Genomic DNA, 1,153,433 nt, shown 5'->3' with positions numbered 1-1,153,433 from the left:
ATTAAAAAAGACAAAGATGCCCACTCTCAACACTTTTACCCAAAATTTCACTGCAGTCTTCAGAAGAACAATAAGGCAAGAAAAAGACATTTATTTTGAAAAAAATAATAACAATATGAAAGGTAGAGGTAAAGCTGTGTTTATTCACACATTGTATCATTGTATGGACTTAAATAATCTATAAAAACAAATGACTAGAATGAATAAATGAGTTCAGCAAGGTCATAGAATACAAGGTCAGTATTTTAAAAAAAATTAGTTTTCTCTGTATTAGCAAGAAACTACTGTGAAGGGAATCTTTAAAAAATACCTTTTAAACTGCTGTGTTTAACATGGATAACCAACAAGGACCTATAGTATAGCACATGGAACTCTCCTTAACGTTATGTGGCAGCCTAGAGCAGAGAGGTGTTTGGGGGAGAATACATCCATGTATATGTATGACTGAGTCCCTCCCGCTGTTCACCTGAAACTATCACAACATTGTTAATCGACTATACTTCAAAATAAAAAGTTCAAAAGAAAAGTACAGTTTAAGCATTAAAAGAACACAAAATATTTGGAAAGAAATTTACAGTATAAGACATACCTGTCCCATACACTGAAAACTACAAAAGTCTTTTGAGAGAAATTAAAACGAACAGAGGGATATTCTCTGTTCGTGGAGGAGACTGATTTTGTGAGAGGCTGCCTGCCACAAGGCCTTTCTCATTCATCTCTCCAGTCCTGGTGAGGAATGAGATTCTGTTTCCCTCTCCCTGCTCCTTCCCTCACTTCCTTCAATGGAGCTGCAGGCTATAAAACTACTTAGTTGCATATCTAAAACAACGTTGTTGCCCTCAAGTAATTTATAATATTCACAGAAGACCAAAATTTCCCTGATTTTAGCAATGAAACATACATATTAATTTTTCCAATATTAGCCCCAAAGGCAAAATAAATTCCCTACAGGTAGGTCTTTATCTACTTTGTCTATTTAAAAAGCTCCATTGTGGACCTAGAGATGATCATATTAAGTAAAGTAAGTCAGGAAGAAAAAAACAAATACCATATGTTGTCACTTACACAAATGAACTTATATATGAAACATAAACAGTCTCACAGACAAAGAAAACAAGCTTATCCTTACTGAACTGGAAAAGGGGGTGGGCAAAGGGTAAATTACAAGTCTGGGATCAGTAGATAGAAACTACTGTATATAAAACAGATAAACAACAAGGCCATACTATGTAGGTCAAGGAATTATATTCAACATCTTGAAATACTCCATAATGGAAAAGAAAATGAAAAATAATATATATTACAACATTGTAAATCAAATATACTTCAATAAAAAATAAAAACTGTTAAAAAAAACTGTGAAACAACAACAAAAAAACTATATCATACAAGAAAAAAATCAACAAGTTGGTTGCAGTCAATGATTATCATAAAGTTGAAATCAATTCATTTGCTACTAAATGAATGCTGCTGCTGCTGCTGCTGCTAAGTCACGTCAGTCGTGTCCGACTCTGTGCGACCCCACAGACGGCAGCCCACCAGGCTCCCCCGTCCCTGGGATTCTCCAGGCAAGAACACTGGAGTGGGTTGCCAGTTCCTTCTCCAATGCACGAAAGTGAAAAGTGAAAGTGAAGTCGCTCAGTCATGTCTGACTCTTCGCGACCCCATGGGCTGCAGCCCACCAGGCTCCTCCCTCCATGGGATTTCCCAGGTAAGAGTACTGGAGTGGGTTCCCATTGTCTTCTCCGAAGTTTTTAAAAAATGCAACTACCTTACTCAATAATAAATCAAGGGCAAAATGAACTACAATAAAAATTTAATATGTATTTGATCAGATCTAATTAGCATTTAATATGATGTTTAAAACTTTTTAATAGTGTCTCTATTGTGTCATACCGGAAGGTGCCTTTTGAACAGGAATTCTACTACAGTGAAAGAACTCAGTGCTTTATAGACACAATATTTCTGGACTAATTTAAAAAGGATATTGAAAGTGGATAACCAGTGAGAGGTTTTCATTAAACCTAAATGGATTCTGCGAACTAACAGGAGGTATAAGCTCACTATATAAGATAGAGAAGTTTCTAAATAGCCATCTCACTTGATTCGGGGATGCAAATAAATATATCCATGGACGAAAGTAATTGTTTTAAATGTTGTCATTTGTAAATTAAAATCTGAAAAGTAGTGCTTCCATATTAAATGATTGGTATAAATAATAAAGAGCAGAAATTTAATTTAGATTTAATATTATATGACATTTTTACATATTATGTTGTTACTGCATCTCACAAAATATGTTCTTCAATTGATCGGACTTAATACTGCAGTGTGTATCAAATATATGTAAACAGCCTGTGAGTCTGAATTTATATTGTCAAAGTAAGTCCTCTCTCTTCTCTGGAGGTATGGGCTATGGTCACAAATGAGAAGACCATAATTATAATTCATTCTTTCCACTATAAAAGTATGAGTTATTTTGAGAAATCAGGAACATCAGAACAATATCTTTAATTATGCACATTTCTATTTGTTTTATACTCTCCCATGTTTAAGAGGAGCTAGTTTTGAAAGACTAATCTAAATCTTGAAAGCTTGTATGACTTTAGGACATTAAACCTATTGCAGGAAGAATTAAATTAAGATTTATACAAGATTCACATATAAAATATTCTCATAAACACCTTCTTTTTATTTTTAGTGTCTTTAACTAATGTAACTAAAGTTACTGTAAACTGGTTACAATTAACAAATATTACTCTCAAGTAAAATGTATTTTTTCAACATATGTATCATATAATAGAGTGCTTGCATGATTGTTTTCAACTTTTGTGTATAACAATGATACATACTCCTAGATAAGTGATTTAATTGAAAGTTTTTACACAATGGATATCTCATCAAGTCTATTTAAATTTGAATGTGGGTATAAAGTTATTCTCCTGACAATCTTGATTCCAACTTGTGCTTCTTCCAGCCCCGCGTTTCTCATGACGTATTCTGCATATAAGTTAAATAAGCAGGGTGACAATATACAGCCTTGACGTACTCCTTTTCCTATTTGGAACCAGTCTGTTGTTCCATGTCCAGTTCTAACTCTTGCTTCCTAACCTTCATAGAGGTTTCTCAAGAGGCAGGTCAGGTGGTCTGGTATTCCCATCTCTCTCAGAATTTTCCACACTTTATTGTGATCCACACAGTCAAAGGCTTTGGCATAGTCAATAAAGCAGAAATAGATGTTTTTCTGGAAATCTGTTGCTTTTTTGATGATCAATCAGATGTTGCCAATTTGATCTCTGGTTCCTCTGCCTTTTCTAAAACCAACTTGAACATCTGGAAGTTCTCAGTTCACATATTGCTGAAGCCTGGCTTGGAGAATTTTGAGCATTACTTTGTGAGCGTGTGAGATGAGTACAATTGTGCAGTAGTTTGAGCATTCTTTGGCATTGCCTTTCTTTGGAATTGGAATGAAAACAGACCTTTTCCAGTCCTGTGGCCACTGCTGAGTTTTCCAAATTTGCTAGCATATTGAGTGCAGCACTTTCACAGTATCATCTTTCTGGATTTGAAATAGCTCCACTGGAATTCCATCACCTCCACTAGCTTTGTTTGTAGTGATGCTTTCTAAGGCCCACTTGACTTCACATTCCAGGATGTCTGGCTCTAGGTGAGTGTGAGTGATCATACCATTGTGATTATATGGGTCGTGAAGATCTTTTTTGTATAGTTCTTCTGTGTATTCTTGCCACCTCTTCTTAATATCTTCTGCTTCTGTTAGGTCCATACCATTTCTGCTCTTTATTGAGGCCATCTTTGATAATATGTTCTCTTTGTAGCTCTAATTTTCTTGAAGAGATCTCTAGTCTTTTCCATTCTATTATTTTCCTCTATTTCTTTGCATTGATCACTGAGGAAGGCTTTCTTTTCTCTCCTTGCTATTCTTTGGAACTCTACATTCAGATGGGTATATCTTTCCTTTTCTCCTTTGCTTTTCAGTTCTCTTCTTTTCACAGCTATTTGTAAGGCCTCCTCATAAAGCCATTTTGCTCTTTTTGCATTTCTTTTTCTTGGGAAGCACAAGCTGGAATCAAGATTGCCAGGAGACATATCAATAACCTTAGATTTGCAGATGACACCATCCTCATGGCAGAAAGTGAAGAAGAACTAAAGAGCCTCTTGATGAATGTGAAAGGGGAGAGTGAAAAAGTTGGCTTAAAGCTCAACATTCAGAAAACTAAGATCATGGCATCTGGTCCCATCACTTCATGGCAAATAGATGGGGAAACAGTGGAAACAGTGTCAGACTTTATTTGGGGGGCTCCAAAATCACTAAAGATAGTGATTGCAGCCATGAAATTAAAAGACACTTACTCCTTGGAAGGAAAGCTATGAACAACCTAGACAGCATATTAAAATGCAGAGACATCACTTTGCCAACAAAGATCCATCTAGTCAAAGCTATGGCTTTTCCAGTAGTCATGTGAGAGTTGAACTATAAAGAAAGCTGAGCACTGAAGAATTGATGCTTTTGAACTGTGGTGTTGGAGAAGACAAGATCTTTGAGAGTCCCTTTGACTGCAAGGAGATCCAACCAATCCATCCTAAACAAAATCATACCTGAATATTCATTGGAAGGACTGATGCTGAAGCTGAAACTCCGATACTTTGACCACCTGATGTGAAGAACTACTTCTTGGAAAATACCTTGATGCTGGAAAGACTGAAGGCAGGAGGAGAAGGGGACAACAGAGGATGAGATGGCTGGATGGCCTCACTCACTCAACAAACATGATTTTGAGCAAGCTCTGGGAGTTGGTGATGGACAGGAAAGCCTGGTGTGCTTTCCATGGGGTTGCAAAGAGTTAGACAAAACTGAGTGACTGAACTGAACTGAACTGAGTTTATTCATTCAGAAAAGCTTCTCTGACAGTACTGATTAACAGTACAAAAAAAAAAAAATCTGACCTCTCTTCACTGATATGAGAGTTTCTGTGGGAAGCCTCCCTATCCAACCTCTAACTGCCACCATTAGGCAGCAACATCAATATAATGTGAGTCAAAGTGATGTCACCTCAGACTGAGAAACAGCCCCACTTTGTTTACACTCTCTTTTTTTATTTACCAACTAAATGCAGAGGACTGTGGGGGTCCTAAGGATGGTGAAAACAGAAGACAGAAGGAACCCAAGATCCTGAACTACTTACAATGAGGCAAATTATCAAAAAATAGTTGTATTGGGTGTTACTTGGCAAAATACAATCTTCAGTCACCTAAATCAAAATTTTGTTTTGTGCTATTTGTTAATCTTATAGCATTCGGTATTATTTTAATTAATAAAGACATAAGTAATTTGACATGGGACACTTTCTTTACGAAATATTTTGCAATGTAGCATCGGCTTAGTGATTAGGCAATGGACAGTAAAGAAACAGATATTAAAAATGGAAAACATGGATATTACCCATGGTAAAACATCTGGTAAAACTATAAACATCAACAGGTTGAAACTTACCCAGCATTTAGCTCTAGGAAAAGAGCCTAGAAAAGTTGGGATGTTAATAATTGGTTATTATTGCTGTTATTCAGTCACCCAGTCATGCCTGACTCTTTACAACCCCATGGACTGCAGCACATCAGGCCTCCCTGGCCCTTATCATCTCCCAGAGTTTGAACAAGTTCATGTTCATTGCATCCGTGATGCCATCCAGCCATCTCATCCTCTGATGCCCTCTTCTTCTGCCCTCAATCTTTCCCAGCATGAGGGACTTTTCCAATGAGTCATCTGTTGGCATCAGATGACCAAAATACTGAGGCTTCAACTTCAGCATCAATCCTTCAGTGAATATTGAGGGTTGATCTCCCTTAAGATTGGTTATCAGCCCTTAAAATTAGTTATTACCCCCTCCATATTTTGCATTTTCATGTACTTTAAATCTTCACATAGCTTAAAGCACCATAAGTTGTTGGGAGCCAGCGTGAGGAACTCCGCCCATGGCAAAGGTCATGAGGAGGAAGCTTGGCATACGCAAAGGTGTGATCAAGCCTCAGGAAACCCCCTGTTCCCGAGCATCTACCCCAAAACCAGAGTACTTTACGGGGAGCTCTCCCCCATAACCATTTCTCTCAGAGAAGGAGTTAACTTGCAGCTCCAGTTAATAAGAATTCCTGGGCGTGATAAGAGTGTTTCAACTTACGAACTCTGAAGTTTCTCTGGCCTGCCTGATCAGGCTCGTCCAGCCGCACGTGATTGTTTACAGCCTCCCAACTGTGAGAGGCACGGGATGTTTAAAACTTTCTAAATACAGACTCTTTTGAGAAGTTAGAAGATCATTAGTATAGTATTAGTAGGGTGATTAGGAATTATATTGGTGAAGGGTTTTTTCATTTGTCGTGCCAATAATTACTGCTAATTCCCTGCCCTGGGTGTGACAAGGATGTCTCAGGTCAAACCTCTCTGCTGACAGACTAGCTTGTGTGACAACCTCTCAGCCATAAACAGCACAGAGAGTTTGGAGTATTAGCATAGGGCTTTTTTCATTGATGAGTCAATGATTGCCATCAGGCCTCCATATCCTTAGGCACCTGGGAATATATTAATCAATGTATTTGGAATATAGAAAAGGAAATATAGTAGTTTCTTGATGTTAGCAATACTAGACTTTTGAGTTAATGAATCTTCTCTTTTGTTATAGATCACTGTACTTTGTTATAAATCACTATAAATCACTGTGTCCTTGCTATGCAAAAATGTAACTTTATCACTATCTTAAAACAAAATAGATCTTAAGGGGAACATTGGTGAAGGGTTTACATTTGTTGAGCCAATATTTGCTGCTAAATCTCCATATTCCTGCCCTTATAATGAATATAACTAGCATATAGGGGAAATAAGTATTAACCTTTAAGATTAATCATGTTAAACCTTAGGTTAAGTAAATTCCTTTCTTGATTGTAACTCACTACACCCTCACCCTATAGGAATGCAACTTTATTTAAGATAAATGCAACTATATTTAAGAAAAAATCACCCCTGGAAAAACAAGTTTTCTGGTTAACTGACCAGTATCAGAAAGAGCCATAAAATGTCAGCAGACCTCATGGCTAGAAGATGATGAAACTCATAAGACCTTTGTATAATTTTATATGAAGCACCTGATTGTGACAAGGGTCAGGTCTGCTGACCCCTGCGTGACTCTGTATTCATCCCTATGTATAGCAAAAGGGTATATAAACAAACTTGAAAAATAAAGAAATCGGATCAGTTTCTGGAAAGACTGATTCCCTCGTGTCGTTTCTTTCTTGCTCCCCGCTTTCCTGGCTGAATTACCATCTGAAATGTGGGTACTCACCAAGCCTGCTAATTCTGCCTGGGCTTCTGAGATCAGACCGGGGAGGCCTCAGTGCCTCGTCTCCTTTGGGAGAATGGAAAGACGCCTGTGGCCTACGTAGGTGGTGATTGGTATTCCATGTAAACCAGTTGTTCAGCCTCTTTTCTCCACTAATTCTCCTACTACACTATCTGTTTCTAATCTCCCTCTATATCTGTAATTAAATAAGCTTTTTCTAGGACGCCGACTCCGTCCCCACCTTCAAATCACCCTGGATCCACCGGGGCTGGACCCCAGCAATAAGTCATTACTTATTAGTGTTGTTTTTATGAACAATCTAAGTTTGGACTTATTCACATGTTCACTTGACCTCCTGAATTTCCATATTTCTATATGAAATTACTACACTTCTGCCTGAAAATAAAGAAAGTGAAGTTGCTCAGTCATGTCTGACTCTTTGGGACCCCTCACACTGTAGCCTACCAGGCTCCTCTGTCCATGGGATTTTCCAGGTAAGAGTACTGGAATGGGTTGCCATTTCCTTCTCAAGGGGATCTTCCCAACCCAGGGATCAAAACCAGGTCTCCTGCATTGTAGGAAGATGCTTTTACTGTCTGAGCCACCAAGGAAGTCATCCTGCCTGAAGAATTCCCTAAATATTTCTGTTCATTCAGATCTTCCAGTGCTTACTACTCACTATTTTTGCCTGAAAATATAATTATTTTGTCTATATTTTTGGAGGATATTTTGATATAAAATTAATGTAGGCATATTTTTCCTCTAATATTTTTAAAGCTATCATTCTATTGATTCCTGACTTCTATCTTTCCACTGAGTAATTAGCTGTCAGGTAATGAAGATGAAGTGTCTTTTTTCACTTTTGTTAAAGTTTCCTATCTGACTTTGGTTCTCAAAGTTTTGCTATGATAAACCCAGGTATGATTTTTTTGTATATATTCTGCTAGAAGTTTTCCAGCACAGCAGCACACACACTTCTAGTTATTCTACTGCATCTCTCATCAATTTTAGTAATTCTTGGCCATTATTTATTCAAATATTGCTTCTGCCACATTTTCTCTCTCCTTCTAGAACTCTGGATAATAGACATGTTTCCACGCACCTCTGATGTTCTTTCGCTTTCACAGATTCAAACTAGATATCTTCCATTGAATCCAGTCTTCTGTTGTTTCTAATCTTTCAAAGAATTCCTACTTTTGGCCTAAAATAAAGGGGTTTTTTCTTTTCAATTTCTGATTCTTTAGTAACACTCTCTAACTTTTCATCTTTTTACATATTTTCCTTGAACATATGAATTACATTTATGTTAATATTCCTATCTGCTAACTCTGATTACTAGATTACCTGTGAATCTGCTTCTTTTTTTAATTTTGTTCTCTTTAATTCTGATCCTATGATTGTATCTCATAATATGCCCAGTGTTAATGAAATGGCACAAATTTTGTGTTAAAAAAATTGTAACTCCAGATAATATTGATGTCCTCTAAAGAGTTTTGTTTTTTTTTAATTATTTCAGCCTAGAAAATAGAGTTGAATGGAGTAGCTATCATCTTAATCAAATCAGCGACTAAGACGAGTAGAGTCTGATTACAGTTTTATTAAGACTCCTCTGATTTTTATTCATTCCTACAGTGAGTCCCTCAATGTTTTCAGCTAAGATACAGGTGTATTTACTAGTGCCTCCTTCCCTGATGAATCTTGAACACTATTCTTGTGTAAGAGAGCTAACAGTAGGCCATATCATGTAGGAACTTACATGTCATTGTATGAACTTTGGGTTTTCCATTCATTAAAATGTGGAATCAATGCAGGTTTTCAGCAAAGAAGTGACATGAAAATTGTGTTTTAATGGATCACGCAGTTCCTATAATGGGAATAAATTTTAAAGAAACAAGAGGTAGGAAGAAGTCCAGTGAAATTGTCTCCCTGTGGTGACAGAGTAGCAGTTAGATGCTATGTATACTTTGAATTTACTGCCAACAAGATTTCTGGATGACAGAATGTGGGATAAGGAAAAAAGAGAGTAGTCAAGAATGAATTCAAAATTGGGGGCCAGAACAATTGAAACAATTTAGTGATACCAATCAAGATGTGGATGACTTTTATGAAATTTGGAAAGAACAAGGTAGTGGAGAGGGAGCCAGTTTGGAATTCAGTCTGGGATTCATTAATTTTATTTTATTTTTTATTCTAAGCAGGTTGTTATAGAGTCTGATATTCAAGGGAATGATCTGGTTGGAGAGAGAAATTTGTGAGTGGTATTTTACCACTGAAATTGATATAAATAAAACATGGAGAACCCCTAAATGCATGGAATCAAATTGAAAATGTAGAATATTTTTGTGAGTTTTTTTTTTCATTTTCATTATTTTAAGGCCATGTTGTCCATAGAGCTGAGATAAGTGCCTCAATTCCAATAAAAAGAATGGTTTTGCCAGAAGAAATGACTTTATCAGTACTTATAGGGAAGAAAATTTGAAACTTTCAACACGTATTTTTCAACCATCAGTTAAGGCCCAGGCTCAAGCTAATGTAAAAGATGTACAGAACATTTAAATTTCTATCCAGGAAGATGACTGGATTTTACCGCCACAGTGCATTCACCCTCTATTCTGTATTCATTTTAATCATTTCCATCTGTCTTTTTCATTACATATCACTTCTTACAATCTAAAAATTTTCAATATATCTTCATGTCAGTAGAAGGCAATAAACTACTTATGACATAATTTTAAATTGTTTGAAAAGAAAATAAGCTGTTATAATAGAGATTAGGGTAAAATACTGAAAAAGAAAATACTAGATACCTTCTTATAATTGAGAGTCAAAGATCTAGAGAGCAGCTATATGTGAAGTTGAATGATTTTGACAACAATGTTAAATAGGTTGGTGATACTTGATTTGTTTTTCAATTTCTGACCAGAACTGGCATTTAGAGAAAAGGAATAAAATGTGAGATACATCTGCAAACATTTCAGACTGTCAGTCTCTTCATTTCAAATAAGTTGGCTATAAAAGAAAAGAAAGTAATTATCAGTTGAAGAAGGCCAATTTAAAACGACAAAATACATGTGTGACATATGTATGCGTATAACATTTTTCTAAATTATGGTGCCTATTTGAAAATAAATCTTAAATTTAAAATTTAGAATGAATTGCAGTATTTCTATAATTAGTAGGTATGTTTATGTTCAGGGCACTGAGAAATGACACGACATAGGCAAGCTCACTTTAAAAACCAATTGATGCACCATCTGTGAAATATATCTGCAATCATCTATCACCCCCACTAAAAACATGATGGTTTTGTGTGTGAGTATAGGAAGAAAAGCTTTCAAAATTTTTTCATGCTAAAGAAAAATAATAAAATATGTCTAGAAATGTTACAAAGCAATAATAGAATCTTTCCAATATGCATTTCCAGCCCATGAAAAGAGAGTACTTTTTTAAAAAACACAGTGTGTTTAAAGCTCTGTCTTCAAAATATATCCAGAATCCTACCATGCAAATTCTAGAGTCTGGATCACCATCATTTCTTGTCTGTTTTAACAGTCTTCTAACTAGTTTTTCCACTGTGTCCTTTGGTCAAATATACTTTCCTCTCAGCACAGCAACAAGAGTGAGCCTTGGGATCACATGACTCTACCGCTCTCACTTCGCTTTCTAATATTTACTTCAGTCATTCAGCCACTCCTGCCTCCTGCCCCCCGCCCCCGCCCCTGCTATCTCCATCACCACAGGCACAGTCATTTCAAAGATTCTTGTAGTTCCCCTCTTCACCATATCAACAAAACTTACTCTCTTTCTCTTTCAGGTTTTTGCCAAGAGCACCTTCCCAATGCGGCTTACCCTGACTCCATGCATTTAACACCCCCAATCTTCTGCTTCCTTTTCCATTGGGCGTTTTTCTTCTTGCTAGAGTGTGAGCTCTGAAAGGGTAATAACCTTGGCTATTTTATTCACTGATACATTTCAAATGCTTAGACTCATTCTAGCCACTTGGTGTTTATAGTAAACACCTCATTAATGAATGAATAAAATTTTCAGCTTCAACTAAGAAACATTATCAAAACTAATTTCCAAAAAAGAAGAAAATTGTAAACTGTTCTATATTATCTATCGTCCTCCACCCAAAAACTGAAAAGACATCACACAGGAGGTGGATAACTATTTCTTTTGGATTCCAAACTTATTTCACCACTTAATTCCCATATATACAAGTGATTCTGCTTTGTGTAGAATTGTTACATGAGAAATCACAATAGCAACAAAAAGAGAATTACAATTGAGTTTGTTTTGGTAAAGAAATAAGAAGGAGGCAAAGTTGAAAAAAATAGTATTTTGTTTTTTAACACAGTTCAGTTCAGTTCAGTCGCTCAGTCGTGTCCGACTCTTTGTGACCCCATGAATCACAGCATGTCAGGCCTCCCTGTCCATCACCAACTCCCGGAGTTCACCCAAACTCATGTCCATCGAGTCGATGATGCCATCCAGCCATCTCAACCTCTGTCGTCCCCTTCTCCTCCTGCCCTCAATCCCTCCCAGCATCACAGTCATTTCCAATGAGTCAACTCTTCGCATGAGGTGGCCAAAGTACTGGAGTTTCAGCTTTAGCATTAGTCCTTCCAAGGAACACCCAGGACTGATCTCCTTGAGGATGGACTGGTTGGATCTCCTTGCAGTCCAAGAGACTCTCAAGAGTCTTCTCCACAGTTCAAATGCATCAATTCTTCGGCACTCAGCTTTCTTCACAGTCCAACTCTCACATCCATACATGACCACTGGAAAAACCATAGCCTTGACTAGACGGACTTTTGTTAGCAAAGTAATGTCTCTGCTTTTCAACATGCTATCTAGGTTGGTTATAACTCTCCTTCCAAGGAGTAAGCGTCTTTTAATTTCCTGGCTGTAATCACCATCTGCAGTGATTTTGGAGCCCCCAAAAATAAAGTCAGCCACGGTTTCCACTGTTTCCCCATCTATTTGCCACACAGTAGGAATTTCTAATGGACACATTATCACATTATATATATTTAGCATGTTTACTTAAAAAGAACTGTAGTCTTCTCTTTCCTCTGACATAAATTTCCTTATAACACTGCTGAAATACTAACATGACATAATATGGTATAAGAGAAAAGAACTGAATAGATTTAATAAGAAAGTCATTGAAAAGAAAAAGGTTTGGAATGTTAGTTTGTGGTACTAAAAAATAGTTATTAATAAGCATATTTCTCATCATTCAAATGTTACTTTTCAGATAAAGTAATTACAAATTACTGACATATCAAATAGATTGGGGAAACAATGGAAATGGTGACAGGCTTTATTTTCTTGGCTCCAAAATCACTGCAGTTAGTGACTGCAGCAATGAAATGAAAAGATGCTTGCTCTTTGGAAGAAAAGCTATGACCAACCTAGACAGTATGTTAAAAAGCAGAGACATTACTTTGCCAACAAAGGTCCATCTAATCAAAGTGATGGTTTTTCCAGTAGTCATGTATGGATGTGAAAGTTGAACTATAAAGAAAGCTGAGTGCTAAAGAATTGATGCTTTTGAACTGTGGTGTTGGAGAACTCTAGAGAGTCCCTGGGACTGCAAGGAGAGCTAACCAGTCCATCCTAAAGGAAATCAGTCCTGAACAGTCATTGGAAGGACTGATGCTGAAGCTGCAACTCCAATACTTTGGCCACCTGATACGAAGAACTAACTCATTGGAAAAGACCTTGATGTTGGGAAAGGTTGAAGGCAGGAGTAAAAGGGGATGACAGAGGATGAGATGGTTGGATGGCATCACCAACTCAATGGACATGAGCTTGAGCAAGCTCCAGGATTTGGTGATGGACAGGGAAGCCTGGTGTGCTGTCATCCGTGGGGTCGCAAAGAGTCAGACATGACTGAACTGAATTGAACTGACATGTCAAAATACAATAAAAACAGAAGCGTTTGTATTTTCCAGAAGAAAACATTTTTAGCATGCTAATCAGAAAAAAATAACATACCTAACTGTATTGTTATGGCCCCAAATCATGATGTAGTAACAAATATATATGAATTTTCAGTCTACTTGACTGACTCAACAGACTAAGCTCCACTTCTACTATAAAGATACTGAATCATGAATGCTGCTAACTATTATCCAAATGCCCTTACCCTTCAGCTGAAAGAGCTCATGCTAGAGAAACTCTTCAGCCAGAATACATACTTTGCTCCATGGTGGGTGGATGAAAAGGCCAGGTGGGTGAAAATGCTGGTCAAGTAGATAGCCAGATCACATATCTTTTCCAACCTCTGAGAATTAACACTAGTGAAAAATCCTCTGAATGCACTGAATGTGGGAAAGTCTGCAGTAATAGCTTCTAACTTGAATGTCAGGGACAGAGAAAGGACCATGCATGTGCTGTGAATGTCGGGAAGAGTTCATGTAGAGAATATTCCTGATTTGTAGAGAAACTATAGTTATTTACTAATAAGTATTCATGTACTTGTTTTCTAATCTACCTTTTCACACTGGCAGGAATTCTCATCTGTTTCACTCACTCTCATACCACCAGAACAAAGCACAGAGCCTGGTACACTAAAATACTGAAGGAGTTCAGAACATACCACCTTAACACATTGATTATTTTGAGCTGAAAGCACTTGGGAAACAGCAGATATGAGGAAGGGTTCTCTAACCTCCACCTTTCTACCTAAAAGCAAGTCATAAAATTACCCATGAGAAAGATGAGGGAAGAACATTTTTATCACATCAGAGACTAGGAATCAACAGCAAAATCAATCTACACAAACAAATCTGCTAAAATAACCTTTTCTTCCATTTTAATCACTGCACCACTGTCCTACTTGCCCCTAGCCCTAAACCCTGTGTCTTGTCCTATCCCCACAATTTATTATTCTTTATTTTAAAAGATTTTAAAAGATACATTTTTAGACCTAATGGCTTGTTTGAATCTTCATTTTTCTTTTAAAAAGTCTCATGTACATGTAAAAATATTAAATGAAATTTGTGTGTTTTTTTCCCTGCTAATCTATGTCTGTTTAATTCTCAAGCCCAGCTACAGAACTTAAGAGGACAGAAACAAGTTTTCCTCTCCGAGTCTGAATATTTTTTTAAGTGGATATGCTCCCGCTAGTAGAATCGTATGCTTACCAAGATTCAGTTGAATTCCCTAACTGTTTATGCCAGTTGAACTTGTTACTACAATTATGTAATTAAATTAAATTTTATGCAAAGTGATGAAATGTGTCTGATGATGGGCTTGCTATGTAAACTAAGTTAAATGCTGTGAAAGATTTCATAATTGTGAGTCACTAACATATTCTCTGCTTTATGAAGTATAGATGAGAAAACTGTTAAAAGTTGACAGGAGACAAATCTAGAAGGAATTTGCACTCAATTTTTTTTTGCAAGGGCATGGGTTCTCATTCTAAGTTTAAGGAAACCAAAATCAGAAATTAGAGTGCATTATAGATCTGTTCATATAAGAAGGGAGAAGCAAAACTTCTCTCAGCCAATCCATCAAAGTAAAAGTTTTGGATCTCTATCAGCAGGTTATCAAATAAATACAAACTGGCTTTTACAATTAAAGTAGAATGTTGAAATACGTATCTATATATTTTTTCTATTATATTCAACTTAAAACAACTATTTCAGTCAGCTTTCTACTACCAGCCTTGAATTGAGGGGCATTGTTATACAACATATAGAACACGTAACCTCATACATTCTTTGAAAAGTTTTGTTTGAACTATTTCATGTTGTTGATGAAAGTAATCAATTTTTGACAATCATCATGAAAGAGCATAAAATATTGTAGTTTTACTTTATCTGGGGTAAACTATTAATATTCTTCTTCCTTTGGAAACATTATCTTTGATGAAAATATTGTTTATGTAAAAAACTGTTCCAGACAGGCCAAGTTTCCAAGGAAACACGCTTCAAATTCTTCAACAGAATATGCAAATGAAAACCTCTGAGTGAGGGACATCGCCTGAAACAATAAGCCAGTTCAAGACAAAAAGAAACAACTGGCAAAGTGACTCCAGTGACTTTGTTCAAAAGCCATGAAAATCATTCTCTTTTGCTTTACAGATTTTAGTACCCAGTACCAAGATTTGCCTATTGTCAACAGGGGAGAGATTAAAAATAAATTGGGTTTGAATGCTCTTGAATTTGTGTGGTGGTGTCTTTGCCCCTGAATGATATCCATTCAGCTAGCTGGTTGTTGAGATTAAATTGCCTTGTAAGGCAGTTTGTGGCAGCTTTTAGCTTTCTTTCTATAGCTGAAATCAATATGACGTCCCTGATGAAGAATGGAAACCACAGAGACTATAAAAAAAATAGAGGAAACAAGGAAGATCCTGCTACATGTAACATTATAAGTTAGTTGTGCATCCAGAATACATTTACAAAGATTTATCATTTGACCCATTAAATATCTTGTTTAGTTGCTAAGTTGTGTCTGACTTTTTTGAGACCCCATGGATTGTAGCCTGCCAGACTCCTCTGTCAATGTGATTTCCCAGGCAAGAATACTGGAGTGGGTTGCCATTTCCTTCTCCAGGGGATCTTCCCAAATTAGGGATCAACTTTGCCTCTCCTACACTGTAGGTGGATTCTTTACCATCTGAGCCATCGGGGAAGTCCTTTTATCACCATACAAAAAGAGGAGGAGAAAGAGAAGCAGTAGTGCTATAAGACACAATTACTTCTGATCTCTATAATCCAAGGTCTGAAAGTGAAAGCCACTCAGTCGTCTCCAACTCTTTGCAATCGCATGGACTATATAGTCCATGGAATTCTCCAAGCCAGAATACTGGAGTGGGTAGCCTTTCCCTTCTTCAGGGGATCTTCCCAACCCAGGGATCGAACCTAGGTCTCCCACATTGCAGGTGGATTCTTTACCAGCTGAGCCACAGGAGAATATATAATCCAAGATCTCAACCATACTATCTACTCTTTTAAATATGTAAGTCAAGCAAATAGGTCTACAACTGAGATCAATTTGTTACTTTTTACTTTTTTAAGTTTCCAGTAAAAGTTCACATTAAATTTTATAAAACAAACTTTGGAATAAATTAGAAATTTAATAAGTGAAAATTTCTAGAAATAATTATATCAGTGACAGTTAGCACCTAAATGTACATTAAAAAATCAGTAAGCAAGTTTTAATACATGGCTTCAGTATAGGGACTAACCCTGCTTGAATTCAGTAAGCTTGAAGTTCACAAGCCAGGACAAGATTTCCCTGTTCTTGATGTTTAAAAGTTGCAAGATCAGAAATCATGAGTGAAAACAAATTTAAATCGAGCTTGCTATTTTTTTACACTTTCAATAATGCTTGTTTTATATTCTGGCCCTACAAACATAACAGTAGCAAAAGACCATTTAATAAGTATTGTTAATAATTCACACACTGAAAATTTGGTTATTATAATTACCATAACAAAATGTTCAGAGTAAGTCATTTATTTCATTAAAATTAGGTGTTTTGACCTGTGGTTTGCTAGATTAGTAATTATATAGGAGTAAATCCACTTAACTTTGCACATTTGTACTATTGCAATGTCTGACTGAGTTAAATTCACCCACTCCAGTCCATTTTAGTTCACTGATTCCTAGAATGTCAACATTCACTCTTGCTATCTCCTGTTTGACCACTTCCAATTTGCCTTGATTCATGGACCTGACATTCCAGGTTCCTATGCAATATTGCTCTTTACAGCATCGGACCTTGCTTCTATCACCAGTCACATCCACAGCTGGGTATTGTTTTTGCTTTGGCTCCATCCCTTCATTCTTTCTGGAGTTATTTCTCCACTGATCTCCAGTAGCATATTGGGCACCTACTGACCTGGGGAGTTTCTCTTTCAGTATCCTATTATTTTTCCTTTACATACTGTTAATGGGGGTTCTCAAGGCAAGAATACTGAGGTAGTTTGCCATTCCCTTCTCCAGTGGACCACATTGTGTCAGACCTTTCCACCATGCCTGCCCGTCTTGGGTAGCCCCACAGGGCATGGCTTAGTTTCATTGAGTTAGACAAGGCCTGATTCCAAGTAGGAAAAGGAGTACGTCAAGGCTGTATACTGTCACCCTGCTTATTTACATATATGCAGAGTACATCATGAGAAATGCTGGGCTGGAAGAACCACAAGCTGGAATCAAGACTGCCGGGAGAAATATCAATAACCTCAGATATGCAGATGACACCACCCTTATGGCAGAAAGTGAAGAGGAACTAAAAAGCCTCTTTAGAAAGTGAAAGAGGAGAGTGAAAAAGTTGGCTTAAAGCTCAACATTCAGAAAACGAAGATCATGGCATCCGGTCCCATCACTTCATGGGAAATAGATGGGGAAACAGTGGAAACAGTGTCAGACTTTATTTTGGGGGGCTGCAGAATCACTGCAGATGGTGATTGCAGCCATGAAATTAAAAGACGCTTACTCCTTGGAAGGAAAGTTATGACAAACCTAGATAGCATATTCAAAAGCAGAGACATTACTTTGCCAACAAAGGTCTGTCTAGTCAAGGCTATGGTTTTTCCAGTGGTCTTGTATAGATGTGAGAGTTGGTCTGTGAAGAAAGCTGAGCACTGAAGAATTGATACGTTTGAACTGTGGTGTTGGAGAAGACTCTTGAGAGTCCCTTGGACTGCAAGGAGATCCAAGCAGTCCATTCTGAAGGAGATCAGCCCTGGGATTTCTTTGGAGGGAATGATGCTAAAGCTGAAACTCCAGTACTCTGGCCACCTCATGCGGAGAGTTGACTCATTGGAAAAGACACTGATGCTGGGAGGGATTGGAGGCAGGAGGAGAAGGGGATGACAGAGGATGAGATGGCTGGATGGTATCACTGACTCGATGGATGTGAATCTGAGTGAACTCCGGGAGTTGGTGATGGACAGGGAGGCCTGGTGTGCTGTGATTCATGGGGTCGCCAAGAGTCAGACACAACTGAGCGACTGAACTGAACTGAATGTCTTACTTGCCCAATCAATAGTTTTCACTTATGAAGAGGAGTTGCAAAAAATAAATGTAAAAAATCATCCTTCAAACTAAGGTATTGAATCTCAATTCACTTACCCAAAAAGACAAAAAGAAAACCCAAGTCTTTAAAGATCTTTTTTAATATTTCATTAATTTCTATGAAGTAAAATCTTATAAAGAAGTTGCTAGGAATCTTACCATGGCATTTATTTTAAAATACTGCAATGCTGAAATAATGCAAAATTATTGACAGTTAAAGTTCAACCTTTCTCTGAATTTCCTTAGTATCAGTGTGTGTATGAAAAACTTTTATTGTGAATGTGAACTAGCTATCTATGTCTTTTGTATTTGTTCATCCCTTTCGTAATATTAATAAAGATGAATCATCGGTTCACCATTGCCATTCACTGTGTGCATTTGAGTATAATGTAGAGCCATTCAGAATTGCTTTCTACTTTGTTTACTCAGTTGATAAATTTGAGCAAAGTTCGATAGGTCAAGAAGTAAGCTTATAAAAGAATAAAAACAACAGACCTTAGAATTTTTGCCAAAATAATAGCATTATCCTTTGACTCTTGATTAAAATGAAGTCATATGAAGAGACAAATAGAATTCAATAGCTCATATCCATATACATTTTGGTAACAGATTTTAATCTGATTGTTGAAGATTTAAGAGTTTTTCCTCAGAAAGATGGGAAATAATAATAATTGAATCAGTTCAGTTCAGTTCAGTCACTCAGTTGTGTTTGACTCTTTGCGACCCCATGAACCACAACACACCAGGCCTCCCTGTCCATCACCGTCTCCTGGAGTTCACTCAGACTCACGTCCATTGAGTCAGTAATGCCATCCAGCCATCTCAACCTCTGTCGTCCCCTTCTTCTCCTGCCCCCAATCCCTCCCAGCATCAGAGTCTTTTCCAGTGAGTCAACTCTTTGCATGAGGTGGCCAAAGTACTGGAGTGTCAGCTTTAGCATCATTCCTTCCAAAGAAATCCCATGGCTGATCTTCAGAATGGACTGCTTGGATCTCCTTGCAGTCCAAGGGACTCTCAAGAGTCTTCTCCAACACCACAGTTCAAAAGCATCTATTCTTCAGCACTCAGCTTTCTTCGTAGTCCAACTCTCACATCCATACACGACTACTGGAAAAACCATAGCCTTGACTAGATGGACCTTAGTCGGCAAAGTAATGTCTCTGCTTTTGAATATACTATCTAGGTTGGTTATAACTTTTCTTCCAAGGAGTAAGCGTCTTTTAATTTCATGGCTGCAATCACCATCTGCAGTGATTTTGGAGCCCAAAAAATAAAGTCTGACACTGTTTCCATTGTTTCTCCATCTATTTCCCATGGAGTGATGGGACCGGATGCCATGATCTTCGTTTTCTGAATGTTGAGCTTTAAGCCAACTTTTTCACTCTCCTCTTTCACTTTCATCAAGAGGCTTTTTAGTTCGTCTTCACTTTCTGACATAAGGGTGGTGTGCTAAGTACATAAATAAAACTCTCTGCATATGTGACCAGTGCTCAATGCTGAAATCAAGGGAAGAGACAATATATAGAACACATATTATAATATCATGCAGAATATAAAATATCATGTCTATTATATTATTGTTTCTTGCTGTAAAAGAAAATGATAGGTATTAACAGAGTATTTACTATGAGCCACGCGTTTTCCATGAATCAATTTCATTTATTTCTCAAAGAGTCAATGGGTTAATTAGTGACAGTAGCTCTATTTACAGAGAAAGATATTTCCCAAACTATACCATATCAACTTCCTTAGTTTAAAAAAGTTAATTTTTAAATTCCTTGTGATTAAATTATGAGAACAATCTTTTTTGGAAATAATGTAAATCAGATCATTTTACTCATTTTTCTTAACCTTCTGGCCCCTTCATCTAGAGCAATAAAAAAAAAAAAAAGAAAGAAAAAGAAAGCCACCCGATTCAAGTGTCACCCACTTAATCCAATACCAGTCATTTTAAGAGGACAATTTTAAAGACACATATTAGTCTATCTAAAATTGCTGACTCTTAGAATTAGGCCAATAAAAAATTATTATGAGAACAGTGGCATAAAAGAAAGAATTTGGTACCTATAATTCAAGAGGAAATATATTCTTGAATTAAATATTTTATAGTTATAAAAATAATATTATTTTAAATTGGAAATATACAGAAGAATAAAAAAGAAAATATCAATCATTAAAAAATCCCACCTATTCCAGATTAACAATTGCTAATATTTTGGTATATATATCCTTTCAATCACATGAATATATACATGCTTTTTAGGTTTTTACAAAATTGGATATGTGTTGTTTTGCACTTTAAATTAATGAAAATATTACAATATTTCCCTTGACAGGAAGTATTCTTCAAAACAATTCTTAAGGCTATTCATTATCCAATCATATGACAAATATAATTCAGGAATCCCTTATTATTGAACAGAGATTATTTCTACTATTTGTAGTAACCACTCTTGGACATAAAATCTGTGGAGATGCCATGTAATTTTTGTTGGGACAGATCACTAGAAGTGAAATTTTTAGCTGAACAGATACACATTTTGGTCTTTGATATCTGGATCTTTTTTACTGGCTCCCTAAAAGTAAATACAAATATGGCTATTGCAATGTAATAAAACAAATTATGGGCTTCCCTTGCAGCTCAGTCAGTAAAGAATCTGCCTGCAGTGCAGGAGACCCAGGTTCGCTCCCTAGTAGGGAAGATCCCCTGGAGAAGGAAATGGCAACCCACTCCAGTATCCTTGCCTGGAAAACCTCACAGACAGAGGAGCTTGGTGGGCTGCACTCCACGGGGTTGCAAAGAGTTGGACATGACTGAGCAACTAACACTTACTTACTTAAAACAAATTATGAGAGCATTTGATGTTTTTCCACTTTACCCTCAAAATTTTTTTTCCTTTAATTGATATGGTAGAGGAGTAGAGGGAGGTATCACAGTTCTGTAATGCCCCTGGCTGTTGTTGTTAGTCGTGTCTGACTCTTTGTAACGCCAAGGACTGCAGCATGTCAGGCTTCCCTGTCCTTCACCATCTTCTGGAGCTTGCTCAAACTCATATCCATTGAGTCAGTGATGCCATTCAACCATCTCATCTTCTGTCGCCCCATTCTTTTGCTTTCAATGTTTCCCAGCATGAGTCTTTTCCAATGAGTCAGCTCTTTGCATCAGGTGGCCAAAGTATTAGAGCTTCGGCTTCAGCATAAGTCCTTCCAGTGAATATTCAGGACTGATTTCCTTTAGGATTGACTGGTTTGATCTCCTTGCTGTCCAAAGGACTCTCAAGAGTCTTCTCTAGCACCACAGTTCAAAAGCATCAATTTATCAGCACTCAGCCTTCCTTATGGCCCAACTCTCATAATGGAAAAACCATAGCTTTGATCATAGAGACCTTTATCAACAAAGTGATGTCTCTGATTTTTAACATACTGTCTAGGTTGTCATAGCTTTGCTTCCAAAAACAAGTACATTTTAATTTCGTGACTGCAGTCACTATCCATAATGATTTTGGAACCCAAGAAAATAAAATCTGTCACTGTTTTTACTTTTTCCCCATCTATTATCCATGAAATGATGGGACCACATGCCATGATCTTGGTTTTCTGAAAGTTGAGTTTTAAGCCAGCTTTTCACTTTCCTCTTTCACCCTGAATAAGAGGCTCTTTAGTTCCTCTTCACTTTCTGCCATTAGAGTGGCTATCATCTACATATCTGAGGTTGTTGATGTTTCTCCTGGCAATCTTGATTCCAGCTTGTGATTCATACAGCCCAGTATTTCGTATGATGTACACTTCATCGAAATTAAACAAGCATGGTGACAATATACAGCCCTGTCATACTCCTTTCCCAATTTTAAACTGGTCCATTGTTCCATGCCTAGTTCTAACTGTTGCTTCTTGACCCTCAGGAGCCAGGTAAGGTGATCTGGTATTTCCACCTCTTTAAGAATTTTCCACAGTTTGTTGTGATCTGCACAGTCAAGGCACTCCTGGTGTCTGCCTTCTAATCCTGCAGTCTTCTTGCTCTTTTCCATAGCCAGGGTTCAGTGGTCCTTCATTTTTCTGGATTTCAGAATTCAGATGCTTCTTTTACTTATCAGCCAACGATAAAGCTCTCCCCTATTCGAGACCATGATCTTTCATAAGCAATGGGACCCTGATAACACAGTTCTTTCCTTTCACCTCCCTGGCCATTTTCCCAGATAACAAGGGCAGGATTGGGGGTGGATATATTTCTGCTCTAGTGGATAGTCAAGCAGGCCGCATGCACGGACCCTAAGCATAGACCTGCAGCTGAGCTTCTACTTCTCAGTTTCCTGGAGGCAGGAAAATCTGTATGACCGAATAATAACAATCTCAAGGGGGCAGTATTGCCTAAAATCACAAGTTGCCTGCCTATTACTTGCTGACCCAGACAAAATACTGCCCTCTGGAAAAAGTGGTGTTGCTAGAATATTTGCATATTACAGTGTCTATTTCTCCACAAGTTTGCCAACACTGTCATTTTCTTTTTTTCTCAAACTAATTTGAAAGGCAACAATGGTATCTTGTTCCTTTAATTAGGACTTCTTTGATTACTAGTAACATTTCACCTAGAGCCAGACATCCTGGAATCTGAGGTCAAGTGAGCCTTAGGAAAGATCACTATGAAGAAAGCTAGTGGAGGTGATGGAATTCCAGTTGAGCTATTTCAAATCCTGAAAGATGATGCTGTGAAAGTGCTGCACTCAATATGCCAGCAAATTTGGAAAACTCAGCAGTGACCACAGGACTGGAAAAGGTCAGTTTTCATTCCAATCCCAAAGAAAGGCAATGCCAAAGAATGCGCAAACTACCACACAATTGCACTCATCTCACACACTAGCAAAGTAATGCTCAAAATTCTCCAAGCAAGGTTTCAACAGTATGTGAACCATCAAATTCCAGATGTTCAAGCTGGATTTAGATAAGGCAGAAGAACCAGAGATCAAATTGCCAACATCCCTTGGGTCACAGAAAAAGCAAGAGAGTTTCAGAAAAACATCTACTTCTGCCTTATTGACTATACCAAACCCTTTGAATGTGTGGATCACAACAAACCGTGGAAAATTCTTCAAGAGACGGGAATCCTAGACCATCTTACCTGCCTCTTGAGAAATCTATATGCAGGTCAAGAAGCAACAGTTGGAACTGGACATGGAACAACAGAATGGTTCCAAATCGGGAAAATAAATACATCAAGGCTGTATATTGCCACCCTGCTTATTTAACTTAAATACAGAGTACATCATGTGAGATGCCAGGCTGGAGGAAGCACAACGTGGAATCAGATTGTTGGGAGAAATATCAATAACCTCAGATATGCAGATGACACCATCCTAAGGCAGAAAGTGAAGAACTCAAGAGCCTCTTAATGAAAGTGAAAGAGAAGAGTGAAAAAGGTGGCTTAAAACTCAACATTCAGAAAACTAAAATCATGGCATCTGGTCCCACCACTTCACGGCAAATAGATGTGGAAACAACGGAAACTGAGAGACTTTAACTTTTGGGCTCCAAACTCACTGCAGATGGTGACAGCAGCCATGAAATTAAAAGATACTTGCTCCTTGGAAGAAAAGCTATTTCTAACCTAGACAGCATATTAAAAGCATAGACATTACAAAGGTCCATCTAGTCAAAGCTAGATTTTTCCAGTGGTCATGTATGGATGTGAGAGTTGGACTATAAAGAAACTGAGCACGGAAGAATTGATGCTTTTGAACTGTGCTGTTGGAGAAGACTCTTGAGAATCTCTTGGACTGCAAGGAGATCCAACCAGTCCATCCTAAAGGAAATCAGTCCTGAATATTCATCGGAAGGACTGATGCTGAAGCTGAAACTCCCAATACTTTGGCCACGTGATGCGAAGAACTGACTCATTGGAAAAGACCCTGATGACTGGGAAAGATTGAAGGTAGGAAGAGAAAGGGACAACAAAGGATGAGATGGTTGGATGGCATCACTGACTCAATGGACATGAATTTGAGTAAGCTCTGGGAGTTGGCAATGGACAGGGAAGCCTGGAGTGCTGCAGTCCATGGGTTCACAAATAGTTGGACATGACTGAGCTACTGAATTGAACTGAACTGAAGATTACATATTTTTAAAGTTTCTATTTTTACAAACAAATGCAGCTTTAGAATACACATTCACACTTAAAACTAAGAAAGTACAGTCTGTCATAATTTCACCTCCAGAGAAAACAAATTACATATATATAGACAGGCTACAAGAATTTCTGCTATATAAATATACGTATGCGTGCATGCTCAGTCACATACATGCTCCTTGTGATCCTGTGGACTGTAGCTCACCAGGTTCCTCTGTCCATGGGATTTTCCAGGCAAGAATACTGGAGTGGATTGCCATGCCCTCCTCCAGGGGATCTTCCTGACCCAGGGATTGAACTCCTGTCTCTATGTCTCCTTCATTGGCAGGCAGGTTCTTTACTACTAGTGCCACGTGGGAAGTCCAAAGCCCTTAGACCACATATCTGAGTCAGGCACAAGATCACCAATGAGATTTGCAGAAAATGGTGAGAGGAACAGATTTTGTGGGTCTTCACCTCCCACTCACATTGAGTACATAAAAGGGCTGGGGAAATTTGGTAGAGAATTTTTGGACCATCGGTGTGCTTAGCTTCTCCCCAAGGAAAAGGAATCAGGGGTTCATTCGTCTTCATGTCAGAACCAAAGAGAAGGCCTTTGAAGAAACCATTTAGAGAGAGCGATGCATGTCTAAATATGAAGGTGAGATAGGAAGCTCTTCCTTGAGGAAACTACTGGTGTGAGACTCTCTGCACTGTGAGCTGAAAGGAGAGGAGTCTGTGAGGAAACTACAGAAAAGCCTGAAGAGAAACAAGTAGTTTTAAACATCAAGTCCCACAGAGCTCAATGCGCTCATGAAAACATCAGTCAAGAAAGAACTTTCCTGCCTATTTCTCCTTTTCTCTCCACTGGCTACCTCCAAGACCACAGGAGAGAGGAAGGAGGATTTACTCAGAGAAAACAGGAAAGAGGAAGTCTAAGGACACACAGAAGGCAACATAATGGTGGGCACGTCAATGTTCCCTGTGGTCTCATCAGTCTTAGAGTTTCTATGTTCAAAACATACTGAGTGCGAGTGAAAATGCTCACATGGGAGACTGGCAGACTTCATGACCCAACTGGCACAGAGCAAACGTTAACAGCATGTGGGGATGCAGTAGTAGAGATGCCTCAGTGGGCTTCTAGATTGCAAGAGAAAGCTTGCTTAGCCCCCCAGATTGAGTTTTTAGTAAACTCTGAAAATAAAGTAAGGAAAATTTAATTTCCTATACCAAACTCAATTTTGCAAAAGATTATTTTAGCTTTTCAAGTATACTATACAGACTGCCATCTAGAAATTGACTCAGAACAGCTACCTTGGTCTGGCTGTGCAACAAGTCTCACACTTTCCTTCCCTTTCTGGAAATACAATTTGGTCTTGTGCTCTCTCTCCCTTTCTTCCCTCTAATCACCTGTATTTTTGTATACGTGTACACCTGTGTCCGGAGAAGGCAATGGCACCCCACTCCAGTACTCTTGCCTGGAAAATCCCATGGATGGAGGAGCCTGGTGGGCTACAGCCCATGGGTTCGCGAAGAGTTGGATATGACTGAGCGACTTCACTTTCACTTTTTACTTTCATGCATTGGAGAGGGAAATGGCAACCCACTCCAGAGTTCTTGCCTGGAGAATCCCAGGGATGGGAGAGCCTGGTGGGCTGCTGTCTCTGGGGTCGTACAGAGTCGAACACGACTGAAGCAACTTAGCAGCAGCAGCAGCAGTACACCTGTGTCAGTCTAGTGAAGCATCCTCATACAGCCCAGCCTCAACCTCTATCTTACTAGTGTTGAGCAATATGATAGCCTCATTTTGAAAAATATGACAGAATCCTTTCAAATTTGAGAGTTCATTTCTTCACAACCTTTTTTTTTTTTTTTTTTTTTAGTTTCTAATATGTCTGACAATGTGCTACATGTTGGGCATGCTACAAAGAATAAGACATTGTCTCGGCTTCAGTGAATTTGTAGATTAGGTGTAGAAAGAAGAAACTAAAGACATAATTATGAGGAAATGAGAAAAGTATAGTAAATATATATATACAAATTGCTGTAGCAGCACAGAGAAAGGAGAAATTTGTTCTTCCTCTGGACTTAGGAATACCTACATGCAGGAAAAAATAGCTAAAGAACAAATTAAGTGTAATTGAATAGCCATTTAACCATTCCCTGTCTTCCTGTTCAGCACACTGGAACATCACTATGAACAAACAACAGGAGTGCATCACCTAGTTATTGCCATGGAAACTGCTGGCCCTGCTAATCACCTGAATGAGACTCTTCCTTCCAAGTTAAGATGCCTCCCTTTGAATGGAAAATTTAGGGTCTCAGTGTTCCCAAATAGCTGCCCTATTAATCCCACTATTGTCCAAAAGTACCACTATTAGAATCACTCCATTGAAACTGCAACACTGTCTTCAGATGGCTACAGATAATCATACATTTGTTACCTAATGTATAAACGTCTCTTTCGGTGTTTCTCCATGTATACTGTGTAACTGGTACACAATTGTGTAGTCAGCTGGTAAACTTAGCATAGCCTAGAGCTTAGGAGCAGGATTTCTATAGTCAGACAGCCTCTGTTCAGAGCAGGCCTCTGGTACTCTGTATAAACCACTATGCCTCGGTTTCTTCATGAGGCAAAATGAGGATGTTATGAAGACTTAATGTCTCACACATAATAAGCATTTTTAACTAAAATGCTTATTCTTTATTATCTAGAAAACCATTCAAAACAAGGAAAAATGAAGAAGAGGCCAAAAGTAAGAGTTTCTAAAGGAAAGGAAAAAAAAAAAAAGACTGTTGAACAGAATTCTTGGGAGAAGAGCACTCTTTGGCATTTTAAGTATCTCTTTTAGGGTCACATCATCTTTGAAATATTCCAGAGAGAAACATGCTTCCTAATAAATCTGTAAACCCTATCTTCAAAGTTGAACTGTGGAATAAATCTTGAGTTAATGATTGCTACTCTGCAACTTTTTTGCATTAGGATAAATAGAAATATTCTTTCAAACAGATACACACACAGACACACTAGAGAGTGAAAAACATGATACAGTTCAACATATCTTTTATCTACAATTTCATTCTTAGATAATTTTTATAAACCCATAGTTATGATATGCATAATCATTAATTACCTAACCCCTCTCATTTCATTTTAGGAAGATATTTTTACTATTTTATTAAGCAATATCATTAGCATATCTGTAAGTAAATTATTAAGTGAAAACCTCCTTTTAAAATTTAATGGTTTTAAGTAATACCCTATATATTATACCCTAAAATGTTTATTATCTTAAAAGCCCTTCTTCTAACCACCTGAGTTGATTTTTATTCTCAAAATGGTTTTTGCACAAAAGAGCTCAACAACATTCCCTCATTCATAAAACTGTTACAAATTTGATCTTTACAACAGGGTAAGGACGAGAAATGAAATTACTAGCACTTTGTGCCAAAAGTCTTTTGCTTTTCTTTACAAAATTGCTTACTTCCTTCTGAGATTAATGGTCTGTCAGTAGGATCTGGGCAATGCCTAAAACTTTAAAATAAAGAAGGGTGACCCCTAGTGTTAGCCTTCAGAAACCAAACTCATGTAAAACTACATAGTTCCAAAAACATGGGAAGAATCAGTAGCATGCGTTATAAAAATAGTCAAAATACCCAATTTACTTGCCTTTTTTGGCTGTTAACACAAAAATCATTATTATTTAAGATATTACTAAAATGCTTAAAGAAAATCTTTGGAACACAACACAATGTCTCCTACATAAACTTCTTTCATTCACAGCAAATGTACAAATTAAAAAAAGAATAAAATAAAAAGGCACAACATTTGCCTGAATAAGCAAAGAGAAAATTAGCCAAGGAAAAAAATAACCTTTAAACATTAACTCCACATTGGACTGTAGATGACAAATTATATATAAATCACAACATTAGACTTGTGTGAAGTACTTAGTAAGGAAGTCTTGAGAGAATTACTTTCTCACCAGTTTTTTTATAGAAAGACTCACCTTCAACAAACTCAAAGTTACCAGTTCTTCAGGAAAGGAAAACAGTTCAGCTTAAACACCTGTCACTTGTGATGAAATAAGAAGAGAAAAGTGACTTACTGTGTCCTTTGAACTCAATGTCACTTCAACAAGAGAGGCTCTGGGAAAAAGAAGACATGCTGGGACAGGAAAACCTTACATGTAGAGGGGAGTTCTTCCTGAAGAAAAAAATACAGTATGTAGGAAACTCCTGCAGTTCTTTCCTATTAAGTTTTATTGCCATTATTTACAAAGATTCTTGACTGGAGCTAGCCTGACACTGGCACAGAGCTAAACAAAAATTAGACATTTAATGCAAATTTTTTTTTTTTTTAGTTTCAGGGGCCAAAAAGACATAAGAGTGGACTAGGCAAAGTCTGTGCTGAGAACAGCACTGCTACCTCCTTTCACGTGTATGGACTCAGCAAGGAACAGTACAGAATGATGTGGGAAATAAGGAATAAGGAGACTGAAAGTGGTGATGAAGTAACTGATTTAATATGGGAGGTAGAACTTGAAAGGATAGTAGAACTTCTGCTCTTAACAATGATTGCTGGCCTGTCACCCATAACTTTTGCAATACATTTGGTTCTTAGATATGGACTCACTTTCTTGCTTTGCTCTAATGAGTCCCTGAAAAGAAAGTCTTTGGCTTGGGGAGAGCCTCACAGCTGGGACCTTGAGCTTTCCAAACGCAAGCTCCATCAGCAAACAGTTTCTATTAGTCATTTAAAATCCAAATCTTCCTGGAGTCCCCAAATTTTATTCAAAGTGGATTTTCCTTTTTATTTTTCTCCTGTATCCTCTGATTTTACTTGCAGATCCCCTTCACCTTTATCAAGAAAAAAATACCTTTATGTTTCACATAAGTGGTTCTTAATTAACATTTATTATCTAACTTGTAACTATAAATTATTTAAATAACATGTGCTAAATTAAAGGAATGCTTTGAAAGACTATATTTGTATTAACAAAAAAACAAGATTTTACTTCCTAAGAATATTCAGTACTAAAAGATTTGTTTTATTCCTTTAATGTTTCTGACTTCAAATGTTTGGAAGAAAGTACAATACCTTTTTTAAAAATCTGCATTTTCCATATTTTGTAAAAAGAATTCAGGCAAACAGGTGGTCTCAAGTTTATGTTGTTATTCAGTTGCTAAGTCATATCCAGCTCTTTGTGACTCTATGGACTGTAGCACGCCAGGCTTCCCTGTCCTTCATGATCTCCCGGAGTTTGCTCAAACTGATAAGAAGGCCCACTAAAGCGAAGAGTAACAAAAAGCAAACAAGGGGCCCCTAGGGAATTACGCTTACAGCACATAAAGAAAAATAAAATTAGGAGGTGGGGCAGGAGAGATGGAAAGAGATGCAAGAGCTTTTCACCTGGCTTTTCAGAGCAGAGTCTACCCGCAATAAACAACATTGAAAACTGTGCCAGAAAATAGTCTTGAGCTCCCCATTGCTATTGTTCAGTCGCTAAGTCATGTCTGACTCCTTATGATCCGATGTACTGCAGCATGCCAGGCTTTCTTGACCTTCACTGTCTCCCAGAGTTTGCTCAAACTCATGTCCACTGATACGGTGATGCCATCAAACCATCTCATCCTCTGCGGCCCTCTTCTCCTCCAGCCTTCAATCTTTCCCAGCATCAGGGTCTTTTCCAATGAGTCAGCTTTGGCCACCACTTCTCCTGGTGGCCAAAGTATCTTCAGCTTCAGCATCAGTCCTTCCAATGAATATTCAGGGTTGACTTCCTTTAGGATTGACTCTTTTGATTTCCTTGCAGGCCAAAGGACTCTCAAGAGTCTTCACCAGTACCACAATTCAAAAGCATTAATTCTTTGGCGCTCAGCATTCTTTATGGTACAGTGTTGTCATTATATTCCCACAACCAAGGGCTTTCAGTTATAAGCAATATTTCTCATAAAAAATTCTCATTTACTTAGTAAGAGGGTAACCCTCAATAAGTGCATACATAATTTCATTTTGTATGACTGATTTACCTGCCTACTGATGCTCATTCTTATAGAGCCTCAGCACTGTCTGGGAACTTTCATTTCTTATAAAAGCTGCATCAATTTCTTCCAGTGACTAATTTAATAAGACACTGAAATGGTTTCTCTGAAATTCAGCTTTCAAAAACGCACAGAATCTCAGAAAAGAGCTTATGCACACATTTTGCTTTCTTTTATATATAAATCCTACCAGGAAGCATAGCAGGTCCAAAGAAAGGTTGAGATCCTTGCCAAATAAAAGTACAAAATAATGTCTTATTCAAGCACACATACACACTGCTAAGTCACTTCAGTCGTGTCCAACTCTGTGCAACCCCATAGATGGTAGCCCACCAGGCTCCCCTGTCCCTGGGATTCTCCAGGCAAGAACACTGGAGTGGGTTGCCATTTCCTTCTCCAATGCATGAAAGTGAAAAGTGAAAGGGAAGTCGCTCAGTCGTGTCCGACTCTTCGTGACCCCATGGACTGGAGCCTACCAGGCTCCTCCATCCATGGGATTTTCCAGGCAAGAGTACTGGAGTGGGGTGCCATTGCCTTCTCCAACACATACATACACCCAAACCCAAATGCATATGAAAGCTAAGCAGTAATGTTGAATTTTAAGCCAGGTTTTTCACTCTCCTGTTTCTCTTTCATCAAGAGGCTCTTTAGTTCCTCTTCACTTATGTCATTAGAGTGGTATCATCTCCGAGGTTGTTGATATTTCTCCTGGAAATTTTGATTCCAGCTTGTGATTCATTCAGCCGGCATTTCTCATAATGTACTCTGCATGTAAGTTAAATAAGCAGAGCAATAAACAGCCTTGTCACATTTCTTTTCCAGTTTGGAACCAGATAGTTGTTGCATGTCCAGTTCTAACCGTTTCTTCTTGACCTGGATACAAGTTTTTAAGGAGACAGGTAAAATCCATATTCATACATTTAAATATATTTGAGTTTTCCTCTATATATTCAAATATATTTAAATGTATAAATATGGATTTTCAGTGAAATAAAATCATACTAAACATAGTTTGTCAACTTTCTTTCTTCCCTTATTAACATTTTCATCAATCAATATCCTCCTCATTGCTAGATCAAAAAATATGCACATTCCTCATCTAGATATGTAATGTCATGTAAGCCCCCAAAATATTGTAACAAATAACACTCCCACAACGCATATATGCTGCTGCTGCTGCTAAGTCGCTTCAGTCGTGTCCGACTCTGTGCGACCTCAGAGACAGCAGCCCACCAGGCTCCCCTGTCCCTGGGATTCTCCAGGCAAGAACACTGGAGTGGGTTGCCATTTCCTTTTCCAATGCATGAAAGTGAAAAGTGAAAGTGAAGTTGCTCAGTCGTGTCCGACTCTTTGTGACCCCATGGACTGTAGCCCACCAGGCTCCTCCATCCATGGGATTTTCCAGGCAAGAGTACTGCAGTGGGGTTGCCACTGCCTTCTCCAAAGCATATATGAGTATGCCCACTTCTTTTCAGACACTGATTAATTTCAGATAAAATTTAGAATCATGATTTTATTGAAATTTTCATTTGAATTACACTCTATTTATAGGTTAATTAAAGGACAATTGGTATTATTCCATGCTGAGTTTTCCTATCTAAGAACATCCTATAGGTTGGTTGGTATTTCTCAGGTCAGCAAGTCTCAGTACAAGTAAGTGGCATATTTATATATACTAACAGTATAATTCTACTATAAACATCAGGATTTTCACTTTGTCCTGTTTTTGGAAGCAGTTTTAAACGACCTAAAAATCTTTCATAAGTTAAAAAAATTTGTCAATAAGATCATCTAATCCTACTACCTTTTTAGGTGCCAGATTTTTCTGTTAACTGTTCTCTGTTCAGGTTTCCTACTTTACATGATTCAGTTCAGTTCAGTTCATTTCAGTTGCTCAGTCATGTCTGACTTTTGGCGACCCCATGAACCGCCGCACGCCAGGCCTCCCTGTCCATCAACTGCCGGAGTCCATCCAAACCCATGTCCGTTGTGTCAGTGATGCCATCCAACCATCTCATTCTCTGTTGTCCCCTTCTCCTCCTGTCCTCAATCTTTCCCAGTATCAGGATCTTTGCAAATGAGTCAGCTCTCCACATCAGGTGGCCAAAGTATTGGAGTTTCAGCTTCAACATCAGTCCCTCCAATGAACACGCAGGACTGATCTCCTTTAGTATGGACTGGTTGGATCTCCTTGCAGTCCAAGGGACTCTCAAGAGTCTTCTCCAACACCACAGTTCAAAAGCATCAATTCTTCTGAGCTCAGCTTTCTTCACAGTCCAACTCTCACATCCATACAAGACCACTGGAAAAAACATAGCCTTGACTAGACGGACCTTTGTTGACAAAGTAATGTCTCTGCTTTTTAATATGCTGTCTAGGTTGGTCATAACTTTCCTTCCAAGGAGCAAGCGTCTTTCAATTTCATGGCTACAATCACCATCCACAGTAATTTTGGAGCCCAGAAAAATAAAGTCAGCCACTGTTTCCACTATTTTCCCATCTATTTTCCATGAAGTGATTGTATGCCATGCAATGTGGGGCCACCCAAGAGAGACAGGTCATGGTGGAAAGGTCTGACAGAATGTGGTCCACTGGAGAAGGGAATGGTAAACCACTTCAGTATTCTTGCCTCAAGAACCCTGTGAACTTTACATGATTAGAATTCAGCAATTTATATTTTCTGAGAGATAAATTCAATTAACCCAGTTTTTCACAGTTATTTTGTCAAATACTTGTTTGAAATGTTCTCATATTCCCTCCTATATCTTTCATCAGAACCCACATCTTCATTATATCAATAATAACTAATATTTCTAATTCTCAATAAATGCCAATCACTGTATTAACATAATTCTTACAACTCTTGAGATAGGTACTATATTTTTCCTCACTTCTCAGATGAAGTAATTGAAGAATAAGTCAATGTTACTTCTCCAACATCATATAGAGAGCAAGCGGCCAATCAAGGATTCAAACTCAAAACCTATGTTCTTAATGTGTATACCATAAAAATCTGGCAATTGTTAGGTTCTTTCAGTTGCAAATCAAACTTATGTTTGTGAAATGAAGAGATTCTCACCAGATCCCTGCAGTACAAGTTTCAGGAGTGAGTCTTCTCTTTAAACAAGTCGTAAAACATTTTGGTTCTGTATATCCATAAAAATCATTTTTGTATTATAAAATTAAATTTTATATTCAACATTTATAATACAAAAATTAAAATTTTATATTATAAATTTAAGTAGTTACAAAAAGATAACTTTCTGTATGTTTTAAATATATGACTAAAAATTAAACATTTTAATATATTCATTTAAACTCATCAAAATATATTCAGTGGACTCTAAATACCATAATGACTTAACACCCACTACAAACCATTTTCCAGAGACTTTAATAAGTAAAAATTTTCCATCATTCCTTGTTTCCTTTTTATGTTTCACTTGATCCCACAACATTTTATACCAAGGTGATACATATTTTTATCCTGAGCCTCTTCTATTTATTATCTTTTAAGGTTTTTCTTCAAGAAACTATGCATGTAAATTTAACATTTAATTTTCTTTGATTATAAGTTTCCGAGTGTTAAATTATTTTTTTTCTTTTGGATCGAATTATTATTATAATTACTAGTTGTCCTCTGTTGATTTAGCAGTTCACAAATTTTAACAATTATTAATCATAAAGTGTAAACTTTAAAAATGTATTTCTTAATGAAATGAATGGGACTAAAGATTTCCTGGTTTTATTTTTTCTGATTAATTCATATATTTACTGGCAAATGTTAATACTGTTTAAATGAGTTAGAGCTCAAAATTCATATTATTCCTGTTTTCATTTTCATAGATATAAGTTCTAAGGAAATTTGTTCATATAGATTAATAATTGGTTCTAAAAGGAGGTTTGATATAGCAATTTTTAGATTCTTTTAACACATTATCAGTCACAGGGCAAAAATTACTTAGTGGTATTTCTTTTAAAATTGTTTTTAATTATTAATCAGTGAAAATCCTTTTAAGTTCTTAAATTTATTCAGTTCTATGATAAGAAATCTCCTGACTTGTAAGAGGATTTGTTACCTTTCATTATGCCTTCACTTCTTCAATAGTGACATCAGTATTTCCAAATGTTCCTTCTTTGACATCCTGGTGCTTTTTACATACTGGTGCAACTTACCACTGCAATAGTCAAGAAGTCTAAGTGAGATGTATGCCTTTTTTGTAAAGGAGAAAATTAAAATGAGAAAAGCATAATTAGAGTCTGTATGGATGATAAAGTTGTGGAAATTGCTTCCTTTAATCTATCCATGAGTCCAGGTACCTTTTGGAGAGTCTGCACATATGTGCAGAAGAACAGAGGACCTCAGATGCAGACCACTTTTCTATGCTCTAAATACTCTGGGGCTCAGTTTTTACAATTTTTAATGTCAAAATTTTAGGGAGAAAACCATAATTGGTCCATCTTGGGTGAATTCTTCAACTTAATGAATGATGGCTACTGGAAGAGGATCACATACTACAGACAGAGCCACTAAGAACTGATCACTGTGCCATACAGTAGGTCCTAACTGAATTCTACTCAATATTAAGTAAATTCCCACTTACAGTTTTCTTCATCCTTATATTATTTTGCTACTTTCTTAATTCTACTTTTGTTTAGCTAAATTTTTAGTTTGTTTACTTTCAACAATTTAAATAGATGCTTTTACTATTATGAATTTCTCCCCAGTTTTGTTCTACCTATATCCTTTAGGTATTAATATGTAATAATGTTATTAATGTATAAGTAATCTATCATTTCAGTTGATTTGCAATGTCAAGACACATTTAAGAAAGTGGTTTTATAACTTCCATTTTTCCTGAGACTTCCAAATAATAATGTCTTCCCTGCTGTTCTGTACTTGCCTATTGTCAGATTTCAGTGTAATATCTATGATGCTCATCTTTAAACATAAGCAGCCTATGGCATGCTCTGCTCAAAATCCTATAATAGATGTCCATCAAGTTTTGAATAAATTCCAAACTTCTTACTGTGTTTTAGATCACTTTATTTGGCCCTATCCCACACCACCCTCACCTGCTTTGATCGCATCCTCACTCCCCCAATATGTCTACACTGGCCAGTTTGCTTTTCCTGGAGCACAACAAGCTTGTTGCCACATGCTTCACATGACCTTGCAATTGGTGTTTACTTTGTCTGGAATTTTCTTTCCCTGGATCTTCACTAGTTACGCTCACTTCATTAAGGCTTCCTCTTGAACATGACCTGCTTAGGAACAGCTTCATCACTCCCTTCATTATTTGTAGTAAAAGGCAGGGGTAATGGATGATGGGAGGATATATATATATGTATATATACACATAAACATATATATATGTGTGTGTTTATATATGGAACATCTGTGGGAGGAGGGAAATGGGAAGTTGCTAAGGGACAAAGACTCTGTATGCCCCATGTACCTTCTGAATCTTATACTATATGACCCAATCATCTATTTTAAAAGACTATATGATGACATTAAGAGAGGGAAGGATTAATGAGAATAAAAGGGAAAACTGATAGGGGAATAAAAAACATTTGTTGGGTCATAGAATTTCTGTAGATTTATGTAAGGAGATGGGAGACAAGAAGGCATTCCAGAAGACTTAAACAGCATGTGTAAAAGCATAGAAGGTGAGAAGAAAATAAGGAACATGCTACTGAATATTTTATGCAAATTTGTATCTTGAGGGCCTAGTTTACTAGAGACAAAAAATATACCTGTCTCGGTAAGGCAGTGGAAGCTTGTTAAGGAATAATGGAAAATAATATTGCCTAGGAAGAGTAGGAACAGATGGAGAATTTTAAAATTCAAGGGAGAAGGTTAGCTTTGTTGTGCTAGGAAAAAGCAAGCCATTGAATGTTCTTGAAAAAGGGAATGGTATGGTCATATGAGTGTTCAGACAGGATTATTGTACATCATTGTAATGAAAGCACTAAAACCTGGAGGCAAGGTGTCCAAGAAGATGACCCTTATAGTTAGTCGCCAAGGAGATCGTGACCTAATTAGGAGAATGGCTTTGACTTACAGAAGAAAAATCAAAGTAAATTCAATCCACACTACAGGCTTTTCCTATATAAGAAACTGTTATTCATGTTTGTTCATGTAATTCATGCTTGTTCATGCAAAGATGCACAAAATATGACTCCTTTGTTCAAGTGCTTGATTTTAATCATTATTTACATTTGATCCCAAATCTTATAGTTTTATGAACATCTTCACAGAAAAATTTCCCATCAAATAGTTATTATAATCCATCCCATTGTACATGGAATTATAATCCATCCCACTGCACAGGGAAGATAATAAAAGTATTATGAGTTTAATTGTTATGACTAGGAACAGCACTGCCAGGCCAAAGGGACACAAAACTGGAAACCAAATTTTTCAAATCCCAGGTTCTGCATATTTTCACAATGTTATGCTTTAGGAGGTGAGCAAACTAGTAATCTTTTGAGTATTTTTTATGTTCCAGCTTTGTGCATTATTATCTCATTTCATCTTTGTAAGTATTCCACAAACTAGGCATTATTAACATTGTTTACCGCTATGGAAAAATGAAGCTTCAGAAATGTTAAGTAACTTACGACAAGTCATCCAGCTTGTAAGCTGTAATAGGGAAGAAGCTTTTGTATTCTATCACAAATTAATAACTAAATGTATGCTCCCTATAAGCTTAAATTATACATAATGGCCCATCTCTGGGAATCCTGCTCCCCAAGTAATGAGCATTAAGTTAAAATACCTTTGTTTAGCTCACAGGAAACATCCTGACTAGGTCCACCTATGAATGACTGCAGGGAGAAAGAAATTAACACACCCCCTTGGGAGGCTGATGGGAACCACAGAGTGTTTGACTTTACTTCCTCCACTTCTAGTATAAAAGGAGTCTGAATTCTAACTCAGACAAGATGGTTCTTTGGGGCTTGAGCCCATCATCTTCTTGGTTAGCTGGCTTTCGAAATGTACTCATTATTCCTTGCCCTTAACAACTCGTCTCTCAATAACTGGCCTTCGTGAAGCAAGCAGTATGAGCTTAGGCTGGGTAACAAAATGACAGCATGAGGATCCAAGTACAGGCTTGTCTAACCCAAGACTCTGAGCTCTAAAAAGCACAGTATCCATCAGTATCAGGATGGCAATAAAAGAGTGCTACAGAAACAAAGAGTTGTGAGAAGGTTCCTAAGAACTTTGGAATCAAGTGAGAGAGCATTTCTGCGGACTTTTGAAGAATGAGTTGACATGTAATGAAGAAGTAATGAAGTAATGACAAGTAATTAAGAAGACAACTGTGATATCATGGTACCATAAGAAACATAAATGTGGTCTTCATCCCCAATTCCTGGCACAGAGTTCCAAAAATCCCGAAACTTCCTCTGTGATAGGGATGAAGAGTGTCCTTTATTATTCAAAGGAAGTCCCTTTAGACCATATCTGAGTTTAGGTTGAGAAAGCAATTCTTTGTAGGCCCTTAGATAGCTTTAGGATTGGTGATGGTTGCCAGAGGAATAAACCATCTGATTAGAGGGTTGGGACTTTCAATCTCACACCCTGATCTCCCACTAAGGAGGGTTGGGTGACTGGAAATTAAGATAATAACCACCAGTGGTCAATGATTTATCAATCACTCCTAAACACATAATGGAATCTTCATGAAAACCTTAAAGGAAAGTATTTGGAGAGCTTCCAGGTTGGTGAATGCATCCTTGTGTTGCAAGGGTGGGACTCACCAAACTCCATGGAGACAGACGCTCCTATGCTCAGCACCCTTCCAGACCTTTCTGCATATGCCTCTTCATCTGGCTGTTCATTTGTATCCTTTATATTAATATTCTTTATAACAAATTGCTAATAGTAAGTGAAATGTTTCCCTGAGTTCTGTGGGTCACTGTAGCAACTTAAGGAGGAGGTCATGGGTTTGCAGCCAAATTCGACAAGAGTGCAGATAACTTGGGGGTCCTCTACATGTGACTGGTATCTGAAATGTGGGCAGTGTTGTAGGGCTGAGTCCTTTACCTGTGGCTCCAGGTACTTTGTGTCAGAATTGAACTAAATTGTAGGCAAGCCAGTTGGTGTCCACAGAGAACTGAAGAATTTCTTAATGTGCAAAACCCACACATTTGATATCAGGAGTGCTGTGGGAAGACATAGATCATTGTAGCTACAAAGAGATGATAATCCAGGTAATTCTGGCCCAAAGTCTCTATTGTTTAAAATTGAACTTAACTCAAGATTTTGAACTAAATGACTTGGCTAGTACTTGTATTATTAACCACAGTAGGAAATTTGGAAGAAGACACTGGATGGTATAGGCAAAAAGATTATAAACTTAATCCTACATATGTTACTACACTATATTGAATGCCTAAGTACAATGCATGTCCAGTTGACTTTTGTAAAATGGCCAGATAGTTGGAAACTGAAAAAATATTAATTCAGGAGTCTATTAAATGAGTATAATAATATCGACCTCACAAGTTCATACTGAAAATTAAATATAACCATACAAACAAAAAGCCTTTAAAAATAGGAAGCCATTGTTTTTTCAAAATAATTTTTCAGAGAAGAGAGAGTTGTAGTCCTGGGGGAGATGGGATTTTTGAAGTGTACTGTTTAACGGAGAGCATAAAAGAGAGCACAAATGTTGATATAACAATATTAATGTTATTATTACAATATAGAGGAGTGAAAAGAAATATTTTAAAAAGATTGAGCATTTATGCAATAAGAAGAGTAGAACTGGAGAACTGCAGAGCATTGTAATGCACTCTCCCAGAAGCCAAGGAAGCACAGTTTTAAAAAGTGAAATGCATTAAAGATCTAAGTAGATTGAGAGTGAATACATGGCTATTAAAGTTGACAATGAGTCGATCTTGAGATGGTGATCCCAACAGAATGAGAGAGAAGAAAAAAACAATTACATGAATTTAAGTCATGTGAATAGACCTGAAAGGGACACTGAAGACGTTCCTGTAAGATATTCAGCAGTAAAGGAAATGAAGGAAAGAGGACTGTAGCTAGAGAGGGATGTGGGAACAGCTATGAATGTTAGAAAGGCTGTGTGATTCTAATCTGGAGAACAGTGTATATATAAGAATAATACTGTTTATGAAATTGAAAGAACTGGGTCAAGGACAAAGAGACAGTTTGGCTTTATAGTATAATCATCTCTTTCTCTTAAACTGAAAGGAATCACAAACTGACAAACAGAGAAAGAGGGAAAGTGCCCTGAATCTTTCCAAATAAATGGGAAGAATAATAATTTGATGAAGACTAAGAATGGAACTTGAGGAAGAAGAGACTATGAAACTGGAAAGATAAAGGGAAAGAACAAAAAACCTACAGCAGTTATTCTTTTTAATATTTTGTTAGAGAACTACTAACAGGTAAATTGAAAAAAAAAAAGGCAGTGGTATGGGCACAGATAAAATTGGCATGAAATTGCAGTGAGCAAGAGCAGAAAAATTCCTTGTGTTTTTCTCTCCTATAGAGTTGTGCAACTAGGGATAAGAATCAGATTACACAGGCAAAGCAAAATCCTGGTAAACAAAAAAAACCAATAGTGTTTCAACCCATTTTTTTCCCCTGCAAACAAAACAACAACGCACTGAAGTTGTACTACAGATTTCTACACTTCAGCTTCATTAGGAGATAAATAAACCAAGTTTGGAGATTGTTCTTGGACCAAATCCTACTCCCTTAATGTTGCTGCGGTGGGAAAATTACCTCCAAAATATGTAAATAATGATATTATACATGAAAAATTTTAACTCTCATTCATTAGCCATTGATTGCCTGTGCTAAAGAAGTTAATTTTTAACATAGAATGTGTTGAATAAGCACTTGAAGAAACTAGTCATAATGTTTTCATACTTGCAGTTCCATAGCTGGAACATAAAGCATCACAGGAAGATCTACTTGTAGCTATATTTCAAATTAAAATAAGTCAATGTAGACATTTCTACTAAGTAAGAGAAGAAGGGGACGACTGAGGATGAGATGGCTGGATGGCATCACTGACTCAATGGACTCGAGTCTGAGTGAACTCCGGGAGTTGGTGATGGACAGGGAGGCCTGGGGTGCTGCGATTCATGGGGTCGCAAAGAGTCGGACACGACTGAGCAACTGAACTGAACTGAACTGAAGAAATTTTAAGGAAAGACTATGCCACAGAAATTCTGAACTGTTTACTGTAGTTTATTTCTGAAACTATGTAGAATTTGTATAAAATGTTAGGCAAAGGAGAAAGATAATATATTCAAATTTCTGTTTTAAATTTCCTTATAATAAAAACTTCTAAAACACACAGACACATCATACACACAAACACCCACACTTTGCACTTGTAAAACTAAATGTAAGGACATTGGCATTCTAAAGATCTGCTCAGAGCGGAAACGTTTCTTGTTAGTAGACGAAAAAAAATTGGTGGGAAAAAGAAAGGAGAGAAAAGAAATAAAGTACTGATAAAGGAGAGAAAAAAAAGAATAAAAGAGAAAGAAAATGGATAAAGGGAAACCAAATATAAAAAATTGTAGTCTAAAAAATGTGTAACACTTGTCAAACACACACTAAGTTCAGTATTGGTCATAACATTTGTTTCATTTTTATTTTTTCCTCAAGTTTAGTTTGTTCCTAAGTGGTTCACTAACATTCCCACATTTTCCTGCCCTATACTTATTTTCCCAGACATCCTATAATGTGAAGTTAAGTGGGCCTTAGAAAGCATCACTACGAACAAAGCTAGTGGAGGTGATGGAATTCCAGTGGAGCTATTTCAAATCCTGAAAGATGATGCTGTGAAAGTGCTGCCCTCAACAAGCCAGCACATTTGGAAAACTCAGCAGTGGCCACAGGACTGGAAAAGGTCAATTTCATTCCAATTCCAAAGAAAGGCAATGCCAAAGGATGCTCAAACTACTGCACAATTGCACTCATCTCACATGCTAGTAAAATAATGCTCAAAATTCTCCAAGCCAGGCTTCAGCAACATGTGAACTGTGAAATTCCTGATGTTCAAGCTTGTTTTAGAAAAGGCAGAGGAACCAGAGATCAAATTACCAACATCCGCTGGATCATCGAAAAAGCAAGAGAGTTCCAGAAAAACATCTATTTCTGCATTGTTGACTATGGCAAAGCCTTTGACTGTGTGGATCACAATAAACTGTGGAAAATTCTGAAGGAGATGGGAATAGCAGAACACCTGACCTGCCTCTTGAGAAACCTGTATGCAGCTCAGGAAGCAACAGTTAGAACTGGGCATGGAACAACAGACTGGTTCCAAATAGGAAAAGGAGTACGTCAAGGCTGTATATTGTCACCCTGCTTATTTAACTTCTATGCAGAGTACATCATGAGAAACGCTGGACTGGAAGAAACACAAACTGGAATCAAGATTGCTGGAAGAAATATCAATAGCCTCACATATGCAGATGACACCACCCTTATGGCAGAAAGTGAAGAGGAACTAAAAAGCCTCTTGATGAAAGTGAAAGTGGAGAGTGAAAAAGCTGGCTTAAAGCTCAACATTCAGAAAACGAAAATCATGGCATCCAGTCCCATCACTTCATGGGAAATAGATGGAGAAACAGTGGAAACAGTGTCAGACTTTATTTTGGGAGATTCCAAAATCACTGCAGATGGTGGCTGCAGCCATGAAATTAAAAGATGCTTACTCCTTGGAAGAAAAATTATGACCAACCTAGCATATTCAAAAGCAGAGACATTACTTTGCCGACTAAGGTCCGTCTAGTCAAGTTTTTTTCCTGTGGTCATGTGTGGATGTGAGAGTTGGACTGCGAAGAAGGCTGAGCGCCGAAGAATTGATGCTTTTGAACTGTGGTATTGGAGAAGACTCTTGAGAGTCCCTTCGACTGCAAGGAGATCCAACCAGTCCATTCTGAAGGAGATCAGCCCTGGATTTCCTTGGAGGGGATGATGCTAAAGCTGAAACTCCAGTACTTTGGCCACCTCATGCGAAGAGTTGACTCACTGGAAAAGACTCTGATGCTGGGAGGGATTGGGGGCAGGAGGAGAAGGGGACAACAGAGGATGAGATGGCTGGATGGCATCGCTGACTCGATGGACGTGAGTCTGAGTGAACTCCGGGAGTTGGTGATGGACAGGGAGGCCTGGCGTGCTGCGATTCATGGGATCGCAAAGAGTCGGACACGACTGAGCGACTGAACTGAACTGAACTGATACTTATTTTCCCAGTAAAGGAGGGGGGAGGAGGGAATACTTAGAGTGTAACTAGTTAGTCTATGGATATAGGCTTTTGAAAATTTAGCACATATACTAGTATAAACCAGCAAGTTTATGCAGTACAAATATTAAGTATAAAGTTCTTTAAACCAGGCATAGTTCTAAAGTTTGAAGGTTTGTAAAATATAAACTCAGAATATTTTCTTAATTCATCTTTTATAATACTTATATAACATACAACGAATAGAGAAACATTTCCTAAAGTGAAAAGAAGGGAGGGAGGGAAGGAGGCATGGGAAGAGAAAGATGGAGAAAGGGAGGAAAGAACGAAGGCAGGAAGAAGGAGAAAGAAAAAACATGCCCGAACCTTGGATTTTAAAGGCTGCAGAATGTAATGGAAGCCTTATGTACAAAATATTAACTATGAGTCCAACACTTTTTAGTCTCAGGAAAATCAAATATTCTAATTTAATAGCTTCCAGATAACTAGCTTATTAGCAAATGACATAAAAGTAAAAAGCTTCAGGCATACCCCCAGGCCTTCTCAAATGATACTTTCCTTTCAGATAGCTATTAACTCTGACCCAGATGTAGTTCTCAATTCAAATAAAGGAATCACTCTCACCATTTTCAGCTTTTTGGAAATGATAATAAATTAATCTGGCATGCAGAAGTGACAATGAGGCTTGTTTTTATTATAACAAGCTTACTCCTAGATTATGAAGTCTGATTGCCTTTAAGCTGTTGATATATGTTTTTAATCATATCAGCATTAAATTTTAAACAGGAAATTTTCTTTATTGCTTTATTTTATTTTACATCTTTTCATGCATATGTTTTAGGGGATGGATTGTTGGTAATTTAACAGCTTTAAACTCATAGTTAAGCAGCCATGATTTACCAAGACCACAAAATAAAGCACTTACTTGCAAAAACTAGCACTGAAGGAAAGCATATCTGTAAACACCAAATTCTCACCCTTAAACTTTTATTTCTCTTAATGTTCCTTTCACTTTTCTTTTTCTTTTGTATGGACAACTTCCATCTCTCCTGGATGAAAACATGCTCTTCTCTATAATCACATTATTGGACTGTCCACTTATTATCCTGTCACAGGGCTTGGCTGTTAAATGGAAAAATTCCAATGACACATCTATGAGCTAAAATAAAGGCTAGACATAAGAATGAGAATCTCAGAAGATGATGTTGCTTACACCTGATATGAGGAGCTGTTACTCAAATGAGATAGCAGTCTTATCACTGTGCCCAGGTCTTGAATTGTGACTTACATTCTGCACATTCTTGCTAGCAGTAATATGTTGATATTTAAACTTTCATCTATTTGAGAGAACTATATGTGCTTTAAAACATTTATATGTAGTTATAAATTTATACATATGTAAACTTATTTTATCTTAAAGTTATACCATCACTCATATACTGCTTTATTTCAAAGATCACTTAAAATAAGCATTATATTTGAAGTGCTGAACTCCCTGTACATATTTAAACATTCAAATTTATAACAAAGTTTAGTCTGTTCAGTTTTCTAGTCCATTCACTTTTATTTTATGGTGAAGGCTTACTGTCTGACCAAAATGTATTAGAGTGAAAGTGAAAGTGTTAGTCACTCAGCCATGTCCGATCTTTGTGACCCCATGGACTGGGGCCCACCAGGCTCCTCTGTCTATGGAATTTTCCAGGCAAGAATATTGGTGCAGGTTGCCACTTCCTTCTCTGGAGGATCTTCCTGGCCCAGGGATCAAACCCAGGTCTCCCACATTGCAGGCAGATTCTTATCCCTTTGAGCTACCAAGGAAGCTCAGGAACCTTAAGAAAAATTCACATTGCCCAATGAGTTTGCAAACTGGAAGATAATTTTCAGTTATAGTCCCATCATTTCTTTCTGTCATTAAAAAGAAGCCTTGTATGTGTTGAGCTACACATTTTTTCTATGCAGTATACATAAGGAGACTTTCTTAATACATCCCTGACCCAAAGAAAGAGACCTAAAGGAAAGATCATTAACACCTTATTTCAAATGACAGTGAACCTGGGCCTCATCCTGAACACTCTGCTGTCTTCTCCATTTCCTTCAATTACATATACAGAAATACTTAATACTTTGACATTTTAGTAGCAGCTGTTTTCCTCTTAAACCTTGATTGTTCTTAATGTTCTTTCATGTAACCTAGGCTTATATCTCTGACCCACTGCATTTGGAAAATGGGCCAGACCACCAACATCAAGGGACCAAAAATGAGTTTTTACTCTTTCCCTCATTTGTACAATTGAAGATAAGGAAGTGGGAAGTGGAGATGATTGCTTTTACTGAAATATAAAAACATTTATGTTCTTTAAGGTTAAATTTATAATCTAAAAGTAACAATATATATGAAGGAAGGATTATGAAAAAATTTGAAACAAGGAAAAATGATGGTTCAAATGCCAAACTTTTAAACACTTTAAAAAATAAATGTATTATAATGAAAATATTGGTTATAATGAAAAATTTTTTCTTCATATTACATCTTTCTAAAAAGAGGACTCTTATTGAAAATTCACAATAAATTATTTATTTCTCTAAACTTAACTTCCAATCAATATATCCTATTAAATTATAAGCTATATCCGGAGTGATTTCTTAAAATCCACAGTTTGGTAGTCAAATAGACTTCAGAACAATTAAAAGAAAAATTAAATTACATTAATTGCTAAATGTTCAGTCAGTTCAGTTCAGTCACTCAGTCGTATCTGACTCTTTGCGACCCCATGAACGGCAGCACACCAGGCCTCCCTGTCCACCACCAACTCCCAAAGTCTATCCAAACCCATGTCCATTGAGTTGGTGATGCCATCCAACCATTTAATCCTCTGTCATCCCCTTCTCCTCCTCCCTTCTATCTTTCCCAGCATCAGGGTCTTTTCAAATGGTCTTTGCATCAGGTGGCCAAAGTATTGGACTTTCTGCTTCAACATCAGTCCTTCCAATGAACACCCAGGGCTGATCTCCTTTAGGATGGACTGGTTGGATCTCCTTGCAGTCCAAGGGACTCTCAAGAGTCTTCTCCAACACCACAGTTCAAAAGCATCAATTCTTCGATGCTCAGCTTTCTTCACAGTCCAACTCTCACATCCATACAAGACCACTGGAAAAACCATAGCTTTGACTTGACGGACCTTTGTGGACAAAGTAGTCTCTCTGCTTTTTAATATGCTGTCTAGGTTGCTCATAACTTTCCTTCCAAAAAGTAACCATCTTTTAATTTCATGGCTGCAATCACCATCTGCAGTGATTTTGTAGCCCCCCAAAATAAAGTCTGACACTATTTCCACTGTTTCCCCATCTATTTCCCAAGAAGTGATGGGACTGGATGCCATGATCTTCGTTTTCTGAATGTTGAGCTTTTAGCCAACTTTTTCACTCTCCTCTTTCACTTTCATCAAGAGGCTCTTTAGCTCTTCTTTACTTTCTGCCATAACGGTGGTGTCATCTGCATATCTGAGGTTATTGATATTTCTCCCAGCAATCTTGATTCCAGCTTGTGTTTCTTCTAGTCCAGTGTTTCTCATGATGTACTCTGCATAGAAGTTAAATAAGCAGGGAGGCAATATGCAGCCTTGACGTACTCCTTTTCCTTTTTGGAACCAGTCTGTTGTTCCATGTCCAGTTCTAACTGTTGCTTCCTGAGCTGCATACAGGTTTCTCAAGAGGCAGGTCAGGTGTTCTGGTATTCCTATCTCCTTCAGAATTTTCCACAGTTTATTGTGATCCACACAGTCAAAGCATAGTCAACAATGCAGAAATAGATGTTTTTCTGGAACTCTCTTGCTTTTTTGATGATCCAGTGGATGTTGGCAATTTGATCTCTTGAAAATCTGGAAGTTCACGGTTCACATATTGCTGAAGCCTGGCTTGGAGAACTTGGAGCATTACTTTACTAGCATGTGAGATGAGTGCTATTGTGCAGTACTTTGAGCATTCTTTGGCATTGCCTTTCTTTGGGATTGGAATGAAAACTGACCTTTTCCAGTCCTGTGGCCACTGCTGAGTTTTCCAAATTTGCTGGCATATTGAGTGCAGCACTTGCACAGCATCATCTTTCAGGATTTGAAATAGCTCCACTGAAATTCCATCACCTCCACTAGCTTTGTTCGTAGTGATGCTTCCTAAGGCCTGCTTGACTTCACATTCCAGGATGTCTGGCTCTAGGTGAGTGATCACACCATTGTGATGATTTGGGTTGTGAAGATCTTTTTTGTACAGTTCTGTGTATTCTTGCCACCTCTTCTTAATATCTTCTGCTTCTGTTATGTCCCTACCATTTCTGTCTGTTACTGAGCCCATCTTTGCATGAAATGTTCCCTTGGTATCTCTAATTTTCTTGAAGAGATCTCTAGTCTTTCCCATTCTGTTGTTTTCCTCTATTTCTTTGCATTGATCCCTGAGGAAGGCTTTCTTATCTCTCCTTGCTATTCTTTGGAACTCTGCATTCAAATGGGTATATCTATCCTTTTCTCCTTTGCTTTTCACTCCTCTTCCTTTCACAGCTGTTTGTAAGGCCTACTCAGACAGCCATTTTTCTTTTTTTCATTTCTTTTTCTTGGGGATGGTCTTGATTCCTGACTCCTGTACAATGTCACGAACTTCCGTCCGTAGTTCATCAGGCACTCTGTCCGTCAGATCTAGTTCCTTAAATCTATTTCTCACTTCCACTGTATAGCCATAAGGCATTTGATTTAGGTCATACCTGAATGGTCTAGTGGTTTTCTCCACTTTCTTCAGTTTCAGTCTGAATTTGGTAATAAGGAGTTCAAGATCTGAGCCACAGTCTTCTCCCAGTCTTGTTTTTGCTGACTGTATAGAGCTCATCCATCTTTGGCTGCAAAGAATATAATCAATCTGATCTCACTGTCGACCATTTGGTGACATCCATGTGTAGAGTCTTCTCTTGTGTTGCTGCAAGAGGGTGTTTGCTATGACTAGTGTGTTCTCTTGGCAGAACTCTATTAGCTTTTGCCCTGCTTCATTCTCTACTCCAAGGCCAAATCTGCCTGTTACTCCAGGTGTTTCTTGATGTCCTACTTTTGCATTCCAGTCCCCTATAATGAAAAGGACATCTTTTTTGGGTGTTAGTTCTAAAAGGTTGTAGGTCTTCATAGAACTGTTTGACTTCAGCTTCTTCAGTGTTACTGGTCAGGGCATAGACTTGGATTACCATGATATTGAATGGTTTGCCTTGGAAATGAACAGAGATCATTCTGTCATTTTTGAGATTGCATCCAAGTACTGCATTTCAGACTCTTCTGTTGACTATGATGGCTACTCTATTTCTTCTATGGGATTCCTGCCCACAGTAGTAGATATCATGGTTATCTGAGTTAAATTCACCCATTCCAGTCCATCTTAGTTCGCTGATTCCTAGAATGTCAATGTTCATTCTTGTCATCTCCTATTTGACCACTTCAAATTTGCCTTGACTCATGGACCTAACAGTCCAGGTTCCTATGGGATATTGCTCTTTACAGCATCAAACCTTGCTTCTATCACCAGTCTCATCCCTATGTTTGATTGACCCAAAATTATATTTGATTGATTTCATGTTTTGTTAATAGTCAAATTTATTATACAAACATACATTAAGGTTTTCATCTTTAGTAAACCACACAAAATTAATAATATATAAAATTCATAATAGTAATAAAAGACAAATAACATTGTTAAAACGAACAAGGATCTGAACACACATCTTTTCTAGAAGATATACAAATGGCCAATAAGTCCCTGAAAAGACATTCAAAATTGTCAGGAAAATGCAAATCAAAATCACAATGAGATTTCACTTTATTCTCAGTAGGATGGCTATAATAAAAAAGACAAATAAGACAGATGCTGGCAAGGATGTATACAAATCAGTACTTCATATGTCTTTGGTAGGAATGTAAAATGGCACAACATAGCAATTCCTCAAATGACTATCCATAGAATCACAATATGATCCAACAATTGCACTGCTAAGCATATACACAAGAGAAGTGGAATATATAACCACTTCAAAGTTCGTACAGGAATTCTCATATTAAGATTGTAATAGCCAAAAAATAGAAACAACCCAAGTGTTGTTCAATCAATGAATAGATAAATAAAATGAGAGATTCCATATAATAGAGTATTATTTGGCCATAAAATGCAATGACATACTGATACACGCTACACACCACGGATAAGCCTTGAAAACATTATGCTGAGTGAAAGACACTAGCCATGAAAAAAGACATATTTGCTAATTCCAATTACATGAAATGTCCAGAAAAGGCAAATCTATATAAAGACAGAAGTTAAATTAGCTGTTGCCGAGGGTTAGAGGGGCTTTCCTTGTGGCTCATCGGTAAAGAAGTTGACTGCCAACTCAGAGGCGGTGGTTCAGTCCCTGGCCCAAGAAGATCCCATGGAGAAGGAAATGGCAGCCCACTACAGTATTACTGCCTGGGAAATTCCATGTACAGAGGAGACTGGCAGGCTGCTACCGTCCGTGGGGTCACAAAGAGTTGGGTGTGACTTGGTGACCAAGCAACAACAACTAGGTTTAGGGTGGCAGGAGGATGGGTGGGAGGAAGCGCAGAGTGATTGCAAACAGCTATGGGGTTTGTGATTGTAACTGTAAACAGCTATGGGAGGAAACGCAGTGATTGCAAACAGCTATGGGGTTTCTTTGGGGGATCATGAAAATGTACTAACGTTAATTCTGCTGATGGTTGCATAACTCTGTGACTAGATTAAAAGCCACTGGATTGTATACTTCAAGCGGGTGAATTATAAGGTATGTGAATTATGTATCAGTTAAGACTGGTAACAAAAAAAATTATTAGAACAGTGGTTGAGAATAACACATCACTTTATATTCACAGAAAGGGATCTGGCTAGTTACAACACACTAAATAACAGTGTCATCCAGCACTCTGATTATTACCAATTTGGTGAACAATTCCTCCACTTCCAATAAGAAAATCAAAAGATAATGTTTAGAGCAACTTAAATTGAGTCCTGAAGTTGTTTACTTCCTCAGCTAGATAAACAAGAATTTTTTTTAACAAAAGCTTTAACTAGGCATCTCTTGTTTCAATAAAGTCCAACAGACAATTTAGTCTTTAACTTACAGATTATTTGTAGTAGTAGAAATAAATAACATTTCTGCCCTGCATTGACAAGTGTGACTTCAAGCCAACACTATCCAATGTTATCTCTGATAGATAAAGTAGTTTGGGACATGGAACAAGACCAGAAACAAACATCTATTTAATAAAGACATATTAAAAGGATATAAAATTTTATAATTGTTATAAAATTCCTCTAGCCTACTTTCCAGAATTCATGTCTGCATGATTAGTTTACTCCTATTACGATTAGTTCTTTATTTTAAATGTTCAATACATCATTCACTTTTCTTACTAAATAGAGTGATGCTATTTGGATTTCCTTCATCCAGCAAAAAGCACAATTTTATAATTTATGAAGTAAAGGAAAGTTAATAAACAAAAACACAATGGACTTTTATTCCCTTTGTTCTTAAGAAATACTAACTAAGGAGACTAATGTCACAAATTTTTTTCACACTGTAACAATTATTTTGATAGGAAGCAATTCATAGAAGACTCTATTAAATACATATCAATGTTTTATATTAAAACTGTGAGTTAATTTAAGTGACTAAAGTAATTTGCAAGAAAAAGTTAAAATTTTCACTCTGAGTAGTGTCAACTCTTATTAAGTTATATTAAAAATCACTTATCAACATTATCTTAGATATATCTGCCCTTTAATAACATACAGTTTATCTACCAGTAATATTTTATGCAAACTAGGCTTTGAAACAGTCTGAGAAGTATTTGGCAAAAATAATCTAATTTTTAATTATTGTGATATAAGCAACTGAAACTGACTTGAAGTTATATTGTTGAGCTGTGAACTAGCAGAGATCTGTAGAGTTAAGTATAGTGTGACAATTGAAAGAATATGAAAATTAAATTTTCATAAAAAGTCACAAGGATCTATAGAAATTTTAAGTACACATTAACAACGAACTGTAGTTTTCAGATGTCTGTGAATTTATTTAAATAACAACCTTTTTCCTTAAGAAATAATATAGCCTTTTTATTTTTATGCATTATGTACAATATAAGAAAGAAGTACTGTGCAGTGATGTGGTTGAAAGGTTATTATTACTCCAATGACAGAAACAAAAGTATATTATCACTTGGATGATGTCAATGAAAGGGTATCATTACTATTTCTGAGGAGAACATTTTGGTAAGTAAACACACAAGTACAGTATTTATTACATTTTAGTCTACATGTGTCTCCAAGGAAATAAAAAAGAAAAGCAATTAGTTTGTGTTGCTGGGGAAAAAAATCTTTGGTTTCATCTGTTCAAGAAAAATCTCTGAATCAATTATACTTTTATCAACTTTTCCTTCCCATTCTAGCATTCTATTTTGCCATCCAGTCTACAATTCTGACACATATCTATCTCAAAGTTATCTTATAAGGAAGAGTGAAAACAAAAATCCCAATTGTAAAAGAAAGTGTTTAAAGTTTTCAATGTTAAGTCTATTCACAGTTATGTATATTAAACAGAATCATATCTATTGCATCCTTATAAGCCTCTGAAAATAAGGATATTTATGCTAAGGATATTTATGATATGCAAATAAATTTTTCCAAAATTTAATTACTGTAAATTAAGATTAAGCTAATCTGTTATTTAAATGACTACTTATTAGCACCTTAGAAATCAGTGCTCATTGTTCTTTTCATTTGTCCAAGTAAACGGTCACATGTAGAAACTTTTGAATACTATTAATGACATATAGATACAACAGATCACACCTAACGCAATATATTTCAAAAGCAGAATTATCTTTGCAGAAAAAATGATTGCAGCTGGAGTGAAACATATGCTATGAGTGTAACATATGTAACATAGCTGTTTCTCTCATCAAACTTTTCTCTCCAAATCTAAATAATATTAACAAAGGAAAAAACCAGAGAGAAATTAAATACTCCAAAACACATGGCCTGTTTTACCTCTATTGTCAGTCAGGTATATGGGATAAAATATGTAGTCTCTACATAAACAAAGCTTCTGCCATCAAAGTCAAGGGAGATCCAGCTGGGGATACTGGCTACGTGACATATTCTTGGCAAAATCACTTTATTGGCAATGATTTACATATGTTATACTACATAGCAGAGAACAAAAATTGTCAGATCATCCCGTTTTACCAAATACTAAGACGGTCTACTTGGTGGGAGCGGTAACTGAGAGATCTTTTCATACTAAAGGTATATTCTCCCTTTTGCAATTAGCAAGCAACCTATGAAGTGATGACTTGTGTGTGCACACTTGTTTCAGTTGTGTCCAACTCTGCAACCCTATGGACTGTAGTCCACCAGGCTCCTTTGTCCATGGAATTTCCCAGGCGAGAATACTGGAGTAGGTTGTCATGCCCTCCTCCACAGTATCTTCCCGAACCGGGGATCAAACCCACATCTCTTGCATCCTCCTGCATTGGCAGGCAGATTCTTTAGCACTGTGCTACCTGGGAAGCCTTATCCTTTTCCACAGTGATGACTTATCACTGTGGAAAAAAAATGTACGAAAGTTTAAATGGGAGTTAATAGATGAACAAGTCCAAACAACTATAATTATAGTATGTATACTAAGTATGTATACTTAGTTGCTCAGTCGTGTCTGGCTGTTTGCAACTCCATGGACTGTAGCTTGCCAGGCTCCTTTGTCCATGGAATTCTCTAGGCAGGAATACTGGAGAGGGTTGCCATTTCCTTCTCCAGGGGATTTTCCCAATTCAGGGACTGAACTTGCATCTCCTGCATTGCAGACAGTCTTCAATATTGCAGGTGGATTCTTTACTGCTGAGCCACCAGGGAAGCCCTAGGGAAACTGCCATCATAGAAATACACATGCTCAATTACAATTTACCTTCCTCACTGGCACACATGTTTAAAGGGATAGCTCTCTGACTCTTATGGATATGGAAGAAAAGATGCTCAGACCTTTGTTAGAAAAGTGAATTATCACATCTATTTCAGAAAGCAATCCAGCAAACAATTATCAAATTAAAACGTAAACAATGCCTTTGAGCCAAAAATCATATTACTGTGCTTCAAGCTATAGATACAAAGGTACCATGGGCTTCCTGGGTGGTACAGTGGAAAAGAATCTGCCTGCCAATGCAGAGGACATAGGTTTGATCCCTGCATGGAAGATTCCACATGCCACAGAGCAACAAAGCCACTACTGAGCCTGCGTACTCCAACTATTGAAGCCCGCATGCCTAGACTGTGCTCCGCAACAAAAGAAACCACCACAATAAGCCGGTATACTACAACGAAGAGCAGCCCCTGCTGGCCACAGCCAGAGACAGCCCCCGTGCAGCAAAGGAAACACAGTGCAACCAAAAATAAAAGAAATGAATTAATTTTAAAAAAGAAAGAAAGGCACCAGTACTTAGAATACATAATTATGGACATGGGTGTGGTTGTTGTTTCACTGGTTGTTATGAAGGGAAAAAAATAAACCTAGAAACAAACTGAACACTCATCAATGGAGAAATAAGTATCAAGGAATAGTAAGAAGTCATTAAAAGCAATGAATTAGAGAGAATGGAATAATTTCCACGAGGTAATGTTAAGTGAGAGAATCAAAATACTTAAAGTTATGCAGAGTTAGATTTCATTTAATAAAACCAAAAGACCAAATAAAATCTCTACATATGCACATGTGTATGGATACATATGGTTATGTATCCGCAGCTTTAAGAAAACGAAAAGACAAGACACAGGCTGAGAGAAAATATACGCAAGTTATACCTGATAGAAGTACTGTGTCCAGAATATAAAAAGAACTCTTACAATCCAATAACAAATCTTATATAAAAGGATATGCAAGTATCTAACTAACCTCCCCCTAAAGATCTTCAGTGTAAGTAGCCATTAGTAAAACAGATACTTAACCACCATGTGATACCACTACATCTACTACAGTGGCTATAATTAAAACAGCTGACAATCTCAGGTATTGACAAAATGTGGAAACTGACATCTTCTTACATTTCTGGTAGCAACATATACTGATACAGCTACATTGGAAAACTGGTAGTTTTTTAGTTTGTTAAAAAGTAAATTGTATACTTGCCATATAACCCAGAAATATGTATCTGATATATCTACCCAAGAGAGATGAAAACATATTTACACAGACACTTGTAGGCAGATAAATATTATTTATATTCCCTTGTTTAGAATAATTCCCAACAGCTAAAACCTAGAAACAATCCATACGTCCATAAACTGGTGAATGGAAAAACAAAATATGATATACTCAAACATGAAATATTGCTCAGCAATTAAAAGAATAAAGGACAACATTATAGAGACAGAAAAAATATCGATGATTTTTCAGGGACTAGAGTAGGAGTAGAGGTTAACTGCAAAGAAGTACAAGGAAAATTTTTTAGTGACTAAATCTTATAAAACCAGACTGTGGTGATGACTTACATAAAAATATAAATTTACTAAGCTTCATTGAACTGTATACTTTAAATGAGTGAATTTTTATATGTAAATTATCCTTCAATAAAGCCATTAAAATATTAGATACGTAAGTTACTGGGGAAAGGGAATGTGGTGATGCTATTCAACTGACGGAAAGAATGGTTGGGACAGCAATTGAAAAAGAAAAAGCTTGATGATAAAATTCATATCTTCAAAAAAGATGCCATATAATATCAATGTTTCAAATACTAATCTGAGTGCATCAGATATTAGGCAATATGAGAATTTTCTGATACTTTCAATTTTCAAAATAAAACAAAGTGAATAACAGACATTTCAAGAATCTGAAATGTATATTTCAGGCCAAAAATGTTATTTTATTTTTCAATTTTGTAACTTAAATAGACACTAGCCTAACCATAACTTTGATATACAATCCATTATAACCCCTCAGAGGGACAAACTCAAGATTAATTTAAAGGAGATGCGAATGGAAGAAATAATAAACACCTTCCCAGTTTGGCCCATAGAAGAGTATCTCCTAATGGGAGGGAATCACTGGATCACATTAACCATATTTTGTTCTGAGATTCACACTGGCTTTTTTGTTTTGCTTATAGATTGTTGCTGTAATCACCATGCTAGGCAAGGAGGATCTTTATATATATATGTATCAGGTTGAATAAATGAATATTCCTTGGTTCCCGATAGCACAGTTCAGACATAGTTAGAAAGTTCACAGAAGATTATTTTAAAAAATCCTTGAAGTAAAGGGCCATATGGTATCATTTGTATATTTTAAGAACTGCTGGCAAGTATGGTGCCCAGTAATTACCAATTAACTAAATAAAAAAAGAAAATACAAACAGTATCTTTATACAAGTTAAACTGGTTTACATCAGATACATTTCCCCCCTCCGCTCGAATGTAGACCTGTTTCATCCAAGTAGGACCTAGGACAAAACTTAGATTTTACCAAAGTCTCCTTGTAGTCTCTGGTTTCTCTCCATGTGGTACACAAAATTCACCACAGATCCTTCTTAATGTTCAGTTCAGTCGCTCTGACTCATTCGTGTCTGACTCTTTGCGACCCCATGAGTTGCAGCATGCCAGGCGTCCCTGTCCATCACCAACTCCCGGAGTTCACTCAGATTCATGTCCATCAATCAGTGATGCCATCCAGCCATCTCATCCTCTGTCGTCCCCTTCTCCTCCTGCCCCTAATCCCTCCCAGCATCAGAGTCTTTTCCAATGAGTCAACTCTTTGCATGAAGTGGCCAAAGTACTGGAGTTTCAACTTTAGCATCATTCCTTCCAAAGAAATCCCAGGGCTGATCTCCTTCAGAATGGACTGGTTGGATCTCCTTGCAGTCCAAGGGACTCTCAAGAGTCTTCTCCAACAACACAGTTCAAAAGCATCAATTCTTCGGCGCTCAGCCTTCTTCACAGTCCAACTCTCACATTCATACGTGACCACAGGAAAAACCATAGCCTTGACTTAGTCGGCAAAGTAATGCCTCTGCTTTTGAATATGCTATCTAGGTTGGTCATAACTTTTCTTCCAAGGAGTAAGCGTCTTTTAATTTCATGGCTGCAGCCACCATCTGCAGTGATTATGGAATCCCCAAAAATAAAGTCTGACACGGTTTCCACTGTTTCCCCATCTATTTCCCATGAAGTGATGGGACCAGATGCCATGATCTTAGTTTTCTGAATGTTGAGCTATAAGCCAGCTTTTTCACTCTCCACTTTCACTTTCATCAAGAGGCTTTTTAGTTCCTCTTCAATTTTTGCCATAAGGGTGGTGTCATCTGTATATCTGAGGTTATTGATATTTCTCCCAGCAATCTTGATTCCAGCTTGTGTTTCTTCCAGTCCAGCATTTCTCATGATGTACTCTGCATAGAAGTTAAATAAGCAGGGTGACAATATACAGCCTTGACGTACTCCTTTTCCTATTTAGAACCAGTCTGTTGTTCCATGTTCAGTTCTAACTGTTGCTTCCTGACATGCATATAGGTTTCTCAAGAGGTAGGTCAGGTGGTCTGGTATTCCCATCTCTTTCAGAATTTTCCACAGTTTATTGTGATCCACACAGTCAAAGGCTTTGGCATAGTCAATAAAGCAGAAATAGGTGTTTTTCTGGAACTCTCTTGCTTTTTCCATGATCCAGCGGATGTTGGCAAGTTGATCTCTGGTTCCTCTGCCTTTTATAAATCCAGCTTGAACACCTGGAAGTTCACGGTTCACGTACTGCTGAAGCCTGATTTGAGCATGAATTTACTAGTGTGCGAGATGAGTGCAACTGTGTGATAGTTTGAGCATTCTTTGGCATTGCCTTTCTTTGGGATTGGAATAAAACTGACCTTTTCCAGTCCTGTGGCCACTGCTGAGTTTTCCAAATTTGCTGGCATATTGAGTGTAGCACTTGCACAGCATCATCTTTCAGGATTTGAAATAGCTCTACTGGAATTCCATCATCTCCACTAGCTTTGTTCGTAGTGATGCTTTCTAAGGCCCACCTGACTTCACATTCTAGGATGTCTGGCTCTAGGTGAGTGATCACACCATCATGATTATCCGAGTCATGAAGATCTTTTTTGTACAGTTCTTCTGTGTATCCTTGTCACCTCTTCTCAATATCTTCTGCTTCTGTTAGGTCCATAACATTTCTGTTCTTTATTGAGCCCGTCTTTGCATGAAATGTTCCCTTGGTATCTCTAATTATCTTGAAGAGATCTCTAGCCTTTCCCATTCTGTTGTTTTCCTCTATTTCTTTGCACTGATCTCTGAGGAAGGCTTTCTTATCTCTTCTTACTATTCTTTGGAACTCTGCATTTAGATGTTTATACCTTTCCTTTTCTTCTTTGCTTTTCGCTTCTCTTCTTTTCACACCTATTTGTAAAGCATCCCCAGACAGCCACTTTGCTTTTTTGCATTTCTTTTCTATGGGGATGGTCTTGATCCCTGCCTCCTGTAATGTCACGAACCTCTGTCCATAGTTCATCAGGCACTCTATCTATCATTACTAGTCCCTTAAATCTATTTCTCACTTCTACTGTATAATCATAAGGGATTTGATTTAGGTCATACCTGAATGGTCTAGTGGTTTTCTCCACTTTCTTCAATTTCAGTCTGAATTTGGCAATAAGGAATTCATGATCTGAGCCACAGTCAGCTCCTGGTCTTGTTTTTGTTGACTGTATAGAGCTTCTCCATCTTTGGCTGCAAAGAATATAATCAATCTGATTTCAGTGTTGATCATCTGGTGATGTCCATGTGTAGAGTCTTCTTTTGTGTTGTTGGAAGAGGGTGTTTGCTATGACCAGTGCATTTTCTTGGCATAACTCTACTAGCCTTTGCCCTGCTTCATTCCACATTCCAAGGCCAAATCTGCCTGTTACTCCAGGTGTTTCTTGACTTCCTACTTTTGCATTCCAGTCCCCTATACTGAAAAGGACATCTTTTTTGGGTGTTAGTTCTAAAAGGTCTTGTAGGTCTTCATAGAACCATTCAACTTCAGCTTCTTCAGTGTTACTGGTTGGGGCATAAACTTGGATTACTGTGATATTGAATGGTTTGCCTTGTAAATGAACAGAGATCACTCTGTCGTTTTTGAGATTGCATCCAAGTACTGCATTTCGGACTCTTTTGCTGACCATGATGGCTACTCCATTTCTTCTAAGGGATTCCTGCCAAAGTAGTAGATATAATGGTCATCTGAGTTAAATTCACCCATTCCAGTCCATCTTAGTTTGCTGATTCCTAGAATGTCAACGTTCACTCTTGCCATCTCTTGTTTGACCACTTCCAATTTGCCTTGATTCATGGACGTAACATTCCAGGTTCCTATGCAATATTGCTCTTTAAGGCATTGGATCTTGCTTCTATCACCAGACACCGAGGTCAGGGGCGGCGGCCGAGAGTGCAAGGCTGCGACAGCGCCAGAGCAGCCGAGAGGAGCTACCCCACGTCTGAGGCCAGGGGTGGTGGCCAGGAGGAGCAACCCCATGTCCAAGGAACAGTGGCTGCACAGCCGCAGGAGGGCCTAGAGGAGCTATTCCAAGTTCAAGTTCAGGAGGGGTGGCGGTGAGGAGATACCCCTCATCCAAGGTAAGAAGCAGCAGCTGCACTTTGCTGGAGCAACCGTGAAGAGATACCCCACATCCAAGGTAAGAGAAACCCAGGTAAGATGGTATGTGTTGCAAGAGGGCATCAGAGGGCAAACACACTGAAACCATAATGAAAGAAAACTAGTCAATCTAATCACACTAGGACCACAGCCTTGTCTAACTCAATGAAACTAAGCCATGCTGTGTGGGACCACCCAGGACAGGTGAGTCATGGTGGAGAGGTCTGACAGAATGTGGTCCACTGGAGAAGGGAATGGTAAACCACTTCAGTTCTTGCCCTGAGAACCCCATGAACAGTATGAAAAGGCAAAATGATAGGATACTGAAAGAGGAACTCCCCAGGTCAGTAGGTGCCCAAAATGCTACTGGAGATCAGTGGAGAAATAACTCCAGAAAGAATGAAGGGATGGAGCCAAAGCAAAAACAATACCCAGTTGTGGATGTGTCTGGTGATAGAAGCAAGGTCTTCTCCAACACCACAGTTCAAAAGCATCAGTCTTTGGCACTCAGTCTTCTTTATGGTCCAACTCTCACATCTATACGTGACTGCTGGAAATGCTATAGTTGACTATACAGACCTCTGTTGGCAAAGTAATGTCTCCGCTTTTTAGTACACTGTCTAGGTTGGTCATAGCTTTCCTTCTAAGGAGCAAGCATGTTTTACTTTCACGGCTGCACTCACCATCCAGGGTCATTTTGGAGCCCAAGAAAATAAAATCTGTCACTGCTTCCACTTTTTCTCCTTCTATTTGCCATGAAATGATGGGACCAGATATCATGAGCTTAGTTTTTTTTATTGTTGAGCTTTAATCAGCTTTTTCACTGTCTTTTTTCACTGTCATCAAAAGTCTCTTTAGTTCACATAAAGAATATCAAAATGGTTCTGTGAAACAACTGAACCTTTGAGATATGACACACTTAAAAATAAACAAACTAGTAAATAAGTTAATAGGTACATTCTTCAATAGACTCTTTTGGACTCAAATTTTGGACTCCCAAACTTTTCTGGACTCTTTCCTTTGCAGAATACTTTTTGTCAGCAGCTACCAAATAACCATTACCCAAGTCATGTGTTTCATAAATAAAAATGAGGTCCTAGATGGGTAATATGAGCAAAGCTTAAAAAGGACTTTTATTAAGTGTAGATAGGCTCATAAAGAGAGATAGTGCAGAATCAAAAGGCTTGCAACAGGCTCAGGTCTGAAGGGGTTATGAAAGGGAGCAGTTATAGGAACTCAGAGAAAGTAGCTTTATGAGAAAGCTCATCTAAAAGGAGTTGGGGGCTTCAGCTGAGGGAGCAGCTAGTCTGTGGTGACCGGGTTACCTGGAAAAGGAATAAACATCCTAAATACTTTCTCCTCTCACTCTCCCCTTCTGAAAGTACATGTGTCCCAGATGGGCTAAATGTAACTGAAAGAAAACACAGGGGCTCTCAAGCATGGTAGCCATAAACATGAGCATCCTGGACCTATGGAGCAGTGTGAACAGTGGAGAGTGAATCTGGAAGGGTCAACAATGCATGTTCTCCAACATATCACAGGTTGCTAATAATTATACAAAAACAAAGAAAAGTTATGTTGGCAAAATAACTGCTAGCTAAAATTAAGTCAGATCCTAAGCATGGGAAGAATATAGTATGTACTCTCTTCAAAACTTTATTTTTAACTAAACAAGTTTTAAAGACAATAGAATTGATGTCTCACAGAAATCAAAATCAAAGATTCAGTAGAATCTTTATACAATCATTCATACAATGATTAGTATACCTGACTCTCTCAGCTATCCTGTAAACTTGAGATCAGAAACTTATTTATCTTTCTGTCCCCACTGCCTGAGATATATTTATTGAATGAGTAAATGAATGAAAAGAACGAATCAACTCTAACATAATCTGACATAATACTCAAGGCTTGCCTAATAACACTTTCTTTTTAAATTTATTTAACTCAAGTACAGTTGATATAGAAATTTATGTTAGTTTCAGGTGTACAACATAGTAATTTGACAATCAAATACATTATGAAATGATCATCACAATAAGTCTACTAACCATCACCATACAAAATTACTGTTGTATTAATAACTATTCAATATTGAAACTAAAATGAAAGTTAATCGCTCAGTCATGTCCATCTCTTTGCGATCCCAGGGACTGTATCCTGCTCGACTCCTCTGTCTGTGGAATTCTCCAGACAAGAATACTGGAGTGGGTTGCCATTTCCTTCTCCAGGGCATCTTCCCTATCCAGGGATCAAACCCAAGTCTCCAGCATTGCTGGCAGATTCTTTAACAACTGAGCCACTGGAGAAGCCCAATAATTTTATTATTACCTACCTCTATTTCTCTACTCTTGTCAAACTAATTCCAAGTATCCTATATTTTTTTCCATCTGGTAACTTTGATAGCCTTGTGTTCTCTTCAAGAATAGAATTTCTCAAACCTGATTCTTGACAATAAGATCTGATTGTTATTATTATTGTGGAGGGGACTGTCCTGTACATTGTAGGATGTTTAGCAGCATCCCACTAGGTGTCAGTAGCACTTCCCAAGTTGTGACAACCAAAAATCAACAATGCCTCCAGATATTACTAAATGTAACCCTGGGGTGGGAGGAGGAGGTAGGAAAGCGGGATTGTCCCTCATTGAGAACCACTGTTTTACAATACCATTTCTCCCTTTTTTTTCCCAACAAAGCCACTTCTAAGATGCCACCTTTACAGAAATTTTCTATTTCCTGAAACTATGTATCTCCCTTTCCTCAGCCATTGTAATAATGACTTTTAATCTTATCCAGAGACCCCATCACTTTCCACCTTGAATTGGTTTGCCTGAATTCTTCTATTAAATGCAATTGCTATGAGAATGAGAACATTTCTATATTTTTCAATACAATTTCTCTTTTGTAGTACACATTCAATAAATATTTTTAAATGAATGGTTTTGTTTTTTCTATATGCAGAGTTACCATCAGATAGTCAGTTTCTCTTTGCAGTTAAGTAAAGGGCTCATGCGAAGAGTTGACTCATTGGAAAAGACTCTGATACTGGGAGGGATTGGGGGCAGGAGGAGAAGGGGACGACAGAGGATGAGATGGCTGGATGGCATCACTGACTCAATGGACGTGAATCTGAGTGAACTCCAGGAGTTGGTGATGGATAGGGAGGCCTGGCGTGCTGCGATTCATGGGGTCGCAAAGAGTCGGACACGACTGAACTGAACTGAAAGGGCTTTAGAGAAAGGTGAATCTTTGAGGCTCTAACATGGCAAATTTCTTTTCATAATAAGGAGTTAGGAGCAGTATTTACTCACTTCCTAGGGTATGAAAGAGGCTTATGACCATGAGAAAAACAAAATTTATAAAAACTAACTATCCATGATTTCAAACATCAAAATTCAGTGCAGGATTTCAGATGCTTTTTATAAGCATTGCCTTTTAAGATTCCTAATTAACATAGGGGTCCAAATTAAGCATTTAAAAAGCAATTGAGGAGACCAAATGTGCGGTTTTCATTGGCTTATATTTACCATAAAAATTTACCTTTAATAATCAGGCCTATAAAGGTGTTTTCATCTTCAAAGTGCTTTAAGACATTAATTACTGTAAGACTCCTATGCAATGAATAATTAAGTATTATTATCTCTCTCTTTATTGATGGGAAAATGAAACAAAATTGTTTAAAAACTTTCTCCAACTTATTTAGGTCAGGTACAGTGTTAAATATGTAACTTTTCAGCACATCTCTTTTTACTTTAAAAATGTGATTTAAGAATGATTTTTACAAAATATATTTTATGAAGTTTGGTAACAGAAATCTCAAATAATTTTTAATATCAGATATAAATAATAAACTCTCCTCTTCCACTAAATATTAAATCAAACTTCAATTTTCAGTGTTCCAGTTTGAATTATAAAACTTTAAAAAGTGGTAAGTGATTTCCAGAAATAACATTTCCATTCCTTCAGCATCACTATTAGTAATTGGATGAACATTTTCTTCAAGAAAATATGTAGTCTTTTAAAAATTCTAGCTCAAACAGATAATACAGTTCAAAACATAGTCTGATCATATTCCAGAATTTACAAACCTAGCACATCCCTTGGGAGATAAATGACATGAAATTTACTATGTTGTCATATTTTATAATGTACTTGGAAATAAACTGTTGGAAAGTTTTGCATATTTCTGTCAATTTTGTGTTTGTGAATTTGCAGTTTCACATGAATTATAGGATATGTTCACAGATTTACAGAAACAAACTGCTTGTCCTCTTCATTCCATAGAGTATGGATGTGTCTTTGAAAGTGCAGCACTTACTCATAATACAGGTATTCAAAATGACATCTGTATCTGCCCAATATAAATTTATCTTTCCTTGACACTGTTGACCATTTCTGTAATTCTTTTCCAAAGTGGTCACTCAAGTAGCAACTTCTCACTAAACACCCACTTTCTACAATCATACCTTGTCTTCTGCTGAGCAGTATTAATTTCTACACAAGAGGTCAACCTATAACTTCACATCTTAAGAAAATACAAACATTTATCAGTTTTACAGTTGTATCCATTAGCTGCTAGTAGTTTAGGATTGCAAAGCAGGAAGCATTTAAGAAAGGAAGGAAGCCAAGAGAGTGGATGGTGAGAGGAAATGTGTCAGTGCTTAACATTTCAAATAAAGGTTGTCTGCTCAGTGTAAAGAAAGTGAGGGAGAAGAAGGAACATGATAGAGAAGTATTAGGAGTTTCTACAGCAGCAGAAAGGAGAGATTTTAGGAGCAATCACTGTCAGTGCTATTATGCCTTCATTAGCAGAATGACTCAACTCATATCATGGAAGTCTGGCACTCCAGCAGGACAGAAATATGGCTAACCCCTGAAAAAATAGCCATTGAAAATGTTGCCCTGAAACAGCATTTTTCTTACTGTGGATACATTTTTTGGTATCTACATACTTGTCACCATGACATTAATCAGAATGTGTGGGTGAAAGAAATCAAAAGAATAAGAAAATGCCCCTGAGAGGAAACAGAGAGCAGTCAATGCTAACATTCCTCCTAAATTCAAATGGAATATGCGAGTATAAAAATACAGACAGCGAAAGAGACACAGATGTAAAGAACAGACTTTTGGACTCTGTGGGAGAAGGCGAGGGAGGGATGATTTGAGAGAATCGCATTGAAACATGTATATTATCATATTGAAATAGATCACCAGTCCAGGTTCAATGTATGAGACAGGGTGCTCAGGGCTGGTACACTGGGATGACCCTGAGGGATGGGATGGGGAGGGAGGTGGGAAGGAGGTTCAGGATGGGGAACACATGTATACCCATGGCTGAGTCATGTGCATGTATGGCAAAAACCACCATAACATTGTAAAGTAATTAGCCTCCAGTTAAAATAAATAAATTCTAAAAAATATAGTCATAAATATTTCATTTGCTCCTTTGTTTTCTTGCAGAAGTTATCTGAGTATCCAGTGATCGAATAAAAATTTGGCAAAATATGACTTAAGAGGTATATTAAGGTTAAACCTTAGATTAGGTTATGGTTGTCTTTATTAAAGTACAAACATTATTTTGAAGAGATGAAGGGAAAAAGGGAGCCATGGAAGGATGAATGAACATAAGAAAAGGGACAGAAAGAATGTTTTCACTGACTACATACTACTCTGTAAGAGGCACCTGTTAATCATTTTTACATGCATCATATTTAATTCTTACAGTATGCCTATAATATATGGATTTATATTGAATTTTTATAAATAAAAAATTCTATTTTTTTAATCCATTTTCTTTATCCATTCCTTTATCCCAAGGAATGGATAGAAAAGATTGGTACATATACACTAAGGAATAATACTCAGCCATTAAAAATAATGAAATAATGTCATTTGCAGCAACATGGATGGGCCTAGAGAGTGTCATGCTGAGTGAATTAAGTCAGACAGAGAAGGAGGAAAATATCATATTATACCCCTTATATGTGGAATCTAAAAAGAAATGATACAAATGAACTTACTTACAAAATAGAAATAAACTCACAGACTTAGAAAACAAACTTATGGTTGCCAGGGGCAAGGGATAGTTAAGGATTTTGGGAAGGTCATGTCACACTGATATATTGCTATATTTAAAGTGGATAAAAAACAAAGACCTCTGGTATAGCACATGGAACTCTGCTCAATTTTATGTGCCAGCCTGGATGGGAAGGGGGTTTATGGGAGAATGGATACATGCATATGTATGGATGAGTCCCTTCACTGCTCACCTGAAACTACCACAACGTTGCTAATCTGCTACACTCCAATACAAAATGTTTTTGGTTTTAAAAAATTAAAATAAAAAAAAATCTTCCAACAACAAGAGCCCAGGGGCAGGCAGTTTCAGAGGTGAATTCCACCAAAAGTTTAAAGAGCTAACACCTACCCTGTTCAAACTCTTCCAAAAAATTGCAGAGGAAGGAAAATTCCCAAACCCATTCTATGTGGCCAGCATCACCCTGATATTAAAGCCAGATTAAAATGCCACAAAAAAGAGAAAATTATAGGCCAATATCATTAATGAATATAAATGCAAAAACCCTCAACAAAATTCTAGCACACAGAATCCAACAACATATTAAAAAGGTTATACATTATGATCATGCCAGTTTTATTCTAATGATGCAAGGATTCTTCAATATACACAAATCAATTGATGTGATACTGCATATTAACAAATTGAAAGATAAAAACCATAGGATCATTTTAATAGATGCAAAGAAAGCCTTTGACAAAATTCAACATTCATTTACAATAAAAACTTTCCAGAAAGTAGGCATAGAAGGAACATACTTCAGCTTAATAAAGGCCATATATAACAAACCCACAGAAAACATTATCCTCAATGGTGAAAAACTGAAAGCATTTCCTCTAAAATCAGGAACATGAAAGGGTGCCCACTCTCACCACTATTATGCAACATAGTTTTGGAAGTCCTAGCCACACCAATCAGAGAAGATTTGGAAATCAAATGAATCCAAATTGGAAAAGAAGTAAAATGCTGTTTGCAGATGACATGATTCTCTACATAGAAAACCCTAAAGATGTCACCAGAAAATTACTAAAGCTAATCAATGAATACAATAAAGTTGTAGGATATAAAACTGATACACAGAAATACCTTGCATTACTATATATGCCAATAATGAAAAATCAGAGAGAGAAATTAAGGAACCAATCCCATTCACCATTGCAACAAAATGAATAAAATACTTAAGAATAAACTTACCTAAAGAGACAAAATACTTGTATGCAGAAAACTAAGATACTGATGAAAGAAATCAAAGACAACACAAACAGATGGAGAGATAATACCATGTTCTTGGATTGGAGGAATCAATGTGGTGAAAATGGTTATACTACCTAAATCAATCTATAGATGCAATGCAATCCCTATTAACAACCAATGGTATTTTTCACAGAACTAAAACAGATAATTTTACAATTTTTATGGAAACACAAAAGACCCCAAAGAGCCAAAGCAATCTTGAGAAAGAAATATGGAATTGGAAGAATCACCCTTCCTGACTTCAGACTATATTACAAAGCTACAGTCTCAAGACAGTGTGGCACTGGTACAAAAAACAGAAATATAGACCAATGGAACAAGACAGAAAGCCCAGAGATAAACCCACGCAACTATGGACACTTTATCTTTTGACAAAGAAGACAAAAATGTACAATTGAGAAAAGACAGTCTCTTCTAACAAGTGGTATTGGTTGGGAAAACTGGTCAACTACATGTAAAGGAATGAAATTAGAACATTTATGAACACTATCCCCAAAAATAAACTCAAAATGGATTAAAAGTCTAAACACAGGTCTTTAAAGAAACTATGTAGGTCAGAAACTATAAAACTTAGAAAAAAACATAGGCAGAACACTTTCTGACATAAATCATAGCAAGATCTTCTATGATCCACCTCTTAGAGTACTGCAAATAAAAACAAAAATAAACAAATGGGAACTATTTAAACTTAAAAGTTTTAGCAAAATGAAGGAAACTATAAGCAAGGTGAAAAGACAACCTTCAGAATGGGGGAAAATAATAGCAAATGAAAAAACTGACAAAGGATTAATCTACAAAATATACAAGAAACTTATGCAGCTCAATATCAGAAAAACAAACAACCTAATTAAAAAATGGGAGAAGACCTAAACAGACGTTTATCCCAAGAATACATACAGATAGCTAACACGTACATGAAAAGATGATCACCATGGCTCATTATTAGAACAACACAAATCAAAACTACAATGAAGTCTCACCTCACATCACACAGGTCAGAATGACCATCATCATAAAGTCTACAAACAATAAATGCTGTGAGGGTGTGGAAAAAAGGGAACCCTCTCACACTGTTGGTAGAAATGCAAACTGATACAACCACTATAGAGAACAGTATGGAGATTCCTTAGAAAACTAGGAATAAAACTACCATACAACCCAGCAATTGCACCACTTGGCATGTACCCTGAGGAAACCAGAATTGAAAAAGATACATGTGTCCCAATGTTCATTGCAGCACTATTTATAATAGCTAGGACATGGAAGAAACCTAGATGTCCATCAGCAGATGAATGGATAAGGAAGTTGTGGTACATATACACAATGGAATATTACTCAACTATAAAAAGGAACACATTTGAGTCCATTAAGTGAGGTGAATGAACCTAAAGCCTTTTATACAGAATGCAGTAAGTCAGAAAGAGAAATACAAGTATCATATATTAATGCATCTGTATGGAATTTAGAAAGATAATACCAACAATCCTACATGCAGGGCAGCAAAGAAGACACAGACATAAAGAACAGACTTTTGGACACATTGGGAGAAGGAGAAGGTGAGATGATGTGAGAGAATAGCACTGAAACATATACATTACCGTATATAAAATAGACAGCCAGTGGGAGCCTGATGTATGTCACAGGGAAACCAAAGCTGGTGCTCTCAGACAACCTGGAGTGATGGGGTGGGGAGAAGGGTGAGAGGGGGGTTCAGCAGGGAGGAAACACATGTATGTCTATGGCCAATTCATGTTTATATACACCAGAGGCCATCGCAATATTGTAAAGAAATTATCCTCCAATGAGAATAAATAAATAACATTTTTAAAATTCTTAGGGAGTACAACAGTCTAATATATAACATATATTTATGTATTCACTGGTTAGAATACTATATAAAATAATCCTTTCAGAAGACTAATAAAAATATAGTGAGAAAGATTTGAGATAGACAGAAAAGAGAGAGAAAGAGAAGAAAGAAAAGGAGAACATCATAGCACAGACTTATTTCTGGATAGCTCTGCCAAAAATTAATGCAATGCCATTAATCTTACCATGTATTTATCATCAGACAGTTTTCAATTCATTCAATGCCACTCATATCTCAGCCATAATGACACAGTGCCAATTAAAATTAATTTTTCATATATTTCTTCAGATACTTTTAATGGTTTATTAAATTCCAGAAGCTACATATTACATCTACTGTCTTCTATTCTCAAAGTTTGTAATTTGACAGGAAGCTATCAATCTTAACATAATTTATCCTTTGTAAAACCATTTTACTTATTGTTCACTGATTCCAGTGCCCTCTAAAATTCCCAGATGCTATATCCATATATCAGCTTATAGGAAAAACTGGTTTATCAAAATCAATTAAAATTTCTTTATGATTACATACTCTTTCTACTTCACCTTCCACAGTATTTACATATTTCATACAGATATAGAGATCTAAAAGTGGAGTACTTTATGTTTCTTTGCATGGTTATTTTCTAAAATATTGTTTCCTTAAATATTTAGAAAGTCAAAGAGGTTACTTGCTTTACAGAAAGGAAAATAACCAAGAGCTCTAGCCTTTTTTTCTTGCTAAAATAGATTATAATTTTGAGTAGTTTGAGAATGACAGAAAGTCAGAGGTTACAAATTTTATTGATTTTTTTTTTGGTGCTTTTGCTATCATGAAACTCTGATGTCTATCTGGAAAGAATGAGAAATATAAAGTATCAAATCTAGGTTCATTGGGCTCTGGAGTTATTTGTGCTCAATGTGGGTATCCCTTCATATACTATTTAGGATTTGAACAGCTGCATAAGACAGAAAACAAAAATTACTAATGTCTTGACTTTATTTTTTTGGGCTCCAAAATCACTGCAGATGGTGACTGCAGCCAGGAAATTAAAAGACGCTTACTCCTTGGAAGAAAAGTCATGACCAACCTAGATGAGACATTACTTTGCCGACTAAGGTCCGTCTAGTCAAGGCTATGGTTTTTCCTGTGGTCATGTATGGATGTGAGAGTTGGACTGTGAAGAAGGCTGAGCGCTGAAAAATTGATGCTTTTGAACTGTGGTGTTGGAGAAGACTCTTGAGGGTCCCTTGGACTGCAAGGAGATCCAACCAGTCCATTCTGAAGGAGATCAGCCCTGGCATTTCTTTGGAAGGAATGATGCTAAAGCTGAAGCTCCAGTACTCTGGCCACCTCATGCAAAGAGTTGACTCATTGGAAAAGACCCTGATGCTGGGAGGGATTGGGGGCAGGAGGAGAAGGGGACGACAGAGGATGAGATGGCTGGATGGCATCACTGACTCAATGGACGTGAATCTGAGTGAACTCCGGGAGTTGGTGATGGATAGGGAGGCCTGGCGTGCTGCGATTCATGGGGTCGCAAAGAGTCGGACACGACTGAGTGACTGAACTGAACTGAACAAAACCATAGTATAATTCTCTCTCGTGTAAAATAATTTTGGGGTAAGGCAGTCAAGAGATTTCAGAGACTCGTGCTTCCCATTCTAAAGGTCAATCATGGTTTGAAACAGAAGGAGAAGAAGACAAAGAGCATATTTCCTCTTTTTAAAGAAGACTGCCTAAATCCCACAAAAATTTCCACTTATATGAATGAAAAGAAGTCAGTCACATGATCAAACCCAACAATAAGATAGGAAACACTCTTTTATCTGGTGAGAATATCAGAATTTTGTCATAAAAGAAGAAATGGACATTAGGAGGCAATTAAAAATCCATGACACATTCCCTCTTTGTCCCTCATTTTTAAAAGCATTCTTTAAATACTTTTAAAATCATCTGCTATATTCTTTTCTTTGAGTAATGGCTTTCATTATCTAATACCTAACTTATCAACTCTATGTAATTGTCATTGTTTTCAAAGTTCTATTTATTATTCAGTTCTGTCTCTAAAGTTCTTAATTTCCAAATGACTACTGTCTTTTCTGGGGGTCTTCCCTGGTGGCTCAGTAGCAAAGGATCCATCTGCGAATGCAGGAGACATGGGTTTGATTCCTGGGTTGGGAAGATCCCCTGGAGAAGAAAATGGCAACCCACTCCAGTATTCTTGCCTGGGAAACCACATGGACAGAGAAGCCTAGCAGGCTAATCCATGGGGTTGCAAAAGAGTTGGACACAACTTAGCGACTAAACGATCACTGTCGTTTCTACTTGATCTTTCTACAGTGTGACAGACACACTGCTCTGCACTCATCTCACCAAACCCCTATACTATTTTTTTGCAGGGGGATGCAAGGGGTGCACAGAAGACTATATTTACCAGTCTCCTTTACTATAAATTAAAACCATATGACTAAATTAAGGCCAATGGAATACTGAAAGAAGTGATATATTCTTAAAAGATCCTCTCTGATAGTTCACTGTTTCTCCTATATCTGAGACATGTGTGATGGAATTCAAGATGGCAGAGCTAAAATCTGAAGATGTCTACAGGTGTAAATCATTGTTTAGAGATGAACAATCCAGGGAAACTTACTACACAAACCGTTATCAGACTTCCTGTTAAAATTATGAGATTTGCCATTATTTCTTCCATAAAGCATTAATTATACTGATTAACACAAACAGATATCAATAATTTTAAGGGTTCATTATATTTTCTAGTGAATCAAATACAGTTCATACCAGATTAGCTCTATTAAGTGGACAAATTGTGTTTAAAATTATAGGTTTTCTTGATAATAGCCAGATAGATTAAAATCTAAGGTTAATAAAATTATGAAAGAGGAATTATATATAATAGCATGAAGGAGAAAAATCACAGTCAATTAGGGTGAATTCTGGAAACTCTTCAAATAAGTCTAATGATTATGATTAGCATTCTTTCAATGCTATGTATAGCCATTGTCTCTATGATCACAGCTGTTGTTTAATCTCTGTTTTAGCACAAACACAGAGCATCTTACTTTGTACAGAATAAGTGTTCCGTTATAATGATGATAATGTTAATGATTAAAGTTACACGGAAGATGTATGATGAGAGGAATGAAGAGAAACTTTTACAAATATAATAGGACCCCTTCTAAAGTAGTTTTAGGAAACTTCAGTATATTGGGCTTCCATGATAACTCAGTTGGTAAAGAATCCACCTGCAATGCAGGAGACCGTGGTTTGATTCCTGAGTGGGGAAGATCTGCTGGAGAAGGGATACACTCCCCACTCCAGTATTCTTGGGCTTCCCTTGTGGCTTAGCTGGTAAAGAATCTGCCTGCAATGTGGGAGACCTGGGTTGGATCCCTGGGTTGAGAAGATCCCTTAGAGAAGGGAAAGGCTACCCACTCCAGTAGTCTGGCCTGGAGAATTCCATGGACTGTAGAGTCCACGGGGTGCAAAGAGTCAGACACAACTGAGCGATTTTTCACTATCACCAATGTTAATGAAGCTGATAGTGATAATGATAGTATTGATAAAGTTGAAGTAAAAACTGTACATTGGTGTCACTTTATCAAGACTAGCAATATATATAATACTTACTAGCATAGAAATACTTTCAAATAGTGAGTTTGGAGATGGAGTAGTTAAAGTGATTCTCTCTTTATTTAATATTTCCCATTCCCAGCGCAGAATTTCCGATAGTGCTAAATTCAGCTTTCTTTTTTTTTAAAATTCTTTCCCTTTAATATCTGGTTGCCTTACATCTTGTAATAGGTGCCAAGATTTATCATATGGTCACTTTCACAGAAGTTTTCATTTTTGAGCTTTCTTCTACATATGTATTTGTGAAAATGAATCAACACATTTAAATCCTAACTGGCACTCTCACTTTTCACTAAAAATAAAGTGTCCTCCTCTGAAATCCAAAAGTCAACACTCATTTTGTTCTCTGCTGACATGTGAATATTTATCCTTCCAATATCTCCACACCTGAAAGAAGTCACAAGAAAGATTCTCTACCCAAATACGACAGAATTTGAGTAAATAAGCAACATGGCTGAGGTAACGCTCCATCTATAGTTACTGAACACTTAAAACATGAATTGCAATATCTGTAAATGTTTTTAGATGACAAAGTACAAGGACAGAGTCTTTCTCATGCTGTTTAGTCTGTGCAGAAATAATGATGATATTAATTCTAGTTGTTTGAGCAGAGGTCACATTAAAGTCATATGGAAGATGTATGATGAGAGGAATGAAGAGAAACTTTTATAAATGTAATAGGACCCCTTTGAAAGTAGTTTTAGAAAAACTTCAGTAAAAACCGGTACTGTTAATGATGACAAGACAAAAGAGAAGAAAGGGGCGGGGGGGGGGTGGTATTCAAAAGAAAAAGACTAAAGTTTTTTTTTTTTTAAGTAATGCAGAAAAGAGAAAGAAGAAAATTATGAGATGCAACAAAGAGCACAAAATATCACAGGTTTATCCTATGCTACTTTCTTTTAATTTTCTCTGAAAAGAAAAAAAAATGGTCATGACAACAGAAAAGAGGGTTATCTCAGACGGGAAACCATCAGGAAACCATGTGGAGTACAATGACATCAACTAAGGAAGAAGATTGTTGCAAGTACAAAGGAGAAAATAATCTGACTTATTTGATAACAGAAAACTTGCCCCTACCTCCCAAAAAGATTTAAAAAATTTTTTCATACTTAAATAGAAATAGATTCAGATTATAAAGAATTGAAAAGGACTCAAAGTGCTTTTTTCGTGAATGTTTGCATTTGTGTTCATTTTCATGTCCTCATCTCCAGTCCCCAGCCTGAGCTCCCACCTTACAAAGAGTGCCTGGCACAGAATGAACTGTCATTAAATGTCAGATGAAATGTTCATGAATTCAAAGTGCTGTTCTATAGTAGGATACAAAAGTGTTCTTTATGTCCAGTGATGTTTTATATGTTGGAAACTGCACAGAACTTAATGTTACATTTATGTACTTAATTTTCACACCTTTGATGGAAACCCTTCTCTATCTTGGAAGGTATCTTTAAACTATCCAAGACTGCAGTTTGGTATTCTTATACAAAAGGAGCAGCAGAGGAGAAAGCAGATAACTAGAAAACAAATTAATTCACCAGCTCTTCCTTAGTGATAAATGGACTGACAGATGTCAATGCCAAATTACCCTTACATCCATAGACTCTAAGTGTTGCTTCTCAGGAGATGTGCTACTGCAACAAAAAATATATACAAATATTAAGGAACCAATTTAGACGTTTATAATACAATGACTTTTGACCTGAAGAGAGTGATCTGTAGGTAGAGAATAAATACCATGGTTGGCAATTGCAGCAAAAGAACCTACCAATTCTATATGATATGTTTCTTTAAAACCTAGAATATCAGAGCACTTGCTGATCAGACATTGAGGAAGATAATAGAGAGCTGTAAAAAAATTTTTTTCTTCCTGAAAAAATGATAATTTTGAGAGGCTTGAGAAATGATAAAAAGTCATGAGCTACCTCTTCTCTTGATTTGTTATGCTTCTGCTGTCAGGTACCTCTTTTGGCTACTTGGAAAAATTCGGAAATACGCAATATCCAGTCGTGTTTTAGTGTGCCGTGGAGCTAGGTTAAAGGAAATGTGTTTGTGTGTTTGTTCAGTCATGTCCAATTCTTTGCAACCCCATGGACTGTAACCCACCAAGATCCCTTGTCCATGGGACCCTCCAGGCAAGAATACTGGAGTGGGTTGTCATTTCCTTCTCCAGAGGATCTTCCTGACCTCAGGATTGAACCTGTGTCTCTTGCGTCTCCTGCATTGCAGGCAGATTCTTTACCACTGCACTATCTGGGTTTATACAAAGGAAATATAAGAGCTATAGAATTTAATCTTTAAATTTAGAAGAACAATGCATGCAGAGTATAAACTAGGAAAATGCGAGGAAAAGCATGAAGGAGTATATAACAATATAGAATCACCTATTTTAAGAAGTAAGAAGTAACAAAATCTAAATCAAGGATCCCAGACACAGGCCTTAGGGGCTCTTCAACCTATCTGTCTCTTAGAGAAGTCATCATTACCCACTGGAGAGATGATCTTGCTGTCCAAAAGGGCAGGGGAAACCTGAGGAAGGGAAATAAGGGAAGTAATTTCTCTGAAAAAATAGATTAGAACTTAAAAAGGGGACTATTTCCACTGACTTGTGCTTCTATGAAAGGAGTTGAATCAGGACTTCCACTTCTGGCCCTACATTGTATCTTCTTGCCTATGACTTTTTATGAAATTCTGCAGTTTGTTTCTATATCTACTATTCTACTGACCTGTACTAAAAAATCAAAAAATATCTAGTATAAAATGCTTTTGTGACATACTTACAATAATAACCAAAGCAAGTATTGACCTGACCATAATTGAACCTGTGTAACAATCTTGTTCTGCAAAGGATGTTCCTGGACCTAGTACTTCTAACTATTATCCTGTAAAACTGTGCAACTTAAATCTATATAATGCTTTTTTATTTTTCAAGGCTCCTTCATTTATATTGATTTCTTCTGTTCAGTTCAGTTCAGTCACTCAGTTGTGTCCAACTCTTTGCGACCCCATGGACTGCAGCACGCCAGGCTTCCCTGTCTATCACCAACTCTTGGAGCTTGAACCAAACTCATGTCCACCGAGTTGGTGATGCCATCCAACCATCTTATCCTCTGTTGTCCCCTTCTTCTCCCACCTTCAATCTTTCCCAGCATGAGAGTCTTTTCCAATGAGTCAGATCTTTGCATCAGGTGGCCAAAGTATTGGAGCTTCAGCTCCAGCCTCAGTCCTTCCAAAGAATAATCAGGACAGATTTCTTTTAGGACTGACTGGTTTGATCCCCTAGCTGTCCAAGGGACTCTCAAGAGTCTTCTCCAAGACCATAATTCAAAAGCATCAATTATTCAGTGCTCAGCTTTCTTTATAGTCCAACTCTCACATCCATACATGACTACTGGAAAAACCACAGCTTTGACTAGACAAACCTTTGTTGGCAAAGTGGGGATCTGTTCGGTGAGATAAGACAAATATAACTTCTCCTGGTTTTGAAGAGGAAGAAAACAAAGTATCAAAAGGTCACGCAGCTAAATCCAAGTGCAAAACATACTTCACAATTCCCAGCTCACTGAGAAAAAAAGTTAAATTCTCTGTCCTATAGTTACTCTACCCCATATTGAGGTGTACATTTCAACACATCTTTAACCTAGTTTGTTGTTAAATATTAGTGAGATATTTTAATTAATATCTTATTCCAAGAATAAGCTCCATAAGTCTCTTTTTGTTCATCATCATAACCCTCACACAAATCATGGTCCCTGGAACATTTGAGATATTCAATAGATTCTTATTGCAGAAATGGATGGATGATTTTCTTTTCATTAAATGGTACCTAATCTTTGTCCCTTCATTTAATTGTACTTCAACTATATCACTTGCAGCTCTCTGTTACACTTGGTTATCTCTGCATTTCCTTCTGCTAGACTGTGGATTCTTAATTATCTACGACCATCAAGACCCAGTACAGATCTCTGTCCTGCTGTGGTATCCAATAAGTGGTTGAGAAAATTTAATTTTTCTCCATGCAGTCTAGGAAGTTTGCTAGTATGATTTTTTAAGTGCCATGATCATTTATTAGAGACAAGCCACCCATGCAGTAAGCCCTTGATGAATTTCAGGACATACAACACTTTCCAAGTGAGTAAATAATTCTTTCTTGGTCCAGAGCCATGACACATATTATAGGAACCGTGAATGGCTGCCTGACAATCCATGTAATATCACCTTTTTCCTTTAGACGACAACCTTCTTAGCCAGTATCAGAGAACAGGTAAAAACTGAACACTCAGATTGGCCATTTGAATTCTGACATTTCTTGCTAATATGTTAATATTGCCAATAATTGCTCTCAGTTGGGGACCAAATTCCCTAAAACAGGTGGTGATTTTTTGTGGGTTCTGTTTCTTGTTTTTACATGAGCATCAAGCCCTTACCCTTGAATGTGAGGAATGCCAATGGTTAAAAAAATAATAACAATACTGACCTAACATTCTGTACAATTAGAAGCTGCACTTCACCAAACTAGAAAACTAAACATTTCTAAAAGATTTCTTGCACATCTCACACCTAAAGGGAGAAGTGACATTTTCAGTTCTTGTGTCTCAATCAGGAATAAAGTTCTCCCAATTTAAGAAAGGAAACCAGCCATAATTCAAAGACATTTTAAAGGTCAGTAATATATGACATAGAGCTGAAGTCTGTGAAAAAAAAGTCACTACTTTTAAACGATGAAACTATCCACTCAACCTTCAAAAACACTAATTAAAATGACATCTTCCTAAAGAAAAAACGCTAAGTCAGATATTTCACAAAATAAGAGCCTAGTTTCAATGAAATTCAACTTCATATAACCAAGAGATTCTTATTAATAAATGTCATTCAGATCCCTATCCAAATGATATCCACAGTGACACAGAGACAGTTTATTGATCATAATGATTCAAATCTCTGAATCTCCTTACTCCTAACCTTTATTTAAGGATTACTTTTTGTTTCACTTATATGCCTTTGTAAGGGACAGCTAGAGGTCATCCCAGGTGGCACAGTAGGAAAGAATCGGCCTGCCAATGCAGGAGATGCAGGGGACACGGGTATGGATGATCCCTGGGTCAGAAGGATCCCCTGGAGTAGGAAATGGCAAACTACTCCAGTATTCTTGCCTGGAAAATTCCATGGACAGAAGGAGCCTGGCAGGCTACTGCCTATGGGGGTTGCAAAGAGTCAGACGTGTGTGAGCACAAGAGAGAATGGGAGAGAGGTCAACCATTTCCTTAAGTTTCCTACAGATTGCATTTATTTTCATACCTGAAAAATAGCTATCTGCCTGATCTATTTCTAGTTCGTAATCACTTGCTTTTGGTCTTTCCGTTTTTGCTTTTAGTAACCCCCAAAATAAGAAAAGCATCTTAACTGTAAACTATGAAAGCCTCAGTTGAAAAGCTGCCTGCAGAATTTTTGTAAATCATTTTAATTTTGTTTTTTTTTATTTCTCAACACATTTATTATCTCCAGTATTGCCTTAATGATGCTTAAGATTTGGTTTTAATATAGACATAAAAATTATAATTTATAAATACATCTAACATAAAAACAAACCATTTCCAATCTGCTTTAGCCTCTAAAGAACACATCAGCTTGAACAAAAGACTCTGGGAACATAAGAATGGATGTCTTAGTTAGCTCTGGCCACTATAACAAGAGACCATAAGTTAAGCGTCTTATAAACAACAGAACTTTATTTCTTACAGTTATGGAGACAGAAAGTCCAAGATGAGGGTGCCAGCATGACTGAGTTCTGCAGAGAGGGCCCTCCTGGACTGCACACAGTTAACTTCTTGTATCATCACATAGCTGAGAACAGAGAGGGAAAGCAAGCTCTCCTTTGACTCTTATAAGGGAACTAATCCCACTCATGACAGCTCCACCCACAAGACCTCATCAACTCCTAAATATCTCCCCAAATCCCTACCTCCTAAAACATCATTTAGGGGGTAGGGTTTCAACACATCAATGTTGGGGGAACACAACATTCAGTCATAACATGAAATATTGCTATATCATGTAGAATGTCAAAGGGGAATAGAATATGCCAGTTCAACATATGCCATTTGAGCTGAAGGCAATAGAGAAGCAGCAGACGTAAGTAAAACTCTCTGCACTTCCCTCTTTTTCCTAAAACAAAGCATAAATTTCCATTTGTAACTGTGCTCCCCTCTCTACAAAGAGGAAAACAAGTATTTGCTGAACAAACCACACTCAATAACCCTCATCTACTAAACATTTTCTAGTCATCTTCCCATAATTACTACCCCAAGCAGTCCAAACTCCTTTTTCCTTTGTTAAAATGGTATATATGCCCTGAACCTAACTTTCTCTTTATGCTTTCGTTTTTTTAATCTATGTGGGCTGCATACACATAAAATATTAATATCAATAAAGAAATATGTCTTTCTCCCATTGATCTTTTGTCAATTTAATTTGCAGACTCTCAAACTTTGATTCTAAGAAGTTTTTCTGTCCCAGCAATGCTTTTGGCTGCAAGAAAGAGAAAAATCACTAGAACAAAACTGGCTTCAATAAAGACATTTATTATGTCATATAGAGAGTTCATAGATATAGCAGGGTAGGAATGGTTAGTTGGTTAATCTTGTCAGTCCATTATATCATGAACAACTCAGGCTCTTTCCATCTCTTCCCTACTGCCATCACCTGAATGTAGACATACGTCCTTACGTTTGTCTCCTCCTGATAATGAGATGGTTGCAGTAGCTTCAAACATTGCATCCTTACACAACAATATTCCAAAGCCAGAATGAACAGAGGACATATTTTCTTCTTCACATCCCTAAATAGGAATGGCTAAAAGTGTCCCTAAAGCTGTCCAACTGATTTCCCTTTACATATCACTTGCCAAAATTCTGTCGCATGCCCTGGCCAGAATGAATCACTTGGCAGGGTATGGAATTACCATAATTGGCTTGGACTAATCAAGCTTCACCCTTGGAGTTGGGGAGGAAGCCAAATTCTCTTGATACTCAACACCCCTGGGCAGAACATGAACAAAATCAGTGAATGTTTGCATGTAGGTCCCCAACTGACACTATCTGTCATGGTTTCTAACGCTATGTCTTTGTTCTGCTCATGCACTTCTTTTTCTTTTACTTTTACTGTACGCTTAAGATGCCTTACTTGTTTTATTTTTCACAACCCCAAGTTTGTAGCACCAATTTAAAGAGTTTCCACTAGACCACTTTGTGGCCTGTCTTATAAATAGGCTAACATTCAGTTCACAAAAGCAGCACTTACAGACACATTAAGAAATGCAATTGTCCATTAACCTTCCTAATCTTTGAAGATCACCAATATAATTCACTAAAGATACCTAGGGGGCAGGAAGTAACTACAACATCATTCAGCAGGTTCTATTACTTTAGTTCTTCCTACTCAAAGGTCATGATGTTTGTGGAAACACAAACTCCTCAAGACCAAGACTGTCATATCCCACAGTGTTATATTATGGGCAGTTAATATTTATTAGCTAAATTAATAAATTAGAGCTATTCTTTTTGTGACTCTTTTCTACAGTCTGACTAGAGGAAGATTGTCCTTTAGAAGTTCATTAAACCTACCCTATCTATTTATGGTCTGATTCTCCTTCACCCCAAAGAATTTAGGTTCACCCTGCAAAAATGACCGCTTGCTATACATTAGACTACGCCATCCTACTTCGCTTCACATATTTGTGTTATTACTTGACATAAATGCATATTTAGGGATTATAATGACAGCATTATTTCTTCTCACGTTACAGGGTTCAGAGGACTCAACTTCAGAATGCTCAATTATGTGCTGGTGGGCAAGGCCTTTCAGCAGCTAGCCTTTGCCACAATCCAGGGTCATGTCATGCCTTCGACAACTCCACCAATATTCTACCATTCAGTTTTCAATTTCTTGAGCATGCTCATCTTTATACCTCTTCAGTCAATTGCCTGTAAAGTTTCCTATGACAGAAAAATATCCTTTCTCATTTGGTCAACCTTTGAGACATCTTGAGGTTCACTCTTCAGGCACAGCTTGCCAGATAACCTCAAGTAGAATTAGACATCTTTTTTCTAAGCTCCTTTAATCATGTTTTGCTATAATTTTGTTATGGTTTATTTGAACTTTTAACATGCTTGTTTCCCTATTTAGGTGGCAAATTTATTGAAGACAAATTCTCTATTTTATTCATCTTTTTAAAACTCCCATTACCTTTTGCAGTACCTTGAACATAGAAAGTACTTATTAAATACTGGCTAAATTAAAATTTTGAATTTCACATAAATCTAAAACAACCAAAGAAATTTTCTACTATCATTATAATATGCCAAGGTCCGGTGTGAATTGTATAACTTACTGTCAAACCTTTCTTAGACTACAAGTAGTCAGCCTCACTGACAGAAACACTCTCGAAGGAAATGCATTCTCAGACTTAAATCTCACTATTACAAACGGGAATATAAACTGCCATATGTTGAAGATTTTTTGTTTTATAGTATGTTTAATACTCAGTCAATTCAATGCTTCTCTCCAGCTATCCAAAGTACTTCAGATTTTTCCAATTTTTTTCCTTTTCTTTTTCCATTTTTGTCAGCTCATTGTAGAACTTTCAGCTAGATAAAGTATAAGATGGTTCTGAAATGTTTAATTTAAATATTCTTCAGTAACTTTATTCTTTAGTTCAAATAGAATAGTAATGATATGTAATATTGTCTCTTTCAAATTCCAAGAAGCAAATTTCTTGTGTACTATTTTAGTTCAAAAATTCAGAAATACCTCCACTGATTTGTAACATTTTTCCCTTTCACAACTAGCACTTTTGGGTGCCATAACTGTCCCATTCACTTAAGGACATCCCCTACATTTACATCCCCTAAAATGTAAACATCTCAGCAGCAGTAACGATGCTTTTTTCACTGATATGTTTCAAATTTCTGGAACAGCGCTGGTTCGTACCACAGGCACTCAGACATTTCTGCGGGGGTGAATGAAAGTATTTATAGCTCCTATATCCATGCACATACAGCTTAAAAGACCTTTGCAGGTCTATTTTTATTTTCTCTCATCCTAATTTCTTCTTGTTCTTATTCCTATTAAATTTACATAAACTAATATATGCAAAAAAAACTAAAACCAACTTCATCTGTTTTCACTTCCCAGTCTGTTTCATACACCACAATCAACTTTAACTTACAAAAGTATTTGAAGATCCCATTCTACCAATAATATCTTAGTTGGAATCGAAAGACTTCCATAATTTGGCTTAACTTAATTCAGTTCTAACTCAATGTGGCTGCCTACTCATCATTTCTGAATAAATTTACTTTACATTTTCCTGCCTTGTATCATCACTTGTACTCTTGATTTCTCATAGAATGCTCTCCTTTTATACATATGTGTCCCCACCCACAGACATCTTACTCAACTTTTAGGTGCTAAGTTTATCTTACTTCCTCCAAAACATCACCCCTGATTATTCCAACAAGTCCCCAACAATGAAAGTAATTATGGTTTTAAAAGTTTGAGGAGAAACTAATAGAATGTACAAATACTTTCTTCAGAGAACTATGAATATATACATCCACACAATACTCTCCTAAGGAATCAAAAATGCTTTTGGTGGTCCTGTGCCACTCACAAGTTAGCTTATATCTTTAGGTATCAATTATTTTTCTCTCTAAGTTATAAAAACCTAAAGAGAATGTGTGTGTGTGTTCAGTCACTCAGTCATGTCCAACTCTCCGTGACCTAATGGACTACAAACCAATAGCCTCTTCTATTCATGGAATTTTATAGGCAAAAATTACTGGAGCCAGTTGCCATTTCTTTTACTCTAGGGGATCTTCCCAACCCAGGGATCAAACCCAAATCTCCAGTATATCCTGAATTGGCAGGCAGATTCTTTACCACTGAGCTACATGAGAAGTTCCTTGAAGACTATAAACCATGTTATAAATGTGTATTTGCTGTTGTTGTTCAATCAATAAGCTGTGTGACCTCTGTGATCTCATGGACTACAGTAAGCCAGGGTCCCCTGTCCTTCACTATCTCCGTTTGCTCAGATTCATGTCCACTGAGCTGGTAATGCTACCTAACCATCTCATCCTCTACCACTCCTTCTTTTACCTTCAGTCATCCCAGCATCAGGATCTTTTCCGATGAGTCGGACCTTCACATCAGGTAGACAAAATACTGGAGCTTCAACTTCAGCATCAATCCTTCCAATGAATATTCAGGATTGAATTCCTTTAGGGTTGACTGGTTTGATCTCCTTGTTGTCCAAGGGACTCTCAAGAGTCTACTCCAATACCACAATTCAAAAGCATCAGTTTTTTGGTGCTGAGTCTTCTTTATGGTCCAACTCTCACATCCATACATGACGACTAGAAAAACCATAGCTTTGACCGGATGGACCTTTGTCAGCAAAGTGATGTCTCTGCTTTTTAATCCCCTGTCTGGGTTCACCACAGCTTTCCCTCCAAGGAGCAAGTGTCTTTTAATTTCCTGACTGCGGTCACCATCCACGGTGATTTTGGAGCCCAAGAAAAGAAAATATGCCACTGCTTCCACTTTTTCTCCTATTTGCCATGAAATGATGGGACCGGATGTGATGATCTTAGCTTTCTGAATGTTGAGTTTAAGCCAGCTTTTTCACTCTCTTTCTCCCTCATCAAGAGACTCTTTAGTTTCTTTCTAGTTTCTGCCACTAGAGTGCTGTCATCTGCACATCCAAGGTTATTGATATTTCTCCTGGAAATCTTAATTCCAACTGGTAATTCATGCAGCCTGGCTTTCAGCATGATTTACTCTGTAGAAGATCAATAAGTAGAGTGACATATACAGCCCTGACGTACTCCTTTCTCAATTCTGAACCAGTCCATTGTTCCATGTTTGGTTCTAACTGTTGCCTCTCAACCCACATACAGGTTTCTCAGGAGCCAGGGGAGATGGTATGGCATTCCCATCCCTTTAAAAATTTTCCACAGTTGGCTATAATCCACACAGTCAAAGGCTTTAGTGTAGTTAATGAAACAGTAGATGTTTTTTTTCTGGAATCCCCTTGCTTTCTCTGTGAGCCACGAATGGTTGCAATTTGATCTCTGCCTTTTCAAAACCCAGCTTGTATATCTGCAAGTTCTCAGTTCACGTACTGTTGAAGCCTAGCTTGGAGAATTTTGAGCATAATCTTGCTAGGATGTGAAATGAAAACAATTGTATACTAGTCTGAACATTCTTCAGCATAGCCCTACTTTGGGACTGGAATAAAAACTGACCTTTTCCAGTCCTGTGGCCACTGCTGAGTTTTCCAAATTTGCTAACATATTGAGTGCAGCACTTTAACCACATCATCTTTCAGAATTTGAAATAGCTCAGCTGGAATTCCATCACCTCCACTAGCTTGTTTGTAGTAATGCTTCCTAAGGCCCACTTGACTTCACATTCCAAGATATCTGGCTCTAGATGAGTGATCACACCATCCTGGTTATTCAGGTCATTGAGACCATTTTTGTACAGTTTTTCTGTGTATTCTTGCCACTTAATCTAAATCTCTTCTGCTCCTGTTAGGTCCTTATCGTTTTTGTCCTTTATCATGCCCATCTTTGCATGAAATGTTCTCTTCATATCTCCAATTTTCTTGTAGAGATCTCTAGTCTTCCCCATTCTATTTTTTTCCTCTGTTTCATCACACCATTCATTGAAGAAAGCCTTCTTATCTCTCCTTGCTCTTCTCTGGAACTCTGCTTTCAGTTGGGTATGTCTTTCCCTTTCTCCTTTGCCTTTTGCTTAACTACTTGTAAAGCCTCCTCAGACAACCACTTTGCCTTCTTGCATTTCTTTTTCTCTGGGATAGTTCTGGTCACTGCCTCCTATACAACGTTATAAATCTTCATCCATTGTTCTTTAGGCACTCTATCTGCCAGATGTAATCTCCTGAATCTATTTATCACCACCACTGTAAAATCAGGGATTTGATTTAGGTCACACCTGAATAACCTAGTGGTTTTCCCTAGTTTCTTCAATTTAAGCCTGAATTTTGCACCAAAGAGTTCATGATCTGAGCCACAGTCAGCTCTAGGTCTTGTTTTTGCTGACTGTATAGAGCTTCTCCATCTTTGGCTACAAAGAATATAATCAACCTGATTTCAGTAATGACCATCTGGTCATGTCCATGTGTAGAGATATCTCTTGTACTGCTGGAAGAAGCTGTTTGCTATGACCAGTGTGTTCTCCTGACAGAACTCTGTTAGCCTTTGCCCTGCTTCGTTTTGTACTCCAAGGCTAAATTTGCCTGTTACTCCAGGTATCTCTTGACTTCCTAATTTTACATTCCAATCCCTTGTGATGAAAAGGACAATTTTTTTTTTTTTGGTGTTAGTTCTAGGAAGTCTTGTAAGTCCTCACAGAACTGGTCAACTTCAGCCTCTTCAGCATCCATGGTTGGGGCACATGGTTGGATTACTGAGATATTGAATGGTTTGCCTTGGAAACAAACCAAGATCATTCTGTCATTTTTGAGACTGCACTCAAGTACTGCATTTCAGACTGTTGTTGACTATAAGGGCTACTCCAACTCTTCTAAGGGATTTTTGATCACAGTAGTAGATATAATGGTCATCTGAATTAAATTCTCCCATTCCTGCCCACTTTAGTCCATTGATTTCTAAGATGTTGATGTTCACTCTTGCCATCTCCCACTTGAATATGTAGTATTTACCTTGATTCACAGATCAAACACTCCAATTTCCTATACAATACTTTTACCACTTTCAAAAGACTAAGATCATGGCATCTGATCCCATCATGTCATGGCAAATAGATGGGGCAAAAATGGAAACAGTGACAGACTATTTGTTTGGGCTACAAAATCACGGCTGTGACTGCAGACATGAAATTAAAAGACGATTGTGCCTTGGAAGGAAATCTATGACAAACCTAGACAGCATATTAAAAAGCAGAGACATCACTTTGTCAACAAAAGCCAAACTAGTCAAAGTTATGGGCTTTTCCAGTAATCATGTATAGATGTGAAAACTGCACCATGAAGAAGGCTGAGAGCTGAAAAATTGATGCTTTCGAACTGTGGTACTGGAGAAGACTCTTGAAACTCCCCTGGAGAGCAAGGAGATAAAACCAGTCAATTCTAAAGGAAACCAACTCTGAATAGTCATTGGAATGACTGATGCTGAAACTGAAGCTCCAATACTTTGGCTCCCTGATGCGAAGAGCCAACTCACTGGAAAAGACCCTGATGCTGGGAAAGATTGAGGGCAGAAGAAGAAGGGGGCAAGATGGTTGGATGGTATCACCAACTCAACAGACAGGTGTTTGATTAAACTCTGGGAGATAGTGAAGGACCAGGAAGCCTGATATGCTGCCATTCATGGGGTTGCAAAGAGTCAGACATGATTGAATGTCTGAACAACAATGCAATATTGTTTTCTATAGCATCTGACTTTACTTTCATCACCAGACATATCTACAACTGAGCATCATTTCCACTTTGGCCCAGTGGTTTCATTCTTTCTGGAGCTATTGAATAACTGCCCTCTGCCCCTCCCCAGTAGCATATTGGACACCTTCTGACTGTGGGCTCATCTTCCCGGTGTCATATCTTTTTGCCTTTTCATACTGTTCATGGGCTCTTGAGGCAAAAATACTGGATTGGTTTGCCATTCCCTCCTCCAGTAGACCATACTTTTGTCAGAACTCTTCACTATGACCCTTCTGTCTTAGGTGACCCTGCATGGCTCATAGCTTCATTGAGTTATGTGAGCCCCTTCACCATGATAAGGCTGTAAAGGGGTAAATGAAGGGGTAAATGTGTATATATTCTTATATAAGTTCCACAGTGTCTTAATTAGAGTTAAATTTTTTTAATTTAAAAATCTGTTTTATTGAAGTCCATTTTATAAACAACTGTAATAAAAATTAATGAAGACTAAGATTGTATAAATTTTCTACTCATCCTACCTATTGCAAAATTGTTTATGCATGTACTCATAACTACAGTTTTAAAAAAATCTCCAAAATTATTTAATAACATTCCAATTTGAGAAATTCCAAAAATCTAAATATAATTTTTATCACACTTTGATTACATAGGAAGAAAAAAAAGCAATTTTCCAGAGAATTTTGTCTTTGTTGCCCAATACATTCACTTTGCCCTATACTTTCTACTCCAAAATCAACCATCATATATACATTTCATAATGTATTTTATAATTATAACACACTTTGGAAACAATTGGATACCTCCCTTAAATCAAAATTGTATTCAAATGTTTAAGTGTCAAAGTGCAAAAATGTGATAGATGCCAGAGAAGAGAATCAGAGGGAGAGAAAGTATCTCCAGGATAGAGAAAAATAATTACATGCCTTTAAAAGTTTCATAGAAACATGCAGAGAAAATTTATTTTCAAATCTCTAAATGGAGTTATTTTATGTGATGAAATACTCTTCTCTAGAAGAAACTAAAATCCCTTCTCTATTATAACTTGTTTCTACAATCTTATCTCTATTACAAATATGAAATACTGTAGCTTTTTAATATACAGCATTCAATTTACAGAGAATTTTTACAATCAAAGATAAAGCCAATTTCAAAGGAATAGGTAACCATATTAGGATTCTTCTGCAAGAATGTACTTGTTTCACTCAGATTCTCCAGAGGAAATAAACACATTTCGAATATACAAAGTACCATTCATCATTTTGTTAAAAGTATAAATAATCCACCAGGGGGAAATGTGGAGGGAAAACACCCAAGAGCAATATATGACTCTGGAATGCAAAATTAGCTTGGACAAATTATTAGAAAACATACTGTAAAGAATAATTCTTTGCTCTCCACAGACTGAACAAAGTGACACAGAGAAATTCACGTTTTTTTTCATCCAATAAAACTCTCCCTCTAGAATAACTGAAAATATGAGTCAACCTTTCAATAGTACCAGTAAACATGCCTTAATTCTCATTGTTCTTCAGCTTCTGCAAATTATCTTCACATTTTTAGGACTCTCTAAATGGATATCACATGAATTCAGAGACGGAATGAGACTTTCAAATGTCAGAAAGTCTCAGGTGCTACCCACAAAAACAAAAACAAAAAAACATGCAAATCACAAAAACCAGCTCTTCATTAATGCACACGACTGGTATAATAAACAGCCTCTTAACCAGCTCTAAAATCATTTCAGCCTTTGTGTTTGGCCTGTTCTGTCTGCAGACCCATGTAGACTGTGTGGTATGATATTTTTATCAGAAGCCCTGAAGTTTCTATACCTGAAGACAAAATTTAGTCCCATGGACAGAGAATTTTGATGCAAATTTTGCTAACTCAGGAGTGGATTTGGGAGTCTCAACAGGTCTCGTCTCTTCAAGTAAGAATTTGAAATCTTAGATTGGCTTTAATACTCACATGACTAAGCTCACAATACATCCAGGCTAACTTTGCATGTCTGGGCAAGAAATGGATCGTTCTTGTAAATAATTCAAAACAAGATTGTTCCATCTTGTAAACAATCCAAATGGATTGTTCTTGTAAACAGAGGAAACAAATTCTAGAATCTACTTCTTCCTTTATACACCATAGATCACACTTCTAGTTCAAACCCTAATTACTTCGTATTTGCCTTTTTTCCCCTATCATGGTAGTACTTATAGCTTGTTATGAGCTACTCATGCACACAACCCTTATTAGATTTAATATACTTATTTTAATTTCATAAAATAACATAATAAAATATATTTTAACAACTACTTACTTTGGCCAGTTATTATCTTAATACTTTACAAGTATCATTTCAATTAATCCTCATTACAGTTCTATGAGGTGTGCACTATTGTTTTCGTCATTTTAAAGATAAGGAACAAAGAAGTTAAATAATTTGCCCAAAGCCACATAATTTGTAAGTAATGAAGCTAAAATTTGAATCCAGGCAGCCTGACTTCAAAGTGCATGTTCTTAATCATTATGTTCTCTGAAATATTCTCCTTATACAAACATTTTTATTCTACACTTGCCATATTCCTTCCTCAAGAAAAAAGGAGGAAAAAAAACCAAACAAACAAAAAACAGCTAGCCAATAAATTTAAATGAATACTCCTGACAAGGGCCCAGTTTTTCCAGCCATCTCCACCATGGTACAATGCTAACCAATGGAAACAAAGGATTTGGTTTCTCTTATAGTGAATTTGTTTTCCTTGACAGCACAAGCCACTTACTTGTGCCATCTTCTTCCTTCAGTCCGTGCTTTTTCTGCACCATGCACTTTTCCCTCATCAGGTTCTGCTAAAAGACCATGTGAAGCTGTAATTTGTTTGCAGTTTCCTTACCTGATTCTTCATCTAACAGAACCTCCCCCTGCTAGGCAGAACATGACCTCATGCTGACTAGAGGACAGTGGCTATAGATTTCTTCTACATAACTGGACTTTTGGACTTGATCCTAAAGAGCCAATTTTTCCCTGATATAGTCACTGCTCACTCATTATATCATCCCTTCAAAAAGTAGGGCTCTTTTCTCCTTCAAATATTGCTTGAGACTAATCATAACAGTCAAGTCTATGGTTTTTCCAGTAGTCATGTATGGATGTGAGAGTTGGACTGTGAAGAAGGCTGAGTGCCAAAGAATTGATGCATTTGAACTGTGGTGTTGGAGAAGACTCTTGAGAGTCCCTTGGACTGCAAGGAGATCCAACCAGTCCATTCTGAAGGAGATCAGCCCTGGCATTTCTTTGGAAGGAATGATGCTAAAGCTGAAACTCCAGTACTTTGGCCACCTCATGCAAAGAGTTGACTCATTGGAAAAGACTTTGATGCTGGGAGGGATTGGGGGCAGGAGGAGAAGGGAACGACAGAGGATGAGATGGCTGGATGGCATCACTGACTCGATGGACGTGAATCTGAGTGAACTCCGGGAGTTGGTGATGGACAGGGAGGCCTGGCGTGCTGCGATTCATGGGGTTGCCAAGAGTTGGACACGACTGAGCGACTGAACTGAACTGAACTGAATCATAACAGTACTTTTAACCTAGACAGCATATCAAAAAGCAGAGATATTACTTTGCCAACAAGGGTCCATCTAGTCAAAGCGATGGTTTTTCCAGTAGTCATATATGGATGTGAGAATTGGACTATAAAGAAAGCTAAGCACTGAAGAATTGATGCTTTTGAACTGTGGCATTGGAGAAGACTCTTGAGAGTCCCTTGGAAAACGAGGAGATCCAACCTGTCCATCCTAAAGGAAATCAGTCCTGAATATTCATTGGAAGGACTGATGCTGAAGCTGAAGCTCCAATACTTTGACCACCTGATGCGAAAAACTGACTCATTTGAAAAGACCCTGATGTGGGAAAGATTGAAGATGGGAGGAGAAGGGGAACAAGAGGATGAGATGATTGGATGGCATCACCAACTCAATGGACATGAGTTTGAGTAAACTCCAGGAGTTGGTGATGACAGGGAGGCCTGGTGTGCTGCAGTCCATGGGGTTGCAGATAGTTGGACACAACTGAGCAACTGAACTGAATTGAACTTTTAATCTAAGAAATATCTGCATTTGTTTGTATGGCAACATTTTCGTCATTACACTAACACATTCTATACTCACTCAGTGAGCTCTCCATATACATATGTGGAAGGAAAAGAAGTTAGGAGGAAGAAGTAATAATGGAAGTGGGAGTAGGCTGAGGTCAAGAAATGGCAAAGAACATGAATTACTTATTTAAGGTATTGTTTCACTAAGTTGCTTCAGTAGCGTCCGACTCTCTGAAACCACATGGACTATAGCCCACCAGGCTCCTCTGTCCGTGGGAATCTTCAGACAAGAATACTGGAGTGGGTTGCCATGCCCTCCTTTAGAGGATCTTCCCAACCCAGGGACTGAACCCACATCTCTCATGTCTCCTTCATTGGCAGGTGGGCTCTTTACCACTAGCACCACCTGGGAAGCTCTAAGATGGTTATTCAGTCACTCAGTCATGTCCAGTTCTTTGCGACCTCATGGACTACTGCACATCAGGCTTCCCTGTCCATCACCATCTCCCAGAGCTTGCTCAAACTCATGTCCATTGAGTCAGTAATGCTATCCAACCATCTTATCCTCTGTGGTCCCCTTCTCCTCCCGCCTTCAATCTTTCCCAGCATCAGGGTCTTTTCTAATGAATCAGCCAGCTCTTCACAACAGGTAACCAAAGTACTGGAGCTTCAGCTTCAGCATCAGTCCTTCCAATAAATATTCAGGATTGATTTCCTTCAGGATTGACTGGTCTGATCTCCTTGTAGTTCAAAGGATTCTCAATAGTCTTCTCCAACACCAAAATTCAAAAGCATCATTTCTTCGGTACTCAGCCTTATTTATGGTCCAGCTCTCATAATTTTAAAGCAAATTCTTGTGCCTTTACATTTTTATAGCTAAAGTTTAGCTTCCAAGAGACAATTATAACAATTAACTATTTAATTATATCTAGGGCATAGCAGACCAAAATAATATAAACTAGGATAATATATGTATGAGCAGCCCCACCCATAAGACTTTATCTAATAATCTTGGATTTCATTTTTAAAGCCCAGTCTTTTAAGTAAGGATTTATTTTTTATCATTGCTAAAAATGTTATTCCAGGGGGAAAATGAGACGCAAAAAGATAAATGTTAGCAATTAAAGTAGAATCTTCTATCTTATGTTAGATGGTACATTTATAAAGCCACAAAGAAAAATATGAATCATCTTTATGACAATTGTTAGAAGAATCATTAGTACTAGTCTTGCACTAAGTAAGGAAATAAATTGCTTTGCTCAAAATTTAATCTATTTCTTTACATATTTGGTAAAGTGAACAACACTTTATATGCTAGAAGGGCAGCTAAGGACACTAAACTTCAAGCAAACAATTAGTATGCTTTACTATTATAAAACACCTAATTGTTAATAGTATAATTAGACTAGATAAAATGTAGAGGCTTGTTTTGATTGACCTGACTTGTCAAATCAAGTCAAAGCCATGAAATAATACTTGATACAGACAAACAATCACAGGCACATGAATCCCATTTCATAACCCATTACAGTAGGGATTTTGAACAGCATAATAGAGTAGAATTTTTTTAAATATATATAGCAATAACAGTAATCATTTTCACAGCAAGAGTTCCTACTTTCTAAAACCCATGACATCTTATCAACTTTCAACTATACAAGAATTATCTTTTGTTATGTTCCTTATTCACATACTTTCTTCTTCTCTCATTAACCAGAACCCTATTAGACATTTACCTAACAATTTACATTATATCTGCGTTTGAAGGAGAGCCAAGTAAAGGAGACAAAAGACAAATCAGTACCTTGTACTCTTGGATAACTGCAAAATATTGATAAAGGAAACAGACATTATTGTTTAAATAAATAGTTTTGAGGGCTACAATGGAGTCAATTTGTCAGCCTGATGGACCTCTCTAGCAACATGTATCACTATCATTTCTGCATAATTGGCTCCGCTGCATCTGTTCCTGTTTGGTATAATACTACCTCCACAAGTGTCACTTCTTAATTTTTTTTTTTACCAAAACCTACCCATTAATGTCAATCCGGTGCTTTAAAATGGCACTCTCCATGCCTACAGAATAATTCTTTATCAATCCAACAATATTCTTAATAGTTTGACCTTAGAGAGGTTCTAGTCCTTTATCCTGCTTCTCCACCATCTTGTTCTGTTACCCAACTCCATGAGCCTCAATCACTCAGCCTTCTCTTAATTCACTATACTCTTTCATATCATCTCTCACAAAGTCTTATGCATTTGTCAATGCCCACTATAAATGTGATCTCCTCTGTGAAATCATTAACTACTATTGAAGGAAGAGGAGGTTGCTTTCTCCTCCATTTTCCAAACAGATATTTATTCATAATTATTATATCATGTATGAAGCTAGGCCATGAATATTTGCTTACATGAGAGGTATTATGGTATACTGACAACAGTTTGGCATCTAGAGTCAGCCTGTTATCTTACTGGGTTTTTATATTAGATTATGTAGTTACGTATTCAGTCCTTGTCTTTTGTTAAATGAACAAGTAATAAAAAACTTTCACTTCTCTTTATATGAAGTGATAACCTATGGATATCCTTCAAATATATAAAATAATTTATCTTTAAATGAAATGAAAAAAAGCACAAGAGTAATTATATGCCTCGGTTTTTTACACGTTCAATGTTAATCTCTATAAAGAAGGGCTTTCAAATTCCATGTATTGACAGTAATGTCACAGAATTTAAAAGTATAACATGTCATCTCTAATGACTTTTAAAAAGTTTAAGGGTTAATAATGAGTCTTTCATTGACAATCTGAAGTCTCTTTTTAAATATACTTTTGCTTAGATTTTACACTTTGAATTTTGAATTCAGTCTTTTTTCAAAATCTATGATTTTGAATAAAGGTCAAGAAAAGCTATAAAACTAATAAAATATGTTATTAGTGTAAGAAATACTTGTTATTCCAGGGGAAAATTCCACAAGTTGAGTAATTGAGTAATAAAAGGAGTACTAAGATAAGAAAAGACTAGAGTAAGCAAATGCAAAATAAGCCATGTCCCTGAAAAAAGTGGACTGAAGTGTTTCAGAAAAACTACTACTAATTTAAATATTCAATATTTTATGGTTTCACAGATCCAGACGGTAATATAATCTTTACTCAAATTCTTTTAATATGTCTTTCCTGAACAATTTAGGAAGTTTCTACTGTAGAGAACTGGGGTGGGCAAATCTAACTTGTATGTGCAGGATAAATACACACTTTTCCCATAAATTATATTTGGATGGGGTTACATAATTAAAGCAACATCACTTGAAATAAATAGCAGAAAGCAGATTCTGTATTTTGCAATAATTTTACAGTGACTGAAAAGCTATGAAGATTGGATCATAATCACTGAGACCTTGGGTAGAGCAGATGGATCATTATCTAAGCACACAGGCTGGAACAGCAGAGCTCAAGCATCTTTCGGTCCATGCAGCTTTACAGGCCTTGTTAAGTAAGCAAATTTTCTATATTATTCACAATAAAATGTCCTCACAAACAGCATTATAAACAAGGACAAAATAGATGTGCACTTATATGTATATATTCTCTACATACAACATTGCAAATTTATTCCTTGCAAATCATTTAGAGAAAAACTATATTATAATTCCAGATGGCTGCTTAATTTTATCATGAAATTTATTTCAAAATCTTCAAACATTTTACCACTGATATACTATATTGGCAAAGATATATGTGATTGATTAAAATTGATGTTTATAGCAGGTGGTCAAATTACACAAATCTGCTTTGCTGTGAAGCTGTATTAAAAACACCGCTTATAAAACTAATCTGCCATTTTAAGGAAACAGTTCAAGCCAATCCAGTAGCTGTTGCTTTAAAATAAAAAAAATTGACCATGCCCTACCAATATGCTAATACCCATCTGGGACATAATCCATTAAAATAATCCAAAGATGCCAAATGAAATGATGACTAGACTCTCTCATGTGATGACTGAAAATAAGCTGAAAATATTCTGAAAGCTCTATTTTTCTCACTTATTTTATGTTAAGTTTTATATTATGTTGGAAACTTGTGAGCAAAATGTCATGCTGGCCACAGAAATATCTTAATTCTCTTGTATTAGGTTCTTGAGTAAGACAGGTGAATGTTTCCCAATACAGCATCTGCCTACTCTATAGAACCCTACAGTATTTACAAAGATCATATCTAGGGGATAACTAAATTATGCAGATGATAATGACTGGAAAACAAATCACTCATATTGACCATCTCATGCTTGGTAACAGTGTTGATGAGAAAAATGTAGTGACAGGACTGGATAGCAAGCTATGTCATCTACTGGTGGTTAGTAATACGCTGACATCAGCTGTGCCACGAGCACAACCAAGTGGATTATTTTGTTAGAACTCATTACTAAAAATAATATAAAAATGAATCAAAAGAAACTAAATAAAATAAATTGGTTTATATTTTAAGAATCATAGATCTGACTTCGAGGAAATACTTAAAAAATCTGGATTCCTATCAGAAACTCGGATTGTTGGGAATAGAAGAAATGGGTGACCTATTTTTGAAATTATTTTTAGTTTAAATAAATAGTTTCAAAAAAGAAAAAAAAACTCTAATGACATAATTTTTAAGTTTTCAAAATTTCATCTCATGGAATTTTTAAAAATCTAGTTAATACATGTATATGCATAGCATTTATATATATAGCTATGTATATATATATTACTTTGGTGTATACATTTGAATGTATATTTTTAGATGGAATTTTGGGTTTATCACTCTAGCAAAAGTTAATATTGTCACAACATTTGCTGGTTTAATTTGAAGTCTTTAATGTTACAGAAAAAAAAAATTGCTATTAGGCTTTGGGAAAGATGGATAGGATACTGAACTACCAAGTTTATTTCCAAATACAAGTTTGGAAATAAACTTGTATTCAAGTTTGAAGTTTCTTTATCGTTTATTTGACTAACTCCTTCCACTGCCTGGGCTTCCCTGATAGCTCAGTGGGTAAGGAATCCGCCTGCAATCCAGGAGACCCCTATTCAATTCCTGGGTCGGGAAGATCCGCTGGAGAAGGGATAGGCTACCCACTCCAGTATTCTTGGGCTTCCCTGTGGCTCAGCTGGTAAAGAATCTGCCTGCAGTGTGGGAGACCTGGGTTGGATCCCTGGGTTGAAAAGATCCCCTGGAGAACGGAAAGGCTACCCACTCCAATATTCTGGCCTGGAGAATTCCATGGACTATATAGTCCATGGGGTTGCAAAGAGTCTCACATAACTGAGCAACTTTCACTTTCACTTTTCCACTGCCTGTGGGCAACTTCACATAAACTTAAATATGTACAATATTGAGTAGGATTTTCTCTTTAAGGCTAAAAAGTTGTTTTAGTTCTCATCCAAGAACTTGCAACTTTGCTATATCAAAAGAACTGTAGCATTTCTGATCACAGAGTGGGAAATATTTTACACTCATGATATCTTCTTGGGACCTACAGGATGGAGATCCAAACCTTCTATTAGGTATTCAAGATTCTTTTTCATTCAGTCATTCAACATTCATTGCACAAAATTGTGTCTGTTACTATGCAAGACTATCTATAATATATCCAATTTTAATGACTCCTACTTTATTTTACACCAGATTCTTAAACACACACACACACAGCACTCGACTGGACTGACTTGTCTACTCCCTCAAATACACTCTGCTCCTTCCCATTGTTTGTTGTTTACCACACACCATTTCAGGCAAGGATGACACTAAGCTAAAACACACAGATTCAGAATTCCTGTCTTCAAGAAAAACACAAGTTTCTAAGGGTAGAGACTTTCTTTGTTAAACTCTTAAAACCACTCTCTCCATAGTTCTCATTATTTCTCAATTATTACTTACTGGAAGAAAAAATACTTACAATATATAAGATGATAAGAAGCTAATTTAATATGATGCATGGACATCTTTAAATGAGCTCTTCTACATAATAGACCATGGCACTACTACATAAAAATATTTTGAGGGTTTATGTAGCATAATACCCCTTTTGTTAAACTGATAAGAAAAGATACTATACTTGATTTTAGCCAAAAGACCAAAAAGCAATAAATATCACCTAAACAGCAGTTGAAGTAACTGCTCTGAAAATTGCAAAATCCATAGATTTTCACTGTCCGTGTTCATGAGATTATTTTTCATTGAAAAGAGTAAAATAGTCTTTAATGCACATTTTTAAAATTCTAAATTTGCTTAATGCCATGAGTAACTGTATGATCCAGCATCTCTAGTTTTAGGCCAAATTATTTCTCTGTGCTTGTAAAAGTCAAATCTCTCTGCTATCCCAGTATGATGAGTAACATCTATTAGTTTGGAAAGGGCACAACTGCATATATAATAGTTCAGTTCAGTTCATTTCAGTTCAGTCGCTCAGTCGTGTCCAACTCTTTGCGACCCCATGAATCGCAGCACGCCAGGCCTCCCTGTCCATCACCAACTCCCAGAGTTCACTCAGACTCACATCCATCGAGTCAGTGATGCCATCCAGCCATCTCATCCTCTGTCGTCCCCTTCTCCTCCTGCCCCCAATCCCTCCCAGCATCAAGTCTTTTCCAATGAGTCAACTCTTCGCATGAGGTGGCCAAAGTACTGGAGTTTCAGCTTTAGCATCAGTCCTTCCAAAGAAATCCCAGGGCTGATCTCCTTCAGAATGGACTGGTTGGATATCCTTGCAGTCCAAGGGACTCTCAAGAGTCTTCTCCAACACCACAGTTCAAAAGCATCAATTCTTCGGTGCTCAGCCTTCTTCACAGTAGGCTCTGTTAAACATTCAGTATTCCCTTTGGCAAATGACCAAGAGATCAGTTTATCTGGATACAGAATATCAGATTCTGAAACCCAGCAATACACTGGAATGGCCATTATTTTTCCAAAGCAAGTCACTTCTCTTTCTTAGCCCATCCATACAGAGCACCCACTGGCCAGTGCTCCTGAACCATATCTTAATCTGCTTACTGGTGCCCATTTCTGAGCCTCAGAAGGCAAGCAGAGAGTGTCAACAGAGATCTGTATCCCTTAAAGTCAAAATTAGAAGAGATTAAGCAGAGTTTAAGAATAAAACCCTTTAAAAGACATATTTCTTTCCCCTTTTTCTTTTGTTAAAAGACGAATGCATGTAAGTTATGAGTGATGCAAGAGGGAAGAGGAAAGGAAAAGGATGCCTTCACCCTAGCCGTTTCTCTCAATGGCTGCTGCAAGTGCTTACTTGACCCAGACTCCCCAGTGGCAACCTTATACGATGTTGTATAGCTTTCATGACAAAGTCTCTTACACCATCCAACTGCAAGACAGAAAACTTAATATAAAAATGCTCCAGAGGGAATGTAGAGTAGGGATGGATGGGTTCCTGTGTGTGTGACAGGAAAAACAGGTACTGTTATAAAAAAAAAAAAATTTATGCAGTTTTAGGTTTAAATACATCTATGGAGAACTTCTCTCACATTTCAGTAGGCCATTCTGTTGTTTTAAATCTCTGCCAGCAACTAATTTATAATCAGGATGTGTAAAAGTAAGGATGGCAGTTACCTTTGATGAGAAAGAAGGTACATAGTATCCGAACAGAGGAGTTTGGGGTACCAGTCATGTTGTGTTTCTTGATTTGGGTGGTTGTTACACCAATATGTTCACTTCATAGGAATTCATCAAGCTTTTCACTTGTGATTTGTGCAGTTTACCGGATGTATATTTTTTAAGCTTTCTAAAAATAATAAAATTAAATCTGCTACCAAGTTAAAACTCAACAATTTCCCTATTGTCAAATGACTTAGAGCTTTCTCACCTTGACATTTTATTTGCCAACATAGAAAAGGCCTTCACGCTAAGTCCTGAGAAGAGAAACATGATCCAATAACTTGAAAATTAATAAGGAAAATAAGATACCCTCTGTCCTAGTGTTACAAGTAGTATGTATCATCTAATATAATTAATGTCTAGAGTTATGAATTTATTTCTTTTTCTTTAAACTACCAGAATAGTATTATAATATCCCAGGATCTCATAAAAAGATTCCCCTCCAGGGAGAGGACTCAACTTTGGATATCACAGACCATGACTTTTCAGTGGGGCTATCTTTCTCTTATTCACTTCTTAGTTTAGCAAGAACAAGTGATTAGCATCCATTAGCCCTGCAACATTAGCCCTGCTACACGGAAAGAAGGTAAAAAGACAGCAGTTTCTACACTAGCATTTCAATTGGGCAGCCTAGAAAGCAGAAGTGTCATTTTCTTCCTTTCTTTTTGCAACCTTCTGGGCTCTACTAAAGGATGTTGTTAGTGATCTCTCTTTAATAGCACCAGTTTTTCACTGCTATTCCCCACATAAGAAATTCTAGTTTAAGATAAGTCCACCTTGTTCCCTAACAAAGGAGGGAAATATTTATTATTATGCTATCAGAAAATGAGAAATGACCCACGGTAGCCATTTGTGCAGTGTGCCAGGCTGACTGGCTGGCCACTCATGCCTGCCTTCACTGCCCTCTTCTCAGGTGGTAAAGGCAAAAGGAAGTGGATTCTGGGTAGGATACTCACCATTTGAAATACGGAAGCACCCAAGCTCCTCTATTGGTATAGAAATAAAACACATTACCTAGGACTGTTTTCGTTATGAGTAACAGAAAAAGGCAAGTCATGGTGGCTTGTGGGAAAGAAAAGTGAAAGTGAAGTCACTCAGTCATGTCCGACTCTTTGTGACCCCATGGACTGTAGTCTACCAGGCTCCGCAGTCCATGGAATTTTCCAGGCAAGAGTACTGGAGTGGGTTGCCATTTCCTTCTCCAGGGGATCTTCTCAACCCAGGGATTGAACCTGGGTCTCCCACACTGCAGGCAGACATTTTACCACCTGAGCCACCAGGGAAGCCTCTGTGGGAAAGAAAGGGGGTAAGTAATCTACAGGCTTAAGAAACTGAACATTCAATAGGTGCTAGTTCCAGAGGCTCAAACTATGTCAATAAGTAGTTCTCTCTATTCTCTCTCAGGTCTGCTTTTTTTTGCATGGACTTCATTTAATTAAGCTTATCCCAGGAAGTAACAAAACAGCTTCTAGCAGCTCCAGGCTACACTTTCTACTTTCAGAAACCACAGTGGAAAGAGCTCCTTCTTTTCAGTAGGTCAATTCTAGGACTGCTCTGCCAAGTATGGTTCTCACCTCACCACTCAAAGTTTAAGATCCATAGGCACAGGAACTAAAGTCATTGTTTAGGCCTGGATCACAACCATGTAAGGATCTAGGTAGGTGCTTATCTCTTTCAAAATATAAGCACTAAAACAGGAAGCAGGATAGTTGTCCAAAGGGTGAAAAAAAAGAGAGAGAGAAAGGTAATGGGTTCTAGGTGAGCAAGAGAAATAGATATTCAGTAGTAGGTTCATTCAGTAGTAGTATTTTAAAATAAAATGTCAATATCCTAAGACAGTAAAAAACACAATATGTCAATTTAAAAATAAAATAATTACAGCTTTGTTCAGTGTCTTATCCCGGTCTGAACTAAGGTTCCCAGTTCACACTGTCTCTAATGAAGACACTAGCTGCCTCTGTAAGAAGCCTCCTCTGAAGACAAAGTCCCATTTTTCTCTTATTAAACTCCCACTTAAACCCTTTCTCACTCAGCCCATAGTTTTCATCCAACCTTCATTCTACTATTATTCAAAATATTCTCCTTCATTATTTCTTCTAAGCTTTGTCTAAAGCCAAAAGGAGTGCTATGTAGAATATATAGATCTGGGTATACAAGCATATACTTTAGATGAAATTAAGAAAGAAAATATATACAACATTTCAAAAGAATAAACACATTCTCTTCCTCCCAGGGTCTATTAGTTAAAATACTAGAATGACATGATAATAACATGGGCTGTTGACATCCTATGCTAACAATATATTAAGAGAGACTTAGAAAAAGCATAATCTTTGAAAATGTATCTAAAAATAGCCTGCCAATCAGATGCTTTCTACAAAGCTTACAAAGGAAAGGTTATCGCCTCTCCTTCACAGAAGATTTTTAAGAACCAAAAGAGAAATGTTTTAGGTTAGTTTGAATGCTATTGGGCCTGGAGTCAGGAAAATAGACTCTCTATATGGCTTCCCAGGCTATAATTCACTGACAGTCAATCTACTCAATGATGGGAACACCTACAAACCAATTGTTATATAAGACATTCAGGAACAGGCTAAGCAAAAAACTTAAAGACAAATTACAGGGTAAAATCCTGGACTGTTAGAAGATGGAGTGTTTTATCCAATTTTACCTGTTGTTCTTGCTATTTTACTAGTTGTTATATAGTAGACTCTCTTTGAGGAAAAAAATAATGTTCACTATTAAGTATTGTAAAAATAAAATGCTCCATAAAATCTCTATGGTGGTATCCTTATTTCTTTAAGGATCTAGACATTAAAAGCTTTTAAACTTTTGTATGGTTTTCTAACATAAATGGCTTTCTAACCTTTTAAAACTTTCATTAAGATCTAGACTTCTTTTTTCCCCTATAATTTTTATATTCATCTTTTTGCCAAATTTCTGTTAATTTTAACTTTTACTTATCATATTAAAAAAATAATTTTTAGCCTCATTCTCAACTAAGTTTCTACTTCTCAGATTGCAGCTGGATTTTGATTTTCCTAGAAAACAAACTGAGATTAAGGGGTTTTCCTCTCCTTTTATTCAAAAGAACTTGGTAAAAAATCCCCAGCCCAGCAACTGTCATCAAATGATTTAAATTATTTCTTTTATTTACTACTAGCTAAAATTTTAATCTCCTACTTCATCTGCTTGGGCCACTTTGTAAGCTTTCTTCAAATTATATTGCCCCTTAATTTTATAATATAAAAGCTACTCTGTGCATCAGTGCTCCCATAAGACCGTATCACTTCCTCTACATTATTTCTAATGAGCAATATTGTGAATACTATTCATTGGACTTCCCAACTGTTATGCAAATACTTTGAGGGTAGACACCATGTCCAACTTGTTCACTGTGGAATACTGAGCTTTGGACATAGTTCCCAATATATTTGGTAGTATATATGCTCAATGAATATAATTTTCCTTAAAGAAATTAATAAATAAATGAATGCATTAATGTATGATGTCAGTGTTTGTCATACTGTAGAATCTCAATCATTCGTTTAGGAAACGAAAGTGTTTTCTATATATGGAAAACAATTCAATTACCAGTATGTAATATAAATATCATGGATGATATATGGGCAAATGATGGGCCCATATATGGGCAATGATATAGTGAGGTATCTCATCAAGATATTAAAAATAAGAGGAAAAACTGCCATCTGAGAATAACTATAAGCCAATACATAACTGATTCAACTGATAAAGGAAACCAAAAGGAGAGTAACTCCAAAGCTGGCCAGTTTTGACAGGCATCTTGTTGAAAGTACCACTTCTCTGGTGGCTCAGATGGTAACGAATCCGCCTGCAATGCAGGAGACATAAGAGACTCAGGTTTGACACCTGGGTTGAAAAGGTCCCCTGGAGAAGGAGACGGCAACCCATTCCAGTACTCTTGCCTGGAGAATTTCATGAACAGAGGAGCCTGGCCGGCTACAGTACATGGGGTCTCAAAGCATTGGACATGACTGAACTACTAACTCTTCTTCTTCTCTTATTGAAAGTATTAATATATCAAAAGATGGGCCATCATAAGTGAGGATAATTAGGAATGTAATCCTAGAAAATGAAGTGTATCAGAGACAAATACTGGCAGTGTCATCTAGGTATTGTTCAGGAAGAAAATGATGGCTCAAAGATGTGACCTGCCCAATTCAAGTAGAAACGCCCCTATTGAGCAGATGGGTGCATCAGATTCTCCTTGTCAGATGCCATTAAATATCATACTACATAACTCACTCTCTTGTCCAAGTCAAGTAAGTTCTTAAATTTCCCATACCACACTGGGATATAGTATCCAGAGAGTCCAAGATGGATATAGGGATTGAGCTGCAGTTTTTGAAAATAAAATAAGTCATTTGAGAGGAAAAACTTCAGGGAAAAGGTAAAAAAAAATGTCAAGTCAGACGTCTGAGTAAACTGCCAATTAAAGGGATTAAGAAAACGGGTTTGATCCTGGATCAGGAAGATCCACTGGAGAAGGGCATGGCAACCCACCCCAATATTCTTGACTAGAGAATCCCCATGGACAGAGAGGCCTGACGGGCTACAGTCCCTGGGGTCACAAAGAGTTGGACATGACTGAAGTGACAGCACAAGCAAAAATGAAGAATTAAAAAAGAGGCATAAAAGCAGTCTTGAGAAAGAAGAATGGAGCTAGAGGAATCAACCTTCCTGACTTCAGACAATACTACAAAGCTACAGTTATCAAGACAGTATGGTACTGGCACAAAAACATAAATATAGACCTACAGAACAAGATAGAAACCCCAGAAATAAACCCATGCACCTATGGGTACCTTATTTTTGACAAAGGAGGCAAGAATATACAATGGGGCAAAGACAGTCTCTTAGGTAAGTGGTGCTGGGAAAACTGGACAGCTATGTGCAAAAGAATGAAATTAGAGCACTTCCTAACACCATACACAAAGATAAACTCAAAATGGATTGAAGACCTCAATGTAAGACCAGAAACTATAAAACTCTTAGAGGAAAACATAGGCAGAACACTTGATGAGTACACTTGATGAGAACAATTGTCCTGTGTACTTGAAGATGTGTGTTTTATGTGTGTTTTCAGTGTGTTTCAATATGGGCTCACTGCTTGACACTGATCTGTTCTTGATGTGTGATGAATCAGACATCCTTGCCTGAAATGGCTCTGAACAGACCTGCTATGCTAATGACTGCATGATACGGTGCTGCCCTCTGGGTCAATAAGCAGAACATCCTTCTCTGACACCAAGTCTCTGTGTCATTTCCGTTTTATCATAAAAGAAAATGGAGTCTAACTTTTGAAACTTTTTCAGTAAATACTTGTTAACACTGCAAGTATTTACTGAACATTGATGCTTCAATTAACTTTCTCCCTATTCTTTCTGAATCTTCCAGCTTAAAATTTCTCAGTGACACAAAATTCACCCCAATACCTCCATGGCCTTCTCTGATGTAATGATATTAGGGGAAGACAATCAGTCATCAGGAGAGGCTGCATGGAGAAGCATTATTAAAGGGTGTTCCTTTTAAAAGATCTAAACCCTGATTGACTTCCCTGGTGGCTCAGATGGTAAAGCGTCTGCCTACAATGCGGGAGACCCAGGTTCAATCCCTAGGTTGGGAAGATCTCCTGGAGAAGGAAATGGCAACCCACTCCAGTATTCTTGCCTGGAAAATCCCATGGACAGAGGAGCCTGGTAGGCTACAGTCCATGGGGTCGCAAAGAGTCAGACACGACTGAGTGACTTCACTTTCACTTTCTTTCAAACCCTGATTACATAAGAGGACTACCACAGATGCTGGTGCATCCATTCTCTTCCAAGATGGCAACCTGCAAGACTAACCATGGTCCAGAAGGAGCCTAATACTGCTGCTGCTGCTGCTAAGTCGCTTCAGTTGTGTCCGACTCTGTGCGACCCCATAGACAGCAGCCCACCAGGCTCCCCCGTCTCTGGGATTCTCCAGGCAAGACCACTGGAGTGGGTGGCCATTTCCTTCTCCAATGCATGAAAGTGAAAAGTGAAAGTGAAGTCGCTCAGTCGTATCCGACCCTCAGCGACCCCATGGACTATAGGCTACCAGGCTCCTCCATCCGTGGGAATTTCCAGGCAAGAGTACTGGAGTGGGGTGCCATTGCCTTCTCCCTACAGCTATTTAATTTATCGAGACACCCAACCAGGAGAGTACTTCTGGGAGAGGGTGAGAACAGAGAAGTAGGCTCTCAGCAGGCACTCTTTTTCCTTTTTTTTTAATTGTGGAAGGAATGCTTAATTTGGTTGAAGTTTGTAGTTGAGCTATGAAAATTAACAAATTAGTTAATGGTCAAAGAAGTCATTCTGCAAGAAAAAGTCATTTGTCACTATATTCCAGTAACCCATTCACCTCAGCTTAGCAAAAGCAATGGAGAAAATCGTCAGAATATTATTCCCTGCACTTGATATATTTGTAAGAACTTTCTGATGGAAAGAAAAAACAAAAGCCCAAATCAATATACAATATTCTGTAAGTAAACTCCTTGCTTTAGAATCTTGAACACTTTAACAAAATATGGTAAAAAGAAAAATAACAAAACAATGTTTCCAGTAATGAACTAGTGAATGATAATTAGAAATTTCTTATTTGTACAGTGATACACAAAAAGAAGGCATAAAGCTAAAACATAACAGGCAGTTTATCTTTCCTCCAAAATATACCTTTCTTCCCTTCTCATAAGAAAGAAGTTTTAGGGGAAACATTGTGTTCATCCAGATGAATATTGTTTAAATGTTGTTCATGCAATACAGGTCTTTTATGTAAATGTTTTTTGGAAATGTGATAAAATTTTTCTTACAAGAAATTTAACTTAGTTCCAGTTCTAAAAATACCATTTGAAAGTGGAATACAATCTCAAAATTCAAGAGAATAAATTTTTACTAGTTTGATACAGGAAGGAACAAAAAAAAACCCAATTTCAGTTTCAGCTCAGATAATAATATAAATGAATCTCACTACAATCTTAATTTGAGATCATTTCCACAACACAACTGCTTTAAAAAAAAAAATCCTATCTTCGCCATCAATCTCCTTAGCTTCTTTATTTCTTCTGTCCTATTAATGCCTATTAATGGAGATAAACATGTAATCAGCCCTGGGAACGTCAATCAAAACTTTTAAAATAATGGAAAGAAGTTAAAGCATATGTGCTTTTTACTTGATTATTTCAGCCCATTTTATTTGTGGCTAATCTTTTCTGTCACATTTACTTTTTCATTTCCATCAGATTCAATACAAATACAGATACAGTATTGGGTTATTCACTGACTCAATGGACACGAGTCTGAGCAAACTCTAGGAGATAGTAAAGCACAGAGAAGCCTGGTGTGCTGTAGCTCATGCGGTCGCAAAGAGTTGGACACAACTTAGCAACTGAAAAATAACAAATTGGGTTATTTATATTATGCAAAAAATACAAAAGCTACACAAGTACTTTATTAGTTTCTTTACTAGTGGAAAAGCCATCCAATGACTGTGTGCATTAATATTTATTACCTCCATTTTACAAATGACATAATGGAGACTGCTGCTAAGTCACTTCAGTCGTGTCCAACTCTGTGCGACCCCATAGATGGCAGCCCACCAGGCTCCCCCTCCCTGAGATTCTTCAGGCAAGAACACTGGAGTGGGTTGCCATTTCCTTCTCCAATGCATGAAAGTGAAAGTGAAAGCAAAGTCGCTCAGTCGTGTCCAACTCTTAGCGACCTCACAGACTGCAGCCTACAAGGCTCCTCCATCCACAGGATTTTCCAGGCAAGAGTACTGGAGTGGGGTGCCACTAATAAAAAAATTATTTTGCCCAATATATATATACCTAAGCCTCTATGATTTCAAAGTATTGCCACTGTGTTTGAGATTCTAAAGTAAAACAACAAAAAGTTTGAATGCTTTTAAAGTGTGAGAGGCTATTCTAATAATATTGTTAAAAATAACTTAATATTTCACTTGTCTCAAAAACTGCATCCCCTTTTAGGCATCATCTCAGCTGCTATATTTCTTCCTTAACACTCCTCCCTTTGTTTTCATAATGATTCATATTTTGTTTCACTTTCTGTAATGGTATATTTTCAAAAACTTATTTTTATCCATTCTAATCTTTCCTTTCTACTTGAACATACCTCATCCCCAGAAGCCAAATTTCTACCCACTATAATTTATATACCTTACCACTTGGTTAGACTTGACCCTGTTTGTCACAAATTTTAAGAGGCCACAGATAATATTCATGTTGTGATGCTCTGCAGCCAAGATAAAACATAGTTCAGAACTTCTTAAAGTTTGCTATGTGCCGTTTATGATGGTGTAGTACTATATACACATAACCGAAAGTCAATAGAAAGTTAATGGAAAGCGAATACCATAGGGAGAATCAGGCACTATACTTAATGTACTTATAGAGCAAGAAAGAAAACATTTCAAGGAAAGGGATAAAAGCAAGTTTGGAAAGTTGAAGAAAAAATGGATCACTTGTCTATGTCTGACGCAGGATACAGCATGCTTGGGGCTGGTGCATGGGGATGACCCACAGAGATGTTATGGGGAGGGAGGTGGGAGGGGGGTTCATGTTTGGGAACGCATGTAAGAATTAAAGATTTTAAAATTAAAAAACTAAAAAAAAAAATGGATCACTTGTTTTATATGATGCTTACCTTTCTTTAGGGAATCTATAACTTGGCCTTAGATTCAATATGCTTTCACTTCCTCATACTATGAAAAAAATGTCTGTTTGGAACACCTTGAGGGAAAGACCAGATTAAGATGATTCACCAGAATATGCAAGGAGGTTTATATATCTTCTCATTCTCGTAATTCTAAGAAATGAACTCTCAAAGGCTTGAGTAGCTCTCAAAAGACAGATGTAATAAACAGCTAAAATATAAAACGCCAAGCTCTAAGTTGCTCCAGCCACTGATACCTCTATTTAGGGAGGTAGAATAACTCCAGCCTCTTGAATATTTCTATTGGCCAAAATGCTGCCCTTTAGAAAATTAAGAATTGGGTTATAATAGAAAATGCAATTTATACTTTAAATATGAATTGTTCATAAGCATTTCCTGAACACATCATTTATGTTCCATGTGTACCTAGCTTAGTGTTGCATATCTCAGTTATTCATTCAATGATTTATAAAAGAGGAGACTATAGCACAGTGGTTATAACTATAGGCTCTGGAGTAAGACAGAGCTTGATTCAAAACTGCCCTTAGCCTTCGGTTTTAAAAGTCTAATTCATAAGATTGTGTGAGAACAAAAAAAAAAAAAAAGAATATAGAGTATTTAACCAATTAGTTTGTGCACAGTTTGTGAAAAATAATGTAATCCAATGTTATTATTTCTATCTGAGAGTGTATATTAAGCTTACTGTTATCAATCACTGTAACAAATTACCACAAATTTAGTGACTTAAGTCATGCTGATTTATTATCTTAGAGTTCTGGAGGTTAGGAGTTTGAAATGGATCTCAGTAGCCTGAAATCTAGGTGTCAGCAAGGCTGCATTACATCTGAGGCTCTAGGGGAGAATCTGTTTTCTAGCTTTGCCAGCTTCTGGAGGCTGCCTGCATTCCTTGGCCCATGGCCCTCTTTCACTTTCAGAGCCAGGAATAGTCTGGCGAGTTTCTCACATCAAATCACTCTGACTCTAATCCTTCTGCTTTCCTCTTCCATATTTAAGGGTCTTTATGGTTACTTTGTACCTATCCTGAAAATACAGGATAATTTCCTTATTCTAAACTCAGCTGATTTGCAGCCTTGACTCTATTTGCAACCTCTTTCCCCCTTGCCATGAAATAATTATGCCAACAATTTATTCATAGATTTGAGGATTAGCAGGTGACTGTCATGTGGGGGGAGGTAATTTTTCTGCTTACCACATACTGAGTGGTTTTTAAATGTTATTTATTAGCCATAGCATTTTTTAAACTTAGGCATAATAGGAAAAGACTGACATTTACAAGATCCTTTTTCAAAATAATACAGTGATATTAGATAACAACAAAGTCAATACACTGTAAATGTTTTGTTCATTAAGCTAAACATATTTTATGATTATTTTTATTAATTTAAAATTTCTGTGAGCAATAATCATATCCACTTTTAAACTATAGAAATGTAGAAGTATGTGATGATAAATGAATTCTCACTAGGAAATTTAATTTGTTATAATTTAAAGAAGCAACAATATATGTTATTCATGAACAAATTTTTTAACTAACCTTTAAGATTAAACCCTTGAGCTTGAAATGAAAAGGAGATACAAGAGGCATAAAAGAACTATGCCAGGACTTCTCTGGTGGCCCAGTAAATATGCTTGCAATGCAGGGGATACAGGTTTGATTCCGGGTCTGGGAACTAAGATCACACATGCCACAGGGCAACTAATGAGGCCACAGTCCAAAACAAGAGAAGCTCACGTGCTGGAACTAGAGAAGCTTGGGCACCGCCATGAAGAATCTGCGTGCTGGGACGAAGATCCAGCAAAAAAAAAAGAACAATGCATCCTGGAATTGTCTATCTGATCTGTAAGATAAGCCATCATTTCTCAAACCAGTAAGTAGCTTATGAATCAGTTCATATTTAAGTACGTTAAGTCTTTCAAAACTACTTCCAGAGTGAGATCAATGTGGACTAGGTGCCAGGGACAAAGCAGGATTTTTGATCAGCTACTTAACAATTTGAACTCATTGTTTTCCCTTAAAGCTGGTAAATATTATGGACTCACATCTCTTGCCCATCCCTGACTCTGAAATACAATTCTAAGCTTTCGTTGACCCTCTGAAGCCTATATACAAACACCAAATGTGTCCATAGGCTTGGTGAAAAAGGTCTGTTCTATTAGAGAATCAGATATGATTAGATTGATCAGCAAAAGAATAGGTTTTCAAGGACAAAGGAAACAGCCAGAAATGGCCAAGCACCTCCTACACAATCTGGCACAAAATTCATGCTAAAATCTGGTAAATTTTCCTACCTTCTTTCTCCTCCCAGTGACTGAAGGTTTGGAGAAAGGTCTGAGCAATGTCAGTTGGGTAGAAGAAAGAAAATAAGTCTCACTGACACAGAATAAGGAAATATATATAACCAATGTAAAGTTGATTTGATAGTTAAAGCCTTTCCACTTACAGTAGTAAATTTCTTAGGTAGGATAATTCTTTGCATTCACTGCATCCCGCTGACAAAGCTAGACAATGTGTATTATGCTCTGCATTTTAAGTCACAAGACTAACACTTATTTCAGGAAGAAAATAAATGTCAAAGACATTAAAAAAATGAACTCGGAAATTTAAACCCATGCACTTTTACATTTATCCATTTTTTTATTACAAGTAATTATAAATTGATTTTTCTTCATTCCATGGGCCTATTGGAACAAGTCTGCCAGTTTAATATTTGGCTTAGAAAATATATGCAGAAACAGTTTATTTCAGCTCCTTAAAGAATCAGTTCATGTATCCAGACTTGGTCAAGTCCCTTCTCTTAATGGTTCTCTTGAATAGCACTCACAGTAACAATGAGGTAAATGTGTAATTATTTAATGTTTTTTTCTTCCCTCCCCAAAGAATATAAGTTCCATATGGAAAGGGTGGTGTCTGCCTTGGTTTCTGCTAGGTGTCCAGTGCCTTCTGCTGCTATAGCTGTCCTGTGAAAAAATTAATGAATAACTCCTTTTCCCTGAGATTCATCTTAGATTAATTCTGCATGGATTACCTCACTGTCGTAATGTTTCTGCTGGCCTTCTCCTATCACCTGCTGTCCTGCATGTGTCCCATCTCCATCTCTGGATACTGGTAGTTAAACTTCCCACAAAGAATTTTTTTAAATCCAGATGAAGTCTAATCTTCTTAGAAACGGAATTTGATATAAATCTGCATTACCAGCCTCTGACTTGACCTTAGCATCTTTCTTCTGCAAACTACCTTCATCTGCTGCCCAGGAGATGGTATACAGTTTATCCAGTTTAAGGTAGATGTTGGATAACATATCTGATAGTCTGTACCAAAACATTACAAAAAAAAGTTTAATATTTTAGAAGTTGAAACTGTAGCCTTATATGCATTATAAACTAAATTTAGCCTGATTAAACAAGAAAAGGAAAGAATTCATTATAATGATATAGATATATTTCATTAGTGCCTTAGGACAGGAATGTAGGCTGATTTTAGAGAAACACTGGGACAAGAAAAGTGGAAGACATCAAAAACCTGGAACCTTTCTCCTCCCCAATGCTTCCTGCTGAGTACTAACTTCATTTGTTCATCTCTCTCTGAAGGTTACAGAGATACAGTGAACCAAGATGCCCATTCTATAGCATTCTGATTGCATCTTATCTATTCAAGTGGCTCCCCTACTTTTCAATTTTAACTTCGGGCCAAATCTAAAATCCCATGAATATCCATCTTGATCCAGGTGATGGGTAAATAAATTGGTTACGGGTAAACAACTTCTGGTATAGTCACACAATGAATACTGTGAAACAGAATGAACCACTAAAACATGCAGCAAGATTAACAGATCTCAGAAAAATCAGAGAGTGATATATATAAATGTCAGATCACTGTGTGAAACTAATACAATATTTCATGTCAACTGTATTTCAATTTTAAAAAGAAAAAAATATTAGACAGTTGAAGTCAGACATGAAAGACTGTATACTGCTTGATTCTACTTATATGAAATTCTAGAAGAGCCCAAACTAATCAGGCAAATTACAGTGCTTGTTTGGAAGGGACGTTAAGTGGAAGTTTTGACTGCAAAGAGTCACAAGAATACTTTTGGGGTGAAGGAAATGTTCTATATTTGTGGTTTTATAGAGGTTACAGTATACACAGTTTCCAAAATTCATCAAATTATACATCAAATTATCCAGAAATGAATACATTTGTGTAAGTAAGTTAATGTACTTAATTGTTTACTTCTTCTTAAAAGAAATGATTGGCTTACACCATGAAAAATGAATGACAGGTTACCTGTTGCTAGGATTTTGAAAAAAATAAAGCATTTATTATAAGATCTGAATAAGAACTCGTAAGGGAATGAGTAAGAGTTTTAAATTATTTGTGCCCAAATAAATGTTCACAAACAGGCATCAACTGCAAAGAATGTCCCTAATAATAAAGTGGAGAAAAGAACATTTTCTGTGGATATGAGCCACCCTCTCTCCCCAACCACTCCCCGCTGGACCAATGGGCTCGTGAACAAAGTATTCAAGGTATCAGTGATAGAGGCTATGCATGGGTTAAAAACCACAGTCTTCCCTTCAACAAGAATAACTCTGACTGTTATTATTGCTAAATACCTAACATGCCATCAGCTGAATCTGATGTTAATCCTCTTTTGTGGCACTGTACCCAAGATTAGCTAGCCAGGATGACCACCCCATCATAGGGGAGGAAGCAACATGTCATGCGAATAAACACAATAGATATGGCTGCACCTTCCCTGTCTGCACTATTTTGTAAGCACCAGGACTCACAGGTTAATGAAATTCCTGACTTTCAACCATGATAGCCACAAAACTGCTTTTGGTCAAGGAAAACATTTGGCAGCAAAAAATGAGGAAAAGCTTCACACCCATGGAATTTATTGGTTTTATGATATGACATCACATTTCCTTGCCTGATACAAGTGGAATACCCTATTAAGGACAAGCAATAATGCCCTGTTCAGCTAGATGCTATCCTACAATATTTTGTGTATGTTTTTCATCAGCAAACAACACTGTGCTAGAATCAGAAGACACTGATCAAGGAACTAAAAATTGGGAGTGGGAGTGTTTCCTCTCACTGTTATTCTAAGGGACCCAATCATGAAAACTTGCCTTCCCATGTCCCATCTTTTCCTTTACAGGTTTAGAGGACTTAAATCCTGAAGAATAAATGCCTGCCCTAGTAGACCTAACCATGATTCCACTGAGCTTAAACCTGAACTCTTCATATCACAAAGCCAACAGGCACCGAAGGGTTTACTACACTCACTGGAGTAATGGATCCTGATAGTTACCACTACATAATTAAGGCAGAGAAGATTCAGGGGATTTTCCGGATTGTATCTTAGTACACATAAAAATGAAGTTTTACATCACCCCATCAGGTAAAGAACCATAACCAGCTAAGGTGCTAAGTGACGGCAAATGGAATGGATAGTAAGTGAAGGAAATTATAAACACTGACTATGCCCTCTTATTTACTTGTCAAAATGAGGCAGGTAGAAACTAAGCCCATTTCCTTTTCTGATTTATGGTATATAATTGCACATATCAGTCAGTTTGTTTACCAATCTTCCTTTTCTTCTATTTAATATAAAGTGTATTAGTAGAGATTAACCTTACAGCTTAGTCTATAAGTTATAAACAATCAAAAGAGAAATAAATTCAGTTAGCAAAGGAATGTATATCACCTACAGTTAGACAGTGATTCATGGAATTATGTCCCCCAAAAGGAATTACCTTTTTGGGGAAAGGGTGAGTTATATAAGGCCAGATATATACGTGGCTATATAAAGCAGAGTTATATTATGCAGAAGCATGAAGTTGAACAGTTGTTGTTTTTGAAATTAAAATATGAGTGGAAAGGCGTATGTAGACTTTGAGTTGACAAAGTGCAAACTGTGCCAGACTATGTTCAACTTGGCACCACTCCTGTTCTCACTTGCTCTGGACTGAGTACGTGCACCTGAAACTTGCGTGTTGAAGCCCTAATCAATGACGTAATGGTGTTTGCAGATGGGTCCCTTGGGAAATAATCACGGTCGGATTAGGTCATGAGGGCCCTGCCCTCATGGGACTAAAGTCCTTATAAAAAAGAGTAAGAGGCATGAGATCTCTCTCATTGCCATGTGGGGACAGCGTATGCAGATGGCCATCTGAAAACCAGGAAGAGCTCCCTCACTAGACACTGGATCTGCCAGCACCTTAATCCTGGACTTCCCAGCCTCCAAAACTGTGAGAAATAAATATTTTAAGTCACCAAGTCTAAGGTATTTTTGCAATAGCAGCCCAACTAAGACATCACTTTAACTTTTAATTGCTTAAAGGAGAAGAACTTGAAACTCCATTTCCCAGACCTCCTTTAACTGGATGGTTCCAAGTTAGTCTGCACAGGGCAAACAAGCATTACATGCAGAAGATAGTAAAGAAAAAAAGGGTTATTTCCTGGCAGCCCTTATAGAAATATGCATAGGTAGGCATGAGATTCTATGATGAGGGCTTCAAAATCATCTACTTGGGGTGCCTCAAGCAACAGGAACATTAGTAGCCACTGCTTAGAGTTTCTTAAGATTCACAGTGGTCAAACGAACTCTTGAAAATCCTCTCTAGGTCTACTGGGCACAGACTTGGCTTCACTACCCTCACTTACCACCCATAACTATGGTTCTGTCAGTAATTATTGTGTCAAACCCCTTCCTATTGAATAATCAGAGAGGTTTCTGCTTTTTAAACCTTTGAATCCAGGAAAATACCACAAGTTTGAGATGGCCAAAAAGTAATTGAGAAGTTTTTTTTTTTTAATTATGATATCAGTTCTGATGAAGTCATAGATCAGAGAATTTTCCTACACAATAGTCTAGCTTAAGGGCTACTTGTATGGGAACTAGAAGGGCTACTGTTATCTTCATTTACTATAAGAAATTTTTTATAGTAAATTTTTTTGTAGTTATGCATTTTTTGATAGGAAAAGGAGGCGTAGTTCACTGCATAACTATAAACACAAAGCTTTAGTCAAAAGAACGAAGCATCTTTTTGACTCTTACTCTCTAGGCAGGATAATCCTTCAAGGCAAATCTCTCACCCAGATTTAAGTTAATCTCAGTAAACTTATTAGAGGTGAGCTCATATTACTATATATACAATATAATATATCACATTTAATGTAACAATAGAATTGAAATATTTTGTAAATTATACAACATTTTAGATCATTGAAAATATGGCATTTAATACCAGAGGGCATCACATGATGAATGAGTAAGTGCTCAAGGAAAACAAATTCCATTCCCTGCTCCAAGAAACATTTCATGTCAGTGACTAAAACTGGGGGTTTTGTTTCAAAATTAATCATAAAACTAATGATGATTCAGAGGAGATTCTTTTGCATGCAACAGTTAATCTGAACAAAGGCTCACTTCTAAGTATTAAAAGTTCAAATTGAAAGCTCTCTCTGTTTGTGATTGTTACGTTTAGCTTAAAAAAGATTACTCTCACTTAATAGAAAATACTTGTGGTTGTCAAAAGAAACATAATGGTCGATTAATGCTGCTGGTAAAGAGTATTTAAATATTTCATTGTTACAGAGAACTCATCATTCAAATCACTGAATATTTATTCCTTTTTCATGTGTTAAGAACAAGGCTAAATTAAAGAAGTTATTCATTAAATATCTATTTAGCCTATAAGAACTAAATAAAACTTTTCCAACTAAAAATAATCCCTGCATCTTACCACATTTTTAGCATGATAGCAAATGACATACTGACATTCAAAGAGCTAGACAGCTACAGTGAACCCAATGAGCTTTTGGCACAAAGTCAAACAACATTCTATCAAGCAACACTACTGTCTGCTATACAATGTGACACCTAAATCTATCAGTAATATCATATTCAGTTCCTAGATAAGTTTCACTGTTGACATGTTCCTCTTAGCATTAAGTGACAAGAGAAAGTGTCCAGTAAAAAGTTCTGAACTTCAGGCACTCTGGAAGCATGACAACCAAATCTACAGTCAACTAAGCAAAATGCTTACCAAAATGGTAAACTGATAAAAATGTAACAAGTGACAACCAACTGTGAAAGAAGTTGATTCTAAGGCAATTGCACAGAGGGCAGGATACCTGACATGGTTCTAGAACATGTTACAATCCAACCTGAAACAATGCGTGGACAGGACAAGAGCCAGAGAGTGATAACAGCCGAGCAGCTACAGCTGTCAGAGATGGAGCAGGGGAGAAAATATAAATTTAGGACAGACTGAAGAAAGCTACAATCTACAAATGATCTCCAAATAAGCAGAAACTTTCTAAAAGACAGAAATTGGTACAGAAAAGACAAGAGCTGATTATTTTTAGGCAATACTGTTTAATCCTCTGACAATGTAATGTTATTTATGAGAAAATGTTAATAATTGCCATTTCTTGATACCTACTAGATGCCAGGCATTGTACCAGGCCCTATATTTCTTTATCTTATTTAATCCTGGTGATAAAATTTAAAGATAGTCAGTATTATCTTCCTTTTATATATATAAGGAAAGCAAGGTTCAGAAGTTAAGCAACTTGCCAAAGATCATACAGTCAGCAACTCAAAAAGCCAAAATTTGATACCAAATGTATGGGGCTCAAAATCCAAGCGCTCTTCCTATTCAAAAAATTGTGAATCCTATATTTATCAATGTGATATACATATATAAACACATGTAGAATTTGAATTTGAATATACATATTCTTGTATATTGATATATATATTATCAAGAATTCTTATATAAGAATATACATATTCTTGTATACACGTATATCATACATGTACCTTAGGATACTTTGATAAATGTACTAGCTGTGAAAAGGGAGGAAAAAAACGTATGCTGACCATTTCTTTGTTCATCCTACTCACTATCTGAAAGACTAAAATAGCATAAAATCATGAGGGGAAATGGAGATCTTTAAGGAAGAAATGGTACTTAGTACTGCTTAGTTCAGTTCAATTCAGTTCAGTCGCTCAGTCATGTACAACTCTTTGCAACCCCATGAATTGCAGCACGCCAGGCCTCCCTATCCATCACCAACTCCCAGAGTTCACTCAGACTCACGTCCATCGAATCTGTGATGCCATCCGGCCATCTCATCCTCTGTCGTCCTCTTCTCCTCCTGCCCCCAATCCCTCCCAGCATCAGAGTCTTTTACAATGAGTCAACTCTTCACATGAGGTGGCCAAAGTACTGGAGTTTCAGCTTTAGCATCAGTCCTTCCAAAGAAATCCCAGGGCTGATCTCCTTCAGAATGGACTGGTTGGATCTCCTTGCAGTCCAAGGGACCCTCAAGAGTCTTCTCCAACACCACAGTTCAAAAGCATCAATTCTTCGGCACTCAGCCTTCTTCACAGTCCAACTCTCACATCCACACATGACCACAGGAAAAACCATAGCCTTGACTAGACGGACCTTAGTCGGCAAAGTAATGTCTCTGCTTTTGAATATGCCATATAGGTTGGTCATAACTTTTCTTCCAAGGAGTAAGCATCTTTTAATTTCATGGCTGCAACCACCATCTGCAGTGATTTTGGAGCCCAAAAAAATAAAGTCTGACACTGTTTCCACTGTTTCCCCATCTATTTCCCATGAAGTGATGGGACCGGATGCCATGATCTTCGTTTTCTGAATGTTGAGCTTTAAGCCAACTTTTTCACTCTCCTCTTTCACTTTCATCAAGAGGCTTTTTAGCTCCTCTTCACTTTCTGCTATAAGGGTGGTACATCTGCATATCTGAGGTTATTGAGATTTCTCCCGGCAATCTTGATTCCAGCTTGTTTCTTCCAGTCCAGCATTTCTCATGATGTACTCTGCATATAAGTTAAATAAGCAGGGTGACAATATACAGCCTTGACGTACTCCTTTTCCTATTTGGAACCAGTCTGTTGTTCCATGTCCAGTTCTAACTGGTGCTTCCTGACCTGCATATAGGTTTCTCAAGAGGCAGCTTAGGTGGTCTGGTATTCCCATCTCTCTCAGAATTTTCCAAACTTTATTGTGATCCACACAGTCAAAGGCTTTGGCATAGTCAAGAAAGCAGAAATACATGTTTTTCTGGAATTCTCTTGCTTTTTCCATGATCCAGCGGATGTTGGCAATTTGATCTCTGGTTCCTCTGCCTTTTCTAAAACCAGCTTGAACATCAGGAAGTTCACGGTTCATGTATTGCTGAAGTCTGGCTTGCAGAATTTTGAGCATTACTTTACTAGCATGTGAGATGAGTGCAATTGTGCGGTAGTTTGAGCATTCTTTGGCATTGCCTTTCTTTGGGGTTGGAATGAAAACTGACCTTTTCCAGTCCTGTGGCCACTGCTGAGTTTTCCAAATTTGCTGGCATATTGAGGGCAGCACTTTCACAGCATCATCTTTCAGGATTTGAAATAGCTCCACTGGAATTCCATCACCTCCACTAGCTTTGTTCATAGTGATGCTTTCTAAGGCCCACTTGACTTCACTTTCCAAGATGTCTGGCTCTAGATTAGTGATCACATCATCATGATTATCTGGGTCGTGAAGATCTTTTTTGTACAGTTCTTCCGTGTATTCTTGCCACCTCTTCTTAATATCTTCTGCTTCTGTTAGGTCCAGACCATTTCTGTCCTTTATCAAGCCCATCTTTGCATGAAATGTTCCCTTGGTATCTCTACTTTTCTTGAAGAGATCTCCAGTCTTTCCCATTCTATTCTTTTCCTCTATTTCTTTGCATTGATCACTGAGGAAGGCTTTCTTATCTCTTCTTGCTATTCTTTGGAAATCTGCATTCAGATGCTTTTATCTTTCCTTTTCTCCTTTGCTTTTCACCTCTCTTCTTTTCACAGCTATTTGTAAGGCCTCCCCAGACAGCCATTCTGCTTTTTTGCATTTGTTTTCCATGGGGATGGTCTTGATCCCTGTCTCCTGTACAATGTCATGAACCTCATTCCATAGTTCGTCAGGCACTCTATCTATCAGATCTAGGCCCTTAAATCTATTTCTCACTTTCACTGTATAATCATAAGGGATTTGATTTAGGTCATACCTGAATGGTCTAGCAGTTTTCCCTACTTTCTTCAGTTTAAGAATACGTTAAATTATTTTGGTCAATTTACCGAGATTGTTTTAAAAGAAACTTCTTGAAGAAGGTTAAATATTAAATATTTTTTTTATAAGATATAGAAATAAAGAGGCTTTCATAATGATTCTTTTAGAGGAAAAACCTTAACATTCAGTGAAATTTCAGATATCTCAGAGAAAATTCAAAAATTCTTTTATATTATTTGCCATAAAATAAGCAGATTTGGGGGTGCTACTAAGGATAGATTAGGAGGATGTAGATATTGGCTAAAATGATTCAGAAACTGGAGGTTGATTTCGTAGAGAAAGAGCTAAAAATATATACTCCTGTCTTAAACAAAGTTCCAGAGATTATAAATACTATATTGTTATCATGTTTTTTCCTCAAGCTTAAAAAAAAGAATGCAGCCCTCTTTAATTTATTGAGACTGATAATTTAGTCATATGCTACCTTCTCCATATAACTTCCTCTCTTAAGCTATCTTCAGCTATTTTTAAATTTCCTTCCTTACTTTGTTTGAATCAACCTAATAGCAAATCTAGGATGTGTTTCCCTAATAGTTTAACAGAAAAATCAGATTAATAAAATCATCTATAGGTGATGTAAGAGCAGACCAAGACCTTTTTCTAATTATTAATAGCTGTGCAAACGTCAACTCAATAGCTTTGTTTGTGCCTCATGTCCCTCCACTGTACAGTAAGGCAACTGAACTGAATGACATCTAACAAATTTATCAGATCTATATTCTACATTTTTGTACAAGTTAACTTTTAACTGTGGCTGAGGAAAGGACATCCATGGGAATGTCTGCCTTTATGACAGCTCTTGTTTGCTTTCCTTCTTAAATAGTATGTAGTACTTTTGCAAACAAACATTACTACAGATTTTTTAATCCAGTATTTTTCCATAATTGACAAAACAGAATTAACTCTATTATCTTTGGCAAATATCCACTAAGTGTCTTCTAGAAATAATCCTCCGTACACACATTTTAAATACCTAGCAGATCCTCCCTTCCTCCTTTACACTCAGGGGAGACTGATTTCATTGGTCCTCCCAGTAACTAAATACCCATTCTTTTCATTTTTTTCCTTTCTTTCTCAACTTTATTTTACATACTCTAACAAGTGACTTGACTGGGCCTCTCACACTATCTGACCAAACTCAGTGTGACTTGAACTCTGAAAAGAAAACCTTTGCATTTCCCTTTTGAACATTTTAAGGGCATGTCAGTCTCTGACTATCGCTCTCTTGTTCTAGCAAGAATAAGTCTGGCTGCTGCTGCCAGGTCGTTATCAAATTTCTCTTGTTTTTGTGATAAGCGTTTGGGATTTCAACTAACTGAAGGAAGGTTCCCTGAGACTGGAGCTACAGCTGGATTCCCTGAATTATCTTCATCTGTCCCACATCTCTGTGCATCAGTGGAGCTAAAGCTTGACAGCTAGATTATAATGTTGCCTTTGTGTGACATGAAAAACCTTTGTCTGTCAAATGTAAATTTACTAGGTCTGGCATCCACAAGGTCATTCTGAGGAAAGAATGCTTTGGATTGGATCTATTTGAGTTTTGAAGCAGCAGTTGTTTTTGCCTTTTTTTTTTTTTTTAAACTAGTAATTTAAGCCATTTCTTCAAAAGGAACTGTTCTTCAGGTCCAGAAAAAAATGACTCAGGCAATTTTCCTTCTATCGCTTTCCTTACTGATAAACTATAGCAAAGATCCTAGTTACATCATGCAATTTTTGAAGGATAATCTAGGACTTGGATTTTTTAAAATGCAGAATATCTGTCACCATCCAGTATTGTAACTAAAACAACTTCATCCCATCTAAGTGGTTAGATTTAATACTTCAACTAAAAAGGAGATTGGGACAGTCAGAAAAGAGACCTTTTCCCTCCTATTCTCCCCTTGTTTCACACTCCAATTCTCTTATAACAACAAATGTGATTGCTGCCACTGTACTGCTAGCACCTCCCACACTGTCCACTTGCTTTTCAAATTTTACCTTTCACCATATTAAAAGCACATTTAGAATCTCATTTCTCCCCAACCAATTGCAAAGAGGATGTTCTCCAAGGTATGAGTTATTTTAGTTAATGTATTCATTTATTGGGCTTCCCTGATGCCTCAGTGGTAAAGAATCCATCTGCAACGCAGAAGACAGAGTTCAATCCTTGAGTTGAGAAGATCTCCTGCAGATGGAAATGGCAACCCACTCCAGTATTTTCTTGCCTGGAAAATCCCATGGACAGAGGAGCCTGGTGGGCTACAGTCCATGGGGTCGCAAGAGTCGGACATGACTTAGTGACTAAACTTACACCACCATTCATTTGTTGGGTTGCAGTAAGCGAAATGAAGTGAAGTGAAGTGAAAGTTGCTCAGTGTTGTCTGACCCTTTGCAATCTATGGACTGTATAGCCCATGGAATTCTCTAGGCCAGAATACTGGAGTGGGTAGCCTTTCCCTTCTCCAGGGGATCTTCCCAACCCAGGGATTGAACCCAGGTCTCCCACATTGCAGGTGAATTCTTTACCAACTGAGCCACAAGGGAATCCCTTGTGCAATAAGAAATTATCACAAATTTAGTGGACTAAAACAATAGGAATTTACTCTCTTCCAGTTCTGAAGGCCAGAAGTTCAAACAAGTGTCAGCAGAACTTTATTCCCTTGGAAAGTTCTAGGAGAGTATCTTTCCTTGCTTTTTCCACCTACTGCGGCTCCAAGCATTTTCTTGACTTGTGTACACATCACTCCAATCTTTGCCTCCACAGTTACCTTACTTTCTCTTTCACTTCAAGTCGAGGTAGAGTCTTCCTCTGTCTCTGTCTTATAAGAATACTTGTGATAGTATTTAGAGCCCAGAGGACAAGCCACAGTAATCTCCTTCTCTCACTATCCTTAATTTAGTCACATCTGTAAAAACTTTTCTTTCCATAGTAACATTTATAAGTCTGAGAGATTAGGATTTCATACATTTCAATGATATCTGCCAGAGGGCCTGGGCCATAAGTAATTTTACTTCTTTGGATCCCAGGAAGAAATGTTCACAATTTATCTTGTTAAAGAGTTAATATCAAGTATCTCAATCTTCATTTATATAATATCAACCTATATTGTTCTTTAATTTTCCTTACCAACCTTGAATATTTGTTCCAAGATGGGGCACATGTCCCTAAACTATGTCAGAATGATTTCTTTACCTCCTTCAAATGTCTTCTCTATTTTTATCTATTCTCTGAAAAATAATGTTTATTATTTTGATTAATAAAATAGTTACTATATTAAAGGCTACCTTTAACTCTCTCTGTATTCCTTTTTATCACTTATTTCTTTATTCCCCATAATGCTCCAAGGTCTATGACAGCCACTGACTTTTAATCCCAAAGTTCCTTAGTTTTACCCAAGAATCACAAAGACTTTCATGAAAACATTCTTGTCTTACCAGTAATCTTCAAACTAGGCAGGCAGGTATGTAGAAAAGGATGGCCAAGACTCTGAGGACTGTAAAATATTCCCCACTAACACACCAAAATTTCAAATACTTTTTGAGACATTCAATATATGCCCAGAAGTTCTAACAGAGTACCTTCAATAAGGCATGAAGCTTGCCAGCATGTCAGTGAATAACTAAAGGTAGAATGGTATAATTTAACATTTCAAGCTGGAGAGCCTTTCATTCGAGGGAGGTGCCATAATCAACAGCCTGCTATGAGAGTGGTTTCTTAAAAGAAAGAAAAGCTAACCACTCAAAGGTCAGAAGTAAACACCTGGAGATCCAAAAGTTAGTCTACTGCTACTGCTACTGCTGCTGCTGCTGCTAAGTCGCTTCAGTCGTGTCCGACTGTGCAACCCCAGGGACGGCAGCCCACCAGGCTCCCCCATCCCTGGGATTCTCCAGGCAAGAACACGAGTGGGTTGCCATTTCCTCCTCCAATGCACGAAGGTGAAAAGTCAAAGTGAAGTCGCTCAGTCGTGCCCGACTCTTAGCGACCCCATGGACTGCAGCCTACCAGGCTCCTCTGTCCATGGATTTTCCAGGCAAAAGTACTGGAGTGGGGCACCAAAAGTTAGTCTAAGGAACTGTAATCTGAGTAGGAGATCCCACTGACAAGGTAGCTGGGAGGGAAAGACATGAAAGGAATCTTCCTGTAGAGAAACCAGGAATTATATTGTCAGAGACTTTTCTAAGCTTGTTTTTCTAATTACAAACTTAATGTAAGCATGTGGAAAATTTGAAAAATGCAGATATGCATTTTAAAAGACATAAAAATTATTCATAATTCCCATCACCCAAATAAAACCATAATTAATTTTTGCTGTAATTCCTTTTCATAAAAATACACATTTATTGTAATATTAAAGTTATTTTATATATTATTTTGCCTTTTATTTTGGTTTTTCCCTTAATATTGCATGAAGATCATTTTCCAATTTTATGAGTATTCTTTGCAAACATTATTCCAATGAGTGCATAATACCTTATCACATAACTTCACCTAAGTGTTCCTCATTGTTGGACATTTGGTTTAGATTCTATGCTATCTTTTAAAAAATTCTTTAGCACACATCTTAGTGCATAATTCTTTACACAGATCATTGATTATTACTATCGTATAAGAACCTAGATGTAGAAATCAAGATCAAGAAAAGAAATCAAGATGTAGAAATCAAGATCAAGATCAAGAAAATTAACTTTTAAGACTCCTGACACACAATAAATAAAACCATATATATCAATGACTTAGTATAGTCCCTGACATAAAGTACTAATTAATGCTAATTTTTAATAACTTGCCATTCAAAAAATAGTATATTTTATTTATATTCTTATTGTCACCCCTTTTAACTAGAATTTTGTTAGAAAAATATCCTTACAAGAAACTCTACTCAATGTTATATGCCAGCCTGGATGGGAGAGGGGTTGAGGGGAGAATGGATACATGCATATGTCTGGCTGAGGCCCTTCACTGTTCACCTGAAACTATCATAACATTGTTAATCAGCTACACTCCAACGTGAAATAAAAAGTTTAAAGTTTGAAAAAAAAATCTCTGAATCTCCTTTGACACTTGAGGGTAGATCCCAAGTTCTGATCACCCAACAACACCAACTACCTACCCACCCAGGTTCTGTATTAGTTTCAGGTGGGGCACGTGCGATTTCTCATCTCTCTGCACTGAACATTCAGAAATTTTCCAAAGTTCAGGCAACCCCTCTCTAAACCACATCCATTAGTGCCATGCTGTGTGTGAAAGTCTTCGTCGCTCCATCATGTCCAAGGCTTCGGGATCCCAGGCTCCTGTGTCCATGGGATTCTCTAGGCAAGAATACCAGAGTGGGTTACTATTCCCATCTCCAGGGGATTCTCCCAATTCAGGGATAGAACCGGGGTCTCCCACATTGCAGACCGATATTTTACCATCTGAGCCACTTGGAAAGCCCATGGCACACAGAGTGCCATGCTGTGCGTAGTTTACATTTTCTGAAATTTGGGGATAAGGTAAACTGACCTGATACCCAGAACTGAATAGATGGAACATACATTTACAACCAAATGAGAAACGTTCTACGTGGTTGGTATCCTTCAATGAATAAATTTCTACTTTATCTAAACCTTGCCAATAAGAAATTACCAATGTTGTTTTTCTATTCCATAAGGCACTCAGCATACTGTTACTGTGAGTATTTGCTTCTTTCTCCCCTATTTTGAAAGGCACTTTTGGTTTAATGCATAGAGCTGTATTATAGTTGCCTTGCACTTGAACATAGGGATGATTTATAAAGGTTTCTTACAAGTGTGTGCTATGCAATCTGAAAGGGCTGACCTTTTGTCACTCTTAAAATTGGGAAGGATTAGCTCATTAAAAGGCAGTATCATATCCCTTATTCAGCTGTCATGAAGTTCAACTTGAAATACAATATATTTTAAGCCTAAGCATATATTCTCTCAAAGTATGAGTATAGTATCATACTTCATACTATTATAATAGTTCAATATGCTTTGTGTAATTCTATAAAATTCCACCCTAATGTTTCTTAATAATAGCAACGATTCAGCTGTACTACAAGAAAAATCATGTCCTCTCCATTAAAGGTTCACCATGAATTTCTCTTGCTTTATTACTAAGTCTATATATGGCTATTATCCAAGTCTCTTAGCACCACTATTCCAAGCAAATTTTACTGTATAACATCATGAGCTACACACGTAACATCGATTAGAATAGTCAATTCACTTCTGAGGTCAGGAGTGGGGTTTCTTCCCATTAGGACATAATTCTCTACAGCTTGAGCCATGTGTTCAGCATCAGATTCATATTTTAGTTTGTGACAACTGAAATACTGCAAATGGTGAGTACTCAAGATAGAGTTGCTGCTGTTGTTGTTCAGTTGCTAGGTTGTGTCCAACTGTTTGAAATACCATGGACTGTATCATACCAGGCTGCATGGGGTTCTCCAGGCAAGAGTCCTGGAGCGGGCTGTCATTCCCTTCTCCAGGGGATCGTCCCGGACCAGGGATTGAATCCACATTTCCTGCACTGGCAGGTAGCTTCTCTACCGCTGAGCCACCAGGGAAGCCCCAAGATAAATTAAGTAAAGACAAATATCAACCTATGATCCCAACATACATGGTCTGGGAACTTTATTTAGGTAAAAAAAAAAAAAAATCCTATTCATCACTATAAGTGCTTATCATAGGACACACAGTAGAGATGGTTTTTGCAAAAGAAAGGGAAAGAGAGAAGAAGTTAAGGAAAAAGGAGGGAAGGAAGGGATGGAGGGAAGAAGGAAGGGGGATTGAAGTAATATATCACATGCAACAACTTATTGTACTTAAGTCCCCTACTCACATGTTTCTGGCCAATCAGCCCTCAAACTTTGGTGCCATAATTAATGCTGCTTATGACCACTATCATACTTGACCTTGGCATAGTCACCTGGATTTTCTTTTATTGCTGATTTTGACTTTGTGATACAACCTTACTAGTTGTTTCTTGGACTGTGAACTCCAGGCACAATCACTGTGCTGGTCTGCTGTTCAAATAAATTGCTTTATTTTGTTATTCCAGGATCTTCTCTGTGCATCAATGGTTTGGTTTGGAATTTTCTAAACTGGACCTTGGTTCAATTTGCTATTCAAGCAAGAAGAGCCAAATTTTCTTATGCTAACTATTAATCTCACAAAAATTCTGACTGGTCTAGCTATCACAAGAGAATATACTCAGAACTCCATTTTCAGCAGTCCTGAAAACAATTAGAAATATCTTTATAACTATGTGGTAAGCAACCAATAGAACTCAAAAAGTATTCTTATGTACAATTTAAGACGAATTTTAGATAGGCACAAAGAATAATTAGCATGAAGATAATCTAACATGTAGGACAACCAAATGCACAAACCCAAACTTTCTGGTCTCCCTCTTTCTGTCTCCCTATTACTTATTTAACAGTTTTTTAACTATCTAGTTTACCCTCTAATTTGTTTTGAAACTTTTTCATTCGTATTTTTTATTTCCAAAGAGCTATGACACGAATCCCAAGTTTCTCCATATTTTTAAGAGCACATAAAACCAGGGAATTTGAGGGTCAAAATACTTCAAAGGAATTCCAGAAAAACATCTACTTCTGCTTCACTGACTATGCTAAGGACTTTGACTGTGTGGATTACAACTAATTGTGGAAAATTCTTAAAGAGATGAGAATGCCAGACCACCTTACCTATCTCCTGAGAAACCTGTAAACAAGTTAAGAAACAACAGTTAGAAGCGGACTTGGAACAATCAACTAGTCCCAAACTGGGAAAGGAGTACATCAGGCTGTATATTGTCACTTTGCTTATTTAACTTCTATGCAGAGTACATCATGAGAAATGTCAGACTGGATGTATCACAAGCTGGAATTGAGATTGCCAGAAGAAATATCAATAATCTCAGATATGCAGATGATACTACTCTAATGGCAGAAAGCAAAGAGGAACTAAAGAGCCTCTTGATCAGGGTGAAAGAGGAGAGTGAAAAAGCTGGCTTAAAATTCAACATTCAAGAAACTAAGATGACAGCATCCAGTCCCATCCCTTCATGGCAAATAGATGGGAAAAAAGTGAAAATAGAGACATTTTATTTTCTTGGGCTCCAAAATCACTTCGGATGGTGACTGCAGGCAGTACAGAAATAAACATGCTTCCTTCTTGGGAGGAAAGCTAAGACAAACCTAAACAGCGTATTAAAAAGCAGAGGTATCACTTTGCTGACAAAGGTCTGTATAGTCAAAGCTACGGCTTTTCCAGTAGTCATGTACAGATGTGAGAGGTGGGCCATAATAAAGAAGGCTGAGTATGGAAGAACTGATGCTTTTGAATTGTTGTGCTGGAGAAGGCTCTTGAGACTTCTTTGGACAGCAAGGAGATCAAACTAGTCAATCCTAGAGGAAATCAACCCTGAATATTCACTGGAAGGACCAATGCTGAAGCTGAACCTCTGATACTTTGGCCACATGATGCGAAGAGCCAACACACTGGAAAAGACCCCAAGGCTGGGAAAGATTGAAGGCAAGAGGAAAAGAGGGTGGCAGAGGATGAAATGGTTAGACAGCATCACTGGCTTAGTAGACATTAATTTGAGCCAACTCCGAGAGATAGTGAAGGACAGGGGAGCCTGGCGTGCTGTAGTCCATCAGGTTACAGAGTCTGACACAACTTAGTAAGTGAACAACAACAACAATATGTGATTCCACCTTCAGTATATTTGATTTCAGGGCAAATTTAAGATTTTGGAAAAATGACATGGCTCAAAAAAAGGGAGCTTTATTCTGCCAGATAGATTACAAAAGAGCAAAGGAAGCAATGAGGCAAGGAGAGCAACTGAGATGTGTAGTCAATTGTGTGCATGCTAAATTGCTTCAGTGGTGTCTGACCCTGTGCACCCCTATAAACTGCTGCCCACCAGGTTCCTCTGTCCATGGGATTCTCCAGGCAAGGATATTGGAGCAAGTTGCCATGCCCTTCTCCAGGGTATTTTCCCAACCCAGGGATCCAGCCCACATCTCTTATGTCTCCTGCATTGGCAGGTGGGTTTTTTACCACTAGTGCCATCTGGGAAGCCTCAAGTAGGGGTAGCAGTTTAGTCCCTAAATTGGGTCCAACTCTTTGAGACACCATGGCCGGTAGCCCGCCAGGCTCCTCTGTCCAGGATTTTCCAGGCAGGAATACTGGAGTGGGTTGCCATTTCCTTTTCCAGAGGATCTTCCCCACCCAGGGATCGAACCTGGGTCTCCTGCATTGCAGGCGGATCCTTCACCAAGAAAGTCACAAGACCAACTTATATTTTATTCTTCAAGCTTTTCTTTATTTTCTAATTCTTAAGAAATTAAGACATATTTTAAAAAGTCAAAATAATGACTCAGAGTTAGCACTGTTAGGGAATGCAAGAATGAAAAAGGAATCACACTACGGTCAGGACCTCTTCTCACAAATTGGATTAGAGGACATCGCAGCTCTGTGAATGTTCTGACGGCCAAGAGTTCCAACCAGCTCTGCTAAATTTATTAACAGAATAGAAATTCTCTTGATCAGTCTTGTCTTTGTCCCTCACTGTGAACAACTGTGGAAGTAAGGACACAACCATATATTTACTAAGGAGACCTTGACTTAGGAAGTATTATATTTTATGGACATTTTAATTGCAGAGATTTTCTATTTATTGAAAAACATCTGCATTGACTTTGAATGAAATAAATAATCAATTTAACATCTCTGAAATTCTTAACTACCTATATTGCAGGTCCTGTATATCTAGGAAAACAATTCACACACTCCTGTTTCAGGAAGTGAATAGTCCTTTGGAAATATCCCAGCCTTAGTGGCACTGCTTTGTCCTGTGAGTTTCCACGTGTGTCACCAAGAATAAAACACACGTGGACTGCAGTGTGACCATCTCCTGAGCAGGCCTGAGGCTCTTTCCCCAACACCTTGGGTACCTGAAGTTTAATTAGCCTCCTGGAAAATATTTCTTAATCAATTATCTACTTGGAAAAATTATTAACCATGTTCTTTAATATTTACTGAGATTTTTATTATAAACTGTATACCAATGTCCTTTTTGACATTGATTCCAAATGTCATGAGAGATATTTAAATGAAATATAATTCAGTTCAGTTCAGTCGCTCAGTTGTGTCCGACTCATTGTGACCCCATGAATCACAGCACGCCAGGCTTCCCTGTCCATCACCAACTTTCAGAGTTCACTCAGATTCATGTCCACCAAGTCAGTGATGCCATCCAGCCATCTCATCCTCGGTCGTCCCCTTCTCCTCCTGCCCCCAATCCCTCCCAGCATCAGAGTCTTTTCCAATGACTCAACTCTTCACATGAGGTGGCCAAAGTACTGGAGTTTCAGCTTTAGCATCATTCCCTCCAAAGAAATCCCAGGGCTGATTTCCTTCAGAATGGACTGGTTGGATCTCCTTGCAGTCCAAGGGACTCTCAAGAGTCTTCTCCAACACCACAGTTCAAAAGCATCAATTCTTCGGCGCTCAGCCTTCTTCACAGTCCAACTCTCACATCCATACATGTCCACTGGAAAAACCATAGCCTTGACTAGCGGACCTTTGTTGGCAAAGCAATGTCTCTGCTTTTGAATATACTGTCTAGGTTGGTCATAACTTTTCTTCCAAGGAGTAAGCGTCTTTTAATTTCATGGCTACAGTCACCATCTGCAGTGATTTTGGAGCCCAAAAAAATAAAGTCTGACACTGTTTCCACTGTTTCCCCATCTATTTCCCAGAGGCAAAATGAGAAAAAAATAAAAAAAAATATTCCAGCCTTCCTGAGGCCCAAAATGTTTTTCCTGCTGCCATTTTTCACCAGTTCTCTCTCATAACATTTCATCTTTGGCATCCAGTTCAGTACTTTCTCTGCTCTCCTGTACTGCCCAAGGCTATATTGAGCTTTTATCACTCTCTTTGAAATAGAAATTGACCTGCTGTTTACAACAGTACTGTTAAGTAATACAATTAAGTATTTGTATTCTCTCCTCTCCCGGTCTTCACTGTCACCAAATAAAACTTCATACACAGTGTTTCCCATATTTACGGGTTAAACTGGAAAACCTGAATCAGCTAGAAAGCAATCCATCTCGGGACATAAATTTTCCTTAGTGCTTTTAGTTTATTTATTAACCTGGGAAAGTCTCTCTTCTTGAGAGATTCTATGGATTAAAATAAATAAATAAATAAATACTGTCTTAAATTCTTCCAATGTCAATGTTAAATTTTATGCTATATATATATATATATATAAAATGATCTGTTAGAATGGCTATTATTAAAAAGATAGAAGATAAATACTGCTGAGGACATAGAGAAAAGGAAATCCTTATCCCCTTTGATGGGAATGTAAATTGGTACAGCCACTGTGGAAAATGGTATAAAGTTGCCTCAAAAAATTAAAAATAGAACTACCGTATGATCCAGCAATTTTCACTTCTGGGTATATCCAAACACAATGGAATAACTATCTTCAAGAGATATATGCATTCCTATGTTCACTGAAGCATTATTTACAATAGTCAAGGAAACAAGCTAAGTAACTAAGGATGGATGAGTGGATAAAGAAAATGCAGAATTACAGCTGACCCTTGAATAGCATAGGTTTCAACTGTGCAGGTCCATGTATATGCACATAGTTTTCAATGAATACATACTACAGTACTACACAATCCACAACTGGTTGAATTCAAAGATGCAGCACTAGGGACACACAGTGGCAAGTGCCTGGAGAATCAGCATCCTTGACCCCTAGTTTGTTCAAGGCTCAACTTTATATAAAGTGAATATTAATCAGCCAAAGAAAAAAAATCCCACCATTTGCAACAACATAGATGGAACCTATGAGCTTAGTTCTAGAAGTCAGAGAAAGATAAATATCGTATGAGTTCACTTACATGTGGAATCTTAAAAAAAAAAAATTGGTGGCTGTAAGAGTTGAAAATGAAGGTGAAAGTGAAGGTAGAAAAAGGACAAAAATATCCAGTTATTAGTGAATAAGTTCTGGTGATCTAATGTACGTCATGGTGGCTATAGTTAATAATGCCATATTATACACTTGAAAGTTACTCAGAGAGTAGCTTAAAACTTCTCATCACACACACAATAAAAGGTAACTATGTCAGGTGAGTTATCATGCTGTACACCTTAAACTTACACAATGTTATACATCAATTATTTCTCAGTACAGCTAGAAAAAATTTCACATTATACCTACATTATGAACTTAGAACCATTAATGCTAGTCTAGTAAATAACATTCATAATTACTATTTAAATTAATAAAAGAAAGACAAACTAATACCATGAAAATAAACAGAATCTGAGAGGCCAATTTTGTCATTTTGATTATATGGATTTACTAAAATCAACAATTCTCTGAATTATTAAGGATGTCAAAGCAGCAAATACAACTCATCTCCTTTTTTTCTTAAACCAAATGACCAAAGAGTCTATAACATTTAGAAAACTAAGTAATTACTTTCATGGTATTAGAGTGGGTTTTGATTGATTTGATTTGTTTTTATCCTTCCAAGAGAAATCCTTTGCTTAACATAAATCCTTAAAATGTCACCTGAATTTTCACAAACAAGACAACGCCACCCCTGACTTTTCAACTTTTAAACTGAACGAAAACACATGTAGGTCTTACTTGACCTCTCAGCCACTTTTGACATGGTGACTATTTCCTCAACCTTAAAATTATTTCCTCCATCATCTTCCAAGATTCTTGTATCTTGGATTTATTCTTCTATGGTGTTCTTTCTTAGCTTCCCTTAAGTTTCATCATCCTCCTCTTCCCTGTAAATACAGTTTTTACCCAAATTTTCTTCATTTATACACTTATGATTCCTATTAACCCTTTGTCATGAAACATCTTAACCAATCTTGTGGTTTCAACTACCATCTGTTCAGCAATGAGTTTCAAATCTATATTTGTCTCACAGATCTCCATCCTAAGCGCCAACCCATATATCCATATGTTTATTATATATCATTCATCTCTAAAGCAATAGATCCGCAACTGAACTCACCATTTTTCCCTTATATACCCATTCTGTCAAAACCCTCTGATGTGGATCATTACCTAACTATTAGGATGAGCCAGAAACTGAGCGATCAACTTTAACCATTCTATCATTTCTATCCACTATTTAATTTTTCATCCTGTCCTAATTATCTAATCTCCTTAAGAGCTCTTTCACCAACCCCATTCTCTCAGTTCCTAGCACTGCTACTTTAGCTCAGACACTTGTCACCTCTTCCTTGCAATCTCCAACAGCCTCTTAACAAGCCTCCCAAGTTTATTCTGAAAATTTTCTATCCCCATTTCATACTGATCCAAAGTTGTTATTCTTAACTGAGCAACTAAAAGCCTATATAAATGTTAGGGAAGGAGTAGGGTGAAAGAGGAGACTCTTCTTTAATTAAACAAATCATATTACTGATAAAGTAATTTGGAAAATTTTACTGGAGAGTAATAAATTTTATGTTGAACTTAAGATCTTTTATGGAAAGCCACATTATTTCCATGTATATTGAAAAAGAGTGTGTATTTTAAAAAGAAAGAAGGGAAAAATATATTGCATAAGATTCTTTAGTGGGTCCATATTATCTTTAGAATAAAGAGCCGTTTGTTTAGCATGTTTTATAAGGCTCTCGATGATCTGGCTCCTGTTGCTCTCCCCCAGCTTCTCATCAATGATCACTAAACATAATACTGCACAGAGCTACAGATGATAAAAGGCTATTTTATGTCTTAATATCTTTGCACATGATATTTTCTCTATTTAAAATACTCATCCTATAGGCATGCACACACATACACACATATTTCCTTCTGACTAGTATCTTCTTTTCTTCAAGAAACCCATCAAGTAAAACTGCCTTTAGAACATCTTTGACAACAAAATAAATTATTTCCAATATTAAAAAAATGCCTCTCTCTGCTCTTATCTTTAAGTATTGTGTGAATTCTTCTGTTATATTATCCATCACACTAGAATAAAATGCTTGCTTTCTTTATCTATATTGCCTTCTACACAGTGAGCTTCTTGAGAACAAAGATTACATTTTTCATCTCTATGTCCCCAATATCTAACCTACTATTTAATAAGTGTTTTCTGAGACCACTGAGACTTTTTTAATGTTCTGGTAAATAAGAAAGTAAATAAATACCTTAACAGATTTATTTTGAATAATTCATATTTGCAATCCTTTAGCTTATAATGTAATACTTAATATTAAGAGAATAACACTATATGACTAATCGCATTCTACATATTATGTAACAGAGAAACTGAAGTCTAAAGCACTCAGTGAAAGTCATTAAAGATAAAATAAGACATAAAATTCCATATTTTTTTAAATTCTGAAAAAGTAAAAGCTAGCCAGTTAGTCAAATAAATTAGGTTTAGTTCATTTGGTGATTTTCTCTTTAATTGGCTTTAAAACTCAAATTTATAAGCCTATTAACAAAAGAAGACAAATTGCTTCTAGTAGACAGAACATAAGGAAATTCAGTGACTGCAAACTAGCCTGAATAAATTGTATTGCAAATCATTTTTGGAGAAAAGTAGCCCATTTAAGGAAGATAAACTTGCTATTATTAGCGAAAATGATCCATTAATGTCTTTATTATTATGTGTATTAATTATTATGCAACCAACTAGTTAGACAGGTCAGCTCTGATTCGTTCCAACTGAACATACAATTAACAGTTGAACATAAATTGAACAGAAAATTAACAGTTAAATTTCAGGAATCACAATAATGATGTATTCATGGCCACTGTGAAAATATGTTTAAAACATCTGACTGCCTGCCAAAGTTGTTTATCATCTTAAGCTAAAGAATTGCACAGGGAGTTGAAGAAACGAAAACAGCTTTTGTTTACAGCTCACCTGGCCTGTTACACAATTACTGTATACACAGTGTGTAATCAGAATCCAGGTTAAGACAACAGCTTTACTGCCACCAACACAATCAGAGAAAAGAGTCATCTCCAAGGTCTCACAATGCTCCCTGGCCATGGCCAACACCTGGACATCCAGGCCACTGGTACCCAATATGCTGTAAATCAGGGCACAGAGCATAGCACCTTTAGTGTATCATTCAAGATCAACTCTGCTAACCTTCTGTGGTATCCCTGACTTATTTCCTTCATTGTCTAACCCTCTAATTATCCACTTTAATTATTCATTCTTCCATTCACTTATGCTTCCACAAAAAAAAATATATTAAGTTCTCACCTTGCACAGGCTCTGTGTATCATGCACAGTACATGGAGGATTCAAGATGAGGTTCCTGCCCTTATGTAAGATTTTATATTCTATCTGAGGAAACAAGCATTACTCACTTAAATACATATAATTCTTAACAAGCATCATAAGGAAAAAATATATAGGATAATGAAGATATGAAGAAGTGACAGAAGGATCTCTTTTAACTCCTCTTAGTCTTTCTTACTTCTCTGCTCAGAAATTGTCTAGTAGCTATCCACTGACCAAAGCATTCACACCTGAAATATGAAGATGTTTGAGAAATATTTTCAAGTGGCAAGGATATTCCTCAGATGTATCTAAATTTTTAAAAATATTTTAAGTACATGCCTTCAAATTCCATATATATTTTCAGGTTGTGCAGTTTCTTGGAGTAATAATTATCATAAGCTTATTATCCATTTTGTAAATGTAAGAAAGAGATCTTTTGGTCAGTGACTGGCCCTATAGGAGCTTTGGGGCCTATTCCAAATGCCAAAGTTTTGATGGACTTGTCCAGAAATTAAGGTAAATGTGAAAAGTTAGCTAAGACTCCTTTTCATTAGAGTTGACAGGAGAGAAAAGAAAAATAGTTTTTAAAAAATCTTATGGCTATCCTGAAGGATAATAATAAAGTTATCTTGTGAGAGACACTTCATTACTATGCATTAAAAATGGCCCAACACTCACACTATCACACATCTATGCCAAGGTAAGATTCAGACATACCAGGATGGTATTTAAAGCATCAGAAACTGTAAATCAATGTCCACTGTTTAAAAACCTGAGCCTGACTGGTTTTGCATATGCAACAAATTATGTAAAAACTATTAATTTGACAACTTTCAGTTCCACCTATTCAGAGTTAGTGTTACATAAACTGTCAACCATAGTCAGGTTGAAGAGAGGATGGATATACTCAGGGGAACCTATCTTATCAGTCTGCCCCGCATCATCTGTTTTAAAGAAAGGAGCTGACAAAGTCAAGGGCAAAGTAAGGAAAGCTGCAGAGTCTACGAATCTCTCAGGTTAGAGTTCTACTGCTTAAGTACAGATGCATCCTCGGCTTTAAGATCCCCCTTTCACTAACACAAACTCCACTCCACCTTTCCTAACACCAAGGAATGATTTTACCACTGAGGGCAAATATCAATAACATGTTCTAATTCGGGACACAAAGAATTTTCCTGGGGGACCAAAGATTATGATATTATTTCCAGGTAACAGGGCTTTTCCCAACTTTTTGAAAATTTCAGACTTGAAAATACCACTTCATAGGAAAGTAGGAAAGGCAAAGAAAAACAGAGCAGCCCTTAGTCAAATGGATCTTAGAGGTCAGACATCACCTCTCAAGAGGCACAAGTTTTTGGAGTTCTTGTCATGCCTGCCCCTGCCCAACCCTGTCTGACCTACTTGACTTTGAGCCAGTTCAAGTCTTTCAGATCAAACCACCTGCTTAGTGCCTCCCCAGAACCTTGATTAGGCTGACTGCAGCTTCTCAGTAGCCTGCAACAGGCCTGACCAGCTCGTTAGCCAGAACGGGGACACTGCGGGCTGATCCCATGCTCCCTCCTGACTCGTGCAGCTTCTCACCTACCAAAAGATGTCATAGCCATGGGCACAAGCTACTTTTAGCTTTGAAAACCATAAACACATACACAGTCACTGCTTTTTGCAGAGCCTTACCCTGGGCATTCATACTTTATACTCTTTTGGATCAGCTCAAAACGTCTCCTGAAAGAGCTCCCAGTTTGTGTTTTGTACTTCTTCTTTCTGCCAAGGATACTTTTCTGCTGCATCTCACCACATTACATGATTTTTATTTATTTATATTTCCAAACTCTAGGTGAAGGTTTTCTACCTGTTTAGATATCCTAAGTTTCAGCTTTAGCATCATTCCTTCCAAAGAAATCCCAGGGTTGATCTCCTTGCAGTCCAAGGGACTCTCAAGGGTCTCCTCCAACACCACAGTTCAAACACATCAATTCTTCGGCACTCAGCCTTCTTCACAGTCCAACTCTCACATCCATACATGACTACTGGAAAAGCCATAGCCTTGACTAGACGGACCCTAGTCTGCAAGGTAATGTCTCTGTTTTTGAATATGCTATCTAGGTTGGTCATAACTTTTCTTCCAAGGAGTAAGCATCTTTTAATTTCATGGCTGCAGTCACCATCTGCAGTGATTTTGGAGCCCCCAAAAATAAAGTCTGACACTGTTTCCATTGTTCCCCCATCTATTTCCCATGAAGTGATGGCCACCTCATGCGAAGAGTTGACTCATTGGAAAAGACTTTGTTGCCGGGAGGGATTGGGGACAGGAGGAGAAGGGGACGACAGAAGATGAGATGGCTGGATGGCATCACTGACTCGATGGACGTGAGTCTGAGTGAACTCCGGGAGTTGGTGATGGACAGGGAGGCCTGGCATGCTGCGATTCATGGGGTTGCAAAGAGTCGGACACGACTGAGCGACTGAACTGAACTGGACTGAGCTGAAAAAGTATTAATTACCTATATATACCCTGTTTAACAGAATGGTAGGTATAACAATGGCATCATTTGTTCGCTCAAAGAGTTTTGAGACTGTTACTTTGATCATCATATGAGAGTTAATATTGTGGTTTGGAGATGACAATGATAAAAATGCAATATATTCAGCAGATACAGCTTACTAAACCACATTCAAAATTGGAGCGTACTATACTAACCAGTGTAAAGTGTTACTTCCCTGCATGAGTGGCTATTTGCAAATATAGCTGATTTACAATGTAGCAAACCAGAAAATGGGATGACATACGACAGTAGAGATGCTGCAAGAACTGCCATGCAAGCACTATACTGCTGTTCTCGAGTACTACCTACCATAAATTCTCACAAGATAAACTGTGTACCAGAGGAAGCAATGAACCATTTTCTGTATGCTTCTTCCATTCTGCCAGAACTCTAAAATTAAAATAGGGAAAGTGAAAAAGAGCCTCTACTTTGAAATCAGAGTGGAGAGCACCAAAGAGCACATCTGTGACTGGTTCAAACTTTGGATGGACTTATGTGACCTTGGACCGGGCCTCTCAGGTGGCGCGAGTGGGAAAGCAGGAGATGCAAGAGATGCAGGTTCAGTCCCTGGGTCAGGAAGATCCCCTGGAGGAGGGCATGGCAATTCACTCCAGTACTCTTGCCTTGAGAATCCCATGGACAGAGGAACCTGATAGATTACAGTACATACGGTCGCAAAGAGTCTGACATACCTGAAGCAACTTAGCATGCACACACACATGTGACCTGGGACAAGACTGAGTCTCAAAATTCTCAGTTGCTTTCTGCTTTTATTTTTATTTTTTAAGGAAGAAATACCTTCTCTATTTATGTGAGGATATTATATAACTGTTGTGTCACTAAAAATGAAATATCTATGTGATAAAACTACATAATTTGACATGTGATATATAAAAAATTCATTTGAAATAATGTCATAAAAGAAATACAGTGGATGCATATATGTAGCTAGTAGATACGCACAGCACAAGTTTGACGCCACTCCATTTCCTGATATTATGAGCTTCCTAATTATGCCTAAGAGAAGTCCATTCAGTATTTACTATCAAGCTGGCTTGGTGGTGCCGAATTCTCTTAGCGCTTGCTTGTTCATAAAGCTTTCGATTTCTCTATCAAATCTGAATGAGAGCCTTGCTGAGTAGAGTATTCTTGGTTGTAAGCTTTTCGCTTTTGTCACTTTAATCATGCCACTCCCTTACAGCCTGCAGAGTCTCTACTGAATAATCAGCTGATAACTTTAAGGGTATTCCCTTGTATGTTATTTGTTGCTTTTCATATTCTTCTTCGTATTTGAATTTTTGTAAATCTTAAACCTCCAGTTCTTATATTTTAATTAACATGTAGGAATGAAATAAAAATTCATACAAATTTTTAAGATATAAGAAGAAACTTCATGAGAATTATCTTTCCAAATACCCCCCAAGTACATGCCTATGCATACAACTTCCAAAGGGCACATAATTTAACTCTCCTCTGACTTTATTGAAACTGTAATCAAAAGTTTTGGGAACAGAACTTTGCAGTGTATATCTTAGCTTTGCAACTAAGTGGGTCTTTTTTTACCTTGAACAAATTATTTAAACTTTTTGAATCTCCATACCTCCATCTGTAGGATGGAGCTAATAATACCTCCTTGACAGATTTGCAAGCTTCCAGCAGTGAAATGTTAACTCTTGTCTAAAAGAGAAGGTACTCAATAAAATTTCCCAGTTTCTCGCCTAGCATCCATGCTTCCCACTTTGTTAAAACCAAGCTAGAGAAAGGAAAAACAAAAAGTGTATTATATACATTTTTCCTTTTCACCCAAAACTACCTCATGAAAATTCTGCAAAGTATCTTGATATAGCTCTAATACATTTGTATAACTGCATTATATGCCGCTAGCATAGTTCAACCATTACAATGGATATTCATTTTCCTACCAATTTCTTTTTGCTTAATTAAACATTCTTATATATTCATACTTTAACTCTCTGGTTTAAATACCCAGAATGGGATTGACAGATCAAAGGGTATGTGAGGTATTTTTCCTTTTTTATTATAATAACTGTCCTAACCCCCCAAAATCTGTAATTCATACATATACTAGCAATTTTTGAAAATACAGTTTTCTTTATATCACTGTAAGCAGTAGGAAGATTTCAGTCTCTTTTATTTTGGCTGATATAATTAGGCTATAATGACATCTTATTGTTACTTTAGTTTGCATTTCCCTGACTTTCAGTGAGTCTGATCATTTCATTTTTTTTTTTTGGTTGACCTTTAAGATTTGCTGTCCTATGAATTGCCTATTCATGTCCTTTTACCAGTTTTTCAATTAGAAACATACCCTCAATGATTTTTTTTTAGAAATATTTAGTATTTCATTATTTAGAAAAGAAATAAGAGTCCATCTGTGTTTTTGGTAAATGAACTTTTACAACTTAATGTAGTCTTTTCTGGCTTGTTTAAAAAGTTTTGTTAGAAATTCATAAATTTACTCTCTTTGTTTTATAATAAATCATGTATTAAATTCTGATGGCAGATTTCCTGATAATGAATCATCATCCATTCCTAAAATAAAACCTTTATCATAGTGTATTAATTATTTGATCGATCGTAAGATTCTTTTTCTAATATTGAATTCATTTTTCAACATAGATGTTAAAATTTCAAGTTTATCTAGAATATGTTCTCTGCCTAAGGGATATAAAAATGTAACACTTATGATCATGTACATGTATATTTCTGTGTGTATATGGACATACACACAGATTGTTTTTTTCAAAGCAACTTTTTCCCCTACCAAATCTATTTGAAATTGAAAATAGCATACTAAAGTTTCATTGTAAATGTAAATTCTAATAGATTTTATTTTCTAATAGATTTTAGCTTATATATTGAGTTGTATGTTTGGTACACAAAAGTTTATAATCAGCATATCTCCTTCATAATAGAAATTATGTTATTATATAATCACTCTTTATCCCAATTAGTCATTATCTTTGAATTTCAACTGCTCTAATATAATTAATATTATTCCTGCTCTATTTCATTTAGATTTACCTTGTTTCTCTCTGCTCATATATTTGCTCTAATGTGTTTCCCATAATGTTGGTACATGGCTGTGCTTTTTTTACTTCAATTTGATGATCTCTTTTTTTGTAAAGGGAGATTTCAGTCAATTAACATTTAATGTAATGACAGATATAACATTTCATTCCTTATGTTACATCAGTTCTGCGACAGTGCTTATTTTAAAACAGGAATTTGTTCCAACATGACTGATATATTAGGGGAAAATTTGGACATAAAATAGATTTTATGCCACTAAGCCCTCATGTCGCATGCTCTAGAGCCCACCCACAGCAAACAGGGAAGCCCGCGTGCCGCCATGAAGAGTCCACGTGCCACAGCAAACACTGGACGCAGCTAAATAAATAAATAAATTCTGTCTGCTTATGAATTATTCATAAATATTTTCAAAAACCCTAAGTAAAGGCAGGCTACTGTACTGGCTGAACGGACCGTGTAACTATCACACAAAACACACCATGCTAACAACTGGGACATATGTTGGCTACCTCAATTCACAGTTTGTGTTATCCTCCATGGTTCTGACTTTCTATTCTTTTGAATTAAGAACTTCTCCACATTAAAAAAGTACTCTTTTAACATTCCAAAGATGGCTAAGCATCCAGGTTCAAAAGCCTGTAAGTAGAGCCTGTCAAAGAAAAGCTTTAAGTATTGTGCTGCTGCTGCTGCTGCTGCTGCTGCTAAGTCGCTTCAGTCGTGTCCGACTCTGTGCGACCCCATAGACGGCAGCCCACCAGGCTCCCCCGTCCCTGGGATTCTCCAGGCAAGAACTCTGGAGTGCGTTGCCATTTCCTTCTCCAATGCATGAAAGTAAAAAGTAACAGTGAAATCGCTCAGTCGTGTCTGACCCTCAGCGACCCCATGGACTGCAGCCTACCAGGCTCCTCCGTCCATGGTATTGTAGAAAATCTCAAAATCAAGTGTTCTGAAGGAAATAAGGGAAAACATGTATCTCCCAAGCAAGAAGCATAAGGGAATCCACATTGTAGATAATCAGAGACAATTTAGCAAAAATAAAGTCTATGCTAGGAATGGCTTCAAATGCAATGAAAATAAAATATAAACAGAGTCTAAAGAAATAGAAAAAAACTGAAAGATTGTTGAGTATATGAATTAAAGACCAAATAGCGTAACAATTGAGAACAACCTTTCTCACAAACAGAAAGTACAATTTATATACTAAGACTTCATTCATTAAACCCTGCAGCTCCTGATGGTTTGTGCCTGTTGTGGTGGGGCGGTAGGGGTTGCAGGGGTGGGGGGAGTGGTAATTAAAGGAAGTAAAAATAAGGACTTCCCTGGTGGTACAGTGGATAAGAATCTGCCTGCCAATGCAAGGGACACAGGTTAGATCCCTGGTCTGGGAAGATCCTGCACGCTGCAGAGCAGCTAAGGCCACGTGCCACAACTACTGAAGCCTGTGTTCCTCGAGCCTGTGCTGCACAACAAGACAAGCCACTGCAACGAGAAGCCCACACGCTGAAACTAGAGAGCGGCCCCAGCTCTCCACAACTAGAGCCCAGGCAGCAACGAAGACCCACTGCAACCAAAAATAAATAAATTTAAAGAAAGGAAGTAAAGATGAGAAAGGAAGATTGAATAAGAGCATCTCTGTCAAGAGAAGATCTACCATCTAATTTTTAACAGTAGAGAGGTAAGAAAGATACGTATCTGATTAAGAGCCTCATTAATGTAACTATTAAAAGTGGGAAAATATAGAATATACCAATTAATGTGAATAAATAATGGAATGAATCATAAGCCTCTAGCCAGTAGAAATAAGGAAAAGAGAAAAGAAGGAAAGAAAATGTAAAATGCAGTCAATTCTTTGACTCAACATAATGATTTCTAAAAATGACTGTCTTTTGCAAAACCATGCAATTAAAACGCTTGTAGAAAACCTGGAGTTGGACGTAGGACACTGAAAAATTTTGTCAGTGACACATTAATAAAAAGATTGTAAGCTAAAAAAAAAATGGGAGGGCAATTTTTCTCTCTTTTATATGCCCCCAGATAAAACTATTTAAATGCTTTTACTTTTCTTCTTCTTACCCACTCTACACTCTCAGGTTTTGCTCAAACGGTGTACTTTAGGTTGTAGGCTAATATTCAGTCTTCATATATCCCTTTATTTTTAAGACTCCATAATTAACACTACATTAACAGTCCAAGCAGTAGGATATTATCATCCACTTAGATTTAGCTCCAAATCCTCTTCTCTCTGTGTCAGGGTGTCTCTTCTATTTTACTTGTGGTTTGAATATGTTGCTTTCTCAGTTCTTTTCTTCTAAGGCAGCATATACTCCACCATTTGCATAATCATAAATATCTTTCCTACATTCTGAAATATGAGTATCTTTTGTGAGCATGTTAAGATTCCTGGCTTGAAGACTTTCTCCTTTCAAGATGTTACTCCACTCTCCTCTATATTATATTTTATAGATGAGAAACCCATGGACAGATTTCTCTTTCCTTTGTAAGAATATTTTTTGGATAAAAGTTTATGAGGATCTTTTAAAAAACATTCTACCATGAAATCCTTAGGTGTATGTATTTTCTCCTCAATTCTGCTTGAACATCATTAAATTTTCTTGAGTCTCTCGTCATCTTTAGGAAGTTTTTTTATTGTTGGTTTAATCATTTATCTGTTCTTTTTTTCTCCTTCCAGAACTCCATTTCTTCACATATTAGTCACCTTCCAAAGTCCTAAAATTTCCATAAATCTATTTTTATAATGTGTGCATTGAGATATTTCTTTCCTTTGATCTTTCAAGCCACTAATTTTCAGGTCAATGTATTCATTACGGTTATACTTAAGGCATAAGTATAAACTCACTTGCTTAACACAATTGCAGTGTATTTCTTTTTTATTTTTTTATTTATCTACGGCTATGCTGGCTCTTCGTTGCTGCACAGCCTTTTCTCTAGACTAGGCAGCAAGCTGGAGCTACTCTCTAGTGGTGGTGTTCGGGCTTCTCATCGCACTGGCTTCTCTTGTGAGGCACAGGCTCCAGGGTGCTTGGGCTTCAGTAACTGCAGCCCCCAGGTTTCAGAGCACAGGTTCAGTAGTTGTGGCACTCAGGCTTAGTTGCTCCGTGGCATATGGGATCTTTCCAGATCAGGGATCGAACCTGTGTCTCCTGCATTGGCAGGCAGATTCTTTACCACTGAGCCATGCCAGAAGCACTGTAGCGTATTTCTTGATCCCATAAAGTGTAAGTGGTAAAAGTTAGGGGGAGTCTGCTCTGCTCAAGCAAGCTTGCTTGGCAGAAACTTGTTATCTTCAACATAAGGTTTCCTAAGTCACCTTAGACATCTCCATTCAGCCAGCAAATGGGAAGAGAACAGACATCACCACTAGAAGTTGGTCAGCTCTGGAGCTGGTGCACATCACTTCTAGTCACACTCCATTAGCAAGAGCTCTATTAGTGAGGGTATTCATTAGGGCAAAAAGGGCTGGGGAATGTCATCCACCTACATAGCCAGGACAAAGAAGGGCCACGTTGTGTGGAACACATCACAGTCTCTGTTACCTTCAATTCTTCTGGTAAATTCTTCAATTAGAAAATCTTTTTTCTTTTTTGAAGGGAAATAGTAGATTTTATTTTTGTTTGTTTCTTTGTTTTAGCTTCAAAAGACTTCTTGAAAAGTATCTGAATCTCCTTAGAACCATAGATTTCCGTTCAAATTATTATCTACCTCATCCAGAAGTTCAATTCTGTCTGACTTGTGTTTTGTTTGTTCCGACCCATCTTCCTCTCTAGTTGCTGGACTCCTTTAGATGTTTTTGGTTTTGTTTTATTTTTCCTTCTCAGTGGCACTTAAAGCTGGTTGCATAGTACCAAAGTGGTGAAAGTGATACATATATTGGAGGCCAACAGCAGTATGGAAAGTCTTGCACCTGTCATTTTCTCCCAGACTTGGGTACATGAAAGACATCTGAGGATGTTCCAATTCTCTTTTGCTTTATTATTTCCTCTTTGGAAAATGTTATTTCCCCTTTGGAAACTAATGGAAGCAACGCCTACAAATATGGTGATCTTCCACTGGGTTTCCGCTAATCTCTAAAGGGCCAAGATCTCTACAGATTATGGTGATTAACAATCTAGCCCAAGGCTCCTTTTAATGGTGCTGGACCACTTAGCCCATCAGAGTGGGAGAAATGAAGGCTTCATTTCCACCCAGCCATTCCATGGGTTCTAGCAGCCATTTGAGTCAGGAAAGACAGTTTGGATGGAGTAGGTAGGTAGTGAAAAGGAAGAATACCCAAATTAGTTTACCATCTTCCTAGAATCCAATGTTTGTAATCTTTGCACATTAACTTAGAAAGACATTTTTTTACCCAACAGCAAAAATGCAGTGTCAATCTTTTAAACTCTACCTGTTTATTCCTGTGTTATTTAATGAAGAAATATATGAACAAAATGCAAAACACAAAGATTCTATGATATGTTAAAAGAAATATAGTTGCATCCACCCCAAAGATATATAGTGACATAAACTCAATTACTGATGAATCAAGATCCTATTATATGCACCTTGGTAAACAGCCATGATTCCAATGTAACTATCATTAACTCTATAAACAGAATTATGCCTTTTTTTTTCTTTTTTTAAAAAGCAAAATCTTCTAAACTTTCATTTTTTACCACCAACGTTTTAAAATAGACAAAACAAAGTTTAGAATGAAATGTTTAATTTATCACAAATTTTAAAAGTTTGTCAATTCAAATTAATAAGATTTTATTCTGAAGACAAAATATAAAATAAGGTTCTATATAACAATAATATTCATGTGTCCTTGTATTGGATTTTAGTAATCAGTACTTCCTAGATCTACTTGTACTTATTATTTTCTATAATAATCCTGAATAATAAAGGCATTTTCTATTCTCTATAATTTTAACAATCACTCATTATAATTAAAATGGCTTGAAAATATCTTATTTGCCCTGGAATGAAGAAAAAAACTTAGAACTAAAAGAGCTATTATTTTGACTTGAACAACAATTACCCTTTGCTCCCATCACAACTCTTTCTTACTTTCAATCCGGCGTTTGGTAATTTGGAAAAAAAGAAGAGACAGGTAATGAAAAGAATTATATGAAACTACCTCTTCTTACCACCATTTCAAAACTTCAGTTTTAGAGGCCTAGTGACTGCAGTATTTATTATTCAATAAACTTGTAATTTCTAACAATGAAGCCAAATTTTATAACAATCAGGCCATTTGTTTTTTCCAGGAAACTTGCCATAATAGAATTACCTTTCAAATTGCATACTGTTATTATGCAGTAGTATTAAAACACTCCTACTGTGAGCGTTAATTTGCACAAACCACCACTGTACTTGCTACACATGAGAGTACAAATAACAAATTACACTTTTGAAAACTACATCTGAATTTGAAAATATGACCAGTATCACTTGTTATTCCAAACAAAAGGAATTGGCTGTGGTAACTGGGTAAAAATATGACTGCTTACATCCAATATGTTTTCCAATTAGAAGATTTCATGTGCAAAGAAAAAAAAAAAAGAAACAACCTAGTTAGTTATAATTATGAGGGTGTTTTTTGTGAGCCACTCTCCACATTTCTCCTTTGCATTCGTGCGTGCTCAGTCACGTCTAAACTGTCTGTGACCCCATGCATTGTAGCTTGCCAGGCTCCTCTGTCCATGGTATTTTCCAGGCAAGAATACTGGAGTGGGTTGCCATACCATTCTCCAGGGGATCTTCTCAACCCAGGGATGGAACGTGCATCTCCTGTATCTCCTACATTGGCAGGCAGATTCTTTACCACTGAGTCACCTGGGAAGCCAAGATCTCTTTGAGGGGTTCTTTAAACCAGCCCCATCTGAAAATGGAAAACAGTGTGGAGGATGTCAACTGGGAGGAATTTAGAATGAAGCTTAAGAGTACACACTGTTTCCATTCACTTTCCATAGTGAATTCAGTTTCCATTTCAAACAAGTGAGGCTGAGCAGTTTCCTCGCAGGCCAGAAAGAAAAAGAAATGTGGCTGTTATTCTCCAGCAAAGTCTGCACACAAGCAGGGGAGTAAAAGGAAATTTCAAAGGGATGTTAATTCTGCTACTAACTGTTCTGCTATCCTCTTTCCAGGTAAACAAGGAATTGCTAAGAACATGTGAGAGGTAACAGCTTACGTAAAGGCAAAGAAACATGGAATCATCTGGATAATTGATGGGAGAGTAGGCTATACAGAGTGGGTGCCCTGTAGGAGGATAAGGTACCAGGACATGAAACTGGAAAATCAGGGGCCAAATTACTTAGTTCATCTCCACAAAACATCCTGCATATTATACTTCATATGCTTTTAGGAATTGAAATAAGGAAAAGCATAGAGGAAAAGCCTCATGCACACACACACAAAAAATGGCTTCCAGTTCAATTATTTCATATGCTTTTAGGATTTGAAATAAGGAAAAGCATAGAGGAAAAGCCTCATGCACACACAAAAAATGGCTTCCAGTTCAATGGAGATAACAAGAAACTTGATTAAGAAAAAAGACAGACTCAAGACATATTTAGGGGAAGAATCAAAAGGACTTTGTGTCTGATGAATGGGATGTGGCAGGAAAGATAAAAGGAATAGGCTAGGATGAAAAGAGAAGTATAAAATGATTTTCAGTCTTCTCATTTGAGAGACTGGGTAACGAGGAGGAATGCAAGGACAGAAAGGTATTTGAGAATGGGTAGGATGAATTAAGGAAATTAATTTTAAACTCTTTGGGCTCTTGGATATAGGACATTCACCTCAACACTAGCAAGTCTTATAATTCACATTCTGGGGATTTCCCTGGTGGTCCAGGGGTTAAGACTGCCTTCCAATGCAGGGGATGTGGGTTTGATTTCTGGTCAGGAAGGTAAGCTCCCACATGCCTTGCTGCCAAAAAAACAAAACATAAAACAGATGAAAATACTGTAACAAATTCAATAAAGACTTTAAAAACGGTCTACATTAAACAAAATTTTTGTAATAAAATAAAAATTTTAAAAAATTCACATTCTGTGCGATTACAATTTGCTCAGTCATGGTGAAACACACCATGGAGGAGCAGGAATAGCACATCATTGAAAGCGGCCAGTGAGTTGCACTTGGAGATCTGCCTGAAGGACCGAGAGGAGAACCATACCTGTCTTCCTATCAAAAAATCCCACTCAAAATGCAGACTGGATCAATCACTATGAAATTCCTCAAAAAGTAAAGAAGTTCCTCAAAAAAACTAAAAACAGAGTTGACATGTGATCCTGCAGTCCCACTCCTGGGATATATCCAGACAAAACTATAATCCAAAAAGGTACGATACATGCACCCCTGTGTTCACAGCAGCACTATTTATAATAGCCAAGACACAGAAACAACCTAAGTGTCTATTGACAGATGAATGGATAAAGACAATGTGGTACACATACAGGATGGAATATTACTCAACCATAAAAAGAATATAATGCCATTTGCAGCAACATGGATGGACCTAGAGATTATCATACTAAGTGAAACAAATCAGAAAGAGAAAGACAAACGTCATATGCTATCACTTACATGTGGAATCCCAAACATAATACAAATGAACTTATCTACCAAATAGAAACAGACTCACAGAGAACAGACTTGTGGTTTTTAAGGGGAAGGGGGCCTAGGGAAATGGAAGGATTGGGAGTTTGGGATTAGCAGCTGCAAACTATTATACACAGAATGGATAAACAACAAGGTCCTACTATATAACACAGGGAACTATATGCAATATACTGTGATAAACCATAATGAAAAAGAATATATATGTATAACTGAAGCACTTTGTACCACAGAAATTAACAAGATATTGTTAGTATCAATTATGCAGTGCGCTTCTAAGTCACTTCAGTCCTGTCCAACTCTTTGCAACTCCATGGACTGTAGCCTGCAAGGCTCCTCTCTCCATGAGATTCTCCAGGCAAGAACACTAGAGTGGTATGCTCGCCTCCAGGGGATCTTCCCAACCCAGGAACCTGCATGTCTTAGGTCTCCCGCAATGGCCGGCAGGGTTCTTTACCACTAGCGCCACCTGGGAAGCCAGTACCAGCAAAAATCCCACCAGTCAGCTAGTACCCAGGAGACCATCAGTGGAGTCCCCAAACAAGCACAACAGTCTGTACATGAAGGCACGGTCCTTCCTCGAGTACTCGGTTGAGGACACCGACAAGGGTGAGGTGTCTGCCCTCCAAGAGCTCAAGTACTGAGGCTCTAAACCCAGCCAAGAAACATGAATGGGACCTGACCGAGGCTGGAAGGATGCAGGGTTTGGGCCCACCAGCACCCACCCCATCAACCTCCCCGACATCCCCAAGGGCGCACAGTACCTCAAGGGGGACAGAGCAGCATGGCGGTTGGTCTCCAGGAGCCACCGAGCAGGACCATTGGACAAGGAGCACAGGCAGGGCCCTGCGCCTCGACCCAGGGGTGCGCACTGCGAGGATCCAGCCGGAGCGTCCGCACGCCCCACGCTGTCTCTACGGCTCGCTGGCCTCCTGCCCCGCCCGCCGAGCCCATCTCCTTGTGGAAGTCCGTGTCTGCCCCAACCGCCAGGTGGCGCCCAAAGGGTCCTAAACAGGAAGCAGCGCCACGTCGTAGAAGAGGCGCGGTGGCCAGCACCCCCATGTTTGTCGTGAAGGCCCGTTGGGCGAGTCCTTCTACTTCACCGCCGACCTGAGGTCCACACCTGCGGCTGGGCCGCGCGTGGGTGTCTGACCCGGGGCGACCCTGCAGGCAGACAGCTGCCCCCGGCAAGTCCCGGCGGAAACACGCAAGCACAAAGACCTGAAGGAAGGCGTCCCAGGCTCAGACAACTTCAAAAACTGATTATAAGCGGCCTTCCAGTTCAGCGCCCTGGTCCAGCGGCCAACCGACCGCAGCCAGGAGCTCTCGCGTCCTCCTCGCCACACCTCGCCAGACTGTCCAGACTCATGTCGTCCCACCTGACAGATTCCAGGGCCCACTCCTGCCATCACTCCATGTGAGGGATGCCTCTTCACTCGATGCCTTTTCTTTCTATATCTGTTTCAAGATTTCAGAGCAACACAAATGCCCTCGCAGTGGGTATTTATTTATCTACCTGGTGGGGAAATGGCTTTAGCAGTGAGACCCAACACGTTTTCATTTTTTTCAGAGGGAAACTCAAATGCCCCAAATATTTTAAATTAATGCATTAAGAGATTTGCTGAGTACATTTTCTTTCTTCTTCTCAATTTTAGCGGGCTAGAATCAGGCTTCATCCATTGTTTCTGTCCATTCTGTTTGTGGTATCTCTAGTCAAACTTCTTTCAAGTTAGTCAATAACACTTTAATTCTGATAATAGAAAAGCAGCCCTCCTAGAAAATTCATCATCTAGCTATCATTGTCAGACAAAAGACTTTAAAAAAATAAAAGAAAGAAAACAAAGGAAAAGGCATTCCTCACTTTCTCTGTCCACTGTAGATTTCCATGCAATCTACAAGAGTGAAACTGCTTTCTTTAATGTATGCCTTGAGTGATATTCTAATTGAGAAAACTGGTAGATTCTTTATACCCAGCCTACCAGGAATATTTAAGAATGTGGCTTTTTCTGACTACACCCCTCCAATTAACACTGTTTGCCACTTTGTGTGGCACTCTCTTGCCTTGAAAATACTAACCTCTGCTGCCATTCCAACATATGCAAAATCGTGATGATTGAAGCTGAGGTTCAGAATGGTTTGAAAAGTTTAGATTAAAAAATCAGTTATAATAAACTCTCCTTTCACAATGGTTCTATGAAGTCATGACCCTTTGACCAAGGCAGGTTGTTTACTCTCTGTCTGTGGAAACTTTAACAATTATGATATGTGCAGCACCACTCTCTCCTTCAAGTCATGAAAACTCTGTCCTTTCCTCCTGTGCCTTGCCTGTCTCCCATTCTAGAGTTGGTGGTTGGGTGGACAATCAAAGGACCACACTTACCCCATAACACTATAGGACTAGAAATGTGTTTTAGTTTGCTATGGCAGCCAAGACAAAGTATCAAAGACTAGATGGCTTAAACAGTAGAAATTTATTTTATCACAGTTTCAAAGGCTAGAAGACCAGGATCAAAGTGTCAGTAAGGTTGATTTCTTCTGAGGTCTTATTCTCTGGCTTGTAGGTGGCCATCTTCTCCCTGTACCTTTAAATGGTCTTCCTCTCTGTACACATCTGCATCTAAATTTCCTCTTATAAAGAAACATGGTCATTTTGGATTAAGGCCCACCCTAATGACCTCATTTTAATTTTGTTGTTGTTCAGTAACTAAGTCATGTCTGAATCTTTGTGACCCCATGGACTGCAGCGTGCCAGTCTCCTCTGTCCTTCACTATGTCCTGGAATTTGTTCAGATTCATATCCATGGAGTCAGTGATGCTATCTAACCATCGGATCCTTTTCATTTTGCCTTCAGTGTTTTCCAGCATCAGGGTCTTTTCCAATGAATTAGCTCTTTGCATCAGATGGCAAAAGAACTGTAGCTTCAATTTCAGTATCAGTCCTTCCAGTGAACATTCAGGGTTGATTCTCTTTAGGGTTGATGGTTTGATCTCCTTGCAGTCCAAGGAATTCTCCAGAGTCTTCTCCAGCACTGCAGTTCAAAAGCATCAGCCCTTCAGTGCTTAGCCTCCTTTATGGTCCAACTCTCACATCCATACATGACTACTGGAAAAACCATAGCTTTAAATATATGCACCTTTCTTGGCAAAGTGATGTCTCTGCTTTTTAATATGCTGTCTAGGTTTGTCATAGATTTCTTTCCAAGGAGCAAGTGTCTTTTAATTTCATGACTGCAGTCACGATTTGCAATGATTTAAATACATCCTTGAAAAACAATTCCAAGAATACAGTCACATTCTGAGTTACTGGAGGCTAGCACTTCAGTATATGAATCTGAGGAAAACGCAACTTGGCCCAGAACTGGATGAACCAAAGTTGGCCAATCAGTATATCCCATATGCCTAAATAGAGAGGTTGGCCCCATTTGAAGATCTTTTCAAGCAAGATTAAGCAGTGTCTTTTTGAAGATTGGTAAGAATGTGGAAAAAAGATCATATTCTACTTTCTCAGATCCAGAGTTCCAAGAATGATACAGATTGGAGTTTACCTTTAAGGTTACAAAGATTTTTTTTTTTTTTTGCTAAGTAGAGAAACCTGTTAAGCATCAACATGAGGAAAACAGACATGAGAGAGAGATGGGGAGAAAGAGAACTATCCCTTTCTGATATTATATATGCACATATATCCAGCATGTCTAAACTAGGGAGCTTCTGTAATATTTATAAGGCCATATGTTTTTCTTTTACGACTTAGCTTGGATTAGACACTTTCAATTGAAGTGTCATTTTCACTTCATTTTCAATTGAAAAAGCCTAACTAACCATGGAGAAATAGATACATTTGGTAACGTAAGTTAGGTATACTGATGGTTTCAGTTCAGTTCAGTCACTCAGTCATGTCTGACTCTATACTGCTGTAAATATGAATCCATCATAGATTACCAAACATTGTTAACAGTCACTGTGTGTAGGTGCATGCTAAGTCGCCTGAGTTGTTTCCAACTCTTTGCAACCCTATGGTCTGTAGCCCTCCAGGCTCCTCTGTCCGTGGGATTCTCCAGGCAATAATCTTCCTGACCCAGGGATCAAACTCCATCTCTTGTGTCTCCTAGAGTTGGCAGGTGGGATCTTTACCACTAGCGACGCCTGGGAAGCCCTAACAGTTAGTGCTCCTCCGCAATTACTCCTGAGTCCTGGCAGAAGCATCTCACTCAGATACCTGGATGGGTTTCAAGTTTGTTCAGCAGTTGTGGCCTGGGATTTTTTTTATTACTGAAATGCTTGTGGTCTCACATTCATGTTGATCAGTTCAAAAAGTTAGATGACCACACAAGATAATCAAAACATGCACCTTTTAACCATTTAATTTGTTTCATAAATTAGTCTCTTTATTTTATGTAGGTCTCTCACCATGTGTAGGCTTTCGGTGACTGATTTCCTTTTCATATTCTTGACCTCTCAGCTTCTTGCCTGTGCATCCCTACTCAAGTCCAGCCATCTGTTTCATTTGTTTTTCAAACTATACTCTTTATATCTCTGGGGTAACTACATGGAGTCATTGAGTTCTTTATGTTCCAAAGGTACCTTCATCACCCTAGAGTGGATAATATCACAAAACAATAACAAACCCTGGCCTGAATTTTGTCTTCTGCCTGGCTTATATTTAACATGGTTCAATTTGTCTATCTCTCCTTCAAGTCTCAATCTACTCATTTTTTAAACATGTTCTCTAAGGACATAGGACTCTTCATACTGACTATCCACCAGTAATAGCTTTGGCATCTCTAAACCCATCTAGCAATCTTTGAAGAGTTTGCACTGCTCCTCCTTTCTCATATCTGCTCAAATTTTCTGTAACTGTTTGGTGTCCCTCCCATAGGTATGATTGAAGTGAAAGAAAGGTAAGTAAATGGATTCCAAAACCATTCTTGTCTAGAAGCTGGGAATTGAGATGAATGATGTTAGTCATGCAGCCTAGTCCCAAATCTGCTTAAACTTCATCCAGCATCTAATCCAAATTATAATGGGATCTTCAAACACATATCAAAAGAAGTTAAAAGTTTCAAAATTTACAATTTGAGCCTTGAGGCATTTCATTAGATTAACAGATGGTATGCTACATATTGGGCAATACAGGAGCTAAAAATGGGATTGGCAAGACTACACTCACAGGGATCATTTCTACAGTTTGTTACTAAAGAACTTTTCTTGCACATGTAGAGCAGTGATAATCACTGCTAAACCAGTGATCTAGTAAGTTAGAAAAAACGGTGAAGGGTATTGGCTATTTTTCAAGTTTTGTGTTTTGTTTTAGAGGAACTTTTTGTCTACTAAGTTCCAGAACCTTTAGACTTTAAAATAATAGAAAAAATTCCAGAATTTACTAGAATAGTTTAAAATTTTTTCAAATGTAAGCAGTGTAGTAAGCTTGCTGATTGATTGAAATCAGGTGGTAGGTATGTTGCTGCCTTTTATGACCGTATGGACTCTCTGTGACCCCATGGACTGTAGCCCACCAGGCTTCTCTGTCCATGGGATTCTCCAGACAAGAATACTGAAGCGGGTTGCCATGCCCTCCTCCAGGGGATCTTCCTGACCCAGGGTTGGAACCCACATCGCTTATATCTCCTGTATTGGTGGGGAGTTCTTAACCACTAGCACCGCCTGGGAAGCCAAACAGTTGAGTAAACTTCCTGACTGATTGCAATCAGGTGGTAGGTGTGTTATATTAGTATCTATGTTTTCTGAATGTCTGCAATACTTCATGATGAACTATAGTAAAGCATTTTTAAACTCGCCAACCTTGGACACAGCCAAGTACCAAGGTGTTTCATTTTGAAAAGCTCTGGTTCCCCTTTCCCCCCCTAATTTGGAAACTAAGAAATAGATACAGAAATCAGACAATAATTATAACATCATCTTTATCATTTGTGAAGCAGCTTGGGGAATGTTGCTTTAGGTCTCGAGTCAAGTGCCTTGCTGACCCTGACCTCCAGACTGAGGCACTCACCCAAGCCCTGGCATGGTGGACACCTACAGAAGCAGAGCCCTCCCTCGTGACAGCACTGGGCTGAAGTGTATCTTCTCCGCAGGTAGGAAGATGTGAAAATATAGGAACAAGTGGCTAAAATGAGTAGAAGGAGCAGGAGAGAGCTTCCTTGAGTACTTGAAATGTTCTATTTCTTGATCTGTACTGATTTTATAAATATTTAAAAATGAGAACATCTATCAAGCTATCAAATCTATTAAGATTTAGGCAGTTCTCCATATATATTAGTCTATTAGGACTGACACCTCAGAATACCACAGACTGGGTGGCTTCAACAACTGAATCTATTTTTTTTTTCAGTTTTGGAGGCCAGAAGTCCAAAATCAAGGTGCCAGCAATGTTCTCCTAAGGCCTCTCTTTTTAGCTTGCAGATGGCCATCTTCCTCCTGTTTCCTTATATGTTTTCCTTTTTTCTATGCATACCCATGCTGGTGTCTCTTTATCTTCTTATATAAAGACGGCAGTCATACTGGAAAAGGACTCCACCCTTAGGACTTCATTTAACTTTAATTGCCTTTTTTAAAGGCACTGTCTCCAAATACAGTCACATTGGGGATTAAGGTATGATTGTGAGGGGTGGGGGGCACCATTCAAACCATAGCACCCTATATCAGGTATACTTCAATAAGAAAGTTAAAAAGAAAAGCTGAAGCAAATTCCATAAAAAGGGAACACTTCAATGTAAACAAAGAGTCAGAATTCACTGCATGAATTTAAGACATCTCAAACTTTCCAGGAAAAATTTTATAATGGAAGCAGGCGTAAAGGGAGAGATGGGAGGCAGATGGGGGTGGGTAACAGGAAGGAGGTAAGAGATAAACAGATGTGGAAAGGGAAGAGAAGGGGGAGAGAAAGGGAATGATGGAAAGGGGGAGGAAAGAGAAAGGAGAGGAAAAGGAGAGAGAGAAAGAGGAAAAGAATGAATGAATATGACTCTATGAGAGTCAAATATATGGCTTGATGGTAAAAAAAATGAACTCTAGAAGCTGACTGTCTGGGCTTATGTCTCAATACAGTCACTGAAGAACTATGTGACTATGGGGAAATCACTAATTCATTGCATGAAGTAAAGACTATACCTAACTCATGTGATAATATACAGAATTAAAAGAAGTGATACATGTGCAGCTTGGCATATGTTTAAGCAAGTGCTGTATAAACATCTACTATTATCAGTCAAGTTTAAGACTTCCATCTGGGATCCAGTGTATAAACAATAAATGAGGACCTACCTCCCTCTATGATGACCCAAGGATGGTGCACAGTTTGGGAAATAGACCATTCCCTTTTTCACTCCCATGTTTGCTCCTTCTGCTTGGGCCTAGGTTTGAATAATCACAGCCAGCTCTGAACATAGAACTAGACAGATTGCTCCACTGAACTGTGCTGAGCTGGCTAGAATGTACACTATAGTTCTCATGTGATTTTATTTACGTCTCATCTTCCTCAGCATAAATCTAATTTCCCATCTAGGAAGTGCTGATATCCTACCTTTCTATGATAAAGCTAAATGAGAAATCTGCAGTTCTCAAATGTAATTTTTTCGACATGGGTTATCTTGCTAAGTTGTTGTTTTTTTTTTTTTTTCCCTTACATTGAAACAACCAAACAAAACAACACCTTAGCAAAGGCCTTTTTATTCCCCTCCAGTTCACTGTGATACAGGTTGATAGAGCACACCAGCCCAGAGGAGAATCCTTTCTGAAAGTGAAAATGCTAGCGTATTGTTCATTTCCTACCTTGGCACTTCCGGAGGCTACAACACCATGCTCTAACTGGGAGCTGGAAAACTGCAGGTAATGTTTACTGTGTCTGTTTATTAAGAGGTGTTAACAAGTAATTGCATGGCATCACCCACTTAGACACATCTGCAATGGCATTTTTACCCTGAGTCTGAGGAATGTTTCCTTGGCATAGATTTTTAAGAGCTTTTAGAAAGAATATGATTCTATAGTAGATGCCAAATTTGTGGCTTCATCCAGTGCAATTCAGATGGCAGACAGGATGTGGTTGAGCAGTTATGGGGGTTGCAGTGAGTCAGCTATGCAGACAAATGTTTCCATGGTGACCTTCCCCATTCATTCAGTATGAGGCCTCCTCATACCCATGAGAATTAATGACATGGCATTAACACTGATAATCATAATGAAGAGAGCTGTCTGACAGTGGGGCAACCCAACCCTGACATTAGTGAGGAAATAAGATAGAGGAATTTAGCCAGCGTGTAGAGGAATAAAATATTGAACTACAGCGAAAGGAAATCCGTTTCTTTTTCTCTTATAGAATAGTTCTCCTGCCAGAATGGACCCTGCTGCTGACAGGCTTCTATAGTCTCCCCTCTGAGAATTCTTTTAGTACTACAACCAAGTGGGGGTGGAAATAAATAACCCAAAGAAGTGATTCACTGAAGGTCAGAAGAAACAGGAGGAGAGAATAGAGAAGGGGCACAGACTTAAACTCTACTCAGTCATCCCAGTTCGTTTGTTTGTTTGCTTGTTTAAATACTTTAAAATGTTCCTTAGGAGGTCCTTTTAGGAAAAAATCTTTCTCCTGAAAAACTTACCTTTTTCTGTAGCTTTGCAAAACTTTTGTTCCTTTCAGGGAAAAAGTGCTTTTCACATTGTGCTAATAGCAGCACTTTATTTCTGTGTGCAGAGATGTGGGGCATTGTGCAAACAAAGAATGTGAAACACTGGGAGTCTACCCTCTCCCTCAGATGCCAGCCTGAGCAAAATTATAGACGCAAGGTTTTCAGAGCAGGCTGTAGATTTTCACAGGCTCCTCAAGGACCGGGCCTTGTGATTTACTCAGTCATTTGCATGGTTATCCCCTTTATGAAATTTTAAGATTCCATAGAGCAAAAACTTCATCTTCCTCATCTTTGGCATCATAAGCCCCACTCCCAATGCACACGTACACATGCAAATAGACACAAATACTTGTGTACACACAAACATTAGTCTAGCATCCTTCTTTATGTACCACACACCGCATTACTACAAATCTATTCATGAGTGGATTTGATTAGCCCTTAAAACCTCCGGTGAGGCAGTTAACCAGTTTATATGTGAAGTTTTAGAAATCCATAGAGCTAAATTATGACAGTTTTTTAAACTATGTAGCACTGTTTTGCTTTTTGAAATGTTTAGACAAGCAGATTTGACACAAATAACGTACAGTAAAGCCAGAGAGGCAGTAAATGAAAAACATGCGTGAAAAAAATCAAGACACTCTCAAGGCAGCTGGACTATTCAGATTGTTTAAATGACGTCTACAGAATGCTGATGCTGGACCTACCGTGACATTTATTAATCCATCAAATATTTATTGAGATCCTACTTTAATAGCTGTTTGCTCTGTGCCGAGCACCATTTTAAGTCCTTTTTATCCTTAGTAATGTATTTAATCTTCTCTAAGAGGTAAACATTATTATTAAAATACCTATCTTTCAAGCAAGTAAACTAAAATACAAATAATTTAAGTAACTCATCAAAATTGACACAGATAGTAGAGGTATGAGTCGTAAATTGAGCCAAGCAGCCAGGCTCCAGATCATAAGCTCTTAACCCCTCTGTGATACTGCCAATTCTTGGGCTGGGAAGTCGGAATAAAGCCATAATCAGGAGGTATGTCCTTTTTCTTTGTTTTCATAAAGCCTAGAGTTTTGAAAGAGAGACATGCTGAAAACAACCAATTACAGTCACAAGCTGCCAAGGAAGAACTATAGGGACAGAGCAGCATAAATCATCCTAACCTACGGACTATGAGGCTTCTCCCAAGGAGGAAAAGATCCAGAGAGTAAAGGAGGTGCCATGTCCATACCGATTTTGTTTCCTGATTGTTGTTGGTGATGAGGTGTGAACGGGTGAGCCAGAGGGGTTGAGTCATATTCAGGGGGGAATCTTTCCAAGTAATTCCTAAGGTCAACTGATGAGAGACACACCTCTGGTAAGTGTGTCACAGGACAGAAAGCATCTGACTAGACAGGGACCAGCATACCAGGCGAAACGTGTCAGCCTGGTTGATTCTTGGGAGGGAGTTGGGAGAGAGACTGTTGAGAGGGAAAATATTTCCACAAAGCTAGAAGTGTAGATGTGGACATTCTAGAAAACAGTGCAGTAATAATACTGAGAAGCTCTGCTAAGGTAAGAGAGAATGCCGTAGTTGTGACAGGTCTGGGGGAGCCAGGCACCTGCTAGAGAAAGCCCCTCTAAAAGCCAGTCTAAATCTTGGCGATCATTGCACATTTATATCCATCACCGTAATAGTACATATTGAGCACTTTCTGCTTACCAGACTCTATGCTAAGACTAAGGGGAAACAATTAATATTACTACTGTTGTTGTTGTCGTCATCATCATTGTTGTTGTTATCCTGATCAAAGTTATGACACAGGAGAGCTGAGGGCCTGACCCATGATCATCGCTCAACCCCCAGAAGTTATCTGTCACTTATGGCTGCTGATTGACACCTTTTTGACTCTGAAAGTTGATAGTCAAATCTAAGGGAATATATTGAAAAAAAATGACAGTTTTTTTGCTCACTTCAAAGTTTTTATGAATTTCAAGTATTCGTTGATTAGCTTCTTTTAGGCAACACTAATTACAGCAGATTATGTAGAACAGGGCACACTGGAGGTCAGAAAAAACCCTAAAACTGGGGAAAAGTATATTTTAAAACATTAGGGAAACAAATAAACAAAGAGTCAAGAGGACAAACCTAAGTATTACCACTCAGAGCAAGCCAGGAGTTTTAGAGGCCCTAACAAACAGCTTCTAGATGATTAGCAGAAACAGAAGGGATAAAAGTGAAATGTGTGACCAAAGAGGCAGGCTATCTGAAATTGCCAGGCAAGACAGAGCAATGTAGAGACAAAGCCAGACTCATAGGACATGAAGCCAGGACCCCGGAGGCCAGGCTGCCTGCTCTCCTGTCCCTGCTTGTTGGGTTCCCTCCCATCCTGCTGAGAATAAATGAGCCTGGGTGGAGACCCACATATGGGGAGGGCAGAAGCAAAAACCATAAGGGAATCTGTAAGTGGGGGCAGGAGCTGCTACATCAGAGTGAGTTTAAATGGTTAATGGTCTTCCAGTATTTCCTAGGTATACCTCAAGTGACTGAAGTGTTTAGACTAAAATATTCAATAAGAAATAAATGACTGAAAAATCATTCTTAAAATCTTCTAAGAAGGGCCTTATTTGGGAGCCACAGAATTTTAATGCTTTCCAGTAGTTTCCTTCTGCAACTTTGCAATTGCCCTGTGCTTTCCTTCTGCATCCTCTTCCAACCATCATCACTTCTAGGCTCTTCAAACAGACCAAAATGTGGCGAATGTGGGACATCGTTTGAAGAATGTATTGCTCCTGACACCCATGTTTAAAGGCACGTCTTTCATGCCCTAAATTGTACCTTTACATTTAATTATAATTATGGGGTTAGCCATGGAGAAGGCAATGGCACCCCACTCCAGTACTCTTGCCTGGAAAATTCCATGGATGGAGGAGCCTGGTAGGCTGCAGTCTATGGGGTTGTGAAGAGTCAGACATGACTGAGCGACTTCACTTTCACTTTTCACTTTCATGCATTGGAGAAGGAAATGGCAACCCACTCCAGTGTTCTTGCCTGGAGAATCTCAGGGATGGGGGAGCCCTGGTGGGCTGCCGTCTATGGGGTTGCACAGAGTCAGACACAACTGAAGCGACTTAACAGTAGCATGGGCTTAGCCAAAATGTTCATTCAGGTTTATCATAAGATCTTATGGAAAATCCCAATGAACTTTTTGGTCAACTCAATACTTTACAGGATATTTGTTCATCTTTCATGCATCATATCTAGGACTGCTAAATATTGGGAAAAGTGATTTGAACATATCCTTTATAAAATGCCAGTGCTTAGATAAATATATTTTCACTATCTAGGCACATAGTACTTAACTCTGTTATTCTTTTTTTCAAACACAGGTTCCACATAAGGTTATTGAACTCAAATAATAAACTCTTTGAAAATCTATACCTGAATGAGTTTCAAGGAGAGTCCTCAAAATCTAAGCAGTTCACTAACACTGTGAACCAGGAAGTGACTTCCTTATTTCAACAATAGGAAGTATTTTTATGACCTATAGTACCTTGGGTGGTACTTTAAGGATACATGAAGCAAGAAGTTCCTTCCCTGTTTGCAAACCTCTAGCTACAAATTATGCCCTTGATCTTGATGCTGTTGGCTGACTGGCTTATTAAGGATTTGACGTATTGTCTTTTGTCCTTTGGCTCCTGTCACTGTCTTCACTTCCCTGTCCTTTTCGCGCTATCTGCTCAATTCTGGAATCTCTTTTGGTTGCCTTTTCTCCCTTGTACAAAATGTTGTCTTGTCTTCTCAGCATTTCAAAAGGTTTCCCCAGTGACTTGAATTTGAGAAAGCTGCAGGGTCGTAGTTCAGTGGCAAGCTTAGAATGACAGTGAAATCCCTAAACAGGGACTACTCTTTCTGAATAAAGAAATCTAAAAATAAAAGCTGTCTGCAGCTGGGAATGTGTGCCAAGACAACTATCACTGAAACGCAGAAGACATTGAAAGCATAAATAGAAAAACAACCTTGCTAGAAAGGACTAAGTTGTTAAATTGGTGCCAAGATAGAAAACTAGAAAAGGCCAACTTCATAGTAGGTGGTTTATCACTCACAGATAGTATAATGCAGTGGAAGTTTGATTCATCCGAGAAATGTCAGCCCCAAGATCAAAAGGACATAGCGAAGAGACTCTAAGTCAGCCTGACTTCCTGAAAACAACTGGAGAAACTTCACGTTCCCAGGGCACCACTTGCTGCTTTTCTTCCTTCTACACAACGAACCCTGGTTATTTTACTGATTTCTTTTCCACCAATGAGCTTCCTTGGGATGGCAAATTTTTAAAATCATCAGAACCAATCCCAAATCTCCCTCTCACTAAACCCATTCATGCCTGGCATATGATTTCACAACATCCTAGTTTGGGGCTCCTATAAGCTCACTCTGACTGCTATTTCAGTGCATTTGACCTCCAGTTTTTCAACCCCTCTCCCTTAATTCTGCCTATCATCCCCATATAGTTTTACTTCCTTTTCTCCTGGAAAAGTTTAGACCACCCCCTTGGTTATCACTTGGTATCCATTAGCGAAGTCTCAAATCCCTATACCCACAACTTGATAACACTTGAGGAAAAAGAAGTATACAATTATGCAGCTAGCGCTATTGAAAATGTGCATTTGTCTTTTCAACTGGACCATCCAATGCTGCTCAGCAACGCAATGTGTTACTCTTTCAGCTCCCTCAACTATGAGCCACAGATATGACTTCAGATCTAAACCAAGCTTCAAAATCCTCTTTATTCTATATGTCCCATTTTTTCTTAACAAATGATCTGTATGGGGAAAAGTGGGGCTCTCTATAGCACACAAGACTACAAATTATTTCTGTCTACATGGCATATCACGTACTTTCTACTAGCATAATTGAAAAAGCACTTCTTCTAGAACTTTTTATTTGATCACCCACTTTTCTGGTTTTCCTTCAGATTATAAAATCATGCTTATTTCTCTCAATTTAGAAGGAAAAAAGGTCTCAAACCTGTGTTCATTCTCTAGCTGTTTCCTGCATTCTCCATCCTTTTATTGTTAAGGATATCCTTTACCTACTGTCTTTACTCATTCACTCACTTTCTCACATTTCATTTATTTTAATGAATATAATTCATTTACATCACCATTAAAATAATTCATGTACCCATTTTTAAATGAAGAATACTAATTTCCATACCTCCTACGGTCCACCTGCTGATTTGACTATTCTTGGCCCCCTCTTTTAACACTTTAGGCTACCTGAATGCTACCATTTTAATACATCTCTTCACCAATGGATGTATTTTTTTTCTTCCCTTATTTTAATAGAGTAGATTCTTTAGTTCTGACAGAGCTTTCTAAGTTCTTGTGTATCTGAAAATGTTGCTCTTCTACCCTCATGCTGATTAATAGGTGGTTTGGGTGTTGAATTCTTTGTTGAAAAACAATTTCCCTCATAACTTTGAAGCCACTACCCCTCTATCTCTAGCATCTATTGAGAAGTTCATGGTTATCGCAATTATTGCTCATTTTTTATAGTCAATTTTAAGCTTTAAAAAATTCTCAAACATAAGGAGAGGTGAATAAGTAGCACAAAGAATTTTTTTCCTGTTCCATGTGAAAATAAATTGCCGATCTGAAGCCTCAATGCTCTGAATATTTAATCATATATCTTCTCAAAAGACATTCAACATACTCCTACATTAAAAAAAAAAAGCAGTCATCAAGATAAGAAAGTAAACATTTATGCAACATTATCAGCTAATGGTTTAACTCTTTTTTTTTGTTGTTTTTTGTTTTGTTTTGTTTTTGGTTTAACTCTTTCGGCCACCTCTTTGGACCCTATTCAAGTTTGCCAATTGTCCCAATAATGTTTATTAATATTTAAAGAATCCAGTTCAGAATCACCTCTTACAGGGCTCTGTACTCTCCCTTCAGTTCAGTTCAGTTTAGTCACTCAGCCGTGTCCTACTCTTTGCGACCCCATGAATGGCAGCACGTCAGGCCTCCCTGTCCGTCACCAACTCCCGGAGTTCACTCAGACTCATGTCCGTAGAGTTGGTGATGCCATTCAGCCATCTCATCCTCTGTCGTCCCCTTCTCTTCCTGCCCCCAATCCGTCCCCGCATCAGGGTCTTTTCAAATGAGTCAACTCTTTGCATGAGGTGGCCAAAGTACTGGAGTTTCAGCTTTAGCATTAGTCCTTCCAATGAACACCCAGGACTGATCTCCTTTAGGATGGACTGGTTGGATCTCCTTGCAGTCCAAGGGACTCTCAAGAGTCTTCTCCAACACCACAATTCAAAAGCATCAATTCTTCGGCGTTCAGCCTTCTTCACAGTCCAACTCTCACATCCATACATGACCACTGGAAAAACCATAGCTTTGACTAGCGGACCTTTGTTGGCAAAATAATGTCTCTGCTTTTTAATATGCTATCAGGTTGGTCATAACTTTCCTTTCAAGGAGTAAGCATCTTTTAATTTCCTGGCTGCAGTCACCATCTGCAGTGATTTTGGAGCCCAAAAAAATAAAGTCTGACACTGTTTCCACTGTTTCCCCATCTATTTCCCATGAAGTGATGGGACCAGATGCCATGATTTTAGTTTTCTGAATGTTGCACTTTAAGCCAACTTTTTCACTCTCTTCTTTCACTTTCATCAAGGGTCTTTTTAGTTCCTCTTCACTTTCTGCCATAAGGGTGGTGTCATCTGCATATCTGAGGTTATTGATATTTCTCCTGGCCATCTTGATTCCAGCTTGTTGCTTCTTCCAGCCCAGTGTTACTCTCTCTTAGTCTGGGCCAATTCTTCAGTTTTTTCTAGGCTTTTATATCTTTGACACTTTTGATGAGGATAGGTCAGCTATTTTGTGGGACAAGTGACCCTCTGGTTGGGTTTGTCTTGTGATTAAATTCAGGGGATGCATTCTAGGCAAGATTATATCATAAGTGATGCTATATCTCTCTCAGTGAATCATAACAGCTTTATAATGCATGATACATCTCTATCCATTCTTTAACTTTTAAACCTTTAAGCCCATGTCATTATATTAAATATATATCTCATGTAGACATGTAATTGAGGACTTCTTTATCTGTTCTGACAGTCTTTGCTTCTTAATTGGTACATTTAAATCATTTGAATTGATATAATTATTGATAGGGTTGCATTTAAGCCTACAAACTTGCTATTGGTTTCTGTTTGTCCCATTTCTTTGTTGACTTTTTCTGTCTTTTGCTTCTTTTGGATCATATAATTATCTTGTAGGATTCAATTTTTTTCTCCACTGTTGGTTTATTAGCAATATCTATTTGTTATATATATATGTATATGTATATATAATTACTATTTATTCATTTATTTTTGGCTGTACTGGGCCTTCGTGGCTGCTTGAGGACTTTCTCTAGTTGTGGAGAGGTGAGACTACTCTCTAGTTGAGGTGTTCAGGTTTCTCATCGCCATGGCTTCTCCTGTTGAGGAGCACAGGCTTCTAGGCATGTGGGCTTCAGTAGTTGCAGTCCTTGGCCTCAGCAGTTGTGGCTCATAGGCTCCAAAGTGCTGGCTGAGTGGTTGTGGCGCACAGGCTTACTAGCTCCACGGCCATGGCATATGAGATCTTCCTGGACCAGGGATCAAACCCATATCCCCTGCACTGGCACATGGATTCTTAACCACTGGAGCACCAGAAAAGCCCGTGTTTCATATTTTTAGTGACTTCTCTGCAAGTTACAATATGCCTCTCAACTTTTCACAATTTCCTTTTAAAATTATTAAATTATTTAAGCTATTTATCTTGATATACCTCTTTATGTATAATGTGAGGACATTACAGTATAAACTTATGTCTCCTGCACTTGGTAATCTTATCACATACTTTACTTCTATATATGTCATCAGTCACAAAATACATTGTCATTATTTTTGCTTTAAATAGTATAATATCATTTAAACATGTAAAAAATAAACAAAACAAAACAGAAAAAGAATTTTATGGAAGTTGAAAAAGTTTGGAGATGGATGGTGCTCATGTGAATGTACTTAGTGTGAGTACATAATGTGAATGTACTTAATACCACTGATCTGTACACTTAAATATTAAGATAGTAAATTTTATGTTATGTATATTTTATTATTTAAAAAGAAGACAATATTTTATATTTTACTACTAATTTACCACTTCTGGCACTTTTGAGTCCTTTTTATATATATAGTTTTCCCTCAGGGAACATATACCTTCAACCTAAGAACTTAAATATTTATTGTAGTTACTATCTTCTAGCAATTCTTCCAGCTTTTGTTCCTCTAAAGAAGTCTTGCAACAAAAGCAAAAGTAAACAAGTAGGACTACAACTAACTAAAAAGCCTCTGCCACAAAACGAAAAGGCAACCTACTGAATAGGAGAAAATAATTACAAATCATATATCTGATAAGGAGATAATATCCAAAATATATAAAGAACTCATTCAAATCAATATCAAAATACCATTAATTAGATTAAAAATGGGCAGACTATAGGAATATACTTTTTTTCCCAAAGAACATGTACAGATAGCCAACAGGTGCATGAAAAAAACGCTTAAATCACTAATCATCAGGGAAATGAAAATCAAAACCACAGTGAGATATCTTCTCACACCTGTTAGAATTTTTAAAAAATACAAAAAATAACAAGTGTTGCCAAGGTTGTGGAGAAAAGGGAAGCCTTGTACACTACTGGTAGAAATATAAATTGGTGCTGTCAGTATGGAAAACAATATGGGTGTTCCTCAAAAATGTAAAAAAAGAACTACCATATCATCCAGAAATTTCATACTTGGGTATTTATCCAAAGAAAGCAAAAATCTGAAAAAAGAATGTACACTTCTATATTAATTGCAGCCAAGACATGGAAGCAAATCTAATTGTCCATCAATGGATAAACAGATAAAGGAAATGTGATATATATATACCATGAAATATTATTCAGCCTTAAAAAAGAATGAAATCTTGCCATCTGCAACAGCATGTATAGACCTTAAGGGCATGAGGCTAAGTAAAATGTCAGACAGAGGAAGGAAAATGCTATATGGTCTCACTTATATGTGGAATTAAAAAATGAAAGACAAAACAGAGATCATAAATACAGAGAACCAACTGGTAGATGCCAGAAACTGGAAGTGGGCAAGTGAGGAGATGGGTAAAATGGATGAAGAGGATCAAAAGTTACAGACTTTCAGTTTTAAAATAAATGAGTCCTGTGGCTATAATGTACAGCATGGTGACTATAATTAATAATACTATATTGCATATTTGAAAGTTACTAAGAGAGTAAACCAGTCCATCCTAAAGGAAATCAGTCCTGAATATTCATCGGAAGGACTGATGCTGAGGCTGAAGTTCCAATATTTCGGCCAGCTAATGCAAAGAACTGACTCATTGGAAAAGACCCTGATGCTGGGAAAGATTGAAGGCAGAAGGAGAAGGGGATGACAGAGGATGAGATGGTAGGATGGCATCACTGACTTGATGGACATGAGTTTGAGCAAGCTCCAGGAGTTGGTGATGGACAGGGAAGCCTGGCTTGCTGCAGTCCAGGGGGTCACAAAGAGTGGGACATGACTGAGCAACTGAATTGAAGAGACTAAATCTTAGAAGTTCTCATCACAACAAAAAAATTATAACTATGTATGGTGACAGATGTTAACTAGACTTATTGTCCTTATCATTCTGCAATATATGCAAATATTGAATCATATTGCACACAAGAAACTAATATACTGTTATATGCCAATTATATCTCAAAAATCTTTAAATTTAAAGCCTTTATTTTCCTTTTTTTTAGAAAATATTTTGTTGGATATAAAAATTCTTTTAGCATTTTAAGAATACTGTTTCATCACTTTCTGACTTGCATGTGTCTGAAAAGCAGTCATCTTATTATGTGCTTATTTTGCCTGTGGCAGGTCGGACTTAACTCATTTGTTAAGGAACTACGGTGCTCTGCTATCTGTTGGCCAATGTCTGAAAATAATTGTTTTATATATTTGGTCCGGTTTTCTAATTGTTTGGAAGGTCATGTCCTATACCAGTTTCTCCGTCATGGATAAAACAGAATTTGCCATCTCATCTCACAAATTACATTATATGTAAATACATGATTTGTTCCTATTAAAAGACAGATATTCTTCACCTGGATTTAAAAAAAAAATTTTTTTTAACCAAAATGAAACTATAACTTTCTATTTGTTTTCTATTTCTCTCATCTACATATTTGTTCCTGTCTTCTTTCTTGCTTGCCTTTTTCAAAATTAACGTGACTTTTTTCTTTTGAATGTGTCTGTTGGCTTTTCAAATGTACATTTTTACATTATTTTTAACGAATGTTTATGGGATTACAACATGCATTATTAATTTACCATGATCCACTTAGAGTTAATTTTATAGCATTTTAAATGAAATCTAAGAACTTTGCAAAATGAATTCCTTTTATCTACTCCTGTCCTTTTTGTTATTGTTGTTGTATATATTATTTATACAAATATAGAGTTTATAGTTTCAATCATATAATTTTTTTATCAATCATAGGTTTATAGTTTTGCTTTTGTCATATGACTTTTACAGAGACTAACAGAATATAATTGTATATTTAGCTGTGTATTTACCGAACACTGGTGAAAGAGATGGAATTAAGAATATACTTGGGTCCTCATATTCTGAGAATTCTACGCTTCTTGTCATTCCATAAAGGAAAGCAACTTCTCTCCATCTCTTCCATACTTCTGTTTTTATTTCACTGTAGTAAAGATTTTGTTAACCAGAAGCAGAAGCCAGACTCTGAAATGTTTCATCTCTAATTCTTCCAGTATCTGGTGTGTTCACTGTAAAAGGAAAAAAGAAAAAAAGTGTCTTATTCTTTTGTCTTTTTCTTGCTAACTTTGCTGACTCTTCCCCTGACCCTCTTTTGCTGTTTGAAGGCCATACTGTGTCTTGCTTTCATCCATTAAATGGGGTTTGACTCATTCTTGTGCCTTGTGTCTCATTCTGCTTTAGCCAGGCTGAGCTCCTTGTTTCCTGAACTCACCCTGCTGTTTTCCCAGCCTGTTTTGTCCGTGGTTCTCCTTTGGAGGGACAGTACCTTCATCCATTGACCATCTGGAAAACCACCTTTGAACCTTCAGGTCATGCATCATCTGCACCCACAAGGCTTCTGTTTCGTCTCCTCTCTCCCAGATGGTAAAAACCATACCTTCCTTTGGGCCCCAGGGTGCCCTGCATATCCTCTTGCCTTTGTTCTCTTAAAATTTAAATGCATTTGTTTGTTTATCTGGCCTTTACCAGTAGTTTTAGATCCTGGAACACACCTCTTTCCTTTCTGTTTCTAGCACTATGTTAGCACTGGAAGTTACTGAATGAAAAAAATGACTAATTAACTGAACATATGAAGGAAGAAAATGGCAACCCACTCCAGTATTCTTGCCTGGAGAATCCTGTGGACAGCGGAGCCTGGTGGGCTGCCACCATGGGATCACACAGAGTTGGACACAACTGAAGCGACTTAGCATGCATGCATGCATTGGAGAAGGAAAGGGCAACCCACTCCAGTATTCCTGCCTGGAGAATCCCAGGGACAGAGGAGCCTGGTGGGCTGCCATGTATGCGGTCGTACAGAGTCGGACACAACTGAAGTGACTTAGCAGCAGCAGCAGCAGCAGCCGTATGAAGGAAGGAATATAAGTTTGAATGTATTATGTTGTAATTTTAAGGTAATAAATATTTAAACAATAAAGCAGTACCATAAACTGAAGTTAAATTGAGAAGAAAAGATAAAGATAATGTCACAAAGAAGTAGTTAAGAATTGACCAAATCCTAATTGAGATTTCTAAATATAACTCGGATCCCTGTGTACAAGTTTTTCCATTTTTTTTCCTTGAGAAATGTAGATTGGCATGGAATCTATAGCTGATTGGCATAAGATGCTCACAGCATCTGACCAACCATAAGAAGCCAGTGTAAGAGAGTTCAAGAAAAAGAATGCCTTCCCTGAAAAGACAAAATACAAATGTGCTCAATCATTTTAGGAACTGGTATAGGAATGGATTTAAAATTCTAAAAAAGTTAAGTCCAAGGCAGAAAAAAAAAATTGTCTCTTAAAAATCAGTGTTTCAGTGATGGACAATTTTGGCCAATTAAAGTTTAGAGTAATTGCTATGGTGATTTTGGAAAAGAATGAAGCTAATGAGTTTCTGAATGTCAACTGCAATTTTTGAGTACTTTTAATTTGCAATCTCTTTATTTAATGGAGAAAGCATTGAAGATTCAGTCTGAGTGTATTCAAACTGTATTTTAGTCTTTACAGCTGTACTTTACCATAGGAATTATGTTCTACTCTAAAATCCATTCAGTTTTTGGAAGTCAAGTCTTAGATATCCCCATTAAGAGTGTCAAATCATATACTGTGTCAGATTCCAAAAATAACTTTGCTCAGTGTTATACAGGATAAGAATCTGGCCTGATATACTAATCCTCTGATCTAGAGGGAAATAGTTGACAGATTGCTTGACCTAGCAAATCATTCAGATAACTCTGCTAGGAGCAATGGCCCTGCCATTTTTTTTAATATAAATTTTTGATTCCTATCAATTTCACTGAAGGAAACTTTAAGAAAATGGTCCAAAGTTTTTTTTTAATTCACTGTACTTTAAATGTCTATTTCAAGTAGATAGAAAGCAATCCCCTGTCTTTCCTAGTTTTGCAGAGGCAATTGCAGGAAATAATAAGAGTGACAATTTGTCTTTTCCTCCCTTTTTTAGATATTAATTATGATAAATGTAAAAATACAGCCCAGACTCCTACACATTTAAATCTACCTCAGCCTAGACATTTACCTGAAGATCAATAGCTTGAAAACCCTCATAAACCATGTGCATCCATATAATTGGTACTTTTCCTCTCACTTTAGAACTTTGCTTTTTATTTCCTAGTATTGATGTCTACAGAGAAAGGAATGAAATGACACTACAAAGTCTAATGTACCAATCACATGAGCCCCATCATACAAAGAAGAGAAGTAATGAGCTGACTTTTCTCATTTTTCTGCTTGCATTTTCCCCTCTTGATTTTTAGCACCAAGCTAATATTTGATATCAGAAAAAATGCAACAAAATGAAAACACAAAAAGCCCAAAAAAGTCATCAAACCAAGGATGACTTTCTGTGTCTGCTTTTCAGATTCACGCTGCCAATTATTTCAGGGATAAGCTCAGAGACACAAAGATTACCTACTCCTACAAATGCATTATTTTCCCCTTAGTTGTCAGGATGGCAGGCAACACAAAAACAAACATGAAAAATATTTATTTTCAATGTTTTTATGTTCAGTTAGTGGTTTTCTAGTCCAACATTCACTAAAGCAAACTACTGTAGAAAAATGCCTGCCCTGTGGTTTCACTCTCTCTCCCTCTTGCTATTGAAGGTCTAATGAGAGATCCTACTGGTTCTGAGGTTTTAGTTAACATGTGTAAGACTGATTTACGAGCTTTGACCTTTCCCTGATTAACTCAGGGGCATTGATCTTTGCTTTCCTTTTTTTCAAATTTCATTTTTTAGTTTTTGTTAATATCATTCATTATTTTTTTAATTGACATATACTTGATGCTGTGTTAATTTCTGCTGTGTAACAGTGATTCAGTTACACACATATATATTCTTTTTTAATGTTCATTTCCATTATTACTTATCCTGAATATTAAGTGTAGTTCCCTGTGTTATGCAGTAGGACCTTGCTGCTGATCCATTCTACTTATGTTTGCATCTAATAACCCCAAACTCCCTGATCTTTGAAGTAAGCTTTGATCAAGATAAACACACATACACAAACGAGGAGTTCAGTACAATTACTTGAGCCCTAGAGGACATTAAATTTTAACAAGTAATATGTAGGTAATGGTCCATGTTATCTACAGATCTATTAAGACAAATTATATCTAATTGTCTGTACTTTTGCAATAGACATTCTTATGCTCTTTTCTCCATCAGTATTTGATAAATTGTAAGCAAGAACTTGTACCCCTCTCCAGCAGTGGTTAATTGTCAGAGCAATATTATATTTAAGTGATTTTTTAGACTCTCTCAACATACTACTTTAGTGGGCCTTCAAAATATTTTTCTGTAAACAATTAAATAACTTTTCAAAATCATACCATGATATCTAAATAATTTAATAATATTTTAGAACTCTAAAGGCTTTAAAGGTTTAACCAAAAAAAAAAAAAAAGAGATTTCACAGACAAGCATCTTCCTTTGACATAAGAGATACAAAGCCCTGAGAGAGGAAATGATCTGATCAAGGTCAAACTTTGAGTTAGTGAACAAGTCAGAACTAGGAAACAAAGACTTGTCAAGTGTGAGATACATTCACCAGTACTAAATAATGATAAGATGTCAGAACATTTCCATTATCTTTTTTTTTCAGCTGTTTATATGTTTAAAAGCTGTTTTTAATGGGTTATTTCCTTACCAAGCCCCTAAAATATAACCTTTTATTTTCAAACTTTAGGGTTTTTTAAATTTAAAAATGTACTTTCAATTGAAGACTTAAGGATTTTGAAAGAATAACTTGGAATTTGAAAACGAACTTTAGAACTTTAGAAATGCTTGTGACTTTATATGTCCCCTGAAAATCTATTTGGCATTCAAGATGTTTATTCATCAGGAATTTAGGGGGTACTTCATTATTCACATGCATGATTGATAGCTGTTTCTGGTTTTTTCACATTTCTTACTCTAAACCCAGCTGGTATTTGGTGGCAAATAGAAGACTGAAAACTAAGTTAAGAAAAAAATTTTACAAATAGACAAGTTGAATAACTATTTCATATTTCTTCAGGGAGATTTATAGGCTGTTTAAAGGAGTCACAAATTTGTATTTCTGGAAACTCACGCATTGAACTAATCATGTTCTTTTTTTCGAATGTGAACATCTTTGCTAATCCTTTACCTTTTTTTTAAAACCCTTTGATTTTGGAGAAGAGTATATTGCTCATTTTGTAGGACCTTGTGTCTAATGAAGTAGCAGACATTAAGCAAATGTTACTGAAATTTATTTGAGACTATGGCCTGGGACTTTTTCATTGCACAAAGTATAGTCTGATATTTTAAAATTATATTTATACATGTAAATGCCTTACCACTTACTTATTCACTAGTGAAAGAAATGGACTACAGATTTAAGAAGTCAAACCATAGGAGATCAACAAAGCCTTTAAAGGTCCCCAGTTAACAAATTTATTAATTGGTATTTTTATACCTGCTGTGTGTGTGTGTGTATATATATATATATATACACACACATATATATATATACTTTTATAACTGATTTAATTTCTGTTCTCTTTGTTATAGATTAAGAAGTGATTTGAGACTGCCCTGATGGTACAGTAGATAAGAATCTGCCTGCCAATGCAGGGGACATGGGTTCGATCCCTGGTCTAGGAGTATTCCATATGCCATGGGGCAACTAAGCCCCTGAGCCACAACTACTGAGCCCTTGCTCTAATACACACACACACACACACACACACACACACACACACACACATACCTGGTGCTCCTTGTCAAAAGATGTGCATGAGTTCTAAAGTGAGTAATTGTCTGTCCTGCCCTTATACAGTTTGTACCCAGCTGTTGCTCTGTGACAGAAGTTACTGTCTATGTGATATAGCTTTGTAGGTAGATCTCTAGTCTAACAGTTAAAATGATGCTTTTTATCATAACCACAAAGCACTTAATTGCACGAAGCAATTTAGGAAAGAGACTCTGGGTCAAGACAGATCGTAACCTAAGGCAGATAACACTGATGTGGAAAACGTTCAGGGTAGGCAGACAGCAAAATAATAAGCTATGAGTAATTACAAAGATAAAAATTAGCAGCCTCACTGTACTTTTGTTCAGGGTAAATGCACTTCGGACAACTCACCTTTCATTGCTAAATTCTTTAAAGGGATTTCAGCAGCTATTATTTTCTCACTGAGCTTTCACTACTCCAGAAATCAAACTTTCAAAGCACTTTATCACTGGATAAAGGGATAAGGAATGGGATGAAGAATATGGTAAAAAATAATTAAGTTCAAAGAGTCATTTCTGTGCAACATCATTTGAGCCAATTGTTTTCACCTCATATACCATATACATAGCTAATTACTAAAGATCATCTTCCTTCATACAAGGGATGACTATAATTATCAAGCACTTTTTTGTATTCCTTGATTAAAACACAAGAAGAAAATTTATCTGGGGCTTAATTGCCTGGTATAGTCAAATCTCAAATAGCAATTAAATGAAAGGAAATGACCCTATCAAGTACACAGGAAAACCAGAGGATAGTGTGAGTTGAAGGAATTGTTAGACCAGGTCTCAGTTCAGTTCAGGTTAGTCGCTCAGTCATGTCCAACTCTTTGTGACCCCATGGGCTGCAGCATGCCAAGCCTCCCTGTCCATCACCAACTCCCAGAGATTACTCAAACTCATGTTCATTGAGTCAGTGATGCCATCCAATCATCTCATTCTCTGTCGTCCCCTTCTCTTCCCACCTTCAATCTTTCTCAGCATCAGGGTCTTTTCAAATGACTCAGTTCTTTGCATCAGGTGGCAAAGTATTGGAGCTTCAGCATTAGCCTCAGTCCTTCCAAAGAACATCCAGGACTGATCTCCTCTAGGATGAATTGGTTGGATCTCCTTGCAGTCCAAGGGACTCTCAAGAGTCTTCTCCAACACCACAGTTCAAAAGCATCAATTCTTCAGCGCTCAGCTTTCTTCACAGTCCAACTCTCACATCCATACATGACCACTGGAAAAACTATAGCCTTGACTAGACGGACCTTTGTTGGCAAAGTAATGTCTCTGCTTTGGAATATGCTCTCTAGGTTGGTCATAACTTTCCTTCCAAGGAGTAAGCTTTTAATTTCATGGCTGCAATCACCATCTACAGTGATTCTGGAGCCCCCCAAAATAAAGTCTGACACTGTTTCCACTATTTAACCATCTATTTCCCGTGAAGTGATGGGACTGGATGCCATGATCTTCGTTTTCTGAATGTTGAGCTTTAGCCAACTTTTTCACTCTCCACTTTCACTTTCATCAAGAGGCTTTTTAGTTCCTCTTCACTTTCTGCCATAAGGGTGGTATCATCTGCATATCTGAGGCTATTGATATTTCTCCCGGCAATCTTGCTTCCAGCTTGTGCTTCCTCCAGTCCAGCATTTTGCATGATGTACTCTGCATAGAAGTTAAATAAGCAGGGTGACAATGTACAGCCTTGACGTACCCATTTTCCTATTTGGAACCAGTCTGTTGTTCCATGTCCAGTTCTAACTGTTGCTTCCTGACCTGAATACAGATTTCTCAAGAGGCAGGTCAGGTGGTCTGGTATTCCCATCTCCTTCAGAATTTTCCATAGTTTATTGTGATCCACACAGTCAAAGCATAGTCAAAACAGAAATGGATGTTTTTCTGGAACTCTTTTGCTTTTTCCATGATCCAGCAGATGTTGGCAATTTGATCTCTGGTTCCTCTGCCTTTTCTAAATCCAGCTTGAACATCTGGAAGTCCATGGTTCACATACTGTTGAAACCTGGCTTGGAGAATTTTGAGCATTACTTTACTAGCATGTGAGATGAGTGCAATTGTGTTTGAGCATTCTTTGTCATTGCCTCTCTTTGGGATTAGAATGAAAACTGACCTTTTCCAGTCCTGTGGTCACTGCTGAATTTTCCAAATTTCCTGACATATTGAGTGTAATATTTTCACAGCCCCATCTTTAAGGATTTGAAATAGCTCAACTGGAATTCCATCACCTCTACTAGCTTTGTTCATAGTGATGCTTCCTAAGGCCCGCTTGACTTCGCATTCCAAGATGTCTGGCTCTAGGTGAGTGATCATACCATCATGATTATCTGGGTTGTGAACATCTTTTTTATATAGTTCTGTGTTTTCTTGCCACCTCTTTTGCTTCTGTTAGGTCCATACAATTTCTATCCTTTATCGTGCCCATCTTTGCATGAAATGTTCCCTTGGTATCTCTCATTTTCTTGAAGAGATCTCTAGTCTTTCCCATTCTATTGTTTTCCTCTATTTCTTTGCACTGATCACTGAGGAAGGCTTTCTTATCTCTCCATGCTCCTCTTTGAAACTCTGCATTCAAATGGCTATATCTTTCCTTTTCTCCTTTGCCTTTCCTTCTCTTCTTTTCACAGCTGTTCATAAGGCCTCCTCAGACAACCATTTTGCTTTTTTGCATTTCCTTTTCTTGGGGAAGGTCTTGATCCCTGTCTCCTGTATAATGTCATGAACCTCTGTCCATAGTTTGTCATGTACTGTCTGTCAGATCTAATCCCTTGAATCTATTTCTCACTTCCATCGTAAAATCATAATGAATTTTATTTAGGTCATACCTGAATGGTCTAGTGGTTTTCCCTGCTTTCTTCAATTTAAGTCTGAATTTGGCAATAAGGAATTCATGATCTGAGCCACAGTCAGCTCCTGGTCTTGTTTTTGTTGACTGTGTAGAGCCTTTCCATCTTTGGCTGCAAAGAATATAATCAATCTGATTTTGGTATTGACCATCTGGTGGTGTCCATGTATAGTGTCTTCTCTTGTGTTGTTGGAAGAGGGCATTTGCTATGACCAGTGCATTATCTTGACCAAACTCCGTTTTGCCTTTGCCCTGCTTCATTCTGTACTCCAGGGCCAAATGTGCCTGTTATTCCAGGTGTTTCTTGACTTCCTACTTTTGAATTCCAGTCCCCTATAATGAAAAGGACATCTTTTGGGGGAGTTAGTTCTAGAAGGTCTAGACCAGAACAGTGGTTCTCAAACTCGAACATAATCTGAATCAGCTGTGTTTTCTATTTTATGCAAGCACAGGAATGCTAAGCTGCTTCAGTAGTGTCTGACTCTTTGCAACCCTATGGACTGTAGCCTGCCAGGCTCTTCTGTCCATGGGATTCTCCAGGCAAGAATACTGAAGCGGGCTGCCATTTCCTCCTCCAGATAATCTTCCCACCCAGGGATCAAACCCAGATCTCTTATGTCTGTCTCCTGCATAGGCAGGTGGGATCTTTACCACTGGTAACACCTGGGAATCAACTGCTGCTGCTGCTAAGTCACTTCAGTTGTGTCCAACTCTTTGCGACCCCATAGACGGCAGCCCACTAGGCTCCCCCGTCCCTGGGATTCTCCAGGCAAGAACACTGGTGTGGGTTGCCATTTCCTTCCCCAATGCATGAAAGTGAAAAGTGAAAGTGAAGTCTCTCAGTCATGTCCAACTCTTCGCGACCCCATGGACTGCAGCCTACCAGACTCCTCCGTCCATGGGATTTTCCAGGCAAGAGTGCTGGAGTGGGTTGCCATTGCCTTCTCCTGGGAATCAACTGCAGTGTTTGCTGAAACTCAGATTTGCCCACCCCTAGAGGTTTTGTTTCAGTATTTGCATTTGTAAATAGTCCCAGGAGATGCTGATGCTACTGGCCTCCTCTAGGCCATGCTTTGGAAACACTTGATTAAAGCATCCTGTCACTGAAAACGGTTGACAATATTGTGTCTCAGTACTTACCTAAAGGAGAAAAATCTCTTTACATCGTGGTTACCATTAAAAATGTGACTTTCTCATGAATAAGATCCCAATAACCTTCCTCTAACTTTCCTTGGCTTCCCACATAGATCAGTGGTAAAGAATCCCACCTGCCAAGCAGAAGACACAAGTTCAATCCCTGGGTCAGGAAGATCCCCTGGAGAAGGAAATCACAACCCACTCCAGTATTCTTGCCTGGGAAATCCCATGGACAGGGGAACATGGTGGGTTACAGTCCATAGTATCCCAAAGAGTCAGACACAACTTAGCGACTAGAGAACAACAACTTTCCTTGTTCCACTGTTTGTGGAAAACAAACAAACAAAAAGAAGAATAAAGATAAATTTAATGCTTAAGTTCATATGTTATGATGGGCATTTTGATTACAACCTACAAGTATTTGTCATTCTCCATCGTATAGAATCCATGCAGCTGGCCCCCTCCATCAATGAGCCTCGCTTAGAATAAGTCATTCAGGTTAAACTCTCATTCCTCCTGGGCATCCACGATTGACTCAGAGAAAAATTTAGAACTTCAATTCAGCAGTTTGGGAAGTAACGTTTGCTTTTCACCAAACCTGAATTAAGAAACAGGTCACTCCAGAAGCTACTGGCAGCCACTTTATAACCATAAGGCAGGACAGACTGAGGGCGAAGCTGAAACTGTGGGGGACCAGAGCCAGGAGAATTACAGAAAAATAGGGCTAGACTCTTCACTGAACAAAACCTGAAGCCCAGACTACTGCTAAAACTCTCTATTATGAAAGTGAAGTAACTACTTTTAATCTTTAAACCAGTTTAGGTTAGGTGTCCTGTACTTTAACCAAAAATAAAACAAACCAAAAGAAAAAAGAAAAAAAAAAGACTCCTACCTAAAGAGGTACAGAGAATAGTAAGAAAAGACCAGAGTTACTGAGTAAACCAAGCAGTTAGCATATTGGAAGGATGCAAATTCTCCATAAAAATCTACTGATAAACATTCTACTTAAAGTGAGCTTTGGCTATTTATACATTCAAGGATCAAGATCTTATTAGTAAGAATTCTGAGGGAAGAAAAAAATTCAATTCCAGGTAGTAGAGCCTGGAGAATTCCCCAAAAGAATCAAAGGAAAGAAAGCATCACCGAGAAGAGTTAAATGTATAAGCTATTTCCATGGCCACCCTAGCTAAACTTAGGTTATCTATCCAGAAAAGAAATGTAGTTTCCATTCTTGAGTGCAGTTAGTCATTCTTAATAATTATTTTTGTCAACTTGACAAAGTCTGAAGTAGAGACTATTGACAATATACCAAGCTATTGTCACATATAGATATCTGGACTGAGTAGACTACTGATTATAGTGTTTTGAGCAGAGTGAGCCAATTCAAACAGTCTTACTTTCACTCAGCTTACAAAATTTCACCTTAGCCCAAATTTACTTCTTTCTAAATATGTTCCATTTTTACCAACAGAAAACAAAAACAGAGCCACGAAGAGTGAACAATCCAAGGAGTCAAGAAAAATAAACTTAATTTGCCAGTTTGCCTATCAGAAAAGAGACCTCTTTCACTTGGTCTAAGGACAGATTAAGCCCAGTAAACCCAATAGTAATTAGAAAGAAACTTTAGGGATGAGACCATCTGTTGAAATCCTACCTCTGCTATTCAACTTTGGACAAGCTATTTAACGTTCTTGAGTACTGGATTTATCATCTGTAAAATAAGGATAACATGTAATTCACAGAACTTTTCTGGTGTGAAAAATCAAATAGGACAGCATGTGAAAAGCAGCTCACAGTGCCTGATAGATGTGTGTGTGTGTGTGTGCTCACTCAGTCATGTCCAATTCTTTGCGACCCCATGACTGTAGCCCACCAGGCTCCTCTGTCCATGAGATTTTCCAGGCAAGAATCCTGGAGTGGGTTGCCATTTCCTCCTCCAGAGGATCTTCCCGACCCAGGGATCAAACCTGAGTCTCTTGCATCTCAGGCATCTTCTGCATTGGCAGGCAGATTCTTTACCACTGTGCCACCTGGGAAGCCCAAATGCCTTCTAGATATTAGGTGCCTAATATATGATGGTTTCCTATTTTTCCCTTACCCTAAATACCTCAATAGCCTCTTAAAATATAAAACTGTTATATTTCACCAAATTCTTTAAGCTCTTCATGGAGGAGGGCAATCTGAGCTCTGTTGACCACAGGTGCCTTGAGGGCATGGCTGTATTGGAGTTTTCACTCTGAGAGTCTTCTAAACAGTACTGGGCAAGGGGTGTCTACTGGCAAAGGAAATCATAATAATATCCAGGGCAATGTTCAGGCATATACAAAAAAGAAAACAATTAGTTCCATAGAAACCATAGAAATGCAAAGTTTCCTATTAGCAAAAAGGCAGAAGTTCTTTATGTTCCACTTGGCCGGGAAGGTTAGCATTTGACATGACTGAGCACATACACGTGCGGTGTGACATGAGGCCTAAGAACTGAGTTTGTCCATGGAAAGGAAGTCGTCAAACAATGAGGCTGCAGGAAAATTGCGTAGCCTTTTAGGATTCATTTATAAACACAGTCTCCTGGAACACTTCTACAAAGCTGGTGAAATTGTGGTCCATTTTACTCCTGCTCGCCAAATAGTAATAATCTCAAACTGCTGAGTTTAAGAAGAAAAAGGATACCTTACCAGCTTTTACATATACCAATCCTGCTGGTTTTTATGTACTAAAACCTGCTCTATTGGAAATTCTATCCATCAGATGTAATGTACATTTCTAGGTCTATATTTACAAGGTATGTATTAATGGATGGGTGGCCAGAGTTTTGCTTTGTTTTTTTTTCTGGTTGTTTTAACATTATTTTTGTCACCTGCAATGTACTTTTTTAAAAACCTTGTCTGAATGATAGGTTCACCTGAGAAAATTGTACAATATACTCTGAAAAAACAGAATGTTTAGTGTAATAGTTTTGTGATTTTGCTGCCTGCCACAGTCATCTCATTATTCAAAAGGTATACCTGGGTGTTATTCAGAAGATGTAGTGTTATAAGAAAATTTAATTTCATGGGATATTAATTTATAAAGCATTCAAAAATTTCTATCATATTTATGATGAATTTGTAGGACACTGTTTGCCTAAAAGAATATAGAAAGGTTAAAGAAAATATTTGTCTGGTGTCTAGCATACAGAGATGATTTTCTTCAATGAACATGGTTGGATTCCCAGTTCTGCCATTACCAGCTAGATGACCTTGAACAGATAACCTGACAACCACACAATCAGGTACTAAAATTAGAGAAAGATCAGTAAGTACCACAAAGATCATTGTGAAGAACAAATTAAATAATAAATATAAAAATATTTTCTAAATTAAAGAGTACTGAAGCAGTTTTGGAATATTTAATTGTCTATATTCAAGCACCTCAGCTACTTATACCTGTGTGACCTTGAAAAGTAATTTATTCTGCCTAAGAGCCCAAGTTTTGCATCTATGCATTGCAAAAAAACAGTAACAACACCTATCTTCCCATCATATCTGCAGAATTCAAATGAAATTGTACTCTCTAAAACAGCATTGTCAACTGTAAAATATTATAAAATTTTAAATGGATAGGTATTCTTGTCCTAGTTACACTAATGTGAATTCTTAAAACAGAGAGACAGTTTAGTTTAAAATATTAGATGATAAACTCCATGAAGTTAGTGATTCTGTTTTGTTCCTTGATGTATCTTGAACTCCTAGAACACTGCCTGATATATAGCAGGTGCTCAGTAAATACTTATTCAATAAATATTAACATAAAAATATAGAAAAATATATGGTGAAGTTTCTATGTTAATAGGGACAGGTTGAAAAAAGGAGATTATGATTTTTGTGCTACTAAGAAATGAACTGCAAGCTTCCCTGATGACTCAGCACTAAAGAATCCACATGCCAAAGCAGGAAATTTGGGTTCCGTTCCTGTGTTGGGGAGATCCACTGGAGGAGGAAACGGCAACCCACTCCAATATTCTTGCCTGGAAATTCTGATGGATAGAAAGGCCTGACAGTCTATAGTCCTTGGGATCTCAAAACGCTGGACATAACTTGCAATTAAACCACCACCAGAACACAAGACACCAACTAACAATGGGAAAGAAGAATTTTTTCTGGAGGGTAAGGAAATTTTTTAAGAGAGGACTGTTTTATTCCATGATTTACATTGGGAAAGAATAGTCATATTACATTTTCCTGGGGGCCAATAAATATATTGGTTTTCTTCCACATTTGTGACGAAGAAAACAGATCAATGAAAATAAACTAGAAGCAAGCATTTGGCAATCTAGGCATCTTTTCAAGAAAGAAAATGTGACGTACCTCTTCAAATTGATATCCTTTTCTCCCTATACCCTAGATTACTATCTGCATGTACACCTAAAGCTAAATTAAGTAATTACTGCTCATAATAGTGACTCTGAATTCTCAAAGGAATGATATCACATTTAGTGTTGTCCTTTCCAGTACAGGGAAATGTATGTTTCATAAATGTATCCCACAAAAACAAAGAATCACTACTTTTTAAAGTTATGGTATTTACTTTTTTCCTCCATTCTAATTAAGCATCTACTATGTGTTGTGAATTGTAGCTAGTTCAAAGAAAGAATAAATATGACCCATATTATAATGAACTTTGTAACTCAGTGAAAGAAAAGAAAATTTTAACTTCTTTTTTGTTTAAATTATTTTATTCATTCAATCTATTTTCCTAGACCATTGATAAATATATATCAGGCTTATTTTCTGTAGAATTTAAAACAACTAATTCATATTAATATACATCCGGGTTGATATTCTGCATTTTCCTTTCCGGATAGCTTTGCTATTTACTATTAGTTTTTTGTTTGCTTTTGTGTATTTTTATGTGTGTGTAAGTGTGGCAATGGCACCCCACCCCAGTACTCTTGCCTGGAAAATCCCATGGATGGAGGAGCCTGGTAGGCTGCAGTCCATGGGGTCGCTAAGAGTCAGACATGACTGAGCGACTTCACTTTCACTTTTCACTTTCCACTTTCATGCATTGGAGAAGGAAATGGCAACTCACTCCAATGTTCTCGCCTGGAGAATCCCAGGGATGGGGGAGCCTGGTGGGCTGCGGTCTATGGGGTCACACAGAGTTGGACACGACTGAAGCGACTTAGCAGCAGCAGCAGCAGCAGCAAGTGTACTAGTCAAAGTACAATACTATTTTCCTGCATTAGTTTCTGGCAGCTTCCAATGTATATTTCTATTCAAATATTCATCTGCAGTATATTGTAACTATTAATTTACTTGCCTGTCTCACCAACAGCTATTGTTATTATTGTTTAGTCACTAAGTCGAGTCTGACTCTTCTGCGACCCCATGGACTATAGCCTGCCAGGCTCCTCTGTCCTTGGGATTTCCCAGAAAGAATACTGGAGTGGGTTGCCACTTCCTTTTCCAGGGGATCTTCCCCACCCAAGAGTCTAACCATCATCTCCTGAACAGCAGGCAGATTCTTTACCACTGCGCCATCCAGGAAACCCACGTAACACAGTACCCAGGACATTATATACACTGACTAAATACAGAAGGATGGGACTTCCCTGGTGGTAAGTGGATAAGAACCCATCTGCCAATGCAGGAGACATGGGTTTGATCCCCAATCCAGAAAGATTCTACATGCTGTGGAGCAACTAAAGTCCATGTACCACAACCACTGAGCCCAGCTCTAGAGACCGTGAGCCACAACAACTGAAGCCTGTGTGCTTATAGCCAATGTTCCACAACAAGAGAAAGCACCACAATGAAAGCCTATGCACCACAAGAAAGAGTAACCCCACTCACTGCAGCCAGACAAAACCTGCACACAGCAAAGGAGGACTGAGCACAACCCCCAAAAAGTAATAAGAAAAAAGACTATTTTTTTTAAATGTAGAAGGATGAAAGAAAAAAAGAAAGGAAGGGAAGGAGGAAGGAGATAAACATACATACATGTCGTGATTTATTCTTAGTGATCACATGATCTAAATAAACATGGAGAAGGTTTAACAAGTGTATATTGATGCCAAATTACACTAGAGATTTAAGAGCACACAAAAGCAAAAGAAACAAAGTAATAGGTGGTAAATTTAGAATCAGGAATTAGAACATGTCTATCTACATGTCCTAGTTAACTTTATATATTCTTTGTTGTTGTTCAGTTGCTGCTGCTGCTGCTGCTGCTGCTAAGCCGCTTCAGTTGTGTCCGACTCTGTGTGACCCCATAGACGGCAGCCCACAGGCTCTCCCGTCCCTGGGATTCTCCAGGCAAGAATACAGGAGTGGGTTGCCATTTCCTTCTCCAGTGCATGAAAGTGAAAAGTGAAAGTGAAGTCGCTCAGTCATGTCTGACTCTTAGCGACCCCATGGACTGCAGCCTACCAGGCTCCTCTGTCCATGGGATTCTCCAGGCAAGAGTACTGGAGTGGGGTGCCATTGTTCCATTGCTAAGTATGTCCAGATCTTTGAGACATCATGAAGTGCAGCACTCCAGGCTTCCCTGTTCTTCGATATCTCCCACAGTTTGTTTAAACCCAGGGATCAAGGCCAGGTCTCCTTCATTGAAGGCAGATTCTTTACTGTCTGAGCCACCAGGGAAGCCCTATGTATACTTTATGCCACACAAAGAGAAGTCACAGCCTCCTAGCTGGATGGGGTCTACTCTTGCAACACAAGTCACCTTGAGCCACCAGAGGTTCAGGTTTCAGTAGCCAGACTAAAGCAGAACATTGCGGTTGTTATGTCAGTGACACAGCGGGAAGTAGAGGAATCATCCTCTATTTTTACCTTTTTGCCTAAACTACCTCGATAATTGGCTTACCTCTCTGTGCCGCCTAGAATGTGGAGAGCTGACAGAGCTGCCAGAGGAAATATGCCCAATCTTAACCCTTGGTACCAATTTCTTCATTATTACTCACCCCCACACTCTAAGCAAACAATGAAACAACTAGAAACTCACTGAGAAAAGTTCTGCCAAAATTACATGCCTGCTGCTTCCAGACTTGAGAAACAAACTCAAAAGTGATTTGCAGGGAAACCAAAGTACAGATAAAAATCCAGTCTGTTGCAGTCCTACAGAGCAGGTTTTACTGGTAGAGTGGCAATCTCAGGACTACACAATGTGAATGCTCTGTGCTTCCGCCCTAAGGGCATGCCCCAGGAATCTGGGATGGCTTCCCACCACCATCCTGTCCTCAGAGGACATTTCTCACTGGTATCTGTTAGGACAGCTGGAAAGATAGTATTTTACCAAAATAAACTTTTTTTTTTTTTTTTAAAGTTATGATTGCACCTGCAATACAGCCCAGCATGTGGCATGTCAGCTTTGTTGTACATCATTTTCCTGTTACTATTCCAGGAAAGATCTCAATTGGTGACTGCCTGTGGAGTAGGGAAAAAATCTGAAATGGAGTGTTATAACTTATAGCCCAAAGGATACAAAGAGAAAAGAAAAAAGAGCAACAACAACCTGAGATTCCACATCCTCCTTTCCCTTACGAAAAGGAAAGATTTACCTGATTTGTATAGCTTAGTTCGTACACACTAGGATATTCTTATTAGACTATGAGAAAAGAAAGTGCTACATTCAGGCAAATTAAAAATTTATTAAAAATGTGGACTGATATTGCCAAATTACATACCAAAAAATGCTTTACTTGTATGACCTTTCCAGTCTTACCCAAACCCCAAGCAGTCCATCCTTCATGTTGGCTTGTGGGCAGGCTTGGGAGGCTGTATTTTTCTCCCTGTCCCATCCTTTGTCTTTCTAAAGATTTAGTTTAACTGGTCCCTACTCAGACACTTTTCTTCCCTACTGGGTTCCTTATGGGCTTTCTCCATCAGAATTCTTACAAATTATTAATATTTAATCTATTTCCTTACTTGTATCTGTTTCCTTCAGGGGAATTTATGTTCCCAAATGACAAGTACTTTCTCTGTTTTATTGATCATTGCATTATCAAAACCTAGCTCTCTGCTTGACAAGTATTAAATACTCAGATATTTTGCTGAATGAATTAATGAATGGTGCAACCTGGTGTTAACCATATTTAGTTTATTGGCCTTGATATTTATTTAATGCATAATCTTAAGAGTTAATTTGTTGTTGTTGTTTAGTCACTAAGTTGTGTCCGACTATTTGCCACCCCATGGACTGCAGCCCTCCAGACTCCTCTATCGATGGGATTTCCCTGGCAAGAATACTGGAGTGGGTTGCCATTTCCTTCTCTAGGCGGGGGATTTTCCCAACCCAGGGATCAAACCCACACATCATGCATTTTCTGCATTGGCAGGTAGATTCTTTACCACTGAGCCACCAGGAAAAAAACCCTAAGAGTTAATGCTGCTGCTACTGCTGCTAAGTCGCTTCAGTTGTGTCCGACTCTGTGGTAATAACCTCCCCTAAATATCTTTCTTTTCCCTTACTTTTTAGTTATAACCACATGGATTTGTGAGCATTAAATGAAATATTACGACTGCTGCTGCTGCTAAGTCACTTCAATCGTGTCCAACTCTGTGTGACCCCATAGACAGCAGTCACCAGGCTCCCCCGTCCCTGGGATTCTTCAGGCAAGAACACTGGAGTGGGTTGCCATTTCCTTCTCCAATGCGTAAAAGTGAAAAGTGAAAGTGAAGTCGCTCAGTCGTGTCCAACTCTTAGCAACCCCATGGACTGCAGCCCACCAGGCTCCTCCACCCATGGGGTTTTCCAGGCAAAGTACTGGGGTGGGCTGCCATTGCCTTCTCTGATATTATGACTAAATAGTACCATATTTAACAAAAAAGAATTCAGAAGAGTAATCTGTTGTTATTGCCTAAATTAGAAAAAGGGGCAGGCGGATAGGTGAATGGGTGTACCCAATCAGGCACTTATCGAGAATTATACATTCACTCATGACAAGTGGAGGCAATTTTGAGTTATTGATTGGCAGTTTCATGGAGGCATAAGACCACTATCTACTGACCACAGTTTGGTTAGGAGGTGCACACACGCCTCTAGGAGGAAATCATTAAGGATACTTCTCCCTTAAGACAGTCAAGGGATAGGATTTCCACAAATTATTTTATTCAACTTCTTCTGGATACAGTGATGTCTTCTTTCTCTAGCTCGGCCCTGGAAGGAATCAACTGTGAAACGGCTGTGAGATGGATAAAGTTATCACTGCCCATCACTACACAGCTAGAGAAAAGGAAAGGTCAGGACAAAAAAATCTAAAGCAGAATACTGAGTCATTCTACTGTCTTTGTGAAGGAAGACAAAGAAATTGGTTGGAGGCTCATGTTTGACCTGAAACATCAAAGATGAGATTTACTCAATTGAAAAATATGGACAATTTCTTTAAAAACCTAAAATGTTCTACTTTGGTATATATTTGTGTGTTAACTATCCCCATAGAAGTAAGGAATCTTCTGGTAATGAATTATAAATTCATTTATAAATCATAAAAGTGATTTCTACTTTATTAATCATATAAGTGAATTAAAAATCTCGCAAAGAACAATACAATATTTATTCTAACTTTGAAAATGTGTGCACATTTACCTTTGGTAGCCAACATTAAATCTACACGTTTTAATTTTTACCTAAAATTTTTTTAAACTAGACCTTTTTTGGTTTGAATTAATTTTTTAATCTTGTATTGCTTTGTGAAACCTTTAGCAAAGTGTATTACACAAACTCTATTTCACACTCCGGTCACAGGTCTACAAGAAGCTCTTTATAAAACTAAAATAGAGGACATACCAAGGTCAATATTTCCATTGACCATGGCTCTAGATCTGCCTAAATACCCAAAGTATTTGAAGGTGTGTGTTGGGAGTGTGTGGTGTTAGTATGGTGCTTTTGGATAGAGCAATTCCCAAAAAAGGTTTCAGTTTATTGTTCAAGGAGTCAACTTCCTACTTTTAACACAGTGACTCTCAGTCTTGTGATATACAGCCCTCCCTTTTTAGTGTAATTATTTTGTTATAATCTTTTATGATCCTGAAATAAAGTTATAGATTTTGTAACCTACTAACACACATAATTCAAAAAGGGAAGAAAGAATACTTGAACACTAAATTATAAACTCATCAAAAGAAAAGAATTTGTATTTCAGGAATTCCTTGGAAGTCCAGTGGCTAACTTCAAGCTTTCGCTACCAAAAGCTGACTTTGATCCCTGGCCAGGGAACTAAACTCCAACAAACTGCATGGTGCAGCAGAAAAAAAAGGAAGAAAAAATGACTGTATTTCAACAGAGAGACTTAGGAACTAGCACACCAAAAGACATATTGAAATTGTTAGATGCTTGCACCTATGTGAAATGAATTAGATATGATTTTGATAAGCAGAGTGAGATGAACTCTTTGTGTAACTATAAGAAAATGAAAGAGGACAAATATGCATGGATACTCCAAGATTCCACGTCTTCCATGGAACATGTAAATATATATATATATTAAGGCGTATGGCAAAGAGAAATGAAGATGGAATACAGATTTCTAATAGGCAGATTATCCTGGATTGTTTGGGTAACATGAGGGCCCTTAAAAATAGAACAGAGAGTCAAAGTCAGAAAAGATGTGGAGACGAAATCAAGGTCAGAGTGATATGATATGAGACGGACAGGGCTCACCTTCACTAGCTGTGAAGACGGAGGAGTAAAGGAGTTCTGGCAACCTTTAAAAGCTGGAAAAAGGAAGGAAATGATTCACCACCGCAGCCTCCAGAAAACACCACCATCCTGTCAAAAACCTGAATTTAGCCCAGAGAGAACTGTGTCAGACGTCTAACTTATAGAACCATAAGATAAGCAATCTTTTCTTGGTTCAAGCCACTAAGTTTGTGATAATTTGTTAAAACAGCAATAGAAAGTTATATAATACAACAAGTAAACATGCCAATCTTATATGAGAAGGGGGACATAACTTTAATTGAAATAAGGATGATAATAATGACAAATTACAAACTTTTAAAAGGGAGAAGAAAAAGGGGGAAATATGACACTCTCACAAAGAAACTATGCTTTATAGAGTCAAAATATTTTTTTATTTTATAGTATGAGATGATACACAGATATCAGAAAGTACACCTCACTTTCTGGTAGCGTACTACCTGTCAAGGCATATATTAGGCTCTGGTACTTAAAATTTGAAATATATCCCTCTAATGGTTTGGGGAAATAAAGGATGAATTGGGAAGAAGTAAACAAGAAAACTTTATAAAACAAGAGTCTATAAAGAAGCTGTCCATCTGTCCTCCAGGGACAGTATCAAAGTCTGAATAACAACCCAAAATTATATAAATAACTTTCTTGTGCTTTTCTACAATAAATTCCTTACTATTAGATGATAGAATAAATTAAATATGTAGATTGTAAATGTTATGGGCTCTGTTCCCTCAAACACAATTTTTTTGACCTGTATGGTTATAATTTTCATCAAATTTGGAAAAAATTTTAGCCATTATTATTTTAAGTATTTTTTCTGCCTCTCCCCCTCTGGAGACTTCAAATATATGTATATTAGGCCACTTGAAATTGTCCCAGAGCTAGATGATGCTCCATTTGTTTTCAAGTCTTTTCACTACTTTTTTCATTTTTGATGTTATATTCTTGTATCTATAGATTCAATAATCTTTTCCTCTGCAGTGCTTAGACTCCTGTTAATACGATTTAGTAAAATATAAATTTTTAAATCTCTGACTTTATAGTTTTCATTCTTGGAAATTCTATTTGGTTCTCTGTTATATCTCTCAATGTTCTTACTATTACCTTCACGCGTGGGCTTCCCAGGTGGCGCAGTGGTAAAGAATCTGCCCACCAACACAGGAGACACAAAAGATGCAGGTTCAATCGTTGGGTCAGGAAGACTCTCTGGAGTAGGAAATGGCAACCAGCTACAGTATTCTTGCCTGAAAAATTCCATGGACAGAGGAGCCTGGTGGGCTACAGTTTCCATGGGGTCACGAAGAGTTGGACATGATTGAGCCACTGAGCACACAAACGCATGTTCAATCTTTCTCCTAGCTATTTTAACATATAGAGTTACAAGTATTTATATAGAGTTATATTAAAGGGTTTAAATATCCTTGTCTGCTAATTATAACATATTTATCTTTTCTCACTGACTCATTTTGATTGGCTGATTTTTCCCCTTATGATGGGTTGTGTTTCTTCCACTCTTTTTGTGTCTATAAAAATTTTATTAGACATCAGACAATAAATATTTTACCTTGTACAGTGCTGGATATTTTGTGTTATAAAAATATTTTGAGCTTTTTCTCAGATCATGTAATCTGATCCTTTCGAGTCTAGCTTTTAAGATTTGTTTATGCAAGACTATAGTCGTGTGTATTTTAGTTAAATATTCCCAGTGCCGTGACTAGACCCTACTATCCAGGGCCCTGTGAACTGTGCAGTTTTGTGGCTTGGCTGATATGTACAATCATTATTTCCCATTCTAAGTGTTCTCTTTTATTATTTTGGGTATTCTTTTCCCCTCAGTTACTATTAAGGTTGTTTTCTCAAATGGATGTGCCGATCAGTATTTTGCTGACTGTAAGTGGGTGATTTTCAGTGGTTGTCCAGAATTTTATTCTCATGCACTAAGCACAGGCGGCTGCGGCTGGCACACTAAGCGCAGCCTGGAGGAGCTATCCCACATCCGAGGTCAGGGGCGGCGCCCAAGGCCAGAAGTGGCGGCTGGGAGGATCAACCCCATGCCCAAGGCCAGGGCAGTGACCGGGAGGAGCAATCCCACGTCCAAGGGGTGGTGGCTGCCCGGGCACAGGAGGGCCTAGAGGAGCCATCCCACGTTGACAGTCAGGAAGGGTGGCGGTGAGGAGATACCCCTCATCCAAGGTAAGGAGCAGCAGCTGTGCTTTGCTGGAGCAGTGGTGAAGAGATACCCCACGCCCAAGGTAAGAGAAACCCAAGTAAGATGGTAGGTGTTGCGAGAGGGCAACAGAGGGCAGACATACTGAAACCATACTCACAGAAAACTAGTCAATCTAAACCACCACAGCCTTGTCTGACTCAATGAAACTAAGCCATGCTCGCGGGGCAACCCAAGACGGGCCAGTCATGGTGGAGAGGTCTGACAGAATGTGGTCCACTGGAGAAGGGAATGGCAAACCACTTCAGTATTCTTGCCTTGAGAACCCCATGAACAGTATGAAAAGGCAAAATGATAGGATACTGAAAGAGGAACTCCCCAGGTCAGTAGGTGCTCAATATGCTACTGGAGATCAGTGGAGAAATAACTCCAGAAAGAATGAGGGATGGAGCCAAAGCAAAAACAATACCCAGCTGTGGATGTGACTGGTGATAGAAGCAAGGTCCAATGCTATAAAGAGCAATATTGAATAGGAACCTGGAATGTCAGGTCCATGAATCAAGGCAAATTGGAAGTGGTCAAACAAGAGATGGCAAGAGTGAACATCGACATTCTAGGAATCAGCAAACTAAAATGGACTGGAATGGGTGAATTTAACTCAGATGACCATTATATCTACTACTTCAGGCAGGAATCCCTTAGAAGAAATGGAGTAGACATCATGGTCAACAGAAGAGTCCGAAATGCAGTACTTGGATGCAATCTCAAAAATGACAGAATGATCTCTGTTCATTTCCAAGGCAAACCATTCAATATCACAGTAATCCAAGTCTATGCCCCAACCAGTAACACTGAAGAAGCTGAAGTTGAACAGTTCTATGAAGACCTACAAGACCTTTTAGAATTAACACCCAAAAAAGATGTCCTTTTCATTATAGGGGACTGGAATGCAAAAGTAGGGAGTCAAGAAACACCTGGAGTAACAGGCAAATTTGGCCTTGGAATGAGGAATGAAGCAGGGCAAAGACTAACAGAGTTTTGCCAAGAAAATGCACTGGTCATAGCAAACACCCTCTTCCAAAAACACAAGAGAAGACTCTACATATGGACATCACCAGATGGTCAACACTGAAATCAGACTGATATATTCTTTGCAGCCAAAGATGGAGAAGCTCTATACAGTCAACAAAAACAAGACCAGGAGCTGACTATGGCTCAGATCATGAACTCCTTATTGCCAAATTCAGACTCAAATTGAAGAAAATAGGGAAAACCACTAGACCATTCAGGTATGACCTCAATCAAATCCCTTATGATTATACAGTGGAAGTGAGAAATAGATTTAAGGGCCTAGATCTGATAGATACAGTGCCTGATGAACTATGGAATGAGGTTCGTGACATTGTACAGGAGACAGGGATCAAGACCATCCCCATGGAAGAGAAATGCAAAAAAGCAAAATGGCTGCCTGGGGAGGCCTTACAAATAGCTATGAAAAGAAGAGAGGCGAAAAGCAAAGGAGAAAAGGATAGATATGCCCATATGAATGCAGAGTTCCAAAGAATAGCAAGAAGAGATATGAAAGCCTTCCTCAGTGAGCAATGAAAAGAAATAGAGGAAAAGAATAGAATGGGAAAGGCTAGAGATCTCTTCAAGAAAATTAGAGATACCCAGGGAACATTTCATGCGAAGATGGGCTCGATAAAGGACAGAAATGGTATGGACCTAACAGAAGCAGAAGATATTAAGAAGAGGTGGCAAGATTACATGGAAGAACTGTACAAAAAAGATCTTCACAACCCAGATAATCACAATGGTGTGATCACTCACCTAGAGCCAGACATCCTGGAATGTGAAGTCAAGTGGGCCTTAGAAAGCATCACCATGAACAAAGCTAGTGGATGTGATGGAATTCCAGTTGAGCTATTTCAAATCCTGAAAGATGATGCTGTGAAAGTGCTGCACTCAATATGCCAGAAAATTTGGAAAACTCAGCAGTGGCCACAGGACTGGAAAAGGTCAGTTTTCATTCCAATCCCAAAGAAAGGCAATGCCAAAGAATGCCCAAACTACCGCACAATTGCACTCATCTCACATGCTAGTAAAGTAATGCTCAAAATTCTCCAAGCCAGTCTTCAGCAATACGTGAACCGTGAACTTCCTGATGTTCAAGCTGGATTTAGAAAAGGCAGAGGAACCAGAGATCAACTTGCCAACATCTGCTGAATCATGGAAAAAGCAAGAGAGTTCCAGAAAAACATCTATTTCTCCTTTCTTGACTATGCCAAAGCCTTTGACTTTGTGGATCACAATAAACTGTGGAAAATTCTGAGAGATGGGAATACCAGACTACCTGACCTGCCTCTTAAAAAATCTGTATGCAGGTCAGGAAGCAACAGTAAGAACTGGACATGGAACAACAGACTGGTTCCAAATAGGAAAAGCAGTATTTCAAGGCTGTATATTGTCACCCTGCTTATTTAACTTCTATGCAGAGTACATCATGAGAAACGCTGGGCTGGAAGAAACACAAGCTGGAATCAAGATTGCCAGGAGAAATCTCAATAACCTCAGATATACAGATGACACCACCCTTATGGCAGAAAGTGAAGAGGAACTAAAAAGCCTCTTGATGAAAGTGAAAGAGGAGAGTGAAAAAGTTGGCTTAAAGCTCAACATTCAGAAAACAACGATCATGGCATCTGGTCCCATCACTTCATGGGAAATAGATAGGGAAACAGTGGAAACAGTGTCAGACTTTATTTTGGGGGGCTCCAAAATCACTGCAGATGGTGACTGCACCAATGAAATTAAAAGATGCTTACTCCTTGGAATAAAAGTTATGATCACCCTAGATAGCATATTGAAAAGCAGACTTTGCCGACTAAGGTCCGTCTAGTCAAGGCTAATGTTTTTCCAGTAGTCACGTATGGATGTGAGAGTTGGACTGTGAAGAAGGCTGAGCGCCGAAGAATTGATGCTTTTGAATTGTGGTGTTGGAGAAGACTCTTGAGAGTCCCTTGACTGCAAGGAGATCTAACCAGTCCATTCTGAAGGAGTTCAGCCCTGGGATTTCTTTGGAAGGAATGATGCTAAAGCTGAAACTCCAGTATTTTGGCCACCTCTTGTGTAGTGTTGACTCATTGGAAAAGACTTTGATGCTGGGATGGGTTGGGGGCAGGAGGAGAAGGGGATGACAGAGGATGAGATGGCTGGATGGCATCACTGACTGGATGGATGTGAGTCTGGGTGAAGTCCGGGAGTTGGTGATGGACAGGGAGGTTTGACGTGCTGTGATTCATGGGATCCCAAAGAGTCGGACACGACTGAGCAACTGAAGTGATCTCTTTTTTGGTACTCTGCCTGCCATGTGAACTTAAATTACTTTCTTCTCGGAATCTTGGGGCTTACCTGAGAGCCCAGTTGGTAAAGAATCCGCCTGCAATGCTGGAGACCTGGGTTCTACCTCTGGGTTGGAAAGATCCCCTGGAGAAGGAAAAAGTTACCCACTCCAGTATTCTGGCCTAGAGAATTCCATGGGGTGGCAAATAGTCAGACACGACTGAGTGACTTCACTTTCTTTTCTCAGATTCTTAGCTCAACTTTCTCAAATTAGGAAGTCCACTGATCTCCACTTGAGTTTACCCTCCATATGATCTGGACATTCTCTCAAGGTTGGCACAATCAGAGGGCTTAACTCATTACTTTTGTGTCTGCCAGAGATCACTGTTCTTTGTATTTGAGGGCAATGTCTTGAAAACTGTCCTTTCCTAATGTGTCCAGAGTTTTAGTTGTTTCAGATTGAAGGGTAGATTTTATTTCTCTTTTTCTAACTGTAGTTCAGTTCAGTTCAGTTCAGTCACTCAGTCGTGTCCGACTCTTTGCGACCTCATGAATCGCAGCACACCCTGCCTCCCTGTCCATCACCAACTCCCGGAGTTCACTCAGACTCACGTCCATCGAGTCAGTGATGCCATCCAGCCATCTCATCCTCTGTCATCCCCTTCTCCTCCTGCCCCCAATACCTCCCACAAGTAAAGTCAATGTGTCTTTTAAACTACATCTATATCTATCTATATGGATTTTTCACATATTCAGTTTTAAAATTGGAGTTTAAATTCACGAGTCTAATCTATTTACATTCATCATTATTGCTCATATGTATAAATGTTTCACCAACTTTATTTTTGTTTAGTTTCTTTTTAATGCTGTCTCTCTTTAACAAACATTTTCCTAAAAAAGACAAAAAATTTAAAAATTCTTAAAATTATTTAATTCTCCTTCACAGCAATTCAGTTCAGTTTGGTTGCTCAGTCGTGTCCAACTCTTTGTGACCTCCTGGACTGCAGCGTGCCAGGCCTCCCTGTCTATCACCAACTCCTGGAGCTTACTCAAACTCATGTCCATTGAGTCGGTGATGCCATCCAACTATCTCATCCTCTGTCATCCCCTTCTCCTCCTGCCTTTAATCTTTTCCAGCATCAGGGTCTTTTCCAATGAGTCAGTTCTTCACATCAGGTGGCCAAAGTATTGAAATTTCAGCTTTAGCATCAGTCCTTCCAGTGAATATTCACGACTGATTTCCTTTAGGATGGCTGGTTTGATCTCCTTGCAATCCAAGGGACTCTCAAGAGTCTTCAACACCACAGTTAAAAAGCATCAATTCTTCAGTGCTCAGCTTTCTTTATAGTCCAACTCTCACATCCATACATGACTACTGGAAAAACCATAGCTTTGACTAGACGGACTTTTGTTGACAAAGTAATGTCTCTGCTTTTTAATATGCTGTCTAGGTTGGTCATAACTTTCCTTCCAAGGAGTAAGCGTCTTTTAATTTCCTGGCTGCAATCACCATCTGCAGTGATTTTGGAGCCCAAAAAATTAGTCAGCTACTGTTTCCACTGTTTCCCCATCTATTTCCTGTAAAGTGATGGGACCAGATGCCATGATCTTAGTTTTCTGAATGTTGAGCTTTAAGCCAACTTTTTCACTCTCTCACTTTCATTAAGAGGCTCTTTAGTTCTTCTTCACTTTCTGCCATAAGGCTGGTGTTAGCTGCATATCTGAGGTTATTGATGTTTCTCCCAGCAATCTTGATTCCAGCTTGGGCTTCATCCAGCCTGGCATTTCACATGATGTAGTCTGCATATCAGTTAAATAAGCAAGGTGATAATATGTAGCCTTGATGTACTGCTTTCTTCACAACAGTTCACACCATATAATTTTGTTCAAGATTTTTTATTCTGGATTATTGTGGATGTATTTCTTCTTTTTATTTGGTCTTAAATAAATGGCTACAATAAGAGCAAACTTCACCAAGTCAGTCACCTTTAATTCATGTATCTTTTGCAGCAACTTTTGGATTTTTCTCTTCTTTTATTTTATTTAAAACTGTAGTCTCTGTGAATCATTGCATAGCAATTCTCTTGAGGCTTTCTGTGTCTATGAAATTTTTTTATTATTATGCTGGCATATTTGAAAACTCTTTAAATTATTTTTCTTTAGTACTTGTAAAATATCCACTTATTATCTTCTTATATACGTATATTGACAAATCTGATATCAATCTAATTTTAGAGTCTTTGTTATTATTCTGCCCTGGAAATCTTTATATATATATGTGTGTGTGTGAATTTGGCTAGCCACACTTTTATCTGTCTATTTTGGCTTTTTTTTTTTTAATATAGCTTCCATAATTTTAAATTCACAGTCTGTTTCTATGGCTATCTGAAATCCAGAAGTTCCTTTTGTAATGGCTGAGCTCCTCAAGTGTCCTGCTATATTGTTCTGTGAGCTCTTTTTCACCAGAGCTAGTTTCTAAGATTTGTTGCCCATTAAAATCACCTGTCTAGGTCCAACCTAGATAGCATATTAAAAAGCAGAGACATTACTTTGCCAACAAAGGTCCATCTAGTCAAGGTTGTGGTTTTTCCAGTGGTCATGTATGGATGCGAAAGTTGGACTGCGAAGAAAGCTGAGTACCAAAGAATTGATGCTTTTGAACTGCGGTGTTGGAGAAGACTCTTAAGAGTCCCTTGGACTGCAAGGAGATCCAACCAGTCCATCCTAAAGGAGATCAGTCCTGGGTGTTCATTGGAAGGACTGATGCTAAAGCTGAAACTCCAATACTTTGGCCATCTCATGCGAAGAGTTGACTCATTGGAAAAGACTCTGATGCTGGGAGGGATTGGCGGCTGGAGGAAAAGGGGATGACAGAGGATGAGATGGCTGGATGGCATCACCGACTCAAAGGACATGAGTTTGAGTGAACTCCGCAAGTTGGTGATGGACAGGGAGGCCTGGTGTGCTGCGATTCATGGGGTCACAAAGAGTCGGACACGACTGAGTGACTGAACTGAACTGAACTGACTGAAAATCACCTGTGGATTTCCCCAAAGTTGAGTCCCACTTCATAGCAGTTAGATCAGCATTCTAGGAAAGGGAACCGCATGTTAGTATTCTTTAACATCTCCAGGTGATTTCAACATGCAACAAATTTCGGAACCACTGTTCTAGAAGTATCATCCATGCTATCAAGTAGTGTATTGCCCAATGAGCTAGCTCAAAGAGTCAGGTAGTACATGTGATGTGGGGTTGATGACTCCTAAGCTGAAGAGCTCCAAATACCAGAAAAATCTCTCCTATTCCAAAAAATTTCAGATCCATACTTCACCTTTCACCACCCTTTGCAGTATCAGCATTAGAAGGAGATTTTCTTTGTATTATAATTCTTTAGTACTGAACTGTATAGAGAACCACTTAATCACCGGGCCACACCCTACGCCAATAAAATCTGAAGCTGTTGGGGGTGGGACCTAGGCATTAGTATTTCTTAAAGTTCCATAGATAATTCCATTGTGCAGATAAAAACTGAGTACCACTCTCCCAAGAACTTGGAGAATGGAGTGGAAACACAATTGCCTGAAGACAGATTGGCTCCACCTATTTTTCTTAGATTCTTACAAAGAATTCGCTGTTTGGTTTTACAGCTCAAATTTGACCCTTGAGATATTCGGACAAGAGTTTTGAGCAGGGATTTGGAGCAGGTGTTAATTGCACCAAGATAATGGGAGACAGAGGAGCAAAAACAAAACTATACTCTCCCAACATGAGTATGCATACATACCAATTGCTGGAAGAACAACAGAGAGATGATAACCCAGATTTCTCTCACAGTGTTCCTCATTTTCCTGTTCTGGTTGCTGAAGGTTGAAAGTAAAAGAGGATTCTAGCAGTTGGGCTAATTTAGTATCCTGGCTGAAATTAGCATCAAAATCAGTATATATTAAAAACATTTCAAAAAATAAAATAAAAGCTTTGTATATAATGAAAAAACAGATTTAGACTCTGGGTTCAGATGAAGTTTTGAACATCTTGTGGTCATGTGAACATCATGCCAGATTTCTTGTTATATAATTCCTTGTTATATAGACCTTATCTGCACATTACAGGACATCAATCATCTCTGGCTCCTGTTTTTCCTTCCAAATAATAATTTAAGTTGTTGTTCAATCACTACATTGTGTTTGACTCTTTGCAAACCCATGGACTATAGCACAACAGGCTCCTCTGTCCTTCAGCATCTCCTAGAGTTTGCTCCAATTCATGTCCACCAAGTCAGGGATGCTGTCTAACCATCTCACCCTCTGCCACCCCATTCTTCTTTTGCCTTCAATCTTTCCTAGTATCAGGGTCTTTTCCAGTGAGTCAGCTCTTTGCACTAGGTGGCCAAAGGACTGGCACTTCAGCTTCAGCATCAGTCCTTCCAAAGAACATTGAGGGTTGATTTCCTTTAGGACTGACTGGTTTGATCTTGCAGTCCAAGGGACTCTAGAGAGTCTTCTCCAACACCGCAGTTCGAAAGCATCAGTTCTTTAGCAGTCAGCCTTCTTTATGGTCCAACTCTCCTATCCATGCACAACTACTGGAAAAACTGTATCTTTGACTATGATGGATCTTTGTCAGCAAACTGATGTCTCTGCTTTTTAATACCCTGTCTAAGTTTGTCATAATAATATATTGTGCCAAAATGTGAAGAGTCCTGCAAGCCCTGAAAAATCTGAACCTTATCCTAAAAGTCACTGGAATATGTTAAGGTTCTTTTTTTTTTTTTTTTTTAAGAAAGGAAAATACAAAGTTTAACTGAAAATACAAAGTTTAACTGAACTGAAAGGAAGATACAAAGTTTAGTGAAGTAGACCAGGCTATCAGTTCCTTAAAGGAGGCATCACTTTTTGCCTTGACTACACCAGGGTTTAGTCAAGAATATGGCAAACAGTAGATAATAAATAGATAGGTAGACAGATGGATATTTGGAAATAAAGAGAAATAGACAAGGACAGAGACAGAGAGAAGAACAAAAGAAGCAGGAAGACCAGTTAGAGGGGGCTAATATAATTAGTTATTTATTAAAGTAGCAAATTAAAGTAATAATGAGGAAATAATAGCCAAATAGATGAAAAAATTTTGAAGAAATAGTCAATAGGTCGTGCGGAATAGTACGATATAGCCAGCACAAGAATTCTGTAGCCCAGACATAATCCCTGATTTAGGTAATAATTCCTTTTTTTAATTATTATTCTTTCTCTATGTGATTCATTCTTGTTTTTGTTTTTGTTTTTGTTTGGCCATGCTGTGCGACTTGCAGGATCTCAGTTCCCTGATCAGGAATTGAACCTCAGGCTACAGCAGTGAAACCCCAAATCCTAACCCATCAGCCACCAGGGAACTCCCAGTAATTTTTTTTAAGCACAGAGAAAGCACAGTAATATGAGAGGTCCAAAGACAGGGCTACTAAATTGTTCATTTCTGTAGAATATGCATAGTTTCTCAAACTCATCTATATTTTTTCATATCATGTCACAGCATACTCAGGTATATAGTAAAACTTCAACAAATACTTGTTGAATTTATATAAATAAGCAAGACTTTGTCTTATTCATGTAATTAAGCTGCTCAAATTTCCGTTACTTGCAGCTCCAACAATGGGTCTCTCTGATGTTAGCTGTGATCAAATGAGCAGGGTTTGGTGCACATGTACAACCATTTTTCAATTGTTCTTCTAATTTTATACTTTATAGTTGTGGATTTATGCCAGTTCTTTTGGGAGTGATCATATTTTAAAAATACCTACTCACATAGCATTAACTATCAAAACCAGTAATATGCATATTTAAAGGAAAGATTAGGGTGGGGCAGAGGAATTCGAAGAGTGTTGCTTCCCTGGTGGCTCAGAAGGCAAAGCGTCTGCCAGCAATGTTGGAGACCCAGGTTCGATCCCTGGGTTGGGAAGATCCCCTGGAGAAGGAAATGGCAACCTACTCCAGTATTCTTGCCTGGAAAATTCCATGGATGGAGAGCCTGGTGGGCTACAGTCCATGGGATTGCAAAGAGTCGGACACAACCGAGCAACTTTACTGGTTCACATGTAAAAGATCTGCCTTGCTAATGTGAAAGTGAATTTAACAAATGTGGCAGTTTATGAGATGAGAGAATAAAACCAATGGGAATGTGGGAGATAAATTAGGGGGAAAAAAAGCAAAAGGCAAGAAAAGTTAAAGAGAGGAGGTCATGGATGTCAGTGCAAAGAAAAGGAAGCCTCTGACAAATAGAGGGCAAAGGGTTAAGACTAAGTGCAGGGTAGAGAAAAGCAGAGTAGAGTAGATTATAGAGAGCTTAAAAAAGAGAGAAGAACATGAATGAGGAATGGCTTGGTCGTTGATTGATTGAGATAACTTTGAACACCTTACAGAAAGATATAAAGAAGAGGGAGTGAGTGAGGAGAATAAAAAAAATTAAATACAAAAAATTTTGCAGCATTACTCACAAGGTATTATTTGTAAGATATGGAAACAACCTGTGTCAATCAACAGATGAATGGATAAAGAAGTGGTAAATACATACAATGAAATATTATTCAGCCATGAGAAAGAAGGAATGCTAACATTTGGATCCTGAAGGCATTATGCTAAATAAGTCAGAGAAAAATATTGTATCATCAGTTATATGTAATGTGTGATCTAAAAAAGCTGAACTCCTAAAAACAGAGAATTTAATGGTGGTTATCAGGGATTGGGTTGGGGTAGGAGCAGGATTGGGGAGATGTTGGTGAAAGAGCAGGAAAAAAAGCTACAAAATACAGTAAGAAGAAAACAAGTAACCAAAGGTCCTTTAGTAAAATTAAAGTCACTGTGTTAAAGTTATTAAGTGATACAACAGAACTGAGGTTGTGCTGCAGATAATAACTGAACTCAGAAGGAGAAAAATCTTTTAGATAAAAGAAGTCAAACTGCAATAAAACACAAAAGGAAAACACAAGTGTTTATAAGTGTTTCATATCATGTTTTCAATTAGCAAATTTGTTTATTAAATCTGATTGCAGAACAAAAAAAAGCTTTGAAGGGTGTCAGAGAAAAAGGATACCTGGGAGGATATTGAAGAGGGCAACCTACCTGTGCTCTCAAATCTAACATAGAGAAACTAAATTACAGAAACAGATGAGAACTAACTGTTGAATATTCAATAATTATGGCAAAGTCTGGGACACTGAGACAATCAGAGCACCTGTGGTTAGCAAGACCATCAAAATGACAAGGTAGTTTGTTCCCAGTTCCTCGTGTGTTAATCTTCCTTTTCAGTCCATCTAATTAACCTGCAATGTTCTTTGCCTTCTGAAGGCCTTATCTCTCTTCCCCAGGGTCTGCCATTGGATAAGCATGGATAATTGCCATTAAAATGTTAGTCAATAATAGATTAAGGTGTTTTGCATTTAAACAGAAAACACTTGTACAAATCCTTTTAGACAAGTACAAGAAGACAGGTAGCACTGGTTGTTTAAAAAATGACTGAGAGAAGTCCCAGATGTCAAGACTGCTGGTCTTCCCTAGGCCCTTAGATACACATTTTTGGGGCATGTATTCTATAAAGAAATATACATATGACATGCCCTCCCAAAGAAATGTTTTATATCCCCAAAGTCTAAAGGAAATTAAAGAAATTTGAATTAAACTTAATATTCATTGTCCTTCATGCCCGCATTTGCCTTGATGGAATTATAAGTAGTGGGGAAAATTTTAACAGAATGGGCAGGATTTTAGGCAACAGAAGGAAAAAATGACTTGAAAAGAGAAATGTGGTAGTACAGATTAATGTGGGTGGTGAAAATCTACATTTTCAAAGTTAATAGTGCTTTAAAAATTAAACGATTTTGAAGGCTAAGATAGCAGTCAAAGTGGGTAAAATGGAATGTAACTGGAATAAAGGAGAAAAAACCATAGGTAGCAGAAAAGCATATAGGATAGTATAACCTTACAATGATATATATTTCTCAATACCTTGTGGCAAATCTTGATAAATTGTAAAATATTTCTGCCACTCCATTGTCTTCTTACATACTTTGCGTCTCTTATCTATTCACAGCAGCAGATGAGCTTGTTCTCATCATAGATTAACTGAATGTGAATACAATCTAAAGAGAGAAATCTCTCTGAAGAAAGCTGTTGTATTCTTTATTGGCAGATACTGTCTCTCTCACACACAGTGCATACACAGATCTCTAATAATATTTAACATCCAATTTTGTGAAAATAAAGTATTTTATAAACACTATTTAAATATCATAGAAGCTCCTATTAACACCATCTAAAAGAAAAGAATACAGTGACCCTACCAGTTTCACAGAATGAAAACCACAATTACAGAAATTTAATCAATCTGATTACATGGATCACAGCTTTGTCTAGCTAAAGGAAACTATGAGCCATGCCATGTAGGGCCACCCAAGACAGATGGGTCATCGTGGAGAGTTCTGACAAAACATGGTCCACTGGAGGAGGAATGGCAAACCACTTCAGTATTCTTGCCTTGAACACTACGGCAACAGAGAACAGAGAACCCCATGAACAGTACAAAAAAGCAAAAAGATATGATACTGGAAGATGAACTCCCCATGTCACTAGGTGCCCACTATGCTACTGTAAAACAGTAGAGAAATAACTCCAGAAAGAATAAAGGGGCTGAGCCAAAGCAAACACAATGCCCAGTTGTGGATGTGACTGGTGATGAAAGTCCGATGCTGTAAGAACAATATTGCATAGGAACCTGGAATGTTAGGTCCATGAATCAAGGTAAATTAAAAGTGGTCAAAAAGGAGATGGCAGGAGTGAACGTCGACATTTTAGGAATCAGTGAGCTAAAATGGACCAGAATGGGCGAATTTAATTCAGATGACCATTATATCTACTACTGTGGGCAAGAATCCCTTAGAAGAAATGGAGTAGACATCATGGTCAACAAAAGAGACTGAAATGCACTACTTGGGTGCAATCTCAAAAATGACAGAATGATATCTGTTCATTTCCAAGGAAAACCATTCAACATCACAGTAATCCAAGTCTATGCCCCAACCACTAATGCTGAAGAAGCTGAAGCTGAACAGTTCTATGAAGACCTATAAGACCTTCTAGAACTAACACCAAAAAAGAAGTCCTTTTCATCACAGGGGACTGGAATGCAAAAGTAGGAATCAAGAGATATCTGGAGTAACAGGCAAGTTTGGCCTTAGAGTACAAAACGAAGCAGGGCAAAAGCAAAACAGAGTATTGCCAAGAGAACACACTGGTCATAGCAAACACCCTCTTCTAACAACACAAGAGATGACTCTAAATATGGACATCAGCAGGTGGTCAATATTGAAATCAGATTGATTATATTCTTTGTAGTCGAACATGGAGAAGCTCTACACAGTCAGCAAAAACAAGACCAGGAGCTAACTGTGGCTCAGATCATGAACTCCTGAATGCCAAATTCAGACTTAAATTGAAGAAAGTAGGGAAAACCACTAGGTCATTCAAGTTAGACCTAGATAAAATCCCTTATGATTTTACAGTGGAAGTCACAAATAAATTCAAGGGATTAGATCTGATAGACAAAGTGCATTAAGAACTATAGATGGAGTTTCATGACATTGTATAGGAGGCAGTGATCAAAACCATCCCTAAGAAAAAGAAATGCAAAAAGGCAAAACAGTTGTCTGAAAGATATATCCATCTGAATGCAGAGTTCCAAAGAATAGCAAGGAGAAATAAGAAAGCCTTCCTCAGTGATCAATGCAAAGAAATAGAGGAAAACAACAAAATGGGAAAGGCTAGAAATCTCATCAAGAAAATTAGAGATAACCAGGGAACATTTCATGCAAAGATGGGCACAAAAAGGACAGAAACGCTATGGACCGAACAGAAGCTGAAGATATTAAGAAGAGGTGGCAAGAATACATAGAAAAACTTTACAAAAAAGATCTTCATGACCCAGATAACCATGATGGTGTGATAACCCACCTAGAGCCAGACATCCACTTGAGTGCAAAGTCAAGTGGGCCTTAGGAAGTATCACTATTACAAAGCTAATAGGGGTGATGAAATTCCAACTGAGCTATTTCAAATCCTAAAAGATAATGCTGTGAAAGTGCTGCACTCAATATGCCAGCAAATTTGGAAAACTTAGCAGTGGCTACAGGACTGGAAAAGGCCAGTTTTCATTCCAATCTCAATGAAAGGCAATGCCAAAGAATGCTCAAACTACTGCACAATTGCACTCATCTCACATGCTAGCAAAGTAATGCTAAAAATTCTCCAAGCCAGGCTTCAACAGTATGTGAACTGAGAACTTCCAGATGTTCAAGCTGCATTTAGAAAAGGCAGAGGAACCAGAGATCAAATTGCCAACATGAGCTAGTTAATAGAAAAAGCAAAGAATTCCAAAATCATCTACTTCGGCTTCATTTACTATGCTAAACTCTTTGACTGTGTGGATCACAACAAATTGTGGGAAATTCTTCAAGAGATGGGAATACCAGACCACCTGACCTGCCTCCTGAGAAATCTGTATGCGAGCCAAGAAGCAAGTTAGAACTGGACATGGAACAACAAACAGACTGGTTCCAAATCAGGAAAAGAGTATGTCAAGGCTGTATATTGTCACTTTGCTTATTTAACTTATATGCAGAATAAATCATGAGAAACGTTGGGCTGGATGAAGCACAAGCTGAAATCAAGATTGCTGGGAGAAATATCAATAACCTTAGATATGCAGATGATACCACCCTTATGGCAGAAAGTGAAGAAGAACTAAAGAGTCTCTTGATGAAAGTGAAAGAGGAGAGTGAAAAAGTTGGCTTAAAGCTCAAGATTCAGAAAACTAAGATGGCATCCAGTCCCATCACTTCATGGGAAATAGATGGGGAAACAGTGGAAACAGTGTCAGACTTTATTTTGGGGGGCTCCAAAATCACTGCAGATGGTGATTGCAGCCATGAAATTAAAAGACCCTTACTCCTTGGAAGGAAAGTTATGACCAACCTAGGTAGCATATTCAAAAGCAGAGACATTACTTTGCCAACAAAGGTCCGTTTAGTCAAGGCTATGGTTTTTCCTGTGGTCATGTATGGATGTGAGAGTTGGACTGTGAAGAAAGCTGAGCACCGAAGAATGGATGCTTTTGAACTGTGGTGTTGGAGAAGACTCTTGAGAGTCCCTTGGACTGCAAGGAGATCCATTCTAAAGGAGATCAGTCCTGGGTATTCTTTGGAAGGACTAGTGCTAAAGCTGAATGAAACTCCAGTACTTTGGCCACCTCATGCGAAGACTCGTTGGCTCATTGGAAAAGACTCTGATGCTGGGAGGGATTGGGGGCATAGGAAAAGGGGATGACAGAGGATGAGATGGCTGGATGGCATCACTGACTCGATGGATGTGAGTCTGGGTGAACTCCGGGAGTTGGTGATGGACAGGGAGGCCTGGTGTGCTGCAATTAATGGGGTTGCAAAGAGTAGGACACGACTGAGTAACTGAACTGAACTGAGGTTGGTCATAACTTTCCTTCCAAGGAGTAAGGGTCTTTTAGTTTCATGGCTGCAATCACCATCTGCAGTGACTTTGGAGCCCCCCAAAATAAAGTGTGACACTGTTTCCACTGTTTCCCCATCTATTTCCCATGAAGTGATGGGACTGGATGCCATGATCTTAGTTTTCTGAATGTTGAGCTTTAAGCCAACTTTTTCACTCTCCTCTTTCACTTTCATTAAGAGACTCTTTAGTTCTTCTTCACTTTCTGCCATAAGGGTGGTATCATCTGCATATCTAAGGTTATTGATATTTCTCCCAGCAATCTTGATTTCAGCTTGTGCTTCATCCAGCCCAGCATTTCTCATGATGTACTCTGCATAGAAGTTAAATAAGCAGGGTGACAATATACTTTGACATACTCCTTTTCCTATTTGGAAGCAGTCTGTTGTTCCAGGTCCAGTTCTAACTGTTGCTTCCTGACCTGCATACAGATTTCTCAAGAGGCAGGTCAGGTGGTTGGTATTCCCATTCCTTGAAGAATTTTCCACAGTTTATTGTGATCCACACAGTCAAAGGCTTTGGCATAGTCAATAAAGCAGAAATATATGTTTTTCTGGAACTCTCTTGCATCCAGCAAATGTTGACAATTTGATCTCTGGTTATTTATGAAGAGGTAATCTTATATACTATTCTAAAATGTTGCCCTCAAATGCAGTTTAGGTTATTTTTTTCTGTCTCTAATATTGTTTCAAGCTTTTTTGTTTCTACAGTGCACTGTTTCTGATTCTTCCTTTCTCCTGCTTCCTTTTCAATATCTCTTTCCTCTCTATGATGTCATGTGCCATCTTTTAGTGATTTTGTGTTCAGTGCATCTGTTGAAGTTCTGTTTCTATATTTTTCTTCTATTCTCTCAATCTAGTGATTATCTTCTCTGGATCATCTGTTTTGTTTTCTCAGTATTAGGGGATTCCTAGTATTTGCAAATCGGAGAAGGCAATGGCACCCCACTCCAGTACTCTTGCCTGGAAAATCCCATGGATGGAGGAGCCTGGTGGGCTGCAGTCCATGGCGTCGATACGAGTTGGACACGACTGAACGACTTCACTTTCACTTTTCACTTTGATGCAATGGAGGAGGAAATGGCAACCCACTCCAGTATTCTTGCCTGGAGAATCCCAGGGACAGGGGAGCCTGGTGGGCTGCTGTCTATGGAGTTGTACAGAGTCAGACATGACTGAAGCAACTTAGCAGCAGCAGCAACAGTATTGCAAGTAATATTGAAAGTTGATACTAGATCATAATAAGCCAGGCCCAAAATACAGAAAGAAAGGACTAGGGAGAGGCCAACAGAATAGTAAGTTGACTGGGTCAGTGCAAAGACTTTCAGTTTTAAAATTATTTGAAATTTTCACTTATTGGTCTGTTTTTGTTTGATAATTTTTCTCTTTGATAGTCACTCCAAAAATATGTTTAAAAGAGAAAATAAGCTATGTTAAGTAGTTGATAAAGTGATGGTGCACACATCTTTTCCTTTTTAGAATGTCAGTGTCTGAAGAACACCAGAATGTGTTCTATTAGTACAGTATAGCTTGTTGGCTTCATCAGTTAGATGTAGGTATTGCCCTCTTGTAATTGTTTACAGAAGCAGTTTATGACTTGTCATCTTTCCTGCAAACTGTCCTTTGGCAATGCCTGCACTTCCAGCCAAATCATGTGGTATGATTAAAATTTGAAGGGCCCTAATAAACAGTAGAATCTCCTTGATTAGGAGTTATCTCACTTGTCTGGAGGATATTGTATTAGTTTCCCAGGGCTGCTGTAAGAACGTGCCATAAACTCTCAAGTTTACTGACTTAAGACACTAAAAATGTGTTGTCTCACAGTTCTGAAGACATGAAGTCTGAAATCAAGATGTCAGCAAAGCCATACACTCTCTGAATGCTTTAGTAGAGGATCCTTCCTTGCTTGGCGGTAGCTGGCAATCCTTGGGTTCCTTGGCTTGTGGCAGAATAGCTCTAATCTCTGCCTGTGTTCACATGGAGTTCTTTCTGTGTGTGCAACTGTGTCTCTTTTTCTCTTCTTGTAAGGAACCCAGGCATTGGATTACGGTCCACTTAAATCCCATATCACCTCATCTTAGCTTGATTACTTATGCAAAGATCCTATTTCTAAGGAAGGGTTAAGACTTCCACACATGTTCTTTGTTGACACAATGTACTGCATACCAGATGCCTTTCCTTATGTTTCCCCATGTGAAATCACATTGATGAATTATCTAATACGATGCTATATATACTGGAGATGTTTAATTCACTTTATTCGATTTTAATTTCTACACATAAAATGCTGTTTACTGTTAGTTAAATTGGCGGTATGGGTCTTAAGAAGAAAATTGCCAATGAGAAAGGATTTTCTGTTCTCATCTGTGAGAACAGGTTGAAATGAAAGTTCTGGTAATGACATGTTATTGAATATTTTATATGTTGGTCAAGTAATATTTTTGCTTTCATTTTTAATGCATTCTTTAGAAACACAAAATCCTTTTAAAAATAAATCAAACTGTGCTAAAATATCCAGGAGTAAACTGAGAAATTGTCTTCATACAAAATAAACTGCTGCTGCTGCTGCTAAGTCCCTTCAGTCGTGCCTGACTCTGTGGGACACCATAGACGGCAGCCCACCAGGCTCCCCCGTCCCTGGGATTCTCCAAGCAAGAACACTGGAGTGGGTTGCCATTTCTTTCTCCAATGCATGAAAGTGAAAAGTGAAAGGGAAGTTGCTCAGTCATGTTCAACTCCTAGCGACCCCATGGGCTGCAGCCTACCAGGCTCCTCTGTCCATGGGATTTTCCAGGCGAGAGTACTGGAGTGGGGTGCCATCTCCTTCTCCGACAAAATAAACTAGGACTACTTTAAAACAAAGTAATGTGACTCAGGCTTCACTTGAATGGAGAGCAGATGTAAGATCCGAATATTCAATCACTACTGAGCAGAAAGAGTGAACCTCTATTTTTTGTTTGTTACAGTTAATTATACTAATTAAAATTAGAACTTCCACCATTAAAATTACCCGCAGCTGTATGGTTCTTGCTGCTATTGATGGTGTACACTGAAACTATTCCAACAGAGGGCACCAGGAATTGTCTGTGATTAACATACCCACATATTCTTGTCACTTTGGAAAGACTGCAGACAGCATAACTAATAAAGTTATTGTGTTCTTGTGAAAGAATAATAGCATGTTTGAAGAGAGTGTATTAACCCTGTTGTAAAGTATTGCTTGCACTCTGTATTAAAGGAAATGAAATAACAAAGATAAAGTGTTTTTAATTCTTACCCTGTTTGCTCTTGCTTGTTTTATTCCATTTCAATTTACACCTATATTCAAGAACACAAAAAAATGTATCACCCACCTCAAAGGCAGTTTTATTTTTCCTACACACTTTTGTAACAATTTGATGCTTTAAAGAATAGATGTATAATTTAGCTTAAAAAGTGATGAATAAGAAACATTGTCCAATCTCAAAAACTGTGAACTCAATTTGCTATGTTTACTATTATAAAAGGAAAAAAAAAAAAGAGGAAGGAGGATGGAAGGGAGGGGGAGGAAAGACAGGGATAAGAGACAGAAAGAAGAGTTTTATTATTTTGTTTTCCTTCTTTGTTGACCTTCTGAAATTTCTATTTTCTGGATAAGAGTATTAATAACAGGTTATATCATAGCTGTAAACTCCTAGAGAATATAATAATAAGCAAACAATCAGTATTTCTGAAATCCCAAGCTTGAAATTAGAAAATTTTAATATCAGACTGATCATTATTAAGGCCATTAATGCCAATAGTATGTTCACAAACATGGATAGTCATCCAGACCAACAACCTCTATATATAATGAACAAATTCTTTGAATGGAGGGTAGTGTGAGATACAGAAATTATGGAAATTATTTGAATATTTCACTATTTTGTGATTGCTGAAAACAGGAAAGGGAATTACTGAAATTTTAGATTACAGAATTTATATTTACAACATTGCTGCTACTCCTTTGTCATAGTACTTACCTACAATAAAGTTATGCCTGAAAATAAGTAATATTTACATATTAATTGCTTCTCTATTCATTGTGGTGTAACAAATCTTCAGAGTGTAGCTCATGAGTATTGATGTAGGAAAATAAATTGGATTCCAAATAAATTTTTTAAATGTCCAAAGCTTAAAATTTGAAATTTTTTTTAATGAAAAAAAATCAGAACAAGACGAAGCTCCATGGTCCTGAGTGGTAGCTGATGGCCATTTCAGGCATTATTTATTAGATATGATCCAATACTTAAAAATCAGATCAAACTCTCTTTTATTGTTAATGAATGTCATTTGAAATCATCCTTGTGTGGTGATCTAGTAAATATAAAATCAGTCACCTTTTTGAACAACTTCTTTTAAGAGCAGAGTTCTCCTATTGCATTCCCATCTCTCTCTTCTTTCTGAAATGTATCTGTAAAGACATTTGGCTTCTCATCAGCAAAAACAGCAGCTGGAGAAAGGCCTTCCTACGTATTCTGTCAGGGGAACTGACAGAAGGTTAGGTGGGGTTGTAATAGACATAAAGGATTTACTGACATAACATAGATTGCGTGCTTTCATTCTATCTGTTATTGTGCCTTTCTCTTTTAATGGAAATGAAAACAATTATAGAGCAGAAAAGATAAAGCTCTCCTCTGAGAGTACTGTATTATGGTTCATAAAGAGGTATAAACTGACAAATACACATATAAGGTAGGTATTTACACATCAGATGACACTAGTTAAACTTAATTGCTATTTTAAAATTTTGTAGGAAACAGCTGTGAAAATCAACCCATGCCAACAGATCAATAATAGTCTGTATAAGTCAAGGAAGGTTTTATTACTATTTTTTATTTCAATTCACATGCTTTCTCAAACTGCTATCAATTATCAGGCATTCTGACATTTCAAACAAATTTACCACAATTTGGACTTTCAAAAAGATATTTGGCTTCCTTGGTGGCACAGTGGATAAGAATCCACTCTCCAGTGCAGGGGACACTGGTTCGATCCCTGGTCAGAGAAGATTCCACGTGCAACTCAACAGACAACTAAAGCCCATTAGCCACTGAAGTCTGTGTGCCTAGAACCTGTGCTCTGCAACAAACAGAAGCCACCACAATGAGAAGCCTGTGCATTGCAACTAGAGAGAAGTTCCCGCTCCCCGCAACTAGAGGAAGCCCACACACAGCAACAAAGACCTAGTGCAACCAATAAGTAAATAATAAAATTAAAAAAGATTCTCGTTAGACAAAATTCCCTGAATCTAGCCCTGAAGATTTCCTTTATAGAGTGCTGACAGTTCTTCAGTGTGTAAACCCCATCCTACGTGCTGTGGTACTATATCAATCAAAAATTGTTCAGCAAATTGAGTCTCAAATCTCAATCTAAAAATGAAAATAGAACTGTAAAAATATACTTGATAGGGCTGTGCTTAATATATGGGATGCAAACATTATGAAACTGACTCTGTTTGATTCATACTTAATGAAAAAATCATATAGAAATACAGAAGTGGCCTCATCTGTCAAATTCAACATTCATTTTAAAGTAACATTTTTAACTTTAAAATTGAATCATATTTCTTGCAGTAATTTTAGGAAACAGATTTCATTAAAGCACCATAGATTGAACTCTTGCGCTTATTTCCACTCCCTCTAGAAATGAAAGGAATGGAAGTCATGGAATTGTAATGCTAATAAATGAATTAACCTGCAAGGACAAAGAGAATTAGAAAGAAGACAGTAGCAAAGATGGGGACACATTTTTGAAAATAAAAAGCAGGTGAGAATAATCAAATTGGCAGAGCTAAATTAAGATGAAATCTAGGCCTGCAAAGGAGAATTTTGAAGATTAGCTAGCAGATTCACTCCCTCAGAATCCCAGAAAGTCTTAGGACAGAAGCTCTCAGGACTGGTTCAGGCAGAGGCGTGCCCTAGATCCATGGACCCTCAGATCAGCTTCCCCACTCCAGCAGAGCGCCCGAGGTTTAATCAGGGATACTGAGGCATTGTACTCACAAAAGAAATAGATTAAATGAAAGACTAAATGCTGAATATAGGCATAGCTCATTTGATTGCACTCTGCATTATTGTGCTTCATAGGTGTTTTTTTCTTTATTGTTTTTTAACAAATTGCAAGTTTGTGGCAATCCAGTGTCAAAGCAAGTTCATAGGCATCATTTTCCCAACACTCATTTACGCACTTCTCTGTGCATAATTCTCACAATATTTCAAACTTTTTCATTACTATTATATTTGTTATGGTAACAGGGATCTTTGATGTTATTATTGTAATTGTTTCTGGGGTACCACCAACTGCAGCCTTGTGTGCTTGTGCTAAGCCACTTTAGTCATGTCCGACTCTAAGCAACCCCATGGACTGCCGCCTACCAGGCTCCTCCCTCTGTCCATGGGATTTTCCAGGCAAGAGTACTGGAGTGGGTTGCCATTGCCTTCTCCTCTTTGCCACTAGTGAACAGCAAACAACTGATAAATGTGTCTGTCCTAACTGCTTCCAGAACCAGCTGTCCCCTCATCACTCTCTCTCTCTCCTTGGGTCTCCCTATTGCCTAAGACAAACAATAGTGAAATTAAATCTTTCATGACCCTAAAATGGCCTCTTAAATGTTCAAGTGAAAGGAAGAATCATATGTCTCTCATTTTAAACCGTAAGCTAAAAATGATTAAGCTTAGTGAGGAAGGTGTGTTAAAGCCAAGGTAGGCTGAACAAGGTAAGCATTTTGTGGCAAGCAATTAGCCAAGTTGTGAATGCAAAGAAAAAAGTCTTGAAGTAAATGAGAAGCGCTACTCCAGTGAACACAGAAATGATCAGAAAGTGAAACAACCTTATCTCACCATCCACAACATTACCTTAAACCAAACGTCATCCAGAGCAAGTTCCTGACTCTTTTCAATGCTGTGAAGACTAGGAGAGGGAGGAAGCTGTGGAAGAAAGTTTCGAAGCTTGCGCAGGTTGATTCATGAAGTTTAAGGAAAGGAGACATCTCCATAAAAGTGCCAGTCAATCAGCGGGTACTAATGCAGAAACTACAGCAAGTTATTCAGAGAGTCTACCTAAGATAATAAAGCTGGCTATACTAAAGAACAGATTTTCAGTGTATATTAAATAGCCTTCTATCAGAAAAAAAGATGCCAGCTAGGACTTCTATAGCTAGAGAAGAGAAGTCAGTGTCTGGCTTCAAAGCTTCAAAAGACAGGTTGATTCTCTTGTTGGGGGAGTGATGTAGTTGTTAACTTTTAAGCTGAATCCAATGCTCATCTACAGTTTCAAAAATCCAGGAGCCCTTAAGGATTATGTTCGATCTAATCTGTCTGTGCTCTATAAATGGAATAGCAAAGCCTAGAGGACAGTACTTCTGCTGACAACATGATTTACTGAATATCTTGAGCTCACTGTTGAAACCTACTGCTCAGAAATAAAGATTTCTTTCAAAATATTACTGCTCATTGACATTGCACCTGGTCACCCAAGATCTCTGATGGAGATGTCCAAGGAGATTCATGTTGTAGTCATGCTTGCTAACACATCTATTCTGCAGCCCAGGAATCAAGGGGTAATTTCAACTTCCAAGTCTTATTATTTAAGAAATACATTTCTCAAGCTTATAACTGTCATAGCTAGTGATTCCTCTGATGGATTTGGGCAAAATAAATTGAAAATTATCTGGAAAGGATTCACCATTCTAGTTAGCTTTGTATTTCAAGAGAAGGGCTCTGTGCTGCATCAGATTTCTTAAAGATAATATTCATTTGGGGGAAGAAAGGGCAAATAAGAGGAAAGCAGGGAAGAAAGGAGGAAAGGAATAAGGGACAGAGAGAAGGAAAGAAGGAAGAAAGGAAGAGAAAGACCTAACATAGGCAAAAATACCTATCTTTTTGCATTAATAACTTGACTTCAGAATTCCCATATATAGAAAACATAAAATGTTTTCTTTTGTCATCAAAAAAGGAAATACAAATATTCTGGGTATATATGAGATATGGTACTAAGTGGAAGTGAAATGGACCAGTACAGTAAACAATTACATGATTCACAGAGCAAGGTGGCAGAGCACCAAGGGCCATCTATCAAAAACTTTGAAAATAGTTGCATCATAGCAGATAATCATGGGACTCTTAACAGTTAGTATACAGTGCCAGGCATCACTTTTTGAGATGTGTTGATAAAATGAAATTTCTACATTTAGATAATTTTACCTAGAATTTAGCATTCTATCTCCCATCATCATAAGGAATATCTTTTTGTTGGTTGGTTTTCAAATGGATACCCTGATAGCATCTAGTGTTTGCTCCTGTTTTCTAATAGAAATCATTTCAATTCAACTTTTAATAGCTCACAAAAGATGCTCTGAATTATTAACCCCTGATCAATTTTTAAACACAGCTGACCTTTAGTTTAATCCAAGTTTATTGAATTTTTACAAAATAAAAATAAAGGAGAAAAGTTGAGAGTCAATATAACAAGAGCAATTCTAAAGGAAATTCACATCTACAATGTCTTTCCTGAAATTCATGGAGCAAGCTATGTCTCAAAGTTAAGAAGTTTCAGAATTTTAAAACAGTGATGTCATACACACACCATATATCACATACTTCTACAGGTTGTCTGCAGAAGAACTGTAATCAAATGCTGCAAATATTGTTGCAGGGAAATGTGTTAACATCCATAAGTGTGTAAAATAGAGATCATAAATAACCTCATGTTCAGCTAAGTTCTGCCATCATGTGAGTTTCAAAGCATCTTTTTGTATTCAGATTACTTTGGATTTCAGATTTGCAGGAAAAGCATGATGGACCTGTAATTCCAATATGTTGAGAAGAAGAAAAGAAAACGGTGGCATTAAACAGGAGAAGAGAGCCTTCAATATGAAAAATAAAGCATGTGCACACATTTTAACAGATTCCCATTAAACTTCAAAGCACTGATAAGATAGATACATGGCTGGTAGATTTCAATTACTGTATTTCAGTACATTTTTCTGGAATTTTACGAAATAGCTGTGCATTTTCTGTGAAATGTAGCTATGGATCATGCAGTCAATGTCGTTTTTAGAGGAAAAAACTCAAGGATTATGAATGATGGTGTGGGTAGGCAGAACCATAAAAATGACAATATACATATTTAAGATAGCATACTTAAAATATACTTTTATATATACTTATATTAAAGATAGCAAATTATGTTCTTATTACATTGGGACTTCATCATGATACTATCATTAAGTCTGTGTAGAACAACCTTATAGGTAAGACTATCACAGTGATGTCTTTCACATATAAAATATAGTACATTGAGACTGAGAGCCAACTGAATTCTGCTTTTTTAATGAGAGAAAACAAGAAAGCAGGAAAGAAATAAGAGAAGAAAGGAAGTAAGGGAGGGAGGGAGAAAGTATATTTCATTCTGGTGAATAATATATTAGATGTTTCATGGGTGATGGTAAAAATTGTTAGCACAAGTTTCCTGCTTAAATTAAAATATGCAGTTAATTTCAGCATGGTTTTTGTATGCAATATTGCTTTTTAGAAACTTGATTTTTATTCAAATTAAATTGGACTTCGATAAGTTGAAAAGAAATTGGGTGCACAAAGTAGTCTGAGTACTTATAAAGTTGATACTATTAAATGCCACGTGCTCATTCCTGCTGCTGCTGCTGCTGCTAAGTCGCTTCAGTCGTGTCCGACTCTGTGCAACCCCATAGACGGCAGCCCACCAGGCTCCCCCGTCCCTGGGATTCTCCAGGCAGGAATACTGGAGTGGGTTGCCATTTCCTTCTCCAATGCATGAAAGTGAAAAGTGAAAGTGAGGTTGCTCAGTCGTGTCCAACTCTTAGCGACCCCATGGCCTGCAGCCCACCAGGCTCCTCCATCCATGGGATTTTCCAGGCGAGAGTACTGGAGTGGGGTTGCCATTGCCTTCTCCAGTGCCCATTCCTACTCCTAAGCAAATATAAACTCTACTGTTACTGTATGAGTCATCTAATGAGTAAGTCTTTCATTTTGTTAACACCTTCTCCCTTAAATTCCAGAATGTTGACCCATATAAAAATTTTTGTTATTAATTTCAAAATATAGTAGAAATAGCTTTGTATTAGGCATGATCAGTTAAGCCTAGTTGAGACTAGATGAAAGAAGAAAAGGATAACTGTTTAAACGACAAGAAAACCATTCTGTTGCAGGCCCCATGAGAAGTCATGTCACATATGTTAGTATTATTTAACCTACATCGTAACACCCTCATATGTATACTATTGTATATTTTATAGATAAATTAAAGAAATTTATCCAAGTCACAAGTATTACCAGTTTTTCTGTCTCTGGATTGGTAGTCTTTTCTTAATATCAGACTAGTACTTCCTTTAGGAGAAGGCAATGGCACCCCACCCCAGTACTCTTGCCTGGAAGATCCCATGGATGGAGAAGCCTGGAAGGCTGCAGTCCATGGGGTCGCTGAGGGTTGGACATGACTGAGCGACTTCAATTTTACTTTTCACTTTCACTTTCATGCATTGGAGAAGGAAATGGGAACCCACTCCAGTGTTATTGCGTGGAGAATCCCAGGGACAGGGGAGCCTGGTGGGCTGCCATCTATGGGGTCGCACAGAGCTGGACATGACTGAAGTGACTTAGCAGCAGCAGCAGCAGTACTTCCTTTAGTCCTGTCTGAAAAAGGTTTAATCTATAGAGCCATGTAAATATTTTCCTGATGCTAGGAGCTTAGTAGAATTCTCAATTAAATTCTCCCACTAAAACATCAAAGCATACAGGTTCTTCCCCAAAGTTTCTGGCAACAAGCCTATCGAATCACTTCGGAGCTACATAGAGTGTAAGAAATTGAATCAGGAGCTCAAGTGCTTAATTTGTGCTATTTTCCCCACACATCCAGGCTACTACTTGTTTTTAGCTTCAAATATTCCCTAATCTGCACTCTGGGGCTCTCAATGCCTGTCATCCTTATATCTCTGTATTAGACTGGGGCATTTTAGATTGAAGGAAATTAGACATGCTTCAAAAACAGCATCTCTGAAATATTATTATGCCCTCTTGCAACCTACATTTCTGTCTCTTTGTCCAGAATGTTCAGGAAACTTCAAGTAGTGCCCAGATGTTTTGAGACATTTGATTAGCAGGAGTTATTTCTCTGAAAGTGTGAGGGATTTATTTTGAGATGTGTGCTGTAACTCTGGCTGCTGCTATAAAGCAGTGGGTTGTTCTTTCCTTTTTGCCATAGGAGTACTTTATAATTTCAGTAAGATTCTCTCTGCATGAAATAATGTGCTTTAATGTAGATTTCCTGCAGCAATCCACAAATACTTCTCTGTGGGACTTTATGTTTCAACCAATTCAATGTACTCATATCACTTTAAAATTCATTTTTACTTACATTTTTATAATGTTCACCTTGACTAGTAATTTTAGCTTTATCATAGATATTTTTGGTCACATTCCCTCTCAATCTTAAAGCCCTAGAATTCTGAACCACGAGGCAGAAAGGTTGTTTTTTTTTTTTTCTTGGAACTCCTTTCTCGTATGGAATGACAAGTTTTAGGTCATAAAATATTAAATAAAAATGAAAAATTTCCTCAACGTTAACATGATTAGATTGGATATAAAAAAATAAAAGAGTCTGGCTTTTGATAACTTGCATTACAGTTTGGCCAAGTTAAAACAACATTCTTATTTGGGTATATTGTACATATATATATTTTTCCAACCTTTGGACTGGTTCTTTTGGTTTAAGCTTTATAATTCCGTTTCCAATTTCAATAAACTGTATTGGCATGGCAAGGAATGCAAGCATGGTTAGAATCCATAAATTATGTTTGTGACTTTAGGGCAGCAGGTTTCACAGAGGAAATGGGATTTTTTCCTTGCATCTTCATTTTCCATTAAGTAAGGGAAATGGAAGAGAATATTTCAGTCCTAGTAAGACAGAGCAGGAGAAGGAAAAAAATGAACTTCTCAGAAGGACTGCTTTTTGCAATGAGCCATGAACCAGAAGCAAACATTGTCTTTAAAGGAATAAAAGAAATACCAATTTAGTATTTTATATCAAAATAAAATGTATATATAGTAAAATATGCAGATTCTGTGAGACCTGAAGTTTAATATAATTTTGTGGATCCTGCTTAAGAAAAAAAATTGCAAGTAAAATTTAATTAGATTTAAGATGATAAAAAAGCACAATAATAGTGTATTTTCTCAGAGGTTAAAGTGTCTGCCTGTAATGCGGGAGACCTGGGTTCGATCCCTGGGTCAGGAAGGTCCCCTGGAGAAGGAAATGGCAACCCACTCCAGTATTCTTGCCTGGAGAATCCCATGGACGGAGGAGCTTGATGGGCTACAGTCCACGGGGTCGCAAAGAGTTGGACAGACTGAGCGACTTCACTTTCACTTTCACTTTTAAAAAACTGACAAAGATCACAAAATTCAAGAATTATTAATGTTGCTAATTAATTATAATAATTAATGGCCCATCATACCTGTATAATATTTTTTCTTTATGTGATAATTTCTATGTTTTAATTAAATGAAATAAAGATAATTTAATCTATCTTCTAGTATTGTAGAACAAATGAGTTTTAAATTAACATTGGTTTAGAAAGCTTTATTTCAGCCTCACAACTTACGGTTGGTATTGTCTTGGCAAGACGCCCCTATATTGGGATGCACAAAATAGGTGACTTTTAAAAAGCAGATATACATAATATTTGTAGAACTGCTTTAGGTGTCTGCCCTACATTCATTGTGAAGAGTTCTATAAATTCCATTTTTCATAATTCTCATCAAGGAGAGAAAAATATATGGTGTATTTACAATTGTATATGCTGTGTTATTTAGTATGTTTCCACCAGAAGAGGATTTCTGTTTTTTGTAGGCAGCCTCCTAATATTTTCAAGTGTTTTATATTTGGAAAAATTATCTCACTAGCTTCTGGTTTCACAAATTTCGGAACTTTCTTCTCCTCCACAATCTACCTATATACTTTAGTGTCAATTACGGCAGAGCAGGTCATATACAATTTTTGCTCTTCCATCTTCATGTCATGACCCTGGGGAGTCAGCACAGTACATCCATGGAAGTCATTTCTACACCTGGACAATCAGGAGTAACTTAACACGAATGTGATTGCAAACCATAAAAATGTATTTCACTAAACCAGGATTTCTCAGCCTGGCACTACTGACATTTTGGGCCCAATAAATCTTTGTTGGTGGGAGGGAGGGGCATTCTTTGAATTCCAGTGTTTGGCAGCCTCCCTGGCCTCTCTATGCCAGTAACATTTCCACCTTCCACCCCAGTTGTGACACCCAAAAATGTTTCCAGACATTGCTGAATATCTCTTGACGGGCAAAATTATCCCCAGCTGATAATCAATGCATTAGACAATCAATTGTGTTTCCAATGCATCTACTTAACTGAATACCAAAAAACTTAACCACTACCTAGTATCTCTCAGTAGAACAAAACATGGCACAGGGAAAGATGAAGAGGAAAGACACAAAATCATAACCAATTGTACATCTAATATCTTTTTCCCACAAATTTTACTAAAAGCTTATGTTTATATGAATATCTCATCAGGGGCCTCTCATGGTTTTGGAAGCGTGGTCAAAGCAAGGGGCATTATAGATCAGGGGTACTTCACTTTACTAAATCAGTTTCTGTTTTTACTTGAGACTGGAAAGAAAATAACTTTTGATACTTTTATATTTTATTATTCAATGTTTCCCTGAACTTAGATAAAATGTTCCTAAGAGGCAGTGGTTGTTTAAATTGTACTGAATAGGGAAAAGGCTGGGTTTCCTCATTCATTATTACTTGCCTGGGTCTCTAGGGTGATGTGGCTGAAGGTCTGTTAGTGAAAAACATGTGTAGTGTTCAAATAATAAGGAACTGAGCATTAAATTAAGTTAAATAAGTTTCTTGCCTGCAGTGTGATGTTTTTCAAGCATAGTTGGCAACAAAGCCTGTTTTCATGGAACACTCATTATCTCACCAGACACTCGTTATCATTTGGAAAAGAGTTTGATGAATGATGGTGTTGTGGTAAGAAGGGTTCTAAGCTGGCATTTGGCACGAGAGAGTTTGGGGTTCAAATCTTGGCTCAGCTCTTTGCTGCAATATGATCATTAGAAAGACAATTAACCTCCCCAAGTCTCTGAAATCTTATCGGCAAAACTGGAATCAAAAGACCTGCTCTACTGTATTTTGTGAGATTTAAAGATATCCCATAGAAAGTCCATTGTACACTGCCAGACACATGGTACATGCCCCATAAATTACACCTCCTATTAATGTTTGAATGTGCTCCTTCAAAGCACTTTAAAAAAGCATTAATCTGAAATCATAGGGAAGACATTTGTATGGAGTTGTAATTCTATTAGTTTTTACTGAATGTAGATTGATTCACTTTCTAGGGAGAAGGAAATCTGCCTGGATTTGTTGAACCCCATGAAATGTTCAATAGTTATTTGTGTAAAACTCTCAGCTCTAGATGAACCAAACAGCTTTCTCTAGTAGAAAATGATTCATTGTTAATTTAATACAGGCTTACATGAAATAATAGTATTCTTCAGTTCAGTTCAGTCGCTCAGTCACGTCCAACTCTTTGAGACCCCATGAATCGCAGCACGACAGGCCTCCCTGTCCATCACCATCTCCTGGAGTTCACTCAGACGCACATACATCGAGTCCGTGATGCCATCCAGCCACGTCATCCTCGGTCGTCCCTTTCTCCTCCTGCCCCCAGTCCCTCCCAGCATCAGAGTCTTTTCCAATGAGTCAACTCTTCTCATGAGGTAGCCAAAGTACTGGAGCTTCAGCTTCAGTATCATTCCTTCCAAGAAATCCCAGGGTTGATCTCCTTCCGAATGGACTGGTTGGACTTCCTTGCAGTCCAAGGGACTTTCAAGAGGCTTCTCCAACACCACAGTTCAGAAGTATCAATTCTTCAGCGTTCAGCCTTCTTCACAGTCCAACTCTCACATCCATACATGACCACAGGAAAAACCATAGCCTTGACTAGACGGACCTTAGTCGGCAAAGTAATGTCTCTGCTTTTGAGTATACTATCTAGGTTGGTCAAGACTTTTCTTCCAAGCAGTAAGCATCTTTTAATTTCATGGCTGCAATCACCATCTGCAGTGATTTTGGAGCCCAAAAAATAAAGTCTGACACTGTTTCCACTGTTTCCCCATCTATTTCCCATGAAGTGATGGGACCGGATGCCATGATCTTCGTTTTCTGAATGTTGAGTTTTAAGCCAACTTTTTCACTCTCCTCTTTCACTTTCATCAATACACTTTTTAGCTCCTCATCACTTTCTGCCATAAGGGTGGTGTCATCTGCATATCTGAGGTTATTGAGATTTCTCCTGGCAATCTTGATTCCAGCTTGTGTTTCTTCCAGCCCAGCGTTTCTCATGATGTACTCTGCATATAAGTTAAATAAGCAGGGTGACAATATACAGCCTTGACGTACTCCTTTTCCTATTTGGAACCAGTCTGTTGTTCCATGTCCAGTTCTAACTGATGCTTCCTGACCTGCATACAGATTTCTCAGGAGGCAGGTCAGGTGGTCTGGTATTCCCATCTCCTTCAGAATTTTCCACAGTTTATTGTGATCCACACAGTCAAAGGCTTTGGCATAAGTCAATAAAGCAGAAATACATGTTTTTCTGGAACTCTCTTGCTTTTTCAATGATCCAGTGGATGTTGGCAATTTGATCTCTGGTTCCTCTGCCTTTCTAAAACCAGCTTGAACATCAAGAATTTCACGGTTCACGTCTTGCAGAAGACTGGCTTGGAGAATTTTGAGCATTACTTTACTAGCATGTGAGATGAGTGCAATTGTGTGGTAGTTTGAGCATTCTTTGGCATTGCCTTTCTTTGGGATTGGAATGAAAACTGACCTTTTCCAGTCCTGTGGCCACTGCTGAGTTTTCCAAATTTGCTGGCATATTGAGTGTAGCACTTGCACAGCATCATTTTTCAGGATTTGAAACAGCTCGACTGGAATTCCATCACCTCCAGTAGCTTTGTTCGTAGTGATCCTTTCTAAGGCCCACTTGACTTCGCATTCTAGGATGTCTGGCTCTAGGTGTGTGATCACACCATCATGATTATCCGAGTCATGAAGATCTTTTTTGTACAGTTCTGTGTATTCTTGCCACCTCTTCTTAATATCTTCTCCTTCTGTTAGGTCCATACCATTTCTGTCCTTTATCGAGCCCATCTTTGCATGAAATGTTCCCTTGGTATCTCTAATTTTCTTGAAGAGAAATCTAGTCTTTCCCATTCTGTTGTTTTCCTCTACTTCTTTGCATTGATCGCTGAGGAAGGCTTTCTTATCTCTTCTTGCTGTTGTTTGGAACTCTGCATTCAGATGCTTATATCCTTTGTTTTCTCCTTTGCTTTTAGCCTCTCTTCTTTTCACAGCTATTTGTAAGGCCTTCCCAGACAGCCATTTTGCTTTTTTGCATTTCTTTTCCATGGGGATGGTCTTGATCCCAGTCTCCTGTACAATGTCACGAACCTCAGTCCATAGTTCATCAGGCACTCTGTCTATCAGATCTAGACCCTTAAATCTATTTCTCACTTCCACTGTATAATCATAAGGGATTTGATTTAGGTCATACCTGAATGGTCTAATGGTTTTCCCTACTTTCTTCAATTTAGGTCTGAATTTGGCAATAAGGAGTTCATGATCTGAGCCACAGTCAGCACCTGGTCTTGTTTTTGTTGACTGTATAGAGCTTCTCCATCTTTGGCTGCAAAGAATATAATCAATCTGATTTCGGTGTTGACCATCTGGTAATGTCCATGTGTAGAGTCTTCTCTTGTGTTGTTGGAAGAGGGTGTTTGCTATGACCAGTGCATTTTCTTGGCAAAACTCTATCAGTCTTTGCCCTGCTTCATTCTGCATTCCAAGGCCAATTGGAATGCCCGTTACTCCAGGTGTTTTTTGACTTCCTACTTTTGCATTCCAGTCTCCTATAATGAAAAGACATCTTTTTTGGGTGTTAGTTCTGAAAGATCTTGTAGGTCTTCATAGAACTGTTCAACTTCAGCTTCTTCAGCGTTACTGGTTGGGGCATAGACTTGGATTACTGTAATATTGAATGGTTTGCCTTGGAGATGAAGAGAGATCATTCTGTCATTTTTGAGATTGCATCCATGTACTGCATTTTGGACTCTTTTGTTGACCATGATGGCTACTCCATTTCTGCTACTGCGGGCAGGAATCCCTCAGAAGTAGATGTAATCCTAGTCATCTGAGTTAAATTCACCCATTCCAGTCCATTTTAGTTCGCTGGTTCCTAGAATGTCGAGGTTCACCCTTGCCATCTCTTGTTTGACCACTTCCAATTTGCTTTGATTCATGGACCTGAAATTCCAGATTCCTATGCAATATTGCTCTTTACAGCATCAGATCTTGCCTCTGTCACCAGTCACATCCACCACTGGGTATTGTTTTTGCTTTGGCTCCATCCCTTCATTCTTTCTAGCGTTATTTCTCCACTGATCTCCAGTAGCATATTGGGCACCTAATGACCTGGGGAGTTCCTCTTTTGGTATCCTATCATTTTGCCTTTTCATACTGTTCATGGGGTTCTCAAGGCAAGAATACTGAAGTGGCTTGCCATTCCCTTCTCCAGTGGACCATATTCTGTCAGACCTCTCCACCATGACCCGCCCTTCTTGGGTTGCCCCGCGGGCATGGCTTGGTTTCATTGAGTTAGACAAGGCTGTGGTCCTTATTATATGCCAAGTATCAAGCGTGGTTGTGTCTAAGTGGGTAGGGGTTGTAATGTTTTACAGTTTTCTTCTTTCTAATTTTTCTGTAATCAATGTGTATTATTTTTATAATGAGGAGATAAGTTATTTTTAAAATTTAAAATAGTAACCCCCTGAGTTTTTTGGTGCTAATGTTCTGGTAATGCTTATGATCCTAGTAGGAAGAGAATATTTCTATTTAGGTAGTGCTAACAGCAACAACAAATAGGAAATACAGTTCTTCCAAGACCTAAAAATAATCATAGCCTTTAAAACTAAAATTGATCTCTAGGACCTCTTTCCCTGTACTTTCCTGTGAAATATGAAAGAATGGATTCCTGGAAGTTTAGAGTACTTGCAAGCAGTTAGTTAATGACAGAACCTGGACTCGTGTGCTTTTCAACACATTTCTGTGTAACAAAATAATGCAGATCCAAGGTGACAGGGAGAAGTGTTGACTAAAAGGAATGTTGATGATTCATGACTGTCAGTTCCATAATTCATATTTTAATTCAAATTGCCCTACTAGTAGAATCCCAACTGCCTTGTTTCTTTTGTTTAATAATTTTATTTATTTTAATTGGAGGTTAATTACTTTACAATCCTGTATTGGTTTTGCCATACATCAACATGAATCCACCACAGGTATACCCGTGTTCCCCATCCTGAACCCTCCTCCTTCCTCCCTCCCCATACCATCCCTCTGGGTCGTCTCAGTGCACCAGCCTCAAGCATCCAGTATCATGCATCGAACCTGGACTGGCGACTCATTTCATATATGATATTATACATGTTTCAATGCCATTCTCCCAAATCATCCCACCATTGCCCTCTCCCACAGAGACCAAAAGGCTGTTCTATACATCTGTGTCTCTTTTGCCATCTTGCATACAGGGTTTTCATTACCATCTTTCTAAATTCCATTTATATGTGTTAGTATACTGTATTGGTGTTTTTCTTTCTGGCTTACTTCACTCTGTATAATAGGCTTCAGTTTCATCCATCTCATTAGAAAGGATTCAAATGTATTCTTTTTAATGGCTGAGTAATACTTCATTGTGTATATGTACCACAGCTTTCTTATCCATTCATCTGCTGATGGACATCTAGGTTGCTTCCATGTCCTGGCTATTAAAAACAGTGCTGCGATGAACACTGGGGTACACGTGTCTCTTTCTATTCTGGTTTCCTTGGTGTGTATGCCCAGCAGTGGGATTGCTGGGTCATAAGGTAGTTCTATTTCCAGTTTTTTAAGGAATCTCCACATTGTTCTCCATAGTGGCTGTACTAGTTTGCATTCCCACAAACAGTGTAAGAGCGTTCCCTTTTCTCCACACCCTCTCCAGCATTTATTGCTTGTAGACTTTTGGATCACAGCCATTCTGACTGGCGTGAAATGGTACCTCATTGTGGTTTTGATTTGCATTTCTCTGATAATGAGTGATGTTGAGCATCTTTTCATGTGTTTGTTAGCCATCTGTATGTCTTCTTTGGAGAAATGTCTATTTAGTTCTTTGGCCCATTTTTTGATTGGGTCGTTTATTTTTCTGGAATTGAGCTGCATGAGCTGCTTGTATATTTTTGAGATTAGTTGTTTGTCAGTTGCTTCATTTGCTATTATTTTCTCCCATTCTGAAGGCTGTCTTCTCACCTTGCTTATAGTTTCCTTTGTTGTGCAGAAACTTTTAAGTTTTTGTTTCTTTGCCTCTTAAAACTAACTCTTAATAGCAAAAGTCTAAAATAGTCACAGACTGTCTTATAATCTACCGCAATCCCCATCTCCCTTTTAGAATTTTCTCCCCGGTTGCGAATCTGCCTCTTCTCCCCTCTCCACTGTCTTATACTATTCCTGGTTGCTAGAAGTCTCTCTCCTGGCCTTCACTCAAAACCTCCCCATTTCAAAATATTTAAAAGAATTCCAGTTTTTTCCCACCTTCCCTACCTCTGGTTAACTGGTTAACTCCAACTTAAACTTCAAGATTTACCTCAAATCTGTGTTCCTGTCTCTCAAGCCTATACCCAGTTCCCAAGGGAGCATTGTGTTTTTCCACACAGTTTTCATTTAATAAAATTGTGGTGCATTTCTTTCCCAAACTGGCATATGAGTCAGACAAGTCTTTCCCATTTTTGTAACAAGTTAACCTGAAATAGGTTGCTAAATAGACAGTGCCTGAATAAGTGAATTAGTCTCACTGAGGTAGCGTGTGACTGTTACATGTTTAGGGGACAAGGATATTATAAAAATAATTCAAAATGAGGTGTAAATGACTGATAGATCTTACACTCTACCCTCACAGAAACATCTGAATGCTTGATAAGATACCATAAAATGATGGCATTTTAGACAAAGTGACTCTGGAGAGTTCCTCTAAATTTGTAACATATCCGCCACCAGGTTGCCTGTTACATAGATTGAGCTGTACTTGAAATACAGAGTGACTAGAATAGTCTGGTACAAGAAACCACTGTAGCAAAACACTGGGAAATCCTAGGAAGGCATCAGAAAGTTGGAAGGAGAGGAAGAAATGAGAACACAGGGCTCAAACAACTGGTATTGCAGGTTTTAGAGCAGAAATGGACAACAGAAACCTATGTTCCTCATAGAGATTTGGTCACCAAACTGGTCTTTTACCATATTAAATTAAATAGACCCTCTTCTATGTTGATATCAGAATAAATTTCATCCTCCAGTTAAAGATTTCAGTAGCAGAAACTGACAACCCAGATCCCAAATTGTCCCCATTAAAAGTGAGAGAACCATCTGGGAGGGGAATAAGCTGAGAGAAGATATTTTGTCTAGAAAATGACAGAAATTAATTGCTTCTCTATCTATGTTTTCACAGTGAGCTTTTTTTAAACCTCAATTGTGCCTCTCATTTTTGCCTTTACTCCTCATTCTTTTTTGCATATCATCCTCCATGTCCCCACACTTATCATTAGATGATAACAAGTTCTTGGAGGTTTGAGACCCTGTGCGTTATCTCCTTACCCCTCAATGTCCAGTATACAGCATTAGATATAGGAAGAAAGGGAGAGGGAAGGAGGGAGGGAAAGCTACAGAGGGGAATTGCCCTATTAGGAAAGTACTGATTATGGGTATATGGGGTGAACGGGTAACTGTTGGGGAGTGGAACTGGATGTAACTGGATGAGCTGGAGTTGGAAAAATGGAGGTTGAAGATCAAAAGGAAGAAAAAAGGAGATGGAGTTGATGGACCAATTGCAAAACTTAGTTTCAAATTCAAATGTATTTCCTGTGATTACTACTAAGAGTTTTGCAGCCTGGTGTCTCAATTTGTATTGAAATGAGTGTGTGCAAGCTAAGTCACTCCAGTTGTGTCCAACTCTTTGCGACTCCATGGACTGTAGCCTGCCAAGCTCCTCTGTCCATGGGATTCTCCAGGCACGAATACTGGAGTGGATTGCCATGTCCTCCTCCAGGGGATCTTCCTGGCCCAGGGATCAAACCCACGTCTCTTAACGTCTCCTCCATTGGTAGGTGGGTTCTTTAACACTAGCGCCACCTGAGAAGCCCCTGTACTGAAATAGTTAGGGCCAAATTTTCAATTTATTCTACTGCTAAATAATTAATCTTCCCCTGGGCTCCTTAGTAAACTGATCAGCAGCCATATTACTACTGGACAAAATAGCTCTGTGATAGGTCTCGTCACTTGCCAACTCAGGTGTAATTTTTCTTCACTGAGAAATCATACCTTTGAATCTGAGTCATGTACTTTCTAAAGCAGGAATAGGCTGCAATAATTTAAAGGCATTTCTAATATCTTACCTTGTCTCCTCAAACATGTCTATTTGCTAAGATTTATAGATTCTGTACCAAGATTTATTTTCTTGATTGTTTTATCAAAAATTTGGAACACCTGGTTGGGTCATCCTTATTGCTTTCTCTCACCATTATCTAGGGATAACTGGCAGAATGTCACATAGAGGAGATAGAAACTTAAAAGCTACTAGAATTCTGTGATTTAGGGATGAATAAACTTAGACCACATTTTAACCAATAGCTTTTATGGTAATACATGGTACTTTTCCGGAGAAGGCAATGGCAACCCACTCCAATACTCTTGCCTGGAAAGTCCCATGGACAGAGGAGCCTGGTAGGCTGCAGTCCATGGGGGCGCAAAGAGTCGGACGCGACTGGGCTACTTCACTTTCCCTTTCCACTTGCATGCATTGGAGAAGGAAATGGCAACCCACTCCAGTGTTCTTGCCTGGAGAATTCCAGGGATGGCGGAGCCTGGTGGGCTGCCATCCATGGGGTCGCACAGAGTTGGACACGACTGAAACGACTTAGCAGCAGCAGCAGCAGCAGCAGCATGGTACTTTTCAATGGTAATCCCTGGAAACATTCACCCTGACAAATGGTTAATTAGCGCATGCTTGAGTATGTACTAGTAAATCTTAAGGCATCTTAGCTTTCTGCAACTTTGCATTTTTCATCTAAAAAGTTTTAAGAAGCAGAGAATAGAACCTCCTGACCTATTTTATGAATCTACAAAGCTTGAGTACCCATTCTCCTGGGACAGTTTTGTGCATTTATTGGGAGACTTAACTCTTGGTTTACAAAAATGAAACGAATACATTAAAATATAAATAAGTAAATGAATCAAGGAAAAAGGAAAACCAGGGTAGAATAATACAGTGATACCACAGGAAATGAGTATATAACAAAGAAGACCAGTAAAATGTACATAACTGTTAAATAAAGACCACAAATTTAGCAGTTTCCCAGCATCCAAAACAAAAAAGGAAACCCAGAGAGTTACACAATTATTTATAAAATATAAGTAGACAAGTTTCAAAGAAAACATTTTTTATCTATCAGACAATCTTTTCTTATACTGAGTCAAAATTTTAATTTTGGTAACGCTATTACCAAAATGAATTGAACACAATCTTGGTTTAAAATGCAAAATACAATAAAATTATTTATTTTGTGATATTTTTGAGAGATTACAATATAAATTGTAATGATGGCAGTTATTTCTTGGCCATCTATATGTTTTGCTTGTTTATCATCCATCTCCCTCTGCTAGAATATAAACACAGAGATTTTTGCCTACTTTGCCCCCTTTGCTTAAGCAGAATTGTACCCAGCACCGTGATGCACACAGTGAATATTTATTAAATAAATGAAGAAAATAATCAAGTTGTGTGGGACAGACTTGGAAGAGAGGTGTCTGAGTCACACCATCTTATTTAAGAGTGTAAGCCAGTAACCAGGTCCTATGCTGTCAACCTGACTGCAATTTATTTACTGAGATATTTTACAATGGAAAGACAACATTCTGAATATGAGGTTATCAACTTAGCTTTCCCTTCTTGATGCTATCTAGAAAGGGAGGAAATCCTCAAACACTCAGGTCTAAGATGAATTAAACAGCTCTAAGCTTCCCACGTGGCAATAGTGGTAAAGAATCCACCTGACAATGCAGGAGACACAAAAGACACGAGTTCACCCCCCTCAGTGGGGAAGATCCCCTGGAGGAGGGCATGACAACCCACTCCAGTATTCTTGCCTGGAGAATTCCATGGACACAGGAGCCTGGTGGGCTACTGTCCATAGGGTCACACAGAGTCAGACACGACTGAAACAACTTAGTGTACACCAACTATTTTAGAGGGCAATCTCACTTTACCCAGGACACCTTGGATTTAGAATAGCAGCTCTCATTGCTGCAATAGTAACTGAGCTTTGAGTATCATATGATGAGTTGTAAACCTAAAACTTCAATATCTCTGGGTGTAAGTAAGTGATATTGATACCTGTTTATTATGCACAAAAGGAAATATTTCATTAGTAGGAAGAACATAAAAAGAAGTAAACTAATTAAGTCTGCATTCTTGATCAGTATTGTACATTCCTGCCTCTTCTGGCAACTACCTGTTTGTTCTCTATAGCTATGAGATTACTTCTGTTTTGTTGTTCATTTGTTTTTTTAGACTCTACACGTAAAAGTCAAATCATATAGTATTTGTCTTTCTTTGTCTGACTCAGCTCACTTAGCATAACATCATCTATGTCTATCTATGTCGTCACAGAAGGCAGGATTTCATTCTTTTTATGGCTGAGTAATATTCCATTGTATTTAATATTCCACTGTGTATATATATATCATCATTCCACTGTGTATATATATAGCATCTTCTTTATTGAATTCAACTCTTGATGCCCACTGAGGTGCTTCCATATCTTGGTGACTGTAAATAACGCTACAATGAGCATGGAGTGCCATATCTTTTTGAGTTCAAGTTTTTGATTTCTTTAGAAAAATATCCAGGAGTGGATTTGCTGGATTGTATGGTAGTTCTATTTCTGATTTTTTGGAGGAACTGCCATTGTTCTCTATAGTGGCTGCACCATTTACATTCCCACAAACAGTATATGAGGGTTCCCTTTTCTTAACATCCTCACTGACGTTTGTTATTTCCTGTCATGTTTTACATTTTAGTTTTATTATTTATTCGTTTTTGGCTACACTGGGTCTTCACTGCTGCTTGGACTTTTCTCTAGTTGCAGAAATCAGGGGCTCCTCTCTAGCTGCAGTGTGCAGGCTTCTCATTGCAGTGATTTCTCTTCGTGTGGAGCACAAGCTCTAGGGTTCATGAGATTCAATAGTTGTGGTGCATGGGCTTAGTGGCTCTGCGGCATGTGGATTTTCCCAGATTGGGGATTGAATCTATATTTCCTCCATTGGCAGGCAGACTCTTTACCACTGAGCCCCAAGGAAAGCCCTATTTCTTGTCTTTTCGATAAAAGGCATTCTGAAAAGTGTGAGGAGAACTCACTGCAGTCAAAACAAATGCTTTGAAATGGCTTATTTCTTTAACTCTGGAGACTGGGGCCAGAGTGCCTGGATTTGTCCTTTAACTCACCACTTACTTAAACAAATTGCTTGATATACTCGAGCATCAGTTTTCTTATTTTTTATTTGAATTTGTACCGTGGGCATAATAACTTAAAGGATCAATTGAGATAACCCATGTGTATTAAGGTTTCCATCCACGCTAAGAAATCTGTATGCAGATCAAGAAGTAATAGTTGGAACCAGACATGGAACAACAGATTGGTTTCAAATTGGGAAAAGAGTATGTCAAGGCTGTATATTGTCACCTTGCTTATTTAACTGTTATGCAGGGTACATCATGTGAAAACCTGGGCTGGATGAAGCACAAGCTGGAATCAAGATTGCCTAGAGAAATGACCTCAGATAGGCAAATGATACCACCCTTATGGCAGAAAGTGAAGACAAACTAAAGAGCCTCTTGTTGAAAATGAGAGAGGAGAGTGAAGAAACTGGCTTAAAACTCAGTATTTAAAAAATGAAGATCATAGGATCTGGTCCCATCACTTCACGACAACTAGATGGGGAAATAACTGAAATAGTGAGAGATTTTATTTTCTTGGGCTCCAAAATCACTGCAGATGGTGACTGTAGCCATGAAATTAAAAGACGCTTGCTTCTTGGAAGAAAAGCTATGAGAAACCTAGACAGCGTATTAAAAAGCAGAGACATTACTTTACTGACAAAGGTTTGTCTAGCCAAAGCAACGGTTTTTCCAGTGGTCATGTATGGATGAGGGAGTTGGACTATAAAGAAAGCTGAGTGCCAAAGAATTGACACTTTTGAACTGTGGTGTTGGAGAAGACTCTTGAGAGTCCCTTGGACTGCAAGGAGATCCAACCAGTCAATCCTAAAGGAAATCGGTCCTGAATATTCATTGGAGAGACTGATGCTGAAGCTGAAACTCCAAAACTTTGGCCACCTGATATGAAGAGTTGACTCATTGGGAAAGACCCTGATGCTAGGAAAGATTGAGGGCAGGAAAAGAAGGGGACAATAGAGGATGAGATGGTTGGATGGCATCACCGACTCAATGGACATGAGTTTGAATAAACTCCGGGAGTTGGTGATGGACAGGAAGGCCTGGTGTGCTGCAGTCCATGGGGTTGCAAGGAGTCAGACACGACAGAGCTACTGAATTGAACAGAACTGAGCCATGCTATAACAAATTATTACAAACTTAGTAGCTAAAAATTATACAAATTTGTTATCTTACAGTTCTGGAGGTCAGAGAAGTAGACTCGAGTAGATGAAAATGAAGGTATCAGTAGCGCTGCATCCCATGTGGAGGCTCTAGAGGAGAATCCATTCATTTGACTTTCCCAGCTTCTGGAAACTACTTGCATTCCTTGGTTCCTGGTCCCCTTCTCTGTCTTCAGATATAGTAGTGTAGCGTTTTCTCTCCTCTCTCACCTCTGCTTCCATTTCTCCATCTTTTCTCTCTTACTTTACTGCTTCTGTTTTATAAGGATCCTGTGAATTACTTTGAGCCTATCCAGATATTCTGGGCTTCCCTGGTGGCTCAGAATCCACCCGCAGTGTAAGAGACCCTGGTTCAATCCCTGGATAGAGAAGATCCCCTGGAGTAGGAAATGGCAACCCACTCTAGTATTCTTGCGTAAAGAATTCCTTGAACAGAGGAGCCTGGCAGGCTACAGTCCATAGGATCATAAAGAGTTTGGCATGACTGAACGACTAACATACACACAAAAATATTCCAGGATAATATTGCCATCTCAAGATCCTCAACTTAATCACATCTATAACATCTCTTTGGCTATGTAGGACTTCCTAGTGGCTCAGATGGTAAAGTGTCTGCCTATAATGCAGGAGACCCAGGTTCAATCCCTGGGTCAGGAAGATCCCCTGGAGAAGTACTCTTGTCTGGAAAATCCCATGGATGGAGGAGCCTGGTAGACTACAGTCCATGGGGCCACAAAGAGTCAGACATGACTGAGCGACTTCACTTTTGGCTATGTAAGGGAATGTCTTCACATATTCACAGGGTCCAGGGATTTTGGGGGAGGGGAGCGAGCTTGTCATTATTCCACTTATGAACTCACACAAAGTGTTTCTTCAGTTAGCTAATATTATTATTTCTGAGGGCTTCCCTAGTAGCTCAGTTAGTAAAGAATCCACCTGCAATGCAGGAGACCTGGGTTCCATCTCTGGGTTGGGAAGATACCCTGGAGAAGCAATGGCTACCCACTCCAGTATTCTGGCTTGGAGAATTCCATGGACTGTGTAGTCCATGGGGTTACAAAGAGTTGGACACGACTGAGTGATTTTCACTTTTACTTTAATTATTTCTGGGGCTTCTCTGGCTGCTCAGATGGTAAAGAATCTGCCTGCAATGCAGGAGACTTGGGTTTCGTTTTATGCACATTCCCACTGGCAACCAGCTTTCTCTAAAGTTTGTAGAAATTAGTTAAGTGATAATTTTCCATAATGCAGAAACTGAAATAAAACTAGGCTTTGATCAACTCAGCCTCTGATTCTTTTCCCAAACAATTGTAGTTTGTCATCTTTTGACTTTCTGCTGAGATGAGTGGACCATTGCTTTATACAAACAGTATTTGTCAACAAGTAAACAGCTAATTGACTATTTTACCATGGCCCCAAAGAAATTACATGTGATTTTAATGCTCCACTGTGTTTGCATGCCTGTTTCTTAATGAACTCTTCTTTGCATTTATTTAATATAGGCAGTTGTGAGAATTTAGAAGCATATAAATGTTATGACATAAAGTTATTTTATATGTCCTCCAACAAGTCTTCTCAGGTGATTTGAAAACATTCAACAATGAAATGAGAACTTATTTCCAGGATAAAACAGGTATTGCATTAGTGAGAGGCACATCTTAGCAAACTACTACACAGAAAGCCTGTTCAAGGAAGTTCAAGCACAAAATAGTAGTTTATATCTCATGCCTTTTCCCCCCACGCCAGTCACAACTATCATTTTCTTCAAATATAGGTTAAAACTGGTCATCCCTGAAAGCTTTTCTTTCCAACTGTACTTCATCAGGACCTAATACTTTGCTTTCTGTTTCTTCACATTTTGAACATATTATGTATTACACACACATATCCACACACATATGGCTTTTTTCCCCATCTTTCTTTCTCTCTTTTCATGGTTTGTTAATCTCAAATGTAAATGGCTAATTCCTCTGTATCCCTGTAGAGTAACTAGCGCTATGTTGCACACTTAATCAGTTCAATTCAGTCACTCAGTTGTGTCTGACTCTTTGCGACCCCATGACTGCAGCACGCCAGGTTTACCTGTCCATCATCAACTCACAGAGCTAGCTCAAACTCATGTCCATCGAGTCAGTGATGCCATCCAACCATCTCATCCTCTCTGTTGTCCCCTTCAATCTTTCCCAGCATCAGGGTCTTTTCCAATGATTCAGTTCTTCACATCAGGTGGCCAAAGTATTGGAGTTTCAGCTTCAGCATCAGTCCTTCCAATGGACACTCAGAACTGATTTCCTTTAGGATTGACTGGTTGGATCTCCTTGCAGTCCAAGGGACTCTCAAGAGTCCTTTCCAACACCGCAGTTCAAAAGCATCAATTCTTCAGCATCAGCTTTCTTTAGGGCCCAACTTTCACATCCATACATGACTATTGGAAAAACCGTAGCTTTGACTAGACAGACTTTTGTTGGCAAAGTAATGTCTAGGCCTTGTAAAATGCTATCTTGGTTAGTCATAACTTTTCTTCCAAGGAGCAAGCATCTTTTAATTTCATGGCTGCAGTAACCATCTGCAGTGATTTTGGAGCCCCAAAAAAGTAGTCTCTCACTGTTTCCATTATTTCCCCATCTATTTGGCATGAAGTGATGGGACTGGATACCATAATCTTAGTTTTTTGAATGTTGAGTTTTAAGCCAACTTTTGCACTCCCTTCTTTCACTTTCATCAAGAGGCTCTTTAGTTCTTCTTTACTTTCTGCCATAAGGGTGGTGTCATCTGCATATCTGAGGTTATTGAGATTTCTCCCGGCAATCTTGATTCTAGCTTGTGCTTCATCTAGCCAGGCATTTCGCATGATGTACTATGCATATAAGTTAAATAAGCAGGGTGACAATATACAGCCTTGATGTACTCCTTTCCCAATTTGGAACTAGTCTGTTGTTCCATGTCCAGTTCTAACTGTTGTTTCTTGACCTGCATACAGATTTCTCAGGAGGCAGGTCAGGTGGTCTGGTATTTCCGTCTCTTTCAGAATTTCCTACAGTTTATTGTGATCCACACAGTCAAAGGCTTTGTAGTCAATAAGGCAGAAGCAGACGTTTTTCTGGAACTCTCATGCTTTTTCGATGATCCAGTGGATGTTGGAAATTTGATCTCTGGTTCCTCTGCCTTTTCTAAATCCAGCTTGAACATCAGGAAGTTCTCAGTTCATATTCTACTGGAGCCTTGCTTGGAGAATTTTGAACATTACTTTGCTAGTTTGTGAGATGAGTGCAATTGTGCAGTAGTTTGATTGTTCTTTGGCATTGCCTTTTTTTGGGATTGGAATGAAAACTGACCTTTTCAGTCCTGTGGCCACTGCTGAGTTTTCCAAATTTGCTGGCATATTGAGTGCACCACTTTCATAGCATCATCTTTCAGGATTTGAAATAGCTCAACTGAAATTCTGTCACCTCCACTAGCTCTGTTTGTAGTTATGCTTCCTAAGGCTCCCTTGACTTTGAATTCTAGGATGTCTGGCTCTAGGATAGTGATCACACCATCATAGTTATCTGGGTCATGAAGATCTTTTTTGTATAGTTGTCTGTGTATTCTTGCCACCTCTTCTTAATATCTTCTGCTTCTGTTAGGTCCATACCATTTCCGTCCTTTATTGAGCCCATCTTTGCCTGAAATGTTCCCTTGGTATCTCTAATTTTCTTGAAGAGATCTCTAGTCTTTTCCATTCTATTGTTTTCCTCTACTTCTTTGCATTGCATGCTTAATAAATGCTTGCAAATGACAAAATGAATTCTTTGCTTCAGTTAAAGAGGACTTCGGCACTAAAATGAGCCCCTATGTTTGTGTATAGGTTTCGGTGGTTCATTTTCTTGTCAGGCTTCCCCTGGTTATGAATTTAGTGGCAGTGCCAACAGCGTAAAGGGAGGATTTTATTGGAGAACATTTGGAGGATTAGAAAAATCTCCAGAGCTTTGGAATCACCACATTTTGTGTTCAGATTTCTATTGCATTCTGTCTCAAGACCAGAATAAGCAGAGACGAAAGATGGCAAGATCCGCAGGGTTCCATATGTGAAGCCAGCCCCTCCAAACTGAGTGGGAGGAAGGAAAGAACATGATCATTGGAGAATTTCTCATTCATCTGTATTAATTCTCCTCAGGCTGCAACTTTGCATATAAGCTTTTAACCCTGCAAAATGTATTATGGAATACAGGATGTATTTGATTAGTTTGAAGAGTTATCCTCTTTCCTGGATTTTACTAAAATAAAAAACAAGCAAACAAACAAATACCCTGGGATAATTTGTCCATTCACACCATAATCATTCAAACAGGATTCAAAGAGATTCTATACAGCTAGTGCTCTTTATATCTTTTTTTTTTTTTTTTCTTATAGTGAGCCATGGGGAAAACAAATACTTTTTTTGGCATGGAAATTACTCACTAGATAAAGGGTGAATAAGACACCGTATAGTATCCCAGAAAAGGTAATTTATCAAACACATAGGGTATCAAGAAGACCAAACATTTTTTCCCCTCAGTTCAATCTTTTATTAACATCATTTAGTCGCCTGCTTCTGCTGCTGCTGTTAAGTTGCTTCAGTCGTGTCCAACTCTGTGCGACCCCATAAATGGCAGCCCACCAGGCTCCCCCGTCCCTGGGATTTTCCAGGCAAGAACACTGGACTGGGTTGCCATTTCCTTCTCCAATGCATGAATGTGAAAAGTGAAAGTGAAGTCGCTCAGTCGTGTCCGACTCTTCGAAACCCCATGGACTGCAGCCTACCAGGCTCCTCCATTCATGGGATTTTCCAGGCAAGAGTACTGGAGTGGGTTGCTATTGCCTTCTCCGTCGTTTAGTCCAGGCTTTTTGAAAATGGGAAGAGACACTGAAGTCAGAATACACCAGCTCTGGAAGTGACTGTAACCGTACCATCCCTCTATGTGCGTGCTAAGTTGCTCAGTTGTGTCTGATTTTTTTGCAACCGCATAAACTGTACCCCACCTGGCTTCTCTGACCATAAGTTTCTCCAGGCAAGAATACTGGAGTGGGTTGCTGTGCCCTTCTCCAGGGATCTTCCCGAGCCAGGGGTCAAACCAGGAAATCCGCCCCATCCCTCCACCTCAATCCAATTCATACTTGTATGATTGGCTTCCTTTTTGACCCATGCTTGTTAATTATATCCAGCTGTAAGCAGATTGTTCTTCCACATTAGCAACAGCCAGCTCTGTGCTGCTGCTGCTAAGTCGCTTCAGTCGTGTCTGACTCTGTGCGACCCCATAGACGGCAGCCCTCCAGGCTCCACCATCCCCAGGATTCTCCAGGCAAGAACATTGGAGTGGGTTGCCATTTCTCTCTCCAATGCATGAAAGTGAAAAGTGAAAGTGAAGTCGCCCAGTAGTGTCCAACTCTTCGAGACTCCATGGACTGCGGCCCATCAGGCTCTTTTGTCCATGGGATTTTCCAGGCAAGAGTACTGGAGTGGGTTGCCATTGCCTTCTCCGAAAACCTCTGGAGCATGCACTATTTTGAGTAGTGTTTCCTGAACTAATCCTCAGTTATGGATATTTCAAAAGGTTCAAGGGACTTTCAAACTCAAACTCTGGGTTTGAGTATAGTGCATTTCTTTCCATTTGATCCCACATTACCCAAGAACATACAGAGAGGAGAACTTCCCTAGAGACAGGCACATAGCAATCACAATTCCATTTGTTTCTGGATACTCTGCTGTCAAGATCTCAGTAGTAACTGGCTAGGTCCCAGCACTAATCCTGGGATCACAGGGCTTTGCTCTATAGTCCCCAACACTCACCCAGAACAATATCTTTCAAAGACATAACAGACACTTTTTTTTTTTTTTTTTCCTGGACGTCTCTGTTCTCTTGAAGGGCTTTATTGTCAGAAATTCCCTTCCCCTCCCTTCCTGGAGGACTCTACTGATAGCACACATACCCATGTAAGGCTATGGCTGTAAGGAAGTGTTTCTAGTACCCACCCATCCCCCCACCACCATTCAAAGAGGAAATAGAAGCGCATTTTCATCCAGCAGCCTAAGAAGGTCTGTCTGATGAATTGGTATTGAGAATTTTGGCACCTCATTCAAATGAACATTTTTAGAAATGAGAGTTAGGTACATAGGCATGGAGGGGGATGGAGGGAAAATAAGATTCAGAATTAGAATACGCAGGTCAGTGTGACAACTCTCCTACTGACCAGCGTCAAACTGGCCAAGTATTTTAATCCCTCTAAACTCTGGTTTTCCTTATCAGTTAAGTGAAATTAATAATGCTACCTGCTCTACCTGCTTCACAGGGTTGGAGTGAGGATAGGTTGAGATCATGTGAATAGGCATTACAAACAGAAAGAATCATATACGCAATCAATTGTTATTAACAAACAGAATAGTATCTAATTGCTTATCAATGCATGCTGTGGGTATACTTTTGATCTGTCATTGCGTAAATAAAACCTTGCTTCTTCTGGGTATAGGTTTGTCCATAATCCTTAAGTGGAACAAGAGAAAGAAAAGAACATTTGCTCAGCATTTAATATCGTCTGGGCCCTTCATAGCCATTGATATAAATAAATTTATACCTAAACAATTTATATCTATTAAAATATACTATATTTCATTCAGTCCTCTGAAAAATCTGATTGATTAACTCTTCTCTTTTAGAGTTATATAGTCCAAAACTTTGAGAAAGAATGTATTCTCTTCCTCCCTCTAACAGATGCACTTTGTCCAATACCATTCTGGTAACCGTGGAAAAGTTCTACAAGAGAAAAGCTAGCTATAGTAAAGAAATCTGTTTAACTTTGCTCAATCCAGAGTTCTCCAAGCTTATTTGATCTGGAGCCCCTTATTTTCCAATTATGCTTGCTAAATTTTGATAGAACTGAGATTCTACAGAAAACATTTTGCCAAGTATAGATCTAAATTCATGATTAGTGTTACTCCGTGGCAAATCTGCAATCAGAATGCAAACCTGTCCTCTTTAAAAGGACACACTAAAACAATATATCAAAAAGGGTTGACAAATAGGGAAGTGCAGTCATAAAATTTCATTATTCTACATTTACTTCTAATTATATCAGCATTATAGTTTAGGGTTTTTTTTTTCAGCCTTCTCCCCCACCCCCCGCTTAGTTGTAATCAGTATATGTTGACTTTGTCTTCTGATTATTTATATACAGTAAAACATGAGAGTCCCTTGGACTGCAAGGAGATCCAACCAGTCCATTCTGAAGGAGACCAGCCCTGGGATTTCTTTGGAAGGAATGATGCTGAAGCTGAAACTCCAGTACTTTGGCCACCTCATGTGAAGTGTTGACTCATTGGAAAAGACTCTGATGCTGGGATGGATTGGGGGCAGGAGGAGAAGGGGACGACAGAGGATGAGATGGCTGGATGGCATCACTGACTCAATGGACATGAGTCTGAGTGAACTCCGGGAGTTGGTGATGGACAGGGAGGCCTGGCGTGCTGCGATTCATGGGGTCACAAACAGTCAGATACAACTGAGTGACTGAACTGAACTGAAAACATGTATAACATAAAAATGATCACTTTAGCCATTGTTAAGTGCACAATTCCATGGCATTCTGAACTTTTACACTGTTGTGCACTCATTGCCACCATTCATCTCCAGAACGTTTTCAGCTCCCCAAATGTAAGATATATCTTTATTGACTTCTGATCTTTTTTACTTAATATTTTATCAGAAACATTTTTCCACTTTGCAACTTAAAAAAAAAAAAACAAACTTCATTTCTAAAGGCCATGAAATATTTAATCCAGATAATACTTATCTGCCTATGGTTGGGGAAAGTGAAGGTGAAAATCACTCAGTTGTGGCTGACTCTTTGAGACCCATAGACAGAATTCTCCAGGCCAGAATACTGGAGTGGGTAGCCTTTCCCTTCTCTAGGGAATGTTCCCAGCCCAGGGATCAAACTCAGGTCTCCCATGTTGCAGGTGGATTCTTTTACTAGCTGAGTCACAGGGAAGCTCAAGAAGACTGGAGTGGGTAGCCTATCCCTTCTCCAGCAGATTTTCCCAACCCAGGAATCGAACTGTGTTCTCCTGCATTCAGGCAGATTCTATATTTTTAATTTTAAGGCAAATTCTTTACCGACTGAGCTATGATGGAAGCCCACCACTTTTGTATTATTTCCAGTTTTCTCTTTTGTAAATGATAAATAATTGTGTCTATAACATTTACTATGTTTTGGATTATTTAGAATAGCTAGTAGATTAAAGAATATGAACATTTTAGCTTTTGGACATGTTGACCATCTTCTTTTTTTTCCTGTTATACCAAGTTTACACTTTTATTGTTTGATGGCCATGTTCACCCATTCTTTCAAATGAACAAAGACCCAGTAAATTCCTAATATTTGCTGAGTAATGTGTGAAAGATACACATATCTTTTACTCGAATCATTTCAATATACTGTAGACAGCATTAGGTATTGTGGCCAGCATTAGTGACAACTAAGGACAAAAGTACTGATTATTTGCCCACAAGTCTTATTGCATTCTTTTAGTGAGAGGCATCCTTGCTAGTTTGCTGATTCTATCTGAGGATTTCCTTCTCTGTCTTTGTTTCCCCTTGCCCACTTCTTACTCATATATGTACTGTTGGACAAATTACGTAATTTCTAACTTTGTTTTCGTGGCGCTAGTGGTAAAGAATTCACCTGCCAACGTAGGAGACAGAGAGGACACGGGTTCAAGACCTGGGTCGAGAAGATCCCCTGGAGTGGGAAATGGCAACCCACTCCTGTATTCTTGCTTGAAAAATTCCATGGGCAGAGGAGCCTGGCAGGATACAGTCCATGGGGCCAAAAGAGTTAGACATGAGCATGCATGCATGCATAGGATTATTGTCTGAACTTGAGTAGACTTTGTATATCTTAATGTCTCAATGAGATATTATATGTCTTAAACCAGTGCCTAGTACATTACAAGCACTCTGTAAACATTACCTGTTACTGTTATTACTTCTAAGATGGAGAAAGTGAGATGAACGCTCTGTTAGTTGACTCAAGGCGTGGGCAAGCTAGAACTATGTGCACTTTGCCCTGGCACTGTATGTCAATTTTTAAACAAGCTTTCTCTGCGTTTAAACAAACCTATTGAGTCATGAACTTCCTTCATCTTTCTTTCAGGAATAGAAGAAGAGATTAATTAGTATATGGATGGTGGTGGTGCTGGGACATTTGTTTTTCCTGAGACACATTGCTGCTAAGTTTTACAAAGTTCTGCTAAGTCCTTTAAAAGAAAAATATATGTCCTTCAGGTTTTTGTTATCTAATATTCAGGAATATTCTTCAAACAAAGTAATAGGAACATTGATGTGCTAGGAGTTATAGGTTGATGACTTAAAAAATTATACATTGCACTCTAAAGAATGAACTTAATGCTGAATTGAATTGACAAGGGTCAACGTGCCAAGAAGCTAGCTATAAAATGCCCAATTATGTTTAATCAAGCATCTATCCGTATTAAATTTTTAAAGAACTATTTTTCTTGCTGATATATTTTCCTTGCTTTATATGTATATAAAATGAGCTCTATCATAAATTTGGTCTTTAATAGAAAAGAAGAGAGAAGAGGGCATGCTCAGTCCTGTCTGACTCTGCAATCCCTGTAGCCCGCCAGACTTCTTTGTCCATGGAATTTTCCAGGTAAGAATACTGGAACAGGTTGCCATTTCCTCCTTCCGGGACTCTTCCCAACACAGGGTTGGAACTTGTGTCTCTTGAGTCTCTCCTGTTTGAAGGAGGATTCTTTACCACTGCACCACCTGGGAGGAATGGGGTCTTTAATTGCAGGGGGTCTTCAATTGCATATACTTAATCTGAATAAAGGAATATGTGTCCTGGCAAATTGTGTGAATGTTATATTAAACTGAACATCACACTGTCTTGATTTACAAAAGCCTAAGACGTCTGAGTAACTGACAGATGTCAATCAACAGATTCCATTGTTCTAGGAATTGTATATGACATCAAAATTCTGAATAAAAATTGTTTCTTCAGTTGTGACCACATCTATTTTATGTGCTATTTTACAAAAATGAATAAAGCATACTCTATACAGTCTTTTCATAAAGCAAGTAAGTGCGGCATATGGTGAAACCACTTCAAGCTTCTGAAGAAGCAGCAAACTGTAAAATACTTCACTGTCACAATGTAGCATTATTTTCCTGCGTACGAAATCATTCGTTGCTGTTTTCATTGTCCGCATTAAGTTCTTTCGTGAAATTAACGTCTTAAATAGTTCTTAGATATTAAAAACAAAACAGAAACCATTTCCCACTCCAGCAGACCCTGTGAAAGGCAAGGATAATAAGCCTTGCAGTTCTTAGGTTCTTCCAGAGGGAAGAAGTGGAAAGAGGCCGAAGGTTTCAGAAGTACAAGCAAAGTCAGTGAAACAGAGAGTAAATCCAAATATTCGGCAAATGATAAACCAGAAAAAAAGACATGCCAGCTGTTCACACTGGAAAGTTACTGAACGTTTATTTTGGTTCAAGTTTTATTTTTATATGAGGAAGGAACAATAAGTTTTCTACGGGGGTGGGGTGCTTATTCCTTATGACATCAATAAGGAACAGGGTTTGCGATGCAGGTGGGTGTTTCCTCTGGGCGCTTCTACACTCGTCCTTCTTGCCGGCCACCGCTCCGCTGGGACCTCTGTCTTGCGGACAGAACCCCGAGACGCCTCTGCGTGGGCGAAGAGGTGTCTCTGCGCTCGCCCCATGGGGCTCGGCCACACTGCTCACTTAACTCCCGCTTCTCAAACTGCAATTTCTGTAACAGGGCAGCCAGCGGCTCGGGTCCGCTTTCCCGCCAGCTACTCGCGAGCGGCGGCGGACGGCCGGGCTCGGGCGGCGAACAAAGGCGGCGCGGAGCGCGGGGCGCGGGGCGCGCGGCCGGGGTTGGCGCGTGTCTCTCCGGCAGGAGGCGGCGGCGGCGCCGCGCCCGAGCCTGCATTCCTCAGAAGCGCCCGGAGCCCGCGGGGCGACGTCACCCCCGGCTCCGCCCCCGTCCCTCCCCGAGCAAAGTAACTCTTGACTAACAGGAGCAGCCTCTGCCGAGCATGGAGAGCAGCCGCCGCGGCCGGCCGGCGACGCGGGCGACGCTGGCGCCCCAGAGGTAGTTTGGCTCCCGCCGAGCAGGAAAAAGTGCGGGCGCGCGGCTGTCCACTCCCGGCGCTCACCCCGCCAGGCCCGGCCGGCCCCTCAGCGGTGGGTTTCGCTGCGAGCCTCCGGGCAGCTCTTTGCAGAGCGGCTTGAAACTTCTCCCAAAGTCGACATGGATACGGCGGCGGCGGCGCTGCCCGCTTTTGTGGCGCTCTTGCTTCTTTCCCCGTGGCCGCTCCTGGGGTCGGCCCAAGGCCAGTTCTCCGCAGGTGAGTGGCTGAGGGGGCGTCTGGAGCCCCGAAGAGTGCCCCCGACCTGGGGCTTGCCCAGGGAGGGATCGGGCTCCTCTCCAGGACCGTGGGCAGAGGTTTGCGGGGCGGGGGGAGCGGGCAGAGGGAGAGAGGTCCCCCGACTTTGTGCCAGGTGGGACGCGGGGCGCCCTAGTGGGCGCCGTGGCGCAGGTAACTTTCCTCGTTGCGCCCCATTGTTCCCGGCGGAGGCTCGCCCGGGGCGCAGGCTGGCCGGGCGGTGCGGGAGTGCGAGCGGCAGTGCTCTTGGGAAACGCGGAGCCTCGGCGTGTCGCGCTGACTGCACCGCGCCGGGGAAGAGAGAAAGAAAAAGTAGTGAACGACTCTGGGGACGGCTACTCTGTTGCTCGTGGTGCGGGTTTGTAGCTCTCCGCCGTTAGAACATTTAAAAAAAAAAAAATTTTTTTTCCCCCCCTCGGGAAGCCATTGTCAGAAAGGTGGAGACTCGAAGAGACCGACCTCGGCGTGCTTTGCCAGGTGCTTTTTGTCCCGGGAATAACCTCCCCTGACTATTGTCTAACTACTTCCCCGTCCCTCCCCCAGTCCTTTTCTCGTTCTCTAGCGCAGGGCTGCTCGTTGGGCTCGCCCCGTGGGTTAGGGCACCGCGCGGAGCAGGTTCCGTGTGTGTGTTGGCAGAGCCTGTAGGATGTTTTGAAACACGATTCTGAGGATCCACACCGAGCGGTTCTGGGCAGCGAGGTTTGGGCGCCGGGTCGGGGAAGCCTTGACCCGCGGGGGTTGGGAAGCCCCTTCCTCCCGCAGAGCCACCGCGAAGCTGGCGCAGCTCCTCCCGGAGCCGGCCTGCCTGCTGGGGGCTGTGAACGACTGCCGCCCGCCGCCAAGAGAACCCCAAAGGAGGCATGCAGTGAGGTCTCGCCAGTTAGCCCTTTTGGGTTCTAGTAAAACCACTTCGACAAGTCAGTGAAACCGCGTTTCGCCCAGTCTCGTCCTCCGTTCCCTGCCAGTTTTGTCATCCTTCCTGTCGGTGGTTTCTTTCGTTCTCTCCTCTGGGGGCTCTGAAGTTTCACCAGGTGGACGCTGGGGAGCAGGCTCGCGGGCAATCGTCTGCCTCCCGCCGGTCCAAACAACTTTTCTGGCCAGTCCACCCTGCTCAGCTTGGCTGGCGAGCGCGTCTGCTGCCTTGGTTCTCAGTGCAGATGGAGACGCAGAGGTGGCCGAGGAGAGCTGCAGAAGACGCGGGAAGCGGCAGCCGCGCTCCTGGCTGAGGCCGTGGGACGCGGAGAACGGACGAACTTTGCACTGTCGGTTTCTCTCGTTGTTGTGGCTGCCTGGTTTCCTGGAAATAAACTCAGATTGTTGGTTTCCGGAGTAATGTTTATTTCCCTTGCGTCCTCTTTCCCCTCTCCCGCCCCCTTTTAGAACTATAAAAGGAGTTGGACAACAGATTCAGATGGCAGCATGTGATATGTACTCAGGATTATGAAATGCAGCGAGTACACGGAAAGTTATGTATACAGGTGATGTTTGCAGAGGACTACAGCTCTGTGCAATGAGTGAACCGATAGCTTAATTTTAATTCTTTCTGGAGTAAGCGTTAGTGCAAGCGTCTCTGACAGGTAGAGCTGGTTAGTATTGGAAGCGTGCTTGATGGAAGACGTTGTATGTAGGCAAGTTGGAAGTGGGTATTGATTTCTGCACAGTGTTTGTCAGTGCACGCAGAGCTTACCCTTGAAAAGCCATGTAGTTTGTTAATTGAAAGTTGGAATTCTACCAGTTGCATGATGAAACTTACATGTATTCCAAATTTGCAACTATTAATGTTTGAACAGCTGATGGATATGTTTTTATCAGTGAAGAAACTTTCCCTTTTTCTCGTTTCATATGTTATTTACCCTTTACTGACCAAATAAATATTAGATTTCCTCCAGCAGAATGTATAGATGAGCTTTTCTGATCCTTGGAGTTCAGGTATCTGTAATGAACAGTTGTGTTCATAGACGTCCAGTTCTAAGTAATTTAAGCCTGGCTTTTCTTTATTGACAAAGCAAAACATTTGACTTCATATTTGAGTAAAAGAATGTGCAATCCTAGTAAATACAATTCTGGCAGGACTATATCTCAAAATTTTGCCATTCAGGATTTGTCTGTATGCCCAGAAAGGAATGCCTTTTATTCCCAGAGTTCAGATTGTGGATCTGCCTTTCTCCATAAATTAAAAATTTGTTTTTTAAAAAAATTTCTATTTTCTGCCTCTCCTAAGTCATTTGTTATTCCAGGTCATCAATTTGTTATTGCCACGTCTGATTATGGCAATCAGATTTGTTGCAAAAACTTAGAGTCAGAGATTGGAAGTGTATTCTTTGTTGCATTTTTTTCTTACCTTCTACTTTAAATGATGAACTTTTATTTCATTCAAGAAATTTAAATAAAAATGCTTTTAAAGTGTAAAACAAATACATGTTCAGAATTATAAACTATCCTGTTAAATAAAAAATCACACTATTTAGGTCAGTTTACACTTTTGGATATTATCATGTGGTTCCTAATGTAGTGATAAGCTTCAAAAGCAAATTGAAAAGACTACAGACCCTTAGATCTTTGATATATCATGTGCTCAATCTAGTCTGCTTTGTTTAGGCCACAGTTTTAGGAATGATTTCATCATTTGTGACTTTTCCCTTAGCTTTTGGAGTTAAGGTGTAAAAATGCTACGTGGTGACCCTCTGAAAATCTAAACTTCTAGAGCTTCCTGTAAATCTCAACTTGCGTTCTTTCAATTTGATCACTCACTTAAAACAGCACCTAAAAATGTGTTGTATCTGTGTTATATCTGGGGAAATTGAGGCATGGAAACACAAAAATGTGCTGAAGTTTATTCATTGGTTGTGTAAGTGTTATCTCTTGATATCACAATATAAGAACATTTTCTGTATTAGGACTCAGATGGCTGACAAAACCAGTCACAGATGAGGTAACTGGAGACTCAGCTTTCTCATCTGCAAAATGGGGATAATGATAGCTGTTCTGACCTTTCCACATGGTTTTTACGAGGATGGGGTGAAATAATTTATGTGAGCTGGCCCTGTACGTTGTCAAGCTTCATGCAGCTATCTAGGGTGTAATCATCATATATTAAGGTAGCTAACTGCCTTGACTTCAATCTTTTCTTGCTCCCACATTCTCTCCCATAAGTTCAGGATGGGGTGTGTATGTGTGTGTGTGTGTGTGTGTGTGTGTGTGTGTGTGTGTCTATTTGTGTGTTTCACTTGGCCAGTCATTCATTTTAATTGTTGTTGAACATAAACATCCCAGATTGGCCAGACCATAATTTTATCAGCACAGTGAGAGAAATTATCTTTTATTTATTTATTTTGAACTTACCTCCTGTAAATCCTTACTTGAGTTGAACCTGTAGAAGAGTCACTATTAACATTTATAGTATTCCAACTATAGAAGAAATTTATTTTTAGTCAGTTTCTTTAACTGTCTGTTTACCTATTGGTTATTCAGCCTGTTCATCTCAGTGGGAGAAAAATGTGGCTTTTTAGATGCAGTCTTATCAGTGGCCTAGAGAGGGACTGTTGTCTCTCTAGTGTGATGTGAGCCTGGAAATGCAACTCCAGAGCCTGCCTTGGATATAGTTCCTGGCATGTCACACTGTAAGTGTTTACTCACTTGATCCCTTAGAACCTTGCAACTCATCTAAGCAGAGCCACTTTCTCAGTGTCTCATTCCTTGCTGTTCCATATGTGAGTTAAATTTCTCTTATACTTAATATCTGTATTGGCAAGATCCATTAGTGACAGCTTTTTAAAGGGTTGCCTGTCAGTTTTCTGGTTTTGATTGGCCAGAATCTCACGATCCCTCAATTATTAAAACCCCAGGTTCTAAACTATTAATAATATGTAACCATACATTTCTGAGACTGTTTTTTCTTTCACTAGTCTCCATGTATCTGATTCTGTTGATTTTTCCTAGATTGCAAGATGTTGTTTTTTGTCTGGCCAATCCAGACGGGAAGAGGCAGGTCTGGCTGCTGTTTGGGCTTTGGCATATGTGCTCCTGACAGCTCTTCTCTTTATATTCATAAATATGAATTTGAAAAATAAATCAACCCCTCTGCCACTCTACCCCTCTCCCACGCTTCTTCCCCCTCCCCTCTAGCAACAACAAAGCCCACATGCACATCTACAAAATCACAGCCTTTTTGTTTTCACCACATATCTTTTGGTGCTGATCGTGTTCTTGAAAACTGGAACTGTGACTCAACCATTACCCGGAGCAAACACCAGTCTTCCTACCTGATCTCATATTTCAGGCAATGATGGTTTACTACATGTTTTTATGGCCTTTAACAAACATTTAATTTATGTGGTATGGCCCTATGTTGAGAAACTAGGTTGTTGCCTTCTAATGCTTCTGAAGTGCTGTGTTCTAGGTCTGCTCGAGGTGGTGATACAGACAGTGTAAGTCATGCTAAATATGGATCTGCTTCTCTAAGGCATGGAAAATGCTGTCCTCCTCTGCCTGTGCGCTTCTCATTTCCCGTCCTTGTTCTTCACCGAGGGCAGGAAGAAGAATACTGGAGGACTGAGAACAGGAGCCATCAAGGGAGTTTACAGATTGTTCTTAAAGACAAAGCAAAGAGCACTGGGATCTTGTGTGCGCGTGTTAATCTTTCATTTAATTTTCTAAAGAAGGGAAAAAAAGCCCTATTTTTAAAATTTGTTTATTGGAATCAGCCTTTGCCTTTGTCCAAACACATTCATTTCTTATTCTGTGGATATGAAAACTTCCCCCTGTGTATTCCGCTCAGACTTTACCCTTTGATCATGTGTCTGTTTTGTGTCCCTGTATCAAATGGTATTTCTTTTTGCCTAAAAAGGTTGTAATTGCTTGTAAATGTTTTTTTTTTTCCATCAAAACTCGTTTGTCATATTTCTGAATAATTTCTGAATTTTATCAATTCATGATCTCTTAAATGAGTATTTGATATCAAAGTAAGTACATCAATCAGGCTAATTTTTATTTCAGTTGAAGGTAGAAATAAGCTTGTAAATCCATGAAATAATCCTTTAATGTTGCAGAGTATTTGTGCTTGCATGTCTCTAGAAGAAAGAGAGACTTTGAGTTCCTTTTTGTAAATGGGGATAGAAAACATTTGAGTACCATACTGCCTATTTTTTTGAGATCAGTGACATATATCTGGGCTTTGGAAAACTTTAAAAGTTATGTTTGGATGTGTGATATCAATGAGAACTGTAGAGGTAGATAGTTTACAAAGTTCAAATTTTATCTTAGTGGAAATGTGTTTTTATGAAAAATGTTCTTAAACAAATATAGATTCACATGAAAAGTTTTATTAGTTCCATGGAATTCTGTTGGGAGGGGTATGTTTATTTTTCTGTAAATATTGTTATGGAGATTCTTTTGATTTGTTGTTAGTATTTTAGTAATAAAAACTTGACCTTACATAATTAAAAATGTTCTGTGAGGTTTTGCAGATTGCTGAGCTTCTGGGAAACACTGGGCTTGGGATGTAAGAATCACATTGATCCTATTGTGGAACATTGCCATTTCCCCACTTAACTCTGGTTGAATTTTCTGGCATTCTCTTCTGTATGTTGATAATCCATCAAAATTACACGTGGCTTATCGTGTCACTTGCAGTTGTTTTAGGAGTAAATTAAGTGGTCTTGAATGAAATAATCCATGCTTCTACTTTATATGATCGTAGACAGAGCTCTGTTAATAAAAATGATGAACAGAGCAGTGCTGACTGACTCCTTTTACAGGTGTCATTCTAGGAGTTATTTTCAAAAGAACCCAGATAGAAATAAATCCAAATAAAATAGTGTTTAGAATTACCGTGTGCATTTATTTTGTTGAGAAAGTTGAAAGATGTAAATACATTCTTATGTATATATGTTCTTATGTATATATGTTCATACACACACACACACACATCTTAACAATGATAGAACATCATTGTCCAAAGATTCAAGTGAGAAGGAAACCAAGGGTATCTACAGATGGGATCACATTCCTATACTTATAGTCTAGATAGAGTATTTTTAAAAAGAGTGATTTGTTTTTATTTATTTCGTTTATGGCTGCGCTGGGTCTTTGTTACTGTGCAAGGGCTTTCTCTAGTTGTGGAGAATGGAGGCTACTCTCTAGTTGGGGCTCATGGGCTTCTCATTGCAGTGGCTTCTCTTTTTGTGGAGCACGGGAGCCCTGACTCAGAAGTGGCACGTGGGCTCAGTAGTTGCTGGCTCCTGGACTCTACAGCAAAGGCTCAATAGTTGTGGTGCCTGGGCTTAGTTGCTCTGCGGCACGTGGGATCTTTTTGGAAAGTGAAGTGAAAATGAAAGTCGCTCAGTCATGTCAGACTCTTTGTGACCTCATGGACTATAGAGTCCCTGGAATTCTCCAGGCCAGAATACTGGAGTGGGTAGCCTTTCCCTTCTCCAGGGGATGCTCCCAACCCAGAGATTGAACCCAGGTCTCCCACATCGCAGGCGGATTCTTTACCAGCTGAACCACAATGGAAGGCCAAGAATACTGGAGTGGGTAGCCTATCCCTTCTCCAGCGATTCTTTCTGACCCAGGAATTGAACCAGGGTCTCCCTGAATTGCAGGTGAATTCTTTACCAGCTAAGTTATGAAGGAAGCCCGGGTTCTTTCTGGACCAGAGATCAAACCGATGTCTCCTGCATTGGTAGGTGGATTCTTTACCATTGAACCACCTGGGGAGCCCTAGATTATTGAGTGTAGAGAACTCTTTTGTCTATTGCATAGATGAAGCAACTGAAATGGAAAATATAGGAACTATGTAATATAGAGTAGACTACTGCTGCTGCTGCTGCTAAGTTGCTTCAGTCGTGTCTGACTCTGTGCGACCCCAGAGACAGCAGCCCACCAGGCTCCCCTGTCCCTGGGATTCTCCAGGCAAGAACACTGGAGTGGGTTGCCAGTTCCTTCTCCAGTGCATGAAAGTGAAAAGTGAAAGTGAAGTCACTCAGTCATGTCCGACCCTCAGCGACCCCATAGACTGCAGCCTACCAGGCTCCTCCGTCCGTGGGATTTCCAGGCAGGAGTACTGGAGTGGGTTGCCATTGCCTTCTCTAAGACTGCCCTATACCATACTTTAAAGGAGAAACTAACAAACCTAACTCCAGATTGGTGTCTATTTATATTAACTCTTGCTGATGCAGCCTGCTCCTTAACCAGCTGCTTGCAGACCGATTCTCCAAACCCAGTCCAGGGCAGCAGCTGATGAGCTGCAAAAATTCCCCTAATCCTTGTCGGGTGGTAGGGTGACATGTCAGCTGCTTAAGTGGCAAACTGGCCACAGCTTCTTGATATGACTCGACTTAGGTCATTTGACAAATTCAAGAGTAGGGAGAGGAAGACCTTCTGACATCCTCACTGCCCATTTAAGGAATGATGGCTGATTGCTTCATGGTCATTGGACTTGTCAGTGGCAAGATGCCCTAGAATATAGCTACCTGAATTATGGTCCATGAACTGGCAGCATCAGCATCACCTGGGAACTTGCGATGATCTTGTGATCACATAACAGAGCCCACGCCAGACCTACCAATTGAGAATCTGCATTTTAACAAAATCCCCAGGTGATTTGCTTGAACAGTTAATTTTTGAGAAACCCTGCTCTAAGACAAAGAAAGCTCAGCTTGAAAAGATGTACCACATGCCCTTCACTGTAGAATTGTAAGAGTACTGTGAAAGGATTCATTACAACATGAAATAAATTTCCCTGGAATTATCTTTCTGATCAGTATTACTTAATTATAATTTATCACCCAGACACATCAAAACAACAAAACTATTCAGTTTTTTTATAAAGAATACTCAGACAATTTTGAAAGAAATACTCCATAAGAGAATAAAAATAAGACTAAATAAGTTTGATTATGAATGTATTATATAGTATTTGAGGGTAAACATATTATCTGAGGAACCAAGCATGATATATGCCAATCATTTTTACATTGCACATTGACATGTTGATACAGAAGACAGTATTCCCTCTTTTTTTTTTTTTTTACCAGTGACTGCAGTTTCTTGTTTTATACTTCTCTTTTTCTTCTAAGTGTAATTTAAGGATCTCTGTAATAAGGAGCTCATTTATAGGATAGTCAAATTTAATGAATAGGAGTTAGGTAGAATGCATTAACTATCACTGATATTCTTTTTACTATCTTTTGTGCTCATATATAAGAACAGAGATTCTTGTCAGTTTTCTCCAGAGAAAAATTATGATATAATAGACAGTGTACACTATTCATGTCAAAACACAATTTTACTTGCATTTTATAGCTTGCTTCAGCATTTGAGAAAATGAATTTTCCCAGAAGACCTAATTGCCTTCTTATTAATAAGCCTGTAAGTGTGTTTTGTTATCCAGTTACTATTCTAAATGTGTCTACTTTTGCTGGCTGTTTGAACAGTGAAGTCTCTGATTAAATCACAACTGCTCTATTTGTTTTTGCCATTCACAAGCGACTCAGAAAATACTGGCACACTGATGTGGTTATGGCAGAAACTAGTGGAAAACAAGAGATATAAATTAATGTTAACCCATGATAGTTGGTTATATTGTGATATCAGGAGGTGGGGTTTGGCTCATTATACAGCAGAATTCTCTACGTGTTTGATACTGTAAGTGAAAGTGCTTAACCTTTATTGTTTTAAATACACAAAATATAGTTGCTAGATTAACGAATAAACTACAAATCAGTGATTACCACATTTGTTGGACTGAGACACTAGTGTTCTGTGGAAAAGGTTTAATTGTGGATGAATCAGGGTTAGGGAGAGCTTGATGATGGAGAGAAACTCTGACAAGTACTCGCATGCATCTTGAAGAATTTTAGTCTGAAGTCTCTGATTTGTTACCTTTCCTAGTTGTACACCAAAGTCTAGAGCTTGCTGTTCATACTCACTCTACTTTTATTCTTGTCAGCAAATAGGTCCGTTTATTCCCTCATTCACTGGAGAGGAGAGAGCAAAAAGCAGTTGCCAAATCAAAAATCGAAAAAAAACTAAACAAAACAAAACAATAGGAACTTCCATCTACTGAGTGCCTGCAGCCTGCTAGGACTTATGGTCAGTATTTTACATAATTTAAAACCCTCACCGTAATCCTTTAAGATTAGAGTCATCTCTGTTTTGCAAACTTCAGCCTAGAGAGATTAAGTATTAACTTGCCTCGGGTGACTGTGAGGACTAGGAGAGCCAAGATTCATTATTGAGTATATACACAGAGGTAACAGTAAGGGGCGGAAAATGCAACCTAGACTGCTTGCAACAAAAGGGGAATTTATTGTCTCTCCTGTCAGCTCAGGTGGAGCTTTACTTAGGAGTTCGTGTAATTCTTTTGGGATATGATCCTTCTCTGTCTACTCAATGTAGTTTTGCGGCGTTCTAGAACTTTGGTCTTAGGCTCCCTGTAGAGGTGAGGTGGCTTTAGCAGGTCCCAGATTCTGGTCCATTAGGATTGTGTGAACTATGTGCTGGGCCTCTGAAGGGGCTCTGAGGGTCACTGGAATGGGCTTCAGTCAATCTTATGTCCAGCTCCTGAGGGGAAGTATGTGGATCGGCTTAGTTTACTGGGATTCTGGATTCAGCCCTAGATCCCCCAACCAGGTTATGGGAGAAGACTGTGGATCGCACCATGAGTTGTCAACAAATCGAGGAATAGGTTCTGGAAAAGCAGCCAAACTGCAGAGTGGTTGCTTGAGATAGAATTAAGTAAGCTGTGAGCAGTGAAAGTTGAGAGGGGTGCACCTGTGTGTGTATTTGTAATCCTTCTGAGCGGGGGTGAAAGGAGGTGCTGGGGAAAAGACAGTTGGAGCTCCCTGATCTGGACTCCTAGGTGGTAACATCAGGGAGCCATGGTGGCCTAAGCCGTAGCCCCTAAGGGGAAGGGAATAGGGCAGGAAGAGAAGATAGAGGCAGTCTGTTTCTAGCAGATTTGTGTGTTGCAAATTAGCTAGCTGTTCATCATTTAGGGAGTGTTTCTTTTTGTTCTTTAAGCCCTACTTTAAACCATGCATATTATTATTTTCATGATTGTATTCTCTTTGCGTTAGTATTGAGTAGGTCCAACATTAAAATTTGACAGAATTTTGAGTTCAGTTTTGAGTCAAGTAAAGCTGGCCCTGAGTGAGGATCAGGGACCCAAATGTGACTGTGCCAGTTTAGAGCAGTGTGCCTTCCCTTCTCTGGCCAGGGCGGCTGGCCGGGCACTTAGGGGTGAATGAAGGCCATGCTTGTGGAGGAAGCGTATTGACTGCTGTGTGTTCAGCATGCTTCCTTCTGTCGCTGGAGTTCTGCCTTCACACTCCTTTGTCTTATCTTAAAGAACTTAATGAATTGTTATTTTCTTCCCTGTACATTAGCTGCTTTCTTCATGACTCACTTTTACCCCTGAGTACGTCTTCATCCCTGGTGGCTCAGACGGTAAAGCGTCTGTCTAGAATGGGGGAGACCTGGGTTTGAGCCCTGGGTTGGGAAAATCTCCTGGAGAAGGAAATGGCAATCCACTCCAGTACTATTGCCTGGAAAATCCCATGGACAGAGGAGCCTGGAAGGCTACAGTCTACAGGGTGACAAAGAGTCGGACACAACTGAGTGATTTCACTGTATATCTTCATCAGATGTGGTAACTGTGACTCTTGTACAGTGAAGTAACACTTTGCCTAACAGCCTGGTTGTTTGAAGCAGAGTGCTGTATAGTCTTGACCCCTTTATCTAAACTCACATTTAAGTACTTAGGAGGTATATGAGGTGAAAGATTTAGCAGTGATCTGCTTCAGAAAGAACAGGATGCTTTGGGTTCTTTGGAGGTTTATGTACAGAAAATTTTAGTATACAGAGAACTGATTTCTGTGAGACTGTATTCCACTCTTAGCTCTGTCACTTTCTGGCTTTGAAGTTTGGAGTAATTCCTTTCAGTTTGACCTTTATTTCCTTATCACTAAAATTGGACTATTACAATAAAGTGATTTTATTAGCTTCTGTAGTTACTCAATAGGACACTTTAAAAGGTAAAATGAATAATATATGTGAAAGTACTTTTATGATTAGAAAGTATCATAAATTTTTTTTGAGGGGAATATAAACTTGGGTAATGAAAACATTATTGTTGTTGAAGGCATAGAATTCATGGTGAAAATGGAAATGAAAACAATGATGAAATGAAAACTTTGTATATCTAAGTTATGGGTTGCCATCTAAGTTGTTTGCATATCTAAGTTTTGGGAGAAAGTGGTATGGAAAAGAAGAGTCTGTAAGGTTCTTGTGAACAGTGAGAAATTTTGTTATATATCATGAAACTTAGCCACCAAATTCATTTTCACATATATGTATTTCATATATATATACACAAATTTTACTCTCTAATGCTCCAAAAGACATTTTTTTCCCACTAGATATGTAATAAAGATTGTATATGTGTGTGTTCTCAGTCACTCAGCTGCGTACTACTCTTTGTGACCCCATGGGCTGTAGTCTGCCAGGATGCTCTGTCCATGGAATTTTCCAGGCAAGAATACTGGAGTGGGTTGCCATTTCCTCCTCTAAGGTATCTTCCCAGCCCATGGATCGAACCTGTGTGTCTTGGGTCTCCTGGGTCTCCTGCATTGCAGACAGATTCTTCACCCTGCACTATCCTTACCCTAATAAAGATTATGTGATTATAAAATATTTTTACTGATAATTTTTGAACATATGTTTTAAGGACTGTTCTGTTATATAGCAAGTTTTGTGTATAGTTTTTCTTTTTGAATATTTTTTATGAAGAGAGAAAAAATATTCTTGCTCTCTGAGCTGGCTGGCCTAATTGGTGAGAGCATGATTTTAAGGTTTGCATCGATGTATTTACTTAACCACTCCACAGTTCTTTGAGCATCTACTATGTGTTTGTGCCATGGCCGAGGCTGGGTACACTGGTGGGCACAGATATGACTATTATGACAATTAAGGAGCAGTAGTCTTTGCATAGCGCCACATTTAGCAACTTACGGGTGAAGCCATGTCTGTTTTGTGACTGACCTTACCCCTGTGGCTTGGCAAATCTCAAAGCCGAAGCCTACCTCTTACAGTTTGTGGGTCCATAATGCAGTGTGTCAGCAGTCTTTCCATATCCTTGAGTGTACACACAAAAGACTAGAAAAAAGCCTACCAAAGAAGAACTATGCAGAGATATTCCACAATGATAGTAATATCCCACCAAGTGGAAATTCCCAGAAGTTGAGTAATTGGAAGTGTAAACAAGTTGGGTAGACGAGGGAGCATGTTTATTTTTTGGAAGCTCACTTTTTTTCTTTTGGAAGCAGAGGGTTGGGAGATGTCCTCACAGAGGACAGTGTATGGAAATACGCCTGCACAACCTCAGCATCGTGTGCAGAGGCTCTGGTTTTTGGCCACAGATTTGTATTGGCTGTGACCTGCAGCTGCTTATCAACGGCTCTTGGTGCCGAGTCTAATCTGCCTCCTCTCTGCTGCTTCAGTGGAGCTCTTTGTCCTGAGTAGTGGGCAGCTACTAGGTAGGGGATCTGGAGAGGGAGCCAGGAATCGGGGTGGACCTTGACCAGCACCCAAACTGCCCCCACACCTGCATCCTGGAAGCCGAGCAAATTTTATTCCTGGCTCTTGGGTTAATCATTTTGAAGGGGAGCAACAATTTTGTCATTTCAATATACTTATTGCCCCACTAGAAAATGGAGATTCCAAAAATATCTGTTAAACAGGGTACACAGCACTTGTAGTGAGAGAATTAAGCAGAAAAGTAATTTTAGAGGTGTGTAAACTTTTTTGAAGCAAAGTCAAAACTGCCAAGTTACAAAGACCCAAGCTTCAAAAATAGAAATTTAGGAAACTGTTTTAGTCAAGTCAGTAACATTTTATGCCCATTTCATATTTAAGCAAAGGATATTTATGGACTATATAGCATAATATTTAAGATTACCCACTTTGGAACCTGATTGCCTGAGTGTCAGTACTGGTTCTAATACTTTCTTGATGGCCCAACCACATTCCTTCAGTTTCCCCATCTGGTGGGATGATTCAGATACCTATCTTGGATGTTTCTTTTGAGGAATATTAAGTTAAGGAGCTTAAAAGAGTGCCTGGCATATTAAAAAAAAAATCACCTTAGCTTTTATTATTGTCATCATCATCATCAGTTTTTTTTGGAGCACAGAAATGTTATTGCAGGGCCAGGTAAGAGGAATGGGTGGCTTATACCCCCAAACCCCAAACTCCCCAATGCTTTTCAGGGAGAAGTTTTTGTAGGTGTAATTTGGGTGTGTGACTTTCCTTTGATTGGCTTGTGATGAGGTCAGAGGGTGGTGTTCCGGGAATCTTGTGCTCAGCCTTAAGTTACCATCCTCCATCTTGGTTTGGGCCTTAGTTTCAGCTCTCAGGACTTAATGAAGCACAAGTTCTTGACGTCTTGTCACAGAAAGAATTCAGTCAGAGACAAGGTGATAGGTAAGAAGTGGTCTTATTTAGAGAGATACACACTCCATAGACAGAATGTGGTCTGTCTCAGAAGGCAAAAGGCCTGGGGAGGGAAGCACATTCCACAGAGAGAGTGTGTGGGCCAACTCAGAAGGCGAGAAGCCATCATCAGCATTAGTATTGAACTGAATTAAACAATGTTTGCAGAATATCCTGACCCGTGCTGTTCTCTTTTAAAATTTCTAACTGCATTATCTTTTACTTCAAAATAAAACGAGCAGAGAGTAGATGATAGGGTGCCTAAGATAGATCAGGATGTCTGCCGATTAACAAAGACCACGGCAAGCACTATACAGAATATAACTCAGTGTTTATGAAAACAAGAGGAAAGATACATTGATTCCTAAGAATCTTAGGATGAATGACAAAAGCAAAAACCGAAACACTATGAAAGTGAGGGGGGAGGTGGGAGCTAGAGTGAGTGTGTGAAAAGGGTTCAGTTTTTGGTATAAAATACCTAAAACAATCTGTGGAAAATGCATTTAACATTTTTTAGGGAGCTTGGGAACAAACTGTGGAATAATACCTAAAGAGATGGGAATACCAGATCACCATACCCTCCTGAGAAATTTGTATGCAGGTCAAAAAGCAACAGTTAGAATTGGACTTGGAAAAACAGACTGGTTCCAAATTGAGAAAAGAGTACATCAAGGCTGTATGTTATCACCCTGTTTATTTAACTTACCTGCAAAGTACATCATGCGAAATGCTGAGCTGGATGAAGCACAAGCTGGAATCAAGATTGCCGGGAGAAATATCAATAACCTCAGATATACAGATGACACCACCCTTGTGGCAGAAAGCGAAGAGGAACTAAAGAGCCTCTTGATGAAAGTGAAAGAGGAGAGTGAAAAGGCTGGCTTAAAACTCAACATTCAAAAAATGAAGAAAATGGCATCTGGTCCCATTACTTCATGGCAAATAGATGGGGAAATAAAGGAAACAGTCACAGACTTTATTTTCCTGGGCTCCAAAATCACTGCAGATGATGACTGCTCCCATGAAATTAAAAGGAGCTTGCTCCTTGGAAGAAAAGCTATGACCAACCTAGACAGCATATTAAAAAGCTGAGACATTCCTTTGCCTTCAAAGGTCCACCTAGTGAAAGCTCTGGTTTTTCCAGTAGTCATGTATGGATGAGAGAGTTGGACTATAAAGAAAGCTGAGCGCCGAAGAATTGATGGTTTTGAGCTGTGGTGTTGGAGAAGATTCTTGAGAGTTCCTTGGACTACAAGGAGATCCAACCAGTCAATCCTAAAGGAATTCAGTCCTGTATATTCATTGGAAGGACATGCTGAGGCTGAAGTTTCTATTCTTTGGCTACCTAATGCAAAGAACTGACTCACTGGAAAAGACCCTGATGCTGGGGAAGATTGAAGTCAGGAGGAGAAGGGGACAACAGAGGACAAGATGGTTGGATGGCATCATGAACTGAATGGACATGAATTTGAGCAAGCTCTGGGAATTGGTGATGGACAGGGAAGCCTGGCATGCTGCAGTCCATGGGGTCACAAAGAGTCAGACCTGACTGAGTGACTGAACTGACTGAGGGAACTTGGAGGAGTTGGGGAATTTGGGGGCATTGGTGAAACAGCTTAACTCCTAGAGAGATTTAATCTCAGTTAAAATATGAAAACTCTAATTTGAGAATGAGATTAAAGTGAGAATTGACCAGAAAGTTGGAGAGTGTGATCTATGCCCTCAATAAGTGTTCAATCCAGTGAGACTTGGTAATGTCTTGTCTTGTAGTAGCACTCAGATATGGAAACAAGGTCATTAGAACTAAAGAGAGATAGGGAGGCTCGTTGGCTCCTAAAGAATGTTTTCTGCCTAAAGGATATAGAAAAGGAAATCTGTACTGCTTCATCTGCATTTGATGCGTGTTAAGTAAATGCACTACTGCCTCTTAGAATAGTCATTTACCTGTGAATTTTAGATAACATTTTTTGTTTTCTTTTTGTTGATGTTTAGTTCTCCTTTGCCTAGGTAGTTTCAAATCTTATTTAAACCCCTAGGCTTTTTCAAGCCCTTGTCAACAGGGTTAAGGCCTTTTAGAGTCCTGTTGTACAGAGCATGGGGCTCCTTGAAATTTTCTCAACTGTTAGCTCACTTGCAGAATTGCCCTTTGGCTAATCAGTGCAAAGGAAAGCCTTCTAAACTTGAGCAGGGATTTCACGTCCAATATAAGGTTTGGATCTCGTTCTCTTTCACCTTATTCTAGCTTTAATTGAAATAAACTTCCCTTTTCCATGGGTTATACCTGTGAAAATATTTGTTCTACAGATATAATTAAACATTCTTCTCAGCTCTCAGAGAAGCTGTTTGTACTGCAGGGTTGAATCTTGCAGAAATAAGTGTTCATATAACTGTAATAATAATGCAGTTTTTTTTGGTCCTGACTGGATGCTCCTACTGACATGGGACTTTGTGATTCTGGTGGCTGCAGATGTCTTCATAAGCTCCTCTCCATTTACAAAATACGTTTTTTGAGATGGTGTCATTTTGCTGCACTGTTTGATCAGGTTCATGTCTTAATAAAAGGGAACTCTAAAAAACAAGCTTTTATAGCACATGCAATCTTAAATACAGATCCGTTAAAAAAAAGGGGATGGGTACCTTGACTGTCCTCTGCTCCAAAATCATGACCAGGTTATTCGGAAAGCAGATTGATCCTTATATATTTCACAACAAACATATAAGGGATATTCAATCAGAAAAAGATTAATAATTGAGAATGGCAGAACTATGTATAATAGACCATATACTTAAATGTATACAGGAATTATAAGTTTTAGCTAGTGTGGTTCCGACTGTGGCTTCCAGTCTTCTTGCATGAGGGAATTGGACAAACCCATAACCAGGTGCAGATATTTCTTGAAGAATCAGGTGCTCTGAGTCCTTGCTCTTAAGGCAAAGTCTTTTGGATTCTGAGTGTAGATTGTGTCCTTTCCTAGTCAATTCTTATCAGGAATGAAGATCCTAGGGTAGGCCAGGTTTTAAATATGCTGTTTAGATTGGTCATAGCTTTTCTTCCAAGGAGCAAATGTCTTTTAATTTCAGGGCTGCAGTCACCATCTGCAGTGACTTTGGAGCCCAAAAAAATAAAGTCTCTCATTGTTTCCCCATTTATTTGCCATGAAGTTATGGGACCAGATGACATGATCTTAGTTTTCTGAATGTTGAGTTTTAAGCCAATTTTTTCACTCTCCTCTTTCACTTTCATTAAGAGGCTCTTTAGTTCTTCTTCACTTTCTGCCATAAGGGTGGTGTCATTTGTATACCTGAGGTTATTGATATTTCTCCCAGCAGTCTTGATTCCTGCTTGTGCTTCATTCAGCCCAGCATTTCTCATGATGTACTCTGCATATAAGTTAAATAAGCAGGGTGACAATATACAGCCTTGACGTACTCCTTTCCCGATTTGGATCCAGTCTGTTTGCTGACCAAGGTCCGTCTAGTCAAAGCTTTGGTTTTTCCAGTAATCATGTATTGATGTGAGAGTTGGCCTTTAAAGAAAGCTGAGTGCTGAAGAATTGATGGTGAGAGTTGGACTATAAAGGAAGCTGATGCTGAAGAATTGATGCTTTTGAAGTGTGGTATTGGAGAAGACTCTTGAGAGTCCCTTGAACTGCAAGGAGATCCAACCAGTCAATCATAAAGGAATTCAGTCCTGAATATTCATTGGAAGGACTGATGCTGAAGCTGAAACTCCAATACTTTGGCCATCTGATGCAAAGAACTCACTCACTGGAAAAGACCCTGATGCTGGGAAAGATTGAAGGCAGGAGGAGAAGGGGACAACAGAGGATAAGATGGTTAGATGGCATCACTGACTCGATGGACATGAGTTTGAGGAAGCTCTGGGAGTTGATGATGGACAGGGAAGTCTGGCAAGCTGCAGTCCATGGGGCTGCAAAGTGTTTGACAGGACTGAGCGACTGAACGCAACTGAGTGGAGGCCTGGGAATTGCTTGGAGGGCTGTTGTTCACTTCTTAGTGAAGAAAAGTACATAGAGCAGTGCTTTGGATTTCCCACAAGTACATGCTGTTCACTGAAGTATCTATTTAAGATCTTCCCTCTTCTCTGGGCAGTTTACTCACAGCTTGGAGTCTGGACAGCAGTAGATAGAAGCACTCTATCCAACCCCATCACTCATTCATAATTACACCACAAGCTTCTGTGGTTGCCAGCACGTTTTAGAAAAGCACGTAATTTTACTGAGTGTCTTATGTTGCTTTCAAATACAGTGAAGTAAAGAGGAGGAGAGAAGCGAGTGGCAGGATGTTATATCAGTGTTTATTTTTCCAGGTGCCGATTCCTTGAAAGCAGTGAGAAGTTTCCTTTGAGGTGGAGCCTTATAGTTGTTGACATCCTCATCTATTGTTGGGACTACAGCCCTACGAAGTGTTGTCTTTTATGTGAGCAGTGTCAAAAAGGATATATCTATTCTGTACATTATGGCAAGAGACTTAAACTTTAATGACAGCATGTCAAATATAATATCCTTTTGAGGTTGTTAAAATAGGAGATACCAGTCTAAATTATTAGCCCTTTACTTTCAGCAGTACCTTGTTGGGGCAGGCAGCATTTCTGTGTGGATTCATATGCTTGATTAAGCTTCCTGTTAGAGCCGGTGAGCAAGTGGCCTCTTCATTCACCAAGACGTCTATGGGCAGAACTTGTATCAGTTCTTTCCTGTTAATTTGGTTAAGTTCACCAAGCATTTAGTAGCTGTCCATTTTGTGTCAGTCAGTGTTTTTAACTCAGAGAGCAAAAAGATGAAAAAGTTGATTACTCAAGGATCTAAAGAAGTGAAAGTGAAAGTTACTGAGCAGTAAGTTACTATACAGTCCATGGAATTCTCCAGGTCACAATACTGGAGTGGGAGCCTTTCCCTTCTCCAGGAGATCTTCCCAACCCAGGGATCGAACCCAGGTCTCCCACATTGCAGGTGGATTCTTTACCAGTTGAGCCACCAGGGAAGCCCAAGAATACTGGAGTGGGTAGCCTGTCCCTTCCCCAAAGGATCTTCCTGATCCAGGAATTGAACCAGGGTCTCCTGCATTGCAGGTGGATTCTTTACCAGCTGAGTTACCAGGGAAGCCCTTAAGGTATGATTCAGTGTAGGGGATATAGTGAGAGATGGACAAGGGGAAAGGACAGTCACTTACGCTTGAGGGGATTAGTTAGATCTTTCTGGATCACAATGACAACCATGGCAAAATTCCCTAAAATGAGCACACAGTGCTCATGGAAAAATGAGGAAGTAGTGGTGTTGATTGTAAATAAACTCTCCCCCTGCCCCCCAAAAAGAAAAGAACCCACCAAAGTTACAATTTTAGCATTTGCCAGTTTCCACCTTGTATATAGCCCCCACTATGGCTGATTTCAAATACTAATATGATATTACAGGCACAGAGTTGGGAAGAGGTGCATGGTAGCATAGCCCTGAATAGTATTTGCACCATACAGATACAGGAGAAAGAAATACCCTTGAAAGATAAATATGGTATTAATAATAGTAAAGTATAGTAAAATAATTAGGAGGTGAAAAGTTTTAATACTTCTAAATATGATTTAGAACTAACACCAAAGAAAGATGTCCTTTTCTTTATGGGGGACTGGAATGCAAAAGTAGGAAGTCAAGAAACACTTGTAGTGAAAGGCAGATTTGGCCTTGGAATGTGGAATGAAGCAGGGCAAAGACTAATAGAGTTTTGCCAAGAAAATGCACTGGTCATAGCAAACACCCTCTTCCAACAACACAAGAGAAGACTCTACACATGGACATCACCAGATGGTCAACATCGAAATCAGATTGATTATATTCTTTGCAGCCAAAGATGGAGAAGCTCTATACAGTCAACAAGAACAAGACTAGGAGCTGACTGTGGCTCAGATCATGAACTCCTTATTGCCAAATTCAGACTTAAATTGAAGAAAGTAGGGAAAACTGCTAGACCATTCAGGTATGACCTAAATCAAATCCCTTATGATTATACAGTGGAAGTGAGAAATAGATTTAAGGGACTAGATCTGATAGAATGCCTGATGAACTACGGACGGAGGTTCAGGAGACTGGGATCAAGACCATTCCCATGGAAAAGAAATGCAAAAAAGCAAAATGGCTGTCTGGGGAGGCCTTACAAATAGCTGTGAAAAGAAGAGAAGCAAAAAGCAAAGGAGAAAAGAAAAGATATAAGCATCTGAATGCAGAGTTCCAAACAATAGCAAGAAGAGATAAGAAAGCCTTCCTCAGCGATCAATGCAAAGAAGTAGAGGAAAACAACAGAATGGGAAAGACTAGAAATCTCTTCAAGAAAATTAGAGATACCAAGGGAACATTTCATGCAGAGATGGGCTTGATAAAGGACAGAAATGGTATGGACCTAACAGAAGTAGAAGATATTAAGAAGACGTGGGAAGAATACACAGAAGAACTGTACAGAAAAGATCTTCACGACCCAGATAATCACGATGGTGTGATCACTCACCTAGAGCCAGACATCCTGGAATGTGAAGTCAAGTGGGCCTTAGAAAGGATCACTATGAACAAAGCTAGTGGAGGTGATGGAATTCCAGTTGAGCTGTTTCAAATCCTGAAAGATGATGCTGTGCAAGTGCTGCACTCAATATGCCAGCAAATTTGGAAAACTCAGCAGTGGCCGCAGGACTGGAAAAGGTCAGTTTTCATTCCAATCCCAAAGAAAGGCAATGCCAAAGAATGCTCAAACTACCACACAATTGCACTCATCTCACACACTAGCAAAGTAATGCTCAAAATTCTCCAAGCAAGGCTTCAATAGAACATGAACTGAGAACTTCCAGATGTTCAAGCTGGATTTAGAAAAGGCAGAGGAACCAGAGATCAACTTGCCAACATCTGCTGGATCATGGAAAAAGCAAGAGAGTTCCAGAAAAACATCTATTTCTGCTTTATTGACTATGCCAAAGCCTTTGACTGTGTGGATCACAATAAACTGTGGAAAATTCTGAAAGAGATGAGAATAGTAGACCACCTGATCTGCCTCTTGAGAAATCTGTATGCAGGTCAGGAAGCGACAGTTGGAACTGGACATGGACCAATACACTGGTTCCGAATAGGAAAAGGGGTACGTCAAGGCTGTATATTGTCACCCTGCTTATTTAACTTCTATGCAGAGTACATCATGAGAAACGCTGGGCTGGAAGAAGTACAAGCTGGAATCAAGGTTGCTGGGAGAAATATCAATAACCTCAGATAAGCAGATGACACCGCCCTTATGGCAGAAAGTGAAGAGGAACTAAAAAGCCTCTTGATGAAAGTGAAAGAGGAGAGTGAAAAAGTTGGCTTAAACCTCAACATTCAGAAAACGAAGATCATGGCATCTGGTCCCATCACTTCATGGGAAGTAGATGGGGAAACAGTAGAAACAGTGTCAGACTTTATTTCTTTGGGCTCCCAAATCACTGCAGATGGTGACTGCAGCCATGAAATTAAAAGATGCTTACTCCTTGAAAGGAAAGTTATGACCAACCTAGATAGCATATTGAAAAGCAGAGACATTACTTTGCCAACAAAGGTCCGTCTAGTCAAGGCTATGGTTTTTCCAGCGGACATGTATGGATGTGAGAGTTGGACTGTGAAGAAAGCTGAGCGCTGAAGAATTGATGCTTTTGAACTGTGGTGTTGGAGAAGACTCTTGAGAGTCCCTTGGACTGCAAGGAGATCCAACCAGTCCATTCTGAAGGAGATCAACGTTGGGATTTCTTTGGAAGGAATGATGCTAAAGCTGAAACTCCAGTATTTTGGCCACCTCATGTGAAGAGTTGACTCATTGGAAAAGACTCTGATGCTGGGAGGGATTGGGGGCAGGAGGAGAAGGGGACGACCGAGGATGAGATGGCTGGATGCCATCACTGACTCGATGGACGTGAATCTGAGTGAACTCCGGGAGTTGGTCATAGATAGGGAGGTCTGGCATGCTGCAATTCATGGAGTCGCAAAGAGTCGGACATGACTGAGTGACTGAACTGACTGAACTGAATTGAAATATAATTTATTCAAATTTAAGTCTTTATGATTTCATTTTAAATGACTGTAAGGAACAACTGGCTTGCAAACTTGCTGAAAAATTTAACTGGTATGGGCTTGCTCCAGCATACTACTCAGTGCTTTATAATCTTGGATATGGGTGTGAGGGACACAGTGAGTGAATCCTCTTAAATTATGGGGCCTTTATAGAACACTCTTTCCAAACATCATAATTCCTATTTTTTTGTTTTATTTAAAAGAAATTTAATTGGTGGGTAATTGCTTAATGATGTTGTGTTGGTTTCTGTTGTACAATGTCATGAATCAGCCATGTGAAAGTGTTAGATACTCAGTCATGTCTGACTCTTTGTGACCCCATGGACTGTAACCAGCCAGGCTCCTCTGTCCATGGAATTTTCCAGGCAAGAATACATGTATCCCCTCCTTTCTGAGCCTCCCTCCCACCCCCCATCCCACCCCTCTAGGTGGTCACAGAGCACCAGGCTGAGGTCCCTGTGTTACACAGTGGCTTCCCACTAGCTGGCTGTTTAACACATGGTAATGTATATATGTCAGTCCTACTCTCCTTGTTCATCTCACACCCTTCTTCCCCTGCTGTGCCCACAAGTCCGTTCTCTACCTGCATCTCTGTTCCTGCCCTGCACACAGGCTCATCAGTATCATTTGTCTATATTCCATATATATGCGTTAGTATGTGATATTTGTTTTTCTCTTTCCCAAACTAGAATTTAGTGTGAGAAAGACTAGTCCATCTTGAAACCCTTTTAGTGAGGATTTGGTTATCAACAAGGTTTAGGTTCATCAATATAAAATGCTGATGTCAGAGGCTTTGGAATGTCCACCGTGGAGCCTAATTTCAGGAAGAGTCCTGAGAACACTGTGCTTCTGCTTAACTCAAGTTTCCTCACTGTCCAGGGTACACATCTTTAGTGGTAGGTGTTGGTGTCAGTTCAGACTCACCTTAAGAGACTGTTAGAGCCCTGCTAATCTACTTAAAGAGTGAGCTTTTCAATGCCTTTGAATTATGTACATTTTCATGCTAAGCACAATCTTTTCCAGAATATTACACAGTAGGTAGTGGTTTTCCAGCTACTATGGCTTGGAAATTATTATATAATCCTGGTAATAACACACTGCTTGTGGCCTCTCCACCATTTGTGTTACTCAGAAATATTTGAAGAATAAATATCAGTGATAGTGAATGGATTTGTATCACATTCTGCTGTACATTTTTGCTTTGGTAGATTTTTTTTTTAATGTATATGAAATTAACTACAAAATCTATCTTTTTATATAAAATATATCTCAATTTATTTGAGGTCTTGGTTTAATGATCTTTTGTTATTTTGTATGGAATTATACAGTTGAGCTTAAGTTACTTTTCTGGTTCTTTGATTTAAACATTTTTTTCATTAAATTAATCTCTACCAGTGTCACACAAATGAAATGTTTTAACACATGCTCCTTTATATTTATTTCTATAAGCAAGAATATTCCATGTTCTAAAAAATGTCCCCTAGGTTAATCCTGCTAAAGGAAAATTCCTGCACATTCCTGTCTGCTTTTGTTAGGCTCTGCCCACAATGGATTTAGTGTTTAAAAGTAAGATATGCGTACTTTAGAGTACGTTGCAAGATATTTTTTATGAAATTGGCAGATCGTGAATATATTGTGTATATATATTTTTTCTTTTGGTGGGATACTGTGTATGTTTGTATGTGTGTGAGTTTTGATTGAGTTTTGTAATATATAGCAAAGTACCAACAGTGCCCAAGTGACTTATTTTGGCAAAATTGATTTCTCTCTGTACATCTTATATAAAATCTTTCATCTCATATCTTGGGAAAATCTATCTTCCCTCATATAGGACAATTTCAAGAAATTGGAAGCATTCCAAACTTAACAATTTGAAACTAACAAAATTCTTCCAGTCTGTTCAGAAGAAAATACAGATTTTACTTCTCAGTTAGTAGTCTCTGATTCTTGAATAAACAAAGTGAGAAAAAGAGACAAATATTATTCAGTATTATAAATGTGTACATGCATACCTCAGATACTATTGGTTTGCTTCCAAACCTCTGCAATAAACTGAACAGTGAAATAGAGAATCACATGAATTGTTTTGTTGCTCAATGCATATGAAAATTATGTTTATACTATACTGGAGTCTATTAAGTGTGCAGTAGCAGCATGTCTAAAAAAACAGTGTACATACCTTAATTAACAAATATTTGATTGCTAAAAAATTCTGATCATCTTCTGAACCTTCAGTGAGCTGTAGTAGTAACATCAAAGATCACTGATCCCAGATCATCATACATATAATAATAAGGAAAAAAATTGGAAATATTATGAGAATACTATAAGAAAATGTGACACAATGGCATGAAGTAAGTAAATACTGTTGGAAAATGGCACTGAAAGATTTGCTCAATACAGCATTGTCACAAGCCTTTAGGTTGTAAAAATAATCTCAATATCTGACAAATATAGTAAAGTGCAGTAAAATAAGTTATGCCTATAGTACATAATTGAAACTTTGTTTTTTGCACTTACAGGGTCATAGAAAAGAGGCATATGTTAATATAAACTCTCAGGGATTTACTTTATAAAATCAATTTATGCTGTATGACCTGGGATCAGTAGACTTTAAACTCAATCTCTTATCTTTATGCCTAGAATACTCTAGCAATTAATTGTTATTCACAAAGATGACTGACTTAGCTGTATAATCAAAGATTTAATTATGCTGGATATATTGCAATTCAGAAGGTTGGAAAGCTTACCAGTAGTGGTCACGGTGATTCACGGTGATTAAAATTAAAGACTCCCTCCCCTCCTAATTCTGAGTTAACCACATGATTGTATAACTTGGGACAACTCATTTTACAGCATCTGTTTTTGAGAGACAACTTCCACTTTGTTATTTTGTATCTCAACACTGTTTATGCAGCGGGGCCTGATAAAGATCTGTAATTCATTTCTCCCTGTATTTAGCCACTTTTTCACTGAAGCCTGATGACCTGACACAACAATTTTTATCTGAGCATCAGGAATTTACCTGATTCTGTGTCAGTAACTGAAGCCTTTGCTGTATATTTCTCTGGGCTGTTTATGTGTCCAGTCTAGATGTTGATTTCGAGGGCAAAAAAATAGCCGTTTTAATGTTTTAGGTCTATTAACCTAGGATGACATTTATAGGAAGTATTATTTTCAATAACTAATATGTTAGTGTTTACTGGGTCTAGCTCTGAGCTAAGAACTTTATTATAAACCTCAGCTCAGTAGTTTCAAAATGCACATAACCACTCATTTTCTGAGGACCAAATTCAATGTAGTTGGTAGCAACCAGTTTTTTACAAAATAAAATAGAAGTGAATATAACAACTATAGTAAAAATAAGCATGCATCTCATAGAGGAAGTATTGAAACTTTGGTTTTAATTAAATAGATTTATTTATCTTTATGTTTCTGTGTATAATACGAGAGACCAAAAAAATTGGGGAAGCCTCCACATTTTTTTCATATAATGCTCGCTACAATCCTATGAAGTAATGCAAAGTCTGTGATGCATCCAAGGTCAAGGGTTTGTAAACTCCTGGGTCGTTCTTTAGCTATTATGTTCTGGCACTTCTAGTAGATTGCAAAAGCACAGGTTTTGCTTAATTTGGTAAATTACTGATTTAACTTACCCGGGCCTCTTTCCTTGTCCTCCCTTTGGGAATAATGCCACCACTGCCACCGTAACTTTAAGGGTTGAAAGGGTCAAATAAGGTAATTTATATAAATATGCTTTTTTAACCTTAAAGGAGCTACAAAATAAGGTAGTATTATTACTACAGTAACTTGCTCTCTGGCTCTTCAAATGCTTAGTTGACTGCCAGGTTTGACTAGAGATGATCAGATTTAAGTGCCTTTTAAAGTAGTCTACAATTCATTGTTTCATGAGTTGAGATCATTCCTGTTGAGTACTTTTTATAGTTTTTTGACAAGATGTTGTGAATAAAGTAGCTATGATGTTTATGTACAGTTTCTTTTCCTATTTTGGCATTACTCTATATAAAACAACAGAAGGCAAATAAACTTTGGACATACCTATACAAGCTCATTATCCACATTTGTCTTCAAATAAGCCTGCATCTTGGTTTTAAAGGAAAAATAACACCGTGCAAATAAAACTTGCTTTTCAAAAAAAGTTTTAAATACCAGTGGTGATCATCAGTGGAAGATCTAAAAAGTTCTAAAAGAAAGATGTCTACGACCTATAGAAATACAACAGCAATGGAACAGAAAGCAAATGTAAAACCTCTAATTGACAGGAAAACTTTTGAGTGGAGGTGTTTTAATAAGTAAAAGTAGCCAGTAAAGTAGCTAGTTGTCTCCTGCCTGTCTCCCCGCCTCTGTCTCCATCTCTTTCTTTTCTTTTTCACTTTTTTTCTTTCTCTCACTCTCTCCTCCAGTTCTTCTGTCTTTCTATCTATGTGGCCCTCTGATCAAACCTCTTATTAAGATGTATATTTTTGTTGTTTAGTTGCTAAGGCGTGTCTGACTCTTGTGACCCCAACGACTGTAGTCCGCCAGGCTCCTCTGTCCATGGGATTCTCCAGGCAAGAATACTGAAGTGGGTTGCCATTTCCTTCTCCAGGGGACTTTCCCCTCCCAGGGAATGAACCTGAGTCGCCTGCATTAGCAAGAGGGTTCTTTTTTACTCTGTATTTACCTTGTGGCCTAATTTTAGGAGATAATGATAAAAACATGCATATTTTATATTTTACACATCAGTATGGAATGACCTCATAACAGTATACTTTCGGAGCCTTCGAGTTATGAACGTTATCGTCCTTAAACAGATTTCTCAGCATTTGGAGGAACCCGCAGATATCTGGACAGAGGAGCATTCATGCTTCTCTTCTCTGCAGTCCCTTAGTCTAGGATTAACTGAAAGAATAGGAGGATATTGGGATGCAAATTAGCCAGAGGATGGCTCTTTGCCAAGTGTTGTTTATTGAGCTGAGTAAACATCTCCTGAGTGGGTTGGAGGGAGGTGTCAGTTTAAGTGGGCAGGAGGAGCCCTCATACTCCAAGTGCTGAGCTTTCTCAAAGGAATACCCTAAATGTACATTCCTGGGCTCCTGAAGGGAGGGGCAGGCCTTCCGGAACTGCCCTTAAATTGGAAGTCGGGATCCTTCGAATGTAAGTGTGGCTATGATTTATCTTTTTACAAATTGAGAAAAAGAAAATTTTAAGGAAATAGGATAACTGCAGTTGCAGGGGATTTATTTACAGTTCCTAAGAGAACTAATTGTTTTACTTTCTCACACTTCAGCTATAAACAGTATGCTAATAACAAAGTACCCATACCTATTCATGAGAAAAATCCTCTAGAGAACTTAGGCTAGTCAACATGTTAGAAAACACTGTTAGAAAAAATACTTCAAAGTCTAAAGAAAAGTTTCTTTTTTTTCTTTTGGCCGTGCATAGGTCATGTGGGATCTTAGTTTCCCAACCAGGGCTTGAACCCACACCCCCTGCATCGAGAGTGCAGAGCTTAACCACTGGAACGCCAGAGAAGTCACCAAATTTTTTTCTGAAGTATTCAGTAGTTCATATTTAAAAACGATTATTCATAAAGTCCCCTCACACCACGTCCAGTTGCTGAGATTTTTACTCTGAGTTAGTTAGATCTGACAGAAGCTGAAGCTCCAATGCTTTGGCCACCTGATACTAAGAGCTGACTCATTGGAAAAGACCCTGATGCTGGGAAAGATCGACGGCAGGAGGAGACGGGGATGGCAGAGGATGAGATGACTGGATGGCATCACTGACTCGATAGATGTGAGCTTGAGCAAGCTCCGGAAGTTGGTGATAGACAGGGAAGCCTGGCGAGCTGCATGCAATCCATGGGGTTGCAAAAAGTCGGACGCGTCTGAACTGAACTGAGCTGATAGAAAGGGAGGATTGAGTTAGTTAGATCTGATAGAAAGGGAGGGGAAAAAAGTCTTATGATAAGTGACCATCACTTAAACTTTGGGTCTAAACTGATAGAAGAGAGCTCATCAAAATATGTATGAATTCATCCTGTGAGACAATGTGTAATAAGAGTGATGGGATAATGAGAAATAAAGGACAGGAAATGGAAGGATTCAGTTAAAACAAGAAAGCCATAGTATTTAAGCCTATGACTCTCATTTTTGATGTTACTTGGTTAAGTGTGAAATTTTACATTTACTTTTTTCAAAGCAAGGTAAAAATCTCAAGTATTTAGAGCAATTTTATTTCCTTCTACTTTGTGGTAAAAGTTTTATTTTTTTCAATGTGTAGCCAGGGATTATTAAGTTAAAAAATATTTTAAAAAGGCATTCACTTTAAGGCCTTCCCTGGCAGCTGAAAGCTATTAAGATTAATGTTCTGTTATTGATTAGCACTTGTATGTTTATTTGGTACCTCTGAGGTGAAAATTTACTTGACTGCTGGTAGCATAGAATAGTCATCTCCAATTTTGACAATTACTATAAGGCAATTTTATAAGTGATTAGTCCCATGCTGTTGTGTGTGTGGGAGGGATATAGCATAGGATTATTTTGTTACCCTTTTGGGATATTATCCTTTTTAGTTTATAAGTAATCTAATATTTGTTACCTTTAATGTTTTACTGATTCAAGAGTCATGCTGGCCTTCTTTAGTTTACTGTGATGCCAAGCATTATAAACATATTCTGAGTAAAAACTTCTGAGGGGAACTATCTTCTCCATTTATAAAGAATATTTTTTTTAAATAATATGAGAGCAGTTCCACAAGCCACAGCTGAAAATGTCATGTTACATCATCATTAGCTCATTAGCATACCTTGTGTAACATTTATTTAGAAACAGAGTTAGTTTACACAGTGTTTATTTGTTTAGAAGATTTTGAATTTCATAGGATAATAATAATTTTAAAGGCTGTGTAAGTGTTACTAGTGGTCAAAGTAAAGAAAATAATGTTATTTCAAATATTGCTGCTTTAGGATCTTCTAGGACAAGGCTATGTAAGGATTAAATCTGGACTTGATCTCAAAACCTGAAATATATTTCATTTTGACTTGATATTTTGTATTAAGAATAGTAATTTATAAAGTACTAATTATGTGTATAGCATTTAGTTAGAAACTGTCAAGCAAAGTATATGATAAATTCCTTACTAAATGAAGTATATAACAATCATAGGAAGACTTACAATATTCTTGGTTTTCTACTTAACTACTGGATAGGATTTTATGACTAGCTTCCTCTCTGTCTGACCTACTTTTCAACCTGGGGACTTAAGAAAATGTTTTTTTCCCAGCCATCAACATTACTGGAATCTAAGATGAGACTTCCTTATTAGGCCTGTTTCTTGCAAGGTTTTGGAGGACTCTTAGTGAATCTTTAAATAGACATTGAACATTTTCACTGTGGCATGTTTTAGGGACAGAGGACATGGTCCTTTACATCATGGACCTTTCATCATGGTCCTTACAGTCTAGGGTAGACTGATGTTAAATAGACTTATAAATCATTAAGTAACCATAAGGTTGTTAAGTTCTATAAAGCAGGGGTTCCCAGCTTCCTGGATCTAATGCCTGATGATCTGAGGTGGAGCTGATGTAATAGTAATAGAAATAAATGAACAATAAATGTAATGTACTTGAATCATCCTGAGAGAGACCATCTCAACCACCATCCCTCTTCTGCCACCACACCACACCCCTCAGTGTGTTGAAAAATAGTCCTCCATGAAACTGGTCCCTGGTACCAAAAAAACATTTGGGACCACTGCTGTAAAGAATTGTAGGGAGAAATATAAGGAGAAATTCTCTCAGGAATACTGCTCTTGCCTTGGAGTCATTGAGAACCCAAGAGTGAACAGGAATTCTTGACTTGAAGAAAGCTGGATGAAACATACCAAGTAAAGAGCACAACTTGCATGAAGTCACGGAGACTGGAGAGACGATGGCATTTTGCAGCAGCTGACTGAAGCCCACTGTGGTTGGAGGGGAGACACTGTAAAGAGGAGCTTGGCTCTAAGAAGTTGTGAGGATTTTCTTGTAAGGAAAAGGGGATGCCAAAGTGGGAGAAAGACAGGATCAGATTTTCATTTTATAAGGATCATTCTGAGCACAGGTGTGAAAAATGGTTTGGATAAGGACAAATGGATTTGGGGGAGACAAGTTAGGAGGAAATTCTTGTAATCTCAGGAATGATAGTGGTCTAGTTGCAGGCAGGGTGGGAGAATAGATAGGTAGAACAGTTAACATTTACTCATAGATTTGTGGGGCCTTAGTGAGAGGGAAGGATGAGAGATGGTGCCCAAGCACCTGATTTCAACTGTAACATTTACCAAGACAGGACGCTTTAAAGTTGGATGTTTTGGATCTTTGCTTCCCAGAAAATTTAAAAACAAATTTGCATGTTAGTCTCCCTGTGCATAATTCTGTTTCATGCATCATGACTGCATATTCTTTTCAATATCGTTTCCCTTTCTACTATGGTTTAAGGTGTATGTGTTAGTATATGTGCATGTGTGTATGTTGAAAACTTAAGTCATTAAAATTACCCCGTTAGTTCCAAACAGCTGGTTCCTTACCCCTGCATGGGGAGATGTTGATTCTCTCTCCTTCATACTTTAGCTTCTTTGAGAGATAACCTTGACTCTTTTTGAAGTTCTTCTTTTGTTACCTTTCTCTTTTTTAGAGCATATGCAAATACATATAGATGTCTATGTATGCCCCAACCCATCCACACATACACAATTTCTTTTATATTGTGTGGAATTGGTATATGATAAAATATGGGAAAGGAAGAAAACTTAAAATAAAATTGTTTCCTCTAATGAGTTGTCTTAGAAAATGCACACATACTGGAAGGCTGAGAATTGTTTTTTTTTTTTTTTTTTTTTTTTTTGCGGGGGGAAGGCAATAGCAAAGATTTTGTTATATAGATAAATATATAGTACCATTTGGCTGCTTACTAAAGTCACAAAAATAGGAGTTCAACTCTTATTTTTCCCCACATACTTTCAGGGCATTATAACAGTTTTAATGTGAATTGTAGTGTAGGAGGTAGACTCTAATTCCCTTTCACACACACAAATCAAGTTTCAGGTTCTTTCGGAAATGTTTACTAGAAAACATCATGGGCAGACTTTAAAATGCTTTTGGATTGCATGACGGCATGGTGCCGCTTCGATTGAAGGCTTGTAATATTTTATTTTCTTTCCCAAAGAGTCAAGATAAATCCTGTAAACGTTTTTTCTTGTTTTGTTCTTTCTGTTGTTCCATTGTGTTTGGCCCTAACCTTTTACCCCCCAGGAAACAAAAGTGTTTTCTTACTCTGGGTGCCTGCTGAGTCCTCCAGCTGTTGGGCAGTGGTTTCAAAGCTGTTCCTTATTTACACACTGTAATTTTGGCTTGTCAGAAAACTTCCCAAATCTTGTCTGCTGTTCCCAAGTCTTGTCTGCAGAGTAATAATATGAACAGTAAACGATGTGTTTTGAAGGGGAAATCTCTGTCAAAACTTACTAGAATGCAGCTTGTTTTATTATTTAACACAAAATCTCATATAATTAAATTATTTTGTTGTTGTCGTTTGGTCGCTAAGTTGTGTCCAACTCTTTGCGACCCCATGGGCTATAGCTCGCCAGACTCCTTTGTCGATGGGATTTCCCAGACAAGATTACTGGAGTGGGTTGCCCTTTCCTTCTCTAGGGGATCTCCTGACCTAGAACCTGGGTCTCCTGCATTGGTAGGCAGATTCTTTACCCCAGAGACACCAGGGAAGGCACATAATTAGATTATTGTATGCTTTAAAAAAACTGGTCATGATGAAATTCAGCTTAAAACCTAGTCTACAAAAACTCAAGCAAATTAATGAATAGCCTGTTCTAGTATCTACTCCTTATCCCTTCACCATTAACAGGAAACATGTTTAACCATGAGTATATGCTAGGCACTGTTTTGGGGTCTATTTAGACTCTGTCTTCCAGGAACTTCAGTCTGTTGAAGGAAATAGACACGTAGAGAAATATTCTAACCCTTTTAGGAATGAAATGCTGAGAGAGGACAGCTTGGGGAGAAACTGGCTTTCCCTGGAAAAGTGGAGAAATGTGTCACAGATGAGGGAACAGTTGTGTTAAGTCTTACTCTTAGAATTTCCAGATGAAGAGCAGGGGAGTGGCTTAAATATTTACAGTGTACCAATTTGATAAATCTGATCATTGTGTTAGGTCGTGGCATTGTGAGAACATACTGAGGAGACAAATTACTCTATTGAGGAGTGGATGGATGGATGGAGTTTACTTAGTAAGTGATACAGTTTTGAGATCTAAAGATATGCAGGAATTAGAAGGATAAGAGAGAGCCAAGTAGGATTTTCTAGGCATAGGGAGTAGCCTGTGAAGAGGCCAGAGATAAAGCAGTAAGAACTGCATCTGGTGTTTTGAAGACAGAGATGAATGTGGCAGTTTGTGGGGGCTAGAATGGGTCTGAAAACTCTTGGATCTTGTTCCAAGGGGTGTTGGAGACAACCTCATGCATTGAAGGATTTAGGCAGGGGAGCGATAACATCAGACTCCTGCAATAAAATGACTATGTTAAATTCATTAAAAAAATTGGGAACGTTGTGAATCAATTCACAGGGGACGCTTTATCACCTAGAACTCTGCCTGTCTTGGTGCTCAAGGCTTAGGCTCTTGGTCAGTTATGCTTAGGCTTTGGTTAGCTTCTGTCATCCTTTGTGTGTGATAATTTTGGCTACCCTTGTCCTTTCTGCTATCAGCCATTCTCTTCCATATTCATCATGTTTGTGGTACACAGAGCCCTGGCCAGGATGAAGGGCAATTGAGAAAGTGATAAGATAGCAAATTATATATTAATATAAGCCTAATGTATAAGTTGGTGGTACATTTTGGTGTTCATATGAGTACTTGAGTCTGTCTGAATTAATCTGATGTTCTCATCACTGTTTTCCAGCTTGAGAATCAAATGCAAGTAAAATAATTGGAAATTATTGGTATAATCCAAACTACATTACAGTTGTCAAGTGTGGTTACATGGGAGCCAGGCTGCTTTTGTGTGCTTCTCATAAACATTCTTTCCGTATTCTTTATCAGCACATGATCCTGAGACACAAAAATCCATTGTGTCCCACTGGGAATGTGAGAAAATCAAACCTATATGTTGGCTTTGCTCTCATTTTGCTCCTGGTTAGGAACTACTAACATTTCTATATTAATCACCCTGGTTTTGAATTGAGATAAATGTTTTCAGCAAGATGTGTCCTACATTTTCCTCAAATATATCACTGTACCCATACAAGATTATTTTAAATACAGATTACAAATAGATGTCTGTTTTCATGCGCCTGATGCTATGCTTTGTGGATACTTGTTAGAAATGTTAATTTGATGGATATTAGCCTAATATTTAAGTATGTACATAGCGCTTCCCCATCTGCCAGATATTTTATAGAAGCTAACACATTTTATCTTCATTGCATCATATGCTGCTAAGTCGCTTCAGTCGTGTCCGACGCTGTGCGACCCCACAGATGGCAGCCAGGCTCCGCCTCCAGGCTCCCCCTCCCTGGGATTCTCCAGGCAAGAACACTGGAGAAATCTCCAGGCAAGAACACATTTCCTTCTCCAATGCATGAAAGTGAAAAGTGAAAGCGAAGTCACTCAGTCATGTCTGACTCTTCGCCACCCCATACACTGTAGCCCACCAGGCTCCTCTGTCCATGGGATTTTCCAGGCAAGAGTACTGGAGTGGGGTGCCATTTCCTTCTCTGCATCATATAAGGAAGGTATTATTGTTATACACTCTTAAGAAGTGAATCCTGGTCCCCCTCCCCCATTCATGTTGAAGCCCTAACCCTTAATTTGACCATATTTAAAGGTAGAACCTTTAATGAGCTGATTAAACATAAAAGAGGTCATAAGGATGGGGCCCTAATCCAATAGAACTGGTGTCCTTACAAGAAGAGAAAGACACCAGGGATTCAGGTTCACGCAGAAAAAGCTGCTTGAGGACATAGGAGAAGGCAGCCGTCTGCCAACCAAGGAGTGAAGCCTCAGGAGAACCTTGCTATCACTCTGATCTTGGACTTCCAGCTTCCAGGACTTCAAGAAAATAAGAATATTGTTTAGGTCATCTAGTGTGGTGTATTGTAATGGTGGCCCTTACGTGTTAACACACAGATTGTTGCATATGAAGAAATAGAGGCACAGATAAATTAACAACTGACTCAAGGTCATACAGCTAGAAAATTATCTAGTCAGGGTTCATGGAAAGTGTGATTATTTAATCAGTGTGGTTAACCACTATGTTGTACTGGTTCTCAAGCAGACAGAGCTTCCCACTGCCTGGGCCTGGCTTGTGTGACTCCATCCTGCCTCTGGCATTTTTCCCTTCCCTCCTTTCCTCTGCCTAGCTCTTTGCTTTCCAGTGCACAGGATCCCTGGCATGTTTGCTTTGGGCCATAATGTACAGGAATGATAGATCTGCAGAATCTCCTACTTTTATCATGGTTAGTAATTTGTGTGGCTCAAGCAATTTCATGGTTCAGAATGAGCAGGGTCAGCAACACTGTTGCAATTTTTCTTGTCATGCATTAACTTTTCAAATGATAGCAAAGCTCACCTTCATTTCCCTACCCCCCAGCATTAGTCTCATTGTTTCTATTACAGGATGCCTTCATACTATATCCCTGCCATTTTTTGGAAAGGAATCTCTTTCCAAGGACAAGAAGGAAAGAAATTAGAGGAGAATTTGTTTGAATTAAAGTGTCCATGTTAATACCCAAGACTGGTCTAACTGATGAATTGAGCACTTTTTAATTAAAGTATGTTTAAAATAAAAATATTTTGAAGTATTTAAAGTATTTTTGTTTAAAGTAAACAAAAGTAAACATATGTTAATATGTTTCATGTTTTAAAATGGTCTTTAAAATACGATAATGTTTTTGGTAGATGCTTATGTCTCACTGGGCTTCCCTGGTGGCTCAGAGGTTGAAGTGTCTGCCTACAGTGTGGTAGACCTGGGTTCAATCTCTGGGTTGGGAAGATCCCCTGGAGAAGCAAATGGCAATCCACTCCAGTGTTCTTGCCTTGAGAATCTCATGGATGGAGGAGCCTGGTGGACTACAGTCCATGGGGTCACAGAGTCGGACACGACTGAGTGACTTCACTTATGTCTCATTAAATACAAAGAAATGTGCAGTTATAAAATGCAGTGACCACTGAGGGTATGTTGTGGGATCTTGTCTGAAAATACACATAGAATGGACCGTATACAAAGCTACCTTGGATTGGTCTGGGAAATAATCAGTTTATTTCTGAGATTATTAACCATTTCCTATGAATTTGCAAATGCGTAGGTTGTATAGGAAAGCAAAATTAATAAACGAATACTTGAATTCTTGTCCTGATTCTCCTTTTAAGATGTAATTAAAGGAAGACCACTTTGTGTACTTTGTCAAGGACCTTTCATATCCATATAATTTAGACATAGATAAGAATAATAAAATTATACCATAGTGATTAATGTTTATTTTACTTACTTTATATGATTGACTGTTACATGATAAGCGGAGTTTAATTTCTGAAACTATCTTCATATCACTTTACTTTTTGTTATGATAGATTAGAAGAAACAAGGAAAGGTATTGTGCTTTACTCTAAGTGTGAAATTTTAAACATAAATTGCCTTAGAATGATTTATGATGTATTTTTTTCTATCATAGAATCACTTTGTTATCTCTATATTTCTATTTATAATTTCAATGGAAAATATATTTTATTTTTAAAGTAAAACATTTGACTTTATTATATAGTTACCTTATTTAATACTTGAATGTGCCCTCAGTTTTATGACACTGAAATTGGTTGCTGTGGAAATATTTTCAAAACACTATGCTTATGATTTGTGGAAAGTATATTAGAGAATTGTTCTTTTTTTTTTTAAAGTACAGTCTTTTCTCAAGCCTACTCACAATAAAAATAAAAGGATGTAATTTATGAGAAAAAGAAACAGTAGAGTTTTTTTTCTTTCCCATTAGAGATCAATGATTTTATGTCTTAGTGTAAATTTTGTTTATGTCTGTAAACTTGGGGATTTTATTTGCCAGTGACAGATAAAAGAAAGTAATTACTGCATTTTTCATTTTAGATGAAACTCACTTTTAAGAATTCTAATCAGATTTTAAAGAATTAATTGACATTTAAATTCATTTATTGAAAAACTTCAATACCATTATAACAATGTAAGTATAATGATTTTCTTCATGAACCATATTCCCTCAATACTCACTCCCAGAAATGCTAAATCTGGGCTACCTACTGGCAAAACTAACTTTGTAAATAGGATTTTTTTTTTCTCTGCATTCAAGCAGTTTTAACGTGGAATTATCTAACATGACTCTGATATTAACAAAAGTGCAATTCCAATGCACTTTTTTTTCAACACCACCGAGCAGTTTATTCAGTTCTTACACTGTTTACCTGGGAGATGACATCAGACTCTGGCTCAGTGTGTAAAGAATCCATCTGCAATGTGGGAGACACAGAAGACGAAGGTTTGACCCCTGGGTTGGGAAGAGCCCCAGGAGAAGGAAATGGCAACCCACTCCAGTATTCTTGCTTGAAAAATCCCATAGACAGAAAAGTCTGGTGGGCTGCAGTCCAGTGGCTCACAAAGTATTGGACACAACTGAGCAACTAAGCACCACAGTTTAAAGGCTCAGTGCTGTAAGGCTGTCCCTCTTCCTTCAGATGCCAGTTGCAAGTCCAGGGTGTCACCTCTGTTTCTGATAGACTGATTGCTGGTTTCCACATCCTCCTTGGTTTCAGTTAATATGCTAGAGTGGCTCACAGAGCTCAGAGAAACATTTTACTTAGTAAATCACTGGTTTATTATAAAAGGATATAAGTCAGAAATAGCCAAGTGGAGTAGATGAACATGGGAAGGTATAGGGAAGGGGCTCAGGGCTTCCATGCCATTTCCAGGCACCCCACTCTCCCCCAATCTTCATGTGTACCAAACCAGAAGATCTGTGAAACCTGTTCTTTTTAGATTTTAGGAAAGCTTCACTAAAGGAGCGTGCATGCTCAATCGTGTCTGACTCTTTGCAACCACATGGACTGTAGCCTACCAGGCTCCTTTGTTCATGGGATTGTCCCTTCTAGAATACTGGAGTGGGTTTCCATTTCCTCCTCCAGGGGATCTTCCTACCCTGGGATCGAACCTGCGTTCCCTGCGTTGGCAGTCAGATTCTTTACCACTGAACTACGTCACCACAGGGACAAGATTGATTAAATCATTGGCCCTTGGCAATCAAGTCAACCTCCAGCCTCTCTTCTCTCCCCAGAGGTGTGTATGTTTTGAGGGGTAGGACTGAAAGTTCCAACCCTCCTGTCACGTGATTGGTTCCCGTGGCAACCAGCCCCCCTCCTTCTGTGTCCCTCTCCTGCTTTTCAAAGGTCATCTTCTTAGCATAAACTCAGGTATGGTTGAAAGGTATTTGTTATGAATATCAGACCTTTATTGCTCTATTCTCTTAGAAAATGCCAAGGGTTTTAGGAGCTTTGTGCTAGGAAGAAGGATGAAGACCAATATATATTTTGTGTTATAAATCACAATATCACAGTGCTCAGCTTGCAAGGTGAGATGAAACCCTTGTTTCAAGGATAATTATCTGCTATTGTTTAGGTTCCAAAATGTTCTTTTGAATCCTAGAGTAGGCAACTGTGGTTTGTGGATGTCCCGCATCTATCTATTCCCCATTCTCACTTCCAAGTATAATATTACCCAGGCCTGACCCTGCTTAGCATGCGATTAGGTGTGTTCAGGATGGAATAGATGTAGACCATTTTCCGTTCTGACAGCAGCATCCAGACTTTGGATTGTGAAAGTATACCTCCTTATTATGTTAATATGTAGTCTAGGAGGAACTTTTAGTTAAGGTGTCCTTTATTCAAAGGTGGGTAACTAAGACACCCTAGGGAAATAAGAGTCCTACCCTAGAATTTCTTGAAGTGAGACAATAAAGCTAACAGCTGCTGAAATTTGTCAGATTTAAAGGGCGAGAATCCATGGCACCCATCTTTCCTGCCTTGTGGAGGAAACAGAAATGAACTGAGAAAGCAACTGAACCTTTCCCACCATGTTGAAAATCCCTGGTTCCAACTATTAAAACTAAGGCCCTACAGGCTCAGAATGGAGTTGCTTATTCTAAGCCTCAGGTCACCAAACCAAGATTTAATTACAGTTTTATCTCCCCAAAGTGGAATTAAACTAGTCTATCAGGAATCACCTGATCAGCTCTAATTAGGTAGTCTGTCTGATAGACCCTAAGGAAAGTAACCGTGCAGTAACCATTCTTTTTTGTTCTTTTTTTCAGCCTAGTGTTCCTTGTTTCTGCTAGGAACTATAAATGTCTTTCATTTTGTACAGTTCCTTAGAACTGTTATCTGTCTGCTAGATTGGGTGCTGCTTGATTGGTGAACTGTTGAATAAAGTCGATAAGATCTCCAAAATTTACTCAGCTGAATTTTGTTTTTTTTAACTCAACTGTTTATGAGAACTAGTTCTTCCCTTGCGTATCCTATGGTATATCATTTGACATTTCCTTTGCTTCCACAAGTCAATACATTTCTCCTTTTGCCTAAGCTAATTTGGGTTCAATTTCTATCACAACCAAACTGATAATCAAATAGTTTTCGTCTGTGTTCATATTTTATCTCTCTTTTAATTCATAGGTTATTTTCAGTAGTTATAAGCATAGCACACATAGTTTTGATTCAAGCTTTTTTCCAATTAATATGTCTAATAACACATTTTTCTTAAATATTTTCTTTGTTTTTGTCAGAAAAATGTGTATGCTACATGAATTCGTACTATACCTTGTCATTTAACCCAGGTTAAATATTTATTTTTTTCACACCTTAAATGTTTTTTTCTTTGCAATTAAAAATTACAAGTAACTTTGTGCATTTTTACTAGGGTTTTCTGGGTTAACTTCTAAAAGGTTGATTCTTGAAAAAAAGATGAAACTAGTTTAATGCTTAACTTCATTTTGGATTCTTGAATGAATATTTCACATTTGTATTGACAGCAGTAGATGTCTACATTATTTACCTACAACTGCACCAGCTTTATTATAATTTTAAAAAATTAACACATTTTAATAATATATTATGTATTTAATTTCTTATTGAATCCTAATTAGTTTTTGTTTAGACTCTGTGATCTCTCTCTTATAATTTTTTAATACTTTTACCCTATTTCAATCCTTTATTAATTTACTCATTATTATTGGAATACATTCCTAGCTGACATTTAGTGTATTCAGTCTTCCCATTGCCACTCATATTTCATCTCCTTCACTTATTAAGTGAATCACCTTGAGCAAATATTAAATTATCAACTCATTAATCTAGATGGGGCTAACATTGTTACCTATCTTGGAATGGCGTAGTACATGTGGAGTCCTTAGCATGGTTTCTGGCACTTAGGATGTAAGATAATTATAAAAAATTTATGCTTCCCTTGAAATCAGTAGAATTTGTTTACTCTAGGGAGTTTGTCTTTGTGGGCTTATAGCTGGTTTCATTATTCCTGGGAGTATCTTTTCTCTTTCTGAGCTATCCTTACATAGCTCCTTTCCTTTTGTGGGTACACCTGGTTCACAGTTACTTGGAGGATAAAGATTATTGACAAAGAGAATATAGATTATGGGGCAAGTGTTAACTTTTTAGATTGCTTAAAATTCTAACAGTCTGAGAGTCGAGTTACTCACATTAGGTGTGCTGGAAGTTATGTTTCCAGCAGGAGCACCATTCTGTTTCTTCTTGGACCCTGTCAACTTTCCTCCTCTGCTTCTACATCCTCTCTGTGGTGATCGCTTCTAATTTTGGTCCTGGCGGAAGATTGCTCCCCAACTGCAACCTGGGATCTCCGTTTGTTCACTAGCATCCCTCACTGTGAAGGCAATTGTAGCTCAAATGATTCTCTTTACTTTTCTTGCCTTTTGCTTCTTTGTTTCACTTCTTTTTATTATAGCAACGCCAGTTATCTCTGTGTCTCTTCTCCACTAATGGGACTTTGTATTTAAGGTGTACAACATGATTTGATAAGCATATACATAGTGAAACGATTACTGCAATTCAACTAATTTTAATATGTCATTTCCTCAGTAATTACATCTGTGTGTATGTGTGTGTGTATGATGAATGCACCCGAGATCTACTTTCTTAGCATATTTCTAGTGTTCAAGACAGTATTGTTAAGTATATGTGTCATTTTCAATGAATAATTTGTTAAAGCATTTTAATGATACAGATCTGATACGATTATGTTAGTATTGGATGTTAAGCAAGCTTTCCCCTCTCTATTTTTCCCCCCATAAAGGGAATTGTTAGAAATTTGATGGCAGCATAACTGAGTGAAGATTTAATAGCACAAGCACTAGTTACTTGCATAGAACCTGACAACAAATAGTAGTATGTGGTATTATAAACAGTTGTTCTGTATTTAGAATGTTATTACTTAAGTTGTTTTTTAAAATGTGATCATGGGTTGATTGCAACAAAGCAATAAAAAAAATACTAGGTACTTCTGATAATTTTCTTAATGATATAGTTGAGCTGTAATTATATAGCTTGTATGTATTTGTGGGTAGCATTAAAATTTCACATGATTAAGATTGTTATATGTTGATCATTATTATATGTAGACCATTTTTATTGTAGGTTCAGAGACTTCACTCTAATGCTTTGACTCCTCTGAGCATCCTGTTGAGATTGCCTGCTAGTTAAAATGGAAATTTAATTTTTATGGGGTTTGTATGTGTTTTGAAATTATGGCAGTTAGGGTTGTGAATTTGATTTACATTTTCTGAAAGAAAGGAACAATTGACTTTTAAAATGTGATTTTATTTGAACAAACTCTACTAAATAAATTTATTTTTGAGGACAGTATTCATAGACAATATAGATGGGGATGATTTCCCATTGCTTCTCTACATTTCTGAAGTATAACAATAGTTTCTTAACATTTTGATTTTTAAATAGAGCTTTAACAAAAAAGTCATTAACAAATGCCTTATTTGCATTTTAAAAGTTTACAAAGCATTACTCAGGAAACATTTTCTTCCCTAGTTTACTTTGGACTCTGGGAACAAATAGTGTTAGTATCATCATTTGATAGCTGGCTCCACACAATGAAAACAGCATCACAGATTCAGTTTTACTCAGATTTGTTGAAGATGATGTTAGATAGTTCAACTTATTAAAACTTGGAGACAGATGTGGATTGATGGTTAGTAATTCACTTGAAGATATAGTTAACAATATAAACAGAATTTAAAATAACCTGTAAAACATTACTTTTTGAGAAGATTTAGATTTCAGTTTTACTCATAGGAGTTTCAAAATGTTTCGAAGCATTTACTGTTAGGGCTTCTTAGATGGCTCAGTGGGACATGCAGGAGACGCGGGTTCAATCCCTGGGTGGGGAAGATCCCCTGGAGGAGGGCATGGCAACCCACTCCAATGTTCTTGCCTGAAGAATCTCATGGGCAGAGTAGCCTGCTATATTCCGTGGGAGTTGCAAAGAATCGGACATGACTGAAGAAGCATTTACTACTACGGCTTCTATAAAAAGTTATAGAAAGAAGAATTAGTGGAACTGAAACCCACTATTCTTGGGGAAATTTAGCTTTGATAAAAGAGTACTGCTTATTTAACCTGTTTTATGCCGTCTTGGAAATAATTTAAGGCCAAGGGTTATGGATAAGCCCATGAATGCCACGTGAAAAAAAGAAACATTTTCTTTTTTGTATTTGTTTGATAAACATGATCATTGTAACATGTGTATCATGATATTTGAAGAACACTGTGGTCAGTAGTCAGGGGATGTTTCTGAGGAATCAAGGGACACTGGGGATATATAACAAAACCATGAAGAGGAGAAAATACATTGAAAAGGAAATGACTGACTCTGGAAATTACCAGGACATCCTGCCCAGGATGTCATTACCAAAACTGTTCCATTATTTTCATAAAAAGATAAAATCTATACACACCAGAGGACAATAGCAAACTGAGACATAATTGGCCTGTGATGATCAAGGACATTTCATATTGCATTAGACTAGTACTTTTAATTAGAGTTTCAGTTTAATTAGAGTATAATTCTCAACTATTTGTAGGTACGATCTGATGATAGAGTACAGAAGTTTTATTTAAGACTTCATAGCATGGCAACCCCTTCCAGTATTCTTGCCTGGAGAATCCGATGGACAGAGGAGCCTGGCAGGCTGTAGTCCATAGGGTCACACAGATTTGGACACGACTGAAGTGACTTAACACACACACATCAAGGTACAGCCACACAATTGCATGCAAAATAACATTGGATGCACAGCATTGTACAATAGGGAAATGTGTGGTTTCCTTTTCCACATTAGATTTACATTTCTGTGTTGTTTTTTCTCCCCTTATTCATCTTTATAAGTAAATAGTTACTCAAAAAGAGAGTCAGGCTCAATATTACTACACTTAAACTAGTCTTATTCATAATATATGAGGAAAAGAAGATGAAAAGGAACAGGAAATAAAAAATCAGAATTGTTATTTTTGTATTATATTTCTTTCATGAAAGGCTTTTTTTTTTTTTTTTTGCTTTTAAACAGTTAAGAGTAGAGGAAAATAGATGTAAATGAGTCAATAGGATAAAATGTGTTGATAGGAAAAATCCCTCTCTTTGAGGCCTTGATAATGTATTATTCAAGCATTTAAAAATGAATAAATAGAAAAATTACTGGGCCTAATGTTGGTGGTATTACTACACTATTCAGAGCCCATGTCTAAATACTAAATAATTAGATATTCAGATTCATAAAGTTTTATTTTATCAACAATCCTGCATCTAAGGAAGTTAGTCTTAACTTGGCTCAGTTAGGAAAAACGGGTAGTGTCGGCGCATCAAGTGGTTTTATGAGCAGGATACCACCTGGTTCCTCCTTGCTCTGACTTCATTTGTTGTTGTCTGGGATAATGAGAACTGTTCATTGGCTTAATGCCCTGACTTGTAAGAGGCAGATGCTATCAGATCCCTTCTGTCAGAAGGATTCCCAGAATAAGCCATTCAAGCAAGAACAATTGGTGTCTTGTTGATGGCAAACAGTAGGGAATTCTCTGTATTTTCTCGTACCTTGCTTTTTCTATTTGTGTTTGCCCATTAGAAGCAGAAACTGTTCACTGACTGACTAAATGAAGGGGCACATCAGTGGCTTTTTTGTGACTTGGCTGTTCTTTATCACCGTAATGTAACCACTCAGTATCTGAAAATGTCCACATTGCTAGTACATGTTTAGGGTTTCTGTGGAGCTTATCTTCTGGTGTGTGTTTCTGTTTGTCTCTTCTGCTATATACATCTTGTTTTAAACAGGTCACTATTTATAGTCCTTTTTCTTTTTCCACCCCCTCCTGCTTCTTACTGTACGATCATGCATCATTCACAGTCAAGATTTTCTTTTGTTCTGTTCCCATTAGAGTAGTTTAAGCCATACATTGAGGCTGAAAACAAACACAGTGAAGTATAATGTAAATGAGGAGAAAAGATAGATACAGCCAGACCACAAAGAATGTTTTTGACTTCACATTTTGGTGAGGTTAGGCATTATAGCTCTAGCTATTTCACTTGGTACTTCACCTCTTTGGAGGGATGGAGAATATTGTTCAGCGTTGTCTAGGTCTTATTTGGACTCTTCAGTCACTCTTTCTGGCTTGAATATAGCAAGAACATGCTTTCTGTCACTAGGAGTGAGGGGTAAAAACAAGCAAACAACAGCATAGAAGAAACCCTATAAACTGCTAATTTGTATTAAATGCATGGGATCCGTGCAGCAGGATTTATATATTCATTCATTTACTTATGTATTTTATTTTTTGATTTGATTAGAACAAAATTATATTCTGAGAAGAAAATGTACAGCAGCCAGATGGTCCATTTTAGAACCACTCTTGAGTTAGTTAACAACCATTTAATGAGCATTTGTGCTCTGGGAAATAGTATGCTGTATAGTTCTGGAAGAGGTAAAAGACCTATAAGACCTTTTAGTTTTGTAAATCTTGTTGGAGACTCTTGAAATTCTACTCAAAAAATTCTTGGTAGAAATTGAAGACCAGCTCACATGAAGTTAACAATGTTAGCAGTTTAAAACAAATGAGTTGAAGGGATGTAATGTGATCAAAATACGAGGAAACTGAGGAATGATATGTGAATCTGATCAAGAAAGAAGGAAATAGATTTAGAACTGGAAGAGAAAAAGGTATGAAAGTGTTTCTTAATAAAGGGAGCCTTGATACCACAATTTTTGCAGTACAATGTTGCAGATATTGCATGGGGAAATAGGAAAATAACTCAAAAAGTGAATCACCATTCATTCATCTTATCTCAGCACACTCTCTCAAGATCTGGATTAGTTAGTCTCTTGGCAGAAAAGACTTTACATTGTTGTAGCTTCTAAGTATGTTGTTGTTCAGTTGCCTAGTCATGTCTGACTTTTGTGACCCCATGGAGTGCAGCATGCCTGGCCTCCCTTCCTTCACCATCTCCCAAAGTTTGCTCAAGTTCATGTCCATTGCATTGGTGATGCCATCCAACCATCTCATCCTCTGACGCCTTCTTCTCCTTCTGTCCTCAAGCTTTCCCAGCATCAGCTTGCAAGCATCCAACACTATGAAAGTGAAAGTGAAGTTGCTCAGTCGTGTCTCTTTGCAACCCATGGGCTGTAGCCTACAAGGCTCCTCCATCCATGGAATTTTCCAGGCAACAGTACTGGAGTGGGTTGCCATATCCTCCTCTAGGGGATCTTCACCACTCAGGGATTGAACCCAGATCTCCCACATTGCAGGCAGACACTTTTACCATCTGAGCCACCAGGGAAGCTCCAACACTATAAAGCAGTATAAATACCAAGTATTTTGTATGCAAAATTGCAAAATGTTAAAAAGATAAAGGATCTCGTGTTCTAAATCTTGGCAAAATCATTAATATATGAGGTGAGGTGAGTGACCAGTTAATTGAATTTTAGTAATTGGTTATATATTTAGTTTTTATGGTAGAACAGAGTTGAAGAATACGTTACATATGAGGTGATAAAAATGCATTTTCAAAATTACTTCAAAAGATAAAGTGTAATTAGGAGTTTTAAATAATTTTGTTCTTTGAAATTGGAATTGGAGATACAAGCCTGTTTGAGTCCCATGTCTGTATTCAAACTGTTTTCAGGACTCAACAATGAGTAAAAAATAGAGGATTGTCTTTCCAGTGTATTGTATCTACTGACCCAGCAATGGGGGTTAAATGTTTCGTTGATGAACATGACTAAAAGAGTGACTTAGAGAAGAGTGATATAATGGTGAGTAATGAGAAGTGAGTTTGGAGAAGCAGTGGAAATATTATTAAGGGCTTACATGGTCCACTGTAAGGTTTTAGGCCTTGTATAGTGTGATGCATTAAGGCTCAGAGTTGACCTTGGCCTTGGTGACTGCTGTGATTTGGGGATGCGTCCGGGTACAGAGGGTAGAACATTGGACCAGAAGTTGTGAACTCTGTGTTCTGTAGCCTCTGCTCCATCTCCCAGCTAGATATGTAAACATGGGAAGTTACTTCACCAATTTGAGCCTTTGTTTTTCATCAGGAAATTAAGGGTGTTAGCCCGATCTATGTCAGGTGTCCTTGGTACTTGGTAAAGGTCATTATGACAATTCAGTTATAAGAAGAAACGGAAGGTGTATGGAGGAACTAGAGACATAATCATTAATTCACCTGTGAGGAATAGGGGCTTGGGCTAGAATGACATTTCAGGATGAAGAAAGGAGAGATCAGGGAGATATGGTCATGGTAGAAATGACAGAGTTTGCAGACAGCTTGAAGTCTGAGGATGAAGAAGAGGGAAAGAGACAAAAATAACTACATTTTGGAGCCTAGGGGATTGGGAGGACTATGAACACTGAATGAACCCTGCTGACAGTTACGGGAAATTTGTGAACACTTGCTTATTGTTGGAGGAAGAAGGCGAGCTCAGGTTTTCACTTGTCAAATTGTAGTTGACGTCTGAGTGAGATGTCCTGCAGGCATTTGGAAGTACCGCAGTGAAAGAGGAATGGGAGCAGTCAGGTGTGGTCGTGGCTCCTGGGTGTCAGCCACAGACTCTTCAGAAATGAAAGTGAACGAGCTCATTGAGGAAGGAATGGGAAGGAAAAAAAGAGCAGGGACCTAAGGTTGGAGGGAGAGTGAGGGAAAATTCTTTGTGTAATTTACAGCCAGTGTGTGAAAGTTAAGGCGGATTACAGATTAGAGGAGTGGGGCCCAAGGAGACAAGAGATTGAGAAAGCCGGTGATAATAGGTGACCTGAAGTAGTCTCCTTGTACTCTTTCCAGGCTATGGGGGTGGCAGGGGATGACGTGGTTAGATGGCATCACTGACTAAATGGACACAAAATCTGAGCAAATGCCGAGAGACAGTGGAGGACAAGGGAGCTGGGCGTGCTGCAGTCCACGGGGTCGCAGAGTTGGACGTGACTTAGCAACTGAACAACACAGCAGAGTATAAGAAAGAATTTTTTGGAAGAAGTAGAAATTATAATACATCCCCTATTTTAACCACAAGACAGAATATAGAAATTCTAAGCAGGAAAATAAACAGTATGAAGTAAAATTCAGGACACTCAATTTAGTGTTCCAAGAGAGAAGAAAAATGTCCTCCCCCACCCTGAAGTCTGTTTTCAGTGAGCAATTAACAGTCCCTTCTAATGCTTTTTTCAAATCCTACCTAAGCTGCACTACCCTTTACCCAAACAAAGCATATCCCTTGCAGCAAGATAGAAAACCTCTGTGTGACATCTCCACTTCCTTAACTACTGAGATTAAAAATACATCCCCTCCCAATCTGTTTACTACAAAGATGCCCTGGACTAGCATTGTTTGATCACCCCTCATCTGTAAACACTGTGTGTGAGTTCAAATGGATTTTGTTACAGTGGAATTTGGACAGTGGGATTGAGTCAGTACAGGACTTTATGCTGCTGTTTAGCATGTAAATAAGAACTTGAAGTAACATCTACCTGAGGATGGCAAAGATTACTCTCTTACTCCCACTCCCCAGCTAATTTTCATTGTTGTGATCATATCAGAAATCAAGTGCGGATTGTTTTTTTTTTTTTTTTATCTGAGACATCTAGTTACTTTCAGTAACTTGGCACTGGAACTGTACATTTTATTGAGGCTAGGGAGGTAAAGCACTGGTGAACATCTGGACTATTGAGCACACCACTAACATTGCGGCAGGACCAGAGGTCCCCTGGATCTCAGATGGGCTAGTCCCTGAGCAGTATTTATTTATTTTTTTTTCAGTTAGAACAATACCACTTCCAATCTGGTATAGTCAGTGTTTGCTGAGGAGGCTGTACCCCTGCCTCAGCCCCTTCCCTTCTACCCATTGAGAACTTGTGGCTTTCTCTGTAGCTCTTTTGAAGGGAATGGGAATCCTTCTGTCTTGGGTGAGGAAGATAGAGCTGGCAGGATGCTGAAAGTGGGGGTGACGGGGAGCTGGATACTCAACTCGCTTAGTCCAGGGAGAGGAATGTCTGCTGACTTTTGTGTACTAGGGATTTTATTCTGAACAGTATATCTCATTCTACAACTGAATGCATTTCTTAATTTGCTTGCAAATTAGCAAAACTTTTACAATATTTTTTTACTACTTTTTTTCCCTAGCTATACTTCTTTTCTTTGATGTGGCAGAACTATGAAAATGTTCTGCTAAGTAACATAAACCCAAGGCATGATTATCTTTCCTTTTGTTGAAAACCAAAGCAGTGCCCCACATATATTTGAGGTCACGTCTCTTCTAGAAGCAGCAAAAGCATCATAAAAACACAAAATGGCCTATATCCACATTCTTATTTTGTAGTATTATTCTGTTTGTCTTTGTCAGGTAAAGGCCATGTTAGGTTTCCCTGAAAACGTGTACTCCACTTTCTAGAGGACATAGGTGACCAACGGCATGTGAGAGCTGTTCCAGCATTAGTAAGGAAAAGTACCAAGCAGTACTTCAGGTAGGGGGCGGTTCACAGGGAGGGAGAATACACCACTGCAAGCATCTGCCTCTGCCATGTGGATGCATCCCATTGCAGCCACCAAGGCTCAGACAACCAATGGCTCCAGACTGGATCCAGTGAGGAGGATCCATGGCATATGGAGAATGATGGCAGGGCGGGAAGCTGTTAATGCCTCACAGTTGAGCTCCGCCTCTTCTCAGACCTGTGAAATGAAGGTGGTTTTTGAATAGGAACTTTATTATCATCAAGTTTGTTCTATTCTTCATGGAAAAAAATGCTGTTTAACTGGTATATTTGAGTGTGTTCTGTATGTGCCAAGTTTACATCACAAATATCAGCTGCTTTTTTACACAAAAGAGTTTTTCTTTTCTGGGTGTTTTAGAAAGCTCTAGGTAAGTGTGTTCTTTTCTTGAGCACTTTAAAATAATATTAGTTGATTTATGGTAGTTACTTCTCTTGATGTTTAGCTTTTAGACTTTAATGTATAAGTTACAAAAAAGAGATGGCAGCTTTATGGTAAATGTTGACTATAACTGTGAAAGTAATGGTGCTACCTTTTTTTCCCTCTCTGGTACAATATATCTGCAAGAGATTCCTAAATGTTACTGTGTGTATTTTTTTTTTAAACAGAATTTGTTAGCTTCCTGAATTAAACTTGGCTTGCTTTATTTGGCAATAAGTATGTGACTTTTTCAAATATTTAATTCAAGGTAATTTCACATCAAAGTGGTTAAATATTTTTATTCTGTGTGGCATTCTTAATGGTTCTGCTTCTTAAAATCACATTTTAACTTTTTATTGCCTCTTTATTAAATATTTGGAAAATCAAACATATGGAGGCATTCTTATTTTATGTAAGAGTGGTAACTAACAACTTATTGATAGTAAAAGTTGATTGTTTTTTAAAATTTCAAGATTGATTTTTTTGAAAAGCAGTTTAGAAAGAATCCATATTTATTTACATTTAGTGTTATCTAGACCTTAATATCACATGGTTTAAATTCCTCAGTAATTAATTGCAGGTTTCTAGGACTTAAATAAGAAATAAAACATAAACCTCAAAAATATGCAGTAATTTGTTGAATCAAATCAAAATGAAGTTATGTTATTTTAGCCACGAGTGAAAACAATTATTTTCAAAGGTTTACTAAGTCATAGTAAAGAGAGTGTTGAAATAAAACTAAATCTACATATTTTATACACTTGTGAAATGAAACCTGCTTTATTAAAATAGCTTTATGATTTTCTAGTGTGTTATTTATCTGAAGATTAACACCTACATGACAATGCTGCTTACATAGTTTGAATGAGTTGACCCCAGACAGAATGGATGCTCTCCAATGCACAGGATGTACTGGACATATTCATAGTCAGGTACTATGTGAGATGTTTTTGAGGGTCAGTTTACATGACCCCAGTACAAACAAAATTTCTTCTTTCTATGAGAGGAAATGGTGCTGGTGAACACAAGGATTGTTATGGAAAGAAGTAGATCATGGGCAGCAGAATTTGATCTGCTAATTGCCCTCTTTGGGGAATTGCAGAATAAAATAATGAGTAAAATGTAACAGAAAAACCTGTGTTGGGAAAACATCCTTTCTAATCTTTTGATCTGTCTGTCACAACCAGTGCTAATTTTGAATAATTGATGCAATGTTGATGAAATGGCTTGGTGTAAGTATGAAATACCCGACAGAGATACTGAACATGGTACTAGCATGTGGCTGTAAACCCTCTCTTTTATTTGGAAGTGCCATCTGTTTCCTCCAAAGGAAATTTAAGCTGTTTTTCCCATCAGTGAAATATGGTTGACTCTTTACTCAAAATGGTGCTCCAGCTCAGTCCTTACCTCTGTGCTTCAGATCTATTTAAGGCAGTAAACACAGGGGTGCCCAGGACTGTATCTTAATCTCAACATTTTTATAAGCAGCTGTGTCATTTGCTCTCACATGCTTCATACCAGTCCTTCAGAGTTTCAGTTACCCAGATGATTCTCTTTCTTTCCTGACGCCCAAATCTCCCCTGTCTCTTTAAAATTTCCCATACCTGTACCTCCTGGCTATTCCAGTTGCTTTAGCTAAAACCCTCAGAATATCTTTTTTGGACTATTGCAATAGGCTCCTTATCTGCTCTCCTGCCTTGGCTGTATAAATGACCTTCTCTAACCAATCCATCTTTCACTGCACTCTGAAAGTGATTTGTCTGACACAAAAATCTGATCATGTGGGTTCTTTCTTAAATGTTCACTGCTTCCCTGTGGCCAAAGGAATATAGCTTTATGTCTTAAATGATTTCAATGTATGAGGCACTCATTAAATATATTATCTTGTATAATCCTCACAGCAAGTAAATGAGGTACTTTGCTAACCCTTATTATCTCCGTTTTGCAAATAAGGAAACAGACACATAGAGTTAAAGTGTCTGGCCCAAGGTCACGTAGCTGATAATGACAGGGCCTGAATCTGGCGCAGGGAGCCTGTCTGTAAAAACTACGCTATGAGGCTTCTAACTTCTTAACTTCTCATAAAGGCAGGGTTTGAAACCCAGAGTGGATGTAGAGAGGTCGTACTCATTTTATATCTTCTATACTGTGTGTGTGGCCTGCCTTGCCACTCACGTCCTAAAAAAGTGATTGTTTAAAATTTTACCATATAAAATTAATGTGGAAAGGTAATAGTTCTTGGTCTGAGAACTGGTGTATCATAAATCTTAATAGTTCTTAAAATATCACGTTCATTGTATGGCTTAAATTTTAGTTGAGCTAATAGGCATTTTTAAGTGTACTTACAATACTCATACACGCTCCTTTTTTTTGCGGGGTGGGGGTGGGGGTGGTGTCTTTTTCTTTGTGTAGTTGACACTTTGGGGTATACATTTTGCTCCAGAGAGAAATATAATGACACTGAGCCTTGGTATAAAGATTCTTCACTTCTTGCTCCAGTCTGAGGCAGTCATGAGTTTTCAGTTGTTGCAGAAGTTCAGAAAACTTAAATTTTGATAGACAGAGCCATTGAAAGCTTTTTGTCTTAAAGTTTGATTTGAGAAAAGGAATATACAAATACAAATAGCCTCATTTTACCAACTCCTCATTCTTTCAATTTGCAGTTTATTCTAAGCATTTATTCAGTCTTCTGAGGTCATTGATTTTTCCTTCTAGTGTCAGATAAGTTAGAAAGACTATTTTTTCCATTGAAAAATGTATTATTTCTTGGGCATAGTTTAAACTCCTGTGAATGACTCCAAACAGGTCCATGTCTAATGTATCTTCCATATGCGAATCCTTCGTCTATTTGATGAGGGCCATCATTTCTCCCTGGGTCACCTCTCCTTTAAATAATTATTCAGCTTCCTCCCACAATACGACTTTCAGATTTTGTTTGTTTGTTTGTTTGTTTGCCATCATGGTCCCACTTTGAATTTGAGGACCTGAAGTGAAGTCGCTCAGTCGTGTCTGACTCTTTGTGACCCATGGACTGTAGACCACCAAGCTCCTCCGTCCATGGAATTCTCCAGGCAAGAATACTGGAGTGGGTTGCTGTTTCCTTCTCTTCTGAGGACCCAAGTATATTATAAATAGATATGGTTTAGTGTCACCTAGAATATCAGCTATCTTAAATAGAACCTCATTGTTGGTTCCTGTTATGGCTGAATTGTGTCCCCTCAAAATTCATGTGTTGAAGTCCCAACTCTTAGTATCTCAGAACATGACTGTATTTGGAGATACTGCCTTTAAAGAGATAACTAACATAAAATGAGATTATGAATGGGCCCTAATCCAGTGCAACTGGTGTCCTCATAAGAAGAGGTTAGGAGAGGGAAAAAGAAAATGAAGAAATCAGGGCACAGTCAAGTAGAGAGGGACGTCCATGCAAGAACACAGTGAGAATCTGGCCATGTGTAAGCCAGAGAGAGAGGCCTTTTAAGAAACCAGATCTGCCAACACCTGGATCTTGGACTTCTAACCCCAGAATTGTAAGAAAAAAAAATATATATGTTTTTCCAGTCACCTAGTCTGTGGTATTTTGTTAGGGCAAGCTTCATAAACTATTATAATCCCTAAACTTTGTACCCTAATTCCTCAAGCCCAAGATGGTTATTGAACCATGTGGCCCTGGTAGGTTAAGTGAAAAGGAATGATTTATGCACAAACTCACAATTGAGATTGTACAAAATGTGAGGCTTTGTTTCTGTGTTATTTTGTCTTGAATGTCTGTTTTCTACTTTGGACTGCATAATGAGAGACAGTAAAGAATCTGCCTGCCAAGCAAGAGACATGGGTTCGATCCCTGGGTCAGGAAGATCCCCTGGAGCAGGGAATGGCAACCCACTCCAGTATTCTTGCCTGGAGAATCCCATGGACAGAGGAGCCTGGTGAGCCACAGTCCATGGGGTCTCAAAGAGTCAGACACAACTGAGTGAATAACACACACACACTATAGAAATGAGTGTTCATTTTTGAGTGAAAACAGTGAAAGTTAAAAAATACAGCTTTTAAGCGTAACTGGTAACTTCATAGGATAGGTTTTGTATAACGTAAATGGGAGCTTCACAAGATAGGCTTTGTGTGCTGATGAGCAAGGGATTCTAATTATTTGAATCTTGAGAACGTTTGTCTGAATTGGTGTTCTGGAGCTTGAGAGATTTTAGAACCATCAAAGATTAAGAGTTTTAGAAATTCTAAAATTCTCCAAGAGCTCCTTGAAAAATAACTAGCAACAGATGAGTCATTTAATATTTCTGAACATCTTGATTTCTGATCATAAACTGATACCATCTTGGATTCTGTGGTATATAAACAGATTATGAAATTACCATTTGTATCCATCATAGTAAGCATTGACTTGGGAAAGAATCATTAGTGGATGTTAAATTGGGGGCAGAACCATTTTGATGGAGAGTAGAATATTTACCTGGTCTTAAAGCATCACTCTACAGATTTTTACTAACTGTAAGGGCCAAAAAGAGTACTTGTATAGTGGAGAAACAGACTTAAACATCATTAAGGTGGGGCACAAAGATATCATGTGCATCTGGGTATAATATGATAAGAAAAACAAAATTATTTTTGTTATGTTCTGATTATGAATAGGTTGCCTGAATCTGATCATGAGAAGACATCAGATAAATAGAGGAATATTTAAAAAAAAAAAAAAAACAAAAAACACCTGGCTTGACTTCTTCAAAATGAAAATGTCATGAAATATAAAGAAAAACTGAGAAATTGTTTTGGATTAAAGAAGTCTGAGAGATGTGAAAATTAAATGCATGATCCTGGATTGACTCCAAGACTGGGAAATATAGGTGAAAAGATGTTTTTGAGACAACTGACAATGGAACATGAACCATGAATTATATCAGGGATCAGAAAAACCTTTTATCCTTTAAGGGACCAAATAGTAAAATTTTTAGGCTTTGCGGGCCATAGTATCTCTTTTGAATCAACTACCTAACCCTGCTGTTGTTTGCTTTGTTGCCATGGACAAAACAGAAGATGGGCATGGCTCAGTTCCAGTAAAATTTTATTTACGAAATCGCTTGTGGGTCAGGTTCAGCCCAAGAATTTGCTGAACTCTATATTATGTAATCATATTGTATCAATTTTAAAGTTTCTGAATGCGGTAATAGTATTGTGGTTATAAGAGTATTCTTATGGTTTGGAAATATACACCATGGAAATACTGACGTAAAGTGCATGCTCTGCGCAGCTGACTGCTGTTGTTTAGGAAATGTAAATTGTATAGAGTTACATAGAATAAATATTGTGGAAAGGGAAAAAAACAAATGTGACAAAAAACGTTGAAAATTGGTGAATTTGATTAATAAAGGATGTGCAGGGGTTCTTTGTATTATATTTGCAACGTTTATGTAAGTTTGAAATTATTTCACAATAAAAATATAAAAGCAAGTTAACAAAGTTCCAGATACTGAAAGGAGGTAAGGAAACAAAAAACAAAAGTAACAATCAACACACATGTGCACATACACCCACTTCCTGTGTGTTTGGCTGTGTTGCACCATCTGTGACATGCAGAACCATGTGAATAAACAGAAGCTACAAAACCAGGCTTCTAGGGGACTATTCAAATCAAAGGCAGAATTCATGAGGGGGAAAAAAAAAGAATGGAATTAAGAACAAAGGCTCAGCAGAACCTCCTGATTTCACAGGGCTTTGATGTTCTATTGAGGGACCAAGACATGGAGAAAGCAAGATGTGGAAGGGGAGCTTCTGCTTTTGTCTGCTTTCCTTCTCCCAGTTTCTGTGTCTCTTTCCTGCTCTCTCTACATCCCCCTTCAGTCCTTGTGTTTCAGTTATTGGTCTGTTTTTTAGTCATATTCTTCTACTTTTCACCTCCCCTCTCATAATTTGCTTCTGATATGTTCTTATACATTAACTCTGTTAAAATCGTTGTAGAGAAACATCATCAATACAACTATGTTCAGAGCCTTTGAAACCCAGCCCCCAAACTGCAGTGAAAATATCCAATATTAACCTCACACGCATTTGCAGATATCCGCTGAATAAAAATAGGAAGGAATGTGGCTCAACTGTGAGTCCATTAGCTTGGTCCATTTCACAGTCAGGCCACTGTCTGTTTATTGATTGGCCTGCTTTTGGTGTGTGTCTTTGTGTTTTGGAGGTTGTTTTATATCTATTATGTGCATTTCTGATTTCCATTTTTCACTTATTTGTGACTGTTTCCTCTTTGAAAGTGAAGTCACTCAGTTGTGTCCGACTCTTTACAACCCCATGGATGGTAGCCTGCCAGGCTCCTCCCGTGGGCTTTTCCAGGCAAGAATACTGGAGTGGGTTGCCATTTCTTTCTCCAGGGGATCTTCCCCACCCAGGGATTGAACCCAGGTCTCCCGCATTGCAAGCAGACACTTTACCATGTGAGCCACCAGGGAATCCTTTAATCCTTTTGTTTCCCTGTAAAACCTCTCTTTTCCCCACTGATATGCTCCCTATCCACTGAAGCGACTTGCAGCAGCAGCAGCAGCAGCAGCATACTCCCTATCACGTCTCTATTGTCCCGTTTGCTCCTTGCCCCAAACTCTTCTTGATAGCTGTCTTTCCTTTTTTGTTGCACATAAAAAAGTATTTTATATGTTAAAGATATGTGATGTGATGATTTAATATATGCACACAGTGTGAAAAGAGAACCATAATCAACTAATATATTCACCATCTCACATAAGTTACCATGTTTAGTGTGTGTGTGGTGATAATACTTGAGATCTTCTCCCTTAGCAAATTTCAAGTGTACAATTCAGTATTGTGCAGCAACTCTACATCATCACCGTGTTGTACATTAAATCCATAGAACTTATTCATCTTATAACTGAAAGTGTGTACGCTTTGACCAGCACCTCCCCATTTCCACCCTCCCCAACCACCCCCACCAGTTCCTGGAGACCACTCCTATTCTCTGGTTCTATGAATTTGACTCCCCCCCGCCCCACCCCAATCATCATTGTTTTCCTTCTGGAACAAGATTGTCCCATCCTTTTCTACTTATTTTCATAATATCTAAACTTCTCTGCCCAACTCATTTTTATCTATTTATTTCCTGCTCCAGTTTTTGCTTCCAAACGTATTGAAAATCAACGACATTAATTTGTTCAGTAAAATTTTACACACACATAAAATCACATAGTTAACTAGAAAACTGAATATTCTGCAGATGCCTTTTAGGCATATTTATGATAGTGGTTGGGCTTCCCAAGTGGCTCTTGTCTTCCAAGCAGGAGACCGCAGGTTTGATCCCTCTGTTGGAAGGATCCCCTGGAGAAGGAAATGGCAACCCACTCCAGTATTCTTGCCTAGAGAATCCCGTGGAAAGAGGAGCCTGGTGGGCTATAGTCCATGGGGTCGCAAAAGAGTCAAACATGACTGAGTGGCTAAACAGCAGTAACAGCAGCAGTGTGATAGTGTTTGGGAAAATGTTGCATATATGTGCTCTGAATGTTTTTATCTACTGGTTTCAATTGTCAGTTACTCTCAGGCATACTAAACTCATTCAAGCCGAGAGAACACTGTTGCATAAAATTTATTTTTAAATGTGCTTCAGTGGTATTTGTTGAAGGCACTATCATGTATTCTAACAATAGGATATTTTGACTTTCCAATTTAAAAGAGTCACTCAGTCTTGTCTGAGTCTTTGCGACCCCTTAGATGGTAGCCCACCAGGTTCCTCTGTCCATGAGATTTCCCAGGCAAGAATACTGAAGTGGGTTGCCATTTCCTTCTCCAGGACATCTTTCTGACCTAGGGATTGAACCTGTTATCTCCTGCACTGGCAGGTGGAGTTTTTACTGTTGAGCCACAAGGGAAGCCCTAAAAAGAAGCTCATTATAAATTAACAAGATGATTTTATAGAAAAGAAAGCGAAGCTCAAAGAGCAATTTGTAATTAGCATTCATGAAACAGAGAAACAACTTTAGAGCTCAAAGGAATCTTAGTCGTTTAGCTGGGTCCTACTCTTTGCGACCCCATGGACTGCAGCCCGACAGGCTCTTTTGTCCATGGAATTCTCCAGGCAAGAATACTGGAGTGGGTTGCCTTTCCTTCTCCAGGGGATCTTCCTGACCCAGGGATCAGACCATGTCTCTTGCTTTGCAGGCAGATTCTTTGCCATCTGAACCACCAATGAAGCCCCAAAGGAATATTAGAACAGTCCAATAAACTCCATTATACAAAAATAAGGAAACTGAAGCCCAAAGAGAAGTAACTTAACTGTTTTAGTGAGGTCTGAAGTAGATCATGAGTTTTGCTTTTTTTCTTAACTGCATAGGATGGTTAGTTTACCATTATGCTTAGGAATAACAATTGTATAAAATATTTTGTTAGCTGCAAAGTTTTTATTAGTTTTTTATGGCTGTTGCAACAAATTGCAACAAAGTCAGTAGCTTAAAGATGACAAAATTTATTAATTTATATTTTTGGAAGTTAGATGGCAGAGGGATCTCACTGGGCTAAAGTCAAGGCAGGTCCTGATTTCTTCTAGAGGCTTTAGAGTGGATCCATTTCCTTACCTTTTCCTGCTTCTGGAGGGCACCTATCTTCAGTGGCTCCTGGTTCCCTTTCTCTGTTTTTAAAGTCAGCATGGTCAGGCCACACCCTTGTCACAGTGCTATCCCTCGGATTCTCTTCTGCTTCCTCTTCCATGTTTAAGGATACTCATGATTACATTGGGTTTACCAGGTAATTCAGGATAATCTCCTCCATTCAAAGCCAGTTGATAACAGCCTTAATTCCATCTGCAACCTTAAGCCTACTTTGTCACATAATCTAACATTTTCACAGTTTCCATAGATTAGATGGTCTGGCTGCTGTATTAGGACATAAACACTTCTGGGCTGGGTTGTGATTATTCCATCACAAGTGCTAGTCTAAGTATTTGTGTTAAAATAAAAATGAGACTAGAAACATATTTGTTTGGAGGCACAGATATAGACTTATTTCATTGTTTAATGTTCTGATTTCTTCCATATGGAAGAAATATCCTTAACCCTTATGTTAGGGCATTTCCTTAAAGGTACTATAGGATGTTAATAAATAACAACAGTATAAGAAATGGCCAGTGTTTTGTTTTATTGGATTTGAAGTGGCTTTCTGGGTGAGGATATAAATTATTTTGGAGGTATTTTCAAGTTATTGGAAGTTGAGCAACTCAGGCATGCTCTCCTTGTGCACATTCTTACCTCAATAATTTATAACAACAACTTCCCTTAGCATATATATACAGCTAACTACACAGATAACCTTTTGTTTCTTGATAGATGGCTTAATATATGCTTTCTAGCTAGATAAAATAAATGGAGGAAAGCACTCATTTATAGTGGTCAGTTCTATTTTTTTCAAGGTTAGATACTGGTCTGGTTTTGTTAATCTTGCTGTGGATATTGTGATCTTATTTTTCTACAACTCTGAAAAGTACATTTATCATTGCTATCAACAAACTACCTTGTTTCAAGCTTGTGAGATTTATTTATCATAGGGAGCTTCCATGAGAAAGGAACTTATGTTGTATTGATGAAATCAGATACATTACTCTTTTTTGGGGGGGAAAAGTTGTGTATATTGAATTTCTCTAGCTTGAGGCAGTGTTTCTGTTTGGTACAGAGGTTTTAGAAAATTATTTCTGATTGAGATAGAAGAATTGCAACTTTAAAAGGATTGGTGAAATCTATGATTAAAGGAAAGTGAAAAAACACTAATTAGGTGGGAGATAGGAGAAAATAGTACTAGTAACAGTCTGTGTCTTTATCGGGGGTAGGAGTGGACATAACTATAAATGAATGGCCAAGGCAGAGGTTTAGATGCTCTCCATGGAAATCATGGAATTACTGGTGGATTTGTTAGGAAATCCTTTTCTTTAAATCTATCTCCATGATAGTTTTGTAGTCATAAAATTTTATGGTCAGAGATATAGATTCAACAGTATTATAAACTTGAGCACTGAAAAGAATGTCAGTCTAAATAGAGACAAATTGCATTATCTGAAAATAAACTTTATATAATAAGAAACATCCAGGGGTGCTATTGACAGGCAGTTAAATGAGGGTCCTAATAAACTCCTGCTGAAGAGTACAGTTAACTAAAAGCTTGGAATTCAAGATATGTGTGATGTTGCCAGAATGAAATTTGTTCAAGATTGTGTGTGCTTTATGTATATATTTGTAAACAGAGAAATATCAGCTTCTTAATATTTGGAGAAACAGTGAATTCCAAATTAGTTAGTCCTGATGACTCAGTCACCAATAAAAAAGACTTGTCTTCTTTGTTGTCAGGTAAGATTTCTCAGATTAGAACAGTCTCTGTTTGATGAGAACTTGAATGTCTACTAATTGCCTGGTATGCTAGACGGCATCACTGACTCAGTGGAGATGAGTTTGAACATGCTCTGGGTGATGGTGAAGGACAGGGAAGCCGGGCATGTTGCAGTCCATGGGGTCACAAAGAGTCAGACATGACTGAACAACTGAACAACAACAATGCTGGGTGGTGGCGTTTGCTGATGGCTCAGCAGTAAAGAATCCACCTGCGATGCAGGAGACTTGGATTTGATCCCTGGGCCAGAAAGATCCCCTGGAGGAGGCATGGCCATCCATTCCAGTCTTCTTGCCTGGAGAATCCCATGGACAGAGGAGCCTGACAGTCTACAGTCCATAGAGTCACAAAGAGTTGGACATGAGCGAAGCGACTGAGCATGCACACAGCATGCTAGATGGTCAACAGAGGAAACTGAATATAAGCGAATCTAGCCCTTGACCTCATGGAGGTTATAGTCTCGTGAGGAAGAGAAATATTAACTAAGATACACGCTGCTGTGAATATCTTGGAAGCTCCCAAAAAGTGAATTTTGATTTGAGGGACAAATAGCAATTAATAAAGCAATGAATTAGAGGAGGGCAAAGAGTTCAATCTGAAGGAACTACATTTGCAAAGCCACCAGGACTTTCTTGGTGGCTTAGACAATAAAGAATTCACCTGCAATCCTCGAGACCTGGATTCAATCCTTCGGTTGGGAAGATCCCCTGGTGAAGGGGATGGCCACCCACTCTGATATTCTGGCCTGGAGAATTCAATGGACAGAGGAGCCTGGTGGGCTACTGTCCATGGAGTCACAAAGAGTTGGACACAACTGAGTGACTTTCATTTTCTGCTCTACAAAGACTGTGTAACTAAAGGTGCTGGAAACCATAAGAGTACACAGTGGAAGAGTGTGTTGAGTGAGATGAAGATGGAGAGGAACGTGATGCTGAGATTAGGGATAGACAACAGGAAGTCATTCAAGGGATGTAAGAAGGGGTGGTGATGGTGGTGATAAAATTGCATTTCTGTTTCAGAAGATCATTTTGGCTGCAATGTAGAAAGTAGAATGGAAACAAGTAGGAATGGCATCGTAACAGGAGTTGAGACCTTGGTAGTTAGGTGAGAGAAGTTGATAACTTGGTTTTCTTAGAATATGGAAAGAAGTGGATGGATTTGAGAGAAAGTTAAGGTAGAAATCTCAAGATTTGGTGATGGATTGGATGGGAGATGAGAGAGAAGGTGGAGTTACAATTGTATCTTTTTTTTTTTTTTTTCTGGGTAAATCTAAATGATAGGAATATTATTTGCTGAGAGAAGGAGCCCTGGAAGTGGACCACATTTGATGGTGAGGGGGGATGTAGATCATAAACTTAGATACAGATATGTTACAAATGCCTTTGTAACAAGCAAGTTGAGATCAATTAGGCCGTTGGATATATAGGTCTAGAGTGCAAAGGGAATGTTTGGGTTACAGGACTTTATGGGACATCTGCTTAGCTTGTAATTGAAGCTGTTACTGGTAAGGGAGTCCAACATTTAATAGCCAATGAGAGGACAGTGAATCTGAAAAGGAAACTAAGGAGTGGCCAGGAAAGTTGAAAGAAATATTAGCTACACATCATGGAAAGCAAAGATGTGAAGCTAATGGAGAGGTCATCAGTATTAAATTCTGCTGAAACATCAAGAAGAGTGAAGGCTGAAAAATGTGCATTGCATGGGCGATGTGAAAGTTACCTGTGACTTTCAGTCAAAGTGGAATCAGTGATATGAACTGGCAAGGTTTCTTATGGTGGGTCATAATTCTTCTTGGAATGGATACTTAAACTTTCCAGAAGTGGTCATTTGCTTTTTTATATAGTTCTCATCTGTATGCAGGGCTTTCTTTCTTCTTCTTTCTCTTCCTTCTTCATTTACTTTACCCTCTCAGAACCAGAATAGGATTTGCCATTGTTAACAATACACTGTTTGCCCTGATATGAACACAGCTTTCCTTTGTTCCTCTTATCTAAAATCCAACATAAAATAGTAAAAGCTTCTTTTGTTATTTTTAGTACCTCTCGGGAATCTTAATTCATTCTCAACTTTAGTCTGCCAACATTGAGAGTATATTTCATTTGTGTAATTTTATTCTCTTAGTTTTACTTAAATTTTTTGTATATTAAATACTTTGGCTCAAAGAAAGTACTGTTTGCATTGCTTTAAGTATACCCTACCTTTCTATCTCATATTCAATTGTTTGTTAGAATGATCCATATTTCCTTTCCTCTGTACTTGCAAAATCATTAATAGTGTTTTCCTATCCCCAATGAAAAATAATTTATTTTTGAAATGTCTATATACATGACTATATAATTATTGTTCCCCTTCCTGGTTACTAGGAAGGAACCTAATTCTCTCCCATGTTTTTAGTCACTTTGCATTTCAAAGATTTTCAAAAATTTAAAAAATTCTAGTCATTTTATGCATTTCAAAGGCTTGAAATGGAGCTACTGCCAGTTGTTACCCTAGGGCCAATAGGAGTCTTGTACATTATGCATAGGAAACTTTTCAACTATAATTGTTTTATTCTTTAGATTAAAAAAAAATCTGTTGGTATACTTGCTCATACTATTGTCTTCTTTAATGTCAAGACTAACTTGCACTGCAATTTGTATGAATTGTCTGACACATGAATTAATAGGTACGATATTGAATATCCAGTGTATTTTTCTTCTTGTGAGGTTTCTCCTGTTTATAATTGTAGCATTGATAAAGACTTGGAAGTAGTTATTATGAAGACAGATTGAATCAAGTAAAGTGGCAGTAACCTACTACAAAGACGAGCTCAGTAATTTTTTCACTTACTCTGAATCACAATTGTCAGGGCTTACTGCATGGGCCGGCAAGTTGTACAGTCACATGGGGTCTCAAATTCAGAAGGGAATACACGCTTGGGGTTTAATGCCCTGTGATTGCTGTCTTGAAATTCGTATTAATTTTATCTTTGATTTGAGTTTTGTAAATGGAACCCCATGGAAAAATGGAGCAGGAAATTAAGACTTGGACTCTCAACTCACATGTGGTCCAACTCCCATTCCTCTTGCCACTTTGAGATGGGTTCTTGGCCACCTGTTCCACCAGCACCCAGTAGAGTGGGCTTCACCCTCTGTCCCTGGAAGGGAGCTTGGTGCTGGTGTGGGGAGAGTTAAATCTCAGTGTTGCCTCCCGCTTATTGAGTTGCAGTTAAGAGGCCCAGACACTTTTGAGGGGTTGTAATCACCCCATGAGTATTTGTATGTCTAAGAGAGCTTAACATTAAATAGCAAATAAAATATATTATGAAGAATTGAGACACTGTGAAATAAAGATGTTGACTGTCTGGTGACGTCCATGTTTAGAGTCTTGTCTTGTGTTGTTGGAAGAGGGTGTTTGCTATGACCAGTGCATTCTCTTGGCAGAACTCTATTAGCCTTTGCCCTCCTTCATTCTCTACTCCAAGGCCAAATTTGCCTGTTACTCCAGGTGTTTCTTGACTTCCTACTTTTGCATTCCAGTCCCCTATGATGAAAAGGACATCTTTTTTGGGCGTTAGTTCTAGAAGGTCTTGTAGGTCTTCACAAAACTAATTGTTCAACTTCAGCTTCTTCAGCATTACTGGTTGGGGCATAGACTTGGATTACCATGATATGGAATCGTTTGCCTTGGAAATGAACAGAGATCATTCTGTCAAATGATCAAAGATAAGCCAAAGATGGAGAAGCTCTATACAGTGAGCAAAAACAAGACCAGGAGCTGACGGTGGTTCAGATCTGCTGCTGCTAAGTCGCTTCAGTCGTGTCCGACTCTTTGCGACCCCATAGATGGCAGCCCACCAGGCTTCCCCGTCCCTGGGATTCTCCAGGCAAGAACACTGGAGTGGGTTGCCATTTCCTTCTCCAATGCATGAAAGTAAAAAGTGAAAGTGAAGTTGCTCAGTCGTGCCTGACTCTTAGTGACCCCATGGACTGCAGCCTACCAGGCTCCTCCGTCCATGGATTTTCCAGGCAAGAGTACTGCTGGGTGCCATTGCCTTCTCTGTGGTTCAGATCATGAACTCCTTATTGCCAAATTCAGACTGAAATTGAAGAAAGTGAAGAAAACCACTATACCATTCAGGTATGACCTAAATCAAATCCCTTATGACTATACAGTGGAAGTGAGAAATAGATTTAAGGGACTAGATCTGATAGAATGCCTGATGAACTGTGGACGGAGGTTCACGACACTGTACAGGAGACAGGAGTCAAGACCATCTCCAAGAAAAAGAAATACAAAAAAGCAAAATGGCTGTCTGAGGAGGCCTTACAAATAGCTGTGAAAAGAAGAGAAACGAAAAGCAAAGGAGTAAAGGAAAGATATACCCATTTGAATGCAGAGTTCCAAAGAATAGCAAGGAGAGATAAGAAAGCCTTCCTCAGTGATCAATGCAAAGAAATAGAGGAAAACAACAGAATGGGAAAGACTAGAGATCTCTTCAGATAATTAGAGATACCAAGGGAACATTTCATGCAAAGATGGGCTCAATAAAGGAGAGAAATGGTATGGACTTAACAGAAGCAGAAGACATTAAGAAAATGTGGCAAGAATACACAGATGAACTGTACAAAAAAGATCTTCATGACCCAGATAATCACGATGGTGATCACTCACCTACAGTCAGACATCCTGGAATGTGAAGTCAAGTGGGCCTTAAGAGCATCACTACAAACAGCTGATGGAGGTGATGGAATTCCAGTTGAGCTATTTCAACTCCTGAAAGATGATGCTGTGCAAGTGCTGCACTCAATATGCCAGCAAATTTGGAAAACTCAGCAGTGGCCACAGGACTGGAAAAGGTCAGTTTTCATTCCAATCTCAAAGAACGGCAATGCCAAAGAGTGCTCAAACTACCACACAATTGCACTTATCTCACACGCTAGTAAAGTAATGCTCAAAACTCTCCAAGCCAGGCTTCAGCAATACGTGAACCGTGAACTGCCAGAAGTTCAAGCTGGTTTTAGAAAAGGCAGAGGAACCAGAGATCAAATTGCCAACATCCGCTGGATCATGAAAAAAGCAAGAGAGCTCCAGAAAAACTTCTATTTCTGCTTCATTGACTGTGCCAAAGCCTTTGACTGTGTGGCTCACAATAAACTGTGGAAAATTCTTCAAGAGATGGGAATACCAGACCTGACCTGCGTCTTGAGAAACCTGTATGCAGGTCAGGAAGCAACAGTTTGAACTGGATATGAAACAGCAGGCTGGTTCCAAAAAGGAAAAGGAGTACGTTAAGGCTGTATATTGTCGCGCTGCTTATTCAACTTCTATGCAGAGTACATCATGAGAAACACTGGGCTGGAGGAAGCACAAGCTGGAATCAAGATTCCCAGGAGAAATATCAATAACCTCAGATATGCAGATGACACCACCCTTATGGCAGAAAGTGAAGAGGAACTATAAGAGCTTCTTGATTAAAGTGAAAGAGGGGAGTGAAAAATTTCTTAAGCTTGTTGGCTTAAAGCTCAACATTCAGAAAACGAAGATCTTGGCATCTGGTCCCATCACTTCATGGCAAATAGATGGGGAAACAGTGGCTGACTTTATTTTTCTGGGCTCCAAAATTACTGCAGATGGTGACTGCAGCCATGAAATTAAAAGACGCTTACTCTTTGGAAGGAAAGTTATGACCAACCTAGCATGCATATTAAAAAGCAGAGAGATTACTTTGCCAACAAAGGTCCATCTAGTCAAGGCTATGGTTTTTCCAGTGGTCATGTATGGATGTAGGAGTTGGACTGTGAAGAAAGCTGAGCGCTGAAGAATTGATGCTTTTGCACTGTGGTGTTGGAGAAGACTCTTAAGAGTCCCTTGGATGGCAAGGAGATCCAACCAGTCCATCCTAAAAGAGATCAGTCCTGGGTGTTCATTGGTAGGACGGATGTTGAAGCTGAAACGCCAACACTTTGGCCACCTGATAAGAAGAGCTGACTCACTTAAAAAGACCCTGATGCTGTGAAGGATTGAGGGCAGGAAGAGAAGGGGTGGACAGAGGATGAGATGGTTGGATGGCATCACTGACTCAATCAACATGGGTTTGGGTGGACTCTGGGAGTTGGTGATGGACAGGGAGGCCTGGCGTGCTGTAGTTCTTGGGGTGCAAAGAGTCAGACATGACTGAGCAACTGAACTGAACTGAAAGAAAGGTAAAAGCATGTTTCCTGATTTTTGAGCAAGGATCCTGCATTTATTCATTTTACTTTGATCAAATTATATAGTTGGCCCTGATAACTGTTAATAGTGAACTAAAGCCCAGAAACAAACTTCACCTTTGCAATTTACTGATAGTGTTACGAGATTAGAAACGAGATGAAACATTTTCAAAATGTTTATTTTTTTAAAACATGGTATAGGAATGATTTCATTGTTCTTAGAACCCAAATATTTTATGATAGTAGTTGTCTTTCCACAGGGCATGCTGCTAGTCTTTCAATTTATGTTTCATTAAAAAAAGACTTGAAATTGAGCTATCTGTACTCTCACAATAGTAACAAAAGGGATTGAATTAAAAATATGGATTTTCAAAATTAATTTCAAATATGTAAAATTATATTTATTCTTTTTTGAAAAATAAGCTGCTTGTTAGTAATTGTTTAATAATAAGTCTTCTTCAAGATATTTTTAAAAACCATGATTGCATTTCATGACAGTGTTGGGTGACTTATTTTTAAGTTGAGCGCAATCATTCATTACCTCTCTCTGGCTTCCACTGTGCATTTCAATCATTCTTTTACCCTCAGTTCACTTAAGTTACCATACTGCTTTTGTTGGACAATATAAGTTTTATTTGTTTTACTGATGGTCATGTTTGCTTTGAACAAGGCCTTTGGATACATAAGAGTAGTGAAGGGCTGCCCATGGCAAATTCTGAAACCTCTTTTCAACATTAAAATGAAACCCAAGAGAAAGAATAAATTTGATTTAATTTTTCCATCTATAACATGTGTGACCTCTGTTTTTGCCACTCCTGTAGAACAGTAGTGTGTTTGTTGTTTTATTTTTATCTTAAAAAAAAAACTGTGTTTGTAAATTTAAAAAATTGATGTTTATTGTAAATTTTCAGTATAGCTTTTTCTTTTTTTGCTTTCAGAGATATGCTTTGTTGATTTTATACAAATCAACTTTTAGCTTTCTTTAATGTCTGCTAAGGTGGATCAAGATCACACGAATGGACATTTTGGGCTATTAATGCATGCCTGTCTTAAAAGCTGGGCATGGCAACCCACTACAGTATTCTTGCCTGGAGAATGCCAGGGACAAAGGAGCCTGGTGGGCTATGGTCCATAGGTTCTCAAAAAGTCGAACATGACTAAAGTAACTTAGCAGACACGCTATGCCAATATTTATCTATTTTATGACTTAGCATTTTCTTATCTAAGTGAAGTCGCTCAGTCGTGCCGGACTCTTTGCAACCCCATGGATAGTAGCCTGCACCAAGCTCCTCTATCCATGGGAGTTTCAAGGCAAGAGTACTGGAGTGGATTGCCATTTCCTCTCTAGAGGTTAAATTTACCCTTTGACTTAATATGTGATTTTTCAAATGATTTCACAGTTGAAACAATTGTTTATGTAAATAAAGATGCAAAAAGCTTTTGTGTTGATTGTAATTTGGCTTTTTGCCTAAAATATTATGTAATAATAAATAGGTGCTTGCATACTAGCCAGCTATGTAGTTTTTCCTCTAAGTTTGTCATGGAATTTAAAGGAGATCTTTTATTTAAAAGTAAAGTTTCACTTTATTATAGAGAAGACTGAATTATCTTATGGAAATTATAATAAAATTAGAATTAAAATGCTTCAAATTTTGCTTTTATTAGCTACCTTAATTTTATGTTGTAGTTATCTAAAAAGGGACATTATTTAACATTAATGTGAAAAATTTGTTTTATATAAAACTAATTAGAAAGTGTGTGTTAGTCGCTCAGTTGTGTCCGACTCTTTATGACCACATGGACTGTAGCCCGCCAGGCTCCTCTGTCCATGGAATTCTCCAGGCAAGAATACTGGAGTGGATTGTCATTTCCTTCACCAGGGAATCTTCCCAACCCAGGGATCCAACCCAGGTCTCCTGCATTGCAGGTAGATTCTTTACCATCTGAGCCACCGGGGAAGCCCAGTGATGTAGAACTATATACCAATAAGAATTCTTAGATGTTGGCTAGGTATGGTGTGAAGGTATACTTTACAGGTAAATTGAGGCTTTAGTGATTTGAAGAAGTGAATGTGTATCACGGACATGAAACGTATGTAAGTAAGCAGAGCCCCAAATCTTAAACTGGTTATTAACCCTTGGAAACACAGGTTACTGGGTGGTGAGTACACTAACTATTCATTTTAACTGTTTTGATACCGTCAATTCAAGTGTGAAAGAGCAGAGAGTGAGGATAGGGCAAACATGGAAGAGCATTGTGGGTTCTCCTGGTTGTGAATAAGTTCCATCACCTCTAAACCATTTCCTGGGGCTTTCCGGGTGGTGCTTGTGATAAAGAACCTGCCTGCCAATGCAGGAGACATTACGAGATGGGGATTCGATCCTTGGGTTGGGAAGATCCTCTGGAGAAGGAAATGACAGCCCACTCCAGTATTCTTGCCTGGAGAATGTCGTGGACAGAGGAGCCTGGTGGGTACAGTCCATAGGGTCACGAAAAGTCGAACACGACTGAAGTGAAGTAGCAACCATTTCCAATTACTCTATTTGCCACATAGGGGCATCACTTTTTAGAGTTTTAAAAATGTTTCTCCCTCTTTTGTGGTGATATTTTAATGAGGACAGGCGTGTATTGTACTTTCTTTCTAGTTTCCCCAGTAAGCCAGTTACTCAGTTAATCCTCCCATGTGTCATACGTGGTGGTAAGTACCATAGATGTGGGACTCAAAAAATGTTTCATTTAGAATTAAAATATGCTGTGTTTTCCTTTGGTAGTCTTCCATTCTTCCCCTGTTTTCGTTTTGCATTCTTCATTTCTCTTTCTAACCATTCTCCTTTGTCTTTAATGTCCCTTTCCTGTTACCCTCTAAATCTGTCCTGTCCAAATGGTAGCCAACTAGCTAAATGTTACGTTTAGCCCTTAGAATGTGGCTAGTCTAAATTGAGATCTGAGATAAATGTAAGTTGCATAATGGATATGCTATGAAGAAGAGAATGTAAAATATGCCCATTTTTTCGTTGATCACATATTGAAGTGATAATATTTTGGATATATTGCATTAAATATTATCAAAATTAATGTCATCTGATTTTTACTTTATTAAATGCAGCTAACTAGGAAATTTAGAGTTATGTTTATGGGTATAATTATATTTCTTTTGGAATGTGCTTCTCTAGATCCTTTTATTGATTTTTTTACTTGTCCTCCTTGAACAACTTCCTTCCTGTTTTATCCTCATTGCCCCTTCCCAATATTTTTAGAGGTCAGAAATTAGAAAAAATGTTGACTCTCCTGAAACTGTCTTTAAAAATAAACATTAGATTACGTATTCAGCAACAACAAGCCATGGAGTATTAACACATGCTACCACATGGATGAACCTCAAAAATACTATGCTAAGTGAAAGAAGCCAATCACAATAGAACATGCACTAAATGAGTTCACTTGTATGCAGTGTGTAAAAGCTCGCTAGAGACAAAATACATCAGTGTTTACCTAAGGTAGGAGGGAAGAGGTTGTGAGGAATGACTACTGGTAGGTAGTAGATTTTGAAGAGAGAAGAGATGTAAAATAATGGTGATATTCGAGCAACACTGAATATATTAAAAACCGCCTTAACAGAGTGAATTTTGGGGTATGTGAATTATGTATCAGTAAAGCTGATAAGGGCTTCCCTGGTGGCTCAGAAGATAAAGAATCTGCTTGCAGTGCAGGAAACCTGGATTCAGTACCTAGGTCGGGACGATCCTCTGGAGAAGGAAATAGCAACCCACTCCAGTGTTCTTGCCTGGAAAATCCCACGGACAGAGGAGTCTGGTGGGCTACCGTTCATGGGATTGCAAAGAGTTGGACACGACTGAGTGATTAACACTTTCATTTCAAAGCTGTTAAAATAATACTAGATCTTGCTCATCACATCCAAGTGTCATTCAGTTAGTCTTTTTGGTGCTCTGCTTTCCTTTTTCTGCCTCTTAGGGCAAGTTTGCCTTATTCTTTACAAATCAGTTTAGCCTTCCTAGAAATTAAGTGTATGTCTTTGTTAATGTTAGTAGTAGTGGTCAGGTACTTTTGCCTTAAAAAAGGAAAACATAGGCCAATATGTGTTGGAACTTTTGTAAGCAGTTATAATCCCTTTTTCAGATTGATGTGTGTTCAGAACATATTTTAATGCTATTTCCCCTAGGGGACTTGTTAGGCAAATGTATTTAAGTGTCATTTTAATCTCTTTTTATAGCTTTTATTTATTCCTTTATACCTCCATGATGTACCAACATCTGATGAATTGTGGCTTTTCATTAGGACTTCTGGATTTCTTATGTATAAAAACAGAATAACAAAAGAGAAAAATATCTTTTCTTCCAAGCTGGTTATACATATCTATTTATATTACAAGTGCATAAATATGTATTTTTCTAAAAATTCTGGACAATACATGCCTCTGTGTACTGAAGAGAAACATTTTGATTAAATTGGTCCATTAAAAAAAAAGAAAAAGGATTAGTGTCAAAATGTATTTTTAAACAATTTCTTTCAAGCTTCATTTTATTTTTTTCCAGCTTAATTTTTCTTTCACCATTTTCATTTAAAGATGGCTGCAAATTGTAAAAGCTTACAAAATATTATTTTTATATTTATGTCTATAAATGTTCACTATTTTAATCTGTCCTCCATTCTGAGGTGCTTGCTTTTCTAACCTTCAAAGTAAATACGTAAGTATGTGTGTGTGCTCAGCCATGTCCAACTCTTTGTGAACCCATGGACCATAACCTGCCAGGCTCCTCTGTCCATGGAATTCTCCAGGCAAGAATACTGGAGTGGGCTCCCATTTCCTACTCTGGAAATATGTAAATAAACATTTATAAAACTAATATAGATTTTTGACAGATGCTACTTTGCATCTCTGTGTTGATTTTGGTAATTTTTACAGTATTTCAAAGTTTTTCATTGTTATTGTATCTGCTCCATGATCATTAATCTCTGATATTATTATGCATGCTGGAGACTTAGATATTGGTTAGGATTTTTTAGCAGAAAAGTATTTTTAATTAAGATACATATATATATTTTAGACATAATGCATATTGCAATCTTAATAATTGACTACAGTTTGGTGTAACATAACATTTATATGTACTGGGAAACCAAAAAATTGTGTGACTTACTTTATTGCAGTGTTTACTTTATAGCAGCGTTCTGGAACCGAACTCGTGGTGTCTCTTTGAGATACCTGTGCTAGCAGCTTCTTTTAGTCCATAGAGGGTGGACTTTGCTTTGGGGGCCATCGCTTCCTCACTGGTTCAAATGACTTTGTTGTTCCTGTGAGTTTCAGGTAGTCTTTTAATAGCAGCTCTGGGTACAAAGGTTTCAGAGTCATCTTTTCAGAGAACTCACATGGAGAATGGGTTATATCATTTGGCTCTAAGGTGGAACATGGTGAGGTGGAAAGAGATGCCCTGAAGGTTGTGAGCTTCTTTTCCTTTGTTCTTTTTATCCATTGTAACAATGGATGGTAAACTTTGCCACATCATGAAAAGTGAAAGTGAAAGTTGTTCAGACCTGTCTGATTCTTTACGACCCTATGGACTATAGTCTATGGAATTCTCCAGGTCAGAGTACTAGAGTGGGTAGCCTATCCCTTCTGCAGTGGATCTTCGCAACCTAGGACTCAAACCAGGGTCTCCTGCATTGCAGGCAGATTCTTTACCTACTGAGCTATAAGGGACACTCTGCCACATCTTGGTACCTGACTTTTGTAGAAACTGTGAATATTACTTAGTGTAAGAATCTACTGACAAGGAGGTTTTGATTTATTGGAAATTAAAACTTTAAGGAACATACAATTAATGATTTTCCAGATGAGAAGTCTACCAAAGATCCCACCACACCTAGTATCCCCTTTCTTCCTTTCTAATATACGCTACATAAATTTAATGCATAGTACCCATCTTTAAAGGGGCTTCTCTGGTAGCTCAGTCAGTAAAGAATCTGCCTGCAGTGCAGGAGACCTGGGTTCGATCCCTGGGTGAGGAAGATTCCCTGGAGAAGGAAATGGCAAACCACTCTAGTATCCTTGCCTGGAAAATCCCATGGACAGAGGAGCCTGGTGGGCTGCAGTTCTTGGGGTTACACGACTGAGTGACTAACAAACACTTTCATCCATCTTTAAAATCCTAAAAATTCCCATTCAAAACCCTAAAAGATGATGCCATCAAAGTGTTACACTCAATATGTCAGCAAATCTGGAAGACCCAGCAGTGGCCACAGGATTGGAAAAGATCAGTCTTCATTCCAGTTCCCAAGAAGGGCAGTACTAAACCATCAAACAGTTGCACTCATCTTCCATGCTAGTAAGGTCATGCTTAAAATCTTACATGCTAGGCTTCAATTATGCAAACCAAGAACTTCCAGACATCCAAGCTGGGTTTAGAAAAGGCAGAGGAACCAGAGATCAAATTGCCCACATTCGCTGGATCATAGAGAGAATTCCCTTGGAATTTGCAAGGGAATTCCAGAAAAACATCTACCTCTGCTTTATCCAATATGCTAAAGCCTTTGACTGTGTGGATCATAACAAACTGTAGAAAGCTCTTAAAGAGATGGGAATATCAGAACATCTTATCTGTCTCCTGAGAAACCTGTGTGTGAGTCAACAAGCAACAGTTAGAACCCTATATGGAACAGCAGATTGGTTCTCAGGATTGAGAAAGGAGTACAACAGGGCTGTGTGTGGTCAGCTTATTTATTTAACTAATATGCCAAGCACATCATGAGAAATGCTGGGTTGGATGAGTTAGAAGCTGGAATCAAGATAGGCAGGAGAAACATCAACAATCTTAGGTATGCAGATGATACCACTATAATGGCAGAAAGTGAAGAGGAACTAAAGAACCTCTTGATGAGAGCAAAGGAGAGTGAAAAAGCTGGCTTAAAACTCAACATTCAGAAAAGTAAGATCATGGCCCTCAGCCCTATTACTTTACTGCAAACATAAGGGGAAAAGGTGGAAGCAGTGACAGATTTCCTCTTCTTGGGCTCTCAAATCACTGTGGATGGTTACTGGAGCCATGAAATCAGAAGATGATTACTTCTTGGCTGGAAATCTATGACAAACCTAGACATCATGTTGAAAAGCAGAGATACCACTCTGCCAACAGTCTGTATAGTGAATGTTATGGTCTTCCCAGTGGCAGAGCACCAAAGAATTGAAGCCTTTGAACTGTGGTGCTGGAGAAGACTTTTGAGAGTCCCATGGACCGTGAGGAGATCAAACCAGTCAATTTTAAAGGAAATTGACCTTGAAGACTCACTGGAAGTTCTGATGCCTAAGCTGAAGCTCCTGTATTTTGGTCATCTGATGTGAACAGCTGACTCATTGGAAAAGTCCCTGATGCTGGAAAGGTTGAGGGCAGAAGGAGAAGAGGGCGCCAGAGGATGAGATGGCTGGGTGGCATCACCGAGGCAATGGACGTGAATTTTGGCAAACCCCGAGAGATGGTGAGGGACAGGGAGGCCTGGTGTTGCTGCAGTCCATGGGTTTGCAAAGAGTTGGATGATTCTGTGACTGAAGAGCAACACCCATCTTTAAGGGCTTCCCTGGGGCTCAGACTGTAAAGAATCAGCCTGCAATTTGGGAGACCTGGGTTTGATCCCTGCATTGGGAAGATCCTTTGGAGAAGGAAATGGCTACCCACTCCAGTATTCTTGCCTGGAAAATTCCATGGACAGAGAAGCCTTATAGGCTTCAGTCCATGGAGTGGCAAAAATTTGGACATGACTGAGTGATAAACACAGACACACAGACACATACACACACACCCATCTTTAAATGTTCCAGTTTTCAAGCTATGAGGATAAATTTTTATCTGCATATAATTTTAAGACCAACACATGTATTTTCAAAATTCAGTTGGTTTTAGTAATCAAAGGAATTTTTTTTATTATTTAATGACCATGAGAAGAGTTATTGATCAATTTGTGCTTGCCTTTTTATTGGTAATAAAGATCGATGTAGGGAAGAAGAAGACGAATATAATGGATCTTTTTCATATGTTTAACTAAGAATTACATTTAAAAATGGTCTTGTTCTTTCAAGTGTTTTTTTTTTTTTGTGAACAGTTTAAATGAGATAACCATTTATTTCTAGTCAACCTTGAGATATCTAGTGTATGATCTTTTCTGAGGTTGTATTTTACATTTCTTAGTATAGAGTTTATCTATCTTGAAGGTGTTTTGCTACGTATCCCTAATCTGTGAGAAGATTTATAGCTTTTTATTAACTTTATTTTGTCTTTATTTTATAATGAAGATGAAAAACTGGTTGGCTTAATTTCAAGGATAAGCCATGCCTGTCAGATGAGTTACTCTTCATCTCCCTTTCCTGGGTTTGTTTCCATCTGTTCCCAAAAACATTTACATCTTTTCCAATTTTTGGTTTTGGTGAGGGAAAGGGACTGATTTTATTGTTGTGTATCTTTACAGCTCACACCATCAGATTCAGGTAAGACAGCTGGAAATCTGCCCATATGGAAAGTATAGTGTTACCCCAGTGGAGAAAGTTGAGAATAGGAATCAGGTTTTTTGGCCTTATCAACCACTTGTACATATGACAGTACAAGGTATTTGAGGGCAGTACTTGTGGAAATGTTAAGGAGTCAACATTAATAGTCCTGTGGCTAAACAGATGGTGTAATTAGCCCACAATGGGAAGAGCAGCGTTTTCATGTTTGGATAAAAAGGGCTCACTGTGGGTGGTAGAGTTAAGAGGTTCTAAATGACAATATCTTATAAAGATAAGGACAGTGACGCTTTCATACTTCATGGTTCAGGCATTCATGTACATATATATAAACTCTCAGCCTGTTTTATTTAAGTATACTAACTTTTGTTACATTTAGGAACAATTCTCTGTAAGCGAATTCAGCTTAGTCCAGGAGATATGGCTAAGTACTGTGGAGGATTCAGAAAAAAATTTGGTCTTTGTACTCAAATAGCCAATTTTCTGGAACGTGTTCATAGGTTAGTGGCAAATAGAGGACCTGACATATTTTTATAGCAAAAGTATATTGTAAATGATTAGTTCTATGAGTTACTTATCCAAGTTCAATATTCCTCAGAAGGAAAATATTTTCAGTAAGGTAGTGGAAAGTAGTTCAAGGACTGTGTGTCTCTTCATCATCTAATAGTGTCATTGCTTTTCTATGTGAAATAGTTTGCTTTTGTCAAATGTCATCTATTCTGAACTATATATATTTTTATGCAATATAAAAATGATACAATAGCAAGAAAATACACTCAACTGGATAAAAGGGGTATGGCAAGCCCTTCTGTTTGTATAATTTGAACATATTATCCTCAATAAAAATTTAGAAGTTGACATTGGTTGTATTTTTTTTTTAATTTTTTATTTTTTTTAAATTTTAAAATCTTTAATTCTTACATGCGTTCCCAAACATGAACCCCCCCTCCCACCTCCCTCCCCACAACATCTCTCTGGGTCATCCCCATGCACCAGCCCCAAGCAAGCTGCACCCTACGTCAGACATGGACTGGCGATTCAATTCTTACATGACAGTATACATGTTAGAATTCCCATTCTCCCAAATCATCCCACCCTCTCCCTCTCCCTCTGAGTCCAAAAGTCCGGTATACACATCTGTGTCTTTTTTCCTGTCTTGCATACAGGGTCGTCATTGCCATCTTCCTAAATTCCATATATATGTGTTAGTATACTGTATTGGTGTTTTTCTTTCTGGCTTACTTCACTCTGTATAATTGGCTCCAGTTTCATCCATCTCATCAGAACTGATTCAAATGAATTCTTTTTAATGGCTGAGTAATACTTCATTGTGTATATGTACCACAGCTTTCTTATCCATTCATCTGCTGATGGACATCTAGGTTGTTTCCATGTCCTGGCTATTATAAACAGTGCTGCGATGAACATTGGGGTACATGTGTCTCTTTCAATTCTGGTTTCCTCGGTGTGTATGCCCAGAAGTGGGATTGCTGGGTCATAAGGTAGTTCTATTTGCAATTTTTTAAGGAATCTCCACACTGTTCTCCATAGTGGCTGTACTAGTTTGCATTCCCACCAACAGTGTAGGAGGGTTCCCTTTTCTCCACACCCTCTCCAGCATTTATTGCTTGCAGATTTTTGGATTGCAGCCATTCTGACTGGTGTGAAGTGGTACCTCATTGTGGTTTTGATTTGCATTTCTCTAATAATGAGTGATGTTGAGCATCTTTTCATGTGTTTGTTAGCCATCCGTATGTCTTCTTTGGAGAAATGTCTATTTAGTTCTTTGGCCCATTTTTTGATTGGGTCATTTATTTTTCTGGAATTGAGCTGCAGAAGTTGCTTGTATATTTTTGAGATTAGTTGTTTGTCAGTTGTTTCATTTGCTATTTTTTTCTCCCATTCAGAAGGCTGTCTTTTCACCTTGCTTATATTTTCCTTTGTTGTACAGAAGCTTTTAATTTTAATTAGATCCCATTTGTTTATTTTTGCTTTTATTTCCAGAATTCTGGGAGGTGGATCATAGAGGATCCTGCTGTGATTTATGTCTGAGAGTGTTTTGCCTATGTTCTCCTCTAGGAGTTTTATAGTTTCTGATCTTAATAAAGACATTGGTTGTATTTTGTTCCAATTGATTTTACTCAAATTTTTTAATAATGTAAATTTAAGATAATATCAGATACTTAGTTAATTATTAGAGAGATATTTGGAAAGATATCTTTTTTTCCCATGTCTGCCCATCTGCTCCTATGGTACAATCATAATGCAGAAACATTGACATCTCAATTATTTCCATGGCAACAAATTGATGTCAGGATCTCACATTTGACTTCACTGCAGGACCAAATATAATTTGGATTACAGGAATGGATTGGGAGTTCTTATTGAAGCACAGGTCTTTAAGAAAGAAGATTAAATATCTTTGGGAAATAATTTTAAGCCTTTAAAAAATGTGCTTTTAAAGAGAAAAGTATAAAAGTATACCCAAAGTATATGAATATTCTTCTATCTTTCTGTGTATACAAAGCCATGATGAAAGGCATTTACTCTCTGACATTTGCAAGTAAGAGTTTGTATCTGATTTATTGTTTACTCAAAAACTTAGAAAAATAGAAACTTAGGCAGTTGTCTGTAGCACCCAGAATAGTAAAGGTCCAGAACCATCCTGCTTTTAGTTAAGTAGTGTATATAAACTATCAGTATATGGTAGCTCTGCCTTAAATGATATACTCTGTTTTTGGTTGAGGGTATCATAACGATAGATGATCCTACACACCGTATGGATGGCACAGCTTTTAAAGATTTTGTGACACTTTGCCTTCCTTCTTGTGTCGTTTTGTGCTTCAGTGAAGAAAATTTAGTATTTTACTATTTATTCCAGTTGTGAGTTCTGTCCATTCTTTATTGCTAACACTTAGGGGAAACAATTAGATTTGATTCCTATGAACAAATGTCTGTACTGAATCTAAGTTATTTCTGACCCTGTTCCATAGCCCTTGGAGTATAATTTTTAAGTTCGTATTCAAGCTCATGAGGGCTTCTGCCCTCTCTAACTATATAGTGAAGGCAGAAACCATGTCTTTATACTCTCAGTGTCTGGCACATAGTGGGTACTTTGTCAAAAAATACATGTGATCTCATGGATTGCCAGGGTATTGCAGATTCTCTGAACCTTAGCAGTATCACTCCATGCAATATTTTGTGTTTTGCAGGTTTAAAATTTTGGTTTAATCTGTTTTTAGGAGACTGATTCTTTATAAGTAAATTGAAAAGAGACTGACTCATAATGTATGCTTGGAGATAATTTCCTGATTCTATCTATTAATCTCTTTTAATAAAAGTCAGTGAAAGAGATAACATTATAGATTAGATGGTTTCTAGGTGAACTAGTCCTGCAACTTGATGACGGCTGAGGGAGCCAGGTGCCCAGGACCCAGCTGGCCCTCAGGCCCTTCATTTAACCTAGAGAGAATAATTGTATAGGATCAATAGGAATGCATGTTCTCACAAGTACCAACCAGGTGAATCCCCAGCTCACAATAATTATCCCTCTTTGAGAACAGCCCAACCACAAAGGACCTGAAAAAATGATATACAGTGTCCTTGCCACTTATCCCTGACCTCTGGCCACCTCTTAGGGGTAGACGACTGATCTAAACTGTACAAGTTTTGAGATGGGAATGGGGAGGCTGAAGCTGGCTGAAGCTCTTACCTTAATGGCAGTATCCATGTACTCCAGTTGCTGAAGCCTCTGTGGACTGTGACCCATGGAGACTGCTGCTGCTGATAGATCTCTGAGGTGGGGATGGGGAGAAGTTCACTGCTGCTTTGAGACCTGGACCCTACAGTGGGCGGCCATGATGAGGGCTCTGGTGCTCTGGGAACACACTTGTCCCTGGGCGCCCAACTCATCTGCCGGTCCCAGGCTAGAGGGCTTGGAGGGCCTTGGGGAGAAGCTGAGATCTGCCTCTCATCACTCTCTAGGCCTCGAGGACCACTGCAAGGCTCACTGTTGGTGGAGCAGGACTTCTAACTTGCGCTATGTCAACGGTCATGCTATGCCAACTGAGCCAACGGTTGTATGCTTGCCCGGCCTCAGTACTTACACCCTTGGCCTCCTGATTCTCAGGCCTTTAAACTCAAACTGAATTGTACCACTGGCTTTCCTGCTTTTCCAGCTTGCAGACAGCACATCATGGAACTTCTTGACCTCCATAATCTTGTGAGCCAATTCCTGTGTACACACACAAGTATATATGTATATACATTATTAGTTACACATATATAATATATAAATTACAATATGTATCCCTCTTGGTTCTGTTTCTTTGGAGAATCCTGACTCATACGACAACCAGCAATTATGTTCTTCTCTTTCCCTAAAATGACTTGCACATCTTTGCCCTTTCTCTAATTATTGCTTCAGACAATAGAGTATGAGTAAACTTGCAATATTTCACTTCTGTATCATGTTCTAATTTCCCGGAGAATACACTCTGGGGCTCTGTGATGATGATGGCCCTTGTATGTCACAGGTTTACTTTCTACCTGTTGTTGTACTAAGTTCTTTATTACACGATCACGTTCAAATTATTTTAATTAACCTGGGCGATAACTACTCTTGCTTTCCTATGTGACAGAGTGGGAAAAAGAGGTAGAGAAATGTGCAGTAACTTGCCTCAAACTACATCCTGGAATAAGTGGAGAAGCTGGGATTTGAATCTGATTCTGGAATCAGGACACTTGCAACTGGGCTCATATCCAGATGGATAGATTTTTTTTTGTTTTTTAAAATGTGGATATGGGGCTTTCCAGGCCACTCAAGTGGTAAAGAATCTGTCTGCCAATGCAGGAGCCACAAGAGTTGCAGGTTCAGTTCCTGGGTCGGGAAGATCCCCTGGAGCAGGAAATGGCAGTCCACCCCACAGAGGAGCCTGGCGGGCTGCAGTCCATGGGGTCACAAAGAGTAAGACATGACTGAGCATGCAAGCAAAGCACAGTGCTGCCTTCTAATTTTTTATTGTTTTCAGTATTGGAAGGTGAGCTTGTTTCCAGATTCTGGGAAAGTCTCACTGTAGTCACAGCCTGAGTGGGAATGGTGGTTTCTTGTCTGCAGTGTCCCTGCTTTCAAGGTCACAGAAGCAGAGAATTGGCATGAGGCTGAGAAGAAAATGAGTGTACTTAATGATAAGAATTTTAATGAGATTTCAAATGAGCAAATATACCCATTTTGGGATCATTTAAATTTTTTTTTTCCACGCAGCTTAATAGCTTTGCAGTAAAAACTTACTAATTTAAGAATTGTGGGCAACACCTGTCTGAATTAACAAAGTCTAAATTGTAAAATAATTTTGTAGAAATTAAGTTTTATTATTTTTCTGATACCTATAATTAGCTTGTCAATTAGGAGCTGACAAAACTAAGTTACTAGAATAGTTCATTTTACATTAGTACTCTTATCTTCAATCTTCTTTATGCTATAATTGCCTTTTAAATTACTCTAATATTTTCTACAGAGAGATCAGTTCTTTGTAAAAGGCTTTCATATGTAGCATTATGTTTAATACTCACAAGAACCCTTATTTTTTAGACTAGTCAGTTTGATGTGAAGGGAGAACAGAAATGATTTCTTCAGGACAACATGGCTGGTCAGCCAGTGCCTGGTTGGAACCTGTGTCATTTGAGGCATTTTATTAATATTACCAGTACACAAATATATACTGTTTAGACAATCATTTTTGAAATATCATCAAAGTTTGTTTAACAGCATCTGAATTTGTGTTTTTCCCCCCTCTTTCCATATCTGCCCTTCTTTCCTCGCTTTTCTCCTTTCCATCTCTCTGTCAATCCTCATTTATATCTACGAAATATGCAAAGAATATATTTGTGTTAAGCACATTTTTCAGTTTTTTCATATATTTGGTGGTCATTTAAAATTTTCATTAAATTCTTATTACAATTAAAATTTATTCTCATTGGATCAGATCATTTTAGAATATGGTTAAGTTATTGACTGAATTTGTTTGCTAGTGTTTTGTTATTTGGAATATCTATCTAGAATTAATTTGAAATAGTCTCTGCAATTGACTATTGTAGTGTTTTAGGATAAGAATAAGGTAGATCCCTCTTCTGTCCTCTGTATTCTACTTGTATTCAGAGCTCTGAAGATTTTAAGTAATAGAATTGGCACTGTTTATTTTGAACAAAGAAACCAAAATCATTGTAAGGACAGTGGTGTGCCTAGTTGGTATGGGACGAAGTCATGTCCTTTAGTAATCAACTAGAGTCAGGAGCTTATATCTATCTTCATTCTGATGAAGATAGACATAAAATGGAGACTTCCTTACTATTTTGTTCCTTGTCAATGTATAATCTAGAATTATTTTCTATAGAAAAAATGTTTTTAACCTGTTAGGGCCATTTGGTTTCCTTGAAATACAATTCATAATGGGAAGGTGGCACAGTTCTCTTCCTTATGCATCAGTTTGCAGCATACTAAGTTGGATTCTCAGTGTGCATTGTATTTAAAAAAATTTTCTCCCGATGACTCTTATGTGCAACCAGGGTTGAGAAGCACTAATCTAGAGCTTGGACATAGCTCAAATACCAAAGTTTTATTGCTTATTATAAAAGCAAATTTCCAAGATAACTATTGTTTTTACTACTGATATATTTTTTTGCCAAACTTTATTGCAGCATATGGATTTCATTCAAAGCAATTTTTTTAGGCGTGTTCTGGGAGGTACTTGTTTATCTTTGTTAAATTAAAAGCTAAAGTAAACGTATCATACAGGAAGCACTCTAAAGGCAACCTGAAAATAATACACTAATGTTTCTTCAAGGCTTATTCTCTGCTCAGTTTTGTGCTTAGCCCTATTATAGACATTAGTCCATTTAAATCCTCATAACACCTTATAGAAAATCTAATTCTTCATGCAATGGAAGAGGAACCAGAAGCTGAAATTTCATCTGCTTGTCTAAAGTCATGGAATAAGTAAAGGGTGGGGCAGGGGCTGATGGGTGCAAACAGTTGGGAGACCCAGAGACTGTGCAGTGAATCCCAGTTCTCTGCTTCTCTGAGAGTGAGAGGTGTTTATTCCCATCCCATCCTTTGTGTGGATTGTTTTTCTACTCTTATTGTGAGGCAAAGAAGTGGAATGACTCTGGGTTTTTAATCTTCAGATTCTGCCATAGGATCTGTAAATAAAATGGTTATATCTATTGTTATTTGTGATGGTTAGAATTTTTATTAGACCATTATATAGTGACTAGCATTTTTTGAATGGTTAGAATGTGGTTCCTTAACTTTAGGATATCATTCAGTCATGAAGTCTACAGGTTAGTTGTTTTAGCTATTCTGTGTGCCTGAGGAAATAGGCTTAAGGAACTTAAGTGTCACACAGTGAACTTTGAACCAAGGCTCCTCGCAGTGTTTATTCTTAACCACCTTTTGCCTATGAGGTAGCAGAAAAGTTAATAGAAATTAAAGAGTGGCTTGGAGAATAGCATATAACCTTCTCCAGAAGCTTTTTAAAGTTGTATCTCAGTCAATACAAGAGACTTAGCTAGCAACGAACACCATGAATTAACTTTCTCAATGTCAGAACTTGGTCATATCTCTTTAATCTGTTTTCATTTTTTTACTTACTTCCTAGTGTTAAACAGTGAAGGAATAAGATATTCACTAATTATGACCGGTTCACAATTTTGCTGTGGTTTTTCAGTATGTTTTGCTCATTATTTGGAAAGTGAAAGTTGCTCAGTCATGTCCCACTCTGTGACCCCATAGACTATACAGTCCATGGAATTCTACAGGCCAGAATACTGGAGTGGGTAGTCTTTCCCTTCAGGGGATCTTTCCAACCTAGGGATCAAACCCAGGGCTGGAAATTGGCCCTCAAAAGAAATCCTTTTTGTGGCTTGCTTCATTATGAAGAAGTGAAGTGACGTCGCTCAGTCGTGCCCGACTCTTTGTGACCCCATGGACTGTAGTTTACAAGGTTCCTCTGTCCATGGAATTTTCCAGGCAAGAGTACTGGAGTGGGTTGCCATTTCCTTCTCCAGGGGATCTTCCCGACCCAGGGATCAAACCCAGGTCCCCCACATTGCGGGCAGACGCTGTACCGTCTGAGCCACCAGGGAAGCCCTGCTTCATTATAGATGTAGAATTTAAACTTAAGAAAATATGCTCGGTATTTTATGTTCTCCAGTGAGTAAAGCTTAGGTTTTAGAGGTACATAATTTTACCTTATCGAAATTTTTTTTTTAAATATGGAAGCTCATAAAGAGAGTACAGTGAATCCCTACAACACTTTGGTAGTAAAGACACAATGAATAACCAGCAACACATTAACTCAAGGGGGAAAATGTGATTTTAAGGTTATATCAAACACACTTGAATATACTTTAAGTGAGAAAATGGAAAACTCAGATGGATGGCCTTTCTTATTTAAAAGGCAGAGGGGCTTTTATGTGAGAGTTAGAAAATCCTGAAAAAGTGATGGGAGACCCAAACAAACACACAGGAAATATGATAAGCCCAGACTTGATAGTAGCAGCTTGAACTATTAACGAGCGTTCTGAACTGACTGAACACTGATGCTGACTTTGCGAGTGGGTTCACGCTGCCTCGTGTCCTGTCCTCAAATAGTCCTGGGATGACTAGGGCATCTGCTTGTGAGACTGTAAGCAACTTGAGAACAAGAACTAAGCACTTTCTTCTTGTATCCTGAGGAATGAAGATAGTGCTTGGCATTTGTAGGCTCTGTTAAGTGTGCATCAGTTCAGTTCAGTTCAGTCGCTCAGTCGTGTCCGACTCTTTGTGACCCCATGAACCGCAGCACGCCACGCCTCCCTGTCCATCACTAAGTCCCGGAGTTCACTCAGACTCACATCCATCAAGTCGCTGATGCCATCCAGCCATCTCATCCTCTGTTGTCCCCTTCTCCTCCTGCCCCCAATGCCTCCCAGCATCAAAGTCTTTTCCAATGAGTCAACTCTTCGTGTGAGGTGGCCAAAGTAACTGGAGTTTCAGCTTTAGCATCAGTCCTTCCAATGAACACCCAGGACTGATCTTTAGAACAGACCTGTTTAATCTCCTTGCAGTCCAAGGGACTCTCAAGAGTCTTCTCCAACACCACAGTTCAAAAGCATTAATTCTTTGGCACTCAGCTTTCTTCACAGTCCAATTCTCACATCCATACATGGCCACTGGAAAAACCATAGCCTTGACTAGACGGACATTTGTTGGCAAAGTAATGTCTCTGCTTTTCAATATGCTATCTAGGTTGGTCATAACTTTCCTTCCAAGGAGTAAGTGTCTTTTAATTTCATGGCTGCAATTAGGACACATAATTAAGAATATATCTTAATTTTATTAAGAGTTTGGTAAAAATCCAATTGAGAATCATGTTATATAGTAGATGATGAGCCTTTAATTCAGGTCAGTGGTTCTTAAACTTTTTGGACCCATAAGGATCCCTTTATGATTTTTAAAGTTATTGAGAACACAAAAGAACTTTATATGGGTTATATTTACTGATATATACCATATACCATGTAAGAAAACAGAGAAGTTTAAAAAATAATAATTAAAAACTTCATTACTTGTTAACATAAAATATACTTTAGTGGGAAAAAAACCCTGCGTTTGCAGAACAAAAAATTTAGTGAGAAGACTGGCATTTATGTACATCTTTTATGAGTCGCTTTGATTTTCTAGTTCATCAGAAGACAGCTAGGTTTTTATATCTGCTTCTGCATTGTCCTTTGTAATAGGTTCTTTTGGTGTAATATATGAGATAAAAGGGAGGTGTATTTTAATAGAGGGTGTTCTTTGATACTGCACTAAAATGCTGCTGCTGCTGCTGCTGCTAAGTCGCTTCAGTCGTGTCCGACTCTGTGCGACCCCATAGACGGCAGCCCACCAAGCTGCCCTGTCCCTGGGATTCTCCAGGCAAGAACACTGGAGTGGGTTGCCATTTCCTTCTCCAATGCATGAAAGTGAAAGTGAAGTCGCTCAGTCGTGTCCGATTCTTAGCGAGCCCATGGACTGCAGCCTACCAGGCTCCTCCGTCCATGGGATTTTCCAGGCAAGAGTACTGGAGTGGGGTGCCATTGCCTTCTCTGCCCTAAAATGCTACAGATTTTAATTTCTTAAAAGTTAGTTTCAATGAAGAATTGAAACATCTACATTAGCATTTTGTACCTTGTTACAGTAAAATATGTTTTGCTCTTTGTATAGATTGTTACCTATGCATGATTTTATAGCATCATGTATTAGTCAATTGGGAAATATCAGTTCTGTAAGTTAAGCAGATCTGGATGTGGACATATTTTATTATGTGACTAATCAAGCAGTAACATTTCTTAATGTCAGAAGATGAAGTGTTGGAAAGCTCTCAGGCTCAGGATGGTGGATTAAATTTTCAAGATATTAATTTTCACTTAAAATTTCAATTTTTATGTTTTTATCATTGGCAACAGACACTGTCAGTTATTTTCCTTCAAATGACAGGTTAACTTGCTCTTTCCTCCCCCAAAATGTCAGTCACACCCAATTCTGAATAGGTTGTCTTCAATCATTCATTCAAGTAAAGCACGGTGTTTTGTGAAAAGAGTGCCTGGTTCACCGCATGTCTCAGTCTCATGAGTGCTTTTTGTTTGAGACAGTTATCCCATTGTATTTTCATATGCAGTGGAAATGCTTTATGCATTTTTCCTTCCTTTATTGTATAGGATATTAAAATCGCATGTACTCAAGGATTGTGATTTTAAAAATTAACTAATTTTACTGGTTTATTAAAGACGTTCTTAAGTGAAACTGCACTTTATTTATTGTGATTGCATGTCTCTGAATGTCTGCTAGTAAAATTTGGTGTCTCTGTTTTGATTTATGCTAATGACATTCACAGCTTGACTCAACGTTGCTTTTGCACCATCAGTGAGAAAGATAATAGTGTCTTAGTAACATTATGAAAACAGTTTTGACGTCATGATTCCTAGAAGGGTCCTAGGGAACTCATACTTTGTGTATCATTGGTTTAGGGGAGTGGTTGTCATGTAGATGTAAAGTAATTGTTTTTTATGTAAAAAAAAAAATTGTCTTGATACTATCACAAGTAGAATTTCTTCCATGTATTAGAATAAATGGTTTTGTTTAATTGGTTCAATAACAGCTTGAAAAAATTAAATTGCTATTACTGAGAAGAGGATAATTTGTTTTTAATTTTCAAATAAATCAAGTACAATAATGCCTCACAGTGCATTTCTTAATAGTGATCTCGCTTATCATTACAACCGTATATGTATCCTGAGAACCAAATACTGGTTGACCGTGTGACATACTTCTGTACTGTCAACGTATTCTCTGCTTATAGAGTTTTTGATCTGAGTTTTATTCTCCTTCAGATAGATTTCACACAATAAGTATATGAACAAAAGTAAGTTAAGGGTAAACGTGTTTTTTTCTTCAGTTACTGCATTCACATAGGGTCTAATTTACACAAAAGTATTAAATATTTATTCCTAATTTTGGTTAACAGTCAATTTAAAAAATTGTACCATGAGGGAAAAACCTATATATTTTAACCTGGGAGCAGAGACCAGAGTATATAAATCTTTCTAGTATTTTCTGGATTTTTTCCCCCTCCTTTCCTTTCATGTTTCCCCTGTGGGGAATAAAAGCAACACTAAAGTATTAGCTCAAACAATGAGAGAAATGTCCTTCTAACAGTAATAATGCTTACAATGCATTTTTTTTCAAGTTTTATGAGGACTTAAAACAGTTGCCATAGGTTGATAATCAAACACCAGGAATGACCAAAATAGTAAATTCTAATGAAATAATGAAATATAGGTATAAGTCCATGTTCTAATAATACAAAGTTATGTAGATAAAGGAGTCATTTATTAAGTGTTTTATAGGAACCTGTTTTCAACTATGTACTGTATGAGATTTTGTGAAACCCTCTCTTGACTCATGTGCACATTTATTTTTTAAAGTTACCCAGTACATTTAAACACAATTTTTAAAACTGGAAGGCTGTCAGAAAGGAATGCATGAGAAGCTGATGTGATCTTTGCCACTTAACACATGGCTAAATATTTGGGACCACTTTTAAGTGTTGTCTTGGTTAATATTTTTGTGGGCTAGGTTAATGATTACAGTTTAGATTGTAAATGATATTTGTAATTTCTTGCCCCTACCCCACTCCAAACATACAGAGTGAAACACCTTTGATTCCTGATGGCAAAGAGCTAGGACCTTAAAGAGCTGCACACATAAATCATTTATTTCCAAGCATTATTTAGTGCCCATATATGCCATGCTCTGTGCTGGGGCTAAAGATAAAAGAGTAACAGGATAAGGTCTTTATAGTCTAACAGAGGGAGATAGCAGGGAATGTAAGTGAGGACAAGTGTTAAGATCTCTATAATAGGAATAGATAGAGGGGGTTCAATAAAAGCTTAGTTTTATGGAGAAGTTGTTGTTGTTTAGTCGCTCAGTTGTGCCTAACTCTGTCCCCATGGACTGTAGCCTACTGGGCTCCTCGGTCCATGGAATTCTCCAGGCAGAATACTGGAATGGGTTGCCGTTTCCTTTTCCAGGGGATTGTGTCAACCCAGGGGTCGAAGCTGGGGCTCCTGCATTGGCTGGTGGATTCTTTACTGCTGAGCTACCAGGAAAGCCTCATGCAGAAGACAGTATGTAAAATGAAAAGACCAGAAAAGTCTATGTGGAACAAGTGACCAGCTGCAATTATATGTACTCAAATGATGTAATCCTTATAAATGCTGCTAAGTCGCTTCAGTCGTGTCCGACTCTGTGCGACCCCATAGACGGCAGCCCACCAGGCTCCCCCGTCCCTGGGATTCTCCAGGCAAGAACACTGGAGTGGGTTGCCATTTCCTTCTCCAAAGCATGAAAGTGAAAAGTGAAAGTGAAGTCTCTCAGTTGTGTCCGACTCTTTGCGACCCCATGGGCTGCAGCCTACCAGGCTCCTCCACCCATGGGATTTTCCAGGCAAGAGTACTGGAGTGGGGTGCCATTGCCTTCCCTGAATCCTTATAAATAGCAATCATATATTGACTCTCTAGGTCTCTGGAACCAAAGTTATTAAAAAATGAATAGTTCTTAGTTTAGTCCACAAAAATTTATGAAGCATCTATAGCATCTATTATGTGGCAGGCCCAGGTGATGCTAGCATGAATGGCCTGATCCTTATCCTTGACTGGTCCACAGTCTAGTGGGAGAGTTATAGAATTTCAGTATAATGTAGTAAGTGCCGTGAGGGCGAAACACACAGAAGGGTGTATAAAATGGCCAGGTGCAGGCCAGATCAACAAGATATTCATGTTTGTTCAAAGGTAAAGAAAAAATGTTCAGTGAGTCATGGACTATTTTCCTATGTACATGGCACCAATATTGCTACGTGAAAAGGGAGGCTTTGCTTTTGCACTGTGTGTATTTCTTGTCATTAAGGAACATGGTCTTGATTCTGCACACAGAAAACTGCCAAGGTTTTTCCAGTGCTTTCAAGCACCCTTAACAGGTTAAGCCTGGTTCAGACCTAATCCCATCATTAATTAGCTATTAGGTTCTTGAATCAGTTATGTAACTGCACTAAACTGTACTTTCTTCAACTGTAATGGGAGATAAACCTAGTAGTTAACTCTTTGGGTTTTGGTGAGCATTTAATGAAATGATCTATATACAGTGCTTAGCATGGTGCCTGGCATATGGTAGATGCTTGTTTTATGTTAGCCATTGTTATTTCGTCTTAAACTGCTTTAACAAATCTCATGGGAGTTAGACCTCAAAATAACTCAGAAAATAAACTGTCTTATTTCCCCAGTTAGGTGGAAATCTTGGCTTTCTTGCCTAGCCCTGTGCTTCTAACCAGGAGAAGCTTGCCTGCTCAAGCTAGTGTTGATACTGATTTCGTAGAAAGTAGTGCTGTCCAACTCTTTTCCTTTAAAGTGGGATAGTAAATATTTTCTAATCCCACACTGTGTACACAGTGCTGTGCTGTGTTTTAGAGGTAAGAAACTCGAAACTGAAATTATATTTGTCCTTAAGGAGCTTACACTTTATCATCATAAGAAAGATAAATATTCAAATAACTAGGCATAGAACACATAGTTTAAAAAAAAAGGGGATTGATTATTACTTAGCTTTGTCTCATTTAAGCTTTAGATTTTCTGAGGGGTAAAAAACCATAAGATTGTAGTTGTTAGAAAAGACCTTTGTTAAAAAGATGTTTTGAGCATTTCCCCCTACTGTTTTCCTTAGTTTTATTTGCAAGCCAGAGCAGGTATTAAAGATGAAGTGTTCTGGTGGGAGCGGTAGCCCGGAGCACTTGAAGCATTGCTAATTTCAAACCTTGTAATTTAGTTAAATTGAAACATAACTGCATTTAGATGAATGGGCCGCTAGTTTTCCTTCCCAAAGCAAACATGCCAACCTTTCATTACTTCTTGTCTGTGCTATGGCTTCTGTGTAATTCCGATCTGCTCATTTACACATAATTGACATGTTATGGTGGTGCAGGTTTTTTTATTTTGGAAAAAAAAAAAGCTTCAAAAAAATTAGGGATGCTTTCTGTAGCATACTGCATCAATCATTTTACGTTTTGAAGTGAAAATGAGGGAGTGATTCCAGGTAACAGTGTTCCTGTGGAAGGTGGTTTGGCTCAAGCGTTTTTAAACCGGGAAATGAATAAGTGACACAGTAGGTCTGATTACAAATACAGTTTATCTTCATTTGGAATCCATGACTTCTATTAAATTTAATTACTTCCCCCGTGGCTTCTATTAAATTTAATTAATTTCCCCTGCAGCTGGCATAGTGGAGGTGCTGCTGCTAAATGAAGGTGATTGCTAATTGAGGGAGTTTTCTGTAAGAGGTTTTTTAGCCATTTTCTCTTGTTTATTTGAAAATCTCTTATCCAGCCAGATAACTCAGGACATTATTGAGAAGTTACAGGTTGCAAAGCCATACATGAGTTCATCAGCATTACTTAGAGAGATCTGTGGGGCTTTTTTGTTTTGTTTTCTGTTCTGATACTTCAGTTAACATGTCTTTTTGGTGAGAGGCCAGCCTAGGATTCTAAGTAAGGGAAATGTGCCCAGTCTTAACCTAGACAAGATGGGATGTGTTAGGCCAATCTTCATGTGGAGGTTTCTGGCAGCTATTCCAAGGTCAACTGCTGTTCAGTTTTGAAACACAGAGAAAGAGAGGCAAAGCATTCTGCATTTGTGGACAGTGTATTACCTGTCTAACAATTATTATTTGGGGAACTCTTTCAAATTAGACAATCTTATTATTATGATTTTCTCACTAGGGAATTGTATGATAATATAAACATCAGTATATATTCCTAAGGCAAAGCCAAAAATTTCAAAACATTTTTAAAAATCAGGATATGTAAATGTTATATACCTGTTGTGTTTGGTTTCTACAAGTTGGCCACATGTTAGAAAAAAAAAATGTATAATGTAAATAGATCTATATTCATTTAATGCATTTTTATTCTTAGCCTTTCAATTTTTATTAGAAAAGAGCTTTCATTTTTGAGCATCAGTATGTGCCAGAAATTATATATACATTGTATATACATATATATATGCATAAGTCATATATATGCATAAGTCATATATATATATGTGGTGGTGATGATTTAGTCTCTCGTGTGTATACATATTTTATATATATAATATATATACATACACAGACACACACATATATATGGGCTTCCCCGATGGCTCAGCGGTAAAGAATCTGCCTGCAAAACAGGAGATGCGAGTTCCATTGCTGTGTGGGGAAGATCTCCCAGAGGAGGGCATGGCAGCCCACTCTAGTATCCTTGCCTGGAGAATCCCATGGACAGGGGAGCCCGGTGGGCTACAGTCCATAGGCTTGCAGAGTCAGACAAGATTCTCGTGACTAAGCACACATACATACATATATATAAATTTTCTTAGCAGTCCAGCAGAATATTCTTTACACATGTAAAATTGAAGTTCCAAGTTTTTTTTTTTTTTTTCCTGTCGATAATTAAATGCCCATTTAAGTGGTATGTGAAAGTCCTGGCTTTGGAGGAAATACTGTTCTTCTTTGAGTAGACAATACTTGGGTAATACTCTTTTATCAACAAGCTCTTTTGAAAGCTATTTTCTGAGTTTTTCATTATCTCATTCTCTTTTTATTCTCCTGCTTTCCTGGCTACATCTGCTTAACTCAAACTGGGAAGGCCATTATCTCTTCAAATTTAAATTTTAGTTTCATGTCCTTGGGGATTCATACTGGCCGTGTTTAACTCAACTGTGGTGCTTATCCATGACTTAGACTAAGCTTATTAAAATACAAAGTACAAAATATAAATTATCTGATTTTTTTTTCTTTTAGAATGACCAAAATGTTTTGTTCTGCCACCATTTTAAAGAAATTAATTTATTTGCTTCTTTATAAAACTATTTACTTATTTTGCTGCGGAGGTCTTCGTTGTGGCACTCGGCTTCTTTAGTTGTGGCACGCGGTATCTTTAGTTGTAGTGTGTAAACTCTTAGTTGCGGTGCTAATTCCCTGATCAGGGATTGAATCTTAACCCCTGGATCACCAGAGAAGCCCCTCTATTTGTTGCTTATATTTTTCCTTTGTGAGATGTAGCTTTTCCTGCTATGTTATGATGTTATTGTAATTTGATTTGCCATCTTTATTTTAAAGTTGTAACCGACTTCTGAAGTTTTGAGCTTTAGAATTCTGCTAAAAATATACATTTGTGTGCTATTTACCAATACGATCAGAATTTGAATTGCTTTTACAATAAATCTTGAGTTTTCTTCTCAATTAGTCATTAAGCTCCTGATCGTTACTTCTTAGACACTGTGTTAATGTACTGGCTTTACTAATTAGAGCCATGAAAATGCAAAAGTCAATCGATGAATAAATTAGTGCTCTCTGGTAACCCTTTATGTGCCTGTGACTATGTTCAGTTATTCTGTTCTGTACATAGTAAGAGATGGCCCTACCATTTTGGCATGGGTTTTGTTCGAATGCATTTTTTTGCTGTGTATGAAGACACACTTTTATTGCTTGAAATCTCATCATTGCATAGGAGAAATGATATAGGTGGTTGGTAGGGTGCAAGTATCTGGGGTTAGAAAAAGCTAGGTGTGTTTTATGGGCACTGTTGGCCCTGTTTTCTACAAGAAAGAGACTTATGGTGGCCATGTGGTTGTGGGCAGGAGGCCAAAGGGCTTGTTATGACGCTGCATTTGATAACAAGCAAATGTTTAATTACTTGGAATGTTGTTTAATTTAATTGTTGCTACATTTTCCAAATTCGCTGACATATTGAGTGCAGCGCTTTAACAGTATCATCTTTTAGGATTTGAAATTGCTCAACTGGAACTCCATCACCTCCACTAGCTTGGTTCGTAGTGATGCTTCCTTAGGCCCACTTGACTTCACATTCCAGGATGTCTGGCTCTAGGTGAGTGATCACATCGTCGTGATTATCTGGGTCATGAAGATCTTTTATGTATAGTTCTTTTGTGTATTCTTGCCACCTCTTCACAATATCTTCTGCTTCTGTTAGGTCCATACCATTTCTGTCCTTTATCGAGCCCATCTCTGCATGAAATGTTCCCTTGGTATCTCTAATTTTCTTGAAGAGATCTCTAGCCTTTCCCATTCTGTTGTTTTCCTCTATTTCTTTGCATTGATCACTGAGGAAGGCTTTCTTATCTCTTCTTGCTATTCTTTGGAACTCTGCATTCACATGGGCATATCTTTCCTTTTCTCCTTTGCTTTCCACTTCTCTTCTTTTCACACCTATTTGTAAGGTCTCCCCAGACAGCCATTTTGCTTTTTTGCATTTCTTTTCCATGGGGATGGTCTTGGTCCTTGTCTCCTGTACAATGTCACGAACCTCCGTCCATAGTTCATCAGGCACTCTGTCTATCAGATCTAGTCCCTTAAATCTTTTTCTCACTTCCACTGTATAGTCATAAGGGATTTGATTTAGGTCATACCTGAATGGTCTAGCAGTTTTCCCTACTTTCTTCAATTTAAGTCTGAATTTGACAATAAGGAGCTCATGATCTGAGCCACAGTCAGCTCCTGGTCTTGTTTTTGCTGACTGTATAGAGCTTCTCCATCTTTGGCTGCAAAGAATATAATCAATCTGATTTCATTGTTGGCCATCTGGTGATGTCCGTGTGTCTCTTGTGTTGTTGGAAGAGGGTGTTTGCTATGACCAGTGCATTCTCTTGGCAAAACTCTACTAGCCTTTGCCCTGCTTCATTCCACATTCCAAGGCCAAATTTGCCTGTTACTCCAGGTGTTTCTTGGCTTCCTACTTTTGCATTCCAGTCCCCTATAATGAAAAGGACATCTTTTTGGGGAGTTAGTTCTAAAAGGTCTTGTAGGTTTTCATAGAACCATTCAACTTCAGCATACTGGTCGGGGCATAGACTTGGATGAACAGTATGGAACAGTATGAACAGTATGAAAATAAGTACTTTTTATCAGTTGAATTAATTTCTAATCTTTGGTTTTCTTTTTCATGAACGAGCACTTCAGAACACCTAGGGCAGCCTGACTTAGCTTTTGTTAATACTTCTGCCCAGTGACATGTTCTCCCTGCACTGCTGAAGTTTTGTTTCATTCTTTCATGTTTTCTGAAATGCACCACTTAAGGACTAATGTGGGTGATTCTCTTCTTTAAAAAACATCAAGTGCTTTTCAGGGGTTTAAGAGGCTACCCAAAATTCCTATTGTAGGTAGGATGTGAATAAACTCTATTGAAAAAGAAATACAAATTTTAAATAGATGAAAAGAAGCTCAGTTACCCTTATAATAAAGAAATGCAAATTAAAAGTATAGAGAGATGCTACTTTTTTCACCCATCAGATTGGCAGATATCCTTTGCTTTGTTAGCAAAAGTTTTGGGAGCAGACATTTCCTTACATGTGGTTGTTTGGTTTGCAAGTTGGAACATATACCATAGAGGATAATTTCGCAATGCCCATCAAATACAGATGTGTTGTGTGTGTGTGTTTTCAGTCTCCCAGTCCTGTCCAACTCTTTGTGACCCCATGGACTATAGCCTGCCAGGCTCCTCTGTCCATGGAATTTTCCAGGCTCTTCCTGGAAAAGAGGAAGAGGATCTTCCTGACCCAGAGATTGAACCTGAGTCTCTTTTGTCTCCTGCATTGGCAGGTGGATTCTTTACCACTGTGCCATCTGGGAAGCCCCCGATACGGATGGGTATATCCAACAACAGCTCCCCGGAGAATTTATTAAAATTATCTGTGTACAAGGTGTTCATTGCAGTATGTTTTAATAATGAAAGACTGAAAAGCAGCTAAATGTCTAACAATAGTGAGCTGCTTGATTCAATTATAGTCCATTCATACAGTGGGAATATTTCCCAATTGTTAAAAAATGAAATAATGAGGCAGTCCATTATATACTAATATGGAAAGGTGTTCAAGACATTTTATTAAAGATAATTTTTTCTTAAAAGGTGCCTGACACCATGTATAGTTTGTTGGCTTTTCTATTAAATAAGAGAGAAAACAAAGTGTATCCCCATTTGCTTTCATACACACATACATACATATAAAATTTTTTTTTTTTTTTAGGAAGAATGCATAAGTAAATGATTGCAGTTACCTGTGGAAGAGGAAATTTACACTATATTCAAAATTTAAAAAGAATTTTGGAACATGGATATGTATCCTCTATTTTGTTGTTTTTTGTTCAGTTGCTAAGTCGTGTCCGACTGTTTGCAACCCCATGGACTGCAGAATGCCAGGCTTCCCTGACTTCCATTGTCTTCTGGAGTTTGCTCAAGTTCATGTCCACTGAGTCGGTGATGCTATCTAACCATCTCATCCTCTGCTGCCCTTTTCTCCTTTTTGCCTTCAGTCTTTCCCAGCATCAGCATCTTTTCCAATGAGGCGGATCTTCACATCAGGTGGCCGAAGTATTGGTAGTATCCTCTGTTTTAAGTGAATATCTTGAGAGTCCCTTGGACTGCAAGGAGATCAAACCAATCCTAACGGATATCAACCATGAATATTCATTGGAAGGACTGATGCTGAAGCTCCAATACTTTGGGATGAGTTAATTCGGTTATAGTGTTTCCTTCTTAACACTTAGGTGAAATGAGTTGCCCTAAGGTGAGGGAGAAGTTGTGAATCAGAAGGAAGAAAGAATATGGCAGTTGCCTACCATTCTGTCCTCAGAGAAGCAGGACATTACCCATTCCCTACAGGGGGGATGTCTTGCAGCCCTTGGGAGATCTGAAAATTAGGTAGTAGGAGCTTTGCAAGGAAATGGAGGTAAAAGGATGCCAAAGGATAGTTTAAATTACTTTGAAATTTTGCCTACAGCCAACCAACTTCTAGCAAAGCAAAAGCTAGAATGGGGACATTTTTCTTATTCTTTCTTCTGCTTCTCATGTGAATCAGAATTTAAATCAGATTCAGAACCACAGTTTAAAGCAAAGCTTTGAATTAGCACATGGTTGAGGTATATTACAGGCCAAATATATTTAATTATCTACTCTGGGAACCTTAATGTTTAGAGTCTGGTTGCAATGGGTTTTTACTTTCAACAGACTAATACTCAAACATTTGTAAGGCTAATTGGGAACAGCATGCAATCATTTGCACGCTCCTAGGCCCCGTCATTCAGTGTGTACTTTACTCTTTGCTATTTGGCTTTTTTTTTTTTTTTTCATACTTTCTCTTTACCCTAAAGCATAGATTTTAAAATCCTGAAATCATACTAGAAATCAAAAGATGTTAAAGGAGAATCTATTATTGTAAACCTATTATAATTCTTTCAAGGTTGAATTAGCCCTACGTACTAAGGCTGATGGTTTTAAATTCTATCACTGTGAACAGTTTTTCATTTTTCTTAATTAATTTTTTATTAAAAAATATGCTGACCACTTGCCATGGGCAAAATTTATCATGGCTCTGGGAATTCACTGGTTAATCAGAGTTTTGGTGCTGTTTAATTTGTAGTTTTATAGAAAAAGATGTTTATCTACTTTGTTCCTTCATAACCGCCTCCCCATGCCCTTTGGCAATTTAATTGTAAAATATTGTGAAGTAGGAGGATAGTGGAAAGATACATAATTGCTCAACTGTTGTTTCTCTCCTAGTCAATTCATGTTTAGTAAAGAACTTTACCACCATTTATTGGAGTCTTGATCTCTTAAGAAGTATTTCTTATTTTTAAAATAAGAATTAAAATTAAAAATAATTCCTTGATTGCTGCTAAGAATTTTGTAAGCAAATCTGTGTGTGCCCCATATAGTATAAATATGTCATTGTGATGCTGAAAGCTCAGCTTCTCTGTACACTGGTGCTGAATCAAAACTTGGAAACAGAGTTTTGGATGATGTAGAAAAGGATATTTTTATTGCTTTGTCAGGCTAAGGGGGACACAGTGGGCTGATGGCCTCGAAACCAAGTGTCCCAACTTGGGGAAGATGATGACAAGTTTTATAGTAAAAGAGGGTATGATCAGCTCTTGGACATTCTTCTGATGGGTTGGAGGTGAGGTAAGTAGGAGTCAGCATTATCAACCTTCAGGTTTAACTAGTCTGGGATCTACTAGCTTATGGGCAGCATACCATAACTTCTTCCACCTGGAGGGGCTTACAGTATCTGCAAAACAAATCAAAGATAATGTTGTGTTCATCCATTGATGGGGAAACAGAAACTTGCCGCAAGGCTGCTGTTGACTGTTCTTCCTTGTCTCACATCCTCTCCCTTTCGTAATTAACAATTGCTTGAATCTGCCCATTGGAATTTAGGGAAGGTCATTGAGGTGAATGAAGGCAGTTTCCTATAAGGAAAGAAATGCAGGGCACAGGAAGGCCGTGTGCCCAGGAGCCCTACAGTGCTCTGCATGGCATCAATTGTATACTGGAAAGAACCTAAGATTTGGAGACCCATAGCTTCCTAATTATATGGCCATGTTTGTTATTTTTTCTTTTGGAGATGTTTATTGTATACCCAGCATAAACTAGGACCTCTGTAAATGCTAGCCATCATTTAATAATTAATTCAAAAGCAGCTGGTTGATCACTAAGAGCTTAAGAGATGGTACTTGTATTTGGTAATTTGCTCATATTTCAGTTTTAGAGCCGTAAGTTGCAGGAAAGAGAGCAGGGTGTGAGAGGATATTCATATCCCACAATTCAGGTAAGTCTCTGGGATGGCCACCAAGAGTGGGTTCTTGGTTTCTTGTGGGAAAAAATTCAAGAGCAAGCCACAGTAAAGCGAAAGTTTTATTCAGAGAGATGCACGCTCCGTAGACAGAGTGTGGGCCACCTCGGAAGGCAAGAGGCAGCAGGATATGGGGTTGTCAGTAAATTTTATAAGGGTAATTTCAACAATACATTGAAGAACTGTACAAAAAAGATCTTCATGACCCAGATAACCATGATGGTGTAATCACTCACCTAGAGCCAGACATCCCGGAATGTGAAGTCAAGTGGGCCTTAGGAAGCATCACTATGAACAAAGCTAATGGGGGTGATGGAATTCCAGTTGAGCAATTTCAAATCCTAAAAGATGATACTGTTAAAGTGCTGCACTTAGTATGCCAGCAAATTTAGACTCAGCAGTGGCCACAGAAATGGAAAAGGTCAGTTTTCATTCCAATCCCAATGAAAGGCAATGCCAAAGAATGTTCAAACTACCGCACAATTGCACTCATCTCACACGCTAGCAAAATAATGCTCAAAATTCTCCAAGCCAGCCTTCAACAGTACACGAACCATGAACTTCCAGATATTCAAGCTGGTTTTAGAAAAGGCAGAGGAACCAGAGATCAAATTGCCAACATCCGCTGGATCATTGAGAAAGCAAGAGAGTTCCAGAAAAACATCTGCTTATTTGACTATGCCAAAGACATTGACAATGTGGATCACCACAAACTGTGCAAAATTCTTCAAGAGATGGGAATAGCAGACCATCTGACCTGCCTCTTGAGAAACCTGTATGCAGGTCAGGAAGCAACAGTTCGAACTGGACATGGAAGAACAGACTGGTTCCAAATAGGAAAAGGAGTACCTGAAGGCTGTATATTGTCACCCCGCTTATTTAACTTCTATGCAGAATACATCATGAGAAATACTGGGCTGGATGAAACACAATCTGGAATCAAGATTGCCGGGAGAAATATCAATAACCTCAGATATGCAGATGACACCACCCTTATGGCAGAAAGTGAAGAAGAACTAAAGAGCCTCTTGATGTAAGTGAAAGAGGAGAGTGAAAAAGTTGGCTTAAAACTCAACATTCAGAAAACAAAGATCATGGCATCTGGTCCCATCACTTCATGGCAAATGGATGGGGGAACAGTGGAAGCAGTGAGAAACTATTATTTTGGGCTTCCGAATCACTGCAGATGGTGACTGCAGCCATGAAATTAAAAGATGCTTGCTCCTTGGAAGAATAGTTATGACCAACCTAGACAGCATATTAAAAATCAGAGACATTACTTTGCCAACAAAGGTCTGTCTAGTCAAAGCTATGGTTTTTCAAGTAGTCATTTGTGGATGTGAGAGTTGGACTATAAAGAAAGGTGGGTGGTGAAGAATTGATGCTTTCGAACTGTGTTGTTGGAGAAGACTCTTGAGAGTCTCTTGGACTGCAACGAGATAGAACCAGTCGATCCTAAAGGAAACCAGTCGTGAATATTCATTGGAAGGACTGATGCTGAAGCTGAAACTCCAATACTTGGCCACCTGATGTGAAGAACTAACTTATTTGAAAAGACCCTGTTGCTGGGAAAGATTGAAGGCGGGAGGGGAAGGAGACAACAGAGGATGAGATATTTGGATGGCATCACCAACTTGATGGAAATGAGTTTGAGAAAGCTCCAGAGTTGGTGATGGACAGGGAAGTCTGGCATTCTGCAGTCCATGGGGTCGCAAAGAGTCAGACATTACTGAGAGACTGAACTTAACTGAATTTCACAGGGTAATGAGTGGGAAGGGTATTCCAGCTATTTTGGGGAAGGGGTTGACATTTTCAGGAATTTGGCCACTGTCCACTTTTTGACCTGTATGGTCGGCTTTGGAGCTGTAATGGGGCCTGTAGGGGTGTCATTTAGCTCTCTGGTGTGTAGCACTGAGCTTTTACTTTGGCTCAAGGTCTAGCGGAAGTCCCCTCCTCTGCAATCATGGACTTGTTTGGTTTAATTAGTTTATGTCATGTCTTCGGGCTATGTCATTCTTTTAAAGGTTGTGCCCTGCTCCCTTCCTGTTTCAGTACGTCCTTTTTCTTCAGACTTTTCTCAGGCTAATTTGGTACCTGGGGCAGCTTCATTCATGTTTATATATCTTTGTAAATTGATAATGCATTGCGTCTGAGGTGGGGCAACAGCTCTCTGACTTGATCCCCAAATCAAAGGAGGTAAGATAAAGGCAGATGGAGAGAGCTAGTAGTAGTTAGCTGGATAGAGGCGGAGAGACAAATGCTGACTGGTTCTGTCCTCTCTGTTCTGCCCGTGGCAGGCAGCCAGCTGTTTCCTTTACTCCAGCTCCTCTGTGCGCTGGCAGTGAAACAGCACATTCTTCGTAGAGAAATTCCTTCTGGCAATGGCATTTCAAAGAAGAAACTTAAGAGGAGAAGAGTCATTTTGATTTAGACTGCTAATGTGTGTGTAAGAGGAGGTAGTGAAGAGCCAGGGATTGGCAGCCAATTAAAAGCAGCATGCTAAATCTTCATTTCTTCTTTCACTCCTAAGCAGAGGTTGGAGTGTCAGTGGGGGTCACCCAGAGACAAGGCTGTCTTTCAAGTCCCGTGAGGTGACATGGTTTATACAGTAAATCAGCCCCAACATAAAACCCCGCACTTCTAGGAATAGCGACACCTCCTGGCCAATGGTGGGATTTTTTTAAAGTTCCACTCATTGGCTCTCCTTAGGGCGCTGCAAGGAAGTAGCACCACCCATTTGGGAAGAGCACTGCCTGTACTGTTGCTTTGGGTGTACCTTCGTTATTTCCCCACCTGCCTCTCATTTAATTTTACCTCATTCAGTTTCTTTCTAGCAAGGGTTTCTTTATTTCCATTCTTTTCTCTCTCACCACTTTTTGGCCAACTAAATTTTAGGAAAATCATTCACAAGAGCAATATAGCATAACGGTTAAGGCTGTGGAGTGCCATGCCTGGATTTTTGATTACTGTTTCTATCTGGTGGTCTTGGACAAGTTAGCTTGTACTCTGTGCCCTTGCTTTCTATAAAATGGAGAAAAATAATACCTATCTTACAGGCTTGTTTTGAGGCTAAAAAAAAAATGATGTATGTGAAGTTCTCAGCATATCATTTTATGCAAAAAACAATTATTGATTGTTTGCTTCTATTATTTAGCTGCCACTGTGCCCTTTCATTTTTGTACCATAAGTAATTTCAGTTGATAAAATTAGTGTCAGTATATTGTCTTTTTTTTTTTTTTTTCTGGCAAGCCAATTAGTTGGCCTCTCTTCTTAAACTACATTCAGTCCTAATGCCCAAATATTTTATTTCTGGTTCAGTTTTTGTGAGAGCTCAATTGGATGACTAGAAATGCAGGTTGTTTTCACTAGTTTCTCCGTACTGACTCTTCTGACAATATTTGGTCCAGCTTCACAAAATGGCCAAGCTATATTCCAATACAGAAGGGGTTTACTACTTCTTCACAAAAAAATCATGATTGCTCTCCTGCCCTTGATCCATCAACTCTTTGTGATTTGTACCTTGAGCATAATCTCTAATGATTGTTTGGGTCAGCATCTCTCTTTCAAGTAACAGATAAGGAAGTGCTTTAAAATCACCTACTAGCAAGATAGAAAACTATCATTTTCTTCTACTTTCATCAGCTGACCCAGGCTGTTCTGTATGATTCTTGGTCTTTGCCCAGCTTCTTCCTGGGTGCTGTAAGAAAATCAGACCTAAACCGTTGGCTAGCTATGTTGAGATCATTCCCACATCAGGAAAATTAATTTAGTTATCATTGTTGATGATAGGTGTATGTTATACCTTCAGTTGATTTTTAGTCCCATTGATTTTTAAGAGAAGCTATTTAAACATTTTGTGGGACTCAAGATATTAGACCCCTGTCATGAAGGCTATTGCAAGCTCACTTTTTGGAAGCTTTAAACTTTGGAATTGTTTTAAACAACTGAGAGGATTTCTATTTGAGAGAATTTCAGCCATAGGCATTTAAAAAATTATAAAAAAGACACATGAGGTTTACACATGAGGAATATTTAAATTCCTTTCTTGAAGTGAAGTAATTCTGTTTATTCAAGTGTTTTTTTGGAATGAGCTTACATAAGAGGGGGCTTTCCTGGTGGCTCAGATGGTGAAGAATCTTCCTGGAATGTGGGAGACCTGGGTTCTATCCCTCAGTTGGGACAGTCCCCTGGAGGAGGACATGGCAACCCACTCCAATATTCTTGCCTGGACTGTCTCCTTGGACAGAGGAGCCGGGCAGGCTCTAGTCCATGGGTCGCAGAGTTGGACACGACTGAGTGACCCTACACGGAATGGCACGGCATAAGAGGAATTCTGGTACGTTGATTTTTAAAAAATAAACTAGATGACATTTCCTGAGTTTTTGAAGTGTAAATCATCTCACTAAACATAATGCTTTCATATATATATACATACACAGAAGTGTATATGTATGTATATAGATATATACATGGCAAGTTCTATACCTGATTTATATAGCAAGTAAATAAATTGAGATTTCAGCAAGTGAAGCGGTTTGCTCAGGGTCACATAGCTATTAAGTGGTAAATCTACCCTACTCTTGCTTACAAATTTGTTCTACTGTATTATACATCTTTCCAAAAAATGTAGACGGGAGGTTCAGAAGTATCTCCTTACACGCTAGTATGAGTAGTTTTGAACTAAGTAAAACCTCTTCTTAACCCATATGCTTTCGTGTCTATCCTGGCTGCTCTACTCGGGAGAAAAAGCCACATCTTGTAATTGTACTCAGAGACTGGGTTTTAGTACATCTGCCTGCCTTCTCAGAGATGTTGTGAACCGTCCCAGAGACAAAACAGTATTGTCGCTTCAATTCATCTGGGTTGTTTCGTAGGCTAGTTTGTCATCCTCCTGAAGGAGTGATTTTACTTCTGTGATGCCTAGACTGTTGTTTAGTTGGATTAAAAAATACACATGTCAGCCACTACTGGCTAATGATGGTTGGGATCACATTCTCCAGGACCGTCTGGGAGATCTCTTCCTTGGGACCTGGGTGGCTCTGTACAGAGCTCAAAAGAAAGCTGTCCTTCTGTCTTCTCTGTCATGACTTTCTGAAATTGTGTTCCTGTGACTTTCTCTGCTCTGCTCTAGTGCCTTTCTCCTATCTGTTCAAAAGAGGGTGGAAGTTTCTTTATGAATTTCTTAAAGAAAAAAAAGGTTAGAAAATGCTATAGAAATTGAATAATTAAAGAATGAAAGATAAAATAGTTAAAATAGTAAACTCAGAATAAATAAAACTATAAAATCAGTTAAATGAATACATTTGTTAAGGAAAGAAAGTTTAAAGTAACAGGATAAATGCTAAGTAAAAATTTATAGTAAAAATATAAAAGTTAAATTGAGTACAGTACATTGCTTTAATATGTGTGTGTGTGTGTGTGTGTGTGTGTGTGTGTATTTCTGAACACAACATACCTGTATGCTAGAATTAACATTGCTTGAGACTAATCTCATGTTTGATGCTTTTGGTTACATGACTTAACCAAGCCCTTTGAGAGAATATTATACTTTGGAAATCTTGATGACCCACCTTAAATAGCTTCATCTTGGGAGGGAAATAGGGACATAAGCATGTTTTTGTATGGTTCAGATGAGAGCTAATAATCTTGTGGTTTGTAATGGATCTAAATGGTTCTACAGTTTTTCTCTAGTCACTCATTTTTTAAAAAATTATTCATTTTTTAATTGAAGGATAATTGCTCTACAAAATTTTGTTGTTTTCTGTCAAACATCAACATGAATCAGCCATAGGTTCCCTCCCTCAAAATGGTTCTACAGTTTTATATAGACCATGTTAAATTATGGCTTTTTTGCTATATAACTATAGTTCTACAATAATAATAACTAGCATTAGTTTAGCCCTTTGTCTCTGAGAACTGCTCTCAATTACCTTATTGCATTTGCAAATGTATTTTGATTTTACATATTATAGTTGTTCAGTTGCTCAGGCAAGTCTGACTCTCTGCGACTCCATGGACTGCAGCATTCCAGGCTTCCCTGTCCTTCACCATCTCCTGGTTGTTACAGTAGTAATATCCTATATATCCTGGATATTACAGTAGTAATTCCTAAAAGGTTGAGTTTATGTCAGCAGCCTTTTTTTCCCTGTAAGACTGAATCCTATTTAAGGTATACCAGGGTATGCATACAATAATGTTATCACAATTTACCTGCTTTGTAAATGAGGGAGCAGTGTTTCTCGTCCTTCCTTGTATCGAAGGTAAGAAAATGCATAGTACATTTTCCTACTATTTCTACAAAGATTGGTGGTGTAAAACAATAATTGTTTTCTTGAAAATGCCAGGGTACCCAGTCCTTGCTCGTGCTCAGTTGTTTCAATCGTGTCTGACTCTTTGCAACCCCAAGGACAGTAACCCAACAGGCTCCTCTATCCCAGGCAAGAACGCTGGAGTGGGTTGCCCTGCCCTCCTCTAGGGATTGAACCCGTGTCTCTTGTGGCTCCTGCATTGCAGACGGATTCTTTAGTGTTGAGCCTTCTTGGAAGCTCCTGTCCTTAGCCCAAGTCTTATTCATTTGATTATGTCCCTTGGCTTTACAAGGAAGCAGTTTTACTGTTGAGTATCTATGATTTAAAAGGAGAGCTCATGTTAAGTTTTACTGTGCACTTAAATGAGGTTTTATAAGAGATGCTTGCTTCATTAAAAAAGAAAGAAAAACAAGCAATTATGTCCAGTAGGGTGCTAGACTATCTGATGGTTTAACAAGAGGATGTCTTGAACTTTTCCAGTTCACGGTGAGGATTGCGTTTTAGTTGATATGCTCTTGACGTTATTTGTAGCATCTGATAAATTTGAAAGCATATTTAAAAAAATGATTTTATTCTGATATCATCAGACCTGACGACTAGTTGAGTAGAGAGATTGGAATCTTAGTTGTTTATTAAATGAAACATTTTTCAGACTGCTTATAAGATGCTCATCAGATACTGATAGTTTGTATTTTTTTCAAAATATGTTTAAGATATAATAGACATTTGTGTTTTAAGACAACACAAACATATTTAAATAAACATTTATTTAACACAACACATTTATTTAAAATTTATAAAGAACCTCTCTAAAGAGTATCCCTAACATAATACAAACTTTGAATATTTGCAATTTGGAAAACTCAGCAGTGGCCACAGGACTGGAAAAGGTCAGTTTTCATTCCAATTCCAAAGAAAGGCAATGCCAAAGAATGCTCAAACTACCCCTCACATGCTAGTAAAGTCATGCACAAAATTCTCCAAGCCAGGCTTCAGCAATACGTGAACCGTGAACTCCCTGATGTTCAAGCTGGTTTTAGAAAAGGCAGAGGAACCAGAGATCAAATTGCCAACATCCGCTGGATCATGGAAAAAGCAAGAGAGTTCCAGAAAAACATCTACTTCTGCTTTATTGACTATGCCAAAGCCTTTGACTGTGTGGATCACAGTAAACTGTGGAAAATTCTTCAAGAGATGGGAATACCAGACTACCTGACCTGCCTCTTGAGAAATCTGTATGCAGGCCAGGAAGCAAGAGTTAGAACTGGACATGGAACAACAGACTGGTTCCAAATAGGAAAAGGAGTATGTCAAGGCTGTATATTGTCACCCTGCTTATTTAACTTCTATGCAGAGTACATCATGAGAAACGCTGGACTGGAAGAAACACAAGCTGGAATCAAGATTGCCGGGAGAAATCTCAATAACCTCAGATATGCAGATGACACCACTCTTATGGCAGAAAGTGAAGAGGAGCTAAAAAGCCTCTTGATGAAAGTGAAAGAGGAGAGTGGAAAAGTTGGCTTAAAGCTCAACATTCAGAAAGCGAAGATCATGGCATCCAGTCCCATCACTTCATGGGAAATAGATGGGGAAACAGTGAAACAATGTCAGACTTTATTTTTTGGGCTCCAAAATCACTGCAGATGGTGATTGCAGCCATGAAATTAAAAGACGCTTACTCCTTGGAAGAAAAGTTATAACCAACCTAGATAGTATATTCAAAAGCAGAGACATTACTTTGCCGACTAAGGTCCATCTAGTCAAGGCTATGGTTTTTCCTGTGGTCATGTATGGATGTGAGAGTTGGACTGTGAAGAAGGCTGAGCACTGAAGAATTGATGCTTTTGAACTGTGGTGTTGGAGAAGACTCTTGAGAGTCCCTTGAGCTGCAAGGAGATCCAACCAGTCCATTCTGAAGGAAATCAACCCTGGGATTTCTTTGGAAGGAATGATGCTAAAGCTGAAGCTCCAGTACTTTGGCCACCTCATGCGAAGAGCTGACTCATTGGAAAAGACTCTGCTGTTGGGAGGGATTGGGGGCAGGAGGAGAAGGGGACGACAGAGGATGAGATGGCTGGATGGCATCACAGACTCGATGGACGTGAGTCTGAGTGAACTCCGGGAGTTGGTGATGGACAGGGAGGCCTGGCATGCTGCGATTCATGGGGTCGCAAAGCGTCGGACACAACTGAGCGACTGAATTGAACTGAACTGAGTGAATAATATTTTTTAAGATTACCATGTTGATTAATATTACTTTTTGTCTGGGAGTGTGTGATAGACATTGGAGAGGGAGTGCTCGGTATGTACTTGCTCTTTCTGGAAGATGTCATGTATGTTCACATATCCAGACCTGTGCTTAAGCATCCTTGGTGCCAGTCCAGGGCCTGGTACACTCTAGGCTGTTTAATCGATATTTCCTGAATTAATATTTGCTTTTTCCCACTGTGGCCTTGTCTTTTTCCCATGGCAAATTTCTGTGTATATTTCAAGGCCAAATCTAAAAGTTGCCTCTTTGTGGTTTCCCATCCTTTTTTCAATAGAATTAATTTTGTGTGTGTTTTGTTACACTCTCATAATAATATCCAATATGCTACATTGGCTATTGTGTTCTTTCTGTCTTTTTTACTGTCATTAAAGGCATGTAACATGTTTTAGTTAGAATTACCTCACCAGGTTTTAAAATACTCCTTGATAAAATAGGCACTCAATAAATGCTTGTTGATTATAGTAAAATCTAACAGGGTTTGAAGGAGGGTGATTTGGGAAGGGAACTAACATGCATTGATTGCCTAGTGTATGGTAAGCTCTTCATTAGTTCCTTGAAAATTCAATGCCATGTAATATTTCAGATAATCTTGGAAGAGAGGAGGTACTATCTTTATTTTACATCTTTTACCTTCAGTGAGGGAACTGCATGGCTAACAAGTACAGAACTAGACTTTCTCCTCTTTCATCTCATATCAAAGCTGTATTAAGCTGTCTCCTGAGATTTTTTTTGCAGGTTTTTTCTCTTCCCCTTCTTAATCATTGCTAAGCTTGAATGGTAGAGTCTGCTACTGCTAAGTCACTTCGGTCGTGTACGACTCTGTGCGACCCCAGAGACGGCAGCCCACCAGGCTCCCTCGTCTCTGGGATTCTCCAGGCAAGAACACTAGAGTGGGTTGCCATTTCCTTCTCCAATGCATGAAAGTGAAAAGTGAAAGGGAAGTCGCTTAGTCGTATCCGACTCTTAGCGACCCCATGGACTGAAGCCCACCAGGCTCCTTCGTCCATAGGGTTTTCCAGGCAAGAGTACTGGAGTGGGGTGCCATTGCCTTCTCCGCACTTAAGTTGCTCATATTATAAAAACATACCCAAGTTCACACTTATTTATCATGGAGACTCCATTCTTTCTACAAGTATCATTTTCATCATCACAATCACACGCAACATCTGTTACAAACTACTGTGATTTGAATTCTGATCCTTTATTACTAAAATACCTTGGGAGTGAATTAAAAAATGAAAACAACACCCATAATTTAAAATGAAATTTATATAGCATTGAAAGTTATATAGACATATCTCATGATAGTGGATATTCTCACTTGTATTCGATCTCTATTACTTTAAGTCTTTCAAAACAATTCATTCATAATAATACACAATGCATTGTGTAGAGTAAATCTATATTCTCAATCACTAAGGCAAACCTCTAGAAGAGGCTCTACTATATATAAACATTTACATATGTGTACTTAAATTGATTTATTTACAGTGATGCCTATTTCTTTAAAACACTCTTCTGCCGCTGTTTCTCACCACTAGATTGCATTGAAATGCATTGTAAGGAGTCTATTCTATAGATGAATTGGATGGAGATTTGCTTTTAGTTATCAAGCATTAGTTTGATATCACTTTGGAAGTGGTATGATTACCTTTCTTTTATTATAGTCTAACCCTTGCTGTTAAAAAGGGAAGTTTTAGTGCCCTATTTCCATATTACTATTTTTTAATTAATATGACAGCATCAGGGAATATGAATATTTTTATCAGGAACCCTAGGAAGTTTTGAAGAAAGTGAAAGTCGCTCAATCGTGTACAACTCTTTGCTACCCCATGGACTGTAGCCTGCCAGGCTCCTCTGTCCATGAAGTTCTCTAGGCCAGAATACTGGAGTGGGTAGCTGTTCCCTTCTCCAAGGGATCTTCCCAACCTCAGTATTGAACCCAGGTGTCCCATATTGCAGGTGGATTCTTTACTATCTGAGCCACCAGGTAAGCCCAAGAATACTGGAGTGGATAGCCTATCCCTTCTCCAGGGGATCTTCCCGATCCAGGAATTGAACTGGGGTCTCCGGCATTACAGGTGGACTACATTGGGGCTCAGGTGCTTGGAATAAAATAGTAGTCTATTTGAAGTCATAGGTTTGATACCTCATGGACCATCTGGTGGTTCCCAAAAGGTTACTTCTACCTCAGGCATTTTGAACTTGATATTTGCATTTGCTCTACCTGGAATGACTCTTCACCGCAGATCTTCACAGTGGAATCTTTCATCTGGCCATTCCAGTTCTTCTGATGGGACCATGCATACCCAGTGTTCTGCCTTACATTCTCAGATTTATCTGCCATAGCTTGTAGAGTGTAGATTCTGAATATTTCATTGTGTTGTTGCATTCCAGATGCTCAAAACAGTGCCTGGCATTTAATAAATATTTACAGAACAAGCTGGAAGTTTGTATAGATAATTGGGCCCACGATCTTTCTAGTAGTCTAGAAAGTCTAGTAGTGCATCTTTTGAGTGCTAGAATGGCTTCCCCTTAGCTTAGGGGTATGATGCTCAGTGATAGGGTAGTCCTGCTGTAGAATTCCGAGCAGCTTCAGTGGATGAATAGACTCAGTATGAGCCCTGAGCAAGGGAATCCTTAGAAAGAAGATTCATCAGTTCACATTGTCTATAGATTCTTACATGATTTCTTATTTCACTGTATATGGATAGGACAGTGCTAAATGATTGTCTCTTGTCTTGCTAGCTGATAGTGGTGGTTGGTACTGGAAGTGGGGAGGCTGATGAAGGGAGAGCTTAAGGAGAAAGGACTAATTCTGGTGTGACAGTTATCTAGGATGGAGAAGGCAATGGCAACCCATTCCAGTACTCTTGCCTGGAAAATCCCATGGGTGGAGGAGCCTAGTAGGCTGCAGTCCATGGGGTCGCTAAGAATCGGACACAACTGAGTGACTTCACTTTCACTTTTCACTTTCATGCATTGGAGAAGGAAATGGCAACCCACTACATTGTTCTTGCCTGGAGAATCCCAGGGACGGGGGAGCCTGGTGGGCTGCCATCTCTGGGGTTGCACAGAGTCAGACATGACAGAAGTGACTTAGCAGCAGCAGCAGCAGCAGTCATCTAGGAACTGACAGAAGTTTTAAAATTTTGAGGAACACAGAGGTAATCAATAAATTAATTAAATAAATTTAAGTATTCTCCAAGTAAGTTAATTAAAGCATGAAAGTTTTGAAAAGCGTCTTAGTATTTTTACACTGTCTTCTTCCCAGCGAACACATTTCACTTGCCTAGGATTGAGTACAGCAATTATTTTCCAGTATCTTGATGTACCTTCCCACTGTCAGTAATGGCAGGAAGTGTGCTGGCTGAGAGAAGTGGCTCTGCAACCATGAATGTAATTGCAGAGCATTTTCTATAAAGAAAGCAGGTGGGAGAAGATGGTGGCTAAGAGTTTGGGTTCTGGAGTCAGATTACCTGGATTAAAGTCCTGGAACTGTCCTTAGTATCCAAGCTGTTTGAACTTGATTGAATTATGCAAAACCTTCCTAGATTTTGTTATTTGTGAAGATAATGATAGTGCTTTCTTCATAGAGCTGTGGCAAGTGTTAAAAATGAGACAAAGCATGTGAAACACAGAAGCATTCTCTGGCACACTGTGAGTGGCAGTAACTATTATTATTAATGCAGTCACTGCTAGTTCTGTATCTTTAACCTGTGCCTGTTCAGTACTGATGCACATTACAAACATCATCAGTTCAGTTCAGTTGCTCAGTCGTGTCTGACTCTTTGTGACCCCACGGACTGCAGCATGCCAGGCTTCCCTGTCCATCATCAACTCCCAGAGCTTGCTCAGACTTATGTCCATCGAGTTGGTGATGCCATCCAACCATCTCATCCTTTGTCGTCCCCTTCTCTTCCTGCCTTCAATCTTTCCCAGCATCAGGGTCTTTTCCAATGAGTCAGTTCTTCACATCAGGTGGCAAAAGAATTGGAGCTTCAGCTCCAGCATAGTCCTTCCAAGGGCCTCCCTGGTAGCTCCTTCTGTAAAGAATCTACCTGCAATGCAGGAGACCCAGGTTCGATTTCTGGGTTGGGAAGATCCCTGGAGAAGGAAATGGCAAACCACTCCAGTATTCTTGCCTGGAGAATCCCATGGACAGTGGAGCCTGGCAGGCTATAGTCCATGGAGTCACAAGAGTTGGACACAACTTAATGACTAAATCACTACCAGTGAATATTCAGGACTGATTTCCTTTAGGATTGAATACATCATGGGAAAATGCAGTAGGGGATGGTTATAGTCTTTCAATTTATTTATGTTTTATGTTTTGAAAAGAGAACTTGTGCTTCAACAGTTACAATGCTCGCTAAGTGGAAGACACCCTATGGAAGGTGGAAATTAATGAATACCTAAAAATCTCAAAGCTCTGAATTCTTCAGAGAGCTTTCAGATTATTAAAAAAAATTTTTTTTTTCCTTGACAGTTCTAATTTGAAATAGGAACACTGTGTATTTAATTTCAGGTAAATCAAGAAAAATGGCTTTAAAAGAAGGTTATCTTATGCAGGAACAAAAGCTTTTCTTTTGTTTTCACCTCCTTCCCCCATGGGGGAAGGCCTTTTTAGTTACAGATGACAAGATGTAGTGACAAAATGTTCAGTAAAACTTTAAAACTATAGCTGTTTCTTTTGAAAGTGTTAGATTTCATTCCTATATAATTTTAAAGAAAAAGTGAGTATTGAACGTGCTGACTCTATTCATTTTCTCAAAGCAGAAAGCGCTTGAAGGAGCATGGTGTGTGATAGGGGTCATAGGGAGTTATAAGAAGTTATAAGGATTAGGCTACATTTGAATTTTTCACTTAAGAAATAATTAAAACCCACTGTTGGGTGCTGAAAAGAATAAGAAGGTGAATAAGGCCCAGATGCTGTTTTCAAAGGGGTTATAATGATTAAATAAAATACTAGAAAAATAGCTTTAATAGAAAGTATAAGGTGGTATAATGAAAGTAGAGTAGAATCAGTGTTTTGGGACGTGTTTCTTCCAGGTAGAGAACTCAAGAAGAGCTTTAAAACAAGCTGGCGTTTGAACTGGATTTGGAACTGATAAATCCCAGCATTCATTGGAAGCCATGAAGGGGAAATGCATCCTTGATAAAGGGCCTGGAATGTGCAAGGACTAGAGACTGAAATCAGAGGATTATATATGGGAAGTAGTACGTTCTAGTTTATTTCTCCAAGAATACTAGTCAGAAGAGATAACATGCACAAAGAGATTTCTATGGTGAAATTGTTATTGAACTGATTTCATGTACCCAGTGCACAGTGAAACCAAATAAAGCAAAATGTCAGAGTGTGGAGCAGGGAAAGGTTTATTGTGGGGCCAAGCAAGAACGAGTGACTCATGTTCAAAAGTTCTGAACTTTCCCGAATTTTTCCCAAACATTTTTTGTTTTTTTGAGGAGAAAAATTTTTATAGGCAAAATTTGAGGTGAAGGCTGTAGGATGTGTGTCTTTCTTCTGGTTGGTTTGTGGTGAGGTAGCATGGGATACTCCTGGAATCTTGCCCTCAACATCAACTTGGCATCTTCTGAAGACCCTGATGCTGGGAAAGATTGAGGGCAAGAAGGGAAGAGGGCAACAGAGGATGAGATGATTAGATGCCATTACCAACTCAGTAGACATATGTGTTTTAGTCACTCATGTCCGACCCTTTGAGACCTCATGACTGTAGCCCTCCAGGCTCCTCTGTCCATGGAATTCCCTGGCAAGAATACCAGAGTGGGTTGCCATTTCCTTCTTCAAGGGATCTTCCTGACCCAAGAATCGAAGCCTGGTCTCCCACATTGCAGATTCTCTACCATTTGAGCCACAGTGGATATAAGTTTGAGGAAGCTCGGGGAGATAGTGAAGGACAGGGAAGCCTGGTGTGCCTTAGTTCATGGGGTCAGACACAACTTAGCAACTGAACTACAATGAACAACCTGGGTGGGAGCTTTTAGTTCTGCAGAAGAGCTAAAAAATATTGCTATTTATATTACTTCAGGGTGAATCAGGACCCTGCCCCAAGGCTGCACTAATGTTTCTTAGTTCAGTCAGTTCAGTTCAGTCACTCAGTCCTGTCTGACTGTTTGCGACCCCATGGGCTGCAGCATGCCAGGCTTCCTGTCCCTTACCAACTCCCAGAGCTTGCTCAAACTCACATCCATCGAGTTGGTGTTGCCATCCAGCCATCTCATCCTTTGTCATCCCCTTCTTCTCCTGCCTTCAGTCTTTGCCAGCATCAAGTCTTTTCCAATGAGCCAGTTCTTCGCATCAGGTAGCCAAAGAATTGGAGCTTCAGCTTCAGCTTCAGTTCTTCCAATGCATATTCAGAACTGATCTCCTTATTGTCCAAGGGACTCTCAAGAGTCTTCTCTAACACCACAGTCAAAAGCATCAATTCTTCAGCGCTCAGCTTTCTTTATAGTCCAACTCTCACATCCATACATGACTACTGGAAAAACCATAGCTTTTACTAGATGGACCTTTGTTGGCAAAGTAGTGTCTCTGCTTTTTAATATGCTGTCTATGCTGGTCTTGGCTCAGACAGTAAAGCGTCTGCCTACAATGTGGGAGACCTGGGTTTGATCCCTGGGTCTGGGAGATCCTCTGGAGAAGGAAATGGCAACCCACTTCAGTACTCTTGCCTGGAAAATCCCGTGGACAGAGGAGCCTCGTAGGCTATAGTCCTTGCCGTCGCAAAGAGCTGGACACGACTGAGCAACTAAACTTTCAACTTTACTTTCTAGGTTGGTCATAGCTTTTCCTCCAAGGAGCAAGCGTCTTTTAATTTTCATGGCTGCAGTCACTATCTGCAGTGATATTAGAGCCCCCCAAAATAAAGTCTCACTGTTTCCATTGTTTCCCCATCTATTTGCCATTAAGTGATGGGACCAGATGCCATGATCTTGATTTTTTGAATGTTGAGTCTTAAATGAGCTTTTTCACTCTCCTCTTTCACTTTCATCAAAGGGTTCTTTAGTTCCTTTTTGCTTTCTGCCGTAAGGGTGGTGTCATCTGCATATCTGAGGTTATTGATATTTCCCCTGGCAAACTTGATTCCAACTTGTGCTTCATTCCACCTGGCATTAAGCATGATGTACTCTGCATATAAGTTACATAAGGAAGGTGACAATATACAGCCTTGTACTCCTTTCCTAATTTGAAACTAGTCCATTTTTCATGTCTGGTTCTAACTGATACTTCTTGACCTGCATGCAGATTTCTCAGGAGGCAGGTCAGGTGGTCTGGTATTCCCATCTCTTTAAGAATTTTCCACAGTTTGTTATGATCCACCCAGTCAAAGGCTTTGGCGTAGCCAATAAAGCAGAAATAGATGTTTTTCTGGAACTCTCTTGCTTTTTCGATGATCCAATCGATGTTGGCAATTTGATCTCTGGTTCCTCTGCCTTTTCTAAATCCAGCTTGAACATCTGGAAATTCATGGTTCATGTACTGTTGAAGGCTGGCTTGGAGAATTTTGAGCACTATTTTGCTAGCATGTAGAAGTAAAGTATTTTAGAGATGAGTGCAATTGTGTGGTAGTTTGAACATTCTTTGGCATTGCCTTTCTTTGGGATTGGAATGAAAACTGACTTTTCCAGTCCCATGGCCACTGCTGAGTTTCCCAAATTTGCCGGCATATTGAGTGCAGCACTTTCACAGCATCATCTTTTAGGATTTGAAATAGCTCAACTGGAATTCCATCATCTCCACTAGCTTTGTTTGTAGTGATGCTTTCTAAGGCCCACTTGACTTTGCATTTCAGGATGTCTGGCTCTAGTTGGGTGATCACACCATCGTGGTTATCTGGGTCATGAAGATCTTTTATGTATAGTTCTGTGTATTCTTGCCACCTCTTCTTAGTATCTTCTGCTTTTATTAGGTCCATACCATTTCTGTCCTTTATTGTGCTCATGTTTGCATGAAATGCTCCCTAGGTATCTCTCATTTTCTTGAAGAGATCACATCTTTCCCATTCTGTTGTTTTCCTTTATTTCTTTGCATTGATCACTGAGGAAGGTTTCATCTCTCCTTGCTATTCTTTGAAGCTCTGCATTCAGATGGGTATATTTTTAATTTTCTCCTTTGCTCTTAGCTTCTCTTCTTTTCTCAACTATTTGTAAGGCCTCCTCAGACAACCATTTTGCCTTTTTGCATTTCTTTTTCTTGGGGATGGTCTTGATCACTGCCTTCTGTACAATGTCATGAATCTCTGTCCATAGTTCTTTAGGCACTCTGTCTATCAGATCTAATTACTATTTTTCATATCCACTGTATAATCATAAGGGATTTGATTTAGGTCATAGCTGAATGGTCTGGTGGTTTTCCCTACTCTGTTCAATTTAAATCTGAATTTGACAATAAGTAGTTCATGATCTGACCCACAGTCAGCCCATGGTCTTGTTTTTGCTGACTCTATATGGCTTCTCTATCTTTGGCTGGAAAGAATATAATCGATCTGATTTTGGTGTTGACCATCTGGTGTTGTCTGTGTGTAGCATTGTCTCTTGTGTTGTTGGAAGAGGGTGTCTGCTATGACCAGTGCATTCTCTTGGCAAAACTCTGTTAGCCTTTTCCCTGGTTCATTTTGTCCTCCAAGGACAAACTTGTCTTGATTGCTCCTCCCTTGTTTCTTGATTACTCTTCCCTTGTTTTTGTTTTCCATTCGTTCCCTCATTATTAGCTGTTTGAATCTGCCCTTTGGAACTCAGGGAAGGTCTGGTAGGCTAAATGAAGCCTATTTCCTACAGACAAGAAATAGGGAACACAGAAAGGATTTGTACTTAGGAACCCCACAGGGTCCTGCTCAATTTCAATGTTCTCTATTCCTTTTTTGGAAGAGAGAGGACACCAGAAGAGTACTCCAGTGGTTTAGGCCTAAAGAAATGCAGATTTGATTGAGAGAGAAGTGACTGGGCATCATAACCAGAATTCTTTCAGGACTTGTAAAAGAAGGAATCCTCTGAACTGCCACAGGTATCAGTTACTCATTTACTTTCTAAGCTCTATAAACCCCAAATATTCATTGGAAGGGCGACACTGAAGCTGAAGTTCCAACACTTTGGCCACCTGATATGAACAGCTGACTCACTGGAAAAGACCCTCGTGCTGGAAAAGATTGAGGGCAGGGGGAGAAGGGGAGGACAGAGGATGAGATGGTTGGATGGCATCAGCAACTCAATGGACTTGAGTTTGAGCAAACTCCAGGAGATTGTGAAGGGCAGGGAAGCCAAGTGTGCTGCAGTTCTTTGATTCACAAAGAGTTGGAGAAGACTTAGCAACTGAACAACAACAAGCCCTATTTTATTCAGGCACTGTGAGAAGTGTACCTTGAGGTCAAATGCTGCATTTTTGAGATCCATAGACCTTACCTTAATTCTTATGGATATTAACTTGACAAGTTCAGTTCAGTTCAGTTGCTCAGTTGTGTCCGACTCTTTGTCGACCCCATGAATCGCAGCACGCCACGCCTCCCTGTCTATTACCATCTCCCAGAGTTCACTCAAACTCAGGTCCATCGAGTCAGTGATGCCATCCAGCCATCTCATCCTCTGTCGTCCCCTTCTCTTCCTGCCCCCAATCCTTCCAGCATCAGAGTCTTTTCCAATGAGTCAACTCTTCACATGAGATGGCCAAAGTACTGGAGTTTCAGCTGTATCATCATTCCTTCCAAAGAAATCCCAGGGCTGATCTCCTTTAGAATGGACTTATTGGATCTCCTTGCAGTCCAAGGGACTCTCAAGAGTCTTCTCCAACACCACAGTTCAAAAGCATCAATTCTTCGGCGCTCAGCTTTCTTCACAGTCCAACTCTCACATTCATACATTACCACTGGAAAAACCATAGCCTTGACTAGACAGACCTTTGTTGGCAAAATAATGTCTCTGCCTCTTGATGAAAGTGAAAGTGGAGAGTGAAAAAGTTGGCTTAAAGCTCAACATTCAGAAAACTAAGATCATGGCATCTGGTCCCATCACTTCATGGGAAATAGATGGGGAAACAGTGGAAACAGTGTCAGACTTTATCTTTTTGGGCTCCAGAATCAGTGCAGATGGTGACTGCAGCCATAAAATTAAAAGATGCTTACTCCTTGGAAGAAAAGTTATGACCAACCTAGATAGCATATTGAAAAGCAGAGACATTACTTGAGAAGATAAGCAGGCTTAAACTTCCTGTCTCAAAATGATTTTTCAGTAGTCATTCTTTCCCTTCTGAAGATCTTTACTTTCTTGCTATAAAAATGAAAATTTTGTTCCACATTTTATTTTCTGTAGTTCTTTTAAGCGTAAAATCTCTCATTTTTCCTTAAGATTTAAATAAATTAAAATCTATGTTCACTGCTCTACATTCTGGTCTGAAGAACTCAAGAAATGTTTATTGAAAACACTGACTATCCCATCTTAAATAGAAATGTTGATCCAGTAAATTATTATGAAAAGACATGAGGTTTGTTCAATATATAATACTTAAATTGCTCTGAAATATATCATTTGACTCTATATACTGGCATAAATGTTAATATTATGAAACTCATGGTTATATTTTTTCTTTCTCCTTCTCTGCTGTCCCTGACATCTCAATGAAACTACAACAGAAACTATTAAAGTCCCAGAAGTTGTCCATAATGATTTGTTAGAGTTTAGTCACTTTATAAAATGTTAACCTTTTCTTTTGCCTTTTTAAGTTTTTAGGTTGATGGTATTCCTAGGTCATGAGAAGAACTGAAAATAGTTTTTATTTATCGTTAGCCACACAGCTGTTATTACTAACCAGTGATCACATCCTCATTTAAAAAAACAAAAAAGAGAAAAAACTCAGTTTTCTTTTTTTAAATTAGAAGAGCTGGACTTCCCAAAGTTTTTCAGCCAGACTGATTTGATCTTAGGTGCTCAGAAAAGAACACACCCAGGTTTACTCATCAAAGGGTTTTTAACTGCCAGAGAAAGCTAAACTGTTTTAAGATGACTGTTGTGAGTTTGGCCGCATCGATTAAGGAACACGTAAGAGTAATTTTGAGAATTTTTATTTTAGCACAGTATTTTATTTTACCACACAGTATTTATTTTACCACTGATTTCCCTGGTTATTATGTTAGTCACTTAAAGCTTTTAGCCTCTGTTTTCTAACATTTCTACAGATCAGAAAAGCTCAAGTTTATTTTTTCTAAAAACATCTGTGATATGTTATAAACTATTTTGAGATCTTTGGGAAAAAAGCATTCACCCATGCTATAATGAATGGGACCAATAGTTTGTTAGTTAAGAATCTTTCGCTTTTAGGCAAAGGTCTGACTGAGGAGGAAAGGAATGTGTTAGAAACTTACATGGGAATTTAATGATGTCCAAGGATAAACTGAATAATAAACAAGTCATGGGGTGGTCAAGAATGCAGTCTGACCTCTGGAACAAGTAGAACAGGGACACAGAAACCCTTAGGGTGCTATCTTCATTTCACTTCTCTATTTCACTGTGTTTTGGCTTCATTTTTCTCTCTTTGAGGAACACTTCTTTTTTCCCCCCACACAATAGTATGACTATTGAGAATTCTCAAATTTTATATCCTGATTTCCATCTGTGGAGTGAGTCTTGGTGGTGGTTTAAGTCACTAAGTCGTGTACGACTCTTGTGACTCCGTGGACTGCAGCCTCCCAGGCTCCTCTGTCTGTGGAATTCTCTAGGCAAGAATACTGGAGTGGGTTGCCATTTCCTTCTCCAGGGGATCTTCCTGACCCAGGGATCGAACCTACATTCTCATGCATTGCAGTCTCCTGCCTTGGAGATGAGTTCTTTACTGACTGACCCACCAGGGAACCAGGTCCAAAATTCTGATGTGTTGTGTTGGTTCCACCCTGGAGCCAATTCACTATGGTAAGGGGATGGTTAGAGGAACTGACATTGCAGTTCCCTGAGTAACCATGTTGATTAGGAGTAAGGCTGCTGTAGAACCTCCAGCTAGATGCTGTGCAAAAGTCCCATGTGTGGCAATGCCAAAAATAATGATTTGCATGTGTTACTTGATTTCAACTTTTCATAAAAAATTACCGGTAATTGTATCTGTATGAATTATCCTAGTGGCACATGTTTCATTTTTCAGAGTGTAAGAGAGTTTTGTGGTACTTCAGATCTAGAAAGTGGAGAGGAATAGATTTTTATTTTAGAACGATTATAAGGTATTGACATCAATTTATACCCACACGCATGCATGGACACACATAAGAACTACAACATTAAAGTCATACCTTAGATAGCATTAAAAATGTATGAATGGGGAAAAAGAATGCATCATGAAAAATTAAACTTTATCTTTTATCAATACACTTAGAAAGTCTACAACATGTAAAAAGGGGTTGTAGGCAGGGGATTCTTGGAATAGAGTTACAAAGCAGCTCTGTTGGCTCCTAGTTTCTGGCCTGGGCTCTGAAGTGGGTGAGACTTTGTATGTTGCTTAGCAATGTGTGTTTTTTCTTTACATGGATCTCACCTCATGAATCATGAATTGTTAGTTTACAACAGTAAGGTGTTCTTGCAAGCCTGCCAAAACAGTAACCAAACCCAGGCCCATTTTTGTATCAGAAGGATTTTAAGAACAGAATTTTAGCTTCTCAGTTTTATTGTGGAACTTGAAATATTATCTACTGATCATTCTGTTATTATAATCATCCCCTCACTGTGCTTTTTTTTTTTTAACGAAGATCTTTATGATTCCAGTCAAAAGCAAACAACAGTGCTGATTAATTCTACTATTTAGCAACTCATTTGGGGTTTATTGTGTGAAGTGGGAAGCAAAGAGATGCTCCCTGGTTTAGTTACTGAGTCCTTCCTTCCTGAAATGGATTGTAAATCTGGAAGTTTGAGTATTCAAGAAGATAGTCTTGAGTGCTTTGTAAAAAAAATCTCATTCATCCTATTCAACAAGTTTTGACTCTCTCAGAAGAGTGTTCTGTTTGATTAAAAAAAAAAGATGAAAAAACTCAATCAAACAATAAGCACTTCTTTCCCCCCCACTCTATTTCCACTAAAAAAGAGAGAATCTTCTTTTTTTTAAGAATCTTTTCATCCAGATGGGATAAAAGACTAATATCTTCTGCCATAAACACCAGCATTCTTTTTCAATACTAATGGGATGATTTCTGACAACCAGCCCCCCTCTTCTGTTTCTATCCCCTCATTTGTTCCCACCTTTACAAACTAATAAACTCCAAGATTATATTTTCCAATTTTATGTGGTGAGATCCCCTCCAAAAAACACTTTCTTGCTTTTATCATTTTCAATAAAAGTATTTTAATAGTTTTCTTTACCAGTTAATGTACTAAAAGTACAGTAAATTTTCTTTGTTTAACAGTGACAAGTGGGGAAAAATAGACTTACTGGATTACCTGAATATTGGTTTAAAACGATCTGAGAGTGAATGAATGTGTGTATATGAGCAACTGGAAGCTGATGTGGGAAGGGCAGTGTGGATGTCTGAGAGGCAGAGGGGCCACTGAGGCAGGAAGGTAGGTTATTTCACCTGGGCACAGACAGTGTCTTCCAAATACCAACACTAGATTTTATCAGTTTCCCTAGAGTTGAAGATGATTTGTACTAAGAACAGCCATCTTATCTCTGTCTTCATCTGGTTCAGATACACACACACTGTGGCTTTCTGTCCTATGCTGTTCACAGTCTGAATGTACTACTTCCGTGCTAGTTGGCTGATCTTTTCATGGCTTAGTCTTGGAGCTGCCATTTCCACAAAATCCTGACCATAGTGGCAGATATGAAAGTGTCTCTGCTTTCTTCTAAGCACTACATAATTCTGCTTGCACTTTCTGTTGTAATTACCACAGATCACTCTGTGTTGTTGTTTTATATTCTTGACCAGCCTTCTCCGTGCAACTCTCTCTGTAGGCATGTGCAAGGTCTCACTCACCAAAGCGAGACTTGCGTAGTGTAGGGTCTTCTGTTTGCATGCTTGCTTAGTCCCTCTGTTGTGCCCGACTGTTTTTTGTGACCCTATGGGCTTTAGCCCTCCAGGCTCCTCTGTTCATGGGATTCTCCAGGTAAGAATACTGGAGTGGGTTGCCATTTGCTCCTGCAGTGGATCTTCTCAACCCAGGTATTGAATCTGAGTCTCCAGCTTCTCTGGCATTGGAAGGCAGATTCTTTACCACTGAGCCACCTGGGAAGCCCCAGGGTCTTGGATTTCTTAGGTGGTAATTAAACAGTTATTTATTTAAAACAACAATTGATTCACAGATCAAAGAAGGAAAAAAAAACCAATACATTTTAGCTTTTTACTAGGAAGACTTTCAGGCAAATTTGTGCAGATTTAAGCTTTGTATTTATGTTAATGATTACTTTCACTCTGTGTAGGAAAAAAGACCATCCTCAGAATTCCAGCCTCATTGATTGAGACAGTTTATATTTTTATCTTTCAATTTGATTTCATCATTTAGGATGACTATTTTTCTCTGTAGACTTTATAGCCAAGTAAATCAAAGCCCTTTCCTTTTTCAGGGAGAATGAACAGTGATATTTTAAATAATAGGCAAAGTAGACTGAGTATGCATGAACAGTATTTGGAAATGTAGTGGCATAAACCCATGACCAAATAGATCTTATACATACATGTTCAGTGTATGATCATTCCTTTGCTGTATTCATTGGGCTTCTTTACGAAGCATCTACTGAAGCCAACGTCCTGGGTTACCACAAGAGCAAGGGGGCCAGTCTCTGATGGGCTAGTGGTTAGGATTCTGGGCTCTCAGTGCTGTTCAGATGCTTGTAGGGGAATTAAGATCCAGCAAGCCATGTGGTGCAGCCAAAAGAAAAAGAATTTGGAAAAGAATATATACATATATGTATATGCATAACTGAATCACTGCTGTATACCAGAAACTAACACAGCATTGTATATCAACTATACTTCAGTTAAAAAAAATAAGGATAGGAAAAGTGAATAGTGTAGGCAAAAGGGTGGTTGGATGAAAAGGTCACAGACGCTGTGCAGCATTTAAAATTTGGCACAAGCTGTGATGAGTCAGGTTAGTTACCTGCTGCTGGTCTTTCATAGGGTTCTGGTAACGAGGAGGAGACAGGCTGGTTCCCAAGAGACAGCTTTGCAAGACACGGGAGCTGCAGACATGTGCTTGTAGTGCGTCCTTTAGGACATGCAGAAGACATCTAATGAGGACTGTGGTCTTTGATTCAAGCCACATTTGTTCCCAATGGAAAAAACCTTGTCTGGAATGTTTGGAATTTTGAGGAGGGAGAGTTTGAAGAAACTATAACTATGTTAAGAAAGTGGCACCTAATCAGTTTGAAATGGTCTTTGATGTGATGGATGGATGTGAAGTCGCTCAGTCATGTCCGACTCTTTGCGACCCCATGGACTGTAGCCCGCCAGGCTCCTCCGTCCATGGGGTTCTCCAGGCAAGAGTACTGGAGTGGATTGCCATTTCCTTCTCCAGGGAAATGGTCGTTACTTTATAATAAATAGGATTCATTAAATGTAGTATTGGTAAAATGCGTTTTAATTATTTTTTTCTGACAAGATGCAGTGTCTTCTGGAATGTTAGCGTCTTATCTTGTGTGTGTGATTTTCAATAAAAACTTTAATTAAAAAGCACACTCACTTGCACCTGATCTCATTTTACTTCCGTTTTCATCCCCTGGATATGGGTAGAAAGTAATGCAGTACATTACCTCAGACTGGGAAGAGTGGGAGAGGAGTTGCTCAGCATGTCTCTGGGAATTAGAGATGAAAAGGCCATGTTCTTTTTGGCTTTTTCACACCTCAGATCAATGAGATTTACTGTGGAATGCAGTTTGTTCCTCAGGGAGGAAAGGTGAACTCTGACTTCATGACACTATTATTAGGAATGAGAAAATTAAGGAAGAGGGACTGGGTGGCAAAAATACTGCTATGATAAAAGAAATATTCAGTGTTGTTGCCTAAATATTAAATATTTGTTTGTTAAGTGAAGAAATGAAGTTGGAGTGATTTATAATAGTGATAAGTCCAGAAACACCATCTAATGGTATACCCACAAATTAGTTTTCTTGTATTACAGTGATTTGTGCCTGTTAGCATTATTAAATGACTCCCATGCTTTCCATTAGAATATTATTGTTTTTTGAGTTTGCATTATTCACTGTTATGCGTTTTCTATGTATAAACAGTATATAAAGTTCTCTTTGGAGGTGCTGATATTTAATAGCCTATCCTTGTGTGAGGTTTAGGGAGAATTGTTATCTGTAGGGCAATTTAGTAGAAATTAGAGTTAACCCTTTATTATCCTCCTATATAAGACCATCAAAATGGCTCATATTATCTTAAAATGTTAACTCCTAGGCTCTCTTCAGAGAAGGCAATGGCACCCCACTCCAGTACTCTTGCCTGGAAAATCCCATGGACAAAGGAGCCTGGTAGGCTGTAGTCCATGGGATTGCTAAGAGTTGGACAAGACTGAGCAACTTCACTTTCACTTTTCACTTTCATGCATTGGAGAAAGCACTGGCAACCCACTCCAGTGTTCTTGCCTGGAGAATCCCAGGGACGGAGGAGCCTGGTGGGCTGCCATCCATGGGGTCGCAGAGTTGGACACGACTGAAGCGACTTAGCAGCAGCAGCAGCATGACATTAGTAAATATGTGATTTGTCCTTAATTCAGTTCAGTTCAGTTTAGTTGCTCAGTCCCGTCCAACTCTTTGCGACCCCATGAATTGCAGCATGCCAGCCCTCCCTGTCCATCACCAACTCCCGGAGATCACTCAAACTCATGTCCATTGAGTCGGTGATGCCATCCAGCCATCTCATCCTCTGTCATCCCCTTCTCTTCCTGCCCCCAATCCCTCCCAGCATCAGAGTCTTTTCCAATGAGTCAACTCTTTGCATGAGGTAGCCAAGGTATTGAAGTTTCAGCTTTAGCATCATTCCTTCCAAAGAATACCTGGGACTGATCTCCTTTAGAATGGGCTGGTTGGATCTCCTTGCAGTCCAAGGAACTCTCAAGAGTCTTCTCCAACACCACAGTTCAAAAGCATCAATTCTTCGATGCTCAGCTTTCTTCACAGTCCAACTCTCACATGCATATATGACCACTGGAAAAACCATAGCCTTGACTAGATGGACCTTTGTTGGTAAAGTAATGTCTCTGCTTTTCAATATGCTGTCTAGGTTGGTCATAACTTTTCTTCCAAGGAGTAAGCGAATTTTAATTTCATGGCTGCAGTCACCATCTGCATTGATTTTGGAGCCCAAAAAAATAAAGTCTGACACTGTTTCCACTGTTTCCTCATCTATTTCCCATGAAATGATGGGACCAGATGCCATGATCTTAGTTTTCTGAATGTTGAGCTTTAAGCCAACTTTTTCACTCTCCTCTTTCACTTTCATCAAGAGGCTTTTTAGTTCCTCTTCACTTTCTGCCATAAGGGTGGTGTCATCTGCATATCTGAGGTTATTGATATTTCTCCTGGCAGTCTTGATTCCAGTTTGTGCTTCTTCCAGCCAAGCATTTCTCATGATGTACTTTGCATATAAGTTAAATAAGCAGGGTGACAATATACAGCCTTGACATACTCCTTTTCCTATTTGGAACCAGTCTGTTGTTCCATGTCCTGTTCTAACTGTTGCTTCCTAACCTGCATATAGGTTTCTCAAGAGGCAGGTCAGGTGGTCTGATATTCCCATCTGCTTTAGAATTGTCCACAGTTTATTGTGATCCACACAGTCAAAGGCTTTGGCATAGTCAATGAAGCAGAAATAGATGTTTTTTCTGGAACTCTCTTGCTTTTTCGATGATCCAGTGGATATTCGTGATTTGATCTCTGGTTCCTCTGCCCTTAGTAAATATCTATTGAATGATGAGAGCATTCTCATTTGTTTAAACTTTTTAAAAATTAGCTTAGAGAGTGAAAAGAATAAATAGGTAAAATCTTTAACATATAGGAGTTCATATTAAGGAATTTGAAAAATAGAAAGCTTGTAACTCCTCTAGTCTGAAAGAAATACTACAATTTTGGGGGAACCTATCCTTTCCCTCTTTTTTTACATGTGTGGCTCTATGCATGCATAGTAGGTATGTTTTTTGTGTATCCATGCATCCGTCTCGCCTTTTAATTCTAAAGGAAAGCCAAGCTATATTGAATCTGTAAACTTGTTAATTGAAAAAAATGCCTATCAATTTATAGTTTCATTTTCCCCAATCACTTGCAAAAAAGAAACATCTGTATGCCACTGTAGTAACGGTAGATCTGGTTTTAAACCTCGTTTGGTTCAGAGCGTCACCACTGTCACCCAGGCTATTGCAATCAATGCCTCACATCTTGTCTTTCTCCTTTGTGGGTAGCCCTCTACAATCTGTCCATTGCAGTACTGCTAACCAAATTTCATTGGTATCCCTCACCTGTAAAGTAGGTCTTGGGATACTTGGCATGACATACAATGCCAGTCGTTACTGAGCACTGTTGACCTCTCCAGCTATTCTCTTAGGATTCTTCTTTAAACCCGATACTCCCCGAAAACAAAGTTAATCCAATTTTAGTCATCCTTGTTTTTGTACCTGCTGTTTTCTTTGTGTGGTGGTCTTCATTCTATGTTCAAAGCTTAGTTCATATGCCAGATTTTCTGGGAAGTCTTCGTTAACTACCTTCCTGAGTATAGTGTTTATCAATCACTCCACTTGCTGTACACATACTGTGTATTTCTCATCCTGTAATTGCTCGCTTATTTCCCAGCTCCCTCATGGCAGCCACTTTTTTGCCTCTCTATGTCCTTTATCTAGTACAGTACTGGTACTACTGGTACTGAAATCAGTGTTTATTGATTTTAATTATTTACTGATGACTGGATTCACTGAGCTCTGATATCACCTATGACATTATCAGCTCCAAATATTTAATTCCAGTCCTCACAGACTTAATATAGCCAAGCTTTTTAAAAATCTTACATATAATAAAGGTTTTCATTTTATATTTGTAATTATTTTCAATGGTTTTTATTAAAGCCCTCCTATGTTTCTTATACCTAGCTATATTCACACATTACTGTGATTGAGGGAATAAAGTCAAGTGTCTTATAGGTGGAGACTTAATGTTATTGTAATTGTAACAATTGTTGGATTTTGCTTCATTTTTTCATAATGCTATTTTCTGCAAGGCTCTCCTGCTGCCCCTTGGGTTCAGGTGCAACTCCTTAGCTCAAGTCTGTTCTCTCAGAAGAGAAGGGGACTTGACAACTGGAAATTATCCTCAAGAGTCATCACTGCCAAAGTGGTTTGTGAGAGTGATTTGTGAAAAGAATGTGTGTTTTTTTTTTTCCCCCTTCACTACTGTACATATCAAATGGAGCCTTTTTTTTTTTTTACTACTGACATATGAGTGCAGTTTTTTGTGTTTATTAAAATAGTAAACCATTATTTATTAAAAGGAAAAACTTTTTAAAATTGTGGTAATTGTCTTGTGCCCTTGGGCATTAAGCACAATTTTTTTATATGATGCCTCATCCAGGGTTTTCTCAAGATTCAAAAGAAAAATTCTTAGAGAAAAATCTCCTTTCATTTTTCACATAGCAGCTTTGGCATTGGAGAATTCTAAGGTTGTTGAGGAGATTTGGAAGATGACATGCAGAGAATAGCTCTTCCAGGTTATGCTGACCCTTGAATCATGTGAGCAAGTGAGCAGAAGTTAAAGAAATGTTACCAAAGGAAAAGCAAGATTATCTGCTTTAGTAGCACCTAAGCCTGACTGTGTGCTTAGAACAGTTATTGCGGTTTCCTCGTTTGCTGTATGCCGTCAGGACTCCGGTTGCTTTTGTGTTTCGCATGGATTGAAGGATATGCAAGCTTTTGAATGGAAGAGAAACAGGTTTTAATTTACCAGTTAGTAGTCATATGACCTTGGCCAAATTCAATTGTTCTGTATCTCAGTTTTCTGAACTAAGAAAACTGAAAAAAAAAAAAAAAAAAAGAAAAATGGCTAAAAGTTAATAGGTCCCTAAAGGAAGCAGAAACCACAGTAACTGAGATTCTAATGCCCTTGGGTCACTACTTGGGAAAAAAAAGAAACTGGTTCCATTCAGTTTTCTCTTCTAAAAAAGAGAACATTTTCATTGACTCTTTTTTAAAATATTAAATGACATTAAATATTCATATTAAATGAAAAACAAGGAAGTTAATGTTTGTAAATATTAAGTTAAATAATATAAAATTAAAAACCTGTAAATTTTAGAATAGTGGTACTTATAGGATTTGACACATAATATGTGAATTTACAAGAAATACTTAGGTTTCTTTCTTTTTGCAAAATGTGATCCTTTTTAGAGCAGTTTTGTTTTTCATTTTCTAAGCCACGTTTAGAAATGCTTGCAGATGACTTTATTACATTAGGGCAGCTGGACAGAGCAATCAGCTGGACAGAGCAATGAAGAGCTACTCTCCTCTAGAAGAGGAAGTTTTGAAAATAAGTTGTAGCAAAGCAAAGCAAAGCAATCCAACTTCTTTTTTGATTCTTTTTTTTTTAAAATTAGGTGAATGATATACAATATAGCTATCTAAAAAATCTTTTACTCTGAGGAAATTTCATTTGTGCACACTAGCTAAGGAAGAAAATTAGAAAGTTAAATTGGCTGATGAAGGCAAGCTGAATAATAAACATTGTAGGATGGTATGTAATAGAGAAAAAAGAATTGCTTCACAAGGAGAAAGGGGACCTAGGATAGAGACTCTCTTTCATCATTTACTGAGTCTGGGAAAGTCAATTAACCTTAGAGAGTCCCCAGTGTAAAAGGAAGCTGAGTGACCTTTCCTACCTAGAGATAGGGGTCCAATTCAATTAAAATATTGATACTCCTTTTCTTTCTTATATTTATATACTTGGAGAAAATGGAGTGTTTTTCTGTGAGCTTTCATTTCATATAATATTACAAATATATTTAGTACAGATAGGCTTGTTCCGTAGAATTTGGGAAATATCAAATAGAATGTTTTTCTCCATGTGCAGTTTCTTTTAAAGGCTGAATGGATCTAGTTTCTTTTTTTTTTCCCAAGTTAAGACCCATGGGTCACTAGAATCTCAGTACTCTAGTTTCTGCTTCCTTTAAGGACCTATTGACTTTTGTTAGTCTTTTTATTTTTTATTTTTTTGGATCAGGGTTTTAAGGTCAATTCAATAGGATAGAAAGAGAAAAATTGAGAAATAAACATCAGTTTGAATATGAAAAAGCCAACAGAAGTGAAGCTTTGTTTGGAAAGTTGGTTCAGTAGGGCAGTCCTCATACAGTGATCATTAAAGGCTCAGCTTCACTTGTATCCACCTACAGACGTTCTGCCTTCACTAAATTGTAGTCTAGGTTAAACAAAAAGTAACCTATGCTTAAATGATCCTTAAAGCCTTTTCCAATTCTGAAGTCTAATGGTTCTGTTACACACAATAGGGTGCAGTCTTTGCGAAGATGAAATTCCTCAAGTGTGTCATATCATTCCATCTGAATTGTCAAGTGAGTTCAAAGCCATCTTGATGCAATACTGTTGATCCCACAGAGGTCCTGTCTTGAGATGAAGGGTGTGAAAATATCCAAGCATATGCTGAGGCCAACTGTCCTGAGACTCTAGAGGACATTCCTGTACTGGGTGGAGAATTGTGCTCAATGGGCTTGAGGGTCTTTTGCAACTCCATAGATGCTCAAATTTTTTCATTTTAAATAAATGAACATTTAAAGTGGATCCCTGCATTCTCCTAGAAAACTAGGGTGGACTTCATTGAGCTAAGGGGCAAATTAATGTTTTTTTTTTAATACACTGGTCTGAGCAGCACTCCATGCTGATAGACACTCGGCAGATAACCCTGATATTTAGTTTGTCTGTCTTTATGGGATTGCTTTGAGCTCTATTAGGAGTCAGGTTAGAATGTCACTGCCTTGTCCTGCTTCAGTGGTGTGTAGACGGGCTTAAATACAAGTCACCATCCTCAAATTGTTGGTTCTAGTAAATTAAATGCCCTCTACTACTGAGGAAATACATGGGTTGTAGATGCCGAAATAAACTGGGTTAAAAATATTTATTACACAAAGGAGATGCTAACTGAGAGGCATGTATCCTTGCTCTCCCAACAATTTCTCACTTGTAAATGGCATCTCTGAAGGGACTCCCAAATTCCTAGTGCCGGCATGGAGAGTAGACAGCTGAGTCACAGCTGCTAAAATGAGACGATGCCTCTGTCCCCCTCTCCAAGGGAAGAAATCAAGAAAGAGATGAAAGAGAACTTGTGCCAATATCTTGCTTAAAATTCACTGGTTTGAGAAGTCTATATGATTCTTAGGCTGAGAGGAAGCCATTACTTGAATAAATGGGAGTGTTTGGAACATGAAATCTGCTTTTCCTAAGGGACCTCTTGTAATTGGTCATAGTTTGTGCAAAAATGTATCTCATTTCTCCAGAGATCTTTCCTGTGTTTGTAGGAATGCCTGTGGTAGCTGGCCCATGGCTTATGGCTGGTTGTTTAGTTTGCATTTTCACTTGGTAATACCTTGCTTGCTTGTTGGCTTTTCTCAAGTTTAACGCCACTCTTCCCTTTGAAAAGCTTATTCCCATCCCTTTGAGGAAAGCTCAGAAATGCCAATTTTGCTTGGATTTGGATCCTGGATTGGTGCTTTACTAGCAATGTGACCTTGAACAAATTGCCTAAGCTCAGATAAACTAAACTTATGTTAATTTCTTCATCTTTAAAATGGAAGTAATTTTTTTTTTTTTTTTTTTAGTTGCTCAGTTGCGTCCAACTCTTTGCAACCCCATGGTCTATCCATGGAATTTTCTATTCAAGAATAAAATGGAAGTAATGTTAGTATCCACTTTTTTTTTTTTTGGTTACTATGAGGATTAAATGAATTACTTCATGTAAAGCATTGAGAACAGTACCTCAACCACAGTAACCACTCAGCCTTTGTTAGCTGCAATTACTGTATTGCTGTTGCTGCAGTTTTCATCTCTACTATAGTCACATCTCTTTCTTTTACTACTTCTGACACTTTTATACTTCTGTTGCTGCTACTTTTACCCTGTACCTAAAGAATATCCCCTTTTGAAAATAGCACTGAAGATGAGTACAGGGAGATACTAATCTACCAAAAAATTTAACACTCTAGCTAGAGGAAGAGCAGTAACAAATCAACATCTGTTCACCATCACCATTATAAATATTGTTTTAGAAATTCCTGTGAGTTTAAATAATTATACATACACTTACACACATAGGAGAACGAATGTAGCATTATATAGACATTATGAATGTAGGCTTTCGCTTCCTCAGTGGCTCAGTTGGTATAGGATCTGCCTGTAATGCAAGAGACCCTGATTCGATCCTTGGGTCAGGAAGATCCTCTGGAGAAGGAAATGGCAACCCACTCCAGTATTCTTGTCTGGGAAATCCCACAGACAGAGGAGCCTGGAGGGCTCAGTCCTTAGTCCATGGGGTGAAAGAGTTGGACACAACTTAGATAGCATCACCAACTCAATGGACATGAATTTGAGCAAACTCTGGGAGATAGTGAAGAACAGGGAAGCCTGGCGTGTTGCAGTCTATGGGGTCAAAAAGAGTCAGACACAACTGAGCGACTGAACAACAATGGTACTTTGAAGTCCTGGTACCATGAATCGTAACGTTATTTTATTTATGGCATTAGCAAAATGGCCGGGTACTGTAAATTTTAGGAAACTAGTAGCTATCCTAAATCTTCAGTTCAGTTCAGTTCAGTTGCTCAGTCGTGTCCGATTCTTTGCAACCCCATGAATGGCAGCACGCCAGGCCTCTCTGTCTATCACCAACTCCCGGAGATCACTCAAACTCATGTCCATCGAGTCGGTGATGCCACCCAGTCATCTCATCCTCTTTTGTCCCCTTCTCCTCCTGCCCCCAATCCCTCCCAGCATCAGAGTCTTTTCCAATGAGTCAACTCTTCGTGTGAGGTGACCAAAGTATTGGAGTTTCAGCTTTAGCATCATTCCTTCCAAAGAACACCCAGGACTGATCTCCTTTAGAATGGACTGGTTGGATCTCCTTGCAGTCCAAGGAACTCTCAAGAATCTTCTCCAGCACCACAGTTCAAAAGCATCAATTCTTCGATGCTCAGCTTTCTTCATAGTCCAACTCTCACATCCATACATGACCACTGGAAAAACCATAGCCTTGACTAGATGGACCTTTCTTGGCAAAGTAATGTCTCTGCTTTTGAATGTGCCATCTAGGTTGGTCATAACTTTCCTTCCAAAGAGTAAGCATCTTTTAATTTCATGGCTGCAATCACCATCTGCAGTGATTTTGGAGCCCCAAATCTTAGCAATATGGTAAAAAAATATAGTGTGGGAAAGCCTAGAGAGAAATATACAGCAAAATGTTTGCACTGATTCTTTCTGGTTGGTAGGAGTATGTGTGAGTTTTTAATTTTAAAAAACCCCAAAACAAAAAACTGTTGTGTATTAGTGCTTACTATGTGTTGTGAAGGCTTCCCTGGTGGCTCAGCAGCAAAGAATCTACCTGCAGTGCAGGAGACACTGGTTGAGAAGAACCCCTGGAAGAGGGCATGGCAACCCATTCCAGTATTCTTGCCTGGAGAGTCCCATGGACAAAGGAGCCTGGCGGGCTACAGTCCCCTGGGTCACAAAGAGTCAGACGTAAGTGTCATGACTTAACATGCATGCACACATGTGCTGTGAACTGTGTTAAATATTTTATTTCATGTTAATAATAACTGTTGGCTATACACTTTGTTTGTATTCTTATCAAATATTTTCATTAATCCCTTCTGAGATCAATAAAGCCTTTCTGAGTTTGTGAATTCTAATGCATCTAAAGATTGCAATTGCAAAAATGCATATCAAATTGTGCATATAGTAATTTCCTGTTGCTTATATCTGCTTGAAGCTATCAATATGTAGAGAATAGTTTTGATCATAGGATTGAAATAAAGCTGCTCTCAATTTTGGAGTGGAAACTTGAACAGTCTCCTCCTTTCTCTGTAAGAAAATACATGTTTATATATTCTGGTGTATAATGTATACAATCATGTTGACTGGTTTAGGTCTGACTTTTCTCCATGGTAACATTGAGCTTTGAGGGGAAAAAAGATATGCCTGACATCCTGGGTCCTTAGAGAGATTTACTTTGTGTCTTAAATGTTTGAGAAGAGGAGTGTGTTCATTGGTTTTCTTTGGAGGCTGTGGTTGTTATTGTGATTATAAATTTAAGTCTGGGAAGAAAGTTTTACCACTGAAGTCTCAGCCAAGTTAGTGATTGGGCAGGAAGTCAGCTCTCCTGCCTTCAATTACTTATTCTGCAGTTCCCTTCCCCTGCGACTTCTACATCAGTGTTTTATAGTACTATAAAATTTTATTCTTTGACTCACACAATTCTCACTTCACCCTTGGAGGTGTAATTAATGCCATCGGGTCAGATTCAGTAGTCTTTCACTCATTGAGCTTTTGTGGTCTTCAAAGAAATCAAAGATAATCCAGTTCAAGACTGCATTTGTAGACACTGCGGCAGCCTGGGGCAAGGCTACATGCCAAGTCACTAGCTTTTAATGACTTTTAATGTTTTGGTAGAAATAATTTTTCTTGAAAACATGGCTGTGTTATAGCCAATATCTCCACAGCAAAAACACGTGTTTTGTCCTGTGTTAACAAGATGCTTCAAATACATGAAAAGCACATTGCAGTATGCAACCTAGCCAATCCCTTTTATGAACTACTGAAGGGAGGGTAAGGATGGGATGCAGAATCTTGTAAATGGATTATGCTCATCTTGTGGGGGGATACTTGGTTGTAGATATGATCACAGCAAGGAGGAAGGTTCCTTGTCTCATACATTTCCCTTTAGATGTGGCAGTTAACAGGTTAGAGGTTAAAACTTCTTACTTGTGTTAAAACCTCCTGTGTATATATCTGGGCAATTCTTACAGTGATACAACCTCATATGATACATGGTATCATGAATGGTTGGCCACTTGATATGACTTTGTCACTTAGATTGAGTAGGGTACAGATTCCACGATTATATCCATCTGGGCCTCACCTTAGTGGTCTCTGCCCCCTGTACCCCTCAGCTCTTCCTTTGGACTTTCAAGCTCTTAGTCTTTAGTACAGCTCCCCCACTTCCACTCCTCCCCCAAGTTGCTTCTGTTTTTTCCCCAAGAGATGCTTTCATTCCTCTGAGTCTCTGTCACCCAGTTTCTATAGCCCAACAGCCCTTCTCCCTGTTACAGCTCACTCTATGGAGCATTTCCTGAAAGAACTGTAGTCAAATACACCTACTTGGAGTATCAGCTGATTGCTTGCTCTAAACCATGATTGTCATGCCTCAGTTCCTCCAGCTCTATTTCTCCATGCATCAGCTTGGTTTAACTAGAATCCATGTTAACATCTAACTTGTAGACTAAAATTAAACACAAAATTGAGAGAGAAGAGCAGGGGTTCGAAAGGTACTTGAAGTTGGAAGATATTTTCCTATTTCTTCTAATAGTGTGATTTCACTAGTTGGTTGAATTATATTCCACTAGTTAAAAATGCTGTTTCTTGAAATAGATTTTATTTTACTAATATCAGATTATTAGAAGAATATAATATTGAAAGTAGTAGCCAGATAGTTATAATCATAATCCAAGCATTTCATATGGAAATACTTATATGCCTGCATTCTCTGACAAAGTTAACAACCCATCCTTTGAAGATAAAGTAGCATCAAAAATGCTTTTGACATGTTTAGCTCTCTATTACGTTGTAATCGGCTTTGCATTCTGGTTGTACCTTCAGGTGAGGCCTGAACTTACTAGTGGTAAGTGGAAAGGAACTATGTTTTATTATTAGATGTCAGGAGAATACTAGGAAGTTATACTCAAAGCTATTCTTTTAGATAATTTTATTTTGGGGTGACTTACAATGCTATTGCTGCAATCAATCTTATCCTGAATGGTTTATCATAAACTGTTGCTTCTTATAAGCAGTTTTTCTTTGTTTTCCCAATCTGGATAAATAGCCAGTTGAAAGAACTGGTGGCTATGGCAGAATACTTTTATATCCTTCATTGCCTATGACCCCAGTTCTTTCCATTTGTCCACTAATTCAACATTTTTTTTTAACCTCTATCTTTGCATCTTTTTATTGTCTTAACATTTGCCAAATAATTGCTAGATTCTGTATTGCCTCTTAAAATATACTTTGTCTTTATCTTCATAAGTTGATAGTGTTGAACATTTATGATTTTCATGTGAATTAAGTAATAAAATACCTTACTAATGCTCATTAGTGCAAAGTTTCTGATTTTAGTTGTGAATAATTTTTCTGTAAATGCCCTCCAAATTTAAAGGTAATCTTTATTGTCTTTGGATGTTATTGAAAAGACCCATACATAATTTGTGTTCACTCTTTTGGAAGTTGGTTACCTTAGCTTGTTTTGATATTATAGAACTCAGGTCAAAGTAGAAGTGAAAGTGAAGTCGCTCAGTCATGTCTGACTCTTTGCGACCCCGGGGACTGTAGCCCACCAGGTTCCTCCGTCTATGGGATTCTCCAGGCAAGAATACTGGAGTGGGTTGCCATTTCCTTCTCCAGGGGAATCTTCCCGACCCGGGGATCAAACCCAGGTCTCTCAAATTGCAGGAAGACGCTTTAACCTCTGAGCCACCAGGGAAGCTCCCTTAGAACTCAGGAGGCCTGCACATATGTGAATATTTTTGTAGGGTAGATTTCAAGAAGTGTTATTGCTGAATTGAAAGGCAAGTGATTAAAAACCAAATTACAGCCCCCTTCCCACACCAAAACAGTGCCATTTGCCCTCCTATTTTTAACGCATGTAATGTCAACACAGAGGAGCCTGGTGGGCTATAATCCATGGGCTAGCAAGAGTTGGACATGACTTAGCAACTAAACCACCACCACCAAGTATTATTAATCCTTTAAGATTTTGCAGATGATATGGAGAAAAAATTCTCAGTTTTGTTGCAATTTGCCTTTACTCAAATAGTGAGGATGGCAAACTTTTCTTAAGTTTACTGAGACATTGATTAGGGGCAATTTGTTTCTATGAATTATTTGTTAGGATAACCATGTCCTTGTCAGCTTTACATTGTAACAATGTCTTTTATTTTATGTATTTTTAGAGCTTTGACAATTTCAAAATACAAGCTATGGCTTGAGGTGAGAAGGGAGGCAGTAAAGCTGTCCTCCTGCACAGCAGATACCAGACTTCAGATGCTATCTCCACACTGTCACTGCTTTTAATCTATTATTCAAATCTGTATGCCAGCTCTTCACCCCCTCATATTTGAAAATAAAAATTTTCCAGATTTTTTATGGTTCATTTTGAAGAAGTGTGTTTGCCTTTTATCTGTAAACTGTATAGTTCAATGGTCATTTACAGTTTAAAGTTGGTCATTACATTTTAGAGCAGAAACTGGAGGGAAAATTAAAGATGTTAAGTAAATGAGATATAATGCTTCAGTCAATCATGTGAATTTGATGAGACAAGGATATTTCAGGTCTGTAGGTATTTTTATACCTACTATTCTTAGAAGCCAAGAGCCCCTAATACAAATGGAGTCTGCAACAAAAGTTAACTTCCCTGTATGAAATTATTCTTCTAGGTCCTTTCTGTACTAAAGCATTTTTTTATAGTTTTGAATTTCATCTGAAATTCTTATATAGGCAGAGTCAAAATCTTTAAAATATTTTTATTACATACGAATAGTTGAATTGTGGTAGTTTACATTTTAGAAGTTCTAGTAGGCAGTAGAATCAGTGGTGGTATGAATTTTTGACATATAATTGAATTTTTTTTTTATCATATAAGCTGCTTTATCTTTTTTACAAAGGCCCAGGAATGATAGGATATTGTTGTAAGCTTGTCTGTCTTCTAATCCTTCAAATTTTGGTCATGTTACTTTAAAAGTATCCTGTAAATATAAAACAATAACAGGAATCTCAGATGTTTTCCTTACTGAAACCCTAACTTAATGATGCCTTAAATGTGTATAGCATGTGGATTTACTATTCGCAGGATATTGTGGAGAGATTTTCAAAATTAATTGGCACAGTATTCCTATGTAGTAGTTGAAAGTAGAAGCAAAATTGGCCTTTTTTTTTTTAATTGAGATGAGAGAATAAGGATACAGGCAGGCCTGAATCTCACTTGGTAAAGCCCTGTGTAAAAACCTGATTCACCGTTCTCCCAATTATGACTCTTCATTAGGTTAGAGTGCTGTTGCCTTGCATGCTGTTTAAATGTCTGTGTTGAGCATTGGTTTTTGGTGGTTGAGAGATCTTTACTTTATGCGGTGATTCCTCTAAATGGTTACCACATGCACTGTCCTGAGAAAGAAAATTTGAGCAGAGATTCATTGTAATACAGGCCTCAACACTGACTTGGTCAGAAGTTGATATATTTAAAGGCTAGTAAAAGTCTCAGCAAAACATTGGTTAAAGTCCAGATTGCTTCCTTAATGGGAAAGGGGCAGAGATCTCTGACAACAAGGTCTCTTAACATCACTCAGTATTAATATAAAGATTGCTTGTGAGTGGCTTGTTTGCTGGGAACCTGGTAAAAGGCCAGACTGACTGTTTGTATGATTCTTAGAATGAGGGAACTGGTTAATACATCTGAAATCAGTAATTAACATACTGACTGAAATGATGATATCCAGCTTTTCAAAATTCTAAATAAAGGAAATGGCAGAAAGAACCAGAAGTCTTTACTCCTTAGAATGTTTTAAGAATGATGGAAAATCCAACATTCACTTGTACAACTTCTCTAGTACACCAAGTCTAGAAACATTTCAGTAGTTAAAAGGCTTCATATTAATGAAAAAGAGAAATTTTTCTTTTTACTTTCAGAATGCATTTTAATTACTAAATTAGTTGGTTATTTTTTCTTCAAAGTTTATTTCTGCCTTACACAACTGAATTGTTAAACTTCTTCAACTGAGAATGTTTAAGATTCTTTTGCCAATATGATAAAAAAATTTAATTCAAAACCACAAGGCAGATCTTTGCTCGTCCTCTAGAAGGTTGGGTTATGGAATTCTGTTTTACATAGCTTCAGCATTTTGCAGAACTCCCTTCATAAATGAAAAATGATCCATCACCCATCATGCTTGAGCTGAGTCAGGAGCCACTGTTGAAATAAGCCAGAATGTGTCTGATATGGGTGAAGTGTAGCCTACCAGGAATCCCTCCATGAGAAACAAAACAAAGAAATGTTTAAATGTGAGCTTGGATGGCTTCCAGTTTTACCAAAGTGTAACTGTGGCTTCAGTTGTGAATTGTATTTTTCAGTACATTTACTCTCTATTACTTTGTTCACTGAGTTTGTCTAGATTGTGTATCTAACACTAAACAAAAAAGATGAGATTTTACTGGGATAGAAAAAATTTTGCTGGATAAAAAATAGGAGAAGAAACTTGGGTAAATACATTAACATGCTTTGCAAAAATACCTGGTTTCTTACCCTAGAATTCCTGTAAGGGCTACTGCAAAAATTGCCAGAACAAATTGCTTTTGATTTATTTTAATGTTTTTAAAGAAGAAAAGTCACTTGTTTATACATGTTTTAGGGAAGGTGAGGTGAAAGTGAAGGTTGCTAAGCAAGAGTGATAGGATAGTATCATATACTTTCTCAGCCTTCAGTTGCCGTATTGAAATAAAATTCTTTGCTGAAGTTACTAGTTAATCAGACTTCTCTGATAGCTCACTTGATAAAGAATCTGCCTGCAATGCAGGAGACCTCGGTTCAATTCCTGGGTCAGAAAGATCCACTGGGGAAGGGATAGGCTACTCACTCCAGTATTGTTGGGCTTCCCTTGTGGCTCAGCTGGTAATGAACCCACCTGCAATGTGGGAGACCTGGGTTCAATCCCTGGGCTGGGAAGATCCCCTGGAGAAGGGAAAGTTTACCCACTCCAGTGTTCTTGCCTGGAGAATTCCATGGACAGAGGACACCACTGAGCAACTAACACTAATAAGATATCTTTCCTATTGCTAGCATCAAGCCTAAGAGACTTTGATATGTAACGTGTTCAAAGTTTACTACATTTTATCCATAAAGGTTGCAGCACCGCCACACTGTTACATGGGTAGGAGCGGTAGGTACTGCTCTCTTTGTTGAGTAATGGCTTGAGGTTGGTGCTGAGAATATCTAACGACTCTTCATTTTGAGAAGCCATTTATTTTCATGGTTGAGAGTAAAGAACCTGTATAGTACCTGGGTTCAAATCCTGACTCTGATATTTACTTGCTTTGTAACCCTGGGCAATTTTATTTTTCTCTACTAAGAGGTACTTTTCATTAATATGTTCCTTTTACATTTTAATAAAGCTCTTTTCATCTGTGAAATCATTTCTATGGCTGTTTGGCATGTAATCATCCATTAGTTCCATAATGAGGTTGGATGAAGTCACATATGTACTGTCAGGGCTGCCCAGGTCTCCAAGGCTTATTTTTGGAACTTCAACTTGTACCTGAGACCTGAAAATTAGGAATGAAGACTTGGATTATGCACGTCTGACTTCTGGGTACCCTCCCACAATGGACATGTGCTTGGGTATGTTTGAGACAGAGGATTGCAATCTTGTTTTCTTTTATCTACTTCCTTGATTCACACAATTACTTTTAATTTTATTTCATTTATAGAAAAAGCACCAGACCAGTGATCCATAGGAGGAGATAACAAATGATTGAGTGAATAAATGTATTTGGGTTCACACACATTATGTGTTTAAATATTTGCATGCAGGTATGCATGTATATGATGGGTCATAATGTGAAATATATCTCCCTTTGTCATCTTAAAACCTTGAAGCCCAGAAAGGACCTTGAAAGTGTTTTCAGCTCTTGCATATTCTCACTTTCTGGTTTAAACCACTGTCTAGCCAGACAGTCTGATTTGCTTTTAGACATAGTACTGTCATTCAGAGCCCATTTCCAGCTTCGGTTTCTTGGCTGCTGCCTACTTGGTATAAGGGAAAGAAAATCAGGTCATATGGAAGTGAGCAGGTCTTTGGAGGAGAAATCAAAGATCCTTGGTTGAAAGCTTTAAACCAGACTGTGTACTACCTGTAATTTTCAAGAATGCTTAAGATCAGAGTGATCTAATCCAGGTGTTGATGAACTATGGCCTGCAGGCCAAATCCAGCATGCCAACTGTTTTTTAACTTTTTTTTTTTTTAATTGAGAAAAAACAACTTTTTTTGGCTGCATCTTGTGGCATGTGTATTCTTAGTTCCCCTGCCATGGGTTGAACCCGTGCCCCCTGCAGTGGAAGCACAGAGTCTTTACTGGACCATCAGGGAAGTCCTGCCGCCTGTTTTTGTAATAAAATTTTTATTTGAATACAGCCATACCCATTTGTTAGGTAGTCTCTGTGGCTACTTTTTGCTGCAGTGACAAGTTATGTAGTTGTGACAGAAATGATATGGCCTGCATAACCTAAAATATTTATTAATTGGCTTTTGATAGATGAAGTTTGCTGCCTTGATCTAAAGGAAGGTTATTTCCTTACTGAAAACATATCTATGAATATTCAGAGAAAACTGGTTATGGTAATATAATATTTTCTTTATGGGGACTCTCTTTAGTCTTTCTGGGTAAACTGTATAGAAACCATAAGTTTCTTTCTTCTGCTGTTTAATATGTGCATGACTTTGCCTCTGTATAGCGTATATACAGAATACATTGTTAAGAATGGAACGTATAAAAATAAGGGTGCTGTCAAAAAAACTTGTTGAATGTTAGCGGGTTTACATGTATTATCACTAATCCTCATATAATTGTACTGTAACTATTATTATCTTGATTTTATTGGGAAGGAAATTGAAACTCAAAGAAATCAAATAGCAAAGCTGTGTATGTGCTCAGCCATCTCTGCATGCTTCATCTAGAAATGCTGTCTCTTTCTTCTACTGCATCAGTGACAGTATATGCCAGTTTGTTAAATTCCTTGTGTGTGTATGTGTGTGTGTGTGTGTGTGTGTGTTTGTGTGTGTGTGCACTCAGTCATGTTCAGCTCTTTGCGATGTCATAGAGTATAGCCCGCCAAGGTCCTCCGACCTTGGGACTTTTTCAGGCAAGACTATTGTAGTGGGTCACCATTTCCTTCTCTAAGGGATCTTCCTGACCCAGGGGTGGAACCTGTGTCTCTTGCGTCTCCTGCATTGGCAAGCAGATTCTTTACCACTGTGCCACCTGGGAAGCCTTGAAGTTGAGGAGATCTTAATATTGCTTCTCTGCCAAGATGGAGGGAAGTAAAATTGGACTTATTTTTCTATTCTGGTTAATTTAGTCTTATTAAAGGAAGATTATTTGGCTAGTTGGAGTATAGCATTTGCTTCAAAATATAGACAATTTGAATAAAAGTCTTACTAGCTAAATAATTTTGGAATATATATATTATACTATGTTCTTGGCTTGAAGTGGTAATCTAGAGATGAACAGTTAGATAATTTATGGGTGTGTTTGAAATGAGCTCTTCACTCATCATTGAGAGTCATTTATATATATCAATAAATGGTGGGCTTGAATTTCCATAAATGTATTTTAAGTTCCTTTTCCTTTATGGAGGAGCTAGGCTGAAATAATTTTTCTTATACTAATTAACTACTAACAGGGCAAAATATATTTTTTTCTGGATCTGAAGTTATTGCCTTTAACCTTTTTTCATAAATTCTCTTGTTTTTCTTCATTAGATCCTCTTTGTTATTGAACCAGAGCAATGTGTTAAGTATAAGTGACTCATACTTATGAGCTCAAAGATATTCGTCCTTTGTATCTATTTGGATTTTTTTTCCTATTTGAATTTCTGTACTTAAATTGAGAACAAACATTGCTTACCCTTAGATTGGAGATAAACTTCCTCAGCACTGATTATGATGTGTCAGTTCTTATTTTGTACCTTCAATATTCCAATAAGTTGAAAGGGAAAAACAATCTATTGAGATATCCCAGTAGGTTTCAGAGGAAATATGAACTTTATTTAAAAGCATCAATTTTTATGCTTTTCCAATAATCTGTTTTTCTGAAAATAGACAATGTTGCCTCAGATTATAAATGGAATTACATTTAAGATATTCAGTAACAAGTTACTTTTTGTTCTTCTGAATTTTTTCTTTTTTCTGTGAGATGTATTGGCTTCTTTGTAATGCATTTTGGGGCTTATACCAGTAAAAATATATTATGGTTTTGATTAGCATAGATAGAGATGATCTATTCAAAGTAAGTTTGATTCAGTATTGCATGTAACCTAATGTGACACATATTACCCTTTCTTTAGAGGATAGATTAATTCTTAATGGAGGATAGATTATTTCTTAATGGAGGGTTGATTATTTCAAAGTTGGTGGTCACTTACATGAGCAAATTTGTGTATCACAGTTTAATTCACAATTGGAAAATATTAATTTGTCCATTTTGTCATAAGCAACAATATTTAGAATATTGCATTTTGCCAACATATTTTGTCTAGAACTTTTCCTCTTACTTTTCAGAACCCTGTGTATTCCAATTTAACAAAATAAAAATTAAAATGGTCTCTATCTTTAGCTAAATGAGGCTTTTTCTTTACAAATAGTAAAGAACCATGAAATATAATTCTGTATGTTTCTTGAAATTTACTTCAGTCAGAAAATTAAGACTTCATAGATGCTTTGAAGGGGTGAATGTGGAAGGTCATAGTACAATGGCTTTTGAAAAGATGTCCTCCATAAAATGTTCAGAGTTGTCTGGGGGACTACTGACTTTTTATTTTTCTCCAACTCAACTTGGTTCTAAATTAACCTGACCCTGAGTTTTATGGAAAGTTTTGATATCAGAAAGTATTTAACTTTAATATTCATTCTTTCAGGCTTCCCAGGTGGCTCTAGTGGTAAATAACCTGCCTGCCAATGCAGGAAACGTAGGAGGTGCAGGTTCAATCCTTGAGTCAGGATGATCCCCTGGAGGAGGACATGGCAACCCACTCCAGTGTTCTTGCTTGGAGAATCCCATGGACAGAGAAGCTTGGCAGTCTACAGTCCATGTGGTCACACAGAGTAGGACACAACTGAAGTGACTTAACACATACACTTTGATTCTTTTATGATTTCACAGAAAGGGTCTCTCTTTCCATACTGTCTCATGGAGCCATCACCATCTGTTTAAATAAACACTCAAGAATCTCTCTGAATTCTAGATGTTTAGGCAATATAATTTTTGAGATAGGCATATTTTAATTTTTTATATTTTTTGTATTTAATGTTTCTTAGTACACATCCTTTCAGTGGGAATGGAAAGAAATTTAGGCAAGTCTAGATTAGCTTGATTTTTATTTTCAGATGAACAGCTTGCAGTGCCCCACAAATGGGTTGTGCCAGGGGAAGCAGGCCATTGTGTGACGGATCTGTGCCTTAGCTGGCTGGCTGGCATAGAGGAATTAGCAATCTGTGAGATGGCTCTTCAGAAGTAATTTTCCTCCGAGGGTCGAGGAACTTGCGGTTGTTATTTCACTGAAATGGTTTTGCTTCTACTCGTAGTCCTGTCACCAGCAGCAAACACAAAACCTAAAAATATAAGGTGTTTCCTTGTTCATTTTTCATCCTCTCTGCCTAAGTAAATTTCTTGAACATCATTTCAGGGTTGCCTCCTTTTGTCTAGCTCAGTTAAGCTTTGGATTTGTATGTTAGGTTTTTATTTATGAATTAGAGCCTTGCTAAGATTTCTCTTTTAAATAGGTCATAATACACTATATAAAAATATCTTAAACAGAGGGACATGTGTATAGAAGACCATGTATTAAAGAAGACTTTGTTTTTAGTCTAGTGAGCCTTAAAGGTAAACTAAGGTTATGCAAAGTGAGATTAGCTCCAGTTATATTATGTGCTGTCTGTTGTAAGGTTGAACCAAGTTATCTACAGACATTTTCCCCCATTACTCTTTAAACTTCACATAGCTTCTGGAGTGTTATTGTTGTTATCATTATTATTAATGTGCCTTGAACTGGATCATACTCCTGGATGAAACCCTTTAATGACTTCATACAATGATAGACTAAACTGTAAATGTTTTATGGTGTCTGAAAATCTCATATTTAGTTTGATTCTTGTGCTTTTCATTCTCATTATGCAGAATTGAGATTCTTCAGCATCTCGTGTTTCTTTAGATTTGTTATGCCCTTGCTTTTGCTTTTTCTCTAATTTCAGTCCCACTTTCATTCTGGCCTGGCACATCCTTACTCATTTTTATAGGCCTATCTCCATGAAGCCTTCCAAAACCAATTCAGGTATAGCTAGCCAATTCATTTGTCATTTGTGTTCTTTGTGGTGTTGGTCATACTATTATGATTCCTTGTTGTTGTTGTTCAGTCGCTGTCATGGCCAACTCTTTTGTGACCCCGTGGACTTTAGCCTGCTAGTCTCCTCTGTCCATGGGAATTCCCAGTCAAGAATTCTGGAGTTGGTTGCCATTGCGTTCTCCAGGGGATCTTCCCCACCCAGGAATTGAACCTGCATCTCCTATTTTGACAGGTGGATTCTTTACCACTGGACCACCAGGGAAACCCATGATCCCTTGTAACACACTGTATTTTAAATATATACACTTTCCCACTCATGTCTGTCCATTCCATTCGTCAGGCCAGGAATTGTATTTTTGGTATTTCTTATCATCTAGTCCAGTATACTGTATCAGTTCTTAACCTTGAACTTCAAAATTCTTTACAAAAAGATTCATAAAGATTAATTCCTATGCTACATATGTGGTGCATAGATATATTGTGCTTCTTAGATTAGAACTTACTGTAAATTAGAAAATAAAAAATTGTCTTAAAAAAATTCTTTTATCACCCAAGTCAGATGGACCAGGAATTTTTCTTAAGATTCTTGACTAATATGGCAGTGATGTGCAACAAATAACAGGGGTTGACCCACTTATTTTATATAGCTTCACTTAGTTGTTATTGCTAATAAGAATCCTGGAGGCTAAAATTAACAATGGCCATGAAGGACAGCAATTAAGGCCATTTGTCTTCTAAATGTGCCAATGTAGGTTCCACTGGTAGTTTAAATTTATACATGGAAGTCACTCATACTATTATAATGGGCAGTGAAGGCCCTGAAGGTATGTGTTGCAAAGCAATAAGTCATTTTAGGGTCATGATAGCAAATTATATTTTGAGACAAACTTTCCCATTGCTATGGAAAGATTAATTTCCTAACAACCTCTTTACATCGATTAATTTTAAATTAAAAAGTACATAATTTTTCATGACGGCATTTATATAAAGGCTATTTTAGGCATATTTAAATGACAGTATTAAGACTTCAACCTGCTGAAATTTTGTTATTGTAAAGGATTGATGTGGTCATAAGAGTGATTTGAGGATACCCAAGTCATTCCACTTTTGATAAAGGTTGCTTAGGCTATAGTGTGATCTGAACATTTCTGATTTTGCCTTTTTTGCCTATAACACTGGCTTGTCTCTGTCATTGGTGAGAAATATAACTTTTATTCTCAAATTGATAAACTTTTGATGAGGGAAATGAATTCTTCATTTACTGAGAATTTATAGCCCTGAAGTTTAACAGCCCCCCTAGCCTGCTTTTAGTCAGAGAATTCACTGAGTTTCTTCACAAGGATCCCCATGGAAACTAAACAAAAAAGCTGCTTGAAAGGAGACAGGTTATTGGTTTTTCTCATTAAATCCACTGCTGGATTTTCATTAGTTGTAATCCATTTTCCTTCAAGATTAGATATATAGGCCAGTCCTGATTTTCATGCATTGAATAAGCAATATATGTTGTTGTGTGTGCCTGTATATGCAGTCTGAGATGCAAAAGTATTCTTCTTCTGCCATAAAATTACCCCAGAAAATAAAGCCAGGAGAAATGACTGATGTAAAGGGGAAAGGCCACCTCCATTTTTTAAAAAAGAGGTTATTAAATAAAGTGAAGGTACTGAGAGGGATGATAGGCTAATCTGATCAGTTTTATGCTTCATTCAGTTTTTCCCCACTTTTGTGTCATAATTGTGTATGAAAGTAATCTAAATAAAGTATGGAAGCATGTTTCACTGACCACAAGCACTTTAGACCTTATAAAAGTTTAAGTATTTTGTTTGCTATTATGACTAGATTTCAAAGTGTTCTTTTAAAGCAAGAAATTTGGTAAAACTTAGATATTGTGGGACTTCCCAGGTAGCTCAGGTGATAAAGAATCTGCCTGCCAGTACAGGAACCACAGGAGACCTGGGTTCCATCTCTGGGTGGAGAAGATCCCCTGAAGAAGGAAATGCATTCTGGAGGCAACTCACTCCAGTATTCTTGCTTCAAATATTCCATAGACAGAGGAGTCTGTCAGGCTACAGTCCCTGCGGAACTTGCCTTATAAAGACAATTTTCACTCTTTTCCTTCCTTCCCTTCCCCTCGATAAAGCTGTTAAAAATTATTTAGATTCCTGGTAGTTTATATAGTTAACTGTATCTTCTGTTATTATTCATATTTAAAAATCTGTGCCTCAGCCTTACTTCTGAGGCTCAAATCAATCTCTTATTCAAACAAGATACTGATAGAAGTTTCAGTGTATGTGAACATTTAATGAAAGTAGTGATAGATAGAAATCCTGTTTACCATTAAATTTATGAGTACCACAATGTACATTGCAGTCTAATGTGTTTTCCAGCACATCTACTGTTTAGACTATAACAGTAATTCTCTTCCCCTTTCAGGTGGCTGTACTTTTGATGATGGTCCTGGAGCTTGTGATTACCACCAGGATTTATATGATGACTTTGAATGGGTACATGTTAGTGCTCAAGAACCTCATTATCTGCCACCAGAGATGCCTCAAGGTAAGAGTCATTCTGTTTACTGAGGTTGGAAAAGTCCTTTGGAATATGTAGCATTTTCTTATATTAGGTTATAATATAATAATTTGTTATAACAAACTACTGTGGTCAAACTACTTGACCCCATCAAAGACCCTCAATGGATTCTTTGCCTTTTCTTGAATAACTTTATCTAATCCTTTGTTCCTCAAGAAAATTCACTGTAATCTTCGTTATCTCTGACCCTGAAAAAAGGTAAGTATTAGTGCTTGTTTTCCCGTTTAATAAAAAAGTAAAATGGAAATAAAACCAAAACATAAAAAATAAAAAGAACAATATCCAAAATCCTTTCAAAACTGTCTACATTGTGAGATCAGCTCACTTACTACCTTTTCTATTAAATCATAAGATTTGATGTAATCAGACCACTTTAATGGCAGAAAGCAAAGAAGAACTAAAGAACCTCTTGATGAGGGTGAAGGAGGAGAGTGAAAAAGCTGGCTTAAAAACTAAATTTAAACAACTAAGATCATGGCATCCGGCCCCATTACTTCATGGCAAATAGAAGGGGAAACACCTGATGAGAACGGCTAACTCATTGGAAAAGTCCCTGATGCTGGGAAAGATTGAGAGCAGGAGAAGAGGGTGTCAGAGGATGAGGTGGCTGGATGGCATCACTGAGGCAATGGCCGTGAATGTGGGCAAACTCCGAGAGATGGTGAGGGACAGAGAGGCCTGGTGTGCTGCAGTCCATGGGGTCACAAAGAGTTGGACGCAACTTGGCGACTAAACAACAGCAACAGACTGAAGAGAAACTTTCTTGTTTCATGATAGGGAGAGAGCTTATCTCATGCCATTGGCCATGAGCATGCCAAATGTGTTTTCCCTTAATTATTAATTATTAATAACATAGGATCTTAACATATACATACCATTTTATATACTAAGCTAAGCTAACCTAAGCCAAGTCACTTCAGTCGTGTCCGACTCTGTGCGACCCCATAGACCGCAGCCCACCAGGCTCCCCCGTCCCTGGGATTCTCCAGGCAAGAACACTGGAGTGGGTTGCCATTTCCTTCTCCATTTTATATACTAGCAGGCTAATATTTGTGCCTTCAGTTCCAGACTAGTTTGGAATTAATGTCAACCTCTGTGTGTGTATATTATTAAATTGAAAAATTGAAACTGCAAATAAACTATTTAAAATACTTTACTAAAGAGAATAAATTACTTTCCTATTACTTAGAAATAAAATATGGAATATAATTATGTATGATCACATATACAATATATAATATACTGATATTTAATAATGTAATATATTAATGCACCATGGAATAGTACATCATCATTTTATTATAGTATATTATCATATGTGTTTGATAAGATGTTTGCCTCTTAGTAGTAATTTAAATTTTAAAATATAGTTTCAGTGTTTTAATCATAATATTATACATGTCTATTTTTCTTACTGTTTCACCCCATGGTGTACTCTTTGAGAGTAGTGTGAATTAAATCTGCTTTCTACTCTAAATTGTCACTTTTCATAGGTGGGTAGACAAATGGATCCTTCTGTAGCTGAGCTGAGCCATAATTTCCAGAGGAATAAATTGGCATTAGGCAGCTAGTACCCTTTGCTTCTCATATTTGACCCTTATGTTGTCAGCAGACTTATTTATTTATTTATTTTTGTATTCTTTATGATTTCCTTTATTTAAATATTAAAAAAACAGGTAAAACAATAAAATAGAAGCCATGATAATGTTTTGTTTGGTGTAGTTAATGACTATAAGGAGGTTTAAAAGAGTCTTCTTAGGGTGCTGCTAATATTCTATGTATGACCTGGGTAGTATTTTACCAAGCATGTTCACTTCATGAAAATCCATCCAAGCTATGCTTAAAATTTACTTTGTATTTTTTTTAAGTTTAATTTTACATTGAAATATAGTTGATACACAATATTGAGTTAATTTCAGGTGTACAACAAAGTGATTTAGTTGTACATACACAAATATCTATTCTTTTATAGATTCTTTTTGCATAATACTGAGTAGAGTTCCCTGTACTGAAGAGTAGGTCTTTGTTAATTATCTATTTTATATTTAGTAATATATATATATATATGTTAATCCCAAGCTCCTAATTTACTGCCTCCCCCACCCACCCACACACACTTTATCCTTTGATAACAGCAAGTTTGTTTTCTGAGGCTGTGAGTCTGTTTTTTTTTTTTTAATGAATAAGTTCATTTGCAGTATTGTTCTTTATATTCCACATATAAATGACATCATATGTTATTTGTCTTTCTCTGTCTTACTTCACTTAGTATGATAACCTCTAGGTCCATTTACGTTGTTGCAAATGGCATTATTTCATTTTTATGGTTGAGTACTATTCCATTGTACATATATACCACATCTTCTTTACCTATTCATCTCTTGATGAAGATTTAGCTTGGCTATTGTAAATAATGCCACAGTGAACATTGGGGGTGTATGTATCTTTTCGAATTATGGTTTTATCCGGATGTATTTCCAGCAGTGGGATTGCTGGATCAAATGGCAGTTCTATTTTTAGTTTTTAAAGAACCTCCGTACTGTTCTGCATAGTGGCTGTACCAGTTTGCATTAGTGTATGATGGTTCCCTTTTCTCTAAACTCTCTCTAGTATTTGTTGTTTGTGGACTTCTTGATGATAGCCATTCTGACTGGTGTGAGGTGATACCTCACAGTAGTTTTGATTTGCATTTCTCTAACTAGCTATGTTGAGCATTTTTTCAGGTGCTTTTTGATAGTTTGTCTTCATTGGAGAAATGTGTATTTAGATCTTCTGCCCATTTTTTTATTGGGTTATTTGTTCTAGACTCATTTAGTTGTATATTGTAGGTTTGTATTTTCCCTCAAAGGTACATAACCTTTTTTTCCTGGTACATTTTAATTAAAGAAACTTCTGTAATATTTTATCTCTGAGGTATATTTAGACTGAATTTTTATATAAAAGTAGAAGGGGTGGGCTGGGATGCACATATTTTGAATGTTTATCATCAGAGAACAATCAGAAAGATGTTGATTTATGGAAATGTTACTATTGTTAATTACCATTGAAGATGGGTAATGAATAGCTAAAGAGTTACTGCTCAGATGACCTTGTTGGTTCGCCTTTGATGAGCAGCTTAATCGGTGGTTACAGTACAGGATGATGTGCACAGAAAATGAAAGTGTTTGAAATTCAGCCACATCTTTCAATTAGTAGGACATTAAGTAATTAATCATGCAGAGGAGGGAAAAAGGTCATGGCCATTTTATTTTTGCAATTGCAATTTGTATTTGGTTTTTGTAGATGTTGAAAGAAAGTATCTATGTATCTGTTCTTTTTTTTCTGTTCTCTTTTTATCATCTACACTACATTTTTTTTCATTTTCCATCTGATATTCCTTTAAAATACTTACTGAACATTATTCATAATTTGGAAAAAGGGAGATACTGAGATTTAGCCTATTAAAATTTTATCAATGATCCATTTATTTTAAAATAGACATGTTTATTTTTCTCACTTATTAAAAACGAGAAAACTCAAACATTTAGCAGCCCAAAAGTAAGGCTGAGTCTCTGATGCAAACAATTTTTTTCCCCTTTGGAACTATTGAAAACATTAAAAAAAAATAGAGTACAGTTGATTTCCAATGTTGTGTTAGTTTCAGGTATATAGCAAAGTGAATCAGTTATACATATTTTGGATTGGCCGAAAAGTTAGTTTTTGGGTGTTTCTGTAAGATGCCTAGTTGGCGCAGTGGTGAAGAATCCACTTGCCAAAGCAGGAGACATCCCTGGGTCAGCAAGATTCCCTGGAGGAGGAAATGGCAACCCACTCCAGTATTCTTGCTTGGAAAATTCCATGGACAGGGGAGCCTGGAGGGCTGCAGTCCATGGGGTTGCAGAGTCAGACATGTCTTAACAACTGAGTGTGTGTGCTACAGAAAAATCCAAATGAACTTTTTGTCCAACTAATGTATATACATATACATTCACAGATACATATACATGTATATATGGCTTCCGAGGTGGTGCTAGTGGTAAAGAACTTGCCTGTCACTGCAGAAGATGTAAAAAGAGATGTGAGTTCAATTCCTGGGTCAGGAAGATCCCCTGGAGGAGGGCATGGTAACCCACTCCAGTATTCTTGTCTGGAGAATCCCACGGACAGAGGAGCCTAGTGGACTATAGTCAATAGGGTCCCAAAGAGTTGTATACCACTGAAACAATGGTATTTCATGTGCATGCATGCATACATATACATATATTCAGTCTTTTTTATGTTCTTTTCCCACATAGACCATTACAGAGTACTGATTAGAGTTCCCTGCGCTATACAACTATTTTATAAATATAATGTGTGTATATCAACCCCAGTCTCCCAATTTATCCCTCCCTCTCTTACCCTCTTTGTTTTCTACATCTGTAACTCTGTTTCTGTTCTGATACATAAGTTTATTTGTACCCTTTTTCAGGTTTCAGATATGAACAATATTATATTTGTCTTTCTCTGGCTGAATTCTTCACTCTGTATGATAATCCCTATCTAGGTCCATCCATTGTGCTGCAAACGACACTATTTTGTTTCTATTCACTGAAAAATATTCCATTGAATACGTACCACATCTTCTTTATCCATTCCTCTGTTGACTGATGGGCATTTAGGTTATTTCCATGTCCTGGCTATACTGCAGTGAACATTGTGGTGCATGAATCTTTTAAAATTATTATTTTCTCAAGGTATATGCCAAGGAGTGGGGTTGCTGGATCATATAGTAGCTTTATTTTATTTTTTTAAGGAATCTCCATATCGTTGTCCATAGTGACTATACCAATTTACATTCCCACCAACAGTGTAGGAGGGTTCCCTTCTTTTCACACCCTCTCCATCATTTATTGCATGTAGATTTATTGATGATGGCCATTCTGACCGGTGTGAGGTAATACCTTATTGCAGTTTTGATTTGAATTTCTCCACTACTTATTGATGTTGAGAATCTTTTCATGTGCATTTTAGTCATCTGTATGTCTTCTTTGGAGAAATGTCTATTTAGATCTTCTGGCCATATTTTTTTTAATTGGATCATTTGTTTTTTAAATATTGAGCTGCATGAGTTGTTTGCACAATTTGAAAATTAATCCCTTGTCAACAATCTTGTTGTTGGACTCTCTTTACAATACTTGGACATTGTTAATTGGCATCTGTTTGTTGATCTGTTTGTCCTAAAAAGGTAGCAGGGAAGAGATAAGAGAGAATAAATAGATTAGATACTAAAAGAATGAAGATGAGTAGAAAAGAAAATTACTCTTTTTTGTTTGAAGACATAATGCTGGTTAATGATTGCTTAAAGTGTTCTTCAGCAAAGCTGCCTTTGTCAGCTGATAATGATGGTGATTGAAAGGCCAGAGTAGGACATTTAAAATAGCATGCAAAAGAATGAGTATATCCTAATGGCCACAAATCATATGAAAATGTGAGTGAGTACCTGCTCAACTCTTACATCAAAGGAATACAAATTAAAGCCACAACACGAAGAAGCTACAACACATGGAGCAAGAAGATGAAAATTAAATTTTCAAGTGTTGGTGAGAGTATGGAGCAAGTGAAAGTCTTCATACACTGAACTTTGGTCAGGTGTCAATCTGTATAACCATTTTGTACAGCCTAATTTCCCGAAAGACCCATTATGGAGTATCAGCCCAGCAGGACTGAGTACGCATGTTTTCTAAATAACGTGTGCAAGAGCACTTATAGCACTAGTATCCAAAATAGTCTGAAACTGAAAACAATCCAAATGTTTGTCAACAGTGCAATGAATAAAATCGTGATAAATCCACATAGTGTTGCAATGTAAATGAACAAACTGTTGCTGTATATGATATGAATGAATTTTACACACATAATCTTGAGGGAAAAAAACACAAAAGGGTATGTACTTTCATTTATGTAAATTTCAAAAACAGGCAAAACAAATTGATGATATTAGAAGTCAGAATATTATTTACCTACAGAAGGACCTAGAGGGGTGGGGAGTGGTTAGTACTTGGAAGGTGACAGGAAGGGGATTTCTGGATACTGGTAACACAATCTTTCTTGATGTAGATGGTTTTTTCACAGATAAGCTGAAATTGAAAAATCATTGAAGTGTATAATTATGAGTTGCATTCTTTTCTCTATATGTCTTATATGTTAATAGAAAATGCCAAGAAATAGAATAAATAAAATCACAGCTCACAAGGATACTTTGGGGAAACTAGACAAAGAATTAAAAGATGTTACAGATTAGAATGAAAGATATATAATAGGATACCTCAAATGGGTTCAAACTCCTTTTTTTTCCCTCACCAACCTTTATCCCTTCTCCCACATTCAACAATAATATGCTCTTTGACATCTCTGAGCCTTTGTATTAATATGTTTCCTTGCCGCTGTTTAGGCAATTCTCTGTTTATCCATTCCTCAAATTCCTACCCATTCTTACTATGTCTGCTCAAGTTCTATCTGCTTTGAGAAGATTCTCCTGGCTGGCATGGAGCTTTTATATAATATTTCTTCTGTCCTCACTTTCAGATATGCTGTCCACTGTACCTGGTACATATTTCAATTGCAAGCTGTTATAATACTTTATTTATTTATTTATTTATTTTAATTTTAATTTTTACTTTATTTTACTTTACAATACTGTATTGGTTTTGCCATACATTGACATGAATCCATCACGGGTGTACATGCGTTCCCAAACATGAACCCCCCTTCCACCTCCCTCCCCATAACATCTCTCTGGGTCATCCCTGTGTACCAGCCCCAAGCATGCTGTATCCTGCATTGGACATAGACTGGCGATTCGTTTCTTACATGATAGTATATATGTTTCAATGCCATTCTCCCAAATCATCCCACCCTCTCCCTCTCCCTCTGAGTCCAAAAGTCCGCTCTACACATCTGTGTCTCTTTTGCTGTCTTGCATACAGGGTCATCATTGCCATCTTTAAAATATCTCCTTTTCTCCACCAAACTATAATGTCCTCATGAACATAAATCATATTTTTCATCTTTGGCTTTCCAAGACACTGTTTCATTTTACTTAGGAAAAATGTCAACTTATATAATGTGGTTTAAAATATTATGGTCAAGCATTAAACAAAAAAGGTCTCCCTCTTGCTCTAAAATTATTTGAATTAAAAATACCTTACTTCTCAATCATTACATTCAGTTCAGATTTTAATGTAATTAGAAGATCTTCATATGCTTAATAATATTTAGCTTTTGCCTTCATAAATGATTTCATCTATTTTGGTTTTAATTTTAAATATTATTAATACTACCAAGAAGGAGCTCGTTTTAAGGATCTCTCTCTTTCTAGTCAAATTAATTCCAATCTTCTACTCCTTAAAAATCTAGGCTATAAAAATCAAATCCATAAAGAATGAGAGGTGTTGCAGGGAAGTAGAAATTGTTCTTCGATCTCAAATACATCTGTCTTCTTGACCTTGTCAGGTGTTCCTTTCTACTTGTGACATCATGAAACGAATTCACTGGATCATTTTGCTACATGTTCTGACCTAGATCTGAGCATAGATATTGTGACTGACATCTCAATAAATTTAGCTTCATCTGTAATTATGACTGCTTTTTCCTTTTAACAGGTTTTGTAAAATGACTAATTGAATTTTAGTTTAGAGTCTCTAGAGTACTCATTTGACAGTTTAAAATTATGCCATGTTGTATTCTACTTTCAGTCTAGTACTTTTCACTGATGATAATGTAAATCACTTCGCAGAGTCCCTTCTGTAAAATGCACACATCCTGTCTATCTAAGTATCTGTTTATGTCTATCTATCACAAAAATAAAAGCCCTTTGTTATTAAATTAATGTGAAGGTTGGAGAAAGAAACCATTCCTCCTAGGTTGTAAAGCTTAGTGAGGTTGTGATTCAATAGTTTAAAAGCCCAACTAGGTATCAATTCTGCCCCCTTGTCAAATCCTCAGACTGAAATTTAGAGAGCAAATGGCATTACACACAGAAGAATGAATATTGAACAATACTAATAAATGTGCCTGTAAATTAATTCATTATTTTTGGAACACTGTATCCTTTTTTTAAAATTTCTTTTATCCAAGAGTTTATAAATATAAACAATTAGCCAGGTTGTTAAAATAAGTTTTGTCTTCTTCACATATTTATTTGAAGTGACTAAATGTTCTTTGTATTCAATAGTGAGCATGCATAGGTCTCATGATTTTGTGCCTGGCTTTCTTCTGATATTGTGTCATATAGTGAAAAACAAATGAAATATTATATTTAAATAATAATATTTGTTAAGTAACAATTTCAGCTAGATTTTTCTATGTAGCAATAGTCCTTTAGTTTTCTAAGTAAAAAGACTTACTCACAACTTTCTAAATGATATTAGTATTCAGTATATCACATTTTAATATATCTAAGAAATTTCAAGGGAGTTTTTGTGTTATCTTAGTGTTTCTATTCGATAGTCTGTCTCATTGGGAACCTTAATCACTCATTAAAATGAGTGGGTGGCCTTGCAATCACCCTCTTACAGACAGTTGATAATAAGGCATGTGTTTCTACAAGATCATAATTGCTAAATTCTCACATATCTGAGATAACAAAATTATTTGATAGCAAATTTATCAGAGCCAAAATATGGCAGAGCGTGGTAGATTAAAGTATGTGCATGTAATGTTGGTTAAGTGTTACAGCTAGTTTTGTTTATGTTAGAGGATAAAGCAAATCAGGCGAAAATGTTGGTTTATTCTGTTTGTCATCTAGTTATTATTGTCTGTTAATACTAGCAAAGATTCTGTGTTGTGGACCTTGCAGTTGTCTTAAGCACCACTTGAGAGATGGGTTATAGTGGAGAGAAAAAGGAAAGGGTGGCAAGGAGAGAGAAGGAAAGGATAAGAGAATAACATAATGTTCAGTTCAGTTCAGTCGCTCAGTCGTGTCTGACTCTTTGCGACTCCATGAATTGCAGCACGCCTGGCCTCCCTGTCCATCACCAACTCCCAGAGTTCACTCAAACTCATGTCCATTGAGTCGGTGATGCCATCCAGCCGTCTCATCCTCTGTCATCCCCTTCTCCTCCTGTCCCCAATCTCTCCCAGCATCAGGGTCTTTTCCTATGAGTCAACTCTTCGCATGAGGTGGTCAAGTATTGGAGTTTCAGCTTCAGCATCATTCCTTCCAAAGAACACCCAGGACTGATCTCCTTTAGAATGGACTGGTTGGATCTCCTTGCAGTCCAAGGGACTCTCAAGAGTCTTCTCCAACACCACAGTTCAAAAGCATCAATTCTTCGGTGCTCAGCTTTCTTCACAGTCCAACTCTCACATCCATACATGACTGCTGGAAAAACCATAGCCTTGATTAGACGGACCTTTGTTGGCAAAGTAATGTCTCTGCTTTGGAATATGCTATCTAGATTGGTCATAACTTTCCTTCCAAGGAGTAAGCGTCTTTTAATTTCATGGCTGCAATCACCATCTGCAGTGATTTTGGAGCCCCCCAAAATAAAGTCTGACACTGTTTCCACTGTTTCCCCATCTATTTGCCATGAAGTCATGGGACTAGATGCTATGATCTTTGTTTTCTGAATGTTGAGCTTTAAGCCAACTTTTTCACTCTCCTCTTTTACTTTCATCAAGAGGCTTTTTAGTTCCTCTTCAGTTTCTGCCATAAGGGTGGTGTCATCTGCATATCTGAGGTTATTGATATTTCTCCTGGCAATCTTGATTCCAGATTGTGCTTCTTCCAGTCCAGCGTTTCTCATGATGTACTCTGAATAGAAGTTGCATAAGCAGGGTGACAATATACAGCCTTGACGAACTCCTTTTCCTATTTGGAACCAGTCTGTTGTTCTATGTGCAGTTCTGTTGTTTCCTGACCTGCATATAGGTTTCTCAAGAGGCAGGTCAGGTGGTCTGGTATTGCCATCTCTTTCAGAATTTCCCACAGTTTATCGTGATCCACACAGTCAAAGGCTTTGGCACAGTCAATTAAGCAGAAATAGATGTCTTTCTGGAACTCTCTTGCTTTTTTGATGATCCAGTGGATTAGTTCATTAAAAAAGATGGAAATACTGTAAGTATTGAATACAGGCAATTGAGTCTAAGAAGGTGACAGAGCCTAAAACCCTCAGTTTAAAACTGGAAGGCTATTCATCAAAATCATTTGATTTTTAGATTAAAAATAAAATAGTAGAGTTCTCTTTTTGAAAGCAGTACTTCTCAGCACTCAAATATGTAAAATTGATAACTAAGAGCCACTGATCCCAGAACTTGCCTGCTTTGTACTCTCTATCATCCCTACCCTACCCCTTTCTCCACCACCCAGTTCCATCAAAAAGGCTTCTCCAAGAAATACTTACAGAAGTAACCTTCCAAAGGACAACTTTAAAACAATAGTTAAATGCACAGTCAACACTTCAGATAAGCCTCTCTGAAATGAGTACTTGCCCCATTGGCTATGACTTATTGGTAGTTTACTGGGTTCCTACTATACCAGGGACATGATATATATTTTTAATCCTCGTGTGGACCCTGCAAAATTAGTGACAGTTTAGAGATAAGTAGAGTGAATAACTTGCTTAAGGCTGCTTAGGGATCAGATTTGAAGTTGGGTCTATCTGTCTAATATCACAATTACTCTTGCTACAGTGCTATCCTTCCTTATAAACTGTGGTGTAGCTGATGTATTTCTTTCACTTGGTCTTGCATCTTTAAATCCCCTATAAAAGGAGCTATAGATTAGGTTTATTCCACAGTGTTTTCCTACTACTTCATCTAAGTCCTGTTTTTTTTTCCAAAATTTAAAAGCTTGAAATGATTGTCTCTTAATCTTCACATGAAGTAGGGCCTGAGTCTTGCTGTTGTTTGGAATTGCAGTCGAGCTTTGGGGTTTCCTCATGGTATTCTTACCCACTAGTAAGAGGAGCTGACCTTTCTTTGACTTACCTGTATGTTATTTTTAGTTATTTGATGAACACTTGCTGCATGGCTGTCTAAGCAAAACCTTGGAAACATATATATTATCTGCTGTCTCATTAGAGCATTTATGGTAGAAGGAAACATTTTGGACTAAAGCACTCAGACTAAAAATTAGGGTTTGAAAATAGTTTTAAGACACTGTTTGCAATAGGATATTTTAGGACCTGAATTATGGGCTTATTTCAACATGCTCTTCCAAACCATGTTATCATGTTTCTGTTGGTACTTTTTGCCCTCAGCCCAGAGAAGATAGTTTACCACATTTGAGTTGCTTATTAAAAACAGTAGGAATCGGAGGCAGTGCAGGGTCAGAAAGTGAAAGGCTGTAATGGACCCTGTGAAGGGTGAGCTACTTCATGAGGGCAGGTTTTTAATGTAAGTACTGTTACCCTTGTGAACATAAATGCAGCATGAAGAATGTCTAAATTACAGTGGACAGAAGTGGCATGCTGAGACAGGAATATTTTCCTGTTATTTCAGGTACGTAATGTATCTAAGTTAGATATGTTTCGATATATCTCAGGGGGAGAAAACAGGTCAGTATTTAAAAAAGAAGAAAAGAAAAGATATTAATATTGGTGTCAGTGTTAGAGAACTTCCAATCTCCTAAATGAATTAGGGGTAAGAATACAGAGTAATTTCAAAGACTATCCAGTCATCTTTAACATGTGCCTTAAAATCAATACATGGTCTAAGGAAACAAAATTACTTTTCCTTGGAGGGGAGAAAGACTGAAAGTACAGTTCTGACCTTATACGTTCTTCTCCAAAAATAAACTTGCCTCATGATGGCTAAAGAACTCTTTTAGACATTCTTAGCTTCAAAGCTTTGTCTTCAAACATCAAAATGCCAGGGGAAAAAATTACACACAAAAAAGCAATGAAATCTAAGTGATTAAATTAGAGATTATTTAAAGATATGTGATGTTAATTTTCTCATATAGTTAATGTTGTAAAAAATACAGAGCTATGCATATATATTTATCATTACATTAAAAAGATGCTTTGAATATCTTGGAGGATTGTCAGTTTTCAACCTTGTATATGTTGAGAGTATGTTAACAGACCCTTTTCCCCCTCCTTGAAAGAGGAAATTATTGATTATTTAATTGTTATTCCCTTGTTATAATATTTCTCAATAGAAGTGAGATGTTTTATACATTAAGAGCACGTGACAACTTATAAATGCCAGCAGCATCATGAAATCTTCACCTGGGGATGTAGATTAAAAAAAACACACTGACATGCTTCTTGTAGTTTATGGAATAAAGTAGGACAATTCTACAAATTTTATCAAGTAAATTATATATTTCTGTTCCTCTCTTCCTCCCCTAGTTCTGAAATAGTTGGTGGATTAAATAGAGAAGTGGAATGGCAAATATGGCTATTTGAAAATTATATTTTGAGTGCATGGTTTTTATCCAAGCTAGAGTAGACTTAATGGATAATTTAAAAAAAATGTTCTTCTGACCACTTAGGCATTTTTACATGTCATTTCACTTAAATTTCATAAAAGCCCTTCTAGGTATGTATTAACACATCTTTTAGATGAGGGAACTGAGGTTCAGAGAGGCCAAGTAAATTTTCAGAGGTTTCATGTCTTGGGAAACTGAAGATTGGGAGTTCAAGTATAAAGAGTTATAGCATAAAGATCTCACTTTTGACCTCTCTGTAAACAAACTGGAGTACAGATCCTTCCCTAAAGGAAGCAGTAGTCTCTAAAAGACTACAGAAGAAAAAAAGCTTCAGGGCTGACTTGAAAGTATGGCAAAACTTCTCTCTCATGCTTTCTCCAGCTCCAGATGGTGGAGAGCTCAAGTCAAAATGTCTTTAAATCATAAATAAAGAAAGCTGCCTTCACACAAGAGGAAGACCAGGACTGCTAATTAAGTGATGTCCATGAGGTTCCAGGTTCCTTTGTCTCTCTGTTCCTCTACTCTTAAGGTTATCTTTTAAGCTCAGGCTTGCTCCCCTCATGGGTATAAGATCTGTAGCTATTCTAGGTATTAATTTCAGACACTAAAAAAAGAGGTTGTCTCTTCATTGTGTCTGTTTCTTTGTTTTTTAATCAGCATAAAGAACTTTTCTGAGATGCCCATCAACAGATTTATCTTCTTGTCTAATTGGCCAAAATCATGTCCCATACCTATGTCTAAACCAACCAGTGGTGAACAGAGTAAGACATGATTGGGTGACACTTTCAAGCCTGTACTCCTCCCCTAATTGGAGCAGAGATTGAAGTTAGTGCCAGCTTCTTCTGATCTTGTTGCTAGACAGGTTGTAATGGAATAAAGATGGGGAGGATACTGGGTAGGTAACAACAATGTCCATTACAGAACTATTTGATGCAGATATAGTAGGAAAGGAATATAGGTAGTAGAATTCAGAAGCTGTGAGATTTAGAAGAGTGGACAAATAAAGCAATTATTATAGCAACATGATATTCTCTCATGCATTGCGAGCCTAGTATCAATTTTTCCTTGATTTCAAAGCATTTACTGTATCTGTAACTTGAGAAGTGGAAAATCTTCCTGCCCTGTTTCAGTTATCTGGGCTTCGCTTGTGGCTCAGCTGGTAAAGAATCCGCCTGCAATGAGGGAGACCTGAGTTGGATCCCTGGGTTGGGAAGATCCCTTGGAGAAGGGAAAGGCTACCCACACCAGTAGTCTGGCCTGAAGAATTCCATGGACCAGTCCATGGGGTCACAAAGAGTCAGAACTACAATTATTACTATTGAGGGATTTTATATTCTCTCATGTTTTCTTATGACATAGAAGAAATAAGTTAATATACTTCATAAAAACTCAAAGTCAAGTGTTTTATAATGTAGATGAACACATGCTAAAGATATATTTAATTGATTAATGTAGAAGCCAGGAGGATGATAAGGCTTGTTCAAAAGATTATAGGAACAGGGAAGCATTTATAGGTATGGAAAGAGTGCTGTAGTAAGATTCCTAATTTTATATTAAATAAGTTAATGTCTAACAGGGTAATACATCTGAATCATATGCCACTCTACTAGACAAAATTTATTTGCTCTTTTAAGTCTCATTTGTATTGCCATGCGCTTTCTGCAAGTTAACATCTTCTCTCACAGATTTATAAAATGTCTTAATCAATAATGAATCAGACAAAAGTACACACAGTTAAAAAATTAGCTGCTCCTTGAGTGAAGGATATGTAGTCATTCAGTCATTCTTTTGCCTAGTTTTTTTTAACTGTTTTTTTTAAACCAATATCCCTTTATGAGCATAAATACTCTCCAAAGGTAATTGTTAAAAAGAACAACAGAAAAAATAGCTAAAATGTATGGAGCATGCCAAACAATTATTTTTAGTTTCTATGGTCTCACAAATTAAGGGAACACATATTTGTGTTTGTGCAAAGTCCTTTTGACAGTAGCAGTAAAGAGCCTGCCTGCCAACGTCGGAGTTTTTGGAGATGCAGGTTCGACCCCTGGGTTGGGAAGATCCCCTGGAGGAGGGCACGGCAACCCACTCCAGTAGTCTTGCCAGCAGAATCCCTGGGACAGAGAAGCCTGGTATGCTATGGTTCATAGAGTTGCAAAGAGTTGGACACAGCTGAAGCCACTTGGCATAGCACAAAGCCCTTTAGGAAACTTCACAGTTTATGAGCAAAGAGCTTTTTGAAATTTTAATTTTTCTGAATTCAGAGTCTTAGCATGCAGGCAGAATCTAAAGAATTACTGCAGATTAGTCACTTAACTAGGGCTTCCCTGGTGGCTCAGAAGGTAAAGAATCTGCCTGCAATGCGGGAGACTGGGGTTTGATCCTGGTTTGGGATGATTCCCTGGAGGAGGGCATGGCCACCCATTCCAGTATTCTTACCTGGAGAATCTGCATGGACAGAGGCTACTATCCATGGGATTACAAAGAGTTGGACACGACCGACTGACTAAGCACAGCACTTAACTAAGACTGAGAACAAAGGATAATATCAATATTTTAATATTACTTATAATAATATTTATTACCATCATATTTATATTGATTTCTGTTAATATTTGGTATTTAAAAATAAAAATAGAATCTATGAAGTTGTTTTAAATATCAAAACCATAATAAAATCAGTTTAATGCACCAAAGAAATGACCTGTAGAGATGTAAAATCTCTGCTAAATTACACAGAAAGGAATAATTTTACAACCTGTTGTTAAGAGGAGATTGAAACTACTAAGATCAATTTGTTTTTTAATAAAAGGAAAATGTACTTCCAGTCTGGCATTCGTGTGATATTTGGCAGTAAAAGCTAAGGAAAAAAATCACAAAAAAGCTTATCAAAATTGGGCCAAAGTTTTCAACACAGTTTATTGCTTCTTCTTGGGACTCATTATCTGTAGGTATTCAGTGCAGTTCAGTTCAGTTGTTCAGTTGTGCCTGACTCTTTGGGACCCCATGAACTGCAGCACGCCAGGCCTCCCTGTCCATCACCAACTCCCGGAATACACCCAAACTCATGTGCATCGAGTCGGTGATGCCATCAAGCCATCTCATCCTCCATCGTCCCCTTCTCCTGCTGCCCACCATCCCTCCCAGCATCAGGGTCTTTCCCAATGAGTCAACTCTTCACATGAGGTGGCCAAAGTACTGGAGTTTCAGCTTCAGCATCAGTCCTTCCAGTGAACACCCAGGACTGATCTCCTTGAGGACGGACTGGTTGGATCTCCTTGCAGTCCACGGGACTCTCAAGTTCAGTTCGGTTCAGTTCAGTCGCTCAGTCGTGTCTGACTCTTTGCGACCCCATGAATTGCAGCATGCCAGACCTCCCTGTTCATCCCCAACTCCTGGAGTTCACTCAGACTCACGTCCATCAAGTCAGTGATGCCATCCAGCCATCTCATCCTCAGTCGTCCCCTTCTCTTCCTGCCCCCAATCCCCCCCAGCATCAGAGTCTTTTCCAATGAATTAACTCTTCGCATGAGGTGGCCAAAGTACTGGAGTTTCAGCTTCAGCATCATTCCTTCCAAAGAAATCCCAGGGCTGATCTTCAGAATGGACTGGTTGGATCTCCTTGCAGTCCAAGGGACTCTCAAGAGTCTCCTCCAACACCACAGTTCAAAAGCATCAATTCTTCAATGCTCAGCTTTCTTCACAGTCCAACTCTCACATCCATACATGACCACTGGAAAAACCATCACCTTGACTAGACGGACCTTTGTTGGCAAAGTAATATCTCTGTTTTTCAGTATGCTATCTAGGTTGCTCATAACTTTTCTTCCAGAATCACTGGAAAAACCATAGCCTTGACTACATGGACCTTTGTTGGCAAAGTAATATCTCTGCTTTGGAATATGCTGTCTAGGTTGGTCATAACTTTCCTTCCAAGGAGTAAGCGTCTTTTAATTTCATGGCTGCAGTCACCATCTGCAGTGATTTTGGAGCCCCCAAAAATAAAGTCTGACACTGTTTCCACTGTTTCCCCATCTATTTGCCATGAAGTGATGGGACCAGATGTCATGATCTTCGTTTTCTGAATGTTGAGCTTTAAGCCAACTTTTCCACTCTCCACTTTCACTTTCATCAAGAAGCTTTTTAGTTCCTCTTCACTTTCTTCCATAAGGGTGGTGTCATCTGCATATCTGAGGTTATTGATATTTCTCCCGGCAGTCTTGATTCCAGCTTGTGCTTCTTCAAGCCCAGCGTTTCTCATGATGTACTCTGCATATAAGTTAAATAAACAAGGTGATAATATACAGCCTTGACATACTCCTTTGCAGGTATTATACTTTAAAAATATCCAAAATAAAATTTTTTCTGCAAACTTGTTACAGTTTCTTAAGTCCACTGAAGTTTTTTTTACCTGGACTACTTTGTTTCAAAGTTCTGAAATAATCGTACTTATTTTTTTTTTCCTTGACGACAAAGTTACTGTCTTTTCCCTGGTACGTAATAGGTCATCCCTTGGTTCATGGGCAACTCCACATAATGTCAAAAGTCTGTTTCAGAAAAGCAGATATTCTATGTGAGATTGCTATATAACAAGAAGTCAATTTCCTGTTATTTTAAATGCAAAAAATTTTAATGTGTCACATTGCTAACCAAAATGCCTGATCTGTTAATTAAAACATAATCAAAAGACCACAAATGTAATGTTATCAAAGTAGGTGGTATAATGCTTGATGGAGACGTTTGGATGGCATTACTGACTCGATGGAGATGAGTTTGAGCAAGCTTCGGGAGTTGGTGATGGACAGGGAGGCCTGGCATGCTACAGTCTGTGGGGTCACAAAAGTCAGACACGACTGATCGACCGAACTGAACTGAACTGAACTGACAATGCTTGACATTTTTTTCCTGATCCAAACAATTAATATGATTCAAATAATTAGATATATTAGAGTTTCCTTGTATGGAATAGATTGCTTTGTATTCATTATATCTGCCCACATACCACCTGTAGTCAAACTGAACTTTTCAAAATACTCACAGAAGTCTGATGCTTTACTCTGTTTGAATGAGGCTTGCAGCTGTTGCCACACGTAGTTTTCAGTCAGTTCAGTTCAGTTCAGCCTCTCAGTCATGTCCGACCCTTTGCGACTCCATGGACGCAGCATGTCAGGATTCCCTGTCCATCACCAACATTGGTGATGCCATCGACCTGGTGATGTCATCTCGCCATCTCATCCTCTGTCGTCCCCTTCTCCTCCTGCCCCCAATCCCTCCCAGCATCAGAGTCTTTTCCAATGAGTCAACTCTTCGCATGAGGTGGCCAAAGTATTGGAGTTTCAGCGTTAGCATCAGTCTTTCCAATGAAAACCCAGGACTGATCTCCCTTAGGATGGACTGGTTGGATCTCCTTGCAGTCCAAGGGACTCTCAAGAGTCTTCTCCAACACCACAGTTCAAAAGCATCAATTCTTTAGCGCTCAGCTTTCTTCACAGTCCAACTCTCACATCCATACATGACTACTGGAAAAACCATGGCTTTGACTAGATGGACCTTTGTTGGCAAAGTAATGTCTCTGCTTTTCTCTTAGTTTTATTTACATGCTATATTGATTTTTTTTTGTGTGTGACATAATTAAAAGTTTTTTTTAAGGAAAAAATAATGGATGGCAAAAAACCTTTGAGAGATATCTTTATTAAGTTGGATATTAAAACAAAAACTATGCTACTGATAAAAATGTTAACAAGGGAAACGTTTTGTGGGAACACCTGTGGATGGAATGTGTCAGAAGTTCACCTGAAGCTAGTTGTCAGGACAAAGGATTTTTTTTAAAATTTATTTTTTATTGAGTTAAAATTGATTGATAACATTATATGTTTTGTGTGTACACCATTATATTTCTACTATTTACGCTAGCCTGTGCTCACCACCAAACATTTTCTATCCATCTCTGTACAGTTGATCCCCTTTATCCATTTCATGACCCCTGACCCCCAGGCTCTTCCCATCTGGTGACCCCTATCCTGTTCTCTGTATCTGCTTCTTTGTTAAGACAAAGGTATAACTTAAAAAAAAGAAAAAAAGTTAATTTGAAATTCTTGATTCAGTTGTTGGTAAAGAGTAAGCTTGTTAGGGTATGAATATACTTCCTAAATTAGTAGCTGCTTCAACAAAGATATGATTCTTTTCTGAAATGTTGAAGAAATAAATTGAGCATTAACTACAGATAACATTTGGTATCCAATTTGTCTCCTGATTCTAGTGTTTTACTCTGTTCCGTACAGGGCTAAGAAGTAACAGAATTTTGTAGAAAGTAAAAATCTGTTTAAATTGTAAAAGACTCGTGAATGTAACCCTATTGCTGATTTTGATTTTCAGTTTTGTAGCTTAAAACACTGATATCTAAAATTATGCTAAAGGATATGGTAGTATTCATAAGGTGATATAGTTCTTGAAAATAAAGAGACTGATGCTTAAAGTTAAGAATAAAGTGAAAAAAATACTACCATTAACTTTCATGCCCCATATTTGGTATATAGACCTGCAATAAATAATTGTTGAATGAATGACTCAATATGAACGAACTTTTCTGAACTTTTTTTCTTGAAAATGTATTATTATCTCAAAATTAAAATTCTTTTTTCCTGAGTAAATAAAAAGGTTGATAATACTGATAAAAAAGAGAAAAGGGGGTGCTTTAATATATTCTACTGCTAAACTCGCCTCTTAAAATATTTCTATGTAGATGAATGGAGTGGGTCTGGGTCTGAGTTGTTTTCCAACCCTGTTGTGTTTCCTCCTTTTTCTATATGGAGAAATGATGTTTGGTACTTATCTTATCATTTTTGTACTATTTTCTCATGGTTAACACTATAATAATAATATTTTATTGTGTTATGTGTATGCTATGTGAAAGTTTTGGAATTTTAGATCTTTGCAGCAGTTTTGAAAGATGATATTTCATATTGTTTTATTGTTTAGTTCAGTTTAGTTCAGTCGCTCAGTCATGTTTGACTCCTTGTGACCCTATGGACTACAGTATGCCAGGCTTCCCTGTCCTTCACCATCTCCTGCAGCTTGCTCAAACTCATGTCTGTTGAGTTGGCTATGCCATCCAACCATCTCATCCTCTGTCTTTCCCTTCTCCTGCCTTCAATCTTTCCCAGCATCAGGGTCTTTTCCAGTGAGTTGGCACTTCAGGTCATCAAAGTATTGGAGCTTCATCTTCAGCCTCAGTCCATGTAATGAATATTCAGGGTTAACCATTTCCTTTAGGATTGACTGATTTGATCTTGCAGTCCAAGGGACTCAGTTTTGGAAGATGATGTTTCATATTATGTTTTATTGTTTAATTTGGCTACTGAGAGTATAATTGTGACAACAAAACCTTGCTTAATGTCATAGGCACTGCTTTTTAATTTTTTTTTACTGAATTACTCAGGTAGATTCATTGCCAGTGAAATCGAGACAGGGACTCCTTGGCTTGGAAGAGGTGACTATTTCTTCTGTTCTCTTTTACTCAAAACTAAAATCAATGAAGACAATAAGCCAGTGGGAAGAGAGGACTATTGCTCTTGTATGTCACATTCCTCATCATAAAGTCCGGGTTTCTTTCTAGTCACAGTGTTTATATAAACCATCTGTACTGAAATCCATTTAAAAAATAGGACAGCTTTCATGTTATATTCTTACTTGTTGCAGGCTGAGCAATTTTTTTACTGAACCAAAGGCAGTGATCTAGATGTTGTTTGGAATTTCAAATGCTCGATATCTCAGTTTAGAAAGTGGATACCTACAGGCCCCAAGAAATCATTTGAGTGGATAAATAAAGAGAAATGAGTTGTCAACAAAAAAATGATTTATAATTTTTATATGCTGCTTTTAAATATTCACTATCCTTTTTCTTGGACACTTGACTATATGTGCTTCTTCTATAATACTATCCTGTAATAATATAATAATACTAGTATACCATAAAAGACATTTTCCCTTTGTGCTCAATTTTTCTTGTATTTTGACACTTGAAACCCCCAAATTCAGTTATTGTAAAAACTGTTTGGGTAGTAGCACCAGGCTAGTACCCTTAGTTCATCAAAATGAGTTTCCGTTTAATCCAAAAGGGAGTTTATAGATTATCTCTGCTGCTGCTGCTGCTAAGTTGCTTCAGTCATGTCTGACTCTGTGTGACCCCAGAGACAGCAGTCCACCAGGCTCCCCCGTCCCTGGGATTCTCCAGGCAAGAACACTGGAGTGGGTTGCCATTTCCTTCTCCAGTGCATGAAAGTGAGAAGTGAAAGTGAAGTCACTCGGTCGTGTCTGACTCTTAGCGACCCCATGGACTGCAGCCCACCAGGCTCCTCCGTCCATGGGACTCTCCAGGCAAGAGTGCTGGAGTGGGGTGCCATTGCCTTCTCTGGATTATCTCTAGACCAACTTTTTATTTTACAAATAGAGTACTGTAGGAATAGGTGAACTGACACAGAAATCAGAGTAACGTGAATTCAGACACAGCTATTACTTGCTGTTTTATCATGATACAGAACCTTTTTGAGCTTCCATTTTCTCATTTGGAATAATAAAACTCTCTCTCTCCATCCCTACTTCCCTCCCACCGTTTTTCTGTTCCAATGAAAGGAAATGTTTCTGCAGCATTTGATAGTATCTAGCGTGTAGTTGATACTTATTAAAAATTATCTCTCTTCTTCCCTCTCACCCAAGGTGACATGGCTGGTTAGTAATCTCATTAATCTGTAAGAAATTGATTTGAATTTCTTTCACTTATTTTTTTTTAGCAAGGAATAAATTGCCTTTCCCCATTATACTTTTTTCAGCAGCTCATTAGGAATTATTTTATGTCCAATTCAGAAGATTACCTTTCCTACATAATTGTTCACTGAATGTAGGTGCTTTGCAGTATGACACGTAGTGATATCTGAAAATGATTTCCATAGAACAGTATAGTGGGTCAACTTGAACTTCTCAAATATTATTCTTACCTAGGATGGTTATTTAAGATATGGAAGAATTTAGGAAAAGGTTTATTTTTTCTCAAATTTTTAAGACTTTTTACATAATTATTTTTCCTTTTGGCTTACTGAAGTGCTTTGTGATTATTCTTATTTTAACACTTTAAAAATGAAATCCATCATGTAACTTTGAGTTGTATTTAATGTTGAAAGCAGCTGCAGCCTCTAACATCATAAAGGCATAGAAAGAAGATAGGTAACAGCATTTGAAACATTGAGAAATTGGAAACATTTAAAAAAATGCCTTGTTCTACCAAAGCTGTGTCTGTTAGTATACAGATATCATCAAGCAAACACTCATAAATATCTAGACTTGAAAAATTGTCTCTGAATCTGTCTGATGTGGTTTATTTTTATTATTTTTAAAATCTGAATTTTCTATCATGCAAACTGATTTTTGGTTTTATAGCTTAAAGTAAAACTTGTGTACATACTTATTTAGCATCTACATATTTAGGACAAATTTTAATTTTTTATCAGAGACTAGAGATAAGCCCAGGTTGCTAGTTGTAAGTTCTTGTTCTAACAAGTACATAGATTTTGTTGGCTCTTTTAATGTCTTGGTTTCCTTTTTTGAAAAATGAGAGAAAGGTAAGTTCAATTCCTCTGCTGTTTATACATCACATCTACATTCTGTGTTAATAATGAATTTTCATGGGAGATATGAACCTTTCAAAATGTCATATTGTATATATGGTGTTTGTGTCTGTGTGTAGGTATGAATGTAAAGTTTCCAGGGAAATATTAGATGCTGAATATCAGACAAAATCACACAGAAGAGCACAGAATTCTTTAGAGTCCAAAATTGGACAGTTCTGTAAGGGGAAATTTGAGTTTTTAATGGGGAACAGAACTCGCACTTTGCTTATCTCCTGGTCTGTTATTTTGTACTTATTCAATGAAAGATGATGTTTTTCTACAAAGTTTCCCCTATGTCCTTTTAATTTTATCTCAACAGCTTCAAAGGGAGTCATATCTAGAGTTTAAAGGATTTAAAAATTCTTTATTTTCAAAGGATTTTTCTGTGAAACTTTTTTACTCCTGAGAATGTAATGTTAATTTTGTTACTAGATGAACCCATTTTTTGATGTTCTTCTTGCCACACAGTATTGAGACTGAAGCCTTATTTTCAGGACTTTATATCCAGGATGAACATGAGTTAGAAAGTCCCTTCCTTACTTTGTCTTCCAAGTACTTGTTTGTGGGACAGCTTAGATAAATTGCTTCAGTGTGTTCTCCACTTTCTGCAGCTTACTGTTGATTGTTCCAGGTAAAACCATAAGTAGGAACAAGCAGAATAAATAAGAATAAAATGTTATTAAACAGAAAAATAAAGACTGAGGGGATTTACTGTCCACTTTATGAAGTGAACACCGTGGATTCAATTACCTTAGCCTCAGAACTTTTTCTCCTTGAGCTAGCTAACTAATGTTCAGTTCAGTTCAGTTCAGTCGCTCAGTCATGTCCGACTCTTTGCGACCCCATGAATTGCAGCATGCCAGCCCTCCCTGTCCATCACCAGCTCCCGGAGTTCACCCAAACTCATGTGCATTGAGTCGGTGATGCCATCCAGCCATCTCATCCTCCGTCGTCCCCTTCTCCTCCTGCCCCCAATCCCTCCCAGCATCAGAGTCTTTTCCAATGAGTTAACTCTTCACATGAGGTGGCCAAAGTATTGGTGCTTCAGCCTCAGCATCAGTCCTTCCAATGAACACCCAGGACCTATCTCCTTTAGAATGGACTGGTCGGATCTCCTTGCAGTCCAAGGGACTCTCAAGAGTCTTCTCCAACACCACAGTTCAAAAGCATCAATTCTTCGGCACCCAGCTTTCTTCACAGTCCAACTCTCACATCCATACATGACTACTGGAAAAACCATGGCTTTGACTAGATGGACCTTTGTTGGCAAAGTAATGTCTCTGCTTTTCAACATGCTATCTAGGTTGGTCATAACTTTTCTTAGGAGTCTGCAAATATCTTCAAACTGTAAAAGATTTAATGGTATGAGGAAATATAACCAATGTGTTATGAGAGAAAGGAAATGATCAAAGCATTTCTTTACTATGAGCTCGTTATTTTGGAAGATTGAGGCTCTAGATTCTAACACTTATGACTTGGAAATAAGTCCACTTGATTTGGACAAAAGGTCCTATCTTTAAATGTAAAATCAGGACATTAATAGTTGCCCTTTATTTCCCAAATGGTAATTGTAAGGACCAAAATAATACATGGTTGTGAACATACTTTGGAAACAGTGAAAGTAGATTTTAATAATCCCAACAAGTACCTAAGGTATCATGTTGGTAATGTGCATGGATTGGCCTTGTGTCTCTAGTTATTCCATGTCATTTCAGTGGCCAGTAATTCAGAAGAGAGAGTGAATTATATGTATGGTTCATAGAAGTGCATCATACATCATATAATTGATTCATGGTATTTTATCCTACGACTGTAAGTAGCAATGGCAGAGTATAAAGAGAGAGTGGGAAGCAAGAACCCGGAACACTGGAGTGTGTGGAAATAAACTGGCTGAAATAAGAGTTGACCAAGTTCCGAGCAGAACAGAGTAGAGCTTTAGTCAGAACTGTAGAATCTATAAGAAGAATTTCACAAACTGTGGCAAGTGGCCAATAATTAGGTACTATAGTTTACTTTCTTTTCCTAATATTGCCTACAGTTATACTTTACTGTGATAAATATTCAGTAATTAAAATAGATTCTTGAAGTTTAGTTTCTAAGGTCATTTTAGTTATAACAAATGGCTCATTGTTTTATTTGGTTATTGTCAATCTTATTTGAACTCTACATAGTGTAACAACAGTACTGGAATGGAGGTAAAGGTAGAAGATAGTTATATGTAGGTAGCACTAGCATTTAAAAAAAGAAAATGGAACATACCAGGAAGTGACAGTATTTTGCCCTGTAAAATTTCCCCCAGAGTGAAATATATATAACTTTTTTGTTGTATAGCACGTCATGAAATTATTTGGACTTCGTTAAAAAAGAGAGAGGTTCTATGTATGTATTAAAAGTAATTATTTTAATTATTAAGCCAATGATTTTTATTTTAATAGTAAAAAATAAATTAATTACTTTAATTATTTAATTAGTGGTTGAGACTTCACTCTCCTCAGGGGGCATGAGTTCCATCTCTGGTTGGGGAACTAAGGTTACAAATGCTGTGGTATGTGGACAAAGAATGAAAAGAAAAATAAACTAGTAATTATTTTGGAGAATATTCTTTGTTTTCAGTTTCCTGAAAGGTGTTTTTCTCAACATTTCTTCATTTATATTTTCCGTGGAGATTTGTCATGCTTATTCTTGTTCTTTGATTTTATAACTAATATATGCATAGCATAGAAAAAGTTAAATAACTCAGAAGATGGTTTAAAATCACAAATAAGTCTCATAAACAAAAGAAAATCACCGTCAATATTTGATGTTATTTTTATTTTGCTCCCAGTGAGAATTTATATGTACATTATATTATGTTAGTATTGGAGAAGAAAATGGCAGCCCACTACAGTATTCTTGCCTGGGCAATCCCATGGAGAGAGGAGCATGGCACGCTATAGTCTGTGCTAAGTCACTTAAATCATGTCTGTGTCTTTGCGACCCCATGGACTGTAGCCTGCCAGGCTCCCCTCACCATGGGATTCTCCGGGCAAGGATACTGGAGTGAGTTGCCATTTCCTTCTTCAGGGAACCTTCCTGACCCAGGGATCTAATCCATGTATCTTAGATCTCCTGCATTGGCAGGCAGTTTCTTTACCACTAGTGCCTGGATGGGGTTGCAAAAAATTGGACATGACTTAGTGGCTAAACAATGTTGTGTTAGTATAGTCTTTATGTGTTCATCTCTGTGTATGTATATGCATGTTTACATGATGAAGTAATGACTGTATAGGATAAAAGATTCTTTTTTGTTGTTGTTACCTAATATAGTACTCTTGCCTGGAAAATCCCATGGACGGAGGAGCCTGGTAGGGTGCAGTCCATGGGGTCGCTAAGAGTTGGACATGACTGAGCGACTTCACTTTCACTTTTCACTTTCATGCATTGGAGAATGAAATGGCAACCCACTCCAGTGTCCTTGCCTGGAGAATCCCAGGGACAGGGGAGCCTGGTGGGCTGCTGTCTCTGGGGTCGCACAGAGTCAGGCATGACTGAAGTGACTTAGCAGCAGTAGCAGCAGCATATTGTTTTTTGTTACCTAATATAATTACCTGTATGTCCTCATGTTGCAAGATATTTTGGGGATGGGTAACATATAAAGATTCTTTATCATGTGAAAATGATATACATTTTAAAATATTTCCATAATACTAGGCATATATATCTTTCCTTCTTTTTTTTATTATACTTAATGCTGCAGTAAATTCCCCAGATTTTATAGTTTATAATTGTTATCTTTGAGAAGGTTGGTTCAGTGGGAATTACTCAGTCTTGTCCAGAAGTGCAGCACAGCTTGTGTTTTGTTTACCTTACTTTACTATATTTATTTTCTACTGTGTAAATGTAATAATTTCTGTATATATAAATGAATGTAACTTATAGTTCATACTTACTGAAAATTTAACTTTCATTTCAATATGTGTAGTTAATTTGTTGTATTTCTGTAAATATTTGTGAAGCCCCAGATCCTCAAGACATATTATATCCACAGATTAAATCTGAAACATATTTTTTGACTGTATTGGAGTTAAACAGAGCAAAGAACAAGTCTTTTTCACATTAGGAAAGGAAGAGTTTTAATGTATTTAAAATGCAACTTGATTTATATGCTTATAACAGTTCTGAAGTTGATTATAGTTGGTAGAGTGAATGAAAATTTCATGTAGTTCTCATTTGACTTGACCTTCCATGCTAATTAGGACATTTTTCCCATTTATTTTGGAGCTAAGTATATTTTCTTTGTCTAGTAAATCGCTTTGATTCTGTTTTTTTGGCTTCCTCTTGCTTTATGAAGTTGATCACTTTCAGATCCCCTTTGACTTTCCTTAAGGTTTTAGGTAACACTCTGATGCTGGGAGGGATTGGGGGCAGGAGGAGAAGGGGGCGACTGAGGTTGAGATGGCTGGATGGCATCACTGACTCGATGGACGTGAGTCTGAGTGAACTCCGGGAGTTGGTGATGGACAGGGAGGCCTGGCGTGCTGCGATTCATGGGGTCGCAAACGGTCAGACACGACTGAGCGACTGAACTGAACTGAACTGAACTGAATAGAATACATACGAGAGTCTTCAGAATGTAGATGATAACTTGAAACCATGAAAACTAGATGAGCTCACAATAGTAGGTATGCTTCGGGAACAGAAGGGTTCCAAGGACTGCACCAAGAATTACTCCAGTGAGTACACATCAAAGATGAGGAGAGATATGCAAAGGGAACTAAGCAGTAGTAAGTAGCTTGTGCCATCAGAGGAATATACCCCTTATTGACAAATACAGCAACAATTAATGAGAATGATGCACGTGAATTTGGAGTGGAAGAGAATTAAAAAATATATCTGCTTTTCTATCTGTATCAATAAAAGAAGAAAAATGATATGAAGCAAGGTGTGAAATTGGAAAATTGGAAGATATGGACATTTTTGTTTCTGTGGCTGTTTCTTTTTTATGTAGCAGGTAAAATAATGAAATATAATGAATTGAAATATGATAAAAGATAATCATAGAAATATTTTTGCTACTGAAGAGATAGTTTTTGTGCTGAGACCAAGGGATACCCATAAGTCTGCATAAGCATTGGCTCATAAATGAACTTGGAGTGACTATTAACACAGGAAGAACTGAATGGTGAAAAACCCCGCATTCTTGATCATTATTCTTGAACATGTATGTATTATATGATTGCTTTAATAATTTTTACTGTTGTACTGTGCCCCGTTGCTTAGTCATGTCCATCTTTGCAACCCTGTGGACTGTAGCCTTCCATGCTCCCCTGTCCATGGGATTTCCCAGGCAAGAATACTAAAATGGGTTGCCATTTCCTCCTCCAGGGGATTTTCCCAACCCAAGGAACAACCGTGTCTCCTCTATTGGCAAACAGATTCTTTACCACTGAGCCACCTGGGAAGCCCCAGTGTTGTATTATTATTAGCATAATTAGGGCACTAGGTCTAGAAGAGAAGATAATTTCAAGTAACATTTAGGGAATGCTTTAAAACTATTATGGAATTCATGTTTTTAAAACTGTCTACATTTTAGAAGAAATGGGGATTCTTTATAAAGGACCATTGCCACATCCTCAGAAGCTCTTGTTATAATTGGTTTGAGTTCAGGACAGGGCATAGATACTTATGTCAAGTCTCCCAGGAGGTTCTAATATATAATATCAAGCAGTAAACTTTAAGTAATAGAAGAAAAGGAGATGTTTATCTGTGTATGTTTTGTGTAAACCATTTCCAGCATTTTGTGTTACAGTGCTTTATCCTCTTTTGTCTGTAGATGTATTAAATATGGAATCAGTGCCTGACTGATATATATGTACTGCACAGCAAAATGTGAATTGACATAGAAGTGTATGGCATAAAGTCAGGGAATAATGAAGTTTAAGGCCTAAGCCTTGAAATTGTATTTAAGCGTAACATCATTGGATGAAATATTCTGAAAATAACATGTGAACACTAGGAACAAATTGAGTTGGTTGACTAGCAGTTTCTAGTACACAATTTTTAACCGGAACTTTTGGTGTGCTATTGTGTACTTTTCTTTTACTTCGAAATACTAACTAAAAATATATTGGAAGGCTTCCCTGGTGGCTCAGTGGTGAAGAATCTGCCTGCCAGTGCCGGAGGCCTGGGTTTGACCCTTGATCTAGGAAGATTCCAGGCGCCATGGAGCAGCTAAACCCGTGTGCCGCAGCTACTGAGCCTGTGCTCTGGGGTCAGGGAGCCGCAACTGCTGAGCCCTCGCACCTCAACTGTGTGCCCTAAGGCCTGTGTGCCCTACGGGCTGTGCTCCCCAGCAAGAGAAGCCATGGCGATGAGAAGCCTGTGCACTGCAACTAGAAGGTAGCCTCCAGTCTCCACAACTAGAGCAAAGTCTGTGCAGCAGCAAAGACCCAGCAGAGACAAAAATAAATTAATAAAATTTAGAAAAATTGCAAAACAACAATGAAAAAGCAGGTAAAAATATACATATTTAGATATTTCCAATCTTAGATTATCGTTTCCTGTCTTGAAATTGCTTCTTTTACTTTCCAGTGTTTGCCCTGTATGTTTGCCCTCACATGGGGCTATGCTACATACCCAAAGTCGTAAATACATATGTACCAGTCTTTTCTGTTCATTTTCCCATTCCATATTCTATTCAGAATTTTGCAAGCGGGGAATTCAAACAATTTATGACATTGACTTATTAGAAGTGTCTTTGTGAAATACCAAGAAGTTAGATACACTCCTTTGAGAGCAGGGTAAGGGTGTATCTATGTCCCATGGAGTAGTTATTTGTATCCATCACGTGTGAGCACTTAAAATACAGCCTAACTAAAATGGTCTGTCCTAATTATCATTATCTCTCTTCAGTAACTTAAAGTCAACCAGAAAGGACCAACTCCAGATAGCCTTTAATTGTCTTTAGGTCTCTGACTTACTCTTTAAGTCTTTGGAAATTCATTTCGAGGATTAAATGAACAATGTATGCCGTGTACTTACTGTACCTCTGTCATTTTTCTCTTGGCTTTCTGGGATATAGCTAATGTGGGAACAGATTGAAACCTAGTATTGCTCAATTCTCTTGTTTTTGCACGATGCTGTCTATGTGGGTATGGACCGCATCCAGGGCATTGAAAAATCTTCTCTATAGACTCTTCCTCTGTTTTACTTCTTTATTTCTAATTTGTGTTTATCACCATTCATTACTTAGTATTCTTGTACCTTGCCTCTGAAGTCCATTCCTTTATTAGGATGAAAGCACCTGGTAGCAGGAGTATTCCTAGAAAACTTTATTTGGCAGTTTAACAGTTCTGTGATCATAGCTTGTGCATAGAATAAGAGAAATGGGGCTTAAGTCTATGTAGACCAGTTAATTTGTCCTAGAGAAAGGCGTGCTAATTGGATAGTCCCAAAATAAAAGGGATAAACCTAAGACAACTGGGACAGTGTTCATTCTCTGCAGTTGTGTGTAATCTGTAAGCATCTTTCCTCACAATAAAATGCCATTAACTCATACCTTAAACAGTTTTATCAAAGAGCTGAGAATTTGGGATGAAGAGTGAAATCTGAAATGGCCTGTCTTCTTGGGATTAAATACACATTTACTTGTTATTCAGGGAAGCAAAAATTTGAGTTAGTGGTTACAGTGTTCCAGGTATCCCATTTTGACCTTTTGGATGGGAGGAGGTTGGCTAAGCAAAGAGATGACCTAGGGTGGAGGTATGCTGATGCGGTGTAAGGACAGTGGCAGATTGTGGAGAATTTGGAAATGTTACAAGTTGTTACAGTAACTACCATTCAGATCTATAAGAGTAGTAACAATATTACAACAGTAGTCAAAATGTAAATAGATTGCATTAAAATATTTTTATGAGACTATATAAAATTAACATATGCCAAGAAGCAATGCAATGTGGTTTAGAAATGCTTTGCAATAAGAGTGCTATTTCATGTGATTGATACAGAAGTAGTCATTTATTTTTACCAACACCACATTACGGCACAGAGAGAGTCCAAACTGATTAAACAGAGGTGACTAATAGAATGAATTGGCAGGATAATAATGGAGAGGGGGGAAAATCCAGGAGAAGTCAAGTGTTTCTTAAGTCTGTTGTTGATGGAGGCAGTGGGAGTAGCAGAGTATGGAAGAACATGGTATAATTCATAGACAAATCCCAGTATTTATGTTTATTCAGTTTCAATCCACTGAGTTGTCTGATTATAATTGAGTTGTTCATATTGTGCTCTTGAAATGTTTTGAGGCAAATGAAATCTTCCAAGAATTCAATTATATTGAAACAGTAGCCATGAGACATCATAAAGTTATTGCCCATGCTAACAAAGGGCAGAATGGGAAACACCATGTGTATTTAGTAGACTAGCTGTGATTGCCTTGAACCAAATACTTCAAATTATTTTCAAGGTATGCAGACTTTAATAGTGATTTTTTGGTAATAAATCATGAGGATAATCTTTTTATCCTTAAAATAGTAAGTTAAAAGTTCACTTTAATGATGTCAATGGATTCTTTTATTTTTTAAATATAGTACACATGTCTGAAACTGGTTTACACAATGATGATTTTCTGGGTGGTACTTTTATATAGAAATTTGAGATGTTTAGGTGGAATTTTATTTTTTTTACCAGATTATTTTTTTAATGCAGATCATTGTTTATGCTTTGGAAATGTGATAGGCAAATTAATAAACCATCTACTGATTGCATTTTTAATTTATTTTTGCTTCAGTCCTGTCTGACTCTTTGCAGCCCTATGGACTGTAGCCTGCTAGACACCTTTGTCCTTGGGATTCTCCAGGCAAGAATATTGGAGTGGGTTGCTGTGCTCTCCTCCAGGGGATCATCCTGACGCAGGGATGGAACCCATATCTCTTACGTCTCCTGCATTGGCAGGCAGATTCTTTACTACTAGCGCCACCTGGGAAGGCACCCAGCCTTTTTTCTATTGTCAATTTATTTTTATTTTTAAAATAGAGATAACATTGAGTTGTAAGATTATGTAAGCTTCATGTGTACATAGTATTTCTACTTTTGTGTACCCTACACTGTGCTCACTACCAAAAATTAAGTTTTCATTTGTCACCAATCAGTTGATCCCCTTTTTCAACATCACACCACCTTCTTCTCCACACCTTCCTCTCTGGTAACCACTACTCTATTCTTTGTATCTGTGTGTTTGGTTTGTTCATTTATTTTGCTGTTTATTAGGTTTTTTTTAAAAAATATATATTACATGAGTGAAATTGTACCGCATTTGTCTTTTTTCCCTGACTTATTTTCAGGTGATAATCTTGAATTTAAAACTTGAGTTTTCTTGAGTGGGAAATTTTCATCAGAAAAAAGGTAATGTCCATTTAAATAGGTTTTAAAATAAAAAAATGCAAACTTGATATGATTAATTATCTTGATGTTAAAAAGGCACTGGTTCATGAATAATATTACTATGAAAAAACTAAGACCCCTAAGACCTATAAAAGAGAAATATTTTATTTAGAAAATGAAAAAAAAATATCTGGAGCAATAGCTTAGGGAACCGTGAATTCCATTCCCCACTTAACTGTTAATTCTGTAGCTGTGAGCAACTAATTTAACTTTCTAAAACCGTTTCCTCATTTGGGTAAAGAATGAATAATACTTTCCAGCCACATCAATAACAGGGATGCCCTGTTGGATGATGATGTTTATTTAGTACATTAAGCTCTGTAGGTGGGAAGGCAAGTACTGCAATATGAGCTCAAACTATTACCACTGATGCTTGCTTTCTTTTTTTTTAAAAAAAATGTTTATCTAGAAAGATATTTATTTTGTATCTGCTACGTGCAAGAGGCTAAACTACATGCCCTTCCTGATAGATTCTAAGCCCCTGATGTTGTTTCCATTTTTTACTTATTATTATAGCTTGTCTAAGATCTCATTTTGAATCTTCTACATGGAAATAATCAACAAATATTTATTTAGCCCATAAATATGAATGATATAATTTTATAAACATATCTTAAGACATAAAGTATGTGTATGTGTGTGCGTATGGGGGAGACAAACTGAATTAGGAGGGGTTTTTTATTTGAGCAAGAGCTCTAAACTTCATTTGCCTTCGCTGTTAATCTCCTTCATTAATAAAGTGTATCTTCAGTTATTCAGTCTCTTATGTGCTTTTGTTTTACTCTCGGTTTTTGTTGCTTCCGATTTTGAATGGTTTGTCTGTTTACCAAACTGTTGGCTTTAGAGGAAAGGAACTCATGTTCCCTACTTTTTGTTTAGTACTTATCTTCCCTCAGTGGAACAAAGTGCACAATTCTGGATCAGGTGTCAGAAACGTGACACCCATATCTCTATGGCATAGGCCACACTAGGTGTGCACTGAAATGCAAGAGAAGAGCTATAACTTAAAAACATGTTTAAGAATTTCTAAAGCTTTTTAAAAAATTTATTAAATTGTCATAACCTGTACAGTTCTCAAAAAATATATGTTGAGCTTGGAAGAAGGTAATTTCTATTAAATTTACTCTACTAAATGTAATTATTTGGACATGCAGTACAATAAATTTCTTTTAAATATCTACCTTGATGTCAAGAATTTAAGGATAAAGAATAGTTTTCACCTATAGCATTTTATTTTACAAGGTGAAAGGCAAAATTAAATCTAGACTTATCAGATCAGGGCCTGATATATTTTGAATATCTTATAGATGTTTATCCATACTGTGCTTTCTACTGAGGTTTTACTTAGAATGCTCAATCTTTGAACCTTATTTACATACAGAACCTTTCATTTTCTCTTCAGAGCTCTTTGAAGTTAAACTGTACTTTGGAAAGATCCTACTTTATAAAATCATTATTATTGCACTTCTGAAAACTGCGTCTCTTCAGGGACATATAAGTAGGAATTGATTCAGTGAAACTTCAGTTAAGAGTGGTGGGACAGTGAGGAGGCAAAAATCAGTATATAAATGTAGTTTCACGACAACTTTTTTTCCCTTGGTGAAATGCCTGCTATATCTTAAAGGCTGAAAGCTTGACTTGTGAAGTGATGGTGGAATTTAAATTGCATGCAAAGTCAAGGCTTTTTAAAAGAAAGTGAATTAAGCCAACTGTGCAGTTTAGCATTTTGGTGATTTTTGTTCTTTTGGAAAGAAGTGAAGAGTTTTATTTTTATATATTCTCTGAATAATGGAAAGATTTTCTGGTATCTGAATTTTAAATAGCATATTGTAGTCTGTAATCTTATAGTACTTTGGACTAGGGAGTGCTTTAGAAACCTAGCTCAACTTCCTTACTTTAACAGATATGACAATTTTAGTCCCAGAGAATTTGCCATACTTGCTTGGTGAAGAGCGTAGAGCTACTTAAAGTTAGGTTAAAATAGGGATGGCTGGTACCTCACTTTGTTCCTGTGACTCTAAAGAGTTAAAGAAAAGGACTTCTGACTCAGATGCTCCTCATTCCAGTTACTAGGAATCTTGGATCAGTAGCACTTACTTTGTGTTAAAAATAAATTGGAAGTAACTTGAAAATAAAGATAAAGCTTCAAGGGGGGAAAATTAGGAATACTCAAAGGAAGCTACAACTAGTCAGAGGAAACAACTGTTACAGACAGGATCTTGCTCATTGGCCTTGTCACAGATTTGTGTGCATTTTTGTTTTATTTTAATTTTTTTAGCAGGAGTTAATTATTAAGGTACCTCTCTCCGTCTATTGGAATTGCTCTAACACTAATTGATTTTGTTTTGTTTGTTTAATTAGGGTAAGTGTGGATCATGGCCCTGCCTCTTTCTTTTCATTCCAGATCCCACTTCAATTTATTTTCTTTGCTGTCACTCTAAAGTCAGTAATTCTGTCCTTCAGTCTCTGCTTCCTATTTCCCTGCTTATCCCCAACACCCTTCCTTTTCCATGTCTGAATTTCAGTGAAATTGATTTTACAGTTTCCTGACATTTGTAGATTTAATACCAGTAGCTTAAAAAATAAACTCAACAATTCTAGAATGAGATGACATCTGTGCATTTTGCATTATTTTTGATTGTGGAAGTGGGGAAGGCTATAGATGTACATTAGAGAGTAAAATCTTAAAAATTAGTTGCTGGATTCACTTTATTTTAATTGCTTTATAAAATTGAACTCACATTGTAACTCATTAAAGTGAGAATCTTTTTTTCGCAAAGGTTCTCTCAAACTCTCAAGTAGGGCATTACTTTGTATTTTTTATAGTAGTTAATGGTTTCCATTTTAGTGCTGTTATTATGTTCTAAGAGACCTGCATTTGATGTAGAGCTCTAGTATTAATGAGGCCCAAGTTATGGGTCTGATTTATACATGAAACAAACTAGAAGGAGAGACACTCTTTATTGCCATACTTACTATTATCATTTGTTTTAATATGGTCCTCTGTCAATATGACTTAGAGATTCAGCAAAGGGCAGTGGTAATCAAACTTGCCTACTTAGACTCTGAGGAAGCTTAGCGAAATACCTGTGCTTATTCCACCTGAGAAGGATTAAATTTAACTTTAGGGATATGGTTAAGAGTGTTGGTGTTTTTAGAAGCACTGCAGTATATCTTAGGATGGAGAGTGTTGGATACAATAAGAGGATCTCTGAATTCACCAGGATTTGGCTTTGAGAAGTTGACTGTTTTGGGCCCAAGTGGGTATTCTCATGAATGTGTTACAGAGCTCTAAAATTCTAGAATCCTGTGATATCTTGGTAATCTTTCTTTAAGTTAATGTTGTCAAACTAGATAGAATCAATGATAGAAGGGCCATGAAAAATTCAATCAGTAATTCAGTATTGCTTATTGACAATGCAGGAAAAACAGCAAGACTACCACATACAGCAGAATTGCGTTTAATTTAACCATACATCACATCAACAAATATTTATTTAGGGCCTGCTGTGTATCAGACATGGGATTAGAAAAGTGAACGAGAAGGCAAACTATTTTGCTCCTGTGGAGTTAGAGCCTGAGGAAGATGCCACATAACAATGACCAAGGTACTCTCTCTTTTTTTTGGCCACACCAGGACATGTAGGATCTTAGTTCACTAACCAGGGATTGAACCCTCACCCCTGCACTGAAAGTATGGAGTCTTCCACACTTGTTCCACAGCTGGACATCCAGAGAAGTCCTGGGAATCCCATTTAGTAGGTACCACACAGCTCCTATCCTCCATGCACCCATCCCCAACATGACTAGTGTTGAACAGTTGAGCATCAGATGAATAGTTGGCTTGGAGTTAGAAGTCTGCTTCTGTGAAGACAGGTATCCTCTGACAGTGGAGTCATCCTCTGCATTTAAAGAAGCTGATACTGTGAGCTGGAGGAAAGAAATGACAAGATAAAGGGAATAGCAGGTCTGTGTTTGTTTTCTCTCATGAATGTTCATTGAGTCTAAAAGCAGGCAAACTGCTTTTAGATTATGGTGATTCTAATTCACTCTCTCTTCTGGCTCTTGAAATTAATTTGATATAATTTAAGTACGCACATGAGCTGCCTCCATATCGTCATGGTATATTATTATTGCTTTAAAGCTGCAAGGCACTGTGGACACAAAAGCTCTGGGGTTGGAAAGACTTGCTTGATTTCTCAACTTTATCTCCTGTTGTTATTAAGTTACCTTATATTTCTTTCAGCCTTTATTTACTCAGTCATCAGGTTGATAAAATGATGTCCACTTTGTAGGGATCTTGTCCAGGTTTGATATATGCAAACCCCTTAGTCTGGTACTGGTGTATATATACAGATGCTTGTTGTTATTGTTGTGGTTTTAGTTGCTAAGTCATCTGACTCTTTTGTGACCCACCAGGCTCCTCTGTCAATGGAATTCTCCAGACAAGAATATGAGAATGGGTTGCCATTTCCTTCTCCAGGTGATCTTCCTGATGCAGGGATCGAACTCATGTCTCCTGCATTGGCAGGTGGATTCTTTACCACTGAGCCACCAGGGAAGCCCATATGGATGCTTAGTGAACAGAAATATTTGCATTATTATGGAAAGGAGCAGCAATTTTTATTTAATACTTGAAATCAAGAAATAGGGCAATTATAAGAACTTCAATAGACCACAGCAGAAGAGATGTGTGACATAATTTGTGTAAATCCTTTGGTTTAAGGTTTGAGTGTTTTAACTAAATCTGTTGGATTACTTAGAACTTCTTTGGATAGCTACAGTGTTTTTGCCCAAGTGATTCAAGCTTTCTTTTTTACAGACTTTTCCACAAAAGTGCCCCAACATCTGTAATTTACCAGCTAGAGAGGTGGTGCTAGTGGTGAATAACCTGTCTGCCAATGCAGGAAATGTAAGAGACGCATGTTCAGTTCCTGGGTGGGAAAGATATCCTGAAGAGGGCCATGGAAACCCACTCCAGTATTCACGCCTGGAGAATCCCATGGAGAGAGGAGCCTGGCGGGCTATGATCCACGGGGTCACAAAGAGTCAGACATGACTGAAGCAACTTCAGTCACACACACAAAGAACTGATCAGAGTCATAAACTACACAGAAGCATCTACGATTCATTTCCTTTCTGTGCTTATCTTAGGCTTCTTTGTTTGACCTCTTTGTTAGTGTTAGTTGCTTAGTCATGTCCAACTCTTTGTTATCCCATGGACTGCAGCCCGCCAGGCTCCTCTGTCCATGGGATTTTCCAGGCAAGAAAACTGGAGTGGGTTGCCATTTCCTTCTCCAGGGGTTCTTCCTGACCCAGGGATTGAACCTGGGTCTCCTGCATGGCAGCCAGACTCTTTCCATCTGAGCCAGCAGGGAAGAGGTTCTTTGACCTCTATACTGACACGTTTTTCTAATGGTAAAGAGCCAATTCATCAGGTGTACTCTGTGGAAGGGCTTATCTGTCTACTACTCAAATAACTCCAGTCTTCTGACTGATTCCATCATAGAGGAAATCTCCTGGCTTAGTTCTTCCATAATGTTTGGCAAAAAGATTCAGAAACTTGGAAAGCACTACTTTCTGTAGCTTGAGATATGGTGACAGGTATCACAGCTGTAAAACTACTGATAGTTTCTTTTAGAGTACTTATGGATGGCTTAGAATTTGGATACCAAAACCTGATTAGGGTTTAAACCAATCTTATCAGGTTTTCCCTGTTCTTGATTTAACTTAAACATACAGAACTATTGTCTTGGAGAATACCCAACCTTGGGGCTAGGAAAGGGGTCTGTTCTCTCTGTTCTGAAAGACTAATATTGACAGGTTATGTAACAAACACATAGTCACAGTCCCAGAGTGCCAAAATGCTCTTAGTAGATGAAGTAGGCCCACCACACTAGTGGTTATGTACCATTGAAGGGCTTGTACACATGAGTGTAAATGGTTACTGACTAGAATAAACGCCATTTCCACTTCAGGTCAGTTTAAGACTTTGGAAGAACTTTCATCATCTAAATTTTAATCCTCTGAAAATATTTTCATTTTGCCAATAAATTTGTTTTTAGATAAATAATACCTAAATTTTCCTTTCACCTCTACTTCTATTCAAGTGAAATAAAGCATCATATAACACATAAGACCCTTAAACTTTTAACTCAGAAATGACTTTTAAACTGAGTATCGTTGATTGTTTCAGGTTCTGGAGATTTAGATACGATTGTTAGAAAAAATAAAATTGAGCTTGTGGATTATACCCAGATTAGAGCTTGAATTATACCTATAATACCTACAAGATTTTGTTCATGTCTGTGTTTACTTCCTGTAGCCTGTTTTGCTAGGTTCTACAAGACTTCCAGGAAATTGGAGATAGGTTTGAATCACATTATTTATTAGACATTGTTTGTCATTTTTGAAATATATTTAATGCAGATATATGCAGATACAGTGTGTTTATAATAACCTGTTCTCAAATTGGCTACTAGCAATACAGAAATATAGTTCATTATAATCACACGAGATGACTAGGAAAAGATGAAGTCATTGATTCCATCATAGCGGTACCGTTTAATAAACTCGGACTTGGATATACGAGACAACAGGAAAATCAAAGATTTTTAAAAATATTGATTCAGAATATTAAAGACATTAAAAACCTATGGGTCCCCGTAAAAGGAAAGCCAGTATGTGGTAGAAATGATATGACTATTCATTACTGTATTTAAATGAAAATGTGGATGTGTAAACTGTATTTACATAGGTGAATTGAATAAGTGAGATAACTAATTCTTATCTGTATACTTTACAGTAAATGATTTAGGCATTGTTGCTCAGGAAGTGTTATTTGTTTGTTTAATTTGTTTTGAAGAAGTCAATGATCATTATTGACTATTGAACAGCCTAATAATGCTTCTACTTTTCTTTTTCGAATGTTTTCAATAGCTTATCAAGATTTGTGAGATGTTTGTGAGAATAAATTGAACCTGTTTTCATGCAGGCGGCAATCTGTTATGTGTTTCTAATGATATGTTTTTATAGTCATTCCGTATTTTACTGCACAATATTTGTTGAATTCAGTAAAAGTAACGTAGACTTCTGTAACTATCTGGCAAGTTTATGTATGGATCATTTTTCCCCCCTAATAGGCCAAGAAGTAAAATGTAATTGTTTGAATGCCATTTGCTTCTAAGAAATATATAAAAATCTGAAGCTTAGCGTTGAGAATGTTCAAGTAAATTAAGCCTCGATCAAATCCATGTAACTCCATATCACAATCTGTTAGACTTTTATTATGTAACAGTACAAAATAAGTTTCCACATTTGAGTTACTATAACTATATAATAATGCAATGATAAAATTTGAATATGATCTGTTTATTGTATAAGTTGCTAGATATCTAATTTTGGAGATAACAGAAACACCAAAATGTTTATGTTTTTGCTCTGTTAATTACATACTCAGGGCTTTGGTTTCCTTATCTTTGTAATGGAAGGGGGAATGGGTAAATAATTTCCTTCTATTTCTGAAACGCTGCAAATTTGATAAGGCAATGAACCATGAGTGTGGGTATGGGGGTATTGTTGGAAGGGTGTTGGTTTTTGAAAAGTAGCATTTACAAACTTAAATTCTGGGCCTAAAGGAAGCACATAGGAAATTCTCCAGATTTACCAAAGGGGAACACCCTCCTTGATAAGTTTTCTGGGAACTGTTTGAATTATATCCCCTGGAGAAGGGAAAGGCTGCCCACTCCAGTATTCTGGCTAGGAGAATTCCATGGACTGTATAGTTCATGGGGTTGCAAAGAGTCAGACACAACTGAGTGACTTTCACTTTCATTTTGAATTGTATTGTGAATATTTTTAATTCACCATGATTGACCAAGCATCCGTGGTAATAGTAATAGAAATGAGTGGTCAGGAAACTGATCCCCATATAAAGAAGATACAGTGCTTATGCCTATTTCTAGTGAGACTGGAATTTATGAACCCCAGTATAGGGAGGGACCTGATGGAGGCCTCCAGATGTGCAGATAGGAATGGACACAGTTATTATTATACCAAGCAGCTTAGAACAGTCCATTGTTGTGACTATCTTTTTGATTTTGGAGGGTTTTTTTTTGTTGAGCTAGAGTAGATTATGTTATAGTTTATTTCTTACAAATTACATGTCTATAACAGTTCATTGGGAACTTTGTATTGATACCCAAGAGACCCATTCTGACTGAGGCTCTGAATTTTTGTAGTTATACCATTTGGATCACTGAACTTTCTGTATCTCAGTGATAAGAGAAGACAGTGACTAGAAAAATCTCCATTCAGCTGCTTTTTTCATTGATCAGAAAAGTCACATCACATCTTCTAACTGCAAGTAGGGTGGGAAGATGTGGACAGCAGATGGAATGCTTGATGCTCATCACTGCTGTGACACAAAGCTGCCACAGAGGCAGGTTGCCTACATCTTTCTACCTTTTAAGTTTATATAGTTGTATTAACTATAAAACAAATTTGACTTTTAGTATTGGATTTGCAGTGATTCTTCTCCTTTCTATCTTGGCTTCTCTTTTTGGTACCCGTTCTCTTTGATTTATGATGCCTATTTCATGATAGTTCATTTCGCGATTTACACTGTCATTAGAACGCTGTCATTCTCTGTTTGAGGGGAAAGTATATGTACATTTACTGTGTACATTAAAATTATAGTTTTTACCTCTATTTGGTATTCTTTGAATAATAATTTGCACACACATATATGTTTATGTATATTTATACACACATATATATGTTTATATATTTATACTCTGTAATTTTTCTCTTTGCAATTCTGGCATTAAGTATGGTTTCTATCTCTGTTTATAAATGCAACTTTGTTTGATACTGGCTGTTTTAAATTTTTAATTCAACATTTAAAATTCATTTCAGTAAGCTGGGTAATTCAGGGGTTCTTAATCTGTCTTTTATATGTAGAAACCAAGACTGCCATTATTCTTTAGCAAAAATTGCACATTCTTTCCCTTAATTCTTCTCAGAGGTTAATGAGGAATTGGAGTTGCATTTAATAAGTGACTTTGTGTATAATTTCAATGATGTTTATAGATTCTTTTCAGAATAGTATATACTTAAAAGGACCTGATTATATTTATATTTTCAAGTTTACAAATTATGTGCACATAAGGTTCTGTTCTGTGCTCTAAAATATGAGAGATGGATTTATTTTAATAAAATCTGGTTTATATCTTACTGTGTTAAAATGTCAAGATAGTGTATGAGTGGGTGGGAATGAGCTGAAAACTATAAAATTTGTTACTTGCAGGGCATTTATTTGGCAAAATTATCTTTATTTAGATGAATTAAACAATTTAATGTTATTTAAATATGAAAAATGTTCCATATTTATTGAAAATTATACTTAAAGCATAATTCTCTGTGCTTAATGGCTCTTGTAGAGTAAACTCTGTGTTACGAAAAACTAAAACAAAATAGTGGATAGTAGCTAGATCCTGTTTTTTTTGTTGTTGTTTGTTTTGTTTTTAAATGGAGAAGTAGAAGTTTAGTTTCATGGAGGAAGACTGATAACCATTCCTAGGCACAAAATGGGAGAACAGATTTCTCATAGGCAAATATTTTTCTCTCTTGAGATGGTAATTTTATGTGTATATTTTGTCCACAACTACCTATATATAGAGCTAAAAATTATATTGTTGAAATAAATTATGCAATCCTTATAAACTGTGTTAGTTATGAAACATTCTAAATAACTGGAGAGCTAGTCCTTATAGATTTATATACTTGACATTTGGCTATGTTCATTTCAAGTAGTTAATGGTGCTTAATATGCTCTGAATTCTTAAGTGTAGGAAAGAAATAATAGGGGTAGTGTGTGTCCTAGTCCCATTTTCAATATTTCTAAAAAAGTTTAAAGGCTGTTGTATGTTTATCTTGCAAATTTGTTCATTCTAGCAAACTATTGAAAGCCTTGGATATTTATGAAAACTGTATTATTTAAGAATTGTGAAATAAATTATTTCATGTTACTCAGAGCTCTGAGATTGAATGTGTTCAGGGTTGTATCACCATAAACACATGTTATTCACAACTTTGAATTATCAGTATTTATATATCTGAGACTAAAAAAAATTGAGTACAGAAATGTTATATTAAAAACAAGCTCAGGCTAATTTTGGTCATAAAGGGTGTAGAATAACATTGCTGCCCAACCCAGCTTAGTTTCTAAGATGTTAGTTTCATCAATGTTTATCTAAAAGCATAGACAAGCACACTGAAGTTTTATTGATGCTTAAGTCAACATTAAGAGAATCACATGGGTTCCAAGAGATTATGAACATTTTAGAGAATTAGTCTAGGAGTTCTGACAAGGGAAGTAGAAGATAGAATAAATTCGGAGGTGAGTAACTGGCTTCATACTTAACATCCATATTAGGTTAATACTTGATGTGTTTCTCAAATGCTAATTAGTGATTCACATTGACATTATGTAATAGGAGCCGTCATCATGTCTTAATATTCTCTGATTGATGAAATTTCAAGAAGATAGTGTTGAATAGGTCAAAATTTTGGGGTTTTGTCTATACCACTTACTGGCTCTTGATTTTAAGGCATTGCTTCATCATCTTGAATACAAAGATTAAGTGACGGTTAAGTGAAATAATATATGGCAGGGCTATGCAGATGACACTACCCTTATGGCAGAAAGTGAAGAAGAACTAAAGAGCCTCTTGATAAAAGTGAAAGAGAGACTGAAAAATGTTGGCTTAAAGCTCAACATTCAGAAAACAAAGATCATGGCATCCAGTCACATCTCTTCATGGCAAATAGATGGGGAAACAGTGGCTGACTTTATTTTGGGGGGCTCCAAAATCACCGCAGATGGTGACTGAAGCCATGAAATTAAAAGACACTTACTCCTTGGCAGGAAATTTATGACCAGCCTAGACAGCATATTAAGAAGCAGAGACATTACTTTGCCAACAAAGGTCCATCTAGTCAAGGCTATGTTTTTTCCAGTGGTCATGTATGGATGTGAGAGTTGGACTATAAAGAAAGCTGAGCACCTAAGAATTGATGCTTTTGAACTGGGGTCTTGGAGAAGACTCTTGAGAGTCCCTTGGACTGCAAGGAGATCCAATCAGTCCATGCTAAGGGAGATCAGTCCTGAGTGATCATTGGAAGGACTGATGTTGAAGCTGAAACTCCAATACTTTGGCCACCTGATGCAAAGAGCTGATTCTTTGGAAAATACCGTGATGCTGGGAGGGATTGGGGGCAGGGGGAGAAGGGTATGGCCGAGGATGAGATGGGTGGATGGCATCACCGACTCAATGGACATGAGTTTGAGTAGACTCCGGGAGTTGGTGATGGATGGGGAGGCCTGGCATGCTGCAGTCCATGGGGTCGCAAAGAGTCGGACACGACTGAGTGACTGAACTGAACTTAACTGGGCTTAACAGTCTGGTCTTATACATACTAGGAGATCAATTACTGTTGCTTGTTTTTCTGATAGTACAGGGAACAAGCCCTGGGAAATAAGAGGAGTTTATTTTTTTTTAACTTCGTTAGATTTATGTTAAAATCATGGGAATTTTAAGAGATGTTCTTTTAAACATTTTTATTCTTAAAAGATCATGCATATCTCAAACAACTTTTTCTATTATAAAAACTTTGTAGAATCTTACCTTGAGCAACAAGGTGATAAGCATGGTTATAAGTAGGAATATACAGATGATTATAAACATGTTTATATTTGAAGGGAATTCAAATATTTCTGTTTATTTTGGATAAATGCATGTTAATGAAGGTGGCTTTCCCTTACTTTGAAGCACTCAGGAAGCAGTGAATTTAACCACAACAATAGAAAATGTCTGTGAAAGAGACCAGCCTTCTCTTGAGTCTAGACTAAAGGATAATTCTAGTTGAGCAATCTATTGAAATATTACTATGTAGCCTATGGCTAATTCCTCACTCATCAGTTGAGTAGTAGGCAGACACTCACAGATCTGCTTCAGATATTTTTGTTGACTTCCAAACACACACGTTTTCACTTTTAGATGGCTAATAAATGTTATAAAAATGGTATTCTTTAGGGAAAACTGCAGTACACCACTATATAGAGAATAATAGCAGATTTACTCAAAGATAGAACATATGCTTTTTAAACCAAATAAAATGAAACTGTTAACAAATTTATAGAGTATAAGTACTATTGCAAATGTAAAACAAGAATTTTTGCAGTCTATTGAAATGCATGATTCTTAAATATTTAATCTTGTGCACAAAATACAATATAGTAATCCATGAGGCACAAAATGCAAGCATAAAATAAATGAAATAATATCATGTGGCTATCAAGCTGGAAAATGGAAACAATTTCTTAAAATTAACTGTTTCCTACTTGATAAAGCTCTCTGAGGTTCAGCAAGGCAGTGATTTTTCTAGTGTTATATAAAGCTTCCTTTAAGTTATCCACCATTTGTTTTCTTGGACTGCCAGGGATGGAACAGATACAGAGTACTAGGAAATCATGTTCTTTTTCAAGGTGTGACCCAAGGGCCCCGTACATCAGAATTTTAGGGGGTGCTTATTTTAAAAAGGAGACTCCTGGGCCCAAACTTCAGAAATTGTGCTTATTGATGAGCACAACCATTGTGTTGGGTGGTTGCCCACCAATTAGAATCCTAAGCCACATTCGAGTGCCAGTACCATGGGAAGTCTGTACCTAGTGAGGCAAAGCTAGATAGTGTGCTGTGTGCATAACACATCCTTCCTAACTAGCTCACATGATGGAAATCATGGTGACTCAGATGGTGAAGAATCTGCCTGCAGTGCAGGAGATCTGGGTTCACTCCCTGGGTCAGGAAGATCCCATGGAAAAGGAAATGGCTACCCACTCCAGTATTCTTGCCTAGAGAATTCAATAGACTGAGATTCCTGGTGGAAATCTGGTAGCCCTGGTGGGCTACATTCCATGGGGTTTGCAAAGAGTCAGACATGACTGAGCAACTAACACACAAAGACTTTTATCCATACGTGTATCACTCTTCCCACTTTTCTTCTGCCTTCAGATCTGAGCAGTCTATTATATTTTCAGGAACTGCTCTTCCCATCAGAGATATATTACTGCTTTCTAGCTTCTACCTGCAGATACTTAAAAATTGAAACAAGCAACTCATTTCATATTATCTTTCTGCCTACCCATGTGCTGTGATGATGCGCTGGATATTTTTGTCATTCAAATAAATAAGAATTCTGTTTGCATGATTTATCAAGATTATTGTTTGCTTTGAAACAGCAGACTGAATCTCAGTTTCAGGTAATTTGCTACTAAGGACAGTTTAATGCCGTTGAGTTAGTCCACTGTCCAGTGAGAATCTCTGGTAGAGTAAACTTCCCAATTTTGGAAAATGCCCCAGAGCTGTGCTCGAGGTTACTTCTTTCGTCTTTTTCTTATTTTTTCTGCTGTGGCTGAAACTTAGGGATGTTCAACCCCTTCTACTAACATTTCTTTGTGGTTGGAGCAGTGTTTTCATTCAACTGCTCACACCTGGGTTATTCTGAATAGATAGCAGGTATTGAACTCTTCAGGTGCCACAGAAGCCTCGAGGTATGGTGCAGGAAGAGGAAGGAACAAGCTGTATAGAGATGTATGAGAGAAGCCCTCTCCACTGATGGTGTCTGAGTAGGATTATAGGCTCTGGCCTCAACCTGCCTTTCTTTCAGGACTAAGGAGCGTTATAGTAAACCGAGATTATCATGGATCAAGTGAAATTCGGTCTCTGCTTTGTTACAGCTGCTTAGATTATCACTGGCTGCTCTTACCACTCAACTTCTGAATAAGTAAACCTCTTTTGATGTATTTGAATATTTAAGGTTATAAAAACACACTGAATTTAACTTTCAGAAAAGTTTACAAGTCTGAAATAGATTCTTAATTGATGCAGGCTCTTTGAGTGGGCCAGTTCTCTATGAGGGGCTTACAGGTGGCACAGGTGGTAAAGAATACATCTGCCAATGCAAGAGACTCAGGGTTTAATCCCTGGGTTGGGAACATCCCTGGAGAAGGAAATGGCAACCCACTCCAGTATCCTTGCCTGGAAAATTCCATGGAGAGAAGAGCCTGGCAGGCTATAGTCCATGGGCTCGTAAAGAGTCGGATGCGACTGAACACACACATAAGTGACATTCTCTATTATCATTCATGTATTAAACAGAAATTTCATGAGTGTAGGCATGGCAAAGAAAGATGATCGTATGGCTATATAACATCACTTCTAGTTATTATTAAAACTTGTAAGTACTTTGTATACGCCTAAATGTGATGCTGCATCTTAAATTTCTAAAAAAAATGCACTGATAATAGAGATTTATAATCAAGTTAGACAGACATAAAGAATAATTTCAGTATAAGAAGATGAATTACCAGTATAATATGATCAATACTAAGTTAATTATAGTAAAGTACTTGAATGGAAATATTGTATCATTTTTCTCCCATTTTGAAAAATAAAGACAGTTGCTCTTGAATATTTATAATTTGTAATTATAATTATGAATGATAATTATGAATATTTATAATTATCTAAGGATGCATATTTATAATTATTTGGGTTGTGTTGCTCTCTTTTTCTGGTTACAGAAAGCTATTCTATAAATATTAGTAGGCTCAGGCTGGGAACAGTGTGTACTGTGACAGTGTCCAGAGATGCTGAATTCTTATCACATATGACCGGACTAGATATCTGCCTGCTGAGGCTCCCCACATAGGCTGTGAAAGAGATTTCCTTCTCTCCTTGCTCCTTTCCTTCTCCTGCCTTCCTTGCCTTCTAGGGGAAGTGACTCCTTAGATCATGTTATACTCTTCGTAAAGGGCAGTTAGAGATCAGAGGTCCGTGATCTCTATTTTGCCTTTTTTTCCTACTGCTTAATATTGTGATATCAAATGAGAATATTAAAATATGAACTCTGATCCATGGCTAGTTAAATAGTTTCTAAGTAACAACTACAGAATGAACACATTTAGAGTCCAGATTTACTAGCATGAGAGATGCTGTCTTGCATTGTTTTATTCTATAATTGCAGATACAGGGAAAGAAAATATGAAAGATGGAAAATGTCTCAGTTCTTAGTTTATGAGGGATGGATCCTTGTACCCTGCCTCTCTCTCAACACTTCTGGGCTCCATCTCATTTGTAAATTGTGTCTAGAAATTTTAAACATTCTTAATTTCCAAGTCCCAGCTTCACCATGAAGTACTACTCTTTTGTGAAGTACTGAAATTCACATTTCTTTACTCTTTCTTTGAAATTTAGCATTTCTTCCCTTTTTAGATTCAGAAAAACTATACACCATGTTAGAAAATGCATGAGGCTAAAGTAGAGTCAGAAGTCGTAGTTTATAATTTCAACTCTGATCTTGGTTATTATCTTTGTGACACAGAACCAGCTGAAATATTTCTAGACTTACATTGTGCATATGACTTTGTAAAGTGATCTGAAGTAGAAATATGGATTCAGGTATCATCAGCACAAATTGATGTGTGGAAGATTGCCCATGAAACATTGCAATTTCTATGGTGAAAAAAGACACTCAGATGAAAATCTTTAATTGAGGGATCAGCAGAGAAAGGAGTGGCCTTATGGAAATTGAGGAGGATCATCAGAGAGGTAACAGGAAAAATAGCAATAGTTGTGTCAGAAGTACAAGAATTTCAGTAACACAGAAGAAGGTAAATTCCTCCTGTTTCTATGGAAAGAGGTACAAAAATGAGAAACACCCTATATGCATGCTAAATCGCTTCAGTCGTGTCTGTCTCTGTGTAGTCCTATAGGCTGCAGCCCGCCAGGCTCCTCTGTCCATGGGATTCTCTTGGCAAGAATACTGCAGTGGGTTGCTTTGCTCTCCTCCAGAAGATCTTCCCCACGCAGGGACTGAACCCCCATCTCTTACGTCTCCTGCATTGGCAGCTGGTTCTTTACCAAGAGCACCACCTGGGGAGCTCCAATAGATTCATTATTAAGGACTCAGTGACCATGGTGGAACTAGTTTCACCCAGAGAAGTGGACAAAAACAAGGTTGCAGTGAAGTGTGCTCACTGTGCAAGTGAACGTGTGCCTTCAATAAGCTTAGGTGGAAACCGGGAGAAAAACAGGAGATAGAGAGGAATCTGGACTGAAATGAGGGGCTGTTGTGAAACTGGAGGAGGTTGTATGCAGGGGCTAATCCGTGGAGAAGGATAGACTAAAGATAGAAGACAGAATGGGCGGAACTGTTGGAGGAGAGAATAGGGAAGGAAGTGGGGTCCTGCACCTGGAGAGAAGGCTTAGCCTTGAGCAGTATGAGTAACACCTGTGGGTTAGGTGTTTCTCCCTTTGGCTCAGTTTAACACATTGTGGGGACTGATTCTCCTGTATTGACTTTGCCCCAAGCTATGTGCCTTTTAGTTGACTCACCGATTTTTATCATCTTCAGAGCAGATGCTTTGAGAGTGACTAGGGAAAAAAATCAGCAAGTCTCACTCACATTATGAAATTACAGCAGAAAAAAATGTTTATGTGTAGAAAAAATTGGGAACTTAAGTGAAATGTGTTTTAAAAATTTCCTTACATTCTTTTTCTTTCTTTTCCAGTTGTTATAATTTTACAATATGATATGTACACATACACACTCACACCTTATTACTGGTAGAGAGAGGCTGCTCTGCACATACTGCTGCTGCTGCTACTGCTAAGCTGCTTCATTCGTGTCCGACTCTGTGCGACCCCATGAACGGCAGCCCACCAGGCTCTGCCGTCCCTGAGATTCTCCAGGCAAGAACACTGGAGTGGGTTGCCATTTCCTTCTCCAGTGCATGAAAGTGAAAAGTGAAAGTGAAGTCGCTTAGTCGTGCTGGACTCTTAGCGACCCCATGGACTACAGCCTACCAGGCTCCTCCATCCATGGGATTTTCCAGGCAAGAGTACTGGAGTGGGTTGCCATTGCTAGGCCCTCTATAAATATGTGTGGATTGTGCCTTATGAAAGGCATTAGAAAACCTTTCTTGGATAAAATTGGAATGAGAAAATACAAGACTGACAGTGTCCTATTTTAAGTATTTCAATTCTGATATTTTAAATTTCAAATAATTTGAGCATCATGGATATAAGTGTACTTTTCTATAGTCTTTGGTAAAATGGTTTGCTTAGCAGCTTCAGCCTATACTGTTTCACTTTTGTACACAACATAATTTCCTGAACTCAATTGTTCTGATTGCAGGTGTAGGAAAACTCGTTTATTGCACAACATAACATTTCCAGGGTAAACAGTGCTAAAGAGAGAATGTTTAAGCAGTGTACAATAATGAAGTCAATATACCTTTAAGAATTTCAGAGTTAGCTGTTACCATAAGGACAAAATATTTTTTTGTTCCTGTAAAAGTAGTCTTAACCCTCCAGTAAAGTGTTAAATTCATTAAAATGTCTGCTATGCTTAATTTCTATTAAATATTTGCCAGTGAAATAGCTATACTTGTTTTAAAACATGCTATAATTTGGACTTAATTAATTCAGACTGACCTTGACTGGCTAAGGGCTCACCATTAGAGACTGAAAGCATGTGATTAAAGGGCAGTTCAGATGAGAATAGTCTGGGCTTGAATCTGAGCTCCATCGTATTCATCAGCTATGTAATCTTTTGTTAGCTTAACTGTCTAGGATTCATGTTTCATATGAAACAGGAACAGTAATAGTACCTTCACATGGAATGAGTTAAAATTTATGAAGCGCTTAGCACATTGCCCTATTCTTTCTAATGATGGTAGTCATTCTGGTTGCTGTTTGTATTGATTCCTGTGTTAGGTAGTAAAAGAAAACTGAATAAAAACCATAACACATCCAAAATATATTATGTAAAGAAGTGCACTCTATAAGAATGAGTATCCTAGGAATCTCATTTTGTTCGGAGGAAAACCATTTCCATATGTAGAAAAAACAAATATGTTAAAATGTAAGTAAACAGTGATTATCTCTGGGTGGTATGGTTATGAGTGCTTTTAATTTTAACTTTTTTTGCATTTTTTCATATTTTCTACAAGTAATGTGTATTACTTTTGTAAGATATATGTAGCAAATGGTTATAATACAGATCATTCTAAATATGAAATATTTGGAGATTAAATGCAAAGTTTACAAGAGTATAAGATGAATCTTTTTATATTTGGGATGCAGTTCCCTTCTAAAAAAATGAAGTACCTTCTGGATTTAATCAATGAACATGGTAATTAAGGGGGCATTTTTAGCAGATTTTACATTCTGGGATAAGATTCTTTTGCCACCCTGCAGCACACTTTTGAGATGGCTCATTGTTAGTCAGTGGGTGTTTATTCAAGACATGAAAACCAGCATTTTAGCATGGAAATTGCTGGGTAAAGAAGAGTAAAATTAAAATAAGACAAAAACCAAACAAAACTCCACCAAACCATGTACAAATTATTTCTGGAAGGTTTTTTGTCTCTTACTTTATTAACAGTAGATCTTCATGAGATGATTTTAAACTCCGGAATGTGGGTAGTGTTCTTTCACTAGAGTTCAGTATAAACATGGTTATTAATATCATTATGACTGTGTTTTGTGGTTCCTTTTCAGGCTTATGTGTTTTTATCTTGAGAATTCACATTTATTGGGAACATGTGTCACAGTCTCTCGCAATAACTAGTTAAGGAGGGGAAAAGGATGAAGAATTTTTTGGCAAGACTGCCTAGAGAAGTAGAGGATCACATACTAGTTGGAATAAGTTCAGGCAGTCTTTCTTGTACTACTGTTCAGCAGTCCACTGGCCACATGGTCAAATTTGTTACTCCGGTTTGCTAATTGTAATTGCATAAAACACAAACTTTACTTAGGTGGTCAGCCCACAAATCACTATGTAAGTAACATATGTGTATCATGATCAGTGACAGTCTTTTCCCTTCTTTCAAAATCTGTTGGTGAGCCATTGCTGCTCATTGTTTTCAGTTCAAGCACATGGCAAGTAGGTAAGTTGTGTTGTCTCCTTGTCTCCCTCTGGCCAACCTACATGACATTTTATATAAATGGGTTATTTAAGAGTAAATTGTCTGGCAAAGATGAAAGCGCAGTGAAGAAATAGAAAGTGATAGTGCTGCAAGTAAAGTTTGAATCGAAACTAAATGGAGTTAATAGAAAAAATTGCTGACCATGGAAATGTTGGCCTTCCGGCTCTTTAGGAGACCAGATATGTGGCCAGAGAAATGTACTGAAGGAGAATATTTTGTCGTAAATGAGAAAAGAGGTTGTGACAATAAAGGAAAAGATGTTCCAGATGTGATACCAGCAAAATACTCAGATTAAAGGAATTCTTGTAGTTATTTCACAGACATTGCAGGTGAATTCTTTACCAGCTGAGCTACCAGTTTCTGACACCAACAAATTATGATGATGTCAATCATACATTTTGAAAACAAACAAAAAATGCAAACTTATTAACATATAAATATGATCATAAATATCCAATTATTTATATATTAATGATTAAATATAATCATTATATTTATAATCAATATATTTACATATTAATATTTATATATAAATATAGAAATATAATCATTTTAGGGCTTCCCCTGGTAGCTCAGCTGGTAAAGAATCTGCCTGCAATGCAGAAGACCCCTGTTTGATTCCTGGGTTGGGAAGCTCTGCTGGAGAAGGGACAGGCTACCCACTCCAGTATTCTTGGGCTTCTCTAGTAGCTCAGATGATAAAGCATCTGCCTGTAGTGAAGGAGACCTGGGTTCTATCCCTGGGTCAGAAGGATCCCCTGGAAAAGGAAATGGCAATCCACTCCAGTGTTCTTGCCTGAGAATTCCAAGGACAGAGGAGCCTAGTGGGCTACAGTCCATGGGGTTGCAAAGAGTCAGGCACAACTGAGCGACTAACACACAACACAACATATGACGCTTTATGGAGGCATAAATACTTGTTAGCTCCATCTGTAAGATTTATGAAGAAAAACAAGCACTGTTTAAACTACTTTTAATAGTTTTACAGTTCAGTTTTAATTTTGAGATAATTGTAGATTCTCATGAAATTTCAAGAAATAATAGAGCTCTTTCGTGTCTTTCATTCATTTCATCCTGATGCTATCCTTTTACATTGTGTTTATCAATGGTATAGTAGCACAACCTGAGAAATTACATTGACACAATCTGACCTTATTCAGATTTCACCAGTGTGAAATGAACTTATATATGAACTTATGTATATATGTGTGTGTGTGTGTATGTGTATTCATGTGTGTGTCTGTATGAACTTCTGTGCAATTTTATCACATGTGTATATTTGTGTAATCACCAACATGGTCAAGATATTGAACAGTTTTGTCATAACAAGTATCCTACAGGCCACCCTTTTATAGTCGTATCTGCTTCTCCCTGAACCTTCATCAATACCCACTGGAAACTGCTAATCATTTGGCTTCACTAATTTTGTCATTTCTAGAATGTTATTGTGTATGTATGTGTGTAGTTACTGTGTGTGCGTGTGTAGTATATATTTTTGAGGTAAACTTTATTTCACTCTGCATAATTTCCTTGAGATCCATGCATATTGCTGAGTGTGTCTGTACTTTATTTTTATTGCTGAGTAGAATTCCATAGTATTTATGTACCAGTGTTTCTTTAACCATTCTCTCACTGCAAGACATTGTGGTTGTTTGCTATTTGGCTGTTATGAATAAAGCCACTAAAAACACTTTTCTACATGATTTTGTATAAGTGTAAATTTCTGTTTTTTCTTTTAATATAAATACTTGAGTGCAGTTGCTGGATAGCATGGTGGATGCATGTTTAGTTTTGTAAAACATGGTCTATCTGTTTTACAAAGTATCTGAGAAATTTTATATTCCCACCAGTAGTACATGAGAGATGATTTTTCTTAGCATCCTCTCCAGCACTGGGTGTTAGCACTATTTTTTAATTTTAGTCATTCTGATTGTTATTTACTGATCTAATTGTGGTTTTAATTCGTATTTCTCTGATGGTTGGTAATACTATTTTTCATGTGTTTATGTGCTGTCTCTAAAATGTCTTCAGTGGGGTGTCTCTTTCCCCTTTTTAAATTGGATTCTTTTTAAGTGTAGAGTTTTTGATGTCCTTTACAAATTATCTCAACAAAATTTAGTATTTTATATTTGAGTGTACTAAGTAATTATTAGTTTTACTTTTTTAATTTGGCTGTAAATTTATGACTGAAAATAAGAACAGAGTTTTGATAAAAATTTTTAAAGAACCTCTGAAAGTGAAAGTGAAGTCGCTCAGTCATGTCTGACTCTCTGCGACCTGTGGACTCAAGCCCACCAAGCTCCTCCGTCCATGGGATTCTCCAGGCAAGAATACTGGAGTGGGTTGCCATTTCCTTCTCCAGGGGATCTTCCCGACTCAGGGATTGAACCCAGGTCTCCCACATTGCAGACAGACGCTTTAACCTCTGCACCACCAGGGAACACAAATGTAAATTTCCTTGTTGATGATAAGGATCTATTTGGACAGAATTAGGTTCAGTTCAGTTGCTCAGTCATGTCCGACTCTTTGCAACCCATGAACTGCAGCACACCAGGCCTCCCTGTCCATCACCAACTCCTGGAGTCCACCCAAACCCATGTCCATTGAGTTGGTGATGACATCCAACGATCTCATCCTCTGTTGTCCCCATCTCCTCCTGCCCTTAATCTGTCCCAGCATCAGGGTCTTTTCCAGTGAGTCAGCTCTTCCCATCAGGTGGCCAAAGTATTGGAGTTTCAGCTTCAAAATCAGTCCTACCAATGAACACCCAGGACTGATCTCCTTTAGAATGGACTGGTTGGATCTCCTTGCAGTCCAAGGGACTCTCAAGAGTATTCTCCAACACCATAGTTCAAAAGCATCAAATCTTCAGCACTCAGCTTTCTTCACAGTCCAACTCTCACATTCATACATGACTACTGGAAAAACCATAGCCTTGACTAGATGGACCTTTGTTGGCAAAGTAATGTCTCTGCTTTTCAATATGCTATCTAGGTTGGTCATAACTTTCCTTCCAAGGAGTAAATGTTTTTTAATTTCATGGCTGCAGTCACCATCTGCAGTGATTTTGGAGCCCAGTAAAATAAAGTCAGCCACTGTGTCCACTGTTTCCCCATCTATTTGCCATGAAGTGATGGGACCAGATGCCATGATTTTAGTTTTCTGAAAGTTAAGTTTTAAGCCAACTTTTTCACTCTCCTCTTTCACTTTCATCAAGAGGCTCTTTAGTTATTCTTCACTTTCTTCCATAAGAGTTCTGTCATCTGCATATCTGAGGTTATTGATATTTCTCCCAGAAGTCTTGATTCCAGCTTGAGCTTCCTCCAGCCGAGCATTTCTCGTGGTTTACTCAGCATATAAGTTAAATAAGCAGGGTGACAATATACAGCCTTGACATACTCCTTTTCCTATTTGGAACCAGACTGTTGTTCCATATCTAGTACTAGCTATTGCTTCCTGACCTGCATACATATTTCTCAGGAGGCAGGTCAGGTGGTCTAGTGTTCCCATCTCTTTCAGAATTTTCCGCCGTTTATCGTGATCCACACAGTCAAAGGCTTTGGCATAGTCAATAAAGCAGAAATAGATGCTTTTCTGGAACTCTCTTGCTTTTCTGATGATCCAGCGGATGTTGCCAATTTGATCGCTGGTTCCTCTGCCTTTTCTAAAACCAGCTTGAACATCTGAAAGTTCATGTTTCATGTATTGCTGAAGCCTGGCTTGGAGAATTTTGAGCATTACTTTACTAGCGTGTGAGATGAGTGCAGTTGTGGGGTAGTTTGAGCATTCTTTGGCATTGCCTTTCTTTGGGATTGGAATGAAAACTGACCTTTTCCAGTCCTGTGGCCACTGCTGAGTTTTCCAAATTTGGTGGCATATTGAGTGCAGCACTTGCACAGCATCATCTTCCAGGATTTGAAACAGCTCAACTGGAATTCCATCACCTCCACTAGCTTTGTTTGTAGTGATGCTCTTAAGGCCCACTTGACTTCACATTCCAGGATGTCTGGCTCTAGGTGAGTGATCACACCATCATGATTATCTTGGTCGTGAAGAACTTTTTTGTACAGTTCTTCCTTGTATTCTTGCCCCCTCTTCTTAATATCTTCTGCTTCTGTTAGGTCCGTACCATTTCTGTCGTTTATCGAGCCCATCTTTGCATGAAATGTTCCCTTGGTATCTCTAATTTTCTTGAAGAGATCTCTATAGTCTTTCCCATTCTATTGTTTCCCCCTATTTATTTGCATTGATTGCGGAGGAAGCCTTTCTTATCTCTCCTTGCTATTCTTTGGAACTCTGCATTCAAATGGGTATATCTTTCTTTTCCCCTTTGCTTTTTGCTTCCCTTCTTTTTACAGCTATTTGTAAGGCCCCCTCAGACGGTCATTTTGCTTTATTGCATTTCTTTTTCTTGGAGATGGACTTGATTCTTGTCTTTTTTACAATGTCATGAACCTCTGTCCATAGTTCATCAGGCACTCTGTCTATAAGATCTAGTCCCTTAAATCTGCTTCTCACTTCTACTGTATAGTTGTAAGGGATTTGATTTAGGTCATACCTGAATCGTCTAGCAGTTTTCCCTACTTTCTTCAATTTAAGTCTGAATTTGGCAATAAGGAGTTCATGATCTGAGCCACAGTCAGCTCCTGGTCTTGTTTTTGCTGACTGTATAGAGCTTCTCCATCTTTGGCTGCAAAGAATATAATCAATCTGATTTCAGTGTTGACCATCTAGTGATGTCCATGTGTAGGGTCCTCTCTTGTGTTATTGGAAGAGGGTGTTTGCTATGACCAGTACATTCTCTTGGCAGAGCTCTATTAGCCTTTGCCCTGCTTCATTCTGTATTCCAAGGCCAAATTTGCCTGTTACTCCAGGTGTTTCTTGATTTCCTACTTTTGCATTCCAGTCCCCTTTAATGAAAAGGACATCTTTTTTGGATGTTAGTTCTAGAACATCTTGTTGGTCTTCATAGGACTGTTCAACTTCAGCTTCTTCAGCATTACTGGTTGGGGCATAGACTTGGATTATTGTGACATTGAATGGTTTGCCTTGGAAATGAACAGAGATCATTCTGTCTTTTTTGAGACTGCATCCAAGTCCTGCATTTCAGACTCTTTTGTTGACTATGATGTCTGCTCCATTTCTTCTAAGGGATTCCTGCCCACAGTAGTAGACATAATGGTTATCTTAGTTAAATTTACCCATTCCAGTCCATCTTTGTTCGCTGATTCTTAGAATGTCAATGTTCGTTCTTGTCATCTCCTGTTTGGCCACTTCTAATTTGCCTTGATTCGTGGACTTAACATTCCAGGTTCCTATGCAGTATTGCTCTTTACAGCATTGAACCTTGCTCCTATCACCAGTCACATCCACGTTATTTGGCTTTCGCTCCATCCCTTCATTCTCTCTGGAGTTATTTCTCCACTCATCTCCAGTAGCATATTGCATACCTACCGACCTGGGGAGTTCATATTTCAGTGTCCTGTCTGTTTGCATGCTCAGTTTTATAGCCCCACACTGCTAAGCAAAGTGAGGACTATCTGTAGAATAATGACTGATATGTGGTTTGTGAGGAGGGATATGCAGGATGCTGTAGAAGCTCACAGCCTTTGAGAATGTGTTGGCTCATTCAGGATCTGTATATGAATAGAAGGTAACCAGGCAGAGATAGGTGGAAAGGCTACCTTTCAGGCAGAGAGAACTTTATATGCAAACAGTCAGAGGTATGAGACATTTCAGTTTAGAGGAAATAAAAAGTTCAATATGACTGAAACATGAGGGATGGAGAGAAGCTGCAAAGAAAGGAGGATACAGGGTCAGAAAAATATTGTAATGTGTGTTAAAACACATGGTCTTTATCCTGCAGTCATGGGAGAGAGCTAGGTAAAACAGATTCACAGAGATCCCTTTGACCACAGTATGGAAAATGGATTGTAGGACAATAAAGCTAGAATTGGAGAAGATGATGGCACCCCACTTCAGTACTCTTGCCTGGAAAATCCCATGGACGGAGGAGCCTGGTAGGCTGCAGTCCATGGGGTCGCTAAGAGTCAGACACGACTGAGCGACTTCACTTTCACTTTTCACTTTCATGCATTAGAGAAGGAAATGGCGACCCACTCCAGTGTTCTTGCCTGGAGAATCCCAGAGACGAGGGAGCCTGGTGGGCTGCCGTCTATGGGGTCGTACAGAGTCGGACATGACTGAAGCAACTTAGCAGCACAGCTAGAATATGTAATACTTTAAAGGAGCGTTTTACATTCAAATGTGTTTTGGTGTGTGTGTGTTTAGTGGGTGATTTTTATTTGCAGAATAATTTAAATAATTATATACTGACTTAAAGCCCCTGTATCAAGATGTATAAGTGCACATAAGTTGAGCTACTCTGTTTAAAATTGAGATGTATGGTCCAGACTCTAGAGCATCATCTGATTCTCCTTTCCTATGTCATCATTACTTGACTGCATTTTTCAGATCTCAAGTAGTGTCCCTGGAGGCCAGAGTGCATGGCAGAGAGGCCCCTTATCATTTTCATCGTGACATTTTAGCTTTTACTTGTTTTGTGTAAATTTCACTGCATGATTTCATTTTTATAAAAAAATCTCCCTGAGAAAATATTCAAAAATCCTTACTGTAAGGGTTCTGGAAATTTAGATTGGTAAATTCTGATTTAGAGAAGAAAAATTTTAAACCCTGGGATATATTTTTAGTAAGAACTAGATGAGAAAGCAAAATTTGAGAAATTTTATTTAATCAATTTGACTTATGAAAATTATGTGAAAAGTTGATGATCTGTCCTCAGAGATGTTTTTTATTTTTGAGGTTTATTTCCAACATACTTAACAGTTATCTTTCAAATCTTTCAGATCTTTAAGGGATTATACTGATGAGTTTTCTCTATCCTGTCTGTCTGAACATGTTGTGTTTGAATTTGCATTTCATTTTATGTGGTATAAAACTCACCAATCCCCTTACATAAAATAGGAATACTGTTGTGTTTGGATTTGCAGATGTTTTCATTTTATATCAAGTCACCACTCATTTTGACATAGTGGTATTATCTTTTATTTCCTTCACGTTCTGAGATTCTTACGCTTGATCAGATTCCTTACTCTTCAGGCCACTGGAGTTCAGCTAGTAGGATGTGGTAGAAGTTACTATTTTGAAAGTGAGTATAAGTCATTTTCCAAACATTTTTAGAATCCTTGCTGATTTTAGGATTTGCCTCAGTGGTGTAATTCAATACCTAGCAAAGCATCACACATTCTTGTGTTTACATAAGGGTCTCTAAAATTGAAAAAATAGAGGTGAAACTATCTTTCTTTCTTTCTTTTTTAAATTTTAGGTTAGAAAATAGGAGCAAAAGAATACTACATTAACCGGAGCTAAAAGACTATCTTTCTGGCTCCTAAGGAGTTAGTGTGGTTTGCAAATTCAAAGATCTGCTAGGCCAATAGGTAATAAGAGCTTAGTGACAATTTTTTTTTCTATTTTAAGTTTAAATAGTAAAGAAAATTTCAATCCCACAGGATTTTTTTTTTTTTTTTTGCTGTGCTGAAATATAGGCACAGTGTTTTTATTTCTTTCGGTTATTCCAGAGAAGGTAGAAATCTCAATTTTTATGTTAGTTTCTTCTTTTAAAAAAGTTGACTTAAATGTTAATAAAATACTGACTGCAGAAAACATTTCTCTGGACACTGTATCCTTTGAAAACTTTGATCTAGAATACACATTTCTGGATTTTATCAATGTTAGCTTAATGGATGAATGCTTCTCGGTACTCATCCTTACCGTGTGTCCTCTTTTTCTTTAAGAGTGTTTTGATACTGTAGATAAATCTACCTGTCCTTAAATTTTATCTAAGTCCTTTCCCTGCCCACTGTCCACCTTTGCAGTCCCAACACCTGTAATATCTTGCTGACTCTTTTTTTTTTTTTTACAACAGACTAAAGCTTTTGAAGTTCAAGAACATTTTTATATCTGACCCTTATTGGTACCTTCAGTACCTTCTTACTTGACTGTGAGCTAGCCCCTTAGAATCCAGTAAAAATTTAGTGTCTTTGATCATCTAGCTATTCATTCTGGCCTGTTATTTCTGGCTCTTCTGCTGCCTGGAGTTCTTAGTTCGTTCTCTCTGACATCACTATCAATTGCATGCATGTAAGTCACTTACATGGACTTGGTACCTGGTTTCCTCTCAGTACTGGCCACAAAGAAAATGCTGCTTCATGTTCTGGAACTGGTGGGTAGATTGCCCATCTGTCCTGATTTTCCTGGGATGGTCCTGGTTTATACTAGTCACCTGGGCGCAAGTATTTATAGTACCTGTTTCACCCTGTGTTTTCATTTGGAGGAAGACTTCAGTGGTTACCTCGGGTCGGTCGTTACTGGAGTTTTCATTGTTGGAAACCTAGCCCAGACCTCAAGTAGGTTTCAAATGTATAAAATTTTATTATTGCTAAAGTAAAACAAAGCAGACTATAACACCTATGTCTTTTCATCAAAATTCTGCATGCATTTCACAGCTAAAGCCTATGATGTGCACTGATTTTTGCTGAGTAGTGTGAAACTATAGCTGTGTTACCTTTCCCTCTTAGCAGAATCAGCTGCTGAAGATATGCTTATTTGTTGTGTACTAAGGCAGTAAAACAGCAGAAGCTCTTTACCTAAATTGTCTCAGTGGGCCTCTCACCGCATTTCATTTATTCATTTATTTATATTTGATACAATAAAAAGAAGATAAGAAGGCAGAGATCATGAAAGGATAAAGCTAGAATGAATTTCTGTTTTTTCCTGTTGATAAAATCTCTTATTCGTCTTCAGTTGTTCACTCAATTATAAACCACTATCCCAGGGATTTAATTCTTCAGAAAAAATTCCACTGGGGAATACTCATGAGCAAATTTATTTCTAATTTTGTTTCCTGCTTACATTTGACTAAGTGAAAGAGCCTAAGAGGTATGAAGAATAGTAACATCACATGTTTTAAGTTTTGCTGTAGTACTTCCCATTGCCCTTGGTTGACTGTGAAATGCTTTTTTTTTTTTTTTGTCCTTTCTCTGGATTTTGCTCTTGAGTTCTTTGGGACTCTCATAAGAATTTTCTATTATACCATATTCATATTTCTTTTCATGATTTCTCATTTACCTTCATTTCTTTTTTTACCTGTAATTGCCTTCTTGTGTAGTATAAGGGAGGGGGGGTATGGTATGGAAATTTCTGTTTGCGAAAGCCCACAGCAATTACTAGCATTCTTAGATAGTTGGGTTTTCATTTACTTTTTTATTTAATAAGGACACAGTCATTCCTATGCTGTGGTGCCACATATTTTTATTCATTGGTAGCCAAATTAGTGATTATTTTTCTTATCAGTGCTCAACAGGATGTTTGATTTGCTCCACCTCCAATTTAGAAGTTAAACAAATTACAGACTTTCCAAGTTTTCATAGATGACTTATTAAAGGCATAGCTAAAAATACTTAATAACTAACTGAAAACTAATTCTCTTCAGTTTGACTACTAGGACTATATTTCTGTAAAACTTCTCATATAATGCAAGAAGGAAAAAAATAAGAACTGATTGTATATTTTTAAAAAATAGATTAAAGTATTTCAATTGAAAAATAGATATTTGGATTGTAATTCTGATAGAAAATTTGTGTAAATTGTTATGGCTGTAATACTTACTATGAATAAAATACAATAAACATAAGTCTTAACTGCAAACATATTTAAAGATTTAAGGGAGGGGTTTTGATATGTTCTTCCTCCTGGAGGAGGCAACACAGCCCACTCCATTATCCTTTTGATATGTTCTTCCTCCTGGAGAAGGAACTGACAACCCATTCCATTATTCTTGCCTGGGAAATCCCATGGACAGAGGAGCCTGGCGGTCTACAGTCCATGGGGATTGCAAAGAGTCAGAAACAACTGAGTGAGTAACACTTTGGTATGTTAAGAAACATTTCAATATATTGAACAACCATTTCATTTGAAAGTGTAGGGTACTTTTTACTGGTGGTTTGGAATTAAAAACTCTAGAAGTCTTCATCAGCATTTGACTAAATAACTCCTTTTTGGCATAGTTTATACTTAGGGTTTTCTTTAATCAGATGTATTAGTAATAGTGCATTCTATTTTATATGTATGGGCTTCCCTTGTGGCTCAGCTGGTAAAGAATCCGCCTGCAGTGCAGGAGAACTAGGTTCGATGCCTGGGTTGGGAAGATCCCCTGGAGAAGGAAAAGGCTACTCACTCCAGTATTCTGGCCTGGATGATTCCATGGACTATACAGTCCATGGGTTTGCAAAATGAATTAATTGGATATATATTTAGAAATAATATAGCTTAATTTGATATTTTCATCCTAATACTGCTATAGTGACTTTTGATTAATACTGTTCATCACAGCCTTTTTGTTTTTTTAACCAAAGCATTTGTGTTTGTTTGAAATCTATAATAGATGGCCTCTGTTGAGAGCTTTGTCTTAATGTGTGTGTGTGTGTGTGTGTGTGTGTGTGTGTGTGTGTGTGAGTTGCTCAGTCATGTCCAACTGTGCAACCTCATGGACTGTAGTCTGCCAGGCTCCTCTGCCCATGGAATTCTCCAGGCAAGAATACTGGAGTCGGTTGTCATTCTCTTTTCCAGAGGATCTTACCCAGGGATTGAACCTGAGTCTCCCACACTGTAGGCAGATTCTTTACCATCTGAGCCACCTGGAAAGCCCATGTCTATGGGTGGGGCAAAAAGTTCATTCAGATTTTTCCATACTATCTTATGGAAAAATCCGAATGACTATCTTATGGAAAAATCCGAATGAACTTTTTTGGTCAGACTAATATTTTTTTGTCATGTTTGGGTTATTGACATAATCAAATTTCTATGGGTACTGTATTTCTGACAAAGGAAGATTTCAAGAATTTTGAATAAACTTTCTGAGCAAAAATGATAACAGCTATTTCATGTTTCTAAAAAGTAAAATGAACTTGCTCAGTCATGAGCCTTGTCTTAATGTGTGTGTGTGTGTGTGTGTGTGTGTGTGTGTGTGTGTGTGTGTGAGTTGCTTAGTCATGTCCAACTCTTTGCAACCCCATGGACTGTAGCCTATTAGGCACCTCTGTCCATGGGATTTTCCAGGCAAGAGTACTGGCGTGGGTTGCCATTTCCTTCTCTAGGGGATCTTCCCAATCCAGGGATCGAACCCAGGCCTCCCCCCTTGCAGGCAGACGCTTTACCCTCTGAGCCACCAGGAAAGCCACCATGTTCCTAAGTCATAGAATATCAATGCTCGCCTTCACTTTTAAGTTTCAATTAAAATGTAGAAATTGAAGTGTTGTTAATACACAAATGTAGGAAACTTTTAGATTTCTTCAAGTGTTTGTTTTCATAAAATGGAATTTACTATCTGAATTTGTCCTGGTTAAATATTAGTGTACATATACTTACTGTATTTTGTGCAAGAACAGTAATTAAAACACGTATGAGGTGTGAGATTACTTTACCTTTATGTACATCTGCTGCCCCTTCCATCTCGTGGTGCATATTCATATAGAGACTTACGGATTTAATGAAAAACCTAAAGTTCTGTGATATAGGGTGGACTTCTTGGACTTTCCAGGTGACACCAGTGGTAAAGAATCCATCTGCAAATACAGGAGATGTAAGAGACACTGCTTCAATCCCTAGGTTGGGAAGATCCCTTGGAGGAGAAAATGGCAACCCACTCCAGTATTCTTGCCTGGAAAATCCCATGGAAAGAGGAGCGTGGTGGGCTGTAGTCTTTGGGGTCACAAAGAGTCGAACACGATGGAGCCTGCATGCACTCTATGCTTGTGCTTCTTAAAAACATATAAGCAAACAAACAAAAAATAATCTTAATATGTTACATTAACTTTTCTTGATTATAGATTTAATTCTAGTTCTATAAGTTAAGAGATACCTCAAAATGGTAGATATTGGCTGTGCAATGAATTTAGTCCATCTTTCAGTTGCCTGGATTAGCAACATTTTTAAGGTACCATTTTGACAAGACAGAAGGTATAAACAGTGTATTGATGATATTCTCATCATCTCAAGGAGAAAATGTCAGAATTCCCCTGAGTCACCAAACAAAGCCACTGTGATAGAAATGATCCCTCTTCTCACCTCTCCTCCTCATTATTCCCCCTGTCCCACCAAGCTTGCTGGTAAGTGTGACTAAGACTTTTTTCACAGTCACAGATCAGAGATTAAAAGAGTAATCTATATTATTGTTTCCAGTGAGATTGTAATAGTGACGCTGTAATTGTCGTCTGTTAGGAAGCCTCATTTACTGTTTAATGCGCTTGAGAGTCAAAGTATCATCACTTAAGGTTAGGCTTTTGATGCATGCCAATTAATATTTTTTTCATTCCTTTCCTATTATTAATAGGGTAGCAAGTATGGGGTTCTCATTTGTCATAGATCTGCTATGTGCCGAGTCTCATACCGAGTGCTTTGTTGATACTTTCCCATATTCTGCATGCCAGACCTGTGAGGCAGGGTATGTTATCCCTATTGGATAGGTAAAGGACCTGTGTTTTAGAAAAGAGAAAATAATGTACTGAAGATCACATACTGACATGTATTGAAGTGAGTTGGACTGACCCCATCCGAATTGTTGGGAATCACTTTAAGCTTTCTAAGTGTTTTATCTTTCCCTAAGGTCTGTCTGCTGATTGAAAACTAGAATCTGCACTATATTAATTTGTCAGGCAGCTAAAAAGAAAAAAATTCTATTTATGTAATTTATGAAATGTTTTAGATTGGGACTTTATAGCAGACTATCTGTTAATAAGATCATTATACTCAGGAAATTAATTGACATTTTTATTATACTATAGGATGTATCAGAAAATTGGCTAAAACCTCTAACTTTTTTTTAATAACAGGATTACTCGCTGTCAGGCAAAAATAAAAAGAGTGCTCCTCAGTGTTGATCTTTTTGTTTTTCTTTGCTTCCTTGATTATTTAAAATATTTATCATTTAGGTACATCTTTCAAATTCAGTGTTTTCAGATTTTTAATGTATAAAACACATGACGAAATGAAATGATCTCTAAAGTTCTTAAAACCTCAGAACTTTGTGAGACTGTGGCCACTCAACAGCCTGACAGGGCAATATCAGCACTATAATACTCTTCTGCCTCCCTTTTCTTTTCTGCTTCTGGTTGTTATTCATTGGGATATTTTTGAGACAGCAGGTGTATACTAAGGTAAAAAGTACATTTTTACTGCTATTCACTAGAAAAACAAAGGTAGATAAATAGAGCATTTATTTCCCGATTTATATATCCTTTTTAAAATGTAACTTAAAAAAAATAGGTAAAGTAAGATTAAAAAACGAACACCAACCACTTTCCTTTGTAGTTAAAATTGAGTGCTTCTGTTTTGAGGATTTGATATATATAATTCTAATGGAAATGAAGCTTATACACTGAGCTTCATTATCTCAGAGCATTTGGTATAGCAGACAAGGTTGTATTAAACACCTTCATGGTAATAAGATGTATCAGTGAGAAGGGATACAAATGCAGATAGTGTGTTCTTCCCTGCCTGGTGATTAGCACATATATTATCTCTCCAGTCTGAGTTATGTACTGAAGAGAAATCCTAGATAGTGTTGGAGGAGAAATAAATTGGAAAACATTCTTGTTTCTCCTGAAGCTGAGCTTCACATCATAACTTAATTATTTGTGTCTCAGATGTTGGGATTTTCTCAAATGTCAGTGATTCAATTAGCCGATACTTATTGATTCCTGACCCCTTCTTTAGTACAATGCTGGATGCTGTAGCTTGAAGCAGTATAGAGTATTGTCATCAGCAAGATGGCTTGTCTTCTTGAGGAGACGGCAGACACACACAGAATAATTAAAGAATAGACAAATGGATGAAAGCAGCTACCATTCACTCGATATTTCCTTTGTGCTTGTCTCAAAGTTCAGTGTTTCATGTATATAATGGGAACTAAAATGCATCTTCTTGTCCATACCTGAAGGCTCAATTCCCTTTGGTTTCAAATCAGAGAGAAGCATATATTCAATATCACAAAGTATTTAAAATAGTATGCATGCATTCACTGAAGACTCCCGCAGGTTTATGTGTGAGTGTATGTGTGTGTGTATGTTTCAGTGTTTGTGTGTATGATGTATATCATGATAAGTGGAAAAATTGCTTTTAAAACTATCTCTTTATATGGCTCCTCAAAGGTCCCCATCACTAATTTTGGCTCTAATTTTGTATATTTCTGAAAAATATATTCTTTATATTGGCTTTATATTTAGAGACCTACCTTTCAACCCCCATTCTTCTACATTCAGGGTCATTGTTTTCTGTTCCCCAGATAACTTTCTGTCCTTTATTAAATAAAAAATATAGTTTCTCTAGATTAATTAAAAAAATTTCCCCTCTATTGTCCTTGTCCGCAGGGGTATGATAAAAACTGAGGAATATAAACAGAAGTCCTCCTTAGAAATGAGGGATGGTTGAAGAGAGTGGAAGAAAGACTGACAATAATAGTTTTATTTTGCTGAGGCTGACTGCATTTCTTCTACACTGTGGTGTATCAACTCGTGTTTTACAATATGTTGGTAAACACAAATCTCCTGTTGGTAGAAAATTCAGGATAAGGAACCTGATGTAGGTTGAGTTTAATTTTGAGAGATGTGTGTGATTTCTTTGGCTGAGTGGTGATGTGAGGGTTTCTGAGAGAGGGAGAAACATCAATGGATGCAAAGAGGATGACGACATAAGAGAAATGATCCCCCTGGTTACTGCTGCTGATCAGAATATAATTGTTGACTTGTTTACAACAAAGAATCAGTGTGAAGGACTTGAGCTTTTGGGGAGGAATGGTGAGAAGAGTGATGAAGTATTTTTGATATAAGAAGCCAAAGCATAGAAATTTGTTGTTTTTTCAGATATTTCTATGCAATATCTGAAACATTAAAAGGGATAAATCAGTTCCATGTATAAGTCCCCAAATTGCTATAATTCAGGTGGTGTTATCCCTATTTTGCAGATAATAAGCCCAATTCTTTATAAGGGGAAGCAAGTTGTGAAAATCACTTAACTTTCAAGCCATAGAGCCAGGATTTGAACCAAGTTTGATCTCGCTTTGGAGTTCATTCTTTTAACTGTATGCTTAAAAATAAAGACAACATTGGAGATGTTGCTTAAGCCGTCCTGTTTATTTCAACTAAACTTGGGAGAAATAATAACTTTGTCCTTACGTATTTTGTTAAGCAGCTACAAATGCAAGCAACTCTTTCACATAATTTATGAAATGTTTTTGGATAAAGCATGTAATAGTTGAATTTCTATTTAAAATTTTTATTTCAAAGGATTTGTTAATAGAAGTTTTATCATACTATAGAAGTAGCCTATATGAAATACCTTTTTGTGTAAATTAGGTCTTCTATTTCTTTATTGTATTGTATTATTTAAATGTTAGAAAACCTTGTATTCTTTTCATTAATGATAATATCTATTGATTTAAAAAAATGTTTTATCTAGACATATGTCATCTGTCTTACTGTATTGTTCAGATATCCAAAACAATGTTCCTTAGAAAGATAGGGGACGTTTTCCTGCATTTCTGAGTTTAAAAGGAGTATTTATGAATTTTTACCAATCAAAAAATGATGATTGATGTATGTTTTGTTAGCTGTTCTTTTGAAGATAGGAAAGATTTCTTCTAATTAAGAGATTTCTTGTTTGAAAATTTGCTAGAATGAACTTGTTAAAAAGATGATCTTTTTAAAGTTTTCTTTGAAATTATAACAACTTTTTCCTGTGATTTTACCATTTAAATTTTGTTCTCAATTTGAATTTTCTGCTTTAAGTGGGAATACATTTATAATTTATAATACATTTTAATACAATTTATAATACCCTGTTCTACAGTCAGCACGTTGCTACTCAAGGGTGAAGAGGTGATGTTGGGAAAGAGAATATAACTACATGATGGCCTTTTTTTTCTTGATGTAACTGCATTAAGTTTTAATATAGAGATAAGTAGCCAGTCAGTGGTTATACTTCTTAAATTAGTTTTGTAGGCAATCAGAATTGACTATCTTCTCCATTCACAATTTTATATAGATTTGGTTTTGGAGCTTCTGGCAAATTGGTATAGGCATGAATGGAAAACTTTACCTTAGTAACAAGTCAGAACTATCTTCATTTACTAATCATTCATTATTTAATTTATACTTTCATATAACTTTCACTGTTACGTAGATAATTAGACTTACCTCTAAGATCCCTGGCTTGGGAAGATCCCCTGGAGATGAAAATGGGTACCCACTCCAGTATTACTGCCTGGAGAATTCCATGGACAGAAGGGCCTGGTGAGTTACAGTCTAGGAGGTCGCGAAGAGTTGAACAGGACTGAGAAACTAACACTTTTACCTTTTTCACCTCTAAGATACTCAATTGGTGAAGATAACTAAGGACAAAAGACTCCTGCTACCTAGGAATGCAAATATGATTATACAATCAAGTTCACAGCCAATAAACCTAGATTTCCTAGCCACTGAAGCCTATATTACCATTCTAGTTGAACTTCAAATTATATACAAGCTTCCTGGCACCAACTTGAAAAGGAAATATATAATTAGTTATTTAGTTTTAACTACTTTCAGAGAAAGCAAAGCCTTCCCTAGTATTAGATTCTAAAGCTGAAGGCAAAGAGGAAGCCATGTACCTAAAGTGATGGTTCTCATTTTATGGACATGACTCTGTGTACCTTTTAAAAAATGTTTTTCTTTGGAAAAAGAAAGTATGTATTTTCCTCCAAGAAAATGAATTCAGCTTTGTACACAGCTTTGGTCCAGTGCGCGTCTTCTACTTGTTTTCTCACTGTGCAGTTGTCTGTATTGTAAATGACAAGTCTTTTTTGAGGATGAGTATTATTAAATGAGCTAGGCATTGCGTCTCAACCTACAGTCTATAGGTACTTTGTCTGAGTCCTATAGAAGTTTAAAAATTTCTATGTTTTTTGAGTCTAAAATTAATACTCTACACATTTAAGATAATGTGGGTAATTAAGAAATAATTCAAAGGCATTATTTGCATTTGTGTTCATGTTGTAGCTTTGTTAAAGAAAAGTACAAATTGCACCTTGGTTTAGGGCACAAATGAAGGTTTTAACAGCAGTTCACATAGGGAAAAGTTCACATGGAAACCTTTAGCTACTGTGTGGCAGAAAATAAATGTATAAGATTGAGAAATTGTAGTAAACTGGACATTTTATTAGCTTGAAAAAAGTTCATTAACAGTAAATATAGTAAATAATCAGAAAAGAAATGTTCATAAACAACTTTAAGTTTTTGCTATTATTGTATTTTGGGACACACTATTAAATTATTGGCCCAACAAAAGCATGAATCAGTGGCTAAATATCACTATCAAAGAAAAATAACAATGATGTATTAATACTGACTCAAATGGTGTTTCATTTTGATCAAAATCAAAAGAAGAATCAAATCCAAAGTGAAATATAATTATACAATACAGTATATATGTTTTCACATAGTGTTCACTGTATAATATTTGCAGTATTGATTCTGAAAAACATAATTTATGACATTAAATTAGTATTAATTTAAATTTTATTGATTTTTACATTTGTTTGTGTGGATAAGAGTATGATAAACTCTTGTTATAATAAGGTAATACTCAGAGATTATCTGTGCATAATGTAAATTAACACTGAGGTCCATGAGAAAGTTTTCCTTTTTAAAGATTTGTATTTTCTTGAGTTTGAGAAACACTGAATCAGGTTATTTCTAAACTGTTTCCTGCCCATAGGGGCTTAACAAATCATGCTTTCTTGCATATTTAAATTGGTTAAAGTAAAAGTCATAATGCTTACTCAGTTGCTGGGTCTGCTAGAATGAGGGGATTCCTTATGTGACTGACATACTGAGACTGGTGCTTGAAATAAATGTTTATCAACAGAGTAAGTCTTGAAACCCTATCTGGTTGCCATGTTTACGTTATGAGCCATATGGGTTTACTCTGACAGTTCAGACCGATGAACTCTTAGCTATTTTTACCGGTTTGATAGAGAACCAAGAAATAGTTTATGTTTAGTTGGAATGACTTATTTTAGGAGGAAATTCTAGCCACTGGAGACTTTTTACCCTTCTTGTAGGTCATCCAAACAAATCTGTTTAGTTGGTCTGAGAATTAGATTCCTCAGGCATCTGCATCTCTCCTTTGCTCACCTCCTTAACAGTCAACATCTCTCACCATCACCCTTTTTATCTCGTTTTGTATTGGATGGCAAAATTTTGGATTTTGTATTGTTGGGGTAGTAATTCTGAATTTTGGATTTCTTCCTACATATGATGCTGAGGAAGTGAAAAGGTGGGTGGAACCACTCTTTCCATTACTACCTTAAAGAACTTGATCATGAAGTCAATTTCTATCTGTAAAAGGAGAATCAGAGACCCTGTGGTTGGACTTAGTGCCCCCTGTAGAGGGAAGTCCTGAACCTCCCCCCTACCCCAACCCAAGGCCAAGATTGATGTCAGAGTGAATTTCTTCATTCAGCAAATGTCACTGCAGCTAGTTTGTCCATGAAGTTGTTTGAGTGTCATTTATTTTTTTTTCATGTTTTCAGGTATAGAAGGACATTTACGTGCTTTTCTGTGTTCCAGGAAGCAATTTTAGGCCAAAACTACTGTGGAGAAGATAGTCACAGTAGTCTTTCAATCAGCATTAGTTCCAATTTTTCCTCTCTGATACATCTGTCTGTTTTCAGTATCTTGTCAATTTTTTCTTCCCCAGAACACATTGTCTTTTAAATTGAATGCTTCTCAGGATAAATATATAGCACACTCAACTGGGAATTTTGGTTTTGTATTTGAAAAAAATAAATCAGGAGACAGCTGTTCAGATTCGGAGATATGCTTAGTGAAGGTCAAGAGGTGAATATACTCGAGATACCCAAACTAGTCATGTGTGCTTGTGAGTGCAAGATTAAGTAGCTTTCATCCAGCTGTAGACAGAGTCTTTTGTGAGATCTTGGAAATCACCCAAATTATTAATTGCTATTGAAATAATACTTCAATAAAAGATAGTAAAAACATTTGGAGTTATCAGAGATAGCCAAGTAAGTTAAAAGTTTAGAGTGAATTTCTTCAAAAGTATTTCTTTCAGTATTAGGGATAGAATGGTGTGCAGTCAGATTGTTATGTTCCATGTTCCATAATAATATATGGTGTGACGTTAACTTGATTAAATTTAATCTGTAGTACCATATTTATAAACTATTTTAGATTTTGTTGAAAAGTTTATGAAAAGCAAAAAACACAGTAAGGTTATGGAATTTGTTTCAGTTCTGTTCAGTTCAGTTCAGTTCAGTCGCTCAGTTGTGTCTGACTCTTTGTGACCCCATGAATTGCAGCATGCCAGGCCTCCCTGTCCATCGCCAACTCCTGGAGTTCACTCAAACTCATGTCCATTGAGTTGGTGATGCCATCCAGCCATCTTATCCTCTGTCATCCCCTTCTCCTCCTGCCCTCAATCCCTCCCAGCATCAGAGTCTTTTCCAATGAGTCAGCTCTTCACATGAGGTGGCCAAAGTATTGGAGTTTCAGCTTTAGCATCAGTCCTTCCAAAGAACACCCAGGACTGATCTCCTTTAGGATGGACTGGTTGGATCTCCTTGCAGTCCAAGGGACTCTCAAGAGTCTTCTCCAACACCACAGTTCAAAAGCATCAATTCTTCAGTGCTCAGCTTTCTTCACAGTCCAACTCTCACATCCATACATGACCACTGGAAAAACCATAGCCTTGACTTAGATGGACTTTTGTTGACAAAGTAATGTCTCTGCTTTTTAATATGCTGTCTAGGTTGGTCAAAACTTTCTTTCCAAGGAGTAAGTATCTTTAATTTCATGGCTGCAATCACCATCTGTAAAATATATGTGAAGATGATTCACAAATGTGTTTATAATAAGGTAAGCTCTTTTCTCTAAGATACAGAATCATATATCCAATAACCTACTTGATGTCCTCTCTGGTATGTTTCAATAAAATTAATGCCCCTTCTTCCTTAGGTGATATTTATTATTCTTTTTGGCAGTCTTTCCTATATTTGGTGAATTTCTTACCTTATAAGCTCTCATGACTTCAGAAAGAAGTCCAATACCTTTAACCCATCCTTGTAGCCAGGATATTGATAGGTGACCAAATCTCCACCTCAGACCACCTAAACGAAGTTTGAGTAGGAAGCCATTGGGTGCAGAAAGAAGACATCATGAGGATTTCTTTCTGCCAAGAGTTGAAGCATAGACATCCATGGTCAGCAAAATATAGGACTCAGCCTGGGTTCTGGGAAGAGTGTTTGTACTCAGTGATGGGTCTCCACTGACATTTTGGTTATTGTTTGGGCTTTCTAGTTTTCTTTTTAAATATGTTTCTTTTTTGTTGAAAATGATGTAGTAGCTTCTGTTGTTTACAATAAAAAACTTGAACTGAACTTTCCTCCCAAATTGATCTCTTTCCAGTGTGCCAAGACTCAGGAAATTGTACCACTGTCTATTTGGGTATATGAGCAAGAAACATAGTGGTACATTCTGGACCCTTGTCTATTATTCACTTCTGTTTCTCATTCACATTAGTTCTTGTTGATTTTTTACCTCGTGTAGGTTTTAGATGATTGCTTCATATTATCTTTGTCATCTGCTATCATAATTAAATACAGAATTCTCTATGAGAATGCTGTTACTATTTCCTAACTGGTCTACACACGGTAGCCAAAGTGATTTTCCACATTTAAATCTGATTTAAGATAGCAATTTCTGCTTCCCCCAGCTTAATGCTTTTCTGTGTGTCTATAAACCATGAAGATAAAGACAAAGGTCCTTATTTTGTTTACAAGACCATCTTGGTCTGTTCACGTCCTTTATCTCTGCTTCATCTCCCCCATTTTCTCCAAGCAATTTAAATAATTTAAGTTATGTGTTACCTTTGTAAACTGAATTTCTAATCCACTTTGATGACAGTATAATATATAGACTAAAGAAGATGGATTTAGTATTAGATTTGGGTTGATTTCTGAGCAAGCTACTTTTTTAAACCCCACATTCTTCTGTATCATATTAAGCACTTACATATTTGATATCTTTCTCACTAGAATGTTGGATGAATTAAATAAGATATCTTTTTTTTACTGTTTTACTGTTTTTTGCTGTTTTCCATTAGTGACTTTCCACTTAGCCTTCACCATCAATTCCATTAAATATGTTATCTGCTCCTTGTAGATCACTATGCCTAATCATAGCAGTAGCCCCTAAGACGTTTACTTTTTTGAGCTTGGAAGATTCTATGCCTTACAAACTCAAAGGTAGGAAAAGTAAAATTTGTAACTCACCTAAAAAGGTATATGATCAATCATAGGAATTCCTAGAGAAGGTAGAAATTAGGCTTTCAGGGGAGAAAAGGAGACCACAAGTCTTTCAAGCAAAAAGGAGGGGTAGAACAAGACAAAAAATACATTATCTATCATTATGAATTGTGAACTATGAGTTCATGCTGATGATTCCCTGCAAATAACACATTGCAATGTTTATATGAACTATACTCGTGAGGATTCTGGGTAGCAGATAAAATGGATGGTATTATCTGTGTCTGTGCATACACTTGGTTGTATTTAGTGGATGTGTATCACCATGATTAGAGTGGTCACTTCCAGTTCATGGTACTTGTAGAGTTTTGTCACTACTTGTAGGACTATTTAAAAAGCAATTCCTTGTTAAAAAAAGTTAGGGAAACAGTTCCTAGGGAAATATTTGATAATATTATAGTTAGAAGGAAAAAAAAAATGTTGGAGACATAACCCTGCTTCTGGTTATTCCCAAGGGAGAAAACCTTGATCCTATAATGTGTGCTTAAGGTGTTTACACTTATCTTACGAATGTTACTGAAATCCTAAAGTACATCTCAATAGTAGATAGAGTCAAAAATTTGAAGTTACTCAAAGCTCCCCCTTCCCTTCTCCATATTCTCCCTTTTGTGGGGAGGGTGTGTGGGTTGGGAAACACCTGTGCTTGATTGTTGGTCAGAGTTCCCACTGCTGCTTGTTTTTTGTCTGAAACTATTTTCTATTTTAGCTTCTACAGTACATCCCAGAGGGAAGCTTTAAAAAGTTAGTGTGGGAACAGAAATGCAACAATTTCTCAATGTTTGTGTTCACTCATTGAGCCTTAAGTTAGCATTTACGAAAACAAAGTTCAATCCTTAGCTGCTCTCTGGACAGCAAGAGCCCTGTTGGAATGGAGGCCATTTGCACACTTGTATCATCCAGTTTTTCTGGATATATTTAAAAGAAATGTTTTATTGGAGGAATATCCTTGGGTGATTGTATTTGCTAAGAGGAAGTTGAATAAATTGTCCACAGTCAGAGGAGTATTTGCACATTCTTTCTTTCCTCACCAGTGGTTGATGTGGTAGTTCACAATTGACCAGGTTTATGTTTTGGTGGTTTCTTTTCTTTATTCTTTTTTTTTTTTTTATTTACTGTTTTTTTTGTTTGATTGTTTTTAAATATCAGCTGGATTGGCAGCATTGGAGAGATGGATTAGTTTATCTTAGAAAACATTATTATGCTTTATTCTAGTATTGGGAACCACTAATTCCACTAGAGCTATCAAAATTAATGTAGGCTCAGAAGACTTCCAAGGGGGCTTGGATTTTTTAAAAAATTATATCATGTCCTTTAAGCAACAGTCTTAACATTTGAAGTGATGATATCATTCTCTTTTGCTTTTATGTTTCCTAGGACTTTAGTTTCTTTTGTCATATTTGGATGGTTTATGAAGATACCTGGGGAGACAGAAAATAAACATGACCCCATTTTATTTTCCACGTGTTTCCCTCTTTTCTTTTGTCTTCCCAAATTTTGCATTTAAAGTGGAGGCACTTGTTTCTTCTCTTTTTTTCATTTTGCTTGGACCCTCTATTTCTCCATACTCAATTTCTCATTTTTCTCTCATGGTTTGTGTTCTCATTCTCTTTTGCCCCACCCTCTCCCCTCATCACTTTGTTTGTATTCTAAGGCAGGCACTGTTTTCAGAAACAAGCAGATAGATTTTTGATTTAAATAATATTTTGTAAGTAAAAAAGTTAAAATACATTTTTACTTTGATAGTTCCCATTTCTGTAATCCCTATAACAGTCCTCTCAAATAGTAATTTATTATATCTATGACATTTATTTTTCTGGGACTGATTTTCATCAGTTAAGTGGTAGAGGAGAGGTGGGTGGTAACAGCGCCAGGCTGCAGAATCAGGTCTTTGACTTCAGAGCATGAATTTTTTTTTTTTTTCCATTTCATAGATAGGAACATGATTTCCTTGGGATGAGAGTGGAATAAGTCTTATTCCTTTTTTTCAAATCTTTTATAAAGTGTCTCCTATTGTGATTTAGAACTTTGAAAGTGAACATTGCTCAGTCGTGTCCAACTCTTTGTGACCCTATGGACTGTGCAGGCCATGGAATTCTCCAGGCCAGAATACTGGAGTGGGTAGCTAGTCCCTTTGCCAGGGGATCTTCCCAGCCCAGGGGTTGAACCCAGGTCTCCCACATTGCAGGCAGATTCTTTACCACCTGAGCCACCATGGAAGCCCAAGAACACTGGAGTGGGTAGCCTATCCCTTCTCCAGCAGATCTTCCTAACGCAGAATCGAACTCGGAATCCTGCATGGCAGGCGGATTCTTTACCAACTCAGCTGCCAGGGAAATTTAGAACTTTAGAATTTAATAAAGGAAGCAACTTGGAACTCTTGTAGGCTGATTATCCTTGAACCTGTGAACTCAGATGAGAAATCTCACTCAACCTGAGTTCTTCTCTAATTGCTCGTCTCTTGCCATTTGCTTATTCAGGAGTAGTTGCTAACTCTTGTTACTAATTTTGAGTCACAGTAAAGCCTTATTCTCCTGACATATGGCATATTAAAAATTTTAAATAGATTTTTGGTACCCTTAGGCACATAGTGACTACTGAGTAGAGTACTTTGTCTTTGGGAATATCCATTAATATGGAAATAAATAAACACTGCACACTCATTCTGGACTAACCTTAAGTTCTGGTCTTTCATTATTAACAGAATTAAGGTATATCCAGACAACAGGCTGAAATTGCTAATATGATATTTAGGCAGTTTCCAGAGACTTCTACCTTCTCATATCTTTCAGTGTTCTTTCTAGTCTCAGTTCCTTTGAGAAGGAAAGTGATGATGACAAAATTGGGTCTAGAATGAAGACTCTGTTGCCTTTTGGGGTAAATGCAGCCCTGATTATTCTCTCTGAAGTTGCTTTTCATTTTAGCAGCTGCTTCTCAAAACATGTCAGTACCACATAATACAGAAGCTCCACAGCTTGGAGAGCCATGGCGGGAGTGCCAGAATTTCAGAAACTGGAGAAATCTTCCAGCATGTGTGTGTGCACGCTCAGTTATGTTCAACAGTTTGCGACCCCAGGAACTGCAGCCTGCCAGTCTCCTCTGTCCTTGGAATTCTCCAGGCAAGAATATCGGAGTGGGTTGCCATTCCCTTCTCCAGGGGAATCTTCCTGACCTAGGATTTGAACCTGTCTCCCGAGTCTCCTGCATTGGTGGGCAGATTCTCTACCATTGTGCTACCTGGGAAGCCTAGTCTTAGTACAAGAAATCTTAAACTTATTTATCCTTTTATAACTGTCGCTAAGGTTAGGTGTGTATATGTGTTTCCAGTGTGTATTTACCAGATTTTAAAGATAATAAGAGTGAAAGGGGAAGATTAGAAAGAAATAGGAAGGTGAGAGCTTGGAAGGAGGATTGATTCACAGGGGATAAAAAGGGTTAGGTAGAGTTGTGAAGGGAAGGGCTGAGAAAGGTTTGGCTGTCTCTGTATTGGAAGTTTTTAGGTTTACTACTCATTAACATTATCTCATTTTTAACCTTTGAAAATGTTCTTTCATACATTTTCCAGTATGATTCTCTAAACTATTTAACAGAGAAAGGAATGAGTATGACTGAAGGATCTGCCTAATCAGTGTGGTTTAGCACATCATAGACACAGTCTCATTTGGTCCTGACAGCATACCCTAAGGGCTTTAGGCGTTTCAAGATGAAGAAACCAAGACAGAGAAAGGTTTAATTATTTGCCCAAGCTAGAGAGTTGAAGAGATGGGTGATAGTGGGTAGGGAAAACTGGCATCCTAAAAAATCCTGATGAGAAAAGTGCAGCAGGTTGTAAAATTTGCCTGCCTTTAAGAGGGGGGTAGGTGATAATTAATTCACACTTTTAATAGTAGGTTGCCCAGATTTTCTGTATAATAGAGATGAAAATAAAAATTCAAGTGGTCAAAGTAAGGGCCAGTTGGGTTCATGCTTTTGCTTTCCAAGATGTTGTAGGGGAAGGAGATTAAACTGTAGTACAGTGTTTGGCCCAGTTTCTAGATCTTAATGTGTGGCAGGTAAACTTCCTGAGGTGACTAGTCTCCCAAGAAGGAAAAATGTTGTGCTCATGTCATCTGAAATCTTCGTACAGTTCTGTGTTTTATGAGCATGTTAGATGCTGTTCTTGAAGATAAAATGCATTTTATTTTCAAATGTAAGATGGCTACCTAGAACAAATACAAAGCCCTTACTCAGGAATTAAGAGAAATTTTGTTCCTGCAGAATGTGGATAAAAAAGTTCAGACAATGAAACAGACAGAGCTTCCCCGGTGGTTCAGACGGTAAAGAATCCACCTGCAATATGGGAGACCTGGGTTTGGTCACTGGGTTGGGAAGATCCCCTGGAGGAGGGCATGACAACCCACTCCAGTATTTTTGCCTGGAGAATCCCCATGGACAGAGGAGCCTGGCGGGCACAATCTCTGGGTTCGCAAAGAGTTGGACGTGACAGAGTGACTAAGCACACACACACACAAAGTTGTTGGACTAGAATCCTGTGAAGTTGCACGTTCAGTTCTTTTGTGTTGGAGCTTGGGGGACAAATGTAATTTTTAAAAATGTGTGCCTCATTCTGTCTTTTAGAAACAAACTTAGTGGAAGGCATTATCTTAAGTAATAGAATAGGGGGAAGGAATAGTTAGGGATTTGGGGATCGACATGTACACTCTACTGTATTTAAAATGGATAGCCAGCAAGGTTCTACAGTATAGCTCATGGAACTCTGCTCAATGTTATGGCACCATGAGAGGAAGGGGATTTTGGGGAGAATGGATACATGTATATGTATGGCTGAGTCCCTTCACTGTTCACCTGAAACTATCACAACATTGCTGATCGACTATGTATCAATACAAAATAAAAGTTTTAAAAAAAGAAATAATAGAAGTTAGATAGATGTTTGAAGAAAATAATAACAGACTGCAACAAAAGTGAGGGCACATCTGTCAGCCTTACCAAAATCATGGGATCTCTGGAGGGAAATGTCAGTATTGAAAACATTGTTTTGTTTTTAAGAACATTGTTTAAAGTTAATTCAGATTTACTGTTTTTCTCTCTTCTTCTTGTCTCTGGGAAAACAGTACTGCTATAACTTTTGAAATTCTTCATTTTTTTGCTTGCTTTTTTTTCCTCCTTCTTCTTTTTTTTCTCTTTAGTTGAGTTCACTAAGAGTTTACCTGTGCAGAATTCGTCTGTTAAGTGCTAGGAGGAAAAAGAGGTTTCTGATCTTGAAAAGACTGCATGAGAGCTGGGGAGGTGTTCTGATCGATATGGTACATTTGGTATGTAAGAGAGCATTATGGAAGTGCTGCAGACATGTGAGCAGAAAGCACAAATAGGCAGTTGCCAGGTGACATAAAAACTTTCCATTCCGTGCTGAAGGCTCCTGACATTGTTCTAGAGTTTTGAATGAACAAGATAAAGTATGATTTTTCTGTGTGTGTGGAGTTTTTCAATCAGACAAACAAAGTGGATTCGGTAAATGGCAAGGGCTATGAAGGCAAAAGAATGGCATATTAGAAGGAATCTTGGAAGGAACTACTTTCTTAACAGACCAGGGAATGCTTCACTGATAGGTGGTATTTGAGCTGAGACCTGAACGATAAAAATAAGCCAGTTGAGGAGAGAGTATTCCAGGCAGAGGAAAACCTGGTGTAAAAACACTGATAACAGACATAAACTTGGATGTTTAAAAGGCAGAAGTCTGCTGTAGCTGGAGCTTGCTGAGGATGAGAAGGTAGGAGATAATGTGAGAGAGGAAGGCAGGGGCCAGGTTGTATTGAAGCTGATGGGTTCGAGTGAAGTGTTTGGGTTTAATTCTCACTACATTGTGGAGATGAGAAAAGATGAATTGTTTTGGGAGAATCTGGCTGCCTGTAGAAAACTGTTGTAGGACTGCGAATGTGGAATTCATGAAACCTGTTAGGAGTCTATTCTAGTTGTGCTCCTGAGAAATGATAGGAGCTGGATGAACCAGCTAAGATGAAGAAATGTTGGATGGATTGAGGAGACAGTTTGGAGGCAATACAGATTGTTAGTACAAGAGGAAAGTGAGGGAAAGATCAGCCTGCTTTCTAGGTTCTTAGTTTTAGGAACTTGCTATATTACGTTGCCACCTAATCAGATGAAGCAAAATGGGATGAGGAGAAGAAGCTTGATTAAAGGAAATGAGAAGATGAAAAATATTGTGAAAAGCAAGACATTGCCTTCAGTTTAGTAATGGCAACATAAATGCTTAGGGATATTAATCTTAAACAACACAGGAAAAAAAAAATCATTCCAGATGGATTGGGACCCAAATTGTGATTTCAGTTGTCACTGTTCCCTTTCTTGTGGTCCTGATTATGGCTTCTGAAGCTGGCTGGGCAGGAAACTGTATTAGTGTTCAGCGTTTTTAGTTTTTTCACATCAACAGTTTCTGGCATGTTTTTTGTTTCTACTGGGAAAACCTCACTCAATGCCAAGAACTAACTGTTTTGCACAGTGTGTTGGTGCTTTGGTAGCTTTTGATAACTATTCAGAATGGTCTTCAGAACCCACAAAATGCTTTTCTTATTAAGATAGAACATTACTTAGACTTTGGACTTGGACTAGAACTATACAGTTGGCTCTTCCTGGGTCTGTTCTTCTCAGCCTCTGTAATCACATGAGCCAGTTCTTTCCAATAAACCTTTTTTGTGTGTGTGTGAGTGTGTGTGTGTATCTATTTGTTTCTCTCATGAACCTTGATTAATATACCCTTTATATTTATACTGGTGTAAAAATATTCAGCTTTTTGAATTTTTATTCTCCAGACATCCAACATCTCAGTAAAGACTTTTGTTTCGTAGAGAATGTCTATATACCATGCAGCAACTGAATGAGTAGATTCAGTATAAATATGTACACTGATAAGGTTCTCATTATAGCATGGAGTTGAAAGGAATTATGCATGTTAAAATATAATGATTCTTCACATGTACTCCAGGGACTGCTGGGGGTTCCTAAGACCATGTCAGAGCATCTGTAAGGTCAAAACTACTGTCATAATGACACTGTTTTTCTTCTCATTTTCTCATGAGTGTATGGTATAATTTCTCAGAGGCTACATGATATTTGATATTACAACAGATTGAATGAAGAAGATATCTTCTGTTAAGTCATACATTAAAGAGATTTGCAAAAATGTGCCGCCTTTTATACCATTTTTTTGGCAAAATGTAATTTTTCATAAAAATATTTTATTTGGGTTAATATATAATGGATTTATTATTGTTAATATTAACTGATTTAACAATTTTTTTGAAATTTCTTAGTTTGAATTTCTAGTATGGTCAGTATTGCTAGAACTCACAGGAACAAAGGCTCTTTGATATTCTCAATATTTTTAAGACTGGAAAAGGGATCCTAAGACTAACATGTTTAAGAACCATTGCTCTAATAGAAGGTTTTATATATATAGTCAAGAGTGACTCTGATCAAAATGTTAAGTGTGTACTTCCAAACATTATACTCTTTTCATCAAATGATTCTGTTTGGAAGCAATATAAATCAGTTCCAACTGTTTGCTTTATTTTTGTTGTTGTTCTGAGGTTTTCTGATAATTTATCTCACATATAAGTAGAGTTGGTACACTCTCAACAGTTATATTTTAAGAGCTAGTCCCTTTGTCTCCTCATTCATTCAGTCATTCAGACTAGTATTCATTGATTTTCTATATGCTAGGTCCTTGTTAGATGTTTTATCAGTTCATTGCTGAGCAGTGCTAAAGTATCCTTTATTATCTGCTCTTTAAGAGTGTAGCCTGACTCTTTAAGCATTTCTCCTTTGAAACTAGCACAGTGTTAGCTTTGTCAGTAGAGGGCCCCGAGGGGGCATTTTAGTGGAAAGGAGCTTTTAACTCTTGATGGAGCTGTGTTTCTATTTTTGTTTCTTCTTGCTGGGCCCACAGGGCTAAAAGTTTCCCAGTGCTTGCAGTGTCTCAGAGAGCTTGCAGCCCCAGTGCTGGCTGGTGACTGCCTTTCTGTGGCTCTCCCCAGCATTCACAGAGCTCACCCCAAACCTGCTGTGTGCAAGTATTTCCTGCTTGCCAGCAGTTGTGGAACAGCTCTAGCCTGAGTGACTCAGCCAAGTCTTCACCACCCAGTGGGCTACAACCACATCTTCTAAGCGAGTCTGATTTTCAGCAGTCTCTCTCCCTGTTCCACATTTTTTGTTCCTTGGGTATTGTGGTTATCCTTTAGAGTTCTCTTTATACCTTTAAAATCTCTATACTCTTGGATGAAATGATTGGATGGCATCGTCGACTCAATGGACATGAGTTTGAGCAAACTCCAGAAGATAGTAAAGGACAAGGAAACCTGGTATACTGCAATTCATGGGGTCGCAAAGAGTCGGATATGACTGAGCAACTGATCAACAACATTACCCTCTTATAGTTAATAATTCTTTATATTATACTTTTGCTGTTATGTTTTTTTGTGTGGATTTTCTCTTTTGACTGGACCCTTGAATGGATCATGTACTTTCTAAGAGAATATTATTACTCTTTTGCAGGATATAAATGTTCCTATGTAAATTATTTAAGATTTGTGTAAAGGCAGTGTATAATTAAGGGATAGAACAAGACAGGCTGATACTGTATATCAAAGGCAGGGAAAGGTCAGGGCGGGCTGGGGCTGAAGAAGAATAGTATAATGATTGACTAGGGGCTAAGATGAGGGGAGGCTTTCTTATAAAAGACGGAACCCGTTCTGGAGGAAGAAACTGGCGTGATATGTGGGGAGAACAGTGAGTACTCTGTCAGGTTGGTGAAGCTGGTTTGTGAAGAGAAGTAGTGAAAGGTAATGTAGATGTAGTACTTTGGGCAAGATCATGGAACATGGTTAGTACTAAGCAGAGAAATGGAAATTTCTCTTTGCTTACTTACAGGAAAATACAATGGATTTCGAATAAGACCTGACTTAATGAAAATATTGTTAGTGTTCAGAAAGAAAGATATATATATATATAAATATAAATGAAGGAAGTTTAGGATGAAGTGTAGAAACCTATTTATCATTCATTATTTTCTTAGCAGTTAATCCTATTTTCTCTGTTACTATGTTTTTTCCTAGAAGTATAGCATAAAGATAAATTTTTCATTAATACAGGAAATTTGTAGGACATTGTTTATCTAGATTTTGGACTGTGGTGTTTATGAATATGGAATTTGTTTTCTTTGGCTTTCTAAGTAAAAGCTGCTAAGTACTTGCAGCCTCTGTTTTTTAATGAATTGAAGTAGATAAGAAGGTCCTAGTTTTTGTATTTTTTTTTGAAAGCCAAGAAGCTGTTAATCTGTGGGATAAAAATAGGATTAATTTTTAAAGGGCAACAAAACAAAACAAAACAAATGCCGTGTTTATTTCCTAAGTATTTATCATTATCCATTTGATGGTCCTCATGTAAGATGGCATTCATATAGTCTTTCTTTCTTTAAAGTACAAATCTATTGCATGCCTACTGTAGAACATTCAGTGAATATGTGTGAATGAAAATAAAACAGAAGACAAAGTACAGCACCCCCCTGCCCCAATAATACAGTTGACATTTTCTATGCATTTTTGTTTTCTTTCAATTGTATCTACATGTTTATGTGTTCATATATGAATACACCCACTCACTATACCAATGCTTTTATTTAATATAAATATATATTTTCATAAGTGAGTATAATATTTTATAACCTGTGTATTTTACCTAGCATATTCTATTTTCCATTAAAAGTTTTTAATAATATCATTTTTAATGACTGCATAAGTATTCATCAAACTTTTGTCATAATTTTACAAATTGCCTGTTATTAGAATTTTAAATACTTTTTCTTTTCCTTATTTTAATGAGGAAAATGAGAATTTTTTTTAAGCCTTTATCCCTGTACATACACGTGATTATGTAGTGTACCTTCCTAGATTTGAAATTGCCAGAGCAGAAGGCATGAAACTTTTGAAAGATTTTTGATTCTCATTGGCAAATTGCTTTCCAGAAAGGCTATACTTTTTAAAAGTTTTAATTATAAGGATTTATGTTTTCTTCCTCTGTCTTAAATGATATATTTGAGAACTCTGTTGCTCAAGAGACTGTAAGGAATATTTGTAAGGCCACACTGAAGAATTCACGTTTATTAGAAATTAGTACATTATATCTATGTGCACACAGATGTTTCATTATTAAGCCTTGAGATAGCTAAATTACAGCTGAATAGAACTAAACTCATTGGAAATCTGAGGGATTAGTTAGCTGATAACTAAACAATAGTAAATATGCTTAAATTATAACGTGAAGAATGAGGAAGTGCATATTACAGACTTTGTTGATTCTATGTGTTGGTAGCCAGTTATTCTGGGAGACTGTGGAAGTAAGTTTTAGAAGTTGATAAGAATAGCATAGTATTCTCTATGTTTGGGATGATGGAAGGGAATCTTGTGTCAAACAGGCAGCTACCTCTATGGTCCCTACAGGGTAAATTGCCACTATATGAAGTCAGATGGCAGAAGGATTTAGATGGCTTTTTGATGCTACTGCTTGTTTCCTCCTTTTGAAAACTGTGAAATAAATGCATGATATTCCATCAGTTCAGTTCAGTTCGGTCGCTCCGTCGTGTCCGACTCTTTGCGACCCATGAACTGCAGCACACCAGGCCTCCCTGTCCATCACCAACTCCCGGAGTTCACTCAGATTCACATCCATTGAGTCAGTGATGCCATCCAGCCATCTCATCCTCTGTCGTCCCCTTCTCCTCCTGCCCCCAATCCCTCCCAACAGCAGAGTCTTTTCCAATGAGTCAACTCTTCGCATGAGGTGGCCAAAGTACTGGAGCTTCAGCTTTAGCATTATCCCTTCCAAAGAAATCCCAGGGTTGATCTCCTTCAGAATGGACTGGTTGGATCTCCTTGCAGTTTAAGGGACTCTCAAGAGTCTTCTCCAATACCACAGTTCAAAAGCATCAATTCTTTGGCGCTCAGTCTTCTTCACAGTCCAGCTCTCACATCCATGCATGACTACTGGAAAAACCATAGCCTTGACTAGACAGACATTAGTTGGCAAAGTAATGTCTCTGCTTTTGAATATGCTATCTAGGTTCTTCATAAATTTCCTTCCAAGGAGTAAGCGTCTTTTAATTTCATGGCTGCAATCACCATGTGCAGTGATTTTGGAGCCCCCCAAAATAAAGTCTGACACTGTTTCCACTATTTCCCCATCTATTTGCCATGAAGTGACGGGACCAGATGCCATGATCTTCATTTTTTGAATGTTGAGCTTGAAGCCAACTTTTTCACTCTCCTCTTTCACTTTCATCAAGAGGCTTTTTAGCTCCTCTTCACTTTCTGCCATAAGGGTGGTGTCATCTGCATATCTGAGGTTATTGATATTTCTCCCGGCAATCTTGATTCCAGCTTGTGTTTCTTTCAGTCCAGCATTTCTCATGATGTACTCTTCATAGAAGTTAAATAAGCAGGGTGACAATATACAGCCTTGACGTACTCCTTTTCCTATTTGGAAGCAGTCTGTTGTTCCATGTCCAGTTCTAACTGTTGCTTCCTGGCCTGCATACAGATTTCTCAAGATGCAGGCCAGGTGGTCTGGTATTCCATAGCACTCCGAAAATGTAGCAATAGTCTGGCTACATTGACAGAAGTTCATTTAGCAGAAACATTTTATAAAAATGAAATATCAACACTTCTAAAACTTTATTTAGCTTGCATTGAATATCCTTGAAATGCTGAAACAATTTGGCAAGGTTTTATTTTGTGACTTCTAATGATCAAATTGGAATTCCTACAAATTAATATACTTTGGTTATCCCATTTTCTTAATAAGAAAATTATTGTAGCTTAAAAGTGCAACTGGCTGTAAATGGCTAAATGGTCCTAATGATAAATATCATACTATATAAATAAAATGTGAGACAAAACATTTTATTTCAAAGTTTATTTCATAATGGAAGAAATAATTATTTGAAAGCCTATAAGTCATTTAGAGAGCACTATTTGAAAATTGACAGAAGTCATAATTGATGCAGACTTGTAAAAATAATTTAAATCCACTAATGCCATAATGTGTCACTGAAAAAATAGTGATAGCCGTGGAGAAATAAGTCACTATGTTTGTGAAGAAGCTGAGGCCCAATAACACTAAGTCACTTATGTAGGATCTCAGATCTGGTCCTTCTTAAAAGCCATAATTGATCTGTTCTGCTGTAGTGAATCTGAAAGACATCTTTGTAGTTCAGCCATGGACTGTAAAATGTGAGTATAACCAAGAACAGAAGCATTCTGCTTCTATAAATTGGTTTGTGATCCAGAATATCTTATTTGAAAGAAAAGGACTTAATTTCTTCAAAACATACAAGGATAGTTTATTCTATGAATGTGCAATCTGTGAAAATCGGGAGCAGGGGAAGAAGAGAAACTAAAAGAATTTCAGGTTACAAGAGAAGAGGAGAACTAAGAAAAATTAAGGGAAAGTAATGTCAGCGATGATCACTATAGTAAACTTATTCTGTCCTTGGCTTAAATAACTAATAGTATTATCACTTGAAATCTTCACTAAAGTTCTCAACCATATAATACCCATTGACCAGAAATTGGTCAGACTTGAAATCTTGAAATTTTTATTTCTTCAATAGTTGAAGCCCTCCTATGTGCTATGATTTGAACTTGTAAATTGAGGGTTAATTGAGCTGGGTTGACGCGTAGTCAATGAGTGGTTAGTGTGCCATGGAAACAGTTACTATGTTTAAAGGAGGAGACACAGAGGGTTGATTAATTCTTCAGGTTTGTCAAGAAGAGAGGTCAAAGTGTAACCCTTTTAACACTGGGTTCTGTAACACTACATATAATACATTTGGGGGGAGTGTTAAAATTATACCCTAGGGAAAAATATTTTACAATAAAATTTGTGTTCTACCTTAAGTGTGATAAATGGGTATCATTACTTGAAATGTAAATATTTACATTTTTGTAATATATGTCTTTGTTAACATCCACAGGGACATGAGAAAAACTAGATTTTTTTTTTTAAAGCTCCTTGGACTAGTATCAGCAGTTAATGTTCAAATCCCTGTATGACTTTGCTTGCCACACAAAGAGTGTGTGTTTGAGGGTGGGAGTATGAGGAACTGGGAGGTTGAGATTCTTTATATTCTTTTCCTCCTCCTGTTAGATTTTCAAATGAATATTTATTAAGCCAAAGGTAGTGGAGTAGATTAGTGATTTCAAACCAGGTATCTGGCAGCTCTATAAGACTGTAGAGACTATTGCAGATTCAAGGACAATAGGAGTGGTGATCAGCTGTCAGCTTAGCGGAAGAGGCTCCAAGTCGGTGAATCTGCTTTGTGTCAGATTCTCAGTTCTAGAAATTTTGGCATTTTACACTTCAGTCCTCACAGTTACCCTGCAAAGTATCCTTATTCCTTGAGCAAGTCCAGAATTCTTAGTACATTGCAGAAGGTCACACAGCTTGCTTACATGATGATCTTGGAATCTGAGATCAGAAATTGATTCCAGTGCCTATACTCATAGCCCCTCTCTGTGTTAAAATTATGGATGGGGAAAGAATAATACACTCCTTCTGTAAATCAGGCCAATAATACATTTCTTTGGTTGTTTGCTGAAAGACCTTTGTTTAGCAAGAGTAGAGATAATTTAGGGTGGGAATCTGGTTTGAACCTGGCTCTGCATGATCTGTTTGACTTTAAGTTACTAATTGTGCCTCAGTTTCCTAATCTGTAAAATAGGAATAATAACAGATTGTTGTGGAGAGTAAACTAATTTGTACATATTAGGTACATTGAACAATGTCTGTTACCCCCTATGAATTCAATTCATCTATTCACTTGTTTGATATCTTTCTATATCTCTGTTCTGGAAGACATAGTCTTTTAAAATTAAATTTAATACTCAGAATATATTGGTATCATTTTTAGCTTTATTTCTGTTATTATATTTTCCCTTTTGCTTATGTATCTATTTGGTCGTATTTTATGTGATATCATTTCAGGTTCCTATATGATAGTGGACTCTTCAGATCATGACCCTGGAGAAAAAGCCAGACTTCAGCTGCCTACAATGAAGGAGAACGACACTCATTGTATTGACTTCAGTTACCTGTTATACAGCCAGAAAGGGCTGAATCCTGGCACTTTGAACATATTGGTTAGGGTGAATAAAGGACCTCTTGCCAATCCAATTTGGAATGTGACTGGATTCACGGGTAGAGACTGGCTTCGGGCTGAGCTAGCAGTGAGCACCTTTTGGCCCAATGAATATCAGGTAATCATCTGTTCTTTCCTATTTCATGATTTGATGTCCTTGGATCTCACTGTGTATATAATACTTAAGAGGTAAATACTAGCCCCGTAGGGATGAGAGATGATTTCTTTAATCCTCTTCCACCACTGTTCTTGAGAAAATGTTTAAATACATTGGCACAAAATCTTCAAAGTACAGAAGATATTTCAACATATGGGAAAAGGTAGTTTAGGTACAAAATTTGTTGGTTGTTTGGCAAAGATCTGCTTACTGACAGACATATTTCTGTATCTGTGTTCTGGAAGAAATAGTCTTATTGAGTTGAGCATAATATTCAGACCGGATTGGTTCAATAACTTCCTGAAAATAATACTCAAAAAATAAACATGAAATAGGGCTTCATGAAATATGTTATCTAAGGAGAGGCATCTTCAATGATTTTAAAATATTTTGTCAGTTATGTAAAGTTAAAAAAAAAAAGCAAACAAAACCTCACCAAGAATTTGAGTTCTGGCTTCAAGGTAAAACTAAAGGATTTCAGTAAGAGTTTAGAGTCTTCATTCTAGTGACTAAGTGACTGCTTCATTCTATCCCATTGCCACTTGACTGTCTAATTACAGAGTAATTAGACTGTACCTGATAGATACATGACCTAGTAGAGCTTTTCCAGCCCAACCATTACAAAAAAAAAAAAAACAAAACCAACAAAAAACGTGGTCCATATGTTGGACCAACCATACGTGGTCTTTGGATTCCACTCCCCACAAATGCTTGATTTAATTATGAGTAAACTGGACAATTAATAGTGTCGGTACCTACATTGTGAGTTGTGTGACTGAGTTTATATGGTTTAACTATAAAAGACCATTTATCAGTTTGGAAAGTTGTTAAGTAATCTTCATGTGAGGTTCAGTACCTGGTAACAGAAAGTTATCTCTCCTGAAAATTCACTTCTGTGCTAAATCTTGGAATTTAAACTTTTAAAAGATTTGCCTATTTGTAGCTTATTATAGAGCTTAACAGAGATGGATTATGTAAAAGTCTATTTTTATTATCATTGGTGAATAATTTATAAGGTAAAAACAGTTTTATTTCTGCTTTTAAAAAAAGCATGTTAAGCTTATCTTTATTCCTGGGAAGAGGGGCGAGGGAATCAACCCATTGTTTTAATTGCTTTGTTTTTGAATTGATTTTTTGTTTGTTTGTTTTATTAGAAGTCTCTTACTTCATAATTATAGTTCTAAAGGTAAGGTTCTCCATTTAGGGTTATGGGTCTATGAAGATTTCAGTGGGTTCTTATTAGGTGCTAGTTGACTCCATTATTCCTGAGCAGAGGCTGTTTCTCAGCAGTCCTGGAGAGCCATCTGCTTCTTCCGGGCGCGCAGGTCTGGGAGGGCTGCTTATGTGGTGGGCGAGTGGATGGAGCTGTGCAAAGCCAATGCTAAAAGCACTGAGGCAAGATTAATGGGCTCCTCTCTGACAACAGTGGGCTGATGGCTGTCATTGCTGGGCCAACCTCACAGCACGTTGTATTGATATTAATTTGTTTATAATCTGTTACTGGAGCTTAACACAACACGGAAAAGAAAAAGCTCTGATTCAGCAAAATAAAGCTGTCAATGAATTCAGCCTCCTTGAAATAAGTTAAAGCTCAGATGACAAATGTAGCAGAAATATTAAAAATTTGGATTCTAGAGTCCAGTTGCTTATATTCAACACCGATTTTTGTTTGCTACCTGCATAGACAGTTCAGAAGAATGAAATTGTTAGTTACATCTTTGGAAATAAAAACCCATAGAGGTAGATGTTGGTAAATTCAACAAGTAATGTATCTGTGGTGTCATACTACTGATCTTTTGTAACTTAGAAATAGCATACATTATGCTTGCTCCTATTTTTTGGTAAGATATATCTTTGAATCATTGATATAACATTTTCTTTCTCTCTGTCTCTCCTTACTGTTTTTTTTTGCCAACTTGTAATTTCTATTTTATTTTGTTATTTTTAATTAAAATATAGTTGATTTAAAATGTTATGTTAATTTCCACTATACAGCAAAATGATTCAGTTATACATAGATCTTTATCTTTTTAATATTCATTTCCATTATGGTTTGTCCCACTTTACTGAATATAGTTCCACAGTAGGACCTTGTTGTTTATCCATTCTATTTGTAATAGTTTCTATTTGCGAACCCCAAACTCCCAGTCCATCCCTCCTTCCCTCAGCCCCTCCCCCCATAACATTTCCTTATGGTGCAGATTTCTGTAATGTTACTTTTAATGTTGAGTTATAATACCAGGAACTGGGTGAATGTTTCTTTGTTCCGTCTCATTTTTCATGACAAAGCTGCCTAGGTTACTTGTACATGTGGTACTTTCAATAAAACTGTGCAAAAGGAACCTGTGCAAGTTTCAACCTGGCCAATGAGATCTTTTTGGAGATCTCTTTGAGAAAATGATTGCTAAATACATAGAACCTGTGGGTAAATGTCTCTTTGTTGCAGTCTAAAATTTGTGCAATAGATCATTTCTTACGTGATTACTTCCACATCCTTTTCCTTAACCTGCAAAACCTAACAATCAATGAGAGAAAATAACAGAATATAGAATATTGTTTATTCATGTGCTTAGTGCTCAATAAATTACTTGATTGATGTTTTCATCAATTTTTGTCATTCAGATACTGGTAGTATCTGTATATCAGTTATTAGAAACAACTGTATTTATGTAGGATTTTGGCTGTTAGGAAATAAGATGAAAAACTTTTGACTATTGCTTAATGCAGAAACTTTATGTATTTTTAAAATTAAAATATAGCCATTGCAATGTGCCATTTTATAAGTCTACTCTTTATTCTTAAAGAAATACCATTTATTTTTAATTTTTCCAGCCTCTAGGTTAAGTAGAATTGTGATATCATAGAAATTGATCTCCTTGGTTCCACAATTTTCTCAACTTCTCTTTTCCAGAGATCTTACACTCTTTGGACTTCTTTAACCTTTTTTGTTTGTTTGTTTTAACTTTCTCATTTTTCTAACTCTCTTTTGTTTGTCTGGTGAAGATGCCTATCTTTCTTTGCTTGAACCATTCTGTATCTGACCACCCATCTTGTACAACCCCTTTTCACCCAACTTTAATAATAACAACAGAAGCAATCAAAAATAGGCTGAGAATACTATTACTTTTAATTATTAATAGTATGGGATAACCTTTGTATAAAAATCATGATCCTGGAAGTGAAAACAAATGGTCTTCACAAGCCAGTCCTTCTCTTTTCCGTTTTTCTGTTGAACTAAATATCTGAAAAAGATACAGTATATCTTTGGTATGGCTTTCCCTTCCCACAGATTCCATCTTATCAGATGCCTAAAGAGAAGATTGATGTGGTAATTTAATTACTAGTTTTCAACCTCAAGAAACCTCAGATTTGAAAAAAAGTACATGAAATTGTGAAATAAAGGCAAAGTGATTCTTTGAATAATTAATTTTGGTTACCTGGAAGATTAGGATAAGGGCCCATGGACACTTCCTAGGTGAATCTTGACTCTCCTATTTAGCAGATGTACAGCCTTGGGGGTGTTCTTTAATCTCTTTGACTATAGTTTCCTCATCTGAAAAATGAGGATCACAACAGTACCTGTCTCACTGGGTTTTCTAAGTATTAAATGAGCTAATACATACAGAGTGCTTAGAAAACACTCTATAGTAGTTGTTAACTCTATAGCAATAAACTACTCATATAGTGGGTGTTTATCATAAATTAGGTTAACATTATGTTGAATAAATAAAAAATAACGTGAACTCTATTGGATTTAATAACTGCTCAGCATTTTTCTTTAATTATGGAACATACTATATATATTTTTTAAATAGCAGATTTAGGTTCATAGCCAATTTGAGAGGAAGGTATAGAGACATCCTTATGTATCCCTGGTTCCCACACATGCATAGCCTCCCCCATTATCAGCTCCTACCAGAGAGGTATGATTGATGAACCCGTGTTTGTTATGATAGATGAACGTGTATTGACACATCATAGTCACTCAGGGGCCTTTCCCAGTGACGCTAGAGGTTAAGAACCTGCCTGCCAATGCAGGAAACATAAGAGACTCAGGTTCAATCCCTGGGTTTGGAAGATCCCCTGGAGGAGAGCACACAATCCATTCCAGTATTCTTGCCTGGAGAATCCCATGGACAGAGGAGCTACAGTCCATAGGGTCTCAGAGGGTCAGACATGGCTGAAGCGATGTAGCACAGCACAGCACAATCACTCAAAGTCTGTAGTTAATTTTAGGGTTCACTCTTGGTGTTATACATTCTAAGACTTTAGACAAACATATAATGACATGTATTCATCATTATAGAATCAGAGTATTTTCACTGCCCGAAAAGTCCTTTGTGTCATACCTCCCCTCTCCACCTCACTCTCTTTTTCTCTGGGTTTTAATTTATTAAAATGTCTAATTTTTGTACACATTATTAACACATCATGCTAACTTCTGGAGATACATAGGTAAAATCCCTCTTTTCCTGACGCTTACAGTCTAGCTTGGCCCTTTAAAAAGGTAAAGATAAATAAATGTAAAGATAAAAATGTTAATCAGAGGTGGGGTCTGCCTTTAAGGAGCCTCGTCCAGATGGGCATGTGAGATATGCGTAGATAAAGCTTTGAAACAATATATATTTAATAGCAATTATTAAATGATGTAAGGGGGATAGATATACAATGAGGTGGGAAAAATGAAAACAAAAGAATTGTTTCAAATATAATTTGAGACAGAAATGGAACTAGAATTCTTGCCTCTTGATTTCTCTGTTCCTTGACTAGTTTGCTTTCTAGCGTATCTGTTTTGGTTAACCAGCACTGTCTATAGGGAAACAGGATGAGCAAATGTGAATTTTATTTCTGACATAAGCGTTGCAGTGATACAATAGTACGTAAGGAATTATTTCTCACCTGTGTCTTCAGAACAATAGATGTCTTTTTAGCTTAGTGTGTTAATTATAGAAAGTATCATATTACATGCATTTTATTTGCCATGGTTATAAGTTGCTAATTCCTCCTATTTTATTGACCTTAAGTAAGTACTGTAAATTTTTAAATTGCTCACTAAACAGAAGCAAAAAGAAAGAAAACAAAAAACAACTCAAATATCATGAGGTATTATCTTAGTGGTAAATCTGAACTGAAGAATAGCACACCTCTAAGAATATAATTTTCTCCACTCTGGAAATCTGACCTGTCTTGAATGTGTAAAACTAAATTCTGCTTTGGGATTAAATCCATTAGTTTCTTAGTGAACAGTGAGGTTGTTACCAAATGAGGCAGGCAAACATAACTTCCAAAACTATTAGTGGAAACCTAATCTGCTGTTTTCCATTAACTGGGTGCACATCATTAATCACAAGAATGATGCGTGATGAAAACTGCAGGGGTTTGGCCTGAAATTGGAAAGTGATAATATAGCAAAATGTGCCTTTTTTTTCTCACCCCCTAATTCACTGAGAAATAAACACTGAACTTTTGCAAGCCATTTTCTTAGCATTTTCCACTGGTTTAAAAAAAAAAAACTGTAAGAACTGGACAAGCATGAGGTCTTTTATTTTTGTTTCCATTTTAAAGGTTTATGTTAACATGTATTGCACTGATATTTTGGCAGTGGAATGTTTGTTGCACTCCAGAGATACTGCTGCTTTGGATCCAAGAAGATTGGGACTTAAACCAAATGACTGTTTACATAAATAAAAAGTCTCTAAAAGATTGCTCTTGAAGTAGAGGGGCTGAAATAAGAACATGCTCATGAACCATCCATGCAAAGCATGAGGAAAAGAGGATAGTGCTCCTGTGCCATAGCTCTTGGGATGCTTCCAATTTTTATTGGTCTTTATCCAACCATGTAGAGCCCCACGGAAGAAAGGAGGGTAGCAATATTTTTCTTTCCTAGATGGATTTTCTGTCCTAGTCTGCTTGAGGAACCATAACAAAATACTACAGACCAAGTGACTTAAACAACAGAAATTTATTTCTCTTATTGTGTGAAGGCCAAAGATCAAAGTGCTGGTCTATTTGTTTCCTGGGGAGAGCTCTCTTCTTGGCTTGCAGATGCCTGCCTTCTCCCTGTGACCTCACATAATAAAGAGAGAGTGCTCTGGTGTCTCGTCCTCTTCTCCTATGGGCAGCAGACCAATCAGATTAGGGTCCCACTCTTCTGACCTCGTGCTAAGTCACTTCAGTCATGTCCTACTCTTGTGACCCTATGGACTATAGCTTGCCAGGCTCCTCTGTCCATGGGATTCTCCAGGCAAGAATAATAGAGTGGGTGGCCCCGCCCTTCTCAAGGGGATCTTCCCCACCCAAGGATTGAACCTCAAATGCCTCCTGCATTGGAGGCAGGTTCTTTACCACTAGCATTACCTGGGTTCTTAATTACTTCCTAAAGGCACAGTCTCCAAATACAATCACATTGGCAATTAGGATTTCAGCATATGAATTTGGTGAGGTGTCGCAGGGGACACAATTCAGTCCATAACGCTAGGTATCTCTTATAGGTGTAACGTCGTCATTTACAACCATTATAAGTGACTCTGGTTTATTACTTTATATGACGGTATTGCAGATATTATGAATTTTCTGTTCAGTATTCATTCTACTCACTTTTTTCAGATACTTTTCCATCTTACTTACTTCCCCAACTTACTTTGCAGATAGGAGTGGCACAGCACTAGCCAATGAGTTATGATGGAAAGTCAGCTGGGAGACTTCTGGGAAAGATGTTATTCCCTGATTAAAAAGAGATCCATGTTGTTGCATGAAAACATGATGCTTGGCCCTACTGCAATTATTTTGTAACTCAGAGAAAGAAGATAACACATTAAGGGTAGCAGAAGAAGGTATGGAAGGAACCAGGGTTCTACTCTCAGACAAAATGACAACAACAGCAGCAATAAAAATAATATTATAGCAATTTTTAGTTGAGTATTCTCCCATGCACTTTAAGACATCCTATTATGTCATATCTTTGTTGACCTTTTAGACAATCCCACCTCTCAACACATTGTTTGTAGATAGCACAAGTGAGATATATGGCAAAATTAAAAGTATTTGTATCTATCCATGGGATCGCTAAGTTGGACATGACTGAGCGACTTCACTTTCACTTTTTACTTTCATGCATTGGAGAAGGAAATGCCAGCTCACTCCAGTGTTCTTGCTTGGTGAATCCCAGGGATGGGGGAGCCTAGTGGGCTGCCATCTATGGGGTCGCACAGAGTTGGACACGACTGAACCGACTTAGCAGAAGCAGCAGCGGGAATGAAGCAGTTAATAATTTTCAGTCCAGTTGCAGAGAGAAGACAAGGCTATATACCTGAAAATGTAAATAGGACTATGATAGAATGAGTCAATGATTGAAAGGAATAGAAAGAAAGGAAGGAAGGATAATTCGTTGAGTTTCTACTATGTTTATAAAACACTGAGCTGGATACTTCCATATATGTCACTTTTACCTTGTTTTAATATTGATCAAGTGTTAAGTGAATGTTTTTTATCTTCATGCATGGACTAAGTTGCTAATTATGAAATGGTCAAAATTATTCCCCTTTTCCTCTTTACTAGTTTAATTTTGCTTTTAAAAAATTGGACTTCAGTCATATCAGTGACATCTGAAGTTAATCATAACTTAATAGGCTTACTTAGTTCTGGTAATAGTATTTGCCTAACCTTGGCATTCTGGATCATTTTTACAGTAGCACCATACTTTCTGTTTGATGGGCTGTTAACAAAACAGCTTTCTGCTGCTCAGTTTTACTCTTAGTGATTCCCTGTTTCTTTCACTGAAAGTACTCCCAATAGATTTGACGTTATTATTGTCATTGTTTTTCTTTAAAATTATCATCCTGCGAGGATGACTTCTGTCTGGTTGTGTCAGTGATTTATTATAAAACACCTGCTTTACTTTTCCTTTGGGCTCTGTTTGCTTTGATTCATTGATGAAAGTTACAGTGTGTAAACAGATTAAGAAAAGAGTCCTAGTAACACAATTAGTCTTTCCCATTCTGTTGTTTTCCTCTATTTCTTTGCATTGATTGCTGAAGAAGGCATTCTTATCTCTTCTTGCTATTCTTTGGAACTCTGCATTCAGATGCTTATATCTTTCCTTTTCTCCTTTGCTTTTCACCTCTCTTCTTTTCACAGCTATTTGTAAGGCTTCCCCAGACAGTGATTTTGCTTTTTTGCATTTCTTTTCCATGGGGATGATCTTGATCCCTGTCTCCTATACAATGTCGTGAACCTCATTCCATAGTTCATCAGGCACTCTATCTATCAGATCTAGACCCTTAAATCTATTTCTCACTTCCACTGTATAATCATAAGGGATTTGATTTAGGTCATACCTGAATCGTCTAGCAGTTTTCCCTGCTTTCTTCAATTTAAGTCTGAATTTGGCAATAAGGAGTTCATGATCTGAGCCACAGTCAGCTCCTGGTCTTGATTTTGTTGACTGTATAGAGCTTCTCCATCTTTGGCTGCAAAGAATATAATCAATCTGATTTTGGTGTTGGCCATCTGGTGATGTCCATGTGTAGTCTTCTCTTGTGTTGTTGGAAGAGGGTGTTTGCTATGAGCAGTGCGTTTTCTTGGCAGAGCTCTATTAGTCTTTGCCTTGCTTCATTCTGCATTCCAAGGCCAAATTTGCCTGTTACTCCAGGTGTTTCTTGACTTCCTACTTTTGTATTCCAGTCCCGTATAATGAAAAGGACATCTTTTGTGGGTGTTACTTCTAAAAGATCTTGTAGGTCTTCATAAAACCGTTCAACTTCAGTTTCTTCAGCATTACTGGTTGGGGCATAGACTTGGATAACTGTGATATTGAATGGTTTGCGTTGGAGACGACCAGAGATTATTCTGTCGTTTTTGAGATTGCATCCAAGTACTGCATTTTGGACTCTTTTGTTGACCATGATGGCTACTCCATTTCTTCTGAGGGATTCCTGCCCACAGTAGTAGATATATATTAGAGATACCAAGGGAACATTTCATGCAAAGATGGGCTTGATAAAGGACAGAAATGGTCTGGACCTAACAGAAGCAGAAGATATTAAGAAGAGGTGGCAAGAATACACGGAAGAACTGTACAAAAAAGTTCTTCACGACCAAGATAATCATGATGATGTCATCACTAATCTAGAGCCAGACATCTTGGAAAGTGAAGTCAAGTGGGCCTTAGAAAGCATCACTACGAACAAAGCTAGTGGAGGTGATGAAATTCCAGTAGAGCTGTTTCAAATCCTGAAAGATGATGTTGTGAAAGTGCTGCACTCAATATGCCAGCAAATTTGGAAAACTCAGCAGTGGCCACGGAACTGGAAAAGGTCAGTTTTCATTCCAATTCCAAAGAAAGGCAATGCCAAAGAATGTTCAAACTACCTCACAGTTGCACTCATCTCACATGCTAGTAAAGTAATGCTCAAAATTCTCCAAGCCAGGCTTCAGCAATATGTGAACCGCGAACTCCCTGATGCTCAAGCAGTTTTAGAAAAGGCAGAGGAACCAGAGATCAAATTGCCAACATCCGCTGGATCATGGAAAAAGCAGGAGAGTTCCAGAAAAACATCTATTTCTGCTTTATTGACTATGCCAAAGCCTTTGACTGTGTGGATCACAATAAACTGTGGAAAATTCTGAAAGAGATGGGAAAACCAGACCACCTGACCTGCCTCTTGAGAAATCTGTATGCAGGTCAGGAAGCAACAGTTAGAACTGGACATAGAACAACAGACTGGTTCCAAATAGGAAAAGGAGTACGTCAAGGCTGTATATTGTCACCCTGCTTATTTAACTTCTATGCAGAGTACATCATGAGAAACGCTGGATTGGAAGAAACACAAGCTGTAATCAAGATTGCCAGGAGAAATCTCAATAACCTCAGATATGCAGATGACACCACCCTTATGGCAGACAGTGAAGAGGAGCTAAAAGGCCTCATGATGAAAGTGAAAGAGGCGAGTGAAAAAGTTGGCTTAAAGCTCAACATTCAGAAAACGAAGATCATGGCATCTGGTCCCATCACTTCATGGCAAATAGATGGGGAAATAGTAGAAACAGTGTCAGACTTTATTTTTTGGGGCTCCAAGATCACTCCAGATGGTGACTGCAGCTATGAAATTGAAAGACTCTTACTCCTTGGAAGAAAAGTTATGACTCACCTAGATAGTATATTCAAAAGCAGAGACATTACTTTACTGACTAAGGTCCGTCTAGTCAAGGCTATAGTTTTTCCTGTGGTCATGTATGAATGTGAGAGTTGGACTGTGAAGAAGGCTGAGCACCGAAGAATTGATGCTTTTGAAGTGTGGTGTTGGAGAAGACTCTTGAGAGTCTCTTGGACTGCAAGGAGATCCAACCAGTCCATTCTGAAGGAGATCAACCCTGGGATTTCTTTGGAAGGAATGATGCTAAAGCTGAAGCTCCAGTACTTTGGCCACCTCGTGCGAAGAGTTGAGTCATTGGAAAAGACTCTGATGCTGGGAGGGGTTGGGGGCAGGAGGAGAAGGGGACGACCGAGGATGAGATGGCTGGATGGCATCACAGAGTCGATGGACATGAGTCTGAGCGAACTCCGGGAGTTGGTGATGGACAGGGGAGCCTGGCGTGCTGCCATTCATGTGGTCGCAAAGAGTCGGACACGACTGAGCGACTGAACTGAACTGAACTGAACTGAACTGAACACAATTACTATTGCAAGTATATGACAGAAGTCTCTTCTTATTCTACTATATCATGCTTGTTTTCATTTAGTGTAGTAGGAACTGCCAAGTATCCCTTCACTAAGTTTTTGAGAAATATTTCCATGAATTAATGCACTTCCCATTTAACAGATTGGAAAAATAATGAGCAGTAATCAGAATTAGGCAATGTTTTTTCAGTTGATGACATTTCTTAGGAGTTTGTTTCATCCATGGGGATTGAGGAAGATGGATGTTTCAAACAGTGGAATAGATGCCCATATTTCTCTTGCTCACTCACTTGTGTTCATCTCAGCTTGTTGATTCCAGATTAATGCAGTTCTGATTCCTTGTTTTCCATGCCTCTTTATCCATCCACTCCAATATTCTTGCCTGGAGAATTCCATGGACAGAGGAGCCTGGTGGGCTGCTGTTGATAGGGTTACAAAGAGTTGGCAACTGAGCACCCACAAATGGGCTGATCTTCATTTACCAAGATGAACAAAAGTATATATCCTAGTGGGGCAGATTGATTATATTCTTTGCAGCCAAAGATGGAGAAGCTCTATACAGTCAGCAAAAATAAGACCGGGAGCTGACTATGGCTCAGATCATGATCTCCTTATTGCCAAATTCAGACTTAAATTGAAGAAAGTAGGGAAAAACTCTAGACTATTCAGGCATGACCTAAGTCAAATCTTTTACGATTATACAGTGGAAGTGAGAAATTGATTCAAGGGATTAGATCTGATACAGTGCCTGAAGAAATAAGGATGGAGGTTCGTGATATTGTGTAGGAAGCAGTGATCAAGATCATCCCCAAGAAAAAGAAATTCAGAAAGGCAAAATGGTTGTCTGAGGAGGCCGAACAAATAGCTGAGAAAATAAGAGAAGTGAAAGGCAAAAGAGAAAAAGAAAGATATACCAATTTGAATACAGAGTTCCGAAGAAGGGCAAGGAGAGATAAGAAAGCCTTCCTCACTGATCAGTGCAAAGAAATAGAGGAAGATGGTAGGATGGGAAAGACTAGAGATTTCTTCAAGAAAATTAGAGATACCAAGGGAACATTTCATGCAAAGATGGGCACGATAAAGGACAGAAATGGTATGGACCCAACTGAAGCAGAAGATATTAAGAAGAGGTGGCAAGAATACACAGAAGAACTATACGAAAAAGACCTTCACGACCTGGATCATCACGTTGGTGTAATCACTCACCTAGAGCCAGACATCCTGGAATGTGAGGTCAAGTGGTCTTAGGAAGCATCACTACAAACAAAGCTAGTGGAGGTGATGGAATTCCAGTTGAGCTATTTCAAATCCTAAAAGATGATGCTGTGAAAGTGCTGCAGTCAGTATGCCAGCAAATTTGGAAAACTCAGCAGTGGCCACAGGACTGGAAAAGGTCAGTTTTCATTCCAATCCCAAAGAAAGGCAATGCCAAAGAATGCTCAAATTACAGCACAATTACACTCATCTCACAGGCTAGTAAAGTAATGCTTGAAATTCTCAAGCCAGGCTTCAGCAATACATGAACCGTGAGATTCTTGATGTTCAAGCTGGTTTTAGAAAAGGCAGAGGAACCAGAAATCAAATTGCCAACATCTGCTAAATCATTGAAAAAGCAAGAGAGTCCCAGAAAATCATCTATTTCTGCTTTATTGATTATACCAAAGCCTTTGAGTGTGTGGATCACATCAAACTGTGGGAAATTTTTCAAGAAATGGGAATACCAGACCACCTGACCTGCCTCTTGAGAAATCTGCATGCAGGTCAGGAAGCAACAGTTAGAACTGGATATGGAACAACAGACTGGTTCTAAATAGGAAAAGGAGAAAGTCAAGGCTGTATATTGCCACCCTTCTTATTTAACTTATATACAGTATTCTCAGTATCATGAGAAACACTGGGCTGGAATAAGCACAAGCTGGAATGAAAGTTGACGGGAGAAATATCAATAACCTCAGATATGCAGATGACACTACCCTTATGGTAGGAAGCAAAGAAGAACTAAAGAGCCTCTTGATGAAAGTTAAAGAGGGGAGTGAAAAAGTAGGCTTAAAATTCAACATTCAGAAAACTAAGATCATGATATCTGGTCCCATCACTTTCTGGCAAATAGATGGGGAAACAGTGGAAACAGTGACAGATTTTATTTTGGGGGGGCTCCAAAATCACTTCAGATGGTGACTGAAGCCATGAAATTAAAAGATGCTTACTCCTTGGAAGAAAAGTTATGACCAATCTAGACAGCATGTTAAAAAGGAGAGATATTACTTTGCCAACAAAGGTCCATCTAGTCAAAGCTATGGTTTTTCCAGTAGTCATGTATGGGTATGAGAGTTGGACTATAAAGAAAACTGAGCACTCAAGATTTGATGCTTTTGAACTGTGGTGTTGGAGAAGACTCTTGAGAGTCCCTTGGACTGCAAGGAGATGCAACCAATCTGATTTCCTAAAGGAAATCAGTCCTGAGTATTCGTAGGAAGGATTGATGCTAAAGCTGAAACTCCAGTACTTTGGGCACCTGATGCAAAGAACTGACTCATTAGAAAAGACCGTGATGCTGGGGACGATTGAAGGTAGGAGGAGAAGGGGACTCCAGAGGATGAGTTGGTTCGATGACATCACCGACTCAATGGGCATGAGTTTGAGTAAACTCTGGGAATTGGTGATAGACAGGGAGGTCTGGCGTGCTGCAGTGCATGGGGTTGAAAAGAGTTGGACACAATTGAGTGACTGAACTGAACTGGGACAGAATCCCTAACCAAACACAAAAATACAAGATGCAAGAATCATTTCCTTCATTTTCATTTACTAATCCATTTAATCTGACAATGCTGTACCATTTATAAGTACAATATCATATCAGTAAGAAAATTATAGATAACAGGTTAAAATCAGTTCCTCCTCAGTTATTTTGTCTGCTTACTTTGATGGTTAATTAGAATTGGTGGTTGTTTCCATAGCTTTTTCTAGTTTCTGTACAACTTTAATTTCTGTGCCTCCTCTGTCCATTTTCTTGTCAGACTGATTTTTCTTTATCTTAGACTGCATGTGGTGTGTAACAAAATATTGCCTCATCAAGGGAAAAACAAAACTAAATTGGGTGACAGTATGTTTTTATCTAAAATTTAATTTTTTTGCTGTGGTGATTTCAGTTTCCATTCTTAGAACATAATGGAAAAAGGAAAGGTTGTAATTATGTCTTTTAGTATAAGCTTTTCAAATGAAGGAATGTAGTTGGTAGAGAATACAAAGGAAATGTCAGACATATTTGTAGTTTCTATCTATTTTACTATTCTTTTTGATAATGTATAGAATAATTATTCTGTTGTTAGTAATACAAGTGGGAAATTAAAGGAAAATAAACTTTGGACTTTGTAAAATAAAACATCCACTTATGTAATCTAGTAGACAATTTGTTGTTCGTTTTAGCTGTCTTGATTTCCAAAAGGAATTTTTAAAGCTGTCATTATAAAACTAGCTACTACATATTATTTCTGCATTTAGTTATATAAATAACCATTGTACACACCACTGGGATTCCCTGATGAGATTTAGATTCCTAATATTCTTTGAATGATCTTTTAAAAAATCACTCTTCTCAGGTTTCTCAAAGCAGTAAATCAATTCTCATTTTATGTTTAAAAATAAGATGTATAGTCATATATTTATACCAGGTAATGATTCAATAAAGTAATAAAGAGTTGAAAATTCTATCAAAGAGTTGAAAATTCAATCAAAGATTGGTTCAAACTTAAATATCTTTAGATCCTGGAATTTTGCAACAACAGCACAAATATAATACTTGGAAATAGATATAGCGATTCTCTGGGTTAATATTTATTAAGACACTTTTGGTTTTGCTGTGAACTTCAACTAGTTAAACATATGAAGAGGTGAAGCCAGTTTAGGTCCATAAATATTGGAGTGAATTTCTACCCTGTTTTGTTTTGGTTGCTGTTCATTTTCTTTTATGTTTTTCTCTCTTGTAACTATTTTTTGAGTATGTCTATTATGTTAAATATTGTGACATGATGCATGAGAATTAGAAGGAGATGGTCTCTCGCTCTCTTTTTTTTTTTTATCTTGGTAGAGAATAAAGGTGAGGGCATTTTATATATTGGGTAAAGTTTTAAACTAGAAGTTTTTCAGTCTTTGTTCAATCCCAGGTCAATTGATCATTAGGTTCTTGTTCACTGAGTGACTACTTTGTGTGATCTTTTGAATTTTAGTCGCTAAGATATGGGGCAATAGCTAGTCTACTAATTATGCATCTATTTTATGAGGTAATGAAAGCCTCAACGTATTCCGTTTAAAGCTCTTATTTACAAATGAAAGACACCAACTAAAACCAGCAGAGACAAAGATGGAATTCGAAAGATTTGGGATTCTCTTACAGGATGTTAGGGAAGTGGAATATCTAACCCTGAAGAAGTTAAGTGTCCCAGAATAGCAACAACAACATTGACTTTCTCTCTGTAGGTCACTGTGAATGACTCATTAATTTATCTCTTCCACAAGTATTTATCAAGCAGTCTAATCTCTGCCAAGCACTCTTCTGGCTGCTGGGAATATATAGTTCTGAATGAGTGTCAAGGTTCCTGTTCGCCCAGGAATTCTACTTTAGTGGTGGGAGGGAGGAAAACAGATGAATAAGCAAATGAGCAAAATATCAAATGGAGTAAGTGCAGAGAAGATAATTACAATACAATAATGTGAGAGCTGGAGTTCTAGAAAACATCTTGGAGCAGCTAGTGCAGGAAGAACCATTGGAGAAAGTGAGTTTCACCTGGAGATCTGAATGGCAGAAGGGATCCAGGCTTGCAAAGACCAGGGAAATGCTGCAAAAACAGAGCAAGCAGCAAATAAAGTCCCCAAATTTGGGGAGATTGGCATCGTGGTTGGACAGAGGACAGGTGGTTGTTACTGTTCAGTCACTAAGTTGTATCCAACTCTTTGTGACCCCATGGACTGCAGCAGGCCAGGCTTCCCTGACCTTTGCTGTCTTCCAAAATTTGCTCAAGTTCATGTCCATTGAGTTGGTAATGCCATCTAACCACCTCAACTTCTCTGCAGAGGGTGACATGGATGAGCGGACAGTTGGAGCAGTGGTTATAGGAGACCTCTTCTAGAATGAGATGCATCTGATTTTAGTTATGTGAGCTCTGCCATACAAGAAACAGTTTGAACCCTTTTAGAAGATTTTTGTCAAGGGATTCTGTTTACTCATTTTTGGTCTTATCTTGTACATCTTCCAGATTTATATTCTTCTTTGGTCTTCTTCACTGCTTGCTCTCTAGTCACAGCCCTGCTTGCATATCATCTTGATCTTGCTTCCCTGACTGTTTTCCCTTGCCTTAAATTCTGTTGTAAATCAGTTACTTTTGGACAGATGCTATTTTGGTGACAATGACCTTCTCAGATTTTGTCAGTGTTTCCTTTAAAGTCAAAATGTTTAGCTTTCATTTGAGGTTCTTCATAATTTAGCCTCAGGCAATTACTTCAATCTCTCTACTAATTATTTTTTACAGACACCTTCTGCTTTAGTCTGAAACCTTTAGTTGTTTGCTTTAGTTGTTCTTTGGTCAATATGGGCACTTTGTGTGAATTTAAACATTATATATATACACACACACACATATATAAAATGCTTATATATATCTTAATATGTATAATATATACATATATAGAATATGTATACCTTACATATAATATTTATTATATATATGCTTATTTATAATTATATGTTATATATATATAAATAAATGTGTTATATATGATCATGCTAAATAGCTTCAGTCATGTCCAACTATCTGCAATCCTATGGACTATAGCCTGCCAGGCTCTTCTGTCGTTAGGATTCTCCAGGCAAGAATACTGGAGTGGGTTTTCATTTCCTTCTCTAGGGCATCTTCCCAACTCAGGGATCACACCTGCTCTTCCTAGCTCAGGGATCAAACTGGCGTCTCTTACATCTCCTGAATTGGCAGACGGGTTCTTTACCACTGGTGCCGCCTGGGATGACATTGTATATTATACGTGAAAGTGAAAGTCACTCAGTTGTGTCTGACTCTCTGCGACTCCATAGACTGTACAGCCCATGGAATTCTTCACGCCAGAATACTGGAGTGCGTAGCCGTTTCCTTTGCCAGGAGATCTTCCCAGGGATCAAACCCAGGTCTCCCACATTTAAGGTGGATTCTTTAGCAGCTGAGCTACTAGGGAAGCCCAAAATATATATCTTCTAAAATGCCTTTGATTTTTCCTTTCTCCTGTCTAAGTTCTGTTTATCCTTTAAGACCCAGCTTTATGCTCACTTCCACCATGAAGGCTGTGCTTTGCCACTTCATTTCTCCTCATTATCTGTATTGCTTCCATTGCTATTTAGATATGTAGCTTGTAATGTTTCAGAGAGTTTTGTATTTTGTATTTCAACCTTTTTGAAAAGGGACTGGGTTTGCCATAAAGACAGTGTAATATTTACATTGTGCTTTATATTTTGAAGGCAGTTTGATGACTTAAAAAAACTATCTTCTCAGTAGCATTGAAAGGTCATTAAGAAAAGTAGAACTACTTTTATTTTAGAGATGGGACTGAGAAAGGATAATTGACTTGTTTAAGGTCATGTTGCCGGCTAGAACTGCGTTGGATTTCCTAGAGGTAAATTCTAGTTCCTCTCTAGTGTGCCAGGGTGTGTCTTTGTTGATAATGATTTTTCAGCCTTGATCTCAAAGGACAATTTGATTTTCTGATTAAATATTAAGTGATGGTATAAGAGGTTATAATTATTTCACTTCCATATACCATTTTAGGAAGTTTTTTCTTCTTATTATTTGCTAATATTTCTTTAGAAACATTGAATGATTTTATGGTTTGTCTATTAAGAATTGATTGACTGAAGTAAGCTGAACACGTAAGGGCCAGTCTAGAACTTTGATGGACTGGATTTCATTTCCACAAGGAAGTATTTGTTTCATTGTTATTGCATGCTTTGCACTAATCTAGGCTCTGAAATAAAACAAGTATGGAAACAATTTCATACCTTTCTTTAGGGAATATAAAGTCCACTCAGGAAACGTTATGTGCTGACAAGTTTTGGTGGTAGGTAATACCTAAATGGGGTTCTGTTAAACATTTATCTCATGATTAAGTGGGCGTCTGTTATACATTTTTCTCTGATTTTGCATATATTTGCAAATGCCATAATACTGGAGTGGGTAGCCATTACCTTTTCTAGAGGATCTTTCTGACCTAGGGATTGAACCCAGGTTTCCTGCACTGCAGGCAGTTTCTTTACCATCTGAGCCAGCAGGGAAGCCCAATAAAACAATAGGAAGAAACAGAAGTCTTCTGAGGGAGATAAAACGTCTGTATTGGCTCTCTTGTATGAGCTCCAATAAGGGAGCAACACACAGGCTCTGTGGTCAGAAAAAATGGAGTGGCATCTGGGTATGCATAGCAGGAGTGAAAAGGAGTTTGTTTCCCCATGATGAGGCATAGATAGTGCCCCCAGCAGTCTGAAATGGGAATGATCATATTGTGTGCGGGGACAGCCACATTCATCTGCTGAAGGGGAGAGTTTTGACATGAAGAGGAATGAAAGGTGACATTGAGTTGGTTGGACTTTGTTATTTAGAAGTTTCCAAATCTAGGTCGTGAGATTTGTTAATCTGATTCCTAAATGTGAACCACTCAGAAGAGTTAATCAGCGGAGCAGTGTGATAACAGTGATGATTTTTGAAAGTCATTCTTTTGAAGGCTGAACTCAGCAGATCAAAGGTAGACCTCAACTCAGCGTCTGCTGGTTATCCCCATACTGGTATTCTTCAAGCTCCATCTGTTCAAACGAGACTCTTGAAGTTGTGACATTCAACGTTTTTGGATGAAAACCTGTGGGGGGCAAGGGATATTTTTGTTATTTAGTTCCCTTTCTGCTAGGTAGAGACTTATTTATTATGAAAGGTAATCAGGTTTTGGCAGACAAACTCACTTTTTTTTTTTTTTTTAATCTATTCAGGGATTCTGCCTTTGTCAACAGAATTGCTAAATTTTGTTCACTTAAGCTTATTCTTTCCACTGAGATCATCAGGGAACGTTCTTTTATTATAAAGGATGAAGGCTGTCCAGGTGATGCTCTTCTCCTCCATCTGCCCATTAAATCCTTAATCTCCTACACCTGGGTGACTTCTAATCCTTTATTTGCTTTATGTACCAGTGGTTTCAAGTTGGACAAGTTCTGTGTCAAATATGCCAACAAAGTTAAGTTTCCTTGTGCTATAAAAGGGTATGCTATGCCCCAAGATCTCCTAGAAAATAAAGTAGATTGCTGTTCACAAATGGGTCTGCTGGTTTTAATGCAGCCCAGTTAGTGAATGGCATTCACTCACTATACAACCAGGAGTGCCCTATTGATTGGCAACAGGAAGCTCCTTGTTCATGTTGAGAGTTCCTTTTGCTGGGTTGCTTGCCTCTGAGAATTGTCAGTGTGCTGCCTTTGTGATGCAGTAAAAGGTCCTTTCTGCCTTTTTTTTTTTTTTTTTTAATTGCTATTTGCTTCTCTGTTTGGAGCCAACTGATGGACTTGAGTTATAAAAGCCCAGAAGTTTTACATGAGTTTGTTTTTGGATGTTGCTTGGTCAGGGTTCTTTTTGGAAGAAAGTCAGGAAAATAATACAGGAGGCAAAGTTATCCACTGCTTCTTAGTTATCACTGTACTACCTTAAATTCAGTGGGCTACCTTGTCAGGAGTTCATGCCCTGAATTGAATTTCAGGCTTGAACCCCACTCTAGTTCAGAGAGAGCTCACATTGCAGAAACAGTCTGCTCAGTTCAGTTATATAAACCTTCCTCACAAATCATCTCTACACCACTGAGAGTTTGTATCCATCAGCTTACCTTGTGGGATAACTGGGAATCAGGACAGGCACAATCCATTTCCTCTGTTCTTCAAGTAAAGCCCTGTAGAGAATATAACTAACTTGGTAAAGGACAGTGCTTCTTAAGTCAAGACAGGGTATATCTCACTTAAAAAAAAAAAAAAAAAGGGAAGGAAACAAAGCATTTTTCCTTGTCCAGTACTTTTGCATCTCTGTTTAGCTGCAATATAAATGGATGGAATTGGTTTGTAGAAGCAGAGGCCGGAACATTTTATTTTTTCATTGCCATCGCTAAAAAGACAGAAGATAGGGAGATTATTTAAACCATAATTTGTGCTGACATTGCCTGGAGGAGGTGAATTGGTATCAACCTATTTGAAAATGGAAAAATTTTCCATAATGGTGTTAGTTAACTTTGAGAAGTTTTAAAAAATTATGAATGTTTTAATTTGGAGGGAATCCCATGCATTAAGAGTGACACTTGGACTTTTTAATTACAACCTGACCACATAAAATTGCTTTAATTCTTGACTGTTATCAAGGTTCTCTCCTTCAGCAATACAAAGTGGTTAGGACCATGAGAAGTTAATTACAGCTTCTGGCAGTACTTGCAGTGAGAGAAGTTTCAAGCTGTTTTTCTGAGCAGCCCCCACATCCTGGTTTCTTTTTGCTTTGGATAGGGTTTGAGATCCTCGCTAATAGACCTGCACTTCCACATCTGGTCTCTGACATTTCCCTACTGTTTGGATCTTTCCCAAAGATACCTGACTCTTCCTGGACTCCAGATTTTCCCACCCCTCTCTTCCTTCAGCTTTGCTTCTAAGGCCTCTTCATGGAGACTGAAAAAAAATGGAGATCTCAGAAAAACATAGAATCTGTCATTTTCTTAAATAGAATTTATTTGATGCAAAAATGTTTTAAATCCAACTCCCCAAATCAAATTTTAAAAACTCACCCAACCTTAAGAAATTGGAAATAGAACTGCCATACGACCCAGCAATCCCACTGCTGGGCATACACACAGAGGAAACCAGAATTGAAAGAGACATGTGTACCTTAATGTTCATTGCAGCACTGTTTATAATAGCCAGGATATGGAAGCAACCTAGATGTCCATCAGCAGATGAATGGATAAGAAAGCTGTGGTACATATACACAATGGAGTATTACTCAGCTATTAAAAAGAATACATTTGAATCAGTTCTAATGAGGTGGATGAAACTGGAGCCAATTATACAGAGTGAAGTAAGCCAGAAAGAAAAACACCAGTATATTAACGCATATATATAGAATTTAGAAAGATGGTAATGATATCCTGTATGTGAGACAGCAAAAGAGACACAGATGTCTAGAACGGTCTTTTGGACTTGTGGGAGAGGGCGAGTATGGGATGATTTGGGAGAATGGCATTGAAACATGTATATATCATACGTGAAATGAAGCGTCAGTCCAGGTTCGATGCATGATACAGGATGTTTGGGCTGGTGCACTGGGATGACCCAGAGGGGTGGTACAGGGAGGGAGGTGGGAGGGGGGTTCAGGATGGGGAACACGTGTATACCCGTGGCAGATTCATGTCGATGTATGGCAAAACCAAAACAATATTGTAAAGTAAAAAAAAAAAAAACAAAAACTCACTGAAGACAATCTAAAGGCAACTGCATTGCAAAATTAGTATCCTTCGACTAATTAACCAACCAATATTTATTATTTATCTATAATGTAACATACTATGATGATACTAAAGGGAATATAACAAAAAAATAAAAATTGGGTGAATTTAACTCAGATGACCATTATATCTACTATGTGGGCAAGACTCCCTTAGAAGAAATGGAGTAGCCATCATAGTCAACAGAAGAGTCCGAAATGCAGTACTTGGACGCAATCTCAAAAACGACAGAATGATCTCTGTTCATTTGCAAGGCAAACCATTCAACATCACAGTAATCAAAGTCTATGCCCCAACCAATAATGCTGAAGAAGCTGAAGTTGAACGATTTTATGAAGACCTAAAAGACCTTTTAGAACTAACACCCAAAAAAGATGTCCTTTTCATTATCGGAGACTGAAATGCAAAAGTAGAAGTCAAGAAACACCTGGAGTAACAGGCAAATTTGTCCTTGGAATGCAGAATGAAGGAGGGCAAAGGCTAATAAAGTTCTGCCAAGAGAACACACTGGTCATAGCAAACACCCTTTTCCAACAATACAAGAGAAGACTCTACACATGGACATCACCAGATGGTCAACACCAAAATCACATTGATTATATTCTTTGCAGCCAAAGATGGAGAAGCTGTATATAGTCAGCAAAAACAAGGCTGGGAGCTGACTGTGGCTCAGATCATGAACTCCTTATTACCAAATTCAGACTGAAACTGAAGAGAGTAGAGAAAACCACTAGACCATTCAGGTATGACCTAAATCAAATGCCTTATGACTATACAGTGGAAGTGAGAAATAGATTTAAGGGACTAGATCTGATAGATAGAGTGCCTGATGATGGAGCTTCAGGACGGAGATTCGTGACCCTGTACAGAAGACAGGGATCAAGACCATCCCGAAGAAAAAGAAATGCAAAAAAAGCAAAATGGCTGTCTGAGGAGGCCTTACAAATAGCTGTCAAAAGAAGGGAAGCGAACAGCAAAGGGGAAAAGGAAAAATATACCCATTTGAATGCAAAATTTCAAAAGAATGGTGTGCTGTGGTTCATGGAATCGCAGAGTCGGACTTGACTGAGTGACTGAACTGGAACTGGAACTGAAGAGGCTTTCTAAATTAGAGGTATTTTTAATGCTAACTAAATGGTTAGTTTATCTTTTTATTTCTTTATTTTTTCCTTTATTTTTCATCATTTTCTCAGTATGCATGTTGAAGGAATGCTTCCACTTTCTAATAGACTTATTTATCTTCTTCTCTTTCGGTTTTCTATAAATAGTCTGAAGTGAAATGAAAGTGACATAAAAGTCTTTGAGTTGTGTCCTACTCTTTGCAGCCCCACACTGTATAGCCCAAGGAATTCAGTTCAGTTCAGTTCAGTTCAGTTCAGTTCAGTCACTCAGTCATGTCCAACTCTTTGCAACCCCATGGACTGCAGCACTCCAGGCCTCCCTGTCTATCACCAGCTCCTGGAGTTTACCCAAACTCATGTCCATTGAGTTGGTGATGCCATCCATCCATCTCTTCCTCTGTTGGCCCCTTCTCCTCCTCCCCTTCAATCGTCCCCTGCATCAGGGTCTTTTCAAATGAGTCAGCTCTTCGCATCAGGTGGCCAAAGTATTGGAGTTTCAGCTTCAACATCAGTCCTTCCAATGGACACTCAGGACTGATCTCCCTTAGCATGAACTGGTTGGATCTCCTTGCTGTCCAAGGGACTCTCAAGAGTCTTCTCCAACACCAACAGTTCAAAAGCATCAATTCTTTGTTGCTCAGCCTTCTTTATAGTTCAACTCTCACATCCATACATGACTACTGGAAAAACAATAGCCTTGACTAGACCGAACTTTGTTGGCAAAGTAATGTCTCTGCTTTTTAATATGCTGTCTAGATTGGTCATAGCTTTTCTTCCAAGGAGTAAGTGTCTTTTAATTTTATGGCTGCAATCACCGTCTGCAGTGATTTTGGAGTCCAAGAAAATAAATTCAGCCACTGTTTCCACTGTTTCCCCATCTATTTGCCATGATTTGATGGGACTGGATGCCATGATCTTAGTTTCTGAATGTTGAGTTTTAAGCCAACTTTTCCACTCTCCTCTTTCGCTTTTATCAAAAGGCTCTTTAGTTGAATTCACCAGGCCACAATTATGGAGTGGGTAAATGTTGCCTTCTCCAGGGGATCTTCCCAACCCAGAAATCGAATCCAGGTCTCTTGCATTGCAGGTGGATTCTTTACCAGCTGAGCCACCAGGGATGCCTTAAAAACAGTCTTAAGTACTAGTGAACAGGGAACCCCTATAAACAGTCTGCCTACTAGTGAAAAATGCCTGAACTAACTATTTAAGCCAGATAGGGGAGAAAAGGAAACTTTAAATCCTCTAAATTACTAATAAGGTAGACTAATAATGAATCTAGTATTTTTGGTGATTCATGCAAGATAAGACAAAAGAAAAAGGAAAGTCTGTTCAAGTCTCTCCATTAGTCAGTTTTATTTCAGCTGTTAATTGTTCTGCACCAAAATGACAGTGATAAATCAATGAAACGGTGGATCTGGGGTTCTTAAAAGTGTACTGAAAGGCATATTGACCTTTCTTTTTTCAAACTTGCAAACAGTTAACTCTCCTCTAAAGCAATCAGGAAGAAAATGCTTAAAAGTCAGGTAGAATAAAGAACTAGTTTTATGTTCAGAAACATTTTCATTTAAGAGAAGAAATACAGAAATAGCAAGATAGGTACAATGCTGTGATATCCAATCAATCTTTAAACTGCTATGAATAGAATGATTCATTTCTTATAAGTTTTATTTTCTAAAACTTGTTCCTTACCTTTTTTAGATTGTCAGCCTGTTACTATCATCCTAGAAGGACCTGGGAACACATACTGATTGTGTGTTAAAATGAATTCTCTGGAAATTTAATGTTCTTCTCAATTCTCTTGAGCAAATGAATCTTGAAATGGTTTTTTAAAATTCACTGTCACAAATAAACATAAAGATGGCTTTTAAACTTAGTAGTTGGTAGAATTATACATGTTTTCAGCTGAAAGGCTTTAATGATTATTTTATCCAAGCCCCTGATTTTGGAAACTCATTGAGGCTACATGATCTCTGTGCCATAAAGAGAAAAGTGTCTGGGTGGGCCAGGACTTCCTTTCTTTTCAAATACTTTCAAGATAACTAATCATTTAAAGTATTTTTCAATCACATAACTTCTTCCCCTCAAATTGATTGATTGCTTTGTGTATTTTTATCATTTGTATCTCTTGAAATTACTCATTTTATACAATATATCACAGATAGTTAAACAAGTTAAAATATCTATAATGTTTTGTTTCCCTGGTGTTGAATGCTGCTACCTTCAGCATTGACATAAACTAAAGAATATATTACTCTGAGTATTATCCTAAATTTTTTTCCCATGAAGAAGCTGTGTTCCTTGTTCTTAGTATTATACTTTGGTTGTACTTGGCATGGTCACGTGGAAAGAGTTCTTACATCACCCCATTTAATACTGAAGAGCAAAAAGCACCAGTGTGGCTCTCTTACTGTTTTTTAAGTAAACTACCGGCAAAATATGGAACACGCTTCATAGTAGTTTTTATGCTCTAGAATTGCATGAGTCATGGGCTGTGATAGGATCTTCCTTGATCTGTTTTATTCTGACCACAGTGCAGCTTTTGTTTTTTGACTGTAAACGCCTCTATTATTTCAACAGGTATTCAGACTTCAAATAATTGTCAAGTGAGTGTTGTGATTGAGATAATCGACTCTTGGAACTGTAATAACATTGGAAATCTTTTGCTCTTTAAATTCTGTGTAAAAGTAGTCCAAGCATTTTAAAGAAAAACTCTCCATTTTAGAAAGAGAAATTTGGTTCAACAATTTATTTTAATGGAATAAAATTAAATAATGAGTCTTCATGCCACAGCTTTAACTTAAGTCTTCCAGCTTAAAAAGAAAATCAGTTTATAGGAAAGATTATGTTAACCTCTTTAAGTAGTACAAGGTCACTTTTGCTTAAAGACTACATGATTTATAACAGAATAAAATGAGTGAATATTGAATGGTATTCCACCCATATTTAAACACCCAGACAGTGGCATGGAAGAGAATTAATGAAAAATATAATAGGGCAATTACGCTTATGGATATGATCTCTAAGTATTTATTCCTATCTCCCTCTTCAGCCATAGGCACACCTTCACCCATATCCCCCTCAACCAACCAAGGACATCTTCCTATAGACTGACAGCTATTTTAACTCATTAAAAGAAGAGCAGTAGGGGTTCATAGTGAAAAAGTCTCATGTACATAGATTTCAGTGGATAAAAACGGGGACTTTAAAAGATCTGGTTGGAGCAGAACTGATGGGGTATTGGAATTAGCTTACTAATTTAGAAGATGCTTTCAGTAGTCTAAACTACAGAGATAGAAACGGAGAACTGGAAATAGGATGAGACTGATAGTGCAGACTTGAGTTAAATCAATTGATTTTCCAGAAATGGATCGGAGATGGAATTGTTAGGAGTTAAAGTTTGATTTTGCGTGTTAGATTAGAGAAAGAAGGCAGAGGCGATATCGTGATTTCTAACTGTGCAAGCATAGTGGAGGGTGATGCTATTTATTTTGATATTGGTTATTTCAGAGGAAGCACATCAGTGTTTTTGTGTATGCGTGTGTGTGTGTGCACTGGGGGTTGTGGATCTGGATGATGCTCATTTAGTTGGCTCTGAGTCATCTGTGTGAAGCTGACTCATAGTTTATCCTGGGCTTCCTGGTGGCTCAGACTGTAAAGAATCTGCCTGCAATGCAGGAGACCTGGGTTCGTTCCCTGGGTTGGGAAAATCCTCTGGAGAAGGGAATGACAACCCACTCCAGTATTCTTGCCTGGAGAATCCCCATGGACAGAGGAGCCTGTCTGGCTACAGTCCAGGGGGTTGCAAAGAGTCAAATAGGACTGAGTGACTAACACTTTCACCTTTTTTAGGGATATTTTTAAAAAGTCAGGAGAAAGATTTTAACTAGAAAACAGATTTGGAAGTCATCAGCATTAAGATGCAGATAAAAATCAGAGGAAGCTAGTATTACCCAGGATGAATAAATTGAGTGTGAAGAGAGTTTCATAGACCTTGTTAATCTGTAGAAGAGTCCAGCAAGTCAAGTCTGAAAGGAGAAAGAAGGGAAATACAAAGAAGAGAAAACCATGAAACTGAGTGACAGGAAATTGGAGGGCAGAGAACATTCAAGGAGGGTAAAGATAATATCAAATTATGCACAGAATCTCAAAGAAGATAAAAGGGGTTTATTGACTTTAACATGAAAGACTTTACTTTTCATTTCTCAATACAGGTTTTGAGTAAATAGAGTGAATAAAGCAAAAGGAGGGTAAACAGGTCTGAGGCAGAGAATTATTCTTTTTCCCCCCCAGCATCTTATAAAAATTTTCTTTTTCCTCCTTTGGTTTATTTAGTTTGCTTCTTTTTGCTTGTTCACAGTTGTTAATTTACTGGTAGGAATTTAAATGAATGAAATGCTCCCTAAGATCTGCTGTTCTTGGTAGATGTTTCTGAATGTGTTACAAAGTAACCTACCCTATGTAAGCAAGACCATAAATGTAAATGATTTTACATTTTGTGTATCTATTTTAGGTTAGCTAGATCATTGGGATAATATCCTTATCCTAAAAGAATAAAATAATGATAGTTTTCCAGCAGTAAAAACAAAGCATTCCAGTTATCAAAGAATATAGCAGCAGTGATGCTTCTTTTTAAAGTGTGTGTATTGACAGAATTCTATAAACTGTATTTATAATAGTTCGATGTGAATTATAGAATAAAAGTTTCTTCTAAAATGAAGAAAACATAATTTTTTCCTTTGCATCACCCCCAGAGCCTCTGGTTTCATCAATATAGAGTGGGGCCTGAGACTCTGAATTCTACTCTCTAGTGATCCAGATCAAGCCAGGACGCAGAATGGGAACCTTTTACAGCCCTTCCCTGAAGTGGTCCTTCTTGAATTTAATGCCTGTCTTAGCTAAACTTCTCCTGTCCTACAATCATTAACCAGTTTTGGTGGAAGAAATTGGAAGGGGTTTTCTTTGGTGAGCCTTAAAGCAGCCTGTTTCTTTAAGTAGCAGACCTAATCCAAACTTATTGAATCTTAGAAATTTGTGCATACTGTGTATTGTACTCTTAGCACTTATCTGTGTATTTTAGTGTAGCAACATATATCTGTGTATTTTAATATAGCATCCACTCCTTCTTTCCTCCTCTGTCTTTCCCACATAAAATCTTCTGTATCCTCTTTATTTACCCTGACACATGAAAGGAGGTTTACAGAAACCTCCTAATTGTCTTATATAGATGACTGTGCTAAACTGAATGGTTAATTACATTAATGATGTTTTACATTTTATTTTTCTGAATTATCTCATATTTCTTGGACTGGTCAAGGCCTCTTTTATCTTTTAATTAGTGGAAACAAATCAGTGCCATAAGTTTCTATTAAATTATTTTAAATTTGAAGGACAGTAGTTTAGAATATTCATATCCTGGGAGGGGTTGGGGGCAGGAGGAAAAGGGGATGACAGAGGATGAGATGGCTGGATGGCATCACTGACTCGATGGGTGTGAGTTTGCGTGAACTCCGGGAGATGGTGATGGACAGGGAGGCCTGGCGTGCTGCAATTCACGGGGTCGCAGAGTCGGACACAACTGAGTGACTGAACTGAACTGAACTGAACTGATGGTGGCACATAATTTATTGTATATTCTATTTCTCAACTGCAGGCGAATCATGACGTGGTTAATTTGTGAAGGAAAATTCAGTATTCATAACCTAAGGATTTCCATACAGTATAATAAAATCACATATTCAGTTATATACCTGCTTATGTAAGATATTATATACTTCCTGTTCCATACTATAATTTGCCCAAATGTATTTTTTTGCATTATATTACATTAGTGCTCTAGCTTTATTCTTAGAAGTATATGATTTCTTTTTGAGTTGGTCATCCCTCTGTCATATTTTCAAATTTGCAGGATGATAATAATTTCTACAGTCATGAGTTATTTAATAAAAATTAAATTTTAGATAAAGCAGAGGCAGGATATATATCATACAAGTATTATGTAAACTCTACATTTAGCATATCTTAAACCATCACAGTGGATAAGCAAAAATTAAACTCCTAGCCAGTGTGATTTTTAGCTAAATCTAAAAGTTTTGTTGGTTACTGCAAGTATACCTCAAGTTCAAATATACTGTCTGTTTACCAAAATGACAGAGATGAAATGTACTTAGCATTATCTCTTGTCCTAAAACTTTAGTAAATTGACTTAATAGTACTCAGTGTGTCAAATGCAAGCAGAGAACTGAGTCTGTCTTCTGTTAGGTACTTTTTGCACTTAAGTTCCCTGTGCTACTCGGTCACAAAAGCATTGCTGAATGAATCAAGTTCTATAATGTTTCAGCCAGCAGCATACCTCCTTTTTCCTCAGATGGTTTAATTATTATTGTTATTTAATTTTAGCTGACCAAACAACCTGTAACTCAGATAATTTCTGGAGAAACATTTTGATCTATTATATTGCTGTGGAAGAGGTCTGAGTTTTATTTTCCCTAAATTTTATTGGCTACTTTAATTGTCATACATAGGCTGGTAAATGATGTTCGTTATTTCTGATAAGGTTTTAGAAATCTCAGCCAGGTGAAACAAAGAATAGCTTTAAGACAGTCTGGAAGACAGAATCATTTTTGTAACCACAAGCTACCTCTAGTTGCTTTATACTGCTGTCTTTACTTGCATCATCTACTTTGACATTCACAACTGGAGGATGTGAAATATCATGTCCACTTTATAAAGGAAGAAACTAAAAACTTGGTGAATTTTATTTAACCAAGGTCACAATGCTAGAAAATTTTATTTGTGTATTGAACCCCAAACTATCTCACTCCAATTGCTATTCTTTAACCACCAAGACATTTTTTGTTTCTTTAATAAAGGTTTCTGGAATTCCTTCTGCCAGCTAGGCATTCTTTTAGATGTTGAAATAAAAATATGAATAACTCAGTGCTGTTACTTTAGTTTCCTGTCTTGTTGGGGATACTGGAAACAAATGTCATATCAAAGGATTTATGTTTAAAACATATGGTATAATTCTTATGAGAAGTGTATGGATTACAATCATGAAGTCAGCAACACGCAATTATATAAAAACTTATTTATATATGTATTACTAGTATTTGTTTTATTTTTATTGTGAATATGTATTTTAAAAGTTTTCATTTTTTATACAAGTAAAATACATATTCACTATAAAAATAAAACAAATACTAGTAATACATATATAAATAAGTTTTTATATAATTGTGTGTTGCTGACTTCATGATTGTAATCCATATATTTCTCATATTCAAAAGCAGAGACATTACTTTGCCGACTAAGGTCCGTCTAGTCAAGGTTATGGTTTTTCCTGTGGTCATGTATGGATGTGAGAGTTGGACTGTGAAGAAGGCTGAGTGCCGAAGAATTGATGCTTTTGAACTTTGGTGTTGGAGAAGACTCTTGAGAGTCCCTTGGACTGCAAGGAGATCCAACCAGTCCATTCTGAAGGAGATCAGCCCAGGGATTTCTTTGGAAGGAATGATGCTAAAGCTGAAGCTCCAGTACTTTGGCCACCTCATGCGAAGAGTTGACTCATTGGAAAAGACTCTGATGCTGGGAGGGATTGGGGGCAGGAGGAGAAGGGGACGACCCAGGATGAGATGGCTGGATGGCATCACTGACTCGATGGACGTGAGTCTGAGTGATCTCCGGGAGTTGGTGATGGACAGGGAGGCCTGGCGTGCTGCCATTTATGGGGTCTCAAGGAGTCGGACACAGCTGAGCGACTGAACTGAACTGAACTGAACTTAATGTATTTATATATACTCAACTACTTCTTGCAGGTTCATAAAATATATAGTAATGATTCTTATGGACACCTGACCAACTTTTTAATTCAAAATTTTGTAGTATCTTGTTAGTAGTCAATGCTGTTCTCTACAAAGAATGCCATATCGATGTTTTCCTCACTAACAATGGTGTATTTGATTTCTCTCACATGCTATATTGCAGTGGCATAAACTTCTAAAATCATAGATTTTACCTAAGTAGTGAAAGGAATTAAACGTTCTGGTGAGAAGACCTTGCTCTTTATCTATAACAAGAGAAGTAAAAACAAATGACTATCAGGGCCAAGATGTGTGAACTGGACCAGTTGCAAGAAAATTTAAAGAACCAAAGAACTAGGGAGAATATTCTTTTAATGAAACAGTGTCAGTCAGTCACAACACATGCGCGAGTTGATTCAGGGAAAAGGACCCCTGATGGTGATCCCAACTGAGAAAGAGTATAGTACTCCTGAAGAGATTGATATCTGTATGATGTAGGAGCTGGTGGTAATAAATGCTGGCTATCAACAGATATTGATGGTAAAATAGCATGACTGTATGGAGAGTCTCTGAGTTCAAATTCCATAGCTCAGTCTCTTCCAAGTGATGTGGCCTTGAATATGTTGCTTACTGTTTTAGTTTTCTCTTACTGCCATAACAGATCAGCCACAAATTTAGTGACTTAACTCCCAAGTGCATAACCTTACAGTTCTGTGGGTCAGAAGTCTGATGTGGTCTCAGTGGGCTAAAATCAAGATGTGTTTAGCAGTGTGTTTCTTTCCAGAGGTTCTTGGAGGGAGTATTTCCTTGGCTTTTCTAGCTTCAAGAGGCTACCCACATGCATTCTTAGCCCTTTGTCGTTTACCTGTTCAGAAACTACAGCAGCAGGCTGAACCCTTCAATATGGCATCCCTCAGATTTCTTCTGAAGTTACATGCCTCTCACTTTTATCTCCCTCTTTCACTTTTGAGGACTCTATGATTATATTGGGCCTACCTGAGTAATCCAGGGTACTTTCCCCATCTCAAGGCCAGCTGATTACAAACCTTTAAGTCCCTTTGCAAGCTTAATTATATCTGCAACTTTAATTCCCCTTTGCCATACAACATCATATGCACAGTTTCTGGGGATTAGCATGTAGATGTTTTCTGGGGCCATATTCTGTCTACAATACTCATCTTTTATTTTTAGTTCCTTCACTTATAAATGAGACTGTTGTGAAGATTAGCAATGAAAACAATAAATTGTACTAAGTGCCTTATCCAATGACTGGTATATAGTGGTTAGCATTCAGTAAGTGGTATCTGCTGTTACTTCTTGTTTCCTGCATTGCCTTTCCTATTATGCTCCCACTTCTTATTCTGTACTTCAGAAATCAATCTTTATAGGTTTTCTCCGGTGATCAGAAGTTTCAGATGTGTTGCCTTCATACCAATAAGCATATAAAAGTGAAAGTCTTAGTCACTCAGTCATGTCCAACTCTTTGTGACCCTGTGGACTGTAGCCTGCCAGGCTCCTCTGTCCTTAGGATTCTCCAGGCGAGAATATTGGAGTGGGGTGCCATCCCCATCTCCATGAGATCTTCCTGACAGGGACTGAACCGGGGTTTCCCACACTGTGGGCAGATTCTTTACCATCTGAGCCACCAAGGAAGTCCAACTACTAAGCATACCGAGAGGCTTAAATAAGTTAGAAATTTTGAAAGCTTAAAAAAATTAAATTGCTTATATGTCGAATCCTTTAAAGCATCCTCTAATTCTCTATCCTATATCCTAATGCTTCCGTTCCATGAAAATACATCAGTGTTTTCAAACTTGAGCAGGTGTCAGAATACCTGAAAAGTTTGGTAAACTTAGATATTTGGGCCCAATCCACAGAGCAGGCTCTTTAGGACTAGAGAGATTAAATTTTCAATGTCCCAGGGGATATTGAATGCTATTGGTGTGGAACCACTGTCCTTTAAGAATGACTGTTCTAGAAATAACCATGAAGAAAGTGTGGTTTATTTGGCTTTCTTCCTGTGTTCAATTAAGTGTATCTCTGTGTTTTCTCTTTTGCTTTGGTTGTTAGCTCTTTAAATACTGATAAGACTTGGGTAGTGGTAGAAAGTGTAAATTTTTAATGTAAATGTATAAGCATTTTTTAAAAATCCCAGAATGCAAATATGGTCTCTAAAACATTGTATTTGAAGTGAAGCAAATTATAACCACTGAGTAGATATAAAAAATTGGAGCTTAGATATAAAAAAATTAGCCAAGGAAGTCTATCTGAGTAGGATTCATATGGATTCTTTCCTTATTTTCCATCTTTTTTTCAGTCAGTTAAGCAGGCAGTTTTTCAATTGTGAAAATCATAAAACTGAATGGTTCTCCATCTAATTGTGTTACTGCTCCACAAATCAAGTACCTTTTTAATAATACTGTCTTGAAGTTAATAAACATAGTGCTATTATTTTGCAACATGACATTTATGCATGAAAAATAAAATGTTAAATTAATAATGTTGTTTGACACATCCTTGAAATTGTCCTTGAGTTATAGTACTATAAAATACCTAACAATTTGTGGCATGTTTAATCTTAGATTTACTTTGCTGTAGAACCCTATTATAAGTTTCTGAAACTTATTTCATCTCCATGAAGTATATTATAATGGCACAGGTCAAATTTTCTGTGTTTATCTATGTGGTAGAGACTGATATTTTAAAGGGAGGAAAAAGACATTAGAAACATCTCCTTAAAAACTTCAATGTTGTTAAAAAAGTTCAGCTGTATAGAATCAAGTGTTCTTTTTTAATTAATATTCTTTTAAAGAAATTTAAGGTCATTTCATTGATTGGAAAATAATAGAGAGTCAAATACACTGTTGAAATATTTTGAACTTTTGAGTGACTAAAACTCCTTAAGTCAAACATTCTCAATAGTTTTTTGATAAACTCAAAATGGAGCTGGATTTTGTAAATTCAATTTGTGGCTCGTTTCCTAGAAGACTGTCCCTTAAAATAGACATTAATTCATTGCTAATGAATTATATTTGTTGTAAAATTAATGTTGATTGATAGATCTTAGTGAGACACAGCTCCCAAAAGTCTGATATCCACAAGAATCTCTAGAATTTAGGGTCTACACTGGTAGTTTGTAAATGTTGAAAGGCCTAAGAATCATTTGATTTGCTTCTTAAAAATCCAGGTCCAAAGGATCCCACTGTGCAGAGAGTATGACTCACTAGATCTTCAGTAGAGTCTAGAAATTCTCATTTATAGCGTTTATTTTGGGTGGTTCAATACAAATTATTCAGGGATCCCACTCAGAGAAGCACTGGTGTAGGTTATAGCAATGGTGGGCATAGATTTGGTGGGAGAAAGAATGGATCATTTAAGATGGAAAATGGACAAAGGCCAACATATTGATGAAAAGGAAGAAGAAAGGTCAAGAACCTGACTTAGAAGGTGTATGTGTGTGTGTGCATGTATATATATAGTGAAAGGTATTGGGGGAAGGCCAAGAAATGAGTCTTGAGTAACATTGATGATTGTGAAACAAATAAAATGAGCCCCCAAATTAGAATGGCCAGTAAGTATACAGTGAACTAGAAACTTTTACTGAACTAGTAGAGCCAAGGCAGTTTACTGTCAAGAAGCAAGCCAGGTACCTGAAGAATGACTTCTGTGTCTAATAATTAGCCTGTTTCAGTGAAAAAGGCTCTGATAGAATTTTGAGGGAAGAAGCCATATCTCAGTGGGTTTGTACGTTACTTAGATATTATAAAATACAGGAAGTAAGTAGACAGTAGAAATTTGGATGAGAAGAGTAGATTTGGACAGTAGGCATGGGATAATCATGATCCAATGAAAGATTCTTAAAAATGAGAGGAACTACTTGAGTATATTTATAAAAGGCTAAGAAAGGAGTGGAAGACAGAAGAAATTGATGACAGATAAAATGAGATTCCAGGAAGGCAAGCAGTAAAAGCAGTAAGTTGGCCATGAAAAGGTGAGGTGAACTCCTCATTCAAGAATGATGGAAAGCAGTAGCAATATTGGTATGCACAGAAATTTATAGCTTGGCGATAAGGTAAAGGAAGTGGTGTCCGATTTCTTTTATTTATTTATTTATTGATAAAGTTTGAGTGAAGAGGCTTACTGTGTATGTGAGTCTGAAGAATAGACAGTGCAAAGGAATCAAAGTTACAAGTAAGGGAGGAACTTAGATAATCAGCTGTGATAAAGTGTTGGCTCAATGGAGCATTCTCTGAGGTGCAAAAGCAGAAGGGGAAGGGGAATTTTAAATTATCATCCTTGGGAGAAATTCTGCTTTGGTCCATGAAAGATTAACTGTTGTAGGAGTTGTCGGCCTGGGCAAGTTTTTCAGCATTGGACATCAGGGAATACAGTATTATAATCTCCGAGAGATGAGAGACAAGTGAGATGATCTTCTGATTGTCCCAGTTTATAACCTGGAAGTAGTATCCAAGCCTGGCACAGGGAGGGAACCTAACCAGAATCCAGCACTTTCACTGAGATCTCTGTTCTCTCAGGAAACTGAGATCAGAGTTGAGGGGCTGAAGTGGTGAGAATTTATAGGGCAGGGAAGTGTAGAGAAAGATGCACAAATAGAGAGCTCCAAAGATTTGCAGAAAGATCCTTGCATATACACCAGTGAAACTGCAAGATGCAGGATAAAGAATCACTGGAAAGCAGCAGGACAAACAGTTCTCAGAATTCACCCAGAGTTCAGGCTGATTTGCATTTCCACCAGTCAGGGTGGACAGCCTTCATTATACATAGAGTACTACCTAATGCTCCACCTAGAGTTCTCAGAATGACATTGTCTTACTGAAAGAGTAAACTGGCCTTATTTTAAAGGCCAAGGCTTCAACACGTCAGAACGTCATATTGAATCGTAGATGATCATGTGCGACACCCGCCCCCTCCATACCGCCACAAAAGCTCAAGACTCTTTAAAGAGATACAACAAAATCCAGCACCAAACAACATAAAACCTACAATGTTTCAGTTCAGTTCAGTCGCTCAGTCCTGTCTGACTCTTTGTGGCCCCATAAATTACAGCACGCCAGGCCTCCGTGTCCGTCACCAACTCGCGGAGCTCACTCAAACTCATGTCCATCGAGTCGGTGATGCCATCCAGCCATCCATCCTCTGTTGTCCCCTTCTCCTCCTGCCCGCATCCCTCCCAGCATCAGAGTCTTTTCCAATGAGTCAACTCTTCGCATGAGGTGGCCAAAGTACTGGAGTATCAGCTTTAGCATCATTCCTTCCAAAGAAATCCCAGGGCTGATCTCCTCTAGAATGGACTGGTTGGATCTCCTTGCAGTCCAAGGGACTCTCAAGAGTCTTCTCCAACACCACAGTTCAAAAGCATCAATTCTTCAGGGCTCAGCTTTCTTCACAGTCCAACTCTCACATCCATACATGACCACTGGAAAAACCATAGCCTTGACTAGATGGACCTTTGTTGGCAAAGTAATGTCTCTGCTTTTGAGTATGCTATCTAGGTTGGTCATAACAATGTTTAGCATTCAATAAAAAAAATTATCTTGCATGCAAAGAGGCAGGAAATGATGAACTATAAGTAGTAGTTGGAAAAAATAATCAAAGAAACATACCCTGGAAAGACAGAGATGATGAAATTTGCAAACAAAGTTGTTAAACAACTATTATATCCTTATGTGCCATATGCTGAAGAGACAAGAGAAAATTGTGAGCATGAGAAGGAAAGAAATGGAATATACAAAATTGATCCAAATGGAGCTTCTAGGGATATTCCTATTGCTATGAAGTCATAGCCATAGAAATTATCAAAACTGAAACAAAAAGAGATAAAAGTGTGAAAAAAGAAGAAAAGAATCTCAGTGAGCTGTGGGTCAGTGTCAAAGAGTCTAACATGTAATCGGGGTCCTACAGTACAAGAGAAGGAAACAGAAAAATATTTATAAAAATAATGGCTCAATATTTTCTAAATTTGTTGAAAACCATAAACCCACAGATCCAAGAGGACAATGAATTCCAAACAGAATGAATAGAAATCAAACCACACCAAGGTACAATCATAATGAAGTACCTGAATACCAGTGATAAAGAGAAAAACTTAAAAGCAGTAGAGGAAAAAGGCATAGCCCCACACTCTTCTGCAGAAGAGAATGTTCATAATAGAGGCTGACTAGACTCTAGTTTTACCTTGGGGCAGCCAGCAGCATTCAGAGCTTGTTGAGTGGGTCCCACTCAAAGGGGAATTTAGCAATGGCAGGGGTCTTCCAGAGGGCAGATGGAAGAGCATTTGGGAGAATTAGGGAGAGGGAAGGAAGTCATTGAGTAGAACTCTGAAACTAAGAGGGGCCCTCTGATGTCTGAGGATTACCAGGATTGTAAGGAATAGCATTAGTGTTCTTGCCTTGATTTATGACATTTTAATGTTAGAAGTGGCTGAGAATCTTAGACAGTAACCAGTGTGGCTTCAGGACAATGATGCGCTTCACTACAACATTTGCACAGGGCTGGCAGAAATCAATTTTTAGCTGTTCTTATAAAATTTTGGTAGAAAAAAGAGTTGTCTTCCTCTTCATATTGTGTATGAGTACAGAATATTGGTATGTAAACCTAGAAAAACATAAGAATATTCAACTTTATATATTCATGGCAAAGCACAGTGCCTGGCCCATAACTTGGGATTTAATAAGATATTTAATGGACTTTTCCATGCTCTCTTATTTAGTGGCATCTATTTAACCAGAAACAAACTGAGATTTAAAAAAATCCACAACAAACTCCACATTATACTTAACAGCCAAACAGAATCACAATGGCCTGAAGTTATATAATTATATGGCAGAGCCTTATGGAAATATTAGTTTCAGTCTCTGTTCCTGAACTTCGAAGGGAAGATAATGCGTCTGACCTACTTTGTTATTATGAACAATAATTATAAAACTTCATGTACTTTTTCAAATGTTCTATAAATCCATCTCTTCTATAAATATTGTGCTGATTTTTAAATGTAGGGCGTTCGGTTTTGGTCCTCCCAAACTGGAATAAAATTGAGAAAAATCTTCATGAGTCTTGTTGAAAAGTAGAAATGTCCATTGTAACATTCTGTATCATTCACTGAGTACACATTTTAAGCAGGGGCCATATGAGGCCCAGAGTTGTAGAAGATAGAGTTTCTGTCCTTTCAGAACAAATATGGGTCAGTATTGATCGTTGGTATTGATGGTCACATCAGTATATGAAAAGTGTCATGTGATTAGCATGTGTTATGTAGTGTGACTGTGAATTGGGGAGGCTGAGTGTGGAGGTGGGCAGCTAATCAACATGATGGATAAAAGATTTCCCTGGGGGTTCAGTGGTAAAGAATCTGCCTGCCAGTGTAGGAGATGTGGGTTTGATCCCTGGGTCAGGAAGATGCTCTAGAGGAAGAAATGGCAACCCATGAGAAATCCCTGGACAGAAATGCCTGGTGGGCTACAGTCCATGGGATTGCCAAAGAGTTAGACAGGACTTAGTGACTAAACGACAAGAAGAACAAACACTAAAGATTTTAAGGATTTTAAGGAGGCATTTGAATGGTTAGGATTTACTCCTGGAAACAGCGAATGGCATTTAATGTTTGGGAGTTGAGAAATGGGATTTTTCAATGAATTGGAGAAGTCCAAACTAATAGAATTTAGAATTGGTTTTGGAACAGAGAGCAAGAGTGGCTTCACAATGGAGCCAGACTGAAGACCTGTGAATGTCAGACTAACAAGTTTGAGCTGCATCCAGGAAAAAAATAGAAAACTACTCTGAAGTGATGAATTTACCTGTGATGAACAGCTTCAGAGCCTTGCTTTAGGACAGTTTAAGTTTTTGCCATTTCGGGAAGATCCCCTGGAGAAGGAAATGCTACCCACTCCAGTATCCTTGCCTGGAAAATCTCAAGGGCAGAGGAGCCTGGTGGGCTGTAGTCCGTGGGGTCGCGAAGAGTCGGGCACAACTGAGCGACTAACACAGAGCACATTTCACTGGCGGCTTTACAGAGTCAGTTATACTTGTTAGTGGGCTGTTGTAGTAGTCCAGGTATAGAGTGCTAATGGCCTACAGAGTGGAATGCAGTGTGAAAGAGAAACGGAGGGTGGATATGAGAAATATTGTTAGGAACTGCTTATACTATACAACAAAATGAGTGAATCCTTAGATTAATGAGTTGCTGCTTTGTTGTTTCCTTCAAGAGCAGTTTAATTATTTCTATAGCTAGTTATTTTCCTAATAAATGTTATTAATTTTAATTTTAGTGTAAATGTGCCTATTGTTTCCATTTATATTGTTTTTCAGTCTATATTACTGTATCAGAAAATGATCATTTAGGAATGATTAATTTATGGAGAACATTGAAAATTATTTCACCTACTAGGCAGTGTTTATGAATTTATAATAGTAATGACTTGCATATAAAACTTTTACATAGTTATACAGTTGTGAAACTCATCTCATAAATCAAAAAGGTACTTACTGTATTTTTAGCTTTCCTGAACAAGTTTTACTTCCAGGTTACTATTTCTGACTCCTGTTTGCTGACTAGACTGGGCTCTACTGCAGGGCTTCTCCTTTTTGGTTCCTGGTCATCCTTGTCATTTTCTAAATTGATGGGGGCTCCCCTGGAGGAAATGGTCTTTGAAGGACATCTGTGCACTCAGGACTCTGTAGCAAGGGCAGGTCAGGAGGGAGTCTAGGGGTGAATGCAAAGCTGGGTTCTGGCTGTACTTGCCTTCCACACGGAATGGGGCACTTTGTCCAGGGTAAGTATGGATTGTTTTAACTAACCGCTTATGGTGGGCTTGTTTACTGCAATGCCCATGTAATAAGTACTAGCCTTTCGTGTACTTACTTGTAGGACTAATATACTCATATTTATTATGTTAATTTCCCTCTAGTCTCTTTCAGCAGTTATCTCATTCATTTGATCCCAACTGCCATTTCTTTTTATTTTCATAGCTGTATTATTGCCTCGTTTTTCTTTTCTGGTATAGTGAATATGGCTTCCCTGGTGGCTCATTGGTAAAAAAAATCCACTTGCCAATGTAGAAGACACAGATTTGATCCTTGGATCAGGAAGATCCCCTGGAGAAGGTGGCAACCCACTCTAGTATTCTTGCTTAGGAAATCCCATGAAAAGAACTTGGCCAGCTAGATAGAGTCCATGGGGTTGCAAGAGTTGGACACAACTCAGCAACTAAACAACAGCAAAAGTATAGTGAATACATAACGTTGTAAGGTACTTTTGGAAAAGAACTCATAGTATTTTCTGGCGGTCTCTACTAATTAAACTTTACAGAATACCTGTGAGGTAGAGAGAGCTGGATAAGGGTATTCAGCATACGATTCACTGGACCATGTTGTCTGTCTGTTATGACAGAAGATTATTATTATGTTAAAATGTTTATACACTGAATACATAAATTTGTTGAGATTGATGTAAATCCAATCCCTTAGAAGAAATATGAACATGCCTGTGGCATAAAATTACAATTGTGAAGCATGCTTTATTAACTTCTGGCATCTAAAGAATTATTTCAGATCCACACACTGAATGTCTTTTGGATAGGTTTGTTTCCTTTATCTTGCTTCTTAGGGAGCCATGTGGGGTGGGAGCAGTGAGCTACAGAACTGGGATTCCAACAACTGATAAGCTCTGGTTCATGATAGCACGATTCAAAAATTACAGCAAGCTCCTCGACCATGTGTGTGACTCATATGCATGTATGTAGCAACTTAATTGGCTTATACAATTAGTATTTCTCTGTTGATATCCTGATAATATTTGTTGAAACCAAGGCAGGAATTTATGCTTTGGTAGAGCTTGATGTGGCTCATCTGGATTACTTTTTTTTTTTTTTTAAATGTAATTATGCTAAAGAATTTCTGACTTAAGTGAGGAAGCTTCACTATGTTTCTTAGTTGAAAGCAAGATCTAGTCCTAAGGTGCCTTAATATTTCCCCTACTTTATCATATGGATTCTCTGGGAGATAGTAAGTAAGTGACATAGAAAGGGAAAACTGGCAAGGGGGGTTTTCCTGTCTCTTTCTCTTTTTGCTCAATTTATGCATGCTACCTTTCTCTTCCCACTCCTCCTACTTTCTACAACTGTTGAACAAGTAAGAAAGTTCCAGTCTTAGATTCCCATTCTATCTATACACATAACAATGCAAGATTAATTCTGGTGGAGATTCTTGAGTGTATCAGAGAAGCTTAGGAGTTGAAAGAACATTGAGTCTGTGTCAGCATATGGCTGCTACTCTGAATCTCTCTGTGTTCTATCAGGATTACAATAAAGAGGGATGTATGGTAGGCTTGGAATCCAAAGAATGACAAGTGCAGATAAAGGTTGTTTTAATGTGTAGACATATGGACTCTGGGCTTCCCAGGTGGCACTAGTGGTAAAGAACCCGCCTGCTAATACAGGAGACATAAGAGACGCAGGTTTGATCCCTGGGTTGGGAAGATCCCCTGGAGGAAGGAAAGGCAAACCATTCCAGTATTCTTGCCTGGAGAATCCCATGGACAGAGGAGCCTGGTGGGCTACAATCCATAGAGTAACAGAGTTGTATATGACTGAAGCAACTTAGCACACAGCATGCATGCATGCATATGGGCTCTGGGTTGATGGGAGGTGTTCTCTTATTGCTGCTATTTAAGGCAAGTACTCCTTCCTGGGAAGGACTTATGGGAAATAGAATTCTAACATAATATTATATAAAGTCCTGATTCTGGATCTCAAGTGCCAAGCATAAGGGACTTCTTAGTGGCTGGTAAGACGGAGAGTGAGGTAGTAAAAGTGAAATTAAAGGAAAACTAACTTGTCAACCATTTAGCCTCAGAGAGCCTTCCTTCTGGATTCCAGAACTCTGATTCACATGCATTTAGAGGGAATGGTTGGGGGGTGGGTAGTGGAGGTTATCTTCTTTGTATGCCTAACATACAGATTATTTCTGAACAGACAGAAGACTAAAGATTGTTTTCTTTGCCATTAGACCCTAAAGCTCAATCCTGACCTCCTGTCTTTGCCTTGTTTGGAGAACCTTGGCCTGGACAGGCCTGTTCTCAGGTCATTCCCCCAACTCCCTGCATGGCCCCAACCTCCGTGGCTGCCTTGGCTTTGGATGGCCATTTGATCCCTGACCAGCTCTGCAGGGTTCTGCAGAGTGGATCCAGTTAGTGGGGTCAGCACGATGTCAAACTGTCTTTTTGTGTTGATGTAGAGAAATAATTGCTGTGTTGTGCCGTAAAATTTGGCTGAATATTTGCAAGCGTATATTTCTCTTGCCAGCTCTAATTGTGTTAAAGTTTCAAAGTATGAAATCAGTATTATAAATGTTTTCTTGAAAGTTTGATTTGCTTAAGTAGCAGAGTATTTTTTTTGAAAAGAAGCATTCAAGTAATTTGCTATAAAAAGTACAAAAAATAGATTTTGAAATTACTGTAAAGTCCTAAACATCTAACATAACTATGATGACTATATTAGCATTTTCTAGATTTTTCTAAGTATGTTTTATAGTTGTAATCATAGTATAAATAAGCTTTCATTTCCAGTTTAAAAGTCTAGATGTTTTACTATAATAAAGTTTTCCCATTTCATTTTGACTTTTTGTGTGTGTGATTATAATTTAAGACTCGAAGTTATATTTGAGAAAATGTTATAGTTAACTTAGTAATTCAGTTGATTTTGTATTTTTTTCCTCTTAAGGTTTGTGTAAGTGAAGTGAAGTGTTAATCACTCAGTTGTGTCTGACTTTTTGCAACTTCATTGTCAGGTTCCTCTGTCCATGGGATTCTCCAGGCAAGAATGGTGGAGCGGGTAGCCATTCCCTTCTCCAGAGAATCTTCCTGACCCAGAGATCAAACCCAGGTCTCCTGCATTGCAGGCAGATTCTTTACCAACTGAGTCACCAGGGAAGCTATAAATTTTGCATATATAGTTTCAATTTTATCATATTTTATTTTATTTCCTTAAATGGCAACCCACTCCAGTATGCTTACCTGGAGAATCCCATGGACGGAGGAGCCTGGTGGGCTACAGTCCACGGGGTCGCAAAGAGTTGGACACGACTGAGCGACTTCACTTTCACTTTATACCTTAATTCCCTCAAGATGACATTTGACCTCAAAAAAGATGACTCATGAGCTGCATTACTATTAAATTGCGTTCTAAAAATATTGTCACCAAAAGTTATTTTTTAAACTTCTGTTTTATTAGGTAGTATTATTTTAGTTTCTTTGGTAACATTTCCTGGTAATCCATGCATAAAGAGGAGAAGGGAAGTGATGAGCACTAAAGTTAGATATAAAAGTGCTTTAAAATGTGCTCCCTGACACTGAGAAGCTGCTTTTGTCCTATCGCTGTGGTAGGTGCCAGACCTCTAGGGATGGATCTGCAGAGTCTTGCCCCCAGTCCTGTAGACCCAGAGGAACACTGGGCAGAGGAGACTGATTTAAGAAATGCAGATGTGGGTGATCTTTTTTTTAAACCTTGATGTTTTCATAAATCCATGATTTTTGAAATGTTACTCCTGCTAATACAGGTAAACAACAAAAGCTTTTCTTTCTCTGTTTCTGTGTCTGTTTCTCCATTTCTGACTCTGTCTCTCTATGTCTCTCTGTCTCCTTGTCTGTATGTCTCTGACTCTCTGAGTCTCTTCTAGTAAATCTGTAATTAACAGACACTTTACTGCCTCATTACTGCTTTTTCTAGTCTGCAGGTAACTATTGTTTACAAGTATATTGATAGTGAGATGCTTAGAGATGACTGGGGATGGAATTTGGGAACTGGTTAATAATAAAAGCATTAGTGTTTTTACCATGAATTCTTTCCTCCACCCACCGAGTAAAATTTGGCAGGGAAATTTGTAGTAGAAATCATATATAACTATTCTTAAGATACAATAACTAACATTTTAGTAGTCATTTTGGGGATGCAGTTTTCATTCCTTTTCACTCCTAACTATTTGAAATGTTTCAGAAGAAACTTGATGAGAGTACTTTCTTCCATTGGTTTCAATTAAAGGAAGGGAAAAAACCCAAATAGCTTTTTGGTTTACTGCTGAAGTATATCTACTTGGCTTCCAACTGCATTGATCCCTATTGAAGTGGCTGTTGCTATAACAGATTTACCTGATAAGCAATTCTGTAGTCTGCTAAGGAAAACCATTCTTTGGGGAATGAGTCCATTTACTTTGTGTTTTTAATTAAAGGTGTCTAGTGCTGGAGTGCCTGTTGCTTTTATATTTTTCAAACATCACAAGTCAATTCTTTTTTATTTTTCTTAATGTAGGGTCTGATTTACATTATTTTTTTTGTCGTTGTTAATTGGAATCAGGCTGTAACACATTCAAAGAACAGACTTAAACACTAAGCAGTTTTTCCAGGCAGCTTTTATAAATCTGTCCTCAGTAGAAATTTGGGAGAATTGTTCCTCCAGGGACTGGTGTGATTTCCAGCTCTGAGTTCTGTTATATTCAACATATAATGGCTCACAGTGTGAGCTACTTCTAGTCTAAATAAGTGCTTAGGACATATCTCAGGGTGATTAATGACTGTGCGAAAGGTAAACACAGCACTTTGTAGACTGAAGACCAGGACAAACCAGTCTGATCTGTTCCCTTCCCTGGCCTCTTGGCCCAGGTCCCCTTCCTGGATTATTCTTGTTGCTGATTTAGAGAAGTCTCCATGCTTTTTTCTGTAGAGTATGTTGGGGTGTAACAGGAGGACTGACCTGAGAAATCAGGAGGTTTGTATCAGAACCAAGGATGGTACATTGTCTCTAATACATTTTGATGTATTATTAGATGTTATTATGTTAGATGTATCTCATTATCACAGCCTGTAAAGAATTTTTTCCCCCATATTTTTCTCAGCCAGTGTATTAGCTACTGTCTGCAATCTTTTATATGTTTGGTAAGTATTAGCCAGTGATGTTCTCTTTCTCTTTCAAGTGTTTGATAATAATAATAAATAGACTAAAGCTCAAGACTGAGCTCTGTGGCTTTGTGCAGGATGGCTTCTTTCTGCTTGATAACAGTGCATTTATCACCTCTTTTTCCAGTATAGAGCTTAGACTAGTCAGAAAGTGACATCATTATGTTATTATCTATCCCTCAATTCTGCACATTGCCCATAAAGGTAGTACAATAGATTTTACAAAATGCTTTAGTGAATTATGGACGAATTATGAACTGCATCATTCCCTTTATCTATTGTTCTGGTACTTCTAGCTTTTCTTTGGAATTACTCAGAAAATATTCATTTAAATTTAAATTCATTTAATAGAATTTCACTGAAGACTTAGAAGCATTGATTTGGAGGACTTTTTACCTCAATTTGTTAAGTTTTTAAAGTAATGGGGCTGTGTTTGTCCTTGTGTTCGTGTATTACGCTCATTTTTATTATTCTCATTGTCAGCAAATAGCACATGGGATCATTCAGCTGTTCATTCAACAAATAGTTTTAAGTACTCGAAAGGAAATCATATACTTCTCCAAGTTTTCTCCATAATTTAAGGGTATAATTTGTTTGGACTAGGAAGCTGGAATTAATTCAAGATTGCTATTAATTTAAGCCTAAGCGCTTGACTGAGGTCATTTCATAAATCATGGTAGAGTGTTATTCTAACCACACAGAAACTAATGTCTGTTCTTTCCTCAACCTTTACTCCTTTGGCCAGGAGTCTCTTCTGAGCTAGCTGCCAAAGCTCAACATCAACTTTCCACCCTAGTTATTGATCTTATTTCAGAATCAGTCTCTGTATTACTAGTGCTAGTCACGGTCAGCAGGAATATTGTTTTGAGAGACTTGGTCACACATTTCATTAGGGTAAAATATGATTGTTCTGACCACTCTTCTCTTTAAATTGATTTGCAGTGTTTTGACAGAGCTCTTGCAAGTCTGTTCTCTAATAGAGGACAAAAGATAACCATTTTCTTAGATAGTTTTTCATCATTTTGTTATCTCAATCTGAAAGTGGCTTGCATTGACAGCTGCTGCTACTGTTAATGTGTTATTTTCTTTTGTCAATGTACTGTGACTGACTTTTATTTGAAGGGCTCATACAAGTTTACCTTGGATTATACTTCACAGGTAGTATTTCTTAAACTTGGCTCCAAGTTAAACTTCCTATGTTTCCTTTACTGAATTACTTTTTTCCCCCCTCAATCAACTGAAGCAGACAGCTGTTTTCACCTTAGTGAAACTTTTCTTTCACGTTCACACTCTTGTGCCATACTGTAAGAAATAGACTTTCCAGGCAGCAGATCATGCACTGTCTTTCAGTTACAGAAGGTTAAAAAAAACTTTTCTAAAGAAATCTCTATTCCTGTGGTATTATTGCCCTCTGCAACGAAGAGGTACCCAAGTGGACATGGTCAGATCTTTTTAAGGCAATGTCCTTAATTCTCATTAAAGTCTATGGTCTCCTTATACATAATTTCTTAAAATTTAGAGTTTGTTGAAACATGTGTATCTGCATTTAAATGGCATTGTTGAGTAGCTTTTGACATAGGCCTTTTCAGGAAGGGAACGGTCTTGAACTCATTGGAGCCCATGATTTGGAGAAATAATATTTGAGGAAGATTGCTTAAAAGATAACTGATCCTTTTTGTCTCTAGGTTCCCATATTATCTAAAATCTATCTCCAGATCAAACCAGATCTTCAGAGACTAGCACAGGAACACATCAGTTTTTCTCCCAAAGAAATTGCTTTATTGAATTAAATTACACTGAGAACTGCATGTTGCATTTATTACTAGAAAGCTTAGAATCAATTTATGGCTCTCTAATATGAAGTATATAAATGTTTATGGTAAAAATATTTGAGTTTTATTTCTGGCTCTAACTGATATCTTTATTCTCATTTTTCTCTTTCTTTCCCTCTGATTTTACACTTGTGGAATTTTCTTGTGGCTAATGTATCCTTTCAGCTGCTTTTAGTCTTTTCTAGAAAAGAAAGGAGACAGATCTAAATAGATACATATAAAACATCTTTAAGTGGAAAAGAATAGTTATGAAAGAAATTTGTTTTATTTTTGAACTTCTCTTGAACTTCTGTGTTTAAATACAGTATTTTTGCTGCCTTAAATAAGATGTACTGGTAAATGCTGTTAGTAGACATAAATAAATTTGTGTTTAAATTACTCACAGATAGCATAAAACTTTACATATGTTGCCTTGAGCAGAATCTTATGCACTTGTGTATTCAATAATTTAGTACATTGGCATTTGTAATTAAGATGTAGTATCTCATAATAGCAAATTATTTTAATATCTAATTATTTAATATTTAATTGATGCTAATTGAATATTTAATATAGTTTTAAAGGTTTACATGTATCATTACACTGGTTAAATTCTACAAAGTAGACTTTGCTTATATATAATACCCCCATTTTGGAAGCTTGGTTGGTTTTGGTTTGTCCAAAAGAACAAAGAAAAATATATTGTGTGCAAAGAAAAATATAATACTTAATATGGAAAGAACCTGGAGCATTGTTTATAATATGTCAGATGTAGCAAGGTATCTTTTTAGCCCAGTGAAAAATTAATACCTAAGGGTACCTTAGAAAACATTTTGTCCAGCCAGCTTTCTCATTTTATAGGTGAAAGAAATTTGGGGCCTAAATTTGCCACATTTGTGATATTGTACAATGAATTAATGACAGTGGATTTAAAGTCCTGACTTTCAATAATAAATGCCCTTTGTATTGTGTCATGTCTCCTATTGTTGTGGTTTATTTTCATTCCAGAACATTTGAATATTAAATCCCCATGTAAAGTCTACTCATTGAACCATGCTTACCTCCTGCCATAGAGTTGAGTAATCTAATCCTTATTCCCTGTGATTACCATCAGAAATGTCAACTCCTAGTTTAATATCTTTCTCCTTTCAGTCCCTCACTATTGTAACCATTCCTAAAATTAATGCACTGCCCTCACTTACTAATTTATTAGTTCTTTTCTCTTTACAGACAAATACACCCAGATAGGGGCTATAGGTACTTGAACCCTTCTTTACCCTTTTTAGGTAACATTATGGAACTTACTGTTGGTTATAAACAAAGAACCCAAAATTCCACAAATAAATAAAAACATAGAGTAAACCATCTCAGGGCTATGAGCATTCTGCTTCATCTTGAAAAAAGTAAACAGAAATATATAGAGAGAAATAATTCTTGCATTGTTGCATGCAAAGTAAGAGCACAGGCTTCAGAACCATTTGAATTCATTTACTGAGCTCTATGAAATTAGTCCTGAGTTTGATCTCTGGGTTGGGAAGATCCCCTGTGAGAGGGCATGACAACCCACTCTAGTATTCTTGCCTAAAGAATCCCCATGGACAGAGGAGCCTGGCGGGCTACAGTCTGTGGGGTCGCAAACAGTCAGAGACGGCTGAGTGACTAAGCATAGCACAGCACAGCATGTGAAATTAGTCAACATTTGTGAAGCTTAGTATCTTAACCTCCAAAATAGATTTAATACCTGCATCTTAAGTGTGCTGTTAGAAAAGAAAATGAAGCAGTGTCATGTACTGTACATGCTATTGAAACACATAGTAATGTAGATGGTAAGTGTTCACACTAGTGTCTGATGTATTGCAGTCACACAGATTTACTTATTTGTCATTGGGGCAGGAGCGTAACAGAGCTTATGGTGTAAACGAGTTGATAATATTCCAACGTGCTTTCAAATGTGATTCTATTGAATAATTTTAGTTATCAGACCTCAGCATCAACAAAAGGGCCAAGTTCACTCATACTGCTTTTGTTGGTTAGCTTAAACCAGAAATTTGCCTTTTAACATTTTTCATGATAATTGAAAATGGTACAGACAGATATTTACTTAAAGTGAAATCAGGCTATTTCACTTACTACTCCTCCATGAGCTGGCCTACAAATTTAATGGTGAGACAAACTACTTCTGACTTTCAGAAGGTATTTCTGAATCATCTGTTTGGACCCAGAATAAAATGCTTTCAAGTCTATTTCTGTGGTGACCAGTGGAACAACCTGGGCTTTTTATTTGAGTGTGAATGCCAGTGATTTCCTCTGCAGACATATCTACCAATGGGACAGACATAATTTTAAATTTATTTAGGGGAATTGTAAGCCCAAGTAAGCAGTTCACTATGTCTGGATAGTAAATTTGAAAATGATCAAGAATTTTCAAGTTATGTTTTTAATAATTACTGAGATGTCTTTATAGGGTCATAGTAATAATTTACTTAACCGAGTATTTGATTATAGTTGTAGTTTTCTGATTTTTGTAAAATGACAGTTTCTTTAGAAGATGAAAAATATTTCATTTATCAGAGACAAAGTCTAGGCAGGGAGAATATACCCTCTGGTGTCCTAGGATGCACTTCTTTTAGGAAAATAAAACAGTAACAATTTGGTGATGCAATTTATTTATTTATTTATTTGAAAGTTCAATTTTAAATGAAATGTAGTTGATTTACTATATTACTTTCAGACATACAGCATAGTCATTCAGTATTTTTATAGTTACTACATTTAAAGTTAGTATAAATAATGGGTTTATTTCCCTGTTCTGTACCATACATCCTTATTCCTAATTTATTTTATTTTATTTTTTAATTTTAATTTTTTTAATTTTAAAATCTTTAATTCTTACATGTGTTCCCAAACATGAACCCCCTTCCCACCTCCCTCCCCACAACATCTCTCTGGGTCATCCCCATACACCAGCCCCAAGCATGCTGTATCCTGCGTCAGACATAGACTGGCGATTCAATTCTTACATGATAGTATATATGTTACAATGCCATTCTCCCAAATCATCCCACCCTCTCTCTCTCTCCCTCTGAGTCCAAAAGTCCATTATACACATCTGTGTCTTTTTTGCTGTCTTGCATACAGGGTCGTCATTGCCATCTTTCTAAATTCCATATATATGTATTAGTATACTGTATTGGTGTTTTTCTTTCTGGCTTACTTCACTCTGTATAATCGGCTACAGTTTCATCCATCTCATTAGAACTGATTCAAATGAATTCTTTTTAACGGCTGAGTAATACTCCATTGTGTATATGTACCACAACTTTCTTATCCATTCATCTGTTGATGGACATCTAGGTTGTTTCCATGTCCTGGCTATTATAAACAGTGCTGCGATGAACATTGGGGTACATGTGTCTCTTTCTATTCTGGTTTCCTCAGTGTGTATGCCCAGCCGTGGGATTGCTGGGTCATAAGGTAGTTCTATTTGCAATTTTTTAAGGAATCTCCACACTGTTCTCCATAGTGGCTGTACTAGTTTGCATTCCCACCAACAGTGTAGGAGGGTTCCCTTTTCTCCACACCCTCTCCAGCATTTATTGCTTGCAGATTTCTGGATCGCAGCCATTCTGACTGGTGTGAAATGGTACCTCATTGTGGTTTTGATTTGCATTTCTCTAATAATGAGTGATGTTGAGCATCTTTTCATGTGTTTGTTAGCCATCTGTATGTCTTCTTTGGAGAAATGTCTGTTTAGTTCTTTGGCCCATTTTTTGATTGGGTCATTTATTTTTCTGGAATTGAGCTGCATAAGTTGCTTGTATATTTTTGAGATTAGTTGTTTGTCAGTTGCTTCATTTGCTATTGTTTTCTCCCATTCAGAAGGCTGTCTTTTCACCTTGCTTATATTTTCCTTTGTTGTGCAGAAGCTTTTAATTTTAATTAGATCCCATTTCTTTATTTTTGCTTTTATTTCCAGAATTCTGGGAGGTGGATCATAGAGGATCCTGCTGTGATTTATGTCTGAGAGTGTTTTGCCTATGTTCTCCTCTAGGAGTTTTATAGTTTCTGGTCTTACATTTAGATCTTTAATCCATTTTGAGTTTATTTTTGTGTGCGGTGTTAGAAAGTGATCTAGTTTCATTCTTTTACAAGTGGTTGACCAGTTTTCCCAGCACCACTTGTTAAAGAGATTGTCTTTACTCCATTGTATATTCTTGCCTCCTTTGTCAAAGGTAAGGTGTCCATTGGTGATACAATTTAAAACATCTTGTTTATTTGAGATTGTAGGTCATTATTATTTGAAATAGTGGGTCTATTCTATTGGCCAACATTTTAAAGATTATAATTGCATTGTAAAGTAAAGTAAAAGTAAAGTGAAGTCGCTTAGTTGTGTCCTACTCTTTGCAACACCATGGACTGACTGTAGCCTACCAGGCTCTGAGGAGCTTCTCAGTCCATGGAATTTTCCAGGCAAGAGTACTGGAGTGGGTTGCCATTTCCTTCTCCAGGGGATCTTCCCAACCCAGGGATCGAACCCTGGTCTCCTGCACTGCAGGCAGACGCTTTACTGTCTGAGCCACCAGGGAAGCCTATAATTGTATTGTAAAGGTAGATTTTAAACATCAAGCAGAGTACATCATGCGAAATTTAAACATCATGGAGAATATATTATGTGAAATGCCGGGATGGATGAAGTACAAGCTAGAATAAAGATTGCTTGGAGAGATATCAATAACCTCAGATATGCAGATGACACCACCCTATGGCAGTAAGTGAAGAAAAACTAGAGCTTCTTGATGAAAGTGAAAGAGGAGAGTGAAAAAGCTGGCTTAAAATTCAACATTTAAAAGACTAAGATCATGGCATCCAGTCTCATCCCTTTATGGCCAATAGATTGGAAAACAATGGAAAGTGACAGACTTTATTTTCTTGGGCTCTGAAATCACTGCAGATGGTGACTGCAGCCATAAAATTAAAAGATGCTTGCTCCTTGGAAGAAAAGCTATGACCAACCTGGACAGCATATTAAAAAGCATAGACATTACTTTGCTGAGAAGGGTCCATCTAGTCAAAACTATGGTTTTTCCAGTAGTCATGTGTGGATGTGAGAGTTGGACTGTAAAGAAAGCTAAACACTGAAGAATTGATGATTTTGAATTGTGGTGTTGGAAAAGACTCTTGAGAGTCCCTTGGACTGTGAGGATATCCAGCCAGTCAATCCTAAAGGAAATCAGTCATGAATATTCATTGGAAGGACTGATGCTGATGTTGAAACTGCCAATATTTTGGCCACCTGATGCAAAGAACTGACTGGAAAAGACCCTGATGCTGAGAAAGATTGAAGGCAGGAAGAGAAGGGGACGACAGAGGATGAGATGGTTGGATGACATCACCAACTCGATGGACATGAGTTTGAGTAAGCTCTGGGAGTTGGTGATGGACAGGGAAGCCTGGCATGCTGCAGTGCATGGGTTTGCAAAGAGTTGGACACAACTGAGCGACTGACATGAGAGGTTAAACATTTGCCTTTTACAAAATAGGAGCTTGATTTTTAGTGGTTTATGTTGTTTTTACTCTTACTGTAAACTATGTTCACTAATAATTGAAAAAGAAACCGTGGCTTATCTGTACACACACACACACACACACACACACACACACACACATATTGGGGAAAGAGAATATAAGTTTATAATAATAGTTTTAAATTTTATTCACTGCGTATTGTTATTCATTTTGATGGTGAGAAGAAAGCTTGTAAAGTTTATACTGTTGTGGGACTTTTGAGACATTACAGTAGTAAATTGCTTCTTTTGCATTGATTAATATTCCACGTATCCTTACTAGAATTCTTCTTAACTGGGTATTCCATGAGTGTATTCAAGGGAGATGATTCTAGATAGTCTTGTATCCGAAATACATGACTGTTTTTCCATTTCACACAGACATCCTTTGGTCTAGAGTTCAATGTTAAAAGTGATTACAGCTGAAGACATTGCATGTTAGATTGTAAAGTTGAAGGAGTTGTGAAGACTCAGGTTTAAAATCTGGGTTCTGTGTATAACTAAGTTGTCCAGTTTTGATCTTCTGCTGCTTGTAAACTTAATTTTACATACTTCATTAAGGTAGAGAATGTATGATTTTGAAACAGGGGGATTTTGGACTTCACAAAGTTTAAATACTGCTGCTTTCTGAAATATTTGATATATTCTTTAATGTCATACTAAAATTCCATTGTTTATTATTTTTAACATATTTTCATGACTAATCCATATGTGGTTAAATCCCTTATAATCAACATATGCAAGACTATATGATTGATTTTAGAGTTCTTGTTTTAGAAGACTGAATTGTTAATATATTTAAGGGTGCTGTTAATAGTCCAATACTTATTTCCCTAATAAAATTCCAATTAAACCTCTGGGTTTGATATTAATTTTAAGTGCATTTGTTCCATCTTTCCCAAATAGAATGAATAAACTTGTGAAGTTTGCTAAAAGCACATAGCGTTGGCCAGAGATTATATAATAATAGTCTTGGAAGAGAACCAGAGATATTATAATCACAGTTCACCGACTATGAGTAATGATTTCTTCAAAGTTGAGAACATGATGTGCTAGAGTTTTTTGAATCCTTTAGACTTTGATCGAGGAGGGGGGCTTCAGAGCTTAGGCCAAGGTGCCAATAGAGATTTGCACCTGATCAGACCTTTCTTTCTTTCTTTTTTTGTTTTGAGTAGATAATAGGTGCTTCTGCCAGAAAACCAGATCAAAGCCTAGCAGGGGAGATTACTACATTAGTTTTATCAGCCACCTTTCAGCTACAGCTCTTATAACGCTGATAACAGGGTGGGGGTGAATGAAATCATCTGTTTTCAACCTCCCTGTGGTGCTTTCATCATGATTTGTTTAAGTACCAGGGAGGACCATGTCTACAGTGAGGACACCTGGTCGGTCCCCTCTCCATCGCTGTCAAAATTTGAAGCACTTAACTAGTAATCACTGCTCTGACTCTAAGGCAATTGGGTACCATGTTTTGTTTGGTTTTAACTTGGCAACTGCTGTGGCTTCTTTGGCACCTGGTCCTCTGCCAGCCATCTCAGTTACCTTGGATTAACTTCAGATGAGTTTTTTTTTTTTTTTTTTGAAATTTGTCTTTCTCTCACTGTTATCAAGGCAGAAGGTTGCAGTTTCTGTTCTCTCCTTCCATAGACTGTAGCACTAAGGCAGGCTTGTGTGTATGTGTGTTTTCTTTATAATTTCCTTCAAGGCTGTCCTTGATGATAAGGACCTGAATGAAGGATGTCTTCCTTGCCACAAGTTGACAATGGCCACCTGATGCAAAGAGCCAGCTTATTGGAAAAGATCCTGATGCTGGGAAAGATTGAGAGCGGGAGGAGAAGAGAGTGACAGAAAATGAAATGGCTGGATAACATCACTGACTGAATGGACATAACTCTGGGAGATAATGAAAGACAGGAAAGGCTGGTGTGCTGCAGCCCATGGGGTCGCAAAGAGTTGGACATGACTTAGCGACTGAACAACAACTGAAAACAAAGCAAGAGTTGGCTCCTTGATGCCTGACTGGTTCAGTGATTCCTGTATGACAAGATTTGTTTTGTATGACAAATTTGTTTTATATGACAAAGCCATTTGTATGACAATGGCTACATTTAAACAGAATGCTTCCTGGGATGGTTTTACTTCTATTTTTTGAGTGCAGAAAAATGAAAAATTTTCCTTAGTAGCATTTAAATAAATGTGTACTGTCTAAATACTCTTTACTCTTCAAAAGTGCATTCTAAAAGTTAAGACTCCTGGGTGCTCATAGTGTACATTCCATAGAGACATGTATATATGTGATGTTTCTGAGTTTTCTGGCATCTGTTCCATATGTGGAAATGCGCAGAAGGCCGCTCTGATGTGGAATGCGTTTAGTTTGTAGCACGTTGGCTCTTCTATTAGTGTTTACTAATTACTCATGCTCATTGCATATAGTTTTGTAAAGTAGGGGAATGAATGTTAAGTATATTGATCTTTCAGCCAGTTGAACTCAAAGTTCTAATACTGAAATCTTTTGAATCCAGTTTAACCTATATGTCTCTCTTTTTTTAATCTGAGAAAAATATGGTGTTGCAATTTAGACATTTTCTAAGGTTTCCTCAGTACTGAAATTTTAGATGACTTGGAATATAATTTTACTATTTAAAATGATTATGCTGTGTGCTGTGCTTAGTCGCTCAGTAACATCTGACTCTGCTACTCCATGGACTGTACCCACCAGACTTCTCTGTCCATGGGGATTCTCCAGGCAAGACTACTGGAGTGGGTTGCCGTGCCCTCTTCCAGGGGATCTTCCTAGCCCAGGGATCGAACCTAGGATCTTCCCAGCCCAGGGATCGAACCTAGGTCTCTTGCATTGCAGGTGGATTCTTTACTCTCTGAGCCTCCAGGGAAGCCCAAGAATACTGGGGTGGGTAGCCTGCCCCTTCTCCAGGGGAACTTCCTAACCCAGGAATCTAACCGGAGTCTCCTGCATTGCAGGCAGATTCTTTACCAGCTGAGCTGCCCGGGAAGCCCTAAACTGATTATATTTGTACATTAATAATATTTGTACATTTGCATTTTTTTCATAATGTATGATTGATATCATCATGATTTGTTGGTGTCAGAAACTACCCAACTTACAGCATCATTCCTATGGGAAAGCCTAATGCTCTTTACAGCTATCTGTAAGATGTGGTTTCTGGGAAACCCATCATGGGCCAAAAGTAAAGGCTGCCTGCTATGGGTTAAAGATAATTGACTAGAAAGTAGATTCAGTGGAAGGGAAAGTTAATTCATTTAAAGACTTTTCTTGTTGCCACCGAGAATGCTAAATTGATTTTGCCTTATTGCATAGAAAAACTGCGTCCCATTCATTATACTAGAGGAGTCACTTTTGGAGAATATATTGCCTTCTAGTTACTACATCAGTGATTTTAAGATACTTAAAAAACAATGATCCCAAATTTAACGTCTGCCCTTTCTTATCCCTAGGACTTAACGCAGGTGGTAAAGGAAATGCATGTAAATAAAGAAAGAGTTTGCATAACTGTAGCTGGCTACTCTATACTTTCAGTTATCAATAGTTTAGATCTTAACTGTTTATATTTACTCTTTATACTCCAACTGTGTCCAATTTTTGTGTTTATATCAGTACCACATCATTCTCATAATCTATCTAGTTGGAAATGTTGCAGTTGAAACTGACTCAACGCTATCATAACCCAAACTACTCTTCACTTTTTCATGATAGAATCAGCGTTTGAATTGCACTGTCTTTGTCATGTTTCATGTAGGGTTACATTCTTTATTCCCACCATTACCTAGATTTCTATGTCGTTCTCTTATTAACTGGCCTATCCAGCATCAATATCCACATGAGGGCATCCTGCAAACTGGCTTTGAAGCATCAAACCTATGTGCCTGTTTTTCTGGCCCCCCTAATCATACCCTTTAATTGTCACCTTCTTTTGAGCCACTCCAGCCTCACCTCTGTGTTTCAACATATCTATGTAGCTACATCTACATAACCCATATAATGTCTTTTTGTACCTTCTCCCTGTACCTTCTTTTTGTACCTTCTCTTTGAACCTTCTTCTCTTTTTGTATTTCACCATCTCTGGCTTCTTGATTGTTGACTGAATGAGTGATAGTGGCTCAGAAGTGTCTGATTCTTTGCGACCCCATGGACTGTAGCCCGCCAGGCTCCTCTGTCCATGTAATTCTCCAGGCAAGAATACTTGAGTGGGTTCATTTCCTTGATTGGTGGGATTGTCTTTATTTTAGGTTTGTAGCCAAATATCCTGCTGTATTGCCTGATGTTATAGATAGGTACTTTTCAAATTTATTTTTTCTTCTGCTGAGCACAGGATTCATGTATTCTACTGTAACCTGTCTTCCCCGTATTGTCTTGCTCATTGCTGGGCACGGAATTAGTTGCTAAAATTAGGAATTGCTGCTTGAACCCTTAACTCAATTTAAGTACTTATATATTTTTTATTTATGCTATCTAATGATTTTTGTTTCACAGATATTTACCTATTCAGAACATTCTCTGTTTTAGTACTTAAAATATCACATAATACTTTTTATACATGTAATTTAGAAATTTAGTTTTCATGTATTTTCAGTGATAGGTTTACAGCATTTACTTGTAGCTGTTGGCTTACAATTAGTCAATTTCATTCTTGTTCTAATAATGAAGAAATTAATGAATTTAATGAATGGACTAGTTATAAATTTTTGCAGGACAGCAATATCCCAATTTTCTTTTTTTTGAAATAAAATTGACAAACTCCGGGATTTTAGAGTTGAATATGAGAGGGCATTTTATTAAACTTCCTTTGTTTTATCAAAGGGAATAAATCCCTGTCCTCTGGAACTTTTCTGGATCTAATTACCCCTGAGCTTGTGAACTTAAGACACTTTTACCACGTTGTACTCCTGTCTGGTTCTAACTTGACAATGAAATTACTGATTGATGTGGTCTCTCTTTTTCTGTCTGTAACATCAGAGAGATAGCTTGTACATATGATTTTCATGAGTGTAGAAGTACAAAAAATGACTGCAGAAGATCAAAGATGAACAGTCACAAGTCATCTTCAATGACTTCATATTTTTATTTTATTGGTGGAAAGAAAATGAAAATACTAATGACTATTTCCTTCAGGAATGTTAACCTACAGTTCTCTCTTTCCTGTCAATGTAAGGAAAGAAATCTGAAAAGTATCTCTCAAGGCAGTACATTAAATCTTTTACTTTTGTTTTTTGAGTCATTAATAAACATTTGAATTATCTTATTTTGTCTTTAGAAAATACACAGGTGGCAAAAAAATGAAATAATAAGAATGGATTCAATATGCTGAAAATATTTTGCTTTAATGACATTTACATTTAAAGAGGACTTAGGACTCCAGATAAAGGACTGATTTAGGGGTAGATGATCATATTATTGTACTACAGTAATTTAACTAGAGCCATTATGTTTTGGAGATTGTAAAACAAATGAATTGTTAAAAATAATTTTACTGTTCACTGGGGCACAGTGATTATTACAGAATAATGGTAGTTTCTATCAGTAATACAGTTGGCAAACACAAGTAAACTGCTTTATTCTTTTCATGTCTTTGCTGCTTTGCCTTTCTATATATGGACCCTGATTCCCAGGAAGACTGAAATCAAGTATTTCTAATAGTTCTCTGTCTTATATAAACTTTAATTAATGATTCTCTCACTTTCTTTGTGTTTTTTGCTTCCTCTCATGTAAGAAATATGTCTTTTTGTGTTCAATAATGGATGACCCTTGAAATTTAGTGACAAATGTGGGTTAATTTAAGTCATCATCATCAATTTAACAGGCACCTCTAGCAATACATTTTTCATTTTTAAAAAATTGTAGCATGAAGCAAAACATGTTTCTCTGGGGAACAGCAATGATTATTAGATAATCACACACCTCTGGGCATAAGACTGGAAAGGTACAAACAAATGTATCCATTCCTTTGACACAGTGATTATTTCATAGCAACTGAGTACTTCATTCCAGTCTTCCCTGCCACTACTACTATGTCATTTTTCCTGTTACTCTATTAGACTGAAAGAGGAATAATAGAAATTTTCTAAGGTGCTAAAACATGATGCTAATAGTTTTATGATTGTTCAGTATATATTTCAGCTGAACTGTACATTTCCTTATAATCACAAGGAAATCAGAATGGTCCATTAACACAAGTATTCTGAAAATAGATCTTTTTAAGCTCTTTTATTTATGCCTTTTCTAGTTAGACTTACCAGATCTATTTTCATAAATCTCAATTTTTAACTTATATACTATTGCTATTGACAATTTTGATGTACACCCTTGTGTGTGTATATTTGCATCATCCTTAGGATATTTAAGCAAGAAATGAATATTTTACTTAATGTTTCAGAGTCTGTACACAGACATGGTTCCAAGACCACAGAGAAGGGAGTTTTGTTTTTTTTTTTTAATTTTTTATTTTTACTTTATTTTGCTTTACAATACTGTATTGGTTTTGCCATACATTGACATGAATCAGCCATGGAAGTACATGAGTGCCCAGTCCTGAACCCCCCTCCCATCCCCCACCCCATATCATCTCTCTGGATCATCCCTGTGCACCAGCCCCAAGCATCCTGTATCCTGTATCGAACATAGACTGGCGATTCGTTTCTTACCTGATGGTATACATGTTTCAGTATGTTGTTGCTACTAACTGTGGAGTCTTGTGGGTTGTTTGGTCATCTGTTCAGTACAAACTTTTCAGGGGAAGATGTTTTGTGACTTGTTGGTAGTAGCTATATGTTGGAGGAAGAGTTATACAGTTTTAATGAGCATGGACTTTGGGATTAAATCCAGTTAGAGTAAAGTCCCAGCTGAATTACTTGCTTTCTCTTTCCTTATACAACTTATTTATTGTGTCTAGACCTCAGATTTGTTCAAAAGTGCCTAAGGGACTGTCTGGCAGGTAAGTGTTTGGTGAATAGTAGTTCTTTGTTTCTCTGTCTCGTGTTTACCATCATGTTCGTAACTTTGGTTGGACTGTGTGTTCTGGATGGTTAGGTAGGTCTGATGTAGTGGTTAACAGCTTTGTATAGAGCCAAAAATAGACACCCAGGCATTGTTCTATCCCTGTGGATAACATGAGTTGATCAAGAGATTCCTGAAATCCTGAAAGGTCATTGTAAATGTTTCTTGTCAACATATTGGAGGTCTTTCCTGAGAGCTGTAGGAAGCCTCATTGAAGCCATGACCTTTCTTAACTGGACTCTAATCAGAAGTAAAGAATGGAATGAATGCCTATTCCGTGTTAGAATAGTTCACATGTTATCATGAGATCCCCTTCAAATCAGCTCTGTGTTTGAGAGAATGAAGAAGGCATATGAGAGGTTCATGAATTCTCACATAGTAAAATCATGACCCAGGACCCCAGCTTAGGTGGGTCAAGGCTGAATTATAAACCTAGTCATGGCTTTCTTGGGTTTGCATGTTTTACATATATGTGGCCACATGTTTTTATTTTCTGTTTTTATTATGGATGTGGAAAACAAATATAAATAAAGGAGAGAGATCTTTTCTCCTTTGAAAGGCATAAGTTTTAAATAATACAGCAGTTAATAGGTTTTGGTGCAGTAATCAATTATAGAAGAATAAGGGAGAGAGTGAACATAAAATAATTCATACTTTATTGACTGACCTAAGTAACTTCCATTCTTATAAATTGGTTTTAGAAATGCATCACAGTTTGTCCTGTTCAAAGATGCATTTATGGCATGTAGATGAATCAGAGACTTTCTTCCTTTTACCATTTACTTTGTAAAGACTCATCACTGATATTGATTTGTTATTTTCTGGGTACGCATTAATCCATGGATATTTTGTTTCTGCTGGTTCCTGAAAACCTATATATCAAAAGTACCATTTAATTAGCTGTACTTTTATAATATTAATAACATGATAGCCAATCTCATAATAAATTATAAAATGCTTGATTTTGCTATTTGATAATCTCGAGAACAGAGTGAGATCTAATTTTCAGGTGAACTGCTTAGCAATTCTGCCCCCAAGCTCAATTACAGTTGTCTATACACCTTCATATGCTACTTTAATTTCATGTTTTCACTGAAATCCACAGGCAAGCCCTGTTGGTTAAACAAACTTGGAAATGCTTGGAAACATTGTTTGAAGGAAGCATATGAAAGCTTCTGTGTTGAGAACTGGTTTCAGTTCAGTTCAGTTCAGTCGCTCAGTCGTGTCCGACTCTGCAACCCCATGAATCACAGCACGCCAGGCCTCCCTGTCCATCACCATCTCCCGGAGTTCACTCAGACTCACGTCCATTGAGTCAGTGATGCCATCCAGCCATCTCATCCTGGGTCGTCCCCTTCTCCTCCTGCCCCCAATCTCTCCCAGCATCAGAGTCTTTCCAGTGAGTCAACTCTTCACATGAGGTGTCCAAAGTACTGGAGCTTCAGCTTTAGCATCATTCCTTCCAAAGAAATCCCAGGGTTGATCTCCTTCAGAATGGACTGGTTGGATCTCTTTGCAGTCCAAGGGACCCTCAAGAGTCTTCTCCAACACCACAGTTCAAACGCATCAATTCTTTGGCGCTCAGCCTTCTTCACAGTCCAACTCTCACATCCATACGTGAACACTGGAAAAACCATAGCCTTGGCTAGACGGACCTTAGTCGGCAAAGTAATGTTACTGCTTTTGAATATGCTGTCTAGGTTGGTCATAACTTTTCTTCCAAGGAGTAAGCGTCTTTCAATTTCATGGCTGCAATCACCATCTGCAGTGATTTTAGAGCCCCCAAAAATAAAGTCTCACACTGTTTCTACTGTTTCCCCATCTATTTCCCATGAAGTGATGGGACCAGATGCCATGATCTTTGTTTTCTGAATGTTGAGCTTTAAGCCAACTTTTTCACTCTCCTCTTTCACTTTCATCAAGAGGCTTTTTAGCTCCTCTTCACTTTCTGCCATAAGGGTGGTGTCATCTGCATATCTGAGGTTATTGATATTTCTCCCGGCAATCTTGATTCCAGCTTGTGTTTCTTCCGGCCCCCCGTTTCTCATGATGTATTCTGCATAGAAGTTAAATAAGCAGGGTGACAATAGACAGCCCTGACATACTCCTTTTCCTATTTGGAACCAGTCTGTTGTTCCATGTCCAGTTCTAACTGTTGCGTCTTGACCTGCATACAGATTTCTCAAGAGGCAGGTTAGGTGCTCTGATATTCCCATCTCTTTCAGAATTTTCCACAGTTTATTGTGATCCACACAGTCAAAGGCTTTGGCATAGTCAATAAAGCAGAAATAGATGTTTTTCTGGAACTCTCTTGCTTTTTCCATGATCCAGCGGATGTTGGCAATTTGATCTCTGGTTCCTCTGCCTTTTCTAAAACTGCTTGAACATCAGGGAGTTCACGGTTCACGTATTGCTGAAGCCTGGCTTGGAGAATTTTGAGCATTACTTTACTAGCACGTGAGATGAGTGCAATTGTGCGGTAGGAGACCTGGTTTAGTAAAAGATTATTTTATTTCTTGCCCTCTGTATGCCTTCCTGAATTCCCCCCTTTAGTATCATTTTGTTCTTAGTGTGTAATCACTGCGCTGGTCTTCCAGACATGTTGCCTTCCCTTCTGGTGAAACAGAATCATAATTCTAGAGAGACATTACAGATATTACAGTTCAATGATTTAATTTTATAGGAGAAAATATTATGACCCAGAGAGAGTGACCCAATATCACCTGTCAGTGGCATAATCAGGATTAGAACGTGGGTCTGATTTCTGAAACCAGTGTTCTTTAGGTCATATATAACTGTGTAGACCTTTTGAGTGTATTCAAGTTTTGACTGTTAGGCGAGCACATTATTTAATTTTTCTCAGCTTCAGGATAAGACTGTTAATAACTGTGCTACCTACCTTGCAACTCTTTTGTGCAGAACAAATAAAAGAAAGTGCATTGAGGTACTCTACGTTATGGTTCTTAACAATGACTTGCAAATTTAGTGCACTATATAGTCCTTCAAGTTTGCTGTTAATCTGTGGTAGAGAAAAGATGCCCATATGGAAAGAGCAGGACAGCATATATCACCATTTATATGACATCATTGTTTAAAATAGCAGGTTGTTTTTCTGTAAAGTAGAGGTTATTTTTTTTAATCTTGTTTTTTTTAAAAATTATTTATTTTAATTGGAGGCTAATTACTTTATAATATTTTGGTGGTTTTTGCCGTACATCGACATGAATCAGCCATGGGTGCACATGTGTCTCCCCGTCCTGAACCTCCCCGCCAAGTCACATCCACCACTGGGTGTTGCTTTGGCTCCATCTCTTCATTCTTTCTGGAGTTATTTCTCCACTGATCTCCAGTAGCATATTGGGCACCTACTGACCTGGGGAGTTCATCTTTAAGTGTCCTGTCTTTTTGCCTTTTCATACTGTTCATGGGGTTCTCAACGCAAGAATAGTGAAATGGTTTACCATTCTCTTCTCCAGCGGACTGCATTTTGTCTGAACTCTCCGCCATGACCCGTACGTCTTGGGAGCCCCTACATGGCATGGCTCATAGTTTCATTGAGTTAGACAAGGCTGTGGTCCATGTGATCAGATTGGTTAGTTTTCTGTGATTGCGGTTTTCAGTCTGTTTGCCCTTTGTCAGAGAAAGATAAGAAGCTTATGGAAGCTTCCTGATGAGAGAGACTGACTGAGGGGGAAACTGGGTCTTGTTCTGATGGGTGGGGCCATGATCAGTAAATCTTTAATCCAATTTTCTGTTGATGGGTGGAGCTGTGTTCCCTCTATTCCCATCCCACAAGTCAAGTGGGCCTTAGGAAGCATCACTACAAACAAAGCTAGTGGAGGTGATGGGATTCCAGTGGGACTCAAATCTTAAAAGATGATGCTGTGAAAGTGCTGCACTCAATATGCCAACAAATTTGGAAAGCTCAGCAATGGCCACAGGACTGGAAAAGGTCAGTTTTCATTCCAATCTCAAAGAAAGACAATGCCAAAGAATGCTCAAACTACCACACAATCGCACTCATCTCACGTGCAAGTAAAGTAAATGCTCAAAAATTCTCCATGCCAGGTTTCAATAGTACGTGAACTGTGAACTTCCAGGTGTTCAAGCTGGTTTTAGGAAAGGCAGAGAACCAGAGATCAAATTGCCAACATCCATTGGATTATTGAAAAAGTAAGAGAGTTCCAGAATCTATTTCTGCTTTATTGACTATGCCAAAGCCTTTGACTGTGTGGATCACCACAAACTGTGGAAAATTCTTCAAGAGATGGGAATACCAGACCACTTGACTTGCCACTTAAGAAATCTGTATGCAGGTCAAGAAGCAACAGTTAGAACTCGACATGGAACAACAGACTGGTTCCAAATTGGGAAAGGAGTAAGTCACGCTGTATATTGTCACCCTGCTTATTTAACTTATATGCAGAGTACATCCTGAGAAATGCTGGGCTGGATGAAGCACAAGCTGGAATCAAGATTGCCAGGAGAAATATCAATAACCTCAGATATGCAGATGACACCACCCTTATGGCAGAAAACGAAGAAGAACTAAAGAGCCTCTTGATGAAAGTGAAAGAGGAGAGTGAAAAAGTTGGCTTAAAGCTCAACATTCAGAAAACAAAGATCATGGCATCTGGTCTCATCACTTCATGGGAAATAGATGGGGAAACAGTGGAAACAGTGTCAGACTTTATTTTGGGGGTCTCCAAAATCACTGCAAATGGTGACTGCAGCCATGAAATTAAAAGCCTCTTGCTCCTTGGAAGAAAAGTTATGACCAACCTAGATAGCATATTAAAAAGCAGAGACATTACTTTGCCAGTAAAGGTCCCTCAGGTCAAGGCTCGGTTTTTCCAGTGGTCATGTATGGATGTGAGAGTTGGACTGTAAAGACAGATGAGCTCCGAAGAACTGATGCTTTTGAACTGTGGTGTCGGAAAAGACTGTTGAGAGTCCCTTGGACTGCAAGGATATCCAGCCAGTCCATCCTAAAGGAGATCAGTCCTGAATATTCATTGGAAGGACTGATGTTGAACCTGAAACTCTAATACTTTTGCCACCTGATGCAAAGAACTGACTCATTGGAAAAGACCCCGATGCTGGGAAGGATTGAAGGCAGGAGGAGAAGGGGATGACAAAGAATGAGATGGTTGGATGCCATCAGCGACTCAATGGACATCAGTTTGAATAAACTCCACGAGCTTGTTATGGACAGGGAGGCCTGACATGCTGCATTCCATGGGGTTGCAGAGTCGGACATGCCTGAGCGACTGAACTGAACTGAACTGGACATCTAGGTTGCTTCCATGTCCTAGCTATTGTGAACAGTGCTGAAATGAACATTGAGGTACATGGGTCTCTTTCAATTTTGGTTTCCTCAGTGTGGACAGCAATGGGATTGCTGGGTTGTGGCAGTTATATTTCTAGTTTTTTAAGGAATCTCCTCCTGTTCTCCATGGTGACTGTACTAGCTTGCATTCCCACCAACATTATTAGAGGGTTCTGTTTTCTTTACACTGTCTTTATTGTTGTAGACTTCTTCATGGCAGTCATCCTGACCAATGAGAGATGGTACCTCATTGTGGTTTTGATTTGCATTTCTCTAATAATGAGTGATGTTGAGCATTTTTCGTATGTTTGTTAGCCATCTGTATGTCTTCTTTGGAGAAATGTCTGAAAAATATGGAATGCTTCATGAATTTGCATGTCAGTCATCCTTGTGCAGGGGCCATGCTAGCTTCGGTATTGTTCCAGTTTTAGTTTATGTGCTGCTCAAGTGAGCACTAAGTTTTGGTTTTCTTGTTAGCAGTGGATAACTAGCTTAGTATTCCAAATAGTGCCACCTTAAGCATGTTTGTATCCTGCAGGAAGAGAAGTTTCAGAAAACCACCAACCATTATTTTCATTTATACTTTAACTTGCTCTTCCCTGATTCTTAACAACATGTTGGGCAGATTTCATAATTTTTGATCATTTTTCAGTTATTAAAATCCAGGTCAGTCCAGTTTAAGTGTGCGTGCTCTAATTTTGCCTCTCCTCCACTCATTCTCACCTAGACTTGCAGTTGAGCTTTGAAAGGAGAGAAGCCAGTATACAGTTAACTGTTTCTTTTGTCTTCTTGCCAGTACATGGTTGGAAGTGGACGTAAAAGAGGCAGAGGTCTTCTTCCTTAGTTGGACCTATGTTAGCTGTCAGGAGCAATCCCTGATTTTACTTTGAGTTTGTTTCTTGTATAGCTGTGCAAAAACTGCCTTGTACTGGCTCACACAAGCTGACTGTTAAATATTCCGAAATTTTGTGATCTTGATGCTAAAGTAACCATTACTAATTGTATTATATAAGTGAATTATGTTATTTAAGTAATAAATACTTAAAACTGATCATTTCCTAATTAACTTGCTGCATTTTATTATTGATACTCTTGATGTTTATCTTTTAATGGTGCAAAATACTATATAGATGATAATATGCTACTGCTTGTCTCTTCCCTCTCTGTATTCAGTAACTTAGCATTTGTAGCTTGAGGTTTGCCATGGTGGGAGTATTTTCACCACTGAAATAATACATGTCACAAACCAGAATCTGTCATCTTTCCTGCTTTCCCAGTAAGTTGTGGAAAATTTACCAACATTCTACTGGGGTCACCAAATTATGGTTCCTCTGGTCTCTTCTGTTACCACCACAAGGAGTGTCTCTCCACTAACAGTCTCCTCTTCATTCTTAGGTGATTTTTTCCAAATTCTTCTGACAGCTTCCTCATAAAGCATTAACCTCCCCCCCCCCAGCCCCCCGCCACCCTAGAGCCATTTGCCTTCTAACAGATACTCCCAGTGCTGATGAGTGATTCTTTTAGAACCTTCTTTCTATTTGGCCTTGGCAAAGTTCCCATGGAGTAAGCCACCGCTTCTGCCTCACAGAGGTAGGGGTGCCCATTACGGACTATAGTACATTACTCTCCCTTGTGAGATCAGCTGGGGGTCAAGGTAGTGGGCCGTTTAAAGCTGGACCTACCACTGCTCAGCAAACCCTGAAGGAAGATAGGCTGTAATTGTTTATGAATTATCTAGAATGCTACGTACTTTAGGACATTTTTTGCCTTTGGCTTAGGACAGTTACAACTTCATGCAAAAGAAAGAAGTACCGGTTAATCTCCTATTGTAAAAAGACTAAATGATCCAAAGTATTTTGTATTTTTTCGTTATTTCACAAAATAGACTTTTTATGTTGATGTTTCATATTGACATGCAAATTAATAATGGTAAAACGTGGCCTATCATAGGCCCTGCTCTTAAACTGAGTATCTAAAGCAACTGGCAGTTTAGATGATTTGGGGTAAAGTATCTGGTTTCTCTCTCTTCTTCTCTGGCACACCACCCTCATAGCCAATAAGCAGGGATAGTTTTATCTTTTTAAAGGAAAACTCAAACACTATCATTTCTTTTCCTTGGGAAGTTAGTATTCTCTTTGTACATAGATATTTAATGTTTCTCAAAGTATTCACTGGTATAAAAAAGGGTTCAAAAATTTAGGATTGTTAAGACACTGATATTGATGATTGACATCTGTATTTTAACTTAAGACTTAGACTTTAAATCTGATTCCCTTAAGATAAAATCCCTTTTAAAGGAAATATGGTTTATAATACATTTTCACTGCATGAACTTACTTGGTTTCAAAAATTTAATCTTGAGTTTGTCTCACATGAACCTAGGGGGAAAGCATGGGAACTGGACATAAAATTGGTGTATCAACAATTTTGCATTGTAGTGTAACTTTCACTAATTTCTTGCTCCTTAGTTTGTCATCATAAAATTGGGGTAATATCTGAACCTGGAAAGTAATATTCGACTCTGATAGCAAACCACATAGTACGGCATGATCCAGATAAAGCACCTTGACTGGTTTTGTCATTTGTACACTTAGAGAGGCTTTTCTCAGGCTGAGTAACTACTGGTGTGGGAGTCTAGGTTTAATCATGTTACTCTTGATTGTTAGTGCCATGAAATAATTAGTCCACCGTGTAAGGGCCCAACTCAACGCTTTCCTTAAAAGTAGAGCCTACATTCTTGATTCTTATGGAATTAGTTTTGCTTTTATATGAAAATTTACTATGACAGTCCATTTGTATCTTTTTTACTTTTGATTTCACTATCATTAATATGCCTCCTAAATGCTATTCTCCAGATTTGTTGAAATGCATATTTCAGAGCTCTGCTGTCCAATGAGATAGTGACTAGGTAGATGTAATTATTTAAATTTAATCCAAGCTAAATGGCAGCCTAAGTGCCCATTGATGGATGAGTGGATAAAGAAACTATGATATAGATATACAATGAACTATTACTTGGCCATAAAAAGGAAAGATAGCTTACCATTTGTGACAGCCTGGGTGGACCTAAAGAGTATTATGCTAAGTGTAATAAGTCATATGTAGACAAATGCCATGTTCACTTACATATGGACTCTGAAAAGCAAAATAAATGAACAATACAATCAAAGATAAATACAGTCATAGATAAGAGAACATAAAAGTAGCTGTCAGAAGGGGTTGGAGGGACAAGAGAAATAGGTGAGGGAGACTAAGGGGTACAAGCTTATGAAATAAATGAGTCATGGGGATGAAATATGGGAAATATAGTTAATGAGAATGTAATATTTTTGTATGGTGACAGATGGTAACTAGATTTACCTTGGTGATCACTTTGTAATGTATAGAAATATTGAATCATTTTGTTACGCTTCGGTAACTAACATAGTGCTGTGGGTTAATTGTACTTCAAAGAAATAAACAGTCTCGTAGAAAAAGAGATCATATTTGTGATTACCAGAGGTGGGGATGGGGTGGGGAAGGGAAATTGAATGAAGGTGGTCCAGAGGTACAAACGTCTAGTAACAAGGTAAATAAGGACTAGGGATGCGATGTAAACTGTGATAAATGAGTTATCACTGTTGTAAGTAATATATAAAAGCTATTAAGAGAGTAAATCCTAAGAGCTGTCATCACAAGGAAAAATTTTTTTTCTTCATCTATAAGGAATGATGGATGTTCAGCAGACTTACTGTGGTAATCGTTTCATGATTTATTTGAGTCATTATGCCTTACACCTTAAACTTATACAATACTGTATATCACTTATATCTCAGTAAAACTGGAAGGTAAAAATTAAAACAAATACTTCTTTGTTTAAAAAAGAAAAATACATTTTCTCAGTCACACATTTCAAGTGCTGAATGCCCACATGTTGCTGGGCCACTATGTCGGATGAATAGATAAGTTTCCATGTGGAACAGAGCTCTGTCGGATGGTATTGCTCTAGACTGAATCTCCCTTTATAGTGAAAGTGAAAGTGAAGTCGCTCAATTGTGTCCAACTCTTTGCGACCCCATGGACTGTAGCCTACCAGACTTCTCTGTCCATGGGATTTTCCCAGCAAGGGTACTGGAGTGGGTTGCTGTTTCCTTCTCCAGGGGATCTTCCCAGCCCAGGAAATGAACCCGGGTTTCCCACATTGTGGGCAGATGCTTTACCTGCTGAGCCACCAGGGAAGACCTCCCCCCCCGCCCCGCCTTTATAGTACCCATCCTTTAATAGCTGTAGACATGTGGCTAGATTGTATTGTAAACATTTTGCTAAATCAAAAATCAAGATAAAATGTACCTTATAAGGAATCTGTAATAATAAGCCTATGATAAAGGCAGGAGGAGAAGGGGGTGACAGAAGATGAGATGGTTGGATGGCATCACTGACTCAGTGAACATGAATTTGAGCAAAGCCCAGGAGATCCTGAAGGACAGGGAAGCCTGGTATGCTGTAGTTCATGGGGTCACAAAGAGTCTGACATGACTTGGCAACTGAACAACAATAACAAAAGACTGCATGGTGTTTTACCTCTAATGGAGTAAAATAATTTAAGGGCTAGCTTGTAAAATTGACCATTACTTATTATTTGTAACATTACTTTTCTCCTTTAGAAACATTATCTTCAAATTTCAAATCCATACAACCCATTGAAAAGTCTTTGTGAATATTGATTTCTCCTTTTATATCTTTGATCATGTGAGCAACAGTGTATAAAACAGTACATCATCTAATATGTTGGGACAGAAATTGAGATTTTGTTTTCAATTTCTAATTTTAAGCATTGGGTTTGATATAGAATGAAAAGTAAGGATAAGGTAGGACTTATATTTATGCAGGTGAAATAGAAAATGAAGTTCAGAGCTGGATCGAGTGACAGATCAAGTCAGGTAAAAAAGAAATTATGGCTAAACAGGCTCCGGATGAAAACTGACTAGATCCCTCAGCCTGTAACTAAAGAGAGAAGTGGAAAAGCTAAGAGAATGCAAATCAATTTTGTAATTTCTTTGGTTAAAATTTTCCCCAGATTTTAAAGAGGAACTACACGATTAAATGTTAAGCTGTTAAAGGAATGTTTCTTAACGGTCTGTAGAGAACTTGTTATGACCTTTTTTTTTGGTAATATCTTGTATTATTTGAAATTTCTATGACAGCATACTTTATGTTTTTTCAACTTTTTTATATTTGAGTATAATTGACTAACAATGTTGTGTTAGTTCCAGGTGTACAATAAAGTGATTCAGTTATACCTGTATCTATTCTTTTTCAACTTCTTTTCCCAGCTATGCTGTTACAGAGTACTGAGCTGAGTTCCTAGTGCTGTATAGTAGGTTCTTGCTGGTTATCCATTTTAAATACGGCAGTGTGTCCAAGCGACAGAATACTTTAATAGTGGAGTTGAAATGAGAAATAATTTTGTTCAGAACATATTTTTAAAATTCAGATCAGTTGCTCATTCGTGTCTGACTGTGCAACTCCATGGGCTGCAGCACGCAGCGCATCACCACCTTCCAGAGCTTGCTCACACTCATGTTCATCGAGTTGGCGATTTTTAAAATTGTGGTTATGTAAATCTATAATTGCTTAGGAGATTACTAAACTGCTTTTAGAAATGGATGTTACACAAGTATTTACAAGGAAAATATTCCTATCTCTCTAATTCAAATTAGAGAAGTTTTACATGACAGCCCTATGACTGGCTGGCCTCCCTAACTCTCTCATTTCTATTTTTCTTACCTGAAAATCTGTGTATGGAAGGCATACTTCATGCCACTTGCTGTGCTAGGGACATTGAAGGTGGCAAAGATAAGGGCCATTTTTTCCATTTCCTCAGCCATCCCCATAGTTAACACCATCATCACCCTTTCCTTGAGTAACTGCAGTGATCCCCTTAATAATGCTTCTGCTTCTGGCTCTTTCTCTCTCACAAACCACTTCTCCTCACATTTGTCACCACCAGTTTCTTTAGATCATAATTCAGATTATGTCTTTCCTCTGCTAAGCCTGTTCAACTACATTTGGAATAAAATCCAATCTCTTTTTTAAAAAATGGATTTTAAAATATATTTTTGAGGAAGCCAATGTCATGAAAAATGTAGTTCAGAGAATAATAATATAATCTTTGGCCTAAGAAGGAGTTTCTAAGTTACATCAGTAAAACATTGATAAATTCTTAAAGTTCAAATACCAAAAGTTGAAAAAGTAAAAAGTGAAACTGTCCACCCAACCCCTCCCTCAAGGTAACTACCGCTGGTTGGGTCCATATAATTTAAGACTTTTTTCTATGAAATTACAGTCCTGATGTTACCTTCTCAGAGATTTCCCCTGATCCTGTGTCTTACTCTTTTTCTTTTACTATGTGCCTCCTCAGCACATTGTCACCACACTATATGTTCATTTACTGTTTTTCTTCCGTATTCGTACTTTTTTTTAATGAAAGCACCAGCTTTTTTTATGTTGTTCAACTTTTGTACACTTTATGCGTTCAGTAGATAGTTACATAATGTTCAAATGCATATGGTATGCTATAAAGGGCATAAACATGGAAATCAGTATTTAATTCCATAGCTATCTCCTTTACTTCCTTTTTTCCATTTCCTTGGATTTCTCTGAGCAATTAGCTCTTGTATTAGCATGGGTACTTCAAGAAGAGGTGAAGGAAAATATGAAATCAAGACCTCATTAATCTATTAACCAATTAAACCATGCATGATTAACTCTGTGGTATCATTGCATGTGTAAAATATTTTGATCTTTTAAACAGAGTCATATGAAAGCTTTAATTATTACCTTGCTTAATTTAACTTTATATAGTGGTCTTATTATAGAAATTTTAAGAGGTTTCCTTTATCTTTTTAAAGAAGAAAATCGGTACAAATACTATAGATATAAGTAAACTCATTTTTTAAATGAATGTATCTATAGTTTAAGTAAAAAGCAAATGATTTTATTTCCTACAAATTCCCCCCAACGTATCTCTTCAAAATATCATACTTAAGTAATTTTTAGTGGTCCTAATTGATTTTTCAATTAAAAAAATACAGTCTGACATTTTTTCTATCAGACTTATCACTAGTAAATTTTAGGCCTATTTAAAAATCAGAGACCTCTCTGATTTTTGAGTCTGAAGTTCGAATTAGTTTAGTAAGCTTTTGGTTTTTTGATGACATATAGTATAGGAAAAATTAAAGATGAATTTTCACCCATCTCCTGTCTATGGAAACTGAATTTAATATTGATCAAAATAAATAAAAATTTGCAATTTATTACAGAAATGCAATAAATGTACTTACTATTACAAATGCAATAAATTGTACTTACAATAAATTCACTTCCAGTTTTATAATTCTCAGAGTAAAGACTGTTATGACATTATTTTCAGTCTCATATTAAATTTAAGTAAATTCTCTATGGTAATTTACCTTAAACACTGATGCCTTGGTAGTAAAGTTTTGGATTAACCAAAAGACAGACAAACCACACACACACGCACACATTTTCCTGAAGATGTAATAATACATCCTTGCTCTCTTCATAAATATGTATATGAATGTAGGGATAAAATTTTCTCACATCATTATACATGTGTACAATAGGTATTTCTTGATTTGCTGAGTAAATCCAAACATGTTTAAGTGTAATTTTAGATATTTTGTTCTTTCTGATTAAATTCCCAGCCTTCATTCTGGTGGTTGTTACCAGTGTCCTTTTTTAAGGTGCAGATCAATCACATCATCTCATTTGTAAAACTCTTCAAAGGCCACCATACTGTTAGGCTAAAGGGCAGACTCCCGCTTCTGGCATAAATGTCTCTGCAAGGTAAGGTCATGGCCTCCTACTTCCCAGCCTCAGCTCCTTGTTCTCATCTTCCTGGGTGTGTGCTCAGTCATGTCCGTCTCTTTGTGACGCCGTGGACTGTAGCCCTCCAGGCGCCTCTGTCCATGGGATTGATTCTCCTCTCCAGGAAATCTTCCCAACCCAAGGACTGATCTCGTGTCTCCTGCACTGGCAGGTGGCTTCTTTACTTCTGAGCCACCTGGGAAACCCTTCTCTTCTTCCTGTGTGCTGTGCTGCACTTAGTCGCTCAGTAACACTGAATTTTTTTGACCCCTTGGACTGTAGCCTGCCAGGCTCCTCTGTCCATGGGGATTCTCCAGGCAAGAATACTGGAGTGGGTTGCCATGCCCTCCTGCAGGGGATCTTCCCAACTCAAGGATTGAACCCAGGTATGCTGCATTGCAGGTAGATACTTTACCATCTGAGCCACCAGGGAAGCCCAAGAATACTGGAGTGGGTTGCCTATTCCTTCTCCAGGGGATCTTACCAACCCAGGGGTCGTCTGCATTCCAGGTGAATTCTCCCAGCTGAGCCACATGGGAAGCCCTTCTCTTCTTCTTAAGTATCCCTAAAAGTTCTATAGATTGCTTAGGCCAGTAGATCAGGAAGTTCCTATTTTCCTGTTTTTGCAAGTGAACCTTCTTTACTCTGATACTTTGTTTCCTCTTCATTTTATGTTTTAAAACTACCCTGAAATTATTTCCTGTTTGAATCATTGCTTTCCCAGATAGAAAATTATTCATCAATCTTTCTCTTTGTTGTATGTCATTGCTCTGCATAAGTCATAGATCTTTTACTCCTAGAAGCTGTGGCTCTGTCTTTTATCTGTCTTTATAGCCCCAGGGGCTGGCATGCTTAGTGTGTGCTCACTAAGTGCTCGGGGGATGCAGATGATCCCTCTGATCAGAGAATCTCTCAGAGATTTTCTGAAGTCTCTTGCTCTTCCTCCAGGTGGAGGAATTCTCTCCTTCCTCTGAACTCTTAGATCTCTAACTCTGCTCTTCTTTTTGACAACGCCACATTTCTTTTTTAAAATTTTTATTATTTATTTTTAGCTGTGCTGAGTTTTTGTTGTGCAGGCTTTTCTCTAGCTGTGGTGAGCGGGGGCTGCTCACTCTCTAGTTGCGGTGCTCAGGATTCTCATTGCAGTGGATTCTCTTGCCGCAGAGCATGGGCTCCAGGATACACAGGTTTCAGTGGCTGTGGCACATGGGCTCTAGGGCACAGGCTCAATAGCTGTGGCACATGGGTTTAGGTTGCTCCGTGGCATGTGGGATCTTCCCGAATCAGGGATCTAACCAACGGCTTCTGTGTTGGCAGTCAGATTCTTTACCATGTAGCCACCAGAGAAGCCCCTGCATTTACTTCTTAACATGTCCATCTCTTTCTGCCACATTGTGACTCTTTTGAGGACAGGGTTTAAAAATTAGGTACTTCTTTCTTTCTAGTGACTATCAAATATTATACACTTCATTTTTGGATGCATAAATGAGTAGCCAGTTGTTTAAACTTTAAAAAATTAGTATTTTCTTAATATATATATATATTATTGAAGTATAGTTGACTTACAATGTTTCAGGTGCACAGCAAGGTGATTCAGTTCACATAGCATTCATATATTTTAAGTGTAGTGGGTTGTCTGATAAAAAGAAAATCTATGAATCTAACCATGAATTGATTTTCCATGCAAAGAGAACAATGCTGAAGCAAGAAGACTAGTTCTTAAAGTGAACTCTTCCATTAGTAATTGTAGGACCAAGACAAAGACTTCTAACTGTTTCTTTATCTTTAAACCAAGGTGAATCAGTTTAGATGAGTGGTTCTCAGATTTTATCCTGCATGAGTATCACCTGAAGAAACTTTGTGCCTCAGAGTTTTGCATTTCTATCAGGTCTGCAGATGTTGTTGATGCTTCTGGTGCCAGAACTGCATGTGAATTGTTGACTTGGTCTTTCTAAGGTATTTTTCAATCTTCAATATGATTTACTGATATATTAATGTCATTATGCACAACCAGTGCAAAGTTTCAGTAGGTTAAATATTTTCTGATGTCTCTGGAAAAGGCCTTTGCTTTTCAGCAATTTCTAATCTACTTTAGATTCATTTGAGTGGCTCTTGAGAGTCCCTTGGACTGCAAGGCGATCCAACCAGTCTGTTCTGAAGGAGATCGGCCCTGGGATGTCTTTGGAAGGAATGATGCTGAAGCTGAAACTCCAGTACTTTGGCCACCTCATGCGAAGAGTTGACTCATTAGAAAAGACTCTGATGCTGGGAGGGATTGAGGGCAGGAGAGGAAGGGGGCAACAGAGGATGAGATCGCTGGATGGCATCACTGACTCGATGGATGTGAATCTGGGTGAACTCCGGGAGTTGGTGATGGACAAGGAGGCCTGGCGTGCAGTGATTCATGGGGTCGCAAAGAGTCGGACATGACTGAGCGACTGAACTGAACTGAGTGACTCAAATTTAGGTGATTCAAGTCACCTAAATCACTCTGCTGTTGCTGCTGCTGCTGCTGCTGCTGAGTTGCATTAGTTGGACATGACTAATGTGTGACCCCATAGATGGCAGCCCACCAGGCTCCCGTCTCTGGGATTCTCCAGGCAAGAACACTGGAGTGGGTTGCCATTTCCTTCTCCAATGCATGAAAGGGAAAAGTGAAAGTGAAGTCACTTAGTCGTGTCCGACTCTTAGCGACCCCATGGACTGCAGCCTACGAGGCTCCTCCGTCCATGGGATTTTCCAGGCAAGAGTACTGGAGTGGGTCACCAGTGCCTTCTCCTAAATCACTCTAGTTGTTTTCTATTGTTTATGCTGTTCATTAAAGAACATACTTTGTCATTATAGTGTCTGTCACATTCCCTTGCCTATAACCAAATTCTGACAATAAACTAAAGCTTTTCCTCCTTTTTCATTCCCCATTCTCAGTAAAGATAGAGCTTATCTCTCACTGTCTATCTTTGAAGCCCAGTTTTATTCCATTCTTTTTGTCTGCTGTAGGTAACAAAAATGATTTATGAATCAATCACATCTTTATATAGTTTTAGGCTTTTGTAATTGTACATAGAGTTCCAAGGATTTCTTTCTCATCAGTATTATAATTTCTAAAATTTTGTGCCTCAGATAACCCATTTTTTATTGATTGCTAGACACTCAGAGAGGTTATGAGTGTTCTTCAAAAATGATATTGATTTTATTATATAGAAAAGGATGTCCATTTTCCTTCTTTTTTGAGTGAGATTTCAGACTTCAGTTCTTGTTAACTTCAGACCTCTGAATATTCTAGATAACAGCTTTTTGTCTTACAATTTTATCAAGAAAGATTCTTAAGGTATGACTGTGTCCTTCCCTGATGTAGACACGACTTTTATTAACTATGTCACTGAATATTTTTTGTTGATATTCTGCAAATAACTAATTGAATGTGTGTGTACACTTGTGTGTGTGCACCCATATTTCAGCAGTGCTGAGATATCCTTAGGAAGCATCATTACGAACAAAGCTAGTGGAGGTGATGGAATTCCAGTCGAGCTGTTTCAAATCCTGAAAGATGATGCTGTGAAAGTGCTGCACTCAATATGCCAGCAAATTTGGAAAACTCAGCAGTGGCCACAGGAGTGGAAAAGGTCAGTTTTCATCCCAATTCCAAAGAAAGGCAATGCCAAGGAATGCTCAAACTCCCACACAATTGCACTCGTCTCACACGCTAGTAAAGTAATGCTCAAAATTCTCCAAGCCAGGCTTCAGCAACATGAACCGTGAACTTTCAGATGTTCAAGGTGGTTTTAGAAAAGGCAGAGGAACCAGAGATCAAATTGCCAACATCTGCTGGATCATGGAAAAAGCAAGAGAGTTCCAGAAAAACATCTATTTCTGCTTTATTGACTATGCCAAAGCCTTTGACTGTGTGGATCACAATCAACTGTGGAAAATTCTGAAAGAGATGGATATCCCAGACCACCTGACCTGCCTCTTGAGAAACCTATATGCAGGCCAGGAAGCAACAGTTAGAACTGCACATGGAACAACAGACTGGTTCCAAATAGGAAAAGAGTATGTCAAGGCTGTATATTGTCACCCTGCTTATGTAACTTCTCTGCAGAGTACATCATGAGAAATGCTCGGCTGGAAGAAACACAAGCTGGAATCAAGATTGCCAGGAGAAATCTCAATAACCTCAGATATGCAGATGACACCACCCTTATGGCAGAAAGTGAAGGGGAACTAAAAAGCCTCTTGATAAGAGTGAAAGAGGAGAGTGAAAAAGTTGGCTTAAAGCTCAACGTTCAGAAAACGAAGATCACGGCATCTGGTCCCATCACTTCATGGGAAATAGATGGCAAAACAGTGGAAACAGTGTCAGACTTTATTTTTGGGGGCTCCAAAATCACTGCAGATAGTGACTGTAACCATGAAATTAAAAGACACTTACTCTTTGGAAGAAAAGTTATGACCAACCTAGACAGCATATTCAAAAGCAGAGACATTACTTTGCCAACAAAGGTCCATCTAGTAAAGGCTATGGTTTTTCCAGTGGTCATGTATGGATGCAAGAGTTGGATGTGAAGAAAGCTGAGTGCCGAAGAATTGATGCTTTTGAACTGTGGTATTGGGGAAGACTTCTTGACAGTCCCTTGGACTGCAAGGAGATCCAACCAGTCCATTCTAAAGGAGATCAGCCCTGGGATTTCTTTGGAAGAAATGATGCTGAAGCTGAAACTCCAGTACTTTGGCCACCTCATGCGAAGAGTTGACTTATTGGAAAAGACTCTGATGCTGGGATGGGTTGGGGACAGGAGGAGAAGGGGACAACAGAGGATGAGATGGCTGGATGGCATCACTGACTCGATGGACGTGAGTCTGAGTGAACTCCGGGAGTTGGTGATGGACAGGGAGGCGTGGCATGCTGCAATTCATGTTGTCCCAAAGAGTTGGGCACAACTGAGCGACTGAATTGAACTGGGGATTTCTTCTAACGTTTTCCACTAATATCTTAAATTATATAATAGACAGGTATATCTGTATTCTTTAATCTTTAGTCAAAGATATCACTATTCTTGCCCATTTAAATGTAAAATAACATGGGAAAAAAATTCACAGAGTTATTTATCCCTACATTCAACTAAGTACACAGATTGGTTACACTAATTGTATAAAATGTCTCTCTACCCTGATCTGATCCATTTTTTCAAGAGGAAATGGTAACATATAGTACCATTGAAATTACTTAATTCTTAAGCCAATGTGATGAAAATAAAGTGTTCTCTTTTTACATGTGGTCTTAACAAAATAATTACTTATTAATATGTTTGCATCTGTGATGTGAGGGCTCAAAATAGCATCCAGTTGAACTCTGCCTTGATGTACACTGATCTGTTATATTACCTGTGGAATGGCATTTAATTACATGGTTCACTTAAAGCTTGCTTTTCTCTTTCATATAAGTGCATAACATTGGCAGATTTTGTATGTTAATTTTGTATATATTTTTTAATGTGATAGTGCACATAGGTTGCTCTGCTCATTTTAATTTTCTTAATTGAGTTCCATGAGGATAGATTAGAGTTCTTGAGAGTCAGTTAAGTTTGGTGAGAAATAGACTTACTGTGTTAGTTTTAAAGCACTTTCTTTTCAGATATAGTTGTACAAGTGAAGAGATCTGCTATGTGTGAGATTGGACTGTTGGTGCTAAAATTTAAAAGGTTCTGCCTGTGGATTGTAAGAAGACAAATGGCACATCTCTAGAAGCAAGAAAAAATAGTACTGTAATTCAGTGTCATGTTGATAGAAATAGCAACCTTAACCAGTCATCTTTTATTTTTGGCTCCGACAACTAACCATAAAATATAACCCAGATGGTGGAGCTATGATAGTAAAGATACAGAGATGACATTTTGCTGATGAATTTGCTACCCTTTGCTTCTCCACTTTCAGTTTTATACTAAATCTTTTATGATGTAAGTTGCTTGCTTATATATTTAAGGACAGACCCATAGGATTAAAAATGTGATGAATGGCATTTTTAGACCTTGGATTATTTCAGTTAATTTTGTTTAATTTCCCTCCTCTCATCATTTTTTTTTCCTTTTCCCTCTTTTGCTAAATTCTTACTCTAACATAAATTAGGCTGTGCCATGAACAAGTGGGTCCTATTTCAATTTATTTCTGAATACATATTTAAAGACATATTATAGTATTATGCCTAGCCTGTCTGCTTATTTTGGAACTGGGAATTCTAAAGAATGAAGGGAGTTGGACACATTATACTGTGGTTTCTAGTCTCAGGTGGTTTTACCACAGAAGACCCCAAATTGAGATGAAAGGGTTTTAGGTAAGGGTAGCTTAGTGATGCTGGTGTAGTATTGTTCAAAACTTTTTTTTTTTTTTTTTTTTGCATTAGAGATTAGGAATGGGTAAGGTAGTGGGTGTGTTACTGTGGCACTAAAGAGTTTAGAGTTTCCTCATGGTCGGCAGCATCCATGCCACTTGAGGTTTACCTTGTCGCCTGGTTTCTGAAAGGCTGGGGTCTTAAAACAGTGCCTGTATTAAATCAGTCCCTGGAGCACAACAGGAAAGGAAGGAAAGGGTGAATATTTATGGAGAATCTTCTAAATACATATAATCTCTTTGTTTTTTTAATATAAATTTATTTATTTGAATTGGAGGCTAATTACTTTACAATATTGTATTGGTTTTGCAGTGGAAGCGTGCTGGGCCCATATAATCTCTTTGAATCCTCACAGAGACCCCTTGAGGTCAGCACAGGCTTTGATTTGAGGTCTGTGACTCTGAGTTCAGGCTGTGCCTGGTACTAGTGTGCCCTTATCTCTGTGGTGTGTGTGTTTTCGTTATCATAAGAGACATATCAAAACCTTATTGAGAAAGCAATATATGCCTTCCTCCTCCCCAAATGCATCTTAATTATATAGAGAATATGCAGATAACACAAAAATCCCCCTTGCATTTATTTTGTAAATATTATTTATTCTTGATTCAAGTTTTAAGTTTATCTATTTTCAGAGATGGAATTTTTCTGGGTGTCTCTTAACTATATTATGGAGTAATGCGTTTTTTATGCATATGAATCTACATCAATATCTATTCCAATTAAAAAGACTAGTGACAGTTTCTTACAAGTATATGTTTAAGGAATGATAATTAATTGAAATAACTAATGGACTATTATTATGAGCTTAAACATTCTGGCTTGAGCTCTAAAAATTATTCTTATTAGGTCCTTTACTTAGATCTTTGAGATACTTTTGGTGATTATGTTAGATATAAGCCAACTCCTTGGGCTAATTTGAAACATAGGAATGTACTTTGCTTGCATATTCATTTCAGTGTGGAGACTTCTCAGACAGCCTTCTTTGGCCTTTTATTTTGTAGAGTCTTCTGTGGAGTGAAATCTTTTAGGTTTTATTTTCTCTTTTTGATCTGTGGTCCTGAAGTTTTACTATTGCTTGGACAGTGGCATGTGGTTTGATTGATGTCCTGTTGTTTATCAGGCAAATACAATACCACCCTGGAAAGGGTTGCATTTGGATAGATGTAGTTTTTTTGATGCAAGTGCAGTCTTATTATACCTACTGTTGTTTTCCATGTTAGATAAAGTGGCAATTCCTCTCATCACTTAGGCAATTTAAATCCCAGGGTTTTTTGGTAACATTGAGTTTTATTCAAGAATACTTGGCTGCCCTATACACAGAATTTGCATTCAAAAATCTACTTAAGTCACATATTATTATAATTGTGTGTGGATAGATAGAGTTTTGTGCATGCACCTTTACGTGTGTGAGTATGTGTGTCTATGTGTGTTTCTGTTGCATGATTGACCTTGTAACTATGCAAAAACCCTGCATGTATTCAGGTAATAGTGTAGGTTTTAGGATCTCTGGAACTCTCATTACTCGCTTTAGAAAACGAATTCCTAATGTTCAGTCTTGACAAGACTGGTCCTCCTGAGAAACAGGCCATATTTAATCTCAGGACATCTTAAGGAAAATAACTGACTGATTTTGAGTTTTTGCATACCTTTAAGTCATGAAGGTGCTAAGGATTGCTAAAATATGAATTGAACATGACTTAGCGACTAATCAACAACGTATGTCTTTGGTGCCTTCCATATGTAGTAGGCATTATATTAGAATCCTCTAATTACTCTCTCAAGCAGCTTTAAAGCCAAAGAATATACCAGTATATCTTTTGCTTAAATATTTTATCTAGGTACCTTTTGCAGTTGTAGGTGTTTATCTTTTTCAGGAGTTAAATAAACAAGTAAGCAACCAATGTCAAGGACTGTTAAGAATGCATTTGTTTCAGAAAGCCTCCAGGCCTTTGCTAAAGACATTTTCACGTTAGATTCTTAGAAACCAACTATTACGTGACTCAATAGGCACGCTAGCCTGGCCTGCAGGGGTCTAACAGGGTGAAGCTCCTAATTCTATGATACTTTCAGCGAAACTTTATTGAGAGAGCAGAACCCCAGATTGCTAGTGCCTGTGAAAACAGCTATTGTGGGTGACTGCTCTTGTACACTAGACTTCTGTTATCACCTTCCAGTTACATGCATATTAATTTTTAAGTATGAACAGAAACAGAATATTTTTATATTTGAAAAGAAACTGGATTCTATATTTTGAAGTTTCCACATAGTTATTTGGTTTATTCGGTATAAGATCTTCTGGGGCCTGTAAGCAGAAATTTATTCCTCACAGCATTATTTAACTATTCAAGGGAAGTAATTATGTTTTCATGGTTTCTAAATTATCTTGGGAAAATTATCTGGAACTTTCTCAAGGGAGAATCATTTTATTATGTCAACAAAATTTTATGAGTTAGGTAAAACTGAATTAAATACCTTACCCCCATAATTCCCCTGAAGGCAAAACTTATTAACTAGAATAATCTAATACATGGTTGTTTTCTGTAACATGTTGGAACTTTTTCCAAGTCCCAATTATCAACAGGATTCTTGTGTTTCACTGATGCTGTGGGGAATAACCAAGTCACTGCCCTCAATGAGCTTATATTTTAGTAGTGAAGATTTATTGAAAATAAATCTTGAAAATTTATTTAGACAATTAATTATGTTATAATAATCATGCTCTGTTGTAGCTCCACACTTGGGGTGTGTGTGTGCTCCGTCGCTTCAGTCGTGTCCGTCTCTTTGTGACCCTATGGACTGTAGCCCACCAGATTCATCTGTCCATGGGATTCTCTATGCAAGAATACTGGAGTGGGTTGCCATGCCTTCCTCCAGGGGATCTCCCAGACCCAGGGATCGAACCCAAGTCTTGTGCATCTCCTACACTGCAGATGTATTCTTTACCCACTGAGCCACCTTGGAAGCCTACACTGAGGATACGTCTTCCGAAACAGCCTCTAAAAGGGCAGATATTAATACCCTGAAGCTTAGAATCAGGTTAGTGGGTAGGAATCACCGCTGTCCCTTTGAATTCTTTCCCTTCAACCATGACACCATCCTGAGTGAAGTCACTGTCTTCTGTCCATCCTGAGCTTTAGTACTGGTGTCAGACTTGCTTTCTTGACTTCCAGGGCCCACCATTGTCCGGATGCCTTCAGGATCATTGAGGGAAGCCCCTTCGTAGTTCCTTCATCCCTTCATCTATAAAAATCACCTTCCATATTTCACCCATCTGCGAAAATCATTTACCTTGTTTTAGTCTGCTGCTCATTAAACACATCTTATAATATCTCACAAGTGTTCTGACTTTACATGTAAGCATCTCACTTTCTGACCATAACATAAATTCATTTCTTTCTACTTGATGAATTTTACCAAGGTCATCCATCAGCCTCATGGGGAGCACTTGTCCATCAAACTTTCTGTCTTTTACCAATTCATCAACTTGCATATTGTATCAAAACTTTATTTCTTTTTTGTAATCTTTTTGTCACATCTTCTATTTCCATAAACTCCTAGATTCCTTTTTTTTCTGTCTATTTTTTATGGGCTTAAGATCAAGCAAATTCTGTTTTCAATAGAACCATGCTCCATGGTAGATCAGGATCAGTAGAAATGCTCAGTCACCAACTTCAAATGGGCCCACAATACTCCTGGATATCCTGTCACATTTTTGTTTCAATTCCCTTTCTCCTCTCCTCTCCATTCTGCTCCATTTGATTCTCTCAAAACTCCAGCCGTTCCTCATACCCTCCTACTTTCCTACCCATCCCTGTAGCTGAGAAAACCGAGACCATGCAATAGAAACTCCCCTATCTACCAGTTCTACAGATTTACTCGTATTGCTTTTCATCCTTTCCTTCTTTCCTCACGTTATAAATAGAGTGGCTCCTCTGACCTGGAATTTGGAACCTGTGCTATTCTATCTCATACTAACAGTTATCATTTCTCTCATGTATGCTTAGACTTACCCTATCAAGTTGAATTCTCCTCACTGACTTCTAAATAGCTAAGTGTTTTCTGTCCTAAAAATGATAATAAAAAGTTGAACACTTCCCTTGACCCCACATCTTCTTCCATCCTTGGTTAGATTTCTCCAGCAATTCAGGGTAACTACCTGTAAGAGAATTATAGACATCTCCACTCCCCTACTCTGTTCATCATTGTCTGATAGGTTTCCATTGTCCCATTTCTGTTACTTCATACAGATGGTTCTACCTTTGATCACTCTTAAGCTCAACATTACCTGTAAGAAGTGATTTTGTTCCAGGTTTATTGAGATATAATTGACATGTAACATTATGTAAATTTAAGAGGTACAGTGTTTTGATTTGATACAAGGATGCATTGCAGAGTGATTCCCACTACAGTATTAGCTAACATCAGCATGTCACATAATTTCCATTTCATTTTTGTCTGGGAACGTTTAAGATATACTCTCTTCAATTCAGTTCAGTTCAGTTCAGTCGCTCAGTCGTGTCCGACTCTTTGCGACCCCATGAATCGCAGCACGCCAGGCCTCCCTCTCCATCACCAACTCCCGGAGTTCACTCAGACTCACGTCCATCGAGTCAGTGATGCCATCCAGCCATCTCATCCTCTGTCGTCCCCTTCTCCTCCTGCCCCCAATCCCTCCCAGCATCAGAGTCTTTTCCAGTGAGTCAACTCTTCGCATGAGGTGGACAAAGTACTGGAGTTCCAGCTTTCGCATCATTCTTTCCAAAGAAATCCCAGGGCTGATCTCCTTTAGAATGGACTGGTTGGATCTCCTTGCAGTCCAAGGGACTCTCAAGAGTCTTCTCCAACACCACAGTTCAAAAGCATCAATTCTTTGGCGCTCAGCCTTCTTCACAGTCCAACTCTCACATCCTTACATGACTACTGGAAAAACCACAGCCTTGACTAGATGGACCTTAGTCAGCAAAGTAATGTCTCTGCTTTTGAATATGCTGTCTAGGTTGGTCATAACTTTTCTTCCAAGGAGTAAGCGTCTTATAATTTCATGGCTGCAGTCACCATCTGCAGTGATTTTGCAGCCCCAAAAAATAAAGTCTGACGCTGTTTCCAACTGTTTCTGCATCTATTTCCCATGAAGTGATGGGACTGGATGCCATGATCTTCGTTTTCTGAATGTTGAGCTTTAAGCCAAATTTTTCACTCTCCTCTTTCACTTTCATCAAGAGGCTTTTTAGTTTCTCTTCACTTTCTGCCATAAGGATAGTGTCATCTGCATATCTGCTGCTGCTGCTGCTGCTGCTAAGTCGCTTCAGTCGTGTCCGACTCTGTGCGACCACATAGACGGCAGCCTGCCAGGCTCCCCCGTCCCTGGGATTCTCCAGGCAAGAATACTGGAGTGGGTTGCCATTTCCTTCTCCAATGCATGAAAGTGAAAAGTGAAAGTGAATTCGCTCAGTTGTGTCTGACTCTTAGAGATCCCATGGACTGCAGCCCACGAGGCTCCTCCATCCATGGGATTTTCCAGGCAAGAGTACTGGAGTGGGGTGCATATCTGAGGTTATTGATATTTCTCCCAGCAATCTTGATTCCAGCTTGTGTTTCTTCCAGTCCAGCATTTCTTATGATGTACTCTGCATAAAAATTCAAATCACAGAAAACATATTTGAGAAGGTTTATGGGCGTGCTGCTATTCATGGGGTTGCAAAGAGTTGGGCATGACTGAGCGAGTGAACTGAACTGAACTGATGGGAATACAATACTAGTTTATTCTAAGGGTTTTTTTTTTTTTTTTCCTCCCAAATACATGACAGGGAGTTAAGCTTTTTGAAAAGAGAGGAGAGAATGAGAAGAAATTTGATTTTAGTCCATGTGTCTTTTACAGATGTTTTTCCCCATCATGGCAGTGGTGCCCCTTAACCTAGAACACTGACCCTGTGCCAGGAGCTGTTGCTAAATGGTTCAGGTGTGTTAGCTCATTTAATCCTCCTTTAACCCTGAGGTGGATAGTCACAGTTTTGTTTTGAAAGAAAAGAAACATAGCTTTAAATTGTATATCAGTTGACGTTACACAGTAACTTTACATATACTTTTCCATAAGGTACAGTTAATACTTAAAGAATATGAACGAAATGTATCTCTGACTTTGGAGCCTACACTTAAAAAAAAATTGGAGTGTAACTGCTTTTCAGTGTTGTGTTGGCTTCTGCTGTGAAATGAACTGAATCAGCTGTATGTGCACATATACCCTCTCCCTCTTTCCTCCCCCTACCATCCCAGCCTTCTAGGTCATCGCAGAGCACCGCGCTGAGCGCCCTGTGCTATATAGCAGGTTTCCTCTCGCAGTCTGTTTTATACGTGATAGTGTATTATGTCAAACCCAGTCTCCCAGGTCATCGCACCATCTCCTTGCCCCTGTGTCCACATAGCTGTTCTCTACATCTGCATTTCTGTCCCTGTCACACGGAAACACCCTAAGTGTCCATGAACAGATCAGTGGATAAAGGAGGTGTGCTACATGTATATAACAGAATAGTACTCAGCCATAAAAATAAATGAAACTGGGTCATTTATAGAGATGTGGATGGACCTGGAGTCTATCAAACAGGGTGAAGGAAGTCAGAAAGAAAGTGCAAGTGTTGGTCACTCAGTTGTGTCCAACTCTTGCAATCCTATGGGCTGTAGCCCACCAGGCTCCTCTGACTATAGGAGTGGGTTGCTATTCCCTTCTCCAGGAGCTCTTCCCAACCTAGGGATCAAGCCTGGGTCTCCCACATCGCAGGCAGATACTTTACCGTCTGAGTCACCTTGGAAGCCCAAGTCAGAAAGAGAAGAGCAAAGATCATATATTAATGCATATATGTGGAATCTAGAAAAATGGTACAGTTTAACACTGTGATATATTGAAAGAAAATTAAGTTCAATTTAGGGTTAGATTTCTCAAATCCATAATACCTTGTTTTACATGGCATTTTGTATATCATTTAATCATTATATATATATATCATTTAATCATTTCACATAAACCATTCAATATTCATACGAAACTTCAATATGGACAAGGCCAGTGTTGTCGATCTGAAGCTGTGAAGGCACAGTTAGGTAAATTGCATCTTTTCCATGTGATAGCAGACCAACAGCTAGAGCCCAGGCTCCTTACTTGGAGTTCAGCTTCCCCATATATGGGGTATTTCTTCTGCATTAATTGTTTGCCAAAGGATAATGTCATTCTTATTCTTTCATCTTCTCCCCTCCTTCAATTTGACTTTATTTCACTTACTTAGTTAATAATCCAAGAATGTTGCTAGAGTAGCAAAATTTTGATTAGACTCATCCCCTTCAGTATTTCAGGTAATGGAGTGGAGTAGAAATAGCATGAAAAGTGGAGCCCTTCCATTCTGTTCTCAGGTTGGCCTCTTGGGTGGGTTCAGGTTGACATAGGGTATGGCTTCCCTTGCTCTCTTCTCCTGGGAAGCCCTCGTTGACTACTTGACACCAAGCATTAGCTCTGACCTGAACATTAGCCCGAGCAAGTTTTGCGTAATTAAGCTATTGAGATTGGTTTTCCCTGAGTGGACAGGAGAGCCTTACAAGGTAAGGGCTCTGCTGAAGTGATAAAGCTGATTAGATCCTTAGCAATAAAGGAATCTGATCTTAGAAATTTTCTCTTGGTCTCGTTAATGAGGCAGAGACAACACTTAGCAGGGCAAATGAGGTCACTGAAAAGAGAAACATTTTTTTTTTTTTCTTTACTAAAGAACCAATTCTTTCACTCCATTTTAAATCAAGGTCTAAATTTATTGTCCAGAATAAAGCCCAATTTAAATGAACAGACAAGAAACTTTTCCTCAGGGATGTAGTAAACATGTTTAAACTTATCACCTACATGAAGCAAAGGAAGTAAAACAATTCAAGAAAGTAAAACTAAGATATGCCTAGAATTGGAATAATTTAATTAATGCTAATTGTAATAAAACTGAAATAATGAACTGATTATTCAGCTGCATAGTCTATTCATACCAATGTATTTTTTTTTCCAGAAATGATTTTCTCATTTTTTATTTCTTTGTCTTCCCTCCTTCCCTTTCCTTAAACTCCTATCAACCATCCAATCAAATAAAGCTTCTTTTCCTGGCATAAACTTATACAATTGTCATTTATTAACAATGTTTATCATCTTACCTTTTCATTTATATAGTACTTTTACAGATGCTACTATTTAAGCTTCATGGAACTTTATAATGAAAGCTGCATTATCTCCAAATGAACCTTGGCTCTAAAAGGTTATGTGGTTTGCTCAGTGATTTGTATATAGGAAAAGTGGGTGTCAAAAACAAATTTTCTCATCCCCGAGAATGTGACCTGTACCACAATTGCTTCAAATTATACTTTATTTAAACTTTCTGATTCTCTCTCCTGTTTCTTGCTAAGTCTTTGTTCCAATATTTAGAAAATGACAGAACAGTTGTATCAAAACCTTCACAGGAAATGCAGATTGTGTATACACACACTCACACATGCACTCACATATATTTCTGTCTTTATAGATTAGCCCTTCTTTCATCATGAAGCAATTGTCTTCTCACAGAAGTCTCTTTGACTTCACAACTTCGGCGTATTCCAGGGAAATTAATAGTCATACAGTGCAGACTTGATGTAGAAGAGAATTAGCATAGGAGCCAGTTTATGGTGGGAGTGATTGAAGAGGGGGTGAATCATCCATGCAGCCTGCTGTGTCCCACTGTCATTGGCTTTGGGGTGGATATTGGTATGGTATGAGAATGGAAAGGATGTCAAGGTCATGATACTACTATTTAGTCAGTATAATACCTGATTAGTTTGCTATTTAAAATGACACTTTAAAAATTTAACGTATTAGACTTTTAAAGGAAATTTAAAGCTTATTTAAAGGAATGTTCTACTGCATTTGTGTCTCTGACTTGAGAGGAAATATAATGAAGTTGATAGATTAGAACCTGGAGGTTGGCTTGGGTTCATTCTTGGCTCTAAGACTTGCTAGTTGTTAGACTTTGGTACAGCCACTTACCTTTTTTTTAAACTGAGGATAAAAGTAATATCTACCTCATGTGATTCTAATTAAGATATATTCTTTGTGTGTGTGCAGAGAGGTAAAGAGAGAAGAGGGAAACAAAAGTAGATGTGAGCATGAATGAACATGCTGAGTTAGAATAGTCTCTTGAGTATAGTAAATGCTCAATGAAAATTCCCCTCCACTTCAGTAATACTGTCTGTGTCAGACATTACCGGAAGATTCCTAATGGCTAACTTTAACTGATTCTTTTTTAGTTTTCCTTGAGCTCTCTCCTGCGTTTCATGCTTTTTGCCGTGACCTGTGCTTGCATGCTAAGTCTCTTCAGTCTTGTCAGACTCTTTGTGACACTATTGACTGTAGCCAGCCAGCCTCCCTGTTCATGGGGTTCTCCAGGCAACAATACTGGGGTGGGTTGAATGCCCTTCTCCTGGGAATCTTCCCTGTTCAGGGATCGAACCCACATCTCTGAAGTCTCTTGCAGTGGCAGAAGGATTCTTTCCCACTAGCGCCACCTGGGAAGCCTACATATGTTTTATTCAGACTCTGAAATTTCTAGCTTATTGTTCTCTTATTGTGCTGTTACTGCAAGCTTCCGTTTTCACTTTCTCCCATAGAGGTCCTAAGTCTGTCCTAGAACCACAGCCTGATTCCAGAATTGGCAAATATTTCCATGAGAAACGAGAATCCTGGGATCACATTAGAGAGACCCTGTACTTCAAAATTTGTGCCCCTTTAGATGCTGTTGTCTATGCAGATATCTGATGTTATAAAATTATAGTTATTATAATTTACTTGGTCTTTTTTAATCCTTTTGGTGGGAGTGTCGACCTGCCTGAAACCTCCTGATCCTTCTCTTCCTTCCTCGATCGTTAGGTCTGAACTGTACTTTGCTAACCTTACTTCTGCTGGCTGTTGTCTTGCCTTCCATTTCAGTGGTTTCAGTTCAGTTCAGTTCAATCACTCAGTCGTGTCCGACTCTTTGCGATCCCATGAATTGCAGCACACCAGGCCTCCCTGTCCATCACCAACTCCCAGAGTTCACTCAGACTCCATCGAGTCGGTGATGCCATCCAGCCATCTCATCCTCAGTGGTTTACTCCTCTTTATCTTCCCAAGAATACTGGAGTGGGTTACCATTTCCTTCTCCAGGGGATCTTCCCGACCCAGGGATCGAACCTGGGTCTCCCGCATTGGAGAGCCACCAGGGAAGCCCCTATGCCATGTTACTCACCTTTAACTTTCAAATCGATAGCTTACTCACTGCCAAGATGATGACTTTCAAATCTATAGCTTTATTATAAACCTATTTCTTCACTCTGAAATATATCTGTTTAGTTATCTCCTAAGCATTTATCCCATATGTATTTTAGAATTAGTGAATCTGTCATGTCTGCAATGTACTTAGTTATCTTCTTCCTCAAATCTGTACCTTTCTCTGCATCACGTGTTCTAGCTAGGGATCCTGATAATGTTGGAATATGGGGTAGGCTGCCCCAATTATGTCTTAATGATATACGGATTATTTTGAATTGAAGTTACTTAGCAATGGCCAATGCAAGAGGGCTACTCTGACCATCCTTTCCATCTCCCTGAAAGCAAAGAGTAAGTCTCTCATGTGAAAGCTGTACCCCCTGCCTCTGGGCGTAGAAAGACACCCTTAACACCGAAGGTAGAGAATTTGAAACTGAAAAACCTGTGTGAACAAACATGTTACTTCTCTAATTTACTGCCCCAGGTCCAGACTCTGTTTAGGTTCTTCACTAATTGAGCACAAAGTTTCATTGCCCTGTCACTTCCCCACAAGTTTATTGTTTCTTTGTCTAGAAAGCATAAAAGCTCCCTGCTCTGGCCATTTCTTAGGTCCCATTTCTATGAGATCTCCCTGTACATGACTGAAATTTGATCTTTTCCTCTTGTTAATTGGTCTTATACCCATTTTATTATTAGTCCAGGCACACTAGCTCAAGAAGGATAGAAAGGAAAATTTCCTCCTTCCTGTCAATAGACAATATAGTGCAGTACAGTCCCTAGGGACCCCAGCCAGAAATCAGAATTGTCCTATTATTTCTCTGCAACTAATGAATCAATATTTTCTATTTTTTAATATTTCCTTAGCATTATTTCTTTATCTTTCCTCTTTCATCTCATCTTTGTATTTTCACTGCTACTAGAATCTTTTGGTTTCTAGTCTTTCTTTGGGGCCATCCTTCACCTTTGAAGCAAATAGATTTCTAGTAGACCAATTTGATTGTATTTTATTCCTATTTTAAACATCAATTTCCAATGTGTTTCCTAAAATATTTTGCAAAATACTTCTATGATGACCCATATATCTCCATAAATAAAGGAGCCCATCATAAAATAAAATGTTGAAACATGGCATGCTAAATCTATGTTCTCTTGAAAAGTAACAGCACACGTTATTAAGGTTAAGGGAAAGTCTATTAAATAAGTTCTGTTGTTGACTATAACAAAATTCTATAACATAAGCTTATATCTGAACACTGATTTTTTAAAATATATTTATTAAAATGTTTATTTATACATACATATATATATATTTTAAAATTGATTAACCATTTACAGGATTTACTCCTAGTCTTCACTCCCATGCCTGATTCTCTGATTTCATCTCTTCTGTCTTGAGTTTTAGTAGCCATACAGATTGCTTTCATTTGGTTTCTATTTTATGTGGTTGCTTTTACCTGGCATAGTATCTATCTAATGACCTCTTTCTTTGAAAATTCAGCTACTGTATTTAAAAGCTTAGATCAGTTGATGTCTTAGCTGGTTAACATACTGCTTCAAGTTGATGCTCAATGTATGTGAAATAAATTTAAAAAATGGAAAAAGTAAGGGAAAATTTAGGGATAATTTATTTTTTATATCTGTCTATATATTGCCCATTCAGGAAATCAATCATATTTGCTTAAAAGATTTATTGAGAGCTGCTGACCTCAATAATTTAATTGCTCTTCAAAAAATATTTTGTTTTTCTGTACAAATTTTAAGAAATTACTCACATTATAAGACACTGTTTTAATTTTTATAGGACAAAAATTAAATTTTAGTTTTCTTAAGTGTGTTACAGCTATTCTTCCTTCACTGTGAAAATTCATTAAAAATGATTGTTGTAAATGTTTTCTGTTTCTTCCTGACAGGTAATATTTGAAGCTGAAGTCTCAGGAGGGAGAAGTGGTTATATTGCCATTGATGACATCCAAGTCCTGAGTTATCCTTGTGGTGAGTTGTGATTAAGAATTGTATTTTTCTACCTCCTTTCAACACTTGTCTTATATTGGTAGTGACTGTTGATTGTTTATCACTTGGTCATTGCTGTCTCTTTTGTTGTTGTTATTCCTAGTTTTCTGTTCAGTTTAAAAAGATCACTGAGGTATTTCTAGAGTTTTTGAATCAAATGTTTTTCAGACTTGTGCACATGTTAAAAGATTCTTTTAATTGTTCAATTAATGTTCAAAAGAAAACCACAGTCTCAAAATGGTATCACTCATGCTAAAATTCCATGATACCAAACCTAAATTTATACTTGTTCTAATTGCAGTTTCAGCCTCTTCCAGAAACTTGATCCTAATTGACTTGTCTTGATTTTACGGTCAAGCACCAGTCAAGACTATTTGTCCTGTGATCCTTCTCTATGCCCCAGAGGAAGAAGAGGTGATCTGAATCATAAAACTCTTATTGTTCCTTTTCTTCTTCAAAGAAGAAAAATAAATAATAATTTCTTTTCTTTTTGTTAATAAAACCGTTGTCCCACCCTTCTTGTAAAAACTTTCCATTTGTATAACCCCTTGGATCTGTTTTCCAGTTGATAGAAGGAATGTTGCCTCATTCATGAATCTCCTAACAAAGCTGATTAGTTCTTCAATTTATTTAGTTGATGTTATTTTTGACAGAGGAAAATAAAAATCAAGGGACTCACTCCATCTTTTGACTTTATTAAATTGCCTAGGAAAACAAAGAATAACAAATCAGAGGTCAGTGTAAAGAAAATAAAGAGAAGCTTTATTAACTTATGTGATATAAGTTGAAACTTGGAGTGAAATGAAGAAAATGAATTAATTCATCTTATTCTTAATTTAGGACTAATTTTTTCATGTCATAGTAAATATCTGGCTAATTCATAATAAACAACAAGACAATAGAAGGCATACAAAACAAGAAACTGAATTTATTTACACATCATTTGATATGTCCTTAGATGCACATTAGTTGGTCTTCAGATCGGGTAACTAAATTTGTGTTTACATCACATACTCTGAAAGACAATCATTGCGTGCATTCAGTAGAGCCAGGCTTAAAGCAGTTCATACTTCAGCTATATCTCCCAACAGCAGCATTTTTTAGGGCCATGAATTCTAGGTGATCTGTTCAGTAATCCTCCTGGTGGAAATTTTCTAATAATTTGTAAGCAGCATGCACAAAGGCTTCCATGCCAGAAGCCAGGGCTCATACTCCTGTTAACTGGTTGTCAAACCCTGGTGTGCATTAGAATCGCCAGCAGGATGTGGCAAAAATCATCAGTTGCCTGGCCCCTCTGGTTTTCATTGTTCTCAGGAGATACTATTGCTGCTGGTCTTTTGTTCTCAAGTCATGAACACTGTTCTAGCTTGCGTTCTAGTGCAGGCATTCCTTTTTTGAAGCACCTACTGAGATGAGGCCCTAGGGAAAGATGAAGCAGGCAAGAATCAAATGATTGTTGTGTATCCTAAGAAATACATGTAGTCAAATACGTCTGATTTAATCTAAGAAAAAGGGGAACAAAATTATCTCACTCAAAGTTCAAGTTGGCTTACTAAACTCTTTCAGTCCATTCATATATGAGAACCATGTTTCCATGTATTGTTCATTTACATGTCTTTTGAAAGAAGATATTAAAGAAAGACTTTCATGAGTTAACCAAATTAAAAAAAAAATATTTAAATTGAGCACAACAGTAGTTTCATTGTGATATGGTCCTCCATGCTCTGTCTTTACTCACTGAGGATTAGCTTTTCCTGTTTATAGTTCTTTTCAGTTGGAAACATACATAGCTTCACCTTTAAAAGGTAATTATAAGAGAATGCTTGTTTCACAGTCATATAACTCATATATATTTTGATTGCAGTCATTGCTGTTTTGTTGGTCTAATATTTCTTTCGGGTAACTTTCTTAGGACTATAAAGCAATAGGAAGTGGATTTAACAACAGTTAAATTAATACTCTGAGAGAAGGAAGAACAGTCCCTTGTTCTTTGAAGTACTAGAGGATTGCATAATAGTTATTGAAATTTTTAAAAAAGGGAAAGAAAGCGCTGAGCACTTCAAGTGTGATTTAATAGTTCAATGGCCATGTATATGTCCAATTTTGAGCTATCATTCTATGTTTTCACTATATCTTTCTATTATGCCATGCTTTGTGCCTGTTTGATCTCTTTTGCTTGCTTTGATACGTAACTTTTATTGTCACCTGTATGCAACATGCTGCTGGGGTCCTCAAGCAGTAATTGTTGGTTGCTCATCCTGTATAGAATTGCTCTATCAATTATGGTGCAATACGCAGTAGAGCTACTGAGATGAAGAGAACTGACGCTGAGAGATGCAGCGGTGACTTTCAGCACTGAGAAAACTTCCGTATGACATTAGTCCTGGCCAAAGCTTGAAAGTATTAACAACATTATTCTGTTGGGAAAAAATAACACGGCATGTTTTCTTCATGTGAAAGAAAATAATTTTTTCTTGCCTTCACAGATAAATCTCCTCATTTCCTCCGTCTGGGGGACGTAGAGGTCAATGCAGGGCAGAATGCTACTTTTCAGTGTATTGCTACAGGGAGAGATGCTGTGCATAACAAGTTATGGCTGCAGGTAAGGCCACATTGGCAGCTGAGCTAAAGAGTATACTTGATTTAAAAAAAAAAATCGCAAATTATTTTTCCTTGTATGTGTGTGGTGGGCACAGGAGGATGGAGTGCAGTGAGTATATGAGTGGGACAGGTTGTCTTTTCTGTAGGTTTAATTTAATTGGCTGCAGATTAATTTCAGATCCATTTTTGGAATATGAATAACAGTGTATAATTAATAAGTGTTTGGGTTAGTTCCTTGTGAAACCTAATGATTCTCTAATGTTATATCCAAACTGTAAAAACAATTTTTCTAGATTCATTCAAAAATAGGGGGGAAAATAAAAATTTAATATTTAAAATTTAATATTTTGAAAGCTCAGCTTACAAGAGCATAGTCCTTAAGTAGGAACTGTCATACTCTGATAAATTTTTTCAAAAATCTTTTAAGAAACCTTTGGGAATGTCTATGGAAATATGAATTGGAAGAGAGCCAACTAAATTATTTTCAGGATTTTTTTGTGTAGGGGTTAATCACAGACCTAAGGAAAAGATGTTTGCCGTGCACATATTAAATTTGCAGTAAATGGTATATAGTGAATTGCAGTTTAGCATACATGTTGGGGAAATGTAAATGGTGCATATAAAGGACTGTAAAAGAACCTGTGAGAAAACAGTGACTAAGGAATGTGCCATACCTTCAGAGAGTTATCTGTCAATCCTGGGGCAGAGATTGGTGGGAGGAACTAAGAGCAGCTCTAAAGCCTTGAGGCTGGACTCAGCACTGATGACTGTTGGTCTAAATATTTGAAGCTAGAATGTAAGTAATATTCTCTGAGCACCTTTATATTGTTATTATTATTTAATTCTATTTGCATCAGAATGAGGAAAGGGATTTAATTAGTTAGAATTTTAAATTCCTGAGAATGTCAGTAGAGACCAAAAAGGAAAATCATTAGCTTACTTTCCTAAACATAGACATCAGGCTTTATTTTATGTTACTTTTAGAGAGGTAACATTAGTGTTGAGGGTCATCATTAGTGTTGAGGTAACATTAGTGTTGAGGGTTGCAGGAGGTTGGAGTAATGATTATAAGAAATGATTATTAGAATCATACCTAGTATAATGCCTGGTGTTGTACTGGGTGTTATAAATGTGTTTTTTCATTCAATTCCCACATCCACTCTAATGTTAATAACAAATGTGTTTCATATAAATCTAATTATCACTTTTGTCATTTATTTGATATGTGGGTATTAGGATAGCATCCTGAATATGTGTAAAAGAAATAAAGTCTCTCCTTTTGTTTAACCTTGTGATTATGGTAATTTCCCCCACAGATATTGAAGTATAAGATAATTCTTCCTGTAGAGTGTACTATATAATGTGCAACCTATTTTATTATCTAAACATCAAATCACAATCCTTCTTACTTTCTCTGTCAGCCTAAATAGTGTTAAGAATGTGTTTAGATATATTTTCTAATTATTTTGCTAATTGTTTTTCATTTAGTTAGGAACATTCTTGGCATTTGATTTCAATTGTGATCTGTATACTCTTGTCTTGGTGAACCAGAGACTCTGGAGTCTGACCCTGGTTTTATGCTGCAGGATTTAATGTGACATTGAAATAAAAAGGGTTTTGTATACTTCAATACCGTTGCCTTGTGGCAACAAAGACTTTGTGGCCCTCCTGGTCTGAGTGGGTTGCAGTAAAAATACTTCTCATTTATTATTTTTTAGACTGACTCATTTCATTATAGTTTTAATAAATTTTCTTGTCCTTTTTCAAATAAAGATGAAAAATAAAAATACTCTGTTTGATTTCTATTCGACTTTCTCTTTTCTCCTCTTTCTCTTTACATTTTCCAAGGTGAATTTATGTATTTCTTGTTTATTTTGGCATTGCCCAATTCAGTATTCATGAAAAAGCTTTTCTGCCGTGTTCAATAATAGACCAGTTAAATTACCTTAACTTATTCTCTCAAATCATTCTCTATATTTAAGATAAATTGAAAATTATCAATTACGTAGTTTAGGAATGTTTTCAAATAAACAAGATTGAACTGTAGAGATAAAGTTGTAGATATATACATATAATTGATATCTGTATCTGTATAGAGTGAGTGACTCAAAAAGTGGCCAATGATTTTTTAAAAAATGATCCGTCTTTTGCGAAAGCAGTAGAAACATAATAAAGGAGGAATAAACTTGGTTCCACAGTGAATCTACAACCCAACACATAGAAACAGATGTCAAGTTATTTTTGCTTGGTGTAGGAAAAGTTTTTAAGGTCGGGAGGCCGAGTTCTTAATTCTAACTCTTGAATTCTTGTTACCCAGTTAATCATGCGTGCTTAGAGATTTCATTAAACTCTTCCAGGCCTCAGTTATCTGTAAAAGGAGATGTGGGCAGAGATCAAAATCACTTCCAGCTATAAGATGAAAACCAGGTCTTTTATTTTTGATGGTCTGAAACATGGCCTTGATCATTTGCTTTTCTGTTGTTGTTTGAAGAAGCAATGTAAAAATTTAAAGTTATTAGTTTTGTATGGGGAAAACAGTGAAAGTGAAATTGAAGTTGCTCAGTTGTGTCCGACTCTTTGTGACCCCATGGATTGTAGCCTAGGAGGCTCTTCCGTCCATGGAATTTTCCAGGCAAGAGTACTGGAGTGGGTTGCCATTTCTCTCTCCATAGTGAAAAAAATCATGCCTTAAATTAAATATCACTGTGAGAACAACTTCTGCTTAAAGTCTCTGCTGGCTGCTGTGAATGTCTGAAACGACTCAGAATGAAAGCCCTTTGCATTCTGTTGCAAATTAATGGAATAATGGAGTAGCAGTAGTATACTGCTGGTCAGGTGTGAAAAAAGTCAGCCATTAGCTTTTTGTGTTCTCCAAATCATCTATGTTATGTGACGTGTGTGGTGCCTCAGTTGCTTAGTGTGTCTGACTCTTTGTGACCCCTAGACTGTAGCCTACCAGGTTCCTCTGTCCATGGAAATTTCCTGGCAAGAATACTGAAGTGGGTTGCATCGCCTACTCCAAGGGATCTTCCCGACCCAGGGATGGAACCCATGTCTCTTGCATCTCTCACATTGGCAGGCAGATTCTTAGCACGGCCTCCACTGCACTGCCTAGAAAGCCCATACCATGTAATAAATTGAGCTGCAATTGTTAAATGTTTGAATATGGGGTAAAAGAACAAAAACTAGAAAAGCGTCCAGTTTTCTACTTTAAATGAAAAATGATACATGACAACTACCATGAATACATGATCAGTTCAGTTCAGTTCAGTTCAGTTATTGCTGTTCTTTGCAATTCTGCATTCAAATGGGTATATCTTTCCTTTTCTCCTTTGCCTTTCCCTTCTCTTCTTTTCATAGCTATTTGTAAGGCCTCCTCAGACAACTGTTTTGGTTTTTTGCATTTCTTTTTCATGGGGATCGTCTTGATCACTCCTGTACAATCTCACGAACATCTGTTCATATTTCTTCAGGCACTCTGACTTTGCTACTTCCACTGTATAAAGATAAGGGATTTGATTTGGGTCATACCTGAATGGTCTAGTGGTTGTCACCAGTTTCTTCAATTTAAGTCTGAATTTGGCAATAAGGAGTTCATGATCTGAGCCACAGTCAGCTCCTGGTCTTGTTTTTGCTGACTGTATAGAGCTTCTCCATCTTTGGCTGCAAAGAATATAATCAATCTGATTTCAGTGTTGATATCCATGTGTAGAGTCTTCTCTTGTGTTGTTGGAAGAGGGTGTTTGCTATGGCCAGTGCATTCTCTTGGCAAATCTCTATTAGCCTTTGCCCTCCTTCATTCCATATTCCAAGGCCAAATTTGCCTGTTACTCAAGGTGTTTCTTGACTTCCTACTTTTGCATTCCAATCCCTTATATGAAAAGGACATCTCTTTGGATGTTAGTTCTGAATGGTCTTGTAGGTCTTCATAGAACCGTTCAACTTCAGCGTCTTCAGCATTATTGGTTGGGGCATAGACTTGGATTACTGTGATACTGAATGGTTTGCTTTGGAAAGGAACAGTGATCATTTTATTGTTTATGAGATTGCATCCAAGTACCGCATTTCGGACTCTTTTGTTGACTATGATGGCTACTCCATTTCTTCTAAGGGATTCTTGCCCACAGTAATAGATATAATGTTCATCTGAGTTAATTTCACTCATTCCAGTCCATTTTAGTTTGCTGATTCCTAAAGTGTTGATGTTCACTCTTACCATCTCCTGTTTGACCTCTTCCAATTTACCTTTATTCATAGACCTAAAATTTTGAGTTCCTATGCAGTATTGCTCTTTACAGCATCGAACTTTACTTCCATCACCAGTCACATCCACATCTGGGTGTTGTTTTTGCTTTGGCTCCATCTCTTCATTCTTTCTGGACTTATTTCTCCACTGATATCCAATAGCATATTGGGCACCTACTGACCTGGGGAGTTCATCTTTCAGTGTCTTATCTTTTTGCTTTTCCATACTGTTCACGAGGTTCTTACGGTAAGAATACTGAAGTGGTTTTCCATTCCCTTCTCCAGTGGACCATGTTTTGTCAGAACTCTCCACCATGACCCATCCATCTTGGGTGGCCCTACACGGCATGGCTCATAGTTTCATTGAGTTAGACAGGGCTGTGGTCCATGTTACCAGATTGGTTGTGCCTTTCAAGAACTCCAAATCTGATTCTGAGTTCAGAAGGCCACCGTAACTCTATGAGGAAGTCAAGCGATAATTTACAAACACTCCTCGTTTCTCTTTCCTCTTTCCATTGCAGTCAAAGAGAACTCCAACCATAGTGGCGCTGGGAGGTGATAGCATTTATACGATATTTAAGGTAGTTTTTTGTATACAAGGACTTCCCTTGGTGGCTCAGACGGTAAAGCGTCTGCCTGTAATGCAGGAGGCCCAGATTCAGTCCCTGGGTCAGGAAAATCTCCTGGAGAAGGAAATGGCAACCCACTCCAGTATTCTTGCTTGGGAAATTTCATGGACGGAAGAGCCTTCTAGGCTACAGTCCATGGGGTCCCAAAGAGTTGGACACGACTGAGTGACTTCACTTTCTTTACTTTCCTGGTGGCTCAGACGGTAAAGCATCTGCCTGGAATGCAGGAGACCTAGGTTCAATCGCTAGGTCGGGGAGATCTCCTGGAGAAGGAAATGGCAACCCACTCCAGTATTCTTGCCTGGAAAATTCCATGGACGGAGGAACCTGGGAGGCTACAGTCCATGGGGTCGCAAAGAGTCATACACAACTGAGCGACTTCACTTTCACTTTCACTTATGTATACAAATACATTTAGAGAATAACTTCTCTCCATTTTTTTAATCCCGTATATCTCATATTTTATTTTGATTTTTAAAATTATTTTTAGCTTATAATTGCTATTTCAGTCATTTTATTGTTTAAAACAACATACCAATTAGGTAAAAAATGGAGCATTAAAAAGCAGATGCAATGAGTTACCTGAGATAATCTGGGATAATCCATAAGGCATATCATAGTAGTTTTGGTGTGTCTTTAATGAGGTTCTTCCCTGCACGGTCTCAGTATAAAATTAGTCTTAGAAGTAGGTCATTCACTCCAGCAATTTAGAAAACAATGACAAGATATATAAGCCAAATTAACCTCCTTGTACATGGTGACTGAACTACTGATGCATGAAACAATATGGATGAATGTTTTTAAAAGTCCACTGAGTGTCAGCAAGCTATAAATCTGGTGAAATCATGAGGCTTTAGGGAACATCATTTCAAAAAGTATGTTATGCAGTTCAGTGATGTTGTATAAGGGAATTAGGATAAAATCTTTAGTTGCTCCTAGAGAACTTTCAAATTCCTTTTCTTTTGTAAAGCCCAGTGAAGTTGCTTTCATCCTAAATATGAACACCACTTTCTTTACAGCTTATAACTTGCAGTTTTTCCCATATGAATAGCTGTTTTTAAAGTGTGCAACAAGTTTTAGAACTATGCGTATTTTGTGTTCCTGAGAAACCCCAAGTGGTAAAGAATTTGTGGATCGTCACTAAAGGCTTATGGTAAAATCCAGATTATGAGAAACAAGATCAGAAATGAAATTTTAATGTACAGTAAAATAAAATAAAATAATAAAAATAAAAATGGGTGGTTATATTCCTGAGAAGCGTCAGATAATTTTTTCACAGGAAAGATGCAAAAATAGGTTATATATTTTCGTGGGTTAAAAACTATAGTCATGTCCTTTTTATCTTATTGCAATCCAATAACATGGATAATAGATAAAGTGATGGCAGGAAAAAGTGAATATGTAAGGAAATAATAACATAAAACAGTAGTTCCAAGTATTTACATAAGAGAAATAAAAGCACATGTTCACAAAAAGATTTGTGGAAAAACATGTGTAACAGCTTTATTCATTATATAACCAGTAATGTGAGGAACCCAAATGTTCATTAGCTGGAGAATGAATTAACAATATGTGGTTCATTCATGCTACTCATCAGTGAGAAAGAGTGCACCACCGACATTTGCACCAGTATATATGAAGCTGAGCAACGTTATGTTTTCAGAAAGACAAGAGACACACAAAACTGCATGTCGTGTACGTCTTTATTTATATTAAGTTTCAGAATAGACGATGTTAATCTGTCATGATAGAAGTCAGAATAGTATTTGACTGTAGAGGATGAGGATTAGCTAGAAATGAGCAGGAAAACTTTTTGAGGTAATGTAAGTGTCATATAGCTTTGTTGGGGTTTTGTGTCTATGGGTATATATACATTTGTCAGAACTTAAAGTTTAACCAGTTCACTGTATGTAGTTTACCTTAATAAGCCATGAATGAGGAAAAAGTGAGTATATGAAACATTTTATCTAATAACCAAATCACTGGCAGTACTAATCAAGCTGTGGATGGCAATAGCCTACAAATCTTACCTCCATTTGTGTCCATTTTGTCTGTTTGAAACCATTTGATTAGGTTCAAAGGTAATTTTTAATTGTCACTGTAAACCAAAGTATAGACTAAAGCATGTTCTGAGTGTTTTGTTATCAGAACATATTGTAACATTCAAGGATGTGAAAGAGTTGAAACAGGGGTTGGGCTGTAACTTATAAATTAGTATTCTTTCTTGAGAGTCCAGTGTAAGTGGACACCTACATGGCAAATCAAATAGAGCCCATTGCTGGAACATCTGTCAGGCCATATGCTTTGGCCTCAGGTTCAGTGTAGAAACTAAAATGCTAATGACTCCATCCATCATTACAGAGCTTGGTGGGCATGCATCATTTGGTTGGACAGAGAAAATTCACCAGCAAAGTTACTGAAAGCAGGGAATTGTATGGGGAGATTTGGTGGCACCATTTGTTTTGGTGAACTGAAATGGGACTGTTTTACGTGTGACTGGTAATCCTATGCAGACTGCCATGAAAGCAGTGGCAATTGGGCCAATCTGTCAGTGATCTCCCCAGGTGCTGGCAGTGTGCCTTCTGAGTGGGCCTGCCAAAACAGGAAAGCCAGCCATCTCTTTGCCCTTCGTGAGGCTCATCACTGCTAATGTAGTGTGATACAGCTAGTTTCTCAGCCAAAGGAAATGTCATTCCTTCTGCAGCAATGGATAATTTAAGCAATAGATTGAGAGTAGAATTAGTACAATGAGATGCAAATTGCTCTAAAAAACAACCAGCGAGGGGCTGACCTTTTGCAGTACCAACTGTTGTCAGCTGAGGTTCATTGAAAATGGTTGCTGTGAAACTTCTGGCCACATAGTGTTTTATCTGTCCAGGCAAATGTAGTCTTGTTCCTATGCGACGTGTGAACATTGTCACATAGCACTGGAAATCAGAAGCGTGATTTAAAAAAATGAATAATTTGAAAGTACAGAAATTTTATCTGGTGAAATATATCACCATGATGTTTCAAATGCCAACTGGTTGTTGCTTATAAAACTCTTCTTGATACTGCCATGCTATAATATTTTCTTATAGTATAAATATATGTCTATTTATACTGTGATATAAAGTGCCTGTATCATGCTTAATTTACACATGGAATTTTACTATCCCTGAAACTATTTCTTTCTGAGAAAAAAATCTGGTAATTTTTCATTTGTCATAATAAATGGAAAATCTTGGAAGAAATTAATCTATTCCTAGAAACATACATTTTATAGTGGGCAATTAATTGAGAAGGAATTTGAGAGGACTATTTCAAAGCCAAACTGATTAAATATTTAACATGTGATTAATTCACATTGGGTACCATGGGAATAGGGGGAGAAAGGAATGAAATATGGTGAAATTGTACTAATGTCTGGATTTGGTGATAGTTCTGACATTATCTTGGTGAAGGTTCTAACATTTTATGGATTATTGGCCCTGAGGCTGACACATAACTGAAATATTAGAATAACAAAAAGCAGTATATAATTACCAGAACCATTAGTAAAGTCAGAGAAATTATGTCAGAATTGCTAAAGGTACATTGTTATCTTGAGACTTTTGGGAGACTGGATACATTTCTTCAAACAGTAGAATATTGGGGACACAGAAGAGGCATTTAATTTGTTTTTCTTTATAGATACTAAAGTACAGTAATAACCAGTGGTTTCAAGCTATTTGGTGAGATATATAAGCTGATTATGAGGAAAACGTTTGTAATTGCAGGGCTGTTGAAACCTAGAATGAGCTACTCTAGAGGTAGTAAAATTAACAATTAGTGAAAGTAGCCAAGCATAATCTGGATAAGCATTTGCTAGAGATGTCGAGGACATTTAAGCATGAGCCTGAATACTTTATTAAGATCCTTTCAGCCCTGAGAGATACTGGTATAACTGAGTAAGAGATCGTATGGAATCAGTCCTGTGCTATTTCAAAGTTGAGAGAGCACTCCAAAGATCGGAGTAAGTTTAATGAAATCGTTAAGGAAAATTTCATTGAGTCTTTAAAGGGCAAATGCAGGAGATGCAGTTTCAGTCCCTGTGTCGGGAAGATCCCTGGAGGGGGAAATGGCAACCCATTCTAGTCGTCTTGTCTGGAAAATCCTATGGACAGAGGAGCCTGGCAGGTTACAGTCAATGGGAGTGGAAACAGGACTGAGCAACTGAGCACACACACATTGAAAGACATATAGGACATGGATAAGCAAGGATTAAGTGGGCATGCTCATCACTGCATTTTAGTGTGTGTGTGTGTGTGTGTGTGTGTGTGTGTGTGTGTATTGGGTGGAAACAAAAGGAGATGAATCTTCTTTCAGTGGAAGGTTCACAATGAGAAGTAGAGGTAAACATAGTTTGTGGAAGAGATGGGACGAGGCCATGATGGGACAAAAGCAAGAAAGAAACTACTGCTGACAGTATAGACATCACGTAGTGAGAGCCTAGGATTGGGCTGTGCCATTGAATTTTGAAAAAAATGTGAGGAGGGAAGGAGAGGGACCAGTGAAAGAAAACTGTTGAGTTTGGATCAGGTTGATACCAGGTGAAAGAGTTTGGGAGGATGTGAGTGAAATAATAAAGACAGATTACTAGAATATTATAGAGTAATAAAGGTTTTTAAATTGCCTTAAGCATTTATTTTTGACAGTCTGTGAATTTGTTTTCTCATTTTCACTCTGGGAATTAATTTGCCTGTTCAACCCAATCATTTACTTGTTTCCCCTTCTACCTTGATAATTGCATGTGAGTTTTCCTAAATAGAAGTGAAAAATGGGGAAATGTTTTCATTCCTTTTTACTCTTTCTAGCCTTAAAAAAGTTTACCAAGACAGTTTGAAACTTGTGGCCAAATTAAATCTCTGGGTGTTCCTGATTTTATTTAGGAGAGTTCATCTAAGAAAAGGCTGTTGCTGCTATCCACCTTGCTTTCTGTATCCTGTGGCTCACAGAGCAGGACTAGCATCAGAGAAGAGCATCAGACATGTCTATTATACTTTCCTGACTCCTTGTAAACTGGTAGATGATCACTAGCCTGCTGCTTAATTCTAATTTTCTCTGTTTATCCTGTTTAAGTATTGAAGTGAAGTGTTAGTCACTCAGTCATGTCTGACTCTTTGCAACCCCATGGACTGTACCCTGCTAGGCTCCTCTGTCCATGGAATTCTCCAGGCAAGAATACTGGAGTGGGTTGCCAGTTCCTTCTCCAATTTGATTTACAATTAATTCTACTCCACTTAAAAGACCATGTTCTATTTGGTAGCTAATAGCTATGACTCTTGTCAGTCCTGCTTTTCCTCAGGACATTGCTTTATTTGAGTTCACGGCATTATATCTTCCTTCTTGACTTCATGTAAAGAATTATAATCATTGGCCTTGAAGTAAAATCACTGACCAATATCATGGATTATATTTATCTTTTACCCGGTGTATATATGTATGTAACAAAGACCATCAGAAAGTATAATCATATTTAATTTGTAGAATTGCTAAATATTCCTGAGGTCATTTTGGTTGGCTTTGTGTGGCTTTCTACCATAAAAAGTTCAATGCCTCAAAGATATAATGCATTCTTTCCTTTCTTTGATTATTCATAAACTCTGAATTTGTTGTCTGCAGATTACATAATTGACTATAAATGAATAATGTGTGGAATATTGTTTGTCTTCTTTATTCCTCAAACATATCTGTAAAAGCCTGGCAGTGTAGAAACTCCAGGATTTCTGCTTATTAATATCTATAAATAACAATTGACTTCTTTTTCTGTACAAGAGTAATACGCTCTTCTACTATTTGCAGAAATGCCGTTTCAGTGTGTTTTTCAGATGTGTCATGTCAAGCACTTTATAACTTTTAACTGAGCTCCTGTGACCAGTGTTACAATATGGGGGCTCTGGCAGTGGGCTGGCTTTCTTCTTAATGAAAAGCAGTCGATTTAAATATGTAATATTTATAAAATTGTTTTATTTTAGAATAAAACATAGAGAAAACCTCACAAAGAGTGAAAAACTATGACTCAATGAATTTTTATAAGATACCCACCTCACAGATCATGGAAAAGACTCCCAGCCATCCGAGAGGCTCTTTTCAAGTTCTCCATCTCAGACACAACTGAGTCATCTCCCTACCCCTATAAATAATAATTATCATGACTTTTAGCCTTTGTTTTTCTTATGGTTTTTGTCATATATATACATATATGTGAGATATATATATATGAAATATATATACTCCTTAGACACTATAGATTAGTCCTATTTTTAAAAATATATCTTTTAAAGTCCTGTTAATCTCTGTGTTTTTCCTGTGGCGTTTTTCCCCCTCACACTTTATCTATTGAGGAGCCCAGGCCCTTTTGACTTGTAGTTTTCACACAGTCTGCATTGTACTGATTGCATACAAATGTCCTATTCAGTTCAGGTTCCTTTGAATTTCCTGAAAATTGGCAGCCAGATCTAGATTCAGGTTTGATCCTCTGGCAATGCTAGAGGTGGTGCATAGTGTGATCACCAGAGGCACAAAACGTCTCATTTCTTTCTTTCTTTTTTTAATCCTCATACCAATTGGTGCTTAATGCCTATATTCATTCCTGGAGGTTGTCAGTTATAATATTCTGGTTTTATTATTTCTTTTGCGTTTTGCTTAATTAATGAAGACATGCTTCTCATCATCTACTATTTGACTACACAGTGACACAGTTCATTTAAAGAAAGGGATGGTAGCTTCTCAACTCTTTCTTTAATTATTGGCTTTTAGTATAATTGGTTGGTTCCTATCATTATCAAAAGATGACAGATTCTTCTTTTTTCTTTTTATTATCATGAACTCATGGATTTATACATATTTAATGGACTTCAATTCACTGCAGTTAATACTGTTTTTTAAACTCAAATCATACCACTTTTTGCTGGTGGTTGGCTCCAGAGTCCTTTTGATATGCCTTTAGTAGTCTTTGATAGCTTTATTGTTGCAAGGAATTGGTTTATGTGATTGTGGAACCTGGATAGGCAAGTTAAAGTCTGTTAAGTCAAGCACTTGGAGAGGGCAGACTGGAATATTCAGCCACATACTAAAGTTGCTATTCATGGGTGGAATTTCTTCTACTTCAGAGAGGCCTCTGATCTACTCTTAAGTAAGATTATCTAGGATATTCTCCCTTACCTAATGCTGATTGGTTATGGACTTTAATCCCATCCACAAAATACCTTAGTAGAGACACCTAGTTAGTTAGTGTTTGACTGAATAACTTGGGACTGTAGCCTTATCAGGTTGACACATTAAAAGAGCATCACAATTATCAAATATACTATTCACTTAGATATTGTTTTATCTTCATAATATTACTATTATTAGAATTTGCAGTTAGAACTTTTGCACAGTTACCTTACCCAATATTCTCAGTATCTTTGTTGAATAAACCTTTACAAAACTGATGTCCCCATTTTTAGATGAAAAGGCAGAGACTTGAGAAGTAATGAGAAATTGTGAAGGTAATAAATAGTCATTTCAAGACTAGACCATAGGAGTCATCTACCATAGATCTATTTACTTGTGACCTCTTTGTGTGGTTCCTCATATTTATCACCTTGTCCCCACATTGCAAAGATGCCTTTGCATCTTAGGTTAAAATTCATTTTTGTGTTTAATAACTGACTTTTATTTTTTGTTAAGCTTGGCTCTAGTAATTTGCTACCCCCAGCACATTTTCACCCTGCTTTATGTCAGAATTACAACATTTGCATCCTCTTTTCCTGTATCAAATATCATTTACCTTGTTCAGTCCTTTCGTTGCCATATAGTAAATGGGTGGTGAACTTAGTATTATAATTTTAGTGTAATTTCTCCTAAAGGAACATTATTTCCTTTTCGTTTAATCTATTGAAGTCAGTATGATTTGTAATGGATATAAATGAGTGCTTTTCCCAAAATAGTAACAGTGTTTCTAATATTTTTAATTTATAAATGTCTAAATTTTGTTTGCTGTGATACTCTTTCATGTTTCTAAAATTCTTTGATTTAATTGTTCAGTAATAATGATGATGATAGCTTATCTCTATGATATCCATGACAAAGAAAAAAAAATTCATATAGCAGACAAGTCCCAGGAAGGAACCCTCAGGTCCTTGGCTGGATTGTTATATGATTCACTGATTCACATCAACCTTAATTTTAGTGGGCAAATTTAAGCTGAGATTAGTTTTGTAAAGAGCTCATTACTGAAAAATTATATGCAGCCCCCTAAATATTATTCTATAGGAATTTAAATGCAAAACATAGAAAAACAATCGCTTGCCCTTTTTCCAGCTCTTAAGAGGATGGAGGAGACATATATCATTATGAAAGGCAGTGAAAAAGAAAGCAATAAATGTAATTTATTTTTTCTTCATATCAGTAGAGAAATAATCTCTGCAAGTGTTCTAAGTACCACATTATTTAATTTTAAATTAAATCAGATTGATTTTATTCCTCAAGTTTTGAAAAGAGAGACTGAAATAAACTGTTCCATATTTTAACCATAGCATATTAACCTTTAGGATTTCAAGCTGAAAGTAACAGAGAACCAAATGTGTTATATCATTAACAGGAAATCCAGAAATGGGGGAGGGGGCGGCTATAAGAACTGTTGACATCATTTCATTTTTAAATTTTTAAAATTTTTCTCAAGAGAGTAAAGTGAGGATTTATTAAATGGTAGTACACCCACAGGGTGAGAGTGGGCAGACTTAGGTGAGAAGCTTCTGACACCATTTTAGATACACAGTCAAGAATCTGATTCTGTGTTTCTCCTTAATGTGACATCCTCATCATTTTATTCATGACACTGAGAGAAAGAAGAGGACCCACTGTGCTTTCTCTAGAAGTGAAGAAATCTTTCTGGAACTAACATGGCTTATTCCTATTATTTTTCATTGGTCAGGATCACACCCATTTTTAGACTTGTCAACTGTTCATGGGAACTGGACCTCCATGATTGTTTTTGACCAATTGTCTCAAGATGAAATATCTTGATTCATAACCTATGGATCTTGTAAAAATATAGATTTTGATTCAGTAGATCTAAAGTGATCTCTCTAAACTTTGCATTTGTAATAATCTGACAGGTCATCCTAATGCTAATGCAATAATAAATACTGGGAAATAACCAATATTACCACTACACTACTTTATGCTGGGAACTGAACTTAGCAGATAAATACTGCATGCACCCTGCATGATGAAGCTTACTTAGTTTAATTACAGGAGTGATAATAGTTAGCAATTCCAATGACTTGCCTAGAGTTACTTGGTAAGTGATGAGTCTCAACAACCTATACTAGAGACAAAATAAATAAGAAAGCATGACAAGGATCTGGGGTGGGGGGTGGGGAGAGAAGAGGAATGAAGAAAGCAAAGTGCTAGGTTATAATCCTTGGATCATATAATTTTGTGTTTCTTAGTATTTCTCAGAGTTGGGGATTTTGCAATGGAGAAATCACATAAAAATCTCCAAGCAGAATAAAGAGCCTGGAACTGAAGAATATAAAGACAGAAAACTATACATGAACACTGCTGCATAGAGATAAAATTATTATTACTTCTTATTTCCGTCTTTCATAGCCCTGCCTACTCTGCTAAACTGGTACCTTGTAGGCAGGCAAAAATCTATTATTTTGGCTTATAAAATAAAAAGTTATCATTACTTTTGAATTCTGAAATGTAAATGTCATAAACTGCTACTTTTAACTTTAATGCATTACTTGAAGTAAATAAAATGCATTACTTGAAGCGAAGTAAATAAAGCAATGTCTAGTGCAGTAGACTATATTTTCTCATTGATATAATGTATTGATCAAGACTTAACAACAAATAATCAACTCATTTGACTGGACCTGTGATACAAATGAAGTAAAAACAGCTCTGGTTTATTTTAGAGGAAATATTACTAAATTTTGTGTCTCTAAACCTAGTTTTGAGTTTTAATCCTGCTACTAACAGGCTATGTATGTGTCACATTTTGATTATATAATCTATAATCTATAAATGAAAATGACTATCACAGAAAATTTGAAATAGAGAACAGTGATAGAATCAGGATAACAGCTAATATAACATGAGGGACATGGAGGGGCTTATTAAGTGATTTTTGAAGAAAAATCTGAAATTATGACTACAATTATTTTATTGTTATTTTGAGAGATAGCATCTAAATATACTATATTCATTAATTTTATCAATATATATCCTATATAAGCATACACGTTATAGCTTTATTAGTATAATAAAAAACATGTACAAACACAATGTAATCAAGATCTCCGGATGGGATCACCTTAAGTAGAGCCCTCAGCATCTCTAAGTTGTGGTTTAGCTCAGAAATAACTTTGTATAAATGATCTCTAGATGTCCTTGAGGTTGTATATTTCTGTAGCTTCCCTTTAGTATTTATTTTAATTAATGATTATTATATATTTTGCTAAATAACTTATGAAAGCCTCAGGAAATTTTACATGACTCTTATCTTTAAAAATATCATGTGTATGAACTTAGTACATTTTAACAAAGAACTTTATCCACAAAATAATAACATACTGCATAATATGATGCTGTGGAAGAGAAAATGCAAGATTTGAAACCCTACCTTCAGGATGATTTCAGTACACAAAAAGGTAAAAGGGCAGATACAGAATATATTATAGAAGTGATTCAAGGTAGAAATGCGGGTTACATTTTTATGATAATCTCTGAGTTTCTGAGACCCTATTCATGACAGTTTCAGTGGGGACGGCTGGTAGAAGAGTATGTTTAAGTTGATGAAATGTGAGCTTGAGGCTGAGAGGACATTGTTTGTCTTCCTATCTCATGTTATTATGGGCCTCATCTAGGAATACCTAAGAGTTATTGGTATCCATTTAGGGTAATTCAGATTTTTCATAAGAGCAAATGACTGATTCCAGCAGAAGTCAGTAGTGGTCTTGTAACTGTTGCAGAGAAATAGAGTAGATCCTCTATTGGCAGGACATAAACAATGGAAAGTTTTTAAAAATTTGGAATTCTTCCAGGCTAGTGAAAATTTCTGAAATCGCTGCTTATAAAGTAAATTAGGGTCAGAAAGTGAGGTCTCACTAACAGTGCAAAAGACTGAAGGACTACGAGAAAATCTTAGCAGCAGTTGTGATTCAGATTGAGAAATCTATTTTAGCATAGGAACCAGGTAGTAGTGAAGGCTGTTGAGCATTGCAGAGGCCTAGGTGAATTTTGGGATCATGAGAATATTCACAGAACTATGGTGGAGAGGATAATTTGACCTGGTAGATAATTGATTAGAAGTCATTGCAGAAGCTGGGAATTCCAGAAGTTAAGAGGTTATTTGAGTGGGATTGTGAAAGAGCGATATGCAAGTGAGAAAACTGGGATAGAGCGTAAAGTAGAAGACACTGTACCTTCCTTTGGGAAAAGTTTGGAGGAAAGTGTTACTGTGAGATGAATGACGACGAAGATGGAAAGAGGAAATAATCATTATTGAGAGTAAAACATTAAGGGTATACTTATAAACTCATCACAGAAGAAGATGGATTTTGAAATCCATCCTGAAAGTGCTAAAAGATGTGAGTGTGTTTGTGCATGAGTAAGATAATTTAGAAGGCAAAGTAGGAAGTGGGAGTTGATTGGTCTTGCCAAAGGAAGAGCTGAGAACTATAAATGGTAGTAAGAAAGGTGGTGGAAGATGGAGAGCACCACCGGAGGTGTAGATTAGGGGAGATGAGGTGAGGGCATGTAGCTGTATGAGTGCTGAGTCATGGTCTGCCTTCTGGTTGGAAAATTAATATTAAATAATGTGATAACTGAAAAAATGCAGGTTGAGATTTGTATGCATAAAGTTTTTTTTTGTTTGTTATGTAATTTATAGAGAGAGAGAATTCAGGTTGCATTTTATGAATTTATATTTTAGGGCTGCTGAGTATAAGCTGCTCTTACTCTTTGTGGGTTAGGAACAAAGAATTAACAAAACACTCAATGAATGAAAAATGTCAATGTCAAATTTGGGACTTTTTATCTGCAGGTATATATGCGTATATAGACACATGCATACATACAAGATAATATGCATATATATATCATTTCAGATACAGAGATGGGTGTTAAAGATACAATAGATTTTAACATTTTAAAACTTATTAAAGTAATTAATGCCTTTATTATTTACTTGTTTAAAAATGCAAGGTATTTCAAACATTCAAAAACATTTATAAAAAAAGCAAAAATTGACTACTAGCATGCCCGCCACTCTAATTTAATAGAAACAGACATTTTGCTTTTTTGTCTCTTAATTTTTCTAAACAACTTTCTCCCTAAGATTTAAACATGTATTTCAGAGGAATATAAGGAGATGTTCTACATTTACCAGGACTGTACTGGTTTTAGTTTGCTTAGTTTAACTGCCATGTTGAATTTTATTGATTGGATAAATCTCAGTTCATTTATCCACTACTCAGGTATATTTTATGGGATCTTTCCCATACTTAACTATTACAAATGATTCTGAGTTGAGCATTCCTGTACATATCTGTGATCACACATGAATGGGTGATCCAAATGTAGAAATGGAACTATTAGGTTCTATGTTTTATGCATCTTCAGCTTTACTAGATAGTAGCAAATAATTTTCTAACATGACTATAACCATTTACCCTTCCATACGTAATTTTACTGGTCTGTTTTACACTATTTGATGAAATGATACATCAAATAATGTAAAAGGATACCAAGAATACTTAGCATTTTACCTACCAGACGTGAGAATGAGGAGCATGGCCATTTATCTTTCATAGTTGTGGCTTTTCTTTGCCGTTTGTGCTCTCTTTGACACAAAGAATTTTTAAATTGAGGCTGAGGATCTCTTTTCATGGTTATTATACATACACATTTTCTCTCTTTATAGCCTCTCCATTTGTTGACAGGATTATTTGTCTTTTTCCTTATTGAACTGTAGAAGAATTTTACATAACCTGACTATTTATCTTTGATGGTTATTTTCATGACAAATATCTTATCATGGTTTGTGTCTTGCTTTTTTCACTTTATATATGATATCTTTCAATATATAGAAGTTAGCAATTTTATTATAGTTGAATTTGTCAACCACATTCTTTATGGTCTTGTGTGAGGCATCCTGGTATTATAAATATGTTTTCCAATAGTTCATTTTGAAATTTGACAGATATGCTTTTAACTTTTAGGTTCTTTTGATTACTTCTTTTAAATGGTATAAATTGGCTGTCATTAATGCCAAAGAGATAAAAATTTGCAAAGAGTACAGATTTTGGCTTGACTGTAAATTATTCATTAGTATTTTATAGTCATCCTGTCATGATCGCATGCTATGCATTTAGAATACTGAGATGCATTGACCATGGTCTCAGTCTCCTGAAGGGAACAAACCTATTAAGCACATGCAGTGCAGTACAAGGGCTAAAAGAAGACTTTACATCTATAAAGCCTGGGAGAAGGGAGATGGCAGTGAATTATTTGCCAAGAAGCCATTATCTGTCCTGCTAATTCATATACTCTGGGCTAATAGAAATTTTATGGAAAACTGAGATTACTATTATAGTTTAGCACTACACTCCTTAAGGGAAACCAATATTAACTTACATCCTTTTTCTGATTGAAAGACAACAGTGAAAATTTGTGGGACTACATGGATATTTTCCTCCTAATTTTACAAATAATAAGTTATCACAGATGTTGTTTGCCAAGATGCTTTAAATTTCTGGAAATGTTAAAACCCTGTTTTATAAAAGATTGGTTTTTGTTTACAGAGACGAAATGGTGAAGATATACCTGTGGCTCAGACTAAGAACATCAATCACAGAAGATTTGCAGCTTCCTTTAGGTTGCAAGAAGTGACAAAAACTGATCAGGATTTGTATCGCTGTGTAACTCAGTCAGAACGAGGTTCTGGTGTGTCCAATTTTGCTCAACTTATTGTAAGAGGTAAAGTAATATTGCTTTCACTTCATGAAATTGCATGGCTTCGTTAGAACAAAACTGACTTTTGTAGATATTTGGATTGATTTTTAAATCTAGTGCTCTTTATCTCAAATCACTGCAAAAACCATATCATTATAAAAGTTCTGAAAATATCTTAAGGTCAAATTAAGACTGTTGCTATATAGTGTGTCAGGTTTTCAGTAAGTGATTTTTATCAAAAGGAATCTATTTAATATTTCAACAGGGCTAAACATATATAAAATACTTTATTTTGCCATCAATTTAAGGCTACCAGAGGAATTGGTGAGGGATTATGATACATTGGTACTTTTCTTTAGTGAATACTGGAAAAACAAGTACAAGTGCATGTATAAGTACAAGTATAGTACTTATACTTGTATAAGTATAGTATAAGTAAGTATAAGTATAGTACTTGTATAAGTACAAGAACCATGTATATTACATTCACTGAAAATTGACTGAGTCCCTATATAATTCACTCTTCTAGGTTGTGGAGATACAATGGTTAGTAAAATACAAAGACCCTCCTCTATGTATATAGGGCTTCCCTGGTGTCTCAGATGGTAAAGAGTCTGCCTGCAGTGCGGGAGACCCAGGTTTGAACCCTGGGTCAGGAAGATCCCCTGGAGAAGGAAGTGGCAACCAACTCCAGTATTCTTGCCTGGAAAATTCCATGGATGGAGGAGCCTGGCAGGCTATAGTCCATGGGGGTCACAAAGAGTTGGACATGACTGAGCAACTTCACTTTCTTTTCCCTATGTAGCTTAACACTGAAGTATAATAGGCACATCATATATAAAATTGTAGTATCACATCATGGGATGTGTTATGAATAAAAATAAATATACAAAATGAGGGGGATTGATGGCTTAATTAAGATGATCTGAAGGCCTCTTTGTGAACATGACAACTGAGCTGAATCCTTCAAAAATGAGAATGTCAGCCATGTGAAAATTTAGAGGAAAAGCAACTATTGATAAATAGACTATCATGCATCATTTGTTTATAATAACAAATGAAAATAATTATAAACCATGTAAGTCTCTTCAAGGAGAAATTTGGCAGATTTTAACAAAAACATTTCATCTGGACTGAGATTTATCAGAGGTGTCAGGGAAGGCCTTTGTCTTTGACTTTCTTTGAGATAGAATCTGAAAGTTGAGAAAAAGTTGCTCAGATGAAGATTGTAGTTTTGAGGGTCAGGGGTAAGAAAAAGAAGGATCAGCAAGCAGAGATCAAGGCAAGTGTCAGTGCTTAGAGGCTAGAAGGAGAAAATGAGATAATCCACATTCAAGTTAATACATTTTATAATGCTTAACATCAAATGTCTTTTACGTGTATTATTTCATTGTTAGATTTACTTGATTTTAATACTTTAACCTTTAGTACTTTCAGAAGAAAATTGAAATTCAGACTATTTGATAATTGCCCAAGGCCACAAAGATCTAATAACCGGCTGAGCCAGAATTTAATTCCATGTTTCTTAACTCCTGGTGCTGGGCTCATTCTTTTCCACCAAAGCTTTATCTCACATTAACATTATTAAATAATGCTATTAGCTGCTTGTAATGCTTTTGTCTTGAGAGATTCTGTGACTCATTAAAAAAGAGAAGTTTATCTTTGTAAATTGAATAGAACTCTATTATAAATAAAACTTTGCTTATAGTTCCAGAGTCACCTTATATAACACATGCTTTAGTTCATGAAATCACAGCCCCAGTTCATTGACTAACAAGAAAATATGGTAATATTTAACTCCAGTGTTTAGGTAAACAATTTAACATATATTCATATATGTTTGTATATTCATTTTTGGTGAGCCCTTTGCTTGCATCTTTCTCACCTGAGCCTGACGGTACCTTTGAAAAGCCTGAAAGTGTCCTTGGGTAATCTTCAGAGTAATTAATATGCTATGGATACAAGAAGGTGGGTGTGCTCTTGAGTCATCATGCTCACTGTGTCTTCACGGGGCTGTATGTGAATTCACGATGTGCAGCCACTGAAGGAGACAGTAGCTTTTAATAATGCAACTAGAGTGCTTTTGACTAACCTACAGTTTTATGTGTGTGTGTGTGTGTGTGTGCTCAGTTGCTCAGTTGCTCAGTTGTGTCTGAGTCTTTGTGGCACCAGGGGCTGTAGCCCTCCAGGATCCTCTGCCCATGAAATTTTCCAGGCAAGAATACTGGAGTGGGGTACAATTTCCTATTTGAGGATATCATCCTGACCCATATTTATATGGATTGTCCAGCCCCATATGTGTATATAGAGAAAGGCATAAGTATAGATCTATAGATATAACAATTTTTAAAGAAGTGGCCCCTGATGTAGTCAACAGTTAAAAAAGGCAGGGTTGAAGCCTTTAGCTAGGTGCTCCCTTTAAACATAAATTTGCTTCTTTCAGATAGCCATTTAGTGCCTGTTTATTTTAAAAGAGATTTATTTTGGATTATTAGACCTCCCTTTTTTATCTGAATTGAAAAGTAGATTTTATCAGAGCTTGCTTTTCTTTGCTTAGAGAATCTATATATGGCTATTCTAGGAGTGCTACTTGAGAAGTAACTAATTATTTCAGTAATTATAAAAGGAAACTCTGAATTTCATAGAAAATCTTAGCTTTATTTCTTTCCCCTTTTTTTCCTTTTTGTTTTTTTTTTTGTGATGTTCCTGCCATTTAACCTATATTTTGTTTTACATTTTATATTGTACTTATTGGGTAAAGACATGATGGTGCTGTGAATGTCCTATCCAGAATCTGTTTACATTTTAGAAATATATTTTGATAGTTTGGGCACTGTTTTTTTTTTTTTTCTTTTTCGTGTATTTTACTTTGATGTATATTTAACACTTACAGGTGATACTTTGCTTGCAGTTTGATTTGAAAACTAATATGAAACAATACATTCTCTTGCTTGTTCAATAAGCACCAAATAAATATTGCTAACCACAAAATACACCCTTTGGGGTCAGCTCTCTTGGTGTTGAAATAGTGCTGAGAATTAACTATGGTGACAAGTCTTGTCTCTCATTGGCACTTTCAAAGCTGACATCCTGTTACATGGATACAAAAGATGGTAATTTTAAAGGAAATTTTTGGGGCAGTGATACGAATAGTCTTTAATAAGATCTGGCGTAGTATTGCCTGTTGTCAAAGATGACCCAAGGGTAAGAGTTTATTAGTGCATTTTCTCCTAAACTGAAAGTGACAGGGCATGCTTAAGGCTTTTTGGTTGCTGTTTGTTACAAATGAAAATTTCACTGCAGAATTCTCATGTTGAAGAGTATTGATCTCTGTGTTCCCACAGCCAGAGGAAGAAAAAAAAAATGCTGAAATAGACTTTATCATGATTTTAGCTTTGCTTCCAGATCATTTTGAGTAATGATAACATTCTTAGTTTGTGGAAGACAATCTTTATTGACAAAGAAGTTTTTACAGAGATGAAATGAAGAGCAGATGTTTTGCTCAGTGTTTCTACAAGATAGAAGTATAAAAAATGTGAGATACACATTGAAATGTGTTTATAAACTTCAGATGAAAAGCACCACCTGTAGTCTGCTATATTATAGATTCTCATTCTTTTAAAAAAATTTAATTGAAAGATAATTGCTTTACAATGCTGTGTTGGTTTCTGCTATGTGGTACATATACACAATGGAATGCTCAGTTCAGTTCAGTTTGGTTGCTCAGTCGTGTCCAACTCTTTGTGACCCCGTGGACTGCACCATGCCAGTCCTCTCTGTCCATCAGCAACTCCTGGAGCTTACTCAAATTCATATCCATTGAGTTGAAGATGCAATCAAACCGTCCTCTTCTCCTGCCTTCAGTCTTTCCCAGCATAAGGGTCTTTTCTTTTCTTTCTTTCTTTCTTTTTTTTTTTTTTCTAAATTTTATTTTTACTTTATTTTACTTTACAGTACTGTATTGGTTTTGCCATACATTGACATGAATCCACCACGGGTGTATACAAGCTCCCAATCCTGAATCCCCCTCCCACCTCCCACCCCATATCATCTCTCTGGATCATCCCCAAGCATCCTGTATCCTGTATTGAACATAGACTGGCACTTCATTTCTTACATGATAGTATACATGTTTCAATGCCATTCTCCCAAATCATCCCACCCTCTCCCTCTCCGTCTGAGTCCTAAAGTCCGTTCTATACATCTGTGTCTCTTTTGATGTCTCGTATACAGGGTCATCATTACCATCTTTCTAAATTCCGTATATATGTGTCAGTATACTGTATTGGTGTTTTTCTTTCTGGCTTACTTCACACTGTATAATCGGCTCCAGTTTCATCCATCTCATTAGAACTGATTCAAATGTATTCTTTTTAATGGCCGAGTAATACTCCATTGTGTATATGTACCACAGCTTTCCTATCCATTCATCTGCTGCTGGACATCTAGGTTGTTTCCATGTCCTGGCTATTATAAACAGTACTGCGATGAACATTGGGGTACATGTGTCTCTTTCAATTCTGGTTTCCTCAGTGTGTTTGCCCAGCAGTGGGATTGCTGGGTCATAAGGCAGTTCTATTTGCAATTTTTTAAGGAATCTCCACACTGTTTTCCATAGTGGCTGTACTAGTTTGCATTCCCATCAACAGTGTAAGAGGGTTCCCTTTTCTCCACACCCTCTCCAGCATTTATTGCTTGTAGACTTTTGGATCGCAGCCATTCTGGCTGGCATGAAATTGTACCTCATTGTGGTCTTGATTTGGATTTCTCTGATAGTGAGTGATGTTGAGCATCTTTTCATGTGTTTGTTAGCCATCCGTATGTCTTCTTTGGAGAAATGTCTGTTTAGTTCTTTGGCCCATTTTTTTGATTGGGTCATTTATTTATTTGGAATTGAGCTGCAGAAGTTGCTTGTATATTTTTGAGATTAGTTGTTTGTCAGTTGCATCATTTGCTATTATTTTCTCCCATTCAGAAGGCTGTCTTTCCACCTTACTTATAGTTTCCTTTGTTGTGCAGAAGCTTTTAATTTTAATTAGATCCCATTTGTTTATTTTTGCTTTTATTTCCAGTATTCTGGGAGGTAGATCATAGAGGATCCTGCTGTGATTTATGTCTGAGAGTGTTTTGCCTATGTTCTCCTCTAGGAGTTTTATAGTTTCTGGTCTTACGTTTAGATCTTTAATCCATTTTGAGTGTATTTTTGTGTGTGGTGTTAGAAAGTGATCTAGTTTCATTCTTTTACAAGTGGTTGGCCAGTTTTCCCAGCACCAGTTGTTAAAGAGATTGTCTTTATTCCATTGTATATTCTTGCCTCCTTTTTCAAAGATAAGGTGTCCATAGGTGTGTGGATTTATCTCTGGGCTTTCTATTTTGTTCCACTGATCTATATTTCTGTCTTTGTGCCAGTACCATACTGTCTTGATGACTGTGGCTTTGTAGTAGAGCCTGAAGTCAGGCAAGTTGATTCCTCCAGTTCCATTCTTCTTTCTCAAGATTGCTTTGGCTATTCAAGGTTTTTTGTATTTCCATACAAATCTTGAAATTATTTGTTCTAGTTCTGTGAAAAATACCGCTGGTTGCTTAATAGGGATTGCATTGAATCTGTAGATTGCTTTGTGTAGTATACTCATTTTCACTATGTTGATTCTTCCAATCCATGAACATGGTATATTTCTCCATCTATTAGTGTCCTCTTTGATTTCTTTCATCAGTGTTTTATAGTTTTCGATATATAGGTCTTTAGTTTCTTTAGGTAGGTATATTCCTAAGTATTTTATTCTTTTTATTGCAATGGTGAATGGAATTGTTTCCTTAATTTCTTTTTCTACTTTCTCATTATTAGTGTATAGGAATGCAAGGGATTTCTGAGTGTTGATTTTATATCCTGCAACTTTACTATATTCATTGATTAGCTCTAGTAATTTTCTAGTGGAGTCTTTAGGATTTTCCAGGTAGAGGATCATGTCATCTGCAAACAGTGAGAGTTTTACTTCTTCTTTTCCAATTTGGATTCCTTTTATTTCTTAATCTGCTCTGATTGCTGTGGCCAAAACTTCCAGAACTATGTTGAATAGTAGCGGTGAAAATGGGCACCCTTGTCTTGTTCCTGACTTTAGCGGAAATGCTTTCAATTTTTCACCATTGAGGATAATGTTTGCTGTGGGTTTGTCATATATAGCTTTTATTATGTTGAGGTATGTTCCTTCTATTCCTGCTTTCTGGAGAGTTTTTATCATAAATGGATGTTGAATTTTGTCAAAGGCCTTCTCTGCATCTATTGAGATAATCATATGGTTTTTATCTTTCAATTTGTTAATGTGGTGAATTACATTGATTGATTTGCGGATATTGAAGAATCCTTGCATCCCTGGCATAAAGCCCACTTGGTCATGGTGTAAGGGTCTTTTCTAATAAGTTGGCTCTTCACATCAGGTTGCCAAAGTATTGGAGTTTCAGCTTTAGCATCAGTCCTTCCAGTGACTATTCAGGACTGATTTAGTATGATCTGGTTGGATCTCCTTGCAGTCCAGGGGACTCTCAAGAGTATTCTCCTACACCACAGTTCAAAAACATCAATTCTTCAGCACTCAGATTTCTTTATAGTCCAACTCTCACATCCCTACATGACTACTGGAAACACCATAGCTTTGACTAAACAGACCTTTGTTGGCAAAGTAATGTCTCTGCTTTTTAGTATGCTGTCTAGGTTGGTCATAGCTTTTCTTATAAGGAGCAAGCACCTTTTAATTTCATGGCTGCAGTCACCATCTGCAGTGATATTCAGTTCAGTTCAGTCGCTCAGTCGTGTCCGACTCTTTGCGACCCCATGAATTGCGGCATGCTAGGCCTCCCTGTCCATCATCAACTCCCAGAGTTCACTCAGACTCACGTCCATCGAGTCGGTGATGCCTTCCAGCCATCTCATCCTCTGTTGTCCCCTTCTCCTCATGCCCCCAATCCCTCCCAGCATCAGAGTCTTTTCCAATGAGTCAACTCTTCGCATGAGGTGGCCAAAGTATTGGAGTTTCGGCTTCAGCATCATTCCCTTCAAAGGAATCCCAGGGCTGATCTCCTTCAGAATGGACCGGTTGGATCTCCTTGCAGCCCAAGGGACTCTCAAGAGTCTTCTCCAACACCACAGTGATATTGGAGCCCCCCAAAATAAAAGTCTCTCACTGTTTCCATTGTTTCCCCATCTATTTGCCATGAAGTGATGGGACCGGATGCCATAATCTTAGTTTTCTGAATGTTGAGTTTTAAGCCAAGTTTTTCACTCTCCTCTTTCACTTTCATGAAGAGGCTCTTTAGTTCTTCTTTTCCTTTTGCCATTAGGGTGGTATCATCTGCATATCTGAGGTTATTGATATTTTTCCTGGCATGTTGATTCCAGCTTGTGCTTCATCCAGCCTGGTATTTCACATAATGTGTTCTACACATAAGTTTAATATGCAGGGTGACAATGTATAGCCTTGCCGTATTCGTTTTCCCAATTTTGAACCAGTCCATTGTTCCATGTCTAGTTCTAACTGTAGCTTCTTGACCTGCATACAGATTTCTCAGGAGGCAGGTAAGGTGGTCTGGTATTCCCATCCCTTGAAGAATTTTCCACAGTTCATGATCCACACAGTCAAAGGCTTTGGCATATTCAGTAAAGCAGAAGCAAGTGGAACTGTCTTGCTTTTTTGATGATCCAAAGGATGTTGGCAATTTGATTTCTGGTTCCTCTGCCTTTTCAAAATCCAGCTTGAACATTTGAAAGTTCACAGTTCAGGTACTGTTGAAGCCTGGCTTCGAGAATTTTGAGCATTACTTTGCTTGCATGTGAGATGATTGCAATTGTTTGGTAGTTTAAATGTTCTTTGGCATTGCCTTTTTTGGGGATTGGAATGAAAATAGAACTTTTGCAGTCCAGTGGCCACTGGTGAGTTTTCCAAATTTGCTAGCGAATTGAGTGCAGCACTTTCACATCATCTTTTAAGATTTGAAATAGCTCTACTGGAATTCCATCACCTCCAGTAGCTTTGTTCGTTGAGATGCTTCCTAAGGCCTACTTACCTTTGCATTTCAAGATGTCTGGCTGTAGGTGAGTGATCACAGTATGGTGGTTATCTGGGTCATGAAGATCTTTTTTTGTATATTTCTTCTGTGTTTTCTTGCCACCTCTTCGTAATATCTTCTACTTATGTTGAGTTCATAGCATTTCTGTCCTTTATTTTGCTCATCTTTGCATGAAATGTTCCCTTGTTATCTCTAATTTTCTTGAAGAGTTCTCTAGTCTTTCCCATTCTATTGTTTTCCTCTATTTCTTTGCACTGATCACTGAGGAAGGCTTTCTTATCTCTCCTTGCTATTCTTTGGAACTCTACATTCAAATGGGTATATCTTTCCTTTTATGGTTACCTTTAGCTTCTCTTCCTTTCTCAGCTATTTGTAAGGCCTCCTCAGACATAAAGTAGATTCTCATTCTTGATCTCCTTTCTTTTCCACCTGGCTGAATCAAAGATGCAACTAAATTTCTAGCCAACCGACCCACAATAAACTTTCATAAAATTCTTAACTGCTACAACTGACACTCAATTTCTATTCCCATTTGTCAACTATGCTTTTTTATTATTCCTTCTGTGAGACTCTGAATTACATTTTTGAAGTTCTTTAATGTGAAAGGCATAGTCTTTTCTTTGTCTTTGTTGTTGCTTACACAGCATTTCAGTGGTGTGTAATGGCCATTATCAAAATTCTCTGAACATACATATTCAATTAATATTGTTATCTATTCCTAATGAATATCACTGACCTCTAGCTGTAAAATGAAGTGAATGTCAACACATGTACCAGTGGAGGTGGCCCTGTAAAGCAAATTTCAGTGTTAGAATCATAAGGCCTTTGGATTGTTGTTGGTATTTCCCTTGGCAGGACAATACAAATTAAGGATAAGTGTATTTGCTGACTTTTATAACTGAAAGGTGCAGAGATAGGCTTCAGGGTTGGTTCATTTAGTCATGAAAGATCCAGGTTCTTTCCAGTTTTCCCCTCTACAGTTCAGTTTTAGCTAAGTCAGGGTCCCTTGATGGTCACAGGATAGCCATATGGCTATACACTTCTTTGGTCTCATCCACCTGGGGATAGAAAGGTTACCACCTCTCACACGTATCAGAAATTGCATGACTGCATATGGAGAAACAACTGGAATGGCCAGTGAGGACTTTCGTAAATGGGACTGCAGAGCATATCATTGTTATTCAGAGGGAGTCTACTCAGGTATAAGAGGAACTGAGGATGTTTTTCACAAAAGGTACAACTTTACCTTGAAGGACATGCAGAGTTTGGAACTTGGTAATGTGGGAGAAGGACGTTATCGTAATATGTCAGGTAACAGTACAAAGTGGGACTTTGTGGGGAATTACGCACTGTTAATGGAGTTGCTTGTAGGTATTGTACAACTTACCCACTATACCTGTGAAGGAAAGCTGTCCAAACTAACACTAAGTTTACGTTTGAACCTTTCAGATTCTACCCTTACTGTAATCATGTATAGTTTATGTTCCATTAGACTCTGTCTAGTCTGTCGCTAAGAGTCGGACACGACTGATCGACTTCACTTTCACTTTTCACTTTTATGCAAGGGAGAAGGAAATGGCAACCCACTTCAGTGTTCTTGCCTGGAGAATCCCAGGGACGAGGGAGCCTGGTGGGCTGCCATCTATGGGGTCACACAGATTCAGACATGACTGAAGTGACTTAGCAGTAGCAGCAGCAGTCCATTTTTGTTTGCTACATCATTTGGCATATTTTGTACATAAATACGACTGATACTATTCTAAAAATTCATAAATAAAATGTAGCTGAAGTCAGAGCAGTGGGGCTGACTCTTAAAGATATAAGGAATGAATGATGAACTGCATCCCTCCCTTACCTGGGATTACTGGGAATAGGAAGATTACTATGGAGGGAAGATTACTGGGGTAGAGGAAAAGGATGATGGCCGTTTGTTTTTTGTAGTATCTGAACCAGTTTTATATGAACTAGGAGGGTGACTTTTGTTTAGCATGAATTTTTTCTCACTTGAAAAACAATCTTGATTTAACTAACTTGTTGTATTCTTTTGTATATATCAGTTAAAAATCATATCTGACTCTCTCATTTTAGTGTTTTTATAATAGAAACAAGGGCACTTGAGAAGTGGAAAACACACATTCTAATACTCTTGTTAGCTGGTGGTTGAAAAGCCATGAAATGTCTAGCTTGCATCCTTTAGCATTCTCTTTAATACCACACACTATTGATTGTTAGCTAGTTTTTACAGCACAGCTAGTTTTCATTCAAGCTGATTCTTGGATTCATGTATAGATTTTTTTCTAATAGTGACTTAAAAATCCCTTTTCTTTGCTTCTATTGTAAAAACTAGTCAACTTGACAGCAAATTTAGAGTTATCTTGGAGAACTCAATTTAAGCATTTGTTTCACAAAATCTGAAGTAGAAGAACACAAGTGTAAACCACATACAAATTTCCCCCAACTCCCCCTACATTAGAAAAATACCTACAGTCAATCAAGGGATACCAAATGTGTCAAATTTGGAGGAGACCGCAAATGTGGCATGTATAAAAATTGTATATTAGTACCCTTGAGTATGATAAAAGGAACATTTGGAGTCTCCTCTCATCCATGGGAGCTGCTTGTAATTCAGGTGATTCCATTCAATGTACAAGATGTCTGGTACATTTTTAAATTCTAAATGAGCAAAAGGATACTGGATGTCCTTTATTTCAGGTAGTATTTTATTACTGAAACACTGTTCTATCCACTATTGTGCTCCATTATTCCAAATAATTTTTCCTATTAATTTTGTCCTCCTTTATGTTCCCTTATGCTCTTTGATGAAAGTGATGAGTACAGCACTTGTCTCACTAGAGCAGTGATTTTCATGCTATTTATTTCCTTGTTTGTTTTAAAAATGAAAATGCAATGAGAGTTCTTTCTCAAAGAATTTCTGAGTGTATTTGCCTAGGTGAATCACATGTAGAGCTCTATCTAATGTTTAGCAGTTGATGCACTGATCATGGTGTTTTTTGGAATGTGTCTTTGAGGACTTTGCTTTTGTTGGAGCTTTCTTCTTATGAATTTAAGAAGGATCAAAGAGGAAACAGAACGATCTGCATGCCAAATGATTCTTTCTGTTGAACTCTGTGTCCTTAGTTGCTCAGTCATGTCCGACTCTTTGCAGACCCATGGACTGTAGCCCACCAAGCTCCTCTGTCCATGGGGATTCTCTCGGCAAGAATACTGGAGTGGGTTGCCATGTCCTTCTCTAGAGGATCTTCCCAACCCAGGGACTAAACCTAAGTCTCCTGCATTGCAGACAGATTCTTTACCATCTGAGTCAACAGGGAAGCCCCCTGTTGAACTCTAGGGAATTTGATTTCAGAGCAATGATGATAGGTCTACACTTTTCTTCTGTTCTTCTGAAGGATCTATGTCAACTTCCCAGATTTTGTAATTTATATTCCCCTCCCTGCTCATTCTTTTTCTTTCTCTTAGCCCAAACCAAAAAGGAGGCAATGAAGTCAATTTGTAACTTCATTGAAAAATCAACTAACAGTGTTTATTGAGTACTTAAAATGGTAAGGGGCTTCCTTCATAGCTGAGTTGGTAAAGAATCCACCTGCAGTGTAGGAGACCCCGGTTTGACTCCTGTGTCAGGAAGATCCACAGGAGAAAGGATAGGCTACCCACTTCACTATTCTTGGGCTTCTCTTGTGGCTCAGCTGGTAAAGAATCCGCCTGCAATGCTGTAGACCTGGGTTCAATCCCTGGTAGCTCCCTGGAGCTACCCACTTCAGTATTCTAGCCTAGAGAATTCCATGGACTGTATATATAGTCCATGGGGTCGCAAAGAGTCGGATATGACTGAGAAACTTTCACTGGCACTTCACTTTCACTAAATTGGTTATAATAGCATTAGGAAATTGCAAAGAAACCTCAGACATAATCTCAGCTCTCAAGCAATTTATAATTTAATTAATTGTATAGGAGATTGTTAATTCTTGACTATTTGGGCACAGAGTTTTGACTTTGATTTTGGTCAAATTTTTAATTTATAGAGGGAAAAATAATACCCTCCAATAAGTAGAAAATATACCAATGGGTATTTACCAAACTTATTAGGCACTATTTTGATGTATAATGTGGTATATAATTTGTACTATGAGTCTTATCAAATGTGAAACTGAAGCTCTATAGCTGATAGACTGGAGTAAATCATCAAAGCAGAGATATAATTCATAGTTTTCAGTGGTATGTGTGTGCCGATAGTGGTATAAATGGTGTGGTTGGACTGGACTCCATTAATTGTAGATCTTGAATTTCTTCCACTTTTCCACTACTTCATCTTCTAGAGTTGGTGATAGCAGGCTTCCCAACCAGTGTATGATTGACAGGTGTTTCAGTGTTAAGCTTTTTTTCAGTTAACATAAACTATTTACAAGTTAGATGTTCACATCTGTTTAAAAACTAGCTAATCCACATTCTGCTTACTAGTGAAATGGCATCAGGAACCTGACTTTCTAAGCACAAACTAGGAAATACACAGAAACAAACCACTGATGAAATGTTAAGTGGAAGTAAATATCAGGTAAATCAGTCAAAACCAACTTATTCAGCAAAGTTTACCATATTTTTACCATAGAAAGAACTTTCTTTCCATCTGGGTTAATATAAATCATGTTATTTCCTTTTCTGAGAAACATTTGGACCAGTAAGAAATAAAAACAGTGAAAGGTCAACACAAATAAGTACAGATAAACATTTATATTCTCTTAATCCTGTGCATGGATTGTGTTTAGTTCATAGTTAACTAGTTTTTATAAAAAAGAAAAAAAAATTATAACATTTTAATGTTGAATATGAGGATTTGGAGGCTGAGGACTAGACAGAGATTAAATAATTGTGGCAAAGTATGAGCAGCTTTTCTCAGTGCATAAATCCATTGCAACCTCTCCTTATACAGCTTTCTCTTAGCTCTGATGTTCGTTTTAGAGAAATTATGGCCTACAGAGGTGGTCTTATCTCTCATGGGCTGTAGGGACAGGGTTGTATTTAACTTTAGGATATAATTTAGAAGATAACTTTGTTTTGCTTTGTTTTCGGCCTTCTGAGCCCTCAACTAAGAACATATTTTGTTGTCTTGTCTGTAGTGTTGTGCAATTCAGAATTAGATTTAGTTGTGATGGCACAGAATCTGTCCTTGTGTTAAAACAACAAAGAAACAACAAATGAATAATTACCTGTACCCCTGTTAGGAAGACATTTTACCCACATGGTTATTTATATTTTCCTAATTGCCACTTGGATTTTCTATCATCTTCATATGCATATGGAAGGAACCATTACTGTTCTTATTTTACCTGCTACCCCCTCCAGTGAATTTCCTTCACATTAGTGAAAAAGAAAAATCACAGTGCTTTTCTAGTCCAAAGAATTTAAATGAAATATGCTCTGGGTACCACTCAAAATTTCTTTTCTATCACTCACCTCCTCAATCCACAGCAAGCATACTCCTGCCATTATACTATTACAGTTGTTATATCCTCCACCTGGATTTTCTTTTTTTCCCCTCAAATAAATGCATACTTTCACATTCTTATCTTATTCTGTTTTTTCTCATTTTTTTCCAAAATACTTAAAAGTCGAATGATAGTTATTTTCTAGTACAAAAGAAAATTCATTGATTTTGTTTTATAGATTTTTTCTCGAGTTATTTAGCTCTAAGTTTTCCAAAGATCTTTATGTAACACCTACTATTAGTATGTGCAGAACAAATATTTGTACAAGACAGTGGTCTGAAATATACTCACATTGTTGGGTGAAATATAGTAGCTAGAAATACATATGTTAATAGGCTGTTTCTTTCATTTTCTGAATTTTATTACATATCCTTGGGTGCTCAGAACTTTCTTTGCCTTCAGTGCCATTGCTTTCATCCATATCACCATTTTATTTTTACTGTACTTTTTACTTTTTTTAAATTAAGAAAAAAATTTCTATGTGCTGAGGCTTTATTTTTATTAAGGTTTAATTGATTTATAATATATTAGTTTCAGGTGTACAACATAATGATTCAATACTTTTATAGATTATACTCCATTTAAAGTTATTATAAAATAATGGCTTTATTTACCTGTGTAGTACAATATATCTTTGTTACTTATTTTATACATAATAATTTGTATCTCTTAATCCCATATGCCTGTTTTGCCCCTCCCCCCTCCCATCTCCAGATTGATATTCACTGAAAGTGAAAGTGAAAGTTGCTCAGTGGTGTCTGACTTTTGGGACCCCACTGACTATACATACAGTTCATGGGATTTTCTAGGCCTGAATACTGGAGTTGGGTAGCCTTTCCCTTCTCCAGGAGATCTTCCCAACCCAGGAATTGAAGCCAGGTCTCCCTCACTGCAGGTGGATTCTTTATCAGCTGAGCCAGAAGGGAAGCCCAAGAATACTGGAGTGGGTAGCCTATCCCTTCTCCAGCAGATCTTCCTGACCCAGGAATTGAACCGGGGTCTCCTGCATTACAGGCAGATTCTTTACTAACTGAGCTCTCAGGTAATCACTAGTTGCTCTCTGTATCTGTGAGCTTTTTACTATACTTTTGTAAAGAGTGCTCACTAGTCTCCCTCCATCAGTACTTGCCTCCTCTGAGTCAGTCTTGACACAATAGCTGACAGACTGACTCCCCTTCTGATTCTGATGGCTTCTTGGTTAGGCAGTATCAGTCCAGATTCTCCGTTACTCACCAAACTCTAGCAGCACTGATTTGCTTTCACTTGATCATGCTCTCTTCAACCTTAGGGCCCAGGCATTTTATGTCCACAGTGCATCTTCATATTTCTTCAGTATATTATTGCATTCCTAACATCTGCTTCCACCTCTCAAGTAACTAAGTCAAGGGCTCTTCACTTTTGCTTGTTTACTATTCTATTTCAGTAGCCAGGACCATGGCCAATACCCAGCTGATATAATCAAGCAGTTGTTCAAGAAACAATAGCATAGATTGTAAAGTACCAAATGAATGGCATGGTCTTAATATGTAGGACAGAGGAGGCAACCTCATTCTTGACTTTACCAGTCAGGTTATGAGCTGTGGAAGAGGCAGACATCCATCTTACCAGTGACGGATGGGTAGGATTTGGATAGCTGAAAATAAATATGGGCATTTCAAGCAGAGGGTGTGATATAGGAAAAGATATGTTCTTGAGGGCTATTGTTACATATAGACCACAACACTGTTTCACAGGGAAGTCTGATGTGACCCTGAAATTGTACTTTGAGGCCTAACTGTGGAGCAATTTGAATGCCTGACTAACGAATATGAATAATTATATCATTTGATCTGGGAACTTTTGGGAGTTTTGCAGTAGGTTACTCATGTCTTCATATCTGATTCAGAAAACAAGGATGAGAGATGATTTGGAGAATAATGAGTTTTCAGGGAGTAAGTTTAGGGGACTCTAAATATCTTAAACACTTGAGATAGTAAGACATCCTTAAGGAGGGTTGTGTTGGAAAGGACAAGTCAAAGTTGAGAGACTATGGTGGAAATACTGTTAAGAATATTGTGAAGTGACCAAAGATGGAATAGTCAGCCTGGGATACTAGGTGAAATACAGTATTCTGGACAAAAGTTTGGAAAGCTTGTAGAACTTACTTGATAGCATAGGTGGTCATTTTAGTTGTAAATTCTTGCTTGGGTCACTGGAGAGACAGGTTTTAAATCTTTGAGCATATGGGAAAGGCTTCAACTAGTTGAAGGTTATTAACAGAGATTCAATACAAGGTAAATTAAATAAACACAGTGTAGAGGCCTATATAGAAATTCTTTTGGAAGCTTTCATGTCAGAGTCTTTAGCCAATATTATTAGATTTTTTCCTGTTGCTAAACTTAGGATAAAAGCAGATATATGCAATTAAATGGAAAATTTGGAAAGAGAGTCCTGACATGGTTAAATATAATGTCTTTCTTTATTCTTGACATTATTCATATACAAAATAAACACATGTGAGATATAGCATGTGTGAATATTTTCTCCTGATGCTACATGTAGATCGCTTTTTTTGGGGTTTGAAATGATCTGTTAAGTGAAAATCTTCCTGTTCTTTGTAAAAACTGTGTACTTCATAGAAATAAAGCATGCTCTCCAAAGACTTTTCCACTTTTTCTGCTCTTCAGAATTTGAGAGCCCCTGATAATAATGCTCCTAAGATATGTTTTTTTCTTACATCAATTTTTTAAAGCATTGAAAGGAAGGCAGTTTTTCTTTCTAAGGCTCCTGTACAACAGCATTTCTCAATCCTCAAAGAATGTCACTCACTGCATCAGGTCATTTAGAAATATTTACTTAAGGATAAAGAGTTCCCACCTGCCATTAATTGTTCTATGTTAAAACCTCCATCAGGTTTGACATTTCTTTGTATTGTGCAGGGTTGTTAAAAAGTAGTTACCATGACCAGACTGGTTGATACTTCACAGTGATGAAAAGCGAGCTGTTTGGGATTCAACATGGATGGTGGAAATGCAAGATGTCAGAGGAGCATATATTAAAGAGAATTTGAATTGGAAACCGAATCCCAATCTGCCACTGGGAACATTTTGATCATTTTGATTTATTAAACTTTGATAACAGCATTCAGATAGGAATTAAAACCCTTTAGTCTTGATAGTTTATTGTACACCAACCACTGTGTAGCTGGTATCATTTTTGAAGGTTCTCTTAGCAATCAGTGAAGAAGGAAAACATGTGTTGGTGAGAGACTTAATTTAAAAGGCAGTCTTCACAAATATTCTTCCATCTAACTTTTAATCCCTTTTATTTGCATTGGGTCAAGTTTGAAAACAGATCTTACAGTTTCAACCTACCAAGTACCTTAAAGTTCTGATTTTTACTGTAAAGTTTATTTGGAATTCTGATTACTAGTTTTCAGATTAAATTATTATATTTATGGACATATCACAGGCTATCATTTCTTTCTGGCTCATGTACTTTGCACTCAGAGGTATCTATATCTGTCTATATTTAAGTTTGTGTTTCTGAGTGTTATGAATAAATATTCAAGTAGAAATACTAATATAATTCTGAAGCCTAACTTGCAAAAGAAAACAAAATAATGTATTTTCCTGAAATTACTGGAATTCCATAACTTGGATCTTTTCAAAATCATCTTTCAGCATCAGCAAGCATAGGTGTTCTTTTCTGAACAGTGGCTCTGTAATAAAGGGAAATCAATTACTATTAGAGAGGCACTAGAGGTTAAAGGCATTACAGGTTCACACTTGGTTTTGCAGCTGGGAGAGGGTACTTAGCTGTGAATCGGGAATGATGCAAAAGATGGATGAGACAGAGTTCAAGGAGCAGTAATGTGAGGGTCCAGGACTATCGTTTCAAGCTGTCTGCACAGTAATGATTGATGGGTTGGTGGTAAGAAGTAATAATACCAGATGATGAAAGATGCATCTCAGCCTCTGGAGCCACAGCATACCAGCTACCTGTTGGAGTTCTGGGGCATAATGATTCCTGATTTGCAACCAAACAGTTTTGCTGCATTTAGCAACCTAGATTTTTTGGCAGCTGTGAAGGAAGCAAGCAGCATATCAAACACTCCTGCACATTGTAAATTTAATTACCTCATATTTATGTATAGTAGTTGTTGACAGGATCTTATAAGCTATGCTAATATGGTAGGTAATTTGTTACCTCCAGAAATCACTTTCCATGTGTCTTCTGATCATTATCATGAAACATGATAAATGATCTAGCCCATGAGGTATAAATGAAAATGAAATGGATAATTGGATTCTATGTCTAAATTGTGGCTGGAATAGTCACAGCAATTATAATTGAATTTATCTCATAAAAATGTGTTTGGCACTGTGTTAGTGACCTTTCATCATCTTGAGCCTGTGATGTTACATGAAACTATTTATAAGATAATTATAATAACTTTATCACAATTGCATAAAAAATTCTCCAATGCTTTAAATTTTCTCTGTTTTTGCTTTATTTGCCTATAATTTGAAGTATTCAGTATTATGCTGTTTATCTACAATGGGTTTAAGCAGCTGATACTGATAATCTTTTGATACTGAAAATGTTCTGTTGTTACCAATGCATTGATTGAACAATTTAGGAATATTGCAAGATATAATTGACAGTATTTTTATGAATATCTTTTGTTATTAGCAACACATTTCTTACTGTGGGGTGTTAGAAGTGTATCCTCTTGATAAATGTGTGTAATTTCTTTGATTCTTATGAGAGAATTTCTCTGAAATACTAAAATAATAGAAAACTTATTTCAAGTTATCATCAGACTTATATTCTTTCTCACCTCTCTTCAATTCACTTTAAATAACAACTATTATTTTATTATAAACATTAAAAACTCCAATTCATTGATTTGATTGACATTTTTGAACAGTCACATTGGCTGATCATTGTAATTTTTGCTAATGAAAATAACTAAGATACATGATCTTTAAGTTTTTATAATTCCATTTTTATAGTTGCTGCATGGATATCTAGTCTTTAAATTATAGCATATTATTATACTTATTCTTTATGCATGATAATAGTAAAATTCCTTTCTCATTTCTAGTTCCTTTCAATAATCATCCAAGAAGCCAACATGCTCACTCAACCTAGATTCCAGCAAGTCTTGGATAGTTTTTTCAGAATCTAGGCAGAATCCTGTACATCTGTGGTTTGTGATAAGCTAAGAAACCTAACTATTCTGATATTCCTTCTGCATTCTTCCTCCCTTCTTTCCTGAACATACTTCTTGGATTTTAAACCAAGAATTATGAATAGATTCTGTAGCTCTATGAAGATTTTGGAAATATTTTATGACTCTGATAAGATTCTCTGGATTTCAAAAGTTCCTTGATTGTGGAAAAAATACATTATTCAGAATTCAATAGCCTGTCTTCTTTTTCAGGGCATAGTGCTTGGTAATAAAACAAAGTCCATCAGCTCTTATCCTTAATTTCATTAGAATATTAAAAACTTCAGGCAGCTTCCTGGATGGTACTCAGCAAGGTGGATTTTTCTTTGGTCCAGTCACCTTTGATAAAATCAGGTGAAAATCTGAAGACTCTGGCTTGTTTTTTTTTTTTTAATTTCTTTCTTTATAGACTACCATTATTGTCTTATTTTCAGCTTCTTGAAGCAGGACTTAGAAAAGTTTTAATATATGCTCTGGAGGAAGTTTTCTCCTCCACTTACTCTATTTTGTATTCAAGGTAGGGACAAGCTCCGAGTAAATCTTCATGTTGAAATTCATATCATGAGTCACATTCTCATTTTCAAATTATTCATTTGCAGGGTAGCTCCATTTTTGTATTTGCTGAGTAGAAATCCAGAGAGATGCTATGAGATGGGCTCACAGAGTTTTTTCTGTGAACTAACAGAGGCAGTGCAATCAAAGTTCAAATAATGTCGACATTAATGAACTTAAATTGGCATGATTCCAGAATAATGTTAAATAATTATTTAACATTTCAGTAGAGAATTTCAATAGAGAGATGTTATGGGAAATGTAAACATCTAGCTCTGCTTCATTGACAATGCTAAAACCTTGGACTTTGTAGATCACAACAAACTGGAAAACTCTTAAAGACATGGAAATACCAGACCACTTTACCTGCATCCTGAGAAACCTGTATGCAGGTGAAGAAGCAACAGTTAGAACTGGTATGGAACAGTGGACTGGCTCCAAATTGGGAAAGGAGTACATCAAAGCTGTATATTGTCACCTTGCTTATTTAACTTATATACAGAATACAAAATGCAAAATGCTGGGCTGGATAAAATTCAAGCAGGAATCAAGATTGCTGCGAGAAGTAACCTCAGATATGCCGATGACACACCCTGATGGCAGAAAGTGAAGAAGAACAAGAGCCTCTTGAGAGGAGAGCCTCCAACAAGAGGAGAGTGACAAAGCTAACTTAAAACTCAACGTTCCAAAAACTAAGATCACGTCATCCAGTCCCATCATTTCATGGCAAATAGATGGGGAAACAGTAGAAGCAGTGACAGACTTCATTTTCTTGGGCTCCAAAATCACTGCAGATGGTAATTTCAGCCATGAAATTAAAAGACACTTGCTTCTTAGAGGAAAAGCTATGATAAACCTAGACAGTGTATTAGTGACATCACTTTACCGACAAAGGTCTGTGTAGTCAAAGCTATGTATGGTCTTTCCAGTAGTCATGTACAGATGTGAGAGTTGGACCATAAAGATGGCTGAGCACCAAAGAATTTTTGCTTTTGAACTGTGGTGTCGGAGAAGACTCTTGAGAGTCCCCTGAACTGCAAGGAGATCCAACCAGTCCATCCTAAAGGAAACCAACCCTGAATATTGATTGGAAGGAATGATGCTGAAGCTCCTCTCCTTTTGTCACCTGATGTGAAGAGCTGACTCACTGGAAAAGACCTTTATGCTGGGGAAGATTGAGGGCAGGAGAAGTGGGTAACAGATTATGAGATGGTTGGATGGGATCATCAACTCAAGGGAAATAAGTTTGAGCAAACTCCAAGAAATAGTGAAGGACAGGGAAGCCAGGTGTGCTACTGTCTGTGGGTTTGCAGAAAGTCACACACACTACTGAGAGATTGGACAACAACAAATGGGAAATATATGAACTGTGTAAGAGTAGTGTGTCATATATAGATATATTCAAATAAGTAATTTTCAAGAACATATATTTGTGAAGCAGAAAAAAATCACTTGATGCTTTTATATGCTGTAGACACTTCATAATATCAATATATTTTATTATACATAGGTGACTATAGAACTCAACTGCTCCCTCTGAGATGCAGAGATTTACTCAAAGACAGAAAGATTTTAATGCTCAATCTTGCAGATAAACATACCTGTTGTTTCTTTTGAATTTGGAGATTTTCACATTTTGCAAGTCAAGAGAACTGGTACAATGATGTATATAAGAAAAAAAAAAATGAACTAGGTGGGCTTCCCTGGTGACTCAGACGCTAAAGCATCTGTCTACAACGTGGGAGACCCGGCTTCGATCCCTGGGTTGGGAAGCTCCTCTGGAGAAGGAAATGGCAGTCCACTCCAGTACTACTGCCTGGAAAATCCCTTGGACAGAGGAGCCTGGTAGGCTACAGTCCATGGGGTTGCAAAGAGTCGGACATGACTGAGTAACTTCACTTCACATTGTGATTGATTTTAATAGTTTTGAAAAGAAATTTTGACCTAATTAGATTTTTGCCATAAATACTGACTTGAGATTTCAAACTCATGATGAGATTCTAACTGTATTGTATTGACTTTAATGTGTGCAGGGGGCGTTTCTGAGCAGGAGTCAGGGGCTAATTAGTACAGAACCATGCTTTCCTTAATTTTAAAATTTATTTAAACATAGTATAAATATGCAGAAAAGTATGCATTAAATATATAGCTTGATAAATGTATAGCTTGATGAATTTTCAGAAACTGAAAATATACACAGTCAACAATACAATACAATGAAAAAATACAATATTACCAAGCACCCCAGAAGTCCCCATCACTCCCCTGCAGTCACTAACCCCATTGTCCCTGGCTTCTAACAGTAATAAATAGCTTAAGTAAATAGAATTCTGTAGTTTATACTCTTTCATCTGGCTTCTTTCTCCAACTTTGTGAAATTCATTCGTATTTTTGCATGTATCTATACATCATTTGACATCATTGGTGTAAAATATTCTAACTGATGAGATTGCCACAGTTTTTCCAGTTTACTGATTGTAGGCATTTGACTTTTGGGGGAACATCTACCTGGAAGTGGACATGCTAGGTAATAGCATATGCTTATGTTCAGCTTTAGTAAGTATGGCAGCTTTTTGAATTTACTGTATCAATTTATATTCCAGTGTGCAGTTCTAAGGTTCTAGTTTTCCATATCCTCACCAACAGTATGTATTATCCGACCTTAAATTACCTTCTTATGTTCATTCTTTTCATTTGTTCATAAATGCATTCTTTAAACAATCATCATTTGATTGCCTAATGTGCTAAGTGTTGAAGTCTGAAGTCACAAACGTAAAGGCAAATAAAATATGTGTCTTTTAGGAGCTCAATAACTAAAGAGACAGAGAAAAAAATATATGGATAAATCTTCTATAGGAAAAGGTACATTTATTTCAGGTTAGAGAGGGTGTGCTTAGGAAGGCTTCTCCGAGGCAGTGATAAATGAGCTGGGATTTGAAGATGAATGGTTTTGCTAAGTCTATAAATGGTAAAAGAGCACTTCAAGCACCCTATAAAGGATGAAGGTGGATGAAGATAAAAGAAAGAATTCCCATAGAAAATGCAAATTATTATATATGAACAGGTGATTGGTATTGGAGAGTGGTAAAATGTGAGACTGGACAGGTAAGCAGGAGACTGATCATGGTAGAGCAGTATTTTTATGCACAGAAGTTTGCAACTTTCATCAAGGTTTCATGAAGATTTTCCTTCAATCTTGTTAATAAGACATAATTTTCCATTTATTAACTGCTGCAAAGTGAAATACTCCTAAACATACAGGCATAAAACAGCAACTGACCTATAATGCTCACAACTTGTAGGAACCAATAATTCAGAAATGCATAGAAGGGGTGGGTTTTTCCTGCCCCAGAATTTTGTATCCTCAGTCAGAAACACTCAAATTGGCTAGCTGAAGTTAATTCAAACTCCTGGATGTGAGAATCATCTGGAAACTTCATGCGCATGTCTGATGCCTGGACTAGGATAACTCTACCTACTAACTGAACTGAGCCCTGGTGGCTCAGGGCTCCAAGGGTGGATGATCCAGGTTCTACTGAACAGAGGGGAAGTACATGGTCTTCTGTGACCTAGCCTCATTCCACCACTTCTCTGTGCTGTTTATATTTAGGCAGGTCTAAGGTCTCCCAGATTCAAGAAGCTAGAACATGGACTCAAACTCTCAATGGGAACACTCTCAAAAAATCCATGCCCATGTTTTCAAACCACTACAGTGTCTGTATTATTTTATGCTTTTTTTTCATTTTCCTGTGTGTTATCTATAATACCATGATAATCACAAAAGCTGTATAGTTGTTTTTTTTTTCCTCCCCCTAGCCATTCTGCCAGTAATGTGAATATCCCCCAGTTGGGTACCATGGTTTAGAGCACATAGACTTTACCTTTGACCCCTTTCTCATCACCTAATTAACATTGGATTTTATTCAGAAGAGAATAGACATTTATCATCAGTAAAGGATTCATTTAACAGAGCTTGCATTTATGTATTAAGATAACTTTTGAAACAAGATAAACATATACAGGCACAAATTAGTTCCTTTACATTTTAAATGTACAGGAGTAACACATCTATGGAGAAGGCAATGGCACCCCACTCCAGTACTCTGCCTGGAAAATCTGATGGGTGGAGGAGCCTGGTGGGTCACTAAGAGTCGGACACGGCTGAAGTCCATGGGGGTCGCTTAGCAGCAGCAGCAGCAGCAACACATCTATAGCTCTGTGATTCATGAATATCTTTCTTGACCTTTGTCCAGTGTCAAATTCTTAATTTAAAACTTGAACATGTACATAGACATACATTTAAAAATATAAGTGTATTGCAGCTTTGGGATAAGAAGTGGTATGCTTTGGGTGCAACAGGGAGATCTCTCAGCAGTATCAACTTTTATAAGTGTAACATTTTGCAAAAATGCATGCCAAAGAAGCGTGGTAGTTTCTTCTTCTTTTTATAATACTGAAAATAATAGTCCTCCTTACCCATTTTAATCATATTTTCACTGATAAAAGTACTGTTTGTAAGATTCTTTGGTGCCTATGAAAATGTTGGCACATTTTACTTATGTTTGTTTTACTCCCCATAGCCTGGTGGGCTGCAGTCTATGGGGTTGCTAAGAGTTGAACACGACTGAGTGACTTCACTTTCACTGTTCACTTTTATGCATTGGAGAAGGAAATGGCAACCCACTCCAGAGTTCTTGCCTGGAGAATCCCAGGGACAGGGGAGCCTGGTGGGCTGCCGTCTATGGGGTCGGACAGAGTTGGACATGACTGAAACGACTTAGCAGCAGCAGCAAGTTTTCAGTTGATCTGGCTAACGTTGCAAAAGGGTGGGGAATTTGAAGTTCACAGAAAGAATATATGAACAGTTTTGGTCAGTAGCCATTTCATGCCCTTGTTTGTAAAAGGCATGATATTTATCAAAATAGAAAAGAGAGGTTTCTTGTCAATAGCAGTGGCCGTGGAAGAAGAGCCCAACGCTACTGCATTACTTATGGACTTGACACCCTTTATTTTACTCTTAGAAACTTTCGCTAGCTCTGCACTAATGGTTTACAACTTGGGCTGCCTTCTAATACTTTATGTTGAGATGATATACTTTATTTTGATATTCTGAATGTCTCCATATCCCCATTATGGTGTGGGAATAGGGGTGGTTGAATGGAATGGAAATTAAAAGTCCCTTGCTGGCTGAGCTGTTACACTAGTCTTTAAAGTATCATTATCTCATTACTTTATCACATAGATCTGTAATTATTCTTGTCTGCCCCCTATTTCCATCTGTTTATAAAAGTAGGTGTGGTAATTTTATTTTCGATGGCACTTTGACTAATGGAGATGGGGTATTGGGTCCCTTAAGGAATGTTAATAGCACTGGATGATTAAAATATTTATTTAAAAGTCCATGTGTTAATAAGGCTGGTGATCACACTGATGTATCTGTTTTTATGGCACTCCCTTCTGTTCATCATTATACCTATACACTCTTGAGTTACCTATAAAACCTACTTTTCTTAGTTCAGAGACTAGGTTCAGAAATCTGTCCTTTGGTCCCCTTTTCAAATCCCTTGACCATTATCCTAGTTGACATCAAGAAGAGTCCACCTGAAGTCACTGACCACATCTGTTGAACCCATTTCATGTTAAAGCTTTGCTTTCTTCTCATATAATCAAGGGCATCTACCTCTGTAGGACACATAATTGTTTTTTGTTTTGTTTAACCTCAAAATTGAAGAAATGTTCTATAATTGCTAATTTGTGTCATTTATCCTTTTAAACGAATATATGCTGGGAATCTTTACACTACAAAATTGATTTGAGTCTCTGTTAGCTAATGAATGACACAGTTTCTTTGATGTGAAGATTTTGAAAGTCTCTGACAGTTTATGCTTTTTGAACTGAAACACATCCTAAAATTATGACTATGCTGGAGCTAGTAGTGAATTCATAAAGCCTGTTATCTAGAGGAAGTGTCTATAGCACTGAAATCTTATTTAATTTTTTTACTATGTCATCACAAATTGTTTTTCATAAAGTAACTATGTCACATGTACACTGGAATATGCCTGGCTAAAAAATGGCACACTGTACCTTCCAGAGTCATGTGGAAATAATAGGTAAATATTAATAAGGGTAAATAAAGGCAGATTTTACAGTCATTGAGTGAAGGGACTGAATGGTATCTCTGATTCCATTACTTGACTAAGTCATTACATGAAAAAAGTAGCCATCTGTTGCTGGCTACATGTGCATAAAAACTTCATGCATCATTTTGAATTGTCTTGAAATAGTCACAAAGTTCATGAGAACATAAGAAGCGTATACTTAATATGTGTTATATTACAGTTAGTCAACACAACATAATATTTAAATCCAAGGATCAAGATGGCCAACTTACATTTGTTGTTTGGTTATAATTAAATATTGGAATATTCTAACTTCATAAGTTTTAAAATTTTTATTTGGACTTTAGATTCACAAGATTTAAAAAATTTAATATTCTAGATTTGGAATATAAATGGTGTTACTCCAAATCCTTTGGCCTGTTTGAATCCTAGGCATATATAACGTATTACTGGGACATACGTATATTATCATTGCTAAACACAGTTCCCCTCCTTTCTCCTACCATATATTTTTTTATTGTCTTACCTCATAAAGCTGACTGATGGTGATGTGATTACCTGTTTATGACCCTAGACTTGAGGGAGCCAAAGAGTTGAAGACTCTCCCAGTTTTACTACTGACCTGATTGTTATTCTTGGAATCAGCTGGATGTTCTTTCCCTGAAACACATGAACAGTTTGAGCTCTGATCAGGCTGAAATGAGAGATTAAATGGCCATAAGAGAAATATTCTGTATTAGTTTCTGACTCAATCAAATGGATCTGTAATTTCCATCAAAACATATGTGGCTTGCTCCCATGCCATACAGATTGTGGTACTGATGGAATCTTTTGTAAAGTTGTTGAATTATTGTAGTAATTCATAATTCTGAACCAATTCATTGCATATATATTAATTATAGTTTGTGGACAAAAGGAAATAAAAATTATAGTTATTTCATGGTTTTAGTTTACATAGGCTAAAAAGCAAATAAACTTTACTTTTAAAAATCCCTTCGCCTTTTCTTATACCCTAAATATAAACCTAACTTTCTTTTTAGTTTCTGCTGGCAGATCTCAAACAGGGTGCTGCCACTGTGCCTTTTTAGGTCAAGCAGGTAATAAAGTTATCAGAAGTGTTTTCAAATCTAGATGAATAAAATGCCATGGTAATATACAGGATATGAAATTCAGCATGCAAAATTTGCAGTTTTGTTGCTGAAATGATTTTTCTTATTTCAGCACTTTAGGCAGCAGGAACGAGCCATGTCACTGAGATTAAATACTGTAATTCCACAGACCTTGCAGTTAAAAAAAATGAATGCAAAATCACATAGGGATTGAAAGACAAAATAACTTTAATGTGAGGAGTGGCATATTTAGTATCAAAATGTTTTCCTACCCTGAATTAAAGTTTTGCTCAAGAAACTCAAGTTATTGGTATACATTCTGGTATTATTAGTACAACTGTATATTTGATAAAGTATTTTACATTCAAATTTGTATATATACATATGAATTTTTTCTTCACATGGAAAATCTTTTTTTAAAAGTTTACTTGATTTGACTAAAAGACAAAAAAGAATTATTATATAGGTTTGCAGCTATGCCTTTTTTTTTTTTATAAGGTGGATAAATCATTTGATGCCACTTGGTCACTAGGCAATTGCCTAGAAAGTGTTCCTTTGTTCCAGTCAACAAACTCCTTTAATTAAATAGTAACATTTTGTAGGTGTCATGTATCATTGTCAGAGCAATTGGCTAGCTACTTGGTTCAGAGCTCAAGGTGGTAAATCTTAGGTTTTGAGGACTTAATTTCATTATCCAAAAATAAATTAAGCAAATTAATAAATAAACACACAAAGTTTTACTATTGCCAACTCCAAATTATGGTTCTGACACTGAAGTGGCAGTGTGTGTCTTCTGGTATGGAATAGACAGAATTTATGTGGATAATTTTTTCTTACAGTGACATGGATGACTTTTTTTTCAAGGTGTCAAGTCAACCACTCATTCTGTAGCAAATTACTGAACTTAGGCACTGCAACAGAGACTGAGAATGTAACAGTGAAAAAGTTTGGTGAGCATGTTACAAAATTTATTGGAAAATAGAGAAAAAAGAAAGAGCAAGACAACTTGTGGTCTCATAGTTCCCTAATCACTGTTATTAGCTATTAGGTATATTTCCTTGTTGTAGTAGTGGTTAGTGGTTTTCTTTTCTCTGTCTCTTTCTTTAATTAATAGGGATATAGTTTTTACCTTTTAAAATGAAAGCTTCAATAAACTAAACGTTCAAATGTCACCTGACACTTGTATAATCTTCACAACTTGTGTTCTTGAAGTATATGATGGAATGCTACTGAAATACCATAATTTGTCATCATTTACCTATTGTAGAATATTTTGATTGCTTAGTTTTTTGCTCTTTAGATATAAGTTTAATTGTCTCTTTACATTAAATTTCCAGAAGTGGGATTACTTTAGTCTGTTAACACATTTTTACTTCTTGATATACAGTTTTCCAAAACTGTCAGTTCTGTTGTTAATGAGTAAGGTGCATACTCACGCGCCCATTTAACTGTGCCTCATCGACAATGGCCAAGCCTGTGTGAATAAATGATCACATGTTTACCGTTTGCACCCTCTTCAAATTACTGCTCCAGTACTCTTTTGAGAAATGTAAATATGTGTGTGTGATTCATCACTCAGTCATGTCCCACTCTTTATGACCCCATAGATGGTAGCCCACTAGGCCCCTCTATCCATGGTTTTCTCCAGGCAAGAATACTGGAGTGGGTTTCCTTCTCCAGGGGATCTTCCCAACCCAGAGAATGAACCCGGTTCTCCTGCATTTCAGGTGGATTCTTTACCATCTGAACCACCAGGAACAAAACAGTGTAAATATAAATGATGTAATTTTAGGTAAGTATAACCCCTGGATTTGTGAGGGGGAATTATTTTTCACATTGTAGTGTTTCTCTAGAGGAGCCTGTAGTATTTTGGGCTGGAGGATTTTTCATTTTGTGGGACTATCCTGCGAATTTCATGGTCAAGTAATCTTGGCTCTAGCCAATTCAAAGCAAGTAACACTCCTCAATCATTAGAACAATTACTGTTAGTGAAAAACCACTGGGGGGAGAATGAAGAAAGTCTTGTTTAGATAGATATCAGTAATGATGATTCAAAAATACATAGTAAAAATGAATATGTGTATATCATTTAAAAAGGGCTTTGTTGTTCAATGGCATTTTTTTTCATTCTAAAATATTTCTGCCTACTTATAGCTGTGAAATCATGGGTGTTTATTTCACATTTCTCAGGATTTTTTGTGTATGTGAAATTTTATAAGGGTGGGCAGTGGGGCACAGCACACGCCCTTTCCATAGCCTTAGTTCAGTTCAGTTCAGTTGCTCAGTTGTGTCCGACTCTTTGTGACCCCATGAATCGCAGCACGCCAGGCCTCCCTGTCCATCACCAACTCCCTCTAGAGTCTACCCAAACCCATGTCCATTGAGTCGGTAATGCCATCCAACCATTTCATCCTCTGTTGTCCCCTTCTCCTCTTGCTCTCAGTCTTTCCCATCATCAGGGTCTTTTCTAATGAGTCAGCTCTTCGCATCAGGTGGCCAAAGTATTAGAGTTTCAGGTTCAACATCAGTCCTTCCAATGAATATTCAGGACTGATTTCCTTTAGGATGGATTGACTGGATCTCCTTGTGGTCCAAGGGACTCTCAAAAGTCTTCTCCAACACCACAGTTCAAAAGCATCAGCTCTTTGGTGCTCAGCTTTCTTTATAGTCCAACTCTCACATTGATACATGATCCATAAATGTATGGAAAAACCACAGCCTTGACCTGAGGGACCTTTGTTGGCAAAGTAATGTCTCTGCTTTTTAATATGCTGTCTAGGTTGGTCATAACTTTCCTTCCAAGGAGTAAGCATCTTTTAATTTCATGGCTGCAATCACTATCTGCAGTGATTTGGGAGCCCAGAAAAATAAAGTCAGCCATTGTTCCCACTGTTTCCCCATCTATTTGCCATGAACTGATGGGACTGGATGCCATGATCTTCGTTTTCTGAATGTTGAGCTTTAAACCAACTTTTTCACTCTCCTCTTTCACTTTCATCAAGAGGCTCTTTAGTTCTTCTTCACTTTCTGCCATAAGGGTGGTGTCATCTGCATATCTGAGGTTATTGATATTTCTCCCCACAATCTTGATTCCAGCTTGTGCTTCCTCCAGCCCAGTGTTTCTCCTTATGTGCTCTGCATATAAGTTAAATAAGCAGGGTGACAATATAGAGCCTTGACACACTCCTTTTCCTATCATACGTGTAATTTCCATGGAGATGATAATAGGTAACAACAGCCTATTTTGATTGATACACGGTCTAGATGCTGGCATAGGAACCTTATATTTAGCAGCATCCAAACTTTGTGATGTCTGAGCATTAAGTTTATTTGACCAGTTCAAGCTTATGAGCCACCTGAATGATAGGATTTGAAGAAAACATCTATCATTGGGTTGTTGGATTTAAAAGGATTTTAACATATTAAATAAAAGTTTACACTCTCAATGCACAAATATGTCAACAATTAAAATGGTGATTTATCTGAAAAATGATTCATAGAATTTACTGACTACATAATTGATATGGGCAAATATCATGAGATAGTAGTCCAAAGAGTGAATCGAGAGGTATTCAGCTGCCTAAGGAATTTGTTAGGATTGGAAATCTGAGGTATCAGTGATAAGAGTGAAAATCATGAAAGAACTATTAGTCTTCTCATCAATTTATTTGCATTACAGTTTATAAAGTGTGACTGCAGGAGAAACTTTGTTACATCTTATACATCAAAACACTTCCAACTGTTTACTTCATGTTTTTATATCTTAGGACAAAATGAGACAAATTATGTTGCCATTTATGTGATATCAAATGCCCCCTAACAATACTTTTTATTATCTGTAACCTGCTTTCCATTTCTTATGGAAGGAAAGGCCATCTTCTGTTCATCAGTGTTATTTCAAATTTCTTGAAACAGTCACGTACCATTAAATGATATTGTTATCCTTTTGAGGCATAATTTAAGATCATTTAAAACTGTCATAGGGTAGCTGATAAATAAAAGCTTGAGTTATTTTGTATATTGATGTTATTCTTCCTGCTTTTGTTGTTTTTGTTCTTTTCCATTTACTTGAGCATTTAATAGGTGATGTGGGAGAAAATTAGACAAAATGAAGCATGAACTAGTAAAATTTTCTTTTTAAACTATAACTGGGTCAAAATTTTAATAAGAGGAATGATAAAGGAGTAGAATAATATTGATTTGAATTGCTTTGTTCATTTAAGTAAACAAATGATAGCAAATAAAATAAATAACTCCAAGGCAAATATTCTAATTGTATTTTTATAGGAATTTAGACATAGAAAGGGAACATTGACTATTGTAGCCGTTTCCAGTAATAATTTTCATCCTCTGTTTTTTCATTTCCTTTAAAAAATAAATAGCAAGAAAAAAGCAGTGTGGATAAATTTTTGCCTCTTGAAAAAATAATTTTGACTGTTCTGAACCTAGCTAGGAAAAATCCAAGGAGAATTATTTTGCTAGCATCCTACCAACTAGAACAAAGGTAGAGTCGTGATGTCTCCCAGGAGTAAGGATGAGTTCATAATCCATGTCTGTGATAGGCTGAAAAATGGTACCAAAAATCTAAGATCGTAATCTATGGAACCCATGACTACTTTGAGCAAACTCTGAGAGATGGTGAAAGACTGATGTGCTGCAGTCCAAAGAGTCGGACACTACTGAGCGACTGAACAACAACAGTGACTTTTACCTTATCTGGAAAAACTGTCTTTGGGGATGTGGTTAAGCCAAAAGTCTTGAGATGGGGATAGTATTTTGTATTATTCATTTGTACCCTGCATGTGGATATAATCACAAATACCTTCCCTAGAGGCTCAGATGGTAATGAATCTGCCTGCAATGCAGGAGACCTGGGTTCGATTCCTGAGTCAGGAAGATTGCCTGGAGAAGGGAATGGCAACTCAATCCATTATTCTTGCCTGGGAAATCCCTTATAAGTAGAGGATTGGAGGGATTTGGCTTCAGAGAGAAGAGGAAAAGGCAGTGTGAACTGTGAAATAGAGGCAGTGTGAACTGTGAAATAGAGACTGGAGTAATGTGGCCACAAGCCAGCGGATACCAGCTGCTAGGAGATACTAGAAAAGGCAAGGTACTGATTCTCCCCTAGAGCCTTTGGAGGAAGTATGTCCTGGCACCACCTTGATTCTGACCCAGTGATTCTGATTTGTAACACCTGGCCTCCAGAATCATGAGAGAATAAATTTCAGTTATTTTAAACCCACACTTTTGTGGTAATTTGTTACAACAACCTTAGGAGACAAAGGCATTTTTATTGCCTGCTTCTATAATGAGAAGCCTTATCTCGAGATACTTTTTATCAAGGCTTCTCTGACAAGTAAACAAAACAATGTGGAAGGATATAGGATTGAGAGGTGTTTAATGTATTTATTTGAAAGGACAAATGTAGAAGTGTCATTTGCTTTGATATTTACTTTGTTGAGTGACTTTTTCTGGCTTCATAGCTTCAACTTCTGATTTTGCACTTTATTAACTCAGTGTTGATAAGTGACATGTCTGTAAATAGCATTGTAATAGGAATAATTGAATGAAAATATTCTTTGATAATGACTTACTGTGATTCCAAGACACTTTTAAAAATTATTTGAAATAAGAAAACAAATAAAGCAATTTGAATGTATAATTGCAATTTTATAATAGGTTTAGCTCTAGAATAATGAATATAAGTCATTAATTGAAAGTTAATTGGTAACATCGGCAAAGTTTATCTTGTATTTTGGGGACTGCACGCTTCAGTTGATACCTAGGGTACAATTGGGATTTATTCACACCACACCTCTGGGTCTGATAGTGTATTAAGTTATGAAGAATATTAATATTGTTCTGCAGAACAATTACTTGTTCATTTGCTAACTGATTAAAATTCATGCATAATTTATTGAAATGAATAGAGATTTTATAAATAAGCCTACTTGTTCTCAAGGGGCTAAAAACAAAATGCATATGCTAATATGAGGCAAATTTTTACCTCCAACATAAAATTTAATATGTATTGGTATATTAGTCTCATTAATGTTAGGTTTCACTTATAATCATGCTCTTAATCAATGTATATGTTTTTAAGCCTCTCTGAATATTGCCACAGTTCTGAATTTGAGCTAGTGCTTTGATTACTGGACTGCCCTTTTGTTGACTTGACCATAGTAAGTGAGATGTAAAACTGATCAGAGTGAATTATGGCCCTCTTTGGTCCAAGAACCTGATTACATCAAACTCAGTTCTTCATGTACACAAAACACTAGTGTTGAATATTAATTTTCAGGTTTAAAATTTATATGCTCCTTGGCAGAAACAAAACAAAGCAAAACAGCATCGAATATAGGGCTTGTTGACAGGCCTTAGAAATGTAAAGACTTTTAAAATTCTTAAACTTATGCCTAGTGTGCCAATGAAGAAATTATGATAATAACGTGTGCAGGTCTACTCAGCTAATAGTGTATGCATTTTAAAAACTAGATCTCTTCTTGTGCATGTCATTTCTTTAAAGGTAGAAATGATAGGAGAAACATTATGCTTTTCTTTTTCACTTGTTTCTAATATGTTTTGCTGTAGCTTTCCTCTTCTGTTCTCCTCTTTTGTTTTCGCCTTTATTTTCCATGACAATAATGTGCAGAGTTGTGATGGTTGAGGTTTTATATTCAATGTACACTTATTAGGTCAGGTTTCACCCTACTCATAAATTTATAGAGTAATCCCAATGTTTGTTATGTATGATTCATTTAGCAAATTATTCCATCATGTTAAATATCAGACCTCTGCAGGTTATTGTTCAGCTGTAATGTGAGTGAGGCATTGCTGCTCTGGGTTAGAATCCCAGCAAGCTGTGAATTTAGTATCATTTCCTACTTAAATTAGTCAGTACATGAGCCATCTGGAATGAAAACAAACATTACGGATATGAGCCAGCTCAGTTTATTCGCAAAATACAGACTGCTTCTTAAAATATGTGCAACATTTAGATAGTCTGGGAAGATATTTGCATTTTTTCTATTACATTCATTTCTCTATTCAGTTTCATTTTAGTTTAAGATTTAGAAAATATATCAACTCTCTCTTTGTCTACCAAAACTTATAATCTTGAAATATAAAAGTTGTTAGACTAGTTGCTAAAATTTCATGGTATGAATTGTCCAGCTTTATTTTGTTTAGCTGATAACATGAAAATTCTAAACTATTTTGGTATTATTTAGACTTTTTCTTCTGTAGCTTCTCAATGGAATTCAGCTGTGAAATTGTAAATATTAGTTCACTCTGTACCCAATTTTGAATATATGCTGTTGAAAAGAATTTTCAAACCATTAGAGAGTTTGTACTTAAAATTTATAAATTAGGTATTAAGAACTACCTTTCTATAAGAAATGGAAATAATTTTAAATGTAAACAGTTTATAAAGCACATGGTTCCAGGTGGCTCAGATGGTAAAGCATCTGCCTGCAAGGCAGGAGAGCCAGGTTCAATTCCTGGGTTGGGAAGATCCCTGGAGAAGAGAATGGCAACCTGCTCCAGTATTCTTGCCTGGAAAATTCCATGGACAGAGGAGCCTGGCAGGCTACAGTCCATGGGGTTGCAAAGAGTCAGACATGACTAAGTGACTAACACTACAATACTAGTTTATATAGCATATAAATAATCTTAATCTGAGCTTTATTTTCACTTTAAACAGGAGCAGTAGTGAGGCACAAGTTTGTATGATTTTACTGATAACTAGTTTGAAAGCTGTTGTGTAATGATGATTCTTGATGTGACTGACTTTATGTTCTTCAAGTCATTCGGGCAGAAAAAAGACTAGTGTTTCTCAGTAGGTACCTCTGCCTCCAACATCTGATATTTTTAATCTCAGTATCTATTTTCTACACAACTCTCTATTTCTATTTTCTACATAACTCTCAATTTAAAATGACGAATTTGCTGATTTATTATGTCTCCGTTGCCATGTTATATGAATACCCAATGTGTAGAATAGCTTAGCAGTTAGTAATTACTCAATAAATAGTTGTCATATGAATTTTGGAGGAAGATTCTTGAAAATTAACCTGTATAGAGATTTAGTCCAGTTTGTTTTATTCCTCATGTTAGGGATGTTTGTAAGACAAGGGTTCATAAGGTGGAAACTTCACATTGGAGTTTAAAAGCAAATTCTGGGCTACAGCTGGAAAACTGTACCAGAAGTATACTGTTTTTTTTTTTCAGTGTTGTATAATAACCATTAAAATAGGAAATCCAGTTTAAAAAAATATCAGCTGTATTTTCTTGTTTCTATCTGCATCTTCTCCTTGAGATGAAGGGGTGGACTCCAAAAGAAGGAGTGTGTGGTTGCATTAAATAGCTTTTCTTCATATAATTTGCTTTAACTTAAAAAAAAAAAAAAAAAAAAAAAAAAAAACCTTTGAAACAATAGATTAACACTTTCCCTTAAAGTCTTTTGGGTCCCCAAGAGGTGTTCTTTCTGAGACTTAAAGAAGCTTCCACCTGATCGCAATGTGCTAATTAGAGTTCATATGGATAGAGCTAAAGCTATGGGATCTTTCATAATGTTCAGTATCAAATTTCACCTGTATTGTTGTTAAGGGGAAGTAGTTCCCTAATTCATTATTTATCATATTCATAAGTTCAAAAATTGATATATTGTTTCCCAAAGTTTCTTTCTAAGATGCTCAAGATTAAATTGCAGTGTACCTTTGACATTTGAGTTTAATATTTGATGCATTGCCTTATCACATGCTCCTCCCAACGGCCAGTGATATATAATTGATTTGTGATTTTGCCTCGCTGTCTATTTCAGTTTATTATATTCAGAGATAGATATATGGAAACAAGTCATCACTCGGCGTCAGCTCCTGAGTTCAACATTGCTATGCCTTCTTTTCATTTCATCTGCAGGAAGTCTGCAGAAGTTAAAGAAAACAAACAAAAAAAAACCCAGCAGGAACAAAAACATGACTTGGACATATTTGATGAACAAAATAATTAGTTATAGCAGTATTCATTAATTTGGAAATTTGTGAAGATCTTAGTTTCTCAAGAATGTTAATGTGTACTGTGTTTAGTAGTTAATCAGAGCTATCTATCTCTAAATATTTTATTTCCCTTGGTTACTGTGTCTTTACAAATTTATCTCCTGGAGAGGCATGTTTTTAATTAAAAAAAAAAAAGTGGTAAAAGGGTCATATCCCATCTTGAAAGTATTTGCTCTTTAAAAGCAAAGTTTCCAGACGACTCATTCCCAGTTTTCTTTTATATATTTATTGTGAACTCCTAAATAAAATAGTCCTTAAGCCTTTAGACTTCAAGAGATATAAGTATATCTATGCGTTATAGTCTTTTGGGTTTTTAGCTAATGAGATTGTACATCCGTCTCTCCTAGAACCACCGAGACCCATTGCTCCTCCTCAGCTACTAGGCGTTGGGCCTACATACTTGCTGATTCAGCTAAATGCCAATTCCATCATTGGCGATGGTCCTATTATTCTGAAAGAAGTGGAGTACCGAATGACATCAGGGTCCTGGACAGAAACCCATGCAGTCAATGCGCCAACTTATAAATTATGGCATTTGGATCCAGATACTGAATATGAGATCCGTGTTCTACTTACAAGACCAGGTGAAGGTGGAACAGGGCTTCCAGGACCTCCATTAATCACCAGAACCAAATGTGCAGGTAAGACTGAAGAGCAGGCTACTCGGCCTAGTGAAGGAATCTAGCATAAGACATAATATTCTTCCAATATTAAAAATTCTAATTATTTGTTACGTGATTAGTCATATTATTCTAAGATTTTCAGAGTATTGGTAAATTGTAGCCTTAATTATGTCATAAATTTGACTGATTTAAAGGCAGTGTGAATGTTTCTTTATTATTATTATTATGAATCTACAGTCTTTTCTTGCATGGTAATTTTGCTCAGCTTTCCTGTATTTAGCCCAAAATCTCTTGACTGATGCCAGTGAACGTATTATTGAGAAAGAAAACCTTCACAGTTCAAGCAAGTATTGAGTACCTTTCTACTATGTGCAAATTGTCTCTCTTGATAATTTTGTTATGGTCAGTGCAGAGGCTGTATCTGATAATACACATAAGAAAAGTTACTTTGAGTCAATCCTCAGTAAAGTCTATTCAGAAAATCCTGCTGGGGATTAACGCAGCAGCTTGAAACTCAGCTGTAAAATACAGGGGCTTTTCTTTAAGTCTTTAAGGCTTGTATTGTCTTCCTCTTGCCTAAAACAGAGTGGTGAAAATCATAGCCTATGGAGAAAACACTAAGAAATAATGAAAAGTGAAATAAAAAGTACTATATAAACATGCATCCTGTTCCTTATTGCAATGTATTGTTATAATGAGAGAAATCATTAGCTGTTTATTAAATCCACTGAAAAGTTTAATTGTCTAATTTATTGAGTAAACTTTTATTATACTATTTTATTGTTTTATTGTTGAAAATAGTTTAATTTTTTAATTTGGTTGAAAGAGATTTTTTTTTCTGTCAATCATTATGTTGAAACACCTGCAGAGTTAATTCATAGGTCTGTATGTCTTGAACATTTAAAGATTTAGGTTCTGAAAATTGAAAACTAAGACCATAGGGATCTATGAAAATGTAAATGCCTGTAATGTGTCTTTTGTTTCTTTGACATATGTTTAACAGTTACAATATTCTGAGGCTACCCACCAAGAGTACTGATCTAACATTAAAGTAAACTTCATGCAATTACCTAATGTATTGTCATCCCTAAAAATATTTTATTCTGACTCAAGTTTTATATATTCATATTTATATATTTCCTATATGACTATTGAAAGATGCTCACTAGTAGGAAGTTTCATTGCTGAATTTTTAGTCTCAGATTTAGACAATAGAGAGTTTACTAACTTGCTGATTGTGTCATATGTTTATCTTGTGGTTGGAAAATAGCTTAATCCTGAAGACATTAGGTAAGTCTCTGAGGCTCAGCCTAAATCACACAATTTGCTTTTCACATTTTTAGTACAGCGAAGTCTTTTCATTTTAAATAATGTGACAAATTATTCTCATTGTAGTAGATGACTTTCCAGTGGGGAAAAGCAAGTTGACTCTATAACCTCAACTAGTCAGAGAAATAATTTAAAAAGGAAGTAATATGGAAATTGAGAAGTGACTTACTCTTCCAAAATTAATACCCAGTGGTAACATAAAATGAGGAATGGTGGGGTCTGTTTTATTGGAGAAGTTGTCTACACATATTTTCTGATAAAATTACCTTTCTCTCCCTTTACATTTAATCCTTACAAGGTATATACAAACTAAAGTAATAAATGTTAATTTACTGTTCAAGTGAGCTTCCTCTTGACTTCTGGGCCAAAACTTCTTTCTTTTAAATATCTCATCTGCCTTATTTTTTACCAAACTAGATTCTTAAAAATTAGCAGTACCACACAATAGATTGTTAATATAATGTAATTTTTTAACATAGAAATTATTTGAAATTGGTCATTGGTCTGAAGGCCAATGGAAATTGAAAATAAATGAAATTGTGTTTGAGGCTAGTTATGCTGTATTAAGTGGATGGAAACAACATTTTGAGGAGCATTGATTTATCCCTGATGAATGCTTATGTTCAGAATGCCTATTGAGCTGAAATAAGTAAAAATATGACTGTAAAGTGCTTTGAGGTATTTTACTTTAAGAATAACCTTATCTTTGTGGGAGGGGACAGAGTAAGAATAACTTACGCTCATAGCTGCTTTCAAATTTATAAATGTCTTGACATTTTGAAATAGTATTGGTCTTTTTTTGATACGTTATTTGAAAAACATTTAATTTGTGGGTTCTGTGGCATAAAATGATATGAAGCTCATTTATTTGCAGTTTTACTTCCAGCCATAAAATTTGTTTTTGAAACCATTTTTCACATGTGGTGAGTCTTTGTCACATATCTTTATTAATTTATTAATGTTCTCATAGGTGTGTTTGATGTAGGTTTTATGGTAAAAAGTGCTTATAGACTAGATTTTCAAGTACATTGTAGACTGGAGAGAAACTATGGTTACTGTTTTATAGGAATGTCTACTAATCATGCTCTCTTATTAGCAAAAGAGGGAAAACTTATGGAATTAGATGTTCTATTAGCTTTTAAATCTCTGAAAAGCAGAAGTTGGGTATAACTGATGAACATCACATAGCTAAATACAGAGTCAGTATAGGTTAAAATTATGATGTCCGTCTACTTCCCCTCTTCAAAAGTCCTTTCTCCGCATGAGTATCATCACTGGCCTCAGTCTGGTGTTTTATAGTAACAGAACAGAACACAATTTATGCTGACTATGCTATTCTCTGATATTTAGTACAAAAACTCTTCATAATCTGGGAAAGTAATCTCTTTGAGATGACAAAGATAACTTTTTGAGAGGTTCTCATCTGATTCTATTAAATTGTGTAAACTCTGAATATTGTTTCTGTAAACCATTCCATTTTAAGAAATACTAGTTGAATGCCATGTTGTAGGGTAATGTTTTACCATTAGTATCATCTGGTTGAATATTTTTGTTTTGAAATAGCTATTTTAATGCATTCTACAGGTTAGACCACCAAGAAGCCTTGAAGATAACTATAAATTTTTTTAGCTCTATGTGTATATCAGATATCAATTTCACATGAATTTTTTATAAGTAACAAATAGGGTGATGATGACTTCCTGCCTCTCAGAAATTCTTATTTTTTTTATTTTGGTTTATCACAGAGGAACAATTCTTGACTACTAGATACCTATCAGAGAGTAATTAGTTTATATTTACTGTCTTAAAAACTCCATTTTAATATAGTGAAGCCTTTTGAATTTTACTTCTGGCAATACTAATATTTTTTCTTGGCAGAAATCTGTCAATAAATAATTTTACAGCAAGTTAATGAGTTAGTTTTATTTATGTGTGTTAATGAGTAAATTTTATATTTTAAATGCAAGTGTAGATTTTCATAACTCAGTATTGACTGATGTTGTCTTATAATTACTTGGATATTATTATCCCAATTTTGTAGCTGGTGAATGTAAGACTTAAGAAAAACAAAGTAAAAAGCAATGATTTGTCTAACCTTCAGCCAACTGGGCAACTGGGGCTCATACCTATTTTCTGGTACTTGAAAACCTGAATTCTTTCCCCTCTTGCTCCTACTACGGGCATCTTTTTTCCCCCCCTTTCAGAAGAATGTAGCATGGATATATGAAAGTATGGTATCTGGGAGGGATGTACATTTTTATAAAATAGAATCTGCATGGCTGAATTATTCCTTGAGAAAACATAGCTTAATATTTGCAATTTCAGTTTTATTGAAAGCACAGTTGATTAGTGTGCTTAACACTCAAGTATACACTCTTTGAAATATTTTAAACAGGTAAAGAAGTGTAAAATATGTTTTACTTTATCCTTTTCTGAAAATGTTCTGCCTAGTTGCCAAAGCATTTCTTTGTTTTCCTTCTGAAGCACATTAAAATCGTTTGGTAAGTACGATTACCTGCTTCAGGGTCACTCAAGTTAGGAGAGGTGGTAATTACAGCCTCTGGTGGCTGTAGCCAGCTATGCTAGCTTGCCTCATGCTTCTCTTTGTGCCTGAGGGTATGATTACTTCACTGTTAGCTTACAGCCTGACCCATGTTATTGTTCACATAGTGCCTTTTCAAGCATTTTATACATTTTAAAAAATGTATAAATGTGAAGTTGTCTTAAATGGGAAGTAATTCAAAACCTCCACTGAACAATCAAAGAAAGCACACTTGTTTTTTCAGTGTGTCTGTTTCCCCTGGGTATGCCATCTGGTATAGAAGCTGAGAAAATACAGTTTTCTCTTTCTCTTATTAAATGGAAATAAAATATGCCATCATCAGAAATTGTCTGCATTGCATGTTTTGGCAATTGCATGTTAAAATTGCTCTTTTAAATTGCCTTCTGCTTCTGGGTAACCCATTGTGGCACTGTTTTATGATTAACTGACATTTTAGAAGCATCTCCTTTATAGGGAAGGTCAAGAGTTCAGGGTGTCCATAACGTAATATATTTACACAGTTGGGAAAGCTACTCTCTACTCTTATATTGAAGTTCAGTGGTCTTGGCAGTTTTCATTGAAACATGTAGATCTATGAAGCAGTGAAAAAAGAGTGTGTCGTATTTTAAATGTAAGCATTTACTCAATCTGCTTTTTCTCTCCTAAGTCCAAAATGGAAGAAAACAAAACAAAACAATACTCAGGCATACACCAGAAACAGCAAAGTATGGAATTAAATTTTGGCCTTTTGGCTGTGGTATCATCAGCAAAATGGAACCATATATTGATGTTTACTGTGGTCAAAGATAGTTACCAGTCACAGCTATTTATCACTGAAACTCAGCCTTGCAGTTAAACAAAAACTAAATTAAATAAACAACTCTGTAAGAATTGGTGTGGTTTATCAACATAAGGATGCCATACTATTTTATTTCAATTAAAGATTTTTATCAGCGTTTGTTTTAAAATTTTTTAAAATTTATTGATTTCTTATATATGATCTTTATATGAATTCTTTATTATTTTTGAATTTTAAAAGGTTATTATTATTGAAATCAAATAATACAAAGATAAAAAGCCATAAGAAAAGTCATAGAAAACAACATTTTTTCCATTTTCTTAAAAATCTAAAAGGGTAAAACCCTTAAAAAATTTTTTTTTCTCTTTTAGTGAGTAATAAGTGATACTGCTTTTCAGATTCTATAAGGAATATTTGTTTGAAAGACACTTATCTATTCAGAGGAAATTCTGTTGGCTTTTTTGTTTATTAACAACACTGGGTTATATACTAAGTCTTCTAAGCTATATAGGCAGTTCCTTGCACTTCAGTGCCTAGTAGTCACAAGGGACAGCCCCATAAACAAAGAGTAAAATGCAAAGTGAAAGGAGTTTAGAGGAAGAATTTCTTCCTCCTTCTCAAGAAAGTGTTCTAGAGAAGCTGCCACCAGGAAAGGATGGCTTTTAAGCTGGATCTTAAAAATTGACTATGAGTTTTTAAAGCAGAAAATAGAAAAAAAAATGGGGGAACCACGTTTATGCCAGTTATAAACACTGCTGAGTTTTGGGGGGTTCTGAAAATAGATGGAGCATTGGCTGACTCTGCGCTGTGGTAGAATTGAAGCTCTGGGTGGGATGTGGCCAGCGTTAACATAACCCAGACTGCTCTTCTGTTGTTTTTAAGAAGCAGACTGGCACGACTGGATTTGCTTTTAGAAAGATCAGTTCATTTCCTTGGAAGAGGAGTCAGAGCTTAGGAAGGACTGGGAGTAGAAGCAGCATGAACACATGCTTATAATCTTAATTATGCTGACTGTAATCTGCTCTAAACAAACTGAACAAACTTGTATGTAGCTGTAGAGGATCATGTGACCTCCAGATAAATGTAAAAATTTTGATATTTGCTAGTGGTGGTAATTTTAGCTATGGTGAGGTTCCTTTTAAATCAAGTAGGCTTAGTAATAATCTAGGGTAAGAGAGAAAAAAGCAGGGTTGAGAATGAGAGAGTAAGTTTATTGGGGAGGAAGACCTAGGGAGCTGTCCCCTTTTCAGTGGTTAGTACTCAGTTTTCCTTATTCATAGTCCTTAGCTATAGCCACACAGAGAAAATGCTAGTTTTCATTTTGTACCTGTTTATGCAGAGCTCAAATATGTGAAAAAGTTGTATGTCTTGAAGACTGCTAAAGTATTTACAGTATGAATGCAGTTTTGACTGTAATTACTTTGGCTGTTGTTTTAAATCTAATTTTTCAAAAATCATTAACTAGATTTCATTGAGTAATCCTAAATAAAATGTGGTTTTTAACATAAGTGAACTTGATATGCATGCATGCATTGGAGAAGGAAATGGCAACCTACTCCAGTATTCTTGCCTGGAGAATCCCAGGGACAGAGGAGCCTGGTGGGCTTCTGTCTACGGGGTCGTACAGAGTCGGACACGACTGATGCGACTTAGTAGCAGCAGTAATCTGCTCTACAGTATGTCTCTCTTATTTTAGATCAGAAATGAAAAATCTATAAACTCCTAGAAAATATTGTCATTTCTAATAATCAAGAAAGTTCTTTTCATTAAAGGGATTTTAAAACTAACTTATTTTAATTGTTTGATTTACTTTTCAAGTATGTGGGAAAATCCCATAGGCGAAGGAGCCTGGTAGGCTGCAGTCCATGGGGTCGCGAAGAGTCAGACATAACTGAATGACTTCACTTTCACTTTTCACTTTCCTGCACTGGAGAAGGAAATGGCAACGCATTCCAGTGTTCTTGCCTGGAGAATCCCAGGGACGGGGCAGCCTGGTGGGCTGCCATCTATGGGGTCGCACAGAGTCAGACATGACTGAAGTTACTTAGCAGCAGCAGCAGTACAGAATCCATGGTATAACACATTATTTTAGAGGAGAAAAGTTTTGAAGGATTAGAGAGAAATTCAAGAGCTATTGTGTATTTGATGGTGTATTTGTTCATTTCATAAATTTTTTGAGGTCAGAGTTGCATACATAGCCACACTGAAGACTGCAAAAGATACAGGATTAATAAGACAGGATTCCTACTCTTCAGGAATTGCCTGTCTAGTTTTAGGACCATAGTGACAATAAAAGCATACTAAGTGATATAATAAAAATACAAAGCACTTTGGAACTCCAGAGATGAGAAGATTAATTTTTGACCCCAAAACAATTTTTCTTAAGCAATACCTTTGAAAACACTATCACTGTTTTCTAAACACAGCTGGATTAACACTTCTCTTAGCCTTGTCCCTAATTCCTTAACTGTGAAATAATGCATAAAACAATGTGAGGCCAGTAGTCAGCATAAGGACAATTTGCCTTCTCTTTTTCCTGTTCTGTTAACACAAAGAAACTATATGCACAGATGAAGGTATTATATTGAAAATATAATTCACATTCCTAATTCAACTTATAAAATATTTGTTGTGTAGTCGCTTTTGATTCTCTGTGTTTCATAGATTATAGAAATGTTACTCTAAATTTCAAGGGAGAGAGAGATTAACATAATATAATCAACTTCTGTTAACTCTGCTAATGGTCTATAATGCTGGGAACCCCCAGCCTAAGACTGATGAAAGTTGAACAAATATGAAATCCTCTTTTCCACTGCCCGTCTTGGTTCTTCTCAAGCATGGGATGTACCATTAACTATACATACACTTCATGGCACATTTTCTTCTAGCTGTGTCATTAACTAAATAGAGTTGGGTTGCTTGCAGCTTGAAATTGTCTTCTTTTGACTTATTTGGTTGCTAGAAAGCATTTGGTAACCAGTAAAAATGACCTCTTTTAGTTTATCCACAGTACTTTACTACATGCTGAGTCTGTCAACAGTGTCATTGAGTACTCTTTATTGACTTCATTTGTTTTTATTGAATTTTAAATATGCAATAAAGCTGACAAGTGGAAATTATTTGAGTAACAGCATTAGTTCTATTAAATATCCTGGATATCCCCTCTGGTCCTAGGTCTTGTAGTTGATATTAGGAAGTAAAAATAGAAATGAAAATGTATTAATAATGTCAAATGATAATAAGGTAAGAACGTCTGAAGAAGAAACCAGTGCAGGTAGAGTTAAGAAACTGTGGATCATGTTGGTCTTCAGTGGTGCCAGTGTGGTTAAACACTGGTGTGTAGAATGGTTCTTGATTTTATTCCTTTTAAACTTGATTTTATTTCTCTGTCTTCAGTTGTCACTGTCTGTTTAATTCCTTTTTTGAATTATAATTTTTTTTCTTTGGAATAAAAAGTAAAATTTTTAAAATCAGGATTTGGCAAAAAAATTGCATCCACATATCCACATTTTCCTTGGGAATGTTTTATGGGGAGGAGTACAGATTATTGTTTTGGAAATTCACTTATTTTGAATCATTCTAGCTTTAATTACCAATTTTGAAGAGTGTCGGTCATTCTATATAGTATCGCAAATGGAAAAAATTACTTTATAAAGGTGTATCTCATTATTTTCTAATTTAACTTTACTTTTAAGAAAATCTAAAGATGATATCATCATCTTAGAATTTCACACTTTGATCTTCAATGTCTTCATACAAGATACGGCCTTATAGCTAATAATTGCTATAAAGGTGATTTTTCCATCCTTTTCTATTTCCACCAACCTGTGTATAAACTACAGGCTTCCTCAGTGGTCAGCAGTAAAGAATCTGCCTGTAACGCAGGAGACTCAGGAGAAGCAGATTCGATCCCTGGCTTGGGAAAATCCCCTGGAGGTTCTTGCCTAGAGAATCCCATGGACTGAGGAGTCTGGTGGGCTACAATCCATAGGGTCACAAAGAACTGGACAGGGCTGAAGTGCCTGAACACATAGGCAGGCACACATACGGAGGAGAAAAAAAGCATAATCAAAGGAAAGATAATGAGCGAATTTTAATCTCAAGTATTGTAAGTAACATTATATTATGTGAACCCAATAAAAAATGAACTTCAAAGGGCAGAAATTCATGCCTTTCATGTCATCCTAAGCAAGATATGTGCAAATTCAGCTGTCACTGCATATGATATGGCCTAGAAATCATTGAGTGATGTCCATTTTAATTGTCTCAGCCAAATAATATGAGCCAAGTTCGAATTTAAATAGCTTATCTTTTATTCTCCGACTTTGCTCCTGTTTCCCACCTCTATGTAGTCCTTCATTAGTAAAGAATACTAACCAAGCAAAGAAAAGTTTATTTTTACCTGATACTTTATTTTTAAGAAGGTACTGTTAAAATATATGAACATCGTATTTTTGTACATGTGATTCTATAATACTTTTGTATTTATAATAATATAAAACACATACCTTTATTTAACACACACACACATATATAAAATAGACTCCTCTTTTAAAAGTAAATATAGAGGAAAGTGAAATAACTAGTGTGCCAATTATTAAGTATTTCTTAATAGCACCATATGCATAAGATGCTTGCTCAAAATTCAGGTAACATTTATTGGAAGTAATATCGCTTTGCTAGACCTTTTTCTTCTCTAAGATATATCTTACAGGTAAATAGAGATATGGATATCTAGTTTTGAATTATGTATGGCAGTAATCTTTGAAAAGTTTATTTATATGCTTTATATGAATTTGTAACTCTATTTGCCATCCAGTAAATTATAACACTAAGAGAAGTTTAATAATATATTTTAGATGTTTAATTTCTCCAATACTAACCAATATAATCCTAAAGTATTATTCATTTTATCACCTTTATATATGGCATTTTAAAGCATTTGGAGAAACTTAATGTAACCTAAAAACAAATTGGCATATTGATGACTTTGTGAACTTTGGATAGATATAGGAGCTCTGTCTAGTAGTTAAAGAACTACAATATGAAAATAGCAATGGCTGTTCCCTCACCACGCATTATCATGAAATCGTATTCCTGTAGGCCATGATATTTTTATACACAAATTAATATACCTCAGATTATTGACATAGACTCTCTGATGGTTTGGGCCAGCAATTGTGTTTTCCTTGATTTAGTCATTAAATTTTCAACTCCTACCAGCACTGTGAAAGAGATGGGCTTAAAGTAATGAAGAGATGGCAACTTTTCTCACCCATCTTATTTTTAAAAGAAAAATTAACAGGTAATTTAGTTAACTTCTTATAACAAGTGACAATGTAGAAACTGATTCATCATTCTATGTAATTTTCTTAAATAGATTTTTTCCTCTGTATTTCTACATCACATAGAATACATCCGTAGAATATAGAACTCTGCTTATTTTTGAAAGCAACAGGGAGAAAAGTTCTCTGAATCCTTTTTCTCTCTGGATCAGATTAATTCTTTAATTTCTGCCTCCTTTTTATTTCTGATTTACTGTTCACCAAAGGAGAAACTCATTTTTGTAAGGCTAAGCTCCAGCAATGAACCAGTTACTTTTACAAAAGGTCAGCTCATTGAATTAAATTAATACTTGATTTTCTCAGCTTAAAGGAACCAGTTTAGATTTTCTTTTAACATTTTTACAGTCAATTTCAACAATTTGGGTGCCATCTTTAGAAATTATATAACTAAGCGATACTAAAAAGCAGAATTATTGTTCCAGAGTTCCCTTTTGTGTTTCTCCATTCTCTCCTCTGGTGAATTCTGCATCATAGGTATGAGTGTACACTCTGCACGTGTCTGCTCTCTAATACAACCAACTTTGCTCTGCTTACAAGCAGAAAATATGACAAGGGAGCACTAACTATCCCTAAGCTTAAGATTTTTGGAAGTTCTTTACTAAAGTCCAAGATTTTGTGAAGACTTCATTAGAATTTACCCACTAAAATAGTTTTTATAAATTATACATAAGAAAGCATTCCACTAAATTTCACAAATAGAATTTTCTTTAAAAGCACTCTTTTTCTTATTTATTGCTATTGAAATATAGTTATTTTACAATGTTGTTAACTCTTGTTGTGTTAAATACTGAAGTGTTTTAGTTATACATTATACATGTGTGCATTCTAAGTCGCTTCAGTAGTGTCCAGCTCTTTGCAACCCCGTGGACTATAGTCTGCCAGGCTTCTCTGTCCATGGAATTGTTCAGGCAAGAATACTGGAGTGGGTTGCCATGCCTTCCTCCAGGGGATCTTCCTGACTCAGGGATGGAACCCATGCCTCTTGTGTGCTCTGCATTGGCAGGTGGGTTCTTTACCTCTAGCTCCACCTGGGAAGCCCATACTTTATATATGCATTCTTTTTTTAAATTTCTTTTCCATTATGGTTTATCATAGCATTTTTTAAATTGGAGGATAATTGCTTTTAGTGTTGTTTTGGTTTCTGGTGTACGGCACTGTGAATCAGCTATAAGTATACATATATCCCTTGTTGAGCCCCACAGTGTTTATACATTTTTGTCAGTACAGTTTTACTTTTCTCTACACTCATACTTTTTTGTTAAGATATATACAATTTATTTTACATTCTGTTTATTTTATTTACCATGACATTAACTGATTTCCTTATTTCTACAGGACATTCTAAACGTCATCTTTGATGATTGCTTAATATTCTATTGGATATATGTGCTGGAATATATTTAACCATCCTATTAGTGAAAGAAAGCTTAGGCTTATGCCAGTGGTTGGCTATTGTGAATGTTACAATGAGGATTATGCATTTGCTTTTTTTCTACCTGATTGAAAAGTTCTTGACACATACTCTTCAATTTCTCTGTAAGGATCAGCAAGGGCATGCATGCCATTTTAGCACAAGAAAGTACTTTATAATTAATCAAGTCCATGTCCCCCATTTATCACTGTTCTGGGCACTGGGACTCAGTGAGGTGATCTGACCAATGTTTTACTATTATTAGATAAGAAAACCAAGACTGTCATTCAGATTGCATTTCTTGTCTTCATTTGCATGAGTGTCTCCTTCAGATCAGACAATACCTTAACTGCTGGTCATTCTAAAATGAAAATTCTCTGTAGCCACTCAAAATCTGGGGAATCATGTTCATAGTAATTCCCATGCATTGAGTACTTACTATGCATGATGCACTAGTGTAAAGTCTTAGATTCAAATCCCGGCTGCCTTGAATGCATATCTTTGCTGAGCTGCCTAGAGAGGTTATCAGATTGGCTTGTGGGTAAATAATTCGACAAATAAGTGACATGAGAGATATGCTTTTAGTCTATGGAAGCATAAAGGAGCCTTCAAGTAGGAGTAGAACTTCATGAGGCAGCAGATCATGAGAATTAGCAAGTATCAATTGAAATTTGTGAGTCAGTAAAATCTAGATTGAATGCTGGCTCTAATATTTACTGATGGGCAAGTAATAGTCTCTCCAGTATTTCATATTGCATATATAAAAATAATGATGTATAATTGTACCTGCCCAACTTGACATTTGTGAGATAATCAGCCAGGTGTTAAAACTGAGAAATGATTGTTAAATTTTTAGGAATTTTGCCAGTGGTCTTAAAATTATTGTTAAAAAATGAATCACACAAACATTTACAGATATATCAATTATCCTTTAAATAAAACTAATACATACTCAAAGTTTCCTAATTATTTTAACATGTTTAATTATTATCTGTATTCTTGAGGTTATTGATGTCTATTTTATCTGTATGTTGGAGATATAATGACACACTAATGCTCATCTCTTCCAGTTCTGTCTTGAGAAGCTTAAAACTATAGTTGAAGTATTTGAGCATGGAGACTCACAAATGCTACAGATCAGGGCTTTGTCCCTCACGATCTCCTCTGCTTTCTAGAGAGCCAAAATCATGTTGAAAGTGTTAGACATTTTCCAGCACACTGCTAGAAATAATGCATGTAAAGTGCTTCCTTAGCACAGATACAGAAGCCCACAGTAAATATTAGCCTTTTTTTACTTAACAAGCCATTACATTAAAATACATTTTTTCTGAGATTTAAAATGATTATAAACATGTAGACTATCTGAAAGAATTGTGAACTGAATACCCATATATCCACCACCGTGTTTTCTTTCATTGTATTTGCTGTATCATACGTCTATTCACCTTTCCAACTTTTTCTTTGTCCATCTTAACCTTTTAACATTATTTTAATATATTAGAATATTTTGCTCAAGGAAGTGATTTGAAAGATTAGTTTGAATGTTTTTATTAACATGTTTAGAATGGTTTGGCGTTTAGAAATATTTCTCTAGTGGTAGTTTGGGAGAAGGATTAAAAGGAAATTTCAGAAGATTTAGAGGTTTCTAGTATCATTCTAGGCAAAAATTGATCAGTGCTTGAACTGAAACAGTACAAATAAGGATTGCAGTACTGAGGCAGAGTTGAAAGAGATTGAGAGATGCAATCTGTAGAATTTTGAGACACTGGAAAGAATTCTGGCTTGGAAAATTAAGGTATAGTGACAAGTTTTAACTTGATGAGGTAAAACACTGGGAAAGTGTTAGAAGGGAGGTTGCTCTGTTTAGGTATAGTCATGGGTCCACAGTTCAGTAGAGAGTGTAAAGAACAGGATTTATAGATTGGTCATCATCACCATTTCATTTCATGATTTTGGAGTCATGGGTATGCTTTCCTTGAATTAAATATTCAAGTAAATTTTGTTCAACCACTTTTAAAAAACCATACTCTTTTTCAGGGAGTTGAATTATACTGGATAACTTAGTATCTTTTTGGATTACTGAAACTGTTAAATGATTTTTATGTAGAACCAATACAAACGTATAAAGTGGCTATTTTTTATTTACAAATGCATTAAACTTGATCAGTATATACTTTAAAAAGACTGGTTATCTTGTGAATTGTGAATTCCAAGTTGCTTTTTAAGCGTTCCCCATAATGGTTAGCTTAGAGCATTATGCTAAAGACAGAATAAAAATGTGGTTTCATGTTGGTTTTTGTCAGCTGATCCTTGGTGAACTTGCCAAGGATCTGTTGTGTGCACTTTTGTCTCCTTTCCCATCTGCTCTCTTACTTTGATACCTCATCTCAAAGATTCATGATGCTTTTAAGCAGAAGGCATGCCCATAAGGTATCTCCACACCTTGACAGGAGAGGGTCATGAATATATGTGGGAAGGATTAGTCTCAGAGGGTGCATGGTCATTCTTTGGGTTTCTAGTATGGCTAAATAGTTATGTAAACACTGATACGCTATTAGAACGTTGAGCTATAACAACTTACTTTTTTCAATTTTGTATCAAAGTCTATGCCTGAGTGCTTTGAGAATCAACTAAAATCATTATTCTGATTCTTTAAAAACTCAGTTCAGAAACCTCTGTAGGACAGATTTAAACAACTAGAATTTTCAAGGATTTTCACCAGAACAGATGAAATAAAGTACCTATTTATTTCAGCAAAGAGCAGAAAGTAAGTGTTTCTTTGTCAGATTTTAGTGGAATGTTCTTATAATCTAAAAAGTAGGTCAGCAAGACTGAGATTGTTTTATAAAACAGCAGTACAAATATCTTCTTAAGGAAATGACTTTACAATTACCTATTATTAAAACAAAAATGTAGAATTTTTAGTGATTTATCCCTTAAACTGTTCCTTAGTCTTTGAATATAATGCTAATTATATGGGCTAAGTTAATTGGATTTCTACTTTTTATTTTAAGCTGATCACTTTTTCTGTTACAATATTTTATAATTTTGTGAATAATCGGTAAGCCTTTTTTTAAAGCTCTGTTTGTTCTAATTATTTATGTGAAAGGATTTCACATGAATTACAATTTCAGTGAAAGGATTCTCAAAATACATTCTAAAATTGATTGATTATTCTTTTATTATCTTTTAAGGAGAAAAGTTGGTATCACCTCTACTATGAAATCAACTCAGAAAACGTTTCAAAGTTGGAAATCTATTAAGCTTCTAGAAATATATTTTGACAGAAACATATATACATATATTTGTAACGATAAAATTAGAAAGTGGGTAATATTACTACTATTTTTAAATTTTAAATCACAAATTGATCTGATGAAACATTTGGGAGTTAGAAATATTCTTTTTCTTTATAGGGTATAATCACAGCCTTTTAATATACCTGTGATCAAAAGTCTGGATAATAGAGAAATGAATACAGGCCTGCATGCAGAAGAACAGTGGAACAGACGTGATGCTCCTATATTACAAACAGTACACAGTATTTTAGTTTTCATGGGACTAGTAAAGCACTTATTATATTAAGGTTGTTAGCAACGAATAGTGCATATGTGTTCAGTTAAAAATAGATCCTCAGGTTGGATAGGTGATATTTAAGGAGTTGGAGTGAGAAATGGTTTGGCAGTGTAACAAGGCATGTTACAAGTACCTACCTTAAAAGGAAAGAAGAGATAGACATTTCCCATTACTACCTACTGTTAAGGTGCTCACATTATCCCCTAAACAACCTCATGCTTGTGACAATAATCGTGCACTGTCATTCCTTGTACTAATATAAAAGTGTTGTTCAGTCTTTTTGACAAATACTGCATCACCTCTAGCTTGGCAAATTTTCATCACTCGGACCGAGTTTATGTATATATAGGTTGTGACACTCTGGCTAAAGTTACTTTGGACTAACTGTATTGAGGAAAGTAAATTTTACTTAAAGTGTTACTTTTTTGTTCTGTTTTCTTCTCTCCCCACTGCAGCCTACCCTCACTATTGCCCAGAGTTCAAATTCATTCTACTTCCTTGTTCCTTTGTAAGCTATATCATTATATCCAGAAAGCATCATAGTGAAATTGAAGGAAACTCTCCATGGCTATATGATGTTGTTCAGTTCCTAAGTCCTATCCAACTCTTTTAGACCTCATGAGCTGCAGTACACCAGGCTTCCCTATCTTTCACTATCTCCCATGTTTACTCAGACTTACATCCACAGAGTCGGTAATGCCATCCGACCATCGTATTCTCTGTTGTTCCCTTCTTCTCCTGCCCTCAATCTTTACCAGCATCAGGGTCTTTTCCAATAAGTTGACTCTTCATATCAGGTGGCAAAGTATTGGAGCTTCAGCCTCAGCATTAGTCCTTCCAATGAAAATTCAGGGTTGATTTCGTTTAGGATTGATTGGTTTGATCTCCTTGCTGTCCAAGGGACTCTCAAGCGTCTTCTCCAGTGCCACAGTTCAAAAGCATCAATTCTTCAGCACTCAGCCTTCTTTATGGTCCAACTCTCATATCCATACATGACTACTGGAAAAACCATAACTTTGACTATATGGATCTTTGTTGGCAAAGTGATATTTCTGCTTTTTAATATGCTATCTAGATTTGTCATAGCTTTTCTTCCAAGGAGCAAGCATGTTTTAATATCATGGCTGCAGTCATCATCTGCAGTGATTTTGGAGGCCAAGAAAATAAAATCTGTCACAGCTTTCACTTTTCCCCCTTCTATTTGCCTTGAATTGATGGAACTGGATGTTGTTTTTTCAGTTTTGTGAATGTTGAATGAATGTGTGTAATTTGCTTCTTTGTTTATATATTTTGTCAGTTGTGTGTGTACATCTGTGTCTACATGCAACTGTATACAATCGAAGGGATTCACAGAAGTTTTGCTTTCTTACTACGGCTCTATATCCAAAAAGACCTATTGTATAGCTTCTATAACCTTAGCCTCTTAGAGACATTTATGGTCTTTGAGTTGGTGTAATGTATGTACAAAAAACAAAGCCTTTTTGCTTTGATGAATTTATATTACAAGTTTTATACTCCTAAAATGTCCTTTGCAATCATGCCTGGTTTAGAAATAGTTGTCTTACATTTTTTCTTCTTTAGTTGCCTCATCTGTATCTCTCAAGGAGAGAAAAATGAAAGGCTTATTACATTACGTATATTAAGTAACCAGAGAAATGACCTCTTTTTCAGGAGTGCCATTTTGGGAGTTAGCACGGAGAATTCATGTGTCATTTTTTTAAAGTAATGTTGACTAAAGTCAATAGTTTTTCTAAACTATTTTAGAAACGTACAAAATTGCAAAGGAATTATCCTTGTCTTTAGTCTCCTTGTCATTCTTTTGCAGTGAAGTAGCCTATGTTGACTAAATGCATAACAAGAATAACAATTAGAAAAATAATTTTATATGTGATTTTTATGTAATTTAGAAATTAATGATCACACTCTTTTTTCATAGCAAAGTGAAAGCGAAGTTGCTTAGTTGTGTCCAACTCTTTGCGACGAGTAACTAACTTTTGGGGAAAAATTTTTGGTATTGTTCTTAATTTAAACTTCTGTGTTTAAGATTTATTTCATTTGATGGAGTGCTTGCTATCAAAAACTATATTGATGTAATGAAAAGTCAAGTGGGCCTTAGGAAGCATCACTACGAACAAAGCTAGTGGAGGCGATGGAATTCCAGTTGAGTTACTTCAAATCCTAAAAGATGAAGCTGTGAAAGTGCTGCACTCAATATGCCAGCAAATTTGGAAAACTCAGCAGTGGCCACAGGACTGGAAAAGGTCAGTTTTCATTCCAATCCCAAAGAAAGGCAATGCCAAAGAATGCTCAAACTACCGCTAATTGCACTCATCTCACATGCTAGCAAAGTAATGCTATAATTCTCCAAGCCAGGTTTCAACAGTATGTGAACCATACGTGAGCAATATGTGAACTTCCAGATGTTCAAGTTGGTTTTAGAAAAGGCAGAGGAACCAGAGATAAAATTGCCAACATCTGTTGGATCATCAAAAAAACAAGAGAGTTCCAGAAAAACATCTACTTCTACTTTATTGAAAATGCCAAAGCCTTTGACTGTGTGGACCACAACAAACTCTGGAAAATTCTGAAAGGGATGGGACTACCAGACCACCTGACCTGCCTCTTGAGAAACCTGTATGTAGGTCAGGAAGCAATCATTAGAACTGGACAGAGAACAACAGACTGGTTCCAAATTGGTAAAGGAGAACGTCAAGGCTGTATATTGTCACCCTGCTAATTTAACTTATATGCAATCATGGGAAACGCTGGGCTGGATGAAGCACAAGCTGGAATCAGTATTGCCAGGAGAAATATCAATAACCTCAGATATGCAGATGACACCACGCTTACGGCAGAAGCAAAGAACTAAAGAGCATCTTGATGAAAGTGAAAGAGGAGTGCAAAAAAGTTGGCTTAAAACTCAACTTTCAGAAAACTAAGATCATGGCATCTGGTCCCATCACTTTATGGTAAACAGTGGAAACAGTGACAGACTTTATTTTGAGGGGCTTCAAAATCACCGCAAATGGTGACTGCAGCCATGAAACTAAAAGACGCTTACTCCTTGGAAGAAAAGTTCTGACCAACCTAGACAGCATAGTAAAAAGCAGAGACATTACTTTGTCAGCAAAGGTCTGCCTAGTCAAGGCTATGGTTTTTCCAGTAGTCATGTATGTGTGTGAGAGTTGGACTATAAAGAAAGCTTAGCACTGAAGAATTGATGGTTTTGAACTGTGATGTTGAAAAAGATGCTTGAGAGTCCCTTGGACTGCAAGGAGATCCAACCAGACCATCATAAAAGAAATTAGTCCTGAATATTCATTTGAAGGACTGATTGTTGAAGCTGAAACTCCAATACTTTGGCCACCTGATGCAAAGAACTGACTCATTAGAAAAGACCCTGCTGCTGGGAAAGATTGAAGGCGGGAGGAGAAGGGGATGACAGAGAATGAGATGGTTGGATGGCATCACTGACTCAATGGACGTGAGTTTGAGTCAACTCTGGGAATTGGCAATGGACAGGGAGGCCTGGTATGCTGCAGTCTGTGGGGTCATAGAGTCAGACATGACTGAGTGACTGAACTTAACTGAAATTAAAAAATTGGAATTTTTTCCCTTCCTATGTGGCCTAATTCTATGCCATTTTGCTTTCTCACCAATTGTGTTGTGATGAAGTTTGAACATATATTCATTTATAAAGTTTGAACATATATTTATTAATAAATACATACATATATTACTTATAATATTATGTGTAATATTATGCTTGTAGTGTTATACACAGAGCACAGGCTATATGTCTCATGGTAAACACTGGACTGATTTTAGAGTATATAAAACATTATTGAAAGAGTCTTTATTTACATATGATTATGTGTGTTATTTATATCCTTCTTACCTTCAAAAACAATATGAGATGGTTTACTGGAATATACAAGATTGAACAGAACAACAAAAATTGATAAGTAACTTGGGGGTTAAAGGATCCTAGGGGAAAAGAACAGATAGCTTTAAGGGGTAATAAAAGTAAATAAACATTTATGTCATAGAATCTAGTGTTATTAGGGAGGCCATATTTGGTTCTGAATTTATTAGTAGTAAAAGTAAAATCTCTATCAGTTAATAACTATGGTATTATTTATAATAAAAATCCCATTTATCAATCACTTATAACATTCTAAGAACTGTTCTCAGTATTTGACTCATAATTGTATTATTTAATTATTGCAGTACACTACAAAGTGGTGGTTTGTTAAGTTTTACATTTGCCAGAAAGGAGTCTCAGAGAATTTAAGAATTTTGTCTCAGGTCACACAGCTATTAATTTGTTGAGCTGAAATGTGAATCTGGATACTTCTGACTCCAACATAACATAGTCTTACCATAGAAGTCATAGTTTTCATAAGATAAAATAAGTTAGTTGCTTCAGAAAAAATATACCTTGTCTTAATTTTGAAGATAAGAAAAAAAAATTAGCTTCTCAGGAGCTCAGCCTTGATTTAAGGATAAAATGGAATCTGTCTAGAGGACTGTCTTTAATGCATATCCTGCAGGCAATCCTTTTGAGTATCTTTTTCCTCTTGTTGCTACCAAATTATTTTGTCTTGAGGCTGTGAGTAAATTGATTTTCTAAAAGCTACGTCTCCTATGAGCAGTTGATATTAAAGCCACAGGAAAACTTGCCGGTCAGAATTTTAGTAACTTTCTCCTCATCACAATATAGAAAAAATACTGATATAATGGAGAACTAACTTATAAATTCATCTGTCACACAGAATTCTCATAATTATCCAATGCTATATTAAATAGTTTTAAACCATTTTCTCATAGGTGTTTTGCTTTTCTATCATCTGTTCCCTCTTGAAGTATAATTGTTCTATTTCATTAACTTTTACAAAAATGATAAATTAGGTTTAATTTCATTAATTTTTAATACTTGAATATTTATTCATATAGTATCATATGAGTTTATAATAAATTTTATTGCTTATTTTATGAAACTGGAGATATTTTTGAGAGTTTGTCTTTGTGAAAGCAATGCAAAAAAATGTAAAAATCATCTAACTAGTAGTTCTGAGTCTCAGTTATTTACTTGCCTAGTCGTATGTGCATTTTGGGTATGCTTTGTATTACTTTATATATATATTTTAAAAATAAGTTTAGTATTTCCTAGTTTATTTTTCTATTGAATTTCTATCATAGTTTGAAAGGTTGAAATCAAGTATGCAAAAAAAAAGAAAAAAAATCACCTAAATATTATGTTAGGCAAGAAAAAGATATCGATTATTAACTTTTGGTGAATTTCATTTTATGCATCACTTTCTATGTGTGTGTATGCATGTATATTGGTGTAAAGAGAAAAAGATAGGGGAAGGGTTAATGGTTGGATAAAATAATTTGTAAAGTGTGTTCCATATGTACTAGTTCTTAACAATAAATAATTAATTGTATATATTAAAATGGGAAACTAAGTGAAACTAAAATAATGACTGACAGCTAGGTAAAATTTTCCCATCACAAGTGTTTATTTCTTTCTGTTCTTTCTTTGACTTTTTTCTTCATGTAAAGTTTATTTAGTGTAATGCACCAAAAAGTCCTGGGTGATTTTATCTATAGCAGTTCAGAAAATAAGCTTGCACATATAGAATTTACACGATATCCATGAAAACATGTAGAACTGCACCTGTGAGATTTGAATGAGGAGTGTTATGTTTGTTATTATGTGGGAAAACAAATCTAGTCAATGAGGTCAAGTATGTTTTAAAGATCACAGAAAGTAAGAAAATGGATTACGGTAAATATTAAGTCATCAGAATCATTTTTGGAAATTCAGTATTGGATGGCAACTTGACTTTTTGCTATAAACATGAATATCCTAGTTTATTGCCACTAATTAATAATTAATAACATCTTATAAACATTGTTGGAGAAGGCAATGGCACCCCACTCCAGTACTCTTGCCTGGAAAATCCCATGGATGGAGGAGCCTGGTGGGCTGCAGTCCATGGGGTCGCTAAGAGTTGGACACGACTGAGCGACTTCACTTTCATGCACTGGAGAAGGAAATAGCAACCTACTCCAGCGTTCTTGCCTGGAGAATCCCAGGGACGGAGGAGCCTGGTGGGCTGCCGTCTATGGGGTCACACAGAGTTGAACACGGACTGAAGCGACTTAGCAGCAGCAGCATAAACATTGTTATTTTACTTTGTGATATTATGCGTTTGTATTCCATTTTGTAGTCATAATTCTTACTGCTCTTTCATACTACTTCCACGAAACCAGGCATTTTACCATGACTTATCTACTTCTTTTTTTCATTTGACACATCACTTTTGAGTGGAATTTTCCCAGTAGATTGTTTTGGAGAATGTGGTATTTTAAGGTTTTTTTTGTTTTTTTTTTTTACATATATTAATTATATGAACAAATATATCAAATCATCTTTTTCTTAGTTTCTCTTAAGTTTTTATAATTATCCATGGAGCCCTGGTGGCAGAGTAGTAAAGAACCTGCCTACCAATAGAGGAGGCACTGGAGACACAGGTTCCATCCCTGGGTTGGAAGATCCTCTGAGTAAGGAAATGGCAACCCTGCCAGTATTCTTGGCTGGAAAATTCTGTTGACAGCAGAACCTAGTGGCCTACAGCCCAGGGGGTTGCAATGAGTTGGACATGACTGGGTGACTGACAGGCACGTGCAGAGTCACATTAATCCAGTTTAGTAGTTCATGGCTGAAAAATTATTCCACTCTGTGATTTAGTATCATTTTTCCACAGATGATTATTTAAATTATTTCTGGGTTCTTTTCAATTATAAGCAGTGCTGTAATGGATATTTTTTGTATGTGTCATCTTTAAGAATGTAGTTTTCCTATAGTATATTACTAAAATTGGAATGCTAATATCATATGGTATGTCCATATTCACTTTTATAAGAAATTGTGAAATTGCATTCCAAGGTATTATATTTGGTAATGCTTTCACTGTCAATTATTAAGTCCCAGCTTCTATGTATCTTCATTAGTATTTGATATCATCAGGCTTTAACTTTTGGCAGCCTGAGTGGAAAACAGAAATTTAAGTTTTTTATTATATTTACATATTTTGATTAATTACCTAATTACCCCAAGCTTGAACTTCTTACTTGGTCATTTGTATTTCCTTCTTGGTGAATTGTGGCAACTTAATTTTCACCTCCTTTTCTTTTATGACCCCTTCTTTGAACTTTAAATATTTACAATTAGAACATTTTTATTCTCCAAAGTATTTTTGAAAATATGGAAAACACTTGATTGTTTTCCTGTTTTTCATCAGCTAATTTCATGTTTATGTATATTGTCTGCCTTTTTTCGGATGTTCATTTTTTCTGGCCTTTCTCCCACCTTCAGTGTTTTGCTAAATGTTGTTAGTCTTCTACCATTCCCAACTTTGTCAGTATTTTATGCTTTTTTAAAGTAGTATCTATTAAATGCGCATCAGCAAACTAGTTCATTCCAGCTAATGATTAGAATGCAGAAATTAACATATCTAGTTCTATATCTAATAACTTTGTAGGATACAGATATTAACTATATTAATGGTTTCAAAGCTGACCCATATTTTTATCATAAATTAGAGGTGCTGGAGATTTGTAGTTTCACCAGATAAACCATAATATACTAGTCAGCCAATTTCATGTAATATCATATACAAAACTCAGTTAAACTTTAAAGCTATTAATAATCCATTACAATCAGTGGGTAAAGATTTTCTTTCATGGAGAAAGCAACTGAGAGATAAACATAGGGTCATAACTGGTAATGGCTAAGATTATAGGATCGTGCTTTATTCTAGAACAGATGCCATACTTTGTTCATGATGAGAGTTATACCTCTGAATTTGAACAGTTGTGTCAGAGTATTACCTCTATTTCTGATCATCATTAATGCTCTTTTTCAAATATCTGGATATCTATCTGTTGGGTTCCCAGGTGGTGCTAGAGATACAGAACTCACCTGCCCAGTCAGGAGACATAAGAGGCGTGAGTTCAGTCGCTGGGCCGGGAACATCCCCTACAGGAGGGCAACCAAATCCAGTATTCTTAATATTCTTGCCTGGAGTGTCCCATGAACAGAGAGTCCTGGCGGGCTACAGTCCATAGAGTCACAAAGAGTTGGACGTGGCTGAAGTGACTTAGCACGCATGCATGCACATTTATATATTTGGTATCAGATGTGCCATGTAGTAGCTTCAGTGATGGCCACTACTGGGATGTGTGTAGAGTTGGTTATGGAGTGCCCTCTAGATGATAATGGCTGGAGATACTGATGAAGAATTTGTGTGTCTGATGAGAGGGAGCTGTAAAGGAAGATGATGGAGGAGACTGGAAAGTAACCTTTTGAAACAGGGGTTCTTAACGTTATTATTTTAGATTTGAACTCACCATGGGAGAATTTATACATGAAAAAAAAATTACATCTTATTTCCTCTAATTTCCAGCTCTAATTGAGCATTTCCTTTACTTGTGAATAAACACTATAACCTGTGATAGTAGTAGTAACATTGATGACTTTATTTCTAACAGACTTCACAGATATTTTTATGTCGCCATTACAGATGTTGTAGATAGCTTAAAATATCACTTATTCTTACCACTACTTTTTTTTTTTATGGGCCTCAGTTTAATTTTTTTCTTTTTTTAAATTTAAATTTATTTATTTTAATTGGAGGCTAATTACTTTACCGCTACTTTTAAATTACAGTATTTTATAGGCCTGTCTCGATTTAAAGCATTACTAAATAAACATATTTATTACTATATTGCATATTTAAAAGATAATGTGATACCTGTTATTCATTCTAACTCATTTCCAATGCAACTCTGTATTTTATGCATTTGTGAAACAACTTCTTATAAGAGGACTGGACTTTAGTAGGCTGCCAAAGGGAGACATGGTATAAAAATTCTATAAGAACCTTTGCTAAAAGTCGTTAGCTAGTTCAGCTTGCTTTTAAACTTTTTTCTTTTTTCTTGGACATATGACAGCATCTCTTCTTTTTCTCTGCCATCAAGCATAAAGTTCTAAGGGAAAGTGAGAAATATTTTTTTTATCAAGCTGTTTGTCACATTGTTTTATTTTTATGGCATAAATGCACCCCCATTTAATAGAGAAAAGACAAATTGGTAACTTATTTATGTTTGTTCCAGCCCAAAGAAACTTAAAACATCACAGTGGAGAAAAATCATAATGATAACTGTACTTTTAAAAATTTCTTGTTAAAAGGATTTAGCTTTAATAAATGATGGCATAGAAACATCATGGGTCTGTTCCTTAATAGGCTTATATTTTATTTTGATGTTTAAAATGATTCCAAGAATTACTGATACAGTGATAAAGTAATAAGAACATCTAAAGGTGTGCTAGTCACATAAAAAAGAAACCAGAAAGGCATGTCATTCCTCATGTCCACATAATATTTTTTCTGAGGTCTTGATCACCATCTGAGGACACCGTGCAGATCTTGTTAATATTTGCAGCTTTCTATAAGTTGTTTCACTGCTCAATTTTGAAAATTAATGGACCTTACCCAGATAGAGTTAACTGGTAGGAAGGACTTTCTTTGACTCATTGAACATATAAAAACGTATTTGGCTCATTTTTTAATTGAAATGTAGCCTTCACTCAGGCTTTGACAATTAATTATTTCTAAATATAATTGGATCTGTTGCTTTTACCTCAGGCTCTTTCTCTATATGTAACAAGTTTAAGACAGTTTTAGTGAGTGTATTAGGTGTGCCCACATTCTGGTTTTTCTACCACAGATAGACCTGGTAAAGCTTAAGTAGATTTAGACCATTATCTTTTCTCCTTTTTCTCTCTTTTACAAACTCACAAACATACTGAAGATAAAATGAGTAAAATTAGAAACAAAGTTGAGATTCAGTTCATTGGTAATTATATCATATATCATACATTTTTATTCACATGTAAAATCTGTGTTTTAAATAATCTTAAATTTTAGTGAAAAGGCTTATAAAACATCAAAGTCGTACAATCCTGCATAACAGATAAACATCAAACCTAATATCTCCATTATGTTGTAAAATAGGATATTTTCACTTACTATTATTTAAATGTCATCCCCATTTCCTTTTTGTAGTGCTGATGTTAACTTTGTGAGCTCTAAATTGTCTGGAAGTTAATGGTCTGTTATATAATAGTTCTTAGTGAAAGAATATTGGATTATATGATGCAGTTTGAAATGCAACTTGATCTCTATCTTGTAATGGTAAATAATGACATAGTCTTGCTTGAAATTAGCCACATTTTTTTTTTTTCTGATGATGCTGTACTTAGTGTAAATGAAGGATGTTTTTTTAAAATCTTGATAAACATTTATTTGCCCATCCTAACACCTTGGTTCAGGGCGAAAAATAAGAGAATGAAAATTAGCATACTACTAAAGGGTAGAGAGTTCTTTGTGAAAATAAAAATTTGAAGATTATTATGTTAAAGTTAGTAAATTTAGAAGCATTATGTTCTGTCAGGTCTCATATATGCCCTTGTCAAGCTTTTTGAGAGTTTTATTTTTTTAATTTTGTAAGAGTTACATTTGAATGGAAGCTAATGTAACTGACAAGAGGGAAATAGAAGCAATTGGCTTGCACTAAACAAGTTTGAATGGTTGTTAATGTGAATGACTTTCAGGCAGTGAATGTCAGAGAACAGTAGATTACTTTCCTTACCTCAGGCATTTTAAGCCATCTCCTGTGGTAGACTGACATAATTTCTCTTCCTCTCTCTTGAATCTAGGAAGCAAAGTAATTGGACTCTGGTAATTTTGGCCTATGGCTGATGAAGATAAATCATAACGAGCTATGGAATATACACTGACAATTCACATAGGGCTACTAGAACATGAACTTTCAGTAAGGCACTAATCAAATATTGTTTTCTTCTGTTGCATACTCAAGAAATCCCTGGAATTGTTAATTATGAATGCAATCATCATTTGTTATTTTTGAATAACAAAATAAAACAAAAATTTTATAAACAAAACGAATTGTCAAAACATAAGCTACTGTGTTTTTTAGAACATGGGCTAGAGTTTTGTCCTACCCATTGTATCCATTATATATAGCTTTAAAGTAGCATGTTTAACACAAACTATTTGAGGTCTGAAAATAATAGATGTGGAAGAGAATTCAAGACCACCTGGTCTAGCCCCTTTCCTTAAGGCTCATGAATGTATAAATCATCTTGAGCAGATGGAGGTGTAGTTACCTAAAATTTTTTAGAAATAGAGGTTCTAAAGCTTCCTTCAGTAACTCGTTTCTGAATTTGATCACTCTGCTGAGAGACTTTTATGTTCAAACTATTTCCATTTAAAACCATCTTCTTATGTCATTTTCTAGGCTTTTGGAGACTAATAAATCACCTCAGTGTTTCACGTGGTCAATATAAATTTGTTAAAATATGTATTTCTTAATATTTAAAAAAGTCATATTGATTCTTTTCAGTGCATTAGACACTATACTGAATATTCATTTACATTATTACATTCTGTTCAACAAAGGGTAACAATGTGAGCAAGATGCAAAGTCTAATGAAAACTTGATCTATAACTTTAATCCAGAGTTTTCTGATTCAACTTTTTCCTCAGTATGAGAGCCCACACTTCTTCCCACTTTGAGTCAGATTTCTATAGATTTGTGTTCCTGCACTTTATATCGTGTTACTGACTCCTTTCCTTAGTTAATGGGGGAATAATCAACGTTGCCCAACAACTTTCTCATTGTGACCTGCTCCACTCAGAGCCATTTCATAATTCCACAAATACAATGTATACCTGTTTATATACTGTATAAAATATTATCTTATATATATATATTTATATATAAATATATCTTTTTTATCTGCTCCAAGAACCAGTTTTCACCCACTTGGAGGTACAGTTTCTGCTCTTCAAAATGAATGCAGTGTATCTCTATTACTCTACCTTTTGTATTGTATAAGTGTACAATTCTTTTACTCAAAAGTAATGACATGTTTATTTGTTGAATAACAAGTAATAATAAATTGGCAGTAATCCTTGTGTGTGTGTTAGTTGCTGAGTCATGTCTGACTCTTTGCAACCCTACAGACTATAGCCCACAAGGGGCCTCTGTCCATGGAATTCTCCAGGTAAGAATACTGGAGTAGGTTGCCATTCCCTTCTTCAGGGAATTTTCCCACCCAGTGATGGCCCTGGGTCTCCTGTACAGCAGGAGGATTCTTTACCATCTGAGTCACCAGGGAAAACCTTTAGTAATCCTTATGTTTTTCAGTTTAAATGAGCTTTTCAGTGTCTTGAAGTAAGAATCATAATTTAAAAAATTGTATAAACATCAGAGCATAAGTGAAACGTGATACTTAACAATATATAATTTGTGCTACTGGGGAAAACAAACAAACAAACAAAAAGATATAAGTAAATGCAATCTGGCTGGTTTTGTCTGTTCTGTAGACCTTACTCCAAATTTTGTGCTTATCTACAGAGATCCCATTCTTACTATAAATCTGTATTTTTCCTTGTTTTGACATCACAACCTATTGCCATAGAAATGATTAATACCTTACATTTATTTTTCTGTCTTCACAACAGGTTCATAAGGAGATTGTCAGGGGGGAAAATAAGACTTTATTGGCACCAGCAAACTTTTAAAGATGATGAACATCATTTTATGTTCATCTTCATTTTCCTTTAAATTCAAGAGTTATAAATTGGTGCTTTAGAAAGTATATATGTGAACTTTGCTTTTCATTGTGATTTCTGTCAGAAACCATATTGGAGTATGATTGTTTTATAAATAATTCAAATAATGGGTTTTACACAATTTTAGTTTTATACCTTAAATATAAAATTAGCTCACACCACTGGCTAAGGAAGTGTACTAACTGAACACAGCCAGCTTTATCATGTTCTGCAGGAATATAGCAGTTAGAAGTAAGCCTCACTGGTAGCTTATTATACTGGGCAAGGAAGTGGAAGAGGATGAAAGTTATTTGGATCTTCCAAATGTAGTCTGTGGAAAGTCTCTATTTGGGGACTTCGATCTACCTCATTGGATCAAAAAAGTGAAAAGTTGAATCCTGAAACATTTTCATACCTTTTTGGAGGTACAGTCTATATGCAGTTATTCACATAGATGAAAATGACAATTTAGGCTTAAAAATCTCTTCCTTTTATGATAGTATCAATTTCTTTTTTTTAATGAAAGATTTTTGTTTGATACTGAATTTTACAACCCTTCGGATCTATGGGAGCCATTTCAGTCGTGTTATCTGTCACCTAAAAACTAAGTTTGACCTCATTGATGACCCCATCTATGTTTAGAAATTAAAAAGAATGCCATATAATACACTGAGAGCCATACATTTGGCCCTGGAAATGATTTTCCTGTATACTAATCCTGAGAAGTTCAAAGAAACTTCAGAAATTATCAGCTGCGAGGGGAGACTTTTGCCAACCACAACATTTTCCAGCTACATATAGAAAAGAAGGATGGTATATATCTAAGTGAATGAAATAGAAGAATTAAACAGATTTCCAGTTCAGATTGAGAGAAAGGGGGAAAAAAACCTAAGATTAATGACTGTTTGATAAAGGTCTTAGAAGAAGAGAGAGAAATATGAAGTGTCCACTGCAGATATGTTTTGAGTTACTTAAAAAGTCAGATAATTGTGGCTGCTTCATGTAGCCTGGTGAGCTACAGTCCATAGGATTGCAAGAGTTGGACATGACTTGGCAACTAAACCACCACTACCATAGCAGAAACCAGCACAATATTGTAAAGCAATTATCTTCCAATAATTTTTTTTAAGTCAGGTATTTGAAAACACTAGTGCTTGATATGGATTTAGATGAAGAATAAGAGTGAAAAATGGGAAATTGAAACTGGGAAGTTTATGTAGACCTCTGTAATTTAACTCCTGGTGATTTATGTTGAAATGTCAGTGTGTGTGGATAAAGCACTCAGGCTTCCCTCAGTAGCCTTGTCTCTCTACAGTTAAATGTGTTCACGTCCCAAGGTGAACTCAGCTCAGTCAATAAGAACTACAGGAAGAGGCCATTCACTGAAGTGTTTTCATTTTACCATGGATGCTTTAAAATTTATTTTCCTTGGGTATTTATATTTAATGCCTTTGGATGAGAAAATTAGGTATTTACGTGATTGTGGAATTTTTTTTACCATTCACGAATTGCATAACAATCTAAAATCTAGTCACTGATATTAAGAAAAGTGTCTGCCTCCAATGCGGGAGAGCTGGGTTTGATCCCTGGGTCGGGAAGATCCCCTGGAGAAGGAAATGGCAATCCACTCCAGTATTCTTGCCTGGAGAATCCCATGGACGGAGAAGCCTAGTAGGTTACAGTCCACCAGGTCTCAAAGAGTCGGACACGGCTGAGTGACTTCACCTCACCTTATTATGATTTGTAGTGCTTTTTCATTTAGTCAACTGTGATGTACTTTGTATATTTATTTTACGTATGTTCTATGTGCTCATGTCTGACTCTGCAACCCTATGGACTGCCGACTGCCAGTTTCCCCTGTCCATGGGGTTTCCACCAATTAATATAATAAATATATATATTTATATATAAATGATAATAAAGAATATACTATAAAAAGAACATAATATAATTTATGTATTTTAAGAGGTGAGATAATCCTGAAACATCTTGAAGTATCTTTCCCATTTAAAAAGAAAAAATGATCGATGGTGTCGAAAGGATGCGATAATGTACAAGGGGTTTAAGGAGACTGAAAATCCATAGTCTATGCTCAGACATGAAAGCATAGTAACTCTCCAGTGGGCACTAGAGCAACATTCTGTGATCACACACATTAATACCACTGCAGAAAAATCAAGGGGGATGATCCAAAAACTATAAATTGTTTCATCATAGTTCAGAGATTGGGTAAACAATTACAGGCCTATGTTAACTCATGTAAATTCTCACAATATCAGGGTGAGGTATTATCCCTATTTTAAAGGCAAATAAACTAAAACAAAGAAGAAGTAATTGAGTTCTTTTTAGTCACACAGTTATTAAAAGAAGGAACTAGAATTTAAACCATGGCAGCCTGGCTCCAACAGTTCTTTGTAACGAGGATGCTACAGTGCTTCTCTGATATATATATATGCATAGGTGCATGCGTGTGTACAGACAGGGACACTTGCACAGAAGCAAACAATTATTTAAGAACAATTTAGAGGTGGGTCCTAAAAATTCTAATCATTTGTATCCTTGTAATGATAACTATTTTTTGTTGTATTTAATTTTGTTGTTAATGGATATTAACTAAGTTTTTAATACTCTGTTTTAATAAATATTATTAAAACTTATTAATATATATAACTTACTTTACTTTTCTTGCAATTCCACATTTGGTGTTTCATTTTCAGTTAAAATTCATAATATATGAGTTTATGCTAGGCATTGCAATTTTCTGACAGCTTACAAAAAAATACTTAGATGACCAAACACTGAACAAGATTTTTGAATACATCAACTAATAATTATTGAAGCTAGAGACATGAAGGCTTGTTACATTATTCTGCTTTGCCATATGTTTGAAATTTTTCATAATAAACAAAAATGAAATGTAACTTCTTGCATCTAATTGTATTTTCATCTTGTATCACTACCGAAGTAACAAGTTATGCAAATTTATAATGCCTGGAAATTGGGTTATCATTTTCATTATTTTTGAAATTATCTCTAATTGCATTTTTGTTTCCTCTTTGATGAAGTAATTCCTTAGGTGAATCATTTTTTCAACTATCCAGTTAGTTTTAATTAGGTGTACTACATTGTGGTCAGACAATTAGATGGTGTAACTTATGCCTTTTCAGAATTTTTTAATCTTTGTTTTCATTACCCAAGTAAATTATCACTTTTTTGCATAGATACGTGTATTGTTAAATGTAGGCATTCTTTTTAAAAATGTATTTCACTATAATTTAGTCTTATTGTCATTATATTATTAAGGTCAGTTATGTCACTTATGGTTACAGGAATCTTTTAGACATGCTAATAATAGAATGATCAATAAAATAAATTTTTATTATTTTCTCCTTTTCATAACTGATATTTTTTCTGTTAATATTCTAATACCATAGTCTTAAATACAAATATTTTTGCAATTTAACAGTAATTTATTATCAATTATCTGTGTTATTATACAGTACCTCAATTAAATTATTAGTTATTCATCTATTGATTATTTAGTAGCAAATGCTTATAAAAGATACGGCATGCAAATAGGATCACTAAATTATACAGAACAATTGTGACTCATTTGTTCAATCTAAGCAGAAAATCCTGTCTTATCTTTTTCTCTTTCCTTCTTATGGAATTTTTCTGTCATACTCATGGCCTGTTACAGTCATAAATCACCTCTTAGCTAAAGAATACATGCTTCCAAATTCCTAATCTTCCATCATCATTATTGATGGTATTTATGGTGTTTTACTTTTTTTCTTGGGACCAGGGAAAGTGAAGCTTCTTTTGATAAATTGAGGCCCTAACTACCCCTTTATATTGGTTGTCATAAACCCTTTATGGCTATTTTAATATTTAGGAGAAAAGGCCATTTTTTTCCATAGGAATATTGAATGAATACATTTCTCTCAAATGAAATTATTAACAAGGTCTTGCTGAATTTTGTATTTTTCACTTAGTGGACATGGCAGATAGAATGTTGTCATTGTCTGTCAGAAAACTGATACAATGCCTTTATCTTAAATTCCTTCTAAGCTGGCTGATTCTTAAAGGGGAGGGCAGTGTTTTTACTTACGTAGTCATTGTCGCCTGAAAGATGGATTTCAATCTATAGAACTGTGGTAAAAATGTAATGCTAATTGTAGTTTGAATGGTTCAGTCACTTTCTGATAATACAGTTTTACACCCAAATTCTGGAAGAAACATTTCCTTTCTTCTGATAGTAAATATATAATATGTTCTAACAAATGGGAAAACCCACATGCTAGAGAAAGATGAACGTGATTAAATAGATTTAATTATTTTTCTTATACTGTGTACTAATAGCTTTCTCAACCATGTCACAGCGGCAATAGCACATTGTGCTGTGTACCTTACTGAGAAAATTCTCTCATTTTATTGGTCTTCACCATCTTGCCTTTTTTCACATTTGCCATTTTAACTTATTGCAATTATGTTTTTCTCATGTCTATGATCTTTTGATTTGATTTCACATATAATATGCACCAGTTATTTATGTTGTTTTGTTAATCAACTAATTTCTTCAGGAATTATGTTTTATTTTTCCCAAACACATTCTGTGCTCCTTGAAGCAAGAACTATCCTATTTCTGGGCCATATTTCTTATTGTATTCAGTTTTAGAGAGGTGGAAGCCACGTAGCCAATTCTAGTTTGAGTTATTTAACAAGAGTAGTTGGTGTTCTGTGGGTCAATATTCAGACATGTTTGAGTCCTGGCCTGTCTCAGGTAATTTACTAAGTTCTTCCCCTCAGACTCAAGTGATGCCTGATAATTCAATCACCTTCTCTCTTTCATGAGTTGCTCCCTCTATGTACATCACAACTTATACATGCTACTCTTCTGTCATGATCCTCCAGCTCTCAGCAGGCCTTTTTGTTTTTGATCACCACTTTGCCACCTAGGTCATACTTTCTCCACATTTCATTGTACCACCCCATAGGTGCTTTAACAAGCCATAGGTAACTCATTTCTTATTTTCTTTTTAAATGAATCCATGCTTATGTTTCTCAGTTCAGTTCAGTTCAGTCGCTCAGTCGTGTCTGACCCTTTGCAACCCCATGGACTGCAGCACCCCAGGCTTTCCTATCTATCACCAACTCCCGGAGCTTGCTCAGACTCATGTCCATTGAGTTGGTGATGCCATCCAACCATCTCATCCTCTGTCATTCCCTTCTCCTTCTGCCTTCAATCTTTCCCAGCATCAGGATCTTTTCCAAGAAGTCAGTTCTTCACATCAGGTGGCCAAAGTATTGAAGTTTCAGCTTCAGCATCAGTCCTTCCAATGAATATTGAGGACTGATTTCCTTAAGGATGGACTGGTTGGCTCTCCTTGCACACCAAGGGACTTTCGAGAATTTTCTCCAGCCCCACAGTTCAAAAACATCAATTCTATGGTGCTCAGCTTTCTTTGTAGTCCAACTAGACCGGCCTTTGTCAGCAAAGTAATGTCTCTCCTTTTTAATATGCTGTCTACGTTGGTCATAGCTTTTCTTCCAAGGAGCAACTGTCTTTTAATTTCATAGCTGCAGTCACCATCTTGCATTTTTCAGAAGCTTTGATTTCTAGCATTAAACTTAAACCTATTCAACGTCTTCCTCAGCACTGCTCTCATTCTGTTTTTTTCTAGTCTCATTATAAACTCCAATTCCTCAGTCTCTCTCAGCTCATCCACAACCTCCCCCCACTCCCCCCCACACACAAACACACCCCTCAGATTCTGTTACTCATTTATTTTACCACTTTACTCACCCTGGGCTAGGTTGCATAACATTCATGGCCCCTTCATGATGCCAAGTGATTAGATGTCTTTTCACTGTACTGACTGGTTTTAGTACTCACCCAGTTTACCATCAGTACTTTCATTCATCTCTATTCAACTCATTTCTGAAAGCAGATGCTGACCCTAATAATGTCTCTTTCTTTCAAACATGTAACTACTCCTAACTCTCATTTGAAAATCTTACCTTCAGTTTCAGTGAGAAAAGTCAAAGCCATCAGCTCTCAACTCTACAATTTTTAAAAATTTTTTTAATATTTGCTAAAAAAATTTTTTTAAGTATGCTAACACATTTATGGGAGACTTGGAAAATGCAGAGTTGATTATTCTTTCTTCCTTTTCTTTTCTGAACACAACCAGTTTTCCAGAATTTGCTACTTCCTGCCTTCCTCCCAATCTGATGGCAAGTTCATCCTATGTCTTTTTCAAGTATGATAACCCTTTTCCAAGTGCACTTAATCTTAGCTTGTTGTATCTTTCCAGAAACTCTTTCCTTCAAGTACTTTGTCTTATGTGTTTCTCTTCATTCGTTACTTTGATTCTTTCAAATAGTCTACAAATATTCATATTCTTAAGTGTCTTTATCAAAGAAAAGATACTGTTAAGATTCCCCTGGAGAAGGGAAAGGCTACCCACTCCAGTATTCTGGCCTGGAGAATTCCATGGGCTCTATAGTCCATGGGGTTGCAAAGAGTTGGACACGACAGAGTGACTTTCACTTTCACTTTTCATTTTGACCTAGTGGTCTCTTTTCCCTTCACTAATAAAGTTCTCAAAAGAATATTATACTTTCTGTTCCTATAGTATTTACTCACACATTCATCATCTGTTATTCAGTTTTATTGAATATTCTATTGAAGCCTCTCTTTTAAAAGTTTGTAATAACTTTCTAATAGCAAACAAGTCAACCCTCTTATATACCTGTGTACAGAAGAAAATTTTCTGTAAAATATAAGCATAAGTTGATAGAATATGCATATCACTTGTATATATTTTTGCTACATCTTAATATATACATATTTTAAAATTTGATTTACATTTCCTCTATGAAGAACTTACTGTCTTTTCTGCTACTTGTTCAAGATCAGATTATTAGATGATTTTTGCTCTCTCTCTGGGTTCTTTTTTTTTTTTTTCCTCTGAGGCATTTTATTTGTATGTATTACATCCCTAGAAAAAGAATCCAAGGATTTTCCCTCCTGTATGTTTTCGTCTTGCTTCTTCATGGTCCATGATGCCAGCTGAGGTTGTCAGTACAATGAAACCAAACTGACGGGATGGGAGCAGGTTATTCTGCCATTTTTCTAGATCTTTGAGTTGTACATCAAATCTGGGGCTGATCACTCCACACTTTTTTTACCTTGTATTCCTTTAGCATTTTGTTTTTCTCCTACCAAAACATTTGTCACATGATATTCTTTATTTGAGCTATTGACAATATAATAATAAGAACAGACATTTTAATATACTTCTCTCTCCCAAATACTGTGCTAATCACCTGACCTACCTTATATCTCATCTCCAGTGCAAACCTGAAAAGTTGATGTTATTGTTCTCATGTAGTAATGAATAAACAGGAAGTTTGTCTTTTCTCCCAGATCATATAGACACAGTCTGGGCTTGACATTGAATTTGCCCCCTTTTTAAAATAGCGTGTATTTCCTTTCTCCCATATTTGTATGTTTATAGACTTGTGACTCCTCAGTAAAAATGTGAGATCAAGGAAGGAAGAAGGGGACAGATAAACAGATGTTTATGTTATATGATAACGGGGCACATTTTCAAAGCTTTGATAGCAGTCAACTGTTTGAAAGTTTCAGGGAAAGCTGACAGAAGGAGTGACAGTTGGGATGCCTCTGGAAAAATGAGCGAGGCAGTCAGGGGTCAGAGGGGGTGTCACATTCCCCGAGAAAGGGATGGGGAGTGCAAAGTACAGCCCTTCCCCAGTCCAGTGAACCTAGAATATAGGGCATATACCAATTCAATTGTTTCGGGTTGTTTGCTTCACAAACACTGAATGGTTTACTAGCTCTTCGCTCACATCCAGAGACCAGAGACTGTTTTTCTGTTGACCACTCAGTTTGTTTGGCCTATTGCCTGGTATGTATTTGTGTAAGTCAAAATAATAAATTCAGAAATGATTTTATATGACATTAAAAACTTTAAAAAGCAGCACCAGGCCTAGTACAGTAATTATAGATCTGTTACTTCATTTTCATCCCAACCCTGGGGGCTTTATTTTTTGCCTCGCTGTCACAGTGATGGTAGCAAAAATTACAGCCAAATTCAGTGAACTTTCTGGCATGCCCTGTAACCTAAATTGATACTAATGAATGTTGTAAGACTACATCTTGCTTCTAGCCCAGAAGCATGCTTTCTGGCTCTTTCACCTAATAGAATGATAAGAATCACTTAAGGTTGTGGTTACTGAGGAAGATCCCATAATTTTTATGAAATCCTGGCATGTCATAACTCCCAGACACTATTTCATATAGCAAACATCTACAATTACCTGAAAGTGATCTGTTTGAAAAGCATTTAGCAATGAGTATTTCTTTTCTTACCTGTCATTTATTTGCACACAAATCCAAAGCTGATTTAGTTTTGGCAGAATGAAGGCGAGAGAGAGGAACGATGAGCATAATAAAATGGGCTTCAGTATCACAAAATAGGGAGTTAGTAATGCTCCCAACACTGTATAGTCTTCTATGTACTGAGATTTTTCCCCTCTCCTCCTTATTGAGATTTACCAAGTGCAATGGCAACCCACTGCAGTCCTTTTGCCTGGAAAACCCCATGGGCAGAGGAGCCTGGTAGGCTGCAGTCCATGGGGTCGCTACGAGTCGGACACAGCTGAGTGACTTCACTTTCACTTTTCACTTTCATGCACTGGAGAAGGAAATGGCAACCCACTCCAGTGTTCTTGCCTGGAGAATCCCAGGGACGGAGGAGCCTGGTGGGCTGCCATCAATGGGGTCGCACAGAGTCGGACACGACTGAAGTGACTTAGCAGCAGCAGCAGCAGCAGCAGCAGCAGGATATTCACCAAATATCTGCATGCTCTGTTTTAATTCTCACAGCTACTGAGGATGTACATATCCTTAACTCCACTTAAAATAAGTGAAGCTGTAACCTTAAATTAGGCAAATGTCACACAGCAGATCCTAGATTGAGACTGAGCTTCATGCTCTTAATATTCCAAAATTATCTACTGCATGTGTACAACACTGTATTGTTACTGCAATATAAACACTATTAAAAATTAAAACATTGTTCTTAAGTCAGGCAAATCTTAAACATCATTATAGCCCATTTCACATTTCTTATATTTATTCCATTTTCATGTAAGTATTGTCATCAATGTATTATTATTTCATTAGCTATGCTATGTCATAAAGATTGTGTTTGATATTCAGTGACAGCCTACACCATAATATGAAGCAGGCTGATTCAATTTGTGGTTCCCTTTGATTAAAATGCAGCAGTCATTTATGTAAGATATGGTAGACAAAGTCCTCTTGGAATCATGGAAATAGGTAATTAATTCTGTCATTTTCCCAAACTTTGGCTTTGTTCTTTTTCTGGAAAGACATTATATAATCTTAGAATAAACCAGGTCTCATTCCCCTAAAGTTAATTAAAATGCAAATAAATTTCTTACACACTAGTGATTGTTCTCAGTAAATCAGTTTAGCTAGAAACACTTTTAATCAAAACTTTAAAGCATTTTTTTTTATAACTAAAATGTTTTGGAAGTTTTGCAAAGATAGGAAATGGAAAGCTAATACATTCTTTTTCCATAATCAGTCAATTCTTGGTTTTTACTCTGATGGGTACACTGAAGAAGTGATAATACTATATTGAAAACCTGTTAAGGAATACCAGGTCTTCTCAGGAAATGAATAACAAAATGCTAATGTTTATCATTAAACATTTGATTCAGAACAGATCATAGAGAAACAGTTGTATATATATATTCTCCCTATCAAGGGAGTGTCGCCACCTGTATTATCCAACACAGGAATTACCAGTACCTTCTAGATCATTTCTGGAGTAGAACTTCTTTGAAGGAATAACTTTTTTGTTATTGTTATAAACTTTAATTCCATGTTCCTTGCATAATCTTTTATGTAGTATATGCTATACATAATACATAATAATATATGGTAATGAAATTTCTGAATGAATATTTTTAAATTATCAGGATTTTCTACCTCACAAAACACCCTTTTATTTTTAGACAGTACCTACCTACTTAAGAGAATGTGTTCTCATTCACCCTTCTAGCACGCACAACACCCTAAATTATTCTTCCGTGATGTTCTGTAGATGTTTAAACAAGTTGCTCGGAGTCCTCCTTAAAATAGACAGTGGTTCAACCAATATAGGGTGCAGTGATTTGTTTAATTAATTATTTTAATTGGAGACTAATTACTTTACAATACTGTGGTGGTTTTTGCCATACATTGCATGAATCAGCCACGGGTGTACATGTATCCCTGAACTACCCCTCCCACCTCCCTTCCCATCCCATCCCTCTGGGTTGTCCCAGTGCACCAGCTTTGAGTGCCCTGTTTCATGCATCAAACTTGGACAGGTGATCTATTTTACATATGATAATATATATGTTTTAATGCTGTTCTCTCAAATCATTCCACCCTCACCTTCTCCCACAGAGTCCAAAAGTCTGTTCTTTATATCTGAGTCTCTTTTGCTGTCTCACATATAGGTTCACTGTTATCATCTTTCTAAATTCCATATATATGCATTAATATACTGTATTGGTGTTTCTCTTTCTGTATGTAAATTGGTATTTCTCTTACTTCACTCTGTATAATAGGCTCCAGTTTCATCCACCTCATTAGAACTGACTCAAATGTGTTCCTTTTAATAGCTGAGTAATACTCCATTGTGTATATGTACCACAACTTTCTTATCCATTCATCTGCTGATGGACATCTAGGTTGCTTCCATGTCCTGGCTGCCAGGGTGCAGCCCCGGTGGATCCAGGGTAATTCGAAGGTGGGGATGGAATTGGCGTCCTGGAAAAAACTTATTTAATTACAGATATAGAGAGACATTAAAAATGGATAGTGTAGTAGGAAAATTAGTGGAGAAAAAGAGGCTGAATAACTGGTTTACATGGAATACCAATCACCACCTACGTAGGCCACAGGCGTCTTTCCATTCTCCCGAAGGAGAGGAGGCACTGAGGCCTCCCTGGTCCGATCTCAGAAGCCCAGGCAGAATTAGCAGGCTTGGTGAGTACCCACATTTCAGATGAGAATTCAGCCAGGAAAGCGGGGAGCAAGAAAGAAACGACACAGGGGAATCAGTCTTTCCAGAAACTGATCCGATTTCTTTATTTTTTAGGTTTGTTTATATACCTTTTTGTTATACATAGGGATGAATATAGAGTCACGTGGGGGTCAGCAGACCTGACCCTTGTCACAATCAGGTGCTTCATATAAAATTATACAAAGGTCTTATGGGTTTTTACATCATCTTCTAGCCATGAGGTCTGCTGACATTTTATGGCCCTTTCTGATACTGGTCAGTTAACCAGAAAATGTATTTTTCCAGGGGTGATTTTTTCTTAAATCAGGTGCCACCCTCCAAATAAAGTTGCATTCCTATAGGGTGAGGGTGTAGTGAGTTACAATCAAGAAAGGAATTTACTTAACCTAAGGTTTAACATGATTAATCTTAAAGGTTAATACTTATTTCTCCTATATGCTAGTTATATTCATTATAAGAGCAGGAATATGGAGATTTAGCGGCAAATATTGGCTCAACAAATGTAAACCCTTCCCCAATGTTCCCCTTAAGATCTATTTTGTCTTAAGATAGTGAAAAAGTTACATTTTTACATAGCATAGTGATTTATAACAAAGTATAGTGATCTATAACAAAAGAGAAAATTCACTAACTCAGAAAGTCTAGTATTGCTAACATCAAAAAACTACTATATTTCCTTTTCTATATTCCAAATACATTGATTAATATATTCCCAGGTACCTAAGGATATGGAGGCCTGGCAGCAGTCATTGACTCAACAATGAAAAAAGCCCTATGCTAACACCCCAAACTCTCTGTACTGTTTATGGTTGAGAGGTTGTCACACAAGCTAGTCTGTCAGCAGAGAGGTTTGACCTGAGACACCCTTGTCCCACCCAGGGCAGGGAATTAGCAGTAATTATTGGCACGACAAATGAAAAAACCGCATGTAAGAATTAAAGATTTTAAAATTAAAAAAAAATAAAAATTAAAAATTAAAAAAAAAAAAAGAAAAAACCCTTCACCAATATAATTCCTAATCAACCCACTAATACTATACTAATGATCTAACTTCTCAAAAGAGTCTGTATTTAGAAAGTTTTAAAACATCCCGTGCCTCTCACAGTTGGGAGGTTGTAAACAATCACATGCGGCCGGACAAACCTGATCAGGCAGGGCAGAGAAACTTCAGAGTTCGTAAGTTGAAACACTGTTGTCATGCCCAGGAATTTTTATTAACTTGGAGCTGCAAGTTAACTCCTTCTCCGAGAGAAATGGTTATGGGGGAGAGCCCCCCGTAACATACTCTGGTTTTGGGGGTAGATGCTCGGGAACAGGGGGTTTCCTGAGGCTTGATCACGCCTTTGTGTATGCCAAGCTTCCTTCCTCATGACCTTTGCCATGGGCGGAGTTCCTCACACTGGCCCCCGGCACCTGGCTATTATAAACAGTGCTGTGAGGAACACTGGTGTACACGTATCTCTTTCAATTCTTGTTTCCTCGGTGTGTATGCCCAGCAGTGGGATTGCTGGGTCATATGGCCATTCTATTTCCAAGTGTTTTAAGGAATCTGCACACTGTTCTGCATAGTGGCTGTACTAGTTTACATTCCCACCAACCGTGCACGAGGGTTCCCTGTTCTCCACACCCTCTCCAGAATTTATTGCTTATAGACTTTTGGATAGCAGCCATTCTGACTGGCATGAGATGGTACCTCATTGTGGTTTTGATTTGCATTTCTCTGATAATGTGTGATGTTGAGCATCTTTTCAAGAGTTTGTTAGCTATCTGTATGTCTTCTTTGGAGAAATGTCTGTTTAGTTCTTTGGCCCATTTTTTGATTGGGTCATTTATTTTTCTGGAATTGAGCTGCATGAGCTGCTTGTATATTTTTGAGATTAGCTGTTTGTCAGTTGCTTCATTTGCTATTATTTTCTCCCATTCTGAAGGTTGTCTTTTCACTTTGCTTATAGTTTCCTTCATTATGCAAAAGCTTTTAAGTTTAATTATCTCCCATTTGTTTATTATTATTTTTATTTCCTTTACTCTGGGAGTTGGGTCTTAGAGGACCCTGCTGTGATTTGTGTCAGAGAGTGTTTTGCCTATGTTTTTCTCTAGGAGTTTTATAGTTTCTGGTCTTACATTTATATCTTTAATCCAATTTGAGTTTATTTTTGTGTATGGTGTTAGAAAATGTTCTAGTTCCATTGTTTTACAGGTGGTTGACCAGTTTTCCCAGCACCACTTGTTATAGAGATTGTCTTTTCTCCATTGTATATTTTGACTCCTTTGTCAAAGGTAAGGTGTCCATAGGTGTATGGATTTATCTCTGGGCTCTCTGTTTTGTTTCTTTGATCTATATTTCTGTGTTTAATCAAGACAGTAGCTTTGTAGTGTAGTCTGAAGTTAGGTAGGTTGATTCCTCCAGTTCCTTTCTTCTTTCTCAAGTTTGCTTTGTATATTCAAGGTTTTTTTGTATTTCCATACAAATTGTGAAATTATTTGTTTTAGTTCTGTGAAAAATACCATTGGTAGCTTGAAAGGGATTGCACTGAATCTATAGATTGCTTTGTGTAGTATACTCATTTTCACTGTATTTATTCTTCTGATCCATGAACATGGTATATTTCTCCATCTATTTGTGTCATCTTTGATTTCTTTCATCAGCATTTTAGTTTTATATATATACAGGTTTTTTGTATATATATATATATATATATATATATATATATACAGGTTTCCTTAGGTAGATTTATTCCTAAGTATTTTATTCTTTTCCTCACAGTGGTGAATGGGATTGTTTCCTTAATTTCTCTTTCTGTTTTTTCATCATTAGTGTATAGGAAAAGAAGAGATTTCTGTGTATTAATTTTAAATGCTGCAACTTTACTATATTCATTGATTAGCTGTAGTAATTTTCTGGTGGTGTCTTTAGGGTTTTCTATTTAGAGGATCATGTCATCTGCACACAGTGAGAGTTTTACTTCTTTTCCAATCTGGATTCCTTTTATTTCTTTTTCTTCTCTGATTGTTGTGGCTAAAACTTCCGAAACTATCTTGAATAGTTTTGGAAAGTGGGCACCCTTGTCTTGTTTGTGACTAGGGGAAATGCTGTCAGTTTTTCACCATTGAGGATAATGTTTGCTTTGGGTTTATCATATATGGCTTTTATTATGTTGATTTATGTTTCTTCTATGCCTGCTTTCTGGAGGATTTTTATCATAAATGAGTGTTGAATTTTGTCATAAGCTTTCTCTGCATTTATTGAGATAATCATGGTTTTTATCTTTCAATTTGTTAATATGGTATATCACATTGATTGATTTGTGAATATTGAAGAATCCTTGCATCCCTGGGATAAAGGCCACTTGGTCATGATATATGATCTTTTTAATATGTTGTTGGATTCTGTTTGCTAGAATTTTGTTGAGGATTTTTGCAGCTATGTTCATCAGTGATATTGGCCTGTAGTTTTTTTTTGTTTTTGTTTTTTTTTGTTTTTGTGTGATTTGGTGTTAGGGTGATGGTGGCCTCATAGAATGAGTTTGGGAATTTGCCTTCCTCTGCAATTTTCTGGAAGAGTTTGAGTAGGACAGGTGTTAGCTCTTCTTTAAGTTTTTGGTGGCATTCACTTGTCAAGCCATCTTGTCCTAGGCTTTTGTTTGTTGGCAGATTTTTATTACAGTTTTGATTTCCGTGCTTGTGATGGGTCTGTTAAAATTTTCTATTTCTTCCTGGTTCAGTTTTGGAAGGTTACACTTTTTTCATCCATTTCTTCTAAGTTGTCCAATTCATTGGCATATCATTGCTGATAATAGTCTCTTATGATCCTTTGTATTTTTGTGTTGTCTGTTGTGATCTCTCCATTTTAATTTCTAATTTTGTTGATTTGACTCTTGTCCCTTTTTTTCTTGATGAGTCTGGCTAATGGTTTGTCTACTTATCTTCTCAAAGAACCAGCTTTCAGTTTTGTTGATTTTTGTTATAGTCCCCTTGTTTCTTTTTCAATTATTTCTGCTCAATTTTTATGATTTCTTTCCTTCTACTAACCCTGGGGTTCTTCATTTCTTCTTTTTCAAGTTGTTTTAGGTGTAAAGTTAGGTTATTTATTTGATTTTTTCTTGTTTCATGAGGTAAGTTAGTATTGCTATGAACCTTCCCCTTAGCACTTCTTTTACACTGAATCCCATAGATTTTGCATTATTGTGTTTTCATTTTCATTCATTTCTATGCATATTTTGATTTCCGTTTTATTTCTTCTGTGATTTGTTGGTTATTCAGAAGTGTGTTGTTTGGCCTTCATATGTTTGTATTTTAAATAGTTTTTTTTTTCCTGCAGTTGACATCGAATCTTACCACATTGTGATCAGAAAAGATGCTTGAAATTATTTCTCTTTTTTTTTGAATTTACCAAGGCTAGATTTATGGCCCAGGATATAATCTATCTTGGAGAATGTTCTGTGTGCACTTGAGAAAAAGGTGAAATTCTTTGTTTTGGAGTTAAATGTCTTATAGATATCAATTAGGTCTAACTGGTTGATTGTATAATTTAAAGTTTGTGTTTCCTTGCTAATTTTCTGTATGGTTGATCTAGTCATAGGTGTGAGTGAGGTATTAAAGTCTCCCACTATTACTGTGTTACTGTTAATTTCCCCTTTCATACTTGTTAGCATTTGCCTTATATATTGAGGTGCTCCTATGTTGGGTGCATATATATTTATAATTTTCATATCTTCCTCTTGGATTGATCCTTGATCATTATTTAGTGCCATTCTTTGTCTCTTTTCACAGCCTTTATTCAAAGTCTATTTTATCTGATGTGAGTATTGCTACTCCTGCTTTCTTTTGGTCTCCATTTGCATGAAATATCTTTTTCTAGCCCTTCACTTTCAGTCTGTATGTGTCCCTTGGTTTGAGGTGGGTCTCTTGTAGACAGAATGTACAAGGGTCTTGTTTTTGTATCCATTCATAAAGTCTTTGTCTTTTGGTTGGGGCATTCAACCCATTTACATTTAAGGTAATTATTGATAAGTATGATCCTGTTGCCAATTACTTTGTTGTTTGGGGTTTGAGTTTCTAAACCTTTTCTGTGTTTCTTTTCTAGAGAAGATCCTTTAGCATGTGTTGAAGAGCTGGTTTGGTGATACTGAATTCGCCCAGGTTTTTCTTGTCTGTAAAGCTTTTGATTTCTCCTTCATATTTGATTGAGATCCTTGCTGCTTATAGTAATCTCGGCTGTACATTTTTTCTCTTTCATCATTTTAAGTATGTCCTGCCATTTCCTTTTGGTCTGAAGAGTTTCTATTGAAAGATCAGCTGTTATCCTTATGGGGATCCTCTTGTGTGGTATTTGTTACTTTTCCTTGCTGTTTTTAATATTTGCTCTTTTTGTTTGATATTCATTAGTTTGATTAATGTGTATCTGGAGGTGTTTCACCTTGGGTTTATCCTGTTTGGGACTCTCTGGGTTTATTTCCTTCCACATTTTAGGGAAGTTTTCAGCCATTATCTCCTCAAGTATTTTCTCATGGCCTTTCTTTTTGTCTTCTTCTTCTGGGAGTCCTATGATTTGAATGTTGGGGTGTTTAACATTGTCACAGAGGTCTCTGATGTTGTCCTCATTTCTTTTAATTCTTTTTTCTTTTTTCCTCTCTGCTTCATTTGTTTATACCATTCTATCTTACACCTCACTTATCCTATCTTCTGTCTCAGTTCTTCTACTGTTGGTTCCCTCCAGAATGCTTTTGATCTTAGTTATTGCATTATTCATTATTGACTGACTCTTCTTTATTTCTTCCAGGTCCTTGTTAAACATTCTTGCATCTTCTGAATCCTTGTCTCTAGTCTATTTATCTGTAACTCCATTTTGTTTTCAAGATTTTGGATCATCTTTACTATCATTATTATTTTTTTCATGTAGACTTCATATCTCTTCCTCTTTTGTTTGGTTGGGTGGGCATTTATCTTGTTCCTTTACCTGCTGAATATTTGTCTGCCTTTTCATTGTGTTTAGATTGCTGTGTTTGGGGTTCCCTTTCTGTAGCCTTGAAGTTTATGGTTCCTTTTTATTGGGGAGCCTGCTCCCTGTGGGTGGGGTTGGACTAGTGGGTTGTCAAGGTTTTCTTATTATGGGAGCTTGCATCTGCATTCTGGTGGTTGGAGCTAGATCTCTTCTCTCTGAAGTACAGTGAAGTTTCCAGCAGTGAGTTGTGGGGTGTCTGTGGGTTTGGCATGGGTTTGGGCAGCCTGTCTTTTAATGCTCAGAGCTGTGTTCCTGCGTTGCTGGAGAGTTATCCTGGTGGTCTTGCTCTAGAACTTGTTGACTCTTGGGTGGAGCTTAGTTTCAGTGTATGTATGGAGGCTTTTGGATGAGCTCTCATCTATTAATGCTCTCTGGAATCAGGAGTTCTCTGATGTTCTCAAGTTCTGGAATTAAACCTCCTGCCTCTGGTTTTCAGTCCAATTCTTACAGTAGCCTCAGGACTTCTCCATCCACACGACATGGATGAGAAAATATCTAGGTTAATGGTGAAACAATTCTCCACAGCAAGGGACACCCAGAGAAGTTCACAGAGTTACATGGAGAAGAAAAGAGGGAGGAGGGAGATTGAGGTGACCAGGAGGAGAAGATGGAGAGTCAAAACGGGAGAGACCAATCTAGCCAGTAATCAGTTCCCTAAGTGTTTTCCATAGCCCAGAACACCCAGAGAGATTCACAGATTTAAATAGAGAAGAGAAGGGCAGAGGGAGGAGATAGAGGTGACCTGGGGGAAAGAAGGGAGAGTCAAAGGAGGAAAGAGTGATCAAGCCGGTAATCACACCCCTAAGTGAAAATGGGTACTGAAGATTAGATTCTTAAAGGTGCAAAACTGATAACAAAACCCCAAAAGCAAAGATTAAAAATCTAGAGTACAGTACTTTCAAAAATACAATATTAAAAATATAAAACAAAATCACAAAAATTATAAACAAATATATGAAATTTGCTTTAAAAACAGGTTCTTTTTTGCAAGATAATTGTAGGTTTTAAAAATGAAAATTAAAGGAGTAATAAAGAACTTAAATTTAAAAATTTAAAAGTGATAATAGTAAAAATATATCTAGGAATTTCTCTGGAGCTTTTGTGGGCAGTGTGGGGCCAGTTCAGTTTCAGACAGTTCCTTGTTCCAGCTTTTACTTGTACTCAAGGTCTGTAGGCCCCCTCCAATGCTTCGTCATTGTTAACTACAGGGTTTTAACCTGTTGCACCTGTCACTTCCCGAGCGGTTCCCTCTTCTTTATTTTGGCTTCCTCTGTTTGCAAGTATCTTCGGTGTCTAATTTCCGCCCCGACACAAGGGGGCGAAATTGGTCACTTATTTAGGCTCCCTTGTTCAGTTGTGTTGTGGGGAGGGAGGAACACTGCAAACAAATGTCACTGGCGTGTGTGGGGAGTGCTCGCAGTGTATCGACCACGCTGGGTTTGCTCCAGCTCGTGGTGTGTGCCTTCTGGATCTACGTTGCTCAGGCTCCAGGGTGCTCTGCAGGAGCACCATCCAAAGTGGGGTCTGCGTTTCATGCACTTCCCAGGTCTAAGCCACTCAGGTTCAGCTTCTCGGGTAATCCACAAGGGCACAGACTCGGCTGTGCATGTGTTTTGTGCCCTTCCCAGGTCCAAGCAGCTCAGTCGAGCAGGTGCTTGGCAAGAGCACTGTCCCAGGTGGGCCATGTGTCTTAATCACCTCCCCAGTCCCAGCTGCTCAGTTCCCAGGTGTGCCGTGAGAGCACTATCTCAGGTGTCCCGTGTGGCTCCTCTGGGGAGCTGATCTCAGGCTGTGACCCCCCCGGCAGATGTCCGCCATCCGGGATCCCAGGAAGACGTGGAGGATGCCTGTCTCTGGGGCTGAAATTGTGCCTTGCCTTCCAGCTTTGGCTGTCACATGCCTGCTTCTCTGCCTCCGGTGGGGTGGAGGGGCCTTTATGCAGCCGGCTAGCTCTCCTCTGGTATTCACTCAATCCTTTGTTTTGTGAGTGGGCCAGGCTGCACCTTAGAGCCTTCCGTGGGAAAGTTCTCTGTTTTTTGTCTCTCTGACAATCCCACAGTTTGGATTCCTACCTCATGTTAGCTCCCTCAGATTGTCCTTAAGGCATTCAGGCCTGGTTCTTACCCTAAGCACCAGTGATGCAGCCCGCACCTCCCTGTCCAGCTTCCACTCGCTGGTGGCAGTCGTGATCATCTCGGCTACTTCTTTGCTGGCAGTTGTGGTTAGGAGCGGATCATGTGGTTTTTATTTTTCTTTTTTTCATCCCAGTTATGTTGCCCTCTCAGATTCCAAAACTCCCCACAGACCTGCCTGTGAGAGAGTTTCCTACTGTTTGGAAACTTTTCCTCCTTCAGGACTCCCTCCCCAGGACGGGTTTCCATCCCTAACTCTTTTGTCTCTTTTTGTCTTTTATTTTTTTGTCCTACCTTCTTTTGAAGAGAATGGGCTGCCTTTCTGGGTGCCTGGTGTCCTCTGCCAGCATTCAGAAGTTGTTTTGTGGAAGTTGCTCAGCATTCAAATGATCTTTTGATGAATAAGTGGGGGAGAACGTGTCTCCCAGTCCTATTCCTCCACCATCTTTAAACATGCCTCCTCCAATGAGCTTTTCTCCTCCCTTTTTCTGGTCACAGAGGTTACATTGCAGTGGTTGGCAGACTGTTTAGCAATCAATTCAAATTCCTATGTGTTTTTTTCTTGTTTCTCGCCATCATATAAGTATTAGATCAATGACCTTTAACCTTCTCCACCACAAGGAAAATTTCATACACTGTAGGAGCAGTGAATTGGGGGTAAATGGAGCAGGCCAAACAGTCTTCGCTTGAGTGGATGTAGGGAGGAAGGACAACTATAAACTTGCATTCTTAGTTTTGGTTCATCATATATTTTCTTATGTGGAACACTGTCTCATTTCTTAGGTTTTAGTTTGTTTTTTATCTTGTGTTATTTTCATATGAACTGTTGTCGAGCCAGGGCATACACTCATTCATTTGTATGAGACAGTTTTTAAAACAAAACTGTAGTGTTCTGTGTTGAGCCCTCACAGCCAATTAAGATTTCTCTGTTTGAACATCGAAAACCATTGACTTTTATTTTGTGCATCCATTTTCTTTTTAAGGTTTGGTTTTTATCCCTAATGATATTATGTTTTTGTCAAATGTACAGTCTTAAGAATCTACAAAATGTATAGGCACTTGGAAATAGCTCTCTCCTGGAAGAGAGGCACTAGTATAGCTGCTTGAATGATGAACATCTGAAAGACTATCCTGGAAAAAGAGTTAAGGCTTTGCTGTTTAGTGCCAGAAGGATGAGTGGTTTCTCTGAAAACAAAGCGCCCCTGGTTTCTTATAATTTAAAGTACAAAAACTATAGAAAAGTGTTAGCTGTTTCACCTTAAGTAGATTATTACTTTACTAGAAGGTTTACGTATTTCTAAATGATGTCATTTTTATTAATAAATGTTTCATATATCTATTTGCATAAATCATGTGTGAATGTTTTATACAGCATAGTTTTATATTAATAAATGTGGTGAAAACCAGCATATTTGCTATTTAAACAAATTGCTAAATGGAAGCAATAGTCTTTTTGTATGAAACAATACCTCAGAAGATAACAGGAGAGCAGACTGAGGTAGAAGAATGAGCTAATTATATTGGAATAGGAGAAATGTTCCCGCTTTAGTTCTCAAGTGCCTATTTTTTCAAGCTATTCATTTGTACTAAAACATGTTCCAAACTGAAGCAATTATATGATGCTTATAGATTGTGTAAATGAGATATACAATTGTCGAGCATTATACATGCTCCACAGAATGATATTAAAGTATTAATTTTAATACCTTGTCATGGCCTTTTATATCATATTTGTAGGATAGGCTGCAGAAAAAAAATCATTTTGCTGACTTGGTCTGTATATTAAAACCACATGGTAGAACAGACTCCCAACAAACAAATTATGTAAAGCAGTACCTTGGAATTTTAAAATTTTAAATCAAGTTAATTGAGGTATAATTTAATAGATTAAAATTTACCCTTCCAATACACAGGCATATGAGTTATCAGAAACCACATAATCAAGTTATAAAACATTTCCATTACTCCTAAAATTTTCTTCATGTCCCCTTGGCAGTCACATTTCAGTGTCAGTAGTTTTACCGTCTCCATTCTCATAGAGCCACAAACAGAAAGGGAGTCAGCCTCTAACCTCTAATTTAGTGGAAGTGAACTAGGGGGCCACCCTTCCATCCATAACTATGTTTGGAAGGGCCAGGGTACCACACCTGACCCAGCTGCAGCCAAGGCTGGGTTTATGAGAAGATGGAACACTCATCAAACCAAATCAATGAAAGCATTTCCAAGAAAACTTGTTGTCTTCCCAAAGGCACAGGCTTCGAGTGCTAGGAACATAATATAATGTGTCTATTTATAATACTAATTTGGCAAAAAAATAATTAACTTATTACCAGATAGTTACAATTAATTATTTTAAATAGGAAAGAATCTTAATTTGCTAACTATATGATATCTAGATAGAAAGGTAATAGAACACATTATGTGTCTAATGTTAAAGGAAATTTATACATGGTGCCAGTATAATCTGAAATAATTTATGTTTATTATTTATCTTTTAAAAAGGGTAATCTTTTGATCATGTTTAATGCTTTGAAAGAAAATAGATTTTTAACTCTTGCTTCTTTACCTTAAAAATAAGAAATGTATGACTTTTAATTTTTTTAAATATTTCAAATCTCACCTAAATATGTTTGTTATTCAGTGTCATGTGTGCACAGTAAAATCAGCTTTGAACCAAAGTCAAAGAGACACAGGTTCCTTCATAAGTAAAGGAGCAATAATCTTATGAATTGACTTCTAGTTTTCTTGAAAGTCAATGTTATTTAATTGCTCATGATTTCATTTCATTAGGCGATTCTTCTGTATAAAAGCTTGTTACAGGTGATTGCATCCCAAATATCTTAAAGTAATTGTAGACACTTGTTTTTGCATAGCTTTTGTGAAATAAATTTAAACAACATGTCTGACAGTTAAAACTTCATTTCTGATACTACAGTACTGCCCTTTCTGAGAGATGGAACTCACACCTGCTGTTTTTTCCCTAACTTCGGAACACATGGCAAAGAAGCATTAAAAGTATAATTTGAAAATATACATGCATCCCAGTGTTCATAGCAGTAATATTTATAATAGCCACGATATGGAAGCAACCCAAGTGCCCATCAACAGAGGATAATTGGCTTAAGAAGATGTGGTCTCTGTGTGTGTGTATGTGTATAATGGAATATAACTCAGACACAAAAAGAATGAAATGTTACCATTTACATTACTTTTATATTTACATTATTTAGTGAATAAGTCAGACAAAGAAAAATATCTTACAATATTGCTTATATGTGGAATCTAAAAATAATACAAACAAGTCTATTTACAAAACAGAAACAGAATCACAGACACAAAACAATCTCATCGTTATCCCAAGGAGCAATGGAGGGACAATCTCAGGGTATAGCATTAACAGATACTAACTAAATATTATGCATAAATTAGAATAGTAGCAAGGATTTATTTTATACTATTGGGAGTTACTGGAGAAGGAAATGGCAACCCACTGTAGTATTCTTGCCTTGGAAATCCCATGGGCAGAGGAGCCTGGTGGGCTATAGTCCATGAGGTCACAAAGAGTCAGATACGACTGGGCAACTTTCACCTTCACCTACATTGGGAGTTATATTCAATATATTATAATAACTTTTAATGGAATATAATCAGTAAAGCAAATAACTGAATCAGTGTGCTGTACATCTGAAATAAACACAATATTGGAAATCAACTATACTTCATTTTTGTTAAACTGTATAATTGTGAGAGAAACTGCACATCTCTGTTTACAAAACCACAGAAACCTTTCACCATTATTCAAATACTTGTGAGAGTTCCATGCCAGTTATCTTTGGTTATATATCTGGTAAAATGCATACATTAATTCAGTGCCATTGAATACCTATTATGTGCCAGGTAGAATTTAAATGATGGGAACTCAGAAAGTAAAATATAATCATAGACTTCATGGAACTGAACTTGTATTGAGAGAAGAAACAATAGAAGAAAAATCGTGTAAGAATGCTGAATAAAATATAAAGGCTAGGGAGAAAAAATAATGCAAGGGGATGGAAATTGTTGGCAAGGTTTTAGTTTGATAGATAACATGTAATGGTCAGAAAAGTTCTCTCAGAGATGGTGACATCAGAGCTAAAGTATATAAGATGAAGAGCAAGCCATGTGGTTTTCTGGGGAAGAATGTTTCAGCAAGGGAAACAACCAGATCTAGGCCTCAAAAAATTAGTGGTACTCAAAAGTGTGAAGATGCGGCTGGTGCCTGAAATAAGCTCTTTATCACCAATGTATAAGACAGAACTTGACAGTGAGCTTTTTTAGCAACTTGATATGGTAATTGTATGTGCTGAATCTAATATTTGGTATATGGTACATGTGTTTGCTTTTTTATTTCAGTGTTAGTCATTTATTTTATTGTATTTCATAGAAATTTAGATTTCCATTAGATTGGGATATAGGGGCTGGTACTACCTCTGAGATCATTTAAGTAGTACTGTGTTAGAGGCAAGAGAAAGGACCTTGATTTAAGCAGGGAAGACCTTGTATCACTGAACTTCTATAGCACAAGAGGAAGAAGTTCTCCTGAGTGAAAAAGAACCAAGCTAGGCAGTTAAGAGTGAGAGTGGGGATAGAAAAGATGTGAGGAGAGAGATATGAAATAGTCCTCCCAGGGAGGTGAGTAAACTGGGAAAGAATATAGTTGGTTGGCTGTGCTGAGGACACCTCAGGTTTGTGGTCAAAAATTGAATGTGAAACCAGGCATAATGGTTATGCAGTTTTGTGGGGTTTTTTTTTTTTTTCTGATTTTATTCTTGAGCAAATTTCAGCTACTTCATTCAGTTCAGTTCAGTCGCTCAGTCGTGTCCGACTCTTTGCAACCCCATGAATCACAGCACGCCAGGCCTCCCTGTCCATTACCGTCTCCCAGAGTTCACTCAGACTCACTCCGTCAAGTCCGTGATGCCATCCAGCCATCTCATCCTGGGTCGTCCCCTTCTCCTCCTGCCCCCAATCCCTCCCAGCATCAGTCTTTTCCAATGAGTCAACTCTAGATCTGATAGATAGAGTGCCTGATGGAAAAGAAATGCAAAAAAGCAAAATGGCTGTCTGGGGAGGCCTTACATATAAGCTACTTCATTAGAAGTGCAGAATAGGAAGAGAATGGAATTTAACTGTGAGTTAGGATTTCTCCAGGAAAATACTAAGAGCAACAAAATAGTTGAGAATCTATGGAGGGATGTGATTATAGTGATGTGATTGGAATCCAAACTGGGCAAGGAGGGACTAGAGGTCACAAGAGTATGATGATGGTTTGGACTGCAAGTCCTAGTAAGGTCAAAAAAATTCCTGTAAGCAGGGTGTATTGGAGAGCATGACCTGAAAGCTGAGAATCGTTAGTCAGTGAGAGGGATGTCAAAACTGGTGTTTTGGAAATGTTGCAACTATTGGTAATAATTGAAGTGGAAAAGAGGTAAAAGTGATTATGGTAATATGCCAAGATACTAATGGAGAAACTTATTTTTTTAGTCTCATGTAGGACAGCATAGCATTATACTACCATGGTTTACATGAAGTTGTCACTGTGAAAGAGAATATGTAATTGTTCCAATGATATTCAGTGTTTCAAATCAAATCATTAAAAAGGTTTTCAGCAAATGCTTCTTTTAATTCGGTGTATAGTTCCCTTCCATTTCTGTGTCTTGTGAGAGGTTAACTTAATTCTTCAGTATAAGTCGATACACTGAAAGAAAGGGAGAGAGGGTGAGGAGTTGAGTTATAATCTTTGTGTCTGCTATCACATAGTTTGATACCAACCTCTTGCTTTTTCCTTTAGCTTCGCTGTGTCTGGGAGCTGGAGAGGAGGCATTTCTAGTGGAGGGATCTGCATGACAGGAGAGAAAGCGGGAGGGGGGGTTAATACATTTTAGGACCAGTCAACTTTGGAAAAATAATATTGAATGTTTTGAATCATCATTAACATGGATAGGTTTTGGAAAGCATGTAAGAATAAGTCAGTATTTTATTAGATCAGAGACTATAAATATCTTGGAGAGTTATATTACAATAATATAAAATTATATTTAAAAGCAATGTACCAAATTGTATTTTGCTGTGGCTTAATATATGATAATACCAACGTCTTCGTGTGTGTGAAATATGCATTTATATGTATAATATCAGGATACTTAGATGATGAGGTATTGCATGAATAGAAGAGCATTTGTGCTTTATTAGACCTTATTTTTTATTGAAATGTTAAGATTTACTGGTATTTTCTTCTTGAGTCCACTGCTCTTAAAAAAAAAAAAAACTTCAACAGTTTTCTCTATGTTACCATCTCTGTAAGAAATATACTTTTATTTAGAAGACATATGTCTGTGAAAGCAATATATTAATATATATGTGGTGGTATTTATATTCATAACTTCCAATGGAATGTTATATTCATAACTTTCAATGTACTCCCCATGTTTGACTTGCATGGGTGAGAGTTGTGGAGGATTTGTTCACCTTAGATGATATTTACTCCTTTTACTTCATTACACATAATCCACCTGTGCAAGATCTTAAGGCCCATGGTAGACTTTATACTCTACTAGACAGCTTATCAGCTTCTCTGCAGGCTCTCAATTTGAATTTTAAAGTAAAAATGAATGAATTTATGTTGCTTGTTGAGCCTGTGTTCTGAGCTACGTCAGCTCTCTGGTTCTGGAATGATAACTAAAGAATCGAAAACAAGTTCATGATTCTCATTTACAATGATTCTATTATATCTATATGGTTATATATATATATGCACACACATACACATTTATATATATATATATATACACACACACTTATCTGTTAAATACACACGTTAATAATGCATAACTATATGCACACATATATGGTAGTATTTCTTTGGGGTATTTAAGGAGAAGAGCTGGTTATTTGTTATCAGAAAGAATTTGATTCTTAGAAGAAGAAATTGACCTCAATTTGGATGTACAGAATATTGTACCTCTACTTAAAAAAAGAGCAGTCTTATAAAAGTAAAGGTAAAGCTGGAAAACACTGAAATGTTTTCCTTCTGGCTTCTGTACGAATTAAGGTTTAAACAAATCCCAGTACATAAAAAAAGGCCAAAGTATCAAAAACCCAAGGCCAAGGTTAGTGGTAACAATTTTATAATCAAAGCAAATATAAGATGTTTTTGCAGCCAGGGTTGAATTAATTCTGTTGTTTTAGTACATAAGGAAGCTTTTTAAAAAAGGTAGTAGTAGTAGTAGTAGTAGTGAAGTCGTTCAGTCATGTCCAACTCTTTGCAACCCCATAGACTGTAACCTACCAGGCTTCTCAGTCCATGGAATTTTCCAGGCAAGAGTATTGGAGTGGGTTGCCATTTCCTTCTCCGGGGGATCTTCCCAACCCAGGGATCGAACCCAGGTCTCCTGCACTGCAGGCAGATGCTTTATTGTCTGAGCCACCAGGGAAGCCTTTTTTTAAAAGGCTTTTTTAAAAGGTAGTCAAAGGCTATTCCTTAGGTTTATACTCATATCGGTATCTTTCTCATATTGCTTTTAGCTATTCCAAGACTCCATATTCCAAAACACCATGGGATTTTAGTAGAGGAGTTTTTTTGTTTGTTTGTTTTAGGCATGATTTTATTTTTCTGAAGTATATGTTAAGCACTAAAAGTATTTTAGAATCATCTCATATTTATTTTCTTTTAGGAGAGCTTATTATTTAATATGCTCTTTGTAAGTTTTCTGATAGTAGTTGAATATATAAATAAGAATCTGTCTAATGTTTTTTCAATATATACCTTTTTATCAACATAATAGAAGAATATTATTTTATCTTTGGAGATATGGCAATATTAGTCAATAGAAGTTTAACTTTCCTTCTCAAGGTTGCTCCCTTGAACCATAAACAAATTTGTATTACTGTAACAGAGTAAAATGTGAATTACATATTTTCAGAGTTCCTTTATGGCACAATAAATTGACATGCTATTTAATAAAATATCGCATGAAATAAAATAATATAGCTCTTCCTTTGCAGTTTAATTTCATCAAGAATCAAGCATTCATGTGATTAAATTTTCTCACCAATCAAGAAATCAAGTTGTGTTTGATAGGTGATCAAAATGCATTGAGTGTGAAAATGCAAGTTAACAGGCTTACTGGAAAAAAGTGACAGACACCAAAACAGGCTTCAAGCCATGGGAACAATTCTCTTTTATGATCCTTGCTTCTGAATGCAGTCTTCTGCTACGTGGTAAAAACAAAATGCTGTCTTTTTTATATAACTAATCTTCATATTTAATGAGTATAGATCGTTTCTGCAAATACAAAATTATTTTGTTTAAAATGAAAACTGAGCTTTTGGGTGAATTTTAAAGTACTTTGAAATGCAGAAGCCAAGAAAAAATTAAACCTGTAAGACTAATTATATATATCTACCTACTTCATTTGTATCTGTTTTTTCCTTTTGAAAATGTTTACCTGTAAAATGAACATCCTAAATTCTAGTCGTAGTACTTCTTGAGGGTATATTCAGTAGCTCAAATAATCAATTTAGTTCTTTTGAAAAAAAAAAATCATTTTTCCCCACAAATCACTGAAAAATTACTTGTATAAGACACAGTAGTCAGTGTATTCAAATCATGCTTATTGTAAGCGTCAGGAAACTAAAAGACACCATAGCCATAATTCAGGCTGGGGATGGGACTGGTAAATTAGAGATTTCATAGGCAAGCTCTTGACATTTATGCTTTGAGTTGTTTATTTCAAAGTTAGTATTTAAAATTAAAGGTAAATATGCTTATATATTTTTTTTAATTTGCCAATTTCACAGGCCTCTTGTACAAATTATATGTCATCCCTCTAGCATTATAATATAAGTCTCTTCATTTTGTTTGTCTGATTCTAAATGATGTCTTATACTTAGGGTTCTTCTTCAAAGTGGTATGAGCAATATTTCAGCTGTTAGAAATGTTACTCATATACGTCCAGATTACCAGGTAGGCAATGAATTCTACATACTGCCAGTGTTGAAGAGCCAGGAAGCAACGTGTGCATTTGGATGGAAGAAAAGGATACGATAGCATTTTGAATATGAAATGAGAGAATGTTTTCCTCCACTGCAGAAAAGGAGATGGTAGGTTGATGGTGTCTGAGTAGTCAGATTGTTCACAGCATTTGTTGGAGTTCTGCTTTCTCTTCTCTCAGTCTTAATTTTAATTACTCAAGTATTTATTGGAGCTTAGAAGAAAATGTTGCTAGGGAAATAAAAGCAAAATCACTGTGTCCTAAAGTGTAGAATTAAAACCAAGGGATTGGTATCTGACATCAGTTGAATTTGGAGAACTAATCAGTTTACTAATTCTTTAGTACTCTGTAGTTGACCCAGAACTCCTGGATGTTGATTCTGAACTCCAGAAACTGTCAATGAAGAATGACCTGGATTTGTATGTTTATATATTAGGAGCAATGCTAAAACAAGAGAGACAGAGCAGAAATGGATAGGAGAAGAGAGAGATTTATTGACTGTATAAAGTTTGTGTTCAAAAGGAATCCTAATCATTCAGAAAGACTCCCCCAAAGTATTAGTGTAAAAACCCATTTTCCTAACTATGATGCTCTCAATAGAGACCTTTGAGAGCAAAAGGAAGATAGGAGTTCTTTATAGTTTCATGAAATTCCGATTTTCACATGTTAGTGATATGTCTTTTTTGTGACATTTTATTGATAAAATATCTGTGATAACTATAAAGGTATTTGAACTGTCATCACTTCACATGGGGACCAGGGTAACTGCTTCCAAGATGACCTGTCTTTACCCAGGCTTTCCTATTCAATCTATTCTATACACTAACAGATTTTTTTTCTTACACGCTTTTTTTTAATTGTCATACTTGGTTTCCATTCTTTCAACTTGCAAAGGCTTAACACTCTTTGCAGGAAGTCCAAATTCTTCATCCAGTATTTAAGAGTCTCAATAATGTGTCTGTTCTCCATGTAATTTTACCTCCAGTGGGTCCCTGGCCAGAGCCTTAATTCCCACTGGATAAATTCTCTTCCTTCTGCCCTGTCCTCTGACCACAAGGTTGGTTCATGCTATTTTCTCCAGGCTGTTCCAGCTCATGTGACTCTCCCTTTCTCGTAACTTTCACTGGTAAATATTCCTGCATGTGTTCCATTTGATTGAAGTCTCTTAGGGAGACAAAAACCCTGTCATTTCTTTTGTATTTCCCACATCGCTGCTGTGATGAGGAAGACTGTCTGCAGAGAAAGCACTCAGATGATTATAGAATATGTCCATTAAGTCTCCCTGGTGCAAGACCCTTACTTTATCTCCCATTATGCTTCCACGCTGAAAACTAAACAGAGGATCTGAAAAGCTCAGGATTGCAGGTGCTGCAAGGACAGAGTGTCTAATTTCCTGAACTCTTGAATAATGGGTGGGAAAATTATTGTTTCAGTATAAAAATGAAATTGATTAGCAAATAAAATGATAATAAAGAAAAATGAGGATGATTTCTCTTAATTGAAAGAGAGGCAAAAATAATCAAAACTAGTACCTTCAAATAAAAAAGTCAAAATGGCAAAAGCATCAAGAAGAATTTAAGAAGTTTTAGGTTAGTCAGTTGGGCAGTTGTCTCTAAGATGTAGAGAAAACATCTAATCATTTTGAATATGAAGTGAAATTATGGAAACATACAAGAAAATGAGGTTTCAAGTGATTTCTTCATCCTTACTGATCACTGCTCAGGCGTCTGTCTGAAGTGCAGGAGATCCAAGTTCAATCTCTCAGTCAGGAAGATCCTTTGGAGAAGGAAATGGCAACCCACTCCAGTATTCTTGCCTGGAGTACTCCATGGACAGAGGATCTTGGCAGGTTACAGTCCATGGAGTCACAAAGAGTCGGATATGACTGAGTGACTAACACACACACACACCACACACACATACACACACATACACACATGGTTTACATACCTAGTTTTTATTCATCTGAATTTTGACAAAAAACAAATCTCTAGTGGGCAGGTTAAAATTATTCTAGTCAATCTCTGGTACTTACGAGGATAGTACATATTAAACATCTCTTTCATATTTCCTAACATCTAAAAATCAAAATGTAGGTAATTTCCATTTTTAATTTGAGGACTGAGTATATATTAGCTGTTTCAAAGAAAGGTAATTTGGCCCAGATCCAGAAAGACATCTGCCCTTGATAATAATAAGCCTTTGTTTTTATAAAGCTATATATGTTGAAAATGAAATACTTGTTGCTTAATGAATTTGTAGCAGGTGTTTATGTTTCAACTGGGCAAGAAAGAGCTGAAGGGGGAGATACCAATTCTGTGAGATGATCCTCCTTTGTTTTTCTTGATTAATACTTGATATTTTTAGAAATAATTCACAAGAGATATATAATCTTTGCATTCACTGCTTGGAAAGTTTCATATGACCTACTAAATATTGCATTGCTATATTATTTTTGCTTCTGGGGACATTTAATATAATTGCTTTGGCTGTTCTTCATTAGACTGTGAGCCTCCCTTTGCTTCAAAAAGAATATCTTGGATGCTGTTTGGGTTCAGCAAATATTTGTTACTCTTAAGAAATTTGTTACTCTTAAGAGATATTGAGATTTCTATGTTAAATGGTGTTTGACTACCAACCCTGGACATAACAACTCTAAATTTCCCACCAAGTTGACTGTAAGGACCCAGAGAAAGGTGACAGTTAACAGTATAGAAAACAGCCTGAAGGCCAACTTGCTGCTGGAATTTGGGAGGAATTCTGGATTTTTTCCCCTGTATTTAGTTTCAGACAACTTCAGAAATACAGCAGCTGAAGTAATATTATAGTGAATACCTGTGTACTAACCACCTCCTTAGTACTACCACGTTACTCTGCTTGCTTTGTCATATACATATCCATAGCTCTGTTGTTGGAACTATATTTTTAAATGCAGCTGATGGGTTACATGTGCTATTCTTCTGAATAAAGCTAAGTAAGCTTCCTTGAAGCAGGAAGTGAAAACTATATTGAATCTGACTTAATAAAAGTTTTTCTCAATGTGAAAAGCTGGTCAACTAGTCCTATATTATAGAAATTTTGCTTTTTCAAAGTAATCCCCATCTTCAAGTACCCCACTTATTGGTTTAAAAATCCATGCAAGAAAGTAACTGAGAGTATAAAAGAGAAATAGAGCAGAGAGAATATGTGATTATATTTTGCACCTTGCAGAGTACAGTGCCTGCAAGTTGGACAGTAAAAGTGAAAGAGGAAAATCCTAGGTAACAGTTTATGCTGGAGCTTCTCATTTTTAGGTTATTCCAGTTATTCTGAATGTTAGACTTCTGGGAATGAGAGAAGAATAAGATCCACTTCAGGGATATGGAGCTTCACCAGAGATAGTCTGCTAGATTCAAGAGCTTGAAAAGGAAACATGTACATCAATTAGCCATGGGATCAGCTGTCAAAATGCAGCAAAGAGCAAAGGATGCATTGTTTTTGTTAGTTATCATCCCAAGTTCAGTCTAGCTCCAGGCTTGTCCAAAAATACACAAACAAAAAAGTAGCATAGGAACTTTATTTTCAATAAAAACACTACAGAATTAGGTATTTAGAAGAATACCTGAAGAAAACACAACCTCATTTAGAGTGTTTTGAGGGAAAGTAGTGAGTCAAGAATTTTATAGCAGTCCAATTAACATTCATATGAGAAGGACACAAAAAGACATTTTTTATTAAACAGAAGTTTAGAAAATGCACCCTCATGCAACTTGCATGAATAAAGAGCTTGAAGGGGCCATGACATTCAATTAGTTTAACATTTCAGTTTTTGGACTTTTCAAAGAAAAATTTAGTTTTCCTTTTTGCGTTTGGATCCCAGATCTGAGGAACTTGGGGTGCATGTTTGATAGGTGAAGCCAAGGAAGAACTTGAAGTGCTATCTGTAATGCCTTTCTCTGGTGTTCTATTATTTCCTCATTTCCTGATGCCGTATGAGCCTGCCAAGGCTGCCATAACAAAATACCAGAGACTTCGTGTTTCAGACAACATAAACTTGCTTCCTTACAGTTCTGTAGGCTAGAAGTTCAAAGATCGAGGTGTCAGTAAGTGATTCTTCCCGAGGCCTCTCTCATTGGCTTGCAGATGGCAGCCTTCTAGCTATATCCTTACATGGTCTTTCCTTTGTGCACTTGCATCCCTGATGTCTCTCTGTGTGTCCAAATTTCCTTTTCTTATTAAACCCAGGGCTCACTGTCAGGGACTTGTTCTTAACATGGTCACCTCTTTAAAGGCCATTTCTCCAAATACCATCACATTCTGAAATACTGGGGTTTAAATACAAGTTTGAGGGGAGGGAAGGGAAACTCCCATAACTCCATGTTTATTCAGGTATCTGATTACTTCTCAAAGTTCTACCAGATGCTATTCTTTCTTGAGCACTCAATAACAGTGGCCAACTTCTTTATGTGAGAGTACTACTCAGGGGCAGACACAGAACACATCGATAGACTTGATTTCACTATTGAAATACATGGGCGCTTGAAAATTAGCAGAACAGAAAGACTCAGGAATCACAACAATATCCTAAATGCAAAGTTCACTAAGAAGGCCTTGCTCCTAAAAGAAAGTGGCTGGTGCAGAGCCTTGTGTGATTCCACTAGTGTCCACTTTGAAAGTGTATTAGGATTGTAGCAGCCAGATGGGCATCACATCATTCAGAGTCACTTCCTAGGCAGAATCTCAACAGCACTGAAAACCAGTTCTGAGAAACCCTGGCTTCACGTGATTGTGTAATACAAAGAGTCAACAGGGCCTTTTTGTGGTGGAGCAGCGAGTAGCTAAGACTTAGCAATGGCTTCCACCTAGGGAAGCCTAAGCCATAGTGAAAGATAGACCCTTGCATGTGCCTTCACCAAACCAAGAACTCCAACTCTTCATCAATAGCCCCCCAACTTGTTAAGAAACAGTTCAACAGTAGTTTCCACAAACAGTGAGGGTGAAAAGAGCAGATTGCATGGGCTTTGTGAATACACATCAATCATGTTTTGACCTTGCTCCTCATTTTGAAGGCTAAATAAAGAAGGAAATAAAAAAATGTGGTGATGTTTTAGTCAGGGTTCCCCAGAAAAACAGAACAATTTGAATTAGTGAAGGGGAGTGGATAGAAAGAAAAGAGATTTTTTTAAAGGAGTTGACTCATGGAGCGATTGAAGGCTTGTAAGTGCAAAATTCACAGGACAGACTTACAGGCTAGAAGATGTGGCAGGAGACAGTGTTTCCGTGTTGAGTCCAGAGGCTGTCTGGGGGCAGAATTCTTTGGAAGTTATTTGTCTTTTCTCTTAGGGTCTTCAGCTGATTGGATGGCGCCCACCCATATAATGAAGGTTAATCTGCTTTACCCAAAGTCTACTGATTAAATGTTAATTGCATCTAAACATCTTCCTTTACAGCAACATCAAGAGTGGTGTTTGCTACACAACATGGCACCAGGGCAGTATAGCTAGGTTGGTACTTAACATTAACCAGCACAGGTGACTAGGAAATGTTCACAAATTTGATGAATGAAGAATACCACACTTACACTGGAGGAAGAGAGCATAGTGTTGATAATATTATAAAAAACCAAAAACAAAACTTCAGAACATATATATTGTATTCTCAGTACAACTTTTAAAAAATAAGACCTCTGAGATGAGAGCAACTAGAACTCAAGAATATTTTTCATGTTATGCATGCATGTTGACATCAGTCGATGTCATGTCCAACTCTACATGTCGACCCCATGTACTGCAGCATGCCAGGCTTCTCTGCCCTTCACTGTCTCCTTTAGTTTGCTCGAACTCATATCCATTGAGTCAGTGATGCCATTCAACCATATCATCCTTTGTCACCCCCTTTCTCCTTAAGTCTTTCCAAGCATCAGGGTCTTTTCCATTGAGTCAGCTCTTCACATCAGGTGGCTACAGTATTTTCAGTTTCAGCATCAGTCCTTCCAATGAATATTCAGGATTGATTTCCTTTAAGATTGACTGGTTTGATCTCCACGTGGTCCAAGGGACTCTCATGAGTCTTCTCAAGCACCACAGTTTGAAAGCTTCCACTCTTTAGTGTTCAACATTCTTTATGGCTTCCTTATTCTTCCAGTTCTCACATCTGTACATGACTACTAGAAAAACCATAGCTTTGACTATATGGACCTTAGTTGGCAAAATGATGTCTCTGCTTTTTAATATACTGTTTGATTTGTCATAGCTTTTCTTCTAAGGAGCAAGCACTTTTAATTTTTAATTTTGGAGACCAAGAAAATAAAATCTGCCACTGTTTCCACTTTTACCCCTTCTACTAGTTATAAAGTGATGGAACCACATGCCATGATCTTACCATTTTTGATATTGAATTTTAAGTCAGCTTTTTCACTGTCTCTTTCAACCTCATAAAGAGGCTCTTCAGTTCCTCTTCACTTAGAGAGGCTATAAATATGTAGGTATGTTTGTTGTGGCATCATAGATATGCATTTGGCTGCAGGAATGGAAATATCTGCATCACCACAAATACAGTTTACTCTGTGCTAATCAGTAGTAAATAGTTTTATTAATGAGTATTGCAAAAATATTGTAATTGGAACCACTCACAGTTTAAAAAAAATTAGAACTCATGGTTTGCTAAAACTTTTTGCTGATTTGGTTGCAGGGGGCAGTGTTTGAATCTTAAAATATTTGGAATTTTATACAATTCTAATGATTTATACTTAGAAAAGCTAAGGGGACCATTTTGCATTGGGACCATTCTTAAAATAGAGAACATAGAGTTTGCTGTAAGTATTTGAGATCTACCGCAGCCAATGTATCATTTTTTACTTTGAAGCTTTTCCCTTAGTCATTATTCTGTACAGATAGCGATGAAAGTATTACTGTTTTATGCTTGCTTGCGGCATTGCCCTTTAACAGCATACTCATTAAGATATCCAGTTTGAGTTTTTACATTGTGATATGCATTTCCTCAAAGTATAAACTGTTATCTTTTTTATCCTCCAAAAGAAGTTTACAAATGTTATCTCAGATAAAATTTTGTCATCAGTTGTGTGTATATATATAATCATATATAATCCCTTCATAAGGATATTTCAAAGAAAAAATAAAAGTCTAAAGTCATGCCGTATTTTGTTTTTAAAATTTTGTCCAGGCAAATGAGAAATATCAAGATTCCTAATATTCTTAAGTTTAGTCATCATCTGTGTGTCATATACAAAAATATGTTTTGGTTCTGATATCTATGTTAGATCACAGTATGATACAAATTTTAAAGTGGAAGAATTCTTAGAGATTGATTGTCAGAGTCATATTTTAAAAATCACATAATTCTATTTGTATAGACCAAAGGAAAGTTACTATATAGAGCAAGGGGTATCAAACGAGTTTGTAAATTACATGCTAATTTCTAAACATTCATTTCAAACATTTGATATTAAATAGCTGGTTTTAGGGCTTCCCCAGGGGCTCAATGGTCAAGAATCCGCCTGTAGTGCAGGAGATGTGGAGATCAAGGTTCAGTCCTTGGATTGGGACGCTCCCCTGGAGGAGGAAACAGCAACCCACTCCAGTAACCTTGTGCAGAAGATTCAGTAGACAGAAGAGCCTGGCGGGCTAGAGTCCATGGGGTTGCAAAAGAATCAGACACAACTGAGCAACTAAACAACAAAAAGCTGTTTTTAATCTGTTCCTACATAAGTAATCTGAGCTAAAATTTTCAGCATATTCCTCTCTTCCTTAAGATTGAAGTTTTGACCATTGAAATCCTGTTAGATAGGTTTCTGTTCTACTTCATTTTGTAACTGATATGATAATGTGAGTCAATCTCTGACAGTTTCAGTAGCATTTGAGTATGTCTCTGTAGAGTTGCTCCGTTAACTGGAATGAAAGATGTTGACATCCAGCTGTTCAGATCTGGCTCATCAGAAAATCATGATTATTCTCTAGTTTATGTGTCATCAGCTTTACAAAATGATATGAACAATAGCTGCAATAGCTATTAGTATTTGCTAGTCATGCATTGGAGAAGGAAATGGCAACCCACTCCAGTGTTCTTGCCTGGAGAATCCCAGGGACGGGGGAGCCTGGTGGGCTGCCGTCTGTGGGGTCGCAGAGAGTCGGACACGACTGAAGCGACTTAGCAGCAGCAGCAGCAGGGCATCAATTAGACTTGCAGCAGCATAGGGAGAACTTAGGTTGTATGTGGTGGGAACATTTTTGTGGAAGATAGAATGAATATGATAGTCGTATAAAAATGAGAATCAAATATGCTATGATCTTAACTCATGTCACTGTCCATGTAGTAATTGTGTCATCTGTTGTGATTATGGAAAAATCTATGGTAAAGATTGATGCTAGTGATTTTCTCCAGAATCAGGGAAGTAACTATAACTGATGACACTGGTTCTTGTTTTAATTGTACAACCTGTAACAATTTCTATCCTTGATCTTTTATCTTATATTTCTAGTGTGTGCTTCATCTCATTGCTTCAGTTGTAGATGTGGAACATTTTGTAGTATGTGTGTGCGTATGTGTGTGCATATGTGCTGAGTCGCTTCCGTTGTGTTTGACCCTTTGTGACTCTAAGGACAGTAGCCCACCAGGCTCCTCTGCCCATGGAATTCTCCAGGCAAGAATACTGACATGGGTAGCCATTTCTTTCTCCAGGGGATCTTCTTCACCCAGGGACTGAACACACGTCTTCTGTCTCCTGCATTGGCAGGTGGGTTCTTCACCATTAGCACCACCAGAGAAGCCCATTTTGTAGCACGGTGGTTTATAGATACTTGTCTGAAAAAAGTATTTAGCCTCTGAGGACAACTGTGGGAATAATTATTTAAATATTTTGTATGCAAATTACTAACCAGCATCATATTTTTCTCCAGTGCAGATATCAGAGCTAATTTTTTTTTAAAAAGCTAATGACAATTTACAAATTTTGAATCACATTATCATAGCATTAATTGTTTGTAACTTAACATTATTAAATAAAAATAGTGAAAAAAATTCTAGAAGAGTTAGTCATGCTTTCTTGTAAACTGTGAGATGGTAGTTTAGAGATATCCCTTTTAAACCTTAGTCTCATTAAAAAGACAAAAAGAAGGACCATTATAAAACTTCATTTGACCTGAAAGAGGGCATTTTATTCAGCAGGTGTCCTAATTTTACTTCTGGCTCGAGGGGCTCTGGAAGGTTTTCAGCCCAAACAGCAGTGAGATTGGATATCTCTTCTGTACTGAGATGCCTGGGAACAGAGAAGAGCTAATTTTACTGTTGAGCAGTAGTTAATAGTCTACCTGTGTCCAAATGCACACCTGTCATCCTCTCACAAGCAGATGCAGACTAGAGTGTGCTTAGTGGTGGTCTCTCACCTAACGTGGCTCCCCATAGATTTTTATTAGGTCCTGTGTCCTCTATTCTGTCCCCACCTGATCACCCATGTTTTGCCACCAAGAAGCAGTTTTTCAAGCAACACACAGCTGAGATTTGGAAGATTGCCAAAGTCACAATTGCTGCTCTATCTTCTAGTGACTTTGAAAGAAAACCACTGCATGAACTGAATGCTCAAAACTCTGTCCCTGCACAATCTCTAGTATGTTATTTCAGTTATACTTTTTACTGCCTCTTAAGGAATTGATTTTTCTTTTTATATTATACCCTCCCCTCAATTGTATTCCCTTAAAGAAAGAATGAAAAAAAAAAACTTAGTACACAAGGTGTTTGGAAAGAGGTACAGACTGTAGGCATTTATAATCCCATGAGAATGTGAATTGGATTGAAATTATAAACAGAAAACAATAATTGCTCTTTCATGCAACAGCAGATTACATAATTCTGGAGTGGAAGACTCACCCCAGAACCTTGTAGCTTTCAAACCAACTTCCTTAAAATGTAACTCAATTATTCACTTGTTTGTGTTTCATATGGATTGTTTCCTTATTAGTTAGTCTGTTTCCAGAATCTTGAGTTTCTAAATTAGAGGTGAAATCTCCCCATTTTCATGTATTTTGCATACCAATGCCATCCTTTTGTTTGTGGATATACAGTTTAGTCTTCAAACAGTCCCCAAGCATTTAATCACCAAATGAATTTTTCATAATTTTGATGTAGCAACTTAAAATGACAGTAAACATGTTCAGTGCTCAACAACACTTACGGTAAATAACCGATTTAATTTGTTTTACCTAGCATTTCCTAAATTAGAAAGCAAACAAATTTAAAAAACTTTTATCCCATGATGCCTGTTTTTTCCTCACTACCTGGATTAATGTGTAGATAAGAGAATTGCACAGATTCAAAAGATGGAAAAGAATAGCTAGGACTTGAAGAGGTAGGGATAGACAGATTTTTAGGTCTGCGGCTGGTAACTAGTGGTGAATGGTACACCTCACTGAGATGGGACACTGGCATATGTCACGACATTCATGTATGTCCTGGCAATAAAGTGGGCCCATTGTTTTTGTTCTATTCTTGTTTTGAAAGCATGTCAGTCAGTGCATTGCAAGATTTACTGTTGAGAGCACATTCTTGGAAATAATGTAATTTTTGCAGAAAATAAATATGGTATTCTAGCTCTGTGAGGAAATCGAATTTAAATGAGTGAGTTAGAAAACTAACAGCGAAAATAAATAGAACAAATTGTGTTTCACATTAAGTTGACTTAATCTTTTGACCCAAGCAGTTATTTAATTTCTGCATTATTGTCATCAAAGAATATTCCATGATTTTGACAAAATATACCATATCATAACTCTTTCTTTATTCTCTTAAATCTTCTCACTCAACAATAGAAGCAGAGTTGTGCATTCTGAGCTGGCAAGATGATTGTCTGAATGTGACATTATCTGATGACACTCAGAAAGCCTTTAAACATAAAAGATATAGAGAAATGCTTCATTGCTTTCCTTGGATGGAATTTTTTTCCTTTAAGCCTAAGCAAGATTAATGTTCGCAGCTGACATGATGACACATCTAGTCATGAAATGACAATAAAATGTATACAAAATGGGAGTAGGGGCCTGCCTAATAAATGCGCTACCTTAATTTTGTCTAAATACTATTAGTTTGAGATTGTTCTGAAGGTAATGATGTTCAGCTTGTGAATGGGTTGAATATGCCATTATGTTTTTACATTTATGTGCACGCACTGATTTTGTTAGCTGTGATAGATCACCTCACTTCTGCCTTGACTCTTGTGTCTCAGAAAAGTGATGGCATTTCTTATTCCCTTCAGTTCAATTTAGCAAACATTTATTGAGTAATCTCTCTGCTTAAGGTACTGTGAAACTGCCTCTTGTATGAGTATCACAGAAAGGAAGAGAAGAATCTGAGAGCATCAACTTCATTTAGACAAATACTTAATTCCTGGTGATTAAAACTAATCAGTGATTGAATGAAAAAAGTAACTAGCAGTATTACATTGACGCAAAGGATTCTAGTTTGATTAGAAAAGCTTTTTTAATTTTTTATACAAGCCAATTACTGAAAACATGTATGCATAATACTGGTGAATATTATATCTTGAATATCTGTGAGAAGAAGGATTACTCTGACAGGTATGGAGAAATTATTTGTGGAGACATTGAGCAAGGTGTGGAATAATCAGAATTACAAGAAATAAATGGATGTAAGAAAAGTCATAAGCCAACTTAAACAGGTAAAGGATAAGTCAAGTTAAGGCAAATTGTATATTTTCAAAGCAAGAATGAAGACCTGTATTCTGTCAATATCTTTGGCTCTACAAATCACAAGTCTATGCAGCTAGTCGGAGTATTTCCTGTTAGAATCAGTAGTTCACTTTTACCTCACTTTTCAAAATGGACACTAGTTACACCTTTGATAGAAAGAACTCTTGTTGCAGTACTTCGTTGGAGTATTGCAGTATTAAGTTTGTGTCATTTCTGTGGCTTATTTAGTTTTCATTTGTCATGCATTCCAAGAACATCTTTTTGGTACTTTATATTAGCTTGCAAATATACAAAAGTAATTTAGTCATCCTATTTTCCACCGAAGAACTCTGGCATTAGAGACGGTTGGTGAACCACAACTACTGAAAAAGCCTGACTCCTTTATCTCCAATAGGACAATTCCCTTGAAAGTTTTACGTCTTTTAAAAAATCATGTGAATTTTCTATTTTTCTTCTAGCATGTTAGCATAATTTCTCCCCTAAATCTTTGCAATCCAGGGGATGTTGGCCACTGTTAACTTGTGGTTTATCCTGTTTCTTACATACACATACACCTTCATTTGAGATACAGTATCATACAGATGTTGCTTTTAAGGACTTCACATGAAGGTGTGAAACATTTGTTCCAGGTACTATGAGAGTTCTAAGAAGGGAAATGATGGCTGGGCCTGTGTCTGTTGAGAAGGGAACTTTTCAGCAGGGCCTTGAATGATAGGAGTGCTTTTGGTAACTTGAGAACTTGAGAAAAAGAAAAGGCGGAGACCTTCCAATTTGAAAGAAGGTGCCAGCACTTGCATATGCTGTGTGCGTGGACAATGAAGTGAGTATCTAAAGATGAAGACAGAAGAATGAAGACATCACCGTTTTGGCTTCCTTTGAAAACTAAGGATTTTGGTCCACAGATAGTAAGTTCCTCTTTATCAGTTCAGTTCAGTTCAGTCACTCAGTTGTGTCCAACTCTTTGTGACCCCATGGACTGCAGCATGCCAGGCCTTCCCGTCCATTGCCAACTCCTGGAGTTTACTCAAACTTGTGTCCATTGAGTCAGTGATGCCATCCAACCATCTCATCCTGTCATCCCCTTCTCCTCCTGCCTTCAGTCTTGCCCAGCATCAGGGTCTTTTCAGATGAGTCAGATGTTCACATCAGGTGGCCAAAGTATTGGAGTTTCAGCTTCAGCATCAGTCCTTCCAATGAATATTCAGGACTGATTTCCTTTCAGATAGACTGGTTGGATTTCCTTGCAGTCCAAGGGACTCTCAAGAGTCTTCTCTAACACCACAGTTCAAAAGCATCAATCCTCTTTATCATTGAAAGTGATTAAAAAATTAAATCAATGTAAAAGCCCAACAGATAATTCTGTAAATATATATTTATTTCAAAATGTATAAATTTATAAACCAAGAATATGAGATCTGCTGTCTTACTGGCCTCAACATCTAGTTGACTTCTGCACTTTGTTCTGGTTTCATGGTGTCAGGAAAATCTCAGTTTATATGGATAATTCACATAACTGAAAAAAAAGTGTATTTTAGTAGTTGGCTTTGAATCTCAGGATAATCTTTTTTATAAAGCTGATCCAGAGGCTTAAAAGAATAATTGTAGGTTGTTATTTTAGTGCAAAGTCACTAAGAGCATTCAACTGTTACAGTGCTTACTGGCAAAGAGTTCAGTTTGGGTGAAGCAAACCAAAATGCTGTGGAGTACTGTTTAAAACAGTCTTAGTTACATCAAGGTTCTTCTGAATCAGATATTCAGTACAAGTTTGCAAATTCATTTTTATCTTACTTTGTATGTTGAGTCTGAACAGCAAGGTTTAGTTTCATCAAAGACATATTCCATGCAGGTAGCATTTTGACCCTGCATCAAGAAAGTGAGTTTGTTCAGCTGAATAAAATCCTAAGCCAAAAGCAAGCCCAAACATTGCATCTCTATCCTAGTTGAGATATTTATCTAAAAAGATCTCCTCAGCAGCAAAAATTTAAAAAGTAATTATTCCTCTCATTTCTAGTTGTTGATTAACAACGTGCCTCATGACCAACAGTGAGCTTTGGTTTCTTTGGTAACGAAAAATTCTGAAAGTCCCTGCTGTAATTTATTTAAACTCCATTCATGAATATGAAATACAAGTTTTAGGCCATTATCTCACAGTGTCTGGAAAGATGCTGTCCTTACTAAATAGCATGCTCTTGGCAGTACAGCACATCAGAGCTGCCATATGTAGTTCAACCTGCACTTTTGTTCAAGCTGCCACTGTGCTTGCTCTCACTAATCCAATAGCATTCTGCAAGGTGCTGCTCTGTGCGGCCCTGGACAAATGAGTAGACCTCTCTACACCTCAGTTCCCTTATTGAAAATATCATGTTCCTCATACTATTTCCGGAGAAGGCAATGGCACCCCACTCCAGTACTCTTGCCTGGAAAGTCCCATGGACGGAGGAGCCTGGTAGGCTGCAGTCCATGGGGTCGCTAAAAGTTGGACACGACTGAGCGACTTCACTTTCACTTTTCACTTTCCTGCATTAAAGAAGGAAATGGCAACCCACTCCAGTGTTCTTGCCTGGAGAATTCCATGGACAGGGGAGCCTGGTGGGCTATAGTCCTTGGGGTCACAAAGAGTCATACACGACTGAGAGACCAATAGACACACAGTACTGTTTTATCACAATAGTTGTGAGAAAAGAACTAATATCTGTTAAATAATTAGCCTTTTGCTTGGCAGACAGTAGGTTATAAAAGGTTCAGTTGTGCCCCTTCATAAGATAGGTTGAAGTCCTAATTCCTATTACCAGTGACTGGGACCTTATTTGGAAATAGTATCTTTGAATATTAATTAAGATGAGGTCATGCTGAATTAAAGTAGAGTCTCAGTCCAATCATCAATATACTTGTGGGAGGAGAGCAAAAACAGGCAAGAAGGCCATGTGAAAGTAGAGATGGAGATAGGCCTTATGCTGCACAAACCGAGGTAAAATCACCAAGGATTGCTGGCAGCTGCCAGAAATTAAAAGAAAGGCACAGAACAGTTTCATTTTCAGAGACTTTAGAAGAAACCAACTCTAACACTTTGATTTCTGATTTCTAGCCGTAACTACAAAAATGTACATTTTTGTTCTTTTAAGCTATCCATTTAGTGGTAATTTGTTATAGCAGTCCTAGAAACCAATACAGTATGTAATCAATGTGTCCTCACTCAGTCGTGTCCGACTCTTTGTGACCCCATGGACTGTAGCCTACAAGGCTCCTCCATCCATGGGATTTTCCAGGCAAGAGTACTGGAGTGGGTTGCCATTTCCTTCTCTAAGGGATCTTCCCGACCCAGGGATCAAACCCGGGTCTCCTGCATTGCAGGCAGATGCTTTACCCTCTAAACCACCAGGAAAGGGGCCGCTGTTTTTAAAACTAAGTACACGTTTAATGTCAGACATAAATTCTCTTGGTTTTTTGTATCATGGCATTGTAGAATATATGCTAAAACAAACTCAGAGCTTTGTTTGGTCCCATGGTCATGTTGTAATTTTATTTCTCCATGAAATAGTTTTGCAGATTTTACTGCATTCTACACACTGAAGTCTCATACGCTTGTTACTGCCGCAAGTAGTGAAACCAGATGACAGGAAATAATCATACAGTTTTCCATGTTAGATGAACTTTTGCTTCTGAGTGATAATTTTGGAAATACTGCTTTTATACTTTTGTCAATATTGTTTACACAGGTTGAAAAATTACGTTGTCCAAATATGACCTGTCACTTATTTTTGATCCTTATAATTTTGACTTTTCTAACATCAGTTTCTTCAGAAATTTTCTTAGTAGTATTTATTTCAAATAAGGTGAAATGTTTTAGTATTAAAATTTAAATAAGCAATCCCCACAACTAAGGTCAAGAAGACAAAATTCATTATAAATTTATTTATTGGCTCCCACCTGTGTGCCAGAAAGTTGTTCAAAGTATGTGGAACGTGTTAGTAAACAAAACAATGATCTCTGCCCTTTGCAGGGGAAGGGCAATGATACAGTAAATGAGTCAATTATATAATAAGTTGGAAAGTGAAAATTAGGGGAAAAGTCTTCATTATGACATGAACATGAGCCAAAGATACATATTTCAGCTTGGTTTGAAATTTAACTGAATGCATGGAGCATATATAAAAATAATATTCTTACCTTAGGATTGGAAATAAGGAAAAATGCCCTTTATCACCAATCTCATTTAACAACATATAGCAGCATTCCCTTATTCATGGGGGTATATATTCCAAAATGCCCAGTGGATACCTGACACCAAGGATGGTACAGAACTCTATATGCATTGTTGTTGTTCAGTCAATCAGTCACGTCCGGTCTCTTTTCAACTCCATGGACTACAGCACGCCATTTCCCTGTCCATCACCATCTCCCAGAGTTAGCTCAAACTCATGTCCATTGAGTAGGTGATGCCATCCAACCATCTCGTCCTCTGTCATCCCTTTCTCCTCTTGCCTTCAATCTTTCCCAGCATCAGGGTCATTTCCATTGAGTTGGCTCCTCACATCAGGTGGCCAGAGTGTTGGAACTTCAGCATCGGTCCTTCCAATGAATATTCAGAACTGATTTCCTTTGGGATTGACTGGTTTGATCTCCTTTCAATCCAAGGGACTCTAAAGAGTCTTCTCCAACACCACAGTTCAAAAGCATCATCTTCAGCACTCAGCCTTCTTTATGGTACAACTCTCACATCTATACATGACTACGGGAAAAACCATTACTTTGGCTATATGGACCTTTGTCAGCAAAGTAGTCTCTGACTTTTAATATGCTTAAGTTTGTCATAGCTTTTCTTCCAAGAAGCAAGTGTCTTTTAATTTTGTGGCTTAAGTCACCATTCCCAGTGATTTTGGAGTTCAATAAATTAAAATCTTTCACTGTTTCCATTATTCCCATATCTATATGCCATGAAGTGATGGGAACAGATGCCATGATCTTACTTTTTTGAATGTTCAGTTTTAAACCAGCTTTTTCACTCTCCTTTTTCACCTTCATCAAGGGGTTCTTTAGTTCCTCTTCGCTTCCTGCCATAAGGGTGGTGTCATCTGCATATCTGAGGTTGTTGATATTTCTCTTCACTGCTGAGTTTCCCAAATTTACTGGCATATTGAATGCAGCACTTTAACATCATCATCTTTTAGGATTTGAAATAGCTCAGCTGGAATTCCATCACTTCCACTAGCTTTATTTGTAGTGATGCTTCCTAAGGCCCACTTGACTTCACACTCATCTGGCTCTAGGTGAGTGATATTATCATCATGGTTATCTGGGTCACTAAGATCTTTTTTGTATAGTTCTTCTGTGTATTCTTGACACCTCTTCCTAATATCTTCTGATTCTGTTAGGTCCATACCATTTCTGTCTTTTATTGTGCCCATATTGTGTGAAATGCTCCCTTGGTATCTCCAAGTTTCTTGAAGAGATCTCTAGTCTTTCTCATTCTATTGTTGTCCTCTATTTCTTTGCACTGATCACTGAGGAAGTCTTTTTTTTTTTTTTTTTAATCTCTCTTTGGTATTCTTTGGAACTCTGCATTCAGATGAGTATATCTTTTCTCCTTTGCCTCTAGCTTCTCCTCTTTTGTCAACTATTTGTAAACCCTCCTCAAACAACCATTTTGCGTTTTTGTATTTCTTTTTCTTGGGGATGGTTTTGATCACCACCTCCTGTACAGTGCTGTGAACCTTTGTCCATAGTTCTTCAGGCACTCTGTCAAATCTAATCCCTTAAATCTATTTGTCACTTCCACTGTATAATTTTAAGGGATTTGATTTATTTCATACCTGAATGTACTAGTGGTTTCCCCCACTTTCTTCAATTTAAGTCTGAATTTGGCAATAAGGAGTTCACGATCTGAGCCACAGTCAGCTCCCTGTCTTGTTTTTACTGACTGTATAGACCTTCTCCATCTTTGACTGCAAAGAATATGATCTATATGATTTCGTATATTGACCATCTGGTGATGTCCATGTGTAGAGTTGTCTCTTGTGTTGTTGGAAGAGGGTGCTTGCCATGAACAGTGCATTCTCTTAGCAAAACTCTGGTAGCCTTTGCCTTGCTTTGCTTTGTACCCCAAGGCCAAACTTGCCTTGAAGATACTCCAGGTATCTCTTGACTTCCTACTTTTGCATTCCTGTCACCTATGATGAAAAGAACATATTTTGGGGATGTTAGTTCTAGGTCTTGTACATCTTCATATGACCCTTCAACTTCAGCTTCTTCAGCATTATTGATTGGGGCATAGACTTGGCTTGCTATGATATTGAATGGATTACCTTGGAAAGAAATTGAGATCATTCTGTTGTTTTTGAGACTGCACCCAAGTACTGCATTTTGAACTCTTTTGTTGACTATGAGGGCTACTCCATTTCTTCTAAGAGATTCCTGCCCAGTAGTAGATATAATGGTGATCTAAATTCAGTTTACCCATTCCAGTCCATTTTAATTCACTGATTTCAAAAATGTTGATGTTCACTCTTGCCATCTCCTGTTTGACCACTTCCAATTTATCTTGATTCATAGACTAACATTTCCAGGTTCCTATTCAATATTGATCTTTACAGTATTGGACTTTACTACAGACATGGGGAGTTCATCTGTCTGTGTCATATGGTCTTGCCTTTTTATACTCTTCATGGGGTTCTCAAGGCAAGAATGCTGAAGTGATTTTCCATTCCTTTCTCCAGTGGACCACATATTGTCAGAAGTCTCCATCATGACCTGTCTGTCTTGGGTGGCCCTACATGGCATGACTTATAGTTTCATTGAGTTAGACAAGGCTGTGACTCATGTGATCACTTTGGTTAGTTTTCTGCGACTGTGGATTTCATTGTCTCCCCTCTGATGGATGAGGATAAGAGGCTTGTGGAAGCTTCCTGATAGGAGGGACTGGTTCTGAGTAATGGACGAATACTGTGCTAGAGGTCCTAGTTAGTGCTGTAAAGCAAGAAAATGTGAAAACCTATAAGCAGGTTTTAAAGCAAGAAAGAACACTGTGCTTATTCAAAGATAATATAATTGTTTATGTCTGAAAGCCTAAATAACCTACTAAAAATCTCATAAAAATAATAGCAAGTATAAAATTTCACATGATACAAAGTAAATATTGCTTTTTTCTATAGCACCTATAAATGGAATTTCAAGTTCAAAAAGCACCCTCATCAAATGATACTCTTAGGTATATAAATCTAACATAACATATACAGGATCTGTATTTGAAGAGCTACAAAGCACTGATAAGAGAAGTTTTTAAGAATCTGAATAAATGTAGAGACAGTCTATATGTATGGAATAGAAGATTCAATATTGTTAAAATGTCAGTTCTTCCTAACCTGATTTATAGGTTCAGCACAATCCCAATCTAAATCTCTGCAAGTTATCTTTTAGATGCTAATAAACTGATATTAAAGTTTATATAGAAAGGGAGAAGATCTCCAAAAGCCAGCATAGTTCTGAAGAAGTTAAAGAAAGTTAGAGGACTAATACTATCCAACTTCAAGAATTATTACTAAGATGTAGTACTCAAGACTGTGTTGTATTAGAGGAAAAATAGATACATAGATTGGTAAAATAAAATAGAGAATCTAGAAATAGACCCTCCCAAGACCATCAACTGCTTCTTGAGACAATTCAGTGGAGAAGACATAATCCTTTTCAACAACTAATACAACAGTGAGATATTACTACCAGCCAATTAGAATGGCTAATATCCACTAAAAAATGAAAGTACCAATTGCTAGCAAGGATGTGGAACAGTAGGAAGTTTCATTCATTTCTGTTGAGAATGCAAGTTGGTACATTGGTACTTTGGAAGACAGTTTGGCTTTTTTTACAAAGTTAGACACAGTCTTACCATGCTATCCAGCGTTTATACAGTTACTTATTTGATTCAAAAACTTACACCTGGATGGAAAATTACATACAAATGTTTATTATACCTGTATTGATAATCACACAAAATTGTAAACAACCAAAATTCCCTTCAAAATTTGAATAAATAAAGAGACTGTGGTACGTCCATGCAATGGAATACTGCTTGGCAATAAAAGGGACTAGCTGTCAGACCACACACAGAGAGCTGGATCTTAAATTTATGTTGCTCAGTGAAAATAATCAGAACTGTTTTTAAATGATGTTACAAAAATAGTAAGTAATCATTCTTGAGCTCTAGCTATTTGCTAGGCACTGAATGTGACTGCTGTACACATGTATCTCTCTTAAGCTTCATACTTCACTTATTCTTGATTTATAAATGATGAAAATGGGGCACTGAGAAAAGAAGAAACTTGCCTTAAGTCCCACAGTTAATAAATTCAACCCTGTGTTAATAACATTTATTGCAGTTAAAATACTGCAAATACAATGTATATTAAATATTTATACAAGTTCTGAATCCTTCTGTGGAACATGAGGATTCCAGTTTGTCTTAAAGCCTGGAGGGCTTTGAATGTTTTTTCCACTGCTCGATATAAAATTTATCAATCTCTTTTTCTGGAATTTCCTCGTGACAGAGATCAAAAGTGCTTTTTGTGAATTTATGTGATTTTATGTAGGATTTCATCTTAGTTATCTAGCAATTTTCAAGTCAACTCTTCTCTACTAAATTTATATTTCCCAGTGAAAATGACTTACTCTCCTTTTTGGATTTCCCTCTCATTAGTATAGTTTCCTTTTTCCTTGTACATCCACACTAATATGTTTATTTATTTATTTATTTAATTGTGTCTACACCCCATAACTTAAAAATTCCATCTTAATGATGTAAAGACATAAACTCTACTATAAGCCTTTTCTAGAGGCTAGTAAAAGTAGGTATATGCCAAGGATATGTATATGATGAAATAAGTGATTCAAATAGAACAATTAACAGATGGTAGGAACAATTATATATTCATATTCCTGGCCAACAGCATTTGGTAGATATAATTACCTTACAGGTGTTAACTGCCCTTCTACCATGGAATAAGACATCTCAAAACACTAGAGAGGCACAGTTAAATGATTGATGGCCACAAATTAGTAAAAATCCTTTTGGCTCATTTTTTTAGACGTGTATCAGAAAGCTAAATGCAGTTCTTGCAATCTAGTGCTAAGTTAGGAAAAAAGTGAAACTTAAACAGGAGAGCAGGTGTGGTGTAATCTTAATGTTGATTGCTGGGGTGGGAAAAAAGGAAAAACCTGAGCATTAAAAGACATTTAAAATTCACTCAACATTTGGAAGGTACAGAGTCTACATGGCAATCATTTAGGGAAAGGGAAGCAGCTGTTATGAATTATTCCTTTGAGTTTAAAAAATTTAGCTGAGTTTTATATGCAAATGTACTATTTTCAAAAGAAGGTTCTGTGTAGGTGTTTATATATATTTCATTATATACTTAAAAGTATTATGCTAGAATGAAAACATGATTTTTAATGCTATTAATGTTCTAATCATTTTGACCAGATATTGTGAAAACGAAGACAATCACATGGATACTCGTTAGGTTGATCTAGCATTGTCATTTTTATTTTATTTTTGTATTGTGAAGAATAAATGTTTGATACTTCTATTCAACATTTTTATCAGTTGCAGCTCTCCGCCCAAGGAGGTGTTAAATGAATCTCACTCGCTACTAGGAATGATTGTGTCTGATTAAAATTTGGACACTTCCTACTTCAATTCTACAGTTTAGTCAACACTGAATCTCTGAATTTGAGCTATATTCATCAGCAGCATTTAGTGCTTATTTATATTACTGTCATTTATTTTTTCAAGTTTTACTTTTTTAATTGTTGGTTTTATTGTTTTACAAAGTAATAGTTTTGACCACTATTTTGTAAAGTCCTTGAACATAAATACAGCTCTTCTCAGTTATCTTATTTATTGTTGAATGATAGTTATTACTCAATAAATATTTTTGATTGGTTGATAAAAACATCCTAAATAAACTTTTTGTGGTATTTCTTTTCTTTAAATTCTGTAGAAGAAAAATAGAATGAAATTTTTTTCTGTAAAAATTAGGTGGAAATAGTTTTTTAATTAATTTACTACTGTAAAGTGTATTTTTTTGGTAACATTTTTAAAGTTAAGTTGTTCATCTAATGTACAGAGACAGATTATTATGGGGGAACATATTTATTGTGCTATATTCTCACAATGAAAAGTTTGATTTTTTAGTAATATAAATGTCATTTTATTGAAATACTTCACGATTTTCCTTTACCATTGTATTTCCTATGATAACAGTTGAAATCAAGTATGGGTTAAAATCCTTTTAAAAAAATTAAATTGAAATGCAGATTTTGACTTCTCAACAAACCTGATACTTTAAATTTCTCCTCTTTTTTGTACAGTTATAGATATCATACTTTTCTGCCTTGATTCGTATTAAATAGTCAATAAGTAAACCTTTTTAAAAGCAAATATATAAAATACATTCATTAGCACACACACCTAGTGTCTAGGTTATCAGTTTTGTAATACATTAGCATGAGAAAATTGTCACTCCACCTACATGGCAATGTGCATCTAGTATCTTTTTGACAGATTTCAAACATAGTGGAATTACTATATTCAAGATAGATAATCTGAAATTGAGATAAAGATTTATCTTTGGTGACACTTTTGCTTTGGGTTGGAAATAGCTCAGAAGTTTCTGAGTTGAAAATTGTTAAAAAGAAAAAAAAAGTTGCATTTCCAGATAAAAGAGATGTATAGGAAAGGGGTAGGATTGATATGCAAAAAAGTTAACAGTATTATCTTAAAATGAGAACAAGATATTGTAAAACTGGAAAGTCTCTGGTAAATTAAGACCATTTATTTTAGTTAACATTTTTTCAGATTTCACTGGATAATAATATAGAAGAACCAGAATTCTTTCTACAGTATTCTGACTGTGGACAGAACATCTAACTTTATTTTCAATATGGATATAACAATAGGAACAATCTCATATTGTTGTTGTAATTAAGGGAATAACATTAAAACATTTAAATAAATTCAAGATTTATACCCACTTTAATATATACTGTTATTAATTAATTTTTAAAATATGTTCAGTATAGTAGTTCATTTGAAATTAGGAAATGTCTATCAAAAATACATTAGAAGCTCTTCTAATAAACATTATAGTTACTGATTTTCCATTATACTTAAGGCCACAGCATTGCAAAATTCATATGAAAACAAGCAAAAAAAATGATTGAGAAACTTATATAAAACTGAGGGATTTATCTTTTGGGATAAACAATTTGATTTTTTAGCAAATTCACTTTTCTAGCTATTATCTTCTCATAGATAACTTTAGCTTATTTCTGGAAATAATTGCGGAAGTCACCAGGACTATTAGAAATAAATCCTTTGAGAAAATATTTTCAAGCCGCTATTATATAGTGCTGAATTTTTAAAATATATCTAAAGAAGTTTGTGAAATGTTTTTAGCAAGAAAACTTTTATATTTTAAGAGACTGTATTCTTCATTTGGAGAATAAAGTTGATACTTAAGTAATAATCCAACTAAAATAGAATGCCATTTTGATCTTTGAAAATTGGAAGGAATACCAATCAAAAAGTATATGTTTTAACATATCCTCAGCTTGCCATTTTTTTTAGTTATGTTTTCATGATAAAATTTTTTTAAATATGTTTTTATTCCTAAAGAGAATCTAACCCATATAAGTATGCTTTACTACATTTTAGATTTCATTTAATTAATGGATTATGTATGAGTCTAACAGATGGGTGAAATTTAAATTTACTCCTGTCACTTTAATTTTTTCGCCTGACTTTTTCAAAGCAGCTGATTTATACTGTTAGAGTATTTAAATAATGTTTCTGACTGTTCTGTTCAAGACTAAATAGACCCTTGAATTGTGAACGTCACTCAGTCGTTTCCAACTCTTTGCAACCCCATGTACTATACAGTCCATGGAATTCTCCAGGCCAGAATCCTGGAGTAGGTAGCCGTTGCCCTCCAAGGAATCTTACCTGAGAGAAATCCAACCAATGAAGTGCACTGACAAAATTATGTATGGGCAGGGGAAATGCTTGTGTGGTTCTCAACTTCTGAAAATGTTCTTTACAAGACAAAGCTAAGGAAAGCTGATGACTAAGGATAACATGGCAATTTCCTTCTCATATTTAAAACTGTATAGTTGATAGAAAGCAAGACCAGAAATAAATGGCTGGGTTCTCAAGTGGAAAGAGGTTAAGAGTGGGTGCCCTCAGGATCAATTTTAGTATTGATGGTATTAAATCTATTAATGATTTAGAAGAAAGATGGAAAAGTTTCACTAAGGTCATGATTTTATTTATTATAGTAAAAACAGGGAAAGATTAAAAACATTGCCAATAGAAAAAGTACATTAAAAAATTAATAGTTCATTATAAACATAATAGTCAAAGAGTGATTTGGCTATCCTTATATATGCATGTTAATCACTCAAAGGAAAGCGATGGGGGTAGTTTTTTCAAGCTTTACTGTTAACCTAAGAGAAGTGATGTGTAGTTCAGTTTTCTTCTTGCTTTTCTGAGTTCTGTTTTCCCTATTCATCAAAAAAAGTCTCCATATTAGAGAGAAATAAAGCAAGGAAAAATAATACATACATATATGTATTTGTACACCAAAACTATACTTAGAGCCAACTGCTTATTTTTACTAATCTGAGAATTGGAACTAGATAGCTAATACCAGTCCCGTGGTATTTGCTCAACACAGTCATGTCACGATGCAAGTCCCTGATAACCTAGATTTATGGCCATTGGATACAAATCATGTCAGATTTTATTGTAAAATCTGATGGATGGAAGAATAAATTGAGTTATTTTAAACACTAGGTCACTATGATTTTTAGTTGTTAGCACCATTTTCTTTGCATGTGAATGCTGTAATGAGAAAATCTGTGGATGATACCTGGATCACTTTCTGCCCTGAGGCAGCCTCTTTGTGGAATTTGTGTATTTTCTAGCTCTTTGATCATATTTACTCAATCACAAATAAGTAGCTTAATTACAAAAATAGGAGAATCATTAGAACTTTGGAACAAGAATATAGATACTTATATCCCCCAAATTAGACAACATTACAGAAGAAGCTGTGAAGATCTTAATGGATCAAAATCAAGTAGATTAGAGATTTAAAATACAAAAAGCTGCAGAAGGTAAGTATAATATTATAAAATGTTATCTATAGGAAATGCCAATTTCTATAGACAGTGCAGTCACACATTAATTTGAGATTCTTCCTTCTAAAGCTTGAAAGTCTGCACAACTAAGAATGTTATACTCATTCCATCAGTATTACCTAATCAATTTGTTTTTGCTCAATTGTAATTGAATATATATTGATCGTTATCCCAAATTACAATCACACAAAGCTTAGTACGGAAAATTGGTTTTCAAACTGCATTTTATAGAACTGTCTTCCAGGAGGAACTTTAGTAGATCACAAATACGTCATCCATAATTCTGGAATTCAGAATTGTTCTTCAAAACAGCTTTGCTTTCTGCCACACTACCTGTTTCTCTTTGTTTATGCTATATCTTACCTGTTCCCAGATATAATGATTAATATAATAACATCTTCTTGTAGCATCACCTTTACACACCTTTATATAAATCAGTTAGCTTGATGTTTTACATAGAGATCAGATAATATTGCTACTACATTTCTAAGATTAAGTATGAAAACATTAATTAATTATAAATTGAATAAGGAAAAATGAGACATATGTAAAACTTCTAAGAGGTTATGGATTCTAAATCTATATTTAGATAGTTCTGTATTCCTCTTAATCCTCTGTCACCAGTTACCAGATACTATAGGTAGAAGATGACAGATTAGGACATCAAGTATCAAGGATAGAATTAAAAGCATCATCGATTCCCTTAAAAACATAACAAAAACAGGAAAAAAATGTGAAAAACAACAGATCATTGAGACAAACTGTACAGATACTGAGACAAGCTGTGACTTGCAAATATATTAACAGTAGTTTTTAAGGTAAGATTTGTTCAGTATAAAAGCATGTGATTATTCAGATTTTTAATTTTAACCTCAAATCCTTTTCCATATATATTGTTTAATGTCATAATCATGTCAGCCTTGAGAGCTCTTGTAAGATAGGTATTAGTATTCTCATTTTACTAACAGAAAAAAATCTTCCATAGAATTGTAGTATGAAATTTTTCTTTCACTCTTTTAATTAATCTTAAATGGCTTTGTTATTTACCAGATATTTCCACAAGTACTTTTATAATCAATTTTTCTTGATAAAATAATTTTCTTGTAGCTGTATGCATTCATATGTGTGTATATATACATGTATGTATGTGTGTATATATATGTATATATTCATATATATATAGGCATTCTGCACATTTTAACCTAAGCATATTTTGAATTGCACCAGGGAAACACATGGGAAAATAGAGGCATGGTGGAGAATCTTAATTTATACATGAGTCCATGGGGTCACATAAAGTTGTTCACAACTGAGCAACTGAGTACCGCACAGCACAGGGCAGAGATTACGTTGCCTGGAGAACTTTCTGGGACCTTAGTTACGATTGTCCTACATGTTTGAGCCAGAGGATCTTGGGAGGCAAGTGTGTTTGACTCAGAGACAGAAAGAGGATGCGACTGTGTTCAGTCACTGAGCCATTCAGGTTGACTGGAGTCCAGCATGACTGTGGGTTTGGTGATAGGAGCAGGCCAAAAGTCAGAACATGCCCAGAAAGCAGAATGTGTGTGCTTTCAGAGCTGTTTGTCATTATCCTGAATGTGACAGGGAGTAGAGGACTGACATGGTGGCATTACATATTAGGAGTATTACTCCTGAGAACAGTATTTTCATTTGTTTTTTTCAGTCGCAGAGTTAGGGCACATGCCACAAACAGACTGGTGATTGCAGAAAAACATAAAGACTGTACTCTTTTTATCTGGGCCACAGCTTGACGTGGGCACCACCTCCCATAAGCCTCATCACCTGCACTTTCCACTCCTGTATCTTGATTGTCACCACACCTGCCTTTATTTCCGTGGCTTCTCTGGTCTGCCCTGCGCTCTGCCTCTGGGCCTTCAAGCTGAGCAGCCTGCATGGAATACCCCTCCTACAACTCTGATTAGTCAATTCTCCTGCCCCCAGAGGATGCTACTGACATCTCTCTTCTTCAGGGGAGCTTTCTTGGTGCTTTATTATCAACCGAAGCTCCCTTATTGTATGTTGTCATAATTCCTTGCTGTTTTTCTTTAAAACAGCAATCACAAATTTAATTAAACAATATTTCTTATCATTAGGATATATGTATTAGTCACTCAGTTGTGTCTGACTCTTTGTGACCCCATGGACTTTAGCCCACTGGGCTTCTCTGTCCATGGGATTCTCCAGGTAAAAATACTGGAGTGGGTTGCCCATTCTTTCTTCAGGAGATCTTCCTGACCCAGGGACCAAACTCAGGTTTCCTGCATTGTAGGCATATACCATCTGAGCCACCAGGGAAGCCAATATATATATATAAAATACAGTATGTATGTGTGTGTTTTTATGTGTACATATATATGCATATCTGTTATTGTGTGTGCAGTTCAGTTCAGCAGCTCAGTCATGCCCAGTTCTTTGCGACCCCATGAATTGCAGCACGCCAGGCCTCCCTGTCCATCACCAACTCCCAGAGTTCACTCAGACTCATGTCCATTGAGTCAGTGATGCCATCCAGCCATCTCATCCTCTGTCATCCCCTTTTCCTCCTGCCCCTAATCCCTCCCAGCGTCAGAGTCTTTTCCAATGAGTCAACTCTTCCCACGAGGTGGCCAAACACTGGAGTTTCAGCTTTACCATCATTCCTTCCAAAGAACACCCAGGACTGATTTCCTTTAGGATAGACTGGTTGGATGTCCTTGCAGTCCGAGGGACTCTCAAAAGTCTTCTCCAACACCACAGTTCAAAAGCATCAATTCTTCAGCACTCAGCTTTCTTCACAGTCCGACTTTCACATCCATACATGACTACTGGAAAAAACATAGCCTTGACTAGATGGACCTTTGTTGGCAAAATAATGACTCTGCTTTTCAATATGCTATCTAGGTTGGTTGTAACTTTCCTTTCAAGGAGTGTCTTTTAATTTCATGGTGCAATCACCATGTGCCGTGATTTTGGAGCCCTAAAAAATAAAGTGAAAAAAGCTTAGTGAATTATTAAGGAAGGTTATGACTCCTCTTCCCCTGGAGGTACTTTTTAAGTACACAGAAGCATTTCTCTGCTGTGTTTTGAAAATGATCTTGCCAAGGCAAGGCAATTGCCAGCCCAGATAACCTGTCAAGAACTCTCACACCCCAGAGCTTTGAATCTGTGATATAGATAAATAGATAGATAGTTGTCGCTCAGTCATGTCCGACTCTTTGCAACCCCATGTACTATAGCCTACCAGGCTTCTCCGTCCAGGCAAGAGTACAGAAGTGAATTTTCCAGGCAAGAGTACAGGAGTGAATTGCAATCTGTGGTATACTTATCTTTATATTGACTCTATCACATGCTTCTAGCACACCACAGTGTTCATAAACAAATGCTTTCCCTTTGTTAAGCCAATCAAAATTCATCGTAATTTACTAAAATATGTTCTTGCCAACATAAAATTAAATGTCAAGATCTCATGTTAATTTAAAAAGTACTGATTCTTCAATACCTTGGATTTCTTTTTAATGAGTCTTCATCTAGAAAAATTATATGCTTCAAATGGCACTAGTGATAAAGAACTTGCCTGCCAATGCAGGATATATAAGAGATACTGGTTCCATTCCATCATCCTTCCAGGGAAGATCCCCTGGAGGAGGGCATGGCAGCCCACTCCAGTATTCTTGCCTGGAGAATGCCATGGACAGAGGAGCCTGGCAGGCTACAGTCCATAGGGTTGCAAAGAGTCGAACATGACTTAGGCAACTTAGCATGAACATACCCAGTCTTAAATGCAATTATTTTGTATTTTTTTCACCATTCTCTTCATTGAATTGAGTCCAAACTGAGTGCAAAAAGCAAGGGCTTGGTGTCATTTTAAAAAATGGAAGTTAAATTGTTGTATTAAAAAGTTTAAATATTTAGTTAAAGTCAGTTTATAAAAGTACATTTTTGGTTAAGCACATGTGTAACTCATTATAACCATCCATCTGGTTCACCAAGATTTTCTTCACCTTGCTCATTCATGGATAGTAGTGAACAGAAGCACACATTTATTGAAGCTATGAAACCTTCACCATTACCCTCACCTCTATTTTACAGGTTAAACTAAGCATTCAATTGTAAGTCATTGTTTGATATACCTACTGTGTATTAGATTCTGAGAATAGAAAAATAAAGAAGAAATTAGAGTTGTATACATTTTAGTAGTAGAGATAAACATACACACTGATCCTTTAAAAGTGTAAGTTTCATGATATCAGTGTCACAATGTATTATAAATGTAGCTAACTGAGGAAGAAGGGAATGTGGGATTAGGGAAGAATTTCCTAGAGAACATCTAAGCTCATATAAAAATAACATATCTAATATTGAGCTAGGTGATATTGAAAAATGGCGGGGAGTTAGGCAGGTGGGTTTTGAATGACAGAGGGGCAGTCAGAGAGGGGAGTATATTGAGAGACACAGCAACAACAGAATTATGGAGGTAAGAAAGATGCGTGTGATATGAACTGCAGATGGCTTGGTATTCCAGCAACATTCAGAGGGAGAAAGTGGTGAGAAGACAGTGAAGAGGTAAATGGAGCCTGAATCTACAAAAGTATTGTATACTTTGCCAAGGAATTTTAAATTTACCCACTAGGTCAGTGTTACTGACAACTTTGGTATCTACAGATGGCATGAGTGAGTGAGTGCAAGTCACTCAGTCATCCCCAGCTCTTTGCGACCCCATGGACTATACAGTCCATGGAATTCTCCAGGCCAGAATACTGAAGTGGACAGCCTTTCCCTTCTCCAGGGGATCTTACCAACACTGAATCGAACCCAGGTCTCCCACATTGCAGGTGGATTCTTTGCCAGCTTTGCTACAAGGGAAGCCCACAGATGGCATCTGGAAGTTTAATGCAATGTAGAAAGTACAGGTAATTTTTTAAATACAACTTTATTATAGTTTAGTGATTTGTTTCATATTTAAAAAATCCTTAATTGCAACTTTTCTTGTTACTTGTATGTAGATTTAAGATGAATATTCTGAGAAACATCTCAAGTTCTAGATCCATTCTATATTTTCTCTCTTCTTTATTTCCTCTAAGTTAGTAAGTGCTAACTCTTAATTATAGGTCAATGGAAATGATCTCTACCAAGTCTTTAGTCTGTCAGTTCTGGATATTTAGAGCTAACATGGAACCAGAGATGGTGAATAGATATTTAATACTTTTAGCAAATTGTGTGAGTCTTAGGTTGACAGAAGCAAGACAGTTAAACAAGCAAGGGATAGAGTGAGAAGGGATGGGGGAGAGGGGTTTAGGATGTGGCAGACACATGTATACCTATGGCCAATTCATGTTGATGTATGGCAAAAGCCATCACAATATTGATAAGTAATTATCCTCCAATTTAATTAATTAATTTTATAAAGTGTTTTAACTTGACATAAGGATAAATTGGTTTTAATATACTCCTTTGTTGTATTTAGTACTAGCAATTTTTTCTTGTTTTGTTGTAGCATTATATATATTTTAAAATATATATACCAAAAGAGCACCAACCTCTGTCTCCTCTGCATCTAAAAATATTTTTTAAAAATTATGTATTGAACTAGATTAAAGTTGCAGCAGTTGTATTGTTGTTTTGCTACTCAGTCATTTTAAGAAATCTTTCTGATCCTCAGTATTAAATATGGTGATATTTTGTCTCTGATATGATAGATTTAGACTATTCAGTAAATTCAATGTGTTGTCAAAATTGGGCCCTTTGGGCTTGCCACTTAAAATCATTGAAATGGTCTTTAATAGCATGATCAGTGGAGGAAGAAGTGTGTTCACTGCATCCTTTATTTCGACAGCCTGTGTGAGCTTCTTTCCCACTGACAGTCAGGATACACCAGTATGGCAGAACAGTTTTGTATTCACTGCCCATTTCTTCATTCAGTACACAGAAAATCAAACTGAATATGTTCCCCATTTTATTATTTCCTTAAACACTGAATCAAGATCCGATAGCATTATGCGTCACTCTTGACTGTTCTCAGTCAATAAAATACCTGTAGTGACGTATGAGTTTTATTTAATTCTCTATTCAAAGTGCCAGCTTTCCCCTCTGCTTACTTGGCTGTGTTCTACCAGTGTTTAATTCACTGCCTTGATCCTGCATCTGTGTGTAGTCCTGGTTGGGGGCGGGGGGCAACTGGTACCAAATTTATGGAACATTGTGCTCTGAAATTTATTCCACACAGCCATCAAGAGTGCATCCTCCACACATCAGTGATTTGTTCAACTGTTGAATGGAATGTCTACTACTACTTCCAAGAGACAAGCATTGCTCTTTCACATCATATAGTTCCTCCATGACATTATGCAGTGTCTAACAATGTTTACTAGTGTAGACATTTTGTCAATAGTTCTTCTGACTTTTGAGTGTATAATATATATCCTTCATTATCTCAGTTGCTTTGTGAAACTCCCAGAAATAGTGTGACTGTGAAATCTCTTTTGGTTCTTTTCCCTGGTGGCTCAGATGGTAAAGCATCTGCCTACAATGTGGGAGATCCCTGGGTCAGGAACATCCTCTGGAGAAGGAAATGGCAACCCACTCCAGTACTCTTGCCTGGAAAATCCCATGGGTGGAGGAGCATGGTAAGCTACAGTCCATGGGATCACAAAGAGTTGGACACGACTGAGCGATTGAAAGGAACCATGTTTGCTGACTAAGTTGTCTACTTTGTCATGGAAAGCATTATTTTGCTCTTATTCTATAAAATCTTGTTTGATTTAATATGGAGTTTATTGATTTTGTTTTAAAAATGCTGTCCATAGATCTATTTGACAGTATTTTATTATAGACAGTATAATGGGATCTAGAGATGAATGGATCACTAATATAAGACAAGTTTCAAGAACTTAAGTTGTCCTTCCGTTTTGGGGGGCTTTTTAACATCTGTGTCCTAGCACAAAAAGATTTACATTATATTTTGATGCTTCAATCTTGTTCACTCTTTATGTTAAGGACCTAGATATGTTGTTCATTACTGTTTTGGGGTTTTGATAAACCACTTCTGAAATATTAATACTTTCAAATTGTTGCCATTTAACAAAAAAATAACAATTTAAAAACAAATTTAACATGTGTGAATAATAGCACACACAGCTTGAAAATAAATTAGATGAGAGAACTGGTCCAACATTCTTTTATGGCAGATGTGTGCCATTAATAATGTAACAATTAACAAGAATATAAGTGAGTTACACTAAAAATCATAATTATTCTTACATTTCAAACTTTTGACATGTGAAAAAGAGCAAAGATGGAAAGGATAATCTAATTTAGGAGGCTAGTTTTACTATTCATTTGGGTTTAGCTACTCTGATGTTATTTAAAGAGCTGTGGTCACAATAGTATAAATTAAATGTAACTACTGGAGCTTAGTAGATATTTTACATTTTAATAATGTTGCAGTAAATTGTAATCCCTTTCTATGGAAAACTTTCTACATATTATTACTTATATTTTCTGGATTCCTTAATACAAATTCACTGTTTTTAACAGTATATACACTGTTAGTATTGTTCCTGAGTTTGCCATAATTAGATTTTAATTCTGGCTGAACCATCAATAAGTTACTCAACTCCCTTCTAGTCTCAGTTTCATGTTTTATAAAATTTGAGAGGAAAATACCTACCTTTCAGAGTTTTGTGAGCACTAAATGATTTTTTTTTTTTTTACTTAAAGCTTTTCCGTGGCATGCAGCAGGTATTTAATGCTTAGATGCCTCCACTTTTTAACTTTTTCTGTGCTCTATAGCCACATCAAAATTTTTGATTTTTGTTTTGCTTCTTTTGTCACTTTAGTAGGTTTTTACTGAGAGTGTTTAATTGCCTTGTTGTTCGGTCACTAAGTCCTGTCTGACTCTTTGCAATGCCATGGACTGCAGCACGCCAGGCTTCCCTGTCCTTCACTATCTCCTGGAGTTTATTCAAAATCATTTCCATAGATTTGGTGATGCCATCCAACCATCTCATCTTCTGCCATCCCCTTCTCCTCCCATCTTCAATCTTTCCCAGCATCAGGGTCTTTTCCAATGAGTCAGTTCTTCGCATCAGGTGGCCAAAGTATTGGAGTTTCAGCTTCAGCATCAGTCCTTCCAATGAGTATTCAGGACTGATTTCCTTTAGGATGGACTTGTTGGATCTCCTTGCATCCCAAGGGACTCTCAAGAGTCTTCTCCCACACCACAGTTCAAAAGCATCAGTTCTTCGGCACTCAACTTTCTTTATAGGCCAGCTCTCATATTCATGCATGACTACTTGAAAAACCGTAGCCTGACTAGATGGACCTTTGTTGGCAAAGTGAAACCACTACATAAATTCAAAAGTAGTATATGTATCATCAATATCTTGAAGCAATAAATTTCTTATAATTTTGAACAATCTATTATTGGCATTTAAACAATACTAGCTTTTAAGACGGAGAAGGCAATGGCATCCCACTCCAGTACTCTTGCCTAGAATATCCCATGGACGGAGGAGCCTGGTGCGCTGTAGTCCACGGGGTCGCTAAGAGTCGGACAGGACTGACCAACTTCACTTCCACTTTTTGCTTTCATGCATTGGAAAAGGAAATGGCGACCCACCCCAGTGTTCTTGCCTTGAGAATCCCAGGGACGGGGGAGCCTGGTGGGCTGCTATCTATGGGGTTGCACAGAGTCAGACATGACTGAAGCGACTTAGCAGCAGCAGCTTTTAAGAATGTACTCAGGAATGACTAATTTTGACTGATGTGTGTTTTTGCTGTTTAGGGCTTTGGTGTGGTTTTGACATGACCTGATGACATAATGAAGCAGTTGAGAGATCATTTTCAACTTCATGTAAAATTAAAAGAAAATTGCAGGGATGAGATGGTTGATAAGTGAAAAGAAATACGATTGTGTCAAAGAGAAAGTAGAGGCTTCTTGCTGCAGGGTCTTTGGCCTGTGCCCAAGAAGGGGACTGCTGTCTTGCTCAGTGGGAAATGCCATCTCAATTATGCCTCTCAGTGTGAGTCCTTACTCCATGATGCAGAGCCTCACCGAGGAGACCATACAATTCTATTGGAGAAACTTGAAAGCCTTTCTTTTTCCAGTTGTCACAAGTATTATTCTTCAATACAGATATTTTCCTCATATTTTCAAAAAAATGATGAAATAATATGTATGTAATATAAGGCAATATGATATACTATTAACAGTTGTTTTCTTTTTTGCTTCAGTCTTTGATAACAAAACTAATGATTCTTTTATTTAAAATTATACATATATATATATATATTTTTTTACTTGAACGTAAAGCTTAAAGGTGTTGAATAAATACCATTTATTTCCCCATCACTTTTTACATTATACTACTGTGGGCTTTCCTGGTGGCTCAGACTACCAATGAAAAGTCTGCCTGCAGTTGCAGGAGACCCAGATTCAGTGCCTGGGTCCGGAAGAAAATGGCAGCCTACTCCGGTATTCTTGCCAGGAAAATCCCATGGATGGAGGAGCCTGGCAGGCAAAGTCAATGGGGTCGCAAAGAGTCAGACACAACTGAGTGACTTTACTTTCACTTTCACTTTGGGCTAGAGGTTCTGTTACATGGTTTTGCCTACTCGAGGGACATCAGTCAAAAAGATGAGATGGTTGTCTTTAAATATAACAAATTTAATGTGTTAATTAATGAAAGTTTTTCATTGTTTCATTCAATAGGTTAAATTTTAAAGAAGCCTTTACCATGTGACATTGTGTTCTAATCCTTGATGGAGTCAAAGAAATATGGCATAACTCATGTCTTCACAAAATGTTTTCTTGGAAGAGAGAAGACATTCTAAAAGTCCAACAAATATTGAAATTAGAGAGTATTAACTTCACCAGGAGAGTAACAGCCACAATGATGAGCTTGAATAATTGTTTTAGTTAATATTTTCAATATAGAGTATTTAGGATATCAGAAAAATAGGGATGACATTTTTTGAAAAAGATTCCCTAAATGGTTATAATAATCAAACTGAGACTATTTTAAGAAAAAATGTTTCAAACTGTCTTTAAAATATATATTTCTGATGTACTTCATTCCATGATGCGCCAGGGAAATGGATTATGCTTTACATCAGAAAATGCACACAAAAATGCATTCTCAGTGTATATAAAAGAAAAAAAGGAGAATGAGATGAAATTGCCAAACCTCAGTTGTTGAGTATAACATTTTAATGGTTTTCTTAAGGCCTTTCCCTTTTGATGTAATTTTAAAAAAAGGCGGGGGGAATCTTACATGCTAGTGAAGTTCTGTAACTTTAGTTGTTGAAATATAATTATTTGAATTTTTATATGGTTTACTTATGGGAATGTATTAGTAGAGAACTGGATATATTGTCCTTTATTCAAGGTATGTTATTATAATTTCAGAAGAATCCAAAAATTAATCACTTGGGTATTCTTTAAGTTAAATCCAGTTTTAAAGAATTCATAGTAATGTACCTTTTGTTAGTTGCTCCAATAGTCTGGGCTTGCCAAGTCTTTTTTTTTTTTTTTCCCTTTTACAAAAAGGCATGCTAAAGTGTTCCAAGAAAGCATTACTATATATTAGAGTATTATAAATAGCTAAAGGTTGATCATGACATTTGCTTGCTGGAAATGTCCCTGCATAACCATTCAGATAGATAGATAAACAGCAAAACCTCTTCAACAATTCTCCCTATGGCTTTGCATTCAAAACAAGAATTCTTGAAATTTTCACTTCTAATGTTTAATGATTTATTGTGAACTTCACTTATAGAGAAAAAGAGTTTGTATTTACATATGAGAAATGAGTGGGTAGGCTCAAAGGATTCAGTTTCTGTTCAGAAGCATTATCTATCCTTTTGTAGAGGTCTCTGTTAGATTCCTGTTAGATTTTAGGACTGTTTTTATTTCTCATTGATATTTTACTTAATACTTTACATGCATATTCTCCAAGAACCTGAAAATGGGCCAAGTAATCCAGAAATAATTTTAAAAATTTTATTTAGTTGACATTTTGAAAATTATAAATGAATGCTTTTACCTTCTGCTTGGAGAATGAAAGATGAATAAATAGCCATAGATGACAGGTGATCCAGTTTGAGGTGGGCGTGGGTAGGGATAGAGACTTCTTCCCAAACTTCTCTAGGATTTTATTCTTACAAGTGATAATGTTTTAGATAGATCATCAGTATAAAATTACAATAAAATTAATAGCCACATTTTATTTATAAAACGTGCCAGGTATTTTCTTAAGTACTTTATATATAGCATCTTATTTTATTTGTACTACTTACTGTTGTCTGAGATAGGTACTATTTTTTCCCATTTTGTGGATTTGAGAATGATGCATATAGATGTTAAGTAACTTGCACTGTAGTAACCAAAAGTCCGACTCCACAATCCATTCCCTTTAATCTATTTCTTACACATGTATGGTCTATGCCCAAGCCGACGTTTCTGCTCTCCTAATGTGGCTACATTCAATAAATTAAGAAACGTACCACATGTAAAAACACATAGAGGCTAGGGAATAGGCTTGTGAAATTTGTTCTAGGTCGCTAAAATAAACAGACTAGTATAAATATAAGCAGTGCCCAAAGGAACTTGGCCCCAGAAATCAGACTGCATGACTGACAGTAAACTCATGGTAAACAGTACTGATGCAGGCTCTAATTATAGGACTAATTCTTTAGGTCTCTATGCAAATAAAAGAGATGTTTAATATGTGTTCAATGACAACAGCTGTTCTCCAGTGGTATCTAAAACAAAGGCAATTATTTATGAATTAAGCTCAATATATAGAGAACATCTAATTTTTAAGCTGAAATATCAGATAATGTAAGATACCAAAAGTTTATTCTTCTTATTCTTAGGTTTTGAAAATAATATCCACTAACTTCAGTAATTTTTTTTCTGTCTTGATGAGGTTTATTTTGATATGTAATGTTCAAATCTCTTAGATTTCATAACATCTCCTTTTGGATAAATTTCCTTAAAGTTAATATATTCATCGCTTTCTTATTCTGTGCTTAGCACTGAATAAGAAATAAGTGAAGTGGCAAATATGTTCCCTGCCCTGGAGAAACTTCCTCCCTAGTGGAGAAAATATGAAAAATACTTGAAAGATCAATAACAATAAAAGGCAGTTCCAAATGAATATCACTAAACCAGCCCAATATTCATTATAAATAAAATTTTAAAGTACTTTTCAAGTTTCCAAATGGACATCCCCTTCTGTCAAAGATATTCCACCTTAGTATTTTTTTATTTAATTTTTTAAATTGAAGGACAATTGCTTTACAGAATTGTGTTTTCTGCCAAATATCAACATGAATCAGCCATACATATATATATGCCCCCTCCCTCGTGAACCTCTGTCCCATCTCCCTCCCCATCCCACCCCTCTAGGTTATTACAGAGCTCCTATTTGAGTTGGCTGTCTTTTACATATGGTAATATAAGTTTCCATGTTGCTCTCTCCGTACATCTCACCCTCTCCTTCCTCCTCCCCCACACCATGTCCATAAGTCTGTTCTCTATGTCTGTTTCTCTATTCCTGCCCTGCAAATAATTTCATTGGTACTATCTTTCTAGATTCGATATATATGCATTAGTGTGAAATATTTATCTTTCTCCTTCTGACTTACTTTACTCTCTATAATAAGGCTCTAGGTCCATCCACCTCATTAGAACTGACTCAAATGTGTTCCCTTTTATGGCTGAGTAATATTCCATTGTATATATGTACCACAGCTTCTTTATCCACTCCTCTGTCAATGGACATCTAAAAATTTTTTAATTTTTAAAAATTCTATAAAATTTATTGTAAATAATGCTGCAAGGAAATTGAAGTACATGCGTGTTTTTCGATTTTGGTTTCCTCAGGGTATATGCCTTGGAGTGGGATTGCTGGGTCATATGGTGGTTTTATTAAGGAATCTACCTACCATCTTCCAAAGTAGCTGTATCAATTTGCATTCCCACAAAGAGTGCAAAAGGGATCCCTTTTCTACTGACCTTCTCCAGTATTTACTATTTATAGACTTTCTGATGATGGCCCTGCTGACTGGTGTGAGGTGATATCTCATTGTTGTTTTGATTTTCGTTTCTTTAGTAATGAGTGATGTTTAGCATCTTTTCATGTGTTTGTTAGCCATCTGTATGTCTTCTTTGGAGAAATGTCTGTTTACATCCATTACTCTAGGAGGTGGGTCATAAAGGATCTTGCTTTGATTTATGTCATTGAGTGTTCCTCTATGATTTCCTCTAAGAGTTTTATAGTTTCTTGTCTTACATTTAGGTCTTTAATCCATTTTGAGTTTATCTTTGGCAAATATAGCCTCTTCAGTAAGTGGTGCTGGGAAAACTGACAGCTACATGTAAAATAATGAAATTAGAACACTTCTTAACACCATCCAAGTGTTTCAAAGGTCTACAGTAACCGTTTCCTCTCCTGTCACTTGAATTCTCCTAGTAATTTCACATTTTTATCATTCAAATTGAATCTTGTTTTTGCTTCTTAAGGATGAAAACGTGTTAAGGCTATTTCTAGAGGATACATGTGGTCAGTAGTTTAAATTTCATTTTATAATAAATTAGAGGTAGAATTTTAATGCTGACTTTTCTGTTATTAAAAGTTACCTTCAATCAGCCAAAATTTGTAGCTCATTTATTATGTGCTAGGAACTTACTGACTTTAGAAGATAGAAAGATCCATTAGTTCATCATTCATTCACTCATTCAATCATCAGGCTAAATATTTATTGAACAATGATTGTGCACCAAGCATTGTAGTATTGAAACAGGAAATAATAAAAGAAAATATAGATGATATTAGATGACAGTAAGTGTTAGGGAGAAAAATGAAGCAGTAAACAGAGAGTAGATTTTAAATAATATTAATACGGAAAGTTTCAGTAACATATGACATTTGATTAAAGCTCTGTAGTAGCAGATGGAGTAAGAAAAACGGCTATCTGGGAGGATATTCTAGGCAAAAGGTAGAGGAAGTGCAAAGGTCCTGCCAGAGGCAAAAGTGTGCCTGGCATGCTTAAGTGGTATCTGATATGCAGATTGGGTATCCCAGGTGGCTCAGTGGTTGCAGGAAACACGGGTTCAGTCCCTGGATCAAGAAGATCTCCCGGAGGAGGAAATGCCAACCCATTCTAGTATTCTTGCCTGGAAAATCCCATGAATTGAGGAGCCCGGTGGGATACAGTCCATGAGGTCACAAAAGAGTCAGACACTGCCTAACAGCTAAACAACAATGTATAGATTAGACAGAGTAATGGGAGATGAGGCCAGACAGGGAGCAAGGGTGGGGATGGGGTGGGTAGGAGAACATGCCGCACCTAGAAGCCCATTGTGATGACTGACTTTCACTCTTCCTCTGACTTAGGTGGGCATCACTGGAGGGTTTTTAGGCATCCTTCTGACAACTAGGAGGAGCAAAAGTAGAAGCAGATGTTCATTCCAGTTTAGTCTGATTTCAGTGTCACTAATTGGAGTCCTGGGGTGATAGTGGCTAAGGTCAGAGAAATAGCAGTGCTAGAAGCAGTGAGGAGTGGTCAGAGGCTGAGCATATATCATAGAGAGGAGGGATAAAATTGTTGATCAAATGCTGTGTAGTGTGAGGTGAGCGCAGTCCTTAGGATGACTCTAAGGTTTTTGACCTGGCTACATAGAATGTGGAGTTATTTTACAGAGATGGGAAAGACTTGCAAAAGTATTTAATGATAAATAGGCTGAGGAATAGCAATAGCTTAATTTTGCATGTTTTATTTGAGATGCCCTTTAGCCTACTCAGTTGAGATGACTGGAGGGCAGTTGGATATATGAATCCAGAGTTCAGGGAGAGAACCAGCTGGAGATTATTTTCAGAAGTGTTTGCCTTTCCAATATATATTTTGCTCCTCCCTACATGGATGAATACACTGATGGGAAAATACTGAAAGTGTGGCTAGAGTTCTTTCCTGTCCAAAATAGCAGCCAGGATTCTCTGCAGCCCTGGTATTTTTTGTTTGTTTCTGAAGACCCTTCATATCCACTCCCTTCACTGTGAAAAAATCTAATCATCCAAACGGAGCTTGAGCATTACTACTATGTGAAACAGCTTATTGTTCCTACCATCGAAGTTGTACAGTTCAATAGTGTTATTTGTTTGTATCACATTAAGATACAGCTTACCTGTGTGTGGACTTGTACCTCTCCACACTGTGAGTTGTACAGGGAAGGGAGTCATGTCTTATTTATTAATTTTTTATCCTAAAGAACTAGTCTGGCCTGTTTGTATTATCTGCTAGATATTTGTTAAAATTAATTATCCTAGTAGGAGTTAGCTCTGGAGTTTATGCTGTGTTTTAAAAGTTGGCTGTATATGGCAAATGTATCAGCCAATGAATTATTCTAACAGTTATTTAGTTAGCATTGTTTCTTCAAGGCCTGTTTTATATGTACTATTTATTTCTATATAGGGTATATTTTCTGATTTCAAGTTTCCATATTAATATAGGAAACCTGAACACAGAGTTTCTTAAAAGATTTTTAGGTAGGAATATTCAGACCTTAAAACAATGGACATAAAATATAGCACAGTTCCTTAAGAGTTTTTGAAACAGGAATATTAATAAATCAGATTTGGTTATGAATTTTATATTCACTAGGTTATTTGCTAACTTTAAAATGATTATACTTATTTTTCTAGTAACTAAGTTTGTCCTTGTTCCTTTGTCTTAAAAAAGATTGTGAATCTTACGTTTTAATATAGGCTCAAGTGTGAGTTAAGGAGTTCATTATTCTTATCTCTGTCAATTTCCTAAGTTACAAATGAGCTGAAGCAATTAATTCTTTCAAGTCTCCTGTAGTTATTATAGTGTGAGGCAGGTTTCCTTGTGCTTTTGTAATTCTTTTTGTCACATTTTCACTGTGTTTACTATCTCGACTTGACGCTTGTTGACATGCTGATTCATGTTTTAGTGTACTAGATGGATTTTTTTCATCTGGAGGAATATGCATAAAGAGGTCACATCTTATCATCACACTGGCATTTCTAGAATGTGTCAGCCATATATCTCCTTTTAATTTAATCTCTGAAAAATGTACAGGGATTTCTGCAGCTAAGCTGTACAAATCGATAAAATTTATAATCAAGGCTTCCTAATCTCTAAACCTAATATAAAATTTCACAACTATTGATTACATGTGAAGGATCTGCAAGCTGTTAATCATGCATGAAAGCATAGAATAAGTGGTGGCTTCAGAAAAGGAAATAGACAAATAATCATCACCCCTACAGTCCTTATCTGTCTTTTTATTCCCCTGAAGCAAGCATGTTACCAGACACTTGCATTTTATTAAATTAAATGATGTGTTCCAGTATGTCAGTAGCTACTATCTCTTTCAAAATTTGTATTACTATAGTTTTTTTCTCTTATCATTTAGAAATTTTCTTGTCTTTTCTTCAGAAATGTGATCCAAAGCAAAGTAGTCTGTTTTATAAGTTTTCAGAAGGACTGAGAGCAGGATCTAAGTTAATGTATTAAAATTCTGATTTTTGTAAGGAGTGAAATGAGCCATACATACTTGGAATATCATTATAATGTAATCATTGTAGTTTATTTTAGGGGGCTTAAAGGACTTCATGTCATAAGATAGCTTCACTTAAAATGAGCCCTCTTAACTTTTCATTTACTGCTGTTGGAGTTATGTAGTTGAGGAAAACATGTACTATTTTTTTAAATTTATTTATCTTAATTGGAGGCTAATTACTTTACAATATTGTAGTGGTTTTTGCCATACATTGACATGAATCAGCCATGGGTGTACATGTGTTCCCCATCCTGAACCCCCTCCCACCACCCTCCCCATCCCATCCCTCTGGGTTATCCCAGTGGACCAGCCCTAAGCACCCTGTCTCATGCATCAAACCAAGCAGTGTTAGAAGGATTTGGATAATGTGAAAGAAAATGAAGTTGTCAGTTGTGTCCGACTCTTCGGTACCCTATGGACTGTAGCCTACCAGGCTCCTCCACCCATGGATTTTTCCAGGCAAGAATACTGAAGTGGGTTGCCATTTCCTTCTCCAGGGGATATTCCTGACCCAGGGAGTGAACCTAGGTCCCCTGCATTGTGGGCAGACGCTTTACCAGCTGAGCCACAAGGGTAAAAATATATGTAAATGTATTTTTTCTGTTAGACCTATCCACTCAGAAGTAAAGAAATTTAGATTATATTGCTGATTCACTTTATATCTACCTATAAACATATTGATGTAAAAATTAAAATATTTAGTTTTATGTCTCAGTGAGGAACTAGGGTGCTAGAAAATGACTCTCAATTTTATTATAGCTTAAAATAAAGTATTGCATGTCTTATGTCTCATAGAATTAGTAGGCCTATGTTTAATAAATTAGTATCTGTGAGAGCATAGTGAAGAAATGAACCTACTCTCAAAGAGCATACGGGAAGTAAAGATGAAAATAAATTAATTTAAAGTCATTTTACGTCATATACTGCCATGATATCTGGCGCATGTCAAGCCCTTAATAAATGTTTATTTCAAAATAAAAAGTATATAAATAAGTACATAGTGGCTCAGCACAATTCAGTTTTAGAGAAATAAAATTTGTTAAGTACTGTTCTATGCAGGGATTACTAATGTAATCGTCACACAAATATTAAGGTAATTTACCACGTGAGATTTTAGCTGAAGCTCCAATACTCTGGTCACCTGATGCAAAGAGCCGTCTCATTGGAGACCCTGATGTTGGGAAAGATTGAAGGGAAAAGGAGAAGAGGGCAGCACAGGATGCGATGGTTGGATAGCATCACTGACTCAATGGCCATGAATTTGAGCAAACTCCAGGAAGTCGTGAAAGACAGGGAAGCCTGGCTTGCTGCAGTTTATGGTATCTCAGAGCTCGACACAACTTAGTGACTGAACAGCAACAGAGATTACGGGTAGAGCTTATATCAAAATGCTGAGCAATGATTAGCCACAAAATCTCATCAGTGGCAGAAAGCCTCTGATGATCATGTCTGGCTCACAAATCTGCTGGTGGACTGGCTATTGGCTGATCTAGACAACCTTTGCGTGTGCAAAGGTGACTAACTCAGCTGTGCTCCATATGCATCTCTTAGTCCAGAAGTGATGGTGGAGGTGTAAGAGCAGGAGGAGCTCACAGGACTTCTTGAGATATAGGCTGGAAATCAGCACAACACCGCTTTTGCCTGATTCTGTTGACCAAAGCAAGTCACGAGGCAAGTACCAAATCAAAAGATGGGGAAATAGACCCCATTTCTTCGGTGCTAAGAGTTGTAAAGTCACATGGTCAATAGTGTGAATACAGGGAGAGGTGAAGAATTGGAGACATCACAGAATTGAGTTCTTAAGTTCTGTTTTCATTAGCTCTTGAATGCAAAACATGTTAAAATTAGTTGCTTTATTTTTCAGGAAATAAATGTTCCAAGCATGTACTATGGGACCATCCACTTTGCTTGGTATACAAAATATTTACATCTTTTAGTTCAGTATAAGAGTGTCACTTCTCTTCTTTTTAGAAGTGGAGAAAGCACTGAAAATTCCCTCTAAAGTTTTGTGTTTTTTCTCACTTTATTTATTTTAAATTAAATTTTAGCTGGGGGGATTGCTTTATAGTGTTGTGTTGGTTTCTGCTGTACAACGGAACAAATCAGCCATAATTATACATACAACACTTCCCATTTGGGCCTCCCTCCCCTCCCCCTATCCCACCCCTGTAGGTCATCACAGAGCATCAGGCTGGTTCCCTGTTTTGTCATAGCTGTATGCAGCACCTCTCTAGTCATCTTGTTTTATACACTGTATGTTATGAAGTAGTGTTTTACATAATAATTTTTTAAGATAATATGCAACACTATATTTTTATGTCTGAAAAATGTTTTTGCTAAACATTTTTATGAAAAATAAAGTTTATATTATGGTAGGAGATTTTCTTTTTTTCTTCAATAAATATTTTTAAATGCCTTTTCTTTTTCTATTTCATATATTATCCGCGTATATGTGTTTTATGTTTTATGTCTTAAGTGTTGTTTAAAGTATAACGTATAAGCAGAATATGCAATATCAGAGAATGAATTAAAGTGGTTTCACTGATTGTAGTTACATGTCTCTTCCAACACAGTCTAATATTATTAGATAAAAATTTAAGTGAAAAACATTAAAGAGTCCCCGAGTTTTCAAGTCCCCATATTTTGAGAATTAGATTTAATAAGACAAACATTAGGATTTAACTTTTTTAAAAAGTAGTTATTTTTGTCTTTTTCTTTGTCCCTTTGATTTTTAAAAATCAAACAATTTCCTTATCATTATTGTAGAGAGGATGCAAATGTTGCTAGAATTATCTGATGAGCTTCTGTCAGGCTCTTGAGAGCAGTGAAGGCATATTTTGGTTTAATTTGGTGATGTGCTTAGTATTATTCTGATGGTACTGGGTAAATATTTCTGTGACTCTGTAGGAGAGCTGAGTGAACCACTCACCCCCTGTCATTCTATATCCCCTGAGTGCAAGCATGTCATTTCAACAACACAGCCAGAAAGCCAAAAGAGCTGACAGTTGGTTTGTGATTATTCCTGGACCTGAGGCTCCCTCATGTTACAGTACTAATCAAGTCATCTCACCAACTTATCATTAACTCAATTTGACCCGTGGGAGCAGAGATGAAATCTTTTTGGCAAGACTAATGATGCTCTAAGATTGAAAAGATGTGCAGTGTAAAACCTTGATTATTCTCAGTCATTACCATGAGGAAAAGAATAAAAATACAAAGCATCAAATGGCAAAAGTAAAGACAGCGTCTTCCAGAGCATTTAAGCGTTTTCCTCCCCCATGGTATGCCAGTGTTTTCTTCCTAATTTTTTTTTTAAAGTCACCTTTGTTCAGACATTTCATCTCAATTATTTTTTACACTAACAAATATTTTCTCTGGCAGTCAAGAAATTCACTTCTCTTGCATTTGTTTTGATAAGTGGAATGGAAATTGTACGTTACAGTCAGCTTCTAAGCTTTCTCATGAAAAAGCAGCCAGGAACACGGAGCTCTCTGTCATGCTTCAGTATTCTTAGTTTGTGACATCTTTGACAAGATCTTCCTTTTCTTCTTGGCATGAGCTTTGGGATAGCTTCTATTTCTCTCTGACTGACAGATGGATAATAAGTTTTATCACTAAAAACTGATTCTAGGGAAATGTGATCCCTGCCCTCGGTTCTCTTGTATTTGTTAAAGCTTTTGTTTTCACAACTCTTTCAGAATAACTAGAGATTATCACTACAGAAGCACCTGGATATTGACCATCGAGTCACGTGCTGTTCAGCAAATACCACAATTTGAATTTCCTTTTATCTGTTATCTAGAACCACGTGTTAACCACCCCCGGCTTTTACTTCTTGGCACTGGGTAGAAATATTTAATGGCTCAGCTTAGGGGCTGTTGGATGAATGTGTCCTCAAATAAGGGTTGTTTGTTCCGTGAAGAATAAGAGGCACTTTACAGAAACACTTGCTGTTGAGAAGTGACTCAAAATAAGCACTCTCTGTCGACCCATGTCTTAATTTTTCTTAATGTTTAGAGAGTTATTAAGTAGTTTTTCATTTTTTCCTATCAAATTGTATTAAATATTTGCCATAAAAACTATTACAGACATAAATCCCATGCTTGATCTGTTTAGAATTTAAGTAAAGGCAGTGATGTTATACTTCCTTATTTATCTGTTAATTGTACATTACTGGTCATAGATTTGATATGCCACTTTTCTGCTATATCTGTTTATTTCTTCTTGATTTCATGTGACCTTTCTTACTGTAGCAACTAAGAAATAGGTGAACAATAAGAGGGAAGTGGAATGGGAAAAGTTGGTAACCCTAGCTGATCAACATTTGGCAGAAAAGATAAAGAAAACCATATGTCTACTGAAGTCACACTTCTTCCTGGCGTCTTACTCTCCACTAACACTTTGCAGTGTTTGGATTTCTCCTCTTCCATTGACTGCACAGTTGACCCAACCTCCAACTTTATTTTTCTAAAGCAATTAATGACTGTGTTAATTTCCTGCTCTGTTACTTTCTATTAGATATAGATGAGGTTACTTCTTGTCAAGACATTCAACATTTTTCTAATCTTTTTTCAACAAATATTTCCTATATAATCTATTAGGTAACTTGTATAGCAACCAAATGAGACTGCATATTTTTTCCAGTTTCCTCTACATATTTATACATCTTATTTCCTCTTCATTTGTATTATTTATCCAAACTAGTCTATAGATCTTCTTGCATTATTCATTGAGACCTAATCCAAATGTCTTCCATTTGACAGGTGGAAGCTGTTTCTCTTTCTTAAATTCCTGTAGTATCTTATTCCATTCACATACATTTCTATCATATTGTTTTAACTCTTTATCTTTTTTCTTAGTTTATCACATTTACTAAATAAATGTTAGGCTCCTTGAAATCTATTATTGTTTTATTCTCTTCAGAATCTTCCACAGTGTCTTGTATTACATACTTACATAGTAGGCAACCCATTTTTTCTTTCATAATAGATGGATGACTTGTTCAATATATTTTAATATGATCCTTTGCTTCTAGAAGATCACTACCTTGCTATATTTCTTCCTAAGTTTCTGCCATAATTTTGCTCCACAGCTTTTATCAATTCCTTATTTTTTTCCCAAATTTCATTTTGCTAGAAAAGCAAAATGAGAGAGAACATGTGTGGAATACATAATAGAAATTTGAAAGTGGAAAGTTAAAAATTGGAAAGAAAGAACATTTAGTAAATTTCAAAACACTGAACAGATGATGTATTAATAAGTGGGATCCCCATTGTTTTAGCATCATTGTGGTGACCAGTGATGATTGTTATAAATACTAGCTACTGTGATGTCTCTACATGCCATTCACCACACAAGCTCATTTCTTTAAATTATTTAATCCTTTAAAAAGCACTTATGCTCAGCTTTATGTAACATAGTGAGTCCTGAGCAATAACTTGCTTCTATTTATTCTATAAAAATTAATTATTTCAATTTTAAAGGTTAAAATTTTTATTTATACATTCATATCTCAGAAATAAAATGCTATTATTGATAAGCCATAAGAATAATGGATCAGGGTGAGAAATTTATGTAATTTTATTGTCAAATTCTCTGATAGGATTTACTTTGAATGGATTTCAAAGTAGTAGAACATTATCACATCTCTACCTTTTATATTCTGATATTTTAAAAAAATCTATGTACACATGGTTGTCAAACCATGTCAGAATTAACAGACTTCAGAGTTGTTGCATGGCAGAGTGCCTGTTTTATGTGTGTATGTATGTGCATGTGTTAATACATGTATATGTGTATATATACATAAATTACACACATGAGCACATATATAACATATATGTAAATATAGCTCAGAATGTCCAACTTCAATAAAAATTGGAAAAAATAAACAATATGTCAATTAAGAAAAAGTTTAATTAGAGAGTGACTTCCTCTGAGTTATTGCAGATGCCTTAGAGCTCAAGATAATTGAGTTTTGACTTTAGATGTGCTTCTGTATGTGTGTGTGTGTTTACTTTGTTGTATGTGGGCTTCTGAATATTGCCCTAGGTTAGAGTAAAATTACATTTTAAGTCACTATGTTAGTAGTAACAATTTGTTTTGCAGCATTTATTCAAGTCATTGTGAAAAATATAGATTTTAAATACCATATTGACAGTGTAGAAAGATTCTTTGCTTATTAGAAAGGTATTTCTTTTCACACATCTTCACTTTTTATACCAGTTAATAAAGTATTCACTACTGGTATTATGATTGTGGTTTATGCACATATGTATAGGATTTGTTAACCTACCTTTTCCAGATTTTGAATTAGAGTTTTAAAATCTAATTTATATTAGTGTCAAAGTAAGCAGCATTTAAGTACATCAAAACAAAATTCTCAAAGTGAACTCTGTATTTTTTTACATATTACATAATAAATGTCTTTGGTCAACTCTTAAAAATGAATAATTGATTATGTAAAGTTGTATCTTTAAGAGTATCTGGATGTACTTTTATTTTAAAAATTAAAAAATTGAAATATAATAAAATGTGGGGAGTAGTGAGTTATTTCTGCTTTTGACAGTGAGTCCTTCAGTGTGCACACATTTGCATCTCTTCTTGCTCTTCCATGCCTAGAGAAATGCCAAGCTCCTGCAAACTCTGACTTGCTCTAGGGCTCTTCAGAATATGAAGCAGTTCTAATAGGCAGTCAGCTAGTTGCAGCAGCTGAGCAGACCTCGACTAGCACGTACATTTCCTATTTTCAGTATTCCATAAAGTGGTTGAATAAGGGAAGCCAGAAGGCAAAAGAAATTGGATAAATGAGATTAGGTAGGAGAAGAAAATTTCTATTTATTTTTGTAAATGGTTAAGTTTATAAATAGAGAAATAAATTTTTAAAATTATTTTATGATTATCTTGGGAAAAAATGTTAATAGGTAGTCAGTAATATAACAGGCAAATTTTAGTCTATGACATATTAAGTAGCTTTTTTTTCTTTACCATTTTGTATGTCTACTTTTTTCATACTGATATATACACTTTATTATTTCTTTCTTTTTTAAAAATGATGCATATATGCATCTAAATTTGCTGTTCAGAAACACTGTCTCCCAATGATGACTACACCCTAAAGTCTTGTGTAACCTTTGAACCATTCCTATGATTATCTGCTTTTTCGTTGTTGTTGTTCTTTGTTTTGGGGGGGTGGCGTTTATTGGCCTTATAGTTCCTACTCATTGCCAAAGTTAGTTAGGTAAAAATTTCTTCCTCTCCTACCAAAGAAGTTGTGTCATACATCTGTAAAACAGATTCCTTTTAAAGTTTTATTTCATTGTATTTTTTAATATATTTATACCCCTTTAACTCATTTCTCTGACACTTCATCCACTGCTTTTGGCAAATGTCAATCTGTTCTCTGTAACTAATCTATGATCTTTTGGGGGAGTTATTTTTTGTTTTTAAGACCCCACATGTTAGAGAGATTATATGGTATTTGTTTTTCTCTATCTGATTTATTTCACTTAGCATAATACCCTGGAAATCCATCCATGTTGTTGCAAAAGCCAAGGTTTCATTCTTTTTCGTGGCTTAATAGTATAGTATTCTATTGTACATATGCATATTTGCATATATATACATAAATATATATGAAATATATTTTCTTTACATATTCATCCCTTGATGGATACTTTAGTTGTTTCCTTGTAAGATAGCTGCACTGAACATGGGGATGCATATATCTTTTTGAGTTAATGTTTTTATTTTTTTCAGGTACATACCCAGAATTGGAATTGCTAAACCATTTGGTAGTTCTATTTTTAATTGTTTGAGGAACTTTAATGCTATTTTCTATCGTGGCTGCACCAATTTATGTTCCCAACAGTCCACAATGCATCCCTTTTCTCAGCATCCTCAGCAACACTTCCTATTTCTTGTCTTTTTGATAACAGCCATTTTGATATATATGTGGTGGTATCTTATTGTGCTTTTAGTTTGTATTTCCCTGATGATTAATGATATTGAAGATTGCTTCATGTACATGTTGACCATCTGAATGTCTTTTTTGGAAAATATCTATTTGGATGTTCTGGTTATTTTTAAATCATTTATCTTTTGAATTGTAGGAGTTATTTATGTATTTTGGATGTTAACTACTTATCAGATATATGATTTGCAAATAATTTCTCCCCCTGAAGTGGTTACTTTTTCAGTTTTTTAAGTTTGATGTAGTCTCACTTTTTTTTTTTTTGCTTTTGTTGCCTTTGTTTTTGGTGTCAGATTAAAAAAAAATCATTGCCCAGAACCTGTGTCAAAAAGCTTACTGCCTATGATTTTTTCCTAAAAGTTTTATGGTTTCAGGTCTTACTTTCAGATATTTAGTTCATTTTCATTAATTTTTGAATATGGCATAAAAGAGTGGCTGTGTTTCATTCTTTTGCATATGGCTGTCTAATTTCCCCAACACCATTTAATGAAGAGATAGTTCTTTCCCCATTGTATATTCTTGACTCCTTTGTCATAAGTTAGTTGACCAGATATGTATGCATTTATTTCTATGCTCTCTATTGTGTTTCTTTGATTTATGTTTCTTTTTTAATACAAGTATCATACTATTTTAATTGTTATAACTTTGTAATATTGTTTGAAATCAGGGATCATGTTGCCTCCAGCTTTGTTCTTTCTCAAGATTGCTTTGGCTATTTGGGTTTGTGTGTGTGTGTGTGTGGTCCCAAATTTTAGTATTATTTGTTTTATTTTTTTGAAAAAAAAATGCCATTGGAGTTTTGATAGAGGTGAAAATTGACTTGGTAGATCACTTTGGTAGTATGGCCATTTTAACAATATTGATTTTTCCAATCCATGAGCATTGAACATCTTTCATTTGTATCTTTTTCAACTTCTCTTATGCTTTTCTTAGTTTTTTAAAGTTGTATTAGAATGCAGGGTAAGTGCAAATTGAATAGTGAAATAAAATGAAAAGATGTGTGAGAGTGAGTGATCACTTGGACAAACAGAAATTTGTAAAGGGTAAAATGTCAGATTCAAAATGAGGGGTATATGAAAAAAGTATATAGTTACTAGACCTAAAAAGTTAAAACTGAGAAATAAATACTTATTGGTATTTTCTGTTATTGCTGTATGAGATATTTTCATTATATATGCCAGGTATTTTCTGGAAAAATCTTACTTTTCATTCTATATACTTTTCAAATAAACTATCCAACCAGTCCATTCTGAAGGAGATCAGCCCTGAGATTTCTTTGGAAGGAATGATGCTAAAGCTGAAACTCCAGTACTTTGGCCACCTCATGTGAAGGGTTGACTCATTGGAAAAGACTGTGTTGCCGGGAGGGATTGGGGGCAGGAGGAGAAGGGGATGACAGAGGATGAGATGGCTGGATGGCATCACTGACTCGATGGACGTGAGTCTGAGTGAACTCCGGGAGTTGGTGATGGACAGGGAGGCTTGGTGTGCTGCGATACATGGGGTCGCAAAGAGTCGGACACGACTGAGTGACTGAACTAAACTGAACTGATGGACTAACTGCACCAGGGCCACTCAGTTGCATGTGATTGTTACAACAATATCACAGTTTAACTGGGAAATTTTGGATGATCCTATCTATCAGTGCCTGGCCAGTTTGTGGACAGTGGTGCCAAAGACTGTGTTTTCAGTCTAACTAGATGGAAATGAAAGTGTCATCATCTCACTCTTGTGCCTGGCAGGAAAAATGTTAACATAGCAGTAGACATATAAAGAACCTTTTTTTTTAATGATTGAAAACCACATCTTTGTTCTAGCCTATTTAACATGCTTAAGAGAAACACTGAAGCAAAAGTGACAAAATAGGGAGACTGGATATTGTAAACAGTCAGAAGATCAGCAGACAGAATTTAAATCCTAAACTTTGGATTTTATCAAAAGTTTATATGTATATATGTGTGTGTGTGTATATATATATATATATATATATATATATATATATACATATAGTCTTACGGTTTTAAATTAAATGGCCAACAGAGTGTAATTTAGGCTTGCCATCTGTGCACTATGCTGATTATTTTTATACAACTAAGACTTTAATCTTAAAAAATGAAAATTTATAAAAACACTCATGTTGGACTTTATGTATTTTTTATTATTTTTCTTTGCTTTCTTCCTACACATTTCTATTTTGCAAGAGCACTAACAATCCCTAATGCATTAACAGAGGCACCAACAAAGCCTTGACCTTGGCCTTGACTTTGATCTCTTTTGTCAAATCAATGTATTAAAGTTTTGCCATGTATTTGTTTACTATGTAGACTTTGCAATGGCCATGACTTTCATTTGAGCAATTATTTTTATTAAGTTAGACAATTAAAGTTAGTCTTGCATGAGAAAAGTATACACTTGGGAAGCAGTGATGGATGGATTCAAGTCTTCAAAGTGTTTAGTTCTGCCAGAATTTTCCAGTTGAATGGAAATTCACCTCCCAGTTTGGTTTGGGTGACACTCTATGGATTGTCAGACCTGAGTGTTTCCTAGGAAAAGACAAAAAGAGATCAAAAAGGATAGATGACAGTGTGAGTATCCACATGTGTTCTTGCAGTTTTTCTCAGATATTTTTCTGCTTTGATGAACAGCATCATTACTGAAATACTAAATGTTAATTAATATCTGCATCATTTTTGTAAATTGTAGTTTAGTGATACAATTAGACTAATTAGTATACAGCATAGCTTGGTGACATGATAAATCATAGAGCAGAACATGTTGACTCTTATCCATTATGATGTATTAGCTAATTCACTTGCTCAGTAATGACAAAAGATGGGGAATAGAACAGTAACAATAGAAACAACTATAAAAGCGTCATGGCCACATTTTCAGGTTTTTATTTTTCTACCATGTTCCTGAGAACTATGGACTATGGACCTTTTACATGTTTTTCTTTTTGCAGTGGTAAACCTTTGCCCCTGAAAGAAACCTTCAAGAACAAAATTACGAGGAACTTCCCTGGTGGTCAAACAGTTAAAACCCTGCTCTTCCCTGCAGGGGTTACAGGTTCAACAGGTTCAACCCTTGGTTGGGAACCTAAGATTCCATGTGCCACATGGCGTGGCCCCCAAATAGAATAAGATCATGAGTAAATAAACAATAAACAATGACTTTCCAGTTTTCCTAGGTTCACACACATTGTGTTACGTGCAGTGTTATACTTTTTCAAGATGATTCATGGTAAAGCTGACAGCTATCTGCATATCTGATTAATTTTTCAGAACCTATGCGAACCCCAAAGACTTTAAAGATTGCTGAAATACAGGCAAGACGCATTGCTGTGGACTGGGAATCCTTGGGTTACAACATCACTCGATGCCACACTTTTAATGTCACTATCTGCTACCATTACTTCCGTGGTCACAATGAGAGCAAGGCAGACTGTTTGGACATGGACCCCAAAGCCCCTCAGCATGTTGTGAACCATCTGCCACCTTATACAAATGTCAGCCTCAAGATGATCTTAACCAATCCAGAAGGCAGGAAGGAGAGTGAAGAAACGATTATTCAAACTGATGAAGATGGTATGGTCATACTTCTTTACTTTTAAAGGGGAGATTATATCACAGGATTATGCACTGTCTTACAGTTTTGCCTAGACTTCCCAAAATTGAATTGGATTCTAAAATCTGCTAAATAGTCTTAACAGGGTTAACTTTGAAAATAGATTGTCTTAAACAAAAACTTTAATATTCTTCACAGTAGCATCAAATACTAGATGAACTCTTCCTTTACTTTTTTGTCTTTATATGATGTTAGAAAATTGGCAAGTATACTAAAAATCTAAATATGGATTATATTAAATGTTCAAAAATAATTTTCACTGTTTGTGGCACCATATCAATTACCTATTGGGGAAATGCACTTAACTAAAAATTTAGTTTTTTGCATTTTACAGACCAATAGTAATACTTTCATTTCTTTTAGATTTGAAAGCAATATTATTTACCTGTTATATTCATTTTTAGATAGTTTATTTAATTACAAATATAAAAGAAGTTTAAGGTTTATATTTTTAAGTCTGAATAAAGGTCTCTATCATATATTGGTAAGCTATCATCTTTTATTTATTACCACCCAAGTAATTGAATTATAATTTGCCCAATTTCTGTGTGTATTACTTCTAAATTATTAAATACTAGGAAGAAACATTTATATTATGAATTATATACACTTATACTATAGCATGTCATTAATGTGAATATGAATATAATTTTCTATTTTAAAAAATGTATCTTGGACAAAAGTAATATAATAATAACACTATATGCTTCCAAAGTAAGACATTTCATTTTCAAGACTTCCTTTATGAATGAAAGTATGCAAGAAGGAAAAAAAGTATGAATTGAGGCAAACCTGAACTGGGAGTCAGGAACCGTGAGTTTTCAATCCTGGCTCAAATAACACTTGTAACCTTAGTAAGTCCTTTCACCCCTCTAATTCTCTACTTCTCAGCTCTATATAAAAAGTTTAAATTAGATGATCTCTAAGGGTCTATCCTGTTCTAAAATTTTCCTTGAATAGCTTGTTAGGATGGCTACATTTTTATTTGGGATTCAGAAAACAAGATGTATTTCATACCCTAGTGTTCCCAATTTCCCGATTCTGAACTTTAATCTCAGATGTATATTTTTATGCCTGCAAGTATGAGATTGCCATAAAATAGTTCAAAAATACCATAGTTTCTAGAAATTCTCCTTATCACTTTAAATATTTTCACTCTGAAAAATGAAAATGATCTTCTATTGTTTTGCTGGTTTTGTTGAAATAAAGGGAAGCAAAAGCCTTTAAACTTCATTTAGCTCAGATTTTCAAGGAACAATCTTGTCTTAAAATTATACATATTCCTAAAATTTCAAAGACTTATTCATGATAAATGTACTTTTGTCATCAATAGAACAGATTCACCTGCAATAATTCAGATTCATGTTTGAACTTGCACTTAATCAAAACGTTAACAATATTATAAAGAACAAACCTTGTTCTAACATATAAACACTTGTATTGCCTCCCCCCACAACACACATACAACACACATACTTATGAGAGAAAGAATGGTTGAATGTAGTTGTTTCACAGGTAGAGTATCAAAATGGGAAGTCTAAGCATGGATTCAAAAGCTCTGAAAAAATGTCTGTCTCATTTCATAAAGTGCAATAATACTATGCTTGATTACACTAGACATTAAGTATAGTTTATTTACCATGTTTTGTTAGTTTCAGGTGTACAGCAATGTGATTCAGATTGTTTTTTAACATTATATTCTATTTTATTTGGTAGCTTCCCTGATAGTTCAGATGGTAAAAAATTTGCCTGCAATGTGGGAGACCAGGTTTCATTCCCTGGCTTGGAAAGATGCCCTAGAGAATAGTTCAAGATCAGTTCAGTTGCTTAATCATGTCCAGCTCTTTGCGATCCCATGGACTGCAGCATGCCACATTTCCCTGTCCATCAATGATTCCCGGAGCTTGCTCAAACTCATGCCCATTGAGTTGGTGATGTCATCCTACCATCTCATCCTTTGTCGTTCCCTTCTCCTCTTGCCTTCAATCTTTCCCAGCATCAGGGTCTTTTCCAACAGTCAGTTCTTCATATCACGTGGCCAAAGTATTGGAGTTTCAGCTTCAGCATCAGTCCTTCCAATGAATATCCAGGACTGATTTCCTTTAGGATGGACTGGTTGGATCTCCTTGGTTTCCAAGGGACTCTCAAGAGTCTTCTCCAGCACCACAGTTTAAAAGCATCAGTTCTTCAGCACTCAGCTTTCCTTATGGCCCAACTCTCACATCCATACATAACCACTGGAAAAACCATAGCTTTGACTAGATGGTCTTTTGTTGGCAAAGTAATATCTCTGCTTTTTAATATGCTGTCTAGGTTGGTCATAACTTTCCTTCCAAGGAGCAAGCATCTTTTAATCTCATGGCTGCTGTCACCATCTGTGGTAATTTTGGAGCCCAAGAAAATAGTCTGTCATTGTTTCCATTGTTTCCCCATCTGTATGCCAGGAAGTGATAGGCCAGATTCCATGATCTTCATTTTGAAGCCAAGTTTTTCACTCTCTTTCACTTTCATCAAGAGGCACTTTAGTTCTTCTTTGCTTTCTGCCCTAAGGGTGGTACTATCTGCATATCTGAGATTATTGATATTTCTCCCTACACACTTGATTCCAGCCTGTGCTTCATCCAGCCCAGTTTTTCACGTGATGCACTCTGCATATAATTTAAATAAGCAGGGTGACAATATACAGGATTAACCTTTCGTTTCCCAATTTGGAGCCAGTTCATTGTAAGATACTGAATATAATTCCCTGTGCTATGCAGTAGATTCTTGCTGCTTATCTATTTTACGTATAGTAGTTTGTACTCATTAATCCCATACTCCTACTTTGTCTCTCCCTCCCTCCATCTCCCCTTTAATAACTAAGTCTCTTTCTGTTCTGTATATAGATTCATTGTACTGTTTTTAGATTCCACATGTAAGTGATACCATATAGTATATGTCTTTCTGTGCCTGACTTCACTAATTGAAGTATTCTATAGATCCATCCATGTTGCTGTAAATGACAATATTTCATTCCTTTTATGATTGAGTAATATTTCACTGTACATAGATTTATGTGTGTGTCTGTATGTTTATACCACACCTACTTAAGTCAGATGAATCAGTGGTAACGAATTCACCCGCAAATGGAAGAGCCGCAGGAGATGCGGGTTCAATCTCTGGGTCAGGGAGATCCCTTTGAGAAGAGAATGTCTACCCACTCCAGTATTCTTGCCTGGAGAATCCCATGAACAGAGGAGCCTGGTGGATTACAGTCCCTGGGATCGCAAAGAATCAGACATGACTGAGCACTCACTCACTTTCCTTAAGCAAGTCGTCTGTTGAAGGGTACTTGAGTTTGTTTCCATGGCTTGGCTACTGTAAATAGTGCTGCTATGAACCTTGGGATCCATGTATCTCTGAATTAGAGTTTTGTCTTTTCTGGATGTATACCCAGAAGTGAGATTGCTGGATCATGTGATTGTTCTATTTTTAGTGTTTTAAGGAACCTCCATATTGTTCTCCATAGTGGCTACACCAGTTTACATTCCCACCAATAGTGTGCGAGGATTCCCTTTTCTTCACATCCTCTCCAAGATTTATTATTTGTAAACTTTTTGATGATGGCCATTCTGACACATGTGAGATGATACATCATTTTGGGTTTGACTTGCATTTCTCTTATAATTAGGATGTTGAGCATCATTTCATGTGCCAGTTGGTTATCTGTATGTCTTCTTCAGCAGAATGTCTATTTAGGTCTTTTGCCCATTTCTTGATTGGGTTTTTTCGTTTTTTTTTTGACATTTGGTTGTACAGGCTGTTTATATATTTGGACATTAATCCTCTGTCATTTGCATCATTTGCAAATATTTTCTTCCATTCTCCAAGCTATCAATTAGTTTTGCTGATGGTTGCCTTTGCTGCACAAAAGGTTCTAAGTTTGATTAGGTCTCATTTATTCATTGTAGACTATATATTTTATAACTTGTGAGTTTAGTAAAAAGAATGTACTCACATGTTTTATTGCCTACACTTAAAAGTGAAAAATACATATTTTCTTAATTGATATTAAGTCTCCGTTATACAAGTTTTATGCTTCTTTAGTCAGTCATAGGGACTTCCCTGGTTGTTCAGAGAGTAAGGAATCTACCTGTGATATGGGAGACCTGGGTTAGATACCTGAGTGGGGAAGATCCCCTGGAGAAGAAAATGGCAGCCCACTCCAGTATTCTTCCCTGGAGAATTCCATGGACAGAGGATCTTTGTGGGCTACAGTCAGTCCATGGGGTCACAAAGAGTTGGACATGACTAAGCAAATAATACTTCACTTCACTTAGTCATTCTCTAAAAATTTAATTTATTTTGATGGTATTATTTGGTTTGAGTTTTTAGTCTGCTTTTCTTTCCACAAACCAAAGAATACTGTCAGGCTCATTATATTCCTTTTTCATATTGCATTAAAATTTTTAATTAATTTTTCTGTACATATATGACTAGATTACTAGTTAGGAAGTGAATTGCCATGGAAATTTAAATTATGTCCTAAAGTTGATATTCTATTTATTTTATCTAAAAAAATTTTTGTAAAAGTAAAATGGAACTATTTAGCCTGATTTCAATATTATTTTTTACCCTCCTTTTAACCTCTTTTGAAAAATGTTTTTATTATTTGTAATGATATTGAGTTGTATATTATTGTTTCATGGTAGTAGAGTTGCAAAGTAATTCCCTCTGCTATAAACTTTTCTTTTTTTTTTTTTTAAGTTTTGCTTTATGTGTAAGACTAAATGAAGTTCAAGCTTTCTATGAAGTATTTGCAAATAATTCAGTCTTCAGATCAGAACTCCAGTTTCTACATAGGGTATTTGACGTGTTTCAATGTTCCTGAACTGGGGACACAAAATATCTAAATCATAATCTATTGTTGGAAGATGGATGGATTGTGATGATCTAATTAAGTCAGTCTTACTAAATTATTGCTGCCCCATATATGTAGAAAAATAATAAATTTTCAGTCATCTAGTTAAAGAATATAATTTCATGAATAGAATTCTGGAGACATCCATAAATCATGAGAGCAAATCTAGAATGATTTCCCACCAGAACCCTAAAGTAGAATTTATATTTAAATTATTGCATGCATTTTTTAATGCATAAGTAGAATTTTTTATATGAGATTTTGTTTTCATTTTTTATTCTTGCATTCATAAAAATCAATATTGTTAAGTTAACCCTGCAAGAAAACCTGGTTTGGGAGTATTTTTTGGCTAATAGAAAGCTTTCTTTAAATGTGTATTTATTATAGTTTAAAGGCTTTATGCTTATTTAATATTGTCCTACCCCACTCACATTTCATTTTCCTCTCTTCCACTTTGAGAATTACATTTTAAAGGATTTTCTTATGTGAAAAAAATTTTTTAGCTGAAACAGCTCCCAAATAAATTACAAGCAGGGGAATAAAAGTCAGCATTCTGTCTCCATTAAAAGTTGTTGATCTGGAAATGTGAGGTGTCATTTCCTGCAATATAAAGACTGCAGTGGTGATGGTCTTAGTAACTTCATGTTGTATTTGCACAGATCATGTGTACATATAGATATTTTTTGTATGTAGAATTATCTTCCTTCAAATGTAGAAATTATTGAACGTACTCTGTGCCCACACTCGTTTCCCTATGTGTTTCTTGTGTGTGTGTTCACCTTTGTGTAATTCTTGCTCTCATTCACTATACTGGCCCCAGTACAAGGGCAGTAATTAGAACTCTCTCAGCAATCATCTTCTCACAAACTTTTCCATAAATGTATGAAGTGAATCCCATTGACAGAGTTATACATGTGTAAGAAGAGCAGAAAAATACACAAATTCTGGGAAGGCTACTTCTAATGCTACTGTTCTCTCAATGTAGAAGTTACTAACATTTAAAATGATCCCTATTTGTGAACAATTTGAAACATCCATGCCATTTCATTTTTTTTTCCATCAAATCATGTTTGGTGAATGCCTATAGTAATTATAATACCATCAAATAAACATTTACTCACTAACTTGGGCTTTGCCTCCGCCTCCTCCCAACAGCCACCTTCTATGAGAGGTGGAAAAGGTGAATAAAAGCTTTCCCTTAAGTTACAGTTGTAAGCTTATTTCATTTGTGTGGAATAGAAACAATAGATATTCTCTTGGAAAACAAACTGATGCCCTTGGTAGCCTCAGCAGATGCCGCAGATTATACACAGGGGCCATCACAGCCCCTCTACCTTGATATCTGCATAGCATGTGCCAATACTGTGGACCTGGGAGTTTATAGGAGTGGATGCCTTTGGTTAACTTTTTCCTAAGCCCTTGCTTATTAGATGCATAAACATATCTTGTAGAGTTTAGTCCTGGCATCTTTTCTGTTTATGGTGGGTTTTTTCCTTCATGAATTCATTATTAATGTGCCAAATTATGTTGGCTGTCGCAGAGGTCATAACATCATTCATTGTCTCCTTATGGATTGGAATAAATCTTACTCTTTTGACATATCATTCAGAATTTCTTGATGCTGCTGGCCACATTGCAATGCATTTCCTTTGATCCAGTGATTTTTAATTTATTTCCATCCTCACAAAATTGCTGTAGACTCTGAAACTACATTTCTAGATAATGTCAAGTGTGAAGTTTCATGTGTAACGTTTCACTGAAACGTTAGATTAAGGAAAAATATTAATTAAAAAACTGGGTTGATAGTTTCAAGAGAAAGCATACTTTCAAGCAAAGTAGGATGGATAGGATATTTTTAAACGTTAAGGGAACAAAAATGCTGGATATTTAATGTAAATAAATAGCAACTGAATAAATAAAATATATAAAAGGAAAAAAACAATAGTAAAAGTATTTTGTATTTTGTCAATAGAAGCTGACACATCATTCATTGTTGCCACTGGGTATTGTCAGTTATATGACATTTGCAAATAAGGACTGGAATGGTTTCTCAAATCTTGTCATACCTGGGGACACTTCAAAGCTAGTTATGCTGATTGTTGAGTTCTAAAGAAGTCTGATGTTATAAAGTGGTTTGATTCTTTGCTTTGAAAAAGGGAATTTCATTTAAAAGACTGAAGCAATGATTTTGAACCTATTCATCTTAAAGAGTTTTTTATACACTGTAATAATGCTCTTTTAAAAAAAAAATTATAGAAATGCAATAAGTGTACCTATGAAAGATTGACTATTAATGAGTGTGTTAATTCAGTACTGTATGGTTTGGCTTTTGAGTCTAAGAAGCATTAATTATTATTATTATTTATTATTTTATGAACATTGTTTATAGAGATACTTTAGGGGCTTATAATAATCTTCAAAAAATCATTCAGGGAAATCTTTCAGGGCAAGCTCTGTTCTTGAAACAAATTACAAATGAGCCTTCACATTATTAGAGGGATACAACAGAGAGAACTAGACTACACTATTCAGCTCTCTGAGGTGATAGAAAATTCTGTTGAGTAAAAATAATTTTGCAGTTGTACATAATCTGCATTAGAAGCTTAGAGATTTATTTTAAATTCACATGCATTCCCACATATTAAAAGCTTGTCATACAGCTTATTTTCTTAGGGACATGTTTTTATTTATTTTATTTACTTTTAACCTATTTATCCAGCTTACATGTTTACTTTTTTCTGTTTCTGATATAAGGAGCCTTATAACCAATAATGTATTTATATGTAGTGCCTGGCCCTGTACCAGTCAATTCTCTTCAAGGAACCTCTTTTGAAAATAAGATTTTCTTGAACTGGAAAGAACCTTTGGATCCAAATGGAATCATCACTCAATACGAGGTACTGGGAGAATAAGGAAGTTTAATGAAATGTGCATTGAAGGGGAGAATCAAAGAAAATGTTACAGAGAAATAATGGAAAAGAAGTAAATGAGAATTAGAGGGTTAAAATCACTAGTTCTTTTCTGTTTTAATTTATAAATTTCTCTAAATTAAGTATTAAAATGAATATTATATGGTATCTAGACTTTTCAAATTCTTAAGTAAATATTGTTTTAAAGAAGTAGGATGGAACTTGCCAACAGACTTACTGGTGGTTGTAAAAAGAATAAATTTTTACAAAATTAAGACACTCACATTTCATACAGTGATTTAGGGAAAACCATTGAATGAAGTTGCTTTTAGGGTAGGGAAAAATACCTGAAAAGCAAAATATATCATTGCTGTTGCTATTGCTAAGTCACTTCAGTCGTGTCCGACTCTGTGCATAAACCTCTCTATTCCAGAGCTTCATCTCAACTTTGAATATAAATTGTTATCTTATTTGTAAATGCGAAAAGATGAAAGAAAATGTCGTTTTAATTGCACAGATAGGTAGTTCTGTTCTTGGGTACTCAGTGTTGTTTCCAGTATAAAATACGTTTTAGTGGCAACAGAGTGCATTGTGAAAATGGAGAATTTTGTTTTTTTCACTTTTAGTGATTGGTCTGTTCAAGGTATTTTTTGTTGATTCAGTTTTGGTGGGAATTTCTGTGTTTCACATGCATTACATTATATATGACCGTGAGATTTTATATGAATATGTATTCATATTTATGGCTTCCCTGGAGGCTCAGTGGTAAAGAATCCGCCTGCCAATTCAGGAGACACGGGTTCAATCCCTGGGTCAGGAAGATCCCCCGGAGAAGGAAATAGCAACCCACTCCAGTATTCTTGCTTGGGAAATCCTGTGGACAGAGGATCCTGATGGGCTTCAGTCCATGGGGTCACAAAAGAGTCAGACACGACTTAGTGACTAAAACAACAACAACATTCATATTTAATTATATTGATTTATATTTTGATGGAAGAAGATAGATATATATTGATCCAGTCAGATAACTCTAGGTTTATCTGTAGATAAGTAGATAGAGATGGACAGACAGACAGACAATAGATACAGAATAACAGTGAAATAACCATATCAAAATGAGAAAGAAAAGAAAGGAAAAAAAAATGTGATTCACTCCACACAGATGCCCTTGCGTGCTATCTTATTTAAAGGGTTTTTTTTTTTTCGAATGTATTATGATATGTATTGGATATGTAATAGGAAATAATATTTCTTAACACAGGTCAGTTACAGCAGCATAAGATCATTTGATCCTGCAGTTCCTGTGGCTGGACCTCCCCAGACTGTATCCAATTTATGGAACAGTACACACCATGTCTTCATGCATCTCCATCCTGGAACCACCTACCAGTTTTTCATAAGAGCCAGCACTGTCAAAGGTTTTGGGCCAGCCACAGCCATCAATGTGACCACCAATATCTCAGGTATGAAATGAATAAAGTACAAACAGAATTGGTTGTAATAGCGTATCCTAAAGAATCACAAATACACTGAGTGTAATTCACGTCATTTTTTAAATCTTTAATATAGTTAGTCATGATTGAAATCAAAAATTTATAAGTTCTTTTTGTTCTTCCATGTTCATTTTTATTATAATTCTATGGAGCAAAACAATTCAGTACATGGATATTTGATTTGAACTTTAAAACTTGGTTACAATCACTATATCTTGGGAACACATAATAATCAAGCTAAGGCTAATGAAATTTACGGTTAGTGTGGTTCCCAGGTGTACTTGAACTTTTAAGGTAGTTTATTGTTATTTATCCCTTGAGTTCAGTAATTCTATCCTTTAGCAATTTAAAAACAATTTAAAGTGAAATTGAAGTATTGGAGGCATGATGCTTCTCAGTATGATTTATGTGTATGTTTGTGTATGTATAGTACACATATGATATACATACATATGTAATAATACTCATATACATTTTGTACCTATTTAATCTGTTTATTCTACTTCCTAAATAACTCCCAGATAATTTGCCTCTTTCTCATGTCACCATTTCTACCTTTCCATCTGGATTGTATTTAAAGCTATCATTGACATATCTTTCTAAGTAGCACTCTTGCCTTTAGACTTATCTTGCTCCTGTGTTGTGTTTTGTTTTTCTGTTGATCTTTGTATAACATTTATTTCTTCCTTAATTTTTCTTCAAAATCGAATATATAATATTTACTGTATTATGCCTAGTATGATATTTTTACATGATTAGCATTTGTGGCACTTCATTTTATGGCCCTTTTCATCCTCTTCTATCCATGGGCTTCCCTGGTGGCTCACAGGGTAAAGCATCTGCCTGCAACGCAGGAGACCCAGCTTCGATCCCTGGGTCGGGAAGATCCCCTGGAGAAGGAAGTGGCAACCCACTCCTGTATTCTTGCCTGGAGAATCCCATGGACTGAGGAGCCTGGTGGGCTACAGTCCACGGGGTCACAAAGAGTTGGACATGACTGAGCGACTTCACTTTCACTCCTATCCATAAATCCAAAGTTCCAGTCACAGCAAACTATTGTATTGTCTGTGTCCTTTTACATAATTGTATCTTCATATATTCTGTTTTTTTAATCTCTGGTATATTTTTCCCATGTTCTCTCTTTCTGATGAGCTTTTACTCTTCTTTTAATATTCAGCTCAAGGATTGCCTAAATAGTGAAGTCCTCTCTGTTTCATCTTCTGGTTCCCTGCACTAGTTTAGAAGAGTATGGTCCCTCAGCATCAACTTCACATTAAAATGTCCTAGAAATGTACATTATCAGGGCCCTCCTCAGACTTTCTGAATCAGAAACGGTAGACAAATGGGAAAGCATTCTGTATTTTTATTTTAAGAGCCCTCCAGAAGTTTCTGATCTCCCTAGTCTGAGAACCACTGTCTAAGTAACTGTCTCCTATTTTGGTCACCTAAATTCTTCTGTAATTTTTTGGTGTTTACAAGAGTGTCACTCTTGATAAATCTAAATCCCTACTTTTAACTCTATAAATGTCAAAAAACATGCTTCATTTGCTTCTATATTTATAGCACTTCTTGTAAAGTTTGACATACAGTAAGTATTCAGTAAATGTTCAATGAGTGAATGCGATACTTTAAACTTTTTATTAGATACCATTTGTTCATAGTTTTTCTGGTAATATACGTATTTCACTGGTCATATCCTCCCTTAAACATCTTTCTGCGTGCAAATGATCAAAAGCCATTTGAGGTTATTCACCCAGTTCAGGATTAGGAAGCCTCCTTACCCAAAAAAATTATCAAATATTTTGAAAAAATTTAGATTTCTTCTTTTTAAGAATCTGGCAGTGAGGGCGCTAATTCTTGGTAATTAACAGCTGAAGTGCTCATTTCTGTTCAGCATACTTCCTAGATATATCTCTATAGTGACCACAATGGTGAAAGTGATCAAGATCAATGCTAGGTCATTCCACAACCTTTAGATCGAAGCAGCACCACCTCCCTAGGCAGCCTTTTACCTAGGTTCCTGCCATTTGTGTCTCCACATCTTCATGTGCAACCCCATAACCAGAAATCCCCAGAGTCTATGCCATTATCACCTTCCTCCCATCCCATCAATGCTGGTTTCAAGATCTCAGGAACCTAGAAGTTAAAACATCTTCATAAAATGTTTGGAATGTGTGTTGCAAGTTGCCAGATTATAATTTAAAATTTAACAAGTCTTAACTTCTTATCTTCTGCTGCTTTAGGTTCTCAGAGTTATGGCATTTGTTAAGGTACAGTTTAATTTTAAGTATTAAATTGACTTTTTCCTTCAGTTCAATTCAGTCGCTCAGTCACCTGTCCAACTCTTTGCAACCCCATCGACTGCAGCACACCAGGCCTCCCTGTCCATGACTAACTCCTGGAGTTTACTCAGACTCATGCCCATTGAGTCGGTGATGCCATCCAACCATCTCATCCTCTGTCGTCCCCGTCTCCTCCCACCTTCAATCTTTCCCAGCATCAGGGTCTTTTCAAATGAGTCAGCTCTTCACATCAGGTGCCCAGAGTGTTGGAGCTTCAGCTTCAGCATCAGTCCTTCCAATGAATATTCAGGACTGATTTCCTTTAGGATGGACTGGTTGGATCAGGATCATTTATTCAATTTGAACTATGATATATTCTTGTTTATTGATTGAAACTCTTTCCCTCATTAATCATTCATCAGCTCCAACTTTACCTGACTACGAAGGAGTTGATGCCTCTCTCAATGAAACTGCCACCACGATAACAGTCTTGTTGAGGCCAGCACAGGCGAAAGGTGCACCTATCAGGTAAGAGGGGAAAATCGTAGTCAGAGGGAAAACAGCCAGTAGAACAGATGTTTTCTCACAGCCATTCAGCGGCCAGTATAGTGGTTCATCTTTAGGAGACATTCATTTAACAGCTAGTATCAGAATGGTTTTATTTTTGTTTTGTTTGTGTTTGTTTTTTCTTTTGGTTAAAACTATGAAGAGATTTTTAAGAGTAAAATTCTAAGAGAATTTTGAGATATTCATGGACCGAACCATTCACCTCTCTGTACTGTTTGATTTAAGAGTATTGTTCTTTGAATTTTTTCTTTCTCTAGCCCAATTTCATTTCCCTTCCTCTGTTGGTATCTGTGGTATATGAGCTTTGAAGTTATTTGTCAGGAATAGAATGAGAAAATAACCCCTGTACATTGTATTAAATCTGTTATGAATAATTCAACATGAGTGAAATTATTGATTGAATAATAATATAGATTACATAATAATAATATATTTTCATAAATATGATTGAAAAATAGGAAGCTTTGAGGAAATAAAAGGAGAATAGTTAAAATGAACGTGGCTTATGTAATCTTTTAATTCCTAAATTGTTGCTTATCGGAGATTTCATAGTAAATATTAAAATTCCAATTTGCCATTTAACTTAACTATCTAGTATTAAAACCTCCCACATATTATCCTCATCTTGAAGAAATTATGAGCCATGTTATTTTCACAGATTGAGTGAAATTATTCTAATGATTTTAATTCCTGCGTACTTGTAATTAGATAAATGTATAAAACTTTAGCAGGTTTCCATTTGAAAGTTGTAGATTTGTTGGGTACTTTTGTTGATATACTTTTCTGGAGAAATAAATCAAGGCACAGAAATCATTGCAGGTATATCATAATTGAATCATTTCAAGTTATTTACATATTCATAACAAATTAATCTTTGTTCTGTGGATTATATGACACGCTTGACCTTATGGGCACATATTCACCATGTAAATAATCCTGTATCACTGGAAAGGAAGAAATATTTTTGTTAATTAAAAAAGAAAATATTGGATAAAAGAACCTGAGTCCATAAAGGAAACTCTTACCTCATGTCTGGCTAAAATTTACAGTAATACCACAGCAGAGAAAAAAGAAATGATCGGATTCATTTGTAATAGAAACACTTGTGAGGCACTGGATACTTGAAAATCCAAAGTCTATAATACTCTTCATGAATGAGTGATCTGTGAGGAAGTCTGATTTCTGATTCAAAGAAGAAAGAGAAAATGTCTGCATTCAACATCTTTTACTATTGACAAGTAATCAGAGTTATTCACATCTTCTACCTGTGATAAAATGTACTTTATAGTTGTTCAGTTCTGCTATTGTTGTTTAAATAAGCTGCCAGGTACTTGCATTTATCTTTTTAGAGTTATATTTGAGTGAACTCAGCTCTACTTAATGTAAGTTGCACACACAGTATATTGTTATTATTATTACACAATAGTACCTAAGCTCTTTATTAATTTAATCAAATTATTATACAAATATTAATTGACCATGTATTATGTGCAAGGCACTGTGCTAAGTGTTGTAAACCAAAGAAAACAATCTCAACAGAACACAGACCTTGGCCCAGATTTGTCATGGACAATCTGTGTCTGCAGTGAGAGGAGTCTTCATCCTTGTAAATCCTTTGCTCATAGTTGGTGTTCACGAACTTTGTTGAATTTGTGAATATATTATTGATAATATGTTTTTAAGTCACAAGTCTTTCTTTGATTTTATTTGCATTTACTTACCACTATATCTGCATTATATTTGTGAACAAATAATGTATACCCCAGTGAAAAGTCTTGTCCTAAATAATGCAGAACTTAGTATCACCAACCACTTTGTTCTTCAGTATTCATTAAGACTGTGTCCATACACTAAAGTAAAATTCGTATAGTGCAGTCCTAACAAATGTGACTCTTTGACAAAATTAATTTTTGAATATATAATTATTCCAATGGGCTTCCCTGGTGGCTGAGACAGTAAAGAATTTGCCTGCAATTCAGGAGACCCAGGTTCGATCACTGCATTGAGAAAAATCCCCTGGAGAAGAGAATGGCCACCCACTCCAGTATTTTTGCCTAGAGAATCCCATGGACAGAGGACCCTGGTGGGCTACAGTCCATTGGGTCATAAAAATTCAGACACAGATGAATGACAAGCACAATCTTTCTAAAGCTTGAAAGTTGCTGCCTGATTTAACTAGTCCTTTGAATCTCCTCACCAACTTTTTGAGATCTAGCCTTAAAACTGTCATTACTTGACAATCATTACTATGATTCAAAATTAATATTACCAGCATTTGGAATCATTTCCCTAGAATGCAGAATTTAGTTTTCTCTAAAGCATTTTATATATTTCTTAAATGAATTCAGATTTTAAACTGAGTAGATATAATTATAAATTAGAATTCATAGAATGTCCCAGTTATTACAAGACTGACCCAATGTAGCTGTGTTTTCAAATAATGAAAATAGCAGTGAAATGTTGCAAAAGCACAAGAGAAGAGTTTCTCAGTGGTGAATTCAGTTTGTTGTAGGATATAATGAATGAATGTGTGTTTTATCACACCTTTTTCCAAATATAAGCTCAGCCTGTTTTAAGCTGGCAAGAAACTATCTATTCTAGGGTATAACTAAATGTTTATTTTGCAGGTAAAACCTATTCTTGCATTTTAGAATATTAAGTACCATATATTTTAAGTTAGATAATTAGGACATAGTCATGAAATGCCATCAAAACCATCCTTTTTCCCCACAATTATATTAGAAAAAGAAATTATTTGATGCTCAGTGATAGCTTAATGGGCTTCCCAGGTGGTGCCAGTGGTAAAAAAAAAAAAAAAAAAACCCGCCTGCCAGTGCAGGAGACATAAGAGATGTGGATTTGATCCCTAAAGTGAGGAAGATCCTCTGGAGGAGGGCATGGCAACCCACTGCAGTATCCTTGCCTGGAGAAAGTCATGGACAGAGGAGCCTGGCAGGCTACAGACCATGGGGTCACAAAGAGTCAGACAGAACTGAAGTGGCTTAGCACTCAAGATAGCTTAACAGGATTACAGATCAAAATACAGAACTGGGTTTAGCTGGAGTTCAAACCTTGTATATTAGAGTTACTCCCTGGGTCAGTTGGTCACATATACACAAGTTGAAACATTATGACTACCCTCTTCATTCATCTGCAGAATATTTCATTTCATCCCAGAATTTTAAAGAGATTAAATAATTGCACCTGAATTTTCTCACCAGTGTCACACAAGAAAACTTATTTGAATTCCAGATAAAAATGCTTTGAAATTTAAGCAAAGATGGAAATAGTACTTTTCCCCCATTTTATGAGTACACAGGTCTTATGGTCCAAGTAAAATCAAGTAGATGTTGTTTTAACTTAATGTTTATTCTGATGGTATTTTGCAAATGTTTAGGTAACAATGGTGACACAAGTTTGAGTTGGATAATGTGTATTTGTAGGTAGTGAGAGCAAGATGAAGATATAAGAATGTGGTAAGGTATTAACCCCAGTATAATGAGTACAGACTTTGACAGTGGGAGAGCATCACAAAATTTCGACAAAATGGAATGTTAGAGAAGTGTAGTTAATGTTCAAAGTGGTGTCTGAGCGAAATATCAGCAGTATTGAAAATAATTCTCTTTTGCCTTCTCCATGGACAGCTCATGGCATATTGAGAATATTCAAAAAATAACTGACTGAATGGGTGGCTAGATAGGTGGGTGCCTAGATTACATGATGGAAAAAAGAAAGGCAAGGAAACTAGGCCAGTAACATGATCATAAAGTTATCAATACTTCCCTAATGATGGAAGCAATTGAGATGAGAAGAAATTGTATATTGCAAGGGAGCTAGAACATGATTAAAAATAAAATTTGTTAACATTAATGGCAATGTTTTGAGCTTTGTTGATTCTTAAACTAGTAGTTCCTCTTACAGAAATAGGAAAGTCGTGATAGACCTGCTTTGCGTGGTTAAGAAGTGAAGAGATGGGGAGCAGGAAATGTAATGGACATCAAAATGATAATTATGTAAAGCAGCTATACTCCAATAAAAATTAATGTTAAAATATGGTAATTAAGCCTTTACTCTGGATTATCAGAATGTCGGCATTGGGGCAGTCAATAGGAATGATAGTGGCTATGAGATCTTGGGAGGTTTGTTGGTTAGAGGAATTGTAAAACATTGGAGCTAGGGAATTTCTCCTAAAGCTTTAAGGTGACATTCTCAATTAAAAAATGAGGAAGTATACATTGAATACTTTGTGACTTGTTATCACCTAGAAATCATACAAGCTAAAACTTAAATTAGAATCACAGAGGGTTTACTTACTGCTAAGTCGCTTCAGTTGTGTCTGACTCTGTGTGGGTTAAAAAAAAAGTCCATGGAATGCAAAGGTGACTTTGCATTCATATCCAACATTTTAAAGCATTAAATCAGGAAGATTTAATGTCTACCATGTCTATCATATAATTGCTTTGAGTTAATAGCCAAAATCCCTATAAAGTCTTACAGCTGAAGGGAAGTTGTATGAAAGAAGTAATTATTTAGCCTCCTAAAAAACTAAAAATGATGCCATACCAATGTTTAATCAAATTAAATTATAGTATAGTGAAATCATCTTTAGTTTTTTACCATAAAGAAATCATATTTTGAGTGTTGAGTAAAGATTCATGATGTCAGTATATTGATTTTAACCTAATTATGGAAGTATTTTAAAAAGGTAATTAAGAAGAATGGGGAAATATGAAATATAGGAAGAGTGAATAAAATTATTCATGTGGCTTTGGAATATTTAAAATTGCCAGAGTACTAAACTCAAGTAATATTTAGATGTAGCTAGACTTAAGTACCTATAGATAGAATTAGTACTTAATAATTAGGTAATTAGACACCACAAGGATGAAAGAGCATAGGCCAATTTCATGTAATCAGTCAAATAACTTTTAATTTGATTTCTTATTTCTTACTCTCTGCCCTTTAATTAATTTGTAGTGATAAATAAGTATCAGGAAAAAAACAACTTTAGAAAAACGAGGAGTATATGGTTAAAGAACAGCCTACTCAGACGAATTGAGATAAGAGGAAGGAAGATAAGAAAAGTTATTTTAAAAATGAACTTTATAATTTTAGTTTGGAGCTCCATCTCAAGTTCAATGAGATCTTTCCCAAAGAGCAGACTTGTCTTCTCTTATTCTTCTCTAACATCAGCAGTTTGCTTTTGTTCTTAATAGATCTGAAGAGACAAGCTGTCGTGTATGAAGTTCTTTAATTTGGATTGTACAACCTGTGTCAGTTTAATAGAATTAGTTAAGACTGAATGTTCACTAGATGTTCTGGATTTTTCTAGAGATGTGGGCTAATTAACAAGGAATTTATTTTTAAAGATTAAGTTAAAGATTAACAAGGTTGGGTAATTATCAATATTGTCCATTAGGACAAGAATATAAGGTTAGATTTATTCGAGTAGTGTGCATGTGCAAGTTTATCTACATGTATGAATGTATCCATAAGATATACAGACGTATAACATACAAATATGGATTCTAAATTGAAAATAAGCAGAAAAAGAAAAGACTAGGCTTGCCTAACATAACATATGTCAGCTATGATCTTCTCTCTCTCTCTCTCCAAGGGCTATGCTTATGTTTCCCTGTATTTTAAAATTGACAAGTGTATGCTCCACATACCCCTCAGAGAGCATGTATCTTGTCAGTAGCATTCCTTGGAGCTTAGAGACCCAACTTGGCAGAGATATAGGGAATGATGCAGTATGGATAATTTCAAATAACATAGAATTCTGCCTTAGTTACTTTCTCAAATCTCAATTTCTGACATTAGTACAATATCTGTCCTATTTCTAAAGGAAAGGAGATTGATACCAATCTGCCTGTTTCTTAGCACAGTTTTAATGGAAAATGGGAACTTAAATAATTAGGAGGAAAAGAAAGTCTTTAATATACAAATCTCCTTTCTCTTAATTTGTGCAGCTTTCCTGTTTGAAAGTATGACAGAGTGTATATTAAGTTAAACTTTTATACTCGATTCTAAACTAGCATAGAATTTAATGTTTATTGTCTTAGATGCAACTTTTATCTCTCTCTCTCTCTCCTTTATTTTTTGGAAGTTCATTAAAGAAAATGTTCTATTACTGCTGGAGATGCATTGAATAACAACTCTTTTCTCTATATAGAATGATCTAATTTGCCTGGAAATTCAAGATTCAAGCATACAGCCTTACACACAGCTGATTTATTTTTAACTTATATGTGACCATAGTACTTTCTCTCATAATTGTCAGGAAATTAAATTATACATTTTTTACAGATTTATTATATATATGTAATATACAATAAAATAACAGTATATTAATAATGTCCATTTTCTCAGTTGTACATTACCTTCAAATTTTGTACATTACCTAAAAAAAGTATATTTTCCTAAAGAATGTCCTACAGAGAAAATTATTAATATACCAATTTCAGAAATAGAATTAAAATTTTAATTAGTGGTGAGGTAGATATTTACTTTAAAGTTCAATTATTTTCTCTCCTTTCCTCTGTAAAAGACTAGCTATTAGAGGCAAGTTTTAAGACTTTTAAGAAAGGTATTAGAAGCTTTAGGTTTGAGCTTTAATGGGCCAAATACCATCTGTTTCTACAATTTGTAACATTTTATTATTAACAACTCTAGAAGAAGGAGGCAGTCTATTTCAGTGGCGAGGACAGATTTCTGTCCATCTGTGCCCGTATTGCAGCATGTCACTTGTGCTTTAGATCTGCATAGCTCTGAGCCAGTGTTGATGCCATGGCAAGGTCAAGAGGTGGAGAAGCCTGTCAGCACGTCCTGTCTCTAGCGTGATGACAACCACAAGCTGGTGCTTCAAGCCCCGCTCTGAGGCAGTCACTCTGTTGAGCCTTGGAGCAAGGCCTTCCACACTATGATTTCAAAGGAAAATGTTAACTTTAAACATTTTAAAATATCAGACAAAAAACTTAATGTATGATATGTCTCTGGTTAATGTCAGGTTCCTTATTAAGGGATCTCATCTCTCACCATTTAAAAATGTACAGAGTTCTATGGTGATTTGTCTTTTCTTTTTTTTTTTTTTTCAGGTCCTTAGTGATTATATTGGGGTTGGGGGAAACAGAATCCATGTGAAATGCTATTTTACTGCAAAAGAGTTTGAAAATCAGAATACAGGAGGTTAAGACTGACTTTAAAAGACTGAAACATTGCATGTTGATATTAAACACCCCATTCCTTTTTTTGAGAAAGCTCAGTATCTAGAATCTCTAATTGTGTGCTTTGTTTTTCCTTTTCCAAAAAGTGCCTATCAGATTGTTGTGGAGGAATTGCATCCCCACCGAACCAAGAGAGAAACCGGAGCCATGGAATGCTACCAGGTCCCTGTCACGTACCAAAATGCCATGAGTGGGGGGGCACCATACTACTTTGCTGCCGAACTGCCCCCAGGGAATCTTCCAGAACCTGCCCCATTCACCGTGGGCGATAACAGAACCTATCAGGGCTTTTGGAACCCCCCTTTGGCGCCACGCAAAGGATACAACATCTATTTCCAAGCCATGAGTAGTGTGGAGAAGGTGAGCGTCCTCCAAGATTTTGCTTTTTCACTGCCCTGAGGATTAGCCACAGTCAAACTTTATAAATACTCAGTAACATTTGTCAAGGGAAGAAAAAAAATTCAGTGTGTAGGGGGTGTTGTTTCTGTTCCTAGCAGCATGCGTGGTTTGGGGCCTACTGTAGGGGCGGGGCTCCATGCCAGTTATATTGCACAGGATTCCTGTTTCCTAGTAACCGCTTCTCTTTGAGCCCTCTTCAGGAAAGCCCACAAGAGCAATTGTGAGTAAAATGATTTGAAAAGATGGGTGTACTATTGCCAGGCCTCCAGCCCCTGTAAACATAGAGCATTGTACTGTCTTTTTTGCTCAATAGTGGCACACTTCAGGAGATTAAATTTACTGCAGGATAAACAGAATGCGTGTTCCACAGCAGGCTAATAAACCCTTATAAAGTTTTCAGGGGGTACAAGCCAAATAGTAAATAACTGGTAACAGTCCTCTGATTACAAAGTATTAGGGCGCCTGTGGTATATCTGACAGAACCTAAACAGAAGGCAGCCTGGCGATGTCGGGATGCTGTGCGGTTAGAGAAGTCTGTTTTCCATTCCCTGGCTGCCCCTCCTTTTCCCATTTTGGACGCAGTTGTTGTTGAACACTGCCACGGCTCCCAAATGAATACTGAAGAGGAAAGCACAACAGGAAGGTAGAAACTACCAGGGGTTCCATATGTAGGGAAATAACCTGGGCTTTCATGTCTCATGCCGTTCTCCTGAACGATTTTCTTTCCTAAGGCATATTTTATTTATTTATTTATTTTTTTTGCAGGGAGGTATAGAAAAAAAATTGAAAATAGAAACCTTCTACAACTTAAAATTCAATAGAAGAATGACAGTTTTATGTACTTTGTAGCTATGTAGGAAATTGTTGGTTTTGAGGAATTGAGTCCCTGAGATGGGTACCTGGGAGATGATGTGGAATATCCAATTGCAGCAGTCCTGCTATATCCTGGAATCATTTCATTGCACGACATAGTAATCTATTTGCATTTCTGTAAGGGATCGCAAGAACTTAGGGTATTGACTGGCTGCTTCTGAATGAAAACTTTATCTTTGTGCTTACTTGTATGGTTGGATTACAGTATATGGAAAGGAAAATGTCACAGCATCTTCTAAGATGTACTTCAAAGCCAGAGGCTGCTCATGGTTAAAAATGCTCTTCTCATCTTCTAGTTTATTTTTATATAAGTAGGAGTCAGCTGCCTACTTTCCACCCACACATCATTCCGTACCACTGCCATGATGGGGCTGCTCAAAAAAGAGACAACCACAGAAGTTTTATTCCATTCTGGGTATAAAGTAGCATAGTTCTGTGTTTGGGTATTCATCTTTAGAGAGGTGAGAGATTCCAAATTAACTTTTGTAACTTGGTCTGTGGTATGAGAGAAGTGTTAATGAATGTCTGTTACTTATAAAGAATTTTCTCTGGCACTCTTTAAAAGCTTTGATATGAATTTTCTCTTCTAATTGTTAATATATCTACATGTGGTTTAACCAAAATATAGAGTAGCAATAGTATGTTTCACAGTTATCTTGGAAAAAAAGTATTAAAATTGACATGGCTTCTGCCAGCAGAGACTGGTAATCCTGATGGAGTTAACAGCAATTGCTTTTAAGAAATCAAAATTCCTTTGAGCCTTTATGGTACTGTGAAACAGTCTCTTGGAGTGTACTGTGAAGGCTTCAGGTCACAGTTAAATAATAAAAAGTACAGATTTTCATTTTTAATTACTAATTTTTCCCTCAATGCTTTACTTTAATTTAAAAATAACAAATGCTTAAGTGAATGAATGAAGTCACTCAGTCGTGTCCGACTCTTTGCAGCCCCATGGACTGTAGCCTACCATGCTCCTCTGTCCATGGGATTTTCCAGGCAAGAATACTGGAGTGGGTTGCCATTTGAGGAAAGTATACAAAGTCTTGGTTTATCTATCTATAAAACTACTCAAGATGGAGTTACATACACATCTTGAAAACAAACAGCCTCTGTTGTGTTCACCACCTTTAACATCTTATCCAACCTCTTGGATTCAAGGATATATATTCAAAGATATAAACTGAATGAACTAAATTTTGGAGGAGTGAACTGCAGACCTCGAGGTGTGTTTCACCCTCCTAGTACCACCCCACAACATTTAAAAATAAAAGGAAGAGAAAAGATTTTTTAAATTCTGAAATGTCTTGTCCTTTCCCATTTCTCCTTCAACTTCCTGATCTCATCTGTCTAGCAAGAGGAAGAAAAATAATCCCACCAATAAATATTTAATCCCTAACACCTAAATTAAAAAAGAAAAAAGAGCAGATGAAATATACTGCAACTGTGATGCAATTTTATTACTTTTATCATTTAGCTCCTTAGTCGTGCTAGAATCAAAGCAAAACTGTCTAGTATTCAGCTTTGGTCTGAATCTACAGGTATGAGATGAACATGAAATTTATATTTGGGTCTGATTTGTATTAGTTTTGGGAATATATTTTTTCTTTATAATCATTCAAAAAGTACAATAAATTCAAATAGAATGCTGGATTGTTTGTCCCAGCAAGATATCCTGTTTCATTACAAGATAAACAGAGATACCTTTAGAAAATACTAGTTTTTTTAAGTTATTTTACATTTTTTAGAAATCTCTGTGAAAACATAAAAAATAATGTCTTTAATGCTATGATTCTATTCTTTGGAAACCTACTTTATAACCCCAGATTAATCTTTATACTGTAGATTATGAAATAGGAAACATTACCTATAACTGACTATTTTCACTTTTTTATAACTGACTTTTTTTATTCCGTCAGGAAACTAAAACCCAGTGTGTACGAATTGCTACCAAAGGTAAGAGGTTTGCTTTTTTTTTCCAAATTCCATTTGCCAACTTTCTAAAATGAAAGAGCTTTGTTCCCTGCTTCAGGGCTAATTAAATGTGGCACTTCTATTACAGAGTATTTGTAGTTGGGCCCAGGTAAACTGCCAGCCGAGTTTTCTGACTCACTTGGGTGTCTTTGACAAGTAATGGTGTGCTACTTTTCATCCCCTAGTACTTGACCGGAGGAATCTTGTTATGACAATAAGAAGGATTTAGAAAACTTCAGAAGGGTTTGTTTCTGCCATTTTAGTGTCTGAGAGGTCTTGTGCCGTTGATTAGCCAACATATTATGAAAACCTCAGCAATATCTGCTCGAAACAGCAAATTCCTTATTTAACAACCTTTTGGTTGTAGACAATTAAACACAAAAGACAGCTAGTCTAGGCATATGTAAGGGTAAGGATGGAAACAGGTCCATATCAGTAGTATAGGTGGATTGAAGATTCTTTCCTTTTTTATTAAAAAATATTTTTTTAATCCAACTGTTGCCAAGAAATTAGATCTGGGAACAGCCAGGGCTATTTCTCCTGACATTGCATATTATAGTTTAGTTGTGTTGTTTCTTTAAGAAAGCATTTTCATCTTTGAATGAGTATTTAGAGTTCAGAGTGGGAGAAAGTCTCCTGTATTCCACTATGTTTATAATCCTTCATTTAAGAGTTATGTAACTCTGCCAACAGGGAAAGAGAGCTACTTGGTGTATTCTAGCAAGAAAAATGAGAAAAAGCTGTCCGCACACAAACATAGGGCTCTGCAGAGGGTTGAGGCTCTGGGTGGTTTGCTGCCAGAATTAGTATTAGGTCCCCATTCATAGCAGTAGTTGATTCATTTAAAGTAAAAAATGAATGGCCATATTCTGTTTGTGCTGGCATCTTTCCTTTTATCATTTTTCTCAATCTAATCATCAATCTGCTCAATTAAGCGTTTGTTTTATACTCTTGATTTGTAAAGGCAATAACAAAAGACTTTTCCCTTGACTCATGAGGAGTAATAAAAAAGCTTCACAGAAGAGAAAGCAATGTACACTTTTCAATTCAAATACTAGGGTTCCTCATGATTTTTTTAAAAATAAAGCAAACTTAAATTAAGGAAAAGAGAAGGCATACATAGATGCATGAAGTGTATAGGCATTTTATTTTAAAAACTTGGCATATGTATCAAGAGTTAAAATTGAGATTTTTAGAATATAATAGCAGAAGGCATTTAGGTCCTAAGATTTTCAGATTTAAAACAAAACCAGAAATGTAAAATGGTCTCACATCAGCCTTCAAGAAGTTTCTTAAATATGCATATTAGTGATAGTCACTCTGTCCAACTCTGCAGCCCTATGGATTGCACCCAACAGGCTCCTCTGTCCATGAGATTTTCCAGGTAAGAATATTAGAGTGGGTAGCCATGCCATTTTCCAGGGGATTTTCCTGGCCCAGGGATTGAACCTGCATCTCCTACATTGCAGGCTGATTCTGTACCATCTGAGCCATAAAGGATTCTAAGTTTTCTTGTTCAGCTATTTACATTTATGTACACTTAAGTATTATTTTTCCCTCACTCATACAAATAAAATTACGATGACCAATAGCATATGATATTTTGACTGCAGGAGAATAGAGATTATGGAAATCAGATTGACCATGTGGCATAGAATATTTGCCAGAGACTCAGAGGTAATAAGATATAGTCCATTTATGGGAATTTCTTCTTTGCCTAGAAATCCAACCCTGCTGTGTTTCTGGGTCTCAGGTTGACAGTGTTGTTTCTTGAGTGAAAGAAATCTGGCCCCACTAATGGGTTCAAACCCTGCCTTTGCCACTTCTTACTGTTCTTTTAAGTTGAACAAAATAAAATTCTCATTCTAAAAATAAGAATGTTAGAGTATCTCAGCAGGTTCAGTTCAGTTGCTCAGTAGTGTCGACTCTTTCCCACCCCATGAATTGCAGCACACCAGGCCTCCCTGTCCATCACCAACTCCCAGAGTTCACCCAAACTCACGTGCATCAAGTCAGTGATGCCATCCAGCCATCTCATACTCCATCGTTCCCTTCTCCTCCTGCCCCCAATCCCTCCCAGCATCAGGGTCTTTTCCAATGAGTCAGCTCTTCACATGAGGTGGCCAAAGTACTGGAGTTTCAGCCTCAGCATCAGTCCTTCCAATGAACACCCAAGACTAGTCTCCTTTAGGATGGACTGGTTGGATCTCCTTGCAGTCCAAGGGACTCTCAAGAGTCTTCTCCAACACCACAGTTCAAAAGCATCAATTCTTTGGTGCTCAGCTTTCTTCACAGTCCAACTCTCACATGCATACATGACCACTGGAAAAACCATAGCCTTGACTAGACGGACCTTTATTGGCAAAGTAACATCTCTGCTTTTTAATATGCTATCTAGATTGCTCTTAACTTTCCTTCCAAGGAGTAAGTGTCTTTTAATTTCATGGCTGCAGTCACCATCTGCAGTGATTTTGGAGCCCCCAAAAATAAAGTCTGACACTCTTTCCACTGTTTCCCTATCTATTTCCCATGAAGTGATGGGACCAGATGTCATGATCTTAGTTTTCTGAATGTTGCGCTTTAAGCCAACTTTTTCACTCTCCTCTTTCACTTTCATCCAGAGGCTTTTTAGTTCCTCTTCACTTTCTGCCATAAAGGTGGTATCATCGGCATATCTAAGGTTATTGATATTTCTCCCGGCAATCTTGATTCCAGCTTGTGCTTCTTCCAGCCCAGCGTTTCTCATGATGTATTCTCCATAGAAGTTAAATAAGCAGGGTGACAGTATACAGCCTTGACATACTCCTTTTCCTATTTGGAACCAGTCTGTTGTTCCATGTCCAGTTCTCACTGTTGCTTCCTGACCTGAGTATAGATTTCTCAAGAGGCAGGTCAGGTGGTCTGGTATTCCCACCTCTTTCAGAATTTTCCACAGTTTACTGTGATCCACACAGTCAAAGGCTTTGATATAGTCAATGAAGCAGAAATAGATGTTTTTCTGGAACTTTCTTGCTTTTTCGATGATCCAGTAGATGTTGGCAATTTTATCTCTGGTTCCTCTGCCTTTTCTAAAACCAGCTTGAGCATCTGGAAGTTCACAGTTCATGTATTGCTGCAGCCTGGCTTGGAGAATTTCGAGCATTACTTTACTAGTATGTGAGATGAATGCAATTGTGTGGGAGTTTGAGCATTCTTTGGCATTGACTTTCTTTGGGACTGAAGTGGAAACTGACCTTTTCTAGTCCTGTGGCCACTGCTGAGTTTTCAAATTTGCTGACATTGAGTGCAGCACTTTCACAGCATCATCTTTCAGGATTTGAAATAGCTCAGCTTGAAGTCCATCACCTCCACTAGCTTTGTTCATAGTGATGCTTTCTAAGGCCCACTTGACTTCACATTCCAGGATGTCTGCCCTTCACTATTATTGTGAAGATTAAAGTAGTATATATATATGAAATGCCTAAAGCGTGCCTAGTGTAACTATGAGTTAAGAATTAACTGATATATTATCATCACCATAATTACTATAATCATTTAGCATTTTTTTTACATAGGAAAAAACACTATTAAGGTAAAATTAATTTACCTGACTTTATTTTTATTATTATTAGAGAATAATTGCTTTACAGTGTTGTATTGGTTTCTGCCATATAACCATGCATATCAGCCATAAATACACCTGTGTCCCCTTCCTCTTGAATCTCCCTGTCACCCTCCAACTCATCCCACCCCTCTAGGTTGTCACAGAGTACCAGGTTGATCTCCCTGTGTTTTCAAGCCACTTCCCACTAGCTATCTATTTTGCATGTGGTAATGTATATGTTTCAATGCTGCTTTCTCAGTTTGTTCCGCTCTCTCCTTCCCCTGCTGTGTCCATAAGGCTGTTCTCTATGTCTGTGTCTCTATTCCTACCCTGCAGAGTTTCACAGCATACAAGTATAGTCAGCCATGCTATATAAAATTTTTCAGTATGAAAACTAAAACTTTTGCAGCAAGGCATTTTGAAAATACACTTACTAAATGACATAACCATATTGATTAGGGAGGGATGAAGGAACCTTCTGGGCAAGGGTTGATTGGATATTTCACAAGTATCTAGTATATATATGCAAAAACCTATTAAACTGTATACTTAAAATTGCATGCACTATACTGACTTAGGGCACTGAAAATTCTTTTGTGAAATGTGAAAGAATTTAAAAGCCAAGAGCAACTAGCCCATACACTAGAACAGCACAATCATTTTGAAAATAATTTAACCTGTGAAAATTATCTAAAAATCGTCCTGTTTCCTGCTTTCTCGGAAGTCACATCTGAAGGCAACACATAAAGAGAAAACAGGTGTTTACTTGACTGGTAGAGAAAACATGTATAATCAATGTCATAATTTCTAAAATAAATAGTGATATGAATATATCTTATGAGACAAAAGAAGTGTTCTGGGAGTTAGGGTCATTGATGTTGGGATCATTGATCCTGCTCTCTAACTCACATTTATGTCAAGAAGTCATTGAGACAATACGTGTCAGGAATGGAGTGGAAGTGTTTAATATAAATTGCACTGGAAATCATGAAAGTCATAAACTGTTTATAAAATAACATTTCCAAAGCCGAAGCTATAAACATACAAAAAGGAATTTAGTCCAGTGTTATCTTTGAAAAGCAAAAAGGAGAATAAGTCTCAGGAAAGGTTCCTGTGGTACATTAAGAAAAGGAGGAAACCTTAAAAAGTCACTTGTCCAGTGAAGAGCACTGTGCAGCCTGAATACTCAGCATGTATAGGCACAAGTCTCTCGGATCACTGAAACATCGTGTTTTAGGCTACTATCAGTTTGCTTTCTGTCTTTTTACTTATGATTACATATAATGGTCTAAATTGGTATACACCTACAAAATTGTTTTTAAATTAGCAGCTAAGAGTATGGTGCCATGGTACCATAAAGAATGTATACCATGATAATTTTATTTTTTTTCTCAAGGAAATTATGCAGTGAGTGATATTTTAATGGTCAGATTTAAATGTGAAAATAATATACAAATTATAATAGAAACCACTCAATGGATTTTAAAAAGTACTTCTCTGGAAATATGTTTTATCTGTGTTAAACTAACACTAGAATATTATATCATTTAAAATGTTCTCAATATGAAATTATCATTTATGCAACCATGTACTCATTTACATAAAATTGTTCTATAGGCAAGCAAGCATTGATGAGTAATCAAGATATCAAATAATTCCCTAGAATAAAACTAAGAAGACCAATAGTATATGAAGTTGAAAGTATTATCATCTGTTTATATAAGTAATTTAATTTACACTTTGAACCTATATTTCTAGAAGAAAACTGCCAACTTAAATTTTTAATTTTATGGTGGTTTCTATGTTGATTAAATCTGTCCATTCCAATAAAAGGTATCAAATCTGATAAAACAGAAAAGTGTAGTATAAGTAAGTTTATTGGAACAGAGCATTTAAGGTGAGAAAGGAGTTTCTTAAGTTATTGAAATACAGCTATTTTTTTTACATTATAACAAACACTTAAGTTTTCCAGACAGGAATGATTTTATTCCAGATCTCCACTTGTCAGTAGTTTGCTTTGACAAACTGCTGTTTGTCTACCCATTAACCATTCTTTGACTTATTCTAATTTCATTTGGATATCAATATGCCAGCCATATATCTAGCATTTATCTAATACCTGTTATACACCAAAAATTCTAGGTTCTGGGGACAGAGCAGTGAATAAATATAGATAAAGTCCTAACTTCTGTGAATTTAAATTCCAGTAGAGGGAAACACACCAGACAGAAATACATATGTGATATGGTGAGGGTAGGGGATAAGAAATGTGTGTTTAGGGCATTGCTATTTTGCGTATGTTTAACAGAGAAAGAGGAACAACCGAGGAAGAGATGGTTGGATGGTATCACTGACTCAATAGACATGAGTTTAAGCAAGCTCCGGGAGATGGTGAAGGACAGTGAAGCCTTGTGTGCTGTAGTCCGCGGGGTCTCAAAGAATCGGACACAACTGAGAGAATGAAGAACAACATCAGAGAAAGACACTCTGTTAAGGTCAAAGAAACAAGGGAGGGACCCATGCATGGGAGAGTCCTCACAGCAGAGGGAAGGTGGCCTCAGCCTCAGGGGATGAATCAGACTGATCTTAGTGATTGCTGACAGAGGTCCATATAATCAAAGCTATGGTTTTTCCAGTAGTCCTGTATGGAAGTGAGAGTTGGACCATAAAGAAAGCTGAGTGCCGAAGAATTGATGCTTTCGAACTGTAGTGTTGGAGAAGACTCTTGAGAGTCCCTTGGACTGCAAGGAGATCCAACCAGTCTATCCTAAAGGAAATCAGTCTTGAATATTCATTGGAAGGACTGATGCAGAAGCTGAAACTCCAATACTTTGGCCACCTGATGGGAAGAACTGACTCAGTAGAAAAGACCCTGATGCTGGGAAAGATTGAAGGCAGGAGGAGAAGGGGACAGCAGAGATGGTTGGATGGTATCACCGACTCGATGGACATGAGTTTGAGCAAGCTCTGGGAGATGGTGAAGGACAGGGAAGCCCGGCATGCTGCAGTCCATGGGGTCTCAAAGAGTCGGACAAAAATGAGCACTGAACAACAACAACATACTTTAGCTCGAGTCAGAACAACCTGGAGGGCTTTGAAAAATGGATTGTTGGGCATCAGCTCCAGAGTTTCTGAATCAGTAGGCCTGGAGAGAGGCCCAAGAATGTGCATTTCTCACAGGCGTATGCCGACACTGATTCTACTGCTACTCAGATGATCACAGTTTGAGATCAATCACTGGGCTTCTAAGAAAATGTTTTCTTCCTGAATTTTAGAAGGAGAGATGGCAAAGACAACCACCAACTCATCCATCTTATCATGAGCATTATGTTGTAAGGGTGTGATATTTAAAAAGTGGAGAGCCAAATTGGCTAACAAGAGGAGCACAGCAAAGAAAACAAGCCAACTCAGAGACCTAACAACTCTGAGCTGAGCAACCCCTTGCTGGAACTCCTTAAACCATATATTTAAATGTGAAACAAATAAATGTCCTTATTATCAAAACCACTAGTGGTGGGTAATCTGTTACTTGCAGCAGGTATTGTCTAAACTGATGTTTGGTTTTTATTTTCCCTTAGGAATAGTAGTGAAAAATAAAATTGACATTTAAAAATATGGAATCTCTTATTAGGTGTCAGTCTAGAGTATCAGTTCAGTTCAGTTCAGTCACTGTCATGTCCAACTCTTTGCGACCCCATGAACTGCAGCACGCCAGGCCTCCGTGTCCATCACCAACTCCCGGAGTTTACTCAAACTCATTTCCATTGAGTTGGTGATGCCATCCAACCATCTCATCCTCTATTGTCCCCTTCTCCTCCTGCCTTCAATCTTTCCCAGCATCAGGGTCTTTTCAAATGAGTTAGTTCTTCGCATCAGGTGGCCAAAGTATTGGAGTTTCAGCTTCAGCATCAGTCTTTCCGATGAACACCCGGGATTGATCTTTAGGATGGACTGGTTGGATCTCTTTGCAGTCCAAGGGACTCTCAAGAGTCTTCTCCAACACAACAGTTTAAAAGCATCAATTCTTTGGCACTTAGCTTTCTTTATAGAGTATCAAGAATCCATTTGCCTCTTGGATGCAGGTACTTTGATAGGATTTATCCTAACTAAGTCCCTGAGAGCTAGGAAGGAAGAACCTACATGGTTCTCTGAGAAGCCATGGGAAGAGAATTCCAACCACTGAATTATGCATATCTCCATTCACCCATTTATTTAGTATCAGCTTATTTATTCTTTTGATAAACCCAAAGTTGACCTGTAATTGTGAAAGGTGTTCACTTAACTCTTGTAAGTTCCCATCCCAGGAATGGTCTAAATCAGATCATTTTTAATTCAGAGTATTACTTATGTTAAACAATGATGATATAGATCTTTGCCAATCCCTCAAAATACTGTGACTTCAGTGCTAGCGTACATTTTAAGCGTGCATTCCAATATTAAAAATTTACTTGTCACAAAAGTGTAGGTGTGGGTAGATTTTATAAATAATATATGACAACACTTACAAATTCTGGTGATATTTTATTTATTATTTCTTCCCTCCTTTGCTATCTTTCCTCTAATTACTGGATAAGATTAGTTTTTTTAAAAAAAAGAATTTGCTTTATAGTTTTAATTTTGTCCTATGCTGCTTTTGTCAAATTTTTCATTGGTGCCCTTTCCTCTGAGTGTGCAGATGGGTAAAAGTTCTTTTTTAAGTGATCAGGCATTCAGAAATAACAAGCATGAGAAGAAAAAGAACTCTAAGTCTGTCAAGAAGTTACAGTAATACCATAGAAGCTCCATTTGGTTGTACCATGTGTGTGGAATCTTTTTGACTGAATTCATTCCCACCATATTTATCACAGATGAACTTGAGTACATCTCAACAATCTCGGCTCTTAAATTGCACTCTTGTGCTGTATCTTTACAACTGCAACAAAGGGGAATTTGAAAGTAGGAGTGAGGTCTGAAGAAAAAAATATATTTAATTGGGTCTCAGGCTCTAAAATCTTAACCGTAGTTTCTTAAATTGTGCAAAGATGCTTTATATTTTGCCAGGGAAATGTGGAAGGAAATGGTAAAGGATCAGAAAGAAATTTTCAGATCTGCTTGCACTGCTTTTTATGCTGATGGAGGGGCGTCCCTGGTGGTGCTAATGTGAAGAATCTGCCTTCTACTGCAGGAGTTGCAAGTGATGTGGGTTCGATCCCTGGGTTGGGATGACCCCTGGAGTAGGAAATGGCACTCCACTCCAGTATTCTTGCCTGGAACATTGCATGGACAGAGGAGTCTGGCAGTCTACTGTTCAGGGGGCCAGAAAGAGTCAAACATAACTGAGCAACTGAGCACATTCTGATGGAATCTAAGGTCAACTGTGATAGTTCAGTTTGGCTAGTAAGAAATTCTGGATGAGGTCGGGCTCTTATTGGTCCCTAGGATTGAATTATCTTAAAGAATGCTGCCAGCTCTTCTGAAAATTTGTAATCAGTGAGAATAATTTTATTGTTCTTCCTCTGAATACCTAAGTACTCTTGCTGGTACTCATACTCGTTTCTCTTGCAAGGGAGAAAAACTGTGCATCATTTTTCCAGCCAATTGTGTGTCTGTCCTCGTTTTCAAAAATTAGTCTAATTTGAGGTTTCATTTTTCTTCAACTCAGAAGGGGAAGGAATTGCAAGAAAGTATATTAGTAATAGACTACAGCCTGAGGAAAATGAAATTATATATATGTGAAACCAAGCAGGGAACAAGTACACTTTTAATAAAGCTTAAATCAGTGGTTCATAGCTTGGAACTAACTTCTTTTAGGCAGCAGTATTTCCCTGTGCTCTGTCAAAGACCTTACATTGTAAATTTTTTCTTTGAATATAGAGCAAGTTACTAAAAATTAGCAGCTAGTAGATTTTTTCAGCTTATTTGCAAAACTAAAATATCCCTTTGCTTTCAAACAACTATAGTAGAATAAAAATGTAGTATTTCTACAGTGAAGTCAAAAGCTAATGATTCTCCAAATTATATATTATTCAGAAATCTCTTAGGATAAAGACCTTTCTAGATCAACTGTAAGGTTTATGAGAGTAAGGGCGGTATCTGGTTATATTTGTGAAGTCCATGCCTGATAGTTAATACAAATGCAATCTTTTTGGAATGAATGTTGTTGTTTTTTAGAATTATTCCACTTTTCAGTGCCTTTAAGATGTATCAGTCATGTTTTTTTTACTACATTTTTATTTTATTAACATACTTTAGACATAATTTGAAGTATTTGATTTCTTTATGAATAAAAACTTTGTCCTTTTGGTAGTCTTGTCAGTTTTTGCTTCCCTTCCATCTAAATTATGCTACACTATTAGAATGGGAAAAAATGTAAAAAGAAAAATGTTGCTTGAGTGACTAATACCATTATTTCAAATATTAATTTTCATCTTTATTCTTTATGAGAAAAAATAGGTTTAAAAAGTGAAGACTATAAAAATAGAATAAAAATTGTGTATGTAGTGTAAGTATGTATGCTATGTAAGTATTCTAAAGTAATGGGAAGCTTTCAAAAACTGCGAAGTTACTGATGGGAAGTTTCTGGCCAGTGATGATTTTTAATCTAAGAAGCCAATTGAACTTTATTTACTTATTATTATATTTATTTTTTTATAATTTTAGCAATTGTCTATTAAGAATATTAGTAGACATTATAGAAATTTGAAGAGCATTTACTCTATTTATAATAAACTATTTTTTTAAATTGAAAATAATGCTAGCATACACAACCTTGTTATATATAGAATATTAACATGAGCCAAGGAATGCAGATGGCCTCAGGAAACTAGAAAAAGCAAGAAAAACAATTTTCCCCTTTGAACCTCCAGAAGGAACACAGGCCTGCCAAATCTTAATTTCAGTATTGTAAGATTCATTTATGGGCTTCCCGAGTAGCACTAGTGGTAAAGAACTCATCTGCCAATCCTGGAGACATAATACAGGTGGGTTGATACCTGGGTCAGGAAGATCCCTTGGAGGAGGGCATGGCAACCCCATCCAGTATTCTTGCCTGGGGAATCCCATGGACAGAGAAGCCGGCATTCTATAGTACATAGGGTTGCAACGAACTGGACATGATTGAAGTGACTTAGCACACAAGATTCATTTAGGACTTCTGACCGCTAGAACCATAGATAGTAAATTTATGCTTTTTAGCACACAAATGTATGGCAATTTGTTGCAGCATAAAAGGTTACTAATACAATTTTGGTACCTGGAAGATGAGTCTTACTGAAACAGTTACAGAAAAATATGGACATGACTTTGGAATTGAGCAGAGGCTTGGAAAAATTTTGAGGAGCAAGACAGGAAAAGCTTGGATTGCCTTTAACAGACTGTCAGTAGAAATATGAATATTGGGGAAGAGTCAAGATGACAGAATAGGAGGACATGGAATTTACATCTCCTCGCAACAACATCAAGAATACATCTACAAACGAAACAGTTATCACAGAACACCTGCTAAACACTAGCAGAAGATCAGACGCCTAAAAGAACAAGAAGAATCCCCATGCAACCAGGTAGGATGAAAGAAAGAAAAAAACAAAAAGAGGAAACAGGAAGGGACCAGCGCCCCTGGAGGGGAACTGAAAGTGAAGAGAGGTTCCCACACTCAGAAAAGCCCATTCACAGAGGGGAAATCAGCTAGGGCAGAAACAGGAATGGTGAGAAGTGCAGCAACTGGCCTGTGAAAGGCAGGACAAAGCAAGAATTGTGCCCATAATCTGTGCTGCTGCCTGCATACCCCAGCCTGAGTCCTGTGTCTCCTGGTGCGGACAGGGGCTGAGTGATGGAAAGTGGACCCAGGGAGGGGACAACTGCTGGCTGTGAAAAGACAGCATGAAGCAACAGGAGTAAGGAGTTCCACAACTGGGAATGTTTTCAGAAGAAGCTACAGAGCACTTCTGACTTTTCTAGAAGAAGCTATAGAAGCACTTCTCTGGGTCACCACAGAAGCAAGGTACCATTGCTGAGTGGCGTGCAAGGGAGGTGCCTCCACGGCAACCTCCTTCCCTACCAGCCAGCCTCATGCCTCCATGGGCGCTAGGAGGGGCACCCATCTAAGCATGCTTGTCCACTTCTAAGCCAAGGAATCCTCTGTCCACACAAGCTCCAGAGACCACCACCAAATACAAAAGACCATAAGAGACTACATGCACCCCAAAATGACCAACCTAGAATAATGGACACATTTTTAGGAAAGTGCAACCTTCCAAGACTGAACAAGGACGAAACATGAAAATATGAACAAACCAATCATAAATAATGAAATTGAAACTGTGATTAAAAATCTTGAGCAAACAAAAAGTCCAGGACCAGATGGCTTCACCGGTGAATTCTATCAAACATTTAGAGAAGAGCTACAACCTGTCTTTCTCAAAATCTTCCAAAAAATTGCAGAGGGAGGAATACTTCAAACTCATTCTATGAGTCCATCATCATTCTAATGCCAAAACCACACAAAGATATCTCACACAGAAAAGAAAATTACAGGTCATTATCACTGATGAACATAGACAAAAAAAAAAAAAACCTCAACAAAATACTAACAAACAGAATTCATTAAAGGAACACATACATTTAAAGGACAATACACCACAATCAAGTGGGATTTAACCCAGGATGCAAGGATTCTTCAAAGTACACAAATCAATCAATGTGATACACCATATTAACAAACTGAAGAATGAAAACTATATGATAATCTCAATAGACACAGAAAAAGCTTTTGACAAAATTCAGCACTCATTTATGGTAAAAACTCAGGAAGTGGGCATAGAGGGACCCTACATCAACATAATAAAACTTGAACATGACAGACCCACAGCAAACAACATTCTCAGCAGTGAAAACCTGAAAGCATTTCCTCTCAGGTCAGGAACGAGACAAGGATGTCTACTTTTACCACTTTCATTCCTCATAGTTTTGAAAATTCTAGCCCTGGCAATCAGAGAAAAAAAAGAAATGAAAGGAATCCAAATTAAAGAAAAGAAGTAAAGTTGTCACTGTTTGCAAATGACATTACACATAGAAAATCCTAAAAATACCATCAGAAAAGCTACTACAGCTCATCAATGAATTTGGTGAAGTTTCAGGTTATAAAATTAATACACAGAAATCTCTTGCATTTCTATATACTCCTGAACAATGAAAAATCAGAGAAATTAAGGAAGCTATCTGATTTACTATTGCAACAAAAAGAATACCTAGGGATAAACCTACCTAGAGAGGCAAAAGATCTGTACTCAGAAAACTGTAAGATACTGATGAAAGAAATTCAAGATGACGCAAACACATGGAGAGATATACCATGTCCTTGGATTGGAAAAATCAATATTGTGACAGTAATTATACTGCCCAAAGCAATCTACAGATTCAGTGCACTCCTTATCAAATCACCAAGACCATTTTCATAGAATTATAACATTTAAATGTACTATTTGTATGGAAACTCAAAAGACCCCCAAAGTGCTAAAGCAATCTTGCAAAAGAAAAATGGAGCTGGAGGAAATCAGGCTCCTTGACTTCAGACTATATTACAAAGCTACAGTGATCGAGACAGCATAGTACTGGCACAAAAACAAAAATATAGATTGATAGAACAGGATAGACAGCCCAGAGATAAACTCGTGCAGCTGTGGTCAACCTAATCTAATACAGAGACTAGAACACACAATGGTGAAAAAACAGTCTCTTCAGGGAGTGGTGTTGGGAAAACTGGACAGCTCCGTGTGAAAAGAATGAAATTAGAAATGAACATTCCCTAACACCATACACACACACACAAAAAAAAACACCTCAAAATGGACTGACATATAAGGCTAGACACTATAAACCTCTTAGAGGAAAGCATAGAAGAACACACTGACATTAATCACAGCAAGATCTTTTTTGACCCATCACCTCCTTTTCATAATCTTATAAAGTAATGAAAATAAAATAAAAGTAAACAAATGGGACCTAATTAAACTTAAAAGCTTTTGCACAGCAAAGGAAACCATAAACGAGACAAAAAGATAACCCTCAGAATGGGAGAAAATATTTGCAAACAAAGCAAGGCAGTATTGATTCCCTATTTTAATCCTTTGTTGAAAAAGGCAAATGCTGAGTGATAGAAAATTAAATTATTTTTATTCTTAGCAATTAAAAACAGGTCTTTAGAGTGAATCCCCACATCAAAAGGATTGCATTAGTTTTATTGCAGTGTTATGGTAACGTGAACTCTGCCTCTCATTTTTTTTTCTGTATTTATCCTGTTGTAGGAATAAAAGATTAAAATCCAGTTTGGCCTCATTGAAACACATTTGCAGAGTGTTATACAGCATTGGTTTATGATTATTGCCCCATAATAGACAAAGTATCCTTTATCCTCTATCAGTTTAGTGTCTGAAATTATGCATTCTATTCATTTTTTAATGAAATGTGGATTACTTTAAAGATTATCTCTCTGATTTAATAAATGGCATAAGAGTCAAAGTTAATTGGATCTTTGTTGAATGAGCAGTGACCACTGTGTGATTGATGGGAAGAAAAGATAGTGAATTACATTCTTAATTTGTTCTATGTTTTTAAAACTTTTAGAATAGTAAAGTGTGTATTTTTGTGATCAGTGTTCTCAAGTAAATTATGTAGCACCAATTAGTCTTATAAAAATCATGGTAAAATCCTAATTTCTTTCAAAAATAAAAATTTCTCAGATTCTGCAAATCTGAGATATAAAAAATGCCACATGCTTGAGTACATATAGTTTATTATGTTTTCATTTTAAAGGCAGAAAATGAATGTTACCACCAAGACATATAAACAGTTCTAGATTTGTCTCCTGCTGTATTTTATGAGTTTCAACCAAACTTTAAAATTTGGAATCTTGTTTAATTCTTACCTTGTGGCTCAGACGGTAAAGCATCTGCCTGCAGTGCAGGAGACCCAGGTTTGATCCCTGGGTCGGGAAGATCCCCTGGAGAAGGAAATGGCACCCCACTCCAGCACTCTTGCCTGGAAAATCCCATGGATGGAGGCGCCTGGTAGGCTACAGTCCATGGGATCGCAAAGAGTCGGACACGACTGAGCAACTTCACTTTTCACTTTCTACTCTTTACTCTTAGAACTCCTGCTGAATTTGCTGGGAAAGAGGTTACCATCTCCAAGTGCTTGTTTTAGGAAATGCAGAAATTCACATTTGCAAATACCATGGTGAAGGTGACAAAGTGATTGTCACCATATTTTGCATAACCCTGGTGGTAGCAGAAGGAAGTTTACAATTTAAGTATCACTGACCTTTCATGAAATATACAGATTGTCCTTTTAAACCTCTTGGTGATAGATGTTTGTGTGTGCAGACTTGCCTTCCATATTGTAAATTCAAAAGGACAGTGTTTTCATTGCTGTCCGTTGCTGTTACAGTAAGTTCCCTATATGCAAACCTTCAAGTTGCAAACTTTCCAAGACCTGAACATGTGTTTGCATATCCAGTCACGTACATGTAGATCACATGTCTGATGTACATCATGTGTGTGCAGCCTCTACAAGCAGTTGTGCTTTTGTGTACTTTTGTACAATACTGTAAAGAGTACAGTAGTACGGTATCTTTATTTCAATCCTAAGATGTCTAGTTCAGTTCAGTTAAGTCGCTCAGTCATGTACGACTCTTCGCAACCCCATCGCAGCACGCCAGGCCTCCCTGTCCATCACCAACTCCTGGAGTTCACTCAGACTCACGTCCATCGAGTCAGTGATGCCATCCAGCCATCTCATCCTCTGTCGTCCCCTTCTCCTCCTGCCCCCAATCCCTCCCAGCATCAAAGTCTTTTCCAATGAGTCAACTCTTTGCATGAAGTGGCCAGAGTACTGGAGTTTCAGCATCATTCCTTCCAAAGAAATCCCAGGGCTGATCTCCTTCAGAAAGGACTGGTTGCTAGAAGCAAGCATAACAGCAGCGGTGATATTGCTGGAACTGCTACCCGCCCCTAAACCCTAGCTGTTGCACTGTACTACTGTACTTTCCAAGGTACTGTAGGTTAGTGTTTTCTTTATTTTTTGTATGTGTTGTTTTTTATGTACTTTTTTTGTGTGTGAGGAGTATTGAAACCTTTACAGTACAGTACTATATAGCCGATTGTGTTGTTTGAGCACCTAGGCTGACTTTGTTGGACTTGGGAATAAATTCGACTTAGGAATATACTCTTGGAACAGAATTTGTTTATATGTAGGGGGCTTACCTGGTGGTTCAGGTGGTAAAGAATCTGCCTGCAATGCAGGAGACCCTTGTTCAATCCCTCAGTTAGGCAGATCCCCTGGAGAAGGGAACGGCTACCCACTCCGATATTCTCGCCTGGAGAATTCTATGGATAGAGGAGCCTGGCAGGCTACCGTCCATGGGGTCTTAGAGAATTGGACACTGCTGAGCGACTAACACTTTCATACTTTCACTACCGTATTTACAACACCTGTGCCTCTTAAAGTCCCAGTCTTTGCCTTTAAGGAAACCATCAGTTCTTGTATACCTCCTGCTCTCTTGGTCTCTTTGCTGCTATCTTTCCCAGGTGTAAATTCACCTGAGCTGTGCCTTTGAGGTAGGGTTTCACTGTCTTAGTAAAGCTTCCCTCTGCTCTCCCTGTTAACCATCATCTCAGTTCTGACTCCTTTATAAAAAGTTGCTTTGTATTGGCCAGGTATTCTGCTGACATGTTCAGCCAGTGGGGAAGATAGTTTGAAGTAAATATGGCTCATTGGTGGTGATCTGACAGTGCACTAAAGATAAGAGCAAATAAGAAAGGTTTTTTTTGTGAAGAAATAAAGAAGAAAGAAAACTGAAGGTCCTAAGAAATATGTAGCTAACACTTCACCTCACATAATTCAGTATTTCTCCAGGCTGGCTACTGGGCTTCTCAGGTGGTGCTAACAGTAAAGAATCCGCCTGCCAATGCAGGAGACCAGGAGGAGGGCATGGCAATCCACTCCAGTCTTCTTGCCTGGAGAATCCCGTGGAGAGAGGAGCCTGGCAGTCTGCAGTTCATAGTGTCGCAAAGAGTAGGACATGACTGAAGTGACTTCACACACATGCTAGACTTCCACCGTATCAACTTTTAGAAGTGCTCATAGTAGCAACTACTTTGTTAATCTGTGATTTTAAAAAAAAAAATTTGTTTTACATCATCATTGTGAGCAGTACTCATCCTTTGATTACATCTTTGTCCATTGCTTAATTCCTTACACCTACCTGTTCCACCAGCTGTTAAACACTGACAATTGGTCACCCATCTGCATTGTATTTATTGTCTGCCTACTTTCTTGTCAGGCACTAAGCCAGATGTTGAGCTTCAAGGGAGCCAGTCATGGGATGGAGGGCAGGACACCTGTATGCAGTTACTATGCAGAGCAGGTTTGGGATAAAAATAGTCACTGGCCACATCTGTCTTAAATCACGAGCTATCATCTTCCTCATGGAGATTCCTCAACTCTACCAACATCTGTTCTGGAAATTAAAATCCTTCCCTTTTCATTTTGGTAGGATAGTTACAGTCTATGTTATATACTTGCTATAATCTGGATTTAGCTCATAACTTCCATTTAAACAAATATCTTCCCATCTGGAAACTATGGAGGTGTTTCTGTTCAGATTTTAGAAAACAAATCACCAATCTAATTTGTGTGTTGTAGACACAAAATTGTATATATTTACCTAATGTGGGGATTTTTTTCCAGACTTATTTATGATCATAGAGGCATACCTATATTTCTTTTTTGACCTAGAGATAGATTTTTTAAATGCCATCATCCTAAGATAGTGGTCTGAAGCTTACATTTTTAAACTTCAAATATCTTGGACATATTTTCAAGTTAGAAAATACAGATATTTCATTGTGTGAATGTGTTTTTAATTCTCCACCCTTTGAGAAACAGGCATCACCAACATGGCATCACCAAAGCAATGGACATGAGTTTAAGTAGACTCCTCCGAGAGTTGGTGAGGGACAGGGAAGCTTGGCATGCTGCAGTCCATGGGGTCAGAGAGTCAGACAGGACTGAGCGACTGAACTGAACTGAACTGAAAAGCCTTGTGTTGCATGCAATTATGAATTAAGCATTGTCTGTCATAGGACAAATTCCTAAAAGTGGTATTTCTATGTTTTATACATATATATTATATAGTATATTTTAATATTTTAAAATATATTTACTACAATAAATATTAATATATAACATATACATATATGTTAAAATATTACAGCCAAATTACACTCAAAAAGAATTATACAAATTTATAATTCAAACAGTATACTAGAATCCTGCTTTCTCTATACCTTTATCACTACTAACTGATACCAGTCTTTAAGATTTTGCTTATCTAATCAGTTCAGTTCAATCTCTCAGTCCTGTCCAACTCTGCAACCCCATGGACTGCAGCACCCAGGCTTCCCTGTCCATCACCAACTCCCGAAGCCTACTCAAACTCATGTCCATCGCATCAGTGATGCCATCCAACTATCTCATCCTCTGTTGTCTCCTTCTCCTCCTGACCTCAATCTTTCCCAGCATCAGGGTCTTTCCAAATGAGTCAGTTATTCACATCAGGTGGCCAAAGTATTGGAGTTTCAGCTTCAGCATCAGTTCTTCCAGTGAATATTCAGGACTGATTTCCTTAGGATGGACTGGTTGGATCTCCTTGCAGTCCAAGGGACTCTCAAGAGCCTTCTCCAACACCACAGTTCCAAAGTTTCAATTCTTTGGCACTCAGCATTGTTTATAGTCCAACTCTCACATCCATACATGACTACTGGAAAAACCATAGATTTGACTAGACAGACCTTTGTTGGCAAAGTAATGTCTCTGCTTTTTAATATGCTGTCTAGGTTGGTCATAGCTTTTCTTCCAAGGAGTAAGCATCTTTTAATTTCATGGCTGCAGTCACCATGTGCAGTGATTTTGGAGCCCAGGAAAATAAAGTATGTCACCATTTCCATTGTTTCCCCGTCTATTTGCCCCAAAGTGATGGGACTGGATGCTATGATCTTCGTTTTCTGAATGTTGAGTATTAAGCCAACTTTTTCATTCTCCTCTTTCACTTTCATCAAGAGGCTCTTTAATTCCTCTTCGCTTTCTGCCATAAGGGGGGTGTCATCTGTGTATCTGAGGTTATCTAATGGACAATGTTTTATTGTATTATAGTTAAGAGATCCACATAATGATACCACTGATGTTTTTTTAAATCATCCGATGAAGAGTGAAGAGATGACCACACGAACACAGTTAACTATTCAATTTATGTGGTGCATTTTGTTTCAAGTGATGAATGAAAAAAGTTAACAAATATTCCAAATTCTTATTTTGAAGTCTGCTACTTTGGAAAAGCCTGGAAATACTTAAGAATATTTCAAGTGCATAGTGGTTTTGTCACATTTCCCGAGCTACAATTGATTTAAAATCATCTTGATTTGTGATATGCTTTTATTAATCACCGATAGTCTGACTTCCAAGTTCTTCAGACTTTCTTTCATTAACTGAGGCAATATTCATAGAAGTTGTGAAAACTACACTTTTTATTCTTTAAAGCAAACAAGACGTGTCAAAAAATAACCAAAGTAGAGGAAATTATGAGGAGCCACAAGATAAGTTGGGGTTCATTAGTTAAGACTGTTGGCAGAAGCAAATGTGCAGAATGTTTTTAAATTCACTGCTAAGAAAATTTTTTAAATCCAGTTTTAAGTATTTGCAAGTCACACAATACTTTGCAGAATGACAACAAGACAAATGTCACAATAATCACAAAAATACATAAAGTACATTCTTATTTTAAATTTCTCCTTTAAAAGAGATATATAACCCAGGCAGAAAAAAAAGTTTAAAAAAATGCACATCATCAGCTAAGTTCAGTTTGACTTCTGTTTACCAGATGTTTTTATAGAAATCTTCTTCAGTGTTCAATATAATAATGTCTGTGAAACAGTGCTGTGAAACTTCTAAGCTATATATCCTGTTTGTTGATAAAGAATATATGGATTCGGGAATCAGTGTTAAGACCACATGGAAATTTATTGTAAAACAAAAATTAAAGTTTTACTCTCAATATAATAATTGTTTTAAGAGTCTTAAGAAATAAAGACAAATTTCGACATGATATATACAGTCATCTAGAGCAATATAGTGTGGAGAAAATAGAAGAATATTTCCCCTTGCTTAACTGTGGATTACTTCTGCTTTAGTTTTGGAGGAATTCAGTTTTAGAACTGACCTATGAGGTGCTCATGTCCTTAATCTATTGCCATGATCACAAGATTATTTATTTACCAGAATGATGCTAAAAATCTTTGTAGATGTCTTAAACATGACTGCCTTCTCTCTAATTTTCTTCACATAAAGACATCAATGAAATAAATATGTAGTGAAATCCTGATTATACTAGACTTAAATGTGTTTTTTAAATATACCTTCTTAAGCCTTGATAGGCCAGGACCTACGAGGCTCCATTGGAGAACTCTCAAAGGTCTGAGCTGCCCCATATTTTGTCATGCTTTTATTTGGATTCATTCACAAGAACAGCTGCTCGTCATTCAGGGTATTGGAAAATGACCTAAATTAACTTTTCTGCAGGAAGTAAAGGGACCTCAGGATAGGAGACTGCAGTTTCAAATTTCCCCTGAGATGTAAATTAATTCAGTCTTTATCTGGGATGACTTAAAGGACTTAGTATATAATGTCTCTTGTTTCTCTCAAAGAGGATCTATCAGCATCAGACACCTAGGTTGAGTCATCAAATATACGGGTCTACTTACTGAGAAAAATCTGATTAGTTCAGAATAAAAGGGTGAGGGGAGAGCCACTGTGAACAAGACTCACTTCCAAAAAGAATGGGTTAGGAAGAAGACTAAAAGAAATCAGGTCATTTATTTAGGGGGTTAAAAAAAAAAAAAAAACACGGATGATTAGCAGTCCCTTTAAAGGAAACTTTATAATTTTATGAGGTACCTTTCTTTGCCATTCTGTTAATTCTTTATTTCTAAAATTTATTTCAATATGTTATTAAGAATTTGTCATCCTGTATATTAGGTATAAACAATCTCAGGAGAACAAGGATGAATAAAGTATGTTTATTGATCAGTAGGCACTTACATGCTACTTTTCTACATTCATTTTCTTGCCATTTTCCGTTGATGAAGGTTATTTATCTTCTCTTTTGTTTTTGGCTTGTTACTATCATTTCTGCTTTAAATTCTTTTTTTTTTTTTGGTAACCATTTCTTAAGGCTTTCCAGGTGGCGCAGTGGCAAAGAATCCACCTGCCAATGCAGGAGACACAGAAGACGTAGGTTCAGTCCCTGGGTCGAGAAGATTCCCTGGAGTAGGAAATGGCAACCCACTCCAGTATTCTTGCCTGGAAAATTGCATGGACAGAGAAGCCTGGTGGGCTACAGTCCATGGGGTCGAAAAGAGTCAGACACAACTGAGTGACTGAGCACAAAGTCATTTCTTAACCTATAAAGCTAGTGTTCTTTACACAACTGTTACTGTCTTAGAGTTTGGTTATCTGAAAGACTGTTTGTCTCCAAAGATCTCCTGAACAGAGCTGCTCCCAGGACTGTGGTGTGGCCACTGCAGAAAATAAGATCTTATAAAGCTCAATGGTTTTGTTGGCCTTGTTATCCTCTGGCTCTTGCACTCCCTGTGCCTTGATTGCCAGGGACTCTTTTTGTTCATATTTTGAGGAATTTTTATGGAATAGAGGTTCCTAAACATAGTCTTCAAAACAATGACTAGTCCTCAAAATAACAACTATTTTGTAAAACCTTTACTGTCAGGAAACAAAATCCATTTAGTGTACCAACATACATAATCCTTTAGAGTAATCAATAAAGTCCCCAACCCTAATATATAACAGAGCTAAAGGAAATAAAATAAAATGTGCTTAATCACCTAAATGACTGAACTCAGCCATTTAACAGACACATTGAATACTGATGCTTATTGCTATTCTTAGTATCACAGAATACAACATGTATTAATGCAGACTGCCCTGCCCTCCCCCAAATAAATTTTATAGATCCTCAGCTCTAATCATTGGGAGACTCAAATGTCTCTCCACATTTCCTAGATGCTTCCAGAAGTCACTAGCTGCCCTATTGAGAACCAGTTATAGAGCATAACCTTCAGTGCGTATTTTTGATGTGTGTTTCTACTTGTTTGCTCCAAGGAAGGCTATGTTGTGAAGCTTCTGTGAGCATAGAATCACAGCGTATTTTCTTTTTCGAGTCACTGAAATAGAACCCAGACATGCCACACATGGGCCTGATATATTTTAGTAAGTATATCTTCAAGTGGTATATCATAAATTGAAAATCTGAATTTCCTAGTGTGATTACTATGTTGCCATCATGGGTCAAGATGCATTGGCAGAAATCACTCACTGAAGGATTTGATAATGTACCATGAAAAGAGAATTAATATGATTGTTTTTAATAAGTAATGTCCTATGAGTGGCAAGATAGCATTTTACGGGGCAAAAAAAAAAAAAAAAAGAGAACTCCCCCAATTTTTTAACCAACACAAACATTAAATAACTAGTTTCAAAATCATGTCTCTTTCAGTTTCATCTTTCTCCTTACTACTATTTCTTTGTCACACAACTCATATATCCATGAAACACAACTTCTTATAGCCATGAAACAATTTCCTTCACATACGTGCTTCTTCACTAAATTTTTCACTGTATAACACTTCAAGTTAATTTTACTCAAATGAATCCACAAATATTAAGCACTTATGTACTTTACATAACTCCAGTTCATGTTCCAACATATCTTGCCCATCTACTTTTGATTTCCCAGTCCCTTTTTTTCAGATTAAAAACAAAATAAAAATAACATCTGACACAACTACTCTACTCTCCAAGGAGGAATTGTAAAGTGTAAAACTTTAACAGTTTTAAATGCTGAAACTGTTAACGTTTTAAAATGTTAAAACCTTTTTTGATGGTCTGTTTTAAAATCTATGGAGCATATAGGTTTCACAAAACTCAGGTCCCTTGTCTTCTTTGTTATCAATCTCTATATCACCTTATTTACTTTAGAGTATCCTGAATATTTATTATTTTTGCACCAGCTCCATGAATGAATGAGTGAGTGAATGAATGAATAGAACATGTTTGTTAAACATGCAAATATAAAATCTAAACAAGTAAATATATTTATTCAGTGAAGATTTTAATGATTCTTCTCCTTTACCAAAGGGAAGCTTGTACCAAACACCTTGGTTGAAATGCTGCTGATCACAAACAGGCCCATCATTTTGAATGCATGTCATAGCTTTGCTGTTGGATTGTTTTCTGAAAACCTAAGGAGAAGTGGATTAGCTTCCTTCCTTAGCTGCCTTTCTCTATAGTGAGGCACATTTAGACTTTAATTGCTTTAACAGTGTCTGTAGTTCTGTGTTGTTGTTGTTGTTGTTTTAATGCACTACCCTTTGTATATATATAAAAAAAATAGTATGGATAACATAATTTTGAAGATGATTTACTGACCATGTCTACATTTTGACCAGGACATAGCTTGTATTGGAGAACATACCTGGATTCAAGAAACTGGTCATATGTGTAGAAGAGTATTTCTTTTTCTGTGAAGACATGTGATACCTAAGGGGTTCAAGTTCTTATTGGCATTTTTAGGACCCTACTCAGATCCAATATTGTGTATAATATTATCCGTGACTTGTGAAATTGACCTTTAATTACCAGTGTTACCTTACAATACAAAATCTTTCTTTAAATGTATAGCCACCATTTCATTTAACTTCTAACTCTGTGTGTCAGTAAAATAAAACAAAAATTTAGCTTAATGCAGTAATAACACACATATGCTGTTCTATTCTAAAATCCTCAAAAATCTGGCAAGGTGAAAATTGGGAACATAGCTATGATCTCATGAAGTTTGAATGCAGTCCTAAACGTTTTGGAAAGACTTGCCAGCTGGATTTTCATGCTCTAAGTCTGACTTCAATAATTGCTATTTTCTACCACAGTTTAGCCAGTATACCTCAGTATCTCCAGACATTCCCACCAAAACCCACTTTCAGACTAAGCACAGCTCTGGCATCTATGCTTCCATCATGTACCAAACTCAATAGTTCTTTTCTATGCTACTAATCAAGTTATGCAAACAACTGGAAACAATTTAGAAATACTGGAAATATGTTCTGTCTTTTCGTAACTTCTTCATACCTCCTACTTCCTCCGCTTCTCAAAAGCCCCGTATTGTCTCCACCCACATTCCCATCAGTTGTTCAGACAGAAAAACTCAGCTGCTTTCCTTCTGGGAAGATACATAGCCTAGAACTGGTTCAAGGTACACCTCTGGGTTACCAAAATGAATCTTTAAAAAAATACTTTTCAATCCAGGGAATAAGACCTGTTGTCAAGTGCAGCAATTCCATCCTGGCTGTGCTTTTGCTTCTCACACGGTGAACCTCACTGCCGACAACATTCCTTCAGCAGCCAGACCTACGTCTGCGCCAGGCGCGATTGACTCCTTTCTCCATGGGACTGATTTAAAATATTTAAAAAAACAGCAACAACTGTAGATCCTACATAACCTTCCAACTCTTGGAAACCAGAATTACTGCATCTGTTCATCCTCTTAAAAGAGGTGAATGTTTTCACCCTGATAATTTGACTGTTTGTATTTGATGCTTGCTTTTTTGTTTAATTATAATCAGTTTATAGGCGAGTAAGACATTAGAATAATGGCCTTTCTATTTCATTGAAAATTTCATGGATTATAATCAGAGTTTAGAATTACTGTCCTAGAAGTATGACTTGATGAAGCTATTGGAGCAGTGACCTTTACAAACTTTTAACAAAATAGTGAAACTCCTGTTTATTGTTGTTGTTCAGTTGCTAAACTGTGTCAGACTCTTTGAAATCCCATGGACTGCAGCACAGCAGGCTTCCCTGCCCTTCATTATTTCCTGGAATTTGTTCAAACTCATGTCTATTGAGTTGGTGATGCAAGTTTACATGCTGGAGGTGAGAGGCAGCAGCCAGAGGAAGCCACCAAAGTCTGTCTTCTGCAGAAACTGGTAATTAGGAACAGGTCAGAGGTCAAAAGCAGATAGGATTTTCAGATAAGAGCAGGCACAACAAGCCGAAGCACTTGAACGTCTGCTCTTGTGACTGCTGCTAGAGTGCCCCCTGCTGGAGGCTGAAGTAGTGCAGCTTGGTAGCTTGTCACACCAGACCATTAAGGTCCTTGTGTGTCAGTTGCTCAGTTGTGTCCCACTCTTTGCTACCCCATGGACTTTAGACCCCCAGGCCCCTCTGTCCATGAGATTCTCCAGGCAAGAATACTGGAGTGGGTTGACATTTCCTTCTCCAGGGGAAAGGTGCAGCCAAAGACAGGGCCTGACCTCTAGTGCTCTGATTCAAACAGGTCACTAGACCAACAGGTCAGGTGCTTTTCTTATAGAGAAAGAAAGTAAGTGGGTGATACATCTCTTGGTCACTTTATTTTTATTTTTTATTTTTTTATTTTTACTTTATTTTACTTTACAATACTGTATTGGTTTTGCCATACATTGACATGAATCCACCACGGGTATATACAAGCTCCTAATCCTGAATCCCCCTCCCACCTCCCTTGGTCACTTTAAATTTTAGTATTTCTTAAGCTATCTTAAAGAGCTTCGCATATGGCTCAGTGGTAAAGAATCCACCGGCAATGCAGGAGCCGCAGGATCAAACACGGGAGTTTGATCCCTGGGTCTGGAAGATCCCCTGGAGAAGGAAATGGCAGCCCACTCCAGTATTCTTGCCTCAGAAGTCCCGTGGATAGAGGAGGCTGTTTAGCTATAGTCTGCAGGGTCATAAGAATTGGATGTAACTGAACCAACTTAGCTAGCATGCACCAGCACAAGCTATCTTAGTTCAAAATCTACAAACAGAAATACAAAGGAAAAGATAAGGGAAATGAGAAAAGAAAGCAAGGCTCAATTTGATTGCAGAAACATTTAGGGGAATGGGTTATTGGAGAACAGAAGCATTGGTGATGTTTAAAAATGAAATAGAAGGTTTGATTACTTGGCTTTTTCTCATTATCTGTCTCCTCCTTGCAAAACCCCCCACATAAAGGTAAATACCACAGTCTAGTCTTACATAGAACATTCAGAAGTTTTATACTGACACTGAAGTTACTTCATCCGTTTTTTTCTGAGAATGACTCAGGAGAGTTCAGTTTCACATCTCTCCTCTTCTGAGGTTCCACCATTTATTTTGCAGCATTTGTATAGCGTTATCATCACACAACTTGTATTATTATTTTGTGCATTTTATTTCCAGACAAGTGACAAAGTTTCAGGAGACAAGAGCCATATCTTTAAGCTGTAATGTGAAAAAAAAAGAAAAAAAAAGCACCAGGCTTTGGAATCAGGCAATCTGAGTTTTACAAATCAAATTGTGTGGCTCTAGCCAAATCACCAGTCAACAGCATTACCTAAACTTTAAATTCAGTTAGGTGAGTGGTTTTTAAGGATGTGGGGCAAGATGAAGTCAAAGAGCATTCAAAGCTTAACTTCCTTATCACTACTTCAGTTACTGTATCTGCTCTCTCATTTATTTCCTTTCTTGGGTTTCTATATCGGATTTTTAATTTTTTTTTAATTCCTTGCTATTAAAAGTTTTGCTGATGTGGCAGTGTATAATATCAGTTCCAAACCTGGAGTTTCATTTTATCTGCCAGACATATCTTTAGTGTCTTTCTTTACCTAATGAGTGTCCAGTAAATATTTGTTAGGGGAGAAAAATGATTGCTGAAATTCAGTCATTCAATCATGCAGTGTTCAGGTGTTTATAACAATTTCCATGCAAAAACTTTAGTACAGCCTATAACAAATGACATTTTCAGCTTTTGAAGAGAACTCCTTTCATGTCAGTTTGAAATTCTTCTTGAATTTGATCTCTGAGTTATGGAAATAAGAAGCAGACCTGATGTGCACATGCTTTGTGCAGAGAATGAGCTGCTTTTAAGTGAAGACTTTTAGCCACTATCTGATCAACCATGTAGGACCGATTCTGGGGAAATGAAGAAACTTTCCTTTTTTGTCTGAGTCACACATATGAAGGCTTTGATAAGATTAAAATAATCCAAGGAAGCAATTTCAAGATGCACAGCTAGAAACAGGAGCTAAGAAACATCCATGTCTCACATGACACAATCACCTAATGGAAGAATCAGGTTTTAAGGACCGTCTACACATAACGTCAGGATATACAGATAAATGTGAACAGCTTCTGGCTGAGCTGGAAACACTGCTGGCTAACTTAGGAATCTTATGATGTGTATCGTTCAGAATGTCTCTTGCTGCTTTATAGTCTGTGTTTTAAAGAGCCAGTTATGCTGTCATTTGAAGGTTATACTTTTTTGTGACTCTTGTCACTTTTGGTGCTTTTTCTTTTACCAAGCCTGTGGACCCATTCCCCAGTTTCTGTGAGTGTTAGCTGCCTGTGGCTCACAACTCCCCTCTGCCCTCAAAATCATTTCTGGTTCCAAAGCACTTGCATTCCCAAGGGCTTTATGTGCTCACGTCTCAACTCTGGCAGCCTATTGGCAGCAACTAACTGACATGGAAGTACAGGAGCCAGCTCCCTCATTTCAAGGTGAAGTCAACTGTAGGGGCAGTTCATGCTCCTCATCCCTTTCCCCAGTGGGAGCAGGCTAAAGTTAGACTCCAGCTGAGACCACAGTCTTACCCAGCTTCTTTCTCTGTCTGATCCTGCTTTCCTCTCCTTTACTCCTGAAAGCACTCACTTCAGTCATGTGTGCCCAAATCCTTGTCCCAGGCTCTGCTTCCCAGGAACCTAACACAGTGCAAGTGATACATTGGAGAGGATAAATCCTGTTTTCTTTATCCCTTCTTCTCAGTATCAGCACTTTGGGAACACAATGCTCACAAGTATTTTGAAGAGTGGGCAAAATAAAAAAAATTGACCCTCTGCTGGCCACGTTGTCATGGTGAAATATGGATAATTGAAGTCACAAGTAGTCTTAGACAATTCTAACCTTACTTTAAGCTGGAAATCTTAGCTCACTAAAGATTTAGGAAGTTGGCAGAATATGGGAGCAGAATGATAATGTCAAAGTGAAATCCAGTTACCATCCTCATCTGCCATCAGAAACTATCATGACATCATATCAAAGAGCAAACGTTCTCATTTATGGAAGTATACAAGAATATTTAATTAACATAATTATGTTGCACACCTACTCTCTGCCACATTAAAAAATAAAATAAGATGTGGCTCATATTCTTAATGGATTGTGAATAGGGAGAGAGCCTGACAAATGAGCTAATAATTATGACAGAATTTGCCAAGACAAAAAGCAGAGTGCTGTGCAAAATGGCACTTCAGCTGGTTGAAAGACCAGAGACCTTTTCTAAATTAGGGACCAGTATAAGCAAAGTTCCGAGAAGGCAATGGCACCCCACTCCAGTACTTTTGCCTGGAAAATCCCGTGGACAGAGGAGCCTGGTAGGCTGCAGTCCATGAGGTTGCTAAGGGTCGGACACGACTGAGCGACTTCACTTTCACTTTTCACTTTCATGCACTGGAGAAGGAAATGGCAACCCACTCCAGTGTTCTTGCCTGGAGAATCCCAGGGATGGGGGAGCCTGGTGGGCTGCCGTCTATGAGGTCACACAGAGTCGGACACGACTAAAGCGACTTAGCATAAGCAAAGTTAATGAAATGTTCAGGGAGGAATATGTAAAGAAATTAGGCTAAAAGGTATGTTGATGTAGAGTTATGAAAGGATTATACTCTTCCATAGTCCTTTAAGAGTCAGGATTAAACTTAATCTTGAGAGTGGGGATCAGCTATCAATAATTCTTCAGGGTTTCATTTTCTCCTCTGCTTTAAAAATTATTAAAACAGCTTATTAATATAAAATGTCTTGAAACAATATCCTTAAACAACTATTATCATTTTTGCTTGTTTCCTTTCTCTTATCAAATGCTTACATAAATATTTTCCATAATTATAGCAGTTGTGATTTCTCATTACTTTTACTTATTGTTGAATCATGAGTTTCTCCCATATTATATATTTTCCTTTTAGGTGGCTAAATACTGTTATTTACTTTAAATTACATTATCATTTTCATTTTCCCTGAAAGTTTTGTAAGATATTAAACAGGCCAATAGTAGGATCATATTTGGGTTTTAGAAAAGCCGCACATGAATGCTGGAGATAGATCAAGATAAGTAGAACTTGGAATCAGAAACTTCAGTAAGGGAAACACTACCAGATAGACCAGGGAAGAGGTGATGCCATCCTCTGTGACTTATCCTCATCTGTAAATAAAGATACAGATACCTACCTTACCAGCCGTATAGGTTCTTGTGAAAGTTAATTGAAATAATATATTAAAAGAACTTAGCATTTATGAAACTTTTAAGTAATCATTCATTCAACAGAGGAAGTTGCTAAAAAAAACCGTTTTAAAGGTCTCTATGCCTTTTGGGCACACAATTTCCTGGAAGACACATTGAGCTCTTTGAAGGCAGGTGCTTTCTTACTCATTTTCATGTGGCTAACTATACCATTTGACCTACATTTTTATCCAATGTACATATTTCTTCAGTGAATAAACTAATGGACAGTCTGTTCATTAGTTTATGAACAGACAATAATTACCTATTTGCTACATGGACAAACAGTTCCTTCTATGGGGAGTCATGATACTAGAATCTGCTTCTAAGAAAAATGATGTATGCAGTATTTCAAGAAACGATGAATAAGTGAAGATACTTTAGTCATCACATGGTGATAGTTCAATATCTTCTTCTGTCTTAAGTGAAATTGTGTATTAGCTGTGTGCATTAGTGGGACCACACAAGTGATTGGTGTAAATTATGAAACAAGTGGTGAGAACCCTCAAGAATCCAGAGTTCTCTGGGTGCCGTGAAATATATGTCAAGGCTGGAAAAGAAGTGAATCGTTTCTTCCTTGGTGGCACTGACTCAGTTACAATTTTTTGTGTAATGTCTGCCTCCTCTTCTGGACTGCAGGCTCCATAAGAGCAGAGCTTCAGTCACCCTGAGTTTGCCCTCAGCGGTTTAACAGCCGGTACCCAAAAATATTTATTAAATGAATTAACAAATACAAAATGAATGAGTGAAATGGGGTGATGTTTAGAGTGTTGGGTAAGCCACAGTGTCACTGTGAGGATATGTTCTATTTATTGCAGTGGGAAGGGAAACAATATAAAATGATTAATACCTTCCTCATCTACTACTGAATCCCTGCTTCATTTTAAAAATAATTTTTAAAAGGTTTGCATGAGGCATTCTATGTAAAAAAATGCTGACAATATTTTTTCAAAATTATGTAACCTTACCAAACTGTATTATGTGTTACAACTGTATGCCAGTATGTTTTTTTACTCCGTAATATTGATACTTAATAAAAGTTCCATCTACATGCAAAGCACTTCCAGATATATATTCAGTGATCTTCAAAACAAACCTGAAAAGAAGGATTTATCCCAAGTTGAGAAAACTGGGTTTCAACAAAACAGAATAACTTGCCCAGAGTATATGGCAATTTTTCTTGCTGCCTTTTTGATGTGTAAAATGATGCCATATTTGATTCTTTGGCTGTTCTAATAATAGCAGAACAAGTCTGTAAAGTTATTCTAAGGTATTTAGATAGAGATCTTTTAAAAATACAAATGACATAATATGATTTTCATCATTATAATACAAAACCACATATGTAGATGAAAGTTTCATGGACCATAAACAGTCAGAGAACTATTGATAAATTATCAACTGCTTTATCAACTTTGCCCCAAAAATGCTCCTTGTCAGTTTCTAGTCGCTATCTATAAGTGGATTATAGGCTTTAGATATATCATACTTAGTAACTCTTTATTCAGTATATGACATTTAAAATAATATATATATTATTTCTATTAGCAAATCAATTAAGTCTTTTTTACAGTTGGAAAATGTCCAAATAAGCCAAATAAACATGTCCCTTACCCTCTAGTTCTCAGACTGAAAAATAACAATTAAAAATAACCTTTGAGTAAATACTTCCCCTGTTTATCCAAACTTAGAACAGAACTAAGCCAAGAGTTTTGCTTTCCTTGGCTTCTTCCATAATAACCAACTATCGTGGTTGGTTAGGTTTTCTATTTTTTTTCATCCGCAATTTCTTAGCATGTTTTGTTAGCTTTTCCTCCTTTTTTGGTGTTTCTTGGGGCTTGGATAATGGCCTGTCTTCTCTTCTTACTTGTATTCACTGTACAAGACTTTACCATAGCTGCAATCATGCTCAGTTTTAAGATGGCTTTCAGACCTGTATCTCTGATATCTCTTCTGAATTACACCCTGTAACTGTCATATCTTTCTCACTGGCACATAGACTCAAGTTCAAAACTAACCTGATCTCCACCCCCCACTAAAATCTGCCCCTATTCCAGTGTTCTTTATCTCAGTTTCTATCACTACTATCCACTGAGTGATTCAGATACTTGTCTTTTTCTCTTCCTAATATCCCCTATCCATCCAATCACCAAAGACAATTAGTCCACTACCTACACTTCTTAAATCTGTCTGCTTTTCTTCCCCAGGTCCACTGCTGCTAGTTCAGTCAAAGCCACTTTCATCTCTTGCTTGAAGCACTATAGTATCACTACAGCTGGTCCTTCCAATATGCCATTGCCTTCTTCCTACTGACTCTTCATGTGATAGGCAGAGAGCATGGAAAAAATACAGATCTGTTTATGACACTTTAAAATACTTGTTTTGGTTTCCAAATGTTTTTAAAATAAAGGTTAAAGCCTTTAATCTGCCCTACAAAGCCATGCATTATCTGGTTGTAACCTAGTGTTAAACTGTGGCCTTGTGTCACTTCCTACTAATTAGCCACACTAAGCTGTCTTGAATTTCTTGTTGCAAGAAGGCCTTTGAACCTGCCCGAAATGCTTACCCAACATGTTACCTTCATTTTTAATCACTACTCAGAGCTTGGACCTGGGCTGCCTTCCTCATACTCTTGCTAGAAGATTTCAGTACAGCTGCAATCACTATACTGTGCTACACTGCAATTCTGTACTAGGATGGCTTGAAAACCTGTTTCTTTTATGTCAGGACCTCTTCAGAGCTGCAGCCCTGTGACTGCAGTATCATCTTTGTCTCACTGGCACATACCCTGAGGCCTCAGTATAATTATTCTTTCCTTATTCCCCAAACTAGATTAGAGTGTTCTTATAATATCCTGTTTTTTATGTCAGAAGATTTATCACAGTTAGTTGTGTATTCTTTTGTCCTTTAAGCTAAAAAGCTGAGTTCTAACTCTTACAGGCTGATACATCCCCAACAACTACCCAGTGCCTGGCATGTAAAACCATGTAGATATTTGTTGAGTAAAGGTGTTCTACTGCTTGGTTTGGATAACATAAATTTATCTATGATCTTTTATATTTTGAAACTTTTAAAATGGTGTGCTGTTTTAAGAGTACGTATTATTTGAATATGCACTTAAAAAGACTATTGTTTTCCCAGATAAATTATATATTTGAAAGAAATTATATCATTTGAATGACTATAATGGACTACCTTAACAGTTATTTCTCTTCTTTGAAATGATCATTTTTATTCTGGGTAGTTATTTTAAAATAACCAATTTCCAGTATAAAGCTTGCCCTCTTTAGTCATTCAAACCCTTAAGAACTAGATGTAAATATTATACATTTATATATATATATAATGATTATAAATATATACGTAAATATTTATATATTATATATATAATGCTAACAGTATCATTGTAACTATCGTTTTTACTAAGAAGAGTAATCTTTCTCCTTTGTAATTTGACTGGGGAAGCAAAGTCATATAGTCAGAACTACTTTACGCAAAGAGAACAAGCTTAATCAGTTGAGCAGTTACAGAACCTCAGGACTATGAAAGTCTCTCTAGCAAGATGTGGATGGGGAGGGATGGGGAACAGCTGAGAGAACATTAGTCCTGAATAAGACAGTCCTTCCTTGCCTTTACAGAGCTTACAGTGTAATGGGGAAAACATACATATATTTAACTAAGTACAAAACAAATTAGACCGTTTAAAAAAAAGACTATGAGATTCTAATTTTAAGAAGATGTTTTTAAAAGATCATGAGATTTTCATATATGAAGTGTTAACTTGTTACCAGGCAAGTGGTGAAAGCATTATAGAAAGCATGGATTGGAGGTAGACGTTGAAGGAACGAAGGCCTTGCAACAAAAGGATGAGGCAGGACAGCAGCTCGAAATGTGTATGTTTGGAACATATCAGGAAGCGTGAGGAAGCATGAGGAAGTGAGGTATTGGATTCCTTTCATTATATTAAGGACTTGGTGAAAATAAGGTTGGAGTACATGAATGATTCTCAGATTTTTTCCAAATACAGCCCTTCATCTGTTGAGAAATAGCTATTTTGACTGGATTGTGTTATCTTACCTGATTTAAATGAAAGATGATTTTGATTCATATACATATAGAATAATAAAGTTTTGAAGTACATTGCAGGCCCTTATCTCTTTAGGCAATATGTATATGAATATGTTTCCAATGAGGAGAGGTTCTGCTAGCAATAAAAACAAATAACTAACAGTGGGAATTCAGAGAAGCAGATTTGCGACAGGAACTGTCAAAGGTGGCAAATGATCGTCTTTGTCTTCTCCATTCCCTTGGACTCAGCATTATCACTTTGATTTCTTTCCTATGGGATTCTCTTCATTACTTAACATGTATGTCTTGAAAAATACTGTTTAAAATACCTTGGAAAGCATATTGATTTTATTAGGCTGAACAGTGTGTGCTCAGTCACTTCACTTGTGTCTGACTCTTTGCAAACTTATGAACCATAGCCTGCCAGGTTCCTCTGTCCACAGGATTCTCCGGGCAAGAATACTGGAGTGAGTTGCCATGCCCTTCTCCAGGGGATTTTCCCGACCCAGGGATGGAACTTGCGTCTCTGGTTGTCTTCTGCATTGCAGGTGGATTCTTCACTCACTGAGCTAAGCTGAATAGCCACCTAAAAATATCAAGTCTTGATCTCTGGAACCTGTAAATGTTACCTCATAAGCAAAAAGAATATCTGACAATTTGAGTAAGTTAAGCCTCTGAACAGAAGGAGATTATCTGTATTAACTGGGTGTCTATTATAAGAAGGAGGGAAAGAAGAGACTTGACATACAGAAGAGAAGGCAGTGTGGCCACATAGGCTGAGATTGGAAGTGATGTGATGCTAACTGTCAGCAAAGTTGGAAGAGACCAGGAACCTCTTCTCCCCTAGAGCCTTTGAAGAGATCATAGCCAGGCCAGTACTTTGATTTTGACCCAGTTATCCTGCTTTTGTACTTCCGGGCCCCAGACCTATGAGAAGATGAATGGGTGTTGTCTTAAGACACCAAGTCTGTGGTATAGCAGCAGTTGGAAAGATATGTAGACGGGAAATTACTCTATGAACTTTTCTCTTAGATGTGGCTGTTTGGTCAGCATTTTATCTTACTTGAGGATATAATCAGGGATTTTCTAAACTACAAACCTTTGATTTTCATCTTTATTTAAATGTGTTTATGTTTTCTTTCCCTATAGGGTACAACAGTTTAGCAAAAGATTTATAAGAATGTCTTGTCTCCTTTGAGGTTCAGCTTAGATACCTTTGATATTGCAAAAGTGGGGGAAAACAATCTGTGTACATCAGAGACTTTGGAATATGAATTCATAGAAACTAATGAAAAAAAAAACAAAACTTGGCCTCATGGGGATAGAATGTCTTATGCAAATCTTTGTTGTCAGCCAAGTTCACATACGCAGAATGCAAAACTCTGTTTCACTGTTTGTTGGGGATTTAGCAATAGCTTGAGATAATCTAATTTAAAGGGGCTGGTAAATTCCTCTAGCTTTGTAGAATTTATTCCACATATGTCAGAGATATATGTGTACTTAGTATACTGTGAAATAAACTAGCACCTTGTACTAGTTTGAAAAGGTCAATATTGCTTTCACATTTTGTTCTCTCATATTCCTTTTATTTGTACATGTTAATGAAATGCAGAAATGTAGTGGTAATACTGCAAAGTATACTGGTAAATTCTGGGAATTATCAGAGATTAGTCCAAACAAGGCAATGGCACCCCACTCCAGTACTCTTGCCTGGAAAATCCCATGGACGAAGGAGCCTGGTAGGCTGCAGTCCATGGGCTCGCACAGAGTCGGACACGACTGAGCGACTTGACTTTCACTTTTCATTTTCATCCATTGGAGAAGAAAATGGCAACCCACTCCATGTTCTTGCCTGGAGAATCCCAGGGACGGTGGAGCCTGGTGGGCTGTCGTCTTTGGGGTCGCACAGAGTCGGACACGACTGAAGCGACTTAGCAGTAGCAGCAGCAGCAGTCCAAACATAGCACTAGTTTTATATACTACAAAACTATTAAATTATTAATTTCTACTCCTGCTATTGAATTTATATCTGTGGTCTGTGCAAACTTATAGAAATTATTAATACTTTCTTTTCTCTTAAAAATGTTCAAGGTGGGCAAGAGGGTTTATAAAATCGTGGTTTACTGATGCCATAGCAACATAATCTTCTATTGAGAACATCATCTGTTACATTGCAGGTAGTTGTGGTCATGTGCTTAAAATAGACTTTCAATTCTAAAGTACATGGTGATACAATAGGATAAGATTTATCCAGATGTTTATACAACACTTACAAGGAAATATTTTTACATGTTCACATGGGTTGAAATGTCATATACTTAAAGGATTGAGTTACTGTTATGAGTTGGAATATTTATGTAGCTTTGAACTTCATGTGTAGGTTTAAATGCCTATTTTGCAAAGAAAAATATGGGTAGATAGAAACCAAAATCTGAATTATCTGATTGCTGAAGAGATTATCTCTAACGGCAAAAATAAGAGATTAAGTGGTTCTCTTTTAAAATATACTACATGAAAAGTGATTGTTTCTTTATTTTTATCATATTTTTCAAAAAGAATATTTCCCAGCAGAGTCTTAATAGCAAACCAGAGCAAAATATAGAACATTCAAATACATTAGGGGCAAATTCAGTGCTGGAAATAGTATGACTGGTAGCATATTACTCAGAGTTATCCAGAGATACGAAACCAATAAGAAGTTAGTAGGGAAGGAATTCAGAACAGATGAGTGGGTCTGAGGTTGTCTGATCCTCTCTAAAGAGGGGGTACTCACCTAAATACACGTTTAGGTCATAAAGATTCCCAAGTGAGCGGTAACCACTGATGCCTCAGAAACTCCCACCTTCCTCTCAGTTCTTGGTTGCAACACCAAGGCACCAACACTTGGGCACCCTGTCTGTTCCTGTTCAGGAGTCCCTTCACTTAGCTACTGCTGCTGCTGCTAAGTCACTTCAGTCGTGTCCGACTCTATGCGACCCCATAGATGGCAGCCCACCAGGCTCCCCCGTGCCTGGGACTCTCCAGGCAAGAACACTGGAGTGGGTTGCCATTTCCTCCTCCAATGCATGAAAGTGAAAAGTGAAAGTGAAGTCGCTCAGTCGTGTCCGACTCTTCGCGACCCCATGGACTGCAGCCTACCAGGCTCCTCCGTCCATGGGATTTCCAGGCAAGAGTACTGCAGTGCGGTGCTATCGCCTTCACTTAGCTATGCAGTCAAATATGCTTACTTTTACCATGATGTTCTGCATAAAATTCCTTGTAAATTCTCTGATAAATTCTAGTAGTTTTCAGAACTTAGTTAAAATGTGGTTCTAGTTTTGTATCTTATGAAAATAACACATTTTAAATTTGATACTAAATTTATACATTTATTGTATTGCAAACATAATAGGGAATTATTAATCTTATCTTTTTCCTTTAAAATGTGACTGGAAAACAAGAAGATTTATAAGGTCATAGTTTGCTGACCAATTTTAAAAACCAGCTGGCTTTCCAGAGTAAGTCAGGCACATCCCTTCTCACCCATGTACCCACCCTGTTTTGTTCCACCAGATTAAATGATTCAAATAGCAGTATGGTTAGCCGAGGTCCTGTCCAGAAGGAAGACTGTAGTGGTGAAGAAGGGATAGATAGGGAAATTTTATCTGACCTAAGTATACTTAGTTCCTTTACCATCAGTGAGATGCATGCTTCTAAACTTAGGCCTTCCATAAGAGATTTTCCTTAAGGACACTCCTCTTCCTTCCCTATTTCTTCCTTCTTAAAGCTATCCTGAGAGGCTGCAGACTCTCACTTCTTCTTTCAGAAGCCATCAAATGTACTCTCAAAAGAATATGTCACACTTGGCATCCTTTCATGCTACAAACAGGAGCCCTAAGTCATCAGTCAGATATTCTGCTTCTTCAGGTGTATGAGGTTAGAGATACTGAGAGGGTAAATTGAGGTGGATTATAATATCATGCAGAGAAGGCAGTGGCACCCCACTCCAGTACTCTTGCCTGGAAAATCCCATGGACGGAGGAGCCTGGTAGGCTGCAGTCCATGGGGTCGCGAAGAGTCGGACACGACTGAGCAACTTCACTTTCACTTTTCATTTTCATGCATTGGAGAAGGAAATGGCAACCCACTCCAGTATTCTTGCCTGGAGAGTCCCAGGGACGGAGGAGCCTGGTGGGCTGCCATCTATGAGGTCACACAGAGTCGGACACGACTGAAGTGACTTAGCAGCAGCAGCAGCATAGTATCATGACTAAAAGAATTTCCTTTCCCAGGAGAGTTGTGTCATAATTGGTTCCTTTTATGAAATCCCTTGTGATGTAAGGACACCTTGGAAAGAAAAGCATATTCTTTCTTTGAATACAGCATGGTTGAAACCCAGGACAGTTTATCTCCTATCAGCATGTTTTGGGGTTCACCATTTAGTAAAATCAGATCTACCCATTCCCACTGTCCCTGGGCATCGGGTAAATATGTGTATAATTGTGCAAAAAATTTGCACTACCTGAGAACTGCCTGTTCACAAGAGTATTTACACTCCTTGTCAAGGCTCATTCATTTTACCACCAGAAAGGAACAGGACCAGCTTTCTTGTGTGGATTTGGATTGAAATCCTTTTGACTCTGAGTTCACTTCTGATGAAAGAGTGGTGGGTGGACTTTTGCCAGCTCACCCCCTGTAAATGCAGCTTTTGGAAATCACTGCAGCACAGGTGTGCAGGTGAGAGAGCAGAGCTTGTCTGAGGCACTCGCATATATTCTGCTCTTGTTTCCTGCAGACTCAAGACTAGGTTGTTGCAGACAACTCACAGATCCAATATGGGTCTGGAAAGGAGATGTGAAGCAAGCCAAATGAACCTAATCTAGGGAAATGAAAGGAAGAAAAGTTGAAAGGAGGAAATAAAAGAATTAGAATAGAGACTATCTTTATTCTTGCAAAATAGAAGGAATTATTATGTTGCAAAAACCAATGAGAAAAACAGGGTGGAGCCTGTGTTTACCTGACGCTTCACTTGTAGTTTCACCTTTTTTTTTAGTCAAAGCAATTAGAAATTAATCTTCAGTTAAGAATCTTGGGATAATTAATATGCACATGATGTTCTTAATAAATTATTGACTATCTTTGAGGATCACAGTTTCTCAAATTATACTTGATTATCCAGATTTTAGTCTTTGCTTTGCCTGTGTCGGCCTTTTCCTGGCTTCTGCTGATCCTACTACTCAGTTCTCTACAGGTCAGAAAAGTTCAGTATTCTTAAAGAAGAAAAATGTATTGAGGGTGGGATTTTATGATATTGATTTGTAATCTCTGTGTCAGCACATGTTGGTTTATGTAGTGATCTCCAGCAGTCAAGATTAGGCAGGATCCAACACACAGTCTACCAAGTATGTATACACTTTGTAGAAGAGCACAGTTGTCCTTTGAAACATTTGCTTTTCTGTATCTCCAAAACGTGAAAATGTGTTAGTTTGTGAGGACTGAAAAATAATATGCTTATAAAGTCTAAGGCTTAGCAAAGCCTGTGAGAAAGAGTAAGTTCACCTTGAGATTAATGGATGAAGAGTTGATCAGTGTCATCCAAGACCAGCAAATCTGCCAGGGAGTATTGAGGACTGGGAACCTAATGTGGGTTCTGGTGATACTGGGGCACATAGCCTCAGAGATCTCTTCAGAGTAAATGAACTTTTTTCTTTTTCTCTGTAAGCCAGGAGTCCCTGACTGTAGCAGGACTCACTTGGAGTGAGGTGCTTAGAAACTAGCTCTAAGGAATTCAAAACAGTAAGTGGAAAAAGTATGTGAAGCAGTGGATTCAGTGAGCTTGGAGGTCACTGAAAAAGCAAATATACTAAAGGTCAAAGGAAAATGAGGCCACTTGTTTGAGGGCTCTGAGAATTAGAATTTAAGGGAAGAAAAGTAAAGGACCAAAAGTTGCGATGTCCAAAAAGCAAAAAGATAAAACAGACAAAAAACTCTCAGTGGTTTAAAAGTTAGTCACCATGAAAAATAAAGTGGGGATAAAGGAGAAAAGGATATTGCTCAGAGTATGGGAAAGCTGAGGGTACCACCAATGGACATTCTTCTGAGAATGAATTTTTACCAAGCACATACCTTTAAAAATAGTGGGCAAAAAGTTAAGTAGCCTATTTGCATTTACACTATAAAACTCTATCTCACAAGCAATGTCCTGTAGATTGTTGGTGGTTAAATCTGTGACACAGGTGAGGGGTTTGGAGACCAAGCATTTCCTGAATCCCTGCAGTTTGCGAGAGAGGGAGAGGCTGATGTATGCCCACAAAGAAGAAAAGATACACACACCTAGGAAACACACATAGGAAACAAACCTTAATGAGCCTTCTTTAAGGTTGTCTCATTTACTCTTCAGTTCAGTTCAGTTCAGTCCCTCAGTTGTGTCTGACTCTTTGCGACCCCATGAATCACAGCACGCCAGTCCTCCCTGTCCATCACCAATTCCCGAAGTTTACTCAAACTTATGTCCATCAAGTCGGTGATACCATCCAGCCATCTCATCCTCTGTCGTCCCCTTCTCCTCCTGCCCCCAATCCCTTCTAGCATCAGGGTCTTTTCCAATGAGTCAACTTTTCACATGAGGTGGCAAAAGTATTGGACTTTCAGCTTTAGCATCAGTCCTTCCAATGAACACCCAGGACTGATCCCCTTTAGGATGGACTGGTTGGACCTCCTTGCAGTCCAAGGGACTCTCAAGAATCTTCTCTAACACCACAGTTCAAAAGCATCAATTCTTTGGTGCTCAGCTTTCTTCACAGTCCAACTCTCACATCCATACATGACCACATTCACTCTTTAATATGTGTGAAAATAGGCTTCCCTGGTAGCCCAGCTGGTAAAGAATCCACCTGCAATGCCAGACACCCTGGTTCAATTCCTGGGTTGGGAAGTTCCCCTAGAGAAAGGATAGGCTATGCACTCCAGTACTGGGCTTCCTTGGTGGCTCAAATGGTAAAGAATCTTCCTGCAGTGCAGGAGACCTGGATTTGATCCCTAGGTTCAGAAGATCCCCTGGAGGAGGGAATGGCAACCCACTCCAGTATTGTTGCCTGGAGATTCCCCATGGACAGAAGAGCCTGGCAGGCTATAGACCATGGGGTCGGAAAGAGTTGGATGTGACTAAGCACAGCACAGCACATGTATAAAAATATTATTGCCCTGTTTCATAGAAGAAACTGATATTCACAGAAGATATCTAACCTCCCCAAGTTCATATAATCAGTGAACCTGTTGTTTAACCTGTTGTTTAGCTGCTCAGTCGTGTCCAACACTTTGCGACCCCATGGACTGTAGCCCACCAGACATCTCTGTCCATGGGATTTCCCAACCAAGAATACTTGAGTACGTTGTTATTTCCTTCTCCAAATATTAATCTCGCTCCTCCTCAAACTCCACCATTCTTCCATTAGGCTGTGACTTACAGTACAGGTAAGAAACAGCCTGTAAATGTGTAGAAATTCAGAAGTGGGTGAGACTGAAGAACAGAGGAAAGCCTCACTGACGTGACAGAAGCTTGCTATTGAAAGGGTCCTATTTAAACAAGGGAAGGGCTTTGAGTGTAAAAAAAAAAATCTTTACCCTCTAGAAGTGGACCAAATGTAGTCAATTAAGTATCTTGAATGTAAGTGTTTGCTAGATATTTTGAGAGGTAGAAATTGTGAAATATATAGGTAATTTTTGATGATCAAGAACCATTTAAAAATGTGGCTCCTATCTGTTCACTCACAGCCAAAAGATATTTTAGGGTTAAAACCAATCTCAAGTTCTAAAATATTTATTAATAATTTAGACTTTATACTAAATTATCTTGGAATAGCTGGAACTCAAATAAAATCACTTTTTAATCTGGCTCCTCTGTGCAATATTAAGGCAGTCTCTAATTTAGTAAATAAACACCTGAGAAAATTGCACTGCAACCTCTATTAATATGATTTAAACCATGTTGTGTGTTCTTCTGAGATATGCCAGATTAATGAATTTTCCAAGCCTTGGTGGAAAATGACCTGCTGAAAATGAAAGTAGAATTCATAAGTAAAAGCAGCCAAAAGCAGCTAATCCTAACCCATTTTACAAATAAAGAAAAGTGGAAATAGGTTAAAAGTAGGTCATATTTATTTTGGGTTATGTCATATGTTTATAATTTGAGCACTAATAAAGGTTTTGTTTGGTTTCTACTTCTTTCTCTATTATTTCAAATTATATTACATTCGTGTGTGTGTGTATGCCCTGTTTGTGTTGTAACTGGCATATTTGGATGACTGGCCCAGATCTGGCATTTTGAGTTTTGTGCCAAGAAAAATGTCAAGTGCATTTGCCTTTTAATTAAATGCAATGCCTGGATTTTAATATTAAATTTTTTCCCCTGAAGAAGAGACTTTCCTGATCTTGTAGTTTATAGGAGGAAAAAAAATCACTGACATTATCATGAAGCTATTTCCCCCAACAACTCCAGATATCCACATTATCACTTTGTAAACATTTCACATTAAGGTTCAGATTTTAGTTCTTTAGCCTGCTTTGCTGTAAACACTGTGTGTGGATACGTGATCTGGCATTGTCTGTTTTAATGTATTTTTCTTATTTCTCAGTAATACTTAGCTCAATCTATTTTACTCTTAATAGGGCACTACTACTTGAATGTCCCACATGTAGTAATCAGTATGCAGAAAATGTAGTTCCTTATTTTACACTTGACTTTCCACTTCCTGTACTTTTGGTATAAATATGGTCTTTCTTATTATTCCCCAGGGCATAGCATTATATTATTTGCCTTCTTATTTTTTTTACTTCCCCAAGTAAGTTATTTTTAATTCACTCTGTTGTTATTCTCTGATCACCTTTATTACTTGTGGTTTAAAGAAAACCCTTTTTTTTTAATCAAGTAGACAGCTCTATAATCTCTGAACCCCATTTATTACCTAGTTGATAGACAAGGCAGGGCTTCCCTGGTGGTTCAGATGGTAAAGAATCGGCCTGTTATGCAGGAATCTCAGTTTCAATCACTGGGTCAGGAAGATGCCCTGGAGAAGGAAATGGCAACCTACTCCAGCATTCTTGTTTGGAGAATACCATGAACAGAGGAGCCTGGTGGGCTAGTGTATGGGCTCACAGAGTCAGACATGACTGACTGACTAACACTTTTACTTTCTAGATAAGGCATTCGATGCATTTTGCTACTGATACGATACACTCATCCTTTTCTCAGTGAAAAGCCACGCTGTCTACCCCTAGGTTGTTCAGAGAAATCTTCCTTCACCTTTGAATCTAAAGAGATCACTGTGGTCTTCTGTCTCACCCCCTATTTCAATTCTCAGTGTAGAACTTCTCACTATCAGATGATGCTTATTTACTTATATCTTACATCTTCGCAGCATGAATGTAAATTGCATGAGAGCAGAGATATTATCTGTCTTATTCAGTGATGAATGTTTGTGTGTGTGTCCTGTCATGTCTGACTCTGTGACCCCATGGACTATAACCTGACAGGCTCCTCTGTCCATGGGATTCTCCAGGCAAGAATACTGGAGTGGGTTGCCATTTCCTTCTCCAGGGGATCTTCTCGACCCTGGGATCAAACCCATGTCTCCTGTGCATCTCCTGCATTGCAGGCAGATTCTTTACCACTGGGCCACCGAGGAAGCCCGGATGAATCTTCAGAGGCTGGAATTGTTTCAGGAACATGCCAGGAACAACAGCTAATTATTTATTAAAGGAAGGAAACACATTCCTTCTTCATGGATATAAGATTCCATTCATACATGTATCTCCTCATAACTGCTTTTTCTGGAAAGGATTTTATCTGACTGCCAATTTATTGGTATTCTTATTTCTCTAACTTTACTCCCTTTTTATGTCTGTAATTAGACTTCTCTTGATTTTATGTTCTTTGTTTGAACACATACTAGCTGTGGTTCAAAAATCTAGATTTGTAAAAAGAGTTATCTGAATTTAATTATGTTTAATATAATTATTGCACTTACTGAGGCCTTATATATCAAGTTTTATCCCAAGGACTTTATGTATTTTAGCAGATCTATCTTTCTTTCAACCTGGAACCTAGGTATCTTTATCATTTCTTTTTTTACTGATAAGAAAACTGTGGAAAGCTGTGGTTAAATAACTTTCTCAAGTTTACCCAGCTAGTGAGTGGCAGAGCTGGGACTAAAACCCAGATCAATATTTTTGTTATAAAAATATGGAGCTGATACTCTTAAGGGATGCAGAGGCAGTCCATGTCCTGTGTCACCTCATGATTACTGGCAGAAGCCGATGCAGGTTCTCTTTTTTAGGTGAAAGCATGATCAATCTAGGTCTGAAGCATTCTCACAGACTAACCTAAAGCAATTAACTCACAAGCAAAGGTCACCGATCATTCATGAAAGTAATTCACTGTGAAGTATAGCAAAAAAAAAAAAAACAGATCTTAATTCTCAAAGGACTGCAGGGATTGGGTTGTTGGGTACAGAATATGAAAGAACTAAGAGCTCTGTACAAAATATTTAAAGAAACAAAAATGCAAACCACAAAGATTAGCAAGATGCTATCAAGAGTAACTAAACAAAGAACCATTTGCAAAAGATCAAATGGAACTTTTCCACAGTTTTTAAATTTAGAAATAACTTTTTGGCTGGATTACTTTGACAGCAGCATTGACAGAAGTGAAGGGATCATTTATCAGCCAAACTTTAATCTGAAGAAGTTATCCATAGCAAAATATAAAGACCAGCCAAGATACTTCAGAAGGAGAGGACTACACGTGGAAATATGCCCATGATATATTATAACATATTATAGAGCTATAGTAACCTAAAACCATGTTATATCAGCACAGACTATTTCCTTTTGGGAAATAATGGAAAATCTGGAAACTGAATTCCTGCATTTACATGATTTAGATATAAGACATAAGTGGTTTTGTAGATCATTGGATCAATTTAAAAGTTGTCCACAGAAACTGGATGTTTATGTAAGGTGGAGGGGACTGAAATACCTTCCTACTGTATATTATACTCAGAAAGCAATTCCATATAGATCCAGGGTTAAATATTAAGTGCACAGTTTTAAAACTTTTAGGGAAAAAAAGAAAAGATTGTTTTTATTAATTCAAATAAGTGATTAATATATTTGACTTCATTAAAATTAAGAACTACTATATCAAGATATTCTATATGTAAAGTGAAAGAAACATCACCCAATGGAAGGTAGTTGCAGCACATATAACTAGCAAAGAATTAGTGTACACACATAAAATATTACTGTAAATCAATAAAAAAAGATGAAAACCAAAAAAAAAAAAATTGGTCAAAGTTGTACACCAAGCATTTCAGAAAAGAAATAGGTATAAATACTTCAAATAAGTATCTCAAAGATGATTTTAGTAATCAAAGGCATAATAGATATCATTTTCTAGCCCTAAATTGGCAAAAATTACAAAATTCTGATAATGCAAAGTGTTAAGGTGTAATTTAAACAGGGTTTATATACACTGCTGCTGCTGCTGCTGCTGCTAAGTCACATCACTCGTGTCCGACTCTGTGCGACCCCACAGACAGCAGCCCACCAGGCTCCTCTGTCCGTGGGATTCTCCAGGCAAGAATACTGGAGTGGATTGCCTTTTCCTTCTCTAATATATGCATGCTAAGTCACTGCTGTGAGTATGTTAAATTGGTAACAATTTGGCATTATCTTATAAAGTTGAATATTTGCAATCATGTAATAGTTACAGTCAAAATCTGCTGCATACAATCTATGGGGCCACAGTTTGCCAACCCCTGGAATAAGATCAAGGAGTATTTTGAGTATTTGAGGAATGGCTGAAGCTTTTCACTGATTCTAGTGTAAGGTACCCTAAAGTGATTGTCAGCAGACATGATCAAAAAGGTTGATTAGAGCTTAGTTTTGAAAGGCCTTATATGTCATACCAAGAACTCCTGCCATTCCTCTTGAATGGAAAGCAGTTAAAGGACTCGTTTAATCACCTTTGCATTTTCAAAAACTCATTTTGGTGGCAATGTAGAGGATAAATCTGAGGAGGCCTACATGGGAAGCAGAAAGGCTTAGTGAAAAAGCAAGAGGACTGGGTCTTGATCTGAGTTAGTGAGAAGATACAATCAAGAATTAATGACAGATTTCAGAGGTAACATAGTAGACAGACTCAATTGTGTTTAAGAAGTAAGAGAACACCTAAATCTGTATTTTACCTAACTGATTAAATTGAAATGGGAAGCTTAATGAAAAATCCATAGGTAAAGTTAAATTTGCCCTTCATTGAATACTATGAAGTAAAAAATAATATTTTATGTAGTTTTTGACCCTTAACTACATTTCTGAAATGTATTAACTTATTTCGTTTACTTTTACAAAAAGTATTTCTATTATTTCTTCAGGATTTTATGTAACATTTTGAACTATGGGTTTAAAAACAAATTTAGAGACTCTAAGATTTCAAAAAGATGCCTCAAGCAGTGTGAAATTAATTTAACGTATTTGTAATATTAATCTATACTTCTATATCATAGTTGTTTAAAGCCTCCATAAACTTCTTCACTGTTATTTTCCACATCAGTAATTTTGAGTTAATGTCCATATCTTTATTAAACAAAAACAAAACTATATTCTTGTTTTCAGTTAAAAAAAAGGTGTGACATATAGCTATTTTCACTTTTCACCAATATAAAACTCTGATAGACCCTATTTTTTATTCAATAATCTAAGACTAGACAAGTTTCATAAAATCATATGACATGATGAAACAAGTGACTTCAAAGGATCACTGAGTTAAATAATGCATGCTTCAAGATGCCCTTAAGGCTTAGCCGTCCACTGTGGCAGACTATTTAATTAATAACACGTACTTTACAAAACTCATCATTATATATTTATACAATAGACTGCTAAGAGTTTTTAAAAACTGTTTCTCAGTAGTATCAGTTCCCCTATTCATAACTTTTAGTTTTTATATGAAAGACCCAAAGGGCTAATATCTAGGCTGTCTCTATCCAAAGCAGCTCCTGCTGCTGCTGCTGCTAAGTCGCTCAGTCATGTCCGACTCTTAGCAACCCCATGGACTGCAGCCTACCAGGCTCCTCCGTCCATGGGATTTTCCAGGCAAGAGTACTGGAGTGGGGTGCCATTGCCTTCTCCAATCCAAAGCAGCAGAATGTATTAATACTTCTACTTTCCACTACACATGCTTCAGTTTGTAAAAAAACACTTTCCCCATCATTATGATTTGTGTGTGTGTATGCTCAGTCACATCCAACTCTGTGACACCATGGAATGCACACCACCAGACTTCTCTGGCCATGGAATTTTCCAAGCAAGAATACTGGATTGGGTTGCCATTTCCTACTTCAGGAGATCTTCCTAACCCGGGGATCAAACCTGCATCTCGTGTCTCCTATACTGGAAAGTGAATTCTTTACCACGAGTGCACCTGGGAAGTCCCATTATGTCACTTACTATTCCTAAAAACTGTATAAGAAGTTCATCTTATGCCAATACTCAAAAACCACCCCCTCCCCCCCCAAAAAAAACAACATATATGCCTGGTCATATATATCCTTGTGTTTTTTTAAGATAACTGATTTTCTTTGTATCATTATAATCAACCATAGGCAAGTTTAGTTTTATTCTTTTATTTATTCAACCAATATTTTGTACTGTTACACCTTTCCAGGTCCTATTAGAAATGTGGTGGTAAGCAAAATAATACATGGTCCCTGCTTTCATGGACTTAGCCACAATGGGAAGCCTTGGAGAGTTCTAGTTAGAGGAGTGACATGATACAGTTGAAGTCTTAGAAAGACTTTGTGCTGCAGTGTGGGTTTTGATGTGGATTAGGCAGAGAATGCAGTCAGGGAGCAGAGAAGGCAATGGCACCCCACTCTAGTACTCTTGCCTGGAAAATCCCATGGATGGAGGAGCCTGGTAGGCTGCAGTCCATGGGGTCTCGAAGAGTCAGACACAACTGAGCGACTTCACTTTCACTTTTCACTGGCATGTATTGGAGAAGGAAATGGAAACCCACTCCAGTGTTCTTGTCTGGAGAATCCTAGGGATGGGGGAGCCTGGTGGGCTGCCGTCTATGGGGTCGCAGAGAGTCGGACACGACTGAAGTGACTTAGCAGCAGCAGCAGTCAGGGAGATAAAACAAGTGGCTTCTGTGTAATCTGGGTAAAGGATGATGTTGACCAAACTTAAGTAGTAGTAGTAGCAGTGGAGATAAAAAAAGTAGAGACAGGAGATACTTTTTTAAAATTAATTAATTTATTTTAATTGGAGGCTAATTACTTTACAATATTGTACCAGGTTTTGCTATACATTGACATGAATCGGCTATGGGTGTATATGTGTCCCTAATCCTGAACACCCCCTCCCACCTCCCACCCCATCCCATCCCTCAGGATCATCCCAGTGCACCGGCCCTGAGCGCCCGAGACAGGAGATACTTAAGTAGTAGTACTTTGCAGTTAGTTGTGTGAGGGCAGAAAATGTCAAGTGATCATGCGTGCCAGTTTGCCCAGGGCAATTCTAGTTTTTGCCTCTTGTTCCAGCATAATTATTGAGTATCCCCCTTCACTTTCAAATGCATTCCAATTTGAATGATAAATTATATGTTAATCCTAGATATAAGGAGAGGAACATTCAAGAATGATGCTCAGCTTTCTGTTTGAACGCTGTGTAGAAAGTTATGTCATTTTCTGAAAGGGTAGATACACTAGGGAGGAACTGATGTAAGGGTAAGATTATGAGTTCAGATTTGGATATAGTGTTTTGAAAGTGACTTTCCTACATTGAATGTAGACATAGAAAAGAATCCAATGACTACATGGGTCAGGAACTCAGATTGGAGTCCTTGGTTAGAGATATTTGAATGTGGTATATATCTCTCTCTCAAAATATCTTATGGCATATACCCTTCTTCTTGCAGTGATATGAGGTGATAAAATGCCTGCTTGATAAGATGAGGCAAGATAAATGACATAAACATTGTGTCTTAGCATTAGTCTGCTATTGACCTTCTAGTGATGTGTCAGAAGGAGGATCATCTGCTTAGGATGATCCTGAATCATGCAGCCATGATGAAGCTGATGGTTGGATGTCAGGAGCTGATGATGTGATGGTTAGGGTTTCTGAGTGGGATGGATTGGGATGGTGCAAAATTTCATCATGCTACTCAGTATGCAAGTTAAAACTTATCAATCGTTTATTTCTGGAGTTTTCCATTTAATATTTTTAGATGACAGTGTGCTACAGGAAACTGAAACAGTAGAAAGTGAAACTGAATTGGAAGGAGGAGGCTACTGTGTATTGATCTGAGAGTGATCAGCATAGATAGTGATCAGCATGGATAGCAAGCCAAAAGTATGGAAACCTGTGTCAGGAGGTTCAGGTCGTCACTGAGGAACTCAAAGTAGCATCTATTTTCTAAAGGAAATGAGGGAAGGACTCACAATGGAGATCTGGAAAGGAAAAGCCTGCATCATAAGAAAATTGGGAGACGATCACATAATGGAAGCCTCAGGAAGGAGTGTTTCAAGAAAATAGAGTAGACAGCAATGTCAGATGCTATCAAGAGGTTGCGTGAAATAAGTATACACTGAACTCAGTAACTAGTCAGTCATTAGAGACATTGGTGATGATGGATTGGTGCCATGAGGGGACATCAGCCTGGTTATAGGTAATAAGGAATAACTGGGAAATAAGTATAAACAAGTTTCCAGAATTATAACTGAAGAGGAAAGAAAGCATTATTAAAATACCTAGAGGATTTGCAGTATGTTGGTGTCTCTAAAGACACTATGAGATCACCTAATATATTGTACTTAGGGGCTTCTATCGCTAATATCCATCAGGAAGATGGATTGTACTTGTATGATTGCAGCTATTGTGTAATTTTCTTTTTAATTAAATTTATGTATTTTTTAGGTATTTGTATGTTTTTTACCTAAGTAAAGTTACTTCAATTATTTTTGCTCCAAAATGCATCTCATAAATTTGTTCCATAAATGTAAAATACTGCCTTAGTTATTTTCCTGCTGTCCAAAGAATTATGCTGCTCTTGGCTTCAGAACACTGGGGACTCTTGGAATATTCTTTGGCAGATAAAAAAGGTAAAGATTTATGGCAAAAGAAAGCATTTCTGAAAAAGGTGCTCCACATTGCCTTTGTGTATGTGCATAAATTATAAACGGGGCTCAGGGGTGCAGTCACTGTAATAGCTTTTTGCTCTCTTTGAAGAAAATAGAAAATGCTCACTTAGGGGCTACTGCTTGTGTTTCCATTAATGAATCTTCTAAGCTTGAATGATTTTAAATAGAATATTTATGTTCCTTGGTTTAGTTCGGCAAAAACTTGAAGAAATGCATGTGATTAAGGTATCTAATGTAATAAATTTATGCAGACATTTAATAAAAAATGTTGGTAATAATAAGTCATAACTAAAGACTTTGAGGAAGATTCACAATCAATGGAAAACAACCACCAAATCGCATCTTCCTGAAGAATTTGATTAGCCTTCTCCACTCAAGATTTATACTAATTTGAAGCATTGAAACAGTGTCAGACTTTATTTTTGGGGGGCTCCAAAATCACTGCTTATGGTGATTGCAGATATGAAATTAAAGACGCTTACTCGTTGGAAGGAGAGACCACTTTGCCAAATAAAGGTCCTTCTAGTAAAGGGTATGGTTTTTCCAGTGGTCATGTATGGATGTGAGAGTTGGACTGTGAAGAAAACTGAGTGCCAAAGAATTGGTGCTTTTGAACTGTGGTGTTGGAGAAGACTCTTGAGAGTCCCTTGGACTGCAAAGAAATCCAACCAGTCCATCCTAAAGGGGATCAGTCCTGGATGTTCATTGGAAGGACTGATGTTAAAGCTGAAACTCCAGTACTTTGGCCACCTCATGTGAAGAGTTGACTCATTGGAAAAGACTCTGATGCTGGGAGGGATTGGGGGCAGGAGGAGAAGGGGACGACAGAGGATGAGATGGCTAGATGGCATCACCAACTCGATGGATGTGAGTTTGGGTAAACTCCAGGAGTTGGTGATGGACAGGGAGGCCTGGCGTGCTGCAATTCATGGGGTTGCAGAGTCAGACACAACTGAGCGACTGAACTGAACTGAACTGAAGCATTGACAAACAACTCTTTTGCACAAGACTTATAATCATGACAAACAAGCAGTCTTACCCAATTGAGATGAAGAAGCTTTGTTTTTTCTTTTTTTTTTTTTCTTTCTTAGCTACTTGGTAAATATTAATTGAAGTCCAGTGTTTTATAAGGACATATATTCTATCACTTTAAAGTAGTAACACTGTTTTACATAATAAATTATAAATGTTTCACTACTTTGCACCCTGAATACACCTGCAGGGTTTCAGTATCTTTGATGAGAAGTTTACTTTTAGATTTGACTTTTTATTTCTGGAAATATGTTTAGATTAACTCATGAGAAAATCAGTGTTACTAAATGAGACTTCTAAAACTTCTCAATCTTCTGTGTTTGAAATTGTTTAGCCATCACCTGCATGTCGCTTTTGTTATATAATTACTAATTGCAGTTAGTATTAAGGCTGGCTGTTCATACTGTGTATATGGTCAGAGTTGTCTACTTTTGGATGATCCTAGAGTTTTGAAGATTCTTATGAAATATAACATATACTACTTAAAGCATAATATCCTTGTAAAGTTATCTCATAATAGCATTTGTTTAATTGAATTAAAATGCTATATTAAAAATAGATTTACCTCATTAAACAAGAAATAATCTTCCAAAGCACTGCAAAAAGATTAATTCTGGGAGTTATGGCAGAAAATCACAAAGGAATTACTCTTACCCTCTGAAAGGTATGTGTAGCATATACCCTTATTAGTGTGAGCTTTAAATCGTCAATCATGATGATTTGTTGTGTGCCCTCAAGTTTCTTCTAGAGATTTCTACATCAAACATTCTGTCTCCCTGTCTCAAGCAGTAACTGTGTCAAGCCAATCCAATTTGACAATTGCAAACAATAAATATATTCCTTTTAGTTTTATATCCAACTTTGAAATATACTACCCCTGCTTTTATCGAATATATATGTATACATAGATAAATATGTAAATATAGTTACATAAACATGCACAGTGACATACATGTGCATTCTTACCGTGGCTATTGGGAAAGAAGAGACCTACAATATATTTAATGCATGTTTTGATGAATTGAACCGTAACATGTATTTGAAATGTGGTAAGCAATTTAGTCTGAGTCAGACTTGCCTGTGGGTCTCCAGGAGGCAAGAGTCAACAGTTTGGCCTCAAGCCAAACAACAGGGAGGGAACACAGCCCCAACCATCAACAGAAAATTAGATTAAAGATTAACTGAGCATGGCCCCACATATCAGAATAAGACCCAGTTTCCCACAGACAGTTTTCCATCAGGAATCTTCCATAAGCCTCTTATCCTTATCCATCAAAGGACAGAGAGAATGAAAACCACAGTCAGAGAAAATTAACCAAACTGATCACATGGACCACAGCCTTGTCTCACTCAATGAAACTATGAGCCATGCTGTGTAGGGTCAACCAAGACTGATGGGTCATGGTGGAGAGTTCTGATAAAATGTGGTCCACTGGAGAAGGGAATGGCAAACCACTTCAGGATTCTTGCCTTGAATCTTGCCATGAACAGTATGAAAAGGCAAAAGATAGGACACTGAAAGATGAACTCCCCAGGTCAGTAGGCGCCCAATCTGCTACTGGAGAAGAGTGTAGAAATAACTCCAGGAAGATGAAGAGATGGAGCCAAGGCAAGAACAACGCCCAGTTGTTGATATGACTGGTGATGGAAGGAAAGTCTGATGCTGTAAAGAACAATATTGCATAGGAACCTGAAATGTTAGGTCCATGAATCAAGGCAAATTGGAAGTGGTCAAACAGGAGATGGCAAGAGTGAACATCGACATTTTAGGAATCAGTGAACTCAAATGGACTGGAATGAGGGAATTTAATTCAGATGACCATTATGTCTACTACTGAGGGCCGGAATCCCTTAGAAGAAATGGAGTAGTCCTCATAGTCAGCAAAAGAGTCTGAAATGCAGTACTTGGGTGCAATCTCAAAAGTGACAGAATGATCTCTGTTCATTTCCAAGGCAAACCGTTCAATATCACAGTAATCCAAGTATATGCCCCAACTGCTAATGTTGAAGAAGCTGAAGTTGAACGATTCTGTGATGACCTACAAGACCTTGTAAAATTAACACCAAAAAAGATGTCCTTCTCATCATAGGGGACTGGAATGCAAAAGTAGGAAGTCAGGAGATACCTGGAGTAACAGGCAAGTTTGGCCTTGGAGTGCAAAAGGAAGCAGAGCAAAGGCTAACAGTTTTGCCAAGAGAACACACTGGTCATAGCAAACACCCTGTTCCAACAACACAAGAAATGACTTTACACATGGACATCACCAAATGGTCAATACTGAAGTCAGATTGATATTCTTTGCAGCTGAAGATGGAGAAGCTCTATAGGGTCAGCAAAAAACGAGACCTGGAGCTGACTGTGGCTCAGATCCTGAATTACTTATTGCAAAATTCAGATCCTGAATTCCTTATTGCAAAATTCAGAGTTAAACTGAAGTAGGGAAAACCACTGGACTATTCAGGTATGACCTAAATCAAATCCCTAAACGTTTATACAGAGGAAGTGACAGATAGATTCAAGGGATTAGATCTGATAGATAGAGTGCCTGAAGAACTATGGACAGAGGTTTGTGACATTGTACAGGAAGCAGTGATCAAGACCATCCCCAAGAAAGAGAAATGCAGAAAGACAAAATGATTGTCTGAAAAGACCTTACAAATAGCTGAGAAAAGAAGAGAAGCAAAAGGCAAAGGAGAAGAGGAAAGATATATCCATTTGAATGCAGAGTTGCAAAGAATAGCAAAGAGGGATAAGAAAGCCTTCCTCAGTGATCAATACAAAGAAATAGAGGAAAACAGCAGAATGGGAAAGACTAGAGATCTTTCAAGAAAATTAGATGTCCATCAGCAGATGAATGGATAAGAAAGCTGTGATACATATACACAATGGAGTATTACTCAGCCATTAAAAAGAATTCATTTGAATCCGTTCTGATGAGATGGATGAAGCTGGAGCCAATTATACAGAGTGAAGTAAGCCAGAAAGAAAAACACCAATACAGCATACCAACACATATATATGGAATTTATAAAGATGGCAATGACGACCCTGTATGCAAGACAGCAAAAAAGACACAGATGTGTATAATGGACTTTTGGACTCAGAGGGAGAGGGAGAGGGTGGGATGATTTGGGAGAATGGCATTCTAACATGTATACTATCATGTAAGAATCGAATTGCCAGTCTATATCTGACGCAGGATACAGCATGCTTGGGGCTGGTGCATGGGGATGACCCAGAGAGATGTTATGGGGAGGGAGGTGGGAGGGGGGTTCGTGTTTGGGAACGCATGTAAGAATTAAAGATTTTAAAATTAAAAAATTAAAAAAATTAAAAATAAAAATTAAAAAAAAATAAAAAAAATAAAAGACGCTTACTCCTTGGAAGCAAAGTTATGACCAACCTAGATAGCATATTAAAAAAAAAAAAAGAAAATTAGAGATACCAAGGAAATATTTCATGCAAAGATGGGCACAATAAAAGACAAAAATGGTATGGACCTAACAGAAGCAGAAGATATTAAGAAAAGGTGGGAAGAATACACGGAAGAACTGTACAAAAAAGATCTTCACGACCCAGATAATCACGATGATGTGATCACTCACCTAGAGCCAGACATCCTGGAATGTGAAGTCAAGTGGGCCTTAGAAAGCATCACTACGAACAAAGCTAGTGGAGGTGATGGAATTCCAGTGGAGCTATTTCAAATCCTGAAAGATGATGCTGTGAAAGTGTTGCACTTTGCACTTATGCCAGCAAATCTGGAAAACTCAGGAGTGACCACAGGACAAGAAAGGTCAGTTTTCATTCCAATCCCAAAGAAAGGCAATGCCAAACAATGTTCAAACTACTGCACAATTGCAGTCATCTCACACGCTAGTAAAGTAATGCTTAAAATTCTCCAAGCCAGACTTCAGCAATATGTGAACTGTGAACTCCCTGATGTTCAAACTGGATTTAGAAAAGGCTGGCCGAGGAACCAGACATCAAATTACCAACATTCGTTGGGTCGTAGAAAAAGCAAGAGTTCCAGAGAAACATCTACTTCTGCTTTATTGACTACACCAAAGCCTTTGACTCTGTGGATCACAACAAACTGTGGAATATTCTTCAAGAGATGGGAATAACAGATCACTTTACCTGCCTCCTGAGAAATATGTATGCAGGTCAAGAAGCAACAATTAGAACCAGACATGGAACAAAGGACTGGTTCCAAATTGGGAAAAGAATACATCAAAGTGTATATTGTTACCTTGCTTATTTATCTTATATGCAGAGTATATCATGCAAAGTACTGGGCTTGATGAAGCACAAGCTGGAATCCAGATTGCCAGGAGAAATATCAGTAACCTCAGGTACGCAAATGACACCACCCTTATGGGAGAAAGCAAAAAGTAACTGAAGAGCCTCTTGATGAAAGTGAAAGAGGAGAGTGAAAAAGCAGGCTTAAAAGTCAACATTCAAAAAACTAAGATCATGGCATCCAGTCCTATCACTTCATAGCTAATAGATGGGAAAACAATTGAAACAATGACAGACTTTATTTTCTTAGGCTCCAAAATCACTGGAGATGGTGACTGCAGCCGTGAAATTAAATGATGCTTGCTCCTTGGAAAAAAAGCTATGGCCAATCTAGATAGCATATTTAAAAGCAGAGATGTTACTTTGCCGACAAAGGTTCACTAGTCAAAAATATGGTTTTTTAACAGTCATGTATGGATGTGAGAGTTGGACTATATAGAAAGCTGAGCACCGAAGAATTGATACTTTTAAACTGTGGTGTTGCAGAAGACTCTTTAGAGTCCCTTGGACTGCATGGAGATCAAACCAGTCAATCCTGGAAGGAAATCAGTCCTTTTCATTGGAAAGACTGATGCTGAAGCTGAAACTCCATACTTTGGCCACCTGATGCAAAGTATTGACTCACTGGAAAAACCCCTGATGGTGTGAAAGGATGAAGGCAGGAGAAGGGGACGACAGAGGATGAGATGGTTGGATGGCATCACTGAATCAATGGGCATGAGTTTGAGCAAGCTGTGGGAGTTGGTGATGGACAGCGAAGCGTAGCGTGCTGCAGTCCGAGGGGGTTCTCAGAGTCAGAAGCAACTGAGCGAATGAACTGAACTGAACCTCTATTTGAGATTGGAAATTCCCTGAAGCCTGGATATATGGCAAGTGTCATCAGAAAGGATAATTTCCTTGCTTAATGAGAAAACAAACTGAAGGCTTGCTTTTCTTTCTTGAGAATATATTATAGTTATCAGATACTGGTCTATGGGGAATTTTATCCTATCCAATTGAAATAATATGTTAAGATGGTTATAGTGAATTACTTTGGAGAGTTAACTGTGTTCTCTGTAACACTTTTCTTCAAACTATGTTTCCTACTGATTTACCTTTCAATTGCCATTTTATGAAATGATATTGGATACCGGATTTATTAGTTCTTTTTCATTTACTCCTTGGATAAATAAAAGTTAACCTGTGTCATTCCCCTTTGGGAGGAGACTAGTGGAAACACTGGAGCTGTTATTAAAATGTGAGGGTTTGTACTTCCCTAGTGGCTCAGATGGTAAAGCGTCTGTCTACAATTCGGGAGACCCGGGTTCGAGCCCTGGGTTGGGAAGATCCCCTGGAGAAGGAAATGGCAATCCACTCCAGTACTATTGCCTGAAAATTCCCATGGACAGAGGAGCCTGGTAGGCTACAGTTTGTGGGGTCGCAAAGAGTCGGACACGACTGAGCAACTACACTTTCACACACTTTACACTTTATAGAGAAAGAAGATGATGGAAGTAGAAGCCAAGAGAGAAAAGCTAAAGAAGAAAGGATTGAATATAGAAAACGGATTCTTGTTAAAAGGGAATTTAAGTGTCTGCTAGAAAGGTCTGAGATTAGATTTAGGGATCCCCTCGTTTGTTCATTCAGCCATCATCTCTTGACCCTGTGATGGCTGCTTTAAGGCAGGTTCCTCAGTTCAGTTCAGTCACTCAGTCGTGTCCAACTCTTTGCGACCCATGAATGGCAGCATGCCAGGCCTCCCTGTCCATCACCAACTCCCAGAGTTCACTCAGACCCGTGTCCATCGAGTCCATGATGCCATCCAGCCATCTCATCCTCGGTCGTCCCCTTCTCCTCCTGCCCTCAATTCCTCCCAGCATCAGAGTCTTTTCCAATGAGTCAACTCTTCTCATGAGGTGGCCAAAGTACTGGAGTTTCAGCTTTAGCTTCATTCCTTTCAAACAAATCCCAGGGCTGATCTCCTTCAGAATGGACTGGTTGGGTCTCCTTGCAGTCCAAGAGACTCTCAAGAGTCTTCTCCAACACCACAGTTCATCCATACATGACCACAGGAAAAACCATAGCCTTGACTAGATGGACCTTAGTCGGCAAAGTAATGTCTCTGCTTTTGAATATAGTATCTAGGTTGGTCATAACTTTTCTTCCAAGGAGTAAGCGTCTTTTAATTTCATGGCTGCAATCACCATCTGCAGTGAGTTTGGAGCCCAAAAAATAAAGTCTGACACTGTTTCCACTGTTTCCCCATCTATTTCCTATGAAGTGATGGGACCAGATGCCATGATCTTCGTTTTCTGAATGTTGAGCTTTAAGCCAACTTTTTCACTCTCCTCTTTCACTTTCATCAAGAGGCTTTTTAGCTCCTCTTCACTTTCTGCCATAAGGATGGTGTCTTCTGCATATCTGAGGTTATTGATATTTCTCCCGGCAATCTTGATTCCTGCTTGTGTTTCTTCCAGTCCAGCGTTTCTCATGATGTACTCTGCATATAAGTTAAATAAGCAGGGTGACAATATACAGCCGTGACGTACTCCTTTTCCTATTTGGAACCAGTCTGTTGTTCCATGTCCAGTTCTAACTGTTGCTTCCTGACCTGCATACAGATTTCTCAAGAGGCAGGTCAGGTGGTCTGGTATTCCCATCTCTCTCAGAATCTTCCACAGTTCATTGTGATCCACACAGTCATAGGCTTTGGCATAGTCAATAAAGCAGAAATAGATGTTTTTCTGGAACTCTCTTGCTTTTTCCATGATCCAGCGGATGTTAGCAATTTGATCTCTGGTTCCTCTGCCTTTTCTAAAACCAGCTTGAACATCAGGGAGTTCACGGTTCACGTCTTGCTGAAGCCTGGCTTGGAGAATTTTGAGCACTACTTTACTAGCATGTGAGATGAGTGCAATTGTGCAGTAGTTTGAGCATTCTTTTGCATTTCCTCTCCTTGGAATTGGAATGAAAACAGACCTTTTCCAGGCCTGTGGCCACTGCTGAGTTTTCCAAATTTGCTGGCATATTGAGGGCAGCACTTTCACAGCATCATCTTTCAGGATTTGAAACAGCTCCACTGGAATTCCATCACCTCCACTAGCTTTGTTCGTGGTGATGCTTTCTAAGGCCCACTTGACTTCACTTTCCAAGATGGTTGGCTCTAGATTAGTGATCACATCATCATGATTATCTGGATCGTGAAGATCTTTTTTGTACAGTTCTTCCGTGTATTCTTACCACCTCTTCTTAATATCTTCTGCTTCTGTTAGGTCCATAACATTTCTGTCCTTTATCAAGCCCATCTTTGCATGAAATGTTCCCTTGGTATCTCTAATTTTCTTGAAGACATCTCTAGTCTTTCCCATTCTGTTGTTTTCCTCTATTTCTTTGCATTGATTGCTGAAGAAGGCTTCCTTATCTCTTCTTGCTATTCTTTGGAACTCTGCATTCAGATGCTTTTATCTTTCCTTTTCTCCTTTGCTTTTCACCTCTCTTCTTTTCACAGCTATTTGTAAGGCCTCCCCAGACAGCCATTTTGCTTTGTTGCATTTCTTTTCCATGGGGATGATCTTGATCCCTGTCTCCTGTACAGTGTCACGAACCTCGTTCCATAGTTCATCAGGTACTCTATCTATCAGATCTAGGCCCTTAAATATATATCTCACTTCTACTGTATAATCATAAGGGATTTGATTTAGGTCATACCTGAATGGTCTAGTGGTTTTCCCTACTTTTCTTCAATTTAAGTCTGAATTTGGTAATAAGGAGTTCATGATGTGAGCCACAGTCAGCTCCTGGTCTTGTTTTTGTTGACTGTATAGAGCTTCTCCATCTTTGGCTGCATATAATATAATCAATCTGATTTCGTGTTGACCATCTGGTGATGTCCATGTGTAGAGTCTTCTCTTGTGTTGTTGGAAGAGGGTGTTTGCTATGACCAGTGCATTTTCTTGGCAAAACTCTATTAGTCTTTGCCCTGCTTCATTCCGCATTCCAAGGCCAAATTTGCCTGTTACTCCAGGTGTTTCTTGACTTCCTACTTTTGCATTCCAGTCTCCTTTAATGAAAAGGACATCTTTTTGGGGTGTTAGTTCTAAAAGGTCTTGTAGGTCTTCATAAAACCATTCAACTTCAGCTTCTTCAGCGTTACTGGTTGGGGCACAGACTTGGATTACTGTGATATTGAATGGTTTGCCTTGGAAATGAACAGAGATCATTCTGTCGTTTTTGAGATTGCATCCAAGTACTGCATTTCAGACTCTTTTGTTGACCATTTCTTCTGAGGGATTCCTGCCCACAGTAGTAGATATAATGGTCATCTGAGTTAAATTCACCCATTCCAGTCCATTTTAGTTCGCTGATTCCTAGAATGTCGACGTTCACCCTTGCCATCTCTTGTTTGACCACTTCCAATTTGCCTTGATTCATGGACCTGACATTCCAGGTTCCTATGCAATATTGCTCTTTACAGCATCGGATCTTGCTTCTATCACCGAAGCAAGTTGTCACATCCATAGCTGGGTATTGTTTTTTCTTTGGCTCCATCCCTTCATTCTTTCTGGAGTTATTTCTCCACTGATCTCTAGTAGCATATTGGTCACCTAATGACCTGGGAGTTCCTCTTTTGGTATCCTATCATTTTACCTTTTCACACTGTTCATGGGGTTCTCAAGGCAAGAATACTGAAGTGGCTTGCCATTCCCTTCTCCAGGGGACCACGCTCTGTCAGACCTCTCTACTGTTACCCACCCGTCTTGGGTTGCCCCGCAGGCATGGCTTGGTTTCATTGAGTTAGACAAGGCTGTGGTCCTAGTGTGATTAGATTGACTAGTTTTCTGTGAGTATGGTTTCAGTGTGTCTACCCTCTGATGCCCTCTTGCAACACCTACCGTCTTACTTGGGTTTCTCTTAGGCAGGTTTCCTAAATGTGCTTAATTCTAAGAATCACCTGTTTTCTTGTCACATCGATTCTTAGCAAGAAGGGGCCATGGACCTGGAAACACTGAGAAATGCTGTTTTAGAAGATAGAATATGTGTTAGATTTTGTCTCTGTTCTTGAGCAACTTACAATTTTTTCTGTGTCTCTAAGCCTCATTTTTTTTTAAATCTGTAAAATGTAGATAATAATGTTTTCCTTGCCAGTTTTCAAGGCAAATAAAAGAAAAATGTCTTCAGAGGCTTACTGGAGCTTGTAGATTGTTTAAGATATTGTTTTTTATGTGAGGAATGGTGGTTGCTTTGAGAAAGAAAGAAAGTGAGGAGATACAAAGAATTAAAAAAAACTTCCATCTTCTCAATGTTCTGTTTTTCAAGTTTATATTCTGGATTTTATTTGTTAAGAGGATGTGAAATATTCCTTGACAAATTTGTTTTCCACTGGTTATTCTTGTCTTCCTCCAAACCAGCGATTTATTCCAAATCTTTTAAATCATATCATAAACTCATACCTCCAGCACTTACACTATAACCCTTGTGTCCCAGATAAATGCCATTGACACTGCCTTAAAGGGTCATGCATGGCACCTTGCATTTGCGCAGAGAAGTACTTGTTGAATGAAGTGATAAAAGAATGAATCTCTAAATCCAACCTCATCTCTTTCAACTATACTCATGGCTAAAAATCCTATGTCCTTACTTTTAAGGACACTTGAAGAAAAATAGTTCATCATCCCTTTTATTTTTTTATGTTAACAACATCCCTCTTCAAAAAACACTTCCCTTAACCTTAAATCTCTCATGTTGGAGTTTAGCATGCTACCATATTTATATTTTCAAGTTACTTTTGTTCAAATGAAACAAATTGTCTTTCTGTAGTAATCTTTAGCTGGGAATAATTTTCCTTTCTGTGATAATTAGCTGCTTTCAGTAATTTATTTTTTTGATTCATTTAGCAGCAGCAACAGAAGAACCAGAAGTGATTCCAGACCCAGCCAAGCAGACTGACAGAGTGGTGAAAATTGCAGGAATTAGTGCTGGGATTTTGGTGTTCATCCTCCTCCTCCTAGTAGTCATATTAATTGTAAAAAAGAGGTAAGACCTGATTTTGTTCTGTCCCACTCATTCACTGTTTATGTCACGGTTACTAGTTTTCAGACACTTCTTTGTTTCCCTGAGCTCTTTTTAAATGAGAATAAACAAGAATTGAATTTTAACAATATTGCCAGCATCTAAGTATATTTCTCCTGCTTGGAAAATAAATTCTAATTGATTATTTGCAGTTTAATTTTGGATATAAAATATGCTTTTGTCAATTTAACCTTGAAATCAGTGTATGAATTAAATTCCTCAAATGCTTGAGATATTAATGTATCTTATGTTTTGAAGTTTTTTTATTACACATGGCAAAATAAGAGTTTATTATGATATTTGTTCTATGAATTATTGTGTACTTTTACTATTTTTCTAAATGCTGACTATAAATAAGATATGAGAAATATGGACATTATTTTATGAAGTTGTATTTAATATTCACTGACTAAATACTTTAGCACTTTAGTATGAACCATTTTTTTAAATTGAGCATTAGTGTTTTATACTATATCAATCAATATCGCCATCTTCTGGAATTATATGAAGATATTAAGACCTACAGGAATTTAAATTGAATTATATTTGGTAGATTAAGGTATACATCTACCAGAAAGCATTTCAAAGAATACAGTTTTTATAATTTGAACTTTTTCTTATACTATAAAATATCATTATCTGTAAGGCATTGTTTTAGAAGTTAATGGAACTCTCCAATCCTTCCAATCATATGTTTTAAACAATATTACAATCTGGAAGGATTACTAAAAAACCTTTGCTGAGTATAGTTCTAAAATATTGGTGTACAGACGTATTTCTCATTCATTAATTATATTGAATATAATAAAAGATGTTGCTTACTTTATACTAAATCATATACTATTATGATTGTTATTTTGTACTCAAAATAAATCATTAATAATATAGATGACTCATACTACATGTTTAATGATTCCATAAGAGTTTATTTTAATGTATTGCCTCTTTACAATTACCCCCTGGAGATATATATGTTGGAGAAGACACATCTGCATTAGAAACATTAGGTATGCATTATAGTGTTTTGTGTTAAATTAGCTACATACGTGCTTTCCCCAATAGTGCTTTCTCTTTTTGCTGTTGTCTACCTCTGTGGTTGGAAATTATATCATATTTGAGACAGGAAGGTTTAAACATTTTACTAATAAATTTGCCAATCAAGAGCAATAAAATCATTGAATACAACTTTCAGATCTTATGTTTCTACTTAGTTTAAATTTATATTTTGAGAGTTAAACTAAACTCTCTCTATTTAGAGAGTTAACTTTGCCTTAGAGTTAAAAGTATTTCAGCTACTTCAGGCTGGATATGAAAACATGAAAATGGCCTCTGGTTATGTCTTAGTTAAAATTGGGTTAATACTGGTTTTATTGGTTAATTATTTGAAAACACTTATTTGTTGTTGTAGCCTTTCTAACCTGTGGCTGTTTGTTTCAAAAATAACCAAAAATGAAACATAAATTTTCTAAAGTACATCACAACAATCTCTAAGCATGATTTTTGTGTGTGGTTAAAATGCTCTGACAACTCTCTAAAACTGCCTAATGCATCAAATTCTTTTCCTGGTTCATGTTTTAAATGGTTGGATAAAGAGCCTCTATATTAAAATGTGTAATGTTTGAGTTTTCATAATTATGCTTTAATTGATTGTCTTCTACTAGAAAGTATGCTAGGGTTTTTGTTTTTTTATTTTTCTCTTCCTCATCACTACCTCTAGGACTAGAGAAGTTGCAACTTTATAGGTAGATAAAGTTACATGCTTAGGTATATTATCTTCTATATAATACAACCAAGATTCCCTTACCTATCTAAGAAACCTCATAATAACTTTTAGTTATATGTAGTATATCACACATATATTATATATGATTTAACCATAAATATGTTTATTATACATACACAAAAGTATAGGTATTATAACAATGTTAGATAGGATCAAAGTTAACAATTTTAGTATATCATGTAGTCTCCCTATATGATATGCTAATATACAAATTTATAATAAAAATAATGGAAAAGCAAATCATTTTAGCCTTGCATTATCTTTACTTTTATGAGAAATTGTTAATTTCTCAAGACTTTATCTCTTACTAGGAGTAATATGCGTAGGTGTATTTCTCACGTTGAAAAAAAATTCTGTGTATTTTTGGTTGTTGTATAAATAAATGGTTTGGAATTTAGTGAAATTCTGCAGTGAAGGGTATATATAAAGTAAGTTTTTAGGCTAAGAAAAGGGATATTGCATCTTTCAAAACGCAAAGTCATTTTAATTTAATCACTGTTGAATTATTTCCAAATGTATGCCATTTTTTCATTGGTTATGTATTATTTTAAATTTGCAGCATGAATACATTAATAATTCCAAACATAAACTTGAAATTATGTTTCAGTACAGTAAATGTATATGATATCATGGTCACATACATCTGCTGTAGAAATACCTTTGTGCATATATAGTATATGGTACATATGTATATTCACATAATATATGTATGTACCTGTATATTAATAAGATATGACTTATTTATAGAAATTAATGTGTCATTCTGCATATATTCTATATTAACCTAATAGATCTTTGTTTTATAAAGAAAAATAGTCAATTTAGTGTAGAAGTTCTATACACAGCTATTCCATCTGTCATGACATTTAGATGGTAATGGATGATATTATGCTTAACTGCATGTTAAAAATACACAATCCATTTAATTTTTCAATTTTTTGGCTATAGAAAAGTCAGCATGTTATTTTTTCCAAATTATGTATTTTAAATTTTATTTTCTATTGCATATCTGTCTGTTTAATTGCATGGCGAAAAATATCTAACCAATGCATGAGCAAATTGAAATCCAACAAAAGAAAACATGAATTTTATTTTATTTTATTTTACTTTTTAACGCACATTTTTCTGCTTTATTGAATGTGACAGAGTCACGCTTTTCATTCACCATTGCTTCTCTTTTTCCACTGTCTGTGATTTGCTTGCCAGGAGGAGCTACTATTCTTACTCCTACTACCTGTAAGTAGAAAATGGGTGATATACGACTTTACATGTGTTAAAGATGCAGTATCCCTTTTCAAAAAACACAACAAACCAAAAAACAGAATGTTTGCAATTTTTATGACTGCAAAAAATATATTTTTCTGGACTCTAAAGCTATAAAGTATACCTATTAACCTATTTTATTAATAGGTTATTTTTTAAAAGGGATATTGTATTTCTGTATGTTCAGCTACTTTTAATTTTTATTTATGATTTTCCATAAGTAGTCATAGTCTATATCCCAAAACATCATTTACATACTTAAGTCAAACCTGTACATTATCGATATGATATCTTACTCATCTGGTAGAGATAGTGGTTGCAATTCACTAATACCTATTTTTACATGTGTGTGCTTTAGTTGCTCAGTCGTGTCCGACTCTTTGCAACCCCATGGACTGTAGTCCGCCAGGCTCATCTGTCCATAGGGATTCTCCAGGCAAGAATACTGGAGTGGCTTTCCTTGCCCTCCTCCAGGGGATCTTCCCAACCCAGGGCTCGAACCCAAGTCTCCCCCATTGCAGGCCGATTCTTTACCGTCTGAGCCACACTGTTATATCTGAAATAATGACCCAACTGATGTATTCATAGAAGAACATTCAAAATGCCTTCACAGAATGCAAATCAGGTCAGGTCTGACTGTGATAACTTCTCTCCACATTTCCAGGAATCTGGGATCGGTTGTGACTTCAGAACACCTTTGGTTTAGCTATGTAGGCAATCAGTATGTTCTGGTGAAAATGAATGGATAAAAATTATAATGTGGCAGTGATAAATAAATAAATCTTTTTAGAGAAGAAATTTCAAGTTTATTTATTATGACTTAAATAGGACACTGATTTTGTAAAACCAAGACCAAAAAAGAAAGAAAGGCTGTCAAACTAAACAAAACATAATAGGTGTTACATATCCTTTTTTGTGCTCCAAAGTTTTAGCTCTTCCTATGCTTAAGTATGAAATGCTACTCTTAATGAGGAAGGAGAGTGTTGTCCAGTCTGTTTCACTAATCATTCTCAGCTTATTACCTTAAATTCCAGTGTATACATTCAATCCAAAGGAACGATACAACAGAGTATTCTTGGTCATTGCTTGATCAATATTTGATCCACCAAATTTTGAGAGTCAAGGATTTTGATTAAGAATTTGGAGCATATATCCCACAGTATTTACTTCACTAAGTAAATTTAAGTTCGCTTTACAGAAAGATTTGATGAGAGTCTCAATGACTTTAACAGAATTCTGCCAACAGTTTAAATATTATAAACATTTGTCTTTTTAATATCTGATAAAATAAGCAGGTGTAAAGTAACAGTGCTCCTAGCTTATTGTGATGGATCATAATATCCTTGTTAAATCATGTTTGATGAAGCCAAAGGTAATTAAATGTACCGTTTCATACAATGATGAAGCACTTTTCCTCTTTATAGCCCACCCATATATCCACCTGCAGAAGTTTATGCTGTTGGCTGCTTTGATAATGAAAGTCATTTGCACATCTGTCAAACTCAAGTAGTTGCAAAATGATCTGTTTAACTGTCCTGAAGCGTACATTATATATGCTGGTTTCTCAGATGGAGACAAAATATCAAACATGCAAGAATCGATAAATATTTAATTATGAGAACATCAGTAAGGTTACCATTAGCCATCCATTTATCTATAATATCAGGATTGGATTGCCTTTTTATAGATGTGTGGCATTTCTGTATTCTAGACTATGTATTAGGCTTTGATACTGTTACTGAAGTACTTAGGGTTCCTGGCATTATCAATCATAATTAGAAAAAATGTTCAACAGACTTATGTATTTAAAAGCTGCTTAAACAGATCTAGTGAAGCAAATCTAAACTAGACAGTTTTTAAAAGAAATGTAGAAATAAATTATTGTAAAATTTAAAAGAAAACCAGATGTAATCTTTGAACTAAAAATTCATTGGCATCGTCATAGTAACTGTCAGTTCTTGATCAAAGCACTTAACTCTGGTGATAATATTTATTTCTTTTGTAATAACCTGAAATAAAGCCTACCTCACAGGGTTGTTGTGAGGATTAAGGTATAAGAAAAAGCTGATAATACATGGTTGGCAGATACCAACAAAGGTTTTATATATATTCTCTCATAGTCTATCTACTAACAAAGTTTTGTGAATCTGAAAAGCAAAAATCCTTCATTGCTATGAAAACTTTTACCTGTCATCCATTTGACAAGTTCATTACTTCTTATTTTTTCTCAATCATAAAATGTTTAAATTATATATTTTAAGGTAAAGCCTCAAATTTTGAATGTCTTTACCATTTGCTTCAAACTATCTGTCTTCAAATTTTTACATTGTTTTTAATCCAAATTTCAAGTTGTCTTATTTTTAGCCATGTCAATCTCTCAGGATTTTTAAGGAATGAATTTATTCTTTCTTCTTATCCAAGAAACAAAGACTGAAAGTTATTTCTTCAACTTTTTTTTAAACTTTAAAATGGCAAAGCATTTGTGCTACATCCACATTCTTCTCAAATTTATAACAACTAATGTTTAACTCATAGAGCAGTGACTGCTTCATATTATAATACACATGGTAATGTGGCAATTAGAAAAAAGTAACTGGATATAGTATAAGGGCTTAGGCCTTGGAAGCAGGTCATTCTTTACTGCTTATTAGATTAATAACCTTGGGCAAGTTATTTAACTTGTCTAAGCCTCAGTGAACTCATCTATACAATTAGAAATCTCATGCCTTCTTCAGTTCATTGATCTGAGAATTAATTGAGTTAACAAATGACAAGTGCCGAGCATATAAGAGACCTAATTCATCCATTGGAACAAGTATTTAATGAGTGTCTGCTCTGTGCCAGACACTGCTCTGAGTGCTAGGGCTATATAGAGGGTTCTTCCCTTCATGGAACACACAGTGGGAAAAACAGAAGGATACTTGCAATGATAATGTGATAAGTATTATTATAGGCAGAAAACATGGTGCTTTAAAAATACCTACCAGGAAAACTTAGTCTGAGAAAGGTTATATATGCTCAGTTAGAGAAGTCTCCCTGATGAGGCAAGACAGAATTGGAAGTTAACCAGATATTAGAGATAAAAGAATATCGTAGGCCGAAGAACAAATAGCCCATAGGCAAGTCTGGGACTATCCTAGAGGTAAGTTTGAAAAGTGAAGGCTGTAGAATAACCTATGACCTACTGATGTATAATTTGTCCCATACACTCTTCCAAAAAATAGGACCACTTGAAAGAATAAGAAAATATACATATTTAGATTCATGACTTCTCTTTAAAAATAATTTTAAAATTAGAAACTACTCTGGGATCAAATGCCGATGTTCACTTAGGTAAGTTGCCCCCTAAATTGCTCTCCAATTCCCCACAATCCCCACCCTTCCTGTGCTGTCTCACTACGGGAAGCAACACTTTTATATTCCCTGTCTAAAACCTGTTAGGAGTTTTACAGAGCTTTTGCCCACTAGCCTAGAAAAAAGAGATAGATCTTTCAATGAATAGAGCAAATAATGCTGCTAAATAATGGTGGTGGTGATGGTGGTTGTGATGACGTGGTGGTGGTGGTGGTGGTGGTAGTTTTTATTATACTTTTGTCGTTGTTTTATTATTGATAATACTATCCTTATCATTGTTGCTATTTCTAAAATGTATAATGCCATTTCCATCCCTAAAGCTTAGTTTATGACTATCTTACTTAGATGTCATATATGCTATGTCAATATAATAGATATTGTTGGGTATGTATGCTTGAGGCTAAGTACTATAATTCTCAGAGAAAAATATCCTACACATGAGTAGCTATCAAATTAATAGATTAATTTTCTAAAGGAAAAGCTTTTGGACATAAATACAACTACTAAATAAATAACTTTAACATATTTGTAGTATATCAGTATATTTATTCTAGTACAGATACTAATGAGAATCAGAAAATTTTATCCTAGTTAATAATCCAGCTGAGAAATGTTATTCTTAAAATAACTAAAATATATTTCCAAGGCACCTAAACTGCTGCCATAAACTTAGAAACATAATCTGGCTTCTATAGGCATTTAGAGTCCTTTTCTTTTTATTAATATGAAATGAATTTTATATACCTTAAATAGTTTTTTAATTGCATGTTTCATCTGTAACATTCACAATGAACCAGATTGGATTTCACATCCTTGATATGTAAGATAAAGATGTCAGTGTCTGAGGAGCTCAAAAGTCTAACTCTGCTCATTTCCAAATCTCCTGTGTCATTTGTTTTGCTGCATCTGTAAGGCCATTCTGTAGTTGGCACTCTGCCATGGGATTCTGAAACATATTTTTAGGATCTGACCATGTTTATTTTTTAATATTATGATCATTTGCATAATACCTCTACACAGCATTTTCCAAACTTTTCTCAAAGTACTTTTCTTATAAAGTACATAATTTCCCCATATATTCCCGAGTGTTTGCCTTGTATCAAGCTGCAGTTTATTCTACAAATTTCCTGATTAGGTTTGGATTAATGTTATATAAATATATTTTAAAATGTTAATTCTACACATTGCATTTTTATTGAACAAAAAGGCAAAGAGTGAAGAATAGAGTTGGTCTATTTTAACTGGATGACTGTAATAAAATAAACTTGAAAAAGTAGTCATGTTATTCCCACAGAACATCTTCTGAAATTTTGATCAAGCGTGTTAATCACCCAGAAGGAAAACCAAAATTTAGCCTTAACTTGTTTTCTTTGAACAACTCTACTAAGGAAGCATTTACTTACTGTTTTAATAAAGTATAGTTATGCTTTATGATAATTTATTGTAATGATAAAATACAAGAAGTGATGAGACATTTGGGTTGACAGCTTGAGTGTTAAAATATCCATATGACAAATAAAACAATTTTATAGCAATCAACAAATATTGTTTGGATGTCAAACTTAATTCCTGAAATTATGACATATTCTTAGAGTTTCTAAAACAAATCTATATCTTTACCCTCGGGCTTTCCTGAACTACTTACTGCTGGTGTCAGTTCTCCTTCAAGCCTCACGCTAAGGTTTCCCTTTCGTATTTGTCTTGGCAGCAAGCTTGCTAAGAAACGCAAAGATGCAATGGGGAACACCCGGCAGGAAATGACACACATGGTAAATGCTATGGATCGAAGTTATGCTGATCAGAGCACTCTGCATGCGGAAGACCCTCTTTCCATCACCTTCATGGACCAACATAATTTTAGTCCAAGATGTAAGTTCTTTACCAAAATTTTGATCAATGACTTTTAAAGCTATTTAAGTTCTCTCTGAATTCAACACATTAGCTTTTGAATAGAGGGGAAATAAGACAAGAGTGGAAGAAGAAACTGGAAATAGAAAAAGTGATATGGAATACAACGGAGTTTATCAGAAGGCTTGTTTTCAGTCTTGATATTTGATTTAGTTTAACTTCAAACTGTATGAATTTTATTACTATAAGAGACATTCATACACCACTCAGATCAAATCTTATTGCTTTAAGTTAAAATATTTGATTGCCTACATAAAATTAGCTCATCAGAATTTATAATTGTTTTGTATTTGAATCTTCCATTGTGTAAGGTTAAGTCTTTTGAGATATGAGATATCATAATTCTTTCTGGGAATTATTGGCATGGGAAAAGTCATTCTATTTAATTATTCTATAGATGCCTCAAGAATTTCAGTAATAAAAAGTTAACCAGAGAAAAGAGAAATCTACATACTGTTAAGTATCTGGTGTGAAGTCCAAAAGTTTACTTGAACTGAACATTTCCTCTGAAGTATTGTTTAATGCCCCATGATCAGTATTACTGTTTATCTTCAAATTTTCTAGAATTTTGTTTATCCCATTCAATAGCACTGTGTTTATTTTGTTACTTAAAATTAAGTTCAATTACCTGACTGTCTCTTCAAATAACTAAGTGAAATTGGTACTTGAGGAAAGCAAATTGTGTTTATCCTTGGCCTTGTGTCCACAGAGGCATTTGCCACAGATCCCAGTTTGGGGAAAACTGTATAAGGAAAGAAGTAAACAATAGAAGTGTTATTTTCAATACAGATTATAAAAATATGTAGTGGTAAGACTGAGAAAATAAAGTATTTGTAGGTTTATGCATTTATGGCTTTTCAAAAGGGAATGTTTTCTCTGAAATGTTCAGCTTGGTGCAAACTTTTTAAAAATTATTGGCCATGATTTTCCCTGATGTGTACCTATATCACATTAGTAGTTAAGGATATTATAATGAGTCATTTTGGAATTTAGTTTTAATAGTGATAAGGACTTTCTGATCTGTTCTATTTTTTTTTCACTGTAAAATAAATAATAGAGAAAAACATAAAACATTGTTACTATTGAAAGTTTTGCTAAAAGGATAGATGTATCATTTCTCTAACCATTTGATTTAAAAATTAATCAATTAGAGATTTGAAAGAATTTTTGTTTCCAAAGCTTTTCTATCTAATGCCTGTATACCTTATTATGAAGTTTGAATTTAGCAGTATATCTCTAAATATACACTTATGAACTTGGAGAAAGGATTAAATCTATTTTCCAAAGTTAGCTAAAGTAGAATGAATATAATTACCTCTCCGAGTACCTCACACTGGATAGATCTAAATGCATTTTCCCCCCTAATTTTATAATCTTTATAAATTGAAGTTGAATCTTCTTGGTTTTTAAAATTGGACTGACTACTGAACTATAATTATAGATGCACCTTTCCGGGTATTTTGAGGTAACCCAAGTTGAGAAAAAGAATGGTCCCTTTGCAGGTTATAGTAATAAAGAAAGTTTAGTATTTATATTTCCTAAGAAATGACAAATCTATTGTAAAGGAAAAAAGAATATGAAATACAGCTTTAGGGCAATATATTCCTTCATGAGCTTTGTTTTCCTGCAGTGCCCAGTGATCCACTTGTGCCGACCGCTGTGTTAGGTGAGGCCCTAATTCTTTGTCATCATTTTTGCATGGATCACACCTCCTTGCATGGGTTACAGCTTTGTCTACACAGTATTCACAGTGCAGGAAGCAGTTTGATTTTGAAAATGTAGTCCTGATTTTATCAGAGAGCAATTGTGATCAACCTAATTAGATCTAGTGCATTTCAAATTAGTTGGGTATACTTTTTTAAAACAACTTATCCTTTAATTCTAGGTTCTGTTAGATTTGGAGTGAGTACAAGGACCCTTAATTATAAATATATAACTAATGTTTATATATGCAAGTTAGTAGAATGAATCCAAATGTACACATTTCAGGGGCCAGTGCTACCAGAATCACTAGTGTGTATATATATATATATATATACCTGATTTAAAGGGATTTTTCTAAATCCTCCTAATTTTATAACAACTAAAGAATAAATTTCCAAGTAAACATTTGGCATTTGTGCATTTGCTTTAGTTTTGTCTTAGTTAAGAATTTATAAATGCAGGTAAAATTGCTACAGTATTAATAATGGAGTTTTGCATTGTATATGCACTTTACATGATAAGTGTTATCTTTCAAAAAATTTACATTAATCCAAGATTTACCACTACATTGGAGAAGGAAATGGAAACCCACTCCAGAATTCTTGCCTGGAGAATTTCATGAACAGAGAAGCCTGGCGGCCTACAGTCCATGGAGTCACAAAGAGTTGGCCACGATTGAGCAACTAACACTACCAGTATATAACATCTGAGACAGCTAGTATTGCTAGTAATAAATAAGACCTTTCCAGCTGTAAAACTAAATAAATCTTTAACAATATATTTAAGAATGCAGTGAGTTTCATTTCGATTTGTACTCTATCCCTTGACGAATTACATAGCAATGATTTGACCAGCTGGCTTGTACATTCACAAGTTGTCTTATCAGTTTGTCCCCCGTGCTTCTAATATTTAAGATTTAATCAGAGATATGTAGAAATTGCCAGATAAATGTACCTTTAAAATTCCAAGTTCTCATGCTTTATATTTAAATTTCTTTGAACATAAGACATCAGTTTACACATATTTTTATTATCAATGTATTCAATGTTTAATTATATTTTCAAAATATGTTAGAACAATACAACTAACTCAGTTAAATAAAATATACCTTTTTGACTAAAATAGTTATTAAAAGTTAAAATTTTATAATACAAAGGGATATTCTAAAAGAATCTGTAAGTCAGTGTTTTCTGTCTCTGACTGCACTCTCCCTTTGATATTATTCCCACCAACTAGGTCAGGGAATTTGCCCCAAAGGATGGCCTGATCATATAGGGAAGAGCCAGGAATCATGGTCTTTGAGAGGCATCAAATTCCTCTGAAAATGTCATCTTCTGTTGAGCACTGTAGAATAAGGTCAGCATCAAGCTCATAAATTAAATTCAATGAAGTTATTAAAAATTCAAGGAAAAAGATTGTTACCTGTTAAAATTTCCTTATGGTAATATTCAAAGACATGTTGGGTCTAATACAAAGACAATTGGGTCTAATAAGTCTCAGTCCTCTTGTGAACTCACAAATATGAACTCATGAAAATATTCATAAAAAATGTCTTTGCTTCCCCTTCAATAAAATGATATCATAATTCTTACCATATCTTCTCCACAGAGCTTAGTAAAGAGAAAATGAGATAATGTATAAAGTTTAAAATATTATTGTAATAATTTTCCCATGAAAGAGGAGATTTATTTTTAAGGAAGGCTAGAGTTAACGCAACAGAGTTATAAATCTATTCATTTAAAAAATCATTGTGCGTTTTATTTCATTTTGTAAGTCTAGCTGGTTGATATTTATATTTCTTCTTTGAAAACTAAATAGCTTGTTAATCATACCAAATTTAAAAATGATTTGTTGCATTTTTCATCATTCTTGGAATCACTGTGTTTATAGGTTTACATCCAGTTTATTTTGTATTTATAAAGCAGTTTTTGAAATCACTTCAAATATTGCTTGATATTAATATCTGCTTACTGATTTAAAAAGAAGTCGGAAACTTTTGTATTGATTCATATTTTTGTTTTTCTGTGTTTTATTGCTGCATTGGGTTAAAGTCCCTATTACTGGTAAGTGTATTGCAAAGAACTCTAGAAGACCTGTCCTTCAAAGAAATATTTAAAGTTATTCTTAAATGTGTAGTAAGGATAATAATTAGTACATGTACTCTTGCTTCTAGGTGCATTGTTAGGTAATTCAATGAGGTGAGGTAGAAATGTATAGCTATTAATAATTCATGTGTGATTATTTTAAAAAATACTGCTCATTGTACTACTGTATTAAAGCTTAATGCAAAACAAAAGGCACTGTCTACCTCATATTGATACGTAATCATGTAAGATCTGAAATATGGCTGAATCCTCTGTTTCTTACTGAGCCTTTTACAAATGTAAATATTCCACTGCTCCAGCAAGTACCATGTGAGCTCTGGGTCTGCTTCACAGAGCACTGACTACCTTTATTCCAGCTTGGGTGATTGCATTTTGCCTTCCTAAGAGCCTGTTCTCTTTACTTCTTATCCTAAGCTGTATATTCTGTGATAGTGCCCCAATCAGTGGCTTCTGGATTTAATTTTACAGGGAAGATGTATATTTCTTTATGTCAGTCTATTGATTGCAGTATTTTAGCAAAGGTAGACCAACTGAGTGTCGTCTCATAGAGAAAATAGTAAACACTCGTGAATCATGATTGCTAGCAAATGTTTGTGTGTAGAGGGGTGGGAAACCAGAGTAAAAAGCATTAATTCTTTTGGGTATTTTTAGGTCACAACAGAATCCAGCAGAATTTTTTTTTAATTCATTGTGGAGTTTTAGAAGTAAATGCAAAAGAAAAAAGTACATTCAGCCTAGTAAGAGAAAATAAAGTAAATGCAATCAAGCTAAATTATAGAAGCACACAAATCTGATTGTGGGGTTCTTTTTCTTTTTTTCCTTCTCCAGGAAGAAAAAATGTTTATCATGGGGACAACAATTCATTTTTTGCCATATCCTATTTGTAGAGTTGGTGATAGAACAGGCAAATGTACCAGCACTTGAAATATGTTTAACTGTTAACTAAATATCGTTCTCTACAGTATGCAATATCATTAAAACAAAAGTTCCCCTAAGAGTGTACTTTCTCTTCTGTTAATGAGTATGGCAGTATAATGTTTGCCAAAGTAACACCCCTTAAAACATTTGTTTTTTTTAAAGATGGTAAGTTTAAATGTGATCATTATAAGCATGCTTCTTCTCGTTGTAATGATTAGCACTATGGTCATTAAAATAATATTTATTTTTCAGAGGTAAAATGTTCTTGTTCTTTTCTTCCTTCTTATGACAGAGACTTAAGAGTTTCTTTTCATTTTAAGCTAACAACACAGTTGGGATGGGGCCTGCACTTAAATGTGGGTGGTGAGGGATTTAATGGATTTGTAACTAATTGATTCATTGAAATATTGAAATATTTATTGAGTGACTGCTTTTACCAGGCACTAAGAATAAAAAGAAAAATATGACTCTTGTCTCTACATGCTAAGCATTTAGAGCTTAGTTAGAAAAAGGGATCAAGAAATAAACGATTAAAATACATTGTAAGTGAAATGAATGTAGGAGAACAGAAGGCCATGGGAACGTAAAGCAGGCGCTGTGTAACTCAGCCAAGATGGGCCATGGAGGAATTCCAGAAGTATCTAAATATTTTGTCCCAGAGACAAACCAAGGTTTCTTGTACACAGTAACCAGAAGAGTCAAAATGTATCAGCAATAAAAAATAGCAATAATAATAAACCAAGGGAGTAGAGATGAAGTGTAAATGCAAGTGTAACCTGGCTAGCAGACATAGCGGGCCATGGGCTGATTCTGTAAAATGTTCAGGTTTACGGGTCTGGAGTGTTTCATGGTAAAACGTCCCAGGTGGAAGGGCATAGTAGGACTACAGTGGGGATGGGTTGCCTATATAGGGAGGTTGGGATATGGGTGGGAAAGAATTTGTTCAATTTAATCAACAATGAAAACACCTCTCCAGTTGACAACTTGATCTTCTGGTCCCACAATATACTACTGTGACTGCAGATAGAAGAAAAAAGTCAGAACTCAGCAAAATCTCCCACTTATACTTCTTTAAAGTGGATCAGCTGTTTCTCTACATCTCACAGCATCTGTTGTCTTGCTTATATACACATATTAATAATATGCCCTGACCTCCTACCTGGAGCTGAAGTAAAAGGCTTTGTCTTTATAGGGATGCTGCCCTAGGTCTGTACTATGTTTCTTTCTTCCTCCTATTATCAGAAAGATCATAAGATCTTAAAATCTGCTTTGCATAGATATATATTAAACAAGGTAACTTTGTCTTTTTTTTAATCTTCTGGAATCTGAAACATGGCAGATGAGAACCACAGTGCTACAGCAGAATCCAGTCGTCTTCTTGATGTACCTCGCTACCTGTGTGAGGGGACAGAATCCCCTTACCAGACGGGACAGCTGCACCCAGCCATCAGGGTAGCCGACTTACTGCAACACATTAATCTCATGAAGACATCAGACAGCTATGGGTTCAAAGAGGAATATGAGGTGAAAGTTTCAATACTATGTTGAATCTTATTTCTAACCATGATACTCAGCAGAATTTAGCAGCTTTTCCTTCCATTTACATAGCAAGCACTGGAATACTCTGTAGACCCTCTAATCCTTTGTGAACAATCAAGTGGACATTTGAGGAGAAGGATGTAGATGGATTGAAAAAAGGATATTTCCAGGGGATGTAGCTGGGTCAAAATTCATTTTAATAAAAAATGCTGGATTCCATAATTTATTTTACTATGCTACTTAGAGACCAGTTTGTTAGACCTTATGTTTTCCCCACTCAAAAATCCATAGCAGACTATCTTGAGTCCTGGTGTACCTTTGCAGTGTCTGCCATTTGAATGACCTAAGCAGTGGATACTTGTCTGCCTCTTTGCGTGTTGACCCTCTGTTGAAAATAAGATCAAGCTATGGGTGTTAAATGTGTTACTTGTCACTCTGAGTTTTGTTTTGAGGATTATAGGTTGAGGGTGGCTGGGAAGAAAAACAGAGTACTCCAAATTCAGACAACAAAAAGCAGCCCCAAAAAAGGACGTGGGAAATTCTTTCATCCTTATTTCCCCTTCCTACCCAAACTAAAACAGCAAGATTATACCACAGAGGAAGTTATTTAACTAAACATCCCAATGTGCATAATATAGCAAAAAGGAAATAGTTCTTTTGCTACTTTTCACGTACCAGAAATGTCACTCTGGATTGTAAAAGAAAGTATCTCCACCACGAAACACACACAATTAAAATGAAAGAAGCCAAGGACTACTTTACTTTGAAAGACCACCAAAAATATAATACATTTAACTTCATAAGGAATCTTCTAAACATCGCCTTTTATTTACAGATTACTTGTTATACCTTAGTTTGGAAGTGAATGAAATTATTTTTGAATTTTGGATGTCGGTTTTAGATATACGCTGGAAACACTATGCTGTGGTGACAATATTGTAAAGTAATTAACCTCCAATTAAAATAAATAAATTTATATTAAAAAAATAAAACAAAAATAGTACAAGGAATTACAATATTCTATCAGAACCATTTTGTTGTTGTTGTTCACTGCGTGAGTATTCCTGTGTATCTCACTTCAAAGACCATTGGCTCTTTGAAGACCCCCTTTCTTGTGTTGAGCAAAGTTTAAGTTTTTCTGCAAAAAGATATCTATACTCATATTTTAAATTGCTGCATATGGTAATTAAACCAATCAACAAATTCATCTGTTCCAAGATTCTTGGAGATGGTGACTCTATTCAATTTTCATATGGTCTCTTGTTGTGGAGACTGAGTCCTTTTCAGGATCTTCAAAGAAACTAAAATATGATGTATTGCACATGATTTAATGAATAATTATGGGAGGAAACAGGTTTTCTTTGTCCTGTTAGAAATGCTAAAGGAAGCATATTTTTGAAAGATGCTCATTAAAAGTAGTTTTGAAGTCTCTGATGCTTTCTCTACTTCCGTCTCACAAAGTTGCAGTGATGTTAAATTTGAAATACTTTCAAGGCTCCTCCCCCCGCCCCCCGCTTTTTTCCCCCTAAAGTTGTTTGTTGTCCTCAATTTGAACTCAGTCCAATCCAAGATGAACAAGTAGGAGTCCAACAAACAAGTTTGAGGTCTGAAAATTGATCTTGTTTACTGCTGTAGGACTCCCTTCCTCCCTGAGAAAGTGGCTTTTACTATTTTAGTCTTTAAAACAGACAGACTTGATTCAAGGAAAGGAATTAAATTCAGTGTGCTTGTTAATTGTGTTTTTTTCTAGAGCTTCTTTGAAGGACAGTCAGCATCTTGGGATGTAGCTAAAAAAGATCAAAATAGAGCAAAAAACAGATACGGAAACATTATAGCATGTAAGTTCTCTTATGATTCTTGATAAATGTAAAAAACAGGTGTAGAAGATAAAGGGTAAATTTGCAGTTACTCCTTCTATGGTTTTAAACTTTAAAAATAATCCCAGAGGATGGCAGTCTGTTTATAAAGTAACCTATTTAATATTATAACAGCATTGGGTATTGGCAGCAATTCTGAAATTGTCATCATTCTCATTAATTGACTCAGATTCTTCATCTTGTGGTGATAATGTGCTGTTTGCACATAAGTGCCTGGAGGTGTCATTAACAACTGAAAATATTAGGATAATGAATATGAAGGATTTTTTTCGTGCTAAATTACTATAACTCTTCCACCAAACACATTCAAGGTGGGAGTGTTATTCCTTCCATATACCTTGTTTCCTTTCTTGGAGCCAGTGCCTGAATCCCATTTGCTCCAAGTTATTTATCATTAGGTACTTCCTCCTGATTATGTCTTCAAGGTGTGTTCATGAGATAAATAAATTGATTATCATATGAAACCGTAGGAGCAGTAAGAAAAGTGACAGATAGTTTAGCTTGTAACTAGCTGCTGATTTTACTTAGACTACTTTATTCTCAATTTAAATTATTTTACAGTCTCTTTTGAATACATCAGAGTTTAACCTTTGTGAGAGTAACCACAACTCTCACAAAATAAAAAGTTGAGAGTAGGGTTTCAAAATTCACTCCCTAATTCTGCAGCCCATTTGCTGTAAAGTACAGTGAGAAAAGATCCCACCCATTTAAAATCATGCCTAACAAGCAAAATTAGGAGTTAAGACAAGTTTAGTAATTCAGAAAAATTTATGACTCAAATGATTATTTATCAGACATTATTATCATTTCTACTAAAATTTTCCTAACTATGAAGATGCTAGTCATTGAAGCTTTCTTAACAGAATATTATCATCAAAATAAGTAATGAGCTCATTAAAGTTCTTGCATTTTTTCAAATGACTGGTATCCAGTGAAATTTTAAAAGTATATTATGGCTAATCTGTTGTTAACCACTGAATTATTTTAAGTTTCTACTAGGGTCATTGTCTCAAAACAGGGGGGAAATTTAATAGCTTTTTTTTATCCTTTAAAAATCTCAGATGATCACTCCAGAGTAATTTTGCAACCTGTTGAGGATGATCCTTCTTCAGATTACATTAATGCCAACTATATAGATGTGAGTATTTTTATCCTGCAGTATGCCTGATTTATTGACTTATATATATATATATATGTATATATATAAATCTTTTCCTTTTTACCTATAAAGTGATTGCTAGCTTTTTAAAATAAAGAACAAACTGTACACTTTTCTTTGTTCTGCGTCCTAGTACTTACTGACGTTGTTGTGCTTTCTTTCACACCTGACTTTGGTTTGGGCTGTAGATTTGGCTGTACAGGGATGTAAGTACCACTATATGTAAATAACAGCACCCTATTATAAATACTTAATGTAACCACTCTTAATTACAGTTTTTACTAATGCTTACTACTAGTTCTTTCTGCATGCTTCACCTAACTAGCCTCATACAGTATATCTATGTTCATTTTTCTGTAACTCCTTTACATGTGTAAAGATCTATTTTACCTCCCTCCCTTTTCTATGTTTAGAAAAGCAGGATCATTTTTAGCTTTTGACAATTTATTATGTACTCGAGTTTTATTTGTTGATGGTTTCTGTTTCTGGCTTTTATCCTACCCTTCCCTAAACATATGTGAGAAGCTGGATAGTATGATGTGTATTAGTGTTTCTGAAATTTTACTTTTTTACATTTGACTTCTGATGTTAAAAATGGGTAGGGAGACTATTTTGTGGTGTGTGGTATTGGTTTGTTAAGTATTAAAATTACTTAGGCAAAATAATTACAAAATTGCATTTATAAAATACACATATCACACATATATATTGAATCATAAAAATGAAAGTTTGTTTTGATATACATTCCACTGTTCAGTGTTGGTTAAGACATATGTACATGCAGATCCTTTGTTTAATTCAAGTAATTATCAAATAAAATAAAATATTTAGGATGCAGTATATTACATCCAAGAAGGACAGGCTCTGTTCATATTTCTTGGTTCAAAATCACACTGGAAATTGCAAGAATGTTAATTCATCCCTCTGTCCCTTGCTTTCCTCATCTTTACAGTGGGGATAATAACAATACCACTAACCTCATCATTTTATTGTGAGAATTAAATGAAGTAATTCATGTTGATCATTTAGCACAATGCCTAGCACATATTAAGTACTCATTAAACTTCACTATTTAAAAAAATAGTTCAGGCATACTGAAATGAATTAATTCTAAATTTGCATTACTTGTAAGGCAAAAGATAGAAATATCAATAATTACAGCAAATATGATACATTTATAGATATGCAAAATATATGTATAATTAGGATCTAACTTTTTATAATTTCTTTAAATAATAAATAATTTTATTGCATTCATTAAGTTCATGTTTTATAGTTATTTTGTGACTTGTTATTATTTACATATTTGAATTAGTGAATTTTATTAACTATAGTCTTTGAGTATATTGGTTAAATTTTCGATCATTATTTTACTCTCATTCAATATGGAAAGCTAAACAGTCTGCTCTCTAGAATAAAAATATCAACAGTTCTCTGACAAATTTGTACTTGTTCTTACCTATTTAGTTTAACCTTGGTTTTCTGCCAAGACCCTGGCAGGACATTTGGTCCTATCCAAAACATCCGTTAAGACATTTGGTCCATACCAAAACATCCTTGATATTTGCTCCTTTCCAAAATGTCCATGGAGACATTTGGTCCATGCCAGAAGTCCTTGATATTTGGTGCCATCCAATACCATTTGGCATGGACCAAGTATGCTCATGGACATTTTGGACAGGAACAATTTTTAAGGACCTTTTGGCATGGACCAAATGTCTTATGGACACTTTGGGCACAACCAAGGGTCCTGTAAATATCAACAATTTTTGGTATGTACCAAATGTCTTATAGATGTTTTGGATAGGACCAGATGGTCTGCTAACTCAAGCTTTTACTAAAACCCTTTGCTGAAGACACAACAAAGACAAAGCTCAACCCTATTAACATTTTTGCTACTAATGATCTATTGAAATTCAAATCAATTGAAAGCAACTGACAACTTATCTTTTATTTGGAGTAATTTCTTTATGAAACAATATCAAGTGCTTAACCACATAAAACTCTTGGCACACTATAAAAATAAAGAAAAATGTGCTAAACCTTTTGTTCAGGATAAGATGCATTTTTTAAAAGTTTTTTTCCCTATATATGTGTGTACCTATAATTATGTGTGTGTAAATTAATATTATCAGCACATACAAAATAGTTTTGGCAGATTCCTGAACATATTATCAAATAGAAATATTCTGTAAAAAAAATCTCAGCAGGACTTTGACTTGATGCACACATGCATTGTCCAGCTCTAACATTGGAATGTTCTGTTATTTTTTTATGGTTCTAATATGTCGTTGTCTATTTGTAATGCAGTGTGTTGTACTTTTGGATGATAAAATAAGAATTAATTTTTTTGGACACAGTTTTGCCAGGAATGAAACCAAAGATTAACATGAAGGCATAAACATTGTAGTGAAACCAAACAAAATCTATAAAGTTATTTCCTAGCAAGCAAAACTCAATTGTGCAATATGTATTCTAATCAGACCCCTTAAAATATTTAATTTTTGTTTTAATTTTACCTTTCAGATAACCTAGGTTTGAGAAGTGAACTATGAGTTCACTACTCATTTCTGGACTTTTTACTATAACTTAATCTTAACAGGTGGTTGTCTTCATCTTTTTATGCCTTCATTCATTTATTTCTGACACAGATATAAAATGATGACCACTTTGTTCTCCTATTTTAGGGCTACCAGAGACCAAGCCACTACATTGCAACTCAAGGTAAAACTTTGCCTTTTTAAATAGACTAGAATAACCAAATAATTATAGAGTAATGAAACTTGCTTAATTCATCCATATGATGTTTTCTTGCAATTCGATGAGTTAAAAAAAAATCAGCTCTTCCACTTAACACTGTTCTTTATTCATCTGTATAATACAGATTGTTTTATATCTTTAACATGTATATAAATTAAACCTTGATTTATTTTTTTAATTAAAAGTAAAATAGAAGCTGCTGGTAGTCTTTGAGATTTGGTTCTTGGTATCCGGATGTCCCAGAGCACTAGTAAACAGTGCTGGGCAGAGAAATTACTTATTTTTTGATGAAAGCAACTGAGCTCTCATCTTATATAAGGTGCCTGTTTCTTTGCAGCAGAGTTTGTTGGGCTGGCATGTAATAGTACCCAAGGCCAACATTACCATGTTGGACTGAGTTGCAACAGTTTTTTTTACAAGTCAAGACTAAAACATAGGGAAGGGCTGAAGGGAACTTAGTTGAGTTCATTCTTCGTGGAAAAGTAGAAGAAAGTGAAGAAATCTTGTTAGAGTGGCACAATGGGGAATAAAAGTATCCTAACGACCATACCAAGATACCTTTAGTTATCTCCCCAAACTGACCACTGACCATCAGATAAGAAAACTGCACATCTTACTTTATAAAAAAGGAAAGTAAAACAAAAGTTAATTTGCTGTTTTTACACAGGTTATTTTCTAAGTGTTTTTCCCATATCTTTGGAGTTACTGAGTTTAATTAATTATAAACTCTTTAAAGTTAGAAAGATCATCCATGGTGAATGATATTCTTGTTTCATGCTATTAGGGTAAAGTTTAGCCCAGTAGATGCTTTTGCAGCTCAGAGATGATACCATAAATTAGCACATGTCCTTATATATCTGATAGTTCTTGATTAACCCCTAAACTTGCACTGTTTATAAATGATGTGTGTATATTTAATTAGTAATGTCTGCCATTTGGTTGATGGTGGCATAAGACTTCCTATTTTGCTATTTACATGAAGATGAATTAAAGTAACTTAGAGACAGATATAGCCCCTGCTTCCCTGGTGGCTCAGTGAATAAAGAATCTGCCTGCTAACACAGGAGACACAAGTTTGATCACTGGGTCAGGAAGAGCCCCTCGAGAAAGAAATGGCAACCCACTTCAGTATTCTTGCCTGGGAAATCCCATGGTCAGAAGAGCCTAGTGGGCTATAGTCCATGGGATTGCAAAGAGCTGGACACAACTGAGTGGACTATACAACATCAACAAGAGTGATATAAGTACCCTAAAAACTAGTGCTATCTTCTGAATTTGAAAACACAGAAGGCAAACTGAAGCAAACAAACTTGTATACACCTATTTTTTTGCCTTTAGTGTGAATTTAGATTTGAATTGAAGTAATTTTAGTGACATTTTGTGCTAGGCCTTTACAATTTCTACTTTGGTTCATTTAGTTTATATTGTTCTTTTTCTTATCTACACTTCTTTTTAACTACACAATTTCTCTGATAACATACTATTCAAATTAATTTTTTATAGGCCCAGTTCATGAAACAGTGTATGATTTCTGGAGAATGATCTGGCAAGAGCAGTCTGCCTGCATTGTGATGGTCACAAATTTAGTTGAAGTTGGCCGGGTAAGAGGCAAAAAACACCCTGTGTGTTATAAAATATGAGTATAAGTTGAACAGCAATACGTAACACACTTAGAATAGAATACCATTCAATTGTTTGAAAAACTTTCTTAGCCATAGCATTTCAACTGAGTGCTCCTAAGTGAATCTTTGATTGCTAAGAAATTATTTGATTTCTCATTTAGTAAAGTAAATAAGCTTTGATTTTATGTTAGAATCTAGTTGCATGGTCAGGCTTGTATGTTTTTATGAGATTATGCAAAATCTTTCTATCTATTGTGTTACAGATTCTTTTATTTATGGATTTTTTTATTACGTATGGATTTTTAAACTGTCTTTTAACTATGACCTGAAGAGTTATTGCTGAAATTAAATCATCTTGATTAATGTGTATTACATATTCAGGTTGACCTATATATACTTGTTGTCATTTAGGTTAAATGCTATAAGTATTGGCCTGATGATACCGAAGTTTATGGTGACTTCAAAGTAACTTGTGTAGAAATGGAACCACTTGCCGAATATGTAGTTAGGACATTCACCCTGGAAAGGGTAAGTACCTTAACATTCTACAAAATTAAGTATATTGAAATTGTTTCTTTTTTCTTAAAATCCCTGTCAAGAGTTGTTATAAGGATGCTATAAAATCCATCTATTTATTTATTCATTTCACAAATATTTATTTGAGAGCATAACATGTACCAGGTATGTTTCTGAACCTTGAGACATGTATTAAACCCTTTCTTTTGTGGAGCTTATAATCTGTTGTCGGGAGAAAGGCAATAAAGATTAATAAATAAAAACATCATATCTTTTGAAAAGTGCCATGTATAAAAATAATGTAGGGAATGGAAAAAGGGAACATGGCTGAGGCAGAGGAAGGAATAGTTTACAGTTTTAAAAGAATGATCAAGAAAGGAGTAGTTGAAAAAATAACGTGAGTGGAAGAAGCACAAGCTAGAATCAAGATTGCCGGGAGAAATATCAATAACCTCAGATATGCAGATGACACCACCCTTATGGCAGAAAGTGAAGAGGAACTAAAAAGCCTCTTGATGAAAGTGAAAGAGGAGTTGGGAATGCAAACTAGTACAGCCACTATGGAAAACAGTGTGGAGATTCCTTAAAAAATTGCAAATAGAACTGCCTTATGACCCAGCAATCCCACTGCTGGGCATACACACTGAGGAAACCAGAATAGAAAGAGACACATGTACCCCAATGTTCATCGCAGCACTGTTTATAATAGCCAGGACATGGAAACAACCTAGATGTCGATCAGCAGATGAATGGATAAGAAAGCTGTAGTACATATACACAATGGACTATTACTCAGCCGTTAAAAAGAATACATTTGAATCAGTTCTGATGAGATGGATGAAACTGGAGCCGATTATACAGAGTGAAGTAAGCCAGAAAGAAAAACACCAATACAATATACTAACACATATATATAGAATTTAGAAAGATGGCAATGATAACCCTGTATGCAAGACAGCAAAAAAGACACAGATGTGTATAGCGGACTTTTGGACTCAGAGGGAGAGGGAGAGGGTGGGATGATTTGGGAGAATGCATTGAAATATGTATACTATCATGTAAGAATCGAATCGCCAGTCTATGTCCGATGCAGGATACAGCATGCTTGGGGCTGGTGCATGGGGATGACCCAGAGGGATGTTATGGCGAGGGAGGTGGGAGGGGGGTTCATGTTTGGGAATGCATGTACACCCATGGTGGATTCATGTCAATGTATGGCAAAACCAATACAGTATTGTAAAGTAAAATAAAGTAAAAACAAAAATTAAAAAAAAAAAAAAAGAAAGTGAAAGAGGAGAGTGAAAAAGTTGGCTTAAAGCTCAACATTCAGAAAACGAAGATCATGGCATCCGGTCCCATCACTTCATGGGAAATAGATGGGGAAACAGTGGAAACAGTGTCAGACTTTATTTTGGGGAGCTCCAAAATCACTGCAGATGGTGATTGCAGCCATGAAATTAAAAGACGCTTACTCCTTGGAAGGAAAGGTATGATCAACCTAGATAGCATATTCAAAAGCAGAGACATTACTTTGCCGACTAAGGTCCGTCTAGTCAAGGCTATGGTTTTTCCAGTAGTCATGTATGGATGTGAGAGTTGGACTGTGAAGAAGGCTGAGCGCTGAAGAATTGATGTTTTTGAACTGTGGTGTTGGAGAAGACTCTTGAGAGTCCCTTGGAGTGCAAGGAGATCCAACCAGTCCATTCTGAAGGAGATCAGCCCTGGGATTTCTTTGGAAGGAATGATGCTAAAGCTGAAACTCCAGTACTTTGGCCACCTCATGCAAAGAGTTGACTCATTGGAAAAGACTCTGATGCTGGGAGGGATTGTGGGCAGGAGGAGAAGGAGACGACCGAGGATGAGATGGCTGGATGGCATCACTGACTCGATGGATGTGAGTCTGAGTGAATTTCAGGAGTTGGTGATGGACAGGGAGGGCTGGTGTGCTGCAATTCATGGGGTCGCAAAGAGTCGGACACGACTGAGTGACTGAATTGAGCTGAACTGAACTAAAGGCTTGAAGCAAGTGAGGTAGAGAGTAATATGACTATAGCCCATGGAAGGATTATATCCCAGGGCTGTTGTCCCTGGCAGAATATTCCTGATGGAGGGAACAGTGATTTCATAGACCTAGAAGCATGATATTCCTGTCACATTGAGAAATATACTAGAGTCTAGGGTATTGAGAGATAGGTAAGTGAAAGGGAAAGAAATGTGATTTAAAGTCAGAGAAATCACAGAGCCAGATAAGTGAGGTCTTGTGAGCCACTATGATTTTAGTTTGTATGAAAGGTAAAAGTAGCCAGCCATTGGAGGGTTTGAGCCCAGGAGTAACATAATCTGACTTTTTTAAAAAAAAAGGTTCAGAAAGACTAATGCTAGTGGGCAGTGTGAGAGGACTAAAGTAAGACATAAAAGTAATAACATATACTGTTACAGAAAAGTTTAATAAATTTGATCACACAAAAGTATAAAATTATCTGTATCAAAAAATTAATTAAAAGATACACACACAACAAAGAAATTGTGATTATTTATTATTTTTAACTCATAGCTTTAATATAAATATAAAGGAAATAGCAGAATCTCTGCCCCACAAAAAAGCAACTGCTAACATGCCTATTGAAAATGTTTAACCTCATGTGCTGATATACCATTTTTTACCTTCAAATCAGCAAGCACTTTTAGAAAAAGAATAATAATCCTGATTGATTTTAAGAGTATGATGAGACATATTTTCATGTGTTGCTGATCATATTTAAATTGCCATAAACCCTCTGGCTTTCCAGGTGGCGCTGTTGGTAAAGAACATGCTTGCCAATACAGGAGACATAAGAGACATAGGTTCAATCCCTGGGTCAGGAAGATCCCCTAGAGAAGGGCGTGGCAGCCCACTCCAGTATTTCTTCCTGGAAAATCCCATGGACAGAGGAGCCTAGCAGGGTACAGTCCATAGGGTCTCACAGAGTTGGACACAACTGAAGCAACTTAGCACACATGCACACAAGCTCTCTGTAAATCAGTAAAGCAATGCGTCTACAGAATATTAAAATATTGATATCGTTTGACAACTAGTTTTACCTTCCATGCACCTATCCTAAAAAATTTATTTAAACTACAGTTGACTTCATGGGCTTCCCTAATTGTTCAGTTGGTAAAGAATCCACCTGTAATGAGGGAGACCCGGGTTCCAATCCTGGGTTGGGAAGATCTCCTGGAGAAGGGAAAGGCTACCCACTCCAGTATTCTGGCCTGGAGAATTCCATGGACTGTATAGTCCATGGGGTTGCAAAAGTCAGACACGAATGAGCGACTTTCACTTTCAGTTCACAGTGACTTCATATATAGTCATAGATATTTTACATAGCCATCAATGTCCACAATAAAGTTGTACATCCATGATCTAGAAATACCACTCTTTATAAATGATACTTAAAAGTAATTTTACAAACATAAAAAATAATTAGGGGAAATATTAAGTGGAAAATTACCAGTATACAGAGCAATATAATTATTATTATCACATTTATAAAGTATGTATGAAAATTTCTTAGACAAATCAAGAATAAATAAGCAAAAATATAGGAGATTTCAAGAAAAGAACCATCAAACATGATTTAATGAATAGTTAGATTCCATTATCATCAAAAGAATTTGGAATATACATTCTTCTTATAACTTTGTTTAAGTTTTATGAAAAGTCAATCATGCCTTTGATGTCCACCTGGAACTATCATAGCATTGTTCATCGGCTATGCGTGCATGCTAAGTCACTTCAGTGGTGTCCGAGTCTCTGTGACCTTATGGGCCATAGCCTGCCAGCCTCTTCTGTTCATGGGATTCTCCAGGCAACAAAACGAAGTGGGTTGCTGTGCCCTCCTCCAGGAGGTCTTCCCCACCCAGGGATTGATCCCACCTCTCTTTATTTATTAATTTTATTTTTATTTTTTATTTTTATTTTACTTTACAATACTGTATTAGTTTTCCCATACATTGACATGAATCCACCATGGGTGTATACAAGCTCCCAATCCTGAATCCCCCTCCCACCTCCCACCCCATATCATCTCTCTGGATCATCCCCATGTGCCAGCCCCAAGCATCCTGTATCCTGTATTGAACATAGACTGGCACTTTGTTTCTTACATGATAGTATACATGTTTCAATGCCATTCTCCCAAATCATCCCACCCTCTCCCTCTCCCTCAGAGTCCAAAAGTCCGTTCTATACATCTGTGTCTCTTTTGCTGTCTCACATACAGGATCATCATTACCATACTTCTAAATTCCGTATATATGTGTCAGTATACTGTATTGGTGTTTTTCTTTCTGGCTTACTTCACTCTGTATAATCAGCTCGAGTTTCATCCATCTCATTAGAACTGATTCAAATGTATTCTTTTTAATGGCTGAGTAATACTCCATTGTGTATATGTACCACCGCTTTCTTATCCATTCATCTGCTGCTGGACATCTAGGTTGTTTCCATGTCCTGGCTATTATAAACAGTACTGCGATGAACATTGGGGTACATGTGTCTCTTTCTATTCTGGTTTCCTCAGTGTGTATGCCCAGCAGTGGGATTGCTGGGTCGTAAGGCAGCTCTATTTGCAATTTTTTAAGGAATCTCCACACTGTTTTCCATAGTGGCTGTATTAGTTTGCATTCCCACCAACAGTGTAAGAGGGTTCCCTTTTCTCCACATCCCCTCCAGCATTTATTGCTTGTAGACTTTTGGATCGCTGCCATTCTGACTGGTGTGAAATGGTACCTCATTGTGGTCTTGATTTGCATTTCTCTGATAATGAGTGATGTTGAGCATCTTTTCATGTGTTTGTTAGGCATCCGTATGTCTTCTTTGGAGAAATGCCTATTTAGTTCTTTGGCCCTTTTTTTGATTGGGTCGTTTATTTTTCTGGAGTTGAGCTGCATAAGTTGCTTGTATATTTTTGAGATTAGTTGTTTGTCAGTTGCTTCATTTGCTATTGTTTTCTCCCATTCAGAAGGCTGTCTTTTCACCTTACTTATAGTTTCCTTTCTTGTGCAGAAGCTTTTAATTTTAATTATATCCCATTTGTTTATTTTTGCTTTTATTTCCAGTATTCTGGGAGGTGGATCATAGAGGATCCTGCTGTGATTTATGTCGGAGAGTGTTTTGCCTGTGTTCTCCTCTAGGAGTTTTATAGTTTCTGGTCTTACGTTTAGATCTTTAATCCATTTTGAGTGTATTTTTGTGTGTGGTGTTAGAAAGTGATCTAGTTTCATTCTTTTACAAGTGGTTGACCAGTTTTCCCAGCACTACTTGTTAAAGAGATTGTCTTTATTCCATTGTATATTCTTGCCTCCTTTGTCGAAGATAAGGTGTCCATAGTTGTGTGGATTTATCTCTGGGCTTTCTATTTTGTTCCATTGATCTATATGTCTGTCTTTGTGCCAATACCATACTGTCTTGATGACTGTGGCTTTGTAGTAGAGCCTGAAGTCAGGCAAGTTGATTCCTCCAGTTCCATTCTTCTTTCTCAAGATTGCTTTGGCTATTCGAGGTTTTTTGTATTTCCATACAAATCTTGAAATTATTTGTTCTAGTTCTGTGAAAAATACCGCTGGTAGCTTGATAGGGATTGCATTGAATCTGTAGATTGCTTTGGGTAGTATACTCATTTTCACTATATTGATTCTTCCAATCCATGAACATGGTATATTTCTCCATCTATTAGTGTTCTCTTTGATTTCTTTCATTAGTGTTTTATAGTTTTCGATATAAGCTCTTTAGTTTCTTTAGGTAGATATATTGCTAAGTATTTTATTCTTTTCGTTGCAATGGTGAATGGAATTGTTTCCTTAATTTCTTTTTTACTTTCTCATTATTAGTTTATAGGAATGCAAGGATCCCACCTCTCTTATGTCTCCTGCATTGGCAGACAGGTTCTTTACCAGTAGCGTTACCTAGGAAGCCCCTCATCGGCTATACTCCAATATAAAATTAAAAACTAAAAAGAAATCAATCACAAACCTAGTTATAAAGGAAACAAATACATAATAAAAATTCAAAATGTTTCCAAAATCCAGTGGAAAATAACAACAAATCACTGACCAGCAACTCCCCAAATTAGGCTCAGAAATCACCAAAGGCCTCTTGTGAATAATCTTTGAATGAACTATTGCCTCCTGATGCAAAGAGCCTACTCATTAGAAAAGACCCTGATGCTGGGAAAAATTGAAGGCAGGAGGAGAAGGGGCCGACAGAGGATGAGATGGTTGGATAGCGTCACTGACTCAATGGACATGAGTTTGAGCAGGCTCCAGGAGATGGTGAAGGACAGGGAAGCCTGGCATGCTTCAGTCCATGGGGTCACAAAGAGTCAGACACAACCGAGTGACTGAACAATTGCCTCAGAACTAAAATTATATTATGAAGATAAATAATTTTATATCAAAATATTCCATGTTAGGAGAAAAATATAATCAAAAGTGATTTCTATTTTGAAAGATAGTATAAAATCTTTTAAAAAACAGTTAAACTAGAAAATCAGGGAAAAAGTCAGTAAAACAAAGAGAAAAATAAATATAAAAATGCTGCTGCTGCTGCTGCTAAGTCATTTCAGTCGTCTCCGACTCTATGCGACCCCATAGATGGCAGCCCACCTGGCTCCTCCGTCCCTGGGATTCTCCAGGCAAGAACACTGGAGTGGGTTGCCATTTCCTTCTCCAATGCATGAAAGTGAAAAGTGAAAGTGAAGTCACTCAGTCGTGTCCCACTCATAGTGACCCCATGGACTGCAGCCTACCAGGCTCCTCCGTCCATGGGATTTTCCAGGCAAGAGTACTGGCTGGAGTGGGGTGCCATTGCCTTCTCCGATATAAAAATGAGACACTGACAAAAAAGAATAAATTTAATCAAAAATCTATTTCCTTGAAAAGATTAATAAAGTAACTAAACCACTTGTCAATTCCAAATGAAGAGCAATCAAAACAAAATATGTGACATTGGGTAACACAAAAGGGACAGAACTATGGCTATAGATGCTATTAAGAAAGTTATATTATGTGTGAACGTAGAGACAGATCTTAGTCTACTGCTGCTACTGCTAAGTCACTTCAGTCATGTCTGACTCTGTGCAACCCCATAGATGGCAGCCCACCAGGCTCCCCCATCCCTGAGATTCTCCAGGCAAGAACACTGGAGTGGGTTCCCATTTTCTTCTCCAGTGCATGAAAGTGAAGAATGAAAATGAAGTCGCTCAGTCATGTCCGACTCTTAGTGACCCTATGGACTGCAGCCTACCAGGCTCCTCCATCTGTGGGATTTTCCAGGCAAGAGTACTGGAGTGGGGTGCCATCGCCTTCTCCAATCTTAGTCTATATACAGTGAAATTCTAGCAAATAATAATTTCCAGTATTTAACCCAAGGAGAGTTCTGGATCTGAAGAGCTGGTAAAAGAAAATAAGAGTGTTGAAATTTGCCATTAAAATTGCATTATGGTTTCATAATTGAGGTGTCTTTAACCTCTATAGAATAACTAATGAATAGCTAATGCCTAAGTTAATCAAACTATTTAGGCTGTAGAAAAACCATTAAAACCAACTAAATTTATTTTAAAAGCTAGCAGAACTGTGATAACAGAACCACATAAAGATAGGACTCTCTTAATCTCTTCTCTGTCTCTCTTTTTAGATCTCTGCCTGTTCCTCTTTCTCAAGTATGCACACATATATACATTGCAGACCAGTTTAATTCAGGACATACTGAAAATGTGAATATAGCAGTGAATTAAGAAAAGACTACTACATGGTTTATCATGATTGTTTTTTTTAAGAATTCAAGGATTTTACAACTATGGTAGGAAATTTAGAAGAATATTTTATTATCTCAGTGCATTAAAGGAACAAAATCCTGTGATTTCATTAATACATTCTGTAATGCACTTAATTTTATTTAAAATACATTTATAGTAATACTCTAATTATATTAGAAAGAATAAGGAGACTCCCTAAACATGATAAAGCTGTTTCAACAATAACCAGTAGCACGCATACTAAGGAGTGAAAAACTGGAGGCATTACAGTTATTAATATAATCAGAGACGCAATGTGGATAATCATGCTCACTAGTATCCAACATTTTTGGGAGCTCTAGGAAATTAGACAACAAAAGGAATAAATGGCAAAACTATTAAAAAGGGTGAAATTATTTTAAGGTATAATGATTTTATACAAAAAAAAAGCTAGTTAGAAAATTTAAAAAAAGAAAATGAAAATAAGTTAAGTGACTAATTCAAGATATATTTTCATTATATTATTAATAAAGATATAGATTTAAAAATCTCTCTCATAATAACAAAAATTCTTAAGTATGTGTTCTTGTTGTTGTGCAATTCTTTGTGACCTCATAGACTGTAGCCCACCAGGTTCCTCTGTCCATGGAATTCTGGAGGCAAGAATACTGGAGTGGGTTGCGATTTCCTCCTACAGGGGAGCTTTCCATCACAGGGATTGTACTGAATGAGGATTGTATTGGATGAGTCCTGGATTGCAATACAGGACTACATCTCCTGTGTTGTAGGTGGATTTTTCACCACTGAGAAATCTGAGAAGCCCTCTGAAGTATCTAGAAATATATTTAGCAAGAAAAAAACAGATCCTAAGTGAATAAAACCATTACAAATGTGTTGAAGGACACAAAGATATGAATAAATGGAGACATGCCCCATGTCCCAGAATGGGAATACTTGGCATTAATACCTCTTTATGGAGTTGATACAGTACTAATTATAACATTACTAGGGTTTATTTTTTATTTATTTTCCTCCTATAAAAAACACTGGAAAAGAGTAATTTTAAAAAAACCATACATTTGAAAATTACTCAGGAAAGTTTAAGTAAAATGAACAATAAGAAAACATACTGCCAGATATTAAAATTTTCTAGAGAGAGCAAGGCCCTTCAGCAACTCCAGCAAAAGGATCAATGCTGAGGAGATGATCTTTGAACAATGTATGGCCTTCCTCAGTAAAGCTGACTTCAAAAGTACTTAAGAAAGTGATTTTATTTGTATAATTCCATAGTGATGTTTATCATTGTTACTATTATACTTCTTTGTTGAACCCTGCTTTGTGTGGGGTTTTGTACTCAAAACAGGAAAGAAAAAAAATTATAAGATGTGATCACTGGCTTCCAAGGCTTTGGTGATATTTAGGATAGAATCTAAAGAAAAAATTCCTCATTTAGTTCATTTATTTCATGCAATTTTTTCTACCTTTTCTGAGGAACAAGTGAGATTGAGATTTCACAGAGTTCACAGTAGAGTTGTAAATATATAGACCTTAGTGGGGCTTGGGGGGCCACAAATGTGGATTCTTAAAAATAAACTCTGCAGCATCTCATCTGAATTCTCCAAGTGCTGTTCCTACAATCTATGGGCTTCTTTTAACAAAAAGGAAGGGAAAAGTTTGAAATGTGCATTTAAATGTTTCTCTAAAAATTAACCCCATAGGAGAAAGGCACAGCAATGGATGTTTGCTTCTTTCAGTTTGTATTTTTGTTGCTATAAATAATCCTCTGTGTGCTGATTTATTTCACAGAGTTAATAGTCTGGCCAAAGAGCAGTTTAGCTGTCTGTATATTTTTACACACCCATCTAGAGTAGCACTGTTCTGGAAAATCCCTACATGCCATGTTTCAAAACCATTTTCAACATGGATAAGCAAGGCATTGAAATCTCTTTGTGAGGTGAGAAGCAGAAAGTTGCTTTTATATACCACTTGAGAACTCAGTGCGTTGGGTCAACAGGGCAGCATTTTAACTTCCCATTTCTTCCTTTTCCCCTAATCATTTTATGTGTTGTCATTCCAAATAAGGAACAGACTGTCAAGGTAAATAAAATTTACCCAGCCTTACAGAACTGAGCAAGACTTATTTTCTTTCTTTGGCAGTTGTCTGAAAATAAAGATAATCCCTTAGGCCATGTCAGCATCCTTTTTCAGCAAAAGCAGTATCTTTGATAAATTTCTCATTTTTTTCATTGTCAGTCAGGTCTAGTACCCATGGTTGTCTTTAATGGCTCTATTTTGGTCCTTGAAAACACTTCTTTATGTCTTTGCACAGAGGGGATACAATGAAATCCGTGAAGTTAAACAGTTCCATTTCACTGGCTGGCCTGACCATGGGGTGCCCTACCATGCTACAGGCCTCCTTTCCTTCATCCGGCGGGTCAAATTCTCCAACCCTCCCAGTGCTGGTCCCATCGTTGTGCATTGCAGGTGAGTGGTGGTCCAATTGACATTGACTTTGTGCAGACAGCTTCTTTAAAGTATCCAAACCAGGCTTGTAAACACAAAAACTAATACATGCTTACAAGGTTTCAGTTTGCAAGTATAACAAATAAGGTAAAACAGCAATAAAATAAAAGTTAGCTTCTAAGGAGGATATAAAAGAAACTTCAGAAATAAATACATTCATCTTAATGTGTGTAGTAGTGTCAGTAATTGGGAATGTAGAAACTCTGCCTTTTAGTGGCAACATCTGCATGTGTGTTGTGGTTTGTTTTAAATCACTTTTGCAAAGCCTGTATAGTATGGAATAATAGGTAAAGCCAGAGAGTTCTTGCCAATTTAGTAAATTCCTAATAGAATCCCAGCTTTTAAAACTAAATTTGAGGCATACAAAGTTATTAAATGGCCTAAATTATACGAATTTGGGCTGTAAAACATCTACTTTAAGAATTTTTTTTTAAAGCCATCCCTCAGAGGATCTTGAAAACTACATTAGTAAAATCCAGCATATAGATGCCAGAAAAATGTGAATATTATCCCGACTCTCTTTTGATTAGAAACTTCTCTTAAAACAAGTACCCAAAGATACTAAAAGCAAATTACATGGCCTCATTTTGAGATATGAATAGAAAAATATGTACTGAATCTGAAAAGCTTTTCCTAAATGCTGCACACCATTCTCAAATACTATCCCTTCCAAAGTACGTAATAGGTTGTGCTTAAGCATTTTTCTTTCCCTGAAAATCCAGCCTATTCAGTATTTAAATGACCACATATGAAAGGGGAAAAATAAAACAACAGAGAATGAAATAAAAGTAAGGCATCTCATTAGGATCAGATACTGTGTACCTTGAAAAAAAATCTACAATTCAATCCTCCTCAAGAAATCTGATGTACTCTTCAATTACTTTCCTGTCTCAAACCCTGGGAACAGTGCCTGAGAAGATGGTAGGCAAGAAAAAGAAACAGAGATAGCCGCAATACCTTTGACTTAAATTTCTTAAAGAAAAATTAAGTTTAAGAGAGATGACCAAATCCAGACTTCAAAGAAATAATGTTAATAGTCTATCTATGCATTTAGAAAATGAGATAAATGGGTTTTCAATTATGTAGTGTCTTGACTTATCATTGAGGTTTCCTTTCCTGTGAATTGCCTACTTCAGTAGTGCTCCGATAGTCTCAGATATGCTCTTGAAACGTGTCATTTTCTACTTCCACTTGGGCATCTGAATTTATGGAAGAGAGGGAGCTGACTACAAAGTGATTTTTCCATAAAAATCCGAACTATACCTTTTTGCTCCATTGACTTATATGTATAAAACTGGAGAAATCTTCCCAATGGGTAATATAATCAGCAGTATATTATGATTTGACTACTGAATTAAATACAAGAAGATAGTACTATCTTTGTGACCTGTTAAGAATTATATTTCATACCTAACAATTCATTTTCATTTTTGCTTTGGATCACCATGTAAATATTCTTTCTACTGTTGGTTTCCTCCCAAGCAATAACGAACATTTTCATCCCCACCCTCACTATTAACACTTCCCCTGAAATGTGACTCCTCAGATTTTCCATTTAAAGGTTTTAGATTAATGTTCTTTTGCCTTGACCAGAATCTGTCTTACTAAGATAGTATTGCTGCATTTTGCCAGAGCACCCACAATGATGTAAGTATGAGTCTTTCAGTCTCAGGTGAAATTTTAAAGCATAAATCCACTCCTTGATCAATTCTATGAGCTTGAAATTTTTGTAAAATGAAGATTGTATAAGAGCTATGAAACTTAAGTGACATATATACATTATTTTCAAAACACAATTTGATTTACAAAGTTTATATTTTTTAATTTGTTCTAGTCTTCAGTTTACACCAAAGTAGGTTCTCTACATTGAAGCTATTTGTTCCTTAACAAGCATTTACACAGTACATACAAATTATGTCTTGTACTTTGTTGAATCACTTTGATTCCACTTATTTGAAAATCAGATGTGTCTTTGAATTTGTATAGACATGCTTCCTGCAGTTCTTTAGATCTGCTTATTTTTCAGTGCTGGTGCTGGACGAACTGGTTGTTACATTGTGATTGACATCATGCTGGACATGGCTGAAAGAGAGGGTGTTGTTGACATCTACAACTGTGTCAAAGCCTTAAGATCTCGTCGTATCAATATGGTCCAGACAGAGGTGTGTTGATTGTTGATTAACCTCAGGTGGTCTTTCTTGGTTTGCTTTCCAACACTTATCAAACTAAATAGTGGGTGTTTGTCCCATAGAATCAATAGTAGCTCATTAAGTCATAGAAAAATACTGGTATTTTTATTAATATGTTTATATAGAGAAAATTCTTTGATGACAGGAAACTTGTATTAAAACATTATGAAAATTTTCTTTCTTTTAATAGGAACAGTACATTTTTATTCATGATGCCATTTTAGAGGCTTGCTTATGTGGAGAAACTGCCATACCTGTCTGTGAATTTAAAGCTGCATATTTTGATATGATTAGAATAGACTCCCAGACAAACTCTTCACATCTCAAAGATGAATTCCAGGTATTTATTATTTCCAGCGCCTTTTTATGAGTAACTTATTATAATTTGTCCTGGACATTCCTAATTCTTCCAAGGAAGGGCTTTCAAGTCAAATTTATAACATTTGACCCTATTTTAAGTATAATATAATACATGTCTCTTTCATTATACAGTTATACAAAGTTATAGAGTCAACTTTTATATTAATGAGCTCATATCACATCTGCTGTATTTTGAAGGACAAATGAATTCAGACTCACAGAAAAGTATGGGGAAAAGGTACCATAAAAGCTAAATTTAGTGATAATTTGTATATCTTTACAATCTTTTTCAAAATGCAATCTTTTGGATTTTGACCTTCTCTGTCACTAACGCACGTTAATAATAATAGCTGGAGTTTGTGCAAAACATCATCTCTAAATAATCCCAAATGTTTTCACTGCCCTTAAAACATCCCTAAAGCTGTTGACTATGAAATCAAGAATAACTCTAAAAACCTAATACTTTGATTCTTTGCCCAGTGCTCTTTGCCATAGCATGTCCTCAAATCTGGCACATTAAAATGTTATTACAAATTAGAAGTTTGATGATGGGCCATCATCATGGGCTGCTCTGATTGCATTTTCTTTGGTTAGACAATACCTTTTGCAGGTTGTTGCTGTGTTGTTTAGCATCCCTTTCCCTTTTACAGAGAGGTACACTGGACAATGTGTGTAGTGTTTCTTTGTCACTTCTCAGGCTTTAGTAGCTTTAACTACAAAGTCTGTCAGCCTGTCATCATGGCAAATGTCATTGACTTGCACAAATCCTTTACTTTCTACTTGGCCTCCTAAATGCATGCTAGATCTGTGTTATGCTGTGAAATGGGTCACTGTTTTTTAACCTGGGTTCCCTTTTTTTTCCAGACCTTGAATTCAGTCACCCCTCGACTACAAGCTGAGGACTGCAGTATAGCATGCCTGCCAAGGAACCATGACAAGAACCGTTTTATGGACATGCTGCCACCTGACAGATGTCTGCCTTTTTTAATTACAATTGATGGGGAGAGTAGTAACTACATCAATGCTGCTCTTATGGATGTAAGAGACTGCTCTCTTTGTTAGTGTAAAATATAATGAAAAGCTGCAAAATTGATCAACACTGGCTAGGTTCTCTTTTCAAGAAAATTTAAATGGCCTAAAAAGGAAAAGTAGAAACTTTCATTGTAATACAAAATTTTTTGGACAATGATTTTGAGTTTTCCTTACAGTGGTTCTTAGGCACTATAAATTTTAGGCTTAACTATAAGTTTGATGGTTGATTTTCAATTGTTATAAAATTTTTGTACAAGAAATATCTGCAGGTGATAGTTTTCATCCTGGTTGTTTTCAGGAAAGAGAGTCATGCTTATCTATTTTGAATATAGTTAGGAATGAATTTTTTAAGTCACAGAATATCATATTCTACTGAAATTGTGTTAATTTGGAAAGTTTTATCTCTGACACTAATAATTTATAGCTGACTAATAATTATTCCAATAATTTATAGCTAACTTGTTTCATTTGTTATTAATTAATAAGATATAAGGGAAGGCATGGAAGATACCATGTTATCACATCAATCATCATGAAAAGAACTCTCTTGCCCTACTCCAGTCTTTGTATTGTAGATGGTACAGCAGGAACTTACATGTCAGCATCCCATAGACACACCAGTATGGAAAGAGATTTTCCCCATCTTGTTTTGCTTACCTTGGGAAGAAGCAAGAAGGGTTTTAAGTTCAGCATCCTTTTGGTTTATCACCTTCCTTCATAGGCATTTCTAGTTTTTGCCCTTTAGACTATGGAGCCATAATGAGGAGAAACCAGAGTCAGGGTTCATTCTTGGATGATGAATAATGAAGCTTTCTAAGTTATTGCTCCTACTGAGTTCTCCAAAATTAGTTTCTGATAGTAGAGGCTTGTCAAAGCCTATGTGCCACTTCCTATTTTCAACCACTTACTTTGCTCTTCTTTATTCTACAGAGCAGAGTAGTTTAAAGGTAAGCTCAAGTAGAAAGCTACTACTCTTGCTATGACCAGAGCCTTGCCGAGTTATTACTCTTGTCCCCTGAAATCACACTAGATCCTCATACTTTTTCTTGGCCATTTTAATCATCTGCAAAGTCAAACATACTGAATATAGAGAAAACACACAAACCTTTTTTTTTTCTGAGTCAGTCTATGTTTAGAATGAAAATGGGTGAGAAAAAGAAAATAACATTAGGAAAGATATTGAGGCATTTTTCGTCTTTGACATCTCTCAATTTTTTTAATTTCCAGGTGTTTTTCTGGTCAGTATGAAGACAGAACCTTATATTCTATGTGTTCCTATCTTCTGTTTAACTCACTGTGATTCAACACATATATTTTATAGTCAAAACTGCCCTGTGGATTTGGTAGTGGTTGGGACTACAGAAAAGTTAGGTTTGGTTTGGTTTATAAGAATGGGGCTCATTGTTCAACACTCCCACCTTCCCTTCCTCTCTACCCCATTGTAAGTGTCATGCACCCTTTGTCATGCCTGTGAAAATTAAGAGGTATGGCCAAGAATGTGATATCAAAGCCTTGGATGTACTCTTGCACTTAGAGAGGAAAGAAATGGGAAATCTTCAGTCTTCTCTCATATCGTCTTCTCTTCTTCTATCTCCCCACCCCTATGACTCAAAAAAGGAATAAAAGGCTTTTCATCTCCCTTTACTTACTTTCCCATGGAGCAGACATTTAATTGGAAGGAAAGTTTATTTCTTTCTTCTGATCCTTTCTCATAAGCCTTCATATCTTCCTTAGGAGTGCACTCACCCCACCTACAGGTGTAACTTTTTGAGGTCTTAAGGTCAAGTAGAAGCTGCTGGTGAATTACTGTCTCCCCAGATTTATCCTGCAGTCATCCATGGAGTGAAATACTATGGTTAGCAGCATTTCCCAAATGGTGATAGGATCTATGAGGCTCAAAGGTCAGTTTCTACACTGGTATTGAGACACCTGAAGGACTTAAAGAGTAATATGATACAACTGAGTTAGCAGATCACTGACAATTTTTATCAGCATTAAAGAAATCTATCTCAGGCAGCTGTCTAGTTATATTTTTACAAATCCTTAGTTTATTACATAGAAATATATATTTCTATTTCAGTGTAGATCATTAGTCTGTAGAATGACAGATTATCTGGCCAGATCAATCTATCCTCTTTCTGGGACGAAAGAATGCATTGTGTCCCAATCAGTGGGCCCTGGGTCAATAAGGAGTCATTCCCTCTTACCTGGGGCCAGGGAGTGCATTAGTTTTACTCTGTGGCACTTGAGAAATCTTTTTTTTAATTTATTTATTTTAATTGGAGACTAATTACTTTACAATATTGTAGTGATTTTGCCATACACTGACAAAAATCAGCCATGAGTGTACATGTTTTCCCCGTCCTTAACCCCCCTCCCACCTTCCTCCCCATCCCGTCCTTTAGGGTCATCCCAGCGCACCAGCCCTGAGCACCCTGTCTCATGCATTGGACCTGGACTGGCGATCTGTTTCACATATGATAATATACATGTTTCAATGCTATTCTCTCAAATCATCCCACACTCACTTAAATGATTGAAACTGTCATTCTGATCATTGATATACATTAGAAATTCCCAGAAAACTATGGGATGTGGATTGCCTACAAGATGTGTTGATAATGTCAATATAATATAAAAGCGCATGAGTTTGAGGCACATGTGGTTTTTCTTATTTGGAGTGGAGAAGAGCCAAACAGTTCTATAACAGTTGATAGCTGATGAACATATATTCATAGACAGACAGACACACACACACAGAAATTTTATGTCTTTAGCCTCTTAGACTTTAGAAGACTGAAACAGCCCAACAGGTACCTTACAAAGGATCTTAGCCTCAAGAAGTGTTTGGTTGGTTTTTTTTTTTTTTTTTTTTTTTTGGTATTTGTCATATATTTACTTTTATCAACAAAATTAATTCTTGGCTTGAATTGCTGCTGAGGCATCAGAGGCTTACTATCAGACTGACTACTTACTCATTGCAGTGTGTTGCAGTGGTCCAAATCTGTTATTCCATGGCTGGAGCAGCAGGCTGACTTCATCTCCATATGAAGATGTTGAGTCTTCCCAGCCCTACCTTGAAGTGTATTGAATCTGCTTGTACAACTGATTATTCATTCTAAGTTATTTTTCCCTATCTACCTTTTTTTTCCACAGAGCTACCGACAACCAGCTGCTTTCATTGTCACACAATACCCTCTGCCAAACACTGTGAAAGATTTCTGGAGATTAGTGTATGATTATGGCTGTACCTCCATTGTGATGTTAAATGAAGTCGACTTGTCCCAGGTTAATGGTTATGGGTTTCTTTTGTATACTTACACATGACTTAATAAAGTAGTAATAAAATGCTAATATCTGCTTTATGCTATCCTAATTAGAAAAAAAATAAGGCTCATTTTCTTTTTCTTTCAAAAATATTCACATCTAGGGCTGCCCTCAGTACTGGCCTGAAGAAGGGACGCTACGATATGGTCCTATCCAAGTGGAATGTATGTCTTGTTCAATGGATTGTGATGTAATCAACCGGATTTTTAGGATATGCAATCTAACAAGAGTAAGTCATTAATGCTTTTAACTGAATTGATCGAGAACAGGTGATTACAAACATAATGTGGAACATTTCCATTTAGACAAAAGAGAGAGTAAAATTAATAGAAATTATATAATCTGTCCCAAAGCTACTGGTCATCTTATGGCTTAGAACTGCAATAAAAATGCATTCTAAAAACAGGAAATCAGAAATGCTGGAAGCTAGGTTTCTGGGTCAGTTACTAGCTTATTGTATTCTATGTGGAAATCAAAATGCAGATTCCCTGGTTCAGTTGAGTTTGATTGTCTGGGCCTGGCCTCTGAATATAGGTAGATTTATCTCAACATTAATTTCAAGTCTTATTAGCGTTGATATCCAGCCCAGAAGAGTCATGCAATTGCAAAATAGGAATATAATATTGATGACAGGAGATAGTGATATGTTGGATCAGCCATTACAGAAGGGGTCTGTGTCACTATTCCAGTTCTGTTTAAATCACATACGTCCCTGACCCTCCTCCTACAACTCATCTACAATTTCATCACTCTGAATAGCTCAGCCTCTGGCTCTGCCCAGATATGTAGCTCGATGCAGTGCTGCTAGCCCTTGCCTTTTCCCAGCAGCGAAGTAGCAACTGTCCTTCAGGAACCTTTCTTTCCTTGACATTTCCTGTGTTTTGCCATCAGTGACAAACTGTCTGGGGTCTTTCCTTCAAAAAACCAAAAAGTACTAATAAAATCTGTTTAGATTTTGTAACCACATAGCAAGGAGAATTTGAAAAGAAATCAGTAATACCTCCCATGGAATTATGGAATTCTCTCTTTTTAAAGACAAAGATTACTCTTTTCTAGAGCAGCAGTTCTATGTACGTGTATTATTTTAAGTGTGTAATTAAAATTGTCACATTACAGTGCTCCTCATATCAAAATGACTATATGTGCTTCTGATTCATGTCTGTATGTGTATAAGTAGAAAATAAAATCATATCCAGTTCTATTGTTGATTTCAGTGGGGGAAGAAAAGGATAACTTCAATCATGTCATGATACTCATGCGTATCTTAGATGTTAATTTAAAGAATCTCATCATGTCTGCACATCTGTTACATTATGGTTCTACTAATATTTTAGCTGAGAAACTGTAGCTACTAAACTAAGAAAGTAGAACCTATCTGTTAATCGACCTGTTTATATGAAAAATATTCTAGGAACAGGAACTGAAATTTGTTTTACTTTTTTTGGGGGGGTCAGCATATTTATTTTCATCTATATTTGGTATTCAAGCACTTATTAGTGTGTGATTTTTCTTTCTTTTCCTATTATCATTATTTAATATCATTCACCTCACCACATATTTAGTATATGCCAACTAGAGGTTGGGTGCTAAACTCGGAAGTTCCTTGTCCCGCCAAAGGATGTATGAACCTTGCCATGTGGAGCTTCAGGTCTGATGCCTTATGATATGGCTCACTTGTACATACACGTTCTTCCTTGTATTTTCACTTGAGGGTTTAATGTCTTGATTCATTTATTCAACAATACTATTACTTGGAAAGTGTTTTTGCTAGATTCTAGTGATAAGAGATTTTAAGGGAAAAAGAGATTTTCTTGTCCTTAAATAATTTATATTTTATCAGGGAAGATAAACATTAAACAACTTGTACAATCATTTATCTACAAATAAATGAAATTTTATAGAGGAAAAAGTACAAAATACAGAGACTTTGGGTGATCTGACAAAGCTGGATGATCAGAGAAGACTTCTTTGAGGCCATGATATTTAAGACAAAATTTGAAAAATTAGTTGGAGCTATTTGGGCATGAGATAGCCAGCTACCTTGGTTTACACAGGACAGAAAGGTTTCCTAGAATACATGAATTTAAGCACAAAGACCAGAAAAGTCCAAGGCAAGCTCAAGGCAAGTTGATCACTCTGTTTGGGACTGAGAAAGGCAAAGGGTTCAGTATATGCAAAGTTCCCAAGATAAGAAATGACTTGGTAAATAGATTAAGAGAAGGCAAATGTGTCTAGACCTTGACTAGGTTATTAGAATAAAGGGAAATTAGAGGAAGAAGTGGAGCCTTATCATACAGGTATTTTTAAACCATGGCAGCAGTTTGGCTTTTATGCTAAGATCATTTGGAAGATATTAAATCAAGAAGTGACATGATCATATTTGTATTTAAATCATGATGTCTACAATAAGAATGGTTTGAAAAGATAGCAAAGTTTGTTCAGGGAGATCAACTAGGAAGTAATTATTATGATTTATGATTTGAGAATACAGTGATATCAGTGGCAATAAAGAAAAGATGAATTTGAAAGTTATTTAAGTTTAATCATAGTAATTGATTTTTGGATATGGAGTGTCAGGGAGAAGCTTATATGAAGATAATTCTCATTTAATTTAGAATCTTCCTGCCCTGACATGTGCATATTTTGGACTTGCATTAGCTAGATTCAGTCTAATGTGTCATTTATGTCATAGTATAAATTGGTATGAAACTTTTTTGCACTCTCAATCTCTAAGTCGTGTCTGACTCTGTGTGACCTCATAGACTGTAGCCTGCCAGACTGGAGTGAATTGCCATTTTCCTCCTCCAGGGATCTGCCTGACCCAGGGATCAAACCAGCATCTTCTGCATTGGAAGGTGGATTCTTTATGGCTGACCCACCTGGGAAGCCGTGAACCATTTACTTTCTAGTAAAAATTCTAGCCCTAACTTATTTACATAGAAATATTTTTTTCCCTCAACAGCCACAAGAAGGTTATCTGATGGTGCAGCAGTTTCAATATCTAGGCTGGGCTTCCCATCGAGAAGTGCCTGGCTCCAAACGGTCATTTTTGAAGCTGATACTGCAGGTGGAAAAATGGCAGGAGGAATGTGAGGAAGGGGAGGGCCGGACGATCATCCACTGCCTGTAAGTATGGCGTCTTGGCTGAGCCATTCAGGGAGCCCTGGTGCTCGTTCCGTCATTAGCCTTCTTTTTTTCTCTGCTAAAGAGTAACTCCCATCTTACAGACCTCAACTAGATATTTCTCTAAAACAATCTTCCTGTTTCACAATTCTATAATTCACTACTACAACTTTTGTATTTTTCAAACTGATTTTATACAGTTGTCATATAAACTCTTGAACACTACTCTGAGTAACTTTTCTGATTTACACTATGTACAAATCTATAAAAATCTCAAAGCATCTAGCTTGTAGCAATCTATGCCTATAGCATGTCCCTGCCGTAAGCATAAGCTGTTGAGTTAATACCATCCTCAAGTATCTTCCTCTCTGCCCTCCATACAAACATGTACACATGTGAAGCAAGATTAAAACACAAGCAATATTAAAACATTTATTTTCTTTTCCAAAACATGTATGATTGTGTGACCTATGGTCACCAAAAACTTCCATCTAGAAAACACCTTTGTTTTCTTTGCTTTCAGAAATGGTGGCGGGCGAAGTGGCATGTTCTGTGCTATAGGCATTGTTGTTGAAATGGTGAAACGGCAAAATGTTGTTGATGTGTTCCATGCAGTCAAGACACTAAGGAACAGCAAGCCAAACATGGTGGAAGCCCCGGTGAGTCACAGTCGTGGATGCTGAAGTGGGGAGTAGAGGTTAATCAGTCATATACCTACTTGTTGATCTGACTTCATTCACAGATAGGGAGTGATATGTGTAAATGGGTCTTTGTGGGGACCTTCCTGCTCTAACTGATGAATTGCCAAGTAACTCCTTCTACACCCATAAGCTTAGTCACATATTGTATAAACTGCTAATGATGAAAACTAATTTCATTTAACTTGGAAAATGTATAGGATTTTTTTTTTATTTTGAGCAATAAATATTTGCTACATTTGATAAATGGTTCTGTAATAAGAAAAATCCTGTTATCTAGGTTTTATTCTTGGTATTTCTTAAAGCATATTGAGTTAACTGGTAAAACATTTTGAGGGATATACTTCTAGATTGTATCTAGCGCTTTAGACACCCAATGTTTTTAAAGGGCAAATGCGATTTATTTTAGTCATTATTTATAATTCTTCCTTTCTGGTCAAATTATAATTTTTTAAAGTATTGCCGTAGATTTCACCTTTTACCAATTTTAGATTGTAATCATGTGATATTACTTGAATTAGCCATGGCTCATAAAATCGGAACTCAGATTACAAAATAAGAGCAAGGAGGTGTTAATATGTGTATGTAGGAATTCACCTATTTGAAGCTATATGCAGAGGAAGAAAGCAAGCTAAACTTTTAGAACGTTCAACATCTAAAGCGATGTCTTTACACATCGCTGTAAAGCGATGTGGGTTATACATGTGAATGGTGGGAATAGGTCAGGAGCAGCTGTGTAGTTTATGCTCACAGAGAAGTAAACCAGAAAAACCAAGACATCATTGTTGCTTGCCCTATGTTTATCAAGATGATCAGATAACTAAAATGAGCAATTCAATAAACCTTTAAAGTATTTTCACCACTTCCTGCTCATGGATTGTTCACACAAGAGGTGCATTGCTTCCTGAGACAGAATCTGAAGAGTTACATTTATACGGTTTCATTTTTAAGAGCAGTCACAGACTTCTTCCCCTTTGACAAGTCTTCAAAGCCCCTCTCTTCCAGCTCATACCTTAGGTATTGCTGGTGTCCCAATAAGATGGTATTGGCTTTGACCGAGGTGTTGGCAATAGAGATGGAGGAAGGCAGATAGATTTGAGGGATTTTTAGGTAAAACTCTGAGGTCTGTTTATAAAATGGGCTGGTAATGGTTAGGTCTTTAAACCCTCTGCCATCTGAATATTTTTTCATATAAGTCTGCCTCTGTCTTTCAGATCGTCTTCCTAAAATCATCAATAAGATCACTTCTGGCCTCAGAATTCAAATTATACTTCCAAATTTAACTGATTTCTTACTGTTACTTTAAAAAAAAGACTATGATTAAACTCTGCCACTCTAGAACCTTCTTAAGAGTTACTATTTACCTTTACACTCATGTCCCATGAGTCTTGTCTAAACAACCAGTCTTTTGATGTGTTTTTAATCAAGGTTAGTGATTAGTTCCTTGTGATGCTGAGTTGAACTGACGAGTTTGGTAAGAAAATATAGAATGTAAACCAAATTGCTAAAGACTGGTTAAAGAGATGTAACTGTTCACAAGCAGTTTTTGGTTCTTGAGGTGTACTTGCCACAGGCTAGTTTAAATCACACCTACTTGATAATTAGGGTAGGATTGCTTGGGGAAAATTTTTACTTCCTTCTTTTATTGCTCAAATACCTAAAGTTCTCTTTTGAAATAGCATGAGTTTTAGATTGTTTTCTAATTCAGCCTAAATGTTACCCACTTGGACTGAATTGAGAAGATTTTACTACATGTTACAAGTCATAATTTGTAATGCTGTCTCCGAATTTTTCTAAATTCTTCATCATGGAGCAACATATAGATGGACTGAGAGGAAAAGCAGTTTTAACTCAAAAAAGTTTTATTGTCAGCCAAGTTATCTTGAATAAAGGCAGCAAAATAATTTTTCTGATAAAAGTAAGCTCAGAAAAAGTTAGGAACCACTAACTATCTTTGAAACTTTTAATTAAATACTCTGATGGAACAAAGACTATGTCAAAAGTTAAGAATTTAGATATTCACATATGTAAGTCAAATCGTTATGCTGTACACCTTAAATATAAACAGTGCTGTATATCAATTAAATCTCAATAAAACTGGAAGAAGAAATTAAGTATTTGGAATTGTGGAATGGCAGTTTGAAATAACTGGCTTATTTGTACCACTAAGGAAAATACATAAAGTGTGGAGAAAAATTACTTGCATGTTCACTCTAGGATTATTTAAAATTAATTTAAAAAATGTCATTTTATAGTCAATCCATATATTAGACTTTTATGTATATTAAAAGAGATGTTAAATAAAATGAGAAAAAATACATAATAATGCTAAACAACAGAAAATAAAATATAAAATCATATCCTCAAATATAAATATGTAATTATATTTACTCTAAAATACTATTTCAAGCATGCATAAAAATGGTCTGAAGCTAAGGTAGTATTTTTTAGAAGTTATTTCTGATAATAGATTTATAGAAACTTTTTCTGATTCCTAATCTTTTTCTATACTTGGAAATTTTTCTGTATGATCAGGTATTACTGTTATAATCAAATAAGCAATATTGCTGTTTTTTTTTTAATTTGATACAGAATATGAGGCAAAGACAACATATATTTTTACATCAACTTCCTTTTTCTTAAACAGCAATCATTAGACTCAAAGGTAAAATAATATATGCCTTGGTGTTAAACTTGTCTATGGAAAAAAAAAAAGTTCGTAATTCTTGAATAATCTAAATTGAATGCCAAGTATTCATTTGACAACCACTGTTCTCCATTCTTTGCTTTTTTCTTGACTTCACTCCACCTTTTTGTTTTAACATCTTTCAGGAGCAGTACCGTTTCTGCTATGATGTGGCTTTGGAGTACCTGGAGTCATCTTAGTTGGGGGAGACTTCAGAGTGCATCCCAACAGAACTCATTCATCTGTTGAGCCAGCAGCTGTTGTACCTGTCACACCTGTGCAGAAAGATTTTAATGTGGGTGGGGGGGAGACTTTTACATTTGAGAGGTAAAAGTATTTTTCTTATGAAGTAGTGTATCTTAATAAAAAGGACTCAATTAGTTTCTATTACTGTATGAGAGCATCAACATTTCATGCCACATAAATTATATTTAATAAGCAGCAGATTCACATGAAAACTTATCAGTGTTTGTACAGTGAATAGGCAGCGTTTTCTCTCCTGGTTTTGGTACAGCAGCCACCACGTGTTGCATGAATTAAAACTTTCTTTGTGGCATTTTTTTCCCTTTTTCAGATAAAAGATGTTAAAACTTTCAAGGAAGAAGAAAGAAAAGCTGTGCAAATTCATAGGAAAGTTCATTTTTTGTATGTTTCAAGTGTAGCAGATCTCTATATAAATATATAAATATATATAACTGGCTTATTTTCTTTTAATGTGCAATGATGAATGGATCATTTAAAGTTCTTTCTAAAAAAAAAAAAACACAAAAAACCATAAGCCAAAGACTCAAGTGTAAATATGTCTATATGGAGAAAGCACATTATATTTATTGGTTACTTACATTCCTTTTTGATGGCTAAAATACTACCACCACACAATCTTTTTTTCTTTTTTTTGAGGAAAGGTTTTTCTTTCACTAAAATCAATTGTAAACAATTTTTGTAGATTATTTTTTGTAAGTTTAGTGTAAGTAGAGGATAAACTTTTTAATTCATAAATCAGGAAGCAATGTTCTTTAAAGTGATTCTCTTGTGTACAATGCTTGTGAATTAAATTTATGTGAAACACCTTGGCAATTGGGTCTTTTAATGTAGGACCAAATTAAAACATTTTGCTGAAAATATATAATTTTCCATGATTTCCTTAGGTCAGTATGGTTTGGTAATCATTATGAGAACTGCACACATTCAAAGGCCTTGCTGATGACTTGTGTAATGTTGAACATAACCTTTAAGCGTCATTTAAATTTTAAAGGGATTGGTCTTTTTAGCCTATGACCAAGCACTGGTCAAAAAATCAAAACTGCAACATTTATGCTTCTACAGTCAAGTGTTAGCAAACTGTAAACTGTCAAGGTGATCCAGTGTTTCTTTTGATGTTTACATGCACAAGCTTTGAGTTCTGAGCAAAGTGTGAACGAATTGATGCCAGATTCCTATTTTGTGCATCATCATGGGATTCTCAAGTGAACCTTTTTAAATGTGATCTTGTACACATGCTCCATGTAGCTGTAATTTCACATCATCAGCTTGCAGTTTGTTATTGACTAAAGCATTCCAGTATCCTCTTTTTAGATTGCCAGTTCATGACATGGTGCTTATGAAGATTTAATTAAAGTAAGAGTGAAATAAAACTTTCATAATTACAGCAGTTATTGTTTACACATCATTTTCTCCCCTTAATTTTATGCCTTCACTCCCAAATAAATATCTTATTCTCAGTGACACAAGTAGACAACATGAAATCTATTCAAAATAAAACTGATGTCCAGATACAAACTTCTTTCATTTTTACTCTTTAACTTGAATTTCCAAAATTCCAAATGAGTGGAGAGAAAAAAAGTCCAGGGAATTAACACCAACTTTTTTTTCTTAAGTTGCTGTATTTATATGCGACTACCATTTTATGTAATGTAAATTTCCTTATTTCTCCATATAACACAGATAGTAATTGTCATCCCAATTTTACCAGTGATAAAATTGAAGCTGAGAGGGTAAATGTTTTGTCAGCAGATGTAAATCTGAGTTTGAGGCTTCCCTAATGACTCAGTAGTAAGGAATCCACCTGCCAGTGCAGGAGACATGAGTTTGATCCCTGATCCAGTAAGATCCCACTTGTCACTTAGCAACTAAGCCTGGGTCCCGCAACTGTTGAGCCTGTACTCTAGAGCCTGGGAACCACAACTGCTGAGCCCATGTGCTGCAACTGCTGGAGCTCATGCACCACAGAGCCCGTGCTCTGAAACAAAAGAAGCCACTGCAGTGAGAAGCCCACACGTCACAACTAGAGCATAGTCCCCACTCACCACAACTGAGAACAGCCCGTGCAGCAGTGAAGACCCAGCACAGCCAAAGAAAAAAGAAAAAATCTTCGAGTCTGATAAATTACTCTCTTCCACTGAACACATTTCTTCCCCGATGGCATGGCAAGGGAAATTTGGCACTTCATTCTTACTGTTCCTCATTAATTGATTTTCTCATAAAGCATTATCATTATGGCTATCTTACTTCCATTTGCTGTGTACATTATTAAAACATTTGTGACTTTCATTAGTAAGAATTTAGATAAGGGAACTCATCTTTTCCTAGGGAGACTAATTTTCATTTAAACATGGATGCATTTAACAAAAAATTTACAAACTCACCCAAGACTGGGTTTCCCAGTAATGTTCCATGATGTTAATTGGAGGATTCTGCTTTGCTACATGACCCTGATTTCCTTTCTAGTCACAGGATTAAACTCACACCTAACCAAAGTCACCAGGAATACTACTGACCACAAAGCTCAGAGGTCTGTGTGGCCTCCAAAATTCAAGCAAAGAACAAATTTCCTTTTTGTCTCCAACAGGAAATAAAAATATCATGCTTGCTCTGTACGGGCACCACCACAGAGGCCAGTTCATCCAGAGACACTTGGATTGGGGGAGAAGGATGGGACGCTAAATCTGTTTTTTTTTTAAATACTCTTATTCACAAATTGATACTTTATACTATTGTGGAGTTCCCTGTGGAGTCTCATGCATGGCCCTGTCCCACTCAGCTGGGTCCTTCTAAGCAGGAGATGTCTTGGTAGGATTCTTAAAAAGTGACCATGCTTTTCACAATTAAAGGCCTCCTATGTCCATGTCAGTTACTTCTTAAATGGCTGTCATGATGTGGAATTTTATAGACCCCTTTTCTACATATTGTCACTAGGGAAATGTTGGAAGTGGATGGGCAGAGGCACACAGCAACTGAGAATTTGAGTTCTAACGAATCTTAAAAGTTAAGTTTTCACCTTCTTGTCTGAGCTGCCTAACCTTTTTCTAATATTTAGTCTTTAAAGAAAGAAAAGGATTTTGCATGAATGTGTTGCTGTTTTGCAAACAAATGGTCTCTAACATTGGGAGACACACAAAAAAGGAAGGTATTTCTACCTGGACCAGGAGAGAGAAGAGACATGTTCACCTCTCTACTGACGAGCTCATTTACTATTCACCTTGAGATCTCTTGGGTTCCAGGTCCTTACGTAATAAGCTTTGAAGTCAGACATCAACAGTTGCTCTCTCTCAATTCTGCTCTGTTGCCAGAAAATGGTGTACCTAAGTTCTCAGGATCTGAAAACCTTACTAAACACCTATAAACATTAAAAGGCAAGAGAGAAATATCTGTAGCCCAGCTGGAAATAGAAGATAGTCTGTTAGCTTTGCAAGACAATTCTTGATATATGCCTAACTTTCATAGGGGAGTGACAATTATATATGTATATTTTATTTCTACGCACTCAAGTAAGCATTTTTTACACCAAAATGATGTGAGTTTGAGTGAACTCCAGGGGATGGTGATGGACAGGGAGGCCTGGCGTGCTGCGATTCATGGGGTCACAAAGAGTCGGACACGACTGAGCAACTGAACTGAACTGAGCCAGAAGTTAATATACTGTCCCATACCTTGTGTAATATGTAGCATGTTTACTCTACAAGATATTTCCATAGGCAGACATGCCACAACCTTCCTAAATTCATTTCTGTGTTTTAGGAAACACCCCTATATAATGTAAGGGTTATAACGCTGTTTTTATCAACACTGTCATAAGTGAAGATAGAAGATGGCTGACTGGGCCTCCTGTTACGATTTCTACTTACTTATTATTTCAGAAAGTCTTCCCACAGCTTAGGGAGGCTTGGAGTGGGAGAGATGTTATCTTAATTTGTTCACAACTCTGCTCTATTCAAGTGGTCTGCAGAGTATGAGAATATATCTCTGAAGCTAAAAAGGAAAGCTCCGTCTTGAAATCTGCTTTAAGTAAGCTATAAGTGGCTTCTAGAATATAAATTATCCAAAAATCAATGGAAATATGGTAGATATATGACACTTCTGAACTTCCAGCTTTTTCCAAAGTGAACTGAAATGCTAACCTGGAAGATAGCAAACACCATAGAGATACTCTTGTTATCAAATTCTGAAAAAAAAGCAATGGAACTGATTTCTAAACTATTGAAGCAACATAAAGTCACTATGGAATATCAGCAAGCTTTCTCTAATATTAAGATCTGCTTGGGGAGGGAGTGGTAGGGAGATTGTATGACAGATAGCATCTCTTTATCATGCACTTGCCAATTGTAGAAAGGCAGTTACAATACTTGAAATCTAACCCAGAAAATTGTGTGCTGATTTGTTCTGATGTCATGTTCATTTCAACTTAGTCTTGTATGTTTTATCAGTCTTAGATAGGGGATATATAGCATTTAGGACAAAAATACAAACCCTCAGTATGGATGAACCTAAAGCCTGTTATACAGAGTGAAGTTGGTAAGAGAAAAACAAATATTGTATGCTGCTGCTAAGTCGCTTCAGTCGTGTCCGACTCTGTGTGACCCCATAGACGGCAGCCCACCAGGCTCCCCCGTCCCTGGGATTCTCCAGGCAAGAACACTGGAGTGCGTTGCCATTTCCTTCTCCAATGCATGAAAGTGAAAAGTGAAAGTGAAGTCTCTCAGTCGTCTCTGACTCTTAGGGACCCCATGGATTGCAGCCTACCAGGCTCCTCCATCCATGGGATTTTCCAGGCAAGAGTACTGGAGTGGGTGCCATTGCCTTCTCCAAAATATTGTAAATTAATGCATATATATGTTATCTAGAAAAATGGTACGAGGAACTGATTTGCAGGGGAAGAATAGAAACACAGACGTAGAGAATGGATTTGTGAACACAGTGGGGGAAGGAGATGGTGGGGCCAGTTGAGAGAGTAGCATTGACACACACACATTACCATGTGTAAAATAGCTTCCTTCCCTCCCCAGCCCTCCAGGTCCTCGCAGAGAACCAGTCTGAGCTCCCTGAGTCATACAGCAGCTTCCCATTAGCAAGCTATTTTACGCATGGCAATGTGCATGTTTCAGCCTCATTGCTGGTTAGCTCAGTTGGTTAGACCATGTGTAAAATAGCTAGCTAATGGAAAGCTGCTGTATAACGCAGGAAGCTCAGACTGGTACTCTGTGAGGACCTGGAGGGGGTGGGGAGGGAAGGGAGTGGGAGGGAGGGGTTATATGGATACTTATGGCTGATTAGTTTCCTCCCTAACAACAGTGGAATTTTTATAATATCTGAAAACTGAGGGGACTTCCCTGGTGGCTCAGACAGTAAAGAATCTACCTGCAATGCAGGAGATGTGGGTTTGATCCCTGGGTCAGGAAGATCCCCTGGAGAAGGAAAAGGCAACCCTCTCCAGTACTCTTGCCTGGAGAATCCCTTGGACAGAGGAGCCTGGTGGGCTACAGTCCCATCTGGTTGCAAGAGTCAGATACGGCTGAGCCACTGACACATACATGGCTGATTAACATTGTACGACAAACCAACACAACATTGTAACGCAATTATCCTCCAATTAAAAATAAATTAAAAAAAATATAAAAATATACAAACCCTCAGTACTCAGATGCAATCTAAGTAGATGCAGAATATGAAAAGCAAAAATATCTAAATTGAATCACCAATGAGTTATTCTCTTAAATAGATGTTAGAATACACAGATGAACAAAGGCCATGCACTCCCACTATGTTGCATGGTCTAAGAGACAAAATCAAACTGGGAAAGTAGAGAAAACAAGATCGTTATGGCCCCCACTTATTTCTTGAGAAAGAGGAGACGCCTGCAGAGCCAGCAGCGTGCTGTGAGTGAGATAAACAGGCCAGGTATATCATTGCAATTGTATTATTACTGCAGACATCTTTAGTGTGTGCACTTTTTGTAGGGATTGTTTTCATCTCTACAAAAATATATCTGCCTCCATTTTTATATTAAAACACATATTCTTTCTGTTCACTTTGCATTTCCTTCCTTTCAGTTTCTGCCATCTTCAGCTCTGCTACAAGAAACACAATAGCATGAAACTGATGATAAATTGTTGCTTGACATGGGGACCAGAGGAAACGATGTGAGGAGGCCGACTCCCACTTGGACTTAAAAGTGGACTTGGACAAATAATCCTCAAAGAGAATGGCATTCATCTCCCAGCAGTTTGCTGCATGGGGATATGGGCCCTACAGTGTCTTATCTCTCAGGAGGGTGTGGAAATCTAAACCTTTATGTGGATGCTTCAAATTTTTGAATATTAGCAACCAATTAAATTCAAAAACAAAAATATGCCTCTAGCCCAACTCTGTAAAAAACAAAACTTGTAGGAGGTTGCCTCTGGTTGTCTGTTGTGACCTCCACTGTAGAATAGCTATTGTTTTACTTTGATTTTTTTTAATATATTTTAAAGAAACATGAATTTTAGTTGTCTTTAAGTAGCTCTCAGAACTATTTTTCATACTTGTTCTTGGTTTCTATTTACCTTATTTTCTCACATATTTTTATGTTTTAAAAATATCTGTAATTGAGTCTTGACTCTAAAGATGAAAAAAAAAAACAATGTCAGTGTCTCTGGTCCCTTTTACCTGGACTAAATTCAGAAGAGCATATTTCAGAGAGTAATTCACACATTTCACCTAACAAGAAGCCCCAAAATGATGACTAGAAGATAATTCTTCTGGAAATAATAATATAGAAAACTCAAAAGGGGAGCCCTTGTTCTGTGAGCCGTGGGATGGCCTGACCTTAGTCACAAGAGCAGTAAACCGTCTGTGGAAGCGCCACCCTCCAGATTGTGCTGGTACACGCTGCCTTCCATGGCAGGTGCAAAACAGTGTGGGCTCCTGCCAGCCCACAGTGGGGACCTGAACTCCAGTTCCATAAATCTAATTATCTGAAGCACAGTCAACAGACTGGAAGTGATTTCTCTTCACCTTCATGTTATATTCTTGGCATGATAAAGTAAGTATTTGTTAATCAGTCGCTTTCCAGTGTTAAATTCTGTATTGCCAGAGTGTTCAAATGTGGTCACTGAATAACTTCACATAAGAAACCTCCATGAAATCGTGGAAGTTCGAGAGGTATTACAGATGATCAAATCCAAAGCCCTTATTGCTAAATTTAAGAAATTAAAGCCTACAAGAGTCATGTGTATTAGTAAAGGATAAGATGAAAAATATTTTAAGTTTGCCCACCATTGGTCTTCGTTACCTTTGTTATTAGACCTCTCTTAAAGAATGATTAAAGGAAATTCTTCAAACAAAAAAAGAAATCCTAAGAAAGGAAATTTCCAGCATCAAGAAGGTGGAAAGGACAATGCAAGAGCAGAATTATGGGCATATACAATAGAATATCCCTTTCCTCATGCATATGTTTTATAAATTATATTTGATGATTGAAACAAAAATTACAATGCCATCTGACATTCAAGAAAATAATATTTTAAAGTGGGAAAGAAAAAGGAATGTAAATAAAAATAATATTTCCATACTTTACTGAAAGTGGTAAAATAATGATACCATTAGTTTATAATAAGTCACATACTGTTAGACCCAGAGAAACCACTGGGAAAACTACACCAAGAGATACACTCAAAAACACTATAAACAAATGAAGATGAAATCTTAAAACCTGTTTAAACAACACAAGGAATTAAGAAAAGAAAAACTGGGTTAAGAACCAGAGAAAATAAGATTTAAGTGCTAACATACCAAACTTGACAAAGACAATACAAAAATGTTAAATTACAGACAATATATCTCATGAATTTTACATAAAAATATTCAATAAAATGTTAGCAAACTGAATCCAACATAGTATAAAGAAATTATGTACATAACCAAGTGGGATGATTTCCATGTATGTAAGGCTGGTTCAACATTTGAAAATCAATTAATGTTATATACCATATATCAACAAACTAAAGAAAAACAAAAGCATGTGATTATACTTAGAAAAATCATTTAATAAAATCCACCACTTATTCATGATTAAAATCTCTCTAGTGGGGAACTTCCCCAACTTAATAAAATTCTCTAAACTTGATCTAAAAAAAAACTGTGGTTAACTTCATACTAAATGGTCTAAAACTGAATGCTTTCTCCCTCATCTGAGGGACAAGCAAATATGTCCTCTCTCACTACTTTATTTAACATGTACTGGAATTTCTAGTTTTCAATAAAGCAAGAAAAAGAAACAAAAGTTATACAAATTTGAAGTGTAAAACTTTTCCTGTTTGCAGATGGCATGATCACCTATGTAGAAAATCCCAAAGAACCTATAAAAAGTCCTAACAAAAATAAGTGAATTAAATAAGTTTACATGATAAAAATCAACACAAAAATGTTGATTGCATTCCTACATGTTAAAAATAAATGTGATGAACTGAAAAACACAGTGTAATTTCAAACTGGTAACAAAATGAAATACTTAGATATATACCCATCCAAACATGTACAGGATTTACCTGCTGAAAATTACAAAATTCTGATAAAAGGAATCAATGTATACCTAGATAAATGGAAATATATATAGGTTTAGGGATTAGAAGATTCAAGATAGTAAAAATGCCAGTTCTTTCCAACTGATCTATAGGTTCAGTGTAATTTCTATAAAAATAACAATAAGAAATTTGTTTAGGTATAGACAAGCTTATTGTAAAATTCATATCGAAAAACATAGGCCCTAATTAAAATAATTTAAGAATAAAAAATGAGGGGAATCACTTCATCCAATATCGAGGCTTCCATATTACTATATTAATCAGAAGAGTGCAGCATTAGTTTTAGAAAAAAACAGAAGGATTTCTGGATTTAGGCATAAACAGTATTTTTAGATTTAGCCACCAACGCATGATCCCTTAAAACTGAAAATTGCTAATCTGGACCTCATCACAATTAAAGTCTTTTGCTCTGTGAAAACCTAAATGAAGAGGATGAAAGACAAGATTAGAAGAAAATATTTACAAATTATATATCCAATAAAAAGACCAGCATCTAGAATACATAAGTGAGTGAGTGAGTGAGTGAGTGAAGTCGCTCAGTCTTGTCCGACTCTATGCGACCCCATGGACTGTAGCCTGTCAGGTTCCTCCGTCCATGGGATTTTCCAGGCAAGATTACTGGAGTGGATTGCCATTTCCTTCTCCAGGGGATCTTCCCGACTCAGGAACTGAACCCTGGTCTTTAGAACTCTCAAAACTTAACAGCAAAAAAAAAAAAAAGAAAGTGTGCCTGAGACAAAAAGACATCTCACTGAAGAGGATATGACAAGCTTATTGAAAAATATTTAGCATTGGTATCCGTTAGGAAAATGAATATGATAATGAGCACTACTACACATGCATCTGAATGGCTAAGATAAAAATGACAACACCAAACAGCAAATGGTGGTGAGGATGCAGAGAAACCGGACCAGCATACATTGTTGGCAGAATGGCAGGGCCATTCTATGAGAGCCTGACAGATTCTCATAAAACTTAACGTGCTATAACATACAACCCAGAAATTGTGTTCTAGGCATTTATCCCTCCCCAAGTGAAAACTTAATGTTCACACAAAAATCTGCACATGAATATTCATAGCAACTTAACTTGAAAAAACCCCAAACTGGAAAAAGCCTAAGGTTCTGCACCAGATAAATGGTTAAGCAAACTGTGGTACATCCATACTATGGAACACAACTCAGCAATTTAAAAAATAACTGTTGATTTAGGCAATGACTTGATAGTATCTCCAGGGAATTATACTAAGGGAAAAAAGCCAATCCTAATAAGGTATATGCTATTTGACCCTTTTTATAACTTAATGACAGAATTTTAGCAATGGAGAATAGTTAGTTGTTGCCAGGGATTAGGGACGTGGGTTGGTGGGTGAATGAGAGGTGAATGTAGCTATAAAAGAGAAACATAAAGGAGCCTTGTGGTGGTGGAGCCATCGAGTATCTTGTCTATAGTGGTGTATGCACAAACCTACACAATGTGAAAAAACTGCAAAGAATTAAATACACACACAAATGAGTAAATGCAGAACTGGATAAGTCTGAATAAGATTAGTGAATTGTATCACTGGATGTTATTGTACTTTAGTTCCGAAAAGACTTTAAGCTTCCCTAAAAGATGAGATTCAACAAGAGAGATTACTCTTCTGACCAAAGATATGGCACAGCACATGCAGCACCTACCAGTGATCCAACCTACAATTATAAGATGTTTTAACCACGCCTCAGCGGCAAATAATCCAAAGCCATCTCCTCATTTATTAAATCTAGCAGAAAATATTAGGTAGTCACTAACTCCTGAGCCCATAATCTCTTCTTCGAATGTAAAAAGTACCCATTTCTAGCCCATTTCTTTTCTTATTGTTGCATTGGTAATAGCATCAAAAAGAAAGAGAATACAACCCAGATTTTAATCCACATCTTGAGCTTGTCCAGAATCATGCCTTAAAGAAAGAAATTAGGTAGAAAAGACAAAATATAGAAAGCAAATAAACAATAAAAACAAATGCCTATTGATATGTGCTCTGTAGAGGATTACAATGGATGATTTTTCAACAAGTTTAGCTAAAGCTGCAGATAAGAGAGAATTATTTCAGCCCATGGCCCCAAAATAGGAAGAAGCTGACTCTACACATGGACATCACCAGATGGACAACACCGAAATCAGATTGATTATATTCTATGCAGCCAAAGATGGAGAAGCTCTATACAGTCAACAAAAACAAGACCAGGAGCTGACTGTGGCTCAGATCATGAACTCCTTATTACCAAATTCAGACTCAAATTGAAGAAAGTAGGGAAAACCACTAAACCATTCAGGTATGACCTAAATCAAATCCCTTATGATTATACAGTGGAAGTGAGAAATAGATTTAAGGGCCTAGATCTGATAGATAGAGTGCCTGATGAACTATGGAATGAAGTTCGTGACATTGTGCAGGAGACAGGGATCAAGACCATCCCCATGGAAAAGAAATGCAAAAAAGCAAAATGGCTGTCTGGGAAGGCCTTACAAATAGCTATGAAAAGAAGAGAGGCAAAAAGCAAAGGAGAAAAGGAAAGGTATAAGCATCTGAATGCAGAGTTCCAAAGAATAGCAAGAAGAGATAAGAAAGCCTTCTTCAGTGATCAATGCAAAGAAATAGAGGAAAACAACAGAATGGGAAAGATTAGAGATCTCTTCAAGAAAATTAGAGATACCAAGGGAACATTTCATGCAAAGATGGGCTCAATAAAGGACAGAAATGGTATGGACCTAACAAAAGCAGAAGATATTAAAGAGGTGGCAAGAATACACAGAACTGTACAAAAAAGATCCTCATGACCCAGATAATCATGATGATGTGATCACTCATCTAGAGCCAGCCATCCTGGAATGTGAAGTCAAGTGGGCCTTAGAAAGCATCACTACCAACAAAGCTAGTGGAGGTGATGGAATTCCAGTGGAGCTGTTTCAAATCCTGAAAGATGATGCTGTGAAAGTGCTGCCCTCAATATGCCAGCAAATATTAAAAACTCAGCAGTGGCCACAGGACTGGAAAAGGTCAGTTTTCATTCCAATCCCAAAGAAAGGCAATGCCAGAGAATGCTCAAACTACCTCACAATTGCATTCATCTCACATGCTAGTAAAGTAATGCTCAAAATTCTCCAAGCTAGGTTTCAGCAAGACGTGAACTGTGAACTCCCTGATCTTCAAGCTGGTTTTAGAAAAGGCAAAGGAACCAGAGATCAAATTGCCAACATCCTCTGGATTATGGAAAAAGCAAGAGAGTTCCAGAAAAAAAATCTATTTCTGCTTTATTGACTATGCCAAAGCCTTTGACTGTATGGATCACAATAAACTGTGGAAAATTCTGAAAGAGATGGGAATACCAGACCACCTAACCTGCCTCTTGAGAAATCTGTATGCAGGTCAGGAAGCAACAGTTAGAACTGGACATGGAACAGCAGACTGGTTCCAAATAGGAAAAGGAGTATGTCAAGGCTGTATATTGTCACCCTGCTTCTTTAACTTATATGCAGAGTACATCATGAGAAACGCTGGACTGGAAGAAACACAAGCTGGAATCAACATTGCCGGGAGAAATCTCAATAACCTCAGATATTCAGAAGACACCACCCTTATGGCAGAAAGTGAAGAGGAACTAAAAAGCCTCTTGATGAAAGTGAAAGAGGAGAGTTTAAAAGTTGGCTTAAAGCTCAACATTCAGAAAACAAAGATCATGGCCTCCGGTCCCATCACTTCATGGGAAATAGATGGGGAAACAGTGGAAACGGTATCAGATTTTATTTTGGGGGGCTCCAAAATCACTGCAGATGGTGATTGCAGCCATGAAATTAAAAGACGCTTACTCCTTGGAAGAAAAGGTATGACCAACCTAGATAGCATATTCAAAAGCAGACATTACTTTGCCAACTAAGGTCCATTTGGTCAAGGCTATGGTTTTTCCTGCGGTCATGTATGGATGTGAGAGTTGGACTGTGAAGAAGGCTGAGCGCCAAAGGATTGATGCTTTTGAACTGTGGTGTTGGAGAAGACTCTTGAGAGTCACTTGGACTGCAAGGAGATCCAACCAGTCCATTCTGAAGGAGATCAGTCCTGGGTGTTCTTTGGAAGGAATGATGCTAAAGCTGAAACTCCAGTACTTTGGCCACCTCATGTGAAGAGTTGACTCATTGGAAAAGACTCTGATGCTTGGAGGGATTGGGGGCAGGAGGAAAAGGGGACGACTGAGGATGGCTGGATGGCATCATGGACTCGATGGATGTGAGTCTGAGTGAACTCCGGGAGATGGTGATTAACAGGGAGGCCTGGCGTGCTGCGATTCATGGGGTCGCAAAGAGTCAGACACGACTGAGCGACTGAACTGAACTGAATGTATACAAGAAAGAGAAAGTGGCCAGTGAGATTGGCGTCCCTTGGGTAAAGTAGTACAATGTGAAATAAGCAAGAGTGGTCCACAGCATGTAGGTTTAGTACACCAGAGCCAAGAGTTTGAATATGTTATTCATTTTGGTCCTTCATTCTCTCCACCCTCACAATGTAAAATTCAGGCCTTAACACATTGTATCATACATGGTAGATTTCAATGAATGTTTATTAGATGTAATTCAAGCCAGACATAGAATCTAAGCCTCTTTTTTCTCCCGTTTTCCTCACAACACCATACAGTGTTTTTGATTTTTTTTAAAAAAAGCAGACAAATAAATGAAACCCACAGACATCTGCTTCTGGGAATCTTCCAGGATTTTCCTTTGAGTACACTGGTAGTTCTTTCCCCTAAGTACTTTGGCAATTCATATATAGTATTCATGAACTCAATGAGCTGTTTAGTGAGTCATTTGACTCTGGAGCATGAGAAACAAAAAATAAATCTGGGTCTAAGGAGATTATGGCAATTCATCCAGTTCACTATCACTGATGAAATAAAAGCAAAATCTTCCTCCATTCTAGTCCAAACACAAAAATGACAGTAACATATAAACCTAAAAACATAGAGCCTACTATAAAAACTGGAAATGAAAACCTCAGCAATCAGAAGTGTAGAGGCTTTCTTCAAAAGCATATGGAACCCTGCAGCAGTGAGAGGGTGTCAGGGAAGATGGGCTAGCCCTAAACCGAAGTCACAGGACTGACTGTGGGTTCTTGGACACCACTGTGTCTACATTGTATCAGGACCCCATTGGAGCCTAAATTGTATCAGGGCAGGAGAAAACAGACTGCCCTTGATTGAAAGATGTCATCACCACTTGAACCTATTGGGAACTCACAGTCTAGAAGCATAGTACCAATCCTGAAATGGTACTAGATTCTTAGGGCTTCTGTAGTAAATTACTACAAACCAGGTAGCTTAAAACAACAGAAATTTGTTGTTTTAGTTCTGGAAAGTAGAAGTCTGAAATCTAGGTGTAGGCCTGGTCACATGCTCTTTGACATCTTCAATCTATGGGGAGAATTCTTTGAGTATTCTAGCTTCTGGTGGGTTACCAGCAATCCTTAACATTCTTTGTCTTGCAATTCCATGACTTTATAATCTCTGTGTTCATCTTCACATGGTGTTTCTCCTGTGTCTCTTCCTCTCTTATGTTACTAGTCCTGTTGGATTAAGGGCCCACCCTATACAGTATGGCCTCATTTTAATGTCAGTAATTGCATCTGCAGTGACCCTATTTCCCAAGAAGTTCATATTCTGAGGTACTGGAGGGTAGGACTTCAACATGTCTTCTGGAGGACTCAGTTCAAGCCACATCACTCAGCATTAAACAAGACATCCAGCCAGACTCTGCAAGTGTGAGGAGAGAATGAAGATATTTTCAGAGACAGTCATCCCCGAACAGCGATATATACAGAACTGCATCCCCCATGGTTACTGCTAGACTATCCCCTTTCTCCATATTTATGCATCCATAAAATATGGTTTTATTGGATTTTAAATGTTATATGAATGTTACAGTGTGGGTATCCTGCTGCTGCTTCCTGTTTTTCACTTGTTACATTTTTGAATTTAGTTACTTTGGAAAGCAAGTCCAGTTTTTAAAATTTTATATGGTATTTAATTGTAGGCATATACCTTACTTTATCAGAATTTTCTCTCGTGGAGAACTGTATTTTATCCCTTAGTCTCCTTTGAAGGGTGTGTAGTTTTCTCTACTGGTCTTTTAAGAGTCATTCCCTGCCCTTCTCTGCCTGGCTGTGTGTACTGGGAGGCTGACCTCTAAGGTTGCATCACTGGTACACCGTGGCTGTCTGACTTAGCGCTGGGTGTGGCCAAAGCCAGGCACCAGTGGGAGGTCAACTGGCAGGAAGAAGTGGTGGTGGTGCTTTCCCCCTGCTGGTCCACATTTTTTATAGTGGCTGCATTCCTCACCAACATTTCAGCTCTGACTTTAGCTCCCGAAATTCCAGTAACACTGCTTCATCCTTTGGCTCTCGGCTGACAATGACTGTCATCCCTCGCCACTTCCTGGGTGTTTAAGCAGTCTTTATTGGTCCCTCAAACTTGCTAAATTTGTAAATAATATATTTTTCTAATCCCCCGATTTGCTGGTTTGAGTACCGTCATCTATTTCTTGTCAAAATCTTGACTGATACACTAACTGATTCCAGAAATTGTCCAACACCGACTCCATCAAATTGGATTAAGGATTAGGTTATTTATACATCTGTGGAGTGTATGGATGATCTCTTTGCTGATGGGAAATGGGCCCTTAGTAACCTGAGGCAAGCAATAGCTGGTATCTTTACTAAAACAAATCTGCCTCTGGCAAGTGGTATGCGCCTACTGCCCCAGCAAATGCTTTTCCTTTAGTTTTCATCAGCCAGTATAACCTGCAACATCTCACCCTTGCCCAGCAGTTCAGCGGTGCACCTTTGCTGTCTTTTATCAAAGCTCTGTCTGATCTCTGTCATATTATAGTCTAGACTACGGCAGTGATCCTCACCCAGTGTCATTTGTGAACTGGTTTCTGGCCCCTGTTTCTTCCTTGTCCCCATTGAATTAGGAAACTTGTGCCAGAATGTGAACTATGGCACTAAGTACATTGTTCTGTTCAGCTGACAATGTTTTTTAGCAAGGCTTTTTTTTTTTTTTTCTTCACATTCTGGTGTAAGCTCTTTTCCTCATTGTTACAGACAGGGGTTTTAAATAGCTGATATTCTGGTCTGGGATGGCGGAGGGGATGACCTTGATTACCTTGACATGCAACAGAATATCATGTTGGGGCACCAGGAAGAAACTAACGAACAGATGCCTTAGGAAGACAGCACAGTTGAGGGAGGGCAGAACACATGTAAAAGGTTCACAGACCTCTGATGTTGTGAAGTTCCTAGTAGGACAATGGTACAAAAACACCAATACACTCCCTCTTAAATGAGAGCCAAGTTGCTTCACTTTGCAGAGCCCACAGCAGAAGGAGCCCGAGGACTTAGTTTACCTAAGGCTTTATATTTGGGTATATGGCTCTGATCCATCTACTAGGTAACCCATAAGTCTTCCTGTTTAAAGAGATATGTGGAGCAAGAGAAGATCTGCAGTAGGTCCAGGCTTTTGCACAGGTAACTTGTCACTTAGACCTGTGACCCAATAGATTGAGTGGTGCTTGACAAAATATATGGAAGAACAGAATGAAGTATATGTGCCAGCAACAGTAACACCACAAAGCAGATTCCTGAGGTTTTGGAAAGAAGACTATTTCCTCTTCTGCCAACCACTATTTTCCAGTGGCAGATTTGCTTTGTGTTTGCTACCAAGCTCTAACCGAAAAGGAACAGCTCAATATGGTATGAAATACCACATGACTCTAAGAATGATCTATAAGAATGTCTACCATCAACTGAAGACATTAGGAAGTTGGATGTACGCAACAGCATTCATTCCCCCATGAAATATGATTGGTATGCATGTATGTGTAAGACTGAGCCTCAGCAGGTCAAGAAACCACCAGTAAATTTCAGTGGTGATGGCCCAGCACCCCTTGACATGTGCTCCTACTGTTCACTTTCTCTTCCCTAACTTTTCTGGCCATATTGAGATCCTAAAATCCTTGTGGTCTTATTAGGTAGTGACCAGATTGTCCGTTGGCATATCAGCACCATATGTAGCCTTCCTGCTTTGCAGCATCTGTGATAAAGTTTGGCAAACAACTGTCTCTAGCCTAAATTCAGCCTGCCACCTGCTTCATACCGCTCAGAGCTGAGAATGGTTTTTACAACTGTAAATGGTTGGGGGAAAAAAATCAAAAGAAAAACATGAGCTTATAACATGTAAACACTATCTGAGATTCAAATTTCAGTGTCTCTATGTATATACTTACTTTTCACATTACGATGACAAAGCCTAAAATATTCACCATCTGGTCCGTGATAGAAAAATTGTGTTGATTCTGATCTGGAAGCCTGGAAACTATATTGTCCCAAACTCCTAGTAGATTAGATTCCACTAATGGGAGATTCTCATGGGAGATTCAGAAATAAGACAAGAAGTGGAAGGCAGTTTTCTCCTACTGGGGTAAGGAACTTCACGAGCTGTGGCAAACAGCTGATAGGTGTCATCAGTGGTTTCTAGGCTTTCTCTTGTGAATTAGCCACAAAGGTCCAACACAAATCCTAAGTGACTCCTGTACTTTATCATGTCTTGATTTCAAATGGCATTTTCTCTAGGCTTCACCCTTCTGACTCTTCCAAAGTCTTGTGTGGGCTTTGTATTCTCCTATTGAATCCCTTATTTCTAGAAATACCTATATTATTATCTTCTGTGCAAACCTCTACTGACCCAAAAAGAAAATCAAAGAATCACTGAATGAAAGAGAGTAACTAGCACATCAGTTCCGGTCAGTTCAGTTGCTCAGTTGTGTCCAACTCATTGTGACCCCATGGACTGCAGTACATCAGGCCTCCCTGTCTATCACCAACTCCTGGAGTCCACCCAAACTCATGTCCACTGAGTTGGTGATGCCATCCAACCATCTCATCCTCTGTCATCCCCTTCTCCTCCCACCTTCAATCTTCCCAGCATCTTGGTCTTTTCAAATGAGTCAGTTCTTCACATCAGGTGGCCAAAGTATTAGAGTTTCAGCTTCAGCATCAATTCTTCCAATGAATATTTAGGACTGATTTCCTTTAGGATGGACTGGTTGGATCTCCTTGCTGTCCAAGGGACTCTCAAGAGTCTTCTTCAGCACCACAGTCAAAAGCATCAATTCTTCAGCGCTCAGCTTTCTTTTTAGTCTAACTCTTACATCCATACGTGACTACAGGAAAAACTATAGCTTTGACTAGACGGATCTTTGTTGGCAAAGTAATGTCTCTGCTTTTTAATATGCTGTCTAGGTTGGTCATAGGTTGCTCCTATGGAACAGGCGTCTTTTAATTTCATGACTGCAGTCACCATCTGCAGTGATGTTGAAGCCCCCCAAGATAAAGTCTCTCACTGTTTTCCCATCTATTTGCCATGAAGTAATGGGACCAGATGCCATGATCTTAGCTTTCTGAATGTTGAGCTTTAAGTCAACTTTTCCACTCTCCTCTTTCACTTTCATCAAGAAGCTCCTTAGTTCTTCTTTGCTTTCTGCCATAAGGATGGTGTCATCTGCATATCTGAGGTTATTGATATTATTCCCAGCAATCTTGATTCCAGCTTGTGCTTCATCTAGCCCAACGTTTCCCATGATGTACTCTGTGTAAGAGTTAAATAAGCAGAATGAGAATATACAGCCTATCCATATTTGGAACAGTCTGTTGTTCCATGTCCAGTTCTAATTGTTGCTTCTTGATCTGCATACGTATTTCTCAAGAGGCAGGTCAGGTGGTCTAGTATTCTCATCTCTTTCAGAATTTTCCACAATTTATTGTGATCCACCGTCAAAAGCTTTGGTGTAGTCAATAGGCAGAAGTAGATGTTTTTCTGGAACTCTCTCCTTTTTTCAATGATCCAGCAGATGTTGGCAATTTGGTCTCTGGTTCCTCTTCCTTTTCTAAATCCAGCTTGAACATCTGGAAGTTCACAGTTCATGTACTGTTAAAGCATGGCTTGGATAACTTTGAGCATTACTTTGCTAGCACGTGAGATGACTGCAATAGTGTGGTAGTTTGAACATTGCTTGGTATTGCCTTTCTTTGGGATTGGAATGAAAACAGACTTTTTCCAGCCCTGTGCACACTGCTGAGTTTTTCCAAATTTGCTGGCATACTGAGTGCAGCACTTTCACACCATCATCTTTCAGGATTTGAAATAGCTCAACTGGAATTTCATCACCTCCACTCGCTTTGTTCATAGTGATGCTTCCTAAGGCCCACTTGACTTCACATTTCAGGATGTCTGGCTCTAGGTGAGTGATCACACCATCGTGATTATCTGGGTCATGAAGATCTTTTTACAGTTCTTCTGTGTATTCTTGCCACCTTTTCTTAATATCTTCTGCTTCTGTTAAGTCCATACCATTTCTGTCCTTTATTGCTCCCATCTTTGCATGAAGTGTTCCTTTGGTATCTCTAATTTTCTTGAAGAGCTCTCTAGTCTTTCCCATTCTATTGTTTTCCTCTATTTCTTTGCATTGATCACTGATCACTAGCACATAGCTGCTGCCATAACTGAAATGATGTGTCCTGTGAGAAAATGCAATAAAGGAGTTCTTACCTATTCTGAGAAATCAGGTAAAGTTGACCTGAGGAAGTGAAGACCCATCTTAGATCTGAAAGAATAAGAATTAACCAGGCAAAGAGCTGAAATTTTCAGGCCAGAGGAAGTGTTATAGGAATTAGTAGAGTTTAAGTCGCTAAGTCGTGTCTGATTCTTGAGACCCCATGAACTGTAGCCTGCCAGGCTCCTTTGTCCATGGGATTCTCCAGCCAAGAATACTGGGGTAGGTTGCCATTTCCTTCTCCAGAGGATCTTCCTGACCCAGGAATCGAACTCGGGTCTCCTTCATTGCAGGCAGATTCTTTACCAACTGAGCTATAAGGACACAGCATAGGAATGGGACTGGTGTGCAAATAACCGTTAGGAAGAAGAATATGGTGCTCTAAAGGGGGATATGCCCTTGGGATGAAATCTCCAGAGCAACATGCAAGATAAAGCAAGAAAGAGAGAGAGAGAGGCCATATAATGCAGAAGCTTTTAGGCTGTGTTAAGGATTAGGGTCTTTCTCCCATGAGCTATGGGAAATATTTTCATGACCTCTGTAGATCATAAAAACTTTATGGAAGCAATGACATGAGAGATGGGATGGACCAGTGGGTAGAAGAGACGAGGGCATTCAAAACAGGACAAGAAATGTTAGTGAGTTGTATATCAGCCAGTGTAGCTGGAATAGAGTTGAATGGGGATTAATTTAAAGACAAAGTGGAGAAACTAACACGGCAAGAGTTTGGATTTTATTTTGTTTTCAATTAAACGTTATTCAAGCAACCATAACCACATTTCTGGAGATAGTTTTTGTAGTAAACTTAAACTGAAACATCAAATTCAAATTTAGGTTGAGAAATACTGTTGGCTTTGTTAATGACTGTTTTTGTGGTTCTTAAAATGAGACAAAGAGGCTTAAAGATACAGGAAATTGGTGGCTTTGGTAAAGACTTTACATTGTTTCATTTTTTTAAAAAGCCGCTGCAGGGAGCAGGGCATTCCTTATGCCAGGGCTGTAGAAATAAAGGAAATAGATTACTGTACTTTTTAATAATCGATGAGTATGTGAACTCCTAGGCTGTGTTTTCAGTACCCAGCTCTGGCAATCTTATCTCAAAAAGAAGGCAAGGAAAAGATGCTAACTGAAATTTTACATGCAGGTCTTTGAAATACATGAAAGAATCACTTAAGTACATATTTAAAATGATCATTTCTTGGTTAGAAAGAATGACTTCAACAACATAATTTTGTGCACATCTACAACAGCTAGCTAAGACAAAACAATTATCATTTTAACAGAGTTAGGAAATGCTGCAGGTCAGTTTCCCTGACAAGAGACCCTGAATTGGAGATTAGCATGCAAGCAAGGAGTTTATTTGGAAGTGGTCTTGAGAACAGCACATGAGAGGGGTGAGGAATGCAGGATTGGGCAGAGGGAAAAGTTTAATGATGATACAGCAGCAGCAGAGCTGGGATGGATCTTCAGAGTTGCAGGTCGCCCCAACTGATGCAGTTTTCCCATCTGCATATCAACCGATCACTGGTGGCAGTCTACCCAGAAGGAAGGCACATAACGCTGGAAGAGGAAGCTTCCACAAACCAAGTGTAATTCTTAGAGAAGGGCTCAGCTGACAGCCTTCAAGAGCCTTCAACACCTCTGACAGCTGGGGTATAGGCACCTGTGCTCCAAGGAGGGACATGTGAGGTACACCATAGCATTTATTACAGTTCACCCACGGTGTCTGTTAGATCCATTGACTTCACATGATTTCTCCCATCTGAAATCAGCTTTTCCAAGATTCTGGTTGGTCTCTATTACCAGAAAAAAACATGCATGAGGACAGTTAACAGTACAAACTGAAGACCCCACTGCTGCAGCTAATTTCAGAGACACACACGACCTTCCTCCTCTCCTACTTATTCCAGATTTGCCTCATCCTTGACTAGCTCTCTGTAGGTCTTGATGGCTTATGTGTTTGAGGGATGCAGACTCTTACCCATAAGGGATGAAAGTCCCTAGTCCTGTGCATTTCCCAAGAAATAGCTGCTGTACTTGACTACTTACTCTCAATAATGGATATAGGAGAACCAACAGATGACCCAGTGGACCAACTGGGTGCCAAATGAACTCTTCCCTGTCCCTGTTGTATACCAGCAGCCTTGCCTCCCCAGGAATATCAGGATTAATTATACATGCCATGATGGCGCTAACATTGCTTGCCTGCTAAATTCTGGGTACAAGAAGTTTGAAGTGTCCAGGAATCAATTTTGACTTAAAATTTGGTGGGACTCCTACTGTGTCTTCTGGCAGAGGGGTTCTCTGGAAACCAGAATATCTAGAGCCATGGAGCCTAGAGTTAAATGTGTAAGAAGCAAAACTGAAAGTAGGTCACCGATACTGATGATCACTAGAGCCACTCTTATCTGCACCCCTTAGTTCTTGTGCCCATTGGAGGATATATTGATGACCCAGAACAATGTAACAGATGTTGATTTGGGGTGTGTTTTATATTACCAAGGATGGTGCCCCATTATCCAAGCTGGTGTCCAATCTGCACCTTCCAACAACCCAAGTTGGTAGTTTCTGGGTAATACAGAATGTAACAGGACCAATGGAACCCATGAACATGTGCTCATGGCTGAATCACTTTTGCTTTAGAATAGTTTCTCTGGCTTTGTTTGTTGTTTTGAGGAATTCCATGCTGGTAGATCAAAACTCTATAATTGGATAGTGGTACTAGTTGAGGTCCTGAAACCAATAAACTGTTGGTTCTAGTCAACATAAATCACTGGTTTTTACAGTGTATAAGGAATCCAATGTACTCAACTTGTCACCAAATGACTGGTTCATCTCCTCAAGGAATTGTACCATATTGGAGGCTCAGCACTGGTCTCAGTTGCTGTCAGATTGGACATTTGCCAGTGGCTAAAGACACAGGCTGTGTAAGCATCAGTTAGATGTTGTACCCTGTCCACTTGGTTGCATGTATATTCTCTGGTATTAGCATACAATACAAGGATCTTCATATTCCATATCCTCTCTGATATATGTTGCCAATACATCTTTTCCAAATTTCCTTACCTGAAATCTTCCAACTTTTCTCATACCAGGACCCCAAAGAAATAGTCAAGCCATTCATCAATGTCCATGAATCAGTATATTAATATATCCATACATGACTATTTTTCTTTCCATAAAATGTCAATGACCAGGAGCACTGCTCAAAACTTGATTAAGTGCTATAGCTTTCTCTAGGCACTTTGTTTCAAGGCCACCACTAACCAGGGTTATAGTGAAATAGCAGTTTATTTCCAGCTTATACCCATATACTGAGTCAACCAATTCATGAATTTAACTTGGCCTTTTCTCTCCCAATTTTAACTGGTCACTTCTCCCTTAGCTATTGCTGGTTGATGAGAGAAGAATACTTGTGCAGCAGTAACAGGTGACATGGTGGTCTGCACTATTACACCAGAATCTCATTACAATTCAACACTGGTAAAAATTCTAAGAATTGCACAGCAAATGATGGGGTCCTATTGTCAGATGGCCAGCTGTGGATCTGGCTCCAAAATCACATTACTGAGTTTGCTTCCTAGGGATACTTCCAGTACCAAATTTCTTAGGTCAAATTCCCCAGTAAGCAAAATCTAAGACACCAGGATTTGCATGCGGGTTTATCAAGGAGTGTCTTTACTGGGGAACAACAAGGGTGAGCAATGAGGAAGGCAAAATAGGGCAGAGGATGAAACTGAACTGTGATTAGTTGCAACAGAGGCCTCACCTGATCCTATGGCAATTTCTGAAACTGGGATAGTCTTTCAGAATTGTCTCAACTGAGTCAAGAGGATCAAGAACTTTGTAGCATAACTCTGACTACCCATTAAGTTCCAGCTGGCCTCAAAGAAATGTTTTATATTGACGGAGGCTACTTCTTTCAACTGAGGATAATTTCCAGAAATGAACTCAACTAAGAGTCACTGGCAGCAACACTCATAGGAACTAAGAGAATGAATGCACTAGTTTTGAGCCTTTAACATTTATTTCAACTGAAGTTTTACTAAAGTAATAAGCAAAAGTATGAAACCAATATATATTTGGGCTTTTTAAAAAAGGAAAATATGCAGAAATGTGTAATCTTGTAATATTTGTATTACAAGAAGTAAGTGGAAAGATAAAAGAACAGAGGCAGTAAGCCTTTGGGGCCCATCCACCTTTAATGATTAATATTTTCCCTCCAGCTAAATTTGACTTTAAAGAAATCCCTGCCCTCTATACTGAGTTTGAAGACCAAGAAAAGACAAGCACAGAGAAATTTATAATAATGCTATAATCAACTTCGGGCAGAGGAAAATTTTTAAAATGGACACCTTTGACACTAGTAGTTCTGATTCTTAGGGAAACACAGGGGAACTCTCTTTTAATTTCATAAGTACTTTTAAAGAATTTTGACTAGTTCTGTTTTGCCACTCGAGACATCTCTTTTACATAAAAATTAGAAGAAACATAGACTGTATCCAAAACACTTGGTTTCAAGTCTTGTCTGCTACCTAACAGCTGGATGACAAATGAGTTTTTAAATCTCTCTATGTCTCAGCTTTCTCATATTTAAATGTATGCAGATGATAATGAACCTATGTCATGGGTTAAGAAGTACTTTGTATAGTGACTGACATCACTCCATCAATGACCATGGTTGTTATTTTGTCATCTAAGCAGATGTTTTGCTATCCCATCACACATAATCTTGATAATTTATGGTCTCTTAGCAGAAAGTCTTTGTTGTGTTGTGTTGGTCTTTATTGTATATTTCAGATCCACATATGGCTGCTGGAACAAATGTAAACTGGTTCACTGAGATTAACTGTGGAGTCTGTGTCTAAAAAATAATCCATTTATGCCAAAACTAACACTACAAATCTAGACCCTTGGTACCAAAACAGGAAATAGATTCCTAGCCCAGATTTTGCCATATTTTTTAAGAGATAATTAAGATTATGTTATATTCCTTTTAACTATTTATTTTGGATATGGTAAGGCTAGATAAAGTATGAGTGTTATCAATATAACTTGTTTATGGAATCATCCAATCTTGGTAGGGTACAAACAGGAAAATTTTATTTTTCTTCACTACTGCTTTCAACCTGTTTGCTTTGAGATAGCCTTCTTCATCCCTTGATGGTATCTAGAGCAGACAGATATCATAGCTCCCATAGAATTTTCGATTGAAAGAAGTTTATGTGTTATAAATTCCATGACAGACTACAACATGACTAACATCTTAATCCAGTTTTAAAAACAGCTTCCTTTCCTGTCCTAACTCATGCTGACCTGGAGCTTGTGGACTTGAATTAGTGGGGGATCTATTTGTTTATTCCTCTGCTTCCTTTTGTATGTGTGTGTGTTTATGTTTGGTAGGTTTATTCCACAGTCTATCACTTTTGAGCATCTGCCACCAGCAGTCCATCTTTGTAAACGAGGAACTTCAACATGGGTTCATCCTAGCTCTGTCACACCAAACTATTGGGAGTTCTGGCTGTTTATGGCTCCCTGCCTTCAGGTGCTGCAAAAGGGGCTGCTTCAGTTAACTTCAGCCTTATCCAGATAAAAGGTAGATATCTAATTCTATGTCCATGAATGCTCCTGAACTCCAGAGGAAACAGGTGAAGCTATTGAGTGTTCTCTCATCGCACCCCATTTTGATTCAGTGAGCTTAAGGGTCTATAAGTTTCTGGAGTTCAGCAAGTATGGGAGTGAGATAATCATCTTTGGATTCTTTTCTTGGAGAGAATAGCTTTTGAGTGGAAGGAACATGTGAAAAGGATAAAGGCATATAGGAAAAGCCATATCCTTTTCTTCAATCTAATAATGATTATTGATAATGACTAATAAGGACAAAATCACATTAAGAATCAAACACCATACCTGCCAGAGATGCTCAGAGGGATCAAATAAAACCTGTACACACTAGGAGACCCCACAGAGACTGAGCCAGACCTGCCTTTGAGTGTTTGAGTGTCTCCTGCAGAGGTATGGGTCAGCAGTGGCCTGTCCATAGGAGCAGGAATTCTGGGTGCAGCACACCTAGGTATGTCATAAGCCGTCCTGCAGGAGGTTGCCATTAACCCCACCGTACAGATGCTGGAACTTACACAGGACTGGGGAAACAGACTCTTGGAGGGCACAAACAAAACTTTGTACACACCAGGACACAGGAGCAAGGAGCAATAACCCAACAAGAGACTGACCTGGACTTGCCAGTGAGTGTCCAGGAGTCTCTGGGCAGAGGCATGGGTCAGCAGTGACCTACTGTAGTGTCAGAGGCACTGAATGTGGCAATACCTTTTGAAGGCTTATATTCATTACCTGCAACATAGTTGAGCCTCAGGTCAAACAACAGGGAGGGAACACAGCCCCATTCATCAATAGAAATTTGGATTAAAGATTTACTGAGCATGGTCCTGCCTATCAGAAAAAGACCTGGATTCTCCTTCAGTCAGTCTCTCCCATCAGGAAGTTTCCACAAACCTTTCATCCTTGTCCATCAGAGGGAAGAGAGAATGAAAACCACAATCACAGAAAATTAATCATACTGATCACATGGACCACAGCCTTGTCTAACTCAATGAAACTATGAGCCGTGCTGTGTAGGGCTACCCAAGATGGATGGGTCATGGTGGAGAGTTCTGACAAAACATGATACACTGGAGAAGGGAATGGCAAACCACTTCAGTATCCTTGCCTTGAGAACCCCATGAACAGTATGAAAAGGCAAAAGATAGGACACTGAAAGATGAACTCCCCAGGTTGGTAGGTCCCCAATATGCTACTTGAGAAGAGTGGAGAAATAACTCTGAAAAGAATGAAGAGACAGAAACAAAACAAAAATAACCCCCAGTTGTGGATGTGACTGGTGACGGAAGGAACGTCCAATATTGTAAAAAACAATATTGCATAGGAACCTGGAATGTTAGGTCCATGAATCAAGGTGAATTGGAAGTGGACAAAGAGGAGATGGCAAGAGTGAACATCAACATTTTAGGAATGTTTACATCAGTGAACTAAAATGGACTGGAATGGGAGTATTTAGTTCAGATGACTATTATATCTACTACTGAGGGCAAGAATCCCTTAGAAGAAATGGAGTAGCCCTCATAGTCAACAAAAGAGTCTGAAATGCAGTACTTGGATGCAATCTCAAAAATGACAGAATGATCTCTGTTCATTTCCAAGGCAAACCATTCAATATCACAGTAATCCAAGTCCATGCCCCAACCAGTAATGCTGAAGATGAATGGGTCTATGAAGACCTACAAGACCATCTAAACTAGCAACCAAAAAAGGTGTCTTTTTCATTATAGGGGATTGGAGTGCAAAAGTAGGAAGTCAAGAGATACTTTGAGAAGAGAGAAATTTGGCCTTGGAGTACAAAATGAAGTAGGGCAAAAGCTAACAGAGTTTTCCCAAGAGAACACACTGGTCATAGCAAACACCCTCTTCCAACAACACTAGAGAAGACTCTACACCTGGACATCATCAGATGGTCAATACTGAAATCAGATTGATTATATTCTTTGCAGCCAAAGATGGAGAACCTCTATCAGTTCAGTTCAGTCACTCAGTTGTGTCTGACTCTTTGCAACCCCATGAATCACAGCATGCCAGGCCTCACTATCCATCACCAACTCCCGGAGTTCACTCAGACTCACATCCATTGAGTCGGTGATGCCATCCAGCCATCTCATCCTCTGTCGTGCCCTTCTCCTCCTGCCCCCAATCCCTCCCAGCATCAGAGTTGTTTCTAATGAGTCAATTCTTCTCATGAGGTGGCCAAAGTACTGGAGTTTCAGCTTTAGCATCATTGCTCCCAAAGAACACCCAGGACTGATCTCCTTTAGAATGGACTGGTTGGATTTCCTTGCAGTCCAAGGGACTCTCAGGAGTCTTCTTCAACACCACAGTTCAAAAGCATCAATTCTTCGGCGCTCAGCTTTCTTCACAGTCCAACTCTCACATCCATACAGGACCACTGGAAAAACCATAGAGTCAGCCAAAACAAGACTGGAGGCTGACTTTGGCTCAGATCATGAACTCCTTTTGCAATATTCAGACTTAGATTGAGGAAATAGGAAAAACCATTAGACCATCCAGGTATGACCTAAATCAAATTCCTTAACAATTATACAGTGGAAGTGACAGAGAGATTCAAGGGATTATTTCTGATAGACAGAGTGTCTGAAGAACTATGGACAGAGGTTTCTGACATTGTATGGGAGGCAGTGATCAAGACCATCCCCAAGAAAAAGAAATGCAACAGGCAAAATGGTTGTCTGAGGAGGCCTTACAAATAGCTGAGAAAAGAAGAGAAGCAAAAGGCCAAGGAGGAAAGGAAAGATACATCCATTTGCATGCAGAGTACCAAAGAATAGCAAGGAGAGATAAGAAAGCCTTCCTCAATGATCAAGGAAAAGATATAGAGGAAATGGAATAGAATGGGAAAGACTAGAGAGCTCTTCAAGAAAATTAGAGATACCAAGGGAACATTTCATGTAACAATGGGCACAATATAGGACAGAAATGATAGCGACCTAACAGAAGCAGATGATATTAGGAAGAGGTGGCAAGGATACACAGAAGAACTATAGAAAAAAGATCTTCACGACTTAGATAACCACAATGGTATGATCACTCATCTAGAGCCAGATATCCTGTAATGTGAAGTCAAGCGGGCCTTAGGAAGCATCACTATGAACAAAGCTAGTGGAGGTGACGGAATTCCAGTTGAACTATTTCAAATTCTAAAAATTGATGCTGTGAATGTGCTGTACTCAGTATGCCAGCAAATTTGGAAAAACTCAGCAGTGTGCACAGGACTGGAAAAGTCAGTTTTCATTCCAACCCCAAAGAAAGGCAATGCCAAGGAGTGTTCAAACTACCACACAGTTGGCACTCATTTCACATGCTAGCAAGAACTTCCCTGGTGGCTCAGGCAGTAAAGCGTCTGCCTACAATGTGGGAGACCCGAGTTCAATCCCTGGGTTGGGAAGATCCCCTGGAGAAGGAAATGGCAACCCACTCCAGTACTCCTGCCTGGAGAATCCCATGGATGGAGGAACCTGCTGGGCTATAGTCCACGGGATCGCAAAGAGTCGAACATGACTGAGCGACTTCTCTTTCACATGCTAGCAAAGTAATGCTTAAAATTCTCCAAGCCAGGCTTCAACAGTATGTGAACCATGAACTTCCAGATGTTCAAGCCGGATTTAGAAAAGGCAGAGGAACCAGAGATCAAATTGCCAACACCTAGTGAATCATCAAAAAAGGAAGAGAGTTCCAGAAAATCATCTACTTCTGCTTTATTGACTATGCCAAAGCCTTTGACTATTCCTTGGAAGAAAAGCAATGACCAACTTGGACAGCATATTAAAAAGCAGAGACATTACTTTGCCAACAAAAGTCTGTCTAGTTAAAGCTATGGTTTTTTCAGTAGTCCTGTATAGATGTGAGAGCTGGACTGTAAAGAAAGCTTAGCACTGAAGAATTGATGATTTTGAACTGTGGTATTGGAGAAGACTCTTGAGAGTCTCTTGGACAGCAAGGAGATCAAACCAGTCCATCCTAAAGGAAATCAATCTTAAATATTCATTGGAAGGACTGATGCTGAAGCTGATACTCCAATAGTTTGGCCACCTGATGGGAAGAACTGACTCCTTGGGAAAGACCCTGGGAAAGATGGATGGCGGGAGGAGAAGGGAATGACAGAGGATGAGATGTTTGGATGGTATCACCCACTCGATGGACATGAGTTTGAGTAAGCTCCTGGAGTTGGTGATGGACAGGGAAGCCTGGCATGCTGCAGTCCATGGGGTTGTAGTGTCGGCCATGACTGAATGACTGAACTTAACTGAATAATGACTCTCTGAAATGACAACTGTTTTACGTCCAGAAAACCCTTTCCAAGCTTTCAGTCTTTCTCTTATATACTCTGGACATGTGTGAGAGTCTGATGGTGGTAGGATTGTTTGGCATATCTTCAAAGGTCCCTCAGACATGTGTATTAATAATTAACTCTTCTTTAGGCTGAGTGGGTCCCTATCATTTCTGTTTTACAAGTTTGGTGTTTAGCCAAAATTCTAGAAGACCTAAAAAAAATGTTCAGACTCAGGGGTATGCTGGATGATTCATCTCTTTGTTCTTTAGCTTTATCATTTTCAAAAGGGATAATAGTGCCTACAAAGAGAGTTGTGAAACTTAAATAAGGTAATCCATGTAAAATCTACAGATATTTAGCACAGTTTTTTTGTTTTTTGTTTGTTTCTTTGTTTCTTTTTCTTTTAAACAAAGCAGATGTAAAAACAAAAAGGCAAACAAACCCAGCAAACCCAGCCCCTGCCTGGGCTGCACTGTGTCGCAGGAGCCCTTCCTGAACTCAGGGATGAGCAGTGGCCTGCACCAGCGGGTGCGGCTGTGCCTATATGATCTCTGGTAGCCTGCGTGGGCTGTGCACATTTGACATGACGTACTTCGCTGTCCGCTAGATGCCTTTCCTCAGCCTTTGCCCATTGAGGGCCGAGTGGGTGGGTATTGAGCTGTCATGCTTGCAGAACTTGGAGATGCAATCTGAATGCAGTCTAGGTGTTGCAGTTAGACAAATCAATACATCCTGCCTGCTGGCCGGAACCAGGATGGGAAGGTTGCCCAGAGCCTCACTCAAGACCATCTTCTCCAACGCTTGGACTCAGACTGTCCCTCCTGGCTGTGTCTCTCCTCAGACAGCCTGTCCTCTCTATGGAGTCCATGATGTACAGGAGCTGTGGGCTTCTGCTTGGCCTTGTCCCACAAAGACTGCAGTTATTCCTGCCTCGAGGCGAGCCTTTCTTGCAGTCACAGAGCAGATGTTTAGACCCATGTGGTGGAGATTTTCAAATGCCATTCTCCTGGAGTTACTGGTAAACCAGGTTTTTGACAGCTCCAGGAAGACAGTCCTCCTCTGGCTATGTCTAGAAATACAGGATCAGGATGCAATAGTGGTCCTTAAGAAGCATGTCCTTGTACAAGTCTGAAGTCAGTGTGTACCTCTGCACCTGGGCCACTAGGGCTGCCACATTCCTGGCCCACTGACCCCACGGTGACCTCACACTGACCTCGCGTGGTGCTGGATGGGATGCTTGCAAGGGCCTAGCACAGCTCTTAGTACAGGGTAAGAATTTAGTCAATCTTACAGTCTGGTATCTTTATTTCTCTATAAATAAATGTTTATGAAGTGTTTATTCATTTACTTAACATGTATTTATCATCGATTTGTCGCTGTTGTTCAGTTGCCCAGTTGTGTATGACTCTTGCTCACTCCATGGACTGTACCTGCCCCATCTCCTCTGTCCGTGGGAATTCTCCAGGCAAGAATACTGGAGTGAGTTGCCATTGCCTTCTCCCAGGAGATCATCCTGAGCCAGGGATCCAACCCAATTCTCTTATGTCTCCTGCATTGACAGGTGGGTTCTTTACCACTAACGCCACCTGGGAAGCCCAACATATATTTCAGTTCAGTTCAGTTCAGTTGCTCAGTCGTGTCCAACTCTTTGCGACCCCATGAATTGCAGCATGCCAGGCCTCCCTGTCCATCACCAACTTCCGGAGGTCACTCAGACTCATGTCCATTGAGCCAGTGATGCCATCCAGCCATCTCATCCTCTATCGTCCCCTTCTCCTCCTGCCCCCAATCCCTCCCAGCACAGCATCTTTTCCAATGAGTCAACTCTTCACATGAGGTGGCCACCAAACACTTAATTGTCATAGGCACTTTGGGCAGGGGTGGGTAATTAACAAATAAGACAGATGTCATGAATCTTACGTTCTAGACAGGGAAGGCAAATAATAAACACTCGAGTAAGATTTTTCTAGCAGATCACCTGGAGAAGGGAATGGCAACCAACTCCAGTGTTCTTGCCTGGAGAATCCCGAAGACAGACGAGCCTGGCCGGCTACAGCTCATGGGGCTGCAAAGAGTCAGACACGACTGAGCAATTAATGCTTTCACTTTCAAGATTTATAATGTGTCAGGTGAACACATATATCCTATGAAGAAATACAAACAGGGAGAGTGGATCAGGAGTGTGGAGAAGCACTGCCCTTTTAAGTGCTGTAGAGACTCACGACTGAAGCAACTTCGCAGCAGCAGTAGCAGGGACTCACTGATGAGGTGACATTTGAGCAGAGATCTGAGATAAAGAATATTATTCAGCATGTTGGCAAAAAATGTGTTAATTAAATTCAGGGTAACAATCTCCAAAAGTTTGATATTGTTTACAACTCAAACTGGTAACTAAGTTTTATGCCCAATGAAGAAAAATATTACCTGGAATTGAGTAGATTAATTCAGTTCTTCAGGAGATAGTTTATACTATATATTAAAAATATATATTGGTCCAACCTGAAAGTCTTTTTCTTTTCCTCTAGCTTGCCTTGTGATTTTTTTGTTTCTTTGCTGAAGGTCAGGCATGAAGTAATAAGAATTTTAAACAGGCTCTTAGTGTGAAGTTCTGTGTTCCTCTGGCTAGAAGCTGAGCTGTGTTTAATGTTTGCTCTAGGCATAGGTGCCACTGGCTTAAGATTCCTGAAGTGTCCTAGCTTTTGTCTCCCTCTTTTTGGAAGTTTCCCTAAGAACTTCTCTTTAGATAAAGTCTGCATATTGCAGCTCTTTCATTGTTATCATTGTTTTCATTGCCATTACACTGGAGTCCTGTTGGTGTGATAGAAAGGTGTGGCAGAGGAAAAGTAATCTATAATTTTATGATGTAAAGTCATTCAATGTACCTATGTCCCCAATTTTTGACTCTCATTTTTATTTGCTTTCTTCTTTCCCTCTTAGGTGAAACAGGAAGGCTAGAGGGAACTGAAGTTGGGTGAAGGCCCTTCCCTTTACATAGACTAAGGTGCTGGTAGAGTCTTTTCCCTTGGACAGTAGGCCTTTGATAACAGAGAATGCTCTGGATTGTATTTCAGAATGGTTACTCTTCCTCCCCCTGCTAGAGGCAAGATGGGATAATTCATAGCTCTTCACTAAAGCCTGGAGGGGTCCCAGAAACCCATGAAAACATAGGCACAAGATGTTATTAAAAAAATTAAAAAGAATTATTGAGGTAAAGCTTATGTGGTTTCTTAGGTGGTGCAGTGGTAAACAATCTGTCTGCCAGTGCAGGAAACATGGGTTTGATCCCTTTGTTAGGAAGATCCCCTGGGGAAGAAAATGGCAACCCACTCCAGTATTCTTACCTGGAAAATCCCATGGACAAAGGAGCCTGGTCGCCTATAGTCCATGGGGTCAAAAAGAGTCAGACATGACTGATAAGCATAGCTTACATAGAGATATGTACACATAATAAGTATACAGCTCAATACATTTTCAATAAGAAAAAATACCCATGCAACTAGCACCTGATCAAGAAATACAATATTGGCAGCATCCCAGAACCATGCTAATAACTTGCAGTCACTGTGCTCACAAAGCAATCATTATCCTAACTTCTCATAGCATAGATTAATTTTGCCCATTTTTAAACTTTATATAAATGGAATAAAAAGAGAACAAATTATTTGTGTTTGCTTTATTTCAATCAATATAATTTTTGTACAATTAAACTGTGCTATTGAATGTAGAAATAGTTCATTCACTCTCATTACTGCATTTATTCATTCATTCAGCCATGTTGAACATTTGAATTGTTTCTTTTTTTACTCTATTAAGTATAGTGCTGCTATGCACTAGTGTACTTGCCTTTTCATGAGCATATATAGTTCAGTTCAGTTCAGTTCAGTTCAGTCGCTCAGTCACGTCTGACTCCTTGTGACCCCATGAATCGCAGCACACCAGGCCTCCCTGTCCTTCCCCATCTCCCGGAGTTCACTCAAACTCATGTCCATCGAGTTGGTGATGCCATCCAGCCATCTCATCTTCTGTCGTCCCCTTCTCCTCCTGCCCCCAATCCCTCCCAGCATCAGAGTCTTTTCCAGTGAGTCAACTCTTCGCATGAGGTGGCCAAAGTACTGGAGTTTCAGCTTCAGCATCACTCCTTCAATGAAGACCCAGGGCTGATCTCCCTTAGAATGGATTGGTTGGATCTCCTTGCAGTCCAAGGGACTCTCAAGAGTCTTCTCCAACACCACAGTTCAAAAGCATCAATTCTTTGGTGCTCAGCCTTCTTCACAGTCCAACTCTCACATCCATACATGACCACTGGAAAAACCGTAGCCTTGACTAGACAGAACTTTGTGGGCAAAGTAATGTCTCTGCTTTTCAATATGCTGTCCAGGTTGGTCATAACTTTCCTTCCAAGGAGTAAGTATCTTTTAATTTCATGGCTGCAATCACCATCTGCAGTGATTTTGGAGCTCAAAACAATAAAGTCTGACACTGTTTCCCCATCTATTTCCTCATGAAGTGATGCCATGATCTTTGTTTCCTGAATGTTGAGCTTTAAGCCAACTTTTTCACTCTCCTCTTTCACTTTCATCAAGAGGCTTTTTAGTTCCTCTTCACTTTCTGCCATAAGGGTGGTGTCATCTCCATATCTGAGGTTATTGATATTTCTCCCGGCCATCTTGATCCCAGCTTGTGCTTCTTCCAGCCCAGCATTTCTCATGATGTACTCTGCATAGAAGTTAAATAAGCAGGGTGACAAAATGCAGACTTGACGTATTCCTTTTCCTATTTGGAACCAGTCTGTTGTTCCATGTCCAGTTCTAACTGTTGCTTCCTGAGCTGCATATAGGTTTCTCAAGAGGCAGGTCAGGTGGTCTGGTATTCCCATCTCTCTCAGAATTTTCCACAGTTGATTGTGATCCACACAGTCAAAGGCTTTGGCATAGTCAATAAAGCAGAAATAGATCTTTTTCTGGAACTCTTTTGCTTTTTCGATGATCCAGCAGATGTTTACAATTTGATCTCTGGTTCCTCTGCCTTTTCTAAAACCAGCTTGAACATCTGAAACCATAATCACAGAAAACTAGCCAATATGATCACATGGACCACAGCCTTGTCTAACTCAGTGAAACCAAGCCATGCCATGTAGAGCCACCCAAGACAGGCGGGTCATGGTGGAGAGGTCTGACACAATGTGGTCCACTGGAGAAAGGAATGGCAAACCACTTTAGTATTCTTGCCTTAACAACCCCATGAAGAGTATGAAAAGGCAAAATGATAGGATACTGAAAGAGGACTCCCCAGGTCGGTAGGTGCCCAATATACTACTGGAGATCAGTGGAAAAATAACTTCAGAAAGAATGAAGGGAGGGAGCCAAAGCAAAAACAATACCCAGTTGTGGATGTGACTGGTGATAGAAGCAAGGTCCGATGCTGTAAAGAGCAATATTGCATAGGAACCTGAAATGTTAGGTCCATGAATCAAGGCAAATTGGAAATACTCAAACAGGCGATGGTAAGAGTAAACGTCGATGTTCTAGGAATCAGCGAACTAAGATGGACTGGAATGGGTGAATTTGATTCAGATGACCATTATATCTACTACTTTGGCAGGAATCCCTTAGAAGAAATGGGGTAGACATCATAGCCAACAAAAGAGTCTGAAATGCAGTACTTGGATGTAATCTCAAAAATGACAGAATGATCTCTGTTCACTTCCAAGGCAAACCATTCAACATCACAGTAATCCAAACCTATGCCCCAACCAGTAATGCTGAAGAAGCTGAAGTTGAACGGTTTTATGAAGACCTACAAGACCTTTTAGGGCTAACACCCAAAAAAGATGTACTTTTCATTATAGAGGACTGGAATGCAAAAATAGGACATCAAGAAACACCCAGAGTAACAGGCAAATTTGGCCTTGGAGTATGGAATGAAGCAGGGCAAAGGCTAATAGAGTTTTGCCAAGAGAATCCACTGGTCATAGCTAACACCCTCTTCCAACAACACAAGAGAAGACTCTACACATGGACATCACCAGATGATCAACCCCAAAATCAGATTGATTATATTCTTTGTAGCCAAAGATGGAGACGCTCTATACAGACAGCAAAAACAAGACTGGGAGCTGACTGTGGCTCAGATCATGAACTCCTTATTGTCAAATTCAGACTTACATTGAAAAAACTAGGGAAAACCATTAGACCATTCAGGTATGACCTAAATCAAATAATAATAATAACTAACATTTATTCAACACTACCTGCTAAGGACTACACATGTATTAATACATTTCATCTTCACTGTAAGTTCTTGAGGTAGATGAACAATTATTTTTATTTCAAAGATAAGACAAATGAAGCACAGGAAGTCATACAGCCAGTGTATGTTCAAAACAGAATTAAACATGCCGCAGTGTCTTGCCTCTATACACCATTTAGAAACAATAATTTTAGACAGACTAGTGTGACTTGCAGCAATATTTGGTGACAGTTGAAGATCAATGATGCTCAAAAAATCTTTAATGTGATAAGCAGTAGCATAACTCTGGACTCCTTTATCACCACAGGCAAACAGAGCTAACTTGGCAGAGTTACTAGTCTTTAAGTTACATCTTGAGATGCAGAGGCTTGCCATTACTACTGCTGCTATTGCTGATGCTGCTGATCGTAATAACAATAAAAGCTAATACATACTGATCATTTACCATGGGCCAGACCATATTCTAAACATTTTATATGACTATCTACTTAATCCTGATAAGATTGGTGATGGACAGGGAGGCCTGGCATGCTGCAGTCCATGGAGTCACAAAGAGTCTGACACGACTGAGTGACTGAACTAACTGAAAATTTATAAATAAGGAAACTGATAATTTAAATAATTCACATAGTGCAACTCACCTGTCTTTTTCTTCAACAATGAGCATTTAGAAAACCTGACCTGGGCTATAATTAATCGTTCATTCCTCTATGTTCCTATACAATTAGTCACTTTTAAACTACTTCTCATAATGGTAATTTAAAGTGTTCTACTTTTCTCTAGAGAAAAGAATTCTTGTTTTACTTTTCCCTGTATCCTCCCAGCATTCTACATTGGATATGGTTATTCTGGATATCTGTTGCTATGTGATATTCCATTCCAAAACTTGGTTAAAATAATCATATATCTTTTATCTTGTCTGAACTGACAGCTCAGTGGCTGATTGTTTCTTACAATCATTCATGTGGTTGCAGTCTGACAGCTTGTGGCTGGAGTCATCAAACACATGTCTGGCACTTGGACTGATTAGCCATCTTTCTCACACAGCTTCTGTGTGTGGTTAGCCTGGGCTTTCTCATACTGTGGTAGATTCAGGGACATTCAACCTCTCACAAGGTAACTGACTTTCCCCCAGAAAAGGGATTTCAAAAAATAAGTAGTAAAAGCTCCCAGTTTTTTAAGGCCTGGCTCAAAAAAAGAACAGCATTCATTCTGCCTGGCCAATTCTAATTAGTTGGAGCTTTTGCAGGGCCCATCTAGATTCAAAAGGAAGAGAACTAGACCCCTCCACCTCCCCATCTCAATTTGAGAAATGTCAAAGAATGTGTGACCATATTTAATCTACCACACTAGTACTTCTCTGTAGGTACTGGATAGATGGATCAGTGGATGGATAAATGAAAAATATCTAGGTCAAAGAAAAGCAGATAGATAAGAAGTGAGGGGGTAAAGATTAAAAATATTTGTGAAGAATACTACTGTTTAAAGTTTACAAGTACCTGGGAATATGCATCATGTTCTTGATACTGCAATGGAAGTTACATTGGTAAAATATATAATACATGTATCTGTTCATTATGTGTGTGTATTAGTCAGTCATGTCCAACTCGTTTCGACCCCATGGACTATAGCCCACCAAGTTCTTCTATCCGTGGAATTCTCCAGACAAAAATACTGGAGTGTGTACCCATTCTCTTCTCTAGGGGATCTTCCCAACCCAGGGATTGAACCCCCAGTCTCCCGCATTGCAGGCAGATTCTTTACTGTCTGAGCCACCAGGAAAGCCCGATAAAGACAGACTGTTGTTGAGTTGCTAAGTTGTGTCCAACTCTTTTGTGACCCCATGGACTATAGCCCACCAGACTCCTCTGTCCACGGGATTTCCCAGGCAAGAATATTGGAGTGGGTTGCCATTTCCTCCTCCAGGGGATCTTCTGGACCCAGGGTTCAAACCTATGTCTCCTACATTTCAGACAGATTGTTTACCATTGAGCCACTGGGGAAGGCACATATATATGTTAACTAGATGCTTCCTAATTGTTCAATATGAGCTTCCCAGGTGGCTCAGTGGTAAAGAATATGCCTGCCAATGCAGGAGATACAAGAGAGGTGGGTTCAATCCCTGGGTTGGGAAGATTTCCTGGAGGAGGAATGGCAACTCACTCCAGTATTCTTGAAATTGCATGGACAGAGGAGCCTGGCAAGTTACAGTCCATGGGGTCACAGAGTTGGACATGACTGAGTGCACGTGCATGTGCACGTGCACACACACACACACACACACAATTGCTCAATAGTAAAGAATCCATTTGCAGTGCAAGAGACACGTTTTTGCTCCCTAGGTTGGCAAGATCCCCTGGAGGTGGAAATGACAAACCACTCCAGCTGCCTTGAAAAAGTCCCATGGACAGAGGAGCCTGGTGGGTTACAGTCCATGGGGTTGCAAAGAGTTGGACACAACTGAGTGACTAAGCACATATACACACACATGCTAATTAGATATGCCACAGGTTTTTCCTTTTCATGCTATTACAGCAGAATAGAGGTGTTTGAAAATTTTATTAGATATAATGGCTCTTGACATTGCCTTTTGATCAGGTTGGCTTATTCTTCTCTCCTGTTTTCATTTTAAGTGTTTCTTCTCCACTTAACAGAGTTGACATTTGAAAATTCAGAGACTTGAAGTACTCTGCCTTTTCCCCCCATGCCTTTCCTATTCTTTTGCGTAAGAAATCTCAAATAATGTAGTGGTTTTATAATTTTTTTTCCTAAATGCTGAAAGTGATTCTAGACCTCAGCTTCCATTTTATTTTGCAGTCTTCTATGCAAAATAGATAGCATATTCATAGTCTAGATAGCATATTCAAAAGCAGAGACATTACTTTGCCAACAAAGGTCCGTCTAGTCAAGGCTATGGTTTTTCCAGTGGTCATGTATGGATATGAGAGTTGGACTGTGAAGAAAGCTGAGTGCCAAAGAATTAATGTTTTTGAACTGTGGTGTCGGAGAAGACTCTTGAGAGTCCCTTGGACTGCAAGGAGATCCAGCCAGTCCATTCCAAAGGAAATCAGTCCTGGATGTTCTTTGGAAGGAATGATGCTAAAGCTGAAACTCCAGTACTTTGGCCACCTCATTCGAAGAGTTGACTCATCGGAAAAGACTGACGCTGGGAGGGATTGGGGTCAGGAGGAGAAGGGGATGACAGAGGATGAGATGGCTGGATGGCATCAGTGACTCAATGGACGTGAGTTTGTGTGAACTTCAGGAGTTGGTGATGGACAGGGAGGCCTGGCGTGCTGCGATTCATGGGGTCACAAGGAGTCAGACATGACTGAACGACTGAACTAACTGACTGACGCAGTAGGCAGAATTCAGTCATTTCATAGCCATCATAACCAGAACAAAATTCCTTAACTCCTGATGTCTTCACTGATGCTTCTGTCTCAAACCCTCTTCTGTCCCTATCACTTAGAAATTGTTTTTTATACTCACACAAATTATTTCAACTTCCTCACTGCTTCCTAGAAGAGTAGAGAAAAATATGGGACACGAACATGGACATAATGAGAGAGTAAAAACCACCAGGACTTTAAAAGTTAAAATCAGCAAAATATGCAAAATGCCTTGAGGCAATGTAATATCACTATCTCACAGAAGGCAGAAAATTACTAGGAGAAATTTAAATGATGTGGTGGAGAATGTCAACTGCATTCGGAATGGAGCTTTGGATTTTTATAGGAATTGAATACACATTTCAGTCATTAAAATGAAACACTCTGAAACTGTTTCAGATTAAACTTTACATAGGCTGAGGAGGAAATTACAATTAAATATATCATGCCACGTTTTTAACTTATGAAATGAAACGTGGAGTATTCTGAAAAAGGAAATAAAATGAAAGTTTGCTTCTAGGACCCCTTCAGTTCCTTGAGTGTCAAAGTTGGGGACCAAAATTTTACCTCCATACCCACCTTGTTAAAACTCTGTGGGAAATGATTTCGATGTGACCTTCAGGGGCTTCTAGAGAGTGACTTATGACCAGAAGCAAACAGATAATATATCCTTTTATAACTGATTTTTTTTGGAGAGTTTCTTCTTAATAGCCACAGAACAAAAATCACAACCTCCCTCTCCCACTTCACTGTACCTTCATTGCTGGGGTTGTGGGCTTTACTTGGTTACCATATTCTACTTTTTATTTCTGATCTCATTATATTTCTATCTTGTTAATGCTGCATCTCCTTAGATGTGAATATCTGAGTTTCTAACTTAAACACACTTCCTCACTGCCTGTTGAATTGATAATATGGATATGGCATCCTTGACCTTAGACAGTAGCTAGTTGAACTGCTCAGTTAACCAAAGGGACCCAGACTCTTTCTGAGGAGTCTCCTGAGACTTTCACTCATGAACTGGACCTCTGTGTCCTCTGCTTAGAAATATGCAAAATCTCAAAGGAACTACTAGATAATATCTCACCCCCTTTGCCTGCAGATGGTAGGGGATTCCAACCAGCCAGGCAAGAAAAATCCTCTGAGAATCACAGGTGACACCAGGGATCTTGACTGAGATGGCACAACATTCTATATGCAAGTCTCCTTCTAACACGCCATATCTTAAAAATCACTTCCTGAATACTCTTGTCAACTTTGTTATTCCTACTGGTCCCCACCAAACTGTGCTACCTTGGTTTGTTTTTAGAGTCTACTCAGCATATTGTTGTTGTTGCTTTTAAACATCCTTTTGTTTCCCATATTACAATGCACCAACAACAATTAGAGATCTTTCTTCAATTGGGGAAGATGGATCATTCTTTCAATTAAAAATGTGTAGTTACTCACACAAATATGACATTAAAATCTGGGCTCTTTTAAAATAATACCTATGCTTCAGAAAGAACTTAATTCTTTCTATGCATCTTCCTTTTTCTCAGTTCTGTCATTCTTATCTCACACCTCAAAGTTCCAGTATACTTATTTTCATTTCCTTGTTCTGATTGGAAAGATTTGAAAACTATATCAAGAGAAATTTAGCAACATGGAAATTTTCTTTGTGTAATGAAATTCGGCATTAGGTAATCCTGTGTTGGTGCAGCAACCCTGTCATGCCCTAAGGATGATCCAGTTTCTTCTTTAATTCATTTTCTTTTAAATAAACCTTTTATTTTAGAATAGTTTTAGATTTACAGAAAAATTATAAAGATTTCTATAAAGAAATTATAAGGAAAATTGTTATCTTTGTTCAATTTCCTCTGTTATTAACATCTTGCATCTTATGTTCATTTGTCACAATTAACAAGTCAACACAGATACGCAATTGTTAACTAAACTCAACATTATTCAGATTTTATTAGTTTTCTAATGTTACTTTATTTAACTTCTGTGCAGAGTACATCATGAGAAATGCTGGGCTGGAGGAAGCACCAGCTGGAATCAAGATTGCCGGGAGAAATATCAATAACCTCAGATATGCAGATGACACCACCCTTATGGCAGAAAAGTGAAGAGGAACTAAAGAGTCTTGATGAAAGTGAAAGAGGAGAGTGAAAAAGTTGGCTTAAAACTCGACGTTCAGAAAACGAAGATCATGGCATCTGGTCCCCTCACTTCATGGGAAATAGATGGGCAAACAGTGAAAACAATGGCTGACTTTATTTTTGGGGGCTCCAAAATCACTGCAGATGGTGATTGCAGCCATGAAATTAAAAGATGCTTATTCCTTGGAAGGAAAGTTATGACCAACGCATATTCAAAAGCAGAGACATTACTTTGCCAACAAATGTCCATCTAGTCAAGGCTATGGTTTTTTCTATAGTCATGTATGGATGTGAGAGTTGGACTGTGAAGAAAGCTAAGTACCAAAGAATTGATGCTTTTGAACTGTGGTGTTGGAGAAGACTCTTGAGAATCCCTTGGACTGCAAGGAGATCCAACCAGTCCATCCTAAAGGAGATCAGTCCTGGGTGTTCATTCGAAGGACTGATGTTGAAGCTGAAACTCTAATACTTTGGCCACCTGATGTGAAGAGCTGACTCATTTGAACGGACCCTGATGCTGGGAGAGATTGAGGGCAGGAGGAGAAGGGGACGATAGAGGATGAGATAGTTGGGCAGCATCACCAATTCGATGGACATGAGTTTGGATAGACTCCGGGAGTTGATGATGGACTGGGAGGCCTGGCATGCTGCGGTTCATGGGGTTGCAAAGGGTCAGACACAACTGAGCAACTTAACTGAACTAAACTGAATGTTACTTTACTGTGCCAGAATGCCATCAAGTATATTACATTACATTTACTTGTGACATCTTCTTCAGCTTGTCTTAGCTGTGACAGTTTATTAGACTTAACCTGTTTTTATTACCTGGACAGTTTTGAGGGGCATTGGTCAGATATCTTGTAGAATGATTTAATTGCAGTTTGTCTGACGTTCCTCTCATTGTTAGACAAGTGCTATGAACAGTATGAAAAGGCAAAATGATAGGATACTGAAAGAGGCACTCCCCAGGTCAGTAGGTGCCCAACACGCTACTGGAAATCAGTGGAGAAATAACTCCAGAAAGAATGAAGGGATGGAGCCAAAGAAAAAACAATACCCAGTTGTGGATGTGACTGGTGATAGAAGCAAGGTCCGATGCTGTAAAGAGCAATATTGCATAGGAACCTGGAATGTTAGTCCATGAATCAAAGAAAATTGGAAGTGGTCAAACAAGAGATGGCAAGAGTGAACACTGACATTCTAGGAATCAGCAAACTAAAATGGACTGGAATGGGTGAATTTAACTTAGATGACCATTATATCTACAACTTTGGCAAGAATCCCTCAGAAGAAATGGAGTAGCCATCATGGTCAACAAAAGAGTCTGAAAGGCAGTACTTGGATGCAATCTCAAAAATGACAGAATAATCTCTGTTTGTCTCCAAGGCAAACCATTCAATATCACAGTAATCCAAGTCTATGCCCCAACCAGTAATGCTGAAGAAGCTGAAGTTGAACAGTCCTATGAAGATTTACAAGACCGTTTAGAACTAACACTCCCAAAAGACGTCCTTTTCATTATAGGGGACTGGAATGGAAAAGTAGGATGTCAAGAAACACCTGGCGTAACAGGCAAATTTGGCCTTGGAATGCGGAATGAAGCAAGGCAAAGGCTAATAGAGTTTTGCCAAGAGAATGCACTGGTCATAGCAAACACCCTCTTCCAACAACACAAGAGAAGACTCTACACATGGACATCACCAGATGGTCAACACTGAAATCAGATCGATTATATTCTTTGTAGCCAAAGATGGAGAAGCTGTATACAGTCAACAAAAACAAGACCAGGAGCTGACTGTGGCTCAGATCATGAACTCCTTATTACCAAATTCAGACTCAAATTGAAGAAAGTAGGGAAAACCGCTAGACCATTCAGGTATGACCTAAATAAAATCCCTTATGATTATACAGTGGAAGTGAGAAATAGATTTAAGGGCCTAGGTCTGATAGATAGAGTGCCTGATGAACTATGGAATGAGGTTTGTGACATTGTACAGGAGACAGGGATCAAGATCATCCCCATGGAAAAGAAATGCAAAAAAGCAAAATGTCCATCTGGGGAGGCCTTACAAATAGCTGTGAAAAGAAGAGAGGTGAAAAACAAGGGAGAAAGGGAAAGATATAAGCATCTGAATGCAGAGTTCCAAAGAATAGCAAAAAAAGATAAGAAAGCCTTCTTCAGTGATCAATGCAAAGAAATAGAGGAAAACAACAGAATGGGAAAGATTAGAGATCTCTTCAAGAAAATTAGAGATACCAAGGGAACATTTCATGCAAAGATGGGCTCGAGAAAGGACAGAAATGCTATGGACCTAACAGAAGCAGAAGATATTAAAGAGGTGGCAAGAATACACAGAACTGTACAAAAAAGATCTTCACGACCCAGATAATCACGATGGCGTGATCACTCATCTAGAGCCAGACATCCTGGAATGTGAAGTCAAGTCGGCCTTAGGAAGCATCACTACGAACAAAGCTAGTGGAGGTGATGGCATTCCAGTTGATCTATTTCAAATCCTGAAAGATGATGCTGTGAAAGTGCTGCCCTCAATATGCCAGCAAATTTGGAAAACTTAGCAGTGTCCACAGGACTGGAAAAGGTCAGTTTTCATTCCAATCCCAAAGAAAGGCAAATGCCAAAGAATGCTCAAACTACCACACAATTGCACTCATCTCACAAGCTAGTAAAGTAATGCTCAAAATTCTCCAAGCCAGGCTTCAGCAATACGTGAACCGTGAACTTCCAGATGTTCAAGCTGGTTTTAGAAAAGCCAGAGGAACCAGAGATCAAATTGCCAACATCCTCTGGATCATGGAAAAAGCAAGAGAGTTCCAAAAAACATATATTTCTGCTTTATTGACTATGCCAAAGACTTTGACTGTGTGGATCACAATAAACTGTGGAAAATTCTGAAAGAGATGGGAATACCAGACCACCTGACCTGCCTCTTGAGAAACATTTATGCAGGTCAGGAAGCAAGAGTTAGAACTGGACATGGACCAACAGACCAGTTCCAAATAGGAAAAGGAGTACATCAATGCTGTATATTGTCACCCTGCTTATTTAACTTATATGCAGAGTACATCATGAGAAACGCTGGGCTGGAAGAAACACAACCTGGAATCAAGATTGCTGGGAGAAATATCAATAACCTCAGATATGCAGATGACACCACTCTTATGGCAGAAAGTGAAGAGGAACTAAAAAGCCTTTTGATGAAAGTAAAAGTGGAGAGTGAAAAAGTTGGCTTAAAGCTCAACATTCAGAAAACGAAGATTATGGCATCCGGTCCCATCACTTCATGAGAAATAGATGGGGAAACAGCGGAAACAGTGTTAGACTTTATTTTTTGCTGCTCCAAAATCACTGCAGATGGTGATTGCAGCCATGAAATTAAAAGACGCTTACTCCCTGGAAGAAAGTTATGACCAACCTAGACAGCATATTCAAAAGTAGAGACATTACTTTGCCGACTAAGTTCCGTCTAGTCAAGGCTATGATTTTTCCTGTGGTCATGTATGGATGTGTGAGTTGGACTGTGAAGAAGGCTGAGCACTGAAGAATTGATGCTTTTGAACTGTGGTGTTGGAGGAGATTTTTGAGAGTCTCTTGGACTGCAAGGAGATCCAACCAATCCATTCTGAAGGAGATCAACCCTGGGATTTCTTTGAAAGGAATGATGCTAAAGCTGAAACTCCAGTACTTTGGCCACCTCATGAGAAGAGTTGACTCATTGGAAGACTCTGATGCTGGGGGGATTGGGGGCAGGAGGAAAAGGGGATGACAGAAGATGAGATGGCTGAATGGCATCACTGACTTGATGGACATGAATCTGAGTGAACTTCAGGAGTTGGTGATGGACAGGGAGGCCTGGTGTGCTGCGATTCATGGGGTCGCAAAGAGTTGGACACGACTGAGCGACTGAACTGAACTGAGCTGCTAGGTTTGGGGACGGAAAACTCGTAAGGTGAAGTGCTATTAGTGTTGCATCCTATCAAGGGTACATGTGATCAATGTGACATCACAGTTGATGTTTTCTTTGATTACCAAGTAAAGATAGTGTTTGTTACATTTCTCAACTGTACAGTTACATTTCCACCTTTCCAAAGTATACTTTTTGGAAGGAAGTCATTATATATATGACACAAAATTGAGGAATTATGCTTCACTTCCTGGGGTGGGAGAGTGGAGAATATCTATATAAATTTTTTTGGAATTTTCCTACATATTTGTGTTTTCTTTTCTTTGTTTATTTATTCAAGTGTTTATTTTTATCAGTGAAAGTGAAAGTCACTCAGTCATGTCTGACTCTTTGTGACCCCGTGGACTACAGTCCATGGGATTCTCCAGGCCAGAAAGCTGGAGTGGGTAGCCTTTCCCTTCTCCAGGGGATCTTCCCAACCCAGGGATCAAACCCAGGTCTCCCACATTGCAGACAGATTATTTACCAGCTGAGCCAAAAGGGAAGCCCACTTATATCGGTATGAACTCATGAATACTTCTTTTTTACTTTGGGTTATGGTGCAATATTCTTTTTTCAGTTTGCTTATAGATTTGGCCATTGAGATTCTTTCAGTTGTATCCCTTTGAAATTCCGTATCACTCTGTGTGTGTGTGTGTGTGTGTGTGTGTGTGTGTGTGTGTTTTGTCCTTTCTGGCACAGTGAAATACTCCAGGCTCATCCTATATAGTTCCTGCTTCAGCCCTAACATTAGTCATCCATTTACTTAAATTATTCAATATCAGTATACATGTATAGTAGTGTTAGAATTGTAACCCATACCCCCATGGGAAAAAAAACTAAATGGATGGTGGTTATAAAAACCACTCTCTCACTGTTGCTGTCGGAGTTTGGAAATAAGCAAAAGGAGGAAGCAAGAATGATCCATGTAGTAATAAATTAACATTAAGGAGATCACTGTGAACTCATGTTTAGCTTAATGTAAATATAGATATATAGAGAGAAATATTTATAAATATGCATATATATGCAAGATTCTATACACATAGATATATTTCCTTGTTCTGTTATCTGAGAAAACCTAGAAACAGTGACATCTCAGAGGCAATGAGTACACCAAGTACTCAGATCTTGGCTTCTAGTACCATCCTCCAATAAATGGAATTAAGTTTTCTTGGAGAAGTGACTGTAGGGATTGGAAATAGAATATAGGAAGTGACTGTAGGTAGGAAATATAAGATGAGTCTGTATTTGCATTTGATTAGTTTTCTCATCTTGCTTTCAGTCTTTGAAAATTAAAACACAAAGCCCTCTTTTAATTTTTAATATTCTCAAATATAGTTTTTAAAAAAATATTATAGGCTTCTTGTGTATTAATTGGGCTTCCCTGGGGGCTCAGAGGTAAAACCTCTGCCTGGAATGCAGGAGACATGGGTTCGATCCCTGGTTTAGGAAATCCACTGGAGAAGGAAATGGCAACCCACTCCAGTATTCTTGCCTGGAGAATCCCATGGAGGGAGGAGCCGATAGAGTGGGACAGGACTGAGCGACTTCACTTTCACTTTGTGTATTAATCTGATTTACTTCATTAAACAAAAGCCACACCCACAGATACCTTCAAGGTACGCCCTTTCTACTTTCGCTGTACCTCTGAGGTTGCTAAGGTTCTTAAGGTTCTCTTACGGTTCACAGAAACCCTTATGTTTAACTGAAAGGCGTTGCTTTAAGGCCTTTTTTGCCTTTTTGTCTCTCTGAAAGGTGACACAAAGCCCTGCCTTAGGTTTTTCTGATAATCCTTAGTCACATTTTGGATTTGATCTTTGGCTTGAGACCCTTAGTTTGGGAGGCTTTTGCTAGCTGAAAAAACTGTTTCAAGAGCCTTTGCATACTCTTCAAATCCCATTTGAAACCTGAATAATTGCATTTTAGTTCATCTCTTCTCTCATTTTACCATAGGCAGCTCAAAGAAACCAGGCAGCTCTCAACGCTCTGCCTATAAATTTCCTTAGCTCTATCACCAAGTTCACCAGGTACATTTTCTATTTTCCATGTTACTTCAGATGACAGCTTTGTTCAATTTTCTATTACTATATAAAAGGATCTCCTTTCCTTAATTTTCTAATATTTTCCATACTTTCCTTCAAGCTTCCACTAGTCCTCTGCCAAAAGCGATGATTTCTCTTGAAAAGTGTTGATTGTTATATAACATTGTGAAGACACTCAATGCACAGCATTGTGAAGTGTGCACTTTAAAATGGTTAAAAATAGTAAATGTTATGTTGTGTACATTTTACTACAGTACCTCAAGACAGTTTCCTTGAGGTCTTTTAAAACGTCACTAAATTTTTCTCCTTGACTCTTAGGCTTTCTAGATAGTCTTTTCAAGGCCCTTCCAGCTTTTGCTTAGTTTTGAATTCAGCTTCACATATTTTTAGTTTTTATTATGGTACCCACTTTAAGGTATTAAATTCTGTTCTAGTTTTCTATTGCTGCATTACAATTTATGGGTCAAAATCAACAACAATAATTTTGGTTCTGCACCTCATGCAGTTGCAGTCAGTGACTGAAGCTGGAGAAGCTGAGGGCTGCATCTCTGTCTTCCTGTGATCTTAGGGCTTCTCTGTTGGTCTCCCTGTGTGGGTTGTTTTGGGCTTTCTTACAGCATAGTGGCCTCAGGATAGTTGGGCTACCATGTGGCTCCCTCTTATGAGCCAGCATGAGAGTCTGAGCAAGCAGGAAAGAAGGTGAAATGCATTTAGCCATCTATCCTCCCAATTATTACAGCATGGTACCTCCCATATTTGGTTTGTTTCAAAAGGGACCCAGTATACTCATAGGGAAATTACATTCTGTCTTTTGAAGGAGAAGAGAAAGGGTAAAAAGGCACAATTTTATTTTATATACCTGTGATTACTACAAAAAGCCTCTGCCTTTGGCATGAAATGATACAGAGGTGGTGGACCTATTGGAAAAAGAAGGCCAGGACCTTCTGGGAAGCAAGCCTTCTCTGCTGCCTAGAAATAAAAGTTATAGATAATTACTTTTTTATTAAAATGTATACAACATAACATTTACCATTTTAAATAATTTTTAAGTGCACGCTTCACAATTATGTGCATTAAGTACCTTCACAGTGTTACATAACGATCACCGCTCTTCAAGAGAAATCATTGCTTTTGGCAGAGGACCAGTTCATGATGACCTGAAGCAAGTTCAGCGACAAGGGAAAAAAAAATCACAGCTTCTAAAGAGGAACCGTGCTAAAACAGAAAGTTTTGGGGCTTGTTGTAGAGGGCTTAACCAGGTGCTTGTGTATCACCTGGGTTTCCCAGGTGACTTAGACAGTAAAGAATCTGCCTGCAATGTTAGAGACCCGGGTTTGATCCCTGGGTCAGAAGATCCCCTGGAGAAGGGAATGGTTACCCACTCCAGTATTCTTGCCTGGAGAATTCCATGGACAGAGGAGACTGGAGGCCTACAGTCCATGGGGTCCCAGGAGTCGGACACAACTGAGTGATTTTCGCTATGGATCACCCAGACACCCTGCTGTTAGCAGCTATGATGGCAGATGCTGGACTTTTGAGAAGAGTAGAAAAGTAGTGGCAAAATGAAGCAAATTTGACTATATTTTCTCTAATTTTGTATAACTCATTTTACCTGTTGCTTAGAGTTAAGACTGCGTATATTAATCTTCAAAAACTGGAAAAAGTTGACTTTGAATTTAACTTTCAGCTTAATATATTCTTAGCAACTGTGTTCGCTAGAGTGGGGGTTATTTCATTCCTGACTTCTAGTAACTCAGACATTAGAACAGATAAGGTAAGTGACAAATCCGTTTTCGTTCTAGTATTATTATAGCTCTTTGCTGTCAGGAAAGCCAGGCTGTTTTGCTTCCTTTCTGTAGGAAATTGTCAATTGATAGGCAAAACTTCAAGAATAATTAAAAAAAATAGTATATGTTCACTCCCTTGAGAAAATCAATCTTTTGCAAATATATTTAAATGAATTCAGTATCCTTTCCTTTTAATTGTGCTTATCTGGGCAAAAACATTTATTTTAGATTTTATTATGGCACCCAGAAAACTATGATGCTTCTTTAAAAATAAATTATAGTGTAAAAGTCACAGAGGAAGCTGATTGAAAAAGAAAAAAAAGCCTCAGGTACATTACCTGTGTATCTCCCACTGTATTATGTGCACTTAAAGTGTGCCAAATAAATCTCACAACGCTTCCTGTGACCTGAGACTATCTTGAAGTGTCTCAGTAAATGTTTAATGCATCTGTCCCTTAGCATGCCAGGAGGAGAAAGTTTTAGGCAGAGGTAGATTTTGACAAATATCACAGGTTAATTCAGCAGGTGTTGTTGCATCTGTGTAAATCAAGGTTTCACAGTTGCCCAGAAATACTGGGAATTTCTCCTGGCCATTCTGTTTGGGAAACCAGACTTTGACACGTGCCTTAGGTCACACAAGAGTGTCACTTCATCTGTTTACCTCACTTTTTCCTCCATAAAAACATTAAAAATTTGTTTTCATCTATACAAATACTTCTGCTTTGAGAATGTGAAAGGCCATGGTGTTTGTGTTTAGAAATGGAGATGAGATGACAGAGCTGCCTGGGGGATTGACATGGGAAAAGAGATGCTAATAGTTCTAGTACCATAGAAAGGTTCACTATGTGCGTGGTTCACTATGGGAATGTGCAGTGGGTCCTTTCACTTTTACGGTAATACACTGTGGGTGATACAGTTACATTGTTTTAAAGATGAGAAAGCCAAGAGTTGGAGAGTTTAAATGACTTGCTTAGGATCTGTCTGGTGTCCAGTTCTAACTGTTGCTTCCTGATCTGCACACAGATTTCTCAAGAGGCAGGTCAGGTGGTCTGGTATTCCCATCTCTTTCAGAATTTTCCACAGTTTATTGTGATCCACACAGTCAAAGGCTTTGGTGTGGTCAGTAAAGCAGAAATGGATGGTTTTTCTGGAACTCTCTTGCTTTTTTGATGATCCAGCGGATGTTGGCAATTTGATCTCTGGTTCCTCTGCCTTTTCTAAAACAAGCTTGAACATCTGGAAGTTCACAGTTCATGTATTGCTGAGGCCTGGCTTGGAGAATTTTGAGCATTACTTTACTAGCGTGTGAGATGAGTGCAATTGTGCAGTGGTTTAAACATTCTTTAGCATTGCTTTTCTTTGGGATTGGAATGAAAACTGACCTTTTTCAGTCCTGTGGCCACTGCTGAGTTTTCCAAATTTGCTGGCATATTGAGTGCAGCACTTTCACAGCATCATCTTTCAGGATTTGAAACAGCTCAACTGGAATTCCATCACCTCCACTAGCTTTGTTGGTAGTGATGCTTTCTAAGGCCCACTTGACTTCACATTCCAGGATGTCTGGCTCTAGGTGAATGATCACACCATCATGATTATCTTGGTCATGAAGATTTTTTTTTGTACAGTTCTTTTCTGTATTCCTACCACCTCTTCTTAATATCGTCTGCTTCTGTTAGGTCCATACCATTTCCGTCCTTTATCGAGCTCATCTTTGCATGAAGTATTCCCTTAGTATCTCTAATTTTCTTGAAGAGACCACTAGTCTTTCCCATTCTGTTGTTTACTCTGTTTATTTGCATTGATTGCTGAGGAACAATGAACAACAGACTGCTTCCAAATAAGAAAAGGGGTACGTCAAGGCTGTATATTGTCACCCTGCTTATTTAACTTCTATGCAGAGTACATCATCAGAAACGCTGGGCTGGAAGAAGCACAAGCTGGAATCAAGATTGCCGGGAGAAATATCAATAACCTCAGAAATGCAGATGACACCACCCTTATGGCAGAAAGTGAAGAGGAACCAAAAAGCCTTTTGATTAAAGTGAAAGAGGAGAGTGAAAAAGTTGGCTTAAATCTCAACGTTCAGAAAACGAAGATCATGGCATCCGGTCCCATCACTTCATGGCAAATAGATGAGGCAACAGTGGAAACAGTGTCAGACTTTATTGTTTTGGGCTCCAAAATCACTGCAGATGGTGATTGCAGCCATGAAATTAAAAGACGCTTACTCCTTGGAAGGAAAGTTATAACCAACCTAGATAGCATATTCAAAAGCAGAGACATAATTTGCCAATAAAGGTCCATTTGGTCAAGGCTATGGTTTTTCCAGTGGTCACGTATGGATGTGAGAGTTGGACTGTGGAGAAAGCTGAGCGCCAAAGGATTGATGCTTTTGAACTGTGGTGTTGGAGAAGACTCTTGAGAGTCCCTTGGACTGCAAGGAGATCCAACCAGTCCATTCTAAAGGAGATCAGTCCTGGATGTTCTTTGGAAGGAATGATGCTAAAGCTTAAACTCCAGTACGTTGGCCACCTCATGCGAAGAGTTGACTCATTGGAAAAGACTCTGATGCTGGGATGGATTGGGGGCAGGAGGAGAAGAGGACGACAGAGGAGGAGATGGCTGGATGGCATCACCAACTCTAAAGACATGAGTTTGAGTGAACTCTGGGAGTTGGTGATGGACAGGGAGGCCTGGTGTACTGTGATTCATGGGATCACAAAGAGTCAGACACGACTGAGCGACTGAACTGAACTGCACTGAGGATCTGTCTGGTGAGGTGCAGAACAGAAACAATATAACTTCATAGTCAACAACACCACTATTATACTGTGTTGGAATAGAAGCAGATAGGAGAAAGGAAGGAAATATGCGGACCTCCATGCAGCTGTTCAACTTTATCTGATATGTATCCATTCAGTGCAGTTTACTAATTGTAAAACTATGGAAGGTGTTAGATGTACATAGCTGATTATAGTTGCCTTTAAAACAGAGAGTAAAGTGAAGTAGAAAATTGCTCAAAACCAGAAATCTAAGATTTCACTTTTGGTACCACCTCTATTACAAACTAGCTGAGTGAACATGGAAGGGTTACTTAGACTCTTTTTGTGACATGCAGAGAAAATAAAAGTGAAAGATGGAGAGAGAATACTTTAAGTTCCAGATGGCTTTTTGATTTGTGGTTCCAGTTTTTACCTGATCCCCAGCTGTAAGCTTGCCTTTAAACAATTCTGAACGTTTATAATAATTTTACTCTTCAGATTACTCTAACTGGAATTGGTTGCTGTTACTGTCAGCTAACACAGCAGGAAATACCTGAGTCTGGTCCAGTCTGAGTTTAAAAATCACATCAAGATTTAAGAGATCTACCCTGCTTTCTAGATACACCAGGTTCACGAATGAAGCATTATAAGGACTCCAGGTTTATATTTACCTTTACAAAGTTTATGTTTATATTGGTCTCTTTTGCTGGTGTGTGTGGGTCCCTTTATGACACTCTTCTCCTTGTAGTAGAGGAGAAGACCTGGGCTACTCCAGTGCCTTTGTATAGATAATAATGCTTAGCATCAGCCTTTGTGATCAAGTGTACAGCTCTTTGCAGAATAATACCTTCTGCATAAGACTTTTGAGGGCCTTATCACAAGTTATAAATATATAGTCTCAGGATTTTCTTCCTTCAAGTAGCCAATTCAAGTATCCAGGCATAGTTTACATGAGAATTTCTTTTAAAAAAAAAAATTACCATTATGGTCACGTTGATAATCCTTCTGTTTCTTTAGGATTAGAATGCTAATTATAGAGTATGTGTTATAGGTTTATTCATTTATTTTTAATGGTGGGAGTCTGTCCTTTGGAGTGTTAAGTGCCAGTTTGGAATTAATGATGAGGCACTGTCTATACTGCCATTAGGACACGACTAGCAAAATGGCCAATGGATAATGACTTCTAAGTTTAGTCAAGTCACACATGGTTCTTAAAAACCACCACTGAACTATACAGTGAGGACTTTTAACAGCATAGTAGTTTGTGTTCTCTCAGATATCAGTGAGATAAGCTGAGTCATGCTAACTTCAGCAGAAAGGAGAAATGTGTTAGAAGCATTTTATGGTACCTCATAGAATCAAAGGAAATGTTAAACCATTAGATATTTGAAATGTGGAAACCGGGAAAAGCCGATCTCAGAAGCAGGAGTTTGTGACTAGTTCTAAAAAAATTTTGTCTTTAATGACACTTAATTCACAATTTCCAGCATGTCGTTAGTCCAATTGTAAAATTCTGGGGAAAAGAATCTGATTGCCCTTGCTCATCTCAAGTCCTTTCTCAGTCAACTATGGTCCAGAACGTGATCGTACAGTACAAATATGGCTAGGGCAATCTGAAACAATTGCCTGATAGCTTATTATTTCAGGTCCTTGGCTATAAGCAACAGAAATTGAATATGGTTTAAGTAGAAAGCAAATTTATTTTAAGCATAAGAGTTCACTGATTGCTGGAAGGTGAAATTATCAGATTTAGAATCTTAACAATGCAGCAGGAAGTAATTATCTTGTCTTAGCATTGCTAACCACTGAAATGAAAGTACTTTGTTTATTTTATTTTTCTTACTTTCTTTATCATATTGTTCTCAACATTTAAGTTTCCCACAGAGAAGATGTTGTTCTAACTTTGGTCATCTTTCTGACTTTTTCCCTGGGTTTATTTATTTTTTTTTTTTAATAAAACAATTTAATTGTAATGTTAAAAAAATAGAAATTCTTTCTAACACTTTCTTTAGGTTTCAAAATATCAAATAATTTTTAAACAAATATAAAGCTAATTTTCTGACTTTTATTTCCATAAAATTAGGAAACTCTGCAATCTATTTTAAATGCTGGAAAACAGTTTTACTATTCATCTTCCTTACTTGCTCTTTCCATAGGAAAAACTCCTTTTCTGGTGAAATTGAGATAAAGGTTCTTGTATGGTTTAATCTTTCTCTCTCTCTCTCCTGCCCACAGAAGGACTACTTTATCTTTCTCTGTCCTGGTTTTTATTAGTAAGCATAGCCAAATCAGAGTCCAAGGCCTGTTTTCTAGAGATAGGCCAGAAAATATGACTTGTGAAGGAAGTTGTGAATTTTTTAACGTGTAGAGTCTGGAACTCTCTCAGCTGTCAGTTATAAGCTGTGAACTTGGAAGAAGGTGGTTGGAGGCTCTAATTTTAGCTGATATTTACAGATCTATTATTTACCCTAACTGTACCAAACAACAAATAGATAACACATTGAGAGAGTTAATTCTTAGGTAGGTTGATAAGGAGTCCAAGGCTCTCAAGGGGGAGAAAGGGGTACAGGGCTCTCGAGGAGAAAGGGACAAACGTTTTATTACTTTCCTGCATGTTAGTCACATAAAATGTCTTTTTTTTTTTTTTTTTTTCCTTTAAGCCCAGAGCTAATGATTGTACAACAAAACAATTCATCCTGCTCAAGGGTATGTTTTTCCTTAAGCTCTGTACTATTGATTCAGTTCAGTTGCTCGGTCATGTCTGAATCTTTCTGACCCCATGGACTGCAGCATGCCAGGCTTCCCTGTCCATCACCAATGCCCAGAGTTTGCTCAGACTCATGTCTATCGAGTTGGAGATGCCATCCAATCATCTGTTTTCCCCTTCTCCTGCCTTCAAATTTTCTTTTTTTAAAAAATATAAATTTATCTATTTTAATTGGAGGTTAATTACTTCACAATACTGTGGAGTATGGTTCTGCCATACATCAACATGAACTAAGCATCAGAGTCTGATACAGTGAGTCAGTTCTTCACATCAGGTGGCCAAATTATTGGAGTTTCAGCTTCAACATCAGTCTTTCCAATGAATATTCAGGACTGACTTCCTTTAGGATCAACTCTTTTGATCTCCTTGCAGTCCAAGGGACTCTCAAGAGTCTTCTCCAACACCACAGTTCAAAAGCATCAGTTCTTCGGCACTCAGCTTTCTTTATAGCCCAACATCCATACATGACTACTGGAAAAACCGTAGTTTTGACTTGATGGACCTTTGTTGGCAAAATAATGTCTGCTTTTTAATATTCTGTCTAGGTTGGTCATAGCTTTTCTTCCAAGGAGCAACGTCCTTTAATTTTGTGGCTGCAGTCACCATCTGCAGTGATTTTGGAGCCTAGAAAAATAAAGTCAACCACTGTTTCCATTGCTTCCCCATCTGTTTGCCATAAAGTGATAGGACCAGATGCCATGATCTTAGTTTTGTGAATCTTGAGCTTTAAGCTAGCTTTTCTACTCTCCTCTTTCACTTTCACCAGGAAGCTCTTTAGTTTTTCTTTGCTTTCTACTGTAAGTGTGGTGTCATCTGCATATCTGAGGTTATTGATATTTCTCCCAGCAATCTTGATTGCAGCCTGTGCTTCACCAACCCCAGCATTTCCCATGATGTCCTCTGCATATAAATTAAATAAACAAGGTGACAATATACAGCCTTGACATACTCTTTCCCAATTTGGAGCCAGTCTGTTGTTTCATGTCTGGTTCTAACTGTTATTTCTTGACCTGCCTACAGATTTCTCCAGAGGCAGGTAAGGCAGTCTGGTATTCCCATCTCTTTAGGAATTTTCCACAGTCTGTTGTGATCTACATAGTTAAAGGCTTGGCATAGCCAATAAAGCAGAAGTAGTTGTTTTTCTGGAATTCTCTTTTCCTATGATCCAACAGATATTGGCAATTTGATCTCTGGTTCCTCTGCCTTTTCTAAATCCAACTTGAACATCTGGAAGTTCACAGTCACATATTGTTGAAGCCTGGCTTAGAGAATTTTGAGCATTACTTTACTAGTGGATGAGATGAGTGCAATTGTGCTGTAATTTGAACATTCTTTGGCATTGCCCTTCTTTGGGATTAGAATGAAAACTGACCTTTTCCAGTGCCATGACCGTTGCTGAGTTTTCCAAGTTTGCTGGCATATTGAGTGCAACAGTTTCACAGCATCATCTTTTAGGATTTGAAATAGCTCAGCTGGAATTTCATCACTTCTGCTAGCTTTGTTCATAGTGATGCTTCCTAAGCCCCACTTGACTTCACATTCCAGAATGTCTGGCTCTAGGTGAGTGATTGTATCATCGTGGTTATCTGGGTCATGAAGATCTTTTTTGTATAGTTCTTCTGTGTATTCTTGCCACCTCTTCCTAACATCTGCTTCTTTTAGGTCCATATCATTTCTGTCCTTTACTGTGCCCATCTTTGCATGAAATGTTCTCTTGTTGTCTCTAATTTTCTTGAAGAGCTCTCTAGTCTTTCCCATTCTATTCTTTTCCTCTATTTCTGTACATTGATCACTGAGGAAGGCTTTTTTATCTCTCCTTACCATTCTTTGGAACTTTGCATTCAAATAGATATATCTTTTCCTTTTGCTAATGATTTTATGTACTAACAATTATATAACAACAATATATCTTGCTCAAGAGCTTGTTTCTCCTTCTTAATAAGAACCTTCTGACTAATCTTGTTATTAAGACATATGTTGCAGGAGTGGGTCTGGTAAGATCTTTCTATTGTTAGTTCTAATCTTGTTAATTTAAGATATATATTGTAGGAGTGGGTCTGGTCGAAGTATATAAGGCCTTGATTAGATTAACGAGTGAGGCACTCTCTGTCCCCCTTCTGATGTCTATGTCAGAAGCTTTGTCTTTTTCATTGTAATAAAACTGCCACATTAAAGCTCTGAGTGATCAAGCCTGGTCCTTGATCCTGAAGCTGAGTCTTCAGAGATCCAGAATCCAATATCGTTCACCATGAGCTATCAATATTGCCATCATCACTTTGTTTCCTATGTTTGCTTTCAGTTTTGTTTGTTCCTAAGTGGGAGGTACAGTAAGCACGTTCAACACCCCAACAAAAGCTTTAAAAGGATTTTCTGTGATTCTTCTAAAGCTACATTTTCTAGCAACTTTCCTGGAAGTCCAGTGATTGCAACTTCACCTTCCAATGCAGGGAGTGCTCATTTGGTCTCTAGTCAGGGAGCTAAGATCCCACATGCTTCTCTGCCAAAAAAAAGGAAAAGAAAAGAAAAGAAACCACAACATAAACCAGAATCAGTACTGTGACAAATTCAATAAAAACTTTAAAAATGGTCCACAGGAAAAAAAAAAAGTCTTATAAAAATTAAAAGTACATTTTCTATAAATAGGGAAAAAGATGGATCTACCAGTAATGTAGTTATATTAGGACTTCAGTAAATGAAAAATAATTAAAACTGTGTAGAGTTGAGAGTAGAATGTTGAGGAAAAAAAATAACCAAGGGATTGGAAAGATTTGTACACTGAATATTGTGACATATTGATGAAAGAAACTTGAAGACACACATAAATGGAGAGATATCTTGTGTTCATGGATTGGAGAATTAATATTGTTAAACTGTCTGTTCTTCCCAAAGCAGTCTGCAAATAAAATGCAATCCCCATACAACCTCTAGTGGCATTTTTCTTTTACAGAACTAGTAAAAACAATCTTAAAATTTGTATGAAACTACAAAACATCCCAAATAGCAAAAGCAATCCTTAACAGGAACAAAGCTGGAAACATTACACTTCCTGATTTAAAATGATATTACAAAGATATAATAATCAAAACAGTATGGTCAGTGCTCGTGTAAAATAAACAGGCCCAAAACAATGGAACAGAATAGAGAACCCAGAAATTTACCCACATGTATACAGTTAGCTAATTTTTGGCAGAGGAGCCACGAATGCATGATGGAGAAAGGACCGTCTTTTGTCAATAAATGCTGTTGGGAAAAGCATGGATAGCCACAGGCAAAAGAAATCAAATGAGTTAAAGATTTAAACATAAGGCCTAGGGCTTCCCTAAAGGCTCAGTGGTGATGATTCTCCCTGCCAATGCAGGAGACATAGGCTCAATCCCTAGTTCAAGAAAATCCCACATGCCACAGAGCAACTAAGCCTGAGCACCACAACTGTTGAGCCTGGACTCTAGAGCCCAGGAACCACAACTACTGAGCCCACATGCTGAAACTGAGGCCAGTGCCCTAGAGTCCACACTCTGCAACAAGACAAGCCACCACAATGAGAAGCCTGTCACCACAATGAAGAGAAGCCTGTGCTTGCCACAACTAGAGAAAAGCCTGCACCGCAGTGAAGACCCAGCATAGCCAAAAATAAACAAATAAAATTATAAACATATAAGGCTTAAAAGAAGGAAACATCAGAAAAAGACTCCTTGATATTGGTCTTGTCAGTGTTTTTTTTTGGGTGGGGGTCTGATACTAAAAACATGTGCAACACAAGCAAAAAATAAACAAGTAGACTACATTAAACTAAAATGTTTCCTTGCTGCAAAAGAAACCATCAACAAAAATGAAAATGGAACCTATGGAACTGGAGAAAATACTTGCAAAATGTCTATAGAAGAAGGGGTTAATATCCAAAATATATAAGACAACTCAGATAACTCATAACTAAAGCAAAAACAAATAACCCAACTTAAAAATTGGGCAAAAGATCTAAATAGTCATTTTTCCCAAGAAGACATACAAATGGATAGCAAATATATGAAAAGATACTGAACATCACTATCACCAAAAAATGAAAATTAAGACCGTAATGAGATATCACTTCAAACCTTAGAACAACAACTACTAGGCCCCACATCAGACTTCCCAACGTAGGGATCCAGCAAAGGGACTGGGAATCCCCAGGGAACCTGACTTTGAAGGTTAGCAGAATTTGATTACAGAACTTCCACAGGACTGGGGGAAACAGAGACTTGTGGTGGCACAAACAAAGCCTTGTGTGCACTGGGACCCAGGGGAAAGGAGAAGTGACCCCACAAGCGGCTAAGCCAGACATGCCTGTGAGTGTCTAAGAGTCTCCTGCAGAGACATGGGTCAGCAGTGACTTGCTGTATGGGACAGGGGCACTGGCAACAATAGTCTTGGAAGGTGTGGTGTGTTGGCATAAATCCTCTGGGAGGAGGTCACCATTTAGCCCCACCATAGATCCTGTAGCTTACCACAGAGCTGCTGGGTGAGTGACCCACAAACTAGTGAACAATCATACCAGAAAAGTTCACACACTGTTGCAAAGGATCTAGACTCCACATTAGACTTCTCAGTCTGGGGATCCAGCAAAGGAACTGGGAATCCCTGAGCCTTCCAAGTCTGTAGATTTCCAATATGCTCCTGGGAAAGAGTGGAGAAATAGCTGGAAAAATAGAATAAATAAATGAGGAGGCTGTCAAAGCGGAAACTATGCCCAGCTGTGGATGTGTCTGGTGGTGAAAGTAAAGTCTGATGCTGTAAATACCAATATTGCATAGGAACTTGGAATATTAGGTCCATGAATCAAGGTAAATTGGATGTGGTCAAACAGGAGAGGGCAAGAGTAAACATCGACATTTTTAGGAATCAGTGAACTACAATGGACAAAAATGGGCAAATTTAATTGAGATGACCATTATACATATTACTGTGGGCAAGAATCCTTTAGAAGAAATGGAGAAACCTTCATAGTCAACATAAGAATTTGAAATGCAGGACTTGGATGCAGTCTCGAAAATGACAGAATGATCTCTGTTCATTTCTGAGGCAAACCATTCAATATCACAGTTATCCAAGTCTATGCCTCAACCACTAATACCAAAAAAGCCGAAGTTGAACGGTTCTGTGAAGATCTATAAGGCCGTCTAGAACTAACACCCCCAAAAGTTTTTTTTTTCATCATAGGAGATTGGAATGCAAAAGTGGGAAGTCAAGAGATAACCCAGAATAATAGGCAAGTTTGGCTTTGGAGTATAAAATGAAGCAGGGCAAAGGCTAACAGTTTTGTCAAGAGAACATACTGGTTATAGCAAACACCCACTTCAAACAACCTAAAAGACGACTCTACACATGGACATCACCAGATGGTCAATACTGAAATCAGATTGATTATATTTTTTGCAGCAAAAGATGGGAGAAGCTCTATACAGTCAGAGAAAACAAGACCTGGAGCTGACTGTGGCTCAGATCTTGAGCTCCTTATGCAAAATGCAGACTTAAATTGAATAAAGTAGGGAAAACTGCTAGGCCATTCAGATAAGACATTAATCAAATCTCTTATGATTATACAGAGGAAGTAACATATAGATTCAATGGATTAGATCTGATAAGAGTATCTGAAGAAGTAACACTGTACAGGAGGCAGCGACCAAAACCATCCCCAAGAAAAGAAATGCACAAAGGTAAAATGGCTGTCTGAGGAGGCCTTGCAAGTAGCTGAGAAAAGAAGAGAAGCAAAAGGCAATCAGTAGAAAGGGAAAGATATAGCAAACTCAGTGCAGAGTTCCAAAGAATAGCAAAGAGAGATAAGAAAGCTTTTTAAGTGAGCAATGCAAAGAAATAGAGAAAAAAGCAATGCAATGGGAAAGACTAGAGTCCTCTTTAAGAAAATTGAAGTTACCATGGGAACATTTCATACAAAGACAGATACAATGAAGGACAAAAATGGCAAAGACTTAACAAGCAGAAGATATTAAGAAGAGGTGGCAGCAAGGATACACAGAAGAACTCTACAAAAAAGCTCTTAATGACTCAGTTAACCACAATGATGGGGTCACTCACCTAGAGACAGACATCTTGGATTGTGAAGTCAAGTGGGCCTTAGGAAGCATTACTACAAACAAAGCTAGTGGAGGTGATGGAATTCCAGCTGAGCTGTTTCAAATCTTAGAATATGATGCTATGAAAGTGCTGCACTCAGTATGCCAGCAGATTTGGAAAACTCAGGAGTGACCACAGGACTGGAAAAGGTCAGTTTTCATTCTAATCCAAAAGAAAAGCAATGCTAAAGAATGTTCAAATTACTATACAATTGCACTCATTTCACATGTCAACAAAATTAAGTTCAAAATCCTTCAAGTTAGGGTTCAGCAGTACATGAACTGTGAACTTCCAGATGTTCAAGCTGGATTTAGAAAAGGCAGAGGAACCAGAGATTAAATTGCCAACCTATGCTGCTGCTGCTGCTGCTGCTGCTGCTGCTAAGTCACTTCAGCCGTGTCCGACTCTGTGTGACCCCATAGATGGCAGCCCACCAGGCTCCCCTGTCCCTGGGATTCTCCAGGCAAGAACACTGGAGTGGGTTGCCATTTCCTTCTCCAATGCATGAAAGTGAAAAGTGAAAGGGAAGTCACTCAGTTGTGTCCGACTCTTAGCGACCCCATGGGCTGCAGCCCACCAGGCTCCTCTGTCCATGGGATTTGCCAGGCAAGAGTACTGGAGTGGGGTACCATTGCCTTCTCCGCAACATATACTATATCATAGAAAAAGTAAAAGAATTCCAGAAAAGCATCTACTTCTGCTTCATTCATTATGCTGAAGCCTTTAACTGTGTGGATCACAGTTAACTGTGGAAAATTCTTAAAGAGATGGGGATACCAGACCACCTTACCTGCCTCCTGAGAAACCTATATGCATGTCAAGAAGCAGCAGTTAGAACCAAATATGGAACAATGGTCTGATTGAAAATTGAGAAAGAACTTCGTCAAGGCTGTATATTGTCACTCTGCTTATTTTAAGTATATTCAAATACATCATACAAAGTGCTGGGCTGGATTAACCACAATCTGGAATCAAGATTGTTGGGACAAATATCAACAACCTTAGATATGCAGATGATAGCACACTAAAGGCAGAAAGCAAAGAGGAACCAAAGAGCTTCTTGATGAAAAAAGAAGAAAATGAAAAAGCTGGCTTAAAGCTCAACACTCACAAAATGAAGATCATGGTATCTGGTCCCATCACTTCATGGCAAATAGACGGGGAAACAATGGAAACAGTGACAGACTTTAAATCACGGTGGATGGTGACTGCAGCCATAGAATTAGAAGATGCTTGCTCTTTGGAAGAAAAGCAATGACAAATCTTGACAGTGTATTAACAAACGAAGAGATAACTTTGCCTGCAAATGTTCATATAGTCAAAGCTGTGGTTTTCCAGTAGTCAAGAACAGATGTGAAAGTTGGACCATGAAGTAGGCTGAACCCCAGAGAATTAATGCTTTTGAAATGTGGTTTGGAGAGAGTCCCTTGTGCAGAAAGGAGATCAAACCAGTCAATTTTAAATGAAATCAACCCTGAATATCCACTGGAAGAAGTTCCAATATTTTGGCCCCCTGATGCAAATAACTTACTCATTGGAAAAGACCCTATGCTGAGAAAGATTGAGGGCAGTAGGAGAAAGGAGTGACAGAGAATGAGATGGTTGGATGGCAACACCAACTCAATGGACGGTGTTTGAGCTAGCTCCGGGAGATGGTGAAGGACAGGGAAATTTGGCATGCTACAGTCCATGGGGTTGCAAAGAGTCAGACAGCACTTGGTGACTGAACAACAACAAGAATAATTATCAAAGAGTCAAAAGATGGCAAGTCTTGCTGAGTATATGAGGCAAGAGATATATGGGCTCCAGACTGAGCAGCTGGGTTTAACCCCTGTGAACAGATACTCCAGCATGAAGATAATAGCAGGAGAGAGGAGGAGCTGAGCCCTGCCCGCATAAGAGATGAGAGATAAAGAGACCATATATTTCTCATTCTCGAGGTCAAGGAGACCTTCCCAACGATGCATGCACAGAAAGCCTCCTCAAGGGTCAAAGAAGGAGGGGCCACTACCCCATAATAGGCGATGTCAGCCTACCTATAGACCTTTTCAATAGACTTCATCTTGGCTAAGAGATGTGCATGCACACAGGGAGAACCCTGAGACAAACCAAATATGGACTGAGAACCAGGCAAACAAGACAACTGGCCAGAGGAAACCTATAAGAAATGCCCTATGATTCAAACTTGACAAAGGACAGATCATGGCATCTGGTCCCATCACTTTACGGCAAATAGATGAGGAAACAGTGGAAACAGTGTCGGGTTTTATTTTTTTGGTCTCCAAAATCACTGCAGACGGTGATTGCAGACATGAAATTAAAAGACACTTACTCCTTGGAAGGAAAATTATGACCAACCTAGATAGCATATTGAAAAGCAGAGACATAATTTGCCAACAAAGGTCGTCTAGTCAAGGCCATGGTTTTTCCAGTGGTTATGTATGGATGTGAGAGCTGGACTGTGAAGAAAGCTGAGTGCCAAAGGATTGATGCTTTTGAACTGTGGTGTTGGGGAAGACTCTTGAGAGTCCCTTGGACTGCAGAGATACAACTAGTCCTTCCTAAAGGAGACCAGTCCTGGGTGTTCATTGGAAGGAATGATGCTAAAGCTGAAACTCCAGTACTTTGGCCACCTCATGTGAAGAGTTGGCTCATTAAAAAAAAACCCCGATGCTGGGAGGGATTGGGGGCAGGAGGAGAAGGGGAAGACAGAGGATGAGATGGCTGGATGGCATCACCGACATGATGGACATGAGTTTGAGTGAACTCTGGGAGCTGGAGATGGACAGGGAGGCCTAGTGTGCTGCAATTCATGGGGTTGCAAAGAGTTGGACCCGACTGAGCAACTGAAATGAAATGAACTGAACTGATGATTCAAACTACCACAAGGGCACTATACTCTCTGAGACTGCCCATGTGAGTGAGTTCACATGTACTCTTTTGCTTCTGTATGAACACTTTACTTGTCTCATTACTTTCCATCTTTTTGTGGAAATTCACTTCTGCAAAGATAACAGGCCTTGCCACTGGCCACTGGTCCCTGGTCATCTAGGGGCTATATTTCAGTGCTCTCACCACTGTGGCTAAACTTCAGTCTCTGGCTGGGAACCAAAATCCTATTTCAAGCTGCTGCAGGCTGAGGCCACCCAGGTTCCAATGTGGAGAAAGAGAACCCTTCTGCACTGTTTGTTAGAAATGAAAATCAGCACAAACATTGTGGAAAACAATGTTTTGAGGTTCCTCAAAAAACTTAAAAACAGAACTACCACATAATCCAGCAATCCCAGAGGATTGGGTATATAGCCAGAGAAATGAAAACAGGATCTTGAAGATGTGTGTGTACTTCCAGCATTATTCACAGTAGGAAAGATATGGAAACAGCATAAGTGTAGCTTAGTGGATGTGTGGATGAAGAAAATGTGTGTATATGGTGAAATATGATTCAGCCTTAAAAAAGAAAAAAATCTTGGCGTTAGTGATAAAACGCATGGATCTGGAGGACATTAAATAAGTCAGACATAGATATAAAAATATCATGTAATCTCATATATAGAATAAAATAAAAGAAAATCAGAATCATCATTCAGTTCAGTTCGGTTCAATCGCTCAGTCGTGTCCAACTCTTTGAGACCCGATGAATCGCAGCACTCCAGGCTTCCCTGTCCATCACCAACTCCGGAGTTCACTCAGACTCACATTCATCAAGTCGCTGATGCCACCCAGCCATCTCATCCTCTGTCGTCCCCTTCTCCTCCTGCCCCCAATCCCTCCCAGCATCAGAGTCTGTTCCAATGAGTCAACTCTTCTCATGAGGTGGCCAAAGTACTGGAGTTTCAGCTTTAGCATCATTCCTTCCAAAGAACATCCAGGACTGATCTCCTTTAGAATGGGCTGTTGGATCTCCTTGCAGTCCATGGGACTCTCAAGAGTCTTCTCCAACAACACAGTTCAAAAGCATCAATCCTTTGGCGCTCAGCCTTCTTCACAGTCCAACTCTCACATCCATACATGACCACAGGAAAAACCATAGTCTTGACTAGACGGACCTTTGTTGGCAAAGTAATGTCTCTGCTTTTGAATATGTGATCTAGGTTGGTCATAACTTTCCTTCCAAGGAGTAAGCGTCTTTTAATTTCATGGCTGCAATCACCATCTGCAGTGATTTTGGAGCCCCCCAAAATAAAGTCTGACACTGTTTCCACTGTTTCCTCATCTATTTGCCATGAAGTGACGGGGCCAGATGCCATGATCTTCATTTTCTGAACGTTGAGCTTTAAGCCAACTTTTTCACTCTCCTCTTTCACTTTCATCAAGAGGATTTTTAGTTCCTCTTCACTTTCTGCCATAAGGGTGGTGTCATCTGCATATCTGAGGTTATTGATATTTCTCCCGGCAATCTTGATTCCAGCTTGTGCTTCTTCCACCCCAGCGTTTCTCAGGATGTACTCTGCATATAAGCTAAATAAGCAGGGTGACAATATGCAGCCTTCACGTACTCCTTTTCCTATTTGGAATCAGTCTGTTGTTCCATATCCAGTTCTAACTGGATGCTTCCTGACCTGCATACAGATTTCTCAAGAGGCAGGTCAGGTGGTATGGTATTCCCATCTCTTTCAGAATTTTCCACAGTTTATTGTGATCCACACTGTTAAAGGCTTTGGCATAGTCAGTAAAGCAGAAATAGATGTTTTTCTGGAACTTTCTTGCTTTTTCCATGATCCAGAGGATGTTGGCAATTTGATCTCTGGTTCCTCTGCTTTTTCTAAAACCAGTTTGAACATCTGAAAGTTCACAGTTCATGTACTGCTGAAGTCTGGCTTGGAGAATTTTGAGCATTACTTTACTAGCGTGTGAGATGAGTGCAATTGTGTGTTAGTTTGAGCATTCTTTGGCGTTGCCTTTCTTTGGGATTGGAATGAGAACTGACCTTTTCCAGTCCTGTGGCCACTGCTGAGTTTTTCAAATTTGCTGGCATATTGAGGGCAGCACTTTCACAGCATCATCTTTCAGGATTTGAAATAGCTCAACTGGGATTCCATCACCCCCACTAGCTTTGTTTGTAGAGATGATTTCTAAGGCCCACTTGACTTCACATTCCAGGATGTCTGGCTCTAGGTGAATGATCACACCATCATGATTATCTTGGTTGTGAAGATCTTTTTTGTAAAGTTCTTCTGTGTATTCTTGCCACCTCTTCTTAACATTGTCTGCTTCTTTTAGGTTCATACCATTTCTGTCCTTTATCAAGCCCATCTTTGCATGAAATGTTCACTTGCTATCTCTTATTTTCTTGAAGAGATCTCTAGTCTTTCCCATTTTGTTGTTTTCTTCTATTTCTTTGCATTGATCTCTGAGGAAGGCTTTCTTATCTCTTCTTGCTATTCATTGAAACTCTGCATAACAAAATATAAAATGATGCTTAGAAGTTCACAGGTGGGAGAAAGGGAGATATTAAGCAAATGGTGCAAATTTTCCCTTATAGTATGAGTAAGTTCTAGAGGTCTAATGTACAGAATAGTAATTATATTTAATAATATATACTTGACATTTGCCAAGACAGTGGATCTCAAGTGTTCTCACCACAAATAAATTTTAAAACATAACTATTTCAGATGATAGATATGTCTGTGATTATGGTAATGACTATAGTAATCATTTCACAGTGCATACATTTATCAAACATCCTATTGTACACTGTACTTTTTAATTTCTTGATCATACTTCAATAAAGCTGAAAAAAATATAATATGGAGTTTATTCTGAAAATGTTTCAAGACCAACAATTAGCTTCTCTTTGAGTTCACTGGTTAGGTAAAGTCAAGCTAAATTTCAAGTCGTTTTTTCTGATAACCAAAGCGTGGGCATTTATAAAATGTAATACTTGGAATTTTGTCTGTAATACTGCTTATCAAACCACATAGAACTTTCTAGAGGTTATACAATTATGTCCTGACTTGGCTGTGCCAAGGATCCTTTCACTTTTAAAATTATGTCATTATATAAAATGATATATAGCATAAGGGATTCATACCATAGGGATTTCCAAAGTGACAAGAAAAAGGAATGTAAGTTTTTCTTAGTATCTTTACAGTTATATTCTTATAGGAATAATAGTATAAGACTTAACATCTACTATTCAGTAAGGGATATGAGAGCAATATTTCATCCAGATTAGGTCCTAGGAAACGTGCAATCCTTGATTGCCACCACCGATTCAAAGCTGGTAGTCTTGGAATATGGTCCATGTGACCGAATTCTAGGATATGAGCTACAAAGTCTTATTCAGAACAAACATGTTTAGCCTCTTAATGCGGTTGATATTTGCTTCAAAGGCAGATGAAATAATGCACTGGGGATTCAAAGCCTGAATTTCTAGTCCTACTTAGTTGACAACTGAGAGTCTTTTGTTGATACAGACGTCCTAGCATTGGCCTGTCGCCAGGTGTGGTCATGACCTTACTCTGTCATCCTGAGGAAAAGAAGAGGAGGGTGTACTAGAACTTAACCTGCTTCAGTTTTGTTAATCCAATTAAATACATATATGTGAAAGTCGTTTATTTATTCTTTTAGAAAATAATTTTAAGCACACTTCTTGGAACAATGAAGCACATGTAGCTGAATTAGGGGCAAATTAACAATCTAGAAACAGAAAAAGGATGCAAAAGCCACTTAATAAGAGTTGTTCAGCTAATGAGACTCCTATGAAAGGAGAGAGAATTTTGAAAATGATTGAATGATCAGAAAAGACTTCATAGAGCTAAAGAATTAGAGATAAACCTTAAAAGATGAGTGTAAGAGACATTATTGTGTTTTTTTCTCATCCAGCCTTTCTCTGAGGGAGGAATCACTTCCTACTTCACTGCCTATTGAGGTGTTTGTGTTCAGTGTCAGAATAGGCCTCCAACCTAACCTGACCAGTCAGAGCATTACAGCCACCTGGCTGTTGAGGTTGTTCAGGGATGAATGCATAATCCAGCCAGACTGCTGAGAAAAGCACACAATAACCATCTTTTTCCTATTAGATTAACAGCATGTTCCTAGAACAGTAAGTGGTTCTATGAATGGATTAATGTGTTTGAAACCTCTGTACATATGTATTGGATTGAACAAGGAACTAATTGGATGGCAGGTAGTGGGAGGCAGATTTCTCCTATTTGGAGTGGAAGGTTACAAATGAGCAAGAGGAGAAGTTTAGAATAAACTAGAAGTACTGGTTTAGAGTTAGAGATATCAGTTTGAACTCATGTCTAGCTTAATGTAGATATATAGAAATATTTATAGATATGTATATATACAATGGTCAAAGCTGGAACAATTTGAGCTACAAAATTTATAAAACAAAGTGGTGTTAGACCATAACCAGAAGCTTAAAATAAATATCCATACTTCCTCCTCAAGGAGCTAGAACATAAATTCCCACCCTGTATGGGTTCAGTTCAGTCGCTCAGTTGTGTCTGACTCTTTGCGACCCCCTGGACTACAGCATGCCAGGCTTCCCTGTCCATCATCATCAGCTCCCAGAGCTTGCTTAAACTCATGTCTATCAAGTCAGTGATGCCATTCAACCATCTCATCCTTTGTTATCCCCTTCTCCTTCTGCCTTCAATCTACCCCAGCAATAGGGTCTTATTTACCCTTAAGAGTAGACTATGCTAATTACCTGCTTCCAAACAGAATAGTATGAAGGGAAAGGAAACGTAAATTGACTTTGGAGAACACTTTGGTAAACACTCTCACCTTAAGATGATGAAAGTTATCATCATCAGGAACACATCACGTTAACAGCATAAATCCTTGACATGATAAAATTGGAACAGTATTTCATCTCTGTGGTCTTTCTCCCCAATCTTATAACCTCAGTCTAACAATGAGAAAAACATCAGGCAAACCCTAGTGGAGGGACACTATGAAATACCTGACCAGTATTCCTCAAATTGCAAGGTCATCAAAAACAAGGAATGTCTGAGAAATTGTCACAGCTTAAGCAGCCTAGGGAATCATGGCAACTAAATGTGAGTAGGTATCTTGGATAGGATTCTGGAACAGGAAAAGGATGTTAGTAAAAATGTAATAAAATTCTAATTAAGTACTGAGTTTAGTTAATTTCAATATTGGTTTCTGACTTGTGACAAAAGCACCACAGCAATGTAAAATGTTAGCAGTAGGGGAAATGGGTGTGGAGTGTACAGGAAACCTCTGTACTAACTTTGCAGCTTTTTGTAAATCTACAGCCTATTCTAAAATTAATTATTTAAATACAAAAAGAAAAAAGATTGTCGCTCTACTTTATAAGCTCCATTTTTGTTTTTGTTTTGTTTTTATATAAATTTATTTATTTTAATTGGAGGTTAATTACTTTACAATATTGTATTGCTTTTGCCATACATCAACATGAATCTGCCACAGGTATACATGTGTTCCTCATCCTGAAACCCCTCCCTTCTCCCTCCCCATACCATCCCTCTGGGTTGTCTAAGTGCACCAGCCCCAAGCATCCAGTATCACGCATTGAACCTGGACTGGTGATTCGTTTCATATATAATATTATACATGTTTCAATGCCATTCTCCCAAATCATCCCACCCTCTCCCTCTCCCACAGAGTCCAAAAGACTGTTCTATAATTTTGTGTCTCTTTTGCTGTCTCATGCACAGGGTTATTGTTACCATCTTTCTAAATTTCATATATATGTGTTAGTATACTGTATTGGTGTTCTTCTTTGTGGCTTACTTCACTCTATATAATAGGCTCCAGTTTCATCCACCTCATTAGAACTGATTCAAATGTATTCTTTTTAATGGCTGAGTAATACTCTATTGTGTATATGTACCACAGCTTTCTTATCCATTCATCTGCTGATGGACATCTAGGTTGCTTCCATGTCCTGGCTATTATAAACAGTGCTGTGATGAGCACTGGGATACACATGTCTCTTTCAGTTTTGGTTTCCTTGGTGTGTATGCTCAGCAGTGGGATTGCTGGGTCATAAGGCAGTTCTATTTCTAGTTTTTTAAGGTTCTCCATAGTGGCTGTACTAGTTTGCATTCCCACCAACAGTGTAAGAGGGTTCCCTTTTTTCCACATCCCCTCCAGCATTTATTGCTTGTAGACTTTTGGATTACAGCCATTCTGACTGGTGTGAAATGGTACCTCACTGTGGTTTTGATTTGCATTTCTCTGATAATGAGTGATGTTGAGCATCTTTTCATGTGTTTGTTAGCCATCCGTATGTCTTCTTTGGAGAAATGCCTATTTAGTTCTTTGGCCCATTTTTTGATTGGGTCGTTTATTTTTCTGGAATTGAGCTGCAGGAGTTGCTTGTATATTTTTGAGATTAGTTGTTTGTCAGTTGCTTCATTTGCTATTATTTTCTCCCATTCTGAAGGCTGTCTTTTCACCTTGCTTATAGTTTCCTTTGTTGTGCAGAAGCTTTTAAGTTTAATTAGGTCCTATTTGTTTATTTTTGCTTTTATTTCCAATATTCTAGGAGGTGGGTCATAAAGGATCCTGCTGTGATTTATGTCAGAGAGTGTTTTGCTATGTTCTCCTCTAGGAGTTTTATAGTTTCTGATCTTACGTTTAGATCTTTAATCCATTTTGAGTTTATTTTCATGTATGGTGTTAGAAAGTGTTCTCATTTCATTATTTTACAAATGGTTGACCAGTTTTCCCAGCACCACTTGTTAAAGAGATTGTCTTTAATCCATTGTGTATTCTTGCCTCCTTTGTCAAAGATAAAGTGCCCACAGGTGCATGGATTTATCTCTGGGCTTTCTATTTTGTTCCATTGATCTATATTTCTGTGTTTGTGCCAGTACCATACTGTCTTGACGACTGTGGCTTTGTAGTAGAGCCTGAAGTCAGGCAGGTTGATTCCTCCAGTTCCATTCTTCTTTCTCAAGATTGCTTTGGCTATTCAAGGTTTTTTGTATTTCCATAAAAATCTTGAAATTATTTGTTCTAGCTCTGTGAAAAATACCATTGGTAGCTTGATAGGGATTGCTTTGCATCTATAGATTGCTTTGGGTAGAATTCTCATTTTCACTATACTGATTCTTCCCATCTATGAACATGGTATATTTCTCCATCTATTAGTGTCCTCTTTGATTTCTTTCACCAGTGTTTTATAGTTTTCTATATATAGGTCTTTAGTTTCTTTAAGTAGATATATTCCTAAGTATTTTATTCTTTTCATTGCAATGGTGAATGGAATTGTTTCCTTAATTTCTCTATTTTCTCATTATTAGTGTATAGGAATGCAAGGGATTTCTGTGTGTTGATTTTATGTCCTGCAATTTTGCTATATTCACTGATTAGCTCTAGTAATTTTCTGGTGGAGTCTTGGGGTTTTCTATGTAGAGGATCATGTCATCTGCAAACAGTGAGAGTTTTACTTCTTCTTTTCCAATTTGGATTCCTTTTATTTCTTTTTCTGCTCTGATTGCTGTGGCCAAAACTTCCAAAACTATGTTGAATAGTAGTGGTGAAAGTGGGCACCCTTGTCTTGTTCCTGACTTTAGGGGAAATGCTTTCAGTTTTTCACCATTGAGGATAATGTTTGCTGTGGGTTTGTCATATATAGGTTTTAATATGTTGAGGTATGTTCCTTCTATTCCTGCTTTCTGGAGAGGGTTTTTTTTTTTATCATAAATGGATGTTGAATTTTGTCAAAGGTCTTCTCTGCATCTATTGAGATAATCATATGGCTTTTATTTTTCAATTTGTTAATGTGGTGTATTACACGATTGATTTGCAGATATTGAAGAATCCTTGCACCCTGGGATAAAGCCCACTTGGTCATGGTGGATGATCTTTTTAATGTGTTGTTGGATTCTGAGTGCTAGAATTTTGTTAAGGATTTTTGCATCTATGTTCATCAGTGATATTGGCCTGTAGTTTTCTTTTTTGGTGGCATCTTTGTCAGGTTTTGGTATTAGGGTGATGGTGGCCTCATAGAATGAGTTTGGAAGTTTACCTTCCTCTGCAATTTTCTGGAAGAGTTTGAGTAGGATAGGTGTTAGCTCTTCTCGAAATTTTTGGTAGAATTCAGCTGTGAAGCCGTCTGGACCTGGGCTTTTGTTTGCTGGAAGATTTCTGATTACAGTTTCAATTTCTGTGCTTGTGATGGGTCTGTTAAGATTTTCTATTTCTTCCTAGTTCAGTTTTGGAAAGTTGTACTTTTCTAAGAATTTGTCCATTTCTTCCAAGTTGTCCATTTTATTGGCATATAATTGCTGATCGTAGTCTCTTATGATCCTTTGTATTTCTGTGTTGTCTGTTGTGATCTCTCCATTTTCATTTCTAATTTTATTGATTTGATTTTTCTCCCTTTGTTTCTTGATGAGTCTGGCTAATGGTTTGTCAGTTTTATTTATCCTTTCAAAGAACCAGCTTTTGGCTTTGTTGATTTTTGCTATGGTCTCTTTTGTTTCTTTTGCATTTATTTCTGCCCTAATTTTTAAGATTTCTTTCCTTCTACTAACCCTGTGGTTCTTCATTTCTTCCTTTTCTAGTTGCTTTAGGGTAGAGTTAGGTTATTTATTTGACTTTTTTCTTGTTTCTTGAGGTATGCCTGTATTGCTATGAACTTTCCCCTTAGCACTGCTTTTACAGTGTTCCACAGGTTTGGGGCAGAGAAGGCAATGGCACCCCACTCCAGTACTCTTGCCTGGAGAATCCCATGAACAGAGGAGCCTGGTAGGCTGCAGTCCATGGGGTTGCAAAGAGTCGGGCATGACTGAGTGACTTCACTTTCACTTTTCCCTTTCACCCATTGGAGAAGGAAATGGCAACCCACTCCACTGTTCTTGCCTGGAGAATCCCAGGGACGGGGAAGCCTGGTGGGCTGCCGTCTATGGGGTCACACAGAGTTGGACACGACTGAAGCGACTTAGCAGCAGCAGCAGCAGCAGCACAGGTTTTGGGTTGTTGTGTTTTCATTTTCATTCGTTTCTATGCCTATTTGATTTCTTTTTAAATTTCTTCTGTGATTTGTTGGTTATTCAGCAGCATGTTGTTCAGCCTCCATATGTTGGAATTTTTAATAGTTTTTCTCCTTTAATTGAGATCTAATCTTACTGCAATGTGGTCAGAAAAGATTCTTGGAATGATTTCAATTTTTTTGAATTTACCAAGGCTAGATTTATAAGTTCCATTTTGAATGTGAAGTCCTCTAACAATCTTCTTTGCAGCATGTTGATAGTGTGAACTGGTTCCCCACACCTCATTCTGTTCAGACACCTTTACTCTAGGAATAGCGTTGCAGGAAATAGATTAACAATTACTTTTGAATACATACCACCAGAAAACAAATACTCACATAATGTGGTTGTTGCTATTTATGATGTCAAGAGTTATCTTCCCTGATAACAAACTCTTAAAGGTATATTCATGATTCTTAAGAATGAAATAAATACATCTTCTAAAACAATAAGCTCACAAAATGATGAGGCTGGTTGCAATGCTCTCAGAATTTAATTGGAAAACATAGTCACCGAGAAGGTAATTTGAACTATAACTATAAATCTTTGTGAAGAATCATCATCTATAACTAGCCTTTTACTTCATTTATTCTTAGCTATTCCATGTATACAAAATAAACTCTTAAAGAGATTGGATGCACTAGAAAGTAATGAAATTTAAAATCATTCTTTTTTGAAGAAAGTGAATCTGTAAACCTCTCCTGTTACTACCCTTTCAGTTTTTTTGTGAGATTTTTACTTGGTGGAGTGGGATGAGGGAACATAGTTTCTCAACAAATTTGTTTCTCTCCATAAGGAGTTTCTGCCCTGGGTTTTCTTGTCACTAAAATTTATAACTTTTCCAACTTTGAAAATGATTCCAGTCAAATTGTGTATCATGTGCTTACTTCACAAAATAGAGGGACTTTGAGAAGCATAGAGATCTCAGTTATGTATTGCTTATCTGCCAAGAGAGAAAGTTAAGTTCTTCAGTTTTTAAAATACTTTAGAAAATAGGAATCCTGGATCATTCTCTCGTTAGCATACATATATGCAAAAAATAATATAGTTTTAGTGGTGGTTGTTATATTATGTTTGTGTGTTTTTGTTATTTTTATTACATTCCCCATAATCAATCTGCTATTGATACTACAGTTGTGGTCACTGCTTACCTCCCAACATTAATCCTATAGTGTGAGGTGCAAAAAGAAGTAGTGTATAAAGAATAATTTCAGTGAAGTGAAAGTTTTGTACTCAAAAAACTAACTTGGGTTAAACAAATATATAATTTAAATTTTCCAAGCTAAATAATTTACATTTAATGTGTATTTTAATATTTATTTTGATAATTCATTTTCTTTTTATCATACAATGATATTTTAGTACATTCTTTAATTTTAGGTCTGAATTTTTAAAAGTTCTGACATTTTAAAGAGGTTGGCAACCTATCAATATTTGTTGTGAAAATTATTTTAAAAATTTGATTTTTATTAATGTTTAGGACTGAATTGTTTCTCAGAGACTGTATTACCACACTAAAATATGAATGACATCCTTCATGATCTATCAAATATAAGAAATTGGTGAAAAAGAGAGAATTACTGTTAAAAGTATGAAAATCCTTTCTACAAGCATATTGCAATTAAGTTTTAAAATAATGTTAGAGTTATAGCATAGAAGCTTGTATCATTTGGAGAGAGGAAATGGAGTCTCTTTTATTAGTGAAGGAATTTTATTTTTTATTAGTCATTATGGTTCTGAGGAGAGGGATTGAGGTCAATGGCAAGGCAAAATGGCAGCACAGAATTAGTAGGATGATGCCAGCATCCACATCATTCCTCTCCCCAAGATTAGTTTTCCAGTTTGTACCTTCTCTGCACTGTCTGGCAACAGGCAGAACCCCGTGCAGAGAAATCCATACTTGTGAATAAATCCTTCTCAAGGTGAGCTGGTTTAGCTACCTAACTGCTGCTTAAGCTCAGGAACACTCTCCCTAGAGAAACCCAGTCTTAAATCTTCAGGTCTCTTGGATTCGGTATCCCTCCTAGGCATTCCCATAAAGTAGTTTGCTCATCCCCACAAAGAGCTTTATACAACTTTATACACTGGCTTGTGATTTTTAAATTGTGTGCATGATCTGCTAAAATGTAATTTAAGGGCTTATTTATATTCTCAGTGCCTTATATAACCACAGGCACAGAGGAAGGGTCAACAAATGTTTGCTGAAAAAACAATTAAGCATAAGGGTAGAAAACAGGATGACCAGAATGATAAACCTACTTGGGAAGAACTGTCAGCTCTACCTTGAACTTCATCCAAAAAGAGGATAAAAATGCTTGGAGGCATAAGCTTCTTTGAAAGTGGGGCCACGATGAAGGCTGTGACACAGTCAGTGGGAAAAGTGAAAGATTTTAATTTAGCAATCCTTTTAAAGATGTGCAGTTTTAAAGATGCCCATGTGGATTTTGACAAGACAAATAGGTTGTTTCATAGCAGATTTTAATCTTCTTTCTCGATGATTAAAATAATTCATACTTATTCCTCTAAATTAAAAATGTACATAATTACATCTCCAATTGGAGATGGAAGAGCAAGGTGCTCACAATACTGTAGACAGGGATCCATTTATGACACTGGTAACACTTAAGATAGATATCTATGATTTTGCCCATTAAATATTGATTTCTCCTAATTTTGGTAATAGCACACTGATTTTCCTTTGTCTCCTTGTCTCCCAACTCTGTGTTTGTGATTTACCTGGGGCAACTGCCTAATAAAATCTGAAGTGAAGCACATGAACCAGATCTGGGCAACTGGCAATATTCCATTTTCTCAGTTGCAATAACTGGCTGAGAGATAGACATGCAAACCAAGTTAAATTAATCAAAATTTATCCTTGGACTTTTCCTGATATAAAAAAGAGATACATTCAGTCTTCTATATCCACAGGTCTGTCATCCACTGTTGGTTGAATCTGTGAATGAGAAACCTGCAGTTATGGAGGGCCACTTATATTTATTGTATTATGCCATTTTACATGAGACTTGAACATCTGATTTGGGTATGGCAGGTGGGGCTTCTGGAACCAATCCCCTGCTAATACTGAGGGATGATTATAGTTTCTTTCCATTGCACTTGGATCTATGAAGATCTTTGTTGCTAGGGGTCAACACAACCACATGATGTCCCTGAAGTGCAATCCATGCAGCAGAAAACTGAGCCTGATGCCCTGATAATATTGTGTAGCTCTCCAGAAACAGCTATTGGTAGGTAGAATTATTTCTTAACTCAACAGTGACTTGAACTAATAAATTCCACATTTTGAGCAAAAATCAGGGAGAGATTCCTCTTTTCTAGGCAAGACCAAATTTTTTATTTTTCAGAATAAACTATGAAGAGAAAACTTTATAAAATGAAGAGATTTAGCTATCAGTGAAAATATTCTCTAAGGTTTAGTTTTCACTCAAAGGAATATTGTCATATTCAGATATTAAAATACTGGTTTTAAATACATGCTTTGTAGTTTATGTAGTGAGGGGATTGCGTTTATTTTTTAGTATTCAAGTAGTTCTGCTCAAATTGTAACAAAGTAGATACACAGAGAGTAGCAAAGGAATGGACATTTTATACAAAGCCTATTTTTAACTTTTTTTGTTTTTCTTCATTACTTTTCTTTTCTCTCTCTCTCTTTCATCCAACATTGTTTTTCTTAGGGCAGAAATCATTGGCAGTGATGACACTAGTTATACCTGTGTGTGTTAGTTGTTCAGTGGTGTCTGACTCTTTGCGACTCCACAGGTTGTAGCCCACCAGGCTCCTCTGTCCGTGGAATTCTCCATGCAAGAATACTGGAGCAGGTTGCCCTTCCCTTCTTCAGAAGATCTTCCTGACTCAGGGATTGAACCCAGGTCTCCTTCATTGCAGACAGATTCTTTACCATCTAAGCTCTGAGGGGAGCTACTATTATAACTCTAGTATCAACTTTGAGGTTTATTGATGGGCAGGCCCATCTCTGTTCTTTAGTAAAAGCATTGTGCAGCAAGCTCAGAGAGTTTTCTCAACAGAAACAGATTTTTTTTTCAACAGGAACTTTTGAAGCATATTTGAATTATTGTAGAGATGGGAAATGCATCTTTAAAGAATTTATTTCTTTTTAATTGAAGGATAATTGCTTTAAAGTGTTGTGTTGGTTTCTACCAAACATGAACGTGAATCAGCCATAGGTTTACCCATGTCCCCTCCCACTTGAACATCCTTCCCACCTCCCTGCGCATCCCATCCCTCTAGGTAGTTACCAAGCTCCGGTTTGAGTTCCCTAAGTCATACAGAAAATTCCCATTGGCTATCTATTTTACATCTGGTAATGTGTGTTTCCATATTACTTGCTCTATACATTCCACCCTCTCCTTCCTCCCCCACTCCACCAGCCATGTCCGTAAGTCTGTTCTCTATGTCTGTGTCTCCATTGCTGCTGTGCAAATAGGTTAATCAGTACCACCTTTATAGCTTCCATATATATGCATTAGTACACAATATTTGTTTTTCTCTTTTTGACCTACTTCACTTTGTATAATAAGCTCAAGTTCATCCACTTCATTAGGGTTGACTCGAATCCATTCCTTTTAATGGCTGAGTAATATTCCACTCTATATATGTCCCACATCTGTCAATGGACATCTCAGTTCAGTTCAGTTCAGTCGCTAATTCGTGTCCAACTCTTTGTGACCCCATGAACCGCAGCACGCCAGACCTCCCTGTCCATCACCAACTCCTGGAATCCACCCAAACCCATGTCCATTGAGTCGGTGATGCCATCCAACCATCTCATCCTCTGCCGTCCCCTTCTCCTCTTGTCCTCAATCTTTCCCAGCATCAAGGTCTTTTCAAATGAGTCAGCTCTTCGCATCAGATGGCCAAAGTATTGGAGATTCAGCTTCAACATCAGTCCTTCCAATGAACACCCAAGACTGATATTTAGGGTGGACTGGTTGGATCTCCTTGCAGTCCAAGGGACTCTCAAGAGTCTTTTCCAACACCACAGTTCAAAAGCATCAATTCTTCAGTGCTCAGCCTTCTTCACAGTCCAACTCTCACATCCATACATGACCACTGAAAAAATCATAGCCTTGACTAGACAGACCCGTTGACAAAGTAATCGCTCTGCTTTTTAATATGCTATCTAGATTGGTCATAACTTTCCTTCCAAGGAGTATGCATCTTTTAATTTCATGGCTGCAATCACCATCTTCAGTGATTTTGAAGCCCAGAAAAATAAAGTCAGACACTGTTTCCACTGTTTCCCCAGCTAGGTTGCTTCCATATCCTAGCTATTTTGAATAGAGATTAAATAACATTGGGTTACATGTGTCTTTTTCAATTTTGGTTTCCTCAAGATCTATGTTTAGTAGTGGGATTGCTGGGTCATATGGTGGTTTCAAAGACTACATAAACAGATGGAGAGATATTCCATCCCAGATATTCCTGGGTCAGAAGAATCAATATTGTGAAACTGACTATACTACCAAATGTAATCTACAGATTCAGTGCAATCCCTATCAAATTACCAATGGCATTTTTCACAGAACTAGGACAAAAAAAAAAAAAAAAAACCTCACAATTCATACGGAAACACAAAAGACTCTGAATATTCAAAGCAATCTTGACAAAGAAGAATGGAGCTGGAGGAATCAAACTTCCTGACTTTAGATTACACTGCAAAGCTATAGTCATCAAGACAGTATGGTACTGGCACAAAAACAGAAATATGGCCAATGGAACAAGATAGAAAGCTCAGAGATAAACCCATGCACCTAAAGGTACCTTATTTTTTACAAAGGAGGCAAGAATATATAATGGGGCAAAGATAGTCTCTTCAATTAGTGCTTCAGGGAAAACTAGACAACTACATATAAAAGAATGGAATTAGAACACTTCCTAACACCATGAGAGTGAAAGTGTTAGTCACTCAGTTGTGTCCAACTCTTTGCAGCTCCACAGACTGTAGCCTGCCAGGCTCCTCTGTCCATGGGATTCCCTCATCCTTCTCCAGGAGATATTCCCAATCCAGGGACTGAATCCAGGTCTCCTGTATTGCAGGCAGTTCTTTGCCATCTGAGCCACCAGGGAAGCCCCTGCATAAAAGAATGAAATTAAAACACTTCCTAACACCATACACAAAGATAAACTCAAAATGGATTAAAAATCTAAACATAAAACCAGAAACTATAAAACTCTTAGAGGAAAACATAGGCAGAACATTCTATGATATAAATTATAGCAAGAAACTCTATGACTTACCTCCTAGAGTAATGGAAAAAAAGCAAAAATAAACAATTAATTAAATGTAAAAGCTTATGCACAGCAAAGGAAACTATAGACACGATAAAAAGACAACCTTCAGAATGGGAAAAAATAGTGGCAAATGAAACAACTGACAAAGTATTAATTTCAAAAATATACAAGTGGCTCATACAAATCAATATCAGAAAAACAAACAAACCATTCAAAAAGTGGTATAAAGACCTAAACAGACATTTCTCCAAAGATGACATACAGATGGCTAATAAACATGTGAAAAGATGCTCAACATCACTCATTATTAGAGAAATGCAGATCAAAACTACAATGAGATATCATGTCACATCAGTCAGAAATGGCCATCATTAAAAAAACCCACAAACATTAAATGCTGAAGAGGGTTTGGAAAAAAGGGAACCCTTTTGCACTGTTCATGGAATTGTAAATTGATACAACTGCTATGGAGTTTGGAGTGGCATTCCAAAGGAAACAGTATGGAGTTTCTTTCTTTCTTTCTTTCTTTTTTTTTTTTTTTTGCTCAGTAAGACATCTTTATTTGGAGTTTCTTTAAAAAGTAGGAACAAATGAAATGAATCTTTCTAGGACAAATGCCATTAGACATTTCTGCTTATTGTTGTTGTTGTTTAGTTACTAAATTATGTCCAACTCTTTTGTGACCCCATGGACCATAGCCTACAAGACTCCTCTGTCTATGTGATTTCCCAGGCAAGAATACTAGAGTGGGTTGCCAGTTCCTTCTCCAGGGGATCTTCCTGACTAAGGGATTCTTTACCAATTAGCCACCAGGGAGGCCTTACCCAAGCACAAAAGCATTCAGTCACAAGTATTCTTTCTTTTCCTAAAAGTAAAAGACCAAATTTCAAGCACAGGATGCTTTGTTTATAAAGGGGTCAGTTTTGGCCACATGTCCTGTGGAGCAGACTGTATGAGTTCCTATAGCTTGCAATTTATTTATTGCAGGGGAGATAATAACCACTGAAGAATAAGCTTCTAAAAGAGTTTTAATAAGGAGAATGACTTAGTCAGATTCATACTTTAGAATGTGTGTGTGTGTGTGTGTGTGTGTTAGTCAGTGACACAGTCATGTCCGACTCTGCAACTCCATGGACTGTAGCCCACCAGGCTCCTCTCTCCATGGAATTCTCTAGGCAAGAATGCTGGAGTTGAGTTAACATTCCTTTCTCCAGAGGATCTTCCTGACCCAGGGATTGAACCCCTGGGTCCTGCTTGGCAGTCAGATTCCTTAGTACTATGCCACCTGGAAAGCTCATACTAGTTGAATAGAGTCACAGTCCATGGGATCCCAAAGAGAGAGACATGACTAAGCAACTAACACTATACTAACAGTGAAGAAGGAGGTTTTAAACATTTGATAGTCTGAGAGCTTTGACCTTAATATTGAAGGGGGTTGGTGGTGGCCTTCATCACATAGGCTCAGTAAGCTTGGGGATAGGTAGCCGACTTGAGAAATATCCCAACAGTAGACCTCGATTCCCTCAGTGATCATTTGGTTGAGCGGATGGCAGAGAGGAAAGTATCACTAATAAGACCTAGGATTTTGGCCTGAAAAGTTGGATGGAGGGTGGTGTTATTTACTGAGATAGAAAATATGGAAAGAGGGGACAGATTGTGAACGGGAGTGGGGTGGAAGTGGGGACAGCAAAAGGAATTAAATATTCAATTTGGGGCATGTTTAATTTAAGGTTTGAAAATTATCCAAAAGGTTTTATATAGATCTGAATTTCAGAATTTGAGGACAGAGACACAAATTTAGAAGCCATCACTATACCAGAACAGATCAAAGCATCAAAGGTCATAATGGGAAACCCTTTTTGATCTGGGATTTCTTTGGAAGGAATGATGCAATCCATTCTAAAGGAGATCAGCCCTGGGTCTTCACTGAAGGACTGATGCTGAAGCTGAAACTCCAGTACTTTGGCCACCTCATGAGAAGAGTTGACTCATTGGAAAAGACTCTGATGCTGGGAGGGACTGGGGGCAGGAGAAGAAGGAGACGACCAAGGATGAGATGGCTGGATGGCATCACGGACTCGACGGACGTGAGTCCGAGTGAACTCCGGGAGATGGTGACAGACAGGGAGGCCTGGTGTGTTGCGATTCATGGGATCGCAAAGAGTCGGACACAACTGAGCGACTGAACTGAACTGAACTGAGCATTACCTTTTCTGAGAATATTTAGTATAGATCAGGTAATTCATAAAAATAATAATGTTGCCATCATTTTTTAAAATGAGTGTTAGTTGCAACTATATAAAGGCATTTCACAAAAAAAGCATTGTCTTAAAATTTTCTTGAAAATATTGAAAAACCAGTACCTTTGGGCTTACTTTTGTTCCTGACAAAATCTGGCTGGAGATGTAACAGTTAAAATTTGCATTTGAATACTCAAGACAGATGTTGTGAGTGACAACAAAAGGCCAAGATATGGAAGGTAGAAAAATAGAAAGGAAAATAAGGAAAGTCAAAAAAGAGTATTTAGGAAAAGGGCATAAATGTGAATATGAAGGTAAGATAAAGAATAAAAAAAAATCCACAGGATATAATAAAGAGAAACAAGGTAATATGTGGCTTGGGTAAAAACTGTGCAAAGAAGGTGATAAAAACCACAGAATTAAAAAAAAAATCTGTTTGTCAAGAGAAAAAACATCATTGACTTTTAATCTTTAATTTTTTTTCTTCTAAAAACACACATTCTAAAACTTAAAATAAAAACACACACTCATACACATTAGGAATATAAAATTTGGTACCTAATCTATATTTTTTCTATGCTGCTTCTCCTCTCTCCTTAATTTTTAGTATAGTCAGCATTTTTCATAACAGAGTTTTCTTTGATAAAAATTTTTGTAGTGGCATAGTGCAGTCATGTGGATAATTGATATAAATATTTCTCCATTAAAAAAAAACTGAAGCAAGTAAAGTATTTATTAGGAGGAAAAAGAGAACAGTACATGTGGATAGACACATGGGGAGACTCGGAGAGACAGTCTCTGAGTCACGCACTTGTGGTGGCTTGAATTACTTTCACGGAGTATTTCTTCCAAGTTTCCTTTGGCCAATCATTTTCATTTGCCTGGTTCACAGTCCATATTTGGTACATCTCAGGATCCTCTCATGTGTGCTCACACGACTCTTAGCAAAGATGGATTCTAACCAAAAGGCTTCTGGGTAAAGAATTCCTTGACATCACTCCCCCTTTGAACTCCAAGGAGGCTTTCTGTGCATGTGTGGTAAGGGAGGTCTTCTGACTTTGAGAATGAGAAATACGTGGTCTGGGCAGGGCCCAGCCTTCTCCATAATTGCCCTGCTGTTCTTGTCTTAGAGTTTCATGGAATGAATCTCCAATCACTTTATCCTGGGGTGTGGGGAGCATCTACCTCCTGCCTCAAATGCCCCCTGAGAGATGTAAATCCAAAAAATCTTTACTGGGAAGATAAAGGGCTGTCTGTTTTTCATAATTTCTTCAGGCTGACAAAAGGCTCATCAGTTCAGTTCAGTTCAGTCACTCAATCGTGTCGGACTCTTTGCGACCCCATGAATTGCAGGGCGCCAGGCCTCCCTGTCCATCACCAACTCCCGAAGTTCACTCAGACTCACATCCATCAAGTCCATGATGCCATCCAGCCATCTCATCCTCTGTCGTTCCCTTCTCCTCCTGCCGTCAAACCCTCCTAGCATCAGAGTCTTTTCCAATGAGTCAACTCTTCACGGGAGGTGGACAAAGTACTGGAGTTTCAGCTTTAGCATCATTCCTTCCAAAGAAATCCCAGGGCTGATCTCCTTCAGAATGGACTGGTTGGATCTCCTTGCAGTCCAAGGGACTCTCAAGAGTCTTCTCCAACACCACAGTTCAAAAGCATCAATTCTTCGGCGCTCAGCAATCTTCACAGTCCAACACTCACATCCATACATGACCACTGGAAAAACCATAGCCTTGACTAGACAGATCTTTGTTGGCAAAGCAAAGTCTCTGCTCTTCAATATGCTATCTAGGTTGGTCATAACTTTCCTTCCAAGGAGTAAGCGTCTTTTAATTTCATGGCTGCAGTCTCCATCTGCAGTGATTTTGAAGCCCCGCAAAATAAAGTCTGACACTGTTTCCACTGTTTCCCCATCTATTTTCCATGAAGTGATGGGACCAGATGCCATGATCTTCGTTTTCTGAATGTTGAGCATTAAGCCAACTTTTTCACTCTCCTCTTTCACTCTCATCAAGAGCTCATAGTTCAGTTCAGTTGCTCAGTCATGTCCGACTCTTTGCGACCCCATGAATCACAGCACGCCAGGCCTCCCTGTCTATCACCAACTCCCGGAGTTCACTCAGATTCACTTCCATCGAGTCAGTGATGCCATCCAGCCATCTCATCCTCTGTCGTCCCCTTCTCCTCCTGCCCCCAATCCCTCCCAGCATCAGAGTCTTTTCCAATGAGTCAACTCTTCACATGAGGTGGCAAAGCACTGGAGTTTCAGCTTTAGCATCATTCCTTCCAAAGAAATCCCAGGGTTGATCTCCTTCAGAATGGACTGGTTGGATCTCCTTGCAGTCCAAGGGACTCTCAAGAGTCTTCTCCAACACCACAATTCAAAAGCATCAATTCTTCAGTGCTCAGCCTTCTTCACAGTCCAGTTCTCACATCCATACATGACTACTGGAAAAACCATAGCCTTGACTAGATGAACCTTAGTCGGCAAAGTAATGTCTCTGCTTTTGAATATGCTATCTAGGTTGATCATAACTTTTCTTCCAAGGAGTAAGTGTCTTTCAATTTCATGGCTGCAGTCACCATCTGCAGTGATTTTGGAGCCCCAAAAAATAAAGTCTGGCACTGTTTCCTCATCTATTTCTCCTGAAGTGATGGGACCAGATGCCATGATCTTCGTTTTCTGAATGTTGAGCTTTAAGCCAACTTTTTCACTCTCCTCTTTCACTTTCATCAAGAGGCTTTTTAGTTCCTCTTCACTTTCTGCCATAAGGGTGGTGTCATCTGCATATCTGAGGTTATTGATACTTCTCCCGGCAATCTTGATTCCAGCTTGTGTTTCTTCCAGTCCAGCGTTTCTCATGATGTACTCTGCATAGAAGTTAAAGAAGCAGGGTGACAATATACAGCCTTGATGTACTCCTTTTCCTATTTGGAACCAGTGTGTTGTTCCATGTCTAGTTCTAACTGTTCCTTCCTGACCTGCGTACAGATTTCTCAAGAGGCAGGTCAGGTGGTCTGGTATTCCCATCTCTCTCAGAATTTTCCACAGTTTATTGTGATTCACACAGTCAAAGGCTTTGGCATAGTCAATAAAGCAGAAATAGATGTTTTTTCTCTTGCTTTTTCTGTGATCCAGAGGATGTTGGCAATTTGATCTCTGGTTCCTCTGCCTTTTCTAAAACCAGCTTGAACATCAGGCAGTTCACGGTTCACGTACTGCTGAAGCCTGGCTTGGAGAATTTTGAGCATTACTTTACTAGCATGTGAGATGAGTGCATTTGTGCGGTAGTTTGAGCATTCTTTGGCATTGCCTTTCTTTGGAATTGGAATGAAAACTGACCTTTTCCAGTCCTGTGACCACTGCTGAGTTTTCCAAATTTGCTGACATATTGAGTGCAGCACTTGCACAGCATCATCTTTCAGGATTTGAAACAGCTCCACTGGAATTCCATCCACTAGCTTTGTTTGTAGTGATGCTTTCTAAGGCCCACTTGACTTCCCATTCCAGGATGTCTGGCTCTAGATGAGTGATCACACCATCGTTATTATCTGGGTCATGAATATCTTTTTGGTACAGTTCTTCTGTATATTCTTTCTACCTCTTAATATCTTCTGCTTCTGTTAGGTCCATGCCATTTCTAATTTCACCTAATTGTGGTCCCAGAGCTCTTACCTGTCTTATTAAAGGGGCCCCTGGGTGCCATCTGCCATTGTTTCTACAGGATTGCTGTGGGGAGTGGTTTAGTCCTTGCATCACCATTGTCCTGTGATGCTCTAGAGAAAACTAAATAATTGGAGAAAAAAGGGCTAAATATTAGTATAAAATTATTCTTCTGTTGCTACGGGGAGGTTAGGGTAAGAGATGTTAGAATTTTCTTCAGTAAGACAATGAACAATTCTGACCTTGTGCATTACTGTTCTGAGGCTTGGGCTTCTGGTAGAAGACCATTTTTCCATCAGAAACTTGACTAAAATTCCTTATGGAATGGGCAAGTGGTTGCCATGGTCCATGATACACTTACCTCAGAGGAAACAGATCCAGCATTCTGTCAACAGAATACTTCTCTGTTCTTAATTTTTTTTTCTTCCATTTTGGGCCATTAAAAATAGTAAGTGCTTTAGTGGATGGTATAAATAAATCTTTGGTTGTATCTGATTATACTAGATCAAACTGACTTAAATATAAAGCTAGATTTCAAGATAGATCACATCAGTTTTCAGTATATGTGAGTAATCAGCAATGTGGATTTCATAAGTTAAATATTTGGTGGTTCTAACAGCTGTTGAACGTATGTGTAAATGTTTCTTACTCTGAGGGTGGATTTTTGTCTTCTTTTCATTTGGTTAATTTTTCTTTAGATACTTTGAAGCTGTGTTGTTGGGTTCATTACAGATTTAGAGCTGACATCTTCCTTGTGAGTTGATCACTTTTTCATTATTAAGTACCTTTTATGTCTAATAATGCTTTTTATGTTTAAATCTACATTATCTGATATAGGTGTAGTTTCCTGAGCTTTCTTTTATTTAATATTGACTTGTTGTAGATTTTCCCACCCCTTTGGCTTTAGGTTTTCTGTGTACTTAAAGTACATCTTTTTAAGTAATATGTATTTTCAAAATACATTTTGCCAATATTAGTTTATTACTCAGATTATTAGCTATTTATTTTTATATTAATTTAAATTAATTCAATAAACAATATAGTTGAATTTATTTCTACTACCTTATTATTTGCCAGCTATTTTTAGGGTTCCTTTTCTTTCCTTCTTTGCTTTTTTTTCTGGGTTAATAAAAAAAATTTTGATTATTCCACTTATTGTGTTTTAGTGGTTTTCCTAGAAATTATAACACACATCCTTATTTCAGTCCAATGCTAACAAGTACTTTTACAACTTCTCTAGAAGGCCAGAAACTTGGAACATTTAAATTCATTTACTAGTACTTTCTTTTGCATTATCTTTTAGCTATAAATAGTCTGCATATATTTTAAAATTTTAAATCATTAAAATTACTGTTTCATGCAGTCAACATTTATTCGTTAATCCATGTATTTGCCCTCTTCATTCCTCCTTGCATTTTTGGTTTCTGGTCTGGGATCTTTTTTTTTTGTCTGAAAAGCACCCTTCAAAATTTGTTTTAGTGCAAATCTACTAAAGAGAAACTTTTTTTTTCTTTTTGTTTGTCTGAAAATGCTTCCTTTAACTTTTGTAGATTATTTTCTCTGGATGTGGAATTTTAGATTGGTAGTTATTTTCTCTCAGGATTTTAATGATTCTGTGTATTCTTGCTTTATTGGTTTTTGTTAATAAGTCAGCTTTCATCTTACTGTTAATACTTTGAAGATTATTTTTTTCCCATGTATTGCATTTAAGATATTCTCTGACTTTGGTGTTTAAATGTTTTAATATGTTGTTCCTTGGTATATTTTTCTTTGTATTTATCCTCTTTGGTATTCTTGGCAATTCTTTAATCTAAGTATCAAAGTCTTTTTTAGCTTTGGAAAATCTTCAACCACTGTATCTTGAAATGTTACTTTTCCCTCTATTCTCTTTCTTTTTTTATGTTATGACTCAGTTTACACATAAGTAAAAACCTTTTCAATATGGCTGAACTGTCCCTTATATCCTATTCTTAATGGTTCATTTTTTATATCTCTCTGAAGATGTTGTAGATATTTTCTACACCCCCTATTTCCAGTTCAACAATTTTCTCTTACTATATGTCCACACTGCTGTTAAATCACTGTGGAATTCTTAATTTTAGTTATATTGCATTTTCAACTCTAGAATGTTCATTGAATAGCTTTTATAAATGGCAATTATCTTCAGAAATTCTCCTTCTTAAACTTTTGAACATATTAACAAAAATTATTTAAAATTGTACACCCAATAATTCCTGTGTCTAAGACTCCCATGGGTTTGTTTTAATGGCCTCTTCTTTTTTTGCTTTGTCCTGTTTTCTGGCGTCTTTGTTTTCTCTCTCCTCCCTTCCTTCACTTTCCTTCCTCCCTTCTTTCCTTCTTTTTCTCCTTCCCTAGATGTTATCTTGAAAAAATTTTAGAAATTCTGGAGTTCTGGTTGTTTTTCTCCTAAGAAAGCTCTCATATGGAACTAAAATAGGCAGTTTACCTTAATCCAGTCAGGGATTGAGTGAAATTTAGTCTGATCTTCAATTTTTGTGAGGCCTATTTTGTTTACAGTCAACGCTGTCTTTTAGGGAGCAGTCTTCAGGGGTCCTGCTGAAGGCAAGGGATATTAACTAGAGCTCCTTCCTCCTCCTTGGCAGGCCCTGTTTTCCCATCTCTGTGAGACTCTGAAAAGCACTTCTGGCTTCTGCAGCTTCTTACAGAAGAAGCTTTCTAACTACTCTCTCAGACAGTGAACCATGAGCTGCTTTTGAATAGACCAGATCTTGAAGGGGAAACATGGTGCTGAACAACTCATTTCTTTGAGTTTCCCTGGATACCTTGCTGAGCTTCCCTAGTAGCTCAGTGGTAAAGAATCCGTCTGCACCGCAGGAAATGCAGGAGACATGGGTTCGATCCCTGAGTCGGGGAGATCCCCTGGAGGAGGGCATGGCAATCCACTCCAACGTTCTTGCCTGGAGAATTCCATGGAGAGAGGAACCTGGAGGACTACAGTCCTTGAGGTCACAGAGTCGGATAGGACTGAATTGACTTGGCATGCATGGATGCTTTGCTAGCCCCAAGTTCCAATTTTTGTCTCCCTAGCTATGTGCAACTGCTAAGACTCAGCTCTGCTTCTTTCCTCTTTTACTAGCACATTTTCTTTGCTTCTCAGTCTCTCTTGGTGCCGACTATTAATCCACAAATGCCTTGAGGGGAAACGAAGTGTGGAATACTGGATTTTCCTCACTTTGTATTTCCCTGCCTTTCAAGATCTTGACTCTTAAGTCCCAACTGCTCTGATGACTCTCCTGTTCCTTAAAACAGATTTTGAAAAACTATCCATTTCTCAATTTGTCCTTGGTAGAAGAGTTGGTCAACTCCAAACTCATAGCCAGAAGCAGAAGTCCTTAAATATTTTTATTTTGTGTGAATAATAAGTGATCTTCATAGATCCAGGACATTAATTCTTTATGTAAAATATTTTTTCCGTTTTTTAAACCTCATTTTTAATTTATAGAAGTGTTTCATATGTCTGTTGTCAAATTTATTAGTCTTTTCCTTTAAGACTTCCATTGATGCTAAGAAATAATCTCCCCTTGCCTTCCTCAGACATTTTCCTCTTGATTTGCTGCTGTTTAGTCACAAAGTCATGTCTGATTCTTGCAACCCCATGGACTGTAGCCTGTTAAACTCCTCTGTGCATGGGATTTCCCAGGAAAGAATAGAGTAGATTGCCATTTCCTTCTCCAGGAGATATTTCAGACCCAGGGATTGAACCCATGTCTCTTGCACTGGCAGGAGGATTCTTTACCACTGAGCCACGAGGGAAACATTTTCCTTGCAATTAATTTTGTTGCATAGAATTTTGGGAAATTTTTATTTAAAAATTATTTTAAATTATTTGTTGAATGAATTTTCCCCTACAGCTTTAAAATTTCATCTTTTTCATATAGAATTATTATTTATACTGTTGACTGAAACAAAAATGCAAAATGTGGGAGCTGTGGGTTTCAGTTTTATTTGAGCACTTACTGAGAACTCTAGCCCAGGAGAAGCCTTTCAGAGAATTCTGAATAATTGATCAGAAGAGGTGTGGGGTGGAGATTTTGGAGAAGTGGTGGTGGGCGTGGATTTTGAAGAAGGGGTATGTGCAATCAAGCACACATCTCAGTGGAGGGTTGCTGCTAGTCATGAAGAACAGCCATCTCAGTTAATGATTTTAGTGCTTTTCTATGAATGAGAAGATGCAAGACAATGAGTTCTTAAAATTCTCTCCAGAGAATATCTTATTATCTGAAGGCCTGTTCTACCAGTTTTCCCAGAGCACAGAGTGCCTTATTCCTGATCTCTGTCCTGAACTTCTTTCAGGATGTGTTGAATATCAGCAACCAAGTTGGCTAATGACTCAGTTCTTGTAGAACTGGGTAATGAAGCACCATCTTTACTTGGCAGTGCTTTGGTTTTTTTCTGAATTCTCATTGATCAGGCTCTTATTACACCTGTAATCTGCTGTTTCAGTTATTAAACTTTAAGCATTTATTTTACTACCTGGTGGTTCAATACTCTCTTAATATCCTTATTTATCAATTTTATCTCAGCTGTTTATGTTAGAATTTCTTTGCCTAAAGTGTCAGAAGTGATAATGATCTGAACTAAAGTGGTAGTAGTGGAGAATATAGAGCAAGAACAAGGTTATTATTGCTGCCTATAGTGCTTGAGGGATTTGGAGGCGGGACATGGCATCTCTCATGATGCAACCTTTGGGCTTGATAAACTGAGAAAGTGGTAGTGTCATTAACTAAGACTGAGAATATAAAAGAAGGAGAATGTAACAGTAAAGGAGGACCATCTGTTCCTAAGCAAAAGCAGGAGAAGAAAAGACTATTGTAAAAGATTGATTATACTTTGAAATGGCTTCGTTGACTAGTAGGATAAAAAGTTGATGTGGGAGAATTTTTTTAAAAATCAAGTGAAGTCCAGTTTGAGTTAGGTATCAAACGAGATTTGCTATAGTACCACTTCTAACCGATACATGATTTTCAAGGAGCAGTCCACAGCAGCCCTTTCCAGATACTCAACCATGTGAGAACCAAGCTGTAAACAATGTTTGCTGTCTATTGAAGGGCCTAAGCTTGGGAAAAGGGGTGCAGAAGGCAGACTCATCAAATTTAGGAGGATCTTGAGTGAAAAACAACAACAACAACTGCAAATGAAAAAGTACTTAGAAGCTACTGGTGAAAAAACCATTGACGTGACCTTATAAAATTTAGTTTTGTAAAGAAGGAATTGAAGCCAGGCAGATTATTGCAAATATCAAATATGATTTTAAGAGTTGAAAGAGTTTTATAAGGCCTTGTTTTTATTTTCTTAGGTTATTTACGTAATGAACGCACCCTGACCCTCTCTGTCTGGCTATGTTCTTTGCAACTTAAGGCTAAAACAGTTTCTAGACAGGGAACCTGGAGTCCAATTTATAAGTATAATACGCAGCTTCTTAGTTTCTTTAGCTGTGTTTATATCAACCAGTCTTCTTTTAGTCATCTTTATAGAGACCTGGAAAACATCACCTTGAATTGTATACTCTAGCTCTAACATATTATCTCACTTAAATACAAAGACTAGGAAGCAAGAAGATTTTTTAGAGGTTTGTTTTTAATGAGGCTTCTTTTGCTTCCTTTGACTTTGGTCATTCCCTATCCTTGCCATTGCAAATTTGGACCCCACAATCAGAGTTATAGAATTTTGGCCTTGTAAGAAATCTGTACAATTTATTAGGCTCTAACTTTTTCTCTGTTAAATAAATGAGACAAATGAGGGACAGAGAACACAAGGCTGATGTCACTGGTAAGTCAAAGGTAGAGCTAACTCCAGGAAATTCAGATTTTGTAACAACAGATTTAGATACTTTCACTATAGTGTGGTGATTAGAAAATTCATATTGATTAAATGTATCACTTTGCATAGTGTACCCCTCCCCCACTCTCCTTTAATATTCAGCAAAATTTTTAATGTGGCAAAATAAAAAGGGGTTTCTGATCCTCCCCCTCCAGAGTATCCGATTTCTGAAAAGAGCTGACACAAAGCACTTTTGTAACCTAATTTTGTATAAAAGCCCTGAGAGTATGCAAATAAGGCACAGGGCCAAACTTTAGAAGTGAAGTGAAGAGATAAAGAATTGATACAGTGCCCTTTTTAAGATTATACTATAGTCCTGAATTCCTGTTCTTTCCTGATTGACAAGCCACAAACAACTCTGACCTCAAACAGCCTGGCCCCTGCTGAAGATGCACACCTGGACCAGCAGCAGATGAACACAGCTACTTGCCAATTCTCATTTTTTTGGCAATGTCTGTTCAGACATGCTCACCACACCCCCATCCTGTTCTACTTCAATGTTAGAAGGAAATGAAGCCACAATGAGAACTAAAAAGAGCTGTAACACCTTTTATCCCCTCCCTGCCTCTTTCCTCTCTTCTCACTCCCCTCCCCACATAGAGTTACTCCACCCCACAGGCTCCAGCGTGACATCCTTGATAAAGGAATGATGAGCTGGGACTGTAGCTGCAGACAAGTGACGCTCAGAAGCCAAAAGCTTCTGTAAGTACCAGGTCAGCACAAGATCCAAGCCAAAGCAATGGCATTGTCCCTGGAAGAATTCATCCACTCCCTTGACCTCAGGACCCTCCCCAGGGTCCTAGAAATCCAGTCAGGCTTCTATTTTGAAGGTAAGCACCTTCCTATCTCTTGATTGGCTAGAATATGCTCATAAAGAATATACTGTTAGGAATTTTAGTGCAATTTTTTTAAACAAAGAATATATGAGTTCTGTTAAAGGAAAGGTCATTATCAGAGAAAGTAATTGAGAAATTGTCGAGACTTAATAGTGTTGAAGAAGGGAGAAACTGGATAAGACTCTGGTGTGGATAGGGGCTAGGAATCGAGTGAAGATTCTTGAACTTTTTGTAGGGCTTTAAATAGTTCAACATGAATTATTCCTGCCTCTCCTTTGAAATTGGCTGTAATCCAAGTGAAAAGTTATCTGTGTCTATGTTTCTAGAACATAAAATACAGTTTTTTTTTTTAAACAAACAAACAAACAGCTATTAAAAGCACAGCATTTAGGAAGAAAATTTCACCAAAATCTTTAGTTCAGTTCAGTTCAGTCGCTCAGTCGTGTCCAACTCTTTGAAACCCCATGAATCGCAGCACGCCAGGCCTCCCTGTCGATCACCAACTCCCGGAGTTCACTCAGACTCATGTCCATCGAGTCCGTGATGCCATCCAGCCATCTCATCCTCTGTCATCCCCTTCTCCTCTTGCCCCCAATCCCTCCCAGCATCAGAGTCTTTTCCAATGACTCAACTCTTTGCATGAGGTGGCCAAAGTACTGGAGTTTCAGCTTTAGCATCATTCCCTCCAAAGAAATCCCAGGACTGATCTTCAGAATGGACTGCCTATATCAATACTTCTCTCCCTCTTTCTGTAGTGGTCTAACTTCTAATTTCTTTAATAATGGCGTTCATATTTAAAGGTATAGAAGTTAACATTTACTAAATACAAGACAATTTTTATAGAATCTATGTCAGAGTTCTAAAGTCAGAGTTCAGCTAAGGCTGTTGAATAAGTTACTGTGCTTTGGTGTGACTTACTGTATGTATTACTTCAGAAAAAGCATCAAGACTTACAACATGTATAATACATACCCTCAATTTTTTTAAGCAGTGGTTTGAATATATGTAAGACAGACTCATTTTCTGGGGAAATATACATTTCTGGTTCCAAGTGTGGTAGTATTGAGCCAGTAGTACAAGTAGGTCCAGAAAAAGCACTGGGAAGATAAAAAACGGTTGGTAGGCAAATCTTTCCCATTTATAGACAAAATAATTTTTTAGATATTATATTATGAAATAAAAAAGATTGATGAATGTCAGACCCAGTTCGCACACATACAAACACACACATGCACACCTGTGAGTCTGTGCTCTAGAGTCTGGGAGCTGCAGCTACTGACACCAGAGTGCTCTCCGTGCTCCACAACAAGAGAAGCCACCACAGTGAGAAGCTCTTGCTCTGCTTCTAGAGAGTAGCAGCCACTCATCGTAACTAGAGAAAGCCCGCAGGGAGCAATGAAGATCCAGCACAGCCAAAAATAAATAAATAAAACAAAATCACTTTATAGGAGAGACTAAGTTTACCTCTTGAAGTAGTACAGAGTGACTTTTACTAAGACTGTATGATTTATGACAGAATAGGATGAGTGAATGTGGGCTTCCCAGGTGGCACAGTGGTAAAGAATCCACCTGCAGTGTAGGAGATGCGGCAGACACGGGTTTGATGCCTGAGTCAGGAAGATCCCCTGGAATAGGAAGTGGCAGCCCCCTCCAGTATGCTTACCCATGAACAGAGAAACCTGGTGGACTGCAGTCCATGGGGTCACAAAGAGTCCGGTGTGACTGAGCAACTGAGCACGCATACACAGGCAATGAATTGGTGTAGGCAGCCATCAGCTTTAGTGTAGACCATTTTGTTTAATTCTTTTGTAAATTGATTATTTTGAAGCAGACCGTATTTTTCCATATATATAATGTTGTGGAATGTATCTTTGTTCCTAAGCTGTCCCCAAGTCATTTTTTTTGGTCTCATGGTTTGTGCTTTTAAGATTTCACATTAGGAAGTTCTTCTTCATGTTTCATTTACAAAGATATTTTCCTATGTTATTTTAAATCAACTTTACAGCTTTATATTTCATATTTAAATTTTAAGCTATGCCATGAAGTGCAGAGGAATCCAATTTTAGTTTTTTTTCCATATAGTAACCACAATTTTCCAGCATCATTTATAAGCTAGCTATCCTTTTCCCTCTGATTTGTGTTGTTGTCTTTAAGTTATATGCTCATAACTGGGTTGGTTTGTCTCTTAAATATCCCTTCTGTTCATTAGTCTGTGTTTTCTCAATTGTGTTCAAGCATTGTTTTTGTAACTATGGCTTTGGCATAAGCATAGTTCACATATAAACCAATCTTTTTGCTCCTTTTGTAGCTATTCACAGACCTTTCAACATGTCTTTAAATAAATCAATTGATTACTTTAAAAATTCAACTGGAATTTGTATTAGAGTATGTTGATTTTATAGATTAACTTGGGAAGAATTGAAATTTTTGCTTTAAATCTTGCAAAAGAACATACTCTCTCCATGTGATTGCAAAACAACATACTCTTTTCATGTGTTCAGACTATCTTCATCTTTTAATACTTTGCTATTATGTTACACTTCACTTAAGAGAAAAAAGCATACATCTTGATGAATTTTCACAAATTAAATATATACATGTAACCACCATCATGGTCAAGAAATAGAAAATTACAAGTATTTTGAAAGTTACATCTTGTGCTCTTTCTCAGTCATCATCTACCATCTTCCCAAGAAGTAACCCTTATCAGACTTTTGCTCGTTTATGAACTTTATATTAATGAAACATTATAATAGTATCCTTTTATGTTTGGCATATGTGTTCAACATTATCTTTGTAAAATTAATCCATGCTGTTCTATATAGGCTATTCATTCCAGTGTGTGTAATATTCCAGTAGATGAATATATCACAATTTATTTATCCATTCCACTATTAATAGGCATTTGAATTATTTCCAGTTTGAAGATGTCTGTTAACGTTGTCATGAACATTCTTATTTATGTGTGTTCACACGTATATAATATTCAATTGTGTATATAAATGAATGGAATTGCCACATCTCACAGGATGCATATGTTTATTTTGGGTAGGTAATGGACAACAAGTTTTTAAAGTAGTTATACTACTTTACCTTCCTACCAGAAGAACATGAGATTTCTAATTAATCCATATTCTTGATAACACTTGATATCAGTCTTTTTAAGATAATTGAGATTTAGATATAATATCATATATTTTCAAGTGTACAAAATTATAATTCATTATTTGTACATATAGCAAAATGATCACCACTATAAATCTAGTTAACATTTATTACCATACATAATTACAGTTTTTCTTTTTCTTGTGATGGGAACTTTTAAAATTTACTTTCTTAGCAACTTTCAGAGTCTGGTTCTCTCCTGACAAGACTAGGATATAATTTGTAAGTGATAAGGCATTTAAAAAAAAATCTCCCTGATGATTAAAAATGAAGCCAAATTTGGGAACTAGTATTGTGAAACTAGTTGTCCCAATTTTTTTTATTAGCAGTTCATTGGTTTATAGAGAATTGTCATGATTTTTAAATGAAGTCCTCTTCTGAACCATGAACTTAGTTTATCTGTCTAGTTATATCTATAGATATCTTTTTACCTTTGTCAATAACATTTAATAATTTTTATTTGTGAAGTTCTTACACTTCTATTCCAGATTTATTCTTAGTTATCTGATTGATTTTTAAAATTCCATTATAAGTGGTGTCTTTTGAAGTTTTCAATTTTTCTTTGTGTGTTTGAATTCTAAGAATATATCTTTAGATTATTTTAGATTTGTTATATACATATTTATGTTTTCTATAAATGTTGATAGGTTTTTATTCTTTCCAATGATTATACTTTATTTTCCTTCAGTTAAGTATTAGCTAGTGTTTTTCTATCAATAGTATAATATCAAATAAGAGTAATGATGAAGGCCCTCATTTCATTCACCTCACAACCATAGAGAGAAACTTTTAATAATTTATCATTAAATATAATGTTTGCTTTAATTTAAACGTTTCTAGTTTTCTACCAGTTTTTTAAGTCACAAAGGTATGTTTATTTATCAAACTTTTAAATAACTTTTGTGATGATAATATGATATTTTTACATTGATTTAAAAAAAATCTTAAGTCATTTATTTGTGGAATAAGATCAGTTTGGTTATATAGCATTGAATTCAGTTTATTAGTTTTAAAGAACTTCTGTATTTTTTTAGGGTATGAAATTGGCTTATAATTTTAATCTTGTATGACATCCTACCCAGGTTTTTGTATTGAGATATGTTGAGCTTATAGAATTTCTTGGGTAGAGTCTTTTTTTCTTCTTCTAAAGATATTATATAAATTAGATGTAATTTCTTATTTAAATATTTAATTAAACTACAAATAAAGCCATTCTGGGCTGGGATTTCTAATGTAGATATGTTTTTTGATTATGACTTCAGTTTTTTAAATAGTAAGATCTTTACATTCATTAACATAGTTTATCTCTCATGAAAAAACAAACCAAAAATTCATCTTTCTGATCATGTATCAGAATTAAAAAAAAAATCTCCATAGAGATCCTGTGTATTCTAAAGCTAGTTCCTAGAATGCAGACACATGCACACGTTATATTGCTATATTGACTGATACAATACTTCCTCTGTTCTCCCTGGTTACTACTGAAGTGGAAATGTAAATACATATTACTACGATACTGATGAACTTATTAATTCTAACAATTTATTTTTTATTTCTCTGATTTTCCTAAATATTGATATCATTAGAAAACATCGAGCTGTGTCTCTTCCCTAATATGTTTTGCAACTGTTCATTTTTCCTTATCTTGACAGTATAGTCCAGAGCCTCCAGTACTGTGTTAAAAAATGAGAATTCTGAATTATAAAGAAAATGTGGTTAAAATTCCTTCATTAAATACAATATTCTAGAACTGGTGTTTAGTCGTCACTAAATTAAGGAAGTTCCTGTCTATTTCTTGATTTCTAGGTGGTTTGGTTTCTTTAGTCTGCTAATGAAATTACCTTTAAAAGATTTTTCAAGTTGAAGAATCTTTTAATATAGTATTTATAATAATATGTACTACATTTGAAATACAAAAGAGGAGTTTGATATATTTAAAGATTTTTGCGTTTGATCATAACTGATATGAGCTAATAGACTCATTTATAATTTTAGATTCAAGGTAACACTAGCTTTCTAAAATTAACTACATAGATTTTGTTGTTAACTTTTTCTTGAGGTATTTGAAAAGAGAGAAATGTGCCTTAAACTCTTTAATTTGGTAGAATTCTCTTATAAGAATAACTGGATGTGAAATTTTGGGGTGGGAATTCAGAATTTGGTTTGGTAAAATCCTCTGTTGTTTTGCTTCTCTCCTTGATTTCTGACTCTATTATTTTCTCATGTCCTTTGCTCTCTTGCTCCTTTTCTGGTTTCCTGGTATAAATCACAGTCATTTAAAAAACATTTCTTGCTTCTTGGTATGTATGCTTAAACCTATATTTTTCTCTAGATACTTCTTTCTTTCCCATACATTTTGCCTTGTAATATTTTCACTTTTACTCAGTTCTGAGTACATGTTTTTCCTTTTAAATCAAATGGCTATTTACTTTCTGATAATATAAAATTATCTTTAGCTGTTCTTTGCTTTTAATTACTAGTTTTATTGTATGTTGTTAGAGAACAGTAGTCTATATTGTATTATATTACTGTTTCTTTGAAATTGATCAGGCTTCCTTTATGACATGAAACATGTGAAACATCAAGTGAGTCTCAGCATGGACTAGCTTATATAAAATACAATAACACATTATCAGGCATTGTTCAAAAGGCTAGAATCATGGAAGAGAGTGGGGAAGCCCCTCTCTTATATTCCAGTGGCTGCAACAAATGACAAACAACCGACAGATCTGATATATACACAAGTACCATGAAGAACTAAATAAGTAGAGAGCAGAGCAAGAGGGGAAGGAGATGATCTTTTGCTAGGGCAATCAGGGCAGATAGCTTTGCGGAGATTATATATGAGCAGAGGCCAGAATAAACTGAGGAAATGAATCTTGCATATTTCTGGAAGAACACTTCTGCTGAGGACAGAGCAAGTGCAAACCATATAACAGATCTCTTCATCTAATTAAGAAGCAAAAAGGAGACAAGTGAGGATAAAGCAGAGCAATTGAGGGGAAATAGTGGAAATGAGGCTGAGGACATGGGGATGCACAAATTTTGTAGGCTTTAAAAGCCATGTAATACATAATTTGCTACAGAGTGGGGCTGGAGAAGTGAGTGGGGACCAGTAAGATAAAATGATCAGTGAAGTTTTCTCTAAAGAGCTGGTTTAGTAGCAGAGACCTGAATGCTGAGAAGGAATCAGACAAGAAAATATCCTGGAGGTGAGGGTTCCAAACAGAGTGAATGGCTAGACCAAAAGGGGCTTAGTCTGTTTGAAGGAGAGAAAAATATCCTTGTACCTCAAACATATAAGACAAAACAGAGAGGAAAGTCATATGAGAAAGAGATTCAAGGAATGGGCAAAAGCATTTCAAGGAGTTCAGATTTTATAAATGGTAATGACCAATTCGCAGCAGGAGATTGACAGGACTTGCTCACCATTTTAGGTGGGACTGCACAGGCTTTTGTGGGGCAAAACTGGGTTGAGACACTTTAGGACTGCAGAAGAGAGTTCATGTTACCTTGATTCAGTTGGACGAGAAATGACCAAGTTAGTGCATACTTTGGAGGTAGAAATGTCAGGACTTGGTAATAGATTTGATATGGGTGTGAGGTAGGAGAAGACTAAATGATGCATGGGAGGACTTTGACCTAAACCATTAGATAGATGTTTGTACCTTTGACAGAGTTGTGAAGACCTTGGCAGGGTAGAGGTTTGATGGAGAAAGCACAAGCTCTGCTTTGGACATGTTAAATCTGTTATTCACTCAAATGGAAATTTCAAGTAGACAATTGAAAAAAATAAATTTTGACCACAGAATGAAATAATGACTGGAATGCTCCATCCAAGAGCTAATTGATCAGGACTTTATTCAAACACAAACCTTGTTGGCTAAAAACAACAACAAAAAAATGAGCACATACCTTAAAATATCAATTTCTTTATTGTTATTTATGGTAATTCTAAAGCATACATAGTAATAAAAATTGTAAGAGGATAAAGATGAAATTAATAATGTTTTAAACAATTTAAATATTTTATTAATAATAAACATTGTTATATTAACTATTATTGAACATTATTGAAAGTATTAAATATTTCCATTATTGAATACTTCAGTATTTGGAAAAATGTTGATTTAATACCATGTGATAGGGTGATTCAAAGACATAGCTGTAATGTATTTATTTCAGTGCTTGTTTTAAATAATAGCCCTTAAAGATACCTTGTAAAGGTCCAGTATACAGCATGTACACGCCATATAAAATATACATTTAAGGAAGATTTATCATTAATGTTGGTGGCCATCAATCCATATGTGAAATAATTTTCTTCATAAATCTGATTTTGGCAGTTTCTTTAGACAACAATTGTATGTAGCTGATGACAAGTTCGTGCTAGGAATAGAAGTGTCACTCTGTCATTTTCTTCTTGATAGGTTCTACAATTTTCAGTTCTGAAATGTCTTTGTAGGCATCTTACAAAGTTACTGTCTATTTTGTGGAGAGTGGAAAATGGATTACAATAATTCTTAGCTTGATCTGTATAAAATCCATTATATGGAAGTATTGCAAGGAAATGAATGAATGAAGACAATTGTTTTAATTCACATTTTTGGAATTCTGAAACTGTCTCAATATATTGTGAACTATACCTGTCATGTGACCATCTGGTATAGGAATAAATTTTTTATAATTAAATACTAATAGAGTTTAAAATTAAATTTTAGAAAATCTTTAGAGTAAATATTAGTATAGTTTTAACTTTATTTTTTATATAAACATTAATACAAATTGAAGCTCTAATATTTTATTCTTTTATCTGCCTTCTCATAATAATAATTATCATAGATTTTTCTCTTTACATTTTGAGTACATCATAGAATTGGACTTCCTGACTCTTTTGTGACCATAGGACATGGGACTTGCATTAGCCAGTGTAATGACAGCAGAAGTAAGATGTATCATTTTGAACAGATGCTTTAAGAACCAGTTCATAATTTAACATACTTTGTCCTGGTAGATCATGTCAAAATGAAGCCTTCAAGTCTGGATCTCTAAGTAACTATAATTGTTAGAGACTCTGCCCTCACTCATTTGAACTGGACACATAGTGAAATGAGAACTATACCTTTACTATTTAAATCTCTGAGAATTTGAAGTTGTTATCTCAGCGTGTGTGTGTGTGTGTGTGTGTGTGTGTGTGTGTGTGTGTGCGCGCGTGCACGCGCGCGCTCATAGGCATGCGCATGCACATGCGTGCTCATTTATGTCCAACTCTGTGACTCTACGGACTGTAGCCCACCAATCTCTTCTGTCCATGGGATTTTCTTTGCAAAAATACTGGAGCGGTTTGCCATTTCCTCCTCCAGCGAATCTTCCTTACTCAGGTATCAAACCCACATTTCCGGTGTCTCCTGAATTGGCAGATGGATTCTTTACCACTGAGCCACCTGGGAAGCCCTATTTCAACATAATACTTTCCTTACCGATACAAGTTATATTCATTATAACTAGAACTGCATTTACTACCGACTAAAAAAAACCTAGATATTAGACAAACTCTGGAGAGAGTCATACAATCCCAGGAAAGTTATTTGATAATAATGTTACCACATATTTATGGAAAAGTGAGTTCACCATTCATATTCAGGAAATATTTGTTGCTTGAATAGTCAACTATTCTGCATATTGCTAATATTACCGTTTATCACTGATTACTTCATATATGTAACCAGTTTGATGATGACTTAAAATTTTGGCAAAAACAAAGTTTGTTTCTATTACAATTTTGCTTAATTAACTGGATGTTGAAAAATGATTTTTCTCTATAGAAATAATATGTGCACCTGGTTAGAAAACTGGAAAATGTAGAAGCATAAATATTTAATAATTTAATCAAATATAAAGAAATATGATTAACATTTTGATGCATTAACTTCTAATTTTTATAAAAGCATTAATTAACTTTTAAAAGAAGAAAAATTTACACCAATTTCTCCCCCATGCTTTATCCAGAATATCACCACTCACTGTGACCTCCATCTACCCCCTTGGTGGTTTCAAATCATCATAACATATTGCAAAGATGATCAAAATAGCCACCTAATTGGTCTCCCTACTTCTCTTTCACTCTTGAAGTCTATGCTCATAGCATCCAGAGTCACGCTTATAAGTGGTATGTCAGATTGTGCTGCTTCTCTGTTAAAAAACCTCCAATGGCTCTCCCAGTTTTTCTCAAAATAAGGACCTTCCAATGGGTAATAGGCCTTTAATTTTCTCTCTTTACTCTCAGTATTGCTCTGACTTTATTGTTTACAGATCTTTTCCTTCTAACCCCATTGACCTCCTCACTGTTCTTCAAACTTGAGGCTATGCTCCTGCCTTAAAACTTTGCTCCCACTTTTTCCTTGAGTCAGCAAGCTCTTCAACCAGATGTCAACTTGTGAGGCTTATCTGACCACCCTATTTATTACTGCAAAATTTTTGTTCCCTCTTCCCTATATATCCTATACTCACTATTAAATTCCTCATTGTTTTGGAATCAAAACACTATCTTTTTCTTATATCTCATGTAGGTTATTATTTATTGTTTATTTTTGTATCTTTTCCCATTAGATTTTTCTTATAGTTTAAATGGGGTATTAATTTTTTAAACCATAAATTTCATCCCTTATAGGTATACAATTCAATGATTTTTAGTAAATTTATAGAGTTGTGCAACCACCACCAATATTAGACCATTTCCATCACCCCAAAGCAGTCCCTTGAGCTATTCACCAATCATTATTACTTACATTTCCAGCCCCAGGCAACCACTGCTCTCTTTTCTGTCTATAAATTTGCCTTTCCTATACATTTCATATAAAATAAATCATACAGTATGTCTTGTTTTGAAACTAACATTTTACTTGGCTTAATGTTTTCAAGGTTCATCTATGTTGTAGCATATATTACTATTCTGGTGTGTTTTTTGTTGCTAAATAGTTTTTTGTATATGGATATACCACATTTTGTTTATTCAACACCAAAGGCCATTTGTATTATCTCCCTTTTGGAGATAATATGAATAATGTACCATTTTAATTTCTCATTTACAGTGAATTTGGATTCCAGTTTCTACAAATCGTTGCTAAAACCTGTGTATCTTTTGTTGTATAATCAATGGTATCTCACTGTAGTTTTAATTTCATTTCCTTAATGACAAGTGATGTTGAGCATTTTTGCCTGTACTTAGTAGCAGTTTATTTGCCTTTTTTTGAAATAACATCTCTTCAATTTTTTTGGCCTTTGTCCTCTTGTTATTGAGCTGTAAGACTTATCTCTGTATTTTGGATATTTGATTTGCAAATATTTTCAGATATATAATTGAAAATATTTTCTTCTGTTCTGTGGCTTGTCTTCATTTCCATAATATTATCTTTTGAAACAAAAAGATTTTAAATTTATATAGTCAAGATGTGTCATACGTTTTTTCATCATGTAACCTAACCCAAAGTTACAAAAATTTCCCCCTATTTTGCCTTGGGGGTCCACCAGATCACTCCTGGTCTTGCTGATTTTCTAGAAATACAGAGCTCAGAGAAGCTGTTAAACTGTTATGGTTTACCACAGAGAACAAAGAAAAACTAAAGCCAGTAAAGAAAAAGGCGTATATACAGCAGGGTCTATGAGAAAACAAATTGCCAGTTATCCTCTCCCAGTGAAGATACATGGATAATGTTTAATTCTCCTGGCAATGATGTGTCACAATAAGGACAAATTATTTCCAGTTAGGGGAGCTCATCTGTGCCTTTGTATCCAAGGTTTTTATTGGAGCAGTTACACAAGCATGAAGCATGATTTGTGTGACTGACTTCAACTACTGGGTCTCCAGACCCTCAAGTGGTGCTGTGTGGCCCAGGAGCCCAAATGAACCACAAAGGGCATTCACCATAAATCACATTGTTAGCATAAACTATCTGGTGTGGCCCAAGATCCCAGATACACAAAAACACTTATCTGACAGGATATTCCGAGGGCTCAGATGTTTTCTCTCCAGAGCCAGTTAAGGGGTAGTCCTTTCTTTGTTAAGTGCAGGGTTTGAGCACCCTAAGTAATAGTTAACCCATTACGGCACAGTTTTATTTTTTTATACACTAGTTTTACCTCTTATCTCTAGTTCTAAGATCCATTTGTCCTAGCTAGAATTTTCTAAAGCCTTAATTCCAAGTAACTTAAGAATTAATCAACTCTCTACACAGTTATGAAACATGCTGGAGATGACTCAGGTACAACAAGCTCTCTCAGGCTGAGAGAGGTGAAGGAGTTAACCAAACAAATATCTGGTGAATGGCTTTCCAAGTTGCGAGAATATCTTTAGTGAAGTATTATGGTGAGAGTGTGCTGGTGTACTTCAGAAAAAGTGAGAAACCACTAAGGCTAGAAGGAGGAGGAGTGAACAGAAATGATATCAGAGGGGAAATAGTGCAGAACCATATGCAGTCCTTTTGAATATTATAAGAGTTTTACTTTTAGAATTGGGAACGTGGAGGTACCGATCTAAATTAGCAAAAGCAACTAAAACAATGCAAGGACTCCTCTCATCACTTTGAATATAGATTCTATTAGCCATTTCTTCTGTTTACCAAAATGAATATTGATGAAAGAACACATACATTTGCAGAAGTGAGAGCATAGTTTTGCTTAAATAAGCTCATAAATATAATGTTCAAAAGTGTTTTTTATAGCAATTTTTAAATACCATGAAAATGTTTTCCCTCTTGGGGAAAGTAAGATTTAGAGGAGGTAAGATTTTTAAATATTGTGTTTTGAATATATTAAATATCATATTTCTTTTTCCTGCCAAAATATGTTAAAATTATGGAAATTAGTCCTTAAATTGTATCTGCCTCCCTGCATTTCTTCTCTCTATCCTTCCTTCTATAAAATGAATAAAGTATGATTCTTGTCCTCAAGGACTCTTTAGGCAGTAAAAGAAGATGGATTAAAAAAAAATCAATACATGTGCTATATTGTGAAATGTATTTTAATAAACTGTTTTGAGAACACTGAGAATTTACCACCCAAAAAGCTTACCAAGAGGTGATGATACTTTTCTGCAGCCTATATAGAAAATGAGCAAATAAGAAAATTTCAGAATGAGAAAAAAATTTTTAGATCATTATACAAGTTTGAAAATTCAAAATATGATCCAAGAACAGCTCAGAGAATAATAGATGATCAGGTTATTTGTGGTCATATTTTAAGTTTCTTCTGAGCTATAATAAGGATATTGAATTTATGCTATAATCAATAGTAACTTATAAAAGGATATTATTTTTATATCTGATTATAAAAGTAAATCATGTTGATTATAAATTTGAAAACTGTAGAAAAAGCTAAAGAATTTCTGAGATTTTAAGGCAAAAAAATCCCTCAGATGAGTAGATCAGACATCTATTCCAGTAGAGGTTTACTACATGAATATGAGACAAACAGCAAGGAGCTAATAGCAGCTACAAATGGAAAAGACAGGATCTGTGGTCTTTTTGGGTCGAACATTCTGAACTTCACAGTTTATGAGCTGTGAGCAAGAGGGTGGTGTTGATGACAGATCAGAGGTTTCTGAACTAAGGAAACATGGTTGGTGATAAAAATATTTATTGAAAGACTTGCCACAAGAGCAGCAGTTGTTTTGGAGATGGAGGCATGATTCAGTTACATTCCAATGAGCAAGAGCTCCTGTAGGACATTCAGATGCAGATGAACGTTAGCCCACCAAAAATGTATGTCTGAAGTAAAAAGAGTAGTAGGCTTACAAGATTTAATATATCAGAATTGTAAGTGGATGAAAGAAGCCTTGTCATTTCAGGATTGCCTTGTAGTGCATGCGTCAGGTCAGAAATTTGCGGATCTCAAGGAGCAACGTGAAAAGTATGGATAGAGGAAGAGTTGGTCAAGCTGACAAAGAATCAAAGGAAAAAAGTCTCTGTTGAAGGAGAAATAGGAGAAAGTGGGCTGGTTTGTCTTCAAAATAAATGAACATAAAGCATTAGAATGAAAGTGTCAGAGATAACATTTGCTATCAGCACATAGTTTATGATAGATTATCGACCATGATAGCTCTATATACTGAAGGGTTATTATGGGATGGATATCTTTGTATATAGATTTGGGTGTGTAAGCATATGTAATGAGTGTATAAATATATTTTGCATATGTATGTGTATACATAAATATATGTGAATATATCTAATACAACACATATGATTAAATAATACTTGATTCTCATCCATACACAAATTTAGTACATGTATGCATATATATTCAATCTTATTAAATATTTTACATTTACAAGTACATTTAATCCTTGGTGTTATGTGCTGAAATTATTATTATTATTTCCATTTTCAAGTCACCTATTTGCCTATTTGCCCCAGAAATAAAACTTGTGAAGTTTATTCTTGCTCTTCCTACTTGAAGAATTTATGATATTCTGTAGTGAATCCTGTTTTTATAAAATCATCAACATTTTTAGAAATTTTATAACTATTTACTGTTTGACTATACAATTGGGTTACAAACAAACACAAGAATTAGCTTGGATTAGATACACGTTTGTTTTGTCTTTTAGGGCTTCCTCGGTGGCTCAGTGGTAAAGAACCTGCCTATCAGTGGGAGAGACAAGAGATGTGGGTTCAATCCCTGGGCTGGAAAGATACCCTTCAAGAGGCCAGGGCATCTCATTCCAATATTCTTGCCTGGAGAATCCCATGGTCAGAGGAGCCTAGTGGGCTACTGTCCATGGGATCACAAAGAGACAGACATGACTGAAGTGATTTAGTATGCACAAGCATGCACATTCTACTACTGATTACAATTTCAATTTAATAAGTATGATAAAAATTAACTTGAACTGGTTAAATGTATTGAATAATGATATATAGTGAATTATGAACTATATGAACGTGACTTTTATTAATTTGACACATGTATGAGTTCATATAGCAAAAAAATGTGCCTATTTTAATGCCAACATAATTCTTTTATGGCTAATTGACTTTAGCTTTTTTAAGGTTTAATTTAATCAGCTAGGGATATGGTAGTAAAACCAGGGAAAATTTGAAAATTATAGCATTGTATTCAACTTGTGTTTATTTGTATTTCATAAGTTTTAAATATTAGGGCAAAAGAAAACTTTTTTTTCACTTTTTAATGTGAGTTCACAATATTGATATTGGTTTATACAGACTCAAGAGAAATAAAATTGTGTAAAGGCTAATGAAATATGTCCTGTCACATATTTAAAAAATAATTTCAGTTAAATGAAAACAGAGCACCAGTATTTCTCTACATGAGCTTATATTCATAATAATGTATTAAAGATGAACATTACATTTCTAAAGTAGAATTTTCTAAATATTTACAACATATTCTGTTGAGCTTCCCAGGTTTAAAACTGCTCTTGATTCAGGAAGACCTAAGTTCGCAGACAGTGAAAGTTGAACACTTTCAATATCTAAACTTTACAACTCATGTGAAACTTATTATATTCCAATATTTGAAATTGATAATATGATTAATTAGGTGAATATAAATTTGCTCTATTTGTGTCAGTGTCATATAGTTGGACACTAAAATGACTATCAGAATAGAATTTGGCAAACCTACACATTCAATTTTATTTGAAAAATGTTGATTTGGTAATTTACAAAATTTACATTCATTAAAGCACAATATTATTTGAAACGATGTTAAATGTTTTCCTATAAAAACCTTGGAATCGTATTTTATCTAAGTCTTAACACTTCAGCTACTGTATATCTTAACTCTTAGGTTGGTTCTAGGTCATACACCACAGATCAATGAATTACCCTTTTAGTGTAATTAAACATTACATTTAAAAAAACAAAATCAAAATATTTAAAAATATAAAAGAATTTTTAAAGTGTGTGGCATTTTTGTGTTTGTACTTGAATGGAACACATTTTTTTCCCTAAAACTTAGCTCAAGCAGAACTTATTTTAGGAAAAAGTCCTAAAATAGTAACATTAAAAACAAGCAAAAGAAGCTCAGGTAGGAGTAATATCAAAAGCCATAGAGGAAAATAACTGTCAGGAAGATTTTTGTATTTAACTTAAGTGGAAATGTCCCAAAATGTGGACATTTTTATACAATGGTACACACTGTTCACATCTATTATAGAATATTCATACTTTAAAAATTCAACTTATTTGTTAAATGCCAAACTTGACTCTGCAATATAAAGATGAAAAAAATGGAAAGCTAGCATAAGTTTTCACATATACTCATGTAGAGATTATTCATATGCTTCCTTCATTTTATAAGTATAAAGAAGTGACTAAGCAATAAATTAAGTAAAAATTGTGTTTCTTATTGGCTTCTAGGTTTTCAAATACTGTGAAATGGACGTTTTGTTTAAGGTTATTAATTACCAAATTCCTTTGAATAAGTACAAATTATTCATCAATTATTTAACATTGAAAAACATTTTCTAAAGAAAATGAAAAAGCTTTGGCCTTATGTGTAGTAGTTTATACTTTTGTATACTATGATACCAGCAAATTTTTTTAGGCCCTGCTAAATAACTGGAGAGTAAGCACTGAGAATGGGAGATAAGGTAATTTCAAGTAAGGTGTTAAAAATTCTAAAAAATCATTTTTAGAAATGTCTATCTTTGATGCAATATTTAAGGTCTGAATTTTAAAAACTGCACTTTAGTTGGGGCATCTACTTTGTTCTGCTTCTAATAAATATTTGAAACCATTGTATGTTTTTAAAGCAGATTTTAGCAAAAGCCATAAGATGAAATTTACTTAAATGAAACAAAATTTTTCACATGAAATAAGATTTTTAAATGGCAAGGACATTATTTGAAAATTTTGTTGTTATTTTAATGAAAAATAATTTATTAGGAAATGGGGAAGGTTTTTACTAATCTATGTAATGAAATTAATGTTCTGATTTTCCGTTTTACTCTAGGTTAGAAGGGTTGGGTTTAGTGATTCAGCACTTAATGTCAGTTAAGGAAAGAACACCTGCCCCATGAACGATGTGTAAATTCTAACCACAGACCAAAAGGCATTTCTTTTTTTACTTCTTTATTGACATCAGGAAAAGCCTAAAACATATGTAAAATATTTTTTCCCAGAGCTTGTGAAATCAAATCTTGAGTTTTTAATTAACTGTTCATTATCAGAGGCCACTCTGATTTTGAATATTACTAACATAGTTACTGATTTAAATAATCCCAATTTAAATATAGTGCATGTATTTATTCCAGTAATTTAAGCAAAAAAAGCAATCATTTAGCATGTTCAGAGAGATTATAGAAACTTGACAGTAATGAAAATTTGAACTTGTTTTAGAACAGATGTAGGCTGGAACTTCCTCCACTTTCCCTCCCTGCCTGCCTCCCTTCCATTCTCCTTTGCACTTCAGTCAGATGAGACGATACATTTACTGATACTCTTGGACAGCAGTGTACTTGGAATAGCAGTTTTGTGCTGTAGTAAAACAGAAACAGGGGCTGGTATAAAATAAAACCCACTGCGATCAAGATTTTCACTCAAAGAAAGTACAGATAATGGAGAGGATAATAATAGAGATGACACCTGAAAAAATTCCAGGTCAACTGTATACGCGTCGAATGCTCACACACACACACAAAAAACAATCAAGATTAGGAGGTGTCTGTGACCCTAGTGACCCGGGCTGTGAGCTGGCACCGGGGTGGGGTAAATCTGGGCTGCCGGAGAAGGGTTAATGCGCGCACAGCTCCTGTTGATAGGAAGGAAAAAATGCCGAGGTAGAGCCGGCCTGGAGAGGGAGGGTTGTAAATCCTGAAATACAAGCTTAGCAGAGGCGTCGGACAGGAAACAGACAGGGCAGCTCCGGGTTTGAAAAGGCAGCCGCAGGCGGTGCGGTTGCGATGCTGCCGCCCCACTCCAGTGGCCTCGGCCTGGTCTCTCTCAGTGCATCAGAGTCGCGACAGCAGAAGCAGCTGCTGACAGCCCCAAGGATCCTTTTTTTTTTTTTTTTTTTTAAATCTCGCTTAACCCTGCCTTCTTGGAATTTGTCCATTAATTCTAGTAAATCTACACTTTTTAGAATAAGACAGTATTCCAAATCAACAAAATTAACCTCCTCCTTTTAGAGGGGCAGACTTGTCCACAAAGTCTGTGCAATTATTCCATTCACTGATTGTTAATGAAGAGAGGAAGAAAACTTTCTTTTTCCAATAACAGGATCAACAATTGTCTTTCTTAATGATACTTAACAAAGGAAAAGAAACAAATAAATGATTAAATATATCTCCAAGAATATCCATTTATTCAGCTAATACTCTGAATGACTGGTAATACCTGGCAGTATGCTGAATTTGCAGTAACAAAGCTCATAAAATCACTATAGCCCTCCCTAAGAAGTCAAGACTCCTCATGAAGTCAGACACGACAGCTACAGAAGTGTGTCCTGTCCAGCTCTACACTAACAAATGCTTACAATTATGTGGTCACTCCTGGATTGGTATATGATGGAGTTTTGATCAATTGCTGATTAGAACATTGGAATTTTCTGATAATATACCTAAGAAAACATTTTTGTATAGAAATAACATTATTTTGAAAAAGATTTTTAAAAATAGGACATTGAGTAAATTACTTCTTATTGCAACACACTTTAAATGAGTGCTTTAAACCACTGAAGATAGAAGTAAGTATGGAATTTTTGATTTCTGCTGTTAAGAACATTCTCTTCTTACTTGGAACAATAAGCCTTTCGTTTATCAGTTCTCATACTGATAGATGCCATTCACCTGACAGGTGACCTGCAAGATTGTATTTTTACTGTTGGGCTCCATGCTAGTTGGTTTTCTAATTCAGATTTCTTTTGAAAAGAAAACAGAATTATTCAAGGGAGTATCATGTTTTTAAAACCCACAAGCTCAATGCTCAGCAAAATTTAGCAGCTCTCATTTGTTGAAATAAGCCCATGGTGTTATTAATTTCATTCTATTTATTAAGAGTGTGTGTGCTCGGTTACTCAGTCACATCTGACTCTTTGCCACCCCATGGACTGTAGCCCACCAGGCTCCTCTGTGCATGAGATTTCCCAGGCAAGAATGCTAGAGTGGGTTGCCATTTCCTCCTCCAGGGGATCTTCCTGACCCAAGAATCGAACGAACCTGTCTCCTGCATTGGCAGGTTACCAATGCACCACCTGGGAATCCCATTTTTTAAGAGTAACTGATAAAAAAAGGCCATGCTAAACTTTCTGGAGAAAATGACTTTAGTTTCAAACTGACTAAGAATTGATGTCATCGGTCACCTTTACTAGGTTATATTTTGTAGATGTTGATAGCCTTCAGTCCTTGGAAGCATATAATGAAATGAGAATTTCATTTCTCATAAAATGAAATTTTATCAAATGTAGAATGTTTATTTGCAAACAGATGTCAAAATACTTAAATGACCTGTGTGTCAGCTTGATGTAGTCTAAATTATTTGTCTTTTTAAATACTCTGACAGCATCTTCCTTGAAAGGCTCATTAGAGACTTCTGCAGCAATATTCCAGCTATTCTGGTTAGATGACAAAGTTGCTTGGCCAAACCAGGATTGTGAAGCCCAGGACCTATATTGGGCTCCCTTAATTCTACCCCTTTGCAAGAAGAGGAGCCTGTGTTACATTTGAGACTAATTTTGAACACCACTCATTTTTGGCTCAGATGATAAAGCATCCACCTGCAATGCAGGATACCTGAGTTCAATTCCTGGGTCAGGAAGATCCCCTGGAGAAGGGAATGGCTATCACTCCAGTATTCTAGCCTAGAGAATTCCATGGACAGGGGAGCCTGGTGGGCCATAGTCCATGGGGTGGCAAAGAGTCAAACACAAACTGAGTGACTAAAACTTTCACTACCAATAAAGCCATCTTAATACTAATATCCATTATTCTAATTAAAAAAAAAACTGTGTTAATAGGAGATAAATGTAGACGACACTTGTGGGAGTTGCTTTGAGAGTATGAGCTTCTGATTAATTTTGGAGGGGGTTAACTAGTTTATACTTGGGTTCTATATTTCTGATTAGTGTACTTCAAATACAGACATTTTTTTTAACCCTTACCCAGGACTATAGGTTAAACATATTGGATACATACGTGTGTATCTCATTGTCTGTGTTGAAGTATATTAAGTAATAGCATTAAATATTTGTCTTTGCACATGTCCTAGATACTCTATTCTTGCTCTCAGTGGAGGAGATCTATCCAGAGTTGCTTGTGTCTTGTTTTCATTCTTGTAGTTTTAACTAGCTTCCAAATTTGTATCATTTCCCAGGTTGATGTACTTACTGATTTTCTTTTACTTTTTTTCCATGATTTGTAACAGTATCTCTCAAACCTAAGTAAACTTTGGAATATACTAGGGAACTTTAAAAAAACAAAAACATATTCCTGGATTCTACCCTGGAAAATCTGATTTAGAATTTTTGGAGTAAGCCCTAGAATCTATATTTTAAAGTGTTTTCCAATTAATTCTGGTGCAGCCTGCTGCCAAGCAGTTGTTCAAGAGGAGCTAGAGAGGACTATTGCTGCTTAAGTGTGACCATTTAACGGCAGAAAAATATATTAGGAAGTGAGCATGGTGTTTCCTTTCCAGTTTTTCCACATTTTAATTTACCAGCTTTCTCTTAGTGCCCCAGCATTGTGGTCTGGAAGTCACTTTGGCCACATTGTTCTGTTTTTGTTTCACCAGTTTGTGGAGGGCAATTTCAGTATTTGTGGCTGCCAGTCTATTCTGGCTCTCCTCACTGAATCCTTAATGGCATCTGGTAACTTCTTCTTGCCTCTCCTGTCTTGCTCTTGCTCCTAAGAGCAAGCAGCCCTTAGGAGAACTTTCTTAGAAACATAGCAATATATTGCCTACAGTACACATCCACTCTTCATACATTCTCTTCAACCGATTTGTATTTTGTAATTAGATTATCTTGGAAAGACACTGCTGCTTCTGCTGCTAAGTCGCTTCAGTTGCGTCCGACTCATACTAGATGCCATATAATTCTTTTAAGTAAAGTGAAAATCGTTCAGTCGTGTCCGACTCTTTGCGACCCCATGGTCTATACAGTCCATGGCGTTCTCCAGGCCAGAATACTGGAGTGGGTAGCTGGTCCCTTCTCCAGGGGATCTTCCCAACCCAGGGATCGAACCCAGGTCTCCCATATTGCAGGCAGATTCTTTACCAGCTGAGCCACAAGGGAAGCCCATATAATTCTTTAATATGTATTAATTTGTTTAAATCTGAAAAGTGCTATTTTAACTTTCTGGAATGCCTATCCCTTAATATTAATAACCAACCTTCCAGATTGATCCCATTTGGCCATAATCATACATCACCTATTACATATGTAAGAGATTATACTTTTAGTTGTTTGCTGCTGACTTTATTAGCATAAGAGGACAATCAAGATGGTACAAGGACACCCAAATTACACAGGTTCTGAAGCACTTTACCAGTAGCAGAACCTAGGCTCTCATATAAGCTTTTTTTTTTCCCTTCCAAAATATGCTACTGTTCAATACAGTGGCCACCAGCCATTCTGTGGCGATTTAAATTAAATACGTTTTAAAATTGAGTTCCTCAGTTACATAGAAGTTGCACTGCACCACAGTTACATTAGTTACATTTGAAGCACTCCTGAGCCATTTGTGGCCCTTGGCTGCAGTACGGGGCAGCTCAAATTATATATCCATTTTTGCAGAAAGTTTGAATGGACAATGCTGCTCTAGAGTCCCTCTGGGACCCTCTGAGTGTCCCAAAGGTGGGAAGAAAATCACATTTTTTTCCAGTATCAATGTAACCCACTGCCTCTGTTGCTGTTATCATGACTCTCCTAAGGACTTACAGCAATTAGGGGTTATTCATTTTCCTCAGGCTCCTTCTACTGCTTCCTTTTGTCTTCCTATGTTCCTGTGCTTGACTGAGGCTTTCTTAGTCTGTCACTGATGTGATAAGTTGCATTGCACCGCAGGCATGATACACACACACATATGTTTAAATTAAACCCTTTATTTGAGATGACTATGGGCCTGTGAAATTGCAGTAATAATACAGAGAAATCCCGTGTAACCTTCATCTAGTTTCTAACGGTTGTAACACATTACAAAACTACAGTGCATCTCAGCCAGGATATTGGCATTGATACAGTGAAGGTGCAGAGCATTTCTGCCATCATGTCACTCATGTGGTCTTTTTATAGCCACATCCACTTCCTTCCCACTCCCCCCATCTCTTACTTAACCCCCTTTAACCATTATTCTGTTTAGCATTTTGATAATTTTTTCATTTCAAAAGTGTTATGTAAAGAGAAACATGCAGCATATAACCTTTTGGAACTGACCTTTTCACTCAGCATAATTCTCTGAAGATTAATACAGATTTTTGGGTGAATTAATAGTTCATTTTTTACTGCTTAGAGGTATCCGTAGTATGGATGTACCACAATTTATTTATCTATTCACATGTTAAAGGATATTTGGTGTGTTTCCAGTTGGGGGCTATTATAAACAAAGTTGCTGCAAACACTCGTAGACAGGATTTTATGTGAAAATAATTTTTTCTATTTCTCTGGGATTAATGCCCAAGAGTGAAATACGGGTAGTTGCATGTTAGTTATGTTTTTAAGAAACTGTCCAAATGTGTTTTCATGTGACTCTACCATTTTATATTCTCTTCCAACAATGTACAAGTATTTCAGCTTTTCTGCATCCTCACCAGCATTTGTTGTTGTAATTTTTTTTATTTTAGCTATTTTGAGAAGTATGTAGTGATTCTCATTGTGCTTTTAATTTGCACTCAGTAATGGCTAACAATGTGCTCATCTGCCATCTGTGTTTCTTCCTCAGTGAAATGATTACGCATGTCTTTTGCCCATTTTCTAATGGAATTGTGTGATTTTTTACTATTTGATTTAATTCTCTGTAAATTCTATATACATGGATTGCAAATATTTTCTTCTAATCTGTAGCTTGTCTTTTCATCTTTTTCACATTGGCTTTTACATAGAGTTCTTTTTATTAAAATTATTTTGAATGTGTGTTAAATTTTGTCAAATGCTTTTTCTACATCAATTTATTTGGTCATATGCTTTTCCTTCTCTAGCCTAATTTAATATAGAGGATTGCACTGATTGGTTTTGAACATATGAACTAACCTTGTATCTTTGGGATTAGCCACACTTAGTTATGATATATAGTTTTTAAGTATATTGCTGTATTCTATCAGCTAAAATTTTGTGAATGATTTTTTTGGTCTATACTGGTAGAATTATTGGTCTGCGGTTTTCTTTCTTGTGATGTCTGTCTGATTTTGGTAGTATTAGAATCATAAAGTAAATTGGTACATATTCTCTCTTCTCCTTTCTGAAAGAGATTGTATAGAATTGGTGAAAATACTTCCTTTTAGGTTTGATAGAATTCTGTAGTGAAACAACCAGGGGCTGGAGTTTTCTTTTATAGGACTTTGTAATTATTAATCAATTATCAGAATAAAGAACTGAAACAATTATTTATTTTGTTTTGGGTGAGTTGTGGTATATTGTGGTTTTTGAGGAACTAGTTCATTTCACATTAGTTGTTGAATTACGTAGGTTAAGTTGTTTGTAGGATTCTCTTTTTTTCCTTTTTGCCATCTGGAGGGTCTGCAGTGATTATCTTCTCATTTATTCTTCTTATTTGTAAAGTGTATCTTCTTTCTTTTTCAGAGTTTCTAATGGTTGCAATCTTTATTGATCTTTTCAACGGATCATCTTTGTTTCATTGATTTTCCTCTATATATTATTTTCTTTCCAAGTTTTTAATGAAAAGGCTTAGAATATTTACTTGAGACTTTTCTCTTTTTAAATATCATCATTTAGTAATATACATTTTCCCCTCTGTACTTCCTTATCTTTGTCAAAATTTGTGGTTGCAATTGTTGCAATTTTCTGTAGAGCTACAGATTATTTGGAGGTATGGCATTAGGTTTTTAAGTGTTTGGAGAATTTTTGTTATCTTTCTGTTATTTATTTTTAGTTTAATTCATTGTAATTAAAGAATAGTATGATTCAGTTCCTTAAATTTGTTGAGGCTTGTTTCATGGTTCAGGATATCTCAGAATGGATGGGGACTTGAAATCAATGTGTATTTGTTGTATTGGTTATCGTCTTCTATAAAAGTTGATTAGATTCTGTTGTTTAGATTCCTTGCTCTTCTATATCCTTACTGATATGTAATGTTTTATCAGTAGTGGAGTGATGGATGTTGAAGTCTCCAACTATAATTGTGGATTTGTCTATTTCTCCTTTCAGTTGAATCAGTTATTATTGACATATTTTGTAGCTCCATTGTTTGATATATATATTTAAGATTGCTGAATTTTCTTGGTATATTGACCCTTTTATCATTATGTAATATATATCCCTGTCCGTAGCAATTTTCTTCAATCTGAAGTTTACTGTATTGGATATTAATATAGCTCCTCCTGCTTTCCTTTGATACATTTTTGCATGATATATCTTTTTCCATCCATTTTCTTTTAGCCTGTCTATATTGTTATATTTGAAGTAAGTATTTTGTAGATAGCATATTTTGGGGTCTTTTTTTTTTTTACTGCACTCTATCAATCTCTTTTAATTGATGTATTTAGACTATTTACATTTAATGTAACTATTGTTATATCAAAGCTTAAATCTGTTATATATTTAGTTTTCTGTTAGGTTTCTGATTTTTATCTCTCCAACAGGGGAAGAGATGCATTGCCTCGTTATTGCTAGGTGGGGTTAGAAGCCCAGGTTCTCCTTTCAGCCTCTTTTGGCACCCAAAGGAGAAGGGCTCCTTCTTACTGCTGGTCATAGTGTGACTCCTGACTCCTCACGAGTTTTTCACTGATACCACTCTTGATAAGAGGGATAATAGTGCCTCATTACTCTTGTGAGTAATGGTCTTTTGTGGTGAGGTGGTGCCTCGTGGAAATCCTGATATTCCACTGACATCTTTTGATTTCACTGCAGGAAGGGAAGGGGGAGGAGCAAGTGTACCTCAGTATGGCTGGGTAGTGTTGGAAGCCTAGACTCCTCATTTGGTTTCCCTGACAGAAAATGGGAATTTATTACTGTCGCACAAAGATGTAAGTCCCATCTCTCAGCTCTGCCTTTTCTGACACCACCTCAGCAAAGGGTGGGTGAACGTCGAACGTCTTACTACACTCATTGAGGGTGCAATTCTAATAACTCTACCCAGCCCTTTCTGGTGTAGGTGGTTGTGATACTAACCATTTTTCTGTGGTGTTTGGCTTGAGTAGAGTGATCATTGTCAAAAAGTTTTCTGTTTTTCTAGGCTGTTCCTTTCCTGACTTTTTGGCTAGAGAGAACAGAATTTATTGGAGTTTTTTTATCTGTACCCATTGGCATTTCTAGGTTGCCAGCATCTTTAGTTGCAAGTCTGGAATATATGAGGTTAGGAAAATGTATGTCTACTTCATCTTTCCAGAAACAGAAGTCTCAGCTGAAGCATCTTTTAATAAGACTTTACTATAAACTTGAGACAAATGCTCCTAGGATTCAATAAATATTTGTTAAATGGTCTTATAAATATAGTACAGATGTCCTATTCATGGAGCCCAATCCCAGGCCCTTTCTCCTAGTACATATTGTTTTCTTTCATAGTAATTATCTTTTTGTAATCTTATATTTGTATGGTTCTTTGATTAATGCCTTTTATTTCAGTATATTAAATATTTCATGAAGGTTAAGATCACATATCATTTGGTCACCATTATATCAGTAGTACTTATCATAATTACTTTGCTTGGCACATAGCATGTATTCAGTTAATTTGTTGATTAAATTAATGTGGAACCACAGATACAGAGGGCTGACTGTATAGTATAGGCAGATTTTCAACCACCTGGAAGGTAAGCACCCCAAACCCCAGCAATGTTCAAGAGTCAACTGTATTTGTTTGGATGGGGTAAACAGACAAGGTAACTTTCAACCAGAGCCAGCAGCCAAAGCCACTAGTCGTCCCAGACCTATCTTAGTTGATCACCTCAAGGAAGACAAATTTTAATATGTTGGCGTACTTATAACCCATTTGTGGCAAAATAAGGTTCCTTGGTACAGAGTGGGAAAAAATTTACGTTTGATGTATGTTTCTTGATTCCAGCCCAAGTCCGTCTTCTCAAGTTTCTGTTTTCACTTCCGTAATTCTCTCTTCTTAGAATGACAAGAAAATAACATTTTTTTTAAAATTCAGGAGAACCCCCATCCCTATCTACAAGAAGACATTTATCTTTCATCTTAACCAAGCAAATCACACCAGTTTACAATAGTATAACATTATATTGAGTTATTTTGTCTTAAACAACATCATATGAAATAATAATAATGACACCAATGATGGCTAATGTTTCAGTTCAGTTCAGTTCAGTTACTCAGTCTATTGAGCCCTAAATAGGTGCCAGATTCTGGGTTGTACACTTAAAAATTGATTTTCTACTTTGATCCTCAAAGCAACTATCTGAGGTAAAATTGCTATTCTCATTTTAAAGATAAATAAATTGAGGTACTAGCCCATTTTATAGAAGATATTGCCTGAAGTCACATATTTATCAAATGTAGGTTCTGCTTTTGACACTGACTCTAGAGAAGGCACTTTTATCTGTGATTTTTACCTGGTTAAATGCCTAGGAATGAGTAGAGAGAGGAAATTGTGCATGTGTGTATTCAACAATTGTGTGTATTCAACAGTTGTATCTCTTAATAGAGATAAAGTTCAACCCTGAAATTTTATCCTTCAGTCTCAACGCCAGCAACAAACCTATCTTTTGTGTTTCAAATAAAAATGTACATTTTTTTTTCATAAGACAATGTAAATTTTATAGGCACATGAAGCCTAATTTAAATCCTGAGATATGCATAAATTTCCCTTGCCATTTGAGAGACTGTTACTGTCCCGATAACCGTATCTGTTCTCTTAGTCTTCGAAGGTAACAGAGATTTCAGCTGTGAACACAGCTGCCTGGTTAAAGATGCCGGTCTCTTGAAGCTTGAAGTAGCCACTTGATTGGACTGAGATAGTATTTGACATTTGAAATTTCTATTGCATGCCACTGAAACAAAAAGAATATTTCCTTCTCTTCATCTCTCTTTCTTACTAGCTGAAATTCAAACATGGTGGTAGGTGCTGAAGCAGCCACCTTAGAGCATCCCCCACAGGCACTATCAAACTTCTTCTGGAACAGTCAGTGGCATGTGTGTTTTTGAGGGGCATAATACCTTGTTGCAGAACTGCGAGAATGCCCTTGACATCCAAGTAAGTTGTGCTTTAGGTTCTTTGATAATGGGCAACCTATGCTGTAAGCAGTGGCCCTGAACATATTTCCATCATTGGATAGATTGATTTGTTTTAAAGAACAATGGGTTATGGCTATCTTCAGACATTTTAAGGCTGCTATATATGAGAATTAAATAACTGTTTTCTGTATGATTCCAAGGATAAGCATAGTTCTCAGTGTCTCTATACCCTATAGGAACACATATTACACATTTACACATTGTTAAAATGCAGAGCTTTTAACAATAAGAATTTCTCAAAAGCATGCATGCACACCAACTGTGTCACACTAAAATAATTGGAATTCCACCATTGAAAGTATTCAAATATAGTTTAGACAACCAGTTGGTAGAGATATTGTATAGAGACTCAGCCATTTTAATATATTAGTAGGATGTGATGGTATTTAAGCTCCTGACACTAAGACTAGTGATTCAAGAGATCATTAGAAATAATGGCACTTGGCTTAGAAATATAAATGAAATTGAAAGTCATCCTATGGCTGCCATTGGGCTATATATAGTTGTGATTATTATCAAGTTAGATGTTTTATGCCTTAATTCAGGCAGCTACCTGAAAAAAAAAAAAAAACAAACAGATGGATGGAGAGTCTGTATTCTTTTGCCAGATTTCTTTTACCTAAGACTTTGAGAGTAAATTAGTCAAACCGGACAATTAAACTCTTTAAAAATAAATATCTCCCAAGGGGGCTTAAAGAAAGCAAGAAAAATCAGAGTAGAAGACTGGACTCAGAATAATTTATACCTGGCATGCCATCTTCAACTGATGGACAGTCACTTGGAAATTTATGTTGAGGCGGATTATTAGGCCTCATCTTGATTCAGCTGGAAATGTGCCATAGATGATTATTGATGGGAAGGGAGAATGGAAGAATATAATTTAGATATTTGCCATCTCTCTCATTGAGAATACCTGGCACACTAGTTAGATAGAACTCACAAAATTCATCTCTTGGGGGATTTCACGTACTCCTGTCTTTGTTCCTTAGCTGTGTAGACGCAGCAGTTCCAAGTGTTCAGGTTCAATTAGGTTCAAGCACGGTCTGACACAACTCAGAAGAGTGTAATGTACAAATCAGAATGCGAGTGTAATAGCTTGCAATTAGAACTATTATTGTCAAGCTGATTAAAATTCCTGTGTATTTTAGTCAGGGCACTCAGGCCACTGGTGATATTGAGATAGATGAGTTAATAATACTGATTTTGTGTATTACATTATAACTTTCCCTTTTCTACTATATTCAGATTTTTCTCTAACTCCCTGAGACTACATCCTGGTTCCCTGCACAGACTGACTGTGGTCATATTTGTACTTAACAGTTTAGAGAAGTGCTTCTCAAACTACCTGTAGTGAAGGTCCAGTTTATTTTCTTTTCCCAATCCATTATAGATGGGTAATTTAATACAAATGAATTATTATAAAAATAAAAAATAAAGGCATTTAAATTCAAGCATATACATCTTTATTATTTAATTCCATGGATATAAAGTAATTTCAAAATTCATATTTTGTAAGCAAAATAGTTAATGAAGTATTCAGTGCTAATGAACTTAGGAAAAATTTATAATATAGTGAAGTTTTATCTTGTATGCCTGGAGTAAACACATTATAGTACATTGGAGCCCATGTATAAACAATTCAACCAATGTATTGATATTCATTAAGTGGGATATGGAGAACAAGTTTATGATTTTAAATAGCTATAGAGGACTACAGCAGCTTTATTTAACATTTAGGATATAACACATAGGCAAATGTATTGAAGTATATAAAATGTACTTGAGATCAAGTCATTCCTAAGATAATAAACCACTCTCAATGCAACATTGTTCATATAATTATATGAACATATGATTATGACATTATTTATGATATAATTTTGAGAATTAAAATCTGGGTAAAGCCAGGGGAATATTTGGTCAGTAATAATATTGAAAGATACAAGTCACTGATTTGCTCCATCATCATAGGGATATATTTCATAGCTATGTAGGAGGGATACTCATTTCATACACCCCAAGTCCCCTTGTTCTGATATTTATTGCCACAAAGAGCCATGATGATGACTTCTATGGTTAAACCAACTTACAAACCCTCTAAGTACAATTTTATTTAATCTACTAAATTGATTCTACCATTAAACAAACTTTAAATTTTTAGCTGGTGCATGACACTGTGAATCTTTCTCCATCAACTACTAAAACCCGATTGTCTAAATGCTGCATATTTCACTCAGAGTAGTTGAAAAGTTAGACATTTTCTGGCCTCACTATGATTTTAATCTGCTTTATTGACTCTTGGATTCTATCATTTTCAACCTATTGTGGTTTTCATTGCTTCCATGTTCAGACTTTGTAAGACTCACCAACATTCACTATAGTTTCTAGCGTATTTCTGTCTTTAAACTTGATTTCTCAGTTAACACTTAAACCTAAAATTCACCAGAAAAAAACCCCATATTGGTAGAAAAGAGATTATACCTTAGCTCTCTTTGGTGTCAGTCATCATTTGCCTTAATACTTGGTGCCACTGTTTTGACCTCCTCATATTGATAGTTTGGCAGAAGGAATGAGAGTTTCTATGACCTTGAAAGATAATTTCCTGTTAATATTCAGATATACCTCTCAGTGGTGTACCTCTCAGATATACCTGATATCCAGCTGGTAGAATCCATCCCTAATAAAGCTGCAAGCTAGCTGTTTTATGCTTATTTATTTGCAAACTACATTCATATATCATGTTCATCTATTTTTAGATATATTCTTCATGTCGGGGGTGGGAATGACTTTGTCTATGCCATATGGGGGATGGAGACAGTCTCTTTATGGAAGACTGGCTATGTAAGAATAATAACAAAGAATAACCACAACTGTTTATGTGTAGCAATGATAAATCTCTACTAGCAAGCCTAATCTATAGATAGTGTCATACGATATCAGTCTGACTATACAAAGTAAATTAAATCAAACTTAGATCATTTTATGAACCTCATCCTCAAGTCCAGCAACATAAAAATGATAAACATAATGGAAAAACAGAAAATTTAGCCCCAGAGATTCATATTATAGAATTACTTGCTCTTAATATTCCTTGTCTAGGGAATTCACAAGGTGACCAGCTAATCTCACATATACTTGTGCATTTGTTATTAGAGATATAATCCATGCCAAAGCCTTGAGTTAACTGTGTTTTAAACTGTTGATGGAGAAAGACTTCTACTCTATTCCTAGTAACTTGTTGTCATTTTACAGTAAAGCTAAGTTATAATTTAACATTCACTAAGGATCTAAATACTAATCAACAAAAGAGGTGCAATTATCTGTGCACATGTGAGGAGGGGTATAAATATAGTTAAGATGATGTTTTTTCTTTAGGAAAGCATAGCAAATTCTAATGTATATATATATCAATGGCCAGAAAATAATACTGCAACTGCAGCCTGTGATAAAGATCACACAGGGGTTATAATGGAGATAAATGTTACCCTGCTTATTTAACTTATATGCAGAGTACATCATGAGAAACGCTGGGCTGGAAGAAGCACAAGCTGGAATCAAGATTGTGGGAGAAATATCAATAACCTCAGATATGCAGAAGACACCACCCTTATGGCAGAAAGTGAAGAAGAACTAAAAAGCCTCTTGATGAAAGTGAAAGTGGAGAGTGGAAAAGTTGGCTTAAAGTTCAACATTCAGAAAAAGAAGATCATGGCATCTGGTCCCATCACTTCATGGGAAATAGATGGGGAAACAGTGGAAACAGTGGCTGACTATTTTTCTTGGCTCCAAAATCACTGCAGATGGTGACTGCAGCCATGAAATTAAAAGATTCTTACTCCTTGGAAGGAAAGTTATGACCAACCTAGATAGCATATTCAAAAGCAGAGACATTACTTTGTCCACAAAGGTCTGTCTAGTCAAGGCTATGGTTTTTCCAGTGGTCATGTATGGATGTGAAAGTTGGACTGTGAAGAAAGCTGAGTGCCGAAGAATTGATGCTTTTGATCTGTGGTGTTGGAGAAGACTCTTGAGAGTCCCTTGGACTGCAAGGAGATCCAACCAGTCCATCCTAAAGGAGATCAGTCCTGGGTGTTCATTGGAAGGACTCATGTTGAAGCTGAAACTCCAATACTTTGGCCACCTGATGTGAAGAGCTGACTCATTTGAAAGGACCCTGATGCTGGGAAAGATTGAGGGCAGGAGGAAAAGGGGACGACAGAGGATGAGATGGTTGAATGGCATCACCAACTCAATGGACATGGGTTTGGATGGATTCTGGAAGTTGGTGATGGATAGGGAGGCCTGGCGTGCTGCGGTTCATGGGGTCTCAAAGAGTCAGACACGACTGAGTGACTGAACTGAACTGACATGCAAAGTACTATTAGAGCACAGAGAAAAGAATTAATTCTTAGGTAGAAATAAAGGAAAGCTTTGAAGAAGACAATGAGCATGGGCTAAATTTTTAAGATTGGTTGAACTTTGACAGACTGATGATGAAATGAGTTGTTGGCATGGCAGGGCTGAGAAGTGATGGCAAGGGGAGTGGATGAAATGAGTACATGGTGAGGAAAGGGAAAAAAGTCCTCTAACAAGTTTCCTCTTCCCTGACTGCCACACATTTTCAACTTTGTAAAAGAAAAGGAAGAAAATCTTTGGAACCAATTTTTTTTTTTTTTTTCCTGTGTGATCCCAGCGTTGCTTATGTGGATTGTCAAATAAGGGATGGACTCATAAAAGGATATTAATGTGTCATTTTTATTGAGCAAAGTAGCATTACAGAACAGGTGATTTCAAAGGCACATGACTCTTTCATTACAGCCTTCAGGGGCAATGTTTGATCACTGAAAACAGGCTGCTTTGTTCCAGCTTTCTCTGATGTTTGGCATTATCCTGAATACATATGCTCTGACTTGGAAAGAATCAGTCTGTAAAGATTTAATAGATTCGAGATTTGCATATTGAAAAGGCATGTCTTGTGGTTAAAAATGAAATGAAAACTATTTTTATATCTATATACACACAACATTATTCAGACACACATCTCAGCAATTTTTTAAGGCAATTAGGCACATTATAATGTGCTTGTTCTGAGATTATAAGTGTTGGCTGTTTTTTAAATTAACCATTTTATATTTTCACTGAGGGAAAATGTATTTTAAGAGACATAATAATGATAACAATGTACAAGAACTCTTCAAGCTTCAGGAGTTTGTGATTTGCTGTATTTCCTGTCACCTATCATGGACATAACTTTCTAGAGTTGGGTATCACTGACTTCTCTCTTTATTAAAAACGAGTTCATAGCTTTCTTACTTAGAGAAAATGGCAAGTCACAAAGAATTCAAGGCAAGTATTAAAGATTAACATTCTCATGAGGTTCTTTTCCTTGTATGACTGAAAAAAAAAAGGGAGGGGGGATTTTCTTTTTTCGAAAGAGGAAGGATAATTAGATAGAGACCTGAAGTGGCAAAAGGTTTTTGTATGGTGATAAAAACTCACAGAATTTTCTCTTAGAATTTTGACTTCTGTCCTCTGTGAGTTGATATGTAATGTCACATAAATTCATCTTTTAATTTGGAATTCCAGTGGACCTTTGAAAAAGGGATGGCATTCCAAGTGAGTCAGTTTGCTATATATTACATCTGCAATTAGACATTCATTGCATTGAAATTAAGCTAAACAGACTTCTGCTGAAATGGGAAAAATCAAATTATATTCTATTTCATGTGACAAAAATCTTACCATGTCACTTTGCTGTTTTAAATCCTTCCCTTTCCATATCCCCACTGACACATCCTCTGCCTCAGTGACGCTGAGTGCTTCCTCTACCTGACAGGTCCTTCTCTCTGCTGAATTTTGCTACAATCTCAGAACAGAGACTATTTCAGTTATACGTTTGTTGTCTAGACCAGTGCTTTCCAGACCTCAATGTACTTATGAATCATCTGGGGATCTTGTTAAAAATGCAGGTTCTGATTCAGCAGGTCTGGGGTCTGGCTAAGGTCCTAACAAGCTCCCAGGTGATGCAGCAATGCACACTTTGGAGAGCAAGCACCTAGATATGTATGACCTCTCATTAAATTGGTATTAGTTCCTGAACCCTGATAACTGAAAATGTAAATTCTCTGACTCTGAGGTTGCTTCAGACTTTAATTGTTTTGTTGTTGTTTATTGGTAATTTTATAAACACACTGCATGATCTGGAATCCCTCTAATTCTCCATCTCCTTCCTTACCAGTTCCCACTTCTTACTTATATTTAAGATATAAAATATTATGTGAAGTTTCCAGAATGTATCAGACTCTTTCACACTTTACTACCTTTTCAAATACTATATCCTCTCCTGCCCTAACATCTTGTGAGGTTTCCTTTAAAACTCAGCTAGGCTGTCATCTCCTCCATAATCCTTTCTCTAATCTCTTTACCATGTAATTGCTTAGTTAAATGCTGCCAATTTACTCCCACAATGCCCTGTGTTTTCTGTATTATAGCATCCTCATAATCTACTGCAATTGTTTACTTCCTTGTCTCTTCCCTTCAAAACAGTGCTTCTATGGAGGAAACATATGAATTGGACCTCCAATGCATGCATGTGTTGCTCAGTTACTTCAGCCATGTTTGACTCTTTGTGACCCTATGGACTGTAAGCCACCAGTCTCCTCTGTCCATGGCATCATCTCAGCAAGAATACTGGAGTGGGTTGCCATTTCTTCCTCCAGGGGATCTTTCTGACTCAGGGATCAAACCCACGTCTCCTGCAGCTCCTGCATTGGCAAAGGAACTCTTTACCACTGAGCCACTTGGGAAGCCTCTATATCTCTACAGTGTCAGATTACTGCCAATTAAATGCCAAATTAAATTACTGACAATTACAATGTCTGACACATAGTAAGTGTTCATTAAAGATTGCTCAATAATTGAGGAAGGGAGGTTGATGTGTTGGTAGATATACAATAATATAACGTAGTATTTTTTTCATGAAGCTTAAAATTAAATTGGGAGTAATAGAAACTAAAGTCATAAAAAGTTAAGTCAGGATGAGATAATACTGTAAAAGTAAAATGCTACTGTGAGATTAATTGCCAAATGAGAATCAGAAAATAACTATTCTGAGCTCACTGGAAGAAAATGTCACTGCGGATTTACTATTATTATTTAATATCCCAGTGTGTTCCATGAGGGATTTGAGATGGCCAACAACACAACGTATTGAAGTTAATGAAAAGTAATGAACATATGTGTATGTAGTTAAGGGAATAGTGTGAGAAAAGAAGCGAGCTTTAGAAGTATACGAGGAGTTCATACACTAGCTTGTCTGCAAAAGTGACCCTAATTTTTGGACAATAAGATTGGTGAGCTAGATTTCATTTCCACTCTGCCTGGAAGGCTGACTCCTGTGGAGTCAGCAGCGCCATTGTCCTCCAGCTTCTGGCTGAACTGGGCTGCACTGGCTTATGATCCAATGGAGGAAGAGTGAGATCAGGACATTTATGTTCTTGTGTTTTCTAGAACTGGCTGTGCCTCTGTGTAAATTGCCCCTTTGTTGAAATCTCCTTGTTGCTGTTCAGTTACCCAGTTGTGTCCTTCTCTTTCCCACCCCATGGACTGTAGCACACCAGGCCTCTCCATCCCTCACCATCTCCCGAAGTTTGCCCAAGTTCATGTCCATTGCATCAGTGTCCATTGCCCAAGTTCATGTCTATTGTGTCTATTGCATCCATTTCACACATGAGTCACGCTGTGTAAGGCCACCCAAGATGGACAGGGTCATAGTAGAGAGTTCTGACAAAACATGATCTGCTGGAGGAGGGAATGGCAAACCACCCCGGAATACTTGCTGTGAGAACCTCATGAATTGTATAAAACCTCCTTAAATCATTCTGATTTGCATATGTCCCCTGCTCCCTGTTGAGACTGATACAATCATAGAATTGTTTAAAGCTAGATTAAATGCCATTTCCTTCTGCAGAGGATCTTCCTGATCCAGGGATCAAACCTGGGTCTCCTGCATTGCAGGCAAATTCTTTACAGTTTGAGCTACAGGATAGACCTAGATTAAATGCTGGGCTTAATAGCTTTCATGATAACCATTAATGCTATAAAAGTGTTTTAGATACCTGCTATATCTGTGAGGAAGGGTCTCAGCAGAGAAAAATTCAGAAAACCAACGAACTAACCTAAAATCTTATGCTCTTATTGTTCGTATTTTAGTGTGGTAAAGAGGGTTTAAATCATATTGGAGAAAAGAAAATCGATATATTTAAAAATGAGGTGGATGAAACTGGAGCCAATTATACAGAGCGAAGTAAGCCACAAAGAAAAACACCAATACAGTATACTAACACATATATATGGAATTTAGAAAGATGGTAACGATAATCCTGTATGCGAGACAGCAAAAGAGACACAGATGTATAGAACAGTCTTTTGGACTCAGTGGGAGAGGGAGAGGGTGGGATGATTTGGGAGAATGGCATTGAAACATGTATAATATCATATAAGAAATGAATTGCCAGCCTAGGTTCGATGCAGGATAAAGGATGCTTGGGGCTGGTGCACTGGGATGACCCAGAGAGATGGTATGGGGAGGGAGGTGGGAGGGTAGTTCAGGATGGGGACACGTGTACACCCGTGGCAGATTCATGTTGATGTACGGCAAAACCAATACAGTATTGTAAAGTAAAATAAAAAGATAAATAAATAAAAATAAATAAAAATCTCACAGTTCTGCAATGTTTATTTATATCAACCCTAGTTTCCTGTTTTATTGTAAAGTGACAATATCACAAAGATGTAGTTTGGGGGTTGTTTCCTTTTTACTGAGGGTAGGTTATCCAGAATTTTTGCTTCTCCTGTTTCCTGTTGCTCATCTTTTAGTTATTTCACTGTTCAATGTTTCTCCATCAGGAGATATAAAAGAAAAATTAAATAGATGAAAATTTGAGGTTTGACATCTATGGTAAAAGGTTTCTTAGGAAGAAGACAAATTCTGAACTAAAATGAAGCTTTTCAGTTTGCCTGGATTGGTCTGCCCTCTATTGCCATCAGATATTGAGAATTGTTTCCAGCTTGTCAAAAACAAGAGAAAAAGTGGGCAAAATGTTATATTCATGATGATGAAAATAACTAGGTATTATAAATAGATGTAATACTCTTAATATGAAGCCCAGGTATACAAACCCTCTGTCTTTGAAGGTTCAGTTCAGTTCAGTTCAGTTGCTCAGTCGTGTCCGACTCTTTGCGACCCCATGAATCGCAGCACACCAGGCCTCCCTGTCCATCACCAACTCCCGGAGTTCACTCAAGACTCACGTCCATCGAGTCAGTAATGCCATCCAGCCATCTCATCCTCTGTCATCCCCTTCTCCTCCTTCCCCCCAATCCCTCCCAGCATCAGAGTCTTTTCCAGTGAGTCAACTCTTCGCATGAGGTGGCCAAAGTACTGGAGTTTCAGCTTTAGCATCAGTCCTTCCAAAGAAATCCCAGGGCTGATCTCCTTCAGAATGGACTGGTTGGATCTCCTTGCAGTCCAAGGGACTCTCAAGAGTCTTCTCCAACACCACAGTTCAAAAGCATCAATTCTTCAGTGCTCAGCCTTCTTCACAGTCCAACTCTCACATCCATACATGACCACAGGAAAAACCATAGCCTTGACTAGACGGACCTTTGTTGGCAAAGTAATGTCTCTGCTTTTGAATATGCTATCTAGGTTGGTCATAACTTTTCTTCCAAGGAGTAAGCATCTTTTAATTTCATGGCTGCAATCACCATCTGCAGTGATTTTGGAGCCCAAAAAATAAAGTCTGAAGGTTAGATTGTATTACAACCTTGTTTGCAGTATTTACTTAGATCATTATTGACTCATGTGGGTTTCACTCTGTGACCTAGCAAAACAATATAAATTCCAGCAGGAGAAGACATGGCTGAGCTTGACCTTGGAAAGATGAGCTAAAGGTACTGAAGAAACCATAAATTCAATTTACAATAATAGCAAAAATAAGATTGTTTGCACTTTGCCCAGTGGACGAAGTGAAAAATCTAATATTTTTCCTAGCAAGTGCTGTACATTTTGCCAAGCTTGATTAAATTCCTGTTTAGCAGGTGTCTAAGAGAGAAGAACTGAATAAAAATGCTTCATATGAGGCTTTTGATTCCTACTTTGGTCTTCATTATTGAATTCTTTTTTTCTTCCTCTTTTCAGGTTCTGTTTATGAAATGTTTGGAAATGAATGCTGTTTGTCAACAGGAGAAGTGATTAAAATTACTGACCTCAAAATTAAGAAAATCATGGCTGAAATTTGTGGGCACGTTGAAGGTTGTGTGTCTCCACAATCATTTGAACTGCCTATGAATTTTCCAGGTACATTATTTTGCAACCATTTCTCATTTGTAAAACTGTATTGTTAAATGTTATATAATCTCTACAACTGAAAACAATGAAAAAATGGTATTTTTTGTTTTATTCTAGGGTACTGGGTGAAAAACTCAGGTCTTATAGTTCAGTGATTTTTAAGGACTAATAGAAGTCAAATATTTTCTTGCCTTTTCAGTAAACATATTTTACTTAGGGATTAATATTTTCTGCTAGATAGTGGGAATGAAGAAATCAAAGATATATTTTCATAATTTATGTAGAACTAATTAATATTTCTTAATCATAGTTGCACTCTTTATTCCTAGCTCCCTGGATCACTGCTAAACTTCATTTTCTGGCCATACTGACAAGTTTGGCTGCTCTTCTTTGTCTAGTTAACTCTGTCTTCAAAAATTAGCCTAGATATTATGTCTCCTAGAAAACTTTTGCTGACTTTATAATTCAATCTAGATATCACTCTTTTATGTTACCATAGTATCTTGGGCACCATACTATACACCTTATTGGATAGTAATTAATGATTTTCTTATTTGTCTTATTCTTTAGACCAGAGATGGCAGGCTCTTTTTGTAAAGGACCAGATGGTAAATATTTAAGACTTCACTTGCCAAATAGTCTTCATAACAACTACTCCACTCTGATGTTGTTACATTAAAGAAGCTTTAGATACTACTTAGACCAGTGAACATGGTAGTGGTTCCATAGAAATTTATTTCAAAATCAGGGGGTTGGCAGATTTTGACCTGTGAATTACAGTTTGGTGAACTCTGCCTGAGAATAAAACCCATACAGGAGACATCAGAGACACAGGTTCGATCCCTGGGTTGGGAAGACCACTGGAGGAGATTATGGCACCCCACTCCAATATTCTTGCCTGGAGAATCCCATGGACAGGGAAGACTGGCAGACTACAGTTCATAGGGTCGCAGAGTTGGTTGGACACAACTGAAAAGACTTGGCATGCACGCATGCAATGTGGCAGTAAGGTGTGGCAGGGGTAGAAACATTCTCTATTCCTGTGATTATGTCATTGTGTTTTTGTGAACTTGTGCCTCTGAATTGTGAACTTCACGAGTGCTTCTTGGTCCCCTTCGCCACATCCTTAGTTCGGACAGTATGGCTAGAGTGGGTTGGAGTTGGGTATTTCCCTTCTCCCTTGTGGAAAACCAGCGCAGGCTAAAGCTGGGTATTTCCCTTTCCCCAGGTGGAAAGGTGAGAGTGGGCTTTGTTGTGTATTTTCCCGAAGTGGAAGGCTAGAGTGGGTGTTAGCTGTGTATTTTCATCCCTCTGGGTCAGTGAGTCTTAATAAAGCATTGATTAAGAATGCTCTGGCCTGTTTCAAAATGGGTTTTTCTACCTTCCCTCTATGAGAAGCATGAGGAGATTTTTCTTTGATATTCACTGTGAGGGCTAGGTTGAGTTTTTGGTGGTAGAACTTAAAAAATTGTGGTCCCTCCCTACGACTGGATCTCCCTGAAGGTTTTTACTCGCATACTTGTCCACTTTAAGCCTCCAGCAATTTGTTGATTGCAGTTCGGATTTGTCTACGCTGGTACTAGTTTTTGTAGCAGTTTCTTCTCTAGTAAATTGTGATTCTCTGTACTTGCTTGTCTGTTTCTCCAGTTTTGGAGGCAGTACTTTGTCCTCTGATCTCACTTCTCTAATGTACCTAAGAATAGTCGTTGATTTTTTCAGTTTGTTCAGATTTCACTTTTCTTATGGACAGAGGGATATCACCAAATTCCTTGTATGCCAGACTAGAAACCAGAAGTCTGATGCTTTTTAAAATAATATCTAATTATATATGCGTATATTTAGTGATTTTTTCAGTATTAGTCTGAGGATTACAATTAATGTCTTAATTTTTAGCAATCTAGTTTGGATTAGCCAATTTAATTTCAATGGTATAAAAAATTTGGCTCCCATATAGCTCTGTTTCTTACTCCTTGGTTCAGTTCAGTTCAGTTGCTCCATCATGTCCAACTCTTTGCAACCCCATGAGCTGCAGCACTCCAGGCCTCCCTGTCCATCACCAACTCCTGGAGTCTATGCAAACTCATGTCCATTGAGTTGGTGATGCCATCCAACCATCTCATCCTCTGTCATTCCCTTCTCCTCCTGCCCTCAATCTTTCCCAGCATCAGGATCTTTTCCAAATGAATCAGCTCTTCTCATCAGATGGCCAAAGTATTGGAGTTTCAGCTTCAACAACTGTCCTTCCAATGAACACCAAGGACTGATCTCCTTTAGGATGGACTGGTTGGATCTCCTTGCAGTCCAAGGGACTCTCAAGAGTCTTCTCCAACACCACAGATCAAAAGCATCAATTCTTTAGCACTCAGCTTTCTTTATAGTCCAATTCTCACATCCATACATGACTACTAGAAAAACAATAGCCTTGACTAGATGGACTTTTGTTGGCAAAGTAATAGCTCTGCTTTTTAATATGCTTTCTAGGTTGGTCATAACTTTTCATCCAAGGAGTAAGCATCTTTTAATTTCATGGCTACAATCACCATCTGCAGTGATTTTGGAGCCCAAAAAATAAAGTCTGCACTGTTTCCACTGTTTCCCCATCTATTTGCCATGAAGTGATGGGACCGGATGCCATGAACTTATTTTTCTGAATGTTGAGCTTTAAGTCAACTTTTTCACTCTCCTCTTTCACTTTCACTTTCTAAAGAGGCTCTTTAGTTCTTCTGCACTTTCTGCCATAAGGGTGGTTTCATCTGCATATCTGAGGTTATTGATATTTCTCCCAGCAATCTTGATTCCAGCTTGTACTTCTTCCAGCCCAGAGTTTCTCATGATGTACTCTGCATATGGGGTTTTTATTATTATAAAAATCACATCTTTATACATTGTGTGCCCATCAGCACAGATTGTGACTTTTTTATGCAGCTTTTTTTTTTTTAATAAGCTAGGAGAAAACAAAATGAAAACAAAACATGCATTTAAGTGTCTTTTACTTTTTGTAGTTACCTTTATTGATAACTCTTATTTCTTCACATACAATAGAGTCACTGATTTGTGTCCTCTCATGTCAGCCTGAAGGACCCCCTTGGGTGTTTTCTTGTATGGAAGGTTAGGTAGTAATAACTTCTCTCAATTTTTGTTTATCTGGAAACGTCTTAATATTTTCTTTATTTTTACAGGATTTTTTATTTTCTGGACAGAGAATTTTTGGTTGATAATCCTTTTCCTTCAGCACTTTAAGTATGTCATCCCAGTGATTTCTGTCCTCCATGGTTTCTTGTAGAAATTAGCTTTTAATCTTATGAGAAACCCTTGTACATGATGAATCTTTTCTTTTCTCCTCCCCACCCTCCCAAATTCTCTATTTGTTTTTACTTTTCAACAGTTTAATGATGATGTTTCTAGCCATGGATCTCTGAGTTTATTCTACCTGGAGTATGTTGAGTTTCTTAAAGTGTAGATTAATGTTTTTCATCAAATTTTGGATGTTTTTGCCATCATTTCCTCAAATATTCTTTCTACGCTTTTTTCTCTTTCTTCTGAGATGTTTATTTTTCTCATATTGATATGCTTGATGGTGTATCACAGGTCTTTGAAGCTCTGTTTGTTTTCTTCATACTTTTTGTTTCTTAGAATGGATAATCTCAGTTGGCCTACTTTCAAATTTGGCTTATAATCTCTGTTTGCTAAGACTTGATTTCATACTTCCTTTTCATCCTGTAGACACAGTTTCTTTCATTTCTTTGAATATATTTAACATAGCTGTTTGAATTCTTTCTCTAGGAATTCCAGTGTTTGGGCTTCCTCAGAAACAGTTTCTATTGACTGAATTCTTCCCCCTTGCTTATGAGCCAGACATTCTTGTTCCTTTGCCTGTCTTGCAACTTAATGTCAAAAATTGCATATTTTCAACAATATAATGTATCAACTCTAGAAGCTGGATTCTCTTCCCTCCTCAGGTCTTCTTATTGCTGATTGTTTAGCGATTCTTCTGAACTAAGTCTGCAAAGTTTACATTCTCTGTTACATACAGTCATTGAAATCTCTGCTATAGAAGTTGTTGCTTGGTGGGCAATGAAAGTGTGGACAGAGATTTCCTTAAACAACTGGAACCAAGAAGTTTCCCAGTCTTTGAAGAGATTCTGTGTTCACTTGGAGATGCATTCAAACACTCAACCAAGCAGTTGCAAACTCTTGCTTAACTTTTATTTCCTGCTCATATAAAGCTTCAAAGTCAACCAGAATTGAGAGTTTATGGACTTCTCAGGTCTTTCTTGAGCATGCACACAGTTTTGGGCATGTGCAAGGTCATATACATTTATGTGGTCCTCTAGATTTCCAGGAATGTGTTGGAACTTCACAGTGTCCTTATGGACATCTCATTCCTGAGCTTTTCATTTTAGGCTTTTTGGTTAACCTTCCCCCTCCCCAACTATTACACACCACAGAAATTAAATAATTGCCTCTCATTGTTTTTAACAAATGCCCTGAGGAAAAGTATTTTCCCCCATCACTGAACTCAGAATAGACCAAATAGAGGCAGCATTACAAACAGAATCTTCCATGGAGTCACCAGACATGTCAAATAATAAGTTTTTTTGAGAATGAGCTTTGAAGGAACTCCAGCTTCTGCCCCATCTTATGACGGCTGGCTTTGCTATGATCGTAGGCTGTTGGTTTTCAAGCTGCTATGGAGTTGAAGAGGGTAGGAAGAGTGGGAATACAAGCAAGTTAAAATGCCACAAAGTTTACTGTTTTTAAAAAGATTCAGCTCTTAATATTTTTCCATTAATTAAATTTTCTCCAGATTGCTGTAATTCTTTGATTAATTTCCAGAGTTCTGAAAAAATTAATCCTGGTGATTTTTTTTAACCAGTTTCTCTATTGCTTTTATGGAGGAGACAGTTTTCAAAGGCCCTTATTCCACCATCCCTTTGACATCATCCACTCTTCTGTATTGAAGTAAAGTATACACAAGTAGATTCTTAATGTCTTGTTGGTAATTCAAAAGTTTGGATGAAGATGACCATAACTTTGACAATGGTATGCATGGTACCCTTTCTTTGCAAATAAAGACACTCTACTGAAGAAAGATATATAGCTTTTAATCAGTAAATATAGCTGTATAGATGCAACTCCAGCAAATGAAAACTCAAGCAACAATTAAGAAAGAAAAGCTTTGTAGTGAGTTGGCAAGGACTCTTTAAGGGAACAAACTGGAAGCTGATTTTTTGCTAAAATGTGAGTGGGAAATTAAGCTTACAATATACATAGCTGATTGCATCATATATTAATGTTATGTTTCTAGATATATTTATTATGTTACCTAAAAAATCTTCAATATAGTAAAAGAAATAAAAAGCAATCGCTTCAATTGTTTATGGAAATAAACATTGTATTAGAAGCATAATTTGTTTTTTTATTAAGACAGCCCACTTGGTTAAGTCCTCTTATGAGCTAGAAAATGTCATTCTTGCCAAATACAACAAAAATACATTCTGGTATTTGGTAGTTGATTGCATTCTCCACATACACCAGTAAATCATGTAATGTTTGGGTTATAGTAAAGTTCCAAATTTTTGGATTACTTCTTGGAAATATTTGTTTCTCCTTCATAGTGTTATTAAGCATTTATAATAAATGCCTTCTCTTTAGACATAAGAAGTATCCTAAGTTTCAGTATACTTTTTTTTTTTCCTGATGGTCAAAGTTTATTTCCAAGCAGCAAACTTACATAATATCTCTAAACCATATGTTCAAGAAAGGCTGTGGTTGCATCTGTAGATTCATCATTAAAATTTCATGGTTAGATTGAAGATATTTTTCTGTTTGAATTTTTAGATCATATTTTATGAATTTTATTATTGTGGAAGAATACTGTTGTGTAGGTGTGTGGGAAGTGTGGTAGTAGAACTTAGATATGGAACATTCTCTGCTACCCTACACTCTATCCTGCCCACATCACAGTCTCAAATGAGAATCCTAATGATGTGTCAGACACTGCTCTAAATACTTTTACATGTAAAACTGTTCTAAACACTTTTATGTATATATGGATTACTAATCGAATTCACATTTTTCATATGAGGAAACAGAGTTACAGAAAGGCCAAGTAACTTGCCCAAGATCACATAGTTAAGTATGTGGTTATGTTAAATCTACCTTGGTGGTGGTGGTTTATTGCTAAGTCGTAACTGACTTTTGTGACCCCATGGACTGTAGCCCGCCAGGCTCCTCTGGTTTCCCAGGCAAGAATACTGGAGTGGGTTGCCTTTTCCTTCTCCAGGGGATCGTCCTGACCCAGGGGTTGAACCTGTGTCTTCTGCATTGTAGGGAGTCTCCTGCATTGCAGGAAGATTCTTTACTGCTGAGCCACCAGGGAAGCCCCTAAACCTACTCTAGCACTGTTCAATAGACATTTAATATGTTTATTCATGTTTATTCATCAAACATTTATGTGGCTATCCGAGACAGCTTCATTTCTTTTACTCTTGGGTTTCTCCTGAGTAAGTGATCTAAGCAAGCCCAAAATGGAAATCATAGTCTTCTATAACCTAATCTCAGAAGTGACATACCATCACTTCTGCTATATTTCTTGATCACACAGGTGAATGCTGGTGATCTGGGTGGGGACTGCACAAAGATGTGACAACCAGGAGGTAGGGCAGGAATCAATGGGACCTATCTTGGAGGTTACCAAACACAAGTATTTTTAAAAATTAAAAAAAAGTGAATTAATTTTATAAATATATTTTATTTAAAACTATGTGTCTAAAATATTGGTGTATTCCTGGTGGCTCAGACGGTAAAGAATCTGCCTGCAATGTAGGAGGCTTGGGTTCAATACCTGGGTCAGGAAGATCTCCCAGAGAAGGGAATGGCTATCCACTCCAGTATTCTTGCCTGGAGAATTCCATGGACAGAAGAGCCTGGCAGGCTGCAGTCTATGGGGTCACAAAGAGCTGGACATGGCTGAGCGACTAATACACTTTCATCTAAAATATTATTTTTAAAATATCTAATCAGTATAAATTTATTGAAATATTCTACATTATTTTCATGTCAAGCATGTGTTTTTTTTTTGAAATTTAGTAAACATTTATTTATTTATTTTTAATTTATTTATTTTAATTTTAAATTTTTTTTAAATTTTAACATCTTTAATTCTTACATGCGTTCCCAAACATGAACCCCCCTCCCACCTCCCTCCCCACAACATCTCTCTGGGTCATCCCCATGCACCAGCCCCAAGCAAGCTGCACCCTACGTCAGACATGGACTGGCGATTCAATTCTTACATGACAGTATACATGTTAGAATTCCCATTCTCCCAAATCATCCCACCCTCTCCCTCTCCCTCTGAGTCCAAAAGTCCGTTATACACATCTGTGTCCTTTTTCCTGTCTTGCATACAGGGTCGTCATTGCCATCTTCCTAAATTCCATATATATGTGTTAGTATACTGTATTGGTGTTTTTCTTTCTGGCTTACTTCACTCTGTATAATTGGCTCCAGTTTCATCCATCTCATCAGAACTGATTCAAATGAATTCTTTTTAACGGCTGAGTAATACTCCATTGTGTATATGTACCACAGCTTTCTTATCCATTCATCTGCTGATGGACATCGAGGTTGTTTCCATGTCCTGGCTATTATAAACAGTGCTGCGATGAACATTGGGGTACATGTGTCTCTTTCAATTCTGGTTTCCTTGGTGTGTATGCCCAGAAGTGGGATTGCTGGGTCATAAGGTAGTTCTATTTGCAATTTTTTAAGGAATCTCCACACTGTTCTCCATAGTGGCTGTACTAGTTTGCATTCCCACCAACAGTGTAGGAGGATTCCCTTTTCTCCACACCCTCTCCAGCATTTATTGCTTGCAGATTTTTGGATCGCAGCCATTCTGACTGGTGTGAAGTGGTACCTCATTGTGGTTTTGATTTGCATTTCTCTAATAATGAGTGATGTTGAGCATCTTTTCATGTGTTTGTTAGCCATCCGTATGTCTTCTTTGGAGAAATGTCTATTTAGTTCTTTGGCCCATTTTTTGATTGGGTCGTTTATTTTTCTGGAATTGAGCTGCAGAAGTTGCTTGTATATTTTTGAGATTAGTTGTTTGTCAGTTGTTTCATTTGCTATTATTTTCTCCCATTCATAAGGCTGTCTTTTCACCTTGCTTATATTTTCCTTTGTTGTACAGAAGCTTTTAATTTTAATTAGATCCCATTTGTTTATTTTTGCTTTTTTAAAACATTAAAACCAAGCATGTATTTTCTACTTACAGCACATATCAAGTCTGGCCATAGAAGTTTCAAGTGGCCATATTTCAATTGGAGAAGGAAATGGCAACCCACTCCAGTATTCTTGCCTGGAGAATCCTGTGGATGGAGAAGCCTGGTGGGCTGCTGTCCATGGGGTCGCACAGAGTCAGACACGACTGAAGCAACTTAGCACATATTTCAAATGCTCAATGCAGTGCTCCAGCTGTGGTACTGTATTGGAGAGCTACAGTATAGATCCAAACCATTCCAGAGTCTGTGCTCTGGAGCACTTCTTTCTTAATCATAGAAAAGAGTAAGGTGGTCTTTGTCAACCGATCAGTGTTATAATGAGGATCTGCAAACAAAATAAAAAATTAAGAAAACACAAAAAAGAACAAAAATTGAACAAACAAAAAACTATAAGGATCTACCAATCCCCCAGATATGTGGCATTCTTTCTAATTTTTCTGTTATATGCAGTAAGCCTTGTAATGTTCCTAAATTAATGCTACTCTTAAATAACATAAAATAGGAATTTTTAAATGAATATTGGAAATTTATTAACTATAAAATTTCTTTCATATGTTTAATGGACTTGAGTCATGCTTTAAAGACAAACTTTAGGCAGTGCTTCCTACATAAATTAATTGCTACCAGATAAGTGGATAAATGGATTTCATTTGTCAAGAGGTGAACCCATCTTTAAGTAGCCTTGTAGCTGCCAAGCTGACTTGCCACACTTGGTAAATTAGATCAGTCATGAAACAATAAGCCCATATGAATGCAGCAGTTAATTTCTCATGGCACAGCTGACAGTGTGAGCATCATGCTTTAGTGGTTTCCCTTGAGTCCCATCTCCCACAGGTAAGATGGGACTGAGCCAGGTGGATGTCTAATGCACAGTGGAGAAATATTGAGTTCAAGAAATCTCCAAAGTGTAATGGGTGCTTACTAACCTGCCATTCTTTGCCCTTGAAGAAAATGTTGCCTTTATTACCTGGAATGTAAAAAATATCTTGGGAAAGAGGAGGGAGATTTTAGGATCCTAGAATGTCTCTCAGGAGGGAGATACTCTCTACTATTTCCATACTGGTCAGGAAACAAATCTTTTACCTCTAGTTTCTGAGGCATGTGAAATGCTATGGAGAATTATCTTCCAACATATCTATATCACTTAACAGTAAAACTTTTTCCAAAATCATTTTAATTATAAATGTGGAAATTATAGGAAAGTAGTAATAATCAGTGACAAAATTGGATGAATAATAAAAGTATTTCTTCAAGAAACTGATTAAGGTTAAATGATTAAAATTTATGAAACTTGCTCCTTTATGCATGGGTACTAAAACACGTAATACACTGACATTTTTCAAAATGAATTTCTCATTGTTTTATTTGGGAAAATATATACTTAATTGATAGAAAACGTAACACTACATTCAGTGGTGATTATTATGTTTCATGTACCATTAGAATGACTAAATCTTTTATGTTTAGCCATTTTATGATTATAGCTATAATTTTTCACTATAATATCAGTTTATAAAGGGACCTAATAGGAAAATTATGTGAAAATATTTAAAATATATTTAATAGCTTTATAATATATGAATAACAGTTTGTCTTCATTTTTTAAATGACTTACATTAAAAGAAGTAATCTATACACCAGAATTTGCTGTTGTTTTTCTATCTGGATGTTATGATGACACGTGATTCAGAAAAGCCCTAAGTAGGGCTCCCTGATTTCTGGACTACTTTCTATTCCAGGAATCATGGGCCATTCTTCCAGGTTTTCTGGGTCAACTTCTCTTAAGACATCTATTCCCCTCTGTGCTCACTTAGGCAAAATAGATTCATCTCTTCCTCTTATAAGAAATATTTTCATAGACTGGTCAGGAAAGGGGTATTCTTCTTATGCCACACAAGTAAATGTGAAGTTGTCTAAATGCACAAAAATTCAGACTTTTACAATAATTTTTAGCTCCATTTTTTTTTGCCTGTGTTTTCTTCTCTGTAGTACATGATCAGATTTCTTTTCCTCATCTTTGGTCTTTGAATAACTAAAATATATATTATCTGAAAGACAAATAGACCAGCAGTTCTAGCTCAAAATGTTCTCTTTGCCCAGCTGTGTACCTCTTAGAATTAGACTGCAGTTCTGTCAGAAAGATGATTTTAAAATAGACTCTTTTGCAACTGGCACTATTCTGTAAGTTCTCATAATATTAATATTGTAAACACCTCTTCTTAAAGTCTGTCATCACTTTTTGCTTTACCATCTCCTTCCTTTTCATGAACAATTCCTTCAAAGCTCCTTATGGTGTTGCCTCAGAAGAACCAGCATGGACTCTCATGAGAGGAACCAGACTGTCCACCCAAATTGTCTACTCAGGCCTTCATTTCTTGAAGTGGATGTTGCTAAAGAACATTGCTGTATTTATATTTAGTTATATATCAGAGATTTAGAGTTTCTGTCATTGGAAGAAAAGATTTTTAATACTTTATTTTTTAGAGCAATTTTAGGATTTCATAACACACTTGACATGAAGTACAGAAATGTCCCATATACACCCTGCCCCTGCATATACCTAGCCCTCTCGCTCTCCTCCCAGAGTGGTACACTGGTTACAACTGGCACATCATGCTTGACACATCATAATCATTGAGGTTCATGGTTTACATTGTGCTTTACTCTTGGTGCTGTGTGTCCTTAAAAAAATGATATGTATTCACCATCATGTAATCATATTCGAGTATTTTCACTGCCCTAACAATCCTCTGTGTCTGGTCTCTTCATCTCTTCCCCCAGACCTCTGGCAACCATTGTTTCTTTACTGTTTCCATGTGTGCTGTGCGCTCAGTCACTCAGCCATGTCCTACTCTTTGCAACCCCATGGACTATGGCCCATCAGGATCGTCTATCCATGGAGTTTTCCAGGCAAGAATACTGGAGTGGGCTGCCATTTCCTACTCCAGACAATCTTCCCAACCCAGGGACTGAACTCACATCTTTTGCATCTCCTGCATTGGCAGGTGGATTCTTTAACACTGCACAACCTGGGAAGCCCAGATGAAAGTCAAAAAAACGAACGGTGTGTGCATGTGTGTATGTGTGTGTGTGTGTGTGTGTGTCTACTCAGTTGTGTCTGACTCTTTGTGACCTCATGAACTGTGACCTGCCAGGCTCTTCTGTCCATGGGATTTCCCAGGCAAGAATACTGGAATGGGTTGCCATTTCCTACTCCAAGAGATCTTCCAGATCCAGAGATTGAACCCGCATCTCTTGTGTCTCCTGCATTGGCAGGCAGATTCTTCACCACTACACTATATCCATACTTTTGCCTTTTCCAAAATATCATACAGTTTAAATAATAGACTATGTAGTCTTTTCAGATTGGTTACTTTCACTTAGTAGTATGCATTTGAGATTCCTCTATGTCTTTTTGTGTCTTTATAGCTCATTTCTCTTTAGCACCGAATAATGTTACGTTGTCTGGTTGTACCATAGTTTCTATATCCATTCACTTACTGAAGAAATCTTAGTTGCTTTTAAGTTTTGACAACTATAAGTAAAGCTGCTATAAATTTCATGGGAGTATTTGTAGGAACATAAGGAATCAGTTCAGTTCAGTTCAGTTCAGTCACTCAGTCGTATCTGACTCTGCGACCCCATGAATTGCAGCATGCCAGGCCTTCCAAGAGATGGGAATACCAGACCACCTGAATTGCCTCTTGAGAAACCTGTATGCAGGTCAGGAGGCAACAGTTAGAACTGGACATGGAACAACAGACTGGTTTCAAATAGGAAAAGGAGTACGTCAAGGCTGTATATTGTCACCCTGCTTATTTAACTTATATGCAGAGTACATCATGAGAAATGCTTGGTTGGAAGAAGCACAAGCTGGAATCAAGATTGCCGGGAGAAATATCAATAACCTCAGATATGCAGATGACACCACCCTTATGGCAGAAAGTGAAGAGGAGCTAAAAAGCCTCTTGATGAAAGTGAAAGTGGAGAGTGAAAAAGTTGGCTTAAAGCTCGATATTCGGAAAACAAAGATCATGGCATCTGGTCCCATCACTTCATGGGAAATAGATGGGGAAACAGTGGAAACAGTGTCAGACTTTATTTTTGGGGAGGCTCCAAAATCACTGCAGATGGTGACTGTGGCCATGAAATTAAAAGACGCTTACTCCTTGGAAGAAAAGTTATGACCAACCTAGATAGCATATTCAAAAGCAGAGACATTACTTTGCCAACAAAGGTCTGTCTAGTCAAGGCTATGGTTTTCCAGTGGTCAGATATGGAGGTGAGAGTTGGGCTGTGAAGAAAGCTGAGCGCCAAAGAATTGGTGCTTTTGAACTGTGGTGTTGGAGAAGACTCTTGAGAGTCCTTTGGACTGCAAGGAGATCCAACCAGTCCATTCTGAAGGAGATCAGCCCTGGGATTTTTGGAAGGAATGATGCTAAAGCTGAAACTCCAGTACTTTGGCCACCTCCTGCAAAGAGTTGACTCATTGGAAAAGACTCTGATGCTGGGAGGGATTGGGAGCAGGAGGAGAAGGGGATGACAGAGGATGAGATGGCTGGATGGCATCACCAACTCGAAGGACATGAGTCTGAGTGAACTCCGGGAGTTGGTGATGGACAGGGAGGCCTGGCGTGCTGTGATTCATGGGGTCACAAAGAGTTGGACATGACTGAGCGACTGAACTGACTGAACTAACTGAACTGAGGCCTCCCTGTCCATTACCAACTCCCAGAGTCCACCCAAACCCATGACTGTTGTGTTGGTGATGCCATCCAACCATAAGGAATACAACTTTTTAAAGTTATAAAATGTATTGATTTCTTCTAACTTTGCAGGTGCCACATATATCTTGTAGAAAATTAGAAAATGGGAGTAAATGCAAAGAAGTAAACGTAGAAAATGGAAGAAACTTCAGGGAGCTATAGTCTCATCACTAGAGCTATTTAGCATTAATATTTAGTGCATTCCCTTCCATTGTTTTCAAGTGCATTGTACACCTACACACATATAGGCACATGTTTTCATATGAAAAATAAACATATTTACGAGGACTTGCCAAAGTCATTAAATATTCTTCAAGACATGATTTTTATTTTCTATATAATGGTCCATCATGTGGCTATACCATAATAAATCCATTCCAAACATGAGCATTTATGCAATTTCATTAGAACAGTCTTCTAGCTAAAGTTTTGTCTGCACTTGTGATTATTATGATTTCATATACATAAAATTATGACTTCAAAAATAAAAAATGTTTTTAATGTTTTGATGCATATTGCAAAATCACATTCAATAAAACTTCTGCCAATTACATACCACTATGCTGAAGAATTGATGCTTTTGAACTGTGGTGTTGGAGAAGACTCTTGAGAGTCCCTTGGACTGCAAGGAGATCCAACCAGTCCATTCTGAAGGAGATCAGCCCTGGAATTTCTTTGGAAGGAATGATGCTAAAGCTGAAACTCCAGTACTTTGGCCACCTCATGCGAAGAGTTGACTCATTGGAAAAGACTCTGATGTTCGGAGGGATTGGCGACAGGAGAAGAAGGGGACAACAGAGGATGAGATGGCTGGATGGCATCACCGACTCAATGGACATGAGTTTGTGTGAACTCTGGGAGTTGGTGATGGACAGGGAGGCCTGGCGTACTGTGATTCATGGGGTCACAAAGAGTCAGACAAGACTGAGCAACTGAACTGAACTGACTGAGAAACTAATAAGCAGAGAAGGCAATGGCAACCCCCTCCAGTACTCTTGCCTGGAAAATCCCATGGGTAGAGGAGCCTGGTAGGCTGCAGTCCATGGGGTCGCTAAGAGTCGGACATGGCTGAAGCGACTTAGCAGCAGCAGCAGAAACTAAGAGGCCCAATCTGACTGCTTTTTTTGAAGTAAATGAGTGGGTCTGTCACACTTAGTTTTTGATGATGAGGTTAATTTTCATCTTTTTTCTAACATACTCTGTGCCTTTTTTGCATTACTTTATTGGGAAGTTAGAGACGGTCATGTCTAGGCTGCTAGACAATCGACATTTAAATCCCTCTCAATCAGATATAAAACATATGGAACTCCAGCTTGTTTATCTGCAGTGTCTAAAGTGATCATCAACAGCAAATCTAGTCTCTCTGATCTCTTCTGCTAATTATTGTCAGGGCCAAACTCTGAATAGTCTGAACTAGTTCCAAAGGTGTTAAACCTTGCCAGATCTCCCAGTTCTCTAACGAGGTTCATCTCAAAAACTGTTCATGAGCTCTTGCTGACCAGGTACCAGGTCAGATCTTTTGTATGAGGTTCAGGAAAATTTTTCAGAGCCAATTCAGTGGGAATTATGGTGGGATTCCCAACTGAAGAGCCATTGCTGATTTCAGGTGGGATTTTCAAATTTACATTATTTGAGTTAGTTTTTGGTTGCCTACTAATATGGGATCAAAAGGATGTTCTTAGGAAGAAAATATTCCTTTATACATGCTGGTGAATTTAGAAAAAGAGTTTGGTTTTCTTTATTGTGCAAATCAAAATCTATTTAAATCATAAGCTCTGAAATCCATTTAGAACTTATGGTTACATTGGAAAACTATATCTCTTCCTAATTTGAATTTAATGTAAACTGATTTTTTAATTGTTTTGCATAACCATGGATAACAGATTTTTTTGAACACTGCATGGTAAAAATCAGTAAATATGTCAGAAAAAACACAACATTAAAGGAAACATCATAGCATATGCTGACAGTTATAGAAGAATTGCTGCTGTTTTCACCCTTCACACCAGAATAATTTTTTCAATATTTACCTCCCATGTGTAGAGAGGGAAACATATGGGGCTTTACATAATCATAAGCATAAACAGGTGGCTACTTAGGTACATTTAATTTGCAAGCAACATCAATACTGAACAACGCAATCAGCACCACATGGCTCCCAAACTCTTTCGATTAGCAAAATTAAGATCATTAAAATAGAGGGAGGATATACTCCTCCCTCAGTTGGCTTCAACTACCCTTCAGAGCCATGAATAAAACACGTTTTCAAAAATGCCTTGGCATTTTGCTGCTTCTTTTGTTCAAGGGCACTTCAGCAACTGTGTATAATGTATACCCTGTGAATAGCTACAACCAGCACAATATTTGCATTTAAAATATGCTTACATCTCCCTATAATCAGCTTATTATGAGCATAATATTATGATGGTTAAATTCTAAGCAAATTTATCAAAGCACAGAGTCAGACAGGCTCCTCAAAGACACCTGGAAATATTTCCCCAAAGGCAGTCCAGGTAAAGAAGTCACCTGAGGCTCTTTTCCATAAACAAATACTCTGGCATAATCTATAATGATTGCTGGGAATTAGTTTTGCTCAGCCTGTGTCACTTACTACTGAATTGTGGATTCTACATATTTTGTCTCATCTAATTTGATCCAAACTGAAATATCTAGTGTGTACTCTTTGGCCCTATAAGTGTTAGTCTCTCTGATGTTATAACCATCCTACAATGGCTTAGAATTCCAGAGTGAAAGAAAATGAGGTGAAAGAACAGCTATTATTTTTTTGTATTTTCCTTTTTTGGTGCTTGCTATGTATTAAGTGCTATCTAAGTGTGTTACATGTATTGACTCATTTAATCATCAGAATGACTTTATGAGGAGGATGATACAATATTCTCCATTTTACAGAAAAGGAAATTATAACCCTGAGAATCTAAGTTCTCAACTTTACACAGTAGGGAAAGGATTGAGGTCAAAATTAAACTCTGTTTGAATCAAGAATTCCTACTCTGACTACTTTACTTTACTGTTGGAATAGTAGTATGTTGCTGGCCCTGAAAATTCTAGTGCCTGAAATCACTAAGGGCCAGAAATAGTAAATCTGTAATATTTCGACAATCCTCCTAATAAAGCCTTATGAGAGATTTGAGGGGACTAATTGTCTATGGGGGTTCTTTCCAGTCCTGATGCCTTTATGTGTATGTATTCTTATAATAAAAGGGGTAGTGCTCTGCAGAACTGCAAGAGTCCAGAGAACTGTGCTTTTGTCAAGATTGATGAAAGAAAAATTTTCACATCTTCTCACTTCATCCTAGGTCTATTACACATTCTCACTGCTTAGTAGAGGGAAAGTTTTAACATGAACAAGGATATATGGTACTTTTATTAATAAAGTCATGATTATAACAGAGTTTTAGGCATAGATATAAAATTATATCATTTGATTTTAAAATCTAACATGATTTACATGAATTATTTGCTAAATATCTCAAATGTGTTAGATATGCATAGTCAAAACTTTTAAGGACTTAGTGGGAAAATAAGAGTTTTTTTTCATGCAGTGTTTGAACCATTGAGGTAAAAATGAATCAAAAGATTTTATGATTTATTATTTTTTACCCCCAAGTAAAAGAACTACTAAAAACCATTAATAGCTATTATAGATGACTCTGATTTCATTATACATGTGAAGACATTCAAACATAGGAATTCTACATCCTCACTTAGTATTTAACATTTAACAGACTTGGTCACCATCTTAGATATATCGTCTCCCCTCCTATATACCCCCATTAAATTCCTATGCAAAATTTTCTTACGAACTTTGACTTTCCTTGCCTTCCTTGTTTGCTACTCTTAAAGACTTCTATCAAGATTGTTAGAATCACTTATCAGTTGATGGTTTTCAGTAATCCTATAATTGACTCTGAGAAATCTGAAAAAGTTTTTTACAGCTTGGATGTTATTATTATTACATTTCATTACTTTGCCCAAGAATTTTGTGGGGTTTCTTTGCTTTGATAGGTTATTTCATGCATCTCATTAAATCTGAAATTAAGTAGAGATAATTGAACTAAAATTTCCAGTCAAAATACCAGATTTGGTGTCGTATTGAAGAAGATAGTTTTTGTAGGATATCCTGACTTAAGAATTACCTTGGGAATATAACAAAATAATAGGAAAATGCAGAATAAAAAACTCACATATGAAAGTATAAAATAACAGGGATTCTTAAGAATTTGATTGCAGGACAAAGTGCTATTTTAAGAGGCAGAGGCATACCCTCACAAAAATAAGTGAAATACAGTTTGCTTTACTGGCAGAGAGACAAGACACAAGACAAAATATACATCATGTCTTTGTACAACAAACACATTTGATTTGTCTCTAAATGTTCTTCTTCACATAGATCAGTCCATTGGAAATTTTTGAGCAGTATCTCAAATATATATGTATTTGTTTAAAATTATATGCTGGCATGTATATTTTATGTCTTATTAACCTATATCTCAAAGGCTAATTTCTCTATGATGATAATGGATATAAACCTACATTTTGACAACTTTGAAGTGTTAGAGAAGTTTTAGCCACCTTTCATATTTTATCAGACTAGAGTGTCATTGTTTTATTTCATAATATGGCTAAGGAAAAACTTGAGTGAGAGTAGAAATGTTAGCTTTGTCATTTTTTTGCTCCTTGTTTGTGTTGTATTAGTTTTATTTTCAATACACAGTGTTTTGGCAAGAAGTGTGTGAAGTCATTTATCCATTTTGTAAGATTTATTTTATTTAAAAATGTGATAATACGTTCTGGAAACCCACTTAACGTATGGCCAGGTGATCTGCAGCACACTCAGAGTACATGATCTAATAGGCAATGCTGTCAACCCCTTCAGCTTGTGCCATTCCTTGGAATCTCACATGCCTACACCTACAGGCATGTGGCTGCCTGATAAGAGGTGAGACTAGTGCCAATCAATGTCTTAAATATCAGCGAAGTTCACTTTCTCATCTTGCTTCTTTGAAGAAGTTCTAAGAATTTCTGCACCCAAAAGGAGGCTGAAAATCTAGACAAACAATTTATGGCTCCAAATAATAATGAAAGTTTTAAACGTGTAACCTTGTGATTAAGCCCTTGAGCTTTAGAGGCACAAAATCCTACTACGTGTTTTATGTGCTGTGAGATGATAGAGAATTTATGGTATCTCTTCAGACTTTCCTTGCTTATTTGTGAAGTGTTTGTTTTTTATTTCTAGCTACCTCATATTGTTATTCAGAAAATTGAATTCTAAATTTCCAGTACATTCTAAGATGCTAATCTATTAATATCCTAATTTTGAAGGTATGAGAGGAAAATGAGAATTAGCTCATAAAGTTCACTCTAGAATTCCTTTTCTCAGAGTTGGAGGGATATGTTTGGTTGGAACTGTGAAAGCAAGCTAGAGATTCAGTTTAGTTCATTTCAGTTCAGTCCCTTAGTCGTGTCTGACTGTTTGCAACCCCATGGACTGCAGCATGCCAGGCCTCCCTGTCCATCACCAACTCCTGGAGCTCACTCAAGCTCATGTCCATTGAGTCGGTGATGCCATCCAACCGTCTCATCCTCTATTGCCCCTTCTCCTCCTGCCTTCAATCTTTCCCAGTATCAGGGTCTTTTCAAATGAGTCAGGTCTTCGCATCAGGTGGCCAAAGTATTGGAGTTTCAGCTTCAACATCAGTCTTGCCAATGAATATTCAGGACTGATTTCCTTTAGGATGGACTGGTTGGATCTCCTTGCTGTCCAAGGGGCTTTCAGGAGTCTTCTCTAACACCACAGTTCAAAAGCATCAATTCTTCAGTGCTCAGCTTTCTTTATAGTCCAACTCTCACATCTGTACATGACTACTGGAAAAACCATACCTTTGACTAGATAGACCTTTGCTGGCAAAGTAATGTCTCTGCTTCTTCAGATGATGTCTAGGGTGGTCATAGCCTTTCTTCCAAGGAGCAAGGGTCTTGTAATTTCATGGCTGCAGTCACCATTTGCAGTGCTTTTGGAGGCCCCCAAAATAAATTCTGTCACTATTTCCACTGTTTGCCTATCTATTTGCTATGAAGTGATGGGGTCAGATGCCATGATTCTGTTTTTCTGAATGTTGAGCTCTAAGCCAACTTTTTCGCTCTCCTCTTTCACTTTCATCAACAGGCTCTTTAGTTCTTTACTTTCTGCCATAAGAGTGGTGTCATCAGCTTATCTGAGCTAGAGATTAGAGGAGGAAAAAAGATTGTGAACTCTTCACAGTGGTCTTCTGTGAATATATAGTTAGAATATAAATAGTATTGTAATATACAGTTGGAAATTTTGTGTTTTAAAAAATTTCTCCCTATTTGTATGAGAATTGATGAGGTAAAGGAAAAAGTAGGAAAAAGTCTGATGAGTATAAATTCTGCACAGTGAACCAGGAATTTTAGCTCTTTTTATATTGGAGGGTCTAGAAAGGCTGATCAGTGGAAAGCGAGGACTTTGTAAGATCACATACATTTTTTTGTGAACTGGAATAAATATGTTTTCATAGACAGTGTCCTTGTAAGTCATTTGTGCAAAAGGGAGGTAGCCTGATGTTTAGGTAAGATTATGACATTTGGATTCAAAGGTCTGAGTTGAGATTCTATAGCCATGACTGAGAAAATCATGACTTTTTATATTCCTTGGTAGTATTTATTTTACTCTTCTTAAAAGATTGTAAATGATGCATATAAAAAATTGTTCAAATTTGTTACTTTTTAAGCAAATTTCAGTTGCTACTATTAATAATAATGATTGCAGATCATTAAGAATTAGATAAAAATATAAACTTCCCCAAAGCCTAAGATTCAGGATTAAGATCTCAAAGACTAAATTTACTTATTGACTAATTTTCAACAGCTAGCTGATTACATTTCCTTATAATTTTTGTTTCTCAAGAGACACACTCCATATGAGCAATTTCTCCTAAGTAAAAACAAGAGTAGTATCCTTTTTGCTTGTGTGCTAAGTTGCTTCAGTAGTGTACAACTCTTTGCAACCCTATAGACTGTAGCCCACCAGGCTCCTCTGACCATGGGAACTCACCAGGCAAGAACACTGGAGTGGATTGCCTTCCCCTTCTCTGAAGGATCTTTCCAACCAGGAATCGAACTCATGTCTCTTGCGTCTCCTGCGTTGGCAAGTGAGTTCTTTACAGTAGTACCACCTGGGAAGCCCATCCATTTTAATAGGTGACAATCAAATTTGGAATAGAAGTCTATTTTCTTTCTGCTTTTTAACCTAAATTGTTAAGATTATATATTGGCTTTTTTTTTTATTATCACTCTAATTATCACGCAGCTCCTGAAATATGTTTTGTTTTGAAAAAATAATAGATTATATTTTCTGCACTATAAAACTATATTGCTTTAGTTTATTATGAAATTGTAGCTCCAGTATTATATAATTCATATATATATATATATATATGTATGTGTAGGGCTTCCCTCATAACTCAGTTGGTAAAGAATCTGCTTGAAATGCAGGAGGACCCTGATTCAGTTTCTGGGCTGGGAAGATCCACTGGAGAAGGGATAGGCTACCCACTTCAGTATTCTTGGGCTTCCTTTGTGGTTCAGCTGGTAAATATCGGCCTGCAATGTGGGAGACCTGGGTTCAATCTCTGGGTTGGGACGATGGCCTGGAGAAGAGAAAGGCTACCCACTCCAGTATTCTGGGCTGGAGAATTTCATAGCCTGTATAGTCCATGGGGTCACAAAGAGTCGGGCACAACTGAGTGACTTTCACTTTCACATGTATGTGTATAGATATATATTTCTATATACTTGAAACTAGTTTATATGGTATTGAATGGCTGTTTATAAGGAGAGACTCTTGGACTGGCTGCAATAATATATAAAGAAACAAGTTAATAAAATAGTTTTACTATACTCTGCCACTTAGTATGCTAAACTGTGTCCTTAATCATCTTCTAAGGGAAAACACACAGATTTCTTAGATAGATTTTTCTTGCAATAGAGACATCCAACAAGACAGCTCTGAAATGTGTGATTAACTTGAAATAATAGCGGCCCTTAGGGTTTCAGGCTTTTCTACTTCATAACATTTTGGGTCTGTTATTACCTTAGGTGAACCCAATTCCCCAGGAAAGAAGATGCTGAATTAATTCTTCTGTGACTTATGTCATCAATATAGCTAGGATAGAAATAAAACTATATTTCTCTACGCTTATGAGATTCTGGGTAGCTATTATTTAAACTTATTTCAGAAAAACTGCTAAATTTTTTATACCCTTATAATGCCTGTGGACGCTTAGAAATAAATCTTTCCATGGAGACAAATGAGACTAAACATGCACATACACTTGCACACGGGTGCACACACACACACACACCCACACACACAAATTCAGTTACTGTGGGGAATTCAAGAGTACTGTTTTATTGGATTTTTCCAGATACAAGACATAACAAAATAAGAAGCTTCTTCAAAGTAAATGTTATTTTCCCTTATTGTCTTCAAGCACACCATGCAGAGGATGAACACTATCTGATCTATAAAAGTTTTTAGGACAGATTGTACATGCTGTCTTCCTCAGTCTTAGTCAGGATTGCATCACATACTTCTTCAGAACATTTATATTTAAAAACAATCAAAATCCTGTATTTTTTTTTGTTTGAGTAAAATAGCAACATAAATCTTTGTACCCTAACCCAAAATACATGTAAAAGACATTTTAATCTGGTTAATAATGATTTGATATAAAGATAACTTTAATTGGACTGTATTTTTGACTAAGTGACTAAATAACTTTTCTAAGCTATATCATTCTTCTAGGGTTCTTTAGATGCTGCTTTCTAAGTGGATGCTATTATGTAATATTTTCTTAATTTACTTTGGAGTTAAGCAAACAGTTACCTAATTTTTCCTTCGTCCTTACTTTCTTTGGAATTTAATGAAATTTATTCAATAAATAAAATTCTGGTAGTGTTACAAAATAGATGTGCCTATGAAATAAATGCAAAATAATTGAAAGAGAAGAATTAAATTTAAACATGCAAACATAAAAAGCTGTGTTACTTGACTGTCCCAATAGTATTGGAAGAAAAGACTTGAAATAGTGAAGCTCTGACAAAATTAGAGAAGTAATAGAAAGAATGAATGATATATAATCAAGAGATTTCAATCCAGAACAACTTCTTAACCTGGCATTTCCCAGTGAGGGTTGTGTAGGTAACTAACATATATGATATACAGTTTTATGATTTATTAATGAATTTTTCCCTAAGAGTTTTATGATGAAAGAAATTAAGGAAATTCTGCATGTTATATTCCTCTCGTATGAATCATAGTGCATCTAAAGTTTCTGAGAAATTTCAAATTACTTGGAAAAAGGGAGATATTTTTTGTTATGGTAAAATACGCATAGCATCAAATTTACCACTTTAAAGTGTACAATTTAGTGTTATTAAGTTCATTCATAATGTGTTACAGTCATCAGCATGGTCAAGTTCCAGGTAATAGCTTTGTAATTGTTAACTTGACCATGAAACAGTTTCCTACTGAAATATCTTTTAATTTTGGTGTTTCCAGAGAATATATATGGAAATACTCATCTAATCTAGTCCTTTCATTTTAAAAATTAAAAATGTGATCTTGAGAGATTAAGTACCTTGCTTAAGATCACACATGTAGTTAGGAAAGAGCCAGTATTTCATGCAGATTTAATTTCCAAGAAGTGGACCTTTCCTATTTCAAGATATTTTCCCCTTATTTCCATCTATGTGACCTGTCTGGATCTGACATTTCAGCCTACAGATAATACATTAAGATATACCCTAGAAGAATTCAGGGTTAAAACAAATATCTCTGATCTTTCAAAAAAGGTACATTACTTTTAAAAGCTATGTTTTACTTGCTTTATAACTCTCTCACTGTGATTTACTTATGAGAACTTTCATTGTTAAGAACTCTTTTTAATTCACAGCATTCTGTTCTCAGGTCTTTTTAAGATTGTGGCTGATACAACTCCATACCTCACTATGGAAGAGATTACAAAAGCCAACCATATTAGACCAAGTAGACTGAATCATCCTTGCTTCTATCATCAGAAGGATATAAAACTAGAGAATCTCATCATAAAGCAAGGTGAGCGAATCATGCTCAACTCAGTGGAAGAGATCAATGGAGAAATAATGGTAGACTGTAGTGTGCTAAGGAATCATCAAAATCACTCATTTGCTTTGCCTTTGTCACAAGAAGGAGAGTTCTATGAGTGTGAAGATGAACATATTTATACCCTAAAGGAAATTATCCAATGGAAGATCCCCAAGAACAGAACACGAACTGTGATACTTACAGGTTTTTCAGCTAAGTGGGACTCAACAAATCCATTCCCTAGAGGCTTTTATGGAGCTGTTATTCTCAAGCCTGTTTATGAAATTCAAGGTGTAATGAAATGTAAGTATCTATTGAGAATGATGCTTTATGAGCAAGTTTGTAGGGTTTGGAAAAGAGGAAGATTTTAGTCTAAAGAATGAAACTCTGTCCCTACTTATCCATTAAGCCCACTGAGAGTTAGATTCTCATCTATAAATAAGCAAGCCATGTATTTGTTTCAAGAATCAAATTCAATAATGTATTTAAGTGAATATTTTAAATTGTGTAATGCTATCCAAATATACATCATGAGAAACGCTAGGCTGGGAGAAGCACAAGCTAGAATCAAGATTTCCAGGAGAAATATAAATAACCTCAGATATGCAGATGACACCACCCTTATGGCAGAAGGTGAAGGGAACTAAAGAGCCTCTTGATGAAAGTGAAAGAGGAGAGTGAAAAAGTTGGCTTAAAACTCAACATTCAGAAAACTAAGATCATGGCATCTGGTCCCATCACTTCATGGGAAATAGATGGAGAAGCAGTGCAAACAGTCAGATTTTATTTTGGGGGGCTCCAAAATCACTGCAGATGGTGATCGCAGCCATGAAATTGAAAGATACTTATTCCTTGGAAGGAAAATTATGACCAACCTAGAGAGCATATTAAAAAGCAGAGACAACTTTGTTCACAAAGGTCCATCTAGTCAAGGCTATGGTTTTTCCAGTAGTCATGTATGGATGTGAGAGTTGGACTGTGAAGAAAGCTGAGCACCAAAGAATTGGTGCTTTTGAACTATGATGTTGGAGAAGGCTCTTGAGAGTCCCTTAGACTGCAAGGAGATCCAACCAGTCCATCCTAAAGGAGATCAGTCCTGGGTGTTCATTGAAAGAACTGATGCTGAGACTGAAAATCCAATACTTTGGCCACCTCATGCGAAGAGTTGACTCACTGGAAAAGACTCTGATGCTGGGAGGGATTGGGGGCAGGGGGAGAGGGGGATGACAGAGGATGAGATCGCTGAATGGCGTCACTGACTCGATGCACATGAGTTTGGGTGAACTCTGGGAGTTGGTGATGGACAGGGAGGCCTGGAGTGCTGCAATTCATGGGGTTGTGAAGAGTCAGACCCGACCGAGCGACTGAACTGAACTGATCCAAATGTAAAATGCTGTAATTGTCAGGTACAGACAGATTAAAATATTGATTTATTTTTTATCGCTGGCAGTTAAACACTGTAAAAAAAAAAAGAGTTACATTTTAGAACACAGCATAATTGGTTAGAAATAAGCTTTCTTATATTGTTATTGTTGTTGTTTAGTCGCTAAGTTGTGTCTGACTCTTGGTGACCCCATTAACTGCAGCACACCAGGCTTCCCTGTCCCTCAGTATCTCCCAGAGTTTGCCCAAACTCATGTCCATGGAGTCAGTGATGCCTTCTGACCATCTCATTATCTCTTGCCCCCTTCTCATACCCTCAGTCTTTCCCAGCATCAGGGTGTTTTCCAATGAATTGACTCTTCACATCAGTAACTAAAATACTGGAGCTTCAGCACCAGTCCTTCTAATGAATATTCAGGGTTGATTTCCTTTAGTATTGACTGCTTTGATCTCCTGGCTGTCCAAGGGACCCTCAAGAGTCTTCTACAACACCACAGTTCAAAAGCACTTATTCTTTGGTGCTCAGCTTTCTTTATAGTCCAACTCTCACATTCATACATGACTACTGGAAAAAGCATAGTGTTGACTGTATGAACCTTTGTTGGCAAAATGATGTCTCTGCTTTTTAATATGCTGTCTAGGTTTGTCATAGTTTTCCTTCCAAGGAGCAAACATCTTTTAATTGCCTGTCTGCTGTCACTGTCCACAGTGATTTTGGAACCCAAGAAAATAAAATCTGTGACTATTCACACTTTTCCCCATCCATGTGCCATGAAGTGATGGGATTGGATGCCATGATCTTAGTGTTTTTGAATGTTGTTTTAAGCCAGCTTTTTCACTTTCCTCTTTTACCCTCATCAAGAGGTTCTTTATTTCCTCTTCATTTCCTGCCTTTAGAGTGGTATCCTATGTATATCTGAGGTTGTTAATATTTCTCCTGGCAATCTTGATTCCAGCTTGTGATTTATCCAGCTTGGGATTTTGCATTATGTGCTCTGCACATAATTTTAAAAAGCAGGGTGACAATATACAGCCTTGACGTACTCTTTTCCCAATTTTGAACTAGTCCATTGTTCCATGAGCAGTTCTAACTGTAGCTTCTTGTCTGCATATAGGTTTCACAGGAGACAGGTAAGGTGGTCTGGTATCCTCATCTCTTTAAGAATTTTCCAGTTGTGATCCACACGAAGACTTTACCATGGTCAATGAAGCAGAAGTAGATAATTTTTTGGAATTCCGTTGCTTTTTATATGATCCAATGGATGTAGGCAATTTGATTTCTGGTTCCTCTGCCTTTTCTAAATTCAGCTTAGGCATCTGGAAGTTCTCAGTTCACGCACTGCTGAAGCCTAGTTTGAAGGATTTTGAGCATTACCTTGCTAGCATGTGAAATGAGTGCAACTGTATGGTAGTTTGAACATTCTTTGGCATTGCGTTTCTTTGGGATTGAAATGAAAACTGGCCTCTTCCAGTTCTGTGGCCACTGCTGAGTTTTCCAAATTTGTTGGCATATTGAGTGCAGCACTTTAACAGCATCATCTTTTAGGATTTTACATGGCTTTCTTGTATGGAGGTGTGGTCAAAAGTGATAAGGATGCAAAGTTACCTTAATGTGTCCCTTACTTTTATTTTGTGAGAGCCTTTTTTCTTCTTTTTAGCCATCCATTGCTGGTCATAAATCTTCCTATCAGCTGAGAGTTCCTCTGACTTAAGGGAAAATAATGTGATAAATTAATTCACACAAAAATGTGGGTCAAATATTGAAATATATTTGATAATGTTAGCTTTAGGTGTATAGCATAGTGATTCAGTATTTTGTAGATTGTACCATCTTTAGAGTTATTACAAAATTAAGGCTGTAGTTCCCTGTGCTGTACAATATATCTTTGTTGCTTATCTGTTTTATACATAGTAGTTTGTATATCTTAATCCCATATCCTTATCCTGCCACTCCTCTTTCCCTCTTCCCATGTGAATGTATTTTAGTATGTAATCTTCATAAGATTTTTAAAATTGTATTTTTTTAACTTTTTATATTATGTTGGAGCATAGCTGATTAACAATGTTGTGGTAGTTTCAGATTGACAGCAAAGGGACTCAACTATATGTGTGTGTGTGTGTGTGTGGGTGTGTGTGTGTGTGTGTGTGTGTGTGTGTATTCTCCAAACTCCTCTCCCACCCAGGCTGCCACATAACATTGAGCAGAGTTCCTTGTGCTATACAGTAGGTCCTTGTTGGTTATCCATTTTAAATATAGCAGTGTGTACACATTTAGCCCAGACTCCCTATCTATCCCTTCCCCTGATCCTTTCCCCCTGGCAACTATAATTTCTCATTCACTAAGTCTGTGAGTCTGTTTTGTAAATAAGTTCATTTGTATAATTTCTTTTTAGATTCTGCATATAAGGGATGTCATAAATACTTTTCCTTCTCTGTCTGACCTACTTCACTCAATGCGACAATCTCTAGGTCCATTCATGTTGCTGCAAATGGCATAATCTTCATCAGATTTTTGTATTTTAAAATAGGAATAGCTGGATAGAGCCTGTAATCATAAAGAAATTAACACCTTGACTTTTTAAGATTATGGCACATAAGCAGGGTAAGTATGGAGCAAAGAGTTCTGTATTTTCAGTCAGAAGTCCTGGGATTCTAACTCTTGTCAATAACTGGTCAATATGACAAAAGATTGAGATCACAGTAAACTTTAGACCTTACATTAGTGTTCTAGAAGCTTTCACAAAATGTACATAAAAATTGATAATTGGATTTTCCTCAATTTTCATAAACAATGGGTAGCATTTTGTCATTTTAAAATCGGTTGTTCTCCCAAATCATCCTACCCTCCTAAGTAATTAACCTCCAATTAAAATAAATAAATTAATATTAAAAAATAAAATCATTTTTCTAAAACCATTGGCAGCTCCTATAATGCAGATGCAAATGAAGGTGAACCCAGAGCCTAAATATATGAACAAGATAGCTATAATATTTAATGAATTTATGTTAGGCATCACAAAAGCCTTCACTGAGGAAATGACATGTAAACTGAGATCTGAAGGCTGACTAGGAGATGGGCAGGTAGAGAAAGAGAGGACAACGTTGGAGGAAGCAGATGCAGCTTACAGGAAAGGAGATAAGCAAGAGATTGTGGTTCTAGTGCAGCTGTCATGAGAAAAGAGAAGAGAAGGCAGGTTGAGACAGTCATCAAAACATGCAATGGAGGAATAGAATCAGGCGTGGTGGGTCTTCAAATATATGGGTTAAGTAAGGGATTAAATAGGGATTAAGTTTGCCCAAAGGACAAATTAAGAGAGATTTTCTAGCTGGATAAACAAGATAGAAGTGTAGTGAGGCCGCTTGTTCTATGGCAGAGTACTGAAAAGTTAACAGCTGTTCTTAATGGGTATTTCAGAAGAACATTCAACCAGAGCTCAAGGTCTATTGGAAGCGGAAAGAAGTTAATCTCATTGCCAAGCTTCTGGCTTGATTTGCTGGCTGAATAGTGGTGCTGTTTAGTAAATATTAACATTGACAAAGAGCAAGGGATATTAACTGAATTGTTTAGACAGACTTAAATATGATTTCATGCTAATAACTAAGGTCCCAGAAGAAATTGCCTTTGGATGAAATAAAATCCTTCCCAAAAGGTTTTAATCCAATTTCTATTCTTTAATAATATTAAAATTGGATTTTGATTTTAATTATTTTGGATCTTTAATTTTTAGGGATTATTTTAAGCATTAGCTTTTATTGTATAGAAATTTCAGGATTCTGTATGAGGCTGTTTTACCTGTATACTGACTGCAGAGTATTTCCTGAAAATGGATGCTGGGTGTTCAGCACAAAAAGTGTTATTATGGGCATTTTTCTTCTAAAGATAAAATGTAGACTTTAAATTTTATTTTCAATTTACTTTTTAAAATTTTATTGGAGTACAATTGATTTATAATGTTATGTCAGTTTTAGGTATACAGCAAAGTGAATCAGTTATACATATATCCACTCTTTTTTAGACCATTTTCTATTACAGAGCATTGAGTAGAGGTCCTTGTACTATACAGTAGGTCCTTATTAGTTATCTATTTTATATCTAATTAAGTGTGTATGTCAATCTTGATCTTCCAATTTATCCCTCCTCCTTCTTACCCCTTAGTAACTGTAAGTTTGTTTTCTATGTCCGTAATTGTGTTTCTTTTTATACATCATTATTTAGACTGTTTTTTAATCAATTGTTGTCTTGCTTTACATTTTTTTTTTTAATATTTAAGAGTTAAGCTTGCCTTGAAGTCATGGGCATGTGGTCTGCTAAGTTATTTTTCAATGGCTTTGAGTGTCTGGCATAGTTCAAACTCCTCTTGAATCCTTCTTTTCTGAAGTGACAAGAAAAAGAATAGATCTGAGTTAGCGACAGGGAATCTTAGAGAAACCTTAGGGCAAAAAGCAAGATGAAAAATATTGAGAACTATAGGAAGCTATGAAATTATCGATTTGTTGAAAAGAGAGCATAGCAAGTAAATAGAGAAAAGAAGAAATGTAAGATATTCTACTCCAAGTGCTAGTTTTTAACGTTATTAATGGGAAGACTTAGACTTCACTAACAAAGAAAAGTAGCCGAAAGTGTTTAAATGAAATATTTGTTTCCGGAAATTCTTGGTTGTATTCCATTATAGGCCAAACCTCTCTAACTCTTACCATACATTTAATGATTTTTTTAAAAAAACTAAATCTCTTTGGGAAAGAGGTATAAATAACCACCTAAACCACAGGTTTCATGTAAGTCGTAGCAAAATCAGTTTGTGCCTTTAACAGGAAGATAGAATTCATACTAGTATAACAGATGGAATGAATAATATTTCCAAATGAAAAATGGAAGCAGCCATTTAAAATTGCTTCAAAAAACTAGAAATCTTGATCGTTAAAACTTTTTAATGAAGTTATGTTTTGATGTATCAATTGATAGTTGTTTCTTTACTAATGGAAATTTTACAAGTTGGAAAGTTGCATTTTGCTTTAGGAGAAACCTTAGTACCTTTCAAAATCTGGGAAAAGGTTTCCACTCAAATATATGATATATTAGTTCATTTATGAACACAGGGCTGAAATCATACAAGCAAAATGGTGTTATCAGAAAGTCAGTATCTGAATATTGTATAATAGGTGACAAATGAAAAAAATGCCTCAACCTTTTAGTATTCTGAGACTTACTCTTTCTCTCATTTATTTAAAAAAAATTTCATCTTTATCAAAGTCAGACATATCAAATAGTGGTAAAAAGACAAGTTATCAGCAAACCCATGTTCTTGATCATTCCCAAATTTATCCTGCATTCTGCTACTATGAAGTAACTCCTTTAAATATTTTGCTCCTGCTTTCTTGTACTGCCATTCACATTTCCAAATAATATATGATATTGCTATTTTTCAAGTGATCAATTTTAGCCATAAACTACTGACTTTCACTTGTGATGTGAAAATTTAATGGTCTTATATTCCTACTTTCTCTGTCTTCCTCCTTTCTCTCAGTTTATGATAAGTTATGGTTAAGTAGTTTCATTTCTGTGACAATTCATTGCTGAATCAGGTGGTAGATAATGACCTTATTATTTCATTGCTTAGTTTTCCTCAGTCCTCTCCTAAGACTTGAAGTATGTTCCAACATCTTTGTTTAAAAAAAAACTATTCTCTAAAATTTTCCAGAGCCCAAACTGTTAGGAGATCTACATCTTCTTTTATTTTTAATCCTGAAATATTCCTCCTGGAACTCTCCAACCTCACTCTCCAATCTGTATCTGTGGATCTCTAGAACTAATGCTTGGCTTAGGTTGGGATGCTATAATTAAAAAATACTGTAAACAGGGGGGCTTATAAGCAACAGGCATTTGTTTCTTACAGTTCTGGAGGCTGAAAGTCTGAGATTAGGTTGCCAGCCGAATTCTGATGAGGAAACTCTTGCAGGCTGCATACTTACAGTATCCTCACACAGTTCAGAGCAGAGAGGGAAAGTAAACTCTCTGGTGACATTTCTTTTATTTTCTTTTTGGCTGCACCACGTGGCATGTGGAACTTGCCTCACCAGGGATCGAATCCATGCCCCTTACAGTGGAAGCACAGAGTCTTAACCAGTGGACCCTGGTGGAAGTCTCCCTCTAGCGACTTTTGCAGCTTCGGTTGCTTGGTCGTGTCTCTTTGCGACCCCATGGACTGTAGCCAGCCAGGCTCCTCTGTCCATGGTATTTTCTAGGTAAGGATACTGGAGTGGGTTACCATTTCCTCCTCCAGGGCATCTTCCCGACCCAGGGATCAAACCCACGTCTCCTATTTCCTGCATTGAGGGTGGGTTCTTTATCACTGCACCACCTAGGAAAACCCTCTGGTGACTTTCATAAGAGCTCTAATCTCATTTATGAGGGCTCCATGATTTTATCTATCCTTATGACTTTAATTCTAATCACCTCCCAAAGGTGCCACCTTCTGTATCCCTACATTGGGAGTCGGTTTCAACATATGAATACTGGGGGACACAAACATTTAGTCCATAACAGTGTTTTACTGGAACTTTGATTTAACACCATCCTGGTGGTTATCTTCAAATTGCTTCTGTGTTTACTAGCAATTTCTGAACTCAAATAACATTCTTTTCTGGTTTTCTTTAGTTTTGTAGAACTCATACTCTACTTGTTTCCTAAGAAAGGTGCAGAGGATATTAATTAGTTGACTACAAGACTTGCTTGTTTGAAAATATCTTTATTTTACACTCAGATAAGATGGATAGTTTGATTATTTCTAGAATTCCCAGTTGAAAACTACTTCTCAGAATTTTGAAAGCTTTGCTCCCTCATTACCTACCTTCCAGTTTTACCTTTGAGAGATTATCCGTAGTATTCAGAAACTGCACAGTAATAGACTTTGTGGTAGGTCTGTTCTTTCATCGTGAAGGAAGTTTTCAAGTTGGAAATTCAAGTGCTTCATTTCTAAGATAAATTCTCTGGTAATTGCCTTTCAACTATTTGTTCTCTTTTTTCATTCTATAACTTCTAATCTCATGTTGAAACTCCCATACTGATGTAGAACTATTTTCTTTGTTTCTTTATTTGTCTTTCGTTTACCTTCAGGGAAAATTTCTTAACCACAATTCCAACTGTTTTAATGAATTTTTAATCTCAGCTGTCATATTTTTAATTTCTAAGAGTTATTTCTTACATCATTTTTAAACTGTTACCATATTCTTGTTTTAAGGAGGCAATACTTATCTCACTGAGAATATACTATTTCTTAAAGTTTTCTGCATTTCCTTGCATTTTATCTGCCTCTTTCAGTCTTTTTTTAGTTTTAGTCTGTCATTCTTGTTAAATGTTTTTTCTCAAATGCTTAGTAATTATTTGCCATTTGTTCCTATTTGCACGTGAGATAAAATTTTAATTTAATTTACAAGTGAGGTACTGTTTATATACAAGCTCTTTGCTTTGAATTTAAAGTTTAATTTTTTTTTTTTTGGCTTTTTCATTGGAGAATTCCCTAAATTCAGATCCTGTGAGACTTTCCTCCAGGACGACTTGTTCAGTTTCATCTGAAAAGAACGTTCTTGATACCGTGTGGGGGTTATGAAATTATTGTAACTGAGTGGGGAAGTCGCTGATTAGTTCTCTCATAGATTTAGACTTCTCTTTTTTGCTTTCAGTCCCACATTTCTCTGCTTACCTATGCTCACTTTCCAGATTCTGGGACCCTGTATTGTTTATTGCAGTAAGAGAGGTTGGAGGGGTTGTCAGCTATCTTCCCCAAATTAGAATTGAAGATCTGGATTTAATCACGCTTCAAACCTTCACATAATCCCCTTCTTTTGTTCTCTACCTTCTCCACCTTCAGAGGGGCCTTAACCATCAATTCCAGAGAAGGCAATGGCACACCACTCCAGTACTCTTGCCTGGAAAATCCCATGGGCGGAGGAGCCTGGTCGGCTGCAGTCCACGGGGTTGCGAAGAGTTGGACACGACTGAGCGATTTCACTTTCACTTTTCACTTTCATGCATTGGAGAAGGAAATGGCAACCCACTCCAGTGTTCTTGCCTGGAGAATCCCAGGGACGGGGAGCCTGGTGGGCTGTTGTCTATGGGGTCGGACACAGTCAGACACAACTGAAGCGACTTAGTAGCATCAGCAGCATGCCATCAATTCAAAAGCCTTTGGAGTGTCATGTGGGGCCAAAAAGGTTGACTTTTCATTGGAGTCTACTCTTTAGGTACGTCAGTTCATTTCAGTCACTCAGTGTCCGACTCTTTGCGACCCCATGGACTGCAGCACACCAGGCCTCCCTGTCCATCACCAACTCCCGGAGTAAACTCAAACTCATGTCCAACTCATGTTCAAGTATCAACTCTTCCACGCTCAGCTTTCTTTATAGTCCAACTCTCACATCCATACATGATTACTGGAAAAACCATAGCCTTGACTAGACAGACCTTTGTTGACAAGGTAATTTCTCTGCTTTTTAATATGCTGTCCAGCTTGGTCATAACTTTCCTTCCGAGGAGTTCAGTTCAGTTCAGTTCAGTTCAGTCGCTCGGTCGTGTCCGACTCTTTGCGACTCCATGAAACGTAGCACGCCAGGCCTCCCTGTCCATCACCAACTCCCAGTGTTCACCCAAACCCATGTCTATCAAGTCGGTGATGCCATCCAACCATCTCATCCTCTGTCGTCCCCTTCTCCTCCTGCCCTCAATCTTTCCCACCATCAGGATCTTTACAAATGAGTCAGCTCTTCACATCAGCTTCAAGATCAGTCCTTCCAATGAACACCCAGGACTGATCTCCTTTAGGATGGGCTGTTTGGATCTCCTTGCAGTCCAAGGGACTCTCAAGAGTCTTCTCCAACACCCACAGGTCAAAAGCATCAATTCTTCAGCGCTCAGCTTTCTTTATAGTCCAGTTCTCACATCCATTCATGACTACTGGAAAAACCTTAGGTACATAGGCTTTCCTTTTTCTGTTCTACGAAATCATTGACCATTATTCCATCTGAGTTCAATCTTTGTCTAGTTCAAGGATTGCAGACATCTTTTACATTCATTGAAACTTGTCTTTTTTCTTTCTTTTCCTCCTTTTTACCCTGTGATACATTGGAGGGAAGAAAGAGTTGGAAAGCAATATATTTTACCCATAAGCATCACTACTTACTTAAATTGGTCCTAGCCCAGAATTTTCCCTGGGTCTAATATTACCCTGAAAAGACTGGTTGCTAATATTGCTAAATGCTAAGTGTAATTTATAAACAATATTTTAAACACAACACTCAGTTCAGTTAAGTTCAGTTGCTCAGTCGTGTCCAACTCTTTGTGACCCCATGAACCACAGCATGCCAGGCCTGCCTGTCCATCACCAACTCCTGGAGTCCACCCAAACCCATGTCCATTGTGTTGGTGATGCCATCCAACCATCTCATCCTCTGTCGTCCCCTTCTCTTCCTGCCCTCAATCTTTCCCAGCATCAGGGTCTTTTCAAATGAGTCAGCTCTCCGTATCAGGTGGCCAAAGAATTGGAGTTTCAGCTTCAACATCAATCCCTCCAATGAACACCCAAGACTGATCTCCTTTAGGATGGACTGGTTGGATCTCCTTGTAGTCCAAGGGACTCTCAAAAGTTTTCTCCAACACCACAGTTCAAAAGCATCAATTCTGCAGTGCTCAGCCTTCTTCACCGCCCAACTCTCACATCCATACATGACCACTGGAAAAATGATAGCCTTGACTAGATGGATCTTTGTGAACAAAGCTTTCTCTGCTTTTTGATATGCTGTCTAGGTTGGTTATAATTTTTCTTCCAAGGAGTAAATGTCTTTTAATTTTTAGTAATTTTTGAAACTTTCTTAGTCAATTTCTTATGTATTTATCTTCTCGATGCTGGAGATAGTTATTTCATTGCTATGTCGTGTCCAACTTTTTCGACCCCATGACTGTAGCTCACCAGGCTCCTCTGTCCATGAGATTTCCCAGGCAAGAATACTGGAGTGGGTTGCCATTTCCTCCTTCAGTGGATCTTCCCAACCCAGGGATCGAACCCACATTTCGTGCATCTCCTGCATTGGCAGGCAGATTCTTTACCATTGAGCTACCAGGAAAGCCCCAATAAAGTAAATGTTTATTATTCAATAAATTAAATACTTGAATGAATGAATGAATGAATGAAGCAACTAAAACAATTTTTTCTGTCTATGTATATTGTAGAGTACAAAGATCCTGTTTAGGTAGAAGAGGATTTTCTCACCTGCCATATCTAGATTTGATTTGTTGCAATGACATATTTATGAACTTAATAGCTAAGGAGAATGAATATTCACTTCATGGCACCAAAGTTAGTGTCAGTTATATATCAGTTATATAACTATAAATGATACTATCTTTGGTGCCATGAAGTGAATATTCATTCTCCTTTTATAGTTATATAACAGGCTTCCCAGGTGGCTCAGCAGTAAAGAATCTGCGTGCAATTCAGGAGCTTCAAGAAGCATGGGTTCAATCCCTGGGTGAGGAAGATCCCCTGGAAGAGGAAATGGCAACCCACTCAAGTATTCTTGCCTGGGAAATCCAATGGATAGAGTAGTCTGGTGGGCTACAGCCCACAGGGTGGCAAAGAGTTCGATATGACTGAAGCGATTCAGTATGCACACATAGTCATATAACAAGTTCAGCTTTTATTAGTGATGTTTTTTCCTCCTTTAGGCAGAAATCTTACTACTAATATAAACATCAAACAGCAAGCAGAGGAAAGTACAGTTTTTACTGTTTGTGTGTGTGTGTGTGTGTGTGTATATATATATATATATATATATATATATACATGTTTATTTATTCTTAAACTACCAATAATTAATATTTTATCAGTTAGGTTTCTCCAGAGAAACAGTATACAATTTTATATAAATCAATATTATATATTATATGTAATTATATGTATATGCATAGTTATATGCTATTTAAATATTTAATTAATTTTAAGATCTTGGCTAATGTAATTATGGGGTGAAGGGCAGTGGCTAATAAGTTCTATGTCAATCAGACAGGCTGGCAAGCAGGAAACATAGGCAGAAGTTTATACTGCATTCTTGAGGCAGAGTTTTTTTTCTGGGAAACCTTTGTTTTTGCTTTTTAGACCTTCAGCTGATTGGATGAGGCTCATCCACATATTGAGAGCAACATCCTTTACTTAAAGTCAAGTGATTTGGATGACAACCACATCTACAAAATACCTTCATGACAACAGCTAGATCAGTGTTTGATTAAATAACTGGCTACAACAGGCCAGGCAAGTTGACATATCAAATGAAAAATATGTTAATTGTATAATTAAATATAAGAAAATGGCTCTTCACTTTTCTTAGCTTTTATGAGCTAAATGAAAATGTAAAAGACAGAGTAGTGTTACAAGATAAAGCCGTATCAAATGCAAGATTTCTCAAGGGCAGTCATGATGATATTTTTCCTGCTACAAATATTGGAGAGTGATCCAAAATGAACTATATCTGTTTGTAAATATAAACAGTAGAACCAGAGGAGGACACCCAACAAAATGGAAATTCATTTTATAGCTTCTCTAAAGTTGAAATGAAACTGAATAAATGGGAAAAAGTTAAGTCACAGAATATAAAGGAAACTGAGATCAATAGATAAATGATAAATATCAAATTTTAGTTTGAATGTCTATAATGAGGCAAGCTTGGAAATTATTAGCACATCTAATAATCATTGCATAATAAAGAATAAGCTATGATGCAGAAATGTAACTAATTCACTGAATAAATGAGAGTTGGAGACAAAATTTATGAAAGGACTTTAGAGAAACATAAGTGTAGTCTTAAAGTAAATAACAACAACAAAAAAATCAAACTTAGAAAGTGAAAATTTCCCCAAAATACGTGGACTATTTAATCATCATAATATAGGAGAAACTAAAAATCGAGAAAAGCTGCAGGCTAAAATTTACAAAATTTGTTGAGATAAAAATGTGTCAAAGCAACCATCTTGCCTTCCAGACTTGAAAAAGATTGTCTCAGTAGATTTCTAACCATGTACTGCTAAATCATGTCTAATTGCAAAGGATGGGCCCTTGAATGCTGAGTTGAGACCAAGAGTATTCCAGAATGTTAGCTGTCCAAGGAGTCACATATTGCCTAATATTAATCAAGCTTAAATATATACCTTTATTTTCTCTTTAAAGATAATTTTTAGTGGGGTCCCTCAAATTCATACTTAGGTAAAAGAGTTGTTGCAATGGGAAATGCAGAAACGCATCACATTATGATTAACATTAGCCCTAACTGTAAAAGGGACTTTCCCTGAAAAGAATAGGCAGAAAGACAGAATTTAATGAAATGACTCAGAAGCAGAGGGAGGAAACCAATGCTACCTTTTTTAGAGAAAATGGAATGGAAACTTTTTTCTTAATAGCTCCCTTTGGAAAACCAGAAATATACCCAATAATTCATGTTTACACAGGAAGAAAATTTGGAAAGTGTTAATTAAGGTTGTGTGAATATATATTGTTTTTACTTCAGATTAATTTGAAACTGGAAAATTTGTAAGAAACACTTTCAGGAATGCCTCTCATGCTCTGAATTGGTGCCTTCTTATCTCTTTATCAGTTTTTTGTGAAGATAAATTTTTGGGAAATTTTCTAGTTTAGCTCCCTCACTGAAACCATTTTCATTTTTGGTGGTGACAGAGAGTATTACATTTTTCCAGTTATAAGTTAAAAATGCTTGTTTAAAGATATGTAATACACACACACACACACACACACACACACACAGGCATCATATATACCAAATGTAAGCACTGGTAGTCTAAAGCTAATAAAGATTCTAATGTGATATCTCCCCTCTTATTTTTTAAAAAATATTTTGCAACAGTATATAACCATCTATTTGTAAGAAAAACAGCAGAAATGTTGATATATCTTTCTCTTGGACACATACTTATATGATAAAATTTGTCATGAAAATATTTCAGTTTGAAAACTTAAGTACGTCATATCCAAATTCTAGGAAACTTAAAAATATATGTTTTTATTTTAATTTTGGCTATGGAGAACTTTTAAAATCCTAAAAGATGATGCTGTTAAAGTGTTGCACTCAATATGTCAGCAAATTTGGAAAACTCAGCAAGAGGCACAGGATTGAAAAAGGTCAGTTTTTATTCCAATCCCAAAGAAGGACAATGCCAAAGTATGCTCAAGCTACCATACAATTGCACTCATTTCACATGCTACCAAGACAATGCTCAAAATCCTTCTAGTTAGGCTTCAGCAATACATGAACTGAGAATTTCCAGATGTATAAGCTGGATTTAGAAAAGGCAGAAGAACCAGAGATCAAATTGCCAACATCTGTTGGATCATAGAAAAACCAAGGGAATTCCAGAAGAATATCTACTTCTGCTTAATTGATTATGCCAAAGCCTTTGACTGTGTCAGTTCAGTTCAGTCGCTCAGTCGTGTCCGACTCTTTGTGACCCCATGAATCGCAGTACACCAGGTCTCCCTGTCCATCACCAACTTATGGAGTTTGGTTAGATTCATGTCCATCGAGTCAGTGATGCCATCCAGTCATCTCATCCTCTGTCGTCCCCTTCTCTTCCTGCCCCCAATCCCTCCCAGCATCAGAGTCTTTTCCAATGAATCAACACTTCACATGAGGTGGCCAAAGTACTGGAGTTTCAGCTTTAGCTTCATTCTTTCCAAAGAAATCCCAGGGTTGATCTTCTTCAGAATGGACTAGTTGGATCTCCTTGTAGTCCAAGGGACTCTCAAGAGTCTTCTCCAACACCACAGTTCAAAAGCATCAATTCTTCAGCGCTCAGCCTTCTTCACAGTCCAACTCTCACATCCATACATGACCACAGGAAAAACCATAGCCTTGACTAGACAGACCTTAGTCGGCAAATAATGTCTCTGCTTTTGAATATGCTATCTAGGTTGGTCATAACTTTTCTTCCAAGGAGTAAGTGTCTTTCAATTTCATGGCTGCAGTCACCACCTGCAGTGATTTCGGAGCCCCCCAAAATAAAGTCTGACACTGTTTCCACTGTTTCCCCATCTATTTCCCATGAAGTGATGGGACCAGATGCCATGATCTTCGTTTTCTGAATGTTGAGATTTAAGCCAACTTTTTCACTCTCCTCTTTCACTTTCATCAAGAGGCTTTTTAGTTCCTCTTCACTTTCTGCCATAAGGGTGGTGTCATCTGCATATCTGAGGTTATTGATATTTCTCCCAGCAATCTTGATTCCAGCTTGTGTTTCTTCCAGCCCAGCATTTCTCATGATGTACTCTGCATAGAAGTTAAATAAGCAGGGTGACAATATACAGCCTTGACGTACTCCTTTTCCTATTTGAAACCAGTCTGTTGTTCCATGTCCAGTTCTAACTACTGCCTCCTGACCTGCATACAGATTTCTCAAGAGGCAGGTCAGGTGATCTGGTATTCCCATCTCTCTCAGAATTTTCCACAGTTTATTGTGATCCACACAGTCAAAGGCTTTGGCATAGTCAATAAAGCAGAAATAGATGTTTTTCTGGAACTCTCTTGCTTTTTCCATGATCCAGCAAGTGTTGGCAATTTGATCTCTGGTTCCTCTGCCTTTTCTAAAACCAGCTTGACCATCTGGAAGTTCACGGTTCAAGTATTGCTGAAGTCTGGCTTGGAGAATTTTGATCATTACTTTATTAGCACGTGAGATGAGTGCAATTGTGCGGTAGCTTGAGCATTCTTTGGCATTGCCTTCCTTTGGGATTGGAATGAAAACTGACATTTTCCAGTCCTGTGGCCACTGCTGAGTTTTCCAAATTTGCTGGCACATTGAGCACAGCACTTTCACAGCATCATCTTTCAGGATTTGAAATAGCTCAACTGGAATTCCATCACCTCCACTAGCTTTGTTCATAGTGATGCTTTCTAAGGCCCACTTGACTTCACATTCCAGGATGTCTGGCTATAGATGAGTGATCACACCATTGTGATTAACCGGGTCGTGAAGATCTCTTTTGTAGAGTTCTTCTGTGTGTTCTTGCCACCTCTTCTTAATATCTTCTGCTTCTGTTAGGGCCATACCATTTCTGTCCTTTACCTAGCCCATCTTTCCATGAAATGTTCCCTTGGTATCTCTAATTTTCTTGAAGAGATCTCTAGTCTTTCCCATTGTGTTGTTTTCCTCTATTTCTTTGCATTGATCACTGAAGAAGGCTTTCTTATCTCTTCTTGCTTTTCTTTGGAACTCTGCTTTCAGATGCTTATATCTATCCTTTTCTCCTTTGCTTTTCGCTTCTCTTCTTTTCACAGCTATTTGTAAGGCCTCCCCAGATGGACATTTTGCTTTTTTGCATTTCTTTTCCATGGGGATGGTCTTGATCCCTGTCTCCTGTACAATGTCACGAACCTCATTCCATAGTTCATCACGCAATATATCTATCAGATCTAGGCTTTTAAATCTATTTCTCACTTCCACTGTATTATCATAAGGGATTTGATTTAGGTCATACCTGAATGATCTAGTGGTTTTCCCTACTTTTTTCAATTTGAGTCTGAATTTGGTAATAAGGAGTTCATGATCTGAGCCACAGTCAGCTCCTGGTCCTGTTTTTGCTGACTGTGTAAAGCTTCTCTGTCTTTGGCTGCAAAGAATATAATCAATCTGATTTTGGTGTTGACCATCTGGTGATGTCCATGTGTAGAGTTTTCTCTTATGTTGTTGGAAGAGGGTATTTGCTATGACCAGTACATTTTCTTGGCAAAACTCTATTAGTCTTTGCCCTGCTTCATTCCACATTCCAAGGCCAAATTTGCCTGTTACTCCAGGTGTTTCTTGATGTCCTACGTTTTCATTCCAGTCCCCTATAATGAAAAGTACATCTTTTTTGGTGTTAGTTCTAAAAGGTCTTGTAGGTCTTCATAGAACCGTTCAACTTCAGCTTCTTCAGCATTACTGGTTGGGGCACAGACTTGGATTACCGTGATATTGAATGGTTTGCTTGGAGACGAACAGAGATCATTCTGTCATTCTTGAGATTGCATCCAAGTGGCAATGACACCCCACTCCAGTACTCTTGCCTGGAAAATCCCATGGACGGAGGAGCCTGGAAGGCTGCAGCCCATGGGGTTGCGAAGAGTCTGACACGACTGAGCGACTTCACTTTCACTTTTCACTTTCACTTTTCACTTTCATGCATTGGAGAAGGAAATGGCAACCCACTCCAGTGTTCTTGCCTGGAGAATCCCAGGGATGGGGGAGCCTGGTGGCCTGCCGTCTATGGGGTCACACAGAGTTGGACACGACTGAAGCGACTTAGCAGCAGCAGCAACTGCATTTCAGACTCTTTTGTTGACCATGATGGCTAATCCATTTCTTCTGAGGGATTCCTGCCCGCAGTAGTAGATATAATGGTCATCTGAGTTAAATTCACGCATTCCAGTCCATTTAGTTCACTGATTCCTAGAATGTCGACATTCACTCTTGCCATCTCTTGTTTGACCACTTCCAATTTGCCTTGATTCATGGACCTGACATTCCAGATTTGTATGCAATATTGCTCTTTACAGCATCAGACCGTGCTTCTATCACCAGTCACATCCACAGCTGGGTTTGTCTTTGCTTTGGCTCCATCCCTTCAGTCTTTCTGGAGTTATTTCTCCACTGATCTCCAGTAGCATATTGTGCACCTACTGACCTGGGGAGTTCCTCTTTCAGTATCCTATCATTTTGCCTTTTCGTACTGTTCATTGGGTCTCAAGGCAAGAATACTAAAGTGGTTTGCCATTCTCTTCTGCAGTGGACCACATTCTGTCAGACCTCTCCACCATGACCCACTCATCTTGGGTGGCCCCACAGGGCATGGCTTGGTTTCATTGAGTTAGACAAGGCTGTGGTCCTAGTGTGATTGGATTGAGTAGTTTCCTGTGAGTATGGTTTCAGTGTGTCTGCCCTCTGATGCTTTCTTGCAACACCTGCCATCTTACTTGGGTTTCTCTTACCTTGGGCGTGGGGTATCTCTTCAAGGCTGCTCCAGCAAAGCACAGCTGCTGCTCCTTACTTTGGATGAGGTGTATCTCCTCACCACTGCTCTTCCTGACCTTCAACGTGGGATGGCTCCTCTAGGCCCTCCTGTGCCCGGGCAGCCACTGCTCCTTGGACGTGGGGTTGATCCTCCAGGCCACTGCCCCTGACCTCGGATGCGGGGTAGCTCCTCTCGGCTGTTCCCTCGCTGTCGCAGCCTGGCACTCTTGGCCGCTGCCCCTGCCTCGGACGTGGGGTAGCTCCTCTCGGCCATGCTTAGTGTGCCTGTCACAGCCCCCTGTGCTTAGTGCGTAGATCTAATTTGACTGTGTAGATCACAACAAACTGTGGAAAGTTCTTCAAGAGATGGGAATACCAGTCCACCTTACCTGCCTCCTGTGAAATCTGTATGCAGGTCAAGAAGCAACAGTTAGAACCGGGCATGGAACAGTAGACTTATTCTAAACTGGAGTACGTCAAGGCTGTATATTGTTACCCTGCTTATATGCAGAGTACATCATGTGAAATGCTGGGCTGGATGAAGCACAATCTAGAATCAAGATTGCCAAGAGAAATATTAATAACCTCAAATACACAGAACGTGGCAGAAATGGCAGAAAGTGAAGATGATCTGAAGTGATGAAAGTGAAAGAGGAGAGTGAAAAAGCTGGCTTAAAACTCAACATTCAAAAAACGAAGATCATGGCATCTGGTCCCATCCCTTCATGGTGAGGTGCTTGCATGGCATCATTGACACAATGAACATGAATTTGAGCAAACTCCAGGAAATAGCAAAGGACAGAGAAGCTTGTTGTGCTGCAGTCCATGAGGTCACAAAGAGTTGGACACGACTAAGTGACTGAACAACAGTGGAGAACTTAAAACATGCAAGAGTAAAGAGAATATTATAAACAATAACATGGATTTTGTTTTAATGTATTATCTAACAAAATAGTAAAATATATAAAATTTGAAGTTGATGCAATAGCAATTAGATGGAGTGAGTTGTCAGTATAGTGATTATCTGTGGGCTTCACGGCACTTAGTAGAGATAGACAAATGATCGATTTCAGCTTCTCTTCCAAACGTACTGTCAAATTAATCTGCCAAAATTCTATTTCATTTGGTCATTATTAATCTTAAATATTCAAGGGACAGATCCATCTTCAGACATAGTCTTAATTTCAACAGGTCTCTTCTCCAAACTCCCTGCTCTCATCTAAAATCCTGAGACTGATTACATGTTGATCACTGACCATATCGTTTTATCCTGCATCTTTATCTATAATTGTGGTTTTCTTAGGATGTTCCTTCTCCTATCCTATCTTGGCTTGTAATTTCTCCCCATCCTCAAAGACTGATGTTGTGGCCCCATCTTTTCTAATATCTATCTTTGGCCCCATCCAAAAAAACTAGATGTGTTATTCCATTCTTTTTCTGCCTACTGTAGTTTTAATTGAGCCTTTTACATGATTCCGTTTTCTTTCTTCCTCAGCATATCAGCTTTCCTTCAAAAATATTTTTAGTCATTACCTTAGAATTTGAAATGTGCATGTATAATCTAAGTCTACTTTCAACTAACACTAACCATTTCATGACAAGTGCAGGTAACGTGTAACAGAGTATGCCCACTTACTCTTTCTTGTCCCTTTATACAGTGCTGTCATTTATTTCATTATCAGTGTGCTGTAATCATCCAATATGTTTCTGCAGTTTTTATTTTGAACAAACTGTTATCTGTTCTATCAATTAAAAATAAGAAAAATAAAACATTTTATGTTGCTTTCATTTATTTCTTCTCTAATGCGCTTCTTTCTTCATGTAGATCTGAGTTTCTGTCATGTAATTTTCTTTTCTCTGAAGAACTTCTTTTATATTCCTTGCAAGTCAAGTCTACTGTTGACATAGTTTATCATTTTTGTTTGTCTGATAAAGTATTTATCTGTCCTTCACTTTTGTAGGGAAGGTAAAATTTCACCTTTACCCTCTTAGAGGTTTTTGGCTGGACCTGAGAATTAAACTGATCTTAAGATTAACAGGAGAAAAACATATAAATTTTCGTAAGTTTGACGTGGGAGCCCCCATAAGAAAATGAAGACCCAAAGAAATGGTGAAACCTGCAGCTTTAAATTGGGTTGAACAACTGAGACTTTTGTGGAAAAGTAAACTATAAGGAAAGGCTAAAGGAAGATAAAAATTCTTTTGACAAAGTCTGTTTGTCCCGAATTATCTTGGCTTTGACTCCCTGTTAAAATGTTTTCTTTCTTCTGGTATGGAGAACATCTTTAGCATGCAGTTTTTATCTCTTGTTTTCAGGAAGAAAGGGGAGATCAGCATGTTCTTGAATCTGCTACTTTTGAAGTACATTTAGCTCAAAATAATCCTTAAACCAAAGAGATTTTTTGAGATAGCATCTTCTTCCACCCTTGACTTTTGAAGGTTAATTTTTCCACATACAAAATTCTAGGTTGGTATTTTTTTCCTCTTTCAAGACTTTAATGTTGTCTTTACTATCTTTCTGCTTTCATGGTTTCTGAAGAGAAGTCCAGTGTAGTTCTTAGTTTCTTTCCTCCAAAGGTAAAATGGTTTGTTTGTTTGTTTTTCCTTTTTGCTTCTTTAAGTTTTCACTTTTCTTTGATTTTCTGTAGTTTGAATATTATATGTTTAGGTGTCAGTTTTTTGTGTTTACTAACTTCATTAATTTTGGAAAATTCTCAGCCATTATAATGTCATGATTGTGCCTTTTCTCTCCTTTTTCCCTTCTAGCATTCCTCTGATGTGTGTATTACACCTTTGGAGTTGTCCTACTGGTCTTCGAAATTCTCAGTTGTTTTTTCATTCTTTTTCTTTTCAGTTTGGGAAGTTTCTATTGACAAGTCTTCAGACTCACTGGTTCTTTCATTAGCCATATATAGTTTATTAATGAGCACATCAAAGTTATTCTTTAATTATTTTCCTGTGTTTTTAATTTCTAGCATTTCTTTGTGGTTATTTCCAAGAGTTTCCATCTCTTTGCTTACATTAGCTGTCTTTTCTTGTATTTTCTTCCATTAGAACCCTTAGTATATTACTACTACTACTACTACTACTAAGTTGTTTCAGTCGTGCCCGACTCTGTGCAACCCCATAGATGGCAGCCCACCAGGCTCCACCGTCCCTGGGATTCTCCAGGCAAGTTTGCCAATCTGAAAATTCCAAAATCTCTTCCATATCTGAGTCTAGTATTGATGCTTGCTTTGTATCTGCAGACTGTTGTTTGCTTTTAACATACCTTGGAATTTTTTGTTGAAAGCTAAGCATGATGTATAAGATAAAATAAATTGAGGTAATAGGTCCTTTGTGTGAGCTTTTAAATAGGAATTAGGCTGTGTTTGTTGGTTACTGTACCTGTAGGAGTCAGAAACTAACATTTTATGTAGTGTTCTAGTTTACTATTTCACCTGTTGTCTTTCCCTAGAGACCCCTACTTAAATAGGGTCATAAATGCCATTCTTTCCATTGTAATCTTCTGCTATTATATATAAGTCTCCTTGATATGGTTGGTGAAGTTCTGGGGAGCTGAAGCATTCTATAATCCTGTAATTAAGTCTCAGTCTTTTAATGATCTTGCTTCTCAGCTTTTTCCCTCACATCTCTTTAGTGAGATAGAATGGTCATCGGGGACTGGAGTTTGGTAATTCCCTTCCCACATCCGTTAGACTGTAAAACCCACATTGGCTGGGCTGTAGCAAAATAGATTTTCTTAGCTCAGGCCTTTATTTTAAGAAGAAGTGAATGATCTGGATGTATTTCAAAATGGTTACTTTTTTCCTTACCCTGCCTAAAGCATGAGAGGAGTTTTCTTAGAAGAATGAGCAACAGATAGATTGGGTTTGGGTTGGGAAGATCAGAATTTCAGTTTAAACATGTTAATTTTGAGACATCTTTTAGACATCTAAGTGGAGATCTTAAGTAGATATTTGGAGTGCAGGAGAATTATTTGGCTAGAGATACACATTGGAGAATCATCAGCATACAGATGAGACTTAAAGACAGATGTGAGACTGTGTAAGATCATGTGGGTGTGAGTGTGGAGAAAGAAAGGAGCAAAACCAAGAAACATTAAAAAGTATGTGTGTGGGCAGGGGTAGTGGGTGTTGTGTACAGGAGAAGGAACCAGCAAAAGAGTTGAGAAGAATTATAAGAAGGAAATAAGTGAGAAAATGATACAGCAAAGAGTCAAATCTACTCTGTCAAATGCTGCTGGTATTACAAGTAGGATCAGATAAGCTAGCATATCTTCAGAGGATTTGGTACAGAGGCATTGAATATAGGTCAGGAATCGGATACATAGAAATTGAACAGAAGTTAGGTAGCCTGGCCCATAGGCTTTCTCTGGCAATAAAATCATCCTAAAGTAAGACTCTGATGCTGGGAGGGATTGAGGGCAGGAGGAGAAGGGGATGACAGAGGATGAGATGGCTGGATGGCATCACCAACTCGATGGACATGAGTTTGAGTGAACTCTGGGAGTTGGTGATGGACAGCGAGGCCTGGCGTGCTGCAATTCATGGGGTCGCAAAGAGTCTGACACGACTGAGCAACTGAACTGAACTGAACTGAACTGAACTGAAAGTATTAAGACAGTTCTTTCCCCATCGTACTCATTGTGCCCAAATGCAGATTGTGATCTAGTTTGTATTATGGTCTTTATGTTCAATTTGGAATCCCCAGAAACTCCTTAATGACATCTATTCTACCAGTGTCAAGCTGTGCCCTCAACTTGAGAAATGACGTGAGTCTATGAACCCATCTAGTCCTAGCTCTATAATTCTTAAACAGTGTTCATTTCAATTGAAATAAGTGTGATTTTAAAGTTTCTAAAATTACCTTGGGGTTCAGGGAAACCTATGGCAACAATTTCAAAAGTTTGAGTACCAAATTTTATAAAATGAAATGATAATTTTTTTTTTTTAGCATTCCCCCCTTTTCTTTTTTAATGGAAAATCTTTGCAGTTTTTACTGACCTTCAACCTATAGACAACCATTGACTTTTTTTCTTTTTTATGTTAAAGAAAATAAACTAATACAATGTCATACTGTGTGTGTTTAGGAACTCTCTAGTGCAGCATGTACAAGTAATATGACACAAATTAGAATTTTCAGATGATCCATAAACAGTAATACAAAACATATTAATATAGGTAATGTATTATAAGAGAAAAATTCTGTCTTCCAAATATTCCAAATTATTCATTTACAAAAGCATACAGGGAAGAAAGAATATTGACAGAAGGGTGGCTAGATATACTGGAAAATAATAGTAGATCATAGAAAGGCTGAAAAACATTGTGTTGAGATATTTTCAAGACAATACAAACCATTATAAAATCCTTTTAATGTTAATGTAAAACTTTATTTTTTGATGCAAGACCAACTGTGAGGATATTGTGTGGAACAGTATATGGAGAGCAGATGATTTCAGGACAATATTTTAAGTCTCTCTGTAGTCTCAAAGAAAGAATTCTTGGGAAAAATAAAGAGTTTTATTATTCCCAGTGACACACTGGCAGAGAATACACTGGTAAGCACTCTGCCAGCAAACCTAGAACTCCTGAGTGGTCTTTTGACTGTAACATTCTGTACTACTCCTTTTCAATCTAGGTGTTAAGGTAGCACCAGCAAAGAAAGGAATAGTTTTCATGTTGCAAAAAGACTTCATTTTGGTATCCATTTCCACATATTAATTAATCTTGAGTACTTTATATCCCATGATTTTGCAAAACAGTTATACCCCATAGGATAGAATTTTGTATATAGAATGTATGTCTTGAGACTTATGCAGGAAGAATCTTACATAAAATACCCAAACTTTCCTCTAAGATGATTTTACATACACTATCTGGACCACAAAAACATGACCTAAAATGATATAATAAATTTTCTGGAAAAACACACATACTTTTAAACACATGTACATACATTCATGTATGTTATGCATGATAAAACTATAAAAAAAAATACCCCCAATGGAATTGTTAATACAAAAATCAGAGGAATGACTACTCTTAGGTTAAAGTGAGGATATGATTTTGGTGACTTTTGTAGGGTTCCAAGATACTAGTTAATGTCCATTTCTAAAACTAGGCAGATTTATGGATGTTGGTTTTATTTACAGTCTATTTAATTTTTAAATATAAAAAAGGGCAAGTCATGCATAAGCAATGTTATATCATAAGCAATGTTATATCATAAGCATCTGAGATTTTCTAATAAATTTATTTGGGTTACCTGGACTGAGTTTTTTTAACTCTCTTTGAAGTGAAGTCACTCATTCGTATCCAACTCTTTGTGACCCCATGGACTGAAGTCTGCCAGGCTCCTCCATTCATGGGATTTTCCAGGCAAGAGTACTGGAGTGGGTTGCCATTTCCCTAGAATACTTATTTAATTAGAGTATAGCTGCTTTACAAGGTTGTGTTAATTTCTGCTGTACAGCAAAGTGAATCAGCCACATGAATACATATTTCCTCTCTTCCTTGGATTTCCTGGAGTGATTTTAATACTACTCCAGAGCAACATTTTGATGCAAAAAAATGTCTTTTCTTTTTCAGTCCGAAAGGATATAGTCCGTATCCTCCCCAGTTTAGATGTTGAAGTCAAAGACATTACCGACAGCTATGATGCCAACTGGTTTCTTCAGGTGTTATCTACACAAGATCTTTATGAAATGGCCAATAAAGAGTTCCCCATAGTAGCTGAAGTCATAGAAGCACCCCAAGGAAACCAGCTACCCATAAGCATTTTACAGCCTGGGAAAACCATTGTGATCCACAAAAAGTGCCAGGCATCAAAGATCTTGGCTTCAGAAATTAGAAGCAATTCCTCTAAAAGACACTTCTTGATCCCCGCTAGCTATAAAGGCAAATTCAAGCGGCGACCTCGAGAGTTCCCAACCCCCTATGACCTTAAGATAGCAAAGAGTGAAAAGGAGCCTCTGCATGTGGTGGCCACCAAAGCCTTTCATTCCCCCTTTGAGGAGCTGTCATCTGTCTCTGTCGGGGATGAGTTTCTAGTGCATCACTCACAGACAACTGAAGTCTTCTGTGAAGGAATTAAAAAAGTGATGGATGTTCTGGTTTGTGAAAAAATCCTCAAAAATTCCCATGAGGCAGCACTGCTCCCTTTGTACATGGATGGAGGATTTGTAGAGGTGATCCATGATAAGAAACTGTACCAGATTTCTGAGCTTTGTGCACAGTTCCACCTGCCCTTCAATGTGAAGGTGTCTGTGAGAGATCTTTTTATTGAAAAAGACATTTTGGCTGCTACACCAGGACTACAGTTGGAGGAATCTATCACTAACTCTTATCTACTCATAAGTGATTTTGCCAACCCCAAGGAGTGCTGGGAAATTCCTGTTGGCCGTGTGAATATGACTGTTCAGTTAGTTAATAATTTTTCTGGGGATACAGGATCATTTCTAGTCAGTACTCTGGTCGAAGAGATCACTGAAGAACAGTATTACCTGATACGGAGATATGAAAGCTCCTTCTTGCACCCCCCACCTCGCCCTCCGAAACATCCCTCAGTGGAGAAAATAGAGTTAACTTCGCTAAGCCTAGCAAAAGAAAAGACAGTGGATCTGCCTAAGTCTCCCAAGGTAAGGCTATGATTTTGCAGTTTTTCCTCTTGAGCGTTTTGCTGGAGGCAGTTTATTTCAAATCTTTTCTGAATCTTGTTTTTGCTTACTTCTCTTCCTTTCATGCCATATTTGAAATGAGCCTTTCTGATGCACAGTCGATGATTGAACATCAACACAGCATAAGCTGTTACAGCATTTTGTATTTTGATGCTTCACCAGTAGATGTGACAAGAAGTTTTAAGAATTAAAAATAGCAGGGATGGCATTTGATTATGATGACCCAAACTGCTGTTTCAATGGGGTTTGTTAATTAGGAATGGTTTATAAGTTGCCTCAGAAGCAAATCTCATTTATTTTGGAAGAGCTGTTCATTTTTTTCTAGGTGGAGTTGTTTTAGTACTACATACAGGAAATGAGCACACAATAAACCCCCTTCTTCTGGGGGTGGGGTACCAGTAGCAGGCATCTATGACACATGTCTTCATTTTGTTTTATGTACAGAAAGATGCAAAAGCATCTTGGCAGAACTATGTGAGAATATGGGCATCTGCCCACATTCTGCCTGTCTGAGAATTGTCATCTTTAACAGTTCTTTTGAAAAACAAAATCAATAAAATTGCAGACAGTATGAGATCATTATAGAATCAACAACTCCATAACCACTCTAAAGATTTTGGGAGGGGAGGGGTTTCAGCTTCATTTTCTCTGAAAGTTGTTGCCTCTTGGAAACCACCTGCTGAGTGCCTGGAAATCACTTACCCCTACACCAGGGAGCTCAGGTCCTTCATCTGGCCGGCAGTAGTTAGTTCTCTGGTATGTGGAGAGAGTGCATTCTGGCCTGGCAGATGTTGAGCTGACAGCTTGGGGAAACAAAGCAATTAGTAAAACAAAGAGAGATGCTGTGTTTACTCTCTATACTCAGGAATGATAGCAGCCTCAGGCTTCAAGGACGTGGGTATGGAAATACTTTCACTTCTACATTTCAAAGATTGCATTCTGATTGTTTGCTGGGGAAATCCAATAAAGACCTTCAAACTCATCTTCAGGAAAAGATAAAACCAGCAGAAGTTTCCTTTCCAGAAAATCAGTTTTGAAGGAGTCATTTTGAAATTAAACTGTTTCCAAATAATGTTGATTATTATTGCTGCTAAACATGGAGGGTGTCTGGTAAACATGGAGGGTGTCTGCTAAACATGGAGGGTGTCTGGCTTCTCCTGTTTAATATATTTTTATTACTGAATCAAATGATATGAGAGATGGAATGCTGCTCTCAATTTTAGTGGGAAGCAGAAGAAAGTCCCATCCCCCACCACCACCCTCTCACCCTCTATGCCTATGCCTATGTCTATGCCTAAGCCTTCAGAACTGTTGAATACACTACATTGGAAAGCAAAAGAGACTTGACACATGTACTTAAAATTAAGGACTTTCAGATGAGATTATCCTGGATCATTCAGGTGGGTCCAAGTTAATCACAAGAGTCCTTAAAATATCTTTCTTGAGGTCAGGGTCAGAGAGAGATGTGACTACAGAAGAACTTTAGAGAGGTGGAGCATTTCTGCTTTGGTAGATGGAGGCAGGAATCATTGAGGCAAGGAATGCGGATTTTCTCTAGAAGCTAGAAAGACAGGAAAGCTTTCTTCCCTAGAGCCTCCAAAAAGTTTCTTAAGTGGTTAAAGTAAATAGGGGTTTCCCTGAGTTCTGTGAGCCACTCTACCAAATTAATGGAACCCAAGGATGGGATTCTGGGGACCTCTGATTTGTAACCATCAGACAGAAGCTGTCAATAACCTGGGGACCTACTACTTGTAACTGGCATCTGAAGTGGGCAGCAGTCCTGTGGGACTGTGTTGTTTTGATGGCAAAATGGTTTTTTCCTTCCTTTTTCCTTTTAATGAAAGTATGAGTTCATGTACCTTTGGAGAACCTAATGGTACACTAGGATTCAGGGGTGATTAGAGACAGGAAGTAGAACACAGCCAGAGTGGGCCTTCGTTTTCATCAAACATTGGACATGACTTGTGACAGTTCTTGCATCTCGTAGTTTCATCACTAGAGAAGAATGTAATTTCTTTGTTTGGTTCCAATTTTTAAAAGAAGGAGGGGTTTGGATCACATGCCCATTTCCTGTTTCAATCAACTCATTGGTTGTCCCAACTACAGCCAGGATTGGTGGGGAAGGGAATGACAACTAGTTGTCTCAAATAATAGAAATATGGGAGCAGTATGTGAAGGTCTAGAGATATAAAAGCATAGGTGCCTATTACAAGTAGGAGGGAAAAGACCAAAAATCCCTAAACTACTAAGAAACCATTTGTAGAAAAAATAAAAATTTTCAATATCTTTTGAAAGAATGTCAAATTAAAATGATCTATGTGCTTTATTAGGAAAGAAACACAAAGCAATAATGTTGTGTCTAGGTTACTGCTTAGAAAACCTTCCAGTCTTCCTCCGATGTTTCTTAAAGGATATGATACAGGATACAGATGAACAGTCAGATAAAGGTCTGGAAGGGTCAGGAGTTTATGGGGTGTGCAGTACTATCCTTCTGGTATGTGGATGTGTCCACTAAACTGAAAGTTCTCTGAACTCTACTTTGGGGAACTTTATGGACTTTTCCTCTTGTAAGCATGAACAACTACTAACTCCTTTTCCAGTCCTTCTCCTCTAGAGAATGAGGGTTAGGCCTGAAAATTCCAAGCCTCTAATTATGTCTTGGTATTTCTGGTGACCAGCCTCCATTCAAGAGCCATCTGAAAATCTACCCTGAGTCGCCTTATTAGAACAAAAGGCACCCCTATTGATAGCTTACGATGAAGGATGTGGAATTCGTGACTTCCAAAGAAGATTTAGCTTTGGGATCTGGGACCAGGCTTGATCACTCAGGCTTTTGTGTGGCAGAAGTTCATTACAGTGAAAAAGGGCAGAGAATGCTTCTGACATAGACATCAGAAGGGGAACAGAGAGTGCCCCCCTTGCTAATCTTATCAAGGCCTTACATACTTTTAGACCCATTCCCACAAGGTACATCTGAAATTAACAAGATTAGAACTAACAATAGAAAGATCTTACCAGACTCACTCCTACAAGATAACAAGATTAGTCAGAAGGTTCTTGTTAAGGAAGATAAACAATATACATTGTTATTATATAATCATTAGAAGTGAAGTGAAAGTCGCTCAGTCTCCAGAGCAGAATACTACAGTGTGTAGCCATTCCATTCTCTAGGAGATCTTCCCAATCCAGGGATCAATCCAGTTCTCCTGCATTGCAGGCAGATTCTTTACCAGCTGAGCCACAAGGTAAGCTCATTAGTACAGAGCTTAAGGAAAAACATACCCTTAAGCAAGATGAGTTTTGTTGTGTAATCATTAGCTCTGGGCTTAAAGAAAATAATGTCTTAATGTAACTAAGAGAAACCAATGTAGAAAAAAAAAAGTTTGTCCTTTTCTCCTCCTTGAGAGCTGTGTACCCCTTTCTCCTCCTTAAGGGTCTCAGACTCCTTCCTCCTTGAGGGCCCTGGACTCTTTTATCAACCTCAGTTCAGTTCAGTTGCTCAATTGTGTCCGACTCTTTGTGACTCCATGAATTGCAGCACACCAGGCCCCCCTGTCCATCACCAACTCCCAGAGTTCACCTAAACTCACGTCCATCGAGTCGGTGATGCCATCCACCCATCTCATCCTCTGTCGTCCCCTTTTCCTCCTGCTCCTAATCCCTCCCAGCATCAGAGTCTTTTCCAATGAGAACTTTTCCAGAGTCTTTTCCAATGAACTCTCTCACTATCGCACAGAAAATTTGAGGGAATTTAGAAACCCTGTGTCAGGAGCTGGGATCAAAAAACAAATATTAGAAAAGAAGATGTTCTTAGTATCTTTTCATCTAGAAATTTTCAAGGGCTTCAGGAGCTCTGTGCCAAGAACTAGGGACAGAGATCAGTGCATATATTTTCTTTTATCACCAGCTGCTAAACTAAAACAAATGCTATCTTTGATTAAATTCATACATGTAGGATTCCAGATCAAATTAATAATTCTTTACTGTTTGTTCGATTTTCAGACCCCACATCCACTCTGTATTTAGTTTTGAGTCACACTTCTAAACAATGTTGATTAACTGAACTTTGTTAAGATGTTAAGAGTTATTTGTTCAGATGTTAAAAGGTCCAGGAGTCATTTTGTTCTGTGAATGATTAAGGAAACTAAGTGATAGTCTAAACTTGAATGATTTAGTGCTAGATGATGTTAGTTATTTTATAATCGAAAGAGCTATTTTGTAGCAAAGAGTGCATTCTTATTTTCCATTGCTACATCGGTTGAGAGTGAAAGGAAGGACATTTTTGGTGTAATCAGTTGGAACTTATTTCTTGGCCCTGAAAAGTGTTCAGCAGAAGCTAGGAAACCGTAGGTCAGTGGTATCATCAAGAGATACCTGCTTGATCGAAAGTTTATCATCAGTCAATTGAGTGTCTATAATTATTCATGATTAGTTTCATCGTTTCTGGTGTGGTCAATAAAGAGCTATATTTTCTCTGAAATCAGTTTAAAATGCCAGAGTATGCTCTAATTTACCTGTGTTCAGATCTACTGACCGCCTCATTTTCAACATTTTTTCTCACCATGAAGATGGGACTTTAGTCAGTATATTATTTTTGGAATTTAAACAGAAACTCTGTCAGTTTCTTTATAATGTACTCGAAAAATCTTGCAACCAACCATTTCTTGTTATCACGATGTCATCCTTTCACATATTTCTTTCATATTTCTTCTGATATCTGCATTAAAGCCCTTCTATGTATGCTTTTGAAGGGATTGGATAAAATTAAAAAAAAATATTTGTAGGCAGAATGCAACCATTGAAAGGAAGCCTTGAAGATTTTGGATTGTATGTGGAATAGTGCCTTAAATTCAGATAATAATTTGTAAGGGTTACTTGGAGTTTAACTACTCAAACTGACTTGACTCATTAAAATACCATATTACATATGTAGGGAAGAATATCAGATCCTTCATTGTGTAGTTTACTTTTGCCTTCCCTTGGTCCTTAGCTTTATAAGATCATTTCTTGTCCTGCTAATAATAGAATAATTGTATAGGTTGTCTAATAGTAAGAAATTAAATATACACAGTGTTAATCAGATTCACTTGTGATAGGTATCCATTGTCAGTTATGAACTCTACACTTCACCTAAGAAGTTTAGAAATTAAGACTCTTTTAGTATAGGTTATAAGAGCTAGAATATTATAGAATTGTTTCCCAAGGTGAGATTGTCAACTGTTCTCTAATACCTAACTAAGAAAGCACTCAATTGTAGAAATTTGAGAATTGTGGTTTGGGTGTAAGCAGGGCAGATGATTTGGGGGATGGATTTCAGTAGAGATGACCGCACATCTCCAGGCCCATGAAGTCTTACACTGGGAGATTCTGTGGTTGTTTTTTAAATGTGATAGTTCAGTGTTTGCAAGAATAAGGTTTGGAGTCTGGGAAAAAAAAAGTGGCGGGGGGGGGTGATAAGAATGCACCAAGCAACCTTTCAAATTTCCTCTTAGGTTTATACCAATTCAAAATAGTATCTTTAAGATCTGTGCATTCTGATATTTAATCAGATGAAAACAATGTTATAAAGTGATTAAATGTTATAAAGTGATTAAATAAATTAAGTTGGGCCTAAAATTCAGTTCTAAGTAAGAGCGTTGTGGAGTAAACTCTCCTTCTCTGATGGTTAGTTTCTCTGTCAGAAGTAGTTTCGGATAGTTTGAAAGAGCATATCCTCACTGGGGTTTTTGCCTGTCCTGAATATATATGGCTATGACTTCTGAGTGCCACGTAGGAGAAATGTAACTTCTGTATTCTGATGAAAAAGCCTATAACCAGATAGAAAAACAAACCTTTGGTTGAAAGATGAGATATTCCACTCCTTTGGAGACTGCATCTGGGACCAGAAATCTTGCATTTCACTAACTCTGTTTGGCCATTTAATGCCCAAGTGTCCACTTTGCTGCTGGAATGTCTAGATTTCTGTCAGACAAGAACACCCATAGGAGACATTAAGACAAAGAGCAGGGGAGGCAGTTATGGCAAGGTACTATGAACTGAGCAGAAAACAAACCCTGTACCAGAATTAGAGTGAGAGCTGAAAAAGGCAGAAGGAAAACAATCATTTCTGGGAGGTGCAGAGAGAGAACACTTCAACAGCTGCTGCTGGGTGCAGAGACTCATTTCTGATCTGGTGTGACAGAGTGGCTGAAAAGTGTTAAAGAAACCCACACTCCTAGGCTAAATCAAGATCTTTAGAGATATCCACTCATTTGTCATCTGTAGGATTTAGTCACAAAGGATGTGATTTGTTTTTGTTTTTGTTAACCTGATGTAGTGTAAAGACATTAAGAGTGGATTTGTAACCAACTCTGCACTTCTGAAGACTGGGGCCTTAGTGTGTCCCTTGTTCTAATATAGAAGCTTTACGTCTATTTCACTGTGAATAGAGAAAATTAATGTGTCAGCCATTTTCAAAGACCAAAAGCAAGGAGTGTGAAATATAGACATACTTAAGAAACTGGGGATTTAAATCTGAATAACAAGGAAAATAAACGGAATCTATGATCTTCCTTTAAAAAGACAAATTCTAACTGTGAGATACAGTTTTAGTGTATGTTAGCAGATATTTGAGCTTTTATTAGGGCCAGATAACATACAGATTAGTACATGATGGTTTTTGAGTTCCCTGCAGTTTGTAGTCTAGTAAATGGCTTTAGCCTGTAAATAGCCAACTTTAGTAGGAAGAAGTGAAAAAGATGGGAGAATCAGGCAAAGAATGAATAAAGGAAGTGCTGGGTTGAAAATGAGCCAAACCCAATTTCCAGCTGAAACCTTGCAGGTAGAAATCTGTGCCCAATGGGTAGCACAGGATATTTATAAGTACTTTTTGTGCTGTTGGATGTGGGAGAGCAATCAGAACTTTTAAAACTTTCCTCTAGTTATGACACATGAATACGTCTAGCCAAATAGCCAAAGAATGGTTTAAATCACTTTTAAATGAAAAGTAATTGGTTAAAGTAAGACAAAACATTGTCCAATTTTAAGGGAATTTCAAGAAAAAATGAGCAAGCTGTAAAACTAATAGTAAAATACTATTTTTTTCTAAGGAGTTTTTGTCCAGAGAACATTGTTTCCATTCCAGTATGGTTGAAGTACATTCCTGCTTAGAAATACTTGAACAAACCAAAAATTTGGCCATCTTTGAGCTTTCTGCCAGCTGAGAATGCTCTCACTGGGTGAATGAGAAAGAGCTGATGAGAAACATTGATTCATACTGTTCCTTGCATCTCTCTCCCATCTGTGGAGTCAAGAAGTAAAATACCACCAAATAGGTGATCATTATATTTTCAGTGTTAGTATTAGAGTTCCACAAAAATGTAAATTAAAAATATTTATTTTTCCAGTAGATTTGCAAAACAATGAAATGAAATTTGGAATAAATCATTTCACTTTAGATTTTTGGCATTTACAAAGGCTTTTCACTTTCTTAAATGTCGATAACCTGGATACCTCTATTTAGAAATGAGCAACCTTAGGAGAAGAATCAGCAGTTTGGAATGTTCAGTGCACAGTTTGTATAAAGGGAAGACATTTGAATTGCCAACTTCTTATAATTTCTGTAGTGAGTTTAGTGCCTGGAATCATTGAGTTATGTGTGGGCTCACTAGATAGTTAACTGTTGCTTTTTGAGTTTGCTACATTCATTTTCTTCTAAAATTTAAAAAAATCCAAAGAGCAGGTGGAGAAATCTAGAGAGGGTAAGTTCAAAATGACTTTGCAGTTTCCAAAATGGATTCACATGATTTTTTTCATTACTGTATTTATCAGTTCTGAATTTATTTTGGAATAAAATCTTTGCCTATAAAAAATTGGTAAAGCATAAGATATATATTTGAGCAAATACATTTTTTGCAGGTCAACCATTATTTTAATTGCTGATATAAGACCTACATAAATAAGGACATATGCTTTGCTTTGCAAACCAAATTTTCTGCCTAAATGTTAAGATAGAAAATGAGCATAAGATGGTGCTGAAAGAAGGCATAAAAATAGACTTCCAAAAATTCATATTTTTCTAAAAATTTATAGAGAAAGAAATGATTCATACAAATGCATTATTTAAGCGCAGACTTTCAACCAGCCTTTTGCAGCATTAGTTCTTCTACATTATGCTTCATCCAGACTCTAGCTTCAATATGATCATGATGTCATGGTCATGATCATTATGATGAAAAATACTTCTAAAAACACAAGTTGCTTTTAGCTGTCTTGTAGGACACACCATTATTTAAGATGTTTACCATGACCAATTACATAACTAATTTTAAATCTGATGAGAAGAGGAAAAAATTAAGGGGAATCTTATAAAATCAGAGGGCCATTGAGTAAAAATTAGCCAAATGGAGTAATTTTATATATCAAAGACCCCAAGAACTGTATAATAAGTCTATAGTTATTTGCTGTTATTGTTTTGTTGCTAAATCATGCCTGACTCTTTGTGACCCCATGGACTATAGCCTGCCAGGCTCCTCTGTCCTTGGGTTTCTCGGGTAAGAATACTGAAGTGAGTTGCGATTTCCTTCTCCAGGGGATCTTCCTGATCTAGGGATCAAACCCATGTCTCCTGCATTGGCAGATGGATTCCTTACCACTGAGTCACCAGGGACACCCACCTATAGATATTTATGCAGATACAAAATGTAAAAAGGTTGATTGTAAAATTATGGAGTTAGACAATATATTGTGTAGGAGATAAGAATGGAATTTTAACTTGTGACATTATGCTTATTTAGATCACTAAACTTTACATACCATTTGTCCTTAAGAGAAGTTTGTTGTTGTTTTCAAATGCTTTCCAAATATTAACTAATGTTTAAAAGGTGTGCAGTCACCAGTTATGAGATAGGATAAAACACAAAGCCATGAGAGATATGTTCCTTTAATTGCTATCCAAGGATAGGAATTACCCTACCCACGCTATTTTTCTCCTCATTGTCTCTGGTTCCAGCTTCTTCTCTGAGCTATAATCATTTCTGCCTTTTCCAGTCGTACAGACACTTCAGCCAAATTCTCTCACATGATTGTCAAGCATATTGTATTCAGGCGGTCTAGTTATAGACAACCTCAGTCTGTATCAATAATTTAAAAAACCTCCTGCTTATACCTCTGTTGCTTGCAGTATGCTAGGTGCTTTCATGTATTATCGCATTTAGTCCTTCACAATTTTTCATGAAATGAGTCTTGATATTTTTTGCAAAGGAGGTAATTGATACTGAGAAGTATGTAATGGTTGTGGTTCCAAGTGGTATTCAGGTTGCCAAATTTTATGGGCAATCTTTACTGCTCATATCATTTAGATACTAAGCAGTAAATGTCACAGTTCTATACCCTCTCCTTTTTGGAATCTTTCTTCATTTTCTGGAAATGCATACGCTGCTAGTTTTCTTATGCTGCAGGGATCGAATTTTCTTTTGAGGTCCTTGCTGGTTCTTCCTCTGGTCTTCACATCTAAGTGTTCAAGTGCCTTGGAACTCAGTTCTTACTCTCTTCTCTATCCATGCTCAGTCTTTAAGTTCCTTCTGATACTCACAATTTATTTTATACATATAAAATGGCTCTCAGTAAAATCACTCATATATATGGATTTATTAAAGAAAGAAACTGGAAATGATCTGTTTATTTTAAAATCTATTTAAATGTGCTTGGATATCAGCTTTTTAAGGAAAGTTCATTCTTTGAGAGATGCCAGCTTCTACCAGTGTGTCTGGCCTGTAGCAGTTATACTCTTCATGCACCTCTAGAAGACATCAAAGGACAAGAAAGTGGTGACATGAGGAAAGACACTTTCTTCTAGCATTTTATTCTTATAAATATGGGTTTATCATGTTCGGAATTTTTCTTTCCTGATCCAGTAATGAGAAAAAGCTGGAGAATACCTTAAGCTATTTGAGATGTTAGAAATTTAGGGAAGACCTAAGGCCATTACTGGCATAATCAGAAAGTTCTTTGGTGACAATTCAGATGCAGCTGAAATAAATTTCAGGAACTAGAATGAAGACTAGGACTCGGATTAGGAATTTTGAAATTTCCCATCAAGTTGGTGATAACACAGATCCAGAGAGAATAGGAAGCCTTTTATTCATTAAGAGAGCTATGGACCTATACAAAGAAAAAGACTAGTAAGGATTAATGAGTTATGGATCTCAAAAAATGAACATATTCTTTATAAGTCAAGAAAAATCAGAGCATATTACAGATGCATAGAGAAAAACTAAAACTATATAATTGCAATAAAAGATTCAGGAGAAAGATTAAAAAATCTATTGATTTGAATTTCTTTAAATATTACTTTAATTGTACATTGTGCATACAGTGTTTTAAAATTATTTATATCAATAATTATTCTAAAATGTTAAAAATAATTATAATTGTTTATAGTTATTTTAGTTCCATAGATATAAAGCCTTAATTATGTGCCATTTACTATGATCAGCAATGGAGACTATCAGGTGAATGAAATATAGTATCTGTGCTCAGTGGACTTTCTGTACAATGGATTAGACACAGGAAAACAGACAATTACAGTATGGAAATTGAGAAGTCTTGTATACAGGCCAGTATTGGGATTTGGAAGACAACTTATTAAAATCTCCTCTTGAAATGTGGACTCCCCAGGTGGCTCAGTGGTAAAGAATTCCCCTGCCATTGAAGGAGGCAGAGGCGATGTGAGTTCGATCCTTGTTCCTGGAAGATCTCCTGGGAGGATATGGCAACCCCTTACAGTATTCTTGCCTGGCAAATCCCATGGACAGGAGCCTGGTGGGCAGTCCATGGAATCAGAGTCGGACACAACTTAGCAACTAAGCACATACACACAATGAAATGTGGGATTGAGCTCAGAAAGGATGTTTAATGACTCAGTTGAAATACGTAAGTTTGGACATGTAGGAACAGTCAGATGTTGAATGATGTTTAGAGTGATTTAGCCAAAAAAAAAAAAAAAATCCTGTGCTGGTGATAGTGTGGAGACATAACCTTATTAAGATCTGTTGTTCAGTCACTCAGACATGTCAGACTCTTTGCGTCCCCATGGACTGAAGCATGCCAGGCTTCCCTGTCCTTCACTATATCCCAGATTTGCTCAAACTCATGTCCATTGAGTTGTCTCCTGGATCCTCATGTCAGGATCTAGGAGAAGCTTAAAATGTCTGTAGCACAGTGTAATAATATGAAGGTAGAAGACCAAAGAGGGTTAGGATATAAAAGGTGAATCATTACCAAGTTTCTTAGGTCAGGGCTCCACAGTTGTCCAGTTCATTTCTGTATCACTCTGTCACAGATGGAGAATGAGACTTTCTCAGAATCAGCATATTAGATTTCCTGCCACACCGCATGTTCCCAAAGGTCAGAACTCAGTTTTCATGTTACTTGACCTACCTTTTGCCTATTTCTGTCATCAGGTCCCCATAACTGCAGACCCCTTTCTTCTTACCTAATTTCCTAAGGACTGTTCCCATGTCCTTACAAGTCTCACCACCATTCCTTATCTCTCTTACCTTTCGTCTTTTTTTTTTTTCGGTTTTGTTTTTCCAAGAAGTACTTTATTTTATTATTTTCAAGTCTTCTTTGACAATAACCTTTAGTGCCCATTAAACCCACAGCTTCAACTTTTAGCTTAGGATTTGAAACAAACTAGTTCTTATTTTCTCCTTATCTTCCTAACTTTTAAAAAGAAATACTATACTTTAGTGTTTTAGTACACCACAAAAATGAAGAAAAAAAATCAGTTGTATTCCACATTAAAAAAAAAAGACTGGTTCTTTCTAAACTGCTCTGTTTTTAAAGGAATTTGGATTTTCTAAAGAGAAAAATATGGAGGCTATTGCAGGCTCCCCAGGTGGGAAATAACAATAAAATTTCTATTTTAGATATAAAACATCTAGAAAAGACAAGTTTATAGAGATAGAAAACAGAGAAATGGTTGCCTAGGGTGGTGGGTAGGAGTAGAAATGAAATGCAAACAGATAGCATAAGGGAACTTTCTGGGTAATGAAAAAGTTCTAAAACTGAATTTTGGCAATAATTGCACAACTCTATAAATTTAGTAAACTCATTGACCTATACACTTATAAAAGTGAGGGGCATTTTCTGTTTGCTTGTTGGCTGCATGGCACATGGGATCTTAGTTCCCTGACCAGGGATTGAACCCACATTCTCTGCCTTGGAAGCATAGAGTCGGTAACCACTGAACTAAGAGTAACAACATCAACAGGTATATGTATGGCTGAATCTTTTCACTGTTCACCTGAAACTATCACAACATTGTTAATCAACTATACCACAAAACAAAAGTAATTTTAAAAACTGCATCTCATAAAGTTATTCAATTGTCTAGTTTAGAGAAACTCTCTAATTATAAAGCAGATAATCCATTCAAATAGAGGCAGGGACACCAATTAGAAAGCTTAAAATACTAATATAAGAGAGATAAGATAATTGCCTCTGTGACTGAATGAGAAATATTCAGAACGATTTTAGGTGATGCTATTTGTAGGATGTGTGACTGATGAAGTGTAGGGAGTAAAAAAGGCATGTATAAGGAAAATATCCAGACTTCTGACATAAGCATCAGAATGGATGGTGATGAAGCTCATTAAATCAAGAACACAGGACATGGAGGGATGGTTTTGCAGGGGAAAAGGAAGAGTCTATTTTAAAGTATGCTCAGTTTGAAATATCTGTGAGATGTCTGAGCTGAGGTGTCTGGTTAGAAGTTAACAGTCTGTAGTTTGGGAAAGAATTCCAGGATGAAGCTGATGATTCAAGTGTCAGAAAATATAAATGGTAGATGAAGTTCTGGGAGAGGATTAGATGAAACTGCAGAGTGTGTAGCTCATGAGAAATAATGATGGAATTCTGTAAGGAAATCCAAAATATAAGAGATGAAAGAGGTACATGAAAAGCCTAAAAATAAGCAATTGGAGAACTTTTATTAACTCAGTGCTTACAATGAATCAGTCACTACTCTAAGCTTTCTTACCTGTGTAAACTCATCTAATTCTCACAAAATCCAGTACAGGTAATCTCAAATTTATTACCTCAATTCTAAGCTGATTAAGACTGCTCAACGTTGTATAATTTTCCTAGACCAAAAGTCTAGATTATAGACCTTCAGGAAGACATAATGAACAATATTTAAAGAGACTCAGTACCACTGAGAATACTTGTGATTTTAGAATCAAAATTCAAGCTGTGGCTAACTGATGCTTTTATTTTTCCTCACGAAAAATGATAGAACTCATCAATGTTCTCAATGTGTGTGTAACTTAAAATTTCATGGAATTTTAAGTTGTCAAAGGAGAATTTTTTTTGAAGCATGGCATCGTCCATTAAGGACCTTCATCAATGGAAACTCCTTTTTCGGGAACATGAAGGGTTGTCATTGTGTGGATAGAGAATGATGAACTGGAAATAACGCACTAATGATAGATCTCTAGCTCTAGCTCTAGCCACTACACTTATTTAATTAGCCAAAGAAAAGTGTAGTCCCTGTTTAATTGGGGATGAGAAAGTATAACCTTCCTTTATGCCTGGATGTAGAAGGAAATCTGATACTAGTGAACAATACAAGGACTACTCCACTGTCTTTTAAAACATTAATCACATTTAATCTTTCTTCTGTATTTCTTATCTTTCCAAATGCTGTATGCTGTGTAACTTAAACCAGGCACCTAGGAACAATCCTTTTTTTTTTTAAATTTTTACTCTTTTTAAAAAATATTTTACTCTTGTTAACTTTTGAATTCTATAGATTCTTTTTATTAACATCTCTTGAATATATACCTCCTCACTTCAGGTCGTCATTATTTCTTGGATGGATTATTGAGACCATCTTCTAACTACAGCTGACTCTTGAACAACACAAGTTTGAATTAAGTGCATCCATTTATATGTAAACTTTTTCAATAAATATGTAGCCTTTATTTCTGGTCACACTATATTCAAATACATTATACACATCTTTATTTTGATCATTGTAAAAGGAAACTCTTACTGTGTAGTCTTTTGCTAAAAATTCTATGTAATTTTCCTTTGAATTATTTTTTAATCATCTGTCCCTTATGTATTTCTAAAACCTTCCTTCTCTCCATATCTTTCTTCACCTTTATACTTCAACTATACTAAATGTGTAGTTTGCAAAGACTTGATTCTTTCTTCAGTTCCCAATCTTTGAAAGGAATTTTGTTATTTTTATCTGTTCACTGGTGACTTACTAAACTTCAAATAACTAAATAATTCTCATTAAATCCTTTTAGTGTCCCTCTGAGTGTTACTAGGCTTTCCAGGTGGCTCAGTGACAAAGAATCTGCCTGCTAATGCAGGAGTCACAGGAGACGTGCGTTTGATCCCTGGGATGGGAAAATACCTTGGAGGAGGAATTGGCAACCCACTCCAGTGTATTGGGCATCCATCCCAGGGGCAGAGGAGCCTAGCAGGCTACAGTCCATAGGGGTTGTAAAGAGTTGGACATGACTGAGTGACTGAGCACACACGTGCATGTTACTATTATTCCCAATTTATAGGAAAGGAAACTGAAACTCAGAGAATAATTGCCCAAGGAAAGAAAGCTATCAATAAGAGTTAGAGCTAGAATTCTAAAGCATCTTTTATCTTTCAAGTAAGCCACTCTATGTTTTCACCTGTCCTAAGGAAATTTCCCTGGACTCCTGTACCTCCCAAACTTCAGCCCACACATACGTTTGGTACTCCTAAATGGGTTTCTGTAACAAGCCTTATAAAATTACTATTGCAGCACTTAAAGTGTTATAATGGTTTTTACCTATCATGATTCTTTAGGCTAGGGAATATGTGTGTTTACTTCCTTAGTGTTATTAAAGTTCCTGATATAAAGAAATCACTCAATACATGTTTGTGATAGGGAGAAAGAAAGAAAGGAAACTTTACCTTATTTCATTTTATTTTTCTCTAAATTAATTCCTTCGAAAGCCATACATTAAAAACAGTCTGCAAATTTGTCACATATGGGGTATTTCCAGACTAGTGGTTCTTAGTATTTCTATGTGAAAGTATTAAATTCTTATATGCCCAAACCTGTTCATTTCATTTGTGCCTACTTTTATTGCTTTTAAATTTATCCCCATTCCAGTGACCTAATACGTGTTGATCAATTCCATTTACTTCTAATTTTTTAAAAAAATTGATTTCATATATACTTAAAATATATAATCATATATATGCATGCATAGAGATGTGTGCTATGCATACATGTATGTGTGCACATATATTATTGAACTCATCTGATATTATGAAGGTGATTTCAAAATATCTAAATACTATTCATTAAGAAATTCTTAATTTTCTATAGCTTTTTTATCACATTATAAATTTCTTTAAAGTCTGCTTCTGGATTGTTCATCCTTTTTCATTGATTGTTTTATTGTTGAACTACGATCATACCTTTAAAATAAAATCCACTCTTCTATGTTTATATAAAAATATACTTTTTAAATGATTTTAAGAATAAGGTATGACATTTTAGGAAGCAGAAGGACAAAAGAAGAAAATAAAATCACCAGTTATCACATTAAATTTTTTTCTGGTAAATACTGTATTTCCATTATTCATATATATAGGCTCAGACATACATATATGTGTGGATCTGTATTTATCTGTAATAAAGTGATATAAAGATATAGGTGCATATATGCATAGGTCCACATGTGTATAGTCTAACAGATTATTACATTTTACTCATTGCCCTGAAATTACACCAGAGCATTGCTCAAAACCTGAGACTAAATGTGACCCAATGAACCCTACACAATTTAAAGTGAGCTGCTAGACTGTATATGCAGGACTTGGAACATGAACTCCTGCAAGCTTTGGCAACAGCGATAGCCAGTGCTGCATCTTGGAAGCCAAAGGAAACTTGATACTAGAGAAGTCAGAAGCAAGCATTCTTTAAGTGCTAGAGCATTTCATCTCACCTCAGGTTGAGAAAGAGGAAGATTGAGAAGTTAGCAAGGGGAAGAGAGATTTATTTTTCAGAAAGTTGACCACATCCTCTAAGTTTTCTATCTCCAACATTATGGGTAAAGGAAGTTGGGTTCTTCTTTCTCACCTCAGGTGTTGTGATGAGATTTTCAAGTAATCCATTTGAAGATCATGGCATTGGGCTGTGGGAGTTTGAGGAAAATAGGGACTAGTATTTGACATATATCTACAAAGTCAAAAAGTAGGAGGTTATGATGGAAAAAGCTCTCTGCCTGGGGTGAGTGATAGTGGGAATAAACTACATTTCCGTCAATGACTCAGCGTGTATGTGGGTTCTCTGCAGACAAGATATGAACTTGAGGGAGGAGAAGGGAACATGACTAATCGATGTATTTTCTGAAGCCCAAGAGCTGAAGGCGATAGTTGTAAGTGGCTAGTCTTTGGCAAGGAAATTGCAATATCATTCGTAATTTGGATGATTTCTAAGTAATATGCAGAAGTAGCCCATGAATGAATGGGTCAGTGTTTAACTTTTGCCACATCTAAATTACAGAGATATCAGCAGTGCAAGACAGTGTATATACTTCTCCTTATTCCCTTTTCTCCCTGGACCTTCTGCTAAAGTGAAAAAGAAAATTTAGTGGGTAGGGGAAGGAGACACAGAGAGTTAGTAATTAAAAGTCAACAGTACTTTCTGTTTCTCTGTTATAAACTTGGAAGCCTCTTTAGGGCTTTAGCAGTTCAGCTCAGTTCAGTTCAGTTCAGTTCAGTAGCTCAGTTGTGTCTGACTCTGTGACTCCACAGACTGTAGCTCGCCATGCTTCCCTGTCCATCACCAACACTTGGACCTTGCTCAGACTCATGTCCATAGAGTCGGTGATACCATCCAACCATCTCATCCTCTGACATCCCTTTCTCCTCCTACCCTCAATCTGTCCCAGCATCAGGGTCTTTTCTAAGGAGTCAGTTCTTCACATCAGGTGGCCAAAATATTGAAGCTTCAGCTTCAGCATCAGTCCTTCCAATGAATATTCAGGATTGATTTCCTTTAAGATTGACAGGTTTGATCTCCTTGCAGCCCAAGGGAATCGCGAGTGTTCTCCAACACCACAGATCAAAAGCATCAATTATTTGGTGCTCAGCTTTCTTTATGGTCCAACTCTAACATCCCCATACATGGTTACTGGAAAAACCATAGCTTTGACTAGATGGACCTTTGTTGGCAAAGTAATATCTCTGTTTTTTAATATGCTGGCTAAGTTTGTCATAATTTTTCTTTCAAGGAGTGAGCGTCTTTTAATTTCATGGCTGCAGTCACCATCTGCAATGATTTTGGAGCCCAAGAAAATAAAGTCTCTCACTGGTTCCATTGTTTCCCCATCTACTTGTGATGAAGTGATGGGAATGGATGCCATGATCTTTGTTTTAATTTTATTTTTATTTTTACTTCATTTTGCTTTACAATACTGTCTTGGTTTTGCCATACATTGACATGAATCCACCACGGGTGTACATGAGTTCCCAATCCTGAACCCCCCTCCCACCTCCCATCCCATATCATCTCTCTGGATCATCCCCGTGCACCAGCCCCAAGCATCCTGTACCCTGTATCGAACATAGATCAGCGATTCGTTTCTTACATGATAGTATACATGTTTCAGTGCCATTCTCCCAAATCATCCCACCCTCTCCCTCTCACTCAGAGTCCAAAAGTCTGTTCTATACATCTGTGTCTCTTTTGCTGTCTCGCATACAGGGTTATCCTTACCATCTTTCTAAATTCCATATATATGTGTTAGTATACTGTATTGGTGTTTTTCTTTCTGGCTAACTTCACTCTGTATAATTGGCTCCAGTTTCATCCATCTCATTAGAACTGATTCAAATGTATTCTTTTTAACGGCTGAGTAATACTGCATTGTGTATATGTACCACCGCTTTCTTATCTGTTCATCTGCTGATGGACATCTAGGTTGTTTCCATGTCCTGGCTTTTATAAACAGTGCTTCAATGAACATTGGGGTACATGTGTCTCTTTCAATTCTGGTTTCCTTGGTGTGTATGCCCAGCAGTGGGATTGCTGGGTCATATAGCAGTTCTATTTGCAATTTTTTAAGGAATCTCCACACTGTTCTCCATAGTGGCTGTACTAGTCTGCATTCCCACCAACAGTGTAAGAGGGTTCCCTTATCTCCACACCCTCTCCAGCATTTATTGCTTGTAGACTTTTGGATTGCAGCCATTCTGACTGGTGTGAAATGGTACCTCATTGTGGTCTTGATTTGCATTTCTCTGATAATGAGTGATGTTGAGCATCTTTTCACGTGTTTGTTAGCCATCCATATGTCTTCTTTGGAAAAATGTCTATTTAGTTCTTTGGCCCGTTTTTTGATTGGGTCATTTATTTTTCTGGAATTGAGCTGCATAAGTTGCTTGTATATTTTTGAGATTAGTTGTTTGTCAGTTGCTTCATTTGCTATTATTTTCTCCCATTCCGAAGGCTGTCTTTTCACCTTGCTTATAGTTTCCTTTGTTGTGCAAAAGCTTTTAATTTTAATTAGATCCCATTTGTTTATTTTTGCTTTTATTTCCAGTATTCTGGGAGGTGGATCATAGAGCATCCTGCTGTGATTTATGTCGGAGAGTGTTTTGCCTATGTTCTCCTCTAGGAGTTTTATAGTTTCTGATCTTGCATTTAGATCTTTAATCCACTTTGAGTTTATTTTTGTGTGTGGTGTTAAAAAGTGATCTAGCTTCATTCTTTTAGAAGTGGTTGACCAGCTTTCCCAGCACCACTTGTTAAAGAGATTGTCTTTACTCCATTGTATATTCTTGCCTCCTTTGTCGAAGATAAGGTGTCCATAGGTGTGTGGATTTATCTCTGGGCTTTCTATTTTGTTCCATTGATCTATATTTCTGTCTTTGTGCCAGTACCATACTCTCTTGATGACTGTGGCTTTGTAGTAGAGCCTGAATTCAGGCAAGTTGATTCCTCCAGTTCCATTCTTCTTTCTCAAGATTGCTTTGGCTATTCGAGGTTTTCTGTATTTCCATACAAATCTTGAAATTAACAAGACAAGGGTGCCCACTTTCACCGCTGCTATTCAACATAGTTCTGGAAGTTTTGGCCACAGCAATCAGAGCAGAAAAAGAAATAAAAGAAATCCAAATTGGAAAAGAAGAAGTAAAACTCTCACTGTTTGCAGATGACATGATCCTCTACATAGAAAACCCTAAAGACTCCACCAGAAAATTGCTAGAGCTAATCAATGAATATAGTAAAGTTGCAGGATATAAAATCAACACACAGAAATCCCTTGCATTCCTATACACTAATAATGAGAAAGTAGAAAAAGAAATTAAGGAAGCAATTCCATTTACCATTGCAACGAAAAGAATAAAATACTTAGGAATATATCTACCTAAAGAAACTAAAGACCTATATATAGAAAACTATAAAACACTGGTGAAAGAAATCAAAGAGGACACTAATAGATGGAGAAATATACCACGTTCATGGATTGGAAGAATCAATATAGTGAAAATGAGTATACTACCCAAAGCAATCTACAGATTTAATGCAATCCCTATCAAGCTACCAGCAGTATTTTTCACAGAGCTAGAACAAATAATTTCAAGATTTGTATCGAAAGGATCTTTGTTTTTAGAATGTTGAGTTTTAAACCAATTTTTTCACTCTCTTCTTTCGCTTTCATCAAGAGGCTCTTTAGTTCTTCTTCACTTTTTGCCATAAGGGTGGTGTCATCTGCATATCTGAGGTTATTGATATTTCTCCCAACAATCTTGATTCCAGGTTGTATGTACTTCATCCAGCCTGCATTTCTCATATGTACTCTGCATATAAGTTAAATAAGCAGGGTAACAATATACAGCCTTGACTACTCCCTTCCAGATTTGGAACTAGTCTGTTGTTCCATGCCCAGTTCTAACTGTTGCTTCTTGACCTGCATACAGATTTCTCAGGAGGCAGGTCAGGTGGTGAGGTATTCCCATCACTTTAAGAATTTTCCAAAGTTTGTGGTGATCCACACAATCAAAGTCTTCAGCATAGTAATGAAGCAGAGGTAAATGTTTTTCTGGAATTCTCTTGTTTTTCTATGATCCAGGAGATGTTGGTAGTTTGATCTCTTGTTCCTCTGTCTTTTCTCCAGCTTGAACATCTGGAAGTTCTTGGTTCACTAACTATTGACGCCTTGCTTGGAGAATTTTGAGCATTACTTTGCTAGCATGTGTGATGAATGCAATTGTGTGGTAGTTTGAACATTCTTTGGCATTGCCTTTCTTTGAGATTGAAATTAAAACTGAAATTTTCCAGTCCTGTGTCACTGCTGAGTTTTCCAAATTTGCTGGCATTTTGAGTGCAGTAACTTTAACAGCATCATCTTTTAGGATTTAAAGTAGTTCAGCTGGCATTCCATCACCTCCATTGGCTTTGTCATAGAGCTGCTTCCTAAGGTTCACCATTGAGCCACCAAGCAGATGACCTACAAACTGGAGAACAATTATACCAAAGAAGTTCTTGTACTGTTTCAAAAGTTCTAGGGCCCACAACATATTTCCCAACCTGATGATCCACCAAAGGTACTGGACATGTCCAGGGAATTTTACTTTGAAGTCCAGTGTGATTTGATTACAGAATTTCCACATGACTGGGGAAACAGACTCTTGGAGGGCACAGGCAAAACCTTGTGCACACCAAGACTCGAGAGTAAGGAGCTATGACTCCACAGGAGACTGAGCCAGATTTTCCTGTGAATGTCTAGGAGTCTCCAGTGGAGGCGTGTGTCAACAGTGGCCTTCCATGGGATCAGGGGCACTGAATACAACAGTCCTGGGAGATCAAGCATGCTGGCATAAGTCCTTTTGAAGGAGGACGCCATTATTGGAGGGAAAACTGTCCGCCCATCAACAGAAAATTGGATTAAAGGTTTACTGAGCATGGCCCCACACAGCAGAACAAGACCCAGATTCCTCCACAGCTACTCTCACCCATCAGGAAGCTTCCACAAGCTTATTATTTTTATTCATCAGAGGGTAGGCAGAATGAAAACCCCAATCACAGAAAATGAACCAAACTGACCAGATGGATTACAGCCTTGTCTAACTCAATGAAACTATGAGCCATGCCACCCAAGATGGACAGGTCATGGTGGAGAGTTCTGACAAAATGTGGCCCACTGGAAATGAGAATGGCAAACCACTTCAGTATTCTTGCCTTGAGACTCCCATGAACAGTATGAAAAGGCAAAAAGATATGACACTGAAAGATGAACTCCCCAGATTGGTAGGTATCCAATATACTACTGGAGAAGAGTGGAGAAATAACTCCAGAAAGAATGAGGAGACTGAGCCAAAGAGAGAACAACACCCAGTCATGGATGTGACTGGTGATGGAAGTAAAGTCTGATGCTGTAAAGAACAATATTGCATAGGAACCTGGCATGTTAGGTCCGTGAATCAAGGCAAATTGAAAGTGGTCAAAAAGGAGATGGCAAGAGTGAACATCAACATTTTAGGAATCAGTGAGCTAAAATGGACAGGAATGGGTGAATTTAATTCAGATGACCATTATATCTACTACTGTGGACAAGAGTCCTTTAGAAGAATAGAGTAGTCCTCATAGTCAACAATAGAGTCCAAAATACAGTAACTTGGGTGCAATCTCAAAAATGACAGAATGATCTCTGTTCATTTCCAAGGCAAACCATTCAATATCACAGTAATCCAAGTCTATGCACCAACCACTAATGCCAAAGACACTGAAGTTGAATGGTTCTATGAAGACCTACAAGACCTTCTAAAACTAACACTGGAAAAAAAAAAAAAGCTGTCTTTTTCATCATAGGGACTGGAATGCAAAAGTAGGTAGTCAAGAGATATCTGGAGTAATGGGCAAGTTTGACCTTGGAGTACAAAATTAAGCAGGGCAAAGGCTAACAGTTTTGCCTACAGAATGCACTGGTCATAGCAAACACCCTCTTCCAACAACACAAGAAACGACTCCACATGGACATCACCAGATGGTCAACACCGAAATCAGATTGATTATATTCTTTGTAGCTGAAGATGGAGAAGCTCTGTACAGTCAGCCAAAACAAGACCAGGAGCTGATTGTGCCTCAGATCATGAACTACTTATTGCAAATTCACACTTAAATTGAGCCAATTATACAGAGTGAGGTAAGCCAGAAAGAAAAACACCAATACAGTATACTAACACATATATATGGAATTTAGGAAGATGGCAATGACGACCCTGTATGCAAGACAAGAAAAAAGACACAGATGTGTATACCAGACTTTTGGACTCAGAGGGAGAGGGAGAGGGTGGGATGATTTGGGAGAATGGGAATTCTAACATGTATACTGTCATGTAAGAATTGAATCGCCAGTCCATGTCTGACGTAGGATGCAGCTTGCTTGGGGCTGGTGCATGGGGATGACCCAGAGAGATGTTATGGGGAGGGAGGTGGGAGGGGGGTTCATGTTTGGGAACGCATGTAAGAATTAAAGATTTTAAAATTTAAAAACAATAAAAAATTAAAAAAAAATAAATTAAATTGAATAAAGTAGGGAAAACCACTGGACCATTCAGGTATGACCTAAATCAAATCCCTTACAATTATTCAGTGGAAGTGACAAATAGATTCTAGGGATTAGATCGGTTAGAGTTACTGAAGAACTATGGGTGGAGCTTTATAACATTGTACAAGAGTTGGTGATCAAAACCATCCCCAAGAAAAAGAAATGCAAGAAGGCAAAATAGTTGTCTGAGGAAGCCTTGCAAATAGCTGAGAAAAGAAGAGAAGCAAAAGGCCAAGGAGAAAAGGAACGATATATCCATCTGAGTACAGAGTTCCAAAGAATAGCAAGGAGAGATAAGAAAGCCTTCCTAAGTGATCAGTGCAAATAAATAGAGGAAAACAACAGAATGTGAAAGACTAGAGATCGCTTCAAGAAAATTAGAGATACCAAAGGAACATCTCATGCAAAGATGGAACTAGGAAAGGACTCTGAGGTTTGGTTTTTATACTAAACTGGCCTGGATTTAGTGGTTATTCTACAGATGTGGATTTCTATGAATTATTTGATCACTGAAAGCTATGGGATTTCTTCAAGATATTATGCAGAGTTAGAACAATTACTAGTTCACAGAGATTTGAAGGGATATAAAAGAACAACCATGAAGCTGGTTCTGGTCATATCCTATCAAATCTAACTTGCTTTATAACTGTATGTGTGTTTGCATACCATGTGTGCATATCTTGTATACAAATATATATGTTTGCAAATGTGCAATGTATTTATCTCATCCTTTTGAATATCAAGTTTTTTTAATGTCCAAATATAAGCAAATATGTTATCCATTTCATATAATTTTTGTCATACGAGTGCCTCACTCCTTTTATTTCCTAAAATTTATGTGGAGGTGTTTGTTTTCTCCTTTAAATTTTCTTTGAAAAATATTCCTGTATTTTACCATTTTGTTTTATATTTTTTGATATAACAAATTTGTACACAATGAACATATATAGTTTGCTGAGTTTGGTCATAAGTGTACACCCGCGAAAGCATCAGTACAGTCTGTGTCAGAAACCTCATTCATCAACTCCAAAAGTTTTCTTCCACCCTCTTTGTTATTGTTGCTCACTCTTTCTTAAATCACGTTTAGTTTTCAGTCACCCTACATCATTGGAGAATTCCATGGGCAGAGGAGCCTGGAGGGCTACAGTCCATGGGGTTTCAAAGAATTGAACATGACTGAGTGACTTAACTGCATTTCGGACTCTTATGTTGACCATGATGGCTACTCCATTTCTTCTCAGGGATTCCTGCTCGCAGTAGTAGATATAATGGTCATCTGAGTTAAATTCACCCATTCCAGTCCATTTTAGTTTGTTGATTCCTAGAATGTCTACTTTCACTCTTGCCATCTCCTGTTTGACCACTTCCAATTTGCCTTGATTCATGGACCTGACATTCCAGGTCCCTATGAAATATTGCTCTTTATGGCATTGGACCTTGCTTCTATCACCAGTGACATCCACAGCTGGGTATTGTTTTTGCTTTGGCTCCATCCCTTCATTCTTTCTGGAGTTATTTGTCCACTGATCTCCAGTAGCATATTAGGCACCTACTGACCTGGTGAGTTCCTCTTTCAGTATCCTATCATTTTGCCTTTTCATACTGTTCATACTGTTTCCTTTTCTCCAAATGTAGTACTTGGATGCGATCTCAAAAATGACAGAATGATCTCTGTTCATTTCCAAGGCAAACCATTCAACATCACAGTAATCCAAGTCTATGCCCCAACCAGTAACACTGAAGAAGCTGAAGTTGAACAGTTCTATGAAGACCTACAAGACCTTTTAGAACTAACACCCAAAAAAGATATCCTTTTCATTATAGGGGACTGGAATGAAAAAGTAGGAAGTCAAGAAACACCTGGAGTAACAGGCAAATTTGGCTTTGGAATGCGGAATGAAGCAGGGCAAAGACTAATAGAGTTTTGCCAAGAGAATGCACTGGTCATAGCTAACACCCTCTTCCAACAACACAAGAGAAGACTCTACACATGGATATCACCAGATGGTCAACACCAAAATCAGATTGGTTATATTCTTTGCAGCCAAAGATAGAGAAGCTCTATACAGTCAACTAAAACAAGACCAGGAGCTGACTGTGGCTCAGATCATGAACTCCTTATTGCCAAATTCAGACTCAAATTGAAGAAAGTAGGGAAAACCACTAGACCATTCAGGTATGACCTAAATAAAATCCCTTATGATTATACAGTGGAAGTGAGAAATAGATTTAAGGGACTAGATCTGATAGAGTGCCTGATGAACTATGCAATGAGGTTCGTGACATTGTACAGGAGACAGGGATCAAGACCATCCCCATGGAAAGGAAATGCAAAAAAGCAAAATGGCTGTCTGGGGAGGCCTTACAAATAGCTGTGAAAAGAAGAGAAGCGAAAAGCAAAAGAGAAAAGGAAAGATATAAGCATCTGAATGCAGAGTTCCAAAGAATAACAAGAAGAGATAAGAAAGCCTTCAGTGATCAATGAAAAGAAATAGAGGAAAACAACAGAATGGAAAGACTAGAGATCTCTTCAAGAAAATTAGAGATACCGAGGGAACATTTCATGCAAAAATGGGCTCGATAAAGGACAGAAATGGTAATAACCTAACAGAAGCAGAATATATTAAGAAGAGGTGGCAAGAATACACAGAAGAACTGTACAAAAAAGATCTTTATGACCAAGATAACCACGATGGTGTGATCACTCACATAGAGCCAGACATCCTGGAATGTGAAGTCAAGTGGGCCTTAGGAAGCATCACTATGAACAAAGCTGGTGGAGGTGACAGAATTTCAGTTGAGCTATTTCAAATCTTGAAAGATGATGCTGTGAAAGTGCTGCACTCAATATGCCAGCACATTTGGAAAACTCAGCAGTGGACACAGGACTGGAAAAGGTCAGTTTTCATTCCAATCCCAAAGGAAGGCAATGCCAAAGAATGCTCAAACTACCACACAGTTGCACTCATCTCACACGCTAGTAAAGTAATGCTCAAAATTCTCCAAGCCAGGCTTCAGCAATATGTGAACCGTGAACTTCCAGATGTTCAAGCTGGTTTTAGAAAAGGCAGAGGAACTAGAGATTAAATTGCCAACATCCGCTGGATCATCAAAAAAACAAGAGAGTTCCAGAAAGACATCTATTTCTGCTTTATTGACTATGCCAAAGCCTTTGACTGTGTGGATCACAATAAACTGTGGAAAATCTAAAAGAGATGGGAATACCAGAGCACTTGACCTGCCTCTTGAGAAACCTATATGCAAGTCATGAAGCAACAGTTAGAACTGGACATGGAACAACAGACTGACTTCAAATAGGGAAGAAAGTGAAAGTGAAGTCACTCAGTCCTGTCCGACTCTTTGCGGCCCCATGGACTGTAGCCTACCAGGCTCCTCTGTCCATGGGATTTTCCAGGCAATATTACTGGAGTGGATTGCCATTTCCTTCTCCAGAGGATCATCCTGACCCAGGGATCGAACCCAGGTCTCCTGTATTGTAGACAGATGCTTAACGGTCTGAGCCACCAAAGGAGTACGTTAGGGCTGTATATTGTCACCCTGCTTATTTAACTTCTATGCAGAGTACATCATGAGAAACGCTGGGCTGCAAGAAGCACAAGCTGGAATCAAGATTGCCGGGAGAAGTATCAATAACCTCAGATATGCAGATGACACCACCCTTATGGCAGAAAGTGAAGAGGAGCTAAAAAGCCTCTTGATGAAAGTGAAAGAGGAGAGTGAAAAAGTTGGCTTAAAGCTCAACATTCAGAAAACGATGATCATGGCATCCAGTTCCATCACTTCACGGGAAAAAGACGGGGAAACAGTGGAAATAGTGTCAAACTTTATTTTGGGGGGCTCCAAAATCACTGCAGATGTTGATTGCAGCCATGAAATTAAAAGACCCTTACTCCTTGGAAGAAAAGTTGTGACCAACATAGATAGCATGTTGAAAAGCAGAGACTTGACTTTGCCAACAAAGGTCCGTCTAGTCTAGGCTATGGTTTTTCTAGTAGTCGTGTATGGATGTGAGAGTTGGACGGTGAAGAAAGCTGAGCACTGAAGAATTGATGCTTTTGAACTGTGGTGTTGGAGAAGACTCTTGAGATTCCCTCGGACTGCAAGGAGATCCAAATAGTCCATTCTGAAGGAGATCAGTCCTGGGATTTCTTTAGAAGGAATGATGCTGAAGCTGAAACTCCAGTACTTTGGCCACCTCATCCAAAGAGTTGACTCTTTGGAAAAGACTCTGATGCTGGGAGGCATTGGGGGCAGGAGGAGAAGAGGATGACAGAGGATGAGATGGCTGGATGGCATCATTGACTTTATGGACGTGTCTGAGTGAACTCCAGGAGTTGGTGATGGACAATTCACGGGGTTGCAAAGAGTCGGACATGACTGAGCCACTGAACTGAACTGAACAGAGTGACTTAACACTTTCACACCCACTTTAGCTCATCTCACTTCAGTTGCATCATATTGCTCTGATCTTTAGTGCCCCACCCCAATGTATGAATTCAGTTTGTTCTCTTCAATTTTTCAAGGAAACACTAGCAGTGCTCCCTGGGTAAACATGAATTTGTTGAAGGTCTGGTAATAATAGCTGGGAATGGGAAGTGATAGTTCTAAATCTTCATTTTTAATGATTGAATCTTGACCCTTAACCCTCTTCAGGTTTTATCATCACATAAAATCAATGCTTTTCCATCCAGGATTGTCTCATATTGGTGGTTGCTTAACAACAATAAAAATAGTGATAATAATAACAAACTATTAATTTAAGTAATAAATAATTGAACTAAGTTATTAATTTAATGAATTCAAAACGCTCATTGTCATAGTTTAGTTATGTCATTTTAAGCTTGGAAGGCCTGACCTGCCTTGAAGTAAGATCCACTTATAATTTATTCTGTATCTTTATCTGTTTTCTTATTTAACTCTCTATTCCATGAGGAATTTATTTTGTACATTGCATGAGATGAGGATCAAACTTTATAAAAACTGGTCCATATATTTCTCAGTACTATATATTTGCTAGACTATTCTTTACCCATCTGTATTGGAGGCAGTTTCTTGATTTTTTATTCTATTTGTTTGGTTTACCTGAGTTGTCTTTGCAAAATCAGTAACTCACAGTGCAGTATTTTTTAATACATCTTTCTATTTATTTATATGTTTAAGGATAGTTGCTTTACAGAATTTTGTTGTTTTTTGTCAAACCTCAACATGAATCAACCATAGGTATACACATATCCCCTTTCTTTTGAACCTCTCTCCCATTTCTCTCCCCATCCCACCCCTCTAGGTTGATACAGAGCCCCTGTTTGAGTTTCCTGAGCCATATAGCAAATTCCCTTTGGCTATCTATTCTACATATGGTAATGTAAATTTCCATGTTACTCTTTCCATACATCTCACCTTCTCCTCCTCTCTCCCCATGTCCATAAGTCTAAGTCTGTTTCTCCATTGCTGCCCTGTAAATAAATTCTTCAGAATCATTTTTATAGATTGCATTCTAATACATCTTAACACTGACATATACTTTTCTTTTTATCAATAATTGTTGAAGTTCTTGTCTTCTTTCAAATTCATTTTTAAAACAATGTTAATTTCTACATAAACATCTGATGGGGCTTTTGACTGAAATTATGTTGAACTTAAATATTAATTTGGGAGAATATGAATTTTTTGATACTTAGATTTCTCAACTTGATAAATCATTTGATATTCCATTTAGTTAAATCTTCTCATTAAAATCATGTATCTTTCTAACAATTTTTCATGCAGTTGTGATGTTTCATTATATCAGAGGCCCCTCCTTGAGATTTAGAAATATTCAGCACTGTGGTACTTTTCTGGTGTAGGATTTACGTATTTTTGTGGGGCTTCCAAGGTGGTGCGAGTGGAAAAAAATCAGTCTGCCAATGAAGGAGACAAAAGAAACATGGGTTTGACCACTAGGTCAGAAAGATCCCTTGGAAGAGGAAATGGCAACACACTCCAGTATTCTTGCCTGGACTGTTTGATGGACAGAGGAGCCTGGCGGGCTATAGTCCATGGAGTCACAAAGAATTGAACATGACTGAGCACAAACACACACATTTGAGTAAAACCAGAGGGTGTGTCTTTTAACATGGCGATCTTCTTTCAGTCAAGTCTCTCAATCAGAAAGCATTTCTTTATTGTTATGTTCTAAGTAACATTTTAAGTACTGCATATAAATCAGTAGTGAAACGTCTTGGTGAATGTTTTGATACCACATGTAATATTATATTCTGGTGGGAGTAAATGATATAGAATGTTAGAGCATGGTAAGTGCTATGAAAAAAAAGAATAAAGCAAGATGTGTGTGTTTGTGTGTTCAGTCACGCCTGACCCTTTGCCACCCCATGAACTGTAGCCTGCCAGGCTCCTCTGTCCATGGAATTTTTGAGGCGAGAATTCAGGAGTGGGTTGCCATTTCCTCCTCCTGGTGATCTTCCCGGCTCAGGATCAAATCCGCTGTCTCCTGCCCTGGCAGGGAGATCTCTTACCACTAGTGCCACCTAGGAAGCCCCATAAGAAAGATTAAGAGTATGAGAGGAACAGAATAATTTTAAATAGGGTGGTCATAGTATGCCTTACTGAAAAGACAGTACTTTTGCAAAGACTTGAATGGGTAAAGAGAAGCTATGCAGAGACCAGGGAGAAGTGTTCCAGGCCATGGAGAGAGATGGTACAAATCCTGAGACAGAAATGTCCCTGATGTGCTTGAGAGTCAGCTAGACAGCCAGAATAGTTACAATATAGTGAGTGAAGGAGACAAAGGGGATGAGATCAGAGGAAATGAGGAAGCCAGTAGTTAGTTCTTTGTAGGTCATTGTAGTGATTTTCCCTTAACTTTTCATGAGATGTGAAACAACTGGAGGATTGAGTAGGGGAATGAGATAAACCATCTTACATCTTAAACTCATTATGACTTTTGTGATGCTTTAAGACAGTAGGGGAGTAAGGATGGAAAACAGGGGGACCAACTGGGGGTCTTGCCCCCATTATACTGTCCTGAGCCAGGGTGGTAGCAATGGAGGTAATAAGAAATGGTAAGTTCCAAAAGTATTTTGAGTGCAAAGTTAAAAATATTTCTTCTGGATTGCATTTTTTCTCCTACTTTCAATAAGGGATCTTCATTTTATAACTTCTCTATTGATGACTTTTTAAATTTAGCTTACTTCTACTTAGGTTCTCTTAATAACATAATTTTCTTCCCTTGGATTTTCAATTCAGTTGCTCAGTCATGTCCGACTCTTTGCGACCCCGTGGACTGCAGCACACCAGACATCCTTGTCCATCACCAACTCCCAGAACCTACTCAAACTCATGTCCATTGAGTCTGTGATGCCATCCAACCATCTCATCCTCTGTCATCCCCTTCTCTTCCGGCCTTCAGTCTTTCTCAGGATCAGGGTCTTTTCCAATGAAAGACCCTGTGTTCTTCACATCAGGTGGCCAAAGTATTGGAGTTTTGGCTTCAGCATCAGTCCTTCCAGGGAACATTCAGGATTGATTTCCTTTAGGATGGACTGGTTTGATCTCCTTGCTGTCCCTTGGACTTTATATGGGTGTAGCTCTCTTTTTAAAATATTAAAATTTTAATTTTAGCTAGGATTAAAAAAATGAAAAAAAAATCTGGAAATTTGAAGAACATAATTCTTGTCCTGGCTCTGTTACTAGTTGGCATGTAATCTGGGATAATCTTAGCATCCTTGACTATAAAATAAAGTTGGAGTTAATGATCAGTACTATTTCTTTGAACCTAAGTATTCTACAAATCTCTGATCCCATATTTATACAATGGTCAGTAAAGAGTTAAAAGTAACTGAAAAATCTTCATTTGAGTTGCATGAAATATCAACATGTTGCTTAGCCATAGCTGAATAATTTTAAAGAGGTGAAACAGAAGTATCCAAAAAACAAGCTTATGGTACTTTGGGGGCAATGGTCATCTCCCTGATGACATTGCCCATAAGAGGAGTCCTTATCTATAATGCTTGATTTAATGTGGCCTGTTTTGGCTTCTTAATTCTGCACTTCGTAAGATTTGGCCCATTTTCTCTTGTCTCTTTTCATGCTTCTCTGGAAAGACTTTCCCAGGAACTGCCTCTTTTCAGAATCACCCTTTCCTATTTCAAGCCTGCTGTTCCAAAGCTTGTTTTATTGTGGTTGTGTCATTCCATTAGATGTGCACACAAAAATATCCTCATCACCTTTTTATCATCTTCATCTTAAAATTTCCCTGTATTTGATGCCTTTCTTGAAATTTCTTTCTAGAGCTTCCGATTCCTTCCCCATGTTGCCACTGAAACCCATTCGTCATGTGTAACTTATCTCTCTTCTCTCGCCTAGATCATGCAACACATTTGTTTCTGTGCAGTGGTGCAGCCCAGTCCTTCCAGAAGCTAACTCAATTTGTTTCCAAAGGAATATAACAATATTGTTTTCCCCATCTCAAGGGTGTTACATTTATGACTCTATTTGGCACTGAGAAACCAGAATTAAAATACTAAAAGGCTATGGAATGAAAGGCAGAAATAGCTTGTTCTTGCAAATGGATAGAAATTTACTCCTATTTAGCTAAAAGCACAAGACCTTTGTAATCAAACATTTAACATCATGACCAGGCCGGGAAAAACGTGTACTTGCTCAGTTATAATTGGTTCAATTCACAGAAGTGGATTTCTCATTGTCTGAGCAGCTACAGGAAATATGGCTAATAAAAGCAAATGTCAACCTGACTGAAGCTGTTCTATAAAGCCCTGCCAGACTACTCTGTACAACTGTTATTTCCTATTATGAAAACTAAATCTTAAGTCATGCTTAAAAGGTAATCAGTGTTCAAGAGAGTGGTCTGTAGAGGTAAGCAGTAATTCAGATTTGATTGGTAGCATAAGCTTTTCAGGGAATAGTTCAAAATAAGGAGTACTTTGAGAGAGCCAGAAACACAATCCAAAATGAAGATTCTCAGAATTTTCCTAACATTGGGTTGTCGATAAATATGTCACAAAATTTTCAAGTTGTGTCTTTCCTAGCAGCTATAATTAAAAATAGACAGTGGTTTTGTGCACTCCATCTCATTTGAGCCCTATAACACAACCTTGTGTTATGGGCATCATTATCACTATTTTATAGCAAAGAAGACTTGCTCAAGGTTCCCAGGTTTGCAGTCAGTATCAGGGTGAATATTCTCCATGTTCCCCTGCCAGCAGAGCCCCTGAGCTTCTTAGGATCCCAGATGCCTCCTGGAAAGGTAGTATATGAATGACTCTATCAGTTTTCTGCTCTATTGTTCCTTGTATGGAATCCATGTTTATTGTTTCCATCATTAGCCAAACAGAGTGATTGCACCTTCATCACAGGGGGGTTATAAAGCCAAAATCCCCCCAAATAACACATGTCTAAAAATGAACATATCACAAGGGAATTAATCTTGCCTCACCTAAAAGCTCAGTTTCTCCTGTTTTATATGCAGATTTCATGATTTGAGATAAAGTTGTTTCTTTTATGTCAAAGATATTGTGATCAGGTACATCAGTAACATAAATTTAGAAGCAAATGCATTTTTATTTTTATATAAAAATGGTGTTGTTATATATTGTTGCAGAGAGATGTTGTAAACCATTTTCCTCTTTGGATCTGTACTGTTTCTGTAGTTCTGTGTGTTAACCAGATGAACAAAGATTGTGGTAAGCTAATACACTTGGACTGTTTACTGGCATTGCTGCCAACTTTTCTTTGGACTTTATAAAATTAATGTCTCTCTGTTTCTGTTCTGTCTTCCTTCTGAGATAGAGCAGATCTGAGTTTCTGGATATTCCTCACTTTACTTAGGGGAATTTTCCAGTTTGGAGCAAGTAATGAAGTTATCTTGACCATAGTTCCCTTGGAATTCCTTAGAATTTTATTTTTTATTTTACCACCTTACTTACTAAAATTAATATTGATGTACATAGCCCCTTTGTTAGACTGGGATAATCTGTGCGCTAAATACCATATTTCAAAGTGTGTTCAACTACCCTCAAAAGATGCTAAATAAGTCTTTGTCTGGAGTTGAACAAGAAAACAAATTTTCAAGACACTTAAAAATCTCTCATAGGAAAAAAATTGAATTATACACAGAACTCCTGTAGTTTCAATGCAAAGCCAAATAACTTTAGGACTGACTTCTAAACTACATGCTAGTTCCAGTTCAGTCACTCAGTCATGTCCGATTCTTTGCGACATGACCCCATGAACTGCAGCACGCCAGGCCTCCTTGTCCATCACTAACTCCCGGAGTCTACCCAAACCCATGTCCATTGAGTCAGTGATGCCATCCAACCATCTCATCCTCTGTTGTCCCCTTCTCCTCCTGCCCTCAATCTTTCTCAGCATCAGGGTCTTTTCAAATGAGTCAGCTCTTCGCATCAAGTGGCCAAAATATTGGAGTTTCAGCTTCAACATCAGTCCTTCCAATGAACACCCAGGACTGATCTCCTTTAGGATGGACTGGTTAGATCTCCTTGTAGTCAAAGGGACTCTCAGAGTCTTCTCCAACACCACAGATCAAAAGCATCAATTCTTCAGTGCTCAGCTTTCTTTATAGTCCAACTCTCACATCCATACATGACCACTGGAAAAACCATAGCCTTGACTAGATGAACCTTTGTGACAAAGTTATGTCTCTGCTTTTTAATATGCTATCTAAGTTAGTCATAACTTTCCTTCCAAGGAGCAAGCGTCTTTTAATTTCATGGCTGCAGTCCCCATCTGCAGTGATTTTGGAGCCCCCCAAAATAAAGTCTGACACTGTTTACACAGTTTCCCCATCTCTGCCATGAAGTGATGGGACCAGATGCCATGATCTTCATTTTCTGAATGTTGAGCGTTAAGCCAACTTTTTCACTCTCCTCTTTCACTTTCATCAAGAGGCTCTTTAGTTCTTCTTCACTTTCTGCCCTAAGGGTGGTGTCATCTGCATATCTGAGGTGATTGATATTTCTCCTGGCAATCTTGATTCCAGCTTGTGCTTTGTCTAGCCCAGTGTTTCTCATGATGTACTCTGCATATAAGTTAAATGTGCAGGGTGACAATATACAGCTTTGACGTACTCCTTTTCCTATTTGAAACCAGTGTGTTGTTCCATGTCCTATTCTAACTGTTGCTTCCTGACCGGCATACAGGTTTCTCAAGAGGCAAATCAGGTTGTCTGGTATTCCCGTCTCCTTCAGAATTTTCCACAGTTTATTGTGATCCACACAGTCAAAGGCTTTGGCATAGTCAATAAAGCAGAAATAGATGGTTTTCTGGATATCTTTTGCTTTTTGATGATCCAGTAGATGTTAGCAATTTGATCTTTGGTTTCTCTGCCTTTTCTGAAACCAGCTTGAACATCTGGAATTCACAGTTCACATATTGCTAAAGCCTGGCTTGGAGAATTTTGAGCATTAACACTTTAAAAGAATCACTATGGTCCTAAGTGGTTCACAAATTATTAACATTTGCAATTGTCAACATACTGAAACTTTGTTTCTAGAATGTGACCTAGATACTGCAATGATTTTATTATACTTTTGAAATTTATTTGAAAATATTTTTACTATATCAAAATGAAGTATCTTTTATTTCTGTAATACTTTGTCATATTCAGGGCAAGGTAGAGGATAATGAGGATTAAGTGAGGTAACTTAGTGTGAACAGAATTTGTAAGATACAAAAAATATATTGCCTATTCAGTGACATAAAGGGTGGATCTCTGCTGCCATAACCTTGCCAGTAATGAGATGCTCTGTGAATGACAAACTGTGTTCTGATCTGTAGACTTTGTGTTTCTTGTTAGAATATCTATCTATCGATTGATTGATTTATCAGTCAATCTATCTAGCTACCTACCTAACTATCCATTTACCTACCATCTACTGTCTACCTATCTATCCCCTGGGTAGTCTGATTTCCCATCTTCTAAGTAATGTCTCAGATCCTTCATAATTTCAGATTAAATACTGATATATTCGCTTCATGAGGCTCATGCCATAGTGATGTTTGTACTGAGAAATGGGACTTGTTGTTCGATATTAGTTGTCAAGATATTCTGTCCTTTGTTCTCTATGATACATTCAAAACAGAGATGAAATAATGTGTGTATAAATATCTTCACACACACACACACACACTTTCAGGATTGTTGATATGTATAGGTAAAAGCACTTCCCTGGCTGAGATGATGACTGAATTTTATTGAAACATAATAAGTTTAAATATGATGTCATATAGAAAATATGGTGACATGAGTGCTGCAGAATGGCATGTTGATGTACTCAGTGGATTGGTGATCTCTTTTTCTTCTTTGCATGAGTAGCTATGCAGGGTTTTTGCTTTCTGGTTAAGGAACAAGAAGATGATGTGATATGTGTGGTATACATTTGTGTATGTGTGTGTGGTATGTGCACGCATGCAGATGTGCACCTGTGTCTCTGCATGCAAGGGTGATGGAGAAAGGCAGAGGTAAATGAAACTAAAAAGTTAGGAGATTTAGAATATGAAAGGGATAACCTGATATTTTATATTTTGATTTCCACAGCTGGTATCACAGCTTTAGGAAGATGTGATGAGTAATTGCTGAATGATTTTCAATAAATGGCCTAAATATAGGACTATTCCCAGAAAGTGCGTGGAGTCAGGTCAAGGAATGGCAAATCCAACTAAAGGAGCTTTTCAGGGAGCTGCCAGATTGATGTAACAGTGTCAATGCTCAAAAATGAGGCTATTTCTTTTCAAAACATATGTTTTATTGTGTAAAGAACGGTTAACAAGAAAGCTAGCCTGTTAACATATTTTAAATGTATCTTTGTGTGGATCACAATAAACTGTGGAAAATTCTGAGAGATGGGAATACCAGACCACCTGACCTGCCTCTTGAGAAATCTGTATGTAGGTCAAGAGGCAACAGTTAGAACTGGACATGGAACAACAGATTGGTTCCAAATAGGAAAAGGAGTACATCAAGGCTGTGTATTGTCACCATGCTTGTTTAACTTATATGCAGAGTTCATCATGAGAAACGCTGGGCTGAATGAAGCACAAGCTAGAATCAAGACTTCTGGGAGAAATATCAATACCTCAGATATGCAGATGGCACCATCCTTATGGCAGAAAGTGAAGAAGAACTAACAGCCTCTTGATGAAAGTGAGAGAGGAGAGTGAAAAAGTTGGCTTAAAGCTCAACATTCAGAAACCCAAGATCATGGCATCTGGTCCCATCACTTCATGGGAAGTAGATGGGGAAACAGTGGAAACAGTGGCAGACTTTATTTTTGGGGGCTCCAAATCACTGCAGATGTTGACTGCAGCCAGGAAACTAAAAGACACTTACTCCTTGGAAGAAACGTTATGACCAACCTAGACAGCATAGTAAAAAGCAGAGACATTACTTTGTCAATAAAGGTTCATCTAGTCAAGGCTATGGTTTTTCCAGTGGTCATGTATAGATGTGAGAGTTGGACTATAAAGAAAGCTGAGTACCAAAGGATTAATGCTTTTGAACTGTGGTGTTGGAGAAAACTCTTGAGAGTCCCTTGGACTGCAAGGAGATCCAACCAGTCCATCCTAGAGGAAATCAGTCCTGAATGTTCATTGGAAGGACTGATGCTGAAGCTGAAACTCCAATACTTTGACCACCTGATATGAAGGGCTGACTTGCTGAAAAGACCCTGATGGTGGGAAGGATTGAAGGTGGGAGGAGAAGGGGATGACAGAGGATGAGATGGTTGGATGGCATCACTGACTCAATGGACATGAGTTTGAGTAAACTCTGGGAGTTGGTGATGGACAGGGAGGCCTGGCATTCTGCAGTCCATGGGGTCATAAAGAGTTGGACATGACTGAATGACTGAACTGAACTAAACTGAAGTGTATAATACAATATTGTTGACCATAGGTGCTATATCATATAGCAGTCTCTAGAACTTATTAATCTTGCTTAACTGAAATTTATGTCCATTGATTAGTTATTCCCATTTTCCCATCCTTCTACTAGCAACCACATTCCACTCTTAGACTCTATCAATTTGATTACTTCAGATACTTCATAAACATAGAACAATGAGGATTATGTCCTTGTGCCTGACATTTCCCTAAGCATAACGTCTTTCAGGTCTATCCATGTTGTCACATTTCATTGGGTTTCCTTTTTTTTAAAGGCTGAACAGTATTACACTGTATGTATATACTGTATTGTCCTTATCCACTTATCTATCAATGGACATTTAGCTTGTTTTTGCCTCTTGACTATTATGAATAGTGTTAAAATGGATATGAGAGTGCGTATGTCACTTTGAGATCTTGATTTCAATTCTTCTGGATAAATACCTAAAAGTGGTATTGATGGATCATATGTAGTTCTATTTTTAATTTTTTCAGGCACTAAAAACCCTGCATGCCTCTCTGATAGCTATAGGGTTACTGGTTTTCACAGCTACTGTAATTGCAAGGCTGCTGGTTTTCAAGAGAGAGAATAGGACTAAAGCAAGTAAGACCCTACAAAACACACTGTCCTCATCAAGATTCAGTCATTTTTCTTGAATAAAACATCTCAGATTCTTGCAAATATTTAATCTCTGGAGTTTTTAGAAAGTTGATTTTGATGATTTTTGCCAGTGTTCATTGCTATTTTGAAGGTCCTTAGTCCACAATTCATAACTGTTTATCTTGGGAAAATTAATTAACATCCTTCTTCTTAGTTTTCACATTTGTGAAACAAGGATAATAACATACCTCAGAAAAGTTGTGAGTATTAGACAAGTCCATTGAGGAAAATCACTGAGAATGATACCTGGCACATAACACCCAATAAATGCTGTCCAACATGATCATTTACATTCATTTCAAATATGTAAGCTCAGATATTAACAAACTTATCTTTAAAAAAAATTAGTTTTGCATTTACAATGTAAGTCACACTTTATTTTTTCTGAATTCACTTATCTGGGTAGATGGATTTATAGATTATATTATACAAAGTTTCAGATCACAGCAGTTGGTAATGTTTTATATTCCATTACATTGAGTATTCCCTAAAGCTTTTTGAAACAATGCCAGATGGCCAACCTGTTGGAGATATTATGCTTATACTTACTGTTCAAGTATGTAGGCTGAAAAAAATCACACTAAAACAGGGTACTTTTGTTACTTCAGAAAAATAAGCCTGTTACATTTTTTAATGTACTTTTTAAAATGCATTTACAAAATTGCACTTTTTGAAAGGACTGTCTCAGGAAGAAAATGTAAAATTTATAATATTTTATGAGGTACCTAGAGTTACAAAGTCATTAAATTTTTATGAAGTATTTTAAATTTTAATAACAAGCAAAGATGCTTCCTTAAGATATCTTCTCCCAAAGGTGAGTGGATGTTAGAAGATGAGGCTATTTCAGTGCCTTAAATGTCAGCAAGCTTGAGCCTTTCAGTGAATGGAATTAGTACATAATCAAGATGGATAATTTGGAATATTTAAAAATAATAATTAGGTGTGAAAAATCATTATTTTCTCGCTCTTTTATAAATATATTGAGCATAATATTCATGTAAATATTCACTTCAGGTTTTCTTTGGGGATTTATATTTTTAGTTAGTGTTCTCAAGGTTCTGATTTTTGAATAAGCAAGCAAAGATGCCTATGTTGGTTTACCAGCTGTTCTTCTTCTTTAAAACTCAATTAATATATTTCAATATTATAATTTTGAATATTTGATATATTAAAGATTACATCAAATTAGATCAAAGAGAGATAAATATACTTCATATAAAACCTTCTAATCATTCTGAAAAAAACCTTATTTCTTAAGATTCAGCATTTTTACTTAACTTCATATAATCTTTTCATGTATACAATGAATATTTTATATATATGTTGATAGTGTGACTGCCTTTGCTATCAGATGTTTTGGAAAGAAAATGCTTTCATAGGTAAGCCTTATGACAATTAGACTTTTTCAGTTGTTATTACCAAAAACTCATCCCAAACTAGCTTTAGTCTCTTTTCTGTCTTCTCACCTCTGTGTATGTATACGTTGGTAACTCAGACATGTCCTATTCTTTGTGACCCCATGGACTGTAGTTTGCCTGGCTCCTCTGTCCATGCAATACTCCAGGCAAGAATTCTGGAATAGTTTTCTATTCCCTTTTCCAGGGTATCTTCCCAACCCAGGAATCAAATCCTGGTCTCCCACACTGAAGGCAGATTTACCTGAATCTGAGCCACCATGGCTCAGCCACCTGAGCTTTCCTTAGTCTGAGCCTCTACGGAAGCCCCCTAACCTCTGTAGTAGACTTAAAAACTAGTAGCCTTGCAAAACACAGTATCTATGAAAACAAGCAAACTTACAGCCATCAAAGGATCACATTGAAAATAAAGGGATGGAAAAAGATACTCCACACAAACTGGAACCAAAGAGAGCATAAGTGACTGTACTTATATCTGTGCTGTGCTTAGTCACTCAGTTGTGCCTGATTTTTTGTGACCCCATGTGTGGGGCCCCAAGTGGAGAAACCTCTATGGGCATAAGAGTAACATGCTAAGCTTGGGCTTAAAGAAAACACACGCATTGTGGTTAGAAGCTAAGATGGCGCCTGCAGGAAGGAGTGAAGGCGTGGTCTATATTGTTTGTCAAAATTTTTGATTGGCCCTTTTGATTTCCGTGCTCGTGGACAACGCGTGATCACCATAGACCCTTGTCATGATGTAAGCACATGGTAATCTGACCTTTAACTTGATTGGTAGAACTATGGAAAGTCCCTTGCAAAAACCCCCCTGCTTGCCTTTATAAACCAAGAGTTTACGGCAATAAAGCGGAACCGCTCAGATAGAACCCCTGTTGCGTCTGATTGTCTCTCGCTCTCCGGGGGCCTGGGTTGGCGGACAGCAGGCTCACCTCTCTTTGGGACCCCTCGGCCTTGCTGAGGGAAGTTCCACGGCCTCTCTCTTTTTGTGGCGCGCCCCCCGCAAAAACTGGCGCCCAACGTGGGGCTCTTCCTCTATGACTTGGGCAGGCATAACTGTTTTTTGTTGCAAGCATCTATTACGGATTGTGAGGGTTTTCACCTTTAACACCACAACAAGCAAAACAACAAAGACAATCAGATAAAAGGGATTTTTAAACCAGGTGAATGGATTTTGTATCCAGTCCCATAAATCTATTGCTCCCCTTTTTACTTGTTCACAAAATGTCTGGGGTACAATTTGATTTATTTTGGACACGTTTAGTTGTTTGATAATATGGGTTAACATCTCTTGTCCCTCCCAAAACTCTCTGTCCCACATTTTCATTCTTAGTGATAGGTTTTTTGCATGGTTTAGAGTCTCATTTAACACTGGAAAGGCTGTCAGACAAAAGCTGGGGTATCTCACATCACAGTCTATGCGCGCCAGAACACTCAACATCTCGATCGCTCTGGCATGGAGATCAAGCTGTTGTTGGAGTCCCATTATGGCGGATCTCAGGTGTTCGAGTTGATGTGAGCTGGTTTGAAATCCTTGAGCAGAGGCAGTGGATATGTTGCTTACAACCTCGATGGTCTGAGCTTGTTGAATTCCCAGCACGGATGCTGACACTGTTGTACCCTCATGGTTGATGGCCTTGTGTGTCGTTAAACCCAGGCTTCAAAGATTGTAAAAACTGTTGCGCAGCCATGGCAATGATGAAGGTCAGCAAGGAGAGGATGAGTAATCCAATGATCACCAGGAGCAGTGTCCACCAGGTTCGCCGCATCAATGATCTGAAAGGAAAGAAAAGATCGCCTCAGGAACTTTTTGTTCTTGGGCTCAATATGTGAGTGTCTCTTTTAATCTGTGTCAGATTTTGAGATTTGATCTCTATCCTGTGATATAAATTTAAGGGTTTTTGCTGGTACCATATAGGGCTGAGGTCCCCAATAGGGAATACGCATCCAAATCCTCTCCCCATTGTAAGGAGTGGATCGGGCCCCCTCCATTGGCCAGTGATGGGGTCTTTCCATCTCACTTGTATTTCAGGTTTTATTTCTTGGTTAGACCAATGTTTTTGAAAACATGGTATCGGTTCATTCTTTGAAAAATGTAAAATTTTTAGAGTAAAGAGTGCCATTCCAAGTTGAGGTGAGGGCTTATTCCCCCTTTTTGTTTTTGTAATTGAGCCTTTAAATTTTGATGGTGGTGCCCAATTATGGCTTGTCCCTGGGGGTTATGTGGGATTCCGGTATTGTGACTAATGTGCCATTGCTGAAAGAATTTTTGTAAGCTCTGGCTGAAAGGCCCAATGTCACAAAACACTGTAAAAAATGGCTTTGAACATGTTTTGCTTTTTCTCCTGTGTGGGCAGTGGCCCAGCAGGCATGAGAGTAAGTGTCAGTGGACACAAAGACATACTTAAGTTTTCCAAAAGGGGAGTAATGGGTTACATCAGTTTGTCACAGCACATTGGGTTTCAACCCTCAAGGGTTTACTCCTGGGGGCTGTAAAGGTGGTACTTGTAAATAAGGAAGACAGGATTTACAAGTATGTATAATTTTCTTTAATTCTCTAATAGGGGTCTGTAGGAACCTTTTATGTAGCCCTTTCCAGTTTATGTGAGTAAGATCGTGAAGATCATAAGCATCTTGTAGATTACAAGCTTGGATTGTAAGGGAGGCTGCTCTATCGGCCAAGGAATTTCCCATTGAAAGCAATCCAGGTAAATTTTGATGACCCCAAGATGGTGTATATAAATGGGGTTAACCCGTTCAAGTAACAGCGTACGGGCTTGTACCATGAGGGGTGTGATAGGATTGCTATCTAGCTGTATGTGAGAATTTAGCTATCCTGGAAGCAAGTTTACTACATAAAGACCGTCAGAAAACAGGTTTATCGGCTCAGGGACATTTGTGAGCGCCATGACAACAGCAAATAATTCTTTAAACTGTGCGGACCCCTCACAAGGCTCAAAATATTTTTGTATATGTTGATTTGCCTGTTGTGACTGTTGTGGTGGCCAGAACACGACAACTGCTGCACCACTCTTTCCTCCATCAGTAAAAACATTGAGGGCATTTGGTATAGGCTTAAAGAGAAATAGTTGGGGCACCCTCCAATCTAGGCGGCCAAAAGAAGTAACCCATTTGTGTGGCCCATAATGACAGTCAAGGATGCCTAGGTACCCCTCCAGGGCTAAGGCTATTCTCCTATTGTTTCTTTGAATCCATTCAAAATCTGATTGTCTATATGGGATAACAATCTTATCGGGTTCACGCGCATAGCATCGGACCGCGATATCTCTTCCCTTCTGTATTAAGTCAGCCGTTTGATCTATACAAGTATAAACTCGGGGAGTTCCTCCCAAGGAGATGTGCACCCATTGTAAAGGCTTTCCCTCTTGGACCAAGGCTGCCATAAGTAAGGACGGATTAGGCAGGACCAACAATTGCAAACTCTCTTCAGGAATATATTTGGCAAGCTGGGCCTCATTGAGGGGCCTTTGAATGTCTTGAAAGATCTTCTTGTGGGGAGGTAGAAGGGTTATCTCATCATTGGGCTGTCTATCTTTTAATAGATCAAAGAGGGGCAAGAGTTGGCCTGTCAAAACAGGGATCCAGGGTCGTAGCCAATTGAGTTCTCCCAAGACTCGTTGTAGGTCAGTCAGGGAGTAAGAGTCTTGGATGTATAGCCGAGGTTTTAGGGGGCTCACACCTTCTAGGGACAGCTGAGACACAAGAATCTTTAAAAGGCGGGACAACCTGAACTTTATCAGAGGATATATGGAGTCTCTCTTCTGATAGACACTTTTGTAAGATTTTATATGCTTCTGTCAGCGTTTAGCAGTTGGGGCACCCAAGATGATATCATCCATATAAACATATAATTTAATGTATGTCAAATCTCTAACTGGTTGGAGAAGATCTTTCACATAGTTTTAACAATAGGCAGGGCTGTTTGCCATTCCCTGTGGTAAAACTGTCCATTGAAAACACTCATCAGGCCCCTCAAAATTAGTGGAGTGTACTGAAAAGGCAAACTTTTCACAATCTTGGGGTTGTAGAGGTATAGAAAAGAAACAGTCTTTGATATCTATTACCATAAGACATAAATTACTAGGAATAGCTGGTATCCAGGGTAACCCCCTTAGGGGTGTCCCTTGGATGATCATTCTCTCATTGATCTTTCTAAGATCTTGTAACATCCTCCATTTTCCCGAGGATTTTTTAATTACAAATATTGGGGTATTCCAAGGGCTAGTGGGAGGGCGGATATGTCCCAAATTTAGTTGTTCAGAGATGATTTCTCTAGGGGCTTGTAGCTTAGTGGATGGAAGAGGCCACTGCTCCACCCATATTGGAGGTCCGGGTTTCCATTGTATAGGAGGGACCTGGGGGGGGCAGTGGCCCTTAGGATTGGGGGAGGCACCTTCCATAGGGTTAGGGGCTCTCCCTTGCGAAGTTTATCAAATTCAGGATCTCCCCTATAGTTTGGTATGGGAGAATGTTTGAAATGTTGTTGATATTCCTCCTCATCGAGAAGGTCATCATAAGAGCCCTTATAATCAGTAGTAATATATACATCTGTCTGTCCCAAAATATCTTGACCAAGCAAATTTACATTCAATCCAGAAGCTATCAGGGGCCAAACCTCTCCTGTAGAACCATCAACATCTTTCCAGGGGAGCCATTCAGCAGTCTCTTTAGATCGAGTGTTCCCCCCAATGCCCAATATTTGAGGCCCAGGGAGCAATTTCCAGCTAAGTGGGACCTCCTCTGCTCTGAGGACGGTCCGATCAGCTCCCGTGTTGATCAGACATCGAAATCTCTTTCCTCTTATGGTAATATCCATTTTAGGCCTTAATCCGGGCACAATAGGCACAGTCCAATTGGCTCTGGGGGGCTCTTTGGCCTTATTGATCCCCATTAGCCTTGTAGGGGGTCGGAGCGAGCCGCATCCGGGGAAGGGTTTTTGAAGGAGCTTTTCAATATGATCTGGTAAGAAATGAGGCCCCCCTTGGGGTGACGGGGCTGTGGGTTGCCCCTCATCTAGTTTAAAGGCTTGCCGTCTTTATCAAACTTAGATTTGCACTCTGCCTTCCAGTGATATCCCTTCCTACATCTCGGGCATGGAGTAGTGGGGGGTCTCCGACCAGTAGGTCTTCCCCCGCCTTGAGGGCACTCCTTCTTAAAGTGTCCCTCTTGTCCACAGCCAAAGCATCGACCTGATTTTGGGGGGACTATGGGTCCCTTGGATGTGGTCCCCCCAGAGGTCGTCATAGTGGAGAGGACCTTGGTCATCGCCTCGGTAAGGGCCTCAGTCTGGGCCTGAAGGGCAGTCGAAATAGAGTGGGTCTGATGGCTCTGTGTCCTCACGTCTTGGTGGCTATAATCCATCACTCCATAGAGCGGTCCTTCTGTCCTGTGCAAGCCAACTTATGGTCTGAGTTCATCCCTTCCCAGACTAATAGCTTAACAAATTGATCTCTCAGGGGCTCCGGAGGGAATTTTCTCTGTATGCTCTTTTCCACCCGATCTATGAAGGTGGAGAGGTCTTCATTATTTTTTTGAGTAATACCCGATATGGGAGGCTCACTGGGGCCCTCCAAAAGCTTTTTCCAGGCGGCCAAGCATGTGGCCCATACCTGATCTATATAACGAGCAGGGATAGTGGCCTGTTGGGGCCCCATGCTCCATTGATCTGCCGTCCCTGACAACATCCCGAAAGTCACCGTGAGAGCAGGGTTGGCAGCTTGATTTCTTTCCGCCTGAGCATGACATGCTTCTTTGAAAAAGGCACACCATTTGATATAGGTGCTGCTAGGGAGCACTGCCTTACATAGCATCTTCCAGTCTTGGGTCGTACAAGGTTGATGAGCCAGGCCCTGGAGAATAGTCTCCGCCCACAGGGAGTTTGGGCCATCTTCCGCTACTGCCTTTTTGAGCTCTTTTAGATCATTGGCCTCCCAGGGGTACCAGGCGGCTAGCCTGTTCCCTCCTGGGTTAATATTAACAGGAAAGGCTTGAGTTGGGCCGGTAAAGGGCGGCGGGGATTCCCAAGGGTCCCCAGGATAGGTTCTCCCTTTCCAAGGTGACTTCATTGTCTCTCCCACCCAAGGTGCTCCTGAAACTTCCTCAAACGGGGGAGGCAGGGAGGAGTACAGATTTCTCCCCTGGGCTCCCGGTCCCGAGGCATCAGGGGGGTCTCTATTCTCTTCCGCCCCTTTATCATCCCTGAAAGGCTCTCATGGCCCACTATTCGCTCTAGAGTCTTTATTCCCTGCAGTCTCTTTTGCTATATTTTGGTCCGACATGACTCGTTCCTTGTCAAATTTTCCCATTGTTTTTCTGACTTTGAATTGGAGGCACCCATATCAGTGGCATGCTCCTCGCTCTGGGAAAAGCAGAGCTTGAGGGCCGAAATGGTCAAATAGAACCCTAAGGGGGGCTCCTCACCGTATCGAACCTCTCGCTGCCTAGCAAGGGTTTGCACTCGATCCTAAGTGTCCCAAGAGAACAAATTGGCCAAAGCAACCCAGGGGGCCAACTGTACAATGGTCCCCCAGACCTTGATGGCCTGAGCGTCGGAAATCTCAAGTCCCCTGCTTTTGAACATATATCTCAGTGCCTTGAGTGCAGGCTCATCAGACTTGCCGATGTTATTTCCCATGCTGCCAAGGGAGAATAGAGAGAAGAGTCATTGAGGACAACCACCAAATATCCTACCGGGAGCGGTGGCGGCCAGGAAGTTGGATTTGTGGTATGCTTTTGGAACTATTTACGTGCCTACGCTGTTGCATGGAAGTTTTCTTGCTGGGGCGGGCACTCTAAGGGTCTCTAGCCCGTTCCGTGACCCCCTTATCCTGTCACCGGAGTCTTTAAGTGGCAGGCGCCCTAATGGCCTTTAAGTGCCTGACCTGTGCCCTCAGGGAAGATTCTAGGCCAAGTCCTCAGTTCAGAATGTTTGAAGGAGAGTTTCACCCGATTGGGCTCTAGCTACTGAGGCTTACCTGTTGTGGGGCCTTCAAAGTCCGCCAGAGTGGCCCTAGCCGGGACTTGTCAATTGCCTCCACAACCATTTGCCGTTCACTGAAACTCCTGAAAAAAGAAACTAAGAATAAATCAGAAAAGAGAAGAAGAAGGAAAATGAGCAAAGAGGGTTTTTGCCAATTCCCCTATAAGGGGGACTCACCTTGAAGTCCGGCTTTTCCTCGGGTGTCGTTTCTTTTCAGGGAAACACCGCTCTGGGGCCCGTTTAGTGGCCGCTCATCGCTTCTTCTTTCAAAGCGGCATGATGTCACACCCTCAGTTGGTCTGCTTCGTGCCCCACGTTGGGCGCCAGTTTTTGCGGGGGGCGTGCTGCAAAAAGAGAGAGGCCATGGAACTTCCCTCAGCAAGGCCGAGGGGTCCTGAGGAGAGGAGAGCCTGCTGTCCACCAACCCAGCCCCCGGGAGAGTGAGAGACAATCAGACGCGACAGGGGTTCTATCTGAGCAGTTCCGCTTTATTGTCGTAAGCTCTTGGTTTATAAAGGCAAGCAGGGGGGTTTTTGCAAGGGACTTTCCATAGTTCTACCAATCAAGTTACAGGGCAGATTACCATGCGCTTACATCATGACAGGGGTCGATGGTGATCACGCATTGTCCACGAGCACGGAAATCAAGAGGGCCAATCAAATAGACCACGCCTTCACTCCTTCCTGCAGGTGCCATCTTAGCTTCTAACCACAATGTGTGTGTTTTCTTTAAGCCTAAGCTTAGCATGTTACTCTTATGCCCATAGAGGTTTCTCCACTTGGGGCCCCACACCCATGGGCTATAGTCTGCCAGGCTCCTCTGTCAATGGGGATTCTCCAGGCAAGAATATTGGAATGGGTTTCCAAGCCCTCCTCCAGGGGATCTTCCCAACCCAGGAATCAAACCCAGGTCTCCTGCATTGCAGGCAAATTCTTTACTGTCTGTGATAAATACTTATATCACACAGATATATTTATCTGAACTTATATATCACAAAATTAGACATTAAGTAAAAATTGCTGCAGTAGATCAAGAAGATCATTACATAATAATAAAAAGATCCATTAAACAGGAAGATAAAACAATTACAAATATACATACACCAAATAGCAAAGCACTTAAATATGTAAAGCAAACATTGGCAGATCTGAGGGTAGCAATACACAGCAATAAAAAGATAATAGGAGACTTAAATAATCAACTTTAAATAATGGATACTCAGACAGCAAGTCACTAAGGAAACAAGACCTGAACAACATTAAATACCAAACAAACCCAGCAGACATACACAGAACTTTCTACCCAACAGCAAGCTGTCTGCACATTCTTTTCAAGCGCATATGGAACATCTAAGATCACACGTCAGGTTATAAAGTAAGTCTTAAGAAATTCAAGAAGAGTGAAATGATCTCAATTATATTTTCAGATCACAATGGAAATTAACTAGAAATCAATAGCAAAAGAAAATTGGAAAATCTCATGAATAAATAGAAAATAAAGAATACACTCGAGCAATTTTGGGGTCAAAGAATAAATAAAAAGAGAAATTAAAAAATATCTTAGACAGACAAAAACGAAAGCACACCAAAATGAGATACAGCAAAAACTATACTAAGAAGGAAGTCTAAAAACACCTATACAAGGTAGATCTCAAACAAGGAAGATCTCAAATAAACCATTCAATTTTATACCTCAAGAAATATAAAAATGACCAACTAAGCCACAATTAGCACAAAGAAAGAAGTAATGAAGATTAGAGCAGAAATTAATTAGATAATTGGAAAATAATACAAAAAGCAATAAAAACAAGAATTATTGAAAAGAAAACAAAATCGATGAACTCTTAGCTAGACTAGGAATAAATCAGTGATGATGCAAATAAAATCAGAATTAAAAGAGAAGATATTACAAATAATGGCACTGAATAAAAGTCATAAGGGAAAATTGTGAACAATTGTGAGCTAGCAAGTTGGACAACTTATAGGAAATGGATAAATTGCTAGAAACATGCAACCTACTAACACTGATTCAAAAGAAATAGAAAGCCTGAGCAGCTAAATAATAGGGAGATTGCATCAGGAGTCAAAAACCTCCCTACAAAAAAAAAAAAAAAAAAAAAGCAAGTACTAACTAAGGATAACATCGCCGGTGAATTTCAGTTCAGTTCAGTTCATTTCAGTTGCTCAGTTGTGTCCGACTCTTTGTGACCCCATGGACTGCAGCACTCCAGGCCTCCCTGTCCATCACCAACTTCCAGAGCTTACTCAAACTCATGTCCATTAAGTTGGTGATGCCATCCAGCCATCTCATCCTCTGTTGTTCCCTTCTCCTCCCACCTTCAATCTTTCCCAGAATCAGGGTCTTTTCAGCAAGTCAGCCCTTCATATCAGGTGGCCAAAGTATTGGAGTTTCAGCTTCAAAATCAGTCCTTCCAATGAATATTGGATATTCAGGACTGATTTCCTTTAAGATGGACTGGTTGGATCTCTTTGCTGTCCAAGGGACTCTCAAGAGTTTTCTCCAACACCACAGTTCAAAAGCATCAGTTCTTTGGTACTCAGCTTTCTTCACTGTCCAATTCTCACATCCATACATGACCACTGGAAAAACCATAGCCTTGACTAGATGGACCATTGTTGGCGAAGTAATATCTCTGCTTTTTAATAAGCTGTCTAGGTTGGTCATAACTTTTCTTCCAAGGAGAAAACATCTTTTAATTTCATGGCTGCAATCACCATCTGCAGTGATTTTGGAGCCCAAGAAAATAGAGTCAGCCACTGTTTCCACTATTTCCCCATTCATTTGCCATGAAGTGATGGGACCAGATGTCATGATCTTAGTTTCTGAATGTTCAGTTTTAAGCCAGCTTTTTCACTCTTCTCTTTCACTTTCATTGAGAGGCTTTTTAGTTCTTCTTCACTTTCTGCCATAAGGGTGGTGTTATCTGCATATCTGAGGTTGTTGATATTTCTCCCAGCAATCTTGATTCCAGCTTGTGCTTCATCCAGTCCAGCATTTCTCATGGTGTACTCTGCAGGTAAGTTAAATAAGCAGGGTGACAATATACAGCCTTGACATACTCCCTTCCTGATTTGGAACCAGTCTGTTGTTCCATGTTCAGTTCTAACTGTTGCTTCTTGACCTGCATACAGATTTCTCAAGAGGCAGGTCAGGTGGTCTGGTATTCTTATCTCTTTAAGAATTTTCCACAGTTTATTGTGATCCACACAGTCAAAGGCTTTGGCATAGTCAATAAAGCAGAAGTAGATGTTTTACCAAATACTTAAAGAAATATTCATACTAGTCTTTCTTAAAGTCCTCTAACAAATCAGAGAAGGAACACCTCCAAACTCATTTTATGAGGCCAGTATTACCATGATACCAATGCCAGAGAAAGACACCACAAGAAAAGTAAACTTCAAGCAAATAGCCCTGACGAACATGGATGCCAAAAGCCTCAGCAAAATATTAGCACAACAAATTCAACAGCACTTTTTTAAAAGGATCATGTGCCATGACCAAGTCAGATTTATCCCTGGAATACCAGAACGGGTCAACACATGCCAGTCAATCAATGTGACATAGGAAAATGAAGGAGCAAAAATTATATAATAATCTCAAATGTTTCAGAAAGAGCATTGGCAATATTCAAGACCCTTTTATGACAAAATTCTTAGAAAATTAAGTATAGTCAATTAACACAAAAAAGACCATATATGAAAAACCGATAGCTAACATACTCAGTGGTGAAAACTAAAAACTTTTTCTCTGAGATCTGGAAAGAAGGCAAGATTGCCTACTCTTCAACACACAGTGCTGGGAAAACTGCATATCTACATGCAAAAATTAAATAGAGTCAGATGTGTTAGCAACTAAACCACAACAAAACCTTATACCATACATAAAAATTAACTCAAACTGGATTAAAGAGTGACATATAAGATCTGAAACTCCTAAAAGAAAGAATGGAGGAAAAGCTTCTTGACATTAGTCTTGGCAATGATTTCTTGGATACAATGCCAAAGGCAACAAAAGCAAAAATAGATACATAAAAAAGTGAGACTACATTAAACTAAAAAGTAGCTGCACAGCAAGGAAAACTTTCTACATAATAAAAAGGCACCTTATGGAATGGGAGAAAATATTTGCAAGCTATATATAGATAAGAGCTTAATTTCCAAAATATATAAAGAACTACAACTCAATAGTAAAAAAAAAAAAAAAAAAAAAAACAACCTTGATTTTAAAAATGAATGAAGGACTTGAGTAAACATTGTTCCACAGAAGACATACCAATGGTCAATTGATACATGAAAAGGTGCTCACATCAATAATCATCATGAAAATGCCAATCAAAATTACAATGAGATATCATCACCTTTTTAGGGTGACTATTATGAAAAAGGAAAAGTATTACATATTTGAAGTTATGGAGACATTGGAGCCCTTGTACACCATAGTGAGAATGTAAAATATAGCTGTTATGGAAAAATTATGGAGTTTCCTCAAAAAATTTAAAAGTATCATATGATCCAGCAGTTTTGTGTAGGTATCCAAAGAAAATGAAATCAGGATGTCACAGAGATATCTGCATTCCCATTTTTGTTGCAGTATTGTTCTTAATAACCAGGATGTGGAAACAATGCAAACATCCATTGACAGATGAATGGATAAAGAAGATATAAAATATTCATACAGTGAAATATTACTCAACCTTAAAATAAAGGAAATCCATGAACTTGTGAAAATATGGATGGTCCTTGAATACATTATAAAAAGTGGAATAAGTCAGTCAAAAAAAGACAAATACTCTTGATTCCTCTTATAAGGTATCTTAAATAGTTAAATATAGAGATATACATAATAGAATAGTAGTTACCCAGTGATAAGGGGAGGGGAATATGTGGAGTGGAGTTGTTCTATGGGTAAATATTAAACCAGATGAGTAATCTTGAAATTAATGTACTATATAATGCCTATAGTTAACAATGAAGTATTGTTTACTTCAAAAATATCTTAAGAAGATAGATAACATGTTAAGTGGTCTTATCACAAAACAACAAAAACAGAGAGTCCCAAGGAAACTTTTGGAGGTGACAAGTATGTTTAAATAAACATTTGTTAGGTAGAGTCATAGTTTGTCAGTGAGCTGAGGTTCAGGAGAAGACTGCAAGAGAATTAAGACTGAAAATTGAGTACTCACAGGTCCTGGAGAAAGTATGTGACAAGCATGGGGCATCAACATAGCCAAGTCAAGGATGTAACAGAGAGCTGGCAGGAATAGGGGCACATGCCTTTATTGACGTCCCAATGGGGTACTTTAGGGTTCCTGACCTAAGCCTGGATTGATCAATTCAGATCATAAAAGAGGTTTTAGTAAGCTCTGTGGAGTGGGTAAATGAAAGACCCTGGGAGACAAAGGAGATTTTGTCACAAGGGCTTTTGGGGAAGTCATATTAGGAACTTATGTTTACTTGTGACTCTGCAGGCTGTCATCTAGAACACACTCTTACATGAAGGGCTCGTATTAGTTTAAGGTCTTCAGGGTGCTTGGCTTAACCAAATAAATGCCAAGATAGCAATACTCTGGAGTTGTTTAGCTAAATAGCGCCCAATGAGCCACACCTCCTGGTCTTCCAACTTAATGTAGTATATGTGTCACTGAGCCAGTTCTTGGTCTAAATCTGAAGACGTCTTGGTAGGTTCTACTTTGTATTCTAAGAGAGCCCTGAGCTGCCATATACAAAAACTGACTCTCATTGAAGAGCCCGTTGGGATACTCAAATCATCATGGCATCCCAGCAGAACCTGGCATTTTCCACTAAAGTGTCAGACACACAGTGCACCATCTTGGATGCTGTAGACCCAGATGACATTACACAGAGCTGAACTTAGTTGATTCACACAGTGGTGGAGATAATAAGATGGTGTTGTTTTAAACCACTAAATTTGGGGGTGATTTGTAGTTCATTGGTAGGTAACTGAGACACTCATAAGTCACTAAAAATAGAGTATATAGAATAAAAATGAATGAATTGCCTAATTATGATTTCTTCACTTTGAAATTGAGTTAAGGTTAACAACAGACTGGTTTCAAATAGGAAAAGGAGTACATCAAGGCTGTATATTGTCACCCTGCTTATTTAACTTCTATGCAGAGTACATCATGAGAAAAGCTGGACTGGAAGAAACACAAGCTGGAATCAAGATTGCTGGGAGAAATATCAATAACCTCAGATATGCAGATGACACAACCCTTATGGCAGAAAGTGAAGGGGAACTAAAAAGCCTCTTGATGAAAGTGAAAGTGGAGAGCGAAAAAGTTGGCTTAAAGCTCAACATTCAGAAAACGAAGATCATGGCATCCGGTCCCATCACTTCATGGCAAATAGATGGGGAAACAGTGGAAACAGTGGCAGACTTAATTTTTGGGGGGCTCCAAAATCACTGCAGATGGTGACTGCAGTCATGAAATTAAAAGATCTTACTCCTTAGAAGAAAAGTTATGACCAACCTAGATAGCATATTCAAAAGCAGAGACATTACTTTGCCAACAAAGGTCCGTCTAGTCAAGGCTATGGTTTTTCCTGTGGTCATGTATGGATGTGAGAGTTGGACTGTGAAGAAGGCTGAGCGTCGAAGAATTGATGCTTTTGAACTCTGGTACTGGAGAAGACTCTTGTGAGTCTCTTAGACTGCAAGGAGATCCAACCAGTCCATTCTGAAGGAGATCAGCCCTGGGATTTTTTTGGAAGGAATGATGCTGAAGCTGAAACTCCAGTACTTTGGCCACCTCGTGGGAAGAGTTGACTCATTGGAAAAGACTCTGATGCTGGGAGGGATTTGGGGCAGGAGGAGAAGGGGACGACAGAGGATGAGATGGCTGGATGGCATCACGGACTCGATGGACATGAGTCTGAGTGAACTCCGGGAGTTGGTGATGGACAGGGAGTCCTGGCGTGCTGCGATTCATGGGGTCGAAAAGTGTCTGACACGACTGAGTGACTGAACTGAACTGAACTAACTCTTTTTCTCTGGCATATAGTTACATAGCCACTAATATTAGAGTTTTGTATAGTTGTTGTTGCATTAATTACTATACTTTTGGTTGCTTAGCTTCTTTCTGAAGTTTTTTTTCCCCAAAGTTAAATGAAAGTTAAGCCATTTATAGATTTGGCAGTAAAGAAGATACCAGATGCCACATATGTGATGAAAATATTCTTAATTTTCCTGTTGTCATTAAAAAAATATTTTAAAATCCTTTAGTGGAAGTTTAGATTTGTATCTGCTCATCAGTCCTAGGAAAACATAATTTTTTTAAATACATAAAATACTTTAAAGAAATTGCTGAGTATTTTTAATAGTGTCTTCATTTTAATTTTGGAAAATAGGATAAAGAGGCTCAAACATGTTCTAAAAATATAAATTTTTCTTTTGAAAGTTTCTAGCTTAGAACTTGGCATACTAGTCATGCTGAAATATATTTGGAGCATGTGTGTTAATCAGAAATAGTGATTCTTTAATAAGCTGGTACTTCAAAAATATTTTGATACGTCTCAGTGTTTCCACATTGGTTGATTATATGAGACCATTACAAGAAGCTACATTCATTGCCTTATTCCCAAAGGAACTGCATTTCAGGCCAAAGTTTTATTCTCTTATCAGCAAAATCTTGGGATTACCTCTAGATTCTTAATCATTTTTCATCCTCAAAACCATGAAAAAAGTAACTTAGAGAATTTTTGTGTTTAGATTGAATCAGTGTATCTTTATACACACACAGACATTGAACTCTGGAATGTATCTAGTTCTATCATCTTGATTTAGCATAACTTCATTTTTATGCTAAGAGCTCATGACTGGCAGAGCCAGTAGAATTCTAATATACAAATTTTATTTTTATAAAATAAGAATTTCTTAGTTATGGAGTATTTTCCAACCTCCTCCCTTAAGTGAGCCACAACTAAATGAAAAGGTTGGACTTCTGAATTATTCAGTAGAACTTTTTACATTTTTAGACTTCTCTGAGAGTGTAAACATCATAATAACATTAGATTTAAAAGTTATTGCTCTTATTTCCAGGAAAAAGCCATAACAATTAGAATCTGCTGGCAAGTTCTCTTACTAAAGAGAAGAATGGAATTATAGGAACAAGAAAATATTTGAAAGATTCTGGTTTTACAGAAATGAACCATAACATCCAAGTTTTTTCCAGAGGATAACCTCTAAAGCTTAATCTTTAGACAATTCAATTATGAAGAAACTTTTTTTAGTTCAAATATAAGGACTCTTCCTTAAAAATCCCTGGTGAACAGGTGAACACTCTCTCTGAAAAGTGGGCTGATGACATGAATAGAAAATTTATAGAAACCCAGATGACATGAAATAAGTGAAACACTGCTTAATCTCACTAAAAATCACAAATATACAAATTTTAAAATAAGATATTTGAATTCACTAGGGGAAAAGAAAGGTAATAAGATAATCAAAAAGTTTGCGCTAACAGGTTCCATTATATCCTGTATGAATATTTTTGTCCTGGCATTTCCAGTTAACATTATGTGACCTAGAAAATGCCTCCATATGTGCGTTCAAAAGCATAACCATTGTCGCATTGTTTCAAATAATGAGCATATGGAAGCAATATAAATATGTTAATAGGAGAGATTCTATAATATAAGAATATCCATAATGCATTTTATTTATTTATTTTAAAAATTTTTACATTTTTTTTCTCCAGTGTATAGCTGATTTACAATGTTGTGTTACTTTTAGGTATACAACAAAGTGATTACTTTTACATATGTATGTGTCTATTTTTTCAGATTCTTTTCCCTTATAGGGTATTACAAAACTTTGAGTATAGTTCTTTGTGCTATAAATTCCTTTTTGATAATCTATTTTATATATGGTAGTGTGTATATGTTAATCCCAAACTCTTAATTTATCCCTCTCTCCCCCTTCCCCCTATGGTAACCATAAATTTGTTTTCTATGTCTGTGGATGTATTTCTCTTTTGTATGTGTTAATAAGTTTGTTTCTATCATTTCAGCTTCCATGTATAAGCGATATCATATATTTGTCTTTCTCTGTCTGGCTTACTTCACTCAGTACAATACTCTTTAGGACCAGCTTTGCTGCTGCAAATTGCATTTTAAGAGTGGGACAGATTATGAATGTATTATAAATGTATTATGATTTATAAATTATAAATGTATTATGATGTATTATAAAATAAAAGTACTCAAGATATATTATTACATGAAGAAAGCTATGCTGAGTACAGTGACCCTGGGGAAAAAGGAGGGAAAAATAATGAGGTAAGAGATATGCATGTAATTTTGTATTTATGTAGAAATAAAAAGAATGGGAAAAATTTAAAGTACAACTTGAAAGAATCTTGTCTTTGGTTTTAAATTGGGCTTAGGTAAACCATAAATAATCAAATACTTTCATAGTTCCAACTTTAAAGTGAGGTTAGTGATTGCTATGGAATATAAAGGTAATTTTTAAGTTCCATTATCTAATGGAGTATAGATAAAATCTTTGTAATCCAGAATAGTAAGAATGATTGACTGTAGACACAAAGCCTGAGTTTATGGACTGAGTAATACTGAAAGTGCTGCTTCACCTCTGTTCTTGTCTTTCCTTACTTATAAAATGAATCTAGTAAGTTCCTGGGGGAGATCAAAGAAGATATTATAGGAAAATATTTCATATGCTGCCAAGCACATAAGTCTTCAGAAATTTTATTTTAATGTATTCATAATAAAATAAACTACGAAATTTAAAACAGCATCTTAAATCACTGATTAAAATAAAGACAGTTAACTTAAATGATTAGCCCAATTTAATGGAATCCTTAAAAGCATTAGTTTTATTCTAGTTTATTTCTTTCCTCATTAAATTTATCATTTGAAATATAGCTTTAGAAATTCAAATAATTCTTCTTAATATAAGTAATGTTTCCATGTCTCTATAGAGTCATAAATTGACCAGAATTTAGAATGCCACCTGGTAAAGAAAGGTCTGCAAAGTAAATTAGAAATGAATGTTGTCTCAATCCTGAACCCCCCTCCCACCTCCCTCCCCACGCATGACGGATTCATGTTGATATATGGCAAAACCAATACAATATTGTAAAGTATATTAAAAAAATTAAAATTAAAAAAAGAAATGAATGTTGTCTTGCATATATTTGAAACACTGTAATACTTGGATTTTAGATTGAGCTCAACATTGTGTTGTTTAAGGTTAAAAGATTCTTCCAGATTAGCCATATGATAAGCAAGAAAGTCTGATCCTATGCTAAGGGATAGGATTAAAAAAAATTTTTAAAGAAAAGTCTTTATTAATCACAGCATTTCATTCTGAGTTAAATTACTGAAAACTGAGGACCATGTCACTTTGGTATTTGGTAGAGTAATGTTCTTTATAGAGATTTACTGACATTGAAATATCTCAAAGTGTATTTATTTATGAAGATTAATTCACAATAGTCTTACCAAGGTAAACTATTTTAAAACAAATTAAATCACTACTAAGTGATTTAATCACAAAGACCAAGTCTGCAAAAACTATTAGAACCTGATAGCAGACAGCAAAGACAATACAATGAACCCAAAGTGGTACTTCTACATTCAACAGTGAGCTTTATCTAGGTAACTGTGTAGAAATGATGAGAAACCTGGGAACTTTTGTTTAGAAACATCATGTTTAGAATTATCATATTATTGAGACAGTTAAAATTCTCATCTGAATAATTCAGCTTATAATTGTACTGTGTAATTATAATATTCTGAAGTTTTAAAATGTAATTAATACTGTTTGAAGCTCTCTTTCACATTTAGCCTTTATTCTTTCAAGAAAAGAAAAGTCCCCTTGTCTGTCTTCTTTTTGAAGGAGAAGAGGCATGCATATTTTAAAAGAAAGTGGTGATTAGTATCCCTATTCTCTTGTCTTTATTGGAAAGTATAGTTCCTTTTTAGGTAAGCCAAGTCTCACTACAAATGACAAATTTGATGATGAAGCAAAAACATTTACACTTTGAAGTCAGAAGAAACAGCTTGCTGGGTTGACAGAGGCAAATGGAGGGAAATGTGCCTAGAGTTGTTAACGAATCCTGAAACACAGCATGGCATTTAAGTTAGTTAGAAGGGGTGGAAGATGAATCCCTGGAATACAAATAATGTTAGTTAATATTTATTTAGCTTTGAAAGTACATTTCTTTAATTAAATAAAAGAAGCATCATATTCCTCTACCAACTTATAATCTGTATGAATGGAGAAATCATTAAGTAGCTAAGCTCAGAACTAGATAAACTATTGTGTATCTGTGTGCACGGTTCAGAGAAAGAGATTGTAAGAGGAAAGAAGATGCATTTATGGACATTCTATCATAAATCATTGATAAAATCATGAATGTATTGGACCTATTGAATAAATTTTACATTTTTACTTAGCTGAGGAAGGGAATTCTCTGATTTCTGGAAGTAGAATAGAAAAGAGACTAACTATGTATTAAGAGCTACTATTTTTTACTTATAAATTAAGCACTCCTTCCATGAAAAGAAACATTCAAACTGTGGAAAATTCTTAAAGAGAAGGGACTACCAGACCACCTTACATGCTTCCTGAGAAATCTGTATGCAGGTCAAGAAGCAGCAGTTAGGACATGGAACAATAAACTGGTTCAAAATCAGGAAAGGAGTATGTCAAGGCTGTGTATTATCACCCTGCCTATTTAGCTAATGTGCAGAGTACATAATGAGAAATGCCAGGCTGGATGAAGCACAGGCTGGAATCAAGATTGCTGGGAGAAATATCAACAACCTCAGATATGCAGATGACACCACCCTTCAGCAGAAAGTGAAGAGAAACTAAAAAGCTTTTTGATTAACTGAATGAGGAGAGTGAAAAAGCTGGCTTAAAGCTAACATCCAGAAAACTAAGATCATGTCAACTGGTCCCATTACTTCATGGCAAATAGGTGGGGAAAAAATGGCAACAGTGACAAACTTTGTTTTCTTGAGCTCCAAGATCATTGCTCCAAGATCATGGTGACTGCAGCCATGAAACAAAAGGTGCTTGCTTCTTGGAAGAAAAGCTATGACAAATCTAGACAGCATATTAAAAAGCAGAGACATTACTTTGCCAACAAAGGTCTGTCTAGTCAAAGCTATGGTTTTTCCGGTAGTCGTGTATGGGGATGTGAAAGTTGGACCATTGGAAAGGCGAGTGACGAAGAATTGATGCTTTTGAACTGTGGTGTTGGAGAAGACTCTTGAGAGTCCCTTGGACTGCAAGGAGATCCAACCAGTCCATTCTAAAAGAAATCAGTCCCGAATATTCATTAGAAGGACTGATGCTGAAGCTGAAGTTTCAATACTTTGACCACTTGATGCAAAGAACTGACTCATTTGAAAAGACCCTGATGCTGGGAATGATTGAAAGCAAAAGAAGAAGGGGACAACAGAGAATGAGATGGTTGGAAGGCATCACTGACTCAATGGGACATGAGTTTGAGCAAACTCTAGGAGATAGTGAAGGATCAGGGAGCCTGGAATGCTGCAGTCCATGGGGTCTCAGAGTTGGACACGACTTGGCAACTGAACAGCAGCAACAATAAATGACTGTTTTAAGCCGCAGAGTCATAGAACTCAGATGATTGCTTGTACTCTACTACTTCTTGGTTTGTAACTCCTTCCCATCCCAGTAAGTCTTATTTAGACACAATATTTAGACACAATAATATGTAATAGTTTGCAGTTTACAAATGAAATTGAATCTCTTATGCTCTGAAGCTAATGTGCTGGAGTTAGCTTCACCATACATCTCAACTGGGGCTTTTATTGTTCCCTCTTCATCATCTTCTACACAGCTACACTTATGACATGGTAAAAGTTTTGTTGTGATATATTTCCAGAATAGAGCCAACTGATGTTGTTGGTGAGTAGTAAAGAGACCTAAGAGAGTAGCAATGCTTATTCCTCAAATAGCTTTATATATGATTTTGGCCTTGTGTTTGTAAGACCATTAAGAGTTAGAAGAAACCACTTACCTTCTTTTTCACTCTGTATTTCTGAATTTTTAAGGAAGAAATTATGTACTATAATAGTATTTTTGACTTTGAAAATTCTTGAAAGTCTCAGGGAGTATCTCTTGAGAATGCTAGGGTCTCCAGCAGCAGGATTAGATTTATAAGACACTTGTAGTTTACAAGAAGCTTTGAAATACAAAGTCAATGAGGCTTCCCCCATGGCGGCCTATACAAATGGAGATGTCAAAACAAAATGAAGGATAAACTCCTACTGGAGTTGAGGGTGGTCTAATTTTATTATAATGTGGAAGGAAAGAGAGAGAGCAGAACAAATAATAACATTTATATTCATCTCTTCAGGTAAAGCAGAGTTGGAACAACTTCTGGAGGCATTAAATAAGAAGTAAGGAAATATAGCCATCAGAAATTAAATTAGGGAATGTGTAGAGTAAGAAAATACACAAGCTGCTGCTGAGTTACAGTATGATTGTCAGTGTTCTAATTGCCTTTGAGTAAAGCCACCATGTAGTATGTCTGTCCTGAATCCTCATCAAGGGCATTATTTTATTTTATTTTTAGAATTAATTTTTATTGGAATATAGTTGCTTTACAGTGTTGTGTTACTTGCTATTGTATAGCAAAGTGAATCAGTTGTACATATACATAATTCATCGATAGATATATAAGACAGAGTTCCAAAGAATAGCAAGGAGAGATAAAAAAGCCTTCCTCAGTGATCAGTGCAAAGAAATAGAGGAAAACAATAGAATGGGAAAGACTAGAGAGCTCTTCAAGAAAATTAGAGATACCAAGGGAACATTTCATGCACAGATGGGCATAATAACAGACAGAAAAAGGATGGAACTAACAGAAGCAGAAGATATTAAGAAGAGGTGGCAAGAATACACAGAAGAACTGTACAAAAAAGATCTTCATGACCCAGATAACCGTGATGGTGTGATCACTCACATAGAGCCAGACATCCTGGAATGTGAAGTCAAGTGGGCCTTAGGAAGCATCACTGTGAACAAAGCTAGTGGAGGTGATGGAATTCCAGTTGAACTATTTCAAATCCTGAAAGATGATGCTGTGAAAGTGCCACACTCAGTATGCCAGCAAATTTGGAAAACTCAGCAGTGGCCACAGGACTGGAAAATGTCAGTTTTCATTCCAATCCCAAAGAAAGGCAATGCCAAAGAATGTTCAAACTACCACACAATTGCACTCATCTCACAGGCTAGTAAAATATTGCTCAAAATTCTCCAAGACAGGCTTCAGCCATATGTGAAACGTGAACTTCCAGATGTTTAAGCTGGATTTAGAAAAGGCAGAGGAACCAGAGATCAAATTGCCGACATCTGCTAGATCATCTAAAAAGGAAGAGAGTTCCAGAAAAACGTCTACTTCTGCTTTATTGACTATGCCAAAGCCTTTGACTGTGTGGATCACAACAGACTGGAAAATTCTGAAAGAGATGGGAACACCAGACCAATTACCTGACTCCTAAGAAAACTATATGCAGGTCAAGAAGCAACAGTTAGAACTGGACATGGAACAACAGACTGATTCCAAATTGGGGAAGGAGTACATCAAGGCTGTATATTGTCACACTGCTTATTTGACTTCTATGCTGAGTACATCATGAGAAATGCCGGGCTGGAGGAAGCACAAGCTGGATTTAAGATTGGCGGGAGAAATATCAATAACCTCATATATGCAGATGACACCACCCTTATAGCAGAGAGTGAAGAACTAAAGAGCCTCTTGATGAAAGTGAAAGAGGAGAGTGAAAACGAATCACCAGTCTAGGTTCCATGCAGGATACAGGATGCTTGGAGCTGGTACACTGGGATAACCCAGAGAGATGGTATGGGGTGGGAGGGGGGTTCAGGATTGGGAACATGTGTACACCCGTGGCGGATTCATGTTGATGTATGGCAAAACCAATACAGTATTGTAAAGTAAACACACACACACACAAACTCAATATACAGAAAACGAAGATCTTGGCATCTGGTCCCATCACTTCATGGCAAATAGATGGGGAAACAATGGAAACAGTGAGAGACTATTTTGGGGGCTCTAAAATCACTGCAGATGGTGACTGTAGCCATGAAATTAAAAGACACTTGCTCCTTGGAAGAAAAGCTATGACCAACCTAGATAGCATATTAAAAAGCAGAGATATTACTCTGCCAACAAAGGTCTGTATAGTCAAAGTGATGTTTTTCCAGAAGTAGTTTATGGATGTGGGAGTTGGACTATAAAAAAAGCTGTGCACTGAAGAACTGATGCTTTTGAACTGTGGTGTTGGAGAAGACTCTTGAGAGTCCCTCGGACTGCAAGGAGATCCAACCAGTCCATCCTAAAGGAGATCAGTCCTGGGTGTTCATTAGAAGGACTGATGCTGAAGCTGAAGCTCCAATACTTTGGCCACCTGATGTGAAGAACTGACTCATTTGAAAAGACCCTGATGCTGGGAAAGATTGAAGGCAGGAGAAGGGGACGACAGAGGATGAGATGGTTGAATGGCATCACCAATTCAATGGACATGAGTTTGAGCAAGTTACAGGAGTTGGTGATGGACAAAGAAGCCTGGTGTGCTGCAGTCCATGGGATCACAAAGAGTCGGACACGAATGAGAGACTGAACTGAATTTAGCTGATACAGAGTCGAGGAGGACACCAAGGTTGTTAATTTGAGAAGTTGGAAGAAATAACTTGCCATTTACTGAGATAGAGAAGATTGGTAAGGAATCATGATTGAGAATAAATGAATGTGCCCATCATTCAATCACGTCTGACTCTTTGTGACCCTGTAGACTGTAGCCTGCCATATTCCTCTCTCCATGGATTTTTCTCAGCAAGAATATTGGAGTGGATTGCCATTTCTTCCTCCGTGAGATCTTTCTGTCCCAGCAATCAATCCCTTGTCTCCTGTGTCTCCTGAATTGCGGCAGATTCTTTTCCTCTGAGCCACTTCTTTTCTCTGAAGCCCAACATGATTGAGAGAAGGGGAGCAATTAATTTTAAATATAAGTCTAAAATGTCTTGCACATACAACTATACCCATTGGAAGATGGTTGAATATATATTTTATATGTAAGTTCAGTGATGAGGGAAGAGATTATAGGTGGAGATATAATTTTTATTATCTTCAGTCTATGTGTGTCTGATAGCTGAGCAAATCTAAGGTTATTTATAAATATTACTCATTGAATAATTCAATTAAAATTTATGAGAATACTATGCTGTGTTCTATTTAGTAATGATAAACAGAAATTTCTTTGTAATCAAACTCCCTTATTTTAAACTACTGTAATTAATTTAATCATCCTATGTCCAGTAATACTTATATATTAAGCATCTTTTTTTTTAGCATTTTTTAATATGGACCATTTTTAATGTCTTTGTTGAATTTGTTATAGTATTACTTCTGTTTTATGTTTTGTTTTTTTTGGCCAAGAGGCATATGGGATTGAACCTGCCCCCTCTGCATCAGAAGGTGAACTCAACCAATAGACCACCAGTGAAATGCCCTTAAACTCCTTTCTTTAACTAATTAAAATAAAGACACTCTTCCTAAATTCTGAAAATATAACCATTTTTCTGTACATAACACTATGACTTCAGTCTTTTAGTATATTTTTTAAAATATTCCTTGAATCTCTAGAATTGAGTTGTTTTGTTAAGTATTTTATAAGTCCTTCAACTGTGCATGGAATTGCACCAACTACCTACGTACCTGCTTAAAAATATAAAACAGATTAAAGTCTTGTAATCTTTTGGCTCAGACAGTAAAACGTCTGTCTACAATGAGGGAGACCTGGGTTCGATCCCTGGGTCAGGAAGATTCCCTGGAGAAGGAAATGGCAACCCACTCCAGTACTCTTGCCTAGAAAATTCCATGGATGGAGGAGCTTGGCGCAGGCTACTGTCCATGGGGTTGTGGAGTCGGGCACGACTAAGCGACTTCATCTCCCTTCAATCCTTTATTATGATTCTGATCATGTTACCCAATAAAGACCCAGTTTCATTTTTCACAGAAATGATCCAAGAATACTTTTTTAAGAATGCTTACCTAAATAATCTATAGTCCATTCATTCTTCAATATACTCCAAATTTTTTTTATCAAATTACATAATTATCCATATACTTGCCTTCTTGTAAAAGATATTCTCCCTTATTGAGCTTTTTATTTTGTCACTTTTTGTGTTGCTGCTATAGGAAACTCGACATTCCTGTTATTTTTTAAATTCAACAAACGTCTATTGAAAGCCTGATAGGCATTGAGTTCTTTATCTAGGGTAGTGATATATATTTATAATATGTATTTATTTCAAGGTAATTTATAAGATTTTTCATTACCATACAGAATTTTCATAAATTCTACTAAAAAAAGCCATATTTCTCTAAGAAATGGATTTATTTTCCTCTTAAGATTAATAAGTGTTAGAATTGATAATGTAGCCATCATTTAGCATACTAGGAAGTTTGCAATTTAGCTCTCTCAACTGTAAAGTACCTATGATTTGATTTTTGTATACTCTCCATTTTGATTCTAATTTTGTTGTGTTCTCAATTCTTTATTCTTTGTAATCTGCTGGTTTTATATATAATTATAATCAATGCATATCTTTTTTGTAATGAGGCTAAGTATATATATGTGTATACATACACATCAATGCATAGAGTGTGGATATATCTATATATATTTCAGTTCAGTTCAGTTCAGTCACTCAGTCGTGTCCAACTCTGTGACCCCATGAATCGCAGCACGCCAGGCCTCCCTATATATCACCAACTCCCAGAGTTCATTCAGACTCACATCCATTGAGTCAGTGATGCCATCCAGCCATCTCATCCTCCGTTGTCCCCTTCTCCTCCTGCCCCAAATCCCTCCCAGCATCAGAGTCTTTTCCAATGAGTCAACTCTTCACATGAGGTGGCCAAAGTATTGGAGTTTCAGCTTCAGCATCATTCCTTCCAAAGAAATCACAGGGCTGATCTCCTTCAGAATGGACTGGTTGGATCTCCTTGCAGTCCAAGGGACTCTCAAGTCTTCTCCAACACCACAGTTCAAAGGCATCAATTCTTTGGCGTTCAGCTTTCTTCACAGTCCAACTCTCACATCCATACATGACAACTGGAAAAACCATAGCCTTGTATGGATATATATGTGGTATATGTGGCTATATCTATATGTATCTATGGAGAATAAGTTGTATTATTGTAAAAATATTTGCTGCCCTTATCTATCTGATTTTTCTTTACTAGGTTATTCCTGAAGAAAGATAATATTCTTGTTACCATTGATATCAAACTGGTCCATGTGTCTTGACTTAGCTGATGAAATGTGACTCATACGACACATGCCACTTCCAAGAAGAAGCTTTAGATCCTGTGCTTGGTTCCATCATTGTTTTTGAGAATTAAGTCCTAGATAGTAGCCACTTCTTCAGTTTGGTCTCAGATCTTAGCTACAGCTAAACCATGACAAGCATATAACAGGAATAACAAATAAACCTATATTATAACCCATTAAGAGTTGGTGATTGTTGATATTATAAGCTAATACAGTTTATTAATATATATTATTCTGTATTATCCATCTATGTAGCTATGTAAGTGAATTAATTTCTCTTTACATATAAACCACCTAAACATATTAGTGCCTTTAGAGATTATTACGTTTTCAGTACATTTTCGTCTATTTAAGAATATATATATTTCCCTAAGGTCTATTCAAGAATATATATATTTCCCTAAGGTTTAAATCGGAGAAGGCGCTGGCACCCCACTCCAGTACTCTTGCCTGGAAAATCCCATGGACAGAGAAGCCTGGTGGGCTGCAGTCCATGGGGTTGCGAACGGTCAGACGCGACTGAGTCACTTCACTTTCACTTTTCACTTTCATGCACTAGAGAAGGCAATGGCAACCCACTCCAGTCTTCTTGCCTGGAGAATGCCAAGGACGTGGGAGCCTGGTGGGCTGCCGTCTATGGGCAGAGAGTCCGCACAGAGTCGGACACGACTGAAGCGACTTACCAGCAGCAAGGTTTAAATACATCATCAGTAACTCAAATTATAACTGTAGAAACAAGTAACATATTACTTCGTGACTAATATGGTCACTAGCCATGTGGGGCTACTTAAAATTAAATTAACTAAAATAAAAATAGAGTTTCTTAGTTCAACTAGTCACATTTCAGGAGAAGGAAATGGCAACCATTTTGGTATTCTTGCCTGGAGAATCCCAGGGACAGAGGAGCCTGGTGGGCTGCCGTTTATGGGGTCGCACTGAGTCGGAGACGACTGACGTGGCTTAGCAGCAGCAGCAGCAGTCACATTTCAAGTGTTCAAATAACTGCAGGTGGCCACGGACTAGTCTAATGGATGGCACAGATATAGAACATTTTTCTCGTTCCAGAAAGTTCTATCGGAAAGTTCTATTACCATATAAAAGAATGCTCTTTTGACTTTGCTGTACAGATATTTTTTATTTCCTACTTTTCTTTCTAAATAAAGCAGGGGCCATTTTTTGATCATGACACTATTTTGTTATGATTTTTGCCACCAAAAATTCACGAATTGGTAGGAACATTCTAATGAGGAAAAATCTCAATTGAAAAGTCATTATATGCTGTTCACTAAATAGGAGAAAAACCCAGTGTTATGGCATTTTCCATTAGGATATAAATAATTAGACTGCAGAGCAGGCACAGTCCAGAGTTCAAAGCAACATTACCACTCCCTCATAAAAGCTAAGCAGTGAGTCACTCTGATGAAACTCACTTTTGGAATTAATTTGACTAGCGTATCAAAATACTACAAAATACACTATCGGTCTAAACTTTATTCCTTCAGCTAAATAAAGTAGCTATCATTTTAGTAAATAGTTAATAATTAGTGAAAAATACTAGATGATGCAGATGAGTGACAATGAAAGGACTTGGAGGAAAAAGCCAAAAGCCTCGTTTAAAAGTTCCAGAATGCTTTCTGAAATGTTTTGTATACTGATCATTCTGATCTGATTGTTTTTATTATCATTTTGTCAAAAGTAGCCATTAGAGGCAATGGGCATTCATGTTGAATAAAATTGAATTTGTTCATGGCGATATTCTGTTAGAGAATGTCACACAGTAGTTTCCATCTTTTGTGCTTCTTTCTTTATGCTTCTACAAATGTGAAATTGATTCATAATAATCTTAGACATAGTAAAATGTGTCCAAGATTTCATAGTTGCATTTGAGGTGTTGATCTACAAGTTAATGAGATTTTTGTGCTATCTTTTTAACCACACAGCCACTCTGTACAGTTGTTCTTATAAAGTCATACAAATTAGTACCTGCTTGGTACCTACTACATACTGGTAGTTTTGCATATAGATTTTTAGGAAGTTACACTGAACAATGTTTAAATGAAATTTCTAGTTTTTTAAAGATAATGATGATAAAGTCTTTCTTTTTCAAAAAGGAATATTATTTAATGACATTTCCTAGTTACACACCATGAATCTTTTTCCATACTTGGATGATTTAATGTTGACTATTGATTACTAAATCATGACATGTAGGATGAGAATATTGCAAATTTTATGCTACTGCTTTGATTGTGGAGGATGTTTATACAAATACATATTTAAAAGTTATGGTAAGTTGATATTAAAGCAAAAAAAAAAACTTATAAAATGTTATCTTGATATGCCAGATGGTTTCTTCCAGCATTCTCTAAGGTGTTGGAAAAAAAATGTTTATTTTGGACAAAAATATGAAGTGTTAAACATTTTATTGAAAACCTCACAATTCTTGTTCATTGACATCTCAGTATAAATCCAAAACGTGCTTAGACTAGGAAGTTGAACTAACCAGTCTTTTATAACATTTCCTTTGAAAAGGATAGCATGGTGACTCTGATGGTAAAGAAATTGCTTGCAATGTGGGAGGCCAGGTTCAATCCCTGGGTCAGGAAGATCCCCTGGAGAAGGGAATGGCAACTGCTTTCAGTATTCCTGCATGGAGAATTCCATGGACAAAGGTACTGTTCATGGGGTTGCAAGGAGTCGGATATGACTGAGTAACTAACACTTTGAAAAGTATTTCTAGTTCTTTAGTCGCTCTGTTGTGCCTGACTCTTTGTGACCCCATGAACTGCAGCACACCAGACTTCCTTGTCCTTCACTATCTCCGGGAATTTGTTCAAACTCATGTCCATTGAGTCAATGATTCCATCCAACCATCTCATCCTCTTTCGTCCTCTTCTCCTACTGCCCTCAATCTTTCTCAACATCAAGGTCTTTTCCAATGACTAGGCTCTTTGCATCAGGTAGCCAAAGTATTGGACCTTTAGCTACAATGTCAGTCCTTCCAGTGAATATTCAGGGTTCATTTCCTTTAGGATTGACTGGTTTGATCTCCTCACAGTTCAAGGGATTCTCAAGAGTCTTCTCCAGCACCAGAGTTCAAACACATCGATTCTTTGGTGCTCAGCCTTACTTATGGTCCAACTCTCACATCCACACATGACTACTGGAAAAACCATAGCCTTGACTAGATGGACTATTGTTAGTAATGTAATCTCTCTGCTTTTTAATATGCTGTCTAGGTTAGTCATAACTTTCCTTCCAAGGAATAAACATCTTTTATTTTCAAGGCTGCAGTCACCATCTGCAGTTTTATTGGAGCTCAAGAAAATAATGTCTTTCAATGTTTCCATTTTTTCCCTCATCTATTTGCCATGAAGTGAAGGGACTGGGTGTCATGATCTTTGTTTTTTGTATGTTCAGTTTTAAGCCAGTCTTTCCACTCTCCTTTTTCACCTTTCAAGTGGCTTTTGGTTCCTTTCTGCTTTCTGCCATAAGGGTGATATCATCTGCATATCTGAAGTTGTTGATATTTCTCAGGGCAAAGTTGATTCCAGCTTGAGCTTCATCCGGCCCAGCATTTCTTATGGTGTACTATGCATATAAGTTAAATAAGCACGGTGACAATATACAGCCTTAACGTACTTCTTTTCCTATTTGGAACCAGTCTGTTGTTCCATGTCCAGTTGTAACTGCTGCTTCTTGACCTGCATACAGGTTTCTCAAGAAGCAGGTCAAGGGTCTGGTATTCCCATCTCTTTCAGAATTTTCCAGTTTATTGTGATCCACACAGTCAAAGGCTTTGGCATAGTCAATAAAGCAGAAATGGATGTTTCTCTGGAACTCTCTTGCCTTTTCGATGATCCACTGGATGTTGGCAATTTGATCTCTGGTTCCTCTGCCTTTTCTAAAACCAGCTGGAATATCTGGAAGTTCATGGTTCATGTATTGCTGAAACCTAGCTCAGAGAATTTTGAGCATTACTTTACTAGTGTGTGAGATGAATGAAACTGTGCGGTAGTTTGAGCATTCTTTGGCATTGCCTTTCTTTGGGGTTGGAATGAGAAGTGACCTTTTCCAGTCCTGTGGCCACTGCTTTTACCAAATTTGCTGGCATACTAAGTGCAGCACTTTCACAGTGTCATCTCTCAGGATTTGAAATAGCTCAACTCGCATTCCATCACCTCCACTAGCTTTGTTTGTAGCGATGCTTCTTGAGGCCCACTTGACTTCAGATTCCAGGATGTCTGGCTCTATGTGAGTGATCACACCATCCTGATTATCTGAGTAGTGGAGATCTTTTTTCTACAATTCTTCTGTGTATTCTTGCCATCTCTTCTTAACATCTTCTGCTTCTGTTGCTGCTGCTGCTGCTGCTAAGTTGCTTCAGTCGTGTCCGACTCTATGCGACCCATAGATGGCAGCCCACCAGGCTCCCTCGTCCCTGGGATTCTCCAGGCAAGAACACTGGAGTGGGTTGCCATTTCCTTCTCCAATGCATGAAAGTGAAAAGTGAAAGTGAAATTTCTGTCCTTTATCGAGCCTAACTTTCATGAAATGTTCCTTTGATATATCTAATTTTCCTGAAGAGATCTCTAGTCTTTCTCATTCTGTTGTCTTCCTCTATTTCTTTGCATTGATCGCTGAGGAAGGCTTTTTTATCTCTCCTTGCTATTCTTTAAAAATCTGCATTCACATGCTCATATCTTTCCTTTTCTCCTTTGCTTTTGTTTCCCTTCTTTTCACAGCTATTTGTAAGGCCAATTCAGACAGCCATTTTGCCTTTTTGCATTTCTCTTTCTTGGGGATGGTAATGATTACTGTCTCCTGTTCAGTGTCACGAACCTCATTCCATAGTTCATCAGGCACTCTATCTATCAGATCTAGGCCCTTAAATCTATTTCTCTCTTCCACTGTATAATCATAAGGGATTTGGTTTAGGTCATAGCTGAATGGTCTAATGGTTTTTCCCACTTTTTTCAATTTAAGTCTGAATTTGGCAATAAAGGAGTTCATGATCTGAGCCACAGTGAGTGCCTGGTCTTGTTTTTGTTGACTGTATAGAGCTTCTCCATCTTTGGCTGCAAAGAATATAATCAATCTGATTTCGGTGTTGAACATCTGGCGATATCCACGTGTAGGGTCTTCTCTTGTGTTGTTGGAAGAGGGTGTTTGCTATGACCAGGGCATTCTCTTGGTAAAACTCTATTAGCCTTTGCCCTGCTTCATTCTGTACTCCAAGGCCAAATATGCCTGTTACTCCAGGTGTTTCTTGACTTCCTACTTTTGCATTCCAGTCCCCTATAATGAAAAGTACATCTTTTTTGGTGTTAGTTCTAAAAGGTCTTGTAGGTCTTCATACAACCGTTCAACTTCAGACCATTCAAGTATGACCTAAATCAAACCCCTTACGCTTATACAGTGGAAATCAGAAATCAGAAATAGATTTAAGGGACTAGATCTGATAGACAGAGGGCCTGATGAACTATGGATGGAGGTTTGTGACATTGTACAGGAGACAGGGATCAAGACCTTCCCCAAGAAAAAGAAATACAAGAAAGCAAATGGCTGTCTGAGGAGGCCTTATAAATAGCTGTGAAAAGAAGAGAAGTGAAAAGCAAAGGAAAAAGGAAAGATATATCCATTTCAAAGCAGAGTTCCAAAGAATAACAAGGAGAGATAAGAAACCCATCCTCAGTGATTAGTGCAAAGAAATAGAGGAAGACAACAGAATGGGAAAGACTAGCGATCTTTCAGGAAAATTAGAGATATCAAGGGAACATTTCATGAAAGATAGGCTTGATAAAGGACAGAAATGGTATGGACCTAACAGAAGCAGAAGATATTAAGAGGTAGCAAGAATACACAGAAGAACTATACAAAAATGATCTTCACAACCCAGATAATCATGAAGGTGTGATCACTCACCTAGAGCCAGACATCCTGGAATGTGAAGTCAAGTGGGCCTTAGGAAGCATCACTTTGAACAAAGCTAGTGGAGGTGATGGAATTCCAGTTGAGCTCTTTCAAATCCTAATAGATGATGCTGCACTCAAAATGCCAGCAAATTTGGAAAACTCAACATTGGCCACAGGACTGGAAAAGATCAGTTCTCATTCCAATCCCAAAGAAAGGCAAAGCCAAAGAATGTTTAAACTACCACACAATTTCATTCATCTCACACGCTAGTATAGTAATGCTCAAAATTCTCCAAGCCAGGCTTCAGCAATACATGAACTTCTAGATGTTCAGCTGGATTTAGAAAAGACAGAGGAACCAGAAATCAAATTGCCAACATCCGCTGGATCATTGAAAAAGCTAGAGAGTTCCAGAAAAACATGTATTTCTGCTTTATTGGCTATACCATAGCCTTTGACCATGTGGATCACAATAAACTGTGGGAAATTTTTCAAGAGATGGGAATACCAGACCACCTGACCTGCCTCTTGAGAAATCTGTATGCAGGTCAGGAAGCAACAGTTAAAACTGGACATGGAACAACAGACTGGTTCCAAATAGGAAAAAGAGTAGCTCAAGGCTGTATATTGTCACCCTGCTTATTTAACTTATATGCAGAGTACATCATGAGAATCCCTGGGCTGGAGGAATCACAAGCTGGAATCAAGATTGCAGGGAGAAATATCAATAACCTCAGATATGCAGATGATACCATCCTTATGGCAGAAAGTAAAGAAAAACTTAAGAGCCTCTTGACAAAAGTGAAAGAGGAGAGTGAAAAAGTTGGCTTAAACCTCAACATTCAGAAAATGAAGATCATGGCATCTGGTCCCATCACTTCATGGGAAATAGATGGGGAAACGGTGGCTTTATTTTTCTGGGCTCCAAAATCACTGCAGATAGTGATTGCAGCCATGAAATTAAAAGAGCTAACTCCTTGGAAGGAAAGTTATGACCAACCTAGACAGCATTTGGAGAAGGCAATGGCACCCCACTCCAGTACTCTTGCCTGGAAAATCACATGGATAGAGGAGCCTGATAGGCTGCAGTCCATGGGGTCGCTAAGGGTTGGACATGACTGAGCAACTTCACTTTCACTTTTCACTTTCCTACACTGGAGAAGGAAATAGCAACCCACTCCAGTGTGCTTGCCTACAGAATCCCAGGGACGGTGGAGCCTGGTGGGCTGCCGTCTATAGGGTCACACAGAGTCAGACACGACTGAACTGACTTAGCAGACAGCATATTAAAAAACAGAGACATTACTTTGCCAGCAGATGTCCATCTAGCCCAGGCTATGATTTTTCCAGTGGTTGTGTATGAATGTGAGAGTTGGACTGTAAAGAAAGCTGAACACCGAAGAATTGATGCTTTTGAACTGTGGTGTTGGAGAAGACTCTTGAGAGTCCCTTGGACTGCAAGGAGATCCAACCAGTCCATCCTAAAGGAGATCAGTCCTGGGTATTCATTGTAAGGACTGATATTGAAGCTGAAGCTCCAATCCTTTGGCTACCTGATGTGAAAAGCTGACTCATTTGAAAAGACACTAAGCCTGGGAAAGACTGAAGGCAGGAGGAGAAGGGATGACAGAAGATGAGATGGTTGGATGGCATCTTCGACTCAGTGGACATAAGTCTGGGTAAACTCATGGAACTGATGATTGACAGGGAGGTCTGGCGTGCTGCGGTCCATGAGATCACAAAGAGTCGGACATGACCGTGCAACTGAACTGAACTGAACTGAACTGAACATATCCAAAAGTTTTAGCATAATCAGTGAAGCAGAAGTAGATTTTTTTCTGAAATCCCCTTGGTTTTTCTATTATCCAAGAATATGGGCAATTTGATCTCTGGTTCCTCTGCTTTTCCTGAATCCAACTTGTACATTTGAAGTTCTCAGTTCATGTACTGTTGAAGCCTAGTTTGAAGAATTTTTTTTTGTGTGTGTGTCTATAGAGGAATTTATTTTTTATTTTTTACTTTATTTTAATTTACAATACTGTATTGCTTTTGCCATACATTGACATGAATCCACCACGGGTGTACATGCGTTCCCAAACATGATTTTGAGTGTTACCTTGCTAGCGTGTGAAATGAGTGCGATTGTTCCATAGTTTGAACATTCTTTGGCATTGCCCTTCTTTGAGACTGGAATGAAAACTGACTTTTTCCGTCCTGTGGCCACTGCTGAGTTTTCCAAATTTGCTGGCATATTGGGTATAGCACTTTAACAGCATCATCTTTTAGGAGTTGAAATAGTATTTAGGTCTTTTTCATTTAGAGAGTCAATGCCTCTCATGTGCTTTATCCTTGGATTGCTTTGCCTGTGTCTAATTAGTGATGATGATGCTAATGCCAGGTATAGTTTTGGAGCATTATGTGTTTTTGGAAGAAATGTGTTCTGTACATTCTTGCAGTTTTAGAAAATAAAAGCCTCACACATTAGCAGAGCAAGACTTTTGCTTAAAGAATCTATTACCAAAATAACAAGCTGTCACATAATTTTTTAAGGAGGAGATCTTTTGAAAATAATGAATGTGATAAAGTTTTAAGATAACTTGGTTTCTTGGGAGATTTTTCCAATTAGCTACAATATTTTCTAGAAGCATAGTCCTACATGCATGTTTCATTATGAACATTATAAAAATTTCCCAAGTTATCAGTAGGTAATTTATAAACAATTCACTAATTTGAACAGTTGCCACAAATCACCACTCTTTCTTCATCCATTTTTATTGCCCAAAATCTGTCTTTCCCAGATTTGTAAAGCAGCATTCAAAATCCCCAGAATGCACTGCTGTCCTCCTTCTTCCTGATATAACCCTTTTTAAAAACTTCTGTTCCAGTCTTCAAGGTTATTTATGATTCCTTTGATGTAATTTTCCTATCAACCATGATTGTTCTGGAGACAGTCACAGGATCCAAGATTGCCTAGTTGAGACCAAAGAGAGGAAGTATATTCTTAGTTGAGTAGAGATGTTTCTGTCTTATAGTGGATGTGAACAAAGAAACATTTTTTGGAGTTGCTGCTAGCAGTCGTCTTGTGGCTATGACCAGAGTTGAAAAGTTGACAGAACTGACACACTAGGAATGACAAAGTGGTGAGAATCAAGAATCTAGGTCCATAATAACATCATTGGGCCACGGCATCATGAGTTGCTGCTTCATACACATTTCACAATAAAAATTATATATTAAATCAGTTTGAAAATATTATTTGTATTAAAGTTAAGCTACATTGAAACAAATGTTAAGAGAAAGTCCAGAATCTTAGACATATGGTTGAGAAACTTTTATAGAAAAATTCCCTCAATAACTTTATCCAAGTGTAGGAATATGGTCCCTCGTAAGTTGAGGACCACTTGTATAATCTATGCCTTGTAAGACATTTAAATAAATATGCAATGAATATTAAGTTGCTTTTTTATATCATATTTTAACTTTCCCATAAATCTAAACCATTAACTTAAAACTGTGTAAGCAATTATCCAGTCTGGGAACAAAGATTTTTCCTGCCTTAAATCAGATAAAAAGATTGAGTTTTACTGTTTTTTTTTTTTTCTCTATTGTTTGAGAATCTAAATCCAAACATTTACTAAGAGGATAGCTCTTATATTAATGATGCATTAACGTTCTAATTTAGAATTTGTGATTAGGCATAAAAAAGCTTTTGCCTATAATTAGCGAGTTGTTTTGTGTTTTCTTTTTTGGGTTAACCATACAAAATACTATATGGGGTATATATAAAATCAAATAAACAAATTCAATACTGAAATATATATGAAGTGATAACTTTCCATGCTGGTCAAGGCTATGAGGAGAAACTATAATTGACCCATAAAGACGATATATAAATGATGAGATGTCCTTGTTTAATTTTCACTTAAAGAGATAGTTATTTTTCAACTGCATTTGATCAGCATATGCTTTACTTAGAAAAGGATACCAGTAATTCCTTTTCTGCCCTGCAAGGACAGCTTTCTCATTACAGCCCAGGTCCCAAAGAGTTAGTTGACTGAGACCTGAACAGAAGTGTGGTAATACCCCCCATAGTAAACAATGATTGTAATGAGGCCATTGACATTTTATTTGTATAGAACATTTTTTACAAGCATTTCCAAGTGCGCAGGGAGATAGTACTCCCATTTTATACAGAAGTGAGCAGAGGTTAGGAATGGCTTTTATTAGTATCCCAGAAAAGATCAACAAAAATGTCTTTTTAATTAATATTTTGATCCACTCAAAATTCTGAATCTATCCCTATATTCTGTAATACTTGAGACATGGGGTTATTATGGTCATTGGAGCTGGCTGCAATTCTCTATGATGTATTATGCTCTAATAAACTTTCAGTTCAGTTATAAGTCCAGAGGAAAAGGCCTATTTTACAGCTTAAACCTCATCTTCAATCTAGTAAGGTCCAGGACCTTTTAACCCTATGGCCGGGTAATGCTTTGTCGGGATCTTATAGAAGAAGATTACTTAATTGGAGTCTTAACCGCCTTTCAAAAAGTCTCTAAAAAAATCTCTGGTCCTAAAGTATCTGCTTTAGGCTCACCTGTAGGTTTACTGCTACATTTGAGATGCCACTTCCTATAAAATCATATTGGACATGCAACAAAAATCCAAAGAATTGAAAATGTGATACAGCCTTTTTATGAATATAAATCATTCTTTTTTGTTTCAAATATTCTTTCAAAATAAGCTGCTGATGTGCAAAGCTTCATACGTAGTTTCATGAAGACTTTTCTTCCCCATTAACTTGACATAGAGAACATCAATCCTGGATTTGAATAAATATCGAGTTCACTTGCTTTGCTTACAGTCAGTTTATAATCACTACTTATCTTTATGCTCGTCATATTTGAACAATGGAAACTAAAGAAGTTGCTCACACTGTGAGGGGCATAGACTGAATAATTACGTGCTTTTCCAGATAAAGGAAAATAGCTTTTATCGTGCAGTAAGCTCTAGACTCAGCGAGGCATAATATCCTCAGGGCTAGATCAGGTTTTACATATGAGGAAATTTTTTGCCAATAGCAATATTCTGACATATGAAATTGTTATCGGGGCCATATTGAAAGAATCATGGAATGTTAAATGGAATGAGACCTAAAGTTCAGCTTATGCTACTATTTCATGTGTAGGAATGCTATTCCTAATACATTGCCTAGCCTAGAATCAATTAAAAAGTTAGGAGTCAAACTGGGAATGACATTTAATCTCCTGACTTTCAATCCAGGCTGCTTTCACTATGAAATAATTTGAGGAATGAGTATGGCTCAGACAATAAAGAATCCACCTGCAACGCCAGAGACTGGGATTTGATCCCTAGGTTCAGAAGATGCCCTGAAGAAGGAAATGGCTACTCACTCTAGTATTCTTGCCTGGAGAATTTCATGGACAAATGACACTGGAAGGCTAGAGTCCATGGGTTTGCAAAGAGTTGGACACAACTGAGCTGCTGACACTTTCACTTTCACAAAGCATTTCATAATTATATTATTATATGTTAACAAGGAACATGAGTTTCTGAGAAAGTGTGACTTTCTCAATGTTATGTAGTAGTAACACAACTATGATTAACATCCTTGTTTCTTTTTTTTTAAAAAAAGGTTAATGTATCAGTTCAGTTGCTCAGTCGTGTCCAAATCTTTGCGATCCCAAGAATCGCAGCATGCCAGGCCTCCCTGTCCATCACCAACTCCCAGAGTTCACTCAGACTCACATCCATCGAATCCGTGATGCCATCCAGCCATCTCATCCTCAGTCATCCCCTTCTCCTCCTGCCCCCAATCCCTCTCAGCATCAGAGTTTTTTCCAATGAGTCAACTCTTTTCATGAGGTGGTCAAAGTACTGGAGTGTCAGCCTTAGCATCATTCCTTCCAGAGAAATCCCAGGGTTGATCTCCTTCAGAATGGACTGGTTGGATCTCCTTGCAGTCCATGGGACTCGCAAGAGTCTTCTCCAACACCACAGTTCAAAAGCATCAATTCTTTGGTGCTCAGCCTTCTTCACAGTCCAACTCTCACATCCATACATGACCACAGGAAAAACCATAGCCTTGACTAGACGGACCTTAGTTGGCAAAGTAATGTCTCTGCTTTTGAATATACTATCTAGGTTGGTAATAACTTTTCTTCCAAGGAGTAAGCGTTTTTTAATTTCGTGGCTGCAATCACCATCTGCAGTGATTTTGGAGCCCCCCAAAAATAAAGTCTGACACTGTTTCCACTGTTTCCCCATCTATTTCACATGGAATGATGGGACCGGATGCCATGATCTTCGTTTTCTGAATGTTGAGCTTTAAGCCAACTTTTTCGCTCTCCTCTTTCACTTTCATCAAGAGGCTTTTTAGCTCCTCTTCACTTTCTGCCATAAGGGTGGTGTCATCTGCATATCTGAAGTTATTGATATTCTCCCAGCAATCTTGATTCCAGCTTGTGTTTCTTCCAGTCCAGCGTTTCTCATGATGTACTCTGCATATGAGTTAAATAAGCAGGGTGACAATATTACAGCCTTGACTTACTCCTTTTCCTATTTGGAACCAGTCTGTTGCTCCATGTCCAGTTCTAACTGTAGCTTCCTGATCCGCATACAGATTTCTCAAGAAGCAGGGCAGGTGGTCTGGTATTCCCATCTCTTTCAGAATTGTCCACAGTTTATTGTGATCCACACAGTCAAAGGCTTTGGCATAGTCAATAAAGCAGAAATAGATGTTTTTCTGGAACTCTCTTGCTTTTTCCATGATCCAGCAGATGCTGGCCATTTGATCTCTGGTTCCTCTGCCTTTACTAAAACCAGCTTGAAAGTCAGGGAGTTCATGGTTCACATATTGCTGAAGCCTGGCTTGGAGAATTTTGAGCATTACTTTACTAGCATGTGACATGAGTGCAATTGTGCGGTAGTTTGAACATTCTTTGGCATTGCCTTTCTTTGGAATTGGAATGAAAACTAAACTTTTCCAGTCCTGTGGCCACTGCTGAGTTTTCCAAATTTGCTGGCATATTGAGTGCGGCACTTTCACAGCATCATCTTTCAGGATTTGAAACAGCTCAATTGGAATTCCATCACCTCCACTAGCTTTGTTCGTAGTGATGCTTTCTAAGGCCCACTTGACTTCACATTCCAAGATATCTGGCTCTAGATTAGTGATCACATCATCATGACTATCTGGGTCGTGAGATCTTTTTTGTACAGTGCTTCCGTGTATTCTTGACACCTCTTCTTAATATCTTCTGCTTCTGTTAGGCCCAGACTGTTTCTGTCCTTTATCAAGCCCATCTTTGCATGAAATGTTCCCTTGGTATCTCTAATTTTCTTGAAGAGATCTCTAGTCTTTCCCAAACTGTTGTTTTCCTCTATTTCTTTGTATTGATCACTGAAGAAGGCTTTCTTATCTCTTCTTGCTATTCCTTGGAACTCTGCATTTAGGTGCCTATATCTTTCCTTTTCTCCTTTGCTTTTCACCTCTCTTCTCCTCGCAACTATTTGTAAGGCCTCCCCAGACAGCCATTTTGCTTTTTTGCATTTCTTTTCCATGGGGATGGTCTTCATCCCTGTCTCCTGTACAATGCCACGAACTTCATTCCATAGTTCATCAGGCACTCTATCTATCAGATCTAGGCCCTTAAATATATTTCTCACTTCCACTGTATAATCATAAGGGATTTGGTTTAGGTCATAGCTGAATGGTCTAGTGGTTTTCCCTACTTTCTTTAATTTCAGTCTGAATTTGGTAATAAGGAGTTCATGATCTGAGCCACAGTCAGCTCCTGGTCTTGTTTTTGTTGACTGTATAGAGCTTCTCCATCTTTGGCTGCAAAGAATATAATCAATCTGATTTCGGTGTTGACCATCTGGTGATGTCCATGTGTAGAGTCTTCTCTTGTGTTGTTGGAAGAGGGTGTTAGCTATGACCAGTGCATTTCCTTGGCAAAACTCTATTAGTCTTTGCCCTGCTTCATTCCACATTCCAAGGCCAAATTTGCCTGTTACTCCGGATGTTTCTTGACTTCCTACTTTTGCATTCCAGTCCCCTATAATGAAAAGGACATCTCTTTTGGGTGTTAGTTCCAAAAGGTCTTGTAGGTCTTCATAAAACCGTTCAACTTCAGCTTCTTCAGCGTTACTGGTTGGGGCATAGACTTGAATAACTGTGATATTGAATGGTTTGCCTTGGAGACGAACAGAGATCATTCTGTCATTTTTGAGGTTGCATCCAAGTACTGCATTTCAGACTCTTTTGTTGACCATGATGGCTACTCCCTTTCTTCTGAGGGATTCCTGTCCTCAGTAGTAGATATAATGGTCATCTGAGTTAAATTCACCCATTCCAGTCCATTTTAGTTCACTGATTTCTAGAATGTCGGCTTTCACCCTTGCCATCTCTTGTTTGACCACTTCCAATTTGCCTTGATTCATGGACCTAACATTCCAGGTTCCTATGCAATATTGCTCTTTACAGCATCTACTCTTTCTTCTATCACCAGTCACATCCACAACTGGGTATTGTTTTTGCTTTGGCTCCATCCCTTCATTCTTTCTGTAGTTATTTCTCCTCTGATCTCCGGTAGCATATTGGGCACCTAATGACCTGGGGAGTTCCTCTTTTGGTATCCTATCATATTGCCTTTTTATACTGTTCATGGGGTTCTCAAGGCAAGAATACTGAAGTGGCTTGCCATTCCCTTCTCTAGTGGACCACGTTCTGTCAGACCTCTCCACCATGACCCACCCATCTTGGGCTGCCCCGCAGGCATGTCTTGGTTTCATTGAGTTAGACAAGGCTGTGGTCCTAGTGTGATTAGATTGACTAGTTTTCTGTGAGTATGGTTTCAGTGTGTCTGCCCTCTGATGCCCTCTTGCAACACCTACCATCTTACTTGGGTTTCTCTTACCTTGGACGTGGGGTATCTCTTCACGGCTGCTCCAGCAAAGCACAGCCGCTGCTCCTTACCTTGGATGAGGGGTATCTCCTCACCGCCACCGTTCCTGACCTTCAACATGGGATAGCTCCTCGAGGCCCTCCTGCGCCTGTGCAGCCACCGCTTCTCCGGTTGCTCCTCCCAGCTGCGGGCCCTGGCCTTTGGCGTGGGTGGCTCCTTCCAGCTGCTCTCCCTAGCCTCGGGCTCCGGGTGCCTTCTCAGGGTCACCGCCCCTGGCCTCGGGCGGGAGGTGGCTTCTCCTGGCCACCCCTGACCTGGGACGCGGGGTGTCTCTTCCCCACCGCCACTGGCCTCGGACGCGGGGTGTCTCCTCCCGGCCTCCACCCCTTAATTGACATATAACATATTATTTCATAATAATTTTTGTTTCTGTATTTGTATACTTCATGAAATGATCAACACAGTAAGTCTAGTTAACATCTGTTATAGTACATAGTTAAAAAATTTTTTTTCTTGTGATGAGAATTTTTAAGATTTACCCCCCTAGCAACTTTCAAACATGAAACAGCATTATTAACAATAGTCACCATGCTAATTGTTATATAACTGTATCATATTTATATTTTACTTATAAATTTATACCTTTTGACGGCTTCACTCATTTTGCCCTCTTGTAACCCTCAGCCTCTGGCAACCACAATTTGTTCTCTGTGTCTCTGAGCTTTTTGTTTGTTTTTAAGAACTGAGATCATATAATATTTGTATTTTCCTATCCTATTATTTCACGTAACATAATATCCTTAACTACTTACAGTTTGACACAGTAATGCAGGTACACTGTATAACACACCTGTATTTTTATTTGTTATTTTCTATATAAAATTATAGCATAAAGATATTATAGGTTGTCTTTTTAAATGACTTTAAATATCTACTTTATATGAATTCACCACAGTTTCCCTACAGTTATCATGTATTTTTTGGAATTTTAATTGTTTTTTTAATGATCGTTTTCAATATTTCTCTATAAAACTGTTTATATTTAAAATTAGTTACTTAGGCTTATTTCTCACAAGTAGAATTACTGGTCAAGGGTATAATAATGTTTAAAAGTCTTGATACATATTTCCAAGTGACTTTCTGTTCTAGCTGGGGAATAATATATGCTCTCTCAAGTTAGATACATGTAAGAGTGCTGTTTTTTGTCACCTTGCTTTGATTGCTTTATGAAGTTAAAGAGAAGATTTTGTTTAGACATCTCTGAAGCTCAGGAGCCATTTTAGCATAAGTTCCAGTGTATTTTCTTTCTTTATATTAGTCCTTTCTTTCATACTTTTCCATTGTACATTTAAAACAGTATGAGGGATCTGGGGGTAATGTAAGGATATTAAAGGGAGATGGGAAATGGAAGGTGGGATAGTGAGCAAAAAGAGACTACCAAAGACAAAATTTTTTTCTGCTGAAAATTTCCAAAGGATCAACCACTCTTTAATTTTCTGAGCTAAGTCAGCAGATGATTCTGGCAAACCCAATAAAGACATTTTCATCTTCTGTAACTTATTGAAGAATAATTGCCGAGAGTGGGCAGTAAAAAGTCTGTTCTAGGGCAACTCTGATTATTGTATATGATATAAAATTTTGGTAAGTTGGTCAATTTCAATGATTTAATAAAAGTTTTATTTACAGATCTCAGTTGTTTATCTTAACTATCTAGTCTTTTTTTCATGGCCAAAAGCAATTTTCCAAAGGTAACATTAAACTGTTGAAAATAAAACCTAGTGAGCTGTTGTACTTAAGGAAACAATTATAGGCATAATACAGAAATGACTATAATAATATTGAGAAACATAGACTAGCTTTTCAATACTTATTCATATTTTCAACATAACTTATTCTAAATACAAGACTTGCTTTTGTAATACATTATATACCTGAGAAATTTGGGTTAAGGTTTATGAAAGGAATGGAGTTCATCACAATCTTGTTCATCCTTGCATATATGTCAATAAGATGTCTGGAATTGTTTGAATTTAGCTTCTGCCCACAAAGCTAATAACATAGCAACTAAAAAATACTTGTAGACATTTTTCTTAAGAGAGTCCAACTTAAGAAACCTTTATACTCTATCCCCATTACATTTAAAGACTAGAAAACTTATCCTCTGAACATTACCATTTTGTCCTGCTCTTTTCCCAGGTATCTCATTCTTTAATTCCTCTTAAACACCAAGCATATTTCTAATATGAACTTCTTTTCTTCATTCCATACATATCCATTAATTTCTAAATGTCAACCTGACTTTTGCACTTAATTTAGCTTTGGGTAAGATAAAACTTGAAGCTTAGACTTCATATCTGGAGTGTTTGGTACCCAGATTAGCATACAAGTGACAAACTTGAAATTAAGAGACTCTAATGCAAAAGCTATCAGGACTTCCCTGGTAGCCCAGTTGGTAAAGAATCCACCTGCAAAGCAGGAGACTCCAGTTCGATTCCTGGGTTGGGAAGATCTGCTGAAGAAGAGATAGGCTACCCACTCCAGTTGACAGTATTCTTGGGCTTCCCTTGTGACTCAGGTGGTAAGGAATCCGCCTGCAATGCAGGAGACCTGGGTTCTATCCCTGGGTTGGGAAGATCCCCTGGAGAAGGGAAAGGCTACCCACTCCAGTATTCTGGCCTGGATAATTCCATGGACTGTATAGCCCATGGGGTTGCAAAAAGTCAGATACAACTGAGCAACTTGCAAAAAAAAAAAAAAAGCAAAACTAGCTAAGAGAAGACAGTCACCTAAGTGGTACTTCTTGCCCTTCAGTCTCCTGTGGACCACTTATTTGGATGTTTACCTTCCTCAAGAGAATAGCCACTTTCTCATTTATGAATCATCTTTTCACATGCTATATATCATTGTAAGAATAATTTGATCTTTATTTGTTAGCCTTTTCAACAAATGATTTTTAAACTTAGGAAGAAATACTCTTCATAACATTTTCATTGTGATGAAATATACATAATGTAAATTTACCATTTCAGTTGATTTTTAGGAATACAATTCAGTGAGATTAAGTGTATTCATCTTGTTGTACAGCTGTCACCACAGTTCATTTCAGGAACATTTTCATATTTCCAAATTGAAACTTTGTGCCCATTAAACAGTAAGATCCATTACCCCCACTGACTGGCAACCAGCATTCTGCTTTTCATCTCTATGAATCTGACTACTGTAGGTAACTCATATAAGTGAAATCATACTATATTTGTTCTTTGGAGTCTGGCTTGCTTCACTTAGCATAAGAACTTTAAAATTTCTTCATGTTGTAGCATGTGTCACAATTCCTTTTCTAAAGCTGAATAATATTCTACATTTTGTTTATCCATGATTCTGTCAGTAGACATGTGGTTTGTTTTCATCTTTGGCTATTATGAATATTGATATACAATCATCTGTTTGAGTCCCTATTTTCTAGGCTTTTGGATGTATATCCAGAAGTTACACTGCCAGGTCATATAGTAATTCTGTCTTTAATTGCTTTAGAAACAAGAATATTGTTTTCCACAATGATCCATATCCTTTTCTTTCCTGAAGTTCATGTAATTCTATTGACTGCTCTGCAAAGATCTGGTTTAAATTGTTTTCATTTACTCATTCTACAGCAACCACTTCTTTTGTCATTTTTCACTGGTGTTAATTATTTGCATGGGTATCATCACCTGGTGGGAAAGTACCTGTGTTCCAATGATTTCTTCTGTGTTCTGTCAAGCCTGAACACCTCGTGTAACCTTGACCATTATCTTGGTCAACTAGTAATTGTTATTCCCATTTTGTAGATTGAGATATTGATTAGATGAGCATGTCTGTTATGAGAATGAGTTGGCATAGTGAAGGATTAACTGAAAAGCAGAGTATCCACAAACAACTTCCACAGGTTACTTAGGGAGTTGGAGAAACTGGTTGTAAAATCAATTTCTCAATTCCTAGCTGAATACTTTGTGCTGTGTCTCTAGATTCTTGTTTGCTTTAAGGCTTAAAATTTTATTCTAGGAATGTTGTAAATCTTTAATTGGTTTATCTTCCTCATTCACTCCATTTTGCATTTTTATTTTATTATGGAAAAGAGAACATAATATATCTGGCAGATTCTTCCAACTTTAGTAATTCTAATTCTATAATATTGCAAATGAAGTTTGATAAACCACAGCAAACAGTGGTATTTTAGGAGCTATTTTCAAAATCAGAAGAAATACCAAAAGAAATAAAAAACATAATTTTATATAAATTGAAGTGTAGGTTCAGTTCAGTTCAGTCACTCAGTCATGTCTGACTCTTTGCAACCTTATGAACTGCAGCTTGCCAGGCCTTCCTGTCCATCACCAACTGCCGCAGTCTACACAAACCCATGTCCATTGAGTTGGTGATGCCATCCAACCATCTCATCCTCTGTCATCCCCTTCTCTTTGTGTTTCTTCCAGTCCAGTGTTTCTCATGATGTACTCTGCATAGAAGTTTAATAAGCAGGGTGACAACATACAGCCTTGACATACTCCTTTTCTTATTTGGAACCAGTCTGTTGTTCCATGTCCAGTTCTAACGGATGCTTCTTGACCTGCATATCGGTTTCTCAAGAGGCAGGTCAGGTGGTCTGGTATTCCCATCTCTTTCAGAACTGTCCACAGTTTATTGTGATCCACACAGTCAAAGGTTTTGGCATAGTCAATAAAGCAGAAATAGATGTTTTTCTGAAAACACACTAGAAAACTTAATAGACAAGTTTGAAGATATTGGTAAGCTTATTCATATTTTTATAAATTATGAATTTATAATTTATGTCTTGTGAACTGTTATATTTCACTGTTCTGTGTCTATTAACCACATGTTTACTGAGAAGTGGGTGAGGTTAAATAGTATATTTACAAATTTAAAGCTGACTTTTCTATAGAACTGTAGTATTTGTAGAGTTTTATTGGTTCACATAGATGGTATCTATAAAATTTAAGAACTTTTAAGGTGTGGGAAAGCAAATATGTCAAATGTCTATATATACAATGAGAGGAATAAGAAAGTAAAAATATTTTCAAACATGATTACAAAGACAAAATATTTTAAAAGCTTTTGATTTTTAGTTAGAACACTTGGTAATATAAAAAAATATATATGTATACACAGATAAATATATATATATATCATAAAATGCCTTACTAAATTCTTATTTCTTTTTTCATAAATAATATTGCAGGAAATAATTTTTAGTTTGTATTTTAGAATCCTAGTAACTCATAAATTCTCTCTAGATGTCTGATGTCCATCACAGATGCTTCAGTAAAAAATTTCTCCCCTTCTCCACAGCCATTTGTAACTGTATACTATCTCTATTTTTAAATAGTAAAAGAAAAAAAAACTGATCAGGTTGTTTATGCCTTCAGGTCTTTATATAGCAATAGCAGAATGAAGCTGACCTTACATATAATCATCAATTTTACATTCCACTCAGAAGTTTTAGGCCAATTAAGAGGCACTTTGGGGAAAATCAGTTGGATTGGCCATGCAATTGAGTTTTTTAAAAATCACCTTTTAATCTCTTTTGTTCTATTTTTTTTAAACTACTGGGATATGACTATGAACAGTTTGAAATTTATATCCATTAAAAAGTTTTAGCAATGTTCGAATACTCTAGAGGGCTCCAAACTTCTGTAGTATTTGTCTGACAAGATACTGTCATTAAACAGGGTCAAAGGCTGGTAACTGAACCCCTCCTCCACCTCCCGAAGTCAGTCACAATTATGGTCCTTATTGTTTTTTCTGTTTTCCATTTTCAGCCCTACTTCATGGGCTTTGAAGGTTTTTGAGTTACCAGCACCTAATTTCATGGATATTTTAAATGACTTTATATATTCTTTGTGATAAGATATTCCCAGCTTCCCAGAAGAGACCCGTAAAACAGGGGGGGAACCCAATTAGGTTCCTGCTGCCAAAGTTCTAATCATTTTTCTGTCTCTTTTCCTGGAGGAATCGGGGTAGAATCTCTGTCCTAAAGCACAAGTGTCCCTTCTCCAGTGGTTCTTTTTCCAACTCTGTCTTGACGTGACCATTCACATGATCAGGTGACACTGAAGAGAATGGACACGGGTGCTGACCCTAGAACCATGCCTTGTTTGCGAAGAGATGCTGGTCTGCTTGGTACCAGTGCATATCAACTGAATGTGAGCCCTTTAATCAATGATATTAAAGCTACCGTAAGCTTTTAATAGTTAGTATAACAGAGTCATAGCATAGAAGAATAATGGCAAAATGGTAGAGTGCAGATTTATATAAAGTCTCATTTTAGTTCCAAAGAGTTTGTTAGGTTTACAGCATTAAGTAGGCTGCCCAGGCCCTCCGTATTTCACATACCACCGTCTTCTTCACACTGGTGCTTTTTTTTTTTTTTCTTTATTCTTAACCCTTGGAAGTAATTGGAAGTAGTGAAGTGAAGTTGCTCAGTCGTGTCCGACTCTTTGTGATCCCATGGACTGTAGCCTACCAGGCTCTTCCATCCATTGGATTTTCCAGGCAAGAATACTGGAGTGGGTTGTCATTTCCTTCTCCAGGGGATCTTTGCAACCCAGGGATTGAACCTGGGTCTCCCACATTGGAGGCAGATGCTTTACCATCTGAGCCACTGGGGAAGTAGTTAGTAACTATCATTTATTTTTGCCCTACAGTTTGCTCACTCTTGTTCTCTCAACTCCTTTGTTCTTTGGAAATGAAAATTTGTTTTTCAACTTGGGCTTCTTATCCATCTTTTGGAAAGTGAAAAAGTGAAAGTAAAGTTGCTCAGTCATGTCTGATTCTTTGTGACCCCGTGGACTGTAGCCTACCAGACTCTTCCGTCCATGGGATTTTCCAGGCAAAAGTACTGGAGTGGGTTGCCATTTCCTTCTCCAGAGGCTCTTCCTGACCCAGGGATCGAACCCAGATCTCCCACATTGTAGGCAGATGCTTTACTGTCTGAGCTACCAGGGTACCTCCTAGCTCCCAAACACTTCTCTTTGGATGGCGTGTATTTGAGGTGTCCATCTCCAGATATTCACAGTACTGGCCTGTCCAATAGACAGGACTAAAAGGTGTTGATCAGGTCTGTCTCCTGAGGTACTCTTTTATCACCAGGGTCTTCAGTTTTGTCACTGCACCCTCATTTCTTTGGGAGGTGTCAGTTCATTTATAGCTCACTTAGCAATGGCAGTTCATCTGGGTCCTATATCTAAGAGTTCCTCTTCAGAGCTGTGAAACATCTAGGGTTAGGTCTATCCAAGAAAATACTACATTTGTGATAGATACTCTGAATTCAATTTGGACTTTGTATCCTCATATGGTTAACTATTTACTCTCAGGTTATGGTGGGCTACATAGAGTACCTTAAAGTGTCTACATCTTGGTCACATGAAAATCTAACTCTTATCTTGTATGACAAAATAATGAGTATGTCCTTATATGGCAAGGATGTGATTAAGTTAAGGATCTTGAGAGGAGAAGATTATCATGTATGAACAGGTAAACCATAAATGACATCATACATATCTTATAAGACAAAAAGTGAGAAATTTTAGGCACGCAAAACCACAGTGGAAAAGGCAATGAGGCCAATATTGAAATGAAGCAGCCATGAGCCATGGAACACCAACAAATGTCAACAGCCACCAGAAGATGTCAAAAATGCTTCTTCTCCAGAGCCTCCAAAGAGAACAGAGCCATGCTTACACCTTGATTTCAAACTTCTGACCTCCAGAACTTTTAGAGAATAGATTTCTGCTGTTTAAGCCAACCAGTTTGTAGAAGTTTGCTATAGCAGGAATAAATATCAGACCCAGGTATCTCAAGTCTTCCCAGAGAACCATGGATAGGCATTTATTTCCCAGGCATTTTAGAATTTTACAGAAATAGCTTGGTCAGAAGGCCAATCATGAGTTAATAATTGATTAACTAATCCACCACACAAGTATTAAGAACTCATTGGAAATTTCGAAGGTGAACAAGCAGAGAGACTGCCAGGAGCACACTGTGTAGTGGGATGGACCCGAAAAAAAGCGAAGTCAGGGCCTGCTCGTGTAATGGCAAAGCATAGAAGAGGAGGAGTTAAATGGGGCTGAGAAATAATCTTAAAGGTCACAGAAGGTGGTCAGGAGCTTGTCCTTTGGGCTATAGCATAGCATTCATTGAGGAATTTTAAATACCAGAGAAATTAAATCAAAACTTTAATTTTATATGATAAACCTAAAACTCTTTGCTGTTGAAATAAAATAGAAATGTCTCTGTTTTCAACTCTCATGAACAATACCAGAGCCTCCACTCATTGCCTTGTTTCCCTATGTGATTCAGTCCCCAGTGCCCATCCATAGAAAATTTTCCTTTCCTATGCATGATTGTATCCACATATACTACATTGTTAGGCAACTGGATTATAGCCCCATTCTCTGTGAATGACTGTGAATTTAGTTCTGGATAATGAATTTTTTTTTTTTTTTTACTTAAATTTATACTGAATTCTAACACTTGCTTTATATTATGCATATGAAAAATAGTTTATATTCTCTAGATTGCAGCAGACCGTTGTGTGAAGTAGGGTGACAGGGAGAGAATGAGAATCTGGGGGCAGGGTGGGACTTTGCATAGCTTTGTTCCACAGCTGAGCTTTTCTCTGTTAGATGTGAATAGTGTGAGTGAAGTGAGTGAGGTTGCTCCGTCATGTCTGACTCTATGTGACCCTGTGGACTGTAGCCCATCAGGCTCCTCCATCCATGGGATTCTCCAGGCAAGAATGCTGGAGTGGGTTGCCATTTCCTTCTCCAGGGATCTTCTTGACCCAGGGATCGAACCCAGGTCTCCCGCATTGCAGGCAGACGCTTTAACCTCTGAGCCACCAGGGAAGTTATTTTTCCTTCAACCCTTCTGGGTTCTTGGCTGAGACCCTTGTAATAAAAGACAGATTACTAAGAGGAAAGCAGAGGTTTATTAACATGTAGACCTCATGTGTAAATGAAAGTAACCCTGGTAACACCTAGGGTAACTGAGTATCCCAAAGAGATAGCTTTAGAATTTAAGTTTAAATACCATCTTAATCAGGAAAGGGTAGGGGAACATAGGCCTTTTAGAGGGGAATCAATGATTTTTAGGAAAGATGTTGTTGTTGTTGTTGTTGTTGAGTCACTAAGTCGTGTTCGACTCTTTATGACCCCATGAACTGCAGCACACTAGGTCCCCTATCCTTCACTATCTCCTGGAGTTTGCTCAAACTCATGTCCATTGAGTCAGTGATGCCATCCATTCATCTCATCCTCTACCGCCTCCCTCTCCTCCTGTCTTCAATCTTTTCCAGCATCAGGATCTTTTCCAATGAGTCAGCTCTTTGCATCAGGTGACCAAATTATTGGAACTTCAACTTCAGTATCAGTCGAATATTTAGGATTGATTTCCTTTAGGATTGCCTGGTTTGTTCTCCTTGTGTCCAAGGGACTCTCAAGAGTCTTCTCCATCACCACAGTTTGAAAGCATCAATTCTTCAGTGCTCAGCCTTCTTTATGGTTCAACTCTCTCATCCGTACATAACTCCTGGAAAAACCATAGCTTTGATTGGATGGACCTTTGTTGGCAAAGTGATGTCTCTGCTTTTTAATATGCTGTCTAGTTTTGTCATAGCTTTTCTTCCAAGGAGTAAGCATTTTTTAATTTCATAGCTGCAGTCACCATCTTAGTGATTTTGTAGCTCAAGAAAATAAAGTTTGTCATTATTTCCACTGTTTCCCCTTCTATTTGCCATGAAGTGATGGGACCAGATGCTATGATTTTATTTTCTCTTTGAATGTTCAATGTTAAGCCAGCTTTTTCACTCTTCTCTTTCACCCTCATCAAGATCTTTCATCCTTATCTAGAAAGAAGAGATCCTTAGAAAAAAGATAAGAGCTATGATAGTTTGTGACAAAGTCTGAATGTGGTGTTGACTTCTGGTCTTTTCTGTGATAAGAGCCAACCAATCTCAACCTGAAACCCCCAGGGAGGAGATCTATGACAATTGAGTTTTGGAGGATCTATCTTTTAATTAGATAAGGGGAGTCCAGAGTCAGACTCTCCCTGTATTTGCTATTTTCCAAGTACCTACAGCTCAAAATAATCAATATACCAAAGCAACATGTGTTGAGGTGGCATGCCCTAAACTCCTGTAGTCATATTTTGAAACTATGTGCTCTGCTATCCTTCAGTAGGAAAGAGCTGAAAAGATAAGGACAGAACCTGACTTCCAATATACTCCCTCAGTCACCATGACACCCTTGACTAAGAAGATTCTTTTCACAAGGCCCCTGTGAGAATATTCCTAATCTATCCCCCTTATATAAAATAGAGGGGGTGTGTGAATTTCCCTATTGAATAAATAGTTACTAATACTGATCCCTGTCAGGGATATGAATTTGTCATAGGTATAAATAAAAAATTAAATTTGAAAATGCAGTGACATTCTCTCCAACATTGCAAAGAATACATAAATTCTCAATTGCAAATGTCACTGATCATTGAGATAAGCCTTTTATTCTAGAATTAGTTTATGATCTATTCATGCACATGTAGTTGGAAAGTAAAATTCTCAAACCTAACACATTAGTCAAAATATCTCAAGGACATATGTATAAAAGAGGTAAAATTGAATGTATTTACCTAGCTCTTTGCCAAGAAAATGAAAATGTTTTAAGTAAACACTCTAGGAGCTGAGATTAGATGAGAATACTTGAGATACGGGTGGCATTTGAATTCTCCTTACTTGGCTCTGCTTGGAGAAACACAATACTCTGAAACCTTCTCTGGTGCATTTACCAGCCTGTTGGCGTCCTGATAGTCAAGAAAAGGTGCCAACTGTGATCCTGAGAAACTCAGTGTAAGCCTAGAGTTTATGTAAATAGCCGTTGTCCCAGAGATATACATATCATTTGAAAAACTAAAAGCCTCTGCCGTGGAAGTCTCTTTTCAAAGAGATATTTAATCCTGGAGCCATGGAGTTCTGGCAGATTTCCAATATTCTTTCCGAGTACATGGATGTAATCTCATTGCTTTGTAAGCAATGAACAGCTAGACTCTAAGGTACGTGCGAAGAGTCAGGGAAGACTGCCATCTGGTGGGACTGTAACATTACTACTGAAATACAGTCACAAACTCAGTTGCTATTTGCTTACAACCTAACTTTTAAAGCAAAAATGAAAGATGTTTTACTTTATTTTCTTAAGAGCTAAAAATTTAAAGCTTTTTTTCAAATTTTTATTGGAGTATAGTTGATTTACAACATTATGTTGGTTTCAGGTATATATCAAAGTGAATCAGTTATCCATAACACATATATTCACCATTTTATTTTTATTTTATTTTTTACAGTTTTTTTTTTTTTAATGTGGACCATTTTTAAAGTATTTATCGAATTGGTTACAATACTGTTTCTGTTTCCTGTTTTGGTTTTTTGGCCACAAGGCACGTGGGATCTTAGCTTCCTGACTAGGGATCGAATCCACTCCTCACGCATTAGAAGGCCAAGGTTTAACCACTGAACTGCTAGGGAAGTCCCTATATACACGCTTTTAGATTTTCCCACGTAGACCAATATGCACCAAATATTTCAGTGTATATCTCTAAAAGATACAGATTCTTAAACAATATTGCTATATTCCTGACAACATTAACAATAATGCCTGAATGTTATTATCAAGTTAGAATTCAAATTTGCCTGGCTGTCTATTAAGTGTTTTTTTCTAAATAAGATGTAAAGATTACAATTGAATGACATGTTTTAAAGTCTCTTTTAATCTATAGATTTCTTTCTGGTTTTTCTCAGTTTGTTTGAGAAACTGGACCAATTCTATAGTTTCCTACAGCAAAAATTTTACCAATCATATCCCTGTGGTTTCAGGAATGGAAATGCTTTTCTTTTGCCAGTTAAATAGAGCAATTGTGTAGAAACTGAAATTAACTGTGATATTTTAGTTGTTTACCAAACACCTCCTCTTTTTAGATTTCTTGTACTTCACATAGTATTTCTGTGTATCAGTTTTTTCCTTGGTCTACCACATGCCATATAATCTTGTTGCTGTTCAGTCTGACTCTGTGACCACATGGACTGCAGCATGGCTTCCCTACCTTCATTATCTCCCAGAGTTTGCTCAAACACATGTCCATTGAGTCAATGATGCCATCCAACTATCTCATCCTCTGCCACCCTCTTCTCCTCCCGCCCTCAGTCTTTCTAGCATCAGATTCTATTCCAATCAATCGGCTCTTCACGTCAGGAGGCCAAAGTATTGGAGTTTCAGCTTCAGCATCAGTCATTCTAATATTCAAGGCTATTTTCCTTTAGGATTAACTGGCTTGATCTCCTTGCTGTCCAAGGGACTCTCAAGAGCCTTCTCCAGAACCACAGTTCAAACCCATCAATTCTTCAGTGCTCAGCCTTCTTTATGGTCTGTCTCTCACATCCATATATGACTACTGGAAAAACCATAACTTTGTGTATACGGATCATTGTCTGCAAAGTGATGTCTCTGCTTTTTAATAAACTGTTCAGGTTTTTAATACACTGTCATAGCTTTTCTTCCAAGGAGCAAGCATCTTTAAATTTCATGGCTGCAATGATTTTGGAGCCCAAGAAAATAAAATCTGTCACTGTTTCCACTTTTTCTCCATCTATTTGCCATGAAGTGATGGGACCGGATGTCATGATTTTAGTTTTTTGTATGTTGAGTGTTAAGCCAGCTTTTTCACTCTGCTCTTTCACTTTCATCAAGATACTCTTTCGTTCTTCTTTGCTTTCTGCCATATAATCTAGATGAAATATATTCTAGATGTCATGCATTCTAAGATTGCTTTGCCTGTGAGTTCGCTCCCTTTGAAGATGTTCTTCTGACATGTTTTCTTATCTCCCAGAGTTTGCTCAAATACATGTTCATTGAGTCAATTGACTCTTGAAGCTTGGAAGATTCAGATTTGATTTTTTGGAAGGACTACTCCATAAAGAGTGCTGTGTATTTCTATCAGGAGGTACATAATATCTAGTTGTTTTTTGTTTTTATTTATTAAACTTTTTTTATTAGAGTATATTTGCTTTACAATGTTGTTATTAGTTTATATTGTATAGCAAAACAAATCAGCTATATGTTTAAACAGCCTCTCTCTTTTGGATTTCTTCCCATTTAGGTCACCAGAGAGCATTGAGTAGAGTTCCCTCTGCTGTATAGTAGGTTTTGGTTTGTTTTTATAAAGTTGCCAGCTGTTGATGATCATTGTCAACTCAAGTTATAGAGCAGTTCTGGGTTACTGGGTCCCGCTTCTGATTTAAGAGACTGGATATCCCTAAGATGGAACTCTGCCTAGGTACATGGTGGCACCCCGGATTTCAGGGAATTGCATTGCACTGCAGACTTGATAAACCTGATCAGGGTGTTTGAAAACTCTGTTTTCTAGTTTAAATAAAATCAGATCTCACAAAATGGACAATCTTTTTTAATTACAGGAAAAAACTGTCGATTTAAGAATCCATCTGCCAATGCAGGAAACACAAGTGGGTCAGGGTCAATCCCTAAGATAGGAAAATCCCCTGGAATAGGAGATGGCAACCTGCTTCAGTATATTGCCTGGAAAGTTCCATGGACAGAAGAGCCCATTGGGCTACAATCCATGCAGCTGCAAAGAGTCAGATGTGACTCAGCACACACATAATACAAAATAAAAATTATACTACAAAGGACACTACTAAAAGAGTGAAAAGATAAGGCACAGAGAAGGGAAGACTATTTATAAAATAAATAAGGAATATTTTATAAAATAAATAAGGAATATTAAAAGAAGACTTGTATTCAGAGTATATAAAACTTACCAGTCAACGACAAAATTACAGACAGCACAATACAGAAAATGGGCAGAACAATTGAATGGCTGTTACTCGCAAAGTACTAACAGTTACCTCACAGTTACCAATATAACACTGAAGAGATAGTTAATCTCACTAGTCACCTGGGAAATGTAAATTAAAACCACAGTGAGATAACGCTATAGATTCATAGAGTGGTTAAGTAAAAAGACAGACAGTATCAAATCTTAGCAAGAATATGAAAAAACTGAATCTCACATACTCTGTGAGACTATATTCTGGAAAATTGTTTTGCAGGATCTACTAAAGCTAGACATATACATCCCCTATGACCTAACAATTTTGTGCCTACAGAAATGTATGCATATGTGCACCAGAAATAAATGTATATACACGTGTACAAAAACACATGCATTAGAATATTTATAGCAGTGTTATTTGTAATAGCCAAAACCTGGAAACAACTCAAATCTTCTTCAGTAGTAGAGTATATTAATAAATTTTGGTATATTTGTACAATGGAATAATTTCTGAACTTTTGGATAAGAAGAAAGAATCCAGACACAAAAGAGAATATACTCTGTTATCCAAAATATGTAAAGTTTCCAAACAAAAGATAAAACTGAACTGTGCCATCAGAGGTCAAGGTAGTGGTTAGCTTTGGGGAAGAGGAATTGAAAATATGAGTGGGTTCAGGCATGAGAGAGTTACTAAGTTGCTATTAATACTCTTTTTTACTTCTAGTATTTCTCCATCAGCCACATTAAAAGGGGAAAAAAAATTAACTAGTCAAACCCTCTCAAGATGTCAGACAAAAAGCTGAAATTATCAAAAAGGTTGAAATAAGGGTTTACAAACACTATGACAGCAAATTTCACCATATTTTGTACTTTGCTATATGACATTAGCAACTGAGAAAATGAAACTTTAGTGATTAACAATATATTTTAAAACTAAACAATAAGAATATAAAGACATTTGTCTATAGTTTTTCAGTGCTGTTTATATTATGTTATTCTTCATAGTAATTAATGTTAAGTTTTTCTAATAGTAGTAAGGAAAAAAATTACATATTATTATGTAGAGTAGTTCTTCCTAAAAATGGCTAATGTAACACAAAAAAAGCAATATGGTGACAAGTTAAAACCATTTCTTTTTATACATCTTACCTTATAAGATGTATAGAAAAATGCTTAAGATTTCAGTATGCTAGTACATGTAAAAGGCATAAAATATGGTGCCTGACACTTAGTAAGCACAAAATTAACGTTAGCTATTATTATTATTTATTCAAACAAATGACCCAGTGAGGGAGATTTTCTATACAGTTGTGTGAGAGTTCAATTTTTCCTGACATGTATGTTCATTGGTTTGCGAGATTGTGCCTCAATAATGGAACCCATGAAGTATTGTTTAATGCACTGGAGAAGCCATGATTCTCTTCCTTAATGATTTCTTTAGTAAAAGCATTGCTTTATGGGTGAATGAAGTTCAACTAGTTGATAGAGGAGCTCCCTTATCTAGAATTTTTAAAGTGATCCTACAGGAGGCTTAGAGTGGTGGATCCGCACGTGAAATGTACTCCCAGTGTCATATATGCAAGTTACGATAGCAAAGAAAGTGTAGCCGGAAGTTTACAAAGTTCTACAGGATGTTTTGAATATGGTTAATTTATAGAAACAAAAGTAAGAAATGCAGTAGGATCCTCAACTCACTGCACTTTGTGAGGGGGGAATGATTATGGCATTCTTTTGTGCCATGTAAAGATTTATTTATAAATTATCTGACAAGTTATTTCTTTGCAAAACTGAAGATTTATTAATATTAAGATTTATTTTACAATAGTCAAGTGTTCAAATTTGCCTACCTAATTCATGATTCCAATTGCCTCTTGGTTGTATATAACCTAGAGTAATACATACATACACATTTGAGTTAGCCTTTAAATAAAAAGGATAAAAAATAACTAAAGAGTCACTTATAAGGAATATTTTTTAAAGTGAAAGTGAAGTTGCTCAGTCGTGTCTGACTCTTTGCGACACCATGGACTGTAGCCTACCACACTCCTCTGTCCATGGGCTTTTCTAGGCAAGAATACTAGAGTGGGTTGTCATTGCCTTCTCCAGAATATTTTTTAAAGGATGGTTTAAAAATATTTCTGATACTATGTGCTTTAATTCCTGAAAACAGCATACAACATATAAAACCTCTCATCTTACAAACTTTAAAAACTTAGAAACAAAATTTTTAATCATTTACAAACGATTCCAAAGAATTTCAGTGGGTTTTGAACACAGTATTTAAAATCTTAATTAATTGACAACTCAAATCTGTTTGGGTTTTAAAAGACAGTTGTATGTTAGGAATGATAAGGTATTACTAGCTGTACTACATTACTTTGTACTGCATGAACTACATTATCTTTGCAAAATTAGTAGACTTTGTTGAAATATAAGCATCATGATTTAGTGAGAGCAATGAACAATGTACTTTTCCCATTTAGATCAATGTATTTTTGTGAAGCACTACTTTTCATTGGTGACACCCACTTAAACTCAGTATATAAATCAACTTAATTATGAAGGAAACAATTAAAATTGCTGTATCACAAAGTGTTAAATCAAGATTTAAAAAATAATGAAAACTATTCCATCATTTGTCTCTGTATTATCAATAAATGAAATAAAATTTTGCTTAAAATATTTTTACTTCAACTTTATTAAATTTTCTACTTTGTTTTATAATCATATGTTGTATAATAAATATACATACATTAGTATATATTAATAGAGAAAATATGTAAAATTTTGTGTATTTGCACATGCATCTCCTGGAGAAGGAAATGGCAACCCACTCTAGTATTTTTGCCTGAAGAATCCCAGGGACAGAGGAGTCTGGCAGACTACAGTCCATAGGGCCACATAGAGTCAGACATGACTTAGCAACTGAATAACAACTACAAAACACATGCATCACATTTATGTTTTATGATTAAATTTTTATTATTAAAAACATTCAATCAAAATGGTTTAAAGATCACTGATTTAGAAGTTGGTAGGAAAGAGAAAAGATGATGAAAGAGATGAGTGAATGAGGATCTAAGAGAGAAGAAAGTACAGTGTTTCTGGAGACTGAGGGGAAAACGTTTTTTAAAAAATGATGAGGTTGGTAACAGACTTATGTGCAGCAGAAAGCTCGGGAACCATGAGGTCTGAGGAAAGGCCATGGGATTTATGACTGATGATTAGAAAGTTATTGGTGAAAATATTTTTAGTCAAGTGGCAGGCACAGAAACCAGATTCTATGCAGTAAATATCAGTTAATACATGAGTAGGAGAGAAGGAAAAGGAGCAATAAGAATAGTCCACTCTCACTAAAGTTTGGCAGAAAATGAACAAAGCAGTGGAGAGGCAGAGGCGGAGGCAGAGAATAGTGTGGAAGTGAGCATAGTAATTGAGGCAAGGGGAAGGTGGGAAAGAAAGGGTCGCAGAGAAACGGGGTCAAAGAGAAAGAGGCGCATACTTTAGAAAGTGGACAGGACATTTTGCAAGTCAATGTGAAAGAAGAGAGATTAGCTAACTTTCTAAGAAAAGACAAGGAAAGCTGTGGAAATTGATTTCAAATAGCCATTATCTCATTGAATTAACTGATTAAGTACCATTCTATGATTGAGGAATGCCAAGTTGCAACTTCAGCTTGATAAAGAAGGGGAAGATTTTGAAACATCGTCTATGGATGCTTCACAAGGAACTGAAGTGGCGATCCTCAGATTGCTGAGCAATACTGAGGACCCGATGTCACCAGACAATATGAACTTATGTCAGAGACAAATGGGAAAATTACAAGACTTTAAAAATGACAACAACAACAACAGCAATGAGCCACCTTTCAGGAAGTGAGAGAACAGAAAGTGACTTCTAGGAATTGGCAAAACGAGTGGAATAGAAAATGAAAATCTTAACAACCACAGTGAGAAAACTGTTAACGTGGGTTCCAAGGATCCCTTGGGTAGGAAAACAAGTGAGATAAGGAGGAAGCTACAAGGAAAAAGTGAACTGAAGACTGAGAGGGCAGAACAAGGCTAAGTAAGAGTGTGTGCAGAGGAGAGTGCTGGAACTCAAGATCTGGATGATGGAAAAACTCTGAGGGATGGTGAGATCCAAGTTCTAACTATACTTACAAGAGACTTTAAAAAAATGAGTAGAAAATAAAGTGTTACAGAGGCATGAAATATTAAGTCTTTTGATGTCATTTTGGTAGAGGAATAGCAAAGAGCAGGACAGGAGCTGAAAAGAACATTGCGAGCAAAGTGGGAGAGGATTCTAGAGATGATGGAGGGATCATGCCAAGATTGTGTAAGAAATTTAGAGACGTTGTTGGGTGGTGGTACGAGATCATGCTTTATAAAGGGCATGGAGAATGAGGTGTATGAGCAGAAAGAGGTCAGAAAGCAGCCTTACGGGGAACAGGTTTCACAGAAGTGTGGCCAGGCTTGAGGTGAGGATGTGGGAAGCAACCTTTGAGGATGACATCCTGTGTTGGGCACTCTTTCACAAGAACAGGAGATTTTTACATTTTAGCAGCACTTTAGTGGCAAGAGTGCCATTTAGCATTTCATAGAATGCAAATACCCAGAGAAATAGATGAATCATACTCATCAAAGTTGTTGATGGCTCAATTAATAGTATAGCAATGTTTTAAATCAAGTTGCCAGGATGGATGACTTTCAAAGACCCATGTGAAAGCCTGCGTTTTAATACCCAGAAGGTTAAAATGGTTTCAAATGTAATTTTTAAGAAATGAATTTTAAATTCTTTTTCTAGATACAGAACTATTATATGGTAGACTGCAGTTCCCATCTGCCACCTGCAGCAAGCCTTGCTCTGCTGGACATTTTTCAAATGCTATTCGTATGTCCACTGATTCAAAACTAATTTCACCAAAACTAATCTAAACAAAAAATGTGTCACATAATTTATGTTGCTAGAATTTCTGTTTCTCTAATTCAAATTAAGATTAATTTTCCTGCCCTTTGGCCACAAATTGCCCTTACAAAGTCTAAGAGTTAGGATTTTCCAATTAAAATAGGAGCCATGAAAGTTATAATAACCATATGAATTAATCATCTTAAAACTTTCAGGAAGGCCAAATAATGAAAAAGAAGAAAATATATTTCTACACAAAGAGCTATTCCTGTGTTCATAATAGTAACACTGTATGTAAGCCAACTGCTGTATTTTATAAGGAATGCAGTTGCCACAGCCCCTCTAAAACAGCAAACACTTTTTACATGCCTGTCCATGATGTAACAAGTCTAACATCTTTTGAGGGCAGCCAGACTTCTCATTTATTTCCTTAAGAATAACAAATGTACAGAGTAGCTGTCTCTTCTGACCTTATTTTAAAAAAAGGTATGTTGGTCAAGCATTGCCTCAAGTTTCCATTTCATCTTTGGCTTAATTCATAGAAAATTAGAGTGGCAAGAAGTAGATTGAACTGAGCTTGACAGAACAGTGTGAAGAGGTTCTCTGCCCTGAGACACTGGAGGAAAATTCTTAAATTTCTTTCAATCAAAGTGTATTATTATATTGAGTTCTTTTTGCACCTATAAAATAGGATTTGATTTTTTTCTTTTTTTGGCAAGACAGTGGCCAAATAAACATCAAATTAAGATGGTGGGACTTGTAGATGTCAAATTGTCTAGTTGTCAGTTTTCAGCAGAGGAAAGAGAGAACGATGCAATGCAATATATGAGTACTTATTAACTTCCTTTGGTACATAATATGTTCTGGAAACAGGTCTTTGAAAGTAGGCTTAAAGGTTTAAAGTAGGCTTAGTAATAACTGAAGGGTTCCTTTCCCAGAAAGCATAGTGTGATTTGTGATATATGATGCATGATAAAATCTCTAATCATAGTTCCAAGAGGGATAGTCTCCTTTGGATCTGGCTGCAGCAAGTCCAGTTGGAAGTGGAGGGCCCTGAAGTGCAGAGATGAAAAACTCTAATCTCTTATCAGGGCAGCTAGGGAAGCAGATACATGTATCTTTATTTCCCATGGGCCAGTTGTCTCTTTTCTGACCCAAGGGAAATTCAGTTCAGTTCAGTCACCCAGTCGTGTCCGACTCTTTGCGACCCTATGATCGCAGCACGCCAGGCCTCCCTGTCCATCACCAACTCCCGGAGTTCACTCAGACTCATGTCCATTGAGTCAATGATGCCGTCGAGCCATCTCATCCTCTGTTGTTCCCTTCTCCTTCTGCCTCCAATCACTCCCAGCATCAGAGTCTTTTCTAATGAGTCAACTCTTTTCATGAGGTGGCTAAAGTACTGGAGTTTCAGCTTTAGCATCATTCCTTTCAAAGAAATCCCAGGGCTGATCTCCTTCAGAATGGACTGGTTGGATCTCCTTGCTGTCCAAGGGACTCTCAAGAGTCTTCTCCAACACCACAGTTCAAAAGCATCAATTCTTCAGCGCTCAGCTTTCTTCACAGTCCAACTCTCACATCCATACATGACCACTGGAAAAACCATAGCCTTAACTAGATGAACCTTTGTCGGCAAAGTAATGTCTCTGCTTTTGCATATGCTATCTAGGTTGGTCATAATTTTTCTTCCAAGGAGTAAGTGTCTTTTAATTTCATGGCTGCAATCACCATCTGCAGTGATTTTGGAGCCCCCAAAAATAAAGTCTGACACTGTTTCCACTGTTTCCCCATCTATTTCCCATGAAGTGATCTATCTAATCACACTAGGACCACAGCCTTGTCTAACTCAATGAAACTAAGCCATGCCTGCGGGGCAACCCAAGACAGGTGGGTCATGGTGGAGAGGTCTGACACAATGTGGTCCACTGGAGAAGAGAGTGGCAAACCACTTCAGTATTCTTGCCTTGAGAACCCCATGAACAGTATGAAAAGACAAAATGATAGGATACTGAAAGAGGAACTCCCCAGGTCAGTAGGTGCCCCATATGCTACTGGAGATCAGTGGAGAAATAACTCCAGAAAGAATGAAGGGATGGAGCCAAAGCAAAAACAATACCCAGCTGTGGATGTGACTGGTGATAGAAGCAAGGTCCGATGCTATAAAGAGCAATATTGCATAGGAACCTGGAATGTCAGGTCCATGAATCAAGGCAAATTGGAAGTGGTCAAACAAGAGATGGCAAGAGTGAACATTGACATTCTAGGAATCAGCGAATTAAAATGGACTGGAAAGGGTGAATTTAACTCAGATGACCATTATGTCTACTACTGCAGGCAGAAATCCCTCAGAAGAAATGGAGTAGCCATCATGGTCAACAAAAGAGTCCAAAATGCAGTACTTGGATGCAGTCTCAAAAATGACAGAATGATCTCTGTTCGTTTCCAAGGCAAACCATTCAATATCACAGTAATCCAAGTCTATGCCCCAACCAGTAACGCTGAAGAAGCTGAAGTTGAATGGTTCTAAGAAGACCTACAAGACCTTTTAGAACTAACAACCAAAAAAGATGTCCTTTTCATTTTAGGGGACTGGAATGCAAAAGAAGGAAGTCAAGAAACACCTGGAATAACGGCAAATTTGGCCTTGGAATGTGGAATGAAGCAGGGCAAAGACTAATAGAGTTTTGCCAAGAAAATGCACTGGTCATAGCAAACACCCTCTTCCAACAACACAAGAGAAGACCCAAGGGAAAGGACAAGGCAATTAGAAAACCCCAGCTCTTTCAAATGTCTAAGCTGCTGGGCAGTCCTTGGAGCAGGCTGGGATAAGAGGGCTTGGTCCCACCTGTTAATCACAGTTAGGCTCAATAACATCTAAGTGTCAAGCCACATGTGTGCATGCACCTGGGACTGTTGTTGAGCCCCCTAGTCAGCTGCCAGCTCAGAGTCCAGCTAGTGTGATCCCAGGGTGCAAAGAAGGTGTGTAATGGTAGAAGAAGGAAGAGCCCTGGATGAAGAGGGTGAGTCATGCCAGCAAAGGGTCTCAGAAAGGACAGAGAGGCCACAGCCTGAAGCTCTGGGAATGGAAGGGAAGGTGGGCTTCCAATGGGCTTCCAAATGGGCATGCATACCACAGGCCTGGGCAACCCCCTTGCAAACAACCTCAGGCTGGAAGGGACTGAAAAGGTTTCAGAGGTGGTTTGTCTTTGGAATCAGACAGAGCAAGCTCAAAAGCATTCTTTCAGTTGGTACAGAGAATGTTTTCTTTGCAGAAAAGACAGTTAATTTGTATAAATGGATGATTGTATGAAACCTCAAATTATTGTCTGAAACAGGACTGTTTATATGGATGATCAACTTTAGATTATTTTTCAGTTGATATTCTTGCTTATTTAAATATTTTCCTCAGGAAAAAAAACAAACATTTGTCTCCATTTAATTAAATCTTTATAGTGCACAATGAGAAATTTATTACTTTTTCCAAACCACTTGATAACCTTCTATATTATTTATGGTGATTCAACCATAAATGAACCAAAGAGAACACACACATACTAGAACACAGACCACATAGAGGATTACATGTTCTCCTGGAGTGATAATTTGAATGTACATAGCAAACCTATATTTCTTGTGATTAGATTTTGGTCTTTGCTTGTTTATTTTAATGTATAAGCTCGAATTATTGTTGCTTTTTTGTTTCAAGTAGAATTTAATTCTGAGGAATAAAGTTTATGATAAAATTTTCCCTGAATATTTCACATTTGAAATTTCTTCTCAAGTATCCCTTGAATTCACTACCCTGAAATGAGAAAGTACAGGCAGTGTAAGAGAGAAGTTATTTAAGCAGAGAAGGAGGTCACTTTTTTTAAGCCTGTTAAGAGAATGATTGATTTTTTGCAAAATAAAAAGTAAAGTACACTAACTGGGATATTTCACATTATTTTAAACGTGGATGATGTTTAGTTCCTGGGCCAAGAAGTCCCTATGTGGCTTTCTAAGGAAAAGCAAGCCTTATTTGCCCTTGGGGAGAAAAGATACAAGTGAATATAATCACAAACTGGGAATCTCAATGAATTATTTGGAAAAGTGTAAGTTTTACTCAACAACATGGCCTAAGGTATGAAATGAAAGATAGATTTGAAAAAGTCTTTCAATTTTTTTTCCATGGCTATCTGGGTTAACTTTTCTGGGACAGTGTTTATTTGTTCCTTTCTTTGTGCATGAGAAAAATGTCCAATATCTTGTAATTGGATCATTGCTTTCAGCAGGAACACTAAAAGCAGTACTTAAACTGCAAGCCAAGAATAACATAACAAATAATTTAATAGTCATTTTAGATTAGCAGACAGGATGCTAATGACTCATTTCTAATGACAAGTTAAATGGAAGTTACACAAACTGAACAGGATCTATTTTTGAAGTACTATAGAGTGGTCACAAAGGCCCAAGGACTGCCAGTTCAGATTTATCTGCATTCCTCTCTATTCTTTACACACATCTTATTTTTCTCATTTTTCTCGGACTGATCTTCAAGTTGAAAGCTTGATATCACTACAGCAGTGCCAAACAGAGGGTTTTATTTCTCCTATTATTGTTAGGCCATAATATCATGCCTTGGGAATATGGGGCCACTGTTTATACATACTCAATTCTCAGGTTCTCACTTTCCCTGACATCACCATTATTTGATTTATATTTTCCATAGGTAGTGACTGTCTAATGTAAATCAGAGATATATATGAGATGTTATATGACATAGTGTTTGCTTGCAACAGTGAGTTCATTTAAAAACAGGATTTGTGATGTGCTTTTTTAATGGATAAAAGAAGTTAAAATATGTGTGCCTTTCAACTATATAATAAGTTTTACTATTAAGAGTGAGTGGCTATCACTCTTAACATGTGAATATGTTACTGTGTCTTGCCCATTGATAAGCTGGCCTCTTTTTCTTTAAAAGTCATAAAAATTGTCTGTATTTTATTCATGCATTTCTTTGTTTAATTTATAGTTATTTAATACTATATTTAAATGCCAAAATAAGGACTAAAAATAGTAAAGACTTCATCTTTATTTTCAGTGGATTTCTATTTTAATCAGAAGATAGATATTAAACATGACGCTAATTAACTGTTGTTTAATTGTATTTGTGAAAATTGCACTTCAGTAGAAGTACAAGTTTCTCAAAGACTTGGAAAAAATGTTGTTAGCTAAAGACTACATGGTGATGAAAAATGTGTAGGAACTCCAGACTTAGTAAATTAATGAGGAAGCATTTGTGAAGAACGTTCTAGGTGAATGAAATAGCAGAGTCACAAGACAAGAAGGTAGAGGGGTGGGATCATAGAGCTAGAAGGCTATTGGACATAGAGAAAATAGAGGGATCAGCAGATCTGAGGTCCCAATGAGACCCAGAAATAGTCCTGGGGACAAAAGCAGTCTTGGAAATGAGGACATTGGATGGAGTAGGGAGAGACACTGGACTTGAGGATGGGAGATTAGTGGAGAAAGGACGTTTAGTGATTTTGAAAGTGGAAAATGTTCAGGTTATATCAGATTTCAGATGTGACTCTGGAAGTGAAAGTCTAAGGAAGAGAAATGAAAAGTTTATTTGTAGTAAGGAGATCCAGTCAGGGTGCTGAAAGGAATATTTGTGTAGGTATGAGCATCACTTGGGATCATGGGGCTTGAAGAGAAATAATCCAGTCTTTTTATGAAGAATGAACTGTGACTAGAGATTAGTGGACTGATGGTACCAACAATAAAGGAGATAGTGCATAGCTGGATGCAGGAATAACAGAGCAACAGGGATTTTTTGCAAGGAGGTAAGGACATCCATTTATTCAATCTTATACTCATTTAATTGGAGGGCATGGCAACCCACTCCAGTGTTCTTGCTTAGAGAATCCCATGGATGGGCTACAGTCCATAGGGTCTCACAGAGTCGGATACAACTGAAGTGACTTAACACACACACAAACTCATTTAAAATATTCTACACACCAAATTAACATAAGCACTAGAGGCCAGATCATCATCAACCTGAAGGTATCTAGGGTATGGAGGAATAAGCAGCCATTTTCATTTGCAATGGAAGTGCTGTCCTTAGTGAAGAGTGGAATTTTAGTCAAGGTTGGAAGGTAGAGACAATGTTCTGAAAGAAAGTTAAGTACGTGGTGAAATTTGCAAACCATAGAGCAAAGTTCTGAAGGCACAGTGGAAGAACTTGAGAGACAGGAAAGAAGGAGAGAAAGCCACGGGGCAGAGCAAAAGGTAGGGGGTGGGTGGTGGGTGGTGGGTGAGGTGGGATGGGGAATTGGTGCTCAATGAAGAGCAATTGGTACTGAAAAATGGAGCATTATGGGAATTTTACTGTAGCACAAAATCAATACCTGGGGATGGTTTGAAGACTCAGGGACATGGAGGGAAGGGCTAAGTGAACAGGGTTTAGAGGATGTCATGGCAGGGCTAGTAGCTTAAGAGATGAGTACCTCCCTTTTCATTCAGACCTGGGAACAGGAGCTTGGCTGTAGTAACTAAAGCAAAGAAGAGCTTGGAAAGCTTCACTGAGCTTCACTAGAAGAGGTCAAAATGTGGGTACTGTCTCTAGCAAAGTCGGATTCTTAATTGTTGAAATGCTGATATATAAAATGTTCAACCTGCCCAGAGGTTTACACCAAGAAGCTCCAGGCTTTTATAATAATTGACCCATTCTGATCAAGAGTTCATTTTCTTTCCTCAGCCTTTCGTGTTAACTTTTCAGGTTTAAGAATTTTATTTAAGTTCTGCATTCTTCTCTGAAGTCTGGGATATACGTTAGTTACATAATTTGCATGAACTTTTCTAACATTTTCTCCTCAGTGTTTTAATGTCATCAATTGAATTTGGTATGAAAACGCAGGAAACTGCATTCCTTCTTGAACCTAATTTACTGCTTAGTACTTCTCAGTACTAAGTACCATGGTTTAATACTCATCTAATAACTTGAGATAATAATATATTTTCCAAAGTATCTAATTCAAAATCAGGATATGAGGTACTACAGGCTTGAAAATAATTTTAAAAATTCATATCAAGTGATGGACTTAGCTTTTATGGGCTGTGGATGAGTCAAATATAAACAAGTACAGTGGCTGAGTTCTAGTTAATAAATGTCAATATTCAAGCTGTGATCTTTTGAGTTGTCCCCATAGTACCATCAGGATTCCATCTTTTGTCATTAAATTGGCCAGGCTTTTTGGCACAGACTTTGGCCAGTGTCAGCATCAGGAACCTCATCTACAACGTGGGAGCTGGTGGACCAGGCCCAGAAGGAGGTCCAGCCCCATCCGGCACTGCTGCCCCTACTGAGGGAAAGAAGTAGAAGCAAAGATAGAAGAATCTGAAGAGTCTGATGATAAGAGCTTTGGTCTTTTTGACTAAACCTCTTTAGTAACACATTCAATACAAAGCAGAGCTCTTTAAAAAAAAAGAAGGAATTTGAGAATTATCAACAAATGACTTACTGTACTCTTCTAATTCTCTGCCTAAATAGTTGGCAGAGATCTAAACATGGATCCCCAACTTCCGGGATCTAATGTCTGATGATCTCAGGTGGAGCTGATGTAATAATAATAGAAATAAAGTACACAATAAATGTAATGCACTTGAATCATCCTGAAACCACTCCCCCTCACCCTGGTCCATGGAAAAATTGTCTCCCATGAAACTAGCCCCTGGTGACAAAAAAGTTGGGGACCACAGGTTTAAGAAATTATAGTTGAACAACTTAGAGTCTGAGACTATTTATATTTATGTTTATATTCTCCCAATGTTCCCAGTATCTGGGATACTAAATATAAATGGTTTTTGGATGTACCAGTTATCTATTGTCACACAATGCTGTTCATTCACCAGAAAAACTTAGTGGCACCCAGATAAAAACATATTTTTCATGAAGCTCTGGAATTCAGCTGACCTAAGTTAGTTTTAGCTGATCTGGTTGGGTTTGACCAAATATTTAAGACTCTTCTAGCCATTAGTTGTCTCAACCAGGATGACTGGGGTAACCTGACTCTAATTTCTGTCCTGTTCAACCTGCAGAAGGCTAGTCTGGGCATGTTCTCACGATGTAGGGGAAAGACACCAATGAATAAAACCAATTGTGCAAGCATTTTCAACTGTGTGTCTCATGTGTCAATTTCCTGTTGGTCTAGCAAAAGTCACATGGACAAATCAAAAGAGTAAGAAGGCAGTGCAAAATCATACAGGAAGGACATAGATACAGAGAGGAGCAAGAATTGCAGCCATTGGTACATCTGGTCCATTGAGCGAATACATAGATCAATGATGAGTGATGGAAGAGCACTGGACTAAGGGTTGGGAGACATATCCCTGAGGCTTGGCACTGTTCATTCTGTTAATCTGGGTATATTGTTTAATTATGATGGACCCTAATTTCCTAATTGGCTCTTCCCAAACTTTAAAAGCCTTTGATTCAAGCTTTTAATGAAGTTTTAATGAATTTAATACTGTATACAGTCTATAAGAGGAACCTAAGGAAAGTTGTTCATCATCCTACTCTTTAGTGAACCAAAATGGCTAGTGTGGATGGCCAAAATTGATTGGCTACTTTTGACTCCATGACTCTCTGAATATTTTGTAATCATATTCAAACTGAAAAACTTCTAATCTGAATTTCAGTAAGGAGCAATGTGCTGAAAATTCAATTTCTTATTTAAATTGAAAATTCAATTTAGCACTTGCTCCTATCTGATGATTCTTTTGAAGCATACAGTATGTCAGGGCAACATCAGACACTATGACATTTCTTATATGTGAGATGTGTTTTAGAGTCCATTGATGTTTTACCTTAATAATTCATTGTTATGATGAATTACCATTCTAAAATTGACTAGAGAAGCTTTGTCATACTTGGATAATGTTGATAAAAATGTGGGTTATTTTAAAGTAAATATTATGCTTAGTTTTATAATATAAAAGATGTAGATAATACAGAAGTGAAACCTGTTCTTCATTATACAATAAATATTATGTAACATATAATGAAAGCCTGCATTACTAAATTATTAAGAATAAAAATGAAGTAAACAATATTTTATAAGCTTCATAAGAAATTAATGTACACAAATGGGTTTTGAAGATAATATTCTGTGTCTGAGAGGACTTGTTACTTGAATCACTTAGATTGCCTCAAAAATTCAACACCTAGATTACCAAAGTATATTGATGAAGATATAATCTGTAACCTACTTTGACATATGGACTGTTTGATTTCAGATATACAGAAATAACTCGCCATATGATAAGTATCCTTGTCATACACTAGGAAGCATTTATTTTGGACTGATAATTTACTTGTAAAATCAGTCACTCTGGTCTGTGTCATTTCAGAGTGTCCACGTAGACAGATCCAAGAAACTGTACTCAAATCAAGCTGGTCTGGACTCAAAAGTACGAGCTGGTTGTCAAAATGATTTGGCTGATCTGGAGAAAGAGAAGAGAAAGACTGAGGCAACTTCAGTAACAGGTACCGATGCAACCACCGGTTGGTTAAGCCTGTGATACTGGTTTCAACTGCCTTTATGACAAAGGCAAAATGTACAGATTCTTATTACCATTTTGTTTGGAATATATGACTCAGTCAAAGCAACAACCCTGACCTGTGAATCTCACTGAAGTTTAGTTTTAAGTGAAGCATAATATTAAACACTCAGATTGATAAAAGATCTGTTCATTGTTTGCTGTTAGATTTTCCTTCTCATTTATGATTTTCATGCTCAAGGAAGTGTTTTTATTCTAATACTGCTTGTATTATCATGACAATAATATTGCTAAATGTTTTCTAGATTTAACAAGAAGGATTAATAGCTTGAGAAGAGGTCAAGATAATTGAGATGCTTTTAATTTTAAAAAGTGTCAGATGGGTAGCCTAATGCAGACTTGAATTATAATAGTTTAGTTTATAGAGACGGTTCTGATATTTTTCATCTCTACTAGAAGCAAAACAAGAGCAAATGGACTTGTCAAGAAGTTGATAGCATTCAATTAAGTTACCCAGACTAACTTCCATATTGTGGAAATCTGGGGTAAGTTAGCAAAGGAAATGAGAATTTTCTTTCTTGGCAATATTTTTAAACACACCAAAGAAGCTCAATTTCTATTACACTTTATCTTTGAAACTTCACATTTCGTTTGTAGAAAAATTGAAACTGTAATTATGCTTAAGCATATGGTTTGTTCTTTTCCCCTCCTTATTTGATTTTGTAGCCAGCACTCTTTTTTCCTCCAAGGGCATGTAAAAGTCAAAATACTAGATATAAAGTCTCTGAAGTGTTTCTGCTCAAACTCTGACTGTGCAATCTGGGTTCTTTCATGTAGTTAACTTACTGGCTTCTGACACTCCTATAAAAATATCCCATAGAGCTTTTCTTATTACCTTTTCATTGACTCTTTCTGAATGATAAAAATGAAATTCTGTAAAGGGCTTTGAAAACCATGCATATTGCAATTCCTCCAAATTTCAAATACTAACCAAGTGTGACTATAAAAGAAACAACTACTGCAGCGAAAATCAGCTGCAGTGTGCTGAGTCTCAGGCTATTATTAATTCATTGGAAACTGTTTTTTTCCTTAAGATTATGGATCCTAAAAAGTACCAGATAACACAATTGCTGAGATCAAAGTTTTTGTTTCAATCATTGGAAAACTTATTATCTGATCTTCTCCTGTGTGTGAATCTTCCTGGGATGCTATATGACAGCTCCAGGTTTGTGCTGTGAATGAATCAGTGCAGAGTATGATACAGACCAGGGCAGGAACTGCTTTGAACCTATTGCCTGTTAGTGATGGTTTAAGAAAAAAGAGGACCTGGAATTAAAGTGATGGTCCTAGGCAAGTGAGACTTACTAACTTTACTCAAGAGAGTAAAATGAAATTTGCTTTCTTACATTAATTTCAACAAGAATTTAGTTAAAAACTACACAGTATGTGTATCTGGGCAATATTTTCTATTGCTTTCCCATTTGAAATTACAATAAATTGTAGAGTCTATCTTCATTGTGAATTATAATTGTATGACAGTTCCATAATAAGAATACAAAAGTAAAGCAGAAATATAGTTTTTCAAAATTCACTTTTGTTTTGTGAAACTTCATGTATTTTCTTCAGTAAAAATAGGCTCTTGAATCTATGCGTGTGTTGATAGCTCAGACATGTCCGACTCTTGCTACCCTATGGACTATAGTCCACCAGGCTTCTCTGTCCATGGGATTCTCCAGGCAAGAATACTGGAGTGGATTGCCATCTCCGTCTCCAGTGGATCTTCCCAATCCAGGTATCAAACCCAGGTGTCCTGCATTGCAAGCAGATTCTTTACCATCTAAGCCACCAGGGAAGCCCCTTTGGATCTATATTTAAAATTTACTGTACTTTGAATGAGTAGCTCATCTGTGAATATTCATTAACTACCTGATGGTTCAGGATGGACAAATCATACTTTTTCTGAGTTTTCTCCTCTTTTTAAATTTTAGACACAAGTCAGTCATTTCATAAATTCTCTTCGGGTGAGAATGGCAGTTTTAGAGTCTCTGCAGCGTATCACAGAGAAAACAAAGCAAAACCAAACAAAACCTTATTAAGACAGGGGAGCTGCTTCTCCAGTTTTGCTCCTTCTGGACACCCAGACCTTCTTCTTTCAGTTAGATGAAGTGGAACCATTTCAGATCTGTATCTAATAATTATACTGAAGGGAATTATTTATTTTGAAATTCACTACAGATGACTAGAAGATTCGCTCTAAATGGCTGAACACATTGTGTAATGAGAGTTGGCTCTGTTGCGGCCGGGAGCACAGGAAATTCTGCCACAGGATCGGTACTGTCAGTCCCAGCTCCTCTTTACTTAAGAAACTGATGAAAATACCTCACCAGGTCTCAAGGGTGACCTTCCTCTCTGGATCCACGATTCATCTGGCTGTTCGACAAGGCCCGTATCTTATTTAGGGAACATTATTATTAAGTCTGCACATTTTATTGTCCATAAATTACCAAAAGAACAGTTCTCTGCAAGTAGGATGATTACGTAGTTAACTTTTGGATTCTGAACCCAAGGCTAAACGTTAAACGTTGGCTACTGCATTCACCAGCTGTGTACCACAAACAATTTGCTAACATTTCTATCTCTTTATTTGTAAAATTGGGTTAATAATAGTGCTATACTACAGGCTATTTCAATGACTACGTTAGATAAAATAGGTTAAAATTAGTACGCCTGCATGCTAAGCCGCTTCAGTCGTGTCCGACTATTTGCAATGCTAGGGAGAGTAGCTGGCCAGGCTCCTCTGTCCACGGGATTCTCCAGGCAAGAATACTGGAGCGGGTTGCCATGCCTTCCTCCAGGGGATATACCAAACCAAGGGACTGAACCTGCATCTCTTAAGTCTCTTGCAATGGCAGGCAGGTTCTTTACCACTAGTACCACCTGAGAAGCCCAAGATTAGTACAGTACATAATACACTCCAGTTGGATTATGGCTATTATAATGAGTGTCTGGATATTTTTGAGTTGATGGCTAAGGAAAATTTTGCCTCCTGACAGTACATTTTGCAAAGTGCTGGCTCTGACCACTTGATATGGCTCTTATAGTCTCTGAGTTTCTGTTCATAGTATTTCCCTTTGAGAACTCTATCCTCTTGGGTATTTCATGGCCTCTGTGAATCTTATGTACATGGAAAGTGACTAGAAAGCTTTTGGAGATGTGTCACTGAATCCTCTGAATCTTTGAAGCAATGCAATCCTGCAGAGACATGGAAGCCTTGAGCCTCCCTAAAGGACTCCTCCCCCTCCTTACCTCAGCTGCAGTAGCTCAAGAAGAGCAGAGTTTCCATGGTTAATCAGTGACAGCACTATTTTTGAAGACATGACACGTGTTAAGTGCAAGTGTTTGTTTTGAGCTACTTGTTTCATGTCCAGTTTCCAGGGTCGACTTGCATATGGAAAGTAAATTGAGAAGTGCTTTGTGGAACAACATATAGGTTGAGAAATAAAAGCCGGTCTGGGCAGACAGAGAAGTGAAATCATAATAGAGTCCAAGAAAGACCTCAGCTGATGGCACAGGGAACTATGGAACTGGAGTGGCTCTTCTGAGTTGTCCTGTGTTAGGACAAGGGGGCCAAGTTTTCATGCCACCTGCTGCAGTCCATCATTGGGTTCAGCTGCCTTTGGAAAGGGGACATGACTGTGGGCAAACTAAATGATAATATCAGAGGATTATCATTTAGTTGTGAGAAGGATCTGGTTATTGCGTAGGTCACACATTAATTGCAGAGATTGCTTCTGGTGATCTGACTGGCTAAACAGAAAGATGGTTATCTTTTTTCCTTTATATATTTGGTTTTACCCCATGTAAATGTTCTCTACTGAGTAAATTTTGTACTCTTCTGATCAACATTCTCTAATGGAATTTCCTTGCTTTTGAAGCTCCAGCTATATTCTAATTATCCTACGTCTTTATATTAAGCCCAAGCCATGACTCATCCTCCATTAGTTAGACTTGTCAAGTAATGAGAAGTTCCCTGGGCCAGAAAACAAAATGCAGCTGCAGTAAGGCTTAGTCCCAGCGCTGTACATCCTAGCTGTACAGCCTTTCACAGGACATTTCATTTTTCTGAATCATATTTCCCTTATCAAAATGAGGTGCCCCATGTAATTTTGATGTCCTATCAGTTCTAAAAGCATGTGATTAGATGGTCTTTTCTGATATCATAGAGTCATGACACTATGATAAGTTAGGACCTTCATCTCTAAGTTAAGACTCACATAGAAACGATTCACCACATCTAGAAACATACGGTAAATTAAACAGATAAGAGGAAACAAGTTTCATGGAAAAGCTTTTCATTAAGGTCATGGCAGAAGCTAGAAAGAAAGAATGGATTTATAAGAAGATAAAGAATTCTTTATATTGAGCTTTAATTCAATGTTAATGTTTACTCTAAACTTCAGATTTTACTTATATGTTGGGAATCAAAGCATAGGAACTTCTCTGTAAAACTATTGGAGAATTAAATAGGGTGAGGGTTCCATTTTAAAGACCTTGACTGAATGACTGAATATATGTTATTTAGAGGTAGACACTTTAGAAATAATAAAATATATCCTTGTTTTCCAGTTTTATTAAATGCAGACTTCAATAATTCATTGTTATTCTAGGTAATATGTAACTTTAAGCACAATAATTACCTTTACTCCTAAAGACTAGAAAATCATTGTTTAAGATATTGAATAATTTCAAACTGGTAATCCAAAAATCTGGTATATCTTTTGTCCTTCTACTTAACATCAGGGCAGATTTTTCATAGTATAAACAAAATAATGACGCCAGTAGAATTTCTCTCACGTTTCCAGGGAATACTATTCTCAGTTTAGAAATACTGGCAGCCTAAAGTAAAACATTATAAGTCTGCTCTTCCTTTTATAACAACCTATTAATATTTCCCTCTTTTTGGAAGGTTTAAATGTTGAAGAATATCCTGGAAGGAGAACCCACAGTCATTTCTTTCTTTGAACAGTTCTGAAACATCATTTCCTATTAGGCAGTTGTGTGAGTACTGACAGCCTTCCCCTCTTCTTCCCTAGAGATTAATTTATTTCCTGCAGTGCTTGCTCTTCATGGAGAATCTGACTTGTCAGCCTTCACCAATGGGAGATCTCATCAGCAGAATGTTAATTATAAAAGCAAAACTATATACCATATTGAAAGGGAAAAACAGTTCTCCAGGCAATGCAACCTTTTTGTTTTCTTTTCTCTCCACTTCATTCTCTCCTCAGACTGTGCCTCAGTAGGAACATTATCCACTGGGGAAACATTCTGCGAGATGGTGGGGTATAGAGGAAATATGTAGGCTTTGCCACCTGACAGACCCAAGACTGAATTCTAATTCAAAGAATGTTGAATTTCTTTGGGATTTGGTTTATCTGTAAAATAAACATAAAAATGCCTGCCTCATATGAAATTATATAATGAGACTGGCAGAGAGTAGACACTAGAAAATTATTCATATTATCATAGTCTTCGTTTAGCACCTACTGCATATTGACTGGTGTGGCATAATAGTAACCATGACATGTTAATCTATTAGAGATGTGATTAGCTACCTAATCTATTGGCTTTAGGTGTTAGGCGTATGAGATGAAGACACCTTATTGAGATGGCCTGTTTGAAATATTACTCTTCATTTCCTTTCTCTTCTCATCATCACTCACACTTTTCATAATGCTTGCTAGATACTTATGAACTTTTTTTTTTCAAAAATCAGTTCTTAAAAAATTAAAAGGTGTTTGCTAATACTTTTAGATCTAACTCTTCAGGTTGGAAACTGTGTTTGAGTTTACTAAGAGCTATTTCTCTAAAATTGTCAATTTCTGCTTGCTTACATCTCAGAAACAAAATTTTGGTGAGTTAAGTCTTGAGACAAAGAAGATTGTCAGCAAAAGTGGTGGCAGGAAAGTAGAGATAAAGTTGAGAGATACAAAATGAAGAAACAAAATCAATTAAGTCTAGGATGATCACTCTTTCAGTAGTATGATTACAATTAACAAATCTATTTAAGTATATTCACTTTTTTATTGTTTCCCCCACATGGTTTTATAATTTGTGTATAACACTAGAAAGAAAACTAATTAAAGCAAATATATCATTTTTCTGTGATAAAATAGGAAAAAGATGTCACAGTGTAAACTCATAATAAGTGAGACCAGATACAGACCTGATACAGCAGACAAGAGCTGTGTGCACAGAGCAGAGAAAAGTGCTATTCTTTCACATGGAAAAGTAATATTTTTCTTAATGACCAGTGACAGTATTTTAACTTGGATAGAACAAGGGATTGGATCTGTATGTTGATCTTTGCCTTTGACCTTTATAGAGTCATATGCACATCATTAATTGATCCTTTTTAATGGTAAATGCATTTTTTGAAACTATAGAGTTTTCTTAAAAATAATGAGCTTTTGAGCCTCTCCCCAATTTCCTAATTTTCCTTATTAATAACTTCTAATCTTATCATTTTAAATTTCCTTTCCCTCTTTTCCTAATCTTTTATTCTTATTGGCAAAGGACTTTCTTTTACCCATTATTTCAATCAATTCTGTTTTTTATTTCATTCACAAGGCCCATCTTTAATTTGGCCAATAAATTAAGCAAAGCAAAAAGGAACAGATGACTTTGAAAATTTGTCTCAGTGAGTCTCTAAGTTCTTGTACATAAAATGGTCATTTAATGAGCATGTTAAAAATACATATTCTTGGGATGTTCTCTCTCTACTAGTGTTGACAGCCTCTGGTGGGTCATATGTGTCTCATTGCCTGTTATTGTACTGCCCTCAAGCTAAGAATACTTGTTTTTTTCATGTTTAAGTGGTTGAAAAATAAAAATATTTTCTGACATATGAAAATTATCTGAAATTCAAATTTCAATTTTTATATGAAGTTTTACTGCAGCAGAGCCACACTTACTCATGTGCACATTGTCTGTAGCTGCTTTTGTGCTGTATCAGCAGAATTGAGTAGTTTTGACCAAGACCATATGTACAGCGTAAAAGTTTTACAATTCGGCCCTCTAGAAGGAAACTTTGCTAACCCCTGCTCTAGAGAGTCTGATTCAGAAGTTCTCAAGAAAGAACAGTAATTGAATTGATTTCAGTGTTTTTATGTGATTGTTATGCTGCAGTCTGATGACACTTTTGAAAGGTAATACAGTAGGAAAATTATGAACAACCTGTCGCTTCTCCCCTTTTCATCACCTACTCCATCAGCAATTCCTATTGGCTTTATCCTCAAACAGTATTTAGAATTTATCTTTTTTTTTTTTTTTTCACCTAGTTAACTGCCATCAACTTTGTCCAAGCCATCATCATCTTTCATCTGGATTCTTGTATTAGTTTCCTAACTGGTCAATCTGCTTCTGCCCTTGCCTCAGTATCCTCCATTCTCAACAGGCCAGCCAGAGTGAATGTGTTAAAACCTTAATCTGATCATGTAACTCTTTTCTTCAGAATTCTCCGGGGGGTCTCTCTACTTCTGTCTACCTTGGCCTCCCAGCTGCTTCTCAGAAACGCTAGGGGCACTCCATCCTCAACACACCACAGGCTATTTTCTCTAAGTGGCATAGTCTTTCCCCTAGAAATTTGCATGTCTTTTATCTTTGTCTCATTCAGGTCTTTCCTTAGCCATTACCTTCTTGGCATTTCCCGTGAACACCTTATTTGACATTGTAATCTCTTCATCGGGGTCTACTGATCTCCTTTATGCCATCTCACATGCTGCACACCTTGCTTCTTTATTTTGATTATGTGCCATCTTCCCCACATGTGGGCTTCATGAGGACAGGAATTTTTATCCATTTGCTCTGTCCTTAGATTTAAAAGAGTTCCTGGCTTACTGCCAGTTCTCAATAAATATTTCTTGAATAGAGAAATGAAGTCCAGACTCCCATTCTGTTCAACAGATTATGTGTAACATCTATCAAACGTGCAAAAACAATTACCAGGAGTATAAGACTTGTCTTTGAAAAATGACCTAATATCTTGTAACCACCACAGATGAGAAGAATAAATTTGTATCATCTGCTTTTTTCCCTGTCAACTGATGACTTAGTTACAAATGATGCCAAAGGAAAGTAAGTAGAGGAAGGGTACATGGGTGAAAATTCAGTTGAAGATGTTTGGAAGATTGTAAAAGTGTCACAAAAAAGTGCTTCTTAGAGCAGGTAGATGTGGTTACTGCAAGTTTTACCTTTCAACATAAGGTTGAGCAGTTTGAGGAAACTGACACTCAAAGTTCTCAAAAGGGAAAATGCAGGGCATGACTAGCCTTGGTTCAGTTAACTGTTTGGGAAAAATCAGCTTGATAAGAGAATGTAAAGTTGGTGATGGACAGGGAGGCCTGGCGTACTGCAGTTCATGGATGTCGCAAAGAGTTGGACACTACTGAGCAACTGAACTGAACTGAACTGAAAGAATTTTTAGAGCTAGCTGAACTGGATTCCTCAAAAGTCAGATGAAATGGACATTTTCTTTGACTTTAATACTCTCATTCAAAAAAATCTCATCTAATCTTACATATTTTTAAAGCTTCATTTTGTGGATTAAACAGTCATCTGTTCTTACATAGACTTTGACTATTGAAGGACTATTCTACTGAAGAACACATTTCTGAGAGAAAAAAAAAAACAAAATAAAACTTCATTCTGTGTCTGTTCTTCTGTGGATGAAGTATTTGGCTTGAACTCCCAGGAACTGAGTGTACATGATTCCACAGCCTTCAGTTAACATCATCATCTAAGTAATTATGAATTTTCAAAAATAATCAGTCAGTATTCAATTCAAGGTAAGAAACATCACCTCCAAATTAATTTGGTGACATTTTCCAAAGGAGTGGTCAATGAATGCCAAAAGGTTTGATAGCTTTAAATCAATTTGAATTTTAAAACCTAAATAATTGTCAGAAAAATCAGTTCTTTCACATTTTGAGAATTCTTGCAACTTAATTCAATAAAGAACAAAGTTTCTATTCAACATGAAACCAGCTGTGTCTTAACTTCAGCTGGCCATTAAAGCAGAGGCATCATTGAGGGGATCCCTGCCCTGGGTGGAAGATGGGTCTAATTCAGGCAGAGAGAGGCAACTTATAAGCTCCCTTCCAAAACTAAGATTGTTTAAATCCTATTATTTTACATTGAGATAATTTAATTATTTTAATTCCTCCCCTCCCATTTTTCTGCTTAACTCTGTACTATCTTAAGTCAATTTATTGAAAAGGGAAAGTGAGACTAATAACTGTCAAGATGACAGATTGAACTTTTAAGCTACAAGCTTGTGTGACTATGAGATAGTAATAGCAAGTAATATTTCTGTTGCACTTTACATTTTACAAAACACTTGCAGGTCCGTTATTGCATTTTCTATTTCCTCAATGCTATGATTCTGTTATTGCTACCAAAACTTACTCACTTGTGAGTAAATGAAATTCAGAGATTTCTCAAGACACACAGCCAGTAAATCTTAGAATCAGGATTCAGATTGAGTTCTTCAGATTGTTTCTCTGTGCTACAGTGTATCTGTTTCATTTGCCCTCCCCAGCCTCTCCCCTTAGGAAAAGCTAAGCTGTGAGGGAGATCAGTTGTTATCCTTTTTTGCAGATAAAGTCACAAAGATAGTCTGTGGTGGAAGTGGGGATTATATCTGGGCATACTGCCTAAGAATCCTGTGTTCTTTTATCTATAATATATATTCCACAGTATGTAGTTTTATTGCTGTTTGTGATAAAAGGAAGACATGAAAATCTAAAGGGGATGGTGAATGACGAGGAGAGAGAATGAAATCAAAGAGAGCATGGGGTCTAGACGATCTTCCTCTCATCCGACCCCACCTTCCAGCCCCTAGCCTCACTTAGCACTGAAGGGGAGTTGATGGAAGAAAATAAATTTAGGCTGTTAGGGGAATTAGCATGATGTGTGGAGAAATTCCACTTTTTTCTGCTTGACATCCCCTTTCTTTTTTCCCAGTTAGTCTGTGAACTCCCCAGAGATCACAGATTGCACGTTTTGTCCTTATATTTTACACAGATAGTAAAACTAGGTAACAGTTGATGAAACAGTAAACCTCTTTATTGCAAAATATAAAACTTTTACATTTATTGACTCATTTGATTTTTGTCATAACCCTGTAAGATAGGCATTGTCCCTTCCCCCCACCTTGTTTTCAAAGATGAGGAAATAAGGTACACAAAGGTTAAGTAACTTCCTTAAGGTTATAGAGCCAGTGTGTAGTAATAAAAGGCAGGAAGAAACAAGGAGTGAAGGGAAGAAGCGGAAGAGGGAGGAGAGGAGACAGGAAGGCAAGAAGGAAGGGAGGAAGAAAGGAAGGAAGAGGAGAAGCAGGAAGGGAGGTTGGGAGGAAGTCATAGGCTAATGAACGCTCAAGGGCAACAACCTGAGTGTTCCTCTCCAGGTCCACGAGGCTAAGCACTTAATAGTAGATCACTAGTACAATGAATGAGGAGTGCACAGGTGAAAGAAATGATCAGTTTCCTGTCCTGTTTGACCATTATAGTTCATGCCATTAGAATTTTTTTTTAAAACACCTATGCCCCATGCTCCACAAAGCCATAATGGAAAGAAGCATCCATCTTCCCTGAACACAGACAGAGTGCAGGGTAGCATACTTTCCTTGAGAGTGCAACATGATGTCTTTTTTAAAAAATTAATTTATTTATTTTAATTGGAGGCTAATTACTTTACAGAATTGTAGTGGTTTTTGCCATACATTGACATGAATCAGCCATGGGTGTATATGAGGTCTTAACGTCAAATCTGTGCACATGTTTATTAGAAACTCAAGACTGTACAGCTTTTTCTTGAGATCTGTTGGCTTTTTTCATTTAACATTATAGGTACCCTTTTCTCCTCCACTATATTTGGACTCCAGTGCATAGCCATTGTGTCACAGCTGAGGTGATAGGTCTGCAATTGAACATTTCTTAGAGCACAATCAAGCTCTAGCCTCTTACTAGCTGTGTGATTGCTAGGCAAGTCTCTTAACTTCACCTTGGAGTCAGGTTTTTACTTTACATTACCAGATGAAAGAGTTTTTATAAGTATAAACTAAAACACAAAGAAAAGCACTTTGTAAACTGAAAGACACTTAACAAATTTAATGTATTATCTCACAGAAATATCTACTTTGTTTTTGAAGGGTTAATGTTAGTTCCTGGAGTTTGGGGTTTTTTGTTTGTTTGTTTTGTTTTGGTTCTTATTTTGTTCTTGTTCTCAAAAAACTTACAGGCAGGTGAGTGTCCTACAAACAGTACTTGAAAGCAAGTAGTTTCTTTCTTTACTATTTCTAATACATGTTTCTGATGGACCTCTCTTAATCTTTTTTTTCTTACAGAAATCTTCAAAACTGAAGAACATCAAAAATAATGAGATGTGACAGAAGCCACTTGGGCAGTGAACATAAATGTTGCAATGTAAAAGCAAGCCTAGCCTTCTAGCTGAAAAATAGCCCCAAAAGGAGTCTGGACCATTGCAAAGGCAAAGACAACATTAAAAGTTTTAACAGATAAAACTTAAAGAGAAACCTAGGATATAAAGTTCACAGTCTATACTGTTGTGCCAAAATCTACATGTATTTTTTTGTTGTTGTTGTTTCTTGGGACATGTTTGTTTAATGTGCACATTTTTTTGTGATTTCTATTCCCACTACTGACAATTAAGCAATTGAAAATTACTTTTGTACTTTAGTTTCTTAGTGAAAAATTTTAAAATAGAATAAAAGCTCACCAAATAACTTCACTTTCCTTAGAATTTGTTTTTCCATTTTTTTAAGTGTTATCATCATTATTGTTAAAAATAACAAAAAATAATTATATGAGAGTGATCTAAAATAACCAGGTTTCAAGTCACTGTATGGCAAAACCAGGACAATATTGTAAAGTAAAATAAATAAATTAATTAATTAAAAATAAATAAATTAAAAAAAATTTTAAATAAATAAAAAAATAAAATAACCAGGTTTCTTATGTGATTCCCTTGGAGCTGTGGAAATAAGTTTGACTTCACATTTTCATTTAGTTTTAGAAATACGTAGCGAAAAGTGTGTTTGACACTTAACAGTCAAAACACTGTGAATTACAGGAAGTTCCCATAACTTTTCCCTCTGTGCCTTAATAACCAGAGTTCATTACTGCAATATCACCAAAGATCTGATAATATGCTTTATTAATTTATGTAGTGTACACATAAATGTTTATTAGGATTGTATGGAAGCCATTTCCTTTATATATCATTTATGTATTAAGTATACAGGGACAACATTATTTTGCCTCTAACAAAATGGCATGACAGAGAATTATACAGGAATTATGCATGTGTGCTGTTTTGTTCAATTCTTGTGACCCCATGGACTATAGCCCTCCAGGCTCCTCTGCCATGGAATTTTCCAAGCAAGAATTTTCCTGGGGTGGTTTGCCATTTACTCCTCCAGTGGAGCTTCCCAACCCAGGAATCAAACCTGTGTCTCCTGTATCTCCTGCATTGGCAGGCGGATTCTTTACCACTGAGCCACCTGGGAAGCCATACAGGTATTATACAGGAATTTAATGGCCCACTTTGGACTTGGTTCATAGGTAGTGCTGTATACAAAAATATAGGCAATCTCATATCTCCTAATTATTTTATATTATGTATAGGAATTATTCACTCTTTTAGTACTAGTTTATGAAGACAAATCATGAAACAACTTTTTAACAGAAAAAAATTACAATGAGAAATTTTCATAAATGCTTATATTCTTTCTTAACTTGCTTCTCTGTACCTTTTTTTTCTTCCTTTTTGAGTGGAAATGGACTCTGATTTCCAGTACCCTAAGGATTATTGGGTATGATTTGATATGATTTGATATGGTAATATATTGTTATTTATGATTTCTGAAATTTTCTGATGTTTCACTTTTATGTATTTTCATTGTTTGTGCCCATAAAAACAAGAACTTTTAAAAGATTATGTCCCCACGTTTGATTATTGAAGTCTACTGAGAATCCTTTCTCAACAACTTTGGCAAATTCTTGAAACTCACACAGGCCAGTTTGTTAATTTTCAAATAATAATGGTTAGTATTTTTATACGTTATATGAGAACAATTAGTCTGTACTTTTAGTAAGTACAATTCTTTGATTAGATTTTCAAGAGAATGCATGTCTTAGTTCAGTTGTAAATCGTCAAGAGCTGTCTAGTGTGAATCATATATAAGGTTTCTAATAATGCAAGTCCTTTTATGTACTGTGTTTCTGGCTTCCTTGAATTTGAAAGATATAATATACTTCATGATCACCTATGGAAGATTTTGGAAGACTGAAAATAAATTTTGTTTTGCATGTGTGTGTGTTCTCTGTCATGTTTAATAACTATCGTTTTGTAGCAGATAAAATATTCTTTAACTAGGATTGAAGTCAGTTCTTCAAGGAAAAGTTTACCTGTGTTGACTTCCCAGATGGCACTGTGGTAAAGACCACTGGCCAATACAGGAGATGCAAGAGATACAGGTTCCATCCCTAGGTCAGAGAGATCCCCTGGAGTAGGAAACAGCAACTCACTTCAGTATTCATGGCCAGGAAAATTCCCTGGACAAAGGAGCCTGGCAGGCTACAGTCCATGGGGTCACAGAGTCAGACAGGAGTACAAATACACGCTTGAAACATGTTTACCTGTGTTAAAGAAGCCAGGAGAAGGGAGGTGCTTACTCCTCACTCTGCCACCCACAACCAAGGACCTATAGGGCTGAGTTCAGTCCTGTCTAACTCTTTGAGACCCCATAGACTGTTGCCTAACAGGTTTCTGTGTCCCTAAGATTATCCCGGCAAGAATACTGGGCTGGGTTGCCATTTTCTCCTCCGAGGGATCTTCACCCAGAGATTGAACCCACATCTCCTGCGGCTCTTGCATTGCAGGCCAGTTCTTTATCGTTGAGCCATCTGAGAGCCTATAGTGCTGAGCACAGTGATCAGTTTTCACAGTATGATGGGACTGCATAGATAGACGCCAAAACCTCCAACAATCAATGCTGCCTTCTTGCTAACTGAATTAAACACTTTGGGGAAGGGGATGGAAAGGGGGTGAGAAATGAAGAAAGGAAGGTGTTGTTTGAGGCATGTTTGGTTTTTATAACCAATACTTTAATATAAAAAGTATTTGTTTTAAGATCAAAGTCAATATTAATGAGGCTTTTGAATGTTTATCCAAAGGCTTAAGTTACAACCAGCTTCTAAAAGGAAAAGAGTATGTAAAACCCCTGGGAAGGAAGAGTCAGAATCCAAATATATCCCAATAGGCTGGAATACTAGAAACTCAAGCCCAAGAGAATGAAAACTGTTTTACAATCAAAAATTTGCA

The 1,153,433-nt window shown here is 37.4% G+C and overlaps 2 protein-coding genes across 11 annotated transcripts; both read left to right on the top strand.

The window, feature by feature from the left end:
* Window positions 237,714–855,794, top strand: PTPRK (protein tyrosine phosphatase, receptor type K). 10 transcript variants are annotated; one of them, XM_018053185.1, is made up of 34 exons: window positions 237,714–238,154; window positions 381,016–381,138; window positions 467,184–467,455; window positions 557,793–557,874; window positions 560,379–560,494; window positions 579,191–579,365; window positions 615,308–615,601; window positions 724,321–724,623; window positions 732,351–732,460; window positions 733,734–733,935; window positions 736,670–736,775; window positions 744,127–744,400; window positions 747,229–747,265; window positions 807,748–807,886; window positions 810,912–810,941; window positions 816,031–816,191; window positions 817,861–817,896; window positions 819,986–819,997; window positions 822,297–822,481; window positions 824,247–824,334; window positions 825,435–825,511; window positions 825,721–825,738; window positions 828,220–828,256; window positions 829,796–829,893; window positions 830,326–830,442; window positions 840,535–840,689; window positions 842,755–842,890; window positions 843,108–843,257; window positions 844,142–844,315; window positions 847,466–847,597; window positions 847,740–847,865; window positions 850,599–850,762; window positions 851,283–851,418; window positions 854,290–855,794. In XM_018053185.1, exons 1-34 carry the CDS (start codon window positions 238,058–238,060, stop codon window positions 854,341–854,343), a joined length of 4,416 nt encoding a protein of 1,471 aa, XP_017908674.1. In that variant the 5' UTR covers window positions 237,714–238,057; the 3' UTR covers window positions 854,344–855,794. The 10 variants fall into 10 exon arrangements, with proteins under 10 accessions (XP_017908674.1, XP_017908676.1, XP_017908684.1 ...); XM_018053186.1 differs by having other exon boundaries at window positions 237,835–238,154; window positions 807,751–807,886; XM_018053187.1 differs by lacking the exon at window positions 825,721–825,738.
* THEMIS (thymocyte selection associated) lies at window positions 945,400–1,152,418 on the top strand. The gene is made up of 6 exons (XM_005684724.2): window positions 945,400–945,606; window positions 982,361–982,519; window positions 1,005,577–1,006,035; window positions 1,030,750–1,031,798; window positions 1,138,881–1,139,016; window positions 1,150,435–1,152,418. The coding sequence occupies exons 1-6, from the start codon at window positions 945,516–945,518 to the stop codon at window positions 1,150,464–1,150,466; spliced, it is 1,926 nt and encodes a 641-aa protein (XP_005684781.2). The 5' UTR covers window positions 945,400–945,515; the 3' UTR covers window positions 1,150,467–1,152,418.

The sequence above is a fragment of the Capra hircus genome, chromosome 9, assembly GCF_001704415.2.
Source record: "Capra hircus breed San Clemente chromosome 9, ASM170441v1, whole genome shotgun sequence".
Lineage (NCBI taxonomy): Eukaryota > Metazoa > Chordata > Mammalia > Artiodactyla > Bovidae > Capra > Capra hircus.
The sequence above is the reverse complement of the archived record's forward strand: the minus strand, read 5'-3'. Positions and strand labels throughout refer to the sequence as shown.

Bases quoted from the DNA above. Each gene is read 5' to 3' on its own strand.
- PTPRK (XM_018053185.1), top strand. From the start codon at position 238,058: ATGGATACGGCGGCGGCGGCGCTGCCCGCTTTTGTGGCGCTCTTGCTT. The intron at 724,624-732,350 runs GTATGGTCATAC...ATTTATATGTAG, and splicing joins TATTCAAACTGATGAAGATG to TGCCTGGCCCTGTACCAGTC. The intron at 850,763-851,282 runs GTAAGTATGGCG...CTTTGCTTTCAG, and splicing joins CGGACGATCATCCACTGCCT to AAATGGTGGCGGGCGAAGTG.
- THEMIS (XM_005684724.2), top strand. From the start codon at position 945,516: ATGGCATTGTCCCTGGAAGAATTCATCCACTCCCTTGACCTCAGGACC. The intron at 1,006,036-1,030,749 runs GTAAGTATCTAT...TTTCTTTTTCAG, and splicing joins AATTCAAGGTGTAATGAAAT to TCCGAAAGGATATAGTCCGT. The intron at 1,139,017-1,150,434 runs GTACCGATGCAA...TTTTTCTTACAG, and splicing joins TGAGGCAACTTCAGTAACAG to AAATCTTCAAAACTGAAGAA.